Source organism: Leopardus geoffroyi, chromosome C3 (genome assembly GCF_018350155.1).
Source record: "Leopardus geoffroyi isolate Oge1 chromosome C3, O.geoffroyi_Oge1_pat1.0, whole genome shotgun sequence".
Taxonomy (NCBI): domain Eukaryota; kingdom Metazoa; phylum Chordata; class Mammalia; order Carnivora; family Felidae; genus Leopardus; species Leopardus geoffroyi.
This window is the reverse complement of record NC_059338.1, coordinates 73,586,685-74,724,193: the sequence shown is the minus strand read 5'-3', so window position 1 is coordinate 74,724,193 and position 1,137,509 is coordinate 73,586,685. Positions and strand designations below refer to the sequence as shown.

Here is a 1,137,509-nt window from a genome sequence, read left to right as displayed (position 1 = left end):
AGAGCAGCCAGCAAAACTTTTTCAGACAGATTTTCCCAGAAAGAGTAGAGACCCACACAGCATACAATGTCTAGCCAAACTGAGTAGATTCTTTGCTGTGATATCAGCTATACTCTGAAATTCATCAAGTTAGCTTCCATGGAACTTCATTTTGTCAGCAAAGCCTATTGTCTCCTTGGCTGTCATGCTGCAAAGTCCCTCAAAAGCAGGATCCCCTGATCCAGAGAGAACCCTTGCCCATTTTGCTATGCCCAGACCTGTGCCTTTCAAAGAGCCTGAAGTGTGACTGGGCTCTGCATTCCTGGCAGCAAAACTTCTGAAATGCTGCTGAAGGAATTCACAACCCGCTATGCTAAAATATGTCTCTGGCATATTGACCATTTTAAGTTCAAGGTACTTAAAATAAATAGCAATCCCTCCTTAAAAGCAGAAATGAAATTCCCATGTGAAAGAGATCCTATCTATAAGAGAAGGAGAATCCCATCCTGATTAAGGAGGAGAAATTGAGACCCAGAGAATTCTTTACAAGCAGACCTTGTCAAATAGTTCTTATCTCCTCTTATCATCCCCTAGAGTCAGTTTGAACAAAGAGGCAATCGTGGGAAAGTAGCCAAATAGAAATCATAAGTTTTGTCATTTCTTCAGACATTCATTCCTTAAGAAGTCTCTACATCCTATAAGCCTTATATTAAAGGTGCACACTTTTCTCCTGCTCATCTGTCTTCTGTCAATGTAATTCTGAGGGCAGCCATAAAATCCTAAGCAGGGGGGTAGAAATGCCATCCCTACCTTGCTGCTGGGAAGTGGACCTGGGGACAGACAGCAGCCAGCTCTCTGCTGAGGTGGTGCTGGGACACTTGCCCAATGCATGTGTGTCTCCCAGGAGAAGATAAAATCTTCAGTCTTGCTTAAAATACAAGCAACCGAAACTATTTCCAGGAAAACAGCTGCTTATAGTCTTCCAGAAGTGGGAAGGGGCCTTGGAGAGCACCTGACACAGGCTCCTCATTTGACAGATGGGGAAACTGAGATACGGAGATAGGATGGACCCCCTTATATCACAAGCCATGTTAATTGCAGAGCTAAGGGCTCTGTCCAGGTCTGGTGCCACCAGAGCTCCTGCTCTATATCCCCATGATGCATCCCTGTCGCCAGAGCTCCTGCTCTATATCCCCGTGATGTATCCCTGTCTCCCAAGGCACGGACCAGGAGCCCCCTAACCTGGAAATGCCCCTGTGCATTTGGGGAAAACCACAAATGGATGGTGTGGCTGTTCTGCACATACTTAAAGTTTTCCACTTCCAGAGAGTCTGTGACTCCCTTGGGCCACTGTGGACTCTGGGGCTAAATGTAGAAAGAGTGTCCTGGACTGGTCAAGTCCACTCAGGGCTTGGCAGAAGAATACAGGTAAAGGACTCAGATTAGATGTCTGCCGTGGCCCAACAGAGGATGGAGTGCTGGATTGGCCCCAAAGGGCAACTCCGGAGCTAGAAGATGGGAGGTGTGGAATGTACAAGCTTGACTTCTAACCCAACATGGCATTGAGCAGCAGAATGTCCTGGGCTTCATTTGTTCCACCAACAAATCACAGGATTTTAACTGGTTGTCCTTAACATCTCGATCAGTTCTACCTTGCTCAGATCTGTGACTTTCAGACATATTTTGGCTTTTCCAATCATGTATGTTCAGACTGGATTCCTGCTGAGCAACTAGAGGGGACATAAAGTCATGTTGACTGGTTTGTCCTTATGTACTACACACCAGGAGGTCCACCGGGCTCTTCCTTCAGCCAAGGACTTGTGGCTTCCGTTACTGGAAGTCCTGCCAGCAGCAGCCTTCTGTTGTTACCTCCTTTAGGGCTTTCCTGAGCTGCTGACACTTGCCTCCCACCTGATACCAACACCTCAGCTCCTTAGCCTTGGCACACAGCCTGATTCCACGACAGTTCACGTGTGTTGGCCACCTTTCTGTTACCTGCTAACTCATCTGCCACATCCTTACCAAGAATTTGCCATGGGACATGTGCTGTGCTAGGGTTCTAGGAGCTACAAATGCAGCCCCTGTAACCATCTGTGGCATTTCCTCTGAGGCTGGCTGTCCTGCCTGCTGAGCCATGGGCCCTTGATGGTGAGACCTGAATCTCCACAACATTGATCAGCTTCTTTCATGGCCAGTAATGGCCACTTGGGCCAGATGCTTAGCAGACCCATCCCAGATGGGGCTAATGTCTAGGCTCCTGCCATAGGCTCCAGGTTAGAAGGTAAGCCCACACCTTTGGACAGTGGCTGTTCTAACTCCTCATTCCCAGGCTTTCTCTTCCATTTGGGGTGAGAATGGCAACTGATCACACCACTCTCCCTGGACCTTGTGTCTCAGCTCTCCTCTCACCTCTCTGTAACCGTTCAGTTCCCCCAAAGCCCGCTCACCACAGAGCTTGCATCCCTGTCCCTCTATGTGGACCCTGTATCTGTGTGATCACCCTGGCTGCCCTGTGCCAGAGTCTCCAGTGATGCCAAATACCACTTAGAGATCTCACACGTAGAGGACACATGACTTAACAGCATCAGGACTATGAAGCAAATCCATATATAATGATGGCAAACCTCACCAAGGAACAAAGAAACTAAATCCAAACAATGAATTTTCAAAATATCTGTGGTTAAAGGAGAAAACACTACCACTGGTGGAGGTGGCTAAAACCCTCTCGCTGCCCCTCTGTAGTGTAATGACTATTCGGGAAAGCAATTTGACAAAGTACTTTCAGAGCCACAGAAATCTTCAGAGCCTTTCACCCAATAATTCACTTCTGGGATCAGAGCCTAAGGATATAATTCTTTGAGAAAGAAAAGCAACACCTATATAAATAAATTTTCTGGAGGCACTTTAATGGGGGAAAAACTAGGAAGAGCCTTAAACAATCAGTAACTGGGAAATGGGTATATTAATTATAGCACATGCATGCAATGGACTGGTACTTCCAAATGAGTCTAAAGCAATGTGGAAAAATACTTCTGGAATAAGCAGTAGAAAAACAGGATATGGCACTAAATGTGTGCCATGATCTGACACAAAAACTGAAATGCATAAAAAGAATGTCCCAAAACAAGTACAAAGACTATAAGCCTTGTAATGTAGTTGGGGGAGGCTGTTAGACATTATTCTCTGGTTTCCAAGTATCTAAAGTGCAGTTATAATACATAAAAATGGTGAAACACATTTTTCTTAAACATTTTCAGAAGTATATATTGAAGAAAGGCTGATTGAGGAGGTAAGAGGAAATCTTTACTCTTTGGAAGAAACATCTGGAAAGCCAAATGACCCTCCTCAGAGAAGACCTAGGGTGGACTACACAGGAAGACCCCCGACCCAATTAAAATTTGGCTCTATGGAACAGTCCTGCTTAACCACCTTCTAATCAGACTCAGCCTGAAAATGATGCCTCAAAGAGACACTTCACTGCATTTCCACGAACTCAAGAGAGGTTATTGTTTATACCTAAGTGATCTTCCACACCTGTTCTTTTTGCCAAAAGAGCTACGGCTGCAACAGACCACTCTGGAAACAGAAAACTCTTCTCTCAACGCTGTCTGTCTCTAAGGTCTGTCAGCTTGGAGCTCACAGGGCATCTTTACCCACACTGATCCTCAAAAATCCCATCAGAGTGAACAATGTCAGTCTTGGCACTGTTGGGGGCAAGTAAGTGACCCAACCAAGATCACTGATCTATAGAATGAGAGCCATTCCCCATCTGTTTGAATGGGCTCAGTTCAGGGAGCAATTTGGGTCAGTAGCCTATATTTTTAAATCCTCCTTTACAATTTACTAGCTGTGTGTCCATAGTTGGTTGCTTAATCTCTCTTCCTCAGTTTGCTTATTAATTACCCAAAGATAATAGCAGTATCTACTTCATTTGTTTGCTAGAACAAAAATAAACGTGTTCTATAAATGTTACAACCTCTTTACGCTCATCAATACAAGCATGTCACTTTGAGGAAGTATTAGTGAACTAAACCATGACTTGAACAATTACCCACTTAAGGAAATCAATCAGAAAGTCCACCTTCACGTGTGGGTGCTTGGTCACCTTTATCTTTCATAAATACTCAGTTTTTCTTTTTTTAAATGTTTTTGAGAGAGTGCAAGCAGGGAAGGGCAGAGAGAGAGCATGAGGGAGACCCAGAATCCGAAGCAGGCTCTCGACTCTGAGCCATTAGCACAGAGCCCGATGTCAGGTTCGAACGTGTGAACAATGAGATCGTGACCTGAGCTGGAGTCAGACACTTAACTGACCAAGCCACCCAGGTGCCCCGATACTCAATGTTTTTCTAATTAACCTATTCTGTATGGGAAATGGGCTCTCTTCTATGAAATCATGAGGATCTATGATAGTTTAACTAAAATGCTCTAAATACATTTCCATATTGCATAAGCTGGGTAAAAGAATTGAACTCTAGCTGCCTTCCCTGAGGATTCAGGCTAGAGAATGTTTGGTCCCTAGTGACTAGTAGGTTGAATTGTGTCCCTCAACAAGATGTTCAAGTCCTACTCATTTGTACTTGTGACTATGATCTTATTTGGAAACCATCTTCACAAATGTAATCAAGTTAAAATTAAGTCCTATTGGATTCAGTGAGCTAGGATTCAAGGTCCTAGTTCAGTAACTGGTATCTGTATGAGAAGAGGGGAAACTGGACTCAGACACATAGGGAAGAAAGCCATGAAAGATAAAGACCAAGATTGGAGGGGATAATTTACAAGCCAAGAGACCTTAAGGATTGATGGCCACCACCAGAAGCTGGGAGAGTGTCATGGAACAAGTTCTTCAGAGCCTCCATAAGGAACGAAATCTGTCCCCTAGATTTCAAACTTCTAGCTTCCAGAATTGAGACAGATTGGTAACTTGTTACAGCAGATTTAAGAACTAACACTCTAACCCTGTGAACAGCAATGGGTAGAATTCTTGCTCTCTGCTGACCAAGAGGGTAAAGTAGTTCTATTTCTGGTTTCCAGTTAACCTTGAATGCAAGGACTGGTTGGGTCAGCTAACAGTGATGGAGAACTAGATACACCCAGTCTAAGAATGTCCAGAGCTGCTTGCCTGCTCTGAAGAGCCTAGTGATGGCTTCAGTGATGGTGTAGCAGTGACAGTGGCCACCTGGCTACTTTTATGAACTAGTAACCAGGGAAGCCCAAGGCTTCTGGGAGCTTCTGTTCTGTACCTTGTCTGCTGTACTTGTTGGCTTATTTTGAGAAATGAAAAGCAAAATAAGTTTTGTCTGCATCCAATGGAAGAGGCTTGGCAGAAGCATCCCTGTGTACCAATGCTGGGCACATGAGATGTAGCTCTGGGAATGTTGTCCTCTACATTCTTAAAGAAGCTCTCAGAGATCACTGGATACCCTCAACCCCAGAGCCCTCACAGTGCTCCTTCTCTCCTCCTTACCTGTCTCTACTCAGATAGCCCCTGATACTCTCCAAAACAGAGCCTTGAGCATCTCCACCAGGAGTTGCTGCTCTGGGCCTCAATACAAAAGATGACGATCACTGCTTTCCTTGCCTATGATGCAGAAGACACATGGGTGATGCCCTGGCAAGCAGCTAGTGCAGTGTTGGCTCATGGAATCACAGCTTGTCCCAGGCAGGTGCTGCAGGCAAGGTGCCAGCATGTGCGATGCTGCAGGAGACCCGTGAGCAGCACCTATGGCAGTGAGCTCCCTGGGGTCCTAGCCTTTCTGCTTCCTGTTTGGAGAGGAATCTTACCCCCTGCTTGATGGCTCCTGAAGAGGATACCTGTATCTCTTGAGATTTCTAGTTCTTTTACGTCTCTTGAGTGCAATTCTGCTTGGCCTAAACACCTTTTTGAACATTGAGGCAGTAGAGGATCAGGAGATCAAGGGGAATGAGCACTTAATGGGCAGCTACCCTGTGTTCTCTACACCTCATGGCATTTTTCTATGCACAGACCCTTCTGCTGGTATGATGCATTCCCAAGTTCTAACGCAGAGAATAAGTGAGTTATCCAAGTATGAAGTGATTTAGTCAATAGACACATATTAAACACGGTGCTAAGCCCTGGGTTATGCCTGGTCATTCGTGTCACTTTAAAACTTTGGAATTCGGAATCAGAGCATTCTTTACTCAAGTCCAGGCTCTGCCCACCTCTGGCTAGCTGTAATGCCTGTGAGGAAGTCCCTTTTGTTTCCTATGCTTAGCCATCACATCTGTTCATCTGGGACACCTAGGTCTCATTGGCGATCATCGTGGTTTTCAAAGGAGATTAAGGTGATGTCGTGCCAGGGACATACTAATGGCACAGAGCATCACTGTTATTAGGATGCAATCCTATTCTGCTAGAATTTGTTTCATCTGTCTGGAAGAGGACACAAAGGGTATCTGAGTGGTGACCTGGGCAGACGTGAAGGTTCTCCATGTCACGACTGCTGAGCAGAGAAACACTTTAATGCACCCGGGAAAGAAAGAACTGGGGTCCAATCCCAGCCCAGCCATTTGGAAAGTTAACACTACCTGCCTAAGGTCACAGAGTTACCAACTCCCAGTCTGCTCACCTACAGAATTCGGTATTTGCCTTGTGGAGTTACTACTAGGATTAAAATCACGGGAAAATAATCTAACAGGAAATGCTAAGACATAGTGTTAAGAAATGTGAAGTAAACAATCAGAGAGGATCACATCCGCAATGACCCAGGAATAGTGTGCCTCTGAAACACTGCCATCAGAGCAGGTCTCTGAGCCACACTCCCTGAGCCCAGGCTTCTCGGGCTTTAACACGCATACAAATCACCCGTGGAGCTGGTTAAATGACAGATTCTGCTCCGACAGGTCAAAGTGGGTCCTGAGATTCTACATTTCTAACAAGCTCCCAGGTGATGCCAGTGCTCCTGGTCCCTGGACCAGATTTTGAATAGTGACAGTGTTTTAACAAGATAACCCACATGATTTGCATGCACATCAAAGTCCAAGAAGCAGTATGGTACATCCTAACCTGTGAGCATGAAAGAAAATTAATAGAATGACTTGGGGAGCTACGGCATGGTAAGCTGTGGGCCACCTTCTGGGAATAAGAAGCATTTTCTCAGGGTGTAGATGATGCCCTTAGATGCATACAAACATCAGTAGTTCTCTGGGGTAGTAGACGGGACTATATCGGTGGGAATACTCAAGATCAGCTATAGTTGCTCTTTCATTTTTGCTTTAACTCTGAGGCAGGGACCATTGCAATTGCCAACTTACAGATGAGGCTTATGGGGTTATGATCCTACAGATTCTACATCTAGGTTTAAACAAACCTATCACGTTCAGAGTTCACAGGCTGAGGCTGTCCTGCCCCCCACCCCCTTTTGTGGCACTCTGACAACCAGAAGAGAAGCAGAGGGGCCTGCAGGGTGGGGTGGGATGGCCAATGACCTTGTGCTAGCATCAGTGCTGGGCATCTCTGGGTCATCTGTTCCCTGCTCTTGAAGCTGAAAAGCTAAACCCTATTGCTCCTGTGGCATGGGCCCAGTCCCCTTTCCCTTCCCTCCCTGTTCTGTTAGGCTTGAGGCTGAAGGGAAAAGATAGACGACCCTATTTTATCCCAGCCTGGGGATGTGAGCTCCCGTGAATTGAAAACTCTGATTTGCCCCTTCAGCACCACGGACAGGGTCTGTGGAAACATTTTTCTGTCTTTTGCCCCCAACCAACAAGGCTACTTCAGGGCACATAAGCAGCTAAACTTATTTTCCCCTAAACCCTTTAATTATTATAAAAATAGAAGGCTTTCAACCACAGTTATCCAACTTGATAACCATGAATAATGCACATTAATGCAGAGGCTAACAATAGGAGATGGGGCTGCTGATTAAGCCAGCCATGAGCAACCAGGATCAGAGGTTAAACTGTATGTTTGTTGGATGTCTGTGTGTGTGTGTGTGTGGGGGGGGGTACTTCTAAGAGATATTTATCCGAACACATCACCCACCTCTTCAGACATGAATACTATCTAATACATCATTAGGTTGCTTAAAAATCCCTGGACCAGTGGCATCAGCACCGCCAGGAGTGAAATTCTAAAGGGTGGAGTCAAGCAATCTGTTTGAACAAACCCTCCAGATGATCTTGATGTTTTATCTAAGAATCATGGTTGTATTTCAGAAATGGGTTTAAATATCTGTAATTTCAGGTCTTGAAAAAATGTCTCTGGAGAATGGAAGGAAAGAACCAGCACTGGCCAGCACAGGGGTGGAGTGGTGGTGGGTGGGTGGGGGAGGTCTAGGGTCAGACGGTCCCACCCAAGTCCCCTGCTAGTTGTATGGCCTTGGGCAACTTACATCCTCTCTAGAGAGTTGAGAGCTCTGGAGATGGTCTTCTATTGCTCAAATTAGAATGTCACATAGTAATAGCTCCACGAGTTATTCAAATTCTCCCCATCTGATGCCTTTTAAGCAAGAAATCACTATCCTATACCACACAAAATCAAGGCATTAACTAGTCCATTCCTCGTGGCCCACAAATCTTGGTCTTGCTGTTGTTAATGCCCCCATTGTATGCACCCCGAATGAGCTAAATGGAATGTATGCTAGTTGTCCATTCCACACAACTTATTTTAACCTGTATTGTTACTCCAGGGAAACGGAAATCCTCTTCCAGTGTGTGGAACCCACACATATGTACTTCTGGGGGACAGGGCCTTTGGGGAAAATGTTCATTTACCTGAGCCCCTCTTTTCTTTTCACAGCCCACTCACATATGATGGGTCAGATGACCCCCATGGTCTACTTCCGCTCCAAAACTTCTTTGAATCTCAGAACTTAAATGGAGCCTCACTTCAGTCAGAACCTGGATCTGCCTCTGATGTTTTTCAAAGTCCCTTTGCTCATGTGATGCTCACACTAAGAGGGAACCCCCTGTCCCTTTGAGATCAGACACGCTAACATCATGGAGTACACCTAGCTAAGCAGGGCATGCAGGAAGGCGCAAGACCTCCCTGTGTCTGCTTTGTAGGTATGCTGTCTGGAGCGGGATCAGACCAGTGGTTGGCCCATGATCTCTTGTCTAATTAGAAGTTGAGTTGAGTGGGGACATCACTAGCTGCTGTCTCAGTCCTACAAGCCACAGAGCTGCAGGGTGACCTTTGTAAAATCCAATTCTTCTGTGTAAAAACCTCCCAAGAACTCCCTGCTACCTACAGATAAAGCTGAAATTCTTATGTTCTCCAGACTTTTCCACCCGCCTTCATGCACTCAATCAGTGGTTCTCAATGGGAGAGGTTCTTGCCCCCTTTTCTCGGGGAACTTTGGTTTCCACAATTAAGTAGAGGCTAGAGATATCCTACAATGAACAAGATAGCCCCCCCCCACAACAAAGATTTATCCAGCTAAAAATGTCAGTGCTAAAATCAAGAAATCCTGAGCTAAATAGAGTGTAAATGTCATCTCTTCCAAGAAGCATTCTAGAACTACATCTTCTTCCCTAAGGGGATTTGGGTGACCTTGCTCTGGCTCCCATGGAGTAACCCAGAGGGCTGTCAGAGCACCTACAATGTTAAATTCATTCAGTTACAGTTCCTGGTCACTGTTTCCTCTTCTAGACCAAGAAGCCCTTCCAGGAAAGAACTAGAATCGGGTCCTGTTTGCTTTTTGTTTTGTTTTTTTAAGCTCAGATGCGATGTTCATTATACCAGCTAATTAATAGAACTTACCTTCTTTGGTCTACACAGCATCTCACAGAGGTTTGACACAGTAGTTACTCAATGAATATTTGTCCAATCGATGATCCATCTAGAGATTATAACTCACTTTAGTCTTCCTGCTGTAACCTCTTATGGTGAAAAATAAAATTTTAGAAGGCATCTGGTGCCATGGACCAGGCAGATTCTGACCCCCTGTGAGGAGTGGACTTCTGTCAAGTAGGTGCTGGTACCTTTCAGTCACTCTCCATGCAGGTGGTCAAACTGGGGCCACTTGACCTTTGCTATGGACTTTGAAGTGGGTGATATCTCTTTGCCTCTGACTTAGAGACATTGAAGCAACACCTGTGAATTGCACAACAAAGTTTTAGGGACTCCAGGGAACCTGGATTTAGGATAAATGAGCCTAGACCCAGGCTTGTCTGAGGCCCTGGTGGTGGCACAACACATCGTCACTTGACTATATGAACCTATATCTTGCACAACCTTCCTGATTGGAGCCTTGGATTTTCTTTCCTCATCACTGAAGTAGCCACCCCTTACCTGCATGGGGCGCCACTGTGTGGAGCACCTGCTGCAGAACGCTCAAGCCCTGTTCCTGCCACCATGGGCCTCTGGCATTCCGTGTTGGAGCATTTAGAAAAGTAGCACCATCTGGGACACACGACAGCCTTGGCTGTTGTTTTACCCTTCTTATCCCCTGTCAGGTTTATGGGCCCAGTAAATATTGAAAAAAAAACCATGAACTTATGGGTGTGCAATCTAAAGTTCTGTCTGCTGCTGAGTCAGCTAACTCAATAAAATCCAGCTGAATTTCTTTTATTTGCTTGCTGAACTTTCTCCAGTGTCACAAGCGTGAAATTTGAGCATAAAAATCCATATGAGGTTTTATTTATTGCCATATGCATTTCAGTGATGATGCTGCAGAAGTGGCTCCTTGGTAATGCCATTCCCAACCAAATCTGTGTTCTTGGTCATTGACACAAAGCATGTCTTTATGGGACATCTTGCCTGCTTGTCTCCATCTTTCCTGTGAGTTAAGGTCCCATGGGATGTGTCGAGAGTCTACTCAGGCACTTACACCCCTCCACAGACTTGCCCCATGGCATCATCTGTTACCTTGTACTCCAAAAAAGAATTGGGATTGCTCAGAAACTAACATCGTCCTATCCCCATGCCAGTCTATAAAAATCTCTCCTCCTGGCCCTCACTCAACTCGATGATGATGATGATGATGATGATGATGATGATAGGAATAGAACATCAAAAAAATGCTAACTCTGGGGCCCCTGGGTGGCTCAGTCAGTTAAGTGTCCAACTCTTGATTTCAGCTCAGGTCATGATCTCACAGTTTCTTGAGTTCCAGCCCCGCATTGGGCTCCACACTGACAGTGCAGACCCTTCTTGGGATTCTCTGTCTCCCTTTCTCTCTGCCCCTCCCCCACTCACATCATCTCTCTCAAAATAAATGTAAAAAAAAATTTAGATATTAACTCTACCTTCTATGCTACTCTCTTGTATATAAACAAATATTAAACGGTTCTTGTGAGAGCTACATTAAAGACAGGTCCTATCATTATCTAACTTTACCAATGAGAACACAGAGTCACAAAGGTCAAATAGGACAGGTGCAAATTTAAACCTAGGCATTTGGGTCCCACAGCCCCCTGGGTTGTCTCTCTAGTGACTACAAACACTTTCCTACTTTGATTATTCAGCTAATGTGTCACTAACTCAAGATGTCAGTACAAAACACCCCACTTAGAAGAGAGTTCACCATTCTGACATCACATCCCATTTTGTCCTCACTCTTGCACAGCTGAGAATAAACTGTATTTTTAAATTATTCAACATGTATTAGGATTAAGATCTTCACATAATCACATTTTATATAAAGATGTATATATTTTCAATTTTTTGTCAGAATAAAACATTAACATCCCAATCATTGTCCCGATACATTAGTATGTTTCAGTGTTTACATCCTTTTTAGGTATAAACAGGTGCAGCTTTATATTCTGCTCTTACATTTGTACTTAATTACATATATTCCCCCACCTTTAGTGTTCTCCTAATTCTACTTTTATGTGGCTGCATTATAGTCTGTCCAAAGGTTATAATTCTACTTAAATTTGGATTACTTTCAGCTTTTTGTGTTCTTTACAAAGTCCTGTTACCCAAACTAAACAAAATCCTATCCAGAAAACGTTATCTAATTACTTGCCTAGAATAAATTCTAGGAGTGTGATGCTGGGTCAGGGGTTATGGCATACCTATGTCTTTCCTAATCCTTCTCGAGGTGCAATAGACCTACAAGGATTCCATTTAACCCCTAAGCTACTTTGCTCCTATGAATATTGCTGCCACCTTCCTCCCTGATGTGCCCTATAGGCTGGGTCTGATTATTAGAACCATCACTCCTTTCCTATCTGTGAAGCGAGTATGGGATATTAGCTTTCAATGCCACGGTCTCGAAAAAAGTGACTTTCTTGCATTGCTCCCTCTCTCGGTTGGGTTTATGAGCTCCTGGAGGGTAGGACGTAAGCTTTAGAGACCTGCTGTTCAGCACTTGGCTAACATCTGTCAAAAGAAGAGACACCTCACTTCTTTTTCAGGACCTTAGCAATTTCATCTGGTAGAGAAAGGAAAATATTGAAGTCGAGGTAACTAATTTTTTAAATGTGAATCTGGGTGCCAGAATCTGCTGGGTTTCCTCGGGGTGCTCCCACTGTGCATTATCTTCCCTCTTGAATCGCAGGATATAATTCTGAAGAGACAGACTCTAATTGCTCAGGCAAATAAACAGCAGACTATCCAAGTTACTGGTACAGCTCAGACCCATGACATGAGCCCACGTTTAAACATAACAGGAGGCTCCCCTTGTCCTGCTTTGTACCTAGAGCTCCAGGTTTCAAGGGAAGAAGGGCAGCCCAGAGGATGGCAGAAATCTCCAGAGCGTCTCTTCATCAGAACACCTGTGTGAAGGACCCTGGAGTGGACGCTTGGCCCCCACACCACTAGAGGGCGCTGCATGCCCAGGAAGAGGCAGCAGTGCGTTACCCAGGTTCTTCCACCAAGTCTGGCTGTGGTCCCCAGAGCGGAGGGTCACTCAGGATTCACTGAAATAGAACTCCGTGGAAATAGCACAATTTAGAAAAGGCAACAAAACCAGCCCACATCTTTTTCTACTCATAGATTGCCTATCCCGGTGGAATCCAGCCTCCACATCTAAACCAGAATGACTCAGCTGCCCCCACAAGGCACGCTCGCACCAACATGCACCTGTGCTTGCTTGCTTATGTTTCTGAGCAGCAAAGACTAAACATCTGGAAAGGGTCTACTGAAGGCCACTGTAGCCCATGGCCCCTATCCCTCCGATGGACTAGTCAATCCAAGCAAGGACTGTTGACCAGATTTTAGCCTCTCATTGTAGGTCCTAACAGAATAAGAACATCAACAACAGCTAACATTTATCCTCCCAACAACCATACAAGTAAGAACTATTATTACCCTCTTTTAGAGAAGAGGAAACAGACTCAAAATAGTTAAGCCACTAATTTGAGTCAAAGCCAACATTTGAAGTCAACTGCTTGGTGCCAGAGTCTGGCCTCCCTACTGAATAGTTGAGCTGCTCTTTGGTCCTCTGACCACCCTCACTTCATAGCCTGGATGCAAGGAAGTCAGGATTTTCATTCATTTGCTCCCTTAGTTAGCAAATTATTTGCTTGATTGAGGTAAGCCGGATCTACAGAAACTGCATGCATTTAATATGTACATCTTGATGCGTTTGGACATATGCAAACACATCACCATAACAAAGGTACTTAACTGATCCATCACCTCCAAAACTTTCCTTGTGTCCTTTTGTAGGTTTTTGTGTTTGTTTTGGTAAGAACACCTCACATGAGATCTTTAAAATGTATTAAGTGCGCAATTACTGTATTGCTAACTACAGGTACCATTTTGTACAACAGAGCTCTACATTTAGTCATTTTGCATAACATTTTACCCATAGAATAGTGATTCCTTCCCCTTTGCTCACTATTCCATTCTGAGGGTCAACATAGGATCCTTTGTATCTCTGTGGTATCGGCTGTAATGTCTCCTCTTTTACTTCTGGTTATGTTTATTTGAATCTTTTTTTTTTTTCTTGGTTGAGCTTCAAGTTTGTCAATTTAATATATCTTAACAAGTCTTAATTCCACTGATCTTTTCTATTGCTTTTCTAGTCTCCATTTCATTGATTTCTGCTCTAGTCTTTACTATTCCTTCTAACTTTGGGCTTGGTTTGTTCTTTTTCTAGCTCCTTGAGGTACAAAGTTGGGCTGTTTGAGATCTTTGTTTTTTCTTAATATAGGCCTTTATTGCTCTAACTTCCTCTTAGTACTGCTTTTGTTAATACCTACTGTATACAATTCTGAATAGATACACAATATAATCTGACATGGAGGCTGACTAACCTATGGCAAATCTCACAGTAGGGCTGTCCCAAGTGCTCTATTCAGGACCCCAGAGGACAGAGAGAGTAATCCCAAACACAGTCATGAGGCCTACATCTATGGACACTACTGACCTCAGGGGCAGGGGCTAGTTTCCAAAATGAGGGGCAGAGTTCCCGTGAAACAGGCATCAGGCAGTAGCTTTGGAACAAATGCTAGATGGTGCCAAGGAGAGCCAACACGCTAGATCTGGGGGAGTCCTAGACCTGAGATTCAGCTGTGCAAACCTCAGGCCTGTGACTCACCATTTCCAAACTCACTTGTAAAGGGGAGAAAAAAAAGGGATTTCAGAAGCTTTCCAGATTCTTACTTCAATAATCCTGATCCATTGCATTTTATAGCCCACTTAGTAGCTGTGTGGCAGCTGGCCATCCCTGTACCTAATTCTTGATGTCTACACTTCACAAACATTGTTGTCCTCCTCTCAAGGATGAGGATATTATTTAGAGATTTAAAGTAGTAGCATACCTTGCACTTAGCACAGAGTAGGGATCCAATACGTACTAGTCCTAGATGAAGTCGGCAAGAGAAATGTTGATAACAGAAAACTAAAATTGGAAATACAATTCCTTGGGGCATCAGATTCCATGCTGTTGAATTTGCTCAGCACAGAAGAACTCTGATGGAAACTGTTCTGTGAAGGAGCCCTCTCCATGCACATGAGTCACCAGCTACCTCTGCCAGCCTGTGATGCCCCCGCCTCTGCTTCTCCAGAGGAGGGGTGAGGGCAGGCCGCCACTGATCCTGAGGACCATGGGGTGATTGGGCTGGGGGCGGAATGATTGTTCATCTGATGAAATGAGGACTGTGGACAAGATGATGCATAAGGGCCCTCCCAGGTGGGGAGATCTGAGATTTGGCAGAGGCCCAGCCAGAGGAAGTGACTCACCCCAAATCATACAGCTAAGACTAGCCAGAGCTTGAATTTAAACATTGCTTAAAATAATGTCCAACTGCAAGGGAGTGTCCGTGGGACCCGGGCTGGGAGTCAGAGACTGTTGGATGGATGGCTGTGTCTCCTCAGTACTTGGAGCAGAATATGAGCTCACTTGCAGGGGGTTCAGGGTGACACTGTGTTTGAGTGCCTCTGTTGTTGTTTACGATGCAAGATTTTTTTTTAATTACAAATTTATGTTTATCTTTGAGCGAGTACAAGCAGGGAAGGGGCAGAGAAAGAGGGAGACAGAATACGAAGCAGGCTCCAGGCTCTGAATTGTCAGCAGCATGGGGCTCGAACTCATGAACCGTGAGATCATGACCTGAGCTGAAGTTGGACACTTAACTGACTGACCACCCAGGCACCCTGAGAGACTTTTATTTTTAATTTTTTTAATGTGTATTTGCTGTTTAGAGAGACAGTGCAAGCAGGGGAGGGGCAGAGAGAGAAACACAGAATCCGAAGCAGGCTCCAGGCTCTGAGCTGTCAGCACAGAGCCTGACACGGGGCTGGAACTCATGAACCACAAGATTATGACCTGAGCCCAAGTCAGACACTCAACAGACTAAGCTACCCAGGCGCCCCCCATACCCCTCTGTTTCGAAGGTTGTGATAAAGCCATGTCTGAGGTCCTCAGGGAGTTGTCCACAAGAATTGAAGTGCAAAGAACGGGTGGGAACAGGGACCCCTCTCTTCACCTGAAGGAGACAGGATGGCTGTCTGGACCCCGGCTCGTCACTGACGTGCACAGGAGGGATCCCGCAGCTCAGGAGCAGCTGGTCCTCGTAGGATGTGAAGAGGAGAGTCACAGACACGTGTGCCAGCAGGTGCTGCCCTATGCCTAGGTGCCCTGCCTCGTGCCCTGAGGATGGCTGTCCAGTCAGCGTCCTTTGCTATGGGCCACACAGCCACACCTGCATGAGTCCCTATTTGGAAGGAAACAGGAACATGGTTATTATGAGTCCTTAACAATAATAAAAAATAGCTCCCTGCTTCTGAGCACTGGTGATGTGCTAGGAGCTTTCCCCTTTGAGTTCTGTTTATTGGAAGTGGGGATTGAGAACTACCTTACCCAATTTTTGTGAAATAAAATGTAAACCTTTTTTTTAAGAGCGTGAGCAGGAGGAGGGGCAGAGATGGGTAGAGAGAATCTTAAGCAGTATTCATGCTCAGCATGGAGCCCAAAGCAGGGCTGGATCTCAGGACTCCGGGATCATGACCTAGCTGAAATCAAGAGTTGGATGCTCAACTTGACTGAGCCACCCAGGCACCCTAAACTTCTTTTTAAAATCTAAAATCTGAGCACTAGAAACTGGTGGAGTCTTGAATTAAAGGTCTGCCTGACTTTAGAAGTGTTTTTCTAGGATGCCCAGCTGTCTCAAACTTCATATATTTAAGACCTATGTTAATATGTAATGTGCAAACATACACATTATAGAGCATAGACATATAAACATGTATTTTCTATAAGTACAAACATATGTTCATTGTGAAGGAAATAGAAACTTGAAACAGATATCGGCACCATCACCCTGGGATAAATAATGGTAAGAATTTGTTTCTAGTTTGTCCATCTCTCTCTCTCTCTACACACACACACACACACACACACACACACACACACACACACAATGATAATGCATACTTTTTCCATCTGCCTTATAAAATGAATATATTATTTTCACTTCATCTATCACCACTTATTTTACCAAATATTCATCTGAATCCTGGCCTGCTGGCCCATTATTCACATCACAGCTTATTTTTACCAATTCCCCTAGCTCAGGGCCGTTTAAGTGTTTCCAGTTCCACTCACAAAATTGTAAGAAACACTCGGGCATGTGACTATGTGTGTGTTGATCTCTGATGATCTTCCTGACTTGTCATTCCGCTTCTGTGGATGTATTCAAAGGTTTTAGGTATTTTACAGCCGTTGGTAGGTCTGCCTACAGGAAGGGATGGGCTTGGCCCCCCGACCAGCACCTGCTGCTGTGACAGGCTGCTTCCCACTACGATTTAACCAAGTGCCGTGGTTCCCTCACCCACTCCTATGTGATTAGCTGATGTGAGCGCCCCTCTGGGCAAAAACACAGGCCCCCGCGAGCTGCTGAAATCCTCCTATGAACTTGCAGGTGTCTGGAGGCTGGAGAATTATTCAAGGTGAAGGCTCCCTGGTGAGCTGGCTCTCCGGGTAGGATGCTCCTTCGCAGAGCAGTTGCTGTCAGGAGAGCCATTGTCCCAAAGGAAAGCAAACCCTGGCTGCTCATTGTAATGGTGGGAATGAGAAATGAGCTCTCGGGGTGCCTCCACCCTTTATAAACCCTCACGGATGATCAGGGCAGTTCTTTCCCTCCAGAAGGGGTTTCAGGGGCCTGTCTGCTGAAAACCCATTTTAGAAATTCCAGTTACAGTCAGACTCCTTCAGTAGCTTCCCATTGGGGGGTTGGTGCAGGAAGCCCGAACTCTGCTTTGTTCCTCAAGATCCTTCCATCGTGATGACCAAGCTCTCCTCCAGCTTTATTTCCCCCTCCTGACCGGTATCCCCATGGAATGCTGCTTCCCTAGACATCCTGGATATCCTGCTGCTGACGCCATTCTCTCCATTTTCCTCTGCTTATGTTTTCACTCCGTCTACAACTGGCCGGCTGTAGCTCTCTTTCTGGACCTGCCTGTATTGGCCCCATGTCTAGAGTTTGTCAGAAATGCTATCTACTGTATCGATCTTCCATGAGGACTTTTGCCTCCAGCCCTGAAGCAGAACAATGCAAGCACCTGGAGCAAACAGAAGGCGAATGAGATGCTAAGATCTGTTTGATGGTGTCGGGCAGCCAATGGTGTACCCAGGATTGGGAGAGCAAGGCTCTTGAGTGCAGGGAATGGAGAATTCCCACATTCTGTGCCCGCTTTTCCCTCTGTCTTTGCTGATTCCTACCTCAGGGTAAGCACAGGAGAATCACACATACAGCAACTGGCAGAGGGAAACTGCTAGCAGGCAGAGAAGCCAGCAGAATGAGAAATCTCACTCATGCGGCAGAAGAGAAAAACCGAGTTTTGGGCTCTGGAGGCAGCCAGGAGCTGAGCCCACTTCTGCGCCCAGCTTCTCCTGGGATCTCGGATACCAGCACTCAGCTTTCTCTAAGAGCATAGACGTTCTTAAAGGGAGCAGGGCAAGGGTCCAACAGGTTCATCAAAAAGCCATTGAAAACTGGGATAACATCGAGCATAATCTCAAGGTGTTAAGAAGATAGCACGTGGGGTTCATCATCCACGAAGGAGGATGGCCCCTGGTGAAACCCCCAGGTTATGGGCTGAACCCCATGAGTCGGGATGAATCTCAGGCTCAAGGACCCTCCCAAGTCTACAGAGAAGTCTCAGCCCCTGGCTGGGTTGGGTGACTGGACCCCACTCTACCTACTTAGTAGAGGGTGACATACTAAGTCTCTACAACATTCCACATGCAATGTCAGCTCTTTTGAAACCTCACTAAGTACATCAAGAAACAGCATTAAAAGGGGGCAGGAAGACCACGGGAGGAAGCTCAGGTGACTTAGTCATTGGAATCCTCAGACAAGGTCTTTAAAAGAGCTGTAATGATGATATTTCAGAAAATACACTAAAAGGTGGAGAATTTCACCAGATAGCAGGACAGAATCAAAACAGTAAACCTAAAATTCGGCAGCTACAAGAATTCTTTCTTGATAAAAGGGGGACATCCTGCCATTTGTGGAAAGGTGGATGGATGAACTGGGAGCACATCCTACTCTGTGAGATAAGCCAGTCGTGGAGGGACCCCACTTAGGGGCTGGAGGGAGGACACTGGGGTCATTGCTCAGCGGAGAGAAGGTTTCAGTTTTGCCAGGGTGAGTAAGCTCCAGAAGCCTGCTCTACAGCATGCCACCTGCCCTTCAGGATACAATTTTGTGCACTTCAAGATTAAGAGGGTAGAGGCCTCTGGGTGGCTCAGTCATTAAGCATCCAACTCTTGATTTTGGCTCAGGTCATGATCTCACGGTTCGTGGGGTCTACCTAGAATCAGGCTCTGTGCTGACAGCACGGAGCCTGCTTGGGATTCTCTCTCCCTCTCCCCTGCTTGCTGGCACTCTCTCCAAATAAATAAACTTAATGGAAATCTACCCCTTTAATTTTTTAAAAATGTACTTACCACCAACCGAACCAAACTATCCAACACCCCCCAAATTTCCCATATGTCCCTTTGTTTTTATGCCTTAATCACCTTGATTGTCATGATAGTATCCCTGGGTGTTTGTATCCAAACTCATCAAACTGTACACATTAAATGTGCAGTTCTGTGTGCATCAATTATACCTCAGTGCTATGAAAAAATAAAAGATGCATTCAAAGGCACATTCCGTGGGAGAGATAAATGCCCTGTAACTCTGATTTCTCTCCAGGAAGCCATGAGGGAGAAATGCAGAAGCCGAAATGCCCAACAAATGTTGAGCAGCAGCAGAAGTTGCGGGTCGGGGTCAAGACCATGCTCCTGGGGCACAGGGTCTCGTGTTACAGTTGGCACATGAGAGTTGGCCATACAACCAAAAAGACCATCGACGATCTTCTTTCTTACCATTGCTTTTCTTTGCTTTTTATGTATACGTTTTTTAATTCACTTGAATTTTTCTTGTTGTTTGGCAGAGCTTAAGTGTCATTATTTTATATTAACCAGGGGGACGGGAGAAAGAACTGTACTCACAGTTCTGCATAAAATGAAAGGTAATTTACAAAAATGTTCGTGGAGGACGTACTGTGCACTGGGAGCCTGGAGTGATTGAACGAACCATCTCGGGCTGTAGAGAGGCTGGCCAGGAGCCGGAGTGCTGTCTGCTGCTCACTGGGCGGTGCGGCCTGGTTACCTAACCCCTCAGAGCTCGCCGGCCATCCTGATGTGGGGCTGAGACTGCCTGCTCCCCGGGGCTGCCTGAGAATGAACAGATTTGAGATCCCTAAAGCGTGTAATGTGAAGTCAAAAGTGTGCAACAGTGCCACCATGGTCATTGCTATTATTGTGACTTCTGGTCATCATCCTTGCTCCCTCTCAAACAGGAACGTGCTACAGAAGCCACCAGGCCCAGCCTCCCCAGGCCAGGTGACGGGCAATGGGTCTTGAAGGAGCTGAAGTTCCTTTGTCTTCTGAGTGCTTCTTCCCACAAAACTCCCTTCTTCTGTTGTGTTTGTCATTGTCTTCTAGCAAGATGGCCCTTTAAAAAAAAGGGCGGGAGGGGCTGGTGGTGTCTGGGAGGCTCAGTCGGTTAAGCAACCAACTCTTGATTTCAGCTCGGGTCATGATCTCAGGGTTCATGAGTGCAAGCCCCATGTCGGGCTCTGTGCTGACAGTGTGGAGCCAGCCTGGGATTCTCTCTCCCTCCCTCTTCCCCTCCCCCGCTTGTGCATGCATGCTCTGTCTCCCAAAAATAAACTCGAAAAAACAAGAGGGTCCTTGACAGGCCTTTGAGACACAGTATTTCATAGTGAGGTGCCCCTGTGTAGTGGACAGTTCTGAGATGTGCGATCTTGGGGATTGTTGGGGCAGCTCTGGGCACAGAGCTTGGGGGCACTCTGCGTGAGAACGGTGGACCAGCAGCAGCGGGGGGAAGGTCATGGCCCCAGAGTCAGGTGTGGGGTTCGCCCCACATCCCTCTCCCCCTGTGTGTGGTAACTGGATGAGTTTCCAGACTTTTAAGTCAATGACACAAATCTCTGAATATGGTGCCTGAGCTTTAGTTAACAGCCAATAAACCAGTTTTTTTTTTTTTAATTTTAATTTTTATTTTTATTTTTTTTAATTTTTTTTTCAACGTTTATTTATTTTTGGGACAGAGAGAGACAGAGCATGAACGGGGGAGGGGCAGAGAGAGAGGGAGACACAGAATCGGAAACAGGCTCCAGGCTCTGAGCCATCAGCCCAGAGCCCGACGCGGGGCTCGAACTCACGGACGGCGAGATCGTGACCTGGCTGAAGTCGGACGCTTAACCGACTGCGCCACCCAAGCGCCCTAAACCAGTTTTTTTTTTTTTTCCTAAACCAGTTTTTTAAAATGATTCTACGTTTATCAATGTCACTGGCATCTCCACAGAAGGATGTATCTTCTAAACTCTGTGTACGACGCTGTTCCTCGCCAGATCTTTCTGAGGGCCCTACCGCGGAGTAGGCGTGCGCAAAAGCACAAATTCCCTGCTTTCGTGGAATTTGTAGAATTTATTGTGAGAGGAAAGCAGAAGGAAGCACAGTAACCACACATAGATAATATGCGGGGATAAGAAGCAAACATCGTTCAGCAGGAGCGGGATTTAGAGATCAATCAGGTGCCGATGGTCACGGCGGACTTGCCTGGGGGCACCTGTGGGCAGGGGCCCGGACCCTTAGGTGCGGATCAGGCGATGGCGATCCGTAAGAGAGGGTTCCAGGCAGCGGGAGGTCCGCAGCTGCTGGTAGATGGAGGCCTGGAGGCTGCATGGCCCTCCCCTTCTGACTCTCTGAAAGTGACTATAAGCGTCCTTTTAAAGAGTCTTTTTCTAGATTGTTCCATTTTCCAATGGAACTCATTACATTATGGGAAACAACTCTGGGACCATCAGAGGCCCAAACCAAGGGGAGGGGGCTGAGTTCTTCTCCATCCGGCTCTGGGTGTGGATGCCCCACCCAGGTCCAGGCCTGTGGATTCAGGAGGGGCTCCCAGAAGTGAGCTGTGCAGGAGAGCCCTGCCTCTTGCTAATCCTCTGGGTCTTTCCACTGAGGGGAGTGGGGGTGGGGGGCGGGGAGGAGAGGTAAGAAAAGAGAAGCTGCATGGAAAGATGTTCAACGTCACTCATCATCAGGGAAATACAAATCCAAACCACACTGAGATACCACCTCACACTGGTCAGAGTGGCTAAAGTTAACAACTCAGGAAAAAACAATGTTGGCAAGGATGCGGAGAAAGGAAAACCCTCTTGCAAGGTTGGTGGGAATGCAAACAGGTGCAGCCACTTTGGAAAACAGTGTGGAGGTTCCTCAAAAAATTCAAAATAGAACTACCCTACGATCCAGCAATAGCACTGCTAGGAATTTATCCAAAGGATACAGGAGTGCTGATTCACAGGAGCATATGTAGCCAATGTTTGTAGCAGCACTTTCAACAATAGCCAAATTATGGAAAGAGCCTAGATGTCCATCAACTGATGAATGGATACAGAAGATGTGGCTTATATATACAATGGAATACTACTTGGCCATGAGAAAGAATGAAATCCTGCCATTTGCAGCAGCGTGGAGGGAACTGGAGGGTGTTATGCTAAGTGAAGTAAGTCAGAGAAAGACAGAGATCATGTCTTCACTCATAGGTGGATCTTGAAAAACTTAACAGAAGACCGTGGGGAGGGGAAGGCAGAAAAAAAAGTTGGAGGGAGGCAAACCATAAGAGACTCTTAAATACAGAGAACAAACTGAGGGTTGATGGGGGTGTGTGGGTGGGGAGAGGGGAAAGTGGGTGATGGGCGCTGAGGAGGGCACTTGTTGGGTTGAGCACTGGGTGTTGTATGTAAGTGATGAATCATGGGAATCTACACCTGTACACACGGTATGTTAGCTAACTTGACAATAAATTAATGGACTAGAAATGCAGCTTCTCTTTTTTATCTGACCACAGTGAAAGCTCGCTGGGGGGGGGGGCGGATCTGCATCCCCTGCACACTGAGTGAGAAAGTAAGTGTAGACGTGAAAACCTTTGAACAACAAGCCATTAACTGGGTGGCACCCAGGGGCACCAAGAGAAAAGATGAATGGCCCAAAATACATGAGGGCTGGGAAGGCTATGAAAAATGTTCCCAAGGCACATGGACCCAATGGACGTCCCCGCAAGATAAAGTAGCGGTCGTGTAATGTGAAAAAAATGAGGAGGCAGCTCTCCCAGGCCACGTCTCGTGGCTCTCATCACATGGCTCTGGGGGGACAACTAGTGACTCTTACCGCTTTTTGACGGGTTGTATCTGCACCACGCCCAGCACCTACTGTGTGCTCCTCCGTCCCTCCCCAGTCGGCCTCTGCTGGCGACGTGCCTGGCACCCACGCTGAGCTCCTGCCTAGACAATCCATGCTGGATGCCTCTCTGACTCCCTGGCAGGCCCGGCTGCTCCAGATGTGCAGTGGCTCGGGATAGGTTGCCCAGGGGAGTAAGTACTTCTCTCTCCCTCTCACTGGATGGCAAGCTCTAGCAGGCCCAGGATATTCACTCATTTTGAACAGCGTACGTTTTTGTCCTTGTTTGCTTCTGTATTCTCGTTAAGAGGAAATTGAAGCAGGTGGAGACAGAACGGCAGAATTCCACCGTCATCTGCTAAGACCTATTAGATGAGGTTCCAGTAATTTCGCGAGAAAAAAGTCTCTTTTCTCCATGAGTTCAACACCTAGAGAGAGAACAGATACGTAAATCTGTCATTTCAGTATAATGGGTTAAATGCTTAGCTGGGGGATGTCCAAGAGGCGATTAGGAGCACATAGGTTATTTTCCTCACCCAGCTGGAAGTCAGGGGGACTTCCTGGAGGAGGCAAGGTCAGATTTGAATTTGGAAGAATAGCTAACAGTCGATCAGGCGAAAGGGGGACACCATGTAGCTACAAGCACGTGTGCGAAGACCCAAGGGCCTGAGGCCAGGTCGTTCTGGGAACAGCAGCAATTTGGGGAAGGCAGGGGCTGCTGGTGAATGAGGTGTGGAAGCAGCTGGCAGAAATGGAGGAAGGGGTGGCTGGGGCCAGCTCTGTTCAGGTGGTTGGCCATGATTGAGTCCCACCCCCAAGAGGGCACCGGGGAGCCATGGAAGGATTTTAAGCATGGGGAGGAGCAGGAGGCATGATCAGAGCGGCGTTTTGAGATGTGGTCCTCTAAGCCAGGTATGGAGTGAGCAGGGCAAGGGGGGGGCCGAGACACCATCAGGAGGAGGTTGAAATACTTCCCGGTGGAAACATGGCGGCTTCATCCTGGGCAGGAGGGGGGCCTGGGTGCAAGTTCTTGAACTGCAGAGACCTTAGAACTAGAGCAGTGAGAAGTGGGGGTCGACGGCGTGGGGGGCGGGGTCAGTGGTAGAGGAATCTGGGCGTGTCTGGTTCTCACCATGTCTACACTTGTACGTAAACTGGACATGAGCGTCCGTGCAAGTTGTAAGAGATGTTTGATATCTAATGTGGAATCTTTTGACCTGACCCATGTAATTTTTAGGGCCCGGTACAAGAAGAAAATGAGCCCCTTGTTAAAAAAATATACTGGAAAAAGTGCCAGTAAATACTCTGGGAGGTCCAACATGCTCTCCATGTCCCAGCTCCGAGTCCCTGTGAGGGCTCACCCACAGAAGGTCCCCGGGATTCCATGCCCCTGGACACTGAGAGCGCCGCATCCCAGGGTGCTGCACATGGTCACAACCCTCCTGGTAAAGCTCTCTTGTTTTCCAGAAACTCCTTCTGTTGAATCTGTGTTTTTGTAACTAAGTTAAACCAGGGATGGGCCCTCCTGGGCACATGAAAGCTTGCGTGCCCTTGAAGTGGGCAGTAGGGAAACTGAGGCGCATTGGCCTCATGTGAGCGAATGAAGCTGGTGAGTAACAGGGGCCAGTCCAAGGTCAGCTTCTCCAAGCTCCGGGGTCCACTCTCAGCTCCCGCAGCAGGCTCCCACCTTCCCGTTTCAGGGTGTATAAATTCTAACAGCCTCAGGTATCTACTGCAAAGGACTAAATGTGAATGCCTCCGGGGACTGCCTTCCATTCAACAGGTAAAGCTGTAGTTATTACTCAACTGTATTCAAATTGACAGGATCTCTGCCTTTGCTTCAGCCCCAACCTAGTTTCTCCAGTGGATTGTTATTAGAGTAGGTGGCAGATCAGAGGGGCCCCTTGTGTGCCGGGAGCCACACAGACGGGACTGCTCTCTGCTTGGTGACCACCCACGGGCATTGCGATTTATCTCCCTGGAGTCTCAGGGCTCACAGATGGGGTGGGGGCTTTAGGGCTCATCTGGATAGAAATGAGAGTATCTTATGCAGAATCCACTGGGTCTACTCACCAGCCGGCCACCAAACAGACTCCTCCTTGTGGCCTCTTTACACGCCTAGCACAGTGTTCAAAATCGAAGGAAAAGCAGCAAGTAATCCGTGGTCAGTTGGAAACTTAGGATGCTGTAGGCAAGAATGCACGGATCTGTCGGCTACATTTTTCTATCCTTCATCTGTGTTTTCACATGTTTGGGCACATTCACACGTGCATGCACTCAGCAAACGTCGCAGAAGGTGTCAGACGCTCCGCTCGGCCCTCTGTCTATAGAGATGGTTGCAGGTGCCTGAGAGGTTCCTGCTCTTGACCGTCTTACAGGCTGGATGCAGACCCAGGAGAGCAAGTAGGTCATGACGTGATGTGATCAGGGTCATCGAGTGGGTGGCATTTGAGCTTGGCTTGGAGGGATGAGAGCTCACTAGGCAGACAGAGGGAGAGCACGCAGAGCAGAGAACACAATAAGCAAAATCACCTGTTACTCAGGAAGCCTTGCCACGCTGCCAGACCCCACATTTGCCTGCAGAGGCATGGGAAACATGAAACATCATGTCCTGGTGAGTTAAGAGAGCTTTATGATGAGTCAGAGTGTAGGAAAACCATTATTGTGGGCTGTCTACGGGCAGGAAGTTTGGGGTGAAGATTACACAGGAAGCGGAGATGCTGGCCGGCTAACAGCACCACAGGGGACAGATGGTGGCAGCAGCAGAGATGGGGAGATGACAGCCCTGAAATCCCTCCTTCACCTCCCAGACACAGCTCTGCAAGAGTAGGGGGGCACTGTGATGGGCTTCGCTTTCTAAACCAGAAGTCCAGGCTCCTCCTTGTGATCAGTATGTCACCTGCTTTTATTTCCTTGCTCCTGGTCTGTATTCTGCTCACATGTCTGTCCCTAAAGCACTTTTTCTCAAATGCCTACTTGAGCCAATGCTTCTAGAGGGTCCACCCTAAGATGGTTGGGCCAGGAGAAGTTCCGGGAGGGGTGCCTGGGTGGCTCAGTCGGTTGAGCATCCGACTTTGGCTCAGGTCACGATCTCGCGGTTCATGGGTTCGAGCCCTGTGTCGGGCTCTGTGCTGACAGCTCAGGAGATGGAAGAGGTTTCACCCTAGATGTGGGTCAGGTGGCCAGGACCAGCGGGGCCAAGTCTTGAGGGGAGACCTCATCCTATAGGGCAACCCCCTTTCTTTGTGCCTAAAGAACTGGCCCAGGCATGCAAGAGACTGTGTGTGCGGGGGACTCCCGTTTCTCAAGTACATCTGCCTAGGTTTTGCACTGCAATCTCAGATTGGAGCCTGCTTCGGATTCTGTGTCTCCCTCTCTCTCTGCCCCTTCCCCACTCGTGCTCTGTCTCAGTCTCTCAAAAATAAATGTTAAAAAATTAAAAAAAAAAACTCCTGGAGTTGGGTCAAACAACACAGAGGTGAAAATGAGGACCCCTCACTCGGGTAAGGAGGACTATGTTCTGATTCTCCCTCTGGTGAGCTAGAATGGAATGCCCGGGGCAAGGTATGTGCCGGCCAGGGGGAATAGTGGTGAAAATGATGGAAAGAGAAAGTAAGAGGTGTGGGTCATGGAAGCACCAGCATAAAATGGGAAAGCCCATTAGTCCAAGGGCAGGGCTGGCAGTGCTTAATGACACACCATCCCTTGCAGCTGGAGGGCAGGCCAAGCTAACAATCAGGCATAAGACTTAATTACAGCTTCTCTCCATCATACTTATAATTACCAGCCTAGACGAGTCTCCTGTGACAATGCTGGGGCCCTGATAGGGAAGGAGAGGTGTGGGTCTGAGATTGCAGTGCAAAACCTAGGCAGATGCACTTGAGAAACGGGAGTCCCCCACACACCCAGTCTCTTGGATTCCTGGGCCAGTTCTTTAGGCACAAAGAAGGGGGGTTGCCCTATAGGACGAGGTCTCCCCTCAAGACTTGGCCATGCTGATCCTGGCCACTTGACCCACATCTAGGGTGAAACCTCTTCCATCAGCCCTGCTGTAGAAGGATGATATTAGCAAGGGCCTCAGGGTGTGGCCGCCATGTACCAGCAGGAACCATAAGGACGTGCCTGGGGGTGTTGGAGAGAGAGAGGCACAGATAATAAGAACAGCTAGAGAGGTCGCTGATGCAGGATTTAACACCCTTGTGGGGGGGGGGGCGATGTGGGGCATCAGAATGACACTTGGAAGCTTGGGAAAATGCCACCCATGGTAAAATACGTGAAGACACCAAAGCTGCTGAGGCGGCCGAAGAGGAAAGGAACAAAAAGGCCCAGAACGGGTGGGCGGGAGTAATTCTGTAAGAATCAGAAATCTGAAAGCTGCCCATTTTCCTGAGGAAGGGTCAGGGCCCCATCATCCCCGAGGCAAGGAGCATATGCTTGTGAGGCGACACCAGCATGGCTCAAAGCCTTTGTGATGCCGTCCCCCGCAGGCTGGGGTGGCCGCAGGATGGGCCACAGAACTAGGCTTCCGTGGCACAAGACAGGAGAGACTCTGGTGCAGCAGGCAGGGAGGGAGCAGGCTTCAAGGTTTTTTGTTTGTTTTTTTTTTTTTAAGTTTATTTTTAAGAGGCAGCATGAGCAGGGGAGGGGCAGAGAGAGAGGGAGACACAGAATCCGAAGCAGACTCCAGGCTCCGAGCTGTCAGCACAGAGATTGATGCGGGGCTTGAACCCATGAACCATGAGATCATGACCTGAGCCGAAGTGGGATGCTTAGCTGACTGAGCCACCTAGGCGCCCCTGGGAGGGACCAGGCTTCAGAAGTCAGGTGGATGTCACTGCACACAGTGCGGGGGGCGTGGCACCAGGTGGCCCAATCGGCAGGAATCTAAGGCTGAGGCTGTGAGGATACTTGATCTTCGGGGCAAGAGAGATGGGCCGCTAGCAGAACTCTTGCTGAATATATTTCCTCACAAAAGACCAAGAATGGATGTGCACGAGGCTAGAGTTAGCCACCCGGATGGAAAGTCACACACGAACCATGTATAGGATCCCAAACTCATCCCCTGGAGAGCCCAAGTCTTCATGATGAAAAGTCGTACTGTTCAAGGCCCTGTCAGGTGATTACAGGAACAATTTCTTCACCCTTTCCAAAATAACCGAGGGCTATGTGCTTGGTAACCGTGTACTAGGGAAGGGAACTACGAACCTTTCAAACACTCCTGGATACAGACTCCAAGTGGACCCCAATCCCAGCAACCTAGGGAATCCAAACCTAGACAGGCAATTTATAAAATCCTCAATAAAAATAAGAAATTGCTGTAAGGTGGTAGGAGTTAAACCCCCGCACACACAAAAAGTAATGAAATCTTTTTATGATTCTGACAAAGACAAGGATGAGAAAAGAATCATTGATGTGAGATCCAAGTAAAATCAACGTCAGGAGAAAGCTCTACCTTGCACAAAGGTCAATGGTACACGGCTTGTTAAATTTCTCTTCTCTGTTCTTTCCTTGGTTTCTCCACCAGGATGCTTAAAGGGGTCTCTACCCCCCCACCCACAGTTGCCACAGCAGATGTTTAACAAATGCATGGAGGATTTGGGCCAAGTATGAGCTCCTGGTGGGTAGTCAATGCCTTGTCTGTAGACTGGTTGTTCTTCAGGATCCCCAGGTCCACCCCCAGCACAATTTATGACCAGAAGGACTCAGACTGTGGCAAAGCCATTCTCGCAGCTAGAGCCCAGGGAACCTACAGATAATATCAGGAACAGCAAAGGTGCACAGGGCAGAGTCCAGGAGGCACCTCGTGCAAGCTTCCCCTTGTCCCCTCTGGGTGGAGCTGTGTGGATCCCCCTCAATCCTCTTAGCAGTCATGGGGGACGACACACATGGAGCATTGCTGACCAGGGATGCTCACCCAAGCCTTGGTGCCCACTCATGTGGCTGACCTTAGTCTCCAGCCCCTCTGGAGGTCACGCTGATACCATGTGGCCTGAGGCTTCCACCATAAGTCACATCGCTTACCCACGGGCCTGTAGCCATGCCAGACAGTCTATGCTAACAAAGACATTCTCCCCAGAAAGGAGGTTTGGGGGGTTTGGCCATTACCTCCCTGGAGCCAGGTAAAGGCCAAACCTCTCTTTAACTTGGCGGGATGTCTACATCCTGCACATTCCAAACCTTTACTGCACCTGGTCTGTTATGGCAGCACCAGGAAAGTCAGGTGCTTCTAATGGAGTATCACCAACTAGGGGGCTTAGAACAATAGAAAGTCACTGCCTCACAGCTCTGGGAGCTAGAAGTCTGAAGCCAAAGTGTTGGCAGGGCCAGGTGCCTTCTGAGGATGCTAGGGAAGGATGGGTTCTCCCTACCAGCTTCTGGTGGCCTCCTGCATTCCTGGGGTTGTAGATGGCATCTTCTCCCTGTGCCTCTACACCCAGTCATCCCTCTGTGCATGTCTGTCTCTGTGTCAGATTTTCCTTTTCTAGGACACCAGTCCCAATGAATTGGAGCCTGCCCTAGTGATCACGTTTTAACTGGATCATCTCTGTGGATGCCCTACTTCTGAATAGGTTGAAATCCTAACCCCCAGCACTTTAGAATGTGACCACTGGCGGGGGAAGTCATAATTCAACCCGTAATCGTAGGGATCCAACAAAGCAAATCAAGAGGCATGCCCCATGATCCAGGCGCTCTGACTAAACTTCAAGAAGGATGTGCGTGGGGACATAGAAGAAGCTCTGATTCAGCCTGGGGAATGCAGGGAGGTCTCCCTGGAGGAGGTAGCACTTGTAGCTTGTTTTAAAGGAAGAATAAGATACAGAGGGGGAAGATGATTTTTCAGGAAGAGGTGGAAACAGAAATTCCACTCTCCTGGAAGCTGTTCGTGAGATCTGCGGTTGTCTTATATGCCATGGGAGGAGCTCTGTGCACAGTTCCCAATGAGCGGATGAATGAAACAATCATTGAAGTTGTGAGTGTAATTAGAATCACCATCACAGTCTTGGAGAAAGAGCTGAGGCAACTTTATACCTTGCGTGTTTTTGGCACCCGCCATTATTCTCAACATAGATAAGACTCTTGTTTGCGGCAACTGTCTTCCCCAGAAAAAGTGCTGGGAGCTAAATCGGTCCACATTGATGGAAACTTTTCATCAGATGTTTTCATAGTGAACCGCGCTGCTGTTTGAGAACGAACAAGCAGTGTTGTAGGCCCAGGACCTCCAACGACATTTTAATCCACCCAAACTCATTTTCTCATGTCCTATGCAGCATCCATTTCCAGATGACAGAGACCAACGGAGCAGTGATAGCCAAGCACACGGAATTTACCAGGACAGCAGCCTACCTCCTGAGATACGTCGCCCCCACCCCCCGTAAAAGAAAGTAACTGAGAGTCCTAGAGTGTCTTTCACGTGGCCTATGATGTCCAGAGAGGACTCGGTGCAGGGTCCCGGGTTCAAGTGCTGGTCCTCCTCATTGGTAAACTGCCAGGATGTGTCTCTTAATCCCTTGGCTTAATATCCATGAATTGACTCTTTTGGGAAATTGAAAAGATAAAACAAATACTCATTTCACAGGATTATTTTGAGAATTGGGCAACATAACGTACCTGAAGTAATTTGGGCTCCTTCAATCATGGCAGTCGTTTTGCGGTCATGGATTCCCACAAGGGGTGGCCTTGTTTTCTAATCTCTTTGGGTTTTATTAGTTCACTGGAGACTTGTTTGGGACCTCATATTATGAATACACAATAGGGGACCAAAATCATGCAATTCCTGTTTTGGGAAATGGTGTCTTGAGCTTTACCCTAGAAGGTACTACCAAGCATCATAAACCCAAGAACTTGGGGTGAATTTGTATTACGGGCTGAACTATGCGTCCTACCAAAATTCCCGCATTGAACTCCTGGTCCCCAGTACCTCCAAATGTGACTTTATTTGGAAATAGGGTCACCGCAGATGTAATTAGTCAAGCTCAGTGTGGTCCTACTGGAGAAGGGTGGGCCTGATGGAAAGGGGGGATTCGGGCACAGACACACAAATGTGGAGAATGCCAGCGACCCGGTTCTTCAAGCCTGGGGTCGGTGGCACCTGGCAAGGCAGCCCTAACAAAACTAATACATCTGGGAAATGGCAGGGAGCCGCTCATCCAAACCCAAAGAATCAGGCAGATGGAGACATATTTGAAGCTGGGTCTAGCAAACCGACAGCTTTGGTTTTATGTTGATTCTGACAATCCATCGCTCTAACTCCGACCACCTGACAGAGAAAATGACTCAGGGTCAGGCATCATTTCAAAGCTGCTTTATCGAAAGGTCCTTTAACGTGACCACAAGGGAGCCCTCAGAGCGGAAGACCCCATTCCGAGGTGACCCCCTGAGCCACGGGCTGCTCTCCTGGTGTGTGCGCAGACATTCCCCCTTCCCCAGGTCTGGAGGTGAGCCCTCTCCTCAGGTTGTGTGCAGAGAAGTTGGGGGATCTTTCCAATGCTTCCAGACTGTGTGCCCAAAGTGCAGTGTCTCAATCCGGGGGTAGCCTACACGTTCCTTTCTGGGGCTTGGGGTAAACTTCTAGTTCTGGAAAGAGTTCAGAATAAATGCCTCTTGAGGTGTACTCTCCAGCGGGTTTTCCAGGTGTCCTGTTGGGGTCGAGTTGAGGGAGTATGTTGCTATTTGGCAGACAGATAGGGATAGCATCTGTGATGGCTAATTTTGTGCGTCAACTTGACTGGGCCATGGGATGCCCAGACTGTCGGTTGAGCAGGATTTCTGGATGAGTCTGTGAGGGTGTTTCCGGAAGAGACGAGCATTTGCATTGGCAGATGGAGTGAAGCAGATTGCCCTCCCCAGCGTGGGTGGGCATCATTTAATCCACTGGGGGCCTGAATGGAACAGAAGTGCAGAGGAAGGGGGGATTTTATCTCTCTGGCTGATGGCTGGAGTAGCACACCTGCCTCCTGTGTCCCTCAGACTGGGACTTCTACCATCAGGGCTCCTGGTGCTCAGGCCTCTGGACTCAATACCAGCACTACAACAACAGAACTTTCCTGGGGCTCAGCCTACATATGGCAGACGGTGGGACTTCTCAGCCTCGATAGTCACATGGGTGAATACCTTATAATAACAAATCTCTCTATATATATGTGTATATTCTACATACACCGATTTTTTTTGTGCTTAAATTGCGGTTGACAGGTCTGTTACTGGACCTCTTGTGACCCTTTACTTCCAAGGCAATTGATTGGATCTGGGTCCTGGGTTTCCTCTCATAACTGAATCCAGTTAGTGAGTCTGGTAAAGAGAAATGCCTTGTTTTCTAGCAAATGAGCAAATTGACCAATTATCCTGGGTCCCCCTGGCACCTGATGCGTGCAGAGAAATAATCCTTTTTACCAAGAGAAGGGTGAGTACTCAGGATTCGGGACTGTGTCTCATGGTTCTTGTTGGGTTGGATTTCTCCTCTGAATGTGAGACAGAAAAGGGAAGGATCTTCTCACAATGAGGCTGGCCCCTGAGAAGCGTCTTTTTCTAGGTTCGCATTTTTCCCTACCCATTTAATTTCCCCCTGGCTTGTGTGACCGAAGCTCTTCCCCCTGGAATCCTGGAGGTGAAAAAGGTGTCTCCACACAGGAGTGAGCTCCCTGTTGGCAGAGGCAAGCAAGCAGATGCTGGGCGTTTTTGTTGTTCATAGCTGCTGCTCCAAGGAAAATTCTGGAGCAATGATGCACAGTGAGGCTGCCGCATCCAGCGGCAACTGTGTGACCCGTGGCTAGCTGCTTTAACCAGGGCTCATTGCCTTCAGTGGCAAAACTGGAGGCTGTGTGGGTGGGGGGGGGGGGAGGCACAAAACTGCACAGAGAGTCTCTGAAGATCTCCTACATCCAATCACCCTAAGCCAGTCTTTCTGCAGAGCTGACAACCATATCCAGCCTCTGCTCTGCTCCTCCTCTGTCCCCATTTTTGAGTTTCCTGAATATTCCTCCAAGTCAGACGGCTGTGAGAGAGGGTGCCAGTGCCCTCTGGGCCTTACATGGTTGCTTTCCAGACAATGGGGGTGAGTTCCTTTCTCATGGTACAAACGGGGGAGGAAAAAACGTTTGGAGGTGAAATAGTAAAGGAACTGTGTTTTGAGTAAGTCCTGCCGGGTGGAGAGTTCCTTAGATTTTAAAACTCAGCTGCCTTCAAAACCCAGGTTGGAGACTAGGCAGGGGATCAGCAGGCCCAGCAGAAGCAAGGGAAAGACACACAGATGGCCCCACTGGGTACCAGATGGGAAGCGGTCACTGCTCACCCAGCACCTCGCAAGGCTGTTTCTGAGTGATGCCAGCCACGGTCGAGAGGAAGGCTTCCCCAGGGAGCAGAGGAGGCGGGGAGGAGAGGAATTGGGGCCCAGTGAACACAGGGTGCTGTTCGTCCGCAGCTCTGAGGCCAGCCGGCCCACACTGGGATGGGCAGTGGCCACAGGATGAACCGCCCCCCCCCCAGGACTGAGGCTCAGGGATGCTCCCCACAGCCCCATGGTCCAGGCAGAGGAAAGCGCAGGCTCCCAGGTGCTCCTGTGCCGCCTACTGCCCTCCACCTGCCGCTCTGCCCTTGGGGACATCTGCTGGGGCCCTGGCCACGTGCAAACTTGGGCCAGCCCTCCGATGCTGCAGAGCCTCAACCTCCTGTCTCTCTCAGAATGACCTGTTCATGCTTCAGTCACTCCTTTTCTGCACTCCTGCCAAGCACCCGGTAGCAGGTGGGCGCGGGACCCCTGCCAGAGCAGCACCCGCCCCCCACCCCCCGCCCCCCGCCCCCGCCAGAGGGAAACGGGAAGGTCCCTCCATCCCGACTGGGGCAACGGTCTCCTCTTCTTCAGGCTGAGCTTCCCTCAGCCACGGTCCCTCCCAGACACCTGCAGAAAGACAACACAAGAGGGGTGGAACCCAAACGTGATACCTGGTTTCCACACACCCCACCCTGTGCCCAGCACGAAGTCTGGCACATTCCGGTTGCTCAGACGATCTCCCGAATGAATGCCCTTCCCCACACCTGTGCTGCCCTCACTGACTCTCCAAGCACCGGCTTGACAAGCATCACCTACCTGCCGTTCTCCCGACAGCTTCCCCGTGTCGCAGGCACACTCACGCTAAGAAAATCCAGGCTGAGGGACATGTGGCGGCTTGCTCGGGGTCAACAGCCAGCAGGTGGTTGGAACAGGATCCAAACTCCTCCGTGTAATTCCGGGAGTCTCATTCATGCCACCCTGCATTCAGAGAACCCCTGAATGGGTCTGGAAGAATGTACTGGAAGATGTTGACAATGATGGCACCTGGGGGTGATTTTATTGTCTCTTTGCCTGTCGGCACCCTCAAGGTTGCTCAAACAGCCTTGCTCGTGGGCTTACATTACCTGTGTGATTTCTTAGACAAGTATAATACTTGTATGGAGTCTAACCAGGAGCAGGTAAGTGCCCGAGAAATGGCACAATAGGAACAATTTGCTGAACCGGAGGGAAGTTTAGAAAGTACGTTGTGATCTGGCAGAGCGCTGGTTTGTGGTAGACGCTTTCTGATTCCTTTTTGTTCTGTTCCTGAGGAGGGAGGAGCCCCATGTCCTCGCTCAGGAAGCAGCGAATACCAGAGCATCCTTGCTTTGGGGCAGACCCTGCCCCCCATCACCTTGGAACAGAAAGGAGGAGGGCCTGTGGGCCGGATCCCTTCCCCGCCCGCACGGGTGTGGCACACTCATCAGCGGGGTCCTGGGGATGGAAGGAGGCGAGGGCCATGCTGGGGACCCCTGAGCCTGGGCCCTTCGGGGACTGACTTCTGAGCAGAAAAAGTGCCGCCCCACCAGCCCTACTGGTGTGCACAGCGTGGGCCAGCTGCAGGTGCACGGAGAGGTATGCAGGTGGCCTCTGTGGCCAGTGAGTGAAGGTGGGGGCGTCCCCACCTGGCTGAGACGGAGCGTGAGAGGACCCTGAACCTTCAGGCCTGCCTTCTGCTTCTCAAAAGTGCATTTTGTGAGTCACAACTGTGCCTCGTCTTCCCCTTTGCCTTCTCTCAGGCTCCTACCCCAGCTCACCGAGGGCTGCCCACTGGAGATGGTTGCAGGGAGCTCTTTTCATACGGGGAAGTGTTCGGCAATGCTCTCTCTTTTCCTTCCATTTCTATGTTACAAAGAGTAATGCAGCAGCCATGGGCTTGAGTATTCTAGGCCCCTCATCTCAGTTGATATCCCCAGCAACTCTGAGTTCAGCATTCTTACACATGGGCAATTTGAGGCCCAGAGAAGCTTAGTAACTTATGCCACGTCACAGAGCCGAGGGGGCAGAGGTAGGATTGGAACCAGGCTCCTGGCTTTAGAGCTGGCTCTTGCTAAGCCCAGCTTAACAGCAGGCTTCTTCCTTATGAACATCCAGTAAATGGTTCCCTAGGAATGTTGACCCTGAATTTAATGGTCACACACCAGAGAGGGAGGTGCAATCGTGAAGATTTTGGATGGGGAAAAGGATTTCCAGGAAGTGGAGTGACTTACCCAGAGTCACAGCCCCCGTGTGGGGCAGAGCTGGGATCAGAGCCAGGACCCGTGATGCATGGTGTGAGGCTCCTTCTAGACACGCGATGGTGCCCGGTTTGAACGTTCTTTTCTTTTTTGGTGGCGGTGGTGGTGGGCGAGGTATTGCAGGGGAAAGAGAGACTTTCCTCAAAGCAAACCTTTCTCCAAAGTCCAAAATCTAGAACAGGAAAGGGGCAGGGGCATAGCCTTTCTCCGGTCTCTAAGGGGCCTCTGGGAGCACATTTAAAAGCCACCATTCTGGTTTCTTCACATACAGTCTCAGACAGAAAGCTGGCAAACAGCACCTGACCATCAGCTTCCAGCTGTCACTCAGCAACACTGTGCCAGCTGCCCTGAGCTCACACACTCCGCATAGTATGGTATTTAAACCTCACAACAATCCCGCAAGGCACATATTTCAGCCCATCTTTTACAAGCTTAGTTTTCCCTTTGGTGTAAAGGGCTGTCACCGCCCGCCTCACCGAGCCGGGTGGGACGTGGACAAAGGCGAGTGTCACCAGGGCTATGGCAAAAGGGGGTGCTGCCTTTGCTGTCGTGTGAACCTCTCTCGAGGGCAAGGACCCACCTCTCTACGTAGTGGGTGTTCAATGTGCTGGGGGTGCTGGTGGGTTCTGCCACTCTGTGGCCACCTCGGGGATTTATGCAAGCACTTGGAATGTCGTTCTTGACCGTGAAGGCGGGACATCTGGACTCCTGGGCCTCTGCCCAGTGGCCTCAGACCCTCTTGTTATTTGAGCCACATCAATTCATGTCTTCGAGGCTGAAAGGTGCATGTGTGCCCATAGTCCTAGTATAATTTGAAGGTGACCAGGGACTGTATAAATGTTTCAGAGGCAGCCTGATGGAAGAGAGGGAGTATTGTCAGTAACAAAGTCACCCTGCCATTGAATCTGTTCCCTGCCGTCCACACCAGACCCACAGGGAAGGGCCATCATCCTTCCATCTCTACAACATCTTTACACGAGGACGCAGACATCTAGCGAGACACATGGTGGTGGCAAGTCCGAGGGGAGACGCTAAGCCCTGGGTCTGCCTGGTGTCAGCGAGGGGACATCAGTGGTGTATCCCTTCCCACAGGGCTTGGCAGCGTCTGAGTGAACAGAGCTTCGGGGCGGAGTCAGCCTCTGCCCTGAGCAGGTATGCACGCCTTGAGGGCAGCTGCGACGAGGTGATCCCGTGGCCAGAAGGGAGCCTTAGGGTCGGGTGGTCACCTCTTACCTCTTATTTGTCGAGCGGCTTAGCTACAGGGCTGGACAAAGTCTCTACCTGCGCAGCATCCGTGTGGAAATTAGCATCCTCAAGCCCCTGGCTTGGCGCCCTGCATAGACCACAGGCTTCATTCGTTAATTCAGCCCCAGTTTTCACCGAGCATGAGCTAAGTTGCTGGTGCTGGATGTAGGTTCAAACGGGACAATAAGATTCTAAGTCATGGGCCCGGGCCAGCGGTGACCTCCTGGGAGGATGAGGTCAGAGCATCGTCCGTTCCGGTCCAGTCGTCTGGGGCCAGCAGCTCCGGCAGGTGTGGCCGGGTATGTGCTCTCTGCGGTGACCTGGGGGGCTGCCCAAAACCATTCCAGCCACACCTGGAGTTGGGGAGAAATCGAGGCAGGAGCTTCTCCCTGCCGGGTGCCCCCCACCCCAGCTTTCTTCCCGGGAACACCCATACGGGTGAGGGGCCAAACCGCAGCTGTGGGCCTTATGCTGGGTGGGCACTGCCTTTCTGCTGTAAGCTCCCCGCCCCCGAGGCCAAGTCTGCTGTGCCCGAGTTTGCAACTCCACGTGCCCTGTGCACCAGTGCAGAAGCAGAAGAGGTGGCCACCTGCTATCCTGGGGCTCACAGTCCAGCGGGAGAGACAGACCGAGCCAGGAGCCACCCCTGGCTTATGTCTCTGTTTCTTGAACGGATTGCTATTGTCGGGGCCCGAGCAGACAGCGCGGCATGTGGGCGTGGGTGGGGCAAGGGCCACACATTGGACTCATTTCCGTCAGGGAAGCCTGGAGGCAGGCAGCACGTGAGCTGAGAGCCACGGATGGGAATGATCCTGCAGGAGAACATCCGAGCCAGAAGGACCCTCAAAGGCCTCAGCAGGTCTTGGAACAGAAAGAGTACACGGGAGCGGGGACACTGCAGGGCGAGGGCGCTGGGTTTGGATTCACCCTGAGTAGAAAGAGAAGCGGAGGGCGGCCTCTAAATGGGCACATCCTATTTATGTGTTCAGTTCAACAGCTGGAGGGATCCTTGTGGAATGGCTCGTTGGGTGTACATGTGGGTGGACAGAAGGCTGGCAGGAGGCGATCCCAGCCGTGGGTGAGCCATGTGGTTGAGGTGGTGCAGTCCTGTTCCCCAGCTGTCATACAGGGGGTATTATAAGCTCCATTTCCCGACACCCTGTGATTCCAAATGTCTCAGGGCTTCCTCCTCCTCCCCACGGACCAGGCACCAGTAGGTGTCACCAGAGACTGAGCAAAGTTTCACCACCGGGGGGCAGAAGGTGGGGAGGGTCTTGCAGAATTCCTAGTCTATCCCAAGGGTTTCTAGACCTTGTTCCTGCCGACAAATGTGCGGGGAAAGTGAAGCAGCTTGCTCTCCCAGTAAGGACTGAGGCTCGGTGTGGTTTGTGAGTCACCGACCGGTCACCAGTCAGGACTCAACGCTGGCCTTGGCTGATGGCAAAAGCACCCACCTTTCTGCACACGGAGCCGTTGTGACAAGCAGGGCCAAATGAGATGCTCCCCACCAGTGTGGGAGGAAGGGGCCACCCCTTCTGAGAGGTCACAGCCAGAGGGAGTCCTGGTGGCAGCACAGTGTCTCTTTGCGAGTCCAATGTGTGGGACTCGGGGAACTGCGTGCAATCCCAGGCCGGTGACCAGACGATTCGGAGGGAACGTCCCGCTGGCACTGTTAGACATTCACTTGGTTCATGTCAGGGTGTGATAATCGTTAAGCTGACGGTGAACGTCATCTGTCGCTTTCTGCCTGTTCTTTAGCGAGGCAGAGAACCCACCCCACACTGCTCAGCCCTCATCGTGTCCCTTTGTTCACAGACAGGCATTGAACACCCACCACAAGCGGCCGTCCCCCTTGCTGCTGGGAAGAGAGGCCATCCCCGCCCTCCCAAAGTTCACCTTCCACCGGCCGGAGTCGGTTTCACTGTTTAACGCCTTCTGGGATGGGTATAATTACGTTAGTTTTACAGACGGGCAAACTGAGTCTCAGAGGTGAAGCAGCCCACCCAAAGAACACAGCGAGGGGTGGCAGAGGTGGGATTCAGACACAGGTCCGGGGCTGGTGTTACCCTGTCAGAACACCCCATGGAGGGAAGGGCCGGGGGCCGAGATGAGCCTCTGGGAAGCCTGTGCTGGTTCACAGCAGTCCCACATGCACACACACGGGCTGGTCCAGCTGTGGCCCCCGGAGGCGCCCGGTCCTGCCGTCCCTACCTTCTCTGCAACAGCAGGGTGGGGGTGAGGACTCCGCCCCAGTCCTGTTTTGACCCACTCGCTGCTCCGCCGAGCGCCTGTCCAGCTCCCCTCGGGACACTCCCGGCTACAGGGGGCTCACCACTCACCACACCCGAGGGAGGCTGGCCGTCTTTCTTTGTGGTGGCTTTTCTCCCATTAGACGTTTCCTGAGCAGCCCCCAGCTCTGTCCAGTGGGCCTCCATGCAGCTAGATCATTTCGTGTCCCTGAGCAGGTCCTTCAGAGAGGTAGCATCCTGCCTCCACCCACCTCGCAAACAAAGCATCCTTGGTGCCCTCGAAGCCACGTTTCCTGACCCACTCCCGCCAAGCGCTGCTGACCCCTGACCCTGGGTGTCCTTGTCTGTTGCAGCCGTGGAAACCCTGGGGTCTGGGGTGGCGTTCCATGCTGGGACCAGCAGGGTCCAGGCCTGAGGTGGAGACAAGGAGGTGAGATGGTCCATGAGGAAGGACCACGGCCTGGACATTGACTGGCAAACTGTCCTGAACACCTGCTGGTCCCTGGCACGTTCACAGTGAACTTTCTGTGGGGCAGGACAGCATGTGATACTGGCTGTGGCCACTCCCATCGGGACAGTGCCCTTTACTCCCCAGGGCCTGCGCTGGCATTTGCCAGGTCCCTGAACCATTCACAACTCCCTCGACATGGCTGACCCTGAATCCAAAGTGTCACTTAAGCATGCCAAGTACTTGGTACCAAAGTATGATCACACGAAGTCCCCAACGTCATGGACAGAACATCCAGACTCTCCAGGTTTCTTCCAAAAATTTGTCACCAGGAGCAGCAACACAGGCCTTGGCTTTCACACCTCACTCAGAACCCAGCTTGTCGCCTGCTCCCTTCAGAAGCCTGGGGGAACTCAGCTACTTAGGTCCAGATACTTCTCGTTCCCGCGCTCTGAGGGTCTTGTCCCCAGGGGCCAGTGTGGGTTCCAGCTCCCAAGCCCCATCCTTCAAGGCTGCTTCCTAGCATCCCTCTGGTACCAATGGCCTCAAGTTGAGTCTCCATGCAGCAGAGCCTGAGGCAGGGATTGTGGTGCGGGAAATGTTTCTGGGGAGTGCTCTTGAATGCTGATGGGGATACTCAGGTTAAGGAATTTGCTATGGGAGTGGGATTAGGATTTTAAGGCAAAGCTCTGCCTCCCAGGGAAGGAAAGGCCAAAGGAGGGGGGATACCATTCTTGATGGTGGGCACAGTGCCAAGTATTCCTTCATGGGACCCTGGGAGATGTGGGTTCCAACCCACAGGGACTGCTTATTGGCATGTCTTTGGAGCAGTCCTTAACCTCTGTGTGAAAGAGGTACCATGAAAATAGCCGCCCAATTTCCTCCTTGGGTTAGTTGGTTGGTGAATGACTGTCACACACAGAGAGGCTTGCTCTCCAAGCTTCCACTGGAATTTGTCATGGGGATGTACAGAGAGTTTTGTCAGCCCCAAATCCCTCTCACCGGTAGCTCTGACATGGGGATGCTCTCTGGAACCTCAGCCCCATGGCTTCTCCCAAAGGCTGAAGCAGCTGAGCTCACAGGTGCAATGTTCTGTCCATGCAGGCTGGTGAGGTCCACCAGCAGGAGCTTCTCCAAGTCCTCCTCACCCTCCCTGGAAGAGACTCAGACCAGGCTGCAGTGGATCTTCCTACCAAAGGGCAAAGGGAAAAGAGCCCTCCGGACAAGCAGAGCCAGAAGGCATGTGCTCGGGGGCAGAGAGGGAGTTACAATGCTGCACTGCCCCATCAGCTGGGTAACCTGGGTCCACCCTTCCCGTGGCACAGGGAGAAAATAATGGCTTGCACCCCAAGATGCTGAAAATGTCCAAGAACAGCAAACATTTCCTATGTGCCTCTTATGTGCTTTAAATAATTTTGGTGTTGGTTGTTCCTATAAAACTGCCCTTTTCCTGTTATAAGCAGCACATTGTCCATCACAGGAGAATCTGGAGAAACACATGAGAAAAAAAAAAAAAATTCACCAACCCATCTGGAAATAATCAGTGTGAATGTAAACATGTATACACCTAGAAAGTTAACTGAAACTGTACAACTACTTATAAAAAATGAAATACTATATACTTATTTATGTCCTGCCTCCTTCCCCAGTTAACAATCTATCATGATCATTTTTTCCAGCTGAATAAGCTCATTTTTGCAATGCCATTATGTGACTGCCGCGTGCTTCCTTACAGAGGTGGTAGAAGTTATTGAGCTAACTCCTAACTGTTGAACAGTTCAGTGGTTTCCAACTTTTCTGTTAGAAAGAGTGTGGCATTATAAAGCATCACGGACTTCATTGCCAGCACTCACCACAACCCCCTGAGGTGGGCCTTCTCATGTTCGTTTCACACGTTCTATTCTATCGGAAAACGTATGATAAGGTGTCGCACAGCCAAGGCATCGGAGGGTTATGAAGAAGCCCCAGTCTTACCTTTTCTTGGGTCTTGAGTTCGATGAGCCCCATAACGGCAGCTGAAAAGCCTCTGGAAGTGTGAGCGGTTCCTCACAAGAGCGCTTACGCGTGCACGTGCGTGGCATGTCCGTGCACAGCACACCCTGAAGCACCGTGGGTAACCTGATACTGGCAAAGAGCGAAAGTCTCATGGCATTTGTGCAAGAGGGTGTGAGGACACACGTGGAATCCAAATGCTCCCCCAGGAAGGAGTGAGCTCCGCCCCTTGGGGGTGGAGTTAGATGTCTGTATGAAAGGAGTAGATGGAATGTTTCAATCAAAGGGAATCTAAGTCCTGTAGGTTATCCTAAGGGGACAATAAAGCAACTGGAAAAAATGCAAGCCTAAGTATGTTCACTGCAACACTGCCAAGGACAAAAATTCAACCACGCAACAGCCTCACTGGCCATCCTACGGGAATGAAAATGAGTAAACAAACACATCACAGAGCAGAATTCCAGGCAGCTCTTAGCTTGGTGGCTATGAAATGTATTTCTATTTATCAACATCAGATGCTTCCAAAATATTGTTGATTGGAAACCTTGTGTGTCCTATAATATTAAGAAAAATTTACTTGTTATTTATGTTTCATAAACGTATTTATGCTTGGAAGAATATGCAGGAGAAAGGATAGTGTTAATATCTAGATAGATTGTAAAAAATATTTTTCTTCCTACTCTTTGGTATTTTCTAAACACATTGTGCAAATTATTTTTTTTTTAATTTTTTAGTGTTTATTTTTGCGAGAGTGTGTGAGCAGGGGAGGGGCAGAGACAGAGAGACACAGAATCAGAAGCAGGCTCCAGGCTCTGAGCTGTCAGCACAGAGCCCGACGCGGGGCTCGCACCCATGAACCATGAGATCATGACCTGAGCTGAAGTCAGACACTTACCTGACTGAGCCACCCAGGTGCCCCTATAACTTACTCATTTTAAAAAAGAAAAAGCAGCAAAGCCCTTTATAAACAGCACATGCGTGTGTGTGTATGTGTGTGTGGATGTGCTCTCCAACATGACAGTGGGTGCCTTCCACACTGCATTCGTCCCCATGTATTCTCCTGTTCTGCTTTTATTTCTTAACAGCTTTGTTGTGGTATAATTTGCATCAAAGTTCACTAATTCGTAATTGTACGGTTTGATGGGATTTGACAAGTATATACAGTCATGTAACCACCGCCACACTCCTAATCTAGAACATATCCTTGGTCGTGAAAGGTGGCCTCTGATCTGCCCGCCCTGCATCCACAGTACTGATGTTACAATGTAGTAACATTACAATATGGCAATATAGTACCTTATACTATGGCCTGATTAACATCTACCATCCTACCGTTTATTATCTACTTGTGCCATCTGTTTCTAGGGATCGATTTCTGTATTTATTATTATTTTTTATTTAGTTTTTAAGTAGGCTTCATGCCCAGCGTGGAGCCTGATGCAGGGCTTGAACTCACGACCCTGAGATCAAGACCTGAGCTGAGATCAAGAGTCGGACTTTTCACCGACGGAGCCACCCGGGTGCCCCAATTTATATATTTATTTTATTTCAACTAATACCTTTTAGCTCTCTTAGTTTTATTTATTTTTTTTAAGTGGGCACTCTGCGGTTTCAAATATATCCTGCATCAGATATAATTTGAAAACCTTATGACCGCATATTCCATTTTCCTTTCCTGGCCTTTATGCTGGAGTTCTTTTTTTATAGTTTTAATTGAAGTATGGTTGACATACAAGATCGTATCAGTTTCGGTGAGCAACTTTGTGATTCAGCAATTCTGTACGTTACAAAATGCTCATGACCGTAAGCGTAGTCACCGTCTGTTGCCACACAAGGCTATTATAATATTATACTTTTAGCATCTACATTTGGTTTCAATCCCACCCCTGAAATTGTTACTGCTTTAAAATTCAATTATCTTCCAAAGGTATTAAAAATGAGAAAATCTGTCTCCACCCACATATTTACCATTTATGGTTCTTTCATAAAAAAAACATAAAAATCTGGATAAAATCTGGATCTCTGCGTAGATCCAGATTTCACTTGGTGGTGTTTTCTTTCAGCATCCATGTTAGTGCAATTTTGCCAGAAAGCATCTGAAAAAGTCTTTGTTTCACGTTCGTTTTTGAAAGATATTTTGCCAATTATAGAATTCCAGGTTAACAAATTTTTCTGTTTTCTTTCTTCCCCTGCACTTTAATTTTTTTCTTTTGATTTTTTATTTTTTGAGAGAGAGCATGAGCAGAGGGAGGGGCAGAGACAGAGGGAGACACAGAATCCGAAGCAGGCTCCAGGCTCCAAGCTGTCAGCACAGAGCCCCATGTGGGACTCGAACTTATGAACCATGAGATCATGACCTGAGCTGAAGTCGGATGCTTAACCGACTGAGCCACCCAGGTGCCCCAGCTCCTTTTTTTTTTTTTTTTTGAGAGAGAGAGAGAGCGAGCATGAGCAGGGGGAGGGGCAGAGAGAGAGGGAAACACAGCATCCGAAGCAGGCTCCAGGCTCTGGGCTGTCAGCACACAGCCCGACGCAGGGCTCAAACTCACAAACTGCGAGATCATGACCTGAGCTGAAGTTGGACGCTTAACTGACTGAGCCACCCAGGTGCCCCCTATTCTCTGTATTTAAAAGTCTCTTATGGTTTGCCTCCCTCACTGTTTTTATCTTATTTTTTCCTTCCCTTCCCCTATGTTCATCTGTTGAGTTTCTCAAATTCCACGTATGAGTGAAATCATATATTTTTCTCTAATTTCTCTTAGCATGATACCCTCCAGTTCCATCCACATTGTTGGAAATGGCAAGATTTCATTCTTTTTCGTTGCTCTTCTATACTACATGCAAAGGGGTAAGGACGCCTTTTTTCTCTGGGTGCTCTAAGGTTCTCACTTGATCATTGGTTTTCAACAGGTTGAATGTGATACACTTGATGCTATTTTCTTTCTTGACTGGGGTGTATGAATTCTCTTCTATTTACCACTTTCATCAATTTGGAAAATTTCCAGCCATCGTTTCTTGAAATACTTTTTTCTGGCTCTGCACTCTAAGGACTCCAATTGCATATATAAAATAAACTGATCCTATGAGAAAGGCCGCCTGATTCTACAGTCATTCTTTCTTTCTTCTTCTCTGTGTTTCCTTTTGAATAGTTGCTGTAACTGTGTCAAAGTGAACTGCCTGTTTTTGTCTCTGGTTCTATTCTGTTGTTAATCCAACGCATACATTCAAATTCAATGACATTTTACCTCTGGAAGTACTTTCTTTCTGTTTTTTGGTTTTTTTTAATGTTTATTTTTGAGAGCGCTCGACAGAGCACGAGTGGGTGAGGGGCAGAGAGAGAGGGAGACACAGACTCCGAAGCAGGCTCCAGGCTCTGAGCTGTCAGTACAGAGCCTGACGTGGGGCTCGAACACTCCAACTGTGAGATCACAACCTGAGCCGAAGTCAGATGCTTAACCGACTGAGCCACCCAGGTGCCCCAGGAAGTACTTACTTAAAGATATTTTTATACCTTCCATTTTTCTCATCGAGTTGACGGTATTCTCTCCAATATGTGGCACACAGTTATAATAGTACTTTCACGCCTTATGCCATCATTCCGTCATCTCTGCCATTCCTGTGTCTGTTAGGCATTGATTTTTCTCTGGGTTCTCGGTGGTGTTCTCCAACTTCGTTGCTTACTTGAGACAATTGGCTGAAGTCCAGATGCTGCGCTGGTCCTGGGCTTAGCTGTGCTCCTCTAAGTGGTGCTGGCTTCTGTCGGTCAGGTTGCCGAGATGGGTTTGGTCCTCTGAGGCTTGCTTTTCAGCTTTGTAAGGACGGGTCCGAAGCAGCCTTTACCCAGAGCTAACTTAGCCGCTCTGCTAAAGCAATACCCTTCAGCGAACACTACCCAATGCTGCAGGTGCTGCAAAATCAGACCAAGTATCGGGTCAAGGACCAGTGGGGACCCCTGCAGATCTCAAGGATTCTCTCTTACAAGCCCTCTTTTCTTTGGTATTTTGCTCCACAGATTCTATCTCCGTGACCTCCCAAACTCCTCTGTCCGTCCAGCTCAGTGTGACCGCTGGGCTCTTCCTGGATTCCCCGTCCCCTCACCCTGTGTCTGCGGCCGGGAAACTGCCGTTGGAAACTGCCAAATGCAGGGTGCGTTTTGTTTCCTGTTCTCCAGTTCTTGGGAAACTCAGCTGTGTGCTGCAGGAAAATTGCTCTATGTATCTATAACAGGCACATGTTCCTTAGCAATATGTTACCTTGTCTATATCCAAATGAAATACAAGTTTGCTTTTCTAGTGGCTTGTGGCAGGATGTAAATTTGGTCTCTCGCACTCCATCCTGGTCATAGTAGAAGCCTCCTTTATTTTCACATCCATGTTAAAATCTGCATGCTGCAGAGCTGGGCCAAATCCCTGTTTTGGCAGAGTGGATCACTAGTAAAATGAAAGCATTTTGAATGTATTTTCCCAGTTTTGGACTGAGCGATCATTCCTGGGCACTTTTCTTCTTGACATGAAAGCCTGTCCTTTTGTCTTGAGGGCGGTTGGGGGGGGGGGGTGGGACAGCATGTCCAATGCTTTCAGGATAACTGTGGCTGCAGGCCAGGCAGGGCTCAGTCCTGGGGGCGTTAATCCTATAGCAAATTTGCTTTAAGGCTGCAAAGCGTTTGTGAGGTCAGGAGGCCTTGCCGGAGAGCCCTTTAGAGCTTTTGAAAATTGTCTCCTTAAGTCCCAGGAATGGACTAAATTGTGAGCAAGTGAGAATAAAGTGTGATACAGCAGAAACGTTTCTAAAAGAAGCCATCAGGTGTCCCAGCCTCTGGCCCCTGTGCTGAGTTTCGGGGATAAGTGACTTTAGACAACTCACTAGGTCCCTCTGGGACTCCATTTTCTCCTCTATGTGATAAAACGTGCAGAAGACAATCTCTACAGTCCTTAAAACTACAGAATACTCCCATGCTTCAAACTATGAGGGTAGCGCTCTCTCAATTTGCTTGTAAAACTGGTTATGGACCCTCACTTTGCACACGTGTTAAAAGGGGTGGTATAGACTGTGTCCACCCCCCAGTTCATCTATTGAAGGCCCTACTACCAATACTTTGGAATATGACCTTATACTGGAAATGGGGTCATTGCAGATATAATTAGTAAAGGTAAGATGAGGTCATACTGGAATGCGATGGGCCCTTGGTTCGGTATGACTTGTGTCTTGATAAAAAGGGACAGTTGGATTGGGGCGCCTGGGTGGCGCAGTCGGTTAAGCGTCCAACTTCAGCCAGGTCACGATCTCGCGGTCCATGAGTTCGAGCCCCGCGTCGGGCTCTGGGCTGATGGCTCAGAGCCTGGAGCCTGTTTCCGATTCTGTGTCTCCTTCTCTCTCTGCCCCTCCCCCGTTCATGCTCTGTCTCTCTCTGTCCCAAAAATAAATAAACGTTGAAAAAAAAATTAAAAAAAAAAAGGGACAGTTGGGGCACGTAGGGAGAATGCCATGTGAAGGCAAAAGCAGAGATGGGGATGATGTTTCTATAAGCCAAGAAATGCCAAAGATCACCAGCCAACCAGGAGAAGCTGAGGGAGAGGCCTGGAACCAATTCTCCCTCACCACCTCCGAAGAAACCTTGATCTTGGACACCCAGCTTCCACAACTGTGAGACGTTGCACTTCTGTGTTTAAGGCCACCCGGTTTCTGGCACTTTGTTATGGCAGCCCGAGCCAGTTCATGCCGGGAGAGATCGTGATGGAACTTAGACTTAACTAACCAGGCTCCTGCACGGCTCAGGCAAGGTTCATCATTATCATAATATCATCCTCCTCACCATCAGAAAATGGTATAAATTGCAGAAGGCACATTAATGTGGGGACTTTGTGTTTTATTTTGAGGTTCATGTGAGCTAGCTTGGACATGAACTTGGTTGGAGAAGCATCACCCTGGGCTCTGTTATCTAGTCTGCGGGGTAGCTCTGTGTAAAGTACTAAATGACTTTACATTTCAAGAAAATGGGGGTGGGGGGATTTCAGCTGTGACATAGTGAGATTGTCTTAGAAAATGGCCCCAGCGATTATGCCTCCCCGAGTCCCCACACCTGTGCAGAATCGGGGCTGCCTTCCTGGAGCAGTGGAACTCTGTGCACCTTTGGGTGTCGGGTCGGGAGAGGCGTTGCAGCTCCTTGGTTTTGCGGTCATGGAACTTGACCCTGACGCACCTCATAGTGAAGCCAGTCCAGCTTCCTGGAGGAGTGAGCGGCCAGCCCCCACTGCCAGACAGGAGAGGGAAACACCCTGGACCTTCCAGCCCCACCGACCCTCCTCTGGCCGAGGCGGCCACGTGAACGGTTTTCCAGATGAGACCGCCGAACCAGCTCCTACCTGGAGTTTTGAGGGGTTTTGCTTCGTATCAGCACGTGGCCTGCTTTGTCATCCAACCACACTCGTGGGCTCCTGAGGCCAGACTCCCAGCCTGTTGTCTCTGTACCTGCAGTTCCAATCAGGGCACCTTAAACAGGGATCAGACTGACTGAGTGCGTGATTATTCAGGCATCCCAAACTCGTCATTGTTCCAAGGGTGCGGCTATAACTCAGGGGAAAGAAAGTAAAAAATAACCTCTGAGGAGTGCCTGGTGGCTCAGTCGGTTAAGCGTCTGACTTCAGCTCAGCTCAGGTCATGATCTCACGGTTCGTGGGTTCAAGCCCCACATCAGGCTCTGTGCTGACAGCTCAGAGCCTGGAGCCTGCTTCACATTCTGTGTCTCCCTCTCTGTCTCTCTCTCTCTCTCTCTGCCCTTCCCCTGCTCATGCTCTGTCTCCGTCTCTCTCAAAAAATAAACATAAAAACTTAATAAAAAAAATTTAAAAAGTAATAAAAATAATCTGAATATTATTTTACTTTAAAATGTATATCATATACATACAATCATTTTGGAGGATTTTTGTAAAGAAAGCAAGTATTAAGTAGGTGGCTGGGGGTAAGAACAAACTTCACGTATCTGGTGTGTTTATATGAAGTACAGAATATTATGCCAGCATGAAAAATAAACGGGACTGAGGAGGATGCATGAAAACTGTGGACTGAGAATCAGGGGGCTCATTGTAGCCAGGACTGTGTGCGGGCCGTGTTACCCTGGCTTGGCCCGCAGGGACCATGTGATGTTGGGGAACCGTGGGCTGCAGCAGGGAGCTTATGGGGGGTGTGTTCACCTGTTTTACATGCCCGATTAAACTATGTTTATTGAATTTAAAGAATTCGTGCAACCATCTCCATCATCCAGGGTTTTTTGTGTTTATTTTTTTAAGAGCTTATTATTTTATATGTATATAATTTATTGTCAAATTAGTTTCCATACAGCACCCAATGCTCATCCCAACAGGTGCCCTCCTCAATGTCCATCACCTACTTTCCCCTCTCCCCCACCCCCCATCCTCAGTATTTAAGAGTCTCTTATGGTTTGCCTCCCTCCTTCTTTGTAACTTTTCTTTTTCTTCCCCTTCCCCTCCCCCATGGCCTTCTGTTAAGTTTCTCAAGATCCACGAATGAGTGAAAACCTATGGTATCTTTCTCTGCCTGACTTATTTCACTTAACATAATACCTTCCAGTTCCATCCACGTTGCTGCAAATGGCCAGATTTCATTCTTTCTCATTGCCAAGTAGTATTCATTGTATATATAAGCCACATCTTCTTTATCCATTCGTCAGTTGATGGACATTTCGGCTCTTTCCATAATTTGGCTATTGTTGAGAGTGCTGCTATAAACATTGGGGTACAAGTGCCCCTATGAATCAGCACAATTTATCCCTTGGGTAAATTCCTAAAATAGATCTACCCTATGTTTTATTTTTGAGAGAGAGACAGAGACAGAGTGAAAGAGAGGGAGGGGCAGAGAGACAGACAGACAGACAGACAGAATCCAAAGCAGGCCCCAGGCTCTGAGCTGTCAGCACAGAGCCCAATGCAGGGCTTGAATGCACAAACTGCAAGATCATGACCTGAGCTGAAGTCAGATGCTTAACCAACTGAGCCACCCAGGAGTCCCTCCATCATCCACTCGTAATCATTTTTACCGCCCCATCAAGGCCCTTCGTGACCATTTGTAGTCACTCCCCGTCCCCACCCCCAGGCCCAGGCAGACGTTAATCTGTTTTCTGCAGAATTTGCCTGCCCTGGGCCTTCATACAGCCAGCCATATGATCTAGCGTCTCTCACTCGGCACATGGCCTCAAGGTCTGTCCATGCTACAGGAAGTATCAGTGCTCTGCTCCTTCCTGTTGCCAAACAGCATTCCATTGCACGGATGCACCACACTTTCCATACTCAGTCAGCACTCGTTGGACATTTGGATTCTCTTCTTGGTTTCCATGAGTAATGTTACAAACATACATGTTTGTATGTATGTGTGGTCTTAGGTCTCAATTTCTTACGGGTAGATCCCTAGGGGTGGAATCTGAGTCGTATGGTAACATATAGTCAGTCTCTGCTTCCTTTTCAAGGAACTGTTTTCCAAAGTGGCTGCACTGTTTTTCATTCCACCTGAGGACTAAGGGAATTCTAGTGTCTCCGCACCTTTACCAAAACTTATTGTTGTGTGCCTTTTTTTTTAAAGTTTATTTATTTATTTTGAGAGAAAGCGTGCGAAGGGAGAAACAGAAAGAGAGAGGAAGAGAGAATGCCAAGCAGGTTCCACACCATCAGCAGAGCCTAACACAGGGCTCGATCCCATGAACCGTGAGATCATGACCTGAGCCAAAATCAAGAGTCAGACGCTCAACTGACTGAGCCGCCCAGGCACCCGGGGGGGCCTTTTTGATTACAGCCGCACCGGTGGGTGTCAAGTGGTGTCTCACTGGGGTTACAATTTGCATTCCCTTAATAAATAATGATGTTGATTACCTTTTCACAAGTCAGTAGGCTTTTGCTACACAGCAAACTATCTCAGAACTTAGTGGATTTAGACAACCACCATTTAGACAATCGATCATTCATCCCCGAATTTGGGCTAGTTCTACTGGGTGGTTCCTATGCGTCTGTGCTGGGCCCTGTTTCTACAGCCGGCTGCAGCTTGCCTAGCCTAGGATGGCCTTGGCAGGAAGAGCTGGTGTGCACTCTGGGGCATCTCATTCTCCAGCAGACTAGCCTGGGTTTTCTCACACTGCAGCTGGGCTCTAAGAGAAGAAGAAGAGGAAATGTGCAAGGTCTGTCCACGCTGAGCTCAGGACTAGCACAGCATCACCTCTACCCTGCAAAGTTACACAGAGGAGGAAGGAGAATTATGACCACTTTTTCAATCCATCATAAATACCTTCCATCTATACAGTTTAAAATGGCTTAAAGTGTTCCTGAGTTAGAGATAAGACTCTCCTGGAACCTGGATGAGCTCTGTTCAAGCTCTCAACAGAGCCAGGCTCATGAGGGATCCACGTGACCTGGAACCACCCCATTGTCCTTCTCACCCAGTTGTGCTGGAAGCGAAAACAAGTGCACAGAGAATAGTACGCCACTTTGACTTCTTAACCTTTTCTGCCTGCCCTCCAGCCCCTCCTCATGTTGAATTCAGCCCCCAGCCACAATGAACCAGGTGGCCTTCCCAAAACCAGTACACTCCCATCGCCATCCCTTTCATCATCCCTTGTTCTTAGGATGACCGGCCCACATACCAAGGGCACATCAACTCCTCTAACTGCAGTGACTTCAGTGCAGTAGCCCTATGAAGTCAATATCTTGCCCCAGTTTCCCAGAGGAAGAAACTAAAGCTCAACCAGATGAAGTAATGTGCCAAAAGACATGCTTCAAAGAAAGACGATGCAAAGATCTGGGGTGTGACTCACCCATGAAGTCTCCTACCAAGGCCCACAGATGCCCTGTACCACCAGGTACTTTATTCCAAGTCCGCCTCCAGCACCGCATCTAGTCTCAGACGTATCTGCTTCCCGCCCTTTGCACCCGGGCTGCCATGCGTGGGGAGATGCCCTTTCCTCCCAGCAGGACAGCCCAAGAGTTGCCTCCTGCCCTAGAGCTCTGCCTGCCACAGCCAGGTGAGCGCCTCACTGCCTGAACTCACCCTCTGTGTTTGCCAACTTCCAATGTGTAACAACAGTTCTTAACAAAGCACATTTGGTTTGAGTTTTGTTTTGTTTAAAGCACTTTCCCAAATCCACACTCACACAATTGTCTGGGTGGCGCATCAAATATCTGATGGATCCAAGCTCATGGCCTCTGTTATCCCACACCCCATCTGGCTGGCAGCACCGTAAGTCAGATGGCTGAATTCAGCCTATGAAAAAGCCCTCTTTTCCTGCATCTGCAGTAGCTTTTGTGGGGCTGGTGCCATATGCTTCTGGGGCTTGACTGTAAACATTGCAGCTACATTAGGGAGGGTTTATTCTTAATGTCCTCCTACAAATGGATGACTAAATCCAATGCAAATAGTCATTTGAGACTTGAAATCCCCGTGGCATTTATTTGTATCTGGAAGAACCGATGTTGTACCTGGTGGAGGCGTCTGTTGGAGTTGTCCGCACATCAGATTGCAATGACCCACTCATGTTTCTGTCACCCCTGTTAACCTCTGAAGTCCACTGGGGTGTAGGTGGTGCTCTACTTGTTGTTATGTCTCCAGAGACAACACAGCAGGGGCTCAGCTAACTTGTGGCAATGGAAAGGGCAGGGGGAAAAGAAGGCAAGGAAGGAAGGAGGGAATGTGGGTATGGGAGAGAAAAAGAGAGGACCAATGGATGGGAAATTGGATGATTCAGAGAAATGGAGAACAGGAGAAATCTTGGGATTTAGGGATTCTACCCTCCAGGTTCCCTATACTACACTACTAACATTTTTCTTTTATTAAAAATAGTTAATATTTATTAATTGCCTTGCCAGAAGCTAGAGTATGTATTTTGTCTTTTGTTTGACTGACATGAATCATCTAGGTTTGTTGTGCAATTGCACACCATGAGGAATATGCTACCAAGACCGCCAGTTGATAGCAGAGGAAAATAAAGCATAGCAAGGTTAAATAATTAGGCCAGAGAAATCCACCGGGTAGGAGAGGTGTCACACAATACAAACCCAGGAAGTTGAAAACCAAAGCCCATGCTCTTTGTCAAATGGATACACTGCAGGTCTCTTTGCCTAGCGGATAGGCTTGACAAAAAAAGTTGTACACAGTAATGTTTTTCTCCAGACCATTGTGTCTTGATCAGTCTGCATGTCCAGATTGTGTGATAGACTTCCACTTCTGGGAAGATGGAATGGATATGCCTTTCCGTTTTCCTCCCTCTGGTGTAGCTGAAAACCTTGAATGTTCTATATAAAACCATGAAGGAAGTCTGGCTGGGGATACTAGGACCCAAGTAGTGATGTGGTGGTGTGTTTCCTGAGTTTTCTTTTTGCGCCAAAAATTCTAGACTAGAGACTGACAACCCAGAAATGATAATGATGACAGATAGAAGCCACCAAAAACCCAATGTAGCCTGCTGTCTCTAGCCAAAGGACCAGGCAAGGGCAGCCTAGCAGAGCAGAAAACTCTTAGACAATAAATACTCTGTTCTGGCCAACACACACACACACACACACACACACACACAAATCCGTGGCCCTTACTCACACCCCACCAGCAAAGGCCAAATGGAGAGCCTAGACTTCCATTCCTACCAGGCTTTAAGGAAGCAACCCAATCCTCTCTCTTCTTTTTCCACTCCCCACCAGGCTGGGTCAAGGTCAAAACTGGAAGCCAAGACTTTGGCAACAGGGAGCCCACCTCACAGTGTCTGTGGGGAGAAGTCTACTACCTGGACTTCTACCACACTCGAAAATGGTGAATTGCCTTTCCTCTTTGGGGAAGGACCTAGTGAAGGGTGTTTAGACAGGACAGCCAAGGCAGAGTCTGAAAAAGAAAAAGTTGGTACGTTGGACTTTAACAAAATTCAAAACTTTTGCTCTGCAAAGGACCCCACTGAAAGAATAAAAAGACAAACTACAGACTGGGAGAACATATTTGCCAGGCACATATCTAACAACAGAGTCATAGTAGAGTAAAGAACTCTCAAAATTCAACAGGAAAAACAAACAAAGACATGCAATTCGACTAGAAAACGGGCAAAAGACACGAAGAAACATTTCACCAAATAGGACATACAGATGGCAAATAAGCACATGAAAAGATGTTCAACATCTCTAGCAATCAGGGAGAATATGGTCAGATTATGTACATCTGAGTTTCCAGAGGGGAGGTTCACTAGGAAGGCGGTTTTGGGTAACTGGAGTGAGAGATCAAAGGACTTGTATAGGAAAAGATTTGCAGAGATAATATCCAAATAAGAAGGAAGACATTAAAGACACAAATACATGGAAATAAATCCCATATTCATGGATTAGAGAACTAAGTATTGTTAAATTAGACATACTACCCAAAGCAATCTACTGATTCAATGGAATCCCTATCAAAACCCCAATGGCATTCTACTCTTTACAGAAATAGAAAAAACAATAGTAAATTTCACTAGGAACAAAAAGGACTCAAAATAACCAAAACAATCTCAAGAAAGGAGAACAAAGCTGAAATCATCACACTTACTGATTCCAAAATATATCACAAAGCCACAGTGATTAGAGCAGCATGATAGTGGCATAAGGACTGACATGTAGAACAACAGAACAGAATAGAAAGCCCAGAAAGAAAACCACACATATATGGTCAACTGATCTTGGACAAGAATGCCAAGAATACACAATGGGGAAAGGGCAATCTCTTCAAATGGTGTTGGGGGAACTGAAGATCCACATGCACAAAATCTTATCTTACAACATGCACAAATACCAACTCAAAATGGATTAAAAATATAAGACCTGAAACTATAAAATGCATAGAAAAAAAATGCAGGGGAAATCTTCATGTCATTTGTATTGGCAATGATTTCTTGTATATGACACCAAAGCCCAAGCAACGGAAGCAAAGGTAGACAAGGGGGACTACATCAAACTAAGAAGCCACTGCTTTGCAAAGGAAATAATCAGAAAAATGAAAAGTCGACCTACAGAATGGGAGAGAATATCTGCAAACCATATCTGATAAGGGTTAATATCCAAAATATATGAGGAACTCCTGCAACTCAATAGTAACAATAATAATAATGATGATAATAACCCAATTAAAATGGGCAACTGTCTTGAATAGATATTTCTCCAAAGAAGAAATTCACTCACCAACAGGTATGTGAAACGATGTCCAGCACTACTAACCATGAGGGAAATACAAATCAAAATCGCTATAATCTCATACCTGTAAGGATGGCTATTATCAAAAAAACAAAAGATACCAAGTGTTGGCAAGGATATGGAGAAATTGGAACTTTGGCACACCACTGGTGGGAACATAAAATGGAGTAGCTGCTATGGAAAATATTATGGAGTTTCCTCAACAAATTAAAAAAAAATAGAATTACCATATGATCCAGGAATCTCACTTCTGGGTATTTATCCCAAAGAATTAAAATAAAAATAAAAAGTTCAAAGAGATACCTGCACCCTCATGTTCATTGTAGCACTATTCCTGATAACCAGGAAGTGGAAATAACCTGTCTGTCAACAGATGAATGGATGAGGAAAATGTAGTATATACACAAAATGGAAAATGATTCAGCCACAAAAAGAAGGAGATCTTGCCATTTGCAACAACATGGATGGACCTACAGAATGTTATGCAAAATTAAACAGCCAGTCATAGAAGGACAAACTCTACAGGATTCCACGTACATGAGAAATCTAAAACAAACTTACAGAAGCAGAAAGTACAATGGTGGGAGGAGGGGGAAATGGAGAGCTGACTCTTGGCTTTCAGGAGTAAATAGTGTATTCTTATCAACCACAGAGTCGGAAGAGCCTGGGAGTGAAAACCAGCTTTACTATTTAGCCACAGAATGATGTGGTTTTGCACCTCAGCTCCTTCTAGAAATGGGGATGAGGAGACGACTCCATGTGAGGGACAGCTGACTGGTAAAGAACATAATGGATGTGATACGTGCAACGGAAATCCTGGCACAGACTAGGTGTTCAGTAAAAGTGAGTTTACCGTCAGCCTCTCTCCCCTACTCTATTCTTCCCATCCTTGGGCTGCACCACATTTCATTCCCTTCCAGCCAGACCCAAGCGGTTCCCCAGGGGCAACAGAGCAGAGGGAAGCATGGGGCAGGCCACACCTTAGACTCTGGGAGGCAGAGCTCTGGTCCTCTTGAGGCACAGAAATAGTTTCCAGAGTTCCTTCAGATGTCAGCCCATGACCCTAGTAGCCAGCATTCACTGTCGAGAAGGCAGGGCAGGAGGGGTAAGGAGCAGAAAGCAATTCATAGAGAGAGACAATGAGATGTGGCGCATCACTAGAGCTGGCTGGGCAGTGCACATGTGCTGTCTGCTCAGAGGGTCTAGCTGATCCCACTGTAGGGGAGCTGGGTGGAGCAACGCACCGCTGATGTGCTGGGTGATGGGTCTTGCTCAGGGGAAGCATTTGCTTTGACATAAAAGCGTATGTGTCTGTGTCCAGACCACCGAGCTATCTTTCTCTCCCAGATCCTGGCTCTGATCTCGGCCCCAGCCTAGCAGAGCCATGCGATGTGGTTGCCTTTGCTGTGTTTGAGAGGGGACAAGGGGGTGGGCTGCTGGGCTGCGCTCCCAGGCAGGCTCACCTGTGCTCTGGAGGGGCTAAAGAACGGGGCAAGAAGGCCAGATTCAACAGGTGGTTCAGCATGACTTTGAGCTAGTCACTGTAGCTGAACAAATGTTTGTTAAGCACCCACAGGCCATATCCTAGCCATATTGACTTCTTTCTAAGCTGCTCGACCTGCTGATTTGGAAGTCAGAAAAGTGTGTATGAAAGCAAATCCTGGCTCTACCTGGCAAGTCACGGAGCCCCTCTGTGCCCCAGCTCTTTCTCTCGTGGAAGGGGGAGAATAACAGATACCTCATAGGGTTGTTGGAAGAAGCGGATGAGTCATCACGTTACAAGAGGCCAGACGGTGCCCAGCACACCTAAGTGTTCAATCCCTCCACTTTTATTCTTCTTCAGCTCTCACTTCCCTCACCTGTAAAGTGCAGTCTATAACCCCTGCCTCCCGGGTTTGTGAGGGTTACATGAGATAAATGAAGGTGAGGATATCTTATAAAGTAAAATTCATTATGCGAGGGTTTGCTGTCATTCTACTTAGAGCAGCAGAGGAATATCAGTCTGTGCTCCTCTGTAGATATGGGTGGTGGTACAGGGGATTTCAGTTTTTCTTTTTTTCCCCACTCATTCATTCATGTGCTAAATGGGTACTTGCTGTCTAAAGCACTGCCTGCATTGACCTTAAAGTCTAGGGGCGGAGGCAGATGAGCAAAGAGATCATTAAATATGGCAGAGTCAGTGTGGGACCCAAGAGGAGGGTTATCTAATGCGGGCCAGGGAGATGACAAAAGGCTTCCTGGAAGAGGGAATACCTGAGCTGAGCTTAGAAGGATGGCTGGGGAGCAGGCAGGTGGGCAAGTGCTGTTCACCAGGAGTACCCACCTGCCTAGACCCCTCGCAGGGCAAACAAGAGCGCATGGTGTATTGTAGAGGGCAGCAAAATACTTCAGAGCCAGAGAGTGCTTAGAATGGCAGGAGGCCAGGATGGAAGAGGAAGCTGGGGTGCGGGGAGGGATAAGGCATTCACATGTAAGGAGAGGGCATCTGCAAAGGCAGCCTGAGCCTTCTTTGGTGACACAGAGAAGGAGCTTACACTTTACCAGGCAGGCCCCTGGGGAGCAGAGGAAGTCTGCATCCATGGAAGCAGCACAAAGAGGTTTGCTCTGATTTGTTTCCAGGAAGAGGATGGACTAGAGCAGAGGTGAGAGCAAGCAGGAGCTGATACAGTGGCTTCAGACAAGGCACAGAAAGTCTGTTCCAAGACAGTGGCTTGAGAGGTGGGGTGAGGCACCTGTTTGAGCAGGAGACTCCAGATGTGGCCACTGATGGGGTGGTGGAGGTAGGCTGAGGAAGATGTCTAGAAGACGTCTGGCTCCAACGACCATGTGTGAGATACTGAGGCACGCAACATGGTCTTTAAGCAGGTTGAGGGCAGCAATAAGCTCAGGTTTGGATCCTTGACTTTTAGGTATCTGAGGGACATTCGTGTGAGGGTAGCCAAGGTCAGGTGAATACCTACACGTGATGTTCAGGGAAAGCCACCTAGGCTGGAGACCGAGTGGGCAGTTATTCACATAAGGATAGGGATGGAGGAGGGGGAAAGGAGGAACAGAAGCCAGAAAGGAATCTCTGGTTTATCTCCCCAGCACTTTCATACCAAGCCAGGGAAAGCTTACGTTCCTTCTCCATCATTTATTTTCTTTCCCTGATTTTCTACCGCCTGCTCTGGTGGAGAGCACAATGTAGGGACCTATGTAAAATACTGAGGAGAACAGAGTGGGTGCAGGTAGAGAGTCATGGCCATAGTTCTTGGTCTTTGTCCTCATCACTGCAGGTGGTTTACATAGATAGCCTCATTTAATACCTTTGGGAGGCTTCTAGAAAGATAGCCAGCATCATCCTCTTCTTTACAGCTTAGAAAACAAACACTCAAGGTCACAGAGCTATCTAGCAACAGAGCTAGGGTTGGAATGCGCCAAGGAGGGACAGAGGAAGAGAAAGGAGAGACAAAACAGGTGCCCTCCATGAGCCAGACACTCCTGCATGTCACCTCACTTAAGGACTGGAGTCCTTCCAGCAGGAAAGAGCACTGAGAAAGTCCCCTGGGGACAAGCTTTGTGCTCACCTAGCCCCCGCTGTATTGGATACCTTGACTTTAGGTGTCTGTAGGACAGTATACCCACTTCTTAGCACCCACTGCCTACAGCTGTGTTGGATGGGTGAATGAATGGGCTTGAGTGAACAACAGAAAAACAGGCATTTTGAGCCATAAAATCTGTCACCATTCTGAAAAATACAACAAAATTAGCAACAGGAACTAAACTGGCTAGACATCTTTGTGGCCTGGCCATCACTCACTGAGTGTAATAAACAACATCAGAGCAGGGTAAAGATAGCATCGTCTATTTCCCAGGGTTCCCTGGTAGGTCTCTGTCTTACCCAGAAATAGAAACAACCAGAAATGAATTTATACTGGGAAACATTCAAGAGGGGAAGCCAGTGATCATGAGTTTTTCATTCCATTGCACTTAAGAAAAATTATGCTTCGGGACTGAGTGTAACCAGATCATCTTGTGCTGATTGTTCATCAGCCTCCTTTCAAAGATGCCCTTTGGGATGGGTGTTTTTAAGGAATTGTAGGGTCCCCAGTTCACTTAGGATACAGAGGCTCATGGAGAGGAAGGGAAAGAGAGTTTGCAAGTCTGGCTGCTTGGAAGAAAGGAATGGAGTCCTTCCCCTTTCTCTGCCAGGGGATTCCTGCACCCTTCCCTCACAAAGCACCTGTTCAGATCACCTCCTTCATTAGGGCTTCCCTGACCTCATGCCTTTCTTCCCTGCATATAATCCACCACTCCCTAGTTTCTACATCAGGAGAGCATGAGCTTTGGGGTCGGAACAATACAGTGTTATGGGTTTAATTGTGTCTCTCCCTAAATGATATGTTGAATACCTAACCCCAGTAGCTCAGAATGTGACCTTATTTGAAGATAGGATTTTTACAGCATGAAGCCATTCTGTAAAATGAGGTCATTAGGGTGGGCCCTCATCCAATATGGCTGACATCATTATAAAAGAGGGGAGATTTAGACACAGACACACACATAGAGGGAAGACAATGTGAAGACACAGAAACATTGCTGCATAAAGACAGAGGTTGAAGTGATGGGCCTACAAGCACAGAAACACCAAAGGCTGCCAGCCTGCTGCCAGAAGGTAGGAGAATGGCCTCACAGCACCAAAGGAACCAACACTGTAGACACCATAGCTGGAACTTCCAGCCCCCAGAACAGTGGGAGAATAGTTTTCTGTTGGTTTAGCCCCCAGTTGATGGTACTTTGTTATGGCAGTCCCATGGATCTCATACAATGGGGTTCAGTCAACCCTCTAATCTAACAACACGCCCCTTCTTCTCCTTGTCCACGTGGACTCAGGGTGGCAGAGACCCAGAAAGGGATACCAGGGTGGAGATAGGGCTGCTCTGGGGGCTGTTTATACCCCATGGCCCAGTGCACCAGTGGAAACCATGGAGGGAAAATCAGCCCAAGTGTTTGGCTGATACCCACTTAAGATGGCTGTTTGCAGAGCAAGGACACCTGTGCAATAAGAGTATAAGGCATCCTACCAGAGATAGGAGCTGAGAGGGGCTTAGGAGACCCAGACACAATGGAAGCCATGGCCAGGGGAATAGTCAGTGAGGGGGTTCCTAAAAGAGCTGAAGAAATCCTCTCAAATACCCGGTTAAAGAGGCAGCATCTGAATGCCTGATCAAAATGAGACAGCCAGGAATGGCCCCACCTCAGTCTCTGAAGCCTCCCCGACTCCTCCTTTCTCCTCCCTCTGAGGAGCTGGACCCAGCAAAAGGGGGCAAGGAATAGGGGAGTCCTGTGCTCATCTCACCCTGAATCCCAGGGTAGGGGGTCAGGTCTATACTGCAGGAAGGGAAAGGAGAATTGAACGGGCTAGAAGTTTATGCTTTAAGCTGGATTAGACTGGGCTTTTTAGTGACCAAAAGTGGCCGGAGAGCCACAGAATATGCCCAAGGTTTGTACGAAGAATGGCAGGTTCAACTTGACTGGCATGGCGGAAGGCAGAGGGTTGGGGAAGCAGGACTCATCCATGCTGTGTGCTGAGCTGAGGCAGTTTGGGGCAGGAGTTACAGGCTATGAAAGTGACACAGCTGAGAGGGAGGGAAGCTTTCCCCACTCCCAACCTATTCCCCGATGGGATCTCATCATCATAATTGATTCAGTTGACATTTGTCGAGAATCTACCTCATCACAAACTCTTGCATAGGCTGTTGACAAACACAGTTGCCTTAAATCCTCACAACAACGTGAATCCATACAATCATTACCCTTTTTACTTTCCATACAGCATCTGAGGTCAAGAACTTTCTCGACAGTAGGTGGAGAGACTCTTCTGCAGCCTTGAGAATAAAAGCTAAGGATCTCAATTATGAGAGAAGCAGAGTAGGAGAGAGAGGATCATTCACTATCAACCTCAGAAAGTCACCAATGCCTTACATCAATGCCTGGCCAAGGCTGAGAAGAAGAGAAAGCCTGTGCTGTTAGATGGGGTGTGGAACTCTTGGTTGGATGCACCTGAAAATCTTTAATCTCAAAACTGTTCAAAATTTCTGGTTTGTCCTCTCCTGTCATCAGTAAGGTGGGGAGGATTATCCCAATAAGCAACAGAGGGGAGCAGAGAACTATGGAGATGGTTACTAGAACATGGGTAAGGATGGATGGACAGCCAACAAACTTACTGCTCAATTTATTAAGTCAAGAGATATCCAGAACTGACAGCCAGATGCAATCCCCCCACATTGGACCCTGGGGAGGAAAATTACTATAAAGGACATTATTGGGTCAACTTACAGAATTGGAATGAAGTGGACATAATAGATTGAAATATTTCATCCCAGTTAACTTGTTTGAATTTGATGATGCACAGCACAGACTTGGCACAGGCTGATCTGTCTTCCCTGAGATCCCCAGAGAGCTGGTCTTGCCTGGGCACTTTGTACCTTGGCTTCTGGCTCATAATGGATGTTGTGTTCTAAAACTCCCAACTGCATTATGATATCTATGCCCCTGAGCCAATAATCCCCACCCCTCATACAGAATCTACCTGAGGGAGAGAATCCCTGCTTGGGGAAAAGCTGTCCCCACAAAGGTGTTCATTACAATAAAAAGAGAGGATTCATTAAGTATAGATTATCCAGTTGTTTGGACATTACAAAGCAATTGCAAATGGCGTTTTTTCACCCTAAAAGCATGATTAATATTGGTAAATAATCAGGTAGTATTGAAATGTACAACAAGGTAAAGACAATTCTATTAAAGACATGTATACCAGTGGCCAGAGATTTGGAAAGAATATTTGAGCACCTACTGTGTACATGGCCCTTTAAAAAGCTGATTGGTTTGAACCACATGGCTGCCTTCAGAGGTGGGAGTTACTGGGTTCAAAACTGGGAACTCTGGGACTAGAGAAGCAAGATCCTTTTTCCAAGGCTTCTCTGGTTGCCATAGGATTTAAACCTAGGAACGTCTGACCCCAAAGCCCTATTTTATCTCCCTCAGTGCTATCTAAGATATACCAAGAGATATCAGGATGGTGGGAATGCAGGTGATTTTTTAGCCATTGCTAAATGTCTTCTGCAATTGTTGACTGAAAGACAACAAGAGTCAGATATAGACAGACATAAATATTCACAAAGAAGCTATTTTCCCACCTCTAATTCAAACTCCATCCTCTAGTCTGACTCTCCAGCTAATCCAGAGATTCTCAACCACAGCACTACTGACATTTGAGGCTGGATCATTCTGCGTGGGGGGCGGGGGGAGGTCGTCCTATGCATGCAGGATATTGAACAGCATCCCTGGCCTCTAACCACCAGATACCAGTAGTACCAATTGTGACAACAAAAAATGTCTCCAGGCATCTCCACGTGTCCCTGGAAGGGCACAATTGCCTCAGCCAGAACCACTGTGCAAATCCATAGGCATCTGAGTTTCCTTCTCCATCAGCAGTACTGGGTGGTCAGACATCAGTCCTCATGGCCATCACTGAAAGGGTCTTCCCATCTTCTGCCCTCCGTCTAGGAATGCACAAAAGTCCATGAACACACACATTCTAAGCAACAAAGGCCATTAAACAAATGCCCTTGAGGTTGAGAAAATGCACTATCAGATCAAATATTTCTTCTAAGTTAGCATCATTGCAGTGGTCAGGAGGGACTGTGTTCAAAAGACTGATTTCTAAGAGAGGAAACATTTTGAAATCTCAACATCAAGGCATTAAAACTGCTCCACTTAAGCCATTGGAAAAACCTGCTGCCCAGGCTGAGGACCAGCCACTGGAACTGACCATGTCATTCATTCATCCACTCATCCATTTATTCACTCGTCCATTCCCTCGTCCATCCAACAAACTTCTGAGCCTTGGACAAAGGATGGGAAGGGTGTCAAACTGACCTCTGAGTCCAGGGACCCACAATCTGGAATACCTGGGGCTCCCGAGACCTGTCCTTAGATGCTGGTTCTATTTGTGACATGATTCAGGAACACCACCCCCTCTAGGCTTCGGTTTCCTCCTCTAAGATGGCAGGACCTGACTTTCCAATTGCATCAAACAGTTGCATTCCTGGTTATTGCAGTCAGCGATACCAGCACACGTGATTGTACCATCCATTCTTAGACTCGCAGTGGGCTGTGAAACAGGAAAATTATCTCCCTCAGCTGCACTTGCCTAAGAGACATCAAAATGAACATTGTTTTCAGACAACCCATTCCTGACCCATTGACAGGAGGCTTGCTTCGAGACATCCTTCTCAGACCTATGGACTCACTCTGCTCTGTCCAAGGTTCCAACTCAACACATAATTAGCATAAACACCATGACCACCCCCACTCCCATTGGGAGCCCTGACAGATGCCCTCATGGGTCCACTCTGTGATGTCCTCCCCAGCAAGATGCTTATCTCAGCTTCTCATTGGTTTTGGTTTTTTGGGTTTGTTTTAGTCTGGCCATCTTCATTTGGTTCTTTGACCTTTGATATTCCCTATGGCCCTTTCTATCACGTTATGCATTATTCGTTTTGATGAACTTCTTACTTTTTTTTGGTTTGTTTGCTGTTTGTTTGGTTGGGATTTTTTTTTTAATTTAAATTCAAGTTAGTTAACATACAGTGTAGTCTTGGCTTCAGGAGGAGAACCCAGTGATTCATCTCTTACATATGATGCCCAGTGGTTTTTTAAGCACAGCTTTTTCTGGGCCAAGAACCAAGCATCACTCGAAACTCCTTCTGCCTCTGGCCCCTCTAGGTGCTCACAGTGTGCTCCTGGGCAAGACACTCAAACTTTCTGAACCTCAGTCATAGCATCTGAAAAGTGTGGGTCCCGACTTCTTCCTCACTGGAACGTCGCAAGGCTTAAATGGGAGGGAGATGTGGGCTGCACATGGTAACTGTGCAGCCAGCTTTGGCTGTTTTCATCATCCTCATTTGGATTAAAGGAAGAGGAAGAGACTGGGGTGGATAGGGAGCTCTTTGCAGAATCAAAGCACCTCTGCTTTCAAAGGAACTTTGGAAGGACGCCTGGCACAGCCCTGAGACTGGAGCTGTCTGTCAGAGAGCTGAGCTGCCATGCAGCCTCTGTTTGAACACTCAGTTCCGGGTGCTCACCGCCCATGAAGCTGGTCCTTCCATCACTCACACCTCTCCCTTTCAATTTCTTATCTACTGAGCTGCAGTGAGTTGTCAATAAACTCCAACCACCGGCCCGGGTTCCATCTGGGGATTGAAATGGAGGCAGATGCTTTTTACCCAAACCCTTTTTATGGAGCCAGTGTGCTCATTCCCCCACCTACCGAGAGTACCGTACCCTTCTTAGGGGGACACCTTTGGTTGGTAGGAGCTACCAATCATAGAAGTTGCTGGGAGTTCATGCCCTGACCCAAGGGGAGTGGATGGCCCGCAGTGAGTGATTCACTGATAGAGCAGCTCAAACACCCTCCTTGCCACAATGACTAATAGTCCCGAGATGCCCTTCGTGGTCCATGCCCTCCCCCGGAGTCAGGCTGAGGATAGACTTCAGCTGAAACGGTTTAGCTTTGCCTCTTCCCCCCTTCACTTCCCCATAGATCCCTCCTCTGGTTCCCCACTGATCATCAGTTCCAGAGTCTCCATCCCAGACCCAGCTTCCGGGAAACCTGCCTCTGACAGGTGACACAGGTGATAAACCATCCACATGACAGCCCTTCATTCCATGAGGGCCGAGTCCAAGGAGCCCTGACCTTCTCTTTTCTGCTTCTCATCCTCCCCCTTCAAAAGCCATAGCTTCATACCCCCCTCCTTGTGATGTCCTGGCTCCTCTCCTCTGGACTGTTCTTCCCAGATGGAATGACTTCATCAGAAAGAAAAGATAGCCCAGGGTATCTAGTCCAGAGGTGACAAATTCAATTACCTAAAGGGAAAACTGGTAATGTAAACAAAGCAGCTCAGAGCAGTGCAATAGGGATGAGTGGGGGCTGTGGATTATTGAAGAGCACTCTTGGTCTCGACCAAAATGGGCTGCTCTCCACAGCTCTGAAACAAGGCTGCAGCTTGGTGAAACTACAACCCAGCAATGCAAAGCTGATGTTTCTTGAGAAGTCAGAAATTGAGAAACTTCCAGTATGTTTCCAACATTTAAAATTCAGGACATTTCTCATGTTAAAAAAAGAAGAAGAACAACAACAACAAACACCATGTAAAGCCATCAGCCACTTATGATTTTAGTCTAGCGTTTATTTTGGTGCAGAGGAGGGAACCACAAAATCCTTGACCAATCACCAGAGGAAAACTTACTGGCAAAATTATGCCAGACTTTGAATACTCTTGAGGAGGCGATAGGAAACTCAGAATAAGAGCAAAGCTCTAATAGATTGTAACTGTTGAATGACCAGATTGGGGAGATCACTAATTATATTTCTCATTATCAGGGTTTTCAAAACTATTTTAAAATCCACCTTCTTGAGATATGTTTTAGTGTATACTTTGAAGAGTCTTGACAAATGGATGCACTCATGTAACCATCACCTCAATCAACCCACCGTTACAAGATCCTCACCCCCACATCTTTCAGCCCAGGCCATGGCAGCTGGCAGATCCCTTTCTGTCGCTGTAGGTTAGGTCTACTTTTCCTAGGGCGCCCTATGAGGGTGGAGTCATATAGTCTGCATTCTTTTGTGTCTCTCTTTTGTTCAACATAATGGTTTTGAAATTCATGCTGTGGCTTCGTATGCCAGTGGATTCCATCCCTTGTCATTGGCAGGTTGTATTCTGTCCTATGAATTGCCACAATTTGTCCCTTTGCTGGGTGATGATTTTTTAGCCATGAATTCTGGTCATAACCATCCTTTCATAAATAGGTTGCCGTATATGTGGCCACAGCTTCTATAAAAAGCTATAGTGGTCAGGAGGGACACGTTCAATAGGACACTGATGGTTTGAGGGTTGATTCTGAGCTTATGATACCAATATTAAACACTGACATTTGAATCTCAGATTCAGTTCCAAGACTTAGGAAACATTCATTATCCCATAAAAAGCCACTTAGCGATATGAATGAATTTTTCATTTGATATTTGAGCATAATCTAGTTTTAAAGTTCAGGTTGCCCGTCTGGTAGTCCAAACTCTAAATACTTCAGAGCTTCTTCTTGACTTTAGGCCTTGTAGAACTTGCCTCCTTCTTGGTACACTTGATGGTAGACTTATAATTTAAGAAGTTTTAATTTATTAAGTTGATACATTTGAAATTTTTGCTTTTCCCCCCTTTTCTTTCCTTCTTTTTTTTTAATTTAGCTTTCCAGGGTTGAATATATATCAGGTGGCTTGAACAAGCAGGTGTAGGGGTTTTTTCTTAATAGACTCTTTTGAAGCAGTTTCTGGTTCCAGTAAAATTGAGATGAAAGTATAAAGAGTTCTCACATACCTCTCCCTCCACAAACACTGCCATTGACATGTCAGGATTGATGGACCTACGTGGACGCATTGTTATCACCTGCATCCAGATTTCAATAGGGTTCATCTCGGTGTTGTGCATTCTTTGTTTTTCTTTTTCCATGGTCTTATTTAAATTCAAGTTAGTTAACATATAGTGTAGTATTGGTTTCAGTATTGGTGCATTTAGTGATTCATCCCTTATGTATGACACCCAGTGTATTCTCTTGGTTGGGTCAGATGTATAATGACCTGTCTCTACTATCATAGTATCATGCAGAGCAGTTTCACTGCCCTAAAAATGGTCCACCTCTTCATCCCTCTCACTCCCCAAGCCCCTGACAACCACTTTTCTTTTTACTGCCTCCGTAGTTTCAATTTTCCAAAATGTCATATACTTGGAATCAGAACGTGTAGCCTTTTCAGACTGGCTTCTTTCACTTAGTAATAAGCCGTTAAGTTTCCTCCATGTCTTTTCATGGCTTGATAGCTCATTTCTTTTTAGCACTGAATAATATTCCACCTCATGGATGGACCACAGTACATGTATCCAGTCACTTATCTCAGGACATCTTTATTGCTCCTAAGTGTTAACAATTAGGAATAAAGCTGCTATAAAGATCCATGTTTTTGTGTGGATATAAGTTTTCAACTCCTCTGGGTAAATGCCAGGGGGCGCGACTGCTAGATCACGTGATAAGAGTATGTTTAGTTTTGTAAGAAACCACCAAATTGTCTTCCAAAATGTCTGCACCGTTCTGTATTCCCACGAGCCATGGATGAGAGTTCCTGTTCCTCCACAGCCTCGCCAGCATTTGATGTTGTCAGTGCTCTGGGTTTTAACCATTCTAATAAAGTGTGTAGTGGGATATTGTTGTTTTCATTTGTGATTCCCAGATGATCTGTGATGTGGAACATCTTGTCACATGGTTATTTGCCATCTTTATTTTTTTCTTCAAACAGTAGCTTTTTTAAATTATTTTTTTAATATGAAATTTATTTTCAAATTGGTTTCCATACAACACCCAGTGCTCATCCCAACAGGTGCCCTCCTCAATGCCCATCCCCCACCCTCCCCTCCCTCCCACCCTCCTATCTTTATATATTTGGTTAGGGAACTCCCAGGTTTTTAAATCATAAAGGAAATAACCTTTGCTGCACATCTACCTGTGTGCCCTCTAATATAACTTTCAGTTTCCCTACTATTGGATCATTACCTTCATTTCATAGGTGAAGAAAGTGAGGTTCACTGAAGCAAAGGCAAATCCCCAAGCTAGCAAATGGCAGTGTTCCAGCTGGAAGCCAAGCCCATGCCCCTTTGACTGCCCTTCCTGCACTGGGGCTGCACACACCATCTAGAAGCCCTAAAGTGATAACTCCCCTGGAATAACTCTTCCATCTAAAGTAGAATAGATCCGCAGGACAAGAAGCCAGGTGATTCTAGCAGGTGGAGGACTGGCTTTCTGTAATTCTGCCGGGATAGAAATTTTCAATGAAAGAGAAACTGTGGTCAGATTATGCCAATCTGACACCTGGGGCTGATAGGGTTAATGTGGAAACAGGTGCTTTTACAGTGGCTAAATTAAGATCTGCCCTGGAGAGGCAGGCAAGGCAGCACCATCCCCGGGGACCTGCTGTACCCAAAGCCTTTGGGTCACCCAAGTGTCAGCAGCAGTGGGAAGAAGACAGGCTGGGCAAGCATTCGGTGCCTTTGACATAGGATCGTTCTGACTCTGATCACAGTGGAACCAAAACAGAAATAGTTCAAGAAAGCTCTCTGGCTTAGATGAAGTTGGGAGGGTCTCTTAGGTAAGAGCTCCCAATTTAGACAAAGTTTGCAAAGTACATTGAAAATAAACCTGAAACCCAGAAAGGCCATCCCTCTTTTGCATGCCTCTCCCAATTGGACTATAAATTACTCACTGGAAGTTGGAAGAGGCTGGTGTATCTGACTGCCACCTCTATGTGTATTTTTATAAGATGCTTATGTAAGGAATCACCGATCTCGCTATCAGTTTTTAAAGTAGCAACTCCCCAAATATGCTTCAACATTTCAAAGGATCCACTCAACCCAAAGTTCTTGCCAGGGTCGTCTTAGAGTTCTCAACAGAAGCGACAGGTGCATTTCTACTGACTGGGTTCCAGATGAACTTTATGTGGGGTGAACTCCGGTCAGCTCAGGGGTAGGATGAGCCATGACAGGGACAAACAGGTGCCACAGAGTAACTTCTGAAGGCCTGGCCCATCTCCTCAGAGAAGGGAACCAGAGGTCTTACCCAGCAGGAAGGGTTCTATAGAAGCTGTCAGCCCTAGACAGGCTTCTTCCTCCCGGGGGTCACCTGTCGGCATATCCCCCGCCCCCAAAGTTGCAAGCTCCACCTCTCAAGAGGATTTCCATTAAGTACTCTCCAGACTGGGATCCGGAAAGAAAGAGCTTAGAGATGTAATAATAACTAAGCAAATCAGGTTTATTTAAAAGACAGAAAAAGTAAGAGGCACAGTGGAAGCAGTAGGTAGAGAGGAAATAAATGAACAAACAAGCATCTTTCATCACATCAACAGAAGTAAGTGACTATCTTGGTTTACAGTATACTCTTCTAGACCAGTTCCATACATAAAATACTTAAATGACAAAGAGGACCTTTGTCATTAGTAATTTTATAAACTATATAGGAGAGGGAATATTCACGTCTCTGGGGACACTTAACACAATTGTCTCATGTACAACAGGTGCCTCACGAAAGCTTGGGGCTTATTGTCTTTTGCCAACTTCTAGAATACTAGAATGCATACATTTCTTAAATATCAGATAAAAGCCTCCTTCCCCCCGTTTTACAGAGAGGAAAACCAAGAAACCACAGGAATGTTCTCCCCTAACATGATGAGAAATGAAATGGAAACCACAACTTGCAAATAAACTGTACCCTAACTGGCAAGACGGAGGAACTGTATCAAATTAGCAATGACAACAAAAAATATCTAAGCATAAACTGCCATAAAACCAGTTCCTCCTTTATTTCTGTGTGTTCTACGGCGAGACCACAGCTGTTCTGCTTGGGCTCACAGCTCTGAAGAGAAGACCACAGATCAGCTACTGATTAAATTTGTCTAATTTACAAATTCTAGCCCATCTGCACCCAGACCACTGTAAGACTCAGTCTTGCCTCAAAACGTCTACGTCAACCATCCCTGCTCCTGAGACAGTCCAGAGACTGTGCCAAGGGGGTGTTCATAATAAGCCTGACTTTGGCCACAAGCTTTCCTGGTGATCTTTGTGTGGGGGTTTCCACAAGGGTAATTATGTTTTTAACCAACGGACATTATACGGAAGGTGTTTTAATCTTCAAAGACCCGTTATTACTGTAGAATACCAGCTTCCTCATTGCTACATTTTCTTCCCATTTTAAGAGCAGAGAGAATTGCACAGAAAGATGAGATTTTTTTTTTTTTTGGTCAGAATCCATTGATCTCTTTCCATAAAATTGCACACTTCTCTTTTAAGAAACTACATCTGTGCCCAGCAAAACATAAGGTAGGCTTTGCAACGCCTCTTTGCTCCTGGAGCCCGATTCCTCTGGTTTGGAGCAAGTGATCGGTTGTCCGGAGGTCTCGGTCTCGTGGGATGCCAGCCCTCGCCTGTCCAGGCCCTTGCTCGTATCTAGGCCCTGGGTAGCACGCCTCAAGGGCTGGACGTGGTGAAATTGTCCCTGACTGGCTCTGGGGGAACCTAACCAGTGTTTCCAGGAGGTTCCCACAGGAGGGTGGACTCAGCCGAGTGTCCAGATGATGTCAGGCCAAAAGCAGCTATGACTGCAAATTGAGTAAGTTCTTCTCCCCAGGGAGACAACTGATCTTTTCTGCTTTCACCTTAATGGGATAAAAGGCCCCCAGTGTCTCATTCTCCTCTGCAGGGGGTGGGTGGGGACTCTTTGGAAAGGAAGGCCAGGAGCTCCCGCCTCCGCCCCTCCCCCACGCCAGGCCAGACTCCCCCTCTGGAAGGATCACTTTAAAGAGTGAATCAAATGGCATCACTCTTACCAGAAATCCTTCAAACCTCTCCTTCACACAGAACATCAAATCTCAAGTTCTTCCCGTGTCCCTGGAGTTCCTGGTGATTTGTCCCCACTCCCGTCCCAGCTGCATGGCACTCCCTGTGCTCCAGCCACTGGGTCCTTCCCAAGCGCGAATCCCTCTCCTGCTGTGGGGTGTCACAGGCCACTCTTCTGCAGATATCCGTTGTCCTCCGGTCATTCGGCCCGGTCCACACTCCCCTCCTCGCCCCGTCCTTCCCGGACCACCCTTTGCACACCAACACCCGCATCACACCCTGCCTCCTTGCCCTGGTGGTCCCTCCCCGGGGCCATCTTCATGCCTGACAGCGTGCTTGTGGCATCTGAGATCTCGCACTGGAATGTGAACTCCACGAGAGCAGGGGCTACGCTCCGGTGCCTAGAACCATACCCGGCATGTTGCGGGCACTCAGCAGGTACTTGCTGAATGAACGAAGTTCATATGGCATTTGTCTGTCTCCTACTGAGGGTCTCTAGGTTCACTGGGGGAAGAAAGTGATGAGAATAAGCCCAGCCACATCCCATGTGCTAGGGGTCTCTGGGGCCCCTCGATTGCACCGTGTCTGGTGCTCACAACATGGCAGGTGGATCGCCTCACTCCATGTTACAAGAGGAGACATGGAAGCTGAGTTCTGCGGCGATTTGACCAGAGTTGTGTGACTAGAAAGGTGCAGAAGCAGATTTGAGCCCCTCATCTGTGACGGAGGCTTCCCTGGAGCACCAACCAGAAAAACGGCTTAAAGACCCTCTTCCTGCTCAAAGATGCTTTGATTCTGAGAAGCTGGCTGAGACAGAATGGTGGTAAATAGTTTCCTAGCAGTTCAGAATCTCCTTCTGAAGAAAGACAGCGTCTTTTCCTGTTTCCCACTCCATTCAGTGGGGCCAAAAGAGATAGACGGTAGCTCCGGGCCTTGTCTATGACTTCTGGACAGACTCAGGGTGGGTTTCTTCACCCAGACTCCTCGAGCTTCGGAGGAGAGAAACAGTCCCATCCAGATCAGGGATTGAATCTCAAATCGTCGGTGCCCCTGGTCTGTTCCTGCCCTTGGATCCCTCTAGGATTTCTGGGTGGCCAGTGGGGGAGCCCAGCACATCCATGCATGGTCCTGTGCCTCTAGCCGTGACGGCTGGCAGCCCAGGCCACTGAAGCCCCCCGACCAGACACCCACGGACATGCCAATGCGATCTCTGTGACTCCACATAGGGACCAGCCTGGCTGTGTCGTGTCTTCCGCTGGCCAAGCTGCCCCTGTTTTGCTGCTCACAGAGTGGGAGACTTGTCCTCACTGCCCATGATGTGAGCCCGTCTCCTTAGAATCCAGAAAGTGGTGTGTCCAGAAAACAGGAGGAACACCTGGGCCACCTACACGATCCCCTTCCCCAGCCCCACGCTCTGCCTGCTTCGTGCTGCCTTTGACCTTTCCCTGCCTTCTCCAAGCTGTTGGCTCACTCTCATCGCCCTGTTCTTCTTATCCCTGGTGACTTCAAGTAATAACCACAGCTGTCACCTACTGGTCATACAGTGTGCACTTACGGCGAGCCTTCTGGGAGCTGAACGCTTTGCATGCATTAATCGTATCTTACTCTGGAAACAACCCCTCAGGATGGATACTTGTATTTCACAAAGAGGAAACTGGGATTCGGAGGTTTTCTGGTCCACCCTCTGGCAGCTGGTGACCAGCCATTGCGTGGTTTCAGAAGTCATCGAGAAACAGAGTGTCCCACGTAAACAAAAAATGTCTCCTTCTCCCAGCACCTGGGAACGTAGTCTGTGTGGGCAAAGACATATGCACAAGAATGTTCATCTCGCATTATTTATAGGGACGTGGCAACCTGAAAACAAATGATGGGACCCATCACCCATGCAGTGAAGCCTTAGGCAGCGCAGGGAAGGCTGCCGGAGAGGGTGCTTATTTTCATGTAAATGTGTCTAATGCACATCCTTAATGAAAACAGCAGCCTTTCAGTCTCCTCTGAAAGTTAGGGCCAAAGTGCTTTCTTCTCCAGCTTTACAGGGTATTTGCTGGACGTCTGAAGGTGTTTAAAGAGGGGGGCGGGGAATCTTTTACGGAAAATAGAAACGAACTATACCCACTGTTCTGCCAGTCTTGTCACTGAACAGTTTCCGTGGACCTAGATCCTTATTCTTTGAAATGGCCACACTGCCTTGCATTTCTCTGATATTTACCGAGAGCCTGTTACGAGCCAGGTGCCTCGCTAAGCACGTGGCGGGGGGGGGAGGTTCTCAGACCTTTGCTATTCCCTTCTTCCTTTCGCTCTTCCTCCGCTGATGGGTACTTTCGTTTTATTTTTCCTCCTACTGTCAGTACCACAACGGACATCACCCATGTGCATAGCTCTGCTGTGTGTCTGTAAGATAAATTCTTAGAAATGACATTACTTGGCCAAGAGAGGAAGCACAGCCTCAATGTTGATACAAAAAAAGTTTTTTTTTTTTCCTGAGCACCTTAACTGCTAAGAGTCTAATCAATAAAGGCATGTGGGCTTTCTCCTGTACAGAGGAAGAAGGTAATGGGAACAGAGAAGTGAGGCTTAGCCAGGAAGGAAATGCAGGAAACCACTGCATCCCGGAGCACATCTGTGTATTTGGAGCGTTCTGTGAGTTGCAAGGTGTTTTCCTCTCGACAGCTGGGATTCCCAAGAAGCAACAAGATAGGGATCAAAAATATTTCTAAGTGAGTGAATGTGAGGTGGGTTTCGTGAGCCCCATCCTGCAGGTGGGAAGCCAGAAGCCAAGGAGATTAAGACTTTGCTTAGCGCGCCCAGCCCGCCAGGGGTAGGCTTGCTGCCTGGAGGTCGACGCATCCACCTGCCAGACAGGATGCACGTCAGATAAGGATAGTTGTGGTGCTGCCCTCCTGTGATGACAGGCTGTGGAGAGAAAGCTAGAAAGGCAAGGACTGAAAAAAAATGTCTGAGGTTCTGAGAGAGCGCCCTGGCTACAGAGTGGCATTACCTATCCCTCTCGTTTAAGAAAAAAATAAATCCACTTCCCGAAATTGCATGTTCCTTTCTGCATTATGGGTATCACTCTTCCTTCCCAGTCTGCTGTGCAAGCATCCTTTGCCCTGGCCCTCTGGCTGGGGACTATCAATCATTTTGACAAATTGCATAAGCTCCCATCCCTCGCCTGGCTTCCCACTCGCCCGCCCCTGCCGGGGGAGGGAGAGGATCTTGACAAACAGTTAGGGCATGCAGAGTGACGGGGACAGGGCTGCGGAAGCCAGGGCTGACCTAGAGCCTCTGCACGGGCTCAGAATGAGCCAAGTGTGAGCGTCTCTTCTCAGCCCCCCATCCAGTGACAACGACCCATCAGGAGCTCGGATTTGGCCGCATTGGGAGTACTTACTGCACGATAATGGGCCAATGCTGCAAATGGGGGCTTTTTTTTCCCTGAACAGTCATTAAACATTTACTACGGGCGTAGACCCTCGAGGGGCCTTAGCTTGCAACTGCTTGGCAGCCTGAGACCAGAAGACAGACTGGCAAGGAGCCAGGCACCATTTGCGCGAGTGTGGGTGGCTCCCAGCCAGGGCTCACTCAGTGAGTATCTACCACATGCCCGGCCAAGCCAGAGGTGTGCTGTATGCAGACTAGATCCCCACTGGTAGATGAGAACTAGGTGTCCAGGCTGCAAGGCTCTGTCTGCCTGTCTGGGTTCCCGCCTCTCCACACCCTCCCTGCACCCACCTCGGGCTTTGCCACATCTCTCCTCTGTTCCTCACTGCGGATTACCTCCCACCCTCCCTGCCTCCGTGAGGGGTCTACTGGCCCCTGGAAGAGAACACGTCCAGGGGCAGGCAGGGCTCTGGCTCGGGGTCTCTGTGATTCCCCCCAACTCTGCCCTCCCCCAGGTGACCCTTTACCCTCGGGGGTAGAAGGTGGCTGTAGCAGTCCTGGGCCCTCGGGGTACCTATCACTCTTAAGAGCCAGGACCCTTCTTTCTCGAAAGTGAGACAAATCTTGTAAACAGAGGAAGCACATCCACCAGGCTGAGTCCTTTCGTCTTAAGTGGATCCTGAATAACCCGGGTCTGCCCTGGAGCTGGGACTGGGGTCAGCATCTCTTTAGGCACCTGGGAGTTTAGGGGAGAGGTGACAGGTATTAATTCCCCCCAGGGCGCATACAAGGAGGAAGTAGGATAAATGTTTGCCAGGCAGCTTTTTAACCTACCCCTTGTATCCATTTCTGGCAGTAGTAAACATTGCAACAATGTCTGTTTGTTAGGATTCTCCTGTGCTCCACAGGACATTACTTTCTTGTTGGAGCCCTGGTGATGGGCTTTCAGGCCACTTCCCGGATCTGTAATTTACCTGCCCCTTAGCAGTAATCAGGGCTCAGAAGCCCTCCGGGGATCCTGGGGGAGGCAGAGGTTCTTGTCAAAATATCTCATAAAATTTAAGAGATTCACAGTCATAGCTTTGACTTTGTTCTTAAATTTTTTAAAAAAGTTTAATGTTTATTAATTTTTGAGAGAGAGAGAGAGAGCATGAGCACAAGCACAAATGGGGGAGGGGCAGAGAGAGAGGGAGACACAGAATCCAGAGCAGGGTCCGGGCTCTGAGCTGTCAGCGCAGAGCCGATGCGGGGCTCGAACCCACAAACTGTAAGATCATGACCTGAGCCGAAGTTGGATGCTTAACCGACTGAGCCACTCAGGCACCCCTAGCTTTGAATTTGTAATGAAAAGAGGATTTGCCCTTCTCCAGCCTCACAGGAGGGTATAAACCCCTTTTCAATTTACATAACAATGAAGGATGCTGGTCCCAATCCCTCATCTTTAATTATAGGGCCTGGATCCTGGCTGGGGAGGAGGAGAGAGCATGAGTGTCAAAGTAGAAATGAATGAATGAGTGAATGAATGAATGAATGAATGAATGAGGGGTGAAATCACATCTCCTGCTCTTGAGGAGTCTATGGCCCAATAAAGCATTTCAGAGCCATTCACTGAATTGTGACTCAGTACAACGAGTGCTGGGACTGAATTCTGCAGTGGGTAGAAGGATCCCCCTGTGCAAAAAGTTATTGCCACTTGGAACCAGAATCAGGAGGTGTTCGTGAGGCAGGCGATGGTCAGACGGGATTTCAAAGAATGATTAGGAATTTTCAGGCTGGCAACCCAGTGCTGGACACTCTCATTAGAGAAGGTCGCATATTTTAATGAGTCACTGAGTTAGGATTTGACTCCAGTCTTTCCTTCCGTGAAATATACCCCACCCATCAAACCATATGCTGGAGGTTCCCGGAATCACTATCCATTTCTTAACAGCGCCTACCATTTGCAGCCGCCATCCAGCCCCTGGTACAGCAAACTCTTTTGCGACAAGCCCAAGAGGACTACCAAGGCACTGGTTTATGTACCTTCCAGACTTTTCTCCAGACTCATAAAATCATACGGCTGTCTACAGTCAATATATTGTGAAGCATATTTTTTTCCTTTTACAAAGTCATAGCTGCTTTCTATCCAGAGTAGTGAGTAAGTTGTGGCATAGTCAGCATACCATAATTGCATTTTTCCAGGTTTTTCTCCCCCTGCCACAAAGAATACTACAAAGATAACCCTGCACATCTATTCTTACATGCTGGTAATTTTATTTCTGTAGTATATATTCCCCAAAGTGGATTATTGGGTCAAAAGTTAGATGCATTTTTAATTTTAATGGAACAGATTACTTTCGGAAATGACCGTAGTAATTTATAATTCCATCAGCAATATATAAAAAGTCCCTTCCCTTTAATCCCTTGCCAGCCATGAATTTTACAAATCCTATTAATTTCTGTCAGTTGGATGGTCAGAAGTCATATCTCCGAGTTAATTACATTCTCGTCTCCCTGACTCTGAGTGAGGCTGAGAAGGTAGCAGCCTTTTGTGGTTCAGTCGGCAGCCAGTGGGGCCCCTCACCGCGGTAGAGGCGGCCGTGCCTGCAAGTCAACTTCACCCCTACGAGTGCCGCTGTCCCTCTGCTGTGTCTGGGGCAGATGACTCCCGTCCACTGTGGCTTCCTCTTCTTTCAGAATATCATGCAGGAGAAAGTGGGCCCCTGAACGCCTCTGGTGGGAATGTAAAATGGTGCAGCCGCTACGGAAACTCGTATGGGGGCTCAAATGGAACCATCATATAATCTAGCAATCCCACGTCTGGATATTTATCCAAAAGAATCGAAAGCAGAGTCTCCACGAGATAGTTGCACATCCACTTTCACAGCAACACTGTGCAGAATAGTCAAGAGTTAGTTGGAAACAACCCAAGTGTCCACTGACATCATGGGACGATAAACAAAATGTGGCCTGTACATACAGTGGGATACTATCCATCCTCAAAAAGGAAGGATATGCGGACACCTGCTACAACACAGATGAACCTTGAGGATGTTGTGCTCAGTAAATTAAGCCAGTCACAAGAAGACAATGACTGCGACCCCCCTGATAATGAGGCATCTGCCTAGAAGGGCCAAGTCCTAGGAACAGGAGGAGAGTGGTGGCTGACGGGGGCTGGGAGAGGGTAGGGGGTGGGGCTCAGGGTTTCTTGGGGACAGGGTGTCAGTGGGGGAAGACGAAGAGAGTTCTGGAGGTGGACCGGTGACAGTTGCACAACAGAGTGAATGTGGTTAATGCCTCACAGCTGTGTGCTTGATATGATTAAAATGGTAAATTTTATGTTAAATTTGGCCACAATTTAAAAATATTTTGCTATGTGAAACACAGGAAGATTATACACACATGCATTCAACTCAGAGAATATAATAGTAAAGGAAGACTGAGGACCCCCCACCCCCACCCCCACCCCGACACACACACACACACACACACACACACACACACGAGCTGGAACATTGCAATACTGTTGTAGGTGCCTGTGAATACAACCCCTCATGGATTCTGGGGTGCTAACCTTGCCACTCGGAAGCAGAGAGAAGCACGAGGACGTTGACTTTTGGGTGACCTCTGCAGCTTCCCTCAAGGGTAGGCTGAGGTGGGGGGCGGGGTGCTCTGGAAACAGCTACTAAATCTTCCGAGTTTTTTTCCTTCTGGAACTTCCTGTGGTCATTTGTTTCACTTTCCACTTTGGAACCTGTTTACACTTTTCCTGTTTATTTCTAATCTTTTAGGGGTGGTTCTTGACGTTTTACTATTAAAGTTACTTTACGCAATTGTAAAAGTAATCAAAAATGTATCTTTATTTCTCAAATAATACAAAGAAATTGTATCAGCTTGATCCTTACAAACACCTGCTACCTTATATGCACTTGTGTTGGCGTCTTACGCCTTTTAAACCACATATGTGTTCATTGTGATAGAATACCAAGAATGCTTGTTGAGTTATCTTCATGCTTACCCATCTGTTTACTCGCTATTCTTGCTTCCTTGGGTCAAGTCCACGGTTTCCCAGGTTCCGCGGCATCTTCTCTTCTCAGTTTTCTCTCCAGTTTTACTGGATGGCATCCTTCCACAGCTTCCCACGATGAGGGGACATAGCTGTTCTGGGTATCCACTTTCAGTGAATATATTCACCTTCAGCTCTGCTTCTGTCCTTGACCTTCACCGTGTCTGTCGCTTAAATACCTGACCCTCCCTGGTTTTCTTTTTTGCTTTAATTTTTTTCTTTATTATTTTTGAGACAGTGGGTGGGGAAGGGGCAGAGAGAGGGGGGTAGACAGAGAGGATCTGAAGCAGGCTCCAGGCTCTGTGCTGACAGCAGAGGCTCTGATGCAGGGTTCAAACTCACAAACTGTGAGATCATGACCTAGGCCAAAGCTGGGTGCTTAACCAACTGAGCTGCCCAGGCGCCCCCTGATTCTCCCCGGTTTTCTGAAAGAGGGTTGTGTCCCCCATTAACCACGAGCCCCTCAGTGAGTGCTTCCCTACCTGCTACACCAGTTTCTGCTCAACTGTCTGCTCTCCCCCTTCCAGAAATCCCTCAGTCCTAATGCCTGCCCAGTTCATTTGTCTTTATGGGCTTACAGAGCTTTACGTCGTTACTCCCCTCTACAGCCTTCTCCTTTTGGGGAAGAACCGAGTGTGTTCACTCTCAACCACACTCAGCTGTAAATCCAGAAGCACCCACTGGGTAGTCCAGTCTTTCTCAGTGCAAAGTCACTTAACGTCCAGCCTCCTCCCTGCTATCCACCGCCCCCCCCCCCACCCTGCCCTGCACCGACAACAATCTATGCTAACAACCACGAGGACTTATTTATATTCTGAGAAACAGAGCTGCTTCCTCGTGTCTGGGCACTTACCATAGTGTTCTCTAAGCTCCTCTTCCCACCTGTATTTGACCGGCAAACTGTCATTCTTCACGCCTCAGCTTAGATGCCAGCTTCTGTGGGGACTTTTGTATAACCTCTCAGGGGAGTTAAGGTGTCATTTCTGCTCCCAAAGCACTGGAACTTATTGTCACAGCAATGACCACATGTCCTGCGATTTTCTTATTATCTCTTTATGCAGCCGCTGGACTATGAAACTCACAACAGGCGGTGGCAGTGTGAGTTTCCCTCTTAGACTGTCAGTTCCAAGCCTAATGCATGGCTCATATCAGGAGCTAAGATAATATCCACTGAACTAAAGAAAAGCTGAATATGTGTATATAATAGAGATACTCCTTGGGACTTCTTAATATTCTTTTCTCCCTTCCGACTATGACCTTCACTCTTAGACTAGCATTTGCTTTTACGTGGGGAGAAAGATTATGCGGCATAACAGTAACCCTACAGTCAGACTGTTTTCCTGAGAAAGGGACATACAGATGTTTACGTGCCGTTCTTACCATTTCAGTAACTGGAGATGGAGTACTTAGCTCTTGAAAGTTCTTCTAGGGACGCCTGGGAGGCTCAGTCAGTCGAGCATGTGGCTCTTGATCTCAGGGTCATGAGTTCAAGCCCCACAATGGGTGTAGAAATGACTTAAATAAATAAATTAAAAAAAAAAGTTATTCCCAACTTTCTTAAAATGTCATTGCCTTCCCACCATTCAGGCTTCTCTAGAAGGAGAAAGAACATGAGATAAGGTTTGTGTGAAATAAACCATCCTCCTCTCCATCCTGGGGCAGGGTATGAAGAGAAAGCAAGAGGTTTATTTATCCCCGTTTGACAAACTTGAAACCATACTGCAGTCACAGATACACCTTGACTTTTGTCACTTGCCATGATCTCATGAGCATTTTCGTGCCACTAAGAATCTTGCAAACTGATTTCTTTATGGCTCTTTGGCCCCTCGTTACAAAGACACACTATCATTTATATATCGGGGATTCTGGTTTTTCATCTCTAAATGGGGAAAGGGATGGTGGAGATAACATGTAAAAAGGGTCTTGCTCAAGGCTGGCCACGGAAGAGGTGTAATAAATGTGAGTGGCTTTCTCCCTCTTCTCCTTTCTCTGACACTCGTGGGTGCCCTTCAAAGGTCGGGCATTCTTCCAGAATGCATCCTAGAGTCTGAGGATCCCTGCCTTTAATATTCCAGAGATTATTTCAGCTCCTGAGTCTAAAAAAGACCCCCAAAGGCCTGTCTGCTGCGTGAGCTGGAACAGTGGAGGTGCCTTATGCAGATGGTGCTGGGGACCCAACCATTTCCCTGTCCTCCCTCCATTCCCCCCACTTAATGATGTCCCTCACAGTTTTAATTCGGCCACAGTTTCAATTACATTTAATTGCTTTCATCAGGGGCAGCTAGGACAGAAGGTCAGATCCAGTTAACGTCAGTCCTAGACCAAGAACAATGCCTGCTTTTGCAGTATGTGAGTATATCAAATCAACACATTGTACAGCTTAAATTTACGTAGTGTTATATGTCAATCGTATCTCAATAAAGTTCAAAGAAGAAAAAGTAAAATGTTGGGTTTTTTTAAAGAATAGCTCTTGACCTGAAACGTAGGGATACTTACTACCAAGGTCTTCAAGGAGTGAAAACAAGGCAGGCAGGTGGGTATGGCTATCTGCATTTGTTTCCACTTAGATCAATAGGTATAGAGATAAATAGCCAAACAGGACTTTGTGGCCCTTAAAGCTAAAATTTCCTGAAATAAAAGTATCTCTCTCTCTGTCTCTCTCTCTGTCTCTCTCTCTGTCTCTCTCTCTCTCTCTCTCTCTCTCTCTCTCTCTCTCTATATATATATATATATATATATATATACATAAAATATGTAATGTAGTTAACAAAAACCAATGTTGAAAGGTATAAGGAAACATTTCCTTCATCGGTATCTAAATGTAAAATGGGACAGCTCTTTTTTGGTGGAAAATATCAAATATTAAATGTACACTCTTTGAAAAAAACAAAGTCAATGTAGAGGATGTGAGCTTATGTACTTAGAGATGTATGCATGCATTTATCTAAAGAAACGTTTGAAGATATGAACAAATATACATATTCATTCTGCAAACATTTTTCTATGTCTCTCTAACATAAACCTACACCTCTCTGTTCCAAATATACATTTATTTTTATCCTTCTCTCCTGACACCACTATGATGCTATTAAAAGGTAATTTTCATAAAAGTAGTAATCACAACTGTATACAGGTGTAAAAAGAGCACATGTCAAAAGATTTTATTAAGTTCATTAGTTAATGAGGAAACCAATCAGATATTAAAATTTCTCAAGAGAAAAACCTCAAGAAGAAACACATATGGGACACCTGGGTAGCTCAGTTGGTTAAGTGCCCGACTTTGGGTCAGGCCATGATCTTGTGGTTCATGGGTTCGAAGCCCATGTCAGGCTCTGTGCTGACAGCTCAGAGCCTGGTGCCTGCTTCAGATTCTGTGTCTCCCACTCTCTCTGTCCCTCCCTAGCTCACGCTCTGTCTGTCAAAAATAAATAAACGTTAAAAAAAAATAAAAATAAAATAAAATAAATAAAAATAAAATAAAATAAAAATAAAATAATCAAAAATCAGGAATGCTGGAATAAATTTGCTAACGGGTGCAAAACTGGTCACTATCCAACCAAAGGTGCTGTTTGAAATAAGCTCTTCCATTGTGTGCAGTGGGAAAATCCACTCTGTCACGGCCAGACAAAATCCAAACTGTATTTACATATGGAAATTTGTATTTACATATGGAAATTTACATTTACATATGGAAATTTACATTTACAGATGGAAAAAATCACTGTCTTCACCCTCAGGTTTGTCTGTTATAACTTACAGAGTTGTAAAGTAAGCCAAGTAAAAACTCTGATGGGCTCAGACCCTATGCCATCAGATAACCCCAATAGGTTTGCTAGGTAACGCCCAGGTGTTCCACTGAAAGTATACCCCAGGGCCATTTTGTGTATTTCCATCTTTTATGATTTTTCCTAGCAGTGTAATTAAAAGAGCACCAGTTATGAAGGGAGAAGATAGGGTTTCTAGACCTGGATGCCCCATTTCATCTGTGTGAACTTGGAACAAATGACATGGTTCTTTCCAGGATGTCGTGGAAGGAAAGTGTCATGGAAAGTCTCTTAGTCTTAGAGAATGGGTAAGAATTTGTGGGAGATGATGCCTGGGGGGCGTGTGGACTGGCCCTACCAGGAAGGCACATTGAAAGACACATGAGTTGAGGTCAAGGAACCAAGGATCTAATCCTGGTCTTCCTGACCTCAGAAAAAAATAGCATTATATTTGTCCCTCTCTTTTCTCACCTATGGAAACTTCTGACCTACATATGCCAAAGAGAAGCTCTGAGAATCACATGAGCTCATATTTGGGAAACGTATTTTTAGGTCTTCAAAGGACTGTGAATTTTTAAGCTCTACTGGGCTGGGTGCTTTACGTATATCATGTCAACGAGTCCTCCCCACAATTCCAGGAGGTAGATGCCACTGACCTCCTGTTCTCTGGGTCTTAGAACAATGGAAGTCTCCTGCCCAAATGATGGAATTTGAAGTGGGGTTTGGGAGCAAATGGCAAAGAAAGAATTCTTGAGCCGTATTTGGTGCTAAAAGGTGATTTTATCAAAGCATGGGGACAGGACGTGGGGGCAGAAAGAGCTGCATTGGGGTTGTGAGGAGTGACTGATTATGTACTTTTAGGTTTGGGAAGGTGGTGTAGAGATAAAGTTCATTTTTAAGGAATTTCTGGATGCTGAAAGCAGGATCTCACAGGACCCTGAAGATTTAGCTATTGTCAAGATAGGTTGCTTTTAGTTTTTAAGGAAGTGTAAACATTAAGGCATTAAGGCAGCCATAAAGGTTTTGGGGAGAGTTATAGACTGTAGGCCTTTGACATGTATCATTGAGCTGCAGGCTGTAAGGGAATTTAATTTAAACTACACTTTGCTTGATTTGGTTTCCCTCATCATTTTCCCCCTTAGCAACTTTGAGCCTTAAATCTTTTAAGGTTGCCGAAGGCAGAAGGTCTCATCTTCTGCAGATTCTTCCTGATGAAAAGGGGCATACAGATGGCCCTACCTGCGGGTCAAGGTTGGTCAGTTGAGAATTTAATAAGAGTTAGGAAAGGCTAAGGCAGCTGTATCTGGAGTTGATAACATGTGGGAGTTTTCCTGAGCAGAAAATATCATCTGTTGGCTTCAAGTTATGGCAGCAAAGGAGACTTGGCACCAGGTGGAGAGACATGAGAGAAAACAGCAAAACACGATTAAAATAACAAGAAGAAAAAGAAGCCCTTTGATACTTGACAAAAATCATCCTTTCGTCCAGAAGTTTAACCAATTATTAAAGGAAAGAGAGGGATCATTTAAAGCATCAATTTGAGGATTTATCAGGTGGAAACCCAGAAATATTTCTGTGGTAATCTGGAATGTATACACAGCACTTTGCTTTTATGAGAGCACAAGTTCCACCTCATGCAGCAGTGGAAGCATCTGATGCCATTTAATTTGGTAGAACCATTTCATGCATTTGAGCTCTCTTAGTGTTTATTAATATAACGTTATTTTGAGAGTCATTTAGGGCCTTGATTGTGTAGTGGTGTTTAGCCATCATATAGACTCTGTTTTGCTTAGTAATCAGTCAGGTAATTAATAAGAGGCACTTTTATAGAAGCGAGAAAGAGAAAATATAGGTTAATAGTTAGAGTTCAATTATAAACTGAGTGTCTGCCAGTGAGATTTCTAGATGTCAGGCTTGAAGCACCCTCAGATGGAAGGGGAACGAGCAGCAGGAATCAGATGGGTTTCTCTGGTTTGTAATTTGAATGTCTGTGGTGATCCTTTTGAATGGCTCATAGAACAACAGGCACAAAGGTTATCTATGCTTGAGCTTTGTGACAATTTCTCTGAAGTTTACCTCAGGTTGTCTAGTTTAGGCAAACAACAAACATTTAAAGACAATCAGAACTAGAATTTAACATCCATAAAGATGTGTTATTGAAACATAATTTTTCTCTCTAATAACCCTCATTTCCAGAGATGGCCAAATCAAGACTCATTCATTTGTAGATTGAGTCCATTTTTAACAAACTTGGCCTAATTATTTACATGAGCTCAGCAAGAACAGTGATTGGTCATAGAGATCTTTTAAGATTTGCTTCGCTGGAACTTTATTATAATGAATCTCTAGATTGAGCTTTTAGTAGCCTCTCTCCAGGCCAGAAGCCAAGCCAAGTACTGGCCATCAGACAGGCCTGCAATACCTGTAGATTTGGGTGAATTCTTCTTCTCGAGGTCCCCAAGACATCCTGAGGTTCCTGCACCTGCCCAGAAGTGACATTCTGTACTTACCTGGTAAGGCTGCTGGGAACCCTGTAAGTGAAGTATCAGGCCAACATTTCCAAGGGGCTTTATTGGCTCCATGTTTCAGAAAGTCAACCTTAGTTCCTTAGAGCTGTAGGGTCATATCTGAGTCTATACACGTCTCTTTCAAATATGACACTTTAGTCAAAGCCTCGGTAGAATAACTAGTATTTCCAATGGTGTCATTACAAGAACAGATTCTTATTGAACTCATGCAAATAACTGTAATTGCCATGAAAGAAAGAATATTTACTGAGACCTTTTGAATTTCAGAGCGTTCTGGTAGAAAAGTTAAACACATCAGTTTGTTCGCAAAGGAATATTTTATCACATTTCTATAAGTCATAGGTATCTTAAGAGAAAGTTTTCTTAATCTGAAAGAGCAAACATTAGAAAACCAGCAGTATTTCTAACAAGAAATCTTCCCCTGTTTATTTAGTCCCATGTTACTAATTCTTGTTCAGTCTGAATGCAGGTTTTTAGTTCTGGAAATTTTTACCCATTTATTTTATGATCTTAAGCATGTCAATGCCTCTATTGATCTTAAATCTCCTTGAAGATGAAACTTATTTGATAAATGAGAAGAGATTATAATGCAGCTGACAAGGAAATTCAGTTATTTCTGCAACACCGAATAATACTTCAATAATCAGAATATCAAGTGATGGTCTTATACCAAAACGTACTAAAACTTTAGGGGTTTTATATGTATATTTGAGCAGTTATAGCATTTACCCAAGCAATATAACCTAAGGTTTACCATGATTTGTTCGACAAGCAATATACCAAATAAAAAGGTCCAATTGGTCAAAAAGACTTCATTTACAATTTAAATCCTGAGAAGTTTGTTAAAAACCTTAGAAAGTTATGAGGCACATGCCTAGGTAGGATTGCAGATCATTATAAGACTTAAAACTTAGAAGTGCCTAGGTGGCTCAGTTGGTTGAGCGTCCAACTTTGGGTCAGAATATGATCTCATGGTTTGTGGGTTCAAGCCCTACGTCGGGCTCTGTGCTGACAGCTTGGAGTCTGGAGCCTGCTTTGGATTCTGTGTCTCCCTTTCTCTCTGCCCCTCCCCTGCTCACACTCTGTCTCTCAAAAATGAATAAACTTTAAAACAAAATCTTTTATAAAACTTAAAACTTAATTATTTATTGAACCAAGGTGGCAATAAGAGGTTTTAAAGGCAAATATGTGGTATTATATAGTTGTTAACAAAACTTAGCTCCTTTATCATTGGGAAGTTTTACATAGTAACCAAAGACCTGATTAAAAAAAAACAAAACATAAAGCTTTGGTTTTCCTGGCAGACAAAAGAAAAAAAAAAAAAAAGCAACAACTTTGTTTAAATTTTCTTATCAAGAGCAGATCAAGATCCAAGAAAACCTTGTCTTTGAACAGATAGAAAAGTAGAATTTTAATCTTACCCCAGTGTACTTTAAAAATCTATTCATTTCAACCTTAGTGTTGACTGCATATAAAGTTCCTTCCCAAAGATTTCCCTTTACAAACCTTCTACAACTTTTTTGCATTCAGATTTTAACCTAAGCCATTTTTCTCCAAACAACCAGTCTCATTTAGGACAAAATTGTTTTCTTTTGCTTTCAACAAAATGCATTCCCATTTCATAGATCTTTCTTACATATCTCCTGCTTTTGCAGTTACTTTCCTGTTTCCATCAGTCTTAATTACATTTAGCAGAATTTTAACTCTTAGAAACCTTAGTCTCCAGTGAAAGGTAATTGTGAATTGTTACATCAGAATTCTTTAGAATTGAAATTTATAAATACATGTAATTTAAAAAAAACATGTTTTTTTCATAGTATAATCTTTCAATAAAGCACAAGACATATTTACCAACAAAACCATTTATCCTCAGTGTCTCTGCGATTAGAAGCCAAAAACACAAAGCCTATGTTCAATAATCAATGTTTCAGCATCCTGTCCTATTGGGAAAAGACCTAGATGTCCAACGAATTGAATCCAATTTATTATCCAAGTGAAACTTTAAAATTTCAGGTTACCAAAGATTTTGAAAGCTATCTTAACAATTACTCATGAAAACTTTGAGACAGACAAAATTAACCGTCATTTTCAGTCATCTTTTTGTTGACAGATTGCAACAGAGATAATACGAGCTTATTTGACCTTCAGCACACCTAATAGGAAAAGTTTCCTATTTAATGCTGATAATTCTAAAGACATGTCTATCTTAAACCAACAAACTTAAATTACTTTAAATACCAAATACATTCCACCAGTGTCTGCTTAAAAGTCAAGTAATTTGTTCACCATTGGCAATTTTTACCTGGGGCCCCAATGGGGAGATCTTAAGTGGGCGGTCCAAGGGAGTGCTCTTTGCTCCCTTACAACGAGGGGAGGAGGAGGGGATGATGGTACCAGGGGCATTGAAGATGTAGGCTGCACCCAAAGTGGTACAGAAACAGGAGAAGGGGGAGGGGAAGGCGGAAGAGGTGAGGTGCAGCCAGGAAGGCTGGAGGTGGGTAAAAGCCCAGAGGACAGAGAAAGAGGTCTCCAAGTCTTAAAGCCTGTCAGCTCGGACAGATGAGAAAAATGCAGATTTGTTTTTTTTCCCACCAAGTGAAAGTGGGCAGTCCATGTCGGGCCAGAGAAGACAGGGAAGTTTCCCCAAACAGAAGGAATTTTGGCAGCTGCTTGGGAATATTCCTCAAAGTCTCCATCAGGAGGTAGACTAACCAGAGACAATTGGCTCCAATTATCATAGTAATTAAGCCAGGAAATGAATGAGGGAGAAGCCCCCCATACAGCTAGAGTAACCTGAGTCTATTAGGAAGGAGGAACAGTGAGAGAAAGTGTCAGAGTCCTCTTCATTAGCGATGACCTGTGTTTCCTCCAGCAGCCTGGGTTTTTTTGAGGACACCCGTTTAAACACTCATCCAATATATCAGGAAGGGGTTTATTAGTGGCCAAACACATTCTTCAAGAGGCCTTCATGTCTGGATCCTGATTTAGGGCCATGAAAGCCTGGACATAGGATACCTCAGTCCATTTGCCCTGTTTCTTGCAGAAGAGATCTGATAGATTGTATTAAAATTTAATGTTCCATTGTTCCTCATCTCCTAAGGAATATTGAGGCCAGGCAGTATTACAAAAGAAGAGGAATTATTTTTTCCCTTAGATCTTGCTCTCTGAATTGATTCCAGTGGGTTAAAAAGCATCCCAAGGGAGAGTCCTTGGAGGCTGAAGAAGGTCCCATATTGACAGAAAAGTAGAGAAGGTCCATTACCAAAAAATCCACCCCCCGACTCCCAGATGGCATCCCACACAGGATATGTCAGAGGTTCCTGGTATCAAAAGCCACTGGAGGCGTCCCTCAAACAAAATCGCTCTGATCACCACCAACTAGCTGCTAAGGGCCCTGGAGAAGGGATGCTGTCATTCCTTCACGTCCCCATTGCATCCTGGGCTACAAATGGGTGCCTGGCATATGGACCGAAATACTGGGTCGGGCCCTGCCTTGAAAGCTGTGCCGTATAAGGCTGTGCTGTAAAAGGCCATGCCTCAGTTTACCTTGTCTTGAGGAGCATGTCATGAAGGTCATGCCTTAGTTGAAGGCTGTGCTGTTTTTAACCCATGTAAAGCACTAGAAAAGTTTTACAAGGAGGAATTACCTAATTTTGTAATTTAAGTAGTTAGTAGAAAACGTAGAGGTAGAAATCCATCATGATCTAAGCAACATTACAACACATTTAGTCTTTACGGCCAACTTCCTAGGAAATGGTCCTTGGTTGGGTTTTAATTCAATTGGATACTGGTTTCTGCTGGCTCCCAGTGGAGTTCTCACGGCCAGAAGTGACTAGACCAGGGGTGTGGAGGGGATCATATTGGACCAACGAGGAAGAAACTTCACACAGGAGTTTTTAAGATTGGCAGCCTTACTAGTCACTTAGGTGGCTGTCCTTAGCCCAAGACAGACAACTTATGTATAAGGACAGGAATAAAGAGAGGGCATCAAGTTTCTGGGTCTTATGACCATTCTGGCAAGGGTACTAACTTCCAACCAAACAGCAGGCTTTCTCCTCCCTGTGGAGTAGCCATGGGCGAGAGGATTGCAGCCTGAGCAATCACATGAAAGTGTTGCAGTAAGACTGCAGTCCTCAAAAAGCCCCTGAAATGACAGTAAAGGAAGAAAAGAGAAAGGACTCACCAAGTTGGCACCGAGGCTCAGAGTCCAGATGAAAAGACTCAAAGCTCTGCGTTCAGGCACCAGATAATGGAATTTGAAGTGGGGTTTGGGAGCAAATGGCAAAGAAAGAATTCTTGAGCCGTATTTGGTGCTAAAAGGTGATTTTATCGAAGCATGGGGACAGGATGTGGGGGCAGAAAGAGCTGCACTGGGGTTGTGAGGAGTGACTGATTATGTACTTTTAGGTTTGGGAAGGTAGTGTAGAGATAAAGTTCATTTTTAAGGAGTTTCTGGATGCTGGAAGCAGGATCTCACAGGACCCTGAAGATTTAGCTATTGTCAAGATAAGGTTGCCTTTCATTTTTAGGGAAGTGTAAACATTAAGGCATTAAGGCAGCCATAAATGTTTTGGGGAGCGTTACAGGCTGCAGGCCTTTGACATCTATCATTGGGCTGCATGCAGGGCGTAAGGGAATTTAACTTAAACTACATTTTTCTTGCTCTTGCCTTGGTTTCCCTCATCACAAGGTCACACAGTCCCCAAGAATTAGAGTGTAGCAGTAAATCCTGGCAGACTCTTACTATTGCAGCTAAAATTAAACTAGAATGTTGAATAACGTACCACCAGCGACCTGGAGGGAGGTGTCCAGAGGTGGCGATCAGGCTCTATCCTCGGCTCTCTACCTTTCAAGATTTTTCATTCACTGGTTCATTTACTCACTCGTTCACTTATTAACTCATTCAATCGTCCTCTACTATCGCTGTGCAATTCTAAGGATCTCCTGTGTAACCTACATGAGAGAAATTAAACCTCAAAACCTCTATGTAGATCCTATTAGCTTCATTTATCAGTGAGGACATTGAGGCATGAAAGTCCAAGCAGCTCTGTGACAGTCTGAGAGCCAGTATGTCACAAGCTGTGACTACAGTCCAGGACTCCTTCCAGACCATGACCTGCGGAGTCTGGATTCACACAGCCAGGCTCTCCCACTGCAGCACCTTTGTCCCCCTGCCCTGTGGTCTTCCTCGCCCCTGGCTCCACCCCAGGGTCGTCGCATCCCATGTCTTACCCACTGGCTTATGGCCCATTCCCGTTGCACGTTGGGTCCACAAAATTACCAACCGAACTCAGCCTCTCACACAAGTACCTCCCAGTCTCCCTAGATTTTCATCTTCTTTTCCAGCCTCAGGAAGTACTTCCCCAAATATGTCCCCTGCTCTCAACTGGAGTCAGAGACTCAGCGGCAGATTCTGTACTGAAATAACATGAGTTGGTCTCTTTGGGCTGTTTTTAACGTCCCTGACCGCCGTTTCCACCTCTATGAAGAGGAGGTAAGGAGGGTACCAGTCTCCTAGGGGGCTTTTGAGAATTAAACTAGTGAAAGGAAGGAACCCAGTGTGTTGTGGGGCTCCACATAAGCATCTGTTTCACACTCGGCTTGACGGCTGTTGTCTTTATTGGGGCCACAGGCTGCCTCCTCGGCCTGGTGCACCTGCCCAGCCACCTCCACACTATCCTACATCGCTGCCAACCCCTGTTCATCTAAAACACTCAGGTGCTGGGGCGCCTGGGTGGCGCAGTCGGTTAGGCGTCCGACTTCAGCCAGGTCATGATCTCACGGTCCGTGAGTTCTAGCCCCATGTCGGGCTCTGGGCTGATGGCTCAGAGCCTGGAGCCTGTTTCTGATTCTGTGTCTCCCTCTCTCTCTGCCCCTCCCCCGTTCATGCTCTGTCTCTCTCTGTCCCAAAAATAAATAAACGTTGAAAAAAAATTTTTTTAAAAATAAAAAAATTAAAAAAAAATAAAACACTCAGGTGCTTATAGCACCTAAAGCTTCCTTTAGCTAAGCACTGATCACCCTGCACTGTATGTCACTTAGTGTCGCTCTCGGTCTCTGACCTGACAGCTCCACCGAGTTAAGTCTCTCCACCTACATGCACCCTTGCAGGGGCTAACTATGTGTTTGTTAAGTGAACCCGCACGATAGCCACATCTCTCACACTTCCAAGAGATGGCCAAGCTGTGTAGTAATTTATGTGGACCTAACTGGGTCATTCTTCCACAAGTACATTAAAAACTTGATTATCTTGGGGATTGGAAGGAGATTACATCTCCATTTTGAGTGAACAGGAAGGCAAGTAGATCATTAGCATGATGCCTATGAAAATACAATCTATGACATTTAAAGGGCACTGGCAGGGTCCAGTCCTGACGTCAATGATTCCTGCAGGTGACATTATCAAGTTTGGAGGGTCACAGTGTCACGGAACTAAATGAAGCCTTGGAGGTAATTTCATTGAACCTACTTGTTCTATCCTGGATCACTTGAGGCCAAGGGGAGAGGAGATTTGGCCAAAAGAGCTTCAAAAGACTGTGCCTGGAGACTGGTTTCCTATAGCTGCCACCTAAAGGACAGGATTCAGCACTGTCCACAGCAACCTGAGCTCCAACTCAAAGCTCCTGCCCGTACGTAGCCCACAGCTGACGTCTTCTGTGCTGCGAGGCTTCTAGGCTGAGTTATGCTCCTGCCAGCGGTGGGCTTTCACCCATAACCAAGACATGTGTTGCCATGCATGGTCGTGAAAGAACCAGTCGCTGTCCAGGCAGCTTCACTGGGTGTGGACACCTGGGAGTGTGTGCCTGGTTTCGCCTGGACTCCTCTCCCTGTGCCTTTTTCATTTACTGATTTTAGTCTGTCTCCTTTTCCTGTGATAAACTGTACCCATGACTCTAACAGCTTTTCTGAGTGCTGTGAGCCCTTCTAGTGAACCATTGAACATGACAGTGGTCTTGGGGACCCAGACAAAGCCCTCACTCCATTTGCCAACATGTCACATGCCTGTTGAGGGGGCCCTATCAGTACAGAAGATGCGTGGTCTGGACCAGGTGTATTGACTGTGTCAGTTAGCCCTAAGCATATAATAACCCCAAAATTTGTGGCCTAAAACCACTATTTATATAGTCATGACTCCATAGGTTTCATTGTGGGTGGGGCTCAGCCAGGCCATTCTTCTGCTCTCGACGGGGCTCACTCATGTGGTCAACGACCAATCAGCTAACAGCTCTACTGCAAGATTTAGCTGAGTGCCAGACAGGGCAATGAGGGAGCCTGGACCATGTGTCTCCCTTCATCCAGGAGGCTAATGCTGGCTGGTCACACGATGGTGGGATCTCCAGAGCCACAAGAGAGCACTCCCCAGCATGCAAGCACTTTTCAAACATTCGCTTAGCTTACATCGTGGTCCCTAGTATTGACTGACCAAAACAAGTCACACAATCAACCAACCCAGATCCAAGGGGCAGAGAGACAGAGTCTGGAACGTCACATTTCCGGGGCATACGTACAGGGAGGGGAAGACTTGGCAGCCATTTTCATAATCTGCCACACTAGGACACCAGTGAACTTCCAGAAGCCTGGCATCACAAGACAGTACAGTGACAGAGGGCAGGCTTTGGGCTGGTAACCTGCAGATTTCATCACTCCAGTCCCTGCCTGGTGCAAACTGGCTCCAGCATCTGGGTCAATAAAAAAGATAAATACCCCAATACTCACCACAGATCAGCAAACCACAGCTTATTGTTTAGTCTAAAAAAAAAAATCAATAGGGATGTTAAAATAAAAAACAAATGAAGACCAGCCTTGAAAATTCCTTGAGCAGACAAAACCACTTTAGTCATATAAGCAAAGCTTAATTTAGCTTATTTTGCAAGGCTAAGTTGACCTGGGTCATTTCTTAGTTACGTCTCCAGAAATCATAACCAAACCTACACTGTTTCCCAAGGTCGGGATGAGGTAACCACTGGCCAATTCCCTCTCATTCAGGAAAGTTCCAAAATCATAACCAATCACCATGAAGAATAGAGTGCGTGCTTTCTCACTAAGCTGCTTTATAAATTACACCCCTGAGCCTCGTTCTGTGTTTTGGTTTGCGTATTCCTGGTTTGCAAACTCTTTTGGTGGGTGCACAATAACCTTTTACTAGTGACTTCTTAGTTTTCCTTCCGTTACTTCTGAACTTTTGACAGGGACGATTATTCTAATGCCATTAAACCCTATCAGAAGTGCCTAACAGTTAATGCTTTACAGAATCCTTTCCAGGGGTGCCTGGGTGGCCCAGCTGGTTAAGCCTCCAACTTCACCTCAGGTCATGATCTCCCAGTTCATGAGTTCAGTTTGAGCCCCACGTCGGGCTCTGTGCTGACAGCTCCGAACCTGCAGCCTGCTTCGGATTCCGCGTCTCCCTCACTTTCTGCCCCTCCCCTTCTCGCGCTCTGTCTGTCTCTCTCTCAAAGAATAAATAAACATTAAAAAAAATTAAAAAGAATACCTTTCAAACCGTCATGCCCTTGTGTCCTCAGGATAACTTTATGAATTAGGCCCTCTTATGCCCATTTTTCAGATGAGGAGGTCAAGGCATAGAGAAGTGGTCTAAGTGCCCCCCACCCACCCAGGATCATACTCTGTGTCTGATTCCAACACCACTTCTTCAGTGCTCTGCTGGCCGCCTTCCTTTTGGTAAAACAGACGCTGCTCCCTTGTTACTGATGGGGAGGTAGAGGCTCACAGCACCTGGTAAATCCATGACGCCTCTGAGAGTCGCCGCCTCTGTACATGCGCATTCATCAAGCCTTCATTACTTGAGCTGGTCAGAAGCGCAGGGTTTCTTTCAAGGGGTGCCGAGACATTACAAGTAAACCTTTGCATGTTTTTGCTCTTTTGTTTGGGTTTAAGTAGCATCCAAGGATGCGTGGATCTGGGCATAGAAAATCTCATTTCCAGTAGGTGATTCAGAATACGTGCAAACAAGAGGAACAATCTCACAGTTTGGAGGAAAGAAAGAAAGAGACAAATACAACCAGCTGGTCTGAGGGTGTGATTGCCATACTCACAACACTGGCCTCTCCCGTGGCGGTGCTGGGCTCTGGGACCAGGGGGATGAACATTTCCACCCCAGTTTCTGCCTCGAAGGGCTGCCAGGTGGCCAGCAGGCCAGACATTTGTTCTGGGGTGAGAAGTGTGGTACAGGGGAGCCAACAGCGGGCTTGAGGTCTTTCAGAAGCGGTTGCATGGTGTTTGCATGTTAGCACATCAGGAACTTGGCCATCGCTCCTGGTTTTCCACTCCTTCCCTGTATCAGACTGACCACCCACTCTGCCATGCCACATGCCACCATGGCCCACGAGCCTGGGAAGAGCCTTGCCCAGATGTGGACTTTGACCAGGGGACTGTGGGGCTGTGAAGATCCATCCATTTCAACACGAAGTGTTAGGAGGTGTCCCGTCTCCTTGTCTGCTTTGTTCCTTTCATGCCCTCATCTCATGAAGCAGATGCAGCCTTGGGATGCTTCCGGCCTGGGGGCAGAGACGTTGGAGCAAAGCCGAACCCACCCTCAGCCCTGCGATTAAGAAACAGAAATCTTGGCTGCTGGAAACCATGGAGGTTTCGAGGTCGTTTATTAGGTAGACAGAAACGAACAAACAAAAGCTAATACCCCAATGTTTACAGCAGCACCATCAACAATAACCAAATTACGCAAAGAGCCCAAATGTCTATCAACTGATGAATGGATAAAGAAGGTGTGGTTTATATATACAACGGAATGTTACTGGGTGATGAGAAAGAATGAAATCGTGCCATTTGCAACAACATGGATAGAACTAGAGTGTATTCTGCTAAGAGAAATAAGTCAGAGAAAGATAAATATCAAATGATTTCATTCATATGTAGAGTTTAAGGAATGTGACAGATGAGCATAGGGGAAAGGAAGGAAAAATCAGATCATTTTTATCTGGAGAGGGAGGCAAACCATAAGAGACTCTCAAGTACAGAGAACAAACTGAGGGTTGCTGCAGAAGAGGTGGGTGGAGAGGTGGGTTAAATGGGTGACGGGCATTCAGGAGGGCACTTGTTGGGATGAGCACTGGGGGTTACAGGTCAATGATGAATCACTGGTTTCTACTCCTGAAGCCAAGACTACTCTGTATGGTAACTAACTTGAATTTAAATAAATTTTTAAAAAGCTAATAAAGGCATGTGGTCTGCTAGCCAGAAGACCCCTGTTCTGTGCTCCATGTCAAGATTTGTGTCTCCCTCAACCTGCTCCATCCAGAGGACTGGTCTGTTTCTAGGGCTGGGCTCCAGTTTGCCTGGCACTGGTGTCGATAGGGGATCCATTCCAGGCATTGGAGAGGCTGGGAGAGGCTCACGCGGCCCCACTCGTATGTTATAGTCGGTGCTGGGGTGAGGGTGCTCTGAGGGTGCCTGATGGCACCCGCTGTGAAGTGGACGTCACACTCGGAGTCCTCAGCTCTCCTGGCCTCCAGAACACGGGGTTCCCACCCCCTGCTCTGAACCAAATGCCAAATGAAATGATGGGGACTGAAGGCAGGAGCCAGGAGCTGGAACAGGCTGCCAGCGTCCATGACGGACGTCCCCCTGGTGCCTGTCCCTCAGCTCACAGGAGCAGCTACAGGCGGTTCCTTCTGACCAGCTAGTGGAGAAGGAAAGTGCCCAAGCTTGGTTTGTGGCTCAGATGGCTTAATATGTGGCTCCAAACCAATAACGGATCACTCTGTAAATGTAAAATGATTAGACCATTTAGTTCTTGGGGTGGTTACAAAGATTTCTTATGGTAACATGTCAAGTTCTGCGATACAGAGGCGTCCAGCAAATGCAAGATGTTGATCTTCTTCCCTCTGGGGTCAGTAGCATCATGGGCACAGCAAGGGAAAGCTGAAGGCAAGGAGCTCAGGCCACCTGCAGTCGCCTTCTGTCATCTACCCCTGGTCCCTGCTCTGTTACTAGCCCACTCCCTTCCCACGCCAGTCTTCTAATTGTGCAGCCCAGGGAACCCCAAGGATGCCACGTGATCGGATACGTCCACTCTCGGTGCACATCACCCTCTCAAAGCCCCTCCCAGTGGTCCCTCCGCCAGGCACTCTCTGGGGCTGACCAAAAGGATAATTCAGCAGCCATTTGGGCACCAATAGTGAAGCTTTGGCAAATGTGGGGAAGAGCTAAAATCTCTTTGACTTGAGTCTGTGTCCCGACCTCCCAGGAGGCCACACACACGTGCACACACCTGCTCACAGCATTCTGGAAGGGCAAAAGCAGAAAACAGATGAGCTGCTGCCCACAGGCAGAGTGGACAAATGGGAGTCATGGAGAGATCTGCTGGTCCCAAAGCTGACTCTTCTGCCTTAGGAGGGGCTGTTATAAAAGAATACCCTTCGGTGGCTTCAGCAACAAACACTTCTTTCCTTTTTTTTTTAAATGTTTATTTACTTGAGAGAGAGAGAGAGAGAGAGAGAGCGAGAGAGCATGAGCGGGGAAAGGGCAGAGAGAGAGGGAGACACAGAATCCGAAGCAGGCTCCAGGCTCTGAGCTGTCAGCATGGAGCCCGATGTGGGGCTCAAACTCGTGAACCGTGAGACTGTGACCTGAGGTGAAGTCGGATGCTTAACCCACTGAGCCACCCAGATGCCCCAACAAACACTTACTTCTCATGGGTCTGGAGGTTTTGCAGATCAGGGTACCAGTAAGGTTGGGTTCTTGGTGAGGACCCCTTCCCAGTTGATAGATGGCCGCTGTCTTGCTATGTCCTCACATGGCAGAGGAGAGAGAGAGCTAGTTTCCTTCCTCTTTATGCCCTAGTCCCTCCCAAGGGCCCTCCACTCCAAATACCATTGCATTGAGGGTTAAGGTTTCAATATATGAATGTGGGGGTAGGGGGACAGAGCATGCCATCCATAACACCATCTTAACAGAACTCATTCTTATCCTCTAGCACAGAAGTCGAAACCCGGCAGCCTGAAGGTCAAACTGGCTTCCCAGATCGTGTCCCATTTGTTCTGGGTGTCTAAGGATAAATTGATTTAGTGGCCAATACTTAATAGTGAAAATATCTCTCATACAAATCCAGATTTCAAGTTCATCTTTAGAAGCAAGACTGTCTGGGAACACTTTGTACTTTCCCACTTGGCCACCATGGGCTGGGGCTGCTGTCTGCTGCAGAAGGGGCATATGAGCCCCAATGGCCACAGCCCTTTGCCCTCCCAGTCCCGAGTGTTTGTCATTTGATACCTATAGCACCAGTAGTTAGGGCGGCTTCTCTCATATTTGGAACACAACCAACCTCTTTATCATTTGAATTTGTAACCTGCACTTGAAGACAACCCTCTCTTTTAATAGATGAGAAAACCAAGACCCGGAAATCAGAAGGGAGCTGGGACTCGTGCATGGCACACAGCATGGAAAACACCATTTCTACAAGTTCTTCTTTTCCTTTAAGCCCAGCTCCATGTCCGTGTGATGTCTCCAGCAACATTCCAGCATGCAAAATTCTCCCCATCCTCTGAACTTTGAACCACTGTGGTGATGAGGAAAGGCACAAAGATACAGAATGCCTTTGTCCCTTCTGTTCCTGTGCCCTTCTCTGTGTGGAATGGGTTTTGAAATGCTGTCCTGGTGAGGGGTCCAGGATGAACGTGCCCCCCTGAGACAGTTCTGAGGCTGCTGATCTGATTCGGGCATTAGTGATTTGACAGCCATTCCCTGCCTAAGCTGGTGCCCCTGTCCCTCCTCTTTCCAGGACACTGAGTTCCTCTAGACTGAACCTGGCTCCCCAGAGGAATCCTGGACAACAAATGTGGCAGTTAGACAGGAGTGTTTGCTAAGCCAACATTCATAGGAGGCCTGGGACTCCTTTTCATTGCAGGGTTAGAAAAATGGTTCTTTTTTACTCCTTTGCCAGGCCACTGGGGGAGAATTGGGAGAATTTATGCACAGACAATAAGCTCCCTATCAAAGGCGACTGATGCTCCCAGCTGTGAAGGCCTATTGTTGAATTCACCACTCTGGGCTCTGTTTATCCTTTCATTGTGATGTATAATCACTGTTCCTTAAGGAAGTCTGTGTATCTTAATCAGATTTGACTTTGCAAATCTTGCATTTTCCCCAAGGGAACATGCAAATGGTTGCCTTTGCTCAGTAGCAGATTAACCCCGATCTTGCTTCTTGCAAAAAGCCCAGGAAGTTGGCATGAAGACACTGAAACATTACCACAGAACTGCAGACAGAGTTAAGAAGCACAGAGACTCTGTCTCCACCCTATGCAGCCGGTTCCCAGCACCCTAGCCTCAGTTGACCTACCTTCGGCATGCGTGTCTCCCCCAGGGATGGGGTGCCCACTCCTCTCCCTGGAAGACCATCCTCTTGCTGAACAAGTACAGCTGCAGAGATGGTTGTTGCTTGTCAAGGACTAGGTGCTTGTGCCGGTTCTACCCTCGTCCTTCTCCTCTCCTCTGAAGGGCATGTCTGCCACGCACTCTTCAGGATGGCCCTTCCTCTGTGCATAGAGACCTGCCCACTCCCAGGCCCCTCTCTGAGCAGCAACATAGCTTGTGACCTTGGGCAAGGCAATAAACCTCTCTGAGCTTCAATTTCTCCATCAGGAAAATTGGGATAATAATAATGCTCATCTGTGGAGTTTTGTGATGATTCACTTGTATGACACCTGTACAGGACCACCTGACTGGCTCAGTTAAGCCTTCAACTCTTGACTTCAGCCTAGGTCATGATCTCAGGGTTTGTGAGTTCAAGCCCCGCGTTGGGCTCTATGCTGACAGTGCAGAGCCTGCTTGGGATTCTCTCTCTCTCTCTCTCTCTCTCTCTCCCTCTCCCTCTCTCCTCCCCCCCCCCCCCCTGCTTTCTCTCTCTCTCAAAAATAAATAAACATTTTTAAAAAAGATAACACATGTACAGTAGAGTATGTATAAGAGCTCCTGGCATATAATGACTTCTCTGTAAGTGGTAGCTAATGATGTCAACATCGTCCTCATCATTACCATTATCACCACCATGACTATCATCACCATCATTACCACCACCATCACCATGGTAACTGTCATCACCATCATCATCACCATTTTCTTATAAATGGTAATAAACAACCCTGGATCCCTCTACATTTTCTCATATGATTTGGCACATGAAACTTTTATTGTCCTGGTTGCCTCATAGTGACAATGTTCCTAAGATCAGTCATCAACTGACCCTTAGTTCCCCTGTCTTTAAGTGGGAAACTAATGTGTCATACCCCCTTGCACAGGGGCTGACCCACAGTAGAGGCCATGATAGCATCAGTCTCCCCGTGGATACGTGTTCTTGTGTAGGATGTTGCTTGTTTGGTTTTCTCTTCCTTTGGGGAGCTCAGGGCACTGCCATGAACACTGAGAAGGACCAACAGTTGCTCTTGGAACTTGCTGTATTTTCATTCTCTCTCTGTATAGTAACAGTGATGACATCAGGGCAGGTATGATTGCTCCCACTGAGGGTGCCAGGAATTGGGAGGCCAAGGCATGCACTGGTTATCTCAAGGTTTACTTTTGCAAAGCTCCACCTCCCATTCTCAGCCACTAGACAGCAGGTTCTAGGGTGGCATCCTTTGCCACCCCTGTGGTTCCAGTCAGTTGCTTAGACTCAGGAGACTTGGTTTCAGACACTACATGAATTACAGACATTTCCTGTCTGTCGGCCTCAGTTTTCTCGTCTTGTTAAAAGGGGGTCATAGCAGCACCTACATCATTGAGCTGTGAGTACTGAGTGAGACAATCCGTTGCAAGTGCAAGCACAGTGAGTCTCAGTAGCAAACAATAAACTGGACATTTTTCATCTTAAAATGGTTATTTTCCATCTTAACAACTCTCACATCACAGCTGTCATGAAGAGAGCTTTACAATTATGGTCCAGAGCCTGGCATGGACCAAGTGCTCAGGGACTGTTCCTGCTTATATCATCTTTACTAGGATTTTGCTCCAAGGCTCCAGCCCTTCTGCCACTGCATCTGAGCTCCCCACAGGTCATTGTACGTGTCCAGTCTAATGGGCAGAGTTGGCAGCTATATGGGCCATCCCTCACTCTGACATATATCCAAAAAAGTTTTCAAGCTGAGTTCCAGACACCAGCTCTGGACTGGCCACTCAGGGATCCATCCAGAGCCGCATGCAGGCTGTCAGGCCTGGAAGCCTTCTCACCTCCACCTGGCACTTCCAGCTCCAAGGCCTGGGGGCTGAAGAGTGCTCAGGTGGTAGATAATTATCCCCTGTGCTGTTGCCCGCATTTAGATGAGACATTATTCAAATACATCACCTCTTCAAAGAGCTTTGTCATCTTCCTGGGCCCCGGGACATGCAGCCACAGAGCCACCTACCTCCCTGGACAGCCTGGGAGTGGGCTGTCAGGAACACATACAGTCAGTGTGGTTTGTTTTCTGCAATGTTTCCACCACATAGCAATCTCTGCTCCTACCTAGCCTTCTTCCTGGGATCTCTAACCTTTGTGTTGGTTCCTTTCAAGGAAGGGACAATGGGAGGGAGGGAGGAAAGAGCAAGAGTGGAAGGAAGGAGAAGGTAGACAGGAAGGGGGCAAAAGGGAGGAAGAGAGGAAGAAAGAAGGAAGGAATTACCTGCATGTGTCCAGATTTTCTGCTTGCACCCTTTCCCTATGTACGTCCACAGTGCATGGACAAGCGTGTAGTAGGGCCATGAATCCAGAGCAGTTGTGATAGGTCTTCCCTTCCTTTCCACAAAACATGTATCCTAGTCTCCAGGGACTGGGATGATCTGTGTCCTGTGGTTGCACGGGGCTGTACCAGCTGAGCCTTCAGGGAGAAACTGCTGCCCAGCACCCAGCGCCAGGCAAGGCTCCAGCTCTCAGCCCCTCTGTTTGGTTTTCTGATGCATAAACACACCACCATTGATTTTTCCATTCTATTATGGATGGACGTCTCCCTTGCTTTCAATTTTGTGCTGCTATGAATAAAGCTGCATGAACATTCTTACACATTTCTTCTTACATGAACATACTCATTTATTTTTCTTATGTGTACACCTAGGAGTAATATTTTTAAATCATAGGGCTGGTACATAGTTAAATTTAATAGGTAATGCCATGGCGTTGTCCAAAATGATTTTACGAACTCACACTGCATCAGCAATGTATGAATGTTCCAGGTGTTTCAAATCCTCACCGACAACTGGCACTATCAGAATTTTTTCGAGTACATTTTAGATGATCTAGTTGGCATTGTAGTTTTAACTTACATTTACCTGAGAAATAATGGTGTTGGACATTTTGTGATCTTATCGATCATTTGGAGACCCTGTTCTGTGAAATACTAATTCAAGTCTCTGTCTATTTTTCATTGCTGTCTTTCTTATTAATTTGTACCCATTATTTATTTGAAATACAAGCTTCCTGTCAGATACATGTACTATGAAAGTCTTCTCTTGATCTATGGCTTATCTTTTTCTCTCATTTAGAGATGTCTTTTGGTGAACAGAAGTTCTTAATTTTAATTACACTATATATGTGTATACACTATATACATATTGTAATGCCCCCGATTTCGAATCCAAGAGACCACCAAGGAGCCGATACTGATGCAAACGCATGAGGGTTTATTTGCAAGCTCGAGCTTGGGCCCAAGTATACCGACACAGCGGAGCAGGGACTTGGACCCCTAGGTTAAGAGGCATAGCAGTTTTTTTTTTTTTAAAGATTTCTTTTTTTTTTAATTTTTTTTTTAACGTTTATTTATTTTTGAGATAGAGAGAGACAGAGCATGAATGGGAGAGGGTCAGAGAGAGGGAGACATAGAATCCGAAACAGGCTCCAGGCTCTGAGCTGTCAGCACAGAGCCCGACGCGGCGCTCGAACTCACGGACCGCGAGATCATGACCTGAGCCGAAGTTGGCTGCCCAACCGACTGAGTCACCCAGGCGCCCCAGAGGCATAGCAGTTTTATAGGGGCCAGTGGCCAATGAGATTGTAACACACACAGCAAGTTGCATAGTAATGTCAGTCCACACGCAGGTGGCCAATTGAATTACAATTTACCCTATAGTAACTGTTTGAACTAGCCTATCACTCTGGTCAGAATTGGTGCCCAAGTTTGGCGGGCAAAAGGCAGGGTTTACATTCTTTGGTGGTTAGGGGTTCCGCATTCCTATATGAGCTGGTTTCCAGTAAGGGTGTGCTCAGTGGCTTGACTAGGGTGGGGGAGTGTCTTAGGCAATAAGTAGGTCATGTGGGGGTTCTACATGAGATGGTGGGTATAGCACAAAATGGAGTTAGTCTTGCTCTGCTTGTCCAGGGGTAGGGCATTTTTGTTAAATTCCTTGGGTCCCACAATATATATGCTTTATAGATACATATTTATAATTTTATTTTTGGTTAATGCCTTATTGCATCCTGCTCAAGAAACCCAAAAGTTATGAAGATATTGTCTCCTATTTTATTCTGAAAGCTTTAATGTTTTACATCTTACATGTAGGTTTATGATATATTTCAAATTATCTTCATGTATGGTGGGGGGTAAGAGTCCAGAGTTTCTATTTTCCATATGGATACCCAGTTGCTCCAGTATTATTTGCTGAAAGAAATAATTGTGTCCACCAAAATACTGGAGTGACTTTCTAGTAAGTCCTGGTTCTATTTCTAGACACTCCTTTCTTTTCCATTTGTATGTTTAATTATCCTTGTGCCAAGATCGCACTGTCTTTACTACTATGGACTTAAAAGAAGCCTTTCAATAATGTAGAATAAGTCCCTCCACTGTATTGTCCTTCAAGCTTGTCTTGGTTTATAGTAAGTCCTTTGCATTTTCACATAACTTGTGATTTTGCCTGGTATTGCATTGAATCTCTAGGTCAACCTGGACATTGACAACACTGAGTTTTCCAATTGTGAGTATGGTATATCTCTCATCTATTTAGATCTTCTTTTAGTCTCTCTCTTGGATTTTGTTGTTAAAAATTGCACGGGTCCACTTGTCCCCTGCCCCAGCTTCTGGAATGGGAGGAGTCCCAGAAGGCACTACAGTAAAGAGAAACGTGAGGCCAGACAGCAGGAGCTCTCCAGCCAACATGGCCCAAGGGAGAAATGGCTCCACCTGCAGAAGAGCCTGCCTGCACCGAATCCCTGCAACACTCATTCAGTAGTTGGCTGCGAGAGGCTCAAGGGAAATGTGGCCTCAGCACAAAGAAGTGGATTCAGAACACAGCCACCGGCAATGTCAGGAAGTGCCAGACCCAGGATTTGACCCCAGGAGCCAGGCTCCAAAGTCCATTCAATTCTCTTCACACTATGCTCCGTAATCTCATAGAGATATAACAAGGGTTAAAAAGTAGTAAGCTAGGAAGCACTGTGTCCATGCACATTGTATGTCCTCATCAACCATAGGTTGTTGTTGTTTTATGCCTCAGGGGCAGGTCTAGATGGGATTCCAAATAAAAGTACTTCAGCAGAGTTCATTTCCACTCTACCACTGATACCCAAACCAGGATTTGTCATCTAGCCGTCCTGTTTCAAGTTGCATTTAAGAAAAACGAAACAAGACAATTCTAAATCAGCAATACAATTAGAGTTCTTCATCTAGCATCCAAGTTTCTCCAAAACCTACACCTCCCCCTGCTGCCCCTTCACATTCCCCATTCACTCCTGGTAAATACTAGCCTCCAGCAAACTCATTTCTGTTCCAACAACACACCCCTGCGAGTATGTGGATCACACTCTTCAACTGCTCCAGGTGGGAATGGTTCCCCCATATGTGGCTTTCCAAATCCTCCCCAGCCATGCATCTTAGTGCTCCAGTCCCTTCCAGAACCTTCCCCGCAAGGCCCAGCCCATAAAGATCTCTCCAACTCCAACTCCAACTCCAACATTGTCTGCATTGGCCACTTGGTAATTAATCACGCTTCGCAAATGCTCTTCACCTGACACTGAAACATACCTCTGTTATTTTATTTTGAGTGTTTCTGTGTTGTCCCCAAAATGGAACTGAAAGCTCATCCAGGAGGCACATCACTTCCAAAAAGCCATTCAATTCATCAAAATTCTTCCTAAGCCTTTTAAGCCACAAGAAAATTTACAAAACAAGTTAGACTTGTCTTTTCCTTCCAAGAAACTGATGTGAGCCCTGGACTAGAATACCCAGGTTGAGGGTTCAAGGTTGAATTCTGCCACCGACAAACCATGTGATCTTACACAAATCACTTAACCTCTATGAACTCTTTGTCAAATGGAAATATTCTTTCTCAAGGTTTGCATTTTGAGATGAGGGTGGGAGAATTCCAAGTAGAGGGAACACAGTACGAAATGTCCCAAGTACTACCTCAGGCATTGTGTTCCAGGCCTGACCCCTCTCATCATCGCGCCTTCTGCAGAAACAGGCTGGACCAAGTCCTAAAAGCTGATGAGGATTGGCCAGTGGGTTCAGGTATTCCTCTGGGGTGCAAGACAAAGTCACTGAAAGTTTCGAGCAGGGGAGTACATGATAATATTATGAAGAGGTTCACTTGTTCACAGTAGATTTTATCAGAGTACAACATACATATAAAAAAGCGAACATTATCAAGCTCAACAAAGTTTTTTTTCAAACCAGACACTTACGTTACTAATAACCAAATAAAGAAATAGATCATTAGCAGAATCTAAATAAGCTTCATGCCCCCTTCCAATCACTGCTTACTCCCCCAAGAGTGATCACATGGCTAATTTCAAACACCATATGTGAGTTTTGCATATTTTTAAAAATTTCATTCAAATAGAATTATAGAGTATGTCCTCTTTTGTATGTTTCCCCCCTCAAAATAGTTTGTGAAATTCACCCACAGTACTGTCTATAGTTGCAATTCATGCCTTCTCATTGTTAGTGTATTTACTAACTGAACATACCACCTTATTTATTTACCCTACTGTAGACAGACATCTGGGTGGTTTCCAGTTTTGGGTGATTATGAAATTGCTGCTCTGAACGTGCATGTTAGTATGAATTGATGAATATATGTGTGCAACTCTTTCAGGGAGATACAGGAGGATGGAATTGTGGAGTCTTAGAGCATGCTGGTGTAAAAAACCATTGAACTGATGAGTCCCCACAACAAAAATGTGTAAGTTCCATTGCTCAGCATCTTTACCAACACCTGGTATCGCCAGTGTTTATCAGTGTAGCCCTTAGTGGTTTCATAGTCCTTCATGTTTGGCATTATCTCGTAGTGTCTCTGATTTTTATTTCCTTCATAACTATAAAGTTGACCATCTTCTCTTGTATTTATGGTACATTTGTGATGCCTCTGCTCAAGCCTTTGTTTGGGGTTTCTGTGAGATTCCATATCTACTTTTATTGATTTTTAGGTATTTTTTTAATATGCCAGATATGAGTCCTTTGTTAGATGATTGCTTTACAAATATCTTCTCCTATTCTATGGTTCACCTTTTCAGTCCCTAATGGCGCTCCAGGCTCATGGGGCAGCCATTGATTTTGTGCCACTCTGTCCCCAGTCCCAGCAGGAAGGACACCTCAAATCACTTCTTTCTCATTTCAGGACGCCTGTGTACGATTGCAATCTTGCCCAGGGCTCTATTAACCTTCTCCTCCCCAAAATATCAGAGTCTGAAGGGACCCAGATTGTTTGGACATTCCACATGATACCACATTGCTTTAACACATCAGTGGCATCTTGCTAATTGGGAGAGATGCACAAGATACAGCAAGAATGTTGAATAAGATCTCTGTAAGAAACCTGTGCTCCAGGGGCGCCTGGGTGGCTCAGTCAGTTAAGTGTCCAACTTCGGCTCGGGTCATGATCTCACGGTTCGTGGGTTCAAGCCCTGCGTCGGGCTCTGTGCTGACACCTCAGAGCCTGCTTTGGATTCTGTGTCTCCCCCTTTCTCGTCCCCTCCCATGCTCATGCTCTGTCTCTCTCTGTCTCTCAATAATAAATAAACGTTAAAAAAATTAAAAAAAAAAAAAAAAAAGAAACCTGTGCTCCAAAGGGTGGGAATAAACCATATTAAGATTTTAAGGATCCAGTGGTCTGGGGTATTCTGGGACTTTCCCACCAAAGAAAAATGCCCAATTATTGCATTCACACCTCCCTCCTCCCAGTAAGAAGGAGGCGCTATATCTGACAGCTTTCACCAGGTTCTAGAGGAAGTACATATTCTGCACATTGGAATACTGTTCCAATTTATTTACTATGTGACACAGAGGCTGCCAGCTTTGAGTGGGATCGGAACAAGGTTCAGGCTACACTGCCAATACACTGCCACTTGAGCCCTGGGAAGTGACAGGCCCTAGGGTAGTAGAAGTGTCTGTGGTAGGAAAAGATGCCACAGGAGGGTTTTGGCAAGCCCTAATAAGGAGAATCCCAAAGTGGACCCGAGTATCTGGAACAAGGCCATGCCAATAAATACCTGCCAGGGTGAAAGTTGGTCCTGGTTGAGAAGGAACACCTGATCACAGAGCATCAACTGACCATGTGGCCAGAATTTCCCATAAATGGAACCACGGTAACCATGGTAACCATGGTGGCAGGGATGGAAGGTAAAGCCTGGGTTCCTCTCATCAAGGGTGCCCTGGATTCTGCAGCCACACATGTGCATCCTGTCAACAACCAAGATCAGCACTGAGCCTCTAATACGGAACCATTTTTCAGAGATCGACTACCTGCTCAGTGCCAAGTGAAGCTGTGCTGGACCCCTTCCTCCCTGGGGGGGGGGGGGGCGGGTGGGGAGGAACAGATCATCACCATGGAAACTGACACACGTGGGGACTGGGGTGCCCTCAGCCGGAACCAGTCTCATGGGGCTCATGGAACATTTGCTCCTCCTCACCCAGAGAGAGCTGCCTCCCCCAAGACATCCACCCTCCCCGGTGACTGGTCGGTGCTGGGGTCCAAAGACCTGGCCCCAAACCTCTAACTGGAAGGACCATCCTGGCTGCCGCTCTGGGTTCTGCCAACCCACCTTCCCTCACCCCTGAAAGCAGGCTCCAGCCCCCCCTCCTGAGTGAGCACCCCCTCTCAATGTCTTCCTCAGGGAACAGGAAATGCCGCAGGTATTCTCTGCACTCAGACTTAAAGGAAGAGAGAAAACCAGCTCTGTGGACTCGGGAGAAGGGGTGCTTTGGGTGGAGGACACAGCAGGAGAGGGGACGGAGACACCCCCAGGGAGGCAGTGAGTCCAGCTTTATTCTGGGAACGAGAAGGAGGCTGGTGTAGCTGGAGCTAAACGAGCAAGGCGAGACAGCAGGAGACAGCAGGAGAGGAGGGGGTGTGGGTCAGCCTGAGGGAAAGAAAACCAGCTTCCACCGTGAGAGAGGCAAGACTCTCCAGGGGAGATCAGGAGAAGTTACAGGATTCCAGATCTACATGTTATGAAAATTGCTCCGGCTGCCGGACAAGGTGTGGCAGGGGCCAGGAGGCGCTCTTGCAGGGATGCAGGAGACATGGTGGTCAAACGATGAGGATGTCCTGCCACCAACAGGGTCTCTCTTAACATCTTCCCTAATGTTGTAGACAAGGGACACCGGGAGTCAGGAGGCTTTAAGAACTGCTAGGGAAGAGCCTCTGTAAGAGGGAATCTGCTGGGCTGGCCTTCCTCCCGTGGACCCCTTGTCCATCATGTGACTCAGCATAAACTGCTGGCCCCTCTCTTGGTCACCCCTGCACCTGCCGTAGGCTGCAGTGGATGGTTTTTTCCCAAGCCTGCTTTGCCCCGGGTGGGGTGGGGGTCCTGGGAGCTGGAACTCCATAGTAGTTTTCCTTCCATCCTCTTCCCCCTGGGGCTCGGGGACCAAGGCAATGCTTGTGGAATGAACAAACTCATAAACTATCTGGTTTCCTCTCTGAGCTCTCTAAGGCAAGTCCGTTTCCCACCTTACGGAGGAGGAGGCTGAAGCTCAGGGAGGCTAAATATCTTGCAAAACTGCAAAGACATGATGTGGATCCAGACCCAAGTCCAAATCCCAACCTTGGTTTTGAATCGTGATGAAATGGGTAACAAACATCATACTTGAGGAAATACTATTGAAAGCAGTATTCTAACTCAGGTTATATATATGTCAGATCATATATATATATATAGTTATTATTACACACATACACACAGGATAACTCAATCTTTACTTTTTATATGCAAGGAGGAAATATATGTCCTTTATAGCATGTGTGCATATGCAGTAGCACCAGCTTCCATGCTAATGTTTCACGTATAACATCTCATGAAATCCTACCAAATCTAGGATTGGCATCACCATTTTAAATTTTTTTTTTCAACGTTTATTTATTTTTGGGACAGAGAGAGACAGAGCATGAACGGGGGAGGGGCAGAGACAGAGGGAGACACAGAATCGGAAACAGGCTCCAGGCTCTGAGCCATCAGCCCAGAGCCCGACGCGGGGCTCGAACTCACGGACTGCGAGATCGTGACCTGGCTGAAGTCGGACGCTCAACCGACCGCGCCACCCAGGCGCCCCGGCATCACCATTTTAAAAACGAGGACGGTGGGTTTGGCGAAGGTAACCATCCTAACCTGGCTTCTAGGGTCGCAAAGTTGACCTGACTTTTGACCATGACGTTTATTGCCACGTGTCTGTAGAACGCGTCTAGGTGCCGTGTGCCCTAAGGATAGGATGTACCCACATGCGTTTTGTGCTCTTCATGGGTACGTTGGGTATGAACCCATCACATAGGTGTGTCGAGATGCTGTGCTACCAACTGCGTGGAGGGCTTATGTTTTCATACCTGTTTACTGTGAAGGGATTGTCTGGGCTGAATGTCTGCGTCCCTCCAAAACTCCTATGTTGAAGCCCAAGCCCCCAGTGTGGTGGATGGTATTTGGAGGTGGAGCCTTTGGGTGATCATTACTTTTAGATGAGGCCATGGGAGCCCCATGATGGGATTAGTGCCTTTATAAGAAAAAGAAGAAAGAGCTCTTTCCATGAGCACACACTGAGGAAAGGCCACGTGAATACACAGCCAGAAGGCTGCTGTCTGTAAGCCAGGAAGGCAGCCCTCTCTACACCCCAAATCTGCCACCACCTTGACCTCAGAGTCCCTACACTCTCGAGCTGTGAGAAACAAATATTTGTCGTGTGAGCTGCCCAGCCTGTGGTGTCCCAGCTACGGCAGCCCGAGCTAAGACAGGGGTCTCTGTGATACATACATATGCAGACAGGAAGATCGCTTTTGCTGCTTTAAGAGTAGAATTATTTTTCTGGTCTTTTGATATCCCTTTTCATGGCTTACCTGGCAAGACATTAATCATGGCAAGCTTAAAATAACTTTAAATTCAATTTTCTTTCCTCTTGAACGCCAGCCACACAGCCTGTTTACAGGGAGCACCAAACAAAAGTGGAGGACAAGGGGGAAAAAAGTTCAATCAATGTTCCCTCTTGTTAATTGGGGATTTATTACTGGTTCACTTGCTCACAATGGGAGGGAACAGAGCCACCCTCCAGGTCCTGGGCCCTGGGCTGCTAATTGGAATCTGGGCTGATTCTCTGTGGACGCCTCACAAAGGAACACAGAGCTGAAGACAAAATGGAATTTTTATCTGTTTATGATTCTCTGCAGCCTGAGAGGCGTTTCCTAGAATGTGTGGGCTCGTCCCTCAGCACACCACACTTTGGCAGGGGGCGAGGGGGCTTCTCTCCACATGCATTTTTGGGAGCAATGTCCCCGTAGACTTGTGTTCTTTTATTCATTGACTCACACATTCATATCCGGATGGGCTTTTGCTGATGCCCCACTAAGCGCAAGCCCCGTGCTGGGCCCTGGACAAGACGCCTCCAGCCCTCAGGCAGCTGACCCGACCAGGGAGAAGCCGGCCCCACAGCCACCTGCCTGTTCCACTGAACGTGGGGACAGGAGCTCTGGGAGAGCAGAGAGGGGCAGGTCGGTTGTCCTGGGGGTTCAGAGAAGGTCAGTCCACTGAGTTCTGAAGAGCAAATAGAAGTTTGGAGGGTAAAGGAGAAGGCAAGGACATCCAGAGGAGAGCCTGGGAGCCTGGATGGGACATCCCCGTGGCTGCAGCACCCGCTGCCCCTCCTAGGTGGCCTCCAGTCGCCACAGACAGAGTTGTTAAGTGTTGGGTATCTGGGGCAGACAGAGCCTACAAGGTCCTGAGGAGAGAGGTCAGAGAGACCCCAAAGGGAGTTTTTAAAGCCATTTCCGGGGATGGGTTGAGGAGGAAAGGGAGATACAGGGGGCTTGGAAAAGCCCGAGCCATGAAGTCAAAAGGTGGATGCATGTGGGGAGGGGAGGGAGGGGGGAAACGCACTTCTGGACGGATTGTGGGAGGTCTGGCCCCGCAGGGCTGAGGGAACTTGGGTGGGCATCAGCGGGACCTCACCTGCTGCCACTCAGGAGACTAATGGCTCCAGTGCTGGCTCCCTGACAGCATGACCTCTGCCCCCGAGCTTACAGAACATGCTCCCACGCAGAACCCCACTGAGCCTCACACAGCCTGGGACACACGCGGTGTCGTCATCACACACAGACTGTGTCTCCTGCTCAGCAACCCCCAGCTTCAGGGAGCATTCGCTGGACGCACCAGGTCAGCCCCCCCGCATGCATGTGTTCCGGCCCCAGCCAGCCCGATGCACCTGCCTCCCTCTGCTTTTCCTCCTCACCGATCTGCTCGGCCCCAGTGGAGTCCAAATGCTCCAGCCTGGTTTCCAATCCCTTCATCTTTCTGGCACGGGGTCTTTCTGGCTCTGGCTCCCACTGCCTGGACCAGCAACCCACCAGCCCCTAACCTGACTCACCCCTACACATAGCTCGCCTAGCTCAGGTCTTCCATGGGGGAAATGTCCCCCTGTCTAAAATCACCACCCCATTCTCCACCTCCATACTTTATTTTATTTTTTTAACTAAATCTCCTTTATTTATTTATTTTTGAGAGAGCGAGAAGGGAAGGGACGGGAATGGGGGGAGGACAGAGAGGGGTGAGGAGAGAGGAGCTGAAGCGGGCTCGGCACTAACAGCAGACAGCCCGATGTGGGGCTTAAACTCAGCAGCCGTGACATCGTGACCTGGGCTGAAGTCGGACACTTAACCGACTGAGCCACCCGAAAGCCCCTCCACCTCCATAACTGAGATCAAATTCAGTAATGGACCCCGTGTGATTAGGGCGCCCCACCTGCCCTCATAGGCTTAGGGCTGTGGGGTTATTCTTATTCCCCCTCAGAACGTACCACAGAATTCAGCCTAGAATAGCTGATCCAATAATGTTTTAGATGAAAATATGAATTTATGAGAGATAATGGGGGCAGAGGGAAGAACTGAAAACAAGCTCCTGGCTCCAATGGTGCCTTTGTGATGACATCACGCCAGCTTCACCGGTAGAGGGAAGGGTTTGCATTCAGTGGACCACCTGGTTGGTTTGTTTGGTTTTTTTTTTTTTTTTTTTTTTTTTTTTCACCTGCCGGTCAGCAGCCTGTGAAAGGCCGCCCCCTAGCGGTCCGCCACTGACACCAGCACCTCAGAGTCCATAAACTACAAGGTCAAGGTGAACCGGCCACACAGAACAGGTCTTTCCCACAGCACCACGGGTTTCCGTGACCATAAGCCGCCAGCCTGTTGGCCAGCATCTTCTGTAGGCTGCTCTGGTCAGCAAGCTCATCCCTTTGTCCATAAATGGGTCTAGAAGTCTGAGCTGGAAGGGAGTTCAGGGACTGAGCCTGTAGTTCAGGGACCGCCAACGGGTAGCACTGATGTCACCCTCCCCTGCTGCACACTGACAGGCATCACTAATAGATCACAGCACTCTCCCTGCTGGGGAAACACCCAAATCCTTCAAAACACCCCACTGCAGGCAGCCACTGGCAATCAATCTGAATCCACCTGTCAGAGGAAAGCTGAGGCAGTCAGGTGCCCGGCAGAAAAGAGATGTCCCCCTCAGCCAGGAACGTCGCAGAGACTAGGAACAAAGGGACTCTTGCCGGAAGGGACCCTAACAAAGGATCAGTAGCAGTCGGGACCAGCTGGGACCAGTAGCAGTCGGTGGGGGAGACATGGCCACCCCTAGAGAAGAGGAGAGGGGAAGACTTGGTGTTAGGAGCTGGGTTCAAAGCCGGAGCCCTGCAGAGATGGGTACAGGTTGTGACTGGGCAGCAAGGCAGGGCAGGAGCAGACGAGCAGATACCCCAACCTCTCTCTCCTCTACCCCTCACCTCAAGCCAGCCATTGGCCAAACAGCCTGGAAGACAGGAGGCAGTGACACTTTACGACATATTTCACTGTTACCAGCCAGCATCCCAGGACACACGTCAGGACAGAGAAAGGCTGGTGGTAATCCTGAACATGGCATGGACGGGGGTCTGGGTTTTGGAGTATATCTTAGGTCAGGCCCTGAGAGCAGAGCCTGAGACAGGGGTGGGATTCACCTGACTCATTGAGGGGGTGACCCACAGGAAGTAAGGGAGGCAGAGCAGGGGAGGGGCCTCTGTTGAGCCAGATCACAGGTGGGGAGGGTCTCCACAGAGCTGCTTCCCCGCTCCGGCAGGCAGGGGGCTGGCCATCTGTGCTCCTTTATCGGCCAGTCATTGGCTGCAGGCTGTCCCCAGGGAGGGAGCACGCTCTCCGAGGCAAGGACAAATGTTAGAAGGGGACACTGAGGAGCCGTTGTGGAGGCTGGGGGCACCTGCCACATGAAGGAGACCTGAGTCAAGCACCAGCCCCGCCCCTCACAGAGGAGATGAGACAACAGACTGCCACTTCTTAGCCGAGTGACAACAGACAAAACTTTGACTTCTCTGAGCCTCCATGTGGGTGTCTGTGAATGGCCTTCAGTCCCAGTAAAGTCGAGCCCCACAACAGTCCAGACTGGCAGTTTCTCTCCTCCTTAGCCATGTCCTGTGATCTGCAGCCTGAAATGTAGGGTCACGGGGGCCTGACCCTTGGGGAGGCCGTGGCGGGGGGAAGGGGAGGGAGGGTGGTGGGCAGCCATAGGTGGCTCTTTCAGCAGGCAGAAGCCCAGCGGTTGGCACCAGGCCACTCCAGGCCCCCTTGAGTTACACAGTATATGCATTATTTTTTGTGTGTCCATGTTTCCCTACCCAACTAGACTATTTGGCCTTGAGATTAGAAGTGAGTTTGGGCTCCTACATACAACCAGGGCCCAGGAACTAGCAGGTGATCACCAAATGTTTGCTGAATTGGGATAAAGCAGTCAAGGCCAGCCATAGCCCAAAGGCACTCACGGCAGAATGGATCCAGCCTCATAGAAAGGGAGGGTGGACGGTGAAGGAAACTTCACAAATGCCCCAGCAAGTCAACAGCAGACCCTACATAAGAACCCAGAAGTGGAGTCCCAGCCTGGGGATGTGGGCCAGGCTTAAAGGCCAGCAGTACTCACTGGGTACAAGAATGTGCTTGGAAATAATGGAAAACCATTCACCACTTAGGTGACAATGGGACTGAAAGTGTCTAAGGAATAAGAACGTACCCCCAAGAAGTCTTCGAGAAAGGCCAGTGGTGTGAACCTGCCTCCTCTTCTCGGTCTGCATTTCCCTACCTCATCTTGTGGAAAGAGGGGCAATTGAAAATGCTAAGTGGTGTTGGCATCCACTGTTCCCTTGTCACTGGTCCTTGAAGACTTGGTGTGTCTGGGGTGTGAGTAAGCACGTGTGCATTTGGAGGACCGTCACTGCTTTTCTCATGTCACTCAAATCCCTGTATGGTTAATTAAAAGCCATGGCATCATCTCTACTGTGACATGGGATGATCCCTGCTCTACGATCCGTCATCCTAATTAGCAAGGAGAGAAGGGATTTGTCTGCTTTCAATGTGTATGTTTTAAAGCTGGCGAAACTCACAGGAGATGGGCCTGAGCGAATCCAGCATGAAATTCTATTCAGAAAATCGTTTGTGAATTTTGAAACATGATCTTGGGCTTGTTCAGATCCAGGTCCCTTGTATGATTTCAACTGATAAATAAGTAATAAAGCAACAGTAACAATTATGAAAAGTATACTGACAGCTGATACCCATTTTATTGCTTTCCACAGGCTTTGTCAGTGTTTCCCAAAGTGGGTTCCAAGAACCCTAGACCTTCAAGATGCTCCTTGACAAAATGACCCGGTACATTTGGCATTTGGGGCTCACATAGACTTCTCTTGGAGACTTACGATATCCAGTGGACTATGAGAAACTCTGACAAGTTCTGCAGTTTAAGAAAGAGTAATTGAAGTCCAGACTTCTTTGAAATTTTTTTAATTACTTCTTTGCATAACAGTTTGAGTTAACATGGTCTGTAACCGTAAAAATACTGAGCTAGGTAACCCCTGCATCGCAGATGAAAATATTAGGCTCAGGAATGAGTCCCTAGAAACTGAACCCACATCCATTTGGCTCTAAAGTCTATGCTCCTCAGTCTCCATGACCCCAGGCTAGCAGTGTGGACTAGGGTCTATGCTTGCATAGCCAGTTCAAGTATATGCCTCACTCTCACTGTGTGGAGGCTGTTCACCAGGCCAGAGCAGCCAGTGACACCAGGAGGGGACGGGAAAAGGGCATGTCCTGAGCATCCCTGAGTGCCCACCACTGTGCTGGGCCCAGAGAATATAGAGATGCTAAGATGGCAGCCCCTAGTCTGAGGGTGCTCCCCCTCTAGAAGCAGAAAGAAATGAATGACCAGCTTGTTAGGAAAGCAAAGTCTTCAGAGCCAGAAAGCTCTGAATTCCATTAAACGTCTGCTCTGTGCCCTGCAGTGTTCCGAGAACACCATTCCGAGTTTCCAAGGAGTTCTGACGAGCTTGGAAAATTCCAAGCCTGGTGCTTCTAGAAATAGTATTTGTGAGGGCTCTGAATGCGAGCTGTAGTCTGCAGTGCGGAAGCCCTGATGCCAGGTGTCCCAGGTATTCTTGGAGCTCCCCCAGAGCTGCTCGGCCAACCTCTCTTCTGTCCAAGGAGAAGGAATTGTTCTCTGTTGACTTGCCACCAGCACCAGGCCAGGCCACCTGCCCGCTTCAGGAGAGAGCAGAGGGAAGTTTTGGGGAGGGCCTCAGGTGACAGCCGGGCCCAGGGAGGGAGTCTGTGCCGTGCCGTGGGCACCTGGGGCTCCTTGGTCAAGCTCCAGCGGGCTCTGTGAGCAGGGGGAAGGCCAGGTGCCACCATATTAATCAAGGATGTCACTTTAATGGAAGCAATGAAGTTATTACTTTATTAATTGATTAACTCATTCACGCTTTCTTTCTTGTTGCCTTGTGCCCATTTAGATTTGTTCTTTTTCCATTCAAAATAGGGGCGATAAGACATATCTTGATGGGTCATTGTCATGATAATTGGCAAGGATAGTGAGGGCTTGCATCAAGTTCCGGCACCAGGAAGGGCTCAACAGACTCCATGTTCTGGACAGTTTATGATCCGTTAGCTCTCTAATCATCTCTGCATCTCTGTCTTCTGCTGTCACTAAGCAAACTGAGTTTTCTGCCACACTCCATTCTCTTTGCCGGAGGGAGTGATCAGGAAAATAAAGAACACCAGGTTGCCAGCATTCAGGATGACAGATGGTCCTGATTTGCCCAGGATGGAGGGGATTACCCAGGAAGTGAGACTTGTAGTTCTTTTTTTTTTTTTTCTATGTTTATTCATTATTTTTGAGAGAGAAAGAGAGAGTGAAAGCAGGGGAGGGGCAGAGAGAGAGGGAGACAGAGAATCTGAAGCAGGCTTCTCGCTGACAGCACAGAGCCTGATGTGGGGCCCGAACTCACAAACCGTGAGATCGTGACCTGAGCTGAAGTCGGACACTCAACCGACTGAGCCACTCAGGTGCTCCAAGACTTGTAGTTCTAAATAGGAGAAGTCTCACCGAAATGAGTTGGTCACCCTACCTCAGTCAGCAAAAGGGCTGTTGGAGAACCAATAATGGAAGAGCAACGAAGGTACTCAAAGTCCCATCTACATATGGAGAATACATTGATTTTTCTTGATTTGCCAAGGTCTAGATCTCTCAACACTATCCTATTAAACACTGTCAAGCAGGACCCTCTCTCTGGAGTCCAGTCCTGGTTCAGCCACCTCCAATCCACTTGGACAGAGTACTTAGCTTTTCTCTGCACAACTTCCTTGTCTAGATTCAGTTTGCTAATATCTTGGTTAGGATTTTTGGATCTATATTTCTTGTAAATCACCCTTACTTGGTTTGGGTATTGATGTTACATTCCGATGCCTCACAAATGAGCCGGGGATCAGTTGTGTTCTCTGGAAGCATTTGTATCAAAATGGAATTATATATATTTGTATGTGTTTGTATATAAATTATATATATTTTTCATTTTGTCTATATTTATCGACATACTGCATTTGACACAGACAGTTATCTTTAATGTTTGACATTTGTAGTTATGTTCAATTTTCATTCCTATCGTGAATGTTTGCTGGTTATTATTTTTTCTTGGTCAGCATTATTAGATGTTGTCCAAATTACTGACACCTCAAAGAAGCAAATATTGCCCTGTTCTATTTTTGCTTTCTAAGTCACTACATTCTCGTCTTATATGTAGATTTTTGCTATATATTAAGAGGAAGCAGGGGAGAGTTGTCTTGGCCTTTTCCCAAACTGCCTGAAGCTTAACTCCCCAGCTGTAAGGCTGTCTTTTTCCCCAACATAAAACACCATGGTTTGGTACGCAATAATTTCATTATTATCAATGTACAGAATATTGACGATTGTTCACTCCAATTTCCCCTTCGAATGAGTTGTTTAGAACTTCACATCATTTCAAATTCTTTTGAGGACATGAAAGATGTGAGCTTTTCCCCTCCAGGCCGGTTCTCCATCCCTCTTCCATTCTGCGCTCTGTCCAACAAACCCACGGATGTGAACTGAGCCACTGGCTCCATGGCCCCTGGCTTCACGGGAAGGAGCCAAGAGGGGCAAGGAGAGCCAGGTGAGGTATGCATTCCTGGGCTCTTGTCCGTTCACTTCACTCGGAGCACATGTCACACCCTGGAGCTGTGCTGTTCACACCTGCTTACCTACCCCTGCATACTCTGTCTCCCCGTTGATACAGTAAGTTCCAGGGTGGAGGTTTCCCGGCATCGAGCCCAGGGCCTGGCATGGATTAAGACCCCCTCTGCTACCAGGGCACCTGGGTGACTCAGTCAGTTGAGCATCCGACTTCAGCTCAGATCATGATCTCATGGTTCATGAGTTCGAGCCCCACATCAGGCTCACTGCTGTCCATGCAGAGCCCGCTTCAGACCCTCTGTCCTCCTCTCTCTCTGCCTCTCTCTCTCTCTCTGTCTCAAAAATAAATAAACATTAAAAACAAAACAAAACAGAACAAAAAAGATCCTCTCTGGCACCTGGTCCTGAAAGGAAGAGTTGGAGGGAGGTTTATAGATCGCAGAGCTCCGCTCCGTCCTGCTACATCTATGAAGCTGAGGCCAAAGAGGCACGAAGATGCATGGATTGTCAGGAATCTCATAAGAGGCACAGCCAGGCCGACACTCAGCTCCCGGGGCTCCCGCAGGTACAGCGTGAGTGCTCTGGGAAGGACAAGGGAAGGGACGCGAGGCATCACACCTGCACATGGTGTGGAGATGTTACCGATCCATCAACAAAGGAGGTGGAAACACCCGCCAACTTGAGTCACTCCTTCCATTTCTTCTCCTAAGCTGCCCAGCCCCTGATGTCTGTGCCTCGTGTATCAAGCCTGCACAGACGGTCAGTTAATTAAATGAGGCCACAAAGAGCCAAATGGCCTGGAAGGTGTCTGTTTCCACTGCCAAAACTGTAACTTCTTTATGGCTGGGATTTTGAAAATAGAATAAACAAAAGTTTCCCAAGAAGCAGAGAGAAAACTACTCTCTTGAGATCAGACCAAGTAAGCAGTGACTGCCAAGGGACGGATGCCCAGGTCGCCATCTCAGAGCAGCCGGTCCCCACACGCGGTTTCAGTGCCTAGGCTGCCCACATCTCATTTACCTTCCTCCCCCACTGATCTGGGGCCAGTAACCAAAGCACAAAAGGGAAACACAGACATTTTGAAAGAAACCACTGTGGGCCTATAAGAGGGAAGGAGGGCCAGCAAACATTGTTGAAAATTTTGATTCCGTGTGCTTTTAAAAATATTTAAGGCTTTCCAAAGAGGACCTTGCTCATAAGTAGATGTTTAAAAACTCATAATTAGTTTTATAATGGTTACCTTTAAAGGAATGGGAGCACTTGCCCTTGGGTCGGAAGTGGGACCAAAATACCACCTCCCTGCATTCCCGTGAGCATGACTCCAATGGTGCGTTCATCCCCTGGGGGGAGGGGCACCTGCTTGGGCCCAGACACTCACAGCCTGCTCCCAGAATGAACCCTTCTGGTAAGTTCCACCTTTCGGTTTTTATAAAACCCTTTCATGGGCTGATTTCTCATCATCATTCCGTGAGTGTGGCAATTACCAGTCTTATTTAAAGAGGGAAAAAAATTGAGGCTCATGTAGGTTGAATTAATCTGCTCAGTCCATCCAGCACTAAGTGACAGCCTCCGAATTTGAACCTTACCTGTCCTGTGTATCTCCCTGGGACATATCATCACGTGTGTTGTTAGTTAAGTGTGTGTGTGTTTCTTGGGATAACGTCTCTAAGTTTCCTGGGATAATGTCTCACCTACTTTGCTATTGGCCAATTCAGTCACTGGATTACACTGAACAGGGGCCTCGTGGTCACATGTTTAAAATGTTCACCTGGATAAGTAACCTGAACAATAGCAACCCCATCCTTGGCTCTGCTGTGTGACTTTGGACAACTCACTTTTGCTTTCTGGTCCTTGGATTTTCCACCTGTGACAAGAGTTCTTTAAATCCAATAATCTCCCACTTCCCTTTTTGTGCCACAGGTCTTGGCATGAATCAGCACAGCCAAATAGAAAGTGAGATCTCTTCCCATACTTTTTAAAAAATTTTTAACGTTTTATTTATTTTCGAGAGATAGAGACAGAGAGCAAGTGGGGGAGTGGTAGGAAGAGAGGGGGACACAGAATCCGAAGAAGGCTCCAGGCTCTGAGCTGTCATCACAGAGCCCAACGCGGGGCTCAAACCCACAAATTGCGAGATTACGACCTGAACTGAAGTCAGATGCTTAACTGACTGAGCCACCCAGGCACCCCTCTTCCCATACTCTTAAAACCAAATCAAAGACACCAGTAGAGAAAAGACAAACTTTTTGGCATGAGGCTCTCAAAGTGACCAGGCAGCAGGAATGACTACATAATTTGGGGGACCCGGTCAAAATGAAAATGCAGGTCCCTTACTGAAAATGCTTAAAATTTTTTTGTGTGTTTATTGATTTTTGAGAGACAGAGAGTCAGAACGTGAGCTGGGGAGGAGCAGAGAGAGAGGGAGACACAGAATTGGAAGCAGGCTCCAGGCTCCGAGCTGTCGGCACAGAGCCTGATGCGGGGCTCGAACTCACGAACCGTGAGATCATGGCCTGAGCTAAAGTTGGATGCTCAACCGACTGAGCCCCCCAGGTGCCCCAAAAATGTTTAAACAGATGACAGAAGAACTTTAAGCCCTCGAGAGCCCTTTTGAGCATGGTGCCCTGTGTGAATGTGTCACCTGCACACATGTGAAGCTGGCCCTGCAAACAGCAACCCATGAAAACACGTGCTTCTGGCCGATGCCACCTGATGGAAGCACTTCCCCTCCAGGAACCAGGGCACACAGCTCAGAGCTGGGCTCTGGGTGATGGTCCCCAGGGCTACTCCCCCCACCCTGTTGGGCTTGAATCTGCCTTTTGGGTCACAAAACCGCCTGAAGGTAGTTGATTTGGGAAATGGTGTTTGACAAGGGGGCACCGTTACCCCCCGGGGGACGTTGGACAACATCTGCAGACGTATTTGGTTGTCACGGCTTGAGGAGGAGGTACCACTGGCACATGGTGGGTTGAAGCCAGGGGAGCTGGTAAACACCCTGCAAAGTACAGGATGGTCCTCTGTGACAAAGTCTTATCTGGACCCAGGGGCACCTGCAGGGCTCAGTCGGGTGAGCATCTGACTCTCGATTTCTGCTCGGGTCATGATCTCAGAGTTGTGGGGTCAAGCCTGAGCCCTGCATCAGCCCTGGGTCCGTGCTGAACATGGATCCTGCTTGGGATTCTCTCTTTCCCTCTCTCTCTCTCTCTCTCTCTCTCTCTGCCCCTCCCTGGCTTGTTCGTTCTCTCTCTCTCTCCCCCTCTCTCTCTCAAATAGAAAAATTAAAAAATGAAAAGGCTTGCTGGCCCTAAATGTGATGGTCTCACAGTGAAAACCCTTGGTTTAGGGCATACACTGCACCCCAAATTCAACTAACGGAGCAGGGCCCTCGACAGTCATTGACTGAACACCGACAGAGTGCACGCACCAAGGTCTCCAACATACTTCTCACTCACCTGTCCAGTTGGTCTGATGTCATCGATACCTGATTGGGGGGATTTCCAAACGGTCCAGATCCCTTCAGACTCCACCGCAGCAAGGGACGTAGAAGTAACACGGCTTTGGGGCAAGCATGTAAATGGACGCCACTACCCGTGCCGTGTGAATGCCAACTGTATACATGATCCTACTTTCTGATTCAAGTGTAAGAAAAGGTGGACTCTGCCATATTAATGGCCTCCTCGAGGATACGCATGAAACACATTGATGCGGCTTCTTCCAGTGGCGGGGAAGGGAATGGACTGTGAATTATGAATGAATGAGTCAGCAGTCCGTACGTAAAAGACAAGAGAGAGTTCTTGTACGCACCAGTGATGGTAGTGATTTAGCTAGTGTTTCGTGAACTTGAGGGAAAGACCAACCCAGCCCCGTGTCAGTCTGCTCGGGCTGACATAACAGAACATCACAGAATGGAAATCAAGGCCAGACTGCTACTTCCCTTCACGAGACGCGAACATCGCTTGATGGGGGTTGGCAGTGCTAATGAGCGGAAATTCTCCAAACTCTGGCCTCCAGGTCAGCCTGCAGGGATCCCAGCCTCTACCCTCAGGCCCTCTCCCCACCAGCCACGAGGGCTCCCCAGACACCTGCCAGTGCAGGCACCGCAGGGGATGCCTCTTACCTGCTGAGTGGCTGTCTCCTCTGAATCACCCCTGCAGGATTCTGGAGCTTAGGGAGGAGCTTTTTCTAGTCCTGGGGACCCCTGGGGTCTGGGCTAGATATTGTCACACCAGGGGTAGTGCCTAATGAGTGGTTATACCTCACAAGGGTAAATGACCAAACTGGAAATTGATGCGGGGCCAAAACCCCCTAGGAGCTAACTCTCGTTCCCTAAAGCGCAGAATGAATGCCTGGCCTCTTCTCCGCAAGTCCCGAGAGGGGCTCACACGGGCTTCGGTTGCCCGTTTGCAAAGAAACACGGCTCCTCATTCCGCACAACCGGAGGATCCTGCTGTCACAACGTTCCGTGAAGAGATGTCCTCGTGAGTGGGCAGACAGCCCTCCCCGAGGAGCCCCCGCCCTACCATGTGAACACTTGTGTTCACATCACAAGCCGATGGTCCTTTAGCTAAGGTGACCCTAACTCCAAGAGGAGGTCTTGCCACGTGGCTTAGTTTTTAACAGGTGCCCTTAGCTCGTGCAGGAGACCCCACAGTATGTCTGTTTGCTACCCATTCGCCCGCCCCTCTACCTCTTTGTGGAGGCCCTACATGACCTGGGGAGGGAATGGGCACAGCTGAAATGGGCACAGCTCCAGGTCCTCACGGCGGGGGGTGGCTGTGTGACTCAGTTCTGGCCAGCTCCACTTGGGGAAACCTCACATGAGGGGAGAAGGCCACATGGGAAGAAATCCTCCTTTGCCTTTGCCTTTTCTGACTACCTAAAAAGCAGAAGCCATCTGCAAACGTAAAAATAAAAGCTAAAAGGAAAGAAATATTCTGGGTCCCTGACGAGTAGGCTGCACTGGCCCCGGACAACCTGCCTCCAGTAAGAACACGCCCGCGTTTGTTCACACCAGCCTTTTGCCGGGGTTACCATAGATGTGCTGCAGGCTGGGGCTTACACAACAGGAACGTGTGTTCCCAGAGTTCCAGAGGCTGCAAGGCTGAGGTCAAGGTGTGCCCAGGGCTGGTCCTCTTGAGGCCTCTCTCCTGGCATGTAGACAGCGTCTCTTGCCCGTGTCCTCAAATGGTCCCTCGTGTGTGTTTGGGTACTTGTCTCTCTCTCTCTCTCTCTCTCTCTCTCTCTTTTTTTAGTGTGTATATATTTGAGAAAAAAGTGAGAGAGAGCCCAAGTGGGAAAGGGGCAGAGAGAGATGGGGACAGAGGATCTGAAGCAGGCTCTGTGCTGACAGCAGACTGCCCGATGCAGGGCTCAAACTCACAAGCCGTGAGATCAAGACCTGAGCCAAAGTCGGACGCTCCACCAACTGAGCCACCCAGGAGCCCCTGTTCTGCTCTCTTCTAAGGACATCCGTTGTACTGGGTCAGGGCTCACCCCAGTGAACTCGTCTTACCTTAATCACCTCTTTTAAGACCCCATCTCTAAACACAGTCACATTGTGAGGTAGTAACGGTTAGGACTTCACATATGAACTTGGGGGTGGGGGGTGGGGAGCCCAGGTCATCCTCCAACACCACCTCCCATTGTTGGGTTTTCTGTAATTTGCTGCGATCCACGCGGCTGTTTGCCATGTTGGGTAAACAGAGGCACCAAAGTTTGAGGGGTTGTTTGGTCCAGGACAGGGCCTCAAGGCCAGGTGGCCACCCTGGGAGGCACAGGTGTGTGCGCAGGGGGCAAACGCAGCCTATGGGAGAAGGGGCCCGGGGTGAGAAGGTGAGCAGCAGACAGCAGGTGGCAGGGCCACAGGGGTGACTGCGTTCCAGGGCCAGCACCCACTGGCCCCGTCTGTCTCGTATGAAGTTTGCACGTGCCCAGCACATACCTTGGCACTGCGCAGGCCTGCTATCTGGCACAAATGGAAAGCAGCTGGGACAGTGACACACACTAACCCTTTACCAGGTCCTGGGACTCTCTCCCAGGGCTCTGGCGGAAGCCGAGTGATGCGGGGAAGGAATAGAGAGGGGCCAGCGACAGGCCCTTGAGCCAAACCCGGGCTCCGCAACCCACTCACTCCGTGACCTTCAGCAATCGAACGCCCTCTCTGTGCCTGTCTCCTCATCCCTAAACAGGAACGCTCACCAAACTCTCCTCAGTGGCTTACCTTGAGGAATAAGCAATTAACACCTTTGAACCTTAGGAGAGCGCATAGCACACTGTTCTCCTTAAGTGTTCAGGATTGTGGGTGTTTGAAAATTTTTATTCTAGTCCCAATATTTAATCCAATACCATGGGCCCAGCGGCCAACCACTACCCTATTCTCAGTTCCGGATTCCTCCTGGCAAATATTCAGTCGGTGAGGGCATTCCTAATATTCATTAAGTGCCGACCGTGTACAGAGCACCAAGGTCAGCACCGTGGGCTGAAGGCTGTGGGCGGATGGAATATAATTGCGGTTGATAAACCGCATGCTGCTGTGTAGGGTTTAAGACTCACTAACACTACCGTCCAGTGTGCACCGGATGCTTGGGTGGGCGGCAGGGGGGAGGACGGCCCAGAACAGCGCGGGGCTGAGAGGGACCAGACATCAGAAGAGATCTCACGGGAGCTGCCACGGACAGGTACCCACTGTGGGCGGGCACTGGGCGCTAGGCCCTTTGCAGGCACGTTTTGTTGTGGGCCGGGGGAACGCAGGGCTCAGGCGGGCCCAGGTGTCTGATCCTTCCTGGGCCCTGGGGGAGAGGCGCAGTGACTATGTCTGTCTGGCAGGCTGTGGGGGGAAATGAGGCCGCTTGCAGGTGGAGACGCGGGCGAGCGGATGCGGCTCCTGCCGCGGCTATTTCCCTGCTGCTGGGAACTTCAAGCTGCGTGTTCAGGACGGTAGGTCTAAAACACGAAGGAGGACGGCCTCACCCACATCAGGTGTCACGTGGGCCATAAGCACACCTACACTCCTTGATTAAGCACCGAAGTGTCTGGGTTGTTAATTTATAGCCTCCCAACTGCCCCCACCCCCACCTCGTGCCCACTGATCCCCGCAGACTGTTCTCGACACCACGGGAAGAGCAATCCTGTTGCCATGTGGAGCCATAGCTCACAGCTTCCAGTGCTTTCCCTAACTTGCGCTTGGAGTGAAGTCCTCACCCCAGATGCCTCCAGTCCTCCGCCCACCCCAGGCCCTCTGCCTCCCCCCTCCTCCCGGGGCCCTCTGCCTCCTGGGCCTTCTGCCCATCTTGCACCACTCGGCTCCCGACTCCCGCAGACCCCAGCTCCTGGCTGTTCCTTCCGCCAACAGGCTGCTCCTCGGAGCCTCCCTGGCCACTACTTCCTTGACCCTGAGGCTCTTCCCCAGATATAGTGCATCTAGCTCTCGCCACTCCTTTGGGTCTTTGCTCCACGGGACTTTCTTAGCAAGGTCTCTCTTCAGCAGCCACTGAAAATGCGTCCCACCTGGGAGTCCTGTCCAGTCCTTGGAAGCCGGGAGCTCCATGCCTGTCCCTCAGCCACTGCTCCTCCCTGTAAGGCCAGGCCAGGATCAGTGGGAACCTGCAGACAGGCTTTCTCTCCCCTAAAGACAACGACAAGGGCTCTTGGAGGCCAGCTTGCAAAACCCTCTTCATTATCCCCTTGACTTGCAAGCAGGCACCGTTTGAAATTCCCCCAGTGGCTGAGGCAAGATGGTGTCAGGTTGAGAAACGGAACAACGGCTCAAAAGGAGGCTTGCAAGCTCCTTCTTCTGCCCCGAATCCTCCAGAAAGCACTGGCCTGGCTCCAAACCGGAATTGGAACGGAGAGGCGGGTGGGTTTGCGCAGAGTTGGGGGTCTCCTCTGTCCCTTCGTGTGAGCCTGGCCGCGTTTGCTCCCCTCTCTGACCATGTTTCCTCATCCGAGACGCAGGCGTGCAGGGACCCAGTGTTGCTCCTGTTATCCCCGGGGAGGCCCGAGGGCTGTGGCTGGCATCTCTCCCTGTTGTTCTGTGCAGCGTCAGGTGGTGCCGCGGTTTGATGAGCATCCCTGGGAGCTGTGACAAGGACAGAACAAGGCAACCTATAGCGAGCCCCTTTCACAGAACCTGACATAGACCCGCTGGGTCAAAGACGAACGACTAATTATGGGTGGCTAACGACATCATCCCCAACAAGGATCTGTGCACCTGTCAGATGGCAATCAGAGCGGCCTTTAGGTATCAAGGGTGTTCCCTTTAATAATGAAACTGGAGGCAGGTGGGTGGGAAGGGAACTCCCTTAAAGACAGCCTCACCTGAATAAAGGACTTTCTGCTAATGAAACTCTACACCCAGATTCCAATACAGGCTTTTCTAAAAACTTGCTGTGTGATCTGGGCTAATTGCTCAACTCTCTGTTTTTCATCTCAGAGATGATACGGTTAGAGTAGATAGCATCTAAGAGCTAGAAGGAGTGTTTGAAAACATCTAGTCCAATTTCTGACCATACAAATGAGGAAGGTAAGTTTCAGAGAGGAGACAGGACTTCTGATTCCAGAAATCTTTGGACTCTAAGTTCTAGGCAACTCACACAATACTGCGGAGAACCAATATTAGACACACAGAGACAGCCCCACCCAGCAGGTTCAGATTCTTCCTCAGATGCGCCCACCAGTGATGATGATGGAGCCTTCAGAAGCCTGTTCATTTCCATTGAATGCATGTCTGTCAGGCCGTGCAGGGTGAAGAGGAAAGATAATGGAGTCGCATCCAATTCTCTACCCAGCTGATAAAGAAGACGCTGGTGGCAGAGATCAGCAGCCGGCAGGGCAGGGGGAAGGGTAGAAAGAGTTTTCCATCTTCTTAAGCCAGACAGCTCTGTGACTACTGAGTGATGAGCCGCATTCATTCTGGATTATTCACTAAAGGCAACTTTGATTCTACCTCTTAAAATGGCTGTGGGGAGGTGTGGGGGAGGGAAGACAGGAAGAGCAAATAAGGGTCAAGAGAGAGCACCCCCTTAGCAGGAACCTAGGGTTCATCAGACAAAGAGAATTGTGGATCTGGGAGGAACAGGAATGTCCGTGTAGCCTCCAACTCCTATGTACAGAAAAATACCTTAATAAATACTTTGGGGGGGCATCAAACTAATGTTTTCAGTCTCATTCATAAGTTATCCTTGCTTTACCTGACCCTTCAGTCTTGAGGTCCCGCAGGCCTCCAAACTTTTCATTCTTATCTCCCATTCGTGGGTCATGAATCCCCGTTGGAGGACCTCATGAAAATTCCTGACTCCTTCACCAAGAAAGGTCCCATAAACAAGTATGTGGAAATACAGATCGCAATTTCAGGGAGTTCAGAACCCTTGGTCTATATATACTGGTGAGTTTCATTTACTCATCTAGCCTCTATACCCTATGTGCCTACAAATTCATACCTTTAACCCAGAATTTTTCTCAAACATCATCTATATGAACCCAAATGCTCTGTGCCATCAATACAGTGGGGAGGATTCCTACACCACCTGTACACCCCATGGGCTTTTGGTATGAAATGAGACGCCCCAGGAAAACGGCTATGCGTGCTGCACAGTGAGATGATACACAACATCTTGGAGAAGCCTGATCATGCTTTTCACTTATGGAGAAGACCAGGCACATAGAAGAGTTGTCTTTGTCATTTTCATCCAAAAGGGCAGAGGAAGGAAGGAATTTTGTATGTCACCGTATCTCGGGTGGATGGGAAGGAGAATTTCCTCATAATTCGAGCCGTCCCAAAGCAGAAGTTCACAACATGGGAAGACCCAAGCTGCTTCTTGGCTCCTTGGGTGTGTTTTAGAGGAGCACGCTCGGTTTTTGATAGCATATTTCCAAACTGAGTCTTACAGGTGTGCATTTGGAAATAGGCTTCCCTCGCTTCCTGCAGTCTTTACTGAAGCATGTCCCCAGCGTGTGTGCTATTTCAGAACACCATTGAGCCGAGCCTAGAATACCCCACTCAGCCGATGGGACGGGGAATCCACCCTACAAAAGGGCTCTTGAGATGATTTGCTCGTGGTGCCAGCACTTGGTTCTTCCAGAAACTTTACTCGTCTCCCACTCTGGACAGAACAGAGGTCTGGGTAGGAGCCGAAGGTTTGGGGTTGAAGAGATCTGAATCTTTACATATCGGTTTAATTTGAAATCACTTTCAAGAACTCTGTTTTTCCTGCCACTGTTTGTTCTGTAAACCCTTCATTAACTTCCATGGAAGCATCACCAAAACATGCTCCCTGATCGAGGACTAAGATGAATTTTCAATGTGGCCTTGAGGTCTATGAAGATGACAGTGATGGAGGAACAGAGACTTACTGAGTGTGTCATGACAGAGAAAGGAGATATTTTATCTTGACAGTGACGTTCACAGACCATCATTGACTTTCTACAGAATGGGCGTGCTAATTACCACTGGTGATACCTGTTTGTTTATTATAATTTTTAAAGATCTTTGGAGGAGTTCGATTTGATTAACCTTTTAATCTGCCCATGATGGCTGTGATGCCCCATTTACTGTAAATTAATGAAAATAGTAAGCAATGGAAAAGTTTGAAGGATTTGGAGGCATCCTTTAATATAGGTTAGGACCCTTGGCGTCGGGGAAAGAGAAAACTGGGTTTAAAACTTCAAAGTCATTTAAACTTCTTAACTTTCAATTTGTGCATCTATAAAATTATATCCACAAGAGTACATTTTAAAATTATTTATTTGGTGGGGGAGCACCTGGGTGGCTTAGCTGATTAAGTGTCCAACTCTTGATTTTGTCTCAGGTCATGATCTCGCAGTCATGAGATCGAGTCCTGTGTCAGGCTCTGCACTGAGTGCTGAACATGGAGCCTGCTTGGGGTTCTCTCTCTCTCTCTCTCTCTCTCTCTCTCTCTCTCTGCCCCTCCCCTGTTCATGTGCTCGCTCGCTCTCACAGAATAACTAAATAAATTGAGGTATAATTAACATGCAACGTGAGATTAGTTTCAGATGTGCAACATACCAATTCAACAATTCCATACATACTTCTTATCACAATAAATGTGGCCACCATTTGTCACCATAGGACATTATTACAACATTATTGACTCTATTCCCTGTGCTGCACTTTTCACCTCTGCGACTTGTTTATTGTATAGCTGGATGTTTGTACTTCTCAACCCCTTTATTCTTACAGATTGTGTTGAAGACTGAATGTGTTCACATATTTCAAGTGCTTGACATATTGCTCAACACATGGTAATACGTCCAATGGATGCTGGCCATCCATATTTGGTGCTACTGGGTTTCTTGTTAATATGAGACACGTTGTATCTAAAATAAATAGGAATGCAAAGGATTTCCAATAGGCAGAATGACCCTGAAGAAGGAAACTCTGAAGCACTCATACAATTTGGTATTGAGACTTAATAGAAACCTACAGAATCCAAAGAGTGTGGTATTGGTAATATCGTCACAAAGAGATGAATGGATCGAAGGCATAGACCAAGTCATATACGTAATTTGTTGTGTAGCATTTCGCTGCAGAGAAGAATACATTTTTAACAAAGGGGGAAGGACGAACTGGATAAATGTAGGAAAAATATCACACAGCTGGAATATGGTGCAGCTAAGATCTAATGACGAGTTTTTACCTTCAAAGTCTGTGTTTACATATTTCCCTCTACTGTCATCCAGCACAAAGATCTGCAAAGCATCCTAATTAAACATCCAGTCATCTTCGTCAAGCTGTTTCTCAAGTCATTCTCTACAAGGAAAGGCAGGATAAGTTGAGATGATTTACAATGTGGCTTTAGACTTGGAGAATCTGTCCCTAAATGACAGAGCAAGGATTGGACCCCAGACCTTCCTGGGCACAGCTCACGCTACCCCAACCTGCTTCTCAGCAGCCGCCTCTGCCCTGCAGGAAGCGAATGAGGGCTGCCTCGGGGACCTCAGGAGCCCTTGTCATTGCAGAATAGAGACAGATCCAGAAATATCTCAAGGGCTTGGCAATGCATTTAATTTAATCTTTCGCCTTGCCCCTGAAATCAATTAGACTTGTTTTTTTAAACTCCAGGAGTGTGTGCAGGCTACCGCCTTTCTCCAAAGTCACCAGAACATATAAGAAATGATTCCGTGATCTGCCGACTCCCAGGCATCCCCAGCTTGGTTGATCTGCCTCCCTAAGGAGAACTGCCCTTGTTTATCTTTCTACAGCAAGTACCATAGGCAAACCCCCGATGCCAACATCTGCAATCCCTTGGCTTTTGGATGACGTCCCATGTTATGCAGGTCTATAAAGTGCTCACCAAAGGGATTGGCCTGGCAAGGTCTGCCCCCTGACCCTGCATATAACCCACAAAAGGTGGGAGCTCAATCTGATGGGAGGAAACAATTAATTATGGTGGTGATAGGCAAGTGACTGCACTAGAAACCAGGCATCCCGGCCCAGGAGAGGTGAAAGTAGTGGGCATTCTACAAGGGGATGACATCAGGATAGGTGTCAAGACATGTGTCAACATGAGGTCCAGGGCTGAGGCTGATGATGGGGAAGGGGAGGGATGGAAGGTTCCAGCAGAGTCCAGAAATCAAAGGGCACGTCTTTAGGAAGATGGGTACCAGAGCATGACCTGGGGAAGCTGAGCTGAGATTTGAAGGACTGGCGTGAGCTAAAGATGGAAGAAGAGGAAAAGGAGGGTCACTAAGGGACAGGAATGGCATATGCGGGAGCCCGATGCTGGGATGGACCATGGTGTTTCTAAGGGAATGAGAAGATGCCAGGGAGGCTGCAGAAAGGGGGAGGGAACAGGGGGGCAGAGCGAGATGAGGCTGGGGGGCTGAGGTCTGGGGCTTCCTTCGTCCCAAATCATGGGAAGACACTGGAGGCATTAAGTGAGGGTAGCAGTGATGTGCTCTGTGTTGGGAAATGAGAAAGAAATCTGACTCTCAAGACAGAAAATCAACGATGCTTGTTGGATGTATAAACACACACACATGGTATAAGCACCCAAACTTGTAAGAAACAGATAGCAAACTGATTAGAACAGTCATCTCAATGAGATGGAATTTCAAGAGGATTTTGCTTTTCCTAGGGTACCTTTCTGTATGTCACAAATATCTTGCATTGGTACATTTTGCCTTTTCTGAAAAGAAAATAAAGTTTGTTTTGTTTTCCTTCTTTAAAAAGCAAAATCTCTGCAGACAATGGTTTCTTTAGACAAGAGGAATAGATTGCAAAGGAAATTGCCCTAATGTGACCCAGTCTGGGACCAGGCATGCTTTAAACATAAATAGAAAGGTCTTTTGATGATGTCATTTTGAAAGTGTCCTTGACATTCTTAAAGGTTTTAGCAAGCCCAAAGAAAAGGAAAAAAGTAGCATCATGTTGCTGAAAAGGACCTTACAGTTCAAACAACCCAACGTGCATATCTTACCACTGCAGGAAATGATGCTCTGAAAGACGTTTACTTCGAAGAGAAATCAACTCAATAATCAAGAGCATTTCTAAACAACAATAATAACCAAGTAGACATCTACGTGTTTAAGTGGTTTCAATCATCAATAGCAACAAAACAGGTCGACCAAGAGAAAATCTGACCACCTGTGTGCAAGTTCATCACAAAGACTGTAAGGAAAAAAGATTTAAAATATATATATAAAAAAAAAAGGCCTGCAGAAATGAAGACCTATACACCTTGGTCAAGAGCGGGAAGATTTACCATCGGGACCTGCAGAATGGGCCACCATATAGCAGATGCCCCATATATCCAGGCTGGAGTGAATTCTTTGGAAAGAAGTCAGTCCTCCCCACAGGATAAGCACACGGTCATTAGCGCCCCAGAAAAAATCCTGACAAGGTAGGTTGATTGGCTGGCTTTTTTTTTTAAATCGGTGTTTTGTGCTGTAATTTCCATGAAACAAAATGCATTTATTTCCAAGCGTACGATGAATTTGTACAGACATCTACATCGGCGCGATCACGACACCACTAGAGGCTCAGATACTCCCGAAATCCTTGTTGCACAATATGCTAACTAACTTGGGTGTAAATTTTTAAAAATAAAGAAAATAAATAAAAATAAAAGAGCATCTCCATGACCCTGAAACGTCTCACGGGGGCTTTTCAGGAACTTGGCAGACTGATCTGTAAATACACACTGTATGGCAAAAGGTCAAGGAGAGTTTAGACAGTGATAGGGAACAACAGCAAGTGTGGGGAGGGGGTTGATCTAACAGATACAAGATTAGTTTTAAAACCACAGTAATGAAGACACGAACAGTCCAAACGCATAGTTATGGATTCCAGAAATAGACACACTCAGATAAGAGGTCTCTCCACATTTCCCAAACTATATATGCCCCAAATAGCATCTCAGGTCAGTGTCACTGGAAGACGGCCACTCCAGCTCACCGGCGGGTTGTCCACGACTATTCAATTCTACATATAGATTACATTTTGGCTCTTCATTCCTTCTCTCATTTCTTTATTTTTATATGGGATCATTTTCTCTGCCTTTGGTGTTTAGTGCAGCTATGTTGATATTCAAGTTAATCTCTTATTTCCTTCTAAAGTGTTTTTACTTCGCCTTCATTTTTGGAGCTGCTTTTGCTCGATATGGAGCTGGAGGATGGTGTTAGTTTCCTTTCAGCACCCTGGTGTCCCCCTATGCATCCCTGACTTATTACAAATGAAACACGGATTATTACTTTTATCAATTCTCTCACAATGCGAGGACCCTGCAATAGTCAAATTCTAATGATTACCTTCATTTTTTTTTTCTGTTATTTTAGACTACAAGAGATTAAGGACCCACATTCTAATCACTGGGTAACCACTAAAAGAATAAAAAAGTAACAGATGTAACGCAAAATTAATTTAATGGACGGACACAGGGAACAACAATATATTGAAAAGAAGGCCAAAAAAAAAAAAAAAAAAGAGAACAGAAATAGAAACATACAATAAATGGATGTGTCAAGAAGAGAACAAATAGTAAAAAGGTAGACAGAACCCTACATCTATTAGTCTTATTTTAATTGTAAATGGATACTCTTTCGATGAAAACATTGAGATCATCGAAGCAGATACAAAAGCAAATGCAGCAATATTTTTGCATGTAGGAGTTGTATCTTTATTACAAAAACATAGAAATATACAAAGCAAAGGGTGAAATGTGTGTATCATGCAAATACTAACCAAAGGGAGAAAGAATTGGCTTAGCTATATTAATGTCAGCTATATTAATGTCATGTGAATTCAGGCAAAATAGACTTTAAGGCAAAAAACATTACTAAAGAAAAACCACCTTTCCTTCATGAAAAAGGGGCCAAACCATCACGAGGAAATAACAGTTCTGAACCAGTGTAACTTCAAAACCTATAGAGCAACACCCAACCAAAACAAAAGGGGAACTGAAGAAATTCACAATGATCCTGGAAGTTCTATGACACTTGCCACAGTAGGCGATAGGTCATCCGAGGAAAAACTCCATACAGAGAAAGAAAATCAAAAGAAAACACCAAATTTAAATTATTTGACACATATGGAACACTGTGCCCACACCACGTATACATTCTCCGCAAGGATACATGACCGCTTCCCAAAGTTGATCATATAACAGATTGCAAAGCAAGCCTTAGCATTCAAAGGACTGCAATTATGCAGGTTAAATGCTCTGATCGCAGTGAAATTAGGCTGGAAATATACATCAAAAGATAATTCAAAAATCACCAAATTATTTGTAAGTTAAGCAATACACTTTAAAATAATGTATCATTCAAAAAACAAAAAATTCACAACACAAAGTAGAAACGTGTTGAACTGAACATTAAGGATGTAACTCAGCAAAACATTTGTGATAAAGCCAAAGCAGTTCCTAGAGAGAAATGCATACCCTCAAGTCCGTATGTTAGAAAGGGAGAGAAGATAAAAAGTATGGACCCAATTCTATCTCACAAAACTAGGGAGGAAAGGGGATTAAATGGAAGCAAAGAAAAGGAAATAAAATTATAAAAAAAAAACAAACCAGAATTTGATGGATTAGGAAAAAAATGTAACATAGAGAAAATCATCAAAGCCACAAATTTATTCTTTGAAAATATTCATAATGTTGGTAACCCCCTAGCAATGCTATTCAAAAAAGAGTATGGGAATAAACATGTATTACCAACACTGGGCAAAAAAAAAAAAAAAAAAAAAGGTTGGGGGGCGAATCACTATACAACCTCATACATCACTGATACGGGAGTAAATCGAGAAAACCACTGTGTAGCCCAAGTCAGTGGTGTGCACAAAGTTTGATGATCCTGTAATTCTGCATGGAGGGATGTGGCTTCAGGTGGTGGTTCTAGAGTCTGTATGTACATTAGAATGCCTGGCAAGCTAAAAATCAAAGCAAAACCCAACTGACAGATTAACGAAATTGGAATATCCGGGCCTGGAGAGCACAAGTATTCTGCCATTTTAAAAATGCTCTCGTTTTTAAATTCTCCTTAATGTATCACCAGAGTTGAGAACCACTTCCCAAGGGAAACATGTAAATATTCATAAGGAGATAAGGATATTCTTTGTAGCGTCTGCAAGAAATTAAGAAGGAAACTATAAACGTTCATCAACAGAAACATAAATAATGAATCTGGAAATTTTCAGTATTGGAATACTATTCAATTCGTTTTCAAACAAATGAATGAATGCCCCAATAGGTTGACACGGAGGCAACTCACAAAGTAGGAAGAACAAGTCCAGTATGATACCAGTTTTATAAAGTTTGGAAAGATCCCCAAAATCTACTGCATGTTTTATTTATTTTATATATTATTTATTTTTTATAATTAAAAAATTTAATGTTTATTTATTTTTGAGACAGAGAGAGTGTGAGTGGGGGAGGGGCAGAGAGAGAGGGAGACCCAGAATCCGAAGCAGGCTCCAGGTTCTGAGTTGTCAGCACCGACGCCGACGCAGGGCTCGAACTCACAAACCATGAGATCATGACGTGAGCCAGTCAGAGACTTAACCAACTGAGCCACGCAGGCGCCCCTCTACTCCATGTTTTTTTTTTTTTAATTTTTTTTAACGTTTATTTATTTTTATTTATTTATTATTTTCTTAACGTTTATTTATTTTTGAGACAGAGAGAGACAGAGCATGAACGGGGGAGGAGCAGAGAGAGTGAGGGAGACACAGAATCGGAAACAGGCTCCAGGCTCTGAGCCATCAGCCCAGAGCCCGACGCGGGGCTCCAACTCATGGACCGCGAGATTGTGACCTGAGCCGAAGTCGGCCGCTTAACCGACTGAGCCACCTACGTGCCCATCTACTCCATGTTTTAAAGTCAGCAGAGCGCAGTAGGTGAGAACTCAGATACCGGCTTCCCTCCCAACAAGTAATCATGTGATTTCTGTGCACCTCACTGCTCCCCCATATAAAATGAGGGCCACTTCAGAAGACTGCGGTGAGGACAGGATGAGCTGACAGATGTGAAGTGATCTGGGACCATCCAATGTTACCACTGTTATAGCTCAGGCCTCCACCGTATCTATGCTTCTTAGTATCAAGCATGGAGGGTTGGTAGAACTGGGTGGTGAGTGTTGTTTTGGTTTTTTTTCCCTACATATTTAAAATATTTTGCAAGGAAAACAATTTAAGGGTTAGAGACCATGTTCACAGCTCAAGTCTTCTACCTGGACCCACTGCCTGTGTCACTCAACTGTTCACTGTAGACAGCAGTCAACCCAAGGTTCTGAATCCACATCGAGGGGAGTCTGAAAATCCCAAAGCCTTCTTGCCCCAGAGATCTTGCAACTAATTTAGCAATTGTGATATAAGAAATTAAATTCATTATGTGCATAGGAGTCATTTCTATTCCAACTGCTACAAAACTGGTCTGCAGAAGCCACAGTTTCAAAAGTCCTTTGTGAGATGCTCCTGGGTGGCTCAGTTGGTTAACCATCCGACTTTGGCTCAGGTCATGATCTCACGGTTCGTGAGTTCAAGCCCCACATTGGGCTCTGTGCTGACAGCTCAGAGCCTGGACTTGCTTCCGATTCTGTGTCTCCCTCTCTCTGCCCCTTCCTTGCCCACACTCTGTCTTTCAAAAAATAAATAAACATTAAAAAAATTTTTTTAAGTCCTTTGTGACCCTTTAATTGGCTTCTTGTTGTGTTGGGTTGTTTTTCCTTTGCTCACCTCTCCTTCACTGACTTACGACCAGAAAACTCAACGAGAAAACACTTCCTGGAATTCCCACCTCACTCATTATTACCACCAGACTTCATGCTGGCCACTGAACACGTTTCTCTCCTGATCTCCTGCCCCCTTCCCTGTGCCCCATTGTCCTGGCCACACTCTAGTTTGGGTTCTGGTTTTTCCTTTTCAAACCTGCCAAGCATCCTCTCATCTCAGAGTCCTGGTACTCGCTCTGCCTGGGTCTCTCCCTACAGATCACCCTGTGGCTCACTCCTCCCTTCCCCTGGGTCTCCACTCAGACAGCAACATCCTTCCTGGCCAGCGCGTCTGAAATAGCTACTCCCCTCTATTACTCTCTGCCAAGCCTGGTTTCTTTCTCCTCCTGGCTCGCATGCAGGCCAGCCTCCAACATGCACAAGACCCAGAGCGAGGATGCAAACAGAGGCCCACGTATCTGATTATTTACGAGTTACGAGTCAAGCTGGCAAGCTGCGAATAATATGTTTTCTATTCTCCTACATTGACAAATAAGCAGTCGTAACCACCTACCAGGCTAAGTTTAAATTTAGGATTTTCAGATTCCTCTGAATTTTGTACCAGAAAGCAGGGAGAGTGGGGCAGGCTCTGGTTCCCAGACTGGCTCTTACTCCCTTCTACCCCAGCCCGGCTTACAGACCAAGGGAACAGGCCCACTGTGGGGCGTCAACCACCCCGTGTCTTAGATCATGCACATTCCCATGAAAGGGGCTCTGATTTTGTCTGGGCAGAGCCTTTCAAATGATCGGACACTGCCGCCCAGTAGATGGCTCAGGGATGGTCACGGGCAGGAATGACTACACAAAAAGAAGATGTCACACAGGCAGAGACACATTCCTGGTACAGGTCTGTGGCTCAGGATGTGAAAGAACCAGTCAAAGTCAGACAGGCAGGATGGATTATGGGCTCTTAGTGGCACTGGGTGGCTCAGTCGGTTGAGCATCTGACTTCAGTTCAGGTCATGATCTCATGGTTCGTGAGTTCGAGCCCCACATCATGCTCTGTGCTGACATCTCAGAGCCTGGAGCCTGCTTCACGTTCTGTGTCTCCCTCTCTCTCTCTGCCCCTCCCCCTCTCATGCTCTGTCTCTCTGTCTCTCAAAAAAATAATAATAAATAAACATAAAAAAATATATATGGGCTCTTAGATCACCCGGCTAGTGTTCAAATCCTGGCTCTGTCACTTACCAGCTTTGTGACTTTGAACAAGTTATGTAACTGGCCTTTGGCTGCTCCAGAGGGTGTTTGAGGTGATTTCTCGAGTTAATCCAAGTGACTAGAACAGGGTCAGGCAGTTATTAAACTCTGGTAGGTGTTAGGCAGTAGAGTAATGTAGCCTTGAAAGTCCTCTCTCTTCCCTTCACCAAATCCTGTGATTTGTAATAGAATCAAGGGCTGATATACAAATTAAATGTCCCCTTGAAAATAAATTCTGAATTGTAGACTTTTCATTTCATAAGATTTTACAAGAAGGAGAGGAGAGTAGGCCCTGGAGTCACCCAGAAAATCTTCTAAGAGGAGCCCAGAGGAGGGGCATCGGGCTGGAAAAGGCCCCTTCATTGGAATAAGGGTCGAGTGTCCAAAGGGCAGTGTTTTGAAGGACACAGCGAATTTGGGTATTTATGCAGTAGTTTAAAGAACAATCACATTATGCTATAGTTGTAACTTTTAACGAGCCACTTCCCTGACGAGGGAGGAGACAGATCTTCTCAATCATTCTACTTCCTGCCCCTTGACAAGGCTTTCTTTCCACCATAAGGCAGCCTCCTCTTCCAAGTGGTCGTTTGTGGGTGCTTCCGTGAGCAGCCTTATTAGGAACCCTGCCCGGAAAGCCAAGTCAAGCTTGTCCACAGAGCCACTCAGCTGCCTTGTCTAATTGGAGTTTGCTAACAACAGGCTGACGGACAATGGTCTCTGCACAGATGCCATATTGTTTTCAGTCCATCCCCAAAGCCTTGCCCACCTCATGCCCAGTTATGTTCTCTGCTAATTAAACCCTGGTGTCCTTGGGATTGGACCAAGCTAGATGCAGGGGGATCTCTCTGCTTCTCCCCTCGTTTCCTGAAGACCGACCTAGAGGGCAATCCAGGACTTGTGTTTGGAAAAGGCTGCTTAAGAACATGGTGAACACACTGGATTTATGATCTCAGAACTGATCTCAGGAATAAGAGCTAATGTTCAGTTATGGTGTGTGTGTGTGTGTGTGTGTGTGTGTGTGTGTGTGTGCACTACATGCTGCCTCTGGCCGCGGCATGGAGCTCTCTCTGCAGCAGTGCTCAGCACATCAGCTTTTTCCTAGCTGTCTTCTCATGGCTGTTGCCATTGGAAAGGGCCTCAGACCTCTAAGAAAATACGGTCCTCCCCCTCAATCCCCATCCCTCCCCGCCCCCGCTCCATGTTCTGGCTTTTCTGTGCTTGGTCTGCCAGGTCAGTGCTGGTCATTCCCACGCTTTTGTCTTTTGTTGGCTGCCTTTTTCACCCTCATGCTCCCCAGGGCATGGTCATGATGCCCATAGTTTTACATGCTGCCTCTAAGCCCGTGTTCCTGAACTCCAGCCCGAATGACACTTTTTGGGGACTGTCTTGAGCATTGTATGAAACTTGGCCGCATTCTTGGCCTCTACCCACTGGATGCCAGTGGTGCACCAGCTCCCACAGTTGTGACAACCCCAAATGTTTCTAGACACCAGCAAGAGTCCTCTGAGGGCACGACTGTCACTGGTTGGGCACCCCTGGTGGAAGCTGGTGCCTCTCCACTCTGTGTGTGCAGAAACTAAGAACCTGAGTTTGGGAGACGATAGCTGAGCACAGCCTAGAAATCTCCATGTGGAGCCCCTGTGGGTACCCGCCCCCTGCACACAAACATACACAATTCATCTGGGTCCCCGCATCCTCTCCTTGAGCCTCTTTCTGACTCACTGACCTCACTGATCCTCCACTCTTCTGTTTTCCTCAGTGGCCCCTCAACCTGCTTAAGTTTTTCTCGTACCCACCCTGTGCTCTCCATTTCGATCACCACTGTTCTGGGGCAGGACCTTGTCTTCTCTTGTCTCGGTAACAGCCTCCCTCTTCTTCCTCTATCTTCCACAGGCAGCTAGCTTAGTCTATTTGAAATCCAAATCCATGAAAAAACAATTTAAAAAAATCCAGTTGGTCACTTCTCAGCCTACAATTTCAAAAGGGGCCAAGAGCTCCCCATGCTCAGCCCCATAAAGTCCACGTTCCTAAGTCCGGACTGCTAAGCCATCCCTGCCTATCTTTCCAGAGACTCCCCAGTTCTTCAGTTCTATTAATGCCCAAATGTCTGCAGTTCTACCCATAAGTCATGCACTTCTGTCTCTGGGCCTCTGTTCTCATTCTTTGTACTGCTGGGAATGTTTTTTCCTCTCCTCAACCCTCAGCTACATTCTAGACCTTTTCCAAATTTGCCCAGATATCTTTTCTCCCAGCAGGGTGAGAGAAGACCTGGAACCCCAGGCCAGGTTCCCCTTCTAGGCTCCCAAAGCACCTTGTAATCACCCCCACCAGACACTTGCCACATGCCACCTTCTCCCCACATCATGACCTGTTCTCAGCACACCCAGCTCTCCAGCAGTGCCTCGCCCAGGGTGGTCTTCAGTACCTGTTTACTACCTAACCCAGCTTCAGCCCCTGGCTAATTACGTCTCATCCTGCAGCACTCAACTTGGGTGTCATCTCCTTCAGACCTCAATGCCTCACTCCCCGCCATGGGGTTGAGTGCCCTTCCTCTCTGCTTTCCAAAGTCTCCTCTCTGTAGGCCTCCCATGATGTCTGTCACAGACTCTGCACGGCTGCCTTTCTCCTTCTGTCTCACCAACCATACTTAAGGTCCAGGACAGCAGAGTCTGTTGTGGGTTGAATTGTGTCTTCCCCAAAGTTATATTGAATTCCTTGCCCCTAGTAGCTAGGAATGTGATCTTACTTGGAAATCAGGGTCTTTGCAGATAAAGTCAGGTTACGGTGAGGTCATTAGGATGGGTCTGAACACAATGACTCATGTCCTTCTAAGAAGAGGAAAAGAGACACAGACACAGAGACACACAGGGAGAACACGGGACACATGACTGACAGAGGCAGAGACTGGAGTTGTGCATCAAGGACTGCCCATCACTGTTGCAGCCACCAGAAGCTACGAGGGAGGCATGGAACAGAACTTAGAACACTTTAAAAGAAGCAAACTTGGCTTGAACTTTGGACTTTTGCCTCCAGAAGAATGAGGATAGATCCCTGTTGTTGTAAGCCACCCAGTTGTAGTTCTTTGTTACCCAGCCCTAGGAGTCTCGCGCAGGACACACAAGCTATTCATCTTCAACACCTGCGGGGGCGTCAGGGATCCAAGGGCATTCACTGCCAACTTTGCATCCACCAGCCCTGTGTAGAGGGGCCTCTTTGAGGGCACCTGGGTGGCTTAGTTGGTTAAGCATCTGACTCCAGCTCAGGCCATCATCTCACAGTTCATGAGTTCGAGCCCCGCGTCGGGCTCTGTGCTGACAGCTCAGAGCCTGGAGCCTGTTTCAGATTCTGTGTCTCCCTCTTTCTCTGCCCCTCCCCTGCTCATGCTCTCTCTCTGTGTCTCAAAAGTAAATAAACATTAAAAATTTTTTAAATCTTAAAAAAAAAATAGAGGGGCCTCTTTGCATGTCTGCCTTCCTTTTATTTTTTTTATGACTATTCCAACTAAATGTTAAGTTGTTCCTCCTGGATGAAAACTTCTACCAAGCGGGACCATTAATGTAAACTTCTCACCTACCCTGAGCTTACCAGTAATACCCCAAAGCCTCTGAAGGGAAAGAGCATCTCACTCAAGTGAGGACAAAAGCTTCCAGAATTTCCCCCAAAGTCCTTGCCTCATCAATCCCAACTGTCTACGTGGTCATTGTTCTTTTTGAGAATAGATTCTCTTTGACATAATTAATTCCCCAGGCCTGTCTCTTGCCTCAGCATTTATTCATTCATCCATTCAACAAATATTTATCAAGAGATACTGTATTCCAGACATTTTTCTAAATGCTAAAACCACTAGGGATAGAGCAGTAGACAAAAATAATCAACAATCTCAGCCCTCCTAGGATGTACATTCTGGAAAGTAAAGCCAAACAGCAAACAAGCCAAAAGTTAGGAAAATATATAGTATATTTTGTATAATATTATATAATAATATATACTGTATTATGTATATGATATCATATAGGTTCGTGGAGAATACTAAATCAGAAATGGCGAATAGGAGGTGCACATGGGTGGCTCCATTGGTTAAGTGTCCGACTTCAACTTAGGTCATGATCTTGCAGATTGTGAGTTCGAGCCCCACGTTGGGCTCTGTGCTGACAGCTCAGAGCCTAGAGCTGCTTCAGATTCTGTGTCTCCCTCTCTCTCTCTGCCCCTCCCCTGCTCATGCTCTATCTCTCTCTCAAAAATAAATAAACATTAGAAAGAAAGAGAGAAAGAAAGAAAGAAAGAAAGAAAAGGAAAAAGAAAAAGAAGGAAGGAAGGAAGGAAGGAAGGAAAGAAGGAAGGAAGGAAAGGCAGTTAGGAAGTTTTGAATGGAGAGGCTGTGTCCACCTGACTGCCTTAGCCACTTTTCCATAGAGTGATAACCAACTGCCGGGTCTCATTGGCTTGTGAGAGCGGCCACTGCTTTCTCTTTGATGGGCCTCTAGGCCAGCCAGTTGCTATTCTGGGCCTACTTGGACTTAGCTGGATTCCGTTGGTCTCCTCAGGTCAGGACTCAGAGTGGGGGGCAGACTCTAGGATGGCCCCCAATGACCTCAGCATCTCGTCTCGATATTTACACCCTGGGGTAACCTGGCCTGGACTTAGCGACTCGCTTCTGATGGATGAACAGGGCAAAAGCAATGGGACGGCACTTCTGAGAGTAGGTTACAAAAGACTGCCTCTTCTGTCTTGCTTGTCCTTTCTTATTCTTTCTCTGCATCCTCCCTCTGGAGGAAGCAGCTGCCATGCTATGAGCTGTCCCACAGAGAGGCCCACATGGCAAGGAACTGGTGTCCCTGGCCAACAACCAGTGAGATTCTGAATGTCTGACTCAGGATGAGTCAGTAAATGAGTGCTCTGTGCTCAACAGGCCAGTGGATGACGTGAGAGGGGCCGACAGTGCCTCTCGATGGGAACGAAAGCACAGACACCTTCCAGAAGGTGGCATCGTACTAGGGTGGAGGGACACAGAAACGTGTATTTTTCACAAATTTATTCTAGGCAAATCAGGTGCTGTTTTATTTCTTTTTTGGAAAGAGTGAAGTACGATCAAGACAGGAGATTCTTTTTAAAAAGATTCCCCACTAAGGAGCTGTTTTTATTTTGAGTTCCTTCGCTAATGTATACTGATCAGATACCTTGGGTGTCTTTTTCACCACGGTTTTATTATTGTTTTTCTTTCATGTGGAACTTCAAATATAACACTTGCTACTTTGCAAAAAAAAAAAAAAGTCTAGTTTTTATGATACTCAGGCACAAGGCTTAAGATAAATCTCTCAGGATGGTTTCAGGGCCAGTGTGGGTGGGGGCAGGGCAGCCCCTGAAAGGCACTGGGACCAAGCTTGGCACGGGCAGGTGGACTGAGGTGCAGGACCCCTGCTGGGGGACCGGCTGCAGTTGCTCCCGCAAACTGAAACTTGGGATTTCTAGTACGAGAACCCGTGTTCAAGTCCCAGCTCTGCTGCCTCGCCTCTGTGTGGGCTTTGGCAAACCCCTTCATCTCTCTGGTTAATTCTGCTGACCCCAAAATGGGTAAGCATGACTGTACTGTTTGCATCTCCAGGTTCTGATAGATTTTAAATCATGTGGTGTATAAAAAGAACCTCAGATGTGGCCCTCGAACCCAACACGACAATGCAATGGTTATTAAGTAGGAAAAGGTAGGCAGAGGTTGCTGGGACAACGAAGACGTTGCACAGACATTGGGCCCTGCTGGTATTAGAACCCCAGGAGAGGGTTGGTTGCCCCTTCCCAGGGGGCACAATGCTGTTGAGTGGGCACTGCGAGTTCTGACCCCTGAAGGGAAGAATCAGAGTCGACCCTTTTGAAACATGACAGAGAGTGTCTTCCAGCCTTGCTGGGTTCCTGGACCATTCCTAACCCTGTTCGCCATTTTATCTTTCTCCTTCCTCCGCTTCCTTATTTCTTTCTCATTTATCATCCCTCTTCCCTGTGGCCGTCGAGGAGGTGACGGCTTGGGGGGACTTGCCCATCCACTGCGAGGGCCACTGTCTCCTGGCAGCCGCCAGCTGTAGCTCCTTTGGATGGCAGCGACGGAGCAGGGCAGTGAGTGGGGTCTGCCATGTTTACCCAATGTGGCTCATCTTTGCTCCGGACCTCTGCGTGGACTGGTGGAGCCTCCGGTTCAGACTCGCCTTGCAGACGGAGATGCTCTCTGCTCGGGTCTGCATCCTCTGCTTTCCTGTCTCAGGTGTCAGACCTGTACTGGGGTCTGAGTGCTTTCCTCCCCAATCCCATTTGGCCCCATTGACCTTGCACGCGTTCCCCCCCCACCCCCACCCCGGATAAGCGTCTCCTGTGCCTAACCCCATGTCAGTGTGTGCATACCGAACTGACCCATTTTCCTTCTGCACCTGCTTCCCTTCCTTCTTTCGTTGGACATCAGCTATGGTGCTCCACACAGGTGTAGGTCGTGCACCCCCAGCAGGCAGATCAGTGACACCATCTGGTGACGGGAGGGCTGGCCAGCTGGGACCTCAGGAGCCGCAGAGAGGTCATCTCAGGATTGAAAACACCAAGCGGGTGGTCATGTTCTGAGCAGTTAGAGGTTGCTACCGGCACCCCTTTGCCAACGCCATTCGCCTTTCAAGGTGGTGATGGCACCCCAGGCCCAAGAGTCATTCCCCCAGAATCTATTCTGGACCATAGGGGTCTCTGGGACTGACTTGATCAGGGAGTCAGGAGGGCGGTGTGGAACTTTGGCTACAGTATAGTCACATCTCCTCTTCCTGAGTTTTCCCCGAGGGCCCACTGGTGCCTTAAGCGTTCACAGAGTGAGTTCGCTCCCCAGTACTTAGTGCCTTTTTGTCCCACCTCCCCTCAAACCAGCCCCAGAGAGAGTCTGATTAGCACAGTGGTGGCTAAGATGGAAAACCTTCCAAAGGTTTCAGGAATTTTTGAGTGACAACTGATCTCACCCAGAGGGTATGCGCATGTTAACAAGAGTGAAAGACAAGGTCTGAAACCAAAGGAAGGAATTTCAAACAGCCTGAGCCCAGATCCTGCGGGACCACTGGGATTGGTGTGTTCTGCCTGGTGCTTCTCAGGTCACGATTTCTCTTCACCGTTTTCTCCCTGCCTCTCAGGAGGGCAAGAGACCCGCGCTTGTGGACGACCGGCTCTGTGTGCAGCACGCCTCTGAGCTGCTAAGCATGATCTTACTCAAACTTAGCAAGGATCCTCTGAGGCAAGTATTAAGAAATCTTGGGGAGGGAGGTTGTTTTGGTTTTTTGGTTTTGTTTCAGGTGAGAAGAGAGCATTGTGGTCAAGTGACTTGCCGGGGGTGACAAGGCAGTGGCAAAACTGGACCGGGGACCCAGGTCTGGCTGACATCCACCTCAGGGTCTCTCCCCAGGGGGCTTTCACAGACCTTCCTGAATACAAGGACCACCTGAGGTGCATACCCAAAACGGAACTTCTGAGGGCCCCTCCAGGCATTCGGAAGCAAGTCTGGGAATCATGAACCCCAGGGTGGTGGCCCCCAGGCCCAGGTCCCCAGCAGCAGATTCAGAGGCAGAAATACGGGGCAGGACACTCACTGGGAAGGGCTCTCGGGATCCTCACCTGTAGGAAAGGATTCAGGTCAGGCTGTAAGTCTTCAGTGGGGGAACCTGCTGGAAACTCTGAGGCTGGGATAACCCATCAGAACTGGCCTGAGCTGGTCAGAGGGGCCAGACTTTCCACCCCTGCCTGAGCAATCAATCACCAGTGAGTTGGCCTGGGTGTGCCCGGGGACGGGCAGCGCTGTTCAGCCGAAGCAGCCCCCAAAATGTCAAGAGTGGAGAACTGGTAACCAACACCTCCCCAGCAGCTGGCAAAATAGATCCTTTAGTGCTGAAGGGGAATTTGAGCAGGGCCAGAGCGTCCACCACAGGAACGACTGTATAAAATCCACAGAAATCGTGATACGAAGTCCCAATTGTTAACGTACAGCAAGTGTATAGATTTTCTTGTCCTCACGGGTAGTTTGAGGCCAGTAGGGGGCAGCAAAGAGCTGGCCAGGGGCTGCTACGCAAGTGTTGCCTGGATGGCTTTAGGAAACTTCCTCTGCCTGCCTGGAGGATGCAGGCAGTGGGGCTGTAGAAGACAGGATGCCTTATTAAGGGGCTCGCCTCCTTGCAGCCATGCAACGAGTTACTTAGCCTCATTATCCACATCTGAAAAACTGTGGGATGTGATGGTACCCACCATACAGTGTTCTCACGTCAAAGAGTTGGAAGATGTACAATGCTTAGCACGATGCCTGATAAATAATGCCTTGTCACTGAACCTCATTAAACTTGTTGTTTTCACCACACTTCAGAGATATTTGTCATTCAATTGGGAGGCTATGGTGACAGGTTGTACACATGGCCAAGAAGATGGTGGGGCCATTTGTAGAGACCAGGTGGGGAAGGCCATTTGTAGAGACCAGGTGGAGCAGGTGTGCAGGGAGAGGAGGAGGTCAGCCCAGAAGGTAGACATTCTGGAGTCAGTGTTCAGGTAAGGATGGAGATATTAGGGATCTGAGAGTCGATGGCATATTGGAAATAATTATGCCAAAAGGATGTATGAGGTCATCCAGAGGCATGACCGATCAAATAATTAAGCATGCAATCAGAATAGAGTTTCAAAAGAGAAAAAGGCTGAAGAAGGAACCAGGGGGATGCTGACATTTTAAGAGTGTTGAGAGAGGGGAAGGGCAGCCCATGGTTGAGAATGAAGAGGAAGCCAGGCAGGTGTGAGGACAGGTGAGGGTCAGGCAGGTGTGAGGAAGGCAGGTGAGGGTAGTGGTCCGGGAGCCAGGAGAGGAAGGTTTTCACTAAGGAGAGGTAGCCTGAAAAGTAAAGCGGCACAGATGTCAGGCCGGATGGGGCTGGAGAGAAGTGATGGGCAACTTTCCCAAGAAGAAACTTAGTGAGGGCAGAGGCCCAACTGTACAGGTCCAGGAGCCAGTGAAGGAGAACTGGTGGATGCATTCAAGGGAGGCATGCAGGTGAGAAGCCTAAAGATTGTATTAAGTAGGCAGTGGGGAGGGAGAGACGGATGAATGGGTGGGTGGGGGTGGACGATTAGATAGATGGACAGACAGGCTGCCTATGGTTTAAATCTCATTTGTCAAGTTGTTCTTCTAAGCACTGACCTGTGTTATGAAACTTAACTGTATGAGATGTATACTATTAGTCTATTTTCCTATTCTTATGCTAATAGAACTCTGTTCTGATTGTCTCATCTTTGTAATAAGATTTCATATCTGACTTCTTTGGCCCTTTTCTCTCCATATAGGTTTTAGAATAAACTTAAGTTCCAAGCGGAAAAAAAAAAAGGCGATTTGGCATTAAATTTTTAGATTAAACATAATCAGAATCTTAGAGTGAATCTACTCATCCATGAACATAGTATACATCACCATCTTTGCATTTCTGGGAGAAGATGTTCTCATTCAAAATTGATTAAAAAAAAATTAAAACAAATTACCCTAACCTATTTTAACATAGGGCTATGTCAAGAGCCTTTCTTTATAAGTGTTTTCTAAAAGATATCACTTGTCTTCAGGAAAAAACCACATAGCCAATCATCTCCTTCCCCTATTTAAAATCCTTCAGTGGCTCTCTGTTGCCTACTAAAGACAAGATCCTTTGATGTACATGCATGGTTCTTCAGGACATGATCCTTAAATTGCAAATTCTCTGCTCATCTCTGGCCCTTTTTCTTTGTTCATTGTGTCTAACCTGTCATCAATGCCTTAAAATATATTTATTATATTATATTATATTATATTATAATACTACTTGATATTTATTTTATTTATTATATATAGACTACATATAACTATATATGTGTGTGTGTGTAGAGTTGACCCCAAGAATCTTTCATCCAGATGATCACAATGGGCTCCTGAACAGTTACCAAAATGATACTGTAAAATACAATTCAGTTTATGTCCCTCCCAAATCCTTCAATTGGCCCAGTGGTATGCTGCAGTCTGTTCATACTGGCTTCTGAGTGAATTGTTAATACTCAGAAGTCTCACAAGCCAATTGTTAAGCTGTTGTTTGCTTGAAAATGATCCTGGTGGGACTACTTACTCTAGAAAATAAAAGGGCAAATTCTACAAATCAGTGAATTTTGTGTTTGAAGCCAGGTTTCCAGCACATCGCTGAATATACCCTTTACCCATGAGATAGAGACCACAGCCTGTAATCAAGTTTCTACCTATGTCCTAGCCAAACCATAGCTCCGAAAGCTTTTATACTTTTTTGATTTTGCACGATCTTCCTTCTGACTGTAATGTATTTCCTTTCCCCAGCTTATATGCACCGCTGCCTAGACTCAGTTCAGTGTTTATCCCCTAAGGAAGCACAGGATCCCTCTTGCCTGTACCTATACAAAAAGCACTTCTAACATGACGCCTATCGTTGGTCTCTGTGTCTGTGTTCTCCTTAATCTGCAAGCTTCTGGAAGGCAGGCCCTCTTTGTTGTTCATCTATTTATTCCTGTGGTTAGTCCAAGCATCCTTCAGAGCTGTTACAAGTTTGGTTTCAGACTCCTGCAATAAAGTGAATATTGCAATAAAGTGAGTCAAATGAAAATTTTCCCCAGTGCATCTAAAAGTTACATTTATCCTCTACTCTAGTCTATTAAGTATGCAATAACATTGTGCCTAAAAAATGTACAAAGTTTAATTAAAAAATACCTTATAGCTAAAAAATGTTAACCATCATCTGAGCTTTCAGCAAGTTGCAATCACTGGTCACAGGTCGCCATGACAAAAATAATAATGAAAAAGCCTAAACTAGTGGAAGAATTACCAAAATGTGACACAAAGACCCCATGTGAGCGGACACAGTTAGAGAAATGGCATTAATAGACTTGTTCAACACAGAGTTACCACAAACCTTCAATTGTAAAACACGCAGTATCTGGGAAGCACCATAGAGTGAAACGTAATAAAGTGAGGTATGTCTGCACATTGTCTAGCACGTGACAGGTGGTACGTAAACGTTGGCCAGCTAGGAAAGGAGTTAATAAAAGATCTTCCCCGCCTTTTTTTAAGTGCCCATGTTTCCTTCACGCTTGCCTCCTTTCCCAGACTTTGTTCCTTCCGTGTCCCCCAGATCTGCCCTGTAGAGAGGAGTACGGCATAGCACTGCCCCCAATCCCACACTTAGCCATAAAGCAGGACCGGTGAATCAACCCTAAGTCCAGACAGAAAGCAAACTGAATGGGAATTCTGTCTTCCCATCTTACCGGAAAGTACTGGAAATAATTGCTGGGGCAAAATTGTTGAAAGAGGCTGTTCTGGTTATCTATTGCTGAATCATGAGCTACCCCCAAATTTGGTGGTTTAAAAGAGCCATTTTGGGGGCGCCTGGGCGGCTCAGTCGGTTAAGCATCTGACTCTTGATTTTGGCCCAGGTCATGATCTCACAGTCATAAGATTGAACGCCGAGTCAGGCTCTGCACTGGCAGCGTGAAGCCTGCTTGGGATTCTCTCTCTCTCCCTCTTTCTCTCTCTGCTCTTCCTCCCCATGCTCTCTTTCTCTCTCTCAAAATAAATACCTAAACTTAAAAAAAAAAAGAGAGAGGTTTTGTTTTTCTCACAACTATGTGGATCAGGAATTCAGGAAGGCCTGGACTCTGCAGGTTGACTCTTACCTATGTGGCCTCCAGTGGCGTGGCGGTGGAGTGGAGGGTGGGGGAGGCCTCATTTGCTTCCAGGTTGGCATCTTCACTCACATATTCAGCATCTCTGTGTTCTCTGGCCTCTCTGTCTCCACATGACATTTCATCTTCCAGGGCTTCTCCATGTGGCTTGGGCTTCTCACAGCATGGGGATCTCAGGATAGTTGTCCTTATATGGTGGCTGCCTTCCAGAAGAACAAGGCAGAAGCTGCCAGTCTTCTTAAAAAGTGGCCCCAGTGACCATTGGGCCACCTCTCATGCACTCTATTGGCAAAAGCAGCACTGGGCCAGACGGGCTCAGGAAGATGGAAATAGACCCCATTTTCTTTTCTTTTAATCATTTTTCAATGTTCATTTATTTTTGAGAGAGAGAGAGAGAGCGAGAGCATGAGCAGGGGAGGGGCAGAGACAGAGAGAGGGGGAGACACAGAATCTGAAGCAGGCTCCAGGCTCCGAGCTGTCAGTACAGAGGCTGACGCGGGGCTCAAACCCACGAACCGTGAGATCATGACCTGAACCGAAGTCGGACGCTCAACTGACTGAGCCACACAGGCGCCCCAACGCCATTTTCAATGAGAAAGGTATAAAACACTTCATGTCTCTCTTTAATCTTCCACAGAGGTGACTCACTTTTGTCTCTCTCTGATGGAAATTGGATAGCAAGGCTACACTGAAAGGAAAACATGAAGCCCGGAGCACCCTCTGTGGAATCAGTTACTATTTCCAACCAGGTGGAGTGAAACCTGGCACCAGACATTTAATCAAATCCCAAAAGAAAGTGCTGAACTCAGTTTTTTCTAACATTGACCTGCAATCCATCTCAGATGACTTAACCTCCGGTAATTCTGTAAGTCACAAAATTAGGCAGAATCTGTTCTCTGAGTGTCAGAGAAAAAGTGTTGCCTCTCCTGAGGTGACCAGGGAGTCCAGGAGCCATCCTCGCTGTGTCAGAGAAAATAGAAAGAATTGAGCCACCTAGAGGAGATCGGGATGAGAAGACGTGGCATGTAAACCATTCACACAAACTGCTGAAAAGGGAAGGCAGCAGAAAGAAGCACACAGAACAGACAAAAGCCATTTTTTCCAGACATTGGATGTCAAGGCTTTAATGTGTTTCCTTGAGGAATATAAACTTTAATCACTAAAGGATTTTTATGCTTAGAGATCGCTGTATTAGTCAAGGTTAAACAGGAAACACGGAGACTCAGTTCAAAGGGATGAATGATAATTGTGGAGAAAGTAGCCTGTTAACAAAGATGAAGGAAGCATTGTGCAAAATCACAGGAGATGGTGAGACAGGAAGGTACAAACAATGGAAAGAAGTCATTGTGACCCTGTCGATGGGGGTAGGAAAGGAAGGCACTAATGCTGGAAGACAACAAGACCAGAAGCTGTAGGGAAGGGCCGCCTGATGGAGCTGCTGCGTAGGAACAGGGCTTCAACCAAGACCCAACTGTGGTCCAGCAGGGATTCTCCCGCCCCAGGTGAGCTGTCAGTGACTGCAGCCACCTGAGCAAACTCAGGCCGAACCAGCAGAAGACTGGCCAGTTGAGCCCATTGCAAATTGCTGACCTACAGAATCTTATATTCCCAGAAAATTTGGTGAAATTTCTAGGGGCCAGTAGTGTGAGGCACATTGATATATTCCTTCCAAGGTGAGCTACGCATTTCTCTCTCTGGCCCCCCTACCCATGAGAAGGCACAATACCTAGTGGGTCTCCTTGGGTCTTAGAGGCAACATATACTGTATTTGGTCAAGCTGCTCTGACCCGTTTTCCAAGTAACATAAAGGGTGCCCACTTTGATTAACGAGCAGAGGAAGAAAGGCACTGGATCTGGTCAGGGCTGTCATTCAAGCTGCTGTAGCCCTTAGGCCATATAACCAGCAAATCTGATGGTGTTTAAAGTGCCTGTGGTAGATACTGATGCTTTGTGGAACTCTGAGCAGGTCTCATAGAAGAATCCCAGCATAAACCTTGAAGAACTCAGAGTGAAGCTCATCCTCTCCAGATACTATTCTGTTGACAGTTCCTGGCTTGGACAGGCCCTAGTGGACAACAAATGACCATCCATAATTCTCCAAATGACTAGGCAACCCCAGGTGTCCACCACGAGCTGGATGTTATCTGATCCAACACGTTACAATATTTGGCGTGCCCTGTAGCACTCCATCATCAAGTGGGAATGGTAGATACAAGATTGGCTTCCCAGGGTCTGAACTCAAGTGAATCTCATGGACAAGTGGCTCCAATTCCCATAACTCCTACGCTTGCTGTATTCCCTCCTCTCCCTCAGGTGAGCACCCATTGCTTCATGGGCAATTCCCTACGACCAATCAGCTGAGGAAGAAGAAATTCCAGCCTTGTTTACAGAGAGTTCTGCACAAGGTTCTGGCACTATCCAAGAATGGGCGGCAACAACATCTCTGCCACATTGAGGAGCTGACCCAGAGGACAGTAAAGGCATTAAAGAAGCCCTCACAATGGTCAGAACTGCCGGCGATGCACCTGTGGCCCTTCAATTTGCCTGAAAGAAGAGATTGTCGGAGATCTCGTGAACACTGGCTCATGAACACTGACTAAGTCTGGCTGGACCTGAAAGTAAGATGGTTGGAAAATTTCTGACAAGAAGGTCTGTGGGAGAGGAATGTACATAGACCTCTCCAAATGCTTACAACTGTGAGGATGTTTGTCTCATGTGTGAATGCTCACTAAAGAGCAATCAATGGTAGATCTGAACGATCAGGTGGATGAAATGACTAATTCTAGGATGTCAGTTCATCTCATTCCAAAGTCACCTGTTTGAGCAATGGGCTCCTGAACAGAGGGCATGGTGGCGGGGATGGAGATTCTGCTCGGGCTCAGCAACATGGACTTACATTCATCAAAGCCAATCTGGCTGCTGTCACTGCTGAATGCCCAACCTGCCGACAGGAAGACCAACCATAGGCCCCTAATTTGGCTCCTTTCTCCTAAGGGGACCAGATTGCCACTTGGTGGCAGGTTGATTAATAGAACCACTTCCATCATGAAAGAAGCAGCACTTTGTTCTCTCTGAAAGAAAGACTTCCCTGGATGTGGATTTGCCCTTTCTGTCCACAGTGCTTCTGCCCAAACCAGCATCTTTGGACTCATTAGCTACCTTATTGACCATCATGGTAATCCATACTTCATTATTTCTGACCAAGCAAGATCTCGTAGCAAATGGAGGTTAGCAATGGGCTCAAGTGCATGTAAGTTACCAGTGTTACCATGGTCCCATGGATCAGCTCGCTGTACGGAATGGTGATATGGTCTTTGAAAGTCTCTGTTTGGTATCGGGGCAGTGGGCAACACTCGGAAGGGATGAGGTATATGCTCAGAATCAGCAAATGATATCCAGTAGTTTCTTCCTTGCCAGGACTGCCAGGTCTGGATACAAGGTGGAAATAGGAGTAGTTCTTCATATTTTCCCTTTATGATCCACTAGCCATGTTTTTGTAACCCATCCCTGCAACTTTCCACTTTCCTGCTTAAAGAGTCTTTAGTTCCCAAGGGGCGTCTGGGTGGCTCCATCAGTTGAGCATCCAACTTTGCCTCAGGTCATGATCTCACCGTTCGTGGGTTTGAGCCCCACGTTGGGCTCTGTGCTCACAGCTCAGAGCCTGGAGCCAGCTTTGGATTCTGTGTCTCCCCCTCTCTCTCTGCCCCTCCCCTGCTCATGCTGTCTCTCAAAAATGAATAAACATTAATTTTTTTTAAAAAAAGAGTTTAGTTCCCAAGGGAGGGATGCTTCTATCAAGGGACATAGTAACCATTCCATTGACCTGGAAATTTGGTTGGACACTGAATCAGAAGGCAAATATAGGGCTGTTGTGTGGGCTGGGCTGCTTGACCCTAACTATCAAGGGGACTGGGGGCTGCTACCAAACAACAGGGGCAAGGAGAAATATGTCTGGAATGCAAGAGATCGAGGTACCTCTTAACATTCCTTTATCCCTTAAGGAAAGTTGATAAAATACTGCAAAACACAATACTGACAAAACTGAAAACAGTATAGCCATTTCAAGAATTAGGGTTTGGATCATCCCACCAATTAAGGAACCATAAGCATCTGAGGTCCTTGCTGAGGGGAAAGGGAAAATTCACAGGCTGTAGATGATGGAAGTTTGTAAGTGCTAGCAACAACCCATGGCCAGTGTCAGAAATGAGGATTGCTAAAGTTCTGGGTCTTTCTTTCTTGCTCTTATATAAGCAAATTTGTGTAATATTAACCAGATCTCTCTCTCTGTCTCTCCCTCTCTCTGTCTCTCTTCCATTTTCCACCTATTTAGCATAAGATATATTCTTAGCAGTTAACCTTGTCTTGCAGGAAGTGAGATACAGGCTATCAAAGGGGAGTATGACTCAGCTAAAATGCAATGGATACCATCAGATGGATAACTTGAACACATAGAACTTTGAATTCTCCTTTGGAGAGAGAGTTAGCATGTTTTCACTTGCACAAGGTGCTTCATTTTAGAAAGAAGCAGGATTTTGCTTGTCTTTTCACTTGAAGAGTAAATGTGTTAAAGAGGCTGTCAAGGAATGGACAGTGTTGAAGTAGACCGTGCTGATTTTGCTGAGCCGGGGATTGGATTCCCCATAATTTTCTCCTCTGAATGATTCCAGGTTAGAGTTGTCCTAAAGAAGAACATACTCAAGGTCTGGAAGGAGAAGTGCCTGAGCCGCCATAACTCTCTGGAGGGGTTGTGGATGTGACAGAAAGATGCAAAGATGCCCTCTGGGCTCCAGGCCATTCACACTCTCCTCCACCCTGTCCAGCTCTTCCTCCCTCTCTACTGACCCACAACAATTCTGGGGCCCCCAGGAGAAGCACAGTTGTGGTCACGCACAGACTGCTCTATGGGCTCTGCCCTTCAGCACCACTTTGGAAGCAGGACAAACAAGTCTCAGATTGACTGGTTAGTGCCTCCTTTTCTGACTTCTGGACTCACATTCTGCACCTGCTCCAACAAATGACGAGGTCTAATTCTGATAATGAAGTCTTTATTCCCTTGTCTCAGAGTGACTCTGCTCCCTTGAATGAATTCTGGCTTCTGGATGGGGTCAGCCAATGGAGAGCAGCAGACAAGACCAGAAGAAGGAAGGAAAAGTGGGTCAGGGAATACATTTCCTGGTCCCCCCACCCCATGCTGCTGAGTCACTCTGGATCAACCAACCTAAGGTACAGCTCCCATGGGTCAGTCTGTCCTCAGAACGCCTCTGTGTTCCACTCCCTGCAATTGTTCTGCAGGTCTTGGGATGGGCCAGACTTCGTCTATAGCCCTGATCCCCGAGGCTCTGCACCGCCCCTGCTGGTTTTGCTTCACCCGGCCCACACCTTTGTAAACATTTGCTGCAGCAAATTCTCCTGAATTTTAGGTATGCTTCATTGACCTAAATGAAAAGTGTGCAACTACACAAGTCTTAAAGAGACTCCTAAGAGCCAACCTTTGTGGCCTCGGGTCAGGCGATGGATGGTTCCTTGGGGGTGATAACAAAAGTACAGTTGGACTTCAAAATGTAAGACTTTTGTGCTTCAAAATGTAAGACTTTTGACTCGACTTTCCTCTCATGCAGTTACATAGATTGTCAATAAACACAGGAAAAGATGCTCAGTGCCATTAGTCATCAGGGAAATGAAAAACAAAAACACTCTGGAATACTACGTCATGTTCCCTAGGGTAGATGAAGTAAAACACAAGGATAATAACAAGTATTGATGACGAGGTGGAGAAATCGGAGCTCTTCTACACCTGCCGTGGGGGGAGTGATACAAAGCCCTTCTTCCTCCAAAGGTCAACCCTGAGTTGCCATATGACCCCGCAGCTCTACTCCTTGGCTTATACCAGGGAAAATGGGAACGCACGGCTGCACCAAAGCCTGTACGTTGGTGTTCATAGCAACATTATTCGTAAAAATCAAAAAGTGCAGACGATTCAAACGTGCATCACCTGATGGGTAGATGAGCAGAATGGGACGTGTTCATACCGCAGGATATTGGCGATAAGAGGCAGGGGATGCCTGGGTGGCTCAGTTGGTTAAGTGTCTGACTCTTGATCACCCCTCAGGTCATGATCTCACAGTTTTAAGGTGGAGACCTGCATCGGGCTCTGGGCCGGGCATGGAGCCTGCTTGAGATTCTCTCTCTCTGCCCCTCCCCTGCCTTGCTCCTGCTCTCTCTCTCTCTCTCTCTCTCTCTCACTCACTCAAAAAAGAAAAGAAGACAAAAGAAAAGAAAAGAAAAGAAAAGAAAAGAGAAGAAAGAAAAGAAGAAACAGTAAAGTACAGATACACACTACAACATAGACCAACTTGTAAACCAGTGGACTATGTAAAGAATCCAGTCAGAAAAGACCACAGATGATAGGATTTCATTTATATGAAATCTCCAGACAGATCACTGCATAAAGTGCTTGCCAGGGACTGGAGGGAGGGGAAATGCAAAATGATTGCTCATGGGTGCGGGATCTCTTTTTGGAGTGATACAAATGTTCCAAAATTAAATAGTAGTGATGGTTGGACAACTGTGCGAATGTACTAAAACCTGCCGAATTAAACACTTCAGAAGGGTGAATTTTATGGGATGTAAGTTACATCGAGATAAACCAGCTATTTAAAGAAATTAAGTGTACCACCTTTTTCCTGTTGGGACCCTGACCACCAATGGTTGAAATAACGGACGTGTCAGCCTATTTTATTATAAAAGCTGGTTTCACCCATGTGACTGAACCTGACATCATACCTACATCGTGAATGTCAGGAAAACAAAAAAGATGTTTTAGAGAGTAAACTCGAACTTCTCAACTGTGCTGTACAAGGCACACTTTCATAGTTTAACAATGACCAAAAATAAGGTTTCATAATATTACCTGGCCATGCAGAAATATCACATCTAGAATTCCTGAATATCAGCCCTGGAAAGAAACAGCACTCTCGATAGTCAACCAGGATACATTGCCCCGTCGTGGTTTCGTGGGGAAAATAGACCCTGAATGAGAAGCTGCTATTTCCAGGACACAGGAATTGGGTCCAAACGCTATTGATGAGAAACTATGTGATTTTATGGAGACGATCATGAGCGAGGAGTTTGGGGTTCTTCTTCTTGCCACAAACAAAACTTGAGCCACTACATGCATAACAGGGGAGGGGCAGGAGGAGGTTGAAGGAGTCAGGAGCCTGGACCTTGGGGGGCAGTGCCTAACACTGGCTGGGCTCCTTCACAGGGACCAGCTGGGACCTCCTCACATGGTGAGGGGCTACACTGCCATCTCGCAGGTGGGGGCTCTGTAGACCGTGGCGGGAAGCCCATACAACAATGCCCTGTGGGGTCCTGGAAGGCAGCCGGGCCATGTGTTCATCACTCATTAGCTGTGCAAACTTGGGCAAGTCTCTGGTCCTCCCAGAACCTCAGTACCCTTGTCTGTCAACTACAGTAAATAAAGTCACCATTGCAGGGCCATCCCGGAAGAGTAAATAAGATAGAACATATGTGAAGTGCATGGCACAGTGTGGGTGGTGCTGTGCTTGGGATGTGATTCCAGGCAGATGTCCCCGCCCCGCTTCCCCGTCTCTCAAATGAGGATGTTGAACGAGGTCAGTGACAACTAAACTGGACATCCACCCATTTAATCAAGGAACTTGTTTACAATGGAGACTCCTGGGGCCAAGCCCAGGTCTCCTGGCCTGGAATGTGCAGGGGCAGGAACTGGGAGCCTGTATTTGCAAACGAGCACCCCAGGGAAGTCTAATCCTCAGATGGCTCCAGGATGAGGTTGGGAGCTACAGGGCAAGATGCCCTCTAAGCCTGGAGCCTGCGAGCCCGGGCTCTGGGCCGTGTGATGGTCCGGAGGTCACCTCTGCAGACTAGCTATTTTCAGATCCACCTCCCGGGCCTCTGGCAGTGTCTGTGCAGATTACACTGGGCGCCTGCTCTCTGCTTCTCTCTGCTTCCTAATCTAATTATCACAACAACCAGATGTGACAGGCTCCCTCTCAGACCCATTTAATAGCCTCCAAAGGCACCTCTCAGTGTTCAAGCTTTCTCTAATTTTCCCCTCCCTCCTCGAGCTGGACACCTTGGCTCCTGGCACCTTCCCTATGCCAATTAGCAGTGAAGTATCCTTCTGCCAAAATAATCCGATTATTGGGCGCTGAATAGCAACCACAGACTGTCACAATCAAATCCTCGTCCCAGATCTCCAGGGAAAAGAAAATCAGCATTCTCTAGGGTCAGCCTCCTGGAAAAGGACAGCATCTATTTTGGAGAGCCGTACTTCTGAGCACTGTTGTGAGACCGTGCCTCTCCGTACCTTTGAAAATGCGGTGGATGTAAAAATCTCTTTCCCAGAAAAAACGCACATGTGCGCCTTGATTCAATTCCAGTTTCCAGAGCTCATGGCCCCTTGGAGACCATCCTGGACCCTGGCCGTCTGTGGTCTCCTCTGTGGCTGACGTGAACAGTCCAGGCCCAATCTGTGGCCCAGAAACTCACCACGCATGGTTTCTATATTCCCTTCCCTACCTTTCCCTATTCCCGAATTTCCCTTCCTTTCCAGAACAGTTAAGTGGGAAATTCCCGTTCCTGGCCTTGCCTCAACGCGTTCTTTACACTTTGCGATACGCCTGCCGGTCTTCCTATGTCCGGAAGGTGCCTCTGTTATTTATAATGCCGTGCCCATGCCATGGCGTGGGTTTTTCTTCACCACGGATGGACGTTTAAATTCCTCCCTTCCTCTTTAAGGCAAATCGTGCACCCCTAGAGCACAGAGAATTAAGAAATCAGCATAAACAATATTGATCAAGGGAGAGAAAGCACGATTTTAAAACACTGCAGACCACAAATCGAATCGTGGTGTAACCGACAGGTCTGCCCAAGGCCTCACTGGCCGGCAGACGGAGCGCACACTCCCCAGAAGGGCCTGGTTAAGGGCACCCCCGCCCACCCAGATGCGCGCCCTGAATCCCAGGGCCAGTGCTCCTGCCTGTGCACCCTCCCGGGTTATTTCTGATTTCTTGAGCAAGCCGTGACTTTCCCGCACCCATTACTGAGCTCAGACTCCCTCGGGGAGCTCAACTGCTAACATTTACATATTAAAGGCTTGAAGCCGAGCTAAGGGAAAGGGAGAGCGACTTCCATTCACATTCTGCACCTCCTCCTGTCACATCCTTCCACACCAGCCTCGCTGGTGCCAGTGTCAGGTGCAGGACAGGAACAGGCAGGCCTGGCTCCCCACTTCCTGGGACCAGCAAGCCGCCCTTCAGCCGGACCGGCCTCTTGTGCAAAGTACGTGAACAAGGGACTGTCGTTTTGTGGCTGCTGCAGGGCTCGTCCTGGGCCGTGGATTCCCTCAGGTCTGTGGTGTCCTGGGCTTCAACAGTGACCCGTTTTGACGTGTCCAGCAAGCCCGACGATCCTTTTCTGCGCACACACCTGGCCTCCCTCCCGCTACCAGCAGCCGGACAGGTGGGGCTTATCAGGGCTTATTACCTTACAGCCTGAAAAGGGGTGTGACGGAGGACAGGTCACATGACCCAAGTGGCCCATCATTCATCCCTGGGTCCACACCCCTGCGTGCTGGAGGGAGGGGCTGACTGGTAGAGGGGCGGGGTGCGGCCACAAGCCACTTGCACAGAGAAGCAGAAGGTCTGGAAGTGGACGGAGAGAAGGGTCAGGTGAGTGTGAGGTCCTCAGCTCAAGTCCTCGGGGCTGCTTCCTGAAGTCCTGCCTTGGCTCCCTGAGCTGCCCCAGACAGTTTTCCAGAAAGTAGAACAGTAAATTCCTCTTCAAAAAAATTTAAGTCTCTTTGATGTGGGGCCCTGACCCATGAAAATAAATGCATGACACACATATAAGGAGTTTAGCAGCTAGATTTGTCTTTTGTGTTGAGTTAAAGGCTCTGTGCCCTGGGCCCCTCCACCTCTCTGAGCTCACCCCTGTTCACGCAAATCCAAGGCAACCATTTCTTTCCTGCTGCTGCAAATGCACTTAAGGAGTATTGTGGGCATTTCCCGTTCAGCTAAGATCTCTGTGCCCAGCTCTTCCCTCCGCCAGCTTCGCAGCTGTGCCTCCAACATCTAGAAGAGTGCCAGGCATAAATGGCGTGCGGTCACATGACTGAATGAGCCACCTAACAAACGAAGGAAGTCCTAGAGAGCAAAGGGCTCAGAGGCTGAACCAATGACCTAAAATTGCATATAAGCTCTACCACTTAAAAGCTTAGCTTCCTTGAAAAAAAAAAAAGTAGGTAATTTTCTGAGACTCTGTATTGCTACTCACAATGCAGAAAATATCCATGCACAATATAGGTTTTTTATTTGACTTTTTTGGTCAGGGTTTTTCCAAAAACCTATGGTCTTAATCAGTGTTCTATAAATGGGTATAACCTTGAGCCCTTTCCTTCCTAAGACTCAGATAACTTATCTTGAACATGAGGATAATAAGCCTATTGATTTATTTTTTACCTCCTACAAGACCAGAGTGCATGAGCGTTCCATGTTAACTGGGAAATGTTGGCCAAATGATGAGGATAATGATGCTAACTGCGGTTAACAATTATGCAGTACATATTGTATTCTAGACATTGTGCTAATAGCTTTATTCTGTGAACTCACCAGGACCCTTAGTCAGGTATTAATCTGCCTGCATTAACGAGAAGGTGCAGCTGAGGCTGGGGGGGGTGGGGTGGCCGGAGGTATGCATCACATCCTGCGGTCAGCTGGCAGGACTGCCCTGCTATTTGGATCACTCACAGGCTACAGAAACATGCTGAGCAGGGAGGGCCACGCAGCCAGTGGGATGGTGGGACTAAGGAACCGAGAGGGACTTTTGGGGCTCCCAGATTCCGTGAATGTCATTGCCAACCAGCTTCCACTTATGATCTGTTCCCCAGTGCTGCTGTGCTTCCTCTGGGCTGCCACTTGGTCAACTCCTCACTCAGTGTGGACCCAAGACACCCCCAATCATGGACCTTTGGGTGAGTTCAAAACAAAGGACACACCATTGTTAGAAGAGGGGTGTGGGCCCCACCTACTGGCTCTGGACCCAGAAAGCCTGAATGTGAACAAGGTGTGCCTATAACGAGCTGCGTGACCCTAGGTGGGTTATTAATTGCTCTTTGCCTCAGTTTCCCCAGGACAAAAGGGGGCATAGTGAGAGTCTGTCCTCACAGAGTGTCTGGGAGCATTACATGAGTCAATATAACTAAAGCACTTGGACCCGTGTCTGGCCCATAGTGAGCATTCCATCAGCACTGGCTATAAAAAATAGGGTTCTGTAGAAATGGGAAGAAAGCAAGTCAGAATTAGCAATTCTGAATTCCACGATGAGAAAAGAACATTAAAGTAATCTCAGGGCCAACTCCCAGCGTACAATACCCTTTGGAATCCTTGAATCTCTTTTATAGCATTCATCTAGTCGCACATTCATTCAAAAACCAAACAAAAAGCCTTACTGAGCTTGGTTAACGCTCCTGCCTCCCCCCACCCCTCCACTCTTCCCACCTGAGACTCATGCAGTTATTAGCCTGCTGAACCAAGATGGAAGTGTAGTCAGCAGAATTCACTCAGTAAGAGCATGCAGCCCTGCGTGGAGTCAGGAGAAATCCAAGGTGAGCCGCCTGGGGATGGGGCGGGGAGGGGGCACGAGTCTCTGAAGGCCCCTGGAAACTGCCTTCTAGGAAGGGGGTGCGCTGCTGAGATGTGGCCCCTTTGTTTGCAGAGCGCTGGTGGAAGCCGGGGACACACGCTCATCTCTGACTAATGGAAGAGGGCGCCTTTGGCAATGGAATCGGAGGTGGGATCTACAGAGAAGGGAGTGGAAGCTTGCTGCTCCTGAGGCCGCAGGAGGAGAGGAAACAGGAAAACCACATGCAACTAAACAATCCCAGAAGAGGAGCGGGTGTTGGAAGAAAATATTCCTTCCAGGCTCCCCCAACAGCATGCTGCAAGAAACTGGGCGAAATTTCTAAGAGGACATTTCACGGAGTTAACTTCACAGAGGCATTCAAGTAGAGAAGGGTCTCTCGCTGAGGGAAACACTGGCTTCTGAGTCCCCTGTGTCACAAAGAGAAAAGCACACTCATGACTATAGGTCACGTGCTGTGGAGGGGTGTGTGCCTGAAGCCCCTCCTCCATCCTGGGAAATCTTCATTCAAAGCTTTTTCTGCAGGTGGATTATTCTAGCCAAACATAAAGATGCACTTTGTTCTCTGTCCAGGTTAGTAATGGGATGAACACCAGGACAGTGCATGTGGACAAAAAGTGACCCAAGGATAGGAAACGTAATGGGCCCCCCCCCCCCGCCACACTGTTGAAGCTCTAACCCCCAGGACCTCCAGATGTGACTGTATTTGGAAAGAGGGCCTTTACAGAGGTCATGCAGTTAAAGTGAGGTCAGCAGAGTGGGCCCTGATCCAATGTGGTGTCCTTATAAGAAGAAGAGATTAGGACACGGGCACACACTGGGGAAAGACCATGCAGAGGACACAGTGAGAAGGCGGCATCTAGAATTCAAGGAGAGAGATTTCAGAGGAAGCCAACCTTGCTGATTCCTTGAGTGGCCTTTATCTTCTGGCTTCCAGAATTATGAGAAAATAAATTTCCGTTGTTTACACCACCCGGTCTTTGGTATTTTGTTACTGCTGCGCTGGCAGATGAATATGCAGAAGTGACATCTGGCTGACCTCTATTTTACAGAAGGGGAGCTAAGCCTTGGTGAGAATTAAGTGATTTGCCCCAGTGTAAATGATGGAAGATTGTAGCCAGGTGGGTCTGATTCCACAGTTCCTGCGTTACTTCTGCTCTTCTGTACTGCCTCTTAGGTGCAAAATACCACGCTCCACGCTAGGAAATGATAGCAGGGGATCCCAAGCAAAGCCTTTCTTCCCTGCTTAAATACCTCCACTGCTAGTGAGCTCACTACCGCTCAGATAAGCCGTTTCCATCTCTGAACATCTGAATTTGTCAAAATAAATCTTCTTTATATGGAAAACAAATGTTATTTTAGAATATTCATTCAGTGCTTTATAGCCCTGTCTTTGGAGCAGCATGGACAAAGTATTTTTTTGTATCCCCAGAATGTCCTTCAAGTTCTGTTAGAGGACAGTCATGTCCATATTGCAGTGTCTCAAGATAAAGCAACTACCATACCATGAGAGCATCTTTATACAACAATAATTCCAACGTCCCTCCTTATTACACTAAAATTAGGTTAACCGACAGTTGCCTGGTCCAGTTAGTAAGACCATCCTTTAAAAATGGACAAGCATGATTTGAAATGAGTATAACTTGGCATCTTTACCAATTCATAGGCACAGGAAATTATTCACCAACAGTTTGCCTTTTCCCTGAGCCAAAGACATACCGGGAGTGGCCTGTACGTGGACTTGGGCTGCCGATGTACGAAGCAGCCAAGTGGAAACCACCATCTGTTAAATGGAAATGAGAGCACCTGAGAGGAACCTAGAGTCGGCATCTTCTCTCGAAGCAAAGCCGCAAGGAAGGAAGAGTCCAGTGGGAAGCTCCATCCCCACCACACGCTCCAGCACACGGTGTGGACAGGGGAGCCCGCCATGCAGTGCTAGCGCTCCCGGGGAGGCTGGCTCTGGCTGGCCTGTTAGAACAGTGGGGAGGGACACGTGGCCCCCTCCCCGACTCTCCCGTTCCCTGGCTGTCATCCCGTCCACCCCAAGGTTCCAGTCAGTCCAAATCATCGTCAAGGCCACGGCAAGGTCCCTGCCAAGGAGAGGAAGGAAAGGTGCTACTTCCCCGGCCAAGTTGGATCCCAAACGGGGATGTGGGACCACAGGGTTCCCGTAAAAGTCACTGAAGAATTTTGAGTGGCTTCAGCAAAAGGACCAGAAGGCACAGTTCTACACTGCAGGCAACACTGAGAAAGGCTCAAAGTGCCCAGCAGAAAGGAGAAGTCTGAATGACTTATGTGCAGGCACTTTTGGAGAGTGGTATTAGTTGTGGCTCTGTGATGCCAACGCCAGTGCGAGATGGGTGTTTTAAATACTTTTAAGAGGTATATAATTTTCTACTTTCAAATGCATGCAGATATACAAAGACAGCTAATACAGGGATGCGTAGAAGGGCCTCCGAGAACTGGTTTTAATTAAATTACCCCATTAAGTGCTTCTTGATGGCTTCTAATGTGCCTGAACATTCACCACTAAGTACATTAAAACATTTTTCTCTCATAAGAGCAATAAAAAGGATGAACTACCTCAACAGCCTTAAAATAAATGAACACATTGTATCTGAAAACAAACAAAATAACGAAAACTAAACATACTCACACACACAGACACACACACACACACACACACACACACACACACACACGAAAATCTGGCCAAGTTTTCTTGAGGGGTATCCAGCAGATTTGAAGAGAGAACTGTGCTGTCTTCCCAGGTGGGCACACTCAGTGTTACACATTATCCGTTCTTTTCAAGTCTATTTACGATTCCATGACTCCAACCTAAATCTTAGTGCGATGTGGTGAAATGCCACAAAGGGTTTCTAACGTTCGTCTGGAAATAAGCGCACAGAGGATGCTGGCCAAGATGTGTTGGAAAAGAATACTGGGTAGGACTTATCCTTCCAGGTAGAAACTGGAATAAATCAAAAATAGTTTAAACAGTACGATGTGCAATCTTACCAGCCACTTGGTGCCAGATGGGTCATGAACAAAAGTGCACGCAGGGCCCTGATATTGCACGATGGTTTTGAACAGGGGTCACCTTTCATATCTGCAAAGGGCCAGATAATAAATATTTAGACTTGGTGAGCGATCCCTTCTCAGTTGTAACAACCCACGTCTGCTGTTCTAGCACGAAAGCCACCACGGATGATGTAAGACGAGTGCCTGTGTTCCAATATAACTTTATTTACAAAATCAGGCAGCAGGCTCAGTTTAACTCATGGGCTCTGTTTGCCAACCCGGATCTTTAAAGGCTTTTGTCCAGAATCTAGAATTCGAAACGTTCATGTACATATTATCCTGGAACTCAGAACTGTTTAGACTTCTTAGGCAGACCTCTGTGGTAGACTGGGGAGAGGAAAAGGTCATCCTCCTTTTCAGCCCTCCCATCAAGAGTGAAACTAGGCTCCCACTCTCTGACTTGCTTTGGCCAGTAAAATGGTGTGATGTCATCATCAGGAGCCTGGGCCCCTGGAGGAGATGCGAGCCTCCTCTTATGCTGAGAGCCAGTTTCCATGGCAACAGACCTGGTTTCCTTTGCTGGAGGATGGGATTCTACGTGGAGGAGAACCCTGGAGCCTTAGCTGAGTTTCTGGATGCCAAGCAGACTCACTTACAAGCCCCAGTTGAGGTCAGCTGAGCCCAGGGAGATAAACAGAACTGCCTAGCTGAGCCCAGGGGAAGTCACTGACCAACAGACTCATGAAGTCAACAGAAGATATCCTGTTAAGCCACTACATCTTGGGATGGTTTGTATGTAGCAAAAGCTAATTAACACCAATCTGCCCCTAAACATGGAAAACAAACTTATTTCATAAGGTAGTTCTTCCAAAGGGAAGAACAATTAGCAAATCAACTATGCTTTTATTTACAGACTTGTTCTTAAGACCTCTTGGCTCCACTAGGTCCTTCTGTTTTCATTTCTGTTTCGATTGTAGGAATGTACTTAAGATTAGATGCTTCATACTAAATGCAATGGGAGTGCAGGCACACTTCTGAAACATCTGATCTGTTAGAACCCATGATCAAGGCAGAATCATTTTTGCTCGTGACCATATTAGCACCAGGAAGCTAAGTACCATTGCCCGAATTGTCTCAGACTAATGAGGGAAGAATAAGGCAGATTAACATGCAAATGGCGTGTGTGTGTGTGTGTGTATGTGTGTGTCCGTCTGTCTTTCTGGACAAGTAAAAGGACATGATTTTATAGTGAGCTATATCCTATAAAGTTTTTCAGTAGTTTGGAGTAAGATGTGAGAGGAAATTAAGTGTCCGTATGGCGATAAGAAGTAAAGACACACAAATCACCAGAAATTGTCCAGCAGCGCCCATGGTCCTCCACATCACAATCAGACATTTCATTCCAGCAAAATAACTTTCTCCATCACGTCAGTGTCATCATTTAGAACTTTTGTGTTTTCTTATGGCTTTAATGGGGTGTGTCCTTTATAATTTTTCTTTGGTTCTGATTCTGTGTTTGCTCATTCTCTCAAGGTAAGAACAGAGGCTTCAACCATGCTCGGTCCACTTTTGGTGCAATTCACCAGGCTAAACCCGGACTAGATGTCAACACGGGAGGTCTCTGCTCTCATCAGCACTCCTGTCAGCATCTGAAATAAGGTAATCTCACTTGAATTATGGCTCTCAAACTTCAGGAACATGTGAAAATGCATAGTTATGAGCTTTACCTCCAGAAAATGTCATGAAGAGTAGAGAGTAAGACAGAAACCAAAGCAAAAAAAAAAAAAAAAAAAAAAAAGGCAGAAAAAATGGACAGAATTTAAGGTCGATATTAACAATTCAACAAAAGCAGTTGGGTATTTTTTTTTATTTTAGAGAGAGAGAGAGAGTTGGGGAGAGGGGCAGAGAGAGATAGAGAATCTGAAGCAGGCTGCACGTCTAGCATGAAGCCCAATCCATGACCCTAAGATCATGACCTGAACCAAAATCAAGAGTCAGACGCTCAGTGACTGAGTCACGCAGGTGCCTCGGCTGTTGAATATTTTAATACCACACGTGTACAGAACAACTAGACAGAAGATCGATGAGGAAACAGACAGCTTGAACATGATCAGCCAACGCCAGGCTAATGACCCTCATAGAGCAGCTCTGTCCTCTCAAGTGTTCGTTCTCCAGGGCAGGCTGTTTGTTAGACCATAAAACAAATCTGAATAAATTTAAAAGAAGTGAAGTCATGCAAAGTGTGTTCTCTGGCCACAATGCTAAGAAATTAGGAGTCAATTACACAAGGAAATCTGGGAAATTTCACAAATATGTGGAAATCAAACAATGCAAGCCCAAACAACCAACGGGTCAAAGGAAAGAAAATCTCGAGGGAAATTAGGAAATACATTGGGATGAATGAAAACAAAAACACAACATACCAAAGCTTATGGGATTCAGTCGAAGCAGTGCTTAGGAGGAAATATGTTCCTGTAACTGCTGTCTTTAAAAGGAGAGATCTGAAGCATAACCCCACTTCCTACGTTAAGCAAATAGAGAAAGAGCAAACTAAACCCAAACCAAGAAAAAGGAAGGACATTAGAGCAGAAATAAACGAAATAGAGGGTACAAAAACAATAGAAAAACCAAGGCCTGGCTCTTTGCAAAGATCAACAACATTGACAAACCTTTATGCAGACTGACCAGGAAAAAAAACGCCAGAAGACTCACATAACGAAAATCAGGAGTCAAAGAGGGAATGTCACCGTGGGCTTTACAGAAATAAGGATTGTATGGAAATACTATGAAAAAGTTTAGGCGAACAAATTAAACATCCTATATGAAATGGACACATTTCTAAAAAGACAGATTCTAAATTCTAAATGGGCACATTTCTACAACTGACTCAGGCAGATAGAAAGCTGAATAAACCCATAGCAAGAGCAGACTGAATCAGTCACCAAAGACTTCCAAAAGAGAGACACCAGTACGAGACAGCTTTCTTGGTGAATGCTACCAACATTTAAAGAATTAAAACCAATTATTCCTAAACTCTTACAAAAAACAGAAGAGAGAACGCTTCCCAAGCCATTCTATGAAGCCAGGTTTATCCTAATACAAAAATCAAATGACATCACAAGAAAAGAAAACACTAGACCAATATCCTTTGTGAGTATAAATGCAAAACCCTAACAAACTACTACCAAATCAAATCCAGAAACCTATAAAAAGGATCATACAACATGACCAAATGGGATTTATTCCAAGAATACAAGATTCAACACACAATATGGCATATTAATAGAAGAAAGGGCAAAAAACACAAGTACCTCAACAGATGGAAGAAAAGTATCTGACAAAACCCATCAGCCTTTTATGATAAAAACACTCAACAAACCAGAAGTAGAAGAGTACTTTTTCAACCTGAGAATTAATATGTGTTTATCAAGGCTATAGGATACAGGGTCAATTTAAAAATTGTGTTCTATCTACTAAAACTGTCAAAAAATTATCATTTAAAACCATCACTTTCAGGAAGATGGAAAACATGTGCTTTGCCCTATTTCTCCCAATAGGGCACCTGGACACCTTGGACCTTATGTGTAAAACAAACATGGCGGGATTCTGAGAAGTAGAGGGAAGAAGGCAGACTGTCTAGGAATCTCAGGACCCAAGGAATGACATGGTGGTGAGTTCTCTGTGTTTTCTTTTTGCCTCATTTATCCCAGACTTGGAGCCAAAGAAAATGGCAACTCAGAAACACCAACAGCTACAGCCCCAAAAAGCTCCAACGAAAGCCTGTCCCATCTAGTCAAGGGCCAGAAAGTAGGCAGCCTAGCAAGACAGAAACCTTTTAAATAATAACCAGTTGGCTCCATGAAAACATGAGAAAAATCTTCTACCCTACCCCCATACACACCAACTCATATGGCTGGACTTCTTCTGCCCTTTGGAGGCCCTAATGAGCCTCCCTCTTCTCAGGGTAGGGGCTAGCTCAGAGAAGGCCAGGTAGAGAGGCATGGCCTTCCCACCTGGAACAAGGCATGAGATCCCCTTCTCCGGTCAGTGGAGACCATGTAGGGAGCCAGAACTCCCAACTCCACCCTTGGGATGAGACCAAGGGAGATCCTGTATTTTTACCTCCATCAGGCAGTGAGGCAGCTGGTGGGAACTTAATTGGTGTGATCACCATAGAAGACAGTCCGGCTGTTTCTTTAAACATTTACGTGCCATATGATCCAGTCATTTTTGTCACAGATCACTGTCCCAAATGTGGAAGTGTATGTCCACACAAAGACTAATACACAAATGCCCTATCCATCTTGTTGTTGTTGTTTTTAAATTTTTTTTTTTGGTTTATTTATTTTGGGAGAGAGAGCCTGAGCAGGGGAGGGGGGCAGAGAGGGAGGGAGAGAAAGAATCTAAAGTAGGCTCTGTGCTCTCAGCACAAAGCCAGATGTGGGGCTCGAACCCACAAACCATGAGATGATGACCTGAGCCGAAATCAAGGGTTGGACGCTGAACAGACTGAACCACCTAGCCCCCAGCCACGCCACCTTATCTGTAGTAGGCGAACGCTGAGAAATAGTCCAAGTGTCCATCAGCAGATGAATGGATAGACTCATTTTGGTGTGTCTGTACAATGAAATCCCACTTAGGAGGGAGAGAGACAAGCCGTGTGACCAACAATATGCAAGAATCTCAAAATAGTTATACTGAATGAAGAAAGCCAAACAAAAGAAGTACATGCTGTGTGAGTCCATTTAAAAAACTCGCTATTCTCTAATGACAGAGAGCAGATGCGTGGTTGCCTGGGAACCTGAGAAAACAAGAAGAATGTAAGGAGAGCTCACTAAGGGATGCACGAGGAAGCTTGGGGGGTGATGGATCTGTTCAGTATCTTAAGGCCCCATGTTTATCCCTATTGACTAGAACAGAAGGGTCTGGAACACTGATAAGTTGGATGCCTTCATTAGTAAAAAAAAAAAAAAAAAGGGCAAAAAACCCCCAAAACCCAGAAGATAAATTTCTCTTCTATGTGAAGTTGGGGGGGAAAATGATAAGGGGACAAATTTGGGGCAAAATATGAAATTGCAAGATTTTCTCGCTCAATACTTGAAAAACTTTGCACTATGAAAGTAGCCTGCTTTAGCAAAGAGCATAGTTCTCCTTGCCCAGGTCCACGGGCTGAATCCTCAATGTAGATGTTTCAGTTCAGAAACATGGGCTGAACACTGCAGCCAACAGAGGTGAAATTCCCTGAATCTAGAAAAACTGATTAACACCTTTACGTGCAATAAACTGGGATGCATCATGCATCATGCCTTTACAGTTATTTTAATAAATGGTCCAATAATTTGAAGTTAAATAATCTGTCCTCCTTGCTCCCTCAGCTCTACAGCTCGGAAGATATATAATAAGCTGAAATCACGGTACAGTCTTCTCTTCAGTGAGTCCTTTTACCAAATTCCAGTCTTAAAGGCATGACTGGAATGGTTCCTAGTAAATAGTAGTCCCTTGAATGGTCATGTTTGCCAAATAAATGGGTAAGAGTAGATTTGTGGAATCGCAGTGGCCCAGAGGTAAGAGGTGAAGCTCTTCGTTCCTGCCACCAATTCCCTCCGCTCTACCTCATGAGGACCTACTTGGATCACTCACTTTGGAAACCTTGCCATGTTGCTAGATACATCATTCATACCTCTCTAACTAGGACATCTCCCTTTCCAGGAACTTAGCCCAAATGCATCCAAAAGTGGGACAAAAACATCACAAGCTGTGTTCTCTCGATCCCAGGAAGCAAAATCAAAGAGCGTCTCCACCCTGGGTACCGAAGCGTCTACCTTCAGGAGCATCCCTCTTGAAAACTACTTGTGTATTGCATCTTCCTGAAACTAAATCCACGGAAGAAAAACATGCTCCAAACACCAGAGTCTTTTTAAACAAGACTTCTTAACTATCCTAAATATGGAGAAGGGGCAAACAGATTCTATTTCATTAACAAAATTCATGGCCAGCTCCTAACACACTCATTCTACAAGTATTTGTTGACCACCTAGTATGTGCTGGTCACTTTTCCAGCTCTGGTGATATAGCCATGAAAGAAGAGGCAAAAATGGCTGTCCTTGTAGAGGACATTCTAGAGGGCAGAGCCAGCCTGCAATACTTACAATAAGTAAGTCTTAAAGCATGTGAGAAAATCCTCAGTTTTGAGGAGGTGAGGGAAGTATGGGATGGAGATAGGGAGTGCCAGGGAAGGGGCATCTGCAATCAGCTAGAGAAGAAAAGCCCACGTGGAGGCTTGTGAAGGGGGTGAGGAGATGAGCCACACAGATACTGCCGGGAAAGGAGGTTCTTGTCGGAGGAAACAGAAGGGCAGTGCTCAGAAGCGCCAGTAGGGCAGCCATGTTTGGGGGCCTTCATGGAGGCCTGGGAGGCTGAGAAGGACACCAGAGAAATGTGTAAATGTATACAGACCCTGGCTGTAAGGACTTTGACCATGCTGTGAGTGAAAGGGGGAATCCCTAAGAAGTTTTGAGCAGGGATGGCATAATCCAACTTAAGTAGTTTTTGTTTTGTTCAATGTTTTTCAATTGTGATCAAATACATACAACATTTACCATCCTAACCATTTGTAAGTGTACAGTTAGTGATCTTAAGTACATGCACATATCCAGAAGTCTTTTCGTCTCGCAAAACTGAAACTCTATGGATACTAAACAATGCCCCGCTCCCCCCTCCCCCCAGTCCCTGGCAACCCCCATTCTACTTTCTGTCTCTACTAACTTGACCACACTGGTGCAATCATACAATGTGCTTTTGTGATTGGCTTATTTTGCAAGCATAACGTCCTCAAGGTTCATCCTCATTTAGCATGCGTCAGAACATTATTCCTGTTTAAGGCTGAATTGTTGTCCATTGTATGAACAAACTGCCTTTTGCTTCTTCATCTGTAAATGACCACTTGGGTTGGCTCTACCGTTCCGCTGTTGTGAATGATGCTGCTGTGAGCATGGAGGTACAAATATCTCTTCAAGACCCTGCTTTCAATCTTTTTGGGCATGTATCCAGAAGTGGAGTTGTTGGATATGGCAGTTCTATGTTTAGTTGGTGGGGGTGGGGGGGACCGCCAGACTCCTTAAGCTCTACTTAAGCTCTAGAAGGGCACTCTTGCTATAGTGTTTAGGGATACACTACAGGCAGGCAAGAATAATAGCTCACTCTTGCTCACTGAGGAGGCTGTCTTAGATATGTTTCCCTGCCGGACTCCCAGATGGAAATCTGCATGTAGACAGTGCACCAGCAATTATATCTGAGGGGAGGGATGTACCCAGGGAGGGAAGAAAATGGGATTTGGTGGAAGGAGGATTTAAACAGAGATGCCGATGCCAAAAAAAAAAAAAGTGTATCTGATCCATGGGACTCTGAAGCTGGGATGGCCCTTTAGTGCTGTCCAACCTCAAGACAAGATGGCTGGGCCTTCCAACCCAACAGCGGCCAGTCTCTGGATGTACGCTGACCCCACAGTGAAGATGTGACTTGGACTGAGCAACTCTCGTCCATGGAGGACACTCCCCAGAGAGGGACTCACTGACAACCTTCAGCCACCAACCCTACCAGCAGCTAGGAATGTAAGCTCAGTTTTTAGGGGGAAGGGGTCTTGGTAGCATACCACAGCTCCTCACAGAGGCTACTGCAATAATCTATGCTTGGTCAAGGGTCTTAGCAGACAAGGTGAAGGGAAGTACAGAATTTTTGAACCATCTTGAAGGTGGAGTAGAAATTATTTGCTGACAAGTAGGATATTTGGTGAGGTTAAAACCCAAAGCCAGAATGTTGTCGAAAGTGTTGACCTAGCCACTAGAAAGATCAAGTTGCCATTTACTAAGATGAGGAAGACTATTATTGGAACAGGTTTTGGGGTGCTGCTCAGGAGTTTAATTTTGGACATGTTAAACAGCAGGTGACTAGTAGACACTCAAGGGCAAATGTCAAGCAGGTGGTTGGATATACCAGGGTGGGTTTCTGGGGAAAGGTCCATTTGGGCTATAAGCATAGGGACATTAGCATGTAGACATTATTGGAGACTGTGAGGTTGGAAAAGATCATGAAGGAAATGTGAAGAGGGAAGAGAAGAGGTCTGAGCACTGAATCATGGGCAAGTCCAGCTCTTAGGTGAGGGAGACCCAGCAGAGAAGATGGAGACAGAGCAGTCAGTGACAGGAGAAAATGCGAGAGCATTTAGTGTGTTTCCTATGGTGCTACCACCACCCTCTGCTCTTTGTCCTCTCCAGCTGTTATGTGTCCTGGAAGGCTGTCACCTATGTGATGCATCTCATGGGCTTCCTTACCCTCGGGATTCCTTTCGGGTTTAGCCAGTGGGTGTCCCTGTCAGGACATCAGAAAGGTGCCGGGAGAGAGGTGGGGATATTTATTCCTCCCATGTCATCCTTCCTCAAAGCAGTTTGGGGCTACTGTATCCTTCTATGATCAAGCTTTGTGCCCAGCTGCCCCTTCCTTGGCCCCAACTCTCCACTAGATCCTGGTACCAACATTTCCATCCTCTACCCCATGGGGTGTAGGAGTGCTGACAGCTTCTTGAGGGGTGGTTATTCTCCAGGTGAATCTACATCCCTTTACCCTGTCATGCTCTTTCAAATAGTCCATTCATTAAAATGTCCCTTTGAAAATTCCTGATGAGCATTTCATCTGGATCTGCCAAGACCCTGACTTATGTAATGTGTCATCTTGGAAGGAAAGGAAGATTAAGAAGTTTGAAGGAAAAGGGTGAAATCCACCATGTCGTGTGCTGCCCGTAGTTTCACTAGGATGTGGACTGAAAACATGGCCACAGGGACCCACAGCCCGGAACAAGTGCAGATATTTTCAAGAGTGATGCCTTTAGCAGGTGGTGGCAAAGGGACGGTAACCGCCTAAGAGAGACAAAGAGAGGAACCTGGAAAAGCAAGGGCATACAACTATTTTAGGGAGTTTTGCTGTAAACAGGAGCAGAAATGGAGCAGAGCACGGAAGGAAAAGTGAAACCAACACCAGGTTTTTAAGATTGGAGAAGTGCATCCATGTGCATGAAAATGACCCAGCACAAGGAGGAATTGACGCTGTAGAAAGGAGTAGAAAGTTACTGCGGCCATGTCCTTGAGTAGGAGAAAGCAGATGCCTCCCTGTGCGGGGGATGGGCTGGCCCCCAAATATTTCTTAGGGTGTTTATCTACTGGGAGAGAAGGCAGAAGGTGCGCTTACAGATGCTGACAGGTGGGGACGTGTGGGAGCAGAAGTGTGTGGGGTTTCTTTTCTTATCACTTCTATTTTTTGAACAAAAAGAAAGACCATCACCTGAGAGTGAGGATGGGGTGGAGGAGAAGTGTTGGGAGATCCGAAGAGAGAAGCATGGCATGCCATTGTCCCGAGTTGGGGAGACTGGGCCAGGGAAGGTAGGACCATTGTGGGAGTGCGCGAGGGCCACACCATAGAGATTCAGTCCTAAATTTAAATAAGTCCATGGTGTTCTGGGCTCCTTCTGCCATATTTAGCTACCTGGGTGCAGGAACAGAGTAGGGAAGAATTCTTTTACATGTCTGGGGCTTTTCCAAGAGAGTACTGCCTAGCAAGAAAGGGCAAGAGAGCTGGGGGTTATGCAGAAAATGCTTGTAATCCTTTTTCAGGAATCAGCATGTTAAGGTGGAGTGTGACTAACAGTGCAATGACGTGAATCCAGGTACTAGAAGGAATGATCTGGAAATGTGGGTGGTGTATTTGATGTATCAATCCCTACCCAAGATGCACTGGAGGATACAAAGGATCTTCGTATATATTCCTCGTTCTCAGCTTAACGTCTAATGGCAAGGAGTACGTTTTACACTGTGGGAGAAGAGAGTTTAGCGCTAGACAGCACACTTTCTACATGCAGGGAAATTTGCAATCTCTGGCTTAAGAGCCTTCATTGAAAGGTAGACATGGTTGCTCCATTGAACGGATGGGGAAACTCAAGCTCGGTAACTTGTCTTCTGTTGGAAGAGCTGGGATAACTCAGACTGAGTGTCTTAGTCACTAGTCACCTCGGCTGCCTCAAGACAGCAGCCTACACAACAGATGTTATTTTCTCAGATTTCTGGAAGCTACAAGTCCAAGATCAAGGTGTTGGCAAGGTTGGTTCTTTCTGAGGCCCCTCTCCTTACCTTGTGGATGGATGTCTTCTCCCCATGTTTTCAAATGGTCTTCCCTCTGTGCCTACTTACCTGTGTCTAAATTTCCTCTTCTTGTAAGGACAGGAGTCACCTGGGATCAGGGCCCATTCTAATGGTCCCCATGATAACCTAATCACCTCTTTAAAGACTCCATCTCCAAATGCAGTCATGTTCTGACATATTGGGGTGAGGACCTCAACATTGAATTTGGGGGTTCACAATTCAGCCCATAACAGACACCTATGTTGCATATGTGGGGAGTGTCCATGTGTGTGTGCATGGGTGTGTGTAAGATGTGGAGGTGTGTTTGTAAGTGCAGAAGGTGATGTTTTAAAAGTACACAAAAAGTTAATAGCATTTGCCTTTCGGTTGGAGAATTCATTTTGGAGATAATGTATAAAGGAGGACTTGTGCTTCTGATTCTTACACAGGTCTTCATTCTTGATGTCTTACAATTAAAATATATTAGTTTGTATTGAAAATAATGGAAAAGTTTCAAACAATAAAGAGAGGAGGAGTATGTAACAAGGGCCACGTTGCACTTGAGTATGTAAACAAGGTTATATAGACTCAAAGCTTGTGGAGTTTCAGACCAAAACCAATGGTGGTAGTTGATCACAGCTAAGTGATGGGAGTTTCCCTCCCTGTGTGAGGATCCCTTTCTTGGAACCTTGGTGCCCTCATCTACAGGATGAGGGTCTGGCTGAGATGATGCTCAAGGCCTTTTCCATTTATAAATGTCTACATTCCACAGTGCCTGAAGGTTGGGGTGAGAATAGCAGGCAGGAGAGAATCTTGAGCCACAAGAGGTGGGGGTTCTAATCCTCATGCTGGTATCTACATCACTGTATGGACCTGGGAAACTCACTTTCTCTCTAGGGTCTTGGTTTCATCATGAGCAGAGTAAGAGACTTGAACTAGATCAATAGTTCTTTACTCAGTTCTGGTCTATCCTGACCAGGAGGAACTTCCCAGCGGCTTTTTAAAGGGCCAGTGAGCTGAGGTTTCTCTCTCCTGCCACAAATGAGCAACTTCATATCTGTCCATAAAAAAACAATCGACTTCTGGGGCACCTGGGTTGGTTCAGTCGGTTAAGAGTCCGACTTCGGCTCAGGTCATGATCTTGCAGTTTGTGAGTTCGAGCCCTGCATCGGGCTCTGTGCTGACAGCTCGGAGCCTGGAGCCTGCTTAGGATTCTGTGACTCCTTCTCTCTCTGCCCCTCCCCCACTTGTGCTCTGTCTCTCTCTATCAAAAATAAATAAATGTAAAAAAAAATTAAAAAAAATCAATCGACTTCTAAGGAAGTTTTTACTTAGAGAAGCAGGTTCTTTGGCTAAAGGAAGTTTCTCACAGGGGAAGTGATTTGAGACCTGGCAGTTTAAAGGCTTAGAACTCTAAGGGACAGGCAGAAACAACTGCCTGATATGTTCAAGCATTTATACAGGTGGAGTATGTAGCATGCATGAAGACGTAAACTGGACAGCTTCTATCTGGCCAGAGCACACAGGATATTGGCCATATTAAAGCCTTGGCTTTTACTGTGCTGTATGTATTTAGGGGCTGTGTTAATATGTGCATACAAATTTATTATTATATCTTGACAAGTTATTCCTTTTATCATTATGTAGCACCCCTTTTCACATAACTTGAAAATAGCATTGATACAATGTTTTTTGATACTATTTCCCATCAATTTAATTTCAACTACTTGGATTTATTTTTATATGATGCTATTGTTGTAGATGGAACTTTTGTAAGTAGCATAGATGCATTTTTTATTTTGCATTATCAAATCTAATATACTCTGTCTTTTAATACATACACATAATCTGTTTATTTTGTTGTAATTACTGATAACATTAGATTATTTTTACCACTATGCTTTCTCTTTCTCTGCTTTCTCTGGGGCTAATGGAGATTTACTGTTTTTCCTTTATCCTTACATTAATGATTCTATCTCTTTTCCATTGTGGTTACTCTTAAATTTTCAAAATATATACCTTTTTCTAACTACTTATGAAGTTGTTCGATGTCACTATTTTCAGCAACTTTCTCCCCTCGCCAAAAGTGTTGGAACTCAGGCATGCTTTAATTACCCTACAGATTCTGTCTGCATTCATGCACCTCTTATTACCACTTGACTAGCATTTTCCTCTGTTGTACAAACACAAATAAGTGATATTCTTATTTGTTGTTAATGTTTTTTGTTTTTTTTTTTAATTTTATTTTTAAAATTTACATCCAAATTAGTTAGAATCTAGTGCAACAATGATTTCAGGAGTAGATTCCTTAATGCCTCTTCCCCATTTAGCCCACCCTCCCTTCCCACAACCCCTCCAGCAACCCTCAGTTTGTTCTCCATATTTATGAGTCTCTTCTGTTTTGTCCCCCTCCCTGTTGTTATATTATTTTTCTTTCCCTTCCCTTATGTTCATCTGTTTTGTCTCTTAAAGGCCTCATATGAGTGAAGTCATATGATTTTTGTCTTTCTCTGACTGACTGACTAATTTCACTTAGTGTAATACCCTCCAGTTCCATCCACGTAGTTGCAAATGGCAAGATTTCATTCTTTTTGATTGCTGAGTAATACTCTATTGTATATATAAACCACATCATCTTTATCCATTCATCCATCAATGGACTTTTGGGCTCTTTCCATGCTTTGGTTATTGTTGATAGAGCTGCTATAAACATGGGGGTGCATGTGTCCCTTTGAAAGGTAAGATTTAATTACATTTACCAACATAGTATACTGGTTTCTCTCTTTCTTCTTCTTTTAACTTGTATCCTAGCCAAATTTCTAGATTCATCTCTTTTCATGCTCAAATATATCCTTATGGATCTGGGTGTTTCAGCGAGAGTCAGACTGAGGTCAACTCTCTTTGTATATGTGAAAACAACTTCATTTCACTTCACTTTTAAAAAATGATATAGATTGGGTTTAATATTCCAGGTTGATATTTATTTCCCTGCTACATTTTGAAGTTGTTAATCTAGCATCTAGTATAGTTGGTTAAAAGTTCTATATAAGGGGCGCCTGGATGGCTCAGTTGATTGAGCATATGACTTTGGCTCAGGTCATGACCTCTCAGTTCACAAGTTTGAGCCCCATGTCGGGCTCTGTGCTGACAGCTTGGAGCCTGGATCCTGCTTCCGATTCTGTGTCTCCCTCTCTCTCTGTCCCTCCCTCGCTCGTCCTCTGCACTCTCTACAATAAATAAACATAAAAAAAATGTTTTAAGCCCCATATAAGTCTAGTTGTTGTTCATTTGTACATAATATTTGCTTCTCTTTCTGGTAACTTGGAAGAGTTTCCCTTTATTCTTGAACTTCCTGAAATTTTACCACAGTGTTACTAGGCGTGGACTTGTTTTATTCTACTCAGCAAGATTCACGTCTGTCTTCACTCTGGAAATGATTTCTCTTAGAATATACTACACTTGCCACTCTGCCTATTTTCTAGTTCTGGAAATAGTGTGATAATGTGTATATTATCCCACAATCTGTCCCTAATGTCCTATAACATCTGCTTCACAGCTCAACATTTTACACTCCTGCACCAGGGTCTGGGTGAGTTTGTCACAATTACCTTCCAATTCTTCATTCTCTCTTTGACTGTGTTCAGTTTACAGCTGTTCTACCTGTTGACTGAAATTTTATTAATTTAAATTTCTAAAGGCTTTGGTTCCTTATCTATCAATGCCTCGTTTTCCTCTCTTGCTTTTGTCATACAATGCTCCATGACTGTACAGAATTTTTCCTTTTTGATTTCTTCTTATTTTACTTCCAAGCAAGCCCACTTTCATTTTTGTTTTCTTTTAGCGTTTTTAAAATGTTTAGGGTCTCCCGGCTGGCTCAGTCAGTAGAATATGCGAGCGACTCTTGATCTCAGGGTTGTGAGTTTGAGCCCACAGTGGGCATGGAGCCTGCTCAAATGAATGAATGAATGAATGAATGAATAAAACTATTTTAAAATATAGGGTTTTTAATTTTTTATAGTATATAAAATTATCTCACCTATAACAGCTGTTTCTTAGTATTGGTCTCTCCACATAGTCCCCTAGGGTTCCCATTTCAAAACCACATACGATATTGTCATCTCACCGGGATGTTTTGGTGTTCTTCCCAGTTCTTGATTTGGGCTGCCTCTGCTCATTTCTGCTCCTCTGGGAAAGCAGCATCTTTCTGGCCACAGGCTTGGACCTCGATCACAAATTTCATCTGCCTCTTTTCAATGGCAAACCTCCCTCGACTATGAGCCCCTTGTTTTGTGCGATGATCCCGGATGAGCGGTTATCACACTCTAAGCCTGGGTTCCCCGTGTTAGTGGCCACAGCAGAATTTGAACACATGATCATCCGTGTGTGCAGGAGGTGTGCAGAGTGATTCCTTATTTACAGCTGGGCATCTTTGGTGTCTGACCCATGGAGGTGTTTGCTTTTATTTTCAGTGGGACTAAGTCCACTGATATAAGTGCGCACACACACATATTATTGTTCCAAATGTAGAGTTGAAATTGCACAAAATAAGCCTTAGGCCTTAGGCCAAAGGGTCCCCATCGAGGAGGGGAATGATGAGGTCAGTTTCACACAGTAGCAGGAGGCAACTGCAAATAAGGAGGAGGAGGTGGGTCTTGTTAGCAAACCACCTCAAAAGGCAGTGGAGGAAGCCGAATGGGAAAAGCGGGGGCTTCAAATCTCGGCCCCGCCACCTGCTTATGGCATGACACTGGATCTCTCAACCTCCCCGCGGCTTCCTTTTCTTCTCCTGTAAGATGCGAATGGCGGTATACTATTTACCAGTAACATTTGAGTGATGAGCTCAAATTGGGTCCTCGTCAGCTCCAACTCTTGTTTATTGAGCTGTTCCTATGCTAAGTGCTTTGTAGATATCATTTCAGTTACTGCTCACAAGAACCCTGTGAGGTCGGCTTCATGACGCTAGCGTGCAGAGGTAAACTCTGAGGCCTAAGGGAGTAGCAGTAGTTGATTTGTCTGCGGTTGGAGGGCACGCAGGTAGGGGAATGCTTACTTGCCTCTACTCGCTGCTTCCATCTGGCCGGCAACCAGCAGACAGAAGACAGCTTTTGTTTTACTCTCCTTATTGATAAGGCCACGTCCCCAGGGAGAGGGAAAGAAGGTGACGGTGGCACAGAGAGTGGGGATATGGCAGGTGAGGACAGGAAGGAAGCGAGGACAATTCGGGTGTGAGCTAGAGGGGCGAGGGGGCGATATTCCCGAGAGCGGGGCACACCCATCTGTCTCTTGCAGGCACCATCTGGAAGCTTGCCTTCAGGCACACAGACGCGGGCTTCTGCCTGGGCTCTTGGGACCTTGGGGAAGTCATTTCACCTTCTGGGCTTCCAGGTCCGCGTGCGTGACGCGGGAGTAACGGTGCGTAGGCTGCAGGCTTGTGGGGAGGATGAAATCGTGTAGCACGTGTGGAGACGCCTAGAACGGTGCTTATCAGAGTAGAGGGGCAAAGCCAGGAGTCAGACTCCAGTCCCCGTAATTCACAAGTGCTTGCGCGTTCTGCATCCTGCCGAGGACCGGGCGCTTGACCCTGGCCTCCAGAGACAGGCAGGGCTGAAAATGCAGAAGGAAGAAGCCTGCAGACCACTTCAAGGATTGTTTCTTCACTTTTTCAGCTGCTTTTAGCCCTGAAGACACTTTCCATGCGTTGCTAATAAAGCCAAATGGGAAACCGGCCTAAAGAACGTAAAGGTGAAGGCTACTTCCTCCCTTGGTTCTTTCCACCGCCCCCCCGCCCTTTTTTTTCTAATTCTTGTAATTAAACACAAGTCTTGAATAATGCAAACCTATAATTCATGCAAATTGATCCCTAATGAGATGGAAACAAGCCAAGTTTTAATTTGTTGAACTTGTGGGAGATAGTATAATGAGTTGGAAGGAGCAGACGCAAAAATATGTCCCCTTTCCTCTAAAATGAGCCCAAACATTTCATTTCTGTGCCTAGTCTCAGGCGCTTTTAACGCCTTCAATGTGATTTTAAATATTTTTGTCAAGGAGATGACCACTCATCACAGGCCCTCTGAGCTACCTTCACGCAGGCTTTGCGGTTTCCCGGGATCCCCACATTTGTCCAGGCTCTGCCATGACCTCTACTTCCTACGACTTCTCGGTGGGTGAGAGAACTTGATCCCTTAACGGTCCGTAACCCACAAACACTCTGCCTGAACCGAAGCCTCAAGAATCTTCCTCATTCGTTCTAATGTGGGGAAGAGGGCGAGGTGCTCCTGAGCTCTGTTCGGGCGAAGCGCTCAGAATGGAAGCCAACAGAGAAAAGCATTTCAGGCAAAAGAACTGAATAAGCCAAAGTGTGGGCGCATGAATATGCATGAGGTGCTTAGCATGTAGCGATGAGACAGATCGTTCTCTTTGTGTGGACTCTGCTAGGTACACACGGAAGGAGGTCGCGCATGTTGAATTCGTCGGGGTGCCCCTCCTGCGACTGCTGTCCTCCTGGAGCCCTAGCCCTTCCCCTCAGCAGTAACCAACACATCCCCCTTTGTACAGAACAGGGGGGAGACCGGTGTGCATGTGCATGTCCCATGCTGGGTGATGAGCAGGGACACCCCAGATGTGGTCCCCACTTGTGAGTGTGCTACTTAAGGAGGCACCCAAGACAATTCCCCAGGAGGACTCGTAGGACTCACCCTATGGATCCGCCCGGGGCGAAGCTTTACGACAGCAAAACGATCCAAAGCAAAGTCAGCAAGGGGAAGTGTACAAAATCCAGAGGGGACCAGGCAGAAGCTTCCAAGGGTCTTCTGTCAGCGGGCGCAGAGAGGAGGCACCCCGTTCCCACAGCAGGGAGGTGTGAACACATGTGAAGTATCTAGCAGGGGAGCTCACTGGAGGCTCCGTGTCCAGGCTTTTCCCTGGACGCCGGCGGTGTAGACCCAGCCATGACTCAGGCCAAACCGCAGACGCCCACTGGGAAAGTGGCTGTTGAGAATAAACCCCTTTGTACGGCGGCCACTCTTATCCATTCCGCGGATGGTGGGAACCCTCCCGAAATCCACGTTTCCACCTCCAGCCAAGCACCAACCTGGCGAGGAGCCCCGCAAAGGACAGCAGTCCCCGGTGCGCCGTGCTGAATATCCTCTTAGCGGGAGGGCAGGAGAAGCGTTTACTAGCCAGTGCGGAACACAACAAGTGACGCTTGAGAGTATGGGAAAAATAATTTGTAATGTGTACTTATGTTTGAGAAAGAGAGAGGGACAGAATGCAAGTGGGGGAGGGGCAGGGAGCGAGGGAGACACACAATCTGAAGCAGGTTCCAGGCTCTGAGCTGTCAGCACAGAGCCCGACGCGGGGCTCGAACTCACAGACCGCAAGATCATGACCCGAGCGGAAGTTGGATGCTTAGCAGTGTTCCCCGAGGGAGAAGAAGGTGGATGGAGACAATGCTGGAGGGTCACGTCGATGGCACAGATGAGCGACTTAGGGACGAAACAGACTGGTCAGCACAGGCTCATTCATCTGCCTGTGTCCCCTTCCTTCCGCCACTGGAACCAATCGGTGCAGATGCAGTGACTGAGTGCCACACAAGTTTATTCTCTCACGGTCCTGGTGGCCAGTCTGAAATGAGTCTTCCAGGGTTAAAAGCAAGCTACTGGGGACTCTGAGGGGGGGGATTCCAATTGTTCAAGATGTTCTGATGCCAAATTATGGATTACATTTATTTGGCCAATGGCCGAGTCTATTTTTTTTTTTTTTACAAGAACTTTAACAATTAGTTGTTAATAACAATCTAAGCTGAGAATAATTAAAATACTGTCATAGATACAAAATCAACTTGGCGGTCAGAAATCCCTTATATGGTGGCATCAAATTGGTGAAGTCTGGCGTTTAAAAGAACGAGTGTGCAAGTTTCTGCAAGTTTTAAATATCCCGCCAATGTACATTTAGTGAGCACTAACGGTGTTCAAGGTATTCTATTAAGGCAAGAGTCACAGGGGCGTCTGGGGGGCTCAGTTAAGCGTCTGACTCTTGATTTCAGCTCACATCATGATCTCGTGGTTCATGAGATTAAGCCCCGTCTCGGACTTTGTGCTGGCAGCACAGAGCCTGCTTGGGGTTCTCTCTTCTCTCTCTGCTCCTGCCCCACTAGTGCTCTCTCTCTCTCTCTCTCTCTCTCTTAAAATAAGTAAATAAATTAAAAAAAAAAAGAGTCACAGAACTTGATCTCTAGGAGCCTGCTGGAGGAGACACATGCACAAACATCATGTGCAATTCTGGCCTTGAGAGACGAGGCCGTGTCTGTGCAAAGTGCCTGATGACCCCACCGTTTCATTCTGACCCAGAGAGTCCCACGAAATCCAGAGTAGGCATATGTTCAGTTAAACCTTGAAGGTCACCATGACAATAGTCATGTTTGTAATTAACGATATCCACTTTTTCTGTTTGTATCAATTTTTTTTGAAAGGAAAAAGACAAACCCATGAGAGAGACACAAATCAGCACGGCTGTACGCATGACCGAGTTCTTGCCAATGTAGAGAAAAGAGCAGGGGTTCTAGACCCACACAGACCAAGATTCAAAGGCTGGCTCTCACACTAAAGACCTTTGTTTATTTGAGTGATTTATTTAGCTTCTGTAAGTCTTGATATCCTCATTTATAGAGCGGAATTGTTAATAACACAGAACCTGGCAAAGTTACTTCTTTCCAACACCTCAGCCTTTTTGCTAACTTGGTAAACTTGGGGGCAATTTCTTCACTGTTAATTTCTTCAACTGCAAAGTACAATTTACACTATGTACTTAAAAGAGATGCTGTGTTAAGATAATGATGTATGCAACATCTTCTCTGTAAATTATAGAATGCCAAACAAAAGTTAATATGTGCAATTTAAATACTGCCTCTGAGGAGATAAAACTATACATAGAGGTTCAAGGGATGAGCAATTAGAATTGGGTAATCTTGGAAGGCTTCCTGTAGGAAGTAGGATATGAATTGGTATATTTATGTCACTTTTGAAGCACTAGGTATAAATAACACGATTCAGGTCTCCATGATAAGAGAAGTAACTGCTAAGACGTCCCCACTGGGGGTTTAATCAGCATAATGGTCTTCTACACAGGAATATTGATTGAGTTTTCTTTTTATAATACAGTCAGCTTTACTGAGATAGCAATTCTTTTATCCAGGAAATTGATCGGGGACACAGCTCATCCAGGGTCAGTTTTTAGTATAAAGGATGGTCAAAACGGACAGTACATGGGTCTAGACAGGCCCTTGAAATTTTGATTTTTCAGAACCATACTGGCAGATGAGGGAAGGTTCAACAGGAGTTACAGGTAATTAGAGTGGCAGGTGTCTCACTTAGAGAGAAAAGAGTCATGTGTACAGACAGGGTTCTGGCCAAGGGAAGCAGGGAGGTCAGGCATGGGAACCTCGCTGCCCCAGACAGCACCTGAGAGCCTGCTTGCTAGAAACAGGTCACTCCAACACCAGCTGCAGATCGGGGAAGTTTCTGACCATCACTCCAGTACGTCAAGAGAAGCACGATGTGAACACCCTTTTGGAAAAAAGGAAATTTGAAAAAATATCAACCTTATTCCTTCATGAGTATGGAGAAAAAAGGATACGTTGGTGCTATGAAGGATGGCGTGGGCAGGGAGGGTCAAGGTTAGCCACAGAGTCTTCTGCCGAGAATGATCTAGTTCGGTGCAGTAGAAAATTCCAGAAGGCTGTCTGGGAATTTTCAAAAGGTACAACGAAGTTTATCCCCTTGCAAAGAGTAGCAGAAAACCGTAAAGATAAGACAAGTTGAGTCAACTAGGCATCACAGAGAGACGTGGATGAGAGGGACTAGGGAGACTGGGAACAACTATCTTAAGAGTCAGACCAGAGTCTATAAAATAATTTTTAAGTGGATATAAAAAGGGGCAGGTGAAAATAAGTGATATGGATAAAAAATTTGCAAAACCATCCCAAATTGCAGAGAAAATGCAGAAAGATGAAAACACAAAAATTCAAAGTAGTGTCATTAATATCTGAAAACAAAGATATAGCAATAGGTTCAGAGGACACCACAATATAAAAATGTTGCCTTACTAGAAAATCCGAATAGAAGTTATTTTTATATACAAAAATGTAACCAATTAAATAAAGTTATTAGAAAACCTAAATAGGGCAGCAACCATGGGCCAAAATGGAAGAAAAAAAAAGGAGTTAAGGAATTACTTCTGTAAATGTGCTCAGACAAGGCATAAGTGAATTTTTTTTCAAAATTCCTATCCCTTATAAGCAGGGCTAAAACACAGAAATATGGAAACGCTTTACACCCAGTATATAACCTTGTTTCCAAACCCAGATGAAGATAGCATACGAAAAAAATCAAAGGCTTACTTTGAAATATTGCTATACAAGCCCATAATAAATTACATGCATATAAAACTCACAGTAAAATACAGTTAAAGTAATAAGGTATTATTTCAGAATGAAAGGATGGATTCTTAATTATCGTTAATATTTTTATCATTTCTGGAAGAGACAGATAATTTTTACATCCTCTTGGTGGTAAAGCCCAACCTTATTGTCTATTATTATCATTTCTCCACGTCTCCACCTCTGATTCTCTTCTCAGACCCTTGCCCTCAGCACCCTGAGAGATGGAACCCCTCTGCCATCTTGCAAAGGCCAGTGGCCAACTCTCTGGACTCACTGTATTCCAACTCTGGTCAGCATTTGACACGGTTGAACGTGGCGTCCTTGAACTTATTTTCTGGAAGACCACACTCTCTTGACATTTCCTTCTGCCTTTCTGGTGGTCTTTTGCTTATTCCCTCTACTCATGTAAATGGCGGTGCCCCAGGGCTCATCATTTATATTTATATACAGGGCTAACTTATGAGCTCCACTTCCTCGGTGCTCACTGTCATCACCTACTGAGACGTTAACAGACTTCTCAAGGCCAAAATCTAACTCCCCATCCCTTCCTCCCAAAGGTTCACCTACTGAGTCACTGGCACCACCAGAACCTTAGGTGGCATCCTTCTCTGCTCCCTTCTCCTCTTACCCATGTGCAATCTGTCAGCAGGTCTTGCCAGCTCTGTTTTCAAAATTAATCCCAAAACTTCCCTCTTGTCACTGGCTCAACCATGTTGACCCTCCAAGAGAGATGCTCTCATCTTTGAGCTGAAAGCCCATGAACACACTCAGGATGTAGGTAAGAATATGGGCATTATTCCACATCCATTTCTACTCTTCCCTCATTGTACTCCCCCACCAGAATTAAGCTCTCTCAAAATAATGGAACAGGGTTCCGAAAAACCATCTATCCCATCCCAATGTGTTTCCATTTATCTAACAACCCCTCTTGAACTTGGGTGATTGTCTCTCCTCTGCACACACCACCATCACAGAACTCACTTCCTCCAGTTTTCTGAGTCCCCTCTGCCCTCCGTGAGAGAATGCCGCTATAGGATCTGTCCCTCCTTCTATACCTGCGCTTTTCCGTACCCAAACTGATCATAAGCATCTGTGAGAGGAGGGACTTCCAGCTGGCACCCCACGATAAAGGGTCTCTGTTCCAGAAGAAACCTTGAAAATCTGCTTGAAGTCAACACTCAGACACTGAAGTCTTGGGGAGCAGAGTCCAAAAACATATGGGGAGCTACAATGCTTAGTCCTGGGAAAGGCAGAAGATGTGGAACACAGAGAAGGAGTGGTGGGGGAGGGGAGACCAGGAAGTAAGGCTCGCTGGCCAGCGTGTCTCCTACGCTCAGGGAATCTTGGTCATGATCACACTGTGTCAGTGTAGCCGGCTCCCTCCCGTTCCCCAACTCTCAGGCAAGTTGCCACCAGGTATAAATACCGTGCAATGCTGTGTGCGCGAGTGCTCATGTGGCAACGGAGGGAGGAAGAACACAGAGGCAGTGTGTCAACTCAGCCTGGCAGACGCAGGAGTCTTGAGCCAGAGGCAACAGATGAGCATGTGAGATAACCACTCCCCACCCCGCCACACACACCTCTCATCACTGGAAGTGTATAGAATCTTAAGTAGGGGTTTTCCTGAGTGTGCAACATGGAGCTACCATCCATGGACCGTCCACGAATGGTCCGTCTTCTACGGACCCGAGGCGTGGGGAGACGGCCACTGCTGCGTGGACCACACACGCTTAGCCTCCAGTGTGCACTGAAACACCCTACATGTCAACGCAATACCTAAACAGCTGCCAGTGTTGATCATAAGGGCGGAGGAGGAGGAGTACTAGACCCTCTTACCCGATGAGACACTTGTATGCTCTAATGGTTCAGTAAAGGATCTTTTGCTAACTCCAAGACGTGGCCTTAATGAATGCTGGCAAATGTTCAAAGTGAGGGAGGAGGTATGCAAATAGGATTAATCTGCGCCTTATCGAAGGTACAAACAGAAGCTGAGTAAATGTGTTCAAAGGGAGATTTGCTTGCTTAGTGCTTTGTAATGCAGTCCCACACACACTCCATCAAGAGCTCAGCCTACAAACACATGCAGAGGCACATCTCCTACCAGCTGCTTGCCTGACTCTTCTCCGGAGTCCAAGAATGTCAGGCCTGGAAGTCACGGCACTGATTTCCAAACAGCTGTCCTTGGCCCAGTGTAACCCATAAGGAAGGTGCTCCCGGTTTGTTATAAAAATAGTGACAATGAGAAGGTTCAATTACAAAGAGCCAGTCTCGCCTCACGCACGTCTCTTCCCACGTGATGTGGCTCGGGCAGTGTGTCTGCACCGGCTGTTCCTCTTGCGTGGCTACACCTCCTACCGGATGGGTCCACGCTGGTTCTGGCTCTTGTCAAGCAACGTTAGCCACTGGGATCCAGTAATGGTGCCTCTTTGCTCCAAAACATGAAAAGAAGTGGATTTCTGGTGTTGCTAAATCTGGGCTGGCTCAACATTGCCTACTGGTTTATCCACTGTCCTATGACCTGTTGAACCAACTCCCTGCATTAAATTCCCTCTCAAACACTTGGCATTGTTGGTTCTGAACAGAGATGGAAGGAAAAGGGGGGCCAGTCCTGATCAGTAGGTGGCAGGTTTAACAAGCAAGGGAACTTATTTACCAGGCTTGCCTTGAGTGCCACCTGACGAGAAGGTCTCTGCACCCACCTGCCAGAATCTTCAGTTTATAGAGAGGCCTTAACAGGATTGACTCAACCACATCTGCCGTCGAGATGTTCTCAACAACACCATGTTCTCTCAAGGTGGAGTCCTTGGAAATGGCTCCACTGTGGGACAAGGATGGGGGTGGGTGTGTGTGGGGGGGTGGAGGGCAGAGAGCACGTCCCAAGGGAGGAGCCTCTGCTGGCCCAGGGCCAGATTGTAGGCCAGCTGGTGGTCACCGCCTGTCCATGACCTTCTCCCAGCAGAATGGTGTCTTCTTTCCTGGTTTTATCCTAACCGGTCCATTATCTTTCTGGGGTTTTGTATAGTTACAAAGTTAATATATGAAAGTAACTACCACAATGCCAGCATCCGGTTGGCACGTAGTGATTGTGGATATGCTACTCAGTACTCAAGATCAGACTCACAGATTTGAAATCTGGTTCCATCCCTTACTGGCTGTGTGACCCTAAGCAAGAATGGAAACATTCTTTGCCTCTGGGTGGCTCAGTCGGTTAAGTGTCTGACTCTTGATCTCAACTCAGGTCTCGGTTTCATGTTCGTATGTTTGAGCCCTGCATTGGTCTCTGTGCTGGGCAGGAAGTCTACTTAAAGAAAAAAAAAAAAAAAGAATTCTTTGCCTCATTTTCCAAATGTGCAAAATCAGGACAGAGATTTTGCAACAACCCAAAGCATTGTTGTAAAGATTAGTTTGGTTCATGTAAAGCACTGGTACCAGTCCCAGTTATAATGGGTCCGGTAAATATGGTTCTATTCGTGAGACTATCGCCCACACACAACAAGTCAACCGATAAAATTCCAACAGAAAGGGGAATACGAAATAAGTTTTTGAGACCTAGAGTGAGCTGGTTGGAACCTTAGGATTTCAAAAGCAAAATGCGTATCTTTTAAATGAGATACTTCAAGAGGTTAAAGAGAGGTATTACCCTGAGTAAACTGGTAAGACTCTGGATGCTCTCATCCCCTGTAGAAGTGAATGGTGTGTATATCTACACGTATATGTCTATATGCGTACCTGTGTGTGTCTGTCTTTGTAGCTGGCAAGTAGGAGAGGGAAATGCACCTGTCAAGTTGTTCCTGGCTTGGCCGATTATATTCTCTGGAGAAAAGAAACCCAGTTCTGGAGGCAGGAGGCTGAAACTGGGATTTCCAGTTGTGGTTGCCACATGTAACGCTTACGTGATTGCGAACATGTTACGAACTCTCTGAATTTCATTCCACTTACCCCGCCGTGGAATGTGTCCGCCTTCAGAGTCTGTCGAGCAGAAGGAATGGAATTGTGCTTGTAAGATAACAGCGGATTATGAAAGGGATTTCAGCTGTTCTCCAATAAAAAGCAGAGGTGCAGGCTCAGGCCGAAGAAACCGGGAAGCAGGCTTCGATCTCTGTTGCAGATTTTGGTTCCATTTTCAGAGGAGAAAATGTCCCATTTTCAGATGGAGGAAACAGATGCTCAGGGAACTTGACTGTCTTGCCCAAGATTGTTGGTAAAGCTGAAGGGCCTGGATTTGAACTCGAAGAGCATGGAAGGAGAGCTCAGGTTAGCAGCCTTGACTGTCTCGAACGCCTCTAACCGGGTGAGGCAGTGGGGCTGGACTGCATCTCCCAGGGGGCTGCGGGAGGTGTGAATGTCATCTGAATGTCATCTATGACATAAGAGCCATTGCCAAGGCAGCCCAGTGCGGGGCTCGAGAGCCAGGGGGATGGAACCAATGGGCTGCTTTATAAGCAGTCCCCAGTGACTTCTCAGACCCTTAGGAAAGTTTACAACAAGACCATCCTCGAGTGAAATTAATTCATTGAGAAAAATGGTAAGGGGCCAGGGTCTGTTGCACACAGACATGTGCAGGTGCACACAGAGGGGGCCATGAGAAAGTTAACGGTAAGACATGATAGATGTTGGGGGGGGCGCGCCACCAAAATCAGCCTCTGGTGTTGGAGATTCAGGCCTTTGGGAGGCCCCGTGTCATTTCTGGGCTCCGTGGTCACGTGCTAAGAGAACCCGCAACAATGTAGGAGTTACACTTCCATCAGATGCCAGGTGACAAGGGGCCTCGAGGTCCCCGTGTACAGGTATTTGGTGTGTGCAGTAGAAACATTACCTGTCATATCTGTGCCAGCTCCACATAAGGAGAAAACAGGACAAATCATAATAACTGATTCATTATATACTTGTGTTTGCAAAATGTTTCCAAATACATCTTCCCAGCTGACTCTTATACCAACCCAACTATATTAATAAAAGCTGATATTTATTGAAAACTTACAATAGACCAGGCATAATAGTAGTAAGCACTTAACCTGTATCTCCTAATTTAATCCTAAACAACAACAACAACAACAACAACAACAACAAACACCCACCATCTTATTGGTGAGAAAACAGGTCAGGAGAGATTGAGGACTTTGTTCAAGGCCTCCCGGTAGGGAATTGGTGAGAGGCAGATGCCAGCCCAGAAAGTCTGCTTCCAGAGGCCAGAAGGTGTGGGCCAGGCAGCCAACCACACTCACCTCCTATAAAAAGTGGCTCTGAGGCTCAGAAGATTGAGCAATGACTTTGAAAAGTATTGAGTGCTAGCAAAGGGATCACTTTCATGCAGACACAGATCTCATTGCCAGCGGCGAACGGCAGGTGCCAAAGTCGCCTCTGCGGTGTCGGGCCAGATTGCAGTCCTTCTGGTGGGTCCGCGGTCGGCTGATTTGCCTGACGAGTGCCACGCTGGAGTCAGGAAGCTGCTTCCCAAGAGCGGGAGAGCCCTCCCCAGCTCCCCCCACACTGACCAAATGGCAGGTCTTCAGGCCTTCACTTGTTCATTTACATTTCAGGCAGAGCCAGCCCTGCTCGTCTCTAAATATTTTATAGTAGAGGCAAGAAAGACACCTATTGTTTAATTTATACCTTAACTTTCTTCCTTTAACCCCTGTCATTGCCTGAAGCCGGAGCTGGAATCTGGGGAGAGTCTGGGCCTGGATTTAGAAAGCAAGTGGTACCCAGAAGCACCTGCTTTATGGGATCCTTATGAGATTAAATCGAGGCAAGGGTACAGGCAGCCAGACCCCGCCCACAGCTCGGGACATTTGAGTGAGGCCAGCTCCAGGAGGCCCCCAGGGCAGGCTTTCCGTACATCCAGCACCTCCTTCTTGTCCCGGGGTTCAGTTGCTCTAACAGAATTAGCCCTGCTACTAAGTAAGGTGGAAGGAGTGGAGAGACCCAGCCACCCCACACTGTAACCCCCTTGGAGCGCCACTGCGGGGTCACTGCATCTCGCCCGTGTGGAGCCCTCTTTCTTAACCACTGCGTCCTTGACGTTCCCGCCGTCGGGTTCCAGGGCAGGCGTGCTTGGCCCTTCTAGAAAGGATGATCCTAAGCCCTCTGATGCTCGCCTGGGCCACAGTCCTGCCCCCCTGAGCCAGTTTGTTTATATCCACAAGCTCAGTGTCTTTGAGCGAGCCCTTGGGGCTGGGGGGCTGGCTAGGGGTTCAGGCTTTTCCGCCATAGCCTTGCCCGGCATCAGAACCCCACCTGCTACAGAAGAATGTCTGAGACCGCGGTTCTCCCGGTCTGTTTTGTTTGCCGCTCGTAATGTAATGTGTTGCTCGCCCGTAATGTTTTGTTGCCGCTCGTAATAAGACTCGTACTCCATTAAAAAGGCTAAACAGCGATAAATGTTAAAATGAACAGGATGCGAATATAGTTGGGTCTAAACTGGTCTGTGCAGGGCAAACGGGCCCTCCGCCACCAGAGCTAAGAACCATATAAGGCGGAAGGAGTTATGGTTCTTGTTTCCAGATAGCTCTGGCAAGTGGCTGACACTCTGTGAGCATCATTGTTTTATGGCCTGTCTGGTTTCCTCCTGGAATCATAAAGGCAGAGAACAGCATGTAAATCCCGTGGTCGAGGCGGGAACGAGGCGAGACCTCACGAATGCGATTGCATTTAAGCCAAGTCTTAAAGGCCGTTGGGATTGAGATATTCCCCAGAGACAGGGTGGGGGTCCGGAGGTGGAAGCACACGGAAAAGGGGCAGAACTGACACGCACAGGATGTTCAGAGAGGGTGGAATCATCCAGGCGGAAGAAGCAGAGGATAAAAGAAAAGAGGAAGGGGGAGGTGAGTTGAGGAAAAGTAGTTTGCGGGGCCAGAACGCTCCCCGGGAAGTTTAGATTTGACTCCCAAGGGAGTGCAGGCTCCCTCGGGGGATTGCAATGGAGCAGTGGCCCAATCAGAAGGGGAGCCAGAGAAAGTGCTGGCGGCCCCTCTGTGTGTCTCAGTGAGGGGTGGAGGGGGTGTCAAGGGAGAAGAGCCACCGTCCAGCCAGACTGCATGCAGCAGGAGGGCCCAGGAGGGGAGAGGCGACTGGGGACATCAGCAGAACTCGGTGGTCCCCAAGGGGTCAAGGGAGAACCCTTGCTACCTGCTTCTTCCAGATCAGGAGACAAGACAGCCTGAGTGTAGGAAAACGAGAGTGTTGTGTTCACGGTGTCGATGGGAACGCAGGTTAACAATGGGCTTAAATGAAACTTTCGGGCTGCAGACCCAGTTAGGGGGTCTCGTTAGAGGCTTACACAAGGGGCTTCATCTTTGCTTTCCGGGTGACTCTTAGTGGCAGTGCCGTGGAGGTGAACGGGAGAGACACAGAACATTTCGGTGATGGATGTCATGGGTGCAGCGTGATTTCTGAATGGGTCCTAGAGGGCAGGGCTCTGGAGAAGGGCAGCTCCTGCCACAGACCCGTGATTCAGCCTGTTTCTGGCAAAAATAATCAGAATTAATTTTAGGGTCTTTGCTGGATACCCTCCCCAAACTCATAGATTCACACTGTTATCCCCATTTCATAGGATGCAAAAGCATACTCACCTCAAAAGAGAAGAATCCCATAGTTGGCGAAGGCCCCAGTTTGGGCTCTGAGGCACCTTCTGTGTGTGCTAGTCTTTTTTTTTTTTTTTTTTTTTTAATGTTTATTTAGTTTTGAGACAGAGAGCATGAATGGGGGGAGGGTCAGAGAGAGAAGGAGACACAGAATCCGAAACAGGCTCAAGGCTCTGAGCTGTCAGCACAGAGCCCGACACGGGGCTCGAACTCATGAACCATGAGACCATGACCTGAGCCGAAGTCGGACGCTCAACCGACTGAGCCACCCGGGCGCCCCAAGCCTCAATGCACTCAGAAGAAAACCCCAACCTGAAGCTGACTTGAACTTAAACTCGAGTCCTCGGTAAAAACTAAAGCTTTGGGAATCAATACCGTAAACTTAAAAGTAAGCTGTCTTCGATGTTACTTTCAGTAATAACAATCACGGCTCATAGTTACTGAGCACTTAACCAGCGCCAGGCTCCGCGCTAAGCGGCCTACCCATATCACCTCTCGAACTCTTGACATGGCCATGGAGGTGATCTGGTACCCTCGAGGAACACAAGAGGAAAAAACCGAGGCTCCTGTTAACAAGTGGTAAGTCAGGGAACCGACCTCCATTCCCTCTGACTCTTGAGACTTGGCAAATACACACGGTGTTCTAGACCTAACACGACCTTTTGCAGGCAGCAATTTGCTTTTTTTTTTTTATTTTCAAGACAACACAAAGACGTTACTATTAATAGCCTCCGTGCAGCTGGAGCAGGCGGAGGCTCAGAGAGCTTAAGTGACTCACTGAACAGTCATACGGCTCCAGAGTGGCTTGCTGGGGATTTTCAGCAAGTTCCCCTGACTCCAAAATATATGGGTGAGTCAGGTACACAGCCCATCCTGTTCTTTCTCTAACCTGTTCCTCTTCCTTTACTTGTTCCCTATTTTGGTCCATGGCCTTGCCAAGTCACCCCCGCTCAGAACCAGAACCATCTCGATTCTTGTCTCCTTTCTCCCCGCCCACGTGCACAGTCACCGCGGCCTGCTTCTTTATTTCCGAAACGTCTCTTTCCTCCTCTCTGGTTTCATCTCCCCTGATTTAAATAGAGCCGCCACCTCCAACAGTCCGCTGGCCTTTCTGGACACTCTCCCCATTTCTCCCAGGGACACGCACTTGCGGGTCTGCACAAGAGATACCTGAGGGCTTTTGGACACACAGATCTAGAGATTCGGATTCTGGGTTCTGGGGTGGGGCTCACACCTTGGCGTCTCTAATGAGCTCCCAGAGGAGGCTGCTTCTCTGGCTGCTGCTTCTGGTCTGGCTCACTTAGAGAACCACTGTCCCACACCGTAACCCCGGAATCATCACTTCACTCTGTGCATCTAAACTCTCCCGCGTCTCCAGAGGAAGGTGGATTCCTGGCATTTTAAAACCTTTATGTGAGCCCAGGTGAGGCAAAACAGACCTGATGTCACTGCAGAAGCCAGAGCTGAGAAACACCACTCATGCTGATGGTGCACACGTACAGAAACCCTCCTCAGCTCAAAGAAACCAACCAAACTCTGTGGATGCAGAGGTCTGAATGAGCGGGTCAGGGGCAACCGATCTATGTTCACATTCCCCCCACCCCCTCCCCCAATTTCAGTGTTTCATTTATTTGGTCATTCCTTCATGACTCTAGGTGACTAGAATCCATCTTTGAAAAAATAAACAAAAATCCTTGTTCTCTTTGGGTAAGTATGACCCATGAGCCCTGCTCTTAGATATCAGGGATACCGAGATAAAAGAGGCTGAGAGAATATTCCCAAGTCCCCTCGGAAGGCAGGAAGCCATTCACTGCTCAGACCTGCAGTTGGGTTTGGGAGGCTCAGGCCATGAACAGAGGCTTAAAAGTCCTGCTGATGAAACTATCATCTGGACTATGATTTGTCAATCACTGTAATGCACTATATTAATAGAATAAAGAACAAAACCCACACAGTCATCTCAACTGATGCAGAAAAAGCATTTGACAAAAATCCAATGTCCTTTCATGATAAAAACACTCCATAAAGTAGGAATACAGGGAGACCTCTCAGCATGGCAGAAGGTCCATCTAGGAGACACCCAGCATTCTTACGGCTGAAAGACTGAATGTTTGCCTCTAAGGTCAGGAATGAGACCAGCATGTCTGCTCTTACCACTTCTGCCCAACATTTCCCTGGAGGTACCAGTCCAGATAATTAAGCAAGAAAAAGAGAAAAAAGAAAGACTTAAAACTTTCTTTGTTTATAGGTGACATTATCTTTAAATAGATCCCCTGAAGGAATCCACTAAAAATCCACTGGACTAATAAATGGGGTCAGCAACTTTGCAGGATACAAGATCAATACACAAATTGTAATGGTTTCCGTACCTACCAATGAACAACCCTAAAATGAAATTAAGAAAGCAACTCCATTTCTAACATCATTAAAAACCGAAGTGTTTAAAAACAAACTTTAAAAAAGTACAAGACTTACACACCAAAAAGTATAAAATGTTGATGATACTTACAGATCAGTATAAAGGTAAGGAAAGCCCATGTTCATGGATCAGAAGACATAATATTGGTAAAACATAATCCCTAGAGAGAGATCTACAGATTTTATTTAATGTTTTTCAAAATCACAGCTGGCTTTATTCTGCAGAAATGGGTAAGAAGATTCTAAATTTCATTTGGAGGTCCAGGGACCCAGAATAGCCAAAACAGCGTTGAAAAAGAACAAAGTTAGATGATTCACAATTTTAAATCTTTCTACGAAGGTCCAGTCATGAAGGTGATGTTGTACTGGCATAAGGGTAGACATGGAGATCAATAAAGGGAACAGAGACCCCAGGAATAAGTTCTTACATTTACAGCTGATTGGTTTGCAAGAGGAGTACCAGAAAAACTCAACGGGAGAAGCTTGTGTTTTCAACAAATGGTGCCATCACAACTAGAAAGGCATATGGCCCCTCCCTCATATCATTAAAAATAAAAAGATTCCAAATAGATCAGAGATCTACATGTAAGAATTAACACTTTGAAAATCTTAGAAGAAAAGAAGGAGCAAATCTTCATGACCTGGGGGTTGACAGTGGTTTCTTAGATACAGAACCAAGAGAAAAAAAAAATAAACTGGATTTCAATACAATGAAAAACTTTGGTGGTGAAAATGACACTCTTGAGAAAGTAAACCGGCAACCCAGAGTGGGAAAAAAATATTTGCAAATCATGTATCAATAAGGGATTTTTATCCAGAATATTTTTTTAAAACTCTTACAATAATAAAAGGGGGGCACTTCAAACAGACCCAAAAATGAGTAGATATTTCTCCAAAGAAGATATACCAGTGGCCAACAACTGCACGAAATGGTGCTCAACATCATTAGTCACTACAGAAATGCAAATGAAAACCACAACGAGACTGTGTTACACTCGGTGATGCACAGGCTGCTGGTGGGAATGTAAAACAGTGTAGCCACTTTGGCACAGTCTGGCAGGTCCCCAAAAAGTCACACATAGAGCTATCACGGGACCCAGCAATCCCGCAGCTAGGTATCTGCCCAAGAGACTTGAAAACAGTCCACAAAACTGTGTGCATGAAGTTCATGGCAGCACGATGCATAATAACCAGAAAGTGGAAACAGCCCAAATGTGTTTCAATTGATGAATGGATAAACACTATATGGTACATTTACACAATGAAAATTATTCTGCCACGATAAAGATGAAGTACTAACTCATCCTACAATATAGGTGAGCCTTAAAACATTACGTTAAGTAAAAGGATCCAGACACAGAGGGCCATATAGTCTATGTTTCCATTTATATGAAATGTCCAGAACAAGCAAATGTATAGAAACAGAGAGATTAGTTCCTCTCAAGGGAACTCGAGGGCTGAAGGGAACAGAGGAATCCCATACTAACAGGTATGGGATTTCCTTTTGGAGTGCCAAGAAAGTTCCCAAGCCAGGGCAAGTGGGTGGCTTAGTCGGTTAAGCGTCAGACTTCAGCTCAGGTCACGATCTCACTATTTGTAAGTTCGAGCCCCACGTTGGGCTCTGTGCTGACAGCTCAGAGCCTGGAACTCACTTCAAATTCTGTGTCTGTCTATGTCTCTTTCTCTCTCTCTCCCCCTCCTCCACTCATGCTCTGTCTCTCAAAAATGAATAAACGTTAAAAATATTTTTTTAATTTAAAAAATTAAATAAACATTACAATTTTTTTTAATAAAAAAAGGAAAGTTTCCAAGCTAAACCGTGATGGTTATGTAAACACATTGAAATGTACAGTTTAAATGGGTTGAATTTATACTATGTGAATTATATAATAATAAAGTGAGTTTTATTTTTTATTTATTTATTTTTTTCAACGTTTATTTATTTTTGGGACAGAGAGAAACAGAGCATGAACGGGGGAGGGGCAGAGAGAGAGGGAGACACAGAATCGGAAACAGGCTCCAGGCTCTGAGCCATCAGTCCAGAGCCCGATGCGGGGCTCGAACTCACGGACCGCGAGATCGTGACCTGGCTGAAGTCGGACGCTTAACCGACTGCGCCACCCAGGCACCCCTAAAGTGAGTTTTAGTAAGCCCATAGGATTAACTCCTGACCAGAGCCAGAGAATAAGCCGGTGGTGCATGGGAAGATGATACTGAGGAAGTCGCCCAGAATGCAATGGAGGGTTACAAAGAAATGACGGGCCTGGCAAGAAGCAGGGAGGCTAGATCAGGAGCCTCTGATGTCCCTGCAACAATAGTGCCAGAAGGAAGAAATTAACGGATGTTGACAATGGAGATAATAACCAAAAATATTCCAGGAGTGAAGATTTTTTCTTTTGTAAGACATAGTCTCTCCTGTTCAAAGATGATACACTGAGTTCCAAGCAAAAGGCATAGATGTCTCGAGAGACTTTAAACATAAAGAAAACAGAAAATCCTAGAAGCTTTTCAAAAAGAATAGTTCACCTACAAAGAAATCCTCTTGAGGACAGATTTTTCATCAGCAAAAAAAAAAAAAAAGACACAGAAATGGAATACTATCTTCAAGGTGCCGAAGGAAAGTAACTTTCAATCCCAAAGCCTCACTAAGCCATAATTTATATGCAATGAAAAGTTGAAAAATTGCGGATAAACGCATGACTCTGGAGCTAGAATGCACAGATTTGCAACCCAGCTCTGCTACATATTATCTATGGGGCCTTGGGCACAGTCGGCCTGAGTTTCCTGACCTGTTGCATGGCTATAAACACCACAGAGGGAGCTGTGAGTATTAAGTGAGTTGGCGGGTGTATGTACAGGTGCTCAGAACACGCGTGGCACATAGAACCGCTATTTAAGGGTTAGTTACAAATTCAAGAGACCTAATTTGACAATGAATATGGGAAACAGCTTTCCAGTCCTATAACCCAGAAAGTTATTTTTGTAACAATTAGTATCAGATTCAAAAAAGAGAACCAAAAGAAAAGTATTTAAAGAATAAAAGGACCAGGGCACCTGGACAGCACAGTTGGTTGAGCTTTTGACTCTTGATCTCAGCTCAGGTCATGATCCCAGGGTCATGGGTTCCAACCCACTTGGGGCTCTGTGCTGACATCATGGAACCCGCTTTAAGATTCTCTCTCTCTTCCTCTGCCCTCCCCCACTCTCATGTGCACTCTCTGTCTCTGTCTCTCTCTCTCTCTCTCTAAAATAAAATCAAGATTAAAAAAAAAATTACTGAAAAAAATGTTTAGAAAGAATAAAAGGGTCAACTCAACAAAAGGATAAAACAAACTACCCATCAACCTATATCACATGCAGGATATTGCTTAATCTTTGTGCACAAAACATAACCTCAAGGTATGTGCAATAAAAATTAAAGAAAAAAATGGACAAATCCGTGGTATATTTTAATGTAACAAGATTACAATAGAAGTGTTGTGAATGAACACACACGCGCGCGCGCGCACGCACACACACACTCTCTCCCTCACAAATCTCATAAAAATGTTTCAACAGTTTGAATTTAGATAGTTTTTAACTATCAATCTCTTGATGTATAGTAAATTAGAAACCAACAGTGAAAGTGTAGAACAAACAGAAGCCACCCCCTCAAAAAAAAATGTATACTTTGAAATCAGAGGGAAAAGATAAGAAGGAGTAAATATATGCAAATTAAGTGTTCAACAACCTAGAAAAATTAGATTAAAGGAGGATATAACAGAGAAGCCTGTTGAAAATGTAGAATTTAAAATTATTGTTTTTTTGAGAGACAGAGAGACAGAGAGAACAAGCAGGGAGAGGGAGAGAGAGTCCCAAGTAGGCTCCATGCTGTCAGCACAGAGTCTGACATGGGGCTCGATCTCACGAAATAACAGATCATGACCCAAGCCAAGATCAAGAGTGGGACGTATAACTGACCATGTCTCCCAGGCACCCTGAAGAGGTTGAATTTATAGTCCACTAATATTTTGCTCTAAAATCTCCTTCCTAGTTGGTACCATTTGTAAAATACTGTTACTTTTCTTTTTACACATACATTCAAAATGTTATTAAATTCTTAAAATTGTGAGACTCGTACCATAAATAGCGTGCCTCTGTGTATGTGTTTGTAATGCTTAACAAAGATTATAAATTCCAGGAGGAGAAGGATGATGATTTATTCACTACCATATCCCCATTCCATATAATAGCGCTTGGCATCTAGGAGCATGATAAATATTTATTGAATATTGTAGTTGAATATGAAGTAAAATGAGTCAGAAGCTCACCCTCAGAGACTTGCAGAGTCAAACAGAAGTGGATTATAATCCTGGTTCTAGAACATTCTGGCTGAACTCGAGCAGAGTGTAACGTCTCTAACTACAATTTCCTATGGCATGAAATGGAAATGACAAGAGCTCCTTTGCAGGGACCTTGCAGGACTTAGGGATGGGGACCAAGCATCAACGGTTAAGTCAGGGCTCTGCTTTGTGATGCTGGGGCTGGGACCGCAAACCACATTTCTGCCGGTTCCTTGTTATGCGCTGGTGACAGTGGTGGGGGCAGGGGGGAGGACACTAGAAAGGAATGTAAGGCTGGGGGAGACAGAGGCTACCTGCTCCTTCCTGTTTGCTCCCACGCACTTCCTGTCTACTCCTGTTCATGTCTAAATTTTAATGTAACTCATTCTAGCCTTTTCCCTTGGATCCTGGAGCCCTGAAATCGCCACTTCTGTACACCTTCGAGTTCCCTTTCTATCCTTTTGCTTACCTAACAGTCGTCTCTGTTAAAATCTCTGTTGAAGTATCTTGTGTGGGTTTTGTCTTCTGACTGGCTGCAGGTGCCAGTTGATGAAGAACTCAAAGCCCCAGTCTGCTGACTCCCCTGGTCCTTTGCTGTCTTTCACGGAGCCCTTTTGCTGGTATTTTGCTTTCTCACAACAGTGCCCACAAAAATCTCTCTAGGCAGTTCCCCTTCCTCAGATAAAAATGGCCAGATTTGGGGTGAACGTGTGGCTCAGTCAGTTAAGCGCTGGACTTCAGCTCAGGTCATGATCTCGCGGTTCCTGAGTTTGAGCCCCGCGTCGGGCTCTGGGCCGACAGCTCAGAGCCTGGAGCCTGCTTCGGATTCTGTGTCTCCCTGTCTCTCTGCCCCTCCCCAGCTTGCACTCTGTCTTTGTCTCTCTCAAAAATAAATAAACTTTAAAAAAAAATTTTTTTTAATGGCCAGATTTACAGAACCAAATCCTAGCTATCTCCAGGATTTAACTTTGCCCCTCATTAGATACACTGTTTCAAAATTTATTTGCCACTATTTTGTTTTAGGATAACAACCTGAGCTAGATATCGAATTAGTCTTCATTGATTTTTCTCAGCACAATGCTGAACTTGATCGAAATCTCTCGGTTCTTTTGAAATGTTTTCCCGTAAAGTCATACTCAAAAAGATACACACATTTGACAAATTGCAACGGTCTGATGAGAAAGTGAGGAGCGCCGACCTTATTTAATTCAGCTAATTAGCAGGCAGCCCTGGGAATCGGAGACCTGGCCTTGACTCTGGGTGGGCCCCACGAGTTATTAGCCGTGTGAACTTGCACACAACAGGGGACTGCTCAACCTAAATCTTCCCACACGTAGAACAGCTAATGCCTTGTTGGGCTATTAGGAAGATTAAGTGGTTTCTGTACAGTTCCTGGTACACAGACCATTTTGAGTCAAACTTGGGTAGCGTAGGCTACAGACACTGGTCTCATCCTCAGAACGAAACGAAACATATTACCTTCAAAATTTCTATAAAATACGGTTGGATAATTGGCACAGTTCTCTGGACCCGGAGGACACGGGCTCTTTTCCACCTTGCTGCATCCCTAAATGGAGAGGTGTATTCAGTCCATGACTTCCAGCGGTATTTCTTGGAGCCTGGATGATCCTTAAAGTTCCTTCAGAGGCTGACGTGAAGATCAGCGACGCCAGCCAGGAGACAGGAGACCAGTGGGGAGCCTTCAACCCATCAGGAAGGTTCTGGCAGCCCATAAAGGAATCTCTAGTCAATCTGGCATAAACACTAGAGACATTTGTCAACTCAATACCAAGTCCAGCAGTAACATGGGCTTCGGTGCCTGAAAATAGCCACGAGGACCAAGTCTTTCCATTCTGTCCATTCTGCCATCCCCGGTGTTGATTTCCCCCTCAAGCCAGGAGGACGAGATGCTTAGAATCTTACAAGCTTCACACGTGATCCACTGACACCTTGTGGAAGAAAAGCGTCACCTCTTGCTTCACTATCAGGACCAAAGACTACTTTCCCAGAAGGCTTCTCAGCCTTTACTTGGTAACTCATCAGGCAGGGCGAGGCCATATGTTCATTTGCAAGAAATAAATGCAATCCCGGAGTCCTGCGGCTGCTTAGGGGACGACGGCACTCACAAAACACCAGGTTTCCGTTACGGAGAAGCGGGGCTGGGAAAAGGGATCCTATTACAAGCACGTGTCAGGAGACCACTGACCCCAGTGACGCCCAGGCTTCTTCTTGGTTGTCGAGATCTCTGTGCGTCAGTTTCCCAGGGCTGCTGTCAGGAGGTACCACGGCGTGCGGCTCAGAACAACGGAATTTATTTTATCACAGTTCTGAGGCCTGTGTAAAACATCCAAGTGTGGGCAGAGCTACGCTTCCTCCAAAGCTTCTAGGGGACAACCTGCTGCTCGCCTCCACTGGCTTCTGGGGGCTCCTGGAGTTCCCGGGCTGGGGGGCTGCACCACTCCGCTCTGCCTCGTTGGCCACATGCCTCTGTCTGGACCAACCCTCTCTCTGTGCCCCCTCCCCCCATGAGGGCACGCTCACTGGATTTAGGCCCACTGGATAACCCAGGATGAGCTCATCCCGAGACCCTTAGCCTGATTATGTCCGCAACAAACCCTTTTTCAGCTAAGATAAGCTTTACGGGTTGTGAGGACTAGGATGTGGATAGAACTTTTCGACAGGGAGGGGTGTCACCATTCAGCCCACTGCCCCCACCACAGGGCTGCTGTGACACAGCGGATTAATAGCTCTGGCGAAGCGCAGCCCCCAGTGAGTGTGTGATAAATAGTGGTTGAGTCTACATCCATTTATACATCTCTGCGGACTCAGCTGGCATTTTACTCGCTCCCTATGCCATTACTTCTGGGGTTCTTGGCAGAAGGCAGCCTTCCCTTGGCCCGAACAAGAAGAGAGTAAGCCAACAGGACAAAGGGGAGAGGCGGGTGGAGGCTCAAATACAGGGGTGAGGAGGTTGACCCAGATGGCAAGGAGAAAGAACAAGATGGCCGTGACCATGGGAGTCCAGTGTGTGTGTGTGTGTGTGTGTGTGTGTGTGTGTGTGTGTGTGTTGTGTGTGCTTGTGTTAAGAGGTGCACCCAGGACTGCGGGCCGCCTGCCTCACTGCTTTCTCAGTCCTGCCATGGGCCAGGAACACATCCCAAGGCTCGAGTCACCAACAAGCCCCAGAGCATGTCATGTCTTCTATCTTGAAAGACTCGCAGCGCCACAAAGGGCACACCTTACCCTACGGCCAAGCTTGTTTTCCTTTGGGGCAAACACATCAACCTTCCCAATCCTTCATTTTCAAATAATAGCCAAAGCAGTTTTCTCATCACTCTGTTTTCCACTTTTCAAAGACAGGTGGTGCTGAAATTTCATATTGAGATTTCGTGCTCAGCCATTGTCCCAGCTCCAGTGAGGGGCCACAGGGGTCACCACCCCAGCCCCGTGTCATATGGGGGAGGGATCTGAGGCTGTGAGACGTTAGCTCACCTGCCCACAGCCATAGTCAGGGGGTTGGAAGGAAAGGCCAGAGGAACAGACTGAGCAAAGCCCCAGATGGAAAAAGTTCCTGGAAATCTAGGAAGATGTGCAGGGCGGGAGCGTGGAGCCGTGAGCTTGTCCCTTTCCTGGGTCGCCAAACTCGAGTCAAAAATTCCTGTTTTGTCGCTCAAATCATCCCTAAGATTCTTGATGCAATCCCATTTACCAAATAAAGGTTAGACACTTAAACTGTAAAGGGGTCATTACTCATGTTCTGGAAACTCTGAGCAAGTGAAGTGAATCCAAAGTATAAAATAATAAGATCTATAACTTTGTCATCGATTGCATCAAATGTGCTATTTATCACCAGCCATTGACATGCAGTTACCATCCTCAAACTGATCCCTATTATATTCACCTTTTAAAAAAAAAACTTTTTTTTTTGGCTTGGGCAAAAAGCCAAAAGTTGAAAATGACAAGATGAATGGAAGAGGTCATCGAAGAAAAGAGCAACCTTGAAACCTTGAACTAGCCAAGTGAAATTGCAAAATTGCATCTTTTTGCCCTCTGTCCTCTGGCAGGCTCTGGCCGTGGGGGCTGGGCGGGAGAGAACAGCTCAGCCAGCACCTTCTTGGTGCTCCCCACGAAAGACAGACACAAGAATTTAAGTGACTTGTCCGTGATCACATGTTCAGTTAGTGAAACTGGTGGGCTGGGAACTTCTGTCTCCTGACGGCTTTCCACAATGCCACCTTGTTAACCCAGCGACTCAGGGTATGACCTTGTCTAAAATAAAAGTATCTCTGCTCAAAGGCTTTGAGAAAATTGCAAGGAGAGTAATTGACTTGGCAACAGCAACAGAGTAATTCTATCAGTCAAGGTTCAATCTGAGAGTTGGAGCCAGTATGATGGGGAGAAGGAGAGGGTGGGAGAAGGGGAGGGAGGGGCAGATAGGGAGACAGGAGGAGGGAAAGGGGGAGGGAGGGGGAGGAGAGGAGGGAGGGAGGAGCAAATGGAGGGGGAGGGGAGGGAGGAGGGGCAGGGAGGTAGAGGAAGAGAGGGGGGAGAGGAGAGAGGGGGGCGGGAGAGAGAGATGGGGAAGGAGAGAGAGAGCAAGGTAGAGAGGGGAAGGGGGAGGGATAGAGGGAGGGAGGGAGAATATGGGGGGAGGGGAGGGAGGGGGTAAGGAGAGAGGGAGGAAGAGGGGGGACAGAGGGAGGGGGAGAGGCCAGATGGAGGGGGAGGGGAGGGAGGGGGTAAGGAGAGAGGGAGGAAGAGGGGGGACAGAGGGAGGGGGAGAGGCCAGATGGAGGGGGAGGGGAGGGAGGGGGTAAGGAAAGAGGGAGGAAGAGGGGGGACAGAGGGAGGGGGAGGGGCCAGATGGAGGGGGAGGGGAGGGAGGAGGGGCAGGGAGGGACAGAGGGGGACAGGGGGTGGGGGAGAAGGATGGGAGAGAGGGTGGAGAAAGGGAGGGAAGAGGAGGGAGAGAGGGATAGAGAAGGAGAGAGAGCAAGGTAGAGAGGGGAGGGAGGAGGGGCAGGGAGGAAGAGAGAGGGAGGGAGAAGATGGGAGGGGAGGGAGGGGGAAGGAGAGAGGGAGGGAGGAAGAGGGGGGGACAGAGGGGGAGAGGGAGGGAGGAAGAGGGGAGACAGGGGGAGAGGGAGGGAGGAAGAGAGGGGACACGGGAGAAGGAGGGAGGAAGAGGGGGGGGCAGAAGGGGAGAGGGAGGGAGGGCCAGATGGAGGGAGAGAGGGAGGGAAGGGGAGGGAGAGAAGGATGGAGGAGGAGAGAGAGAGCAAGGTAGGGGAGGGGAGGAGAGGGAGGAGGGGGAGGGATGGGAGGGTGGGAGAGAGGGGAGGGGAAGCAAGGGGCAGACGGACGGTAGGCAGAGGGGGCGAGGACAATGGTGACACAACTCCAAGGACCAGCCAACCAGTGTGAAGGCAGTGGGACAGGCAGGCCACAGGAAGAGAAGATCAAGGGTGGGCTGGGGCCCCGCAGGCACGTGTGCACAGGCACCCCCCACCCCGCCCTTCTCCCCAGGGAAAGCAGAAGCCCTCTTTTAAGGTCTCCCCTGATTAGGTCAGGCCCACTCAAGATGATCCCCCCAATTTAAAGGCAGCTGAGTGTGGTCTTTAACCGCGTCATAGCGTTTGCACAGCCGCATCTAGATTATTAGCGTTTCACTGAGTGATGGGTGAGTTGTTCCGCCCAGCCAAGGTGACAAGCCAAGAGGCTGTCATAACCATCACGGATCCCCGGTGAGGGAGCGTTCAAAGTCCACGGTGAAGTTTCCAAATTGTATTTATAATGAAACAATAGTTTCGAGAGATGCCAAGCCTCCAGATGTATTATTGGCTATAAAAGCCTATATGGCTGGATTCAATCTTCTAATATATGTCAAGGATTTTGCATCTATCTTCAGGAGAGGCGGTGGCCTCTGGTTGTTTTCTTTTCTTTCTGGTAAGATCTTTCTCAGGCTTCAGTATCAAGATTATGCTAATAAAGTCAGGGTGGTGGTCACCTCTGGGTGGGGGTAGAAACTGCCAGGAGATGCCAGGGGACTTGCCTGGCACTGGGAATGTGTTTCTCCTGATCTGTGTAGCTTACAGGGGTGCATTCCCCTTGTAAAGACTCACTGATTTGCACCCCGATGAAACAGGCACTTTTCCACGTGTAGGCGTGACTGTCCAGGCCTTCAGGGAGCAGACGCTAAGAAGGGCTTTTCCAGGGGGAGTGTGATGGGGTGACAGAGGGAAGGAAAGGAGGGCCTTGGGTGAAAACTGCAGCAGGTCTCGAAGGTGCGGAGGCTGGAAGCTGACACACTCCTTGTGGCCAAGTCCCTCTTAAAGGGAGGGCAGGCTGACCGCTGACCCGCACGCGTCCATGCTGCTCCGGAGCAGGTGCAGAGAGGCGTTTGGAGCCTCCGCGCCCCAAACTAGTGAGTCTTGAGGATACAGAATTCCAGCCCGGCTCCTCTTGGGTCCCATCTTTATGTCCTTCCCGTGTGCGGGACCGCCAGGGCACGGGTCCTCACGGGTTCCACATCGGGCCCTTTATCACTGCAGACCCGTACCGGACTGGCGAGCGAACGGGCCTGCCCCTCAAAACATCCCTCTGCGGCTCGTGGAGCCCACTGGAAACTTGAGGAGACAAGGTGTTAAATGCAGGCAAAGTCCTCTTGGGTTATTTTGCAGACAACCGTCCTCAGAAATTGGTGGTAATTAGTATTCTGGCTATTTTTCCAAGGCTGAATTCCTCCGAGGTGAAGCAGTTCAGCTTTGTAATACCTGGAGCAGAAATGATGCATGTTATGAGCGCAGGGAATCATCAAACAGCCACTGAAGGGCACCCACTGAGAAACCAGAGATCAGCCTCGTGAGACAGCAAAGCAAACCAGGCTCGGGCCCCCTGCAGAGGGACACCAAAGGCCACGGAACGAGAAAGTCCAGGCCAGCTCCCGGGAGGGCAGGCAGACTGCGAACCAGCCTGTGCGAGGAAGGACCAGCCTCTCCAATTAATTAGCCAGAAGAGCAGCCTTACTTACCTCTGATGCAGCGCCAGGGTCTGTGTTTCCCATGGTGGCCCTCAGATGGAGAACACTTACTCCTCCTGGATCAGTTTCCTCTTGCGATTGTAACAAATAGCTCCAAATTTAGAGCCCTCAAATGAAACAAAGTTACTCTCTCACAGTTCTGGGGGTGGGAAGTCCTACCGGCACCTCCTGGGGCTCCACCGTGGTGCTGGCAGAGGGGCCCCCTCCCACCCCCTGGAGGCTCTGGGGAGAGTCTGTTCCCTGCCTTTCCCAGCTTTTAGAGGCACCTGCCTTCCTTGGCTCCGGCCCCAGCGTGCTAATCTCCACTGCTGACAACAAATCTCTTCTTCTCCAACTCTGACCCACCTGCTGTCCTCCCTCGGGAGGCTTTAGGTCAAATCCCTGTCCTTGTCTCTTTCGGGTCTTGGAGGCCATCTGCAATTCTGGGCTTGTGGCTCCTTCCTCTGTCTTCAAGCCAGTGGCCCAGCACCTTCAAATCTCTCTGTCCCCTGCCTCTGTCCCCCCTCCCTTTTCTCCTCTGTGCCCCGTCATCCTATTACTGCCCCTTCTCTGCCTCTGCCGCCCGAGGAGGTGCTCTTGGGTGTGGTGCGGTCATCAGCATGGAGAGTGTGAGAGAGGTGTGTGTGTGTGCAAGTGTGGTGTGTGAGGGTATGAATGTCCAAGTGTGGTGTGTGAGAGCCTGAGTGAGTGTGTAGTGTGGGGTGAGTGTGTAATGTGTGGGATTGTGTGCGTGAGCACGTGTGTGAGTGTACTGTGTGAGAGCAGGAGAAGGCATTTGAAACCTGCCAGGTCAGAAACCGAAGTCTGGATCTTGCCCCCAGACACCTGCTCCTCTCCCGGTCTTACCCGCCGGGGGGAAGTGCCAACCCCCTGCGGCCCCCTTGGCGTCCTTCCTGCACACCCCCTCCAGCCCACCGGCAAGCCCAGTCGCCTGCAGACTTACCTTAAGCCTGACACCACCACGTCTGTGTCCAGACCAGTGGGTCCGCGCACAAAGACGCTAACCCCTCACTGCTTCTCTTGCTTCAAGAGGCTGTCCTCGAAACAGCAGACAAAGTGACCCTGCAGCTCACGCCCGGCCCCTGGAAGCAGGGCCTGCAAGGCGGGTGTGGGTGCACGGGACAGACTGAAGGAGTTCTCTCAGGGGAAAACGTCGGTGAGGGAGTGGGGGACACAGAATGCACGAGGGGACAGATCAGAGCCAGGACGGGGTCTCGGTGAAGGGTGGCCTCAGCCCATCCGCAGCGGGGGAGCACTCGGAAGAATAAACCGCATAGCAGAGTCCTCACTCCTGGGCACAAGAACACTCTGAACCCTTTGCTTGTCCCGAAGGCGATTGTGGTCAGCTGTGGGCAATACGCCACGGAGGGCAGCAGCTGAGCACCATCAGCCATCAGCACTCGTGGGGCCAGGGATGGTCGCCCCGGCATCCAGGGGAAGGGCACCAGGGTGGCTCATCAACAGTTCTAGAATGGTGATTCTCAGACTTCGGCACACATCAGAATCATCTGCGGGAGGGTTTCCAGGTTTAGTAGATATAGGACACACAGGTAAATTTGAATTGCAGGTAAACGAGTCCTTTTTTTTTTTTTTCGTAGAAGTATGCGATATTGCATGGGACACGGTTACATAAACATTATTCACTGTTTATCAGACATACTCAAATTTACCTGGGCGTGCGGTGTTTTATGTCCTCCCCAGAGGGCTTGGTGACAAACGCACTGTGTGGTCCCTGAATCAGGGGGCCGGGGGTGACGTCTGTGAATGGGTCCTTCTAATAAATTCTCAGGTTCCACTGATTCTGCTGATCCAGGGAGCACACGCATGTTGAAAACTCCTTTTGTAGTGTGTATTTGGAGAACATAAGTCGGATTGTTGCTCAAACCCTTCTGGGGCTTTCCAGTCCCATAAAGGAAAAGCCAAAGCCTTTTAAGGGCCCAGATACCCTGGCAGTAACCTCTCTGGCCACGCCCCCTAATTCCTTCCCCTCACCACTGTACAGACACTGGCCACAGGACGGTTTCTAGAACAAATCAGAGTCCAATCCGAGGACCTTCGCACAGAATTCTCCTGATTAAGTGGTTCTCCTCTAAATAGATGCACCGCCTAGCCCTCCCCCTCTTTCCACCTTTGCTTAATTTGACTTTTGACCCCATTGTAAATTGCACCATGAGCCCCCCCCCCCCCGCCCCGCCCCACCGATCTGCTCTGCAATGTTCATCACGGCAGTACGTTTCCATCTGACAAGCAGGAAAATCAATCACTGTTTATGATCTACCTCCTCCTGCTAAACTCGAGTTTCCATGGGCATGCACATTGGTGTTGAGTGTACCCACTTCTATTCCCAGGAGGCATGTCATTTCCCAGCGCAGAAGAGGTGTTCAGCAAACACGTGGGATCGGGGTGCAAAGACAGGAAGAAGATATACCCAGACGCCACCGGGCCCACTGTTCCCTCATTCTGTGAGCACTGGAATGAAGTCACCCTGAGTGCCAGGCACAGAGGATCGTCTGCAAAAAAGAGCTCTTTTGCAAATGGGTAAAGTGAGCCACCCAGGGTACGGGGAGGTGGAATACAGCTTTAAAAATGCGGTTGCAAGAGGACTTCGCGCAGTTGGACCATTGCACGACTGCCAGCTATTCGTCGTCGTTTCTAAATGAATCATCAGGCGACAGTGGCCGCTGACACAAGCCGCCAGCAGATAATGTCACAAGGATGAGGCTCAGAGCCCGTTGTGACAAACCCGCCAGTGTGCGTCAGCAATCAGCACCGAGCAGCCCTATGCTCTAAGTTCAGAGGGCTCCCTACACTTTGTCCCCGAGCATTCCAAAAACAGCACGAACATTTCACTCTCAGAAAATACAGTATCTGTAAGGCAGAACCGGCCAAGCCTTCTGTCTCTTCAGGGGGTTAGAGGCCTCCGTGAGAGCAGAGAGGCTGAGGAGGAAGAACCCGGCCCCACAAGTTGCTCTGCATGTAGGGTCCCAGGAGGTGCTGGGCAGATGGGCTGCTCGGTCCTTAGACTGTTCACCCAAGGGTGGTGGCATCCACAAGCCAGTCACATGCAGCTTGGCCGTAGCTCGTTGTGCCAAAGCAAAGTTGCTGCGCGCGTCCCTTAGGGACAGATGAAGGCGCTTAAACACTTTGTGGTCCTCTCTAGAGATTAAAATCTTGTTAAATTACTGCAAAGTTAACTAAAGCCTCCGAGCGTGGAGATGAAAAGTATACAAACACCTTCCGCTATTTCTACCGAAATATTTTTTATTGGAACTACACCTAGATGGCTTAACAAATGTCTATATATTAACTCTGAAATGTGTTAACTAAAGTCATCAACACATGTATCAATTAAAACTAAAGTAAGCTTTACGAATGGAACAGATTCAAGATGCCTCGATTGAACATCAAAGCTGGCAACTGAACCAAAAACTGTGTCATTCGTTGACCTCACTGGATTGACCAGTCCTGAGGACAGATACAATGAAATAAATGTACAACCTCCCATAGAGGCAGATTCCAAATTCTTCCTTCCGACCATGCGTGCTCTGTTTGAAGGTTCCTCACCTTTGGAACTACCTACCCTCTTTCATGGAGGCCTAAGAGTAAACACCTGACACCGAACTCCTCAAGCAGGGGGTAATCAAACTTCCAAAAAAGTCTCAACAGGCACAATTGGTGAGTTTGTTCGTAACTAAGGCACAGAGGTACACATCTAACGAATCTCACAAAACCCTTCACCTTGCTACTCCAACTTGAAACAACTTGAATTGAGAGGAATAGGACATGCTTCCGGTCTTTCAATAGGCAGAGTTGGAATAGGTCTAGGGTGATTTGTAAATCTAAGTGGTTTAGAGACACTCAAGGGCTTTTAAATACAGCAAAGTGTTTCCTTATAGCTCCCAGCCCAACCCTTGCCAACTGCGGGAGGCCAGACCCCGTATCTTCCTCTATGGGGGTGACCAGCCTCCGGTTTGCTTGGGACCTGGGGGTGGGGGGGGAGGGTGTCTCCCAGGGCACACAGACTTTCAGTGCTAAAACTCGGACAGCTGCAGGCCGACAGGGATGAGTTGGTCACCCCAGGTGAACCCTCAGGTCTCTCGGAAAATTCTTTCCCCACCATGACTGCCCCCCAGGCCAGGGAGGACCTCCCAAGAGTTATTTTCTCACTCATAGGATGCTGCTGAGGTTCCCTCCCCCACCCCGCCGCCCCCAAGAACTGTTGCAAGCCCCTCCCCTCAGCTCTGCATAGCAGTGTTCGTGGCTCTGCCCCCTGAAGGCACCAGCTGTCCCTGGTCAGCCCCCAGAAGCCAACAGGAGGCCGGGGAGGGCCGGGCAGGTGAGTGGCTGCTGGTACAGGTGGCTGTCGTTCTAGTTAACTGAGAGGCGGGGAGAAAGCAGCTTATAAAAAGGCAGGTTGCCGCCGGTCTCTGGTGGAAGGTGGTTGTGAGCTGCTGGAGGCTCTGATATGGGGGGGGGGGGGGGGGGGTTGCTGTGTGTTTTCAAGCTGGCAAGTTCAGCTCTCTCTCTCTCTCTCTCTCGATTCCTTCCTCTTGAGGAAACTCCTGCTTTCTGCTTCTCTCTCTTCCTTTCGTCCCGCTAGAGCCTAAAGAGGCCGTAGCCAACAAAAGTCTGCTTTAGCGCATCTCCACCTGCATATCTGAGGCCTCCTCTTTACGTAAAAGGCCCTCCTTTGCTTTGAGCCCTTTCCCCCTATGAAGAGGAAGCCGGGAGCATATCTTTGGTTCAGAGTGCTAAGGTGAGGCTCTGCTGCTTTTCTCCAACAGAACAGGGCAAGAAGGAACTGGCTGGCCCCTCGTGGCCCAACCTCGGGGGGAACAATAGAGTAGGCTTTCAAAGGCAGCACCCCCACCTCCTCACAATGAAAATCCACGTTGATAGGCGAACCATAGGGCCCCACAAAGCCTCTGAATCAGGCGTGGAGAATCCTGGGAGCCTGGGGTCTGTGTGACAGCTGTGTCGGGCTATCCATGCCCATCTTCCTTGAGCTTGGTTGTTAGCTGGGTCAGAACAGAGAGCCAGCAATGTGAGACGTCAAGTAGATGAACCTGAGCTCCTAACCAGTGAACTGCAGGCTTTCCTACGTTCCGACCGCTCTCTCCAGGGCAACAGGACTGGCCACTCTGAGCAGCGGGCACTGCCTTCTAGACGTGGCTTTATTAGCTCCTGCTGGGGTCTTGGGGGGTCTAAATGGCTGCTCAGATCTGAATTCATGACAGTCGAGAACTCCTGACCCTATCAGGTCTTGAATCCACACGGCATCAGAGTAAGGTGCTCAGCAGAACCGAAATGTGTGAGGATCTTGCCACAAGCTTTGCCTGAGACTCAGGATGTCAGTCCCTTTTCTGGGCAGTGACTAAAGCAGACTGTTTTCCTTAGACCTCTTATAATCCACTCAGAATGCGTTGTCCTGGAATGAGCAGCAAAAGGGGCCATTACTTTGCCCTCCCTAGAAAACCTTAGGGCCACCTCTCCCTAACCTGTGAAGTATGAGGACTTCTACCTCCAGTCACTGAAGTGTCGTCTGGGTGCTACATTGTCAGCAAAGAGATGCAGACTGTAGACTTTCTTGTAAAACTTAAAAGACCGTTACTGCATTAAGATCTTGGAGCTAAAACGCACCAAAACCTCTTCCTTTACCTGGCAGGGGTCCGATATTCCTTGCCAATCCTTCTCTCGTCAGGATTCACCTTCCCAGGAGAAAGTGGCCCTGATCCTAGTTCCTGCCTTTCCTGGTGACCGACTTCCACACCTCCTCTCCCCTGAAGGACCCTTTATCCCTACCTCGGAAGGGAGGAAAAGTCTTGTTTGGGCTTTCTCAAAGCACCCCAACTAGTCCCTGTTGGGGAAAAGAATTTAGGCCCAGTTCTTTCCAATTCACTGGCTCTGATTTTATGATGGGAGCCACGTGAACCTAGTTGTAGCCGGACTCCTTCCTACTCCTATAAACCTGAGCTTTCTTGATCTGATGCTACTGCCCAAACTTGTGAAACCGGGAATAGAAAATAGCTTCTGAGGCTTTCACAGACCCCATCTCAATGTGGATTGTGCCCAGGGTCCGGGGACCCCAGCTGTGCCACTTCTGTGGGTCCAGGGGTAGCATCTGGTTGGAAATGGGGTGCTAACTAGATCGTGAGGCAGCCCCTGACATGGCCACAAATGGCCAGCAGGTACGGTTTATGCCAAGTACAGGTGATGCCAGTGCTCCTCGTGGGGAACTTGGAAACACAGAGCACTTGAAAACTAAGCCCACAGCTCAGAGGAAGAACCTGGAGTGTTGCCTAGCTTTTGCTGCCCTGCTATAAATACGGTGCAGAAATCCTGCCCTTTCCTAAGAGCTTAGAGGAAGGTTCTACGGAGCCTCATGCCCTGGTCACAGCCTGGCCTCCTGTCTCTAAGCAGTCATTCTTTCATGAGCTGTCACTCTCGAGAAATGTTGCCTTTAGCACCTTGGTGGTCAAAACCATCCCTCCCAAACAGTACAAGGGCCTGGGTGGGTGGGTGACCACTTTGAATCCTCTACAAAGGAACAGTGTAAAGACTGCTGCAAAGCTGAGCCTGAGTGCCTCTGAAGTATGGTGCCGATGTGACCTTCGGAAACATGCGGTAGATAGTAGCTGATCTGGTCTTCCCACATCTTCTACATTCTCCGTGTCACACCCTCTACTCTGGCCGCGATCAAATGTACGTGAAGTTGAACATGTTGAGGCTGAACGTCAAAATAGGTGGCGTGCAGCTGGGAGGTTAACTTTGCTGATTTGTGCAATGTCCCGTGATACTTGTACTAGGGCCATTTAGATGCCATCCCGTGAGGGACCGGTGGCCCTTGTGCTGAACCTTTAAGCTCTAGGTGCCTGGCGAACAGACTCCACCTCCAGGGGTGGTAAAGCTTGTAATCCTAGATTAAACGTCCGTGTATACAGGCATTCCCCAGAGATCTTGTGGGATCTTCTAGGCTACCGAAATAAAGCCGCGAAATGAACTTCTTGGCTTCCAAGTACATATGAAAGTTCTACTCTATACTGTGGTCTATGAAGTGTGATAACCTGGTCCTAAAACACTTGAACTAAATATTGCTAGGAAAACGGTAACCATTTGAGCTCTCAGCGAGTCTGGCTTTCTGTTGGTGGAGGGTCTGCCCTGATGCTGATGGCTGCTGACAGATCCGGGTGGTGGCTGCTGAAGGCTGGGGTGACTGGCAATTTCTTAAGACCACGATGAAGTTTGCCACCTCGACTGACCCTTCCTTTCACAAGTGACTTCTCTGTAGCATGTGATGCTGTTTGACAGCATTTTGCCCACAGTAGAACTTCTTTGAAAACTGGGGTCCTTTCAAGCCCTGCTACCTTACCAACGAGGGCTCCAGAATATTCTAAATCCTGTCCTTCCAACAATCTCCACCGCATCCTCACCAGGAGAAGCTTCCATCTCCAGGAAGCATGTTCTCTGCTCCTCCCCGAGCAGCACCTCCTCCTTCACTAGTCTTCTCCTGAGAGGACAGGAGTTCAGTCCCATCTTCAGGCTCCACTTCTGATTCTGGTTTTCCTGCTGTTTCCACCACATTCACAGGGCATCCTCTGCTGCTGCCCTGAGCCCCTCAAAGTCCTCTGCGAGGGCTGAATCCACTTCTTCCAAACTGCTGTTTAGTGTTAACACTTCAACCTCTTCCCATGATATCCTAGATGCTGTTCATGGCCTAGAACAGTGAATCCTTCCCAGAAGGTTTTCAACTTTGCCCAGATCCACCCAAGGACTCCTGTCTACGGAAGCTATATCCTTACAGAATGTACTTCCTAAGTAACAAGACTCGCAACTCAAAAGTTACCCCCGATCTGTGGGCTATGGAATGAATGTTGTGTTAGCAAACATGAACACCTTAATCGTGCTGTGAGGCCCCTTCAGACCTGTTGGGTGAGCAGGTACTAGGCTGAGAGCAGTAAAACGAATCTCTAGCAATTCTCAACAGTAAGCCTGAAATATTCTGTTGAACCATGTCATAAGCACTCACTCAGGCTTTGTTGTGTTGATAGAGCACAGGCAGAGTAGACCTAGCATCCTTCCTAGGGGCCTTAGGATTTCAGCATGGCCAATGAGCATTGGCCTTCTCTTAAAGTCAGGAGCAGCGTTAGCCCCTAACAAGAGAGTCAGTCTGTCCTCCGAATTCCTGGCTTCAAACTTCAATCTATAGATGTCCTAGATGACTGCCTCTTACAAACATAAGGTGGTTCTTGTTATAGTGAAAATCTTACGGATTAGCTAAATCTTACAGGTAACTTGCTGTATCACTTTGTACTTCTGTTATGGAGCTCGCTTCTTGAACCTGAAGAACCAACCTGTCAGCCTCAAACTTCAGCTCTCCACCTCCCTCGGCCCTTACAGAATTGGGAAGTTAGGGCCTTGCTCTGGACTAAACTTTGGCTTGAGGAAACGTTAGGGCTGCCTTGACCTTCCATCTCGAGTACTAAAGCTTTCTTCATATCTGCAATTGGGTTGCCTGGCATTCTTATTCCTGTATTCACTGGAGAAGCCCTTTTAATTTCCTTTGGGAACTTTTTCCTTCGTGTTCACAACTTGGGTCACTGGCCAAAGACTAGCTTTTGGCCTGTCAGCTTTCAATGTGCCTTCCTCACCAAGTTTTTTGACTTTGTGTTCGAGTGGAAAGAGTCCCATCTCCCTTGGAGACCACTGTAGGCTACTAATTGGTCTAATCTCCATATGGTCTCACCAAGGCTTGAAGAGAAGGGGAGAGACCAGAGTGGCATGTCAGTGGAATAGTCTGAACACTGCCATTAGCTAAGTTTGTGGTCTTATGGTCACGGTCCTGGATCGTGGTGCCCTGAAACAATTAAAATCACCACATCAAAGATCACGGATCCCCGAACAACATCACCAATAGAAAAGTCTTGAAATACTGTGAATTCCCAAAATGTACTGCAGAGAGCAAGTAGATAGGTGAAAAATCACACCGATAGACTTGCTCCGTGAAAGGTTGCCACAAACTTTAATTGGCGTTTAAAAGTGCAAGCACTTGACGTAGGTCTGTAGAAGATTGAATGCAGAGCAGTTTCTGTAGCTGTCCTTCCCAACAGGGAAGAGAACTTTTCAAAATACTTGCACATTAGACCTTCGGTCAGGTCAGTAAGAATACTCCGAGCATCCCAACTGAGGGCTGTCCAGAGTCTTGAGTGCTAGACCAGAGCTCACAGGTACATGGCTTTGCTGAGAAAAGGGAGCCACCAGCCTCTGCCCTGAACTGTGCTTGTTTTGGGGAATCCTCATTGCTTTCAAGATAAGAATCCATTCTGTCAGGCTCCAGGGTGACAACTGTAGCTAGACTATGCTCCTGGTTGAAGCTCTGAAGGCCCCGAGGTGGAATCTAAATAGGCACGAAGTAGACTGTACTGAGCAAGTTGGCACTTAAGGCAGCCCGCTTAGATGTGGTTCTTCTCTCCCCACCTCCTCCCCCCCCCCCCCCCATAGGTTTGGGTCTGCCTGAAACATTCAGGTTCCATGATTCCCGCTCTCCTCTTACCCATGGCTTGTCTCCTCCTGAGGTGGTTTTAAGACCTTCATGGACCCCTAGGAACTGTGTTCCTTTGCCTCTACGGTTCTGGGCTTGACTACAGCCTAGTAGCTAATAAGAACTTCATAAAGGGAAAGTTCTTACTGATTCAAGTGGCAAAAACTAGGAAAGGTTGGTTCAAATATCACCAAAGGGTATCTGGACCTGGGCTGGGATCAAGGGGTGGCAAGAAATACAAAGAGAACAGTTGGCTGCAGAAAGGTTAGTATCTGCTGGCCTGGACTAGTCCTGTAAGAAAGGAGCCCCATTGGAGGGCAAGGGCCTATGGAAAAGCCTCCAGATAGGAGCAGCTTTGTTGTTCTGATGCATGTGATGTTGGAAGTTGGCAACAGTTTTAGGCAAAGGACACTGAACTTGGAGCTCTACAGGGTTTGCCCTGGTCTATCCTAAACTCTTCGAGCTATGGAAGTTGGGAGGCTGTACATCACATGCAACCAGATCCTACCATGGCTCTTGATCCTTGTCTAATGAGGTTGCTACAGTTAGGGATACAGGCTAAGTCAGGCTGTCTTCCACATCGAAATCCCCTCGGGAGAAGGTGGGGGCGGGGGAACACTCCTATATTCCTGGTCTGAGAATTCATGTTCTCCTAATGTAGCTTCTTACCACAGTTGTTTATCGTGCACAAGTGCTAACAAAACTGAACTTGAGGCTAACTGCACCTTGGTGACCAGCAGGAGTGGCAGGTAAACAACTGCTTGCTTGAAGTAAACAAAACTACCAGGAGCTCTGGGTCCCAAGTGTCCACAATCTGAAAGCAACCACAGCCAGAGCATTTTCTCTTCTACCAGGGCCCCTGGATCTGACTTTGTAGCTGGCCTTCCTACTACAGCACAAAGGCTTGATGTATCTGGGGACAATTGGACAAACCTGGCCCCATGCAATATCCGTACCAGCTGGGCTTCAGAAGATACTCTGAAACCTACACCTACTTAGGTAGAAGGTTCCTATGGGCATTCACTTTGGGTCCCAGGTGACCTGGCATCTTTCAAAGTATTTTCGTGTCCCTCTACTGCAAATGGAACATATCTCCCTCCTCCCCTACCTCTTAAGAATTGAGAACCAGGTCTTAATATGAAACAGAGACCAGAACTTTGGAGGGATTAGCCTCCCCATAGGCAACCTGTCTGAAGTGATGGTTTGGGGTAAAACTGGGGCAGAACAAGGCTCTTGCCTCGTGCCCTAAACTGCGTGCTCTTCCCCGTGAAGAGGGCTCTACACCCCTATACACTTGGGCTTCACTATCTTCCAGAGGTGAAATCTGGCGAAGTCTGCTATGTACTTCTGGTCCTCCAGACTCTGAGGTCTCAGGGCATGGGGTTCTGAATGGTTAGGGGTGGTGGGAGGGGTGTATGATTTCTGCTCTAGGGACCCAAACAAATCATGGCTTTTTTTTTTCCCTTTTGAGTAGGTTTCTGAATTCTTCCTCAGCCTCAAGAGAACTTGGGGGCAGGACACCAGAGGTTTACTGGGGTGGCCTTTCTGTACTAGTGTGCCTAGGGAAATCTGTCCAGTGTTACTACTATGACTACTGACAATACAGGTCACCATGAGTCTGAAGGGCTAGGTGCAGGAAGGTTCCCAAAGGGTGGCCTTCTGGGTTGGATGAACACTTCCCCCTTGGTTTTCTACCTGGGAGTTCCAGGAATCCTGCCAGGGCACACTATCTGTTTCACCAATATCTCCATGGTTCTTCTGGTTCCTTGAAGGGACTTCTCAGTCATAGAAGGCACAGCGGGGGTCTGTCCTTCATTGGGGGTCTCAGTCCTGGAGAAGTGGATCTTCCATTCTCCAGGATTCTGCCCACTCCACCATCTTCTAGACACTCTACAACTCCTCCTATACCTGGATGTCCTCCTCAAACCAGGGTCTCTGTCCCGAAAACCATCTCCCCACTAATACTTTTGAGTTGGCATGTTGGTAAGATCTTTCCAATTTCTAGGATCTGAATGTGCCCAACAGATTGCAACTTCTCTACCATGAAGGCTTGGGCTGAGGGGGCTCTGGCTCATGAGTCTCTATTTTGTTCATGTCTCCTTTAGAAGCTGTTCTTTGGCTGGTCCCCACTGCTCCTGCTCTGGGTTCTGTCTTGAGACTTCATGGCTTTGCCTAGCAGCTCTGTGCCTGTTCCACCCCCTATCCCTGCTCTGCTCGCCTCTAATGGAGCTTTTCCAAGTTGCCTCCTAGCATATTCAAACACCTATGGGCTGTCCCTACGGGGGTCTCCTAGGCGCCCCGAACACAAGTTGGTCTTGGTGGACTTGACCATCTCCCCTAAACTAGCTACACCTCCAAATTCCTCATCCTCCTCTGATACCATTTGGAGGGGAGCATAAAATAACACTTTCTCAGCTTCCAGATAACCTTGCACAGATGGTTCTGTTGCAGTCTCTGGGATTTAAGCAGCTACCCTGAAGTTTATAGTGAGAAGGGGCTGAGGGTAAGCTTGGTGTTCGTGTTGGGTTACAAATCTGGCAATACTACCACTAACATGACTTCTAAGTGCAGTGGCAGCTCCTAATGGGTCCTCCACCCTTCCATCAACATGTCTGATATCTGTCTCCCTGGCTGAGGCCCTTGGGGATGGAATCAGCAGTAAGTTGAGGAAAAGGAGGCCCATATATGAACATAAGCCCATGGTGACTTGTATCAGATGAACAATCTTGGCAAATGATACTCTCGTGATCCTGATCTGCAAGGCTGGCAATCCTTGACCGGCTAGCTTTTTGGCTAGAACACGTACTATTAAAAGCTCGGTGCCCACAAAAGCACCTAAAAACTGAAAACTTAGACTGGATTAGAACTCGGGGTTTCTGGTGCTGGGAAAGAACGACCTTGGCATCTATAGCTATGAAGCTTCCCATGTACAGAATGGCTGCCAGCAGTGCCCCTTCTCCAGTGGTACCCAGAAGTTCTGTGATGGATCTCCCTTGAATGCTGACGTCACTACTGAGACTTCGAATTGTCCTCATTCCTACAAAAAGTTCCCGATGTTTCTAACTTCAAGTGACTATCAGGTGACCAATGGCTAATGCTGCTAGTAAAAATAGGTAGTTTCTGTAGAACTGTTGCTACATTGCTTTAGAAAAAGATGTGCTCTCTTCCAGCCATGAGTGTTAGCTCAATCTTCAATGTCTGGATGACTTAGTCTGCCATGCTTTATGTACCCAGTACATACAAAGGCTGGGGATAACTTGGTGGCCACCTGCCACGAGACTGGGAACTCCTCAAGGAGGAAGTTGACTTGGAGCACATAAGGGCAGAGCCTTTCAGTTCTGGGTCTCACCCAGTTGAATGGATTGTGTGGAGCTGATCTGGCACTACTCTTGATCAAAACTACAGATGTTGGCAGTAGTCTGTATGACCAGACGTCAAGGCAATTCTGGCTCAGGACCCTTGTCTAACACTCGCTCTAGAAAGCCCTCTACTGAAGTGACCAATAAAAGTTGAATAAGACTTGTTTAGAAAATGCTGTGAGGCCAGTCCTGTTAAAGTCTCATAAGTCCTTCCAGATGCCCAGTTCTGTGAATATAGTCTGGGGTCAGACTGGGTCTCTTTCCCCCCCCTCCCTTTCTTTTTTAAACCTTAAGAGCAGTTTTAAGCTCACAAAAGATGAGCAGGAACGAGAGGGACTTCTACCTGCTTCCTGCCTCACATATGCATAGCCTCCCTCACTGAATATCTGCCACCAGATGGTACACTTGTCAGTGAACCTACACTGACCCATCATCTCACACAAAGCTCTTAGTTGATATTGGGCTTATTCTTTGTGTACACTTCAATAGACATTGTACAAATGTGTGGCCCATATCTACCATCACAGCATCCTATGGAAAATTTTCCTGCCCTAAGAAAACTCTGGATGAAATGGTTTGTGCAAAGCAAACCTAATACGCTATGGACTTGATTGAAGATCCTCCTCTGAGTTCATTAGTGTGTGACCAGACTTTGGTCCATATAGACCTGCCACAGGCCTCCTCCATACTGTTATCCATGGGACGAGAAGAAGCTCAAAGGCTTCAAGTGCATAAGACAGGTGGTAAGGAAGTGTGTGCCAAAGACCAAACTGATCTTTGGGGTCTGTGCTAGAGGAAGGAGGTGAAATGTAAGCACAGAGCTGAACAGAATGGTGGACAGGACCTAGGTCTTGCATGGACTGGGAGCAGGGGTGAGTGCAATCTGCTGACTGCAACAGGGACACGCAGTGTGGGTAGCATTTTTCCATCTTCAGAGCTCCAGCAGACCTTGAGGATGGAACAAGTTGAAGTCCCCTCTTGCAGGGCCTACTAACTACCAGACCCCCGTGAGAAAGCCGGCTCACCAGGTCTGATGAGATGGGTAGAACACATTACTGTCCTTCCTCAGGGCAGTGTGGGTGCCGAAGCAAACAAAAATAAAAGGTCCTATCAACGTGACTGGCCAGCTATGTGGTCACATAAGATGTCTTTTCTTTCAAGTAGAAATAATTTAGGCTTACAACAGTTCCAAAGAACACTACTAAGTTTCAGTAAACAAGTAGCCAGAGAATAAACCACTGTTCCCAGGAGACTGGTCAAGGCTTCCTTCAAGCTGATGAAACAAATGTGTGGTGCTAAGGAGTCCAATGTGAAATATAGCAGCTCTGGAAGACTTAGGAATTTGACTGCATTTGCCTGAGGCCAGCCCAGCCAAGGGTGTTTCCATAGTGACTAGCAGGTGCACAGGGAAATCTGGGTCTCCAACCATGTTCTCTAGGACCCTGTCACAAGGACTCCAAATGCTGGAATTGAGCAGAAACAGTGAGGCAGACTTGTAAAGTTTGGACTGTCTGAATTTGCCAGTATGACCTTCTGTCCTTTTCAATGTTCCCCCCAGTTCTAATCTATTCCATTCGTGAAATGTTACAGTGAAAGTATGTGTGAAAACCAGGGCCCAGAAGGATGGAGTACATTACCAACAAACGAGATGTCTTCCTTGTGCCTCCTCTGATCATTCTCCAGAGCAAAGCTCATCAACGGTGATAGAAGTGGAAAAACAAGTAGTCTTGAACTTCACATACTAGGATTCCATTTCTATACGCTCGTTTTCCACACTTGTCTGAGACTTATGCATGCTGTATGTAGCAGTAGCTCCTTTCTACTGTACACTATTTCCTTATAGGAATATACTCTGCCTTATCCACTGTCATACACAGGGGGCACCATTAATTTTTAGCCATCCCCAAGCTGTCAAGTTGGATCTAGAGCTGGTACACATACATACCAGTCCTAGGCTGGGTCCTAGGCTTTATGTGCTTGGCTTTGGGATGGGGATTGGGGCAGGGTGGGGGCACACCAGAACAGTCTTCCAGAAGGTAACTGATTTTACACCGTTGCTAAAGCAACTGGAATGCTCCTTATATGTACTTGCTAGGGCTTATAGAATTCCTGCCTTGCTGGTGACTCGGCAATGGTATTTGTAGTATCTTTAACTACTGAGGTTGTGTCCTAGTTACTTACATCTCCTGCTTGGGTATCTAGAATATGCAAGGTGTTTTCAACGTGACCCACAACACTTCGTGACGATGATGGGAAGAACTTCCAAGTCCCGTGGGCCCTTCACTAGCATGTGCATGTATAGTCTCTGAAAGCTCCAGTGACCAACTAGGGCCCTTGGACTTCTGGAGTAGTTGAGCGTACTTAGGACACTAGTGTTTAACTGAACTAGCTATAGTGAATCGACTGGGGGGGGGGGGTGGTCTCTGGTTCCTTTCAAGATACAAATATACCTGGAGTGCTTCTTACGTAAATCTCCTGCTAAGAAATAAGTAGGGGGTTCCAAGATACTCAAAGGAAAACCAGGCCACCCCTCCTTCCCAGGTCTTCTGAAGATGGAGGTGAATGTCAAGGGCATAAGTCATTGTAACCCTGTTACTCCTGGCTAATGACTGTCATTGCTTCAATATAGAACAAGGCAAGGGCAAGCATTCTTCCATCTCTTCCATAGTCTGAAATAAGGGTGTTCAGAGACTGAAAGAAAACTCCCTGGTGATGTCTTAACCTAGACTGGAAAATGAGATTGCTATGTGATCTCTTACTGCTGAAGGAATCTGAACAGAAGGAATCATGCCTTCTATCTCCTGAGCAGGACTCTGCTCCCCAGAGTGTAACACGTGGGCAGGGAAAATACGTTGGTGGCTCTCTGGATACCTGTAGCTACATGTAGTTTAAGAAAACCATGGTAGAGCACTGCAGAAGTCCACTTCTTCCACAGCCTCCTACGGAGCTTAAGGCAGCTCAGGCCTTGGATGGCCCTGGGAAATGGGCTGAAAATGTGCAAGGAAAGCTATAGCTAATAGACTTCACACTGGGTTTATTTTCCTCTAGGACTCTGGCTCCTAGGCCTATGGCTGGTTCAGAGAGTCTCTTAAGACTGGTGCCTACTCAGGAGTTGCCCAATAGACCATCCCTAGAAGATCCTTACTTCTCAAGGCTGAACAATTAGCTTCTCTGAATAGCAACTCCACACCTATTTGGTTGATGGTGTTGGAGCTCTAGGAAGCCTGGCGAGATAGGCTCTTCCCAATTCCTCTAGGAAACTGGCTTCCACCTACACAAGCAGGTTTCCGTGTGGTTCTTGGGTCTCAACCCAGCTCCGTGCACTAACGGCCACATCTAGGTGGGTGACTTGTTGCCGTACCAGCAAAATGTGTGCGTTAAACCAGCAAAGCTAAGTCCACCAGTGTCTCCCATTGACTTTTCTGGCTTGTATTTTCTCCACTTGAATAGCAAGTGCATGATCGGTGGAAACCTAACCCATTAGTATCCTACAGAACAGAACATTAAGTGAAAACAACGTGGCCTATAGCCTTTGGATGCTAACTTCTTCAAATACAGAGTACTTCCAATGCACTGTGGTGATTTTAAAGAACAAGTGTGCCTCTGCCAGCGAGGAGACCATGTAGTCAAAGGGGTATAGAGTGTAAAGTTTCAAGGCAGAGATCATGCGAGGCCTTAGGGACTCCAAAGACTTCGTCCCCTACTTAAAACTCAACAGTATATTTCCATTTTACTCAAAGCAAAAATGAGGGCTTACTTTTAAGACTTTCACCGGCTCTTTGTAGAGAACAGGTGGTAGGGAGGACAAAACCAGTTAAGAGTATCCTGTAGAAATCAAAACACGGAGTCATGATTCAGTCCAGAGGGGTGCATGGGAATAGAGAATGGACTGAAACTAGAATGTTTTGAAGGAAAAATAGACAACTGCTTTGATACTTCAGTTAGGGAGACCACTATGAGGAGAAAGTCAGAAGTTGGGCAAAAGTTTGAGATCCATAAGAGCAAACAGCTGTTAAAAGCAAACTGTATGAGGTTTAAACTCCCCATATTCTCTATGTAGAGCGTAGTGAAGGAGTTATGTTTTTGTTTTTGTTTTCCTTCCATGTCAGGTAAGTGGAGGAAGGACGAGCCAACAGTGTTTGCAAGCAAGTCATTATGGGGGATGGGTCTCCCAAACTCCGTTCAGAAAGGTTTACTGGCAATTGACACTGGCTGTCAAACGGTAGGACCTGCATTGATATCAGAGTAAAATCGTGTCAAAACTTGGAGGTAGTCCCTTTTAAAATTCAAGATGGCATCTACAGGCAGCTGTGGGTACGTACTGACAGACTCTAGGTGGAGTAGAAAAGCATCTTCTTAGATGGGATCTCAAAACCAGGAGACCAAATGCTCTGGATCCTCTAAATGCATGTTGAAGGGTGACCTGCGGTGCTGAGGACAGAGGGGAGAGCAAGAGGCAAGTACGGTCAGTGAAGGGAGTGGGGGTGTCCCTGTGGGATCAGAAGATACTTGGAACAACTTGGAAAAACAAGGTGGAAAATGATGCTTGGGCTCTAGAGATGAGTTTGAGGGAGAAGTGAGGAATGTTCTGGAGTTGCTAGGAAAACTTGCACTCATCTCTAAGCCCAGTAACTTCAGGGATGTAAGAAGTCCTAAGCAGAGGTGGTACACTCAAAGGGGCAGCCATGTTTGTTTCCCCAAAATAACATCCAGAGGAGTTTGGGGATCTAAACTCTGCCAGAAGAATACCAGAAATCCCCAAACCCCCAGTCAAATGTTCTGGGGCATCGGGGGGCCTGGGTGGGCTCAGTTGGTTATGCATCTCTTGATTTCAGCTTAGACCATGCTTTCCTGGTTCATAAGATTGAACCTCTCCTCGGGCCCTGCAAAGCCTGCTTGGAATTCTGTCTTCCTCTCTGCTCTTCCCTCACTCCTTCAAAATAAACCTTAAAAAAAAAATGGCCCAGGCATCATATTAGGAATGATGAGTCCAGACAGATAATAAAGACGGGATATATGAACCTCTTGAGAACTCTATCTTCTTGACCACCGCAACTTTACAACAGTCTCCTCTTGTGCCTCTTCTGCCCTCTGACTCTCTTGAGCCTGATCTAGAGCCTGCAGTTCTAAATCCCTTCTCCCTACAAACACATTCTCATTCATTGTAAAGAATCTGACTCCAATTACCTGACTCTTAAAAATACACAATTGACGTGAAAACTGACTTCCCCAATGGTCATCCCTAAATTCTCCTCCCTGGAAATCACCGCACATCTCCTCTAGAAATGAGTCTGTTCTTCATCCCTAATGGAGTTGGTCTGTACCATGCTAATAGGGTTTCTCCTTTCCCTCTCTTCTGCTAAGTGATCTTGTCCTATAACACCAGCACTGACCTCCCTAACTCTGAAAAGGGGGACTCCCAGGGAACCAAGGAAATGGATGTGTCATCAGGGAGAAAATCTCTGGCCACAAATGCCCAGTGTTTCCTGTTAGAATCAAATATAACCAGACACCAAAGTTTAAGGAGCTGGAGCTAGGAATCCTTTCACTTGGGATTGGCTGATTCCCCCACCTTCTGGACCTATGGCGTGGGCTTTGACCCTCATGTATATTCTGTCTTCACTAGGAGAGGACTCTGATAGAATCCTGTAGATGAAGTAGTAGCATCCTACCTAGGGAAGTCCTGTGTTCCTGCAAGAATCCTTGGTTTTCTTGGCAAGGTAAAAAGGATTGTGCCTTTTTAGCACTATGTTGTCTTTAATTGGCTAACCTGAAAAGCACCTTTGAATTTCTGAGATAGCAGGGTCTTAGGGAAATAAGGTGTGTAGTTTTCTTAGCTTTATCCAGGTACATCTTACATAAAATACACAAAGTATGCTTTGAGTTTGGACACCTGCATAGACCCATAATACCATCACCCTGATCAAGGCAAGAGTATTTCTATAAGTGTACACACACCAGGCACTATTGACTGGATTCTACAGGGAACCAAGGGAAAGTTATGCAGAGAACATGGTCTATGGTGATCAGTGATGCTGGCAAGAAGGCATTAGGGAGGCTGAGCCAACGAGAAGGGGAAAACTCTTGAAAGGGGTATGTCCAAGGAGGAAGCCTGTGGCCCTGGTATGCGGTAGTGGAAGCTGGTGGATAGGGCACAATCCCCATATCTCCTCACGAGAGGCCCAAAGGAACTTGGAATTGTTGAGGCTAAGATAGTTCATGTCCACACTCTAAGTGTGGTAAAGATGGCCTTCTGGTGATGACAACAGGCCACTTCCTCTAGGGTTACAGCTGGCTGGACTCCACTCCTAGGGCACTGGTACCACCACTGGTGTCAGGTGAAACAGGATTCTTGGTGGTCCTCTGGATGAACACCCAACGCTGCTGGGATTCCTGGCCACACAAGGCCAAGTTTGTCTTCTGAAGACTGCATCTGGCCTAGATCAAAAGACCCAATCCCCAAAACATTGGGTCTACCAGCTCCTCCCTTAAGTTTAAGGGACCTTAACAGGTCTCAGCAGGTGGTGGACCCCCAGCACAATATGGAGGATGAAGTCTGGCATTAAGCTCTCCAAACCCTTTCCAACCAGGCTGAGGTGTTGAGAGTCTTGATGGTCCTGTGTGAACTAAAGAAAGCTATTGTTACCCCTGTGATCAAAGTTCAAACTGGGACCAGAGATGGACCAGTCAGGAATAATCCTCAGACTCCAGCCAATAACCTGGTAAAGCTGGTCTTCCAGACCTGAAATGGCTTGGTCTTAAATCTTTGTGTTGTACTGGTATTCTGCTGTGAAGAATCTTGTGATTGCTTATGTGTCAGATGACCTCCAGCTTATGACCATTTGGCCACTGGAAAGTTCGAGGCACTTAGTGACCCCTCTCTAGGCATTTATTGCTACCAGGACCCAGGCACAAGAGAAGAGTTGACTTTCAAACTAGTGGGAGTGGACGTGTTGCTTCTCCAGGAATCTGTTGTGATCATCCAGCTGGGGTTTTTCAGCGGCTCCACACCATAATTCTCCGCCATTGATCCTTCCTGTGTTAAGTCCCTTGAGATGTAAAGACTACGTGGCCTGGCAGCTCCTATCCTGGCCTGGGTGAAGCACAGCCTCATTGCTGTGTGTGTCCAGCTCTGAAATATCTATAAGGGTAAACTGTTCCATGGATCCAAGCAGCATCCTCAAATGTGCAGCCTTCCAATTCTAAAGGTGCCCATGAGGCAATGCCTCTTCATGTTAGCACAAAGACCATAACTTGCCCTCCTCTTGAAGTCATCCTGACAAGTTCCAGATCCCTGAACACCGCAATGACCCTGAGTCATGCTTTTCCCTAGAGAATCCAGTGTGCTTGAAGCAACCCTAGATTTTATCCCCCCTAACCCCAAGAAGCAGGGTCCCCCAGCTTCACATGGACAAAGTGGAGCTCTGATCTGCTTAGTCAGGTGACCTCTTACTAGCCAGAGGCACCAGCTCCATGAACTCGATTTGCTTGGGAAAGCCATTGCCTAGAGTTGGGTTAATGGTCAGGGTCCGTTCTGGGCCTCCCTTGCTTTGACAGGGCCTCCAAGGACATGGCTATTCTGCCTGGCACTGTTCTGGGCCCTCTCCTTTGGAGTAGATGAGGGGAACAGTGTTATACTAAGTGCTATACTTGTCGTTGGAGCTGTAACCAAGACCGTGACTGGATGCCAGTGCTCAGGGTAGATGTTCTGTCCAATGAGATCTCTCCTTGACTAGATGATCAGCCTTAACTCTCCTGAAGGGACTTTCCTAGAAGTTTTTCCTGGGATACTTCCATGTGGAAATCACATAGAACCTAGAAGCTGGAGGCTGACCCAGGTTCCTGCATGTTGCTGGAGTAGGGGCACCTCAGTGATGTCAAAGTGGGTCCTGTTTCCAGACTCCTTGGTTCTGTTGACCCAATCTGAACAGAGAAAATAGATTATTTCTACTGACCTACAAGTTCATGAATTCCTTCCTCTGTCCTCCATTCTACTAGAGTCTGTCCAGTGAATTTTAACTTTTCTTGTTGTTGTTCTAGAACTGAAATATAGGTCTATCTTCTAACAATCTTCTAATTCTAATCTGTGTTCTCAGTGTTCCTCTTGTCAGCCTTTCCCTTCAAGCTGAAGTTTTCCTGGTCCTCAGGAGTAATTTTGGGCTGTACTCTGAGAAATCAGGCTTACAAAATGCAAGCCTATTCTCCCATTTGAGCAGGTAGTCAACCTGTCTGTTCAGAACACACATCCCTTTCATGAGCTGTGGATCAAATGTCAATTCGGCTAATGAAGCTCCTGCAGAGCTATTCTAGTCGATCCCACCTGTGTTGCCCAGATGACAAGACTCTCCCAGGCATCCCCTCCGCACCAGCTGGGAAGGGGGAGGTGGGCTGCTGCCCACAGGCTCTGGGAGAGGGGCACCTCTTTCTCACTGCAGGGAGTAGAAAAGCAACTTCCTCCCATGAACTCTGCTATAATACTCGTTACAGTTGGGAAAAGGCTTGTTTTTTTTTTCTCACCCCAAGAACTGGCAGGTGTGATTAAAGCATTCTTGTCATGTTGGGTGCCCTTTTTCCAGGCTTCTGGCTGGAGAGAATAGCTGATGATCCTTGGTTATTTCTTGTCTGTGCCTGTTGGCATTTCCTGGCTGCAGCACTCCCCAGTGTCCAGGCAAGGGCATCTAGGAGCTCAGACAACAACCCAGGAAACTCTCGGCTGGGTTGTTGTTGGCATCCCAAGGTCTCCAGCCAGTATGCCTTCTCTGCTACTTCCAGCATCTTCTGGTCAGTGGCTTACTTGGGGAGCCAGCCATTTTTAGGCAAAACTGTGAACTCCAGCTGCTGACTGCAGGGAATGGACTCCTCAAGACCACGAAAGAACACCAGTTTGTACTTCCCCAACTACTATACTTCAGTATTGCTTAGCAGCCAAATAAATGCTTGTTTGCTTATCTTCATCCTTTGACTTCTGGAGCTTAGGCCTATCTTCTGATGCTTAAGCAGAAACAAAAAGCGATCCTGGGTGTGTTTTCTCAGACTCTGACTACTGCTGGGAATATAACGACATGTTTTAATCCCCTCTTATTCACCCATGAATGAACAAGTGAACTTCCCATTCTGTAGGGAAACAATTGGGCAGACAAGGTCAAAGTTTGTCCTACATACAGCCTAGGTGAGGAGGACACCTGCCACATGGGAACAGAGAATCGGGGGCTGCATGAGGCAGGCTCTGTAATGAACAAAAGATGGGTGTCCCCTGGTTTCCATGGAGGATGTTGTTGGCTTGTCTGAATAATACCATGGTCTGGCAGGGAACTGAAACCTGCCACTTGGGGATAAGCAGGGGTTGTGCCTGGTCCTCCCTTAAGGGTTGTTTGGCTGGACCCCTTCTCCACGGAGGCAGAGTCCAGTAGGGAAACTTGTGGTAAGGCCCTCCTGGCTTCCCCAGAAAACAAGGCAGCACCTAATCCTGAGCCTCCATCTCAGGCCTTAAACAACACTGGAGGAACCATCATTTTATCCTTCTGCAGCCAATGTGCTAGCTCCTCCTTCAAACACCTCAGAAGGCAAACTTCCTTCTATGGATTCCTTCTTCTAGTCCTTCAGTTACCCTCACATTAACACCATCTCCAATTCTACAACCTCTTACCAACATTCGGGACTGCTGCTGAGTTTATTCCAACTCCTATCAGCTAAGCCCAGCTCATCAGGAATATATGCTAGTAGTGGGTAAGGTTTGAAGGAGCCAGACGATTGCAGATGGAGTTCTTGCTTTGCAAGAGTGGCATAATCTAAAGACCCTGCCTACCTGGTGGGTCAAGATCTAGGCTAAGTCCGTGATAAATGATACTTGCACTCCCAATACATGGGTGTCCAACTTGGGTACTGCTATGCGGACACCAGGCTTCTATCTGCCTGCCTCCCACCCCAAGTACTAACCCTTTGTATTGGAGCTGAGACAATACACTTAAAACCACCTCCCCTCCAGTAGACATCCTTCCCTAATAGACCTCCAGAAACCTCCAAAATGAGGCAAGCAGGGGCTACTCAGGAGAACTTCCAAGAGCAAGGTTTCCCTCCTGTTGCATCCTGTGCAAGCTTGAATTCCCATGGTAAGACTAATCCAGATGGAAAGTGGCCAGTAATTTCTGTCACCCCGGTGGTAGAGGCTCTTTTTAGAGGCCCAAAAAAACCTAAATTCACTAGCCATAGTTGTGGTGCATAATTTCATTGTACTTGATTCTTAGCTGGGCAAGAAGGAACTGGAGGCTAGCACAAACACCCTTCTTGCTGGAACTACATAGACATGGTCAAGAACAAGTCTGTCAGTTAAAAGAAAAACCATCTGGTTCTCCATAACCGACCCAGTTGGATTTTTGGATGTGTTTTCTACATGAGCAGCACTTAGTAACCTAGTCTCTAGCTACCAGGCCTGATAAGAACTAATAAGCCTTCTGTTTCCAGTAATTTGCTATTACAGTTGGATTATGAATCCTACCCAGAGTCCTTAAAGCAACTGTACATCTGTTAAGTCAGATGTTTCTATATCTTAGACTAAAGTCACTCCTACTCCTTTAATTGCCTGACTACAGACTGCATTCCCAGGAAAACTTTCTAATTGGAATTGCTGCAATGGTTAGGATCTGGATGGTCTTACTTCTCCTGCCCTTGGCCAAAGGAGGTCAACAAGAGGGAGAGGGAGGGAAAGAATCCTGATCGTTCTAGTTGTGCTACCTGTTGAAAGCTAGTAGTTTTACAGAATAACAAGATTAAACCTGTCACTTCACAACAATGATAAAATGAGGCATTAATAAGATCCATCTGTAGTTGGCCACACACCCACAAAAAACAGGCGCAAAATGCCAATGACTAGCGATCCTTAACAAGCATGGTTTTTCTCTGAATCTTGTATTTCTGTCCTAGTTCACTGTTGTGTTCTCCATAAGATGTTGAGAAATGGTCTGAGGAGGATGGATTTTTATTAGGCCTAGAACCTGGGTAAAGAAAAGAAGGAAGGACTAGGTAGAGAAAACAGAACTTGGGCTCAAGTCCAACAAAGCCTTGGATCAAACTGGCCAGGTCTTCTGTACTCTCACCTGTTGGTCACTGGGTGTTAACACTAAGAAGGGGATGACTTGTGGGGAAAGTGGCTCAAATATGGCAGACCCTGAAGGAGCTGGCAGCTGGAAGTAGCTGGGTAGCCTCCCTCACCACAGGTGGGCAGCAAGACCCTATTTAGGAAGGGACCTCTATATTCATGATGATACTTGAGCTCATGGAGCTGACCAGTCTGTGCACTGGCTAGAGAACAGCTTCTTAGACTGGTAAATCCTAAGATCAACTCCATCTTTCTCAATCAGTCTAAATACCTGACTTTAGGAAGAGGTTTCCATTTGGTGTGGTCTTAGTTTATGGCTTCAAGATGAAATTCCTACAAGAGGTCTTGAGCAAACTAGTAAAATCCATTGGGCATGCTGAAGTAGGGCGATGTGCCAAGACCAGAGAAGCTACAGGATGCAGGTCTTTGGCTAGACTGCGGTTCCCCAAGGGATGGCCGAGACTTGGAGTAATAGCTCCTGTTAGATTATAAGGTTAAGGGACTTAGAGGTATTGGTGAAGACGATGAATCCACTGGTAGAAGGATCTTGACAAAAAGGCAAGTGAAAGTCAGAAGCTGTGTGAAATGATAAATGATCCAGGAAAAAAACAAATTCTACTCTTGCTCTCCAGTACCCTGATCTGTATGGGAGACAGAAGGTGGAGGAGAGCAGACTTGACATTTCTGGGGCCAGTGATGACTTTGAGCAGGGTATGGGCTACTGGTGCAGGCATTTACCAAAATGGATTAAACAGCACACTTAAGATCTGTGCATCTCTGCATATGTGGCTTTTATTTCAAAGGGAAAAAGCTGGAAACCACTATTGAACTGGAATAAGCATATTAATCTGATGTACTTAAGGCAAAGGCAGCTGATACCTGTAACTCTGAAATACATCAAAAGTTAGATACACAACAAATATCAAAATGTTGCCCCTCTACTTAGTTGTTACGGTTAATATAGAATCTCAACTCTTCTGTACATCCAAGTTCTTAATACTAAAAGGGGTAAAAACAAAAAATCCTGAAAGTCCAAAGCTGGTGGCCTAATCCCTTCTGCATTAGCATGTCTTCACATGCAGAAAAACAAGATCTTGCAGGACCTCCCATGGTTCCTCTTTTCCAATGGATTATATTAACCCACACGTACTACACTGCTGCTGGAAATAGAAGAAAAATCCTCCATCACCATAGGACCTTCTAGATAAAATGAAAATAGGCAATTAATTGGCAAGTACTTTATAGACCTTGTGTCTTAATTGTCACCACAGACCTAGAGGGAGTACTCTGAAACAGCACCTTCCTCACGTGGACACTTAAGCCTTAAATTACTCTAAAGACTTCAACTAAAAATCCATCTGTAGGATTCAATTACTGGATAAATCTGGAGTTAGGTGCAATTTTGTCTTGGTAACAGATTTATAAAGAATTTGCTCAGAACCTCTCAATTGATCACCATACTCCTTTAAATTCAAATAAGATTCCAAATTAGCATAACATGAAGTAGAAAAACATCCTAGGTTCATTAGGGTCAGGATATGGAAAGTTCCTGTACTTCTATGTTGGTCTAGCTTACCACTTTTCTGTATACCTCTCAGACGTGATCATGCTAATAACCTGTAGCAAAAAGGAAAACTTGATCAGTGCTAAACAGAAAAACTGATGTGCATACCTTGCAGTAGAAATCAGTATTGCACATGACCATGAACTGAAACTGTAAATCGCCAAAACAAAAAAAAAAAAAAATGCAGAACACTGATAAGTACAAACTTGGAAGTGAAAGACCAGTGGGGTGTAGCGAGGCCTGGCCTTGGGCACAAGGACCCAAGGCAAGGGTTCCGCTAACCTGGCTGAAGTGTCCTCTCTGCCACCATGATGTTTCTACCAAACTTTCTAAACTTAAATGGGACACCTGGGTCTGTGGGCTTTTATCCATTCTGATTAGTGTTGAAAGAAACCAGCTCACCTATGAAAGTAGAGCCTTCTGTGTGTAGTTTTAGTTAAACTTCTAGGGACTGGTTTCTTCATAATGAGAAACTTCTGAGAGGCCTCAAGTATGAGAAAACCATAGAGTTGGTGAAGGAGGCACATGTTGGGTGCTGATTTCCAAGTTCATGTTCAGTCCTAATTGAATGATTCTGCTAGGGCTTCTGAAATAACCGCACATTCTGAATGCTGCACATTCTCCATATTCCTGCTAAGGTTTGGGGCTGTAAAACCTAAGATAAGGGCATTCTGTGGCTCTAGGATAAATAGTGGGGGCTAAATACTCGACCTGCCCAAAAGCTTGGTTTCCTGGTCTCGGGCTAGGGTTGAAGAGGCCCCAACACAGCCAGGATTAGCCTTAGCCTGGATGCTACTTGCAGAAAGATAGGAGAGAGAGGGAATATGTCAATGGCTAGTCTGGCTGCAGGAATCCAATTCCTGATCCTCCTAGACCCTCTATGTCCACATGACACACTAACTGGGCACCTCTGCCTATAGTTACCAAAAGCCAAATTCCTCAGCTTGATAAGAAAACCAGCCATCGGTCATGGAGCACCAAGCTTTGTTAAAAACTAGGCTCTTCTGGGAGGTTGCTTCTCCCCTGGTGGAGTAGGCTCCATTATCCTTAATTCTTGCTCCTGGGAATCTTCTGGCCTGACGTGAAGCTGGGTTCAGAAGCCAGCATCTCCTGGGTGTTGCAGCAGGCTCTTCTGGAGCATGGTGCTGATTTCTACCCCCTGCCTGGGCTCTGCAGGTGGGACAGTCTTTGCCTCCTTAGTTCCTTGGCTGTGAAGGCCTTACCATGCATACCACTCTTCTGATGAGAGTGATCAGATTTCTATGGTGCCGTCCAGGGGAACCAGACTAAAAAAATCAGCTAACGTGTGCCTACACGAGCCAGGAAAGTACACGTAGGACCAGATCCTGAAGATGCTTGATCAAAGGACTTAAATTCACATGGGATGAGGGAGTTCGTCAACTTGGAGCCACTTTCTTTGAATATACTCTAAGACCTCATGGGACAGTAGAAACTCATTGGACAGAATTTGCTCAACACAGATCTCCTTGAGCTTCTAAGTGAAATGCTTGTTATCCTGGCAACAGGAAAAGGGACCAAGGGGGTCCAGTGAAGTAGGAATGTTGGGGGAGCATATATTATGACCCTGGAAATTGAATGGAAGATCATACCCATGTGAAGGCCTAGAGGTAAACGCCATCAAGAACCCATTGGTGAGAGGGACACAGCAACCCCAAGTACAAGGATGGCTTCTTGCAAGATTGGGCTGTGGGCAGGAGGAGGGGTTCATGGAATCTGGCTCGCTCACTAACAATAGATTATTCCACACCCCTATACTGACCCAAACAATAGAAGTCCAAGAACACTTAACTGTTGTAGCCAAGAAACCATGACTTTCAAAGAACAGTGGAGATAATTGAGAGAAAATGTCAGATACTAAGCAGTACATCTGGCTGAATATCTAGTTTTCCCTGTGCATAGGATCAAAAGCAAGAATGAGGAGCAAGGGACACAATAGTTGGAGTCAAGATCTCCTGGCCCAGTTCCTGGACCTGACCATATGCATTCAGTTTTCTCCCAGGACTGTGCAAAATTACTTGTTCTTCTTAAACTACAGACTGTCAATGTGAATTTCTTGACTTTCTGCAGGATGTTCTGCCAGTTCAGTGTCCTGCTAATCATGCATGATGGGTAAGAAGTAGTTAATATGCAGGAGGCCTAGGTATATTATTCCAACCCATATACTGGATGACCTGAAAGAAACTTCCAGCTTTGTGTGAGATTGTGAACAGGAAAGGATACTACAAGGGGCTTAGGCTGTAGAGCAAATGGCCTTGATATTACACTTGGGCTACATAATCAGGCAGACTCCAGGGTGATGAAGATGTCAGTGGTAGGGAAAGGGGGTATGGGTGAGTTCACAGAAAACTGCCATGAGAAAATCACATGGTCGGTCCCCAAGGTTCTAAAGGTACACCATGTGCATCTAGCCCTGCAGAGAACTATCTTAAAGCAAAATATAATGGCCGATCGTATGTGAAGCTGAAGCACCAGTTTCGCAATGACGTGAGGATGGGTGCCACCTTTCAGGATTAATAGAACTCTTTATTGTGTTCTACCCCAATAGAAACAACAATTCAGAAACCAAGGGGGGTGGAAATAAGTCACGCCTATTTCCATCATTCCTAGTGACCCATGGGGGACTTTGTGTTTACCATCTCAAATTCAGCCCTGCATGGATGGAGGCTCCAGCCTCAAGAGAGGGGCTTGGGGAAAAGGGTGAGAGAATGGTTCATTCCTGCCAGGGAACACAGCAAGTTTCCCCTTGAGCCATGAGATACCACTGCAGCCCAGGCACTTTGAATTCCTTGCATCCTGGAGCCACAGGCAAGAAAGGCCACCATTCCAACAGGGATGGCTGATCCTGGCTGATCATGTGGAGGTATGGAGCTGCTAGTATATAAGGAGGGGAGAGTGTACTCAAGTGATCCAATCGGATGCTTCCTGGTATTCCCTTTCCCAGTTGTGACTATGAAGTATAGCAACCCAGCCTGAGAAGGGTAGGTCTACTGGGGACTCAGACACTCTGGGGTGAGGGTTAATTCTCCCCTCCTAAGCCAATGAGGGCAGCAAAAGTGAATGGCTGAGGGTCATGGAGTTCCTCCAATGGAGATGGGAGAAGGAGACTGAGTCCTGGGACCAAATGCAGGAACGGTAGCTGTGCATCACCTTGCTCTAGCCCTTTGCTGAGTTCAGGAAGGAGGAGGGTCCTACCAAGGCCCAGGAAGAGCTGATCCCCAAAACTCAGACCATAGAGGTATCCCTCTGCCCTATCCTCGATCTGCTTCAGACCATGGCCAATGTGATTCAGATTTCTGGAAGAACTTCTGCCTGCCAGTCCACAAGTTCTCCAGGAGTGATGCTCATACCTTCCTTGGAAGGGTATTGATCCACTCTTGAGAAACCTGGAGGCTTCTGACTCCCCATCAACAAGATGTCTATCCCTTAGCTGATCCACAGAAATGATGCCAATCTGTCCCACAGAGTCTTAACACAGTGTTTAACAAAACGTATGTTGGTGCTTTAGTATCAGAAGAGGTGCTTCCATCGAAAGATAATTCAGTGGCTCTGAAAATGAAGTAGATTGATGGAATACTGAAGAATTGGATACTTGGAGCAAAGGGCAAATAGATGGACTTCTTTAGAGTTGCTTTTCTCAGGCATCCCAGAATTTGAAAAGCTGCTTTCCTGTGGCATCTGAGCATCTGATCCTAGCTATAAGAATTAGATATGGAAGTCACCAGTGAGTAGATTTAAACTTCTCATTCTCAGGAGGACAGTAATATAAAGAAACAAGTCTTCTAAATTACATTTTCCCCCTGTACTTACTAGCACTAAAAGTAACGGATCCCACAGAGGACAGCACATGCCTCCGAATGTGGGTAGCCCTTACAATGGAGGGGGAAGGTCCCCTGGGATCATTAGAACAGGAGACCCTTTGTGGGATCGGGTGCTCAATGACTCCCCTGCCACTAGTGGAGGGTGGAGCTTCCTGATGCTTGCATTGTCAGATCTCCTTGTCCTGGAACAACCCCTATACCAGGCTCCACGGGCACAGACAAAGCCCAGAAGGTACTACAAATAAAGGATTACTGGGGTCCAAAGAAAGCCCTCCAGGCAGAAAAAGGCCAGTGGAAATTGGTACTAAGACTTTAGCAGGAAACTGCTCAGAGGAACTTAAAATGGAGACATTGTACATCCTATGTGTCTGACAGATGTACAGTGACATTATTTTATCATAGGACTTTTTCACTACCCTAAAAATCTCTGTGATCCACCAACCATGGACCCCCTGAAATAAACTATGAACTTGATGAACTTAAAACCTCACTGGGTATTACAAGCATACAACCCTGATGGGGGAAGTTGATAATGGAGGAGCCTATGCGCAGGTGAGGTGGGAGTTATATGGAAAACCTCTGCCTTCCTCTGTTTCGCTATGTACTTAAAATTGCTTGAAATCCCACGTTCCCCTCTGGAGCATGGCTCTGTCCATCTTCTATGTCTGACTGGGGGATCTCTCTTGGAGTTAAGTCTACATATGGAACCTCTTAAGATCACCCCCTGAGCTCTCCAGAATCCCATGCCGGTGGGGGGGGGGGGTGTCTGCTGTTCCAGGGCTAGACTCATGGCTGCAGGTGTACCATGAATACATTAGTTGATCACTGTGGGGTTAACTCCCTTCTGAAGGGAAAGCTGCTTCATGGTTACTCAATGTGAACACATTGTACTTGAGACTCCATAGAATGACTTATTCTAGGGATATAGAGTGTGTTGGTGATAATCTTGTATGAACTCCAGGATTTTTCAACCCTCCCCTTACTACTTTGACAAGTTGGCCTGTGGAAGGTTGACCTACTTTCACACCTGGTTGAAACACCATGACAAATGGGGTATGGTATCTGGATTCCTAAAGAAGATACTGAAGTATGGTGTCGAGCTTCACATGGGACAAACCTTCACCTACAAGGAGATGGCGGACAACAGACTGACCAATTCTTCCATGGGCTACTCAAAGTGCAATCTTTGTGACTTTTCTGGACCTGGTGAACAAATCTAACTTAACACCTATGTCAACATGTAGATCTGTGACCGGGTAGCTAGAGGGGGCATGCACAGTTACCCATCACTTCACATCCTCTTCTCTGGGCAGAGGAGTCTATCCAGACTGGGTCTAACTGTAGACCTAACCATTTTGAGCAAATGGGGGAACTCCAGGGCACAGATAGCCACTAGAAGCCCAGCATAGGGTAGAGATGCAGAATCCTTGGCAGAGTCTGCCTAGGAAAGCTACCCACTCTGATCAAATACTGGGGTGACTCCTAAAATTACCACTGGAGGCTGTCCAAGGATTCTCCTTGCAGGTGAACACCTTCCTCCTTAAAGACTCAAGGCATATACTCTGGCTGCCCTAGTCCTCACCTGTGCCATACAGGTGCTCTTCACATGTGTAGAGCAGCTTCCCAGCTCTAGAAGGCAAACTTAGAAATGAGAGGTTGGAGTGAACTTGTGCGCCTTGCTGTGGGTGGTCTCGGGCCACAACTGTACACATGCTTTTGCTCCTCCACTATCCATTCTAAATCCTCTCCTCCTCATACCTCACCTGGTCTCAGTGACTGATTTGATGTGACTCAAACCCTCCTTAAAGTTCTGAGCCCCTGATAGATCTCAGGCTGGTGTTGCTGTACTAGTCACCCTTGGTTGAGAGAGAGCCATGAATGGAGTATGATGTGTCCAAGAGGACTAATCAATGTCATGGATCCTCCATTCTGCTGCCTGGTGTCACAGAAACCCTACTGTGTCTTGATCAGAGCCAATGCCTCTACCAGGATAGTGACCCTTCTTGCCTGCTGGTTCTGGACACAGGGAGCCCAAAATACCCGGTAATCATTATGACTGAAAGGTCAACAAGACCCTTTGGCTGAGGAACATAACCTAGTCCTTGAGGAACGTAACCTAGTCTAACCCTGTAGAGGCAAGAGTTGCAGGGACAGGAAGCACAGTCTCCCAGCAGGTCATTGGGAGTTATGGCAAGTGGTGGCTTCTGCTGTCTTAACCCCTTGGTTCCTGTACCTGTGTCCCTTCCACTGGAGACCGAGCACCCTAGGGACCTCTGTTTCTGTGCATCCTGGAGAATGGTGCCTCTCCTTACAGAGGATTGCCTCTGAGCTGGTGCTTCAGCTATGCCTCCAGGAGGCTATTCCAACACTGTCAGGCCAGCACCCTCTTAAAGGCACATCTAGGATGCAGCCACTATATCCGAGAGTCTCTCCATCATTGTCCCTCATAGGAGAAACCTTAGACACAGCCAAGTCCCCAAGGTAGCTCACGATACTTTTTTTTTTAATGTTTATGTTTGAGACAGAGCATGAATGGGAGAGGGTCAGAGAGAGGGAGACACAGAATCTGAAACAGGCTCCAGGCTCTGAGTTGTCATCACAGAGCCCAACGCGGGGCTCGAACTCACGGACCGTGAGATGACCTGAGCTGAAGTTGGATGCTTAACCGACTGAGCCACCCAGGGACCCCATTACTTCAATATTCTCTACAAGATAGCAAATCTTCATCTGCAGAAAAAATCATTCTTTGCAAAGCCATGGTCCCCTCTGATTCACATAACTGTGTGCCTAGTGTCTGAGTCCTAGCTTGTGAATGGATCCCAGGAAGGCCATGGCTGAGCTGCTGGACTGGAGAATCTGAAAGCTGCTGGAAAATGGCAGAGCTCTGTTCTCTCACTGGTGGTCCTGCCTTCTGCAGTTTCGCCTCCTGGTTTTATTGGGGGACCCTTGACCCATATCACCATGTTGTTGCTGGAACTCCTTGTTTTTACTGATGTTAGCATGAAATTGAGGTCTTGCTATGTATACCCCCACCTCTGGCCCACCACATGCTCAACATCTGTGTTTGGTGGCAGCTTTTCGGAATTTTCTCCCATGTCCCATAACGGAAGCACAAAAGGCTCACAGAGCTGGCTCATTTCTCAGCTGGAACCTTCTCCCCAGGTACATCCAGTAGAGTCTGTGATCCTGGCTGACTTTAGGTATCCTTCAAGAACAAAATGTCACTCAAAACAGTGACCCACCTTTCTGTTGCCAGTTGATGTCCAGAGATGGAAAGCATGAGTTTTTGGAGCTTCCGATTAAAGGCCGTTGTACCACAGGCCAAAGGAACCAGTGTTAGATCACAAATGGCACTAAGTGTTCCCGGGAAGGTCCCACGTTTGTTGTTACATGGTGTTCCCGGTGGATTCTGACTCAGAGGGGCTCCAATTGTTATGTTGATGGGCATCTGATTTGAGAAAGGTAGAGTGGCCTGATGGTGTCACCAGCTCTGAAAGCCCTCCTTCAACCACAAGATGGTTCTAGAAGGCTAGCAGCAGCTCTTCTAGTTCGAATTAAGCCTGGCCTGAAGGTTCCTTCTTAGGGCATAGAGGTATTGACCTGATTGGAGGTGAAGGTGACCATGAGGAAAAGGCTACTAGGTCACTCTGGGTGACTAAGGCTACAGTGGATGGGGGCAAATTCATGTGCACTAAGAATAAAACCCCAAGAGTACTGGTTCTAGGACTAGGACTCTATCCCTGGGAATGGTTCTGCTGGCTTCCCAAACCAATGATTTCTCTACCAATATGCCGCATAATCTCATCCAAATTGGTGTGACAAGGGGCCCTGTCTCCAGATGCAGTAAACCATCTGAAGGAGCAGCGGCTCTGAGAAGGAGAATTGGGCTGTTGGAGTAAAGGGAAAATGCTGCCATGGGTTAAACCTGATGGGGCTCACCTGAGAACTTCTGCAGAGGGGGCAATGCCCTTAACTGCTGTTCCTCTGCAATCCTCACCAGAGCTTTGGGATGGCTTGCCTGAAATAGCTAGAATCTGACCACTGACACGAGGGTGAAGTGGAGGGCAGCCTGTTAGGAGGGAAGGGATACCCTTTAGAATTGAAGGCTTAGGAGGTGATACACTCCTGGGGTGCAGGCTAACCCAGTTCTGTGAGGCCCCTTCTCCTTTCTCTGCCTCATGTAACCAGTAGGGAGGGGACCCTAGGATGCTTCTGACTTTTGTGATACTGGCCATCTCTTCCCAGATGGCCCTGAATTTGGTGACAGTAACCCTGCTCTTTGATAGAAGTTAAATGATTGTCAGTCTCTTTGTAACTAATGGTCTTTCTTCATCCCACCTGCTTTCAGTTTCTGATGGGTTCCTTTGTGCTGATGTAGGCGTAGAAGATGAACGTATCCTTTGTGATTAAAAGGATAAAAGATTAAGTGATAGCTCACTTATTCAAAATTAACGTTTTCTTGAAATGTGCTTGAAGTTATAATTCCCTGATGCAACTGTATGTTACAGGCTATAATAACTCCCATTTCAAATACATAATAACGCTATTAATAAAAACAACCTAAGCCTACTAAAACATTCCCAGTGTTCACTGATCCATGAGCTACCATTAGAACATGGGCCAGTCTGGAAGCACCGAGTCCCAAGCCACAATGGGTAGATCCTGCTTGCCCCTTCACTTGCCCTCTCGAGGGCCAGTGAGGCCAGGCTTGAGGGTGTCTCCTACCTCAAAACGCTGTTTATTTACCTCCTGGGAGGGGTGTGATCTTCCAAGGTAACATGAGGAAAGTGTTTGTCACACTTCGTTGGACCCTAGAGAGACAAAACCATATGTTTGAGGTCCTTGTAGAAAGTTAGGCTGGGGCATCCCCATATCTGGAATGCCACAGATTCCTTCCCAATAGCAAAGAAAAAGGACTCTAAGGTTGGGTTGTGGAGAGGGGCAGGGGTCTATATTCCAGTTTAACTTTACAGAGCTAGTGACAGTCCAGTTGGCCACTGGGTCCAGCTGTGGTGCTTATCTAGTTGGGGCCCAGTCTAGTGGTGCTTCAGAAAGCTGGAGGGCCTAGAAGGATTCCACACCTCTTTTCTTGGGGCTCTGATGGGAGTGCTGCAGGGAATGATTGGTTTCTTGATTGCTTACTGAGGAACCTAGTTCAAAACAAGGGACCAGGGAGGACTCTTGGGTTGTGACTCTGTTATAACAAAGGCGTAATTGTCTTGGCTCCATACTGGGCACTGCAAACTAAGCCCACATGGAGTTCCTTTGCTGATGCTGGTCAGGTGCATGGCTGAATTCTCGTGCAGCCCTGGCCAGGTCTCTTGACAGATGGCACCTGTAGGAGGATGGAGCCCAGGCAAGCTTGCTTATTTAATAACCAGAAGGCACATTGAATTCTGTGCTTAGTGCAGCATTCCAGAAAAGCCTTCCAAGAGGCTATACCTTGCTGGTACCTCTGAATACTTTTTTAGAATACGGAGCACTGCTTGGTCTTTCACTTTATTTTTGATGCTTTTCCTTGTCCTTTTTCTTGACAAACCCTGGATTAGAGCTTCTCAAGTCTCCTTGACTCTAGGTGAGTCTTCTGATTTTTCCCAACCAGGGGGCCAGAGCACTGCAAGACTTCAAGGAGAACCTTCTGAGGGTTGCAGAGTGTCCCAATTCACAACATATCATCATGGGCTCTTCTACCAAAGGCTGACATATCACTTCTGCCTATTGTCTTCTGTACTTCAAGTTTGAGCCTGAGCCTCCTGCTGCTTCCTCCCCCTGGCTCTGCCCACTCTTCCTTAGATACTTTCCTCTGAGGGTTTGGTTTTTCCCTTTTGGATGCTGCTGCTTTTATCCTTCGCTGGCTCCTTCTTTCTACCATGTTTTTCTTTAATGGTTGTGTTCCATGGGATTCGAGGCTGTGCATCCTGAGCATTCTCTCCCTGGGTGACAGTAATGGAAGCACCAATGTGATCTCTATGGATCTCCTTTCTACCTTTCAGACCTGCAGCCTGAATGTGAGTGGATCTTCAGACCCACCTATTCACCTGCATGTCTGATGGTCTTCCCAACTCCATTCACCCAAATGGAGCTCTGGTTCATTCTCTCCAAACCTGCTGCTTCCTCCCTCCCTGATAGCGCTCTGCACCAGGTGGCCAGGTCGGAATCACTCTACTTGACTCTTCTCTACCTTGCCATGTATGCAAATCTAACTCAAGTCCAGATTCTAATCTTCTCTTGAGTTTGGATTTAAGCAAAAGATGGAAGAATGGAGACCAATTCAAAACCTCCTTCTCGGGGCGCCTGGGTGGCGCAGTCGGTTGAGCGTCCGACTTCAGCCAGGTCACGATCTCGCGGTCCGTGAGTTCGAGCCCCGCGTCGGGCTCTGGGCTGATGGCTCAGAGCCTGGAGCCTGTTTTCGATTCTGTGTCTCCCTCTCTCTCTGCCCCTCCCCCGTTCATGCTCTGTCTCTCTCTGTCCCAAAAATAAATAAACATTGGAAAAAAAAAAAAACCTCCTTCTCTTTTTCTCCCTGTTCACCATAGCAGCCTAACTTAATCCTCCCTTCTAGGCTTGCTTCCCTCCAACACTTGATTCTACATAGTGAGAGCTATGTTCGACTTTATTTCATTGTCCGATATTTGTCATGTTTCTAACACTTAGTGGCAATAGGGGGTACAAAAGCCAGCGTTCTATTTGCTTTTCCTTGAGAAACCTGTCTCCGAAGCTCTCTGCCTCCCTCCCTCCCTATCTAGCTCCTCTGCCCTCACCCTTGCTCAACCCAAGCGTATGGCAGCCAGGCTGCAGGAATATAGGCCCCTAATGGGACCCAGAAGAGACCAGAAGAGGGTCCTGCCAGAACCACACCCCTTCTAAGAGTCTTCTTTCCTTGGAAATCTTCCTATGCCTTTCATAAAGGGATCTTGGGAACCGTGTTCCCAGTTTAGGAAGCCAGGGGGAGATTTGGGTGACTAATTCAAAAGGAAGAGGGCAAGGAAGAACAATAGTGGAGGGATTTGACCTCACCATGGAAACCAAGTGCCTGGTAGGGAGCTTGGGGAGGAAGAAATGGGGGGCTGCCCAATACTAGAGGGGTGGAGCCTTCTGCACACGTGGGAGAGCCAAGCAGTGAAGCTTTTCTTCGTGTTCTTTGTTGAACTCCTTAATTTCCACTTTAACCTGGCAACTGTTAGACAGCTAAGCCTTGCGTGGTTCTCTATTGATGATAAGCAGTTATATTGATCCCTAAATGGAGAGTACAGAACAGTCCTTAGAGATCCTATTTCCTCTTCATAGTGAGGAAATAGCTGCTCTTCTAGTGCCCATGGAGAGCCAGGCCCTGTCCTAGGATGTTAACTCAATAGTTCTTGTAGTCTGAGGGTTAAATGGTGACAAGTATGGGCTCCTATTAACCAATAGAGCTCTACGTAAAGATTCAGTGTATCCCTTGCTTGATTCAAATAAACCTATATTGTGACATATGCTCTATAGGATTGAGAAAGACAGGACGATTCCAGTAAAACATGGCCTGAAATTCTTGATGCTGGTTCTTCCTAGCAGTAAGTAAACAAATGTGAAGATTTGGTCTCTAGTCCCTTCTGTAGTAACACCACTGCGCTAGCTATGCCTGGGATGGAAGTGGTGGAGAGGGCAAAGTGTGGGATGCTGTTAGTTTCTGCTGATCCCAGGAAGCCTGTAAATATGTAAATATGTTCATAAAGTACTGACTGGGTACCAGACGTCAGTGCTATCACAAGATGAAATCATAACTGTAGACTTGGGGTATTTGCTCCTGTAACTTAAGTAAATGTTACTGGTCCATTAGACTCAATTTGACAAACTGAACTTTGGTTAGTCGATCGTTTTTCTTAGCCAGGTAGGATGTTCCACTGCAATTCGTGGTGACATGAGTACTGAGGTTCTAGACCATGTGGGGGTGGGGATGGGTGAGGGTAATGTAGAATATGTCTCCACTCGGAGTATACTTGAGAGTATACAGAAGCCATCATTCTGCAACATCACTAGGAGGGGGGAAGTGTGCTTGGAACTCGACTTGCTCAAAGCAACACAGCTAGCTACTGATGGAGAAAGAATGGAGTCTGAGGTCTTCCAGTTAGGCTGAAGGCCTTTGTTACTTGATGCTGGGAATTAGGGGAGCTAAACTATAGCCATAGACTGACCACAGACCTGGTACCTTGGGCTAATCTCCAAAATACATGTGCACCAGGTTTTCTGTACCTGTACACAAGAATGACCACCTGGGGGTTTTATCTAGTCTCATTGGATGGAGTGGATGTTGTGGGCACTAAGTAATGGAGAGCTGACGATGTGATCAGCATCCTGTTGGAATGCTAACCGTACTTAATGGGAAATGCCACTAACCAGACCTGCTGTGTTAGTCTGGTTTCTCTGGGGAAATGGGATAGAGCAGATGATAAATTGGCTCTTATAATTATAGAGGTGTACAAGTCCCAAGATCTGCAGGCTGAGTCAGCAAGCTGCAGACCCAAGAGAGCCAATTGTGTGGTTCCCATCCATAGGTCATCAGGCTTGAGACCCAAGAAGAGCCAATGTTCCAATGTCTTAGTTTGAGTCCCAAATCAGGAAAACTGACTTCTCTGTGTGAAGGCGATGAGGCGGGAAGAATTCTTCCTTGGGAGGGGGTCTGTCTTGTTCTACTCAGGTCTTGAACTGCCCTCTGTAGGGTGAGTGACTGACTTGGCATCCACTCTGCTCTATTCAGTCTACCAACTCAAGTGTTCATCTCATCCCAAAATGCCCTCACAGGCACACCCAGAATAACACTTGACTAGATACCTGGGCCCCCAGTGACCCAACTAAGTGGACATCTAAAATTAGCCATCACACATGCGAATGCTTCAAGAATTCTAGATGAGGTTCTGTGTTCTTAGTTGAAAACCTGAAATAACACTAGAAAATGACCCATACATACAAAATCTTAGAAATTATGTGTTTTTTACAGAATATAGGATACTGTTCTATAAAGAGCTCTCATGGAGTAGAAAATACTATACTCTAACACCTTGCCTGTAGCTTCATTGGAGGACCTTACTAAAACTCCTCTTATGGTCACGGCCTGGCTCCTGTCCTGGTTTTATTGTCTGTGCAGCTAGCCAAGTCCATTCCCTCAAGGGTGACATCAGAAGATGTTTGTCAAAATGGTGATTCTCAGTAGTATACAACCCTCTGCTAGGATGCCACAGCCTCCCTGCTACTCAGAAAAATGAAAAGTGGGGCTAATGTGACTCTTAATCCCCTCAAAAACTTTTGCTTCCCTTTGCCTCCTTTATACAAATTGGATAAACTCCATAACTCTTAGCTAAGGCAGGCCTCTCCCTCACTCCCCCAAGTTTGTTTCCTCCACAGCTAATGACCAATACCCCTCTAATTCACTTGGAATCAAGACTGGGCTTTGATAATACTCAAGCAGAAGCAATTTCCCCTTTGGCTTTTCCTGCCTACTTTTCACACCACATGGGACATCTGAAGAAAGAACTAACCTCTAATCTTAAGACAAAACCCATCCATAGCCAGGATCAAATATTTTGCTGTGTTTCAGCAGAATTGTTTATCCCATTTATCCCACTGTGTTTGGATTCCTCCCAAATTAGGCTCTAAGATAGAATACCCTGAGAAAAAGGTTTGTGAAGTCCTGGCAAAGGAGTTGAGGAGGTGATCTAGGGAAAGGAAAGCTGTGACCATAAGAGTCCTAATAAGCCAGCTTCTACGGGGATAGACTAGAGATTATACCGATTGCTAGAGCTTTTCTTAAGGGTTAAACACCTACTTCAGAATTATTCTGGACTGAGAAATCTGGGTTATATATGCTCATGACGTGTTAGTCATTTATTAAACAGTGCCTCTGAGATATTCTAAGCTTACTGGGCCATAGATACAAAGTGGGTTCTGCAGCCCATGAGTTGCCTCCAAAGAAGATGGAGCTATTCTGATGCAGAGTCCAGGATGTCAGCCCCGGGGTGCACAAAACTTACAGCATGGGGATTCAAGGGGCATGGTAGAGGATGGGCCGTATGTTCCACTAAGTGTTAGAGATATTAAGATGAAGGCTTCTTTAAGTGTCCATAATGCAGAGTAGGAGCTGAGAATAGTGGATGGTAGAGAGGTAGATTTTCCTTTTTTTTTTTTTTCCTCCTTGAAATGGTATCTTAGAAAACCGTTAACACTTGAATTTTTTCCTATAAGATGTAACAGGGCCAGTTCCACCACTCGCCCCTTTCCATCTTGGATTAAGCAAACCTTTCATGGAAATCCCTTGAAATCCTATGTTCAGTCTTGGATATATAGAAACCAGCGGAAACATCTGGTCTGCCTGCAAGCCTGCTCAGTGTCTTTGCTCAATCATCCCAAGATACATATAGGGGGGAGAGAGAGAGCGAGCAAGGAGAACAATCTCTTAAGAACTAAGAGCCAAAATATCCCCAAATGTGATAAGTGACCTGAATCTATTCATCCAAAAATTGTAATGAACTCCAAGGAGGATAAACCTAAAGAAATCTACCAGACGCAGTATCAGATTGTCAAAGGACAAAAATGGAGTCAACTCATTATGTACAAGGGTATCCTCCACTAAGATTAACAACTGAATTCTCATCAGATCATGGAAGCCAGAATGCTGTGGGGTGATTGACAGGTTTTTTTTTTCCCTTCTTCCTTTTTCCTTTTAGTACTTAAAGAATTTTATGTCTGGCAAAACTGTTCTCCCAAAACAGAAATCAAGAAATTCCTAGACAAACAAAAACTGAGACCTTGCTATACAAAAGATGCTAAATGGAGTCCTTCAGATTTAAAGGACACTGGAAAGTAACTCCAATCCATGTGAAGAAATCATTGGAATGTGTTTCCTATTGGGGTGATGCAAACATTGTGGAACTAGATAGCAATGATGGTTCCATAACTTTGGGGATATACTGAATGCCACTGAATTGTATATTTTAAAATGGTTCAAATGGTGAATTTTAGGTTCTATAAGTCTTATACCAATTTTAAAATGTCTTCTGGAAGACCATCAACTGGAGAACTACTTAGGGCCCATCTGATTGAATTGTCGTGCTCCCAAATGATCTCATGTCCACAAAACCAAGGTATTAGAACTGCATAATCTTAGTTCTGGAACAGCTGAGAATATGTGGAAGAACATAGTGGAAGATGTCTGACAAGACCACGCACATGTACTTGGTTACCTGGGTGGAACTGGCTTCAACCCTCAACCTTAATGAGCCAAAAGTAAAGTTTTGGTTCAATAACCATATCTGATGGTTGTAGTCATGACCCATGCTGAGACTGCCTCTGAAATTCCTGGATTTTGAAAAACCTGTGTCAGATGTTGTTCATCTTTTCAGATCTGATTAACTTTGGGATGTATGAATGAAAGGTAGACTTTGGGTAACCTAGTTGCTCCCTCTTTGGGTTGTATTGGTCTTAGAAGGGGGCTGAACTTTGACAGAAGAGCCATCTATTCCTTGGCAGTAATGGTTTTCTCCTCCACACCCGAACCTCTGAAGATGAGGTACTTTTTCCTTGCCTTCCAGGTCCTCCAGGAGGAAGTCTCTTTGACCATCACTGTAGCTTCTGTCCTGGATCATTCCTGAAAAGCAAACATCTACCACTCATGCAGAATTTCTGGGATTGCAGATTCTCCGTCCAGGTGAAATTATTATAGCCTGAGTTTAAGAGGCTGATTAAGCCTGGCCATAGACCTTAAGGGCAAAAGGTGTTGTAGACTGAGCTTTTCTTGTACATTCATCTCCATCTCAGAAAGCTGCTTCCTGAATTGTGTCCCATGGAGTACTGTTGAGAGCAGCACTTGTAGGAGGATTGATCCAGCAGGACTTGGGTAGAGAAGTTGATCTGTCACTTAGGCTGAGAGGGCCAGGACTTTATGCTCCTATTTTGGGATAACTCTGAATCCTCCTCCCAGCTTCACAATTCTCTGTAGCACTAGTGGTGTTCTCCCACTGGAATGTGTCCCTGAGAATGGTGCATGACCTTTGGCAAAGATGATATCTTCAGATGAGGCAGCCCCACAGAGTGGTAGCATTATTCCAGGTATCACTACATGTAGCTGAGGGGGGAGAAGCTCTCTGTTCCTTGAGTCCTCAGGCGGCAACAATAGCTCATTTTTAAGTTCGTCTTTGCTATGCCCCCTGACATACGCATGCCCCTTTTGGGAACTAGTGCCTCTAAATCTACAAGTCCCAGAGTTGTAGGGTCAGGAAGAAGGACAAATCCACAAGTGGGTCACTGGGAGTGATGGTAAATGGGAGGTGTGCCTACTTTGAAGCCTTTGACCTCGTCCTGATGCAGAATACGTTAAATCAGATACGTTTCTGTAGTGGTAGATCATTCAAAGAAGGGCATTTAAGTGTAAAAAGGATGGATTGTGGTTGATCCTGTCACGGACCTGGGAGCCAAAGTATTGTCTGCAAACTGGTACTTCAGCTTTGAAGGAAGATTTGTATGTATGTACTAAAGAATTAACCCAGGACTCATGAGTTGTCTATACCCTGCATATTCTAAAGAAGGGTCTGATCCTTGCCTGGCTCTTGAGAGAGCACCTCTAATACTTTGGAACATCCTGCCTGATGAGCGTGTTTTTGTTTACTTGGGTACCATGGGCAACTCCAAACCGTCTATGCTAAACCATGTGATTTATAGTGGCAGACTTAGCCCACATGGTATCAGCTTGACCTCTGGAGGAGCTGGGTACTAAGTTCTCCCACACAGGTGGCCATCCCATACCTACTTCCAATAAAAACTCTGGATACCAAGGTTCACCTGAGCTTCCCTGTTTCCATGTGTGTGGTCACACATCATTGCTGGGAGACATAAGTATCTATATGACCCCACTGGGAGAGAACAACTAGAAACTTGTGCCTGATGTCTCCTGGACCCTGCCCTTTGTGCATAGGGGCATGAGTAGCAGCCACTACAATGGGGCTTTACATGAAATCTTGTCCTTACTTGGCCACCCCTTCCTTCTCTTGCTTATCTTTACTACCTTGTTACTTCGTCTTGGGAGCACTTCCCTTCATAAACCATTTGCATGTAACTTCCATATTTCTGGGATAATCAATGCAAGATAGTTGTTACCAGAAGTCTCCCTTGGAAGCAGAGTTTCAGAATGAGATTTTTGAAGATGAATCACTCGCCAGCCTAATGACCAGGATCCCATCACTGGAGATAAGTAGACGACTGGTCATAATGGTAAAACTAGAGTGGTGGTTCTCAATGTGGTCCCCAGGCCAGCAGCATTGGCATCTCCTGGGAACCTTCTAGAAATGCAAGTGCCTGGACTCCATTCCAGACCTACTGAATCCAACTCGGGGAGTGGGTCTTAATCAGTTGGAACAAGCTCTGTAGGTGTTTCAAGTACATACTGAAAGGCTGACTTCCACCTCTGGATTTGGATGGTGGAAGGGGATGCATGGTTTTGTGTAATCTCTAGCATGTGAGAAAAGTGGGGGGAGGATGGCTTGAATGAATTAAGGATTGGAACTTGTGGAGTAGGACTGGGCCAATCCTCTACGCTAAGTAAGACCCAGAGCAAAAATTGAAAGGGCCCTATGGTGATAGTTTTAAGACTTTCATCACCTACAGCCCTGGTTTCATGCAGTGAGACCAGCTTCTAGAATTCTGTGGAGTTTAAGACCCGTTACCTGCATACTGCAGACTCCTGGCCACCTCTTGCTATTTCCAATCTTAACACCTGGCAGGACACAGTCTCCTCCCCAGCTTTTCGATGCTGCTATGTCACTTCTAAAGCATGTACTTGCCATACCCTGTTGACTGTTCAAAATGTGTTAAAATAAAAAATAAATCAGAAGCTTAGGTATCTGGCCTGACCATGATTCCAACCCCCAACTTAAAACCCAGAAAGAGCTGGGGTGGAAAAGCCCTTTCCAAGCTGAACTTTCTGAAGGACTACATATGTAATTGATCAGCAATTCATATGCTACAATAGCTGCATTAACGTTTTCTACCTTCTGTTCACTTCAATTTCAGAGATTCTATTGTGGACCAGACCAAACTGCAATATACTTAGTTGGTGCTAAATAGAAGTGTCCAATTTAGCATAGCCCTTTGGACTCTGAGGATTATGTGGGTTTTTATATGTTTTACTCCAAGCACAGTTATTCTCAAATAAACCTTCCCTTTAAAGAGGTTTGCCAGGTAAAACATAAGTGTCCAGTTAAACTTAAATTTCAGAAAAATGAATATTTTAATATAAATCCCAAATATTACATGAGACCTAATTATGCTAAAAAACACTTAAACTTGGCATCCATTATTCTTATAAGGCAATAAAAATAGGATTTTTACAGGCTTCACACAGTGCTTTCCTCAAACCAATATTCTAACTTTTTGGTATTTCCTACCAATAGCAAAGCTTTATGCCTCTAGGTATGAATAAGATCCTGGGATCTGAGATTATACTGACAAATGGTGACTCCATGGATGGCCTCTATGCTTCAGCATGGGGGGAGGGACCCAGATTAGTCTAACTCCCTGGAAATGGTCATTCTGTCACATTCCAGTTGGTACTGGTCCCATGGATGGTCAAGACCACCCTGGACTATGAAGTGTAGGCTCCTGACTTCAGCCTTAAACATCAGCAACAACATAGAATGCCAGGCACTGGGATGTATCCTGGGACTAGAAAAACTAACTGGAGGCCTCTTAATTGGCAATAAATTGGGGATCTTAAACTTTCCTAAGCCTTCATTCAGTATTTACACTTGGCTCTTTCCATTTGCCTCCTGGACAACTAAAACTTTTCCCATATGTGATGGTTCCCACATATTTTAGTAACATGTTTAGTTCCCACATTCATTATTTAGTAATTTTTTTTTTTACTTTAGGATTACATGTTTATTTTCCCCCAACAACCCTCTCAGCTTTCCTCCATTCTTATTTCATCGCATTCCAATATGCCAGTCATGACCAAATACATAGGGAAGTGTAGAGTCCGTGACTCCCATCTGTCCTCACCACTCCTTGATCTTCTATATCTTAGTGGCCAGTAATCTAATGAGAAATCTGTCTCCTGCCACTCCCCATCCATTTAACTGTTCACTTTTAGCACATATGTAGCAGATTTAGAATCAGGACACCTACCCTTGTGGGAAACGAATTTATTGACTAGAGTGTGCTCCCATGCCGTTCCTTTTACCTTGATCCTTAAAGCATCCATTCATGTTGACCTCTCCCCTTGCCCTCTCCAGAGAGGGTTTCATACACCTGTGCTATAGTGAGATTCTTGTCAGTCTGCCGCCTTCTGGGATTCCCTAACCTTCTAAGTGACTTCCTAGTTTGTATACATTAAGATTTACTTTGTTTTAAAAACCTACAGGTTTTGGCAAATACATAATGTGTCCACCAGTAGCTTATAGAATAGTTTCACTTCCCCCCAAATCCTGTGCTCTACCTATTCTCTCTCCCTCCTCCCCCACCAAATAACTAGGAACAAGTAATACTCTTACTATACAGTATTGGAATCCTACAGTACAGTCCTTTAAAGACTGGTTTAACTTAGCAATACACATTTAAGACTGCTACATGCCTTTCTGTGGCTTGTTAACTCCTTTATGTTTATTCCTGGGTAATATTCTATTAAATGAATAGAACACTGTTTACTCATCTATTGAATAATACCATGGCTGCTTCCAGTTTTTGGCAGTTGTGAAAAAAACTTGCTATAAACACTTATGTACAGCACTTACTTTGAAGTATAGTCAACAGTGGTATTTTCAGGTGCAAAATGATTCAACAACTCTATAGGTCTTGCAGTGCTCCTCGTGATAAATGTACTGTTAATCCCCCTTCATTTTATCCATTGCCCCTTACCATCCCTCTGGCAACCACCAATTTGTTCTCTGTTTTTTAAGTCTGGTCTTCCTGTGGAATTTAACAAGATGAAATGAGACAGCGAAATCCTATAGTATTTCTTTCCCTTATTTCATTCAGCATTCTACCCTCTAGTTCAGTCCATGTTGTTGTAAATGATAAGACTTCATTCTTATGGCTGAGTGCTATTCCACTGTGTGTATATACCACATCTTTATCCATTCATCTCTGGATGGGCACCTGGGTTGCTTCCTTGTCTCAGCTATTGTAAATAATGCTGCAGTGAACATGGGGGTGCATGTGTCTTTTTGAACGAATGTTTTCATTTTCTTTGAGTAAATGCCCAGGAGAATTACTGGATCATATGGTAATTCTGTCTTTAACTTTTTGAAGACCCTCCACCTGTGCAGGATTTTGTGTGCACAGAAATTAATGGGGGTAGAAATATCTAGGAGCGTAATTGCTGGATTATGTTAAGACTATGCTTACCTTTGTAAATTAGTGTCAAACTGTCCTTCCAAAGTGATTATACCATCTTTGATCCTCCCCCCCCCCCCCCACCAGTGATGATCCTAGAGATTCTGCACCCTGGTGGGCATTTATTTTGTCAGTTTTTGTTTTTAACCTAATAGGAATGTAGTGGCAACTGGCTTTAATTTGCAATTCCCTAATGACAAATGATGCTTAACTGACCATTTGTGTATCTTCCTTGCTGAAATACCTGTTCAGTTCTTACCATTTATAAAAATTGGATCACTTTTATTCACAAAATCTAAGAACCTCTTAAAATAGAACAGTATTTTCCAAGTCTGTGAAAGAGGTTAAGAAAGCGAAAGACAGCCACATAGTAGTACTCATTTTAACAAAGTCCAACTTACTGAGTTCTTAGATCGAACATCAAAGGCACAATCCATGAAAAATGTATCCCCAAACCCAAGATGATCATGATTGTTCTCATGTGTTCTCTTCTAGAAGTTTTATAGTCTTGCATTTTACATTTAGGCCCATGACACATTTTGAATTCGTGGAGGGTGTAAGGTCTGTGTCAAGATTTTTTTTTTTTTTAACACGTGGACTTCTACTTGCTCCAACACCGTTTGTTGAAAAGACCATTCACAGTAGAACAAACACAGAGAAAAGGATAAGCTATATTTGTGTGGATCTTTCTGGGCTTTGTTCCATGCCCTCAACCTATGTCTACTTCACAAATACCACACTGTCTTGATCACAGTAGTGATCTAGTGTTGAAAGTGGGTGATGTCAGACTTCTCTTGTTCGTTTTTCAGTACTATTGACTGTTCTGAATTTTTGTCTTTCCATGTTTACCTTTAGAATGTTTGTCAGTATCCACAAAGGGTGTACTGGGAATTGAGCAGCTCACAATAGCTTATGGGAGTTAGTGTGGGCAAAAGAAATCCTGTCCTCCAAATATCAGGGATCTGTGCTCTTGGGATCTGTGACCAGAAGCAACAGATCCCTGGTATTTGTGTAGAGGTACGGACAGAGGCAAATAGTCCTTGTTGGACCTCCCCCTACTATTTTAACCTTCTCCTTCTCCAGCTGAAATGAAAATACGAAAAAAATGGAAATCTCAGTAATGAGATAAACCTAAGAAACCAAAATTTTCTAGAGCTGACAAGTAAAATAACTGAAATGAAAAACTCACTAGAAAGATTCAAATACAGATTTGAGCAGGCAGAAGAATTTGAACTTAAAATAGGACTACAAAAAGTGTTCCCTTTTAGGGACACCTGGGTGGCTCCATCTGTTGAGCAGCCAACTCTTGACTTAGGCTCAGGTCATGATCCAGGGTAGTGGGAAGGAGCCCTGTGTCGAACTCTGTGCTGAGCATGGAGCCTGCTTAAGATTCTCTCCCCCCTGTCCCTCTCTCCTGCTTGCATTCTCACTCTCTCTCAAAAACAAAAATGTTCACTTTTATTCAGTCTTTTGTCAGACTCCAAGCCTAAGGGATCCAAGTGGACCAATATGGGCATCACTTGGAATCCCAGAAGGAGAAGAGAAATGGGCAGAGAGAATAGTTGGGGGAAAAATAATGCCTGAGTTCTTCCTAAATTTGAACTTCTTAGAGTTTATGAAGCCTCTTGGATGTCTATATCACGTAAGGTGAACTCAGAGGACCACACTGTGACACATTATAAGCAAAGTTTCCTAAGATAGATGAAAGGAATCTTAAATGGCAAGAGAAATGACTTGCCAAATACAAGAGGGCCTCAATAAGATTAACAGCATATTTTTCATCAGAAACTTTGGAAGCTAAAGGCAGTGGGCTGATTTTTGTTTCTCTTTTAGCCCCTTTGACTAGGTCAACCAAGAATTCTATACCCGGTGAAACCACCCTTCAAAAGTAAGGCATAATTTAAGACCTTTACAGAAAACCAAAAGCCGATCAGAAGGACATTCATGACCAATAGACTTGTCCTGCAAGAATTGTTAAGGTAGTTATGTAAGATGAAAGGACACTAGACCATACTCGAGGCCATGTGAAGAGATAAAGATCTTAATAAAAGTAAATGAGTAATTATGAAAGCTACTATTAAAACAGTGACTTAGGACTCCACTTTTTCTACATAATTCTTCTAAATGCATTCTCTTAAACTAGTCTGTATGGGGGCACAAATTGTATAAAGATGTAATTCTGTGAGCACTACAACAGCTCTAAAGGGAGTAGGGACAGCCCTAAAGGGAACAGAGTTTTTGTATATTATTGAGTTAAACTGGTATAAATTCAAATTAGAGTGTAATAACATTAGATATGTAATCCCCTGGTAATCACACAAGAAAATTATGGTATATATACAAAAGGAAATGATAGATTCAAATACTTCAAAATCAATTAAAACAAAATACACTAATACAGGAAATAAGCACAAGAACTAAATGAAAGGATAGAAGTCTCTATCAGTAATTATTTTAAATGTAAATGGGTTAAAATCTCCAATTAAGACAGACTGGCAGAATGGATTTTCTTCAGTACACCTAAATGGTGTCTACAAAAGACCCACTTAAGTCCAAACGCTTATAAAAAGATTACATGAAATATGTTTCTGTCCTTTCAAATAGTAATGAAAATATAGTAGGGGTGGCTATACTCTCTGGAAAATTAGCCTTAAAGGTTATTAGAGACCAGGACACTACATATTACTTAAAAGTTCAGTACAAAAATATAAATACTTAGGTATCTAATGATGACATATTAAAAGGACAGAATTAAGGAAAGAACTAGACATCTCGGCAGTAACAGACTTAGAATCCCACTGAGGGAATTAAACTGGATAATTTCAACTGCTGTGTCTTAAAGTTTGCTGATGCTTCTTCCACTTCACAAGAGCTCAGCAGAAGGTGGCCTTTTTAGTTGTCTTTCAACTCGTAATTGTGTTGGTTCTCCTATAACTTGTATTTCTTCATTAACCATCTTTATTTGGGGAGACGACATTCTTGTAGTTCTTAGACATCTTTTGGCCTTTGTTTAGTTCTTTGAACATTTACAACAGCTGGTTTAAAGCCTAGATCTACGTCTGACTTCTTCCTTGGAGACAGTTGCTGGCTGCTTTTTCTTTCTAGATGGTTCATACTTCCTTTTTCCTGGGAGACTTGTAATTTCTTGCTGGACATGTTAACTGGAAGTCCGATCTTCCCCTCCTTCTGTTTTGTTGTGGCTTTTTGTTGCTGATCCTGCTGTTCTTTCTTGGATTCAAACAGTACTTTACAAACTTAAGAGCCTTCACTAAGCTAACTGCCATGTGTAGCCACCAGTCAGCTAATAATTGGACAGATTTCTCTTTGTAAAATGTTTGAGAGTGCAAGCAGAGGAGAGGCAGAGAAGAGGGGGAGAAAGAATTCTAAGCAGACTCTATGCTGTCAGCGCAGGGCTTGATCTCCCGAATCACAGGATTTTGACCTGAGCGAAAATCAGGAGTTGAACACTCAACTGACTGAGCCACAAAGGCACCCCAGGCAGATCTCTTTAACTGCCTCAGCTCTTAAGTCTCCAAGCTCTTGCTAAGTGAATATGTGTGTGTTGTAGATCAAGCTGTCAATGTTCTTGTAGGCAGTTTACGACTTTTCAGCCTTTACTTTCTGTTAGCACAGGGCCAAGATCAGCTAGAGGTAAGAAATCAGGACCTTCTCAGGTCTTCCCTGGGTATGCAACAGCTCTCACCTATGTGTGGCCATGTAGATTTCCAGGAATAAGCTGGAACTTTTCAAATCATGCTGTAGAATTCTCATTCCCAATTTTTTTTTCCTTTTAAGCTTTTGGGTCAACCTTTATTATCCTCAATTGGTAATATGCCTCAGACCTCCATGATGTTCACAATTGCCACTGAGTGTCTTCAACAAACACCCTGGTATAGGACTTGTCATAATCCTTCCTGAGAATGGAGATTTCCAATGGTGTTTCAGGCCAAATCGTGAAAATTCTATTAATGTGGTTGTGGAGAAGCTTCAAGCTCCAAGTTGTTCTGTTCTTTCCAGTGGCTGCTGGTTCTCCCACCCACCATGGGAGTAATGTTTGTTGGCTGTAAGTAAAGTTGTAAGGCTGTTGTAATGTTTGGGCTACCCTGAGGCTGGGGAGAAGGAGAAAACACACTGAAGATCACTGCTATGACTGAGACAGAGTCCTTTCTCTTGAAGAAATGCTACTGATGGTTAGCCTTTGACTAGCCTGAAAAGTTCTAAAGTCGACTTGACTTATTTTGCCAGTGTTCTCCCTACTTTTCATAGAAGAGTAAATTTTCAGAGGTTGTTCCTCAAACTAAGGAGTTCTTACAACAGCCATTTTGGTCTCAAACATTTCCTTCATCTTTAAAAATGACATTGGTGTTTTTGAAGTGTCTGGACCAGTTATCTACAGATCATCCCATATTGTGGACAGAATCCATCCACTATTTCAAATGTCTTTTTTTCCCCACAGAAAATTCTGGTGTTAAACCATAATTTCTCCGTGTCCTCTGGAAGAGGTAATATGGGGGAGATGGAGAAATTAAAACTATCAAAAAACTAATAGCAAAAGTATTTAAGGAGAAAAATGATAAATGTTGCTTATTTACTGTTGATAGGATCTTTTGTGGATTTAATTATAATCAACAGCACTTCTTTTTTTTAACGTTTATTTATTTTTGAGACAGAGACAGAACATGAACAGGGGAGGGGCAGAGAGAGAGGGAGACCCAGAATCTGAAGCAGGCTCCAGGCTCTGAGCCATCAGCCCAGAGCCTGATGCTGGGCTCGAACTCTGACCGCGAGATCATGACCTGAGTTGAAGTTGGACGCTTAACTGACTGAGCCACCCAGGTGCCCCTCGACAGAACTTTTGGTATGACTGGGTAGAGAAGGTATACTAACATTGCAATAACCTACTCCTAATAAACCACGTAATAATGTGTACAAACAGGAGTTCCCATAGAAATTCACTAATTCTGATACATCATAAGAAGTTATTTCAACCTTTAGTGCTAATACCTAAATTTTACTTCTAGTGCAGATATTTATATTTTTGCATGGTATATGGTAGAGTATACCTGCAACTTCTGCATTAGCAATTTTGTAGATATTAGAGGGGAAACAGGAATCACCATTCAATTACTAAAGGCTACTAGCACTTCCTACAAAAAGTTTTCCCTGATGCAATTAGCAATATCTGTCAAACCTGACAATTGTCAAAGTGAAATCTTAAAATTCCCACTTGCGTTATGCTATCCATTTTCAGTCACTTTCTCATTAAAATACTAAATACCACCAGTCTATTACAAGACTTGTGCGAGGTAGAGAGAACTTGGTTGTCCAATTCCCCCACCCCCACTACAAGTGGACTTCTTCCCACTACAAGATAATGGTTGCAAATACGAGTTTAAGGCTTACAAACAAGTAAAAATGTTTGTTTTTCCTTCTGAGCCCAGAAGCTTTTCTAAGCCCATGGTCTAAGTCCAAGTCTGGCTGTCCTAGAAAAGAATTCCTTTTCCTAAAAGAGACCTCGAAATTTAATGAAGTGAAATCCTATACCTTTATATTTAATACTGGACTATCAGAGTTTATTCACTCTAGAATACTTGGAAGCCATGAATCACTGAGCTAAGTAAATAGTGAAGAAATTCTAAGATTTCTCCCACATCCAACTTGGCCAAGACACAAACCTATGATAAATAAAGGGATTCTAAAACAAGCGTCTGACAAATTTAGCGATGGAAATTTCAAGTCTCCAATTAAGTATCGTAATTGATTGTTGAGAAGGCATCTTTCCAAACAATTACTTTCAAAACTTTGCAAGTGCTGAGCACTAATTTTAACCCAATTATCTCTACATATCTTCTGAACAAATCAAAGTCCAAGATCAGAGTTCTTCGGTAAAAACTGTTCTTTTCCTATCCAATTCCCTTGCTAAAATTGGGACATCCCCCTCCTTCCCCGCCACCACAATCCCTACTTCAGAACTTCCACATTTTAAAGCCAACAAACTCAGGAACATATTCATTGGTTTGTCTTTCCCCAAAACAAAGAAACTTAAACTATTTTTGTGCTGGTGGTTGTTTATTTTGCCCTCCCTTGTGCCTTGGGGGCTGGATATCTAATAGCTAGTTCTCATTAGTAGAATATAAATCTAGGACCCTGGAGGCAAGGGACTCTGGCAAACTTATGCTGCAGGCTTGATAAAGTAAAATGGAAACAGAATCCATTTCCTTACCTCTAAATGCATGTGCTTGCCAAATAGGAACTTGAGAGGTGTCCTGCGTGATCCCCCGTTACCCTGTGGACTCTGGGGACCTGAATGCTGGGGAGAAGTGGCTATTGAGCCTCTGTAGCAGAGATCCTGAAAGTGAGATTTGGTCCCTCTAACTCTTTTTCCTTAAAAATGTCACTGTAGGTATTTCAAGCAAAGAATCTCTAATTCAGAGACTCACACACTTACAAAATCACCAGAATGATGTCTCCCTGTACCTTGAATTATATGGCACTTGATGCCAAAACACGAGATTGGCTACTTCCTAGTGTCCTGGAGAGATTATAGAACAAAAAGGCCACATTCATACTTTTCCCTTTTCAGTGCAAGGCATGGTCAGAGGAGCAGAGCTTTTTAAGCCTTCCCTAAAAGAATGTAGCCTGTCTTCTAGCTATGGGGTCAGTATATAAGAAAAACTCAAGTATTAGTCCTTTAAGTGGCAAATTAACTACTAAAACTTAGCTTCATATCTGTATCAGGGCTCTTAGGTGAAAGTCTGTTTCATTCATATAATCCCCTTTCCGATCCCCAGAATTCTCCATCATGAAACTCCAAATCCTGCAGAGTTCCACTTCTGCCAAAGTAGCCCCTCCTCCCCTGGCTGAGGCCCCAGATCCCCCATGTACCCTTGCCTGGAGCTGTGGTATAGACCTGATCTGGGGAAGTTACCTCGAAGGGGATTCTGCATCTGTACCAATCCTCACTTCCTCCAGGCCCATTACAATCGAATCATCCCAGCGGACAGAAGTTGAACATAGGAAGCAATAGCTTACATGCTGTCAGAATTGCAACTTTTGGTTGTCACATCAGCTAAAGCATAGGTGTGTGTGTGTGTGGGAACCAATTACAAGGGTGCTGGACCAAGGAAGATGACCTGGAATCACCTTGGTCCAAAATCCTCAGGAAAAGAGCCCTTCCTATAAAGGTTCAGATGTAATGCGTGGTCCCTAGCAACAAACAGCTTGGTGTCGGTCTGTATTAAGTGAAGTCAAGGTGCCGGAACCTCTCTCATGTAGAGGAAGGAACCTAAAGACTCTGGAAGATGTGCATGTCAGCATGTGGGTTGAGTAGTCTCTGGCTGCCTTGCTCCAGGGTTCCTGCAGCCATTTGACAACCACTCCCCTCTACTGCACCACCTCTGCCTTGCTTTTGGCCCCAGGATGGCTCTGCTGCTGTCGTGTGAAGACCTGTGGGAGCCCATGTCTCCATCTTGGTTCAGGCACCCATCTAGAATTGCAAGGTAGTTGCCATCTGGCTAAAGCAGAATGGAATATTTATAGAATTCTTCTACCCTATTTTGTGCCTTGTATGGCACCTTCTATATGGTTCCTCAGAGGGTTCCAGAAGTGTTTTCTTAGTCCAAGTTTCCAGAAGTGATAAGGACCTCAGATTTCACCACCGCAGATGCTAGCAGTGGCCCGAGGGGGCTTTCCTATTGAAGTGCATGTGGTGGCTGCCACCAGCCTCCCGTCTTTATCTGACGGTTTCCCTGGCCACTCGTGGCTACTCCGCTTGCACACCTGTTTGAAGTGCCTGAGAATTTGTGCCCTGAAGCCACCTGACAGTATTGAGCTCTGGTTACCCATATGGTGAACATAGTTGATAATGTGCCATGGTGTGGAAGATGATCCCTAGAAGTGCTGGCAAGCTAATGGGAAAGTGAGGGAGGAGAAGGCAGCAAGGAGTCCCTCTCTCCAGAGTTGCTTCTAGGGGGACTTTAAGACCCTTAAACTGAAAGGTTTAAGGTTGACTGCAAGTGGCCTTAGGAAGTAGATGATCGAAATGGAAGCCTGTCAAAAGATCAATGAAGCACATTAAAAGGAATACTTTATATAAGCAAAAATCCTTTCAAATTGGGCAGCACCATCCCAGAGGGTGTTAAGAGCATTCCACAGACAGGAGCCAGGGGAAACACTTCTATGTGGCAGGCATGGAAGCTAAGAAGGAGTTGCTCCCCTGGCTGTGGCTTAAAGCCTACGTGGCTATTTGTGACTGGCTGTAGGTGGGCAGTTAAAATCCCTGGCACGCTGGAGATCCAATTACTAGGACCTTCCCTGTAGTTGATAAGGATGCAAAGTAGATGGAAGAGGGATCTCTGACAAGGGACATGTGACAGTGTCTGGAGATGGTCTTGTTTGTCACATACAGGGTTGGTGGGGGAGACTACTCCTGCCATCTAGTATGTAGAGGCCAGGGATGCTGCTGAACAACCTGTCCTGCTAGCAAAGCCCCAGTACAAAGATTACTTGGCCCAAGTCCACTCCATGGGGATCAGAAGAACCCCAGGAACCTATTTGAGTCTTCAGTTATGCTGACCTCTGGGGTTTATGATCAACACTGCCCAGATACAGCTGTAACCCCCAAGAACCCCAAGCAAAGGGTACCCACCCAGCTGAGCTCAATCAACCCACAGAACCGGGAGAGAGTGTAAGGCCTTACTGTTTTAAGCCACTGAGAATTGGGGTGGTTGTTTACACAGCAATAGAGGAACAGTAAGCTAACATGGTTGTTTTGGTTCTCTCTCCTGCTCCCAACCGAAAGAACCTTCACAGAGTGTCTTTTACTTAAGTTTTTCCTGTGAGGTCTTAGAACACCTGCTTTGTTTATTCAGACTAATTCTCTATTTTGATTCTCGAAGTCCTTCATAAGTCTCAGTCCTTCTCATGTGGAGGACCTCAATCCACAAAGGTGAGAGGGAGAGTCCCTTTCAACACGGACTGTGCCAGGATTCCTGCTACAACCGTTGGACTCTTCCCAAGAGCCCACCAGCTGCTAGAGGGTTCTCGCTACCTTACCAGACTGGTTATCTTCAGCAGGATTTCGGAAAGGCATTCACTCATTCAGAGCTCTGAGAATGCCTGACTGCCTCTGCACATGTTTGTGGAGCTAGGTCTACTGAACACGTTAAGTAGCAGGAGCTATTTTCTCCCCACTGTGAGTTGGATCACTTATCGATATAAAATAGCCTTTTGCTTGATTTCATACCATGTCTGGAATCAATGGATCCATGCCACCTTTCTGTTCATTGGCATTGCCCTGCAATAAAAACAGAAGTTTCAAGACAGGAGGGTAAACAAGCTTGAGTTTCTTACAAGGAACATGTGGCTGAAGTGGTTTTTAGCCCATTTTGAGAGTTGGGCATTTGTTTTTGTTTCTTACATTTTTTCTTAATGTTTATTCATTTTTTTTTTTGAGAGAGACAGAGTGAGCGGGGGAGGGGGAGAGAGAGGAGACACAGAATCGGAAGCAGCCTCCAGGCTCCGAGCTGTCAGCACAGAGCCCGACGCGGGGCTTGAACTCAGACTGTGAGATCGTGACTTGAGCCAAGGTCGGATGCTTAACTGACTGAGCCACCCAGGCACCCTGTATTTGTTTTTTTAATAAATGGGTTTAAATCCTTTGTTTCATCTTTGCTATTTGTTTGTTACAATAGTGTGTGGTGCTTTCGATCTTGGCTGCTCATAGGTGGAGGTGAGACCAGTATAGTCAGGTGATTTCCCAGAGAAGCTTTTTCCCAAACGGGAAGCAGTGGTGTGGGCGCCAAAAACAACCCAAAACAAAAACAAAACCAGCCATATTTAAGCCAGTTATGTTGCTATAAATGGGTTAATGATAGCAGGTAAATGCTAGTATCGTTGCAAGGAGTAAATCTGGTCATGTGTGTATGTAAACCTGAACTCCACATATATCCAAGCTAAATGTAGATAAATATTAAAATTAAGTTTCTTTAAGCTTTAAGTTTTATTTTGAGAGAGCGAGCACATGAGCAGGGGAGGGGGAAGAGAGAGGGGGAGAGAGACTCCCAAGCTGGTTTCAAGCTGTCAGCACAGAGCCCAATGCGGGGCTCAAACCCACAAAGCGTGAGATGGTGACCTGAGCTTGAAATCAGGAGTCGGGTGCTTCACCCGACTGAGCCACGCAGGTGCCCCTTGAATTAAGTTTTTAAACGATATCTGCCGTTCAGAGAACAATGTCAGATCTACGAGATCCCAGATTACCATTACTAAACTAAGAAGTCTGGAGTCTATTACCGCAAAAGCTTGAAGTGTGTGTTTCATTGTAAACAGGGGGGAAACCAAACTAAATCTGCAGAGGGCTTTCTGACCCAGCCCCTAATAACCATGCCCCACTCTGGTTCCCCATGGGTTCCAGAACACTGGGAGGCAGTGGTGGCTGCTTCCGCAAACCCTTTGGGCTACAACATCTTGACTTTGCCTTCACCGGTGCTAATGCTACTACCCAATGACTCCAAGTTAAGCAAACACTCACTGCAGCCTGAAAGTGCAGAGGGGAATGGCGTTGTCTCTGGAGGCATGGTGTCCAGGAGAGCAAAGGAGGGGGTCGCGTCCACATGCCTGGTTTACTCTTCCCCAGTGTCCCATTCAGTCCAACTTCCTCTCTCCCGGATGCAAAATGAAGACCTGGGACAAAGACAGAGGCTAACATTCATTGAACCCTGGCCGCCTAAAAAGGAAACGTCCAAAGTAGAGAAGGAAATCCCCCTATAATACTCACACAGGAGAATCAAATGACAGCCCCAGTGGCACATCTGGAACCCCACACCCGTATCCTGGCTCTCTCCTCTCTCCCCTGCCTCTTCATTACATCCTTTCCCTTTGCCCGGCCTTCACGTGTTCTCCCAAGGTCTGCTCCTTGGTCTGCTTTCTCTGTTAGCACTCTGCTTCCGGGGTGAGCTCATTTAGGACCTTAAATACCAAAAACAGATTTGGATAGTAAGATTACACTAGATATGGAAAACTGAAATTTCTAACTAAAATACAACCAAAATCTAGATTGTACTAGGACTATAAATGTCAATCCAGGAACCTGGTAGCATATCAAAATGTTACTCCTAGGGCGTGGCTGAATGTCCCCTGCAGATCTCCTCTGGCCCCCTTCATTGATGGGCATCTGAGCTAACGGGTGGTTGGTGTATGATCAGGCTCAGCTGTGTCCTTCTCTGGGCACTGGCATTGGCTGAAAAGACCTGCATCCCCAAGGTTCAAGGTTACACCCTCCCTGTGGATGTAGGTGTGCAAGCCTCCTTGCCTCGATCCAAGACCACTCTGATGGGGCAAAGGCAGAGGACTGGAAAGGAGAGTTTGGGCTGCCAGCCCTCCAGGGCTCTCTGGACGTGGGTGATCATCAGAATTGTTTTTTCACATAAATCTCCACCTTTGAGCTTGTTTCCATGGAACCAACCTGCAGCGTTATAGACAATGACCAAATCTGTTTTAGCCCAAGAATGTAAAAATTCGACATCAAGAATTCTACCCTGTTAATGGTACAAATTACGTGACAAAGGAGGTAAAAAAAAAAAAAATTACATTAATGGCTATCCAAATGTCATTTCTCATAAACCAGCAGTAATTCCTGGTAAAAATTATGTGTAAAAGAGGATTAATCAAAACTACTTCTGGGTTTTAATAAAACTGGCCTTAATATCTGAAAATATGAAAAGTTCTTGTAGCACTTGCTGTTATACATTATAAAGACTGGGAAACATTAACAAGCATAATACACAAAAGTAAATCCTCAGGACAAATATTTGAAAAAGCGACCATTCTTTATAGATGCTATAATTACATAACTGTAAACCAAGAAAGCCCTGGACACTTTGCTCTGAAAATCTTGGTTTGTTTTTTAACTTGTTATGGTGAAAAATCCATCACATTTGTACCCAAAAATAAATAGCATTTCCCTATACTAACAAAAAGCTAGAAATTAAAATGACATAAAATCCCATTCACAGTAGCAATAAACCTATAAGATATCTAGAAACTTGCCAAAAATGGTCCAGAATCAATATGGAAAATGTTACAAAATCTTAAGGATATAAAACCAGACCCAAACAAACGACAAGACCTATTATGTCCCTGGACGGGAATATGTTTAATTATGACTAACAAGTTATAATTTATAACATCTGAAATCTGACCTCTTGATCTAAACACATAAAGGCAACAGAGTCTAAAGATAGGAACGTAATGTTTTCAACCAGAATCCTAAAGATCACTTTTAAATGTAATCAAGTGATTTAAATTTTACGAAGAAATGTTCAAATGAACAAATTCAAAGTGTGTGTTCAAAAACTGACTCCTGGGGCTTTTTCCCTGTCAGGTATTAGGACTTCTCACAAAGCTACTCTAAGATAACAGCATGTGGGGCGCCTGGGGGCTCAGTCCATTAAGCATCCAACTTTGGCTCAGGTCATGATGTCACGGTTCGTGGCTTTGAGCCCTGTGTTGGGGTCTGTGCTGACAGCTCAGAGCTTGGAGCCTGCTTTGGATTCTGTGTCTCCCTCTCTCTCTGCCCTCTCCTGCACACTGTCTCTCTCCCTCTCAAAAATTAAAAAACAAAACCAAACAGAAAACAGCATGTTATTGTCCGAGGAACACACATACAGTCTGGCACACACTTCATCTGATGAAGATTCTGAGGGCGTTATTTTACCCCACTGTGGGTCCTGGATCGTTAATGGCTCTGCAAAGTGATTCCACTCCCCTTTGCCCCTGACCCCCAGGCTTGGGAAAAACCTTTGCAAATATGTCTGGTTTTTGTTTTTTTTTTTTTTATTATTCCTTTTGAACAGGTTGTAACACCTCACGGGTTTCCTCGTTAATTAGGTGAAAATTTTAACATCATGTTCATCTTTATGAGAATCCTCACTTAGATGAAAAAGTTAAACATGGGTCGCCCGGATGGCTCAGTTAAGTGTCCAACTCTTGATTTAGGCTCCAGTCATGATCTCCCCTCCAAGTCAGCCTCTGCGCTGGGCACAGAGCCTGCTTAAGATCCTCTTTCCCTCTACTGCTTGAGCGTTCTCTTCTAAAAATTAAATAGAAAAATAAACACATTTTGGAGGTCTTCCCTTGGGATGCCCAATGGATGCACCTATCAGAGTCAGCTAAACTTCACCAAGGAAATGCTGCTTGTGGGCTGTGTTAGCCCATCTATATCTGTCTTGGGTCACAGCAGCCATAAAACATTGCTGACTTTTTCTAATCTTAATTTTCTTCTCTATTAATCTTGTGTCTTGTTTTTTTGGTTTGTGGCCCCTTAAGTAATTTCTTCTAGGGGCCACAGTGATTGGAAATTTGGTTTTATGACCTCCCCACTAAGTGATCTCTGTAAATTGACCAACACTTTCTAGAGATCTATTTTCTATTGGGTGAGAGAAGACTGAGAATCTGACTTGTTAGTCTTCGTCTATCTTGACCTCAATTAGTAATCCTGTCCTCACCAAGAAGGAGAACATCTCTTTAATCTCTAGACTGGAGAAGTTTGTGGGTCTGTGTTTACCCTTGATCCATGACTAAGATTGCAGAATTGAAGCTATAAGCTGTCTGTATGTCTGCATCTATAATTCAGAAAGCCTTCTACCTCTAAGCAGTAATGTTTCCCTACATCCAAATGGCATTAATAAATTAGATTATAACCTCTCTTAAAGTAAGTGAGCTCTCTTCTGATTATCTTCTGAAGATAAGCACTCATGATTAGAATATCCCTAATTCTGGGAAAATAAGGAAATTATAATGTAAGACTTCTAATATGCTAAATGAAGAAGCAAATCCTTAAAATGTCATTCCTGGGGCTCCTTCATGGTTCAGTCAGTTAAGTGTCCAACTCTTGATTTCAGCTAAAGTCCTAATCTCAGGCTTTGTGACCGAGTCCCTGCTTTGGCCTCTGCACTAACAGCACAAGGCCTGATCAGGATTCTCTCTCTCCTCTTTCTCTGCCCCTCCCCCCCACCCCCACTCACATGCATGCGTGCTCTCTCTCTCCCCTCACCACTCCTGCAAAATAAACTTAAAAAAAAAAAAAAACACTCCTTACAAAACCAAGTTGGTGAAAAGATAATCCATAGACTAAGAAAAAGATCTTTGCAAACCATATGTCTGATGAGGGACTTCTACCCAGAACATATAAAGAACTCTTACAACTCAATAGCAAAAAGATAACCCAGTTAAAACTGGACAATCGACTTAGCATTCCTCCAAGGAATGTGTACACATGGCCGATAAACACACGAAACTATGCTCAAAATCATTAATCATTAGGGAAATGCCAAACAAAGCCACAGATGCCACTTCATGCTCACCAGAATTGCCATAATTCAAAAAGACGATAATGTGGAGATACTGGAACTCTCCTATGTTACTGGTGGGAAAGTAAAAGGGTGCAGCCGCTTTGGCAGATTCTCCATTTTAAACACCAAACTCTTTTCCAGAGTTACCTGTGACTCAGCAATTCTCCTAGGTGTCTACCTAGAAGACAGGAAATCAGCTGTCCATGCAAAAACTTTTACGTGAATGTTCATAATAGATTCATGATCACCCCAAAGCTGAAACAACCCAGCTGTCCATCAACTGACGAGCACATAATACAACGTGTGGTTATCCATACAATGGAATGCCAGAAGCAGTAAAGAGGAATGAGGTACTGATCCATGCTACAGCTTTATGGGCTTAAGAAGTCGTTATGCTAAATGAAAACCCATACAAGACACTGTATTGTATGATTCCGTTAATACGAACTGTCATCATAGGCAAAGCAATGGAGGAAAAATACGTTAGTGGTTGCCTAGGGCTGATGGAAGTGATGGCTTTCAGGAGTGACAGAAATGTTCCAAAATCTGTGGTGATTTTTGTATAACTATAAATCTACCAAAAACGTTGCATTAATACACTTAATACTGAATTTTATTATATGTATATTAGACCTCAAAGCTACTTTTAAAAAGTCCATGCAGGGGCGCCTGGGTGGCGCAGTCGGTTAAGCGTCCGACTTCAGCCAGGTCACGATCTCGCGGTCCGTGAGTTCGAGCCCCGCGTCGGGCTCTGGGCTGATGGCTCAGAGCCTGGAGCCTGTTTCCGATTCTGTGTCTCCCCCTCTCTCTGCCCCTCCCCCGTTCATGCTTTGTCTCTCTCTGTCCCAAAAATAAATAAACGTTGAAAAAAAAAAATTTAAAAAAATAAAAATAAAAATAAAAAAATAAAAAGTCCATGCAAATATTTTAATAATTCAAGTTCACCTAATTTAAATTTTTAGCAAGTGGAGACTAATATTTTTAATAAAAAGCTAGGTCTTTGATTTTTATCAGTGTTTAGAATATTCACATTTTTCATAATCTTAAATATGTAGGAATGATGTTGGCTCTTCTGAGCAGTAAACCTGTATCCATTTAGGACGAACATCCCCAAGTAGAATAAAAATACGTGCTTTTAACTAACCAGGCTCATTATGATGATGAACTTGGGTTTATTTCGGCCTTATATTTTGTGATTTGTCAACTTCAAGGTTTTACGTTAAAAATCTTAGAAGTCTTTAAACTACTAGGTTAATAATACTCCCTGGATTCCTAGATGCTTTCTAAGTAAAACAGAAGCATGACACATGGATTACTAAGCTTATTATTTTTATACACTATGAAGAGGCTATATCTTTGGGTCTGTTAATATTTTCATTTTCGCCACTGAGAAGTTTATAAGGAATGTGGCAAAAGCTGTGTTATGTGTATTCATGACCTTTGATAAAATGCTGGTGTATGGCCGACATTTCTCCATTCCTTCTGCCTGTTTGTCTCTGTGAAAGCGCTAGCTACTTGGTTCTAGAGTTACCAGTCCGTTGAGCCTGCCCTTGGCAGCAATGGTCTCCAACAAATACAACCACGTATGTGCTTCTGGTTCGCAAATAAGAGTAGTTTGGTCTTACAGCACAGCGTTCAGGATATTTCTTCTTCTCTCCCCAAACCCCTGTATACTCCTCAAAGTTCCTAAGCTCTCAAGAACTCGGGTATTAATATCCAGTCTGAGACTTTTTACGTGAACTTGGTAGCAAAGCAAACTTCCGGCCTGTAAGGTAAATTAACACCCTCAATGCACCTATGTGCTTAATCAGGCCAGAACTAAGGAGACCGGCCTTCCTCTGTAATCAGGAAAACTTCAAGATTGACTTTGATTATTGTGTCTCAGTGGAAAATGATGGAAGAGTGTGTTTATAGCCCTCCCTTCTGAGTGGGATTCTGACTCTATGGGAGCTATTTGATAACTCTAAGTTGTCACTGATTGATAAAAGTACAAAATAATTCTCACTATGAAATATGAAACCTCCACACCCCCTCCCCCCACCCCAAAAAAAACCCCAACATTTCTGCTCCATGGGCACCTCCAACATTTTTTTAAATGATTTATTTACTTAGAAAGCATAAGCAGGGGAGGGGCAGAAAGAGGCGTGGAGAGAATCTTGAGCAGGCTCCATGCTCAGTGGGAGCCTGATGCAGAATTCGATACCACAACCCTGGGGTCATGACCTGAGCTGAAATCAAGAGTCAGACACTTAACCTACTGAGCCCCGCCCAGGTGTCCCACGTTTGTGGTGGTGGTGGTGTGTGTGTGTAACTCATTTCAACATTGATCTATAAACGTGTTCTTTGAATTCTTCTCAAACTGGTTATGGCATCTCCTCAGTTTCCTCATTATTTACTTAAAATATTTAATGCATCATCTTTATACCTGTATGAAGGTCATGACTTCCCTTTTCCCAAAATTCTCTTAACATGGTTTTGTTGTCCTGATTTGCATACCCTGGGAAGCTCCCTCTCTGGTGAAGGCTGCGTTTCAGTTCAGTGGGAAAAGGACTGGGGTGTGACCGCCACTGGTGTACCTGGCCCCCTCTCTGGGAGAGAACATTCTAGACCTCCTAGAACATACCACATAGGAAAGTGAGCTCCAAGTGGATTAAAGGTATACATGTACAAATGTAAGAACATAAAGATTTTAAAAATAAAAATGTGAATGATGAATCTACTAGAAGAACACTTAAGAGAAATGCTAATCAAACTGGTGTGCTGGAGACCTTTCCTGAGCCAGGACAGGAAAGTATGCCATTTGAATATTAAGGATGCTAACTTCTATCTTTCCTATGGGTTACATAAGATTCTTGCTCGTAAAATTGGTATTAAAAGGATGAACATTCTCTCAGGCTATTTGTGTTTTGACTGTATAATCTTGTTACTCAAAATTTTACACGCTTCAGCCCAATTTTTCTTACCATAGGGTTCCCTGTCTTGCTAAGGAAGATCTCCATCATACCAAACTATTTTTCTATCCATATGTAGCTCTTCATAGCTCTATGAATAGAAAACAGATCTGGACAGTTATGCACTACGGCACACGTGGAGACTTTTTCTGGAGCTGGGATTATGGGTGACTTTATTCTCCTCTCTCGGATTCTGTTTGCTTATCTCCTTAAGCAATATATGTTCGTTGTAGAAAAACTACAAAAGCAATCTAAGAATTTTAAATGCCTTCTCTCTAGAAGGACACGTAAAAGGCATCAAAGGTATGGGCTTTGGCGTCCACACTACCTCCCTTCAAATCCGTGCCCCAGGCTCTTAGCGAAGGGGGCACCACAAGCAGCTTGCTTTCCCTCTGCCTGATCTCCTCTTCTCCAGTGTACAGGGAGTTAATTGCACACCAAGAGGCTTGTTGAGGTTGAGATGCTGTATGTAAAGTGCCTCCTATATAGTAGAGGCTCAATAAATAATAGCTGTAATGAGATCTGTCGATCAGGTATCCTCCTGAGTAGGGCATCACAGTTTGGCATTATTGGCTTTTTAGATCACTATTTGGGGGGGGGGGAGGGGGTAGAATAACCTGTCCTGTGTATTATAGGATGCTTAGCAGCATCCCTGACCTCTACGCAGTAGAACCTCCCTGCTCCCCACTACTGGGCATCCAAGTACCTCTGAAGGCCTCCCACCACGACTGAAGAGATGACTGGGGTCCGTGACTAGCCGAGCGCTGTCTGTGATCAGTGGGAATAGGACCATGCTGCCATGTCCAAACTCAAGAAGGGGATGTAGGTAACCCCCCGGCCCCCCCAACCCCTGTGTAGAATGTGTATTTGTGCACAAGCTGTCAGAGCAGAAGGTTCCAGGTCATTCCAGGGGCTGCCTTCTGGTTGTGGAATCCTCGGACAGCACTGGGGCTTACTCAGGCGAAGGGCCTGGTGCAAAGGGAGCCTGGAGGGTATTCTCAGTGCCCGTGTGGGCTGAAAATTCATCTGGACTCTGCCTTCCTGATGCTCGGTTATTCCGGGATTCTCCCAAGCCATGCGGGAGAGCAGGTGGCAGTGTGAGAAAGGTGGGATGGTGTGTATGTGATGCACAGGTGGCCGAGCACAGATAAAGGGCCTGGCACACAGTACTTTGGCCATCGGAGATTAGTACAAAGACCACTGATCGCTTGAGACCCTGCCCGTCCCAGGTCCTGCTTCATTTCCTCAGCAGGCCTGTAAAAATACCTTTCCTTGGCTATTATTTCCAGGACCCCCGTGGGGTTCAATGCTCTTGAACTTGAGCATTGGTCTGTCTGAGGGGAAAGACTGGCAGTGTAAAGTAGGATCATCAATCAGGCAGTGTCCTTGTTGAAAGGTCCTTATGCCTTTGCTTTGTGCTGCCCCGGTCCTGAAGATGGGAACATGTGTGGCTCTGGGAAGCCTTGCCCTCCTTCCCACCTCAGGTGGGTAATCAGGGAATGAGGGTTGTGGCTGCCTTCCTCCCACCCCCCCCCCAACACCCCCACCGACCCCAGGAGCCTTGGAGATGTATCCCTAGCTCTCCCTTTAAGCAAAAACATTGACCGGCAGCTGCAAATAGTAATTTCCTCCATCTCGCTTGTTCTGAGGCTGCGTTCTTCCCGGGCCGTCCACCACCACTGACTAAGCACTGGGAGGTACTATGGCTTTGCCACATCTGTCTGACGTGGCCTTCTCCAACCAGCCGCCTTTGCTCTGGAGCTCCTGGCTGAGTTGACTGAAGTTTGGTCAGACCTCTCTTGCTCTTAGGGTTTTCTCTGTCCACCCCTGCTTCCTTGTTCTAACGGTCGCCGATGTTGTCACAATATGCCTCAGGCAATCCTAGTTCTGTCTCCCGGTCGGTTTCCTGTGGCTCTGCACCCATACCGTCCTTCTGCCAAAGGCCCCTCCAGTGCATCTGAGCAAGATGCTGCCCCTGCGGGCCCGGTGGGCCCACCTGGGCACAGAGGGGTTGGTCTTGCTGAGCTCTGGGCTTTTCAGCTTGGCCATCCTTGGGCCTGGCCCCATTGGGAGGCCTTATCCAGAAAGCTTACTCGACACCTGCTGACCTCCCACCCCTGGCTCACGCACTCCAAGATGACTTCGGCCCTCAGCACAGGCCATCCCTGCTGTTCTCTCTTTCTGCCACGTTTTTAAAGTTCCTCACACAGCCCTTCCCTTCCCCCCCTACACCTCTGTGGTCTTGGCTCCCAGAAGGAGCCACAGCGTTTATCAACAGGGATCTGCGAGAGGCTCACAGAGCGCCCCAGTGTTCCTCTCCCCACGTGCACAAAGAGCGAGTAAAAAGATCCTCCGAGGCCCGGAGCAGAGAAGGGACCAGGACAAGTCACACGGCTGGCCGTGGGCAGAGGGCCAGGGCAGTAAAAGGGTGTTCTGAGGATATTTCACCTGAGATGTTCTGTCTCCTAAAGATAGGGGGTGTTGCACAGATCTCTGACCTTTGTCCCGTGAATCTCCACTAAAACCACAGGAAAGGAATTTTTTTAGGCTCTGAATCCAGACGAACAGGAAGAGGAGGGGACAGACCCAAATCGCTGTAACCAGGAAGCAGCGGGATGGTAGGACTTCCTTCTGCGAGGCATGGGATACTAACTGGGAAGTGGGCAAAGCCAGGAACCAACCGGACATATGCCACAGGATCTGCAGAAAACTCCAGGGTTGATGGCCCCGGGCACTTCTAGAGGTGGGGTGGAAACAGGCTGAAGGGAGGAGGATTCCATGATTGTCGTCCAAAAGCCTCTGTGGAAACCGTCTCTCGCGCCCCTGGACCCCCTCCCCTCTCCCTGGCAGAAGAGGAGCTTTGTTCACTGCAATGAGTCACTGAATCTCTAGCCCAGAAGACCCCTGAACACTTAGGGACAGAGATGCTGTTAGAAAACCAGAGGGGGTGCCTGGGTGGCTCAGTCGGTTAAGCATCCAACTTTCAGGTCATGATCTCATGGTTCGTGGGTTCGAGCCCCACGTCGGACCCTGTGCTGACAGCTTGGAGCCTGCTTCCGATTCTGTGTCTCCCTCTGTCTCTCTGCCCCTCCCCTGCTCACACTCTGTCTGTCTTCCTGCCTCTTTTTTAATATTTTTGAGAGAAGAAAAAGGAAACCCAGGTGCTAAGTGGCCGTGGTGCATACGAACGTGAGCGGCTTTGGCTCTTTTCCCTTCTCTGCTCCCAAACGCTGGCAGCCCAACCTTCGTCCTCAGACGTGAGTTGGAAAAAGTAAACTCCACGAGCTCTGACCAGCTTCAGGGATCCCTCAAAAAAGGGCCCTGCGAGGGCAGCCCACACTGAAGCTGAGTCAGAAAACTATCCTGTGCTCAGACACCCCATCAGCTCCTTATCCCCCACTCTTACACATGAGCAGACAACCAGAGGTTACCAAAAATCTGAGGGAAACCTCCAACAAAAAGCAGAGGCCAAAACAAGCGGGGAGAACAAGATGAAATCACTGGGACAAAGCAGGAAAAAATTAGGAAAAATTATTAATGTCCTCAGATACTGTATTCATGATGTGGAAACAGGATGCTATTTTTTTTTAGGGGAAAAGGTGAGAAAACAGAAAGGAGCTCTTGAAATTGGAAAAAGAAAGGCAGACACGAAAAACTCCATGGGAGGACAATGTAAGATGAGTTTTCTTTTTTAACTTTTTAAAATGTGTGTTTATTTTTGAGAGTACGAGTGGAAGGGCGGTGGGCAGAGAGAAAGAGAGGGACACACGGAATCCGAAGCAGGCTCCAGTCTCTGAGCTGTCAGCACAGAGCCAGATGCAGGGCTCAAACCCACAAAGCATGAGATCATGACCTGAGCTGAAGTCAGAAGTTTCACCAACTGAGCCACCCAGGTGCCCTGGTGTTTGAGGAAATGTCCAGGAGATCAGCAAAGAACAAAGACGGAAATAGAAAATGAGCCATGCCAATAATAAAAGACCATCTCAGGCAATAGAAGCTGTGAATAGGGGTTCCAGAAAGCAAAGCCAGAGAAGAAATGTTTAAAAATGTCTTCCCAGAAATTAAGGACCTGCTTTCTAGACTTAAAGGGTTTATTTACCAAGTCCCCTTGCACACACTCATCCCTACACCTCATCATGAGGATCCAGAATGACAGAAAAAGATTGTACCTGTCGAGAGGAAAACAAACCCCATACACAGGTACACAGGACCAAATATCAGAATGTCTTTAGACTTAACACCACATTAAAAGAGAAATCTGCAGCAATACCTTGAAGAATATGAGGGAAAACGTCTCCAAACCAAAACTCTATTCCCATTCAGAACAGTAGCCACAATAACGGTAAAATCAAGACCTTTTTGTAGAAAGGTCTCCAAAAACGTACCTCCCATGGGACAATTTTGCAGAAAGCTCCCATAGGATATGCTCCAGCAAAATAACGGAGCACGTAGTGAAAGTGGGATTGAGGACACTGGAGATCTCGCGCACGCGTGCTCTCTCTCTCTCTCTCTCTTGCGCTCTCTCTCTCTCTCTCTCACACACACACACACACACACACACACACACACACACACTCGTGTTGAAGACCCAGAATGACTGCTGTGTACCAAGCAGTTAGTCTGCATTGCACAAGGATGAATCAGGCCAAATCTTGAGCACTGTGATTACCAAGAGACCTACTACGACCATTGCTAGATCCTGGGCTCGTTTTGTCTGAAAGTGTTTTCTTTTTCTTCAAGAGAACGTGAGTTGGGGACAGGGGCAGAGGGAGACAGCATCTTAAGCAGGTTCAACGCTCAGCATGGAGCCTGACATGGGGCTCGGTCTCACGAACAGTGATGGGGACTCTGACGCTAAGCAACGAGACGGTCCACGGCAGTAAGTCCTAGAGGCTGCTCTCCCGGGGGTGGAGCGTGTTGTCTTACTTGGTTAATATCTTCTTACAAATGTTCACCACAGCTATGAAGAGTTCAGTGCGGAAGGAGAATATAAGCGGGAAAACAGAATTTACATTGAGGGGGTGGGGAGGTGGGGTCAGGGAAACCATCTGAGACCTGAAGAATGGGTAAGGGTTGACCAGGCCCCAGGAGGGTGCGCTCCACATGGACCAAAGGAGCAGGGCCCGGGCCCCAGATCAGGAGAACACTGGATGCCCTGAAGGTGCCAAGAGAAGAGTGTGGCTAGGGAACGGCCAGGAGGAGCACGTTGGACGCCGGGCCAGCCGGGCAGGGTTCATGGCAGGAATTCGAGCCATGGACTTCCTCTGCCCAGAACCTACTCATGGCTTCTCATCAGCTGAGAACAACACAATCCTGGTGGTGGGGCGCTGTCACTGGCCAGAGAAGGCATGCTCTAGCATGTCACTCGGTCTGATTGGAGAGGCTTTGATTTAATTCAGAGCAGACCGTGACCCCTGACATCTCAAACCTCGGGAGAGCCAGGGCTGGGTGGCACCAGAGTTGGACCATCACCTCAAAGTCCCCTACAGGCCTCAGGGCCCAAGCCCCTGGGAGAGGTTTATCCGCATGATCTTGTTCTGGTTGCTCTGGCTCACCTAGGGCAACGGAGGGTGACAGGCATGGGGTGGCCCCTGGCCCCACTACTCTGTGCTGCTGGTTTGATTGAGTGCCGTCTGCCCAGCTCCTGGAAGATGCCTGGTACAGAGGGATACTCGACAGGTCATTTGTTGAGCCCGTGAGAGCAGGCACCAGATTTATCAGTGAGGCGAGGGACGTCCAGGGAAGGGGAACGATGTGTACAGAGGAAGGACTCTGTGGCCCCAGTCCCCTGCCTGGCATTGCTGATTAAATATAGACTTCTACTCTTTCCTGCCAGGACTTTAAGAGGAGGTGGCTTGTGAGCTGACAGTGACATTAGAACAATTAAGAGTGCCTGGGGAAATCTAGACCCCACCGCGAGAGAGGTTCGGAGGAGGAGCGCTTATCTCCTGTTTTAATTATTATTAAATACTCGGTAATTGTGCTGGGCTCCGGGGACGCAATCTGCCAAGCAATTAGACCCAGCCAGGCCTTCGGAGGGAATTACTGGGGGAAGCGGTATTTCCAGGCGGTGAGCTCCCCGAAGCGAGGCAGGGTCAAGGGGAGGGGGCCTGCCGAGCTACCTGCGGGGTCAAGAGGCTCCAAGAGACAGGGGCAAAGTTGCTTTCCCCTCCCCCACAAAGCCCGGGCCTGGGGACACGTTTGGCCATCTCCCAGAGTGGCAAAGCCGCTGAGCGCCCTGTGTGGCAACCCTAGGGGACTCCGCTCTGGGCTACCACCTGTGCCCATCTGTCTGGGACTGGGGAGTCCCAGCACAAGGGACATGGAGTGTAAAGACCAGGAAAGTCGCAGGCAAACCAGGACGACTTGGGCACTCCGCGGTCGCTGGCAACACCAAGTGGGGGGCAGACCAGTCTGTCCTCTGAATGGCTCACAAAGCGGGTTATCCCCCTGCAGAAGCTGGAGCGGCTCTGCTCCCCCACTGCCTCAGTTCCTGTCACACACCTTCTGTCTCTCTAGGTGGGCTCCCGCCCACCAGGCCCCAGACCCACCTGTCTGTGGGGGCTCCAGCCAAATGGTTGCCTTGAAGTCCAATACAAAGACCATAAGTATAGGGCGCCTGGGTGGCTCAGTCCGTTAAGCATCCGGCCTCGGCTCAGGTGATGATCTCAGTTTGTGAGTTCGAGCCCCGTGCCAGGCTCTGTGCTGACAGCCTGGAGCCTGATTCTAATTTTGTGTCTCCCTCTCTCTCTCTGCCCCTCCCCTGCTCATGCGCTCGCTCGCGCTCTCTCTCTCTCTCTCTCTTTCAGAAACAAATAAATGTAAAAAATTTTTTTTCTTAAACTTTAAAAGACCGTAAATAGAGGTGGGAGACCAGGAAGGGAGGGCAAGGCATCCTGAGCCTAACTGTGGGGAGTCTTCTCTGCTCTGGGGCCAGAAGGCTCTGGGGCAGGCAGAAAGGGGGAGCTGCCAGAGACCAGACACAGATAGACCACTACCATTCCATGGCCAGGCACGGAGTGGTCAAGGGGTAGCATGTATGCTGTTCTCCCTTCCTGCTCTGTCTCCCCCCATGTCTGCCGCTGACCACCCCACACGGAAGCCAGAGGAGCCTGGGGGATGCAGTCCGCAGGGTCGGCCTCCCGGTGCAGAGCAGGGCAGGGTGGGCAGGGAGCAGATCTGGAGAGCGGTCGGCACACGCATCCACAGGAAGATTATCTCAGAACTGAGCCTTGGAGCCCTTGAGTGCAAGAGCTCCAAAGCCAAGCAGGTACCTCTTCCAAAAACGTGAAGTACCCGGGAGGTCATGAGCCTTCCAGCCACACAGACCCTGGCCTTACCCACAGTCCGGGCTCCGTGTCCTCCACCATCACACGAGGCTAAAGACCCCTCAGTATGGAGGGCACGGAGGGTGGGGGTGAGGGGACGGGGGGCCTGCAACCTGTGTGCAGGATGGGGGCGCGAGCGAATGCACAAAAGTGCTTGTCTGCTCTCCTCAGCTTGAACTCCGTCCTGGCCCACCTCGCATCGATGCACAGCATCCGGCAGCGCTCCTGGCAGAAAATACCCTTTTCTTTGCCTTCTGGCCCCTGCTGGCTCCTGGAAGGGCTTAGACTAAGTTAGGCAACCTACTCTCTTCTTTGGCAGGTACCTTTTGATCCCCAGGTGCCAGACAGGGTCTTTGTGAGGATTAGAGGTGCTGAGAAGGTGCCTGGCACCTGGTGAGGATTCCCCAAAGTCCTCTGTGGCTACCATTGTTGTCAGTTCTTGTTGGAATTAGGCCGAAACGAAACCCCCTGGGTAAATCCTGCAGCAAGCTCCTGAAGAGCCTGCCAGCCCCGTTCTATCGAGAAGCCACCGGTGACCGTGGCCTTTGTGTCAACCTGGTCCCTGGTTCCTTGGCCAAACTCTAATCCGGGCACTGCTGGGAAGGGTTCGTTTTGTTTTTATTTTTTTAATGTTTGTTTTGTTTATTGAGAGAGATTGAGAGCGAGTGAGTGGGGGAGGGGCAGAGAGAGAGGGAGACACAGAATCCAAAGCAGGCTCCAGGCTCTGAGCCATCAGCGCAGAGTCTGACGTGGGGCTCGAACTCCTGAACTGTGAGATCATGACCTGAGCCGAAGCCAGGCGCTTAACTGAGTCACCAGGCACCCCTACAGCATTTTGTAGATGTGCTTAAAGGCCAGAATCAGGTGACTTCCCTGAGGAAGGAGAGACCCCACCTGTGGACATGGCTTCAGCCTGTATTCGAGAGTTCCAGTCTGCCCTTCCTGGTGGTTTGCCCTGAGGATTCCAGACTCACTGAGCCACAGCTGGGACTCCACAACTGTGTAAACCAACTCCCTGGAATCTCTTACTGCCTAAGTCCCCCTGGTTCTCCTCTGGTTGGGCACCTGAGCCTTGGAAAGGTTGAGGGACTTGGCTGGGTTTACTTGGTGAGAGGTGTGGACCCTGAGCCCTGCACTCCCCCCTCTAACTGGGAAAGGTCAGGGGCCCAGGGATGAATGGGCACTGGTTATGCCCCCCATGTGCCTGGGGATTCGGTGCCCTGCTCCCCCATCATGCCCAGCACTGCAAACTACAGCATACAGGTGGTACATGTTTGTCTCCAGAATGAACGGAAGGGCCACCGTCTCCAGAATGAATGTAAGGGCAAGACAGCTGGAAAGGAGAATCCTGTGCCCACTCAGAATCCCTCAGGGAAATTCCCCTCCCCCAGCCTCCTCATACCTTTTACAAGACTCCACCCACTCACCCTTCAAAAGCCATCTATTTCTGGTGCTGCACTGGGGCATTACCATGGCAACAGGATGACGCGGGAGGCCGGTCAGCCGGCTGGCTTCTCTGATGGCTCTATGGGGACCTCATGGTATGCAGAGCGGCCATGCGAGCCAGCAACATCTGCTCCGAGCTAGGATCCCCTCCCCTCCCCTCCCCTCCCCTCCCCTCCCCGGGCTCTACTTCCAGACAGCCCATGGTGAGGGCCATAAAAGGAACCCTGGCTGAGTTCTGATCCCAGCTGAAGCCAGGAGCAAATGGGCCCCACCAATACCCAAGGGAAAATCTGGCCCTAGAACCCCCCAAAGGGACCTGCTGGGTGCATGGTGCTCCTGAGGCAAGTGGTCAGAGACCAGTGTCCTAGCTGTGTCACTTCAGCCTGGAGCTGGAAGGGCCAGCCTTCTCTAAGCTGGGCGGTCAACAGACAGATAGCTGGACTTGAGGGGGCTGGGCCCACATGCCTCCCAGGGTAACGTGTTCCTGGTCATTCCCTCCCCACCTCTCCTCAGGACGGTCCTCCACACCAGGTGAGTGAGGGCAGGTCTTCCCTGTCTGCAGGGGGGTGGAGGGGACTGTGGGCTGCACATTGGCTACGCCCATCACTCCTCACTGCCTCATAGACTCCAACTCGAACCTGTTCTAGAATTCTCAGCCATGACCCTACAAGGGGGAGGTCCAATCACTTCTCCTTAACCGCGTGTGTCCTGTCGCAACTCCAGGTCTGTGGAGGAGAGGGGAGAGGCGGCATTGGCTGGCGTGGCTGGCTCCTCTCCTTCCTCAAGCCTTTGCTCAAGTTCACCTTTCAGCCCTGAGTGCCACTTGCACAGGCTACCACCTCCTGCTGGCCTCCAAGTCCCCACTCTGGCCGCCACCGCCGCCTCCTCCTCTTCCTCCTCCTCCTCCTCCTCCTCTGACCGCACCCTCAAATGTGGGACAGCATCACTTCTCTATTCACCACATTTATTATCTCTCATCCCGTACTATATACAAGCTCTTCAAAGGTATCTTTGTGCCTGCCTGGCATATCCTAGGCTTACAATTATTTCTTGAATGAACTAAATGAGAAAAGATGGCTCAAAACAGAGCTCGCCTTACTAAATAATAGATGTGTGGTTTTGTGTATGAGGGACTAGGCTTGTGCTAAACATGCCCACAGAGCACAGTCTACCTTTAATTAATACTTTGGCCTATTTGGGAATCAGCATTTGGTCAGCACCAGGGTGTCTGATTTCGCTCTTCCCTGCATGACCTTGGCATGATGTATTTTAACTTCTCTGGTATAAAAAAAAAAAAAAAAAACCACGAAGGCTGCTGCATACAGGTGTACCTGTTGTGCACTGCACAGGCACCTGGACCAAGGTGGCATGTGGGAATGGAAATAGGGCTGACCCTCACCGAGCTGTGCTTCTGGGGTCAGAGGCTATATCCATGCAAAGGAAAGAGTGATTTTTGTCTTTGTGAAGGTGCCATCTGCTCATCAGATCCTGTGGCCACTGGGTCGTATCTCCGTTTAACAGACACACCACACTGTCCAGGGACACATTAGTCCCATTTTACAGCTGAACATTGATGGGACTGTGGGGAACCCCCAAGTCCTCCCCACAGTCTTAACCTCACCTGCTCTGCCGTCCGCCCCTGATCTCCACTTCTTTACCTCTCTCTTAGTAGGTAATAGATGCTGCCTTTGCAGGGCACATGGCCACAGGACCCTGGACAGATGGCCGACCACATTATGAACAAGTCTTGGTGGAGGGAGGGAGGGGACTGGAAGGACGTGCCAAGAAGAAAAGAAGACACCGTGAACACAATTATTAATGGGGATAAGGGAGACCCTCATAATGGGGTGGGGGGCTGGCAATGTAAACAGTTTACAAACGAGCCCGGGTGAGCATCAAAACCTCTGAGAACCTGTAATGTGTTTTTGCTTGAGCAGAAATGTTGTCTGCCCTAAGCCACCCTGGCCACCCATAGATGGGCATCATCATGCCAACCACAGATGTATGACCCAAACCAAGTTTGGCCCATCAGATTCTCTCTGGGAAGTGGAATCGAAATACTGTGAATTAAGAGTAGGAAGACAAGGCAAGAGATCAGGTCAAGTGGGAGCGTGGGTGTAGCCCTAACTTGACGTGAGAGACCCGAGAGCTGTGAATTTGACTTGGGTCGTCGGTCAGGTGCTGAGCAACAGGATTATTGATGACCCTACGTCTAGGCCGATCAAATGATCAGTACCTGATCATGGTATCATGGTTCATCAGCTTGAGCCCTACATTGGGCTCTGCTCTGCCTGTGCATTGGATCTGTTGCTTGGGATTTTCTCTCTCTCTCTCTCTCTCTCTCTCTCTCTCTCTCTCTCTAAATAAGTCAATAAAATAAGAAACTACCCAATTCCCATCCCTGGTTCTGTTCACCTGGAACTACTTGCAGTCCCCACAGCTGCATCCCTCAGGCATCGGGGTTGGGATGATGTGGAAGCCAGACGTTCACAGCAGGAACTGGACCCCGCACAGGTGCGGGTGGGCCATGGGGCTCTGGAAAATTTTATAGCGATATGTATATTGTTCCTCAGTAGATTTTTCCAGTGGCTCAGCCTCCCCCTGCTTTTATAACATTCCAGAATGTTCATATCTGTAAAACAAATAATCGCCAACAGCTAGAAAGAATGTCTATCTACCATGGACTGGCACGCTTGTAGAGTGGAACTCAGCAGTGAGAACAAACGCCATAACAGGCAATGTGGGTGAAGTTCACACGTACACAAAAGAAGCAGATATTAGCAAGTACACACACATGGGTCCATTTATTTAAGATCTTAATATAATCAGAGGTCAGGAGGGTAGTGGCCTTGCTGGGGTGTCCGTGCCTGGAGAGGGTGAGGGCAGCTTCTGGGGTGCCCGTCATCTGCTTCTGGACTTGGGACTTGGGTGATGTGGATGGGTCAGTCTGTGGAGGTTCATCAAGCCGCACACTTAAGATGGGTATACTTTTCTGTAACACCTGCCATGCCTCAATAACACTTAAATTGAAAAAAAGGAAGAGAATCTCAGCTCCAGATTTGCTTTCAGCAGAAGTTGAGTTGCTATTGGATGGCCGGATGTCCATTCGGGTGGTTATTCCAGAATACCACAGACTGGGGGGCTTCTCAACTACAGAAGTTTATTCCTCCTGGTTCTGGAGGCTGGAAACTCAAGATCAAGAGCCCAATTCCTGGTTCACGGACAACCGACTTCTCGCTATGTCCTCGCATGGCAGAAGAGGGGGAGGGAGCTCTGTGGGGTCTCCTTTGTAAGGTCACCAATTTCATTCATGAGGGCTCCACCCTTCTGTCCTCCTCACCTCCCAAATGGCCTGTCTCCCGATACCATAGCACTGGGGCTAGGTTTGAACATACAAATCTGGGGAAGACCTAAACATTTGGTCCAGAACAGACCATTAGGAAATGTAGTGAACACAAGAGTTCTGCTCTAAAAGCAGGGCCATCCTCACTTGTGAAGGGTGCCAGTTCTTGGGGTGAACTGTTCCAGTGGGAAACCCGGCATCAGAAGTACCCAAGACCATGCATGGCAACAGAACGAATGCCGGCTTGTTTCCTAAGCAATTGCTCTCCTTTGCTAGATGACTCGTTAGCTTTCCCAAGACCATTGTTTGGGCAGAGATGTATGTCCAGCTCTCAGAATGATCTCGTGATATTTTGTCAACGTCGGTTTAGTTGTGTGAATGTAGCAATCACGTGTGTGCAGCAGGCGGGGTCCACCAGGAGAGAGACCGCATACTCACAGTGGATGAGTTGAGAATAGTTGATTGCAAGAGCCATTTTCAAAAACTCAGCAGAGTACAAGGAAACCACAAAGGGTGGTACAGTACCTGGGGTGAATGGCAGGGCACTGTGGCCCTCTTGGGGGCAGGGGAAGGGGTTAGTTCAGAACCTTGAAAAACAGAGACTATGAAAAGAAGGCCACCTGGCAGAAGCTGGGACCCTTGCTTTAGAAACCATCCAGAACCCAGAGTCTCCCCAGGGCAAACCAGGAATAAATGTTCCCACCTTCCTTCCCCCCCAACCCCAAACTCCAGACTTCACTCTGGATGCTGCTTATTGGCCAAATCTAAATGGAAGCCACAGGTTTGTTTCCACGGACACAGCAGCGTGAAAAAAGGTGGAGAGAGATCTGGAGAGGAAACTCCCAGCTCAGCCTCTGACTTGGGATGGTAGATCACCGAATCCCACCTCACACTGGCTTCTTAAAAACTGATGACCTCATCAGCCAGTCGAAAGGGCAGGGGTGGATCTGGCCTTGATCAAGGATGCCTTGATTCAGGACTTAAATACTCTAGGCTTTGTAGGATGAGTCTGAATTCTGGCCTCTTCCTCTCCACCTGCCTGCTTCAAGGGACCCCATGCCACGGCTGGTGGCACGTGGACCCTTCTCCACCAGCTCCTGTGGGGGAGAGAAAGGAGGGCTCTGATCGGCTGCTCTGGGCCACAGGTTCATTCCTGGAACAATCACCTGGTGGCACAGGGGACACGGTGCTCTAATCAGAGCCTGGGTGACCAGCCATGCATGTGGCCGGGGGCAGGGTCTGTTTCCAGTGAGGGGATCCTGCCAGTTGTTGAGCATGGCTACCCCACTGTGCATTCCAGAACTTGAGAAGCAACACAGGGTGACTTGGGAGGCCCCCTGTGAGCCTGGTTGGAGCTAAACTGCACTGATCACCTGAACTCCACGAGCCTCTGCTCCGATGGTGGACCACATGCCAGTGTGGGTCTTCTGGAATTTGTGTCCGTTCAGAGCCAATGTCCAATAATCCCCCCAATTCTGGTTATTCTCCCTCCCACAATGCACGGTCACCCTGGTAAATGGCCATAGGTCCCTTCAGGGAAGGCTAGGAGGAAGATTAATAGTATCAATTTTTGGCAGTGTGGCTGGATCTTTCCTCAAGGGGACCTGGCCTCCCTTTCATCCAGCTGTTCTGCGTCACTAAACTGGCTCAAGCCTGGAGTGTTCCCAGGATAAGGGGCCAGAGGGGGCACGGGGCAAATAAACACTCTAGAAGCCACTTTTCACGGGAGACCTACGGCCACAGGAACGTGCTTGGAATGCACACAGCTGAGCTGAAAGGAACAGCACAGAAACCGCATTCTCGGTGCCTGGCACACAGCTAGCATTTATTATGTGCATTACATATATTATCTCAGTGGGTTGCTTGGCTCATGGGGAGATGTTAATAATAATAATTCCTCAAAAGAACCTGGTTTTACACATGCAAAACCTGCAGTGTAATGAGGTTAAGTAGCATTTCCGCCTGAGACTGTGGGCTCTGAGCCGGGCAGCTGACCCCATCCCACGGGGGACTCCCTGCGGCCCCTCCTGGCCCTGCAGGGGGCGGCCAGGTGAGGGAGTCCTGCATGCCAGGCTCTTGGGTTTGTTTATCCACGGTGTTCTTGGTATGGCTGGGGCTTGAGTGGACAGGAGCTGCCGGGAGGTGGAGAGTTTCTTGGACAGCACAACTACCAAGCTGATAGACCTTTAACTCTGTAATGAGGACTTGAAAAGGCCGCCCAGGCTTCACCCGACACCTGGCCCCTGGAGTTCCATCCAGACACGTTGTGTTCTCTGTTCAGATGAATGACTCAGGGTTCTGATGAGAGTTTGGCAGGACAGGAATCCCAGCCATGGTTCTGCTTGTTTCTGTTCCCTGCTCCAATCACCACCACCACTGGCTCTAGACGCATTATGAAAACCAAGGCCTGGATTGCCATCCACGGCCAGTGCGTCCCCGTCCCCTTCGGCCACTGCTGGTTGACGGACGCTAAGGATTCTGGAGAAGTGGCTCCTTGGCTTTGTCCTTTGTAGAAGGTGTCACCAGCCCCTGCAGGGGCCTCCCCCAATTGTGGGGGGGTGTGCTGGACGTACCAAAGAGATGGTGTAAAAACAATCCCCGGCACGGAGATGGGACTGGAATGGGGGAATGCTTGACCCAGATAAGGAGGAGCCAAAGTGGGGTTTCGGTGTAGGCAACTGCCCCCAGCAAGATGCTGCTGGCCAGTGGCTAATTCAATGAATTCTTATGAGCCAACCATGTGCCAGACAGAAAAGGGCTGAGGACCCAGTGGTCCAGACCGGTTGGGAAAGTGAGAACTCCGGTAGGACCCAAAGGTATTTTTCTCTTTCACTTTATATGTCTACAGTTGGCCAGCTGGGGACTCTATGCTTCATGTCTTCACTTCAAGAACCAGACTCGGTGGCCACTATCTTGAAACCTGTCAGCATGACAGAAGCAAAGAGAGTTCCAGAAGGCCTCACACCATGACAGTTAATGCTCTGCCAGGAAGTGACCTATGTCGCTTCCCTCATGATGCATTGGCCAGAACTAGTCCTAGGAATCCACTCACCCAGGGGGCCAGGAAGAGCCACCCTATCGTGTGCCTGGAGGGTGGCGGACTGGAAGGAGTGGGTGCACAGCATGGCTGACCACCAGGGGACACGCACCTGGGGCTCCATGCATGTGAGCACGTGTGCTGGTGGGGGGCAGGCGCCGTGCTTCTCAGACCCATTTGCTCAGGAGTCACCAGGGTAACAAAGCTCAAAAGTTTCTTCAGGATAGTAAAGGCTGTGAGAAGTTGTGGTGTGGTGGGCTATGAATCACCAGGAGAAGGACATAGAACACAGCAAGGCACATCACCTTTCGGGGGATGAGGGGAGGAGCAACTTGGAGAATGAGCGTTCTGGGAGCACACTGTGAGAAATGCTGCATCATTCTGTGAAAAGCACTTGGGGGATGAGTAGGAAGACAGGATTTCAGGGCGGTGAAACTACTCTGTATGATACTCTAATGGTGGATACGTGTCACCACACGTTTGTGCAAGCCCATGGGGGGTACAGCACCAAGAGTGGGCCCTACCATAAGCTCGAGGCTCTGGGTGATATGTCCATGTGGGTTCATCTTATGGCAGGGGATGCTGACAACGGGGGAGGCTTGGGAAGGGGGGAGGAAGAGCTCAGGGAACCTCTCTGAACTGTCCTCTCCATCTTGCTGTGAACCTTAAGCTTCTCTAAAAAAAATAAATAAATTTGTTTAGGGCACCTGAGTGGCTCAGTTGAACGTCCAACTCTTGATTTCAGCTTGGGTCATGATCTCAGTTTGTGAGATCAAGCCCCGTGTCAGGTGATGTACTGTCCTATGAGGAGCCTGCTTGGGATTCTCTCTGCCCCTCCTCCCTCTCTCTGCCCCTCCCCCACTCAAAATAAATAAAATATTTTAGAAGGGGACGAATACTAAATAAGAGGTGAAGATGTTATCTGAACATCTTCTCCATTAAAAAGCACTTGGCACACAGTGATAGTATCTCACCATTACTAAGTGGTGACTACTTGGCCCTTAGTTAATAGTGTCTCTCTGCCCACGTGTAGATGAGGAATGTCCAAGGACATGGCGCCATTAAATGGTAGAAGTGACTTAGGCTGCTTCAAAGAATTATTAATCGTCATAAAATAAAGTTCCTTTTACTACTCCTTCTGGAGGACGCAGAGGTGCCCACAGAAGCAGCTGGATTGAAAACCAGCCCCTGCGATTGGTGATGTCCACCCTGTGGCTTTTGATGATGGGATTTTCCATTTGTGGCAAGGGAGAATAAAATCTTCAAAATCTCACGTTCTTTGCACTGTGACCTGTCCCCCGCCCCCCAGTAGGAGTCACAGGACCTCTTTGTCACCTTGGTTTCAGCCACCCTGGTGTCCTGTTTAGGGACCCCCAAAGTGAATGTTTTTTATACTATACTTAATATCGGGCTAACATCAACATACCCTACGATGTGGTGAAAATCCAACAATGTGATACAGTAACAAACAGAAAAATTACACAGAACTTAATTTATTTAGATGGTCATTTTTATTAATAGGTGCACAGTGATAACTTTAAGGGTGAATGTTGATGAACAGATTCCCTGAGTAGGCTCCAAAGCCACCACCCTGCGAAGGCAGGACGTGGAGACTGGACGTGAGCAGGTTCTCTGCGCGGTGCAGGATGTGGGACAGCGGCTCCTGTCCCCTGCCCCCACCTCAGGCGTGAGGATTGCTGCGTCTGGCCCTTACCTGTGACTGCGGGGTCATGGCCATGTCTTGGCCCGTGCTGGGGTGGAAGGAGGCATGGCACAGAGAGAAAGGAAGACAATGCATGGGGTGAGGGTCAGGGAAGACTAGTCTGGGTCTGCCCAGGGTAATAATCTCTCTGAACCCTCCCAAGAAGTGGCAGCCCAAGAACAATGGGTAAAATAAAGGCTCCTCCAACTCGTGACCTGATTTTAGCCCTTCTACTATCGTAAGAAGCAGGAAGCTGACAACCTTCAAATTCTGGCTCCCTGCCCACCCCCCCCCCAACCTTTTATAGATGACCTCACAGAGGGGTTCACAACAAGGGTCTCTGTATGGCCTCCCAGCTCAGAATGACTTTTACATTATTAAATGGGGGGGGGGGCAAGAGGAGAATAATATTTCGTTGCCATGAAAATGAGAGGAAACTCAAACTTCAGTCTCCATAAATAAATTTTTTATTGGGCACCATCCCATACGTTCCTTTATGAATCCTCTCTGGCTGCTTTCCTGCCACATCAGCCCAGTTAGGCTGTCGCACCGAGTCTAAGCTACCTAGCCGGCATTCTGTAGAAAGCTTGCCGATGCCTGGCTCAGAAGACCCAGCTCCTGAAGCCAGGCATGTGTTCGGGGAACAGGTGCAGTCACCAAGAGCTCAGGTACTCACCAGGGTCCATCCTGTTTCCTGTATGAGCCTCTGGCAAGTGCCGGAGGAAGCCACACCAAGCTGGGAAGGCAGCTAGGTGTTCCATGAGTACAAAAGTTTCCTACAAGACAGGCAGCAAGGAACCTGGCCTTGTGGGGCTCCCCTGTGGCCATGATGTGCTTTTGGCCAGGGTCTCCCCCTAATCTCAGTTGGGACAGTATGGAGACCGCTGTCTTCAAGGTGGGGCCCCCACCCCAGCAGCGTCAACATCACCTGAGACCTTGTTAGAGGCACGTACTCTCGTCCCCATCCTGGACCTACATTCAGGGTGGGGTCTGGCAGTCTGTTTGTGGGAGCCCTCGGGCAAAGGTGATGCCCAGATTGGGGAGCCACGGACCCCAGGAAGCTCTGACCCTGGCATCCCCAGGTGGGGCTCCATGAGGGCTGTGATTCCTGAGCATGAGTGAAGTCAGGAAGCCCCCAACGTCGGGGGGGGGGGGGGTTACCACAGATTTTGCCCTTGATTTAGAGAATACCGGGCACCTGCTGTTTTCCCCATCTTTCTTCAACACTCAGTAGTTGAAAAGGGGCAAAGGGGACGTCTCCTGTTTTGAACTAAGGCTCCTCACTCAGAAAAGAAAAACAAATGCTGTGGGGCGCCTGGATGGCTCAGTCGGTTGAGCGTCCGACTTCAGCTCAGGTCATGATCTCACGGTCTGTGAGTCTGAGCCCTGCGTCGGGCTCTGTGCTGAGAGCTTGGAGCCTGCTTCCGATTCTGTGTCTCCCTCTCTCTCTGCCCTCCCCCTGCTCATGCTCTGGCTCTGTCTCTCTCTCTGTCAAAAATAAATATTTAAAAAAATTTTTTTAAGAAAAACAAACACTGGCAAATCAGCTCTCGGTTCAGCTGAGGTCTTTGCTGGGCTTTTTAGGACCAAGGCTCCTTAGTGGGCCTGCCATGGGCTGCCCAGTTTTGACCCTGTCTACATTGCTACAGGAAGCCGTCAGAAGGTGGCTGAGGGGTGGGGGGCCCCACATCAGGGGGACTCTTGCCCTGTCTTAGTGAAGGAAGACAAAGACACATTTGCAAACGTGCCATAGAGATTTTAATGAAAAAATTAGAAAAGTGCATTATTTTACAACACTACAGTAAATGATTCTTTCTTTTTCTGTAAAGACATTGTAAAATATATACAGGTTGCTTAGTGCATTCGTTACAAAAGAAAGATGCAATCCCTTGCATAAATTACATATTTTACACGGGCTGGATGTCTACTCGGACTTGTAAACATTGGTGATACAGTTTTGTTTGTTTTCGTTCTTCAGGTAAGCTGTGACAATAAATACCTCTGATTTCAGTTGATGGTTATCTCATTCTGTTCAACTTCAGAACGGCATGCTAAGGCCATTTGTGAAGGCGCCCTCTCCACAGGCGGAGAAGGCCAGAGAAGATCAACAAAGGGGAAACACAGGAAAAGGACAAGAGTAGGCTTCTTGGAATTTGGTTCACCTGGTCCAGTTGGAATCACTGGTTTTGCCAAACCCGGAATGGCTTCCCACCGCCTGGTCCGATGCCCAGACCACAGTTCGACTCGTGGTCCGGTGCCCAAACCACCCACCAGGGTGGGAAGGGAGGTCCCAGCTAGGGGCTTGGGACAAACCATCCCATCCACCCGCAGTGTGGCCGAGCCGGCCCAGCTTCTGGTAGAAACATCCTGACTTCCAAAACCGTCCCCTGGGAACATCCTTGAGGGCCTCCAGCCACATCCACACGCCCATCAGAACCAGACCCCTGTCCTCTTCACACGCAGACATGAAAATGTCCAGCAATGAAGAAAAAAACAAAAACAAAACTCCGATACCCAGTCAGTGCACACACACACACACACACACACACACACACACACGCTCTAAATGAATATGTGAGAATCCACATCTCTGTGCCCACCCCATTCCCGTGCATATATACCCATCATTTCACTGCGTGTGAGTTTGTAACTAATTCAAGCTTAACGACTCTATGCGTGGGGTCACAAATGATGCTTTTTTCTTGTTAAAGTTTTGAGGTACAAGGACACACGGTTGGCTGACATTAAAAATTGTGCGTCTTCGAGGGAGCATCTGTAATTTCTTGGCCTGCTGGGAATAGACTAGAAATTCTTCCTCCTTGTTAACCAGATCAGTGGTTTAAAACCTACTTGTCTTCTCTGAAGTCTCTGCCTGGGTCTGATGTCGGTTTAGTTGCAAGCCCCATAGTTAACATTTAAGGGCATACGAGACTGCTTCAAACCTTCCAGTGGGGGTAAGCTGGATAATGCAGAGGGTGGCCTAAGAGAACCTCTGGAAGTCCCTGCCATCCCCAGATGGCTGTCAAAATGCTATTTGTAGGCTGAATAAACCAATATATAATTGGCCTTTTTTCAGGAGTGTATTCTCTGAGGAGCCATCAAATTATAGAGAAATATTATTAATTGTGGGTTCTGCTCCAATGGGTTCTCGATATCATGTTTTTTCTGTTTGTTGGATTTTTACGTTTCTACCCAACTCCTAAAATTCAGCTCAAACGACAGTAATTACTGAAACATGTTCTCATCCCAATATCTGTTCAGCTGGCCCTCTTTCTAGACCTCAGGCATCTTGGAAGCATGTGCTAGAGTTTGGTGTTCAGAGGTCAGGGACCTTGATGGTCCCATTCACCACCATGCCTCTCACTGAGGCTGGCCCATGGCCGATGCCCAGCATGCTCAGTGAATAATCAGCAGGCCATACCACACAGAGGGGCCCGTGGAGCCACCAGGGCCGCCATGGCTGCAGCTCACACCTGGTGGCTGTAGGGTCCCCTTAGATTAAGGAAAGGCAAGACTTTCCCCCAAGGTTTGTCAGGGGCTTGGGACAGACTGTGGGCTTCGGGTCCTTGGAGGACCTCCCACCCACCCCATCACCAAACATCTGGTCCACTGGGAACTGAAAGGTGGGGCCAGAGAGGAGAACCCATCAACAGAGAGGGGTCGGAGGAAGTAGATGGAGACTTGATGCATCGGTGTGAGAAGGCCTACAGAAAACCTGTACCTGAAAAATGTGCTGTTCCTGGGAGAGAAGAGCTGGTCCAGCTCAGGAACCCTTCACTGGGAGCACCTGGTCCTGCCCCCCCACTGAAAGGTCAAGCAAGAGCCCTACACATAATGACACGTATTTCCTTCATCTCCACCTATACCTATCTGGGGGACACCTGCTTCTCCCTGGCTATTACATCATCCTTCGTGGAAGAGACTAAGACACGGCTTGCCCAAGGCCATGTGGCCTGATCACAAAGGGGGAGGCAGGAAGCCAGGGCCAGGTGCTGGCAGAGGTCCCTGAGGCCGCCAGCTCCCAGTGCTGAGGAGCTGGAAGAAGCAATGCTAGGGCTTTGTTTTCACTGGCCGAGGCTGAGGGCCACACCTCACAAAACCAAGAGCTGCTCTCTGGATGCTGGAGGTCTTCAGGAACCTGAACTGGGACCCAGGAGTGACAGGAAGCCATGAAGAACACAAGCTTCCCCAAGTAGAGATGCCTCACCTTGCAAGTGCCCTCCTGCCCTGACTCCTCCCATGGTCACCAGGCAAGGAGGCACAGGTGCCAGGAAGGCCATGCCCCTGTGCCTCAGGCAGAACCCAGGCAGCATCTAAAGGACTGGGTTTTCCACTCTCAATCCTTCTGGAACAATCCCACCCTTCTAGACCCTTCACAGGGGCCCAGGGAGATGGGGCATGTCCACCCAGATGACCTATCTGAACGTCAGTCCTCCTCCAAGCCATTCTCATGTCTCCCTCCCAGGACGGTGACCTCCCCAGGCACAGAGTAGACTATGGAGAGGGTTCAGCTGAAGTTTTTCCATACCCCTTGGCCAGGCCCTTTGCTTCATGCAGGGGACCCTATGGCCTTTCTGGGAGACCCGCATCTCATAGTCACATTCTGACTCCCCTGCCTCCTGCCTGGGTCCACCAGCCCATCCTCCCAGTAGCAGGGAACTACCCTCTGGGCTGGGGTCTGCCCTCTGGGGCCACTGCTACTCAGCCAAGACACCTGAGGACGAAGCTTGGCATGATTAATGACAAAGGCTTGCTCTGAGCATGGCTCTCCTCTCGGGCTTTGGGCCCTGGTGATTTGCACAGAGCTGGGCATTTGAACCATGTGAAGGAACCAGCACATTCAGCAAATGCTCTTCCTGAAGGCCCAGAACTTTGTCCTGTCCAATACCCGCTCATCTGGAAGCCTCCCCATTCACCTAGAAGTGACCCCCTTCTGCCTCCCCCCTCAGGCAGTCCCCGTGTCCCTTTTGGTAAGCAAGAAGACCCACCTCTCCCTGTGAGCCTGAGCACAGAGCCTGAGGAGGAAGGGCAAGAAAGTGTGCATTCAGGGCTCCCTCCCAGTGATGCTACTTCTGAGCCCAGCCACCCCACCCAGCATAAGACTGGAGGAGCAGTAAAGGGGCTGTCTACATAGTGCCACACTGCATGCAGGCCCAAGAGCTGTCGTGGCTCAGCCCCAGCAGAGCAAAGACAGCTGACCTGAGTCAGATGGGGCCCTGCAGGAGGCCCCGTGCTGAGCCAGTGGCTTCTGTAGGGGGGCGACATGTCCTCCCAGGAAGCAAAGAGCCCTGAAGTCAGGACGAGCTGAGAACACAGCAGGGAAGAACAGAGGTAGATGGAAGGGAGAACTGGGGTTTCTGGACTAATGGAAAGGCAGATCCTGGGGAGGCAGACCCATCCTCCTACCAGCAAGGGGAAGGGCTGCAGACACAGCGTCCCAGGGTTCCCCCGGGCACAGGTGCTCTCTCTTTAGAACAGGCACCTTGCGCAGTCAGGGTGCCTTACGTAGACCCAGGAAACTAAGCAAAGATGCACCACAAGAAGCTATCGGTTAATTAAGGATCCGTATGCCATTAAACACATCTAACTGGGAGAGTTACCTTCAGCAGAAGGTGTCTGGGTTGATACTTCCAGATGCCGGTTGACATCAGCCCAGCTGGTCCTCCCCAGGCTGGAACTGGGGGCAGAGAGAACGAGGCAGACAAGGTTTGGGGGAGGGGTGGGGCAGGGTGGGAATTTGGGACCTTGGCCAAACCCCTCAGTCTAGAAAGGAAGAAACTCGGGCCCAGAGAAGTGAAATGACTTGCTCTGGGTCACACAGCAAATCACAAAGGCAAGGTTTGAACCCTGGGTCATGTTTCCTAGGCTAGACTACTTTCCACTCAGCCAATGCCTCCCCTCAGCCTCCACCACTCAGAGGCCTCGCCTCAAAATCAAAGTCCACAATGCATTGCCTATGGGGGTGGGTGGGGAGCTCCATACCAGGATGCCACTCCTTGACCTTGACCGTACATCATGGCATGTGCCCGCCAGCGCTCACCACGACGGCAGACGGCCCTGGCTCTTCAAAGGGCCCTGCCCTCAGCACAACAGCCATAAGAGACCCCAACTCTAGGGGAGAAACCTGGAATAAGGGCAGGGGCCCAGACCAGCATCTGCAACTCCCATGAGGCCTTAGCCCAGGGCCCGAGGCCCTAGTCACAGGCAATCACAGAATCTGTTGATCAGGGAGTGGCAAATTCTTCATGCCAAGTGAGCGTGACCTTTCCCTTTTCCTTTCATCAGCTCCATGCTAACCTTTGGTAGCTGTCAGACTTTGCCAGGACAAGTCCCACGGATGCCCAAGTGACAGACCAAGCAGCCCTTATCCAAAAATGTTCCCCTATGCAAATTAGAGCCAATGTCCAGAAGACTTAAACACTCCCCCCACCCCCACACACACAACCATTAACTCCACCTCAACAATAAGACTCCAAAGGCTTCAAGTTTGGGGAGACTCCAGGATCTGCCTGTGGAGTTCTGTCACGAGAGGAGACCCCAGTAGGGACATTCGGATGGACAGGTCCTCCACAGAAGCCTGAGACTCGGGCTAGGGTGTGAGGGGGAAGGGCCTTGAAATAAACTTACTGTGTGGGCACTGGGGAGCCAGGGAATGTTCTTGAGCACAAGACTGGCCCGAGCGACTGAGGATGTGAGCAGCTTGTGAAGGGCCTGGACAGTCACGCCGCCTCCTGTCTGTCGGGTGTGGCTCTGGGGCAGGATTCCACTGCTTGCTGGCTGAAATCTGGGCTCCCGTGCCATGCCTCTGCCGAAAACAGCACCCACCTGCTCCTTCAAGGCTTGCCCAGAGAGTTCCAAAAGCTACTTCCTCCACAAAGCCCTACCTGAGTTCCTCGACCAGACTCCATCACTTCCTCTCCACGGTATGATTTCAAGTCCAATGCCTGGGAGTTAATCCACGGGAGCCTTGAGGCTGGCCGCTCTGAGAGCAGCAGATGGTGAGGGCACCAGTGGGGCACCTGGCATGGACCGGGTACCCAGTGTCATCCCCTGTGGTTCCCATAGCCACTCTGCACAGCAGGGTTTATTTCTAACCTCCAACTTAAAGCTAGGGAAACAGAGGCCCAGAGAGGCAAAACCACCCCCCACCTGTGAATGTCAGAGGCCAGTCTCGGGTGTGCAAGGTGCTGCCAGACTAAGCGGCTTCCTCCCCACACGCTGCCCCACAGAGGCAGGAAGGGTGTGCCTGTGTCCCAGGGCCCCAGAGCCATGCTGGGCAGGTGCAGAGCTGAGGCCCCAGAGGTTCCGGTCACTCACTGTGCATGGTCCCACACTACTCAGCCTCCACTGGCGGGACTTCCATGAGAACACAGCGCTGACCTGGCTCCTGGTGACAGACGGGGTCACCACAGGGCCCCCTCCCCCCACTGCAGGGTGAAATGTCACAAGCGTGCTTCTGGAGACTGAGGACGTACCAATCACCCACTTTATGGGAAGTGCCCAGCCGTGGGCAGCTTGTGGCACACTCAACATTGGCAGGCAAATGACACAGAGTAACCAATGGCAGATGACAGATTTTTAGCACACGGGTGTGCACCAATTTTCAGGGAAGGAGCAACTACCTGCCTTGAAGGTCAGACATGTCTTGATAGCGGGGATGAATGGCCACGTAGGCAAGAAGCTAGAAATGGGACTGTCACGGTTCACCTCTCTGGGTCCTCCCAGCACTTACAGCGCTTAAGGCCAGGGCCATTGCCGTTTGCCCCCCACAATGTTCTTCTGTGACAGAAAGAACTAGGGAGCCCAGAGGAAGGCATCCCTGAGTCCATCAAGGGACAAAGGGTCAAGAGCAGCTTTTGAAGGATGAGGGAGAAGCCCCCTTCTCCACCTGCATGCTGGAAAGCAGCAGGGAGACCTCCCAGGTAGCAGGAACAGCAGGGGCAAAGGCTTAGAGGTGGGAATCTGCATGGGCATGTTTTCTTGATTTTCTTGATCAAAATGAAAGGTTACTTAGCCACGGCAGGTAGGCTGCTTTATGGTATCAGAACCGAAAAATCATGCTATAGAACCTGCCGGTGTAAAGATCTCAAAGACAGAGGTCAGAATCAGTCTTTAATAGCCAAGAGCACTGCCATAAAACCAATTACAGTTCTATGATTATTAATGATAGGAAAGGCTCAGCGATCATTAATACTCATTGAGCAGCTATCAGGTGCCAGAGCACCCTAACTAGCTTACAGGATCCTTACAACAATCCTACTGGGTTCTACCTGCCAGCCAGCTTTGAAATCGATAAAAGCAGATCTCTGTGCTTCATGTGTATTTATAGATGGATCACCCCTACAGATGTTTAGGGAAAAGATGGCTGGTGTTTCCACAGCACAGCAAAGAGCTCCGTGTCAGAAGTCAGAAATAGCAGGGCGGTGTTGGGCTTCGGTATCCAGGGACTCATGGACACCTCCAGAAGCTTCCACTAGTCTCACCAACACAAGAGAACCACGTTTAATGTGACTTATCTTTCTACAATGAGAGGGGTAATCACAGAGGTCTCAAGAGAGCCAAACACCTCAAATGCATTAATCATGGCTACACATCTCCAGTGTTTTCTTGCCTGAAATTCCCTAACCTGAGCAAACCAGCAGACGGAAGCAGATCATGGGTCCGTTCCCCAAGACAACTGGCCTGGACTCTTCAAAATGGCAATCTCCCAAAAGAAAAAAATGGTGAGAGAGAATGTCCTAGATTGGGCAAATCTGGGCCAACCAGACAGGCAACATGGAACGTGACCTTGGGCTGTCTGTCCGATTCACAAGAAAGCTCCGGAGGACATTTCTGGGACAATCGGGGAAATGTGGATGCTGTATTTGAGATATTATTATTGTACGAATGCTAACTTTCCTAAGGTGTTAAGGGCACTGTTCTCTAGGACAATGCTCTCGTTCCCGGGAGATCAGCAATTTTTTCTTTGGCTGATCCACCTAAATGTTCCAGACCCCACTTCATTCTCCACATACCTCGGCATGGGCATGAGGGCATGGGAAGGGTGGGAGAGGTAAGCAAATGTCACAAAGTACCAAACATTGGGGAGTCTGGGTGATAGGTATACGGAAATTCATCATGCTGTTCTCTCAACTTTAATCTGGAACTTTCAAAACAGTCGGTGGGGAGAATCATACAAACAAGATCTCCCCCCACTACACCCCCCAACAGCAGCGCCTACCAAGGTGTGCGGTCAAGATGGATTTCTGCCCAGGGCTCTGGGGAACCCAGAATGTACGGGTCCTGGTTCACGTGATGACCTCTGTTCTCAGTGTCACCACATGTCCCTCTCTGTCTCCCCAGCACCCTGCCAAACCAAATCGTTGCTGGTATTCTTTCTGGTGTCCTAACCTTCAAATATGCCCATTGATGGGGGCACCCAGGGCACACGTCTTCATGGGTCAAATTCATTTTGTGCTAAGTGCTCATCAATCCCACCCAAGCTGTCCCATCATGTTATGGGACAGTAAGAGGTCTGGGAAGGTCCTATGACTTCTGGGGGCCCAGCGAAGTAGCAGGTATGCACCAGGTCCCTGCCCTGCCAACCCTTCCTCTACTGGGAGCCGTCCAGAGTCCCACACAAGCCATTACCGGAGGAAACCCACATCAGAGCCCCAGCAGCAGGCCTGCACGTGACACGCGCCCAGTCTGACACCCCTCTTGGAGCACTTCAGAAGGTGGTACCCGTCACACTAGTAGAATGGATGCATTCCAACACAGGCCTCAGACCTCACGCCTCTGTGGATGCCCATAACTGGTATGTTAATTAGGGCCAATTATTTAAAAAGACTGCGTAAAGGAATAGGGCCATAGACCTCAGTGGTAGGTGGCTTTCCTCCTCTGATCATCTGTGCTCTTACCTCCCTCTCCAAGTCAATGTGTACACACAGTGAACGCGTCTAACCCGTTCCTTCCAGCTGCTAGTGATCGTTGCTAGGAATCAGGATCCACAAGGCTTTCAGATCTAGGTGAGGCAGAGAAAAACGACCTCCTAGACTTATTGGTGGGTTTCTGAGTTACTGTCCAGACGGTTCCCCACTCAAGGCCCCTTGTGCAGAGAAAAAACAGCCAAGGTTCTGCAGTCACCCTCCCCTTTTTACGGATGGGGTTTCAGCACCTGCAAAGGCGGGCCTCCTGGCCAACAGCCTGGGTCCATCCACTTCCTCTCCCAGTGGGGATCTTTGGGCTGCAAATGACCTGCTGTGATCATGCCCAGTGCAGGCAGCTCTTCCCCATCAGTGATGCACGGCAGGAGCACAACAGATGCTGCAGGGAGCACCGGGCAGCTGACTGCGCTGAAGGGTCTGCTGCCTGGGTTTCAAGACAAAGGGGTGTGGGTGGGAAGAGACCCGATCCCAGCTCCGGGGCTAAGCAGGCATCTCAAAAACCCAGACAGTGGGTTCACTCTGAGCTAAATGAGAGTCTAACAGTCTCGTGGTGTGATAGCACCTTCCACCCAGCAAGGGTGTGGTGGAGAGGGAAACAGGGAAGGTCTCTAGAAAGCACCCAGACCCGTTTGGGACCATCAGGGCCACTGCCCACCCTCCTGTCTTTGGTGGAGTGGATGGACTGAGGTCTCCTAGGTGGAAAACGTTCGAGCAAGAGTCCAAAAGCCCTTGAAGGATCTGCAAGGCATGTTGACTTCGAGACCCTGTAGCTAGAACTGGGCGGCCAGCCAGTCCCCTGTGATTCAGGTGGAATGCAGCTCTTCTCAGCTTGTCCTAACTGAAGCTGAAGCCTGCCTCCAAACTCCTGTGACTTCGCCCCTTCGCCGAGTGGGCACTGCTACCTGGAAGGGTGTGAGAAGCCTGACTCTGGAAGGAAGTCGCCGGGCATGAGAGGGAGGAACAGAGACTCCTTGAGGTGCTGAGGGACCTTGGGGGTGTAGGCAACAGCAGTGACCGAAGAGCCAGGAGGAAAGCAGGAGAAACCCACAAGACGACCAAGGGCCTGGCTGGCTGACCTGAGATGCCAGCTCACTCTTTCTGCACCTCAACTCCTCCCCCACCCCCCGAAAAATGAGGGATCTCGGTGAGGGGACTCAGACTAAGCTTCCTCTTGGCTTTTTGAGGATTCTTGTGCTGACTGAGTGGGTATCAGGTGTCCAAGCCCTAGATGGAGATTCCTCAGACCCATTTTATTGGAAGAGAAGGACCCTGGAGGCCCTTGAATCACTGTCCCCAAGAGAGCACCTCATTGGTGCGCATGGAGCACTCCTTGGCCAGAGACCACGGTAGCGAACCGCTGAGCCATCACCTAAGAAAGAGATGGCCGTCACAAAAGAAGCAAAGCTAGGTTCCCCTCTGTCCCCTCAATATACCAAGCATGAAAAAGGATGTTTAACTTTGGAAGAGAAGACTCACTGATTGTCCTTCAGAGGGCTGAACAGTCGCCAAGGACAGAGAAATAAGAGGGATATGGCAGGACAGGTTCCATGCTGCTTCCAATATTTAAGTTGGTGGTCATCACTGAACAGCAAAAACTCCCATTCTATGATCCTTAATCCTATACAGAACAGTCAACTCTGTGGAAATATAGAATACGGAATGTTTTCCCAATCTCCCCAAGAAAGGAGGAGCTCTCTGTCACTGGAGGCATTTAAGTAGAAGGCCACTTTAAATGGATATTTGAGTCAGGAAACCAGCTCTGAATGAAGAGTTGAGCCCATGCTCCTCTGACTCCAGCGTCCTGGGGCACCTACCTGTGGACAGAGAGGCAGGTGCCCTCAGTAGAGGGCCTAACAAGGACACCGTGGTGTGGCGGGGTCCGCTTCCTGGACCAGGACCAGCTCTGGGACATTGAGCAAACCCCTCACCCTCTCAGTACCTCAGTCTCCTCTGTAGATCAAAGACATCTGAGGACACACCTTACAAAGGTTTTGATGAGAAACCTCACACTTCTTCTAAGCGGACTCCTCCAATACATGAAGCACTCTGCAAGGATGGGCTAGTATTTTCATACCCGTGACCGCCTATCACCAAAAATTTCTTCTGATGGAAAAAAAAATCAACTGCTTCTATTTTCTGGACAGATTTTTATCCCTAAAATATGCATCTATTCAAAATGAGTGCATTGAGACAACCTTGAAGGTTGAGAACGGTCTATTATGGCCTCGAGAAGCAGTGGTTCCCAGACCCCTTCCTCAGGCTCTGTGTCCTGATGCAGGCGCCATTTTCAACATGTGATGTAAACACTGCAGTATCTGCCTCTTTGGAGGAGCCTGGACTGCTGCATTTCAGTCCAGTGGCCCAAATGCTTGGGACTGGTGGCATTTAGTGCCCTCTCCTTTCAGGAAGCTTGAAGGTCCACTCTTTCTAGGGAGATCCTCCCTTCTGGGAGAGCCCACGGGGGCTCCCACTGCTGCTTCTGGGCAAAGCAGTTAAATCCCTTTTCTATCCAAGAGCCGTGACCTTTGAGTTTATGTAGAAGCCATGGGAGGATAGGTGAGTTTTACAAATGACAGGGGTGGTGACCAGGCAAATGAAAGGCACCAGACTTTCCTTTACTCCTGTCATTGAAAAGGCCTGCAACATGCCATATTCAATGACCTAGCTGCCCCCAGGAGACTAACAGGCCTTCCCATTGAGCCATCTAAAGGGAGGGTGGGGAGGAATTTCTCCACTCCTCAGGAAAACCATCCCTGGAGATCGACAAGTTCCCAACAGGCCAAGACACCACCCTTACCTCCAAACGCTTCCTGAGACCAACACAGACTTGCCCTTATTTACAAATCAAATGCAATTAGAGACTGTCTTTCTTGAACTACATACATACATATATATATATTTTTAAACAAGGAATGCCCTGTCATTTTTTATTAGGAAAAGAAACCACATCCACGAATACCCATTCTCATCCAAGCATCCCACACTGTGATTCTTACTTATGCAGATCGATGCTGCATAAACCACCATCACTACCACGTAAGCGAGAGGGAAATAACAAAATAGATACTCTGAGGTTCCAACAATTTTCCAGTTTCCCCTGACGCTTCCAGTTGTGCGGTAAATTGTTGGAACTGGAGATGATAAAATTAAAAATGTCTTTAATTCGTATTATTCTTGGCTTTTGATTAATTCCGCTGCTAGTTCTGTTTTCTTGCGTTGATAATGCATACCAGTTTTAACAAAGTGCATGCTTTTAAAAAATTTTTGAACTGGCAGGCTAAGATGATCCGTATCTTCTTTCCCACCCACCCCGAAAAAGAAGTTAATATAATTTAGAACGTAGCGTCTAAAGAATATGGTCATGACACATCTGGGATAGAGCCTGCTTATGGAGCACGCTTGATTTGGCAGAATGGTAAATCAAAAGCCTCGTGGGTTTTGTTTTCCCGTTTTTGTTTGGAAGCAGCTGAAAGCAGGTTCTTAACAGAACTGTGTCGTGGAAAAGAAAAATTAATACCTGCCACTTTCCGCTTTGTCATACGATACACACACACACAGGTACACGGGCGTGTGCACTCACTCACGCACCATCCGCGCACGCACACCCACCCGGTGCTCGGGAGGACGAGAGGGAGGAAGTTAGGGCGGACACCACGTAGTGGTCCCTGGCCGGCTGGCAGCCTGGGGGGCAACTTTGGGTCGGGTATATTCTCTCAGCTCTGCCTGGTGGTCTTGGTCTCACACCTGTCCTGGGAGAGCCACCCCAGAGGTGGGGCAGGCTGGGGAGGGGTGTAAGGCATTCTTCGCTGGGGAAGGAAGGAAGGGAGGAAGGGAGGAAGGAATCCATGCTTCATGCTCAGACGCGAGTCTCAGAGGGAGTCGGGCCTTTCTCTCCCCTTGGGCCTGCTCTGTCTCGCCGGGGGCGGTGGGGGAGGACGTGAAACCTGGGGGGGGGAGGGAAAAGGAAAGAGGGAAGGTAATCGTGACAATGACCATCACAACCAAGGATGCTCGGAACGAATAAATGAGAACGAAAAGACGAGGTGGGCCGGTGGCACTTGACGTCAAGGAGGACAAGCGACTTTTCCCGCCTGCCCGGCACGCCCCGCACCCTAAACGGACTTCCGCCGTCGCATCAGCCTGTGGTTGTCGGTAAAGCTGTGTAACCCGGGGGAGGTGGAGCTGATGGGGGAGGGGAAGAGGCTGTTTTTCAACGTGCTTGGTGAGATCTCCTCGATCTTGTACGAGATGGAGTGGAAGTACTGGGGGGCGAGCTTGGCGCTGAAGGAGTTCTGCTGGGCGGCCGGGCGGCCCCCGTACTCCTGCGGGCGGTAGCAGGTGCAGGAGCACACGTACTGCAGGTCCGGCGCATCCGCCTTGTAGCGGGGCCGGCCCTGCCGCGCCTCCTCGGGGATGTGGATGACCATGCTGTTGCGGTTCCCGGCCAGGGACGCCCTCTCCTCGGCGTCCCGTCGCTCGTCCTCGCTGTTCATGGTCAAGAACCTGAGGACCACCAGGTTGAGGAAGGCGCCGATGACCGTCAGCCCCACCAGGATGTACATGAAGCTGAAGGCCACGTAGAGCGGCTTCTTCTGCAGGGCGCCCTTGGTCTGCAGGGCCACGTAGTCCCCGAACCCGATGGTAGTCAACGTGATGAAACAGTAGTAATAGGCGTGGAAAAAACTCCACTCCTCGCACTGGGAGAACGCGGCCGCGCCGATGCACAGCGTCCCCATGCAGGAGAAGAAGCCCACGGTCACCATGTTCTCCATGGACACCTCCGTGTTGCGCATCCCGCAACACCTCTTGATGCGCTTCAGCAGGTAGCGCACAAAGGTGTTCATCCGCTCGCCCAGGCTCTGGAACATGACCAGTGTCAGCGGGATGCCCAGCACCGCGTAGAACATGCAGAAGGCCTTGCCCGCGTCGGTGCCCGGGGCCGCGTGCCCATAACCTGAGGGGAGGGGTGAGAAAACAGGGAGAAGGCGTGAGGAGAGGCCCCGTGAGCTCTGGGGTGGGGTCGCACTTGGGCATCTCCGTTGGGGTGGGGCTGGGACAGACAGGGAGGGAGAGAGGAGGACAAGGGCGAGCCGGGGAAGAGAGGTCGCTGGAGGCTGGGGCTGGGAAGACGGTGGAGGCCGGGAGAGGGGGGGGAGAGGAACAAGGAAGAATCGGTCAAGGGTCCTTTGCAATTCAGGGGTGGGGGGGGGACTTGGGGGTGGTTCATCTGGGGCCGTTCAGAGGGGTGCAGAGGGCCTTTCCCTGCTCCTCTTAGAGCAAAGCAAAGCTTGAAAAGGAAAAGCCGCACACCCACTAACGAGAAGACTGCAGAAGGAGTGAGCCCAAGGGAGAATATTACATATGCCCACCATGCAACACCAGTGCCGCTGCCTCTCTGCTGAGTCCTGGTCCTACGGTGCCTCGTTCTGACCTCCTAACAACCTTCCAAACCCAGCACGACGAGTCCAACACCAAGGGCGGGAAAACTGAGTCAGTTACTTAATAGCAGGATAACTTGATTTCTTCAGAGCTGGGATTTGAGCCCAGAGTTTTCAGGCACCAAGAATAAGGCAGATGTTGACAAGAGGAGTCATTGCAGAGTGGAATATACACACCATGACAGCAAAGACTCGTATCCGCTTTGTTCACGGTTGGATCCCCTCACCACCCCCCCCCCACCACCCAAGGTGATAGGTAGCAGGTAGAATATTGAACAAATGAAGGAATAACATTGTGCCACTGTGTGAATGGGGGCTTCTCAGGCACAAGGGGACCAAATAATCCTTCCAGACCTCCCATGTGTAAGTGCTTCTCAAACTCTTCATGCAACTTCATCCATCCCGTGTCAACTTTACAGAGTTGAGCTGTATTTTCCTCACATTCTGAATGACGATGGCAGTGCTTGAAGGGTGAAGGCACCTGCCAGGGTCATTCAGCTAGTTAGTGATCATGTGAGAGCCAGGATAGGGTCCGCACAATATGGCAGAAAGAACATGAGACTCGGTAGGCTCTAGTTCAAATTCTGGAACTAATACTGTCCAGGAAAAAAACAAACCAACCAAACCCTGAATCCTGGGGCGGTATTTAGACTGAGACGTTCCAACATGTCAAATCCTGCCCCATCAAGAAAGGCTTCCCTGATGTTACCCCGAGCCATTATGGGCCCATAGCTCTTTAATCATGTGCACTATCTTGGGCACCAACCCTTCCCAACCCTGGTTTCTTCGTGTTACTATCATCCCATGTAAGTCCCAGTCCCCACTGGGACTGGGTTGTGCAGATCTGCTGAGTCAGCACCTAGTCAGGGCCTGGTACCTCCGTAAGGACCAACCAGGCCCCCAGACCTCCACCTGCCCCTTCTCCCCCCTAGGAAACAGTCTGACTACTCAAGCCCCCAGCTCTCTACCAGGGCCACATCACTTAGGGTCAGCTTGTCTGTTTCTCCCCTGGAGTGAATCTGTGCATGCCCTACCTGCCCCAAGGGCCCTAATCTTGCTAGAGCAGTGACCTCCTATGCTTGCCTCCAGGGTGCCTTCTCTTCATCCTCTCTGGCCCTCAATCCCACTGGGCCAGCACGGAGCTCCAACCCCTCAGAAACCCCATCGTCCTTGCACAAGAGGGAAAACGACAGGACAAAGTTGGAGTCAGGCCAGAAAGGCTAAAATGGGAAAGAGAAAGCCAAGGGGGGGAGCAACCAAGATAGTAACAGAAGTCCAACCTGAAGAACAGAGCAAAAGCAGATTAAAAATAAATTTTGAAAGCCTCAGAGACCTTTAGGAAAATATCAAAAGGCATCCCAGCAAGACCAAAAAAAAAAAAAAAAAAACAGTGAATAGCCAAAATGGACCAAATTTGGTGAAAGACACAGATTTACAGATTCAAGAAGCCCAGTGAACTCCAAGTGGGAGAACTACAAAGAAAACCAGCCATCAGAGCCAAACTGCTAAAAACCAGAGAGAGAAGTCTTCAAGGCAGCCAGAAAGAAACAAGACATCACACGGAAAACCATCTCAATACTCCTTTTAATCATAAGCAATAGGAGCCAGGGAACCGTGAAAGAACATCTTTAAGGAGCTTGAAACAAACAAAAAAAGACTGGTAACTTGGAATTGTGCATCCACAGAAAACAGCATTTAAGAGTGACGTCAAGGGACACCAGGGTGATTCCATCAGTTAAGCATCCGACTTCGGCTCAGTTGATGATCTCACGGTTCATGAGTTCGAGCCCCACACCGGGCTTTGCACAGTCAGCACAGAGCCCGTTTCACATCCTCTGTCCCCCTCTCCCTCTGCCCCTCCCCTGCTTACTCTCTCTCAAAAATCAAATAACAAAAATAATTCTAAAGAATGAAGTCAAAGCACGTTTTAACATGAAAGAAAACTTGTTCCCAGTAGATCTGCACGGCACAATTACTAAAGGAAGCTCTTCTTCCTAGAGGGAAAGGGTACCAGATGGAAGCTTAGGTCTTCAGGAAAGAATGAGGCACATCTCGGTAAACAAGTGGGTTTATATTTATACAAAATGCAGGGGTGGGAGTCCCACTATGTCTCCATATAGCTCACCTGCGTGGCAGATACCAAAGCCAGATGGATGGTGGGGAAACAGTAGATTGTTGGACACGTAGAAAGGTGGTGATGTTAGCTAATGGCTCCGGATGCAATCTATTTACTAGAGGAGACCAACGATGCATCTGCTGGGTCAAAAGCTGCTCATGGGGTTCCCGGGCCCCACCCACACCTGTCAGCAGTGATGGTCAGAAGCCGTTTCCTTCACGTGGCTCCGGGGAACAGCAGCCCCAAGTCCGTGGCAGGGTGGTCCGGTTCTCCGGCCATCCGTCCTGCTGCATAATGAAAGCACTTCCTCATTCTGGTGCCCCCACGGCGTATCCCGCTGCTCCATTACAGTGGTGACACACGGCAGTCAGGTGCAGGTGTCGCCGAGTGTGGGAGATGGATGCCCCCAGAGGTCAGAACCTTCCGAGGAGGAGACAGCCAGGCAGGACCTCTTCAACACCCTGCTGTCTGGCTTCCAGTTAGGTCGCCAGGAGGCCAGAAGAAGACCAGGACCTTGGTCATGAGCCTCATCTGCCAGCAGCCTCACAGCCTCGAGCCACTCTCCACAGTCCCGGTAATGCGGACCGCACCCTGCCAGGGAGCCATGCCCTCCCTGGTGGCTTTCCCTCCGCCAGACTCACCCTTTCCAGAAGAATCTATAAACAGCCCATTAATTGACTGCTCGAACTGAGAGTGCTGCTTCCTGCACAGGCCCCAACCGACACACCACATGTATTCTCCACCGGACCCGCTTCCTGTCTCTGCTGTGACACAACACTACAACCAGGGGTACAAATAACCACGTGTGCATGTAAAGTACACACAAGCTATCTGTGGAACACACAAGGGCAGCGTCTACGGGTACATCACACAGGACGTCCACAGCACAGACGGGAACTTTGTGGCTAGCGTGAACGTGTACACAGAACGGGACCCATAACCACCTGCGTTACACCAATACCCAAAAGGCACATACGATGTACTCCTAGCACACCCGCGTTCAAGGACACGTTCTATGTGCAATGTGCGTGTGTGTAGAGTCACTCAATGCGCAGGACGGGTACACCCTGTTCCTGTATATGCTGCAGGGATTACATGCAAGGATTTGAAATTCAACAGCATCCATGCGATCTATGAGTTACACGTATGAGAGGAAAGGAGAGCACGTGCGCCAGACGTTGGGAAGGCCATCGCTCCTTCCCCAGAGAACGAGGCATAAATCTCTGGGGTCTCACGGAACCTGTGTGACAGTTCAGGCCCTGAAAGACGGGGTTTTCCGTCCATGCGTGAACGAGTGCACCCCGGCCTCCCGGGGTTGGGCGCCATATTCATTCAACGATTCACGTGTTTTCTGTCCAGACTGGTGACTGCGCACCAGGACCTGTGCGTGTCACGGGGGATCCACAGGGACTTCTCCCAAAACCTCCCAAGGGGCTCTAGCCAGCCAGCCTGGGCCCAGGGCCCTGCCCAATGTCTGGCACGATGGGTCCTGGGAAGTTGAGGGCACATGGGTGTCCAGGCCACCAAGGACCTCCAGGCTGAGCCGCCCCTGTCCTCCTTGATCACTTCCCGTCCCCCAACCCCTGGTCAGGACCAGTCCTGGCAGCTCAGGAGCCACATCCCCGTCCAGGCTTTCCCACTAAGTCCCCAGGCTCCCCACGCACCCGGGCCAGTTCCCCCTCCACCTCTGGGCCCTGCAGAGGCAACCTAACGTCAGAAATCCCACCGAGGACTACACTGCCCATCCCCCCCCCTCCCCACCGTATGAATAACCCATCCTTCTGGCAAAGCAGTGTCAAAAAATGATTGACACGGCATTCAGGAGGCGTGCACAGGGCCCAGAAGAGATACCAACACCAGGTATCCGGTGCCCGCCTCTGGGCTGCGGGCCCGTGACCTCTGCAGGGTCACTCAGTTCACTAGATGCAGCTGGAAGAGGAGGCTGAAAAGGGGACAGTAGACCAGCTTGCAGCCGCCCTGGAGAGGCGGGGTCATCATTCCCCAGCCCTGCAGGTGACCAGCGCTGACCAACACCCAGAGCTCACGAGCCGGAGCACGCACTACTGGGTGCAAACCTCCCTGTGCACAGGGGCACAGCCGCTCATGCTGTCCGTCCGCACCCAGGCGTGCCTCCCGCAGACTTTTCCATGTGTGCAGAGTCAGGGACGGACTTGCTTGTGGCCCCAGCGCTGGCCCTGACAGGCTGCTTGGGTGGCTGCTGGGAGTGGGGTCAGCCCTGGGGCTCACAAGGACAGCGCACAGTCTGAAAAGCTGCCCCCGGTGCTGCACCCCAAACACCATGCTCCCCGAGTTCCCGGGCGCTGAAGCTCCGACGAGTCACCCGTGAGTCCATCTGAGGAGGTGACCCATCCTAACCTCCCCAGCCCTTGCCGCATCCTCACCCCCAGCACCTGCTGTAACCTTAGCTTCCTGACCACTGCCAAGGCTCTACCCCCCCCCCCATCTACGGTGTTTGTGCGGTGCCATGGGGTGCCTGGGGCTGGCCAGCAAAGAGCTGAGTGGCCCTGGGTCGAGTCCAGTCCCCACGCTGTAGAGGCTCAAGGGTTCCTGGCCCAGCACAGGAGCTGACAAGGACACAGATTGGAATTGAATTCAAGGGACCTCGGTGCCATGAGGCAGCAGAGTCCTCGCCAGAGGGACCCCGGCACCTGAGACCCAGCTTAGCGCACTGGCTAAGGCAGGGCCGTTGCTTAGGGCCCAGGAAGTGGCGGGCGGGGAGGGCATGGGTTGAACTACAGCTACTGCCCTCCCCGGGCCAGGCCCGGCCCTGTGTGGGCTGCTGGAGAATCAGAGAGGAAGACAAACCTGACTGCCAACTCCAGGGAGGTGAGCAGGGTCAGAATCATCTGCTCTGCCGGGTGCAAAGTTCTAGCATGAGGCCCATGCCGGAAGCAGGGGAAGCACAGAGGAAGGACCCAAGTCAGACGGGGACATCAGCCTGCGGTCACTGCCTCTACGCAGCCTCCAGGGTTTTGATGGGTAAGTAGGAGTTTGAGTTTGCCGGGAGGAGAGGTGGCTGCAGACTGCTCAGGCTGCCCACCTCCGTGGCGTTTGGACCTCGCTCTCACCAGTCAGTGTCCCTCCCCGGGCCTGGGAGCTCTCTGTCAGCAGGTGGCAGGGCCTGAGCCCATCAGGAGCGCTAAGAACAGGGCAGGGGGTGAGGGAGGGCAGGGTCAACATGGGTGTGTGCGGTGAAGCAGGTTTGGGAGAACGGGAAGGAAGACCCGTGCCCCGTGTCCTGCCCCAGATTCTAGCACGTGAACCCCCACCCCCAGGAGAGCACCTACTTGCTAAGCCTGGAGGGGGCTGGAGGGTCGTAAGAGCCGCAAGGCTATTCGTTACGAGGCATGCGTGGAGTGACCCTGGAAAAGGCCCACATCACCCTCCCCACGATCAGAGCGGCAAAGCGAGGCCCAGGGGCAGGCAGGTCGCCCCCCACTCCACACACCAGGCCATCACCACCCCGACGGTACTCCCCTCTCACCCACAGAGAGTCACAGCTGGGCTGCCGTGGGCCAGGCCACGGGCAGGGGGTCCTGGCCTCCCTCCCCTCCACCGCCCTCCGGCCAGACTGTGAGCTCTGGGGACAGTACTGCCCACTCCTGACTCACCTCTGTGATCCCAGAGTGTGGCACGGGGGAGGCACTTGGAGTTTAGAAGGATGCATCACTGGGTAAATGATTTCTGCCCCCAGGGCCCTGCCTGGAGTCCTGGCCAATCCCGAGCCCAGCACGGCTGGGGGCAGCTTTGCCCAAGACACTGCATCATCCAGCCTGATTTCATGGCCTCTTTAATATACTTCCTGGGTCTCCTTGATCTGTCCCAGGAGAGGCTTTGCAGAGAAGACGCCTGCGTCTCCCGGCTGCAGCTGGCTAACAAATAGAATGAATAGGCACCAGCTTTCCGGAGGGGAAAGATGCAGGGAAGAGGGTAATAACACTCATCATTTCTGTTGGGTCTGGGGCTCCCTGAAGAACCAGCTGTGGCTAGAAGGCAGCCCTCCCTTCCAAGACGCCTTGTGCTCCTCACTGGCTCCTACTAGACTTTCCAGAAGTTGACAGTCACGAGACACAAGAAGTTTCCCAGACCTGGCCCCTGTTCCGGGCAGTGATTCATTAAAGGTGCCGTGAGGGTCCGGCAGGCTCTCCCCACTGTGAAAAGTAAGTAAGGCAGCCAGACAGTGTGGGTCACAGAGCTGCCTTGCTCCTGGCACGCTGGTGCTCAAGAACTCTTTGTGGCTCCCCTTAGCTCCCTGGAAATCTAGGCCCATCAACAGCTGGCCTAAATGACTTCCTCAGGCTTGCATGGCACCGAACAGTTTGCAAAACTTCCTGCTGGGGACTGCCCCTCCCTGAAGCCTGCCCTTATCCCTTGGCCAGAATTCCACTCCAGGACACGGCAATGGACGAGACTGGCCCCCGGCATGGGGCCAATTCAGGTTGGAGCCCCGACTCTGGATGGTCACCCTCCCTCCCCAGGCACCCTCACTCTCTTCTGTCAAGTTCAGGGGGGCTGGGCTGCTCCCTGAGCCATCACAGGCAGGTGCCGGGTGAGGGTGGTGGGGGCGCTCAGCTCCAGCCCACAGCTGCCCGGGTTGGGGACAGACTGCCCCACACAGGGAGGGAGATGGCTACACGGGCCTTGGGTAGTGGGAAACTTGCTACCGGAAGAGAATGAAATGTTTATAAAGGACATACAAGGTTTTTGTGCCGACAGGAATTAAAATAGGCACACACTGCATTAAAGAATGACTCAGGGAGGTGCCAGGGAGGGGGGCCGCCCTCAGCCCCCTGTGCTTCCTGGGTGGCTCCCCTACCTCTGTGTGCAACACGCATCTCACCCCTGCACCCTCCCACGAAGCTGGCCTTGCTCAAGCCCCCAGTGAGTGCCGCATGATTATTAAGACCCAGGTGTCTGCTGACACCAAAAAGGAAAATGACTCATGGGCGACCAGGGGGTGGAGAGTGGGCAGGACGGGTTCTCAGGAGGTTCCTGGGTAGGATCAGCAGGTCCCAAGGTCTGCCACTCACTGACCATGACCTTGGGAAAGCCACCTAGACCCTCGAAGCCTGAGCTTTCTCTCTGTAACGGGGGAATGTGGAGGGAAGCAGTCCCTTGCGGTTACACGGCACCTTACAGTTCACAAAGGTGAGCTCTGAGGACAGTTCTGCCCACTCCTGACTCACCTCTGCGATCCCAGAGTGTGGCACAAGGGAGGCACTTGGAGTTTAGAAGGATGCATCACTGTGTAAGTGAGTTCTGTCTCCGGGACCCTGCCTGTCCACAAAGCTTGTCCACATCCATTCTTCCATCCGAGAGGGACGTCCTTCCTGCAGCTTCCCCAAGTCGGCTCTGCCTTCCTGCGACGTAACAGAGCTGGGTACCAGCGCCTGGGCTGGGCTCATGCACAGGTCTCCGTTCAACCCCTGAGAGGGTCCGGTGCTTCTTGTGGGCTCTGATTGGGTGGCTAGCCGAGCCCCCCGAACCAATGAGCCTTTGGCTCTTTCCCGCCAGACTAGTAGGGTGCCAGAGCGTGATGTCCGGAGCCGCTGAAGTAATTCTGGCACCATGAGGATGGGTGCAACCACAGAGGAGAAATCCCTGACCGGAGAGACCGGGCGGATCATTGCACCCCTGTGTCTGAGCCCAGCTCACAGACGGTCCAGCCTGTTCCCCAATAAGTCTTTTGGCTTCAGCCGGTGTTTTGATTGCAATTGGTTAACACTCCACATGCTCTACTGCTTAGCATGACTAAAAATAACGAGCAACAGTTTTGTATGGACAACGCAGTCCTCTGTAGGTCACTCTCCCCGCACCTGACACGGCTTCTCCCACAAGCGCCTCAGATCCGTCCGAGGGCAGACGGGTGGGGGAGGCAAGGCAAGCCGGCAGGCGGCCAGCGGCACAGCCCAGGGCCCGGCCACAGGGCGCAGGCCAGGGCGGCCCAACTTCCTGATTTTTAAAGAGAAGCTGGAAATACGGATTTTGTAAATGTAGAATCCAACTGGTGTCTAATTAAACATTTTAATGGCACAGGCCAAACAAAACGAGACAAAACAGACCATCTGTTTGTCTAAAACAAGAGGTCGTGATGCTCCAGAAATGGGGGGAAAGGAGGTGAGAAGGGCAGGACGGAAGGCTGGAAAGCGGAGGTGGGGGAACAGGGGGAACGAGAGGTCAGTGAGCCCACCACTCGTCACTCCCTGCCACCAACCCTCCACGGTCACAAGCCCAGGGGACAGCAATCACCAGCCAGTCCGTCTCACAGATGCACAAACCCAAGGCAGCAACAGGTGCCATCGCCCATGGAAGCTCCTCCCCAAGTGGGCTGAGGCCAGCCCTGCCTCCCGCCACGCAGATGGGAAAGCCACACCCAGGCGGGCACAGTCCTCCTGGGTAGACTGAAGCCCCTCCCACAATCCCCATGGGGAGCTCCACCCCCACAGAATGCACGAACCCGTCTCACAGATGAGAACACTGAGGCCCTTTGCCCAGAGCCCTCGGATTCCAAGTCCCCAGCCCTTCGCCCTTCTTGGAGCCATGAGGAGGCCCCAGTGATTTGCTGATTCACAGGTTTGGCACTCTGTGTTCTCTGGAGGAAAATCTGGCAGATTTGGTCTTATTTAATGACAGAACATCTCCCTCAGATACTTTTAAGATTATTATTAATTTCCCAAATAGTTCCCTTTTGGTTTCCCTTCATTTTATGTCTTAGGGGGAAAAGGGGACCTGAAAATTTATTTTTGGAAACTATACAAGCTTAGGGGCGCCTGAGTGGCTCAGTCGGTAAAGCGTCCGACTTCCACTCAGGTCATGATCTTGCGGTTCGTGAATTTGAGCCCCGCGTGGGGCTCTGTGCTGACAGCTCAGAGCCTGGAGCCTGCTTCGGATTCTGTGTCTCCTTCTCTCTTTGCCCCTCTCCCCCTCTCCCCCTCTCCCCCTCATGCTCTGTCTGTCAAAAACAAATCAAAATCATTAAAAAAAAAAACTTTTAAAATGTAAAAACAAAACATTGTCTAAGCTTATAAGAGGCATGAATCTCTGACCAGAGCGCCTGACCGGCCTTTCTGCTCTTCTGTCCTGTGCGAGGGCGGGGCAGGCTGGATGCGGGGTGCTGGGTGAGGGCACAGCCCGTGCTGGCCACAGGGAGCCTCCACACTTGGCACATCGGCCTGGCGCCCACTCCCGCAGCTCCGCCAAACGGACATCCTATCTTCTCGTCGGTCTGCGGGCATCCCTCAGGAGGGAGCGCCTCTCAGCGCGCAGACTCACAGGAAGCCTGGCCCAGACCCCAGCTGCACCTCCACCCGTTTCCTTCACCTTGGGAGGGTCCAGTGGGGGTCAAGTAACAGGTTATTACCCCAAGTGATGAACAAAAAGCAGCCCGCGCGGCCACACACACGTCTCCATTAGTCCCCAAAACAACCGTGCAAGGTGGGCATCAGGGAGCCCTTGGGGGTGCAGATGCATCCAGGGGGGCCCTGCTGGAGGCGGTGTGCCCACCCAGGAGTCCGCGGGAAGGCAAGAGGCAGGCCTTACAGCTTTCTCCGCTCTCGGCGCCGACCCAGATAACAAAGAAATGCATTCTTTAAACGTTATTTTTAGCACTTCTACTGTAGGTGTCTACACCCAAAGACTCGAAAATAAGTCTTTAGACACTCGTACGCCCATGTTCACAGCAGCCAAAAGGGAGAGACCACCCCAATGTTCCCCCGTGGATGAATGGACAAGCAAACTGTGGTCTACCCCCACGAGGGAATATTACTCGGTCTTAAAGAGGAAGGATATTCTGACACATGGTAGAATGTGGATGAGCCTTGAAATATCACGCCAGGTGAAAGATGTGAGGCACCGAGCCCATACTGTAGGACTCCACTTCCACGAGGGGCCCAGAACAGGCAAATCCACGAGGCAGGAAGCAGGTGAGCGGTCGACCGAGGCTGGGGGAGGGAAGAATACGGGGTGGTTGCCTGCTGGGCCCGGGGTTTTCTTCTGGGGCGATAAAAATGTCCTGGAACTAGACAGGGGTGGTGATCACACGGGATTACGAATGGACCAGATGCCACTGAATTGTACACGTTAAAATGTGAATTTCATGTTGCGTGAATTTTACTTCAACGGAAAGAGTAAAGAAGCTATTTATTTTTAAAGCAAAACTCTCCCCTTTTCTCCCTGAGGCTGAGGGAGGGAGGAGTGGCGGAGGCCTGGGGGTCGGTGGGGTTCTGGGAGGAGAGGCTGAGCTGGCCTGGGCACAGGGCCCCAGCAGACTGAGTGCACCCAGGAGAAGCCCGGACTCTGGGCAGCACAGCCCTCCCTGCCAGCCTCCTGGGGGTGCAGGGGCGACGCAGCCTTCACACCTGCCCTCCACCCCCAAGCCTGCATCACAGTCCTGTGGGCTCCCTTAACCAACCCCCACTCGGGCCTCTGGACGCAGGTGACAGGCATCCGTCCTGAACCAGCCACGGGCCACCTCCTCCAACACAAGGCCCCCCTGGCAGGCAACTCTGACAGCACAGCCTGGCGGGCAGAGTCGGAGCAAAGGACCTGGACCAGGGTCGGAGGCCCAGGCCGTGGGGCGGGCAGTGGCCCAGCCCGCTCCCTCCTGCCATGAGATACATGGCGATGCACCCGCCTTGCTGGGCTGCCGGGCTCTGATGAGGCACCCACGGGGGGGAGGGGTGACAGTGGGGGGGCAGCTCTGACACCTGGGGCAGGACGAGGTCAAGGTCAGCCCCGCCCACTCCAATACCCTAAGCCGGAAGCACAGAAGCGGGGCCTACAGGGCTGGGAGAGGCTAGTGCCGACCACCCACCAGGCAAGCTTGTTCCTGCAGGGGCGCCCCCTCCAGGGGACAGGGAAGCGCGCGTGGGGCGGGGACTGGCGGAAGCCGTGTCCCCATCCTCCTGGTCGGTCGGGCCCTCCCCTGGGCCGGGGCTGCTCCACTCAGCGACCAAAGAAGCTCGGGCGCCCTCTGGCGGGCACTCGGCGGCTGCAGAGCCGCCAGCCGGCCCGCAGCCCACGTTTCCCTGGGCGGCATCCAGAGCCCGTTCTCCTCCTCCTCAGTGATCCTTGTCATGCGCGGAGTCTCTTCCCAGAAGTTCCCATCAGTCAGCGGCAGCGCTGACGACACAGAGGAACGATCGTAATAACGCGGCGCTAATGACCGCAACCACCTATACCGAGGGCGCGGGCTGGGCCAGGAACTGAGCTAAATGGTTTAAAGACTCCCTCACTCTGGGGGGAGGGATCACCCTCTGCAGGTGCGTGCTGTCACCTCCACAGCGTGGAAACGTGCCTTGCCCCCACCTGGGCTCCCACGCAGGCCCCTGACACCAGGCACGACCGCGACCCCACTGTGGGCGTGGTGGCGCCCACCCCTTCCAGAAAGTGCCAGAAGCCCGTGGTTCCCTTCCCGCCCTCCTGCGTCCCTTCCTAGTAACAAAAAAAAGAAAAAGCTCCTCACTCCTCTTCTCTCCTTTCCTCCTCCCCCACAGTACAAAATCCCCCCAAAAAGAAACCAGAAGAAAATGTGGTAAAAACAAACCCATATTTAAAAACTTAAGTTCGAGGGCTGCTTGGGTGGCTCATTCAGTTAAGGGACCGACTTCAGCTCAGGTCATGATCTCACGGTTCATGGGTTCGAGCCCTACGTCGGGCTCTGTGCTGACAGCTCAGAGCCTGGAGCCTGCTTTGGATTCTGTGTCTCCCTCTCTCTCTCTGCTCCTCCCCACCCCTGCCCCCATGCTAGCTCTCTCTCTCTCTCTCTCTCTCTAATAGACATGTAAAAAAATTTTTTTACGAAGATCATAGGAATAAGTATATAAAATTTGGCTGACTTTTGGAAGTCAATGGTAGAATAAGAAAATGTAAAGTCAAGCAAGGCCTAACGCCCTTTAATAACTGGTACATTTTTTAAAAAGAGAAACCAAGTCAAAAATATTAAAACTTATGCTGTCTGATGTGGAGACTGTCTTTCGGGGCTAATTCACCCTGGAGTGCACGGGAGGAAGGAAGTGAAAATTCATACCAGAAAGACCAATAGGGCAGAACATGCAGAGCCTTGAATGCCAAATTACTCTTGGCTCTAAGAACCAGCCAAACTAGGCAGGTGGCCATGGCCCCAGGGGCCGGCAGATTCCACCACTCTGTTCAGATGCTCCCTGCCGTCTCAAAGGACCCTGTGCAAATGCCACCTTCTCCAGGAAGGCTCTCTCCTCCTTCCTCTGAATCCCCAAAAGAGCCCGGGCACACGTGGATCTAAGTGGCACGGAGTTACGGGGCCTGATGGCAAGGTCCTCATCCCTCATCTGTGACATGGGCATGACCCGTGGGGCCAACAAGGCCTGGGGAGCAAAGACAAGGGCGCACATTCCGAGTTGCAAATGGTAAACTACAAACACCCGTGCCTCTCAGATACCCAACGCGCCGAAATGAAGGTAAAAAGCATTGCGTTTGTGGCTTCTGAGGCGTTGCTTCCTAAACTTTGGTGCTCACGGAGACTGGACAGCCTGGGATCTTATTATAGTGCAGGTCCTGAGTCAGGAGGGCTGGGAGCCCAGGACTCTGCATTTCTACCTAGGCCCCTGGGGACCCGCTGCTCCGTGGAGCTCCCGCTGTGCCGGTAGGACCTAAAGAGAAGCCAGGTCACATCAGAGCCGTAGGGGGGCCAGTGCCCCTAGAGATGGTACCAGGCCTTGTTCTAAGCACATCTGAGCTGGCGGAATTGAACTCGTTTCCTGCTCACACGCAGCAGCTACAGGAGACGGATGGCAGCACACTCCCTTCCAGGGCCTCAAGCGTTGGGAGATGCTCATTTTGTCTAGAAGCAACAGGAAAGGGCGGTTTCGAGCCCGCTGGTGCCCACCCACATGCGTGACCTCCTCTTGCTCGTGCGCACACAGCTGGCCCACGCCGTCCCTTGCGAGTAGACACGGCGTATGACTCAGTGACAGCAGCAGGGTTCCGGCTTGGCCCATAAACACCGGCCTCACAGTTCTCTCGCTCTCTCTTCTCCTTCTCTGAGTGTGTCTGTCCCCTTCCCTCTCTGTCCCCCTCTCCCTCCCTCTCCCTGAAGATTGCAGAAGACTCAGGATCTCGGGAGGACAGAGCCTCTGGCTGTCAGGAGCCGGGGTTCCTGAACAACCACACAGAACACAGCCCTGCTGACCCAAGAGGACAAGTCGCTTGTACTGCGCCACGCCCCTGAGACTCGGGCCACACCTGCAGTGACGCGTCATAGAGATGGCGGTTTTCGAGCTGAGAGGCCAGACCCCAACGGCAAACACGTACAGACGGCCCAGCAGGCCTGAGGAGAACCCACACTTGCATGTGGACACAGACCCCACAAAGCCCTTCTGCAGCCCGTCCTCACATCTGCCATGCGGTCAGCACTGGGACAGTCCCGTCCATTTCACACGGGAGGAAACTGGATCTCAGGTCCTGTGCATGTGCACACACAGACACACGCAGGCCCGTGCACACGCAGGGTTGTGTGCAGGCACAGGAACGTGCACACCCAGGCACACACAGGTGCACACACACAGGCCCACGCAGACTCACACACGCACGACCCTTGTGGCCCTGGATGCTCTTGGAGAGTCATGAAAAAGGAGCAGGAAAAACTGAAGAATCTTAGCCCCACTCCCCCCACTCTCCCCACTCCCTAACTTTCAGTGGTAAACACGCATTAAACGTGAGCGCTGATAAAAAGCACAGAACGATGCTCGGCTCATAGCCTATCTGTCCTCGGTTTCCTTGTTGGCAAATCGAGAATACCACTACCACCAGCCTCTTGAAGTTGTAAGGATTAATTCAGCCGAGTCACTTGCCCGAGGACATACGATCCTACGTAGACAACCCTCAGTTGCCACAAAACCACCCTGTGTCAAGATCGTGTGAAAAGGCCGCCTCCGGCACCTGTGGGAGAACATACGCGCACACGCACAGACACACATGGCCCAGACCCACCCTAACAGAACAGTAACCCCAGGTCTCCCAGTCTCAAGGCAGAGCGGAAAAACCCAGACGGAGAGGCAGACCAGCTCGGCCTGACTCCTGTTCACCTGCACGACTTCAGGAACAGGCTTCGGCACCTTGCGCCTGGTCTGTTCTGGAGATCAAGTACACACAGCACCTTCCCCCGAGGCTTGCTGTGAGTTCAAGATAACAGATACAAGTACCAGGCCTGTGCCTCCCTAATGTCGGGGGCCTCTCCCTGGACCCTCTGGTCTTGGCTTCTGCCTTTCAGTTTCCAAGATAGCGGGTAAACGTTGTCCAGGAGTTTGTCACAGGTGCACGCGATTCCTATTTCTTCTGCCTGCCTTATGCCTCAGGACCTTTGCACATGCCAAGCTGCCGGCCTTGAACACCCCCTCCTCTGCTCGACACCCTGCCTGCAGGCTCACTCCCTTTTCCCTCAGCCTTGGGCTGGGACGGCTCAGCGGCGGGAAGCCAGGGTGCTGAGTCAAAGCACTCCTGCTTCTGGCTCCCTCAGGCTGGTGGTCCCAAGTTCAAATGGCTTTGGGACCATGTAAGCACCATCTGCAGGGGAACAGGACTTGTCTGACAGGTCACAGGGAAGTGGAGACCCCGATGAAGGAGACAACCACCAGGGAGCTCCAGGCGGCTACTGCTTTAAGGGAGGGAGGCCCAGGAAGGGGGGGCCCGATGCTCCCCTTCTCTGAAAGGCAGGCCTCCAGGTGCTTCTGTGGACGGAGTGCAGACCACGCATTCGCAAAGCCCCTCCCTTATTGCTATGTCCTCCTCATCCGCCCAGCAGGATGCATTTGTGTCTGTGTGCCAGTGACCCGCCACTGCCCCCCTGTGGCCCTCACTCCCTGCGGGGTCCACGGGACACGGGCAGCAAGCCCACCAAATCACTGGCCATCTCTTGAGATTTCCCACACCCTCCTGCCCCCTGGAAAGGGCCCTTCACAGAAGCCACTTGGGTTATCTGCCCTGGGCGGGGGGGGGGGGGGGGGGCATCTGTCCTCCCCAGACCAGCAGGAGCACCTCAAGGGCGAGCCCTGACCCCAACTCTTTCTGAAGTCCTGGGGCCGTGCCGGGCACACAGGAAGCGGGTGCTTGCCAAACAGCTGGGTAAGGAAGGTCTGCTGTGGTGTCTCTCCACCTGGTCTCCTTACACACGGGATGGAAACTTCGAGTAAACCGCACCCTTGAATGAAGGGGGTGGTAAGTAGTTTACAAAGAAATCAATTCACCGGGCCTGCCCTGGACTCCTCAGTGGGGGGACCCCCTCCTGGTGTGTGGGGCACTTGCGTTTTGCCAGAAACTTTCAGGGGCTTTGTTGAAGAGGTGTCACCCTGGGGATGGGGAGAAGCCACCTAGACAGACACCTCGAGGTGCCTGGGTGGCTCAGTCGGTTAAGCGTCCGACTTAGGGTCATGATCGTGTGGTTTGTGGGTTTGAGCCCCAAGTCAGGCTGTGTACTGACAGCTCGGAGCCTGGAGCCTGCTTCAGATTCTGTGTCTCCCTCTCTCTCTGCCCCTCCCCCACTCATGCTCTGTCTCCCTCTCTCTCTCAAAAATAAATTTAAAAAAAATGTAGAAAACAAAACCATTAAGAGCATAAGGATGTCAGCCATGTGCCGGGCACTGTCCTAAACACCAAAGTGCTGTACCCATATTTCAAACGCGGACTCTGAGGCTCAGGGGTTAGTAAGCACAAGGTCACTGTCAACCTGGCAAAGCAGGGATTCAAATCCAGACCCCTGCCTGCCCCACATCCCTGTCCCCTGGGCCACCTTGCTGCCAGGGTGGCCTCAGCTTGTCCACAGAGCAATGCTCACTGTCCCAGAGGAGGGTGGGAGGGGCGTGGGTGCAGGGCGGGGAAGGAGGCTGGGGCAGGAACAAGGGAAGGCCACAGAGAGGCAAGCGGAAAGTGTCGACATGGACAAGAGGCAGGCTGAGGGCCCCGACGTCGGGGGGGGGGGTGCGCCTGCTGTCACATGAACAGACTGTCACCGTCCGGGCTGGGGGCACCTCCTTCCTTCCTATCTCGGGGGATGAAATGGCCGTGTTGTTCGTTTTGGCATTCCCAGTGCCTGGCACGTGTGGGCACCTCATCTAGTGCACTCACTCGCCAGGTGACTACTGGGCACCTAGCATGCGTCGGGCACCGTGCCAGGCACTGGGGAGCAGCGACAGCGGTGGCCACGGTGCTGCTGACCGCAGCACAGTGATGGGCAGGAGGGCGCTCTGTGCGGGGCCCTCTTCTCCAAGCTCTAGCCGCCGGGGACAGTTGGCACAACGCTCACAAGGATGCCACACAGCGTGTGAGGGAAGAACTCTCGGGTGGGCCGCTAATAAGCCCATTTCACAGGCAAAGAAGTGAGGCACAGGGAAGCTGTGCCCACTCAGGGTCTCACCTGCCCAGCCCCCTGCCCAGGCCCTGCCTGTAAATGGGAGCCTGGCCCCGCGCTCGGATTCTGGAGCGGCCCGCCCACCTGCCCTGCGAGGAAGGACCAGCCGCACACCTCCATCCCTGTTTGCAGGAGGCGTCTATAAACACAAGCTGGCCTCGATTCATCTCTCCGGAGCCACGGAGCCCTTTTAATCAAAGCAGCTGCCCAGCTGTCTGTGGGTGAGGGACAGCCCTGGACCGTGAGAACGGCCCTGCACCTGTCTTGTTAGCGGCCTGGCGTCTGGGAGGCGCGGGGCGGGGAGGGACACAGCCTCAGCCAAGGAGCCCGGACTGCGGGGGCCACCCCAGCCCAGGGTGCCATGAGCTCTCTCTGCCAGGACCAGGCCTGGCCCCTGCTCAGCTCCCCCCCCCCCGGGGGAAAACGAGGACAAGTTCAGCTTCTGTGGCTGCCATGGATGGGACCCCTCCGAGAGCCCAGATGCTGGCCGCGGGGGGCCGTGCTGGGGAAGGCGGCCTTCACGGGACGGGTGTGGGAAGAGCGCTGGGCTCAGGTCACAGTCTCCCTCTCTGGGGCTCCGTTTCCCGTGTCCCTTGGGGGTGAGCTTGGCCCTGCTGCCTGGGGTGGCTGTGAGGGCTCAAAGGAGCGACCCTGCGGAGCGCTCGAGCTCTGACGGGGTGCCAGGCACACAGCAGGTGCCGTGTCGACGCTAGAGAGAGCACAAGGCAGCCCTCTGTTCCGAGCTTCCTCCTCAGGGCACCGTGGCTGTGATGTCACAGACGTGAAGCACACAGTGGGCCCTCCACAAATGTCAGTGGGAACTGAATCCCGTCTGCCATCCCCCTCGTTCCCACAGTCAAAAGCTGTCCCCAGAACACAGTCTTCGACCAGGACGACCTGCTGGAAGGGCCGGGTCAGCCTTGCGGCAGGAAAGCCGTCCCCGCCGTGAGGACAGGGCCGACGTCCAGGCAGTGGACGGTCCTCGTGCCGGCCGCTGGCTGAGCCTGGTGTCCTCATCTGTCACAGGCCCGCAGCCCCTCCCCAGCCCAGTGCGGTGGGCGTTGTGTGGGACCCGTGCAGCCCAGGCCCAAGCACAGGGACGTCCCCACAGTGGTCGCCTTCCCTCCCAAGCCAGCCCTGGGCCACCCCCACATCTTTCTGCCAAATCCCACATCACGTCCTGCCGAGGGGCCAACCACCCTCAAAGTGTGGCCACAAAACGTCCCTGGGAAGCCACAGGGTGCTGGTCAACACGCAGGTTCCCGGCCCTGACCCTGACCCATAGAACCAGGACCCTGGGCACAGGCCCGGCATCAGCATGGCAGAACCACCCAAACGAGTCGAGGAGCCACAGCCCCCACATGCGGGGCTCTGGGCGTGGCGCCCACTCCGGGGCCTGCCGTGAGGCAGGAGACGGGATGGGTCTCCGGGCCTGTGCAGTTTGTGCGGACGTCCACAGGGTTCCCAGGGGCAAAAGCCCATGGGGTCCCCAGAGGCAAATACCCACCGGTAAAGCTTCCTTCCACCAGCCCCGCAGGGAGAAAATCATGCCTGACCACAGCACCGCCCCTGATACCCTTCCTGAAAAAAGCCAAGGGTGACAGTCGTTTGGGTGGACTCGCTCGGGAATCTGTCACCGCCAGTTTCCACCACTGCCCAGCGCTGGGCACCACCAGCAAGGCAGCAGGCCGGCAGCTCCAGGGGGCTGCTTTGTGATCCGATCACCCTTCCTCACTGTTCGAGGAGACCCGGGTCCTGGCACCAGCCCCTCCCTGCCTCAGCTCTGTGACCTTGCGCAAGTCACGTAACCTTGCAGAGATCAAACACTGAAACGCAAAACAAGAAATGGAAAAATCCCCACAGACCTAATCCTTCTTAATTTATCTCCTAGACTCCCAGCTACTTTATTTCCTACTTCTTAGATTTTTTTCCGTTTTGTAATTTGCTAATTGTAGGAATAATACTCGCTCGCTGCAAAGTGTCATGAAAAGTCTTTTTAAAAGGCTACGGAAGCAGGAGAGCATTACCCACAGACCGACCAGTTCAAGAGGCAGCCTCGTGAGCGTTTTCTCATATCTTCCAAATCCTCCTGCCGAACACACCTTCCAGGGCTGAGAGCAAACTCTAGAGAAGCAGTTATGTGGCCTTCTTGTAAGAAAATGTTTGTGTCGTTATATTACCGGTAAAAATTCTTCACAAACATCATTTTTAATTCTTTGTAAGCTTCAAGCGGACGCACCATAATTTCTTCACCTAAATAAGCTAAACAGGGAATCCAAGGGGCTCTAATTTGTCTCCATTGCTAATAACCATTTGTGTTTTGGCCAAAAGCACACCATTTCCGGCCCTTGGGATCTTATTCTTACCACGTAAAAAGACCAGACACCAATGAAATGCCAGAACGCGGGCTGAGCGCTGCACGAAACTAAAAAATAGAGATGCTTCATCGTCTCCTTTCCTGAGGGAAGGGTCTAAAGAGAACCTTCTTCTCATAGCACCCCCCAACTGCTAGGGATGATTGCTCCCGTTTTCCTAGAAGAAACATGTTCACAGAGGTCGAGTCCCGGCTTCTGCTGATGAACCCAATCCTTAACGTGCTTTCTGAGGTCACAGAACCTCACTGATGGCCACACAACTTCCAGAGTGGCAGAGTCAGGACTGTGAAAGATCCGCTCCTCTAAAACCATGAGAACACTTCCAAAAGTATCTAAATCAACATTTTTGAGGGGCGCCTGGGGGGCTCAGTCAGTTAAGCGTCCGACTTCAGCTCAGGCCATCATCTCACAGTTCATGAGTTTGAGCCCGCGTCGGGCTCTGTGCTGACAGCTCAGAGCCTGGAGCCTGCTTCGGATTCTGTGTCTCCTGGTCTCTCTCTGCCCCTCCCCTGCTCACACTCTGTCTCCCTCTCTCTCAAAAATAAATAAACATTAAAAAAATATTTTTAAATCCACTCTTTTGAAACCTGGAAGTTAACTGCAGGCTTGCAATAATCCAAGAAGTGTTTATCCAAGAAAAATAACTACATTTCAGAAAAAAAGGAAAGCTTTACGGGGTTCCAACTTACCCTCTTCCCACCTCCCTGTTCCCAGCTCCGAGATGGCCTTGAAAACCAACAGCCCAGCAATCACGATCTCTATGAAAAACAGCATCCACCAGCCACAGGAAGGGGGCAGAGCAAGTCTGGAGCACCCCCTCCCCAAAACCTCACCCCGACAGAAATGCCATTATTTGGCCCGTCTGGCGGCTCCCTGTAAAGTTCCATTCCCATGGTTTGTCTTTATGTGATCTGACTCAGAGCCTGCTCAGTGATCAACCATATCGCCAGGACATTTGTTGAAAACAATCACGGGCCATTTTTTTAACATTACAGTTGCCTGAATGGGGATTACTAGTTGGAGCTCACAAGAGGGTGACCTTAAAACTAGAAAAGAAAAACTGGAGAATGGGAGACTTTGAGACACTCCAATACACCCATGGGAACCGAAAAGGCCACACATGCACACAGGGCTGTGCGCGTTACCGGGAAACCCTTGAGGTGGTCCCCATCCCTCACTTCCGGCTGACCTTGAGGCCCCGCACAAGCAGGAAGCAAAGGCTAAGATAGCTGTAAATGTCCTGCCAGAGCACTGCGTACCCCCCCCCCCACACACACACACATAGCTTCTCTTGGAGAAGACTGGGGGACCTGCTGGCTTAAGGCCTTTAAGGAAACCTCTATCCAATGATTAGCTGACCACGAAGCAAACCAAGGAGAGATTTTGCGGCCACATGTGACAAAGATTACAGATGTTACAGAATTCATCCAGCAAAACACAAACAGCAACAACACTGAACCCTGCGGAGGAGGGAGAATTGATTCCCAGAGTTGCCATATTGTATCATTTTAAATACTTACTTTTGAACAGAAAATTCTAAGGCACACAAAGACCTAGGAAAGGACGGCCCATCCACAGGAATAACACACAGTTGGTAGCAAATGTCCCTGAGGAATCCAGAGATTAGTAGAGATACATCATCTGTTACAAATATGTTCAAAGAATAAAAGAAACCACATCTAAAGACTTATAGGAAAGTAGGAGAATGGGGTCTCACTAAACAGTAACAATTGAATAAAGCAATAATAATAAAGCAGTGTTGAAGGGCTCAGAACATATACAGATGTAATTTGTATGATAATAACAGAGCAGAGAAGAGAGAGGGACGGAGTTTTGTGGCATTCTGCATACTATTGAAATTAAGTTGGTATTAATCCAAACTACACTTTAAAAAGTTAAGATGTTAATTATAACCCCCAGGGCAAGTACTAAGAAAATAATTCAGGAAACATAGTAAAACAAACAACAAAGGAATCCAAATTGTATACTAGAAAATATCTACTTAAAAACAAAATGCAATAACAGAGGAATCAAGGCACATACACACAAAGATATACAGAAAACAAACAGCGAAACAGCAGACTTAAATCCTACCTTATCAGTAACTGAATATAAATTGACCGCATTCTACTATCAACAGGAAAAAACTGGCAGTATGGACAAAACCTGATCCAGCAACATGCTGTCTATAAAAGACACACTTCAGATTCAACGACACAACCAGGTTTGACTTAAAAGGACAGAAAAATCACGCAAACCACCCAAAAGAGCCACAGCGTCTATACTGCCATCAGACAGAACAGACTCTAAGACAAAAATTTTTACTCGAGCCAAAAAGGGAGATTTTACGATAGTCAAAGCTCAATCTGTCAGCAAGGCACCACCATTATTCACACACCTAACGGCAGAGCCCCAAATACGTGAAACAGAATGTCACTGCTGTAACCGCTGGTTAGATTTTTCTCCGTCACCGCCTTCAACCACGCCCTGTCAACCGTCCCATCGCCCATTCAGGACACCGGGGGAAGAGTCCATAACTTCCCCGCCCCTTTCAGTTATTCAAACCCCAAGCTAGTCTAAGCGTCCTCTCAGACTCCATCTGAATCTCGTCTCCTCCTCTACGCCCAGTGCAGACCATAGCTGGGATGCAGACGGGGACAGGAAGGAATGCAAGGGGACCCTGGTCTGGCCGGGACGCCTCCTACCCCTTCCCTCACAGGTCCGCCTGTGTGACCCCAGGGACAGACCGCAGGAAAGAGCGGAGTCCTCTCCCCGTCTGCCTCCTTCTCCCTCTGCCCTGCGGTGGCCGAGGACTGGCACTGCTGTGGGCACAAGCCTGGGTTCCCAGGTGCTTTCATGCCCCCGTGCCAGCGTGAGAAGGAAGAGCCCCCCCACCCCCCTCTTGCCACTGGGGTCCCCTCACCTCAGGTGGTGGCCGCTGTCCTCCCCAGGGTTAGGCTGGACCCAAGAGGGCCTCTCTCTCCCCGGGGCAGGGACCCCCAGCAGGAATTCCTGTGCTGGAAGTGGTGACCACCCCTCTGCACCCGGGCAGGCCACAATCAGAGCCCCCCCCCCCTCCCCGCCTGGGTCTCCAACATCAGCTTCCAGCTGGTCCCTAAGTCTCATGCCTTCCACCATCCATCCGCGTCCCACAGCCCACCCCCCATAGCCGCTGCCAGGCCTCAGCGCCCTTACCCCCTGCCGGAACCTGCTGAGGGGCTCCTGCCCCGAGCCCCCTGCCACGGCCCTGCTGCCTCTGACATCTTCTGGGCATTCGCTGCCAGGTGGATTTTACCAGATGTATTCTGCAGGCCACAGAGCCATTCGGTGTGTGATCCGAATTAAATAAACGGAAGGGGCACGGAGACGATGCAACCTGAGCTTTGGAGCCTGGGAGCTGTGCCACCTTAGGAAAGTTGCTTCCCCTCTCTGAGCTCCACTTTTCCCATATAGAAAATATCAGCTGCTGGGCGCCTGGGGGGCTCAGTCGGTTGAGCGTCTGACTCTTGGTTTCGGCTCAGGTCGTGATCTCGTGGTCTGTGAGATCGAGCCCCGCATTGGGCTCTGTGCTGACGGTGTGGAGCCTGCTTGGGATTCTCTCTCTCTCTCTCTCTCTCTCTCTCTCTCTGCCCCTCCCCTGCTCTCTCTCAAAATAAATAAAGTTCAAAAAAAATATTAGCTTCTAACATTCACTCTATGCCAAGTGATTCCACGCGGATAAGCCCACTAATTCTCCTGACCACACCAGTCACTGCAGGAGTGGATCTGGAGGCTCAGAGAAGGTGAACAGCCTTATCGAAGGCCAGGCCTCCAGCAAGTGGTGACGCCAGGGCCTGACTGCACACTGGCGTATCACGGGTGACCGGCAAATGCCAGTGCTCTCCCCTTCTCTGCCCACAAGCACCAGCGGACCCTGAGACGCACACAGTGAGTCAGTGCCCCGAGCTGAGCAAGTGGGTGAAGGATGAGAACCAAATCACAAAGCCCTTTGCCCTGCACTGGCCGGTGGGTCCGTCTCCACAGCTCTGGGGGTCTGGAATCCGGGCCCGGTCACGGGGCTTGTTTTAGCCAAAGGGACAGTAGCAAAGGTGAGGAAGAAAGGGTGCCAACACACTTCTGATTCCGGGCTTACGCACTCCGATTGCTTTCAGGGCTCAGCCTCCGTGTGACAAGACCCCAGCCCGCACGGAGCAGAGAGTGGCCGGCCCGGCTGAGGCTCCAAACAAACCAACCAGCCCGCAGCCCAGCCCCCGCCGGCTGCCCCCACCCCCACCCAGACCAGCAAGACTGCCCAGCCAGGCCCTGGACGTAACCTCCCTGAGGACAGCATCCGCATCTGTGACGTGAGGTAAGGACCCCGGCCCTGCCCCCTCAGCACACAGGTGCCAGGGGGAGAGGGCAGGCCTGTGCCAGGCCCGAGCCGCTGTCCGTGTCCCCTCACCTCCACTGAGCCCGCTAACACACACCTCCAACTGCCCGCCCCCCACCTCTCCCCTGCTCCTCCAGGCAGGGCTCAGGTCACAGTGACTCCCAGGCCTGGGGCTCCTTCTAGCCCCAGAAGAGCAGCGGACATCAGCAAACGTCAGCTAGCACGAGCGTCCACAGGCACCGCGGAGCTGAAATAAAATAACGGTGTGGCCCTCTTACCTGCAGACCATCGCTGCCTTGGGGGTGTCAGCGGTCAAGCTGGTCGCTGGAACCCTCGTCTGTCACCTGACCCACCTCTTTAAGTCTGTCCTCGCTCCACTGAAAAAACCGCGCCCAGCTCCTGCCACGCCGCGCTCATCTGTTCGCGGGACAGGCCAAGTGGCCGGGACAATGATGGGCTAGTCCCTCGGCCTGTGACGCCAGCTCGAAGGCGTGCTAGTCCCTCGGCCTGTGACGCCTCGCCCCCCCTTCCCCAGGAGTGCAGTCGGCTTGTCTCCCGGGTCCCTCTGGACCGGGCTGGGGGTCCCCTGCCCCGGGCTCCCGAAGCTCCTGGACTGGCCAGTGTCAGAGCCCTTTGCTCACAGATCTGTGGGCAGGATTCAGGGGCCCCAGGAACTCGGATGGGAAATCAAACCACCACCCTTATCTCCACCACCCTCTGGCTGACATTCAGCGACTCCTACCACGCACGTGAACAAACCGAGGAGGGGTCTGCGGTGGCCGTCACCGCTGTCACCGCAGCAGCGAAGGAAACGCTGTATTTCCGTGCCACGTTCGCGGCTGGGGACCCTGACACATCGCGGGTGCAGACTGTCACCTGGAGCTCAGCACAGTTACCCGCGGCCGTCCTTGCTGAATGCATCGGTCAGGAGGCACACTTCTCACCGGATCCCTCCGCAGAAATTATCTTCCTTACCGCGTTTCGGTTTTACAGGTTTCTTGGGGAGGGTTGAACGAGATCAGGGAGTCACCTGCCCAGTCTGGTGCCCCTAGAGGCTCCGTCCCTCCTGGTGCAACAGGGCCGCCTGTGACCCGCAGGTTTGGGGGTGGACGTCTGGGCCGACATGCAGGGCCGGGCCATCTGTGCCCTGCAGCTGCACGCTGGATCCACCCCGGGTGCCTTGAGGGCACGGGACACTCCTTGAACTCCCCTCTCCAGCGCTGCCCTCCTGAAAACCAGCCATCAGCATGCAGGGCTCAGCACAGGTGCAGACCACAGAGCCTGTCCCTCATTACTGGAGGGACACGGGCCTGGCTCTGGCATCTTAGTGCTTGCCCGCCCCCCTGAGATGGGCCACACGCCCTGTCGCGCGTTCACCGGGGTCTCCCCGCACCTGGCCCGGCCTGGGAGTCAAAACCATCCCCGCGAAACCACAGCCTGCCCAGAGCACGGATGATCATTAACAGGACTGGCCCCCAGAAGGGACCGCCAGCAACAAGTTCAGGGGGAATCAGGGTCTTGGGACAGACACTCCTTTCTCTCAGCAGCAGAACCCTCCCTCCAGAACGTGTTAGAGCTGGGGGAGGGGGTGGTGAGCTCAGCTATGCTGTTCCCGGGGAGACAGGGAGGTGATTTGCCTCCAAATGAGGGAGCCTCTGGCCGGGGTGCCCTGCCACCAAGTGGGTGGGGTCCGGCAGCCCCACGCTGGACTGAGGGACACCACAAGGAAGGGGGGTGGGGGGGAGAGCAAAGAAGATTCTAGAACCTGGACCCAGAAGCCCAGTGCGGTTTGGTCCCTGAATCTGTTGTGTGATGCTGAGGTCAACCCCGCTCTCCAATCACTCTCTCCACTGTGACATCATCGAGCAGGACAGCAATCTGGCCCCCTTCCCCAGAAGAACAAATAACGCCCCTCTGAACGCCACCCTATTCAGGCAGAGGGCTGCGTGAGGCTGGCTCCGGCAGGCCCGTCCGTCCGGGACACCAGGAAGCATCCCTCTTGGGCAGGGGAGAAGGCTGGGGGGTTGACAGCCCAAGCACACAACCTGGGGACTGTGGTCAAAAGGGGACACCTGCGGTCCATCGCTCTGCCCCAATACACCCAAGGGCCACCCCCTCCGCAGTCCTGCCAAGGAGGCCCAGCCCCCGGGCCTCTCCCCACCTGCCCTAAACCCGGCTGGGCCTCATGCTCTCTGTGCCATGCTCCTGCCTCCCGGGTGTGCAGTGAACCAGCTAGCCATGGCCACGGGTTGCCTCTGTAATGTGGGCTCTGATGCCCGCTCATTCTATCCTGTCCACAGAGGAGGGGCTTCAGGTGACATGGGTTCAATGGTATAAAAATCCACAATGCCAGCCAAACCAGACGGGCCCCCAGGAACCCTCACTCAGCAGTTCCCACCATCCGCCGTGCTGTGCCCACCGCTGTGTCTCCAAGCCAATCCCTTTCCACCAGGCTGCCTCTTACAGGAAGCCTCCCTGCCATTCCAACAGGAAGCATTTTGGAGAAGATGGGGAAGAACATCCCTTCTCTTGCTCAGTCACACACTGTGCAGGCATCATGGGAGCCCAGAGCGCTTGGAGCAAACAGGTCAGGGCTGGTCAGTGTGGAGCCAGCACCCCCAACCAGAGGCCACGTTCAAGGCCACCCTGATCAGTCCCTAGGCTGTGGGAGGGGACCTGGAGGAGACGCTGGGAGCCCGCACAGGTGTCCCTCGCCCAGACCCCCGGACTGTCCAGAGGGGGCTCCCTGGAGGGGGCAGCAAACCTCATCTCCCATCGGGACTCAGTTGCAGCTGCACAAAATCCCGGGGAGCAGGGTCCCACGTACGACTGCCAGAGCCAAAGCCCAAGGGCTTCTAATGCAGACCCTGGGAAAGCCAGCGGGGGAGCAGGGGCCCTCACGGGGGCTCCCCCACACCTGCCCTGGACCCCTCTGGTAGCTATTGTGAAACAAAGATCATCCAGGCTTTAATACTCTTATTCTGCAGAGCTGGGTCCACACAAAGCATATCTACAGACCCCTGAGAAGAGGGACAGGGGAGGAAGGACCCCTGTCCCCAGCTCATAGGTGGCACAGCCGGCCGTCGAGCCCAGGCAGCCCGCGGGTGGACCCGAGCCCAGGACTGCGTCCCAGCAGCCGGTGCATGCAGCCTGACTCCGGACAGTTTCTCTTGCCATTCTGTTATTTGATTCCATTCTATTATTCTATTTCATTTTTTAATATTCTAGCTGTGACCCACTAACTCGATTTCGTGACCCACTAATGGATCATAGCCCACGGTTTAGACAATATTCCCAGGCAGGGTTTTTCAGCCAGAGGCGGATCGGGGCAGGCCGGAAAGTGAGCGGGCTTGGAACATCCACACGGGTCCTGAGGCTCAGACCCGACATTCCTAAAGTGGGCGCCACTGCCCCCCCCCCATGCCGAGCTGAGGAAACTGAGCCTCAGGAGGTCTGCTCAGCAGCCCCAGGTGGCACAGGGGGGTTTGGAGCCAGGCCCAGCTGGGGCCACACCAGGCAAAGGGAGCTGCGGAGGTGGAAGGCTGGCCTCAGACCCGAACACGAGGATGCTTCCCTCCACGCGCACCCCTGCCCCCTCCGCGGAGACCCTCTCCCCAACCAGAGGAGCCCTGGAGAGTGCACATGGGGCCCTGGGCACGGAGGTCGGACAGAACACTCATGCTGTGTGCCTTCTGGGTGCCTCACTCACCCTCTCTGGGCCCCGGGGGTACCACCTCTAAGAAGAGGTCAGGACTCCTTCACCTTCCGAAGGCTGGGACTCACCCAGCTCAAGGATTCAGCTCCAGAGGGCAGAGTGCCTGCCCCCAGCACCAGAACGGGCAGGGGCCTTCGAGGTCTAGGCTGGGAGGGTGGGAGGTGGCAAAGCTAAGCAAGGGGGCGCTGGGACCCTCCCCAGCCCGGGGCTTCCCTGCCAGTAACCAAGGCTTGAACCCCCTCCTGCTCAGGCTGCGGGAAGCGCCACCAGAGAGGATGTTTGGAAACATGGCGCTCCATGGGAGGCCGGGAGCAGGGGTCTGGTAGGAGCCAGGTTCCTGCCCCCTGCCCCTCCCCCACATTCCCAGCACCCGTGTGTCTCAGGGTCAGCTTCAGCCAGAAGGTCCCTCACGTCACCCGGAGCCAATCAGCCAGCCTTCTGCGCACCTGCCCGCTGCCATCCCCAGAGGCGGATGGGAGGGCTCCATCGTCACCGCCTGGGGCCTCACCTCCCTCAACCTGCTCCCCAGCCTGCACCCCCCAGGCAGCCCAAGGGGTTTCCTGGACCTCAGACCTGCCCTTGCCGGAGACCCTGAATGCTCTGTGACTGCACCCCGCTGCCTCAGCTGGCTCCTAGCACGCCCGGGGCTCTGGAGAACACCTGTGCTCCCCCACCGCCATCCTCTCAGATGACTGCACCCCACGGCCCTGCTGCTCACCTTTCCAGAAAGATCCCCCCTCCCCTCCTCAGGTGGGAACTGTACCCAGTGTTCAAGGCCTGGGTCTGAGGCCACCCTCCCCAGGAGGCCCTGTCTGCGTCAAGGGGACAGGGGAGCCCCGGGGGCAGCACCTATCAGGAAAGCCTCGATCAGGGTGTCTCTGCCTCTGACACTCTGCATGGCACATCCACATCCCGCTGGGACACAGCCCCACAGCCTGCAGGCCCCGTCACACTCCCCGGCCGGCCCCCTGCCAGCCCCTGCAGACACACCGTGCTGGTTCAGTGTGCAAAACCCAAGACCAACAACAACTGACGTTTTGCCAAAGCCATCAGTTTCCGAATCTCTTCCAGTATCCCGTGGAGGAGACAAGGGAACGCGAGCCAATGACAGGTCAGGGGCTTCCAAACTTCTGTTAGTAAGAACGACGGAGACCCGACTGCCGGGTCAACGCGGAAGGAGGTCTCTCGTGGCCGGCCACAGGGCTCCATCTTGACCCGAGCGATATTTGTCACTGATGATTCAGATATGACCCAGAAGAAGCCTCACACGGAACAGAGAGGGACACCCCACCAGTAAACGCTCGCCGTCCTCAAGGAGGGTCCTACACACGGGAGCGTCAGGTATTCCAGGGGCATCTGCTAACTGATGGGCCGAAAGACTGAACGAACGAGCCGTATCGTGGAAGAGAGTTCTGGCCATCTTTCCAACCTTTCACAGTCTAGAACTTAACAAGGGAAGATAGATCAGATTCCTAGAAACGGGGGTACGTTTGTGGCTTAACACTAACTGGCTCTTCTTGGTTTAATACAATGAGGTGATGTGGTCGCCCCAGAAGGGGGGACCCTGGTTCGTGGTCTGACACAGGCCATCTGCTACCACACCCACCTGTGGGCTGGGCACGGCCGCCCCCGCCCCCACCCCCCCCTCCCACGGCAGTGAGGAGCTCCACAAGCCTGAGGTTCAAGGGCACAAGCAGAGAGGTGCTCGGGCCATGCTCTGCTGAGCGTTAGCATTAGTGGACTGTCCCAGGGACGATGCCCGGGAAGGAAACGGTAGAGGCTGAGAGGTGGTTCCAGGCCTCCCACCATCACTAGCCCCTGAGGAATTGGGGGGGGGGGGGGGTGCTTACGGCAGAAGCTGATCTGTGTCCTTCGCTCCATTTACCCATTTAAGAAGCATGTACTGAGCACTCACAACCTGTCAGGCCCAGTTGTAGACATTTAGACTCTTTGGGGAAGGAGAGGGAGGGAGACAATGAACACCAAACACAATAAATAAGTGACCTGTGCAGTAGGATAGGAACTAAGGGCAGGCCGCCTGGCCGGCTCAGTCCCGGAGCGTGCAACTCTTCAACTCTGCGGCTGTTAAGTTTGAGCCCCACGTTGAGTGTAGAGATTAAAAATAAAATCTTAAAAAAAAGAAAGAAAGAAAGAAAGAAAATGCCAAGGGCCCGTGTCATGCTCTCCTGCAGTGACCCCCATGGCTAAGGGGCAGCTGTGCAAAGGCCCTGAGACACAAGCATGCTGGCCTATAGGAGGAAGCAGAGGGACAGGGTGGCCGGGGGGGCCACTGGTGAGGGGAAGGAGGCAATGACATCACACGGACCCCATTAGCAGGGTCGGCGGGCCATTGTAAGGACACTGGCTTTTGCTCTGAGAGAGGCAGGAAGCTTCTAGAGGAGCCTTCTAGAGCTTCCCAAAGTGCCCTGCCCTGACTTTCACTTTACAGGACCCCCCCCTCCCGGAGTCTCCAATTTCTACCTCTGCCCCCTCTGAAGAAGCCGCCTCAGAATACACAGCGTGCAGCCGCTGTAGAAGCGGTCAGGCAGCTCCACAGAGAGTTCAACCCAGAGTTTCCACACGAGCCAGCGATTCTCCCGGGGAATATACCCACAGGGCTGCCAAGAGGACCCCAACCAATACTTGCACACATCTGTTCCCAGCAGCACCGCTCACAGCAGCCGCGAGGAGGAAGCAGCCCACACGTCCGCACGTCTGTAGAGGGACAGACCGGCCGAGTGCGGCGGGACAGCATCCACGGTGGGGTTATCCAGCCCTAGACAGCCACGAAGGGCTGAGCCAGGCGGCCAGCGTGGATGAGCCTCGAACACGTGAAACTGAGTGAAAGCAGCCAGAGACAAAAAGCCGCATGTGGTCTGGTTCCGTCTGTGTGCAGTGTCCACAACAGGCCAATCCGCAGAGACAGGAAGCAGGTTCCTCGTGCCGCCAGGTCTGGAGGGAGGGGCGCGGGGAGTCGGTGTTTATGGGTACAGGGTCTCTCCTTCTGGGGGTGGGGGGGGGGAACTGGAACGAGACCCGAGTGGCAGCTGTGCAACACCGCGAATGCACTGGAAGCCACCGTACTGCATACTTTAAAGTTGCTAATTTTATGGTACGTATTTTACCTCAATTTGGGGCGGGCAGAGGCTGGTCCAGCCATCTGCGCTCAAGAGAGCAGTGGCCACCACGTCACCCCTCACAGGGGGCTCCTGCCCCCCGCCCCCTGACCCAGGGGGCGGCCACTAGCTCAGCACACAAATTCAGAGGCCGGCTGTCGCCGAGTGCTGACCACAAATGGCAGCTGGCACCAGCCCGTCCCCAGCAGCTGCGTCTCAGCCCTCAGCCCAGAGGTACAAGCAGAGTTAAGATCTTCCCAGCCTGCAGACTGGTAAGGACCTGAGCCTGCCCGCAAGGAGCTCGCCGCCAGCCTCCAGTGTCCTGGAGGGGCTCTGACCGCCGGGCTATGATGGGTACCCTCGGGCACGTGGGTGTCCCCACCACTCCAGGCTGGGATCTGGCCTGGGGGGCGCTGTCTCTCCGGATTTCAATCTCCACCTCCCACGTCCCCTGTGGCGGCAGGTCACTCCTTACAAGGGGAAAGAAGCCACTGGAAGCCTAAGGAATTATGTTCACTGGTTTTCATAAGCCCCTTCTGTGAATGTCCTCCCAAAAATAACCGAAGAAGGCTGAGCTAACGTTCACCCTCCAAGAAGTGTTCTCTGCCCTCCCCAGCGCCGCGGGCCCCCCCCTTCCATGCCGCCAGCCTCGGATGGGACTGTGGTGCTCATGTCCACTGAAGATGGACAGGCTCCCCTGAAATTCTCCTTTCTCACTCCAACTCGGCTGGTTGGCAGGATTTTTGAGTAGAGGCGATCTGGAAAATCGGTCCTAGCAGCGTGTCACAAGCGTGTGTTTAATTATGCAGACGCGGAAGCCTGGGGCACGGGAGGCTGCTCGGTGAGCTCGGGCCCTTTGGTTCGGGGGTTGGCAAGCCCGTGGCTATCACGGCTGCACAGTGAGGGTGCATTTTGCGAAAACAGAGAGTCGCCGGGCGGGCCACAGTCGCTCCCACGCTTCATGGGGCTCCTGCTCTGAATCCCACCCCTGGGCGGCCCCAGCCTGGCCTTTCTGTGGCTGGTCCCATTCCTGATCCTCCTGCACTATGCCAGCAGGGCACTCCCCTGTGCAAGTGCCTTGCATGGCTCCCTAGCACCTGTAAGACAACGGGGTGTGGCTTTCGGGCTTCTAATCCCAGTCCTACCACTTAGCTGTGTAACTCTGGGAAAATGACTTAACCTCTCTGCCTCAATCAGTCATTAAGAGGATACTTACTGGGCACCTAACATGCCCTAAAGTCTGGGGACAGAGCAAAGAACAAAGTACCACCACCAGATAGGCAGTAAACATTTCCCCACCAGAATGGAGACTCCGTGGGAGCTGAGCGGGAATTCTATGCTCACCAAGGAAAGAGGGAGGGGTAGGAGTGGCAGTCAGGAAAGGACCCTCTTTTGTCATCTCCCAAAAGGTACTGAGAGAGCAAGCCAAGGAGATACCTCGGGAAGAGCATTCCAGGCAATGGAATAGCATATACAAATGTCCTGTGGTAGGAGCAGCCTACTCAGGTAAGTTAAGATCAAATGGGGCCTTGCGGCCGTATGAAGAACCTAGTTCAGAACTCCTGAGTGGCTTCTCGCTTCACCCAGCATAAGACCCAAAGGAGTGAATCTGTCTGATCTCCGATATCTCATTCTGCTTACTGTCTGAATACACCAGGAGCACAAGTGGGGCATCTTAACACCAGTAGAGGCTGAGCTCACTCACATCACTGCACAACTCTGTGGGATCCTAGTAGTCTCACCTTGAACACTGTAACAGCCTGGCACACACAATGGTTTAATGAGCACTAACGACTATCGACAGAGTACTCAGAAGCCCGAGGGGGGGCCAGCAGGGGCAGGTGCTGACTTAGTACAGAGGAAGGGGCTGAGCAGAGCGAGGTGCCCTGCGGCTGCCTGGCTGCTTGTGTCTCTTCTTCCTTGTCCCCTCTCTGTCTTCCTCCCTGTCCTCCCCACTGAGGGAGGCTGACCCTGCGGAGGGACTATGTCCTGTCCCCACGTTAGGGTCCTTGTCATCTGACTCTGAGCAGGAAGGGACTCTGAGCAGGGTTGAGCCAGTTTGCATCTAGACCAGAGTGAATTTCAACAAGCACAAATCCCTGGGAATGTGGGTGAGGGTCTCGACCTCGTGGTTGGCGGGAGGACCAAAACAGCTGCCCATCGTCCCTCAATGAGCTCAACCCGGAGATTCACCAAGACCCCACCAAGCCCCTTGTCCCCACGTCCCTCCCAAGTGATTCTGGTGAGCCTGGTGGCTGGCCGTTAGAGCCCCACCCAATCCTAAGAATACTTGTTCCCATTAATATGGAAAGCTTGAGAATATCTGGATAAATGCAGGATAAATTCATCTAGGAGAGTATCCGGATAAATATCTGGATGAACGCTGGGCCACAGGTCACTGCAAACACGGCTTCATTGCCACTTTGCTTCTTCCTAGCTGCAAGACCTAGGGACCATGGTCCCCCACGTGCCCCCAGTCCGTGGTCCCGGTGGGGCCTGCCAAGCACAGCCCTGTCTGGCCCCTTGCCCGAGTCTTCCCCTGGCATTGTGCACGAGGACACTGGATCTTTGCTCTAGACTCATTTTCTGGGACTGATGCTCTGGCCTGAGCCGGGGAAGGAGCCCACTTGTCCACCACGTCGCCCGGCTCTAGCCCTCCCTGACCTCGGATCACATCGGTTGAGGCCCAGACCCCAAGAACCTGATGTCCAGTCTATTCCAACACTCCCCCATCTTATGAGCCCCCTGCATCACCAGTTGTCTCAAATGTCCTCACTCTCAACCCCCACGAACGAGTAACATCACCCCCAGCTGGCAAAGATTTGGTAAGACAGTAAGTGACAGGCACAGGCTCGTGGGGTGCAAGTGGAAAACACCCACCACAGAGGGCCCCCAAGGCACTAAGCCCTCCCAGCAGGCTGGAGCCAAACAGCCCAAACAGAATTGGCCACATGGGGATGCTTACAACCTGAGCAAGCGGGGCGTGAGGAGCTGACCACATGCACACGGGACCCCAGGGGCTGGGGGACCCGCCCTCCCTCCCTGACCTGTTGGCTGTCCCAAGGGCTCAGCACTCAATCCACTGTCCTGCTGCCTTCCTGTGCCAGCCCCAGCACCCCTCCCTGTGCCACTTTGGTGGGGGGGGGGGGCTTCCTCTGATGCTCAGAAGACAGGGTGCTGCCCACTGAGGCATCCACCAAGGGCGGGATTCTCCTGCCGGGAGCTGGAGGTTGATTAGATGGTTATTTGTTTTGCCTTCCGGGGGCGGGGTGGCGGGGGGGCACATGTGGACCCTAAAGAGCGTTCAGGAGAAAAGTTGGTATTTTATGGGCCCATAAATACACAGAGTGCCGCATAGCCAAAGGCTGTCCCCCACTGGCTGCCAGGAGCCCAGTTGGCAGGTGGCACAGTCAGGGCACTCCTGACACCCAGTTCCTCGCTGGCAGCCGCGGTGGGTCCCTCTGTGCCACGGGGGCTCCTGGCGTGGGCTCCTCTCCTCTCCTGCGGCCTGAATGCAGCGTCCCCGGGGGCTAGGGACCATGATGCCGCCCACGTGGGGCGTTGCTGTGCCACTTAGGTCCCTCCTTCTGCCCCACCCGCACTCCGTCTCTGTTCAAATGTTTCTAGGATGTTGATGGAGCACAGAGCCCGGCGCATCCCAGCCACCCAGTGTTCGCTGTATGAAGGGCGGACAATAGTCACAAAAGCCACCAGCCCTGTGGGCCTCGGATTCCATACTGGGCTTTCGAGTGACAGAGAGCACTCTTTTTGAAAGTATTTTATTACAAGAAATCACAAATATATGGCCAGGAACAGAAGACGGTATAGACATACTTTACACGCATTTGGCTCTATCTTAATAAAAAGAGCACCTGAAACGTTTTCTTTCTTTGTGCCATATTTGCTTTGAATCGAATCCAGGTCCCCCACCCGGAGCCTCCACCTACTCTAGCCACCTCCCCCTCCCCCCCACAGGTGACCCTCTCCCAGTGTCAGGGCTCATCACTCCAGTGGTCCACACTCACAACCGCCACGAGAGACCCTTTCTCTCCTCTCCAGACACTTACGAGGTATCACTATATTTAAACACTTAACAGACACTCAAAACTCAAATCAGACGACGTAAGGGGAAGTGCTTTCAAAACCCATAAATCGCTCGACAAACACGAGGCGGTATTATCAGCTCAAGAAGAATCTGTCTTCCACGCCCTCTGGAGGCCCATGAGCTCACTCCCCCCCCCCGCCCCAGGCCAGCTCACAACTCAACTCTCAGGCGGCACCCTCCCCAGAACTTCAGCTTCCACGCTGCCAGGGACCTCGATTCTCACGTCCTCAAACTCCAGAGCCTCAGGGCCGAAGGGGTCAGATCTAATCCCCATGCTCATTTCACCCTGGGGGTGGCGGTGGGGCGGGGGGGGGGGGGTGGGAGTGGAGGTCCAGAGTGGGCAAGCTAGTATACAGAGGCCACACAGCAAGTCAGTGCCCAGGCCAGGACTCTGGGCCTAAAGCCTTAGCCACTCAATTCCCTCAAGAACAGAGCTTTCTAGTTTAACACCCTTGGGAAGGAAAAGGAGGAGTCTTTTTTTAAGAGAAAGAAAAGTCTAAATAAGACCAAGCATAACCTAGGAATAGCTGAAGTTTATCTCAATTTTCTGCTTACACAGCCAGAGAAGGCTCTGGGGAGTGTTTCTAACATTTACTTGTAAAACACGAGCCACCAGGCCCCTGGGTGCCCATGTCCCACTGCCCCGGCTCCCTTCCTTGGGGACAGCTCTGCCTGGTGGAGGAGAGTGAGCCTGAGGACAGGAAGCTGGCCTCAGAGTGCGTGCCCACACACCCAGACCCTGCCAGGCTGCCCACGGACTGTACCCAGCGGGCAGGCAGACGGACAGACGCTCTCCAGCACGCAGGGCCGAGCACTGCCCCTCCACTCCACACCCACCCCCTCCCTCTCTGACCCCTAGACCCTCTGGCTTTCTGACAACAAGCCCATCCCTACTCAAGGGCCTCCCCCAGGCTCTTCCCTCAGCTAAGGCGACAGCAGCGGAGGCACACGCTGGGCGGATGCCTGGACTCTCCTCGGTCACAGATGAGATATCGCATCCTCTAAGAGTCTTTCATTTTGGTCCCTGTGTGGTCGCTTCACACTGCGCTTTGTTCAAAAGCTTTCCCGGCACCTGAGGATACTGTAAGATCCAGAAGATAAGCATTCAATGCTGAATTCATGGCCTCCGTTGGGGAAGGCAGGTAGCAGTGACATGTCTTGTTTTCCATTCTATCCTGGGGCCTCACACAGCACCAAGCATGGATTTATGGAGCACCTATGGTGCCTGCTGCAAAAGGCTGGATGCATGGGGGGTTGAGTAGGTGGGTGGGTGGATGGATGAGTACATGGGTGGGTGGTGGATGGCTGGGTGGATGGGGAGACGGATGGTGGAGGAGTGGGTGGCTGGGTGGATGGATGGTGGATCAATGGATGGATGGGTGGGTGGCTGGCTGGGTAGATAGGGAGATGGATGGATGAGTTCATGGGTGGGTGGTGGATGGCTGGGTGGATGGCTGGGTGGATGGGGAGACGGATGGTGGAGGGGTGGGTGGCTGGGTGGATGGATGGTGGATCAATGGATGGATGGGTGGCTGGCTGGCTGGGTGGGTGGCTGGGTAGACAGGGAGATGGACGGATGAGTACATGGATGGGTGGCTGGGTGGATGGATGATGGTTATCTGGATGGGTGGCTGGGTAGATGGATAAACAGATGGGTCGGTGGATGGATGGGTGGCTGGGTAGAAAAATGGGTAAACATTATGAACAGGTGAGAGGATGGCTGGGTGGGCAAACGGGTGGGTGCGTGGGGAGACAGAGATATGGATGAGGGATGGTTGGGAAGATGGATGGTGGACGGGTGGGTGGCTGGGTGGATGAGTGGGTAGCTGGGTGGATGGATGGTGGATCAATGGATGGATGGGTGGGTGGATGGATGGATGGGTGGCTGGGTAGACAGGGAGACGGACGGACGAGTACATGGATGGGTGGCTGGGTGGATGGATGGTGGTTATCTGGATGGGTGGCTGGGTAGATGGATAAACAGTTGGGTCGGTGGATGGATGGGTGGTTGGGTAGAAAAATGGGTAAACATTATGAACAGGTGAGAGGATGGCTGGGTGGGCAAACGGGTGGGTGCGTGGGGAGACAGAGATATGGATGAGGGATGGGTGGGAAGATGGATGCGTGCGTGGGTGGGTGGATGGATGGATGGACGGATGGGCTGATGGATAGAGAGATGAATAGATGGTCCAAATGGACAAATGGATCGGTGGGTGGATGGATGGATGGACGGATGGTTGGTTGGAAATGGACAGGTCAGTGGGTGGATGGGTGGACACACGGGCAGATGGCAGGGCTGGAAATAAAATTCTCGTGTGTCAGGATCCGAGTTCCCTGCTTTCTCAACCCTCCCCCCGACTCCCCTGCTCTCAGACACGGCTTAGGAACAAGCTGACAGCGACAAGTGATGGGGGCTAGGCTGCAGACCCATGCGGCCTCCAGTTGTCAGGAAGTCTGACAGTCCGTCTCACAGAGAACCACGTCCCTCCTTCTCTCCCCCGAACCTTGCTCAGCTCACTCGGTGTCCAGGAGAGGAGAGGGGAGGCAGGACTCACCACCTCCTGTGATCACGAGGAACAAACAAAACAAAACACTCCTTCCCCAGCTCGTTCCCAAAATAGCCTCTCTCGCCACCCAGACACGCTGGCTGGCTGGCTCTCCCTCATTCAGACCTGACTAGGCAGATTTTCTAGAGCCCTGCGCTAGGGGGAGGGAGTGGGGGGGTGGGAGAGGCTGAGACTCCCACCGGGTCCGGGGCCAGAATGACAAGGGCAGTGCCACCCAGCAGAGCAGCCGGGAGCGGAAGTGAGTGGAGCCAAGCCCTGTGCAATCACCGGCCATCCCAATTCCACCCTGCAAGGAAGCTGCTGTCATCCCCATTTCACATATGAGTAAACCAAGGCCCAGAGAGAGGGAGTGATTGCTGAAGGCCACACAAGCTGCTCTCCCCATGTCCCCGGGCCTCCGTATCCTGGGCAAGGCCAACCAGAATCAGGGGGAGAACGCAGATCCCAAGCAGTCAGGGAGGCTTCCTGGAGGAGAAGGCAGGGTACCAGAGAGCCTCCAAGCCTACAGCAAGGGCAGCTCCTGGAGCGCCTTGAGTCTCTGTTTCCTGGCCTGCACAAAGGGAACAAGAGCCCTGGGAGGAAGGGCAAGAGGTGAGGTTCTTCTAATGGGAACTGAGCCACAAAACCCGGGGGGCACGCAGGAGACACGGCCGCCCTTCTCCTGGACACAGCCACGGAGGTCGGGATGGGCCAGGGTGGGGGCAGGCAGACTCCCCGGTGCCAGTGAATGGGCCCAGACCTGAGGCGAGAGGCAGCTGTCGGCCCTCCGGAGCACAGGAAGAAAGCAAAAACAAGCAGCTTGAGCAGGGAGCCTGTGCTGGCTCAGCCCAGGACACGGCGGTTCTGCCTCCCCCTGCCCACGCCTCCCGCCACCTCCCGCAATGTCACCCTTGCTCCCCTCTGGGCTTCCACCCGTGCTCTTCCCTTGGCCCCAAGGGCCCTTCCCATTCTCGTGGGTGCCCTCAGCCCTCCCCCAGCACCTCAGGCATGACCCCTCGGCCCTGCTCCCAGAGGGGCTCCCAGCCCCAGGACCAAACGGATGAGCCGCCTCAGATGGCCCCTCCTCCAGGAAGCCATCCACAACCCCCCACCACCTCCCTGCACACAACTGACCACTTTCTCTTTTAGGTCAAATTTTGGAGGGGCCCAAGCTGATACGGTGCTCTGTCTTCTGCCACCAGTACTTCCTAAATGACCGTGGGCATGTCCTAGACCTGTCGCCTGTCTTGGCCTCCACACACAGGCTGGTACAGGCCACCATCACCTCTCACCTGATATACACCACACCCTCCTCACGGCCTCCCTTCCCCGGTCCCGAGGGCCAGACCACAGGGTGACCAGAGCGAGCCTCAACACAGATCACGCTGCCCCCGGCTCAGGCCCCGACACAACCTGTGCTCCCCTCTTCCAGACTCGTCCTCCCACAGACCCTGGCCCCCGGGGCCCTTCCCCGCCCACCACCAGCGCCCCCACACCACAGCACGCTCCGTCCTCCAACAGGAACAGCCCATCTACAACCTGCACGGTCCTCCTGGCTCAGTCCTGTCTGTCCCCTGGGGCTCACCTCCCACCTCGCCACCCCCAGGACGACTGCCTTGTCTCTCCAGGCCACACAGAGCAGCGGGAAGTCAGCCACCGGCTTGAACCAGGACTGGACCCAGGCACCCCGGTGCCCCTAACTGGCTGTGTGACCTTGGTGGGTTGCTGAACCTCTCGGGGGTCTGGCAGGGAATGAGAGCCGACCTCAAGGCTTCGGAGCAAAGAGAATTCCACCCAGAGCACTGGTCACAGAGGTGACAGGGAAGCCGAGGCAGTCCAGAGCCGGAGGCACAGGACCACCCACCAGGGGCCGGAGCCACAGGGAGGGAGGATGTGACGTGCATTCTCCGATGTCCTGCCCACTGAATGGGACAGGAGCGAGGGGTTTCAACGAACACCTCCGTGATCTGTCTTAATATCTGGGCTACGTGAAAGTATCACCTGTTCAAACAGCTGGTCAGGGCTATTCTGTTTGTTTATTTTTGTGTTTACTCACCCTGGGCGAGTAGCACCTTTCCAAAGGTACCATTGCTAGTGGTGAAACAGAGTCCCCACCTGCCTGGAATGTTAGGATGTTGGTTAAACGGGAGAATGTCTGCAAAGCTCTTAGACCACCCAACCACTGGCAGCAAACACTCAGGAAGACGGGAGCTATGTGCCCCAACTTCACCGTAGAAGGCACAAAAATGTCGGTAAAACCCACATATTGGATATATTTTTCATTCAGCCAACAAACATTTATTGACCATGAAAAGTACACGCTGCCTTGTCATCAAGGGGCTTCATTAGCACACGAAACAGCCACTTCTACACAGGCTGTTCTGAGAACTTGGACATGTCTGTGACCGTCTTCATACTCCAGATGGGAAACTGAGGCTCCCAGGAGTCATCTGCCTAAGGAGGTCTCAGAGCCTGTCGGTAGAGGAGCCCGGCTTCAGGGCCCTCCTTGCTGCCCCCATCCCACTCCCGAGGACCCCCTCACCACCCTCCCCCAGCTCCTGACCAGCACCCACGCCTTCCATGCATCTTTGGTAAAAATGCAATGACTCTGGCTCCCAATAATAAATAAACGTTAAAAAAAATTTTTTTAAGGGGGGGGGCACCTGGGTGGCTCAGTCGGTTAAGCGTCCGACTTCAGCTCAGGTCATGATCTCACAGTCCATGGGTTCGAGCCCCACGTCGGGCTCTGTGCTGACAGCTCGGAGCATGGAGCCTGCTTCGGATTCTGTGTCTCCCCCTCTCTCTACCCCTCCCCTGCTCACACTCTGTGTCTGTTTCTCAATAATAAATAAACGTTAAAAAAAAAATGCAATGAAAATGCACAACTCCAGATACTTTCCCAGAGCGGAGCCAGGACTCAAACCAGGTGTGGTGGACTCCACAGCACCAGCTCCCCAACCTTCCCCAGGCCTCAGGCTGCACAGTGGGGCCAATTCATGCAGGCCACACACACATAATGAGTGCCTACTGTGTGCAGGCCATGTTCTAGCCACTGAGGAGGACAGTGATTTGGGGGAGCGGCTGTAAACTCCCTGCTGTGGAGACATGACCACCTGGTGAGACAGAATAAGGCAGGGCCCGGGCATAGGTACATAACACGGGAGGGGAGTAAGGGTGATGACAGAGGGCTTGAAGCTCACTGAGGCAGGAAGTGGAGAGTTATCTCCCAAAAGAGCATCTCTGCCAGGAAGATGCGGTCCTGGGCAGGTGTCGAGGCAGCAGGCAGGCGGGAACAGAAGGACCGCATCTCCTGACCTTTTCCTGCTTCCCGGGCTGGGGTGCAGGGGAGGCAGGTAGCCCATGGCTTCAGGGGTGCCCTGAGGGCTTTAGCACTACCTCTTTGTGGGAAAACTGAGGCTCAGCGTGGAAATCTGGTCCAGCTTCCCAGGTCTTCCTGGAGAATGAGGCCCGGACCCCACGACCCCCAGGGGGCGGCCAAGAGCCACCACCCAAGAAAACCAAGCGAGCTCACTCCTGCCCTCCAGAGCCCACGCCACCTGCTGCCCCACAGCCACGGCAGCTGCCTTAAAGGGCCCTGCTACCCACTCTGAGGTGGTGGGGTGGACACGAAGTCGGGAGAGCCTCAGCTGAAGCTAGAAGGGGCTCAGGACCCGACCCCAGCGGTGCTGGGCAGACAGCTGTGCCCTCCTCCTCCGGAGACTGCCAAGGGCCCGGACCATGCTCAAAGCCCCACCTGGAGAGCCACTGCCTGGGTTCAGGACCCGGGAGCTGTCCGCGCCCTGGGGGACAGTCTCCTGGCCTCTTCCTCAGGCCTTACTCTCTGAGTCCCTTTGCTCCTGAGGTCCCATAAACCCTGCCAGCCTCCAGGCCCGGCCTCCTGCCCACAAGCCCACTTTACTGCGGGCAGGGAGGGACAGGTGGGCAGCATGGAGGTGAGCAGAGAGGCCAGTGGCCCCACCCTCCCGGCCCGGGGGCTCAGGGAAGCCAAGTGAGGGCTGGTGGGGGAGGAAGTGTGGCAGGAGGCACAGGGGTGGCCAGAGGAGGACAGGCACATGGTCAGCAATGGCAGAAGGGGAAGGAAGGATGAGGTCTTTGTACTGAGCCACATGCCAGATGACTCTGCTCTCCGCCAGCTGCTCTGGTTAATGAGACAGGTAAGCGCAAAAAAGGAGATCATAGTTCTGACCATCATCCTCTGCTAACATTCCCCCAAAGGACAAGCCTCCAACCAGCCTCTGGCCCTCCTGGTGTGGGGGGAGGGGAGGGCTGGGGGACTAACCTCAGGCCAGGAGTAGCACCGGCATGGGTGTAGGGATGCTTCAGGTGCAGGAATCCAAAAAGGGAGCTCCCCTGCTCCTCACCAGGGCAGCACCCCACTCCCACGAAGGACACCCCACGCAGAAGTGTTTGGTAGTTCTACCTGATGGATTTGGGGGGATGCTTACTTCCCAGAAGAAGGATGCACAGACCCCACTATTGTTTTATGCAGAGTAATCAAGCTGACATCTGGTGACGGCATTGTTTCTCGTAGCTGCCGGAACAAACTGCCACAAACCTAGTGGCTTCACGCAGCACAAATTTCTTTTCTTACGGTGCAAGAGCTCAGAAGCCAAAGTGTGTCTCACTTGGCTAAAAATGGGGTTCGGGTTTGGGGGGGTCTCATTCTTTCTGGGAGCTCCTGCTGCTTCCCTGGTCCCTCCCTCTGCCTCCAAAGGACCCAGATTACATCTGGCCCCCAGGATCATCCAGGACACTCTCCCTGTCTTCAGGTCAGCTGCTGAGCAACCTTAGTTCCATCTGCAACCTTAATTTCTCCTGGCCACGTAAGGTAACGGACTCACGGGTGTGCGGGCTTTGGGGTGGGGGCATTACTCCGCTTACCACAGTGAACAGCTGCTGGGCGCCCCCCACCCACCCACAGCACTGCGCAGGGGCGGGGGGGGGGGGGCCTCATGGAGCTTACAACTTCCCCTTCTGTGAAATGGAGCAAGGAGACATGTGGGGGGGGTGTCATTACCCCCAAGATCTGCCTCAAAACAGCCAGGGCAACATGACCTACAGCCCACTGTCCAGACCAGCGCCTCCCAAACTTGTAACAGTCCCCCGGGGCGTTGTCAGAATACAGGACGCAGGTCTAGATGACCCCAGCACTCCCCCTGTCTAGCCAGCTGTCAGGTGAGGCCCCAGACTGCCCCTTGCATGGCCACCTGTGAGAATCTCCGCCCTAAACCACTTCACAAGAGCCAAGTTCATCAACGCCCCCCTTCTGCTCCCTCAGCACCATACCTGGTATGCGGAAAGCACTCACACATTAGCCAAGTACTCCCAAAGCTCAGGCTTTTTTTTTTTAAGGTTTCTTTTAATTTATTTATTTTTGAGAGACACAGAGAGAGAATGCGGGGAAGGGGCAGAGACGGGGAGAGAGACAGAATCCCAAGCAGGTTCCGCACCAGTAGCATGGAGCCCGATGCAGGGTTTGAACCCACAAACCGTGAGGTCATGACTTGAGCCAAAGCTGGATGCTCAACTGACTGAGCCACCCAGCTGCCCCCAAAGCTCAGTCTTTCAAGGGAGAGGTCAGGACCCACCTGGGATCTGAGCCCAGCTTACCAGGCATTCAAGCAACGGCAATCAGGCCTCCCTGTTATAAGGTGGAGGAAACTATGAGGGAACAGCAGGAACCACCTAATAGGGACAGAGGTGCAAATCCACTTTTATATATATAGATAGATAGATAGATAGATATTTTATATATGTGTGTATATATATATATATATGTATATATACATATATATATATATATATATATATATATATATATTTTAATACTTATTTTTGAGAGGGGGTGGGAGGCAGGGACGGGGGAGACAGGATCCTAAGCACCTCTGAGGTGTCGGCACACAGCCCAATGCGGGGCTCAAACTCATGAACCGTGAGATCATGACCTGAGCCGAAGTCGGACGCTGAACTGACTAAGCCACCCAGGCGCCCCACAAATCCACTTTTACTATGTACCATGGGCCGGGTGACCAGAGGCAAGTTCCAAAGATTCCTGGGCCTCGGTTTCCCCACCTGCGCTGTCGCATAGGGCGGGCAAAACAGTATGCCATGCTGCTGCCAGGGGCTGACCCCCACTGTATGCAGTGCTTACCAGACCCTTCTGTCCATTAAGTGCCAAGTAAATGGGTCCCCGTGAGCACCTACCTCTTGGCTCTCTCTGTGACCTCTGTGGAAACCATGATCATCCCATTTCATAGATAAGGAACCTGATGGGAGAGAGGGTCCATTCATCAGCCACCCAGCTCTTGAGGCCAGTGAGCGGCACTGCTGAGACTCGAACCCGGCCGCCAGCCCGAGTCCGTACTCTCAACCACCACAGCGCCACACACAGTGGCCCTCAGATACCTGCTGACTGAAAAGGAGGAACCTGACAACCCAGAAAGACCCAGACCCACATCAGACTGCATCTTTCACCTGGCACCTCACCGCCTCCCCAGCAGCACCTCCAGCAGCGTCTGGTCTGATTTTCTTTCTTTCCCCCGACTTTCGCTCCACCTGATTCTCAACCGCGGCCGTGTGCCTCCTCCAAGATAAGACCAAGCGGGGCACCCATGGCCCGTGGCCTCGCCCTGGCCTGGAGAGCTGGGTCTCGCCCTAGAGTAAAGGGGCTCCCCCATCCACTGCAGCAGCGCTGCGGCTACACTCGAGGCCGGACCGGGTCAGGTGCACGGCTGACCCGCCCAGCACCTGAGGGCTCAGTGGTGCAGGGGCCCGGAGGGAGGCACAGCCCGGCTCCCGCCTGCATGCCTGGGACATGATGTGGCCTCGGAGCAGTCCCGGTGGGACGGGGGTCAGGCTGCCGTCCCCACATTTGCGAAACGAGGCACCACGTGCAATTGTCTACAAGCATCCCTGGGATAGAGGTGAGGACACAGCACAGGGCTCAGCACATGGACGGTTCCAGCACTGCTAACGCCATGAGGCCAAGGACTTGTAGCAAGGATGAACGTACAGGCGAGAGAGAAAAGCACCCATTTCCAGAACCTGTCACACCCTACACACCCCAAAGCATCTCTGCACGACTCATCTGCACACAGCAACATGTCACTGCTGATTAAAGCTTGCAGCGGGCTGGGCAGTTCCCACCTCCACTCCACAGAGAACTCACCGCACCTGTCACCCCCGTTACAGGTGAGGAGACTCAGCTGCGGTGGGTGGGGGGGGGGGGGTTGCACCCTGGCTGGCTCCTCAACCTGGGACCCTGGCCCTCCGTCCCTCAGATGCGACGTTTGAGACCAGATGGTGGGGAAGGAGCCAAGGTCAGGATGACAGAGCTCCTGGGGCGTGCCAGTACCCCATGTGAGACATCTGCTCTCTCTGAACCCTTCCCAGGACCCTGTGAGCCCAGGGCCACAGTCCACACCCCACAGATGGAGAAAACCTGTGGCCTCATGAGGCCAAGGGGATCATCCAAGGTCCTCTGGTAAGTGTGAGCTCGTCTGGGGTTCAAAGCTGTCCGACTCCCAACTCAAGGCAGGACCTCCATGAGAGCCCGCTCCCATGGGCCCACCCTTAGGGGTGTCCATTGGCTTATAAAGTACGTGACCCAAGGTCCACCTTTAGGAGTGTCTGCCCAGTTCTGCTGGTGTTTCCCTGGCACAGGGAAAGTGGGAGAGGCGGCCGGGGCCACCTGGTGCAGCAGGACCCCCACTGCCCTCATGTGCACTCTGCCCACCCAGGCCTGCCCAAGCCTCTGCCTGAGCCCCCGCACACCTGGATCAGAGACCATGGGCCACAGTAGTGGGCAGAGAATCAACTTCACAAAAATGGGATCCTTACCTTTTTCTGAGGATGGAAGGAAAGGAGGGAAGGAGGGAGGGAGGGAGGGGAGGGAGGGAAGGAGGGAGGGAGGGAAGGAAGGAAGGAGGGAAGGAAGGGAGGAGAAAGGGAGGAAGGAAGGAAAGAAGGACAGAGGGACGAAGGAAGGAAAGAAGGAAGGGAAAAAAAGAAGGAAAGAAAGAAAGAGGAAAAGGGAGAAAGAGAAAGGAAGGAAGGGAGGAAAAGAAAGAAAGAAAGAAAGAAAGAAAGAAAGAAAGAAAGAAAGAAAGAAAGAAAGAAAGAAAAAAGAAAAGGAAAGGAAAGAAAAAAAAAGAGAAGAGAAAAGAAAAGGAGAAAGAAAGAGAAAGGGAGGGAGGGGAAAACAGCATCAGGGGAGCCCAACACAGTTACCACTTCATGAACTGTCTCATTTGTAAGAGTGAAGGAGGGGGGCAGACACGTGCTGGGCCACGGAGTATACGGTGGGCCTCACGTTGGTCAGCCTGGAGTCTCCCGAGGCTGCCATCCAGCTCGGCCTTCCCGGGGTCGGCACCGAGGCCGCCCGGCCAGCACCCAGCCCCTGGCCTCTGCCTGCGTCCTCTCCACGCTGCCCCGCTCCTCCCGGGACCATGAGGGGCCCACGGGGGCAGGCGGCCTCCTGCCCTTCACATGCTATCACTCACGGCCAGGGCCACGCAGAGCCGGCGTCGGGCTGCCGGAAGCCTCCTAAGTGGCCTGGGAGAACGGCGCCGTCCCAGGACCCCAAGGTGCCCCGAGCGGGACCCTCACCAACCTCTGTGGCCCGGGGGGCCACGGCCGTGAAGCTCTGAGAGCATCACTCCACGGGACAGCAGCTCACTGCCCCCACCTCCCTTCTCTCTGGGAATCGCTGCACTTAACTGCCCCCTTCCTTTGCCAGGACAGCCCCCGCCCCCCACCCTCCCCTCCTCAGGGACGGCTGCCCACAGACCCGGAAGCCACTGAGCCCCTTAGACTCCGGGGGCCTCTGACCCACCACACCACCATTTTTTCCGCACCACCACCAGTCACTCTCCGGGGCGCCAATTTTCTCTCCTCCGCGAATGGTCTGCAGGAGCCCCAGGCAGCACCGAGGGGACTGAGGAGGGCCAGGGTCCACCATGGGACACTGGCCCCGGCCCAGCAGCGGAAGGAACTAAGGCCCAGCTTCCACCCTTGAGGCACACGTGGGATGCCACACACCCAGGGTACCAGCCATGCACTTCCTTAGAAAGGCCAGCGCCCGACACCAGGAGGGGCCAGGCGCCATGACATTTCCCCTGCCAGGCGGACAGTCGTCCCCCTTACGGAGGCGAGGACACTGAGGCTCGGGGACGTCGATCGGCGGCTCTTGGTGTCACGCACAACTGCCTGGAAGCAAAGAAGCCTTAGCAACTGCCAGGGGGAGGGAAGCTCACATCAGCTGCCCCCCACGCCCACCACACAAGGGTCCGGTGGACACGGGCCCCGCCTCACAGCCCAGGCAGCACCATCCCTGGGGGCCTCGCTGAGGAAGACGGAACGGAACGGGGTCGGGCGTGTGTGACCCTGTGGCCGCACATCCGGGGACGCACGCGGAGGGGAAAGGGGACGGGCGCATGGAGGGGAGTGCACGGGCCTCATCCCAGCAGCCCACGCAACGATGAAAACTCGAGTTACTCTAAGCCTCCAACACAGAATGGTGAGTCCCGGCTTAGGAAGACTCCACCGCACGGACGGACGGTTAAAACCGCGCTCCAGGGCTGTGGTGCTGTCTTTACGTCCATGAAAGCAGGTTCTGGATACGTCAAACGGAAAAACACCAAAGTTACAGGGAAGTTAAGGGGAGTAGAAACCCGTTTTTATCAAGTAAACGGGAACAGGAACCAGGTGCCAGCTGTATGTGTGTTTGGAAAGTATGGGCAAGCGACATCTGGGGCCTCTGAGCCGTAGATCTGGGGGCAGGAGCGCAGGAGGTCTTTGTTCCTTATGTGCGTTTTCTGTCTGCTCCCACAAGGACTGTGTGGTATTGGCGCAATTAAGAGGTTTTGTGTTTCAAGGTGAAAACCATCACGGTGAGACAGGCAGGCCGAGCTTCCCACCTCCGGCCTCCTTGGGGACGTCCCACCACAGGGCAGGGGCAGGGTCCTGAGCCCGCGACAACCACCTGCGGCTGCGTCATCCCCACCCCTGCGGCCGCTGAGCCATGCAGAGCGGGAACAGTGTCCCCTGCTCAGCTCAGCTTTAGACCTCGCTCATCCCAGGGGCCCCCTTCCTGCATCCACGTCTGTTCTAACAACACAGGTCACAAGAAGGAAGCACACGCAACACAGCAAGAGCCAGCCCGCGTGGGCACAGGCATGTCACCTGCCACTCTGCTCCTGCAGCCCGAGGCGACAAGGCTGGCCCATTTGCAGAGGTGCCCAGGCTCCGGGTGGCCTGGCCCCAAAGACGGGCACTCCGTGGTCAGCACTCCCCTCCCTGCCTCCCTTTCCTGGCTCATCCCTCCTGGGTGACACTATTCTGGACCCCCTTGGGCCTACACGCTCACGTCCTTGCTCTGTGGCCCCAGCAGCAGGGCCCCCAAGCCTGCGGGGGAGGTGCCTCCAGAAGCTGCCACGGGCAGGAGGCTTCGTAGCTCCGTCCCCGCACGGCGGCAACCCCAAGGCCACTTGCGTAAGGTCTTTCTTTATCCTCAAGTGTCCACTCGCGGCTCCCTGCACGTCTGCAGTCCGGTGGGACACAGGCGTCCAGTGTATGAACACACTCAGCTCACGCTCTGGTGAATGCCAGGAAGGGGAGGCTGGGGGCCACAGGAGCCAACAGCAGCCGCTCACCGTGGTCCCGCAAAGGCTCGGTGGCCAGGCCTACTCCCAAGCGCTCACACAATTCCCGGAGCCCAGGAAGTGCTCCCTGGGTCCCTCTGTCGCAGAGGGCATGTGCCCCGCCCACGGGTGTCACCAAGCTGATCAGAGGCAGAATCTGGGGACAGGACACTGTGTCAGCCCCTCTGCACCCGCTCCACAGCAGCAGGCTGGGGAGCCCAGGCTTTGAAGGGGGTCACGGCAAGGCCCCTGTCACCTCTTACTAAACGCCCAACGTTCTGGGCAATGCCATACCCAGGAACAAAAACGGCCAAACCTCACTGGCTAGCCGAAACCCACTCCCTTGGGCAAACGTAGAAAACCAACAGCCAACACCAGGCAGTATTAAGAATCACACTACAAAACGGTCTCAAAATAGATCCCAATACATAATTCCCATGGCAACGGCCCCACGCCTGAGGACTGCCTCCGGGGAGTGGGGAGCGGAGGGGACACGGGGCAAGGTGGGTCCAGCTTCTCCAGGACATGGCCCGCCAGAGGGACACAGAGGGCCCAGCCCCTCCCTTCCAGTCCCATGCCTTCTCCAGGGATTGTGTGGGGAAGGACGTGGGGGTCCAGAAGCATCCTAGGTTCTGTGGGGCTGAAGGGCCGTGGGGAGAAGCACCCAAGCCTGCGGACCCCCCCACCACCCCAGGGTCCTCACCGGGCCGATCTTCCCAGTGTCGCCGGGCTCAAGGCTACATGCCAGGACAGACAGACTCAGAGATCTGGGGAGTACAAGTCCAGGGAGCGGGGACAACTGACGAGACAAGAGAAGTAAACAGCCACAGTTCAACCCGCCCACCACTGACAGAGCCCCTGCCCCATTCCAGGATGGGATGTGAGCACACAGAATGACAGCAAGGAAGCCCTGGGTTCTTGGAGTCAGGGACCTGATGCCCCCCTGCTGCTGAGCGGCCGGATGAACACCCAGCAAAGCCTGACACACAGAGAGGAGACCAGTGGTTGCTTCAAGCTGGGGGAAATGGGGGAACAGGGGGCAGGAGAGGGCTAAGGGCTTGGGGCTTCTCTCTGAGGCAACGGACAGGTCCTGAGGCTGAGCGGGCGCTTGCACAATCTGAGAATGTACTAAAAACCATGGGATTGCACACTCTGAGAGCGAGAATCGGACGGTATATGAACTACATCTCAATGAAGCTATAACAAAGACGACCTGGCTGTACCTGGGCCAGCAGTTGGGACAGGACACCCTAGAAGTACCTGGCAGGTGCCAGGTGAGCAGTGGGGACTCCGTGCATTCCACCTGTCACCTCTGCAGGTCCGTATCTCGGTTAACGGCCCTGATGGTCTGACCTGGTAAGCACCGTGAGCCCATTTTACAGATGGAGACAATCGGGTTAGGAAAGCTTTGGAGTTTACCAAGGCTGCACAGCTGGCAAACAGCAGGCTGGAAAGAGAATGCGTGTCTATAAGCAAGACGTCAGCTACGTATATTTGGGAGAACGGGCGAAGCGCCTTTTGGCAGGTTGCAGAAATGCCGTCCAGGAGATGGCCAGGCCTCCCTGAGCTTCTGTGGCGGCCAGCAGAGGGGAGGGGCCTCATGGTCCAACAGGACAGAATTCACCCCAGCAGCACCCGTCACCCACGGCCACAGCAACCCCTCCAAGGCCAGATTCGGGGCCCCCCTCCCCCGCCCCTGGAGCCAGCCCCAGCTGCTGAGACCCATGCTCGCCCCTCTGAGTTCCTCGGGCCCTAGGCACACCCAGGACATGGCAGCCCCAGCTCTGTTCCCACAGCCCATCCAGGGTGTGATCTGAATGTCTGTGTCTCCCCCAAACTACACGTTGAAATCCCAACCCCCAAGGTAACTGGGTATCGAGTCCATCATAACAGTGGAGCCCCCCGTGACCGTAAGCGTCCTTCTGAGAGGTGAGAAAGCAGAGTGCTCTCTGAGAGCGACACGGAGGCTGCCCCCGAGCCAGGAAGAGGCCCTCACCCGGCCACGGGGCAGCGAGGGCACACTTCCCAGCCTCCGGAGCCGTGAGGGATGAATTCGGGGCGCCTAGGCCACCAGCCTGTTACGGCGGCCGGCAGGCCAGGCAGACAGACTGCAGTGTCCCTGGTGCCATCTGCGTGCGAGGCAGGGGACCCCACGCTCCGGTTTCACAGAGGAGGCTCTTTCTCACACTCGGGCACACAGCTCCAGAGGGAGGAGCCGGGGTTTAGAACCCCAGACCCCGCGACCCCAGCGCCCCGCGCTGCCCGGAGCAGCTGGCCAGACAGCCTCCCTCCCCTTGTTCTAGAGCCCCGAGGCCCTCCTCCTCTGCTGACGTGTTTGTGGGGACTAACAGCACCCATGACGTCAGGGTCACCCAAGCTCCAACTCCCACTGGCCCCGAGGCCAGGGGCAGAGCAGGGGATCAGCACCAGGAAGGGCCCGCACATGCCCGCATCCCACGGGCCATGCTCCCCGCAGGGCAGCGCAGGAACGTGGCAGTGCCTCCCCCCAGAGCCTCCCCCACGTGGGGTCCCCACCCCGCGTCCTCTCAGTCTCGCTGAAGCAAAGCGGTGTGGGGTTCCAGAAATAGCTCTGGCCGTAGAGTCACGCACACCAGGATTCAAATCCGGGCTCCGCGCTACTTGGCTGTGTGAGCTACGGGAAAGCGACTTCATCTCCCAGAGCCCCGCTGCCCCCCAGCCCCACAAGAGCAGAGGTGGATGGACTGAATGAGGTAATAACGTCCCTGGCCAGGCCCTGCTTGGGGACACAGGCGGCGCCTGAACTGGAAAGGACGCAGGGATGGGGGCAAAGAGGACGGTGGGGAGACAGGCTATGACCTCCTGCACTCCCTTCCACCCACCCCGACCCCCTGGGCTTCTTGTGCCCCCAAAATGAGCTGGATGCTCTTGTCCCTAGCCCGGGTTGACCCCTCCCCACCTCCTGCCACCTTCCACAGGCTGAGCCACACTTGGCTTCTCCCAGAAGCCTCCGCGGCAGACCCTGCTGGGCTCGCCAAACCTCGCAAACCTCGGCTCCCTCCTGGGCTCACAGCTAGCCCACATGTGCCAGACTCCTTTGCGGTGAGGCAGGACCACGTGACTGCGTGCCGACCCGTGGATGGGGTGGGATGGGGGTGTGGGGGCAAGACATAGCGATTCCAGACCCGGCCCGTGAAAACGCTCCATGCACGCCTCCAAGCTCTTGCCCCACCAGCTAGTTGAATGGAGAGGACACCGAGGACCTGAGGAGAGCAGGGCCACAAGCTGGAAGGGGCCTGGGGCCCTGAATGACCCAGCAGGGCAGAGCCTGTCACCCGTATCCACGTGAGAGCGAGATGAGCTTGCACCGTGCTGAGCCGCTGGCACCCAGGGTTGTTTGTTACGGCAGTTAGCCCACGCTGACAAATACACAGCCCGACTCCTCCCCCGACTCCCTCCTCGTGTCCCTCCTGGCCCTTGGTCCTCTGCACCATCATCAGCCAGTCGTCTCTCTCCCGTCCTGTTCGGTGAGCTGTTGGAGAACCAAAACCTAGGACTACTCATTTCTGTTCCTAGCTGGGGCAGGTGCAGAGAGGGCACTCCTAAACTGTGCCCGGCAGATAGGCTAGGATTCCCGAGAACGGGAAGTCTGTCCCCAGAGGGCCCTCCGGCCGTAGCGTGCCCCTGATCCTCTGAGAGTAAGTATTACTAGCCACACGCCAGGCACCGTTCTAAGCGCTTCCCAAGGACGCACTCACTTTGCCCTTCACAACACAGAGGCGCACTTGTCTACGGCCCATGGTGGGCAGGCCGCAAAGGCAGGACAGAAGCCCAGGCTGTGGGGCTCTGAGACACATGGGCTTCCCCGGGAACCATCCAGCACACGTTTGGTCCCCCTCCTGTCCCACGCCCCACTGAGAACACACCTTCGGGCCATCACAGCCCAGCCCTAGGGTCCACTGTCCCCCAAGCCGCCTTCACGGGCTGCTCACCCCCACCGCAGCTGAGTGCAAAAGCTGGGGACTCTGGGCAAGACTGGGGTGGGAGCAGGCACTTCTCTCCGGCCGGCCAGATGTGAGTGTCACAGGGGAACGGAGTGCCCTGGCAGCTGCCCCCCCCAACCCTGTCCAGGAGCTCCACATGGTTTGGGAATAAGGACCCCATGCTGGGGGGTCAGAGACCTCATGGGACCTCCAGGGCCTGCCCTCTGCACACAAGATGCCCCACAGACACCGATGCCCCTTGCAAGATGGGCACATGTGTCGTGAGTGGTTCTCACCAATGTATGACCACCGTCATGCTAAAATGCCATAACTCCCAGCATCCACTGGTCAGCAGCCACCCCCTTGCCTGTCACCACCCTGCCACCCCATCCCTTATGTCTCCCAGCTCGGCTGATCACAGGCAAAGTGGGTCCCGCAGCACCGATGTCAGATGTTTCCGTGGTCACCTCTGGGTATGCAAACCCTCATGCGGCCCATGGGGAAACTGAGGCTAAGGCACTGACTCACACCAAGGGGAAGGGATGGCATCAGGCTTCCCAGCAGTCCCGCCTCACCCACGGCCTGTGGCCCTACCCACACTGCTTATACCACAGGCCAGTCTGACCCCAAATGCCGAGAAGCGTTCATCATCCGGCCGGCCCGGGCTGCCGCTTTGTTCAAACCCCAAGAGGCAGCTCAGGGCCCAGTGAGAGAGTAATTTCTCTGAACTCCAAGCACTCTGTGAGAGGTGAGAAGTGGGCTGGACCCCTTTACAAAGGAGAAGAGAAAAACCTGATGCTCCCAAGTGTCTGTGACCGCAGAGGGGAACGTGGCACCTCGTCCCGACGGGACCAGCCCGCAGCCGCCCTGCTGAGGCACGCAGTCCGTCACCTGCTCTCCCCGCTGCCCACACCTGCTTGGCCTGGTGACCACCGGCCCCCAGGCCTCCACCTTCTTCCCCAGAGGTCTCAGGGCCACAGCAACCCTTTGCAGGTTCTGGAATCCAGATTTCACCCACGGGTAAAAGGGCTCTCAGAGAGGGCTTTCCCCAGGAGGGGGCCTCCCCGAGCGCTCCTCTCGGATTCAGGAGTTGAACCCACCTCCCCTGTGGGCTGAGAGAGCCGGAGCCACTGCCCCTCTGGGACCACTGTCCCCTGTTCACCCCGGCTCGCAGGGTACCCGTCCCCAGTCACTTCAAAGTGCATCTGGATCTTAGCTCACGGCCAGCGTCTCTGCCCTCACTCCCGGCTCTGCTAGGATGAGCCTCCAAGAAGCCGGATGTCCTCTGTCGGGAAGGTCCCAGGTTCAGCGGCGTGGCCAGTTCTGACCTCCACAGACACCATTCCCTTTGACGGCCTGAGGACACTGGGCTGGCCTGTGGCCCCACGTGGCCAGGCTGGGGCCACCAACGGGTCCTTGCTGACATACAGGCTCCCGTCCTGGGACCAAGGTCCTTGCTCTAAGACACGGCAATGAATGGTCTCTCTCTCCAGACTTCAAGCGGGCCAAACAGCTGCCCCCTCACTCCCCAGGCCAGCCACGCCCAGCTTTTCCATCCACACGGTGGTGGAGCCCCAGCCGCTGCTGCAGGGGCCTGGAGAAACACCCCGATGATTTACAAGTTTGTTTTTGTTTTAAAGCACATTTCAGAGTAATAAGCATCTGATTCCGGGACTGCACACAGGTTGTCCCCTAGATACCTCACCCCTCGTCCTCACGAAGAGAACCTCAGTCTTATCTGAACAGCCACGGGCCCACCTAGAAATACCAGGGGTGGCCACGTGACCCTGATGAGGCCAGGGAGGGCGGACGCTCACTCCAGGCGGGGCTGTGGGAGAGTCTATGTCCCTCATACTCATGTGCAGCCCCAGGGGACACCCCCCCTTAGCTCCTCCCCTTCCTCACCCCACCCCCAGAAGATGAGGAATGACAAATAAAAGCCACTCGCTAAAGGGGACACAGGAGGCCAGAGGGGCTGAGTCCTTGACGATCTCCTGAGGAGCTAACCTGGCCTGTTGACACCCAAGCTTCCTCTTCCGGGGAAAATCCCCAACCAAGCCGCTGTGGTCAGATTCTCCTTCCAAAAGGTCAGCACCATGCTGACTGACGGACACAGGTAGTGACCATTCGGCCCAGGACGTCTGGGTGCGAGCATCCCCGGGTAACACTGGGGGTACCACAGGGACCGGCACCAGTCACCAGGCACCTAGAGCTCACTCTCCAGCATCTTCTCAGTCAGTCCTCGCGCTGGGAGTCCCACATCACAGGTCACGTACTGCTCAGAGAGGTTGATGAGCTCACTCAAGGCCACACAGCCTGCGAGGGCAGAGCCCGGGATTTGGGCCAGGTCTCTCCCAGGTGCCCGTTCACAGCTCAGGAGACTAAAGCCGGGGAGGGGAAGTGGCCGCACAGCTGGGGGCAGAGCAGGACTCCACGCGGATTCACTCATTAACAGACAAGCATTCATCAAGTGCCTTACGTGTCACAAGCACCGAGTCACTGAGGACACAGGGACAAGGAAGGAGCCAGGACGAAGGATGCATCACCATGGCCCTCCCACCTGTGTGCTGGGGCTCCTCCCACCTGTGTGTTGGGGCTCCTTCCCAACAAAAACAGTCCCCGTCACAGCTGCCATGATGTGTTGAGTCGGGGAGCGTCCCTGCTGCGTGTGCCAGGCTCAGTGCCGTCCCGGGGTGCGTGGCTGGGGAGCCCACAGTTCCCGGGTCCCTTCCCCTGAGACACCTGGTCCCATCCCATGCCGGTGGGGACTTGGGAAGCTGCACCCACAGCCAGCGGGCGCTGGCCACTTCGCTTCCTGCTGGCACAGCCTCGGCCCGGAGCGAGCCAAGTGTGGGCTCCTGGCTTGATTTTTGGCCAGCAGCAGAAGTGCAGGGACCGGAAGTTCCAGGGCCCGGTCCTCCGGGGATGCCACAGGGGCAGGGAAGGCCCAGCTTCAGGACGGAGCCTTCGCCAGGGCCACGGGAGCGTGCGGTCTCTTAGTCCGGTCTCCCATTTCACACCCCGCGACGCGTCCGAGCCAGGGCCGCCATCCAGAAGCTGCAGATGGCCGCTCGTGAGGCCGGCCAGGTCCTGCGTGTCCAGAGGGGCTGTGATCGGACAGCCCTGGGCAGGGGAGGGTCGTGGGGGAGGCGGGGGGTGAGCCCGAGGAAGCTGGTCTGTCCCCCTGAGACTTCGGTGCCCCAGGTCTGCCTCTCTCCTTCAGTGCGGCCGGGACCTGTGCTCAACGGCTGGGGGGTGGGGGCGGGAGGCTGCAGCCGCTGCCACTCTCCGGCCTCCCCACAGCCCCGCCACCCCACTTCCCCTGCAGCCGGGGGCTCTTTCTCAGGTGCACCTTGCCCTGTGTCATGGCTGCTATCATTGAGTGGGGGACGGCGTGTCCTAAGTGAGGTGCACGCCCAGCGTGCACCAGGCCTGTCACCTGTAGTCCCTCTCTGGAGCCACACCCAGCCCTCTAGCACTGGCATTCTTGTGGTCCCCAGTCCGTAGTGCAGAAAACGAGGGCGGACAGAGCGACACCTGGGGCCACCCTCTAGTAAATGGCTGAGCCAGGACTTGAGCCCAGTCGGTCTCATTCTCCGGCTCCAGAGCGGAGTGCCCTCCCCCTCCATGTCCTCCAAGGCGCCGCCCATCCAGCCTCACCCCTGCCTTCAGTGGGGGGCCAGCCTGAAGAGCTCTCCTCGGGGGCACAGACGCCGTCCCTGACCATCAGTCAGAACTCAGCCCCGCCCTGGCTCCTGCCTTCTCGGCACATCTCGTAACTGCACCTCCAGACGCATGTTTGCTCTTTCCACAACTGAGTCCCCAGACGTGCGCCTCCCACCCCCTGCGCAGGGGCACCTGGCACAGAGTCTGCTTCCTCACAGCCTCCCCCACCCGACGGCGCACCTTTCGGTCACTGTGCACCGCGTGCCCACGTCATCTCACCACACCCTCACGGTCTCTCTTCTACCCACGTTACCGATGGGAACCGAGCTACATGGCCTGTTCACGGTCGCCCGGCTAGAGAGAGGCCAGGCCAGGCCGTGCTTCCAGCAGAGTGGCGCCCCCGGCGGCTCTGACCGCTGGGCACGCTCCCCCTCGAACGGGCTGCTCCACACGCTCCCACCGAGCAGAAGAAACAGCACAGTGGCCTACAGAGGTGCCAGGCAGAGGGACCAGCCCGAGCAAAGGCGGGAGGCAGGGGCACAGGCCACCTGAAGAGAGTCAGCTGGCAGAGAAGGGTGGCTTTGCGTGGGCGCCCGCACACCTCAGAAGTCTGGACGTGATCCTGCAGATTCCCCGGAGCCCCCTCGGGAGCTGGGACGAGGGCCTCCGGCCTCAGGAGGCTCACCCCTGCTGCAGAGCCGTAGACGGCACAGCGGTGGGAAGGCTGGGTTGAGTGATGCCTCTGCCAGAAAGAGTGAGAGTCCGGAACATTCCCCAGCAAGGCTGGCCGTGAGTCAGGCCCACCTCACGGGGACGATCTGAGTGGAGAGGCTACCGGCCTAGAGAGGCCAACGTGAGGGCCAGTGCCCGGAGCACCACTGCGGAGCACGGCTACTAGGCTGGCCCGCTGGCCAGACCAGAGTTAGGGGGAGCGAGCCACCCGGAAGAGTGGCCCAGCCCCAGGTGGGGAGAGGGCTCCCTTCCCAAGCTCCTGGTGGCCCCACAGAAACCAGGCCAGGCTGTGCAGGTGCCCGGGGAATCTGGAGCGAGACCAGAAAAGTCAGCGGGTATCTCAGAGTGAGTGGAGAGGCTGAGGGGTGCAGGGAGGACCCAATCCCATGGCAGGCGGGACCGCCCTCCCAACAACGACCCACCGCATTGTGCCGACACCTGCCCTTCAGCTGTTGTTTTTCAAGAATTTGCTCTTCTGAAAGGCCTGGAGAACATTCTAGAACAATTAAATACAGCTTTTGTGGAAGCTGTTCCATTTACACGCCTATGTTCATTCAACAAACGTTCTCAGAAGGGCCTCCTCGGTGCCAGACGCCGGAGGACAAACGCCTCAGCCACAGGGAGGTGAAGGCAGTCCTGCTGAGGCAGGGGAGGAAGCCAGGCCTGGGACGCGCTGAGCTGCACGCAGGGCGACAGGTGCTAAGCCCGCAGGGGCCCTGGCGCTGCAGGGACACGTGGGAGGGGCACCTAAGCAGCCAGAGAGGACTCCAAAGAGGGTGGGTCTTGAGTGGTCGGGAAACTCGGTCTGCAGGCCCCGGGTGCTGCCGGGACGGGGCTGAGCGGCCGGCGAGAGCTCCGACTTCAAGGACCGCGAGAAGCAATGCCCGCACGCTCTAGGCCGCCGGGAGCCACCGATGGCTTTTCAGCAAGGGAGTGACTCGACGCGATCCGATGGCCCGCGGCCAGCGCAATGCACATCAGCACAGGCCTTGAGCCACCCCAGAAATGCACGCGCCTGGAGAGGGCCGGCGGGAACCGCGGTCTTAGTGCTGTGTTGCATAATGCCTGGCGGCCCCCGCCAGCCCTCTGAAAACAAATGCTTAGGTCATCCCCAGAGGAAGCCAAAAATTAGAGGGCTCCTCTCTGTGCCCAGAAAGGACCTAGGCTGGGCTGGAAAACAAAACCCGAAGGAAAAAACCCAGAACACCTCTGCTGGCCAGGTCTCCCGGGTCTGCGGTGGGGGGCGGGGGGTAGGATGGGCTTCAGCCAGGGGCGTCAGGGGCTGGGGACAGGGGCCCCCACAGGACTCTGGTAAAGCACACGAGAGCAAGGTGCTGGCTGATGGCCAAGGCCCCCCCCCCCCCCGCCCGGGTAGCGACACACTTAACACCCCCTCTTGGGAGGCCGCTGCTGGGCCCAGGAGGAAACGCTTAAGAAGCAGAGAACGATGTCCTGCCAGCGCCAGAGTCCCCCGCCTAGAGGAGGAGAGCAGATGTCTGGAAACGAGGCAGCCCCCTCCTATACGCCCCTACGGCCATGCTCGCCGCCCTCTGGGGTGCCCCTCCGTGCAAGTGTTTCCCATTTCAGTGCCATTTTCTGGGCTGATTCCTCCACGAGGTATTCTGGAGACACCCTGGCCCTTGCCTTCAGCAGCAGGAGGCCTCAGAGCCAACCCCGTCTGCAGGATCAGGATCGCTCCCTAGACGGGGAGAGAAAGCCCAGACAGGGAAGACAGATCCGTCCACGGGGCTGCCTGCAAGGCACCCGGTCGCCCGTCGGCACGTGTAGTGGCTGACCGCGGCTGAGGGCTCAGAGGGCTGTCCCTGCCACGGGGAGAGCGTGAGCAGAGTCTGCGGGGCGAATGAACGGGTGGCCAGGGTGTCCAGGAGTCGGGGCTCTGTGTCCCCGGGGCCTGGAGGCAGGGGTGAGACGGGGCACGCAGCCACGCCCCCCGCGCTAAGTGGGGCCGTGAGACCCGCCCCCGGCCAACGAGGTAGGAGCAGAAGCTGCCCCGGGCTCCCAGGGCAGTGTGTCCAGAGGGTGGTGTTGGCTGGCATAACCCTGCTGACCTCTGCCCCGTCCTCTCCCTCTTGGAACAGAAATGCAGCCAGCACAGGTCCAAATGGCAGCACTCAGGAAGACGCAGTGGGAGAATCCGAGGAGCCTGGGCACCGATGGCCCTGGGGAGCACAGCCCGGAGACCTGCACCTTCACCCCCTGGATGGTCCACTCACACTTCCCCGGGGAATCCGCGTCCTCTGGCTGCCTCCAGGCCAGCCACACCTCAGCCTGGTCCCCATCGCTGTTCCTGACACAGGCACCTTACTCAGCCAGCCCTCTCCGACCACAGGAAAACACACTGTGCAACTCTGAGCCCAATGTGTGATGTTCTCTTTTTGTCCTGCCTCCTAGGAAGCTCCAAATACACATCAACTTGTCTCAAAGCCATCGTGAAGGTTAATATGTATGAATCTCTCTCTCTTTCTCTCTCTCTCTCTCTCTCTCACTCACACACACACACACACACGATTTTTGACCTGGTTTTATACCTTACTTTTACACCTTTTGTTATAAGCCATGTCACAACCTTCCTGATGAAAAAGGGTAAAACAGAAGCTAAAAACACGAACGTCTATGTAACAGGTGCTCATAAAAGAAATCGGACACAGACATAATCTCAGGACAAGAAAGAATTTACAGCTAAAAGTATCAAAAACAGGGGCACCTGGGAGGCTCAGCGGTTTAAGCATCTGACCCTTGATTTGGGCTCGGGTCATGATCTCAGCGTTCATGAGTTCGAGCCCCACATCGGCCTCTACGCTGACAGCACAGAACCTGCTTGAAATTCTCCCTCTCTCTCTGCCCCTCCCCCGCTCACACTGTGTCTCTCTCAAAAACAAATAAACTTTAAATAAATAAATAAAGGTATCAAAAACCATAAAGAAGCTTGCTTTGTAAAGCTTCTCCACCAGGGAGAGAGAACACACCTTTATACATCTAACCGCATGGCTTCAAAACACACGAAACTAAAATCGCCAGAAATACAGAAATACAATTTGCCAGAAATACACTGGCAAATCCCAGTGGCAAAGTGCTGAAGGAGGCACTAACAGACGTCCCTCGGAAATTCATCGGGCCTCAGTAAGAATGACAATCCTCACACAATCACAGACCGGGCATGGGACGGGATGCCTCCGGGGCCCGGCAGCGGAAGCGAGCGGCGTGGGCACCTGACGTGACCGCCATGGGGGCCGTGGGCGGCGGGAACGAGCGCAGGTTCCGCTACGGGCACGAAAGGCAACCAAACAGTGATCACTTAAAACACTCTGTGTGCCGAACCCCACGTGCGCGCAGGCTGAGTTAGCCAGCATTCGCTGGTTTTCCACCCTTGAAAAGGAGTCGAATAACGTAATAAACCAGTCTGATTTTACAGGTGTACATAGAACTGTAGGGACAGCGGAGAGATAGCTGTTCTTTTCCAGCATCCTTGGAACTTTATAAAAAGTGATCCTTGGGGCGTCTGGGTGGCTCCGTCGGTTAAGCGTCCGACTTCGGCTCAGGTCATGATCTCGCGGTCCGTGAGTTCGAGCCCCGTGTCGGGCTCTGTGCTGACAGCTCGGAGCCTGGAGCCTGCTTCGGATTCTGTGTCTCCCTCCCTCTCTGTCTCTCCCCCATTCATGCTCTGTCTCTGTCTCTCAAAAATAAATTTAAAAAGGTGAAAAAAAAAAGTGATCCTTGAACTACAAGGAAAAAGCCCAATAAATCTTGAAATGTAGAAGCCATATGTAATTCAGACATGAACTTCCAGACAGAGAGCACTCAACAGCCGTTAGCGCCTTCAAAAGTTTGGAATGCAACAGCTAACTCAGTCTTCTTGACAACCTTGAGGGCTCTTGTTATTTTCATTGCTATTATTACCCCCATTTTGTAGATGGCAAAAGCCAAAGCACAGACAGGTTGCGTTCTACACTGAAGGTCACACAGCTAGTAAGTGGCCAAGACAGGACAACAGCCAGGCAGTCTGGCCGCAAAGCTCACGTTCGTAACCACGATGCTGACAAGAGTGTGTGCGTGCACGTGTGCGTGTAAATTTAAAACAGAACACTTCAAATAAGTCTTGGATTAGAGAAAAAATATGCCCAGCAGTGAATTATTTACAAATAAGTGATGATAACAGACCTGCGGGATACAGGCATGGTGGTACGCAGAGGAACACGTGTAGCCGTTAATGCCTGCATTTAAAAAAGAAAAGCCTGGTATCTCTCGGTGCTTGAAGGTGAAGAAGGAAGAACAAACCTAAGGCATGTAAGAGGCATTTGATAAATACCACTGCAAAAGTCAGCAAGAGAGACAACATGACTAATAAAACCAAGAAGTTCTTTTGAAAGATCAATACGTGTCCTCAACTAATTCCAAATATTTTCAAGCAACATAAGGGCCAAAGGAAGCTTGCGAGCAGGCCAGAGCCTGGGGGGGGGGGGGGGGGGGGCAGCCGAGGAAGTGCTCCGTCCCCCTGCGCACGGCCCGCTGCCGGCCGCTGCCCCGTCCCGGGGACCCGACCGCACAGAGGCGGCCGCTTCTGCTCTGCGTTCTGTTCAAATGGTTTCAGTTTCACGATGCAAATTTTCAAATATATACTAAGGTAAGAGAACCGTGTAACAGACTCCCGCATACAGATAATGAACAGCTCATGGTCACTCCACCCAATTCAGATTATTTTGAGGCTGGTAATTCCCGGCAACTCAGATTATTTTGAAATAAGTGCCAGAGGCTGCATTTTATCTCTAAGTGTTTTGGTATCTATCTCCAAAAGAGAAGGACTCGTGTATTCTATAGAACCATAATAAGATAACCACACCAAAAACCTAACATTAGAGAGTATGTGTGTGTGTGTGTGTGTGTGTGTGTAACTTACAGAAATACTACATGTCACCTGTTTAAAAATCCAGTTACAGACCTGTTTAGAAGCAGCACATCACGGGGCGCCTGGGTGGCGCAGTCGGTTAAGCGTCCGACTTCGGCTCAGGTCATGATCTCGCGGTCCGTGAGTTCAAGCCCCGTGTTGGGCTCTGTGCTGACAGCTCAGAGCCTGGAGCCTGTTTCGAATTCTGTGTCTCCTTCTCTCTCTGACCCTCCCCCATTCATGCTGTCTCTCCCTGTCTCAAATAAATAAACGTTAAAAAAAATTTTTTAAATAAAATAAAATAAAATAAAATAAAAAGCAGCACATCAGACTTCGTGTATCCAAACCTGCAGACATGCTGAAGGAGGCAGGATCACTCCCAGTCTGCAAGTGGGGACACTGAGGCTGAGACCAGCATGGGGAGGGGGCAGGGATGGGAGCTCGGTCTCCCGAGGACACATCGGACGCTGGGTCCACTCCGCCACCGTGGCCCTTCCACCTAACACAGAACTAGATTTTGAGAATAACAAAAAAATAATGGGACACATCGGGGCAATAAAATATAAACTCCCCTTGACCATAATGAGACAGGCTTGTCTTCCTACGGGTGACACAGAGGAGAACCAGCATGCGTGGAACAGCCTCTCCACGCGCATCCTGCGCCAAGCACCTTTGGGTCCGCTTTCACACTTAATGCTCAGCCCCAGGAGGATGTCACGGGCCGAGCTGCGTTCCCCAAAATCCATATGCTGAAGTCCTGACGCACAAGACCTCAGAATGGGACTGTATTTGGAGACGGGTCTTCACAGGTGTGATCAATGTAAACCGAGGTCAGGCACGGGGCCCTGCTCCAAGGTGACAGGTGTTCTTATAAGAAGACCCACCGGGGGACGACCAGACACCTTGACCTCAGACTTCTGTTCTGTAGAGCTGGGAGAAATCAAGCTTCTGGTGCTCCAGCCCTGGGTCTGTGGCACTTCATCGTGGGGCAGGGCTGCCGAATGCAGAGAGATGGCTCCCTGTCTGCCTTACAGAGGGGTGGGGAGCATTCGAACCCAGATCATAGTCCAAAGCCGTGCTGGCTCCACTGTGCCCGGCAGCTGAGTACAGGAAGCAGCGAGGGGCGTGGCGAGGGGCGTGGCGAGGGGCGTGGACGGGCTCTGGGTCAGCCAGCAGAAGGAGCAGACAGCACCGGCAACCTGGCCTCATCATGGGGAGGCGGATGTCCTGCCCATGGACGCTGGCTTTGATCATGTGACTGGCTTCAGCCAATGGTACGTGGACGGAATGACAGCATAAGTGTAGGGTCATGGCATAAGGGACCTCACTCGCCTTCCCTGCCTGCCGATCCCTTGCCACCACCGAAGGAAAACACACAATGGCTTAGCACAGAGCCGTCTGTCAGCCTGAAGACCGGCAGTGAGAAAAGGTGCCCGGCTGAACCATCTGGGGCAGCCAAGCCCAGCTGGGCCACAGACTGCAAGCAGTAATAAATGGTTGTTGTTTTAAGCCTCCACATTTGCGGGTGATTTGTTACACGTCGCTAGCTAGCTGATACAGAAGGTCGAAAGAAGCAGTATGTAACGGGATCGCTACAAGCACAGACTCTGAGGTCAGACTGCCCGGGGATAACTCCTGGCGTGGCCGCTCTTCAGCTGCGTGACCTTGGGCAAACTGTTTAACCTCTCTGGTCTACCACGTCAGCTTAAAATGGGAATACACAAAAGTATCCGTCCCATAGGGTTGCTGAGAGGATGCAACTCGTTGAGATGAAGTCTGTCAAGAACCAGAACCCCATGGAGAAATCACGAATGGTCACTCCATTGTTGTGGCGAGAGAAGGGAGGTTAACCTTGCCCCGGGAAGCTCTGGTCGGCATGACTAAAACAAGCCGCCGAGAGATCTTCTGTCTCTTTTGTTTGTTTCAACACTGATGCCACATCTGCCTTTGTCACAGTGTGACCTCAGGCAAGTCACTGGATCTCTCTGAGCCTCAATATAACAGGGCTAATCTTTGACCCCGCCTAGTTCACAGGGTTACAAAGGTGGTAAATCAGACACCCCCCCCCACCCCCCGCCCAGGGACAAGCAACCTATGGAGTGCCGGCACTCAAGGCAGAGCGACGGAAAAGCCTTCCATCTCCACAGCTCTCCCTTTCACTGGTGCAGGGTGGACAAGGATGCACGCCACCGTTGTCCACTCTATCCCCAAGGCAGACACGACTAATCCATCGCAGAGGGCACTCTTCCCACTGGGGCTGCTTCTCAGCTCGGTGTTCCAGTGACCAAGCCAACCGGCAGGACCAGAGGGACCCGGCGAAACTTCCCATCCCCGGAGCTAGAGCAGGGCCCAGGGGCTCCCCTTCCCAGGCCTGGCTCCACAGTGTTCAGAAGGTCAAGGGCCCCAGGTCCACAACTGCACCCACGGAGTCCCTTGGACCAGCTGTGTCCGAGATGACGGTGGATTTTTTGCACCTGGGGACACCAGCCTTCCGACGCGGCACGACCAGGTCCCGGCCACACAAAGATTGCTAAGAAAACGTTCTGAGATGGCGAGGACCTCAAAAACGTCTTCCCCACTGCCGAGAGCTGCCGAAGCCGCGGCGGCACCAGGAGACCCACACCCGCCCGTGTGGTTGGTGGGAACACTACCCGCCATCACCAGTGCCCTCGCGCCCTCTGGCCTGGGAATCCCACCGTCACCCAAAACCCTTAGGGAAGAACCCAACCCAAGCTACACACGCACACAGGTGTTCACGAAAGCGCTGCCTAGAGTTGGCAAAAAATGAAAATAAAAAAAGGTACGTTAAATTGCCATGAATAGAGGAGTCAAGAGATGACAACACATTCTGTTACTGGAGTTAGAGCCGTGAAAACAAATCTCCCTTAAGACGGCAGAAACACAAGGCAGTGCTGGACACAAACTTAGAAACAAAAGGGCTCTGAACTGCTAGGCGTCCCCTACAGACACTATGGGTGCCTACCAACACCTAGCTCCGCTCCTTCCTCACCATCAGAACCCCAGTTAGGTCTGAGAAACAGCACGCCTCATTTTCCAAGCTCCCTCGCAGCTAGGGTTGGTCATGAGACACAGTCCTGGCCGTGGGTGGGCCATCCGGAAAAGCTCTTCAGATAGGAGCAAGCCCAGCTGGCACACGCCTTTCTCTTTTGTTCTTCTGCTTCTCGCTGCCAGGAGGATGCCGGAGGTGATGCCGGTGCTGATGCAGCCATCTTGGAGCCATGAGGCACCGGCTTTAGGACAAAAGCCACACTGAGATGGCAGAAGAGAATGACAGCAGGAGCCAGAGTCTCTGAAGGCATCCTGGAGCGCCTGCCAGCCCACCCGCTCATCCCAGACTCCAAAACAGAGAGACAGGAAACTGCTTTTGGTCAGGGCACCACCGAAAGGGTTTTCAGCTACAGGCAGCTGAACATAATCTCTAACATGCTCATTCTGACGAAGTGATAAAAACAGTACACAAACGTGGGCAAAATGATGAGCATGTGAACAAGAAAAGCTAAAGTCATTTTCAGATACGACCACAGAACCACAGGGGAGTTGTGGGGGCTTCTCTCCCCTCTTCATAAAATGTTCTCTGCCACTGCGTTCTCTGCTCAGTGATGTGAGCACACACCAGCATTCACTTTGCCGGTGCCTGGGTCCCTCTGGCCTGAGCACTGTCCCTAACAGATGACAGACCCATTCTGCCAACCGCCAGCGTTCCCCAGCGCTCTGGGTTTATCTCCCAGAAATGGCGTTCACGCTGGGAGGCCCCTCATGACAACCAGACCCGGCAGGGACATCTTCCCAGTCGCCCCCAGCATCCCGGGGCCTGGCCCTTTCCCGGGGCCCAGACAAGATACGTGGCTCGAAGCCCAGGCCAGCCCTGTACCACCAGCACCTGTTTTCACACCTACTCCAAGAGACACAAAGGCCCCAACACCACCTGGCAGACCATGGAGCCCAGAGCTGTCTCCATTCCCAGGGCCTCAGGGCAGGGCTGGAGCCGAGGCCACGTTGCCCCAACACAGCGTGCCCGGGGTGTCTGCTTAAGGGGTGGAAGCCGAGGGTCCACCTGGGGTCCTCCCAACACCAGTGAGCTTACCCTGCCCACCTGCGTGGCACCCCCCAAGACCCCTAAAATGGCTCCCCCTGAGACCCCCTAAAGTGGCTCCCCCCGAGACCCTCTAAAGTGGCTACCCCCGAGGCCCCCTAAAGTGGCCCCCCCGGTACCCCCGAAGTGGCCCCCCCGAGGCCCCCTAAATTGGCTCCCCGAGACCCCCTAAAGTGGTCCCCCCAAGACCCCCTAAAGTGGTCCCCCCAAGACTCCCTAAAGTGGCCCCCCCAAGACCCCCCAAAGTGGCTCACCTGAACCCTCTATAAGCAGGCTCACCTCAGCCCCACCTGAGCTCCCCTGCCCATCCACATCCTGACACGGATGTCACCTCCCCTGAGAAGTCCCACCTGCCGTGGCCCCCACCTGCCGTGGCCCCCACCTGCCGTGGCCCAGAAGGTGGCTTATTCTCCAGTTCTGCGGAAGAGCTTCAGGGAAGAGAAGTCACCAGGCCAGGGGCCATTCTGCACTTCAGGGGACACGTGGCGATGTCTGGGGATGTTTTTGTGTGTCACAACTCAGGGGGGTGCCCCTGGCAACGAGTCAGTGGAGGGCAGGGATGCTGCCCAACGTCCTGCCGCACACAGGATGACCCCCACTGCGCAGACGCATCCAGCCCCGAAGTCAAGGGTGGGCCCCAGGGAGACCGCTGCCCCAGCCCGAGGTCACCCAGGGAGGATTAGAACCCAGCGCACCCCAGGCCCGGGCCGGGGCCCTCCGCGTGGTCCCTCCACACGGTCCCGTGCTCTCTGCTGCGCTCACACCAGCATCCTCGCCGTGGCTCGGAAGAAATCACGGTCTCTTGCCCGCAGAGGTGTGAACCCTGCCGGCAGGCACCACACAAGCCCCCAACCAAGGCCCCGAGTTGCCGGGCAGAGTCACCTCACCAAGCTCCTCCTGGGCTCCAAGTGGCGGGCGGGGGCAGCAGCGGTGGAGGTGCGCAGGCGCAAACGGTGGCGGGGGCCCAGGGCGTGAGCGCACAGCCCAGACCGCCTCCGGGGGTGGACGGCCCCCCAGCCTCTGCCCCTCATCCCCGGAAGACCGCAGCCACCCCTGAAACCCACAGCGTCCCAGCTACGTGCCCGCTCCGCACCCCCAGGGAACGGTCGACAGGACCCGGAGACACACATCACACGCTCACGCTCCCGGCCCCTGACCCTCTGGCCGACAGTCAGTCAACAAACGCCTTCTCTGCATCTTGCGCCCAGGCTGGGTGGAGGGAACAGCGCGCGCGAGGTCTCCGGTGGGAACTGTCAGGTAAGTGGTAGGTAGTCCGGGCCGTGTGTGAGGGAGGTAGAGGGAGGAAGGGAAGCAGGGAGAGGAGGGGCCCCAGGATAGGAAGCGGGGGGGGGGGGAGCAGGCAGCGCCAGGGGTGCAGCGGCCACGTGTATGAACCCCCGTGGCCCTCGGCCCGGGCAAAGGCCTCATGACGCTTGCTGGGAGGCCTCTCACCTTCCCCAGCGGGGTGCCCCCCACACACCCAGCACAGTCGGTGAAGCCAAAGGCCGTATCGCAGATGGGTGTCCCTTCCCGCCGGGCGCCCAACTAACTCACGTGGGTCTGTCACCAGTGGTGGGTTGGGGACCAACGTCACACATCTAAGCCGCAGGAGCGGGAAGGTCCCCATTTGGCACGACGGGCCCCTAACCTGCCATCTCCCATTAAAACCAACAGCTCGAGTTCCAAAGGGGCCTCCTCCATCGGGCACGCGCCCAGGGGCCCCAAGGCACAACCACGCGGGAAGATGGCCCCCTGAAGCAGCCAGCCCGAAGTCCTCCTGCTCCTGGGGGCCAGAGGTGGCACTTGGGTCTCTAGCGGGCCTGCCCTGAGCACCGTCCGGGGAGCCCGAGCCCAGCCCTGCCCTGGGGCCTCTGGTGTGGGACGGGGATGCTATGGCACAGACACAAAACTAGGGCACCGCGTGAGAGGCGCCCTAGGACGGCGAGGTACAGCAGGCCGGGGGCACAGCCACGCATCCCCTGCCCAGGCGGGGAAAGGACAGTGGGGGAGGGGCAGGGCACAGCTGGACCAGGGAAGCCGGCGCAAACTGTGACCCGGGCAGGCACTGGACTGGCTGGGGCTCTGGCCCGAGGCTCTGGCTCTGGCCCTACGGGGAACGGGGTGCTGGGGGGCCTGGCAGGGTGTCATCTTCACAAAGGGGGTCATGGCGGCAGGCATCCCCGAAGCCGCATCCTCTTGGCTGGAACCGTCTGGGGAAATCGAGCACCTGGGCTTGTACGCGGTGGCCCCAAAAGGCCCCGGGCCCGGCGTCCCGCCCTGAGAGCCTCCTTCTGCAGCTGGCGGGAGCCCCTCACGAGGGTCCGGGCCACGGGCCCCACAAGTCGCAGCGCAGACGACCCTCGAGAAGGCGGGCAGCGTAGCAGCACGTGACCAGTCCCCCACGTCGCACACAGGAGCCCAGCGTCCGCCTGACCGTCATCATCACAACCAAAAGCCCCAGGTGCCTCCGAGGACGCCTTTCACAGACGTGCGCTCGATGTTCACGGCCACACACGCAAAGCTCTAGGTCCCCATCTCACAGACAAGGAAGCGAGGCTGGTGGGTCACAGCTGGGATTGGGTGTCCGGGACAGACAGACACGGGGCAGTCCTGCCTGGGGCTACAGGCCCCCGGGCTCCGCCTGCTCCCCGAGCCTCTCTGTGCCCAGTCCGAGGAGGCACGTGGCTTCCCCTGGACGGGAAGGCCGAGGCCACAGGCAGGGCTCAGATCTACCTCCCCCACTCCCTGGACACCTGGCCCAGCATCCCCCACCGCACCAAAGCTGTCCCCGTCACGACCACCGCACCATGGCCACAGGGCCGCCTCCTCTAGTCTGATCCCACGCTTCACCCGGGGCCACCCACTGGCTCCTTCTAAGGTTGGGCACGTGATGAGGGTGAGGACCGGGCAGGGCTCGCCCACCCCACTCAGCTAGCACCCCTGCGAGTGGCTGTTCCCCAGGCAGGTTTTGTCATGGCTCAAGGCCTGGCTGACCCCAAAAGCCCAGGCGGGAGCAGGTGGGGTGGGGATGTGGCCATGGCCAGGATGCACCCGCCAGGGAACCCCCAGCACAGACAGCTGCTCACAGTGCCCTGACCTGCAGGCCCAACACACTCCTGGTCTCTCCTGAATTTCCTCCCCTTCCCCTGCCACTGCGAATTCTTCTGTCAACCATCCCCTCTTCTCTGGGTCCACAGCACACGATCCCACTCTTTTCCTCAGAGATCCACGTCAGGGACTGTACTTGGGTTCACACCGACGCAAGACAGAGAAACCGCTGCTCAGGAGCAGACAAAAGAAGTCTGCGTGAACTAGAAGCTCGAGACACGTCAACGCAGGGAGGGGCTGCCCAGAAGAGCTGGCATACCAAGCGGGGGGGCATGAACAGAAGCACAGCACCTAGACGAGGGGAGGGGATATTCTGCACTCGGAGAGCACACACGCAGACCGAAATGGCTCGGAGAAGAACCAGGCTTAGGGAGGTACGACTGGAAGAAACTCGGGGGCCTAGGACTATCTCTAATTTCCTAAAGTCGGTTACAGCACAGGGGGCAAGCCGAGCTCCGCTCACTCCTTCCTTTGGAGAACCGTAAGCTACAGCTTGGGCGCCCTTAGCTATTCTGCAGGCAGAGATCCCAGAGTCGGGATGGGCGGGAAACAGAGCCCTCAAACAAAATCCCCTGATGAAATGAACCCCAGAACCCCCTTCCCCAAGGCTGGCAGGGAGGCGGATGCTCCACTGGGGGAGGAGACCCTCACTGGAATGCTCATATCCCAGAATTCCTCTGCCTGCGGGACTCCCTTAACGGCGCAGACTGCCTGCCCCTCCTTTGTCAGCCCAGCCCGCCTGGGTCCTTGCCGCCAAATTCCTGGGGCTCTGCTGAGACCCCGACACTTGTTTCCCATGGTGTTTTCCTGGTGCTCCGGCAAGGCTGGTGTAAAACCAAGAGTAGCGTTGCTCCGTGCCCTAACTCACAGGGGCAGGCCCCCTGGGCTGGCGGCCTGCCCGTCCTGGCTCCAGGGCCAGCCGCACCCTGGACTGCCCAAGCACACCCCCCTACGGCAGTGGCACCACACATCCATGTGCTGAGTCCCTCTTCTCTTCTGCACCTGAGTCCCCACCCCCGTCTCCAACTTCTAAATGCAGACCTTCTTTAGGTCCCCTCTTTAGGACCCCTCTTTAGGTCCCCTCTTTAGGACCACCACAGAGACTGGCCACCCCTCTGAAAGAATGACCCCCCAACACACACACCGCTTTTCCACATGGTGGCCCCACCAGATCAGAACCTCACACAATACCCTCATCGTGCATATAAACACACCCTACTACCTTGCACGCAAGGGAATGAGCTCCCTGTCACTAGGGGCATTCAAGAAGCTGACCGGCGGAGGGAGGTTCTGGGGTGCCGGTAATAATGTTTCTTGATTTGAGTGGGGCTTACAAGGGTGTGGTTTGGTCACAGGAACCACTGAACGATATACTTTTGCTTAAGCACGCTTCTCCGTGTGAACGTCGTACTTCGGTCAACATTTCTAAAAGGCAAAAGTGCCTGGGATTGGCCGACCGCTTTTCAGGAAGGTGACGTGGCTGGAACACCTCGGGTCCCCCCACCCCGGGGCATCAGCACTTACTGAGAGGCTACCCGGGGCCCTGGGCACTCCCACCCAGCACAGGGACGGAGACGGGCAAAACCCCAGTGCTGGAGGGGTGAACACAGTACATGGAGGGCTGAGTGACCGTTCAGAGGAGCCAACGAGCGAACGAGTGAGAGGGGGAGTGAGTGGCTATAGAGAAGGCTGGTTGCGATCATGCACGGACACACAGAACACGAACAAACAGGTGCCTGGAGCACCCTGGGAGGGAGTGCAAGGGGATGGGGGGCGGTGCGAACGCAAGACGCCTGGGGGACCCGGGGGTGGACCGGCGACTGGAGACGTGGACACAGGTGCGCGTGGAGGCCAGATGCACAGAGGGCCGCTTCACCTCCTGCTGCTGCTCTGACCCTCCTGGACCTGGCTAGTGAGGTGACCCAGGAAAGAGGAGGCAGCGGCGACGGGTGTCGGGACGGTGGATGCCGTCTGATACCTGCCCCCGCCTCAGAGCACCTGGCCAGGTGTCCCCATGCCCTTCAGGAAAGCTCTCTCTCTCACGTCACCTGGAGTCAGAAGGAACCTCACTTCTCGGCTTCCTCCACGACACCCACAGGCAGTGTTTACCGGAGGGCCGATGCTACCTCGAGCGCCGCGGGGTCCAGGCGGGGCCTGGGGAGGAGGAGCCAGCCACGCGCTCCGGCCCGCCTCCTGCACACCGCCAGCGGCCACACTGGAAAGTAGCAGGGAGACGCCTCCTGTCCAGGCCCCGCGCTCTGGGTGAGCCGGCCCTTCACCTGACCCTCGCTAAGCAGGTCTCCTGAACAGCGGAGTGAGAGGGAGAAGCAGAAGACGTGGATGGAATGTTCCACAGGCCCATCCTCGGCTCCTGGGACAAAGCCACAGTTGGAGCTCGCAGCCCTCGGCCTCCGCGTGGGCTGCCTCATCATGCCTCGGTTTCCCCATCCATCAGGTGGGGTGATACTCCCACTGGTCTTGTGGGAGAAGCGAGCGCAGGTGTGTGAAAGCACCACGCTCCCTCCGGCACCAGCCTGCTGGGTCCCCCCCCCCCACCCCGGGCCTGTTTCCACCCTGCGATCCTTCACAAGATGCCCGCGGGGGCGGGGGCGGGATGGACAGACAGTCTGCCTGGGGCAGGACAGATGATATCAACCTCGCTGGCACCAAGGGAGGCACAGGGGGCAGGGGCACAGCTCAGGGAGGCCATGAGTGGCCGAGGGGAAGGCCAAGCCTCCCTGGAGGGTGAGAACCTGCCAGAAGGATGCAAAGGGCCAACCGAGGAACGCACCCCCGGGGCCGTCTGCACCCGCGGCACTGAATGGGTGAAGGGAGCTTCGCTGCCCCTGTGCCTCACACTGAAGCTCAACCAACTGTTTGGGTTTCCAGCTCCTCCTCGCCCCCCCTCAAGGCCAGGCCTTATCTTGTCATCTAGACTGTCCCCAGAGTCTCAGAGGCAACGCAGACCAGGCAGGGGCAGGCACACAGCAAGAGTGTAAAACTATGTATTGAAAACTACACCCAAGAGTGCCAGAAAAACACAGAAAACGCTTTCCACTTTGTGAAAACTCCACTCGGGCTCTGTGCGTGAATGAGGAAGGGGAGATGCCCCTCGGCGCTCCGACTTCAAGCCGGCAGGGGGCCTGGAGCAAGGAACGCACAGGGGCCCCGAAACTCTCAGGGTGTGCCCCACCCCCAGCCAGCAGACCGTGGCTCCCAGGCCTGTCACCTCAGCTCCCAGGGCAGCCACCCCGGCTTCAGAGGAGCCCAAAGGGCCCAGAGAGACACCGCCCCTCCAAACTGCAGCCAAAACAGAAAACCTGTGTCTCCTTCCCTCCGTCTTTCCCCTACACAGACCAGTTTTTAAATGGGCCTCCTGGACCCCGCAGAGGAGATCTGAATTCTAAGCACTGTTTCTTCCTCTCTGATGATCCTAGAGGTGGTGACAACTTAGATCACAGACGTTAGATCCAAAACAGAAGTGTCCAGGAGATGCCCCCTCTGCTGTCAGCCGGGCACTGACTGTGGGGCGCAGCGCCTCCTATAGGAAGCCTACAGACTTGCTGGGAGAGTGGGGGTCCCTTAGGCCTCTGCCCCAAGCAGGAAATTCAAGTGAGGCCCTGGCCCTGCCAGGCAGAGGCTCCCGACCATCCTGCTAAGCAGCCGAGCACAACGGGACACGGATACAGGGCTCCCACCTTCCACACGGGCCTCTCGGAAGTCAACACCACCCCGTCCCGCAGGCAGCTTCAGATGGCAGGTGGCGCAAACATCAAAAAAGAGACAGAGGAAGGAACCGCACCCAGAAGCAGTGGAGGGCAACATTGGGCGTGCCCTTCCGGGCCCGCTGGACCTGTGCTGCCCTCCTCTGTCCGCGGTGCCCGTGCCCGAGTCCCCCGCCCCGAGGGCTGGGCGAGGTTCACGTGCCAGCCCCTCACAACCTGTCATGGGGCCACGGAGCCAATGCAAAATGGTAACCACATCGCTTTTAAAATCCACCTCACGGAGGGAGCTAGTAACTGAACCCGAGAAGCACCGTTCGCCTACAGACCACGAGCGCCACGAGGTTCCCGCCCGCCTCGTGGGCTGGACCTCAAAGTTGAAGTCCGCTCGAGAAATCGCTCAAGGTTAGATTAAAAATAAGAACGCCCGTGAAGATTCACCTGACCCGTTAATATCACCGTCCAATAGGAGACGGTGCCTCAGAGGGCCCGGCTTGGGGCTGCTTTTTGTTCTAGGCCTAGGAGGACCTTAATTTGCATTTATATTAAAAAAAGAAGAAGAAGAAGAAGAAAACAAACAGAATTAACTAGAAAGGTGTTTGTTTCCTGTAAATTTGAGCTCTTGGGCTAAACAGCTTCCCAGGGCAGACAGCATGGACTCAGCCCGTGTCAAAGAGCGTAAATTCACACCTACAGAGTGAGTGCTTTGCGCTATGCTGAGGTAGCCGCAGGCAGCTGGGCGCCTGCCCGCCCTCAGGTCCAACCGGGCAGATCAGTCCTGTGTCAGGCTCCTCCTGCAGGTGGGGAAACTGAGGTCGGGAGAAGCGACATGACCCCGCTGTGGTCTGCCAGGATGGCCAGACTCGAGATGCAAGCCAGATCGCTGGGCTCCAAGTTCAGCGTCACGGCGGCTGAGTTGGGGCAACGTTTTCTTCCTTGTCCTTGCGTCTGTGCCCCAACCTTCCTTCCCAGAAACTGGGGTTGAAAACTCGACGAAAGAAGTGAGGAAAACCAACAGCCAGCAGATGCCCCCCTGGTCCTGGACAGACTGGAGGCCCACCCGTGCGCCGGGCCAAAGAACACCCTCGGTCTGGCCACACGTTCCTTGACGTGTTTCTCCTTAGAATGTGCTCGGAGCTACCCGCCAGGGTCAATAAACACGCCTTGATGAGAACTTTACCAGCCTCTTTCTATTTTCAGGTAAATGGGAGCATCTCAGGGTTTGATTTTAACTCCAACCCGCTCCGCGAGGCTGGAGCTCAGCTCTCGAGACCAGATGGGTTTCAGGTGCGCGTTTCGCTCCTGGGTGCAGTGTGCTAGGGATTTCACCTGCCAGGGGCTAGATCATCGGAGGCATGCTGAGGGGATGACGGGCTCCCCTCCCCGCCCAGAGCAGTCAGTTCTTAGAGGCTCATTTCTTGTTCTCGGGCTCTCCAGCAAGCAGGCCCCTGTACCCCAGGATCGGTGCCATGTCCATCTATGACCGCCACAGCTCATGCTGGAAGTTTAACGACAAAAATGATGGTAATGACCGCCTGGCCCTTCCAGGCACTGGAGGCACAGTGGGGTGTGGGGAAGGAAGGACTTTCTGTGTTTTGGCCGCCGGGCCAAGCGGGAGCAAAGCTAGTTACGTAGACAACAGAAGAGCATTTCCTCCCAAAGACATAAAAACCTGCACCAACGAATTAAACATTTCAAACAAGATGACGCTCTACAAAGTCTTCTCAACCAAGAAGCAGAGACAGGCCGTCCTGTGCTGGTACATCCTGTTGCATATGGCACTGAGAAATCCAGCTTTTTCAGCACACAGAGCTTTCCAGACAAAGAAAAATACCAAGGGGGAAATTAGAGGAGGAGGTCCAGAGGAGTCAGGGCGGACGGAGGAGACAAGGGTGGGCAGGAGGGGACCTCTTCTCACGGCGAGGGGGCACAGGGGGCTGGGCGGGCACAGAAAAGAGGCCACCCGAGCCAACACAGCGGCCCTGACAGGGCCAAGGAGATGGCTGGGCAGAGGCAGGGTGCCGCGCGGGGACAAGTTGCAAACCACAGAGACACCACCCTACCTACTGCCGTGTCCGCTGGGTTGAAGCGACCCGCTCCGGTTCCCAAGGGTCTCCAAGTGCCACGTGATCTCAGCCAGGGCCCTGCCCTGGGCACCCACTAGGGACTTTGCTCTCTGGCTAGCACCATTGGGAGAGGGACCCACGGGAGTCCCCAGGGTGTACCCATTGGACTCTCTTCCCCAGACCAGGGCTGAACCTCCCCAGTTTCTGGGGACTCCGCAGACCTGCCTCATCCACTATCACAGCCGGTGGGGGCGGGGGGCCGGAGGACAGGTCCTGCCCTGCCCCCCACCCTCCACTGCCCTCTTAGAGCACTTCACCCGGTTGCCACCCCCACCCCAATCACCAGAGAGCAAACTCTCTCTCTCCTCTGGGGGCCTGGCACGACCGGGCTCCAGAATTCGAAGAGGAACCCCGAGGGAGGAAAGCTGGACTCCGGGCTCAGAGAAGGCTGGAGGCTGGCGAGGGTCCCCCGCCGCCCGAGTCCCTCTCCGCGCGGCGGAGCCAGGCCAGCCGTCTCCAAGTCCCGGAGAGGTAGTAAGTGTAAGGCTTGGAACCCCGCGCAGCCCAGCCCGCGCCGGGGCGGTGGGTGGGTGGGTGTCTGCTACGGGATTATTCTTAGCGCTCCACTCTCTTCGCAAAAGTGGCGCCTCCGCCCTCCCGGCTCCGGCACGCTCGCTCGGGGCTCGCACGCCCGGCCCAGACAGCGGCGCGGAGCGGAGCACCGGGTGGGGTCCACGAGGGGCGAGGCGCGGAGGCGCAGGAGAGGCGGGGGCTCCCGAGAGAGGAGGGGGCGCGGCGGGAGGGGCCCCAGCGACGAGGCTGCGTTTAACCCTCGGCGCCCCGCACCCAGCCCTGCGCTGCGCGCTCAGCCGCCTCCCCGGACTCCTCCCGGGGCGCGGGGAGCCCGGCGGCGGCGCGCCCGGCCCTTACCTATGGTGGTGATGACCGTGATGGCAAAGTAGAAGGAGCCGGCGAATTTCCACTGGACGCCGGCGCGGTGCGGCTCCGACTGCAGGATCACCAGCTCCAGCTGCCGGTAGTCCTCGGCGCTGATGTTGTACTTCCCCTTGATCCGGATCTCCTCGGCTTTGAGTTTCTCCTCCTCGCGCATCTCGTGGTCCGACTCGAGGGCGTCGAAGACGGCGGCGCCCACCAGCAGGTAGGTGAAGGTGCAGACGATGAGGGACAGAGTCCGCACGTTCTGCCTCTTCATGGCCGCCAGCAAGGAGCCGGCGCGGGGGGCATGTCCCGCAGGCTCGCAGCCGCGCGCGTCCCACTGCAGCGCCCGGCGGCCGCCGCCGCCTCCTCCGCCGCCGCCGCCGCCTCCAAGTTGTAAGCGGCGGCGGCAGCAGCAGCAGCAGCAGCAGCAGCAGCGGCGGGGAGGCGGGGGGCGGGGAGGCTGGGGGGGCCCCCCTCCGCCGGGGCCGCCACAGCCGCCGCCACCGCGAGGCGGCTGGCGGGGCAGGGGCGGCGCGGGCCCGGGCTCGGGCGAGAAGGCGGACAGGCACAGGAGGCTGCTCGAGCGCCGGGGCCAGGCGTCCGGGAGCCCCGACACCCTGCGCCAGACCCGGCCGAAGCAGCCCGCCCCACTGCGCAGGGCCATGCACGGCGGCCCCGCTGGGCACCGCGCGGGCCGCGCTGCCCTCCGCGCCCCGCCCCCCGCTCCCGCCGGAAAAGCAGGGGCGGGAGCCGGAGCGCGGCTGGAGGGCGGCCGCCGGAGCCCGCGCCCCTCCGGGTCCGGCTCCCGGGCGGCGGCGCCCGGCTAGGAGCCCGCAGGTCTGCGCGCGCGCCTCGCGGGACCTCCTTCCCCTTCAGCCCTCTTCGCCCCCCCCTCGGGGGGGGGGGGTGGAAAAGTTTGCGAAGTGGCGGCGTCTCCGGAGTCCCCAGCAGGCGGGGAGGGGGCCGAGCAGGTGCAGCGGGCGGGGCGGCCGGATGCCCGAAGGTCCGAGCGCCCCGCGCCCACCCGGGCGCGCAGGGACGCGGCGGGGTCCCCGCCGGGCGTCGGCCGGTTGGCGAAGTTTGCTCGGCTCAGCCCCCGAGGCGCGGGAGCGGGGCGCGGCCCCAGGGCGGCAGGGCCCGCGGCGGAGCGGCCTCGGGGGCGGCCCGGGGACGGCGCGGCGGCGGTCGGCCAGCCCGCTCCTCCGGGGGCGGCGGACGCGGCGGCGGCGGCGGCGGCGGCGGGAGGGGTCCCGCGGGCCTCGCGGAGCTGCGGGATGGGCGCGGGCGCATGAGCCGCGCCGGGGTCGGGGCCCTCCGGCGTCCGGGCGTCCGGGGAGGCGGCCGCGGCGCTGGTCTGCCAGGGGCGCTGCGTGCGTGCGCGCCGGAGGGAGCCGAGTGTGTGTGCGTGTGTCTGTGCGTATGTGTGCCCGTGTGTGTGCCCGTGTGTATGTGTGTGTGTGTGTGCGCGCGCGCGCGTGGCACCTCGCTCCGGCGGGAGGGCCGTGGGGGGCGGGGGCCGGGCTACGCTGAGGCCAGGCCTCCCTCCCTTCCTCTCTCCCTCCCTCCCGCAGCCTCCCGGGCGCGCCACCTCCCGCCTGGTCCCTAGCCAGCTGGCGAGGCGGCCTCGGCGGCTCCCGCTGCAGACCGAGCGCGGCGCACGGCGCACGCGGAGGGAGCCAGGGAGGGGCGGCCGGTGCCGCTGGGGAGGGGGCGGAGGCGGGCCGAGGACTGGGTGTCGCCAGAGTGGGGGTGGGAGGCGGAGCCACCAGCAGGTTTCGCAAGGGGGAAGGGAGGATAAATGAGACTGCTCGGGTCCTTGTAGCCCAGCTCCCCGGGAGCGCCTGCCGCTTCGCGGGGCTGAGAGTTTGAGAGAACCGGGCCTGGGGGAGGAAATGGGATTCAGCCCGAGAAGGCCGACCGGCGGCTTAAGGGAGAGGAGAGACCCGCAGGAGGGTGGGAGCTCGAGGGGAGGGCGTTCCCCGGGGCGGCCACCGGCCGGGCGCACCTCCTCCTCGCGCGCTGCGGTCCCGAGGGCCGCCTTGGTCCCTGCGAGCGTCTCCGGCCAGGTGGCCCCGCACCTGCTGATCCTGAGCTCTTACCCGGAGAGCGCGGAGGATGTCACGGGAGGCTGCTACTCTCGCGGTCGGGGCCTCGGGGGGAGGATGCCGCATTCCTCCTTCCCTGTCCCCTCCTCCCTGTTGCTTTTCCCAGAAACACTCCTTGGTTCCCCGAGGCTGGGCGCGGGGTGCACCCAGAACAGAAGCCTGCCCCTCCTCCTGCACCCCAGCGCCTCGCGACGGCCCCACTGCCGGCCAGCCTGGGCAGGCGAACAGGAAGCCCAGGCTGGGGAGAGCTATTCCTTGAGTCGGAGAGGAGGCTTCGCCCTGCTTTGTCCCTTTCCCATACCCTTCAGGTCGTCGAGGGGTTTCCCTCGACCACCGACCCCCTTAATCTCCACTTGACCAGTGGAGCTCGAAGTGGGGAGGCCGAAGGTGCGGAGACCCTGGGCTCCCCCTTGCCTGGGTCTGGCGACCTCCCTTGGACCCCAGCCGGGGAAGAGATGGAGACTTGGGGAAAGGGACGCCCCCAGGCGGCGGGCTAGGAGACTGGGCAGAGGCGGCCAAGGGCGTCGCGGAGTAGGCCAGGGAAGCCCACCCAACCTTGCGCAGTAGCTCGCGGGCGCGGGCTCCTTGAGCCCTCAGCGTCGCCCCCCTCGGGCAGTGCTCAGACTCCCCATCCGCGGAGACTCGGGGCCCCGCGAGTCTGGGAACCCTGCTAGGGCGCTCTCCACCCCACTTCTGGGATTCGCAGGTGTTTGCGCCCACGGCGCTGTGGGTGAGGGGACCCGAGCTGTGGGAGACGTCTGGGTCGGCGGGCACCTCTGGGCACAGGGAAGGGGAGCCCCACCCGGAGCAGTCGCTTCCCCAGATTCATTTTGGAACCGAGGCCCCTGCGCTTGGCGAATGAGCCTGGCCTCCCAGTGAGTCACCGCGAGCGGGCGACAAGGATTCCCGCAGCTGGTAATTAATCGCGCCGCTCGGCCCACGACGGAACCCCAGTCGGGCCTCCCGCCGCCCTGCAGAGGCGCCACCCCTGAGTCACAGCCGTCGGGCCTCGGCAGTCCGGAAGCCGCCTGCCCGCCGGGGCGCCACCAGGGGGCACTGGACTCCGACCCACAGGTGTCCCCGCTCTGAGCCAGCCCTGTAGGGGAGTCCAGGCTGTCCCCGCCGGCAGGTGCAGGAGCGGGGGCTGAGATGCGCTCCATCGACAGATCCCAAGCTTTGTAGAGAGCCGCTTTTATTCGGTTTACATACAGCCTTTCGGGAAAACGGAACCGCTTTGCGTGCCTACCGGAAGGGGCCTCAGAGATAAAACTAGTCCAAACTGCTTGTTTGACAGATGGGAACAGTTCCAACGAGAGAGATTCACGTGCCCGGGGACACAGGACAATTACCATCTACAACCAGCTCTTGAACCTCTGCCGGGGTTCTGTCCAGCATTCCTTCTGACCCCAAAGTCCCAGCGCCTTGAATGGCCCCAGACCGCCCCTCAAACGCTCGTTCTTCCTTTTCTGTATTCCTCCAAAATACAGCCTTTGGGCTCAAAAGAAACAAGCTCAGGGAGCCAAGCCTCCCGGAGGGACCTTGGGGGGCTGGAAGAGGGGACACACACGCACACAGCCCTCTCTGTACCCCACACTCCTTCCATGGCCTTGGCCTGCAGGTGGAAGTGAAGTCCTTGTGTCTCCAGCCCTCTTGGCTTCAGTTGCTCAGCACCGTGGGTTGGTACCACTGTCCAGAAAGAGGTTAGACTGGCGACAGTGCCTCTGGGGAGCCCAACGCCCCGTCTACCTCCAAGGTTGCAGCCCAGCCCCAGGCAGCTTGGGAGCTCAGGTGTGGCGAATCAGAGCCCAGGCTTTCCACCCCCCACCTCCCCGCCAGAGAGTGGCTGGGCGTGGCTCATCTCTCAACCAATGAGAGCCCGGGAAAGCATTCCTAAAAGGAGCTGATGGCAGAGAGAGGGAGGCAGGAAGGCCCCTCACCCAAGAGCCCCCTGCTTTGCTTTAGGGGAACAAGGGCATTCTCTGTGCCGCTTAGGCCACCGGTGAGTTAATCCCGAGCCTGAGCACTGCTGCTGGTGGCCTGGCTGTGCTCCTCCAGTGGACCGTCACTGGGCCTCCCTGGACCTCGGTGTCTTCTTCAGTAAAAACAGATGTATTTGATTAGATAATAAAGAACATCATGGTTTCATAACTAGCTACTGCCTACTTGTTTCCCTAGGTTCTTTACACACGCCTGGCATGTTATTAGACCCTAGGGGCTAAGGAATATGACCCCGTCTTACCCAGAGAAGCCGAGCGGTTGATTCTGGTCCCACGGTGACTACGAGTGGCCCCGACTCCCAGCCCGGGGCTTCTTCCACATCAGCGCTCCGTGTCTCGGAAACCGATTCTGCTGCTAGCGGAAGGCCGGGAGGGCCAGTGCTCTAGGCCAGGGCCCCAGCTGGCTGCCCGGGTGCCTCCACAGGCAGAACCATCTTGCTGGCCCACAACCATTTGCTGGCAAGGAGCCACAACAGCCCGCTGCTTCCAGAACATCACAACTCCCTGGGCAACTTTAATGTTTTGTCGTGGTAATGCCCACATCATTGAAAGTGGGCAGGACATGCAGAATCGTCGTCCCCATTTGACAGATGGGAAAAGTGAGGCACTAAGCCTAGCAGCCCCCGAATCACAAAGAGAAGCTGTAATGCCAGCCCTATCGGTTCCTCCCTGTGCCCCCAGCTCTGCCAGCCCTATCGGTTCCTCTGGCCCATGATGTTCGCAGCTGATGAACCCAGCAGTGGCCGATTCCGGAGAGAAATACTCTGTATCCAGGCAGCTAGGCCCATCAGGAGCTTCCCAGACTGTTCTCGGGAACATGAGAGAGTTACTCTGGGAACACTGGTTAAATGGGGAAATGAAGGATTTTTCAGAGCCCTCGGTCTCCTAACGGGCGTCATGACCCCCTGACAAGAGTAGGATGAGCGGTATTTCTCAAATTCATTTGACCACGGAATCTGCTTTTGGGCACAGAGTTGGCCCCAGTGCCAGGTTCCGGGCTGCTTTTTGGGAACCGCTGTGCCAGCCCATGGAGCTGGGCACAGAGGGGCAGGAAGCCTGGATTCCACTTCTGGTCCCACATGGACGAGCCCTCCTCCAGCTCCAGTCCTTTCTGTCTCCAGCTGAGCATCGCCCCCCTCCTCTGCCTGCAGAGGTCTTGTGAACATGCTGACTCTTGAACTTCCCTGATGGAACCCTCTTGGAGCTCCTAGTCAAGCCTCTGCCCACCCCTGGCATTGCCTCCCTCAGCTCCTGCCTCCCTGCTGCCCTCCTCCAGTGCCAGCCATTCAGTGCACATCGAGCCTCCGTGCCCTTGCTCATGCTGTTCCCTCTGCCTGTATGCCTTTCCCTGTCTTCTTTGGGCTCTCTGCTTTCAAGATTCAGCTCTGGCAGTGTCTCTTCCAGAAGCTTCCCTGTCCTCAGGCTGGACTAAGCTCCTGTGTCCCTGCACACACTTTTCTTGCATTGACCCCTTTGGTGCCTGTCACATCTCCCCTGCCAGACTGAGCTCCTCGAGGGCAGGGCTGTGCCTGCCTCAACTCGGTCGTGCAGAGCCTGTCACTCAGCAGGTGCACAGTAAATGCTTGATGACAACTAAAAAGCAGAGTGGGGTTCACTCACCAGCAGGTCTGAGGTCACTCTTAGGAAGTGATGTCTCTTAGGAAAGCAGGAAAAAGTCGATGCACAGAGCAGAAAGGAAATACTGCTGTGCAGATGGCAGAGAAGGCTGCCTACTGGGGTCCTGTAGGTCCCCACACTTTAGGCCTTGACTCTGATGTCGCCTGGGGTCCAATGCAGTAAAGGAGGAGGAGAGAGAACAAGAAAGAGGTGGGAGAGAGAGGGGACATCAGGAAAGAAGCTCAGACAGGAAAGGGGACTGGGCCTGGCGCCAGTGGGGCCAAGGGCGAGTTCACCAAGGACTGGCACTTAGGGTGCCTGTCCTTGGCCTGTGCCTGTGGCAGACACTGTTCATCGATCCCAGCCCTGTCTTCGGCTGGGAGACTCTTGAAACCGGGGTGCACACAGGGCTCATCCTGGGCTAGGCACAGACATGTTTCCTTCCAAGGCCGTCACCAATCTGGCTTCAGCTGAGATGGCCAAGAAGAACGTGGACAATGTGAGAGGACGTAGGGACCCATTGCAAGTTCTTGAGCAGGAGAGTGGTACAGAGATAGTGGGGAACTGCACCCTGGTGTGCTGATCCTGAGTGTTTCTTGAACACCTGCTGGATGCCGGGCCTCAGTTGGGCATTGCATCCTCGTAACTCTTAGCCTAGGACAGTAGCCAAGACTCCACTGCCCTTGGGGGGTGGAGGTGGGGTGGGAGCTAGGACGCTGTGCCCTTTCTTTCCAGGCATAGGTAACAAGGGGCTGGACCAGCAAGGTGACAGGAAGGACAAGAAGAAAGAGGGAGGGTCAGCCCTGCCCCTGGTACACAGCAGGTGCTAAAAGGTGTTTCATTAATCCCATGATTGAATCCAGATGATGCCAAGATAAGTCCCAGGGTTTGGTGACATGCGGTGAGGGTCAGAGGGGAGGGAGGTGGGAAAATGGCCCAGCGCTTCTGAGATACAAGAGGCAGAGCCACTGATGGGAAACTAAGGGAAACTAAGGCTGGGTCTGCCTTCATCTGCCCACAGGGTTCCAAAACGTTATGTCAGGGAGCAGGGAGCATGGGTCCAAGCTTAGACAGCCACAGCCTGTGGCCTTTGGGTTGTCAGATCCCCACCTCCCCCGAATGCCCATTGCCAGGTGACCTGGGGACATGAGCTGCAAACTGGCTGGGGCTCCTCCCTGAGTTGTCGGGCCCAAGTGGGTCCTACTGGACATTTCCGAGCTCCAAAGTTCTTGGGTCTCAAGACTTCAGTGAGGTCTCCAACTGTAGCCATGTGGGTACAGTCACCCTGGGCTTCATACTCTAAACTGCTGTAGGGACAGATGGTGTGGGGAGCCGTGGCTCGGGGCAGCTCTGATCCGCTCCCGGAGTTAGGGCACTTTTCAAAGTGGGAACTTCGTGTAATGGGTAGTGAATGTGGCCAATGAAGCCAGGCTAAGCGCCCCCACCTTCAAGCCAAGGACATCCTCCCAAACCCCATGCACACATACTTTATTAGAGGACAGGTGATCAGTGGACTTCAGGCTTCTTAATGGGGCCTGAGCCACTGCCCATCTCCACACCTGATCCATAAATAGCTCCATCGCATTCCCCATGGAGCCCAAGTGCTGCCAGGATCAATCCAAGGATCGCAGAGGCTTCCTGCCCTGACAGCTCCCGGGAGGGGCCGCCGGAGGGGCATGAACCTGTGCCCACCGGGAGGGTCTCATTAATTGAAGCCCCAGCAGCAGGCCGACCCCCACGGGAGTCAGTTCTAAACCAGGCTCAGCCGGGTTCCTGCGCAGCAGTAAGGGCACCCGGCCCCCCCCCCCCCACTTCTGCGTATGTGGGACTTGGCAGGACAGAGGCTCCCGGCGTTGGCCGACTGGGTTAATGAAATGGATTTGGGAACAACAAACCGATGGCCCCGAAATGGCACTGGTGACCCTTCTCTCAGTCCCTTCCCCACCCCCCCAGTGGCTGGAATAATTAGATATTCATAGAGGGGACATTTGTTGAACCCAACTCTCTGCCTTCTTAAAATAAATAAATACATAAATAATAATACAACAAGAATAAAAACCTTCCACTCTTAAACAAAAAGAGGGTCTCCTGGGTGACTCAGTCAAGCACTTGGCTTTGGCTCAGTTCATGATCTCACACAGTTTGTGGGTTCGAGCCCCGTGTCGGGCTGTGTGCCGACATCTCAGAGCCTGGAGCCTGCTTCAGATTCTGTGTCTTCCTCTCTCTCTGCTCCTCCCCCATTCACGCTCTGTCTCTCTGTCTCTCTCTCAAAAATAAATCATATTAAAAAATTTTAAATAAAAAATAAAAAGAATCCTTTGGAATAAGGCACTACCTGCAGATGTGGGGAAGCAGCCCATCAGAACTTCCTCATCTCGAACCTGAGCACGATGGGATGATCTCCTGCACTTGTGGACCAGGCGAGATAGGAGTGCTTGGAAAGTGCCAGCTCAGACGAAGGGGCAAGGCTAGGACCGAAGGCAGGTCTGGGACTCCAGTCACGGGAGCAGCCTGCCTCTGTAGCACACGCCCCAGTGGGGCCAGGCTGTCCATCGTCCGCACTCGGGCTGTGGAGGAAGTCCGTGCTGCAAAGGCAGGCCACCAACGTCCAGATCCCAAGGTTGTTACTTTCTCCGGCTGTGACCTGGGGTGTGACCTGGGGTGAGGGCGGCGCCCTCTCGGTGCCTCTCCTGGGTTGGTCAAGCCGGACAAGAGCCCTCGGAGAAGTGACCGGGCGTGGTGGCTCCATCATCGTGGCCACTCCCCCCACGCCTCCCCGCCCACCCGGGCTGGCTGTCAGTGCTCCCGGTGGGAGCCGACTCACCTGGGGGCTCCCGTGGGGGTCCTGGGCACAGCGCCTGCGCGGGGAGTTTACGGATACCTGTGGAAGGTGTTGCAATATTTTCCCTTTTCAGAAGCCTGGTTCTCGCCTCTGCCATTTTCACCTTTGTGCGGCAGAAGGTATTTTTGCAAACACAGCCAGGGTGGCAGCAACAGCGGTCCCTGCGCACACGGCTGCTATTTTGGGGACTCGCAGGTGTACGTATGGATCGTTACAGGCCTGTCGACTCACGGGGAGAAGGAAGAGAGCCCCCCCTTCTGCCAACCCCCTCGCCCCAGGAGGGTTCTTGCGCCAAGGCTGGGTCTGGACAAGGCCCTGTGCTCCCGTTGCAAACACCCAGCATCGTTTCTCCATTCCCCGCCCCCGCCCCCAGGCCTAGAGCATCCTGAGGACGGGGTCTGTTCAACCCACCGTGTCCCCAGCACAGAGTAGGGCTGGGTAAACTTTTACTGGGTTGAATTAACAGCCAGTGCTCTGCGTGCAAGTGCCTGGGCTCTTCTGAGAAGCTTTCTCTACCTCTGACCTGCTCTCTGCCCCCACCCCCCCCAACATCACCTGCCAGGCTAGGCGCTCCATGCTGGATGGTCTGGGCTCTGCAGCGTGGATGGGAGACCATGGGGTCTGGAGTTGGAGACCCAGGGCTCACGAGGCCTGTGGGACCCCAGAGGGCTTCCCCGCACAAGGGACTTTGCCTTCTGGTCCCCAGGCCACGGAACAGGCTAATCCCCAGCTCTCGCGGTTGTGAACGCTGGGTAGACTTGGCCGCACCCTGATGTGCACACAGTAGGGCAGAATCCAGGGTTTAAGTCCTTCCCCCCACCTAGGGCTGGAAGGAATGCTGGCAATTAGATCTCCTTCCTCCTTTGATAGATGAGGAGTCCATGACCCAGAGAAGTCCAGGGAGTTATCGTCAGCAGAGCTGGGACACGATGTACCTCCTGGGTTCCCTGCGCCCAGGGAGGTCTGTGCAGCTCAGCAGTACAACCCTTGCCTCCAGGGCCCACTGGGGGGATTGGAGGGCCAACAGCAAGGTCCCTGCCATTGTGGAGCATACATCCTGCTGGGAGAGTGGACAGTAGACCAGGGAAGCGGCAGGGTAAAGCTGGAGCCAGATGATGGTAGGAAGACGAGAAAATGTGGGGCAGTGCAAGGGTGGGGTGCGTAGAGGGAGATTTGGACGTGCTGGTCAGGGATGGCCTCCCCGAGGAGACGGCATTTGAGCTGGGACGGGAAATGACATGTTCCAATTCAGGGGAGGCATCCAGGCAGAGGGAACAGCCAATGCAAAGGCCCTGGGGTCAGTGGAAGGAGTTTGACTTGTTCAGGCAAGAGCAAGAAGGTGAATGTGGCTAGGAGGTGGCACAGAGGCGATCAGAGGGTATGGCTCCCAGGCCCCCAGCAGGATGGGAGGCAGGGCCAGATTATGACGGTTCTCACAGGCCATGGGAGGGACTCAGAAGTCTCACGTGCACTGTGGGGACAGACTTGAGGCATGTCACTCCCCACTGGGTGGGTGTGGGGCATCCACGTCCTGCCTGCATCATCAGCGCAGGGTCTGGGGCCTGGGGATCTCTGTGACCCAGAGGAAGAAGGGCCCCCAGGAAGTGGATGGCTAATTAAAATAATAATGGCTCCAACTCTGATGACTCCGAAAGCGGGCGGTATTATTTTATTATTTGCTCACAGGGTGCTGGGGGCTTCTGGGGGTGAGCTGGGCGAAGTCACTGCAGGGTCTGATGCTGTCTGATCCCCAACCCCCCAGGGCAGGCCCCACGGACGCAGCAACAGGAAGCATCCCAGTCCCCAAATCACTGCCCCGGCGCACCATCTCTATGGCTCTAATCTTTTAAATGGTGGCAGTTTGAATCGCTGACTTTTTTTTTTTTAATCATTTTATCCTTTTTACGTATTTATTCTTGATCACAAATAATACTTTTTGCATAAAATCTAAAAAGGAGCGGAAAGCAGAATGAGACACAAGAAAAGTACCCTCCAGGTCCTAAGGATTTTGCCCCCCACCCAGGGAAGTTCGCAGCATTTCAGCAACAGGCACCAGCCCTGACTTTTACACCCTGAAGCGGATGGATGGCTGCTGGCGTAAGTTTAAAGGAGCAGGAGAGGGGGGCAAAGGCAGGGGATGTTCGAGAGGGTTTGCAGGGGAGGTTGGAGGGAGACAGGAGGCCCCGATGCCACCGGGCTGGGCCCAGACTCACATCACAGGCCTGTGCCCATCTCTGTCCCACTCAGGTCCCCAGTGCAGCCTGGGGAAGCCAGACAGAGGTTCCATCCATCCCGGATAGATGACAGCCAGGCAGTCCTAACACCACACAGGTAATTATCACTGCACGAAGACTGACTCAAGCATGGGCACATCAGGTGTGAAGCTTGGGGGCAGTCGTGGCTGGACAGGGCACCTTGTGCTCAGAGGTGTCCTGTCACAGTCGAGGGCTCAGTCTGTGCTCGGGGCCGGCCTGGCTCAGAGCCGAGCACCGACATTTCGTGGGTGAGGGCCCTGGACTCTGGGCCCCCGGCCCTTCCATCGCAGAATGGGTGCCGTGAAGGCTCCTGGCTGATCAGGTGCAGGAGGGCAACAATCCCTAAGGTGAGCCATGTACTGGTTTCTGAACTTAGGATGGGGGTGATGCAAACAGGTAGGCTTGGAGCCTGATGGTCCTGGCTCCACCGAAGACTGGCTGGCTGACCCTGGGCTGGTCACTTCACCTGTGTCTCAGTCTCCCCATCTGTGAAATGGGGGTGTGGTGCACGTTGTGCCCTTCGCAGAGTGCCCTGCACAGGTGAGCACCGAATGCAGCTGCACCTGTTGTGTTCGTCTCTGTCTCCGCCTTGAACCTTGCTCTCTTGTAAGATACCATTGTTTCTCCAGATGTAGGGACACTGGTGACCCCCACGCAACTGTCCCGGGGGGTTCTGGACCCAGCAGAGAGGCAGCACCAGAACTGGACACCAGAGAGAAGGCAGAAGAGATGGGCGGTGCGGTGAGGAAGGGAGTGTTGGGGAAGATCAGAGGGAAGGTGGCAGAGGGGGTGACCAGGTGGGTCGAGGGGGACCTCTCCTTGGTGTTTCCACCCCAGAGTCTCATCTCTCCCAGACTCGATCTTCGAATGCGAGATGACCAGGAACAGAATAGCTACATTTGTTCATTCTTTCTTGACACAAAGGTCTGCTAGGTACCTACTGAGCCAGTTCCTGGCCCGGGCCCTGGAGGCTGCCAAGATGAGGTCAGGGTGCTCACGTGTCACAGACCAAGGCGTTGTGTTCCTGTTGGCATCTCTGGTCCATTGTCAGCACTCCTGCCCCTAGTTTAGCCCCAAATGCACAGACCCATTTCCGTTCTCATGTAGCCCACGCCTGGCCATACTGACCCTACAAGTGCATCCAGAGCATGCACCTCTCAGCTGTCATGGGGAGCATGCGGAAGAAGGATCAGGTCCAGGCTCTGGAGGTCAGGCCTCTCTTTACCTCCAGTTGATTTGCCTTTTCTGAGCAAGAGGCTGAATCCAACTGAGCGTTTGCCCTCTACCCTCCTGTCCTTCCTTCCCTCCCTCTTTCCTCTTTCCCTCGGGGTCAGCTCTGTATCACTGGCGATGGCTCTCCCGGCTTTCTCTCCATTTCCTCTCCTAGGCATCCTGCCCAGTTAAGTTCTTGTGTGTTCAACTGCATCCCAGCAACTGCTTCTTGGTGGTGGCGGGGGTGGTTTCAGACTAACACAGGGCCACTCTGCAGTCGGACCTGAGCCCCCAAAGAGCTGACAAAGAAACTGCTCTCTGCCACGTGAGGCTACGACTGCTGCCGGAAAGGGAGCCCTCCCTGGGAACTGATCTGCTGGCATCCCGCTCAGGCACCTCCAGCCTCCAGAGCCGTAAGAGGTATATGTCTGTGGCTTAAGTCCCCCCAGTCTGTGGAATTTTGTCATAGCAGCCAGAGTTGACTAAGACAGCAGTACCAAAACAATTTTTTTTTAGTTAAAAAAATCAGTGGCTTAAAATTACAAAAGCTTATTTCTGGCTCATGTGAGTTGACAGGGAGCTTTGCTCAGTGAGGTCCCTCTGAGACCCAGGCTGACAGACGCTCTCCTCCCAGGGGCTTCCGTGGTCCCTGATGGGGAAGGGAATCTGACAGATCTGGCCGTGGTCCTGAAAGCTTCTGCTCAGAAATGTCCTTCATCACTTCGGAGTGTGTTTTGTTGACTGAAGTGTGCCACATGGCCAAGCCTGGGGCGGGGGGCAGGGGCGGTCAGGCCAACCTCATGCCCAGCGAAGACCTTTGCCCAAGAATCCTGTCCCCTGCCCTGTGGAGGTAAAAGGAAGGTGTCTGAAAGTAATTCCTGAGTCCTCGTTCATCCCCGGCATCCCTCACTCAAGGAAAAGACTCAAGAGAAGACTCAAGCCTGAACGTGAATGAGAGCAGGGCTCACAAAATGAAGATCCATGAAAAGGGAAAGACACAGTGGTGAGTGGCAGACCTTGATATGTGGATACAGTAAATCAAAATGAATAAGGATAGACCTGTCTTGGACTGTGTCATCCAAGTGCTAAGTAAGGGTTCCTGAAATAGAAGGTCCATACTAGAAGCAAAAATTCTAATGATAATCTATTTATAAAAGTCACAGCTCAGCAACCTCTACAAGTTATGGGCATGGGGAAATGATAGACTTCCCAAGGATCTCATCTTTGACGGGGACAGGAGAGGAAGAAAGTAAAAGAATTCTAGAAGTGTCATCTTATCAGACTGAGGAGAAATAATTAGGAGGAAAATAGAACATCTTATTGTGTGAGATAGCCGGTATCTCATTCTCAGCTACTAGTGGAGAAATCTGTGTCTGGTTGTACACACAGGGAAGAGAAGTTGGCCGTCACTGCAGTGGAAGGTGTCTCTATGTCTGCTCTGGCTGCCATGACGAAATTCCACAGATTAGGGGGCGTAAACAAATCTTGCTTTCTCCCAGTTCTGGACACTGGTAGTTCATGATCAAGGTGCTGGCAAGGTAGATTTCATCCTCAGATTTTGTCTCTTGGCTTACCGATGGCTGCCATCTTGCTTGTGCTCACATGACCTCTTCTTTGTGCAGGTGCTGAGGGGAGGAGGGGAAGAGAGAGCACTGTGTGTCTCTTCCTGTAAGGACACCAATCCTGTCGGATCTGGGCCCCACCCTTAAGACTTCATTTAACCTTGCTTACATTCTTAGAGGCCCCATTTCCAAATATGGCCACGTTAAGTAGTAGGGCTTCAACATAGGAATTTTGAGGAGACACAAACATTCAGCCCATAACTGAAGGGCCAAGATAGGGACCTGCAAATTAATAAAAGAAAAAATGGAAGGACCAGGAACTTGATGAAACCATCAAAAATGAGGAACAGTGATGCAAAATAACCAACAACAGACCATTGTAAAAATCACATTAAACATAGGAGATAATATCTCAAATGGATAGGACTGAATTCTCCCAGTACAGGAAAGGCACTGTCTTACTGGGCTCGACAAGAAAAAGGAATAAAGGAACAAAGTTAATTATATGCTGTTTTTTAGAAATACACTTGAAACAAAATAATATTTTAAATATTTTAAAAAATTGTTGGGAAGATATTTACAAGGATAAAGCAAATTAAAATAAAGTAGAACTAACAGATATTAATCTCAAACAGGTTAAAAATACTTACATGTGATAAACTAGAATATCATACAATAAAGTGATATATGGCCATAAACCTGTATCAAAAAAAAAAAAAAGATACAAAGCTGTATATAGCAAAGCCTATTAGGAAAGAACAGAGAACTTGATAAAAATGAAATTAGAGTATGATGCAACTGCACGTTTCTAACAGAAATGGACGAAAGTATCAGAAATTAAGGAGAAATCTGATGTATCACATGGCCACTGATTAGATCATAGTTTGAACAAATCAGATTTTAAAAAGTCATTTTAGAAACAATTAGGGAAATTTGGGGCGCCTGGGTGGCTCAGTCGGTTGAGCTTCCGACTTCAGCTCAGGTCATGATTTCACGGTTCGTGAGTTCAGGCCCCGCATCAGGCTCTGTGCTGAGAGCTCAGAGCCTGGAGCCTGCTTCGGGTTCTGTGTTCCCCTCTCTCTCTGCCCCTCCCCCACTCATGCTCCGTCTCTCTCTGCCTCTCAAAAATAAAGAAAATAAAAAAATTTAAAAAAAGAAACAATTAGGGAAATTTGAATATGGAGTTTTAGAAGATCATGGAACATCAATTTTCTCATGTGCAATGATGGTACCTCAACTATGTGGAGAAGGCTTTTTTTTTTTTTTTTTTTTTTTAAGACAAAGTCTATCCTGGAGCAGTTCTTTTTCTTTCTTTTTTTTTTAATGTTTATTCATTTTTGAGAGACAGAGAGCAAGTGGGGGAGGGGCAGAGAGAGAGGGAGGCACAGAATCTGAAACAGACTCCAGGCTCTGAGCTGTCAGCACAGAGCCCAACGCGGGGCTTGAACCCATGAACCGTGAGATCATGACCTAAGCTGAAGTTGGGTGCTTAACTGACTGAGCCAGCCAGGTGCCCCAAAGCCTCCTTCTTTATTAAGGAGGCAAACTGAACTATCTAGGGATGAAATGCCATGAAACCTATACTTTAACTTTAAATACCTCAGTAAAAAAATATATGGTAAAATGCACCATTATTGAATCTTCCTGATGAATATATAGTATACCTTACATTTGACTGTTTTTTGTACATTTGAAATTTTAAAACAATAAAGTAATAACACCAGAATTGAATAATTCAACCAATAAATGTGAATATGTATAATATACAATTACATATAAAATTTTATACACACATATCACATAATTGCATAATTATAATATTTATTATATATTTTTAATTCATATTAACTATATTATATGTGAATATCATATATAAAAATTATATATGTAAACACACATGTTCTCAGTGAATACTTTTTCAGGCATTTCCAAAGGCCACTGATAAAAATCAGCATATAACTGTATTTTTATTTTTTTTACTTATTCTTTTTAATTTTTATTTTTGAGACAGAGAAGGAGACAGAGTACAAGCAGGGGAGGGGCAGAGAGAGAGGGAGACACAGAATCCGAGGCAGGTTCCAAGCTCTGAGCTGTCAACACAGAGCTCGATGTGAGGCTCAAACCCACGAGACATGAGATCATGACCTGAGCTGAAGTCGGACACTTAACCAACTGAGCTACCCAGGTGCCCCATGTATTAAAAAAAATCAGTATATAATAGGCCACCAAGAAAATGTTACCCAATTCAAGAACACAAGAACAGTTTTTCACCTTGTGCCATATCCAATGCAAGTAGAAATAAATGATTTTAAAAAGGGACCCAAAATCTTCACTTGAAGATTTAAAACATTCCTATAGAACTCTTGGGTCAAAGAGAAAGTCAAAGGAGAAATCACACACTATCTGGAAAGCAAAGACAAAGATGTTTCACACTAGAACAGTGGAATGGAGTGAATGCAGCTGAGACTCACAGGGCCGGGGATGCTTTCACTAGGACCAGGGAAGACTGAACACAACATGGTTAGAAATCAGGAAAAGAAACAACAAAAGAAATACAACAGAAGGAATTCATGAATATAAGAACTGAAATTGATGACATAGAAAACATTTTAAAATAGTGGAAAGAATATGTAAATGCAAAAGCTTGTTCTTTGAAAAGGCTAATAAAACTTTTTTCAAAGCCCTGTGAGTCCAATTATGGAGAATAAAGAGGGAAAGTGAAGTTAGGGCAGATTACGAGTGAGGAGGCAGACAGACCAGTATAACTACAGATACAGGAGAGATAAAAATAATTATGAGGGAATATTCTATGCCACTCTGTGATAACAAATTGAAAACCTCAGGGAAATGGGTGATTTCCTGGTAAAAGTAAATTACTAAAGTCAGCCCAAGAAAAAATGGAAAATTCTAATAGACCAATTACCATATAAGAGATGAGAAGGTGATTGGCGGTCCATCAGTGAAAAGGCACCATAATCAGATGGGCTCACAGCTGAGTTCTATCTGGTTTCTAAGGAACTAATCATTCCAGTGCTGTTTAGACTATTTTAGGCCGTTTAAAACGATAGAAGAGAAAGTCCCTTATCCATTCTGTGCATCTAGAATAACTTTAATACAAACTATACAAAATAAGGGGAACTACAGACCAGGGCACTTAAGAATATAGGTGAAAACTTCTAAATAGAACACTAGCAAATAGAATCTAGCAATTAGTAGAAAGAAGAGTATGTCACCCTTCAGGTTTCTTTTGGAAATGTGATGTGATTGAGGACCCTTGGCACTGGGGACATTTTGTAGGCACTGGTCACCCTCTTCTCAAAGCATTTCTTGTGACAGAGTAAAGATTGGGCAGAACTAAGACGTTGTTGCCAGATGCCAAGACTTTATATGGGAATATTATGGGGCTTATTTCCAAAACAAGCTCTAAAAGGTAGTATTGGTTCATCATCTTTTAAATGTTCCACAAAACTGATTACTTTCTGATTTGAAATCCGCTAAGGAATTTTTTTTTTTTTTTTTTTTGCGTTTAATTGAGCACCAGTACACAAGACACTGTACTTTTGTTTGTGATACGTCTAATATCATTGAATCCTTGCAGCAGCACTGTGGGGAGTGGGTGCGATGGACACGGAGGCTTAGAGGTGCAGTGACTTCTGAGAGCACTCAGAGTCTGGACCTAACCCCTGCTGGACTGACTGCTAAGCCCATGGGTTCAGTGGCATACAGAGAAGCCACATGTGGAAGTCCCCCAGTGACTTTCTAGTTCCTGAAGGAGTTCCAGTCCTCTCCTCCAAAGCCAGGGGCAACGGAATGAACACTGGATTAGGCTCCAGGAGACCTGGGTTCTAGTTAGTGCTCAGCCACCAGCTTGCTGATGGGTTGGGTTTTGACTCTGAAGACCTTTGCCCTTCTGCAACGTTCTGCAGCGCCAGCTCTTGGTCGCTGTCCACGGTGCTGAAGGCACTCCTGCCCCAGGGCTCCAGCTTCACCCATTTTCAGGGAGCTGGCCTGGGTGGTTGCCAGGAACATACTGCGATTAATCAGCAGGTTTGAAATGGCAAACTAAATTCTAAAGGTGGAAGAAGGGAAGAATTCTTTATTGGTTTGCTGAATCAGTGCCAAAGGATCTTTCCTTTTTTACCGAAAGCCATGTCTTTGACAATTCTTGTCACGCAGGCCTGAATTGAACATCTCAATTTTTGGAGAGAGGCATATAATTAAGTTTCCACTGCCCAGGTGAATAAATGGAACATTACCTAATTCCCAAAACCCCCTGTTTGCTCCTCTCAAATCCAATCCTTCTCTTCTTTACCCACGAATCTATGCCAAATTTTATGTCAATTACTCACTTTTGTCCGTATGCTTTTTTTTTTTTTTAAACAATCTGTGTATGTATCTTTAATAAACACAGTGATTTACTTTTGGGATTTCAGGTAACTAGAATCGTAGCACATGTATTCTTTGATTGCTTTCTTCATTCCGTCAACCTGTTTTTGAAGTACATCTGTATTGCATATTCACCATTGTATATAGCGTTCTGTTACACACATATGCCACAACATAGATGTACATTCCATTCTTAATATGGCAGATAGACTTAAGTCCCTTTTTCATATTATGAACAATTCTACTATAAACATTCTGGCACATGGCTCACATTGCACAAGCCACGAAATATTAAGATATGTACATGTTAGTGGGATCATTGGGTCATACGGTATGAGCAGTTCACCTTTACTAGCATTGGTAGAGACTTCTGGTGCTTCCCATTCTCCCCTCCCTCCTATAGTTGACATGCCCCTTTTGCAGTCAGGTGGGGCCATATAACTTGCTCTTCTCTGTGGATTGTGAGCATGAGTTACATTATTTCCAGATTGAATAATCTCACTACAGTGTCAGACCCTCCTATTTCTCCCAGTTTGTGAACTGTCTTTCCACTTTCCTCATGAACAAAAGTTCTTAATCTTAATATAGTAAAATTTATCATTTTTTATGGCTTTTGATTTTTGTGTCTTATTTAGGATAGCCATCTCTACCCTAAGATTGTAAAGATATATCATGTCTTCTAAACATTTTATGCTTTGGCTTTCACATTCAGATCTTAACCTAGAACAGATTTTTGTATATGGGGTTTAGTAGGGTCTCATGTCTCTCCCTATGGCTACTCAGACTCCCAGCACTATTCAAGGAAGAGTCTATCTCTTTCCATTGGCATGTGGTAGCAATATGTGTAGGGGTCTGTTTCTGGGCTCTCCATTCATCCATTTTTCTATTCCACAGTGTCTATTTATTTTGTATCATGATATATTTTGACTTATTCTTCAAGAATATGTTGGATATTACTGAGCCTTTGAATTTCTAAATAAATTTTAGAATCAAGTTGCTAAGTTTCACCAAAGAAAAAGTTGTGAAGATTTTTATTGAGGTTGTATTGAATCTATAGATCAATTTAGTGAGAATTTATATCTTTATGCTATAAATACAGTGTTCCACCATTTATTTAGATCTTCTTTAATACCCTCCAATAAGTTTTTTTCTTCACAGTGATCTTGCACATAAGAAAGATTTACCCCTGGGTTCTGTATTATTTTCTTATTGCTGTTACAGCAGCAATACAACAATATAACAATAGCAGTAGGTGACTGCAAACTTAGTGGCTTAAACAATGCAACTTGTTATAGTTTGGATGTCAGAATTCAAAATTGAGTCTCACTGGGCAAAATAAAGGTGTTGGAGGGCTGTGTTCTTTGTGGAGGCTCTAGGACAGAATCTGTTTCCTTGCTTCTAGAAGTTCAGGCATCTCTTGGCTTATGGACTCCTTCCTCCATTCCAAAGTCAGGAATATCAGGCTAAATTCTTCTCAAGTTGCCATCTCTCTTGTTCTCTTTTGTCTCCCTCTTCCTTCTTCTTTTATGGATACTTGTGAATACATTGGGCCCTCCTGGATGCTTCAGGATAATGTCCCTATTTTCTTTTTTTTTTTTTCAACGTTTATTTATTTTTGGGACAGAGAGAGACAGAGCGTGAACGGGGGAGGGGCAGAGAGAGAGGGAGACACAGAATCGGAAACAGGCTCCAGGCTCTGAGCTATCAGCCCAGAGCCTGACGCGGGGCTTGAACTCACGGACCGCGAGATCGTGACCTGGCTGAAGTCGGACGCTTAACCGACTGCGCCACCCAGGCGCCCCAAATGTCCCTATTTTCAAGTCAGGTGATTAGCGACTTTAATTTTATCTGTACCCATAACTACTCTTTGCCATGTAACCCCATATATTCACAGGTTCTGAGAATTCGGACATGGACATCTTTGGAATGCCATTATTCTGCCTGCCACAGATTCTTTTTTTTTTTTTTTTTGTAGTTTTATGAATGGTAAATTTTATCATTTTATTTTCTAGCTGTTGGTTGCTGTCGTACAAAAATGCTGTGGATTTTTCTATATTGACTTTGTATCCAACAGTTTTGCTAAGCACTTATTAATTCTAATAAATATGAATATTCTTTAGTTTGTTGTTTGGTTGATGATATAATGTGCAAATAATGATAGTTTTGCTTCTTCCTTTCTAACCCTTATGCCTTTCAATTTGTTCTTTTCTTGAATTTCTCTGCTGGCATGGACCACTTATATAATGCTAAACAGAAGTTCAGCTCAGAAATAATGAGCTTGTTTTGTTCCTGATCATAAAGAGTGCTTATAATATTTCAACATTAAGAATAAGATTTTCTGTATGTATAGTTTTTATAGATATCCTTTTTATCAGGTTAGGGAAACTCTCTTCTAGACCTAAATTGCTAAAAGGTTTTTTGGGGACTTAGGGGGTTTTTGAAAGTCATGAAAGGACATTGACTTTTATCAAAGATTTTTCCCACATCTATAAGAATGATCATATAATTTTTCTTCTTTCATTTGTTAATGTGGTGGATTCATAATATCTTTACCAATGTAAAACCAACCTTGCATTCTCTGAATAGATGTAATTTGGCCATGATATGCTATCTTCTTCACATAACACTAATCTGCTTGCTAACATTTAGATTTGAATTTTGCATCTACACTGATACATGATTTAGCCTGGAATTTTCTTTTCTCATGCTGTTTGTCAGATTTTGGTTTCAAGGTTATAACGGCCTTCTAAAAAATATGAGTGTTTTTCCTCTTTCCCCATATTCAGCAATATTTTGTATATCATTGGCATTTTTGCAGTTGTTGTTCCTTGAACTAGAATTTACTAGTAAAAACCATCTGGTCCTGGATTTTCATTTTGAAACAGTTTTTAACTACTGATTTGATTCTTAATGGCTCTAGGATTATTCAGTCTAATTACTATTATCATAAATTTCAATTTTTATCACATTTTTCTAGAAAATTTATATTTCATTTGTTTTCAAGTTTATTGGTATGAAGTTCTTCATAATTTCCTCTTATAATATCCTCCTATTATTGTCTGCAGTATCTGATGTCCCCTCTTATTTGTAATGTGATTATTTGTGCCTTTTTTCTTTATTAATCTAGTCAGAGGTTCTCAATTTTATTAGCTTTTTCAAGAAATAACCTTTGGCTTGTTGTTATTGTGTGTTTCTTCTTCTATTAATTTATGATCTTATCTTTATTATATTCTTCTATTTTCTTTAATCTCTTCTGCCATCATTTTCAGCTCCTGGAGATGGTGCTTAGTTCATTAACTTTTACACTTTTCTCTTTTGAATATAAGCATTTAAGTATATATAAGCATCCCTCTGAAATCTAATTTATCTGTATCACACAAGTTTGGGTACATACTTTTATTATTGTTCAACTTCAATATTTCTTACTTTCCAATGTGATTTCTTCGTTCAATTATCTATAAATGTTTCCTAATTTCCAAATACATGAGACTTTTATAATCATATTTTTGTGATTGATTTCTAACTTAACCATATTGGGTTCAGAGAATGTGTTGGTATGATAACAGTCCTTCAACTAAATATTGGGTCACAAAGCAAATCTCAACATATGTGCTTGATAAAAATGTCTCTCTATAGCTGTTGAGTGAAGTGTTCTATATAAATCTATTAAATCAAATCTATTGAGTTTTTCCAATATTCTACATGTTTAATACTTTTTGTCTTCTTGATTTTTCAGTTATAGAGATATTTGTTTACTTCTTGTGGTTCTATCAATTTTGCTTTATGTATTTGTAGCTATATTATTGGTTGCATATATATTTAGAGATACTATAGCTTCCTGGTGAGTTATCACTCCTATCATTATGATGTTATTGTCTTTATCTCTAGAAGTAACTTATTTTTTGCTTTAGACTTTCTATTATTGGGATTTTTCAGGTACAGCTTTTCCTTTTGTAGTCTTTTATTTGGGGTATATCAGTACTTTATTTCTATAACTTATTATTTTTTAATGTTTATTTAATTTTGAGAGAGGGCATGAGTGGGGGGGAGGGATAGAGAGAATCTCAAACAGGGCCTGCATTGTTAGCGCAGACAGAGCCTGACTCCAGGCTCCATCGCACAAGCCATGAGATCATGACCTGAGCTGAAATCAAGAGTTGGATGCCTAATCAACTGAGCCACCCAGGTGCCCCTCTATAACTTATTTTATAACCAATTCTGTTACTTACCTGCTGTATGCCTCATTTTTCTCAACTATAATATGAGGATAATATAATTATTGTTGTGGTTTTATTTGTTCTGCCATTTTCATTTTATTTCTGTGGTCTTTTTTCTTTTTTTGCCTTCTTTTTGGACTGAATAATTCTGATTTTTTTAAAGTTCTTTTTTTTAGAGCATCTAGTTTAAAGTTGCTCATGCTATTTCTCATTTTCCTAATGGTTACCCCAGAATTGAAATTTACATGATTAAAGCAACAAAGCTTAAATCTAACTTAATATCTTTACCCTCATTCTAATCTTTTGAAATTGAAATTAAAGCACTGTAGGGGTGCCTGGGTGGCTCAGTTGGGTAAGCATCTGACTCTTGATCTCAGCTCAGGTCTTGACCTCAGGGTCATGAGTTTGTGCCCCATGTTGGGCTACATGCTGAGCATGGAGCCTACTTTAAAAAAAAATTAAAACACCTTAGAACACTTTGATTCCAGTCATACCAATATTTATGTTATTTTGCTATATATGTTAATTCTGCTTAACTCCATAATCCATAATTATTTACATAGTAAATGCTTATTTAGATACTCACATATGTGCCACTTTATTGTTCCTTTCTTCACGCATCTCTATCTGGTATCAATTTCTTTCTGCCTGGAGTTCATCCTTCAGAATTCCATTTAATGGGGGTTTGGTGGTGGAAAACACTGCTTTTTTAAATATGAAAATGTTATTTCACCTGTTGAAGAGTGTGTTACTTAGCATATTCTCAGGTATTATTCCACTGACTTCTGAACTTTGTTTTTGCTGATGACAAGTCAGCTATCAAGCAAATTGCTATTTAAAAAAATATTTTGAGAGGGAGACTGAGAGTGTGGGACAAGAACAGAGAGAATCCCAAGTAGTCTCCACAGTGTCAGTGCAGAGCCCGATGCAGGGCTTGATCTCACTTTTTTTGAAGGTAATTTGTCTTGTCTTTCCAGCCCCTGTTAAATTATCCCTTTGCATCTGGTCTTTGAAATTGTATTATGATGTGTGTACTGTGTATTTTAAATGTTAAGCTACTTGAGTTTGTTGAGCTTCTTAAATACACGGATTTTTGTCTTATCATTCTGAGAAGTTCTCAGTCATTATCTCTTTGAATACTGCCTTTTCTCCATTCTCTTTACTGTCCTCCAGGACCTCTGATGAGATATATGTGAGAGCTTCTCACTCTGTTCTCCGTGTTCTCTTAAGTCTCTTTCATGCTTTCTGATCTTTGTGGGCTGCATTTTTTATAACTTGTTCAGCTCTCTCTTTCACTCACTAGTTCTCCCCTGAGCTGTGTTTAATCTACTCTTCAACCTATTCATTAAGTATTTAATTTTAATTCTATTTTTCAGTTATAGGAGCGCCATTTGATTATTTCTTTATGTTCTAGATCTTTACTCGTTTTAATCTTCTTTTTCATTTCTCCTAACAGATTAAGCATGCTTATTTTATAGTCTACGTGTGATAAAACCAATACCTGATTTTTTTTTTTTATCAAGCCTAAATTGATTTTTTTCTGGCTCTCACGAATGATGCATTGTGTCCTTTTATATTTGATAATTTTCTTTTAACACTCCAAATTATTAATTTTCCTTGTAGAAACCCTTGGAATTCTGAGAAAAAGTGGATTCTTTCAGAAAGGATGTGCTTACTTCTGTAAGGTGCCGGATATGTGATGGCAGGGTGTGTGAGGTGTGTAGGACCACTTTCAAGCTTATAAATGACTCAAGGTTTGGGGAAAGCACTTAGGGAGTGTGGCTTGGGAATGCAGGTGCATGGGAGGGCCATTCTGGGTGAGAATCAAAGCGTGGAGGCAGAAAAGTTTTATTTCCGCTCTCTGAGTAGGGTAGGGGATATTTTCAGTTCATCCTTTACTAAGGATTTAATTCTTTGGACTCCTAAATTCATGAGGAGCGGTCTCCTATGATTCCCCACCTGATGTGCCCAAGGGATTGTCTTTCTCCTCTCAATTTTTTAAGACTACAAAAACTGATACTCCTATGTTGACAAAAACCCTCAAAGTGAAAGTTGGCATCAGTGCCCCACTTGCCTCTCTGGAGGTTCTGGGGCTGAGTATCTCTCACTTTCCTGCCAGCTAATAGATGCATTCACAAATGTTTTTTGTATAATTACCGTCCTTTTTCATTGTTTTCTGTAAGAGTCTTAGGGCCCCTAACCCATCACATTGACACCCTCTTTTGATCCTTATTGATAATTTGTCTTAATCCCTTAAGACAATGTTCAGAGGCCCCAGGAGCCAGGTGACCCCATGCATCCCACTCTCTTCTCTGCTTACTGGGACCAGGCTGGCTCAGAAGGTGTCATAATGACAGTGCTTTCTGGGCTGGCAGGGATGATCTTTTGAAACCATCCACAAATCCAGCCTTTGCTTGAATACAAAGAGCTCACTGTGACAAGTCACAGAGCTCACTCCTTTGCCAGGCAATCCATTTCTCACTTGGGCATGTGCATTAGAAAGACCTGCCTTCTATTATTTCATGTTACCTAATAAATGAACCCAGGGAGCAGACTAATGGGGAACAGAGACATCAGGTGTCAGGCTTCCTAGAAGACTAGTGGAATGCCAGGCTCAGAGCTGGACAGGTACCTGGTAGGACAAAGAAAGGCAGTGAGAAAGGAGGAGAAGGAAGCCGGGATCTATGAAGGCATTGCTATCGTGTGTAGCAATGTTGAGGAGAAGGTGCCCATGAAATGAGAATTTTTATCTCCATTTATCCAGAAGAAAAAAGAGGCTTAATTTAAGTGACTTGCCTGAGGTCAGAGTTGACAAGAGGCTGAGCCGGGCGGGGTCCAGCTCATCCGGCGTCTTCCTATGGATCTTTGCTTGGTGAATTTTGGATGACAGAGTGTGACAGCTGGGTGATTATGGGGCCATTGCAGGCCTGTCCTGCCTAAAGGGAACAAACGTCAGGAGGACGAGACCATCCTGGCTCAGCTGGTGAAGTGAAAAGCACACAGCCTATTCCTGGCATAGCTTCTTCTGGCCCTTGGGAGAGGGGAGGTTTCTAGATACCCCAGCTGTAGGATGGCAGTGCCCAGGAGCACACAGCACCTGGAGGAACCAGGATGTGGAGCCCTCACCAAGACACCTGCTCCTGGGTTCCTGCCTCAGCCAATGCTAACGCGTAACAGTTCCGTGATTGCGAGGACTCAGCCACACAAATGCCGACAAGCAGCCACCCCAGGTTTTCACGGGTCTTGGCTCCCACTGAGCCCACGACAAAGCTACAACTTCCTACAGTCCACGTGGCCTGACTCCGTTCACGTCTCGGCCTGAGGGTGGTGGGGGCATTCTGGCAGCGGAAGGGGCCGGGGGCATCGGAGCACAGGCTCTGGCTGGGTCATTTTCGGGGTGCCTGTATTCTTTCGAACATCCCCTCCTCCAAAAAGACAACAACCTCTGCCCTTCAAGACTTCCCTCTCGTTGCAGTCAGTATCTTCTCCGGTAAGTGTTGTGAAGTTTCTGTTTGTTTGTGGAAACGAAAAATACAGAAAAAGTCAAAGAAGGACAATTGCCACTATGCCTCCCGGTGGGAGTCACACGCTGTCAGGGTTTTGCACAAGCTTTCCTGTGCTTCCGTCTCCGTCCTCCTGTCTCCACCATCTCTCTCCGTCTCCACCCGTCATCTCGCCCCCTTTCTCTCCATCATCTCTATTTCTACCGCACCTCTCTCCCCCCTCCCCCCACGTACTTGTAAAAAGCAAGTTGCCATGACTGAGGTGCCCCCAGCCTGCACCCCATTCTGAAACCCCCTTTTGGCCCCGAAGGAGACCACTGTTCTCAGAGAGGTATGTATCCTTTCCATCTCTTAAACATGTTTTTCTAGATAGCTTTTGATGCATAGAAATGTAGAGTCTGTTTGTTGGGGGGGGGGGTGGTGTTTGCCTGAGCGGGGTCAGCTGCACACATCAGTTCCATCTACAGCGGCCCCTGGGACGTGTGCACACTGGGTGCTCAGGTACCGTCTGTCCCATTTGGCCTCGTCTCCATAAGTGCAGTAGACTCGTCCAGTCCCCATTAGTGGCCATTTAGGTTGTCTCGAGTTTTTTGCAAAGCCTGCGGTGATGAGACGCGTCTTGGCTTCTGCCGGGCTGGCTAAGCTCTTTGTCCTATTTCCTGTCTCCTGATTCCTGGGCCACCCCCTCTCCATCTGGGTGGGTGGAGGCCCTTGGGAGCCTGCCTGTTGGCCCTGCTCAGGAGTTTACAGAGAGCTGATACATGGCCTGGGGCCTTTTTGTCTCGAGGGCCCTGATAACCTGGGCCCAGTGTTGTGCCCAAGCTTCCCCTTCTCCATCCCGTGGCCTCTTCCCTGACTGTGTGTTGGGGGTGGCAGAGGGGCAGGGTTGGATGAATACGGACCACAGAGCATCCTGTCCTGGCTTTGCTCAACACTTTTCACAGGGTGGAGAGTTGGGGTCCTACCTGCCTCAGAGAACCCCGTCTGGACAGCTCAGAGCATCTTGGGGGTCAGGAGAGCCTTGAAAGAGCCTCATGTCTTCTCCTCCTGTGGGTGGTGGATTTGGGGGCTGAAACGGGGTAGATCTCATTTTACGGAGCAGGACACTGAGGCCAAGGTCATGTGTCTCACAGGGCCAAGACTGCTTCACAGCCGGGGAATGGCTATGTTCATTCTTTCATTCAACTGATGTTTGCTGGGCACCCAGGCATGCTCATACATTCCAGGCTTTTAGATAGAACCTTCAAGCTCCCGCTGAGCTGCACATCATTATCTCCATTCTACACATGATAAGTCCAGGCTCAGAGAAGTGGAGTGGCCAGCCCATGGTCACACAGCAAGGCAGAGCAGGAGCTGTGTTTGAGCTCCAGACCTCGTGCTCGACCCACGCAGGGCCCTTCCTCCAGACTGGGGACGGCTCGCAGCCACCTCCCACCCAGTGCCCTCCACCCACCGGCCACCTTCCCAGGGGCTCACATTTCAGCAGAGGACAGAGCACACAATGCACGAGCAAGCAAAGAGATCATTCCAGATTGGGCCACCTCCTCCACGGACAGCAGGGTGGTCAGGAGGGGCCCCTCGTGGGAGGTGATGTGGGGCTGAGAGTGGAATGCAGGCGGCCCCGTGAGGCCGGTGGGCAGGGCACCCATCCAGGCAGAGAGAACAGTCGAGCCCCCAGGGCACAACAGGCTTGCTGATGGAGAAGAAAAGGCCACTGTGGCTGGGGCACACTGTGTGCCCTGTGGGAGGGGTACAGGACGTGAGGTGGAGAAGCGGGCAGTGGCCAATACCCCCGTCCCCCAGGTCCAACAGGACCCAGCCACAAACCCCACACCCCCCACTGGCCCAAACCCCTCTTCTTTCCCTCCTGTCTCCCGGCCTGGCCTCTCTCCTGGGCTCCTGCCTGTTAGGCTCCCGCCCGTTTGCCTCCTGGGTGTCTCCGCCCTCCTCAGACCCCATCTGGCCCCAAACAGAACCGGACCCCCTCCCCCACGTCCCCACAAGGTCACCACCTCTTTGTGGGGCCTGCCCCAGCCGAGCACAGACCCTGTCAGTCCTCAGTGGCCGAGAGGAGTGGCGGGGCCCCTCCGTGTTCCAGGGGCTCATGAGCCTGCTGTCCTGCCTCCAGGTCTTCGCTCTGCCCTCCTGCACTCCTAGAAATCCCTTCTTCCTCCCCCACCCCATGCCACCTCCTCCAGGAAGCCTTCCCAGACCCTCCTGCCCACAGGCCCAGCCAGCCGGCCCTTTGGTCTCCCAGGTGCCGCTGCTGCAAGCGGGTTCCATATCCTCAGTCCTGCTGCTGGGCCCTGTACACCTGCCCACCGGCCCACCTGTGGGCGGCGCTGAGTTCCTGGCTGCCTGGGACAGGTGCCCATCTACCTGCTAAGAGCACGGCATTCAGTTTAATCCAGTTAAGCCCCACAGTGTCCTGGGCTCCTTCCTCAGGCTGGGGCAGAGTAAAACCAGGTCTTCCCATGTCCCTCTTCACTGTTTGCCCGGCCCTGGGCAAGTGGCCCCCCGAGCTCAGCAATCCTCGCCAGGGAACTGCTTTGGTTTCCTTCTGAAGGCATCTCTGGACTTGAGCCAAGGATGAACAGCCAGCCTCACATGGTCCCCACCCGTCGGGGTGATGCACCTGTAACAGGTGCACAGGATGGACACCACGAGTGGACCCCCTGCCAGAAGTCCCAGGCTGCCCGGGGACACAAGGCACATTCCCAGACTCTGGCCCAAGGGCCAACTGGCCATTCAGAGAGCACCTACTGTGTGCAGGGCAGCGGAATAAGCCCTTGTCTTGGATCCCCTCATCTGAGCCTCACGGACAAGACGCCTCAGGCAAGGAGCCCAGGAAGCATCTCAGCCGGGACTTGACCCGGGACGAGGCCTCCTGCAGTGGGCTTGTCCATCTGACCTCCGTGGACGGAGCATCTCGGATGGGGAGCCACGGACGGATGGTCACACGGCCCGGGAAGGCGTTTTCTGGTGCCCGAGCAAAGGGCTTTGGCCGTCTGCTGCCAGCAATCCTGCTCCGAGGCCCCAGCCCCTGCCCTGGTGGCCACCTGGGCCTGTGTTCTGTACGGAGCCGTGAGCCTCGGGCAGCCGATGACGTGTAGCACTAACTCCCGCCACCCACGGCATGCCCGCCCCGACTGCCCCGCAGGAGGCCACGGACGGCAGCCCGGACACGGGGTCCCTGGGGCCAGATGCTGCAGGGGGACCCTGTGCCTGGGGAGGAGGCTTGGGCCTGGAGTTTCGGGTCCCTGGGAAGCTCCCCGGCCCCCAGGCCAGCTGATGTAACCCCCCCGCCCCGGCCAGGAGACGAGGCAGCCGGTTCCCTCCCTGGCTTAGCCAGCGAAACAGCCTTCTCACAGCGCCTTCTGATGCCAAGTGCGTGGTTCCCACCCCAGCCAGTTCCCCGCTCCGGCCCTGGCTGGGTGTCCTGCAGGTCAACTTAGCTCTGACGTGAACTACCGGGAGCTAGGTCAAGGGCTCAGTCCCATAAAACGACCGCCACTGCACACACTCTTTGCAAGTCCTGGCCGCCTGTACTTCTGACCAGCCAGCTACAAACTGGGGTTCCCATGACCCCCTCCTCAGGTCCCAGGGCAGCTCACAGAACCCAGGGAGATGCTGCTTATGTTTACCGGCTTATTATAGGAGATATTACAAAGAGTACAGATGAATGGCCAAATCAAGAGGTGCACAGGGGAGGTCTGGAAGGGTCCGGGGCTGTCCCCTGAAGCTGGGGTGACCCCCCTCCAGCACGTGGATGTGTTCACCAAACAGGAAGCTCTCTGGAGCCTAGAGTTCAGGGAGTTTTGCAGAGGCTTCGTCTCACGGGAACAACGGGTCCTTAACTCAAGCTCCAGCCCCTCTCTGCCACCACCCACCTGATGGAGGGGGTGGGCCCGAAAGTTCCAAGCTTTTAGTCATTCTGGGTCTTTCTGGTGACCACCTCTCATTAGAACAAAAACACGCCTATCACCCAGGGAATCCAAGGGACGTAGGAGGCCTGAGTCAGGAAGTGGGGGCAGCGGCGGGATATCATTGCTATGCCACACCCAGCCCGTCTCAGAAAATGGCCTTGGGCAAGCCCCCACTCCCTATCCCTGCCTCCAAGATTCCGGGGAACGTCCAGCGCCCCGGGGACAACAGGGAAGCATTGGCTGCCGATCTGGTAGTGCCTGGCAGGCGGGCAGCAGGAACCAACTCCGGGGGATGGAGTATACGCGCAGGCTGGGGGGCCCCGAGGCAGGCGCTCTCTTGCTACTATGTTCCATCACTTGCCCTTTCCCTTCCCTTTGACCCTCACTCTCCACGGGGCTGGGGGTGGGGGTGGGGGCTCCTCCTAGACATGCTGCTTGGGCTGATTCCTGTCTCAGGGCTTGCTGCGGGGACTCAGACACGGACCCTTCCTGGGTCGGCCTCTGCCGAAAAGCTGAGGCTTCCTCCTGCCTGGGAGATTGGAGGCGGGGGGTAGGGGTGGGGCTGCTCAGAGCAGAGCTCAGTGAGAGACGTGTCCTGTGAGGGTGGACACTGAGGAGCCGGGCACGGGCCACCACGGTCCCCACGGAAGCTTCGTGCGATCTCAGTCAGGTGCCCCTCCCCTGGGCGGCACGGGCCTGCAGGGCAAGGCTGGGCTCTGGCCCCACTCACCCTCATGGGAGCCGCTAAGCAGCCTGACCTCAGGGCCTGGGCCTGGACGCACATCCTCAGGGTGAAGTGTGGGGGTAGGCGGCCCCTCCTGGCGGTCTCCTGGGTGCCGAGGGCTGCAGCAGGAGGGAGGACCCCTGTGGGGTTCTCATCCCACTCGGCCACCTCCTGCCATGTGCTCCAGGCACGTGGAGACTCAGTTCCCCACCCCACCCCCCCATGAGGGGGATGGTGCCCCTGGGCCCAGGGTAGTTGGGGAACGCACAGCAGGGCCACGTGTCCCAGCCATGCTTGGCACAGGGGGGCACTGACCAGATGGCCTCTTATGAGGTGGGGCCTGTAAAGTTCTCCCCACCCCGAACCCGCAGCTTTGATCGGGACCAGGGGGCTCTAGACCCCCTCAAAGAGCACCCACCTCTCAAGTCACAGGGTCCCCCTGGGTCAACGCACCAGGCCTTCCTCCTGGACGGGTGACGGGTGACCGTCCTTTCTCCTCTGTCCCTGAGGGTGAATCAGTGCCATATCCGCTGTCTGGGTGGCCTCGTGGAAATGGGGTGGCCCCAGAGTCCCGCCCAGAGAGCGATGTGTGGCAGACAAAAAGCAATGCTGGTGGGGCAGAAGTGGGGCGCTGGGGCCTGCCAGGCAGGGAGGGCTGCAGGTGGCAGGGGGTGGGTGGCCCCGAGGGAGCGAGGAAGAGGGGAGTCCTAGGGGAGAGCCGCCCTCACCAGCCAAGGGCTGCCGTGGCCTCAGCAGGGCTTGTCCCCTGGGGCCAGGGACGCCCAGACCAACCTATGCCCGCTGTCACTCCCGAACGTCCTCTGAGGGAGTGGAAGGGGAGAAAGGAGAGGATGTGGTGTGGATCCCATGAGAGAAAGTGGGAGGCCGAGACGGCCAGAGCTGTGGAGAGGGGCCCAAGTCAGTGCTGTGACAGGGGCCGGGGACCCAGGCCCAAGGAGCGCATGCACAGGGCAGGGCTGGGGTCGAAGAGACAGACAGACACAGACCCGACCGCGTGGGCCACCAGCCATGTGTGACATGGGGATTTCTGTTCCTTGTCCCTACCGGAGTTGGGGGCTGACGGGCTGGGTGGGTGGCCCCCTGACCACACTGGACGAGCAGATGCGTGGATACAGGCGGAGCAGCAGAGAAGCAAGGCGGGCCTTTTATTGGAGAACTTGTCACAGACACACAGACACGCAGGCCTGGCCGGGGAATGGCTCTGGGCCCCCCGACGTCGGCCTGCTGGGGGCAGACTCCCTCCAAGCCGTCTCTCCTGCCGGGGCTGCCTCAGGGGGCTCCCTGCCTCACGGGTGCCATCTTTTTCTCCTGGCTGGGTTGTGATCCCCAGGTCCCGGCAGCAGGTGCAGGGACCCCGGGGCCCGGGCCAGGTGGGTGCTGCGCTCTGGGGTTTGGTTAATGCCAGGCTCCAGCGGAGGGTCCTGCTGGCCAGTCCAGGAAGGGGTGAGGCTGCCGTGTCTGGGGTGCAGGAGAGAGGGGAGGAAGAGTAGGGGCCGAGACTAGGGCCGGGTGGAGGGAAGGCGGGGGGCAGGCAGGGCCAGCTGCGCCCACAGGAACAGGGACCCCGAGGGGGCGGGAGGGGCTCAGGCCTGTGCGTCCAGGGCCCGCACGTGCACGCTGGGCAGGCAGAACCAGGATGGCGGCAGCTCCTTGCTCGCACTGTCCTGGTGGAAGTGGATGTGGAGGAAGAAGTCACCCGTGTACAGGAAGAGCAGGGCTCCGAGGCAGGCCGACTGGCCTGAGGGCTGCACCTGTGGGGAAGAGGGAGCAATGTCAGCCCAGAGCAGCACAACACCCAATGCCACCAGGAGACCCCTGAACCTGCCTGGAAGTGGGGGCAATGGGGTGGGGGGGAGGGCCCCCCCAAGGGCTTCCCTGCTGTGCTCCCCCAAGCAGGTGGCTGTCCCTCTCTGAGCCTTAGCTTCTGGCTTTGGAAGGAGCATAGCACTTCCCTCCCTGGACCATCCGGGGGTGCCGGCAGGGTGGGGAGTGGCTGGGGTGAGGTGTCATTTCAGGGGCGTGAGGGCTGCTCTCAGTGGACTTCCCCAGTTTTCCTGGGCCGCAGGCTGCCGTGAAGCAGGGGGCGCTGACCGAGAGGGGCAGGGGCCGGAGATGGCGGCAGTAAGGCCCCAGGTCTCGCCATCCTAGTTCACGGCCAGGACTCAGTACACAGAGAAGTGAGCTACGTGAGGCCCACAGTGAGTCAGGGAAGTCCCCATCCCCACCAGGGGAAGGCAGGGGGCACCGGGACAGTGGCCGTGGGGGCCGCTCTGGGGCTCACAGACCGCCACGCACCGCGTCAAGGTAGAAAGTGCTGGAGCCCACGAAGGAGACGGCGTCATGCAGGTCGTAGTTGTGCACGCCATTCTGGTGGTCCTGGAAGGGGGCCACGGTGAGGGCGAAGGGCCCCACGCTGCGCGGGCTCTGGTTGGTCAGCCGCACCTCCAGACGCACAGGGTCGCCCACCCGGCAGGCTGCAGCCTCACAGTCACATGGCTGTCCGTCCACCAGCACATCTGCAAGGGTCACAGGACATGAGAATGTCAAGGGCACCGCCCAGCTGGCCTTGCCAGCCAGCCAGCCAGCCAGCCAACCACCCATCCATCCATCTGTCCATGCGTCCATCCATCCATCCGTCCATCCATCCATCCATCCGTCCATCCATCCATCCACCCCCTCACTTGTTCCCCCACGAACGCAGCCAGCCCCTCCGTGTAGGCTGAGTGCTGGGACACAGACATGTGGCCCGGTCCTTGCCATCCTGATGTGCAGGCTGGAGGAGACAGGTGTGGGCACCAGATCTGTAACCCAGAGGGTGTGTGCCACGCTGGAGGGGCCCCGGGTCATTTAGGGGTCTCCCAGATGCTCCTGCCTGAAAGGGCTGAACCATGATGGCAGCCCATGGGGGCTCCTGCAGGTGAGAGAGACTCAGAACCGCAGGGCAAGACTGTGGCAGGGGTGGCGCACGGTGTTTGTAAGATGAACAGCCAGTAGGCACCTGGCCGGGCCTCTGCCACACACATTGTTGATTCACACGCAGAAGGGCCTGCCCAGCTTCCCCCAGACACCCCAGAGGTGACAGGATGCCAGCTGGGGAAAGGTCTGGAACCCAAGGAGCAGAGCAGGGATTGGGGGGCAGCAGTGCGGGGGAGAGGGGGGTGGGGGCCGGTGGACTGGAAGGTGCCGTGCTGGGACCCCTAGCCTCCTGGAGCGCCCAGCACATCCCAGTGGGATGATGGGAGGGGCGATCTGGGGGACCTGCCTGGAGGCAGGGGTCAGGGGCACAGTATGGGATCTGAGCAGGAGACGTTCTCAGGACAGGCAGATAAGGGGAGAGCAGACCCCAAGGAGAACCCCCGTGAAGACGAGGCAGAGACTGGGGGCCGCAGCACGAGAAGCTGCAAGACGCAGGAAGGAGCCTTCCCCAGGGCCTCCGGCGCGGAGCACAGCCCCGCGGCACCGTGACTTCGGCCTTCCGGCCTCCAGACCCTGCTGCGTGGAGCCCACAGGTGGTAACTTCTCACGGTGGCCCTAGACGCCGACACGGCGGGTCAGGAGATCGTGGGGGTCAGGGAGGGGGTCCTAAGGCTGCATCGGGACCTTGTATCACCCGGTACCAGTGCGGCTGCCAGCCCGCCTCACCGACCTCTCCCTGTCACGTCCACGGGCACACGGAGGAGTGACGTGACCGCGACCCGCGGGTGTGCACGTCCTCACGCGTGAGGACTGCTTGGAGCCACAGAAGCGCTCCCGCCCACCCTGCAGTGTAACGATTCCTCACGTGCTCATGAGCGTGACCCCGTCATCGCCACTTCCCACGGCGGGGGCCGGCTGGGGTCGCCAGGTGGCCGTGGCGAAGACCCTCCTGCCCGGCAGCCGGGGGGCCTGGGCATCCACACGAGGCTGATTCCTCACTCGGGGTCCTGGAGGCGCAGGCTTGGGGGAAGGTCAGGGTGGCCTGCCCTCGAATGGAGCGGGGGGGGGGAGATCCTCCCTCCAGGGCGAGTGCGGTCCTCAGGGAGCGTGTGCATCTGTGCAGCTGACCATGCGTGGCCAAGCCAGGGCTCGGAGTGCGTGAGCGTGTGCGTGTGTGTGTGTAAGAGCGTGCAAGTTATGGGTGGGAGTGTGTAAGTATTGCGTGGGGGGAGCATGCATGTGTGTGTGTATGAGTGTGCATGGGAGTGCAAGTGTGCATGCGAGTGACAGTGTGGGTGTGCGTATGAGTGTGCATGAGTGGGAGTATGCGTGTGAGAGTGTGGGTGTGGGTGGGGTGAGTGTGCGTGAGGGGCAGCGTGTGTGTGAGTGTGGACAGAGAGGGGGCGCGCCTGGACGGGCTCCACGGGCAGCTGGGTGGGGGGAGGGAGCTGCGGGTCCAGAACCCCCCACGTTTCCCACCAAGTCCGTTCTTCCAGCAAAGCCTTCTGAGATGAAGTGCCCCCCACATGCTTTGTTTCTTGAGAATCACAAGCTTTTACGACACGTTATGGAAAACTTGGGAAGTTCATAGAAACAGAACTCATTTTCTGATAAGCCCCCATAATCCCAGCCCTTCCCCCAGCCACACTCAGCGTCACGGTGCCGACTTCCACGTGTCTTCAGTACCGTGGCCCGGTAGCTGCTCTCTGGGACCACGGAACATAAGCGTGTTCCACATGTTGATGTTTCCGTGAGCACATTTTCAAAGCCTGCAGGGGATTCCATTAAAGCAATAAACTAATCTACCCACCCAGCCCCACGCAGGCCGTGTCCACTTTTTCGGTATATAAATATCCCCGATGTACACATTTTTATACTGAGCTCTGTCTGGATTCCTGCCTCACGTTCCTGGGATACAGTGTCGGGCATGGACACGAGTGAAAATGTCTCTGAGAGTGTGGGTGTGGGGCGCCAGTGGAGACTGACCTCCAGGAAGCCCCAGGGCCCGCCCCTTGCCCACCCCACGTCCCCAGGAGGAGAACCCACTCCCTGCCGCCCACCCCAGATCACTGGATAACATTCACTCGCTCAAATGTTCGCCACCCGCCCCACAAGTCCCGCTAGCACCTGCAGCGAAGGTGACAGGAGCAGAGAAATGCGCAAGTCCCAGCCTTCAGAAAGTTCTCAGTCCAGACAGGCAGGCCACGAGCTGGGCCACGCGGAGCCACACAGCCAGGTGTGCAACGGTGGGCGGGGGGGGGGACGGGGGGCGGCTGCTACACGGCCTGGAGGACAGGCTGTCACCAAGTGCAGGCACAGGCCAGCCCGGTAACCCTAACTAACGTCTGCTCAACACTGAACTGGACGTGACCCGGCACCACCTAAACGTCTCGAATCAAATGGGGAAAATGGAGGGAGCAGGTGTCAGGGCGTCGCGGTTGGCGGTTCCATTAAGGGAAAGACGCGATCATGTACGAATCAGCGAAGGGTGGCTGGCTCATTACATCTCTGCTCTTTTTTTCCTTGCAGAGAATTGTGTGGGTCGCGGGCGTGCTAGGGCAGCTGAGGACTGGCCTCTGGCTCATCTGCAGAGCAGCCCCCAGCCCGCCTATGGGTGCTGTTAACCCTTCCCTGGCCTCCAGCTCTGTCTGCCTTCCGCCCCCCACCCTGGCAGGGGACAGGGGAGACAGGGCTCCACACGCAGCTACTGGTGGTGACCTTCCCTTCCCTCAGCACTCTCCAGAAGGAGCAGGGACTTGTGGCCAGGCCAGGGCAGCAGGGGTGGGGGACGGGCCCCTGGCTAAGCAGCGGGCTGGGCTGGGGTGTCAACTTTGCCTTGACCCTTCATCCTGGGAGCGGCCTCTGCCCACCTGAGTGTCCTTCACCTCATCTGCAAAGCTGGGATACTGATCCCGGCCTCAGAGGCCTGGGGTAGGGCTGAGGACCAGAGAGAGAACAGAAGACCTAGCCAGGCCTTCCCTGCCCTGGTCTGATGTGAGCAGTCCCCGCTGGGCCCCCAGATCTTTGGCTCTTACTCGTAGATGTGACTGCTGGGCCCCTGGGAAACAGGCTGTGGCCCTCCAGAGGGGCAGGACCCACCTGTCTTGCCACCTGCTGGGTCTTCCCTTACAGGGTGACAACTGTCCCTGTCATCCTGGCCTGAGGGCTGTGTCCTCCCTCACAGGGTGACAACTGTCCCCACCATCCTGGCCTGAGTGCTGGGAGTCCTGCACCCAGAAAACCCCTGGTACCAGGCAAACTGGGAGCGCAGGGTGTGCTCCCCCCCCCAGACCTGGCACCCATAATGACTGCCAGGGTCAAATTAGGGAACTTCTGTGCTCAGAAAGCAGCTGTTTCCTTCCTTTCTGCAGTCCAGCATCTCAGATCCGGGCACCAAACCTTCCCAGGTCACTGGGAGGACACAGAGGGGCAGAGCAGAGGGCTGTAGTTCTCTGAGAGAAGGACAGGCTTCCTGAATCGAGAAGGGTGGTGAGGCCGGTCTCCCCTGGGACCCGGGGGTCGGGGGCTGTTTCAGAAACCTGCTGAAGATAAGCCCAAAGATGCTGGGGATGTGGAGGATGCTGGCTGTGCTCAGGTGGGGTCTGTAACCCCACTGGCACTGCTTCCCCAGCACACGCCGGGCTCTGGCTCTGAACTGGGCCAGCTGTGTCCCGTCCTGGGAGGAGGGCCCTTCTGGGCACAGCGGGCAGAGGCAGCTGGGACCAGAGGAGAAGACTGAGCTTTCCGCCAGTGGTTCATGGGACTCACCGGGAAGGGGATGGGGTTGGATAACTAAATACTTCTCAAAGGCGAGCTGTTCTGGAGTCATTCCTAACGTGCCAGGGAGGGGACGAAGACCACCCAGTCACCGCGGGCCTGTGGCACATGCTGGGCTCAGCTCCAGCTTCTCGGTTCGAGTCCTGTCTGCAGAGGCCCCTGTGAAGGCCTCCCCGCCAGGTCAGCCCGCTGCCCTCACACGGGGAAGGCGGGTGCAATGTCTACCCGTTCACGGCAAGACTGGGACCTTGAGAGCCTGGGACTGCGGCAAGACTGCGACAAGGAGCTCCCGCTCTGTGTGCACAGTGGACCGGCCAGCCGGCCCCCTGCAGGTGGGCGGGGACACCAGCGTGTGTGATGTGTCCCACGCAGGCGGCACGTCCCCACTCGAGTGTCCCCCACGACCACCATGGTGCCTTTCTATGGCATGTGGGGTGGGCTCATCTGGTGTCGGCGTGAGTGGGGCCTAATTTCCCCCCTTGACCTCCAGGGCCACCTGCCCCACTTCCCCCCACACTGGTGGGGACACCCCCCACGTCCCTCTGCAGGCGGGGTGGGGTGATCCTGCCGTCTACCTCTGCACCCGCCACTGCCTGCCTTCTCTGAGCCTCGGCTTCTGCTCTTTTAGGTGGGACAGCAGAACACGTTTCGGGGGCTTTTGTGAGAATCGGGTGCGTGTGAGCGGAGCTGGGGGTGCACAGTGGCCTCAGGGCTGGTCTGACTGGTGCTGTTACCACCGTGACTGGCACCCACGCTGGGGTACAGGTCGGGCCCGTGGGGCTGTCACACCACTGCAGACTCCCCAGCACCCTCCTTCACCCAGAGGACTGGGTGCCGCTGGGGAGCAGGGCCTTGGCAGCGAGGGGCTAGAAGCCAGCGACAGAAGGGACAGACGCGCAGCCTGTGAGGCCGCATGGCCGGGACCCAGAACGTCCCAGCCTCAGGGAAGCGGAGCCCTGGGAGGGGCCAGCCCACAGGGCGCCCACCTGCCCCCCCACCCTGTGCCAGCGACAGGTGCCTGGCAGCTGTGCACGGGGCACCCCCACCTGGGAGCAGAGAGTAGGACAGACAGGTCTCCGGCTTTGGAGGGTCCCACCTTCCAGAACCCTGAGTCTGCTTTGCTGCCACAGGGATGGTGTGGAGACAGAATAACACCCCTCTAAAGATGTCCACATCATAATCCCTGGGACCTGTGGAATATGTTCCCTCGCGTGACAAAGGCACTTTGTGGCTGTGATGAGGTTAGGGATCCTGAGACGGGGAGATGATCCTGGAGTATCGGGTGGGCCTGATGTCATCACAGGGGCCCCGCCTTGCACCTGATGGTCACACGGAGGCCACTCCACCTCGGCACCCACACCCAGCCCATTGGCACGACCGCTGGTCAGTGGCCACCACTCCCTTCTCCACCCTAGCCCTGGCCAGCTTCCTGGCAGGCCTCCCTATGTCCACACTTCCTGTTCTACCCTTTTCCACACAACAGTCAAAGGGATGGTGTAAAAATGCCATTTGATCTTGTCACCCCCTTGGTTGACCCTTGGCTGGCCTGTGGCTTCTCTTTATACTCAGAATGAAAGGGAGGTTCGATCAGACCATGGCTACTGACCCTGGCTTCCCAGGCCCTGCGTGGCTCCAGCCAGGGTCCCCCACTTCCTGCTCTAACCACACGACCTCCTTCCTGCCCCTCCAGCATGCCCGGCATGCACCTGCCCTGGGCTTCTGCACCTGCTACCCTTGCCACCTTGGCCCTGTCCTCAGGCCATTTCGGACCACTCAGTGAAAAGTCTTCCTATCCTTTTTCCTCTTCACGACCCCTCCATCACCCTCGACATCTTATCTCTTGTTTACCCATTTGTTTAATATTAACTGTGTTCCTTCTTCCCTGGGCACTCCGGGAGAACTGGCACCTGCCGTGTCCCCAGCCCACCAGGCCAGGCGGGCACTCGCTGTTTGCTATCTGTGGGGTGACTGAGAGGCTGGATGAAGGAGTGCATGTGTGCGCTTTGGGGCTGGCCACGCCCTGCCCCCTTGAGGCCCCCAGTCACTTGTCCGTAACTTGTGACTCAGGGAGACTGGGCCACGTCCCTGAAGTGCCCTGTGGGGAGGACATTCAGATCAACCTGCCACTTCCTGGCTCCGGGTCCCTGACTCGTCCACCAAGCTTTCGTGGAGGACATTATTCATGCAGGAGAATCTCATGTTGTAAGAAATCTCCTGGGAGCAGATTAGTCTCTTCCCTCAAAGCATTAAATCGGGTCCACCTTCTCCCTCCGCCCCCGGCCCTGCTTCTCCTTCACTTTTAATACCAGCCAGAGTCACGGACTTAATTTTGTCTGGCCCAGAATTCTTCCCGAAACCGCTGCCACGTTTATACTACAGCACGTCCCCGGGCTCTGGCAGAAGCACAGGCTATAAATAGAAGCAGGGATGAGGGAAGGGCCCCGGGGGGCCCACTCTGGAGAGGCGCGAGGAGGAAGAAGCTGCTGGTGCCAGCCTGCTCTTTGGCCGAGGGCAGCCACCGTTGGGTGGGGGTTGAGGTGCGGAGCGAGCCACGAGATGGGGGAGAGGTGAGCACCCCGGGTGGGGGTAGGAATCTGGTGTTGCCCCACCTGCTGGTGTCTTACTTGGGGCCAAGCCCTCGACTGGCAACCTCCTGTCCCTACTGGAGGGCACACAGAGTGGTGTGACTATTGCTAAGGGACCCTGAGGTGCAGGAAGCTGATGCAGCTGCCAGGGCCTGGGCCCAACGGCCTGGCCCCTGGAGAGCCTGCTGTGGGCCAGTGAGGTAAGCAGGGGCTGCCCCCAAGTCCCCAGGGGAGACCGCCCGGACGGGGAGCCCGTCATCCAGGTCTCAGAATCGGCATGAGAGTCCGGGGTCCCGCTTCTGGGACAGGTCTCTGCCCTCCAGCGTCAGTTTCCTATCTCTCCCCAGGAGGGGCCGGAGCATCTCTGCTTGGCCACGAAGGCTCCCGGGAGGCAGACACGGGGCTAGTTTAGGTCCCTGCCTGGGTTCCTGTCAAACGCTGACTCTGCTGAGCTCTGCTCCAGTTTGCAAGTGGTGCCAGGAAGGAGCAACCTGTTCCTGGTGCCTTGGAGATGTGGAGGTACGGTCCTGGGGATGCACCAATCTACTGCGTGCATTTCACCCCAGAAGTTTCCATGATCCGAAGAAGCCTAGAGAAGGTGGAAAGCGCAGTGGAAGGGGCTTGTCCCGACTTGGCCCCTGCAGCCAGGCCTCCAGTACGCCTGGCACTGGCTTCCCTATTTTTGTTGGTTCCTCGAGCACCCGCTGTATCCTAGCTGGGGCTCGACGGCTCCACGGTGTTGTCTCATTCAGTGCCCGGAACAACCCGCCGGGCCGGCACCCTCGCTGGTGCGGACAGTCTCGGGAGCTGGCCCTGCTGCGTGGTGGGCTGGGCCGAGCTCCCCCTGCACCCCTGCACTCCAGAGCTTTACTGAAATAGACTTCACAGACCCCACGGCTCTTCCATTTACAGGGGACAATTCAATGTTGTTAGTACATTTCCAGAGCTGTGCAGCCATCACCACGGATGATTTGAGGATGTTCTCATAGCTCCAAGAAGAACCTCCATTCCCTTAGCCTCACCCCCCCCCCAACGCTCCCCCAGCCCTGAATGACCACCGACCAACTTCCTGGCTCTTCTGGACTTCACCAGGAGGAGAATCACGCATATGTGGTCTCTGTGTCTGCCTGGTTTCACTCAGCATCCTGCTGTCAAGGGTCATCCTTCCTACCACAGGACAGGGCTCCCGTGTGGACACACCACACCTTGTTCATCTGTCCATCCGTCTGTCACCAACATTTCGGTTGTGTCCACTGACGTCTGTCAGGAGCAGCGGTACCGTGGACTCCTGTGGGCACGGTCTGCGTGGATGCAGGTCTTTGTCACCCCAGGGCACATACCTCGGAGTCGAGTCGCCGGGTCACATGGGGACTATATTTAACCCGAGGAGCCAGCAGGCTGCTTTCCGCAGCAGTGGGACTGTTTCACACTCCCACCCGCAGTGCACGGGGTTCTGGTTTCTGCATAGCCTCCCAACACCTGCTGTTGTGGCCTTTCTGGTTCCAGCCACCCTAGTGGGGATGAAGGAACATTTCCCGATGGTTTCCTGGGTATTTCTGGTTTGGCCACGTGTGGTCATGCCGCACCGGCCCTTGCTGCCCCAAGGGGTGGGTGGGTGTTCCGAAGGGCTCTTTTGTGAAGTCGTTACTCAGCCTGCATAGCTGTGAGAACCTTCTGGAATCCCAAGCCCTTAGCTCCCACTCCTCCCGGAGCCCAGGACCAGACCCTGGGACAAGCAGGGACCGAGAGTGTGGCTGCAGGCGAGGGGCAGGTTGGAAGCGGGGGTCACAGAATTGCAGGGGGACCTCCGCGAGGAGAATGATCCCGAGGATGCACAGGTCAGAGGTAGGCAGGCAGGCAGGCAGTCAGGCTCGGCTGCGAGGCCCACGGTTGTCTGTCCGGTCTGCTCTGTGCAGAGAGGCTGTGTGAGGGGTCACGGGCAGGGGTGTGCTCCTGGCCAATCAGGAGACATCTGCTAACCAGCTGTGAACAGCCCTGGGGGTTCCGACCCACAGTAGACTTTTCAAAAGAGCACTTCCTGGCCGTGCTGTGTCCCGAGTGTCTGGCTTTCTGGGTCTGGGATGGCGCTGAGCATATAATGGCGATGTGCCCGCGTCCACAGTCTCACCCAGAGCAGGCAGCACAGAGGAGCAGGGAGGGCAGGAGAGGAAGCTGGGGCGGGACCTCCTGAAATACCAGTCTGCCCCAAGATCATGTGCAAATCACAAGGGTCGATCTCTTGCTCAACTGGCTTATGTGACAACCGGCTCATTTCTCCTTTAGGACCAGGCTCCCATGGCCAGCTGAGCTCAAACTCCCAGCAAGGACGCCCTCCCCGCCCTCCCCCCACAACTCGCCTCTCCCTGCCTTTGCTGACGGTAAGAGATGGGATGGCCAGGTAGACTTTAGGCACAAGTGTCTAATTTGGGATAAAGAAAAATTCAAGGACGTAAGAACAAAGCCATAGACACCAATTAGGTGAAGACCCAAGAACAGCTGAGGTGTCTCAGGTTTTGGAAGTTAAAGTAGACGCGAAACTTCAACTTCACAGGACACACGTTTTTCTCGTCCACATAAATTTGGGGTGGGCCTACATTTTACAGTCACATTTGATTCAGGTGAGGCGTGGCTCGGGCATTAATTGAGAAGCTTTGTCACTCTTTAAATGAAGCGGAAGAACTTCAAGTGGACAGACAAGTGAACCCTGGGATGGGAGGAGAGGTAAGGTGAGGCCCCGGGTTGCACCCTCCTCCCTGGCAGCAGCTGGGCGGCTGTCCTGGGGCACATCTAGCAGGCAACTCTGCAGTTTCCAAGAATCCAGTAAAAAGTGGAGAATTTTCTCTAATGCCAATGTACTAGTCAACTGCCATATCTTTCCTCTTTACCAACAAGAGCCAAGTAACTGACCTTTTCTCTTTGGCTGTTAGGAAGCCCAGAGCCAATGGTGTACCAATCTAGACCACCACGTCGGCCCTCAGTGAGCCGTGTTGTAGTCTATACACGTACACACACCCTCTCCTACAGGTCTTGACCAATTATGCCAAATACGGTCCCTTTAGTCGAAGTATTTTCGGTTCAATTTTGCTGCTTTCTTGTATATTGAGAGAGGATTTAGAAAAGAGGTTAGAAGCATGGACACGCCCAGAAGGGGGGGTGATGGTGTTTGGGACAAGGGTATTGTGCCCAGAAAGGCCGTGCACAGCCTGGGGAGGGGGTGACAGACCACACAGCCCCCTCGCTGTTGCTGCGGCTCTGTGAGCCTCCAGCACTGGGGGAAGCGAGTCTTTCCGTCGGGTGTGCTGCTCGGACGGAGCTGGCCGGAGATGGACAGTGGCCGGCAGGAGGAGGGCCAGCTTGTCTGCCCAGAACCACAGTGCTGTTTTCAGAGAGCTCAGCTCCCGGGGTTCCTGTGGGTCACGGGGCTGGAACACAGGCTCTCTCTGCCCCCATCAGCGACTGTCAGGGTGTGCACCAGATGAGGCCGGAGCTTTGCTCTCAATCCACCAAACGGCATGCATTTTTACCAGTTATTGAGGTAGCTAATTAGTTCATAAACCAGAATGCCTCCTCCTCGGCATCCAGGGAGGGAGCCTGTTCAAGGCCCACACGTGTAATTACCCTCAAGTGGAGAACAGCTCCTGAGGAGCCGTTTGGCTCTCTTGGGTAAATAATTTACTTTTACAACTTTTCATTAAAGATTAAAGGGAATTAAATTAAAATTAAGGCGGGTTGGACTGGCAGAGGAGGTCCGTGCCACTCAGAATTCTCTCACCGAGAGGCTCTCTGGCCTCCTGAGCCCGGCCAGGGCGTCCAGTGCTGTGGGGGGCTCAGGGGGCGGAGTCCAGGGTAGGGGTGGGGGCGAACTCTGGCAGGAAGGGAGCGCTGCCCCCAGCAGACAGGTCTCGGGCTGCATCCTGGCGCGGCCCGCGGCTGCCTGTGGACCGCGGCGAACCACCGCCTCGAACACAGGGAGAAACACGCGTCCCCAACACCGCACACCGGTCTGGGGTCCCAGCCGCAAACACCCTCCACAGCCTCCAGGCCGGTGCCCTCAGGCCACACAGGTAGATGGCAGAGCTCAGATGCCAAGCAGAGGGCCAGGTGAGCCCCTTCAGAAGCTGCTTCCTCAGCTGAATGCGGGCACCACGCCCGCACCACCTGGCACATGGAGTGGAGGAGACACACGTGGGCGAGGGCGGAGCCTGACCAACGGGCATAGGGGCCTGGGGCAGAGGACCGCAAGGCAGTGGCTCGGAGCATACGGACACGGCTACCTCGGTGGCAGAGGCTGTAAGTAAGGGCAGAGCCCCAACCCGGGTCTCCCAGGCACCAGAGCCGGTGCATACCCCTCGCCCGAGGGCTCCATGCTCACGGCGGTGCCTGCAGCTGTCTGCGCCCACCCTGCCGTCTGTGCTGGGCTCCTGTTTCCTTTCACTGGCACGCAACCTCCCAGCTCTGCATCTCAAAGCCCTGCTCATACGCCCCCTCCACCAGGGAGCCCTCCCTGCTCTTCCCTCAAGGAACACTTGCTTGAACTTGAGGAGGTTCTGGTGGCAGAGGCCGTCCGGGTATTCACCAAGCCATGCCCTTTCCTCCTGGGCACACAGCAGCGAGTGTGAACACAGGACTGAGTCCTGCTCAGGGCACAGCTGGGGAAATGACACCCCCCAAACCTGGCCCACAAACACATCCGTCCCACAATCCGCATCTCCACGGAGAGGACTAGAAGTGGAGAGAGGGGCCACAGAAGGGGCAGAACTGGGGTCCCCCATGGAGCTCCAGTAAGGCCCCCCTAGAACAGCATGAACCCTAAACACAATAAGGTTGGTGTGAGGTCCCTGAAAGCTGCAGCTGTCACAACACCGAGCCGTGACAGCCACAGGCCTCCAGCGCTCACGTGCCCAAGCTCCCGGCACTCGGGAGCATGGCTCGGAGGCCTCGCTGGGTGCACTGCAGCTGGGTCCCCGCTCCTTCCCAGGGGAGAGGGAACACACCGGCCGAGGGAGAGGAGCCTCCAGTGAGCCCGCCCCCTTCAACCGCCTGGATTTGGACACGCTGAGACAACCGGAGATCAAAGGGGAGAAAACCACGGAGGACGTGCCTCCTGGCTGGTAGCATTACGCAAAGACGGCTGAGAAGAGCAGAGAGTGTGAAATGACTCCCCGGTCCCCGAGCAATGTCTGTGCCTTGTCACTCTCTCAGGTTTCATCTTTTCTCCGGCCTTTCTACACAGAGCCAGCCCCGCCACCCGGGGAGCCCTGGCACAGCTCCGCACTCCTGCACCCAGCCCTGCTCTCACCGCACGACGCCATCCCAGCCTCGGACCCCCTCGCCTGCAGGGCCAGCTCACACGGGGCCTCCACCAGGATCTGCAGGCCTGCCACCGGCCAGGCCCCAAAGCCAGGACTCCGGCCTCCTCGGCTGCCCAGCAGAAGACAGAGGGTTTTCCGGAGAGAAGACATCAAGTGACGTGGGACGTAGGAATGAATGGTGCCGACTGCTCCTGCAGAGTAGTCCAGACCAAGGTGAAGGCGGTCTGCTTCTCCCTCCCTGTGGTCGCTCTCCCCCAGCACCCTGAGACCACCTCCACATGTCAACCCCCCACAGCCATATGCGGTGCCCCTAGAGCCTCCCCTCGCTGACTCCTACTGGCTTCTTCAACACTCAGCTCAAGCAGCACCTCCTCCTGGAAGACTTCCTACATACTGCCCCCAGCCTCACGCCAGCTCCTTGCCATACCAGGAACTGCCCCTACTCGAGAGTTTTCTGTTGACAGACTGCCTTCGGGCGGAGACTAGCTGCTCAAGGGTAGGGGCGCAGGATTCGTTCACTGAACTAACTGAAGAATGAACTCAGCCAATCCACCGCTTGTTGTGTGACTTTAGGTAAATCACTTAACCTCTCTGAGCTTCCCTGTCTGCTTCCTTATCTGCTACATGAGAGGAACGGGCTGGATGATTTCAAAACGGGCTATTACTTTATGGTTCTCATGCCTGGGCTCAGCCCCTCCAAGTGCACGTCCAGACCCCTCTTTCTACTGGGCCAGGGTGGGACGTCTGCTCCCACAGTATACCGGACACTGCCAGGGGCCTCCCCCCACTCCCACACACAGCCCAGGGCCTGACATCTGGCGGGTCAACGTTCATCATGTCGGACAGACTCTTCGAGTGGCAACAGCCCAAGCTGCCCGCAGAACCACAGCGTCCCGGAGCACACCCAGTCAGTCGGGAACGACTTGGGCCACCAAAGAACCTTCCAAGTGGCCGGAGAGGCCAAACCACAGGGGCAGCTGGACAAACAGGGTGCTGGTGAGACTGCTGCCCTGTGCTTAACTGGGAACAGGGTCAGGGCTGCTCCCGGCCATGTGAATGGGTGCCCCAGGGAGTCCATCACTGCCTTTGGTTCACAAGGACACGGTCAGGGGGCAGGGTCCCTCGCCTTCTGCCTTCCCCGGGGCGAGGGCTGGCAGTGCAGGAATGCGTAGGGGGTGGCAGGCCCGGGGAGCTCACGGAGTAGGGGGAGACTGAGCCCTGCATAGACCCAGGGCAGGGCAAGGAGCCCACCAGCCCACAGCCCACCCCAGGACGGTACAGGGGGACGTCAGGGCAGAGACGCCTGAGGGTTAGGCGCCCCAGGTGTCCCAGGGTGGCACGTGGGATGCATGCTGGACCTGAAGACCCTCGTCGGAAGCGATCCCCCTGACTGAGGCCGCAGGAGCAATGCTCCCAGCCTGGGCTTCTCTGACTAGGGCTGAACATCCCAGAGGCCCCAAAGGGCAGGATGTGCATGAGATCCCAGCTCCCCCCGGTGGAGGCATACACTCTGCAAACGCGTGTGTATTTACCGCATCCCCGAGGCAGGTCTCCCTGGGGCCCTGGCCAGCTCCCATCTGCTGGTCCTCCGTGGCCCCTCGGCCCCTGCCACCCCGGCACAGAGACACATGTCCTCAGGCCGCTGCCCCTCTGTGTTGGCTGGGTCCTCTTGGGTGTGCAGAGGAGGAGTCTGGGGCCAGGCAGCAACCCTGCATGCACAACCCCTGGGGCTGTGCTGGGCATAGGCTGAGGGGGCGTCCAGGCAGACAGAGTCGGAGAAGGGCCTTGGCAGGCCCCACAGCTGGCCTCTGGGCCTCTGCTCTCAGGACAGACCTCTTGCCTGTCTCCACCGACGGGTGGCTTCTCTGAATGCACGTTCTAGGCCTGGGAGGGCGGGATCTGGGAGTCCTGGGATCTCCCCATGGCCTGAGGGATGTGTCCTGAGGGGCCACTCTGATGGCAGCTGTCCACCAGGTCAGGCAGTGCGCTCTTGGGGGGCGCCGTCCTGATGGCGTGAGTGGCTGCTGCGGGTCACAGCTGTCACTGTACTGCCTCGAGGGGGCACTGATCCCATAGCAAGTGTGGATGATCCCGCCAGGGCAACCTGGCTTCCCACCCGGAGGCTTCCGCACAGCTATCCCTGGAGGAAGGGCTCCCTGGTCCTGTGACCACACAGATGACACACAGCAGCCACAGGTTTGCAGAGAATGCTCAGCAGGAAGGACATGCCCAGAGGGCCCTGCCTGGAGCTGCTGTGGACGAGGACTGACAAGCCTCAGTCTCCTCATCTGTAGGATACGACAAGACCGCCCACCCGGCAGGGATGCGGGACGACAAAGGGCTGCAGAAAGCAGGGTGCTCTTTGCGTGCAGGCCTACGCAAGCATGCTGTTCCGCTCACAGCGTGGGGGTGCTGGAGCTCTGAACGTGCTCCGAACTGCAGCCTGGGCGACCCTGGCTGTCCCCGCCTATCCCTGCTGTGTCCCCATACACTGGGAGCCCCAGAGGCAGGGCTGAGGTTCACCCATCTCCTGACCAGCGAGTGCCTGTGAATGAAGGGATGTGTGAGGGGAGGGACGGCGCCTTCCTGTGGCTGCCGTTGGCCTCCCCACTCCCAAAGTCTCCCTGCAGTGGCCACCACTACAGCACGTTAACTCCCACTCTCTCAAGGCTCCCTGTGCACCTGGCACTGTTCTCAGTCCACTGGACGGATGATCCCATCAAGCCTCACAAGGGCGATAGGACAAAGGAATCTTACTGTCCCCATTTTACAGATGAGGCGCACAGAGGTCAGGTCACCTGCCAGAGCTGAGATTCAATCTGCAGAGCTCACACGCTTCCTTCTGCGTGCCTTCATCCGTTCCCTGCGGCAGCGGCAGCCAGTGACACAGGCAGGAAAGACTGCCCCGTGGACCCACAGGCACCGAGTGTGACTCCAGCACAGGAGCCAAGAGCCCTCGCCCCTCCACCAGGCAGCTCAGGCAGGGCTCTGCTCGGAGGCTTGCAGAGGCCAAGCAAGAGGGGAGGAGGCCTTTTCAAGGGCAGTGCCGGGGCCGGTCAGCGGGGCTGCAAAGGCCGTCCTGAGGAATAACTGGCCTGCTTCCTGCTAAGCCAACCACTATGCCATTGAGTCCAGCCTGCGGCGCCTGGGTGGCTCAGTCGGTTGTTGAGCATCCGACTTTGGCTCAGGTCATGATCTCGCGGTTTGTGAGTTCGAGCCCCGCGTCGGGCTCTGTGCTGACAGCTCGGAGCCTGGAGCCTGCTTCGGATTCTGTGTCTCCCTTTTTCTCTCTCTGCCCCTCCCCGCTCATGTTCTGTCTCTCTCTCTCTCTCAAAAATAAACACTTAAAAAAAAAAAGATTTTGAAATGAGTCCAGCCCATCCCAGCAAAAGGTTATGGGTAGCCCACTGGGTCGGCCCACCTGGCCATGCGTCTGAAACTTCTGGCCCAATTCTGTCAGCTATCAGTCTGAAAATCACAAAGGATTTCTCAGCTCTGAAATGACCAGCAGCCAGAACTGAACAGAACACATCTTTGTGGGGATCAAGAGGCCAGGGATGCTCAGGGGTCAAGATTATAGCTCCTGGAACTGGCCACAACTTGGCTCTCAGACAAAACCGGCCCTTCCAGAAACCAGGTCACCCATAAGCATCCTTGCTCTAGGTATCAGGGCCATCCTCTGGCCCTTACTCATTTCTCTGTCTCTGTGTGCTGCCCACCTGCTCCCAACACCAGCATGTACCCATTGGCAACAGGGTCAGGCTGCTCTGTTTCACCTACTGAAGTTGTCGACCATGGCTTTGTTGTGCCCCCAGCTAAGGTGACCCCCACAGCTCCTTTTAATCTGCCTAGCTATTGGGGTTCCTGTGCCCACAGGATCTGGATACTTCATCTCTGTCTTCATAAACTCAACCAACACTAGACTACAAGTCCCATCTATCCACCCACTCACTCGCCCATCCCATCCATACACTCACCCACTCATCCATCCACCACTCACCCATCTACCACCATCTGCCCACCTATCTATCCGTCTACCTACCATGCATCTGTCCGTCTAACACCATCCATCTATCCATCCATTTACCCACAATACATCCATCCTCCCTCCCTCTGTCATTCACTTTCCATCATATTTCTTGATTGCATTTCCCCCCTTTACTAATTTGCTCTGTTCATCCTTCAGGGTGGGATAACCCCAGTGCCTGCTAAACTCTCATTCCCCCTTTAGGGCCTAAATTCACTACTGTCTCCAACACAAGCCTTTCTTATTCCTTCCAGATTTTCCTATGTTTTCCTGGGGCCTTGACTGTGCTGTTACTCAACTTCCTGAGTCAAATAGGCCACACTGAGTCTCCCCTCTGCCATTTATTAGTTGCTTGCCCTTTGGAGAGCTACTCATTTTAGGAGCTCCAGAATCCTCCTTGGAATACAGACTGAAGGCAGATGGGGACTGAGGGAAAGTGCCTGCCCCCTCTGCACACCACCAATCCCCTTCCCTCTCACAGCATCACAGCTGGCTTATACGATGGCTCACTTATCTGTTGGTCTGTTTCCTCAGCTGCAATACAACCGTATTGTCTGTACCTCCCAAGCCCATTTCTTGGCACTTAGCAGGCATTCAATAAACATTTGCTGCATTGAACTGACTGCATTATGCCAAGTATGGACCTGTGAGCTGAGAACCACAGGGACAGAGAGACACTCTGGAGCAGTCCTGGTTCATCTGGCTTGGGGGACCCGAGCAGGTGGCAATCGCTCAGTGGCACAGCAAAGGTTGCCCTCGGTCTCTGGGCCTTGGTTTCCCTCTGTAAGATGTGGCAGTCACCTGCGGCCTGCAGAGCTCTTCCCCTGCCTGGTCTCAGCCACCTAATCAGCAGCAAATGTCACCACAGATGCACTGACGGCATAAACCCTAGACGACTACATCTACCCCCTCAGAGACAGGAGTGCTGCCCCCAGAAGCATGGTCCATGGGGGCCACTGGCGGTCCCCATCCCAGGCACCGCTCCAGAGTGAGGCCTTAGTCCCCCAGAGGCTGGCAGTGCTACCTGTAAACAGCCTGGGCTTAGGAGCACTGCCCCACCCAAGGTCACATCTCCTTCTCCGGGCTGCCTAAATCCAGGGACTGCTGGAGCGGGGTGATGAGGCCTGAGCCCTAGTCCCTGGGGGCCATCCCCGCTCTAGAGCTCTCGTGGGCCAGCACCTCAGCCCGGCTCCTCCCTGCCTCGCACAGGGCACAGTGAGCCAGTCTCCACCCCAGTACGGGCCAGGGATCTCGACCCAGGATGCGAGCCAAAGGTACAGCTCCCTTCCCTCCTGTTGTTACACAGCCAGCCTTCCAGTTTGGGTTGGAGACTTAAGCCCTGGCGGAATGTCTTGCTGTAAAATGGACCAAAGCACCACATGCACACAGCACCCTTTGGTGATTACGGGAGGTGAACCACGGAAGCTTCGGGGTACATGGCGCTGTCACGGCCTGGGGGCCCAGGAAGGACCAGCAGGGCCACCTGTTCTGGTGGTCAGGGGCCAGTGGACCAGTGGGTGAGGAGACGGGCAGCCAGGAGGGCACCGTGGCTTGGCAGAGCAGAGGGGGAGAGGTAGGCAGGGACGGCGAGCTCTGTGCCTGTGGGCCTGTGTGCACCCTGCTTCCCTCTGCTGGCCCAGCGCTGGTGGGCCTGCTCCTTAGCCGTTCTGTGCTGGGCGAATCCGGAACCCGGGATCACACGGAGCACATGCTTCGAGGCGAATCCACAACCCGGAATCACACATGCCCCGTTCTGCTTACGAGGCAGTCCTGCGACACACCCAGCCGAGCACCCAGGCCTGGGAGTTTCCTGTACCTGCCCGCAGGAGCTGGGGCTCACGCCACAGGGTCTGCTGTGGGCAGGTGGCCTGTGGTGCTGGGCTCTGTCTGCTCATCTGAGGGAGTACGTGTCGTCCTGCCTGTCCCGCCACAGAGGCGAAACGCCAATGCCCGGGCTTGGTTCAAGTACAGACCCTCCCACCATGCTGGCGCTCACATTGGCTGTGCGGCCACAGAGACGAGGTCCCGGCAGGGAGGCGGACGCAGACCCGGGACGCAGGAGGGACAGCCCTCCCGCCTGTGATGTGCAGGGCAGCAGGGTGGGGGAGCCAGGGGCCGGGGGGTGCGTGGGGAGTGTATCCTGGGGACGGGGCGTGGGTTTTGGGCAGTTCTGGAGCTGGACGGGGGGACAGCTAGTCAGCAACAGTGCACGTGATGTCACTCAGCCGCACAGATGCTTACGTGGTTTTACGTCGTGTGTGTTTTACCATGTCAGAAGATGTACGGAATCTGATACGTTAAGGTTATAAATAAACTGCCTTAAACATTTTAAACTGCATGTAAGCAAGTCTGCAAATGGGCCAAATGGAATCAAAGGCTCCCCTAAAAGAGACTGTTAAAATACCAGATTCGTAAACGACATCGCAAGACACAGAAGTTCACGTGAAGGGCTTACAGAAGAGCTGAGATTTAGAATTTAATGTCATAAATTAAATACCTTTTTAAAACTAAAGCTAAGTCTTTGGACAGTTTTTTCTATGAAAGAGAAAACACCCCCAGGAGCTTGAAAGCCTCCCATTTGACACCTGGAGCCCCCATGACCCCTGGCCCCGCCTCCAGCCAGCAGCTATGGGTCCCCACCCCTGCCGGGGTACCAGCCCAGGGCCTCGACTCTCTGGTCCAGCAACAATCACCTGGCACTTCTCAGAGCCCCAGTTGTGCTCCCCCGTAATCCTGTCCTTCCCAAAATGGGCCCACAACTACCTGCCTCCACTGTTTTGGGATGGGGGACGGTTAACTGACCATTCCTGGCCCCCCAGCCCCAGAGAAGGGTCCCGGGGTTGTGCCATCAACCACTCTCTGGGATGCTGAGCGACAGCAGGTGGGGGCTGGGTCTCCCTGATGTTGCTACAAGACACAGCCCTATTGCTTCCTCTGCTCCCACCCCCACCCCGTGCTCCCACCCCCAAGGCCCCAGCAAGCACTCAGGGGACAGTGAGGTCTCCAGACAGATTGCTGTTTTCCATTTCTCAGAACACAGTGGTAGGTTCGTGTATCAGCACTGAGCAGGGCCTGTGCTTTTCAGGAAGATTCTTGGGTAATGGGCCCCTCGCTGGGCCTCCAGAAGCTGACTCGGCGGTGGGCAGGACAGTGGGCAGGACAGAGCAGATGTGCCCAGCAGTCCTGTGGGCAGCGGTGTGGCCGGGGAGCCCTGCACTATGGTCGAGGCCATCCAGGAGGTGACATAAACCACCTTCCCTCGGTGGCTGGCCTCTCCTGCTCCCGCTAGTCGTGCACCCCCAGCCCCCCAACCCTCACCGCCACCACTGGCTCTAGACGGAGCGCCTGGCCCCGAGCTGACCCCCAGACCTCAGAGAAGGGAGGCCCTGGGGACTGCTGTGGTGACAAGTGTGGACCTCTGTGGGCCAGGAGCATCGTGGGGCCGTGCGGCGGGCCTTCAGCTGGGCAGCGGGGGGACGTGAGGAAAAGCAGAGGGCGGGGCCCGCAGGGGTGGCGGTGGGGGGACGGAAGTGAGGGCAAACGTGAGGTGATGGGAGCGGTGAGGCTGCATGGGCCCTGAGGAGACCAGGAGTGTGGGCTGGGGACCCCGAGGGAACTTAAGGGGTGTGCCTGACAGCAGCTGACCATCCCCCCAGGCCCGGGCAAATGTCAGCCCGGCTGCTCTGCGCCCTCCTGGCCGCGGCCTGCCAGCTGGCACCGTCCACCCTCTCGAGACGGGTTAGGGAGACCCCTGCCCACAGCGTCTGAGCACATGGCCTGCCCCACGTCTCCTCTTGGTGCCTCTTCCACCCGCTGACCCTCCTCCAGTCCCGGCTGTTGCACGCGGACAGACGTGGGCCTCATCTCTCCCCACTCTCCATCGTCCTGACCCCCGCAGCAATGGTCTGGAACAGTCTCCCTTCTGTTTCAACAAGCGTCACCTTCTCTCTCATGGTACATGGCTTCCGCACCCCCCCCCCCCAAGCCCGACTGAAGGGTTAACACGCGCTCCACCCCAGGCCTAGGCAGGACGGGGAGACCCTGGACGATACCGGGCAGGGTGTGGACTGCCAGATAACGGGCCTGGGTTCCAACCCCAGCCCTGTATCTGTGAGCCCAGGTCACGGGGACGACCGCATGCCGGGGACTGACCTCCGGGCTTCATCCAGACGTGAGGTGCACGTGTGCAGGTGTGTGGCTCACATAACCTGCTCTCTGGGGGCTCCAGGGAGGCACGGCTGGGCGGGGGGCAGGGGGCAGGGGGCAGGGCTTGGGGTACACGGTGGGTGAGCACGGCTCCTTCACTCTCGGTCCTTGCAACACCAGATGGAGAGAGCAGAGGGTGGAGAAGAGATGGTGGGAGGGCCCAGGCTGAAGGGCTGCAGGGGGCTGGGTGCCCCTGCCTGTCCCCTCCCTCTCCAGGACAGGCGGAGAGTGTCCCCACAACCCAGCGCCCCAAAGGACACCGGGTCCCTGGCAAAGCTTCCGGCGTGTCCTCAGAGGCCCTGCCCCTGCTTCCTCCTCTGTGAAGCCCTCCTGTACCTGCCCAACTAGAGCAAGGCCCCCGTCAGTCCCCCACGCCAGGATGCGCCTTGCTCTGAGCCCTGACCACTGGTCCTCAGCATGGGAACGCACCAGGCTCCACTAAGCCCGGCAGCGAAGTTTCTGACCCTCAGTCCCCACTCGGGCCGGGCCTCCAGGGGGACTTGATCGGCGCCTGCTGAGAGGATGGAGCAGCACACTTAAACCCCTTCTGGGTCACAGCACTTTCCGTCTTGCCGGTGGTGACTTCTGCACGTCTGTCCCTACTACACAAAATACTGCCCTTTTTTCCCCTAGCCTCAGGCCCTGCACTAAGTTTGGGGTGAGGGTCTGCTAAGCTTCTTATTCTTAGGCTGGGGAATTCTAAGAGAAGCAATCTTGGCACAGTCGGAAAATCCAACCCCCACCCCAATAAACGATGTCGACCCTTATGTACAACTAGACACATCTCATCAGCTGTTTGCAGACCGGTTTTTCATTAACAGAAAATGAAAAAATTAGAGACAGAGAAGTCCCCAGAGATGCAGGAGGGGGGTGGTGGGGGTAGGGATAGGCCCTGGTGGCTGCCCTGCCCGCCACCCCCCCCCCCCCGCCCAGGGCTGGGCACAGCCACTCGTGGGACATGGGACGGGGGACGTGGGACGTGGGACGGTCACTTTCTAACACCAGAGCTGGGGCGAAGCACCGTGCTAAGGCCACGCCAAGGTCTCGAGGCTGGGGCGTGGCAAGGCCAGAATAAGGCCTGTCTGTGGGACTCCATCAGGTCCCGCCCCCGTCCCCTCCCACGGGGCCGTCTCTCAACCTTCCTTGTCCAGCAGCAAAGGTCCAGGGATGGCTGGGAGGAGGTCCGCTCGCTCCAGGGCCTGGACCGGGAGGCGCTCAGAAAATGGCTGATGAGGAGCAGAGACCCCAGCCCTCCCGGTCCTGGTGCAGCTGCTGCACCTCTGCCCACCTGAGCCAGGCTCCCCGGGGCTGCCATCTGCCGAGGGCCACCGAGCCGTCCCTCCCTCCCGGGCTTGGGAGACAGGCAGTGTGTGGGAACAGCCCGTTCCCTGGGGAGCTGGTGGCGGGTTGGGGGGGCTCCTAACCCTTCAACCAGGACACTGAATTAGGGCCCCAAGCTCGTGCTGGTGTCCTCAAGCAGTCCCATGTCACCCCACCCTCTGTCCGCGCCCCTGCACACGCCCTGGCCCCGGGTCCCCCCAGCCAGCCTGAGGGCCGTCTCCCTGTCGAATGCAGACTGTGTATCTCAGGGCAGCCCAGCACATGGCGGCTGGGCCACTGCGAAGGCAGACGGAAGAACGGAGCCTGAGTGAGCCCGGCTGCAGGACCGCCCGCCCGTCATCCCACGGAACCTGCTGGCCTAAGTGAGCAAGGCCAAATGGGCTGCCCCTGAAGAAGTTCCCTCATGACGTTCCAGGTGCCCAACCGAGGGCCCCCGGGAGCTCTGAGGCGCCCACTGGAAACGTGGCAACACGGGCCGAGCGACCCGGAGCGGGGCTCCGAGGCCGACGCGAGCCGAGCCCCTTGGTCCTGAGCAGCTTGAGGGGCCCCTGCAGCCAGCTGCTCCCACGCCCTCCACCCACGGCCCACGACGACATGTGAGGAACATCTGAGGAACCCCGGCTGCACGCTGGGTGTTGGGGACCCTGGGGCCCCGGCCCAGGCTATTCACGCAGGGTGGGCTCTCAGCAGCGCAGAGCTCGGCGGGGACTGGAGGTCCCAGGGGCGACCTTGCTGGCTGTCCTACTGGCCTGGGGGCGGGTCCTGGTGTCCCGCTGCTCTGAACAGTCGCGCGGAGCGGTCGTGCGGAGCCGGGCTCCGGGGCAGGCGCAACCCGGGCATGCACGTACAGTCCTGTGGCCGGCCGCGGGGGAGAGAGCTCCGGCCCCGGGAGGCTCGGCGAAGGCTCGCCCTCACCCGACACACAGCCCACGCCCGCGCCTGCACCACACCTGCCGTGTCTGGTGGCCCTGCTTCGCCGTCCACCCCAAACACGGCACAGGCCCCTTCTCTGGGTGGTGTGAACTGGCCTGTGGCTGGGCCCTCGCCCCGGCCCTGCAATCCGCGCCCCCCAGGCCTCGGGCGACAGCGTGGCTGCCATGACCACGCGGGACCACCTCCACTAGGTCGTGAGCCGCCTCGGCCCCTCACCTCTGAGGTCGGGTCTGGTCCACACCGCCAGCCATCTACCCCGCAGCCCCGCGTGGGTGCCTGACGGACCCTGCGCTTTGCTCCCGCCTCCACCCCATCTTGAGAAAGGCCCAACAGTACCTCTACGCCTCCCCCTTCCTCATCCTCTCCACCCACTCTATCCGCCTACACTGCACTCCAGAAATCAGACCGCTACAGACACCGCCTGCCTGATCTCCTGGCTGTCGTTCTCATTCTCCACAGAGCTGCAGAAGTCACATCATGTAACTTCCCTGAATAAAATGCACCAGTGGCTCTTCAGTTCACTTAGAATAAAAGTCCACATTCCATAGTGGCCTCCCCCAAACCCTACATACTCTGGCTCCTACCTATCTCTGTCCTTTCCCCATGGCCCGCAGGGCTTCCTTCCATGCCCCAAACGCACCGATCTTGCTGCCACCTCAGGGCCTTTGCACATGCTGCTGTGCCTGGAACACTGTCCCTAGCTGTTCACATGACTGGACCCCTCCCAACTCAAGGCCCTCCCACTTCAAGAGGGGTCCTCCCCGGGCCCCCAGTGGCCCTCGGTTCCTCTCCTTGATTTTGTATCTTAGCAGCACAGCACTGAGTGAACAGTCTTTGTGTGTGGGTCTCTGTGCACCATCTGTCTCTCCGGCAGAAGTCGGGAGAGGACAGAACAGATTCTCCCTCACGGCCTCAGAGACGACCAGCCGCACTGACACCCTGGTCTTGGGACTTCTGGCCGCCAGACCTACAAGACCACAGATTTCTGTTGCTTTAGCCACTCCAATTTTCACCTTGTAGGGCAGCCTCCGGACACGAAAGAGAAGGCCGGCCGGCACCCATGCTCTGTAGTGAAGGCTTACGACGGGAACATAAGGCAGCAGGCCCAGGAAACTCCCCCAAAACAGCCATCTTGCTTTGCTCCCGATTCTGAGCTGAGCTCAGGGGCTCAGGGAGGGCTCGGCCGGGCCCAGGGACGTCCTTCCTGCCCCGTCCTGGGGGCTGCCTCACTCTCAGCGTCCGTCGTATGGTCTCTCACAGTGCCGTGGTCTCAGTGTGGTCACCCTGCGTATGTGGTGCTGACACTCGAGGGCGGAGAGGGAGCTGTCAGGCCAGCCGAAGACTCTGTCACCCCTCTGGCATATTCTGTGGGTCAAAGCAGTCCCAGGGCCGTCCCAGCCCCAAGCGGGTGCAGAAGGAGGTCCGTCCTCTTGACAGGGAGCACGAGGTTACAGCACAAAGGTGCATGTGGGAGGGGAAAGGGTCTGAGGAAAACATAGGCCGCCACAGGGAGAGGGTTCGGGTGCTGCTGGAGGTTCCCGGCACCCACCCTGCACCCACCCGTAGCAGGGACCCAATCGGAAACAATACACTCTGGTCCCTGACTGCAAGTCCCGTGACCGGGGCTCTCACAGGCTAGGGGAGCAGTGCCTGGGGCAAAAGCAGGGAGGCACAGATGTGCACAGAGGAGGTGACTTCTGGCTCAGGGAAGCTCGCCCAGGAGCAAATGCCAGGGTCCCGGCGGTGGGTGATGGCAGCTAAGAATCCGTCTTTCTGCTCCTTCCTCGTTCGGCTGGTCAGTCTCTGACTGTCCACTGAGAAGCAGCACTCACCTCTCTGGGCCAACAACACTGCTTCCACGAGAAAAATGGGATTTTTATTGTTATAATCTTTTTAATGTTTATTTTTGAGAGAGAGAGAGAGAGAGAGAGACAGACAGACAGACAGACAGACAGCATGTGAGTCGGGGAGGAGCAGAGAGGGAGACACAGAATCCGAAGCAGGCTCCAGGCTCTGTGCTGTCAGCACAGAGCTCGATGCGGGGCTCGAACCCACAAACTGCAACATCATAAACTGAGCTGAAGTCAGACGCTCAACCGACTGAGCCACCCAGAGGCCCCAGAAAAATGGGAGTTTTAAAGCAAGTTGTGAATGACTGCTTCCTAGGTCTGCTTCATCAAGCAGTTTCTGACCCAGGGGGTGGGCGGCCGTGGCCTCTGCTGCTGAAGGCGGCGGGGAGAGATCCGGACCAGCCAGGCCCCCCCACGCCATCTGCGGGGCTCGGGGCAGGAGCTCTGGCAGATACCCACCACCCGGTGTCCACACGTTCAGAAGCTACAAATCTAGCTAACAAACCAGAACCTAAAATTTGTCTTCTCCTCCTCCTCCTCCTCACTTGACAACGATACCTTCGTAAGGACAGGGAGGGCCAAGTTCCTATCTAGGATGTTTGGACTCCTCAGGGTTTGGGACGGGAGGCTGGCCCTCCCCTCCCCCACCTGTCAAACTTCTGCCTGCTGGGCCTTCAACGGCCTCAAGGCTGGTGACATGAGTTCTGACTCCAGACAAGTGACAGGTCCCCCACTTCCCAGCACCTCCACCAGATGACGGAGAGCTGGCGAGCACTCTCAGTGCACTGGGCTGGGTGGGCGGGTGGGCCCCCCCAGAGATGGCCCCTGACACTCAGCCAGACCCTGGACCCAGAGTCACCCAGCCCCGCGCTCCTGGAGGTCCAAGGTCATCCTGCTCCCCAATCCTTGGGCTGCCCACAGCACATATCTGCGTCCTGTGCTCTGCTCCCCTTCGTGCCCCCCTCCTCCAGATTCTCTGCACTGGGACACAGACATCCCTCTGCAGGACAGGGGGGCTCCCTCCTGGGCCACCCCGAGGGAGGGTTCCCGCTGCACCTGGTCAGAGGAGGGGGAGACCTAACTCCACACAGGCGGAGTCACGGCCAAGGAGCACCTGTGTGGTGCTCCCACTGCACACAGAGCAGCCGACCGGAGGGCTTGCTAAGGGCTGTGGCTTCAGAGGGCCAGGAAGAATGGTTTGTAGTGAGCACATGAGGAGTCAGCATGCAAATCAGCCTGCTTGCAAACACTTTGTTCTCTTAAATAATTCAGTCGTCTCCACCGCCATCTTCTGAGCGCCATGTGTTTGCTTCAGAAGTGGGTGGCAGAGGCGGCCTGGGTACCTGGGTACCAGAAATCCCCAGGGCCGCCCCTGTTAGCTGTGGACCCTGGCCTCCATCGCAGCCGGAGAGTGGGGATCAGAACCCCAGCCCTGAGGCTCCTGGGGTTGCAGAGGTGGGGCGAGGCAGCAGCCAGGGCACTGCAGCCACAGCAGGCCCCAGGGGAGGTAGGTTACTGTGGGCCTTCCCGGCCCACACCCCCCTCCAAGCCCCGAGTCCATGCGGGCCAACCCGGCCCCTGGCTTCCCAAAGTGGGGATGGGGTCTCTGTAACAGCACGCGCTGAAACTTTGGCCTATTCTTTGATCAAATAGGGAAGAAAGCAATATTTACTGGGGGCCTTAACACTACCCCGGCTATGTGGAGTAACAGGCATGTTTCAAGCAACTCCTTTTTTTCTTCTCAATAATCCTATAAGCCAAGCTTTAGAGAGAAAGAAACAAGGCTGAGACAGGTAATTTGATTGCAGCCGTGCAGTGGACCAGCATGAAGACAAGCCTCCATCTGAAGACAGAGCTCATGACCTCTCACCACAGCCACACAAAGGCCTAGTCTCTGGAGAGAGTGAAAACAGAATCGTGGATTTACCTAGGAAAACAATTCTTTATGGAAACGCCCTTCATGAGTCCTGGGGAAGTCTGAAAATCAGACGGAAGTCCCAGCCGGTCTTACCCACCAGAGCCCTTGTAGTCTGTCCATCCGTCCATCCCTCCAGCCAGTTCGTTCACCGGGCACCTGCCATGTAGCATGCACTGTGCTCCGTGCTAGGAGCACATGCTGAAGGCCCTGACTTCCAGCCTACTCCTGGCCGGAGAGGAAACTGGCAAGCCGTGAACACACACACACACACACGCTTCTGTGCATTTATCGGTCAGCCAGCGAGGGATAAACGGGAGGCTGTTTTACGTCGGGGGTCAGGGAGGGTCTCTGTGAGGAGGGGACATTCAAGCTGAGTCTGGAAGGAGCTGGACAGACACCTGCAGGAACTTGCGGAGGCCTTGGTGCACAGGGACGCTGGGCAGAGAAGAGGCCGGAGAGCAGAGGGCTGAGTCCAGGAGGAGCCCTCTGGAGCAGGGCAAGCTTTCCACCAGGCAACATGGAAGCTTCCAGAGGGCTTCGGGCAGAGGGGATGTGGGCAGGGAGGAAGTCAGGCAGGGATGCTCAGACCGGGTGAAGCAGTGGTAAGGTAAGAAGTGGTCAGGCCCAGAGGGATCGGGGGCTGGGTGAGGGGGCGGGTGAGGGGGCATCCAAGTCCCAAGCAGCCTAGATGGCTGAGCAGGGCCCCAGGTGGGATCCGGGATTTGGGATAATGGGGATTCGGGAGTTCGGGGGATTACGGATTCATTCATGGCCTTGCTTAACTGAAGTGCCCTTTGGATATCTAAGCAGGCTCACTGACAGGGGCTGCGGGGAGAAGCCACATGCTGGCACACGCCGTGGGACCCCCACTAATGCGAGCCATCCAGACAGGCAATCGTGGAGACAGAAAGTGGATGGGGGTGGCCAGGGCTGCGGAGGAGGAACAGGGGTGACTGCCAATGGTCTGAGCTGATGAAAATGTTCTAAGATGAGACCATGGTGATGGCGGGCTGCGTAGCTTTGTGAAGACACTACCAGCCACCAAACGGTGGACCTTAAAGGGTAAACCTTATGGCACACGAAATGTGTATCGATGGTAGAGACGAAGTCAAGGGTGGGCACGGAAGGGACGCTGTGCACTCGCAAGGGCCCCTGGGGCTCAGGTGACACTGGGAGATGTCGGTATGCGAGAACTGAGCCCAGGGCACTGTGCCCCAGAGGTGGGGGGAGGGCAGCGAAGGCACACACGGTGTCCCCTGGGAGCCAATGCAGGAGGGTCTTAGAAGGAAGGGTGATCAGGCTGACGACGTGATGGCAGGACAGGGGGTGTAGAGGACAGTTGTCTGGGTAGGACGGAGTGACGGGGACAGCAGCCTGGTGCACGTGGGGAAGGGGCTTCAGTGAGCCCAGGAAGAGGGAGGAGCTGGTCCCAAGTCAGTGTGGTTATAAAGGGGGCAGGAAATTCGGGGTGTCTGGAAGCCAGGCTCACAGGAGGCCACCACACGGCACGACAGCACCTTTGCAGAGGGGCCCAAGTGGAGCTGCCCCCGGGGGCAGAGCCAGGCCACAGCCCAGGATGGCATGAAGAGGCGTGTCTCAGAGAGCGGCCAGAGCACTGTCCTGCATCGTCCCCTCCCCCTCCCTGCGCTCTGGTCTGCTCTCCTCTCCCCAGCCCCGTGGCTCCTTGCTTACTGCCCTTGCCTGGAAGCAGGCCGAACGCAAGGGCCTGGGCGGGTGCCCAGGTGTGGGAGTGGGAGCGAGGGGAAACCCTGTGCAGGGAGCCTCCAAGGGAGGGTGGCCACCGGGAGCCCGGCCCACCCCTGCGGGGTCCTGCCCAGAAGACACACGGTCGTGTGTTCGCTCACGGGTCTGCACTTTTTCCTGAATGGAAGGCCACCTCCGTCTGAATTTTCAAATGCTCTGAGGACCCAGCAGGTGAAGAGCTAGGGTTTCAAAGGACGTGCTGGGCCTGGGCAGGGGGAGAGGTGAGGGGGGCAGGAGGAGAGGTGAGGGGGGCAGCAGAGGAGTCAGTTCAAAAAAGAAAAATGAGGGAGGGCTTGTGGTCCGCTCACGGCCCGGCCCGGCCCCGCGTCCAGTGTGGCGCAAGGCCCCGCCGAGGCAGAGCGGCCGGGCCCCCAGGCAGGCCCCGTGCGGGGAGTCGGGGAGTCTGCAGGCCCAAAGCAAGAATGCCAGAGTGGGTGCGAGAGACACATGGCCTCGGAGGGCAAAGCCCACACCAGTCTGCTTCCGGATCATGCCCGAGCCGGCGCTTTCCCCATAGCCGAACTTCACACACAAGCACGAACGCCCGCCCGGCCGATCACACTCTGTCCCCGTGCGCTCCCCCGGGGGGACCTATCCTTGGGGCCAGGAGTGGGGGAGCCGCTCAGCCGGGCTCCTCACACCGGACCAGCAGCTCAGAAACCGCCAGCGGCCCCTTTTAAGGACACAGATCCAGTCTGGAGAGCTTTATCCCCAGAAGGGTTACAGGCACAAAAATAATCACCGAGCAATTTTCATAGACAAAACATCTAACATACAAAGCAATTCAATGGCAGAGTGTTTCGCTTTTTTTCTTTTTCACTAGTCCTCAGGGAACCGTCAAATCCCTTTGGCCCCACACATGGAGGAACAGAGATGGAAAGTATGTCTCAAAGACCACACTCTGCCCTCCAGCTCTGAGCCCTAACGGCATGCATGTCCTCGGGCAGGTCCCTGCTCGGGCTCCATCCCGACCTGTGACCGCAGAGGGGCTCAGGGATCAGGGAGTCCCAGGGTCCCCCGCTCGGGCTTACGGGTTTGTGGCCATCTGCAGCCCGCAGCCCCCGTGGCCCCAGGCCGGGCCTCCCCCGCGGTCCCCACCCTCTGCATCCAGAGCATCACGCGCATCCTCCGGAGGCAGGTTGTAATCCACCTAAACCTTCCTCCAACAAACGCGTATTGACCTCCACACCAGGGTCTTTGAAATCAGCTCATGTTTCAAATCGGGGCTCTGATGCTGACCACCACTGGGACCTTGGAGAGGACAGGCCACCTTGGGGCACTTCCGTTCCCTCATCCCTGACGTGCGTACCTGGCATCGCATGGGGACCCAACAAGCTGGTCCCTGGACGGGCAGTCCAGCCATGGCTCCCGAGGCTCCCACAGGAGGGAGGACACGGGTGGGTCACAGGGCTGACGCTCTGTGTTCATCAGCCTCCCTGCCTGGCTCCTCCTGGGAGCACCTTCTTCAGGGGCAAAGCTAAGCTGATGTCACATCCTCTGGGGAGCGTCCTGTTCTCCAGAGGGAGCTGCCTGACAACTGCTTTAATGGTGCCCATCGTAGGTTCCGTGTGTCTGGGGGCCCTGGGCCCAGCCCGGCACAAGTCCCGGTCGACAGCTGCTACATCACACCCGATGCCACCCCTCCGCGTGGTGATCACCACGGCCACAGCTGCCAGCCTCTGCTGGCCCCAGGACCTTTACACACATCACCTCACTTAATTCACATGACAGCCAGAGAGACAGGAACGGCCACTCCTCGTACCGCAGATGTGAAGACGCACCCCCCCCCCCAACCCCGCCGCTAAGGGGTCATACCACATGGCCGGGCCAGCTCTGTCTGATTCCAAAGCCCTGCTCCCCCAGCTCTGGCCAGGCATTCTGTGGCATGCTGAGTCAAGGAGTTCAACACAAGGAGAAAACGCCAAGTGCGGGAAGGGGAGTCCACTTTCTCTCCCGACACAACAGGATGGCTGGCTGGGAAGGGCCCTGGACGGCTGGATTAGACAGGCCCCCATGGAGAACTCAGGCAGGTGCAGGTGGGGAAGGGAGAAGAGGTTCCAAATGGAGGACATGTGGGGGCCCAGGGCCCCCAGAGCTGGGAAGGTGAGTGTGACCTACAGCATGTCGCTTTCCCCGCCGGGCCCACATCCAACCGAAGCCAGAGGGACAGCAGATGTGACGGGCACATGGTTCCAGAAGAAACACAGGCAGTGGGCTCTCACCCCTACGTCCCGAAGACTGGCCGGCCGGGAATCAACACGTGCAAAGTGGAGGGGAGTGAAGCCTGTCTTTCCGACCCAGTGACTGGCTCGGGCTTGGGGAAAATAAAAGCTGCTTCCGGCAAGAGTTGAGGGAAGTGACGTTCGCATACGTGGGTGGGCAGCATCCAGAACCTCTAACGTTCATGGAGGACAAGCTCATAATGTAGCAAACAGCCTTAACGAATACACACACTTGGGGCAATTTCACCTCTAGAACGTTATCAGAATGGGTGGAGTTAGCTTATAACACCAAGAACCTAGAAACCACCTACAGTCCCAAAACCCAGGGCAGGGGCTGCATAACTTAGGGAACACCAGCGTGGAGGAATACTACGCAGGCATTAAAAGACACACTTTAAATGTCCATGGCAAGTCTGTGAATATATTCATAAGAAAAAGCAGATACACGCCCATATTCTGTCGTGTCTCGTTTTTATAAAATACGTACATACAAAATAATCTAGATGACTGCATACCCGTTTGTTATAACTACCATCTCTGGATGACAGGGTTAGTGATAATATCTAATTTCTCCTTTGCATCTACCTATAATTGTTATTTTGCTACAATGAATATGAGTTGTTAAAAAATCGTCCACCGGGGTTCTCTGGATGAACCTCATAGCCCACTTTTATTTTCATCGTTGCATAATTTGTATGAAATGAATGCCAGCGTATATTTCACATTATGGGCTAAACAGTGTCCCCCAAAATTCACATGTTGAAGCTCTAAGCCCCAGTACCTCAAAATGGGGTCCTTATTGGGTTCCGATCCAGGGCGACTGATGGGCACAGGATGTATGCCCATGGAAGCCACGGTGGCACTCGCGGCGGGGCCCACACGAGCCCCGGGAGCCACTTGCCGTCCTTCTCAGGAGTCCCAGGAGCCTGTGGGCCCCGCCCAGGGCAGCCGCCCAGTAATGCAATTTTGACCGAGGCAGGTGAGTTCTCCTTACGTACATGCCCACTCTTCTGAAATAGGGGCTAAGTGCACGCGTTCAGATAAAAAATGTTCGAGGAGAGAACCTGACGCCTGCCTATGTCACTGAGGAAGGGGGCAGTGGGGCTGGGAGGGACCTCGCTGGTCATCTATAAACAACTCCACGGAGGGGAAGAATGGACACATGGTGGGGAAAGAGGACACGTGTCTCCTGACTCAAGCGTGGGGACCACAAGGCGCTCATGATGCGAACAGAGATGGGGCGAGTACATCGGTGACTCCGGCCTGTGCGTATGCAGACGGCAGACCCCACCCTGCCCCTGCAGCCTCCATCTGGGTTGGGGGTGTCCAGGAACAGAGTTCCCAAAGCCTCCTTGCCTGCTGAGAGCTGAGGCTGGGAGGAGTCCCTCCCGTGGCACGAACCCGGATGGCTGCCCAGGTTGGCTGGGCCGGGAGATGACTCAGTTAACTGTGACAGCCCCTTCAGTGGAAACGTAATTTTGCTGCAACCTGGCTAGGAGGGTCGCAGGGGTGCTGCCTGAACATTTGCCAATGGCTATTGATCAGTCCCACCAATCGCCAAGGCCTACTTATAGCCTGCTTACACCCAAATGGAAAGCGATCATTAAGCCAGTAAGTGTGCACAGGTGAGCCCACTCACACACAGGTCCGTGCATGCGGGTGGTGAGGAGAGACCCCAATGGGGCGCCTTCATCTCCCCCCACAGGGACCCCGCAAGGCAGAGGGGATCATCTCATCCTGGAGTTGAGGACACGGAGGTGATCTGTCCACGGGTGCCCACCCGGTGACAAGTGGCCGAGCAGAAGAATGGACAGCCCCTTGCTGGTGAGGCCCACCCAGTCCCTGCTCTAGAAAAGGACCAGGGGCCCACCCACAGTGGCCGTGGTGTCCTCGCTGGTGGGGTGAAGGAGAGGGGCCGGGCCCCCGTGCGGAGACCTTTGCTCCCAGCTGCTGCAGAGTCTACTTGGAGAGGAAGTGGACATCCAGAAAGATGACGAGGCAGCCCAGGCCGGGGCCTTGTGAGGGGCCCCATCTCCAGGCCCAAACCCCTTCCCTCCAGCTGTCTCCATAGCTACCCTGTCTCACCCCACACCTCCAAGGCCCCAGGGCCATGGCAGGAACCTGTGGCCGCCAAGAAATCCCACACTCCGTCCATCTGCTCCCTGCTCCGGCTGCACCCTAGCTGTCCCCCCACCACCCCGCCTGCAGTCCTGCTCATCTCCCGAGGACACCAGGAGTCCCCAGAGCCACAGCAGAGCCCAAGGGTGTTCACAGGGGAGGTGAGGCCTGGCTGGGGTGACCGTGTCTCCTTCCAGCCTGAAGCCTGCTCTCCCCGCTCTGGCACCTGTCAGCAGCCCCACAGGCCAGGGTTCATGCTGTGCTACTTCTCAGCGGCTGGCAGCCAGGGCCTGGCTTCTAGGGAGTGGAGCCCTCGCTTCCTTAGTGGCACCACGTGGCTGTGCCCACCCGGCAGGCAGGGTCGCATGAGGCTGGCTGTGCCAGGCACACCTACGTCTCTGCCTCTTCGTCCATGCTTGTGGCTGTCATAGGTCTTAACTAAGATCCAAAGGAAAAGTGAGACTGTACTTAGTGCTAATTGGGACCATTAAAACAGAAGTAAATGAAGATAAAGCTCCCAGTGGCTGCCAGAGGCTCTGCCTGCACTGGAGTTTTCCCTGAGGCTATAAATCACCCCTTGGTATCCTTTGAAGCAGCGGAGGAGATGAAAGCTCATGGGAATCAGCCCCGAAGGCAGACTTCCCCTCCCTCAGGCAAAGTGGTGGTGACCAGACGACCCTCCCCTGAGGATGGGCCCCAGAGGCCAGCAGCTCCCTACTTGCCCGGCCCCGTGGCCCCCATGGCTTTGTGGCCTGCGCTCAGTTACCGCCAGCGCCTCCCGGGCACCCGCTGCCCGGCGCTGGGGCCCGTCGCCACTGAGGCCAGCCGCGCCAACTCCATGCGCCTCTGTGCAGCGCAGCTCCTGTGCCTGAAACCAACCGATCAATTAATCAATGCATTCTTTCAACCAACGACTCTTAATTCAACTCCTCCTATGTGCCAGGCACTCTTCGAGAAGAAACCCCACAAACTCGTAGAAAGAGAATGGAAAGGCAAACAACGTGCCTGCACTCAGGAGCTCACGTTCTAGTGGGAAGGGAGAAAACACGCACACAGTGTGTGCTTTGTCGGGGAAGGACGGGCTCGTAGAAGGGGCCCTGCTGGAAACCGTCCTGGGGGGCGGCAGCCACAGGACTGGCGGACAGCAAAGGGGGTGCTCGGGGCAGGGAGGGGAGCGGAGCTCCCTGGGCTGGGCGGCTGGGCAAGGGAAGACCCTCCAGGCCAGCCAGGCCCCCTCCTGGCGGACCGTCAGCAAGGGCAGGTGTGCCTGTGCTCCGGGCCCCGGACTCAGCCGGCCCAGGGCAGGCACTGTGTTCCTCAGGCCCAGCAGCCAGCAGGGAGGGGGTGTTCGCTGGCAGTTACCGAAGGAATGTAGGTATCTCCCTGCCAACCGGAGCGCGACTCCTCGCCTCTCGTTATTGAGATGATTATTTCCTGATAAGGACAGGAAAGCTCGGGAAGGGGAGGGCGTGTGTCTCACTGACAAGGGAGGGCAGTGCTAGGGACTGGCCTCGGCTGCCCTGGCCAAGCCCGATCCCAGCACACACTTCTGGGAGTCCCAGGGGTGACAGGGCACAGGCGGTGGGCTAGTCATAGAGGGACATGACCCAGTGGGGTCGACCTTGGGGTAATGCCTGATAAAGAAGCATGTGGAAGGCTGTGATTCAAGCGGTCCCCCAAACACCCAGAGCGGGCCCAGGAGGCTCCCTGGCAGCTGCTGAGCCTGGGGTGGGACTCCTGGGAGAGTGCGGGCATCCACACCTGTCCCTCAGGCACTGGTGGCCAGCGAGCACACATTCCTGTGCATCCTGGGTATGGCCTCCTGTCCACAGGGAGGGACCCCGGCAGGAGGCCCTCAGGGCCCCTTCTCCCAAGCCAACCCAGGAGGCCTTGGGCGCCCCCAGTGCTCTGGATGAGCGGTCTTCGGCTCCCTTTTCTAACAAATGCAAGAGACTAGAATGTTGGTCTCTGGGGACCAAGAGCCACGCTGTGATTAGTCATGTTCTGTGCCTTCCTTTCCTGTAAACACTTCCCCCTTTCACGAGCTGACAGATTTGCTGTTCCCAGAAACTGAGAAGAGGGCCTTTGGCCCAGGCCAGGCGTGGAGTGTGTCGTTCGGGGCTAGGAATCACCACCTGCTCTCCCGGGGCACCGCCAAGCAGAGGGGCTGAGGCCACATCCCGGGGCGGGCGGTGCAGGCCGGCTCAAGGCAGGGTGGCGTCCCGCACTGTTCCGGCCCAGCCGCAGCACAGAGTGCCGGGCTGTGTGAGCACAGGGTCTGGGCTGGGAGCCCGGCAGGCTGGGCGACCCCTGCCCCCTGCCCTGTGCCCTGGGGCATTAGGACAGCCACTTGCATCTCTACCCATGGTCCCAGGGTGAAGCCCAGACTCTGGAGCCTTTGAAAGCCTGCAAGACCCCAGCCGGACCACATGCTTTGACCTGTCCTCCATGACCGTCTGTCCTTCCAAGCCTTGGTGCCTGCCTCGACGTGGCTGTACCCACGTGGAACCCCACTTCCACCGCTGAAATTCAACTCTGCCTCTGGGGCCGACCTAAAGGCAGGTCCCTTCCTGGCCCCTCCCTGCTATGATGTCTTGGGGACACGCGCCTGGCCCGGTGGCTACCCGAGTCCCGGCCCGGTGGCTCATGCTGCCCCTGCACCTGAGCGGTCTCTCTCCTCTCACTGGCTACTCCCATAGGTCGTGGGTATGAGCCTCCGGGCCGGCCCCTACGCTACCAAAGACAAGGGGACGATGCTGGCTGGTTCAGTGGGGACTCGGAATCCAGACCCAGTACCCTCTAAAGATGCTGGCCTGCACACCAACTCCGGGTGACTGGGTGTCCAGGGTCCCTCAGCTGTCCCAGGGAAGCCTGCCCCGGGGGGCCAGCGCGCCAACCGGGGAAAATGTACTGCCGCGTGACGTCCTCCGACTGCTCTCGGTCCAGCGTGGAGCGGTCTGTCCTCTGTGGTCAGAGAGAGGCAGGCCTGCCTGGAAGGCTGGATGGCACGGAGGTGGGGCTGGTGAAGGCACAGCCCATGGGTGAGCACGGAAAGGGGACGCGTCACTCCTTCAGGAAACAGGAGCCTAATTACAAAATCAATCACCGAATTAGGGAAGCGTGCTGATCACCGCAGCAGCCAGGCCCTGCACCCGGCCCCAGAGTGGTTTCCGTCAGCCGCCTCTCAGCATCCCAGGTTCTGGGCCCACCCGTCTGCCCGTGAGCACAGCTGTGTGTGTGTGCACACGCATGTGCATGTGGAAGGGAACACATCTGTGTCACAGAAAGACACGTGTGTGAGTTGGCTTCAAGAGCTCCCAAGCCAACAAACAGATTTGACTTTTTTTTTAAAGGATTAAAAAAACTTTTCTTTAACGTTTATTTAAATTATGAAAGAGAGCGCGAACAGGGGAGGGGCAGAGAGAGAGGGAGACACAGAATCCGAAGCAGGCTCCAGGCTCCGAGCTATAAGCACAGGGCCCGACGCGGGGCTCGAACTCACAAACCGTTGAGATCATGACCTGAGCTGAAGTCTGTGGCTTAACTGACTGAGCCACCCAGGTGCCCCCAAATAGATTTTACTTGAGAAACTACAATAATGTTCCTTCAGGGAAACCAAAAATGATTTTGAGACAATAAAAGCAAAAGTCCATCATGCTTCTGAATTCATATAAAACGACCATATAATCACTTTTTCCTAAACCACAGGTCCGACGTGCCTTTGAGCCTCTGCACTTGATCCCTCACCTGCCACGGCACCCCCTCCCCCCCACCTCGATCATCTTTCAAGATTCAGCTCCACGGGCATCTTCTCTGGTACTTTCTAGCTCATGGTCAAAACTGAACACATTCACCCTGTCTCTGGATCTCTTCCGGCATTCAGCAGGCAGCCTTCTGGATTCTCTGTTTGTGCACGTACCTCCCCCAGGCTGGTCTGCTCCTCGGGCAGCGCCGGGCAGAGTCTGGCAGGACGCTGGGTGCTTAGTACACGTCCGCTGAATGAATGATGCAGGGTTTTGTTTTACTCAAGTTTTCCCAGGGGGGGTTGCTAAAATTCCTTAGATCTGGTTCCAAATTAGCTCCAATGGAAACCGAGTGCTTTATTCTCCCCCTGTCCGGGTAGGGGCTAGGTGAATATTTCCTGAATGGGCAAATAAATGAATAAATGACTTTCTTCTGGACAATCATGAATAAGTTATGCATCCTGGCCATGAGACTTCTTACATATGAACACGCACTTTGGTGAGACAAAATCATGTCAAAACATCTAGAGTGAAAGAGACTTTCGCTTCTAGTCAAGAAGGAGTAGTAAGGACAGATTCACCCTCCCTCTGGCACAAAACAAACAAGACAAAATGCACGAAACGATGGTTTTCAAGACACCGGCCATTAGGCAACACAGTACGGTGACCCCTGAGAAAGAAAGAAGTGAAGCGAGCCCCGTGAGACCTCGAGGAGTTCTGGGCCGTGACACAGGGAGAGGGGGCCCCCACGCCTCTGTGGGTTGAGGAGAGAGAGCGGAGAGTCTGGGGAGACGGACGTAGCTAGAGCTCACAGGATCGAAAACTGGGAGGACGAGAGCAAGAGGAGGATTTGTACCTTCCTCTGTAGAGGATCCCCTCAGGCACTCCGCGGAGTAGCAGAAGGACCCGAGGCCAGGGAGGGCCCGCCCAAAAGGACTGCAGGGAGAAGGGTCCAGGGCTCACACAGGCCCCGGAATAGCACCTACTCCCCGAAGCCAGACAACAAAACATCAGAATTCTTAAGGTGCTGGCCTACTTACGAAGCTCTTGCCTTTGTAGCGGGGCATAATTAGCCCTAGACTAACCATTGCTCTGGTCCTGCCCCAAAAATCTTGAAAGCAAAACCCCAAATGATGTAACTTTTTCTAAGTAATAAAACAGCGTCCTAGAATCTCAAGGATATTTATATCCAGCACCCAAAAAGATAAAATTGATAATGTCTGGCATCCAGGGAAAGATTACCAGGCATGCAAAGAAACAGAAAAACATGACTCACAAGGAAGAGGGAAGAAACCACCAATCAAAATGGGCCCAGAACTGACACAAACGTCAGAATTAGCAAATGAGAACACTAGAACAACTGAAACCACCCCAGATGTTCAAGAAGTCTAGCAATGGCAGAGAAGGTACAAAGAAGACCCAATTCCAACTTCAAACAGTGAAACGTACAGTATCTGAGATGAAAGCAAACTGGATGGGTTAACAGCAGATTATGCACTGCGGAAGAAAAGATAAGCGTACCTGAAGACGCAGCAATAAAATCTGTCCAAAATGAAACACACGGATAAAATATTTTATAAAAAGAACAATTGGTAAGCTCTCAGAAAATTTCAGGTGGCCAAACTTATCTGCAGCTGGAGTCCCCCGAAGGAGAAGAGCACGGAGGAAGACAAAAAATAATTGAGAACTAATGGCTGAAAATTTTCCAAAACAGACAAAAATTATAAATTCCTGGATCTCAAAAGCCCACAAAATATGAAGTAAACTAAATCAAACTGCCCTCTAATCACATGGCTCAAACCTAGTGATAAAGAAAAAAAAAATCTTTTTTTTGAAGTGTAGTTTTATTATTTTTTTATGCTTTTTTTAATGTTTATTTTTGAGAGAGAGAGAGAGAGACGGAGCATGAGCAAGGGACGGGCAGAGAGAGAGGGAGACACAGAATCCGAAGCAGGTTCCAGGCTCCGAGCTGTCAGCACAGAGTCCGACGTGGGACCCGAACCCACGAACCGCAAGATCATGACCTGAGCCAAAGTTGGATGCTTAGCTAACTGAGCCACCCAGGCGCCCTAAGAAAAAAAATCTCAAAAGCAGTCAGGGTGGGGGGCTGGGAGGGGACATATTACATCTAGAGAAATAAAGAATGACAGCAGTTTCTCCTTAGAAACAGTGTAAGAGAGGAGACAGTGAAGTAACATCTTACAGTACTAGGCAGGGTGGGGTGGAGAACTACTGACCTAGAACCTGAAACCAGGCAAAAAAGGAGTCTTTTGAAAACCAAAGTAAAATGAAGACTTTTTCAGAAATACCAAAGCAGAAAGAAGTTAGCAGCAGGAGACCTGAACTTCCAGAAACATTAAAATCTTTAGGCACAAAGAACACACCACCACGTGGAAACACAGATCAATAAAAAGAAATGAAGGCACAGGAAATGGTAACTACATGGGTAAATACGTAAGATTTTTTTTCATACTTAAATCTCTTTAAAATAAAAACGTTTTGTGGGGTTTATAACATATACACAAATAAAATATGTGATAACAGTAGTATTCAGGTTCAGAAAGAACTGAAGCTCCAATATTACAAAGTCCTTGAAGTATAAAGTTGTATATTGTCACTTCTAGATGGACTGTGGTAAGTTAAAGATGTATGCCAATAAACCCTAAAAAAGGCCCTACAACAACGAAATGAAAGGGTTCTAGTTATAAGCCAACAAAGGAGATAAACTGTCTTTGTTTGCAGATGACATGATGGTCTATGTAGAAAATCTGAAAGAAGTAACAGCAACAACAACAACGACAAAAAGCTCTTGGAATTAAGTGATTCTGGCTACATTGCAGGACATAAGGTAAATATACGAAAGTCAGTTAGCCCCCTGCCCCCAGATGAAATACTTAGGTATAAATATAACAAAATGTGTGTTGGATCTACATGAGGAAACCGATAAAACTCTCACTAATGCAATCAAAGTACTAAATCTATACAGAGATACTACATGTTCATGAATAGAAGGATTGAATATTGTCAAGATGTCAGTCCTTCCCAACTTCATCCAGAGTCAATGCCATCAAAATAAAAATCCCAGCAGGATTTTACTTTTTTTGGGCACTGACAAACTAGGTCTAAAGTTTATATGGAGTGGCAAAATAAAAATGAGCAAACAAACACCCCCCACCCCCCGCCGCCACCCTGACCCAGAAGAGCTAACACAATATCGAAGGAAAAGAACAAAGTCAGAAGACTGGCATTATCTGACTTCAAGACTTACTATAAAGCTACATTAATCAAGACATGGGGGAGGGGAAGCGGAAAAACAAAGTTACAGAGAGGCAAACCAGAAGAGACTCTTAAGGACTGAGAACAAACTAAGGGTGGATGGGGGTGGGGGAGAGGGGGAAGTGGGTGATGGGCAGGGAGGAGGACACTTGTTGGGATGAGCACTGGGTGTTGTATGGAAACCAATTTGACAATAAATTTAAAAAAAAAGTGTTATTGGTGAAAGAACAAACAGATCGATGGGACGGAATAGAAACCCGAGAAATAGATCCAGATCAATCTAGCCAACCAACCTTTGACAAGGAATAAAGGCAATACAATGGAGAAAAGATAGTCTTTTCCATGAGTGATCCTAAACATGTGCATCTAGACACAGATCCTATGCCCCTTCACAAAAATTAGCTCCAAATGTATCATAGACCTAAACATAGAACGCAAAACTACAAAATTCCTGGAAGCTCACATAAGAAAAAAAATCTAGACAACCTTGGTATGGTAATGACTTAAAAAAAATTTTTTTTTTAATGTTTATTTATTTTTGAGACAGAGCATGAACGGGGTAGGGTCAGAGAGAGAGGGAGACACAGAATCTGAAGCAGGCTCCAGGCTCTGAGCTGTCAGCACAGAGCCTGACGCGGGGCTCAAACTCACGGACCACGAGATCATGACCTGAGCCGAAGTCGGACACTTAACCGACTGAGCCACCCAGGCACCCCGGTAATGACTTTTTAAATAGGACATTGAAGGCACTCCCCTGAAAGATTTGGTAAGCTGGAATTCATTAAAATTGAAAACCTCTGCTCTACAAGGACATTGCCAAGGGAATAAGATAAGCCTGGGAGAAAATATTTGCAAAACACATATTTGGTAAAAAAAAAAAAAAAAAAAAAAAAAAAAAAAGAAAACAACTCAACAGAAAAATGGGCAAAAGGTCTGAACAGACAGCTCACCAAAGAAGATAAATGGATGGCAAATAAGCTTTAAAAAGATGCCCCACATCATAGGTCATCAGAGAATTGCAATTTAAAACACAGGATACCGCTCTGGATCTGTTAAAGTAGCCAAATTCCCAAACACTGACTCCAAGTGCTGGCAAGGATATGAAGGAAAAGAAGCGCTCGTTCATTGCTGGCGCGAGTGCACGTTGGGACGACCATTTTGGAAGACAGTTTGGCGGTTTCTTACAAAACCAAGCAGACTCTTACCATACAATCCGGCAGCCATGCTCTTTGCTATTTACCTAAATGATTCTGAAACTTATGACCACACAACACACGCACATGGATGTGGATAGCAGCTTTTCACAACTGTCAAAACTTAGAAGCAACCAAAATGCTCTTCAGTAGATGAATGGATAAATAAACAGGGGTCCATCCAGACCATGGAATTTTAGACTAAAAAGAAATGAGCTATTGAGCCATGAAAAGACACAGAGGACCCTTAAATACACATTGGGAAGTGAAAGAAGCCAGTCCAAAAAGGGTACACACTGTAGAATTCCAACTACATGACATTCTGGATAAGGCAAAACTATGGAGACAGTAAAAAGATCAGTGGTTGTCAAGGGATTAGGCAGAAGGATGAATGGGCAGAGGACAGAGGATTTTCAGGGCAGTCAAACTACTCTGGGTGATACTATAATACAGCTATAGGTATACATGTCATTAGACATTTGTTCAAACACGTAGAATTCACAACACCAAAAATGAACCCTAATGTAAACTATGGCTGGTGGGTGACACTGATGTGCCCACATAGGTTCGCTGATTGTGACCAATGCCCCACTCTGGGATAGTGACGGTGGGGGAGGCTGTGAGGGTGGGGGTAAAGGGTATGTAGGAACTCGCTGTACTTTCCACGCAGTTTTGCTGTGAACCTAAAACTGTTGTAAAACAACAATGTCTATTTTATAAAATGGAATCAGAAAAATACTTAACAAGCCCAAAAGGAGGCAATAAATGAATAAAACAGAAAAAGAACAGTTGGGACAGACAGGAAACCAAAGATCACAGATTTCAACCTAAGCATATTAATGATTATGTTACATGTTAGTAGACTAAACGTGAAGGGGCCCAAATAAAAGGCAGAAATTGTCAGGATAAAAACAAAACATAATTTAGAAAGACCCATGAACAAAATGTTGCTTATAAGAAATGCAGTTAAAAAGATTTTTTTTAATGTTTGTTTTTGAGAGAGACACAGAGAGAGTACGAGCAGGGCAGAGGCAGAGAAAGAGAGGGAGACACAGAATCTGAAGCAGGTTCCAAGCTCTGAGCTGTCAGCACAGAGCCCGATGTTGGGCTTGAACTCATAAACCGTGAGATCATGATGTGAGCCGAAGTCAAATGCTTAACCAAATGAGCTACCCAGGCACCCCAAGAAATAAATGCACTTTAAATATAAAGAAACGAATAGGTTACAATTGAAAGCATGGGGAAATGCATATCATGCTAACACTCATGCAAAGAAGGATGGAATGAATATATTAATATCAGAGCAACTGATACTAGGAGGTTAGGAATGTTATTTCATGATTATAAGGGGGCCAATTCATCAAAGGACATAATCCTAAACGTTTATGTACCTAATAACAGAGCTTTAAAATATGTGAAGTAAAACCTGTTAAAGCTGCCAATGAAAACAGAGAAATCCACAACTGTGGGTGCATACTTCAAGACCCTTCTCTCTGCCATTGATACAAGTAAACAGAAAATCAACCAGAACATAAAAGATGACCATCATCAAGTAAGTTGGTCTAATTAACACTCACAGAACATACTACTCAAAGAGCAGATATACATTATTTTCGAGTACAGACGAAATAGCGACACAGACCATATTTTCTCAACTACAGGTTTAAGAGAATTTACATCATAGAAAGTACATTCTCTGACAACAATGCCATTATATTAGCAATCAATCTCTAGAAAGAGATCTGGAAAATCTCCAAGTATTTAGAAATTGAACAACATGCTTCCAAATAACCCTCAGGTCAAAGATGAAATTAAATGGGAAAATTAGAAATCATTTTGAATGGAGTGAAAATGAAAACATATCAAAATTTGTGAGATGCCAATACAGGGGTGCTTACTGGGAAATTTATGGCACTGAACACCTACTAGAAAAAAAGAAAAATCTCCAATTTATGATTTCAGCTTCTATATTAAGAAATTAGGGACACAGGAATACATTAAACCCAAAGTAAGAAAATAGAGGAAATCATAAATGGCCCAGTAGAAATCACTGAACTAGAAAGCAGGGAATCAATAAAGAAGAACAATGAAAGCAGAGCTGGTTCTTCAAGCAGCTCGTAGAGTTGGTGACTCTCTAGTCACACTGGTGAGGAGAGAAGAGGAAAGACCCAGACCATTCCAGTCAGGAGGGAGGGGGACGTGCAGAACACGTGCATGCTCCCGCCCTGCGACCCAACGATTCCGCTCCTAGGCGGGGACTCCAAACGGATGAAAGCACACGTCCACACGAAGCCTTTTACACGAATGGCCGTAGCTGATTGTATTTTTAATGGCCACAACCTGGAAGCAAGCCAAATGTCTTCGTACAGGCGGAGGGGTAAGGAACGCGTGTTGTGAGCATACGATGCACCGCGACCCAGCCACAGAAAGAACACACTGTTGGTTCACGTCGCGATATGAATCTCTCTCGACGCAGCTGTTCTGAATCCATGAGGCGGGCCATGATAGCACACAGCGTAAGTGTCTGCAGACAGGAACCTCTAGGCAGTGAGAAGTGACCTACAGGAATGGAAGGGAGACTGGTGACCGGGAGGAGTGCCAGGAGGGCGCAAGAAGGCCCTGGCAAGGATGAGGCGAGGACAGCGGCTTCGGCGAGTACACAGATTCCCGCTGCTCCGCTTGGCTCTTACAAGCACACCTGCCACCAATACCTGCCTCGCTAACCAAAAGAAATCCAAGGCGGATTTTGTTATTGTAAAAAAAATAGAAAATAGAAAATAAAATCAAGGCAAGAAGCAAGAAGAGCGCTCAGTGTTCACTCTGCAGCCAGCCATCACAGGGGCCGCACAAGCCCCGAGCAAGGAGAGTGGTGTCACCGACTCCTTCCCGGGAATGGCACGTGGGGTCACGCTGCCGTGGCCTGAGGAGCCGTGGCTGTGAGTATCTGTGCTTCACCTCCATGTATTTTGTGCATCTGTTGGCAAGACGCGTCCTCTGGGCTCCAAAACGCCCAAGAGAGGTTCTTTTTTGGGTCTGGTGACGGCTACGTAACTGCCACGAAAGGTTTCACAGGAACACCCGGCTTCTGGATAGCAGAGGAAACCTACATACGTTTCTCCAAACTTACCCAACTGCACGTTTCAGATGTACTTTACTGCGTGCTAATCAGACCTCAACAAAGCTGCTTACCAAAATCCGAAGGCTGGCCAGGGTGCAGCGATGTTTCCTTTCATTACTGGCCCCCAGGCAGGCCATGCCCCTTCCCCGAAGAAGCACTGAAGGGTGGTATGACATCCAGTCACTGCTTAATCTGAATGCAAGGAGGGGGTACTTGCTCAGAAGTGACTGAGTCGCTTCGTTCCGTGTCACAGCCCAGCCGAGAGGAGGGGGATGGGCGTGGGCGGGCCCCACGGGACTCTGGGGTCACCAGCACCCTCCGACCTCATCGCGGCCGGAAGCACAGCTGCTGCGCCCGCCTGGGATGGACGAGGACCTCGGCTCAGAGAGGGGACTTCTTCCCCGGGGTCTCCTTGCCAACACGAGAAAAGGGTCTCACCAAAAGCTTTGGTGTAAATGGAGCAATCCTCTGACGTACGTTTACGTTTGTTCACAATCTGTATCAGGTTAAGAGTTAAAAATTGGTGACCACTTAACTGTGACTTTAATGTTTCGAATCAGCCTCACCGTTTTTTAACCTGTGAATCTAACACGTCCCGGCCCTTGGTCGGGTACTACCTACCTGTCCGCACGCGGCCGTTTCTGCCCAGGGCGCCACTGTGTGCACACCAGGGGCTGTGGGACAGCTGCTCCACGGCCTGACCTGGGGCAACGTGTGATTTCGTGGCGGGGGAAACCTGTGAGGTGGCCTCACTCCCAGGGCCATGGTCAGCATGAAACAAGCCGGGGCCCAGGAGAGCCGCGGGAGGCGCGGGGCACTGCCTGGAGACCAGAGGACCGCCCGTCCACTGCAGGACGTACCCTCGCCTCCCGGGGGCCTCCCCTGCAACCACCCCACTTCCGGGGACGACAGAGGGCATCTGGATCAGGCCCTGACCAGCCACTTCTCCCAGGACTCGTTCCCGTTGCATACAGCGGTGCTGACGGTCACCCGGATCGCGGCCGCCAGCGCCCCTCGCAGAGCCTGGCGTGCGGCAGCCCCTCCCCTCCTGCAAGACTTCACACCCGGTGTGGCCGCCGTGTGTGCGGGTGCGTGCTGGAGGAGGAGGGGCGGTGGGTTCATTTAAAATTTAACTTGCTTTCTTCTTCCCACAGGGAAAAGGAGTGGGAACAGGTTTCTAAAAATAACCTGGCCTGTCAAAGCTGGTAACCATCAGGCAGGGCAAAGACAGGGCTGCTTGGGGAGGGAGCGCAGCGAGGAACGGGGAGGACTCCCAGCTCCAGACCCTCTGCTGCTGATGCCTGCCAGGCTCGGGGGCCAGTGAGCAGTCCACACCCTGGGCCCAGGACCGCCTCTCAGGCCAGGCCGTCGGAACCCGGCTTGGGTACTTCCTGACAACCGCCACCACGGAAGTCCCGGCGCCTGGGTCAAGGGCTTCCCCCATGCTCCTCGACCCTACCCCTCACACACCTGCAATGCCCCGTCTTCCTTCCTCAACACCTGCAACGCCCCGTCTTCCTTCGTCAACACAGACGGAGGCTCAGAGAGGGTGGGAGCCTCCCCCAGGCCACCCAGCTGGCCTGAGGCCTGAAAGTTCAGCGCGTCTGGGATGCTTGCCAGGCACCAGGGCCCCCTGCGTGTGGAGGTGTGATTCTGGTGCCCTCCCACAGGCTCTGGGGTGGCCGTTCACGTGCAGCGGGAGGGACTGCGGGCACTCCAGCCACGGCCTGTGCTGGGCTTGGGCTCTATCCACCTTCTACCTTCCTCTCCAGGGACGGAACGCACCCAGCAGAGGTGTGCACGGCTAGAGGGAAGGAACCCCCGAGACGGTTTCAAACCGCCAATCCTGGGGGTTGCAGCCCAAGCCCCAAAGTCAGCCCCCCACGAGTCTCAGCAGATTCACCCACAAACCCGAACAGGGGGCCAGACCGGAGGGCCTCTGCCAGTGCTCTCCAGGTCAGCCCAGAGGGACCTGGAAGCAAAGTCCACAGGAAAAGCACTTCACACGGAACGCTGGATTCTGACAGGGAAACGTCTATACACTAAGATGCAAACCGTGGGAGTGAACAGAGTGCAGCTAAGACCGGCGTGAGTGTCAAAGTAAGCACGACACAGTTCTAAGAGCCTGGAGCTCCCGTCTGGGGAAGTGCACCGCCCACCTACGCGTGGGGCCCACACGCGCAGTGCTCCCCTCTCTGGGCAGCCGCGAGACAGCCGCCCCGGCCTCGGCCCCAGGCGACAGCACAGAGCCCGGTTGGGGGGGCCGTACCGCCACGGGACAAGCCACACCCTCCTCTGACTGCCACCCAGCTCACTGGGAGCCCCACCGAGGGGGTCCCGGCACCTTGCCCACACCACCACGCTCATCACAGCGGCCTCACCAGACCTGCCTTCGCACACCTGTTTAGACTTGGCCTCACCATCCCCCGGCCTACTCAAATTTTAGCCCAGCTGAGCCACACTTTAAGATGAGGAAGGGCTGCCTGCCTGGATTACGCCCTCTAGGGGTCCCGCACTCCGTGGCTGTCATCTCGTGGAACCCAGGAACGCACCTGCGTGGCCGGGATCCTCGTGGCATCGGCGGTGTGGGGAGGTGGGGGTGGGAGGGAGAGTCGTGAGCACACCTGGAGCCTCGGCCACGCGACATCCACGTGGCCTCCTGCCCTGGCCAGACACAGCACGTGCTGTTTGCTCACGTCTCCGGGGCTGGGAGAAAAGGTAAGCACACCTTTGACCCCGCCCCGGAAGGAGGCAGGTGATGGAGGGCGGAGGAGGGCAGCCAGACTGAGGCAAGCGTCTTACTGAGGAAGGACAAAAAGGCAGCCTTATTGAGCGAGATCTCAACACCAGGCTGAGCACATCCATTTTATTAACAGCCTCGATTGGAACATGTGAGATCAGTAATCTGATTAAGGAGGGTTTCGCTGGCTGCCTCCTCCCGCTTTCTCCCCTCCGCCGCCCCTCCCGACTGCGGGCAGGACATTTGGTATGGATCATCTTTCTCAGTAATGGGGTTATTTGGGGCCTGGCTGGGCTGGGGAACATGACGACGTGTCGCTGCTGAGCTGGGACAGCAGGTGTTTGTCGATGCATCTGTGGAAAATGCTCACAGCACAATCTCTGCATCAGGACACACACGCGGGCAAGGACACCGGGAAATTGAATCTTATTACTAATTAATGGCTTTAATGCCTATGATTAGGCCTGAAACACAGTCTATTTTCCCAAAGATAAGTTTAGCTCTGTTTGAACTAGGAACCCAAGTGCTCTGTTAACGCTGACGCCAAAGAGCTCAGCTCTGCTAATCAAATTCAGAAGTTCTGAATCGACCGCCTAGATTTTCGAAAACCGTCATCTGAGAATAAATGACACCAGGAGGGCGGCTTTGTTCTCTAGCAAGTGCCACGGTGGGGGTGGGGAGTGAAGGAGCACAGGTGTGGGGTGCAAAGGCCCAGGGGTCCACGCTGACTGGGCAAGGCTTGCATGCCAGGCCCTGTGGCCGGAGACTCAGCCCTGGGACTCAGGGTGTGGGGAACGTTCCAAAGGGTGGGGGTGCAGAGCAGGGGTTCGGGATGGGGGCGATTCTGCCTCCCCCCACCACAGGGCAGTTGATAATGTCTGCAAACAGTTGTGGCTGTCACATTTGGGGGAGGGGCACCACTGGCATCTAGCGGGTAGAGGCATGGGGTGCTGTTGGACCTCCCATGGGGCACAGGACGGCCCCCGACAAAGCAGCATGCAGCCCCAAACGTCCACACTGCTGAGGGGAGGGCATTCAGCATAGGACACGGGGCCCGTCGGGAGCACACGACACCTCCTGCCGAGACAGGGTCAGTGCCTCCGGCCGGCCCGCCACAGACGTCACCTGCAGCCCGCGTGCACATGCACGCTCACGCACTCACCCCCAGGCGTGCACAGGGTGTGTGGCGGCGTGAGTGTGCCCCCACCGGGCAGAGCAGCAGCCTGCTGGAGGAAGCCCTGAGCGTGGGGCTGGAGAGGCAGGCCAGGGCCAGGCCGCAGGGGCCCTGCTTCTCTGGTCTGTGAAGACAAGGACCCTCCGGCCCCCAAAGACAGCGAGTCCTCTGCCCACGGGCACCCAGTGAGCAGCAGCTCGGTGGACGCCGAGGCCTGAGCACAGCAGAGCTGGCGTCCATGGGCCAGCGAGAGCAGGTCTCAGCCTGCACCACCCCAGGGCAAAGTGCCACTGTGTGGCTGGACTTGAAATCCTCTTGTCCAGAGACGTTAATCAACAGCAGCTGAATATCACCATCATTCACGGGAAAGCAGAGTGACAAAAGGCCTCCTTGGGAGGCCATCAGTCAGCAGGACAGGAGCTGGCTGCTGGCAGGGTCGCAGCCAACAGGACTTGCTTGCTGCCTAAGACGACTGACTCACTGGCCTTGCACGCCCAGCTGGGAGGTCCAAGCAGCCCAGCCATCGGGGGCAGAGGGGCCTGTGTCACTTACGGGCTGTGTGCCCTGGGTGAGACGCTTAACTTCTCTGAGCCTTGTTTCCACCCCTCTTATAATGGGACATAATTCTTGCCTCCCAGGGTTGCTATAAGGACTAGCCTGTGAGGGGGGGATGCTGGGGGGCTAGCACAGAGGGACCATATTATGGATGAAGGCATTTCCGGGACTGGCCTGAGGGTCCAGAGCTGGTTGCAGGGCAGAACGAGCTTTCTAAAGGCCAACGGAACCATGTCTGACTCTGCCCAGGACACTCGAAGTTTCGCCTTCCAGCCCAGGTTCTGGCCCCCTACCTCCACCCTGCGGCACTCCCCTCCGTGGGGGCACCTCTGTGCCCTGTGTAGCAGCCTCAGCCTGACTCCCAGCAGATGCCCCTTCGCTCGTCATTCTGTGGCTGCTCCCATCGGACTGGGTCCCACGCCCCCACCTCAGTTAACAGGACAGGCTCCCGGGGCCGGGCAGGGCCCTGAGGACGCAGGTGGCAAGGGTCTGCCTGTTTACAGGCAGCACGTGAGGGGCGGGCCACGAGACCCGGAGCCCGTCCTGCTCAAGCAGCTCTGAACTGGAAAAGAGGCGTTTTCCCTTCCCAGCTGAGTTGGCGAGGGGGGGTGGGAGTAATCAGAAGAGGCCCTGAAAACCACGTTTGGGATTGCAGGGGCCTCTGCACCCCCATGCCCGGGGCCCTGGAGGCCCTCCTTTCCCACCACCCTTTGGCCGCGGCACCAGTTCCATCACATGACCCCACGAGCACCGTCCCAACTCAGAGCCTTCTTACACCCAGGAGCTTCTCCCTCGAATGTTCCTTCCTTCCTGCAGGTCTCCTCGGAGAGACCTTCCCCGACAACTCTCCTCACCTCCGTCACCTCCTCGCCCTTCTTGACTCTGCTTTTCCTCATTGCGCTTGGTGCCCGTGGACAGACTTCCGTCGTGTCCTCCTGCCCCCTGGCCCTCTGTCCTGGCTCCGTCCAGGAGCTCAGAGACTCGGTTTGGGACCCCACCCGGCACTGTCCACGACAACACCCTCCCTGGCTGCCCCCAGCATTCGCCAAACCACTGTACAACACAAATAGGGTTGCCCAAAGTTGCCGTCAACAAACAGGTGTATCAGGAAAAATGGGTTCCAAGGCCAAACAGGGACGTTCTCATCACAAGGGGGACTTCCTGGAGCCTCAACTGTGCCGAGGGCAGTGGTCCCCACAAGGGGCTCGGGGATGCACTTTGGGAACCCAGGTGTGAACACGCACTCCCCGCGAGCGGGACAACGACCTGGCCATCCTTTCTGGCCCTGTTCCTGGCACACAGCGACCCACTGTGTCCCCCTGTTCCCAGCAGACTGAGCTTTCCCTCTACTCTGTCAGGTCTGGGCCACCATGAGAGGGGTCCTGGGGCACACTGTGCCTGCCCGGGAGCTCTCGGTGCCTGAACCTCAGAGGGTCTGGTGGGGACAGGTGCTGAGTCAAGACGTGCAAACCGTGCAGCCCTGCATCCCAAACAAGCAGCACAGAACTACTGAGGTCACTGTACTTTTAAGGCCGTTCATGTGACGGAGGCTGTGTGTGTCCTGAAAGTGATCTGACGTCAGGCCCGTGGCCTGAGAAGGCGCATCTGCTCCTTTCCTAAGCCTGGGTGAAGAAAGCAAGGGAACAGAAGGGCAGGGACCAGGATTTATGAAGTACCTACTATGAGCTGGGTACCCCTTGTACCCTAACTCACCCAGTCCTCTTAGCTCCCTGAGAGACAGAGCTTGGTGGGTTCTTATGGACAGAGTGAGGACGTGCACAAAGGCTGATTCTTTGTACCGAGCTGGGCTCTTTATACACAAGGCTCAGGGGTGAAACGTCCTGGTCCAGGTCCCTATAGGCCATAGTGGGTCAAGGATGGGGACCCAGGTGTCTTGGCCGGCACAGATCCCGTTCCTCACTACCAGGTCTGTATCCTGCCCGTGACCCCATCCACCCACAACTGCAGCAGGAGAAAGGCCACCCAGGCTGCCACCGTGCACCCCCAGTGACCTCTCTGTGGGCCCTCCGGCAAGACCCCATGCTTCTCCTGGACACGGGGGTCTCAAACACTGCTCAGAAGTCGGGTATTTGGTCAGATAATCCCCAAGGACCTTCCAGCTCAGGAAGTCTGTGCTTCCATGATTCAGAAACGGCTTTCCCCCAGATCTTGCACGGCTTAATTGCCAGGCAATGCAGCTGATAGGATCTGTAATCAAAGCTGGGTGGTGGGGGCGGGGGGAAGAGGTGAGGTCATCAGTAAGGGGACACTTTGATGAGCACTTACGACCATCATTTAGCCTCTGAAAGCATCCTTTTCAATTATCAGAAAAATAATCCACGAACTAGCCTGAAACCCAGAGCACGCGGTTTGAGTGTGGTAAGTGACCAGAGATCATGGCACCCGCCCAGTCCCCGTGAGGCTCAAGAGGTGGGAGGCAGACCTTTGCAACGGAAAACCAGCCAAGCCTGAGCCAATTACCCGCCTGAGATCAATTCTCAAAATGGCACGGGAGGGAACAGGGACCCCGGTGCATGAATGCTTAGGGTCCTCAGCCCATGGTGGACAGTCACCGAGCAAATCCAACAGAGGAGACGGCCAGGCTCAGGCTCAAACTGCTTTAAGAACCAGACATCCTTAGCACAGCAAGGCGGCGGTGGGGGTGGGAGCTCACTGGAGATGCTTCCTTTCCTTTCTGTGCTGCTCACAGCGATAGCCACAAAAGTTAGCCCCCGAGCAGTGTCCTGGGCTGCTCAGGGTGCTCAGAGCCCAGCTCTGCACTGTGGGGCGCCCTGAAAGTCCCTTAGGGATGCTGGGGCTCAGAGGAGTCCACCTCGGTCTCCTGACAGGCCTGTTCCAGCCCCCCATCCGAGGCATGTGCTCAAAACCAGGGTGATGGCAGTCACACCCACCCTAGCCCCAAACCCTCCCAGCCTGGCCACCACTAATCTCATTTCCATCTCGGTACATGTGCCCACTGTGGACATTTCACACAAACGGAATCATACAATAGGTGGGCTTTTGCGTTCACCTTCTTTCAGTTGGCATGAGGTTTTCAAGATTCATCCGTGTAGCATGGGTCAGTACTCCGTACCTTTTTACAGGAGGATAACACCCGCCATGGGGATAATTCACATTGTGTTTATCTGTTCGTCAGGTGGCAGACGCTTGTGTGGCCTCCACTCTTCAGCTGTTATGAATCATGCTGCTATGGACATTCATGTATGTAAGTTCTTGTGCGAACATTAAGTTTTCAATTCTTTTGGGGATATATACGTAGGTGTGGAATTGCTGGGCCATACGGTAACTACATGTTTAACGTTTTGAGGAACTGTCAGACTGTCTTCCAAACCAGCTGTACCATTTTATATTTCTACCAGCAATCTAAGAGGTTCTCCACATCATCACCAGCACTAGCCATCCTAGCGGTGAGAAAACATTTACTGTGCTTTTGATCTGCACTTCCCAAATGATTAATAGTGTTGAACATCTTTTCATATGTTTGTTGGCCATTTGATTTTTCCTTGAAGAAATGTTCATCCTACTCCTTTACCCATTTTTAAATTGGGTCATTTATCTTCATTGTTGAGTTGTAATTCTCAGAATTCTTAACTACTCTGGATACTGGTCCCTTATCAGATACGTGATTTACAAATATTTTCTTCCATTCTGTGAGTTGTCTTTCCACTTTCTTGATGGTGCCCTTAGGAGCACAAAAGTTTCTAGTCTTGTTGGAGACCAATTTGCCTTTTGTTGTTGTTGTCGTACTTTGGTATCCGATCTGGGGAAAATAGGGCCAAATCCAGGGTCGTGAAGATTCACTGCTATATTTTCCTCTAAATGTTTTATAGTTTTGGCTTTTACAAAGTAAGTATTTGATTCATTTAGAAATAATTTTTACATGTGGTATGAGGTAGGGGTCCAATTTTGTTCTTTTGCTCAGGGATATCCATTCAGTTGTCCCCGCACCATTCACTGAAAAGACTACTCTTTCTCTATTGAACTGTCTTACCATCTTGTTAAAAATCAATTCGTTAATGTGAAGGTTTATTTCTGGACACTCAATTTTATTCCATTGACCTATACGTCCATTCTTGTGCAAGAACCACACTATCTTGGTTACTAATAACATTATAGTAAGTTTGAAATTTGGAAATGTAAGTTGTTCAACTTTGTTCTTTTTTTCAATATATTTTGGCTGTTCTGGGTCCCATGGATTTTCATACAAATTCTAGGAGCAGGTTGTCAATTTCTGCCAAGAAGCCAGCTGGGATTTTGATCAGGATTGTGTTGAATCTATAGATCAGTTTGGAGACGATGGAAATTTTACAAAATTAAATATTCCAATCCATGAACAAAGGATGTCTATTTACTTAGAGTTTTTAACATTAAAAAAAGTTTTTTAATGTTTATTTATTTTTGAGAGAGAGAGAGAGCACAAGTGGGGAGGGGCAGAGAGAGAGGGAGACACAGAATGTGAAGCAGGCTCTGAGCTGTCAGCACAGAGCCCAATGCGGGGGCTCGAACTCCCGGACTGTGAGATCATGACCTGAGCTGAAGCCGGATGCCTAACCGACTGAGCCACCCGGGTGACCCAGGTTTTTTAACATTTTCAAAAGTTTCTTTCAAGATCGTTTTATAACTTTCAGTGTATACTTCTTATGTTAGATCTATTCCCAAGTATTTTATTATCTTTGCTGCTACTGTAGACAGAATTGTGTTCTTAATTTCATTTTTGGATTGTTCATTGCTGGTATACAGAAATACTGGGTATACCAACTTGTATGGGAACAGAGACTTAATCAGAGCTGGGATTGAAAAATGTTACCTTAGTATCCTAAAAAAAAGCTTCTGGAGATACTGGAAACATTGAACTTGGTGGCTTAAAACAACGTAAATTTATTCTCTTATAGTTCTGGAGTCAGAAGTCTGAAATTAGTATCACGAGGCTAGAAGGAAGGTGTTGGCAGGACAGCATCCCTCTGGAGGCCCTAGGGGAGGTTCTGTTCCTTGTTTCTTCCAGCTTTTCATGATTGCTGGCATTCTGGCTTGTAGCCACATCACCCAACCTCTACGTCCAGGGTCGCAGGGCTTTCTACGTGTCACAACCACCCTCAGAACGATACATGTGATTGCATTTGGGGCCCATGCAGATAGAAAATCCAGGAAGACCCTATCTCAAGTTGCTTAACCTAATCATATGTGCAAAGATTACTTTTTTGGCCATATATGCTCAGATTCCCAAGGTCCCAGGGATGAGGACTTGTACATCTTTCGGAGGGTCGTTTCTTGCCCACCACACTGCCCTTTGTGCAGCTGGGGATAACTCTGCAGACGAGAGGAATCCTATAACCCCATCATCAAATACGGACCCTCAATCTGCCTGAACCTCCACTCCTCACTGGCTCCAAAAGGGCCTCACAGTTACATTTTCCATTCAGTTGCAGAAGGTTCTGGTAGAACCTATACTCCTGAACCGAATGACCACCATGAAAACTCTACGCCCTGTCTCCACCCGTCCGCGCCGAGCCCTGGGCCAGGCAATGTAGTGAGTGAGGCCAGACAGCCTTCTGGAAGGCCCTGCAGTTCCATGGGCTGGGTCTCCACGGGTCATTCATTAAACGTTTACCGAACCTGGGTCTGTGCTGGGCACAGGGACCCTGAGGCCAGTACAACATCACTGCTGCCCTCAAGACACAACCCCACTTGTTCAGCACCTGCTGCCACCTGTACAGTATGAGCTATGGGCCTCAAGCAGGCCACCTGTTGCCTCCGGGCCCCCGGCCTCTCATGACCCCCCGCTCTGCGGCCCGGAGACTGGGTGCTCAGTACCCAGTGGACATGGCCTCAGGCCTGTTCTTACCTCCATCCAGGCAGAGGCTCTGGGCTGGGGTCCTCAGCTGTGACACTTTAGGTCGCTTCCCCTTTCTGGGCCTCAGTCTCCTCCTCTGTCTGCAGACGGTTAAGCTAGAGGGTCTGGAGGAGGCTAGGAGGCTGTGTGGTCCCACCTGCCCATCCCTCCAAGAGGAGGGAGCTCACAGCCAGGGGGGCTGCCCTGGAACGAGGACGGGGCCGCTTTCCCTGGCCTCCTCGTCTCCTAGAGCAGGGTGGGGACCACAGGTTCGTCCCCACACCCCACGGAGCTCCTGCCGGAGGGAGATTTCCACAGCAGGCCAGTGGATGACACTGCAGGGACCCTAGGCTCCGCAGGAACAGAGGAGGAAGCGGCTGGGATGTGTGCTGCACAGGGCAGGCTGCTGGGCCCCGGGGAGAAGCGTCTCCTGGTGCACAGTGGGGTTTTGGCAGTTCTATGGAAAAACGGTTTTTCAGAAGGAAGCTATACATCAAATGGAATGTTTTTAATATGCATTCATCTATTTATCAAGCACTTGCTGAGGGCCTTGGAGATGCCCAGGCCAGACGCTGGCTCAGATGCAGGTCCAGGGAAATGAGAAGCTATGTCTGTTCCGTGAGCGGGGAGCCAGAAGTTCTAGCACACGGCACTGATCATCACTGCGCTCCTGTACCTGGACCTTCACACGCGTGCCGTCCTCAAGTCCCACAATGCCCGTGCCCTGAAGCAAGAGACGGAGACCCTGCTGAGCGAGCGGGGACAGATGCTGGGGGGCCCCCTGGGAAAGATGCCGGGGAGCCCCCAGCTGCACCCTTGCTGGCCGTGCACGTGGCAGAGGGGCCCAACAGGTGGGGCAGGAGCACGTGACAGACACATGAGGGGACCTCGTGCTCCCTCTTTCCCACATTGTCACACGGATGAAGCTGGCGGTGCCGGCCCCTGAGACGGCGAGGGACAGCCAGCACCCGCTTCGTCACGTGTCACGTGGGGCTCTCCCAGCGCGGCTGCCCAGGGATCAGGGCCAGTGTGCAGGCGAGGGAGCACCCACCGGCTAGGTCTCTGCGCTCCCCTATCCGCACACAAGCCGGCCGAGGTCAGGCTGGAGCTAGTGATAAGGAGCCGCGTGCCCGAGCAGCTAAGGTTCGCGGAGCCCTCGTCGAGCCCCGTTCCGGACATCTGAGACACGTGAGCTCACTCAGCCCGCACACAGCCTTCTGAGGCAGGTGCTGGTGTCACCTTCACTTTACGGAGGAGGACAGTGAAGGCCAGAGAGGCTGTGTGGTCACACACGCAGTCGCCCCCGCCCTCCTAACCCGCACCATAAAATCAAGAAGGAGGGGAGGCACATGAGCAGACAGAGGAGCGGTAAGCTTTTGATGCCCGCCCTGGAACCAGCCACTTCGGCAGGCGCCCCAGCATGCCTTCACCTCGGGCGATGCCCCCAGGAGTCGACAAGGCAGGGACTGGCACTGTTGAGATGGGAAAATCCGGGCTCACAGAGCTTAGGTAAGTTTTGCAAAGTCCACACAGAAGGCCAGATTTAAATTTGCCTGCCCTGAACACATACACTGCGTGGCCTCGGCCTCATTCCCACACAGGTCCTGGAGCTGACGAGCACCCCGAGGTTGGGGACGGGGCAGTCTGACTGCTCACATGCGGGGCGCTGGGGCAGGACGGCTCAGAGCAGGGATGGGTGGTTCCGGCCAAGTCACGGTCACTCCCGGCACTCACGAAAGTGGTGTGGGTCACGCCAGACGGCCTCGCCACCTGACAGGGCAAGCCCCAGCCCTCACAACCCGTGACTCCTCAAAGCCTGGCTTTTCAGGAAGGCATCTCATCCTAGAAAATCCTGGTACTTCTCCATCACTCAGAGCATCAGAGGTTTAGCCAGAGACGCTGTGGCTGTCTCAGAAATACATAGGCGTGGCAAGAACCGGGCTGGCACAATCACCCAGACTCCTCTCCGGGGGACAGGGACAGCTGGCTTCCACCCACGCCTCGGGCTGGCCGGCCCCAGGACACACTTGAGGGTCAACGGGCCCAGCGCGCAGGGAACTGGCTCTTGTGGGGGGACGAGGAGGGGTGCCGTGTGCGGGGGAAGAGGCTCCCTCAGACACTTCGTATCCCGACCACCCGAAGGGCTGCCGGGCGCAGCAGCGCATCAGGTGTGGTCAGAGCAACAGGCGAGGCCTCCCCTGCCCTCGGCCCTCAGATGCGCCCTCTTCACCTTGAAGATGAGGATGCTATGGCCGCCAAGATGAGATGCGACAGGGCCGCGCACGCGGTCAGATCCAGCGAGACGCTTGCACTAGCCCCGAGGCAGAGGCTCAGTAACGGTCTCTTCTGCGGGCAAGGTACCGACTGCTGTTTATTTCTGACGATGGTGGAATGTGCTCCATGCAGCATATTCTGTTTGGAAAAATGATGGTCTTTGCCTCTAATGCTAAGAGCTGGTCTCTGGTTTGGGAAACAAAGCTTTGTGCTGGAAGCAGCAGTGGGGTTTGCAGCGTGGACAGGGGGGCAGAGAAAGCGGGGGTGCGTGTGTGTGTCTACGTGGCACGAGGGAGGCTGTGTGTTACTTCGTGTGTACTGTTCTGTGTCTGTGTGATGCTGCGTGTGTCTGTGTGTTCTATCTGCGTGTCTATATGTTGTGTATCTGTGTTGCGTGTATTGCTATACTCTGTGCATGCGTCTGTGTGCCGTACGTGTGCATCTGTCTCTATGCTGTGGTGTGTGATGTCTGGGCGTGTGGTCGGGAGGAAGCCTAGAGCAGCCGGCCACAGCCTTCCCTCCGGGGGGGAGGTGGGGACGGCACCCCGCTCCCTGCTGGACCCCGCACAGGGTCACGGCACGGCGGCCAGGCCCAGAGCCCAACCCCTTGGGCCAGAATCATCTCTGGGCAGGCAGCTGGACCAGAAGACACGGCCTCTGCCCTGGGGCAGCCAGACGCACACGAGTCCCTCGAACGTGGCTGGGCACCCACTCCTGTGACAGGCCGTCCCGGCAAGCAGTACATTAGGCCATCAACAAACGGTTCCCGTCTGGATTCACGGGTGGCGACGCCCAAAGAACGTCAAACCCTTTCTCCTCACGGGACACAGATCTCTCTCAAGAAGGACGTGGTGCGTCCTCCAGCCTCTTGGAGCCTGGTTCCCGCTCATCACCTTCCCGGGACGACCATGCCGCAGAGGGATTTCTCTTTCGGTCACTTTGCCAACAATCATAAGTGAACGCTACCCGAACACGGCATCTGAACTTTCGGTGAATTCACCAAGTCAGAAGCCAAGGTTTTCCCCACGTGCCTTTGAAGCTGCCAGTCAGCAGACAAAACACCAAGACCACCACTGTCGACCCTTCTGAGGACAGGGCACCACAGGCAAAGCACAGACAAGCCGCTCAACTCGTCCTGCTCGCCATTTACCACAAAAGGGAAAACATGTGACCGTGAACCATACCAAAGCTGTTTCTAAAGCTGCGTCCTAGTGCAGTCTCATCCGAGGCAGAGTCGGCAGGGTGTGCCCTGTGCCAGCGACACAGCAACTCCGCAGCCCCACGACCGGGAGTGAGTGTCCCCTTTTCAGAGCACCCGAAGGCTGGCAGACCGGGGGCTGGGGAAAGTGGGAGACCACCGGGGGCCACCGGGCGGCTGCCTGCTCCAGAAGGGGCAGCTGTGCAAGTGCTCGGTGCGGACGGCGTGGGGGGTGGGGAGGGGATCTCCTTCTGACCCAGTCACCTCCGCTGCCCGGGACGCTCAGCTGCCCCCTGAGGTCCCGCCCTTCCAGCCCCATTCCTCCTCCCCTCCCACTGCAGCCTCCATTCTCTCTTGGGGGTCCCCACAGACCAGCCCCGTCATGCCCAGACCCGCACCAGCCGCCGGCACACGCCCTACAGCCGTGGCTATGCCCACCGCAGCCACGTTGCCACGAGATAAATGACCGGCAATGGTGGGCCAGCGCCCAGGTCACCAGCACTTTCCCAAGGGCACGAACATCCACCAATTCCCTTGCCTTCCCCGTGCCCCCAGTCCCCACTCCCACCTTGCTCCCTGATGGCTCCCTAAGCAGGTGTTGCTGTGGGCGCACCTGCCTTGGGTGTAGACCACCGGGGACCTGGAAGGACATGGTGGTCGGGATTCGGGGGACGGGTGGACGGCACACACAAATTCGTCTCCGTGGCCTCCTGACACCCGCCAACAGAGCAGCAACAGAGTAAGTGAGGCGTGAAGCCAGGAGGAGGGAGAGGTAACAGCCGCTGAGGAAAGAGAGCAGCTAACTCTGGGGAGAAGGGAGGAGGAAGGCCACTGCGGCAGGTGCCAAGGAGGAGGGAGCAGGGTGGGAGGTGAGGGGTGGGATGCTGGTGCAGGAGACACATGAGGCTAATGTGACCCGAGGCCGGCGGCATGGACACTGGGTCCAGGGAGCTGAGCGACACAGCTCAGGACCTCATGAGTAGATGACATCGTGTCGGCAGCCTGAAATTGGTTATCGTAGGAATATGTGCGTCTCTGAACCCAGCGAATGCCACCAGCCAGAGCTTCCCCCCGGCCCCTCCCCCAGACAGCTGGCTGTTAAACATTTACCAGCACATCACTGTTTAAATGCCTGGACCTCGGTCCAAGAGGACAGAAGGCGTATTCTCGACAGAAGTTGAGCAGAGGACCCTGTGGACTCCACCCCACAGCATCAGACACGGAATGCTGGGAAGAACAGCACCTTCTCTGACCTGCTGGCCCTCATCAGCAGATCTGGGGGTCAGTCCAGAGTGAAGATCGGAGCATCTGGGCAGTGTAAGGGGTCCCCGAGGAACTGGAAAGGCCCCCCTCCCCGACAGGAATGAAAGCTCAGGGGCACAGTCCTCTGGAGAAACCTTTCCAAGGAAAGAGCCCAGGTAACGGAGAAGAGGAGAGCAGGGAAAAACAGAAGCCGTGTGGGAGCCGAGAAGACATCACAGCCGACTCTACCTGATAGTCTCAGAGGCCCCAGAGAAGGCAGTCCGTCCGCGAGGAAAGAACTGGATGCTGTGAAAAGGGGCAGTGGGACAAGGAAGAGCTCTTGGAAATTAAAAGCGTAACTGGAGGGGCGCCTGGGTGGCGCCGTCGGTTAAGCGTCCGACTTCAGCCAGGTCACGATCTCGCGGTCCGTGAGTTCAAGCCCCGTGTCGGGCTCTGGGCTGATGGCTCAGAGCCTGGAGCCTGTTTCTGATTCTGTGTCTCCCTCTCTCTCTGCCCCTCCCCCATTCGTGCTCTGTCTCTCTCTGTCCCAAAAATAAATAAACGTTGAAAAAAAAAAAGTGTAACTGGAAAAACACAAGAAATGCAGGACACGACTGGAGACACTTGTGGACATTTCCTGGGAAGCAGAGTAAAAATTCTAAGAGATGGAAAATGGGGAGAAAAGAAAATCAAAGGGCCAGCTAAGGAGACCCCACCTCTGCTTCACATGCACCCTGGGAGAGAACACAGAGGGAGCAGAAGCAGTGATTATTAAAGAAATCGTAGGAGAGACTGTCCTGCTTTTTCCTTCCTTAGTGAAACGGCCCACTAAGGGCCCCAATGACTTTCACGAGAGCAGCTCCAGGAGACATCATGAGAAATTAGACAAGGCCAGAGGAGGAAGACAAGATACCAAAGGCTCCCAGGAGAAGCAGGAGGGTTACTCACAAAGGTCAGCAATTCAGAATTCCCGGAGCAGCAGACTTCTCACTAGGAGCTTAGAAACTCATGTTTTAAATACGTAAGTTTTTGGAAGCTGGAAGACGGAAGAAATGCCCTCCAAATTCCAAGGGAAAGAGAATTCCAAGTTCTAAATCCAGGCAAATAATCAGTTAGGTTCGGGGGAGAATAAAGATACCTTTCAGACATGTAATACTTCAAAACTATTTTTTCCTGTGTGTTCTTTCCTGGCTCAGCACTCGAGGATGCGCTCCAGCCAGCTGAAGGAGGAGACCTAGTGTGAGAAAGCAGGGGCAGGAGAAGCAGGGCTTGGCCCAGAGGAGACACAAAAGGGCGGCCGGGCCGGTGGGGGCGGTCAGGACATCTCACTGCTGGGCAGCCTGCGGGCGCAGAGACCAGATGGGCAGAGAGACAGGAGGGCACCGGGAGGGCGCCCTCCAGGAACGAAGCAAATCCTGCAAGTTAGCCGATGGGGCTGGCGGTGGGCAAGGGGTTTATAGCTCCGGTGGAGAGCTTCAGAAAATTAACTTCGGTTCACGGACAAATTTAAAAAAAGGGGGAGGGGGCAACTATTAACTGCAGAAAAAGCAAACAACGTACAAAGAATGAAGTATAATCGTAACACATAGATGGCTCTGCTGGAAAATATTCACCTTGTCATAATAAAAATTAACAGAAGAAACGATGGTGGTTGAAGCAAAACCCGCGATCCACCCGCAGTCAGAGGGCAGAGGCCGGAAGTCAGTGCGTGTCTGTCCCGGAGGCTCTGGAAAGACCAGTGGCCACTACTTGCATTAACTTGGCCGCGGTCTTCGAGGTGGGTTCCTGAAGGAACAGCTGAGCCGTCCTGGGGGTCGGAGTGCTCGGGGGTCAGGACTCAGTGATGCAGGGAGACAGGGCTGCTGGTCCCCTCGTGTGTCTCCTGCAACTAACTGGCTGTTTCAGTCCTGTGTGTGTGTTAATTTGAATAAAAAGTATTCTTACAGAAAACTAATCATCAAAGGGCAACGTTAAGGAATGAAAATAATAGACACTTTAGACTCCTGAGCGCGCCGGTATGCAGGAACACACAGACTGGAGTCTAGAGTCTGGGTCCCTCAAAGGGCTGGTCTGTTCTTTGGTCCCCTCGGCGAGGAAATGGGCCAAATGCCCACCCTGCCTGGCTGCGGGGGGTGAAAGAAACTTAGCATGTCAGGTGCGGGGGACGTCATGGGCGCTGTAGAAATACGTGATGGAGGGTCCTGTGGAAAGCGAGCTCCGTGCCTGACCCCTGGCAGGTCCTCAGGAAGGCAGTTCTTTACCACTTCCGACCCTTCTTCCAGGCTGTCCTCCGGGCTGTCCTGAGTCCCTTGGGTAAGCAGGTGAGAGCAGAGAGGCCCGGCTAGCTCGGTGGGGGGAAGAAAGCAAGAGGACGACTTGGGACCCACACCAAGGGGACGTCGAGTTTGCCTGACTTTGAGGAAGTCACTTGAGCTTTGAGCCCCAGTGTCCTCTACAAGGTCTGTCCACAATGTACCCTCTGCAGGGCTGGTGGGGCGACAGGGTGAGCAGAGTATGAGGGCCAAGCCAGGCCTCTGGCTGCCCCGAGGCCTCTCGCTCCCCTTGGAAGGATGGCTGATGGGACTGACGCCGAGGCCCTGAGCAGGACATGAGGAAGGGAAGGGGACCTGCGACCTGTGGCTCGTTAGGGGAGACGAGCTTCATGTCCAGGGAGAGGTGAAACTGACGCTCGGAATACTAACTTTCCGGGGCTTTCCGGCTAACAGGCAAACAGACTGAGACTCTGAATCCGGATCTGACTTCAGAGCATCCCCCCAAACTCTGCGAGCCCGGCCCAGAAACCAACGGAGGCTAGGAGTGGAGAGACCTCCAAGTCTTCAAATGCTGGAAGATTCCGGGAAGAATGCCGAGGACACACAGAAGGCAGTGCTGCATCAGGACCCTGTGCCCATGGAGCTCGTGTGGGTAGACACAAGAGGGCCACTGAGGCTCCAGACAACCCATGTGCTTCCCGCTGCCACTGGTGCCATGCACGGTGGTGTGGCAGGTGCCCAGCTGGGACCCAGAGACTCCCCCACCTCTCGGCCTGGGCCAGCTGCACCCCAGGGCAGGCTGGGGAAAGGGACGCTGCGGGCAATCACTTGGTCTGCCCGCCAGTGACAGCTGGGGAGGAGAAGGGACAGAGCTGTCAGGGCCCAGCAGAAGGCAAACTCTATCACCCCGTGTCAGAGTCGACACTGGGGTCCAGGTGTAGTAGGTCACCTGCTCGAGGTCACACAGCTGCCCCGAGACCCGAATTCTGTTTCTAAGTCACCAGGATGGCTCCATGTTCCACTGACACCCAGCGTCCATCCACTCGCTTGCCTCAACCCGCCGGGGTCCACCGAGGGCCAGGCTCCATGCCGCCTGCGGGGGATCATGGTGGAGAAGGCCGGCCTGGGCTAACGAGGGAACGTCAGTGAGGATGAGAGCGGCCCTGTTCTAACCACTGCTCCTGGTCACACCCTGGACCACCACAGCCACCCTGCAAGGTAAGGCCGAGGCCCACGGAGGCTGAGGAACAGTACAAGGCAACATGGGCAGAGGTGTCAGAGCCAGGAGGTGAGCCTGGCAGCCTGACCCCAAGCCTGTGCTCCTTACCATGGGGCCAGACCCTTAAGAACCATGACGGTTGGTGAACGTCCACCAGACAACATGCAGGGCACTCTGGGCAGACTTGCTGACCAGGGAGGCTTCTGGAAGGCCAGACAAGAGAAGAGAGGAGTTGCTCAGGCAAAGCAGGGCGCAGAGGAGAGCTGGGTTATTCCCAGAGCGGGGCTGACAGCCAGGGGCCCCTTCCAGACCCAAAGCAGCTGGGCCCAGCCAGGGTTTGGGGAGGCCAGGGGAGGCGGGGAAGGTGTGAGTTCATTCAGGAAATGCCCTGTCAGTCCACCAAGTGCACATTTAGGACCGCATAGGCCCAGGCAGGCACACAGACGGTTCTGAGAGCCCAGCTGCACGGGGCCAGCCAGGACCTGGGGCCACTGGCCCACCCCACTGTGGAGATGGGTGGCAGGGGCTGGCAGAGGGGCAGGGGCTGTATGGTTCCTTCTGATCCTGATGATGCCTCCAAGAATGTCTCACGGTTACCAAGGGTTCCTTCTAACTGCCTTTCTAGGACTTTCCATTCAACAGCGCCTACAAGTGGGAAGGGACATCTCCTGAGAGGACGGTTTCCTCCGTAGGTAACATTCACATTTCAGAGACGGAAGCACGAGTCAGGACAACCTGGCTGTGCTTCTGGAGAGAATGCCGCGGTGGGCCTCTGCCCTGCTGGGAATGGGGGCTGTGTCCCCAAGCGTCCTCCCCACCCGATGCTCAGAGGCCTTGTGCAGCCGGAGGCCACCATGACACATGCCATGGCTTTGCTTTTGCCTCCCTTTAATGACCACACTTCTTCCTTTCTCCTTCTGCCTCAGTTTAAATGTCTGTTCTTTTTTTTTTTCTTTTTTTTTAATGGACCTTTATAAGCCATTTAAGTCCTGCCCTCCACGCGGCTGCAGGGAAACAAGCACACGTGCCAACCACTGTTGGGGGCCAGACCTGTGCCTAGGGCTTCCCGTCCATCCCGCCTCTGAGCAGACACAAGGTGCCCGGCCTGGAGCTGCACCGGGGAGGCTCGGAGACGCGACCTCCTGCTCAGCAAGTGCAGCCGGTACAGGCAGGACACGAGGAAGGGAAGGGACGGCTCTGGCTTGTCTGAAGACAGACCCTTAGAGCGTTACTTATGGCAATGGTGTCTCAGAAGCTCCTTCTTCCTTGACAACTGAGCAGCTCATGAGCCACTCAGAGAATGGGGAATGACACGGCGGAAGAACCGTGGCTCACAGCCGCTTCAGGCACCCAGGCCGTGACGTATCCCTGCGTCACTCAAAATAGCTGCTATAGAGCCTAAGAAAGCCCTCTCTGCCTCCCTGGACTCCCTGCTCCACGGACTTGGTTAAACCTCACTTCTCATTCCTTACGTTACCCGTGGCTGCTTCCTGCTTGCTGCCGTCATGAGGCTGGTGGGCAGAGTGATGGGTAGCCTTCGCTTTGGAAGGCTTTTCCTTATTTTAGTCTCTGCCACTGCTGGAGGGCCCCAGCCATGAGCCCCTGCTGTTCTGTAGTGTGGTGGGACAGCCATGGCTCAGGTGAGAGACTTTCAGGGGTGACCTCAAACGGCACAGGCCAGGAGACATTATGACCTGCACCCTGGGTCGGAGGTGACCTTATCGATGTCCTACAGAACCACTCCCAAATCCCAAAGATAAACAGGAAGATCCCAACAACGTGCCGAATTAATGTAGAGTTTCACCATTTTATTTTTAGGCCAACACGTACCAATAAACACTAAGTGATTGACACGTATTGATTACGCACTTGTGTAGGGATTATTGCCCTCATTTCACGGGTGAGGAGACAGGCTGGGGGTTGTCCGGTCACCCGCCCTCAGCCCAGGCTTCTGACTTCCAAGTTCTGCCACATTTCCCTTTTCCAAGTACCAGGCCCTCGAAGTGACTCTGATTAGGAGCTCAGGATAAGGTAAGAAGACAGCGACCAAACATTTAACAACCCACTGTTTGGGGAAAAAAAAACCCAAAAAACAAAAAAACCCAAACTGACTTGTCATATTTGCCAATTTCCATGATGTAAATTCTTCCCACCCTGCTGATTTCCAGCTACCAGTGTCATGTTAACTGAAGTCATAAAATTCCTGAAAATGTGAGCCAGTCCACGTTTACTCTAGCACATGTCTGGACAGTTTTCCTCCTCTGCCATCTCACTCAGTCCAGAAGGATCTGTTCAAGTGCCAGCACCTTGCAAAAGCCTTCCGTGACCTCCCAGGTACAACCCACACCATTTTCTGGCCCCTCCGCCCCTTGTACACTTATCAATCACAATGGCTATTCCCCAGCACGATCACTGTTGTGGGGAACCCCCAAAGATAGGGACCTCATCAGTGCCCAGAGGGGACCCAGGGGAGACAGCGTTTCAGAGACAACTAGAAAGAAATTCCACTTAGGAGCACACAGGCAACAAAATCTAAATCCAGTATTAGCAAACAGAATCCAACAGCCCTTCAATAAAACAATTCACTGTGACCAAGAATGGTTTCTTCTAAGGATGGGTCGCACCAAGAAATCTATCAGCCTGGCCTGAATCACCACTACACTTAAAATGGGAAAGAAATTACGATTGTATTAATTTAGATTAATAAATGCCAAAAGTCATTTGGTGAAAAAAAAATGCAGAAGGCTTCTGAAAACAATAAAATAGGACTAGGCGAAAACAAAATTATATGAAATATTTTTATGAGAAAGCAAATATTTTACCTACACAGTTGACCCTTGAATGACGTGGGGGTTAGGGGTTAAGGGGCGCTGGCCTCCCCACCCCGTGCGGTCAAAACTCTGTGTATCATTTTTTACTTGCTCAAACTTAATTACTAATAGCCTACTGTTACCAATAGAGTAAAGGGCTAATGCCTACTTTGCATGTTACACATGTTAGACACCATTTTTACAATAAAGAGAAAAGAAACTGTTAAAATCATCAGAAGAAATACTTTTACAGTGCTAAAAAATCTGTCAGTGGGCCTCTGCAGGGCAATCCCGGGTCGTTCAAGGCTCAACTGCCCATAAACCTGTAAATTTGTTTCTAATGTCTAATTAGAATGTTAATTTTTAAGTGAACAAAAATGCCCTTAAACTTCATATGGACATAGAACTTCATATGGCTCATGGTTCATGACCACAATGGCCTCCTCAGTGCGGTCCTCCCAGCTGTAAAAGGAAGGGGCTGAACCGACATAGTGCCCGAGGACTCCGGTGCCAGACCCTGGGGACAGACAAGCTTTAAGGAAAAGCTTAAAAGGAAGCACAGCAAGAAGGACTTGCTTTTGGGGCGCCTGGGTGGCTCAGTCGGTTGAGTGTCCGACTTCGGCTCAGGTCATGATCTCACAGCTCGTGAGTTCGAGCCCCGCGTCGGGCTCTGTGCCGACAGCTCAGAGCCTGGAGCCTGCTTCCGATTCTGTGTCTCCCTCTCTCTCTGCCCCTAACCCACTTGCATTCTGCTCTCCCTCAAAAATAAATAAACATTAAAAAAATTTTTTAAAGAAGAGACTTGCTTTGCAGATATTAAAACAGCCTAAAGCTGCCATGATATCTGTGCAGAAACAGGCAAATCTCCTCAATACAACAGATAAGAGACTCCAGAGATAGACCCATGTTTATAAAGAAACTAAATATGTCACACAGGTGGCATGTTAATTAAGAGGAGAAAGAATATTTGCCAAAATAAACTGGTCCTGGCATAACAGACTAAACATCTCAGAACACAAAATTCAGGACCCACCTCATTCTACATCCACGAGTAAGATCCAGATAGATTAATGCTTTAAATCAGAGGGTAAAAAAAAAAAAATCAAGAGAACATGTATACAGGAGAAAGTGGGGGAGGCATTCCTAAGAAGAGAGACATACTTGAAGACTGCACAAAGTAGACTTCGTATGGCAAAAGCCATGTAAACAAAATCAGAAGAAACGCCGGAGTGGGAATATGTACCTGCAGCACACGTAACAGACGATCGGCTCTTAAGCCCAGGCTAGTTTCCTACAGACGGGAAAGACAAAGAAAGGGTCTTCTAGGAGGGGTGGAAGACGTGCACAGGGAATTCAAGGAGCGGACTGAAGAGCCCCAACCTCACCGGTACCTGGGGAAAGGCAAAGCAGCACGACACCATGTTTGACGCGGCAGAGCACAAAGTATGGAGACATTAGATGGAAACATGAGGACACGGGCAGGCAGGTGCGAGAACCACTGTGGCAGCTCTTGCTTTGGGAGGTAGGCTGGGTGTGCACTGAAATGTCAAGTACATGGACCTCAGAAGAATCCAAAAATGGCAGGGTCCCACGTGTGTCAAAGAAATATGGGTCATATGGGTGTAAATTACACCTACATGCAGTTTGTGAGCCTGGAGAAACGTACGGAGAGACACAAATATGTATATTCATGCAAGGGTGTTGCTACTGGGTTTCTTCTTGGAAGGATGGAAATGGTAGGGGGACCAGTACGTTTCATACCCGCCTCTATTATTTCACTGGTTAAAATAAACAAGGATTACTTCTATAATTTAAAAAAGTGTAACACACGTTTTTAAAGCGCTTTCTAGATTGAAAACCAATACCAATGGCAAGGCTTATAACTGGTGTAACCATTGTCATTGCTTACAGGGTCCCTGGGCTTGTTAGGGCTTCAGCGTAGAGCGATCAAGGATTCTCAGCATCGTAATAACCTGGTAAATAGGAATCAGAAAGGTAGCAGCTGGAGCTCTCCCTGCGGAGCTCGATGGAGAGAAAATGAATCACAGCACCACGTGCACCTATTGGCTGGGCCTAAATTGTTCCGCACTCTGAGAATTAGTTAAGTGGCTGAGCAATAAAGCAGAGAGATTGGAGAGTTCTTTCTCAGCACAACGGCCTTGACTTCTGCCCTTTCAGTCGGCATGGCTTCCTCGGGGACTGTGGCGTGCTACAGAGTCCCAGGGGGGCCTCGGGAGGGCGTGCTCCGGCCCCCTCCTCCCCTGCCCCTGGCTGCCCCAGCAGCCCTGCGGCCTCGAGGCTCCGGACAAACCAGTTCATCCAACTTGACTGAAAACCCATCACTGGAGCCGAGCTGGGCCAGATCCGTGCCAGGCCTTGGGTTGTGTCGGTGACTCATTTCCGGCCAAGTGCTAGGGTGCCAAGGAATCAGGCATGGGGAGGCCACACAGACCCTGGCCCAAGGCGGCTCATGGTTCACGACCACAATGGCCTCCTCAGTGTGGTCCTCCCAGCTGTGAAAGGAAGGGGCTGAACCCACATACTGCCCGAGGACTCCTGTGTCAGACCCTGGGGACAGACAGACCCAGGCTCAGAGCCCCAGTTCACAGACCTTCGGTGCCAGAAGAGAGCCCTGCAGGGCTGGAGAGAGCAGCCGGGGCCACGTCTCAGGCGGGCGTTAGGCCCCCGTAGAGGAGAGAACTGAGCCAAGAGCAGTGGGAAGGGGAGACGTAGGCTCTGCCTGGACGTCACAGGGAGGAGGCAGTGGGGCTGGTGCCCACCGGGCGACAACTGCAGGGTACACGTGCACTTGTGTCCTTTGTCAGCAGCACACAGGGCCGTCAGAAACCGGGACCGTGTGCTGCACGAGGCTCTGAAAATGCAAAGATGGACACAGCCTTGTTCCCACGGTCTGGGTCGGCTCAGGCTGCTACAACAACAGCCCACGGGCCAGGGGCTCAGGCAACAGGCATTTGCTTCCTGCAGCTCTGGAGGATGGAGTCCAGGAACAAGGTGCTGGGAAGCTGGGAGTCTGGGGAGGGCCTCCCCTCGGGGTGAGCGTATGGGGAACTCGTGAGCTCTCATTCCTCTTCTTACAAGGACACCAGTGCCTGTCAGACTGGGGCCGCACCCTTGTTGACTTCCGCAGAGGCCCTGTCTCCAAACACAGCCACACAGCGGGTCAGGACGTCAACATATGAACTTGCAGGGGACACACTCACTCCATACGCGACCCCTCCGGGTGCCTGGTTGCTCCGAAGGCATAAAGAGGGGAGGAGCCCCAGTTGTCATAGACAAGGTGGGAGCTGGGACTTAGGATGAACAGTGGTGTGGCACAGAGTAAAGGGTATTAAGTGAAGGGGTGGGAGGGTTAGAGTGAGTTGGGGGGCAGAGTGGGCATTCAAGCTAAGGGGCCCGAGTGAGGACAGGCCGTGGTGCCTATGACGGCAGGGAGGCTTGGAGAAAAGACCAAGGTGCAGGGGGCACCGTGGGGGTGGGGCAGTGGGTGAGGAATCTGAAAAGGCTTCGAGGAAGACACGGACGCCAGGCCAAGGATGTCATCCTCTAGCCCCAAACCCCCAGAGACTCAAGCAGGGGCCTCAGGCAATCCAGCGAGATCAGGGACGTGACCATTTCTCCACTGCTGGACATCTGGGCCTCTCTCCTGTGCCAGGAGCTTCCACCCCCGGGGAATAAGTGAGACCAGGTCCCTGCCTTCCTGGATCTCCCCAGTTGGTGGGGGAGACACGAATCCACAGCACAGCCTGGGTGGGAAGTGGGTGTGGGAGGGTACAGGAGTCATCCAAGGAGGAAGACCAACTGGAAGGATGGGAGGAGGCCAGAGGTTCCTGGAAGGAGCCCTGCCATGGTCAGTGGGGGAACAATGAAAAGCTGTTCTGGGGTTTCGAAAGCACTGCCTTCAGGGGTCAGAATAAGCTGGGCAGTGTAGACAGATTATGCAGCGCCTCCCTTGCAGACTGAGAGAGGTGACCATGTCAGTGGGGGCCCAGTTCCTGTAAGATGCTGTGAAGGTCTGACCACTGACGCCATGACTACTGAGGCTGGAGGGAGGGTGGGCGGAGCAGGGAGGGGCCCTTGCTGCCGGGGGGGCGCTGCCTGAACAAGCACACTCACGGACATGGGCCTCGACGGAGCTCAGGGTGCTCCTTGGTCAAGGGTCCTAGGACCCTTAGGGCCAGCTGGGCTTGCTGTGATTCAGACGTCTGTACTCCAGGGCGCCTCCGAGCCTCTCCTGTGCTCACAGGAGTCTCCAACAGGGAGGTGGGTGTGCCTAGGGCAGACTCCCTTCCCTTACATGGAGCACGGTGAGGAACGAGGGCTCCCGGAGACCACACAGGTGGGTGCCAGAGGGAGCGCGGCCACTGAGGTGCCCTGGACAGTGTGGGCAGACTCGTCAGGGGTGGGGGTACAGGGAGAAACCACTGTGGCCGGAGAGGGGAGTCCTGGGCAGGTGGGGGCAGGGCGTGAGTCTGCTGGTCCTTCCCGTACCGCAGTCTCTGGGGGTGGGACAAGGCCGGCCCTGGAGGCTAGAAGATGTGAGGTGAGGTGAGTCCCCTCTCCTCTCAACCCGAAAACAAAGGCTTATAGTGAAGATCAAAGGAGATGCGACACACCAGGAGCCCCTGTGGACTGTGACACACTCTCCAGACACGGGGCAGTAGTTTCTGCATTACGTTGTGGATGACGAAGTCACGCGTCCGTCTACAGCACAGCCTCCCCGCCCGCCTCAGATGGCTACTGTGAACGCGGGGGTTGTTGGTTGTTTTCCTTTGTTTCTCAGCCAAACTTGCTGTTAAGCTCCAAGTAAGGCCAAGTGGGTGAAGCAGTGGCTACCAGTGTTGGCCCTGGATCACCGGGCCAGGCGGAGTGGCCACCGGGATGGGTCGGCCGAGCGCTGGGGACTGGAAAGATCTCACTGCGGGCAGCAGCCTGGGTGCAGAGGCTGGTGTTGGGTCCTCGGAAGGACCTAGAAGGACCCACAGAGCAGCCCTGCAGGGCCAGGCAGAGGGGCAGCTCCAGTCTTCCTGCGGGTGGCCTTCCCTCGGGGGCCTGTGGCTGCACTGGCTCCAGAAATGGGCCGGTATGGGACTCCCTCCACACCATCGCTCAGCACAGCACTTACAGCTGTGCCCAGGCGGTGCCGGCTGGCGGGACGAGGGCCACGGACGGCACAACGGAGGCCAGAGGATGCAGTGGGGGTGCCGCATGGGCAGCAAGTGTGGCCTCAGGATCCCCTGATCTGACACTCTGACCCAAGAATCTCTGCCCTCCATCCCTGTGGGATCAATTAATGTTCCTAATAAAAATGGAAATTTAATTTCCATAAGTTCTAAGGAAAAGGTCACCTCCACCCCCGGGAAATTGCGTTCCTTGGTTGGTTTGTTTTCAGCCAGGCACTCTGCGGGACAGAGCGGTGACGCATGCCCCACGGAGGACCCGGGGGCAGCTCACCCGAACAGAAGGCCAGGTGTCCTCAAGAGTGGCCACACCCCAGACAACAGCAGAATGGCGTTTCGGTGCTGATTTTCCAGCCACTCCCTCCCTCACACGTCCATAATCTGAATATTTATCATGTGAGGGCAGTGCCAGGCTCTGGGGCTAAAAGTAGGGATGAGGCTGCAGTGATGAAGAGCTGGCCGGGGGCAGGGGAGGGGCAGGGAGAGGTTCTCCCAGGTGCTGCTCCCGCTGTGGTAGGCAAGCTGGGAGGGGTGTGGGGCCAGAGGCAGCCAGAGAAGCCAAGCTTTGGTGCTGGGAATAAACTGGGGGGCCACCGGAGAACCCTGAGACATCTGTGATCTGTTCCGGCAATGCGGACACAGGGTTGAAGGGACAAGATGACAGGTGGACCAGAGGACACGGGGCCTGGGCAGCTGAGGCCAGGGGAGAACAGTCAGCCATGCACAAGGCACACCTGATCCCAGGTGGGCAGTGACTTGGGGAGGAGGAGACTCGGCAGGGACCCTGCCAGAGTCCTGGGTGGGGACCGAGGGGACGCAACAGAGGAGGACAAGGCCTTAAACACAGCAAGTGAGGACTAGGTGTGCCAGAAGACAAGGCTGGAGGACACAGAACCGCATCCTCATGGGGGACACGATGAACGGCAGGCAGGCCGTCCAGCAGGAGAGCATCCGAGGACAAGAGGCCAAGGTGGGCCATCCTGGGGGTCATCCAGGGACCAGGCACCGGGGGCAGGAGACAGCCCTCAGGGAAGGAGAAGCAATTCTGAAACCCTCGGAGACCACAGAAAAGGTAAGTACTTAGAACAGAACAAAGTAAGGCCTCCTGCACGCCGGGCACTTTATATTTGCCACCTCCTTCGATCCCACGGGGCCAGAGTTGCCACCTCGTCCATGTGGCTGCAGAAGCGGGGCCCTGAGGAGCACAGTCACCGGCCCTGGTCCGGCTGTCATAGGCGCAGCCGGCTACCGGCCTGTGTCCCAACTCCAAGCAAAGGCTCGTTGGCTGAGTGACTCATGCTAGTGTCGAAGCTCCTGTCGTCCTGTCCCACAGTCACCACGTGGAGCACTGGAGCCGAGGGCCATCAGGGGACCGCCAGGGGCTGGGGCCTCTTTCTGCCCCACTTCTTGGTTTCCCACAACCCCCAGGCCCTTCACAACCGGAGGCGGCACAGAGATGCAGCGTTTCAGCCTCTGGGTTATCAAATGAGCTTCAGCTGTGACTTATGGTGCAGCGAAGGTGTAGATGCCACGTCAGCCTTCAGGCACACAGAGGAGGGAAGAATAAGGACAAAGACACAGAGCAGAGGCCTGGTATTCCTGCCTGAGCACCAGCAAGCCCCGTACGTCATCTTACTGTCACCAGACCCTCACGGCAAGCCCGCGGAGACGTGTCCCTGTGCCCACCGCGCTGCAGGTGATAAAACGCAGGGCCCCATCTTTCCTTCCATTTACAAGTAAGGCGCTAAGGGTCACTCTTCACAGAGCCATGGATCTGGGATCACCGGCACACCAAGTTAAGGAGTCCAGGATGAGGAGGCCACTGAGGACGTCAAGCAGAGGCTGACCTGCCATGTTTACAAAGATCGTTCTGGACTGGGTATAGAGGAGGGTCTGGCAGTGTGCATCCGTTCGTGTAGTACGCGTGTTGCTCAGTACCAGGCACGTGCTAGGAGCTGGCTTCACAGGAAGCCTGGTGGCTGCAGAGGAGCAAGGGCTCTGTGGCAGAGAACACAACGTGGGAAGACTGGGCACTGGGACCTCAGAGCAGGGTCCCCCGTGCACGTGGGAGGGGAGGCCAGTGATGGCAGTGACCCAGGCACGGCACGGTGAGGGTCTGCACCAAGCCACAGCACGGGGAAGTGAAAACATGGCAGGTTCGAGAAAGATTGCAGGAATAAAATTTACAGGTAGTTGTTGTCAAAGAGGAATGGGGACACGGGTCAGAGGAACCCCTGAGGGACTCCCAGTGGTAAACAAGTTTCCCTGATAGTTTGTCCTAATAGGCAGAGACCATAGAAAGAACAACCCCCAACCCGATGCTTGCATGCATGCTCACATTAATATAAACACATATCTGGATTTGTGCACACATGTATACACAAATCACTCAGACACACATGCACGTACGAATATACATATATACACACACGTGTGCACACACATACACATAAACCACTCAGGTACACATGCATACACCCACTAATATACACGTATGTACCCACATGGGCACACATGTACTCACAGATCACTCACAGGTGCACATATACATACACATACCGATATATACATGTCCACAGACCACTCATAGATGCACACACATGCATGTACATGCTAATGCACACAATATACACACGTGTGCACACACAGATCACTTGAAGATGCATGCATACTTACTCAGGCAAACACACACAATACATGTGTCCACACATATAAATTACTCACACATGCATTCATATACATGCTAATATATGCATATATTCACGTATGCACACATGTATATACAACTCGCTCAGATGCACACATACACACTTATGTATATATGCATATGCGTGTGCATATGCTAATAAACGCATATATATGCATGCATACACTCATGTACACAAATACACTCAGATGCACGTGTATACGCACACTAATATACACACATATACATGCATGTGTATATATGCACATACACATGCTTTCACCAATATACACGTGTGTACAGATATGTATGCATATGTATACTAATATGCTCATGCATGCACACACTGATAGACGTATACACACTCACATGTGCACATGCATGCACCAAGACACATATACAGAGACATGTACACTAGTACACTCATACACACACACTAATACATACACATGCATGTGCACATACACTGATACACATGTACACATGCATGCATACACATACCAATACACATGCACACATATGTGCATACTAATACACACATACGCATAGGTAAGCACACGCGTATACTGGTGCATACATACCATGCACATGCTAATATATACATATACACACACACATATGTGCACACATACACTAATACCTACACAACTCATGGGCAAATCATGTCAATCATGACACCTGCTCTCTACATAGAACTGGGATAGCTTTGGATTTCCCCAAACTCAGGTATCCCCCAGGAGGCCCACCGCCTGTGGGCCCACCTCACGGCATCCTCACGAAGATAACCCACCCATCACCATCCCTTCACAGCAGGAAGTCTCACACGAATACACACAAGACCTCTGTTCACCACCCCTGGACTGGGGGCCAGGCACTACACAGGAGCTACTTGAAACATGGCCTTATTTGTATGCAAAGAAAGCTTGCGGCAGTGAGGTCATCACTGTCGTCATTCTAGTGAGGGAGATGGAGCTTCTGAAAGGCCGAGTCACGCATGGAGGGGTCTCAGCCAGCCGGTAAGAGAGCCAGCATGTGGCGGGTCAGCCCAGGGCCTGTGCTCTTCCCCCGGGCACCTGCAAGTCACGTTTCCCAACGGCCCTCGTCCTGGCTGACCGTCAGAAGTTACTCAGAAGCTGTCCCTTTTCCTCCGTGCGAAGGGCCCAGTAACCCGGTCTCTCCAGGTCCTGCTTCCTCCCCCAAGGTGTCCGTGCTGGCATCCTTCCAGGCTGTCACGGGTGTCTCCTGCCAGGGACATTATGAAGGGGGTGAGGGCAGGGGTGGCCTCAGAGGGGACCCCTTCTGGGGCTCTTGGGCTTTGTCAGGAAGGCTTTCTCTGCCCTTCCAGACTCACTGGTCTCCTCAGATGAGGCCTCGTGAGGACATTTTCTAACCAAAGTGCAAAACAGTCCCTCTCTGCCTTGGCCTTCCTGCACGGTAACACCTGAATCTGTGAAACCTGACGAGGCAGGTGCACCAAGGAGACGAGGTGCCCAGGACACCCTGCATGACAGCTTATACACCTGCAGTCTTCTGCCAAAGTCATGCTTCTAGTCGTCAGGGGGAGTGGCCAGGGGAGAGGCGTCGGACCTCACCATTTCCCTGGAGCCCCATCAGAGTGAACAAAGGGTTCTGCCCTCTGCTCGGAGCACCTTGCTTTGGCTGACCTCTATTCTACTCAGCGTTCACCATTGTGCCCAGAACAGCCTCCTCCAGGAAGAAGTCTTTGCCTCCAAGCTGGACTGGCTGTCCCTCCCTCCAGGTGGCAGGCAGAATTCTAAGATGACCCCCCAGTGACTCTCACCCTTGTATAATCTAACGTGTGGATAGAAGCTGTGGATGTGAGGATGTCACTGCCGTGATAACGTTTCATCATCTGGCAAAAGGGAGATTATCTGGGTGGGCCTGACCTAATCAGGGGAGCCCTTTAAAAATAGAGGATTTTCTCCACTGATGTCAGAAGACGAAGTCAGAGATGCAGATTTGATATGCTGTTGCAAGTCTGCGAGGGAGGGGCGACATGTCTAGAAGCTGACGGTGGCCTCCAACTGACCGACAGCAAGGAGATGGGATCTCAGTCCTAAATTCTGCCAATAACAAGTCTGAGAGCCAATTCTTCCCCAGAGCCTGCAGGTGAGAACTCCACCCAACCAACACCTTGATGTCAGCCCTGTAGCACCCTGAGCAGAGAACCTCCCTGAAGCCTGAAGCCCTCGCACCCTCACTGACATCTCCGTAACGTTCAAGATTCTGCCAACAGCAGGGGCTTTCTGCCTTGGTTTCCCCAGAGAAGCCTCCTACTGCCTGCTGGGTAGGGAGTGCTCCTGGGCAGGCTGCTGGCCCCTCCCCTTCCCCTCAGATGACCATCCAGCCTCCTCTACGCCGGCCTGGAAGGAGCTGGTCACAAAGAATCCGGCCACTGGCACTGGCCGACTACAGAGGGTCCTGTGTAGCAGACCAAAGCCTCCTCCTTACACAAAGTGGAGACTCCCCCCGGTATGGCCCTGGCCCAAGGCTCACTGCCAGGGCACTGCACTGCCCCCTCCCCCGGTCCGGCCCTCCGCCCAGGATACGTGAAGAAGTGGAGTATTACCAGAAGAAACTGGTACCAAACTGGAGAGACCCGTTTAAAGTAAATTATTGACTCATTAGGTGTTCCCTGTCACTGGAATGCCTGATTTTAGCTTCCTTCTGTTGTCACAGGCGGGAGGGAGGGAATGTACCTGAATGTGGGGTGTTATTTGTGGGCACAGCCGGCAGCTCGGAACCACTTCCGGAGCTGCCATGATCCAGATCAGAGATGGGACAGCTACGAGGAGTCCCGGCAGTAGAGACAATTCAGGGTTTCGTCTGGAACGACTGGCTTCATATCCCTGCCCCAACCCCCACCAGGCCCAGGACCTCGGGCAGGCCACGGGACCTTGTGGGCCTGTGATGTAAAATGGGGATAAAATGCCCACTTCAGAGCTGTGAGGTGTGGCCAAGTGCCTGACAAGCCCGGCACAGAGTAGGCGCTCGGTAACTACCAAGCGCTCTGCCCTCCTAGTGGCTGCTGGTGCTGCGGTCCCCAGAGACCCTGGGGGCCGATAACCTCAGGCCAGGTCAGGCGTCGCTCCGGTCACGGCACACCTGCCTTCCGAGGAGCAGAAACTCTGGGCAACTCAGTGGCTACAAATTCGTATCTGGGCGGCACTCCACGGACAGCAGAAGGCTATGCTGGGAATAACTGGGCTAAGATTCCTATAATCTGGGCCACTCATGCATTCATTAGATGATCTACACATCGAGAGTGAGGTAGCTTTTTCACGGAGATGGAGAACAGGAGCCTCTAGAGCACACGTGAGGGACCCACTGCCAACAAGACAGTGCGACCGTGTGGCGAGTGCCAGGGGGGCTGTTCTCTGTGACTTAGCCTTTGGGGCCACGTGGGGCGGCGGGTACTTTTACCACCTGAGCCTCCAGCTGAGGGAGCTGAAGTCCGGACAGATCCACTCGTCAGTAGAACAGCCTGAACTTGGCCTCGATTCCTGCAGGCTGCAGGGTGAGTTTCTCCACCTGTCCTTGGTGATAAGCCGTCCTACATGCTGACCTCTCTTCCCTCAGTCTGTGCAGGAGCTCGAGGGGGTCACATCCGAGAGACACAGGCTCCGTCACCAGCACCCCTATCTCAGGACGCCACGCCCACGTGGCAGCAGGGCCGTGAAGTGCAGGCCTGGGGGTGTGAGCATGCACGACCACGGGCACGCCCTCACTGCCTCTGCCCACCCATCCCTCTGTGCCTCTATCCGCCCTACATCCACAAAACCGTCTGACTAATAACCCTGGGAGATCTCGGAAGGCGGCAAGGAAGGAAGGCCGGTCACTGCCGCTGCTGTGAACTGACCGAGGCCCGGCCGACAGCAGATAAGAGCTCCCGTTGCCAAATCTGCTTTCTTTAATTAAGGGGGGAGATTGATAAGAGCTGTCAGGGTGAAATGAAGCGTCACTGGTTTGCTTCGACAGGAGGAGAGAGACCACGGAAGATTATAAGTTTCCCTGGCCAAGCCCACAGCAGCAGGGACAGCGAGGCCTGGGCGGAGGACAGCAGGAGTCTAGTGACATTGTGGAACCGAGCCACCCTGGAGCCTCCAGCACAGGATATGGATGCGGCTGGATCTTGCCAGGTGCCTGGACAAACTGTATTTTTTGTGTGTATATATATATATGTGTGTGTGTATATATATATATATATATATATATATATATATATATATAAATAGTATCCTCACCGAAGAAAGCTGGAACAGCACAAAGGCAAGTGCTCCCAGAGAAAGAGCGCATCCTGGCTTCTCAGGCATCTAAGGGCTGCCGCTCTGGTTCTGGCTGGGAACTGGGCCTACACACGCCTCCCGAGATCCTCCCCAAGCCCAAGGCTGCGGAGCCCTCTTACAGGTGGATTGGCAGGGACAGAGCTCGCCAGGATCAGGCCCCAGGACTCAACCCCAGGCCGTCTAACCCCCGAAGCCGCACCCTCGGGGCGGAGGCCTCTTCATCCGGATGCAGGAAGAGAACGCAAGAGAAGCAGGCTTGGCTTCCCAAAAGGCCCTCGGAACGTTCTCTTGAACTCCCATGAGCAGAGACCAAGGCTCTGAGAAACTTCAACATACATGCAATTTGTTCTGAGAAGAGAACTGTTCTTCCAGGAGGATGCTTCTACTTGGAGACATTTTATTTTCTAAGCTAAAGAATATGGTCGTTTAAAAGCCCCAACATTTTCTATTCTTGCTGCCGACAGTTAAGATGTGACTCCCTTCAGGGAGTCGGCGAGGCCTGACGGGAAGCCTTCTGCTGCTTCTATTTTTTTTTTTCCCCCCCAAAAAGAAAACCAAGGCTGAGGACTGAAGCCTAGGGACCTGGGTTCAAGTCCAGCCTCAGCTGTGAGACCTTGGGCAAGAAGCACAGACCTGAGTTCACGGCAGGGTCTGGACAGTCTGCCCAGCAGTGGGGTCAGGAACCAGAACCAACACGAAAACGGACAGAAAAGTACTTTGTAAACTTCAAGGCTCAAGAGAACACATCCGTATAAAAGGGCTATTCAAAGTCACCAGCTAGATCACAGTCCCTATCGTCACCACAACTAAGTGTAAGAACCCCATTGGCAGCAACGACCGTGGGACAGGCTGTGTCTACAGACACAGAGGGCAAGTGTACCTGATGGGGGCCCCTCCTGGGCACACAGCCGCCTGGCCGGTGTCTTCTGGCTCCTGGCCAGGCACGGCCCCAGCACCGGGCAGCTCTCCCCAGGGCCTAGGGACTCGCTTCTGCTGTGGTCTGCTCTCCCGTGGAGCTCCCGTGGAGCCCTCGTGATCCCTCATTGACAACGTACGTACTGAGCTGCCTTTCAAGCTCTGTGAGCACAGGGACGGGAGCGGTCATGCCTCACTGCAGCCTGAGCGCTAGAGAACGAACATAAGTGCATGAACCAGTGAAGCCATGGAACTTCAGGGCACGTGAGTGGTGCTGGGGGCTGCAGAAGGGATCCTTTTGGGTCTGTGCCTTCTCCATCAGGGCTGGAAGCCACCCAAGCAGATGCCCCTCTTTTCCTGGGCTCAGGTGGCCTCGGCCAGTGGCAAATTCCACTTACATCACCTCTGATGGGAAACAGCAACCCTGTGTGGCAGTCACTACAGAAGCGAAGTAATTGTGAATACCTGCTCGTTCTCATCCTTTGGCACAGCCTCTTAGAAAATGAAGTCCGCTGGAGACGACATGAACACTGCCCTGAAAGCTTTGGGTCCCCGAAGGGAGAGGCCATGGACTTCCACCGCATGTCCCAGCTCCTGGCACAGGCTGGCACTTCCCAGCTCCGGGACATCCGGTGCTCCCTCTCCTGATGCACTGGCCATCTGCTGCCCTCGGAGCATTCCTTCCCTCCCTCATCTTGTTAACTAAACAGAGGAGCTACCCAGCAGAGTCCAAGTCTTCCAGAGAAAGTGGCATCTCAATGGTGACCTGAGGGACGGGTGGCTGGTCATAGGGAGTGGGCAGGACGAGGGAGATGCACAGAGCCCTGTTGAGGGTGCAGCTGCTGGCAGGTGTGTGGAGCAGAAGGACCACTACGACGGGTTAGACTCTCCCTGAACGAGTCCCTTTTAAAGGGGCAAAGACTGAGTCCCTTTGGCATCAGGCATTTATTGACCTGTGCTACCCCCATGTCCACTTGTGTAGGCCCCTGGTGGCCTGCCTGGTTCCCTCAGCACTCAGGGGTGCACAAGTCACGCTTCACCCTGACCCTGCTCTTACTGAGCTCCCCGCCTAGCCGCGTGTCCATGAGAGCAAGGCCATGATACTCACGTCCCCTCGCCACGTCCCCAGCACCAAACACGGGGTCAGACACCTAACAGGCACTCCGTTTGCTGGATGTACAAGGGAGCAAGTCCCCCAGGGCTCACCTGCATCACGTTTCCCAACAAATGGTGTCAGGCAGCCAGGCAGGCAAAGGGGCCCAGGTGAAACTTGACCAAAGGCCAGAGGCAGGCGGCTGGTGCTTACTATGTTGGGATGCATTTGGTCTTACTGGGTAGATGTTTCTACCAAACAGGCCTCCCTCTATGGAAAGGGAGAAACGTGGCCCTGGCTGCAAGGCTGGCTGACCAGGCCCACAGCTGCCCATCCACCAGCTAGGTAAAGGCCTGGATCTCCCCACAGAAGGGGCTGGACTGGTGGGGGCACAACGGGAAGAAAACTGATGATCAGGTTTCCAGGCGACTTCTGGACATCAAGCATCATTCAGAAGGACCATCTGTCGGGGGCAACCATAAAAATGCCTTTGACAGGGTCAAGAATCCCCAGTAGGCTCCCGCCAGGCAGCAGCCAGCAGGTGGGGATGGCCATCGCCACCCAGGTAACGGCCAGCCGTCGGGCCCCGGAAGCCTGGCCACCCAGAGGAGGGGCACCTGACGTAGGCCAGCCCCAGAGCCGGCACCCCAGAGGTTTCCGAACGCCCAGGTCCAGCAGCAGCCAGCTGCTCCCAGCTTCCAGCCCTCACCTGGGGGACGTCCGGCCACGGCCACGGAAGGGTCACGGGACCTGTGCATGACCACTTGCCCAGATTTATCAGATGTTTCACCACCATGTGAATGGAAGTCACTGTGCCAGGGCAAACCTGAATAGACTCTCAGTAATGGATGGGACAACCCTGCATGGCTCCCCAGGAATCCCTGAGAGGCCCCGTCACTGCCCAGGTGCTGCGGGCTGACGAGGGAGGCCCCGAGGGCCCCTTGTCACAGGCTTCCAGCCTCTAAAGCAAACAGCAGAGCCAGGTAAGAACCCATCACGACTCTCACTTGCTTTCAGTCTCAGGCCCAGAGTTCTCCCAGGGCAGGAGTTCATAGCATCTGCCTGTTTCTGGATGACCTTGGCCCAGCAACGTGGGGCCGCCTCAAGAGCCTCCTGGACACCGCGGTCCCCGCTGAGGGATGCCTATGCCATCTCCCGCGTGTGGTCAGAGGCTGCTTTTCACTCTTGTCCATCCGGAGCTCAGATGGACTGCTGTCCACCCAGATTTGCTTAGAGAAGTGCTGCTCTTTGTTAAGACCCTCTGCTGCACTGGCCCATCCACAGGAGCGCTTGGGATGTGTGCGTCCCGGCCCGCACAGAATGCACGTCCTCAGGCGGCTGTGGGCAGAGTCTGCTGGGGGCTGAGGTGTGCTTGATGGAGCCGGTGACTGCGTTTCATCGGCTGCTACTGGTCTCTGGAAACCCATCTGGAGAATTCTGAGCCTGGGAACCAGACAGTCCTCCGCTGGCTCGCGGCTCTGCCACAGAGAAGGCGGGTGACCTTGGGTGAGTCCCTTGACTTCTCTAAGCCTGATGGGGTGGGGTGGGGGTGGGCCCTAAGTGACGGTGTGAGACCACAGCGCCCGTGGGGTTCCCGCCTCTGCACACGGTGCTCTCCTCTGCCCTCCCCACGGCCTCTACCCCAGGGGCGTGGCTGATGCGCCAGGACCCTCCTGCAGGGCGGGCTCCACGGCCTCGGGAGCAGGGGGTGGGGAAACCCACAAGCGAAAGCAGACTCGGTGACCACCTACTGGGCGTCTGCTACGTGCCAGCCTCCGCCGGTTGCACTTACTCACCCCTACCCTACCTCACGCAGTCCCCACGCCACGCCCGCGAGGTGAAATGTAAGTGGCTCCCTGTTTCAGATGCAGCAGGTGGCAGAGGGTCCCCGACTACACGGCTCACCAGGAGCCGAGCCCGGACTGGGTTCAGAGCTACCTACAGCCGCTGGGGCCTCTTTAACGACCGCACGCCGGTGGAGGCACGGGGGGGGGGGGGGGGGGGGGAAGCACAGGCTCTGTGGGCGAGAGCGGGGGGAGGCTCTGCAGGGGAGAGTGGGGGGAGGCTCTGCGGAGGAGAGCGGGGGGAGGACCGGGCCGTGAGCGGAAGAGTGTGCCTCCCAGGTCTCTGTCTAGCCGGGACCTCCGATTGTGACTTATTTGGGCACAAGGTCCTGCAGACACAATTAAGGAACTCGGACGGGATCTTCCTGGGCTAAGGGCGGACCCTAATTCCAACCAGGAGAGGGAGGGAGACACACACAGAAGGTGGCCATGAGGACACGCAGGCGGAGACCGCACTGAGGCAGCAGGAGCTGGGAGCAGCAAGGGAAGGTCTGCTCCTGTGACTTTGAGGGGCGTGGCCTGCTCGCACCTCCACCGTGGACGTCTAGGCTCCAGAACCGTGAGAATAAATTTGTGGTCTTAAGCCCCTCAGACCAGTCTGTGGCATCTTGTTCCGGCAGCCACAGCCAAGGCCCCGACCGACCCAGAGCCGCCTGAAGGGCAGAGTCCACGCCATGCCCGGCCCAAAGCAGAACCCAGCGGACCCGGGCCACGGACGTGGACCTTGCTGCTACCACGTCCTCACCAGACTGGCAGGTGCCTCGGTCGCATGCACACAGCTCGCCCACGAGGAGGCGGGCCGCCGCGGAGGCGGGCAGGACCACGGGAGCACACGGATGCCACTGGGGCATCCTCGTTCATTCTTTCCTTGCGTAGCCCGTGGCATTTGCTCCACATCTGCGCTGTGACAGGCCTGGTCCTGGACGCTGGCAGCACAAAGCCGCTTCACGTGAGTCGTAAACACAGTGCATATCATCGGTTTAGACACAAGTCTGAGCCTTCGAGGGAACATTCGCGCAGGGCCTGGTGGCACGTGACGGGGCTGGCTCTGCCGCGGCAGACACAGCCGAAGAGACAGCATGTCCAGAGGCGAGGAGGAAATACAGCTGGACGCTAAATCCCAGGGGGTCTGCACCCACCGACGTCCCGAACGTCCTGCTGGGGGACTGCTGACGGTTTCCGCAGGGGGCTTCTGAGCAAGACAGTGACACGGCCCGACAGGGCTCTGGGGACCTCTCACACCAGGACCGTTCAGCCCTGTTCAGGGGCACCAGGGGCACAGAGGAGCCTGCCCTGCTCTGCTGTCCCCGGGGCTGCTACTAGAGTCCCTGTTTCTCTCTGGCCTTCTGTCCCTCGCACCAACTCAGAGTTTTCTGCCACCTTCTGCTGTTGTCATCTGATGCTGAGGCTCCTGCTTGACCCTGGGAAGCCAAGAGAGGTGGCATAGCCCCCCAGCCGCCTACTGGGGTGCTTGGGGCCGGGGAGGGACAACTGGGGTGTATCACTTCCCTGCTGCTGGGGCTTAACCTAAAGCCACACAAATCCGTTTTCTTGTAGACCTGGAGCTCAGAATTGGAAGGGAGTCTCACTAGGCCAAAGGCAAGGTATTGGCAGGACTGTGCTCCTTCTGGAGCCCAAGGGGAGCATCTGCCCCTGGCCCTTTCCAGCTTCAGGCAGCCTTCCGTGTTACTCAGCTTCCAGCCCCTTCCTCCACCTCCAAAGCCGGCAACACAGTCAAGCCCTTCTTACTGATGTCTCTCTGACCACCTCTTGGGCCTCCCTCACCCACTTTTAAGGGGCCCTTGTGATTACACTGTGTCCACCTGGAGAATCCTAGCTATTTCCTACATTTAAAGTTAGAATAAGTTTCCTACATTTAAAGTTAGAATAACAGTTCAGTTAGAATAAAGTTAAAATAACAACTTTATTCCATGTGCAACCTTAATTCCCCCTGCCACTTACAGTGACATATTCCCACATTCTGGGGGTCAGGAACTTTGGGAGGCCTTCTGCCAACCACATGGGCTGGCACACCCTCACTGGCCTCCTGCCCTGTACCTATTTCTGCCCCCATTTCTCCCAAGATTTCTGCTTGCCTGGCCGGGAAGGCTCACCCATGAAGTCGGCCAGCACAGAAGTGGCTGCACTAATGGTCACTGCCTGACCACCCACCGTTGAGGGCGGGCTGTAACAGATCTGTCCCAGAGTGCTCAGGCCTCACCCTCCCAGAGAGGCCATGGGCACCTCATGGATGCAGACAGAATCCCCAGAATTCACCTTGCTCACAGCTGGGAGTGGAGGGAAGGGATCCCTGTGCAGGCCCCGGGGAGATGCACACAGCAGGCCCGTGCCACCAGAGACCCCGGCCCTGATGCACCCCAAGGCAATAGGATGAGATCTAGGAAGGAGTCAGGCCCAGAGGGGGAAGCCAGGACCCCCCCACCCCCCACTGAGGTAGCCAGGGAAGGCTTCCCAGCAGAGGGGGTATTAGAGCCAGGACAGCAGGAGCCAGGAGGAGCTGGGAAGGTGGTGGCGAGCAGGTGTTGACACAGAGGAGGGGGGGCCCGGCTCACTGCAGAGAAGCAGAGCCAGAGGCTTTGTGAGGCCACTCCATGAGGCCATTGGATTGGAAACTAAGATGTCTGGATTGGATCCTTTTGGCCACTGGATCTATGCTTTTAAAAGACTGCTGTGGGGGCGCCTGGGTGGCGCAGTCGGTTAAGCGTCCGACTTCAGCCAGGTCACGATCTCGCGGTCCGGGAGTTCGAGCCCCGCGTCGGGCTCTGGGCTGATGGCTCAGAGCCTGGAGCCTGTTTCCGATTCTGTGTCTCCCTCTCTCTCTGCCCCTCCCCTGTTCATGCTCTGTCTCTCTCCGTCCCAAAAATAAATAAACGTTGAAAAAAAAAAATTTAAAAGACTGCTGTGGCCCTGACCTGGCCAGGTTGCAGCCTCTCTGGACAGCTGTAGGGAGCTTTAATTTTATGGCCGCTGCTTGGCCTTGGGAGCTTTTCCTCCTCTGCCCACTGAAGGAACAGCCCGGGCTTGTGCCATCCTGCCTGCAGCAACGTGCTTTAGAACCTCTGCTACCATCCGGCTCTGTCCGGAGAGAAGCCCTCCAGCCAGGCCACGCACAGAGTGAGCAGCACGGGTCTGTGGGAGAAAACAAAGCCCTTCGAACTTCTGCCAGAGCAGACACCGGCTTCGATCGCACAGACACCCCCCACGGACACCGGCTTCGCGGCAGCCTTGACAAATAAACACAGTCGGCAGGTGAGCCGTCACATTTGTAAACTGAATCGACATCTTCTCCTGCCTTCTTCCTGGGCCACCATCACAGCCCCCCTGGCACCAGGAGCGGGGAGGCAGGCTTGGGATGCAGGGCGGACCCCGGCAAGGGGGCAGCGGGAGCCAGCACTGCCCACCGAAGCACAGGCAAGGGCACGGCAGCTGCCACCCTGCAGCTCACGGCCCTGCCCTTCGGTTTTCAAAGTCGCTGCAGGGGGAACAAGCATGACTTGGCCGGGTGGCCTCCACACTTGCACACTCAGCCTCCCCATGAAGTGAGTGCCTGTGCCAGGCCCCAGGACAGGTGTCAACCGATCTGATGTCCTACAGTCCAGCAGGCAGGGGTAAGGATTTTCATTCTATGGCCAAGGACACCCAGGCGGGAGGGTGACGAGGAAGCTGTCCCTGCCCTGGCCTGGTGGTCAGCCCGCAGGCAGCTGAAGGCGGACGGCCTGTCTCGCTCACTGGTCTGTGCCCGGCACTGTGTCTGACACATGACAGCACTCACCAGCCCTGAATCAGAGAAAGAGTAAGCAGACACCGTAGGTATTCACATATCTGTGGAATAAACAGTCGTGGGGGGTGAAGAGGGCAGAGATGGGTCTTCATTTCAGAAGTGAAAGACTGTTGGGGCGTCTGGCTGACTCAGTCGGTAGAGCATGAGACTCTTGATCTCGGGGTTGTGAGATCTAGCCCCGTGTCAGACACAGACATTACACGAAATAAGAAATGAAAGACCGAGGCTCAGAGAAGCGAACCAGTGGAGCCACGTGGTGGCAGGGCTGGGGCCGGAACCACCCTCTGATCTCCCAGTGAAATGCTTTCTGCATTCCAGGCTCCTGAGCCTCAGGCGGACAAGTCCTGCAATGTCCACTCTGTGCACTGGGCTGAGTTAAACTCCGGGGAATTTCCATAATTCTTAGCAGGTGTGGTAGGCAGAGTAAGCCCTGCCCCCAGATGCCCGGAGCATCTGTCAGGTCACCTGACACTTGTCAGGTTACGGGGCAGAGGGGACTTTAGATTGTGCGTGGAATTAAGGTTGCTACTCAGCTGCCTTCTAAATAGCGAGATTAGCCTGTATCGCCCAGGCGAGTCCAACATAATCACCAGGGTCCTTAAACGTGGAAGACGAACCCGAGAGATGGCATCAGGACAGAGGCTCAAGTGGCCATCGCTGGCTCTGGAGGTGAACTGGCCAGCAGCCAAGGAACACGAGCGGCCCATGGAAACACGAGCAGATACGGAACGGAGCTTTCTTCAGAGCCTCCAGAAGAACACAGCCCTGCCGACACCCTGACCTTAGCCCAGCGAGACCCATTCCTGACTTCTGACCTCTGGAACTGTAAGATAACAAATGTGTGCTGCCTTAAGCCACCAAGTTCATGATTATTGTGGCAGCACCAGGACTCGGACACAGAGCGTAAGGCAGAGCTCGGCACCAGCTACTTACTCTCCTCACAGCTCGCCTCAGTTTCCCCTTGATAACCTGCGGACGGCCACACGCCACACTGCCCTTCACGTCTATGCCCAACCTCTAGAAGGCACAGCCTGGGGGTGGGGTTCTCCAGACTTCCACAGCATCTCCCCACCTTCCAACACGGGCTCCTTCACGAAGAGACCCTCCCCACCCCACCCCACCCCAAAGTCAAGGAGCAGCCTGCACCCAAGACCTCATCGCTGGAAGGATCAGGTCAGGGACACCTGTAGAACTGCCCCCTGGCTGGGGACATGGTGTCTCTGCCCGCCTCCTTTTCCCCATCTGTCAATCAGGGCAACTAACAGCACACCAGGCTGTCTGGGAGCCTGCGTGCAACAGCCAAGTGCCTGGTGTAGGGAAGGGAGCCAACCCGCTGGCCCTCCTCCCCCCACACACTGTAATGAGGCTTGAAACCCTCCGCGGGCTGAGACAAAAGGACGAGGCATTTCTGTCTCACTGAGACTTCCATCCTCGTCTTCTCCGTGAACAACTTTTCCAGAAAGGCAGGTAGATTGGGAAGAAAACGCCTCTCTCCACGCCACGGAGACAGATAAAGGCACACACACACCCAGAAGAGCTGGTGGGAGGGCTGCTCCACAGCTAGACTACCTCCTGTTTGTCCACAACCCACAGACCCCAACTTACGTGCTGTAAGTTAGAAAGGAAGAGGGAGAATAAGAAAGGAAGGTGGGGGAGGGGCTCTACTCTCACAGGCTATTAGTTTGAGTGTGAATGGGCACAGGCTTTCTGGATAGTCTGGAAAAGAAAAACCCTTTTTTTATTTTGTAAAAGCAAGTACTCCTCGTTCACCACTTACGTGAGGTCTTGATCTGCTTTTTTTAAAGTTTTTTTTTACAAATGTATTTCTTTTGAGAGAGAGAGAAAGAGAGCGTGGGCGTACGGAGAAGTGGGGGGAGGGGGGAGAGGGAATCCCAAGCAGGTTCCACACTGTCAGTGCAGAGCCCGCTGCGGGGCTCGAACCCACAAACTGTGAGATCATGACCTGAGCTGAAATCAAGAGTCAGACAAGTAACCAACTGAACCACTCAGGCGCCCCTTCATCTGCTTTTTCAGAACCGGGTTTGGGTCGCTCTGGCCATGCGGGTGCCTCGCCTGGGACCCTTAAGTGGCCAATCTGACTGGCCGGCCAGGCTCGGCCTGACGGCCTCAGCCCTCATGGGCTCCCGGCCCTCACATGGTCACCAGGGCCACGGAAGCCCCATCGCGGCATTTCTTCTGGCACCTTCCCAGCCCAGCTTCATCACGGTGTCCTCTGGCCCCAGCACTTGACCCTGCTTTTGTCCTGTGTTAGAGTTCAGTTTCTCCCATCAGAGGTAACTAAGGACTGTGTAGTCTTTGGAGTAAGAAAATTCTAGCTTTTAATCCCAGTTTACCATTGCCTGGCTATACAACTTGGCTGAATCTCTTCACTTTTTCGGGCCTCAGAAACAAGGGCCCTGTGCCCCTGCCTTGTGGGGCAGTGAGGGAGGTTGGAGGAGGTGCAGACACAGAGCGCTGGCCTCTATTTACACACTGGTCCTTGTCCCTCCCGCCTCGGGGCCTATAAATACGCAAAGTGCTCCATCAACGTCTCCAAAATGCAAATACACCAACGTAGCAGAGACTGCTAATTGCCTCCTAATACTTTCCTCCACAGCGAGGGGATCCCAACTCTACCTGGGTATTTGACCACTGTGAACAAAGCCAAACTTCCCCACTTCCCTGGCCGCCAGGTGTGGCGCTGGAAGGTAAGTGGAGGTCTGTGCAAATTCCACCAAGTCTCCTTGAGGAGCGGGAACGCCTTCCTCCCCCTTCCTTTGTTCTGCTGGCTGCACACCTGCAGGTGCCCGGCTTGGGGGCAGCCGGCCTAGACTCCCAGGCCACTCAGGGCGGGAGGAGTCCTGGTACGCGGCAGGGGGCGTGTCATGTCAGCTTTGGCCCTCCTGCCACCAAGTTTTTGTGTGACTAAGACATTGTAACGTAAGTTACGATTATTACTTTGAGGTCTCCGCTCTAGTAGCCAAACCTCACCTTAAGGGACACCACCTAGGCAGCCTTCTGAGCGTTCCGGGCACAGTCCTTCTTCTTCAAGTGCTCACAGCCTGATGGGGAGCCAGCTGAGTCAGCCCCCGAATCACAGTCAGGGAAGCGCTTGGACCAGAAAGCGTCAAGGGCCAGGGGACGGATCGTCACAGAGCAGGTGACATGCAGTCTGCCGGGCAAGCAGGGGACACAGGGAAGGGTTTGGGCGGAGACAGGCATGGCTAGGAGGGTTCAGGAACTCTGTGAAGGGCCCGGAGGTAGAGGACACACAGCCACACCTGCATGACAGGCTGACGTCCTGGCTGGGAGAGAGAACAGTCCTGGCGACAGGGGACGAGGGCACGCTCCCCACCGGAGTCAACCATCAGTCCCAAAGCGAATCGGGCTCTTTCCTAGGCAGCCAGGACTGTGAGAGGCTGGGGACTGGGATCAATGGCCCAGTTCCAGGCCCACCAGATTCTCCCAGTCTACCAGCCTCGGGCTCTGAGCGCCCCAAGCTGAATGAGCCTGGTGAGATCCTGAATCAGCACAGTGGATGCCATGAATCCATCATTTCCGGAAGAAAATGAAAAATGAGGATAGATATTTACAAACTACTGCAAAGACATTAATTCTCACACCCACGTCATTGTAATGGCCTCTGAAAGAAAATGTAACTACTGCACCGAGTTCTGGTTAATCTGGGATAGGAACTCGAATATAAACACCGGACGCTGGCTGATGGTTTCCGAAGTCTGACACGTGTGAGGCTACAAGCCCCCACGGCCTCATGGGCAGGAGGGCACAGACCCACATGGACGAAGCATTTCTCACCCCCTCCCACTGGGTTCTTCTGCTGTCCGGATGGGCCCCGACACTCCCTCCAGGGGAGGCCCCAGCAAGCCCAACAGACTGGGGTTCCCGTGACTCCATGAGTCTGTGAGTTTAAGACCACAGCAAATCAACACCCTTTTAATTACACTGATGATCCAAACTCATTGAGAAGCTATTGAAACTACCCGGTCAAGCGAATCAAAACATTCCTTCCTTCAGTCACCCACTCAGACACTGCTTATTAAGAGAGAACTGTGTGCCTGCATCTGGGCTTCCAGCTGTCCCTGCCGGGCCAGGTCCCCAAATGCGGGCTGCCATGGGCACACAGCAGCATGAAGCCCTGCCCGCCAGGGAGGGAAGAGCCCGTGAGACCATTCAGAACCAGAGGGCCCCCGGGGAACAAACACACCCGTTTTCCAAAATCAAGGGCTTCTGCCAAGAAAGCTGAATGCCGGCTTATGGCAAACAGGAAAAAAAGAAAAAAAAGTTGAGGTTTGTGAGAAGGGGAAACACACACTCCCAGAAGAGCTGAGGCGAGGAAAGACTGGAACCCACGTTTATCCTGGATGAGGGAGGGAATCAATTCAGTTCATTCTGTCAGAGTCGTGTGCGGGCACGTGTGCACGCGGGCGGACACACACACACACACACACACACACACACACACACGGGTTTCTGGAGCCAGTGAGCACGCTGACTCACCCCCATATTATGCTTCAAGAGAAACACGGAGCATGTGAGACGGAAACCTGGAAGGTTTGGGAGCACTCGCACCCCACGGAGGGAGCACAGCTAAAGACCCCTTCCAGACACAAGAATCCCCACCAACCAAGCGCTGCCCCTCCTGGCCCAGCGTGCGCCACCCCCCACCAGGGGCCAGGACTTCAGTCTCCAGGAGCTGGAGGATTTCAGTCACTCGGCAGGGCTGTGCTGGGACGCCCCACGGCCGCCTCCCTCGGGCACATCAGTCAATTTCAATGGCTTTCTCAATGGGCCTTTGAGGGAAAAGGGCAGATGACAGAAACGGGTAGCGGAAGAATGCAGGGGATGACAGCCTGGCTCTAGACAGCTGGGCCCGTGGGGCGCCAGCCAAACATCCATCATACAGCCAGCCACCAGTCCCGAGCAGCGGGCCTCACCCACGGGGCGGGCTCGGAGGAAGCGCCATCATCTGGACCCCCGACCCCGAGGCCCACGTGGCCGCTCTAATGACCACGAGAGATGAGCGGCACACAGCCACGCATGTGTGCACACGCACGCACATCCAATGCACTTTACACAATGGCTGCTGACCCACACAGGCTGGAAAAGAGAGCAACAGGATATGCTGTAGGGCTTACGCGTGTGTGAGGACATGTACACGCAGACTCCACGTGTGGGACTCTTTCTACAGATGGACGTAAGCGCGGACAGGTGTGGCCCTCTCCACAGAAATACGCATGTGCGCGCATACATCTCCCAGCCCTTGAGACAGAGATCAACGGACCGAGATGAATTTGAGTGTTTCGGAAGGAAGATGCCTGAGCCGAGCACCGTGCCCCAGACTAGGCGGGCCTCAGCTGCCTCCTCCTCCTGAAGCAGCCTCGCCTTGGCGCCACCTGTGTGTCTGATTCAGGGCGGGGTGACTTTGGCCCCACGGCCGGTGGGCGGTCCAGTGACCAGCGTGTTGGCCAGAGGCAGGTCTGCTCAGGATGGAGGGCTCTGTAGACACCCCAACATCAAAGGGCGTCACCTTAAAGGGCTTGTGCCTGTTTGAGTCACTCTCCATGCAGGTGGCTTCAGGACACCCCTGTCCGGGACTCAAGTTTCTGAGCATCAGCTCCACTTGTCCACCCCCCCGCCGCACGATGCCCATCCTCAGCACTGCGCCTCCAGCAGCCATCAGGAGAGGCCATCCCTGGACCCCGCTCTCCCCTCCTGCCTTTGCCTGGACACCTGCAGACAAGATGGACCTTCTGGGGTCTCCAGGAACCCACTCTAAGGCCACGACACAGAGCACAGAACAAACCGGACAGGGACGGTGTGGGGCGTGCCATCTGGACGCGCTCCCATCGCCAGGAAGCCCTCACGATGGTCACCCCTGCCTGCCCACCTGCTTAGGTGTCCGAGGCAGCCAGGGTGCCAGGAACCAGGAAGAGAGGGAAACACAGCTGTTGCCTGTCCTTACCCCCCCTCCCGGTTCTGCGTCTTCGTTATGCTCCTCAGTAGGGATTTCTTCATAATTACAAGGGAACTACACAGCAATTATTATGATTTTACAACAAATACAACAAATGCATTTACTTACCATATTAAATAGACAACATATCCTTGATTATATATACTACAGTATACAACGTAATCCTCGATAATACGACGTAGGATGGTGAATACGGTCATGGTAACACCATCACATTCTGTGCAGGAACCATGCTGAGTGCTCGCAGCCCCTCACCCTGTCCTGCAAGGTGGTCTCACCGGCCGGCTTTGCCATGGGTGAAGGAGCTTCCTCTAGGGCACCCTACCAGGACTCCTCTCTGAGTGTGTGTGAGTCAAGGGAGCACCGTCAGGGCGCCTCCGTGAGCATGAACCCCAGCTCGGCACCAGGGACTCCTGACTTCTGGGGGAGAGGGCCTGGAGGGGCTGCCACCTGTGGCCTGGGGCCTGTACATTTCCCCACTCGGCCCACAGTGCCCGGGCTTCCAAAAGTTTTTGGCTCTGCTTCCTGGTTCCTGTATCAGCATCCCAGCTGCACCTGAGCCCATTCCTGAACCTCCACCTAGTTGTTTGGGGGCTGGACCATTGTCCAAGTGCCCTGGCATCCGCTGTCTCCCTGGTTCACGTTACATGGGAAAGACTGGAGAAAAATTAGAATTGTTGAGTGTTCACTATGTGCCAATCACGGTGGTAAGTATGTTACACGCATGACTCTAATTCATGCTGACCTCTGCGAAGTGGGCAGTCTCGTGAGGAGTAGCTGACAGAGCTATGACTGGCCCCTGGGGCTCTGGCTCCCAGTTCAGGGCTCTCCCCACGTGCCCAGAGCAGCAGAGCTCCCAAGAGCGGTCTTGCCACTGCGACCCCCACAGTGCTTTTGTCCTAGCAACAGACAAGGGGTCTTATGACAATACTCTCATCATGAGTCACCAAGCTGTCCCAAGAAAAATAAGAGACTCTAATACACATCTCAGGACATCTACAAAAGCTGGGCCATAGAATTTGTCTTGCGAAGGAATTCAAACCCCCGAAAGGAACGCTTTTTTGTATGCCAATGAGTTGGGCAAGCAAACTGTCCATCCATCCAGAACAGCCAACCATCTGCCCATTCATTTGTCATGCACTCAGCCTTTTTCACCCACCTGACCGTCCACTTAACTCTGCACCCACCCATTCACCCAACTTCTCGACCTGTCTGACCATTTACCCAGCTAGCGACATACTCATCCTCCCATCCTCCCGCCCTCCAGTCCACCTTACCAACGACTACGGAAGACCAGTCGCATGCCGGGTGCTGGGGCACCAACATGAAGACAACAAGCCCCCGCTGGAAGGGAACTCGGCGTGAAGGAGGTACCATCGCGTGAGGTCAACTACAGAAGCTCCAGCATCCACAGACTCTCACTTGAGTGACTGGCGGGAATAAGGACAGCCAAGAACGGACAGACACGCCCACAAGCTCAGCCCCCAAAGGGCACACGACGTTACCGGACACTTCCATGGTGTTGCTCCTGGACATACCGGTGGAAAGTCTAGTGACCAGACTTTCAGAGTTTACTCCGCCGGTTACTAGAGGAACTTTGGTCCAACAACACACTAAGTTCTACAGGGAGGTCCAGAAGACGTACCACAGGAGTGGGAAGAACATTGCGCCAGGGTCAGAGAAGACGGTACGTCACGTGCCCCAGACTTGATTCAAACCTAAGTCTGGGTGATTCGAAAGCTCACGCCCGTGCCTGCTTTCAGTAAGAACTCAGCATCTCAGGCCCCGAACAGCTCAGCCAGTAGAAACGCTGACCCCCAATACTATCAGCTGCTCCCCCATCTTGACTGCAGGAGCAGTGGGGGTGGCCGGCAGGTGGTGGACTTCCTGACAACGCGGTGTCCTGGGAGGAAGGGGACCTCGGATGCTGTCCAGAAGGCCCCGGGCCTTGGTGTGGCCCCGCACCACCCCCGGTCCTCCAGAGGAAGCACAGCACGAAGAGCATCACGGACACTGGGGACGTAGCCTGGGAAGCACGGAGGGTGCCAGAAACCAAGTCTAAGCTTTCAACAGAGAAACCGACTGGTAAGGGAAAGGGATCCCGTGGACTAACTGGAAATACGTATATTTAAGGATCTTAGAGCACACAGCAGGGGGCCGCATAAAGTAATCTTCTGCTTAACATTCTGGAGAAAGTCAGAGGGCATCAGGAAGGATTTCCCGAGTCATGAGGCTACAAATGGTCCAGCCACCCCAAGGAACCTGAGCAGGCTCCGTCGGTATGAAGCAGGGCGGCGGAGAACGGATACGGGTTTAGTAACAAGCGTGCATTCCGCAGATGCTCCCGGAGGGCCTCCCACCAAGAGAACACCTCATGTCTGAGATCTGACCCCTGCCCAGCCGGCACCCCGTAGCCCTGGACGTGCCCGCCTCATCGTTCAACACTGGGTCAGAAACGCATCTGCTCGCGCCTGGCCCCCTCTGGACCGTAAGCCCCTCACACGGTGCAGGGGGTGCAGCAAACACTCATCCGGCATCAGTCCTGGCCCTGCCCCGATGCTCACGAAACTGCTTCTTGCGGGCAGTTTGCAGATGCGTAAGATGACACAGAGGAATCACACCGACGGCTCCTACCTGGGGCCTCCTAGAAGCACCGATGGCATTCGGGCTCGTGATTCTCAGTATTTCCGACAATCCACGGGAAACCACAGGTTTACCCTCCGTCGGGCAAGTGCACACTAAGGAAAACATCACCTGTCCTCCCCTCGGGCTAGAACGCTCTCAGCTCCGTGAGCATGCACCAGTTATGTGCTGGCAGGTATGTGGTTCTGCCTAATGAGACGAGAAAATGGGATCATCATCCTTCACTGAACAGGCTGGGACACAACCTTTTGAAATACGGGTGGACCCTGGGGAGAGAGAGCGGAGAATGATGGGTTCCTCGGCAGTGGAGAGAGAAAACCCCTCAGGTGCCTGCCCACTCCTACCTTCTGAGCAACCGTGTAAACCACGGAGCAGGCCACATGTCATTCCTCCATTCAACACTGCTCTCTGCCTCTTCCTCCCTGGTAAGGGATCGCTTGTGAAACTTTTTTTTTTTTAATGTTTATTTATATTTGAGAGGGGGACTGAAAGAGAGAGAGAGACGGGGCGGGGGGGGCGGGCAGAGAGAGAGGGACACAGAATCGGAAGCAGGCTCCAGGCTCTGAGCTATCAGTACAGAGCCCAACGCTGGGCTCGAACCCACGAGCTGTGAGATCATGACCTGAGCCAAAGTCGGAAGCTCAACCAACTGAGCCACCCAGGTGCCCATCTTGTGAAACGTTCTTAAGCGACACCAAGGCCTGATATTAAACTGCTCCTGTCCTATCAGCACACAGAAGGCCCTTGGCCCACAGACCTGCCTCGTCAGAGCCTGTGCTAGCTGGCGTGCCCCAAACCCAGCACCTGTCAGTAATGCCACAGCAGGCAAGAACATGGATGTGCAGGTCACTTTCTTCTTTGTGACCAAAATAACCAGTTTCCCGTTTGCAGGGGTCCTCAAGGGGTGAACCACAGGTGGAGGTCCAGAGATCAGCACAGAGTCACTCGGAAGCCCCTTTCAAATCTCTCCTCTATTTTGGAAAGAGCTAGAGATTGTACCCCGCCTTATGCAACACAGGGCAATGGATCAGTGACTTGGAGTCTGTCCGCCCCCAGCTAGGAGAGGCTGGGAAGAAAGGGACAGAACCCAGTGCACCCTGAGCTACCAGCATGAGGGGCACAAGGCAGGTATTCACAGGGTGAACAAACAGATGCATGAGGGAATGAGTGGATGAGTGAATGAACGAACGAACGAACAGGTCTCTAACCCCTGGCCTCCCCAAGGTCATGATTTACATCCAAGCTCCAGGAAATGGGAGGCAGGTTGCCCCACAGGCTGTGACTGTCCCCTTCCGGGTTGGTGGTGGTTAGGAGCCAGGAGGAGGGGGGCCAAGGGCACACCTGGTGAAAAGCCGAGAACGGAGGGTGGGACACAGCATGGTGCGCTCTCTCCAAGGACCTAGAATGGAGCGTCGGGCACAGGTGCCCCTCAGTAGATGGCGAGCACGATGGCACAGTTGGGGACCAACACGGGGCAACGGTGAAGAGAAGGCAAAGGGTTCTTGTTTTGATTTGGGTATTTCTATTTGTATGTGAATATGTGAATATTTAATACTTTTGTATTAGACACCACATGCGGCTATTGTAATTATGAGGAATTATTATATGTACATACATACATGTGCATATCACATATCGTTACATAACAAACGTGCAAACGTGTAATTATTCTCGTTTTGCTTCAATTCAAAGGGCAGGTGGTCTCACCCTGAGGCTCACCTGAAGGAAGCAGTAAAGCCGGGAAAAGGAACACATGTGTTCATGCTTCATCTTTGAGCATTCTTGGGTGGAAAACTCATTGTTTTCCACCAACTCATCAGAGCCTGGGAGGGTGTCTGGGGGTTCCCTGTGCCGGGAAACCTCAGCAGACCGACTTCTTCCAGCACTCGGGAAATTTCTGCGTTCCTTGCATGACTCTGGAACGTCAGAAACTGCGATCGCCACCTTCTCTGAGTCCAGATCGACAGGGCCAGCTTGGTTCCCTGGAGCTGCAGACCACAGACACCGCCATTGACCAGGCTTTCAGCTTGGCTGGGAGTCAGGCCTGGGTTGGGGCCCCACCCTCCCCAGGCAGCGATCCAACCCTCAGCAGCCTCGTCTGCGCCCGGCGTGGAGGTGAGGGACGAGGCACGGGGGCACCCGCCACGGTGTCCTCACCGAAGCCTAGCCTATCCAGGCCCCCAGACTCAGATCTGGCTCCTCGTCTTCCCGGCCGTGTGGCTGTGGGGAAGGAATTTAGAACCTCTGGGCCTCGGCGGGGGCGGTAAGAGTCACAGCGATCACGGCAGCTACCTCGTAAGGAGCCCTCAGCATAATGCCAGGCGTGCAGTAAAATCGTAATAAACGCTAAAGAATGCCTCTCCTTTCTCCTTTCTGGTCGAATCTCTCAGGAGCCTTGCCGGGGGGGGGGGGGGAGTTCTCGCATGAGCTAAGCAAAGCGGTGCCAGTGGGCACCGGGGCCGGCACAGGGAGCACGCTGGCCTCCCCTCCCATCCGCAAATCGTACCAGCCTGGCTACCTGCCTTGTCTGCTTGAAGCCAGGCTGACAGGGCCCGGCCTCTGTGCGGGCTCGCTGGCTCCTGCCGTGGCGTGATTCATCGTCTTCCTATGCAGGTGGCACGGTGCTCCCGAGGTAGACGCGTCAATCATTAAACCACTATTTGTTCACGTCCCGGAGAGGTGGGCGACTTTGCCTCCTCCACAAACATGCCTGGAAGACCAGCGGGCCTACGTGGTTACCCTGTCACCAGGAGCAGGCCCACAGATCAAAAGATAGATAGATAGATAGATAGATAGATAGATAGATAGATAGATAGATGAAAATAAGCCCAGAGACTCTGTGATTCTGGGACCTGAAGCCTCAGACGACAATGGCACCACCAGGCCGCAGGTCGACCTGGAGATGCCCAACAACGAAAAGCAGGAATCGCCAACTTGGCCTCTCGTAACGGTTGTGTCGGGCGCTCAGCACACACGGGGATTCTGAGCCCCATACCTGACCTCCGACATCAGAACCCCAGTGAGGCAGGGGTCGGGACCTTGTGCTTACCCTTCAGGAGATTCCAATGCGGCAGCCTCGCACCCGCGTCCTCCATGGGACTAGCTAGCTGGTGAGAAGCCCTCTCAGGTGCCGGGCACCCGAGAGCCGCCGGGCAACGGGCACGCTCTTCTTCCGGAGGGCCCGGCTTGGCCCTGGTGTCGTGGGGCCACCGTGAGATGGAACCGACAGGTCCTGAGGAGACCACCGAGCCACCCTGTCCGTCAGCAGGCACCGCCAGCACGGGCCTCCCACAGAATCGTAAACTGGGCGATGTTCTCCTCCTTCCGGGGCCAAGGAGATGAGAGGTGGTGGTGCCCACAAGCAGGAAGGACGCAGGACACAGCAAGCACCTCAGCGGCTTCCCCGGGCTACCTCATCCGTCCTGGCTCCCGGGTGGAAACCCCTCCTACCACCATATCCTCGGCACGTCAGGCGTTTGGGAACTTGGGGGCAGACGCTGGGCAGAGCTGTGGGTCGAGGACTGAGCTGGGAGGCCCCAGGCTGGGGGCAGAAACATGCCCAACTTCAGTGTGCCTTTCCTCACGGTTTCTCCTTCCACCTGGAACCTTGTGAGGACCTGTTGCCACCCCGCCCGGGACTGCATCCCGAAACCATCTCTGCTTCCCCGGGGGATGGACCTCACGGCCCTTGGTGCTCCCCCAGCCTCCCTGACGAGGGGACAGGGCGGTGAGCCCACCCACTCCCGATGCAGCCTGGGATCCGTGTGGCCCCTGCTCTCCCCAAGCCCGCTTGGGCCTTCCCAGAGCTCACCTGTAAGGCAGGCCGACAGCAAAGTGGTCAGACTGGGGACGGAGGGGGCGGGCAAAGGGGCTTAGGAATGTCTTTTCTGAAGAGAAGCCACATAATCATGTCTGAACGCCATCACCAATTGTGCATGTGACAGGCTTGCTTCCAGAATTCACTTTTGCCCATATTAAAACCTGGTGCTTGACAGCAAAAGACCAGGGACAGCAAAAGACCAGGACGCAGGAAGTTCAGGCAGAGCCAGCTAAGGCGCAAGACCGTATGTATCCATTCATTCATTCATTCATTCATTCATTCATTCACAGAGTCGTTTTCTCAACACTTGTGTGTCCGTCTGCCCATTTGTCCTCATTCCTTTGTTCATTCACGCAGTCATTTCTCACTCAGATATTCTCCGAGCACCTGGTGGGTGTCTGGTGTGCTCGGCATGAGGACACAAAGTGACTCTGCCACACCTCTGCCCTCAAGGAGGCTCACGGTCAGAGAAGAAACAGGGCAACAAGTGTAAGAGGAGCCAGGTGGGAGGCCCGGGAGCCCAGGGCAGGGCTCAGAAGGATGGGGTCCCCGTGCTGCATCCTGAGAGGAGAGTAGGAAGGTGCATGGGGCCCTCCCGGCAGAGGTGTCCGGAAGCTGTGTGTCAGCCAGCATGGCAGGAGGAGAAGAGGGCGACCAGGCCTGGCCCCGGAGGTCCCACTAGTGTCTGCCCTCTGAGGACAATGGCAGCCAGGGGGCATGTGAAGTAGGCAGGTGTTTAGAAATACAGGCAGGGGGACAAAGCACTACGGCTTCCTGTGTTCACAAGGAACATGACACGGGTCTCAGGGTGCGGCCTGACAGCAGCTCTGCGACATGAACTCAGGAGAGTGGGGGCCCCCACCGCGAGCAAGGGCAGCAGCGGGAACCCCAACCTGCCTGCGAAGGTCAGTCCAGTGCCAGTCGATGGCCACGTGCAGGGACACGCCAGCCGGGGAGGCTTCGGGGGTGCTGCGCGTGCCCCCAAGACTCAGGAGCTGGGCGCACGGTCCCTTCGGTCTTCTGCCACCCCCCGGTCAAGGGCGAAGCCCCTTTCCGATCGGGAAGAACTCATCAGCCGCTGCCACGGAGCCCGCAGCGGGGGAAGGGAGCAGCCAGCCCGAGTGAAGGCGCGAAGGAGCCAAGTGGCCTGCCTCGTGGCCCCCTGCCTTTCAACCAGTCACTGAACAGACCGCTGTCCCAAGGATAGGAGGCCTTGCCACCTCGGAAGTGCTCGAAAAAGAATACTTTTAAGTGAGTCCGTGTACAAATGGGACCAAGTGGTCACAGTACATAGAGGGAAGAAGGTGTGACTGGGGCTTTACTTTGAAAGTGAAATTAAAAAAAAAATGATGAAAACAAGTTTACTTGAGGTGAGTTGATAAAATTCAGGTCCTATTCACCATAGGTGCTCATCCTTTACAAGGGCAAAGAGTCCGTTGTGATTGCTTTTTCCGGCACCTTTTGCACCAGCATGTGTGAGAGCACAATACAGCACACTTACCCTGCACTCGACCCCACGGTATGACTGCAAAGGGGGCCACTTCTGCACGGCCCTAGGAATGCCCCTGAGGCCCAGCTCCCTGGGACCTCAGCGGCCTCCCCAGCCGGCGTCAGGCCCCTGCAGGCCTCCTCCTCACCATCAGCTCTGCCCCACGGGCCCTCCTTTGCCCAGGGCTGGGGGCAGGGCGTCCAACAGCAGCTCTCCCCTATCGTTTTCACCCACTTCGAGAAACTCTGCATCTTTGCCAAGGTTTGCAATGTGCCTTGCAACCGGTTGACATTTTCTCTGCATTCTACTGTCAAATGTTCAGAAGCTGGGGGCAGGGGACGGCACTGGAAGGGTGGTGGCTGCACGGGAGGAGGCGCGGGAGAATGTGCACGGGAACCCACGCTACAGTGATCCTCACCTGTGACACGGCCTTTACCCGCAGGGCCCTGAACACTGAACGACGACACGCTGCACATTCCAGAAGCACCAGCAGCTTTGCCCAGGCCGGGGCCTGCGAGCAGAGTGGAGGTCCAGGTCTGCTAATGCCGGGCACACCACCCATACCCCTCCGGCCACCCCATCCTCACACCGCCTACAGGCCACCCCGTGGCCCTGGCTCATCCTGCTGTCCCCACCTAGGATCTTCCCCTGTTTCTGCACACTGAAATCCTACTAATTCTAGCCCTCTCTCACAGGTGACTTTCTCCACCATGACTCTGCTCAGCCCCGGACGAGGCACTGAGAGGATTCCGTATTTGCGATGCCACACGAGTGACGCCTAGGCCAAGCCCAGGAACCTGGCGCTTCTCCAAGGCTGGAGCTTCCCCCCCATCCCCCGCCCCATCCTCCAACACCTGGCCCCAAGTCAAAGTTCAAGAAGTGACTCTGACTTGAACTGAGCTGCAGGGTCTGAAGCCCAGATGCCCCCCAGGCGGCCACAGAACCGGATGGCTTCCTTGAGTGCTGGGGCACACAGGAGAGCCCCTCACACCATGCCCTTCCCGATCATCAAGCCCATCCTGTTTCCACGTATTTAGAAGCAACAATCAATACCGCTCACTGTCCTGATGACCTACAGAGACATTAAGTTAAAGCAGGGCCCTCCAGTGCTTACTAAGCAAAGCTGGGTTTCCGCATAAGGAAGTTCATGTTTCCAAAAATAGAAAAGGTGTGTGGGTGATAACATGCCACAGCTTCAGAAAGCAGGGGCATGAATGTTTCCTCGTGACGACAGCATGGCAGGCTTGGTGTCTGAGAAAGGGAACGGCCACCCAGAGACCATTCGGCCTGCAGCTCTCACCTTTGCACACACGGAGCAGGCACTGACACCACTTCTGTCCCCATGCAGCCAGCAAGGTGCACATGAGCTGCTGAGGACGGGTATTTTATCTTTGTACTTCCAGGACTCCGCCCAGGGCCTGGGGCATCCAGAGGCACTGAACACAGGCTCCCTGCATGACTGAATCAATGACCGTCTCAAGCTCTTCATTAACCAAGTTTATCTGGTTTTCTAGAGATAAACCCACATCTTCCTCAAATTAAGAACAAGCTCATGAAAACCACCTGTGGAACGACAATACAGGCCCCAGTCCTAAAGAGACCGTCACAAGGTTCCTGGAGGCAGAGGAGGGCAATGTGCCCCTGGGAGCGGACTGTCACGGAGCAAGGCATGTCGGTGGCTCTGATTTTCCAACACAAGCCCCCGAGGCTCGTCCGCACAGGAGACCAGCACCGGGGGATGCAACTCATGATGAAACGCAAGCTGTATATTCTCACTGTGGTTTCTCAAGAGCTCAGATGGGCTTTTAACAAAAGTTGGCCAAATTTAAACCAATCTGTTGCACACCAAATACCGGGACTAGAACAGACGGTCCAATCAGAGCAATTCTTCCTGCCCGCCCTCCCCGCCTGCCGCTGTTCCGAGTGCCGATTGTGTGTAACTGTCCCAAAGGTGCAGAAAACCCCAGTATTTCCAAGTCTGCAGTGAAGCCTCCCACCGCTCAGGCTGCCTGTTACACCCGGAAGCACTCGATCCTACGTGAGACCCTGGGCCCTGACTTCGCTTCAGAAATTAGAGACCACGCCGGTCTGTGTCCGAGGCCTCACGCGAAGTGCCCCGAGGGGTTGGGAACCCAAAGAACGGATGGATTCGGGCCTCAGGAAGATCACACACAGATAAATAGCTGCCGCCCAGAAGGGGAAGCGGGTGGTCTCCTGGGAGGGCGGCGGTGAGGACCGGTGAGCGGAGCTGCAGAATCTCGGCTGGAATGGGCCCGGGCACGAGGACACCGGCTGAACGGGCAGGGAAAGCAGAGCGCTGGATATCACCATGCACCGTGCAGGCTTCAGGCAGGCGACCACAGAGAGGTCCTCCTGCTTTTTGTGACCTCCGACCCGTGGCAGCGTGGCCTCTCTCCACGGGGACCTCGCCCACTCCTATGGCCCGTGCCCGTCTTGCTCCCCTACCTCCGGAATGACCTCTGTCCTGAACCTTGGAACCAGAGTCCGGCCCCAGCCGTGTGCAGGTCTGCCCCTCCACTCCGGGACGAGGCCTGCACGGATTCGTCTGTGTTCCCACCATCCACCATCTCCTCAGGCTTGAAGGAGAGGAAGATTAGCAAAGAGAGACGAACATGTTCACAGCCCACCGAGAAACACTCCAGCGTGAAACTCCCCGATGGCTGGGTGGTGAGCCTTCCTTCCGCTCTGGGCAACCAGCCTCCGTTCCACACCCGGCCTGGGCCTGCCCATGCAGAGCCCTTAGGTAATTCCCTCAGGGTTATGAACGAAGAACCTTCCATCTGTCAGGCCCAGCACTCCATCATCTCTGCTCACGTTGGGCCCTCCCCATCTTCCTGCAAAGTTCTCCTCGGAACAGAATCTGCCCCTATCATGACCACATCCCTTCCTCCTCCCACAACTTCAGTGTAGGTCTAGTGAATTGTGACCAGGGCTAAGCTCCTTCTGTGTCCCATACTGTACATAAACTCTCCCACACCCTCATGTTTCTCAGATCCACGCACAACCCCCATCCCTTGCCATAATCTCACTTCCTGTTTCACAAAGAAAACACAGGCCACCAGTGGGACCCCTGCATCTTCCTGCTACAAAACACATGCCCCAACTGTAACCGGACCTCCCTAGATTCCCTGTCACCTGCCAACGTGGGGGCTTAGCCTCCTTACACACCAGGGCCAGCTGGAATGGTCATGCCTCTGTGAGACGGTCAGCTCCCTGGCGACAAGCTGGGAACCTCTCCTGCACGCTGCTAGGTCCTGAGCCCTGAGAGCAGAGAGGTTTTGACAATCCTGACAACATGCTCCTGGTCATCCAATAAGCCAGTATTGGCACTAAGGGCTGAGCCCAAACCCAGCACTTTCCATCAAGCAGGCTACACTGCCTTCAGCATCTCCTACCAGCCCACCGCCCTTGTACCCCATTTCTGGCCCAGAGCTGGGCTCACGGTATGTGCGCAGGAAGTGAGTGTTGAGTGAACGAGCCCCCTGCACAGAAGGGGCTGGACCCACCTCGGCCATCTGAACATAGCTTACCGCTAGATGAGGCTGGAAGGAACATGCCAGCCTACAGGGTCCAGGAAGCCCGTGGCCATGGCAGAGAGGCTATCTTGCACCAATCCGTGGCTGCACCTCTGTACTTTCTGTCAAGCCACCCACACGGAAAGGACACCTGGTTTCCACGGGCGCCCATCCTAGACCAGAGGAGCGTGGATGTGCCTGGGGCCCCATGGCACTTACGAACCGAGGGATTCAGAGCAAAAGCTTTAGGTCTCCGAGCCCCGGTCTTGGTACGTGACAAAGCGGAGGCAGTTTCGTCTACGCAGCTGTCCAGCCCGTGGCTACCACGTTGTGACGGTACTTCGCTCCCGCCCCCTTGTGAAAGCAGGCTCTTCACTGAGAACCAGCCAACTTCTGGGTGGGCCTGGGGGGGAACATGTGGAAGAACTGGTCGAGTCTCTGGAAGGGAACACGGAACCTTGTTTCCATGTGGGTTTATCATCAGATTCTCAGGAGTCCTCAGCACAAGATACCTAGTCACCACTGTGGTGTCTGGACGCTTCTCCATTTGTGGACAACACGACGTCACCGGCCACTCCTGCTCTGCAGAGGCCACGTGTACATTCTGCCATCACCTTCCCCACTCTCGTTCGTGTTGGGACTGTGGTCCATCTGCGGACTCAGAGACCAGGTTCTGCCGGCCAAACAATGAACCTACCCTCATGGAGGGAAAAGGTCCCGTCAGGAGAAGCCAGGCTCTTGACTCTGAAGGCTGTGCTCCCCCTGATCTGCTGTGATTTCGGAAGAGGGGCTGGCGCCTGCATTTTGCGGCCCCACCAGGAGTTACACATCCACCATCAGGGGAGACGTGGCGAACTCGTTTCAAGCTAAGGAGCTCGTCCTCCGACAGGACGGACATCTCTGAGAGCGAAGGTTATGTGGCTATTTTTTTCCAGCTGTTGGACTGGATCAACGGTCCAGGGACGAATCGCCAGCCAAGGGCCTGGGGGAGGAGGCTGTTGTCAGGAGCTGCCTGAGGAAGGTCAGGAGGCTCGGTCTTTGAAGTAGGCCTGACTGCTCAAGGTCTGGCTTCAAAGTGGCCTTCTCAGGTCCTCAAATGGGAAGGAGCTATTTTTCCCCCAAACCTCTCAGTACTGCAGACTAAGCTGACCCACATTTGCTTCCAGACCTTTTTTTCCTTCCTAAGAAATTAAACAGCTTAATTTCAAACACATTCCCTTAAGCATCTGCTCTGTGCTTGTTTAGCACATTCTGAATAATGCAGGGCAGACAAAAAACGAGGGTAAGGCACAGCAAGGCCAGCAGCCTGTCCCTGTCCTCCGATGGCAGCCCAGGAAGAGGGACAGACCAGAAGGGGACAGGCTGGGGTCCAAGGTGCCGGGTGTGACACGAGGGAGGTGAGGTGACCTCCAGGCCCCGCTCACACTGGCCCCACACAAGCTCTCGGCCCTGAGCGTCTCCCCGCACCGCTCACTTCCGGCAAGACTGTCCCTGGAGGGAGAGGGGAAGGAGCCTCAGAGCGGGAGCACTCAGAACTGGAAACCAGAGTTTCTACACCCAGACCTGTGTTCCTCCTGCTGCTGGTGGCTCCTGGTGGGGGGTGGGGACGGCTCAGACAGGGTCTGTGAGTGACACCAACTGGAAGGAGGTCATCAGGCCGCCTGGCCTCCATCTGCTCAGCCGTACACAGGGGCCGGAGCATAGCTCGGAGGTGGTGGCCGTCCCACCACGAGGGAGCACGGCCCCTCTCCCTTCCCCAGCTGACGGGCAGCGCAGCTCGGTGCAGTTCCAGGAAAATGACCCAGATCCATCCTACTTCATGGTGTTTGATTTGAAGCAAGTTGCCAAAACGTGAGCTTCTCCATCTGCCACAGGGGAAATGTCTGTGGCTCTGGATGGTCCCCAGATGCTAGCCCCAGAGTATGGGGAGGGCTAGTGCCTGCCCCCCATCTCCAGACCACCCACCATCTTCCAGGGCCCTACTGAGACGTAGGCGTGTGAGAAGGGCCCTTTCCACTTGGCCCGCCTTCCTTCCCTGCCTTCCTTCTACAGCCTGGTGTGCTGGGGGTGACGGTCACCCCTGTAGCATGGACAGACGGCCCGAGATGCCTCCCCCACCTCCTGGCAAGAGCCAGAAGCCAGGAAGCCCCCTCCTCTGACCCGGAAGCTCCTCATGCCCTGCCTGGGTCCAGGGACCCAGAGGCCAAGCCCTGCGCCCTTGTCTCAGTCGACGCTTCCGAAACTACTGTCAAGACATCCTGCAGCTCATCTCCTCCGTGAGAAGAAGCCGCGGGACTCGAATTTAACACAGAGCGCTGGAGCCAACAAGTGGCATGGCTCCTGCATGCCATTCAGCTCCGAATCCCGGGCCTGGCTCAGCTCCTGGCACCGACCCGACACGCTCACAATCCGCCTCCCCGAGAAACCGTGAACGAATCCCTGTGCACACGAGCAGAGGACGTGCTGCCCCAGGCCTGGCCTCCAAGGGCTCCCGGAAGCACCACCAGGCTCAGGAAAACAGAGACAGGGGTACCGGACCTGATGCGCTCCAAGCGCCCCCGGAAGCACCTCCCATGCTGAGTGAGCGCAGTCTTTTGGCAGGAGGTTCCCCTTCCTCCGCGGGTGGGCCCCCTGCGGCTTTGACGCCTGGAGCTCGGCCTGCCGGGTTGCGAGGCGCCAGGCCCCGCGAGGGACTCAGCTTCTGTGTGGTGCATGGAGCCAAAGGCGGGAGCCAGGAAGGACGGCAGGCACCCCGTTCTGAACGCGCCCTCGGCCTTCCACGCCGAAGACTCTCGTACCTTTGCAAAGGGCTGAAGAGGCAAGCTTGTCAGCACGGGGACGGTGGAGGCGCCCCGGCCACCACCGCGCATACCCAGGGCTCCCTGTCTCAGCCGCAGCCTTGGTTTGAGCGCTGCAGCTAAAAGCACACACGGGACGGAGGAGCCTGGGAGGGGCGTGCATGGCAGTTGGCCCGTTCTCCCCACGGCAGGCTGCAAACAGGATCGGAACAAGGGCAACAGTTAATCCTGCCCAGAAATGCCAATAAACCCTGTGCTTGCAGCAAGGACCGAAGCATCGGGGACCCAGGAACGGCACTGCCCACCAGCGGGAGCCCCAACGCCATCCCCACCCTGAGTGAGCCACCCCCCCCTCGCCCCCACCCCGGGCACAGCCCCTCGGACAGGGGTGCGTGGGGCCTGGCATATGAGCTACTTAAGGACAGGCCTAATTTCCCTAAAAGATGCCTTGCGGGGCCACAGGAGAAAAGCAGGTGGTAAATACATACATTTATCACCGGTTGGCTGTGGATCCTCACAGCCACGTCTGGGTCTTAGATCAAGACAGTTGCTAAAGCCACAAAGCTGGGACGGGGGCCCTGAGCAGCTGCCTCCCAAGTTTGCCCGGAGGCGGAGGCACAGGTGAGGGAGTGGGGCCGCCGTCCAGGAGGAGCTGGCTGCTGCAGGCCTTGTTGCCGGTGGCTTAGCAAGGACACGGCCCCAGCGTCCTACCGCTCACCTGCACTTCTCAATGCATGTGGGCACCCACCGTGTCCCCATCTCACCAGGCGTCCTTGCTCCCTTCCGGTGGAAGCCGCACAGTACCCACCCGCAGCCCTCACTGGGCCTCGGGCCCAGGCACCAGGTCTTGGGAAGCAGGCAGCCTGGGGGCACAGCGGAGGGACTCGGAGGCCTGCAGTTGATTTCCTGGCCAGGAGACCTCGGGCGGGTCACCTCGCCCGGCTGGAGGCCCCAGGGCTCTCGTCTGTAACTCTGTGACTGAGTCCAAGACTCTGATGCGAACGGATGTGGGAGCGCTTTATCCTCAGGGACCGAGGACATGGGCACCAGTATCAGGCATCTCCTCCAGTGAAGCAGGAAACGAGAGGCAGAGCCTGCGTCTACACTTGAAGAGTGTCCACACTAGAGGGGGAGGCCTGGGTGAAGTGACTTAAGACGTGAAGGACACCACCAGCCCAAGGGCACAGAGCTGGCATGGCCTACACACAAGCATCGTGTATTCACACATGGGCCCACACTTGCCGCATCCCTGCGGAGGACACCCAGGGCAGGGGTGACGTGATGGGGGCTGGGCCGCACCGGGAAGCTCCCCAAGGGGACCTGAGCCTTGGAGGATCTGAGGACTAGGGACAAGGAGAGGCCGGCCGGGCTGCTGATGGGCCACCGGGCAAACGTGCAAGTGACCCTCTGGCAGAGGCTCCTCCCTCCTCAGGGCTCCCACGGCACCCCTGGATGGCGGCAGCCTGCGAGACACCCCGCGTGACCAGACGACGCCCAGAGGTGAGGGGCAGGAGAGGGGAGGGGGTGCATCTCAAATGCAGGGGCTGACAGGACCTGGACGGGGAAGAACCACCATCATCAGGACATCCTCCGGCAGCAGCAGGGACACGGTGACTGGAGGAGGAGGGAAAGGGGCAGGAGGCAGCGGGGGAGGCGGGCTGCCGGTGGAGAGGCCTTTGTGATGGACAGCCGATGGGTGAGACAGGTCTGGGCTGCGGGGAGTGGCCGGCCTCGCGCAGAAGCCCCGGCGAAGCAGCAATGGGGACAGTCTTCACCAGGTGAGCCCCCAGGCTGCCGCAGCCCCAGCCCGCATTCAGCAGAATAACCAAGGCCCGGTTCCCAGCAAGGCCGTATTTAACAGCCAGGGCTCCCGGCAGCCCAGAGGATGGGGGAAACGTGGACAGAGGACTCCTTCCTCTCCTGCATGACCTCCTCTACCAGAAGCCCTTAGTGCCCCGGCCTGTCCACAGAACCATCCACCCGGCCGGTGCCCGAGGACCTTTCCCGTGTTGTCCTCAGACGAGGCATCCAAGAAAGCAGGACCTCACCGACGGGTACGGTAAGTCCTGGCTGGTCCGCGTCCAGACACCCCGTTCAATTACACTGAACTCCAGCAAGAACATATATTCTCCCCCAAGCACCGCATTCAGGGACTGGGAAAGGCCTGCAGAATTCAGAGAGAAAGGTTCCTGCAGTGCGGAAGCACCAGGGGCTAAAATTCACTATCATGTGAAGAAACAAGGGAAGATGAGAGAAAGAGTGAAATGTCCACCTCCTGGGTCAGCAGGTCTCAAAATTTCTTGAAATACAGTCTTCCTGAAGGTACAGTGAACACCCAGGCAGTGTGACAGAGCATAAGCCCCATGGTTGGCCCCAGACAGACACCGATCCCAATGCCAGCTCTGTGACTTCCTGGCTGGTGACCACACAGATGCTGGTCCCCACCTGCAGGAGGAGAGGTACTCTGCTTGAGGGGTAGCAGGCGCATCGTGCAGGGCGGGAGGGAAAGCCGAGAGCACCCACACCCGCGGGGAACTGCATGGCCACAGCCCCGGACAGACCCCTGCTGCCAGGGCGCTGGTCCTGGAGGAAAAGTCTCAGTAGATGGCAAGTCCAGTATAACCATCGCTCATGGCCTCTGACCTGGGTGGGGACAGGTCATTTACCCCACCCCCGAGAGGCCTGCCCCAGCCACTGGTGACAAAGGTGACTTATGCCTCAGCCAAGTGCTGTGTCCATGTGCCAGGGGAGGGCAGGCGGCCACCAGCATCCCAGGACACGGAAAGTATCATCAGGCCCAGGAGGGCGGTGTGAGGCCGCAGGGAACACGTGTCGTATGTGACCTCTGCCTGGCAGGTCCTGTGACCCTGGAACCACGGGCCTGACTTACATCTACACTAATTAGCACCAGTTCAAAGCAGCCGGCTCAGGTCTCTGGATTCCGTGTGGTCAGGTGGCAGGAGCAGAGGAGCGGTCGTCACCACGGACGCTGTGGGGTCTGGCGGAAGGCTGCTCTCAGGGCCCAGAGCCGCAGGCACCCTCACAGATGCCTAGAGAGGCTCTCCTCCATGAAGTCAGGTCGTTCTGTCTGCTGGGAACACAGCCTTCCTCCCCAACGGGTCCATGAACTCCTCGAGGAAAGGGACTATTTCTCTCCCGCACTCACTCACCGAGTATTCGCTCAAGGCTCACTGCTTACCAGTCACTCAAGCAGCAGCTCTGTGCCCACTCCGTGCCAGGTAAGGAGCAGGCCGGGGTGTGGGGATGCAGACGTAACTTGGAGCTCCCAGAGAGCCTGTGACAGGCACGGATACCCCCAGGAGAACCGGGAGAGCTCCGGGGCTGGGGGAAGAGTGGAGCCCAGGGAAAGGGGTGTTGGAGAAGAGTATATGCCTCACACGGGCCCGGAAGAATGAATGAGCACGACTGACCAGCCAGGAAAGGCAATGGCGGGGGGGGGGGGGGGGGGGGGGGGCGGGCCTCACCTCACATCACAGGCAGCCTGGCAGAGCCCGGCCCCCTTCCTGCATAACCCGAGTCCCGAGGCCCCAGGGAGGGTGGTTGTTGGGGGCATCTGCGTGACAGAGCGGCCCCATGCAGGACACCAGGGCCCAAGCGGGGGGAAGAGGGCGCCCACCTAAAGGGCAGCCTGGCCGGGGTCCGGAGCATAAGCTGGGGTGTCCGCAGGGCAGGGCCCCTTCGCTGAGAGGCCGAGATCCTGTGGGGGAGGGGCTACAGCAGGTACTTGCAGCCAGTTTCTCAGTGCCAAGGGAGAGGGGCACTTTTTATTTTCTTAAGTATTTATTTATTTTTGAGACAGAGAGACAGCGTGTGAGCATTTTGAGAGACAGAGTATGAGCAGGGGAGGGGCGGAGAGAGGGGGAGACACAGAATGCAAAGCAGGCTCCAGGCTCTGAGCATGTCACGGGGCTCGAAATCACAAACCGCGAGATCATGACCTGAGTCGAAGTTGGATGCTCAATGGACTGAGCCACCCAGGCGCCCCTGGAAAACACTTTAAAGTTGGATTGCAAACCAAAATTCAACTCCTTGCTTCATCTAAGAGAACCACACGCGGGAAGAGAAAAGGACATCTTAAATGTTTAAAATAAAACGACAGGCAAAGGCATCCCAGCCCAACTAAAAGTAGGCAGGGACAAGAGTAATTGTATCAGACCAAACAACAAGCACTGAAACGGACAAAGAAGGGCACTTCAAGGGATACAGGGCACAGCACAATGAGTACAAGGAGGATATCTATGCACCACAGACCACCCACGCTCGTCCTGCGGACCCAGGGCCACCGCACCCGTGGACAGAAGTCCCCTCAGGGTGAAGAGGGCCCACAGTAGCAGCGGCTGTAAGACACCTCTCAAAGTCTGTGGCGGTTCAAAGAAGTGAGCGTCCTAAAGACCTAAGCAACGCAATTAATGAGGGAATTGAACGGATACGTGTTGCAACACAATATATTTAAAACCAGGAACATGCCTTCCTTTTCATCATCTGTGGTGTGTTCACAAAGAATGAAGCACAAAGAAACCTCAGTAAACTCTCAGAGGTGAAAACAGCACTAGGATGGTCACAATTCCCTCACATTACAAAGTCACCACAAGTTCAGGAAACAGAACACCTATGTTTTCAAGGACCCTGGGGACAAAGAGGAAACAAACTAAAATTGCACAATGCCTGAACCATATCAAATGTGGACATGTCAACTATCAGGACACAGGTAATGGGGTAATTGTAGGAAAATTCATAGCCTTAAAATCATTGCACTAATAATAGGACATTTTTTTTTAATTTTTTTTTAACGTTTATTCATTTTTGAGACAGAGAGAGACAGAGCATGAACAGGGGAGGGGCAGAGAGAGAGGGAGACACAGAATCCGAAACAGGCTCCAGGCTCTGAGCTGTCAGCACAGAGCCCAACGTGGGGCTTGAACTCACGGACCATGAGATCATGACCTGAGCCGAAGTCAGACACTTAACCGACCAAGCCACCCAGGCGCCCCAATAATAGGACATTTTAAATAAATGGACTCAACAGCTGGCTCCGTAAGTGAGGAAAAACTAACAGAGTGAGCCCACACGAAGCAGCAGTGTGAGGACGGGAACGGCAGGTACTGACTTAGAGAAGGGAGAACGGATGGGGAGGAGATCATCGGTTAGCCGGCTGAATCAAGAAAAAGAGGAGGAAGAAAAATTATATAAAAGAAACAAAACTGAGAAAATGACCTCAGGTGAAAAGGCAGTTAAATACCAACAGAAGTTCAATGTTTAAAAAGTGAGCTCCTTCTGAAGTTCCATAAAAACACGAAAGGTGTTCCATAGGCACAGGGTTCCAACTTTGCAAGTAAATGGTCTGGTGCACGATAGTATGAATGCAGTTAAGCCTCGAATTGTACACTTTAAAATGGCCCAGATGGCATATTTATGTGTTTTTATCACAGTTTTAAATAAAGATGAGAAAGAGAGGCAAGAAAATGACATGGAAGCAAATACCCAAGCAAATATTAGAATATACTATCAACCCATAATAGTTACGAGGGTGGTTCTGCCTCATGGGTGGAAAAAGAGCCATGGAAGAGAGTCCAAAAATGTTCCTACACATGAGAAAAATGACACTGCGTATTAGTGGAGAAAGTTTACCATTAAGTGACTTGGAGACAATTAAATCGTTTTCTGGGAAGAGAGGCTCCATGCCTCATTCCTCACACCTTAATAAATTCCAGATCAAGAGGAGATCTCAGTGTTGCAGTGGATGAGCCCATGAAGCATGAGAATTTAAAATATGCATATAATCTAGAGGAGGGAAGTCTTTCTAAGCATGACACAGAAACAGAAGATATTTTTAAAGAGCTTGCTAAATTTAAAATAAGCGACTTCCAACTTGTCTCGCTCATGTGAGGACTGGCACGCTTACTTGTTCCGACAATGTTCAGGAGAGCGAACGACCAGGAACCACCTAAGGGCTGGTCAGAAGGCGGAGTACGGACAGAAGAATGTGGCCGCTCCGTGTGGGCGGCCAGGGGAGGGTACCCAGGACCTGTCGGTAAGTGAGGAAGACAAGTGGCAGGACTCCCCCACGGGCTCCCCGGGGGAGGAAAATGCAGCAGGCTCTGGCACAGCTCGGCCTGTGGGATGGGACGGCTTGGGGGGGGGGGGGGGCGGGGAGGGGGTCGGGGGCAGGACAGAGACTCCACACACAGCTTGCCACACCTCCCCAATTCTGAAGCTCGTTTGTGCCTGTTTATCTTTGCAAAAGCAACAGACCAAACGCGGAGTGTGTGGCCTCGAAGGGGTTACACTTAGACGGGAGCTTAGCAGGAAGCTTCCGATCAGAGTCTCTCCCTTTGGGGCAGGGGCACAGGCCTGGAATCACTCCTCACTCTGCCACCTGCATGCACGCCAGGGATGGGGACGTGAGCTTTCTATAAAACGAGGGTGGTCTTTCCAATCTCTCAGGGTTGTCGTGGGGACTGTGTGGCTTGGGGCACGTTCAGTGCCAGCAGACGTCCACCCCAGGGCATTCTCCACACAGGTAGTGGTGTTGATATCGCTGGTACAAGTTTGAGAGCTGGGACATTTCTTGGCTTGGTGGCTCGGGTCTGTCATAACCAGGGTGCCTGGCCCACTTGTGCTGGGCAGGGAGCTCTCCCAACTCTTTGCCCATCAGGGACTGGAAACCTGCCACCTGGCACCCTGGAGATCTCAGACCTGTCTCCTTTCTTCTCAGAGCTTGACAGCCGCACGCACACCTGTCCTTTCTCAGCACCTGTGGAGCAGGGACGCGGTGTAGCACGTGCACTGGACCTCTCATCTCCTCCTGGATGGCCTGTCCTGGCCCAAGGGGCCACAGGGCACCAGGGAGACCCCATACACCACACTGCAGAGACACGAACCTTGATTTCCCAGATTCGGAATCAAAAGTTGAAAGGCATGGCCCCGTGGCCCATCCTCCCATGGGCAGAGACTTACTGCAGAAATCTTCCAGAAGGAAGGTGGCTCTTAAAGAAAGTGGCAGGCAGCTGACGGCTGGGGGGCCCAAGGCAGCCCCCCTGAGCATGGCCCAGACGGGCACCTGGAAGGGGTTCAGTAGCCATTTGCTGGGTGGACAGCGGGGTGACTGGGGGCAGCACAGGGCATGTAAGAAAGAACCACAGGTCTGTAGAGAACCCTGGATGACAAGGAGCAGATCAGATGCGGAAGTAGCAACTTTGGGGACAAATTATATGATCTTTTCACTCACCAGCTTCTCCGGTAAGATATGTAATAACGCCAATCTCAGTGGGTGATTATGGAGAGTGAGTGAGGGGACAGAGAAAGCGACCACGAACTGTTCCTGACGTGCTCCGGTAAGCTCTCCACAAAGTTACTCCTTGGGGGGAAATCATCACAAGAAAGCAGTGCTCCCAAACATTATTTTACAACTAGGATGCCTGGGACCAAGAAGAAGATTGGGGTGGAGGGGGGCGGGGGAACAGGTGGGAAGACGGGTCTCACAGAGGTGCCTGGCCCCACAAAGCCTGCCTCACCGGTGGGCCTGTGTACTAACACTCTCTCCCGGGCACAGATGCTTGGAGAAATCCACAGCCCTGTGCCATTGCCAAGTTCCCTGGGAAAGAGGCAGGGGTCAGCGGGCAGGCTGGGCCTCCAGGGAGGCCTGGGCCACTCGCGGCCACGTGTGGCTGTCACCTGTCCTGCCGGACGGCTGGCTGGAACCTGCCTCTCCACGTGCCCTCTCGAGGCGTCTGAGACACATCACTTGCTGACTCACCACAGCCATTGCGCACGACTCTCAGGTCGGAGACAAACTGAGCTCCACAAGGCCTCCACGTGACACATGTGACAAAAAGACACTCTGCCAAAGTGTCCCCATGATGCAGCCCCGCCTCGAGGCAAGGACAGCCTGGCTTCCTGGACCCCAGATCCAGACTCCTGAACAGGGTTGCCGAATGCAGCAGGTGCCACGGAGGTAGGAGGATCAATGTTCAGACGCGACAGGCCTGCAGGTGGTTCTGTGCCTTGTCCCCAAGTGCAGGGCTGGCCCCTCTGGAACAAGGTGGCTGCAGGAGTCTGGTTCCTGAGCTGCCTCTGGCCTCTGCATCCAGGACGCCAGGCTGTGTGTGGATGGTCTGTTAAGCAACCTGGGTCCACCACCCACATCAGACCAGGAGTGTCCTGGAGGCAGGGATGAAGTGGAACTTCTATCTGGGTCCCCGGCACCCAGGACAGTGCCTGCTACAGACTGGATGGTCAAGTAGACAGCTATCCACTGAGTGAACGTACAAATCTCTCGATCCAACGATCTAGGTTCTCCCTGTAACCTTAGGTGACAGAAATCCCTGAGCACCTCCTACCCTGTAAAAGGAGAACAGTGAGTATGGCCTTGCAGGCTTGCACAGGTTGGACAAACCACACGGAAAGTGTGGACCCTGTGTCGCGCTCTCCAAACGTGAGGGCGTTGTTCCCTGAGGCAGGACACCAGTGTCACATGTCTGCTGGTCCCCAGACCCGTGACTCTCACACCCGTGCGCGCGGCCGGCACATCACAGCTCGGGTCGGGGCCGGAGCGCATGGTGGGGCTGGCTTGATGATGACTCAGAAGGTGTGCGCTCAAAATATCCACTGCCTAACGCAGCCAGCACCTAACCTGTACTCCCGGCTGTCAGTGAAAGCACAGACCATCCCTGATATACCTAGGAAGCTACGGAAAGTGTCATCATCTGAGGCAGGTGGCAGGGGGCACAGTAATGGGACACTGAAATCAGTGTGGCAGACCGCTTGGCCTCATTTGTCACCACAACCGGCACCTACGGACCAGAAGGGAAACGGCCCTCAGGTAGTCAGGGGACGCTGGGCTCTGCCACCCGCCCTGTCCTCCCGCCTGGCGGGCAGGGCAGTTTCCAGCCGGAGACGGGAGCACCTGGGAAGCTGCAGCCCAATGATGCTGACCTGGGGTCCCGCCCTAGCCCCGCCCTGCCTCTGGATGCACCCCAGAACCCCAGCTTCCTCCTCCCCACGACCAACACGCACCCAGCAATTCCGTGGTCCCCCACCCGCCTCAGAGGCAGAGAAGCGCGACCTCGCTGGGATCACGGACATCTCTGCAAACCCTCACTGAGGACCTGCTGCCGTCGCGGCCTCCGTAAGAGACCGAGGCTCAGAGGACTCGTCCGCTTGCACGAGGACGTCGCCACGAGGAAGCAGCAGAGCCGAGGCCAAGATGCATGGCAGCCTGGTGCCAACAGCGTGCCCGTCCGCGCCAGGTGACGCCACCATCACACACAGATGCCGACACGTTTGCGCTCTCCAACCGCCCCGTGAAACAGTAACGACTTCAGAGATTCCTTGCAGAGGGACTGACCCCCAAACACGGAAAAGCTCTACGTGCAAGCCGCTGCATGCAACCTGCAGAAACATGAACATCTCAAAACAACCCAAACATCCAACAACAGACCAAGCACTACGTGACCTCGCATCCGTCTGATGAGGTTACCACGAGGCCTTTAACAGCAAGCATTTGACAGGCCTGTGATACAGGAGATACGTTTCGTCAAGTAAAAAAAAAAAAGAAAAAAAAAGACGCAATATACAAACACGGTCTGGGCATCTCTATAAACAGAATTTAAATTTGGGGATAGCAAAAAGGCTTAGAAATACACCAAAGTTCAATGAAATAGAGGTTGTTTTGGAAGCTGGGAAGAGGGTCATTTTTTTCTGACCACGTTTCTGATTTTGCCTGGCTTTCCGCGGTGAGAATATATTCTTTTTATCGAGTCATCTGGTGGAAAGGTCCAGATTCCAGTTGAGGGTGTCTGCCTTTGAACGTGGATCAGTCACCCCTCAGCGGGGCGGTGCTGGACAAGACGGCTGACGTGGCCGAGCCGCAGCGTCCTCGTTTAGGGAAGGACACGTGCAGCACGCGAGGGTACCAGAAGTGACCATGTGGGTCCTCGTACCTCGCCTGGTATGTTATACACACGTGCAGAGTGGTGAAAGTAACAGGCTGGATGTTGGGTGGCCCACCTGAGCCTGCTCTAAGTCAGAGAGAGGACCCTGCCGGCACAGGCCAAGCCGGCCAGCGTTCGGTCAGGTGAGCGAGGGCCCGGCCGGGCTAGGCCCCCTGTGCAGCACAATCTGGACCCCCTCAGGTCGGAGGGGGGCCCAGTCATGGGGCGGGGACGGGGCAGACTCCAGGCCAGCCTGCCGTGAGGAGGGGGGTATAACCTGCGGGGTTATGGAAGGGTGGGCACTGGCACGGGCAGCGGCCAGGGAGGAAGACCCTGTCCACTGTGGACAAAACCCACCGCTGTCCCTCGTGGGCCACCGCACCAGAATTGTGCTCACAACACCACAGAGGAAGTGGCCTCAGAAACCCCAGTGCCCACAATGTCCACGTCGCCATCAACAGTCACGTATTCACTTAGCAGAACAGCTCAAGGGACTTAACGTTCACGTCTTTTGACTCAGGAACTCCGAAACTACATAACTGGTCCAGGCAGAAAACCAGACAAAAATCTGAGCATGAAGATGTTCACCGGCAACAGCCAGATACGGTAACAGTCAAATTAATTACAACACTCGGACCAGGAAGACATTATGCGCGGTTTCTGGGGGTGTTGACGCCGTGGGTACAAGAACTCGGCTGGTGGGATGCTCCAGGACACGACAGGTGTGGCACCCGGCCGCCCCCATGCAGGAAGCGGCACACGTCCTCCCAGCGACACTGCTTGGCACAGTGCCTTCCAGGTCCTAGGATTTTTTTTTTCAAGCCATACATCTTCTCCAGGATAACATAACTAACACCTGTGTCATCTACCAACCTACTGCTGCGCAAATGACGCGTGTAGGACAGCTGACCCAAGTTGTGTTAACAGAAAAGAAAAACACCCATAAGGAATCCAAAGCAAAGGCACGGACCTCCAGGAGGGCTCTGGAAGGAGTCCGGAACCTCTGGGACCCACTGCAGGGTGTGGCTACGGTGGGACCCTGTGGGCCCTGGCCAAGTTCTTTCTTTTGGTGGACAGGATATGTTAACACAAGTTTTGATTTCATTTTGTTTCACAGGGCTGGTTTCCTGGGCCTGTCCCAGCCCTGGAGGCAGGGCGGTCTGGGTGTCTGAGCCTGCTCAGCTATCCACACCTGGTGGAAACAGCTGGCTGTGTCCAGGTAAGCAAGAGATCGGACATTCCAACATGGAAAAGTGGGCTGAGGGAAGCCCCCCATGGTGCAAACACTGATTCTCTGCAGAAACACCCCCTTCCTTCCACTCAGGCTGGATGCACGAAGGAGCCCCTTGGGTGTAAAAGGCCATCCATTCACTGCTGTCACGTTGGCAGCTCACGGACTCCCGCCGGCCTTCATCTGTGGGAGCGGGGAGCAGGGCAGCGAGGACAGACCCCCCTCCCCCGCAGTATGTGGGGTCTCGCAAACTGATAGGGGAGGAAGGGAAGGCCAGGAGAAAGGTTTTTCTCTTCAAGCCCCTGGGACAATTCCCATGTGTTTCTAGTAGGCAAAAGGAGGAGATCATACTTTAATTAACCAGAGAAAAGACTTGACACTAATTACAACGATATCTGGGGTATAAAAAAAAACAAAAAAACACACAAACTGCTTGCTCGCATCTGACCTAAAATAGATTATATAATGAAACCGTTTCCAGAAATTAATGAAGCCTCTCACTTCAAAAAAAATACACTTAGCTTGTTTCTCAACAAAGCAGTTTTGACTCCTATTTGGGAAGACACAGGCCAGGGTAACGGCTTCTGGTGCAACAGGAAGCAGACATTTGGATAGATCGTTCCAGGTGAACTCACAGGCCGAGGACCCAGTCAGGGTGTTGACCACACAGGCACCCTTCCGGGATGACCCCGTGCGAAGCCGTCAGAGCTCATCCAGAGAAGGGTAGGAGCAAGGAGGCTGCACACCTGCTCGCGTCCGCCACGCCAATCACTCAAGACCCAAACGCAGAGGGGGGACGCGGCCACACACACGAGGCCAAGTGCCACCACGGAGGAGGTCGGACTCCGCAGCGGCTAGAACCATACAGGGTCTCGACGTCCACCGCCACACGCATATCTGGAGGGCGCTGACCCTTTCACGGGTCCGTGCTGACGGGACACGTCTGAAGACGCACCCTCGCCGTGGCCAGCTGGCCCACGCAGCCACGCGCAGGAGCAGATGCGGGCACGGGGAGGGCCGCGCTCACCCGGCGGGGACCGGCAGGTACTCACCCCACTGCAGCGGGGCCAGCTGCAGATGCTCCAGGACAAGCTGGCTCAGGAGCCCTTCCACGCTCGCCTCGCCGGTGCGCTTCAGAGATGGGTGAGAGCCAGTCAAGGAAAAACCTGTTCCCGCCGAGCCCCAGGGACAGGAGGAGGAGTTCTGGAAATTTCTACAGACTCCCACACGGGAACCCTCCCACAGCAGATCCAGGTCCCCCTTCTTCGCCAGTGATGGCCCAACCAACCACTGAGACGGGACCTGCGGGTGGAAAACAGGCATATAAACACGGCGAGTGCCTCTGTCCCCTCAACCTACATCAAGTAAAGCCTCTGCCGTGTAAAGAAGGGGAATCCATCGGGATCATTCTGATCCAGCAGCTATTCTCGCTGGCGGAAATAAGGAAAATGGAAGTCGTTTTTCCTTAATGAGGCAAACTATGGCTCATTGTTCAATGTAACCCGATGTGTTTCTGGACACGTGTTGGCTTCATGCTGGTTTCCTGTCTGTCGTGCTACACATCTTGATGTAATCACACATATTATTACAAATGGCTCACTTAGGCCAGTTTGTAATTGAGGAAGTCAAGGTTTCTCAGCAAGTACCAGTGGATGAAGAAATTAGGTTTAGGAAGGCAGAAAATAGATGTCTCCTGGGCACTAATATTAAACAGCCAACGCGGCGCTCAGACACAGACCCGCAAACCTCTTTCCCTTTTCCTACGTGAATTTAAGCCACAGAATGCAAGTTGCAACCAAAAGGGAAGAATTCAGTTCCTGACACTCTTCCCTGATTAGGGAAGTGAAAAGAAAACCCTCTTCTTTCTGCTTTTAGCAAGTTAACTGCACCCAGGAAACACATCGTGGCTCTAATCCAAACCATGGGTGGACGTGCATGGAGGATGCCGAAATAACTCAGGAGCTCGAACCTGGGAGGCTTACATCTGGGTGGAGATGACAGCACAGGGACAGGGGGCCGTGCCCAGAAAGACGGAGGGCAGCTGTGTGGGGATGAAGCCACGCAGGCAGGGCAGATCAGGGCCCAGGGGCAGGCACAGAGGCACCAGGGCCCCGAGGAACAGAGACTAGAGCTCCCAGTCCTTCCTGCCGAAGGGCCTGGCACACGGGGGCCACGTGATCATCTGGATGGGAGCGTCTGGGCGCAGGGACACTGAGAGCAGTGAGGACACACCAGCCGGGCACCCAGGAAAGCTCGAGAGGGCAGGGCTGAGCGCGCACGGCAACAGGACTCCGCGGCGAGAGTAGGCCGAACAGTGCAGTGACGCCGGGATCCCTGCCTCCCACTCCACCCCTAAGTCCTTCTTCGGCTATTTAGGACTTCTTCCAATTCTTCCAAAACACCGTGTGCTCTCTCTGGACTCCATGCTTCCCGCAGCTGTGCTGTGTTCCTAGAAGTGCTTCTCCCTGCCCTCCTCCTTCAACTCTCAAGCCCTCCCTGAGCCCCGTCCCTGCTCTGAAGGCACTCGCGCCTCCCCATGGCAGCCCGCCCCAGATGTGCCCACTCTCCAGTGCTCAGCCTAGACACCAGCCCGGCAGCTGCATGAGGGCCCAGCCCTCGTCCTGGGACCTACACAAGGCCCTAGAGTTGCTCGGTGGATTCTGTCTGATGAATAAACAAACTCAGGATGGTTACACGTCCTCGACAGGTGGTACAGGAGCCCACAGCCCTCAACACGCAGCCCAGAGGCCGCAAGACCCGGAAACTTCCCTACCCTGAGCCCAGTGCCTGCCTCTAGCCAGTGCCCTCTGCAGACGCTCGGCCCCAAACTCCAGGGAACCCGTGCTGCTTACCCCCACCAAACCAACCCGGACATCAGCTGGGCAGGCGTGAAAGCAGGCTCCTTTCGGCCAAGCTGAGCTCCCCAACAGATGTGGGAAAACGCGGGGGCACTGCGGCCCGAGCCAACGGCACCTGCCCCCTCTGTCCCTAGAACAGTGGGTTCTGGATACCCTCAACCTGGCTGTGAGTCCTGGCACCACCACTGACACGCACTGGTCAGTCTACCTACGTTCCTGGGTCTATTTCCTCACCTGTGAATGGACGTAACAGCCCACGAACTTCACAGGACTGTCCTGAGGAATAAATGGAACTGCAGTCCGGGCCACGGTGAGTACGCCATAAATGTCCCGTCCACGCAGACCCCTCCCCGGGCCCTGACGACGTCGTGCCTGGTGCGCGGCCAACCACACAGCGCCAAGCACTGTGAGCTCCCATGTCTCGGAGGTCCCGGAGTCAGCAAGCTCGTGGGGACAGCTCTCTCTCTCCGCCCCCCCCCCCCAACCGCCCTCTAGGAAGGCAAGCACAGTGGTGCTGGGGACTTATCTCCAACAGATGAGGAAACTGAGTCCTTGGAGGGAGCGAGCGTTGGTGCACACACCCGACCCCAAGGCCCCCTGGCCCTCCTGCTCCCTCAAAGTGGCAATGGGGTGGCATTCCCGAGCAATCCCGCGGATGCCCTGGCCCCTGGGTGTGTCACAACCGCTCAGTGTCCTTCCGTCCTCAGGCCACATCCCAGTGAGGGGAGCCCACTTCTTGGCACAGAGTGTGGGGGCATGGAAGCCACCTGGGGAGGGTCCTGCCAGTTTCCATCCCCCCAGCGGCAGCCAGGGCCCCTCAGCTCCATTACCTGCACAGCAGAAAGCCCGGCATCCAGGATGCATTGCACCTCAGGGGTGACCGGCGCAGCCCCCTGCCCAAGCCAGGACAGACACACAGCGTCCCAGATGGGACCCCGCACTCAGCATTCCCACCCCCACTGCTCGGGAGCCCGGGGGGCTTACCCAGCTGGTGACAGGCTGACACGGGGAGGAGGGGGTGCGTGCCAAGACAGGCCGGAGCCTCATACCGAGACTCATTCCGGGCAAGTCAAGCTCCAGAACGGAGGACCCTCTCTGCCCACATCTTCCTGCAGGCGTCGCCCCTCTCAGTTACTCCTCTGAGCCTCACTCAGGCTCTGGGCACCTGATCACACTCACAGGCCGAGTGGGGGACCCTGGCTGAATGGGGAGAGGGCCCAAGGCCACCCAGGGTCTGTTCTCTCTACTTTAAGACTGGGAGGAGAACTTGTCTCCAACATGGGACTCTGAGATCCCAGAAACTTGTTCTCCCCAGAACTGGGCATTTAGGTCCAGAGTGGGGTTCAGAAAATATCTGTGGTTGTCTGTGATTGGCCACCCGGCTCCCCCAGAGGAAGAGGGTTCAGCCTGCTGCTTAGACCACCTGCTTTCACAGCAGCTGAAGATAACGGGCCTTCTCCACCCCAGAGCCAAGGAGCATTACCTGTGCAAACAACCACTGAGTAAATGGCAATGCACTCTGCCTTCCCAGAAATTGAATGTTCTCAAGAGAAGTGCTCAATATTAAAAATTTATTCACCGGGAAGGTCTCTGTCTTAAGGAACGGGACATTGTACAGTGTTTAATTTCCATGGATAATGACTGACCGATCGTGTTTCTTCCTCTCACCCCGCGGATCCGAATATTCTAATTTTAACATGGGAGACGCCGTATTAACTTACTTCTCCAGGTGAGGAACGTGACAGAAGCGATTCCGGTCAGGGAAGAATGGAGGGCTTCCCTGGAGAGGGGAACGCAGGGCCTGGCCCACACAGGGGGGCAAAGACCCGCCCTAGGAGGGGGCAGGCACCTCACTACTTCAGTGTCGCCTCAGGGCGGGGCGGGGGGACGTGCTCATGTGCTTGCTCACGGACGGGCGTGCGGGCGTATGCCCACGGCCAGACCAGAGCACAGCTCACCAGGCCCCTTCTTCTCGCTTGGCGCTCACGGTCTAGTGGCAACGGGCCAGGCAGGGCTGGCTGCCCTGTGCTGCCTCCTCAGACTCCCCAAATCCCTCAGGCATGTGGGCTTTTGGGGTGCAGACAAAACGTTCAGACCCCAACCTAACCCTATGGATCCGCACGGGTGTGAGTGTGCAGACTGTAATAGCCAAGATCACTTTCTGGCTGAGGCCTGGTCTAAGCACCTTACACAAACTGACTCAAAGTCTGTCACCCACTAAGTACTATGCCAACTTTGCACACGAGGAAATGGAGGCACAGGGAGGTTGGGACACTTGCCCAAAGCCACACAGCCACGATTAGTGCCCAGACAGTCTCACTCCAGAGTCTAGGTTCTTACTCACTGCTCAAAGCTGTTACATTACACACAGCAGACAACAACGTAAGACCCAGGATGTCAAAAGTTTGGTTCGTGGGCCAGTGTATACACACCAGAGTAGAGTCACAAACGCCCATGTGGTATTCCGCTCCCCACCAGCACTCACTCCCTCCCAGGCCTCACCCCACAGAAACCCTGACGTTGGGCCCTCTCGGCAGTGCCTAAAGGAACACAGAGAAATTACCCCCCCGGGCCAGGGGCTCTCGTGGGAAGAAACCAGGGCCCCCAAGACAGTCCTGACAGTCCGGCTGCCTCTCTCCAACACAGAGCTGAAGGAGAAACCGTTGTACCTCCCAGGACAGTCTCCCTTTGAGAATCCGTGAGGCAGAGGCCCGAGGGCCTCACCAGGAAGAAAGCAATACAAAAAGTGACCACACAGGAGAGGGAGGCGCGGAGGAGGGGCCACCCTGACGGCATGAGGGTAGGGGTGCCTCCTCCACGTATTAACTCACACTGCACGGCCAGGGTGCAGACACCCGCATCCCGTTTGCTATCGTAAACACAGCGGCGCGCTCCAAAGCCGCTCCGTTCGTGGCTGTCCTCCGATGATCACAGGCACTGATGCCTCAACATCTATCTCCCCGGGGGCACCGTGAGCACGTCTTTCATCGTTCAAGTGCCAGCGTCTTGCACGATGCCTGGGCCCCAGTGATAGCTCGATAAATGTTGACGTCACCTAATGAATGAAAGTGTGACTGCACATTTGCGTGACTGTCAGCATGTAGAAGTGGGTGGCTTTCATCAGAAGCTAACTTTCACTGGTGTGCGGTGCCCCCAGCTCTCACTGCCGGAGCAAGGAAAGTAGGACCCTCTGATAGGATTACTCCAGCGTCACCGTGGGATACCCGGTAGAGTCCTCAGCACAGCCAGGCACATGTGGCTATTACAACAGCTTGGAATGTGAGGACACAGAGCCTCGGAGAGGTTGGCAACTTGCCTGCTGTGAGTGACAGAATGGCCGTGAGGCCTGGCCCATTACTCAGCAGCACAGGGCACTAGCAGGGAGTGTGGCTGGGTTTCTCAGCTAATATGAGCCCACCTCCCTCTCCAGGAGGCACGAGGTAGACACAAATGCACTCCCAGGCAACGCTGGCCCAGTTCTGTGGACTCCTCTGTGACCAGCGTTCAGCACTGCAAGCCTGACCATGGCCAGCACATGGCTGGTCTGCTCCGTCCCTGTCGGTCAATCAGCCAGAGCAGCACACGCTGCCATGACACCACCAGGGAGAAACACAAGGAAACAGCTTTTCTTAGAGAACTTGGAGATTTTAGGCAATAGACTCTCACCTGGGATGGGTCTCTAAGAGGGGATGGCACCTGTCAGTCCCATGCTGGGACTCCTCTTTTCCAATCCATGAATGAATAAGATCCATGGGAAACAGGATGAGGGGTCACCTCCCTCCCAAGAGAATGATCCAGGAATGGGCCAATGCCAGCCCCCAGTGAAACCACAGACCACTGTGCAGGTACTGGGTGGTCACGAAGAGTGGGGTCCTTCTTGGGATAAATCACTTCTGCTGAGTTGGTCCCCTAGGCCCTGATCCTGCCACCCACTCAGGTCAGCATCTCCCTGCTGTCATGGCCCCAGTGCTACCCAGAGACAACCTCTCTGTTGGGAAAACACATCCCCTGCAGAGTCTGATGAAGGACTAGAGCCCAGGGACTTGCCAGGCAGTGGCAAAAAGCAGTTACATTTCCCTTCGCTCCCTTTGCGGCCACCATGTGAAGAGCTACTTTCTCTTTATAAAGACAACACCAAGTCCCCCTTCCTTAGCTCATGACCATGTCCCTGCACAGCACTCTGTGATTCACTGTAATCAAAGAGATGAAGGGAAAGCGGTCTTTCACGTGTGGCGCCGGCCAGGCAAGCCAGCCTCGCTTTTTTCAGTTTGGGTTTCAGCTGCGACCTGGTGGGCCACGTGCCTCACAGGCACACAGAAATTCACTCTCAAGGGTGACCAATTCCCAACATACAACACGCTCCCAGCGGAATTCTAAGTCTCAGACTCAAAGACATACATCCCAAAAGACGGGGGCTGGGGAAGGGAACAAATGTTGGGGGCATTCCTGTCGGGGCAGGTTCTGTGGCAAGCGTTCCACATGTTCCCTTCAACCAGGGGGGGGCTGTTCCCGTTGGCACAGGGCAGATGAGGAACTGGAAGCCGGGAGCACAGAGCAGGGAATCCCCCAGAGATCCGTGCACCTCAGGCATCCCAGGGCTTTCCCACAGAATGGCAGCTCCACAAAGGGAAGAGATCTTGTTCGACATTACAGCTTCCAGATGGGCCAACCTCCAAAAGTTCGAAAACCCCCGTCATGGCAAAGCTATGGGAGTACAGGCTTAAGAGTCACACTCTGCTACTGGGCAAAGGAGAAAGTTTACTATGAAGATGCAAAGTTTTCCAAGGCGTGCACAGTTAAGTGGAAAAACCAAGATGCAAAACATTCTTTACACAGAATACTTTTGTGTAAAAAAAAAAAAAAAAAAGGTCTATGTGTTTGCAATTATAGTTTCAGTGAGAAATTCTGACATACGTGGAAGGAATGGAGAAAAACGGGCATGTGGGGATGACGGGCAAGATGGCAACACCTTTTTTTAAGATGTGTTGAGCCACGTGCATCTTTTACACATTTAAAATCAACATTTTAGAAAAAGTCAACAATACAGTTCTGCTGATAACATTATGAAACAACACCGGGAGCAGCTGAAGTCAACACGCCTCATCCCAGTCAGAAGGGAGAGGGGCTCAGCATGCAGGTTGTCAGCGGATTTGGGTTTAACATGCACATTTTCATGTTTCTTTCTTTCCTGATTCCCTCCAGGGGTATCAGATTAAGACTTCAGAACATGGTATATTACTTCCTCTTAGGGAAAAAAAAAATATGCCAGACTTTCGAGGCAGATCTCACCACAGTGCTTGAAACGTAGAAATCGTGCCTACTGGACAGGGCCAGGATGAGGAGTTTTGAAATGATTATCAGAGGAGCAAGTTAGCATGTGAGTAGTTACAAAGTTGCCAAATGGCACTGGGGCTCTGGAAACCATTCCAATAGCATATTTCTGTATTAATTTGCTTTCGGACATGAGCCATAAAATTATACAGCTGAGCTAATAAAGCTAATTACCTGCATGCACGCCCCTCCCTTTCAGCCCCATAAGCCACCAAAAAACAGTCTGCTGTCTGAGCCTGGACCCAAATGCAAAGCTGGCTGACCAGTCAGTCATGCAGCTGCCCTCATCACCTGCTAGTACACGCAAGACCGCAACATGGCCGTAGCGAGGGTGGAGATGGAAGCAGTCACTAAATGATGATGGTGATTCTAATCCCTGTCATCATTTCTGTTAGAAAGAATGCTTCCAAAGTGCTTCCCATGAGAAAGGCCCTTTGGTAAGGAAGTGATACGTATCATTGCAATTTAATGCTATCTTTAAGACTTCAGAACCCGATGGGTGTAAGGTAGGAGCTGCTATTTCTATTTCAAAAAATTCTTTTCAACTTGGGCACAAGGTGAGAGCAAGAAAGGTGACACAGCCGTGAGGCGGCAGGATCCAGGTAGTCTGACCCTGCAGCCCCCAATCGGGACCCCACTTTCTGACAGCTTCCGGTAAACACTGGATCAATTCTTCACGGTACCCTCGGTGTGGACCCACAACCTCCACACCGTACAGACAAGGATCTTTCTGTGCACAGGGCTGGGTCAAGCCAGAGCCCGGAGGTTGCTGGGGTGGTGGAGCTGGCCATGCGGGGAACTCTCCACGGTGCTGAAAATGCTCCCTGCCTTTAAAACCCTTTCTGGACACCCAGGACACAGCAATCACATCTCCAAGTAGTCTGCATGTCTTTGTCCTGAGATCCTGCTCCTGTCCCTTAGGAGGTCAAGGATGCGATGCCGCAGCAGGACTGTGGAGCCCCTGTTGGCATGGACCCAGGCTTTGTGGGTCTCCTAAACCACACCCACATATAATGATCAACAATCTGTGTGCCTGAACCAGAACACGCAAGCTCCCAGCTCAGGTTAGCACAACCCACATTCTGCCTCTGGGGTCCCCAAAGGCAGTATCTAACTCCCAGCAAGAAATGCCAAATACCCTTTATGGTGCCCTCCATGCTTGCCATTTCTGCCTCAAAAACACTGCTGAGTTACCTACAGTCACTGCTGTTGGCTCACTCCTACTGGTCACAAACCCTTGAAAGGTGGTGATCCACGAGCCCAGGGTCTGGTGCTGGACCTTGCTCAGCATGAACTTCTGCCCTCCCCTCCCCAAACTAGCAAGGTCAATAAGCAGGCAGCCATACCTTCCCAACTGCTTAGCTGAATTCAGAGGACTGCTTGTGTTCGTAAGCCCCAGGAGAGTAGGTGTCGTCTCTGGTCACCAGCACTGTGCCTGGCACACCGTAGGTGCTCAATAAATGCCTGCTTCTTTCCCTGAGCACGTATTATGTGTTAGTTACCTACAAATCATGTCATACAGTCCTTACAACAATGTCAGATTGATGAAACCTCTTCGAGGATACTAAGAAACTTCTCCAAAGCCACATAGCCAAGAAGAGTGTGAGGTTCACATGCAGTTGATTCCAAGTGCACTGCTCATTCCCTGCTAGACTTTCTCCACACATGCCACATGTTTCCAGGGAGATGTGCCTTAAGTCCACTGTGTAGCAGATGGAATGGGTCAGGATCTCACCTTCACGACATCTTCAAAGCAACAGACTCAAGATGCCATGGGGCCCCAGAAGGCACCTTGCTGAGTTCAAGAGTCTCTTGGACCCTAAATGGTTCACTCTTCCTCCTGTGAGGTGATCCATGAAGTCCTGGGGTAGGACCTAAAGGTAGTGGGCACCCAGATGTGTCCAGCAATATTGGCTCAAGCCCACAGGGCTTGGGTACATCCCACAGATGAGACAGTGTGGTACCTAGTTCTAGCACTGTAAGGCATGTGTTAAGTGAGGTCCCCTTCTGGAAGGTTTAGGGCCAGGGGAGGAGGAGGAGAGATGATGCTTCCTGCATGGCAAGAACAGCCCCAAACTGGCCAATGATGAGTACCAACACGAACCTAGCAGGCCATCCCTAAGCTCTGGGCTCCCACCTAATTCCCACTGTAGCACTGGTTACCCAGGCTCCAGACATCTGTTGCCATAACTGATTCCCCAACTAAGCCAGGGTGAGCACCCTGGGGGCAAAGACCAGGTTTCCTGCCTCTAAGTCCCTAATTCAGACCTATGGAGTTGAGAGGCAGTAAAAGTCAACTAAGTAAGTTTTTCCAGGAATAACGTAGAAGGAATTGTACTGGTAGCTTTAAGTTATCATCTCAGCTGGGCCACAGTTTATCATCATGTCGCTACCTGCACAAGCTTGGGTCAGTGACCATTTACTGAGCACCTACTGTGTACCTAGACCCTTGAGTGTGCAGTCCATGATGACACAGCACCCTGAAGGACACCATGGTGAGGACATGTCTGAGCTTCATGCCCACCCCATGCGAGAGCTGTGCAGCAGAGAGGAGACATATGCTTACAGAAGATACACAAACATAATGAGTGACCCCCATGCTCAGAGAGACCTCATTCTATATTCCTTTTCCACATTCAAGGCTCAGAGTGCCGCCATTATTCTGGTTTTCCTCTGTAGCATCTTAGCTAGCTAGGTAGCTAGCTAGCTAGCTAGCGTGTGTGTGTGTGTGAAAGTATGTGCAAGTGTGTGAGCGGGGGAGGGGGAGAGGTAGACAGAGAATCCCAAGCAGGCTCCACACTGTCAGCACACAGCCAGGTGTGGGGCTCAATCCCATGAACCATGAGATCATGACCTGGACTGAAATCAGGAGTCAGACACTTAACCGTCTGAGCCACCCAGGCGCCCCTCCGCCTAACATTTTAGAGCAGAAATGGATGTCAGGTGTCTGTAGCCCAACAGGAACCCCAGTCCTAGCAGTGATCCTCCATATGTCAACTCGACACCCTGTGAAAGCTTCACCAAGAACACGAGACAGCAGAGACAGACCTGCACTGCCCTGTACATCTTTGCAGGTTCTTGCACCAAATTCCCAAAAGAAGGCAGCGCAATCGCACGATACAAAAACAAACACGTCCTGGAGACACCATGCCCAGAGAGCAGTGGGGTGAGGAGCACCAGAGCCATCTTCCTAAAGGGAGTCTCATGACAATGCTCCCTGGCCCAAAATCCTGCTGTGGCTACTTGCTGCTCGTGGGATAAAATCCGACTCCCTAGAAGTTTATGCAAGTTCCCCATGGGTTTTTCTGTGACCTCCCCTCCCCCCCCATTTTGCACATCTCACTCCCGAGAACATGTACCAGCCACGTCAAACTACGAGTACTTCTTACAACAGATGGTGCTGCCTCCTGCCTTGGTGCCTTGACTCGCGTCCTCTCCCTGCCTGGAACCCTCTTCAGTCTTTCTACTGAGCACACCCCAGTCTCTGGAGCTTAAACTCCACTTCACCTGTGACGTCCTCTCTGACCCATGCCCAGCCTGGAAGCCAGCCCTTCCTCCCCCGCTGGCTGTGGTGGCTGAACCCTAGAGTATCTTTCCTGGACTGGTCACATGCATTTGTCCCCATGTGCCTCCACCACTGCAGCGTGTGCACTATGATTCATACCAAGTACCTGTTAATACCTACTCCGTGTACTGTGCTAGCTGTTGTGGACAGAAGGCTAACCAAGACGAGAGTCTTCCTACTTTTAAGGAGTTCAGTCTGTTGTGTAAGGATTATATATTATTATTGCTCACCATTATTAATTAAACTTAAGATGTGGGCACAGTCTTTTTATTTACAACATTCTCCATGCATACTCAGTTAATATTCTAGATGTCTTGAGAACCATGAATGTTTGCTTCCAAATCTTTGAAAAGCAGCTAGATGCAAGGAAAATGCAGGAAGTTAATAAAATACCTTCCCTCTCATCCTCTGCTAGACCATTAGCAGTGAAATACTTGGGAACGTACTGCAATTTGAAAACACTGAGCAGTTTTTTGAGGTCTTTCTTTATTCGTGTGACTCAAGTTTACCATGAATTGGTGTTCTCTTACAGAAAAAAGTGATTGCTCAACCAACTACTCCCTGGGGGAACCTGGAGCCCAGTGGGTCACCAGGCTCTCCTCTGAGCCCACAGGCCTGAGTTCTAATGGCCTTGCCTCTCACAGGAGAAAGCAGTGCCAGGATCAGAACTCTCAGTTCTTACCCGCAGCCTTCTGAGCAAAAGCTGGAAACCCATCACACGAGAGCAACTGACAGTCACTTCCAAGTTGGCTTCTAGGTGAGTGTCCCAGAGAGGGTGCTCTCAGAAGGGGTGGGGCTGTACCTCAGGTGACCCCCAGGAAGATGGGCGTCTGCACCCCACGTGCCAGATCTGGAAGAGCTACAGGTGCAAGGACTTAGACCAGGCCCACTTCAGCTCAAATAAATTAGCAGATTGTCATAAATAGAAATTACACTAATGGAAAGGCTGCTTTAAGTGATTACTGAACCTCTTTCCCGTGACCGTGTTTTCTAATCTGCCTCGTGAACTTTGAGAATGCTGATGTGGGCTGTTCTCCTCTCAGTAGGGGCGCCCGCATCTTGGCTCAGCTCCCTGGTGTCAGAGGCCCAACTGGACGCAAAATGCCATGCAGCACGGTGAGCTGCCAAGGGGTAGTCTGCAGTGGCTCATCTCTGCACGTCTTGTGGGGCTGTGGGTGGAGCAGTTGAAATGGAGGAGGACTCTGTGCGGGGTGGGTACAGTACCAAGCAGCAGGGTGCCCAAGGAGCACTGCAGCCTCACTCGGCCTCATCTGGAAAATGGGGGTAACGCGGAGACCTTGGCAGTGACCAGATGCTCTTCTGCTGTCCCCAACCTGGAGCCAAGAGCACAGACTCTAATGCCAGACGACTGGGGACGAATCCCAGCTCTGCCACTCAGTACCTGGCGACCTGGAACAAGTCAGTGTCCTCACCTGTGGGACATGCATAAAACTACTTCCTAGGGTTTTAGTGAAAAGCAAGTGAGTCAATCCAAATAAACCACTCAGAACAGTGCCCGGCACCTGGCAGGTGTTACATGGGCGTTAGCGCTCACAGTGACTGTCACACCCGAAGGACAGAGGGAGGAGCAGGCTTACACGCGCCCGTACACACTGTGCATATCGATTCGGGTGATGTTTACACACACACATCATCTGCGACAGGCACACGCCATACGCCCCACCCCCACCCCACCCCCCACCCCACACACACGCCGTGGTGCACACGCATCACACACAGATCTGAAGCAGTGCTTTGCATCTGGGGAAGCCCTTCTTCACTCTCACGAGCCAAATTTGAAATCTATGCTGGGTGCCAAACCTTGATTCTTTTCAAAGTAACTGGCTACCATGTCTGGATTGGGGGAGGCAGCAATCAAGCCCGCGTCGTCCTCACCTTCCTCCCTCTGTGCACCGCAGGCCAAAGAGCCTGGGCCACGGCACCGCACTGGTGGTCGGCGGAACCTTCTCCCAGGCTGGCGAGGCTCCTCTGTGAGATCAAAGACCTCTGAGCCCAGTGATTACCAGCAGCTGGAGAAGCTAACCTCCCTGATGGCAGACACAGAAGGCAACCCTGTACTGCACTTAAGATGATCAAGAAGCCAGCTGTACTGACGACAGGAGCTATTTGTACTAAATTCATCTAGATTAAACCGCTTCTCCGCACAGGACTACTAGGAGAGCACAGTGTACTGGGTTTTAAAGGAATCTTGTTTTAAGACATTTGATTTTTCTCAGGGGGTGTGAAGACACAGCCCCACGAAGCAGCATCTTGGAGAATAAGTCACAAGCCAGGTGGCGAGAGTGAAGAGTAAAGGGCAACCCCCCCCCCCCCCCCCCCCAACACACACGGCTCCATCTAGGCCTTGCCTTGAAGGGAGGAGGAGTCAGCTGAAGGCAGATTCCCCTTCACGAGAAGAGTACAGTCTGGAAAACTGAGAAGCCAGGCATAGCTGTGTTCCAGGCCGGCTGTCCTGGTCAAGACCAACTGAACTGAGGACACTGTGCCTATAGTCTTGTAGGCTTCTGCTTGTCAAACCTAGCAAAAACCAGTCACAAATGTCACAGCCTGTGGAGCTTCCTGGGTTTGCAGAGGGCGACTGGTGTTGGCAAGGCCAGATGCAGACAGTGCCTAGCAACGCACAGGCTGGGGCTCCTGGGCCCACGCATGACCCCATGCTCAGAACAGCTGCACTGCTCTGTGTCCTGCCACGTTCTGGTTACTTAGGTTCACGTGACCTCGGCAGGCTGCAAGGATTCTCCATCTCCTGTGCTGGGATGTGAAGCCCCAGGCATCTGAAACCCGGGCTGCAGTTGGGCTCCTTGAGCCTCTACCTGGCCCACAAAGCAGCCAGATGGTGACAAACGGTCTCCAGACAGCACGGAGGAGACGCGTGTTTGTCAGGCCACCTGGTGGAGACGCTGCCCAGATGGCCCAGGTCACCGGAGCCGGTGCACCTGGCTCTTGTCGTGAAACCTACACGGGGTCGGATTCCGATGCGTCAGCAAGTATCCCACCGACCCCTGAAATGCTCCTTGGAGGGACATTTGCAACGAAATCAGGAAAAGGAGAAGGTGAGAGGACTCCAGGCTCATCCTTTGTCTGTTTCCACCACAGATCATCCGTGCACGGCTGCCCTCTGGAAAAGGAGCCAGGCTTCAGAGATGACTCACCCCGTGCGTGGAAACTCCCTTCACACATGCCACAGCAGCGGGCACAGCACAGCAAGGCTGGTAACCATGCAGTCTGCAGCATCAATGAGATGGAAGCTGTTCATTCGCCACGGGTTTTAACACCTACGTGCTGGGGAGGACACGTGGCTCTTTCGGGTCAGGGTCCACACCTGGTCTCGCTCATCACGGAGGTCCCTGGTGCTGAGCGCAAGCCCAGCACACAGTGGGCCGCCAGTCAACAGCTGCTAAAGGAAAGGCCGCGATGTGGCTTCAAGGACAGCACGGCTGGGCACAGGAGACGTGAACTTTGGGAAAAATAAACCTCCCTGCACTTTGCAAGGCCTGTAGCAAACAAGACCTAGGCACAGAGTGCTGCTGGAGTCCAGCAGAAGGGGCGGCTCCAGCTGCGCGAGATAGGAGAGGTCAATGATGGACCAGGCTCCTCGGGAGAGTGGAAGTGCAAGGTCAACCACAAAGGATGAGGAAGACTCATCATCAAAGGATGAGACACTGATGGACACTCTCCTCTCCTGAATTACAAATGCAAAGTGAAAACAGACACAGCCGATCTCCAAACGCCCCAGAACCGGCTACTCTGGGGGACTCTCAGAACGACAATCCCAGACCCTTGTGACAGGTCCCATCACAGGCGGAAGTGAGGACGTGGGCAAGGCCTGGCCCACGGACTTGTGTGCAGGATGGTCCTCCTGTGAGGCCAGGTCACAGGAGCAGGGCGGTTCTGGCAGCAGGAGAGGGGGCCCACAGTGTGGACACCTCCCAGCGTTAGAAACTAGGCTTACACCTGGACAGTGAGCCTCACTTCAAGTAGCCAGTAAGAAAATCACACAGGTTTTAGGATCCTGGCTGTCTGGCCAGCTGTGTTGCTCTCAGGTCAGTTACTTAACTTCCAAGATGCATTTATTTTGAAAACCAGAGTACTATCTGTTTTGCAGGTTCGGGGTTAGAAGAAAATGCTAGTATCTTGGTTGATACCTGGGAGATGATCAAAAGGGCAATAGGATTATTAGAACTAAGCCTAACAGCTAATTGAGCAAGTGTTCTCACCTGAACAGACAAGGACAAGGGCCCCTTGGGCCACAGCCTCTCCATGGGGACACTGGAAACGGCAGAGCTGGGCCTCTGACCCTGGGCTCCAGCCCCAACAGTGCGGCATCTTTGGTCCCATCCCAAAGCCAAACAGGTACTTTCTGGATTATGTGTGGAAGGCTATTATCTGCTACCAACAAACTTGGCTATATCAAGGTTTCCAAAGTTCAGTAAAGATTGCCCAGGAGTGGTAGCCAGCAGGTAAGAAGGTGGAAAGGAGATTGCGCAAAGGAGTTGAAAGTAAGGGTGTATTGCATCGATGAAGTATCAATGTCTGCCACACGAGCCCAGCTCTCCAGGCCAGATGTTGCCTGTGCAGGCTGCTCTCCCACCCCCTGGGAAACCGCACAGACATTACATGGACGTGAGTTCCTCTTGAGAAAGAGGAAAAGTCCCTTTAAAAATTACCAGGCTGGGGCGCCTGGGTGGCTCAGTCGGTTGAGTGTCCGACTCTTGGTTCTGGCTCTGGTCATGATCCCAGGGTCCCGGGATTGAGCCCCACATTGGGCTCTGTGCTGAGCATGGAGCCTGCTTGGGATTCTTTCTCTCCACCTCTGCTCCCCCCCCCCCCCCCCAGTTCACTTGCACTCTAAAATTAAAAAAAAAAAAAATGAATGAAAACAATTACCAGCAAAGGTTGGTGATGAGGAATGGGTCATGCAGGAGAAAGAACTTCCTAACAGATTTTTGAGTATGGCAGGGAGGGGGAGGGGGGGAGGGAGGGAGGGAGGAAGGCCCAACTCCAGGCACAGCGCAGGAGGCCCCTAGACCCTGCCACCTCTCTGGTCTGCCTGCTGTATTACTGGTCACAGGGAATGACACAGGTCCCTGCTGCTTTCGGACTCTGGAATCTGCCAGCCCTCACACAGGAAGGCTCCCGTCTCAGCCCTTCCAGGCTGCACCGTAAGAGCCCATCTCTGGGTCTGCTCAGCCCCTTAGACTGGGGCATCTCTAGGGCCCCAGCACGCGAGCACAGCAAAACGTACAGCTCGTTAAGCACGTAAACGCTGGAGCTGGAATCCCTGGTGTGCTCAACTGCTTATTTGGTTATTACAGATGCGATGCTGACGGGTCCAGAGGTCCACCATCTCCACGGAAACAGGTCGAGCTAGCCCTACAAGCTACATGTGGGCCACTGTTATTACTCCTTAGAGGAGTGTCAAATTAGGCTCAAATCTTGGCATAAAGTCTAAATATTGAGAAAATATCACTAAAATGCATAATAAGAGTATTAGCCAATTCAATCTTTGGTCTTTCCATCTGCTTGAATCCAGGTTGACAACAGCAGAATTGTGCTATTCATCCCATGCCAGATGTCATTACCAGATATGAGAGAGAGAGAGAGAGAGAGAGAGAGAGAGAGAGAGAGAGAGAGGTGTCCTACTGTTCATTCTCTTTAATGGAATCCGCCTGTAGGGACGGTCTCTCAAAAACTCCCAGTCAGTACATCTAGGAGACAGATGTACCTGGCACATGCTAGACATTCAATAAATATTTGTTGCATGAATTATTAAGCAAATACAGAAAATGGGGATATCAACGGATATCTCTTAACGGAGGCAAAACTAAAAGGAGAGAAACCAAAGACATTTTCAGCATGTTTCTGGTCGGTGTTATCAAAATATAAGCATTTTGATGGTCAGCATTATCCCACTAGAAGGCACCGCATCCTGGCCAAGGGCCGCTGGCTTGCAGGGCGACTGATGGGCTTCTGGTAAGTGCCCGCTCCCCTTCTTCCTGTGTGTGAGCTGGAGAGGTTGTCATCTCTAAGACAGGGCGGCGGAGCCCCCCTGGGACTTGAAACCATGGAGAACGACCTGGGCCAGCCCAGGGGTGCACCCGGGAAGTGGCAGGTGTGTCATCAGCAGGTGCTACCATAGCCCTAACTGCAGGGGTGCAAACCACCCCCCGCCCTCCATTCCGAGGCTTTGTGCTTCTATCTTCACCCAGAATGAGACACTCGGGAGACAGATGCCTTCCTGCCAGGCCCCCCACGCACACTGCCCTTCCCTCCACGGGCCAGAGGCGGACTCGTTCGCAGCCAGGACTCCTGGTCTGAGAGAAGCTCCCCGCATGAAGCCCAGAGGCCTGGGAGCAGGGCATGTCCTGCCTCACATGGGGACGTGCACATCTAGAGGTTACAGAGCCTCTCCACCCCAAATCCCCCACCCCAGCATCAGCATCACAACCACAGATACCAGGACAGGAGAGCTCTGTGCCTTCTGCTGTCCCCCAACAGGACGGGGTGGGGGGGGGGGGCGGCGGGGTTGTTTCCTCGATCTTCCCTGAGGAGAAGCAATGCCACCGGGCAGCCGGCCTCACCACGTCCTCGCTGGACTCACAGGCGACCCAGCCAACCTCTCCCCAGGGGTGCGAGAGCACGCGTCAGAGATGGGAGGGGTAAAGGAGACGGCCTGGTGCGCAGGGTGAATGCCGCTGCCTTCTGGGCTCTGTCACCAGCAGGCACTGGCTGGGCCCCGACCCCATGCTGAGCTCTGGGTGGGCCCGAGACAGGGAGGACTCCAATCATCCCTCCTTTTCACCTCCTTCTGTACAAAGGCAAACACCTTAACTCTGTGATGTGCCACTGAGATTCTGAGTCCCCAGGGACTTGGGTTTAATGTCTTATTCCCGAAGCCTCTGGTTTACATGTGAAGGGCTTATTTTGTCCCAGCTCCTTGGGGACAGGGTCTACCAGCTCCAGACCCTCTGTAGTGGGCACAAAGCAATGTGCCTCAACTCTTGGAGACGGCCACCTGCAGACTGAGGATCTTTCCAGAATCCAGGGAGATGGTCTAGAATGATCTGAGACCACACAGCACATATGTGAGTCAGATAACTAAGACAACCACCTCGGAATTGCCTCTTCCTGGGCAACACTCTGAGTGAGCCATCCTCCTACACACTGGGACCGCTGGGCCATCCCCTACCCTCATCCCTCGAAGAAACTTCTACTCACCCTACAAAAGCCACTCTAACGTCTCCCCTTATGTCAAGCCTTCTCCAAGGGCCCCATGCCCACAGCTTCCACCCCTGAACCTCACAGACGTGGTGTGATGCCCTGCCCTGTGCCTCAAGTGCATGTCGTCCCCCGTTGGCGAGCCACACCCCGCAGGGCATGAAGAAACACTGAGGCCTCTCTTGCCGTCTCAGCCTAAGCGTCTCGCTGAATACCCAGCCCAAAGCAGGTGCTCTGGAAGACGGTCGAACACTCACACAAGTGCGCCTGGGATCCTCTCACGTGCTCGCTCGTGGAACGGGGCACCTGCTGTGAGCCAGGCACGTCCCAAGTTCGCAGCAGGGCTGAGGACTGCCCTAGGCGCTCTCGTGCAGCACTGCCCCTGTGAAACCCCTCAGGGTTCTCATGCCTCGTAAGCCGTGCAATGCGATTTCAGTCTCCCGGACAACTGACCGGGAGGAGTGGACAGTCTGTGAAGCCTGGAGCCCAGCATTGACAGGTAGGCATGAGAACGTGTCACTAACACAAACATCAACACTGGCAAGAAACGTGATTTGAGACGTTCCAGGGAAGTGGCCTTTCCTCACCCTGAACTGACACCTCGTTGGTGGGGCCCTGGGAGTGGGAAGAGGCTAAGAAAGTACAACCTTGGTCCGTGTCTCCTTGACACACCCTTTGTCTACAGCTCCACGGTGAAGCCCCTCGGAGGTCCTTCCCAGCGGGCAGAGCCCCCAAGCAGGGTGTGCCCGGTGTCAGGGTGGCCACCGTGAAAAGGATATGATTCTCCAGTGGACGTCCAGCTTGCTGTCGATCTCCAAGCCGCGGGCCTCCTGCCTCTCCTCCTCCAGCTGCTTTGGATTTGCAAGCTGTCCCTTCTCCCCAGGGGATTCTGGGAAACTCTCGAAGCTGAACTTGTCCACTTGAATGGCCATTCTAAGAGAAGGGGGGAAAAAGCAGAGGATTAATCAGCAGGGCAGTATCTTCTGCTGGCTGTTGGAGAATCAGCACATGCCAGCGTGAGACGGTATAATGAATCATTATCGTTAGTAATTCATAATGGATTCATTCCAAGAAAATGAAATAATAGACTCCCAGGGTAGCAGTGGCTTCAGAGCTGGTTCAACACACAGTTTAGAGCTGAAGACACAGTCAGAGAGCCCAACCTCAGAGAAGACTCACATACCCCGAAGGAAATGTAATTTCTGGAACAGGACAAAGCAGACGGGACCCCATGTGGAAAATCAGAGAGGACTAGCAATTATTTAGCCCTGGGGGCCCCAAAAGCCTCCTCCTCAGAGCCCTGCCCATCAACTCCCATTTCACCTTCAGCCACAGGACTTGCTCACACACACCAGGCCTGACCAGCTACACCCCGCCCATCCCCTTCTGGCCCCTGCACCCAGGACCTTGTCTTGTGACACCCACCCCTTCGGGTTTCTGCTCAACGGTCACATCCTCCACAAAGCCTCCCTGCCTGCTGTGTCCAGCCCTCTCCACCTTCTGGAAGTTTCTAGAACACACCAGTCTCTTTCTGCCTTAGCCTTAGTGCTTCTTCTCCTGCCCCACGTGTGGCTGGAGCCCCACACTCACGAGGTCTGAGCTTAAGGAAGGTGTTCTGGGCACCTCCCCCACAGCATCCTCCTCCTTTCTCCCCCCCTGGCCTCCCCTCCATGGCAGCATCCATTCTGCCATAGCCTTTCCCACGAGCTGTAGACACGAATGTGTGGGCTTTGCTGTCCAACAGTTCTACTGGAATTTAGCTCCCTGAGGACGGAGGTCTGTGTGGTCTTGCTCCCACCCACAGTCTCCCAGGCCTGGATAGTGCCTGGCACGCCACAGCAACTCGGCCAACAATTCCCCGCATAAACGAACACGTGAACTAAGCACGTTCCCAGACAGCCTGGGCCGGCGTTCACCTCCTCCCCGTCGCTGCTGCCTGACCTCTGCACCTGTGCCCTTCTGCTACACCCCCAGACCCTACAGCACCTGACATGTAGACGCCACATAGCACACAGGTGTGGGCGCTCTAATCGGCTGCTTGCAGCCTGCCTCAGCTCCCGACTGTGACCTTCATGCCGGCAGAGGCTGTGTCTCACTGATGCTTGCAACCCTGCCTCTTAGCACAGAATCAGGCATACAGGAGGTGCTCAGTAAAGGCGTGTTACGTGGATAGACGGAAGGAGAAGGGGAGGAAGGGGTTTTCTTTATGTGAGGCCCCCGACGTTCTGGCTCAGCCGAAAGTTGACAGAGTCACTCAAAGGATAAAAGTGAGTGTGTTATCCCAGACTCTGCTGTGGCCCAAACATTCAGCCAAACCCAGTATGATCTAAGCGACCCTCGGGGCTATTCCGTGGGACAACCAGGAGACAAGAGTTGCTACTCTGTTCGGGGTGTACACACCTAAGATTCAACCCCAAGAACCTTAACAGCTTAGCGAAAACTACTGGGGTGTCAGCAAATGGATGGCCTTTGGCCAGGAGATGTCTGAGGCTTGGAGACCCCCAAAGAATGAGAGACTCCTGTGCACACAGAGAACACGGCATCCCATAGCAATAACTTTGTTCCAGAGTCATGCTGACTCTCTTTTCAGCCCGTAAAACTCTTTTCAAGTCCAGAAAAAGCGGGAAAACAGCAAAAAGCACAATAAAGAAACAAGGACTCATCCTTAAACCCTAATTGTAATACTTTAATTCTAGAGTCTTTTTTCTAAGTATTTGTATTTTAATGCAGTTCAAACTACTAAAGGTGTATGTTATCACACGTCTCATTTTATACGAACACACACATATATACATGCATTTTATATCTTGTTTTACTCTTTCAAGGTACTGTGAACACGTTCACGTCATTAAAAATTAGTCTGCAGAACGTCTTGTCACCCAACCCTATCATCGCTTACTTAACAATTCCGCTATTTTCAGACTCATACCTTCCATTTTTCAAAAAGTTACTATTGAAAAAAATCCTAAACATCTTTGTGCTTCAATTTCCTGTCTGCATTTATGCTACGGGTTGAGGTCCACATCTAGAAGCAGAGACCGAATCAAGAGGGTGGAAAAGGTCAAGGCTGGCAGGTGGACGCCCAGTTCCTTCTCAGAAAGGCGTTCACTGGGGCACGCGCCCCAGGCCGCGAGGCTGGCGCCCCTCTCCCTGTGCCCCTGCCAATACTGGCCATGATCGATTTTCCACCTTTGCTAGGAAGGGGCGAAATGCTACCTCACTGATGTTTTAATTTGCAGGTCTGAATCGCTCCTGAAAGTGAACGCTTTTTGAGAAGATTAGCCATTTTTTGTACATACATTTCTTCCCTTGCAAGGTGTCTACATGTCCAGCATGAGTGCCTCTAATGTCTCACTCGGTATAGGCTCTTTCCAGCCCCCACCTCGAAGGGAGAATGAACCAAACAAGGGCTCTCCTTAAGCTAAAGGTCAGAATATTCCTAAGTTTCACTAAAAACGCCAATTTCAGTTCATCACCTGATAACCCAAAAGGAACTAATAACTTTCACCTTTGAAAGGGGTTTGGAAACATTCTGGATACCAGGCTCTTCCTGTTGAACACAGAAGGAGACAGCGTACCTAGAATGCCAGATCCCCGGGGCCAGAGACACCCCAGATGCTGTGGCCACCGGGATTGTATTTATGTGATCACTTGAAGGGCTTTTCTGAACAATCTCGATGAAGTAAGCATCACACTACATTCCGCCCCCCCCCCGCCCCCGCCCCCAGCCTTGATGAAATCATAGCCACGGGGCCCACAACACGGAAGGGGGAAGAAAATGAAATGTAACAGACACTACGTGCCAAGCCCTGTGCTAAATATCCTGCACGTACCTTCATCTTATTTATTACAGCAAGTGTAAGGATGGGCGCGGTTTGCTTTCTCACAGCTCTGATGAGGCGCTGAGCACGGGCTGCAGCCCCACACCACAGAGCCTGTCGCTCAGACTCAGCACCACGGTTTTGTTTTTCGCTCCATTTGGCTCCCTCTTTCTCAGGCAGAGCACTTCAAAGGAAATGATGGTTTGCTCACGCCGTGTGCAGAACCGGAATGGGACACAGACCTAGTGACCGTGAAGCCTGCTGCCACGTGAACCGCCACTGCCCCGCCACCTGTGACAGAACTGTGAGCATCCCGAAGGCGGCACCCCTCCTTTCCCACAGGTGCTAATGCTGAGGTACCAAGAAACTGAGTACCGCACCAGGGTCACCCAGCTCCAAGCCCTGGAGCCAGAATGCCAAGGCTGGAGGCCAAGGATTATTTCCCCAAACCACGGGCAGCATGGCTGGCCTGGACATCGCTACGTGGTCTCAGAGCACAGTGTCCAGACATCACCACCTCCCCCCCTCTATCTTCGCCTCCAGGAAGGAGGGGGCAGCGTGCGACGACCTGTTTTCCTAGAGCCCAGTCTCGATGAGTGACCTCTCCCGCTGTGGGAAGCTGCTGTATTACGTGCAGCACCAGGGACAGAACCAGGCGGCAGTGGCGGGGTGGGGGGGGCTGCCTGAGAGCCCCAGGAGGGGTCCTGGCTCTGAGTCCAGCCGTCTCACTGGCTTCAGCCATCATGGTTTGAGGCTGTTGCTTCTGTCAGAAAGCCATGCAGACTGGGGACGACAGTGCTCCCGGCGATGACAACGACAAGGGAGGTGGGAGCAGGCAGAGGACAGAGCCCTGGGTTCAGAGCTGGATGCCCACTCCAACCCAACCAGAGATGCGGTCGGCAGTACCTGACCCGGAGGGAGGGCTGAGAGGGTTCACACCTTCTCACCCAGGCCTGGTGGCAGCCTCCATCAGCCCAGGGAAGGATCAGCCTCACGCCCTGGACGATGCACATCCCTCTTCTCAGTTAGCAAGCGCTCCTCATAACCAGGAAGCAACAAAACCCTCAGCAGACACGGAAGCCATGGCATCCCCACCGCCCTGCCAAGGACAACTTCCTGGGCACAGCCCTCCTCAGTTGGGTATAAGCTCATGGCCCTGTGAAACCTCTTCTTGGGGGTGAAGCAACACGGATGGGAGAGTATTGGTGCAATCCCCCACAAACAAGCATCCAAAAAATAATCCCAAACACAGCTGACCCTCTGGCAAATCACAGCAAAACCGGAAAACACTATCTTCAGTAATGACAAAGAGAAGGAAAGGAGAACAGGTGGGCCCAGGACCCACAGGGTGTGGGGGCGCACCTGCCGTTGGGGCAGCTGCAGGGGCTCAGCACATAGCCGCACGGTCTTCACGGGGGACTCACGCCAGCACGGAAATCATCCTTCACACACCTTTTCACCAGGATGCCTCTCCTGTCCGTTGTTGGTTTCTACTTATTTTAATTTTTTTTTTCATTTCAAAGTATAATTGGCACGTATTAGTTCCGGGTGTACAACACAGTGATTCAATGCTTATGCGCCACCTGAATGTTGCCGACAGTAAGCGCACCATGGTATTACTAACTACACCCCCCATGCTGTACGTTTCATCCCCGTGACTTATTTTTTTGCCTGTCACCCGCCCACCTCCCCTCGGAAACCACCAGTTTGTTCTCTGTATCTACGAGTCTGTGTCTGTTTTCTTGTTTGCTCGTGTCTGTGTGTGTTTAGTTTCCACATGGAAGTGAAATCATACGGTGTTTTTCCCACTCTGGCTTATTTCATTTAGCATCACGCCCTCTAGGTCCATCTACACTGTCACAAATGGCAGGGTCTCTATTTTTAATCAAGTAGCAGCATGACGCTGAGCGCAAGGGGCATGATCTACAGTCAGTGGCTGACTTGGGGCAAGAATCTGTTCTCTGGGCTCTCTGTCCAGTGTGGTCTCAGAAGCGGGAGGGCATCTGCGAGGGACGCCAGGGCGAGACTGGTCCCTGGTGAACAGCAGAGAGTGGAAGAGCCCGGCCACTTGCTGGCCGAGGAGGCAACCTCCAGGGCTCAGCTGCCAGCTCCACGTGAGGGCTTTCTCAGTTGTCTATCTTCCACGTACCCTGTAACTTCTCGAAACCCAACCTCATTTTCTGAAGTGGGGAATATGCCCACTGGCTTGCTGGTCATGCTGTCGAGAAGTCTGATCCTGTGTGTAAACATGTGTGGCACTTTGTCAGGGTCCCTCTGGATTAGATGAAAGGACCAGACTTGAATCCCAGATGGGGGAGAGGCCCAGGCCCCACACACACCTGTCAGGACAGGACTCCTTCAGATCTTCTAAATCCGTGCTCAAGGGCCAGCTCTCCACAAGGTTTGCCCAACTGCACAAACCCTCGCTGCACATTTCCTCCTGGGAGACTGCCATCACCCCCACAGTCCCTCGGGGTGTGCAGAACACCGCAGCTAAGACTGGGGCTGAACCCCACCTTGTACGGTTTTGTGTGGCTTAAGTGAGACGGTAGACACAGCATGGTCAGCCCAGTGCCCAGCACGCAAGCAGCGAGCTATAAATAGCACCTGCTGTCATGGTGGTTAATCCCTCGTCAGGGACCAGGAGCCCACGGCACTGCGGAGCCTCGGAGATAACCTCGGCTGCCCGTGGAACCGCGGACACTCTCATTTCAGACGCGGTTGTGAGTCTACATGCAATATCCTGCGAGCGCTCCCCGGCCTCCCCGTCAGAGAGTCCCTACCGCTATTCCATCCTGTTCATCTTCGATGAGTCGGAGTTAAATAAAATTAATACGACTACTGAATGCCAATTTTCATGCTTAATTTTATGGCCAAATGTGACAATAATAGTCAAGAGTTGGCACTGGAAAAAGGTGCTGTGATTTTTGAAGAGTCTATATAAAAGCGGTGGTTTTTAAAATATCATATGATTCAGTCTTTGAACAGCTGATAACCTCACCAGGGAAGTCATAATGATGACATTTAAATACAAATCAGGGAGTTGGATTTAGAAGGACTATCCACATGTAATTAAATTGAACTTTCATTGGGAGATAATTGATAGTTATAAGACTGGTATTCTAAATTTATGTGCCGCGTCACATGGGCGTCTGCTCGGCTCTCCCAGCCTATTCTGTTTTATAATGAAGCACAACCCAAGTGAAAGGAAGCAGTCAACCTTGAGGAGCCATCCATCCTGAGGAGGGGCTCCAAGCAGGCAAATGGCATGAACATCGACATCTGGATCACACCCAAAGAAGATAATTTTCTTCTTAGGCCTCATAGATCAATTATAATAGAGAAAAGCCATTATTTTTAATTGAAGAGAAAAGATACACTGGATTCCAAACATCAAAGCCCAGCACAATCCAATCAGAGCATCACCAGGGACTGCGCCAACCACAGGCCACCTGGGTGCCATCAGTGTGCCTCACCGCCATCATCTCCATGTTCACAGCAGCCCAGAGACGGATTCAATCTGTATGCGGCAAAAATAACTTGCCTGAGGACACAGAGATGGCAAATGGAGGTGAGGAATTCCTCACCAGGCCTGAAGATCCTGGAGCCTGAAGCGGGCAGTGACTGGACGAGTCCAGACGGGCATCCCCGCTCTCCTGAACTCTGGGCGCACAACTGGCGGGTGCTCAGCAATGAACACCGTCCACTGTCAACAGCTGTGCACCTGCGGCCGCTGTGGTTAGTGCAGCTACAGGGCCCGAGGGGCTGGACTATGGGTCGGTGCGGCTTATGAACAAGCCTGGGGCTGGGGGGCAGGGGTCTGAGGTCCAGTGCTCTGCCCCCCACCCCGTCTGCTCCATGCACAGGCTGGAAGATCACGAGGCCAGGGCAAGCTGAGCAGAAGCCTGCATCAGACAGACAGATGCCCAGTCTCTTTCACTGGTAAAGTCTGGGTCTCTGAGGTATTCAGTCTGTCTGAATCTCAAGTTCCTCGTTGTAAACTGAAGGGGTTTCAAACACACCTACCTCTTTAGTGTGGATTTTATGAGCTCGGGGAAGGCCCAGGGTGGGAATTAGAGTGGCTGTCAGGTGACAGTGGCCTCTCACCGCCGAGACAACTTCTCAGGAGAGTGACTGTCTGGTCTGAACACCCCGGTACCTTAATCAGAGTCCAGCTGGTTCCACGAGAGACAGGGGCCAGTGAAGACACCCCCCCCCCCTTGACACCGAGGAAGCTCCTGCAGTCATAGTGTCTCATTCTATACTTTTACAGAGGGGTGAACTGAACTCACAAGAGGGTAACAGCCCCACACAGTGATCAGGTGTTAGTAAAAACAGCCAGATCCTACTGGGGTCCGCAGCCTTGGGAAGCTAGCTGCTGGTGCTCACCCCGCCCCACCTCCAGGGAACTGACTCCACCCACCCTTGCAGCCCTGGCCGGAAACGGCCTCCCTGAGAGGCGTCCCTGCCTGCCCCCTCTGCTTTCCGAGCCTCCGAGGTGCCCGGGGATCGCCAGCGTCCATGCCTACCCCACCCAGGGCAGGACCGCGTGTCCACGTGCCAAACTTGCTCTGGGACTCCGGTGAGGGGACAGGTGCAGCTCCAGGAACACCCTGCACTTGCAGACACGGCTTTTATAAACTTTACACACTTTACTCTGTATCGGAGGGAGAAGGACGAAACGAACGCTGCTTCCAGTGTCCGGAGACTGTGGCCCCGCTGCAGAGAAGCCAGGTCTGAAGCGTGGGACGCAAGGAGCGCCTGCTTCTACCTCGGCCAACGTGTGTGTGGAGGCACAACCCCTTAGCTTGCACGTCTGTAGGTGAACATTGATTTCAGGACCCGTAAGTACCTTCCTTGGCACAGAAAACAGCGCCCAGTAAAAGGAGGCGTGCGGGTGTGCACGGGGCCAGCAAGGGCGACCACACAGCGAGGCACCAGAGCCTCCCTCCGGTCCAGGCAACACCTGGGCACCTGTTTCCCAGAAGCCAGAGCCCGGTGGGGTGGGGGTTGGGGGGCAAGTCTCCAAAGCGAGAAGGCGACCTTGCTAAGTGCATCACGAAGGACCACGCAACAGAGCGGTCCCAACACCACCCCCCCCCACCCCCCCCAGTGAGTAGGGGCAAACACTCACCGCCAGGACCCCAGGCCCAGAGAAATGAAGAGAAAGAGAGAGGGAAGGAAACATCTCTGGCAGGTTTTTCCCCCTAGTACGCTGCCATAGAGAGAATGCACGAGCAATACACAGAAGTATTTTTGACATCTGGATTTAAGACGGACCGTGGCGGTTTCCCTCGTCAAGACGCAAAAGGACCAACGGAGTTAAATAACCCTAAAGTAGCTTTCAAAGAGCAGCTACAGATCGATCAGACAGGGAAACCGATCAGAACGCGGCACAAGGATCCCGTACACTGCCAATTCCAAAGGTAAATGAAAATATACTGGACGTGTTCAAGGACACCAGTATTTCAATTATCCTCCACAGAAATAAAAATTCCCTTGTAGAAACACGTTCCTGTTAAAGGGAGCTGAACCTGTAGAAATTCCCACGTTGTTATCAGCCCTTGTGGGCAGAAATCTTTCCATGTTAGCATGCGGATTCCCCTACCTTCCACAGGCCACGTGCCTGCAGTCACCTACCCTGGGGATGGGGGTTCCCTGTGAGCCACGGGGACGGTCTCAGCAGGGGTCAGGGGCACCTGACTACATCTGCACCTGTGGAGTGGTCCCCTCCCCAAGGACTTCCTCACAGGCCGGGTGTACCGCTAGGCTCCCCGCAATGTCTCCACCGCCCGGGTGATAAGTGTCGTCACAGGATAGTCTGGATCCTACAGGAGAGGAAGCTGGGACTCGGACCACTGAGCAGCATGTGGCGGGATCGGCACACCAAGGCTCAGGGGTCAGAGGAGCAGAAGCACCCGGGGTCCAGGGGAGCCGAGTCTCCCCATATCACAGTGCTGCCCAGAAAGGGTCACAGGTGGCCTGGCAGACGCCGACCGGTCCCCAGGGCCAAGCCCTGACACGTGTGAGTCGCCTCTGCGGACTCGGTTCTCTTGCCAGAAGGCGGCGCTCCTCTTGCAACAGTCACGTCGTGCCCCAGGAGTATCCCGGACATCGAGCCTCAAGCATGTCTCCTGTACAACGAGCACACTACCTGTCTACAAGCAGGTGATCTGTGGACTAACTAGGACAGTGTGTGCTTAATAATAAGAAAGCCTAGGGGCGCCTGGGTGGCTCAGTCGGTTAAGCGTCCGGCTTCGGCTCAGGTCATGATCTCACGGTCTGTGAGTTCGAGCCCTGCGTCAGGCTCTGTGCTGACAGCTCAGAGCCCGGAGCCTGCTTCGGATTCTGTGTCTCCCTCTCTCTCTGCCCCCCCTCCCCCACCGGCTCACGCTGTCTCTGTCTCTCAAAAATAAATTAATGTAAAAAAAAATTAAAAAAAAAGAAAGAAAGCTTTTTAGAAGTTCTAGTTCTTTTATCGCTATCGTTACTGCACCTCTACCTTCCCACAGATCGATCCGCCCCAAACCAGACACACGACGTGCCCAAGCCTACACTCCTCCTGGGCCTTCTGCATGTCACCTCCCTCGGGGCTGCACTCCCCACTCCCCTCCGCCCTCCAGACCTGGGATTCCAGGCAAGGCAGCCCCTGCCTCCTTCCCCACACCCTAGTCCAGGCCTCCTGCCCTGGGGTGTCATTCTAACTGCTGGCCCCGCCCTCCTCTCCCAAGCCCCCAGTACGCTGTGCCCAGGACATGGATCATGGTGTATACCAGCCGCCCTGGTTCTGAAGGGCTCACACTTCCCTGGGGGTGCGGACAAGTGGAGGCCGGCCTCGGAGGACCGTGGTCCTGCCCAGTGGTTTCCTAGAGTTTCCAGAGCTTTCTTCAGACAGACAGGGTCAAGGAGGTTTAGCAGAAGGCAGGGATCAGTCATCCCTGCGCTGACAGAAGAAGCCAGATGGAAGGCTGGATTGGCGGGGTAACTGGTGACAAGGCCAGTGTGAAGGCTGGTGTGGTGGCCCCGATCCAAGAGAGCATTGCCCTAAGAAAAACGAAGTTCCCAAGGTATGGAATTCTCAAAGGGACTGACAAATTGCCTAATTATCATCTGTGTACAAAATAGCATTTGTGTGGCCAGCAAACAGCATAAATACAGACTATTTATAGAACACAGACACAGAATTAAAGGAGATTCCTGGAAGAAATAAAAATTAGAATACATTTCCCGAAGACCAAAACTCTTTCAAAGAGGCAAGAGTGCCAGGGAGGAAACAACTTTCTAAGAGGAACCCCTAACACGTATGTGGCCCTCCTCTGGGCCAGGCCCCGCTCCGTCTGTGAGCAGACGTCAGCGGGATGCTAGGCGCAGGACGGGTGGCCGAGCCCAGCCTGAGCTAGCAGCGCGAGCTCAGGGAGCTGCAGGGGCCAGGCAGTAGCCGGACACGGCAGGGCCCGGATGCCTCAAAACCGCGTTAGGAGCGTGCCACGGTCCCGGGTGCAGCACGCGGCCCCAGAAGGTCTAACAGCAGATGGCACCACCAGAGCCCCGGTGAGGCCCGGTGTGAGGGGTCCAGCTGGCCACAGCGCTACATTAACAGAGGGTGGGCTGGAGAGGCCAGACCGAGGCCCGCACTGGCGGGGCAGGTGGGGCGGTGATTCTGCGATAGATCCTGGGTCCTGAACTCAAGGGGGAAGGAAAACAAGAAGCGGGGGCCTGAACTGATCCTGCTTCCGGGAACAGCCTTTCTGACCTAGTCCTCCATAGTACTGCACCAGAGCTGGCTCCAGGACAGCAGTGAACAAACCCATCCCAAGTTCAAAGTACCTTCAGGTCAAAGTGCATGTAACACACCCAACCTACCGCCCACCACAGCTGAGTCACGCCCTCCTGAAACCTGCTCACAACACACACACACACACACACACACACACACACACACACACACACACGAGGCTACGGGTGGGCAAAACCATCTAACACAAAGCCTGTTTCATAATTGAGTGTTGACTGTCCCTTGTGATGTAATGAACACTGTACACAAAGTGACAGGATGGCTGTGTGGGCACAGAATGGTTTTCGGTGTTGGCTGTGGGCCCTCGTGATCTCTGGCTGATGGGGAGCTATGGCCACTGTCACCACCCCGTACCACACACGCATTGCTCCTGCACCATTGCAAAGTGGAAGGAGCTGGGTCAAATAATTATGAGGTTGGGGACGGTCCGTGCCAGCCTCCCCCTGCAAAACGGCTCAGAGTGACTTCCCCCCCAGCACTTCCAAGTCGAGATGCCACAGAGCTGCACAGGCTTCCTTCCAGCTGCCTCCTGCTGTCACCACTGCTAAGGTGCCACTGTCCCCACACCTCCACGTCCCGCCATGCTCACGCTCACACAGCAGTCGGCTTACCCGGCCCACCCTCACCTGGCTGAGTCACCTTCCATTGAACACCTCCTTTCTCACCCTCTGTGCTTCTAGTAGTTTCTCTGCAAAGTGTCTACTGATGAAAGTAGCACTGAACATGTGCTTCTCCCCATAGGACAAGTAGAGACCTAACCTGTCCTCACCTTCCTAGTGCAAGGCACCGTGCCTGGCACGTGAGTGCTCAAGAAAATGTTGGCTCAACCAAGAGGCACCCCGAAAGCTTTTTGTGTGGCTGAAGCATTGTCCACCCCCCCGCCCCAGACAGAACCACTCAGTACAGAGCAGATTGATTTAAGGCCATGAAATGCCCCCGTTTTGTTAACAAAATGCCTCAATCATACTAAATCAGTTGCCATTAGTTAAAAAAAAAAAAAGCGCTATTACATCTAATTACACATTTCATTGATTCTGAGTTAAAGCTCTTATTTCCTAAATTAAACGAGGAAAACAAACAGGAACAGGAAACAGATTTCCCTGGCACGCGCTTGGAAGGTGTGCGCCAAGCTCGGGGAGAGGGACCCGCCAGGGTCCTCCCATCCGAAGCCTGAGCTCAGTGCAGGGAGAGCGGGGCTCTCGGGGCTGCGGAGACAGGAAATCCGGGTCTGCATTTCAGCTCTGTCTCAACAATGTCTGTGTCATCCTGAGCACATCATTTGGCCTTTTAAAGCATTTTCTTGCTGTAAAAATAAGGACAATGATGCCAACCCCAGAGTGTAGTAGTGACAGTTTAAAAAGCCACGAGCCACGCGCTGAGCACTGAGCATACACCCAAGCGGCGGTGGTAGCTGGCATCACTTCCCGGCATCCACAACATCCACGCTGGCACTTAATCCCACCACAGGGAGAAGAGAACCCCGAGGGCACAGGAAATAAAAGCTCTGCAGGAAGGCGTCCAAAGGCTGCCGCCGCCTGGGCCCATGCGCCTTCAGGCCTCAACTGTCGTGACTCACCTGCACACACGCGCCTGCCCCACGGGACCGCCTCCTGCCCGCGGACCTTCAGCACGCTCATGGGGCTGGGCCTTGGCTCATTGCTCAGGGACACACTTTGTCCAGCCTGCTCCACCCTGTTCCCCACCCCCACCCCATGAGAACCGCGTCCTTGCTACACTGGACACTAACGGGGGGTTTGTGCCCACTGTGTCGACACGGTGGTTTCCTGACATGCCTACTTCGCCCATCTCCATCCCCTGGGCCGCGAATTCTACGGAGTGAGGAAACTAGGTCTTACTCATCTTTCACAGACCTGGAACTTGAATGTTCAACAAGTGTTTGCTGAATGAATCACTGCAACGTGCCTCTGATAACCTGGAAGATCTTAATGAAAACAAGGGGTCGGCTTGGTCCTGTGTGACCCCATAGGGAAGAGCAGAGGGACTAAAGCCACGCCGAGTCCTCCTCAGCCTAGAGACACCTGGCACAGCCCCCTCCTGCCCCCACTGACCGCAAAGCAAAGTCCAGGCAGATACAAAAACAGCCCCTGAGCTCTGGGGGGGTGGGGAGCAAAGTCACACAGGACTAGCCCCTGACACCGTCCTCTCACTTTGCCCATGGCGTGGCCCGGGGTGTCCGGATGGCTGTAATTCTGATAGAAACACTGTTTTTCTGGCCAGAAACACCAGGTAAAGGGGTACCTAGGTGTGACAGGACATGTGTATGTGTGGAGGGAATCCAAGAGGGGACAGAGCCAGGGAAGGGGATCCCCCAACCCAACACAGCAAAGGCTCAGAGATCGGGTCTGGGATTTGAGCCCTCAACACACACACATACATTTGAGATTCACCTCCGAGTTGCGTGCACACAGGATGGACCCCATTCGGCACGGCCAGGACGTGGAGGGCAGACACGGGACCGGAGCCGCACGCGCGTGCCGTGGCCTGACCCCGAGTGGCACGGGCCGGCACGGACCGCGGGCGTGCTGAGGCCACCTCACGCCAGGCCTTGGGAGCCAACCGTAGGCATCTCTTCTCAACACTGCATTCCGTGGTGTCACGCTGGCAGCCTGAAATTGGCCACAGGGAAGTTTGAGCGCCACAGAGACTAGCAGATGCCGTACGATCCACACTTGGTTATTAAAGATTTCCAGGTCACAAGTGGACAGACCCAAACGAAGGAAGCAGAGGCTTGGGGAACTGAGCTGGGGAGCTAAGATCCTGACCTCCACCCAAGGATGGGGAGCAGGATTTGTCACTGGAGCCTCACCAGACAGGCTGCCTGCCAAAACAGGCCATCCGTGTTCTCCAGAGCCTTATAAAAAGTAACATGCAGAGTTATAGTCCACAAAAAATGACATTCACAATGTCCCAATACAATTTAAAATAAATGCTATGCAAAAAACCTAGGAAAACGTGACCAATTCTCAAGCACCCATGAGGCCAACCTCAAGCTGACCCAAGTGCTGTGACTGTCAAGGCTTTAAGGTAGCTATTATACATGCTCCCTAGGATAAAAGAAAACACACGTGGAAGGAACAAAAAAAATAAGGATTTACAGTAAAGAAATAGAAAATATTTTTTAAGGAGGCAAAAGAAATTTTGTACCTTAAAAATATAATAAAAATTTCAAAACACCTGACAGAATGAGTTCCATGGAACAGAAATGACAGAAAATTAAGTGAACTTGTAGACCAAGCACAAAAGAAAGTATTGTAAACTGGACTTCATAAGAATTTAAAACTTGAAAACCTTCAAACAGCACCTGAAGCAAACAGGAGACTCATACCCAGACAATAAAGAACGCTCGGGGCGCCTGGGTGGCGCAGTCGGTTAAGCGTCCGACTTCAGCCAGGTCACGATCTCGCAGTCCGTGAGTTCGAGCCCCGCGTCGGGCTCTGGGCTGATGGCTCAGAGCCTGGAGCCTGTTTCCGATTCTGTGTCTCCCTCTCTCTCTGCCCCTCCCCCGTTCATGCTGTGTCTCTCTCTGTCCCAAAAATAAATAAACGTTGAAAAAAAAAAAAATTAAAAAAAAAAAAAAGAACGCTCACAACTCAATACCGAGAGCATCAACAAACAACCTAACCAAAAATGGGCGAAAGACTGAAACAGACACTTCGCAGAAGGGGTGCAAAGGGTCAGCCAAGCACAAGAAGCCACTGAGAAGCCACCAAGAAGCCACCTGGAACGAGCTTTCCACGTGAGCACGTGTCCAGACTGGGGACGTGCACCTGCTTGCCTGGCAAGTGCAAGAAAGCCCGGCCGCACCCAGGACTGGCCCCGATGAGCGGGGCTCCCGGATTCCTGGACGGTTATACACAGACCTGTCCTAAGAGCTAGTGAAATGAAAACAGGAGTCTCTCAAAGACTTGCACGCAAATGGCCAGAGCAGCAGATCTATAAAAGTCAAAAGGAGAAACAGCCCAAATGCCCAACAGGCGAACAAATAACAGTGGCATGTCCTTGTGGTGAAATACTGGCGGGCAGTAAAGGAGAGAGGGGCGCTGGGACACAGTACAAGGACGCAGCCCAGAACTGCAAGCATGCGGGACACTGGGGTCTCCTGGCGCTTAAGGCCTTAAAGGGACCAAACCGCATGCTTTAAAGATGTGCATTCTCCCTCTACAATGTGGTGCCAGAAGACAGTGCGAATGTCTCAGCCCAAAACCACTGGCCTCCATGACGTGGGCTCTTAGCCACCTGAAAAATGACACCTGGGCTTGAACCCTGCCCTGGCAGGTGACTGCCTTCCCTCAAGTCGATTCCCTTGTAAGGTAGAAACAGCCAGGGAACCCACCTCCCCACAGGGTGCTGTGCTTAGTGAGCCATTGGCCAGGAAGTGCATCCGGGCCATGGCGTGGTGGTCACTCAGCCTCTTGTGCACCCGGACTGCCACCCTCACACCTTCACATCCCTGTGGCACTCTTCCCTCCACCCAGCAGCCACCATTACCACTAGTTACCGTTAGCGAGCAAGGACCCGATCCCTCCTCGGACCCCCAAATCTTGTATTCGGCCTGTTCAGGGGGCTTATGTGGTTTTCACCCACACTTTTGCTGGGATCCTGCACAGCTCTCGCAAACAGCGGGCTCCCGGAGGAGGAACACACCGTCTCCTGTGCCACACGTCCTGCGATTCCTAAGGTAAGGACTGCGTGCTTCCACACCTCGAAGGACAGAGGGTGAGCGGGGCGGGGCTGTGACAGACTCTGTAATACCCTGAGGACAACTGTATTTTGCAGCAAATCTGTGAGAAGCAAGGGCTTAATGAAATCAACGATTATCTTTAGTTCTATTTGTCCAAAACTTAAAGTGATTCTCTTACAAAATACAATAATTCATGAACAATCCCCTAATCTTGAGCTGTTAGAGGCCTTTTTGCTGCTCTCCCTAACAAAAGTCACACAGGTGGGACTGTGTCTGTCGCATCCCAGACAGTGAAGTCTCTGAGGCTGTTCACAGCACAACACAGGGTACGTCAACAACAAATGAATGTTCTTAAAACTCAGAGCCACCAACATAAAGTCTGACAAATTTTAGTTAAGACAGGTGCCTTTAAATAACTTCATGAGGGGCGCCTGGGTGGCTCGGTCGGTTAAGCGTTCGACTTTGGCTCAGGTCATGATCTCACGGTCCGTGAGTTTGAGCCCCGCGTCGGGCTCTGTGCTGACCTCTCAGAGCCTGGAGCCTGTTTCCAATTCTGTGTCTCCCTCTCTCTCTGCCCCTCCCCTGTTCATGTTCTCTCTCTCTCTGTCTCAAAAATAAATAAACATTTGGGGCGCCTGGGTGGCGCAGTCGGTTAAGCGTCCGACTTCAGCCAGGTCACGATCTCGCGGTCCGTGAGTTCGAGCCCCGCGTCGGGCTCTGGGCTGATGGCTCAGAGCCTGGAGCCTGTTTCCGATTCTGTGTCTCCCTCTCTCTCTGCCCCTCCCCCGTTCATGCTCTGTCTCTCTCTGTCCCAAAAATAAATAAACGTTGAAAAAAAAAATTAAAAAAAAAATAAACATTAAATAATAAATAAATAAATAACTTCATGAGGGGCACCTGGGTGGCTCAGTCGGTTGAGCATCTGACTTCAGCTCAGGTCATGATCTTGTGGTCCGTGAGTTCAAGCCCCGCATCCGGCTCTGTGCTGACAGCTCAGAGCCTGGAGCCTGTTTCGGATTCTGTGTCTCCCTCTCTCTCTGACTCTCCCTCATTCATGCTCTGTCTCTATCTCAAAACTAAGTAAACGTTAAAAAATTTTTTTTAAATAACTTCATGACACGGTGATTTTCAAACACACCGCTGGCCTCAGATTTGGAAACAAGAGGAAGCCGCTGGGCGCTGTCCACCCTCAGGCAGCTGCCCCTCCGGGCTGTGCCTGCTCCCCTCTCCCCCTGCGCAGTTTCCAGCGGCTCCGTAGCATGATAGCCCTACCTCCTCTGAGACCGTGCTCCTGCGTGTGTCCTGCAATCCTGGGCCACGGAGCCGTGGCCTGACGTGCGGCCCCCAGCAGGGCCAGGTGGAGTTCGCTTCGGGGTCTGAGAACAGGCTGACCCCAGGAGGGACCTCTGGGATCCCCTCGTGCTGCCTTTCCAGCCTCACTTCCAGCCCAGCCTCACATACCACAATCTCCCTGGACACACTGCCAAATGGGGGCGACAGCGACCCCACAGGTGAGGGGGTCTCGGCCCTGGGAGCAGCACTCGGCGTGCACAGAAGGCCGTGGAAGTCACTGACGGAGGCTGTCCCTGGATGTTTCTCTAAGCCTCCCCCACGTACAGGGGACGTGAAGAAAACATTCGGCATCACGGCTGGCACAGAACAGGTGTTGGCCAAGCACAGCCGGCCCTCAGTTGACACAGAACGTGAGGAACAGCTGGACTGCACCCTGAACTATTCTCTCGGGCAAACCTCAGCCACGTGCTTAGGTGGACAGATGGCTCAGACCACACGGGAAAACAAGGGACTTGATGACTGACCGAAGCTCTGAATTGAGCTTCTGTTGTGCATTCAAGAGAGCGATCACTACTCAGGTCTTTAAGGAAACAGACTCCGGCTATTTGTAGCCTCCTTCTTTCCAGCTAAGACGTTAAAAGGACAAAAAGGTAACAGTGACAAGATTAACATTCAAAGACAATTTCAATCTCTCCAGGCCTGTCAAATACAGTAAGAGGCATTCCAAATCTGGCCCCACGGAAGAGGAAATTGACACAAAGAGATTTCATTTTCCAGCCATCGGAGTGACCGGCGGCCCCCTGGGAGCCCAGAGTTTCCCGGGAGAGGCTCAGAAGAGGAAGGTGGAGGGAAGGAGGCCATGTGGTGGCGTCATCACGAAGGTGACATCCCAACAGGGACCTTGTGAGCGTTCACCACACACAGACACATGCATTAGGTCAGCGACTCTTCACGACCCTGCAGCGCCCCCCTTTCACAGATGCAGAAACTGAGGCGCAGGCAGGCCAAGCACAGGGCTAGAATCGGCCCTCGGGCACCGGCACTGCCTCCCTTCCCGGCACTGCTGCCCTGCACAGGAAGCAAGCCCGAGGCCCCTCCTCTCCAGCTGCCACCTCCCGGGCTGCCCCGCCAGGGTGAGGGCAGGAGCCCGTCGGCCACCCCAACCCCATCTCCACCATTACGAGCGTGAGGTCACGGCCATCTGAGCCGAGCACGAGCAACCTGACAGCACGAGACCACCAGGTACTCCACGCCTCCAACCCTCACAACCACCTCGGGAGCCAGGGGCCAACATCCCAGCTCACGAAGGAGGAAATGGGCGATCGGGCAGCTTAGCGCTGAGGCAAATACAGAGGGCGGCAGCTTCCCAACGCGAGGCCTAACCGGGGGAATCCCAGAGAGGAGGAGGAAGGCTCTTCCAGGGCCTCCAACACGCGGCTCCGACAGCCGCCCCCCCTGGAACCTAGTCGGTGGCGTTGGGAATCTTAGAGCTGAAGGGGGCACAGGTGCAACAATCCCGAGCCCCGGCCTCCACTCAAGGCCCGAGCCTCCGCCCTGTGCCTGGGGAGTTCCCGCTTGCCCGTGCGCTGCTGGTCTGCGTGGGCCGGGCCCTCCTGGCACAGACCTCCGTCACAGTCACGTGTCGGCCCGTGGGGGTAAGACAGAGGCTCTGACTGTCATGTCCCATCACAGGATCATTTAGGATCACAAGCCCCACGTGGCAGGGGAGGGAGGGAAACCTCAACGCGTGAGGAGACCAAGCCTGTTTCAGCCTGGCAACGTGACTGTGATTTATCACTCGACGGCAGACGACGGTGGCCTGTCACAGGAGCGCTGCTGAAAATACAGAATGAAAACCACCCAGAGGTGTTGTGCCACACAGCCAAATTAGAAAACGCTACTCCCTGGGTGATTTATGCTTCAAATTTTCCCTTGTTCACAGAGAATTTGTCAAGCATTACGGGAGCACCTAGGAGTGGCAGCAGGGTTCAGGATGACAGGCGAGGCGAGTCCAGAGGTACGGCTGAGGTCGGCGGTGGCTCCGGAGTGAGAGGTCCCCAGCTTGGTGGCACTGACCTCCCGCGTCCGGACACAGAAACCGGGTGGGCAGCGCCTGAGCCTTCAGGAGGGGCGGCCTCCTGGGAAGGGGGTGTGTGTCCTCACCTCATGGGGTCAGGGTCGGGCTTGGGCTCGGCCACGTGACGTGGGCCCGGGGACACACCAGCTCGGGATCAGCAGCCTGGAGGAACACGGTGTGGTTTGGCCGTCCCCCTCCCTGTGCGAGTACACATTACGGGCTGGCTGGCCTGACTTCTAGAATGGGAAGGGCATGCGGTGCAGGGTCCTGGAGCCTCGGCCAACCTCGCTGATGGCGATGAGCCACGTGAGCACAGCATAACCCGCTCTCCTCCCTGCCATAGCACGTGTGCACTTCAAGGCCTAGCTCAGTGGCCACCTCTTCCAGAAGCCTCCGTGACTCCTCAGCCAAGACCCATGTTTCCCCCGACCAGACCCCCAGCCCTTTACCTGTCTACCTGGGGACTTTGTTACTTGGTTCCTTGCATTGTGGTTCTCATACCTCACCTTTCCTTCCCCGGCCACAGGATAATTTCCCCGAATGCATGCCACAGGTAATACCACTCTGACTCTTATCCTAAAACAGCTATATCTCCATGAGCAAGATCTCTTCCACATTTAAGAAATATTGAGCGATACTCTATGTGGTAGCTATACGCTGAGTGAGCTAACATCTCCTGCGGGGAGGAATTCCTAACTTCTGTTAATCCATTTAGAATAAAGGAGAGCAACTACTTACAAACCCTCGGATGCCAGGCCAGAGCAGGACCCTGGGGCCAACAGAGGCCACGTCGGAACAATAGGGCCAGAGTCCCAAGCCCCCCACACGGCCTCCCGCCGGCTCCCTGGCCAGGCCGAGGCTCAGGCCTCTGCGCCTGCATCTGGGCCTTTCCTCTGAGGACCGCCGGCGGTCAGATCTGACTCGTCCACACCCGCTTGCTCATTTTCCTGATACCTGCCCTCAGCTGGGCCCTGTCTCGGTGTCTGATCCACGAGTACTGAGCTGCGGCGTCGAGTCAGACATACGTGACGTGTGATCTAAGCCCACAATCGGTTTTCCACGGGCACCTGTTTCAACATCAATTTCCCCCAAGAAAGCAGCTCAGAGGGACCAAGGATAGGACTCCCACGTCTGCCTCGCCTGCTGTGTGAGCCCAGTGAATCACACAACCTGTCTGAACCCTAACTTCTTCACCTGCAAACGGCAGTAATAACGCCTCGAAGGTTAAGGTAAAGACGAGGAATCATCTGCTCTAATTTGCAGCTGCTGGTAGTTACCAGCTGCTATTTTAGAACTCTGTCTGATGCGACAGCTTCCTGCCCGCAATTTCTCCATCCTCAGCTGAGACCAAATTACAGAAGCGAACATGAGAAGTTACTCAGCAGAATTCACGTTCGAGGACAAATTCGACCAGAAGGACGAAGCCACGCCGCAGCTCTCATTCATCCCACACAACGTTCTGTGCGCTAACACGGCGCCATCGCTGTTTTAGGGGAATTGGCTGAATCCCTGACTTTGAGGCCCCCCGAGTGCCCCCAGAGACAGGCTCACGAACAGGGTGCTTGGTGGTGGTGCCCAGCGGTGCCAATTTTCAGACGAGCAAGCTCTGGGCTCTGTGGACGTCGCTCTCCCAACCTCTTGGACTGTGCACCACGGCTGGCATCACGCTACTGTCTCCGTGGTACCCGCGGCACAGTCAGCGACCAAAGTCACCACTGCCGAAATGCTAAGTGCTTCTTCCCCTTTCCTTCTCCTCCACCTCCAGGAACCCAACTCTCGTCCCGCAGCGGAGCCTCTGGGCTGAGCACGTGCTCAAAGACCCACCCCTGCCACGGCGAGCGGACACCCCGGGCACAGTGCCAGGGGCCCTCCGGTGGGCGTCCCTGCAGACGGGGCGCCGCTCCGGACAGGACGTGGGGTCACTCACACTGGGGTTTGGAACCCCGGCTCTGCCAAGTGCTGCTGCAACCCTGGTCAGGCCGTGGACGGCTCTGAGGTTGCGCTCTCCCCCACTGGGTAACGGGGATGACGACTGGTGCACTTGCCGTGGCGAGAATCGAGTGCCCCCTCCTTCGTGGAGTCTTTGGCACAACAGAAACAGGAGGGACAGGGACCCGCGGGCACCACCAGGAAACCTGTGACTCCAGACAGTCCCTTCCCAGCAGGATGTCAGCCCCCTGCCCACAAATCACCTCCCGCGAGTCCTGTAAAGACCCAGCAGGACAACACCGTGAGAGAGCGTGCTGCCAGCGAACACGCCATCGTTCGAGACGACAGAGGTCTTCACGCAAGACCATCCGTCCTATAACGACGCAAATGGGGGACCCAGTGGTGCCACAAGCACAGCTGCTGAAAGGGAAGGAGGGACAGGCTTCGTTAGTCACACCTGCTTTTCACGTTAGACTCGACGACGAAAGACACTCGTCCTGCCCACCGCACGTGGCTGCAGGGCAACTGGCGAGCCCTGAAACCTCTGACAGTGTCTTCCTCTCTGGTCCCTGTGTCTCTGTCCTCAAAATAAAACAAAACGCGTATGCCAAGGCGTCCTTACAAGAACGAAAGGCAGAAAATGTCCTGAGTGCTGAGCACAGTGAGGACCACCAAGCCCAAGATGCGGACGTGGAAATTCCTTCTGTTTCCACTCCCGGCACCTGCAAACACGGCGAGCAGGTGCAGCCCGGCTGGCTCGGTCGGTGAGCACACGACTCTACATTTCGGCTCAGGTCGTGATCTCACAGTCGCGAGATACAGCCCCGCGCTGGGCTCCATGCTGAACATGGGGCCTACCTGGGATTCTCTCTCTCTTTTTCTTCTGTCTCTCTCTCTCCCTTTGCCCCTCCCCTGCTGTGTGCACACAATCCCCGCCAAAATACAAAATAAAATAAAGAAAACTCTAAAAGCCAAAGCACACAGGTAGCAAAGATGATGTCGGGGTCCCTCCAGAGCCCCAGACCAGGACACAGACATGTGATGTGGCCTTTTTGCACAAAGCATCTCCCAGATCCGAACCCCACATTAAAACAGGTTTCTTCAAGACTCTGTGTTTAAAAAAAAAAAAAAAAGTTGACATTTGTTTTGAGTTCAACTACCTGGCTGCATGAGCTCTGGGTCCCCACGGGAAGAGAGTGAATAAAGCGCTATTTCTGCCACGACTTACTGAATTATCATTTCACGTACTTTCAGATCAGTTCCCTCATTTCACCTCCACACGGGCCCTGCCTCGCTCGTGGATGAGGAAACCAGGGCACAGGGCACAGGGCAGGCACTCGCGGTCTCACCTGACAGAGCCCATGTCAGTGCAGGACGCACACATGACCTTTCCGAGCCACGCCCCACGGCAGGGCGGCTGGCGTGGGGCTGTGAGGACCACACTGCCCAGGGACTGCGGGGCCGGTGGGACCACTAGGCGAGGCGGGGCCACTCGGCAGAAGAGGTTCGCTTTGGCCTCACCCACCGGCCACATGCTGCCCATCCTGGATCCCCAACCGCTGCCCCAGAGAGGACGCGGCGGGCTAGGAGAGCCACAGGCTCAAACAACATTTGGCATATATGCCGCCGGGCTCGCCAGTCCCGCTAGAGATGGAAAACCCAAAGCACCTCCCCAAGTGATTTTCAAGGAAGCAGTCGTTTATTCAGTCACAAACTGCACCCCGAGGGCAGCCCTGTAAGGAGCCCCTGGGCACGTGGAAGAAACACACGAGGAGGGGGTGCAGCCCCACAATCAGGAGCCAGGGTCGGCGGGGGCCGGCCCACCTCACACAGAAGTGACAGGAATGGCGACAGAGCTGAGCGCGAGCCCCCGCGGGGTGCAGGGGGCACTGCAGGCGGCACCCGGAGGTGGAGGGACACCCAGCATTCATGCGCATGTCAGCGGGTGACAGGGTGGAGGGGCTGCAGGCAGAAGATGGGCGGGGGTCAGGTGGCCCTGAGCCGTATCCCCGGCGGGGCACCGCGCAGAGAAACTGTGTTTACGGGATACCGTGAAACCAAGACGAACAAGAAAAGCTCTCGTTACGTTGTGGGGAAAAGGCAGCGTACAAGAGCTGACACAACGCGATCCTGGCCCCGTATGAATCAAGTTGACACGCGGTGGATGTGGGTCTGGCGGGTAAGGGCATCTAGGGGGCGGGATTACGCACAATTTGAAAAGCCATTTTCCTCACGGTCTGAGACCAGCATATGTCATTTCTGCAGGGCCAACAGGTGCCACCTCGAAGAAGAAAGGAAACTGTCACTGGGAAACTGGACGGAAGGGCGAGGGCAGCTGCAGCCAGTGGCAGGGTGAAGGCGGAGGGCCAGGGGCTGGCATAGGGGACGTGACACTGCGGGCAAGCAGGTGGAGACGGGCAGGGGTGATCAAGCCAGCCCTACACAGTTGCCACCCTGGCCCTTCCATCTGCTGCAAGGCCGACACTGCCCAGCAAAGCAAGCCACGTGAAAATACGTTAACAAGACCTACAAAGAGAGGCACGCTTCCTAAACTGCTCTGCACCTTTGGGGATTTGAAAACAGAGGACATTGATGTGAGACATCGATTCAACTAGAAAAATCTTTCAGGAGTCTGGCTGATACCAAAACCCCAGAGCCATGGAAAGGGGACTAGGACAAAGGCCCTAATGGTAGGGAATTGATGACGGGAACAACAAAGAATTTTGGAAAGAATCTGTCCTCTGCAATAGCCCCTTTGGGCAAATGCTCACTTGCTGTGACTGACCAGGACCAGCCTGACCACAGCTGGGGGCAGTTCAACTGATATCACCACAACATCTTCTACCCTAAATCCCAGAACCAGAAAGAAAGCTCTAAGCTCAGGGGGGGCAACAACAGTGCCCCAGGCCTGGCAGTCTCCCTCTCCCCTCTCCGACTGTGCTGACGCAGCCTATGCATGCAGGGAGGCGGGGGGCAGGGCAGGGGAGGTCTGGCTTGGGCAGGCGAGTGGTCTGCAGGATGTGGGCCCCTGCTACCCAGTCTCCAGAGTCTACAGGAGCACCAGAAACTGGACTGAATCTGAAATCTCTACATATTTTAGATGGTGGTTCCATGTTTTTTCCAACACGAGGCAGGCCAAGTGTGTCTGTGAGTAGCCCCGGGCCCACTGGCCCTCCATCTAAGCCTCCCTGGCACGCGTCCCCCTCAGCGCACAGCCCCCAGAAACACCTCCTTAGAGGCTGTGCTCCAGCTTGGGGGCTCGTCACGGCCTGGAATTACTCTCGTTTGGGGACAGCTCTGGGAGTCAGAGCTGTTCACACACCGCCTCTGCCATTGCCAGCCCAGCAGGGAGCAGCTCTGGAGGGCTTCGGGAGAGAGGATCCAAATGGCACCTGCCCCCAACCACTTGGCCTGGAGGTGCTGGAGTGGGAAGCCCCGGGCAAGGGCAGAGGCGGTGTCCTGGCAGGCAGACAGGCTCAACGTGGGGCTTGAACTCATGAACCATGAGATCATGACCTGAGCTGAAGCCGGATGCTCAACCGACTGAGCCACCCAGGTGCCCCGGGAATCCCAAAAAGCTTTTAAGAGAGGTAATGCATTAAAGCTTAGAAAAATTGTTTCCAGAACTGCTGCTGGTGTTTACAGGTATAACACAAGCACGATTGTCGGATACATTGGGAAACATGAAATTTTAAAGAACAGACAAGTTCTGGTATGCCCAAGGAAGCCCCAACTGCTCGTGCAGGTAACAACTGTAAACTCTGACCAAGACATTTAAAATCCAGCCACGTGAAGGCATGGTAGGGTGAAGGAAAGCAGGCAGATCCCCGAGGAGAACAGACATTTGGAAGGACAAAGCCTCATTTCCATTGTGAATCCCAAGAGGGGGTTGGCTGGGCACTATTTCCCCAAAGTATCTGGCTCAAGACCTGCACGGCCATCCATAAAGGAAGATCTCAAGGAAACGGGGGCCCTAAGACCGTTCCGGGGTTAGCAGGACAGGCCTCACCAGAACATGTGTCAGGTAGACCGGGTCTGTATTCTGATCTCACTAACCCCTGACCGTGGAGCTTTTGTATCTTCCTGAGTCTCAGGTCCACCACCCATAGAATGCGGCCAATAACTGACCTACTTTCAGGATTCGGTGGGAGCTAAAAGGGCCCGGGGATGTTCCAAGCCTACCTCGCTGTCTGGAACACAGCAGGCACGTGGTAATTCTTAGGGACCCTCCCCTACCCCTTGGGCAGCACCATGAAGGCACTTGTTTAAGGAACGAAGGTCAGTTCTGCTGAGGAGGAGCTGAGGCTCGAGACGACTGAGGGGATGGCCAGGACGCAGGGCGACCCAGCCCTGCTCTTCTCCCGGTAGCAGCGGCTCCACCGTCTGACAGGGTGACAGAGGGGCACAGGACCATCACCTACAGCCCACCAGGCAGCCACTTAAGCTCAGGGCACCCTCCAGGCAGGGAGGGCCAAGCGCCAAGACGAGGTACGTGATCATCACTGCGTCTGCCAAGTGTACTCAGGGTGGGAGACGTTCCGGCCACCTCCGCTGCCACATCTCAAAGACTTGTTCGTCAGGCTCACCAAAAGACGCGTTTTAATAAAGGACAATTTCTCTGTTCTAATCTCCTTCCTTCTGAGGAATAAGGAGGAGGAAATGAACCATCTCTGCAGCCTGAAAATCCGAGAGTCTATCCTGCTTTCTCTCTACTCCACGACTTAATCTCTTACTAAATTCGGTCTCAGAATGGCTGATGTTTTTCTTCTTTCTGCGCTCCTGAGGCAAAGGTGCTGGTCCGTGTTATGCATGGTGAGCGTGTGCACTGTGCAAGGGGCTTTGTCCTCAGTGTCCCAGCCAGTCTTCTTTACAGGCCGGACAAGTCACTCCTCCTCTCCTTTCCAAGGAAGAATCGGCTCAGGGGACTCAAGTGATGCCCCTGGTCAAACAGTGAAACAGACAGACTCACGGAAGCCTAGGGCAAAACCCAGTGAACTGGACCCCACGCACCGAAATGTCACAGGCGTCCGGCAGCTGGAACATCTAAGGCTGCTCCCCAGGAACAGGGAACAAAGAGAGAGCCAAGAACATGCAACAAGAGAGAACACTGTGCCAAGAACATGGAACAACGAAATAAAAAAGACAGCTGACAATGTTCAGGGGTGCCTACATTTGAGAACGAGCTATTACAAGACATGCCAGGACACCCGAGGATGGGCTGAGGGGCCGGTAGGCAGGCACGTTCACCGCGCAGGGTGACGGCGGCAGTGAGGACATCAGCGCTGTGAGCCGGACCCCTCCCTTGCACCAGACCCCGTGCTAAGAGCATGAGATACAGCATCTAAGTTATCATAAACTACATTATCAAGAATAGCATCTATTAAGCTTTCTCATCAACTCTAACAAGTATACTCTGCTGATAACCACACTTTGCAGACGAGGGGACTGAAGGTTCTGGGCCCAGTTAATTCCCCAAGGTCCTGCTGCTTGTAGGAGGGATCTGACTCCAAGGGGCTCAGGCCTGAGCCACCATGCACGCCACCTGCCATGAGCAGCAAGGGGACCGCAATTAGTGCTGAGACAGGTGCTGACCTCTGTAGGTGACCATCATGTGCAACAATGACCTCAAAATATGAAACCTAAAATGATGAAACTTCTAAAGTCAACCTAAGAGAAAATCTTTGTGGCCTGGGAATAAACAAAGATTTCCTCATACAGAAAGAAACGGGCGCCTGGGTGACTCAGTCGGTTAAGCGTCCGATTTCGACTCGGGTCATGATCTCGCGGTTTGTGAGTTCGAGCCCCACGTCGGGCTCTGTGCTGACAGCTCAGAGCCTAGAGCCTGCCTTGTATTCTGTGTCTCCTCCTCTCTCTGCCCCTCCCATGCTCATGCTCGGTCTCTCCCTCTCAAGAATAAATAAACATCAAAAAAAATTTAAGAAAAAAAAAAGAAACAAACTGGTCAGTTAGGCCTCATTAAAGTTAAAAACTTCTGCTCTTTGACATTTGAGCAGATAAAGTAGGTTGGAATTAAATACTCACAGATCATTTATCTAATTACGTATTTTTATGTAGCTACGTTAAAGATCTCAAAACTCAATACTAATGAAATAAACCAGGTCAAAAATAAAGAAATGGAACGCACACTCCATCCAGGAAAGTTACAGATGGCAAAAAAGTCCACAAAAAGGTGGTCATTGATCATTAGGGAAATTCAAATTAAAACCATAATGACATGCCTCTCTACACACCTGTTAGGAGGGCTAAGCTGAAAGAGACCGCATCAAGTATTAGGAATATGGAGAAACTACAGGTGCCCAACAACATGGACAAATCTCAGAATAATTACACTGAGTCCAAGGAGCCACGTCAACGGAGCAGGGCAAGGAAAGAGCGCGTACAATACGATTCATTCATATAAAACTCGAGAAAATGCCAACGCTGTGTAGTAACAGAAAAACAGGTCGGAATTTATTTCCCTGGGTACCGGGCCAGGGGTGGGGAGAGATAAAGGGGACTCAGGGAAACTTTTGGGGGTGAGGACATGTTCATTATCTTGATTACGGTGACTGTTTGCTTGAGTGTAAACTATGCCAAGATTATCAAACTGAACCATTCACTCCTGTGTACTTTATCGTACGTCAGTTGTATCTTAGTGACACTGGTGTCACAGACTGAATGCTTGTCCCCAGGACGCCTATGCAGAAGCGCTGAAGCCTGATGCGATGACGCTTGCAGATGGGGCCTTAGGAGGTACTTGGGGTCAGATGAAGTCCTGAGGGTGGGGCCCCAGGATGGGACTAGCACCCCCATGAGGAGAGACACCAGAGACCTCGTGTCTCTTGCCCTCACCCCCCATGCGCACACAGGGAGAAGGCAGCCGCTGGCCAACCGGGAAGTGTCCTCACCAGGGAAGGGAGCGGACAGCTCCCTGACCACCGACGTTCAACCTCCGAAGCCCCGAGACATAAACGCCTGTTGCTCAGGCTGCCCCGTTCGTGGTGTTCCGTTATGGTGGCCCGAGCTGAGACAGCGGTTACAAACCAATGTACAGACATCCTAAGTCACCTCGATGACCGCTTAGGAGAGGAACCTGCCGTGCAGTCTCAGGGCCTCACCCACACCATCCCAGTGATGGTGTTCACGGTCACTGGCTACCGATCGAGGAACAAAGGCAGACGTGATCGCACTGCTCGACACTCAAATAACATCACGTGCGTCGATGAAGGTTTTCCCTCGGTCTGAATGAAGACAAACGTTGAGAATACACACCGTCCATCCCACCCACAGGCAGGCTACCAGCTCTGCAGTGGCATGTGCCCACATTTCTATCAGCTACTTGCTTTGACCAAAACATCTCCAGTTAATCTTCACACTGTAGCCCAGTGAGAAAAGGTCACTCAGAACTCGAGCAGAGGGTGCAGTGCTGCCCGGGGGCGCAGCTCTGAGGCCCCTCTGGTCAGTGGCCACGGGAGGGTCAGAGCACAAAACACAGAGAGGCCTCTGAATCACCAGCCATCAGACTGGACTGAGTTTTGCAAATCATTCAAGGCCTGTGCTTCTGCATCCAGCTAACCCATGACAATGAGTCACAGCACCAGGACAGACTTCTGGGGCGTTGTGGTGGCCCGCCATTCATACGCCGCAACCTGTGGGCAGCTGTGTCTGCACACGGCCCTCCTTCAGAGGCAAAGCATTGTGGTGGCGGTGGTACTGCGTCTGCACGGACCGGACCTGGTCCTTGTGGAACACTGCAGAAGGAAGGGGGAGGAGCACTGCAGAAGGAAGGGGGAGGAGCACTGCAGAAGGAAGGGGGAGGAGCACTGCAGAAGGAAGGGGGAGGAGCACTGCAGAAGGAAGGGGGAGCCCTGGGGACCCACCACCCTGGAAGGAAAGCACCCACCTGCCTCAGGCCAGTTCTGCCACGGGAGGTCACGTGCAATCATTTCCAGCTGGAAAACAACCATCCCCTCTTCTAATAAGCCCAGAAAAGCTTTATGGGGGTTCAGGAGCCCAAAGTCCAAGAGCAAGTACATCGGGGAGCACTTGCATAGCTCACTTTGAGTCTGAGAGAAAACGGCAACAAAAGGCCATTTTCTCAGAGATGGAGAGGTCACGTTCCACACCGAGTGTGCTCGTGTGCTCTAGAAACATATTTTATCCGGTAACGTTTCTAAGTCAAAAGATGTTCCTCACCGGAGCTAAAAATAGCTAACACAATCCAAATCAGCCCCAACAGCAACCACCACCTTCGTCCGCCGACACTTGGGCTGGCCCAGGCTGAGCGAGTTGCCACAGCAACAGTGCACAGGGGAAGGCGCCAGGAGAGAAGGGCCCGGCACCTGCAAGGTGTCGCGGGACTGGGCGACCCCGGAGCATGGCGCCAGAGGGGGTTGCTGGGGCCATCTGGCAGAGACGCTTCTTCCAAACACCCGTCTCGGGCGAAAAGCACACAAACTTCCGCGCCGTAACGTAAGCCAGCCCTGTCTTTGTACAGTAAGCAAGGAGATGGCAGGAGGTACTGGACGGCAAGCACCGTGGAGCCGGACAGGGCTGGGGTCACAGGGGACCTACTGCACACTCACTGCTTGGACCAGGTGGACCGTCCTGGGTCCCTGTTTGCTCGGTAACAGATGGGACGGCGCCACCCCCCACGGGGTGTCGTGTGACAATAGGATGTGCCTTTCCGGCCCCAGGCACACCTGTGTGCAAATGGGCTGCTGGCTGCAGCTGGCTGCACGTGCTGAGAAAGAATATGAAGACGCGAGGGTCAGGTGCCCCGGCATCAGGCACATCTCAGAGCAGAAGCTGGGTCATGGCCAAGAAACACGCTCGCTTATTCGTCAAGTCGAGCGGAGAAGCCAAGGGCTGGGTCGGACGCTCACCGCGAGTGGTCCCGTTCCTCTGCCTGCAGGATCAAGTCGGCCTGACGTGTGGGGGGCTGCGAGCTGTCAGCCACGTGTCCAGGTGCCCCCGTGCCCCCCAGAGACCCTGTGTTCTAATCAAATTCACCTCTTTGCTGTTCCCAAATGTACCTGACCTTTTGGCCTGTTTTCCAGCTCCACCCACAGCCCTACAGGAGCCGCGCTGTGAATGGAAAGATCCTGAATGTCAGGGCGGGGGGGGGGGGGGGGCTGGCACCAAAAGCACGTGCTGGGCCGGGGCCAGGGTCAGGCACGGTGTGGGGACCAAAGACGAGGCACTTGGCAGCGAGGACAGAGGAGCCATGAAGGCGGGGACTGACGCAAGACACCAGAGACGGAGGGACGGACAGAGTGGCAGCCCCAGGCCCTCCCAGCCATCCAGGCCCCAGAACCGATCCCAGGACACCTCCTCCTGACAAAACACCTCCTGCTTCTTCAGCCGGCATGAGAGTCTTTATGCCCCCAGCTAAATTCTCCCATTTACTTTAAACCTCCAAGTCTCGCCTTCAGTTTTCCCAACACCTCAGCCTGTTGAAACTCGCCGCTTCACGAGAACAACGTCCGGGGACTCCCACGGCTCCTGCTGGATCCTCACGTCCACGGGGTGCATGGCCCTCCCGTGGGGACACCGGAATCTCGGCCCTCACCTGTTCCGAGGTGGCAGCCCCACGTACCGTCTGTACATGCATCTCGCGTCGCCTCCTCCGCTGGACGGTATGCTCCGCGGGATAGGACCCGCTCGTTACTCCCACGCCCCACTGGCACCCAGCTCCGAGAAACCCTCCGGGCTGGAGAACACAGACCCCTACTCTTCTGCCGAAGCGCTGCCCCTATGGACACGGAGACCACGGGTTCTGAAGACCGTGCACCTGTGGGGAGCGGCACTCAATGCTCCGTCCCTGAGGAGCAGGGCTGTGGGGCTGGGAGGACAAAAGCTGTCGGGCACTAAGTGCACGTGTGAGGTGCCCCAGAGGACGCTTCATCCACAGCGGCTCACGTGCTCATCGCGAGGAGCCGCTCGCAGACGCAGAAGGCAGCATAGGGGGGTTGAGAAATCATGCCCAGAATCGGCGGCCGGAATTCAAGCGTAACTGCTTGGCTGTATGGCCTGTGAGGAACATACTCTGGACCCAGCCCTGCACCGAGCCGCCCAAGCAGAGCACTGTGGCCAAGCCCTGCCCCATCCCAGAAGGAGGGCCCTCCAACCACACCCACCTGCCGAGGGCCTGCACACCCACGTGGGGCAAAGCGAGGGGAGACCCGGGCCCCAGTGAAGCCCTCCAAGGGAGGGCCTTGGAGCCCAGGCCCACTTCTACCCCGAATTCAGAGCCCTCCACCTGTGTGCCTGTTCCAAACCCGCCTCCCGTCCTGGTTCCCCTGTCACTGTCACTCACACCTGCAGGCCGCATGACCATTGACCAGGCCAGCTCCACCCACCCCCCGCATCGACAGCCCCCACAAAGGCCGGACCGCTTCACGGTCACCACCCACGGCACCAGAAAACCCAGGCGTCGGGTCCTGCCTGCCTCTCCCTGGCACATCCGGCCCTGCTCACTGTCCCTGATCCTCCAACACCTCAGCTGGGAAGCAAGCACACGGGCCACCAGGCGGGCCTCTGCGGAGGGCGGCAGCGCAGGGCGGCCCCCAGCACCAGGGAGGGGCCCAGCCTGACGGGCACAGGGCAGTACCTTGTGTGGGGCCTGCGACAAGGACATCCGTTCCCAGGGATGCCCTGAGGAAGACGGGACCGTAAGTGTAGGCGGCCTAGAGGCGGAAACCCTAACTTGTTAGGATTTGCCTTCGGGGCCCAATTGTTCCCAACACCAAGTTCCGTAAACCAGGCAACAACGAAACACGTCCTTATGACTCAGAGACAAGCGGGAAAACTAAAACCCAGCAAGCAGCCTATGGGACATTATGTTCTAGTCAGGAACGCGCACTTCTGAGGTGACGTTTAAATGGCGGCAGCAGCAGGAACACGTTAAAACCCAGAACACGCACATGTGTGCACGGGTGTGACCCCCAGACCCTCACTACACGCCCACCACGTGGAGCTGGGGCGCGTGGGGAGCAGACCAGGACTTCCCAGATGGGTCTGCCTCAGGGCCTGTGCTAGTTCTGGGGCCGCAGAAATGGTCAAGTTACCGACGTGCCCAGGCAGGAGAGCACGAGCAAGGGCACAGAGGTTCTAACACGTAAGCTGCACGTTCTCTCCCATCCGTTCGGTCAGCAAACATTTACGGAGGACCCAAGATGTGCTGTGCCGGCTTCAGGTACATACGGAGATTTTACAAACGCTTTGAATCTGCTACTGCCACCAAGTTTAGGGCCTGTGCAAGGGGCACGTGGGGAGTCAAGTGAACTGAACAGAAAGGGATGAAAACGGGCACAAGTTATGGAAGGGCGACGTGGTGCGTGTGCCAGGTCAGGGATGGGTGGACGGGGCCCCTCAGGAGGGAATTTCAGCGAACGCAGGAAGGAAGAACAGGAGAGAGCGAGTTCCAGGCGGAAGGAACACCAGGTGCAGGGGAACACCACGGTGGGCCCCGGGCCACCTGCTAGAGCGCGTGGTGTGGGGGAGGAGCCACGCCTACAGGTACCAGCGAACAGACACGAATGAATCCAGGAAGAAGATGTACGAGACGAGGCCAGGGGCCCTCACGTCCTGCGTTCTCACCAGCCGGCACCTGCCTGCCTCCCTACGACAGAACCTTTCAGGAGTGATGACAAGATCTTCTGCTACGGAATCCAGAGCAGCGCCTAGCACCATCGTCTCACACACCTGAAGAAGGGGCAGGAGGAAGCTGGAGAACTCATCAGTCCTGCGCAGGGGAGAAGGCCTTCCTGCACAGGTGAAGGGGGAAGCTCCTGGAATATTGACATGACATTCCCGAAATCGGAGGGACACCCTGGATGGAAGGGAACACCCTTAGGCCAAAAGATAGACAAAGGGAGCCCAAAAACCAGAGTGAGGTCTAGCGGCAGAGCTGGAGAACAGAGGACGCCCGGAAGGCAGGTGTGCAGGGGCGAGATGAACAGACTCAGATGTAGGGTGGCCGCACACCCCACGGGGCCGTCTGGGGTCACCCGCTGGCGAGGCAGTCCCCTGCCCTGCAGAGGACACAGGGGAAGCCAGCTAACGTCCCATGGCTTGCTCTGGCTCATCGGAGGCACCTCCAGTGGCTGAGCAAACCCGAAGGAGAAGAGAGTCCACTGGCGCCGAGAGAGAAGAGAAAAAACAAGAAGGCCAGCTGGACGGCCGTGTGATTTCGGAACTGCAGTCTCCCCTCAAGGGAGCAAACACCCAAAAGCTGCTTTTCTAAACAGGGCAGGCGAGCCCTGGAAGGAAGGTGCCTGGTTGGCAATGCGATGGGCAAGTGTCAAGTTCAAACCTGTCCCAAATAAACATGAAGCTTCTACAGCCCCAGACACAGTGGGGGCTGCTCGTAGACAACACGTGGGCAACCCCAACGCACACCCGATGAAAATGGCATAAATGAGCAGTAGGGCTCTTTGAAAACCAAAAAGCACTTGGTAATGTACTGTGGTGAGGGTTTAAAAAAAAAGGATGTATTTCAAATAATAGTACATGCACATCATAAAAACTGAAAGACGTACAAGGAAATGATTCACCGTGATTCTCGAACATTTTGCTGCATTTCCTTGCAGGCGCCTGAACACGTGCATGTATTATTTATGCTACTTGATTTTTATGTATTGTGTATCCCATTATAAACACCGCTTTGCATCCCGCCTTCCCACATATTAAGTAGTGGATCCTTACCCATGATGCAGGAATCCACCTCAGGCCCCTCTGAAGTCTGGGCCTACAGGAAGGTGCTGGGTCTCGGCCGTGACCCTGAGAACTGGGCTTTGTGCTCGTCCAGCCTCGTGGGAGCACCCGTGAACGTTCAGCATGCGGTGGATGGGGGGACGGCAGAGTTTCTGTGAGAATCTGACCAGAGCCCCCTCCCCACAAGGGGGTCCAGCAGCAGCTTTGGGGAGTCCTGACCTTGCACACCAAGGCACTGGGGGCTCTGAGGGGACGGCTGTTGGGCCTCCTGTCAGGGTAGGACCGTGCCTCACATGCCCGGGGTGGGGGGTGGGGAGCGGATCTCCTCACAGCCTCGTAGGGCGTGTGTCTCTCCTGCCTGTGCCTGTCATCCTCACTGTGACAACTGAGCACTGCATTACAAATTCTACAAAAACACAATTTCTGATAGCTGCCTAAGTCAATTGTATCCATGTAGCATAATTTACTCATCACATCCTAGTGTCAGACATTTTGGTTTCTATAAATAACAGAAATAAAAGCCTTGTGTTCAGCACTTGGTCTATAGATTTCTTTCACGAAGAAAGCTTTCCAGGAGGGAATCACTCACCTGTTCAAAAGCTTCCAAGCCTCTTTGTTATGTCATCAGACGGCCCTGCAGTGAGGCGAAGGTGTGTTCACGGTCACGAAAACCTCAACATTTCATGGCGGAACATGCAAAAGTGGAAGGCAGAGGGACCCACAGGCCCAGAGGTCCATTCCTCTGCAGGTGCTGCAGAGCTGTGCACACAGGGTGCCATGCCCACTTGGGGACACGGGGAAAATGGGGAACAGGTGACCCTGGCTGATGCCCTCAAAGCCCACCTCATGAGCCCCGTCTTAGCAGTTCAAGGACGTCAGAAGCATGTGGGCAGCCCAGATGGAAGGACAGAGCCCAGGCCTCAGAGCCACAAAGACGGCGGTGTGAACCCCGTTTCTGGACCCACCGGCTGATCCCCTAATAACATCAGTCAGATGACGTCTGTCCTTCTGCTCATAACACTCCAGTGCCTTCCTGGTTCCGAGTAAACCCAGGGTATTTCCCAAGCCCTTGAACCTGCGAGGCTCCGTCCTGCTCTCCTTCCTCACCGCCCCTCCTGCCACGGATTCCTTCCAAGCACTTCGCATCACCAGACACTGCCCGGGGTGAGTGCCCCACTGGAACATAAGCCCCACGGAAGCAGAGACTCATCTCGTGCTTACAGTTACATCCACAGAACTGAAAATGGAATCTTGTAGGCACGTGGCAGGCCCTCAGTAAATCCTTTTACAGGAACGAGTAAAATCACGAAAAGGGGAAAATGGCTAATTCTCTAAACCTCAGCGGCCATCTGTGAAACCTGGAACAAAATCTACCTTATTAGGAGGAGCAAATACAGTATTTTGAGATTTCGAGATACCTAACAATGTGATCGCTAGCCATAGTTTGGCACAGTGGTCTCCAAGGCCAACCAAGAGATCCTCCCAAGTGCAGAAGAAATAACATTATAATCTATTCTATGTATTTTGCCCAGAAGTAGACAAAAACCTACCTCTTCCGAGTACATAACATGCAGGCTGAGAATAGTCCCCGTACGTGATTACAGTGGGTATCTAGGAAAGTGGGGACTAGAAAGGACTCTGCCTTTGACACTGGCAGACCTGGGTCAGAGTGGACGGCAGCCGCTTGATCGGGGGCAGAGAGCCTCACTTCAGCAGGCAGATTTTATCCCCCTGTCCGTAAGCCGAGGTGATCACAGTGGCCACCATCCTGAGGGCTACTGTGAAGGTCAAAGACAGCCTTCCAGGCAAAGAGCGCGGCTCGGGGCCCAGCTGAACGAGAAGCAGAAGCCAGACTGCCCGCCATCACATCACTGAGCTCTGGACTCGCCATAAGATGAGCCTGGAGTGCACACTCCATGTATGTGCAAACACTCACCCCAGATTTGATCAAGTTAACCATTTAACAAATCTGTCAGAGGGACATTCTGGACCAAACACAGAACCGGGGAGCAGCGGAACACGGTTAGCACCTCAAGTCTCAACATTAAGGCTTCTGGCCTAAAAATCACGAGTCCGAAGGCCCCCAAGGCTCAGAACCCAGGACTGCGTGCTACAGTGGGGGGAGCTCCTGTTCTCTGTACCCCTGCAAGGTTGGCCAAGTGCTGTGCACCCTGTCCCCTCTTCTCCAGGCCGCCCCAGAACCGCTGCAAGGGGGGGAAGGGGGCACGTCGAAATGAGGCCGACCTAACAATGTGACTGACGGCATGCTGACCTCACAGGATGCATCTCTGGGTGCTTCCCCCACACCGCACACACACACCCCACTGTTCCTCTAGGTCCCTGTGCTGTTGTGACAAGTTACCACACAAACTTAACGCAAACTGTCACGTTACAATTATGCAGGTCAGAGGTCTTAAAATGGGTCAGCAGGGCTGTGTTTCGTCGGGAGGCTGAGAGGAGAAGCGAGGTTCTGGCCTCTTCTAGCATCTTCTGGAGACTGCCTCGAACCTCTCTGCTTCCATTGTCGCATCTTCCCGGACTCACACCCGATCACCCCCGTTTCCCTGGGAAGGATCCTTGGGACAGCAGCAGGGCCCATCTGGATACCCCAGGGGCAACACACCGCATGTCTGTGTCCCTCCAAACCGCCGAAGCAGGGACCCCGATCCAACCTCTGCGAGGTGAGGCGGTCACAAGGGAGAGGTCCTCATGAATGGGATCAGTGCCCTCCTAAGAGGAGGCCAGAGAGCGGCTCCCCTCTTCCCACCACGCGAGGATGCGCTGAAAAGGCAGCCGTTTGCAAGCTGGAAGAGGGCCTCACTCGAACTGGACCATGGCACCCGATCCTGGACTCCCAGCCTCCCCAAACTGTGAAAAATAAGTTCCTATTGTTTAAAGGCCACCCGTCCTGTTACAACAGCCCACGAAGACTAAAGCACCAGGATCATCTCCCTAGCTCAGGGGAGCTTCACTTAATCACATCTGCCTTGTAAGGAAACACACAGGTTCTGGGGATTAAGATGTAGATACCCTGAGAGGGGAGGGCATTATTCTACAACCATACCTTTTTTTTTCTTTTTTTTTTAATATGAAGTTTATGGCCGAATTGGTTTCCATACAACACCCAGGGCTCATCCCAACAGGTGCCCTCCTCAATGCCCATCACCCACCCTTCCGTCCTTCCCACCCCCCATCAACCCTCAGTTTGTTCTCAGTTTTTAAGAGTCTCTCATGGTTTGCCTCTTTCCCTCTCTGTAACTTTTTTTTTCCCCCTTCCCCTCCCCCATGGTCTTCTGCCAAGTTTCTCAGGATCCACATAAGAGTGAAAACATATGGTATCTATCTTTCTCTGTATGACTTATTTCACTTAGCATCACACTCTCCAGTTCCATCCATGTTGCTACAAAGGGCCATATTTCATTCTTTCTCATTGCCAAGTAGTATTCCATTGTGTATGTAAACCACAATTTCTTTACCCATTCATCAGTTGATGGACATTTAGGCTCTTTCCAGAATTTGGCTATTGTACAACCACACTTTTTAACCACTTACGACTGCAATGGGCCCTGGGGATAGAGAAAAAAATAAGGCAGAGACCCTGCTCCTGATGCCCCCATTTGGGGAAAGGCACCTGCGGACACATGGTAATGTCAGAGTGCAGCCTTAACCACAGGGGCAGGTACCAGGGGCCGTAAGACACAGAGAGGAAAGTAGTGTCTCAGGAGGTCAGGGAAGGCCTCTGGCAGACAGGATGCCTGGCCTGGGGCTGGGAGAACGAGCAGAGAGTCCAGGCTGAGAGAAGGGAGAAACCAGCCCTTATGCGACTCGGACAGTACACCCCGTCTCAGAGATCCCTGGTCCAAACCGAGAATCCACCGCCTTTGGGAGGATAAAACTATTGCCGTGTTTACGAATCAGAAACCCAAACCAAGTCTAGTCTGGGCTCTTTTGCTAATCGGCCACAAAATCTTGGGAAAGACACTCTACCTTCTCTGGGTCTGAGGATCCACATCAGTACTGTGTGGTCCGAGCTTTGGGGATCTCAAAGACCCTTGCAACTTGCAGATTCCAAAGTCTCATGGGGTTAGGTATTTTTCAGAGCAATCGTTACAGATGTTCGGAACTGCACCTCCAAAATGATACTAAGAACAGTTAAGAAAACATTGAGATTAAAGCGGAAAATCAAACATGGCAAGACTGAATTTCCCCACATTTGCTCAGTGCCTTAAGTTACATAATGTTTGATAGAAGCTAGATTTTTAATTTCCCTGAAATATTAAACATTTCTACTAAGGAACTATGATGACACTCCCTACCACCATGCTATTACTATGCTCACTGGAGAAGGTCATTCAGTGAGAGCAGCAGGGGGAGGCCGCGCAGAACACCATCCACACAAGTGCCTCCCTCCGTGGGACTGAGCACAGGTAGAACCTTCACCCTATGCTGGCCAGTGATGGCAGGGCAGGCCAAGGGCCCTCCTCACTGTGTGTCCTCAGCCTGCCCAGCTGGTGGCAACTGTCGGCTTTTCCGTGTTCATCCCCTAGAGCAGATGCGCCCCGGGGGAGGTGCTGCCCACCTCCCTCTACACCACCTGTAGCTACGGTGTGGAGCTTGCTCCTCTCAGACCCTGGACTCCTCACACGTGCAGACACTTAGAAAGGGCTGGGAATGGAGAACAAGGATTTACATACTCTTGTGTATCCTGAAATGTGCCCTTTGTGCTCGGAGGTCACAGCTGCTCCCCACAGGACAACCCTTTTCTCCAGAATAGACACCACGTCCCCCGAACAGAGTGGGGTCTGCACAAGCCCTACTGGGTCGGGGAGCACAAGCCTCGTGCACGGAGCTGCAGAACGTGGGGTGCCAAGGGGGCCCTGCCTGAAGTCCTGTTGAAGCAGAAAATGCTGCCTCTGTGAATTTTTAATAGAAACACTTGCCAAGGACAAAGACCCCCAACGCACAGAAGCTTTGCCTCCCGGCCTCTGGGAGCCCCCGGCTGGCATGGGCTAACTAAGATTTTCCCATCAAGGTGTCCATTATCATTCATCAACCATAACCTCGGCCTCCTTGTTCTAGAAACATCCCCAAACACAAGGAGCAAATACAAATAATGCAATTACTTTTTAAAAATAGAGAAGAATCCCAGAGGGGAGAGAGGAAGCTCCATGTTAAGCAGGGAGTCTGCTGTGTGTTGAATACAGAGCAGGTTCACGAGGGATGATTAATTGGAAATAACAGGATTTCCTTTAACCTAATCGCCAGTAAGCAGCGCAGAAGGAAGCAAGGCAGACGGGCATCTGGGAGGGCGGTGCGGCCCCCGGGACGGCCTCTCCCAGCACAACACCCTGTGTTCTCACCGAGGGGGGCTCAGGGGGAGAGGTCCTCGGGATGCATCAATTATTGAGAAGAAGAAACATCTTCTAGAAAAATGGGCATACACAAGCAGGAAAGGTAAGGGTGCGGCCCTCTCCGCCCCTCCCCCAGGGGGCAAGGAGCCCATCCGGTTCTCCCTCTACCAGGCGGGCACAGGCCTTCCTCGGATCGCTGAGATGTCAAGGAAGTCTACCGAACCAGCCGCACAACACCGGGCACGTGCCGGGTGTCCGTGCATCGTGGTGCCTTTCTGGTTCTGCTACAGCCAAGCCCGAGAACAGACAGCAGGCCTGTTTCTTCAAGCAGGAGGGTCGGAGGAGTCTGACGGGTGCTCAGTAAACCCCAGTTAATGCAACAAGGGGCCCATTTCCACACCAAGCACACGCACATCACGCCAGGCCAAACGGGCAGTTCTGTGTGCCCTCCTCAGCACCATGGCCCCAGGAGAGCCCTCTGGGTGTACACAGGAAGGAGGGAAAGAACGTAGAGCCAATTGTAACCAACGTGTTCACCCAAGGAAAAAGCAAGCATCATCCGAAGAGGGCGAAGGTGAACCCAAGACATGCCAGGCTATGTAAGTGTGTGAGGCAGACAGAGATCATGGCTGTGTCCACACATCCAGTGTCCCTCCCTACGGGGCCATCCACCCCCACCTCCTGGTGTCCCTCCCTACGGGGCCGTCCACCCCCACGTCCCGGTGCCCTTCCCTACAGGGCCATCTGCCCCCGCCTCCCAGTGTCCCTCCCTACGGGGCCATCCACCCCCGCCTCCTGACTTCAGGCTGGCTGTGACCTGCTGGACACAGAACACGTGGAAATGACAGGCCACATGTAAGCAGCATGCTCCCGAGCTGTCATGTGGCCTGTCCCCTCCCCTTCTCCCTCTGCCACAAAACCAGCGCGTCTTAGACAGAACGTGGGTCCTGAATGACAGCCCCACGAGCTGAGCTGCAGCCTGCCTGTCGTGCACACAGGAGGCCTGAGCAGGAAGCCATCATTCGTCGTGCTAAGTCACGACAATTCCGGGCCTTCTGCAACTGCACAGGACCTGAGCCTCCACTGCCAGGAGGCACATGGGGATGTCATTCTGTTCCCAAAGGGCTGGGCGCCAACACAGAGATGTGACAAACACGTGAGCCCTGCCCAAGGTGGCTCCCAGGGCAGGGACACGGAAGAGACATTGGCATCACGTGAGAGGCAGAGGGCGCATGGACACAGTCTTAAAGGACAAAGAGGTGGTTAGACAGATTGGGCGGTACACGGCGTCCCCAAGAAAGGACCACTGGCGCCATCCAGGCCCCAGCCCCCGTGACGCTCTATGTTGTGATGCTCCAACGCGACGTCCTTCTTTTCCGTTTCCTTAACTGGAACAGTATGAGGAGAAGAGAAGGGCAGGAACGCACACGTTGTTTCCGGCTTTTAAAAATGTACAGCGATTCTTATAAAACTGAACATACTTTGACCATGTGATCTAGACACCACACACTTTGCTATTTACATAAAGAAGCTGGAAACCTCTGTCCACACGAAAACCCGCACGTGCATGTTTACAGCAGCTTTATTCACAATTGCCTGAATCTGGACACAACCAAGATGTCTTTCAGGCGGTGCACGGGTAAGCTGTGGTCCATCCAGACAATGGGTTATCACCCAGCGCCTCACGGAAATGAACTACCGCGCCACGAAGGAACCCTAAACACGCATCGCTAACTCAAAGGGGCCGATCCGAACAATTCCAACTACAGGATGTTCTGGAAAAGGCAAAACTAAGGAGGCAGCGAAAGGATTAGTGTTTATGAGGGTTGGGAGCACGGAAGGAGGAACAGGCAGAGTGCAGAGGATTTCATCATGGCGGATGCAGGTCATCTGCCCAAACCCACGGAATAAGCAACAGTAAGAGGTGAGACTCTTTTCCAGTACAAAGCCGGTCTCCCTGCAGGTGAGGGCGGTACAGGGACGTGGGCAGGTGCTCTGTTTCTCCTAAGAAACCTGCAGCCTTCGCCCTGGGGCCTTACGACCTCCCCACCTCTCAGGGCCGGCTTGTTATCTAGGTGTCCCCTGGCTCCCTCTCAGGAGTCTTAGGCTCTCTCCCGGCATGGGAAGCCCACTGTGTCCCCAGTGTGGAGTCTCAGGGGTGTCCACGACGACCCTGAGGTCAGACGGGAGGACGCGGCCACAGGCGAAGCAGGCCTCGGGCATGCCATCTGCCAACTGAGTCACACGTTCAGGAAAGTAGCCATTGCCCACTCCCTCGGTCTCGTCCTACGGGGCCTTTGCCTCTTCTCCTCTGTGCTGCTGAGACAGAATGGTACTCTGAGGGTCTCAAGAGAAAAGAAGTAGACTCCCATTTATGGAGAGGTCCCCAAATCCTGCCCAGGCTCTATGCTGGGACCGGATTGCTGGTCGTGCACTGCTCAGACCCACCTTGCCCGGCAGGCATGGTCACCATCCCTGCTTTGTAGATGGCAGCACGGAGGCAAGCGCGAGCTCTCCAGCCAGGATCATGCAATGTGCAAAAGGCAGGACGACTGTGACCCAGGTCTCCAGGCCCCAGAGCTCCCGCCTTCCCACCGTTTCTGAAGTGGGGAGGTTATCAGCCACAAGCACGCTTCAGACAAAGGCCATGAGCTGTGACAGTAACTCACAGGCATTAAGAATAACGTTCATGGTTTCATGCGTGTGCAGGGACGTATAAACTCAGGTCCCTCACAGATCATACGTCGTGCGTGTATAACACGTACGTCCTATAGGCATCCCTGGGAGATTCCGGAAGGCAGCTGGCAAGACGGCCACGAATGGGGAGAGGCCTGTTCCCACATGGAAACTCCACACCCAGGCTCCAGGAATGACACCCAACACGGTGTCCCTCCTGCCTGTCTTGTAGCCGCTCCCGTGACGCACTGACTGCCCGGTTGCCGGCCTTCCCCCAACCCAGCAGGAGGCTCTGTGCTGCCTGAGTCCCTGTGCCGGGCACACAGCGTGGCTCCCGACTCGGTCAAAACGAATCGGCGGAGGGAGTTCCCGGCATCGTGTACACAAGCCCAGCTCAGACCCTGGCTTGGACGCACACCTGCCGCGTCACGTGGGGTGAGTCACGTGATCTCACCGAGCCTCAGTTTCCTCAGCTGGCAAGTGGGGATCATCTGACAAAAGGGTGACAGAGGCGACCTGAGAGGACTGGAAGTCTGCTAACAGGCGTGGCTCTCCAACGTGACCACGTAGGGGAGAGCGTGTCAGCAAATGGTCAGGGCGGAAAGCCCTGGAAGGTTCCCTCTGCCAAGGGCGGCAGGCATTACGGTTGGCGCCCTGGAGACCATGCTGGCTTCCCCTCCATCGTGGGCAGGGGCCAGCGGCTAACAGGTCTTCGGACTTGACGTAAGTTCGCAGAGACTTTCTGAACTGACGCAAATTAAAGGCTCCATTTCGTCCACCCCATCTCACCCGGGTTTTGCCGCCAAGCACTCCCGCAGGCGAGCACTGGGCCTTGTCATCCAAGCTCCCAGCCGGTTTTCAACTGCAGTACCTCCCTCACGATGTGAAAAACGTTGTGTAAGCCACAGTCCGCGGAAGGACACGGCCATTCTCCTGGGCTGGAAATCACGTGCTAAGTCACATGCACACACGCACAGCACGCCTTTGACAAGATCCCCCCACCCAAGAGCAAAGTCGCTGGACTGGTTTCGGGGCTGCCGATCCAGGACGTGCCCACCTGGGGGACCAGCCTGCCGGGTGCACCCCATGCCCAGCAGGCAGGCCAGGGTAAACCTCCTACAGCCCCTTCCACTTCTCCTCCAGCCCGGAGTGGGGTTTGCGTTGCATTCCTGGGCTGCAAAGCTGTGTGAGGTCCAACCTGAGGAAACACAGCGCCAGCCAGGCCCCAACAGAAACAGCAGATGCCCAGAGCCCCGCTCTCTGAGCTTTCGCGGTGAGCAAGCCCCAGCAGGGCCGGGACAGCCAGGTCCCAGCAGCCTGAGGTCCCCTGTGCGGCTCCAGAATGCCCTTCCCGGGAAACAAGGGATCGCTCAGCCCTCCCACTCTCTCCCAGGAAGACCTGTTCCCTTTCTCCCAGCAGGGAACAGAGTAACAATGGCCAGATTTTCCAAGGGCCCCGCAGGGTACCTCAGCCCGGGCTTCTGTTCTCTCACGGGACCTGAAGAGGTCCCGGTCTGCGGGGCTGGAGGCTTCACAAGGCCCGAGCGGCAAGCCCCAGGTCAGAGACCAAGGACTTAGCAGTGGGAGAGACGGACCTTTGGCCCCCCGTCCGGTTCTCCTTGCCCAAGGTCAGAGTGGCATTTCTGCTTGGCAGGAAGCCAGCCTGTGGCCGCAGCCCATGCAGCCCACCGAGCCCTCCCCCAGCCCACTCCGACCCTGCACTCCCTGGGTGAGTGAACAGCAACACCATCCACCCAACTGTCTGAACGAGATACTTCCTTCCTTCTCACACCCACCCCCAAGCCCTGCCAACTCTCCCTCCCTCCCGAGGGGTCTAGGGCCCAGCCTCTCCTCGCAGCACAGAAGGCACCCCAGTCGCACCCACTACCTAGACCAGGACCCGGGCTCTCTCCAGCTGTCACCCCTTTCCAGACACTCCCTAGAGGCCAGTCTGACACTGTCCCACCTAAAACGCTCTTGTGACCATCCCTTCCCCTCCAGAACAAGACCCGGCTGTGGCTCACAGGCCCTGCTGCCTCTCTGGCCTCCCCCTGGCCTCTCCTCTCTGCCCGTGCAGCCCCAACCCGGAACAGTCCCCTGCTGCCTGCTGGACCCAGTGTGTTCTCCTGGCCTAGAAGCCCCGTCTCCCATCTGCCCTGGTCTGGCCGGCTCCTTCTTGGCCCCAGGCTCCCGGGAAGATCTTCATGGAGACACTGTCCACAGCCACCCCACCCCACCCCGCCCCCAGCTGGCCAGGGGATGGGCCCCGGCACTCACATCCCCTGCCCCGAGCCCGACGCCAGGGTGGGTGGTCAGTCTGCACAGTGCTCTGAGCAACACAGCCAAGTCTCGCCCTCAGCTCTTCTGACAACAGCGAGTCTGGAACAAATGGAAACAGGAATGAAGGCCAAAGGTGTCCATTATAGATTTATGGACTGGTGCCTACACATCCCACCGCCACCCAACCCCCACGCCCACAACCCTCCACCAAATCCTCGACAGAGACCTTACTGAAGTACGTTAAAGGGACGCGGTCTCTAACCACTTGTAGATTATCCGCGGCACAGCTCTGATGCGAGGGTGAGCCCCAAACTTAGAGGACCACTTTATCCTATAGGGGATAAAATGTGGTATCTTCTTGCCAGTTTCCCCCACAGGAATAGGTACACAAGACGGAGGTAAGGAGAAGAATCACGCCTTAGGAGGACACACCCAGGATGCCCTTCGGTACATTAGAAAAGCATGTCCCCCTCCGGGCGGGCACGCTGCAAACGCCACTCCCCCTGTGCAGGCCAATTAGAGGAAGGCACTCTCTCCCCTATGCTAACACCGGCCCTGACAGCATTCCAGACTACAGTGTGGGTGGAATTTCAGACCCCCCCGGGCCAGGGACAACTTACACAAGGTACCGACTATGCCGTCACATGCCACGGCCCAGTTATGACTCAACCAACTCAAAGCAACGCTGGTCCCTGAAGCCCTGACCTCAGCATCTGAGGCCGGATCCCTGGAGCAACAGAGAGAATGAAGACCTCAGACCCCCGAGAGGAGAGGACACTGTGAATGACACTGCAGCCAGCCCACTGTTACCCCACTCACCACCAAACAGCACCCAAGCACCTACTACGTGCTGGACGCTGGCCCAAGGAGGGGAGACATCCGACAACAACCACGACACAAACACGGCTCTCAAACAATTCCCCACGTGGCCCCGGCGGTTCCGGCACTTGCCACAGGGGAGAGTCACAAACCCTGGTGTCCTAGCAGCACCCAACCAATCAGGTCAGGACACAGGATTAGGAGGGGGGGAAGACAGGCATCACTTTATTAGAAAGGTCCCTGTCATTATAGTGCACAGCAAAGCTCGGGGCCTTCTAGTCTGGCAGGAGTGAGAATAAGAGAGACCACCGAGACCCCGTGGGCATCGCAGAAGAGCAGGACGTTTCTAGCAGGGAGACGGGGGCGCAAAGCAGGGCGTGACGCTACATCCTGCAGGTGCCCCCTCTGCAAGCCCCATCTCTGCTCTCCCAGCCGCCCAGGGTGTGGAAGGAGGAAGCAGGACACAGGGGAAGGAGGCACGTGCTCCCTCTAGGGCTTCCTGTGGCCTCCTGAGGGTTGTCCTTCTGCCCTTGGTTCTAACAGGTACAGTCCCACAACGTGGCACCTCCCTCTGAGACCCCAGACTCCAGGCATCCTCAGAGTGCTTTTGTCGGCCCCATGCCCGCAGTGGCCGGCTTCTAACTAATAATCCCAGTCCCCTGCCTTGGCCACCAGTACCAGGGACGGTGAAGCTCCCTGCAGTGGCGACACCGGACGCCTTGCTGGTCCGTTCGACGCTCACAGTTACCGAGGTACCAACCTCACGCCTCGGTAACAATTACTTACATCAAATCCTCTCTGTGGCTTCTGACTCCTGATGATGAGAACTTTCTCTGCCTCAACATCAGACACCGTCGAGAAGCCAGGGAAACGAGGTTCCAAATAACAACTAATCACCTAAGCAACACTCTGGTACAGTCATCTCCCCAAAAAGGAAACACAAGACCTCAAATGCATGCCCTTCACCCACCAGCCACGGCGGCTGGACTGGTGGGAACCGTTTTCAAGGTGTGACACGGGAGTACTAAAAATTACCACGTGCCACCTGTGGAACTCCCACTGTAGGTCACGGGTGACACCATGTACTCAACACGGCTTAACACTGGCATTTGTAACCATCTCTGACAGGCATTACTGTTCCCATTTTAAAGAAAAGCGCTGGGACCTCAGACCATAAAAATCCTCGAAGGGAACACAGGCAGTAATTTCTTTGACATCGGCCGAAGCAACGGTTTTCTATATATGTCTCCAGAGGTGAGGGAAAAGGAAAGCAAAAATAAACTACCGGGACCTCATCAAAATACAAAGCTTCTGCACAGCAAAGGAAACAACCCATGAAACTAAAAGGCAGCCTGCAGAATGGGAGGAGACATTTGCGAATGGCATATCCGATAAAGGGTTAGTGTCCAAAATATATAAAGAACTTCTAAAACTCAACACCCAAGAAACAAATAATCCAATTAAAAAATGAGAAGACGTGAATAGACGCATTTCCAAAGACAACATACAAATGGTCAATGGACACATGAAAAGATGCTTGATATCACTCATCATTAGGGAAACACAAATCAGAAGTACAATGAGATACCACCTGACACACGTCAGAACGGCTAGAATTAACAACACGGGAAACAACAGATGTTCGCTATGATGCAGAGAAAGGGGAGCCCTGTGCACAGCAGATGGGAATGCGAACCGGCACAGCCACTCTGGAGAACAGTCCGGAGGTTCCTCAAAAAGTTTCAAGAGAAAACAAACTACCACCTTACAACCCAGCAATTGCACTATTAGGTATTTACCCAAAGGATACAAAAATACTGATTCAGAGAGGTACACGCACCCTGATGTGCATAGTGGCGCTCTCGGCAATAGTCAAATTATGCAAGGAGCCCAAATGCCCGTCGACTGGTGAATGGATGAAGATGTGGTGCGTGTACACACACACACACACACACACACACACACACACACACACACACGCTAGAATGTTTCCCAGCCATCAAGAATGAAATCCAGCCATTTGCGATGATGTGGATGGAGCCAGAGAATATTATGCTAAGTAAAACAAGCCAAGGACAAATCCCCTATGATTTCACTCATATGGGGAACAGAACAAAGGAGCAAGGGGAAAAAAAGAGACTCTGGGAGGCAAACCGAGAAATAGATTCTTACCTCTAGAGGACAAATGGATGGTGACCAGGGGGAGGTTGCGGGGGGGGGGGGGGGCAGGTAAGGATGGCAGTGGGCATGGGCAGGGTACTTGCTGGGATGAGCCCCGGGTGTTACACAGAATCACTACATGGATCGCTACGTGGTGCACCTGGAACTAGTCTTATCCTGCACGGTAACTACCTGGAATCTAAATAAAAGGAAAATAAAGGAACAAAGAAAGGAAAGCACTCAGAATTCACCAAGGGCCACACCACTTGCCCAAGACAGCGGAGGGAGCCAGCGGCTAAGCCTGGACGCGGGCTCGGGGCGGCCCCAGGCCACTGGCCGCTCAGCCTTGGCGCACGAGACCCCCCGCAGCCACGGGCGGGCCGTGCGTGAGGAGGGGCCGCGTCCCGCACCGGAGGGAAGACCCCCGTCAGGAACAACGCGGCACAAAGCCAGCGGAGGCCCCGCATCTGAGACTTTTCAGGAAGAGAAAGCCGCGTGGTGCACGGAACCGACCAGGCATCTTTTTCTTCTCTCACCAGAAGCACCTCGCCCATCACCTGAGTCAGCAGAAGGCTGTGTCTTCCAAGGTGCCAACTCTGTAGCCCACCCGCTCCAGGCTGGACTCCGGCATTTCTCCTCGCTGCCCATTAATCGTCAGGGGCTCCTCCTGAGCAACCTGAGGCAGAGCCGGGTGGTGGAAGCCTCCCTGGACGGGGAATTTAACACCCTGGGTTCTAACATCACCCTACCCAGGGCCTGCTGGATAGACTTGAGCCTCAGTTTCCCCATAAGTCAGCTGAAAGACGAGAACACATCAAGATGCTTTCTGAAGCTGTTTCTAATGGACTCTCCCAGATTCTCTCCAGTTTTCAAGCAAATCCCCAAAGCCCTCCACTCAGAATGTGTCAGGAGAGACCGCCCAGGTCAAGGGCACAGGCTCGTCCACCGCAAGAGGCAGGGTATGCTGCTCTGGCCAGGAGGCAAGCAGCAGTTACAAACATGAGTGAGGAGCCCCCAGCACGAGCTCGGGCCCACACAACGAGGTGTGCCCTGCGGGACTCACAAAGAAAGGTCCTCAGAGCATCTGAAGAAAGTGACGAGGAAAAATAAGGTTACAGGCAGTTGAGCGGTGCACCCAGTGTTTGGGCTTGGGCTGTTCTAGGCTGGGGTACACAGGAACCTGCTACACGATAGCAGGTAGGACCACGCAGAGCTCACGGTCACCCGCTTCCAGGGGCAGGCACTCAGTGGCTACAGGTGCCCAGGGTGGGGGATGTGGGTGCCTGGGGATGGGGGGAATGCAAATGCCCCGGGGGGATGGGTGGTATGGGTGTCTGGGGGTGGGGGGGACACATGTGCACGGTGGGAGAGTATGGGTATTGGGGGTGGGGGGCACAGGTGCCCAGGGTGGGGTGTAGGTGCCTGGGGAAGGGGGGGGGAACCATGTGCCCCTGGGGGGTGCTGTGGCTCTCTGGGGATGAGGGGACACACGTGCCCCAGAGGGTGGCGTGGGTGTCTGGGGATGGGGGGACGCATGTGCCCCAGAGGGTGGCGTGGGTGTCTGGGGATGGGGGGACGCATGTGCCCCAGAGGGTGGCGTGGGTGTCTGGGGATGGGGGGACGCATGTGCCCCAGAGGGTGGCGTGGGTGTCTGGGGATGGGGGGACGCATGTGCCCCAGAGGGTGGCGTGGGTGTCTGGGGATGGGGGGACGCATGTGCTGGGGGGCCTCACTCTGCCAGCACCTTCCCTGCCTCTAAGCGCCTGTGAAGACTTTCATGAGATCACAACCGAAAGAACTGGGGAGGAAGGGCCCCTTGCTGGTCACCTCTCTGAGCTGGACTTCTCGTCTGCTAAGAGGGGACGGTGACAGTGAGGAGGACGGCAAGGCGGGAGGAGACCCCGGAAGGCGAGCAGCGGTGTGACTGACTCACGTAGGCGCTGGCACAGCAGCACTTGCTGTCACCCCTACGTCCACTCATTCATTCCCGTGGCCAACGTCTTCTCTCCTGTGACCAAGGAAGAATGAAAACCCAGGGGAGGGAAGAGGCTTGTCTGAGACCCCTCAAGAGGCAGGAGAAGAGCTGAACCAGAGACGGCCCGCAGGGCGGACGCAGCCCTGGGCCACAGCTGGAGCCTGCTCACAGATTAGCAGGAGATGTGGGGTTGGGGGGGGGGGCCACCTGGTCGTCTCTGCCACCGGAACAGTGTCCAGGCGAGGCTTCGGAGCACCGGGGCGCAGCGTGCTCTGGGAGCCCCTCCTGCCCTGTGGCAGGAAGGCCACTCTAGCGTGCCCGTGACAGGGCAGACCGCTCACCGCCAGCCAGCAACGGGTCCTCCCAGGGAGGCCCCATCTGGACATGCTGCTACACAGGCGGGGCCTCCGCGTGGGGCAGGGGACGGCGTGGGACAGCCTAAGGCACGGAACATCCTATTACCAGAGTTTTAAAAAGATGCGTACGTAAGTGAGGGTGGTCATGAAATTTAATTTTAATGGTTTGACAATTAAGCAAAAAAACACATTAATTACTATCTCAATTCTCCAGTAAATTTGCTGCTGGCAGCATCGTATTTTCTTAAGAAAGTTTATGCTGTTTCACCGTGAAAGCTTTCTACTGTTTCTAGTTGTCATCTGCAATCAGACAGGAGGGACGCCCAACTCCGGGGGACATGGCCCCGGGAACTGCAAACGGCCCCCGCAGAGAGGCACCATGGCCAACAGGCGGGCTTGGCTCCGGGGGCACCTGACTTCCGCCCGCCTTGGCCAGGCGTGGCCTCTCTTGTGCAGAAGCAAACGTGCGTAGCGCTCTCACTGGAGCTGCTGTGAGGTATGGAGACGCCACGGCCTGACAAAAGGGGTGTCTGGGGTACACAGCCCTCGGCTAAATATGGTGTTGCTGCAGGCACCCAGCTAAGGCAGGGGGACAAGGTTGTGAAGGTGACCACTGATGGCGGGGAGCCCCAGGAAATGCAATCCCTACAGGCCAAGCGTCACGATTCACATTTGGCAAAAGTGAACTTAACTCACGGTCCCTGATTACAGGACTGATGCACCGGCCATGCCCCAGACACTCATAAGGTGAGCGAGGAGTCACTGATTTCCAGAGGACCCTCCAAAGGAGAGTCCAGGAAAGGGAGGTGGTACTTTCTACATCCATTTGCTGAAATGCTCTATTTGAACCTGAAAGATTGGGAAGATATCTCTAAGACACATGGTCACAAAAGTGGTGTTTCTAAGCTAAGCACACGAGCGTTTCATCCATCAAGAGCTCTCTCACAGTATTCCCGAGAGCACGCCGTGCCTGCACTTGTACGGCAGCCCAAGCTTACTCCTACTCTGCTGTTCTGCTCCACATCAGCACCCCTTCCTCCAGGAAGCCTTCCCAGCCGCCCCTCATCCTGTCTGGGCCAGATTTCTGACTGCATGCTTTCACCTCCCCTCACTGTGCATGCCGACTGCCTGATGGTATGCCTCGATTCCACACCAAAACAGAGGGCAGGGCGATGCCACCTTCTCTCACTGTCTCACCTGCTGGCCAGGCCCGCCACCAGCCAACACTCTGGGAGTATCTGTGAAATGAATTCATGAACACCTTGGAAGCCGAAATCCGAGCAGCTTCTCCATCTTCCCGGCCTTCTGCCGGCCTTTACACTTGATAGGGGACCTCACAGGGCTGGTCACACACAGAGCACAAGGGGAGAGGAACAGAACCTCTCTCAACCTTCGGTCACCATTGCAAGGACAGCCGTGAGCCAGACAAACGAGAAGCCCACCGAGTGATTGTGAACACTGGACTCTTCACTTATCTATCAAATGCAGACAACGCCTTCGTCGAGTGACCTTGAGGACACGAGTGCCTGACTCCCAACACACAGGCCCAGTAACTGTGCCTTCCACTGTTTCTTCCACCTGGAAGCACGTTGCTCCTTCGTGCTCCTGAGGACATACGCTTCCGGCACTGGGTAGAATGGGGTCACCTCTTCTACCGGCGGGGAGCAGAGGCAAGCACCTCAATCTAGTGGAGGGGTCCCCCTCCTGGAGGACAGGCCACCCTTAAGAGAAAGTCAAACGCCTGTTGACCCGGGGATGGATGCCTGGGCTCTGGGCAGGGCAGTAAGAACGCCACACTAACCCAGCACCCTGGCCATTTAAGACTAGGCTGTGCCATCTCTAGCACAATGCGCTGTCCGTCCGCCCACCTCCGGGGTGGCCGTGGGAACATCACCTACAGGCAGAGGGATTAACGTGGAGTCCAAGAACCACTGCGCCCTCACCTGCGGGCAGAGCCCAACCCCACGTGGGAGCTTGACCGCAGAGAAGCCTCCTTCTTCAGCCCTGGGCAAAGCATGAGGTACGGTGGGGATGGTTCCTCATGGGGGAAGGGAAGAGGCAGGACACTGGCTGAGCTCAGGACTCCGGGAAGAGACGGGACCCTGAGGACACAGCCTGGATACACAGGGACAGCGTCCCAGCCAAGGTCTGCCAGGTGCTGCGAGGCTCCACCGTGCCTGCTCCTTCCACCAGAACTGCTCTGTGAGAACCCAAGAGCTGCGATGCCCGCCGCAGGGGTAGAGGGTGTGTCTGATGTGGTCCGGGGAAGGCCAGGGAGGCTCGGAAAGCAGAAAGGAAGCACCTCCCTGCGCCCCATAAACACCGAGCTCCCTGGCACTCAACACTGGTTAGTGGGGACAGTGGGACCAGAGCCAAACAGGACCTCCCAGACCAGTGGCTCACCACTCGCACCCGGGCCAGCAAGATGTCCCGTTGGGCAGGGAAGGCAGAGGTGCCTGGCTGGCTGCAGGGGACGCTCATCGCCTGCACCTCGCACCTGCTCCCGCTGGGAGGGGCCCCTGTTTATCCCCACACTCCCGGAGCCCGAGGCAGGTACCACAGAGCAGGTTCTCGAAGCACCAATGCTTATTGGGTGAATATTTTATGAATGAATAGAGAACGTGTGAGCTAGGAGCATTGAGAAATGAGAATTTAAGCACAAGGCTCGATAACGAGCAAGCCTGAAGCACAAGACTAATTTGTGATTATCTGCGAATGGGACTGCTAACATCATTCAGCCTTCCATCCATGAGAACGATCCAGGAGAGAACGGGCTTAACAGTTTCTAATTTTTAACAACAGGTTTCACGTCAGTGTCAGAAGATGGCCAGATTTACATCCCCTGGGGCCTCAGACCGCATCCAAACATCCAGACAAAGACAAGGCAGAGAGCAGAGAGCAGACAGCGTCCTCCACAATCTGGAGAACAACACTGGGCCCAGGCAGCTGCCGGGGGTGTAGACCCCAGGATGCGTCGGCGCCCTACAAAGCAGCCGGTCCTGTACCAGGCGCCAGGCGCATTCAGCCGCGACCTGTGTGCAGGTGCAGCACGTGAGCCCCCGCACACCCATCCCCACACGGCAAGTCCTCTGCAGGGGACCGGACAGACACCTCCAGGGGCAGTGTTCCGGAATCCTCTCAAAGGCAGGCCATGAAGGCCCCAAGTCACTGGACCTCAGGCCTCCAACTATCAGCCTAAACTGTCCTGCAATGGGGACCCCAGAGCCTGACCCTGCATCTGTGTGCATCATCGGCAATAATCACATGAAACAGCAATACTTTGGAGCAGCCTCAGAGTGGATTAGCGTGGACACAGACAAAGTGGCGTATTCGTGCAATGAAATATAAATACCAGTTGAAAGGAGAGAAGCAGATTTATACTTAGCTCCGAAGCGGAATGCTGATTTAAAGTTATAAAAAGATGCATTTTTAAAAAGACATATGTGATATAGAACCACTTGTCATAAAAAACTCTGGAAGTAATGTTTGGTTGTAGATATAAATACAATAAAAGTAGCAAAACATGGTATGAATGATTCCATCGCCTCCAAGACAGCAATTCCCCACCGAGGAGGGAGGGAGGAACAAAGATGGCAGTCCAGGGAGGAGGGCTGAGCTACTCCTGCACTCAATTTTTTCCAGCATTTGCTTATGAAAAATGTCAACTGTAACGCTGAAAGAAATCTCCCGTGAACATCCCATAAGGCCCTTGGAAGAGTCCACCGTCAACAGTTCACTCCATGTGCTTTCTGGCTCCTCTCTCCACGACCAGCCCCGTTACCCATCATTAGTCCTTCTCAGACCTTCCAGAGATGCTACTGACGGCGGGCGGCCCTCCAAAGCTTTCCACAACCGATCTTCAGCGAGAGCTCAACATGTGTACAGTTTTTCTTTCGAGGTGAAGTTGACTTACAACGGAACGCGCCAGTCTTAAGTGCACGTGCTGAATTTTAACAAATGCGAACCCGTGTGTGGCCCACACCCAAAAATCAAGTTGTACAATAAGATCCCCGAGAAAACACCTGTGTCCCTTCCTGCTCGACCCCCAGCCCAGCCCCTGCAGAGGCAACCGACGTGCTGCTTTTTCCACAGTACACCAGTTTGCTCGCTCTGGGATTTCAGGCGAATGGAGTCCCACGGTGCCTGCCTTCCTCGGGGAGACCCCCCTCACTCAGTGCTGTGTTCCTGGGATTCACCCTACTGGCTGCGTATTGGGAATGTGTCAGGTCTGGTTGCTGAGCATTCCCCCACTTGCAGGAGAAATGCCACCCTTTGCTTATCCACTTTCCTGTAATGGACATCTGGGCTCTATCTTTTGGCTATGAACATTCTTGTGTAAGTCTCTTTGTGAATAAACATTTACATTTTTCTTGAATAAATTACTGGATTTGGAACTGCTGGGCACAGGGTAGGTGTACGTTTAGTTTTCTAAGAAACCGCAAACCCTCCTGAAAGTGGTCGCACCAGCTCATCCCCCCACCGAGGCGGGCGAGTTCCAGCTGCTTCACATCCTCACCAGCATCCAGCACCGTCCATGTCTTTAAACGCTCTGATGAATGTGGAGTGGTGTGGCCTGAAATTATAATTCCCCCACCAACTGTGTTCATGTCAGTTTTTTTTAAACATTTTATTTCCCTAAATAAAGAGGAAGACACAGACAAGACTGACAGAGGAAGAATGACAAAGTGAAGGAGTGAGGAAGAAAGATAGGAAAAGACAGAGATCTGGGGCCAATACAACCGAGCACTTAAATCTGGGACATGCGTGTGCCGGTTTCCAAATTATTTTCTTTCTGTGGAAAGTATTTTGCAATTAAACATAAAAATTGCATTCCATTTCCATCTCATCCCAGCTATAATTCCGTCTATACCATACGAGTTGGGCTTGGAGACATAGGTGCCGACATGAGCAGAGGCCCCGCGGGCAGGGGGCTGGCCCGGGGAAGGGGCTCCCCAGGCAGAAGAGCTTCCTCCTAAAGTCCACCTGCCTCGGGACATGCCCTGGGGGCCCTGGCTTTGCTCGGGTCAGCGCTCACTTCCATCTCCGCTCCTGCTGGACCAGGGCACGTCCACAGCTCGGTGGAGCCCCGTCTTTGCCATCTGGGGACTGGGAGTGGGTGGCACCACACCCCTCCCGCAGGTCTGAGCCTGGCCTTTTTCCGGAATTCTTCCAAGGGACTTCCCGGTACTACCGATGCAGGCCCCACAATCAACATCAACTATTCCCAGATACAGCTTCGAGAATTTGCCAGCCAAGGCAAGCCCAGGCGCCACAGCGTCTCCCGAGATGCGGTTCCCGGAAGCACGTGCCACTGCTTCCTTCGACAGACACCCCGTGGCTTTACCTGGACTTGACACCTGCCTCCAATTCGAAGCCACTTCAGGTTCTTTCGCTGAACCTTGCACGGAGAGACAGACAGACAAGCCCGTCTATCCTCTGGGGGCTCAGAGGGAGGGTTATCTCAAGGTGCTTCCGAGTGAGGAGACGGAAGCAGGGAGAGGCACGACGCGGGGACACTCACCGCTGACACTCGCCGGCGTGCAGGATGAGCTCCTCGTTGCCGCGGGCGCTGACCGTGAGCTCATGCTCCGTGGAGTTGAAGATGTCTAGGAGCAGGTGGCACTGGCGGGTACTGTGTGGAAGACAAGGGAAAGTTGAGGATCTTCTGGGAGCCAGAGGGGAGAACCACTTGGCCTTTTCTCTTCCCCAAAGACCTCCCGTTTCTTGAGGATATCAGAGGAGCAACGGATCAAACTGTCACGTGCCCCGGCATGAAGGGTTACAGAGGCTCACTCTGCAAAACAGGTTTGGGCATCAGATCCTCCCTGGCCCTGGGGACACACGCCTATAACGCAGTGCGCCCTTTACAAACGAAATGGCCCTGGGACGGTAACCGGAGTTCTCCAAGCCTCGTGCGTGTGAGGCCTCGAACACCGGACGCAGAAGTAAGACAGCGGCTGGCAAAGCACTTGGTGCACACACAGTGCCTGTCAATGAACGGCGCGTCCACGTCGTGACCCCGTTGCCGGGCCTGCGGGGCTCCCCCCGGGGCCCAGCGAGGTGCGGGACGCTGGCACATGGAGAACCACATCGCAGGGGTGGGGTGTGCGCGCCTACTGGGAGCCTCACACAGACTGCACCTTCCTTACTCTCCCCCACACTCCTGACACCAGCAGTCTTGTTCTCTCTAGTCCAGAAGGTAACAACGCTCAAATCCCAGTGCCCCCGCCACAGCAGAAGTCCAGGAGCCACGGTGTTAGCCAGTGAGGACAGGAGACCTTCTCTCCCAGCTAAGACGGCCCGGCCCCCCCAACAAGAGAAGGTGGTCCCCTCTTCAGCCTCCCCATTCCCACACCCCACCTGCCTCGACAGGAACAGGATGCTGAGCAGTCCAGCACCCACCGGGAGGCATGGAAGCTGTGGATGCGAGTGGGGCCGGGAGGATTCTGGGAGGCCAGGGCATGTGCAGCAGCAAAAGCAGCCCCTCGGCGCCTCCTGCCCGCCAGACTCCTCAGCTGCACACGCAAACAGCAACCGCACGCGTGCCGTCTGGGTCAGTCACCATTTGGAAGGTTTCCATTACACTCGAAAGCTCGTCTGAAGCTTGCCCAGTGTCTTAAATACCAAGTGTCACAGCAGGCACACGACAAAGAGCCAGTAAGTGTTTGCTCATGTGACCGGGACAGCCGTACCCACGACCGGAGCAGACACAGATGTCAGCAACAGAGGCAGAAACGGTTCTGGAGTGAACTTTTTCATAGGAGGAAAAAGGGCCTCAGAAGAAGATCTGTGCTTGGGGTCTTCTTCAGCTTGGTAGGTCTTCAAAACATGACCCTCCAGCACCTGGGGGCTCAGTCGGTCAAGGGTCCGACTTCGGCTCAGGTCATGATCTCCTAGTTCATGAGTTCGAGCCCCGCGTCGGGCTCCATGCTGACAGCTCAGAGCCTGAAGCCTGCTTCGGATTCTGTGTGTGTGTGTGTGTGTGTGTGTGTGTGTGTGTGTGTGTGTCTGCCCCTTCCTTGCCTGCGCACACTCTCTCTCTCTCTCTAAAGTAAATAAACATTAAAAAAAAAAACATGATCCTCCAAGGGCATCAAAGTTCTCAAGTTTATGTCTCAAGGCTTTGTTGGTAGCACAGGAAGGTGGGAGGGCAAACATCCCGTGTGTGAGGGCTGCCTGCACTTCATTTCACCTCCACACCCTTGGGAAGCTGTCCTCCCCAGACCCGTTTATAGCTAAGGAAAGTGAGGCTCAGGGCACGGCCACCAACACCAGTGAGGCGGCCAACACCCAAGTCTTACAACTCAAAATCCTTTGCTTTTCAGGGTAGAGGGAGTCAAGTATTCTAAACTTCATTGTCTGCTCTTTCCAGAGAAGGGATCTGAGGGGGGGAAGTGTGCAGTCACCTGGCCAGGGACGCACACACCCACATGCGCACCACCATCATCATCACCAGGCTACGGGGCATCTGTGAAATACCAGCTCTTCAAGATGTGCACTTGTAAACCCACCCTCAGGGAAGGAAGGTAAACCTTTCTCGTTCCTGCTGTTTCTGTGAGACATTGCCCCACACGTCTTCAGAGAAGCAGGTTCACGTTGGTTGATTCTAGGTTCCTTGGGTGGGAGTGTTTTCCCCAGAGGTACGGCACTTGGAAAATATTCATTAGCTCTGACAGCTGCATACAAGAGGCGTCTTCACTCCGCTCACAGAAAAATGAGCTTTCAAGAATGAAGATCTATTCTGCCTTTGTCATAACTTCATGAAATCTTTAATCACAGCAAAATCTTTCATCAGGAATGGGAATTCGTAAAACATTTATCAGAGGAAGAAAATTGAAGTGATTTTTTAGAGCAGGAAGAAAAGACTCAGATATATGTGGTTTTCACTCACAGAATGTTAGAGAACCGCACGGGAATGAACACCAGTCTGTCATGCTCGTGTGTCCTCTGTTTCCTCTGACTCACTGAGTGTGGGGGCCTCTTGACATGGTGTTTCTATTCCCCAGGAGTGTTGGAGTCATGATGTACTGGAAGACCTTTACTTTCCATCATTCATAAATTAATTTCCTCAACTGCAGCAGCATTTTGTACCCACCATAATGTCCTTTACTCTGTGTATCTTTCCATATCACTTTGGATGATTTTCTTAGGTTTTACGATCCATTTGAGCACATAGCTACTTTTAATCCCAGCTTGCTTTGCTTTGTTTTGTCTTCTTTTTTTGTTTGTGTTTTTCTGGATCCATCTTTATGAAGTATAGGGAAACCCAGGAATACTTCCGGGAAGAACTGGCCCATCTGCCTGGGAAGGGGATGATGCTGTCATGTAGACAGGAGACACACATTCCAGGCAAAGACAACCGTGTGTGTGTGTGAAACCACCTCAATTGAGTTAGTATGTACTGTTTCCTCTGCTGAGGGTTAGGAACTGTGTTACTTCATCTAACACATACAAACATCCACTGAGTACCTGCCATGTGTCAGGCACTGTTTCAGGCACTGGGAGTCTGTATGAAAGTAACGAGAAAAATTCACCTCCACCTTCATGGAAATCACAGTCTTGTGATGGGAGAGGGCTGGGAAAGAGGAGGTGAGCTTACAAAATGAAACGTTTAGTCATTTTGTAAAATGAGGAAAACCACACTCAAAAGGCTGTTGAATAGTAGGTGAGGACACAGACCCACACAAATCAGTAACTTTCGTATATGCCAACGAGAAACGATTACCAAATCATTGTGTTAAGAAAGCGTATTTACAATAGCAATGCACTTAGGAATAAATCTTTTTAAAAATGTTTTCAGGACATTCATGAAGAATGGTTTTAAAGTTTTATGGATTGGTATTGAAGACAATGAATAAATGCAGAAACGGATTTTGTTCAAGGAGGGGAAGACTTAACTTTTTTTAAAATACGTCCCCACTTTATAAATTTCTAGAAATTCAATGACACACAATACAAAATCCCAACAGAGTTTCAGTTTTGGTCAAAACTATTCAAAATACTGCTTCTAAAATTTATATGTAAGACCAAAGGGCGAGTAACATACAGAACAATGGTCAGGATGATGTTTGGAAGGGAGCTGGCCAAACAGATATCAAGAACGGTTATAAAGCTGGAGTAATGAGGACAGTGATGCTGGGGGCAGTGATATATAAATACATCAGTGGAAAAAAACAGGCCCCAAACAGATCCATGAATATAAGACAAGTAGATATATGACTGAAGAGGCAGTGTTGATTAATGGGAAGATTCACTAACTGGTGCTGGTACACATGGTGATGCAGACACACCAAGAAATGATATCCCTACCTCACACCATCAACAAAAATAAATTTCAAATAGACTGAGTAACTAAATGTTAAAAAAATAAGTCCTTTAGAAGAAAATATAGATAAACCTAAATACGAATACATCAAGAACTACATTAAATATAAATGACCTAAACATTATAATTAACAGAGACTGTAAGAACAGACTCAAAAAGATTGAACTATATGTTATTTAGAATAGACTCACTTTAAATAGAACAATATAGCTAGGCTAAAAGTACATGAATAGAAAAGAATACACCAAATAAACATTAATTAAAAAAAAAAAAAAAACAACAACCCTGGAGTATTACATTAGGATTAGACACTTCGAGGTACACGTAAGAACAGAAAATAAGCAGAGATAAGAAAGAATGTTATATCCTAGAGGAGAACACAGGCAAAAACCTCTTTGACTTCAGTGGGAACAATTTCTTACTAGACCCATTGCCGGAAGCAAGGGAAACAAAGCAAACATGACCTACTGGAACCTCATCAAGATAAAAAGCTTCTGCATAGCAACAGAAACCACCAACATAACTAAAAGGCAGCCTATAGAATGGGAAAAGATATTCACAAAGGACATATCTGATAAAAGGTTAGTATCCAAAAATCTATAAAGAATCTATCAAACTCAACACCCAAAAAACAAACAATCCAGTGAAGAAATGGGCAAAAGACATGAATAGTCATTTTCCCAAAGAAGACATTCAGTGCTAACATGCACATGAAAAAATGCTCAACATCACTCATCATCAGGGAAATACAAGTCAAAACCATGATAAGATATCATCATCTCACGCCTGTCAGAATGCCCAAAATTAACAACACAAGAAACAATAGGTGTTGGCAAGCATGTGGAGAAAGGGGAATCCTTTTAGACCCTTGGTGGGATTGCAAATTGGTACAGCCACTCTGTAAAACAGTGTGGAGGTTCCTTAAAAAGTTAAAAGCAGAACTACCATATGATCCAGCAATGTACTACTAGGTATTTAACCAAATGATACAAAAATATTGATTCGAAGGGTTACATGCACCCTGATGTTTTAGCAGCATTATCAACAATAGCTAAACTATGGAAAGAGCCCAACTGTCCACCAACGGTTGAATGGATAAAGAAGATGTGTCGTGTGTGTGTGTGTACACACACACACACACACAATGGAATATTAGCCATCAAAAAGAATTAAATCTTGCCATTTGCAATGACATAGATGGATCTAGACTGTATTATGCTAAGTAAAGTAAGTCAGAGAAAGACAAATACCATATGATTTTACTCATGTACAGTTTAACAGAAGAACATACAGGAAGGGGAAAAGAGAGAGAGAGAGAGAGAGAGAGAGAGAGGGTACCAAATCATGAGAGACTCTTAACAACAGAAAACAAACTGAGGGTTGATGGAGGGAGGTGGGTGAGCAATGGGTGATGGGTATTAAGGAGGGCACTTGTAATAAGCACTGGGTGTTGTATGTAAGTGATGAATCACTGAGCTCTACTCCTGAAACCAATATTGTACTGTATGGTAATAACTAGAATTTAAATAAAAATTTGAGAAGAAAATCAATAAGAACATGAAGGATCATTATATAATGACAAAGCATTAATTTACCAAGAACACATAATAATTCTTAACCTAAATACACCTAGCTACAGAAGCTTCAAAATACATACAGAAAGAAAGAGAAGTGAAAGAAGAAATGGACAAAATCGCCAAGTTGAAGATGTCACCCCACTCTCAGCAAGGCATGGCAAATCAGACATGAAATCAGCAAGGACACAGAACAAACAACCCCACAGACCACCTGGATCTGATGGACACTAAGAGAACTTACACTCCACCCAACAGCAGCACAACACATGTACTTCTCAAGCGTTCAGCAACATTTACCAGAATACTGACCATATTTTAAGCCATGAAAAAAAAATCCCCACGAATACTACATTCATGAAAACACTATACACAGGTATTTATAGCAGCTCTATTCACAATCAGAAAAAGCTGGGGACAATACCCAGAAATGGGCCCACAAATATATGGCCAACTAATCTTTGAAAAAGCAGGAAAGAGAATCCAATGAAAAAAGTCTCTCTAGCAAATGGTGCTGGGAGAACTGGACAACAACATGCAGAAGAAGGAAACTGGACCACTTTCTTACACCAGACACAAAAATAAATTCCAAATGGATGAAAGACCTAAACGCAAGACAGGAAACCATCAAAATCCTACAGGAGAAAACAGGCAGCAACCTCTTTGACCTCGGTTGCAGCAACTTCTTACTCGACCTGTCTCCAGAGGCAAGGGAAACAAAAGCAAAAATGAACTATTGGGACCTCATCAAGATAAAAAGCTTCTGCACAGCAAAAGAAACAATCAGCAAAACTAAAGGCAACCCTTCAGGATGGGAGAAGGTATGTGTAAATGACATATCGATAAAGGGAAATCTATAAAGAATTTATCCAACTCAACACCAAAGAAAACCCAATAATCCCGTGAAGAAGTGGGCAAAAGTCACGAATAGATACTTTTCCAAAGAAGACATCCAGAGGGCTAACAGGCACATGAAAAGATGCTCAACATCACTCATCATCAGGGAAACACAAATCAAAACCACAGAGATACCACCTTGCACCGGTCAGGATGTCTAAAATTAACAACTCAGGAAACAACAGATGCTAGTGAGGATGCAGAGAAAGGGGAGCCCTGCTGCATTCTTGGTGGGAATGCAAACTGGTGCAGCCACTCTGGAAAAGAGTGTGGAGTTTCCCCAAGAAATTAAAAATAGAACTTCCTTATGACCCAGCAATTGCTCCTAGGAATCTATCCAAAGGATACAAAAATGCTGATTTGAAGGGGCACATGCACCCAATGTTTAGAGCAGTGCTGTCAATAATAGCCGAAGTATGGATAGAGCCCGAATGTCCATCAGCTGATGAATGGATTAAGAAGATGTGGTTTACATATACAATGGAATACTATTCAGTGATGAAATAGAATGAAATCTTGCCATTTACAACAATGTGGATGGAACTGGAGGTTATTATGCAAAGCTAAATAAGTCAGTCAGAGAAAGACAGATATCACATGATTTTACTCATATGTGGAATTTGAGACACTTAATGGGTGATCCTAGGGGAGAGGAAGGAAAAAAATAAAAACAGAGAGGGAGGCAAACGTTAAGAGGCTCTTGAAAACAGAGAACAAACTGAGGGTGGCTGGAAGGGTGTTGGGTGGGGGGATGGGTTAGATGGGTGATGGGCATTAAGGAGGGCACTTGTTGGGATGAACTGGGGGTTATAGGTCAATGATGAATCACTGGTTTCTACTCCTGAAGCCAAGACTACAGTGTATGTTAACTAACTTGAAAAAAAAAAAAAAGCTGGGAACAATCCACATGTCTTTTAACTGGTACAAGAACTCACAAACTACAGTACATCTATACAGCGGAAACCTCCTTGGCAATAATAAAAAAAAAAAAAATCCAACTACTGATATATTCAACAACTTGGGACGGATCTCAAAATCAATAGTCAGTGAAAAAACTCACTTCCAAAAGCTTAAATACAGCATGATTCCATTTATATAACATTCTGGGAGAGTCAAACCCAGCGACGGAGAACAGATCTGTGGTCACCTGTTGAGGGGTGGGACAGGGTAAGATTATAACAGGTAACGCAATGAATGAACTTTTGGGGGGTGATAGAACTGTTTTTTACCCTGACTGTGGCGAATATACAAATGTCCATGTGAGTTAGAACTCATAAAACTGTACATCAGAGAAGTCAAGTTTACTGTGTGTCAATTTAAAATGTTTTTAATTGATGCAATTAAAAAATAAACATCATGACGAGTCTGATGAGCTCTAGTGCATAAAACTTGTCGTGAATGAATACCAATTCTGTAGCCCAATGTCTGTAATGTCTTAAGCAAACCGTTTCATTTCTCTGAGCCTCAGTTTTCCCAACGGGGACAAGAGTGCCTGTATCATAAAATTATTAAAAGGTTCCAATGGAAAAAGAAGGTGAAAGTAGGAGTAGGAAGAAAACTCCGGCAGAGGATTACATCAACACACGAGCTGGTGATTATTATTAGCTGGGTAGCTGTCAGTGGAGCCGCCAAAGGGAAAGCATACAGGCCTGCCAACCAACCACTCCCAGCTAATTATTCAATATTGACTCAGCTGAAAGTGAGCCTGAGAAATTCCCACGCCAAGGTCTCAGTCTATCTAAACACCGCAGTGCCTCAACCAGAAAGTAAGTGGGGCGCTCTCTCCCCTCAGCCCCCCAGAGTCTGGTCAGTATCTCTGAGGCCTCCCAGGGTCTAAATGTTAGCGTTCAATCATCCTGAGGAGTGCAGTCAAGTGAGCAAACAAAACCAAAACACACGGGGATAGCCACGCACACCAAATTGGCCAAATCCGTGTGGTCTTTTATCAAAGTTCTGTAAGCCTTCTTGTTTTCTCTCATCTGCTTTCTTTCCAGAAAAAAAATGAGTGCCCAGCTTGAGAATGGCAGGAAGGATCTCTGTTTCTAACTTTTCAGTTAATAAGCTCTTAAATAATGTTTTAAAAACTTCCCTTTAAGAGAAGCCACTTGGAATGGCTATAATTACAAAGACACACTAACAAATGTCGGCAAGACGTGCAGAAATTGGAACCCTCAGATACTACTGTGGGAATGCAAAATGGTGCACCCACTTTGCAAAACAGTCTGGCAGGTCCCTAAAATGACTAAATATAGAGTTACCATATGATCCGATATTTCCACTCCTAGGTATCCCCGAGAGAAATAAAAACATATGTCCACACAAAAACTTGCCCATAAATATTCACAACAGTATTATTCGTAACAGCCAGAAAATGGAATCAACCCAAATACCCATCAACTAAAGAATGGATCAACAGAACGTGGTATATCCACACGATGGAATATTATTCAGCCATAAAAACAAAGGACAGGATACTTCACTATGGGTGAACCTTGAAAACCCTGTGCTAAGTGGAAGAAGACAGTCACCTACTGCATAATTCCACTGATAGAAAATATCAAGAACAGACAATCTAGAGAGATTTGTGGCTGCCAGGAATGAAGGATGGGCGTAACTACTAAAGGGTACAGGGCCTCTTTGGGGAGGATGGAAAGTTCCAAATTTAGACTGTGCTAAGGGTTGAACAACTCTCTGAACATACTAAACATACTCAATTACGGTCTAAGCAGGTGGACTGTATAGTATGTGAATGACGTTTCGATAAAGCTGTTTAAATAGAAAGCAACCATGTCACAGGCTGAGGGTGCAGGACGCAGCGTGCCCAGGAGCCACTGGCGCTCAGAGAAACATGCTCACGGCTCGGTCACAACGCGGTCTCGTCTTCCAACAGACCAGCATAGCACCACAGCAGCTCCGAAGAACCCACTGCTTACTCTCCGTTACATCGCCGAACTTGTACTCAGAACGGACCATGAGTGAGAGACAGGAGCCAGGAGCACACGTGTGACATTGTGCCTCTGGTGACTGACACCAGGTGTGTGTGCTGGGCACCGCCAGATGCTTTGTGGCTCACAACGATAGCACGTAAGCATGACCGGGTCCAATATGGCTTTTCGTTTTCTGGGAATGGTGAGAAGCCAGATTCAAATAGAATTGCTCACAGAAGAATATTTGCAAACAACCGCCTGGAATCACTCCACGTATCAGCATTTGAGACTCACTCTACAAGGATTAAACAAACAAACTAGTAAAACTTTAAAAATGCAAAGTGCAAGAATTCTAATCATTAGGTTACAAAGAAACTCTGGCCAACCTTTGCTTTTATAGAATCTACCTTTACCCTTACGTTCAATCCCTAAATCAAACGTGACCTAGGCATTTTAAATTGACATTTATAAATCACACTTTCCAAATATATTAGTGTCTATTACTTGTTAAATAGAAAACTTTACATCTGTCTTTAGTAAATACATGGTCTTAAAACGAACATCAACATGTGATATTTAAGGATATAACAACCTAAGATAAAATACAGATCACTTAAAATTATAGATTTTTTTTGTTGTTTATTTTTTTTGAGTGAGAGCGCAAACAAGCAGGCAAGGGGAAGAGAGAGAGGGAGAGAATCCCAGCAGGTTCCAAGCAGTCAGCACAGAGCCCAATGTGGGGCTCAAACTCATGAACTGTGAGATCATGACCCAAGCCAAAATTGAGAGTCAGACGCTCAACCAAGCCACCCGGCCCCCCCAAAATTATCAGTTTTAATAGTTTATTACTAAGTATCAGTAAGACACAAAAGGAGTCTCCTCAAGATACACCTGTGAGCAGACACAGAAACCGGGAGGTGGTACACCCGGGGCTCATGGCCAGCAGACCAGGAGCCAGAGAGGGCTAACCGTGTGGGTATCAGTCTAGACGGAATGTCCAGCCGCTCCTGCCTCTGACAGGCTGCGTCCCGCCCTCCGGGCCTCTGCAGGCCTACAATACACTAACAGCTGGAAAGACAATGAAAGGGGGGGTCAACATCTCAGGGAACGCGAGCCAGCAGGTGGGGGAGGGGAGGAAGCTCCCTCCAACCTGACGCGCCCACCGACCGAACCGCCGTGGCAGCTGGGGGCAGCGGTGCTGCGTGTGGTTCTCCAAGAGGCAAGGCAGCCCTCCTCCCGTCCCCGCAGACAGCCGAGAAGGTGGTGATGGTGGGGCAGAGGCGGGCTCACCACCCTCTCACGTGGGCTCGCTGGCTGGACCACCCTGGCCCCTGCCACAAGGCAAGAGCACGAGTTCCCCACCCTGCACCGGACCATCCTTCCCAGAAATTAGATATGTGAGGCAGCAGCTGAGAGCGGCATCCCAACGATACCACCTCCAGTCCAAGCGGGAGCGGGGCCGCAGCAGGCCTCCCCCAGACACGGACCCAGGGCTAAGCACAGGGCACCGTCTCCAGGACTTCTGGGCCTTTCATGGCCTACTCTATCTCATGGACATCAACAACCTTGCTAAAGCCTCTGTGTTGAAAAAAATCTGGAAAGTTCGGGGTGCCTGGGTGGCTCGATCAGTTACGCATCCGACTTCGGCTCAGGTCATGATCTCCCGGTTCATGGGTTCAAGCCCCGCACAGGGCTGTGCTGACAGCTCAGAGCCTGGAGCCTGCTTCGGATTCTGTGTCTCCCTCTCTCTCTGCCTCTCCCTTGCTGGTGCGCTCTCTCTCTCTCTCTCTCTCTTAAAAGTAAATAAACATTTAAAAAAATTTTAATAAAAAAATTTGGAAAGCTCATTAAATATTATAAAGGGGTCTTCACTGGGCACCTCAAGTAATTCTTCTCAGTATTTATTCTCTCCATTTCCCAACTGCAGACCTGAATATTTTATATCCTACTGGGGAGGGCGGGATGTGGGCTGCACAGGATATGTACATTTTTTGGCAACTTCCTGTGAAAATCTACTTCAAAATAAATTGGAAAAAAAATGGCATGGGTCTGAATCAGACCAACAGAATTTAAAACCTCATTTCATTTTCTGTCATCTCAGAGGAGAGGAGGATTGAGTCTTTTTCTTCCTAGGTTTAATTGGTAATAAATACTCCGGTGCAAAAGATAAGGCAGCTCTCAGGTGCCTGCCAGCCACCTGGGGCCAAACCAGGTTAATACCCGCCCCCCAGCAGCCACCAGGGCCACTCCAGTGCCCAGCCGCACCCTGCACTGGGCGCCCCTTCTGCCCGTCGCTCCCCATCACAGGGACCATGAAGTGCCCTACCCCCACCTCCCCAAAGAGTTCCTGTCATACCCCCTGTAACCGTCCAATGCAAATTCAGCTGTTTTCTTCAAGATTCTCACCCCACACTGCTCACATCCCCATTCTAATATTTAGCAATTCCATTGATTACTGACTGGTTATTTTTTTAAGTAGGCTCCACGCCCAGGGTGAAGCCCAGTACGGGACTTCAACTCACGACCCCAGGATCAAAACAGGAGCTGAGATCAAGAGCCGGATGCCCAAGGCACCGAGCCACACAGGGGCTCCAGTGACCGCTTGCGTCATTGGCTAGGCGGTACCGATACAGCAGTGCGTCCAGCAGTGGGGCAAAGGCGAAGGGACCGTTCAGATACGTTCCGTGAGTGACATCATAAGGACGTCCACAGAGCCCGCTGCACCAAAGCTGTTATGTTTCTGCACGACCCACCCAGCCCTTTGTCCCTAGAATGTGGCACACGACTGGAACGTGCACGGCAGACACACGAGAAAAGTGACAACCACCTCCTTTCAGTGATCTACCTGGTGTCAGGCACTGTATTAGGTACTTTACACACATTTTTACATCAGCACAACTGGACACTATCAATGTTATCTGTTTCAGGCTAAAGGAATATAAATGATTTGCTCAAGATCACAGTGCAGGTAAGCAGTGGAATCAAAATTTGAAAGCAGATACAGGTTCGTCTTCTGAATCCCGGTGCTTGTTAAAACGCTACATTCTTGTTAAGCTTGAAACCAACTTAATAAATAAATGTAACAACTTGAAAAAGATCTACCACGATAAAACCCAACAACCCAACGTTAAGATTGCCTTTATTATGGGTCTGTGAGCGCATGTTCCCTACAGAGTTGAGCGGTCTTACCCCATGGGGGGAAATGGAATTTTTCTAAACGGCCAGGGATAAGTGCTGTGATGTGTCAAGTGGTAGGATTTTTCTTAATAACGTAGTAACGATTACACCCTGGCCCTGCGCAGGGGAGAGTGTTTTTCACATAGCTCAGAGTAGCAATGCATGAGATTGGATCATTTATTCTAACAGACTAGAAAGAAATTGCTCCTCAGGAGAGACGAGGGCTGGGCATTCAGACAGGGGTGGCATGGCCCAATCCGTTTCAGTCTGCTCCCTAACAACATACCAGCCAGCTTTGTGTGAAACGAGTGGATCGCAAAGCAACCGATCTCCTCAATACAAGTCATCTGAGACCCATGCACACTCCTGAGGGAGAAGTGGGGGGAAAGAGCAAAGAGAGCTCTGCCTTCCATCTACACCGCGCGCTGGGGTCAAGAACACACCTGCGTCCTCCGTGGCGTCCTCTGCTTCTCGCATCAGCCGGGTGAGGTGAGCAGGGCCACGCCGAGCACTCCCGTGAGGGGCAGGAAGGCGGACCTGGGGGAGGGAGAGCCAGCCGCCTCCAAAGATATGGCAGGGGTGGGGGGCAGAATGCAGACCAGAACCCAGGCCTCTGCGCTCCCAGCTCAGAGGACCACTGGCAGAAACGGTGCCCAGAAGGCCGGAAAGCACACCACACCTCTTCCACTCGTTAACGTACGGCTCAGGCAACATCTCCAGACAGCAAGGCCGACTTCGAAGGGTTTACGGAGTTTAATAGGACGCTGAGCCCGACAGACCTAGGTCACTCCCTAGAATACAGCAGGCCCTGAATAAATAGGATTTCCCATCCCCCTTCACTCCTAAAACACTCTTATTAAACAACTCCCAGTGAGAAAAACTGCATCAGTTATCAATATTCGCGAGAGGAGTAGGTATATAGAACCATCCCAAGGAGCACAATGCCTTCGTATCCATTTATATTTTGGGTTCCAAGTAGATTGTTTCTGCCAGCAATAGTTATCTTTTGATGTGTATGTGGCTTTTTTGCACCAAAGTCAGACCAAATCTCCACACAAGCTCCAACTAACACGTACTGTGGGTCATCCAGCCGTCTGTGCTGCAGAGGCCTTGAAGCCGTGACCCGTGGATGCCAGTCTGTCACCAGCAAGCTGTGAGAACCTGGGCAAATCACACACCCTTCTCTGGACCTCATTTATGAAGCAAATGCGTCAAAATGGGCCCGCTATGGGGATGGATGCTTGACTCTAAAATGGCATGATGCTAACAGAAAAATCACCTGTGAGCAAGACAAAAAATAATGAATTCCAGAGACACTGTCACATCAACCTCAATGAAATGCAAAATTCGAGTACCCAAATCAAATGCATGGTAATTCTACTATATTCCAGGCCATGTAGTTTACATAGGTCTCTAAGGAAAATAGAGTTTAAGAAAAATTTTTGGAAGCAATGCCTTTTACACAAAAGACACCTGAAAAAATGTAGTATTGCTGTCATCTACAGATCTTCCTCCAGTTACAGTGGAGTTACATCCAGATAAACCCATCCTAAGTTGAAATGCATTTCATACACTAACCTACCAAATACCACGGTTTAGCCTCGCCCACCTTAAATGTGCCTAAGAACACTTACATTAGTCTACAGTTGGGCAGAAATATCAAAAATGCCTATTTAATAATATCTCATATAACTGACTACTGTACTGACCAACAGAATGGCCGTTGAGGATGTAGAATGGGCATCAGTGTGCCAGTCGTGGACCCTCATACTCACTGGCTGACTGGGGCCGCAGCTCCCCACCGCTGCCCAGCCTAACAAGCAAGTATCCACATACTGCTAGCCCAGGAAAAGATCCAAGTTCAAAATCACAAATACAGTAGAAACTGAATTCAGATCACTTTCACCCTACTATAAGGTTGAAAGATTCTAAGTCAGGCCATCATAAGTCAAGAACTGTCTATACCCGTCCAATCACTCCTTAAGTTTCGCACGGCCCTACCATGGGCCAAAGGTGCCAAGCCTTGAGGTACCAAGGTTAACCTCCTGCCTCCGGACTGCACAGAGCTCAAAATCTGGCCAAGGAAACAGAAGTCCAGTGTTAGTCCCCCACTCCTCCCAGCAAATGAGTGGTGAAACCTTGCTCATTCTTCAAGAATTTGGACAATGTTCCATTTTCTTTGCCACCTTTCCTTCTCTAGTATAAAATCAAGTGTTCTTGTGGCTCCTGGGAGCCTCAGTCAGTTAAGCGTCTGACTTTAGCTCAGGTCAATATCTCACGGTCACTGAGACTGAGCCCTGTGTCAGGCTCTGTGCTGACAGCTCAGCCTGGGGCCTGCTTCAATTCTGTGTCTCCCTCTCTCTCTGCCCCTCCTCTGCTCATGCTCTGTCTCTCAAAAATGAATAAACATTGAAAAAAATTGAAAAAAAAAATCAAGTGTTCTCTCCAGTTGTACATATACTTTTGCATGTGAACAACAAAATTTTGGAGGTATAGTTCATATATGATGAAATACACAGACCAGAAAGACACACACAGTTTGACGAGCTTTACATTTGTCTACAATCCTGTAACCCACACCTCCATCAAGACATACATTTCACCATCTCAGAAAGATGCTATTCTTTCTGGGGTGACCCCCTGTTTGGATTTGCCCAGCACTGAACGCTCTCCCAGGGCAAAGGGGTTTCAGACCTAAAAGCTGCTAAGTCCCAGGCAAACTGGGACAATTAGTAGCCTCATCCTTCAAGTCAATTCCTGCCCTGCCCCACCTCAACCTATAGACAACCGCTGTGTAGACTTGTTTTCTCAGAACGAGTTTTCCTGTTCTAGAAATTGTTATAAATGAAGTCATACAGTGATTAGCATCACAGTTTCGAGTTTATTCCATGTTGTTGCATATACCTGTAGTTCATTTGAGTATGTTCGTCTGCATGGATATATCACAGATTCTTCATTCATTCCCCTGCATTTGGGGTTGTTTCCAGTTTGGGGTCATTACAAAGATAGCTGTTATGAAACTTCTTACAGGCATCTTTTTGTGAATATAAATGTTTCTCTTTCTTTTTTTTTTTTTTTTAATTTTTTTTTTCAACGTTTATTTATTTTTGGGACAGAGAGAGACAGAGCATGAACGGGGGAGGGGCAGAGAGAGAGGGAGACACAGAATCGGAAACAGGCTCCAGGCTCTGAGCCATCAGCCCAGAGCCCGATGCGGGGCTCGAACTCACGGACCGCGAGATCGTGACCTGGCTGAAGTCGGACGCTTAACTGACTGCGCCACCCAGGCGCCCCTAAATGTTTCTTTTTCTTGAGTCAAAATCCGTGAGGTCCTTGGGTAGGCAGATGTCTCACTCTACACAAAGTGCCTGACCGATGTGCAAAGTGGCGGTGCCACGTTACATCCCGTAAGTGATTTATAGGGCTCCAGCTGTTTCACGTTCTTACCGGCATTTAGTATCGTTGGTCTTAAGTTTGGCCACACTAAAGGGTATCCAGTGGTATCTAATTGTGGTTTTAATCTGCACTTCTGTAATGATGAATGATGCTCAGCACTTTCGGGTGAGTATCTGTTTGTGGAGCCCGACGTGGGGCTTGATCCTACAACCCTGGGATCGTGACCTAAGCCGAAATCAAGACCTGGACACCCAACTGACTGAGCCACCCAGGTGCCCTGTTCAAATCCTCCACCCATTTTTTAATTGTCACTAAGTGTTTATTTTTAAAGACTTCCCTATGTTTTGGATACAAGACCTCATTGCATAAATGTGTAATGCATTTTTGCTCACAGCATGCACCCTGCCTTTTCACGAGGTGAAGTTTTAAATTTTATCAACTTTTTAATTTTATAGTTAGTAGTCTTTGACCCCACCTGACGAATCTTTGCACCAAAGTTACAAAGATACTTTATAAACCTTTTCAAAGAAAAAGTAGCAAAGTTTTTTCTTTTAGGTCTAGAACCCATCTCAAATGAATTTTTGTGTATGATGGAATCTATGGGTGAAAGTTCTTCTTTTCCCCACATTCGTATCCAGTTCTTCCAGCACCATTTGTTGAAAAACCTTTTCACTCCACGTGAAGTTGTTTTCATACCTTAAAAATCATTTGATCATATATAAAAAAAGCCTATCTCTAGACTATTATGGTCCATTGATCCCTTTGTCTATAACAATAGCACTGTCTTAGCTAGTCTAACAGCACACTGCCTTAAAATCATCACCTACACCAACTTTGTGTGTGTGTGTGTGTGTGTAGATGTGTGTCTAGTCCATTGGCAATAGGCATTTTGAAATAATTTCTGTAATAACATGTCAACTGCACTCCAAAAAAAAATCCGCTTGGATTTTATTTTTTTTCCAAGTAGGCTTCACATCTGGGGTGGAGCCCAACGTGGAGTTTGAATTCATGACCTTGAGACCAAGAACTGAGTTGCTATCAAGAGTCGGACGCTTAGCCGACCAAGCCACCCGGGCACCCAACCTGCTGGGATTTTGACTGGAATTGCACTGAATTTATAATCCAATTTGGGGGAACTGGTATCTTAGCAATAATTGATTCTTTAAATCAACAGGCATGGTATAGCTCTCCAATTATTTAAGTGTTCTCTAATCTCCCTTAGCTGTACTTTGACATTTTCAAGGTAGAGATCATCTTTAAAAAGATTTATCCCTAAGTGTTGAATGTTTTTTACTATAATACAAATATTTTCAAAATTTCATTTGCAAATTAATTGCTACTATACGCCAGTGTATAAAACCATAGTTGATTTCTGAATATAATATGGTATCATCCTGCAATCTTGTTAACTTATTAGTTCTAATAATTTCTTTAGGGTGGTAGATCTCTTAGGATATTTACATACATGATCATATGTATCATGCAAACGCATGTGATTGCTAACTGTTCTTCATTTCCAATTTTTACAGCTTTAATTCGTTTCTCATCTCATTGCCCGCCCTGATTAGGTAGAAATGGCAGAAAAGTAATGAATACACTGGCAAGAGCAAACATACTTGTCTTGACTGGTACTGATCTCAGAACAAGTGCTCAGTCTTTCCCAATTAAATATTATGTTAAGCTACATAATTTTAGGGTTTTGTAGATCATCCAGATCAGACTGCACAAGTTCTCCTCCGAGCCTTGTTTATGGACAGTTTCTATCATAAGTGTTCAATTTTGTCAGAGGATTTTTTTCATCAACTGACATCTTATTTTTCTCCTTTATTTTGTTAGTAAATGCACTGATTTTTCAATGGTAAAACAACCTTGTGTTGTTGGATGAAACCTGAATTGTTCATATTGCATATCTCTTTTATATTGCTAGGGTGGATTTATTAGTATTCGGTTCTGAATTTTTAGAATTATGCATATGAGGAGATAGATCACAACATTTGCTTTCTCATAATGTTTCTCCCAATTGGCATCAGGGTGAAGATAGCGTCATAAAATGAGAATTGGAAGTATTCCCTCCCTTGTCTACTTGTGGAAGAATTTTTGTAAAAGTGGTATTATTTCTCCTTAAAAGTTTGATATATTTCACAGTGAAGCCATCTGAGTGTAAAGTTTGCTTCATGGGGAGTTTTTAATTAAGAATTTAAACTAACTGATATGGGACTATCTCAAGGACTCTATTTCTTCTTGTGTCAACTTTAGTAATTTCTGTCTTTCAAAACATTTTTCATTTGTAAAATTTATCAGAATATGATTTATAATAATATACTTTTATTATTTTAATGTGTACAGAATTTACAGTGATTCATTCACAGTAATTTGTGCTTTCTCTTTTTAATTCTGATCATCCTGGCTATAGTTTATTAATTTTATAAATCTTTTCCAAGAATCAACTTTTAGTTCCATTTACTTTATACATTATTTTTTCATTTTCCATTTCATTGGTAACTATTCTTCACCCTTTTTTTGAACCATTCATCTTTTCTAATATATGCATTTAGTGTCCTATAAATATCAGTTAGCTGGAATTATTTACTACAAGTATACATGTTTCCTATATTCTTACTAATTTTCTGTCTGCTTGTCTATCAAATACTGAGATACAGGTGTTGAAATACCCAACTATAACTGGTATTTTCCGTTTCTCCCCAAGATCCTGGTTTTATTTTGAAGTTATGCTTTAAGTACATTTGCATTTATACTTTTTATGTACTCTTGATGACTCGACCTTTCTATCAATAAAATTATCCTACCCTTTTCTCCTCAAAGTCTACTTGTTTGATATTAATATACCCACACCAACTTTCTCATGATTAAGTGTTTGCATGGCATATCTTCCCCCCCATATTTTGTACTTATACACTCTACATAATTATGAGTTTCTGGTAGAAAACATGTAGTTGTCTCTAGTTTGTTTGTTTGTTTTTATGTTTTACTATAGTCTGACAACTTGCACTTTTAAATACAGTCTTTAGTCCATTTACATTTAATATAATTCTTGGTACATTAGATTTAAGTCTACCACATTGCTATTCGACTATAAGAGTCTAGTTCTTTACTTGCCACCTCTTCCCCCCTTTCAGATTAAGCATTTTCTAGTAACTCATTTTCTCTCTTCTGGCTTATTATCCACACTTTAAGTGGTTGCTAAAGGGTTTCCAATATGCATCTTTAACTTATACATTTTAACTTCAAACAGTATCGTAACAGTAGCATGTAAGAACCGCCATCCTCCTCTCCTCCGTCTCCCTTCCATTTCTTTGTGCTATTTTTGGTTACATATTTTACTTCTCTATATGATATGCACAACAAAATTATATGCTCTTATTTTTTCTTTAAATAGTCAATAGTCTTTTAGAGAAATTAAGAAGCAAGGGGAAGAATCTTTTCTGTTTATTCACTTGCTATTTCTATTTCTAGGATTCAACATTCCTTAATATAGACCCATGTTTCCATTTGATATTATTTCTGCCTGATTAGCTTTTATCAGGCTGATGAAACACAAGGACGGGCTCTACCCATTTACTACCCCACTGAGTGCTTTATCTAAAATATGAAATACTGGTGTTTATTTAAAGAATAAATGAAACATTCAAGGTACTTGTTGAAAGGCTTATAGTCTGGTAAGTACTTTACTAGAAACACAAGGCCCACAGAAGGACCAACCAACTCTATCTAGTCACATTCAGGAAAATTTTACAAAACTGGTGACATAGTAGATCATCAATGGCCAACAAACTTTTCCCAAAAGAGTAGGTGAAAGACAGTTTAAGAAGAGTTTTAGAAATGTATGCAAAGACATGTTGCAGGAAATGGTCTTGATACACCTAGTGCTGCTGACAGAGGCAAAGTGTCTTCTCCTGGATGTGTGGAGGAAGTGGGAACAAACAGAGCTAAAGGCAAAGGTCTGGCTCAAATTTCTAAGTCCCCTGAATATCACGATAGGGACTTTGAACTTTATCTCCCAAGTACTGGGAAAGCCTTTAATCCGTCTGCATTTACAGGATGATGCAGGAGCAAAACTGGAGGCAGGGGGACCACACAGGCAACTACTCCTAAAGTGTCAAGGAAAGGTAACCAAGACGTGCAGTGGAATGCAGAGGGGGTCAGGAGATGTCTCAGAGGTTCAATCCACAGGATCTGGGGAGAATCAGACTTAGCGGGAACGGAAAGGGAGGGTTAGGAGATCAATCCCGAGAGCAAGAAAAAGACCACGTCAGCCAACAAGAAAGAGTAGAATCAGTGGGTGGGGTAATCGGGAGCCAAAGAGCACTTGAGCTAACCACTGACTTTTCCAAGTGTGTTTGCTCCTTTCCACATGGCAGCATTTTTGTCATTTTAAATTGTCATTTAGAGCTGCAGGGGCCATGACATGGAAGCCAGGTATCAAGAGGGGGGAGAAAACCCAACTCAGTGACAACCTGTGCTGCTTCCAAGAACTATTTATATGAGCAGTGGCAGCAGGCGATGCGAGGATGAGAAAGGAACACAGCAGGTACATCACGGAGCAGCCCTAATGCACAGGAAGGGCCTGAAATACTCTCACAGCATCTGGCAGCAGCCCTGGTCACAGCCTCCCCGGGGGTAAGTGCTTTGATGCTTTATACAACAAATGCAAAACAGAGGCAAGTCTTGGCAAGAAAGACTATTACTCCACGGACTGAAAAAAGTGACAGATGATGAAATGTGATGCTAAGAAGCCCAAGCTAAGCCATTAATTTTTGCGGAGCCATTCTCCAATGGCTGGGAAGAAAAATGGTCTTTCCTATAAACCAAAACCACACTTATTATTTGGGACTGTATCACTTTAAAAGGAGTTTTTTATCAACATTAACGCGGGCAGCAACATCCCTCTCTTTCACTCTGTGGAACACGGAACCCACGGGTGGAGGGAAGGGGCTGCTGCCTGTGATGTTCTTTCCCAGTTCAAGGCTACAGAGGTGCTTGTGATCACTGCCACCGTAACTCTATCAAGAATAAACAATACTAGGGGCACTGGGGGCTCAGCTGGTTAAGCATCTGACTCGATTTCAGCTCAGGTCATCATCTCATGGTTCATGGGTTCAAGCCCTGCATTGGGCTCCACGCTGACGGCACGAAGCCAGCTTGGGATTCTCTCTCTCCTCCCCGCTCTCTGCCCTCCCCCACTTGCATTCTCTTTCAAAATAAATAAACTTTACAAAAAAGAAGAAGAAGTAATACTGTCCCACTGCATCCTACCCAACATGTAAGGTACCACTGGACATGAAAATAAATAGGAAGTACTCGGTGGTAATCTGCACCTGCTTCCCACAGGTTGCTGGCCGCTGGAGGAGGAATCTGAGAAGAGCAGCCCCGTTGGATGGAATACCACCCACCACTTTCAGAACCAACCACTCCCGGCTCTCTCTCAAAGTTTTCGATGTGATATTGTCATTCTCCTGCTTCAGAGCAGAGTACCTCTAGGACCTCTGGCCACTTCTGGGTTTGACATAGACACGCTGTCTGATTTCTTTCCCCCTGGAGGAAGGCTAGGCCTGGAGGAGGAAACTGGAGAGAAAATGTCTGTGCAAGATGGGCGCCCTGGGCAGAAACAGCCCAGGGCTCTAGATGGCCGGGAACTCCATGAACAGGGAGGTGCCGAGATCCTGGACAGCCTGGCTCTGCACGCTGTTTTCCAGGGATGCCGGAAGTGACACAGGAAGAGATGTTAGACTCCAGGAGTCCCCAGGACATGTGGCTACCTGCCGAACCCCTACTAGCAGAAGAGGGAATCAGACTGAAGCCAGGACCAGCCTCAGGGCCATGAGTGGGAAATGTGTCCTGTACAATGACGGCCACAAGCAAGCATGTTGCAATGTTGATGTTATTATTCTGCCACGTTACAAGGTGTAAAGCCCGTCCACTACAACTAAAGGAAAAGGCACTTCTTATAAGGCCTGTTTTTCTGATACAGAAACCTGAGTCCCAGGGAGGCTACGCAACTTGGCATGGTGGTGTGGATTTGACTAGAGGTGGGACCAAGATGAATCCTGAGGTCAGAATTCCAAATGCAGTGCTGTCAGATTCCAGAAGAAGGCAATCATAGGGCAGAGATCCTCTTACCTGGTCGCCGGCAGAGTAGTGACTCGGGTGAAGAACACAGACGGCTCAGCCTCCACGTGCAGCCCCAGGGACAGGTTCCTGTAATACCCTTCAGCGTGGCCCGGGCCTCCAGAGTATTTGAAATTCAGGATAGCTTCCAAGGTCTAAAATGATGTAAACACGATATGTTAGTAATCGCGAAGTTGATGGGCTTTCCTCCAGAAGGCAGGCTTCACTCAGGTAAGAGGGAAGATAACCCCAACTGGGCAACTCGGAAACTGGGCCCCTGCACCGTCTTTCCTAGGATGCCCTGTGTCTGCACCAACATCCCTCAGCCCAGATGCACAAATGGAAAAAGGCTCCAAAATTATTCTGTGGTTCCTAGAGCATTTCTGAGAGAAAAACACATTTCAATCAGCATCACTTCAACATACAGACGAGGGGGTTGGGGGAAGGTGGCACTTCTGTCCGGGAGGTAGAGCATAGCTCCCAGGTCAACAGTCAGTAAGGCTGACCAGCTACAAACTCCTGACACTTCCTTGAACCCATCAAGAGATGAGGTCACAGGGCAACCACAGAGCCAGAAGGCCAAGGAGGTACAAGGCCCTTCTGGAAGGTAAAGGGTAGGGATATCTTCTCAACAAGTACAGAGCCAGCCAGCACGCACCTGGCAGGAAGCAATTAGCCCAAAGGTTAATAAATTGCTAAAGGCTGAGTAGGGGCTCTAATAATAGCAAAGAGCCCCTTGGGAACCCAGACCAGAAAGTAGTTCCCACCCACTGTAGGCTCCTCACCATGAACCCTCTCGGGGTATACACACACAGGACTAGGGCAGGGGGCTGCGGTGGGGGAAGCAGAGGTAGCCTCCCTCCAGAGCGCGGGCATGGAGGAAGGGAGTCAGCAGCCACCAAATAAAGGTAAGAAGCCAAGACACCAGCCCCAACCCCACACTCCCCTCCCATCCCCAAGCAGACCCTTCTCTACTCTGAAGCAAAATCCTAAGCTTCTGGAGGAGGGGCGACCAATGCCAAGAGTACAGTGGCAGGGATAAATACCCATTCTAGTGGGGGGAAGGGCAGGAGGTGGTCCCCAGCCAGAATCCTGTACCAATGCTGTCAGAGCTGGAAACCCACTCGTCCACAATGCCCACCATGTACTGGGCAGAGAGGTCGCCGTGTGGGCAAGGAGCAGGGATGCCAAGGGAGCCCATAACATCAGACCCAGATGCACAGTGCAGGACAAGGACAGCAGGGAGACCCCAACTGCTCCTGCCACCAGCACCAGTGGGGAAGGAACACGGTATGGAAAGCCCCCAGCCCTGGTGGTGCAGGAAGGGCTGGGGATGGAGGAAGACCACTCTGGGCAAACGCCCTGGCGCCTCAGCAGCCCCTACCCTCTGCCCTGCCCCCCAGCATATGACAACAGCAGAGGAATTTGGGAGCCTGTGGCGCGCCCAAGTAACTATAGCAACAAGAAATCTCAAACCCAGCTCAACTCCTCACTCCGGTGACTCAACCTTCTGCAGTCAAGTCCCAGCATGGGCCCCAGCCAACTACGGCCCAGCCAAAAGCAGCCTGAAGCCTGGTTCTGTACACCCCCGAGAGCAGTTTTTACGGAGTCAAAAGGCTCTAAAACAACAACAAAGAAGAACAAAGAACATATGAAAGTAACCATTCGTGGCCGACAAAACCAAAGTATGTACCGTATGGTTCTTGACACGGAAAGCTTGCTGATCAAACCGTAAGAAGGAAACAGAAGTAGATCTTCGTGACCGTGGACGAGGCTGTGGTTTCACAGGTAGGACCCCAAAAGCACAAGCAACGAGAGACAAAAGTCACGGGAATCCCAGGGAGGCAGACCCTCAGGATGAAGGACCAGAACGCCCACCGCTGCAGCTAGGCCACGTAAAGAGGGGTCTGAGAAAGTACCCACAGCCGGCCCTCAGTGGACCACTGAAGACACATGTGCAAGTCCGAGCTCTCCGCTGGGCCAGAGAAACCAGAGCGGCGCCAGCCATGGCCAACCGGGACCTCAGCGCCATGTGCCCAAGTGGGGGACGCACGTGTCCTCTCCCCTGGTAAGAGCGCCACCAAGCCACGCTTCCGACAGGAAGAAGGAGCTGCCTGCCTTCCTCTCTCTGTTCAGGAGTCCTGTTTCGACAAACCCTCCTGGCCAGACACCGTGTTCAGCCTTTAGTTATCGCTTTTGTTGACCTATTTCTTGTCTCCAGCGGAGAGGCGACCGCAGCGCAGACTTGTAAAATAAACAACCTGCATGGACAAGTAGTCACAGAAAGGGCATCGGGAGGGGGACAAGAACTTGGCCGTGAGAAGGCCAGGTGAAAAAAAAACTCCAGAAGTGGCCAAGCCGCACGGTACGGGGGAGGGGCGCAGGCCGGTTAAGCTCAGTCTGACGCACCGGCTCCACCAGGTCTCGGGCTCTTGCCCACCATTCCCAGCCCATTTCTCCACTGTGACGCAGGGACAACAACGAATGCCTATCTCAGACTCCAGCGAAGATTCAAGGAGAAAACGAGGCAGCAGAACCAACAGATGCTCATTAAACAAACGCCTTTCTCCCTCTGCAACCCCACCATTGCACACCCTGAGGCAACACGGCTTAAAGTGGGAAGAAATGGGGAATGTTTCTTTTTCTTTTTTCCGCCCCCATTTTGTATCATGGTAAGATATACGTAATAAAATTTACCATTTTAATCACTTTTAAATGTAAGTTCTGTGGCATTAGGTACATTCACATGGCTGTACAACCATCACCACCGTCCATCCACATCCAGAACGTCTTCATTTTCCCAAACTAAAACTCTATCGTTAAACGCTAAGTCCCTGCTCCCCTCCCCCAGCCCTGGACAACCACCATTCTCTTTCTGTCTCTGTGAATTTGATGACTCTTGAAACCTCACTTAAAAAGATCACAGTTTCTGTCCTGTTGTGACTCTTTATTTTACTCAGGTGAATGTCTTCAAGGGTCATACATGTTGTAGCATGTGTCACAACTTTTCTTTTAGAGAGAGGGCACATGTGAGCAGAAAGAGGAAGGAGGAAAGAATTAGAGGGAGGGGGAAGGGCTGGGGGGGGAGGGAGGGAGGGAGGGAGGAGAGAGAGAATGAATGAATCCCAAGCAGGCTCCTCGTTCAGAGTGGAGCCCAACATGGGACTCAATCCCATGACCTTGGGATCATGACCTGAGATGAAATCAAGAGTAGGACATTGAACCTACTGAGCCATCCAGGCGCCCCAGAACTTTCTTTTGAAAGCTGGATAACATTCCATTGCGTATACAGGCCACATTTTCTTTTATCCATTTGTCTGTTGATGGACACCTGGGTTTCTTCCACCTTTCGGCTATTGTGAGTAGTAACACTGCCATGAACATGGGTGTACAAACACCCGTTCTGAGACAGAGCTTTCAACTCTTTGGGGAATTCATTTATTTCTATATATTGAATTGTTTTAGGACTCAACATACCATTTTCCACAGCTGCCACCAACAGCGCACAAGGGTCCTAAATCCTCCATAGCCTTGTCAACATCTGCTATTTCCTATTTGGTGGATTTGTTGGGTTTTATAACAGCCCTCCTAACGGGGGTGAAGTGGTATCTCTTTTTGGTTTTGATTTGCATTTTCCTAACGGCTAGTGATACTGAGCATCTTTCCATGTGATCACCGGCCATTGATGATTATCTTTGGAGACAGATCTGTCCAAGTCTGTCACGACATTTTAAAAACTCACTTCCTACCCCTCTTTAAGGTGTCCTTCACACGTATGGGCTTATAGGTTCCTTTCAACTTCTGCACTACCAGGAATACTTTCACTGATGTTCTCCACCTGCATAAATGTTCCTCATCCTTCATGGCCCAGATAAAGCCACGCCTTATCCAAGATGACTTCTACACTTCCTCACTTCAAAAAAGGCTCAACAAAAGACAAAATCTTTTTTAATACCCAAAGATCCTATTTTGGATTCACCAAAATCACAAATCTTTTTCCCACAGTATAAAGCACTGCCCTATCATCTCACAAAAGGATTGCTGGTTTCTTGTGAATGTCTCTCACACTTTTTGAAAAATCCCTAGTCACCAGCAAGTAGCAAGACCCCCCACATACACACATCCCAATAAGCCTTTCTCTAACAACCTTCTGAATACAACAGATTCCATTTGCTCAGTCTATTCTTTCATTCATCTTTTTTTCCCTCCTGGGTACTTTTGGTGTCAGGCTCTATGCTCCCAGCAGAATAAGGGTTGACCCCTGATCTCAGAGAACGCAGTACACGGTGAGTGAACAAGTATCTCAATAAATAACTAATAAACGAAGCCAACCCATCAACCAACATCTACATGGCAGTCTTCCCACACTGCAGGCCTGGTGGTCAGGGAAACAAACATTCTGAAAAACAGCCTTGAAATGCCCAAACCTGTGAGGTAACACAAGTGTCACATGGTCTTTGTTTTTTTAAGGCAAACTTAAGACTCACTTTCAGGATGTGATGTAGTAGAAATCGCCTAGGAATGGAGCAAATAATACACAGGATAGGTAACAGCATAACAAAGAAGAAAGAGTCTGTGGTTTTGTTTTTCTGGAAGTGGCTGAGTCTTTCCTCTGTTAAGAAGCAAGGAAAAGATGTAATTACAGGGGAAAATAATTTATAAAAGTCAAGCAAATTAATTATTTCATGAAATTATTGTTCCTGTCTTTCTTCCTTCATTTCAAAAAAAAAAAAAAAAAAAAAGCCTCCTCAGCCCTATAAAATTACAATATTTTAGTCAACAGAAAGTGAGTTGGTAAGGCAAAAGACACAAGATGCTCAAACTTTTTTTTCAATCAAAATGTAATGAGAAGCAATGTGCTATTCTGTCCTGAGACTTCCCCTTCTCAGAACATGGTGCACTCCTTACATGGAAAAGGACTATTAGAGAAATCAGTAGTGGGCAAGGAACTAAAGGAAAGAAACTTCTAGGCATACAACTTATTATTTGAGCTAAAATAAAAGGTCTTCCAAAGGCTACCTTTTATTGAGCACCTACTAGGTACCAAATACTATGATAAGTGATCTATATAGATTGACTCTAACATTCTTAAGAGTCCTACAAAGAAAGTCCTATTTTCAAAAACAAGGTTCACAGCAGTCAGAAGACTGCACCAAGCCACACACCCAGGAAGACAGCACATCCAGGATTTAAATGCAGAGCTACATGGCTGCATAGCCCTCTCTCTTGCCATTTTTGCAAACTATTCAGAAGAGCATTCATCCATCCATGTACTCATTTGCTGACCATGAACACATGTCTACTGTGTAAGGGACACTGGGAGAAGACACGAGGCTACCTACAGGGATTCAAGTCTAGTTAAATACACAAGCCCAGAGATATCTTAAGATAAACCATGGCATGTTCTAGACAAATATCCCAGGATATATGGAGATACAGAATACTATTACAGCTGGAAGGCCAGGAGTTGGATAAGAAGGAACAACATCACAGCGAGAGGGGCATAATCAGCCAATTATTACATTGAAATGGATAAATAGAGAAAACTAAATTAAACTAAAATCTAGTTCTTGAAAACATCATTAAATGTGATATTCCCCTAAGTCAGGCCTATGAAAAAAGAGAAGAAACTACTTACCAATATCAAAAAGGAAATGAATATCAGCATAGACCCTACACACATTAAAAGAATAATAAAATAGTGCAAACAACTTAGTGCCAATAGATTCAACTTAAATAAAATAAACACATTACCAAACGGAACCAAGAAAAACTAGAAAACCTAAGGGCCCCATGTTAACTGATGACACTGGATTCACAACTGAAAACAGCTCTCCTAAGAGGAGCCAAGCTCAGAGGATTGCCCCACTGAATTCTATCAACACTTCAGGTTAGAGACAATACCAGTTTTATACAAACACCTTCAGAAAATAGAGGAGATGGCCCCATTCTTTTTAAGAGGCCAGTCTTACCCAAATACTACAATAAGGGTTTACTTGGAAAGAAAAACTACAGACCTATATTCCCTCATAAACTTAGATGTAAAAACCCTAACAAGGATACCATAGTTTTGAATGACACATTGGACCGAATGGACTTAACAGATATATTCAGAAAATTTCATCCTAACACAACAGAATACACATTCTTCTCAAGTGCACATGGAACATTCTCCAGAACAGATCACATCCTGGGTCACAAATCAGCCTCAACAAGTACAGTAAGATCAAGATTATACCATGCTTATTTTCGGACCACAACACCATGTAACTTGAAATCAACCGCAAGGAAAAATTTGGAAAGACCATAAATGCTTGGAGATTAAAGAACATCCTACTAAAGAATGAATACGTTAACCAAGAAATTAAAGAAGAAATTACAAAGTACATGGAAGCCAATAAAAATGAAAACACGACACCCCAAAACCTCTGGGATGTAGCAAAGGTGGTCATAAGAGGGGAGTATATAGCAATCTACGCCTTCCTAAAGAAGGAAGAAAGGTCTCAAAAACACAACCTAACCTTACACCTCAAGGAGCCGGAAAAAGAATAGCAAAGCTCAAAACCAGCAGAAGAAGGGAAATAATAAAGATTAGAGCAGAAATCAATGATATCAAAATGAAAAAAAAAAAAAAAAAAAGAACAGATCAATGAAACTAGGAGCTGGTTCTTTGAATGAGTTAACCGAATTGATAAAGCCCCAGCCAGACTTATCAAAAAGAAAAAGGAAAGGACCCAAATAAACAAACTCACAAATGAAAGAGGAGAGATCACAACCAATACCACAGAAATACAAACAATAATAAGAAAACATTATGAGCAATTAGATGCCAACAAATTGGGCAATCTGGAAGAAATGGACAAATTTCCAGAAACATATAAACTTCCAAAGCTGAAACACGAAGAAATAGCAAATGTGAACAGACTTATAACTAGTAAAGAAATTGAATGAGTTATCAAAAATCTCCCAACAAACAAGGGCCGGGTGGCTTTCCAGGGGGAATTCTACCAAACATTTAAAGAAGAGTTAACACCTATTCTTTTGAAGCTGTTCCAAAAAAAAAACCAACAACAACAACAAAAAAAAAACACATGGAAGGAAAACTTCCAAACTCATTCTACAAGGCCAGCATTACCTTGATTCCAAAACCAGACAAAGACCCCACTAAAAAGGAGAACTATAAACTAATTTCCCTGATGAACATGGATGCAAAAAACCTCAACGAGATACTAGCAAACCAGATCCTACAATACATTAAAAGAATTACTCACCACAATCAAGTGGGAATTATTCTTGAGATGCAGGACTGGCTCAATACCCAAAAATCAATGGGATAAAATAAAGGATATTAAAAAATAAAGGACAAGAACCACATGATTCTCTCAATAGACCCAGGGAAAGCATTTGGCAAAATACAGCATCCTTTCTTGATAAAAACCCTCAAGAATACAGGGATAGAAGGAATACACTCAAGATCATAAAATCCATATACAAAAGACCCACTGCTAATCCTCAATGGGGAAAATCTGAGCACTTTCCTGCTAAGGTCAGGAACATGACAGGGATGTCCACTCTCACCAATGTCATCCAACATAGTGTGGGAAGCTCTAGCCTCAGCAATCAGACAATAAAGTGAAATAAAAGGGACCTACACTGGCAAGGAGGCAGTAAAACTTTCACTCTTTGCAGATGACATGATACTCTACATGGAAAACCCAAAAGACTCCACCAAAAAACTACTACAACTGATCCATGAATTCAGCAAAGTCACAGGATATAAAATCCATGTACAGAAATTGGCTACATTTCTATATACCAATAATGAAGCAGCAGAAACAGAAATCAAGGAATTGATCTCATTTACAATTGCATCAAAAGCCATAAAATACCTTGAAATACACCTAACCAAAGAGGTGAAAGATCTATACACTGAAAACTATAGAAAGCTTATGAAAGAAACTGAAGAAGACACAAAGAAATGGAAAAAACACTCCATGCTCATGAATCAGAAGAACAAATATTGTTCAAATGTCGACACTACCCAGAGCAATCTACACATTAACTGCAATTCCTATCAAAATAATACCAACATTCTTCACAGAACTAGAACAAACAATTTTAAAATTTGCATGGAACCACAAAAGAGCCCAAATAGCTAATGTAATGTTGAAAAAGAAAACCAAAGCTGGAGACATCACAATCCTGGACTTCAAGCTGTATTACAAAGCTGTAACCATCAAGGCAGTATGGTACTAGCACAAAAACAGACACTCAGATCAATGGAACAGAATAGAGAACCCAGAAATGGACCCACAAACGTATGGCCAACTGATCTTTGACAAAGCAGGGAAGAATATCCAATGGAATAAAGACAGTCTCCTCAGCAAGTGGTGCTGGGAAAACTGGACAGCAACATGCAGAAGAATGAGCCTGGACCACTTTCTTACACCAGACACAAAAATACCCTCAAAATGGATGAAAGACTAAACATAAGACAGAAGCCATCAAAATCCTAGAAGAGAAAATAGGCAACACCGTCCTGGGCCTCGGCTGCAGCAACTTCTTACTTGACGTGTTCCCAGAGGCAAGGGAAACAAAAGCAAAAATGAACTACTGGGACCTCATCAAGATAAAAAGCTTCCCCACAGCAAAGGAAACAATCAGAAAAACTAAAAAGCAACTGATGGAATGGGAGAAGATATTTGCAAATGACATATCAGATAAAGGGTTAGTATCCAAAATCTACAAAGAACTTATCAAACTCAACACCCAAAAAACAAATAATCCAGTGAAGAAATGGGCAAAAGACATGAATAGACACTTTTCCAAAGAAGACATCTAGATGGCTAACAGACACATGAAAAAAATGCCCAACATCACTCATCATCAGGGACATACAAATCAAACCACAATGAGGTATCACCTCACAGTGGCCAGAATGGCTAAAATTAACAAGTCAGGGAACAATAGATGTTGGCGAGGATGAGGAGACACGGGAACCCTTTCACACGGCTGGAGGGAATGGAAACTGGTGCAGCCACTCTGAAAAACAGTATGGAGGTTCCTCAAAAAATTGAAAACAGAACTACCCTACAACCCAGAAATTGCACTATTAGGAATTTATCCAAAGAATACAAAAATGCTGATTCAAAGGGGTACACACACCCCAGTGTTTATAGCATAGCCAAAGTATGGAAAGAGCCCAAATGGAGTGATGAATGCATAAAGATGTGGTGTGTGTGTGTGTGTGTGTGTGTGTGTGTGTGTGTGTGGTGGAATACTACTTGGCCATCACAAAGAATGAAATCTTGCCATCAGCAACAACATGGATGGAACTAGAATGCATTATGCTAAGCGAAATAAGTCAGAGAAAGACAAATACAACATGATTTCAGTCATATGTGGAATTTACAAAACAAAACAGATGAACATAGGGGAAGGGAAGCAAAACTAAGATAAAAACAGAGGAAGACAAATCATAAGAGACTCTTAAATACAGAGAACAAACTGAGGGTTGCTGGCAGGGTGTTGGGTGGTGGGGGGGGTGGGTAGGCTCAATGAGTGATGGGCATTAAAAAGAACACTTGTGGGAATGAGCACTGGGGGTTATGTGTAAGTGATGAATCACTAAATTCTATTCCTGAAATCATTACACTCCGTATTAACTAACGTGGATTTAAATTTTTAAAAAAGATGTGAAAATCCTACATTCAGGAGCACATAAGATGGAAAATACATCATGACCAAATAAGTTTATCTCAGCAATGCAAGGTTGGTAGTATCAGAAAATTGGTTAATGTCATCACAACATTAAGAGACTATTTTACCAGACAAAAAGGAAAAGCCACATGATCATTTCAATAACATCAGAAAACACAGCTGACAAAATTCAAAACCCACTTATGATTTTGTTTTAAAAATCTCCACAAACTAGGCACAGAAAGGAATGCCCTCAATCTATAACACACACTCATGAAAAAAAATTTTTGCAGTTTTAAAACCACAGCTCATGGTCAACTAAGTGTTCTGTCACAAATTTGAACCTGGACTCAGGCAAGGACATAGCTGTCATTACTCCAATCAACATTGTTATTGAGACCCTAGTAAGTCCAATAAGGTAAGAAAAAGAAATTAAAGACATACACGTTGGAAAGGACAAAGTAAAACTGTCTGCTCACAGACAGCACAATCATATAAAAACAAAATCCTAAGGAATCTACCAGAACTCTCAGAAATTGCTCGTAGTAATATACAATAGTACCATCACTTCAGAAAACAACTAGTCAAAATTCCTTCCAAACATAAAGAATTAACATACTGTTCAACAACAAAACTCCTACCAAGAAAAATAAAAACACATATCCACACAAAGACATATATGTAAATATCTATGGAAATTCTATTCATAATATTCCCAAACTGGAAACAACCTCGATGTCCAGGAAGAAGCGGGTGACTAGATTAATCATAGTATGTCCATAAAATGAAATACTACTCAGCAACTGAATGGAACAAATTACTAATACACACAAATGGAAGACTCTCAAAAACATTATTCTGAGTGAAAAAGGGAGTAGGCTATACTATATGCTTGCCTGTATATGAGATGCTGGAAAAAAGTTGGTCTTTAGTGACAAAAAAAAAAACCGTCAGTAGTTGCCTGGGGCTAGGGACAAGAGAGAACTGATTGTAACGGGATCAGGAAAACTTTGGGGGGTAATGAGAATATTGTACATCATGGCGGCAGTGGCGGTGACAAGGGATACACTTTTGTCAGAACTCATCAAACTGTACAGTTAACGTGGCTGAATTTTATAGAAAGCAATTCACACTCAAAGTTGACTTCACAGATTGATCCTGACCATTAATAGGCACACAATCATTTGCCAACATTACACCAGAAGATTCCAAGTAACAGTGTGGGCCACACCGATGTGGGACTGCTCATGTCTAAGGACAAAGGATTCCAGGATTTCCAGGATCCAGGATCCAGGAGTCAGGATTTCCAGGTTCTACAGCAAAAATCATCAAGTGAAGTTATGATTTACTACAATTAAAACTTCACATAATCTCGGTAAAGTCATGTCCCTTCTCCAGGTCCCCATATCCTCATCTGTAAAATCAGGCTTGTGCCAGACATTACCTAAGGTTCTTACCAGTTTCTCGGTGAACTGTTATTATTCATTCTGTGTTACTAATCTCATGTTTCATGATTCTAATCTAACTAAGGCTCTTGCCTGATAGACACCCTCACCTTTATACAGTATCCTAACTAATTTATAAGATATAGATCTCTAATTTTTAAAGACCCTAATTGGACCTGTCACCACAGATTTCCTTCTGCTCTCTTTCTGTGATAGGACATAAGATTAATAGCTGTGATATGATCCACTTAAGAAGTCAAACATTCAGGACCAGAGGTCCCAGCTGGGGTTCATTCCCAAGAGACCAGCCCTATGGTTTACGTAAGGTCAGAGAAACATACAAATGAAAGCCATACCATTACTTTCCAGTTAATTGGCACTTTCAGCCAGTCTTTCTTCGGTGTTAATTATGCCTTAAAGATGCCAAGTGACTACAAATTAAATGGTACATCCACAATAATGTAGAAATGGGTTTAAGCAATGCCAGCCATCCAAATGGCTCCTACTCCAGAAGCACAACAGTCCCTCAGTGGCTGAGAGGGCTTGGGACACTAGGGCAACATGGAGGCAGGTGTGCCTGGGACTGTTGTTAAAAGACCAAGTCAATCGGATTTTGGTACCAAGAAAAGGAGCCATTTTCACATCTTTATTTGAGAAGTATGTGTTCTCATCATTTGAGGTTTTTAAAAACAAATTATTATTTTTTTTGAATTGACCTATTAGTCTTCCAGATTTAAAGGTTTTATATATTAAGGGAATTACTCCTTGCCTGTGATAGAAATTGCAAACATTTTTCACAGCTGGACGCTGTCTTTGGTGCTGTATTATTTGCCTTGCAGAAATGGTTACTATTCTTCTAGTTAATGCATCAATTTTTTATGTCCCTTGCACCTTTATTTTTTATGGTTCCTGAATCATGGCTGGAAACACCCTCCACGCTCCCAGGTCATAAAAATTTTTTCCCTACTGCTTTAAAGTTAATCTTTTAAACTTTTAACTTCAACATTATCTCAAAATGACAAGAAAGTTCAAAGTACGAAAAACCTCCCCATGACCTAATTCAAAAATTGTTCACATTTTATCCCATTGTTGTATAATTCTCTGTCACTCTTTCATACTTATATATAGATAAATACGCTAAGGAGAATGTCTGCAAGGTTTCTCCTCTGTTTAGTTCCTCGTTTTTCCCCAGTAATCAATAAGTAATTTGTGTGCAGATGCTTTGAGGATTGGTCAATACTGTATTCCTCATTAAATTTTCACCCACTACTGTACCATCCACTCACAGTCTTCTAACATCATCATTTCTCATTTATTAGATGCCAATCTACTTACACGACCTTTTCCTTCCCTGTTTATTTGGTTAATATGCACACAGATTAATGGCTCCTTGTTTTATTCAATGGGTTATAATCTGTTACCACCATTACTCATGCTGATGCGCAGATGGTCCCAGATTTGGCATCTGTTCAGGCTGGCTGCTGTGTCCTTTGACACGCCCTCATCAATCTTTAAGCAATTCCTTACTTTAGGGAACAACAGGATGTTCCAGGGTCATCTTCTGTGTTTCCTGCCCTAGAAATCAACCATTTCTTTGAAGAAGGCTGAGGGTCTTTTTTGTGGGGAATGTTAACAAGAAATAGGTGCTCACTGTGCTCATTGCTACTAAGATGCTCCGGCTGGAGGGCTTTTTCCACGAACAAACCTCAAGTGTGAGCTTATGCCTGTGCTTATATGCGTGTGTTTATGTATACCGATACCTATTTCCGTATCTAGTTTTATATAGTCACTTGCATATATATGGACAACAATATAGAAATACACCACAAACTGGGAGTTCGTAAGTGAAAACTCAGCTTCCAGACTCCCACCCTAAGATTCACTCAAATTTCCCCTTTCCACATCTGTAACAACCTTCTTTCATTGGGAGAAATGAGGTCCCATCATCCTCAATATGCTTACTCAATTGCTCACACATAAAATACATAGAAAGTAGTATCATAATTGCTAATACACACTATTACAAAAAACAAATCTACTAACTGGAGTTTGATATTTGTTAGGCTTTCCTTTTTGGTGTAAGGTAAGCTTACATACAGTAAAGGCATTCAACCAAGTATACAATTCATTAAGCTTTGATACACGCACGCCCCATGTAACTATTACCTAATAAAGATACACAACACGTCCACCAACCAAGGATGCTCCCTTGTGCCCCCTTCTAATCCAAGACAGATACACTCTCCTGGGCAACCACTTTTCTGAACATTTTTATCACAGATTTGCCCTCGCCTGAATTTCACATATAGAGCATCATACAGTATGTTCTCTTTCATAACTGGCTTCCTTTGTGCAACATTTTTTCAAGATTCATCCATTATGGTGTGTACACAGATATATATCATGGCAGCTACAGATGCATAGTTACTTTTTCACTGCTCGGTAGTATTCCATTGTATAAATCTACCACAATCTGTTTATCCATTCTCCAACTCACAGGCATTGGAGTTGCTCCCAATTTGAAGAAAATAAAAATCGAGCTACTAAAAAATTCTCAAGCAAGTTTTTTCTTTGTGTGTGTGTGTGTGTGTGTGTGTGTGTGTGTGTGAGTGAACGTATGTTTTTATCTCTCAGGGATATATACTTAGGAGTGAACTTGTTGGGTCATTACAGCAGGTGTGTATTTCATTTTAAGAAGACGGCAGTTTTCCAAATTAGGTTTGCAATTTTATACTCCCACTAACATAAGAGAGTTCCAGTGGCTCCACATCCTTGCCAACATTAGGTGTTGTCAGTTTTTCTGAATAAGCATTATTCTGGCACATGTGTTATCTCCCTGTGGTATGAATTCATGTTTCCAACTGGCTAGGTCTTCTTCATGTCTGGGTTGACAACAGTGCAAATGAAGAACATCTCCAGTGAGTAACCAACAAACAAATACAGGATGTGAGTGCATGGACACCACGTGACCCTGGCTCATGCACACTGCTAGGTGAGCAGACTACAAAATAAATAATAATAATAATAAAGAATAAAACAGAAGACACAGCAACTGATTCAAGAGAGGCAGTCATCCTCATTTACAAGCACCCAGCATCAGGCATGACAATGGCCTTGGGTAGGGTCAAGCAGAAACACTAAGAAAGGCAAGAGGGAGTTGCACAAAGCCGTCTTGGTAGGAAACAATCTACTCTGTCAGATCCACGTCCCCAGTCCACCTTCAGAGCCAGGGGACAGGCACCCTCCTCCTTGGAGGCATGCAGTATCCTGCACCTCATCCACAGGACACAACTCAGTGCTTCAGAATGGGCCAGCTCCCACCCCGACCGTGGGGCCACAGAGACAGGACTCAGAGCATGTCAACATTAGACTCTGGCACCTGGTACTCATGGAAAGCTGAGTATATCACATGGAAGGGGAAAAAGAGCCTAAATCCACACCTTAGAATCGTGGCCCTAAATCAAATGCACTGTGCCATCTCCTCCAACGTTACATCTGTGACAAGTCGGTCTTTGATCTCATTAGCCCAGGCATCATCCCTCACACTGCAGCGCGTTCATTACGTCCCTAATAGTATTCCAGCCTTAGAGAGAGGGATCACGGTCCCCCACACTTCCAGTGCATGCTGCCACTCTAATAGGCACGGGGCCATGTGGTCTGTTAACCAAGGCTGGAAACGTGGAGTTCATTTACTCAAATGGTTGGGATGCAATTTTGGCTTTACTCAAGAGAGGTACAAGAATCAGAAAGGCTTAATTCACAGAGAAGGAAGGATACTTTTTTGTTAATGAGGCTTAAGTAGCCAGATTCTTATCTGGGGGAACTGTAAGTAAGCCAGATAAACAGTGGGAGGATTTCCCAGCACATTAAGTGCTTCCCTGAGTGCGGTTTAAAAAAAAAAAAAAAATACACAATTATTACACACTTTTTTAAACAGAATGATTTAATGTTCCCTATAGCTAAATAGTTACAAATGCCAGCTATATATAAATCCAAAACTTATGTTCCGGTCATTAAACCATAGAGTGCACCTGACTTCTCCTTCCCTAATTTTTACTTCCATGTTTTGACAGAAGACTTGACATAAAGATGTCTGTCTGTGCACATGGAAGGTCCCCAGTAGAAGCTCTCTGATCCACTCTGCCCAGCAGAAAGTGGCACCTTTTGCTATCATAGCAGCCAAATCCCTAGGACCTGATGATGCTCAGAGCACATGGAATGGGATGGGTTAGACATCTGCTCTACCCAGGGATTCTCTCAACTCTGGAAAAGTGGACACAGTGTCCAATGATCTCGGCATTGACCTTTCCATTGATCTCTTCGTTTAACAATTGCATGGTCTGCCCATTCCAATAAGATTCCACCCATCCGAAGTCTGAAAGGTCTGTCCAGGCTGCAAATAGAATTTGTGACCCAAGGATAACCCTGTATCCATCTTCCAGGATCAGGAACCCACCCACACAAACACCAATAGGAGTGATGTTAATACTAACATGTTGTGGCGCCTACAGCTGTCTTGGAAACTGCCAGACTCATCCGAAAAGTAGAACCAGAGGAGCTAGCATCTCTTCTCTCCCGTCCTGAGAACGAGTCACAAGAAGCATGAAAACTCCCTCAAGATTATCAGCAGTGCCTAATCTGCCACCAACTGCCTCCCACCCAAGCCCCCCTAGCCAAGATGATCCATGACAATTATGACACGGTCGAGACATTCATGACCTCAATGTGTACCAATATTGCTTCCCAGAAGACCAAGTGACCCCTTTGACAAAAGCCCACTTGGTGGCCTTGCTCAGAACGTCATGCCTGATGCATCCCTGACACTACTACCAAGGCCAGTGATCAAGTGGCAAGGTCAGCCCTGAGCTGAACGGGTGCACACTGTGCACACTGGCAAGGCCTTCTTTGCCCCCATGCCAAACGTGTGTCAGGTGTATGACCTACTGTCCAGAGGCAGCCAAGTCTGATGGCGTCAAGAAGGTGGGGGTGTAGGCACTGAAGGGCCCCTTGGAAGGTATCCCAGCTACCAGGGGGCCCATGACTGCTGAACCCGTGATGAAGGTACCCACTCAAAGTTAGGAACCTTGGATGCTACAAGCTGTATTACCCTCAACAGAGAGCTTGTCAAGCCAATTTCCAGGTAGGAATTTAGCTACAACTGCATGGTGGACCCCAAAGTCCGTATGATCTCCACGGATGACCACTGAAGCAGAAGAAAATGAGGCCTCAGCCACAGGGATTCCCTGAGCCATCTCCATTCCCAACATACTTGCCATCCCCCAGGCAGCTTCCATCCCCAGGTGCCTGAGAAAGGGACCCTAGGATCAATCCAACGGATGCACGGTGCCCACCCAGCAGGAAAACAAAATAAACATGTATATACAGTGAAGTACACCAAACCACTGGAGTCCTGTGAAACGATGCGCTCTCAGCACAGGTGTTCAAATAGCGAGCAGCCGTAGAGGCCACACTGCAGGGCAAAGATGACCCCAGTGACCTCTCAAGTTCTCCCTCCTGACAGCATGAATTCAGTGATTTTAGCTACCAAGAGTTAGAATTAAAAGGGGGCCTTAGAAATAATAAAGTCAAGGGGCACCTGGGTGGCTCAGTCGGTTAAGCATCCGACTTCAGCTCAGGTCACGATCTCGTGTTTCGTGGGTTCGAGCCCCACATCGGGCTCTGCGCTGACAGGTCAAAGACTGGAGCCTGCTTCGGATTCTGTGTGTCCCTCTCTCTCTGCCCCTCCCCTGCGTGCGATCTCTCCCCCTCTCAAAAATAAAAAAATAAAACATGGAATGAAAGAAAGAATCAAGTCAGCAACCTTGTTTTTCACCTGGGGAACCCAAGATCCAGAAAGGAACAACTGACCTGGCCAAGGCCAAGGCTTCCTATCACACCAACCCCCTATGGAGAGGATCCTAAACCTTTTCTAAAGGTGGTCACATGCCGAGAGGACCCCAAGACAGCATTGAGATCTATTCCAGCTTGTCAGTGAAGCAAAACAGAGAAAACACCTGAGAACAAGCTATACTGGAAGGAGGGGCTATAAACTGAAGTAGGCATTCTTTATCCATCAGGAAGGAAGGTTATCAACAAACCATTACTGGGTAAACACAGAACACGTACTGGATGAGGTCACCACGCCCACACTAGATGCCACGGGCATGGCAACAGCACCACGGAGATTCAGGAAATGGCCACTGCTCTTGGGAGCCAAGTGGGGGGTGGGGGGGAAACACAGCATCAAGCCTTCCATTTGCTTCTGAACGTACTTCCACTTTCCCCAAAGGACGAAGGCGGAGAGCACGGCTGCTCGCTGCACTGTCCTTTCAACTTCGTGCTTAAAATGTTTCAAAGCACAACACTGAAGAAAGTACGGATACATCAAGGACTCTAGAGCCTGGACTTTAGGAAAAACTAAAAACTTGTCAACAATGCAGCTACTCTGCAGAGCACACACATGCTCTAGGGATGGTACCAGGTGCCCCCTGGAACAGATTCCCAGTCCCCCCAGGGCCTCAGCATGGCTTCAAGGGCTCGCCACAAGGTCCTGGGGGGGGGGGCGGGCTCAGCTGGACTCTGACCCCCAGGCCTGTGCTCTCTCTCTTCTGCGATGTCACCTCCTCCAGCGCTCGGACCCGGCTGACAGCAGGTGGTCAGTGGGGAAAGGGTCTTCCACCGAAGCCAGATGAGGCTGCTCAGGCCTCACGGCTAGGACTGCGGCAAAGCCTCCCACCAGACCGGACTTGCTCTCCCTGGGGCTGGGCTGCTCCTGGTCTCCCTCGTCTCTGCTGCTCTGCTCGGGGTTCGGCAGCCCTTCCGGCCGGTGGCCTTTGCTTCTTTCCCACTCCAGAAAACTTTTCCTTCAACAGAAAACACTACCTTTCTGCCTGCTTGGCCAGCAATGGCACTTCTGGACCCTTCGAGTCAGTGGCCCTGGTGAGCACCTACCTCTCTTGGCACCTCAGTCCTCTGTCCCCACAGTGAATCAATTTACCAACTGCTTTAGGGAATATCTCGTGGCTCAGCTGGCACAAAAGGCCACCACCTAGAGCCCGTATTCTGTCTCTTGAGCGGATGTCCGTCATCCCCACGACGGGGTGAAAGCTGGGCACAGAGACAAAACGAGGCGCTCCCGCAAGTGGTAGTGGCAGCTAACTCCAGGAGTGGGGGTTCCTTCTTCTAGTCTACAAGCTAGAGATCCTCCAGAATATCTCATCCTATTGGCCAACAGGAAACCGCCTTTGAATGACCATCTACCACAAAACACTGATTCAGTTTTGTTTGTTCATCATGTGGTTTAAGCCTCACCATCTTTCAGAGAAGAGCTCGGCCGCCTTTCACAGTGACGAAGAGGAGGCCAAAGGGGGGCCAGGACGCACATCCTCGGCCACATCTCTGCAGAGAACCCTCATTTTCTACTCTCGCGTTCCCGCATGAAGGACTTGGCCACGAGAACCGTTCACCCTGTCGATGCCCAAGCTCACACAGAAATCAGCATGGTACAACCCATGGGGGTGGGGGGGGGGGCGGGTAAACAGACCAGGGGCACCACAACCAGACACAACAAGCCTGCAGCCCCGCGCCCCGAGGCCTAAGGCATCGGCCCGGCGGCCCACCAGCACCCCCCTACCGACACGTGTGCCGAGACGAGAGCTCTGCCCGAGAGCCTGCATCAGGACCACCTACAGAGCCGGCTCCAACAGGCTGCTGAGCCCCACGCCAGTTTTCTGATTTGCGGGTCAGGTAGGGTCTGAAGCTGCAGGTCTGGAGACCACGCACTGAGAACCACCACCTGGAGACGGGGAGCTAAAGCCAACTCCCCTGACTGGTGAGATGCGGGGAAAGAGGAGGTATGGGGGGCCCCACCCCATCCCTCTCTCCTCCAGAGGCCCTGCCAGCTTGCCCCGCAGGTGACAACAGGGGTCTCCAGCCCGGCCCGTGATGGCGCGGACACAGGATCGTGTGGGAGGCCCCGGCGAGCCCACCTGGCGGCAGTGAGGCCGGACCTCCAACCTAGCTTCTCCAGATGGGTAAGGAGACCCTGCCCCTCCCATCCATGCCTCTCTGCCATTCCACACTCAGCTGGTGCAGGCAGGGGGCTACCAGGCACCCTCTGGGACCCTGCCACACACTGTTTGTAAACAGAGGCACAAGGACTCGTTGAAACATCAGGTCCCTCCCCCAAGAGACCCTCAGGCGAGGTGGTGCCCCCAATGCCAGCTCGGAGACGGGCACGCTGCCCACTGAAGGAGCTCCATCAAAGCTCACTGAGCAAGTGCATGAATGAAATACCTTCGGCACCGGTATTAAGGGCTTTCCGAGGATTATGTCTTCCCAGCCTCCGGGAGAATAAATCTCTATTATAAATGGAAACCTTATAGTCCTGCAGATGCTATTTTTTTAATGCACAGCCGCGTAAGAAAATTATCCCTTGTGCGCTCAATATGCATTTCTAATTACACTCACCTAAGACGTCGTCACTCTAAAGACTAAGAATAGTTAAGTAATAAAAATTACAGAGGAGTAACATTCCATGTCAGCTGAAAATAGTAAGCCAAAGGAAAGCCAGGATTAGTGGGTAGTCAGGAAGTTATCATGAAAAATCATGAATATTAAAAACAAAACGGTCAGAATGTGGGCAGAGAACTTCACCCACAAAAGCAAGAGCCAAGTCGCCACCAAGGCACCTGACTGTCTACTTCATTCGAGTCTCTGCCTCTGGCCACCCCACCACCAGCACAGGTGCAAAGAAAAAGAAACGGGGAGACAAGGCACCTGAAGACTGAGTGCGGGAAGGCCTGCCGTTCGCGGGTCCGGGGACCCAGGCTGATGGCATCACGGCCTGTGCCCTGGGCTCTAGCATGTGCGATGACAGGCTGGCAGTCTACCCGCGTGAGGGGCAGGTGTGAGCATGCAAGGAGAAAACGAGGCTGCCGGTGGAGCAGTCATTGGCTCCACTGCTTCCACGTGGAGACCACGGCGGCGTGCTCTGGGACTTCCGGGGAGACCAAACCCACGGGGTCGCAGGAGGAAGGCCACTGCCCCGCTCAGCCCCCAAGCCGGGGAGGAGCCCCAGGTCCGTTACGTCCCTCACCTCACTCCTTCCGCCAGACGGTCGCTCTGAGTCAATACTGGCCTATTTAACCAAGAAAAATGAAAAGCAGTTATCACCAAGAGTACAGTTTGAACCTAGTTAATATTCTAACAGTGCTGACCATCCACAGATCAGAGCCCTTCTCCAAAGTACAGCGGAATTTTAACCAGAAGGAAAAGGAATTTGCGACTGGTTCTAGACGGGGTCCATGGAGCTGACACCAAAGGACAAACCCCCGTCCCTGCTAAGGAACACCCGGGCAAGACACCCCCGGCTGCTGGAAGACGAGGCTAGAAAGACAGGTGTGGGCGGGCTGGAAGGGCTCAGCCTGGACTCCTCAATGCCGCTGAGCCCCTTCTGTCAGGACCCTGGGCCTGGCGGCCTGCCCCGGCCTCCCAGCCAAGCCTGCGGGGGCTTCTGTCACGACAGCTGGCAGCCAGGGCCTCCCAGCAGAGCTCATGGGGTCCACAGCCTTGCAGGGCCTTCCCACGTTTCTCGAGAAAACAACCAGGGGAGGGTTTTCAGACACGGTGAGGCCAACACCTGCTGAAAGGCACAGAGTCTGGGAGATGCTCAGAGAAGGAAACTTGACCATTTTCTCCTCTCTAAAGAATCTAGGAATGAGGAAAAGAACACAGAGGTTTACTGTTCAATGCCCCCCTGCCCACTTCTAAGTTGTAACTGCCTTTACAATAGCCCTAAGTTGCAAACGGTTTTCCTTCAGTCCTCATTCTGAGCTGTACGTGAAAAGCTGGGTTCAGGTCTGAGCTCCACCGGCCACAAGCCCGATCAGAGTATTTCACGCTGTTCCCTGGACTTCAACTTCCTCATCCATAAACCAGGAGAAACGTCCCCTGTTCCGGAGAACAGAAGTGTGTACCAAGAGCCTGGTGAGGCGGCCGCCACATCCCAGCACCCCGCCTGCTCTCCTGCAGAAGTGGCCATGACGAAGGACCGGTCTCTTTTGTGACTGGCTCAGCCCTGTGGCCTGGGAAGCAGGCCCGCAGCCCCCACATGGGCTTCCAGGCCGCCCCATGCACAGCCTCCAGGGCAAGACAAGTGCAAGCAGCTAAAGATAGCTCCTCGTACTCAAGGGAGTGGAGTCACACAGCCTGCATGCGTGCGCGCGCGCACACACACGTGCGCGCGCGCGCACACACACACACACACACACACACACACAGTCCTCAGCGGAGGCACCTTTCAGAAGCACACGGGTGCTCGATGAACCCAGGTCCAACACACAGGGCAGGTCTTCAGCGTGAATGTGCAGAGAGAAGACCAGGGGAGGAGTCCAGGGTAGAGGAGGAGCCAAGAGGAAGTGGGCACGTAAGTGTTCGCCTAGGCCAAGCTGGGGGGTGGCAGTGGCAGGGGGCAGGCAGGACCCATCACGTCCAGGGGAGAGGTTCCAGAATGCAGTGGAAAACCAGTGACGGCCTCGACACTCAAACTAAGAGAAAACACCCCACTCATGAAAGAGACAAGGGTGGCAGGAGGGGCTCCAACACCACTGCCTAGGTCCTCCTGAGTCTCCACCTGTTTGAGAGAAGACGGCTCCTCAGTCCCCTACAGAGAGAGCAACAGTGACAACACATTACGGGTGTCTCCCCTGACAGGAGACGGGCTCACGCACCCTCGTGCAGACCTGTGACCCGGGCTCCACCGGTGCCTTCAGCAGGAAGCTGCATCAGACTCCAATCAGGCTCCGATGGAAGCAGCGGCACATGCTGGCCGGCCGTGCCCCTCTCCGTGGGACAGGGTGGGCAAGAAGAGGTCAGGAAGTCAGGTTCCTTGTGTGCTCACTGCCCAGAAGGTCAACAGAGGAAAAGACCAGGGGAAGGGGTCCTAAGCTGAGCTCTCAGGGACGGCAGGAGGTCATCCTAGGAATCAAAGGGCCATCAAGGTCCAGAGGCACATGGCCAGCTACGGGAGACCCACCGGAAGCCACAGGCCCCCAACCAGAACCCAGAACAAGGCCATGTACAGAGTGCTGGCCACAGAAGCCCAGCGCATCTTCAAACATGACCCAATAAGAGCGGAGCTTGAAGCTCCTTCCAACAAGAAGTCCCCGTAATGACCCTTCTGGAGACACACATACTGGTTTTCCACTAGCTCTGCATTAACACTGTGGGTCCCCAGGCAAGGTGCCCACTCCCTGTCTACAAGAGGGGGCCGCGCACCCTGACCTCACAAGGTGGCTGTGAGGGCTGGAGCCTGGTGCATACCATGTGCCCAATCAGCTGTCAGGGAGCGGGAGGGGGCGATGACAACAACAATGCCACTGTCCACACGGGAGCGCTCACACCTGTGCAGACAGTCTCATGGGAAGCTCTGGAAGAGACGCGCTTTGACCCTGTGGTCCATCTCTGTGCAGCCGTCGGGATGAGAGGTGGGAAGACAAGGAAACCAGCACCACTGACCGCGGCCACTGGCCCAGAGCCTGGTCACTCGTGCCCCTGATACAATAGGTGTCAGCGCATCCAATTTTACAGCTTTCCACGAACTGGGGACAAAGGCTCCAAGTGAGAGAAGAGCCAACCAAGGTTCAGAAAGGTTGCTATCTACAGCTTGGGTGCAGTGGGGCAGTTTCTGCATATCCGTGGCCCAGGAGGAACATTCTGTCTGCCTGCCAAGCTGTGCTCTCTCCACTGAACCACACTGCCCTAGCACCCAGCACCGTGCCCGGCAAGCACAGGCCGGAGAGGCCGTGCCCCACCCCTTGCAAAGCAACCCTAGGTGTCCCGCACTTACCCCTGCCTCTGGGGCAGGAAGATGCTGGTTTACAGAGTGAGCTAAGCGATGCGGGCGAAGCATAAAGCTATCAGAAGAGCAGAATCGAGCACGAGGGAGCCGGGGCCCACGATGCTGTGTGGATGGCCATGCCGGTGGGCACCTGTGCTCGGTTCTCAGTGTCTCAGAAATCTGTGCTGCTCTTAATCCCCATCTCTAGCCAATTAGTCTGCACCACCCCCAGGAATTGGGTGCTGCTGATCTCGTATAACCTCTGGGCCTGGAACACCATAGGAATTCCAGAATCATTCACCCAAAGGGAGAAATGGAAGGGTGAGGTGGAGGGAAGGCAGACCGACTATGGGCTTGCACACAAAGTCCAAGCCGTGCAACAGACAGGGTCCCGCGTCCACACCCGTATTCCGCCATTACAGATCTGTCTCGTCACCTCCATTTCATGCGACAAGGGCTCTTACCAACATCCATCTCAACTCTCTCGTTTTACAGACATGGAACTGAGACCCAAATAGGTCAAGTAAGTTCCTCGAAGTCATACAACCTATGAAGGTCGGGGCCACAACTGAAACACATGACTTGGGGCTGCTGGCCCAGACTCTGTCCCACTGCCTGACACGCCGGTAACTTCTGGCAAGAGGAGGCAGATCATCTGACTTGAAAAAGTCAACGCTCCTTCCCTGAGCTAAATGGAAAAAATCAATGCGCCCAAATCAGCCTTGCCATTTGCCTGAGGAGGTGGAGTTTTCAAAGGTTACTTGTACTGCAACTGGGCTCCTGTCGTATTCACAGGGGCCCTAAGGAAGGCACGCGGGACAGATGGTCCGCACGTGGGAAGCGACAGCCTACACTGAAAGCAGACACTCGCAGTCAAGCCTGTCACCAGGCGTGATGAAGGATGTGACGGGGCCTGCGTCGGAGACCAGCAGCTGATTTCTCCAGCGCAAGGAAAGAGGCAGAGGCCTCCTCATTAGGCTTTCTTCCCTTCTGCTCATCCATCTCTGATAAAGTCAGCTGTAAGAGAAGGACACGGGCTACTTCCTTGCCTGCCTCCAAACCTGGGGGTTCGCCGGAGGCTGGAGGTAACGGCGGGTTACCAAGCGTGTATCTACGCGGGCCGGCACCGGCACCGTGTGAGGCCTCCCCGGGGTCTCTCGCGGAACCCTCAGGGTAACTCTGGGATGGTGGCTTTCGTCCTCATTGCACAGTTAGGGGAACTAGCACAAGGTCGAGGGCCAACGGCTCCTCCCTCGATTCCACTACAAGTCGGCCCAGCCCTGACAGCCACCGAGCCAACTGTGGAAGTTACATGCTTAGCCCGTCATGTGAAACACGCAGTGTTAGCAGATGGGGGAGGGTGCGGAAACGAGGGGCCCGAGTACAGACCAGGGTGAACCGGCCTAATGGCTGAGTGTGCAGGGGACATATGCCATCAGCCAGGGACCGGGCCGTCATGTGCTGGGTCAGCTCAGGCGTGACCCCCCGTGGCACTTCCGGGAGTCCTAAAACTCAATGAAGAACTCGTCCTTGGAGTAGTAACTTCAAGTTCCCTCTAACACCGTGGTGAGTCTGGCACGAACCACGTGTCTCAGGTGCTCTTGGCTGCAGGGCACACGAGTCCAGGACCTCCCATCGGGGAAACAGGGAAGAAGGGACGAACATCTGTGAAAAGCCTACTATGTGCGAAGCAATGACAAAACTGGTCTCCTGATTCTCACAGCAAATCTCCATTTCACAGATGAAGAAACTCTGCCCGCTGGCGTTTGCTAGAACTCAGATGTGTCTGAACACAAGCCCAGGCTCCTTGCATCCTGCGCCTGGAATTGCCGGCCAGTCCCAACCCCTGCCCGGGTACCCACATTTCCTCGGGCGGGTCTTCCCCACCACCGGCCACGACAGCCAATGCCCACCCCCCCTCCCCTGGGCCCCATGTAAAGGGGACTGACCTGTGTCATGGCACAAACACCTCCTCCTGGGACTACCTGAGGCTTGTGGCCCCTCACTGGTCCTCACGGGGACTCAAGCCACCCTCCTGGGTCCCTAGCACGTCCAGCTGGGGTACCCTGAGTGCTCTGTAAACATCTGTGGAGGGGGAGGCAAAGTGAAGAAGGCAAGGGACAGTAGGTTAGGGGACAAAGCAAGGGACCAGTCCTGAGCCTGGGGTCTCGCCAGGCAGCACTGGACAAGAGCAAACTACCAGTGGCCCCAGGAGGGAAGAGACCCTGTCCACTCGGTAGAGTACCAATGCCCGGCGGCCACAGAGCCCCTGCGTGCTGTGGGGGAGGGTGCCTGTGAGCACCCCATTTCTCGCTGTGGACTAGAAATCCTTAAAGCAGGCCTGGATGGCTCTCTTCGGATCTTCAACTGTTGTGTCGACACAACCTCATCCCCAGGGCTTGTGGCCACTCTGCTCACGATGTTAACCAGAAAGACGACCTCTGGTTCTAGACACTTGTCTTAACTGTGCAAAATATTAGGGACCTGGAGGCCAGCCACAGAGATTTGGGTCAATTATTACACGCCCTTCCCTCTCCCCGAAAGAGGTGAAGGGGCAGGTGGGCCTTTAAAAGTGGGGCCACGGGAGCAACTGGGTGGCTCAGTCAGTTAAGCATTGACTCTTGATTTCAGCTGAGGTCATGATCTCATGGTTCTTGAGACCTAGCCCTGTGTCGGGCTCTGTGAAGACAGCAGGAAGCCTGCTTGGGATTCTCTCTCAGAATAAATGTAGGAACACACTTTAAAAATGGTGGAACCACGGAACCACGGAGAGGCCCGTGATCACTGTGTGACCTGCTGAGATGGGCAGAGTGGACACCCAGGGCTCCTGCAGGCACTGTGGGGCCGGGGGTTCTCACATGGGGAGGTTGGCCCCACTGCCTTTAAGGCCCCAAGTTTATCTCTTTCTTCCAGCTAGCACCTTGGCGGTCCTTCTCGCTTCCTAGACCAGGGTCAGCTCCCTGGCACAGGGGAGGAGACAGCACAGATGCCACACCCGCCAAGGCCTTCCAAAGGTGGGGGCTTCCGGCCCCCACCCCTCTGAACCCAAACAGTAAAGTGTGCCTTTTTTGTTTTGCCTTTAAGGACACGCAACAGCGTATTCTCAGGAAAAGGGAAGCTTCATTCACGAGAGATCTGCTTGTAATGGCAGATAAAGGACATTTATAATTATTTAAAGATAATTAATTAGGATGGCTGCTCCCCCATGTAAGGTAGAAATGTCTTTGTGGTCCTGAGATCCTTCCGGGGAAGCACATGCAGAGAAGGAACTAATGAGAAGAGCACACATTTAAACTCATCATTAGCAACTGAGTATTTCTAGTTCTCACAGAAGATCCTGCACAGCGTGAGTGTAGCTGTTTCCATCCAGATGCATCAGCCATTGCTGCTCCCACTGTAATCAGAGCATGAGAAGCAGAAGGGAGGGGGAAACGGAGGGGTGGGGACAGAGACCCTTCTCCCCTTGCAGCTCTTCTCCAGCACCGGAAGCCTCGGCACAAGCAATGGAGGAAGGCAGGCGGCCAGCAGGGAAGCAGGCGGTGGCCAGAGGGATGGGCCAGGGCATGCAGAGCTCTGGGACTTGAGGCGAGCACGGCAGAGATGTCGGCATCCCAGCCCAGGGGTTTTAGAAAGCTAATTCAAAATCACCACAGCAAATACAGAGTATGTCGAGTTTTATCTCAGCACGCAGCACGGGGGAGGGCGTGGGGAGACTCCACGGGAAGAAGAAAAACACATACAAAAACCTCCTCAAATGTGCAGAAAGTCTAACGGTCAAGTCTGAGCTAATTTTCCCATTAAGTAAGAGCAGTGACGGATTACAGTCCACAGAATAAAACCACTATCCGTGACCTTCTACTGACAGTCAGTAGATGGAGGAGAGGGGACATCTCATTCCTACAAAAGAATTCCCACTGATACAGGCAGGAGGGATGGAAGAAATACAAAAACCACCCTTTCGTAAATCCTGTCATCACCACCGAAGGTGCAGGACTCATCACTGGGCGCAGAAGTCAGAGAAGAGAAGGGAAGGAGGGTGTCTACACGGTCTCAAAGTCCCTCCCGTCTTATTTGTTAATCACCAAAGGACAGCTGGTAACTTTTGAGCAATCTGACAGACATGTCCTTGGGCACATGATCAAAGTTGCCATCAGCAGGAATAAGACGTAACGACACCATGTGCCTCGAGGGGTGACACTTTGAGAAGGGCACACATCACTGGAGCTATTCCTGCCGAAAACCACTAACCTCCACTGACAGTCCCAAACGGAAGGGCATGCTAGTGTCTGGACCATGACAGACAAAGACAGAGGACCTGGACCAGACCAAAGGTTGCAGGAGACCCATCAACCTGCTGCACTGTGTGGTCCTGGCCTGGATCCTGACCCAGACAGCGGCTACCTAGGAAAGGAAAAACACGGCGACCCTGGAATAGGATCCGTACTACTCCGCGTCAGTGTTAATTAACTTCCTGGCTTTAATCATTTTACTGTAGTTACGGAAGACATTAACATTTGGGGGGGGGGGTGTGCAGAAATGCTCCGAACTATTTCCACCTCCTTTTGGAAATCTGCAACTATTTCAAAATACAACGTTAAACAATTTTTCCTGGCAGGCAAGCAGCAGCTGTGGCAGCAGGTAATGTTCACCGGGCTTGCGGGGCTGGACGTACACTAACCACAGCTCCCAGACTCCCTCGTTGACCCACAGTCGTGTGCAGTATTCCCACCTTACAGATTAGGAAACTGAGGCACGGGGTGGTAAGCCCCACAGTTAGTAAGCAGCGGGTGCCAGGGAAGAAGACGTGGAGAGAGGGGTGATTCCGTTCACCAGAACCCCACCAAGGAACTGCGCTCCAGCCTCTATAACGGCACAGGCTGGCTTCCTCCAAAGCATGTGAGTGATGGCCACATGTGTAGTCATCCCGAGGCCAGGACTGTGACCACACGGCCCTCAGAAGGGAAGCTCTTGGGGCCCTGAGGCCAGGCCGGGACTTGAGGGAGGCAGAAGAGAATGGAGAGGCTGCTGGAAACACAGACGTGGGCCTCGGAGCAGAAGGCCTGAGCACCTGCTGTCGTGCCTGGTGCCTGCACGTGACATCTGGGCCGTCCATGGACCCCTCGCCTCTAGGCCATCAGCCTAAGCGGGAACGACCCTGGGAGGCCTCTTCCTCCCCGCACAGGAGCACTGACACCAGCTCACATGTGGGGAGGAAGGGGACTAGAGAGAGGTGCATTCACTCTACAGTGACCCAGACTCCAGAAGCTGGCGGCCCCAGGACCACAGCAGACATGGAGGCTGGGCCCGGGGCAAAGTGGAGCTGACAAGGCCACCACCGCTTGAGTGTCTGCTGACATGACGTCCACCATCCTGCTAGAAGTTTCCATACACGAAGCCTCCTTAGATGGTCATCATATTTGCACTTTACCGAGGAGAACAGAGACTTGAAAAGGTCAAGGCACCATAGCACCTGCTCCTGGAACTGGAAACCACCTCTGCCTGACCCCAGCCAGTTCTGTCTCCGTTTTACCACATTGCTTCTCAAGCTGGACATGACCAACCGCTCAGTGTTCACATGTGGAACCCACCATTCAGCTTGAGAGAGCACTCTTAGGAGAAGAGGCTACCTTCCAAGCAGATCCTTGAACCGCTCCTAGGTAACATTGCCATTTCAGGCAGGAGACCGGATCAGAAAAAGCCAAGAAAAGCAGCACAAGGGCTTAGATATAAGGAGACGACCTACCCTAGAGACGGCAGGCCACGCCCAGAGGCCCCTGCATCCGGCCATGGTGTGGACACGGCTTCTCTACTTTCTGGCCTCGGCTTCCCCTTGTAGATATGGGGGATGATGCCAGCCTGGCAGTGTTGCATCAGAGAGGATGGCAAATGCACAGGTGCAGCCATGCTGGCCTGGCCCCCGGGGCTGACGGGTGTGCGGCAGTATGAGAGTCTCCTCCCAGATCCACTGTGTTCCGGGCGGCACGCCTCCCAGAGCGGCCACGTCCACGACATGGTGGACGGCACTGCCTGTGAGCTCTTGTCTTTCTAAGCACATCACATACAGGAAGCTCTCGGCAAACAGGACAGGGCAGGTCTCCTCCCAACTTCTGGGACGCTGTCCCCGGCTTGGTTGTAGAAGAATCTTGGGTCAGCCCTTAAATGAGCTGAGATCACAATCAGTCAGTGAGGACGGAAAATTAATTTCCTCTCCCCAGTCGCTTCTGAGAATCTTTAATATATGAGGTGCAGGGGTGCAGCGTCACGTTGGCAGCTAGTTCCAGAACGCCCTCCCCACCAACATTCACAGGGCTTGGTGTCGGCCTTTGAATGAGAATCTAAACCCATTGAGGACAGTACATGGGCCTTGAGGACGGTGCATGTCCCTCCTCTTCCGCCACGTCAGACCCCACCCCCATCTCCTCCAGCCCAACCACCGGGCTTCTCCACCACTCACCCACCAGGCGGCCTCTAGGGCTGTGCAGACACCCTGGGCAGGCATGGAGACACAGGGTCTGGCAGCACCCAGTCTCAGGAGGCAGGAGAGACCAGGGACAAGGACACACTAGGCAGGAGGGCCTGGGTGGGAACGCGCAGGACGGCAGCAGGTCACCGAGAAGGGCTGGGGCAGGAAGCAGTTTCAGAAACTGCAGGACCCGCCAGGGGAGCTTCTGGATGGAGCGAGAAGTGTGGCGGATGGAAGAGGAGAGTCTGGACTGCTGATGGAAAGGGCAGGCAGAGGCCAGGTTTGGTACTTAGAGGCAGCAGTCCTCGAACTCTGCTGCAGACCAAACCTCCTGGACAGGTGCCTGTTGTCAAGGTCCCTTTTTCAAGCCCCTAGCAGTGAAACCCAAGTAGATATGATATGTTGTATAGAAATTGTCAAATTCAAGGAGTTGTGGCAAACATACGGTTATGTAATCGACACAATAAACATAGAGCTTCCCCATCACCCGCTGAGAGTTCCTTCCTGCCCCTGTGCTGACAACTCACAGCCCCACACCCCCAGCAGAACGGAGAACCGCTGTCTATAGACAGGTTTGCTTATTCTACAATATATACACACGTCACCATACAGCATGCGCTCTCTGGGTCCGGCTTCGTGCATGCATTCAGCCTAACGTCTCTGAAACCCCCCATTACCGAGCGTATGCTTGTTTGGTCCTTGTCACTGGCCCGAGCGCTCCACGATCCCGCCCCTGTTGACTTCCTCCTATGTGACACAGGGCCATTTGCAGTGTTTGGCTCCTCTGAGTCAAGTTGCAAAGAACATCCATCTGTAAATCTTGTGTAGACCTAAGTTTTCACTTCTCTGGCTACGGGCCACGGAATGGGACTGCTTCGTGGTGCAGGCCACTGCTGACTGCTCTTCAGCGTGGCTGTGCCCCGCTCCGTGTGGTCCCCAGCTGTACACTGTCCCAGCTACTCGGTTCATCACCGGCTTCCCAGGGCACTGTGTGTGTAGCAGCGTCTACCCATGGTCTTGAGTTTTCTTCCCTGAACACTTATGACCTTGGCCATGGCTCCACGCGTGTGCTGGTCTTTCATACGCCTGCTTCTGTTTGGTCAAATTTTCATACGTTTCAGTTTAGGTTGTCTTATGGTTTTAAAATTCCTTTGTATGTTCTACAACCAATTCCAGGTGGACTTTCAGCAAAAGTTCTATTTTGTTCTTCCCCCTCCATTTCTTTCATTAGGTTTACATTTTTCTTTAAATCCTTGAGCACAAATCTAGTAACTGTTTCCAAGTCTGTGCATGCTAACGCCATCACCTCTGTATCACCTGAGTCTGTTCTGGTAGCCGACTCTCCTCCACCTTATGGCTCCCACGTTTCTGGATTTTGCAGGACAGCACACGCCCCGTGTTGCTGAGGGCCCGCTGAAGAATGAAGTCGGCTTTGCCTGCCTGTTAAGGTATTGTGGATCGGCATGCTCCTTGCACGGCTTGATTTTCAGCCCTCTTAGGGGGAGTCCAGAGCAGCCTGTCCCGTAGCATGGGGCCGGCCCTCCTACTGAGGTGTGACCTACCCCCCGCTGCCGTGGTTTCTACCACAGAAGGCTGTAGGTGCCCATACGGAGGTCTCTGCACTCAGGCTGGTAAGAACGTGAATGCTTCCCAGCCACGCGTGAGCTCCTGGATCGTCCAGCTCACCTGGAAGCTCTTTTCCTGGTTTACAGGGGTCTCTCCCTCCACGCACAGGGCTTAGGATTCAGCAACGAGCTCGAGGTGACCCCCACGCAGGTTCTGGAGCTCTCTCTGCTAGATCCTCCTCTGGGACTCCGCACGCAGTTTCAGCCACCTCGGCCTCCCTGAGCTCTGACTTCCGTGCCCTCCTCTCGGGAGAACGGCCCTGCTCTGCTCCAGCTCCTTCTCCCCACACATCCTGGCCCAACGCCAAGGCAATCCTAGGGCTCACCTCATTTGTCTCTCTCCTCTCAGGGAGCATGACGCCGTGCTGAATTTCTGGTTTTGGTTTTGTTTTATTACCTGCCAACCGTTATTTAAATCATTTTTTCTAGTGTTTCATAGCATGAGGGCAGGCCTGTCACCAACTGCTCCATCGGGATGCTCACATGGTGAGCTCCTAGGGCCCTCCACACACAGACCACATTCCAGACCAACGGAATCAGTACTTCTGGGAGGGGTCCCCAGTGTCAGCAGTTTTTCAGCTCACCAAGGGACGCCAACCCTCAGGTCAAGAATCTGGGCTTTCTGAGCGAGAGGTTGGAGTGCCCCAGGCCCATGCTTCCGGGCACACCGCAACTGCCCGGAGAGACCGTGCCAACCCCCTACCTCACTCAGATCTGGATTCAGTCAAGCATGGGATCCTACTTTTAAAAAGAGGCGGGGGGGCGGGGGGCAAGCTGCCCACGGGAATACTGCCATTTCCCACGACCGGCCAGCAGGCCGTGTCAGCCTCCTCTGTAGCTCTCCTGACCCCTCTTCGGCTCTGACACCTACCATGTGCAGGTACTGGTGCGGGGCTGGGGGGCTGGGGACGCGAGCAGGGCTGGTCCCTGCCATCAGGGAGCCCACAGTTATGCAGGAAACAGGCAAACAGAAGGCAGGACAGTGAGCTCGGTGCTGTGTACAAGGACAAAGGGGAGGCCCGCCCCAGCGGTCTGTGGGTTCTCCAGGATAAGGGTGATAAGACAGGCAAAAGAAGCAGAAGCCGGTGGGCACAGGCTCTATGCAAAGGCAAAAGAAATATGAAACTCAGTAAAACAGGGACCTGGAGGAGAGGGCGGGCAGAGCCAGGGAGGAGAGAATAGGGAGGCAGTCAGGGCCAGGCGATGGAGAGCTTTGGGTACCTGTCTTAGCACAGCAGCCAAATTGATAAGCCCTGAGGGGTCCAGGCCAGTCTTAGCATCACCTTCTAGAGATCAGACCCATTTCTATCACGTGCAAGGAGAGGACAAGAATCCAAGCAGGACGCATGTCCCCTATGTCCAAGTCCACGTTTGTGTCCCCCCCCTCCCCCGCCCTGAGTTCCCCTCCTGCCCAGAGGACAAGGCCAATGCTCCCAGGCCAGCCTGACCCCAGGGAGTTTGAGTGGAACACGGATCTGCCACGCAGACCAGGAAGACACCGGGCCAGGCCAACGACTCCTGAGTGCTGATCGGACCTGCACGAAGCCAGCGGAAGAACCCCATCTTCCCTGAACACGGCACAGGCACAACCGGGGACCTGTGTGTGCCCTCACTCCAAGGTGTCCTGATGCTCCATACTGCTTGGCAAAAGCATTCCATAGCATCATCTCAAACTTGGAATGAACCCACAACACTGACCATGGCTTCCTGGAAAGAGGGGCACCATCTGGCACCTGCTACCTTTCCCACAGTGCCTCCTCTCCCTCTCCCCGTTCTGAGACCCAACAGCGCACTCTCCAGCCTGAGCCCTTTGCCTGCCCCTCTGCCCCAGCTATTTCCTCTGACCTTTTGGCTTTTTTTTTATCCCTCAGGGCTCAGCTTTGCCAGCACTGCCTGAGAGGTGCCCCTGGTCTCCCATAACCCTGCTCATTGCATGGCACCCTGTGTGTTCCTTTAAAGCACTTTTCCCCTGTCACACTCTGGCTTTCCTGTTCATTTGCTTATTGCCTGCTCTCTCGCTAGAAGATTCACCTCTTGGGGACATGGACCTCACCCATTCACTGCCTTGCCCCCAACATACGTACAACGGAGCCCAGCACACAGTGGTGCTCAGTAGGCATACGCCCAATGGGGCCCGGGGCACACGGCGACGCTCGGTGGGCATACACCCGACGGGGCCTGGCACACGGTGGTGCTCAATGAACACCTGAGGAGTGACGGAGGGTCTTCAGGCTCTTTCCAGTCGGGTCCCAGATTCGACTCTGCACCTGCACACGAGACCCCTCCCCCTCCTGCGCCCACCTAGTAAGCGCTCACAGACTCCCACGAGGCAGCTCTCGCCTGGGACGTCACCCCGCGGCAGCTCCGCTCAGCGCTTCTCCGTCCATCTGCTGTACTTCCCTTCAGCACTGGACCATTCGATCCTGTCGAGGATTGGCACCTGTCGGCCACAGAGGCCCACGAGAAACGTGTGCTGGGTGGCTGGCTGGCCAGAACCAGAAAGGGGGACAGTAAAGAAAGCTTGGATTTTGATACTGAAGGACAACGATGCCGGAGTCGCGCTCAGACTCCTCAGCGCGTACTTTTCGTTATGGGACAGTTAACACAGCAGGTGTTAAGCCAACGGTTCCTGAAAACGATTCCGCCTTGGAAGAAGAATTTTACATCGTAAGAGTAAGACACTCCCCAACTGGAGGGCGGGGTGTACGCAGGGCTCTTCTTCCCCTCTCCCAAGGGGCCCACGTGCCTGGCACCCCTCTGGGCTCGCGCTGTCACTGTCACGCAAAGCCTAAGCACCAGGCACGGCCTGCAACCTGAACACGTCCACACTCCCGCATCCCTGGGGATACTGTGTCCCTCTTCTCCACCAGCCCAACTCCCACTACCTGGAAGAGGAATGGCAGTGGAACGGCAGTCATTCAGTGAAGACTTTCCTGGGAAAATTAATCCATTTTTCTCCGTGCAGTCATTATATTCCAGTTAGCCATTTATCTAGTGTGGTTTTTGCGGCTCTGCATCAAAACAGCGTACCTCTCCACAATGACATATTCAAATAATTAATTTTCCCAACTCAACGGATGTATTTGGCAGGAGTAACAAATTCTGTGCCAATTATACACTAACCCACATGACCCTTTCCTAAAAAATACAAAGAGCATCCTTGTGTTCACACAATAATGGATTATGTGAAACGGTTGGCTCTTCTTTTTACCTTTTCTTGTTTTACAAAGTGACATTTTCTGATATATACCCGGAATTGCGTGTAACACGCGTCGGAGATTTCAATTCTAATGGTAAAAAGGAAGGACACAACAACACAGGAGGGGCAAGAAAGCATTTTTAAATCGACGGACCGTGAAGGCTCCTGGAGAATGAGGCGGAAATGATGGAGCTCTGACCACAGCCCACCAGGCAGCAGCGTCCCTGGAGCACGCAGAAACACGTGGCGCTTGTGGACGCGCCCTGTGCTCAGCACAGGGTCCTAGCAGAATGGGCGAGCGGACAGACGAGTGAGAGGCCGGCGTGCATGCTCCAGGGGTCTAAGTGACAGAGGGCAGGGAGCAGGGGCAGGAGGCCGTGTGAGTCGGGAAGCCTCTTGCAAACCTCGGTCGGTGTATTTTGGCAACAAGCTGACCTCCTCACAGTAGGGTCCATGTTCTGGGGTTTCTCTGGGACCGGTTTGGACGTCAGACTCCGGAAAAGGGACAGAGCAGTAGGATCTGGTACATAGGGACGCCCCCTTCACTGCACCCCTGCAGGGCTGTCCAGGCCCCCATCCACGAGCGCCCTCTAGCAGGACGTTTGCCTGGGAACTGAGAGTGACAGCGCGTCCTGTCCACAACGGAAGGCAGGACCCTGTGATTTTACACAAGTGCCACTCTCCCTCTAACGAGCACAGGCTTGGTGCGACAGAAACGGTTGGTGACTTTGGCAGTAGCCACCTCCCCGTAATGAAAAGGAAGAAGCTACGTGTGAATGTCCCTACACCTGGTGTTAACATTCCTCGTCACCTGCTTACTTGCCGTGATTGTTATTTGAACTGGGGGCTCCGTTTCACATTGGAACAGGCTGTGTAAAGCATCCATCAGGGGACCTGCTGACACAGGGAGCCACTCACAACAGGTACACCGGGTATAGTGGGAGGGCAGAACCCTTTTGGAGTTCTGCCTTTTGGGGTTGGGGAGGGTGAGGCACACCGTGTCCTTACCTTAGTTTCCTGTTCTCTAACGTGACGGCAGAGGGGGACTACAGAAACCTCCCGCTCACACGTCCAACCCCTGAAAGGTCAGCTTTCCCTGGCCGCCGCTACGGCTGCACCCAGAGCATGGTGTGCGACCAGAGGTGTCGTGCCCGCCACCAGCCAAAGCCATCACGGACTTGGGTCTCGTCCCCTGGGCACCCAGGACTCTTCCTATTCCAAACACCCGCTCCAGGTCAACAGTCCAATATTTGGACAAGTGGGGGGGATGGGAGCAGTGACTGGGAGGACGGTTCACAGAATCCCTTCTTCAGCCATGAGAGGTCGGGGCCTAGGTAAAGACGGACTGAAGACGGGGGAATGGTCCTCAGGTAGCTGTGAGCTCCTTGGAAATGACTAGGCGGTGTTCGGCGGGCTCCCCATGCTTGGCACAGGTGTGTCTGCTGAAGGGCAGTGGGTGAAACTGAGCCACGTGCTGGGGCGAGACGCGGGAGTTGCAGGCAGCAGGTACACGGGGATGTCTCCTGGAGAAAATTACCACCAGGATGTTACTGGGTTTGCCCCAGACTGCAGTCCCCTGCTATGTGCACGGCCCACAGCAAACCACCATCTAAGGAACAACTGTTGTGTTATGTTTTTTAAGTCTTGAAAAAAAAGACAGGCATCAAAACTACCTGGCACCAACGTGAGCCAACGCGGAACGTAAGGGACGGTGACGGGGGTCACGGCTGATGTCCGACAGCACCAGGCACAGGCTCGCTGGGTGGCAGGAGTCCAGCGTTTCTGTGCAGCGCTTGTAGGTACGTTCTCAGGAAAAGAAAGGCGTCTGTACTTGAAGTGCAAGCCACCTGGTGACAGGCACCCGTCACAGCGCCAGGGGTGACAGGAGAGGGGAGTCCTGAGTACATGTAAGAAATACCTGTCCTTCAAACACCTCAGTCACACCCCACACAGGGCAGGAACCTTTCACAGCAACAGCAGCGGCTTATGCAAGACCCTCTCCTCCTAATTCAACCTTCTATGCGTTTAAATGGTCAGGTTTGGGCCTTGGCAATAAGCCACTCTGATTTCACTCAAATTCCATGAGAAAACTACTGTCCACAGTTAAGTGATGTGGGGACAGGGTTAGGCCTTTGGTTGGACTTAAGCGAAGGGATGAACTGAAAGAAAACATGGAGGGCATCTTTCCCAATGTCTTCATCTTGAACATGCAAATCCGTAGAAGTAAAAGTCTTGACCAAGTCACAGGACAAGTAAGCGGACAACGTGAGTACATTAAAGGAGGAGAGTATAAAATGCCAAAGTTCTGTTTTTGTTTTTTTTTAAGGTGCCGTTCACACAGACCAGTCAGAGCCCATGCAGAGAAAGGACAAGATTAGAGAGAGGCCTGAGCCCACGCGATAACAGAAAATGCTGAGCAAAGAAAGGAAGGAATTCCGGAAAGCCTGGATGCCAGCACCAAAGCTTTCAAGGACCACAGGAGGAGGAGTGGGCCGTGCGTCGTATCCACCAGGAGGAAGAGCCGGGTCCCACAGCGTGCAAGGCGGCGTGCATGTGTAAGAGCGCCTCACTGGGCAGATGCAATGTGCTTTTACACAGGCCTTCCTTTATTTTGGGGGCTGCCCGTGGTGGGCCCTTACCTACGCCATGTGTGCATGCGCATGGACGCGCGCATCACCTCGAATGGGGATTGTCAGCCTCCTCCTGTGTCAGAGCTCCGTGCAGCAAGGATTAGGACACGTTCATCTTTAAATCTCCAATGCTGTGCTTGGCACTCAGTAATAGAATGGGGCCGCCTGGCGATAGGCAAGCCTTCAAGGACACATGACACGTGAGACATTTATGAAACCAATAGGGGCTGCACGGGAGCTGGAGAGAGGACGGGCACCTTTCCCAGCAGACGATTCAAACAACACGCGAAGGTGCGTGTCCTGCGTTCGGTTTTCAGCAGGCTGTTGGCAACCCTCCAGTCACAGATGCCAAGGGCGACCAGAGGACCAAACACCCAGTGGGGCTTAAGGGACTCGCTGGCCACCTCACATCGTGGCCGAGACGCTTAAGCAGGCACCCAAGTGATGCAAGTTTTATATTCGCAGGAGACATTCAAGGAGTTATCTCAAATTATGAATGACACAATTTCCACCTCCAAAGACCTTTCCATCATCAAGGCTTGTCACCCAAAAAAGCAATTCCAACTCAGCCAACCTCGTGATGAAACCAGGCCAGTGGATAAAACAAGAACGGGTGATCACCTGTGTTAGGAAATTCTTAGATCAGAGACGCTTCATTTGTCCATGTGTGTTTTGCAGGCAGCAATCAAAGCCTAATTAGTTTACCAGAAACACCAGCACTCTGGCCCTTGTTCAGTCCTCGTTGGTAACAACGCTTCACTTGGCACAGCAATAGCGCTTTGCCTAATAAATCAAATCAGTATTAACTACCTGAATAATGCATGAGCCTTTCCACTGTCAATGCAAATAGGATTATTTAATCTGTGTTACTATATTAAGGAATTCACCCCTGAATCTCCCTCGTATCCACAATATATAAAGGATAAAACACACCTAGAAGGAAAACAGGATTTTAAAATAATGTTGGGGGGCGCCTGGGTGGCTCAGTGGGTTAAGTGCCTGACTCTGGACTTCAGCTCAGGTCATGATTTCACAGTTTGTGGGATCAGGTCCCAGTTGGGCTCTGCGCTGACAGCATGGAGCCTACTTGGGATTTTCTCTCTCCCTCTTTCTCTCTGCTCCTCCCCCACTCGTGCTCATTCTCTCTCTCAAAATAAATAAACTTAAAAAAATAATGTTGAGATAGAAAACTAAGTGAAAGTTGATGGAGGGAGAAGGGCAGGAGTTGGGGCTAGATGGGGGCTGGGCATTAAGGAGGACACTTGTTGCGAGGGTGCCTGGGTGGCTCAGTCGGTTAAGCACCCAACTCTTAATTTCGGCTCAGATCATGATCTCATGGTTTTGTAAGTTGCAGCCCTGTATCCAGCTCTGTGCTGATAGCGCAGAGCCTGCTTGGGATTCTCTCTCCCTTTCTTTCTTTCTCTCGCACGCCCGCGTGCACTCTCTCTCTTCTCCCCCCTTCACACACGCTCTCTCACTCTCTCAAAATAAATAAACATAAAAAAAGGGGAGCACTTGTGATGAGTGTTAGGTGTTGTATGTGATGCCTCACTGAATTCTATTCCTGAAATCAATGTTACGTTGCTGGTTAACTAACTAGAATTTAAATTAAAAATTAAAAAAAAAAATAAAGTGTTGAAAAAATTACTTTCTGAAATGCACAAGCCAACTGGCCACGGCAGATTCGTGTCCTAGCACAAACACACGTGCCCACCAGCCCAGGGCTTTGAACACAGTTATGCCTATAGAGAACAAGCACTCCCATCCCCCGCTCCTGAAGTCACCGTGCTCATGAAACTTGTCAACAACATAAGTGTGCAAACAGAATTTAATTGTAAAGACAAAGAAGCAGCCCAGTGTTGCTATCTTACCACCACCACCCAGCATAGCACTGATGCCAAAAGTTCGTGATTCTAAATCCGACCCCCAGGGTCAAGGTTCAGTGCCCACATAACCTGGGCCAATTAACAACTTAAGCCTCAGTGTCTTCCTTTACAAAGTTAATGTTACTCACCGCAAGGGTTTTGGTGGAAATAGGTAAAGCACCTGACTGGGCAGAGAGGCCTGAAATAACTTCACTATCGCTCTCCTGTGGGGATTCCCCTCTGGGCTGTGTCCACGTGCACGCAATTTAGAAATAACCAATACAGAGAACAGACCTTCTTCCAGTGACTGCATCACGTATCATTACATATGTGAGCTGACAGCCACCAAAACGTCCCCTGCTGACAGGCATGGGACTGTTTCTCTTACTTGCTCATACGAACAAAGCTTGGAAGGACACCTGCATGTCGGCTCTTTACTAAATTTGACTCCAAGACAGAAGCAAAAGATAGAAATGTCATCGTAGCACAGATTACATGTATTGACCGTCGCCCTTGCCCTCGCCCTCTTAAGAGAGTGCAGCCACTCACACTGGCCACGGAAGCAGTGGTACTCTGGTCTCCACACACGTTTGCCAGCAATGGACTTAACGTTAAAAAGAAAAGCATACCTAAACACACACATACACACACGTACTGGTGACTCACAGACACGTGCATTTGAGTGTTGTTGAATAATCAACAGTAACTGCAACGAGAACAAAAATGATTAGATACCAGGTGGCCCTTGCTCCGTGAAGGGAGGAACAACGGCGTCTTCTTTTGACACCTGTTGCGGTGGTGGGAGCCATTCAGCCACCAACCTCTCTTTCACAGCAGCAGGGCTGTCCCCTGAAGCCAGACAGACGCACGGGCTCCCAGCTGAGCCACAGTGACGAAGTCCATCGTGGGGCTAGCACACACTTCCAGACGGGCCTTGGGACGTGCCAGCCAGTCTGCGTCCATCGCTCACCCTCCAGGCTGTGTCATGAGGCAGAAGGAGCAGGAGGGCACAGGTCTGCCTTGGTGGCAGACGCACTGGGTCTCTGACCCACAGGAGGTCCTCAGCAAGCGTCCGCACCTCGTCACCCAAGCACACGCGGCTCCCACACCAGCCACTTCACCCACATTGTCTCACACATACCCTCACAAGCACCCTAAATGGCGAGTAACACTTTTTCTCCAGGTGATGGGTGAAGAAACTGCGGGCTGGGTGGGTGGTTCCACTTTTCTGACCCGATACAGCTGTCAGGTGATGGAGCCACATGCTAACTCGAGAGTTTTGAACAAGGCGGCAAAGCAATTTAATGGCAAAAGGAAAACCCTTTATGCCAATGGGGTGGAAAAACTGGATATTCCATATGAGCAAAGTGATTCAAGACGGGTCCTAGATCTCAATGTAATGGGAGAACTATAGAGCTTTCGGGAGAAAGCACAGGCAAACAGAAACAAGAAAGGACCATGCATGAACAGAACCGTTGATAAAGTAGATACATCAAAGTTGAAACTTCCCATCAAAAAGACCACTAAAAACTGAATTCCATCTTCTACCCAGAGTATAAAAAGCTGGCAAGATCCTCTCTCCCTTCTAACAGCCAGAAAAAAACACATAATCTACAAAACGTAACCTTTCTCATCAGATAGCTGAGGCTTCAGGGTAACAAACCATCCGCTTTATGAGGCCAGGATTTTTATGAGGCTGGGATTACCTTAGGCCACAACGAAGAAAGGCACTATAGGAAAAGAAAATCACAGGCCCATGTTACTCATGTCCTCAGATGCAAAACAAAATAAGATGACTGACAAAAATCCTTAAAACAAACAAACAAACAAAACACCTCTCAGCAATCCAGAAGCACAAGGGAACTTTCTCAACCTGAAAAAGGACATCTGTGAAAAGCCAACACTTAGCACCCTACTTAGTGGTGAAGAACTAAATGTCTCCCCTAAGATCAAGAGTAAGGCAAGGACACACCCTTCAACTATTCTCACTGAACATCACACTGAAGATCTGCCAAGTTCAGTAAGGCAAGAAAATAAAGTAAAAGACATATATTAGAGAGAAACTAAATTATCTCCATTCACAGATGACAACAGCACCAAAACCATGAAATACACACACACACACACAGAGGTACACACAGATACACATACACACACACATACACACTTAGATACACACCCAGATACACACACACCCAGATACACACACACACACACACAGACACACAGACACACACACACACACACACACACACACACACACACACACACACACACCAGGTGTGGGTGCTCAAATCTGCAGAGCACTAATAGATACAAGAAAGACCTGAATAAATAGAGAGATGTGCTCTGTGTTCATTGAAAGACTCCATATACTTAAGACGTCAATTTTCTCCAAATTCATCTACAGACTCATGTAATCCCAATCAATTCCAGCAGGATATTTGGTAGGGATCAATGAGCTGATTCCAAAATTAATAAAGAAAGGCAAAAGAATGGGAATGGCAAAACATTTTGAAAAAAAAGAAGAAAGCTGGAGAACAATGCTTCCAAACTTCCTATGAAGCTCCTACAATCAAGACAGTGGGGTACTGGTGAAAAGAGACATCAATCAATAGAACAGAACAGAGAATCCAGAAATAGAATCAGGGACATATGGCCAGGTGCTTTCCAACAGAGGTGGAAAGGCAACTCCATGGTGAAATCCCAATCATTTTAACAACTATTTCTGGCACAACTGGACATCTACACAACAAAAATAAGTAAGTTCTCAACTCAGAGCTCGCAACATGAAAAATAAAGTAAAATCAAAATGAACTGTATTCCTAATGCAAAACGTAGAAGTGTAAAAGTTTCAGAAGAAATCCAAGGAGAAAATTCTTTACTTCCTTGGGTCAGGCAAAGATGTGTTAGATGTAACCTCAAAGTCGTAACGCATAAAAGAAAAATACTGATTGATTGTACTTCATCCAAATTTAAAACTTCTTTTTTATAATTTTTTCAATGTTTATTTATTTTTGAGAGCGACAGGGACAGAATGCGAGTGGGTTAGGGGCAGAGAAAGAGGGAGGCACGGAATCCGAAGCAGGCTCCAGGCTCTGAGCTGTCAGCACAGAGCCCAAAGCAGGGCTCGAACCCACGAACCGCGAGATCATGACCTGAGCCGAAGTTGGATGCTCAACCCAGGCGCTCCTAAATTTAAAACTTCTATTCTTTAAAAGGCACTGTTAAAATAAGAAACAAGTAACAGAGGGGAAGATAGCTTTTTAAAGCACCTATCTGGTGAAAGTTTCATGTCCAAAGTATATCAACAACTCTCAAAACTCAGTAATAAAACCAACAATCTACCATTTACCAAAGATGAGCAGATGAAAAGATGTTTAACCTTCTCAGTCATCAGGGAAATACAGATTAAAAGCACACACCTACTATAGTCACTGAAAAACCAAGCTAGTCAGACTGAGCGTGGGCAAGGATGCAGAACAGCTGGAACTCTCACGCCCTGCTGGTGGGAATGCAAAATGGCGCAGCAACCATGCAAAACAGGTTGGCGGTTCCTCATAAAGTATAAACATGCACTCACCCTGTGACCCAGCAATCACGTCCCTAGGGGTTTCCCCAATAGTCAACTACAGGCAAAAGTTGATAGCCGCTTCATGCATAAACCCCCAAAAGTGGAAATAAACCCAATATTCTTCAACTGGTGGACGGTTAAGCAAATCATAGTACCTCAACACAATGGAAGCTTATTCATCAACCAAAAGGGGTAAGCTACGACAGACAATACATGTTAAATGCATTATGCTACGTGAAAGACGCCTGCCACAAAGGGCTACACACTTTGATTCCGTATGTTCGGAAAAGATTCAGGAAAAACAAAACCATAAACCAGAAAGTGTATCAGTGGTTGCCAAGAGCTTTGCAGAGGAAGCCGGGTTGCCTGCAAAGGAGCATGAAGAAATTTGTGATGGTGAAAGAACTACTCTATCTTGATTTTGGTGGTAGTGGTTATATGAATGACTTTGTCAAAATTCACAAATCTCTACACAAAAAAGGTGAATTTTATTGCATGTAAATTATACTTCAATAAATCTAAATTTTTAAAAAGTGAAGAGGCAAGCCACGAGAAATCATTTACAATATATGTATCTGACAAATGACGTAGATCCAATATATATAAAGGACTCCTACAACTCAATAATAAAAAGATAGACAATCCACAAAATGAATAAAAGGTCTGAAGAGACACTTCAGAGAGGAAGACCTACAAGAGGCCATTAAGCAGGCGAAAAGGTGCTCAATGTCATTAGAATTAGGGAAATACAACTTCTAATACATGGTAAGTTAACGACTACGAGGGCTAAAATTTTCAGGTTTGGGAACACTATTTCGGTAAACCAACTAGAGCTCTTACACGTTTTCGATGGGAATGTAAAGTGGTGCCATCATGTTATAAAATAACTTTTATAGTCTCTTATAAAGGTAAACGTCCACTTAATATATGATCTAACAATTCCACTCCTACATAATACCAGTGTTTCCATACTACCAATATTTCCAAGAGAAATAAAGTCCTACGACCATAAAATCAATTCTGCAGGAACATTCATAACACCTTTATTCCTAACAGCAAAAAACGGAACACTCCAGCACTTATCAACAGGAACGTGGATAAACACATACAATGGAGATGAAGTTCAGGAATAAACAGGACTTCTGATCGACAACACGGGTGAGTCTCTTGAACATTAACCTAAGCAAAAGAAACTGGGCCGAAGACTATTTGCAATGTGATTCCTCTCCTAGGCCGTTCTAAAATAGACAAGGGGGGGGTGGGGGATGGAGAACAGAAGTGGCCTCTAATTCGGGTGCACAGACTGATTGAGAAGGAGTAGGAGGGAGCATTCTGGAGAGGCTGAAACATCCTCAGTCATGAGAAGGATCCAGAGCAACAGGGTGTAGCCATCTGAGTTAAGATCTGTGCATTTAAATGTGCATCAATTCACGGTTGAGGACAAGTAAATGACAACCGCCACCGCCATCCTCCTCATCACTGCCCAGGGACAGAGGAAGTGGTGTAGCCGAGATGACCAAGGCTTGCGGGAGGAGTGCCTGAAATTACTGAAGCCAGTGAGTGGACGGGTGGGGATTCAGTATGCTCCCATTCACTTTCTATGTGTTTGAAATTTCCCACAATCAACATTCGTAACTTAATCACCTACCATGCCCCGGATATATGCCTCCCATCTGCTGGCTCATAAATCCTAGCAGCAATCCTGGGGGGCCAGCTGATGGCACAGATGAACAGACCGGGGAGCCAAAGACAGTCGACGGCTGAGCTCTGCAGAGGCACCTCCAGCGCAACCGTGTGAGAAGTCGGCGTCCTCACCACCATCGTCCCCACCTACTGCACCATGAGTTTGCACGTACAGTGAGTACCTCAAGCCGGTGAGATGACCCGGCACGTCTCCATTCGCCTCTATTTCTGCAACCCAGTTTTTTGAAGCAGAGAAGAGGAGGCCGCCAAGTAGGGGAAGCCCCCACCCAGGGTCGCCGGGCACCTAGGACCTTCCCACGGTAGCACAGTTTCACCTGTGTAACAGCCAGGGAACGAGCCTTCTGCAGCGAGACAGGGGCATTATGAGTCACTTCTCCTTAGCAGCCTTTTGCCATTGCAGATTCTGAACAGAGGAGTCAAACAGGGAAGTAAAAGCTCTTATGCTCACCCACCAGTAACAATGGTGAGGACTAGAGCCCTTACCACTACCAAGAGCTAATGTGACTTGCTTCTCCTCTACAGGCTGGAAGCCCTTCCTACTGGAAGCCCCTTGCAGTCCTAAAAGGAGGTATGGTCATGATCCCCATTTTGTAAGTAAGTAGGGAGGCAGCGAGCTGTCTGACCACTTTTAAGCACTATATGCATACACCACGTCTCCCTGAACATTCGAAATCCTGAAGACACTAACTTGCAACGCTAACACAGAATCCACGGTCCGCAATGGCTCCCTTGATAACATCATGAGGAGGATGCTTCCCAAGAGCCTCTCAAAAGATCTAGCACTTTCCCCCCTGCTGCTCGGTGAGTGGATCCAGCTAATCAGTGGGCTCAGATAATGGGCTCTCTCCAATCACACTAATTCACGGGTCCTGTCCTTATCCTTGTAAGTTTACAAAGTAAAAACTCCCTCAAAAATCACGGTCTCTGAGAAAGCCAGGATTTAACCAAGATGGCTCATCAAAATGTGAGGACACAGGAAGAGCACAGGAGAGATATCAGGCTGCCCGGGTCCAGGAGCACTTCCCCCTCACTCCATACCGGGCCTCCTTCTGGGAGCCCCAGTGCCCATCGGGGACAGCACCACCCAGTTCCTGGTGCATCACCAACTTACCAGGACACCAATCTCAATTCCAACTGTCACATTGTGTGTGTGTGTGTGTGTGTGTGCGCGCGCGCGCACGCATGCGCGACCCTATATTAAAATACAAGTAACAAAATATAGCCATAGAAGGAATTCTAATCTAATACACACTTGTTTGTGTTTTGAACAAATACCTCCCCATTAGACTGACGCTCTATGAAGACTGACTTACTTGTTCGACAATAGGTATTCCATAAATAGCTGAGTGACTGAATGGATTAATGAATCAACAAATGGGTAAGTGAATGGACATAATCCCTGCTTTAGGGAATATGTGGCTTCATGAGAGAGGCTAAAAAGTAAGATAATCCAATGACTTTCTTTTCCTTCACCTCACACAAAATTGTACAAGGGTAGGTGCGACAGGACCCCTACTGGGCAGGTACGGACCCCAAAGTCAGAGGTTGACAGCCCCCTGGGCCAAAACCGGCCCCGGGAGGTGGTTTTAAGGGTCTTCCTTTTAACTGCCTCTGAGTAGGGCCTGTGCTGCTCCCTCTGGGACAGGGAGTCTGGGACATGGGAGGCGCATCCTGAAGGAGGGAGCAGCTGGGCCAGACCGTAGGGTGGAAAGACCAGAGGGGTTGAGACACGGGGCAAAAGTAAATAAAGCCGAGGAATCAGGGGGGGAAAGGAGAGGCAGAAAAGCCATAGGAAGAAGCAAGAGTCCAGAAAGTCTCAGGTGGAGAACGAAATCTGCCTAACGTGTCTAAGGTTGCTAGGCCTTACAGCAAAACACAGTTTTCTTCCCCCAAAAGTAAGCCCTTCAGCCTGCATTTGTCTTGGAGCTCATGAAATTAGAAAGAAAGCACGTGAAAACCACCAACAGTAGCAGAACCACCGCGAGACAAGATGCCTTCAACGCATGCAGTTCATCTCCGTTTAATTAGAAACTGTTCTCAAAGAAAGAAACAAAACGCCCCGCCATCAGCTTACAGACAAGGAATCTGTTCCGAAGGATTTCTCACTGCTTTCTTGCTTTTAAATAGCTCTACATGCAAGAGTACCAAGTGAGTACCAATACTCACTTGCAAGAGTACCAAGGTTTATGAAATTTTAAAACGTTTTAATTTTTAACACAAGGCCAGAACTGCCCGCGTGGATCCTGTGGCAGCGCCCCCCACCCCCGCCCGTGGCGCTGGGGCCTGAGCCACTGACCGCCGACCTGGCAGAGGGTCCAGATTCAGCCCCCAGGCCTCAGCCTCCAGAGGGAGGGACGGTCAGGCGACAGCAGCACTAGACACAGGGGAGGTCCAGGGCCTCAGTGGTGGACGTGGGACAGCTGGCTAGGCTGGGGGTAAGTGAGTAGGTAGGAACTTTGCAGGTGGGGAAAAGAAAGCCTACCAGGAATGGAAGGCCATCTGGAAAAAACACTACCCTGCAAGGACAAAGGCGTCTGATGCAGGACTCGAACCCACTTTAGAAAGGAACAGCTCATAGTCCAGCATGTGTCATCTTCAAGGACTCCATCCAGCAGAGAGGATGTCCTATCCAGGCACGTGGCCTGTGCCCTAAACCTGGATCAGCCCCTCCCTGTCTGCCCTCACCACCACCTGTCAAGGGGAGACCTGGCCAACCACGGCTTGGCCCTTTGGCTCTGACACCCTCAAGACCCCACTTAGGCCACTGGTCCTCTGTGCTAACGTCCAGCTTCTCAGCCTGGGACAGAAAAAAAGCCAGAACGAGCAAACACCAAACTGACAAGAGTTTATGCTCTGAATAGGCCAATCCTGGCTCAAATCCTGGTTCTGGCCGTCACAGGACATGGGAATGTGGCAAGTTCCTAAACCTCAAGAAGCCCCAGAGAAGTGATGTGACGCCCACCTGTGAAGGGCTGTGAGGCCCGGGGCGGTGCAGGTACAGAATCAAGAAGGAGCCCAAAGTTTGGCAGTCCTGCTTGCTGGCCTCAATCACAAGTATTCTCCCGAAGTCAAGCACCTGGGACTGCTCTCTTTCTCCCCTTTATTATATTTAAGTGTTTGTTTTTGAGGGAGGGGAGGGGCGGAGAGAACTTCAAGCAGGTTCTACCTGACTCAGGGCTTGATCTCATCACCACAAGATCAGGAGCTGAACCCAACTCAAGAGTCGGACACTCAACCGACTGGGCCACCCAGGTGCCCCTCTATTTCTCCCTTTTATAATGACAAGGACACACACTTGATAATGAGTCAACCCAAAAGCCCAAGCAAGCATACCCAAAAGGTATCCCTTTCACCTGGTCGGACGGTGCCCCCTCTAACTTCTACTTTAAGAAATCTCACCTTATACGAATCAATTCTATTTCACGAAAAGGCCAAGGTTCCCAGAAGAGACGCTGGAAGACTCATGAGAATGAAGCACGTTAAAGGTCAGAAACAAGGCCTTTGACCATGAACATCTGGTGAGGTCGTGCAAAGGTCTCTCAACAGCTTTCCTTGTAACTTGGCACTCGGCATTGTGGACATTTAAGCCTTGCACCTACGATTCGGGGTGGCTGGGCACACAAATCCACCCACAGCCTGCCCATGTGACTCCCAGTGCTGGGGCCAGAGCCACACAAGCCATGTGTGTGTGTGGACACTGACCCAAGTGCCAAAGAAACAGGCACCAGAGTTTCTATCCAACGCTTTAGAGTTCAAGGTGCTGTACAACCACTATCTCCTGAGGTCCTCCTACTGGCACTGTGGGAAGGTGCTGGGATGGGCCCATTGTGTCCACGATCACAAGCCCTAGACTCCTCATGGGCCAGTAGTCAGGAAAGCCACTTCTTCCAGGAAAGCACCACATTGCCTCTGCTGGTGTGACTGGACTTTCTCAGAGAAGGCACCAACCTACCCACCTGCAAGGGCATAATCGAGACTGAACTGCCACCTGTTCCCAAATACCTCTCCAGGTGACAAACCCAAGGGCCCTCCCCCAGGACACACTTCACCTGGCCCTCTCCCCCCACCGCACACCCACATCTCCAGCTATGAACCTTCTCATCCCTCAGATCCCAGTTCAATGCCCTCCTCTGACCCGACTGCCCCCCAACCTGTTCCCCTTCACTCTCAGTGTTTACTCCATCAAAGTCAAGGTGAAGAGTAAAACTGATGCGTATCTGATTCCTCTAGAAGAAAGCTCACAGAAAGACACTACCAATCAAGGAAATCCTCGGTGGAGTCCTGGCAGGGGAGGGGTGCCGGGCAAGATGGTCATACTCGTGTGTCGAGTTCACAGTTCTATTACAATGCAAGTCTACAAATGTACAACTGTCCCCTAAAGCAACCCTAAATGGATAGGGTACTCAAAGTGGGCTGGACACACCTGCCTCCCCACCAGCCTGCACACGTCTGGGCACCGCTCTGTCCTGCACATCGAATCAGAGGCCTCGCCCAGAGGAGAACTCATTCGGTACTTTCCTGCCTCGCATGTAGCAAGTCTCTGAAAACAGCTCTCCCTCTCCCGGGGACCCCGGGCACCTTGGGCACTTGTGACCACCCGGCACCCAGCCCTCTCAAAATAAGACTGGTGAACCAAATGAAACTGAAGAATGTTTAACAAGCGAAGGATGTTGTCAGTGAAAAAGAAAAGCTTTAGAATCCTCTGACCCCACCTCCTCCTTATCTGAAATTTGAGTTATCAGCCCCAGATGAAAGCCCCATGTTTTGTTATCGGACCCGGCAGCCACAAGAAAGCCAGTGCTTTTCTGACCGGGGCCAGCAGCAACCTTCTTCAAAGAATTTAAAGGAAAAACAGAATCTGAAACCACATCAGACAGCAGCGTGTCTTCTAGGGATGAAAATGTCAACGCACAGTGCACCACCAATTCCCTGCCCAGAGAGAACCCAGGCGACAGCCGCTCTGGGGCTGGAGAGCAGCAAGGGAACCCCCAAAGCACTGGCAGAGAACACATTCTGATTTGCCAAATAAAGATAGGTGAAAGAGGACAAGCCCCTGCATCTTGATATTCTAATGCATTTTAACAGCCTAATTAACATTAACGTGGTGACAGGTCCACAGAACAAAGGGGGTGAGAAGGTAAGTCTTCTCAACTACGAAACTTGAAAATACTGCTTTGAAGAGCCCAGCGCTTGACAAACTGTTACAAACTTCCTATTTTTCCAGCCTGATGTTTAAGTTAATTTTTCTGCTAGAAACTAAGTTTCTGCAAGACTGTTAGACTCATTCTTTTCTCCTTTTGTTAAACACAAAAAAACCGAATGGTCTTAGTTTGAGATCAAGTGCCCGCAGGCCAAAATTATTTACGTCTCAGTTAAGCTCACATTTGTTCGAGGTTATAACAAGAGCGTCCATTGCTGGAGAGTCTGGGGCAAGATCAACATCCTCACACACAGCTGGTGATGTTGAAGCAGGAGAGCTTCTCTGGAAAGCAATTTTACAGCAACCAACAAGTGACTTTAAAACATTCACACCTTTTAACTAAGTAATGACACTTCTGCGAATCTAACCTAAGAATACGATCTGGAATTCAGACAGCATCTTTCCACAGAGAAAAACAATGTTTATCACAGCAGTGTTTATGAAGTTAGTAATAAAAGGGTCAGTACCAGAATGCCCAACGTTTAAGAAAAATACTTAGAATATTCTGGTCACATCGTATGGTCGTACATCATACAGCATTCGGATTACACTGACAGTGACGTTGACTGAAATGGGGAAAGGCTCCATACTAACACTGAGTGAAGAAGGCAGGACACAAAGATGTGTGTGCAACTTGTTACAACACAAAGAGTCGGAAAGGCGGAAGCTGTGTAGGCATCTAGCAGCTGTGTGGTCCTGGTCGAGGCATCTGACTTGCCTCATCTTCAGGTTCTACAGGCGTCAAGGTAAAAAGGAAAAAAAACCCACAGAGGGCATTATTCTAATAAAAGGCTTAAGATAACATCTGTTATATAGGAGTCACTCAATAAATGGTGGCTGTGATCACAGTTGTGCAAAGAGAAGAGAATTAAAGACAGAGATTGAGTCCGGGCCATAGAACACAGTTGATTTTTTTTTCCTCCCACATTTTTGTATTTGTAACATCTTCTGTAGTGAACACGCTATGCTATTATAATGAAAATACATCTCTATAAATGTAAAATCGTCCACTAGAAAAATCCTAAACAGACAGAGCACTAAAATTATCCTAAGTATCGTTGCTTTTGATTCATCTTTAATTTAGCTGGGATCCCAGCCGTTTTTAATCTAGATATAATGGTTAACTCCGTGGTGAACATGAGCATATTCCTGTTCTGTTTAAAAGCCTTCATCAGTGGCCTACAGGACAACATCGAAGCTCACTGCATGACACCCAAGGTCCTTCACATCTGGCCCAACCCACCTTTCCAAAAGTCAACATGAAAATCAAAATGCATCACGTCACCGGAGCTAATGTGCATTCTTAGTTCTGCTGGGAGCTGCCCGGGGATGGGGCTGCCGTGACTGGTGGGCGGGGCTGGGACCACACATGGCTCACGGTGGTGACCAGCGTCCAGGGAAGCCCTACCTGGTTCTTAGCCAGAGGGTGGGTCCACATGACAGCCCTGAGCCTGGAGCTGACACTTTGCCACCTTAACAGACACCTGACACTGACCAAATGTGACTCGGTGCCAGGCACAGAGCATAGCACGGGCTCCTACCTTCTTTTTCACTTCTCACAATAAATCCCTGCAGCAGGCACACCGTTGTTCCTGCTTCACAGACAGGAAACCCATACCTGGGGACATTCAGTAACTCGCCCAAGGTGGACAGGCAGGGAGCAGGACTCGGCGGGACTCGAAATGCTGAGCTCTCAAACTCCTCATCAGATAGCTCTGGTGTACGTGACGTGATTGTTTGCCCACTCACCGCCAGAACGCAGGTAATGGAGACAGACACACAGAGCCAGCGTGGTCCCCCCCATGCCCGTGTCCTTGAAGAGGAGGGCTCCCCCTGTGCTCCAAGGTTTGTAGACGCCCTCTGGGACCGATAGGGACCTCGTGATTAAGGCTCCTGAAGGAACCCACGTGCCTGCTCCGGAGAGGGGGCCACCTCAGTCAGGTTTATACCTTAGGTTCCCTCTGCTTCGTTGCAGAAAGGATGCTGTTAAAAGTGGGGGGTCAGGGCGTTAACACTGTAGCCCATACTGGAAATCCACGTTTCCACTTCTCTCTGTAGCATCCTGATAAAATGTCTCTAAGTATAAAACCATCCTTTCTCTTCTGTGTAGGTCTTCACGTTGTGCCATGAGAAGCCCTGGGAACCGTCTCAACTGAAAGCACGAGGAAGGCGCGGCCAGCTCAGCAGCCGAGCACCTGCCTCCTGAAGGAGACGCGCCGAATGGAAGCAGAGCTTCTGGTGTCACCAGGTGCCCACTCTGCTGTTTCAAAGCAACTGGCTCTCCTCTGCCCTGCCCGTCCACTCAGAGGGCACAGGGACACGTAGTCTCCTGCGAGGCCTGCCGGAGAACAGCCCCACGCACACCCCTGTGGAAGTGGACAAGAGCCGGCGCTTTGGTCGATAATGCCCTGATTTGGCGCTCTCTGTGCGGGGAGCCGTGGCCTGCCTCTGTCAACAAACCTTCCGTTTCTGATTCATTGTTCGAAACTAAACATCTCTTCTCCAAAGTGCTGCCGAAACTGTCTCCCAGGCCTGCACTCTGGACGGGCTGGGCTCTCTACAAGGGCAGGAGGACACAGAAGTGAGGAGTGCAGGCTTGCACACGTATCTCCCCAAGTGTCCATACCACAGCTGCGACCCTGCCAGGCACAGGCAGGGTAGCCAGTTGCCTGACCTTGCCCCCTCTTTGAGACTTGAATGGGGCCCAACTACCAACGACCCCTACGCGCTGCTGTCCCCACCCCCGCCAGGTGTTGGAGAGGGGGCGTGGCACCAGAGTGCTGTCATCAAGACAAGCCACGGGGCGGGGGGGGGGGGGGGGGGGGGGGGGGCCTCAGGGTTTGGAGGATGAAGGAGGGAGGAGCCTCCTCTCCCCGGCCTTCCCCTCCCCGAAGGGCTCTCTCCAGTCCCAAAGCCAATGCGGCTTTCTGGCCTGGTCTCCCCTGATGCCCTCAGCAGCTCTGACTCGGTTTCCCACTCACTCATGTTCTGAAGAGCCTCTTCCCCAGGCTCCGAGGGACCCGCCCTTGCTGCCTCACACTGGCCCCCCCTCTCCCTTGTGCACTCCCAGCTCCATCACAGATGTTCAAGTGCCCCTGGGGCACTGTGGGCCCTGCCACCACCTCCACAATTTCATCCAGCGCCAGGGCAGCAGACGCGTCCCGGCTCTCTGCACCTCTGCTGGACCCTAAGTGGCGCTCAGAGGGAACCTGCCCAACAAGAACCCTGAGTTCTCCACACAACCCAATCCCGCCCAGCTTTCCTGACCTCAGTAAGGACATCACACCCCACAACTCTGGTGCTCGGGCCGCCAGCTGATGGGACACCCTTACTCTCTCCTGAACAGGTCCTGAGTCCAAGTGCCTGTCACCGGGAGCCCCTCCCCACCCCACCCCTCCCCCACAGCCCGTGTCCAACCAACACAGTGACCCGTCTGCAGCACAGGGAGCGAGCCTACCCTTCCCTGGGCCACTACCAAGGCCCCCGTGCCCCCGCCCCACAAAATCTTGGGGTCGCCAACAAAAGCTCCGAGAACGCGCACTCACGAGGCCTCGGGACTCCTCCAAAGCGCCACGCTGGACTCACCCTGCTCCTTTGCACGGGCTGTCTTTTCTGCTTGGACAACTACCGCGCATCCCTGGGTGTGCACATGGCCATCTTGCTCTCACTGTTGAGACTTCAGAACAAACGCCCCCTCCTCAGAGATGCTCCCCCGTCGCGTGTCACATTCCTTCCCAGAACCATCACCCTAAGAAACTGTTTTATTCATTCTGCCTTCTCCCCACCAGGACAGAAGCCCTCTGAAGGCAAGATTCTGTTTGTGGTGCTCACGGCCACACCCCCAGGGCCTCCGCACCTGCCTGACAGTAGGGATTCGGCACCTGTGAGCAGCGGGAGAATGAGAAAATCACCTAAGGGGCAGCCCTCCTCAAAAACATTTCTGGTAAGGTCCACCAGCTGAGAGAGAAAGGAGGACACGCTCGGGAACGGGCAGCTGTGGTGAAGGGCGGCGGGGAGCGTGGCCTCCAGTGAGACGCACAGGGAGCGCCGAGCGCCGTCTGAGAGGACAGACAAGAGACCGTAAGTGCTGCACGTCCTGAAGAAGAAACGGCTGTGTGTGGGGAGGACGACGAGAGGCAGGAAGTACACAAGTTTAAATCTCCTCATTTTTCACAACGAGAAATCAACCACCAATTTGGAGAACGGAAACGCACAGTTTAGCAACACAAGGTTAAGCACGCGATTCCAGGATTCTCACGTTTCTCTCCATCTTAAAGCTCCTAGGCCACCGTTTCTCTTGTCATGCCTGAAGATACCCCAAGTGCAGCAATTCCTTCAGTGCTCGTTCCATTTCATCCCCCTGTTCCAGTGAAGTCAACTAACAACAGTTAATAAGTCTATTGCAAACAGTGACACTACTTCGGGAGACAACCATCTCTCCTTCTGGCCAGTCTTCCCCCCGCGCAGAAACGCAGAGGCCGCATCTGTCTGGGGGCTCACTTCACAGCAGCAGCTCTCCTGGGAGCAGGAAGGGGGACGTTCTCTTCTCCATACCTTTCTGTTGTGCTTCCGTTTTTAAAACTGAAATTCTTTGCAGGAAAGCAAGTTGCAGGAAAAGCCAACGCAGAGGCTCTTCCCGCAGCAGGCTCGTGCGGTGCCTCCGCAGTGTCTCCTCAGGGTCCTTGCTTCGCTGCTGTCCCGGCAGAGCCTTCTCCTCTCCCCTCTGTGCCCAGACAACCCTCCTCCACAGGGCGCCCTCCCAGGGCCCCCGCCCCCAGCGCCTTCCTCTACATCCCCCTGGAGAGCTGCCACTCCACACCCTCCCAACTTCCTCGCTGCACAAGTCAGAAGGGCACTGGTCCGGAGCCTTCCGTAGCGGGGACGTCTTCAGATTTGAGAAAGGCGATGAGGTAGGCGCGCCATCACACGCACCATCACACGCCACACCTGTCACATTAGGCGTCTGCTGTAACAGAGAAGGAGTCATACTAAGTGAAACAAAGACTTTAGACAGCATCACACAAAATCAGGTCTGGTTTCAACGCCCAATAGGTTGGACCCATCTTCACAAAAAGGAAAGCGTTCTTCGGGGAGCTTTTTGGATTTGGGACTAGGAGGCGAAGGGCCACACATCTGCACAAATCTTCCCCGCGCCAATACTCCGAGCTGCGCAGAGTGCCCAACGAGCAGATGTTCCGTTCCTGATGGATGAGTGGGTGAGAGGCCTTTGGAGCCTATGACTACAAACCCAAGAGCAGGCAGATGTTTAATTACACACAGCCACACACACCAGGGATTCTATTGTTTCTGCTAGCTATTAGAGCTTACATCGGTTGACCTAGGGCTGAAGCCTAGCAAGTATTTCCATACGAATCCAGGTTCCACCTGAAACACAGATCACACCGATCCCCTCGCTCCGAGCACACACCCCCTTCATCCATCAGACCTCCGGCCGCCGCTGCGGCTGCTCAGAGCCAAGGCTGAGAAACTCAGCTCCTCCTGTGCCCTGTTGCTCATAGCAAGCCCTAATCTGAGGGCAAGTTTTGTGTTTTCACCTGACATTAAACAGCTGATACTTTAAAAAAAAAACAAAATAAAACACTCTCATCGTGTTGATCTCCGGCTGTGTTACCAGGAACCAGGTGATTCATTCCCAGTTGCCTGGGAGGCCTGGGGGATTGGAGCTAATCCAAGTAATTTTGTATTTATCGGACACTCAGGCCAGCTCAGGCCAAGTTCTGCACTGCACCCTTTACATGCTTTGTCGCTAATCCTGGAAACTGTCGCCCCTGCAGAGAGGCGGCCAAGGGGAGGGGTGGTGAGCACCCACAGAGAGAGAGAGAGAGAGCAGCAGAGGACTTGGTGGCAAGGACACGGTTGCTGCTTCGCCGGAGAAAGGGACCCGGTTGCCACACCCCTCCCCCCCCTCACAGGGCCATGCTCGGCTGGTACCAGCACAGGTAGAGCTCAGTATGCTCACGTGGGATAAACCACCTCCTCGTGCACAGAGGGAGGGACCTCCCCAAGCTGGCGAGACCACACCCCAGACACATGGACAGTCACCTTCGCACACAGATTTAGCCCTCACTTCCTGCAATGTCCCTCTGCAGGATCGCTGAGGCCAAGACCAGACTGATTTCGCCTCATTTCCTAAAGCCTCCGTGGTGGACTAGGTGAGGACAAAACTGACAACATCTCAGACAAGTGGGAATTAAGACCAACTCCAGAGACAAGCAGTCTGGTCAACATGAGATGAACCAGGAGTGAGGCACGTGACGGCGGCTCTGAGGGAGGGCTCCCAAGCCCCCAGGAGTGCTCTGAGCCCAGGTCAACATATGTGTTTCTTTAGATTCACACAGCGATCACGGTGGGATTGGCCATCCGCTGAAGCGAGGACCGGCCACCCAGCGTCCCACCCAGCGCTGCCCCAGGTGAGGCGCCTGGCCTGCCCGCCCAGCCCGGAATTCTAACAGCCACAACTCCCGGCCCATCCTGGCTCCCTGCACTGACACCCAAGGCCGAGAGGGGCCCAGCGGGCCGATGGGAGGAGCAGGGACACGCGGAGCCCTACTCTGGAGCACATGTCTCCTCCGGAGAAGCTGGACTGGCATGACTCTCCAGAACGTACAGAAGCTCAGTGCTGACGGGATCGAGTCTGAAAAGCTGCAGGTCAGCCTTTGAGGATGGACAGGAGACACAGCCCAGAGACAGGGAATAAACCATGAATACACAGAAACAAGTCCTCAGCAATGATAAGAGCAGCCAAGAGAGGTCGTCCCGTCTCAAGGAAGGCAGAGGCGCAGTGAGGAGAAACCCTCGGCCGGGCTCAGGCCGCCGAGCACGCAGCGCTCACTACAGGCGCTCTGTCCGACCACCTGCCGTAGCTGCCTGGGAGGTCCAGCCGCCAGTGTCCCTCGCGTGCGGTGACGGCGTCGATGGCTGTGGACTCTCAGCGACACCAAAGCCCAGTGCTGTGGAAGAAGCATGGGCAGAGAGAGGGGCAGGCAAGGCCGAGTCCACAGAGGGGCTCTCCAAGCTCATGCTCTGCACAGAGGTGGAGACTTTCAGAGCCCCAGATGGGCCCCCCACATTGACAGGAGCTCGCCCAAAGGAAGGATCCCTTAGTATCAATTTGCATATGGGTAGCCACCCTGCTGCCTCTATTTTGGGCACCAAAGTATCACTACCAACGGTGTTTCCTGCAGAAAGCAGCAGGTAGTCTTTGGAAGATGATGGAAAATCTCATTATAAAGTCACGGACAGAGTTAATATTTGGAGAGATAATTAACTCCCATGATCTAGATAAGAGCAGAGATGAAAAACGCTAGAAAGTCAGCAGTGAAGCAGGGGCACCAGGGGCCTCTCAAGTCGGCTTCAAAGGGTTCTGATCTGCTGTCCCGCCCGCTGCGGCTAAGTTGCAAAAAATAACAGAATTAAAAACTGTTCTCAGCCCAGGACTGCTCTCCCCAGCAGTCTCTCCTTAACTGTCAGCGGCCCCCCACAGCCTTGGGACAGAAGCCGACCCCCCAGCACGGCCTTCAAGGTCTTCCACAGCCTGGCCCATCCTGCCCCTGCACGCAGCCCTCCACGCAGCTCCCTGCCCTCCGCTCTCCAGCCGCCGGCTCCCTCGGCCAGTCTCCAGGCCTCATCAAATGCATTCTTTACCAGAATCATCGAAGCCAAAGCCACCCTTCAAGGAGTGCCTCGTCCGTATCAGGCCCCCCTGCTACTGTCACCACATTACTTCATCCACTCTTTGATACTTAATACACCACACACATCCTTATCCTTCTTTCACAGGTGTGGAAAGTGCTATCAGAGGGACTGAGTAACCTCTCCAATACCACACAGCCACTGACTCCAGGAATTGGCCAAGACGGTCTGACCCCCAAGCATGTCCCTTTGCCCAAATCCTGTCCTCCCTCTGACCAAGGGGGTGAAGAAGAATGTGCTCCAACGTCAGTCACCTCTGGGTGCTGGAAATGATGGTGTACACTTTCCAAAGTTTTGCTCTCCTTTTTGTAATGAGCATACAGGTTAAGAAAATGGGACTTAGAGTCAGAAAAATCGACACTGCTGGCCCTGCCTCTTAGTTACAAGAACTTGGGCAAAGTTCACCCTACATCTCATGGTCCTGCTCTGTCAATGGGAGGAACCATCCACCTCCACATTACTCTGAAATCAAATTAAGAAGTAAGCATGTCGCACAGCACGCTGTCTGGTGTCAACATGGTTGGAGAGTTATTACCACTTCTACAACAGGCAAAATAGCTTTTTAAAATGTCCTCTGTTCATCTTTCTCTTTCATCAGCCCAAATGTAAACCATCCCAGAGCCCTTCGAGTCTTAGCTACCTGAGAACCTCCAGGGTCTGGGAGGAGGACATTCTGCCCCGTTTCCAAGGCAGCACCCATCAAGCCCTCCTGGCAGGCACTCTGTGTCTCTCAGAGTCCCAAGGCAGATTATGGCAGGAGGTGACCCTGGGTCCCGGTCAGGTGGAAACATAGCCCATTGTCCGCACCCAACCTTGGGAGGGTGAAGAACCCCCAGTGCATGATTGTTACCTGAAGAACCAGCCCTTACAGACCAACAACCCCTTAGTGGGCACAGGTGGACGCTGAGCCCGTAGAGCCAAGGTGCCTGCCTGACATTGCCTGGACGTGACCCCAGGGCTGGAATGAGAATCCCCCTGTGACCACGGATCTAATTTCCCTCCCCTTGGTCCTCTTCATTCTTGCTTCCCTTCCACCACTGGCCCTGGACTCCACGTCACACAGTTAAGTCAAGGGCAGCTGCCCCCCACAGACTCCACACCGACCCTCTCAGCAGCATGGCCTCCATGGGGACAGCAGCACCAGGTACGTCCCCACTCTGACTGCTGGGCACACCTTCCCAGACACCTTGGGGCCAGCTCATCTGCAGGTGACCTGTGCCCTGGCCCGCTTGCTGCCCCACCACTCTGAACTTGGAACCTGACTGCTCGAGGCAGCAATAGGCAGTGTCTGCTGAGGGGCACCTGCGTGCAGGGAGCTGGGACCCCGTCCTGTCATGCCTCGGCCCAGGGGAAGGGGGTGGTTATCTTCCTCTTTGCCCAGGAGACTCCAGGCTCAGTTTCCATCAGCATCAGTGGTGGTGCAGCCCCAGGCAGGCCAGGCTGGCTCCAGAGGCTGCCTGCTTCCACTCCAGCCCCAGAACCCAAGTCCCCTTCAACGCTCCCACCATCCCACCCTACCCGGAGCACAGGCAGCCAAGAAAGGGCTGGATGCCCTATGTGCAGCCCCCCAGCTAGCAGGACACAGGGACACCTGGAGACGGGCTGCTCGCCCTCAGATCCGCATCCACACACCTGCTGACCTGACACCAGCAATGCTGGAAGGAGAAGGACCTCAAATGCATCCGTCTGTTTTAGCGCTGAGCATGGCACCAGCAGACCTAACAGCAACACAGCAAAATGGACAGAGCTGCTCCCTGAGTTTGAATCCCAGTTCCAACACACTGCAGCCTGTGATTTCGGGCAACTTACTTCATTTTCAGAGCTGTTTCCTCACCTACATAGCAGGGTTAATGGCATGTACCTAGTCAGATCTTTATCGAGATGGTATTTTATGAAGAGACTGATGCAGTGCCTGGTACTCTTCTAAGCTGGTAGTAGGTACTCAGAGCTTTCGTGGTTGACGACCACCATACGTGTTTTGTCCCAACAGTGAATACGTAAACCACGTCCGTTGGAACTGGAGTTCCAAAGCTCGATCCATGGGTCATGCCACAAAAGGGGTCCCTTCCCTCAAATGCCAAACCACAGTGGACTGAGAGGTCATAGCCACCAGTGCCATGCTACACAAGTACGAAGCCACCCCAAGATGTGAACAGGGACACAATTTACCCAGAGGCTATCTGGCTGGACCCCTGAGCACGTCTTCAGCACCATGGCCAGCAGCTTCTGCCAGCCAAGGCAGGGGAGTGAAGGTGTAGCTCACCATGACACTTTCCCAGCAGGCACCTGCCAGATGGTCAGTCAACAGCCAGGCCCTTCCCTGGGCTGGGAGAGAGCAGCAAGTCAGGCATTGGGAGGGCAAGGCCCTTCCAATAGCTCCACGGGACACAGGCTGGAGATCTGAGGACTGATTCTAATCCTGAAAGACTTGCGTTCGTGAAAAGCTGCATTCTTCTCAAGAAACAGTTCCCAAAGAGAGAGAAGAGAGACGAGAGGGAAGCAGAGAGGCAGAAGGAAGGGAGCCCAGCACTCCCTTAATGCCTCCAACAGACCTAAAGAAACCTTACCGACCCCTGTGTGCCATGGAAAAATCAACACAAACACATCCTGACACTCATCAAGAGGAATCCTTACTGAAAGGTCCGATATGCACACAAAGACCGCCAACCACAAGACAGTGCCTTTCAAGCAAGGGCAGCAAACGTAAGTAGGCATCTCCCGCAGCACACGTCTGAGCCTGGAAGCTGAGAGCTGGAGAAGAAGGCTGCAGGAGGAGAGGGGGCTGCCACCTGACACTTGGCAGGTGCCTTGCTTGCTGGGAAGCTTACATTCAGCCAAGACTTGGAGGTGGTGAGAGGAGCCATGGAGATCCCAGGGGAAGAGCATCTCAGGAAGAGTGAAGGGCCTCCGGTAAAGCAGGGAGGCAAAAGGGTAGGCATCATGGTCCTGTATGGGCTACAGCGGGCCAGGGGCAGGGCAGGGCTGTGGAGAGCAAAGACAAAGGGAGTCAGATGGGAGTGGAAGAGGTTCACGCACACAACCTTTGGACCACTGTTAGGACTCTGGATTTTTCTGTGATGCAGGGAAGCCACCACAGAGAAGCGATGGATCTCACTTAGGTGGCAAGGGGATTGCTCCGGCTGCTGCACTGCACGAAGCACAGAGATCACAGGGAGGAAAGCGGCGAACACAGACGCCGGTCTGGAAACCACTGCCATCACCCCAGGGAGAGCCAACGGTGATGCGGGCCAGTGGGATGGGTGACGAGCAATGCAATTCTGGACACATCTTAGGGTACAGACAACAAAATTTGCTCACGAATGAGGTGTTTGAGAAAAAGTAAGGAATGATTCCAAAAACAAGAGCAGAAGGAGAGTGCTGCCATCCGCTAGGAGTGCACGGAGCAGGCTTGGAGGGAAAAGTCTGCTGGGTAAAGCACAGGGCGTCCAGGCTGCACAGCAGATATCCAGCCGAGGGCCCCGGAAGGCCAGCCAACACAAGCATGTGGAGCGTGGGGAGGTCACCACACGAGTGAGTGTGGAGCCAAGCACAGGGCTGGGCCTGGAACATTCCCACATGAAGAAGTCAAGGAGGAGGGGACGCAGCTCCTCATGGCACAGCTCCCGCACGGTCTTCCAGCTGCACAGGCTCTTGGTCTGGCTTGGGCTTTCCTCCACCTCCTTCACTGTTCGCTCCTGTTTCCCTCTTCCAATTGGAGTGGGCGGAGACAGTGAGCAGACACCTCTGGCTGCCGGGGGCGCGGGGCGACGGGCGCCTCCGATACCACCCTCGACCCCCCCCCCCACACTCCCCAGTGCTACATCCTGCCTGCCTGCAGAGTCATGGTGCTGGTGCTGGACACCGTTCAGTCCCCACATCCCGACAGCTCCCGAGCTCATGTTTCTGAAGAGCCAGGACTGTATCTGACTCACCAGGATGATGCAACCATCTGACACAACGCAGACAGCCAATAAAGAAATGAGATACAGTAGCCCCCTTATCCACAGGGGAGCCGTTCTGAGACCCCACAGTGGATGCCTCAAGTCATCCATGGTACCAAAGCCTATTTAGACCGTGGGGTTTTTTTTCCTACATACACATATCTATGGTAAAGTTCACTTTATAAACTGGGCACAGTAAAAGATTAACAAAAAGTAAAATAGAACTATAGTAATTAAAACTATGCAAATATGGTCAAAATACCGGGCCATACTCCCCCTTCTTCCCGTGATGATGTGGATGCTTACAGGCCTACAGGATGAGACCATATGAGGCCACCACTGGAATTCCGGCCACATGTCACAAGGAGAACCATAGGCTTCCGGGCTGCAGATGACAGAGCCCTTGGATGAAGGGGACAACTGTAAACCTGGATGTCGAGAGGGCATCACGGGGCACCTGCGGGGAGCTCGGTTAAGTGCCCCACCCTTGATTTCAGCTTGGGTCACGATCCCAGGGTCATGGGATTGAGTCCCACGTGGGGCTCTGTGCCGAGCATGGAGCCTGCTTGAGACTCTCTCCACCCCCGCCTCTAAAAAAAAAAAAAATAAAGCCCGGAAGAGTGCATGGGGAGCAGGAATCAGAAAGGACACCAGCTCCACCTCTCCCGCCCATGCAGAGGCTGGCAGAGCAGCAGCAGAGAGGGGGAAGTACGAGGTCCCCTCACCCTCGGCCCCACGACTCCCTCCGCTCTCCCGGAACCTTGAGAAAAACTGTCAGGAACCTCCCTTTCTGTAGAAGCATCGTGAACACGGCATATTGGGGCAATCACGTCACCTCCCTGTGCCTCAGTTTCCTCACTTGTGGACCAGGCCCAGTAGCGGTCTCAGCCAAGAGAGCTGTGAGGAGGAAGGACAGAACACGTGGGAGGTGCTGCCCTCCCCCAGAGACATCTGGCAGGATTTGTAGACATTCGGGCTGGTCACAACTGAGTGGGGGAGTTTACTGTTGGCAACTTGTGCGTGCAAGTCAAGGGTGCTGGTACCAGTGCCCCCGACAGGGGACTATCTAGAAGGAGCGTCAGCAGTGCTGCTGTTAAGGACCAGTACCTTGAATCTAACAAGCAGCAACAAATCGTTGGTGGACTGTAGTCAGCGATGCCACCGTGACCACAAAGCACTCATAGCTGTTGGCTCAGCTGCCAATCCCAACAGCCCTTTGAGAGACACTGCTGCTCATTTACAGGTGAAGGTGCGGAGGTTCCACAAGACAACACAACACACCAAAGGTCACCCAGCGAGTACGTGACACGACCAGGTCTCCACCTGGGCAGCCTGACTGCAGAGTCAGGGCTCCATACACCTACCCACCACTGCGAGTTTCTGAGCTCACAGGAGGATTGGCAGCAGCATGGATCCTTCTTAAACATCGCTCTTATGTTAGAACATTTCCCAGAGCCGCTCTGAAGAAATGAAGCCACTCTCCCTCTTCCAACCCTCCTAGGGATGGTGTTAAACTTTCCAAGTTAACAAGATGCCACCCCAACCCGCCCCCCGACCAGGAACCTGCACTGCACCCCAGGGAGCCAACAATGGCCTCCAGCCCCATGGGCCATGCTGTGCGTGCGCACTTCTCAGCCTGCTATCAGCCTGGCAGGGGCTCCACGGCCACCCTCGGGAGGACAGTCCTTATGGAATCCAGACAGGGTCTCCCTCTTCCTCTCCCTCCCCCAGGTCTACCACGGTCCCCAGCACCTCCCCTTTCCCAGGGCAAGACCACAAAGACTTTGGTTCCTGTTCCCCTTACTGGGCTTTAGCACAGCCCATTACCGACAGGAGGGTCATCCAGAGGTTTCATCTCAGGGGAGCGTAGACATGCTAAATCAGGGCCTGATGTAGCAAGTCCTCTATAAATATGTGGCAAATTGACAAACGAACCGCTCGTTTATCCTCAACAGTCATCCCTTCTCCCGAGACATCGCCTAACACTCACCGAATCCGTCTCCTGCCTGGCCACTGGGTAGGACTCCCCCGCTGACCAGACCAACCCTTCCTGTTCTCGATTTCGTTTCTTCCTTCCTTGGAACCTCTAGCCTCTCCATCTTTCGGACAGACAGACACAGCTAGACTCCATAGAGCTCTGTGCTCTGCAGAGCGAACGGAGCTCGTGTAGGAACACTCCTACCGTGTCCTCGCTCCCCACAAACTCCTTGTTTCCCCCCTCACACACACTCCCTCCACCTCTCCCCTGTCCCCCTGGTGAGTATGTCATCTTCCTTCCAGACTCAGCGGGGACAGTACCCCCTCGGTGAAGCCCTTCCTCTTCTCAAGCTCCTCTGTCCCTCAATCCATCTTCCCGAGTGGGAGAGGCTCCACAGAGGGGCCGGACCACGCACGACCCGAGTCAGAGAGCCCCTTGAGGGTCTCCTCCTGACAGGAGCCAGCAGGCAGCATCTCGTCATACCAGACCTGCTGCAGCGCAGGGGATGGCCCTCACCTCTCCTTGGAGGCAGGGACCAAGGGAAAGAGCAACGAAAGGTCTAAGCCCAGTTAAATCACCGGTGGAATGCAGATTTTATAATGATGGATTTTTTTTTTTTTTTTTTTTTTAATGTCTGCTGCTCAGATCAAAAAGAAACCCAATGACAAAGTGCCAGATGATGAATCACACAGGGCTCGGCTCAACCTTCAGAACTGAGGCAAGGTCAGCACCACCTCAGAAAAGCCTCTCGGCTCCCGCACTCGGCTCCCACGCCACGGCCCGCATGCCAACGCACCAAGACCCCGGGCCCTGCAGGATGGACGCCGGGTTTAGCGTCCAAGGCCAGGCAGCAGGGCACAAAGCTGGCTAAGTTGCTGACAGAGACAGGTGCCCGGGAAGCTGATCTTGACACAAGATCAGACACACGTGCCAACTGTCGGAGTCTCCCCTGGAGTAGACAAGGAGCTGGAGCGGGGCTCCGGGTTGGCAGCCACACTCAAACGCGTCCGACCCTGCAAAGAGGAGGTCAGGGCCATCCGCGCCGGGAGGCCCGCAGGGTGAAACGGTGAGGAAGCTGGAGTGGCCAGGTGGGCTGAGACGTCCACTCCAAGAGACTGGCAGTGCCGAGAACCAGAGAGAAAACACAGACTGTGCCCCCGAAGATAGCGGTGGAACAGAAGAGCCCAGGCTTCGGGGCAAGAGAAGCCTTGCCTTCAAAGTTTCTACTTACTAGCTGTGTGACCCAGGAAAAGTCACCGCACCTGGACCTCCACTTAGGAAAAGGGCACGAGGCCTCCTCCCTCAGAGCTCCAAGAATTGAATGAGACAACGCACATCAAGGGTCCGGACGGCACCCACTCCTAGGGGATGCTCGGGAGACCCGTTTCATCTTTCTCTCCACAAGTATCATCTTTATACCCCCAGCAGCTCATCTGCCTGGCAGGCAGCACACTCTTCATCAACCCTGGTGCGTCCGGGCCGTGGTGATCTGCGTCGGCGTGCGCCTGTGTCCGGAGCGGGAGCTCTCGTCCTGAGCCCCTCCCCCCCCCCCCCCCGGGGTCTGAGGTGCTCCTGACACCGTGAGGGAGATTTGGCACATGTGTGCTTTCCCGTGAGGAAAATTCACCCTGCTCCGCTCTGGGCTTCAGGTCCCAGTTCAAGCCCATCACCTCCCGCGCATCTCGGAGGAGTTTCCATCGGTGCACGTCCTGGGTAACTACGGAGTCGTGGAACCACCGAGAGGTGCACTCGCTCACTCCTCACACCCTCGACACGGCACATGTGGCCCTCCCTGCGGAGACCAGAGAAGGAAAGCAAACCAGCCCCGGACGCCCCAGGAGGTGCGGTGTGGACAGAAATGGAGGGTGGTAACACACCTTTAGAAGGGAACCTCACCTTCTACGGGGCACGGAAACAAGGGGAGCAGGATTCTGAGCAGATGTTTCGGCGGGAGGAGCGCTCAGTTCAGGGCGGGCTTCTCGGGAGAAGGGACAACACAGCTGACACTGAAGAACCCAGAAGGAGGAGCCAAGAGCAGGGGGGCCGGGGGGGTGGGGGTGGGGGCAGCATCCCCAGCAGCGAGCACGCACATGCCACAGCTCCCGGGCAAGGGAGGTGAAAGGATTCCATCCCCACCAGGCCACACGAGGACACGGAGAAGGGCCAGGGCTGGCCGGGTGAGAAACGCGACTGGACGAAGAGTGTGGACTCCACGTGCGACGAGGAGGCAGGAGGTCGGAAACGGGCCATGTGTAAGTGACCAGCTGGGGCTCACGAGGCAGCACACACCAGCTCGTGGGGCGCAAAGAGGAGCAAGACATGGAAAAGCCCGAGGTCTTCACCTCGCCCACAGCCCCCGCCAGCCAGGGCCCGTGTGCAGCTCCCGGTCTCCACGGCAAAGAAGAGTGTGTACGTGTGTGTGTGTGGCACCCGGTGAAAATCGCGGACTCATAATCTGCGAGGATAAAGCGGCAGAGGGCGGGGCCAGGAGTTTCCCCAGTCCAATCCTCTATTTCCAAATAAGGAACTTGAACCCTAGAGAAAATAATACCCACGTAATCATCAAATAAATTACAGGATCATTTGCAAAACGAGGATTAGGACCCAAAATGCCCACCTCTGGCTGTGAGCCCTGAGTTTCTCATCTTGGCGGCTCCCAGCTTCTCTCATAGCAGATGCTCAGTGCTCCCTCCATTTAATGGGCAGTTCTGTCTTCTGTCCCTTTTGCAAGCCACTGTCACCACCACCTCCCAGAGCCGGGCACAGAGACGGTGCTCAAGCATGTGAGTCATCTTCCTGACAGAAGAGGGCAAGGCCCGTGAGCGCCGGCCCTCCTGCCCTCCGCCTGGATCACACCCCCTCCCCGTCCTCTCCCCTGTCACACTTTCTGAGCACGTGTGACCAGGACTGCTGAGCTGAAGGCACGAAGTCTGTTTGGACAGGGCTTTTCCCCACCCTCCCCACCTTAGAACACCATCCTCCTGGCGGTGTTACCTGTTTGGTTCTTGGTCGTGCTCCCGGTGCATGGAACGGTGTCAGGGAATAGCAGAGGCTCAACAAACACGCACGCAATTAATCGCATCGGTGTTCCCAAAGCCCCAAACATCTACTATGTGCTTCAGACACAGTAGCCCCACGTCGATCTTCTCTGTGTTTGGGGGTTCTGTGAAGATTTCAACTGGACACAACATACCACAGCTAAGAAAAAATTCAAAACCACTATCCAGAGGGTGTTCTCTTCTCTTTTTTTAAAAAAATTTTTTTTTAGTGTTTATTCTATTTTTGACAGAGAGAGACAGAGCACGAGCAGGGGAGGGGCAGAGAGAGAGGGGGACATAGAATCCGAAGCAGGCTCCAGGCTCTGAGCCGTAAGCACAGAGCCCGACACGGGGCTCGAACTCACGGACTGCAAGATCATGACCTGAGCCGAAGTCGGACGCTCAACCGACTGAGCCACCCAGGCGCCCCTCTTTTCCTCATTTCAAGAAAACTTTTACTTACTGAAAAAGAATATAAATGCAGTTTCCTAAAACCAAAGCAGAGGTGACTTATAATTTACCCCAAATACTTTCTTTTCCAATTCTGAAGCAAATGTGATTCCAAAATGCCTCCAGGTACATGTTCAAACTTCATAAAAATTCTACACCCAAAGTCGCACGGCACAAGCAGAGGGCAAGTTGTGTCAGCACGAGTCTCTCCCGGGGCCGAGGGCCTGCACACACACACCGGCAAGGCGGAGGCCCCTCCTTGCTGAGCCCAGGGGGGAAGGGGACACCCTGATGGGCTCTGGGGCAGTTTGGAGAAAGGCACGAGGCACTCCCAGACAACAGGTGCCAGCAGACACAGCAGGGCCCACGGCCACTCTAAGAACAGCCGGAGTGAGCCCAGTAAGTGTAAGACCACCGCTCATCCACATGCAGAAAGGTGACGGTCTGGTCAGGGACAGAGTCAGGTGCTCAGGAAATGTGGCGGCCATGGAAGAAAGGCCAAAGAGAAGAAAGGGACCCAACACAGTGGGTCTGAATCTCAGATCTGCCGTTTACCATCTTGTGACACAGAGCAGGTACCATTTACCGCACGGGGCTGAGGAGGGAGCAAGAAAAGGGGGCGGGATTCAACCCACACTCTCATCTGTGCACATACAGGGTAGTGGGTACGGGCAGAAACCTCTGCGAGTCCTGGGTGGGCATCAGCTACACCCTCCATAAACGACGCCACGCGGGCAGGGCACGTTACCAAACTCTTTCAAAACCACTGTCTTCATCTGGCAGCCGGTAACCTCTTCCACGTGACAACAACCAAACAGATGACGGCCACAGCCCACTGTCCTACCCTGGACCCCACCCCTGGTCTCACGAATACCGAGGGTCACCAGAGGCTGGCGGGGCTGGGTGTGGAAGCCTTAGGTCCAGTATCACGCTTGGGGTCCTTGGAGCCAAACGCGCTCCCTGCAGTCCTGTAGACCCACTTCCCACCCTGCTGGGCGCTCCCCGGGGCCGACCCACAAGACAACAGCAACGATGGCCCCTGCCCCGGGCGGGCTTCCCACCGAGCTCCCCACAGGAGGCACTGGCAGAGGACGGCTGGGCAGAGCGTGAGGCCAGGCTCCCGGCCACACTGCCTCACAGGTCAGCTCTGTGCTTCAGCTCGCTCTAGGCTCCTGAACCGCCCTGGGCCGGCTCCCACCTGGAGGGCACAGGGCTCTCAAGTCGTGCCAGCGCCCGCCACTTGCCCCCACACCTGCTCAAGACTCCCTTCCCTCAGCTCCCCCGCCTACGGCTAAGCCCCCTTCTTTCCCAATCACTGGCACGTGCTCAGGCACCAGGGAGGCAAGCTAACCCACAGGACCGCCCCGGCTCCCCTGCACGGGCGAGGCGCTGAGTGAGCCTCAGAGGTCAGCTCCTCCTCCAGGCAAGCTCAGAGGTCACCTCTTCCAAAGGTCCCTCTCAACTCCTTTCCACCTGCCGTGGCCGGGCGGGGCCGGGCCCCACGCACCCCACTCCCCGCGGCTGCCTCTGGGACTTGGGGGTGGGGTACCAAATGCCGCCCACGGGAATCAAGACAGAAACCTAACTGTGCAGTCACGTTCCCTCAGGCCGACGGTAACCCCTTCAGGAGTCCCAAATGCACGGGGAGGACACCGTGGATGGAGACCCACCTCGAAACAGGAAAGGGAAGAAGGAAACTAACAACGGTGCATGTGGCTCCCTGACAGGAACACAGACAAGGCCCTTCGTCCTGAAAGTGATCCATCTGATAGATGAACATACGGAAACAGCCAGCCGACAAAACTCCTTAAAATATGCATGACAGCGAAGCGGCCTGGAAGAGCAGCGAGCTTCCCGGCGCAGGCCGGCACGCTCCGTCCAAGGGGACACCTTAACAAGGGGACTCCTGCAGGAGGCGTTGAGGTGGGGCTCTGTGGTGTGCCTCGTCAAACATTCACAGCTTTCTCTGGCAGAGGACATTTTTGGGTAGCTCTCGCCTTTGTCCAGACGGCCACTTTTATCAACGGAACAGTGACAGTCAAACCGATGCGCCCACAGCCCGCTTTGGCTGGTCCCACCGCCGGGGCAGGAGGGCAGGTGGCGGCAGCAGCCAGCACAGGAAGCTTCCACCCGGCGTCAGGCACCAGGCTGGACCCGACGACCGCATCACTTCCAATCCATCTCTGTACGCGCAAGGCGGGTCAGAGCTGCGGGGACACCACCGTCATCATCCCCAGACCCCACAACACCCCGCCCCCTGGAAGCTGTGTCCACAGGCCACACGATCCCCTCCCGGGCCCTGCTGTTGGGAGGCAGCCGGTGCGGTTCAAGCCGGGGCGTGTGCGACCCCACGTCTCCCCTGCTCTGCCACACTGTCTCCTGGACACGCTCCGTTTTCACGTTCCCCTTTTGTTTTCCTTTAATAAATAAAAACGATTCTCCCACACCATTTTTCATTCACTTATTTATTATTTACGAGTCATTTATTCGGTATTTACTGAGCATCCAGTACGCATTATTCAGGAGACTGTTTTAGGGCGTGGAGGTCAGTCCCACTCAACTTTGGGGAGCAGAGAAGGGGAAGGGAAGACACCACTACAGGCCCAGAAGGGAGTCATCGACAGTGGAGATCCGAGCATGGAGGACACGGTCCCCTGCCCAGGAGGACCTCTGCTTTAGAGAGGACACACAAGCACCATCCCAGGTGGCGTTTGCCACATCAGGTGCAGGCTGACGCCCGCTCTCGGACCACACAGCGAGAACATCAGGAAAACAGCAAGAGACAGGCGAGGACGGGGGCATTCGGGAACCAGCAGGGCTGCAGCAGTCCCGTTTGGGGGGGTTGGGGAGGCCCACGTGGGAAAGGCACAACATCGCGAAGGCGGAGACCTGCGTTGGGGAATTCTCCGTGGTCCCAACTGGCTGCGGGACGCAGGTGTGCGGCCCCACTCAGCTGCGCGGGGCTCAAACCCACACACGTGCTCATTACTGTTAACAGGGTAGGGCGACCAGTCTTAAAACTGCAGAATGTTGGGAAGTTATTTTTATGTTGAGGAGAAGAAAGCACGTCACCTGTTCCCCAGCTTCAGACTTTCACAGGGGGCACCACGCAAGGGACACCCTGGTCACAGGCAGGGCCCACGTTTGCCCAGGAGCATTCTGGGAGCAGCAGGGAGGAGGGAGGAAAAGCCCAGCCTGCTGAACACAGACCCTCCCCGCTCATCCTGGGAGGCACCTGCCTGCAGGAGGCAAACATTTTTCATTCTCTATGCCTAATGCCCCAAAGGGGAGGGTCCTTGGAGGAAGCCTGGCCTCACAGGGAGAAGTCCAACTTGGGGGTGTTTTCACGAGGCCACGTGGCTGCCAGAACTGGGACACTACTGGTAACACGGAGGTTATGTTCACCTTCCGATCCCCAAGCCAGAGCCTGCCACAAGCCAAGTCTCAGAGGCCACGGCTGGTATTTCCCACCATACCTGCAGGTCAGGCCCTCCCCCGTGCACAACAGCTGGTTCATTGGTCAATGAGCTGACTGTGGCATGTGGACCACCCTCTGCAAGCGTCACTCAGCATCTCTAATCAGCCATTGTCACCTCTAAAACCCGCGCGCAAGTCCCCTCTCTGAGGCCGATAGGCCTCTCCAGTTCTCCCACAGCACTGTGTGGTCATCCGGTGTCCATTACCTTGTCCGTGTCCCCATAAGACGCCTTCTCCTTTGCACCAAGGGCTGCATTTCAGTCCTGCTCATAACCCCTCATCTGGCCCCTCACCTAGGACACACTGCCCTAACTGTGGCTGGAGTAAACCGAGCACCCTCCCAGGCCACACATCTCGCAAGCCAGTCGACATGCTGTGCCCACGATGCACCTAGCATCGGGTTAATATGGGTTAAGTTTATTTTTAGAATTTCCAATAAAACTCTCCCCAAAAAAGAAGATCTTCCTAACAGTAGCAACTGACGTTGCAAAAGACACGCAGCACTTTGGGGTCACGTAGCCTCAAGTCAAAATCTGTTATCATAATGTCATTAATTTGACTATGTTCAGTGACAAAAATCTGGGTTAAGTCTGATCAAGAAGATGGCACTAATGTGGTCTCCTTGGCACTGCATGGTAAGGTCTTCAATCCCAGCACATGATGTAATCATAATGGGACCATCCATCACTGAGGCAATCATTTCGTAACTGCTTTTAGGTGCTGGGTCATTACGTTCAAGACTTAAAGACAAAGGAGGAGAGGGGTGAAGTGCCATGATTAGGAGGGCAAATGAGCGGCACATGACAGGGAAGCACGTAGGAGGAGGCTGGAGAGCCGCGGTCCCCCACCAGTTCCCACGATGACAGCAGATACCAAAAAACCTTCTAGAACAGAAGGGAAGTCCAAGTCAAGATTGGTGATCCAGAAATAAGGTTGCTTCCCAGGCTATGTGACTAGTAACACAGGACTCAAGGAAGCCCATGCAATACCTGGCATAACGCCCCCCATCCCATTCAGCCGGGTCTTTCTGACCGCCCCACAGAGCCAGATCCACGGGAGGCCATGGAAAGGATGAAGGATGGAAGGCTTGTCCCGGTCTGCAGGAAGCTCCCACTGCAGCGGAAAGCATGGACCTGAAAGGAGGAATTATGACTGGTGCACTCACTGTAGTGGGAACCAGCACAACGGCTAAGAGAAGGGACAGGGCGCTCATGGTCGGGAAGCCACCTGGATCGGGCAGTGATTGCACACCTACAAACCCGCCTCTATCCGAGTGGGTGCTGGCGAAACTTGGGAGACAATCAACATTACCGGAGGGAAAGAAGGACGGACTGCCAAGAAGGCAGCGTGGAGGGGGAGTCTGAAGGAGCTCGCGGGGTACCCGAGGAGAGGAAGGTCATGCCAAGCAGAGTGGGCAGCAGGCACCACGTGAAGAGGTGTGACAAGACGCAGGGGTCTGGGGGCCACACGCCGTTCTGGATGTTGGTGTAGGGTGGGGTGAAGAGGCAGAGCGCATGCCCACCAGGCAAAGGGGGCGGACTCGGAGTCAGAGGCCGGGAGGAAAACTCAAAGTGTTTAAAGCAGGGGTGCGGTGTGATCCCATCTGAATTTTGGAGAGATCATGCTGGCAGCTCTGTGAAAGATGGAGAGGGTTTATTCTGCACCTGTTGGAAGAAACCCTGGCCAACTTTCGGAGGCAGGAAATTCACACCCAAAAGTGAGGATCGTCACTCCCCTGGAGGCAGGCTATTTCTACATATGACATGTTCTCTCCCTGTGACACTTTCAGAACAATCCACTTAGGCAGTCCACAAAACACTCATTTCTCTCCCCTGAGAGAAGGTAAGAATTGTACGAAACGTGAGGGAGACACTGAGTTGCTTGTTCGGCACGGTCATTGTTTTATTGATGCTGATGCCTGTAATTTACAAATTTTCAGGGGCCATTACGCTGAGCTGCACTAAACTTGCTTCATACTGCTATTGCTTCTTCAAGACCATAAACGCCTGTTGTGACCCTACATGGAAGCTCCCCAGGCTGTGCTCAGATGAGGGGTCCACCCCCTGGCAGCACCCGACAACTGTGACAGCCCTCAGGGGAGAAACCAGCTGCCGTGGACCCCGTCCGCCAGCGCATGCAGTGTGCGCGTTGATGTGTGGGGAGGAGAAGAGCTCCATGGCACCCGAGCGTGCTTACGGGTGCCCTCGGACTCCTTGGGGGTGGGACAAAGGCCAAGAGGGGCTGAGCGGGCAGAGTTCAGGCCCTCCCAGCCATTCAGATGCTGCCAGAGCAACGATCACACGTAGAACATATAAAAGCCAAAGGGGGAGAGCTCTTCCTGCCTGAACCTCTAATAGGTCCTTGTGCTCCATTGTAAGGCAGGGTGGAATCTCAGGGAGAAGGCAGTCTTTGGAGTCTGAGAGTCTTACGAACTTCACTGAGGTCATTTTTACTTGCTGAGACTCAGTTTCTCCATCTGTAAGGTGGATACGGTACCGTGTTCTCTGTAGACTGGTGCAAGGATAAAAATGAAATGATGCACATAACGTGCTTGGCACACAGCAGGTATATGATGGCAGTTTTTATTCAATGCCAAGCCGCAAGAAAAGTATGCCGACAGGAAGCGAAGCAGCCTCCAATGAGGTGCATCACACAACTCCATGAGCAGCAAAGGGAAGCTCGATACTTTCCTCTTAAAAGGAATCTGGAAAATAAAGTCTGATTCAGCACCGTACTCGTGTGAAGAGACACGACATCAAATGCACACTGTCTAGAAAGAAAAGAATAGATCCCTTCCCACATTTAAGACCTGCCAAGACCAACAGGACCCTTCCTGCGATGGCTGGTCATTTGAAACCACATCTGCATCATCATCTGAGGGACAGCTTACGAAGTCCATAAAAGGTGATTTCTCACAGAAATTCCATGAGGTGGTTACTCATCATCTCATTTTACAAATTAGGAACCAAGATGCGCTTGGGGTGAAGCCCTGCTCAACACACTGGCCGCCCACCCCCGCCCCCGGCAGCAGGACCCTGGTGGCTACGGTGCCCACAGGACAGCCAGGAAGGAGCACTGGAGAGGAAGCTCATCAAGTCCAGCCAGAACAAAGCTTCGGGACAGGTAAAGTCAGATTCCTACCCGATTTCTGGAAAGTAACCGAAGAAACACACACACATTGCCCTCAGAGTCCAGCCAGCACCTGTCAGGAAAGACGACTCATGAACAATGAATGAATGGCCTTTGCTACACCTGTTGTGGCCTCCCAAGGGGTCCCAGGCAAAGGATTCCTCACCTCTCTGATGTTCAGGGAGAGCACCCTACATACAGTCTCTGCCCAGCCCACAAACAGCCCCTCTTGGGCACCTGTCTTCTTATGCACAGGCAAGGATGCCAGCAGCCAAGTGTGTGTCACCAAGGGGCTCAGGCCTCATGGCCACAGGGCCAGGGCCAGGGGAGGACACAGAAGCTGAGCCAAGAAGACGCTTTCTCCAGGAAGTCTGGAGCTGGTGGCGCAGGTTTCACCGGCAACGGTGTGAACCCAAGGGTGAGACGCTATTGTCGGGGGCGTGGGTTTGAAGAAGCAGAGGAGCCAGGGAACAGCACGAGACAAAAGAGGGAAAAGAAACCACTGACAGTGAGAGAGGGACGAGGCACGCTGACGTGTGAGCGCTTTCCAGCCTGGGGCCTGTCCCTGGATCCCACGACAGAGCCAAGCTGCTCCCCGGTGTACTCCCTCTTCTGCTTAAGAGAGCTTCAAAGCCATTTTGCTAACTCCATCAAGTCTTAATTCAGACCCGTCCCTCCCCAGTACAGCCTAACATCACACCCCAGCCATAAGAAGGGTGAGGGTCTCTCGGAGACCCAGGCGGCACAGCCAGTTTTTAAGTGTTGGGCAAGGACACAGAGGAGCAGAGATCCAGAACACAAGGCGGGGAGCTAGGGCACGAAGGCGGCCAGCCCAACGACGCCAGGCAGGGTCAGCCTGCAGCCAGCAAGCACATGGCAGGAGGGCTGACATTTGGACTGCATTCAGGAAACTGGGCTAATTTTATCCACAGCCTAAGAAAACCTATCAGGATGATGAACTGGTTGAACAGAAACGCAATACATGATAAAACAGAAAGGAATAGCTCCTCTCGGGCACCCGTCCACCCTGGGCCCCCACCATGAGGCCAACACTGCAGCTGGGCTCTCTCAGACCCAGGCCCTGCCCCTGGCTCCCGCGGGCCCCACCTCCACTCGGCCCCCCAGCCCAAATACCCTTCCTTCTTCACGCACAGCTCCTACCCACCCTCTCAGGTCCAGCTCCAATAAAATTATTTCCATGAATTTCATTCCTTAAGGCTCTCTTACATCGTTACAACTTCCAACGGTCACAAGAACACCTCCCAGGAGACGTTAATGCTGCCGTCTTAGGGATGACTCATGAACAAGGCAGGGGACTTAGCCAGTTTTGACTCCAAATCCTTTCACCTCATGGCATGAGGTCTCCCAAATATCACTTCCTCCATTAAAACCTTCCAAGTTCATCTAAGCCAGAAAGCAAACCCCAACTGCACTCCTACAGACCTGTTTGGGGGCTTCCTGAAGTATTCTCCTCGGCCGGCTCTATGTGAGCCTGTTCCGACACCCATCCCAGGACCCCACAGACCCAATTCCCTGGCTCCACATCTCCTTCAGACTCCCGGAGGTCCAACTTCACCCATGACGTGCTGGGCAAATGTTCAGGACGTGGGGATCAATCTGCCCATGAGACTTGTGCAGGATTGGTTTTTGGACATCACCTGCAGGCTTTCGTGTGCACATGCCTGGTCCTGCTCTAGGCACTACAGCAGACTCCCCAGGACAGGGTGCCATGGCCTGAGCTTGGACTGGGGGAGACCTGTGTGTGCCCACGAAGCAGAAATTAAGGCAAACGTGGACTCTGGAACAAACTCCCTTCATCTTGAAATAGGGTGTGATTTCTTCTCCTTATTTACCAGAAACGGAAGCACAGCCGGCCCTAGGTTGAAAATGATGAATGGAGAGGACACTCTGCCAGCTTCTCTCCTCGGTAACTGGAAAAAGAGATTGCGAGCATTTCCCTGATTTGCAAGCTTCTGAGTTAATTAATACAATATAGCGTGCTTCCTCCAGAAAGGCATTTTAAATAGGCTTTGCTTTTAGGATTTTCAGTTCCACCCAGCTTCACTGAGATGCTTTTATTCAGTCATTCCCACTGATCTGCCCTTCCCACTGATTCCATCAGAACTCATGGAGCATATGCTATCGACACACGTGCGAGGTTCTGGGAGCACAGGTGCGTTTTCAGAAGTACAAGAGCAAAACCAAATGACTACGTAACACGTGTAGCTCCACGAGGGCACGTCCCTGGCACCGCAGTGCAAAGTGGAGAGGACACGTGGTTCCCGAGGACGTCACAGGCCTCCGGCGAGGAGGAAGCCTCAAAGCACATCGTGAAGAAAGGGAATCGGCCCAGCCACGTACAGATGGGAAGCTGGATAAGGAGCGGAGTGCAAGGGCCTCTCAGGGAGGGAACGCAGGTGCGGAGACACAGGCGGGAGTCGGGACTGAGGGACGAGGGGACCCCTGGGTTCAGGTGCCATGGGGCATCCAGACACAAGAGACAGAGCTCTGCAAATATGAACGGCAAGGGCCATGGAGGAGTGGGGTCTCCCAGCAGCCTGGGTTTCATTCCAGGCACCCTGGGAAAGCCACCGGCCCCACTGAAGAAGGATCCCCTGGCAGGTAAGGGGGATTATAGGCTGGCGGGGCCTCACCCAAGGGGGCGAGGCCAGGGTGCCAGGTGTCACGGTGGCCCAGGAAGAAGGGGCAGGACCGGGCCAGTAGCACCAACAGCAGCACCAGAGGTGACACAACATGTTCACAAGAGGACCTAATTTTCTCACCAGCGTTAGAACCACAGGCACACCATGAGGTGACCACCAAAGGGGAAACGGTGTGCCTATCCTCCTGGAGACACAGCTATAAGTTCTTTGATAGGAAATCAATGGCCAAAATTTCACCAACGTTCACGGAAGGCCTCCTCGGCAGAGCTCTGTGCTCCTTCCAAGAGGGGCTCAAGTGGCCAGTAAGACATGGTCTCCTGCCCCCGTGACACACAGGGTCTCACAACGGCGCCCAGGATCCCTGCCTTCTGCTGTTCACACTCCCGTGGGATCCACTCCACCTGAGTGGGTTCGCGACCACGACTTGCCTGCAGTAGAGGGAACACGCCAAGGTGCTGGGATGCAGGCGACGCAACAGACGTGATCACGTGACCGGAGACCACAGGCTCTCCTCTTGCGTGCTGTCCTCGACAAAGCCAAGACATCCTGGGAAAGCCCACGTGGTGAAGACCCTCCCGCCCCCCCCCCCCCCCCCCCAGGCAGCCTCCAGAAGCTGCAGGCAGTCTCCGCCTGGGAGCCAGCGGCAAGTTGAAGGAACTGAAGTTTGTCAACAACCGGAGGGAGTTGAGAAACAGATCCCTCCCCAGTGGAGCCCCAGACGACACGGCCGCTCTGGTCCTCACTGTGACGGCCACTTGGGAGGACCCAGCTGAGTGGCGCCCCAGGCCCTGAGCCCCAAAAACCATGGGATGAACATGAGCTCGTGTGAGGTGGTAAGTTCGTGGTACATCGTTACAAAGCAACCGGTTCCTACTACAGATGGTTTGAGTCAAAATCCTCACCTTAGAGAGACCTGATTCAGTCCCAGAGCTGCTACTTGTGAGGCTCATGACCTGGGACAGGACACACGGGCTCTCTGGGCCGGAGTTTTCTCTCTCTGGGAGAAATAACGCCAACACGCAGGGGTTCCTAGGAGAATTTTTCACGGAGCGTTGTGGGGAGATCTGCCACATACAGGAGCTCCGACTGTTCAGGCCTCTTCTCGAAGGCCCATAACAGGTGGGGGAGACGGACAAGACCCAGGCTCGAGTGTCAGAGGAGGGACATATACCCCCCGGGAAAGCACACAGCACCACACATGCACACGCTCACATACACACCACACCAGCGCAGCAGTGAAGGAGGGAAGGACGGAAGTGATTTCGTGAGGCTGAGGAGTGCGGCCGAGCTGAGTGCGGTCTGATACACAGTTTGTACGCAACACGCACGTGCCGAACATGCGTCCACACAAGTTGTACTGAGCCCTACATGTTCTTACTCCTGCTCTATGTGCTGGGCAGGACCCATCTACACAATCACCACCTAACCTCCCCTGACATGTCCTCAATGTATCTACAAGTGAATGCCCCGCAACTGAACGGTTTATTTCCCTTTCACCCCTGACCCTCTCAGGCTTCTGCGTCTCAGGGGCAGCCCCGGCATCCCCCCTGGTGCCTCTCACCGCCCCGACTCCCTCACACTCCATGCAGAAACAAGTCTAGTTATTGGTCCCGGAACACGTACCAAGTCTCCCTCCCTCCCACACCACTGTCCCTGTCGGGACACCCCAGCTCTCGCCCAGACTCATTACTGACCTGCCCACGGCCACACCTTGCTTCTATTTATTCTCCATAATGCAGCCAAAGTGGCTACTTGCTTTACAAGTGAAACTGCAAATTTTACCTCCCTGCCCAAAGTCCTTCCCTGGCATGCACCGCCCTTTCGTCAGGTCCAGACCCCTGACCCCCTGGTCCACTCCAAAAGCCCAGCCGCACCCACCTCCGGTTACGCAGGCACAGCCCTGGCCCTCACCTGTGCATGGCTGGTCTGCCCCCCTTCCACTGGGTCAGCCTCGGGGTCAGCTCCCACGGGGCCCTCCCGGCACCCCCACACCCTACTTTCCTTGCACCTCAGGTATCTCTGCCCCATTGCTCATCAAAAATCAAAATTAATACTCACTTGTTCCTTACATCCTGCCTTCTCAAGAGGCTGGAAGCTCCGAGGGGTGAGAACAATGTCTGGCGGCTGGTATATCAGGGGCTGAGACAGTGCCCGGACATCAAGGGACACTGACAAGTATCCAGTGACTTAATGGAAGGCTTTCCCTCTGAGGCGCGCATGGCTGTAACCTACCCTGGGACAGGGGTCAGTCAGAGGAGGCCGGGTCCTGCAGTGACCCCCCTGGTGTCGGGTCTCTGCCCCCCAGGGGTCTCAGGGGCCTGTCCCGGATGGGCTCTGGGCCTCGACAGGGCAGTGGTCCTGTCTAGAGCACGGCCAGCCCCGCGCCGGAGCACAAGGTGAAGGCGCCCCGCGGTGACTCCCGAACCACGTGCTCAGAAGCAGCAGGCACCCCGGCCACGATGGCCACCTAGGACATGCTCTCCAAGTTGATCGGAAGGTCGGAAGTCCTCGCTCTGATCCAGGTGTTCACAGGGCTGCGCTCCACGTGGAGCTCCAGGCAAGAAGCCACTTCCTGGCTTCTGTCCGCCTGCGCTCCCCGGCCCGCTGCCCCTTCCTGGCACCACTCCGCCCTGGCTGCATCGTCACATGTCCCGCCGCTCTTTCCGAACCTCCTGCCTCCCTGTCACGAGGGCCCTGGCCGTTAGGCCGAGCCCACCCAGGTAACCCAGGAAAACCTCCCCATCTCATCCTCAACAGAGTCACACGTGCACAGTCCCGTCTGCTGCAGAAGGCGACATCATCACAGGGTCTAGGGTTAGGACATGGACGTCCTCGGGGGGCCCTATTCCATTTCCCACGTGCCCCTTCCATTCACATGGGCCAAAGCACGTCACAAGAGCAAGCCTGACATGCACGGGGCAGGGGCCGCCATCATCAGGACGCCTCCTGTCAGTGGGCTGAGGGCATCGCCTCCGCAGGGAGGGGCGGCGACTATTTGCTAATGGTCGTATCCTCTAGCAGAGTGGGGGGTGACCTCTTGGGCACAGCAGTGTCGTTTGGCGGAGGGAACACACGGTTGGCAGAGCTGGAAGAGACGACATTCCGAACCCTCAGGCTCCAGCCCTTCCATTTTTAGAGCAAAAGCCCCCGTTCTCTGAGGTGGGCTCTTGATAAGAGGAGTAAAGGCTCACTGCTCCCCAGGGAGGTGGCCTTGGATAAACCCTAGATGCTGTTTCCTCACCTTTAAAGCAGAGAGGACAAGAGTCCCTTTGGCGCTCCCTCAAAGGGGCCGTGTGGGAGGCTGGGAGGCCGCAGGAGCCCGGCCGGGGCTGAAGCTGCAGGTGACACAGCAGCCAGGGCCCAGGGCAGGACGTGGCTCTCCCCGGGGGCTGCAGAGGCCCTCCAAGGGACCACAGGGCTGGCTGGTTTCTGCAGGAGGTCCCTTCCCTCCATGCTGTGGGGGACGCACAGCAGAGTGAGGGGACTGCGCGTGGGAAAGCCACTCCACAGACAACAACGACCAGAACCTCCACCCCACCTAGGGGGCAGAGACCGGACGCCATGACTCCCAGACAGATGTGAATGAGGTCATTCATTTCTATGGAGCTCCGGAAAAGAAATCCATCCTACGACTGCAGGAAGTGCCCAGAAACAAGGGTGAGGATGCAGCAAAGGAGCAGGGAACCCGTGGGGCAACGCAGGTGCTCTGGCCCTGGGCTGTGGTGGCAGTTTCACGGGCACATACCTTCGTCCCAAGTACTGCTCTGTACTCAGCCAGTACAGCAGTGGTGTTTCACTGGGCCTAAGTGACACTCGCTCAAGTGGGTTCCAAAGATGGGGTGGAGGGGACACGGCCAAGTGGCAGGAAGGGGGAGCCATCCACTGGGAGGGGCGTGGGGCAGGGGACCAGCTTAGAGACAGAGGCAAAGCAGGTCTGTTTGGAGCACTGTGAACACGGGACACCGTCTGTGGCCACCAGACAAATGGACACGTATGTGCAGGTCTGTGTCAGAACCTCACTCACAAGGCCCCAGGTTCCGAACAGGTAAATTTAGTAATCAACAGCCCCCTACCCACGTTAAGGGGTCCTGTCAGAGACTATCAGCAGAAGGGAATTCAAATACCACATCAAGCCGAGCTGATCAGACACTCGTAAAAATGTGGTATTTTATAATGTACAAAAGTTCCAAGAGAGGGTCCAATTTAGTCCACAGTTGAATACAAGACACACAATGATCCTGAAATTAAATGGCATCAGCTGTCAAAACAGCAGCCTTCTCATCTGAATTGCAGCACTGTAGAATTTTAAAGGAAAAAGCAACATTTAATTAGGACAATGTATTTAGCCCAAGTGTAAGTAGTGACAAGAGGTGGCCCTAACTTTACCAGAGTTCATCTCGAAGTCTGACAGCTGCAGCAACGTGGGGAAACCCAGCAATCCTGCAGAGCCTGGGGGCCTGGACTCTGTGCCACAGCTCGGACAGACAGACATCCGAACCCCCAGACAACCCCTGCACAGATGGGCCAGGAACCCAGTACCGGCTCCAGAGCCGGCTCTGGAACTGAAGCGTGTGTTTCCTTAACAGCCGTGCTCGTGCCTAACAGAGGTAGGTATCTGTAAGCAGACAGAGAGGAACGCTCCTTCCCGTAGGCTGAGAGAACGAGTCGGTACAGTGCAAAACAAAACTGACTGGGGCACTTTTCCCCAAGCGGATGTCTGCTAGTTGTTTACGAGAACGAGGTTTAGAACCAACAAGGGTCCAGACAGAGGTTCCTGGAGGGCATGTACCACACCAGTTCGGCTCACGGTGGAAATGGATAGGGGCTCAATACATACGTATGAACCAAGAACAAATGAATGAAAAGAATCCTGGACATCCACATACACAACCAAATAGAATATGAAGAAACAGAATTAAAATAACTTCCAAGGAGTTAGATACGGAGAGGAACAACTAAAATCTGTGGTTCTATGTATCGCCCATAAAATGCACTGTCACACAGCTCCCTTGTGTCATCCTGAGCCTCTGGAGGGCAGCGGCCTTATTATATGCATGACCATAACCCCAGCAGTCAGGTTAGTTTCTGGTATACAGCAGGCACTCAAACATCCAATGAGTTAAACAAACAAGTACCACTTGGCTTAATTTAAAGAGCTATTTTAAGGATGTGTTCTTTAAGACTGATTTCATTAATGATAAAAAATACACTCCAGAAATCATTTCCAGTGAACATTTAAAGGAGATATGTTGTTGGCCACCAAGTCTAGCCCATCATGGGAATTGTCGACCAAACCCCCAAATGCTACTCCTGTCCATCAACCAGTAAGAGCCAAACTAAGACAGGAATGAAGTCTAAGTTAACAACTATTTGCATCTGTTGCAATTTCTTGCCAAAATCAGATCCCCACAATATAAAAGATAAGGTGGCTTCACTAGATTAGTGTCAAGTCATAAAGTGTCAAGTCCAAATTCACCTTTATTATTGAAGCGTAGGGAATACTGAATTTTCTGCAGAGTGAATACAAAGCCAACCAGATAGCATCTGTCTGACTTACGAAGACGGTTCACATCAAAGACCTAAATTGGCTTTAGCCAAAAACAAAATTGGGACAATGACAGACACAAAAAGAGTTTTTAATTTGTTTAACTTGTTTTTAATCAACATCAAAGGCAGGAAGTATTCCTCTGACTTTCCCTATGGCTCTTTAGTCACTGCCTAATTCAGACTGTCATACATCAGGCTTGATCTGGCTTGGTACCCTAGATCCAGATCAGAGATCTGGTACCCAAGATCAGGCTTGGTACCCTAAGTATGGCTTCATTTACTTTGGAGCATAAGGGAAGAAACCAATCCCAGTTCCGGCACGATATGCTACCTCACGAGGACATGGCTAGTGCTCAGAGTGATGGAGGTGGGCCCGCCAACCCATGCCCTCCCAGAATGAGCAGCTAGCCCCCAAGCAACAATGAGTGAGGGTCTCAAGCTGCTGTGTGGGCTGAAGACCAAAGAGGGGGACACAGGGTGTGGGGGAGGGGGTCTCGGGGCCAGAGAACGCTAAGGAAGCATCTCAAGGGAATGTGTGCCTCTACCCGTCACCCGGTAACACCCATCACCAAGCCTGGAGCCTCCGCATCCAGAATGAGGATTTACTTCCAGGTCCGGGTGAAGCAATTCAATTTCTTTGAAAGCTGTGAAAGGAAGGAACTAGCACTAATCGAAACCTGCTACACTCCATGTACTGTTGGCCCCTCCAAATGCCCTGTGAGATGGGGGTCCTCAGTGCTCCACTTTACACAAGAGAACACCGAGGCTCGAGGGGCTCAACTGCCCTAGGGGCCAGCAGGACTTAGCCAACAAAGGGCAGAGCTTAGACTCGGAAACAGGTCTGTCCAGATAGAAACACCTTGCGCTTACGCCCATGCACACTGCCTCCATGCAGCCCTTTGGATCAGGAGTCAACCTCCTCCCCGGAGAGGCCTGCACACATGAGCCAGGCTCGTTCCCAGAGCAGGCAAGTCCGCAGCCCTTGAAGCCCCCCAGTAAGAGGACTCCTCTTCTGTGCCTTTGTCAGCCCATGCAGAAGAGCCTCCTGGGCATCTGCAGTTAGCAGGTCAAGTCCCTCTCTCTAATCAAGTCACCTCCACATCTTATTCTAATTCCCTATTTAAATCTGCTTAGCAAAAATTAGTAGTAATAATAATAATAGTGCCCCATCTCCTTTCTGAACAGTTCAGTGTCCACATCACCAGGTGAGGTGGAGCAGGGCAGCCCTCCACAAGAAGAGGCTGGGTGTGGGGCGTCAGAGCCCAAGCAAGCCAAGGTGAGTGGGGCCAAGTGAGGGAGTGCCTTAAGGAGTCAAAGCTCAGGGGATGAGGGGGACACCTGTGGGTGGGGCTGGCCTGATGGGGTGCAGGGCATCTGGGTAGAGGGGTGGTCCATCATGGGTGGCAGAGCCTCAACAGCCGAATGTGAAGGGCCAAATTGGGAAAGAAGGAAATCCTAGTGGTAGGACCATCTGGCAGGGGTCACTTGAATCAGAGAGGGGACACAGGGTATCCATACTGGGTGTGGCCCAGTATAGGGGATGAAGCCTCAGCGGGGCGAGAAGGATGTCCACACAAGGGCCAGAGGACAGCCTGGCACAGGGCATGAGAACCCAAGTGGAATGAGGAGGTCACGTGTGGGGCAGGAGCGGTGGGGTCCAGGGGCCACAGCCCACACAAGGGGACTGAACAGTGAGTACATGTGTTCAAGATGAGGAGAGCCAGGCTTCTCCCTAAGAGAAAGGGAAGTTAGGAATATGGAGAGAGAACATTAGGATAAAGCCAGGGACATTGGATTGGAATTAGAAGTATTGCTGAATAAACTCACGCTTCTCAATATATGTAAACAGACACAGAAATAGGGAGGTACGTGTGTGTGCATGCACACGTACACACGTGCAGAGCCCGTCTGCTGAGAGGGACATCTCACCAGCCATGGGCACAACCTGTTCCCGGATCTGGGCTTCTCAGGAACCAGGGCTCCTGGAGAAAAGGTCAGCTGCCCAGATGGAGCAGGGCAAGTACAAGGTCAGCTCGGAACATCTTATACCACAAACTGAAAGCACTGGGAAAAAAGGATATACGTACATCAGAAAGACAACGCAGCTCAAAGGGACTTCCTTTGGTCAAATATGAGACAGTATAGTGTCAAAGTGAACAGTGACAATAATGGATTATAACCCAAAAGGCAAAAAGATTAGGAATCCGTAGGGGTGTGACTGAATGAGTAGACTGCTGCAAGGTAAGAAACAGGACCCTGACACAGTTTCGCGGTTCCCTCCTATAAAATAGCTCTCTGTTTCAGACAAGCTTCACAGCAGAGTCCGGGGCAGACCTTAACCACGTGCTCATCGTCAACATCAGAAGTGGAACAGAAATCTTGCACCACTGATGTAATGAGAACAGGCATCATTTCTGTCATGTTCCTGCCAAAGACAGGTAACCTGAATCTAATCGTGAAGAAACATCAACCTCAAATTGAGGAACATACCACAAGATCACTGAATTATAATCTTTAAAAATGTCAAGGTCATCCATTCATCTACGGATGGACACCTGGGTTGCTTCCGTATCTTGGCTACTGTAAATTCACACTGTAATAAACATGGGGGGTGCACCCACCTTTTTGAATCAGCATCTTCATTGTCTTTGTAAGTATCCAGTAGGGGAATTACTAGTAACTCTATTGTTTTTTGAAAAATGTCCATGCTGCTTTCCACAGTGGCTGCACCAGTTTGCATTCCCACCAACAGTGCATGAGGGTCCCTTTTTCTCCACATCTTCACCAACATTTGTCGTTTCTTGTGTTTGTGATTTTAGCCGTTCTGACAGCGTGACGTGCTACCTCATTGTGGCTTTCATTTGCATTTCCCTGATGATGGGTGATGGTGAGCATCCTTTCGTGTGTCTGCTGGCCATTTGTATGTCTTCTTGAGAAAGATGTCTATTCGGGTCCTCTGCTCATTTTTTATCAGATTATGTGGGGGTTTTGGTGTTGGGCTGTGGAAGTTCTTTATGTATCTTGGATATTAACCTCTTACTGAACATGCCATTTGCCATTATCTTCCCACATCCAGTAGGCTGCCTTGTCATTTTGTTGTGGTTTCCTTTACTGTGCAAAAGCTTTTTATTTTGGCGTAGTCCCAAAAGTTTAATTTTGCTTTTGTATCCTTTGCTTGAGGAGACAGATCTTAAAATAGGTTTCTTTTTCGTTTTCATTTTTTTCATTGTTTTGATGCAAACATACATGACAAGTCCAAAGTCAACTACATAGGTTCCCTCTTTATTTTTTGAGAGAGAGAGAGAGAGAGAGAGAGAGAGAGCTTGTGCATGTGAGCACACAAGCATGGGAGGGGCAAAGAGAGAGAGAGAATGTTAAGCAGCCTCCATGCTTAGCATGAAGCCTGATGCAGGGCTCAAACCCACAACCACGAGATCATGACCTGAGCTGAAATCAAGAGTCAGACACTCAACCTACTGAGCCACCCAGATGTCCCCCTAGAAAAACGTTTCTATGGCTGATGTCAAAGAAATCTCTGCCTATGATTTGAGTTTTAGGATTTCAGGTCTCATATTTAGGTCTTTTATCCATTTTGAATTTATTTTTGTGTAACACACACACACACACACACACACACACAGGAATATTACTCAGCCATAAAAGGAATGAAATCTTGCCATTTGCAACAACATGAATGGATGTAGAGAGTCCAGTGCTGAGATTAAGCCCAAGACATACTATATGATTTCACTCATATGCGGAATTTAAGAAACAAAAACAAAAGAAAAAAAGACAAAAAAAACCACAACAGACTCTTAAATATGGAGAACTGGTGGTCACCAGAGGGGAGGTGGGTGGGGGGTGGGTGAAATAGATAAAGGGATTAAGAGTAACACTTGTAAAGTGATCAGTGCTGAGAAATGTCATTAATTGAATTCTGATACCACACAGCTGAAGCTAACGAAACACTGTTAATGATACTTTAGTACAACATATAAACCTATGTTTAGCAAGATCATGAAACTCAAAGACAGCCTAAGGAACTGACGTGGACCACAGAAGTCTAGGGGGTAGGACTCTGAAACAAATGATTTGGAGCACGACCCTTTTGTCATAAAGGCCACTATGGGGACATCTGGCGGATGTGGATGGAGTGTGAGGGTGGAAAGGCGGTTTCCTTATTTTGGTGATTAGGTAAGTGGCTGCAAAGGAGAATCCTTCTATTTGCAGGAAACACGTGGTGTTGGGGGTGACGGAACATCAGGCTGACAGCTCACTCTCAACAGAGGAAACACACAGTTCGTCGTGTTGGACTTGACTTGGGGAAGTCGCCAATTCAATGTTTTTTAATTACACAAAAAAGTTGTCAAGCATAGTAAACAATAATAAAAAGAAATTATAGGGGCGCCTGGGTGGCTCAGTCGGTTGAGCGTCCAACTTCGGCTCGGGTCACGATCTCGCGGTCTGTGAGTTCGAGCCCCGTGTCCAGCTCTGTGCTGACAGCTCAGAGCCTGGAGCCTGCTTCAGATTCTGTGTGTTTCCCACCCGCCCCCCTCCCCGGCCCTCTCCGCCCCACCCCTGTTTGTGCTCCATCTCTCTCTTTCAAAAATGAATAAACATTAAAAAAAAATTTTTTTAAGGAAATTATATAGGATGGAAATTTCAAACAACCCATTTATTCCATCACTAAGGTAAGAGCCATTAAGGTGGAGCCTTCCACCTTCTTCCCATACAGATTCTGCTGTAAAAATCCACTGTAAATTACACTGAAAAATCCACTGAAATTACACTGTAAAAAGACTTTGTAATGTACTTCCTAAACCCTCTCAGTGGTTGCATATAAAAACGGCTGCATTATAGATGTGATCAGTAATTCAATTAACCAATCCCCTTATTTCACACAGATTGTTTCCAATTTTTTCTTTGTTATAAATAACATTGCAATAACCCTCTTTGCATGCAAATCCTTTTGCGCATCAGATTTTTCTTCCTTGGGGTATATTAGTGTAAGTGGTGATAGGTTTTAGACTTTTAAAAGGTTCTTGATACATAGAGGACTGCCAAATTGCCCCACAGAAACATTATCCTAAACTATGATACAAGCTGCTAAAAATTGCTTTGGATTTTAACACAATGGCCTCTGCCCAGCACTTAGCTACTTAGAAGGTTTTTGCTTAGACAGACATAGCTCATCTGGCCTCTCCAACAAGGCCCTGAGGAAAAAAAAGGCATTAACATGACACTCCCAATACACACTGAGAAAGTCAAGCTCAAGGGGTTGAGTGACCGGTTCTGGGCCTGGAAGGTCATAGGGCTGGACCTCAGCCAGAACCGGGTCCCCATGCGGGAGATCGCATGCCCTCTGTCCTAGCCGACCTTGCCTCTCGTAAATGGAGCACTTACCTATCCTTCTCCCAGGGACTTGAGGAACAAAATCTTGACATTGGGTCCCCTATGTGGTCCTCTCCACGCAGACATTCTTGGGGTCCCAGACAACTGCTTACTCACACCCATGTTCAGTAACATGTCACCAACTTCAGGCTTCAGCAAAAGGTCCGCCAAAGCTCTTCATAATGTGGACCAAAGCTTCTCTCCAGACTTCTGTCTACAAGAGGGGACACCGTGTGCTGTGTCCTGTGTGACACCACTGAGTCCTTCCAGAGGCAGCCTCTCCATGGCAGCGTCTCTGACTCCCTTCCCACGCACGGAGCTCCCACTTGCCCCACAAGGCCACGCGCTCTCTGCTTTCCAATACGGCCATGCATGACACCGTGACAAAAAAGCACTCTTCCTGCTGCCTAGGAACTACAGACAGTTGGTGACCGACAGTGACATTGCCACCTGTGTGCCCAGCGTCCAGCACAGCACTGTCCACACACAGGGCACCTTCCCAGAGTACTATGCCCAAGGCCACGGACACCACAGCTGTCGGTACAGTCTCACTCCTCAGACTCTCTTTTAAAGAGGCACTACCTCTCAGGAAAAGGGCCACTCAAAAAGGGACCGAGCCCACGTAACACTTTGTTTCTGATTTTGAAACCCAAGGATGTTTTCATTTGCTGGAGGAGTTTTTCAGACAGTGAAACTTTCTCCCTGTATTGTTCAGCCTCACTCGTTTCCCATCCCCTTCCCTGTGTTATCCTGTGAGCCACTGAGAAATGACACCGGGGCTTGACTTTTCCTACTGACCTTCTTTCGTCAAGCTCACGGCCACGGAGCAGGACACAGAGACGGCCCAGATGGCAGCCCTCCGCCACGCGGGGAGTCCTCCTGGCCTCGGCAACAGGCGCCGGTGAGCGCTTGGACCTGTAGCTGCAGGCCTGAAGGTGAACAGGCGAGACCTTACCCTGGAGACCGGTCTGGTGGGCAAGAGACACAGGTCACAAGACAATGACAGGATGCCGATAGTGACGGAGGAAATGTGAAAAGTCTTAGAGACACAAGTGGGGACGATTGGTTAGAACGAACTTCCAGGAGGGGGAGGAGGAGGGGACCTCGGTTGAGAATTCAAGCGTGTGCTGGGCCCACAGGCAGGCAAGGGAGAGCATGAGCGTTCCCAGCTCTCATCAGAAACAGTCCTGGGGTGCCTGGGTGGCTCAGTCGCTTAAGCGTCTGACTTTGGCTCAGCTCATGATCTCATGGTTCGTGGGTTCGAAACCCACATCGGGCTCTGTGCTGACAGCTCAGAGCCTGGAGCCTGCTTCGGATTCTGTGTCTCCCTCTCTCTCTGCCCCTCCTCTCCACATTCTCTGTCTCCCAAAAATAAACAAACATTAAAAATACTAAAAATAAATTTAAAAAAAGAAACAGTCCTAAAACCCCAGCCATGACAAGTCTGGCACCAGATGGCTTTGCATGGGAATTCTACCAAATATTTAAAGCATTAGGACCAATCCTTCTCAAACTCTTCCACAAATGTAAGAGGAGTGACACTTCTTAAATCATTCTAGGAGGGGAACACTACTCTGATACCAAAGCTAAAGACATAACAACAACAACAACAGCCACGGGCCCATATTCCCCATGAACATAAATGCAAAATACTAGAAAACCAAACTGAACAACAGCACACTAAAAGGACTGTAAGGGTGGTTCAATATAGGGGGAAAAAAATCTATCCATGTTTTATACCACGGTATTACAAGGAGGCAAGAACACGGACCATCTCAACACATACAGATAAAGCACTTGACAAAATTCAATACCCTTTCATGGTAGAGACACTCTGCAAAATAGAAATGGATGTGATTTTCCTTAATATGACAGAGGGTATTTATGAAAAATCCATAGCTAACATCACATTCAACGAAGACTGAAAACTTTCCCCCGAAGATCAGCAACAAGACAGGCTGCCCATTTTCACCACTTCTACTCATTTCACAGAAAGTTGTCACCAGAGCAATTAGACAAGAAATGAAAAACATCCAACCTGGAAAGGAAGTAGAACCATCTCTATTCACAGACAAAATAATGTTGTATCCAGGAAATCCTAATCAAGGGATGCATAGGGAAGCCAGCGAAGCTAATACATGAATTCAGCAAAGTTGCAGGGTGCAAGATCAACACACACAAATCAGATGTGTTTCACACACCAGCGACAAACAACCTCAAAATAAAATTAAGAAAGCAATTCCATTTCCGATGGCATTTAAAAGGATAAAATACCTTGGAGTAAGTTAAACCAAAGAAGTGAAAGACCTACGCCAAAAACAAGACATTGTTAAAATAAATACCTAAATAAATGGAGAGTCCCCCGTGTTCCTGGATTCAAAAGTTAATTATTAAAATGGTAGTACTACCGAAAGCAAAAGACAGAACGAATGCAGACCCTAGCACAATTCCAACACCCCATTTCTTCAAAATGAAAAAGCTGGTCCTCAATTCCTTATAAAATTATGAGGGGCTCCAAATAGTGAAAACAGCAATCAAAACAGGGAGGTACTGGCATGGGACACAAAGAACAATGGAACAGAACAGAGAGTCCAGGAAAAAACCCATACACCTGCAGCCAAGTGATATTCGATAAGGGCGCCTGGTCCCTTCTAGCACAGTCTCACCAATAAATGGTATTGGGACAACTGGATTTTACATGAAGAATGAAGTTGACCCGTACCTTCATATACTACACATCAATTCACTCAAATTAGATCAATTCTCTGTAAGAACTAAAAATACAAAACCTCTCAGAAAAAAACATGGGGGGGGGGGGGTCAATCTTCTTAACACTGGATGTGGCAATTAATTCTTAGATGTGACACCAAAAGTGTGAGCAAAAAAAGGAAAAAAACATGACTTGGACTCCCTCCAAATGTGCCGAGGCATTACCAAGAAAGTAAAAAGACAATCTCCAAAATCAAAGAACCTATTAGAAATTCATATCTGATCAGGGTTTAATACTGAGAATATATAAAGAACTCTTACAACTTGAGAACAAAAAGACTAACAATCCAGTTAAATTGTGGACAAAGGACTTAAGGAGACATTTCTCCAAAGAAAAGATGCAAATGACCAATAAGCACATGAAAAGATGACATCGTTAGACATTAAAGAAATACAAATCAAAATCACAATGAGATACAACTTCATACCTATTAGGATGGTGGGGAGGGGAATGGAGGGAAAGGAAGGGAAAGGAAAGGAAAAACAACCAAAGTTGGTGAGGATGTAGAGAAACTGGAACCCTCGTACACTGCTGGTGCTAGCTCAAATAGCTAACCACAGAATTGCCACGTGTCATGGCAATTCCACTCCCAGGTGTGTTTACCCAACAACAACAACAAAAATTGAAAAGTGGGCCTTGATGCTTGTGTGCCAATGTTCACTGCAGCGTGTATCACAACAGCCAAGAGGTGCAAACAGCCCAGGTGTCCATCACCAGCCAAATGGTCAAAGAAATGTGCTGTATGTACACGCTGGCATATTATTCCACCATCAAAAGGAATAAAGTTCTGATACATGTTGCAATATGGATAAACCTTAAAGACATTAAGACTAAGTGGAATAAGCCAAACACAAAAAGACAAATATTGTATAATTCCATATATTCGAAATATCGAGAAAAGGCAAGTTCATGAAGACGAAGTTAATTACAGGTTACCAGGGGCTGGAACATGGGGAAACAGGAAGTTACTCCTTAATAGGGTGATGGAAACTTTTGGCAATAATGGGGAAAGCTGCATAACACTGTAAATTTAATTAATGCCACCTAAACTGCACATGTAAAAATGGTCAAAGTGACATGTGTATACGTCCTAACAAAATTTTTAAAGAGAGAATTCTAGATAGTTGCTGCACTCAGAGTGGAGGAGAAGACAGGATGGGTCAACAGTGGGATGGGGGTGGGGTTCTGAAACGGCAGGGGAGGAGTCTGGCTTGCATTCTACAAGCAAGGATTTTAAGGGGAAAAGTGACAGAACCCATGGTCTTAGAAAGACACGTCATGGTAACAGAAACGACAAATTACTAAACTGCAATCAGGCAAGTTATTCATTACCGTAGCAGAGGAATGGGAAGAAGAAAAGGAAATAGATTTCCTTCTCCCCTTCCCTACCTGTGATGTTTCTGGCCATCTGGAGAGGAAGGTAGGTACTTTCACCAAGGCATGCAACCGCCTAGGGGGAGGGGCAGGAGAGAAAGGAAGAAAATGGTCAGGACCTGCCCTGGATAAAACAGGTTCCAGCCAGAACAAGCAAAGCTGCACAAAACCAGATGACCAGCAGGGGCCAGGAGGAGGCGAGGGGCTGCCCAGTGGGGGTGGCAGAATTCTGTCATCTTGGCTCCTTACTGAGCACACACATACATTTATTGTTCTTTATGTGCAAGGAACTGTGAGACACCTTGGGAAGAAGTAAAATGAATCACCAACTCTGATGGGTCCTCCAGGACCTTCAAGCCTGGGGTCAGGGCCATTAACAGCAGCCGGAAAGGAAGAAGGCACTCCCGGGGAGAGCGCGGGGGCAGAGCAGCCAAGGCTCAGGGAGAAACAGTGTGCAAGTTGGGTCTAGAAGGGTGGGTAGTTCCCCGAGAGTGGAGATGGAGAGAGGAGCCCATGGAGCTGCAGGGAACACACATTCACAGTCAGGGAGCACAGTCAGAGAGTGAGCAGAGCTCTGGGTCCTACAGCCAGGTCCGAGTTCCGGAGGTGCGGATGCAGGGTCAACAGGGCCACCAGGAGCTCAAGGGGGCAGTGCACGCAGTCCACACTCGGACCCTGAGTGCAGCAGGGCAGAGCGCAGGGTCCACACTGGGACGGGACGTAGTAGTAAGCAGTGTGGGGGCCACACTCGGAGCCAGGGCACAGTGTGCAGCGTTCACACTCGGACCCGAGCTGTGACCATGCACGAGCAGGATCCACACTTGGACCCAGGGCACAGCTCGGGGCAAGGTACACTCTGACCTGGGACGCAGGAGTGGGGAGTGTGGGGGTCCCATTTGGACCCACGGTGTAGAGCGCCGGGTGCCCCAGGCTGGAGCGCAGGACTCACACTGGGACCAAGCCTTGCAGCATGCAGGGTCCACACCAGGACCCCAGGTACAACTTTGCAGAGCAAAGCAGCCTAGAGCATAGGGTCTACACTGACAGAGGGTGCAGCAGTGAAGAGTGGGGGTCCACGCCCAACCTGAAGGGCGGCACATCATCCCCAGGTGCCCACACACACTTCCTGGCCATGCTCCTCATCTCATGCTACTCAAGGCGCCCTCTGCAGCCCAGGAGCAGCAGCGACGTGCCGGAGAGCGGATTCTAAGTGCAGGTCCATTAGCCCGGCCCCAGCCCAGACCTGCTGATCAGTCAACGTTGACCACCACCCTCAGATGATTCGGAGCAAACACCTGCTTCACACTTCAGTATTTCATTTATGATCCTATGAAGTAAATATTAGCATCCCCACTTTCTATATGAAAAACTGAGGCTTGGTGACATTATACATTTTGTCTAAGATCGTAACTAAGTCGACATCCAAATCCAGGTACGTCTGATTCCGAAATCTGTGCTCTTAAGCCTATCGGGGGATATCACCAAAACTCCATGAAGTCCTGGAACATACATGGCAATAATACTATTATTAACGGAATAATTAAAATAGCTAATCACCGGGGAACACTCAAGTCTGCATCAGGCACCGTGTCCTGACACATTCTGTCTGCTCGGAGTTTTGGTAAGAAGGACTTGCGGGAGGCCAAAAGGAAGCCCTAAAGCCCCTTTCTGAATCTCTGTGGTCTGTGTGATGTTCTCCCAGGACAGCTCCAGGCTCCTCTACGTGCTTGCTGGAATTAATAGTAATTTCCAGTTCGGCTCTGACGGATCCTGCAGGTCTACAGAGACTGTTCCTCTCCTCCAGCCAACACTGTGGGAACAGCAGCTCAGAACCATGAGCACACTGTGCCTTGTCCCCTCAGAGTCTAAGCAAGCAGAGATACATAAAGACAGGAGTGGATCTCGTGGGCTCTCCCTCAACGAGACAGAGACAAGTGGTTCGGAGACAAAATAAAAATCCTAAGGAAGGAAAGGGGAATTATTGGCTTTCAATACACAGTGGCAGAGTCCACCGGATCCACGGTCAGTTGTCTCCACCTGGGACCCTGAGCCAGGTGCACTGTCGGAGGCAGCCAAGCACACAGCACCACACGGGCCTTGCTGGGCTGGCACAGCACACGGTCTGTGCTCACTCCAAGTTAAGACACCTGACGGATGAACCCACAGACTCCAAGCGGCCAGGCAGGCTATCTGGGAACTCTTGAGTCAGAAGTCCACGACATGCCCATTCTAGAAAGGGCAGCCAAATAAAAAGTTTCGGAAACAAAGAAGGGCACAGCTAAAGCATCCTAAACTCAGGAGTCCAAGGGTGGATGACAAGTTAAGGCACAGTGGGCACCTGTAACTCCTAGTCCCTCTGCTGGGACACTGCTCCCACTCCCACTGGATGGCCCTTTCAGATTCTTGAAACAGCCCTTTAAACTGTCCTTCCTGGGAGGGCCAGGTCCTCTCCCCTCTCTGCACCCATTTCACCTTTTCTGCACTGTGCTCATAAGAATTTTTCTTAGAAATGGCTACAGGGCTTATGATCCAGCATATCCACTCTTAGGGTTACATCCAACAGTACCACGTAATCACGTGGATCAAAAAGACACATACAGGGCGCCTGCGTGGTTGAGACGGTTGAGCGTCAGACTTCGGCTCAGGTCATGATCTCACGGCTTGGCTCGTGGGTTCAAACCCTGCATCAGGCTACTGTCAGCACAGAGCCTGCTTTAGACCTTCTGTCCCCCCCTCTCTCTCTGCCCCTTCCCCACTTACGCTCTCTTAAAAATAAATAAATAAATCATAAAAAAAAAAAAGACACAGATAGCAATATCATCCAGTATTCTTACAGAATAGCCCCAAACAGAAAAGAACCCAATGGTCTATCAACAGAGTAAGTTGGGGTGTATTCATACAATAGAATACTGTACCCCAGTGGAAAACTGACTCCTACCCCACATGACCACGTGGAGGTCATTGAAAAGCCAGACACAAGAAAGTACAGATGGTACAAAGTCATTTATGTCAAGTCCAAAAACAGGCAATATAATCAATGGTATTAGACTCTGGGGAAGGACGAGGGACAGTGAATGAGCAGGGACACCACTAGTGTTCTATTTCCAACCTGAGAAGTGGTTACACAAGAGGATTCAAAATTTCACAGGTACACAGGGTAGTCAATATTTCATTAAGCTGTATTACGATTTATGCATTTTTCTGACTTTAATTCAATAAAAACTTCATTAAAACCAGCCACCATTTACTGAGCAAATATTATGGGACAGTGCCAGGTTGTGTAGAGGGCATGCATGCATGATCTCACTGAAACCTGCCCACCGACCCTGCTGGCTGGGAACCATCTTCATTTTCCAGATGTGCACCTGAGACTCAAGCCATTGTGACGTGCGGCCTCGCTCGCTCAGTAACCAGGAGGGAGACCAAGGGCTTTTCCACAATACAGCCTATATGATATTTTCACTCTACTGTGGACATCAGTAATCCTCTGTCGATTCACGACGTAACCAGACCATGAGCTCCTTGGAAGCAGACCATAACCTGCCTTTGTTTTGCTCTGCACCCCCTGTACCTAGCGCAGGCCAGACGGAGCCATGAATAAACTACAGGAGCCCTAAGATAGGGGCAGACACCACGCTGAGCGCTTTTCTCAGAGTTTCTCTTGCAGTCCTTGTCAGGACTCTCATTGCCTCTGCTTTACGGATGCTGAAATGGAATGAAGACACGCATCCTCAGATGTGGGAGTGAAAGAATGGGCGAAACATGACGGGCTGCCCCACCCCCAAGGACCCTGGGCCGTAAGACAGTGGCCAAGGGCATCTCCCCAGGGGTGTACCTGCCTCATCCCATGGGTCTCTGCTTGTTCCAGTGAGGTTTTCCCGGTTAGGCTGTTCTTTCCACTAATTTAAACATTGATTCCATGTCTCTCCTGTCCACGTCTGAAATGTCAGGAGGCCCCCCAACCATGACAGAGCTGGAGTAAGACACACCGAGTGAAGCAAAAGCTTCTCTAAGCCGCCAGCAGACTGTGCCAGGCACCTCCCGCTCGTTCTCCGCTTCAACACCAGATGAACCAGTTGCCCCAAAACGAAGGTGCACCCAACCTTGTCCTGGTTTTAAAGCCACCTTGAAATGGGTAACCAAACTGGTACAAAAAAGTACAGAGCCCCAACTATGGATGGACAGCGTAGTCCCCTTACCGACTACACGGCACTTTTTTAAAACGACATCTTTATTCAGAGATACACTTCTGATGTCTATACACCATCGTAAGGTGCTAGAATGTTCCTGAATGTTCCTCCTGGTTTCATCTGCTTGCCAATTTGGTTACTTTCTTCCTGGGCAACTGACAGCAAACCAGCTTGGCAATCCTCTCAACAAGAGAGTGGAAATCCGTCTCATGGCACGTCTGGGGTTTTTTTTCCCCCATTAAATAAAGCATTTTTGAGAAAACATTGTATTTTTCTGCTTTCTCGAGATTCTCCAGAGGTTTGTAATCCATAGCTGGTATCTGATTGGCAGCAATCCACTGGCATACCCAATGATAAGACTTACTGGGCCATATGCTCATTTTTCTTGTGATTAAAAAAAGATGGCAAAGTCTTACCTAATTGTTTTTTGGGTTTTTTTTTTTTTTTTTTTTTTTTTTTAACAAATAAACACAAGTAAGTGGAGCTCACACCGTTATGTTTCAACGTTGGTGCCCAGGCCCAGAATTTATTTCTTCAGTATCTCAGGAAATCATGGTTTTCTAAAATGTTCAAGTGTAGTTGATGAAATTCCTCCATTATTATATTCCCAGGTATTCTTCCTCACTTAGAGAGTTAGGACAGTGTCTGCCATGATGTTTTCTCAAATACACATAAAAGGAAAACGTGAACGTCATGGTGCCTTGTACCACAGGGTCCACCAACAAGGAAAGGAGCCTTCATTATTTCAATCGCCGGGACACGTGTGATCTCTCCTGGTTCTGGATGTCCACATTGGGCTGTGTTCCCTTTGCTGGCCCGTCCCCTTCGACGTGCCTTAAGTTCCAAGACTCAAGGCGCCTCTCCACATATGTGTCTGACACTGCCCTGCAAGCTGGTCCCTACATTCTACTCCAATACACACGCAATTGATAAAAAGGTGAAAATATGCAAATTAATACTAGTTACTGCTGAGTGGTAGCTTCTTGGTGGGAGTATAGAGAAACACATGGCAATGATAAACATCCAACTGGGCACCGTGGTTCCCTCTGTGGAGGGGGCAAGGCTCTGAGGGGGACCTCCTACACAGAAGCATCAAAGGAACCCAGCCCTTTAGCTGGGCAGTACATTCATGACTGATCATTAAATTATTCTTTATACCTTTCTGTTATAGCTCAAATAATTCCTAATAAAATTTTAAAAACCCACTCTACCCAAAAGCCATTAATCTCTCAGTTTTCTTTCATTCATTCAACACTCACCAGTACCTACTGTGAGCCAAGCTCTGTTCACTGTGAGGACAGGGAATAAACCAAGAACTAAGATCAGTTCCTGCCCTTCAGGAGCTTACAGGCTGATGCTGGGGGTGGAGGGGAGTGGGAGAGGGAGAGGAGATGTAGAGGAAGAGAGTGTGTGACACAGGCAGGGAAGGAAAGTAGGAATCAGACCACACCCCGCGTGGGCGCCACAAGGGGGTGCCCGTGGCGGGGAGGGGGGCAGGTGGCCAGCACTGAGCTGGGCAGGGAGGGGTGGGCACAGAGGGAGGAGGGCTGAACCTAGCACTGTTCCCTCCTCCCTCTTCATTTGACACATGAGGAAATCAAAGCCAAGGAGCTGGACCAGGAATTCATGCCTTCTGACTCCCAGCAATGACCCTTTCACTGTATCCTTAAGCCACGCATCACGTTTATACCATGTATTTTATCTTGTTCAAATAGACCATTCACTTCAGTCTTCCAACTAAGTTCTGTGTTCTAAATAGCCAGGATCATCTCTCTTTTCCTATGGGGAGGGGGGGGGGGGACCCCATACACTTAATGCCTTGCTTCCCCCAGTACGCCTGGCATTTTATCTGGCATTTAACAGGAGCATAAAAATGTCTCTTGCATAAATCTCAATCAGTGAATGAAAGATAATTCAATTCAACAAGCAATGCTCTTATATACCAATTAAGAAAAAGAATCTGTGCATTTCAAAATTCCACCCAGAAATAGCTCACACTCCGCTATCCTGCTCCCTCCGATACCTTGCCACATCATCCACATAGCTGCCTTCATAAAACTCAAGTCAGACCAAGTCCACATCTCTCACAACCTTCAGGGGCTCCTCAGACAACACCAGTCCCTCAGCCTTCCTCAGGGAGACCCCACGACGTCCTGCCAAGGTGTCTCACGCCACAGCCCCTGCCCACAGGCCACCCATGGCCAGGCCCTCCTCAGCCAGCAATCTTTCTCCATTATGCGAACCAAAATCAATACCGACCATCAGCCCAAGTGGCAGCGTTTCGAGGTTTCCAGAAAATATTTATGCTTTTTTTTTTTTTTTGTAACGCTGATTTTGTTCTACATTGTAGAATGCTTCATTCCTCCTGCAACTATAAGCTACTTGTGGGTGGAAGAACCAACCACGGCTCCTTAAAAACGGGGGGTATGTCTACTTACTGGACTGTGTCTACTTATTTTGAACCCATGACCCGGAAGTCCACGTAGGTAAATCAGGACTGAATCTACACCCTAAGGGACACCAGATTCAGAGCTCGCTGGGGGAGTGCTCCATTCAGGAGAGAACAATCAAGAGATTAGATTTCTTAAACCAGTAAACTGCCAAGCTGGAGAAATCCTAGGCAGAGTACGGCAGGAACAATGTATCTTATGGGACTGAGCCCTCTCTCCTCGCCGGTGAGTCTATATTCACATTGAAAGCATGATTTTAGCACAGCAGTGCTGAGCAGTGGCTACAAAGCTAACTTTATTTTTCTATTTTTTAAGGGCAAGGAGGAACCTCTACTTCTATTACCCGTGCTGCCCATTCATTTATGGAGTTTATTCACTGTTTAAGCATTAAACACACTCCATTTTTTCGCTTCCATTTCAGAGTACATGTATGCATCTGAATGCTACTGGGCGCCCTAGGGGAACAAAGCATCCCGACAGATAGACTCTTCTGAGGCAAAGGGTTAATGGTAACCATGGCAACCGCCTCCAAGAATAGCATCCTCGGCAGCAGCATTCATGCTGGGGCCCTTGACAGAATGGTTATAAATATACCTATTAGCAGCCTGAGCTGAATCTTTAAACAGCACTGTTGGGAGAAAGGATGCCTAAAAATAGACCCACACGCTTGCATTTGAAGACGTGTCCTCAGAAACACTGCGTCTCGTGCACACTTTCACACACGCACGGGATGATTTCTCATTTTCTTTTTTCCAAGTGCCAAGGAATGAATGTTGGAAGCACACAATAGACTATGTGACATTTTATGACCTTTCTCTTTCACTGTAATATTCCAAAAATGGAGCCCCCAAACACAAAGGGCAGCCTTTTGGGGGGTCCTGCTGCCACAGTTGGCTCAAGTCACTGCCCATGCACCCCGCACGGCAGAGCAAACCCCCGTCGGGCACCGTGTGTCAGCCTCACTGGGAAGGGTGCCCCTGCAGTGACCACACACGGGGGACAGGCCAGGTGGACAGCGGCTCCAAGAAAGCGAGTGTCCCATCCCTGCTCCTGTTCCCCACCTGGGTTAGAGGCCACTTCTTCAGTGTAGTGTCCTATCCTCCTCTACTGCCCCCACCTGCGGGCACATCTGTATCCCTGTACAGGTGGATAAATGTATGGTTATTTTCTGCAGAGAAGCAGGAGACTCAGAGCCAGAGAGCTGCAGTCTTGAATTCCAGCTTAGCCATGTTCTTAGTTTACTGGCATAAATAGATCAGCCTCTCCAAACCTCCCTCTCTTCATTTATAAAGAGGGATGATAAATGCCTGCATCGGAGGGCTGCTGGAGGAGGAAAACGGGAGAGTGCCTGGCAGCACTCAGCTTGTGTGCTCTCCTCCTGCTCCTACCTGTTCTCATGGAGTAGAACCCTCTGGAAGGCAGGGCCCACAAGACCCAAGCTATGCGTCCAAAGAGCACGTGCCCAGTATAAAAAGCAGCCACAGCTCCATCCAGGGCCCCAGGACACAAATACAGAATAGAACGGCTACCCAGGCCCAGATGTGGGACCTCCTGCTCTGGTCTCATCCACCACAATCCCGCCATCATTCCATCAGTCAGAGGTGAAGCAATGCTGTAGCTAGAGCCCTAAAGGACATGTGCGACAAAGTGATAGGACAAGGAAAAACTCTATTCACACCAACTGAGGGGCACCTATATATGCCACAGACCTCCAAGAAAACCATATCCCAGCACAGAGCCTGGACCAGAGGGCCCGCTGCAGTCCCAGTGCCCCGAGTCAGTCACAAGCCAGAGACCAAGCTCAGGTTTCAGTACAGAGTGTTTTCATCTACCTCATACCTAAGCCTCTGTTTCTGCTCTTAAAACGGAGATGACAGGATCTACCTCATGGAGGCGATGTGAAGAATGTACAAAACACACAAAGTGCTGGAACCTCTGACACACCTATCTGGCCCACCCTGTGGCCTGTGTGACAGGTGACCCTTGGGCTGTATTACTCCCTGGTTCTCTCTGGTTGGGGTCAGCCAATGGAGGAATGGCAGGATGGAAGGGTGTTAGGAGGGGAGCCCAGGGTATGTGTCCCCCGCTTCCCCTCTGCCACAGCACAGTGGGGCCGGGTCTCCCCATGCCCATGGCCCTGTCCAGCCACGCTTCCATGGCTCCAGCACTCAGAAGCTCCGGTAACACCAGCCAGGCCCCTCACTGCCTCAGGCCTAGAGGGGCTGGCAGATTCCCATGGCTGTCCCTTGCTCAGTGCTGTGCCTGCACACCTGTCCCTTCCGGCTGTGCCTGCTAAGACACTGACCAGTACAGGCAGCAGCCTTCTCTTCCCTACCACCTGCCTCTTGGAGAAAATGTCCTGGACTTGGGCAGGGGGCTTTCTACCAATGGATGTGAAAGGCACCATATTTGTGTCAGCTTTTCCCATCTATGGAAGGACCTTACAATCCCTTCAACCTGCCCCTCCACTGGGCAGAAAATACAGTGAGCTTGCGTCCCTCTCCTTGTTACAAGGAGATTCTAAGGGAGGAGGTAAACCGTGAAGGACCAAGTCTTCTGAAACCTCAGCACCAAAGTAAGTTACTGCAGGAATTCAGATGGGAGTGAAGGATTTACGTAGCTCTCCCCGACTCCATGGATGAACTTGACAGGAACACGTGTGTGTCATTGGGAACATGGTAGTTCCCGATCCTGTGCACTGTGCGTGTAAGTGCTTCACACACACACACACACACACACACACACACACACACACGCACACACACACACACACACACACACTCTTCCAGGCATGCCCCTCCCACCTGCCCTATCTCCAGAACAAACCAACCAATAACCAACCAGACAGGCTGAGAGGAATGACAAACACCACACTCCAGTGACTAGTTAGTTCTGGAGAGGGAAGGGAGGACGAGGAATGAAATCTGGAGTTCTCTTCTATGCTATGCTGAGTCAACTGTACCTTTAATGTTACATGTCCTTGGAGGAAAGACAGGCAACTTGGTAAAATGTTAAGAATCCAGGAGCTGAGGGGCGTGGACCCAAACCCACATGGCCATAATAAGTCTTCACTTTTTTCTTGTTTACATAGCTAGACAGAGCCCCTAAGTGCCCCTGCCTTCTTCCTCAGACATAACCAGCATCCTGAAATTGGTGTATGTTTCGCACATATGTTTTTGTAGGCTTGTTACGTGTACGGAAGCATTCTGCAGGTTTTGAAATGATGGAAACGTAGTCCTACTAATCACTTTATTCTGAAACTTCCTGTTTCACTCGGTAAGCGATCATTTCAAGATTTCACCGCATTGATAAGTCTGGCATCCGAACTACCGCGGCACGGGGCAGTGCATAGATTTACCGCATTTTCCTTGCGAGTCCCTATCAACAGTCAGGTTCTTTCAGTGGCCACCGTCCCAGCAGCGTGGGAGGGAGCAGCCTGTGCTGGCCCCTGCCCAAGAGCTCCTCTGATGCCTTGTTGAAGGGGTGGAGGGTGGGGGGAAGAGGCCAAACGGCACGCCCAGCCTCGATTTGACTCCAAGTGCCAAATGGTTGCACAGATCTGTACTTTGGCCAGAACTCCGTAAGAGTTCCTGTTTTGCTGCGTCCTTGCCATTTCTGCTACCACAGACTTTGTTAATTCCCATTCCAGTAAGTACAGACTTTATACATGTGAAACTGTACCTGTCCCCTCCGCCCGTCCACCCATCCACTAAAACACTGAAACTATTATGTGCATGGGGCACCGGGTGGCTCAGTCGGTTAAGCATGGACTCTTGATTTCAGCTCACATCACGTCCCCACGGTTTGGGAGTTCAAGCCCCGCACTGGGCTCCATGCTGTCGGTGCAGAGCCTGCTTGGAATTCTCTCCCCACCCCTCCCTCCCCTGCTCGAGCTGTCTCTCTCAAAATAAATAAAATAAACTCAAAAAAAAAAAAAAAAGATTACGTGCCAATCACTGTGCTAAACACAATGGAGACACAGCAGGGAGCGAGCCTACAAAACCACCACTGCCCTTTTGGAGAGCAGGCAACACGCAAAACCAAGGCAGATGATGAAGCTAGCGGCAGGAGGGCGCGGAGCCCTGGGGGGACAACAAAGCAGGAGAGCGGGTTGGACAGGGAGCTGCTACTCCGCATCAGCATGCACTTCCTCGACTGCTATTTACAAGAGCTTTCCTAACAGTGTTCAATCACTGGGCGGGGCCACACAGGAACACAGACGTGGCCGTGCCAGCTGAGATGTCCTCTTCTGGAAGAGGCCTGCTGGGCTCCACAGCCCATTTCCCTAACTTCTGCTTCTAGATTCGAGTAGGAGTGAGAATCCCGCGTACAGTCTAGTCCTTTGTTGGGTAAGCGTGCTGATCACATCTCCCTTCCCGTGGGTTCTCTCTGCCTCTGTCCTAACTTTCGCATTATTTGGGATATGTCACATATGCCTAACGATGCACAAATGTCATGATATACGTGTGACTTAGATTTCAATTTTGCTCCCAGTCTCCTTTGCAGAATTGTGTAAAAGTGTGACGTGATCAAATCAAGCCTGTCAGCCTCTTTCTTTCCGGTTTGCTCTCCGTATGCCCAGCCTGGGCAGCCCGGCCCGCCCTGGGTCGCTGAGAGGGCCCCTTGTACCATCTTGTAAGGTTGCAAACATGTTGCTGTTTCATACCGGGGTACTTCTGCTGTCTAATACTGATCTTGCTTGTGGCATTCCTGGGTTTCTCCCCTGTACATAACCAACCATGCCAGCACCATGTATGAAAGGTTCTTACTTTTTCCCACCAACGTATAACATCTCCCCACCCTTCCACATCCTATCAGTTCTAAAATTCTCATCCTAAGGTTTTTATAAAACCATGTTAGGTCTGCCATCTGGCTGACAACAATTATAAGACATCATAAATAAGATGAAACTGTATTTTGGAGACACAACAACGTTATTTCATAGAATTGATGAAATAGGGCACATCAAACTTCCCTGTATGTACGGATCTGACTTAGGGCTTTCTATTCCTTTCCATCTGTCTAGCTGTCCCTGTACATTTATGAGACTGTTTTAATTACTCTTGCTTTATAAGTCTTCCTATCTCATAGGGCAGGACTCCTCAACTTGGTCACTTTCTTCTTGGCTCCCCTTGGCTCCTTCTTCTATATGAACTTTAACATTAGTACATCAAGCTGATTTTACAACTCCTGTTGGAATTTTTCCAGGAATTACAGGTACTTTGCAGATCCGGGAATAAGCAGACATCCGCACAAGACTGAGTCTTCTTACACACAAGTATGGTGCATCATTTGCTACTTTTTCACATCTCCTTGCACGTTTTAGGATTTTCTTCATAAAGGTCTGACATACATTGCTGGACTTTTTTTCAGGGTAATAGAGTAGTAGTCACTACTGTGAATGGGAGTGTTTTTTTTATAAGATTTTTTTAAGTTTATTTATTTATTTTGAGAGAGAGAGAGACAGAGAGAAGAGCAGAGGAGGGGCAGAGAGAAGGAGAGAGAATCCCAAGCAGGATCCTTGCCATCAGCACAGAGCCCGGGGTGGGACTTGAACCCATGGACTGTGAGATCATCACTTCAGCCAAAAACAAGAATCAGGCGCCCCTCTGAATGGAATTATTTTAAACTGTATTTTCTAATTAGCATTTGGTACAGAGATATGCTATTTTTTTCCATCTTAAATCAAGAAAACTTGAACTCTCTCATTCTAACAGTCTGTCCATAGCCTCTGGAATTTTCCACGTAGCCGAGCCCACCATATGCAGTTTGGTTTCTTCCATTATAATTCGCATACCTCTTAAGTGTTTCATCTTTTCTTATCACGTTGGCCAGAACTGAGAGAATTTTGAGTAGAAGCAGTGACAGCAGACATCCTGGTCTTCCTCCTAACTTAAGAAGATAATCTGTCTAGGGTGTCACCTTTAAACAGGCTATTTCTTCTAGATTTTTCACAAACAATTAAGCTAATACTGCCTCACAGTCTTAGTTTATGAAGAGCTATTATGAATGTATGTTGAGTTTTATTTTTTCTTTACAAATTTTTGTACTTTTCCTTAAATTGTTAGTATGATATGCCACACAGAGAGAATTTCTTAGAACCGTCCATGCATGCATTTTTAAGATAACATCTACGTGGTTGTGACATATTATTCCTTTCAGAGCCATCAGAATTAGATTTGCTGATGTTTTATTTGAGTTTTTTGCTTTGTGCTAAAATCATAGTCACCAACAAACCTTTTGGACCCAGAACCCAGAAAGCTGCTTCTTTTTTTTTTTTTTTTTTTTTTTTTTTCCAGTTCATGGAATGTTTATCTAATTTTTTTTTTTTTTTAAACTCACAGCGGTATTTCTGGTTTTCTCCTTTTCAATCTTTTCTGTTATTGCCTAAGCCCTTTTGCCGGCAAGGACAAGACAAAGCAGGACCTCACAGGGCCGTCTTGGCTGCAACTCCTTTCCAACTCCCTCAGTTTAACTCCGTCCTCACTGTCTCCTTTGCTGAGAACTTCACTTAAAGCCACTACCTACTACGGAAAATGGGAGAGTGTGCACTAAAATTCACAGAATAGTTGAATTTTCAAAACCAGCTTTTCTTTTTTTAGAAAGTATCGGGAAATGTGACATATTTAAGGAATTTATGAGGATGTATTTAGTAAATTCACCAGCGACTCAATTCTTCTATGTGCTGGACGTCCTGAGCACTCTGTCTGCCTACTGGGGCACAGAGCACACGATGCTGCCACGCAGGAAGCAGCTGGGTGGCCACAGGTGCATGTGACAGAGGCCATAGCAGGCACCCGTCAACCCGCTCCCATCAGAGGGCGTTCCAAGTAGGGCTCAGCGAGGAGCCAATACCCACACTCAACGTCCAGGAGCGTGTGTCCTCGGGACACGCGTGAGGCCACAGGAGGGGAGGTCTCTGCACATGACGCTGTGCGTATATACACCCGTCTTTCGACTGGACCACTCTTCATGGCAGTGGATCTCCAGCAAAAGAGATGCTCCTAGCAACAATTACTTAAAACTATTTTTAAATAACACTATGACACTATATAATTATTTTGAGCTTTTAAATTTCCTATGAAAATGTTACAGCCACCTTCACGATATGGCTCTCACCTATTACTATGGCTCTTCTACTTTATAATGAGTAGTAACCAATACGCTTCTTAAGAGTTACCCACACCACACTCTGAAACCACCCCCCTCATTCATACGCTATAATCTCGGGCAAGCTACATATTACCTACGAGCCCCAGTTCTGAAAACAGTGAGTACAAGCGCAGTCACCCTGCAGCATGACTGTGGTCAGCAATCCAGTCAAGTACCGACATCACCCATCACGTAACACAGGTGCGTGGTAAGGGCAAGTTTCGTTCTCTTTCTATCCAAGCGTGCACTTATTCTTTTCTTCCTGTATGGCTGCCTCTTTTCCTCAAGTCCGTGTTTTACTCTACCCTGCCACGTTCAACAGCTCAATACCCACTTTAGTACGAACTTAAGCAGAAAATCCAACAATGCCTAAGTGCTTCCTGGGGCAACAACGTGGGAGTCCCTCCCCCACGCCAACCATCATGCCACACACCTCTTATTCCCTGTATGCTTACGTGAATGATTTTCTTTAGTGGGGGCAGCACATGTGCTCTTAGCGCACACACACACACACGTTCCCATCTCACCAACAACTCAGTGTCTCAGCTGACACCTTACTGTGGGCACGAGACAGCAAGCATCATGGATAACTGCAGGAGATGCCGAGTTGCACCGGGTAACATCGTAAGGACAAGTTGGGTGCGTCAGAGAAGCAATGTTTCAACCCCTAGTGTCCTAAAAGTCCTAATATTTACCTACAGCTTGATAACTTCATAGCAAGAAGATGGCAAATCAGAGAATAAATCTGAGCTGATGAACATCATCCGAATTATTTTCTTCTTGAGCCTGAACATCGCTCTGGCCTAAACGAGCATAATTACACCAACTGCAGGTAGACAGACACACACACACACACAGCTCAATCACCAATAACATCTCGTGATTTTTAAAGCACTTCTTACGTATTATTTCGTTTGATTCTCAAAATAAGCCATGGAGAGTGAATGTGCAGAAGAGGCAACACGTAGGCAAAGGGACTCACCATCGCCGAGGCAAAGCACATGGTGTTGGCACCCGGGCCTCCAGGCCCAGACACTCACCCCTGGTGCCAAACGCCACGAGGCTCTGGGGCTGTAGGAGGCTGCTAAGCACACACAACCTCCCCTGTGGGACTTTCCATCCACAGGGAAGGCAGGCACGCATTCACTCACTTATTCAGGAATATTCACAGGGATCCTACTGTGGGCCAGATGCTGGCTCAGATGCACAGCAATGAACCAGACAGCGAGGCCCCGCCCTCGGGAGCTCATCCTCAAGTGGGCCAGGCCAACAACAACAACACAACAAGGAGAGCATGTGCAGGGAGGCAGCAAAATACCCAGACCGCTTGAGGGGGTCACAGGCCCCTCAGCATTTAGTATTTATAGCTCTAGACCATTTAATAAAATGGACTCCCTCACTCATGATTCTGTACTTTCCGAATTCATTTCCGCTCACCCATCACGGCAATTAACCACATTTTCACCTGACTTACACACCTGGCTTCTGGAGTCAGCTGTATTGCACCGAAGTGTTTTCTATGCCAAGTTTCTTGAGGTCAGAGAAAAAAAACTACCAGTTTACTTATCTCACCACATGAGAAGAAACTGGAGAACTGTCCACTTCTCATCTCATTCTTAGTGCCTGGAGACGTTTAATGTACCACCAGGCCAGAAAGTGCCCCCACCGGGGCTCCAGGTCGTGAGAATACCCCAGGCAGCATGCCCGAAGGCCCACGGTCACGGTGTCTCACAGAGAGCCTCACGTCCACACAGACCCTGACCCTAATCCCAGGAGCTCCTCCAAAAAACACTTTCCAGTTCTCTTACTGGAATTCAGAGAAAACTTCAAGCAATTCATTTAGAGATTCCCCTCCACCACCATTTATATTCACCTTACAACCGAAGGCACACAAGATTCTTGAGTTCTGAGCCCAAGATGAACAATGTAATAAATAACACGAGTAGAGTGACTCTCATTTTGTGCTCAGTTTTTCTATTTATTATTGCAATCTGTTCATACTTTATCAGGATTGCAAATTGCTAATTTACAAATACTACTTAAAGCCATGTCCTATTGATTAGGTTTCCCAGAGGAACTCAACCACTTGGGAGCGGCTCTCTTGGTAAGTTCCCTGCATCCACAGCAGAAACAGTGAACGGGAAGATCTCCTACGTTCTCAGTCTGTCCTTCGCTGCGCTAAACCCGTCTGCCTGGTGGAGCTAAGTAACAAACCATGTGACGACCCCGTCCAGGGGGCAGATCCCATCCCCCTCACACTCCTCAGAGCCACAGGGTGGTCAGGCTGACCGCCTCCCAGCGCTCTGGGTCTCCGCCAACGGCCAGAAGTCGGCAGGGCCTGGGGGACGAGCCAGTTCTGAGCAGACCAGGGACAGCTGGTAACCGTAGGCTCCTCAGCACCCGCGGAGGGGGAGGAATAGCATTCTCCGGGATTAATGACTGGGCTTCAGTCACATTGTTCCCTTGTGAAATGGGGACCAAAGGTCTACCACAGAGGGCCGTGCGATGGTTCAAATGGGTACACACCATCTTCTTCCAGGGTGGCCGGCAAAGACCGGCGAATCCCGTGCTCACCTCATCCAAGTGTTGGCTCCGCGTGACCGAGGGCACAAAGGGCCAGCATGAGCCCCGAGGAACCAACATGAGAGCACGCTACAGTACAGTGGGCACACGCGTGCACACGTATGTAGGTAAGATTTCAGGTCCCACATTTTGTAAACTCCTAAAGGCTCCCGGCCACATGACACATAACGGGAGAGCTGCCCCGCTAGGGCCCACCACCAGCAGCCCCACCCTGCCCTAGCGAGGGCCAGGGAGACACGAGGGCAGGACGTCTCTGCTGACAGCCCCGTGCCTGTGCTGGTGGGGGCACAGAGGTCACGGTAACAAGAACACGTCCTGAGGACTGTGTGTGCTCCCGGCACTACTGCCGAATTCTCTACTTGTACCAGCTCCTTTCATCGTCTCAACACCCTCGTGTGTGTTACTACTACCACCTCCGCTTTATACCAGAGGAAAGCCAAGCCCAAGAGTCACCTGCAGGGGATGCTAGAGCTGGACCACTGACAGCCGCAGGCAGGAACTAGTCCCTGGAGCCGACAACATCAAGACAGAGGCTGGGATCCACGAAGACCACCTGGTGAAGGACCACACCCAGCCACGCCCACGTTTCAGGGGCGGGGGGACAGGAGGTGCCTACAAAGCCGGGGGTGGGGGGCTTGCTGAGACTGTCCTGGGACCCAGGAGCCAAGAGAACAAAGACTTTCCACGAGGACCCCGGGGGCACGGCAGGGACTCGGCCCTATGCTGCTGCCCTGTGGGCCCTACCTCCTACAGGCGTTTTCTTGCTTCCATCAGTCACTGAAACCCACACAAAATGAGCAAATTCCTTTCCATTCTGGGGCCACCACGGGTCTCCAGAGAAAGCACACCTGCAAGACAGAAGAGCTGACACCGTAAGCGGCTTGTCCCGGCTGATGCAGGGCATCGAAGCCAGTAGGACAACATTTAACAAGGACTCGTGTAACTCCCACGTCTGGTTTGCAAAACCTCAACTGTACGGGGACAGCTTAGGAGGGGCCGAGAGGGACAGCCAATGATGGAGTCACAGGGAGGGAGGGATCCCTGCCGCTCTCACCCTGGAGGGGTCGGAGCAGCACTCGGACGGGGCTGTGGCCTCAGGCCACACTAGCGACCAAGCAGCCCTGCAAGGCGGACGCCGTGATCCCAGGCACCCGGTGGGCAGGTCTGGCTTCTGTCCTCTGTGCGCCTGAGACTGGTGACAATCCCTCCTGTCGCCCATCCTTCTTCCTTCCTGCATTGGCCCGCTAGGGCTGCCAGAACAAAGTACCAGAACCAGGTGGCTGAGACAACAGGACTCATCACCTCCTGATCCTGGGGGCTCCAAGTCTGAGACGGAAGTGTCGACAGGCTGGGCTCCTTCTGAGGCCTCTCCTGGGCTTGCGGATGGCCTCCTGCATGTTCACACGCGTCCTCCCTGTGAGTGGCTCCGTCTCCAAGTTTCCTTTCAGATGAGGACAGCAGTCGTACTGAACTGGGGCCCATCCTCATGACCTCATTTTCACTGGACTGTCTCTGTAAAAACCATCTCCAAATAAGGTCCCATTCTGAGGGCCTGCGGGTAGGGCCTCCACATGCGAATTTTGAGAGAGCACAACTCAACCCGTGACCTTTGGTCTCTCGGTTCCCGTGACACACAAGTCTGTCATCAGCTACACGCTCTTCTCGCTGTCTCCTCCCAACCACGGTGACGACTGCCTTCGTGGCGATGGTGCTCAGACTCTCATCAGAAGCCGAGCCCCCTCCCCAACTTCCAGATGTGAAGCCAACCGCCCACTGAGTACCTCCACCCTCCATGTCCAGAGGCTTCCGGCTCAGGATGCCCAGCTTGGCTCCTGTATGCTCGGTCTCACTGAGGGAAGCAGCAGTAATCAGTGGGGGCTCAAGACCGTGGGTTGTGGGGCCAGACTGATGGGACTGGAAACCTGGTTCTCCTGCTTCCAGCCGTGTGGCCTAGGGCTGGTTCCCTCCCGTCTCCTCACCCACCAAACGGGGACTTGCAGGCTCCTTATGAAGATTACCTCGTGAACATAGGTCAGAGGCTTAAAACGAGGCCCGAGACCTCGTCATGCCGCATACCCGTCAACCCCTCACTAAGTCAGCCGTGTCTGAGCGAAGCCACTCTCCCAGGAACTCGTGCCAGAAAAACATGCATTTTAGGATCAGCTTGATTTCTGCGAAGAATCCAGCTGGGATTTTGATGGAGACTGCAAGGAATCTGTCAATCCATTTGGGCGGCAAGGCCACCTCAACCACATGAAGCCTTCCAATCCGCGGACACGGGATGCCTTCCCGTTTTTCACGTCCTCCTCAACTTGTGATGCTCTGCAGTGTCCATCATGCAAGGCTTGCGTCTTTTTGCGCGTTTTATTCCTATTATTTTTGACATCAGAAAAAGAACTGTATTCTTCATTTCCGGGTTGTTCATGTTAATTATAAATAGTAGTTATAAAAAGTAGTTATAAATAACTACAACTGATTTTCGCTACATCCTGCAACCTTACTGAACTTACTGGTTCCAACAGCGTTTTAGTGAACTACTTCTACTACTGCAGGCTATTGCAAATTGCGGTAAGTTTTACGTCCCCCTTCCTAATCCAGATGCTTTTGATTTCATTTTCTAGCCCAATTATCCCGCTAAAACCACTTGCACAAGATTTAGTAAGAACGGCAAGCGTGGACATCCTCCTCTCACTCTTGATGGGAAAGCCCTCCGTCTTTCATGACCGGGTAGGACATTAGCAGCGGGTGTTTCACAAATGGTCTTTAGGCATGTAAAGAAGTTCCAGTCCCTCTCCCATGAGGTTTCAGGGCTGGAGGGTGTGGGGTTATTTACCATCATGAGGGGGGCTTCATTGGCTCTTGCCTACAAACCCACTCTCCCCACAGCTGCCAGAACGATCATTCTAAAAGACAAAGTCGATCCTATCCCGGCTCTTTGCTTCGTCTCCAGACACTGGAAGTCCTGGCCCATCCTCACTCTCCACCATTTTCCCTCTGCTCTTTGCCTTCTGGCAACAAACCAACGGTGGTTTCCTAACACACTGTGTTACTTGTGCCCTCCATGATTTTGTTCTTTCCATCCCTTTGTCTGGGATGCAATTTCTGTGACCACCCATTTCCTCGACGGTGTCTTTCAACTTTTCTAGTTTCATCCTAGGAGCTTCCTCTCTACACAGTCTAGGTGAGCTCCCCTTACCTCATCCCAATACCCTCTGTACCTGTGTCTCCTTACAATTACCACGTTTTATTGTCAGTTTATGTTTATGGGTCTCTCTTCCCCCCACAGACAAGCAACGCCAAGCGTGGTCTCGGCCGTGAGCTTCACCTCCCCAGCATCTAACACAGTGTTGAGCACAGAGTGCAGGACCTACGGCATGGCAGGGACACAAGCGTGAACGAATGACTCACCGAATCCATCCTTCCCTTTCCTGGCAGTGATCTTTCTCAAGTATCAACTTGACTGTAACCCTCAATTGCTAAGAAGCCCTCCAGTCGCTGCTGATACATTTCAGGATCAAGTCCCAATTTCTTAACATGGCACAGAAGATTCCCCAAGACCTGCCAACCCCACATCTCCCCTTTCCCCTCCTTGCCACACACCCAGCTCTCAACCCCACAACAGTTCACAGCCCCCTAACACCAGGGCTCTTTCCAGACCCCACCCCCACTTTCCCCTCCACACCAGACTGCCTTCATGTCCTTCCCTGCTGCTGTTCACCTGGAAACCATGAGATCTTTTTTTTTCCAAGAGTCAGTTCAAACATCACCTTTGAGCTTTGTGTAAATCTGTTTATACAGCTGTCTGCTCAGCGTGGATATCTCAAAGGCACCCTATGCTCCCCAAATCTAAGACTGAACTCACAACCATCTCTATCCTGCCACCTCAAGAAAGAGAACACCTCTCTTCCCCGCATCATCCTGCTCAACGACTCCACTGTCCATGGTCACTGCAAATATCCAAGTCAAAAACTCCTCTCTCTACACCCTCCATCACAAGTGCCATCCTTTTTTGGTGTCTCTGAAGCCCATCCATGTCTGTCTCTGTGCTGCCTCCTCACTCCAAGCCATCACTGCTGTCCCTGCTCTCGTGGAATGGCCTACTGTGATCCCTGGGTCAACACTAGCCTCCCTGCGAACACCACGCCCCACAATGCAGCCAGGGAGCGGGTCTTCTCTCTCTCCCCCACTTGCAACCCTCCGAGGGCTCCCAGTTACCTTGATGATCAACACCAAACCTCCAGGGGCACACAGGGCTGCACGTGCACAGTTCCCACCAGCAAGCAGGCCTCCTGGCCCTTCTCACCATTGCTCCCAACCTCATCCTCAGTTCACTTCTCCCAGCTCTCACTCATCCACCTGGATCTGAGCACCCCCTCAAGATATCCTCGTCTGGCACCCGGCCTGCAGCCTCACACCGTCAGTCTTTTCCTGCCTCGTTTTTATCCCAGTTTGAAATAACACCCTCATGTGAATGGGAGACCACCAACCCCCAGAAGAGGTGCAGTGTCATTAGGCCCCTGCAATCCAGCACAGGCCGACACAGAAAAGGCTAGAAGTATCTGTCAGGTGAATCAACATACGTGAAATCTTGACTCACTGCAACTGGCAAGTCGAAATGACCACTCCCTTCTTCGAGCTCCACATGGCTTGTCCGAGTTCCAGCTGAGCACTTGGCCAATACTGTTAAAATACGGACAGATCTCCCCCTACTGGACCGTGGGTCCCATGTGATTGGGGAGCCTCCTCTTTTCAGTCAGGGGCACTTAGCAAATGTTCAACAATTACATGTCTACTGAAGGTCTCCCTCCTTGGGGAGGTGGGTTCTAGGGGCTACAGCTTAAAAGGGCCAGAACTCTCACTGATCAACACAGGGGCAAGGATATCTTCCCAACCAGGACTGCTTAGGGCCACCTGGGTGGCTCAGTCGGTTGAGCATCCAACTTCGGCTCAGGTCATGATCTCACAGCTCATGAGTTCCAGCCCTGCATCGGGCTCTGTGCTGACAGCTTAGAGCCTGGAGCCTGCTTCGGATTCCGTGTCTCCTCTCTCTCTGCCCCTACCCTGCTTGTGCTGTCTCTCATAAATGAATAAATGTTTAAAAAAAAAAAAAAAAGTAAGCCAGGACTGCTTAGCTTAAGGACAGAAATGTGGAGATGGGGTGGGGGCAGGGGGGAAACCCCTCCTCTGTGTTAAAAATCTCTAATGCAGACCTGGCCAGGCCCTGGAAGGGGGGACGAGGACCACAGGACCAGGGAGAAGCTGTGGACGTCAATGTAAGGAGGAACCGGAGTTCCCATCACCAGCCAGGACCAGGGTCTGCCCCCCACCCCTCCCAAGAGCCATTGCTCGGATGCTCTATAGACAATCCCTGCATGCAGTTAATTTCTTTAATTCAATAAATATTTCTTGAGCACCTAGTTCATGAATGCTAGGAACAGCAACAACAACAAAAAACAAAACAAAACAGAAGATCTACAGAGCGCCCTGGGGGACCTTGCAGAGGACAGTGCTGATCACTTCCAAGCCTTACATAAGCAACCTTTTGGCCAAAAAGATAAATTTCTTTGGGTGTATTGACATGTGGCCCCCTGACTGTCCATCAATGCACAAAAGAGCAGGCCAAGAAAACCAACCGAGTGTGTAGTTTGGTTCCCGCAGCACTTGCCAGATTGACTGGCAACGCCTGACGGGAAAAGGGGCCGCGTCCTAATAACAAAAAAGACATCTCGCTTTTTTTGCAGACGCTCAAAAACCCTCAGAATGACCTATCTGAGGGCTACACCTTTGCCAGGGACGTTCCTGGGGACCTTGCGAAACCCAGTGGTCCGTGCTGGGTTTTGGAATCCACAAGGGAGGCGGGGAGAGGTGGACCACGCTGGGTTTTGGAATCAGGGAGCCGGGCCTCTGTCCCACTAGCACCTCTTGCCAAATGCAAAGAGCAAAACTCAACAGAAACGGGACGGTTGTCAGGATCTAAAGCGCACCCTAGCAGCAGGGCCTGGGGACACAAGGCACTTGACAGCCCCCCTCACCTGTCCCACAGAGCCAACAGCCCGCAGCGCGGACCCAGGAGCGACGAGTCCCGGGCATCCGATCCAACGTGGACACTCGCTAGCTATGCAATTCCGGTGCCATCAGCTAACACCTTAAAGCCTCACTTCCTGCCCCCGGGAAATGAAAATGCTGCTGCTTACCTCACAGGGCTGCTGTAAGGCTCCAACAAAAGATGGGTACCGAAGTGATGTGCTCAGCCTCTGTCAGCATCACTGCAAGAATACTATCGAATTCTTCTTTTAATATTTTTACTTCTTTATTTGGAGAGGGGGGAGGGAGGGAAGGATAAAGACAGAGACAGAGAGAATCCCAAACAGGCTCCATGCTGCCAATGCAGAGCCTCCTGTGGGGCCAGAACCCACAAATCTGTGAGATCATGACTTGAGCCAAGATCAAGAGTCAAACGCTTAATCAATAGAGCCACCCAGACGCTCCTCGAATTATGTTTTAATTATAAATTTATTTTCTTTCTTCTAGCATACAAGAAAAACACCCCACGTTTCCTGAAGATATCTGAAAATCATCGGTATCTGCAGCAAGCACCTAGTGGCACCTTGTGACGGAAGAACGGGGCCCGGCTCCCTCACGCCCCCTGCAAGCCCTCGGAGGGGCAGCCTCATGCTCTCAAGGACGGACCAAGGCACTCTTTACATCATACCTCCGAGAAAAGAGGAGGGCCCCTGGTACAATGCGGAGACTGTCACCATACCTCTAGTACAGAGATGTGGCTGAGAAAACACGTGAAGAAAAAAAATGTGGAAAGCAGAAAGAATGACAAAAATTTTAATGTAGAAGGAGAGCATCTCAGACAAAAGGGCCATAAAACCATTACGCTGCAGCCCAACTGGAAAGACTCCTTTCCTATTCAAGTCATTCCTCCTCTTCTCCCGGCAGACAGGGGAGGGTGACCCGCCACCATCAGGGGATGACGAAGGGAGCGCGCCGCTCTGCGAGGAGTCAAGAGCAGAACAAGGCTCCACGTGACACGCTGAAGCGCCGAGCAACAGGGCTGTCGTCTCATTTGGGCCCCAAGATTCAATTCAAAGAAACAGCCAGTGCAGAGTGGAACTTTCAGATGCCAATCCTGCATTAGATCATGAATTCTTTTCCACTCAATTCAGTAATTTTTCTTTAAAAAAAACAAAATGGGTTCTTTTTATAACATTTCACTGTCAAAACATTAGTCAACACTAAGAAGCAAAAATAAATCACCTAGTATCTCAAAACACAGAAATAAGCCTTGTGAACGTCTTGCTGTATATCCTTCTAGACTTTTTCCTAGGCATGCATACAAAGGCACGTATTTTATACGAATGGGGGATCATTCATAACTTTTCTGTAACACCTATTTAATCGTGGATGTCTTTCCATGTTAACATATGTCCTTCCAGACTTTTAATGTCCTCATACAGATATCATAATTCCTTTAATTCCCTATTACTGAATGTTTATGTTCCTTCTGGTAATTCTGCCATTTTGAATAATGCCATGACAAAGGAGCTGGTATATACATCTTGGTGCACTAGTCTATTTCTTTTTCTTCAACTGTATGTGGAATTTGGGGGTCAAAAGATTTTCACATTGTGGTCAGCCAGATAATGTCCCCCAAATCACATCCACTCCTGATCCCTAGAACCTACCGATATGGTCCTTTACACTCAAAAGGGACTTTGCAGATGTGATTCAGTCAAGGATCCCAAGATAAGGAGACTGCCCCAGAGTAATCGCAAGGGCCCTTCTAAGGGAAAGAGGGAGGCAGGAGGGCCAGAGATTGCTGAAGAGGCAACACCACAGGCTTTCAGGACAGAGGGGCGGCCAGGAGCCACGGAAAGCTGCCACGTGTAGAAGCCCCAACAGGCAAGGAGAAGGGACCCCCACCCCCACCCGCCACTGAAGCCTCCAGGAAGAAGGCAGGCCTTTATCTTCATTCAGAGAGTCTTCTGACCTCAAGAAATGCAATATAGGAAGTCTGTGTTGTTATAAGCCTCTTCGTTTATGGGCTTTGATGCAGAAGCAGGAAACGTACACGTTTTTACTCCATGTAGTATTTCTTTAATCACCATGTTACACCTAAGGGAAGCGATATTGGATAATTCAGTACGACTCCCCCACTCCAATCCTGCAGCTGATCCACTCTGCGGCCACCATAGGCAACTTGTCACCAAGAAAACGGAATTAGTACTTTCTCAAGCATCTACCAGGAGCCAAGTACCACGCTGGGCTGGTCTCATACATCTCTTCCCTTGGAGTGGTGAGCAAGGACAGACTTACTGTGACTTTACAACTCAACAACTTACCCCTTGAGAAAGTGAAGTGACTGCCCCCAAATTCATTATTTATTCAGTAAATATCAAAAGAGCACCTACTGTCGCCCAGGCGCTCAAGAGGCAGCAATAGACACGACACAGTCCCTGACTCCGGGGGAGCCTGACTCCCCGGACCACACAGTGGGGGAAGCAGGCTGGGAGTGAGTCCCCCCAGCCTCCCTTCCCTGCTCTCCTTCTTGCCTGCACTACTCGTGACCTAAAATCCCACTGAGGTCCCTTTAGATTTAAAATGTCTCGGGGCGCCTGGGTGGCGCAGTCGGTTAAGCGTCCGACTTCAGCCAGGTCACGATCTCGCGGTCCGTGAGTTCGAGCCCCGCGTCGGGCTCTGGGCTGATGGCTCAGAGCCTGGAGCCTGTTTCCGATTCTGTGTCTCCCTCTCTCTCTGCCCCTCCCCCGTTCATGCTCTGTCTCTCTCTGTCCCAAAAATAAATAAACGTTGAAAAAAATAAAAAATAAAAAATAAAAAAAAAATAAAATGTCTCTATCGGCTCATAACGCGTGCCCTACCCGGCCTGCTGGGAGGACCTCCCCCTCCTCGGTGCACCTGCCACGGTGCCTCGCATGCAGCCGGTCCCCTACCAATGCTTGCTGCACCACTGTGCCAAACCCCGCCTTTCCCGCTCAGCGCCGTCTTCCAGCTGCACAGAAACCAGACGGGGTCCTGCCTCCCACCTGCCCCACTGCAAGTCGAGTCCAGAGTCCAGTGCATAGGGCCCGCACTCTACATAAAGTGGTACTTCCCCGGGAAGACCAGCACTTCCTCTCAATCTCACCCAAGGCATTCAGCTCAAGGAAGGAAGAGGACAGGTGTCTCATTCCGCAAATCCAAGGGAAAGCAAGCACTGCTTGTAAAAGCGAAGGGGATCAAACCTAACCATCGCCCCTCCTTCAGAAGGAGTCTGCTGACAGCGGGCGCCCCCGTGCGGTGAGACGAGCAGCTGCAGCGCCGGGCGCAGCCGGCAAGACCTGATTTTGTTCCTTCCTCAAGCGGAGGGGACAGGGGCACAAGTGGCCTCCCCACTGAGTGGTCAGCGAACGGGGGCAGACACCGGTGAAACAGACTCTCCTGGGTCTGGAAACGACAGCAGGAAACGCAAAGTGCTATTACTACAAACTATGAGCACCCACTATGTGCCATGTAACGCATCCAGCGCCTCGGTGACGGTCTGATTTCGTCTCATGTGGCTACTCTATCCGTTTTACGGAGGGCTGAAAGGGTCACAGCCAACACCTGAGGAGCCCCGGAGCCCGCTGGAGCCCAGCTGTACTTCATCTGAAACCAGCAGGCTCAATCCTCCTGGACTCTTGCTTCTAGCAAGACACAGTCAACGGTCACCTGCAGGGCACTCCTTGCTCTGACTTTCATAGGAAACTTCATGACCGAGCACCCCCCCACCGCTTCTCACGCACCCCAGTGGCTCCAAACACATCACGACCGGCTTCCGCCTTTTACCCTGCTGAAACCTTGCTCGACAAACTTTACGAGGTTGCCAACAACTTGCACGATGCCCAATTCGGAGGTATTCTCCCCATTTCTCCTCCCGGCCCTCCCTGCCATCAGCAGTTCCACCTGTTCTGAGGACCCCTGGGTTTCCAGAACCCACCTTTCCTCCTCTGTCCCTCCCCCGAGCTTCTGTCCACTTGCACACCCTGCACACACCGCCGACGGTCTCCCTGAGTGCTGGCACCATGCCCTGCGCATCCCCCACCTGCCGCTCACGGCCAGGCCTCCAACTCTGACTCCCACTCGTCCCCTGGGCCAGGGACTTGTCTGGACAACCAGCTACTGCCCTCCAGACATGGGGGCACGACTCGGGGTCCCCTGGAACTCAGGACGCACCCGCTAAGTCCCTCTCCACCCCCCGCCACACCCTGCCAATCCTGAGGCGTGCCCACTTTCTCCTCGGGACGCGCCTCGTTATGTGTCTCTTCCCATCCACACTGGACACCGTGGTTCAAGGCTGCATCACCTCCCAGCACAACCAGTGGCAGCCCTGTCTCCTCTCCCCGGTCTCCTGTGAGCTACCAGAACAGCGAGTCCTCACCACACCCCTGACATGCAACACCTTAGCATACATCAAGTCCCGGGTGAGCTGGCCCCTGCTGGCAGTAAGGCATAAGCAGGTGCCTACTGGGCACCAGGACCCAGGCCAGGATGAGCAGACCCAATGGTGGCATCTCTGTGTGGAATGGGTCCTGTGCTATCCCTGTTTCACAGGTAAGAGAACGGAACCCACGGAGCTCACACCAAGTCAGCAGCACAGCCCTAATCGAACCACAGCAGTCGGCCCCAGGCCCGCACTCTCGGCCACCCTGTCACCTCTACCTGCTTCTCCACATCCCCTGTCACCGCTCACCCCTCTGGGGGGGGGGGGGCACTCCAGGGATCCACCACCCCCCCCCCGCTCCCACATCTTCCTCTGTTCACACTGCTCCCTTATGCCCCAAGCAACCCAACTCGTCCCTTAGAACACGGAGCCTAACTGTCCCCCCCACTGTCACCCCTTTTAGGGCCCTTTCCACATGCTGCCACCTCAGGGCCAGGTGGCATGGCGTCTGACTGGAATGAATGAAGCATCAGAAGAGGACACACAGCACCAGGCTCAGGCAGCATGACAGAAAGGCCACCAAAACAGAATGCTGGCTTATGTACGCTATCGGGTAGGATGGCTCTCGGTCCAGGTGGGGCTCGGCTGGGCATCTACACGGAACAGCATCACAGCAGCGTCCAGATGTGAGCCTCGAATAATGTAATTTTCTGTTAAAATACCTGTCCCTCCCGCCCAAGCCTTCTAGTGCACGGTTCTGACACGCCATGAGTAGTCCTCCCTTCTCTGTGTCCCCCTTGAGCCTGTGAGCTACTCGCAGACCACACTCCCAGGGGCAGTGCGGGGTCTGGGACATATTCCCTATTTCTAGGGAACCATTCGCTGCTGAGGGACATATGTGCCAAGCCACTCCAGTGAGGGGCATTGGGCCAGGGCCCCGAAGGCTGTGTGCAGTGAGGAAGAAAGCAGGCTGACTCAGCAGGGTGGCAGCGTGGGCTGCAGATGCCTACACCTGGGCACCCCCTGCCCCCGCCAGCCTTCCTTCCCCCAAATGTGTCTACAGCCTCCTGTCCAGGGAAGGAACAGTGGCTTTCAGTGACAGGGCCCAGGACCAGGCCTGTGCGTGCTATGCTACCCCAGACCCCTCCCCACTCAGCCACGAGCTGGGATCCCCTCCTGAAGAGCTGGAGGGGAACATCCTGTCCCCAGCCTCCCAGCTGGGATAGCTGCTATTGGCTCACGTGGACCCAAAGCCACTGTCTCTCCGTCATACCACGAGGACAAGAATACAGGCAGGGGAATCAATGAAACCTAAGCACACTCTGGCCGCCTTCACCTTCACAATGATGCAGTCACCTGGGTGATGGATCTGAGACTTAAAACTTACACCAGGTTCGGCGGGAGCATGTCGGGCCAATGTCAACAGCAACAAAACACAGGTCCAAGTAGAAAGTAAGCAGTTAGGTCTCTGGGGACCTTAACAGTGACACTTGTAATGAGGCGAAGGATAAATGGTTTTGTCAAAGACTTTCTTAAAGACGTCACAAACCACGGTGAAGGGGTTCCATGGGATGGGCAAGAAAACAGTGTGCTACTTTGCACCTGTGCCCCCCCCCCCGCATCCTCCCCACACCAAAACACAGCGTGCACTTTGCCCACATCATCTGCCCAGCCCTCAGAGCCACCCTGGAACAGGCCTCCATGCAGCCACTCTGTAAGGTTGGGAACCACGGTGCTGAGCCATGATCTGTGTCGCACATCAGCATCCCAGACAGGCCTCAAACCGAAGCCTGCCTGGTGCAAAGGCAGCTTCAATTGTCAGCTTGCTGAATTTATAGAACCACAAAGGCATCTGAATGGGACTACCTCAAAGAAAACTGGAAACTGCAGGAGTAAAACTGTCAGGTAGGAAAATGGAGCTCCAGATGCGTTTTGCGTTAATATTCCACGAGCCCCGAGTATGGATTTCTTTCTCTTCCCAAAGTAAAAGGCCACACACAAGCTAACCCCGTACCTCTGTAAGGAAGCTGTAACAACGCTCAAGGCCGTCTCCCTTCCCTGGGTGACTGGCCCAGAGGGAAGAGCGCTCTGTTCTGGGTGAACCTGCTGCGGCCAGGAAGCCCACGATGCCCAAATGGGAGAAGGGGAGGGTCTGCAGAAACCCGTGCAGCAGGTGCATGAACAGAGGCCGCTGGTGCAAAGTGGAGAGACGGAGACGGAGAGCACAGGCCTCGTCGCCACTCCTGAAGCCACGGTTCTCGGCTCCCATCAGCAGGTCAGGGAGCCAGGCTGACGGACAAAGGCAGCGGCGACACGGTGGTGAAGGAGGGATCCCACTGGCTCATTACCATACTGTCCTTGGCGTTTGTAGTGTGGCCCTTCCAAGTGACCATGGTGACTTAACTTTTCAGTAATTTTTTTCATGGAAGTGAATTTGACTTGACACACAACTCGCCAGTTTAAAGTGAGTAATTCATGGCATGTAGTGTACTCACAACGTAGAACAACCACTGCTCCATCCGAATCCAGGACATTTTCATCACCCCAAAAGGAAACCTCATGCCCATTAAGCAGCTGTTCCTCTGACCACTGGTCCCGCCCTTCAAACGACCCCTCTGCATTCTGTCTCCATGGATTTACCTGTTCCCGATATTTCACGTAAACAGAACCATGTTCTCGTAACATGTTTTCAAGGGTCATCCATGTGGTAGCATGTGTCCGTATTTTATTCCTTTTTATGGCTCAAAAAGAATCCATTCTGCAGAAAGCCAACCATTTTTCACCCATTCACTCATTGAAGAGGCTTCCACTCTTTGGCTACTGTCAACAGGGCTGTGGCAAACACGGGTGTCCACGCATCTGTCTGAACCCCTCTTCTCAATTCTCAGGTATAAAGCCAGGAGTTGAATGGCTGGCTTATGTGGTAACCTCTAGCTTTCTGAGCAACTGCTAGGCTATTTCTACAGCAGTTGCACCAATGACATCGCCACTAGTAAGGTAAGAAGGTCCCAATGTCTCCACCTCCTCACCAACACTGGTTATTTTCCATTTTTCTGATAATAGCCATCCTAGTGGGTGTGAGGCTATACCTCATTTTGATTTGTATTCAACAAATTCGGCTTTGATTTGTATTCAACAATTACTTTTGATTACAAGTGTAATCAATATCCACCGTTAAAACAAAAAAACGGTTACTTTTCCTAACTTATATGAATTTTCCCAGACTCCTCTGGGCTCATGTTCCACCTTGTACTGACTTCATTGTTGGTCCACCTGCCTGTCTCTCTTGGCGGGGTGGGGAGCGGGGAGGGGGTTGACCCCTAACAACAATTCACAGCAGTATCTCCAGTGTCTACATATTCTTTCAACAAGTATTTATTAAAAGTCTCCTACATCCCAGACACTGTTCAAGACATTGAGGGAGGAATGGACAAAGAGGAAATCAAAAAACAGTTGGAAAAATTTAAATGAAACCACAACAATCCAAAACCTTTAGGTTGCAGCAAAAGCTGCTCTAGGGCGGAAGATTACAGCAATACAGGCTGACCTCAAGAACAATCTCCAAAAACCAAACCTGACGTGTAAAGGAGCTAGAAAAAGAACAAAGTACCAAGCCAGTAGAAGGACATAATAAATATCTGAACAGAAATAAAGACAAAAATCTACAAATAGAAATGATCAGTGAAACCAGGAGCTGGTTCTTTAGAAAGTTAAAGAAAATTGATAAACCTCTAGCAAGACTCCTCAAAAAAAAAAAAAAAAAAAAGACAGGATTCAAAATCATAAATGGAGAAATGACAACCAATGCCACAGAAATATACAGGATTGTAAGAGAACATGATGAAAAATTTCAGGCCAACAAATTGGACAACCTAAAAGAAATGGATAAATTCCTAGAAACATAACTTTTTAAAACTGTATCAGGAAGAAATAGAAAATATCAACAGGTTGATTACTAGCAACAAAATTGAGTCAATAATAAACTCCCAACAAACAAAAGTCCAGGGCCAGATGGCTTCACAGGTGAATTCCACCAAACATTTAAAGAAGAGCTGATACTCATTTTTCTCAAACTATTCCAAACAATAGAAGAGAAAGAAAAGCTTCCAAATTCCTTCTATGAGCATTCCATCAGCATTACCCTGAAACCAAAACCAGATGAAGATACTACCAAAAATTAAAACTACAGGCATGTATCTCTGATGAACATAGAAGCAAAAATCCTCAATATTAGCAAACAGAATCCAACAGTACATTTTAAAAACTCATTCGCCACAATCCAGTGGGATTTATTCCCAAATTACAAAGGCGGTTCAATATTCACAAATCAATGGGACACAGCTCATCAACAAAAGGATAAAAACCATATGATCATTTCCATAGATGCAGAAAAAGCATTTGACAAAGTATAACATCCAATCATGATAAAAACCCTCAACAAAGTAGGTTTAGAAGGAACATACTTCAATATAATAAAGACTACATATGAAAAACCCACAACCAACGTCATCCTCAATGGTGAAAAATGGAGAATTTTTCCCCTAAGATCAGGAACAAGGCAAGATGTCCACCCTGATCACCTGCATTCGTCACAGTACTGGCGGTCCCAGCCACAGCAATCAGACAAGAAACAAAAGTAACAGGCATCCAAACAGGTAAGGAAGAAATGAAATTTTCACTATTTGTAGATGACATGATAGTATATACACAAAACCCTAAAGACTCCACCGAAAAAACTAGAAAGGATAAATTCAGTAAGATCGCAGGATACAAAATTAATACATAGAAATCTGTTGCATTTCAATACACTTATAATGAAGTAGCAGAAAGAGAAATTAAGAAAACAATCCCATTTACAACTACACCAAAAATCAAATCCCTAGGAAGAAACTTAACCAACGAGGTGAAAGGCCTATTCTAAAACTTCATTAATGAACGAAATTGAACAGGACAAACAAAGGGAAGATACTCCATGCTCATGAACAGAAAAAAACCAATATTGTGAAAATGCCTATACCATCCAGAGAAACCTACAGACTTAATATAATCTCTATTAAAATACCAACAACATATTTCACAGAAATACAATAATCTTAAAATTTGTACAGAGCCACAAAAGAGGTTTTTTCCTGCTTTCTTCTCTAGGGTTTTCATGGTTTCCTGTCTCACATTCAGGTCCTTCATCCATTTTGAGTTTATTTTTGTGAATGGTGTAAGAAAGTGGTCTAGTTTCATTCTTCTGCATGTTGCTGTCCAGTTTTCCCAGCACCGTTTGTTAAAGAGGCTGTCTTTTTTCCATTGGATACTCTTTCCTGTTGTTTCAAAGATTACTTGGCCATACATTTGTGGGTCCAATTCTGGGGTCTCTATTCTATTCCATTGGTCTATGTGTCAGTTTTTGTGCCAATACCATACTGTCTTGATGATTAAAGCTTTGTAGTAGAGGCTAACGTCTGGGATAATGATGCCTCCCATTTTGGTTTCCTTCTTCAGTATTACTTTGGCTATTCGGGGTCTTTTGTGGTTCCATACAAATTTTAGGATTGCTTGTTCCAGCTTCGAGAAGAATGCTGGTACAATTTTGATTGCGATTGCATTGAACGTGTAGATTGCTTTGGGTAGTATTGACATTTTAACCATATTTATTCTTCCAGTCCATGAGCAAGCAATGTTTTTCCATTTCTTTGCATCTTCTTCCATTTCCTTCATAAGCTTTCTATAGTTTTCAGCATACAGATCTTTCACATCTTTGGTTGGGTTTATTCCTAGGTATTTGATGATTCTTGGTGCAATTGCGAATGGGATCAGTTTCTTTCTTTTTCTGTTGCTGCATTATTGGTGTATAACAATGCAACCGATTTCTCTACATTAACTTTGTTCCCTGCGACTTTGCTGAATTCATGTATCAGTTCTAGCAGACTTTTGGTGGAGTCTGTCGGGTTTTCCATGTAGAGTATCATGTCCTCTGCGAAAAGTGAAAGTTTGACTTCATCTTTGCCATTTTTGATGTGGAATGCAAACTGGTGTAGCCGCTCTGGAAAACAGTGTGGATACTCCTCAAAAAATTAAAAATAGATCTGCCCTGTGACCCAGCAATAGCACTGCTAGAAATTTACCCAAGGGATACAGGAGTGCTAATGCATAGGGGCACTTATACCCCAATGTTTATAGCAGCACTTCCAACAATAGCCAAATTGTGGAAAGAACCTAAATGTCCATCAACTGACGAATGGATAAAGAAGATGTGGTTTATATATACAACGGAATACTACTTGGTAATGAGAAAGAATGAAATCTGGCCATTTGCAGCAGCGTGGAGGGAACTGGATGGTATTATTGCTAAGTGAAATAGGCAGAGAAAGACAGATACCATAGGTTTTCACTCACAGGTGGATCTTGAAAAACTTAAAAGACCATGGGAAAGGGAAAGGGGGAAAAAAAGAAAAGTTACAGAGAGGGAGGGAGGCAAACCATAAGAGACTCTTAAATACTGAGAACAAACTAAGGGTTGATGGGGGGTGGGAGGGAGGGGAGGCTGGGTGATGGGTACTGAGGAGGGCGCCTGTCGGGATGAGCACTGGGTGTTGTGTGGAAACCACTTTGACAATAAATTAGATTTAATATAAAAAAATAAATATTAAAAAAAACTTTTAAATACAATAAAGAACTTCTACAACTCAACACCAAAAAGACAAAATAATCTGATGAAAATCAAAAGACATGAGTGGACACTTTCCCAAAGAAGACAGGCAAATGGCCAACACATGGACAGATGCTCACCATCACTCATCATCAGGGAAATGCAAGTCACAACCACGATGGGTTATCACCTCACACCTGTCAGAATGGCTAAAATCAAAAAGACATGAAATGAGCGTTGGCAAGGATGCGGAGAAAAAGGGACACTCGCACACTGTTGGTGGGAATGCCAACCGGCACAGCCACTGTGGAAAATAGTGTAGAGTACTGAGGCTCCTAAAAAATTAAAAACAGAACCACCACATGATCCAATAATTCCACTACTAGGTATTTACCCAAAGGAAAAAAAAAAAAAAAACACTAATTCAAAACACCTGTTCATTGCAGCCTTCTTCACAGCAGCCAAGATATGGAAGCAGCCCAAACGTCCATCAATCAATGGGTAAAGAAGTGGTATGTATACACACTGGAATATGACTCAGCCACAAAAAAGAATAAAATCTTGCCATTTGCAACAACATGGATGGATCTAGAAAGTACAATTCTAAGTGAAATAAGTCAGAGGAAGACAAATACCATGATTTCATTCGTATGTGGAATTTAAGACCTAAAAAGTGACAAAAACAAAAACAAAAACAAAAACAAAAAAAACCCCACCAGACTGAAATTCTGAGAACACAGTGGTTGTTACCAGAGGGGAGGTGGGTGGGGGGATGGCTGAAATAGGGGATGGGGATTAAAAGTACACTTACGATGAGCACAGAGAAACGGAATTGTTGAGTCACTGTATTGTGCATCTGAAGCTACCATAAAACTTTTCTTGATTATACTTGAATGAAAAGACTCAGGGCACGGCAGAGAGCAAAACCCCATGCTCACCATGACAGAATTCACAGGTCACTTCTAGGGAAGCAGACACCCCGTGAACTGGTCAATGTTGACAGGTGGTTGAGGGCTATGCAGAATGAACGCATCTGGAGCTGTATGGCCTGGCCACAGGCCTGTTCCTCTGGATTCCCATGCTTGCGTCCACCTGTCCCAGCTTTACAGGGAGGACCAGACAGGGCAAGAAGTGCCCCCAGAAAGGAACATGCACTCAACTCGGCGAAGGTGCAGATCACCCGAGAGCCCCCTCACTCCCATCAGCAGTTCTCACTGCCGGATTCCCCAGGGCCCGGGGCCCAGACTGACACCGCCTGTGCACACGCACGCCCATGTTAGCAGAAGAAACTAAGACCGGCACTTGGGAATCTCTTCACTGGAGGAACAGAAGCAGCAGCCCAGAGAGAGATTCTGGAAATATGCTGGCCTCAAGCAACAAAGGAACCGAACAGATTCAAAGACAAAAGTGGCCCAAATAGATCTACTTTACATCATTTTTCAAGCAGTTTATTGGAAGCAGATCTTGTATGAATTCTCTCCGGTTGCTGTCTTCATGAGTTGAGGCCCTCGCAGGATACTCAGTCTGTGATGTCTGTCAACGGCGAGGCAGGGGTGGGAGGGACACCCATCTGAGAGATCTGCCTGTCCCCTACTTCACGCATGTCAAAGCTATCAGCTTTAATTTTTCTCAGATGCCATCCCAGGCATCCTGCAGAATCCTCACATCATGCTACAGAAGGACAGAGTGGGGCGCCTTGGGTGGGGGGGGTCAGTCGGTTAAGCGTCCAACTCGTGGTTTTGGCTCAGGTCCTCATCTCACGGTTCGTGGGTTCGACACCCTCCTTGGGCTGTGTGCTGACAGCTCGGAGCTTGCTCAGGACCCTGTCTCTCTGTGTGTCTGTCTGTCTCTCTCTCTCTCTCCCCCCCCCCACCCCCTGCCCTATACACCGTCCTTCTCAAAATAAATCAACTTAAAAAAAAAAAAAAAAGGGACACACAGTTGTACCTGTTCTCAGAATAAAGAAGCAGTGTTCACGGAAGCAAACTGCACCCACAGCACCGGCTGCCCAGGGAATCGGCAGAGCAGCCCCAGCTGGAAGCCAGTGTGTCTGACGCGGAATCCTCGAGCTCTGCCTGCTGCCCTCTGAACCATCTGTTGAGCATCTGTCACGTGCCAGTGTGGTGGGGAAAGTCCTCGCCCTCCAGGAACTCCACTTCCAGTTGTGAGATAAGTCACAGCGTGTAAAGTACAGCACAGGGCACACGGTCGGTGCTATCATCCCGACACTGTCCTGACTGGGATGAGGAATGCTAACTAGACCCATCTTGGGGATCACCTCGTAATGTACAAAAAATACATCCAGTCCCTTTGATGTACGCCTGAAACTAATAATGTATTGTGTCAATTATAATACAATTTAAAAAGTCCAGTTAGGGCAAGAAACCACAGTGGACGGTCTTGTAGGCTCCAGGGACACACAGTGGGGCCAGAGAAGGGGCAGTGGGCGGAGCTGACAACACCAGGAGTCCTTACAAGTAGACAGTGAAGAGGTCTCTAAAGGAGAGCAGAGGACGTGGGTCACACCCATTTCTGCTAACCGTGGCCCCACTGTCCTCAGCGGAAGCCCCCACCCCAGCACCTAGTACACGTGCTCTGGGTGGGAACCATCCATGCCCAGACTCAAGGTGCGTCTGGGGCTCAGGCCTCGCCAATGCCACCTGCATCAATCTCAGGCAGCTGGCTAGGAATGGGGAGACAGGCCCAAGGTTTTCCATCAAGAGAACTGACTGCTCTTTTCCCTCATCCTAAACCTAGAGGAACACAGGCCTGTCCTTTCTGGTGGCCACATTTCTGCCCCAGGCACGCTAAGACATCAATACACTATCAGTTTGAAGGAAACAGAGATGAGAGTTCAGAGAGGAAGTCTGAATGTGAAAATAAATCTAGACCTATACTTTCCCATGAAATGAGCCAGTCATTCCTCTCCTGAGTGAGCCGCTTGGAGCTGCGGTTTCTGCCACGGGCAGACTAACGACAAGTACGTGGCTGTAGAGAAGGTGAGTGCTGACGGAGTGGGCCCAGCGGGAGCCAGTGCTTAGGCACACTGCCCCCCGTGCACCCCCAAAGCGGAGGCTGCACCCAGACTGGTGGGCGTGGGCTGGCACGTGCTGGCGGGTGGAACCGTGCTGGCTCCTCCCACTGTGTTCTCCTGCCCGCCCCCAGGATCGCAGCTGGAGGGTGAAACGACCCAGCATCGTCCCCGCAGACCTAGCTATTTCTACAGAGCTGTGGCCAGAGAGACGGTGGCAAGACCCAGAGTGGGCAGAAGGCACACTATCGAAAAGGGAGGACCCACCAGAGCCCCCCAGACTCGGCCTTCTGCTCTGAGCCTGTCTTTACCAGAGCTTGGTCCTCGCACAGACGCTGGGGATGGGACCCTGAGCCTCACCTCCTTTCTTATACAGTTTCTTCAAGGGCTCAGGCCGCGAGAGAGAGGTGATTAGCAGGTCACCGTTTGGGCACTTCTGGGTCTGTGGCTACATCACCGAAACATCCTCAATCTTACCATTCTTACGCATAAATAATGGAGACAAAATTGTATCGCTAAAAATAGGTGTAGTACACGTGAGGGGAAATAGTCCTTTATGAGAATATAGACAAAAGTAGTAAATACATGCTCAAACATTACTCATTTATTCACCCATTGCGAGCATGATTGAAGGTCTACTATACATAGATAGGAAGTGAACTAACCAACTGCTGAAGACTAATTCCCCCCGAGGAATTGATCTAAAACACGTACAAGTCATTGAGGGTCTCTGCGATCACCCGTGCTTAGAGCTGTGTCCTGTTAGTAACAGCAGGAATTCTAAACAGCGACGTACAAAGTAACCTCCACCATCAGAGCACACCGAAGAGCGGAGGCCCTCGCCGCGAAGGCTCTTCCGACACCCCTCTCACAAGCTCCCGACACCACAGCTGCAGGGGATGGAGGGGCCCCAAGACACTGCAAGAGCCAGGAGAACTCAGTGCCGCCCTGGCATCGCCTGTGCCGAGTCCTGGCGCAGGAAGGAACACTTCCGCCTCTCGCTGCACGTGGTGTAGGGAGGGTGACACCAAACCAAGGCACGCTACGCAGGCATCGCCAGTCTCGGATGCCGAGGAACGAAGATGCAGAATACCAGGTCTCTCTCTGCCTTCCAGGAGGGCCTGGTCTAGCGGAGGGAACAGAAGAGCAGCAGGAGTGACTGTTGGTCCAGGTGCCACGTGGGAAGGGCAGAACCCGGAGAGAGAGAAAGGTGAAGCAGGAACGCGAGTTCAGGGCAGTCACTGCACCTCTCGAGGACGCACGACAGCAGACATCAGAGAAGAACCATGGCTGCCTTGCTCAGGAACGGAAGGGCAAGGTGAGGAAGTGACCTTGGCTGGACCTCAAGGCAGGGGCACACCTGAAACAGAGCAGACGTGGCCGGGCGTTCTGAGCTGGTGAGCGGTGTTCCTTGAACGAGAAGGGAGCTCTACAGGAGCTGAAGGGTAAGGCCGGAGCCGTGTCAGACTGAAAATGACCTTTCGTGCCAGTTTGAACGATCTCTGGTAGACAATGGGAAGGGATTTAAGAAAGGAATGCCCTAATTAAATTTGAGTTTTGTAAGAGGTATGGTAACAATAAGAGCAGTTGACATTTCCCGGGCATTGGGCTAAAAGCTCAGCACTGTGCTAAATGCGTTCCGTGAGTTTACGAAGTCTCCAACACAGTAAATATGCAACAATGTCAGCTATTGCTAGTACTAAATCTAATCCCGCTAAAAATATAGAAAGGAAAGTACTATCATTCCGAGGTTTACCGACAGCTAAACAGAGGTTTGGGAGATTAACATTAATTTGACCAAGGTCAACAGCTACTAAGTGGCTGGGTCCAACAGTCTGCCGAAACTATCTGAGCAACTACGCATTGGCAGGCAAGCAGAGAATGGGCTGGCGGTTGGGGGGGTAGGGGGGGGGACCAGAGCCAAATGGCCAGTTAAAAGGTTCACAATGGTCAGAGCCAAAATTCATAGGGCCCTAAGGCAGTGCCTCTAGAGACAAACCTGCTCAAGTCACGTCCCACCCTTAATAAGATAAAGCTACTGTTCCATGGAGTCTGCGGCTGTACTGGGTTTATACTGACCTACGCACAGCCTATGAACCGAGGAGACTTCTAGTACTTTACATATTGCAAGAAAGGAGTGAGGAAGAGACAAGAGCACTGGGGAAATCACAGACCAGAGTCCCTGGGCCAGAGACATCTTCTGCCCGGCCCTCCCAAAGGCTTCTAGAAGTCGGTGACTGACTCATCTTCAGGGTCCAGGCCTTCTGGTCTTCCACACACCTCCAGCAGGCAGCCTGCTTGCCCTGCGGTCACTTGCTAGCTCTCGTCTAGGACGTGTCTATAGACCGGGGCTTGAACTTCCCTATCCACTCCTGGGGAATATTTACCAGGAAAATAGGTTGGCATGAGATGGAAAACAATGAGGAAAGGAATGCTCTAGAGGTCAGGTCACCCTTCAACTTCTGGCTCAGTCGCGTGCTGTATGTGAAATGGCAAGGGACTGGTGTCTGGGCCTCCGATGACACCAGCATCTCTGAGAGGGAGTAATAGCGAGCATCTGGCCTGGCACAGCAAAGGACACATGGCAGAAGCCCAATGAATGACGACAGCACATTATTATAATTATTAATCAGAACACGTGCGTGGGGTAGGGGTACGGCAAAGGGCAAGAGGAGAATTGGAAAAGGGACAAAAAGTTTACCTTTTTTGTGGGGGGGGGGGGAATTGAGGTGTCATTCACATACCACACAATTCACTCTTTTAAAGAGTGTACAATTCAGCAGCTTTTGGCACCTTCACAGAATTGTGCAACCATCACCACTATCTAATTTCAGAATATTTCATCATCCCAAGAGGGGAAAAAAAATTCCTGTACCCATTTTCAGTCACTGTGCACTCCCCCTGCCTTTCCCCCAAACTCCTGGCTATCACCCATCTGCTTTCTGTGTCTCCAGACTGGACTACTCTGAGTATTTCCTGCAAACGAAATCATGCAACGTGTGACCTTTCCAACCTGGCTTCTTTCACTCAGCACGGCATCTTCCAGGTTGTTCTTACCGTAGCAGGCATCAGTACTTTGTTTCTCTTATGGCTGAAAAATATTCCATTGCATGGATACACGGCAGTTTATCCGCGTCCGCTGATGGACATCTGGGCGGTTTCCACTGTTCTGGTGTCATGAACGAAGCTGCTACCAACACCGTGTGCAAGTCTGTGTGCACATTCATGTTTCCAACTCTCAGGGGTATCCATCTGGGGATGGACTTGCTGAGTCATAAGACCGCTTAGTTTGGGGGTTTTTTGAGGAACTGTCAAACTGTTTTCTAACAGTAGCATTAGTTTTGAGACTGTGATCTAAAGTCAGAGACATCTGAAAACCTCTTTAGAGTTTCAAAGAAAAGAAAAATGTGGTAGTAGGGGTTCTGCTGTTCCCTGGTTTCCATCACCCCGTCTCAGAATCCGTCCAATACCATGTGATTTCCAATAAATGTCCCCTCAACCACATGTCTATGGAATAACAGCACACACGGCTAACAGGGGATCAGCCGACAAAAGGATGCCCCAAAAAATTCATACCATCGTTTCCAAAATAACTGGAATTTGAATCATGGATGTCTATCCTACTGACGGTGGTAAAAGACATTTTCTTTTCCTTGAGAGAAAGGAAACAAGCAGGAACTGGCAACGTTGTCATGCGAGCTTTTTAGGCTCAGGTCACGTATTGTGTGCATTTATTAAGCACCTAAGCCAACAGCAGTGCTGCTCAACTTGAACTCCCGGCCAGGTTCTGGTAGGTAGGGTGGTTCACAAACAAGAGAAACAGAGGTCAAAGCAATTAGAAAATTTAAGGCTCACGTCTCCAAAGAAAGTTCTGCTTGCTGGTAAGACCAATCGAAAAAACAGAGAAGTGACCCAAGTCGTAAACACATGCACACAGTAGCTGAAGATTTGTATGTGAAAAAAGAGAATCTGAATCATTTCCCCGGGTTTTAATCCTGACACTGGCATGAAACAGTTGAATCATCTCAAGGCAACATTTCAGCCATTTTGCAGATACACTTTGTAACAGGTGCAACCGAGCCACCGCCATTTCTGAAATGTAGGGAGGGCTCCTTACTTGTGCAACCAACATTTACTAAGATCAGAAGATGGCACATAGGACACAATTATTAAACCGAAACTGTTATAATCAATACACATTTAAATTAAGAATGAATATCCCTGCCAAACATTGGGCTATGATCAAGGGATATACACAAAGACATTCCTCGCTCTTAAGAAGCCTGAAGTCTGATGGAGGAAGCAAGGAATGAATTACAACTCCATGTGTGAGGAGTATAATGACAGAGAAAAACACAGGATGTAATGAACACATCAGTACGTTAAGAGGTGAGGAAAGATGGTCAAAGATTTCTCTGAACACAGGAAATTTTTGGTCAGTTTTATGGAAAATAAGCAACATGCAATAAAATGCCACCATATTAAGCATACAGAACCACCGCCTTTATCAAGTGGATTTACTGCCGTAACCCCCAGCACAAGTAACATAAGGATCATGTATTTCTTTGATCCCTTTAAGTTCCTTCTTGCCTCTTCCCAGTCAGTGCTAGTCTCTGCCCCACCCACAGCCCCCATCAACCAATGACCTGCTTCCAGTCCTTACAGTTTGGTTTTATACATTCCAGAATTCCTTGTAAATAGAACCATGTGGGATATACTCTTTGGGTCTGGCTTCTCCCACAGAGCACGTTTTTGAGATTTATCCATGTTGTTGGGCATAATGGCTCCTGTTCTCACTGCCAAGCAAAAGCCCATTATGTGGGTTCATTCCTTTACCTGTTCGTTGGCACTTGTGGATTTCCAGTTTCGGCTTCTATGAATAAAGCTATGAACGCAGTCGAGTCTCTCTGTGGACCAGGGTTTTTCCTTTTCTAGGGTAAATAGCAAACATAGAACTGCTGGGTCCTAGGGAAACTTCACAAGAAAGGGCTCAGCAGTTCTCCGAACCATTGTACTATTTTACATTCTCATCAGCAATGGAGGGGACTTCCAGCTCCCCAGCAACACTTGGAATCCTCACTTTTGAAATTTTCGTTATTCTCATCAGTGCATGATGGGATCTCCTTGGGGCTCCAGTTTGCACCTCCCTACTGACACGTGATGGAGTTTCTCCCATGCAGATTGGTCACCCATGCATCTTCCCCGGTGAATTAGATGGTCAAGTCCCTTGCCTATTATCAACACAGGTTATCTTCCTGAGTTGTAAGAGTTGTGTATATATACTCTAGATACAAGTCCTTCAACAGACAGGTTTTGTAAACACTTACTCCAAGGCTGAGGCTTGTGCTCTCATTTCCTTAAAAGTGGCTTTTGACAAGTAGGTTTTAATTTTGGTCAAGTTTAATTTCTCATTTTATCCTTTATGCTTCATAATTTTTGTGTCCTAAAAAATCTTTACCTGTCCCAGGACCACATGTTTTCTTGCAAACACTTTACCACTTTATATTTCAGTCTATGGTCCATTTTAATTTAATTTTTCTGTGTGAGGTGAGGGCAGAAGTTGACTTTTCACATACTGATAACTGTTCCAGGGTCATTTGTTGAAAATGTTAATCCTTGGGGCGCCTGGGTGGCGCAGTCGGTTAAGCGTCCGACTTCAGCCAGGTCACGATCTCGCGGTCCGTGAGTTCGAGCCCCGCGTCAGACTCTGGGCTGATGGCTCAGAGCCTGGAGCCTGTTTCCGATTCTGTGTCTCCCTCTCTCTCTGCCCCTCCCCCATTCATGCTCTGTCTCTCTCTGTCCCAAAAATAAATAAACGTTGGAAAAAAAAATTAAAAAAAAAAAAAAAAAGAAAATGTTAATCCTTTCCCCTCTTTGAATTACCTTGGCACATTTGGCCAAAATCAACTGATTGCACATGGATCAGTCTCCTGCTAGATTCCCCATTTTGTTCCTATTATGTGTTTATCGTTACGCCAGGACCACACTGTTTCGATTACCACAGCTTTGTTTTCTGGGATAGGTCAGATCCTGTGCACTTCCATGTAAATTTTCGAGTCAAGCAATGATCTCTTTAGACAATAAGCCTGCTAGAATTTAATTCAAACTATACTGAATATAAGAATCAATCTGGCAACAACTGCCATCTTAATATTAGGTATTACTATCAGTGAACATGTGGAACTTTCAGTCTATTTATTTTGGGTCTTTATTTTCTCAAGGAAAATAAATATTTTGTAATGTTTGACTCAGAGTTCTTACATATCTTTTCTTAAACACAATCCTAGTCATAAGATTTTTTTGTAACTGGTATGGTATTTTTAACTTAATTTCTTAAATGTCCATTAATACATAGAAATTGTATTGATTTTTGTATATTGACCTTGTACCCTGATACCTTGCTATATTAACGTAATTACTCTAATGTACTGTAAATTCCTTAGAATCTTCTGTGTACATGATAATATTTTCTGTGAATAAAGTTTCACTTTTCCTTTTCTAATCTGTGGGCTTTTAATTCTTGTTCATTCCTGATGGGCACTAGCTAGACTTTTTGGTACAATGTTAAATACAAGTATTAAGAGTGAGCACCCTTGCTTCTCACCAACCCTAGGACGAAAACATCTACCACTAAGTACCACATTAAGTACAGACTTTCCTGTAAATGCTCATCAGCCAACTGAGAAAGTTTCCTTCTCTAATTTACTGCGAACTTCCCTATCACTAGTGTGCAAAGTGTTTTGTCCACGGCTTTACATATGTATATATGTATATGTGTATACATACATATGGGCTTCATATATATGTATATATGTAATATACATATATAAGGGCTTTATATATATTACATATTATATAATGATTATGATTGTGGTTTTTACTCTTCATTCTGTTAATATGGTCAATTCCATGAATTGAATTTTGAATGGTTAACCAACCTTGCATTCTTAGAATAATTCCCACTGGATTATGATGAATTACCCATTTTACATATTAAAAGGAAGAAAAAGAACCCAGCAATAAGTATATCACTAGAGTCTACTTGCTAATAATTTTTTAAGGGTTTTGCATTTGTGTTCATGAAGGGTATTGGTCTCTAGTTTTCTTATAACATCTCTGATTTTGCTATCAAGATAATGCTGTCCTCAAAATAAACTGGGAGATGTACTCTCCTCTATTTTCTGAGAGAAGTTTTTATAAAATTGGTGTTTCTTCATTACAATGTGGTAAAATTCACCAGTGAAGCTCTTTGGCCAACATTTTCATTGGGGCAATGTTTTAAAATAAGAAGTTGACTTTATTAAATAGGAGTATTTAGGCTTTCTATTTCATCCTGAATCAATTTTGGTAATATGTCTTTCCAGAAATGCTTCCATTTCACCTAAATTATCAAATTTACTCACCTGAAGATATCTATTAAAATCCATTATTATCCTTTTCTTATCTGTAGGAAAGATTGGTATCATTTATTCTGATAGTGATTTTTTAGGTCTTTTTTCTTTCTTGATCAGTTTAGGCAAGAGGTTTACGCATTTTATTGATCTTTTCAAAGAACAATCTCTTGGTTTTGTTGATTTTTCTCTATTATTTGTCTCTGATTTCACCAATTTCTAGTCTTTACTTTCTCCTTTCTGGTTACTTTGGCTTTAATTCATTCTTTTCTTCTTTAGTTAAGGTATAGTTCATTAATCAAACTATTTTTCTATGGGAAAATTACAGTTCAAACTATTTTTCTATGGGAGCAATTACAGTTACAAATTTCCCTCAAGGCAATGCTTTAGCTGCATCCAGAAATTAGGATATGCCATGTTTTTATCTTTACTCAATTCACAAAGTTTTCTAATAGCCCTTGTGATTTCTTCTTTTAATCTGTGGATTTTTTTTTTTTTTTACAAATGTGTTAATTTCCAAATATTTGGGCCAGTTAAGGCATTGTTGTTTATTACTAATTTAATTCTGTTGTAGTCAGTACATGATTTAAATATTTTTAAATCTATTGAGACTGGATTTACGGCCCTACATATGGTGTATCTTGCTATAGGTTCAACATATACTTGATAAGAATGTTTGTGATTTTGTTCTTGGGTGTTCTACAAATATCAAATAGATCCAATTGGTTGTGTTATTGAAGTCTTCTTTATCTTTAGCAACATTCTATTTCATCTATCAGTTACCAAGAAAGGAGTGGAGGAATTTCCAACTATAATTACGGATTTGTCCATATCTCACTTCAATGTTCTCAGTTCTTTGCTTCATATATTTAGAAGCTCTATTATTAGATGCATACACATTTCAGAATGTTGCAGTTTCTTGAATTTATCCTTTCATCGTTAGGAAATGTCCCTCTTTATACCAAGTACTATTTTTGGTCTACTTGGTTTTATGCTGATAGAGCTGCTCCTGCTCTCTTCTAAGTGTCTGCACAGTAGGTCTTTCCAATCCCTTTACGTTTATTCTGCTTTTATATTTAAAATGCATTTCCATAAACAGCATTTATTTAGGTCTTGATGTTTTTTGTCAAATAGGATAGTCTCCACCATTACGTTGAAATGCTTAGACCATTAACACATTTAATATCATCACAGATGTGGTTTGGTGTAGTTCTACCATCTTGCTAACTTGTCCCATTTCTTTGTTCCTTTTTCTTTTCCTGCTTTTAGGATTCTGATTTTACCTTCCTTATTGAATTAGCTGTATCTCCTGTATAGCTTAGTTTTGTGGCTTTACTATGGTTACAACGTGCATGCTGAACTTGTCACAATCTTCAAATATTACATAATTATACATACAGCCTAAGAATACTGTCCTGTATATTTCCCTTTCTTCCTCCCACTCTATTTTTGTCGTATTTTTTACCTTACGTGTGTTTTTACAAACTGGGTGTTTTTCCTTAAAATGTGGTTTTGGGGTGCCTGGGTGGCTCAGTCGGTTAAGCGTCCGACTTCAGCTCAGGTCATGATCTCATGGTTCGTGGGTTTGAGCCCCGCGTCGGGCTCTGTGCTGACAGCTCGGAGCCCGGAGCCTGTTTCGGATTCTGTGTCTCCCTCTCTCTCTGACCCTCCCCCGTTCATGCTCTGTCTCTCTCTGTCTCAAAAATAAATAAACGTTAAAAAAAAAATTCAAAATGTGGTTTTAAGAAATTTTTTAAATTCCAAGGCATAATAATTTGTATGTATCCATATTTCTACCATTTTCAACAAATTTCAAGATCTCAGGTATTGCTTCCTCCTGCCTCATGAAAGTCCTTTAGGGACTCTCACAGAGCAAGCCCAATAGAGATTAATTCTCTCAACACGTGCTGGTCTCTAAGTCTGTATTCCATCCTCATTTTTTTTTCTTTTTTTTAGGATATGTTTGCTGGATGTAAAATCCTGGCTTAGCAATTATTTCCTGTTGCCAAGTAAAAGATAAAGTTCCATTGTCTCCTGGCAGCAACTTTTATATCACAAAATGTCCACAATCCTGACCTTTGCTCCCATATAATGTATGCTTTTTCTCTGGCTGCTTTAAAAGTTTTTCTCAATACAATCAGCTTTTAGCTATTTGACTGTATGATTTTCTTCGTTTATCCTTACTGGGGTTTAAGCTTATTGGATCTAAGGATTTATCATTCCCACTCCGTGTGAAAACTCAAAACCTGATGTACTTGTTCAATTTAAGAGCCCATGTATTTTCTTTGAAAATACGTATATATATTTTGAGAACGAGCATGAGAGAGGAGAGAACATGAGCAGGGAAGAGGGAGAGACAGAGAGAGAATCCCAAGCAGGCTCTGCACCATCAGGGCTGAGTCTGACACAGGGGTTCGATCCCATGAACCATGAGCTCATGACCTAAGCTGAAATCAAGAGTCAGACACCTAACTACTGAGCCACCCAGGCACCCCAGGCCCACGTATTTTATTAAGCTGTCACTCATGATCTCTGAGTATCTTACCCTCTGGGATTTTCCCCTGTTCTCTATTCCTGAAATTCCTCCTGGACATATATTGGATCCCCTTACTCTACCCTCCTAACTGCTCTTTGACATTTTCCCCTCGCCCTAACTGTGGATGTGCTGGGACACTCCTTAGGGCCCTTCAATTCCCTCATTCTCCCCTCAGTCCTCAAGTGCATTTAGCGTCCTCTTCACCTTGTGTTATTTTTTACTTCACATATACAAATATACATACGTATACATGCATAATACATATATAATATACATGTTTATGTTATATGTGTATACGATACATCTACTATCTTTTTTTTTTTTTAAATTTAGAGTTGTCACAGTTCCCACTTGGCTCCTTTTCCAGTTCACCTGGTTCTGTCTCATCACGTCACCTCTTCCAGTACTGCCCTGACCACTGCCAACAGGACTACCTAGAAGTCTGTTCCATTTATCCTATTTCTAGAGGTTCAGTTTCTTCTCGTGTTGCACCTGTGGTCATCCTTCCACAGTAACCCCACCTCCCACATGGTTTGTGGCCTCTGACTGTACACCCATCCACTGAGAAAACCATTTCATATGCCACCTTTTGGGTCTGTGGCCAGGGGAGTGACCACAGGGCAGTTCTGTACCTGACTTGGTTGCTCCCTGCTGACTCATGGAAGGAAAGGATGTCCTCTGGCTAACTGTATGTGTGCCCATAGTCCTCTTTGTCCCAGTCACTCTTCTAACCAGCCCCCGGTTCTGGAGGGGAGGCTTTCCTGGTCCTGTGTCTGCAAAGCCCTCCCAGCTAGGCACCAGAGGCCTGCAGCTGCGACTGCCTTCTCCATGGCGGTGGCACAAGCCCAGCACTGGCTTGTAAATGTTACCACAGGAAGGCACTTTGGCTTTACTTTCCATTAATCACACAGACTTTGAGTTTCCTCTTTGGTTTGGGTACCTGGAAATCATACTCTCTAGGTTTCCAGTGCATACATCTATCAGAAAATTCATTCATTTATAGTCTCTAGGTTGAAGCAGGAGACTGCTTCAGAAAACTGTCTTTCCCTAAGAACTTGGTCTATTAATCTATTGTCTACATATTTCAACTAAATCAAAAGAAATATGACTTAGGAAGATTGGCTTCCAAAAATAACTGCCCACTGCTTTCAACTCAATTTCACAGATCTCTGAGAATGGCTGCTTCCCCAAACTGTTACTCAATGAGCAGAAAACAGCTCCACTGATACACTGGGATCTGCTAGTTCAACTGCACACTTCTACCCTCATCCTCATTTTCAAGGCCTTCAGTGCACACTGATCCACTGAAAAGTGCTATTTCCTGTTTTCGACTTTCTTCTCAGAGCCCTTCCATCTTATTCTCCAACAATGAACACCAAGAGCCGGCACAACAAACCCATGTCCCACGTGACCATTAAATCCCGTGTTCACTTCAAGACATCTCGAGTTCTAAACACATACTGACCATCGAGACCTTCTCGACCCGGCTCTGCTCTCTATTCTTGGCCCAACACTCCGTCCTACACACACCTGACTCCCAGGCTCGTGGGTCAGGTATCCCACAGTCACCCTCTGCTCTGCCTGATGAGCCTCTCTGCACCCTTCACACCATGGTGTGCACCCTTCAGCTCCCAGTGGAGGCTTGCCTGTGAATGGGACCAGCAACTGCTCCCCCTTAAGACAGCTTTGTCTTTGTCACTGCGATTGCCTTAGCATTACCTTCCAGCATCAGCCAGAAGCTTCCATACCTAACACCTCACTCATTCCTCAGAGGAGACTGTGACAGAGGAAAGAAGAGGCTATTGAACTGGCCATAGTTTTCCCCAATTCCAGCTTACTCTACCACAAAGCTATTATCTCTTTCAGGGACACGATCAGGCCTTCCCTCATTCTTTAGTCCCAAGAGCCCTTGCTGAGCCTACAAAGTGCGAGGCACTGCACTGGGCACCAGGAGAGAATAAAAGGGAAAGAAATGATCCCTATCTAGGGGTGCTCATAGCAAACCTGGGGAGCAGGGAAGGTTGGTGGCAGACACGCATACAGACAAAGCATACAAAACTCGTCTTTCTTGTCTCTACAGCCCCGGGAGCTGACAGTGTCCTCAACAAGGGGGCCTACTGACTCCAGTGACATAGGCAAAGGAACCAGCTGGGAGAGGGACGAACAACACTGACAACTACCAGCCACAGAACTCCACGGCGATTGCTTAGCATCATATGCAGCAGCTCTGCATGTTCAAGTCCAAACTGGGAGGATCCCAACAACACTGGCTGGTTGGTGACCAGCCATAAGCTCCTGACAATAAGCAAGTGAGGTTGAAGCTATCTGAGCACTAGCCTTCTCTGCCCAACAATAAGGTCTGACCCTCTGGTTCCCAGCCATGTCTGCGGAACTGGCCACAACACAGTCACCCAGCAGTGATGGGCTGGGGGTGGCGGGGTGGTGGCATGGCTGCAGCCAGGAAGAAAGCAGCAGGGAAGGGAAACAGCCCCCACGTGGACAGGCATATTCGATGAGCCTTCAAGTGCCATCTAAGACAATCCCTTCTCTGCAGGCATGTCACAGTTTAATTTAGACAAGGCATGGTTTGTGGCTCTTTTTCCACTTTAAAAGTGCTATACTATTCTTTAAAAGGCAATATACATAAGCAGAGAAAGACTGGAAGAAAATTCCCCAAAAGTAGACACTGGTTGTTCACTAACTGGTAGAGGCAGTGCTTACTTTTTATATTTAGAGTAACTAAATTTTTTTCTTAGTTTTTATATTTTATATTTTTTTATATTTAGAGTAAAATTAGCTACTCTTAAATACTCTTTATTAGGAAGTAAAAGCCATATACAAGACCACCCTAAAACTTTCATGGAACCACAGAAGATCCCACATAGCCAAAGCAACCCTGAAAAAGAACCACCAAACTGGAAACATCACACTTTCTGGTTTCACGCTATATTACAAAGCTATACTCATTACCACAGTACGGAATGGTGTCTTGTTTAGTTTTGTTTTTTTTTTAATGACATCAACGGAACAAAATAGTCCAGAGATAAACCCGCACATATATGGCCAATTTACAACAAAGAAACCAAGACCACTCAATGGGGAAGGACAGTCTCTTTGATAAATGCTGTTGGGAAAACGGACAGCCACATGCTGAAGAATGAAACCGATGTCAATTTTACACCAACCATAAATTATCGACTCAAAGGGGATTAAAGACTTGCTCTTAAATGCTGAAACAGTAAAACTTCTAGAAGAAAGCATAGGGGGTAAGCTTCTTGAACAAAGGCAATGAACTCGAGAATAAATGGGACAAGAGCAAACTAAACAGCTTCCCCACAGCAGAGGAACCCAAAGCAAAAGGGCAACCCGCAGGTGAGAGGATATATTTACAAATCATCTAATATAGAGTTACTATCCAGACAATCAAGAACTCCCACAACTCATGAGTGCAGAAAAAAATCAAGTTAAAAAGCAGGCAAAGGAACCGAATGAGACATTTTCCCAAAAACATCCAAATGGTCAACAGGCACATGACAAGGTGCTCAGCATCACTATCAGGAAACTGCCAATCAACACCACAAGGAGACATCACCTCACACTTGTTACGATGGGGGTCATCAAAAAAAGAGGTAAGGGTTGGCGAGGATGTGGAGAAAAGGAAACCGTGGTGCACTGTTGGTGGGAATGTAAACTGGGGCAGCCACAGGGGAAGACAGCATAAAGGTTCCTCAAAAAATTGAAGATACAACTACCCTACAATCCAACAATTCCACTTCCGCATACGTACCCAGAGATAATAATTACAGCGTGTCCAAGAGCTCTCTGTACCCCCAACTTCACTGCATTATGTCCAACAGCGAAGATAAGGAAACAACCTTAGTGTTCATCAACAGATGAACGGATGACGGAAAGATGGCACAGGGATACGATGGAATGTTATTTTGCCACGAAAAAGGAAATCCCGCCGCTGCAGCAACACGGATGGGCCTAGAGGAAATTATGCTATGTTAAGTAAGTCAGAGAAAGAAATACTAGAAGGTGTCACTTCTGTGTGGCATGTTAAAAAACTGACCTCCGAAAAACAGAATAAGGGCCAGTAGATGTCAGGGTGGGGAGGGTGTGAGGAGTGAGTTCCGGAGACGGTCGAGTCCAGCATGGTGGCCAGAGAGAACAACACTCTATTGCCTAGTTGAAAGCTGCTGAGAGAGTGGATCTTAAAAGTTCTCATCACAAGAAAAACATTTTACTACGTGAGGTGAGGGGTGCTAGCTTAGCCTATTACAACCATTTCACAACACATACACACACCGAGTCATTAATTGTACACTTCAAACTGATGTGTCAATTATTTCCATAAAACTGGGGGGAAAAAAACATACAGAAAAGTACACCAAACTTCAAGATAAGCTTGAATTATCACCAAGCAAGCATCTATAAAACCCAGGGCTCAGTTCGAGAAAGAACACAGACCACCCTCAGGCACCTTGCCCTTCCTTCTCCCCCGAGCAAGGTCTGTCCTGACTTCTAACACCAAACTTTAGATTACCATAGAATAAAAATGAAAACATTTATTCCTAAAGTCACTACACCATTTTCAACAGGAAAGCCTTCTTTCCCTACGATATTTGGTAGTTCACAGCAAGGTAACAACTGTAATCACATTAGATTCTCAAATTTAGCGATCAGCTCAGCTACAGAAGTGCCTTTCCACAGAGACCAAAGCCTAGCAGGTGGCCCCCGTCCCCCAGAAGCCATGGTCACCCAGCAGGTGCGCTGGAGCCCGTGGCTTGCTAATGACACAAGCAGGGGTGAGCTGGCCTCCCGCCCTCCGGGGCTCCGAGCTGTGTGTGCCTGCACACGTGGGTACAGAACCATGCAGGAACATGTCACAGGGGCACAGAGGAGAAGCACCACGGGGTGAGGCCCCCAAGCCACAGCAGCCGCCAAGTGTGGAGCATGAACCACAAGACACAGGCACTGGGCACGTGGCCTGGTGAGACTACAGGCTTGGGGGCTACGCCACCACAATGCCAGTGACCTTAGGACAAAAGAACCACCTCTCCGTCTCCCTCAGCAGCCCAGCCGAGCAGGACAGGGCTAACGCAGCAGCTCCTCGAAGTTAAGGACAGCTTCCTGCCTCACCACTCTGCTGCCCCCAGGGTGTGGCCCAACCATCACAGAGTAAGAGGGATCACAGCCTGGTGCTGTTCCAGCCAGGGGGAGGGGACAGAGCTCCCCCTGCACCGCCTGCATTCCAGACATTTCCTTGTCCAGAACCTAGCCCATGCCCACACCCAGGAGCAAGGGAGGCTTGGAACGGGGTCCCCGGCAGCCCATGCCCAGCCGGAAGCAGGTAATAAGTAGAGGCAGCAGGGCAGTGGGCAGTGAGGGCCAGGCACAGCCTCCGCCAGGGGGAAACAGGGGCTGGGTGGTGGAGTGCCACCGTCCTGGAGTGCCACGGGCACCACACTCAAGAACCCCAGAGGACCTGGCCACTGATGGGCAGACTGGGAACGGTTTACAGTGGGGAGTGCCACCAACAAATTTGTATTTTTAGAGGCTGCTCAAATAGCTTTACGGCAAAGGGAAACTACGGGCAAGGGGTCTAGCTGGGATGCCACCATGGGGTCCAAGAGGCCTGACCCAGGCACCTGGCGTCAGAACAAAGGAAAGCAAGATGCAGAGCCTGGAAAAGGCGAGGGGCCCCGCGCGCCCCAGGCTCTCCACCCATCACAGCATCGGGCTGCTGTGAAGGTCAAATCCTACCCAGGATACAACACCTGTGAACAGTAAAGTAGAACATGGTGTCAAATTCAATTTCAATGATTCACACAACAAACATAAACCCTATTAAGGAATGTCTATAACCACAAGATAATAGCTGCCCTACAATTTGTATCAACTATTGTTCCTATTGTAGGACGCATCGATCTCTTCAAGAACTCATCAAACCGCTACAGAACTTCCATTTAACATTACTGCGAAAAACATAAGCAATCATCTTTCTCTTGACTGTATACTTCATTTTAAGCCTTTCTGCATCCCATCTACAGGGAATTCTCAGGCGATGGGGTGTGAGACATTTGCTCAAAGCCACACAATTATCGGGTCGTAACAATTACGTGCAACACTAACCATTAAACCAGCATTTCAAGTTTTCCCCTTGTTTTCTGAAATCAACCAAATCCATAGGATTTGAAAATCAGTGAACAGGACTGTTGAGACTCAGTGGAAAAAGAACACACCAAAGAAAAACCTTGGTTGTTCTAGTGGAAGTAATTCTCATATTTGCCAAAGATACTCATCGGTACTTCTCTGCACGTTATTCTCAGAAGCTGCAGCTTAAACAGATCAGTAGGGTCTCCCGCGTGGCTCTGACTCGGCTCAGATCAGTCAACCGCTGCGCGTCACCGAGAAGAATCTCAGCCCCTGCCTCACCTAAATCCCTCTGCCCACATTTTCCTCCACCCCCTCCCCCCGCCTCGAGTCCCAGCAAGACCCCAGTGCCAGCTCTTGACCTGTCCCCTCCCTCTCCCACCCCTCCCCAGGCTGCACACTCCCTAAGCTGTTCTTGTTCTTCTGGTTACTCCGATTTGCCCCCATGAGGACCCAGGAGCAGCCAAGAGAAACAGGGCCCTCTTCAGAGACCATAGGGGGAGGAGAAGCAGAACAGAGGAGCAAGCTGGAATATTCTTCAGCAGGTTAGGTGAGGGGTGGGTAGCACTGGGAATTCTCCCAGCATAACTGAGTGATAGCGTCATTGCCTTCAAATTTTAAAAAGTCACTAGTATCAGCAAGGATACAGAACATGCAGAGAATCAAGTCAGCGCACACACAGGATGTAACCAATCTGTAAAACCAGGAGCAGAAACCCACGAAGGAATGCATCTTGCCCGACCCTGCAAGTGCTGCCCTGGGACAGGGGTAACCTCTCCCTCCTCTGAGCTCTAGAACAGCTTACCTCTCAGCGCTGGTCTTAGAAACAGCGCTCCACACTCCATGACATCTTCTATCTGTGCCTCCTACAAGAATCCCAGCCCAGCCCCATCAGGCCCGACGGCAGCACTGGGACCAGTGACGGGCAGCTGCTCCGGAACATGGCACTCCCCTTTACCCCACCCCCTTGCCCTGCACACGTGGTCTCCCCGCCAGAAATGCCCTTTGCCTCTTGTCAATGTGTTGTTTATCCCTCGAGTCTCCGTCTTCCTGACCACCCCTTAAATGGGGACACTCCCCAGGGAGCCACCTTTGCTCCTCTTCCCTTCTATTCATTCCCAGGAATCACACGCGATTCAGCCACTATCCACAGTGATGACCCCCAAGTGAGATCAGCAGCCTCAACCTCCTTCTAGAATTCCAGCTGAAAATTCCTCAAGAGAACCCATCCTCCTGGGTGTCCAACAGGCAGCCCTGTCCCTCATGTCCCAAAGGCCCTTTGCCCCTGCCCTGTCCCCAGTAACACTCCAAGTGCTTCTGGAACTCCTCCCCACTCCACCCCAGGATACAACACTGCTTTTAAACCAAACACTTCTAACATCAATCTCCTTTCTCACCACCCTCACTAAAACAGCCTTCTGCAAACTGGAATCATCTGTGCCTGGCCTTCCCAACAGCCTCCTGAATGGCCTGACGCACACCTGGTGCATTTGCTACAAGGAAGCTGGACTCCATCAAGTCTGCCCACTGCCCCAATGCCTGCTCCTGCTAGAGTTGCTTCCACGCAGCCACAAGAGTGACAGACGAGACTGGATACCCAACTGCTGGCTTACAAAGTCCTTTCATGTAAGGTCAACCCACCTGATCAAAGTGTTGCCATTGTGAAAACTTAGCAATCCAAGCACCAAACAAGTAGAATCCTGATATACCTCTTTAGGGCAGTGACTTTACGTATTTTTTAATGTTTATTTATTTTTGAGAGAGAGAAAAAGAACACGTGAGTGGGGGGGAGGCAGAGAGAGAGGGAGCCAGAGGGTCCAAGCAGGCTCTGTGCTAACACAGGGCTCGATCTCACGAACCGCAAGATCATGACCTGAGCATAACCAACTGAGCCACGCAGGTGCCCCTGGGCAGTGGCTTTCCCTATGCTTGCAAAGGGCCATTCATACAGCAGGGAGGGGGTTACGGTTGAACTCTAGTGAAATGGGCAGAAGACTAAGCCACCCACAAGGTATGATCTCATCTCTGCAAAAATATGCAGAGAAAAACTGGGAGGAGATAAACCAAAACGATCAAAGCATTCAGTTCTGGGTAGCAAGATTATAGGGACTATTTTGTTATCCTCCTTTGAATCTTCTTAACTTCCCAGATTCTTCTCACAAGGAGCATTCGTTACTTTTGAAAAATAACGTTACAAGAAAAAAAAAGCACGAACTCCAAAATCTTTTGCTCTGCATTTGCAGGCCTCTGGTCCTCGGCTCCCGCGGGCTGCTCTTTCCCCTCTCGGCACACAAACTCCCCCCTCCTGACACCCGCCGTGTGCTGGGCTGGAAGAGTGGCCAGGCTCTGCAGGGCAGACGCACGGCCTCCCCACCTCCCTCATCGGTCATGGGACAGCCGCACTGACCGTCCGTTCTGAAGCACAGACGCTTCCAGGAAGACTTGAAGTGAGAAGCCAGAGAACTCAGAGTGAGTCACCTTGGCTCGTGCTACCAGCAGCTCTGGGGAGAAACCGGAGGAGAGTACGTCCCGGAACATCTCTCGAGAATAGCAGAGCACTGGGGCGATGGCCCAACGGGAGTCCCAGGCAGGTACTGACCGCCTCAGGGGCTGGCCCGGCCGCCCACGTGTACAGAGGTGGGGCCATCGAGGCACGTCGGGGAGAGAAAGCAGCAAAAAGTTCCACACAAGAAAGGACTAGTGGCCCCTGTCGGTTCTAAGCCCCTTTCTCACTCCAGAAATCTGCTATTTTCTTGAGAAGATTTACCTAAACAAACAGAAAATCCTTCTGTTGCCCAGACTTCATCAAAGGAGGAAGGTCAAATGCGTAAGACCACAGATGAACAGAAGGGAAGAGACCACCTTCAGACCACCGCAGCCGGGCAGGCCACTCCAGTGCCATCCAGCTAACGGCTTCCCAACAGTGAGCTTCTCCGGTACCAAGTCCCCGCATAGAGCCCGAATCAGCGGACAGAGAAGTGCAGGGGGAAGTGGGGGGCAAGCTAGCCTCTCAAGTTCTCAGCAGCTGCTCCAGCTGAGGCGCTAGTCATCGATGGCTCTGACCACTAGGAGACCAAGGACAGCAGCTTATGGAGGGCCTGTGTGCCAGATGCTCTCCTGGGCATTTTCTCTGCTCTCCTATCAACTCTGAGATGCTATTTATTCCCATTCTACAAATGGAGAAACTGAGGCTCACACAAGCTCAGTAACTCGTCCACGGTGACAGACACTGGCAGACCCCTAAACGTAAACCCTGGGCTACCATTAGAGCAAAACTTCTCTCCTGGTCCCACATTCCCTCCAGTAACACTATGCTGCCCAGGAAGAGGCAGGTGTGAAAAGGCCACAGGCTGAGATCAAGGAACCCAGAGTCTGAACCTCCTCTCTTGCACTCCCACCTGCCTGACAGAAGACATCGCTCCCTTCCTGGGCCTGACCTCCCTGCAGGGAGCCACATGTGTGTAACACTCAGGACTGCCACAAGGATTGATGAGATTACGGATACTGCCTGGCACACAGCGGGCATTTGAGAAATACAGTATCCCTTCTCCTTCCGAAAAACACGGGCATCTTGGAGAAGCTAAACCAACTGTGTTTATGTGCAATGCCAGCCTTCACGCCGCCCCTTGAAGGGACTGTAATTTGCAAACCCAGATCCAGGCAATGAAGACCAAGCAGGCAGGGTTGACTGCCAAGCCCCAGAAAGGAGTTCCGGGAAGTCAGAGCAACTTGCAGGAAGCTCAGCTTCAGAAACTAAAAGATCTACTCCAAGGAGGTTCCCTTGAAGTAGAAATAACATGCAGTGTGCTAAATGGAGTGCCTGTCACATAGGCAGCCATTATTAACCATTTTCACTACTAAAAACTAGTGGCCAATATTAGGTATTTTTCCCCAAACTTCACAGAATGGGTGTTTAAATCCAGCAGAGGTAAAACGAGTGTCCTGCTGGGGAAAGACAAGTCTCCAACCTTTCTCTGCCACATATGCCTCCTCTCTTGAGTTGCTTAGAGCAAAGTTTCCAAGCAAAAAAACATTTCAAATCCCTGGCTCAACAATCTGAAATGTGAAAATGTGTTCCAAAGTGACTTTCTAATGGAGACCTTGGTTATTCCCCCAGAGGAATAAATTTAAATCACACACTTAGAGTGAAGGCACTGATTCTTGCAGATCTCAGCTTAAAAACCATTAACACAAATTTAACCTAAAAGGAGTGACCTACCTTCAGGATGGGGCACCGCCTCAGGTTGTAGACATTGCCAGGTCTACCTGAGCCAGTTAAATATAAATCTGCAAAGTTGAGCTTAAAACATCTAGGACAGAACTATTTTTCAGATTCCTGCCAAGTTTGAGAAGTTCAGATTTGAGCCAGAAAAAAAAAAAAAAAAAAACAATGACACTTTTCCACAAAGCTCCACAAGAGCAGAAAGAATCTTTGCACTTTCAGAGAAAAAAAGTTTGAGGATTTTTACTTCCCCTGGAACCTCCAACCGAAAGGTGTGAGGCTGGACCAGGACAGGCAGAGCATGTGCCTGGAGCTCAGGCAGGCAGCCAAGCCACTTCCAAGTCGCCCTAAGTGAAGACAGCCACACTTCCCTCTCAGGGCCGTTCTGAGAACTACCGATAACCTACGCGAGCCATTAGCACAGACCCAAGAGGGCTGCTGATACACGGAAGCTAGTTGGTTTCATCATTTTGCGAAAAGAAAACATACAGTCTAGTCCTGCCTTCAATGCTTACCTAGAGCCACGAATTCTGCTCTGAGGGGTGGTGTAGCATTCTAACCCTGGGGCTACCAGAGCACGCACTCTCCAAAGGCCTGTGAAGGAAGCAGAGCAGGCAGGACCCTCCCACTCTGTGGGTGAGAAACCCAGGACGGCACAGGGAGGGACTATCCCAAGCACGAAGGAATCAGAGAACACAACTTGGCTGGGGCCCGGGTGGGTCCTCCTCCTCCTTCGCATGTGGACTTGCCAGCGGGACCCAGCCACCCTGGGATCAAGGACTCTCCCCATCAGAGATGTGGGTTTTCATTTCCGCTCTCCTCACCAAACAGATCAGGACCTTCGGGCCACAGTCCGACCCTTAGGGGGATTTCATTTTACAAGTTTCATGTTGCTTTTTAGATAGCTGGATCTCCTCAAGAGCACAGAACATAAAAGAGCATAGAAGCAACTCAGTATTTGTCATGGGGAGACGCAGCACAGGCTCCAGACAAAGCAGAGTCGGTGGCCTGGGGACTCAGTGAGAGTCCCTTCCCTAAAGCTTACCAAACACCCGGGATGAACGGGCCTGGACCGGCTAGTGCATCCCACATCAATGCTCAAGACACAAGAAAACAGCAATTTTCCTCGGCAGGCCTACGCAGTCAAGTGTGAAGGTCGAGTCTGTTGGCTGGCTGGTCTTCAAAAACCCCCCAGAAGCCAACACCCTCCAGGGGAGGCAGCTCACCACCCTCCTCAGGGCATTCACAGCATCGAGCATCTGACCCTGGCCCCGCGGTCCACCGGGGGTCAGCTCCTGAATGGCAGGGACCATTTCTTTCCTGTAGTGTTCTCAGAACTCGGCACAGAACCAAGAACATTCTCATACTCGGCAAATGTTTACTGAGCACATTCAACGTGCCAGACGCCGCTAGAAAAGGAGGATGTGACAGCGAGGACAGAAGGCACAGCAGGCTACATGCTTCAACTGAAAGCACGGGGCAAGGGGGTGAGCACAGGCCTCCTGAAGGCGAGGCCAGAAGCGCCAAGAAGGAAGGAGCAGGGGAGCTGGGGGCTTGTGTAGATCACAGCTTCTCAGAGCTCAGCAGAGAGAAGGTTCCCCAAACTTCAACGTGCATTCAAGGCCCCTGGAGATACTGTGAAAATGCAGATTCCAAACTCAGGAGACCTGGGGGGTCGGGGGCCAGATGGGCTTCATTTCCAACTGGATCCCAGGGGACACTGATGCTGTCGGCTGGCAGACCAGACTTCAAGTAGCAAGAATGCAGCGTATTCCAGATACACATTCCGATCCACACAACAATCCTGGGAGATGCCTATTAACACTGGAGTCGTTTTTTCTTCCTGTAACTTTGGTTAGGTAACTTGCCTGATGTCACACAGGAGGTGTCCAAGCTGGAACATGAAGCCAGGCTCTAAGCCCCCAAACACTTACCATTTCCAGTGCGTCCTGCTGCCTCCAATAAGTATCTGTTCCAAGCAATGCATTAAGGCAAAGCCACACAAATATGTATAATTCACCCCAACATCAAAGGCGATGATGTTTGCGTCATCTGAACCACCGTCTACGTCTGTCAATCTTCGTTTTATTACATGCCTGAGTTAAACAACTTTTCAGACTGCAGCACCAATATGCTTTGAAAACACACATGTGCACGTTGAAACATACATATAAATATTCAAAAAAATGAGACCATAACCTCGGAAGACGGCGTCAGACTGGAAACTGCGGGGCTACAGACCAGAGGAACTGCACGGCACCTCTGTGCTCTAGTTGGTCATGCTCCTCGTGGGGGCCCATTAACCACAGCTTGGAAAGTGCTTCACCCATAGACAGGGTGGAACGAGCAGGAAAAGGGTGGCGGGGCAGGGGTCTCTCTGCTGGAGAGACGTCACAGGTAAAGGAGTGAGAAGACCAGAGCAATCCCACTGGGCCCGGGGTCAAGTCAGACACCAGTGTGAACTCATGCTTAAGCTAAGGAGGTGTTGCCTTAAGCACATGGATAAATCCCTTCATAATTGTGTGTAGACACGTGGGTTAGTGCGCACACATGTAGTTCCCGGCTCTGTCCTCTGAGGGAGCGGGGAGCAATGTCATGCCAGGGCAATTCCTAACAGAATCCCAAGTAATTCCCACAGCTACCTGCCAACCGAAGTGGAGCCCGACACCCACTCTCCCGTCCCCATCCCCTGGAGCGTGGGCTGCATACGTAGCGACCTGCTCCCAGAGAATCGAGTACGAAAACTCAATTCAGGCCGACACCACTCAGGCCACATGCCTGAGGTCAACACCATCCATGGTACATGTGATGAGAAGGGCACATCACTCTTTCCCATCACAGGAAAAATAGCAGAGGAACCCAAATCCAGGAACAGTCGACAGAGGGTCTGATCACTACTCCTCAAAACCACCAAGGCCATGAACAAGAGAGACTGAGAAACCGTCACCAACCAGCAGACGCCAGAGGACTACACATCACGCACCTATGGGACCCTGGGACAGAAAGGCCAGTGGGGGATAAACTAGTGAAACCAAACCAATGAGCAGAGTTTGTCTCCAGCGGTGCGCCGATGCCGCGGCAAATGCTCTGTGGCAACACGAGATGTTTTCAGCAGCAGAAAATGCTAAGACGTACAAACACAGGAACGCGCTCCTGCTTTTGCAGCTTTTCTGCAACTTTCAACCCTAGATTCTAAAATAGAAAAACGCTTTTTAAAAAACAGATGAAAATCTCCAATCTTGCACCCAGTGGCCCCTCTGGGGCCCACTGTCGGGATGCCACAATCTCCTAGCTGCCAAGGCCAGGGTGAATGCGTGAAGCCGGCAGGAGGGAAGCACCAGGTTGCTGAGCTACGGCCTAGAAGGCACACACCAGGTTATCCAAGCACTAAATATCCTTAAAGTGCAGTCGGGGCCCAACATAAACCCTCAGGCTACATTTCCCGGCCCGCTAAGTGCTGGTCTGCTCCCTCTACACTGATGTATGGACGCTGGAGACCGAAATCTAAAGTCTACGACAGAAATCCTTCATATTTATGTAGTTTCAGCATATATTTTGTGAATCTTTTTTTAATATTATAGCCCTGTGTTGTATAGATTCAGTTTCTTGAGGGCAGGGCTTTCTGCCTGCAACTTCCTGGCTAAACACTGCGGATCAATGATCCGGCTTGCTATAACCCACAATCCGGCTTGCTGTAAAACCAAAATGTTCCTGGACTCTTCTAAGACTGTCACAGCTCTGTCTTCTGAACTCTCACTTGACATTTGACTGATTTTGTTTTATTCTTCCAGAAAACGTCATCAGAGTATGTTTCACTCAACTTGTTCAACGCCTTCCATGTGTACCGCTACAGAATAGCTCTGACTGCTCGGGACAGTTCTCATTTCACACATCAGATCTCATTGTCATGTATAGCTTCTGTCAGATGACAGGCTCTGATATTTAATGTTAAAGTACAGTCATACTTTAATGGAGTCATTGTGATGCTGGAGATGTTTACACATCACGTCTGACTCCCACTCAAGATCTTATCAAAGGGGAAGAAGGGAGAAAAGGATGGCAGCAGGGACGGGCGGAGGCGCGGGGAGGAGACGATGACCCGGCCCGGGGAAGGCATGCGTTACCCTGAAGACTCGGCAACACAGGTACAGACACAACAGTGTCTACAGCAGCACTGGGAGCCACTGGGAGGGACAGCCTATAGCCAACTAACGTAATACGACACCAGCAGGGCTATGGTTGACTGCAGAGGGCCCAGAGGAAAGAACATGGAAACTTCCAGAACTATGGGAAAGACTGTGTTTGGACCCCAGCAATGCCATTTGTAGCCGTATTAGCTGTCATGAAGTGCTCTAAGCCTCAGTTTCCCCTTTGGAAATGGAGATACCCATTGGACATTGTTGGCCAATAGTCAAGAGCACATTTTGCGTAGAGCATCGAGCAGGCTCCCGTGTGACAAATTACCACAACCTTCACAGCTAATAGTTCCCCCAGGGGGAAAGGCAACCAGAACAAGCTTCAAAGAAGGCACCTCCCTCCACCGCTCCTCTAGAGTCTGGAAATGTCGGCGAGCTGGTTTGTGACCGCTCCCACAACACTAACAGGCGACCCCTCTTATGTCCTGCACCGTTTCCGTAACAAACTCAAATTTCAGTTACATTTTCACTTGTGCGCTAGTAAGTGGTAGTAGGTAGCTGGTCCAAATGAGCATGAATTCTGAGTGGGAACAGTGACAACAAATTTGTCCCATCAAGGCTAAAGAGAGGAGTCTGGCAGAGAGCACTGGATGGAGAGTCAAGGATGGGAGAGTGTCCACTTTGCCACCACCTGGGAATACAAGCACTCAACCCCCACAGGCCCCATTTCCCCGAGGAATAAAACAGGCTCGGCACCCCTGCTCTGGGACCACTCTTGTCACAAAAAGCAATGAATCCTTCCAGGAGAAAAGAGTCATGTCAACAGCACACAAGAAAACTAACATTACCTAAAGCGGGGACCACAGAGCAATCAGAATGATGACTGTCACGTGGAAAACTACTTGGCCATGAGAAAGAATGAAATCCCGCCATTTGCAGCAACGTGGATGGGACTGGGAGGTATGATGCTGAATGAAATAAGTCAGAGAGATACAGATATTGTACGTTTTCACTCGTGTGAACTTGAGAAACTGAACAGAAGACCATGGGGGGGGGGGGGGAAGGGGAAAAAACAGTCACAGAGAGGGAGGGAGGCAAACCATAAGAGACTCTTAAATACAGAGAACAAACTGAGGGTGGATGGGGGGTGAGGGAGAGGGGTAATGGGTGATGGGCATGGAGGAGGGCACTTGTTGGGATAAGCACTGGGTGTTGTATACAAGCCAATTGGACAATAAATTACGTTTAGGAAAAAAAAAACACCAAGTCAATGAAAACCCACAAGTCTTTAATGGTCTTCAAAAGAGGAGAAAGGCATAAAAAAAAATCTAATTTCTCAACATTTGAAGACATTTGTAAACAGTTCCGTAATGTGAAATTACAAATTAAAAGGAAAAAGGAAGCATTTTGTTAACTGGTAGGCATTGTATTTCTGAGTAATTGAATGACCCTGGTAGTTGAGCTAAAAAGTGAGAGAAGGCCACTGATCACATTAGAGACAAAATCTAGAAACCTGTTTCATAAAACCTCAATGACATTAAATCACGAAGGATAATCTCCTGATTTTAAAACCCTCAGATGCATGACTGATGCATTTGTATTACTACTCAAGTACTAACAAGCAGAATATTCTCTAGGGGCTAGAGGAAGAACAAGGTTGGCTCAGACCCCCCATCACCCTCTCCAGGGGTCAACCTTAACCTCGTTAATTTAGGTGGAAAGCTAGACATAATCTAACTTCTACATTTCTAATGTCACCCAACTTCAAGTACCAACTTCACCTGTGAAGCATTCCAGCCAAAAATGTTCCATCCATACCCATCAAGCTTTTACATACTATTTGCAGTTTAAAGGAAATCAAAGGATACAGGAACAAATTGAGTAGTACTATGGGGCAGCAAGCAGACAAATGGTAGGACAAATGGCCTGGTCTCTTCACAAGGGTTACAAAAAAACAAACAAAAAAAAGTGCAAGATTAAGAGAAACCATCTGGCTGACCCAGATGCAATGAGCAGTCCCCGACTCTGCACCGGTTTGGACCAATCAGGTGAAACAGAACTCGGGGATCAAACGAGGCAAATGTTTCTATCTTCTGCATATTTGAGGCAACTAAAAACATTTCCTAAAATATAGAATGGGATAGCACTAACTGAAGGAAGTGATAAAATATTTATGATGATCTCATTTTGGTCTAGGGAAAAAAACACACACCGGTATCCCTGTTCATAAAAACATGCCTGAGCATCCACGTATGGGATGTTCATGCAACATATGAACAGGCATCCACACGTGAACATTCAAACAATCCCGAGTGGTGCGCACTCTGGTTTCCCACGGCGGAGGGCGGGGGAGAGAGGGGGGTCTCGGGCCGTGGGAAAGTGCAAACCCACTCCTTGCACTTTTCTGCTCGTCTCAACTGCACTATGCAATTCTTTTTTGCTGCCACCATTTCTGTAATGATTAAAAAGTTCCTTCTGGGGGGCGCCTGGGTGGCGCAGTCGGTTAAGCGTCCGACTTCAGCCAGGTCACGATCTCGCGGTCCGGGAGTTCGAGCCCCGCGTCGGGCTCTGGGCTGATGGCTCAGAGCCTGGAGCCTGTTTCCGATTCTGTGTCTCCCTCTCTCTGCCCCTCCCCTGTTCATGCTCTGTCTCTCTCTGTCCCAAAAATAAATAAACGTTGAAAAAAAAAAAAAAAAAAAAAAAAAAGTTCCTTCTGTGTGAAAGGTGCCTGTGCTCCAACAACCTCCCAGGGCGGCTCAAGGAGGTCAGGATGGCAGCAGTGCTAAATGCTTCCACCTGTGTGGGGCCCCCACTGTTGATAATGACCACCTGGGGTGTCATGGGAGAAAGTAAGTTCTCTAGCACAAAGAGGCTGAAGAAAAATCGGTACTTGGGGGAAGGCTGAGTGACAGGTGGATTCGATGGCAGAGCGACCAGGCCGTTTGGAAAAGACCAAAGGAATGTAGCTGGAGTCAAGAAGGCTCCACTAAGGCAGTGGGGTGTGAGCGACCATGGAAGAACACGCTGGCCTGAGAGACGCCGGGGAGGGAGCATCTATAGGACTTGCTGGCTGACGGGTTCTGGCAGCGACCGGACCATCACGTGCGAGGCCAGGGTATCAAACTTCAAAGACTCCGAACATAAGGAAACACGAGAAGACCTCCATCGACGTAGAAGGGGCAGGAGGCACCTAGGGCAAGTTATGGTGCCAGGAGAGTCCCATCTGGTGAAAAGTGCAAGGAGGAGGAGGGTGGGGGAGATCGGATCTCATCAACAGGAGATCGACAGACAGTCCCAGGGGAAGTCTTCATCACCATGCTGAGAATTTAAGCCAGATGCTGGAACTTTAGAGGACAGTAAACAAACCTAATGGAAAGGGCTTGTTAAAGAAATTCAAAAACCATCTCTGGAGCAAAGGTAAAACGTGTACCAACAGCCACACGAGATGCAGAAGTGATCACATTAAGCAGCAGTCATGAAGCCTGTCATTATGACCAATGCCAAAATTACGTGGCCTAGAAAATTCTTAGTGTCACCGGGGCCTAACAAGGTATCACTGGTTCTCAGAAGACACAAAGATTATCAAAAATGTGATAACTCGATAACCAGAAGTTATCAAAGGAAGTCGTTTGTATCACACAAAACACGAAGTCGTCCTGAAGACTACAGTGTGTGTTCATTTGTTTAGCCCTGCAAGAAAAGGAACTCCCAACGTCACTAAAAGCATCTAGAATAAGAGTGTTATGTAAATCTCATTAATACGGATTCTTGTTTAAGTGCTGTGATCCAGAGGCAATCATAAGATTAAGAACTTAAATTCCAAGATTGCCACTTCGTGGCTGTTTGGAAATGAGACTTTAAGCCATGAACGTACTACATGACCCATCTTAAAAATCCAAGAGGATACACAAAGAGATGGACAGAATATGGAGGCAGAGAAGGAGTCCGCCCAGGAGCCCTGACGGATTCTGACGAGGGCCATGCCAACGGGCAGCTCTAGAAGGTCCTCATCAGAATGTGACCCTGCCGCCGTTCCCCTTACATTCTGCTCCTCGGGCCAACCCTCGAGGCCAGTCTTAGGACTTTGCCTCGCCCTCTCCACACTAATCCCCATCACAAAGTAGCACTGCTGGGACTAGGAGAAGCCCCTGAAATCAGGCCCCTTTTTCCATGCTCCCTACTTCCTATCCCCCTCATCTTCCTCACCTTTTCAGTACACAGACTTCACGTCTGGTGTCAGATTTATTCCTCAGTGTTTCATGGGTTTTGACACTGAGAAGGCTGTGTGATGAAAAATGCAACTCCTCCAGGGTACTGTGTAGGCACTTCCAGCACGACAACCTGCTCGCACCCAGTGTGGACACTCAGACAAGGACCTGAGTTTAGGATTCCAAGCCCCAAGTTCCCGCCTGGCTTTCCCTCCAGGCACCTTTGAAAATCACCAGTTAGAGTTGAGCCCCTGAAAAGTCAGTGACCTCCCTCCCAACCACCTTGTAAGTAACAGGTGCTCATGCCCCACTATTTCCTGCTCTCTGGTGACCTGGGACAGAGGCCTGCCCTTCCACTGGCTCGGAGAATCCCCAACTGGACCGCAATTAATCCCAACCCATGGAAATGCCCACGCTGGGATCAGGCAGGTTTCTGGGCCTCCTAGATGGGGGGCGGGGGGGGGGGGGGCTAAAATAAAGCATTTTAATACCTGAATTTCATTTTAATTGTATGCTTCTGCTCAGACTTTATAATCTTTATCAAAACACCTCCCCAGGAATCCAGGTACTACAGATCAGTGACCGGGGTCCCTCAGACCAGGCTACTTAGAGCTCATCACGTGCTAATCTAGGACATACTTGAGGAAGGTCACAACTGTTGTTAGGGACACACACAGTCAGTCCCAGGGACTGTAAAAGAAAAAAACAGGGGGACAGGGAGAGGGAGAGGGAGAGGGAGAGGGAGAGGGAGAGGGAGAGGGAGAGGGAGAGGGAGAGGGAGAAATTCAACATTCCATACCTTCAGACAGCAGTCCTCAAAGCACGGTGCCCAAAGCAGCAGCACCACCTGTGACCTCGTGCAGAAGGCACACTCCCAGCCCCGCTCCCAGAACTACCGAACTGCAAACTCTGCAGCTGGGGGACAGCACTGGTTTGAACCAGCCCCTGCAGGATTTAGACACATGCTCATGTTTACAAACCGATGCAACATATGATCAATAGCAAAAAGAAATGAGGGAACACAGAAACTTTAGAAGCCTTTTCGTTTCCTTTGTTCTTTCAGTCAACATTTACTGACAGCCTATCATGTGTTGGGCCCCGTACCAGGTGCTGAGGATGCCGAGATTAAGAAGGGATCATCCTTGGCTTTGACTAACAATGGGGGGGGGGGACGGCTTATAATAAACACTTTGGCAGTTGTGGTTGATATTCCAAATAACATCCTGACTTCAGCACAACCGACCGCCACCGGCACGGCACGCACTATTTGGATCTCACTGACAGACGTCCACGGCATCTCTGCAGAAAGGCCTCCGCTGACAGTTCTACCCAAACCGGCAAGCGAGCCTCATCCCAGCTCACCCTTTACTTTTCTGGACAGCACTTTTCACAACCTGACACGTCTGTTTACGGCTTGTCCCTTCCACCAGAAGGCGGGCTCTGGGACTCCAGCTCGCGTGCACGGACACACGCCCTCCGCCACTCGGAGCCGGGCATGCTGCGGCTGTCCTACCAAAAGGGTGGACGAAAGGTCACGGGGCTCAGGCGAACACGACCACGGCAGGCCCAAGTCCACAGGTGTTACACAGAGCCTCGAGGGGCATCCTTCCGACCTCTCCTGGACGTGGCTTCAGAATTCCACATGCAGCAGACTCTCACATTTCTTCCTGCTGAAGTTCTTATTAAGTTTTAGAAGTGTTGAGCAGATTAAAGGATTCCTTGAAGCTTTTATGCTTAACTTTGTAGAAAGAAACGCCATCTCTCTGACTATTACTGGGACAGATTACGAATAATTTGGAAGTGAATTGGATTGGCCATTTTGTAAGCTTTTCTTATCTGGCAGGGCTAATAGCAGACACTTTACTCCTTACAACAGCCCAGGAGGAAGTCTTATTAACCGCATTTTACAGATTGAAACGCAGGGTCAGATAGGCAGAAAGCTTATACTCACTGCGCTATGAATATGGCTTCAATCAATAGAGAATGTTTTGTGCCCCATAATCAGTTCAGACTTAGAAATTATAGAGAGGCAGCACAGTATCGTAGAAATAGCACAAGCTTTAGATTCAGGCATATGCGGCTTTGAATTTTAACTTCTCCTGTGGAACCGCTTGCCCTTGGGCACGTTGCTTAATCTTCCCCAACTGTTGGGTGATTTCCACTGCACTCTGTGAAGGTAGGAGCCTGAGAGAACTACTCTGTACATGCTGCTTCAAGTGCTCAATCTCCCAGGCGGCACATGCCAAGACACTCCAGCCAGCACGACCAATGCCATCCTTGAGCAAGTTGAGGACCGTGAACCAATGGCCTAACATACTTTCTCCTCCCAGATAAAGGGAACCTTAATTCTGCCGCCTCTAGGCCCCAAAAGGCTCATGGAGCCTTCTTCTATCTGGAACACTGCTTTAGAAAGCACGTTCTCTACATAACATAGCCAATGTATTCAAGTTAAAAAAAAAAAAAAAAAAAAAAGACTAAGTTTCTTAAGCAGATCATTCCAATCTGTCCATTTATAAACACAATTACTCAAATGTAAGAGCACATGAGAACTTTATGAACATCCCACAGCCCTTTATACCATTTACAGTTCTTTATTATAAAAGCTAAAAGATTCCAGAACACTTAATATGTGATGTAAGCTATCATCTGAATGTGCTGGGATTCGAACTGATTGAGAAGAAATTAACTTCACAGTCCTGCTTTGCCACACCGAGGACCGTCTCTTCAGAGAAAACAGAATTCCCGTGGACAGGCAATGTTCAACCTAGTACTCTGGACTACCTGGATGAAGAGAAGTTTGCTGAAGCCCGAGCACTGGGCCACGTGGCAGGGACCACCCCGCGGCCATGAGGATCTTAGTTCGAGGAATTCGGAGACATCAGCACAGAACGACTATAGAGGTGGGAGCAGGCAACAGGTGGGAACGGGGAGGGGGAATGCCCAGCTCTGCCTGTGTGCAGGCTGACCAGACAGGCAACGGAAGAGCACAGCCCTCAGCCAGGATGGGGAAAATGCCCAGGACGCAAGGCACGTGGACAGCCAGCGCCGGCGATGAACAGTGTGAGCTGAGCCCGGCCAAGCGCGTGGCCGCCCTTCGGGGAACGCGTGGCCAGCGTTCACCTGTAAGCACCGTGGGAGGTGGAGGCATGCGGTGGGTGCACTTAGCAGGCTGAGGAAGTTCCCTTCTATTTCTAGCTCGCCGACAGTTTTGTCAGAAACGGGTATTGTACCTCGTCAGATGTTTCTTCTCTATTAAGACGTTTTTATAGTTTCCCTTTTTTGGTTTGCTAAAATGAAGAATTACATTTGTTGGCTTTCACGTTACGCAGACAAACGCTACCCAGCAGGTGTCAGGGACGATGTCTGCGGCCGTGTCCAGGAGTCTTTGTTGCCGTTTTCGTCAACTTTGTCTGCTTCTGTCACCAACGTCATGCTGACCTCACAGAACGGGTCAGGATTATCCCCACCTTCAAGGCCCTGGAGAGAAGAGTTGATGTACGACTCTGATTAATCCTCCCTTCGTGTTTGAGGAGGTGCAGGAGTGAAGCCACCTGGGCCTGGATTTGTTCTATGGCCAAGGTTTTAACAAAAAATTCTACCTCCTTAGCGAACTCAGATACTCCCAACAGCCCGGTCTGTACGCTCTGGTGTTTTGTGTCTTTCAAGGCATCTGTCCAGTCCATCTCGCTTTTCAGACTCGGGGGCACAGAGTTGCTCAGAACACCCGCCTCCCTTCCCTATGTAGAGTCTGTAGGAGGCCACGTCTTCTGCTCCGGGTGCATTCAGTCGTGCCTTCCTCTCCCGTCAAGCTGGCTGCAGATTGGTAAATTGCATTTTTCTCCAAGAATAGGCTTTTGGTCTCCTCATCTAGATTAGGGTTTTCATTCCCGTTTTGTGTTCTGATCTTCATTTCCTTGTCTGCACTACGTTTACTTTGCATTTCTCCTACTTTCTTCAAGCTGAAGCTGGGGTCTGACTTGAGGCCCTCCTCCTCCTACACGGGCCTCCGGTGTGACACGTCCCAGAAGCACCGTTCTGGCTCACTCATGGCCAAATCCTGCTATTTTGATTTTTTAACTCTTCTCCAGCCCATGGGTTAATCAGGAGTATGTCGTTTCGTCTCCAAATGTTTGAAAAATACTCAAAGACTTAGTTATCAGATTCTAATTTCATTACTGTCAGAGTATACTTTGCAAAATGAGAATCCTTTTAAATTGATTGAGATTTGTTTTGTGGTCTTTATCAGTCCCAGCTCCCTGGAGAAACAAAACCGCAGAGCCAAGAGACAAAAAAAAAAAAAAAAACAAAACCCTCAGAGAGGGGAGCAGCAGCGGATGACCACCGACCACATGCAGCCAGGACATCGAGGCCCCGGCCCTGGGGGCTCGGGGTCCAGACGCGTGCAGCGATACTGCCTAAGCTCCGGGAGGACGGCCTCCCAGCTCCCCGTGCTCACTTACACTACGAGGGCGGCCTCCCGTGGAAGTCAGGGGAACAGAGTTCATCTGGCCTCCTCCAAACAAACACTCCTCCTGTCCGGCGAGTAACTTGCCCAAAATTGGCAAAACACGTGCTCGACCACTACTTCTCCAACACTTGCCGTGCGTCCCACCCTCTTGGAGGCCTGGACACAGGAGAACAGGAGGAGGAACCCTCTGCTCTGGCACCGTTTACGTCGTGGTGAAACAGTGAACACATTCAACAGAGAAATGCTGGGATCGCACAGAGCACGGAGGCGGCAGGAGAGCGAGGACTCTGTGGGCCCAGCCGGGCTCGTCCACACGACAGAACACGGGCCCGTGTCGGAGAGGCGGGAAGGTTCCAGCGGGGGGGGGGGGGGGGGGGGGGGGGGGGGGGCGGGCTCCCAACCAGGAAGCCCCTGGTCCTCCCTTCAGCACCCCCTCCCGCTCCCCACTCAGGCGCCCCCGGTGTGGTTCCTCCTCCACATGCTGCCCAACTAGTCCTTCAATGGCTCTGCGCCGACAGCCGTGCAGGAGAACAGACTCTTCTCCCCAACTGGTAGGTCAGGAAACCAAGGCTCGAGAGTCTTGAGTGTGTGGCTGGGACACCGGCCCAAAGGTGGACAAAGGTGCCACCATTACGGCTGTGGCCAACACTCCTATTCTGATTTTTTTTAAGTATTTACTTATTTTGAGAGGAGAGCGAGAGCGAGCAAGAGCACGCACACACACCTGAGCAGGGGAGGGGTAGAGAGAGGAGGAGAAGGAATCCTAAGCAAGGTCCACACTCAGCATGGAGCCCAACAAAGGGCTCAATCTCACAACCACAAGATCATGACCTGGCCAGAAATCAAGAATCGAGTGCTTAACTGACTGAGCCACCCAGGTGACCCCCACTCCGACATTTTTAAAGACAAGATGTTGTTGACATGGTGGGCATGTACCATCAAGCCCCCAGCAGCCAGATGTGCACATGTGGGCCAGAAGCAGGCCCGCTCACCCACCTCCTGGAGAACCTTGGTTGTGGTAGGACTTCCGGATTGCTTTCGGCAGGCGTGAGGCGTTCACAGAGCAAGGCTGTAGATGGAGGCGTGGGCCTTCATTCGGCAGCTCTGGCACAGACCGCGAGCGACGGCTGCAGCGTCCGCGTGGATGTGGCCGACCGGCTCCCGGATTTTGTGTGTCATCCAGCCCCAGAGGCTGAAGGTGGAGGTTTCCAACAGGCAGGGCCACGGGGACCCCCGAGTGACACACGCCACACAGGCCACCTCAGGTGAGAAACCTCCCCGCAGCCCAGGCCAGGGCGCCCCAGGCTTTGGTTCCTCCTGGGAGGGCTTCAGGGAAGTCCTGGCCACCTCACTGTGCACACAGGGTCAGACTCGGAGGCACGTACTGGCCTTGCCAACCCTGGGGAAGCCAGGCCTGAGCAGGAGCAACAGCCAACGACTTAAGCCAGGTCAGTGACCCCATAACCCGGCCCCACCCAGGGCTGCTCGCTGTTAACCAGGACTCACTTACCCAATCTTACTTTTCTCTTAATATACAAGAATCAGGTCTCAGTTTGGTATTTCTTGATTTGCTCCAGCTTTTCTCCCCCTACCAAGCTCTTCTATTAGTGAAGCCTCCCAAAAACCCTACAAAGCAAGATTATTCCATTTCACAGATGGGGAAATTGAGGGTCAAGAGAGGCCGTACTGCAGAGCATGGCTTCCAGGAATATTATTTCTAAAATGCAGCCACTTCACACACCTCTTTTTTCAATCAAAAGAATGAATCAAAGAAGATTCTTCACAAAGTATGCAGAAAACCAGTCCCCAACATGGACAGACACAATCAGTGCTGGCAGAGAAGGGGACACAACCTTTCTGGGGGATCTCTTGAAGCACATGCTAGCTTTCCCCACTTGCACAGGGCCGGGGGGGGGGGGTCCCTAGAAGCTGCTTTCACCGGGTTACTGGTTTCCATGACTACACCATTCCTCGGTGGTAATTTTACAGCTTTAGCACATTTCCAATTAGGTCACATTATTTGTGCTTCAGGGAGGACTGGGGAGCATGCTGAGCAGAGCCAGGAAGCCCCGTGACAGGGCCCCCCCAAGCACAGCTCCCACACGGCTCCCTAGGAAAGCAGCCGGACCACAGAAGGCTTACTTGCACAACCTCACAGGTTTGCAGTTAGTTACCAGCACGACCGGGTCTCCTATGTGCCCGTGAATGCTCACGCACACCCCTTCTTGCCTGCCTGTCACCAGAGTGCCCTCCTTGGACTGCACACACAGGAGCCTGTCCTACTCAGGGTCCAACCCCAGGGTAAGAAGAAGTAACGTGGATTCAGCCCTTAATCCACCACCCGCACGCCTGAGCCAGCCACTCCCTAAAGCTCCGTGTCCTTCCTTATCTAGTAGGCAGTTTGCCCAAATGGTGCACGTGTCTGAGCAAACATGGCACCTGGCACGGTTCCTGGCCTGCAGGGCATACTTCACAAAGGTTAGTTCCTTTCCTTCTAGTTTTCTTGCTAAGAAACTGGTTGAGGAGGGTCCCCAGGCTGTCTGAAGTTTCAGTGTGGGTGGTGGGTACACAGGAAATGCTGAACGCCCATGCCCAGCAGGGGCAGACCCTAAGGGTCTGGACGCAGGATGGAGGGGAATAGGGTATCCAAGATCTACCAAGAGCTTGTACAAGTCAACACCCCAGAACCCAATAATCCAATGAAAAATGGGCAGCAGATGTGAACATTTCTCCCAGGACGACATCCAGAGGGCCAGATACGTGAAAAGATGCTCTTTCATATTTTAACATAACTTACATCTTTTTATTTTGTGTATCCCTTAACTGCTTATTGAAGTTCTGGTCGATTTTACTATTTTCTCTTTCAATTTTCAAGCTACTTCTCAAGCGGCTGATCCACAGTCTGTACCATTTGCCTTTACCAGTGAGATGGTTTCTTTCCTGAATTTTTTTTTTTTTTTTTTGCTTCTATTTATGGCATTTTGTTTTCTGAAGACCCTTGGATTCCTTGTGAGGCTGGGTTGGTGGTGCCGAGCTCCCTTAGACTTTGCTTGTGTTGGACACTCCTTGATCTCCTTCAATTACCAACAATAACCTTGCTGAGTGGACTACTCTCGGCTGTATGTTTTCCCCACTAGCACCCTTAACACACCCTACCAATGCTGTGGCCGGCCAAGCTTCGGCTCAACAGCCAGCTGAGAGGTCTATGGGATTTCCCTTGTAGCGAAGCATTTTTTCTCCTGCTTCCTTTAAGAGTCTCTCTACAACTTTTGGTAGGTTGATTAGATGGTGATAGATCTTCATGTGGATCTCTCTGGGTTCTTATCTGGGTCTCTCTGTGCTTACTGGACCTTGAGGTCTGTTTCCTTCAGGTTAGGGAACTTTTCAGCCATTATTTCTTCACATACGTGTTCTTGTGCGCAGGCTCTCTCCCTCCCTCCCTCCCCTCCTTCTAGGAATCATACAGTGGCAATGTTAGCACGTTTGGCATCATTCCAGAGATCCCTTCAACTACCCTCATTTTTTTTTAATTGTTTTCTTTTGGCAGTTCAGCCTGCTTGCTTTCCCATCCTGTCTTCCAGATCGCAGATCATATGGCCCCTCTCATCTACAGTGAATCCCTCCATGGGTCTTTCATTTGAGTTACTTATTCAAGCTTTGACTGGTTGTCGTTTCTATTCTCTCTTTGTTCAAGCTCTTACTGAGTTCATTGACTTGTCTCAATTCAGGGAGGGTCTTAAACAATACTTTGAACTCTTCAGGAGGCATGTTGCTTATAACTGTTTTGTTTAGTTATTTGAGATTTTGTCTTGTTCTTTCATCTGGAACATATTCCCATCTCCTCATTTTGTCTGTGCTTGTTTCTATGTATTAGGTCAATCAGTTGCATCGTCTCCCAGTCTTCAAAGTAGAGGCCTTGTGGAGAAGTCATCCCCAGGGTCCCACAAGTGCGCTCCGGCCCGGTCACCAGACCCGAGTTCCGCAGGCGTGTCCCTTGTGTTGACTGCATGCATCATCCTGCTATGGCTGGGCTGTGACTGCTGCAAGCACACCTGTGGGCAGGGCTGGCTAGAGGCCTAGCCGTAGCTGCTGGGAGTATGCTGGTGGGTGCAGCTGGCTCCCCTCCTCCCGGGGGCAGGACCTCTCTGGAAGGAGTTGGTCCTGCCTCAGGCTGCCTGCCAGGTACAGCAGGATGGGAGCCACCTGGAAGGGGCCTCTACAGGGGTAGGTGGGTAGGGGGGAGGGAGTCCACAGGGAACACCAGGAAGCAGCAAGCGTTGCCAGCAAGGTAGATAGAGGGTGTGCGAGTCTGCATCTGCCCATGTCGGGCCAACTAGGCTGGAAGGCTACACATGTTCAGCACCTCCTTTCCTAGAGAAACTTCCTACAGACCCCAGTCCCTCTAGCACATACCCTACAAGTAGTGAACACCCTCCTTCATCTATGGCACATGTGTTTCTGAAAAATGCAGCTCCGGAGCTGTCCCTGTGACCCAGTGATATAGCCCACAAGCCCTTTCAGAGCGAAGACTGAATTTTCTATAGCCCTCTGGTTTTGCTGGAGTGATGTCCCATTGATTTTCAAAGCCATAGGTTACGGGGGCTTGTCATCCCCAGGAGAGAGTACCGAATGTGGGGCTTGATCCCTCGGTCCCTGGGGAGGACATCCACACCTAGGATAGCCCTCCCAATCGTGGGTACCCCTGTAGGAGTTTGATTCCCCATCACATTCCAAAGTGGGGGCTTCTTTACGTTTAAGCTGCAGAGAATCCGTTGTACCTGTCTTGAGGTCATTCTCAGACAGAGCTGCTCCATTGTAGTTGTAGACTTGGTATGTCTGTCAGAGAAGGGGAGCTCAGGATCCGGCTACTCAGTCATCTTTAAAACTTACATTGTAGGAGCACCTGGGTGGCTCAGTCAGTTAAGTGTCTGACTTCGGCTCAGGTCATGATCTCACAGTTCATGAGTTCAAGCCCCACGCCGGGCTCTGTGCTGACAGCTCCGAGCCCGGAGCCTGCATTGGATTCTGTGTCTCCCTCTCTCTCTGCTCCTCCCCCGCTCACACTCTATCTCTCTCTCTCTCAAAAGTAAATTAAAAAAAAAAAAAAAAATTAAAAATAAATAAATAAAACTTACATTGTAAAGAGGAATTTAGGATAGGCATTTTAGCAATCACTATTGTGCCTTATATTCAATTCTTCCTGTACTCCAAAGCTCAAGGTCTTATTTCAATCTGATTTTCTCCACTCACTTAGAAACTTCATGTTTTCATATTAGTCCTCTAATTGATCAACTGTAATCTCCACCCATATAAATTCCTGGTGAAATCTCTGTAGCACCAAAAGCAAAGGTATATAGTTGATTCAAGTCCCTCTGTTTCTGGTTCCTATAGAAAACATTACTTTATGGTCATAGATGTCATTAAAATGTCATAGGCATCTCAACAAAAAAAGATGCTCATTATCACAGAAATACAAATCAAAATTGCCATAAGGTATCATCACACACCGATCAGAATGGCTAAAATCAACAACACAAGAAACAATAGGTGTTGGTGAGGATGTGGAGAAAGGCGAACTCTCACGCATTATTGGTGGGAATGCAAACTGGTGCAGCCACTCTGGAAAACCATATGGAGGGTCCTCAGAAAGTTAAAAATACAACTACCCTATAATCCAGGAATCACACTACCGGGTATTTAACCAAAAAATACAAAAACACAAAATCAAAACGATACATGTGCCCCAATGTTTATAGCAGCATTATCAACAGTAGCCAAATTATGGAAGCAGCCCAAGTGTCCCCTGACTGATGAATGGATAAAGATGCATAAATATACAATGGAATATTAGCCGTACAAAAGAATGACATCTTGCCATTTGCAACAACATGCACAGGACTACAGAGTATAATGCTAAGCGAAATAAGTCAGAGAAAGACAAACACAAAATGAGCAAAGGAAAAAAGAGAAGCAAACCAAGAAACAGACTCTTAGAACAAACTGATGGTCGCCAGAGGGGATGGGGAAATAGGTGATGGGGATTAAGGAGGCACCTGTCAACACCAGGTGTTGTTTGGAATTGTCGAATCACTATATTAAACACCTGAAACTACTATTACATTGTATGTTAACTACACCAGAATTAGATTTCTTAATTTTTTAAAATTTTTTCTAATGTCTGTTTTTTGAGAGACAGAGACAGAGCATGAGTGGGGGAGAGGCAGAAAGAGAGGGAGACACAGAATCTGAAGGAGGCTCCAGGCTCCGAGCTGTCAGCACAGGGCCCAACGCGGGGCTCGAACTCACGGACTGCGAGATCATGACCTGAGCCTAAGTCGGATGCTCAACTGACTGAGCCACCCAGGTGCCCCTGGAATTAAAATTTTTAAGAGGAGGCATTGGGACTCTGTTTCTCAGTAATTTGGGGAAAAGGCACAGAGAAAGAAGGTGTCACAGTGCAACCGACAGGGATTGGAGGGGGGACTGATGGTGTCATCACCTCAGAGCCACGGTTCTCTCTTTGGAGGAGACGACCTACTCAGAAAGTTGTGTAGAACCTGTCCATTTGCATTCTCGTGACACGGGCCTGACACACAGGCCGCACCCAGCAAACGGAAACTCCAGTTGGGCACTTCCATTTAAGCACATTTACACTCATCTTACATCTATACACACTTATCGCCCAAGAACTACAGCACACCCAGCCTTGCAACACTCAATTCAAGAAAACGCAATTGATGGCACAGCCACCATGACCCAACCGACTCTGAACGAGGACCTCCGGGATCCTGAGGTTCTTCCCTCAATTCCAAGAGTCTGTCCCGTGGGGAAGGCCACACGACAGTGGAGCGGAACGGCAGAGGAAAGTGCCCGTCCTCGGGGGGGCCTGGGCAGGGAGGAGAACCAACGACGGGACAGGGCTGGCTGTCAGGAGGCCTCAGGGGACGTCACACCCAAGGACCCACGAGGACATCACTGCTGCAGCTTCCCCATCCCTCCGTGCCCCGAACTCCCCCGACAGCATCCCGTGCCCTGCGGTTCCACCACACCTCCCTGCCTTCCTTCCCGCGCCGGGAAGCATCTTCCCACATCCAGTGCCCCGGCTCCCAGAGGAGCCCAAACCCGCAGTCGGGCTAGTGTGCGGGAGCCAGATGCTGGACAGCTCCCAGCTACACCAGCACCTCTCTCTACTGCGGTGCCCTCAGTGGCGAGGAGGACTCCCTGAAACCCGACTCCCTGTGACTTCCATCCACGGACAGGACCGCCGTCGACCAAAAGCAGCTGGCGTCCCTCTTGCCCTGACCTCTCCTCAGAGAGCATCCGTGCTCAACATTCTCCATGCCACAACCAGCTTGGTCAAGCTCGGTGGGTGGATCCCCTCAATCAACACCCCCCAAATGCTGGCTGTTAAGACTGTACACAGCACCCACAGGGCTGGGCCTCAACACATGCTCATTCGACAAGCCATTCTGGTTACCCTGCTGCCCGCACCCCCGCCGTAGCTGTGAAGGCCTTCGGTGCTCTGAAGGCCTTCGGTGCTCTCGCTACACCCCGTCCCTGGACAGGCGCAGACCGACAGAGCTTTCCCAAATGCTGTGGACGCCAAACTCCAAGCTCGGGCTCAGGCCCCTCCCAGGGCTCCTGGCAAACAGCGTCCTCTGCTCTGCCAGAAGTCCCTGGCACCTTTACACTAGCAGTGTGTATTCATTTTTACTTCCTCACCACTCAGAAACCAATTCATGGTTGGTGGCCAAAAGATTAAGTTTCAGGATGAATACAGAGAATGGTCATTCAATAAATACAGTTTTCAAACAAACAGGTAAAAGGTAGGAAACATTCCACTTTCATCACTGCACTCCTTGACTCAACCCCCAAATTCCCAGTATTTCATGGAAATGAGACTTAACCACACAATCATACAAGCTTCGTTGCAACGGCTTTCCAAAACATGCCACAGGGAGAAATACTGAGGAACCAGCTTTCCACCAACACGATTCTCTTTCTTTCTTTTCTGAAGAGCACTCAACACTCTGCCTCCAAAAAGGCAGAGTGGCTGAAACCGAGAACACCAAGCCACCGAGCAGACCGTACCTGTGCAGGGTGGACTCACCTTCATGTGGCTCGGGTCTCCTGGTTTGCCGCCTTCAGGGGCGTTCACAGGCTTGCTCTCCACTCGAGGCCGAACGACCTGTCGAAAGGGACTGCACAGCGGAAAGCCACTCACGCTGATTCCATCTAAAAGTAAAATTTTAAGATGCTTTAGCACTTATAGAATATGGAGTATTTTAAAACCGGTTGGTTTCCCTGAACTTGAATTCAGGTATCAGTTTCGAACAAAAAGAAGGTAGACAATTTTACATGCATATCTGTAATCAGCTCTGTCCCCAGTAAAGACCTAGAAACGATCACCAACACAGTACAGTAAGCATCCCTGATGTCCAGACCATGGTCTCGAGTTCTCACTTGTTCACTTTTAGGGAAAAGCAACCAGGGCAGGCTTCTCAAAGAAACGGATGACGCCAAGTCAGTGGCAGGAAACGTATGGGTGAGCTTGGACACCTCGTTCTACGCCAGAGCAAGGAAACCAACCAAGACAAGGGCTGGGTCAAAGGCCTCTGCACCCAACTGCAGAAGCTCCCACTGGCCAAGAGGAGACAATGCAAACTCAAAGTGATAGTAAATCCAACTGATGGATGCTCTTCAGGTAGGTGTAAATCTGTATCTAATGGATATAATTTAAATCCACATCTAGGGGCACCTGGGTGGCTCATTCAGTTGAACATCCGACTTGAGCTCAGGTCATGATCTCGCGGTTCGTGAGTTCAAGCTCCACATCGAGCTTGCCACTGTCAGCACGGATTCCACTTTGGATCTTCCGTCCACCCCCCTCTCTCTCTTCCTCTCTCTGCCCCGCCCATGCTCATGCTCGCTCACTCCCAAAAATAAATAAAACGTGAAAAAAAAATTAAATCCACATTTAATCCATGTGTTCATTGTAATTTCCTTTTAAAGTCAATGGCCATCTGTGGAGGATAAGAATCTTGATTTTCCTGAAAATTGGTAAATTAAAAAAATCAAGCATTTATGAACTGTACAACTTGATAATCTCATGATGAGCAGGATGTATCTTTATAAAAGCATTCTAGCAAAATGATAAAGAAGGGATAAAATCGGAATACTATTTTACAACCCCTAGTCCAGGATTTTTCAACCTCAACACTGAGACATGGGGCTGGACAATTCTCCCTGTTGGGGACTGTGCTGTGCAAGCAGGATGTATAGCAGCATCTCGGACCTCTACGCACAAGATGCCAGGAGCAACCTCCCCCCAAGTTGTAACAACCAACAATTGCCACACGTCCCCTGGAAAGGGGAGCGGGAGCAAAACCATCCCTGGTTGAGAAGCACTGATCTGGACAAAGCATGGGCAATTAGTAACATCACAACGAGAGAAACAAGTGGGCATTCCCTGCCTCCTGACCTAAGAACACAAGACCATGCTGGACTTGCCAAAGGGATCAGAGGTGAACCTGATCAAGCTTCTGGATCCAGCTTTGCCCATTTTCAGGAAATGCAGGGGACAGAAGAACACCACAAGTGTTCAGAAGGACACCACAAGTGCTCAATCAACAAGCCCACGCTGTGGAAGTCTCCTTGGGCTGGATGTCCCAGCTTCCTCAACAGATAAATTATCAGGAAAAGGAAAGAGCAGGGGTACCTGCCCATTAAGAGAAACTTAAACAATCAACTCGTCTATGTAGGGACATACTCATATGCTAAGACTGTAAGTAAGTAAAGCTAAGTACGGACTAGAAATCAGGACGGTGCTCCCTTTGGGGGTAAAGATGGGGCACGTGAGAGGCTATCCAGCTGGCAAAGCTCTAGATTTTGATCCAGGTCCTAGTTAGAAGAGTGTTACCTTCTAACAACTCATCAAACTATTTATTTGTTTTGTATCATTTTCATCATTTTTTTTTAATTCCCATATAATCAACACAGCGTTAGGAGTTCCAGGTGAACAATATATTGATCCAACAATTCCATACACTACTCAGGGCTCAAGATACCCTAAGCCCTTCACCTATGTCACCGTCCCCCACTCACCTCCAGAATCTGTTGCTAACGTCACCCTAAAAAGCTTTAAAAACACAGTTCTGTCTTTATTTTCAAAAAATTTTTAACTGACTTTTCAAGTGAGTGTTAGGATTCACATGTATGTGTGCCAGACCCTCTACTTTCTGGGACACTGTTCCATTTGCAAACAAGTCTATTTATATGGACAGGTCTGAAGTGACAGATACCTAAGTATCTGTTGCTGGAAACAAGTTCCCAACGAGCTAAGAAGACTCCAGCTGAGTCAGTGAGTTTATTGAACAATAGTTTTATTATTCAAGAACATAAAGAGATGCCGTCCTGTTAAGTAAAGCTCATGTAGTTGGAGCTGTGTAACAAACCAGCTGGCATGCACAAGTGTACCCCTAGTGTGTCAAGTACGAGAGACCTCTAGCATAGACCAGGCTAGTGGAACAAGTTGCCAGAGGCCACGTGTGGGAGAACTGAAAACTACTAATTTTGGCTTAAGATACATGGGAACAGACACAAGAGAAAAACAAACAGCAAAAACTGAGATTGGTAAGATACCAACTCCTTTCTGTAAGGTATTTTGTGGCTTGTAAACTTGCCCCCATCTTACAGAAGAGCCATGAATAACCTCCCCGAGGTCAGAGTGGCAGTAACTGATCCTGGGACATGCTACCCCACACCAAGGGACTATCCATCTAGTAACTTGGATGGCTGGGTCCCCCAAGTAGGTCAAACTGCACAGGGACAAAGTGAGTATCGGGGCATTACTTCTGCAGACAGCAGGCTAGACAATTCAGACCAACTCAGCCACAGAGAACAATACAGAACACAAAATAGCCTTCAAATCTCTTCAAGGTGCTGGAGAAGCAGCAAGGCAGTGAGTAACCACAGGGCCATGATCTGGCAGAAGAAGAAATACTTAGACGGGAGGTGGCATTAAATTTCCTTAGACACCTCAGGGTGCCTGCAGATACCAGAAGAGTTGACCGAGAAGCTGAGAATCGGGGCAGAGCCTCTGACAAACTCTCAGCACAAAGTAGGAAGTGTCCCCCAGGCAGAGCAGAAGGAAGTCCCAGAAGCTTTTAGGGGAGGCACCAAAAGATGACCCCATAAGTGAAGGGTAGACTGGAAATAAAGCAGGCTCACAGGGGCCACAGCCCAGCTTTGAATTGGGTTGGTCCTTCTAACCAGATTCTGTCAATTCTGCCAGAATCCATTCCTTGTCACCTCTATTCTACCCCGTGTCTTCTCATCTTTGTGCTTTTCCAATTCTCTTCCCTCTGACAACCATCTATGTGTTTCCTCGTGTCCCACTGTTAGTTAACATGCTGCCTGTTCCATCACGTGTCCCCTCGTCACTGTGGCAGAAAGCAAGGACTCTTCCTCGGAGTCCAACCACCTGTCTACCCCGAGGCCCGTGCCTACTGCATGCAGAACGTGTCCAGGAAGACAGTAAGGCATACAGGCCAGGAGCTGCTGGCTGAGGTATCTTTGCCAAGTTACTTAAACTCTGAGCTTTCAATTCCTCATCCTCAAAATGGGACCAACCAGAACCTGTCAACTGCATGCTTCTCTGCAATAACGAGTTACTACATACCAAATATTTGTCACAATGCTGGGTACCTGGCAAGCATTCAACAAAAACAGGTATTATTATTAGAGCAACTTACACACATTAGAGATTTCTTAGCGGACTATAGACTCCTTGAAGACACAATTCTTGCTTCATTATTCTATCCCTTACAGTAGCTCACACAGGCTCTAGCAAATCAAACTCTCAGTAAATATTAAAGCAATGACTAACCTATAGGGTCAGATAGGATACTCCGTTTGCACACCACGTTCACCAAAAGTCCCATCACCCCAAAGTCACAGTCAACCATCAACTGCGGGTTAGGCAAAATTCCATCATGCAAAGTCCCAGCCCACAGCTGTTACAGTTGAAGGAGCTTTCCCTCCCCATTCTCCCAGGACCATGGGCACCATCTAGAAAAACTCTCCACCACACCATGGGGCCTGTGAGGGGGCTAGCACTATGAACACAGACACTGCAAAACATAAACCCCACACTTCTCAGCACCGTGCCCTAGACACGAGGTCAAATGGAGCCTGTGAACCAGCACAGCGCTCAGGACGACCAACAGTCACTCAGCCCCTAGGTCACCCTCTGCTGAGTTAAAGTCAGGTGCCCAAAATATTTTAAATGTGAGCACTGTCACTCTGACTCCCGCACTCACACACAGCCTGGGACACAGCGTCTTCTGCTCTCCCCCAGGCGAAGCTCCCATCATCAGCAAATTACACAAACTCCACCAGCCCCCAAAGGACACAGATTCTTTTTCACCATGGAAATACGAGTCCTTTCTCACACTAACACACTGCTAAGGTCTCCTTTCCTGCAAGTGGTCCAGAGCCCTGGATGGCAAGGGGAGGGTGCCGTAAAGCCAGCCTCCCCTCTGTTCCTTGTGCCTTCTCCAGCAGCTGGTTTTGGTGGGACTAGGGGTAGCCCAAATCCAGCCGTGGCCAGAAACGGAAGTGTCGTGTCAACAGCGGCTGATCCAGACAGGAGGCACCAGAAGGGCCACACGTGGACTTTGTAGATTTCATGTACAATTCTAAAGGGCAGAAGTTGGGGACGGAGGCATCTTCCTTTGAATCGAATGCTATGAAGACATAGGCATTCTTCCCAACACATCGAGAGAATCTGAGCAAGTCACAAAACCCTATGAACCTCCGTTTTCTTAGCTTGAAAATGGCAACCAACTCAAGGTGATCTATGAAAATATAAATCTGCAATGTCTCTGAGCTAGAAGGATCTAGGCTATGCACTTAGCAAAAAAAAAAAAAAAAAAAAAAAAAAAAAAAAAAAAAGGCTGAAAATTAGATCTGAAATTTGCCTCCTTTTTGGACAGAGACCTCAAAACTTCAAAGAAACCTCAAAAACCTATCATCTTGAAGCGCAGAAAAATACAACCAAAGCCCCTCCACAGCTTCTTCACAGACTATTCTGCCCTCTGATCCAACCGCGGGTGAAGAAGGAATGCGTAAGTAGGAGCGGAGGCAGAAGGGAGCTATCTGAAGGTTGGAAGATGAGCCCTCGGCCCACAAAAGGATGGGGCTGGAGAGAAGAGGCGGCTGCAGAGGGGGGGAGGGGAGAGACGGAGCAAACCACCCGCTGCGCCCGTGGAGGGGCAGCTCGCCAGCTGGGCCGGGCCGCAGGGGAGAAAATTCTGCTCACTCACTCGGGCAACTCTTCTGCCAGCACGGGCCATCACAAATAGAACAGAGAACAGATTGCAGTGGCAATTACTGGGAAGACAAGACCAAAAAAGTGACAAACAGGAAGGCAGCCTAGTGGGAAGACCAGAGAGGAGTGGATTCTCGGGGTATTTAAGAATGGATGAAACCGCGAGATCACCATGAATCAAATGGAGCTTGACAGAACTTCATAGTTACTGTTTACAGCGCTCAACTTTTCCATTAAGAGCGTTTCTGTGGGCAATTCAGAGGTACAATTCTGTATGCGAAAAGAGCCCGCTCCCAAATTCAGCTCCAGCACAACCACGGTGACCACTCGGGAGGAGGGCAGCTCAAAGTGGGACCCGCGTGGCAGAGACCAATGGCAGTCACAAACAACAGCTGCAGTGACGAGGGGTGGTGACGGCGTCTCCACGTGCCAGGCCCTGGCAGGGGCCATCGAAGGTCCCTCACTCCCCGCGGGGCAGCGCTGTCTTCTCGGCTCCACGGAGGAGGAGGCTGAAGAGTCTGAGAACATCGGTAACACCGCACAGTTCGTCAGACGCGGAGCCAGAACTCGGGACTGTCGGATTTGTGACCACCCGGAAAAACCGCGACAACACACGTCAGTGCCCCCATGAGCTTCCAGGACAGCTCGCCAGCCAGAGGGTGGTGCAGTATGCCACGCAGCCCTCAACCTGCCTTAAGGAGCCTCACAACGGCTTAGCGTCCACCTCCACTGGTGGGTCTCCTCAAGCAATGGGTCCATTTTTGCACCTTCCAAAGAAAGTAAGGCTTAAGGCAGAGTATCAATTTCTCTTGCAACAAGTTACAGGCACTGGAATAAAACAAAACTAGGACAAAATACATTTACAAAGGCAAAAGGAGACAACAATCTCCCAGGGGGAGTTGGTCAGAATACGCAGTTCCAGGTAGGATATATTTTGAAGATGCATTTTCATTTATTCTTAAAAAATCAATGGGTGCCGGGGGGGGGGAGCCCATCTGGTTATCATAAAATACAAGAAAACCGAAGGAATACAAGCATTTGACTCAGAAATTAACCAAAACGCATCCTCAACTTGCATCGAGAAAGCGGGGAGTTCATTCATTCAGAAACTTTAGGACAGGCTTAGGAGAGAAAGTTCATGTAGAAACAGCAACCTTCATAAACCATTCACACAAAACCGTCCTCACACCCACGGCAGGCCAGCTTTGACACTGGCCTCCCTCTGTTGGATGCTCAGTCTTGATCCTGTGAGGACTCCCCACTCCAGGCCCTGTGCCCTCACCGACCTTTGGAACCTTCATGTACGTGATGCTTAATAACTACCCGCTGAGCCCATGAAGGGTTCCCAACTAGCTACCCTAGGCCCACACACATGAGCTGAGCCCATGAAGGGTTCTGGATGGTTCCCAACTAGCTACCCTAGGCCCACACACATGAGCTCCTTGGGATTTCACTTATTGGTAGAACTCTCATTTATTCCCATACTCCCACCCCCAAACCTGCTCTGACCTCTGAACACTCCCATGTACCCCCTGCACTTCCTCATTATCCATAAGCCCCCTTACGTCCCTGTCTGCCCTCTCCAGCCTCCGCTTCCACAGTCGAATCACAGGTCACAAAGCATCGTCAGTAAAGGATCTGACAGTAAACACTTGAGGCTTTGTGGGCCGCAGGTCTCTGCCACAGCTACTCAGCTGAGCTGCTGTTGGGCACAAGCAGCCACCAACATCCAGAAACGCATAGAGGTGGCTGCGTTCCAGTAACACCAAGACAGGTAGCAGGCCCAGGGCTGGCGGCTGGGCCACAGTCGGAGACACTCACCTGCACTTACAACACCCCATCCCCCAGGAAAGCACCCATCACTCCCCTGCCTGCTCCTCCCTCGACCCACCTGACAAGGCCCCACTCCAGGCTAAACCCCAGTCTACCTTCTCTGTAGGGGCACCTGAAGCCCAAGGTCAATGGGGAAAACCATGCACTGGGCCCAGCAGGCTGCCTTCAGACCCACCACCACACACCTGGGGCCCATTGTCACCATGTGCATAAGGTGGCCCCCAGATGAGTCTTCCCTCTCCTCACATGTCACTACCACCCACTCCCCTGCCTCCTCCCCACTGAGCAGCCAAACCCAAGGGGAGCAGAGAGACAACCAGAGGAGAGGGGAGGACCACCCATCTTCCATCACTGGGCCTAGGACTGCACTTGGGGTCCTGTTAAGGGACAGCCTGGCTCGTTTCCGGGTGCTCCCTGTGAACACCCTCCCTGTGCAGTCAGCAGCTCTGCCCCCTCCCCTACCACAGCTCTTTCTTTTAACACCCCTACTGAGATGTAACCAGCACAGAGTAACCACCGAAGTTTAAAGCATCCAACCGGAGGCGCTGACATTCGTAACACCATCAGCGCAATGGAGATCGTGAATATATCCATCAACTAAGCTTGCCTGTGTGTCCACGCATCCACCCCCCAAGTGCCGTCCTCCCCAAGCCCAAGCCTCCTCCCAGCCCCATGTAAGCACTGCCGTCACCGTAAAGGAGTTCACATTTTCCAGAAGTTAACCCAGATGGCATCATACACATTAGATACTGTTTTCTGTCAGGCTTCTGTCACACGGCATCCTCCTCTTAGACTAATTCCAACACACTGCATGCATCCAGGCTGGACTCCTTTTAATTGCTGAACAGGATTCCAATGAACGCCTGTAACAATCTGCGTACCCATTCACCTAATTTATGAGCCCGCAGGCTGCTTTGAGTTTTCATTACGAATATAGCCGCTCTGAACACGTGTGTCCTAGTCACTGTAGGGACACATGCTTTCACTGCTCTTGATTAAATTTCTAGGAGTAAAATGGCTGGGTCACATGGTAAGTATAGGTTTGATTTTCCCAGACCGTTATTGATGAGCTACTAACGTTTGCAAATAAGTCAAAAGGACTCCAAAGAACAAGGAAGAAGAGACCATCACAAATGAGCAGGCGACCTGAGAAAGAACGCAGCATGACCTCTAAAAAGGAGAAACAGGGCAACGCAAACGCTCATCGAAGAGCGCACCCGAAAATCGGCCATCCCCGACGGAAGACCCCAGGCGCGGCTCTACCCAACCGCACACGACACACACGTCCGCGCAGGAGAGCGCCCATGGGTCCCCTCCAGGGGCACATGTGGAAGTCCGGGCCACAGCAAGGCCTCCTCCCAGCGCCCAAGGTGTACGGCTGCAAGAGCCAAGTTCCAGGAAGCTCCTACCTTGCAGCCTACTGGTAGCGGTCCCCTTTGTGGGGAAGGAATGCCATCTGAGTCCCCGGCTGCACAGGAGCCCAGCCACAGCAGACGTTAAGACCATTTCCTACTTCTGTTGACAGGACAGTGTTCAATCTTCTCCTCCCAAGACGCTCAAGGGGACACAACTGAAGCGGGGGACACTGAACCCCAGATAAGGACATTTGTGGCCACTAGAGACAGGGCCTAGAAACGCATGACCAAGAACGCAGACTTCTCTTCTCACAACATCTTCAAGAGAAGCCAACACTTCCCAGCCGCTGGCCACCCTGGCGCTCCACTGACCGAGACAGACCGCGCCACCAGAGTCGGGACAAGGACCCTGGCATGGACCACAGAGCCCTGCGCTAACCTGACTCTGGCCGGAAGCCCCTCAGGGCAGGAACAGTGACCTTCCACCTGTACTTGAGCCATCTGTCACGGCACATAGCACATGGGGGAACTATCTGCTGGGTTAACAAACGCATCTACATCCTTCCGTCAATTACTAAGCGACGGGAAACACCTCTCACCGTCAGGCCGCTGCACAGCACACAGGTGGCACAGGGCAGACCTCCAGGGCCATCACTCAGACGGGCGGGGACACGCAGCCCCCTGAAGCTGCCTGATGGGACGGCCCGAGCTGCGAGCCTGCATCTGGAAGCTCCTAATCAAAAGGAGGGAACCAATGATTTTGTGAATGAGTGACTTCATGGAGGAATAATCATCCAAGGACTATATTCCAAAACACCAATAAGTCACTTCTCTGTAGAATAAGAAGGCCAGAATGGGTTGCTTTGAAAAGAGGTGCGTTCCTCATCACCATGCTGGGCCAAGCTGGAAATAGCAAACTTCTTAGCCAAGACCTTGGGGACATCTGGCACGAAGACAAAGTGTGGTGACCTGGCCCTTGTCTCTCCTTCTTGAAGCAGCTGTCGGGTCATCCAGGGCCCCCGTGTCCCACCAGCCCAGGCCTTCTCCCTGTGCACATAGAGGAGGGGAGTCCCATGGGACCAGGAGACAGGAGGCCCTGGGTTCCAACCGCAGGGTATCCCCATGTCTGGCCACAAGTGGACGGCTGACCAGAGTCTGGACATGGAACCAGAGCTCTGCCAACCTGCCCCCCACCTTGGGGAGGACATCCCGGCTCCCTGTTCGACAGCACGAGTGAGGAAGAGCTCCTCGCAGGTTCCCGCTCTGGGTCTTACAGCTTTTACATCTTGTTTACATGCATTACTCCATTTCTACTTCAAGAAACACAAATAAATGAACATCATTTCTCCAAAGAAAGCTGCAGAAAAAGCTCAATTAGCATATGTTATTTTGGGATAAAAATCAGGCAAACAAAACCAGAGTACTGCCAGTTTGAAATTGGAAGTAAACGCCTTTTCACAAGATAATCAAGGGAGAGTGGTGGTGTCCCAAGGCAAATAATGACATGTGCCTGTTCTCCTCTTAGAAACAAGAGATGCAAAGTACAGTCCGAATGTTTTGTGTACCCTTCACAGCACTCCGTGAGCACGGAGCACCCCCCAAAACACAGGGAACGTCATTACTTCGGTAGTCACCCAGCCAAGCCACAGTTTCCTATTGGAACACCAATTTAAAAAGCTATCAAAAGTACACCCCAGTCTCCCACAAAACCCTTCTTCCCCAACAAATCAATGTTCATACCTACCGGCACATGCTCGTAAGGACTAACATGCACACCGTTCCAAAAACTTGCTTTCCTCTTTCTGCCACGAGGTTTTGTGTTTTTTTTTTTTTAAGTTTATTTATTTTGAGAGAAAACACATGCACATGAGTGGGGGAGGAGCAGAGAGACAGGAGGAGACAGAATCCCCAGCAGGCTCCACACTCAGCATGGAGTCCAGTGCAAGGCTTGATCGCACAAACCATAAGATTGTGACCTGAGCAGAAATCAAGAGTCAGACACTTAACCAACTGAGCCAACCAGGCGTCCCTGCCACAGGGTTTTCAGCCACGCATAAAGAACATTTTCCCCAGCTCACCCATTACCTGGACACCAAAGCCAGACAGAAACACTACAGAAAACTACAGACCAATATGCCTGCTGCAACCAGATGCAAAATTCCTTGATATAACATTAGCAGGGGCTCTTGGGTGGCTCAGTTCGCTAAGCATCCAACTTTGGGCCATGGTCTCACAGTCATGAGTTCAATCCCTGCATCAGTCTCCATGCTGGCAGTGCAGAGCCTGCTTAGGATTCTCTCCCCGCACCCCCCCCCCAACTCTCTCTCTCTCTGCCCCTCTCCCCTGCTCATGCTTTCTCTCTCAAAATAAATAAACTTAAAAAAAAAAAAAAAACAGTAGCAAACAAATTCAACGGCACATTTAAAGGAGTATATACCATGATCAAGTAGGATTTATCCCTGGGATGCAAAGACAGCTTAACATACATAAGTCTATAAATGTGATACACCATGCTAACAGAAGGAAAGAGAACAATCCTATCATCTCAGTCGATACAGGAAAAGCATTTGCCCACTTCAAAATCTTTTCATGATAAAAGCCCTCAGAACTGGGTGTTGAAGGACATACCTCAACATAATGAAGGGCATATAGGACAAGCCCAGTTACCCAATGGCAACAGCTTGCAGCTTTTCCTGAGATCAGGCACAAGACAAGGTGGCCCACGCTCACACGTGTTCAACTTAGTGTCCAAAGTCCTCGCCAGAGCCATCAGGCAAGATTAACAAAAGGCATCCGAATCAGAAAGGAACAAGAAAAAATGGCTCTACTTGCAAATGCTCTGATCTTAAATATAGGAAATCCTTAAAACTCAACCAAAGGGGGAAAAGAAACACATTAGGTCTAATCAAATTTAGTCAACTTGCGAGATAATAACATTAGTACACCAAAGTCAGTCGCTTTTCTATGTGCTAACAAAGAAATGCCTGAAAAATAAAGACAACAATCTCATTCACAATAGCATCAAAATCAAGAAAACACCTATGAATAAATTTACCTAAGAAAGTGAAAGATCTGAACGCTGAAAACTGTACAACTTCAATGAAAGAAACTGACACAAATAAATGGAGATATCCCCTGTTTATGGACAGGAAAAATATTGTTTAAAATGTCCCTACTACCCTAAGCCATCTATAGATTCAATACAATCCCTATCAAAACTCCAATGCATTTTTCACAGAAAAAGAACAAGCAATCCTAAAATCTGCACATAGCCACAAAAGACCCCGAGGAGCCAAAGCAGTCCTGAGGAAAAAAGACAAAATCGGAGGGATCACACTCCCTGATTTCAAACTCTACTAGGTAGCTGTAGTAATCAAAACAGCATGGCACGGGCATAAAAACAGACACGCATACTACGGAGACAGAACAAGAGCCCAGAAATAAACTCTCACAGAGACTGTCAACTAATATTTCACAGAAGAGCCAATAATACTCAGCAGGGAAAGGATAGTTTCTGAGATAAGTGCCGTTGGGGGAAGCGGATAACCACACGCAGAAAAAGGACACCGGAGCCTTATCTCACACGAGGCACAAAAGTTAACTCAAAAGAGATTAAGACTTCAACAGATGGACTCCAGCAAAGAAGCTCCTGGAAGGAAACAGGAGAAAACCGCCATAGCATTGGTCTTGGTAGCCGTGTCTTCATGGGACACCAAGGAGCAAGGAACCAAAGCAAAGTCAACACGTGAGACTACCAAGTAAGCACAGCCAGAGAAACTATCGACACAATGAAAAGGCAGCCTACAGAATGGGAGAAAATCTCTACCAATCATGTATTTGGCAAGGGGTTAACATCAAAATATATGAAGACCTCACACAGCTCAGGAACAAATCAGCAATCTGATTAAAAAAGGAGAAGAACCGGACTGCCTGGGCGGCTCAGCCTGTTGAACATCTAACTCTTGATTTCGGCTCAGGTCACGATCTCACAGTGTTTGGTTTTGAGTCCCATGTCGGTTCGGTGCTGGCTGTGCTGAACCTGCTTGGGATTCTCCCTCGCTCCCTCCCACTCCCGCTCCCTCCCTCTCCCCTGCTCACGCACTATTTCATGTGCATTCAAAATAAACTCATAAAAAAAAAAAAAATGAGAAGGGGCACCTGGGTGGCTCAGTCAGTTGAGCATCCAACTTGGGCTCAGGTCATGATCTTGCAGTTCATGGGTTCAAGTCCTGCATCAGGCTCACTGCTGTCAGTGCAGAGCCCACTTTGGATTCTCTGTACCCCTCTCTCTCTGCCCCTCCCCTGCTCATGCTCTCTCTCAAAAGCAAAACATTTTTGGGGCACCTGGGTAGCTCAGTCAGTTAAGCCTCCGACTTCGGCTCGGGTCATGATCTCGCGGTTCGTGAGTTCGAGCCCCGCGTCAGGGCTCTGTGCTGACAGCTCAGAGCCTGGAGCCTGCTTTGGATTCTGTGTCTCCCTCTCTCTCTGCCCCTCCCCTGCTTATGCTCTGTCTCTCTCTCTGTCTCAAAAATAAGTAAAACATTAAAAAAATTTTTTTAAATAATAAAAATAAAACTTTTTTTTTTAATGAAAAGAACCAAGTATTTCTCCAAGGATGAACTACTAACGGCAAGAGGTACATGAAAAGGAGTTCAACATCACTAAACATCAGGGAAATGCAAATCAAACCACAATGAGCTATCATCTCACACTGATTATAATAGCAGTCATCAAGAGACAAGAGACAGGAGTTGGCAAGGATGTGGAGAATAGGCAATCCTTGCACTGTGTTGGTGGGAATGTAAATTTGTGCACCCATTGAGGAAAACAGTATGGAGATTCCTCAGAAATTTACAACCACCATATGATCCAGCCAGTTCTGAGTATATATCCAAAGGAAATGAAAACAGCATCTCGAGACATCGGACTCCCATGCTTATTGTAACATTATAGCCAAGATACGAAATCCACCTAAATATCCATCTACAGATGAGTGGGTATATACAGATGAGTGGTCTGTATACGATTCGATATTATTCCTTGATAAAGAAGGAAACCTTACTATTTACAACAGTATGGATGCACTTTAAGGACATACTAAGTAAAATAAGTCAGAGAAAGACAAATACTGTAGGATATCACTTCTATGTGGAATCCAAAAGAACCAAATACATAGCAACAGAAAGAATGACAGTTACCAAGGGCTGAGATATGGGGAAAATGGGGAAAGGCTGGTCAAAGGGTACAAGCTTTCAATCAGAAGATGAACATATTCTGGGGCTCTAGTGCACAGCACTGTGATTATGTTTAATAATAATATATTACATACTTAAAGTTGATTTAAAAAATAGATCTTAAATGTTCTCATCACATGGGAATGCAAACTGGTATAGCCACTCTGGAGAACAGTATGGAGGTTCCTCAAAAAGTTAAAAATAGGGGCGCCTGGGTGGCTCGGTCAGTTAAGCATCAGACTCTTCACTGTGGCTCAGGTCATGATCTCACAATTCGTGAGATCGAGCCCCCGGTCAGGCTCTACAATGGGCACAGAGACTGCTTGGGATTCTCTCTCTCTCTCCCCTCCCCACCCTCCCCTGCTTGCATGCGTGCTCATGTACATGCATGCTCTCTCAAAAAAACAGTTAAAAAATAGAACCACCCTGTGATCCGGCAATCGCACTACTAGGTTTTTACACAAAAGAGACACAAATACTAATTCAAAGGGACACATGCACCCTAATGTTTACAGCAACACTATCTACAGTAGCCAAATTAGGGAAAAAGCACAAGTGTCCATCACCTGACGAATGGATAATGAATGTGGTATGTGTATACACAAACACACACAACATACATACACACACACACACACACACACACACTCACAATGGAACGGTACCCATAAAAAAGAATGAAATCTTGTCATCTGCGACAACACGGTTGGAGCTACAGAGAATTAGGCTAAGTGAAGTCGGAAAGACAAATACCATAGGATTTCAGTCATGTGGAATTTAAGAAACAAAACAAATGAGCAAATGGGAGAAAAAAAAAACAGACACAAACCAACACACAGACTCTTAAGGATAGAGAACAAACTGAGGATTGCTGGAGGAAAAGTGGCCGGGGCGATGGGTTAAAGGGTGATGGGCATTAAGGAGGGCACTACTGATGAGCACTGGGTGATGTCTGGAAGTTGTGAATCACTCCGTTGTACATCTGAAACTAACATTATACCGTATGTTAACTGAAATTTAAACAAAAACTTAACAAAATGTGATCACCACAAAAAACCCACTAATTATGTGATATGATAGAGATATTAGGGATATTAGCTCTAACTATGTATGGTAATCATTTTGGAATGAGTCAAATCAGCACACTGTAACTTATGGTGTTATGTGCCAATCGTATCTCAAAGCTGCAAAAAAATAAAACCAGTAACTGTACACCCTTCATGTGTTTACTTATCATTTGGACACATACTTGTGCGAAATGCCTGTTAAAATATAGTCTTCATTTTTTACTGGGCAACAGTTTTAGTTAGGTGAGAAAGGCAAATTCAAACCACAATGAAACACCACTACACGTGGGCCAGAACAGCTAAAATTTAAAAGACTGACAATATCCAGGGGTGAGAAGGTTCTGGAACAGCAAAGAACCTTCAGGTAGATGGTGTGGGTGTAAATGAAAATAAGCACATTGAAAACATGTGTGGTAGGGATGTCTGGGAGGCTGTCTGTTAAGCATCCGACTCTTGATTTTGGCTCGAGTCATGATCCCAGGGTCGTGGGCTGTGTGCTGAGAGTGAAGCCTGCTTAAGATTCTCTCTAGCTCCCCCACCTCCTGTTCCCTTTCTTAAAAGAAAGGAAGAAAACCTACATGGCTATAAATCTACTAGAGCTAAACACACATAAGATCTATGATCCAGAAAACCACTCATAGGCTTATGTGGGCTTATGTCTACCCAGTACCTGTGCCAGAAAAATTATACCTATTCATGATAGCCAAAGGCTGGAAACAACCCAAATGCCAATCACGAGTGGATAAATTGTGGTATCTTCACACAGTGGAATAGCATCCAGCAACATAAAGGAACAAAAAACCCAACATGCATGGAACTCAGACATAATGTTGAGGGGGTGGGGGGGACCACATACACTGATTTTGGATTTCTGCCCTCTAGAACTTAAATTAATGTTGTTTAAACCCCCCAAAAAAGACACCAAAGAATATGTACTATATTTCTTCCTTAACAAAGCCAAGAAGTCAAGAACAGGCAAAACTAACCTATGATGACACAAGTCACAATTACAGTGATCTTTGTGCAGGCCAATCACCAGTGACAAGACTCAATTACACCGGACAGGTAGAAGTTATCCAGTCGAGTTCTGGGCGGTGGGTGCAAGAATTGAGGAGAATAAAACATTCATTCAGCTGTATACTTGCTACCTGTGTTCCCAACTGCGTGTAAGCTATATCTCCATAAAAGGGCTCAATATCTTTATAACAAAAATAAGGTATCTGGAAATAAATCTAGTGAAATTCTTTAAAACCTTCATAGAGAAAATTAGAAAGTTACTGAGACACATTCGAGAAGACAAATAAATGACAGGACATCGTTCATCGATAGAAGATGCTCATAAAAATGCCAATTTCCCCCACCTGGTGTTCAGGTCAGTTCTAACAGACTACTTGGAGGAACCTGATACATGGATTCTAAGATTTATATAAAGGAGCAAAGGACAGAAAGTATCCCAGTACCTCAACAATAATCCAGAAAGGAGACTGGCTACCCAACATCAAAACTTCTCACAGGAAATGGAAAATACACAGCAGCGGGGTCTGCCTGAAGCAGCCCAGACTTTCGAACAACTGACCTCAGACCAGGATGATGATGTTTTCCCACAAGGGGAAAACAGTCCCTATCAATGGTTTCCAAACTTGGCTGCACAGAAGATTCATCTGGAACAGTTTAAAAACCCAGATGGCCAGGTCACACCCCATGCCCCACCAAGTCACAATGTCAAAGGGTGGGAGCCAGGAAGAGGTTTTAAATATTCCCCCCACAATCCCCAAGTGCAGCAAAGTCTGAGAACCACTGGTCTGTTCTCAAACAGTAAGCCTCAGAGAGCACGGCACATCAGAGAAACACAAGTCAGTCCCTGTTTCGGAAATCCAAGCTCAGTGAGAGGCAAGGGTGGGCAAGAACGCTACACAGACAGCCACAGTGAGACCACACAAGCCATACTGGGGACTTTATCCAGAGGTCAATGCCAAGACCCTGGAAATCACACAGAAAGATGACAGTCAGATTCTGCTTTAGGAAGGACCATTGGGGGCACCTGGGTGGCTCAGTCGGTTAAGTGTCCAACTTGGGCTCAGGTCATGACCTCACGGTTTGTGAGTTCAAGGCCCACATTGGACTCTGTGCTGACAGCTCAGAGCCTGGAGCCTGCTTCAGATTCTGTGTCTCCCTCTCTCTCTGCCCCTCCCCTGCTCATGCTCTGGCTCACTTCTGCTCGCTCTCTGAAATAAACATTTAAAAAAAAAAAATTAGAGCCAAAAAAAAAAAAAAATTAGAAAGGACCATGGGGACAATGTGGAAGACAGAGAAAGGAGAGCACAGTGAGCAGCTGGGAGGCCAATCATAATGTTAGACAAGAGGGGACAGAGAGACTTTAAAAACAAACTTAACAAGACTGGATGCAATCAACAGCAGGAGCTAACAGTAAACCGATCTGCAGTGATCCATAAAAATCATTCCTTTCTCTTTGCAAAAAACAAAACCTCTTGAATCCCTTCTACTGAACACCCACCTAATTTGTTTCCCAGCGAACCACCACCAGCTGGCTGGCAAAGCAATAATGAGGGCAGTGAGATCAATGGTCCGGAAGGCTTCAGCTCTAGGGGCTTGCAAAGGATCACCTGTTGCTCATGAATGACAACCACCTGGGTTTTCATTCCATCCTGGTGGTTTAGAAAGTTCTCGTCCAACCTGAATTTAAATCCAGGAACGCAGTCAACCTTCCCCGCTGCGTAGGGGGTGGGGAACAGTGGCCCGGGGAGAAGTGCACCTCCACAGGTTGCTAGACAGATGTCTAGGGCAAGACCTCAGCTTCGGGGTGTTGGGAAGCTTTTCCTCACCCAGAGAGGCGCTCCTCAGAGCTCCCGGGAAAGCAGATCTTCCCCTTGGCTGAGCCACTGAGCTGTGAAGTTATTGTTTGGGAGTCAGAAGGCTGGAGGCCAGTGCAGGCTGTCGGTGCATTGGCAACCTCTCCCTGCAGAAAGGGAGCAGGTAAGCCACTGAACACAAAACAAAAGCAGTAGGTCATGTGACAAATGTCCACACAACCTGAAACTTACTGCAGGTCTGCATCACCCCACAGCAGGCACATTTCTGAGTTCAGCTGAAAGATGTTGAGAACTGGAAAAAGCATCACTCCCACCCTTAAGAAAAAAGCTGGATAAACTGAAAAACAGCTTTTCCCAAACTGATCAGAGAACTGAAGTCACAGGGGAAAACTAACCTGTGATCTGTTGACAGGCAGCCGCAGGGGAGGAGCAGGACCCCCAGCATCGGCCTGCACGGGCCTCTGACAGACACTAGCAAGGTTCAGCTAGAAACGGCTAGTGAATTGTTCAAGGCCTTGCAGGGGCTTCAAGAGTGTAAAGCTCCTGGGGGCTGCTGTACGATCCTGACCCTAGGTCTCCTCAGGGCCGGCCAGGAGGGGGACGCCGGCCACCACGCCAGCCCCGGTCCCTCGGCTCTCCCGTGAGATCCAAGCCCTCACCTGCAAGGGGAGAAACAGCAAAGACTGTGCCCGAGGGCACCATGGACGCCCACCACAGCTGGGAATGGGGAGCAGCCGGCAGCCAAACCTCCCCCCAGATTTGCCTGCCCTCTCTCCCCTCCAGAATTAAGAGCCTCACGGGACACGTGGTCAGATACACAGACCAGGAGTGGGAGAAGTCTGGCCTGGGTGGGATGGTTACGGAAGCCATGCAAGCCAAGTGGAAGGTTTCAAGAGACAACGAACTCGACAAGTACAAGACGGCCTTGGATGGAGCCCTAAGGAAATCCGTGTGCAGCGGGGAAGGGGACCAGGGAGACGCCGCAAAAGAAGCTGACAAACAGCTCCAGGTGTGGAGACAGGAGCCAGAATCACAAGACACACAAGACGCTGGCCCTGCCCTTAAGATGGGGGTCGCGACGAAGACCGACCGTGAAGACACGGCTGCAGCAGCTGGGAATCGGTGCCGACACAGAGATGCCACGGAGCCGCGGGCACCAAGCCCAGGCGGGTGCCAGACAAAGCGCAGCCAGGGGGACAGGAGCACCGCCTCCCAGGGTTACGGCGACAAATTCGAGAGAACCAACAGGAGGTGCCTCAGTAACATGCCCAGAACACGGCACGCGTTCAGTGTTCCTTCTCCTCTCATCCCCGATACTCACTAGCCTCAGAAAAAAAACCACGATTCAATAAATTCCTTGGCCACCCTCATAAAATCAGGTCTGTGAAAGCCTAGGCACATAGAAATTGTAAACGTATTACGTAATTGTAAACATATTATGGCAGCAAGATTCCAACCACCTTTGATTGAAAAAATAAGACTGAGATTTGCAAAAATTCCTATTTCTTTTCAGACAGAACAGCAGACCGGGACAAGGATACTGACCAGCGCCCCAATTTCAGAGGGCAACGCTGGGGTAGTGGACCAGATGGGAGTGTCTGCACCACGCCTGCTCTCAACATCAATGCCTGGCCTCCAGAAGTTCAAGGATCCGTTATCATTGAATTGTGAAGAAGCAAAATATAATGAAACGTCAAATGTAAAAATGGGTTGTTGTTTTTTTTTACACAAGTCTCCAACTCAGGACAAAGAATGGAAAGTGCCCCATTTTCCCATAGGCAGAGCCTGTCTTAAGCATAATAAGCATGAGGCACTTCAGGCAGGAAGAAATGCATTCTTCCACAGGGAACAGAATAAACTCTAACAGGAACTCACCACACTGCTCGACCAGCTACTAAAGTCTGTGCTGCAAACACACGGGGTCTTTCGGGGAAAGAGGCCAGCGAGGGCCTTTTGAATCCCCTTCCTGCAAGAGGCCCTCCTCCCCAGCCAACCAGGCTCCGCCTGCTTCACACCGACGAGACTTACCCTTGAACCACTGTACCTGTCATCCACCACACCCAGGTGAATCCACTCACTCACCATCTCAAAACAGTCTCCATCACAGCAACCTTCTGAAAAGCTCTCCATGGTTCTCCAGGATCTCCCAATAAAGCCCCACAGGGCCCTCTCTCAAGGGCCCTACATCCACAAATCAACACCTGATCATCCCCCCACGCAGCTCTCCCTTCCCCGACTTCAGGGTCAGGAACACTCGAGGCAGCTTCACAATTTGCTCTTCCGATAACTATTTGCTGGGAATCTTCTCTGAGCCGGCCCCGGTGCTGGGTTCAGGAACAGTGTGGGAGAGACTGAGAGCATTCAAAGCTGCCAAGGTAACACCCAGGCCAGGAGAGGCCTTCAGAAAGGAGGTGAGCAAAGCTGGGGTTCGCAGGCAAAGGCTGACGGGCACTCCAGGTGGAGGAAAAGGCAGCCGCTCAATACAGCGTTTCAAACGACTGCAGTGTGAAATGCAAGAGAGCGACTGCAAAAATGAGGCCCAGGGGGGTGGGGCGGGGCTGGGCCCAGATCACACAGGGCCTTACACGCCAAAGCCAGAGCACATTGGTTTTTGAGAAAAATCGAAAACATAACAGAAGACGGATTCAAGAAGGCAAGGCCGGGGGCAGGGAGGAGAGTTCATGGGATGTTATAAGGTTCGCAGGCAAAGCGGGATGTGAACGGATGGAGCTTTAGCAGTGACAGAGCAGCTGCTTCTGGGTGCACAGTGACGACTCTCGTCCACAGAGGGAGCAAAGGACGAGGAGCAGGAGTGCAGGGAGCTGCAGTGTATCGGAGTTTATGGGGACGCACGTGAACCATGGGCACTGCCACGTGACCGTGTCAGGAAGCCAGCTACAACTATAGCCATGCAATTCAGGAGCAGAAATAAAGATTTTGGAGCCTCAGCACAGCGCTATTAAAATCATTTAGGACAGTATGACATAAAAAGGGGGCAAAGGGCCAACTTAGGAATGTCATTAGCTAGAATACAGCCAAACAGAGAGAAGCCAGTGTGGGTGAGTCTGGAGGACAAAGGGGCACCCAGACCTCAGGGGGCTGATGAGTGGGATCCTGGCCTGGGGAGGACAGGGACGAGGAAGGGAAGAGAAAAGTAGCAGCTAGAGAGACACCCATGCTTGAAAGGGTTTGTTCTGTGTTATATCAATTTTAAGATAAAGATTGAGCATAATTATTGAGGGACTGGTACATCACTGCTCCAGCCTTGGTATACAGAGGAGTCCCCAGGGGACCCTGTCGGAAACACAGAGCCCAGCCCAGTGCCCTCAGAGATGGATTGAGAAGGGCTGGCAGGCCGAGGAATCTGCATGTTATCAAGCAGGCTCTGGTGCATGCTGTCCATAGACTGCGACCTAAAAACCCATTGGTCAGGGGGCACTAGGTGGCTCAGTCGGTTAAGCATCTGACTCTTGGTTTGGGCTCAGGTCATGATCCCACGGTCCGTGGGTTTGAGCCTGCGTCAGGCTCCACACTGTTTGGGATTCTCTGTCCCCCCCTCTCTCTCGTTGTCCCTCCCTGCCTCTCGTGCTCTCTCTCTCAAATTAAATAAATAAAAACTTAAAAAAAAAAAAGTGGTCAAATTTAAAGGCCCAAAGAGAGAGGATCCTTGAACACATGTCAAAGAATTTGCCTCTGATTAAAGGAGAGACCTCTTCCTCCAGGATCAAACAGATGGAAATATACACGTACTCCAGACGCGAGAAGGAAGCAGAGAGCCCTGCCCAGCGGCCTCTGTGAAAAGAAGCCATGTGCCGAGAGAAGGCATGCAGGCGCAGGTCAGAAGACCAGGAATGCAGCACACGGGCAGCAGACGACAAGGCATAGGCCCATCCCAGGTCTCTGAATGACGGGGGAAGGACTCCCTGATGCAGACAAGCACCCTCTCCCCGCAGCGTCCAAGTGCAAGAGACTGAATGAAGGCTGTTCAGCAAAGGCAGCTGGTTCAAGCAGCATCTTCTCAAGATGCAAGAACAACGGATAATCTGAAGGACAGGGTCTGGCATCGCCCTCTCCCTCCCGCCACCCCGCCAAGAGTGCTAAGACATCTAAATGTACTGGTGTCAGAGGCACCTGGGAGGCTCATTCGGTTGAGAGTCTGACTTCGGCTAAACGTACTAGTGTCACATGCCCGCTACGAAAGTTTCCTAGGCTCCAATTGTCCACAGCACCACAACAGCCATGCCCATGTCTCTACTGCCACCAAACGCACACGCCTGGAAATATCCCGTTTGTTACCTAAGGAGGGAAGGAGCACACAACAACACAACAAAGCCTGAAGTGAGCGGGGACCCTGGTGCTATTACGTCGAGCCTTGAACACATTGGTCCACCTCCTGGGACTCGGGTTCCCCAGGGGCGAAACAAACTACTAGACCGGATACCATCTTGTCTCCCCTGGTCTGGGATGCTGAGCATCTCCAGGGCCCACAGTCAAATGGAGATGCCACAGTCAGTTATCACGTCCAACAGAAAGTGTCAGCAAAGATCACATTTCTCCTAAAAAAAACTGAGAGCCAAAAAAGTGTACAGAGAGAGACACCCAAATTAATTGATCAGAAAGGAAACCAAAAGCAGGGGATGCTTCCATTCACTGTCAAAAAGCAGCAGCCCCGGAAGACGGTTTTCATCCAGAGCATCAGCCCCAGTGAAATCAAAGCACTAACCGGTCAATGTCGCTCAAAGTTCGTTGTGCTCAAATGTCCCCCCGGAGAAAGGCACGTGCAGCTGGCCTTACTTGCTCTTCAAGACAACACCTTGATGAAAAAACTCCTTGGCAAAAAATAGTTTTTCGACCTGGTCTGATAACTTATGAATCTGTTTCTAATGTTTTTGTTGGTTTAAAAACATTTTATCATAAAAGCTGCGTGAAGTAAATGTATACTGCTGTAACCAAGGTCTACTGGAGTCACTGCACGGCTCAAGAAATGGGGTGTGGCCAGGCCCCCGGCAGGCCTGGATTTGCCTCATCCCATCAGAGTGTCCTCCCTCCCCTGAGCCAGCCCTGCCCCGACTTCACTGGAGTCATCTCCGTGCTTTTCTTAACTGTCCTACTACCCAAGCATGCAGCCGTGGGCGCTTGGGCTTAGTTGTGGTGTGTATTTTCTAATATGTTGTTTAAATTTACTCTGATTTAAGTTTAAGCTAGCCAAGTTTAACTACAGGAAGACCTTTGATCCCTTTGGGGGGTGGGGAATGAAATACACATAAGTCAAAGTTACCATTTTAATCATCTTTCAGTGTGACGCTGAGTGGCACTGACACCTTCACCCCGCTGTGCAAGCTGTCCCCGACTTCATCCCTGTTTCCCCTTATGCTCTACCTGTTAAGTAAGAACCAGGTCGTTGGGCTGTAGAGTTGACCCTACAGCCTGGACTGGTGTCGCTGAACAGGTTTTTCTGTCGTCCGAGTTCCTGTAAACTGATAGCTGGATCTAGAGGGCTGACCTGTCCCAGGTGTGATTTTCGGGAGGTGTGTATTCTGCCCCCAGGGGGACCATAACGTCCTGCTGTCTCTTATTCTGTGACGTGGCTGCTCGCTGTCTTGGTCCGCTCACCTACTAGGGACTGCAAAATGAAGGTACTTCAATTCCATCATCCCTTCTCAACCGTTAGCTGGAACATGTGGGTAAAGGGAGACCCCTCATCAACTGCTGGCTTGTCCGACGGTGCACGTGTACAGAAAAGCAGAATAAAGACTCATTACTGACCGTGTACAAAATAACGAACTGGTCCCCTGTCATCTGCAAAGGTGGAAGATGCTTTCTGGCAGCACAAAGAACACGGGATCAGAACAGCTGTCATCCCCAGTGACCCTCAGACTGTCAGCGGCAGTGCCTTCGGGCAGGCCCTCCTGACACGACTCCAGCCCACTCCGACAGCGTCCCTGCTACAGCCTTCACGCAACGTTCCAAGATCATCTTCCTACACTGCCAGCTCCAGACCGGGAATGGTCACTTCTCCGAGGAACCCTGGCTTCCGAGTCAGGAGGAGGGTTTCCAGACCATGATGGGGGGATTAGGAAGGCTCCCTGCTCTAGGGCTGGTCAGTGTCTAGGCCGTGGCAGACAGACAGGCTGGTTTTTAAATACCTCACAATTTCGTATTGGCATTTTTATTCCAGTCCTAGACGACAAGGCTCTTACTTAATCTCTACTAGCTTACATCCGTTACCTCCTCTCTTCTGTACAAGAGTCCTGGTTCAAGACCAGATGCTAGAATCAGATGGTCACAAAATTAATCACTCACTTTATTCCACACAGTTTCAGAACACCAATACCAACATCATCTCCATCAAAATAATTACTAACGCAGTTTAAAACTACTTTGCAGGGAGTGGCCTCATCATCACGGAGGAGTCAGTTTTCCACGGTCCTCCCCACAAAGCACACTGATTTAGACCATCAGCCACGTGCGAGAGAGCCCCTGTGGGAGTCTGGGAGTCCAGCGGCGAGCGTCGGCTCCAAGAAACCCAAGAGTGGACACACCGAGGAGGGCCGCGTCCCCCTCCCACAGCAGCCCAGCCAGCCCAACCCCAAGAGAGGCCAGAACCCGGCCCAAGACTTCTCCCTTGGGGACAGGGAGAGCGTGAGTGAGCCCCTTGCCTGCTCGGCTGTGTCCGTGGCTCCCGTGCCCCGTCTGGAACACAGAGGTCCCAAAAATGTCCTCGGAGCATTTTTATTCAACCCAGGATACGATTAGGATCGCATCCAGCATTTCACTGTTGGATTTCTCCTCAATCTCCTTTAATCTAGAACAGTCCCCCCACCTGTTTTTACAAAATGGGAATTGTTTTGTAAGATCATCTACTTTACAGAGCTGTTGGGAAGGTTAAATAGAAATTGTACAAACAAAGTGGCTGATCCAGGCTTCTGTGCAGCCTCTAACATTGCTCAATAAATATTAATTCTCTTCCATCTGTCCACAACGCACATTGAATCCAGTCTCCTGGTTTGCATGATAGCTATATTTATTGCTCTAAATTCTTCAAATGGCATCTAATTTCGGTACCCACAGTTAATCTGAGTCCATGCTGGAAAAGCAAATTGGGTCCACAAGTGGTTCCCAGATGAAGGCTTCTGAAAGTGCCAGACTGAGAGCCACATGCGGGTCACTTCCCAGTTCCAAGAGGCCACCGTCACCGAGTTTATGGGTGTCTCCAAGCAGGACTACACGTGGCCTCTCTGGAGCTGTCAACTCCAGGTACACAGTACCGCGATTCAACACATCCACCCGTCACCCAGTGCTCATCCAGGTCGGTGACTCCCAAACCCATTCGCCTGGCTCACCAGTCCCCCCACCCGCCGACGCTCTGGCAACCACTGGTGTGTCCGTCCTCTGTGTGTGAGAGCTTGGGGTGGGGCGGGGGGGGGGGGGGTGTTGTCTCTTGTTTCTTTTTTGTTCGTTTGTCTTGTCTCTTAAGTTCTTGACCCCTTAGCCTGAACTACACGTGAGGGTATACTCTGGAAGGGTCTTCTGTGGGCCGTGGTGCCCAGCTTTTGTTCCTCTATAAAACTTGCCCTGGTTGTGGCCATTAAGATTCTGTGCCTCAGATTCTACAATCTGCCGTGAAAACGACCAGCCAGAGCGTCTGTTCACCGTTATCAGCAGAGAGGGCATCTAGTTCGTAACAACCACGTTGCGTGTCACCCACGTGCCATCGCTAACTGATGGGAAATTAGGCCAGCCTCCCATTTACAAACAACTCGGCGGTCATTATCCTAGCTCTCTTTGATCCGGTTTTATTTTAAAGGACAGGAGGACGTATTCCCAGACGACAAATCTCAGATTACAACTTTACTTTCAGCTCGGAGCTGCAGAGACCGCGCTCCAGAGCTCCGTAACAAGAGGTGGAAACGCACTAACATAACAAGCTATGTGCGCCTGAGCACATAAGCTCACACGGCCACCAAAACGAAGACAGGCGGGGCCCCCCGGAGGCCCCCCGTTGTGTCGCTCAGGGAGAGCGCGTCCCCTTCGGCAGGCAGCCAAGTCGGTGTCCTGTCCTTCCCTGCCCACAGCCAGGTAGCTCGGCTGGAAGTCTATCTGCCCAGACAGGCCCCGGGGACAGCATCTAATCAAGCACTCCCTGGACAGGTGTCAGGCACCATTTACTCGGCCAAACTCCCTTCTTGGGAAAAAGACAAGTCAGAACCTCTGTCTGCAGCCCTCTGTCTACCTGCAGAGGAGGGCACTCTGGTGCTATCAAGCAGTTTACAAGCAGAAAAAAATCCATCTTATCTGATATTCAGGCCTGGTATAATGTTAGGTCCACTTGACATTTTCACAGTTTGTAAAGTGTCCAACAGCAAACTGGCTTTTCTACCTGCATTAATAACATACAAACAATTTTAATCCAATATTAGTATTATACGAGGAGCCTCGCTATGGTCAAATACCGCAGAGTACAGGAGAGCAAATTTCATGCAGTGCATTACGGACTAAATGCTTATGTCCTCCCCAAATCCCTATGTTGAAACCCTAGCCCCTGGTGTGACAGTGCTCCAAGGTGTGGCCCCTGAGAGGTAATGACATTGAGAGGAGGTCATAAGGGTAGAGCCCCCACAGTAAGGAAGGAGGAGGAATCACTCTTCCTGACTACATCCTGTGCAACAGCTCTCTCTCCGTTGCAGCCCAGACAGGGTGAATACGGGACGGATGGGGTCCTTGCTCCCTGAAACCTCTCCTCTAAAGGCAATTTCTTGTCTGCAACAAGAATGACGAGGGAAGAGGTGCTGGTCCCACTGACGGGGTCAGGGCGGCCTCTCTGCAGGGGAGGCTTCTGGATGGAGATCTGAACAACTCGGGGCGGTTCTTGCAGACTGTGGGGGAAAGCAATTCGGGTAAGAGCAGAGCCCCTACAAAGGCCCTGAGGCAGGACAGCTGGGAATGCTCCTGGGACGGGTGGCCAGTATGGCTGGAGACTCCTCGGAGGGACAAGAGGGAAGAAGAGAATTCCCCATGATGGGAACGTGAAGCGTTAACTAACCTCTACCTCTCGGGTTCAACAGGACAGCATCGTTCCTAAGCACCCAGGTCCAGCTGGAAGAGACCGGCTGGGTAAGAGAGCCCCGTTCTCAGAGACAGAGAGAGGCAGACAGACAGACAGACATCTAGCCCCTGGAGGCAAAACCCACTTCCTAACTGACAGGCCTCTGGGCCTCTGTACCCACCAATTCCTCGCAAGGCCTGGGGGCCATGCTTTTTCTTTATCGAAGAAACTTCCTGGTCAAGGCCCAAGTCACACCATCAACTCTGGGGGCCCCTACTGGTCCCGACCAGATACAGATACAGATCCCGACTCACGATGTCCCTGAGTCACAGGGCGCTCCGGTTCCGTATTTATTTTTCTGGCTGACCCTCTGGGCAACAACGGGCCGCAGAAGGGTTACAAGGACACACTCTGGAGCCAGCTGACGGGGTTCACAACCTAGCCCTGTCACTTCCTAGCTGTGTGACCTTTGAAGACTTAGTCAACTTCTCTGGGCCTTAAGGTCCTCACTTGTAAAATGGAGGCATTAAGAGCGCCTATTTCAGACGGCTGCTGTGAGAATTAAGTGGTCCATTTGTGTAAACCTCTTAGCTCTTAGTTGCTATCATCCTCATTGTTCTCCGGGCGACCAACCATCACCCATTCTGTGGTCCGAGAGCCTACTCCAGTGCCTGTTTCATAATCAGAGACAGTTAGGTGCCGCGTCACGCTCTAAATGAGTGATGGGGGACAGAGTACAACGACGGCCGCTGAGCCCTGACCACGCTCCCAGTGAAGTGCAAATGCTCCCACCGACCCTAGAGACGGTCACTTATACTAGAAGACTCAGGCACAGACAAGCCAGAGTCACTCGCCCAAAGCAACATGGGAAGTTCTAGTGACAGAACCCGCCGTCTCAAACAATCCCCTTCAACTGAATGTCTATGGCCCCCAAAATTCAAGTGCTGAAGCCCTGACCCCACATGTGACTGTGTTTGGGGATACGGACTGTGAGGAGGCGATAAAGGTTAAGTGAGGCCACGAGGGTGAAACCATAACCCAATAGGGCTGGTGTCCTTGTAAGAAGAGGAGGGGACACCGTGCCGGCACCCTGACGCCCAGCCTGCAGAACTGCGGGAAATCGATTTCTGTTCTACGGAGACACTGTCTGTGGTATCTCGTTACAGCAGCCTGAGCTAACGAACACGCACCACGATGCCTCCAAACGAACGTATGAACGCATACGTTCATTCACAACTGGACACAATGAATCTAGGAAATCCGACTCCTCACCAGCTAGTCCTAACGCCACAACAAGTATTAATGCCCATTTTCTCCAGACACCACCTCCTTACAGAAATCACCAGACTCTGACAGAGAACTTTATCGTCACAGATAATTAGATCACGGCAGTTATAGTTGAAAAAAATGCAGTAGCTCCGCCAATTTGAGATGACCTCCTGGCAAATGAGCACAAAACAGTAAAGACTGGGAAATTAAGAAATGATTTAACTAAAAAGTACCCTTATGACTTTCAAATCTATACAGTAACTCAGTGGGCCAACTAAATGCCAGGAAAAGTCGCGAGCAGCTCGAGCTAATGAATGGCAAGCAGGTTACAGTGGGTAAGCAGCAAGCCCGAGGGGCCACGACGTTCTGGTTAAAACTGGGGGGGCTGGGGGAGGGGGGGCTCACCGTCACTGAGGTCTTGGAGGAGATTCTCCTGGCATGAGAAATCCAGTTTCACCTTGATGTTGACGACGAAAGTGGCCACCTTCCCAGGTTGCAGAGGAAACTGGGCAAGGGTTTCTTCCAGGTTCCAGCTCAAGAAGTCACCATACAGTTTTTCTACAATGACAATGGCAGTGGTGGTGATGACGGTGTCGCTGAGGCAACATGAGACTTCCCAATCCCCCCAGAAAATTCTGATCCATTCCCAAAGGCAAAGGAGAAGGCAAACCATTTAAAATGTGACAGATCAAAGTACTAAGAAAACTCCAGACCCGTGGGTGTTGCAAGGCAATCACCTGTGTCCGCGAGCGAGGCACAAAGAGGCACAGAGCGCTGAGCTCAGGGCCAGCTCACCTGCGCCCCTGCTGCGCAGCCTCCTCTCTCTGACCACATCAGCGCACCCCTGCTCTCGTACATGGAATGAGAGCTGACCTGAGCTTCCCCACAACAAGGACCATCCAGGTTGTATCACCTTATGGAGAAACATCCATGTTGAGTGGGAGAAGCACAGTCAGTAGGAGAGCCTCGCAGGAAACAAGAGGTCAGAGCCGGACGCACGGGCCTGGGTGCCAAGCCCGGCACAGGCCTGCAGAGGGTCCTCTCACTCTCCTGCGGACCCTGCACGTCAGGTCACGTGGCCTCGGGTCCGATGCCTCCATCTCTGACTAACTGGAACAGATAGAGGGCAATGACTCCATCAAGCCAAGGTGTCCTCGCGTGGACAAGGGGGTGACAACTCCCACATCACAGGGCTGCTCTGGAGATTAAGCAAAGCAGTGTGTGTGAAGCACTATAAACACTGGGGCTACAATGCACGGAGGGGGAGGAAGGGAGACAGGAAGGAGGCGGGGGGGGGGGGTGGGCAGGGGACGTTAGTGCCATTTGGAAGCAGCCGTGTCACTTTGTGGCTCCCACGCCTGCCAGACGACCCCTGCTTCAGGCCTAAAATCAAGGCCCAAAGTCACACGCTACCTCGGCATCTGGTAGAAATGGGAGGGGAGGGGCTTGGACCGGCCTCACCAGCAGCCGCCCCCACACCCCGCGTCCCACCGCCCTGCTATGTGGCGGGTTTCAGCTCCCTCCAGCACATGGCCTTACTCAAACAGGTCAACGATATCCCCCACAGGCTCCAACGGAGCCCGCCCCCTTGTGACCACAGACCCCACCTCCCACAGCCCCACGTGGCCCCATGTGCACACGCTATCCCCTCATCCAGGCTGTATGTGTAACTAGAAAATGCCATTACGTCTGCCCCGTCCCAGGTGTCATGTGCTCGGCCGTCCCCATAACACTAGGGCAGGAACCTCTCCTCACCGACCAGGTGATGGGAGATCATTAAAACAGGCCCCTCCTCTGTCCACCAGGAAGGCCCTGCTGGGGTTGTCACCTCAGGACCCAGCCCCCTGGCTCTGCTCCTGTCCCTCCTCCCACAGACCCTGCAGTCCCAGAGGCAGAAGCGACTTGCTGCCCTTCCCACTTCTGGGCCACCTTCCCGTCTCCCCTTCTAGAAACCACTTATTGGTGCGAAATGTCCTGTCAGAATAAGGCAGCCAGGACTTACAGAGATTAGGTAACTTGTCCCTGGTTGAAACCCAGAGCATCCAAATGGTTCCAGAGCCATCATATCCATTCACTTCCTGCATGGAGGCACCTCAAGGCACAAACATAAGGTTCTGCTCTTGGGACCCAGAAGTCACCCAAACAGGAAGTGAGTAGAAGACGGGGAGCCTGAGACCCACACTGAAGAAAACAGACATGCAGGGCTCGCTGACTGCAGAGCCCAAGGCCAACCCAGGCTGCGAACACAGGTCACCTGGTGCCCTCAGTCAAGGCCCGCCCCCCCCCCCCCGCCCCCCAGCGAGTCGGCCACACTCTGGCCACATCGCACCTCCCAGACCACATTTATTCTCAGCGGACCCTTGGAAGCGGATGCTAACAAAGAGGAGCAGGTCGGGTGGTGTCCACACAAGGCACTCAGAGGCCGCATCTGCTTGTCGACGCAGCACTCACTGCACGCCTCGGGGGTGTCAGACGCTCCACACACAGGTTACGTCTCCATGCCCACCACAGCCATCCTCCCCGCTGCAAACCAAGGCGGGCGTGCTTGGTCAAGGTCATTCGGCTAGTGAGAGCAAGACCTGGCACGCGACAGGTGCTCAGTGCACCAGCTGCACGGCAGCCACTTCCGCGGGCTCACAGGGCGTTCCAAGGCCCCGTCCAAACGACCGCGTTCGTTCAGAAGGACCGAGGAAGGGTAGGAGGTACGAGGGCTCCCGAGTCGTAAGACCAACCATAACATGGGGCAGAGTCCCCACAGGCGGGGCAGTGGGGGACGTGCCCGCACGCCACAGATACGACCCCCGGAGAGACTGCTCTGCAGACACGGCTTGGGAGGCAGGGAGAGGTCAGGCAGGTTAAAAAGAGGGTGGGATGGGGCGTCTGGGCGGCTCAGTCGCTGGAGCACCCAACTCTTGATTTCAGCTCAGGTCACGATCCCAGGGTCACGCTGAGCATGGAGCCTGCTTAACATTTTCTCTCTCTGCCCCTCCCCTAATGGCGTGTACTCAGGCACTCGCTTACTCCCTCTCTATCTCTTCCCCCCACCCCGAAAATAAAAATTAAAAAAAAGAAAAAAGAGGGAGCGGGAACCCGTGTGGCTGGCCCGGGCTCGTCACGTATGTGCCGGCACAGCCCTGCGTGTGTAGGACATCCAGCGGCCCTGCCGTGTCTCCCTGCATGGCCACCCGCACAACAGACCCTTCGCGTTTGCTGGTCACTCCTCTGCCTGTGGCCACGGGGCGGCAGCCGCCTCTGGGAAACACCAATGGAGTTTCCCCAGCTGACCTGGCCCCTGGTCTGAACGGCAGCCCCAGAACTCACGCCGGGTGTGCTCCCTGAGCACGCCAGCACCCAACTGCAGAGAAGTTGCTGCCTCTGCTCCCAAACCAGTAAAAGGGCCCAAATGCTCTCAACGACCTAGTAACTCACATTCTATAAATACGAGTTTGCCTGATTACTATACTCTACGTCTCTACCTTCCAACCCAGTAAACTATTTCGGAACAGAAGGGGCATCATAATGCCGGGCTACGTGCAACCAGGACAGAAGCTCACGTCGGCTGTATGTGCTGGAAGGCCAGGTCCCAAAGCCCCAGGGGCACGCTGACTTCTCTAAACGGCCAAGCAGGACTGACCAACCTTAGTGTGAAACGCCAGTACGAGCCAACATACTGAGGCCCTGCAAAGGCCGCGCCGCCCGAAGGTCCCATCGGGCCCGAGGTTTCCCAGGCACGGGCAGGAACTGGGCGAGGGCTCTGCGGCACACTCCAGCTGACCCAGAGTATGAGGCCCCGAAGGCACGGACATGCCCTGGCAGGAGCGGCCTGGCCTCACCCCCTAAGCCCTAGTTACACATCCACACATACACTGCTCCTCCCCCGAGATCTCCTGAAACCTCACTCATCCCTCACAACCGGACTCGAAGACTCCTTTCCTGCAATACTTTCCCGTCCCACTCGGCTCCTCTGGGTTCCAAGTGCCCACCTCCGTTAGATCACCCCCCGCGTCAAGCAGCTCACTCTTCCACCAACCAGTCAACAACTGGAAGACGGGCCAGACCTTGCCTTGAGGCTCTCCGCTCCCTTGAGAAGCAGGGCACCATGCTGGTTAAGAATGCCAGGGTCAACCCCTGCTTCAACTCCTGGCTCTAGCTGCGTATCCTTGGGTAAGCCACCAAACTTCCACGTGCCTCAGTGTGCTCGTCTATAAAATGGGTTGTCATGGAGAAGAAATGAGCTAATGAAATAAAGCAATGAGAACAAGGTCTGCCTTAAACACAGCCCTCCATGTCAGCCAGTGCTGCTGGACCACCCCAGCGCCCCTCCACGGAGCTGTGCATGGAGTTTCCAGCCCTGTGCTTGGCACTCAGCAAGAGCACAGCGGTGTCAGGTGCCATCAACATCCTTCCCACTCAGGAGGAACAGCGCCGGGCATGCGGGGGGGCACTCAGGAAGCGTTCGATGTGGAACGGACAAATGTATTCCAAGACGTTTCAGATTTAGACTTAAAACAGATGGGAAGAAAGCGACACGAGAAAAGCAGATTACAGGAGCGAATGTATGCTTTGATTTCCCTGCATAAAAATGTTCGCATGGAAAAAAAGAAGAAAGCAAACCTGTAAGCTAACGTTGGTGCTCTCTGAGGACTGGGACGACAGGTAACTTCAAGCTTTTCATTTCCTGGACTTTCTACAATGAAGTAATATATTACACTTTCACAAACAGACACACACGCGGACGCACATGTTAACGACGGACTCTTGCGTCTAAACCCGCCCCAGCCCGCGCCGCTCCGGTGTCACGTGGGGAGAAGCCCTGTGAATCTGGCCTGTGAGTCCACGCTGAGGACCGAGGCCCAGCCGAGAGAGCGAGGTGGGGCTCTGAGCCAACCAGGCGGCTTTCTGCAGTGCCCTCTATCAGGGCCAGACAGTAATGTGAATTGATGACAAGGACAGCAATCACCTGGAGCACGTGTGTCACGGAGTCCCCAGACTCAACTCCGCCAGCTGGATAAACTTCTCTGGAGCAGGGGTTTAAGTCTGCTGCAGCTGTGCAGGCTGGCAGGTGGCCAAGTGCCCAAAAAGAACTTGAGGGGCTCAGGAGAAGCTGGTCCAAACTAATTCGGTAAGCTCGGCCTGTCCTTTCCACTCCCCATGCCAACTTGCTCTGCAGGGCAGACGGGAAAGCCCGGGAACAAGACAAATTTCTATCCTAGAATTCCTTTTTAATAATAGTAATTGACATAACCATCTATTAAGTACTATCTTCTAACTTCGGACCATAGCTATGTTGTTCCCATGTTATCAGACAGGCAACTGCAACTCAGAGAGCTTAAGCGACTTACCCACTGTCACACAGCTCTTTTAGAAGTCAAAGAACCGGGGCGCCTGGGTGGCTCAGTCGGTTAAGCGTCCAACTTCAGCTCAGGTCGCTATCTCGCGGTCCGTGAGTTCGAGCCCCGCATCGGGCTCTGGGCTGATGGCTCAGAGCCTGGAGCCTGTTTCCGATTCTGTGTCTCCCTCTCTCTCTCTGCCCCTCCCCCGTTCATGCTCTGTCTCTCTGTCCCAAAAATAAATAAACGTTGAAAAAAAAAAAAAAAAAAAAAAAAAAAGTCAAAGAACCAAGAGTCGGGGCCAGGACCAGCAAACACCAGGCTCTTCCCACTATACGTTCTGCCTCTCACTGCTTTTCTGGAACATTAACCCACCCAGCTTCACAACCAGAGTGCAGAGTATGTACAACGAAAGCATCACTACAGTGATGGGATAGAGGACCTTGAAAAGAGATGGCAGAAAATAGAATGTAACAGGTCGTGTGCGTCGGGACCAGCACTGCCCCCTGACAGCTGTCCTGTCATCCCAAGATGCCTCTTCAGCGGGGGAGAGAACACCAGAGTCGGCATGAAGATACCATGAGGCCCCTTGGCCTCGGCACACAGGTGGCCTGGATGATTTATGTGAAAGTCTGGGAACCGCAGAGCACCCTGTTAATGTTTGTTTCTCACATCCTACCGCTGCCCACTTCATTCCTCCAGGGAACACTCACCACACGGCCACTGACTGTGCCCAGGGCAGCCACCATGCTGGGTTCAGGGGGAAGGAGGTGAGAAGTGGTCCCTGCCTGTAAAGGGACACATGCCAATCTCTGACTATAGGAAGGAACAAGTGTGGGGGGCAGAGAAGAAGCCCCCAGGAGCTCAGAGCAGATGACAGAAGAGATTCTTCTCAATCTGAAAATTTCTTAAAAATTTATAATACCATCACCCACAGACCAGATTCAAAACTGCTCCATCAATGCACTGCCCAAATTGGGGCCACAAAAAACTGAACAGCATCCACTGTCCCGGTAGCATGAACTGGAAAGGGGGCCTGCTGAGGTCCCAGATTTGTGCAAAAGAATGGATTCTCTCAGCCAGCAGTCCAGTCTAGCGGGAATTTATAACCAGGGTAGGAGGGCGGAAACTAAACTAAAACCGGTATCTACAGCACTCTTCTTGGCTGTTCAGATGACTTTTCATTTCCCAACGTGTTTCAACTGAGAGATCAACTCTGCCCAAATGAGCTGTGAGATATCCTCGGGGCTCCCCATGGTCTTGGCTGCAGTACACGGAAGGCTAGATGTGTCACAGACCTGGAGGCAGTGGTTTGTCACAGAGACGTGAAATTAGAGGAGCAGCATCGACTGTGACCCCACCTGGGCTGGGGGGCGCCCACAGACACAACCCAGGAAGACACCAGACACCTACTGCATGCTAGGTGCTGTCCCCTGAACAGCCCCGCCAGGTGGCTGATGTTTAAGGACAGCTTCCGCAAGGCAGGTGCCAGGCCAAGCTGTCACTGAACCCACACCACGACCCTCAGAACATGTCCTGCTACCGTCCCCTTGCAGACAAGCTGCTCAAGGCCATACAGGTGGGCGTGGCCAGGAGTCCACCACCTGTCATATGCAGACCTATTCAGTCCTGATGGCAGACTCATGAAAGAGTGCTGACTTCCGTGTTCAAAACATACTTTTGGGGCACCTAGTCTCAGTCAGTTAAGTGTCTGACTTCGGCTCAGGTCGGGATCTCACGGATTTGTGAGTTCAAGCCCCGTGTTGGGTTCTGTGCTGACAGCTCAGAGCCTGGAGCCTCCTTTGGATTCTGTGTCTCTGTCTCCCTCTGCCCCTCCCCAGCTCATGCTCTTTCTCTCTCAAAATGAAACCAAATTTTTAAAAAAATTTTTGAGGGGTGCCTGGGTGGCTCAGTCAGTTAAGCATCAGACTTTCAGCTCAGGTCATGATCTCATGGTTTATGAGTTCGAGCCCCACGTCGGGCTCTGTGCTGACAGCTCAGAGCCTGGAGCCTGTTTCAGATTCTGTATCTCTGTCTCTCTCTGCCCCTCCCCTACTCGCTCACGCATGCTCGTTCGCTCTCTCTCTCTCTCAAAAATAAATAATCGTTAAAAAAATGTATATGTACTCTCTTCCTGGTTTCAACTGTGTGCACCAGCACTGCTTGGTGTCTGCACTTCCTGGGGGAGCCTGAGCCCCGCTGAAGCGGGCAGCAGAGTGCCTGGTCGCTATGGGCTGTCAGCGTGAAATACCACTGGCCCCCAACAACCAGTCGGGAACGTGATGTTCTGAAGTTCCCGAAGTGCAGGGCCAGACACTCACTTCCTCTTCCTTCCCTGTCCTGCTTGTGTACTTCCTGCCTGTGCTCCCAGGGGCCAAACGCACCAGGCCCCGCAGGAGTGATCAGAGGCATTCCACTAGATCTCCCGATGAATTCTGTACACTTCTCCATCAGGACCCTACAACTGTGCAGAAGGCCGACCCGTACGGGAAGGCCACCGCAATCGTGCACACGAGGGGACACGGAGCTGAACGAGCGCTAGACATTCGTGAACCTCAGTGTCTTCCTGGGAGGAACACCGGTCAGCCCACTCACTGTGGCTACTCAAAGGTAGCAGAAATAATACAAGATGCGCTGTTGGAATCCAATTCCGTTCAGTGAACATGCCTGACTCCCCACACTGAATCGTGAGCTCCTTCAGGACGGGGTTCATGTTTTATTCATGGCCCCAGAGTGGTGAGTGTATATAGATGTGATATAAACGTCTGATTGTTGAGTAACACAAAGCCAAGTGAAGTGAGTGTTATTGTAACTGCGTGTAAGCAAGACAACGTAAAGGAAGAGCAGCATAATTCCATCGGAGGGATCGGGAAAGCTTTCGGGAGGTGGCATGGGGGCTGGTGTGTGGATGATGGATGGGATGTGAGATGCACACAGGACCCCCGAGAGTCAGCAAAGCTCTGGAAACATCCAAGTGGAAGCACACTCTGCAATGCAGAGGACGGGGACTCGGGACTGACTCCTGGGTGTTCTAGCGCCCGACACAACAGCCACCAGTAGCAGGTGCCCGGTAAGGCTTGTTGAAGACTTGAACAAAAGGATAGACAACTGGACGACACGAGGACAAATGAGCGAGCAGAGGATCAATGGTGGGAAAGAAAACGGAAAGGGGACCTTCCCGCCGCCTCGTGGCCCACAGCGCACATGCCACAGTCCAGGTCCCCCCCCCCTCAGCCCCAGGAGGGTGGGGGTGGGGGGGTCACTGCTGTCCTGATCCCCAAGCACAGGGCCGGAAACAAGCTGGGCACGACACAAGCGTGTGTGCAAAAAGGAAAGGCGGCGGGCAGCAAGCCAGATGGTGAGTTTCTCTGAATGCCAGGCTAAGAAACAGAGCCTACAAAAGCTCCGTAAAAAAGATGTTCAGTAAAAGTGAGACAAGAACAGACACCTTTACAGGTAACACCACAGGTGGCATGAAGACAATGACGACAGCCGTCGGGAAGAGCTACTGAGTGCCGGCCCCTCATGATGTGAGGCGCACGTGTTCCAACACCCGAAGGGACAGCATAGTCCTCTACCCAGTAGGCAGGTCAGACCGTCACGGAACTGTGCACCACAGTCCAGGCCATCGCGCCGGGAAGGGGCAGAGCCAGAATGGAACCCGAGTGCATCCGGTGCAACAACTGTAACGGCAATCATACCAGCTAAGTCTACACTGATGACAGCCGGATCCGGGGGGCTCCTCACCGGCCTCCCAACCCACTGCTGGCCACAGCAGCCTGCTCCCGGCTCCCTTCCACCTGCGTCCACACCCAGGTATGCAAGTGGGACTCGGCACGACCACGGAAGGAGGCATCGAGAAACCTAGTCCTTTCTCCCATTCCCAAGACACACCAGGCTTTCACAATGCAGGAAGTGAGAAACCACTTCTCCAAGATTTCTTTTTAAAATTTTGCCCTGTGTTTCCATGTTTAAAAATAAACATAGTGGGGCGCCTGGGTGGCGCAGTCGGTTGAGCGTCCGACTTCAGCCAGGTCACGATCTCGCGGTCCGTGAGTTCGAGCCCCGCGTCGGGCTCTGGGCTGATGGCTCAGAGCCTGGAGCCTGTTTCCTGATTCTGTGTCTCCCTCTCTCTCTGCCCCTCCCCCGTTCATGCTCTGTCTCTCTCCCAAAAATAAATAAAACGTTGAAAAAAATTTAAAAAATATATATATTAAAAAATAAACATAGTATAACATAAGCAACTCGGAAACAGGCCAGGCCAAAAAGTTATAGACCCTGGCGGGGAGGGTAACTCTTACCGTAACTTTGCATAGCACGCCACCTCATCACGGAACCCCTCGGGTCCTGAGAGGTGCACGGCAACAGGTTCCCCTCTGTGATTGAGAAGAGAGGAGCCAGTGACCCCTCACTCCAGAGCTGCCCCTGCTTCTCTCCCGTCTGGCTTCGTTCCCCGCGTGACAGCAGCACTTACGCGGACCCCACTAGGCGGTTTCCAGTCCTGAGTTACTACAGTTTTAAGGCAAGAACACGCTTGTCCATCTTTTGTTACATCTCACCGTTTCAGGAAAAATCTGAGAACAAAGAGAAAGCTAAGATGGCTTCTGAAAGCCACAAGGTCAGCCCAGGCAACTGAAACAAAGGCGTCCGTCTTCCCCGAGTGGGGCCTGAGTTTGCTTATTTACAGTCGGACTTAACAACTCTGACGCCCTGGTTTCCCAGGCCCTGGCGGACAGACGTGGAAAATGGGAAGCAGGAATGCCGATTCATTCCCCACTTCCCCACTACTGGGAAGGGAACCCAGTAGTTTCTCAGCACCTGCCACCTGCCAGGCGCCGTGCTCAGTGCGCCAGAGTGAAAGGAACAATCCAAATGACAGCCCTACCTTAGTTTAAAGCTAGGTTCTCTTTTCTGCTTATTATGGATTTTTGATAAAAAAATACAATTGCTGAGAAGTCTGTTTTGCTTGCTGTTTGCTATGAGCATTGTGAGACCTTTCCTGGATGTAACCCGCTGTGTAGTAGAATGGGTTGTAAACCTTCCTAAATGAATGTAGTCTGATATGTAATGAAATGAGTAATTGTAGTAATTGTACATAAACTAACTGGCGTCCTTCGCTTCTGTAATCTTGCTTGCTTAACACATTCCTCCCCTTCCCCCTTCTTCTCCTCCCACCACAAGTAACGGACAAAGCCTTCTCGCCGAAGGACAGACCAAGGACGCCCAATCTGAAAATAACAAATGTCCTTACTTTAGAATTTACCAATCCGGACCCTCACTCACCTATGCTGTTTGTCCCTGTCTATAAAAACCCTATACCAACTCTGATCGAGGCCTCTTAGCGTCACCGGTAACGAGTGCGCAGAGGTCCAGGTTCGAACCTGCAATAAACGCCCCTTGCCGCTTGGCTTTGACTCACGACTCTGGTGGTCTTTTGTGGGAGGTTTAGGAACTTCGGGCATTACAAGAGGATTCATCGCGTGTTCCTGAATCGCCACCCAGGAGGGAGCCAGGCACCCGGGGACAGCACAGGCTGGAACACTCACCGCTTGCTCAGGATTCATCCTGCAGCTCATAACTAACAGATCAGGGGCAGGAAGCCCAATCCGTCAGACGCCAAGACCCACCTTTCCCTCCCCCAGGCCGAGGAGAGGCCGTGCTACAGAGCCTACTGTGACAGAGCCCAGGGGCCACAGCAAGAAGGAAGGGGAAGGAAAGTTCGCAGGAACCGGAGACTAAATACACGGGCCAACAGCAGCACGGCTCCAGACAGATCGGACACCTGCCGCCCGGGTCTGTGCCCCACCCACAAAGGCGGCAGGTAAGGAAAGAACGTTGCAAGTCGTACTCAGAATTGAGTTCCGAAGCGCGAGGAATACAGAACAACAGCTCTGAGCGCCCTGCTGGTTTCTCTTTAGTCCCAAGGCTTAGGAGTGACATATTCAAACAGCAGGCAAACCCGCTCACCCAGCACAGCCAATTCGCCCTCCGCTGACAAACAACCACCGCGTTTGTATCTGAATAGCGACTCCGAGGAAGTTCAACTACATCAACTACAACATCAACGACATCAACTACAACAGCCGTGGTATCAAAGCAGCCCCGTGTGTGTGGAAAGCGGAATGAAGAGAGGAGATGCAGTGCCCTACAATGGGGTCCCACTCCCCCGAAGAAAGACGAAATCCTGTCATTCACGACAATGCGCACGGCCTAGAGGGCGTTATGCCCAGTGAGGTAAGTCAGAAAAAGACAAATATCCTATGATTTCACTCGTATGTGGACTCTATAAAACAGGACAAATGAATAAAGAAAACAAAACAGAAAAACGCTCACAAACACACAGAACCAACTGGCAGTGGCCAGAGGAGGGGGTGGGGCGATGGGCAAAATAGGTGAGGGGGTGAGGAGGTACCAACTTCCAGTTGTGGAATAAATGAGTCACAGGGATGTGACGTACAGCCGAGGGAGTACAGTACGGCCACAGCTCTGCATGGGGACAGATGGTAACCAGACCTACGACGATCATTTCATGATGTATGAAAATATCAAAGCCCTATGTTAGTAGACGCCTGAAACTAACATAATACAGTATGTCATTTACAACTCAATAAAAAATATTCTCAAGTTTGACCTAAAAAAAACTCCCATGTGACGATACGCTGCAAGGAATAACCAGATACACTTAAATCAGGAGCATAGCTTCTGTCCCTAATTTTTCCCCCTGTGGAATTTAGCTTCAGAAATAACAGTCATTATTCTAATGCTAGATCTAGTCGAGTTTCACGCAGTCCAGTGAAACTGGCTATTTCACATTGACAGTAATACAGAAATTGCTACTGCTGCTGACCCTCAACACTGAGGCCCATTCACGTTTGCTTCTAGTTGCAGACGAGACCACACTCTTCAGGAGAACAGTAAGCAGCAGAGGCTCACTTCCACCAAAACACTTACGAGTTTTTAGTTACAGCAACATGGAGTCCTCGCTTTCTGTCAAAGAAATGACGCTAGAAGAATAAAGACATCAAGGGGTGTGTGTGTGTGTATTTATGTATGTGTATGCGTATGTTTGGGTTTGTACACACAAATGTATCTAGGAAGATTGTTAAAAGGCAAATACAACCAGGGCGCCTGGGTGGCTCAGTTGGTTAACTGTCTGACCTCAGCTCAGGTCATGATCTCACAGTTTGTGGGTTCGAGCCCCACATCGGGCTCTGTGCTGACAACTCAGAGCCTGCTTTGGATTCTGTGTCTCCCCCTCTCTCTGCCTTTCTTCCATTCAAAAGTATCTCTGTCTCTCAAAAACAGGCATTAAGAAAAAAAAAAGAGGCAAATACAATCAATTCTTTTTAATTTGGGCTTAATTATAACAAAATCCATGGTTATTTAAGTACAGGCAGAAGTGTTCACCTTTAACAACCTACACATAAAGACTTGCTTGCAAACGTGTTATAATTAAAATTTACATGACACTGGCAGGTAACCCTTGTCTGCTGGCGCTGGATTATAACTGCTCATCTCCACGTCAGGCACTTCTGATCGTGGGACACACTCACCCCGTGAGGGCCTAAACTACAGTTTAGACTCCTGAGGGGACCCAACAAGGTCTGTGTGACTCCTAATATCATGGACCCTAAATGCAAAAGGATTTTAAAAACAGGTTTGTAGATTAGGGATTAAAACAAGACAGGAAAGCAAGGAAGATGGAGGAGGAAAAAAACAATTTTTCTTTATCTGAAGCAAAGGGGGTTTGTCCGGAGGGGAGAGAGGACGTGTCCAAGTTGTCAGGGCCCCTGACACGACTCTGGGTGCTTTAAGGGCGTCAGGAACAGGAGGAAAGAGAACGTGGGGCCTGCACGGCCTCCACACACAGGACACACTGAGAACGATCAGTATTCTTGGAGCAAGCACGAGGCAGACGCTTTTGCGCTCAGAACCGTCCTAGGACCTCTCCGTGTCCTGCATGAACATTTCAGCCTCGTGACAGCCCAGCACAGCGGTGCTGACCCCGCTCTTATTGAGTGCCTGCCGTGTGACGAGCATTGCTCTTAGTTCTTGGGCACTGGGACGCGGCAGTGAGAGAACAGGCCAGCCAGACCTCTTACGTGTGTCGTGATCGTTGAGGAGGGAAACACTGCCCGAGGACCACGCACCTGGCAGGTGGCTACGGGGTAAGAGTCCCGGTTACCATTGAGGTACACGGCAGCCAGCGGCAGCACAAAGAAAGTGGTATGGAGCCCAGAGAAGGAAGCATCAATTCCATGTGGAAGATTCCCATGGAGGAGACGCTTACGTTTTACGAGGCCCTTAAAGAGGCTGAGCCCAGTGGGCTGAAATGTCACCCGGACTGTCGCCTGGACTCTGCTGCCTGCCCCACTCAACGCCTCAGGTCCCCAGTTTAAGACACTTTCCCTCTTCTCCGGTATATGAGATCATCTATTAACACAGAAAGCTTTTTGGAACTGCGGAAAGGAAGTGGCCAAAATTATTCCCTCTTATATTTTAGAAGCAGATTGTTTGTTTTTATGAGTTTAATTCCAGAGGTGAATGTACTGTAACTGGGGATGAGAATTTTAAGAGACCAAAGCTTTTCTTCTTCACGTGTAAATGTGCTGTTGGGAAATAGGCCTGCCACGCTCTATACTGTGGCTCCGAGGCTCCCAGTCTCGTGATTAAGGGTAAAGGTCCCAGAGCTGAGAGGGAGGGACCTGCAGTCCTCGTGACCTGTCCTGTGGCCTCAGACAGATCATTTAACCTCTGGTGCTTTCGCTATCCCCATCCATGCAGTAGAGGTAATGACACTGTCCTACTACCCTAGAGCTGAGAGTCGGGGAGGGGCTGCATGGGGAAGTGACACGGCAAGAAAGACAGGGAGGCGTGGGCACAGTGGCCACGGGAACTCAGTTTGGGAACTGGGGTGAGGGGTGATTGGTGGAACATGGGATGTGCCCACCTCCACGGGCTTCACCTTGGAATTCTGTCCAATCCCCATGACTGTTTCCAACTGTCTGCATCACTATCAGTAAATACTGAGAGCCCACCCGATAAATATGCCCACTCTGGGGTGAGCCGAGATTGGTTGGAAAGGGAGCGACGGGATCTTCTGCACAATAAAAATGTTCTACGATAGATCTTGGTAAGAGCTTGGGCTGGACATGTGTGTTTGTCAAAACTCATCAATCATAATTTAAGATGTGTACATTGCACTGGGGCACCTCACTGGCTGGCTCAGTCAGTTAAGCATCTGACTTCAGCTCAGGTCATGATCTCACAGTTCATGAGTTCGAGCCCCGCATCAGGCTCTGGGCTGACAGCTCAGAGCCTGGAGCCTGCTTCGGATTCTGTGTCTCCCTCTCTGGCCCTCCCCCGCTCAACGCTCGCTCTTGTGCTCTCACTCTCTCTCTCTCTCTCTCTCTCTCTCTCTCTCAAAAATAAAAAAAAAAATATTTACACATTTCACTGCATATACATTTTACCAAAAAAAAGTAAACTTTGAACTCTAATTAGTGATGTGCATCCTGAAGTATTAATGGGTAAAATGCACCGCAATCTGTGACTTACTCTGAACCATCCGAAAGAATAAGATGGGTTAATGGATATGGATAGGAGGCTGGGTAGATACGTGATCAATCAAATGTAGGAAAACGTTAATTACAGAACCTGGATGGTGGTACAGTGTCTGCTCTAAAATTCTCTCAGCTCCTCTGTGTGTCTGCACCTTCTCATAACAAAACACTGGGGGGTGGGGGCATAGCTGACACAAAGAGTAAGTTCCACAGGAGCTCAAAAGCAGAAGAACACCAAAGGGCAGGGTAGCCCAGACAGGGGGCCAAAAGCTGGACTGCAAAAAGGCAGTGCTCGGCTAAGAAGCAGCTGAAGGTCTCCACAGGAGGAGAGGGATCCAAGCAAAGGAGGAGAGGCCGGAACTCACATGAAGCTGTGTATCTAAGGGGACCCACACAACTCATTAGAAACATCAAAGTGATCCACGCACATCTATCCCCCCCCCCCCCCCCCACCCAGCAAGCGAGACAGGCACACTCCTATCAGTCTTGTTCTGTAAATGAGAAAGCCCTTTCCGTCCACAACCCCTCAGCACTAAGCACCTACCAGGCACGAGGCATGGAAATCAAAGGGCAATCATCCCTGCCTCTGGGAGACTTGAGACAGAGCCATGAACCAGCAACTGCCTGGGTAGGGCAAGGGTGCTTGCATTAGCATCCTGGGGCACTCTGAGACAACAAAGGCAGGGACCCAACGGCCCAGGCTAGGAGGGTACTCCCAGAGTGACCACTAAGCAGAAACCCAGATGAGATGTGTTGGTAATGGAGGTAATGGAGGCAGGAGCAGAAGTTAGCAAGTTGAGCTCTAGGGAGAGAAGACAGTTTACCCTAAAGGGCAAGAGACCGCACGGATGTCCAGGAAACTGAAGTTAGTTCCCAAAAACCCATGTGATTAGAGTTTAAGGGGAGAGGCGGCCAAAGATGAAGCTGAAGCGTGGGGCAGAGGCCCGATGCACAGGCCTCTGTGACTGGGGACCAGGACAACAGGAAGTTGTTGGAGGATTTCCAAAGGGGACAAACAGGAGGATTCCTGCTTCAGAAAGAGGCAGCAAGTTCGTAACGATTTCCACGTAGGTTTCTCTGAGAACAGGAAGAGATGCTTTCCAGTTGCTAAGCTATGACACAAGGTAAATTACAGGATGTGCTTCACCACGTTATCAGCTCTGTAATCATCTGCCATTCACTATTAGTTCCCTTGTTCCAACATCGACCACACCCTCTCACCAATTAGTTACATTCGCAACACCAGATAAAGGTATTTTGTGTCAGAGAGGCACTTTCTACGTAATAACCCATATGCACTTGCTACCAAAAATCGGGGAGAGAAAGGATGAGCCCAAGGGAGGATCACCACAGCTCCCCATAGGCTAAAAGTGTACAAAAATGTTTTAAATGAAACACAAAGAGCCATGAGCACAGAAGAAAAAATAATTAGTGAACCTGTAGTAGAATAAGTAACGTGTATGCACCAAACAACACTAAGAGAACATACAGGCAACCACACAGAAGAAGACATTCACACTTATTCCCAGCAAGAAACTCATACTGAGAGTATACACGAGTCTGACAAGTCAGGAGAGAGGGGTAGACAGAGGGAGACAGAGACAGAGAGAGAGAAGGAAGAACACTCCATGGGAAAAACGGACAAAGCACTTGTACAAAAAAGGATCTGAATAGCCAAAAGCATAGGAAAGGCATTCAACATCACTGGTCGTCAGACAAATGCAAACTAAAACCCCAGTGTTATATGGTCGCACCCCACCCTCAGCACCAGCACGGATGAAATGACTACAAACACCGAGTAGCAGTGGGGACTTGAGCACCGGGACTCACACAGCAATGGTGTGAACGAGTATCTGGAAAAGTATCTGGCTCGAATGCTGAATACACGTACACCCCACACCCGGCATTCTACTCCTGGAGGTACACTCAACAGAAACATCTGCAGAGGTCCACCGACACATGTGCCGAAATACTCAGAGCAGCACCATTCTCAAATGCCCCCAGAGGAAACCACCCAAACGGGCTCAGTCGTAACCTGTGACGCGTTCACAGTAGAGTGTTCTACGCCAAGGAAAACAAATGGCGATGGTGGTAGGGGTAGTGATGGTGGCAGCAACAAGGGTGGCAGGAGGGGTGGCAGCAATGTTGCCGATGGGGGCGGCAACTGTGGTGATGACGGTGGTGGAGGTGGCGGAGATGGTGGTTAGTGGAGACGTCAATGGTGGAGATTATGGTGGCGACGGTGGTGGTATGGAGATGGTGGGGATGGTGGCGGAGATGATGGAAGCGGTGGCAGAGATGGCGGTGGCGATGGTGGTGGTGGAGACGGCGGTAGTGGTGATGATGATGGTTGTGGTGGAGACGGTGGTGATGACGGTGGTGTCGGTAGAGATAACAGTGATGATGGTGACGGTGGCGGAGACGGCAGTAATAATAACCGCTAACGAGCCTGAGGCTAATAACATGCCAAGCACGTTTCCAAGCACTTTGGGTATCTGATCTCATTTCATTCTCATTATGACCCTGTGATGTAGGTGCTGTTATTAGTGTCCTTTCACAGAAGGGGAAAACTCCAAGAGAGGTTAAATGACTTGCCCAAAGGTAATACAGAGCTAGTAAGGAAACAGGCAAAATTTGAGCACGGGCAGCATTTCCCAGTGAGGAGAGGTATAGACGGGGACAACAGGCAAGATAAGACAGGCAGACACAGGCTTCATTTCCCTCGTGCATCAGAAGCAGTGGGAGAAACAAGGGAACGCGAGACGCACTGGCACTCACCCCCACATTACCCCCCAGTGGGACGAGCTCACGTTAACCCCCCCACCGTGGGACAAGCTCACATTAACCCTTTTTACACAGTCCAAATTCCCTCTGTCGTGGCATAACTGCTTCCAGGACAAATTCTCCCCAACTCTTCCTGGACCTTCCCTCCAACTGGAACTACAAGATGGCGTGAGGCCCTACCTCTAATAAACACTTACTTCACTTGAGTTTTCCCATTATAGTGTCATGAGGGAGCCCTCTTTGGGGGAGTAGTATGTGGATGGCACATCCGGAAACTCAAGCTCCCGCCGTGCACCTGGCTCGCCTCACCCCTACATCAACCTCATGTGCACACCCCACAATTTCCCTCTGTTGTCTTCGCTCTCACTGGCCCATATAATTTCTCTGACTTTAGTAAATGACCGGCTTTTCTTTGCCCTTGCCTCCCTCCTATACAACACCCTCCGCCTTGATCAATGCCACTCATAACCTGTAATATACTCAGTACGCCACCACACGCTACTTGCTTACCTCTCAGAACCTCACGTGGCAGGGGCCACCTCCCCTACCTACCCGGGAAGGAAGCGAGGCGTGTAAGGGACAAATAGCTAGTAAACGGAGAAGCCAAACTCTCAACACAGGTCTTGTGACCCACCCCGCCCAGCTCGTGTGTCCTGGGACAGGAAACGGAGCGCCTGCCTTCAAGAGGGAGCGCACGGGCTCTACGCCTGAACCCACAGAAAACCTGGGGCTGGGCGGATGAATCCCAATGGCACCACGTCTGAGCCGCTAACGTTTCTCTCCATCCATTCAAGAGCGTCCTTCCTGAGGATCTGGTACATGTGAAGAGCACCAGGGATCTGGTACATGTGAAGGAGCAGTCTTCATTCCTTTGTGTGCCCTTCACACACCCATTTCAAGACGGCAGCAAATTAAAAGAGTAAGAAGCTTTTACGGTTTCTGAGCACCGGTTATTCAAAGTGTCTCTTTGGCAAAAAGACAAGACAAACATTTCTGGGGTCGAACCCACCTTTGGTGGTGAGAAGTCTGGAGGTGACTTCCAGTGTCTCCAGTGGCTCCGTCCCAATATTTTCCAATTGGATGACGAGTTGCTGAGCCTCCCCGTTGTAAAGCTGGACGGACACATTAGTAGAGATTTCATCACCAGAGGAGGGTTGCAAGGAATGGGCAGATCTGAAATAGCAGTAAGAATTACAGGGATTTTTTAAAAGAAAGAATCAAAGTAAAGAAAAACAACGGCATCTCAGAATATTCACATCCCCAGACTTAACACGTTCCAGAAGCAGGAAGTGGCGAAGCTCGGCTTTCAACATGGAACTCAATCTGAGCTATCAGGAGGGGAGGGTGAGCGCCACATGCGGAGGGCCATCCACACGCAGACACATCCGGGGTTTCCACTTGGCCTCAGCGTCGTGTGTGTGTGTGTGTGTGTGTGCATGCGTGTGCACGTGTAGCATAAAAATACTTAACTACTGGATTATGGTGAGGCCTATGAGACACAGTGAATTAATTCAAATGATCTGTGAACCGTCACTCTCTAAAAAGAAATTTTTAAATCTCATGCTCACAATTGTCTTGGGAAAACCCACAGACTGAAGAAGAAAACAGGACTGTTCCGACGGATACCATGGGGACTGGAGTGGCGAGTACGTACAAGAGACTCCACGTCACAGGTACAAACGACAACCAATCCCTGCAAGTGCCTAAGGGGACACAGGGCAGCTGGGGGGCGTCCTTGGGCCACATGGCATCCTCTGCGTGGCCAGGTGAGGCCCAGGCCTCGTGGGAGCGCAGGCCAGCACGCAGCCCGAAGACTGCGCCACAACCTCAGGTTCAAAAGCACATACAATGCTCTGGAGAAGACTGGCCACAAAAGAAAGGGGTGGTCACTGGAGGAAAGGGTGAACATTCTTTCCTGGGGTCCCAAGAGCCCACGTGGCCCCCCACTCTCTTCCTCCTTACACCTGAAGGATTTCCACAGAAAGCCCATGAGTCTACACCATATACTGAACTGACCCAGAAATGGACAAAGACTCCGGGCCACACCACCCCCACCCAGCAAGTGCCCAACAGCCTCCCCGCCGGCCAGGTCATTCTAACTCTGCTCCCGGCCACAGAACAAAGGACCAGGGTCAGACCCAGTCCCATTCTACATGCCACAAGACAGCTTCATATCCCCACACTGCTCCAAAAAAAGATGGCAAGGAATGTGCCGGACAGTGCTGGTCTCACCCCTCTGGCATCCAAGGGAGGAGACGGGTTTCAACAAGTTGGGCATACCGAGCCAGCCCTGCCCTTCCTGGGGGCCTCCTGCCCCAGGCTCTGAGAGAGGAGCTTCTGTATCCAAACCACATTTGCAGAAAATAATAGCATAATGAATCAAGGTGAATTACTTCACATTTTACACCTTTAAAGTTACTCATGAGTCAAGAAATAAACTTTCTCCGTCAAGGAAGGGAGATGAGTCCTATCCTCACTATAAACAACTTCTTTCCAGATTTTAAGCTGCAGTCCTTCTTAAGTGCAAAAGCTGTTTGTAGTCAACTTGAAATTGCAGAGGACATATACAGAAAAACTAAAACACAGCGAGACTACTTACTTCACCTCTCAAACAGAGAGGATGCCAGCCCCTCTGGGACCACAGAAAAAGAAGGTGGGAGAAAGCAGAACCTTAGCCAGGCCACAGGGCCTGGCCGACACAGGTGCCGACTGTCCCTGAGTACAGGGTTCCATGTGACAGAGCCGGGGCCAGGAAGGGGCTGAGTCCTGGGTGAGCCGTGGCAGGAAGAGCACGGCAGTCAGACATGTCCCCTTTTCCGGGCATATTTCTTCCTTGCTTGATCATCTGGCCAACTTGTGTGAATCTTGTAAGGCCCAAGTTAAACATCACATCTGTGATATGATGCCTTCCTGAACCGTGAATGGGAGTCTTCAGGTTAAGGAGCACTTAGCAAACCTGACTACGGTGAGTCTGGCTCCCCTCCGGACATGAGCTCCTACAACAGGCAAGGCCGAGGTCGAGGGCATTTCTGATTACTTGCTAGTCCTATAGACTAGGCCCAGATCACATGGCAGGCATCAAAAAAACGTGCGGGAGTGAATGTGTTAACTCAGTCACAAGGATACTGATGTTAGATTAATTAGAAGCAACACTCATTTAAAGAATAGTCATCTGAAATCATGTGCTCCACACTAAAACCAACAAAATTCATTTTTTTTAACTGCGGTGTTACATACAATGAAATTCACTTGTTTTGAGTATATAATCCAATCATTTTAGCAAATTTACTGAGTAATAGAACTGTCACTGACAACCAACCTGTTTTAAAACATTTCCATTATCCAAACTGAGTATCTTTATGATGTTCATTTTGAAGCAATTAAAATAGAAATTTTTTAGCGTATGTTATATGGCTATGCAAAAAATAATAAATGATACTCACATAATGTGACATCATCTCAGTATTCAAACATACATTTGCAAAAAGAAGGTAGATAAGCGATGGAAAGAAAAACCAGAAAGCATTCACAGTAACTGTCTCTGGGACTTCGGAGATATATTTCCCTTTTTTCTTCATGCCTTCCCACAAGGCTACTTTTCTACTTTTTATAAGGTAAAAGTTAACTTTCACACACAAAAAAAAAGATTACAAAGGCTAATTTCACATTTTGTTCCATTCGTGGTAAGAAACATTTCAACCGTGTTGTGCTTCACTTTAAGCAAAGCATATTGCCTACTGGTTACCTTGAAGAAACCCTTCACCCATATTTTTTTTTAGCGTTTATTTATTTTTTTGAGACAGAGAGAGACAGCATGAAAGGGGGAGGGTCAAAGAGAGAGGGAGACACAGAATCTGAAACAGGCTCTAGGCTCTGAGCTGTCAGCACAGAGCCCGACATGGGGCTCAAACTCACAAACTGCAAGATCATGACCTGAGCCGAAGTCGGATGCTCAACCAACAGAGCCATCCACGCTCCCCAACCCATATTTTGATCCTAAGAATCATATCTTAACTCAGATTCTTGGTACCATTAAAAATGTCTACTACAGAGGCACCTGGGTGGCTCCGTGGGTTGAGCATCTGACTTCTGCTCAGGTCATGATATCACGGTTTGCGGGTTCGAGCCCCGCGTCAGGCTCTGTGCTGACAGCTCAGAGCCTAGGGCCTGCTTCGGATTCTGTGTCTCCCTCTCTCTCTCTGCCCCTCCCTCGTTCATGTGCTGGCTCTCTCTCTCACTCTCTCTCTCAAAAATAAATAAACACTAAAGAAATTTAAGAAAAAAAAAGAAAAGAAATGTCTCCTCCCAACTACTCTGTGCACCCTTTCTTGTCAGAAGGCAGATGCCTGCGCCCTACCTGGGCAGTGACGTGCTGATCTGCAGCCTGGGCAGGGCGGGAATGACCTCCACCGTGGAGCCACTGGTCTTCACTCCCGGGAGGTTGTCCAGCAGACAGTCACTGAAGACGCCGAAGACCGTGGTATGGTAACCTGGGAAGCGAAATGAAGAGCTTCACAGCCCCTGGACAGGCCTCCAGCCTCGGGCCCACACCTAAAGGCGGACTCCAGCAGGGAGGAGCACGGCCCCCCGCCCCAGACCTGTGTCCGGTCAGCCCTCACCCCGCCGGCCCCACCCGCAGCTCAGCCTGAAACCCTGGGTGACGCACGCAGAGGGGTGACAGTCCCCGCATTCCTACCCACGGGGCCGACTGGGTCGCAGCGAAAGCACATGTGGGTCTTTGTCAACTGAGTCAACTTAAGACCAGGTCTCACCGCTCTCACGATCTGCTTTTCAAATCTGCCTGTCTCTAAGACAGTGATAGCTAGCGTTCCTTTGCAGGACATAACGTGACTGAATAAGTATCTGGAAAATGATCCGACATCTTCCGGGGACAGATTGAAGTTCAAGAGCCAACTATGGTGACTATGACTGCTACACGATATGACAAGCCTGCTGGATGTGTGCAAACACCGTAATCTAAGATTAGCGAGTTTCTCATGCCAAAAACAACAAAAAAACCTCCATTGCTTAGACAAGCACTTGAAATTACTTAAGAAAGCTTTAAAATGGCTTTTGAAATTTCGAGAGAGAATTATTATAAACAATATTCACCATATAACAAAATTAAACCATGCCCACGGGCTAAATGCTCTGTGCCTTCACATTAACGGAATGGATACTGATCAGAGAAGACAGCTGTTGGCCCGATAGCCGTGTCCTTCACCTTCTGCCAGCGTTAAACTGCTCTGGTGACTCAAAGTTACCCATCACGGCACCCACACTTCCTTCCTTTGGAAATAGGTCACTTAAAAGCCTTCTTTCATTTAGCCTGCGAACATTTTCCTCCCCAGAAACTCACATCTGGTGTAACACTCCTGCATATTCTTTCTATAAAACCCGATATAGGGGCGCCTGGGTGGCTCCGTCAGTTAAGTGGCTGACTTCGGCTCAGGTCATGATCTCACAGTTTGTGAGTTCAAGCCCTGCGTCAGGCTCTGTGCTGACAGCTCAGAGCCTGGAGCCTGCTTCGGATTCTGTGTCTCCCTCTCTCTCTCTGCCCCTCCCCTGCTCACACTCTGTCTCTCTCTCTCAAAAAATAAACATTAAAACATTTTAAAAATAAATAAATAAAACCCAATACAATGTGGTTTTGCCTAAGCAAACTTTGTTTTCCACTTCTTAATTAAAATCAGTCATTTTCCCTTTCTTACCTGTTGCTGAAAATGACTACAAAGAAATTCAAAACCTGATGACCAATCCTGCCACGTCTAATCATATTTCTGAGAATACACAGTCAGCCCTTCCCACTTTGCACAGCAGGTGCGCCAAAAATGAACACCAACCAGTCTGTACCAATAAGAGCTGTGCTACCAGGGCTCTGAGTCCTCATCCACTGGTTATCGGTTATTGGTTAGCCCGTCAGTCCTAATTATTTCCTCTGCCATCCGTCTCCCTCGCTCCACTCCCCGGTCACGGTTGTGGCCCTACCTTTGTCATTTCATCCCTGGATTATGCCAACAACTTCACAGTCGGTCTCCCTGCCTCCTGCCCATATCTAGCCCACATTGCACGCAGCAGCCTGGGGTCCCTCTGGACTGCCCGCCTGGCTGTATCTCTCCTCGAATCGAATGCGGCCCACGGGAGAAAACCAGCATCCCGTGGCATGATTTACAAGGCCCTTCCAGGTCTGTCCTCTGTCTCCCTCCCTTCACGGCCTCGTCACCCTTTTGCTTTGGGCCAGGTCCTCGAAGCCGTCCCTGGTTCCCCAACACACACAGGTCTCTGGACCACTTGTTCTTTCTGCCTGGAAGCCCCCTACTCCCCACCCCATCCACTCGCATAATTCCCCTTTCGCCTTCAAAGCTCAGGGTCCCTCAGTAGGAGAAAGAAAGTCCTTCTCGGCCCACACTCCCCTTCTGGGCCTTCTCCCCCACGTTCGGCCAGTCACGTGCTTGGCCCCTCCCGGCACTTGCTGCCACATATCCTAACCCAACTCACCCCCCGCAGACATCGCCCTTCCCCAGAACTGTCCCCATTTCAGTTACTAAGTATCTACTGAAGACCCACCGCATGCCAGGGACCAGCAAGACGGACGAGCCCAGTGAGCAGTTGCAACCACTGGCCTGGAGGGACACACGCGGGTGCGGTAGGCACCTGACCCAGCACGGAGAAGCTGAGCACAATCCCCAAGGGGAGAGGAAATGTGAGCCAAGAACTGAGAGAGGCACAGGGCCAGGCAAGTCCGGAAGCAGCAGCAGAAGGAAAAGCACAGGCAGAGGCTCAGAAAGCCTATGGGAGGGACGCGTAACTCAGGGGGAGGGGAGGGGCACGAGGCGCCATGGGCCCGGATCACATGGGGGAGCTCCGAAGCCACGTTACGGAGTCCAGCCCGGATGGGGCAGGTATGGGGAAGGTGCTAAGGCTCGTGGTTAAGAGATGACACGGGCAGATGGGCACTGCGGAAAGGCCACTTGACAGCAGTGTGGGAAGCGGGCTCACCAGCCACCAAGACTTGACAGAGAAAGATGAGCCCGTTGCTTTTGTGACAAACCCTGTAAGAAGGTCTCCTTCTGTCTCTGAGGGCCTGCAGACAGGAGCACTGAGGTTCCCGTCAGTAGGGCAGGGGCAGGGGTGGGGCTGGTGAGAGGCGGCAGGGGGCAAGGCAGCATCCGAGGACCCACTTCGGGCACCCAGCAGGATGGTGACGCCCTCACCGAGATGGGGCAACCAAGGTGCCAGCCGGTCAGTGGTTGGCTATGCAGGTTCAGGAAAGGGGTCTGGATGGAGCCACGGCCTGGGAATCAGCAGCATATGGATGAGCCCTGAAGCCAGAGAAGTCACTGAGAGGACAGAGACTGCCTAGAGGTAGCCCGATGGGGGCGGGGGGGGGGAAGAGGGCAGATGGGGGAGGGGAGGAGGGAAGGACAGAGCCTGGCCCTGAGGAATACCACAGAGGGTCGTGTAGAAGCAGCATCTGCAGGGCACTGAGTGTGAAGGGGAGCAGAAGGGGTGTCTGACAGAAGCTGGAGGAGGATGCCCACGAGGGCGGGTGGGCCCAGCAGCAACGGCAGACCAAACTGGGTCAGCCAGGGACAACCCCCGCACACGGCAGGTCACAACACCAACAGAGAGGGGGACAGTGGACTCTGCGTGTCTACACGGACCCTTGACGAGGTGTGGCAGGAGGGCCCAATGGCAGAGGGGAGCCCACAGGCACGTCTGCAGACCCACCGGAGGAGATGGGCCGCACAGAACGGTGACAGGAGGGCGAGGAGGCCAGACACGGAGTCGGACCCCTCCCGCTGTAACAGCGCTGAGGGCCAACTGCATCCCAGGCACTCAAAACCGTTCCTCTCCATGTCGCAGCCCCAGGCATCGTGATCTGGCCATCGCCCCTGGACTGGGAATGACACCAGGGACCAGTGACGGGCCTCCGTGGGGCAGGACAGGGGGTTTGGCAGCCCTGCTCGAGCTGAACTCAGAAAGCAAGTCTCCTTACCGTTCACAGTAATCATTCCAGTCGTCTGTGGGACCCCAACGAGAGTCACTGGGTAAAGACCAGACTCCGCCGGAAGGGAGAGCGCTGCGGGGAGAGACTCGAAGTCCACACCGCTGGTGAGGAGCCCCTAAAACAAGCAATAGCAACGTGGGACACAGCACAAAGCACCGCTGCCTCACGGGTCCCCCCCAGACGCAGGGCGCCCGCCCGCCCACAGGCCCGGGCCACCAGGAGGAGGATGGCAATGCCTGGCCTGCGTGAAGGTCCACAGAGAGCCGCAGGCTCGGTCTCGACGCGCACGTGACACAAACAACCTGGAAACGGGCAGCACTGTGGGTGCCTGAACAATTCCATCTCGATGTTAGCCCTGCTCTCTGTTGTTTTACCAAGTTGGAATGTAAACGTAATGGAAAAAAATAAAATATGTGAACATAGAGAAAAAAACAAAGGATGGAAATACGATCATCCATCAACATCCCTCACTGAATGATCAAGTCATGTCACCATGTGCCAGGCTGTGCTCCACAGGGAACAAGACAGATTCCTCGGCTTCAGGGAGCCGCCCACAACCGTCAACAGCACAGGGATGTCAGTGCTCAGCACTTCTCCTCGGCGCTGTAACAGAGGTCCTACCCAGTGCAAGAGGCAAGAAAAAGAAACTAAAGGCATGCAAACAGTTTACTCGCAAAAACCAAAACTATAAACATAAAAAGCCCTGTGGAAACCACAAGGAACCTTGAACTAACAAGTGCGTTTAGCAAAGGCACAAAGTCAGCATGAAAAAAAGCAAAGGTATTTCTATAATCCAGCAACAAACAAAAAATATTAGAAAATAAAATACAAAAACACCATTAACTAAGAGAACAGAAACATCGACCGCATGGCAGTCGAGCTGATGAACGACGGGTAAAGAGTGCTCCCCAGGCGAGGACACGCACGAAGGAGAGGCCCAGGACCTTTCTGGGGCTTGTCTTCCGCGGTGCCGCGGTCTAAGTGGCCCTGAACCTACCAGACCCAGACATGCTACAGCACTGAGCCACTGAGCCAGCACAACGGTGCCGGGGCCCCAGTTCTCACGCTGACGGAAAGGACAAGGCGTGGGAAGGAGGAAGGCAGGACAGGGCCCCGTGGAGACTGGCGAGAACCGGCAGCACCACCTGAAGTCAGCGCTGACGCAGTCTGTACGTGTATCGTGCACACGTGCGTATGGGCACAGGTGTGCGCATGTATGCAGATGGGTGCATGCAGGTGTATCTGTAAGCACATGTCTGCGTGCACGCGTGCATGCTTTTCCTCACTCTGTCTCTAGAGAGCCCCCAGAAGCAGACACTCCAGCAACACGGAGCGCACCTAGGCCCAGATCTGGAGCAAAAGCGCGCAATGATCTCCATGCAGAACAGAGGCAGTGGGCCAGAGAGCAGGCACAGAAACCAGAGATGGCTACTGGCTCCAGGCGAAACGTATCGGCATTTTATTTCTTCTCAAAATAGCGATAAGCAAACGTGGCGAAACGTGGACGGTGGACATTCTAGGAAGGCCTAACACTCCCTGTAACATTTCATACGCTTGAAATATTTCGTTATTTTTCCATTCCGGCCACGATCTCTGGGCTACCTTCTAGTGGCAATTTTTATTTTATTCTTTGTGCTTCCTAACTTTTTATTAAAAAGCACATATTACTTTTAAACCAGATAAAAATAAAAGCCACTTTTTAAGACAAAAAAAAATCAGTGTGCCAGAAAGGACAGCAAGCATCTGATACTTGAAGCACTTTGGGGAAAATTCTCTAAACAATTATTTCCCAATTCAGGCCAAGAGACAGAAAGTCACCATTAAAAGGCCTGATGCGAGAGCAAACCCTAAAGCAGGCAGCTTCTTGCACAAGAGGAGGATGACAGTACTCACTCCTGCCGGCCTCCTCTCTGAGTGACCTCAGGGCTGTAGGCTTGACGGTGGGCTGAGTGTCTCAGAGCTCAAATGAATTCTGGAGACCTATGCCTCACGCGGAGAGCCGGCACAGTACCTTCAATAACCACCAGTGGGCCGGGTGCACTCCCACTCTTCCTTCTATTCTCAGCTAAGCCTTTTTCTCTCCGGAAAGCCTTCCTGGACTCTCCACGGGGACCCTGCAGCATCTCGTGCACCCACAGCACTGACCACGGCAGGGACCAGGTCTCCCAAGGGCCCTGCCCGTGACCCGATATGTGGCATGAGCACTCAGTAAGATATCTGCATGAAAAGCCCACCTCTTACCCTGAGCGTAAGTCATTCAACTCTGAAGGAAAACATGAACGATCTCAAAACCATCCTTCGCAAGTCTCTGAAAAATTACCAAGCAGTACTATACGCTAACATGCAGCGTTAGATAACAATATACAGCACAAAGCCTACGTGACAACGCACGGCAGCCGGTGGTGACCCGGGGTACCGAGCAGTGCTACATAATAATAAGCAGAGAAGACTTGAGAAAGGGAACCCGTGTGACGGGTGGGAGGCTCTGCTCCAGAAACAGGATGAATCTGGAGAGACAATACACATCTCCTTCCCACAGACTGTGGAATTGGGTGAGTGGCCCCAGGAGAGACCGCTACGGAGTGAACCTTCAATGCCCTCCACAAAACACGGGAACAGAAAAGCAGAATTCAAGGCGGAGAGAAACCTCACACTGGCGGTGCGGTAACTTCCACTCTTACTCCACACAGCCTGCTCTTCCCTCAGGCCTTGATCGTCTAGCAATAAAGTAAGGCTGATACTGAGCAGTGGACACAATATACACTTCGAAACCTGTGCCAATCTCATGTAAATTTCAACATGATTATTTCAAATCTCACATCCAATCGACTACGCTTGGTATGTGTTCAAATCAGAGGTTATCTGTTCACAGATTCAACCACAGAGCACCAAGCACTAAGGACACAGAAATGACAAGACGTGGTCAGTCTTCCTTCACAAAAACCTTATAATCTCTGGCAAAACAAATATAAAAATAGACGCATACCATAGGGCGTGTGTCTCAAACATTAATTTAAAAACTTAGTTTCATGGTAAGCTGGTGTTGAGCCCAAAAGGTCAGTGGTTAGTGATACGTACCATGTTTTCAACTCGGAGTTCAAACGGCATCGGGTTGTAGACCATCAGCTGAACTTCACACACGTCTCCTTGAACCCACTGGAAATCTAGAAACACACACACACACAGCGATGCGTCAGCTGGTATCCTGCATATTTTACATGGTTTCAGATTACTCTCTGGCAATTCATCTTTCCAGTGAGACAGTGGGCATTAAGATCGTCTCTCGATGAAAATTCAAAGCCAGCATCACTGCAGCTTTTTCTCGAAAACAAAGTCACCACTGCCACTTGGATGCTTCGTATCCGCCTTTGGTCACCATCTTTAGCAGGTTGAATTCATGCCAGGGTGTCAAATGCAACTTTACAAAACTGAAATCAATCCAGACAGCACCACTCCCGGCGCAGACCTGTGAGTCACACAGACCTCCACTGACCCAGAGGCTGGTACTTAGGAAGACGGTGATAGTCAACTCCAGGGAGCATACACCATGACCCCCCCCCACCATCCCCTCTCTAAGAATGTGAGAGAAGATGGTGGCCTCTCCTCCAGGCCACGCCCAGGTCAGCTGTACTCCAACAGCTGTCGAAGGCAGAATTCTGAGATGACCCCCAAGATCCCCAACCCTGGTGGGTACGCCCTGTGTAATCTTCCCCCCACCCCAAGTGTGAATACGGTGATTAGGTTATGCTCTATAACAAAAGTGAAGGGATTTTGCATAAAGGTCCCAAATCACTTGGCTTCGAGCTCATCGATGGGAAATTGTCCTCGGGAGGGGCTGATCTAATTAGGTAGGCCATTACAAGGGACCGCACCCCTCCTGGGAGAAAAGATTCAAAGCATGAGTGGGTGTATGGAGAAGGCCATGGTGGCAAGAATCCAGAGGGCCTCGAAGAAATGGCAACGGTCCTGGTTAACAGCCAGCAAGAGAGCTGGGACCCCAGTCGTGCAACCACAAGGAAGGGAATGAGAACAACTTGAAGGACCCTGACCCAGATCCTTCCCTAGTCAAGCCTCCAGATGAGGACAAAGCCCCAGCTGACACCTGGATTTCAGCCTGGGAGACCCTGAGCAGTGGACCCAGCTAACGCACGCTAAACTCCTGACCCACAGAAACAGCAAGAATATAAATCTCAGTTGTTCTAAGCCACTAAGGTGGTAGTGATTTGTTACAAAGCGACAGAAAACTAAAGCAGTCCCCACCTCCACTCCCCTGGCTCTCTGCTTCCTTTAAGATAACCCGTTCGCAAACCAGAAGGAACTTTGAAATCAATTAACATATGTTGGGCACGAGTCATGTCGTGTGGGTGTGAGGCACTGGTGAGGAGTTTATCTCATTACTCTTCATCATCACCTCGTGAGACAGGCCTCATAATCCCCATTGTGACAGGGCAGACACTCGAGGTCCAGACGAGTTCGTAAATGCGCCCAGGAATCACACAGCTAGGAAGTGGTGCAGCAGGGCCTCGAACCCAGCACTGGGAACTCAAAGAGTATCTAGAACAGACACTGGTGTTAAAAGGGTTTTTCACAGTAGGTACTGAGATTTACTAGTTAGAATTCTTCGGCTTTCACCGAGCTTTCATAAAGATACCACTGCAAACACTGCACCCGGCAGCCTGCACGCAGACTAGACCGGCCACGCCAAACCTGTGACACACGGCCCACAGTTGGCATCCTCAAACTGACGAAATAAAGAAATAGCCTGCCAGGTGAGTTCGTTTTAAAAGTGCTGGCACAACCGTGGGGCGCCTGGGTGGCTCAGTCGGCTAAGCGTCCGACTCTTGGTTTTGGCTCAGGTCACGATCTCACGGTTTCATGGGTTCAAGCTCCTTACTGGGCTCCACACTGAGAGGACAGAGCCTGGCTGGGATTCTCTCTCTCCCTCTCTGTGCCCCTCCCTTGCTCATGCACTCTCTCTCTCTCTCAGAACAAATAAACTTCAAAAACAAATAAAAACTCTAAGTGCTTGCACAACCATGTGTTCATCTGAGCCTGCTGTCAATGCAGGGAAGTGGTCAGCAGAGCAAGGACATCCTCATTCACACACAAGGAGCAGGCCCCGCCAGGCTGAAGGGCCGCCCTCCTGGCCACTTTGCGAAGGAGGCGGCTGAGAGCGGGACTTGCGGCTGCCGGGCTCCAGGCCCGTGCTCTCCTCGCTGTGCTGCCCCACCACGCTGGCCCCAGAAACCCAGGCCTCCTCCGACCTGCGTCCAGCCCCCTCCTTCCCCGGCCCCCCCGGCCGTCAGGCGGAACCCGCCAGGACAGGCTCACAGAAGCCATCCTCCGGGGTGCGCCGTGCCTCCACGGGGCCCTGCAGCAGCAGCTCTGAGCCCACGCCGGGCGCCTTCCCACAGCCAGTGAAAACGTCAACTGTTTTAACAGGCTGCTCTGCCCGGCCGCTGAGGGGCCGTTTTCTCTGTCATTGTCAAAAAATCATCATTTAAAACCTCATTTTCTGGGGCACCTGGGTGGCTCAGTCGGTTGAGCGTCCGACTTCGGCTCAGGTCATGATCTCACAGTTCGTAGGTTCGAGCCCCGCGTCGGGCTCTGTGCTGGCAGCTCGGAGCCTGGAGCCTGCTTCGGAGCTTGGAGCCTGTTTCGAATTCTGTGTCTCCTTCTCTCTCTGCCCCTCCCCTGCTCACGCTCTGTCTCTCTCTGTCCCTCAAAAATAAGTAAACAAACATCTTTAAAAAACACTTTTAAAAGTCATTTTCCTGGGGTTCTGAAAGGAATCATTTAAACTTGCGTGGCCCCACTCTATAAAGGTAAATCTAAGATAAATCACTGGTGACATCACTGGTCACGTGACTATTTTTTTCTGAAAGAAGGAGATCATCTCTCCCAGCCTCAGTGTGTCAGACCACACGGTGGAGGCCCTTCCTCGAGATTCCCCCCCCAGAAACGGCGGAAGGGACAGCCACGGATCCAGGCCCTGCCCGCCCTGAGCCGCATCACACTCTGTCCACTACACTGGATGACGCACGCGGCAGGACGCGCTCCTGAGCCCCCACTGCATCACCAGCACCTAGCGCAGCGCTCACCACAGCTGCCAGGGACCTTCGGAACATCCCCTCGCTCGACCCTCAGGAGAGCCCTCTGCGCAAGCCGCTCTGGTCTTCCGCACGGCAGCAGCCCGGGGAAGCGCGGTCTCGTCTGAGGCTGCACCATGGGAAACCTCGAGGCCAGGCTGTGGCCCGAGGCCACGTGACAGCCACGGGCTGCCCGGGCCACCACACTGCCTCTGGGGCGGCGGTCGACCTCAGCACTGAGCCCGGCCCTGCCACCATGTCCGAGCACCCATCACACAAACCCCCCAGCCCTGCCCGCCGTGCCCAAGCCCGGGGCATGTGCCACAATCGGCTCGGCCCAGAGCTGAACTGGGGCAGCAGCAGCAACGCTGGCAACAAGCAGACAGAAAGATGGGTAAGGTCTTCCAAGCTGGAGCACAGCCGGTCCCAGAAACTGCCCCCCAGGGTTTTTTGTTCCCGAACACTCTACGTCCCCTGCTGTGATGATGGCTCCCCCAATTATATGCAAAGATTCATTTATAGAGATGGGAGTTTTAGGTTAAAGATATGTGATTCTTCAAACCTCTAGGCAGGTCTTCGTTGATGAGTGTATTGCCAAAAAGATATTGGAAGCCACAGAATATAAATTACATATTCCTACCCGTGGGTATTCAACAAATAACATGCATTTTGGCCGAGGCTTCTGTTATATTTCAGAAAAACCCTTGCATCATCCACGGAATTCATCCTCAGCCCAGATGAGCGGGCGCTTGTCACTGCAATGAGGACCCACATGATAAGGATAATTCCTGGGCTTTACTCGTAAACCTTGGCGGGAGACTGGGTCCCGCACTCGCTGGCTGTCCGGCCCAGGGTAGGTCATTCTTACTGACTCAGTCTTAATCTTCTCCCTTGTCAATTGGGGATATAATGCCTGCAGCATCATGCAATTATGCGAATCACTGGAAAATGCTTGTTTAAGCTCTCTGCAACAATGCAGGGCATTATTTTCATAAAGAGAAGCCTCAACAATTTAAGACTGGAGAGGAAAAACTAAAGACGCAGGACTGGCTCTAGAGGGGACTGGGGGAGGGGTTGGAGCCACAATCACACAGGCCCAGGCTGAGGTGATGGGGTGGGGGAGGGGGTTGGCTAATGCTCTGCTGTCACCAGGTCAAACCTTCATAATTTCTGAACAAGGGGCCCCACAAATCATGCAGCTGGTCCTGAGAAGGAGTCTCATGCTTCCAGGCCTCCCAAATAACCTCTAGAAATTCCTCTAAACAAAATGGGTGACAGTTTCCTAAAAACATTCTTTCATGGAGAAAGCTCATGGCCAACTCCAACGAGACCGAAAAGAATAGCCAGAGACTCCAATGGCCCAAGGGAGTACAGCTTCCACTGCGACTGCCTGAAGACGAAGCCCGCCCACCATCAAGAGCCAGGAAGACACAGCCTGGAACTGGAACCCAGTCTTCCACCTCCAAAGAGGTCAAAGGAGGCGTTTCCGTGGGGAAGACAGGCCCCGCCCACAGGAGCCCCGGGCCCTCCCCGGTCTCCCCCCATGCACCCTGAGCCCCCCTGCTTCCTCCAGTCCTCCCAAGCCTGTCCTCCAGAGCAGGGGTGCCTGGGGGGGGGGGGGGGAGGAGGGGCAGAAGAAACTGTCTCCAAATCAACAGACTCCAACTAGAATGTCAAAGACAAGCTTTCACCACAAACACCTGTTTGGGGGGGGTCTCTCCCCAGTAACATCCCACTAGCAGCTGGTCACTCATTCACGTTAAGGAACATTTACTGGTCTTTGCTGACTCCGTATCAGGTGCCAGCCCCCGCTGGACAACGGGAGGGAGCTGGCAGCACAGACCCCACCACAGCCCCAGGCTGCCACAGATTCAATCACCAACGCGAGGGGAGCCACATCACCCGGCACCGCCGCCGCCACCAGGGAGGCCACCAGGGGCATAACGGCTTCTGTCACCCCCACGCAAGGGCCACCGTGGCAGACCCGACGGCATCCGGCCGGCAGGGAGTGGGGGGAATGTGGTTTTCAGGCTTTCGGCGCAAGCAGCCCGGCGAGGAGGGCGGGCAGCAGCATGCGGCTCCTGGGGAACATGCCCGTGGCCTGGTTCTCATTCCCCTGATGGTGGCACAAACGGAAAACACTCCAACACTGTCAGAGAAGGCTCAAGACCTCATCGTCTTAAATATATTAAAGCTACGTAGTCAAGAAAGGCCAGGGTTCCAAAGCCACAGAGGAGGCTGGTTTTTTCCACTTCAGCCAATCTCTGTTTAGTTTATGGCGCTAATTAAAACCAGCCATTATGTTATTTATTGGTCCACCTACTGGTACTTTCTACTGCTTGAAATTGCTACTTAACACTTCCCTCCAGCTTGTACCTACACCTCACGACTACAGGGGCCATGACTACCTCGGCACCGTTAGAACCGCAGGGCCCCAGCTGCCACATGCCTGGCAAGTAGGAAACCTGAAGGGAGTTTATCGATGGGTGAACGATTGAACCAATGGGGACACACACGCGCACACGCGCACACACGCACATACACAGAGAGACTGTAGTGTGCTATGCACTTGGGATCCTGTTTTCAGAAACGTTCAGAGGGGCACCTGGCAGCTCAGTCCACTGAGTGTCCAACTTGAGCTCAGGTCCTGATCTCACGGTTCGTGGGTTCAAGCTCCGCATTGAGCTCTCTGCTGACAGCGTGGAGAGATAAACTTAAAAAAAAAAGAAAAGAAACTGGGGCACCTGCGTGGCTCGGTCAGCTGAGCATCCAACTCCTGATTTCGGCTCAGGTCATGATCTTACAGTTCAGGAGTCTGAGCCCCATGTCACGCTCTGTGCTGACAGTGTAGAGCCTGCTTGGGATTTTCTTTCTCTCTCTCTCTCACTCTCTGTTTTTCAAGGACATGATCCCATATTTCTTCCTTTATTTGCTTCTTGTTTTAAATAACGAACCACCAGAGCCCCCCAAACCATACCTTGCTCCCCAAGAGACAACATCACCACCAAGGGAGCCTCTAGGACGCCTTCCGAAGTGTGAGGTTTCCCTGCCCCCAGCTGGTCCAATGCCTACTGCTTGTCCACGCTCAGTAGGAGAGTCAGCAGGTACCGCTGGTGACAGGCCTACCGTTTCAGACAACCCGACCTACACCTCATCTTGTCATTCAACCTCTCGTGTGCTTACGCCCTGCCTGCCCACACTGAGCGGGACACCAGGCGGAGGGCAGGGGCTGGTGTCATCACTCACTCGAGCCCCTGCCACATGTGCTCTGTGCTCGGCAGAAAACCGGGGGGCACCGGCCTGCTCTAAAAAGATGTGGACTCAGGTTCTCGCTCTGCCACCTGGGAGGTCATCACTCTTTGTTTCTGCAACTATAGAAGAAAACTAACACTTACTTCTTCCAGAAACACTAGGAAAACTGCATGCGCTGAAGTGTGACACCCTCAGATGAAGGTGGAACAAAGAAATGCCGGCCGTTACAAGAAAGCACGGGGTCTGTCGAGTACCCCCGGCCCAGGTACGCCCTCTGACTTAGGAACAACTTCCTCTCAGATGAAACACTTCGGTTTTAAGGTATTCAGATAACTAACTGGGAATAAGGTTTATTATGAGATCCATACAGATGCTAAGAAATTCTAGTGCCGGTATTCACGTAAGAACTCTTCACTGAGACCGTGTGGCATGCATAATGCTGGCACTCTGGCCTTGAGCCGCATGGTGCAAGCCAACAGGCACGAAATGCGCCAGGAGCCAAGGCCTGAGCTGAGTTCTTCAACAGGTCATTCAAACTTTCTGGCTCTCAGTTTCCACATCTGTAAAATGGGGTTCGTAATATCTACCCCATTCCTTCCAGTATCCGTGCAGCACTCTTCCAGCGGCTGGTGGGAGGACAGCGGGTAAACAGACGGCAGGGAAACAGAAACAGATGAGCACGTACCTGAGGACTATGAAGAGAACCCAGCCTCACGGAGGGCTGGGAGGGCGGCCCCAGCGAGGCAGGGATCAGAGAAGACCGCTCTCTCTGAGGATGGCACGGGGATGAGCCCCGGGCAGAGGGCGTAGCCGGCACAAAGCCCCGAGACCGCAGCTAGACTGTAACATTCCAAGGACAGCAAGGAGCCGTGCGGCTGGGTGTGAGGACAGGGGCAGTAAGAGGGGCAGCAGCAGAACACAGAGGCAGGCCACGGACGGTCCGTGCTGCAGGGCGGGGGTGGGGGTAAGTGCAGCAGGGCCCCTGTACCCTGGGAGGAAGCTCCTCATGGAGTCAGGCTGCCTTTTTGCTACCTTTAGGGTACAGATTAAGAGGAGGAGTAAAACAGGAGAAGAAAGCAGAGAGCAAAAGCTTCTCAGGTCTCGTGTTGAAACTCCTCAGAGGGAATCAGCAATGACCCACCAGGGCCGCGCCCGTCAACCCTTCAGCTACGACACTGTGACACACAGGCTCCCGCGTGGCAGCGCTGGGCACCATTATGTCAAGATGTAAGGGGCCCAAGGAAGGGGGAGCTGGCGGAGAACGAGACCCGCTGCGGGGCCAGGCTTTGGAAGGACAGAGAGGGGGCACCCGAGCCTGGGTTTGCTGCGAGGAAGGAGATGAGCAGACAGGGCTGAGACCCAGGGGGGAGTTTGGCACACAGAAAAGCACGTTGGAGAGTCTCAAGAATGACCGCTGACCCTTATCTATCCCTGAAACAGCTCACCGGTCCTTGCTGGGCCACCAGACGTCTTGGCATGGGCATCCGCAGCTCCAGCACAAACAAGGGCTCAACAGAGAAAAGAGAGTGCTGCCCCTACCCCAGTCCAGCCCAAACCTAGGTCAGCCTCTGATGGCTGATGATTCCCAAGTCACTCTGGGCTCCAAAGATCACTCTCTGGTCGTCTGCCTCAGTCTAGATAACGCAAGTCTGCCCATTTCTAAAACTTCCCCAAAACTCACCTTTGATGGAATCAATTTTAAAAACTCAGATCTAGGGACGCCTGGGTGGCTCAGTTCAGCATCCAGCTCTAGATTTCAGCTCAGGTCATGATCTCACAGTGCGTGGGATCAAGCCCCACATCAGGCTCCACGCTGGCAGGCAGAGCGTGCTTGGGATTCTCTCTCCCTCTCTCTCTGCTCCTCCCCCATGTGCTCTCTTCCTCTCTCAAAATAAATAAATAAGCGTTTTTTAAAAATAAAAATAAAAGACAAAACATCAGAGCTAGGGGCAAAGGTCTAACACTGGCAGCAAATGGGACGAACTGACATGGAGCATACACACACATGCACGAAGGAAGCGGAACGTAGAAAAGCCGATGGAAGCCGGGCGGCAGGGCACAGCCAGGAAACCAGGATAAATGGGCCTACCTATTTTCTTGTTCCGCTCTTCTCCACGGTTGTGTGCGATAATTGGTGAGTAGATGAAGGGGCTCTTGGTCGACACGTTCTGACCCAGCAAGCTTTTCATCTTCTGTGGCCGGAGGCTGGCGGGAAGGTTCAACAGCTTCACACGCCTGTTGTTTCAAATGGAACAAAAACACTTCAGCCGCCTTGTTAGTGTGGCCTCAGCATAAATACTGCCAAACCTCATGTGACAGAGAAACAACAAACCAAACAGCAGAAGGAGAAACACGCTGCACCTGACCTCAGGGGACCGTGCTCCCCAGGGCGGACAGCAGTCACGCCCTCGCCCAGCCCCCGGGGCCAGGAGGACCTGGCCGAAATCTGAACTGCACCGCTTGCCAGCTCCACGCCTGGGGACAAGTGCCTTGCCCTTTCTGCACCGGGCCCCTCGTCTACAGGATGCGCACGGGGCCCTCCCCCACAGACTACTGGGAGGCTTCGAGTCAAGGCTCCGGTACCTGCCGGGCGGCACAGGCTGGCTCCCTGCCACCTGCCTCCCCGCCGGTGGGCGCACCCTCCACACGGAGGAGCCCCTGACCGTGAGAGCCAACGGCGCCAGGTACAAAGGCTGATAGTGCCGTCTGCTCTCCTGAGGAGGAGGGCTGACTCCCCAGCAGCGCAGCCTGTGTCTTAAGCTGCTGTCCCCGCTGTAGGTGTTCGCTCACAGCCACTCACGCTCAGGTCGGTCAGCTACCGTTTATCTGGAATTGGCCGAACTCCGCAGCCTGAGCACATCCAGACCCCTGCTCCCCACTTCTTACACATCACCTCAGTTAAGCATCCCAACCACCCTCCCAGCTTGGGTTCTATCACTATGCCCTCCGCGTCATCAATCAGGTAACTGACACGAGAGAGACTGCAAATTACCCCAATCACACGGCCTAAAGCTGTGACACCACAGGAGGTGCTATGCTTTTTTAATATGAAATTTATTGTCAAATTGGTTTCCATACAACACCCAGTGCTCATCCCAACAGGTGCCCTCCTCAATGCCCCTCCCCCACCCTCTCCTCCCTCCCACCCCCCATCACCCTCAGTTTGTTCCCAGTTTTTAAGAGTCTCTCATGGTTTGCCTCCTTCCCTCTCTGTAACTTTTTTTCCCCTTCCCCTCCCCCATGGTCTTCTGTTAAGTTTCTCAGGATCCACATAAAAGTGAAAACATATGGTATCTGTCTTTCTCTGTATGGCTTATTTCATTTAGCATAACACTCTCCAGTTCCATCCACGTTGCTACAAAAGGACATATTTCATTCTTTCTCATTGCCAAGTAGTATTCCATTGTGTACATAAACCACAATTTCTTTTTTTTTTTTAATTTTTTTTTAATGTTTTTATTTATTTTTGCGACAGAGAGAGACAGAGCATGACAGGGGAGGGGCAGAGAGAGAGGGAGACACAGAATCGGAAGCAGGCTCCAGGCTCTGAGCTGTCAGCCCAGAGCCCGACGCGGGGCTCGAACCCACAGACTGTGAGATCATGACCTGAGCTGAAGTCGGACGCTTAACCGACTGAGCCACCCAGGCGCCCCTAAACCACAATTTCTTTATCCATTCATCAGTTGATGGACATTTAGGCTCTTTCCATAATTTGGCTATTGTTGAAAGTGCTGCCGTAAACATTGGGGTACAAGTGCCCCTATGCATCAGCACTCCTGTATCCCTTGGGTAGATTCCTAGCAATGCTATTGCTGGGTCATAGGGTAGATCTATTGTTAATTTTTTGAGGAACCTCCACACTGTTTTCCAGAGCGGCTGCACCAATTTGCATTCCCACCAACAGTGCAAGAGGGTTCCCATTTCTCCACATCCTCTCCAGCATCTAGAGTCTCCTGATTTGTTCATTTTAGCCACTCTGACCGGCGTGAGGTGGTATCTCAGTGTGGTTTTGATTTGTATTTCCCTGATGAGGAGCGACATTGAGCATCTTTTCATGTGCCTGCTGGCCATCTGGATGTCTTCTTTAGAGAAGTGTCTATTCATGTTTTCTGCCCATTTCTTCACTGGATGATTTGTTTTTCGGGTGTGGAGTTTGGTGAGTTCTTTATAGATTTTTGGATACCAGCCCTCTGTCCGATATGTCGTTTGCAAATATGTTTTTCCATTCTGTTGGTTGCCTTTGAGTTTTGTTGATTGTTTCCTTTGCAGCGCAGAAGGTTTTTATCTTCATGAGGTGCCAATAGTTCATTTTTGCTTTTAATTCCCTTGCCTTTGGAGATGTGTCAAGTAAGAAATTGCTGCAGCTGAGGTCAGAGAAGTTTTTCCTGCTTTCTCCTCTAGGGTTTTGGTGGTTTCCTGCCTCACATTCAAGTCCTTCATCCATTTTGAGTTTATTTTTGTGAAGAGTGTAAGAAAGTGGTCTAGTTTTATTCTTCTGAATGTTGCTGTCCAGTTCTCCCAGCACCATTTGTGAAGAGACAGTCTTTTTTCCATTGGATGTTCTTTCCTGCTTTGTCAAAGATTAGTTGGCCATACTTTTGTGGGTCCAATTCTGGAGTCTCTATTCCATTGGTCTATGTGTCTGTGTTTGTGCCAATACCATGCTGTCTTGATGATTACAGCTTTGTAGTAGAGGCTAAAGTCTGGGATTGTGATGCCTCCTGCTTTGGTGTTCTTCTTCAAAATTATTTTGGCTATTTGGGGTCTTTTGTGGTTCAATACAAATTTTAGGATTGCTTGTTCTAGCTTCGAGAAGAATGCTGGTGTAATTTTGATTGGGATTGCATTGAATGTGTAGATTGCTTTGGGTAGTATTGACATTTTAACAATATTTATTCTTCCAACCCATGAGCACGGAATGTTTTTCCATTTCTTTATATCTTCTTCAATTTCCTTCATAAGCTTTCTATAGTTTTCAGCATACAGATCTTTTACATCTTTGGTTAGGTTTATTCCTAGGTATTTTATGATTCTTGGTACAATTGTATATGGGATCAGTTTCTTTATTTGTCTTTCTGTTGCTTATTAGTGTATAAGAATGCAACTGATTTCTGAGCTAAGCCTGCCCCTCCCGCCCCTGTGCACCTTGCGGATCCACCCCAGCTAATACGCCCTTGGCCAGATCCCATCAAAGCAGCACCACAAGCCTGGCAGTGTGCATGTAGCCCAGACAGGGGCCACACCACTCCACAGTGAGTCCTGCCCCTGGGAGAGGGGAAGATAAGGTACACACCAGTCTGACTGTGGCCCCAGCAGTGGGCTGGGGGCAGACATCAGGTTTGACTGCAGCCCCACCCACCAACACAAGTTACTCCGGAGAGCACAAGGGAAGTGCCCTGCAGTTTGGAGCCACCGCAGGGACTACCCAAAAAGGCACTATGCTCTTAAACCACAGCACCTGTGACCCTCCATGACCAGCTAGGCAAGTGCGGTTAGAATCTGGAATGTTCCAAGGCCAGGCACTGACAGGACAGGGTGGAGGTGGGACGCTGGGTGGCCTGGCAGCGACCCTCCCAGCACACCTGCCCTCTGCACGTGCAGCGCCTCCTGGCAGGAAGGGAAGGCCAGCAGGTTGTGCGGGAGCCATGGGTGTCCCCCTGGGACTCCGCCCAGGTCGTGAGGGAGCCATGGGCATCCCCCTGGAACTCAGCCCTTTGTTTGTTTCTCATTTCCTTTCAGCACCTTTAGGACGTTGTTTTTCACATATTTTTTATCCCATCTGTTGATGGGCGTTTGGGTTGTCTCCGTGCCTGGGCCATTGTGAGTAATGCTGCAACGAACACGGGGGTGCACACGTCTCCTCGAGATGCTGTTTTCACCCCCTTTGGATCCATACGCAGAAGCAAGATTGCTGCATCATATGGCGGATCTATTTTTAACGTTCTGAGGAACCTCCACGGTGGGTGGACTGATTTACATTCCCACCAACGGCACACAAGGTTCCCTCTTGTCCACATCCTCTTGTCTTCTTGACGACAGCCACAGTAACAGGTGCACGGTGATAGCTCGTTGTGGTTTCGATTCGCATCTCCCTGATGACGAGTGACGCCGAGCACCTCTGTGGTGCAGACACACAACAGGATGTCACTCAGCCACGAGACAACGCACGCTGAAGCAGTGCACCAGCCTCCAGCTCTCTCCCCTCCACCACACAGCGATCCGGGAGGCCAGATACTGGCACAGTGGGGCACAGGCATGGACGCAGGCTCCGGGTCACCGAGTAGCCTCAGAGGTCACCTGCCCTGGAAAACTGCCCGACTTGCATCAAACTTCGTGTGAGACATAAACCCTTGTTGTAAGGGCTCATCTCTCCGAGATTCAGGGTTAGTATTTCTGCCACAGCGCAGGCTAACCTACATTGACCAATAAAGACCCCCATGTAGAATCGGCACAATCAGTGCCTTTCTCAGCTGGAAGGGATCTCAGATACCTAGTGCAATCCTGTCCTATGCACAAGTATCCCTATGGCACGTAGCGGTTGCTCACAACTCCCCCCGGCCCCACCGTGGACTGTCACAGCCACACGCATGACTGTCATCCATTTTCCACAACGATCCAAGGGAGGAGACAGAGCTTACACACCAAAGTGCTCCAAGCCAAGGATTCTATCTCGCACACTTGCTCTGACTCCCCTGTCTCTGCATGCACCCAGTATGCTTTATTCATACTGGATCAGAACCACTCACAATTTCTTACCTGTTTCAGTTCGGCTGTGAGCTCTCCAAGGACAGGGCACCTGGGCATCCAGTGCCCGGTAGCTCAAGAAACACTGAATGAATCACCTCCCAAAGCTGAATTTCTAACTCAGCTTCCAAATCTTTCAAAACTATAAACTCAAGCCAAAGCACCTGATTACCAATAGTGGCAAACCCTAGCTGTCTGCAAGCATTCAAAACGTTACGTGCCACACTACACTGGGACTAAGGTGACCAAACATCAAGACTGGCCAGGATGCTATGCCTGGTATGGATCTCATGTCCAGCCAAAAGCGTTCACCTGCAGGTAGTTCTCAGGCTGCCCCCTGAGAAGCACACCGAGGTGCGCACAGACCCTGACCAGAGTCTGAAGGAACCGCCAGCTATTCAACTATCATGGATTACGTCATCCCCCTGCACCTCAGCCTTTCCACCTGCAGAACACCTGATAATGCTATGGGGCAAGAGGACACCTCCTTTCCTAGTTCCACGCCTCCGTGGGAAGGGCTGACCTCAGAGTAATGGTCCTGTCCTCGCTCTGCCCCTCCCTCTCTCCTCCTAAGGCAGGCGGCCAATTCGGAAGGAGAACCGGCTTGTGCAATGCTCAGCACCTTCTCTTGGGGCCTGCCTGCAGAGGGCACACACTGCAAAGAGGCGTAGTCACCGGGCTTTGTTGGACACTGGGGTGGCATCATCTGGCCAGACCTGGGCCATGCCGCTCACTGGATCTTCCGTCTGCCTGAGACAAGTCTTTGTTTCTACTGATCCGAACTCAGGCAAAGACGGAGAAGTATCTGAAGTGATATATTCAAGCTGTAGCAGGCCACTTTGAGGACTAAGCAAGCTCCTACATCTAGAGCACCTGTAATAGTGCCCAACACAGAGTGGGTTGCGAAAGCCTTTCTCTTCCCCCGCTTAAAACAACACTTGTTTACCAACAGACACCAAAGCCCCTGGTGCAAAGACTCCAACACTGGACTGGAATAAAGAAATTAAGTTCTGGTTCCAAGCCTGCTGGGACCAGACTGGTTCCAAGACTGCTGAGCCTTGGACCAAGCATAGTGTCGTGTTTATTTACGTGTAAAACGATTCTGTTTTCTTACAACACAAAGAGCTCTCCACCCCATGCCACAGTCACCACCTAAAAACGAGATGTCATCTGTGATTCTACAGGATTCCTCTATACAAGCACAGAAATTCCAGATCTCATAAAAGGTTTCTATAATAGGCAGAAGAGGGGCGCCTGGGTGGCTCAGCTGAGCATCTGACTCTTGATTTCAGCTCAGGTCATGATCCCAGGGTCATGGGATTGAGCCCTGCCTCGGGTTTTGCGCTGAGGGTGGAGCCTGCTTGGGATTCTCCTTCTTTCTCTCTCTCTTTCTCTCTCTTTCTCTCTCTCTCTCTCTCTCTCTCTCCCTCTGACCCTCCCACATGCTCACTCTCTTGGAAAAAAAACACAGAAGTAAAAAATTAACTAAAATTAAATATGCAAAGGAATTCAAAGAGAAGGAATTCTATGGTCAGCCAGAAAAGTAGCCCAACAAGCAGTCACAGCATTCATTCATAACTCAAAACTTGGCATCAAACGTCTTTTTATAAAATGTATCCTATGGAAGAACAATTATTGAGCCCTTGACCTAAAGGAAACATAGTTCATTTAGCAGGAATCACTGCAAAACTAATAACATTATACATAGTCTGTGAAGCCGCCAACAGGAAAGCAGATTTCCAGGGATAAAGTGTCCAAAACAGGGCTCATATTTAGAGATTCCACTTGGAAAATGCCGACCTGTCAAAGCCTGACTGTGGCTGATGGGGACCATGCAGGGCAGTGCAGAGCACCCCCTGGGATCGCGACATGAGCCACACCAACGACAGGAAGCGGGGAAAGCTGCCGACCTTCTCTTGCTTGGTTTTGACTCCATCTACCTTCTTCACAGCAGAAACCTATCTACGAACCTGCCGGGGACCTCTGCATGGAGGGGCAGGGACTAGAGCAGCCACACGTGCCCCACACTTGGTCAAACACGACCAAAATGGCTGGAAAGGGCTCACGTGCCGCCACGGCAGCGACACGTGAGCACCACAGTTCTCACGATCCCCACAAAGCGCTTGTGAGATGCGTCAGGGAGGTTATGCGTGTGGCGATCACACAGAGAAAAGATGCTGGGCAGAGGCTGAACGTGATGAGGTCCCCGGAGCCGAGCCCGGACTGGGATCTGGGAGGCTGGCTGCCCAGCTTCATCAACCAGGAAAACAGCCCCAACTATCATGGCCTCTAGGCCACTTTGTGAATAAATACCTGTAACCCTTCCTCAAATAATACAATTAACTTTAAGTTTTAGGGGCACCTGGCTGGCTCAGTCGGTAGAACATGCAACTCCTGATTTCGGGATTGAGAGTTTGAACCCCATGTTGGGTGTAGAGATGACTGAAAAATAAAATTTTTAACAACAACAACAAAAAAAAGTTTAAGTTTTAAAAGTACCGAAGCCACTCAAAGCCACTCAAAGCCCATTCTGACTGGAGGGTTTGATCCTTATCAATTAGAATACCCACACGAACTCTAGAGCTCTTTCCCAGACTAAAGAAGTCCAATATTAGTTTCTCAGAAAACAACCAGCAAATCCTCCCCCAATACCGCCCCCAGATGAACCCTCACTATTTACTGTAAATGGCGGCTAAGCTTTACTACCATTTCTTCCTTAATAATTCACAACTTCAGTACGTGAACACTCTACAGGACTGTTACTGGCCTTTGTGTAATTATCATTTTATGGAGATTTCTAGAAGGAACAAAACAAGAGGGCTTCTAGTTTTCATGGGACTTCCTCTGCTCTCACTCTGGGCAGTGGGAACCAGATGTGGGTTTGGCAGCCTCCTGCTTGACCATTTGGTGTGGGTGTGGCTCTTGCCTGACCACGACTGAAGCCCCAGCATTCACCACTGGGCTGAGCAGCTCAGGCACTCAACAAATATTCGATCAACTGAAATTTAGAATAGAATTACAGCAGAGGGGCGCCTGGGTGGCTCAGTTGGTTAAGCGGCTGACTTCGGCTCAGGTCATGATCTCACGGCTCGGGGGTTCGAGCCCCGCCATCGGGCTCTGTGCTGACAGCTTGGAGCCTGGAGCCTGCTTCAGATTCTGTCTCCCTCTCTCTCTGCCCCTCCCCCACTCACGCTCTGTCTCTCTCTGTCTCAAAAATAAGTAAACATTAAAAATTTTTTAATTGGGGCGCCTGGGTGGCTCAGTCAGTTAAGCGGCCGACTTCAGCTCAGGTCATGATTTCGCAGTCCGTGAGTTCGAGCCCTGCATCGGACCCTGTGCTGACAGCTCAGAGCCTGGAGCCTGCTTCCAATTCTGTGTCTTCCTCTCTCTGACCCTCCCCTGTTCATGCTCTGTCTCTCTCTGTCTCAAAAATAAATAAATGTTAAAAAAAAAAAAAATTAAAAAAATAAAACTAAAAAAATATTTTTAATTGAAAAAAGAATAAAATTACAGCAGGGATATCTTTTGGCCCCTTTTGTTGGGCTAATTTGCATCACATGACTACTTTAACCGCTTCTGGGTGAGCCCAGGTCACGTGCCCATGCCACACACAGCAGGTAAGTATTTCCTGTAAGCTGATGAGATGGTTTTACTGTCAAGGACGAGGCAAGTTCTCAACACACGTAAGGGCTCCAGTCTTCTCTTCTACAGCTGAAGCCAAGCCCACGAGGCATCTCCAGCAAGATAGCAGCCTGTGCCTCACAATCCTACCCAGAGGGTCTGGTCACTCACGGCTGTGGGCCTTTTTCAACCAGCTCCTCTGGAACACTTCCCGGAAGCTTAGTCTTCAACTGCACCTAATGCTGAGCTCCTCCTGGGGCTACAGGGCTGACTCTTGATGCCTGGCTTGAATCTGGCTCTAATTATGCGGACAAAGTCCTTGTTTCCAGGCACGAATGCCCGAAATGTCGTCCCAGTCCTCATGAGCTGCATCGGCCCTCTCCAAGAGAAATGAGGAACGCGGGTTTTGTAGGAGGGTGGCAATCCCACACGCAGTGTGGACCCCCAACCATCCCACCCAGGCTGTCTGAGCTCCCACCGTGCTACGCAGTCTGACTGAACACCAATCACGTGGTCTGCCACCTATAATCAGCATCTGCGCTTGCTTTCTCACACGATGGTACAGGTCTGTCTCCACCGCTTAACTCTCGTCAAAATCTTGCTCCTGAGAAATCACACTCATGCCTGATGTATATGCAGCCCCCACAATGCAAGACACTCCCCACTGTATGGCGGGGACATTCCAGACCATTAGAGTGCCGGTCGTGGTCCGTCAGGCCTGCTGTGACACAAATACCAAACACAGGGGGGCCTAAACAGCAAACGTCTCCCCCTCACAGCTCTGGAGGCTGAAGTCCCAGACCAGGATGCCAGCACGCTTGGGCCCTCGAGGGCCCTTGTCGTGGTTCCCAGGGTGTCCTCACACAGAGGAGAGAAAGAGCCCTTTCCCCTTCATCCAGAGTCAAGTTGCGGCCGAAAGAAATTACAATGTACACGGAGGGTGTACGTATTTGCGCCTGGGGGGCTTCAGGAAAGGCTTTGGAGAAGAGATATTCCTTGAACTAAATCTTGAAAGATGACTAAGTAAAAGGCAGTCGGGGCAGCAGAGACATTTCAAGCAGAAGACGAAGCCCAAACAAAGGAATAAAACCCCGTCACACACTTCTGCGACCCCAAGTGCTTGTGCAAGGTGCACGGCCCTGGTGGGACCAGAGGAACAGGAGCTCACAGCAAAATCTGGAGACGGAGCGGCCACAGGCAGCCCTGTAAAGTCAGGCAAAGCAAACAAGTCGGGTTCTGTCCCATGAGCAACGGGGAGCAAGGCAGGCTGGGAGATGTGCTGACCTGCCAAATCTTCCAAAGGGGTTTCCTTCCACTTCACTGATCTGCTGTGGGGTGAAGCACCCGCCCACGGGGCATCCCACACCTGATTACATGCAGTTTCTCTTTCTAGTTTTAACAACATCAGGCATGAGCGGGGTGACAAATGAGTCACCGGGACAAACGGCTCATTTTTGAGGCTGACGGTCTCTGAGAACCATTCAGAACGTGTTTACACCTGGTGGGTAGTACGTAAAACCAGTTTTTTGTAGATCATCCCTGACCACACCAGGCAAGAGAACTGGCACCGGGCCTCCGGCAAGGCTCACCTCGCTGCTCAGAGGCAGCTCCCCAGCACAGGTTCGTTGCCGAAACACTGGTCGCTGAAGATTTAACAGTATTTGCCTAAACGTCAGACCACCTGCTTCTACCCAATCTGTTTCATCTAAGGATTTTAGACAGCTAGGGGATTAAAGAGCTAACATCACAGTATTTTTTCAATCAATTCTCTATTTGCAAATGTAGGTGTAAGATGTCTCCAAGAAGAAAACGGAGATTTACTGAGTGCTTGGATGTGCCAGCCACCGGGCTCCAGGCTTTTGTAAGCATCAGCTCAGCTAAAACAACACCAACGGCCCCAGGAAGAGCAATTTTTACACCCATTTTCAAGATCTGAAACTGAGGCTCACAGAACCAAGGTCACACACTAGTAAAGAATAAACCCTACATTCTAACTTCCATACGGGGCTGCCTCTGTGACATAACCTTCCCCTCCCGGTGTCTCCGTGTGGAGAAAAGCACTTTTCCTCCTCAGCCCCAATAACCTGCCAGGACCAGCCCACCCTGCTCCACTGACAAAACTCCCGACCACGTGGGGATCTAGATGCAGCACCAAAATCCTAGAATGTTCTGTTAGGTTCAGGATGTTCTATTATGCAAATTTAGACGCTGACAGTTCATGATGAAGATGAAAAATCATTTAAAAAGACCATAGACAGTGGCGCATACTGTGAGGCAGGCCAGCAGTGGGTGCAATGGAGACCCAAGACTCTCCCACCCATGGCAGGTGTGTGCACCAGGAGGGAGTGCCGGCAAAGGCCTCCTAAAAACCAGGCCTGTAATGAGTCTGAAAAAACGAGCATGCACTCGACAGGTTACCGCCGGGGAGAAGAAAGACGGACCCCAGGGCACGCACGGCGTCAGGGAAGTCACCAAAGTGTGTGGGAGGGGCTACACCCTTGTCCATGTGGCAGGGGCCTGTGGTCTGAGGAAAGGGGAAACCCTGGAAGCCTGTAGGAGGAAGAGGCAAGGTCAGGTATGTCTCATCCCCGCAGAGGTCACGCCGCGGGCTCTGGAAGCAGGCAGACCAGGGTCTGCATCTGGTTGTGTTGTCCACGAGGCACACGGCAGTTACACGATGCCACTGGCCCGATTCTCTCATCGACACGATACTCCCACTTCCTAGCGCCACTGCTGAGATTTAATGAGATAATGAACCAGATACACAGCAATCAAACATTGAAACTCTGAGGGGTGGAGGGGAGGGAGCAGGGCGGCTCAGTCAGTTAAGCGTCCAATTCCTGATTTCGGCTCAGGTCAGGATCTCATGCTTTCACGAGTTCGAGCCCCTCATCGGGCTCTGCAACAGGCAGCATGGAACCTGCTTGGGATTCTCTCTCTCTCCCTCTCTCTCTGCCCCTCCCCCACTCCCACTGTCTCTGACTCTCTCAAAATAAATAAATAAAACTTAAAAATTTTTTAAAAAGAGAATGGAAACTCTTGTCAAGGTCTACATTTATGACGCAAGTGGTAGAAAAATCTGGCAGTGAGGCGCCCGTTGGGCACGCTGGCAGGGCCCGCCTTACCTGACGATGGGAAGCTTGGTGAAGGGCACTGGAGGCAGGGTGGGCCCACCTGGGAGGGTGAGGAGTTCCATGGTCCCAGGACATTTGCACGTGTAGTTCTCCAGGCTTTGAGTCACGTCTTTCTTTTCTGAAAAGAAAAAAACAAAATGAAGGTCAATTAAATAAGAGTAAAAGTAGGGGTCTTTGGGTTTTGCGGGGGGGTGGTTTGAGCAAAATAAAATTCTTAACCCAATACATGCCAGTCCAGCGAGTCCATATGGTGACAGAAATAAAGGGGCGCTGATACAAGAGACCAAAAGAAAGCAGATGCTTTATTCACTTCATTTAAATAATCACCAGCAATGGCTCCATTCAGGGGCATATGGATAAAAAGGAAGTTAAATTACTGTCTTCTAGAAGACTTCATTTCCCAAGAGAATAAATCCTTACCAAATTCCAAGAAAGTCAGTAGGCAGGCAGGACTGGAGAATCAGTATATTTTATTACCTGACAAATATATTTCCAGAAATTACTAGGTACCAAGGTAAATGCCAGGCCCTTTCCCCAAGGAGTCTACAATCCATCTGTGTAATAGATATTTAAGAGAATAATTAAAACCCAGACTATTTTGCTCCACCCCACCCCCACCCCTTGGCTGGGACAGAGGAAAACAGGATACAGGGAATGCCGGCTAACGGTCCACAACATGCTCACAGGCTTTGTAACACCCCGGAGCCCAAGAGCACGTTACACACCCCAAACTGCATAATTACTCAGGAAGGCAGGCGTCACAATGCTCTTTTTACAAATGGAAAAGCTGAGACCAAACCAGGCCCAAGGCTTGTCAAAGATGTGTCAGACCTAAGCCAGTGGTCTTCTCACTGATCCCTTTGGAAGGATTAAGGGAGGCGGAAAGGGAGTTCACTCCTCCTGGCTTCCATTTCCTTTGCCACTGCCTGCAGGGAAAGGCGGAGGGCACGGGGACAGTGGTGACAGAGGGACACAACACCTAGGAGTCGCCCCAGCTTCAGATGAATGGCTTGGTCCCACTGGTCCAAGGTGGGATCGCCTTAGGGGAAGGCATTCAACCAGAGCCAACCTTCTGCTCTGAAGAAACTACTCAGGATGGAAAGAGGTAACGCATTAAAAAGCAGTGACTGGCAGGGGCACCTGGGTGGCCCAGTCGGTTAAGCGTCCGACTTCGGCTCAGGTCATGACCTCGCGGTTTGTGAGTTCGAGCCCCGCGTCGGGCTCTGGGCTGACAGCTCAGAGCCTGGAGCCTGTTTCGGATTCCGTGTCTCCCTCTCCCTCTGCCCCTGCCCTGCTCACGCTCTGCCTCTGTCTCTCTCTCTCTCAAAAAGAAAAAAGAAAGCAATGAGTGGCAGATGTGAGCACTGAGTGCAGTGAGACAGTGAGAGCTGACAGTCATCACACAGCCACATGGCTGCACTGAGAGAAAGGGGACAAGGTTGCCAGAGACCAGATATAGTGCTCCTCCGGGACTGGGGACCATAAGTAGCAAATATTGAGGCAAGGACACGTATTTTAACTGGTAAAAGCTGCTGCCACAGGCATTTCTGTGTCTAAGCAGCATTCTCCGGGATACAGGGGGGCAAGAAAGCAACCAGAATTAACTTTGGATGTGACACTGTAATGTTTATCTGCAAGGTGAACAAAATTCTTTAAGGAAATCATCTTCGATGTATACATGATAAATCTCCTGAAGGGCTCCAGGCGATGGCGTGCAAATGACCTCATTTGCCTAATGCTGGGTACGGCGCTCGTGGCTTAGGTGTCTTATTAAGTTGGATTACGGCCTCTGAGTAAACCCTGCTGAAATGAAGAGGGAAATGAATCTACCCGTGAAGCCTAACGCCCCCTGCAGAGTCATCCAGGAAGAGCCCCGCAGCACATGCCTCGGCTTAGCTATGGATCGGCCTTTCCGCGCAGACACTGTGCACAGCGCGAGTGCCAGCAGGGAGGCATCGCGGCTGCCGGCTTCTCGTGCAGGGCCGGCTCACCGGGGACCCCACGGCCTGTGCGTCCCGGCCCCTCCTTTCCGTCTGCTCGCTGTCCAGGCGGGGGATGAGCCTGGATGCGAGCGTCCTCGGGGCTCTGCGGAAGCCAGGTGAACCGGCCAACATCTCAGGAGCCGCTTACGCTGCTCCATGTGCGCGGGGCCCTCCCCGCCAGCTGTGCGTGGTGGCTCCAGGCAGATCAACTCTCTCCTCACCTCCCATCAGGTGACATGCTAATAAGCTGCTGAGGGGGCGGCCCCCTCCCCCCGGAGCCAGGGAGGGGACGTGGGGGTGTCACCGGTTCCTGACATGACTATTGGCCAATTCTCCTCCCTTATCCCTCTGTCACCGCGCTCACGTCGGGGGCGCCCATGCCTTCTGCAGCTTCCACAGGGCACAGGAACTAGGACCACGTCCCACCACCCAGAGACTTCATGTCACTGCAGTGGAGTTTCCAGAGTAAATGCTTGTGTGCGATTGCTGCTGAGGTCCATCCGATGGGAAGGTCCCACTGACCTCTCTCCTCGTGGATTTGAGCACCTGCCCTACGTTGTTTCCCAGATTCGTTATTTTATCAAGGATTACAAAATGGTGATTTTGTAATTCTTAAGTTCTCTGTATTTAAAACCTAGAATCTGTCTGTGAGGAAGGATTTTGTTCCTTATCAACCATCCCAGAACACCAATGATACAGAAGAGAGGGGTGATGAATGCCTGAGCCTTTCCCTGTACTTACTGGAGTAGACAACTGCCTCCAGGGACGTCCAGGAAGTTAGATGTGATTTAGTACCGTTATGAACTGGTGGATTTTTATACATTTGGTACGTCACTTGATTGCCATCACACTTTTTTTTGATGTTCAGGTTGTCCCATCTTTGTCCACTGGGAGCTCTGTCACAGTGATTCCTGTGTCCTTTACTTAAGGCCTCATTATTCATCAACAGCTTGCTCTTTCTAGCTCATTTTCAGTCCCAGACCTAGAACCAAACCAGTTTTCCAAGAAGCCCTGGATCCTAGTGGGAAACAGTGTATAGAAATCAGAGTCCGGGAGCCAAGGGCACTCATCACTGCTAGATTCTTACTGTCTCTCTAGGCCTTAACAAAAGGGACCGCTTACAAAATTTTTTAAGTGTTGAGATTTTGTTAAGTGACTTTACTTTAAATTTTAAGATTTGGCAACTAAGGGGTGCCTGGGTGGCTCAGTGTGTTGAGCGATCGACTTCAGCTCAGGTCTTGATCTCACAGTCTGTGAGTCTGAGTCCTGTGTTGAGCTCTGTACTGACAGCTCAGAGCCTGGAGCTGCTTCGGATTCTGTGTCTCCCTCTCTCTCTCTCTGCCCCTCGCCCACTTGCACTCTGTCTCTCTCTCTCTCTCTCTCTCTCTCTCTCTCTCAAAAATGAATAAATATTAAAGAAAGAAAGAAAGAAAGAAAGAAAGAAAGAAAGAAAGAGAGAGAGAGAGAAAGAAAGAAAGAAAGAAAGAGAAAAAAAGAGAGAAAGAAAAAGAAAGAAAGAAAGAAAGAAAGAAAGAAAGAAAGAAAGAAAGAGAGAGAGAGAGAGAAAGAAAGAAAGAAAGAAAGAAAGAAAGAAAGAAAGAAAGAAAGAAAGAAAGAAAGAGAAAGAAAGAAAGAAAGGAAGGAAGAAAGAGAATGATGTCAAAATAAAACAGTACAATTCCTCACAAGTGATTTCACAGAGGCAGGACCAGAGTCTGGGAGAAGACCATGCACGAAACCTGATTCTACTTATAAGGCTTCATAAAGAAGAGGCAACATTCGGTCTTTGTCTAGGGGCACAGGTCTCTGGAAGCAAACACCATGAGTACAATACTTGGAGGTTTTGCTACGTTGCAGGGAAAGAATGACAAGAATAAGGACATATGGCCATTAAAGAAACCATGTCTGAGGGGGAAAAAAGACTAATGACACAGAGTGAATCCCAATATATCATTATAAGTTGTATGTGCACAACAAAACCTGACAGAGAAGCTGCCCGAGGCACGTGTGACAGGGAGCAGGCTAAGACTGAAAACGCCCAAAGGGCTGAGGGTGCAGGGGGCACAGGGGCTCCAGATGGAAACAGCAACGTAGAATATGACACTGGCTGCCGTGGGAGGGGGCTGCTGGCTTTCCCACGCGGTGACTGGCAAACATTTCACACGTGCCTCACACGTGCGTCCCTCTCTGAGACAGGACACCTCGGAGACTTGTGACGTTTGCTGCAGGGATCTCACTGCTGGCAACAGAGGACGCACCCAAGTTTGCCAGGCAGACAAGGAAGGCCTCTGTGTAGGGAAGGAAAGGAGAGGTACTCAGAGGCAAGAAACGGTGGGGCCGCTCAGGGTCCACTTAGTTTGTACGTGGTCCTGTCGTCAATGGAGACCAGCACTGTTTCAGCACTAAGCGGCCCCGACCTGGACAGCTGCAATCACTACTCCCAGTTACACGTACTGGGCACTTTACTGCATGCCAAGCTTTGTACTAGGCACTCGGACTGCAGAGTCTGTAAGGGAAGAGATCCTGGTACAGAGCAGAACGTCAATAATCTTTATCCAAAATATGTTTGCAATCCCCTCCCACAAAATCCTGCCAAAAAGGGGTGGGAGGCATCATTATCCCCCTTTTAAAGTGATAAACATTAGCTTGGTGACAATCTGAGAGATCTGATTGTGGATTAATATAAAATGCTACCAAAATGATTTATTAATGCTTAAGTGTGATATTAAATACCACGGTTATATAAGGAAATGTCCTTTTTTTAAGCAGTGCATCCTAAGGACTGAAGGTGTGAACTGAAATGATGTCTTAGGGTTTTTAAAAAGTAATTCAGGGGCACCTGGGTGGCGCAGTCGGTTAAGCGTCCGACTTCAGCCAGGTCACGATCTCGCGGTCTGGGAGTTCGAGCCCCGCGACGGGCTCTGGGCTGATGGCTCAGAGCCTGGAGCCTGTTTCCGATTCTGTGTCTCCCTCTCTCTCTGCCCCTCCCCCGTTCATGCTCTGTCTCTCTCTGTCCCAAAAATAAATAAACGTTAAAAAAAAAAAAAAGTAAAAAAAAAAAAAAAAAGTAAAAAGTAATTCAGGGGCGCCTGGGTGGCGCAGTCGGTTAAGCGTCCGACTTCAGCCAGGTCACGATCTCGCGGTCCGTGAGTTCGAGCCCCGCGACGGGCTCTGGGCTGATGGCTCAGAGCCTGGAGCCTGTTTCCGATTCTGTGTCTCCCTCTCTCTCTGCCCCTCCCCCGTTCATGCTCTGTCTCTCTCTGTCCCAAAAATAAATAAACGTTGAAAAAAAAAAAAAAGTAAAAAAAAAAAAAAAAAGTAAAAAGTAATTCAGGGGCGCCTGGGTGGCGCAGTCGGTTAAGCGTCCGACTTCAGCCAGGTCACGATCTCGCGGTCCGTGAGTTCGAGCCCCACGACGGGCTCTGGGCTGATGGCTCAGAGCCTGGAGCCTGTTTCCGATTCTGTGTCTCCCTCTCTCTCTGCCCCTCCCCCGTTCATGCTCTGTCTCTCTCTGTCCCAAAAATAAATAAACGTTGAAAAAAAAAAAAATTAAAAAAAAAAAAAGTAAAAAGTAATTCAGGGGCGCCTGGGTGGCGCAGTCGGTTAAGCGTCCGACTTCAGCCAGGTCGCGATCTCGCGGTCCGTGAGTTCGAGCCCCGCGTCGGGCTCTGGGCTGATGGCTCAGAGCATGGAGCCTGTTTCCGATTCTGTGTCTCCCTCTCTCTCTGCCCCTCCCCCGTTCATGCTCTGTCTCTCTCTGTCCCAAAAATAAATAAACGTTGAAAAAAAATTTTTTTTTTAAATAAATAAATAAAAAGTAATTCAGCACACAAAGCAAGTGAGAAATGAAGTAAATGTATAAAAATCTTACTAAGCATCGAATCTGGTGTATGGGACCGCTTCATTATTCCTGGTACCTTTCTGTTTGAGAATGTGTCGCAGCAAAAATATTTAACGAGCCTGGGGAGGTGAAATGATCTGCTCAAGAGAGGCACCGAGCTGGAATTTTGGAATTTGGATCCGAGGTGACGAAGTCTTCCTGTCCCCCAGATTAGGCCTAATCACAGACACCCCAGTGTTGCGGTAACACAAACAGCAGGGCTCCCGGCCACAGCGGTTCGAACCCGTGTTCCGCACGCCCAGCTGGAACGAAGCTCGTGACCAATCCGAGCGTTGTCCTAAGCGTAGGATTTGGTCAGAGGGAAGTGAGAACTCCTTAATTTATTCCACTAAAACTCAGCTGCCTTAGTCTGCTCTGGCCGACATAACGAAATAGCATAAAGTGGGTGACTCACCACAAACACATACTGCTCACAGCTCTGGAGGCTGGGAAGCCCCAGATCGGGATGCTACAGACTCAGTCCCTGGTGAGAGCCCACTCGACGGCCTGCAGCTCCCACCATCCCGCTGTGTCCTCGCAAGGCCTTCCCTCCGGGCACGTGTCTCCTCCTCCGAGGGCATCAATCCCACCAGAAGGGTCCTACCCTTAAGACCTAATGCACACCTGATTACCTCCCAAAGACCCTGCCTTCAGTTCAATCATAGTGGGGGCTTGGGTTTCAACCTATGACTTTGGAGGGAGACACACGCAGCCCATAACATCACTATAAACTTGTCCAACTTTGCCCAGAAGACCCGACGGTTCATTTCACTCAAGCTTGAGCACCTAATACCCTTGAGAGTTATTTTTCCATCCCAGAAATTAAAGAAATCATGCGAAGACAACATTTTTAAGAAAGCCCAGTTGCCACCTGCCTGTACTGTTTCTTATAGAAGCAGAAAATATGAGCACCCCGACTTCTGAGCACAAAAAAAGTCACAGGCCATTTGCCATTTCAAAAGATGACACTGGCACAAAACCAACACATCCTGATTTCACACTTCAGCGCTTTGCGCTCCTTCTAAATAATCATCTCAGACACCCGTGTCTGCATAAATCAGGTATGATGTTCTGAACAGGAGAGAAGAGAAAGAAACACATCTTTTCTTCCAAATATGAAAGAAAAATACTAAGGAAGAAGAAAATAGAAGATACACAGGAAAAAAGCAGAGGTGCAGCCCAAGACAAGACGATTTGAAAGTACACTTTCGGAATCGGTTCTGACACCTTCACTTACAGAAAATACAAACCGCAGCTCACCTTGGAACTGCTTTCCTAAGACTAGTATTATTGATCTTTCAGCATTATGATGCTGAGATCTTTGAGGGGGTTCCCAATAAGTAGACCTCCTTGGCCCCTCCTTGCGTCTAGATAAGTTGAAAACCAAACAAAAAGAAAAGACAGGGACAAAACGTCATCTGTGTTACCGACACAGCCCATGTTAGTGCAACTGCTCACTGGCACCAGGACCTGGGCAGACAGAGGCCGTGCCGAACTGGGTGGGCCCCACCACCCAGCCCGCTCTGTGGCCATACACGTCACTAACAACAACTTGGAAACGTGCCTTACTTATTTTCTCTTTTCGTCATAAAAGGAAATGTCACCGGGTGACCCAAAAGACAACTGCACGACCCTCGTGTACGGCTGGTGGGAGAGGGCAAAGCGGGGCGGCCTCTGAGGAATGCAGTATGGCAGTCCCACGGGGTCACCACACGAGCCACCGATGCCCCGATGCCCCTCCCGGGTGGATACTCAGAAGCAGTGAGGGCAGAGGTTCAAACAGATAACCTGCACGCCGGGTGCACAGCAGCGCTGCTCACAGCGGCCAACAGGTGGAAGGAGCCCAGGGGTCCATCCGTGAACAAACACAATGTGGTCATAGAGAAAATGGAGTGTCATTCAGCCTTAAGAAAGGACGGAGACTCTGACACCTGCTATGACACAGATGAGCCTTGAGGACATTGTGCTGAGTGAGGGCAACTAGCACATGAGCCCCCTGCTGTGAGGGCCCTAGAGCCGTCACATTCATGCACGGGAGAGGCGAGCAGGAGGTACCAGGGGCTGGGAAAGGGAGCTACTGTTCAGGGGGACAGAGCTTCGGTTTGAGATGATGGGGAGACCCTAGAAATGGGCAGCGGTGATGGATAAACAACAGCGTGCACGCACTCGATGCCACAGAGTTACACATCTAAAAATGGTGAACACAGTAAACGTTATGCCGTGTATATCTTACCATGATTAAAGAAAAAAATCAGCGAAACTAAGGCGTGTGCCAGGTGTGGTGTGGGCCCTGGAACACAGAGATGTGTGGGCACGAGCAAAGACGCCACACTCCAACTAGTCTCCCTATTAAGGGTGTGAGGGAGGAGGCTCGGCCGTGCGAGCGGACACGGCGCTGATGGGTGTCGAGGCTGGCGCCGAAGGCCACGGGGCTGGGGGGACGGCAGAGGCACCGAGCGGGACGTCACAGGACAACAGAGGCCAGCAACCACAATGTCCCAACACGGGGCTCAGACGCACCGCGTCTGAAGTACGGAGGAGCTGCCCAGAAGGGCCAAGAGACCCAAGGGACGGCCGGCTGGTGACGAGGCCGGTGGACCGGAAGAAGGTAGGGTCCTGAGCACCAGGAAAATCAGCAGAGAGAGAACACCTCCTGGGGAGAGTGTAAGGCGGCCACGGAAGACCGGAGGCCCCATGACAACACTCAGGGAAACACAGGCAAAGGGAAGGGAGAAAAGGAAAAAGTAGGAAATCAGCCTGAAAAGAAACCATCCTGGAAGTTCGGACTGAGACGCAAGAAGCCAAAAGACGAGCGTTTCCACAAGAAGAGAAACAGGGGTGAATGCGACACAGAGGCCGATGAGGATGCAGACAGAAAACCAATGTCACTCCTGAAGGTTCAGGGTCACGTGTCCCCATTGAAGGGGACCGTGGCAGGCGCAGGAACCCAACAACAACCACTTGGGACCTGGTGGGAACCGAGAAAGTGGCGCCAGCCCCCAAGCCAGGAGTAGCGTGCCAAGTACGTCCCGGCGGCCAGCGGGAGAGCCCAGCCTGCCGTCAGGGGCTGTCGCCTGCACCGTCTCACCGCTAGATATTAACACTGACCCAGTGATGAAACGCCATCACCCACCCCACTGCAGCATCCAAGACGAGATACGGCTGTTCTAAGGTCACACTGCTCACGAGCAAGGCTGGGACTTTAAGCCCAGGCTTCTCAAATCCAGTGCTTTTTCCACCATATGGAGCGACTTCCCTTGGGCATTACTGTGCCCATTTCACAGAGAGGAAATCTGAGGCTTCAGAAGGAATTTCCTAAGGCATTCAGATACGAAGTGGCTAAATGACATGCAAACTCAGAGCTCTGAGTTCAAACTGTTTTTTCCATTGTGTTGCATGGCCCACCCGAGCCGCCCCAGTATGTGAAAATACGGAGGAGAACACGGGTGTCTTGGAGCAGCCAATCCAACACGTCCGGCAAGTCAAGCATCTTACGTAGCAGGAAAAACCAACTCAACTCTTCTTCATTCCACGTGTACATCCAGGCGGGACAATGGTCCAACCCCAAAAGGCAAAACAGTCCCCGGTGTCACCACTAGAAAGATGACTAACGATGTGCCAAAACAGCAGACACTGAAGACACCCTTGTGTACCAAGAAAACAAGCCCTTCCCTCACTGACGGGACGGACTTAGACAAACCCGCAGTGAGCCACACAGGCCGCCTCCCGCCCGCATCACTTCCTTCTTGTTTCTCGCTTAATTTACATGGTGGCAGGTCAGAGTCTCTGACAAGCGACCATTCAAGTAGACCAGGAGATGAAACATTTTTCCTTGTTCTTTTCAAGTATGTAAACATGTTCTACCACAATGAAAGGCAATTATGTGAAGCCACCAGCTCGTTACATCCTCATCTATTTAAAGCACTACCTAGAAAACATTTAAATATCTCTAGAGACCTCAATAAAACACCCACAAGGGGAAATTCTCCTAAGCATAAAGACTTAATAAATAATTAGAAAGAATGTGCACATTCAACTATGAACTAACAGTCAGATAAGGTAAGGTACAGTAACAGTGCAAAGTTACATAATCATTAACGATGACATTTATAAAGAGTCTGAGATAATACGGAAGATCTCTGTTACGTGGAAAATCAGGATGCAAAACCATATTTATAGAATAAATTCAATTTAAAGATAAATCCAGGGGCGCCTGGGTGGCTCAGTTGGTTGGGCGTCCAAGTTCAGCTCAGGTCATGATCTCACCGTCTGTGATTTCGAGCCCCACGTCAGGCTATGTGCTGACAACTTGGAACTTGGAGCCTGCTTCGGATTCTGTGTCTCCCTCTCTCTCTGCACCTCCCCTGCTCACGCTCTGTCTCTCTCTCTCAAAAATAAATAAACATTAGGGCACCTTGCTGGCTCAGTCGGATGAGCATCCGACTTCAGCTCAGGTCATGATCTCACAGCTCATGAGTTTGAGCCCTGCGTCGGGCTCTGTGCTGACAGCTCAGAGCCTGGAGCCTGCTTCCGATTCTGTGTCTCCCTCTCTCTCTGCCCCTAACCCACTCGCATTCTGTCTCTGTCTCTCTCAAAAATAAATAAACATTACTAAATAAATAAATAAATAAACAAATAAACATTAAAAAAAAGTTTTAAAGATAAATCCAATGTAAAAAGAATAGAAAACAATACAAAAAAATTCACTGAAATGTTAACAGTGTTTGCCCATGCAGGATTATGCATAACTTTTTCTTTTCTGTTTTTTTTCCAAGATTTCTAAAATAAGTATAATAAGTACACACTACTTGTACAATAAAAAACATTTCAGAAATACTTGGAAGTGAATTTCCAACACCGTTTGGTAAAGAAAAGCCAGGGGTCGTGCACAGGGGTGCTCCTCATGCATGAAGAACGCAGCACCCTGAAATGTCCGTGGACAGCGCCAAGGCACCCTCGTTGTGACGGAGCTCCTAGTTCACTATGAGGGCGTGCGCAGCCTATCCCCCCACACGCGCTGTTCTCGACGGCAGCCTGACGTTTAAGGAGGACTTACTATACGCCAGGCACTGGGCCAAGCACTCCAAATGTTGTCTCACTAAATTGTCCCCAAGAGATTACGTGAGGGGTGCCACCGCCACCCCGATTTACAGAGGAGCAGAGTGAAGCTCAGAAAGCCCTGCTCCGGCCGACTGTTCTCTCCACGTCTCCCCCAGGCTCTCCCTCATGACAAACTGCTGTGCTCAGCCATGTCCCTTCTTCTGAAACTATTTCATACTTCACTCAGCATTCCTTTAACCAACAAATACCGGGGGTGCCTGGGTGGCTCAGTCGGTTAGGCGGCTGACTTTGGCTCAGGTCATGATCTCACAGTCTGTGGTCTTCGAGCCCCATGTCGGGCTCTGTGCTGGCAGCTCGGAGCCCGGAGCCTGCTTCCGATTCTGTGTCTCCCTGTCTCTCTGCCCCTCCCCTGCTTGCTGTCTCTTTCTCAAATAATAAACATTAAAAAAAAAATTTAACCAACAAATACCGGCTATCTGCCCTGCGTGAGGAAGATCTGTACCTCAGACCCTCAACCGATGGCCTCCTCTTTGAGGACAACAAGATCCCCTAACTCCTCAGTCTCCATCAATACATACTAACCAATAACGTGGAAAAGACAACAGAAATCAATTCGGTTTCGCATGTATTGACTACTTTCCAGGTAAAGCACTGTCCAGAATGGGGAAAGATCAAAGGTGAATAAGACCCAAGGAGGGCGTGACCTCGTGAGAGAGCCAGAGTAAAATTACTCTCAGGACACAAGGAAATGATCCTGAATTCTGAAGTAGGTAAGGCCAGGAGGAGGTAAAGAGGGGGCGAGTTTGACTTTCCCGTTTGTAGGAGGCGGAGCTCACTGCAACAGGAACAGCGCGGAAAGCCACGACACACGCTTAAAGAACGACAGAGAAGTCCAGCAGATAGGAGATACAGGTTAAGCAGATGGAAGTGAAATGAAATTAGGTTAAAAAGATGGTTTGGATCAAGTTGCCAACGTCCTTGAGAAGGAGCTGAGACTTTATTAAGACAGAGAGGGGCCGTCACCGCCGCTCACAGGGAACAGAAGGATGCGATTTCGCTTGCATTTCAAGGAGATACTTCTGGCTTCAGTGTGAAGAATGGATCAGGAGCAAAGCCAGGAAGCAGGACAGGAGTCCAAGAACTGGCTCTTGAAAGTCTGAACCGTGGCTGGGACAGTGGAAGGGGGAAGAGGGATCCCACGGGAGAAAAACTCAAGCAATAGAACGGATAGAGGACCTATCCAAACAATTAAGAGGATACAGGATGCAGAATTTAACAAGCAAAACGGATGAACATATGGAAGGAAAAAGAGAAGGAGGGGAGCAAATCATAAAAGACTCTTAATGATAGAGAACCAACTGAGCGTCGCTGGAGGGGAGGCAGGTGGGCGATGGGCTAGCCGGGGGATGGGGACTAAGCAGGCCATTTGTCCTGATGAGCCCTGGGCCTTGTATGTGAGGGACGAATGCTTAATTCTACTCCTGAAACCAATACTGCACTACACATTAATTAACTAGAATTTAAATAAAAATTTGGGCCTGGGGAGGGAAAGAGGATATAGGCCGGGCAGGATAATTTGGGAACGACTCCAAAAGTTTTAGGCCTCCAAGAAGAAAACCGTGACACCCTCGAGGAAAAGGTAATTCAGCTGGGGCAACGGTGAACTTAGGACCCTTTGAAATTCAGGGGACACGTCCGGTTTCCACGCGTAAATTAGAGTTCAGAGGTCGGGACTACAAGTACAGCTGTAGGAGCACCAGCTGCAGAGCCAGGCAGACGAGGCAGGAAGCTGAGAGCGAGCCGGGGCCGGGGGGGCACCGTGGAGGCGGCGAAGCGCAACACCCAGGTTCTGCGGCCGCTGGCACAGAGGAGGGGGCCGAGCACCTGCAGGAGGGAGGGGAAAGGAGGGCCTCGGTGCAGGCCGAGCTGAGGCGGCCTCCCCGAACCCCGGGACCCAGCTGGCTGAAGGGGAGCTGGAGGGTGCCCAGGAGGGCCTGGCCACTGCCCTGCAAAAGCTGGAGGAAGCCAAGAAAGCCTCTCGTGAGAGCAAGAGGGACGTATGAAGGGCACTGAAAATCGAGCCTCACAAGGCGAAGGAAGGGAAACCCGGGTGGCTCAGTCAGTTAAGCGTCAGGCTCTGGATTTCAGCTCCGTTCATGATCTCACAGTTCATGAGTTCGAGCCCTGTGTTGGGCTCCGGGCTGACAGTGCAGAACCTGCTTAGGGCTCTCTCTCCCTCTCTTTCTGCTCCTCCCTTACTCATGCTCATGCTCTGTCTCTCTCTATCTCTCTGTCTCTCTCCCTCTCAAAAATAAATAAACTTATTTAAACAAGAGTGTCCGACTGGCTCAGGTCATGACCTCACTGTTCTGGGTTCCAGCCCCACGTCGGACTCTGTGCTGACAGCTCAGAGCCTGGAGCCTGCTTCAGATTCTGTGTCTCCCTCTCTCTCCACCCCTCTCCCACTCGTGCTTGCATGCACACTCTCTCTCTCTCTCTCTCAAAAATAAACAAACATTAAAACTATATATTAAAAAGAACAATGAAGATGAACTCTAGGAAATCCAACTCACAGAAGCTAGGCTGCAGAGGGGGCAGAGGGGGCAGCCCGGAGACACGGAGTGGCGGCGGGGACGCTGCTGATGACGGAGGGGGGCCCGGAACGCACAGAGGCGTGAGCTGAGCCGCCGGGAGATGGGGGAGTGGACCACACTGGCGGACCAGAAGCTGGAGGGCCTCAGTGGCTGCTGAAGGAAAGTACTCTCAGAAGGAGGGCCAAGCGGAGGAAGAGACAAGGATTCTTGAGGATAAACCCCAGGAGGCAGAGGCCTGTGCTGAGTGTGCTAAGAGACTGGGGACAGAGCGGGAGCAGACCACCCACGACTGAAGCCAAGACCCCCCCCCCCCCCCACCACGAGGCAGCACCTCTGCGCACAAGGTGCCGGGCCAGCCTCTGCCTGACCCGAGCGAGATGCATAGCACCCCAGCCCCCAACTCTGAGCCTGCTCCAAGGTGCCCCAAGCTGGCCTTGAAACCCAGGGCTGGCCTTTAACCGGAAGGCTGCTGTCTCCTTTTGCCGCACCTCCCACCCCAGCCCTGCGTCTTCTTGTCTCTTTGCCGACCCGCCCCTGTCTCTCCCATGAGGCCCCGGGTGGGCTTGAGGCTGAGCACCGGTAGGGACAACGTTCAAGGGAGTGCGAGTGCGGTGCCAAGTGTCTCTAGAAACATGCTGTGAGGGGGGCGCCTGGGTGGCTCAGTCGGTTGAGCGTCCGACTTCGGCTCAGGTCATGATCTCCCACAGTCTGTGAGTTCGAGCCCTGCGTCGGGCTCTGTGCTGACGGCTCAGAGCCTGGAGCCTGCTTCCGATTCTGTGTCTCCCTCTCTCTCTCTGACTCTCCCCCACTCATGCTCTGTCTCTCTCTGCCTCAGAAATAAACATTAAAAAAATTTTTTTTAATTAAAAAAATTTTAAAAATTAAAAAAAAAAAAGAAACATGCCGTGAGGAACACACTTGGCAATTGCCTTATTTGTTGCTGACGCAGCGACCACCTGCAAAACATTCCTAATGACGCCGCGGTCCTGAAGCAGCAGTCTTGCCCCGCCCTCAGTCCTCACGTGCAGAAAGTCACTTTTCAGCTGACGCACACCCACGTCTCCCCACGGTGGTGGGGAGAGTGGCAAGGGCCCGCCTCACTGAGGGCCAGGGCCCGGAAAGGAGATTCCCAGAGGAGTCAGCCAAGGGAGTGTGGCTCAGGGTTTGGCTCCCAGCCGTCTGTAAGCGACTTTATTTTTGATTTTTTTTTTTTCATCCGAAGTGACCAAGTTAAGATGTGAGACCTCCGCCTGAGACCAGATCCTTGCCCTTTCCTTACCCCTTTCCCAACAGCCCACGGAATGGGTCATGTTCCCCTTATGTGGAGGTGACCACTTATTTGCTCTCCTGCCTCCGTAAAAGAAAGAAGAAAATTAAGAGAATTATGTGTTTGCCACTAGATTTAGCTGTGTGAAACAAACACCTGTCACCGCCCCCCCCCCCCACCTTTTCTGGGTCTGAAGCTGCTGTCCCTGAAAGTGCCGTCTCACTGTGCTTTGTATCAGCTAGTACTGGAGAAATCCTGAATAGCTTATGTACAAAGCTGGTTTTACATTTTATACTACTTTGAAACTTTGCTCCTTTAGGGTTGGGGCACCCTGGCCACCCCGTCGGGTTGAGAGCTCTCTACAGTCTGGGCTGACATGTACTGGTCTTTTAAAGTTTCTTTCCCTGCCCAATTCCCCTTCTGGTGAGATTTGTGTGAGGTCTGTTAGGTGCACATCCAGCAGCTTCTGGGCTTATGACACACTCTCCTTTGGTGGGCTCTCTCCGGGCGCCGACTGGGAGAAAGAAACTAACAGTGTAACTGTATTGATGCTGAAAATTGACAAGTGTCTTTTTGGAATAAAGGACCAGTTCCTCCGTTTAAAAAAACAAAACACAGGAAATATAAGCGTAAAATATGAGCAAATTTTTATTTTAAAAAGTATATTTTAGGGGCGCCTGGGTGGCTCAGTCGGTGAAGCATCCAACTTTGGCTCAGCTCATGATCTCATGGCTCGTGGGTTCGAGCCCTGCATCAGGCTCTGTGCTGACAGCTCAGAGCCTGGAGCCTGTTTTGGATTCTGTGTCTCCCTCTCTCTATGCCCCTCCCTGCTCATGTTCTATCTGTCTCTCTCTCTCCCTCAAAAATAAACATTTAAAAAAAGATCTAAATATATATTAAAAAAACCCATATATTCATATATCTCATGGTCAGTGGGTTCAAGCGCCACGTTGGGCTCTGTGACGACAGCTCAGAGCCTGGAGGCTGCTTCAGATTCTGTGTCTCCCTCTCTCTCTGCCCCTTTCCCTTTTGTGATGTTTCTTTCTCTCTCTCAAATATAAATACACATTAAAAATAATAATAATAAAAGTATATTTTAAATATACCAAGAGCTTAACTCCTTTGCTTTTAATTTTTTTAAATATTTATTCATTTTCGAGAGAGAGAGACAGCACAAGCCGGGGAGGGGCAAGGAGAGAGGGAGACACAGAATCGGAAGCAGGCTCCAGGCTCTGAGCTGTCAGCACAGAGCCCAATGCAGGGCTCGAACTCATGAGCTGTGAGATCATGACCTGAGCCGAAGTTGGACGCTTCACCAACTGAGCCACCGAGGTACCTCAGCCAAGAGCTCAACTCTTAAATCCACACCATAAGTCTCCAGAGACTATTTTAAATTTACACCCTCGCTGACCTACTTTGTGATTTCTGGTTGCTAATAACCTTGCTTTTCAATACTCAAAGAATTACTTCTACATAATACTAATCTTGTAATTTTTTAAAACCAGAACTTTCCTTCCAGCTGCTCTGGTTTCTACCCCAAGGAGAAGGATGTGAGTGGCATAAACATACTTCCGTGGCACGTCCCCGAGGTAAAAAACCTTCCTGACTTTACAACACATGATCACAAGTTGCAGTGTAACAAGAGATTTCCCTCTACAGAGATCTGTCAACATTTCCAGATGCAGCTGTGGTCCCGGGGAGCCCGCGTCTGCAACGCCCATGTGTGAGCAACACAGAGGCCATGCCAAAGTGAGGACCACGGAAACATCGGGAAAATACTTCTCTTCCTTCCCACCCTCCCTCACCCCGTGACACAACTGGGAGGGAGGCCCAGGAGAGTGCTTTCCCCAGGCCAGGGTCCAGCCCACTGTGATGAGGATGACGAGGAAGTTCTAACGCGTATTCTCTGGGTCGAGGAGCAAAGCAATAGCTGGGGATAAAACGAAGCCGCTGAATAAATGCAATCTGACATCGTCTCTCTCCTCCAATCCTTGCCTTTCCAACAAATGACGGCTGTACCCAAGCTGACAGAGAACTCTGCACGGGGACAAGCTAAGGTGTGGCACGTGGCCGGGCTCCTCATCAGGGCAGGGCGGGGACACTCTCATTGAGGAGGGGGCCCTCGGGGCCATCGGCCCGAGCACAGACTCCAGAGCCTGGGGCCACAGCCCCCTCCCTCCTGACCCTACAGTGGAGGCTTCAGGCTAGCTGACCTCCGACCTCTGACCTCACCTCCTCACCGCAAAGCAAGCGTAAGGACCGCGAGGCTCAAGCGGCCCACGCGTGTCAGGGCACGTGCAGGGACATTCCCGGGGCCCAGCGTACGAAACCCACCGCTGTCGGGACCCTCTCGGGACCCAGAAACCGCCATGAAGGCAGAGCAGGTCCCGGTTCTGTGCGCCCTGAGGGCGCCACACTTGGGAAAAGTCGCAGCAGGAAGAGCGGGAAGAAGGAGGGGGCGCCCGGGAAGGGGAGGCCAGTCAGGCCCCACGGTCAGGCCTCAGATGGGCAGGGCCGGGGCGGGTGAGCCGGGCACTCACACAGAGAATGAGGCCACCAGAAAGGCACAAACAAACCCGAGGGGAGGCCACGGGTCCAAGCCCCACGCGTGCACCGCAGGGCCCCCCGGCTCGGCCACACGGTCCTGCCAGCACCCGCCTCGCCAGCGCCCGCGGGTGGGCTGCTTGGGCGCCCCATGCGAGGCCGTGAGCACCGGGCCCCGGGCAGCCCGGGGTACCGCTGGTGACGCTGTGAACTCGACTCCCTAAAGCCAAAGGGGGCCTGAGGCACGGAGCCAACAGGATCGTGGCCCGCGTCCCCGCGGTGAGCCAGGCGCTGGGCTGGGTACGGGGCGCGGGGCATCCGTCCGCTGCCGAGGAGGCAGCGGGCTCTGTGAGGGGCCGAGAAACCACCCCGCTCGGGACACTCCCTCCCGTACCACGCGTGGCCCGGCCACAGGTCCCTGCCCCTGCAGGCTCACCGAGACATTGCAGCCTCCGGGAGCCCGAAAGCCGCCCGCAGGCAGTGCCCTCCTGCCCACCTGTTGCGGCACCTTTCCCGCTCCAGCACCGCTGGCTCTTCTGTCACTTTACCTAAATCCACGGGCAGCTGCACCAACACTGCCCTGAGCACCGCTCTGGGATGCTCTCTTACCCCACTGCCGTGAGCTGCACAGAGAGCAGAGCCTTGACGTCCGACATAAATAAGCCCCTGGACCTTTGCATCTTCCCAGGTTCACTGACATCATCCCCGGAAGTACATAAAACACGGCTGGAAGGTCGGGAGCACCTGCGGACACAGCGGGAACTCGCCTTCGCGATGACGGAATGACGTGCCTTGACAGGCGGGTGCGGGCAGTCGGTCAGGCTCAGTCAGCAGCCTGGTGACACTCTCTTCTTCCAGCACCGTCCAAACCCCCTGCCTCTGCAGACTGTTCGACCTACCACATGACACAGACCCCCGGTGCTGTTCATGCAGAGAAAACAGGCTGGCACTTTGGGCTGCAGTTTGGGTGTTGTCTGGACTGCATACAGGCTCTCCTCCCCTGCAAAGGGGGGGGGGGGGGGTCACCTGTCCAGATAATCACCCAGAGAAGAGATAAAACCTGAACAGCCTGAAGAAGACCTCTGCCTTTTACTAAGGGACATGCCATTTCTGGCCCCAAAATAGATCCCTGCCACTTAGAAGATGCCTTGTCAATATCAATTTGAATTCAACTCAATCTCTTAAAAAAAAAAAACAAAAAAAACAAAAAAAAAAGATGCACAGAGAAGCGTGCACAAATGCCTCCGTCCTCTCTCTTAAGTCAACGTCCCAGGACACCAGGGAGATGCAACGGCTGCGTGAGCCAATCAACTTTATTCTGTGCACGTGCTACACAGGGAGGAGACGCGGACACGTACGGACCACTGGTCGTAAGAGACACTAGAAGTGTGCAGGAGACCCATTTCAAACGAGTCCCCTCCATTTCAATTCCACCGCCAGCTCTAAAAGGAAAGTGCTGTAACTTAAGGCAAGTTTTGACTTCTCTGTGGGTCATAAAAATCAGCTTAGTGGGCAGTGACTAGCATCCCAGGGGAGGGGACAGGACAGACCAGAGTTCACATTCCAGGCTGAAGTGTGTCCCCTGCAAAATCATACGCTGAAGTGCTCATGCCCAGTAGGACACCGCGAATATGACTGAATTTGGAGACAGGGCCTTTACAGAGGTCATTATGGCAAAGCGAGGTCACAGGGGGACCCCAGTCCAATCTGACTACAGTCCTAATGGGAGGAGATTAGAACAGACTCGTACAGAGGGTGACCCCGTGAGGGCAAAGGGAGAGGATGCGGTCCGCAAGCTGACGAGAAAGGCCTCAGAATAAACCTGCCAGCACCTCCATCTTGGACTTCCAGCCTCCAAAACTGAGAAAATTGGCCTCTGTTGTTTAAACCACCCTGTCTGGTATCTCGTTCCAGCAGCTGAGCTGGCTGAGATGGGACATCACACATAATCGATGTTGCTTCATGAAACATACGGGTTTGAGTATACAATGTACTTCCTAAGCTGGGTCACGGCCAAGAAAGTCTGAAGGCCACTGTTGCAATGACGGCAGGTGAGCCGTCCTCCCTGATGCCGACGACGTCCTGCCTCGATCCCTCACTCCAGGAACTGCGTGTGCAATGTGTGTGGAAACACCTCGGCAAGTCAGAAGCAAACCGTCAGTGACAATGACAGTTTATCGAGCAGATACTACGTTTTAGGCTCTTCACAGACACTGTCTCTAACCCTCCCAGCAGCACAGAAGGAAAGCATGATGCTCCCGCGACCTACCCGTGAGCGGTGTCAGGGAAAACGGGGCAATTCTTAACAAGCACCTATGGAGCCCCCCTGAGCCAGATTTCGTGCTGGGCTGGGGTTTGGGGAAAAAGAGGCCTCAACCCCACCTGCCGGCCTCAGTGCACACAGTCCACAGACAGGAAATCCCGCCGTTAGCGTGCAAGTGACAAGCACGGTTGCAGAAGTGTGGGGGACATGGAGGAGAAAGACTTTTCCTGCTGCCTGAAGGGTCAAGGAGAGCTGTCAGAGGTGGGGGAGGTCGGTGCTGCGTTCCGGGCAGTAGAAACCCCGAAGAGAAAGCTCACACGTGAGCAAGGAGGCTCTGTTCCGGGGACAGCAGCTAGGCCTCGTCCACGCAGCAGCCACGGGCTGGGCCACACTGAAAAGCACACCGCCAAACACACTAGGGACTTGAACTCTATTTCTGTAGCAACGGGAAGCCTTGCGCGTGTGCTGAGCAGAGGACTGCTTTGCGTAAAAACGTGCCATGGGAAGACCACCTGAGAGTCTGGGGGGCCGGTAGGCGAGAAAGGGGTTCCAGGAGACAAGGACATCCCCTGGGAGGTACCGCCGTATTCTAGACCAGAAACGGCCACATCTGGCCTGGGCAATGGCACGCAGACACTTCGTAAGACGGTGGGCAAGTCACAGGACAGCAAGACCGCACCCCACGGCCAACAGCGCGCCCCATGTGACCCACGGAGTCTTGTCGAGGCTACACGCAAAGGGCCCCTCGTGATACCACCCCAGGGTGTTCTATTCTGGTTCATGTAAAACTTGGCAAATTAGTATTTTCCCATAACTACTAAGTCCGCTAATATATTTGGGATTTTGACACACTGAGAGTTTTTCTGCTCATTATGTTACATGTGTGGTTTCTCCACCGAGAATGCGTTTAGCTAGCAGGTACTTATTATGTTGTGCTACACAGTATTTATCTCTTCAAACACAACTACAAGAAGTCAAAAGCTTCCCTTCACTTCTGCCCCGTTTGGGTTCAGCCCCTTCTGTCTGTTTCCGAACAAACAAAAGGGACTGTATAAACCGCGGGGGAAACAAATCATACCCTTTGTGGAGGAGCTCCCACATAAGGGTTCATACGTTTATCCTCCCTTCTCCCCACCCAGGTGAAAAATGAAAGCCACCTCAATGAAAACCTCCGAAGAAACCACAGGTGCCATCTGGAAAAAAAACCTACGAGGGGTAAAAAGCATGACAGGAATGGAAAACGTGAAGCCAAATAATACACATTACCTTGACAATTTAAAAATTACGCCTTCATTTCTGGGCAGAGTTCGTATCGCAGTTCCTGATGCCTTGCTACACAAAGCTGGGAGGTAAAACTTATATCTGAAGACCGTATGTCTCCTAATGGGAATAAGTTACAACATGTGGAGTTTAAAACCCAAGCCCTGGGTTTTCATCCATTAGTCCCCATTATAGGAGACTCTCAATGTTATTTTTTCCATAATCTCTGATACCAAAATCCAGTAAAATGATGTATTCTTATTTTCTTTTTTTTTTTTTTAATGTTTATTTTTGAGAGAGAAAGAGAGAGAGGCAGAAAGTGAGTGGGGGAGGGGCAGAGAGAGAGGGAGACACAGAATTGGAAGCAGGCTCCAGGCTCCGAGCTGTCAGCACAGAGCCCGATGCGGGGCTCAAACTCACGGACCGTGAGATTATGACCTGAGTCAAAGTAGGATGCTCAACTGACTGAGCCACCCAGGCGCCCCTGTTTTCGATACCATCTCACAATTTACTTAAATTCAAAAAATGTCAGCGAGACATATTAACATACCCTCAAGTACAAAAGGTCACCAAAAAACTGTAATTCACAAAAAGTCTACAACTGCGGCAGGCGAGAAAGCATGGGGGTGGGGACACAGAGGTGGGCTTGTCCGTAAGCGCCTCGTCCCGCCTGACACCGTGCAGTCCTGAGCCTGCTCTCCCAACTCCCTCACAGAGGAAGGTTTTGCCGACACACACTTGGCCTCGACAACTCCGACTTCACGTCAACCTCAGGCTCTCCTCTCAATGAAAGCATTTTGCCAAATCTATAAATGTAACGCCATCGTGTAGTTTTGCATGACTTTTCCTACAAGAAATCTCACTGGAAAAATTTAAAAAAAAAAAAAAAGGGGCGCCTGGGTGGCGCAGTCGGTTAAGCGTCCGACTTCAGCCAGGTCACGATCTCGCGGTCCGTGAGTTCGAGCCCCGCATTGGGCTCTGGGCTGATGGCTCAGAGCCTGGAGCCTGTTTCCGATTCTGTGTCTCCCTCTCTCTCTGCCCCTCCCCCGTTCATGCTCTGTCTCTCTCTGTCCCAAAAATAAAATAAACGTTGAAAAAAAAAAAAATTAAAAAAAAAAGAAATCTCACTGGGTGTCAAGCCACAAGTGTGATCTGGGAAAACTGGCTCCCACAGAGCAGGGACACCAGAGGCCCCCTCTGAGGACAGCAAGCCTGTGTATTTCACCTCCTAACCAAAGAAATAATGACTAAGGAAGGCAAGAGAAAGATGCTGGTTTTCAGGAATTAGTGACGAGGACTCCGTGAAAAATACCCCACTGCTTCTCAAAGGCCATTTCCCAGCCCCTGGAGCACACCGGCTCTTCTGGCCTCGCAGGGGTCCCGGTGAAACACAGACTCCTGAGTCCTGGGTCCTGGCTCCAGAGTGGGGCCCTGGAACTGGTCCGGCACATTCTGAGCTAACGGTTGGCTCAGCAACATTTTCTTTTGACATGTGAGTATTTCCCCCAAGGGCTAAGTGTTATCTGCACCAAATACCCGAATCCACACACAGCTGAGTGATGCACAGGAGAGGAGGGACTCGGCCTCGGGAGCCTCCGGCCGGCCGCAAGGCAGACGGAGGAGGGATGATGGGTCTTAATCCTCATGGTTCCACAAGAAGCGGGCTTGGGTGCCCACTTCATAAAAGGGAAAGAGGAGGTGGAGGGAAACTGGACAACTTCCCTCGTTGGACGGTGAGTGAACAAACAGTGAGCGGCACCTGCCCCACACGGTCCTAGGTGGCAGCGTGCCCAGGACACGGAGCCTGCCCCCAGCACACTCGTGTTCCGGCCAGGAGGGCGAGTCACCACAAAAGGGCAAAGAGATAAGGGTGCCATGAGGCAGACGGCGAACAGGGCACGTGAACTCGGACCCGAGAGACACAGAGAAGGCAGTCGCACGAACATCTTAGGGAGACGATTCAAGCAGAAAGAACCAAGTACACGGTCCAGAGACAGGGTGGAAACAAGCTTCCTGGGAGGACAGAGACAAAAACAACAAGGCCTGAAGCTGAGCAGTGGATGGAAGGAGGCTGGTCTGGGGGGTTAAGGAGGGAATGATGTGGGGCCAGTCGACTCCTCAACATGACGGGAGCCCATGGACGGTCTGAAGCAGAAAAGCAACGAATGTGAGAGCAGGTGCAGGGCTCCAGGCCAGGGAGACCCCGGGCGGCTGAAGGGGCAGCTGAGACCTCGCAGTGGTTTCCCCTGTGTCTGTAAGGACGCAGGTGGGGACAAGCGGCCACATCGGGGGTCTACTGAGGAGGTGAGACCCTGAGGACCTGCTGATAGGACTCAGAGGAGGGTCTGACAGGGAAGAGAAAGAGTCAGGACTGCCTTCCCGGTTTCTGGCCTCAGCATCTGGCCGAGCGGGGTAAGGAGGGGCACGCCGTCCGGGGTGCAGAGCTCGACACCAGGGACAGGAGAGAGCTGCACACATGGACAGAATCCTGCTGACATCCGCCAGGAGAAAGCACCCATGGACAAGAGCAAGAGAGTGCTGAACGGACCCTGCCCAGGGACACTCAGGTCATGGAGAACAGAGACAGCGGAGCTGCTGCGGGGGAGGGCAGGCCAGCAGGTGAAGGTATCAAAGAGTGAGGAGGACGATCGGGCTGTTTGAAGATGACCCCAACTGGGGCGCCCAGGGGGCTCAGTCGGTTGACCCTCCGACTTCCGCTCAGGTCATGATCTCATGGTTCGTGGGTTCGAGCCCCGCGTCAGGCTCTGTGCCGACAGCTCAGAGCCTGGAGCCTGCTTCGGATTCTGTGTCTCCCTCTCTCTCTGCCCCTCCCATGCTCATTCTCTGTCTCTCCCTGTCTCAAGAATAAAAAAAAAAAAAGAAAGAAAAAAAAAAGAAAATGACCCCAATGAAAGGCAAGGCAGGGGTGATGGGTCCCGACAACGTGCCCATGTGAAGAGTGGGGGTTTCTGAAGGAGGACTCCAGAAGCAACAACAGGAAAGGGTTGCACCCCAGCTCCAGGCCGCGAGGACTCGAGCTATAGGAGAAGCAGGGCCCTCAGGGGAGAGCAGTTTCCCAGGGTGCTGCTGGCTCCCTGAATGCACGGCTGTCTTCATCCCTGCCCGGGGCTGCTTGTTCCCTGCGACTGAGTGCAGATGACACATGTGACCACAGTCACATCCAGGACACGCCCACATGTTTCCAAACCCCCACGCTCAAGAGCCACCAGCTTAACAGGAGAAGGCTAACGGACCATTCAGGAAGGAAAGAAGGCTGAGCCGAAACAGGGCATCTGCCACAGCAGAGCCTAAGTCCTGGCGGCCCCAGTGGAAGGGGCCAGGAGAGCAAGGAAGGGAGGGGAGAGGGGGCCTGCTCAGGGACACAGGTGGCATCTCTGTGTCCAATGTCAAGGTCTGCTGGGGAGACCACCATAAAAATGTTTACAACACTTTCCTGACACTTTCTGCTTTAGTCCAGTGAAACGCTTGTGGGAGGCGTCCCAACCCCTTTATGCTGCCGGGCACCATCCAGGTCTATTATGGCACGGGACAGATTTTATAGTTAGCTGTGCATATGTCCTCTGACGAGGGCTGAAAGCCGGCTTCTAGAGTCTGCCTACCCTGAATAACTGGGAGTCTCTGGGTGAACTACTAGGCATCTCAAAATGTCAGCAACCTCGACAGGCTGGGGGCTGGGACCCTACCTGCCTCCCAACCCCACCAATGAGACTCGAATGAGGCAAGACACAGGAAGGTGATGAGAACACTGGAAGGATTTCATGTGAAAGTCACATAATTAGCATACAGACACAGGAAAAATACTCAGCCTTGCAAGTTACCAAGAAAATACAAATTAAAACACCAAGGTAGCACCCTGTACGTACTGAATCGGCAGCACACTGCCAGCAGTGTAATCAGAACCAAGCTTCCAGAGGCAATTTGGCAATATGCTTCCACAGCAATACAAACGTCCAAAATGACTGATCCAATGAGCCCTCTCCAGATAAAATCTCCCTCCTGCTAAAAAAGCCAAAGACCTGAAGATGTTCACCACGGCATTGACAGGAACAGCAAGAGCGGGCCAGGAAAAGAAAGCAAGCAAACCAAAGTACTTACGATGAATGCATTCAACACGACGTGAGTGCCAACACGTGTCCCTAGCCGGCTGCAGGGGACAGGGTTCTCTCTGAGGTGATAAAAATGTTTACAAATGACTGTGATGGGGGTGCACATATCTGTGAGCATACGAAAGTGTGAAGTGTACATTTTAAGTGGTGACTTGTATGGTCCGTGATTTCAATCTCAATAAAGTTGTTTTTGAAAAGAGGAAAACGTGTGTTATTTGTGCACTCAAGAACACGTGCACGCCAATGCACGCCACGAGGTGCCAGGGGCGAGAAATGGCCGGTTAGAGACCCTGCAGCCCCAGCGGGCAGTCTGTCCATTAGACAAGCAATAGACACAGAGCGGATCCAAAGTGCTCCTGTAGGCAAGTTACATCCGCCAGTAGGGACACCGCAGAGGAACCCAAGGTGGCCTTGGGGGCCCAGGAATGGCTTCATAGGAAAGTATAAACATGGTGTCTACGCTGAAACGTGAAGGATGAGCACAAGTTAGCCAAAGGAAGGAAGGACGGCAGGGAAAAGGAAAGCAGGAAGGGATGAGGAAGAGAGAGTCATCCAGGTAGGACGCCCCACGTCTTCTTCATCCATTCATCTGTCCACGGCCACTTGTGCTGGTCCCATCTCAGGGCCATTACGCCCAATGCAGCTGTGACCACCGGTGGCCAAGTGTCTGTGTGCACACGTGCTTTCTCGGGTCTTGAGTGGACACCCAGGACCGCCACAGCTGGGTCGTACGGTACAACCACTGGTCATCCACTCTGCTTCCCCAAATCCCAGACAACAGACTGCCACCAAGCTACCGTTGCCAGCTTGCCCTAAACACAGCAAATACTCTTAATTCCACCAGCATTAGACAAAGATCTTCTAAGTGACACTATTTCTTCTGCTCAGTCTGGTCTGGCAAACACCAATTGTTCTTCAAGGTCAAGGTCACCTTCTTCATGGAACATCACCCCTAACACTCTTCCACCTCTGAAAAGAACTGTCAACTGCCCCATGATGCTCCTGTACCCACCTGTTTACACGGATTCCTCTCTCCCCTTAGCCAGCGCTCTTCCTCAAGCCGGTTCTCTAGAGATAATCACCTAAAACGTTCTTACCACTGAACGCACACGACGAGGTCAGGCACCACCCTAGGCACTTCGCCAAACGTGTAAGACTCACAGCCTGTGAGACACTCTCGTCCCCAGTGTACGGGCAAGGAGACTAGGGCTGAAGGAAGTTAAATTATTTGTCCAAGGTCACGGAAGTCATAAAGACAATGGCATTCAATCCAAGTCTGTGGCAACTCAGAATGCGATACATGGGACTGATGGATGACACAAGGAAATGTGGGGGGACAGGGAGGGAAAAGAGGGGACAAAGAAGGAGTGGTTACCACGGTAATGAGCAGTAGCTCTCAACACCTGCAAAGCCCCCACATCTCCCATCCCACCTGTGCTTCACAATGGCTCTCACAGTTGAGTAGGGCACGGATTTTCATTCCCATAAAATAAAAAAGACCAGGAAACCAGGCTTCGGTAACCTCTTCAAAGGTACCCAGCTTGAGGCACCTGGGTGGCTCAGTCAGTTAAGCATCCGACTTTGGCTCAGGTCATGATCTCACAGCTCGTGGGTTTGAGCCCCACTGCTTCGGATTCTGTGTCCCTCTCTCTCTGCCCGTCCCCTGCTTGTGCGTGCGCTCTCTCTCTCTCTCTCTCTCTCTCTCTCTCAAAAATAAACATTAAACTATTTCTGGGGCACCTTGGCATGCCTCCCGAGGGCTCAGGCGGGGGCTGAGAGGGGACAGAGACTGACAGGTGTAAGGCCACCTTCAGGGAGGACGACAGTGTCTGACGGCCAGATGACCCTGGGGATGTACCAGGGCACCTTCAGTGGGTGAACCGTATGGTGGCGAGTGCCTTCCCAACACATTTTCTTTTAAAACATACAGTCTAGTAAGATACTCGAGTTCCCACAGGAAAAGCATGACAACTGTTGTGGGTGGGGACGGGCAACACAGTGGCCACTCCAGAGGCCCGCACTGGCCCGCATTACCTCACTCACTCTCACACTACCCTCACAAGATGCACCTTGTAATCCCGTTCTAGGACAGGGAAACTGAGGCTAGCTCTGAGCTCCGGGCCCTGAGGCGCCCCACACACCACCTCAGGGGTAGAGGCCAGCGACCTCGGGCGCTAACAGCCAATCGAGTTCACGTTCTAGACCACAGCGACTGGGATTCTTGCGCTCCTCCAGCGGGACCACGACCTGACTGCCTGATCTCACTCCACACCTTCAGTGGCAGGGCAGCAACGGGCACATTCCCAACAACTTCAGTGTGGGGTGCGGGACGTCAGCCAGGAAGGAGACGGCACGCGCTCGAGTGCCAGACCCACTGGCCGCCTTTCCTCGGCAGCCCGGCCCTCCCCTGGCCCTCCCCCCGCTTTCCCACCTGCCCCCCACCCCCTCCCCGCTGCCATCAGATGGGAGGGATGATGCCACTGTGCATCACCCATGACACAACTCAGAGCATCTGCAGGCCGACCAGCCCTCTGCACGCACTCTGCCGTTCTCCTGATGAGAGATTCCATTTCTTTTTTTTTTTTAATTTTTTTTAATGTTTATTTTTTTTGGAGACAGAGGGAGACAGAGCATGAGTGGGGGAGGGGCAGAGAGAGAGGGAGACACAGGATCTGAAACAGGCTCCAGGCTCTGAGCTGTCAGCACGGAGCCTGACACGAGGCTCGAACTCACTCACCATGAGATCACGACCTGAGCCGAAGTCGGACGCTCAACCCACTGAGCCGCCCAGGCACCTGAGATTCCATTTCTCTCGGGTCCTCTTAAGGCACCTCGGGCAAAAGAACCACTGACCTCTGACCAAGGAGCTGGAGTCCTGGTCCCCTGGGCGGGAAACAGAAATGTCCTAGGACACTTTTTAGGTACTTCTTTGCATCAGACACACTGCACTCAATCCAGGTACCTGTTCTCTAATCTACAGGAATCCTGCCAAGTAGATAAGAAATTGCAGCTTTGACAGGTTTTCGACCCAGTCGCCTCCAGCAAAATACTGAACCCAGTAACACCCAAAAACCCATTAGTCCCCAGCAGGGACAAGCCCAAGCAACCATGCGAAGTTTAAATTTCACTAACGAAGCATCTGAACCTACAGCAAGAACATCACCCTGTCTGCTGCCATAACACGCTGCACCAAGTCTGATGGAGGAAGCTCCCTAACACAGGTTCACTCACTGGCTGTCCCACAGTCCCAGCAGCACCGCCACCCCCACCCTCCGTCTGTTCACGAGGCACCAACAGGAATTACTTAAAGCGGGGCATCTCTCTGCACCGCACTCATGGAGCACACGTACTGTGTGGCTAATCTTTATCCTCTCATCTGGGACTTTTCATTTGAATCTGTCAGATTCAATCTCTACCTAATTTTTCCCCTTGCCTTTAAGTAACTTGATGTGAAAGCAGCAAGCCTTTTACTTTCCATGGGAATGGGTGTCAGCAACTATAAAGCCATCCTAGAAACACCAACACAAGAATCAAAATCAGGTGGCGGGCTGGGGCTGGCCCCCCGGGCAGTGGCTTCCCGAACCCTGCTGCAGAAGGTCAAAGGCTAGAGGGATTCTTAAAGTGGCCAGCTAGAAGACAAAGGAGCTGGGCAGCATGGCAGGGGCACACTGAACGGGACAGAAGCCCCCACTCACCCCGCAGCATCACAGGGCCTACCAGGAGCCAGGTTCTGGGCCAGGTATAGGGGATACTCCCTGTCCTTGAGGAGCTCACAGGCTGTGGGGGCGGGAGGGGTGGAGGGGACAGACCAGCAGCGCTGGGAGCCAGGACCACGTGAGCAGGGTAGGCTCCATGAAGGGGGTGTCACAGTCAGAAGGCGGCAGAAACAGGCGTGGCCCAGAACGCAGGCAGAGATGCAGACGGCCAGGGCACAGGCAAGTAAGAGCAGGAAGGGGCACCCGCCACGCTGAGCCTTCGTGAAGTCAGGGATCCCGCTCCTTTTCAAAGGGCCCCTGGGCAGCACACAGGACCAGGTTTGCACCTACAGCCCACGGGGCTCAGCAATGCACTGCCACGATGCCACGGGAGCTGGCACGCCCAGTCAGGAGAAGCGACCCCACATCAGTGATCGTAAAAGGCTAACGTGGTCACGCTTCCCAAGAAATGTCCATACATCCTCAAGTTAGTAGTTTCATCTTGCAAAAACTGGCAAGAGTGCTGGGAACTGAAGCCTTTTGTGTTAACAACCGTCCTCGTATCTTACGAGTTCACTCAGATCTGCACACAGTTGAGGTACATGTGGGAGAGGGAAGGGCAAGAAAGCCCCAGATCGTGGCACCTTCACCTTGCAAACGCCCAAGCAGTCTGACGTAGGACAAGAAGACTAGAAAGCACCCTCCCTCAAGCCCAGGGTCATTTCTTTCTTTCTTGGCTGTTTCCTAGTCCACACTTCATTTCAATGCAGCAATATGTAGAAATGTTAACTATCAACTGTATAAATGATACCATGAGCTCTCCAGAGGAAAGGTCATCCAATAAACTAAAATATTGATCATTAAAATAATAACAAACTATCTCACAACTGTGCCACCCTAGCTGTACAAATGAGAAAATGGAGGCCCAGGGAGAACGTCACTATCGATCCGAGGTTACAGCCATCAGAGGAAAGAACTCTTGAGACCTCCTGACTTTTGTCCTTTTCTCCGAAGACTCCAATTACCCAAATACCATTACACACAGGCCTTTAAGGAGACGACTCTTTGCTCAACAGTCAGACGCCCCAAGTTCCTCTGCTTTCAAACTCAAGGTCTTTAGATCACCAACGGACATGACCTCCAATCACCAGCAAGCTCCTTCTCCCCGGAGCTCCAGGAAGGACGACAGACGGTGACCAGCTAGCGATGTGCGGATCTTTCACCGCAGCCGTGAGCAGCGCACAGAGGAAGAGAACAGAGTGGGAGGGTCTGGTCATGCCGGCACCTGCCAACAGCTGCCAAGAGGGAGTCCATACCTGGAGGAGTCACTTGGTGACAGGGAACGGAGAGGGGGGCGGGAGCACAAAGGCCCTGCTGCAGGACAGGGGGTGCACATTTAAGAGAAAAAACTGCAAGAAGAAGCAGACGAAGGTGTGAGCAGCTCCGGACAAGGACGTGGGGCCCCGTCCTCACGACTCACGGTCGTGCAACATGGCACACAATTAAAGGTGAGGCATGTGGGAAAGCGGTACCGAGAGAGAGCAGGGCCGTGACGAGAGTGGGGAGGGACACGTGCCACGGATCAGAACTCTCAGGCCCAGCGGGCAGGTTCCACTCAGACTGGACACTATGTTGTCACGGTTGCTGGGGCAGGGGGCGGTTCAAGCACCCTCGGGGAGAGGGGGGCGGTGAGGAGAGCCAGTCGCCCATCGCAAAGCAAACGTTCAGTGCAGCAGACCCATGCCTGCATCACCACTGGACACTAGAGACGGCCTGTTCTGGGAACTCTGCCTTCGTCTGCAACCCTGGCTTCAGAGAAACCAAGGTGCGGACCATTCACGAAGCCAGCTGCCATGCGAGTCCTCAATGGCCGAGTTCTGCAGGCGGCAGGAAGACAAACACAATTCAAATGCCGCACCAAAGGCAGCGGAAACCAAGTGGGCACAGAGGACGAGCTGTCCCGCCATCCGTGGGGGACTCTGTCTGTGCAGCGAAGCCCAAAGAGATACAAATAACCACGGGACGTGGCAAGCGCGTCAAGGGCATTAGCAGCGAGATGTTACGGGAGCTCCTCGCTCCGAGACCGCTGTGGAAGTCACCTGAGGAACATGACAGTCCCAAGTTCCAGCAGGTGCCACCGGACACAGAAAACGGCACACGATGGGCACATGTGGTAGGTACAACGTGAAGTCCGCGCGGCCAGCCTGAAGCTCGAGGACACACGGGACGTGGAGGAGGAGGTCCCACAAGAGGAATCTCACCCAAGCCTGTGACGCACCCTTGAGCTTCACCTTGAGCCAAGGTCCTCAACTGTTTCTGCTTAAAACACAGCGCCGCACTTGTGCTGTAACAGCTACGAAAGAACCCCTTTCCTCTCCCGTTTTAGAAAAGCGCGTGAGTCAGACCGACTGTTTTCTTGGTTTTGTAAAGGCAATCGCATGCCAACTTGAGTACTTGTTCTGAAGCTAACCATTACCAGTTGTAGTATAAGCTCCAGGATAAATGCTTTATTGGAACTAACGCATTTAAGCCTCACACCCCCCTTCCATCCTGGAGCAGAGGAGACTGTTATGACCGCAGGAAAGGAGAGCAGTCGGGGGAAATCAGCAGGCAGAGGGGGAGGAATACCCACTAACGCTAAAGCCGTGAAGACAGAGGATGCGCGGTGAAGGAGTGTGGTGGCCGAACCGTGGCAGATCCCCGCAGGAACACCTGGAAGGAGGGGCGGCTCTGCGGCAGACAGCGGCGCACCACCAGGGATGGGAGTGCTGCCCTCTCCGGACTGTTCTCTGCTAGAAAGAGCCACCCCGCCCACGAGCATGCCCCCTCCTGGGGCGAGCATGCCCCCTCCTGGGAACAGGGTGCATCTAGGACCCGGCAGTGGGAGCAGTGGGGCCTGGCCCCTCACCACCCAGCAAGCTGTCTCTCTGAAGGGCCATCCTAGCTTCAGAGTCCCACGGGGTCAGCCGAGGCCTTACGCAGCTGTGGGAGTCGTCTCCAGAAACTGCCTCGGCAGGCACAGCAGGACCGGGCACCGGGCCTGGCTTTCTCGACAGTGCAGGCCAGCACTGCCGGGCCGTCGCAGCACAGAGCCCTCCGTGGGCCGGCGGAGCCTCTGCTGACACTGCACAGAGGCTCAGCTCCCTGTGCCCCACCTCGCCTCCTTCGGTTATTGATCCCAGGAGCACTTCTGAATAAATTCCCCACTCGTTCATCTCCAGGGCAGAGAGGGCACAGGGCCCAACCAGCAACACACACGGGCTGGCTGAGCGGCCCCGGCAGAAGGGGCAGTGGGGCGGGGACGCCACGGAGCTCCAGTGCTGGCGTGCTCCCTTCCAAGTGGCTGTGGCACAGGCAAAGGGCCGTGCCCTGCAAGTGGACAAGTGTCTGGACCCAGGGTGGAATCTGGGCTGGAAATAAACAGATTATGACCGAAACCCAAAACACAGATGCCACCCGGTAACCATAGGAGCAGACGACCGACGGAAGGGCCCAAAAGAAAGTCGCCTGACACCTGGGCAGAGATACCACATGATGCCATGGGTACAAACACAGGCAAACGGCACCCTTGGTTGTAAGAGCAAGACAGAAGCCGCCCTTGACGGGCACACAGGGGTCCTTATGGTTCTGGTCACGTTTCCCCTCCAGCTGCCAGTTACAGAAACGGTAACAGTCACGGGGGCAAATGCACTGAGCTACGTTCTGATGAACCAGGCACTTCTCTATATACACGCTCTACTTGGACATTTCTGTCTGATACAATGTAGGCAAAGGGAAGTGGGGCCTGTGCGGGGCGGGGGGGGGGGGGGGGGCATCCCGCATCCCGCATCCCGGCACCAGCCAGAGACAGAAGCAGCAGAGTGGGGTGAGAGAGGGTCCGGGAGGGGAGGGAATGCTGGGCAGCAGCATCAGGCACCCGTGGAGGACAGTGAGGGCAGCACGGGGAGCAGAGGACGCGGAGGATGGGAAAGCGTCACCCACCTAGACCTAAGCCCAGTGTTTACGGGGGCCAGAGCCAAGAGTGCTGAAAAGGGCGGTAGTTTGAACTCACTCACCCTGATCGGACAAAAAATCCAGCATGGTCTGCAGCAGGAAGGACAAGTGCCTGACGGAAAGAGCAGGATTCCCCATCCTTCGGGAGGCGTAGACCAATTCGTGAAGCAAACGCATCTGGACAGCAGCCCAGCCTCGGTGTGTACCTGTGGGATGGAAGTCACAGAAGGTTCTCAAAGGGCTCCAGGAGGGCACCGGCCACGGAGCCAAAGACGCGAGCCTCCGTGGAAACACGTGCGATGGCATGTGTCAAACCTGGTGATTTAAAGACAAGTGCCTCGGGGCGCCTGGGTGGCGCAGTCGGTTAAGCGTCCGACTTCACCCAGGTCACGATCTCGCGGTCCGTGAGTTCGAGCCCCGCGTCGGGCTCTGGGCTGATGGCTCAGAGCCTGGAGCCTGTTTCCGATTCTGTGTCTCCCTCTCTCTCTGCCCTTCCCCCGTTCATGCTCTGTCTCTCTCTGTCCCAAAAATAAATAAACGTTGAAAAATAAATAAATAAATAAAATAAAGACAAGTGCCTCGACTATCAAACCAAAGGACAACAAGAGAAATGTGCCGTGTTCACGTACCCCAGAAAGAACTCATAAGGGATAGGTGTTTTCATACAGTTAAAAAAAATGGTTTATGGTACACTTTTTCTCTTCTATGAAGACACAATGTAAACATAAGCACTTTGAAGGGCTCCCAGGTGGCTCGGTCGGTTGAATGTCTGACTCTTGATTTCGGCTCAGGTCAGGATCTCACGGTTCGTGGGACCAAGCCTCGCATCAGACTGCACACTGACAGTGCGGAACCTGCTTGAGATTCTCTCTCTCCCTCTCTCTCTCTGCCCCTCCCCTGCATATTCTCTCTCTCTCCCCCTAAACAAACAAATAAATAAAAATAACCACTTAGAAATCATTACAATAAGGTTATAATAAAAGATTATGTTTCCAATGGCATGTATTTGAGTTAGATACACAACTTTTTTCAAAGAAACACTGGTACTTGATGGGCCTTCGTTAGCAACCACCAAGGCCATTAGAAAATGTATTTGTTTGTTTTTTACTTTAGCCTATAAGAAAAGCTCATAAAGGCAGACAGCTAAAAAAAGGTTACCAACAGACTTCTGCAGCTGTTCCTCTTAAATAAATTTAAGGTGAGGGAGTCAGTTGCACAGCCATCGAAAATTACCTCTTTAAGACCGCAGAATCTTAGAGTTATTTATTCCATCTCCCTCTGGCAACAATTACTACTTCTAAATATTTTCTACCTGGAGATCCCTCATGAAGGAGACCTTGTAATGGGATGCCAACACACGTCACTGCACAGTGTTGCATGTCTGGGGCCCTACGGCTTGGGAGAGAAGGCTGAGGGCTCCAGTCACAGCCCCCACTGACCTCCTCGCCCACTGCCCTGCCGCACGCGGCTGGCCAGCCCTCCCTCTCATGTCCTGCTGCCGTATCGTGCACAGACTCGGCCCCACAGGCGTTATCTGGCAGGTACAGTGAAGCACCTGTAACCTCGTGATTTATGCCTTCCACCGACCATTTCCTTGGGAGCCAGGACTGTGTCTTACTCACCCAAGTATCTTTAACGCCTGGTGGGATGCCTGATACACGGTGGGGTTTCACAGCATGTGGGTCAAGTTGAAAGCCTCATGAAAGGCAATGCCCTCTTTTTCAGGCATGCAACTTAAGCACGTAGGGTAAAATGACATGATTTCTGGGATTTGCCCTAAACACTTCCACCGACGACAAAGTGACACACTCTTGATAATCACTTGCTCTGGGTGATGGGCTCATTGTACTATTCTCCTTAATTTGTATATATTTAAGTTACTTCATAATAATTTTCTAAACTGAAAGTCTTGGAGGTGCATGAACACACACAGACACACACACACCACAAAATCTACCTCATACCCTAGAGTCTGTCTTACAAAAACCACTGGGAATGGAAAACAGCAGCACTTTTCGTACCACGGGGACACAGAGAAAGACAAGTCCCTGCAATACTTCCTCACTGTCAAAAGAAGCAAAGGCCGAACGCCAAAACGAAATAAGAGATTTTAAAAAGGATTACGAAGCTGAAGTCAATTTCATGAGTAACCAAGCCATGAATTCTAAATGACCCAATTTAACGAATCTCAACACTAGGACATCAAGAAGGTTTTCTCACTTAAACATCGGGCAAATATCCCTATGCTGATTTTTTTTTTTTAATACATAATGATACAGTTCCTGCCACAGGCAATTATGAGTAAGGCTGAGCACAAATTTTCTTAACACTAAATAGTGTACAAGACACAATTTCTATGTGATTCAAACTGCTCCCGCAATAAAAGGTGACTCTCTTTATTCTTAAAACAGATTTGCAACATATGACCAAGTGATAACATTTTCAACAGTCTTGCATTCAGAAAGTTCTCCCAATTTGAGAGTTTGTTACGTCAACAATTGCCTTTAAGCAAACCCATCTGCCCTGCCAGTCTCTTTCGTAAAAGCTCCTGGGGAAGACTGAATCCCTCACTCAGGAAAAGGCTGATCTTCATACACAGCACATATACACAGCATATTCACAAATCCTCATACACAGTAACACAAGATTAAAATGATAATACGCAGCCCTGTGAGCTGGCCAATACAACACCGTATGCTTCTGTGTGCCTACCCTCACTTTCTGTAACCAGCTAGGGAAAATGCTCATTTCAAGAAATAGAAATACATTTCAGGTCCTGAGAATACAATTTACTTTCATCCGCAGGTTCAGGGTTTGAGAACATTTCCATCTAATTCTCTGAGAAATGTTTGAAGTGGTCCAGAGCAACAGCGGAGATGAAGTTCAAAGTGATTTTTATTTCTTATTAAAAATATAGCCAGCCAACATTTATCATTTTTACTTTATTTGATGGCACTTCTTTACCTTCGGTCTCAACCTCTTTCACAAAACGATGGCAAGTGTCCCCTCCCAAACAAAAGGCTAAAAAAGTACCGAATCACTTGAAGATGTGCTCGTTTGTTGTACTTTTTAAAAGAAACCTATCTTGTCCATCTCATTCAAAAATTAAGATCAAGAAATTCTATTCGACAACTGGCAACCAACACACGAAGCTGTAGCCGCTCACTAGGCTTTGGGACGCCTGCCGTGTGCTGGCCAGGGGACACAGTGGGAGTCGGGGGCTCTGCTCCCACAGGGCACACAGGCTAGTGTGGGAAGCATATGTGAAACCATCGCCCCAACTGATTTTTAAATGCACGTGCAAATTATGGAAGGTGCCAGAAGGAGGAACAACAGGATTCGATGAAAGAGGAAAGATAAACAGGTTCCACTTAGGCTGAGGAACCCTGGGGGACCTCTCTGCGTAGGTGACATTCAGCTGAGACCCAAGGGCGGCTGGCAGTTAAACAGTGAGGAACAGGGAAGAGCGTCCGGAAGGAAGCCTCCGACCCTGGACTCTCAGATGTTATGTTTCACAGGACACATCAGACAACTGCTGGTGACTCACAGAAGGCCTGGGTAGCCGGCTCTCCCTCTGGAGCCAGCTTGCAGTTACATTCAAAGGGCACCAAAAAAAGGTAACTGGAAAGCAACGGCGACCTTGCCTACTGTCTCTCTGAAGCATGGTAAACGGGGATTCTATTCAGTGTGCAAGTGGAAACTTTTAAAATACCCTTTATCCTCTCTGTACAGAACAACTGTGTGATTGCTCTAAAAACTCTGCCCTTTTCCCGAGCGCTAACCTCCTCCCACGAAACCTCTCTGGAAGGTGGCTGAACTGAGCCTGTACCCACCTTCACAGCCTTATCTCCTCTTCCACCAACAACACTGAGCTTTTTGAATGTAAATCCCACAGGCGTCCACGACTTGCCGGTTATTTCTGCCCTGAACTCCAATCTCTACCACCAGGGCCAGGACAGGGACCAGCCAAAAGAACGCCAGCCCCCAAGCAAAGCACTACTCTTTGTTTATTAGATCATCATAAGTATGCTCGTAAGTACCCAAGGGCAGGCGGGGGCTTGGTCGTTTTGAACCCCACCCATCGCCAACCACGCTGTCTGACCGGGAGGGCAAGTGCTCAAACGATGCATGGGGAACTGGGCCAAACAGTTGCAGCAGTGAGACCTCCAATACCTCTGCTGAAGTCCTTGGGGTCCAGCGACAGGCTGTAGCCGGGAAGCGTCTCCAGGAGCAGCTTGTAGCAGGCCCTCCACCCGGGCTCCGAGATGCTCGGGGCCACGCACTGCATAGCGGCCACGCGCTTGAAGAACGCGGACTTCCGATGGAAGCCAATCAGTTCGTAGAGCTCAGAGAGGATGCTGTATCGCTGGATCTTTTCTTCTTCGGAGAGCTGAAGAAGGAAGAAAAAGCTTTTGAGAAATGAAACGCATAAAAAGAGCTGTTTCATAAAACAGAGACACGATGAAACGCTGAGGCAGGGCCAGGCCGAGTTCCCACACCCTGGAGACACTACCCGGAAAAGCACAGAAACGGTGATACACACAAGTCCCAAGGCCTTTAGGAGACCCATCTCTTCAAGTTCATCCCGTCCTTTTGCGAGTAAGGCCCGTAACTCTGGAATAAAGGCATTTGTTATGCAGCACATGGCACCCGCTTTTAGCTCCCTTAGAAAAGAAAAGGAATGACAGTTCACCGAGACACTAGGGTTTCGGAAGGGACCTCCATCAAACACGCAACTTTTCAAAGCAGAAAACATATGGAGCCACATAACCAGACAATGAGCGGTTAACAACCACAACACCTGACTTGGGCTTCAGCCTTCACACTTCCAGAAAGTTTTCTTCCATCCATGACCTGCCTGGACTCTCCCCACACCCCCGTGGTGCAGTAACAACTTCTGTTTCTCAAACGGCAGCAAATCTATTGCACCTCAATCATTACAACAATCCCATCAACTATTTGTACCCCAGCTCACAGATAAAGGAATCTGAAGCTCAGAGAGGTATTAACAGCCATGTAAATCACACAGTCCAGAAGTGTCAGAGACCAGACCAGAATTCGGGTCAGGGCTCTGCTGACCTCACTGTGCCACAGCTACCTGTAAAGAGGGAGGCTGGTCCCCGCCCACCCTGCTGCTCAGGGCTATGCCGCTTAAGGAGGTGGTTCGGTCCCTCTGCTGGCCCTGCTGATCAGCCTGTTGCCCAGATACCTCTGTGAGCACAGAACCACAGCCTGGCGGCCCCACCAACTTGTGCTCCTCAGTGCCCTCTCCATGCCCACCTCCATGGTCCTCACCTGGGCCCTCACCTGGAAGACGAATCTAAATGGTCTCCCAACCAGTGTTCGAGACCTTCCTTTATCCACTCACAGACACGCGCCAGACCAGTGTTCCTGGGGCACAGCTCAGAGCCCGTCACCCCTTCTCAGAAACACTGGGAAGCCCCTGGGTACTACAACCACAAACCCAGAGCCCTCTCTGGCACACCAGTGTACCCTCGTAACCCCAGGCCTGCTGCCTACCTGTGACCCAGCCAAATGGGACAATTCTGATGTGTGTTTTCTCATTCTGTCGACACCTGTTCACTGAATGCCTTCTGGAGTCCACTGCCCCTGGGGCTGGGCTCACGACAGGGAACAGAACAGGGAAAGACGCCTGCCCTCAGGGAAGACAACAGCGAAGAAATGTAGGAAGAACTGCTCAGAGTTCGATGAAACACAGATGAGGGCTGACTCTCCAGGAGGTGGGGATGAAGTAGGGGTCAGCCAGGCACGGATATTCCAGGCAGAACAAGAGAGTAACAGGCAGGCCCGTGTCCCCCCACGGCAGCAGCCCACCCAGCACCCCTCCCAGACACTGGGCCTCCTGCTCTCCAGTGTGAGCAGCCTCTTTCTTCCCTAAATCCTCACCGCCTTTCTGGATTCCACTGCGTCATCTCCCTCTTCTCCTGCATTAGTCACATTCACACTCAATCTCCGTCCCCCACCACTCCCCCCGTACGACCACTGGACATTTTCTAAAGTGAAAGCATCATTTTTTTTATATTTCATACAGGATTTATACATAGAAAAAAGAATTCTTACAATTCAATAATAGGTAGACAAGCAACCCAACTTAAAATGGGCAACGAGCGGGCGCCTGGATGGCTCAGCCGGTTAAGCGTCCGACTTCAGCTCAAGTCATGATTTCTTGGTTCGTGGGTTCGAGCCCTGCGTCGGGCTCTGTGCTGACAGCTCAGAGCCTGGAGCCTGCTTCGGATTCTGTGTCTCCCTCTCTCTCTGCCCCTCACAGTGCTCGTACTCTGTCTCTCTCTCTCAAAAATAAACATTTTTAAAAAAAATTTTTTAAAAAAGGAGATACACAAATGGCCAATAAACACATAAAAAATATTCAACATTATTAGCCATCAGGGAAATGAAAATCAAAGCCACAAACATACACCATTCATACCCACTAATAAGGCTAACATAATAAACACGTAATAATAAGTGTGGAAAAACTGGAACCCTCATACGCTGCTGGTGGGAATGTAAAATTGTGCAGCAATTTTGGAAAACAGTTTTGGTGGTTCCTCAAAAGATTATACAGAGAGTCATCATATGACTCAGCAATTCCACCCCAGGTATATAGCAAATAGAAATTAAAATATATATATTCACACAAAAACTTGCACATGAATGTTCACAGCTGCATTATTCATAATAGCCAAAAAGTAAAACAAGGTGAATGTCCATCAACTGAAGAATGGACAGACAACAAGTGGTATATCCAAATAATCAAAATCGTTTGGCACTAAAAAGAAAATGAAATACTGATACACGCCCCAACTTTGATAGACCCTGAAAACACTATGCTATGTGAAAGACAGAGATTATATTGTATGATTGATTCCTTCTTTGTGAAATGTCCCAAATAGGCAAATACAGAAAATAGAACGGTGATTTCCCAGGTTTGGGGTGAAGCAGGGGAGAAACACAGAAGGACTGCCAATGCGTGCAGGATTTCTTTTCAGAGAGGCATCATTTTTCATATGAAATTTTTTTTAATTTTTAATTGAACTATAGTTGACCGAAAATATTAAATTAGTTTCAGGTGTACAAATAAAGGTTTGACAATTACAGACCTTATCAAATGCTCATTCTAATCAGTGTAGCTACCATCTATCACCACAGAGGGTTTACAGTATCACCTGACCATGTTCCCTCCGCGGTACTATCCATCCCTGTGCCTCACTTATTTCACAGCTGGAATTTGGTGCTTCTTCATCCCCTTCACCCATTTCCCCCATCCAGCCACCCCTCTGGCAACCACGAGTTTATTCTCTGTATATATGAGTCTGTTTGTCTTTTCACTGTTATCGTCTGTTCATTTTGCGGGGGGGGGGGGTTAGATTCCACATGTAAGGGAGATCATATGTTACTTGTCTTTGTCTGACTTATTTCACTTAGCATAATGTCCTCTAGGTCCATCCACATTATTGTGAATGGCAAGATTTCATTCCTTTTCACAGCTGAGTAACACTGCAGTGTGTGCATGTGGGTCTACAGACAGACACTTGGACTGCGTCCACACCTTGGCCACTATAAATAATGCTGCAATAAACACAGGGGTGCGTGTATCTTTCCAAATCAGTATTTTCATTTTCCTCAGGTAAACGGCCAAAAGTAGAATTACCGGATCATATGGTCCTTCTATTTTTACACTTTTGAGGACCCTCCATTCTGTTCTCCAAAGTGGCTGCACCAGTTTGCATTCCCACCAACGGTGCACGAGGGCTCCCTCTTCTCCACGTGTTCACCAACACTTTTTTTTTTTTTTTTTTGTCTTTTTGATAACAGCCGTTCTGACAGGTGTGAGGTGGCATTTCATCGTGGTTTTCATTTGGACTTCCCTGATGATGAGTGATGCTGAGCACCTTTTCATGTGTCTGTTAGCCATCTGGATGTCTTCTTTGGGGAAAATGTCCATTTAGGTCTTTAATCAGATTGTTTGTTTGGTTTTGAGTTATATGAATTCTGTTTTGGATATTAACCCTTTATCAGATATATCATTTGCAAATATCTCCTCCCATTCACTGGGTTGCCTTTTTGTTTTATGGTTTCCTTTGCAAGTGCAAAACCCTTTGAGTTTGGTGTAGTCCCAACAGCTTATTTCTGTTTGGCTTCCCTTGCCTGGGGAGACAGATCTAGAAAAGTGTTGCTAAGGCTGATGTCCAAGAGATTACTGCCTATGTTTTCCTTTAGGCATTTCATAGTTTCAAGCCTTATATTTAGGACTATAATCCATTTTGAATTTACTTTTATATACGGTGTATAAGAATGTGGTTCAGTTTCACTCTTTCGCATGTAGCTAGCTGTCCACTTTCCACAACACGATTTATTGAAGAGACTGTCTTTTCCCTATTGTATGCATTGGACTCCTTTGTCATAGATTAATTGACCAAATAAACCTGAGTTTATTTCTGGGCTCTCTGTTCACTGATCTATGTGTCTGTTTCTGTACAAGTACCATACTGTTTTGATCACTATAGCTTTCTAGGATAGTTTGAATTCAGGAAGTGTGATGCGTCCAGCTTTGTTCTTCTTTCTCAAGACTGCTTTGGCTATTTGGGGTCTTTTGTGGTTCCACACAAATTTCAGGATTCTTTGTTCTAGTTCTCTGAAAAATACTATTGATATTTTCATGGGAATTGCTTTGAATCTGTACATTTTTCTGGGTAGTATGGAGTTTTAACAATGTTAATTCTTCTAATCCATGAGCATGGTATATCTTTCCATTTATTTATGTCATCTCAATTTCATTCACCAATTTCTTATAGGTTTCAGAGTACAGGTCTTTCAACTCCTTGGTTAAGTTTATTCCTAGGAATTTTGTTCTTTTGATGTAATTGTAAATGAGGTTGTTTTCTTAATCTTCCTTTCTGTTATTTCATTATTAGTGTATAGATATGCAACAAATTTCTCTATATTGACTTTACGTCCCACAACTTTCCTGAATTCAGTTATTAATTCTAGTAGATATTTGGTGGCATCTTTAGGATTTTCTATAGATAGTATCAGCTCATCTGAAAGTAGTAACAGTTTTCTTTTTTTTTCTTACCAATTTGGATGCCTTTTATTTCTTTTTCTTGTCTGACTGCTGTGGCTAGGACTATTAGTACTATGTGGAAAAAAAGTGACAATAGTGGACATCCTGGTCTTATTATTAATCTTAGAGGATATTGGCTGTGGACTTGACACATATGGCCTTTGTTACGTTGAGCTACATACTCTAAAGTGGAAGCATCATTTCACATTCACACTGGTAACCTAAGTGAATTACAGTTGCCCCACATGTTCACCAACACTTGATGTTATCAGTCTTTTCCATTTCAGTCATTCTGGGGGCTTCAGTTTGCATTTACCTGATAACTAATGGTGTTAGACATGCTTCCATACAACTACTGGCCGCCTCTATATCTTCTATCATAAAGCATTTGTTCAAATTTTCTGGTCATTTTTTTTTTTTAATTTTTTTTTTCAACGTTTATTTATTTTTGGGAGAGAGACAGAGCATGAACGGGGGAGGGGCAGAGAGAGAGGGAGACACAGAATCCGAAACAGGCTCCAGGCTCTGAGCCATCAGCCCAGAGCCTGACGCGGGGCTCGAACTCACGGACCGCGAGATCGTGACCTGGCTGAAGTCGGACGCTTAACCGACTGCGCCACCCAGGCGCCCCATCTGGTCATTTTTTAAAGTTATATCATTTGTCTTATTACTGAGTCATAGGAATTCTTTATATATTCTCAATGTTCTATTTTCCCAGTCTGATGCACATTTATTTTCCAAAAGGAGTCTTTTGATAAGCAGAAATTGTGAAAGAGCTCAATTTATTAATTTATCAATTGTAAAGTAGCTCAGTTTATTTTTCTTTTATGGTTAAAGCTTTCTGTGCCCTTGCCTAAGAGACTTTTGGTTACTCCAAAGTCCCAGATATATTCCCCTATGTTCTCTTGTAGAAGCTTTATGCTTAGGTACAGGATCCATGGGGATGTGGATTTAAAGGACAAGGTCTTTGCCCTCTTAGCATACAGTACCAGCTGCAGAGAGATGCCAGCGCAGTGAGGTGCAATCATGGGCAGGAGACTAAGGAGGTCTACACAGGAGAGGCAGGAGTACTTAATGCTTTCAGCACATACCTGTAAACTCCCAGACCATCAACTGTATCCTTTGGTTTTAAATACGGTAAAAGATGTTGGGGGATGTAAAATATTAGTAGTCACAGCCAGTATGCTCAACGAGGCCACCATCTAAAATAAGGATGACAGCCAAGGCAAGATGAGAAGCCGTGGCCTCTAATCCCTCAAGAGTTCCCACTGATTCTTTCATGGACACTATTAAGGATGAAAGACCAGGAGCACCTGGGTGGCTCAGTTGGTTGAGCCACTGGCTCTAGATTTCAGCTCAGATCATGACTTCATGGTTTGTGGCATAGAGCCCCACATGGGGCTCTACGCAACAGCATGGAGCCTGCCTGGGTTTCTCTCTCCCTCTCTCTGTGCCCTTCCCCTGCACACTCATACTCTCTCTCCCTCAAAATAAATAAACATTAAAAAAACATTTAAAGATGAAACACTGGAATACTCTCATCGGTAATATACTCTTTGATTCTTTATATCATTTGAACATAATAAGAAACCAAACGATAAACACTATAAATGGAACTACAATCACTTCAAGCCCCAGAAAATCTTGGGCACAACTGCTTCAGAGCCCCCGGAAAACACTTGACTGAAAAGCCCCTCATTGCCCATGGGACCTGTGAAAAGCCATGTTAGGTCAGCAGAGACATCCACAGCACAAGAATCTGGGGAATATAAAAGAGTCCCAGGCAAAATTTTAGGCCACAAGCTTCACCAAATTTTGATATGAAATCAAATTCCCAAATTCATTTCAGATCTGCTGCTCTTTTAGGGAGTATTAATCAACACATCTTGTTCTAGTTTTTCAATAGGCTGCACGGCCATGACAGCTGAGCCCACAGGGCCCAGACATTTGCATGAAGTTCCAATGGAAAGTAACTGAAAGATTACTCAAGACAAGTAGCTTTACTCATAGGACGGGCTCTGAGGAATTCCAATGCTAACTTAACCATTCCCTCCCCAACTTGAAAGCACGTTCACACCCGTTTTATCCACTGGAAACAAAGCTGTGCTATTAACAAACAGAAAGCTGGCTGTCTGGAAGGATGGGATAGGCACAGGAATCAGAAAGACCCAAGTGCCAGTTCCAGATGTGCACATCACTAACTCTGGCGCTTTCCTTATTAATGCAGGTAATAAAATCCATTCGTGACCATCGGGAAGACTAAATGAAATACTGTGTGTGGTCAGCACAGGCTTAAAACTCCTAGTGAGAGTGCAGGAAATGGGAAATACCATTGTTAACTAATTAACGCCTTTGATGTCACTGGTGTTAACTCAAAATTAGCCAGCCAGAGATGTTCCAGAAAATGCCTCAACGGCCATCAGCCTTCTCAAACATGGGAACCTGCGGGGACCTGACGAATAAGGCAGCGGCAGTCGCTGTGAGACAGCCCGGTGATGGCTCTACCAGCGATGACTGTGACATAGCAGGGCAGAAAACCGCAGGGACCGTACATTCTCAAGTGTGGAAAACACATTCTGTTTCTATCCACATTTATTTCTAGCCATAATTATACAGAGAGAAAATATATCTTCAAAATTACACAAAATTTCCATACATACGTGTCAAAACAGTTTGGAAAGGAAAGAACGTAACTTTCTTCCCTGCATCCCAAAGCAGGGTTACGAGGTTTGTACCAAGGACCTTTCTTTAAAAAGCATCTGCTAAAGTAACTGGATCCATTTTTGGTTTTAATCATTCAAAGGGAAAGGATTAAAAACAAAACAAAACAAAGTTACGTAAGCCCTGGTCCCTTGATGGTTGACAAGGTCATGGAGGAAACAGACAAGCCAACAAGAAATCAGTCTCCTGAGTTCCCAGTGCCCGAGAAGAAGAGGGATGGAGGGAGGGGTGGTACTGGGGCAACTGTGCCCAGCACTGTTAGGCAGGTACCTAAAAGGCTCCTGGAGCAGGTGCATACACCATGTGCCTAACACCTTGACAAACATTAAAGAGAGATGAAACTTTATAGACTATCAACCCTTGGTAAGGATGCTACCCAAAAGTGCTAGAGCACTTGACTTTGCTCATCTCAGTTCCCTTGATTTCATTCTTAGGTAATCTTAAAAACCAAATCACCTGGCCTCAAGAAGCACTGCCTGCCTTTACCAACTTTGGGTTTAGTGACTGAGCAAGCTTATGCGTAACTGGACAAACTCTGACTATGTCTTTCTCAGCATCCATTCTTTAATTCTGAAGAGTCCTGAGTTGAAGTATATCCACCATAAAATCTATTCCTTCCAATGACAAGTCATGGAGCCCGGAATTAAAAGCCAACTACATAAGTCCATATACAACCAAACTGTCACCCACCCATCATCACTTTCTTATCTCCTGCCTGACTGTAATAAACACCTCCCTCCACCAAGCTCATAAAACACAGATTTGTTGGGGCGCCTGGGTGGCGCAGTCGGTTGGGCGTCCGACTTCAGCCAGGTCACGATCTCGCGGTCTGGGAGTTCGAGCCCCGCGTCGGGCTCTGGGCTGATGGCTCGGAGCCTGGAGCCTGTTTCCGATTCTGTGTCTCCCTCTCTCTCTGCCCCTCCCCTGTTCATGCTCTGTCTCTCTGTGTCCCAAAAATAAATAAGTGTTTAAAAAAAAAAAAAAAAAAAAAAACACAGATTTGTCTCCTCAAATAAAATGTAAGCTCCATAAAAGAGAAGACTGTTTCATATTCACCTCTGAATTCCTAGCATACTACAATATCAATGAATATAATTATGAAGATAGCTTTTTCCTCTAAAAAATCTTTTTGGATATTTAAATGAAACCTTGGGAGAAAGGCAACATTGATATATTTGGGCTCCGACATCCTGATTCAGAACCATATGAGGACCTTTTTGTATTAACTGTTCATTGATTCATTCAAAACACAATTTCTCATCCCAGGAGGATTTATATATTTCTGCCAAGAGTTTATGGTCACTCCCATGCCAGGACAACTTGAAACTAAATCCTCAGGTTGGGTTGTTTTTTCCCTTCGAACAAGATTCAGAGTTTCCTTATTTTCTTGCTTTGAGGAGTGGGATTTTTTCTTCTAGGTCTCCCTTTCATTAAACATAGCTCAGGGAAGGTCTTGGCTTTACAGATGGGTCTGCCACCTGATTCCCAATGGGGGCCGCCTGAGGCTCACCTCCTGTCCCTCCTACGTGGGCTGTTGAAACCATGTTCCCAGAGGTAGGTGGCATTTGCTGCCTTCTGAGACTCACTTGCCTTCCAAAATTCATGCTTTGTAGTTGTTTTGGCCCCAAAGGATTTCCCCCTTACTTTTTTTTTTTTTTTAATTTTTTTTTTTTAATGTTTATTTAACAGAGAGAGACAGAGCATGAGCAGGGGAGGGGCAGAGAGAGAGGGAGACACAGAATCCGAAGCAGCTCCAGGCTCTGAGTTGTCAGCACAGAGCCCGACGCGGGGCTCGAACTCACAGACCACGAGATCGTCACCTGAGCCCAAGTCGGATGCTCAACCGACTGAGCCACCCAGGCGCCCCTCCCCCTTACTTTTTTGCTATGCATCTTGAAAAGTTGGGGGAAAACTTTACCTTTTTTTTTTCTAATATTTATTTAATTGGGGCAGAGCGCAAGTGGGGGAGGGACAGAGAGAAGGGGACAGAGGATCTGAAGCGGGCTCTGCGCTGAGAGGCTGACAGCAGTGAGCCCGATATGGGGCTCAAACTCACGAACCGCAAGATCCTGACCTGAGCCGAAGTTGGACGCTCAACTGACTGAGCCACCCAGGTGCCCTGAAAAGTTTTATCTCTTAATCAGCATATTTAAAAAACACATGCAAAGAGGGCTTTTGAGAGTTTCTATACCACGATATTGCCCAAACAGAAAATACACTAGTTTTCCTCTAAACGTACATATCTAAATTTTTCTTTAACTATTAACGGACATTTTTTAATTAAAAAATAATTAAGGGATGGGGCGCCTGGGTGGCTCAGTCAGTTAAGCGTCCAACATCGGCTCAGGTCACGATCTCACGGTCCATGAGTTCGAGCCCCGTGTCGGGCTCTGTACTGACAGCTCAGAGCCTGGAGCCTGCTTCAGATTCTGTGTCTCCCTCTCTCTCTGACCCTCCCCCGTTCATGCTCTGTCTCTCTCTGTCTCAAAAATAAATAAACATTAAAAAAAAATTTTTTTTTTAAATAATTAAGGGGGCGCCCACGTGGCTCAGTCGGTTAAGCATCCGACTCTTGATTTTGGCTCAGGTCATGATCTCACAGTTCATGAGACTGAGCCCCACACCCGGCTCTGTGCTGACAGTGTGGAGCCTGCTGGGGATTCTCTCTCTCTCCCTCTCTCTCTGCCACTCACTCACGTACTCGCTCTCTCAAAAATAAATGAACTTTAAAGCAACTAAAATAAAATAAAAATAGATAGTTAAGGCCTGCCATAGACACATGAAAAAATGCTCAACATCACTCAGTATCAGGGAAATGCAAACCAGACCCACAACGAAATATCACCTCACACCTGTCAGAACGGCTAAAATCAAAAAGACAAAACATGACAACCGTTGGCAAGACTGTCAACAAAAAGAAACCCTTGTGCACTCTTGGTGGGATTGGAAACGGGTGCAGCCACTGTGGAAAACAGCATGGAGACTCCTCAAAGACTTAAAAACAGGGGCGCCTGGGTGGCTCAGTCGGTTAAGCGTCCAACTTCGGCTCAGGTCATGATCTCGCGGTTGGTGAGTTTGAGCCCCTCATCGGGCTCCGTGCTGACAGCATGGAGCCTGGCTTCAGATCCTCCTTCCCCCCTCTCTGCCCTTCCCCTGCTCATGTACGCGTGCGCTCTCTCTCTCAAAAATAAACATTTTTTTAAAAATTAAAAATAGAAATACCATATGATCAAATAGTTCCACCCCTGGCTTTTATCCAAAGAAAACAAAAACATTAATTTAAAGATAGATGCAACAGGGGCGCCTGGGTGGCTCAGTCGGTTAAGCGTCCGACTTCAGCTCAGGTCACGATCTCACAGACCGTGAGTTCAAGCCCCGCATCGGGCTCTGGGCTGATGGCTCAGAGTCTGGAGCCTGCTTCCGGTTCTGTGTCTCCCTCTCTGTCTGCCCTTCCCCCGTTCATGCTCTGTCTCTCTCTGTCTCAAAAATAAACGTAAAAAAAAAAAAAATTTAAAGATAGATGCAACAAAAAAATAAAAAATAAATAAAAAGTAAAAAAATAAAGATAGATGCACCCCTATACTTATTGTAGCACTATTTATAGTAGCCAAGAGATGGACACAACCTAAGGGTCCAATGATAGACACTCATGGATAAGCATAGTGTGTGGATGGTGGGTAAGGAAGATACAGACATATATACGCACATACACAACGGAATATTACTCGGCCATAAAAAAGAGATGGGATTGTGCCACTGCAACAATATGGATGGACCTGGAAGGTATTATGCTGAGTGAAATAAGTCAGGCAGAGAAAGACAGATACCATAGGTTTTCGCTCATTTGTGGAACTTGAGAAACTGAACAGAAGACCATGGGGGAGGGGAAGGGAAAAAAGAAAGTTACAGAGAGGGAGGGAGGCAAACCACAAGAGCCTCACGGATACTGAGAACAAACTGAGGGTGGATGGGGAGGAGGGAGAGGGGAAAGCGGAGGATGGGCATTGAGGAGGGCACTTGTTGGGATGAGCACTGGGTGTTGTATGGAAACCAATTTGACAACAAATTATATTAAAAAAAAAGACTGGAGTTTCAACGACAGAAATGATAATACTAATTCACTCATATTATAAAATACGTCTTCACGTTCAGCGAGCAACATGGCGGGGTCCTCAGGGACGAAGAATTTTATGAAAATGCTCAGCTCAGGGACAGGCATCCTTGGTGAGCGCCACAGCCACGCAATCCGGCTCACTCGTGCCACCTGACTGGGATGCTCCAAAGGCGCTTCAACCTCCACCTGCGCAGAGCCATCCCCACGGTCCTCCTCCCACAGCTGTCCTCCTTGGGGCCCCTGGCCGCCTGCCCCCACTGGCACACACACCTCCCCACCCCCCCGCCCAGAGCTCAGCATCGTCCTCGCACCCCCAGCTCCCTCACAGCCTGTGATCAGGGACCACTTCCTATCAAGCGTACCTCCCCTGACAGCCGTTCACCAGCACGCGGCCCGAAACGGGCACCATGCCACGCACTGCACACGCGTTAGCTAGCTGACACTTCATGACAGGCCCAGGGCGTCAAGGCGTTAGCAGTCCAACTGATTAGAGAAATTCTGTTTCCTCAAGTGAGCTGTCCAGGTCACACAGCTACTAGGTGGCAGAGCTAGGATGAAGCCCCACTTGACAGCCAAACCTCAAAGCCACCTCCTCTAAGTCACCCCGTCACCCCCTTCCCAGCCTTCCACAGGTTTCCAAGCATTCTACACGCAATGAATGATCCTTCACAGCACAGTAGGCCCTGGCTTTAAGTCCTCAGGCTGTACACGGGAGGCTGCACACAGCCCACAAAGCCTGCGGCGGTCGGCTTCCTGTCACCTCCCCCGTGCACCTCCCGCACACCTGTCCGGCCGGCTCTGTGTGCCTCAGACTCTAAGCGCCCACCCTCCCTCCCACCTTGGGGCTCCCCACTTGCTAATCCTCTGGCCCAGAATTCAAATTCTGTAGAACCCTGGACTCCCGCGCAGGAGTACCGTACCATGTAAATCTCAATCACACAGTGGACTCCACGGTCACCCTCTTTGACACGGACCCAGGGTCAGCTCTCAGAAAATGGCTTTCGTGGGAGGAACCCAGATCTCGTTCTTTATGTGACTTCTACCCATTGAGCCATAGTCAGTGCTCGTGGCTCTGTTTCAACAGATGACTGGCAAAATATTTAGTAAGCTCACCTCAGCAGGCCATGACGAGCATATTAGAAAATATCAAATTGGCTGTGCCTACAACTGCAGCCAACCAACACGGCCATGGGGGAGAGAGCCCTCGTTCTCACAAGTGCCATTCAATCATTTACACCTGGAGGTGTTTAATAAACACAAGTGCTAATCAGTCAAGCTCCCGAACATGACCCTCTTCAAAGACATACGAATCGGGTTTCAAGTACAGCACTCTTACCAGAAATTTATTTTGGAACAGATAGCCCTAAGCTACTCTATGCATCTGACTCAAAGCATCTGACTAAATTCACCCAAAGGATTAAGGTGAATCCATCCCGAATACGCTCCCAGTAGGACCCATACAGCGCCCCACCCAAGGGTCTGATTTCTCGCCATCACATTATGTGCTCGGGTAGCTTAACCTGAGTCTGGGTTTCTCGTTTATAAAATGGGGGGAAAGAGGCAATTGCGAATAGATTCATTTAACAAATATAGATCTGGCACTTACTGTGAATAAAATCCTAGGAATACACAGATAAATGCCCTCAGGAAGCTCAGCCTTTCCATTTACAGTAGCATTGAAAAGAATAAAATAATGAAATAAATTTAACGAAAATGCATAAGACCTGTAGACTGAAAACAACAAAATACCACTGAAAGAAATTTTTAAAGACCTAAACATATGGAAGACACCTCATGTTCATGGGATGGAAGGCAATATAAAGACGTCAAAACTCCCCGAAGTGATCTACAGATTCATCCCGATCCCTATCAAAATGCCAGCTGGCTTCCTTGGAGAAACTGGCACGCTGACCCCAAAATTCACACAGAAGTTCGAGGGACCCAGAATAGCTGAAACAATCTTGAAAAGGAAGAGCAAAGATAGAGGACTCACACTTTGCAACTTCAAAACTCACTACACAGCTACTGTGATCAAGTCAGTACGGCACTGGTACAGATGGACATATAAATCAGTAGAATAGAATCTAAAATCCTGAAAAAAACCTTACACTGACAGTCATTTTTCCACAAGGGGGCCAAGACCAATCAGTGGGAGAAGGATGTGTAGTCCACAGAGGGCGCTGGGACAACTGGGTGTCTACCTGCCACAGAAGGAGTCTGCGCCCAACTGTGTACCATCAAAATTAACTCAAAATGGACTCACCGACCTAAATGTAAAAACTAAACCCATCAACTTCCCAGAAGGAAACAGTAAATCTCTGTGACATTGGATCAGGCTACGTTTTCCTAGACGCAACACCAAGAGCATGAGTGACAAAACAAGCAACAGGTAAACTGACTTCATTAAAATTAACATCCATGCCGCAAAGGACATCATCAGCAAAGTGAAATGACAATCCACAGCAAGGGAGACTTGTGCAAAGTGTCTATCTGATAAGAGACTAGTATCCAGGATACAGAACGAGCTCTTACAAGTGAATAATAAAAAGAAAACAAAACCCAATTTCCCAAAAACTGGCAAAGAATTTACGCACACATACAAACTGCCCATCAGTACACGAAAAGATGCTCAACGTCATTAGCCATCAGGGAAATGCAAACCAATGACACAACACTACACACCCAGCAGGACAGTTATAACCAAAAAATGGACAATAACAAGCATCAGCACGGATGTGAAGACAATGCCGGTGGACATGTACAATGGGGCAGCTGCCTTGGAAAACTGTCTGGTAATTCCTCAGAAGGTTAAACACAGAGTCGCTGGATGACCCAGCAACTCCTCCTTGGCATATACACCCAACGGAACTGAAGACACATGTCCTCATGAAAACTTGCACATCAGTGTTCATAGCGGCATTCTTCATAACAGCCAAAGATGGAAACAACCCAATTTCCATCGACTGATGAATGAATAAGCAAAATGGGGCCTATCCACACTGTGGGAGACTATCCAGCCCTGAAACAAGAAGGAAGCATGGGTTCCTGCTACAACGTGGATGAACCTTGAACACGTTATGCTCAGGGACCCAGCCAGACACACAAAGACCAATACTATCCTTTTAGGTGAGAAGTACGTAAGAGTTCATTGTACGACTCTCATAACTTTTCCAAAGGTTTAAAATCTTTCAGAATAAAGTGGATTACACATTAAAAACACAAAGTAAGGGCATCTGGGGTGGCTAGTCAGTTAAGCATCGGACTCTCGATTTTGGCTCGGGTCACGACCTCACAGTTCGCAAGATGGAAGCCTGTGTGGGGCTCTGTGCTGACAGCACGGAGTCTGCTTGAGATTCTCTCTTCCCCTCTCTCTGCGTCTTCCCCATTTGCACGTGCTCTCTCTCTCTCTCTCTCTCTGTCTCTCTCAAAATAAATAAATAAACCTTAACAATACAAAGTAATTTCTCACAGGTGGGTTTTAAGGATTAAAGGCAGAAGCACGCATAAAGCTCTCAGCATGATGCCATGCACGTCCACACGTGGTCACTGCTGTCACTGCCACTGGAGGAGGGGTGCCAACGCCCACGAGCACTGCATTCGTCACCGCTGTCTCGCGTCTGCCGCCCAACAGACGTTAGCAGGGCCTGCCCTCTGACAAGCGTGCATGGCCCAGCGACCACGGAGACGACTAAGACAGTCCCTGCGCTGGACTCCGCAGGCATTACCAGACTTTCTTAGTAGAGATTTAGCACTTTAATGGCGGCTCCGTTTTTAAGCAACTACCAGGGCAAGTAGCTTCGAATTTTGAAGAGCCATTCTGTTTATGCATTTACTTACATTATGCCCCATTCTAAAAAAAAAAAAAAAAAAAAAACTAAATCAACTTTTTAAACACAACTTAGCAACAATGACAACAAAAAGACAGAAGTGGGGCGAAGAGAAAGTTAGGGGTGCACAGTTAAATGAAACCAGGGGAGGTAAATCATAACGCGGGCCACGAAGTGTGTACCGTGATTCAAAGCGGACAACAGATTCTGACAGCTGACGCGGAAGAGACGAGCTACAAGAGCCCGGCGCCCATGACACAAAGATCTGTGTCAGCTGCCGGTCCCTCCCCACGCGGGAAGCTCTGCCACAGCCTTCTCACCTCGGAGCGCCATTCTCAGTGCCCCCGAGTTAAATGCAACCGCGTGCGAGGCACCGTCTCTGTCTCTGACTCTCCCCCGGTGTCAGCCCTCGCCCTGTGTCCTCACTTCACTGGGCTCCCACGCCAACAAGTGAAGCCGACCCCGTGGCCTGGAGGGCGGCTCCTCCCCTGGAGCCCAGTTGGCGGCAGGGTCCCCCCCACCCCCCGTCTGCTCTGCTCCCTTCTCTGCAGCCTTGACTTCTCACCAAGACATTTCCTTCTATGACTGCTGCCCACAAAACCCCTCTGCCGTATCCAAGAACGCCGTGCCGTATCGTGTTCAATCAGAAATTTCTCCGTTCCCTCTCGCCTTTCCCTTCTCTGGGAAGGAACTCGACTTTCCTCCCTCCCCACGCAACCATTTCTTTTCCTTGCGAGAGCTGTGAATCCCCCACGCGCCATCCGGAAAGCCGGGTGCCCTGCTGGCCAGGACTGACACGTCTCGGCCTCACCTAGGCTGTAACTTTACACTTTCCCCTTCTATCTTAAAAAGCCTCTCCTGAATCTCCCCATCCCTCTGATTTGGGGCTTAATTTGACATAAAGTTCTGAGGTTACAATTATCATGTGCATATCTGCCCGCTTTTACTGGGTTTCCTTAGCAACAGCTTCATTAAGGAACTGCAGCCAGACGTTTAAAGAGGCTGTTCTATCTGAACGGAGTAGCCTGCACAAAATTCAAATGGCTCTGAGGGAAAAACTAACCAGAGACAAAGCGGTCGCGGATCATGAGCCAAAATGTTCTTCAAGCGGCCCAGAATCATTCCTGAGCATCAGGTCTATGGCAGGCATCAGTGCTGGGATGACTGCACACTGGCCCCACAGTACGCTCGCCAATCTGGTAAGCTGCTGGGCTTTCTCCAAGTTTCTCAAACAATTTCTTACTACCACTTTCTCTTCTTGTCACCATTTTCTACTAATTAAGAAATTAATTTCAGCCACCTGGGTTGTCCGGGGAAAGCTCTGCGATGCAGTTCACAGACCTCAGACTTCAGAGTCACAACCAGCTACATTTAAATACCGGTGGTGGTGTTTACGAGGCAATCCCGGCACGGGCACGCAGCCAACTGGTGTCCTCAACTTGCTCTTGCCTACAACTGGCTACAGTAAACTACTTCGCAAAGTTGCTATGATGACACGGTCAACATCTCTTCACGCCTAGTTCAGGGCCCGTAATAAGCTGGCTGCGTAATTAGTTTCAGGTATACTCAGGGAGTTTCAGTTTACCTGATGACGGGGATGCTCTCCCTCTCCCTTGTCCCCGCCTGGTAACAGAACTTCTGTCGCTGGGATCAACGCCACCAGAGCAGCCTGGCAAGAACATTCCCCAGCTCTGCATGATGAAGCACGTCCTTTTCCGCTATAGAACCGCTCACGGTCGGTAGCCATTTATTTTGTGTATGTCTCCTGCCTGCTTCCCCCTAGACTCTACACTCAAGCGGTACAGTAAGCCCAACCATGTCTGTCCTGTCACCCACTAAATATTCTAGGGCTTGCAGACAGCAACACGGCACCTGGCCTCTGCCAGGGAAGGTCGTGTGAAGGAAAGTGTCAGCAAGCATGCTTTCCAGAGGCCCCTTCACCGCTGAGCTTGTGATCTGACTTTGGACACGTTACATAACCCTTCTCTAGCCTGAGGCTCCTCTTGAATAAATAGGAATAACTGCACTTAAGTACCCAGGGTTATGAGAACTAGTAACAAATTCACAACCTAGGAAAGAGCCTCAACAAACATGAGCTGCCTTTATTGCTCCGATCCACGACCGATGGGGCAGACACATATACAGAGCGCTTTCTATGCGCCGAGCGGTATGTTGAAAGCACCCGCCGTGTATTACAGTAACGTAATGCACACTTACAACAAACCCGGGAAGAAGCGAACAGTACCCTTCCCGTCTACAGACTCGCAAACAGGCTATGGGAGGTCACACGTTAGTCCAGGGTCCCGCGGCAAGGAAAACAACAGCAGGAACCCAGGTCTGGGGTGCCAGGACTGGCAGCCCTTCCCTGACTGCTACCATTTGCCTATGACGCCCACGCATCCAAGACACAAGTTTACAGTCATTACATGAAGTGTGTGCTACCATTCGCTATGAGAGACAATTATCGCAAACCCCTTGCACAAACAACGTAAGAAATGACACGTCCCTGGACCCAAACACGAGGAATTCTGCAGAAACCCTCCCCAGCACCGCTAGATTCAAGCATGTTTCTTATCTGTTTCTATGTCTGCACAGGGCTTCTTAAAGCAGAAAGTACCTACGAGACTCGTTACCTCCGTTCCTTTCAAACCTTCCACAGTGGCCAAAACCACCGCCAGGAATAAATACAACTCATCAGTTCTACAATGGCACCCATGTGATCAAGAACCGAAAGCCTGTTCCATTTCAGAAAAACCCGGGACCCTTTCTTTTCTTGTTATTCTAAAGTCCCAGCAGAGCTCATTATTTTGCTGCCCCGGCAAGCACACATGGGAGAGACGTCAACTGTGGCAAAGTGCCGTGTCGGGGGAAACTGAAAGGGCCGCGCCCCAGAGCAGCACCTCACGGCACTCACCCCTTCCCGCGTGTCTCTGCTGACCTCTGGTGCTGTCCCTGAGGACCGAGCCAAGGGGCAGAGGGCCGTTCCACCAGCAGCAACTTCCCACGCATCGTCAGCAACAACGCTTTATTTTACGAAAGATGTGTACTCCTATGGCCACCTGCAAAGACGGCGTCCCGGCAAGCCAGAATCGCCGGCATTCATCCGCGAGGCGGCTCCAGCCACACGGCCCAGCGAGCGAGCATTAAGGCCTCCGGGGGCCTCCCCCGACCCTGCCCCCGGCACCCAGCCCGCGGTCCCGTGGCTTCAGGTCTTCTGGTGACCGCTGGAAAGCGCGGCCCACCCTCCACTCTGCCCACCCCACCCCCAACCCCCCCCCCCCAGGTGACAGCAGCAGGGCGGCTGCAGGGCAGACACCACGACGCTCCCGGGACACGGCGCAGCAACTCTACACCGAGCCCCCCAACCACCGCGAGGGCCTGCTCCCCCGTCGCGTCACAAAGGAAGATACTGAAACACAGCGATTCTGCAGAAGGTTGCACAGCGAACCAGGGGCAAAGCCAGGACTGAGCCCAAGCCTGTCTGACTGCCCTCCACTCCTGCACGACTCCTCAGCGTGAATTCCCACGAGGGCCCCCACCCCCCTGATGAGCCCCTGTCTCCACACTCACTCCGGACCCACGATAGGGTCTGGCCCCGGCCTGCCTCCTGAGCGTCTCCCCTCTGCGGTCCCTCAGGAACAAAATCCCTCGGGCCAGGAGCGACCGCCACTCAACAGCTCGGAGTCTCTGGGGTGCCGTTTCCCTGACGCCAAATGGCCCCAAACAAAGTGGTGGGATTTTTCTTCTTTTGGTTTGTCTGTACTGGGTTTACTGGCTCTCCTCAGTTTCTGTCTCTCCCTTCCGTGTCAGGCCTACAGCTGCTGCTTCTTACTCGCTCCAGCAGCCTCTGTCTACACCTGAGCTAAGAAATCACTGCGCGGGGTGCCTGTGGGACTCAGTCGGTAGAGCATGAGACTCTTGATCTCAAGGTCGTTAAGTTCAAGCCCGACACGTGTGTGGAGCCTACTTAAAAAAAAAAAAAAAAAAAAAAAAAAAAAAAAAAAAAAAAAGAGCCCTGATGCCTATTCTCGTTCCAAACATAAACTGATTCTAGTCTCTCTCCCCCTCCCACCCCCGAGCCTCCCCCACCCCCGAGCCTCCCCCTCCCCCTCGCCAGAGCCTCAGCCCACATATCTAACAGGCTTCCCATCACACCCACGGCCGGGTCTGTCACCTCTGCTCCAAAGCACCCTCCACAGCCCCCTTCTCAGAGCACAGTGCGACCTCGCAGCCACAGCCTGGGTGGCGTCCAGCCGACCCTCACGCAGTCCTCACCACTCCCTTTTCACCACCCACGCATGTTGGCTGTCCCGCCTCTCAGCTGGGAGCATCAGGACTGCTCACCAAGCACTCTTCCCACCTGAGACAAGAGGATCCTGTCATTCCCATGCCTCCAAGCCCTTTCCTTTAAAACCCACTGTCAGGGGCGGGTGGGAAGCTCAGTCGGACGAGCGTCCGACTGCAGCTCAGGTCATGATCTCACGTTCATGGGATCGAGCCCCGCGTCAAGCTCTGTGCCGACAGCTCAGTGCCTGGAGCCTGCTTCGGATTCTGTGTCTCCCTCTCTCTCTTCCCCTCCTCCACTCATGCTTTCACTGTCTCTCTCTCTCTCAAAAATAAATAAATACTAAATAAATAATAAACATTAAAAAAAATTTTTAGGGGTGCCTGAGTGGCTCGGTCGGTTGAGCGTCCGACTTCAGCTCAGGTCATGATCTCACACTTTGTGGGTTCGAACCCCACGTCGAGCTCTGTGCTGACAGCTCGGAGCCTGGAACCTGCTTCCAGTTCTGTGTCTCCCTCTTTCTGCCCCTCCCCTGCTCACTCGCTCTCTCTGGCTCTCTCAAAAACTAAATAAACATTAAAAAAAAAAATTTTTTTTTAAATAAATAAAACCCCCTGTTGGGAGAATACACTGCAAACCCTTCACCCGGCCAGAAAGACCTCCAGTTCTGACTTGGGCCCCCTCCCTCAAGCTCCCTCTCCAGCCTGTCTCCCTCTGGCCTGGTTCCTTCCAGGGAACATGCCGGCTCAGATTTCAGACTCACTCCTGCTGAGCCATCCTCCTGGAATGCTCGGTCCCCCCTCCTCCTCTCCTGGCTATCTCCTATCCAGCCTTCCCGCCCCAGCTTGAACCTCCCTGCCTCAGACGGCCCCTGACCCCACACCCTCCACCACCACCAAACTAGCTCAAATCAGTTTGCCACACTCCCTTGTCCCCTGTTTTTCAGTCACCCCACCGCCGGAGGTCCACCTTTGCCATGAGGCTGTCAGCTGGAGGAGGGCAGAACCTGCCTTCTCCCCACCCCTCCCCCGCCCAGCACAGCCTGTGCTCAGCAAAGAGCTTTGCCACTAGTTACCTGTGTCCCACTCCCAGCCACAGGTCCTTATAGAAGCTGCTGAACTTTGAGACCGGGTGGCCCCGTCCATACAAATCCAAGTTAAATTAGCTAAATGTCTCCAATCTTTCTAGACTACCAACTTTGTGATTTTGCATTAGCAACCTACAACTAAATGTTCTAATGACTTCGTTTTATTAAAATCATATCCAGATGCAGACTGAGTGGTATTTCTTGAGTGCCTACTGTGTACCATGAGCTGTCCACAGAACTTTCCCAGACTTTGTGTTTTAGAAACCTAACGACCCAGCCCGGGTTACAAATGGCAGTCGTGCCGCAAGTGACCAGAGTGAAGCAACAGGCAGAGCTGGACCAAGGTCACGAAGCTGGCAAGAGACAGAGTGGTTTCTCTACTCAAGAAAAATTTTGAAGGGCAGAAAACTCTGAATGTGGGGGGCACCTGGGTGGCTCAGTCGACTGAGTGTCCGACTCTTGATTTTGGCTAATGTCATGGGACTGACCCCCACATTGAGCTCCACACTGAGCGTGGGTCCCTCTTGGTATTCTCTCTCTCCCTCCCTCCCTCCCTCTCTCTCCCTCTCTCCCTCTCCCTCTCTCTCCCTTCCTCCCTCCCTCTCTCTCCCTCCCTCCCTCTCTCCCTCCCTCTCTCCCTCCCTCTCTCCCTCTCCCTCCCTCCCTCTCTCTCCCTCTCCCTCTCTCCCTCCCTCCCTCTCTCTCCCCCTCTCCCTCCCTCCCTCTCTCTCCCCATCTCCCTCCCTCCCTCTCCACCTCTCCCTCCCTCCCTCTCTCTCCCCATCTCCCTCCCTCCCTCTCCGTCTCTCCCTCCCTCCCTCTCCCTCTCTCCCTCCCTCTCTCTCCCTCTCTCCCTCCCTCCCTCTCCCCCTCCCTCCCTCTCCCTCTCTCCCTCCCTCCCTCTCCCTCTCTCCCTCCCTCTCTCTCCCTCTCTCCCTCCCTCCCTCTCCCCCTCCCTCCCTCTCCCTCTCCCCCTACCTCCCTCTCCCTCTCTCCCTCCCTCTCCCTCCCTCCCTCCCTCCCTCCCTCTCCCCCTCTCCCTCCCTCCCTCTCTCTCCCCATCTCCCTCCCTCCCTCTCTCTCCCCCTCTCCCTCCCTCTACCCCTCTCCCCTGCTCACATGTGCTCTCTCTCTAAAATTTAAGAAAAAGAAAAGAAAAATCAGAATCCTGAAAGTAAAGTATCATAACGTAAAGCAGTATTTAGGACACCGAGTTCTGGCTGCAGACTTCACACCGAGCCACACTGAGTCCTAGCAGCAGGGTCACAACAGGCTCCAGGAGAGCTGTGCTAACCCTTCCACGCACCACACCCGCCTGTCAGGAGGACGTGCACCCACCTGTCGAAGATTAATGTAAACCGCGTTCTGGAGAAATTCTGAAGCATCCATGCTCCGCTTCTGAATGGCAAGGACTCGCACAGCCTTGACACACGCTTCTAACTCAATCACTCCGGCATTCTTGTACTGTAGGGTACAAAGGGGGATCCTCATCAAAAAAGATGATTTTCTACCGTATCGTAAAGCCTATATACCACGGGGAACGCGGGGACCCTTCAGGGCACCTCCCCAAGTTCCAGGACCTAACAGTCCCTCCCAAGGGGGGGGGGGTGGAGAGCAGAGAGGGAGGACTGTATTGGGGGAAGTCTTATCACACCACACTGTGTGGCTCGGAGCCTGGAGCAGGCTGCTGAGTGGCCCCTGGACCCCGACCCAGTGCCCTCCCTCCAGCACCCTTTGCCCCGCCAAGGCTGCACCACAGAAACTCTGCACACTAGCTGTCGGCCTGTTTTCTTTTCCACTCCAACCGGTTTTGTTTTCTTTCTAAGTATCCCGAGCTGGAGTGATTTCCAATGGCGGTATCTGCAGAAACTTGCAGTTGAAGAAAAGTTTAACAGAGATAAATCCATGTACACCAGGGCCTAAAGACCGCCCGGGGGGAGGAGGTCCCTCACAGATACTCCTACGGAGGCATCAAACACTGGAGTCCCCCCTTTCCATCAACAAGTATTTACCGAGACCCCCATGGGCCCAGCAGGCAGAAATGTTCAGGAGAATGCAGTGTGTCCACCTACCAATTGTTACAAAGGTCACGTTTCTTACTAAAAGTATTTTTATAAGGTAGAAAAAGAAAGTGCTGTGCTGTTAGGGCAGCCTCCTTCTTCCCTCTTTTCAAGTATGTAACACGTACATAATTCATGGCACGGGACAAAAACCACCATGCACAATCATGAGGAGAAACTCTGCTTCCCTAACTGGCAACACTGAAGTCAGAAATCACCAATTTTTACATACCATTTAACAGCACAACAATAAACTCACAGAAGGACTTTATTCCACTGAAATTAAATTACTTCTTTTCCTTCAAAACCCTTGAAACAACTTCCATGTAAGTGGCAATAAAAGCCAACTCCATTTTTTTCACAAATGTTTATGTTACACTTACATATTTTTAATTATATTATAAAGATTTAAACTGCAATCATAAAAAATTGCACTTACATCAGTAGAAAGGTATCCACAATCAGCAGGGATTAGGTAAAGAATGGACCATTACTAAAAACCTCCATACCTGCTCTCTATAAGCATTCTCCCGAAACAAAAATTCTGGGATGCAGGGACCAAGCCCCGTTCTCACCACTGAGTCCTTACTAAGGACTGTCCTACCAGCACAGATCCCAGCATAGCATTGTATAATCAATACTTCAGGAATAAATGAGGGAACTCTCTCATTCAATTCTAAAACAAAAACCCTAAAATAAATATTATCCTTATGTTAGGTTCTAAAATGAGACTTAAAAAAGTAAAGTTTCTTGGGGCGCCTGCGTGGCTCAGTCAGTTGAGCATCTGGCTTCAGCTCGGGTCATGATCTCACGGTTTGTGAGTCCGAGCCCCGCGTCAGGCTCTGTGCTGACAGCTTGGAGCCTGGAGCCTGTTTTGGATTCTGTGTGTCTCCCTCTCTCTCTGCTCCTCCCCCGCTCATGCTCTGTCTCTCTCTCTCTCTCAAAAATAAACATTAAAAAAAATTAAAAAAAAAAAAAAAAAGGAAAGCTTCTTGCCCAAGGTTACAAAGCGAGTATCTGGTGGAGACAGGGTTTGAATTGCGTCCATCTGACCCCACAACAACCGGTGGAGACAAGGTTTGAATTGTGTCCATCTGACTCCAGAACTAATATGGAGCAAACATGCCATTAGGAACCAAGTGACCTACCAGGGTCAGGCCTGGTTAGTACTTGGATAGGAACCAAGTGACCTTCACTTGAGAGGCCACAGGAACATAGCTAAAGGTAGGTGAACACCGAGAACTCTGCCCGACACCATAGCTCAAGCGTGGAGGGTCCTCTGCCTCCCAATCCAGCCGTCACTGTGTGACTTCAATTGAGTCACGTACCCTCTCTGGGCTTTAGTCTCTCACCTATGAAAAAGTATGAGGCTATATGCTCTCTAAAGTTCCTTCCAACTATAAATACGATGACACCAATGTCTCAGGAGAATGTCTATGTCTCCATTTCATTTCTTCTAATAAAAGAGAATTTCCTTGGCCACAAATCAGAAATCTAATAAAAAATCATTTGTGAAGCCACCAAGAATCTGCTTACAAGATTTCACTATCACTCACAGTGAATGAAAACCAAAAGATGGTGCCTCTCCCTTGGTGAGTGAGAGGCAGCCTGACGTGTGTGTGCATGTGTGTGCGTGTGCACATGTGTGTGTGCATGTGTGCACGTGTGTACAAATCAAATACGATCAAATCAAATCTGAGAAGTATACAGAGATTCTTATACCACTGTCACCTCATGGTGGGGGAGGACGTAAAGGAGGAAAGACAAGGAGCTAAGAGGAAAACGAGGCAAATGAACAGAACTACAATCGGAGAAAGGAAGCTATCCACTTGCTCTGTCTGCTTGCATCACATACACAATATTAGGAACGGGCTTCTCCCCAGACGTCTCGTTGAGCACGTACTCAACCGAGGAAGGACGGACGATGACCGTTTTTTTGTTGAGCAATACAAACGGGTCTGCCCCGGTAGTAGGCATTTTACATGTATAAATTGTTTACTCTGATTAAAAACTCGATGCAGGGGTGCCTGGGGGACTCAGCCAGCTAAGCGTCTGACTCTTGATATCTATCGGCTCAGGTCACGATCTCACGGTTCATGGGATCGAGCCCCGCATTGAGCTCCGTGCTGACAGCATGGAGCCCGCTCAGGATTCTCTCGCTCCTTCTCTCTCTGCCCTTCTCCCTATCTCACATGCTCTCTCTCTCTCTCTTGCTCTCACTCTCTCAAAATAAGTAAACATTTAAAAAAAATTTTTTTTTAATCTTGATGCAGTAGGCCTTAACCTCACCATTTGAGAGAAAAGAAACCCGGGGCTGAGAGAGCATACCAAGGAAATGAGGTCAGACGGCACAGACACAGTGGAGGAGAGACTCACATCCAGTTCAGTATTACTCCAGAGGCTGCTCCTTCCACTCTGGGGACTGGAAAACTCAAGACCCACGGCCACCTGGCTCCCCTGCGGTGCCCACGGCAGACAAGTCTCTCCCACCGAGAAGTCTCGAATTCTTACTAACACAGTGCTGTGGGCAGCCACTAACTTTCCATCAGATATGGCTGGTGAAGAGCCATCCACCTGCCATGCCCGCAGGGCTCTGCCACAAAGGCAGGAGAGCCTGGTTCCTGTGCACGTTCAGAGCCTTCCCTGGTCTAACCCTGGCTCCTTCTGCTTCTCTAGTCCAAAGGCAGTCACCAAACTGCTAGAATTAGTTACACGAGCCACGTGACTTCTCTCCATCTGTCTGCCCACCTACAGAACTTAGCTATGATCATTTTGATAATCTTGGAAACAAAGTTTAAAAGACAGAAAAGAAAGGAGTTTGAAAAAAGTACTTAATATTTAAGATTTTTCAACAGCCAGTTACAAAATGAATATTAAAACCTCAATCTGCCTTTCCACATTTCAGCTATAAGCAGTTCAAAAATATAATGGCAAAAAATCTCATCCACCAAATTAACAAAAACACATGCAATAACTAGAAATAAACTTAAAAACAATGCTCACGTTCTCTACGAAGAAACCTGCAACTCTGTATTGCGGGACTTAAAATAAGATGTGTACGTGCAGAGACATTAACATATTCGACAGAGACAGTAATTTTGCAAAGATAGGAGTTCTAAAAATAATTCAAAACTTACTTTAAGCCCCATGAAAATTCCAAACTGTTTTGTGTGTATGTGTGTGTGTGTGTGTGTGTGTGTGTGAGATGAACGAAATATTTCAGGATTCTTGAGGAATTATTATTCATGATACTAGCCAAGAAAATCTAGGATGGGAGGAAGGGATTTTAAAGAAAAGAAGACACACTAGTACATATTAAAGAAACCACAGGAGATGAAATATCATGATGCTGGAGTAAGAAAAGAAATTCATAGAAAGGAATAAAAAGCTCAGAATTAGACTCCAATATATGTATGTATTCAGTGTAAGTGGGATTTCAAATCAGAGACAAAAAGTATGAATTCCATAAATTGTGGTGGAACAAGGAGATAGTAACCTGGAAAAAATAAATGCTACTTCTGTGTCATAATGTACACAAAATAAACTACAGGTAAGGAGATAAATATTTTAAAATGCTAACCTCATCAAATACAATACTTTCCATATACTTAACTCTGCTTATCCTCACCACAACACTTCCAGATAGGTACTATCATCATCCCCATTTTAAAGATTAAAAAAAAAAAAATGAGGATGGGGCTCCTGGGTGGCTCAATCAGTTAAGCATCGGACTCTTGATTTCGACTCAGGCCATGATCTCATGGTTCATGAGCTCAAGTCCCACATCAGGCTCTGCACTGACAGTGGGGAGCCTGCGTGGGATTCTCTCTCTCCCTCGCTCTCTGTCCCTCTGTCACTCGTATGTACTCTCTTTCTCAAATAAATAAACTTTATTATAAAAAAAAAACTGAAGAAAAGAGTTCCATGTTATTGTTAAGGTATTTCTAAGCATAATACCAAAGGTAAAAACCCAAAAGGAAAAAATTTACTATATTAGAAACATGTTTTGACCACAAAAAGAAAAAGAAAAGAAAAGCTCCTGAACAAAATCAAAGGCAAGCAACCTTAGGAAACAGATTAGTAATAGGCGTCAATGAAAGAAAAGAAGCTGGTATTCACCATATATAAAGAGCTATAACAGAGCAACAAGAAAAACACCCTAACTTAAATGTGTACAAAGGACACAAATGGGTAATTCATACAAGAAACATAAATGCTATGAAGCAAAAACTGTCCAATATCTCACTGGTAATCAAATCCGAACTAAAACAATGGGAAGTTACTTTCACCCATCACAGTGACAAATACTCTGAAAGGATACAATAGCTGGTGTTTGTGACAGAGCAGACTGTTACCCTTTTGGCACGACACTATGGCAATGTGTGAGTAAACTCTAAAAACACCATTATGCTCTTCGACTCAAGTCCACTTCTAGGTACTATCTCCTTAAAAAAAATGATAAAAAAAAATCAGTCCAAAAAGATTTCTCTACCAGGGCGTTTATCTCAGCACCGTTTACAACTGTGGCAAGGAAAACTGAAATGAACTAATATTCGTAGAAGAGAATCAGTTAAATAAATCTATACCTTTTCATACCCTATTGGAGAAGGAATTTGGGGAGTAACTTGAAAGTAACTTATCACAAGTGTAAATGTCATATCCAGTGATTAAATTCCCAGAAATCTTTTTTTCTTAATTTTCAATATTTAATTTTTGTATTTTTGAGAGAGCGTGAGTGGGGGAGGGTCAGAGAGAGAGGGAGACACAGAATCCAAAGCAGGCTCCACACTATCAGTGCAAAGTCAGGCACGGGGCTCGAACCCACGAACCCTGAGATCATGACCTGGGCCAACCTTGGACGCTCAACAGGAGCGCCACACAGGCCGAACAGGAGCGCCACACAGGAGCCCCAAATTTCCAGAAATCATAACGAAAGGGATAATCACACAAGAATATATGTACAAGAATGTTCACTGATGCATTTTTTCCTAACAGGGGAAAGTGAGAAAACCTAAGCATCCATCAAAAGGTAAGAATTTAGGAAATCAGAGCAAGCAGTGAGCTCTGTGGGAGCAGACATTTCGCTTTGCTCTAGGTGCTGTCTACTCCCCGTGTTGGGTTCCTGATGGCCTCTTACAAAAGTGTTGACAAATGACTACATCCACACTTTAGAAGACTTTCCACCCGAGGGGCACCTGGGTGGCTCAGTCAGCGAAGCGTCCAACCTCAGCTCAGGTCATGATCTCACGGTTTGTGAGTTTGAGCCTCACATCAGGCTCTGTGCTGACAGCTCAGAGCCTGGAGCCTACTTAGGATTCTGTGTCTCCCTCTCTCTCGGCCCCTCCCATCCTCGTACTCTGTCTCTCTCTCTCTCAAAAAATAAACAAACATTTAAAAAAAATTTTTTAAATTGGAGTGCCTGGGTGGCTCAGTCGGTTGAGCATCCGACTTCGGCTCAGGTCATGATCTCACAGTCTGTGAGTTTGAGCCCCGCATTGGGCTCTGTGCTGACAGCTCAGAGCCTGGAGCCTGTTTCAGATTCTGTGTCTCCCTCTCTCTCTGCCCCTCCCCCTCTCACACGCTATCTCTCTCTCTCTCTCTCTCTCTCTCTCTCTCTCAAAAATAAATAAACATAAAAAAAAAAAAACATAGAAGACTTTCCACCCTATCTGAAAGAATCAAGCAGGTTTGCAGTGGGAGGACATCTGGGATGAATCTGTGAGTGAATAAAGCAAGTTGCAGAATAACACATGCGGTATAATCTCATCTTCCTAAATAAGAGATATACATACACACATATATGCATTTCACAGGCATAAAGGTCACAAGAGAGATGTACCAAATTGTTAACAGCTGTTACTCTAAGAAACAAGGGTAGGAGAGGTGGGCGGGTTTCATCTTCTGCTTTTGCTACCGCTCTTCTACACAGCTTGACTTCTTGTTTTCAGTATTTCAGAAAGTAGATATGAAATTTAAATTTTTTTTTTTAAATCCAAGGGTCACCTGGGTAGCTCAGTCGCTTAAGCATCTGCCTTCAGCTCAGGTCAGTCTCCCGGTTCATGGGGTCGAGCCCCGCGTCGGGATCTGTGCTGACAGCCTAGCCTGGAGCCTGCTTCGGATTCTGTGTCTCCCTCTCTCCCCGCCCCTCCCCCGCTGATGCTATGTCTCTCTGTGTCTCAAAAATAAATAATAAACATTTAAATAAATAAATAAATAAACCTAGAGTATTAAGAAGGGTGCATCCAAAAGATGGAATGCCGCCCACATCACTAAAAATCAGGCCGTGGAAGGTTTAACTACAGAGATACGCCACATGAAAAATGCAGGTCTCCACACAGTAAGTATAGGATGCTCACCGTTTTTTATAATATAGGCAATATATGTTGACAGAAAGACCAGAAAATAGATATTAAAATGTTAAAATGGTTATCTCCGAGTAGTGGGGCTATGATCGTCCTTTTTCCCCTTTTTCCAAATATTAAATTCACACTATTATGAATCAGAAATAAAGAAGTGTTTTAGTATATAGTATCATGCATTAGAGAATGATACATGAATACTTACAGAACCAAAGAATTGGGATGTACTGCAGTATTTCACAGTGTAAACCAGGAACCCCGGATTAAAACAACACAATTATGTAAGGGATTTATGAAGCAGTAAAATCACCTTGCTGTAATAGGAAATGGCCTCCTTATATTTGTCAATTATGTCCTCAGGACTCAGACAGTTCTTAGCACGTCCAATTTCAGCACTGGTGTCGGGATTTATGCCATTGGTTGTGAGGGCACCTGCAAACCAAAAGAAAGAAAAGAAATAATCTTTTGCTTTTTCTGTCTTGCTTCTTTGTTTGAAAGAGGGGCACAAACCAGATAAAACTTAAATATTCCCTACTGCAATTCAAATAATAATGCTGTTTTTTAAACCTTCCTAACTCATATACCCACTTCCTGGCTCACATACCCCCTTCCCGGCTCACATACCTCCTTCCCGGCCCACATACCCCCTTCCCGGTCACATACCCCCTTCCTGGCCCACATTACCCCCTTCCTGGCTCATATACCCCCTTCCTGGCTCATATACCCCCTTCCTGGCTCGTATATTCCCTTCCTAGCTTATATATCCCTTTCCTAGCTCATATACCCCCTTCCTAGCTTATGTATCCCCTTCCTAGCCTGTATATCCCCTAGAAGTCTTACCATCGAAGCACCATATGAAATGTTAAGTGACTCAAAGTAAGTTTTCCTCCTTGTTGAAATTTTCTGTTAAAGAACATGGAGTGCATTATAGAAAAGTACCGTGTTCATAATAACCAGCTTAGGCATCTGGAAGACCACGCCAGTGGCGAGCACTATCTCACAGCTCTACACTCTGAGTGCCAGCAGGAGGCCACACTGTCTCCTCAAATGACCACCAACTACATGAAAGCATTTTCGGAACCGTCCAGCCCTGAAGAAACAGAACTCATAAATGCTAGGATCCTTTCTGTGGTCATCATTGTCTACTTCTGGCTGCCTATCAATTAGCAGAACCACCTAATTCCCCGGCCATCAGACCAATGTGGGGGAGAGTTCTGGAGAAATCTCCATTTACAGAACATAACCAACTACACATGGAACTCGGACAGGGAAAAAAAAAAAAAGGATGAAGCAGTTTTTGATTTCACAGAACACAAAAGCGACTCTCCCAAGCCTCAGTAACAGGAACAGCTGGGCTCCTGCTAAGCCGCTAGTTTATCGCTGGGACAAACTCTTCAGGCCTTCACACCTGCTGGGGTCTCAGGCACGGGGCTGCTGCCCATCCCGACAATCCATAGGACACAGGCGTGCCTCTCAATGCCTGCCCCATGCGTGCCAGCTTGTCTCCTACCCTTGCTTCTGACCTTGGCCCCATCTTCTCACCTGCTTGTTTGACATTCTGTTCTTCTCTAAGCTGTCTCAAATGCTTTTGGGAACAAGACAGAAGAGTAAGTGGATAGAAAGACAGATGGACAGGTGACAAATGGACAGAAAGACTCCAAGAAAAGGGAAACAAAGAAAATTTCCTACACAAAACCCTCTTCTCGTTGGGGAAGAAAGAACCACCACAGGGGACCAGGAAGAGGCAGGTGGCTTAGGATCTTGTTTCCTCTGGATTTTGTGAAAATCACAGCAAGGGATGAGAGGGTAGAACTATAAATAATAAAAGAAAAGGGCATGCTCGAAAAAACCTAAAATATACATTTTTTAAAGAACAGATTCCAATCACTGAGGCCCAATGACACAATTCTTGAGTGCTACAGAACTGAGAATTCCACCTCCGAGCCACAAGACACCCCTCTGGAGCAATGAGCACTTACACAGAGTGGTTGTACCATCATCACAGCCAAAGATACGTTCTTTTGCACTGAGAAGGACTCAGAACCTGTGCTAACAAGGACTTTGCAGGTCCTCACTCACAACCCCCAGCCACTCTAGGAAGAAGGCACTCCTAGTGTATCTCATTTCCGCGGGTGATGAAACAAGTCCTGGAGAGGCCGAGTATCCTTACTAGTGTTCAAAATTACAGAGCCAGTGACTCCAGGGTAGGACCTGAACTTGGGCCTACATTTTCCACCACTGTACGACTATGCTTTGCATGTTTTCCTATATATAATACACTTATTTCTGGCTAAAATATTTAATAAGTAATAGGCAGTCTTGATTTATTTAATAGGCTCTAACAATTTATCTTTACATCCTTAAATTCTACTCTTCTCCCTTGAAGAAAGGGAGGGAAAGATAAGAGGGGCCAGAATGAAGCGGGTCCTTTGCTCTTCATATGGTACCTCCTCTCTTCCGAACAGTATACGATCAAGACATCTCCAACCACGAAGAAGGAGGAAATGCCCCTCCATCTTTTACAGAAATGGCACCACTGAAAATGAGGGTTCATTCAATGATGACCTTCAACGCCAATACGCGGGGGGGGGGGGGTACATGCCCACACCACAGCCCAGAACAGCACAATATGTCAGAAACTAACAAGGGCAGAGCTCACTACACAGCTTAGTGGGTCACAGCGAGTTAATTTTGTTCAATAAAAGAATAAGAAGCTCTAAAAATACTAGTATGCGATAGATGCAATCTTTCTTGACATCTACAAAGTATCAACAGCCCGCACACAACGTTAATGTGGACCAGTGGAACCAGGAGTCATCAAGGCTATAGCCTGGAGTCTACAAACGGGAAAAATCAACAAAACAGCCAGGCTGACAGCCAGGCTGGAGGGGAGGAAAAAGAGAGAACACAGGAAAACGTGGGCAGAGAAGTTGGGAAAACAACATAATCACACGGGTTCTCAGGTATCCATCCAACCATCATCCATTCATCCAAGAGACAGGGAAAGAGTTACCGAGTCTGCTTGCGTGCAAGACTGCGTACAAGGCACAAAACCGGAAAGGCAACAGACACAAAGGAAAGCAAAGCAGAAATAAGAGGGCATAAAGCAGAGACAAAGGAGGCAGGGGACAAAAAGACAAAACCGTGAGAGAGAAGAGAAACACCGGTGTTCAGAAAAGGCAGGGGCCGGGGCGCCTGGGTGGCGCAGTCGGTTGAGCGTCCGACTTCAGCCAGGTCACGATCTCGCGGTCCGTGAGTTCGAGCCCCGCGTCGGGCTCTGGGCTGATGGCTCAGAGCCTGGAGCCTATTTCCGATTCTGTGTCTCCCTCTCTCTCTGACCCTCCCCTGTTCATGCTCTGTCTCTCTCTGTCCCAAAAATAAATAAACGTTGAAAAAAAAAAATTAAAAAAAAAAAAAAAAGAAAAAGAAAAGGCAGGGGCCAACTGGCGCGGTGGAGATGCCGGCAGCGATGCTGGGTCACACTTACAGCCGCTGTCCTGCTATAAAGCGAAAGCCCCGCAACGTGGATACTCCGCCCCGTCGGCGGAGGGACAGCAAGGAAGACAGTGCCGCCAGTAGGTCTGGATGTTACACTGGGCGAGCGCATAGTGAGCTCCCCCAGCACGTCAAAGACCGGGGCAGACATGGACCCTTTTCATCAGTAGTACTGGGACGGACCCCTGGATGGCCATTTGGAAAAAGATGAAAACAGACCTCACACCAAATACAAGAGTAAATGCCAAATGATCTAGGATCCAGATATAAAACAGAAAACCATAAAAGAAGTTCAACAACATAGGTGAATTCCTCTAAAACCTGGACAGAGGGAAAGCTCTCTAAATATGATGCAAATCCAAGCGCAATTTTAAAACACTGATAAATTCGGTCATGTGACAATGCAGCAAAAATACCACAAATGAAGCCAAAACATAAATGACGGTCTGAGAGAAAATAGCTGCAATATATACCACAAAGGGCTAAGAGCTCTAATGTATAAAGAGGTCATAAAATTGAGAGACAAAAAGCTAAAAGTCCAAAAGAAAAAAATGAGCCAAAGATACGAGCAGACAATTCATAAAAGAAAAACACAAAGACGGCCCTCACCATTTAAAAAGATGCTGGGTATCACCTGTGGTAGGAGGCATCGCTTCTCACTCTTAGCGAGCTGGCAAAAGCGTAAAAAGTCAACAAGGAGCTCGGCTGACAAACTCGTGGAGAAAAGGCACCCTCCTGCACGGCTCCTGTGAGTGCAAAGTGGTGCGACCCCAGTGGAGAGAAATTTGGTAAAATCTAGTAAGTGTGTCTATATTTTTTAACCTTTTGACCCAGGAATTCCATTTCTAGGAATTTATGGTGAAGACACAAGCCCAGTAACACAGCAGTACATATGGATGAGGCTACTCACTGCAGCAGCACCTGCAATTACAAAATGCTGGAAACCAAATGTCCATGCAGAGGAGACGTGAACAGAATATGGCGCAGGTGCGCGCATGCGCACGCGCGCGCGCGCGCGCGCGCGCACACACACACACACACACACACACACACAGTGTGCCACACAGCTGCGGAAATGGATGAGGAAGATCTCCACACCCTGATAGGAATCGATTTCCAAGATATGTTGATAAACAGAACAAAAAAAGCCAAATATAAAAGAATATATGTGATACGCACAAGAAATAGAAGTAAGAACATCTATCTGGGTTGTTTGTTTGTTTAACAACAACAACACACACACACAAAACACAAATAACCCCTACAAGAATGAAAAACTAGGAACAGATGAGATTAGTTACCTATGGGGTAGATGGGATCAGGTGGGAAGGATAAGAAAGGCAGTGACCCTTCTCTGGATACAACTTTTTGTAAGGTTTTGACTTTTAGAACCATGTTCAAGTTTTATATAGTGGTAAAAAAAAAAAAAAAATCAATCAGTAAAGATAGGGGAACCTATATGGCATACAAGCAGAAACAAATGAGCCTAACGGTATTTCAAAGTAATAACACAATTACATTGACAGGGAGATTAAAGAACAAACCCAATCAGCTTCTGATCACAGTACCTTCTACATTTATCCTCAGTATGAAGACAAAGAGAGCACAAACAATTCTTAAATTTTACTTAAAGGTTTGTTTTTGTAGTGATATTGGTTAGTAATTCTGACGTTCTATATACTGTAGGACTGAGAAAATGAGTGCACACTGAAAATAGTGGGAGCCAGATTTCCCACTGTTGGAGAAGGAAGATATGAATATAAAACAGGGAAAAACTAGAAAGATTCCTTGGGGTTTGTTTGGGTGGGAATTAGAGATCACAGAGTATGAACTCTAGATGACACTATGAATTTCTCAAAGGGTGTAGAAGAAATAAGCCTATTTAGTGTCCAGGTGTTGGTTTCTAAATACCATTCACCAACAAAAGGAACGAGAACACTGGAGAGGAGTGTCTGATTTCAAAGCTGGGTCTGGGAAAGTATAAAATGTACATAAATATCTCCATCCAGAAAGTAAAGAAGTGCTCAAAAAATGATGGGGAACTTATAAAGGATACCAGGGCCAGCTTGAAGAGCTTCCATTGATCAAATCTAGCCAATGGACCATATAATAAAGAATGAAAGCAATGGATTAGAACTCACTGAATAAAATAAAGATCCACAAGTCCACAGTAATGACAGATGGACAGACGGATGGAAAGATGGGAGGGAGGGGTGGTGGGAGGGGTGGATGAATTGACAAATGGGAGGAAGGAAGGAAGGAAGGAAGGAAGGAAGGAAGGAAGGAAGGAAGGAAGGAAGGAACAGAGAGAAGGACAGAGGAGCTCTTACTTGCATTAGAATGCTAATAAGTGGATAAGTAATGATGAAGTTAGACCATCAACACTTGGCAACCATCAACAACTCAGGTAAAAATCTTTAGTAAATGCCAACTGCTATATAGAAGTTTGATGAGAAATAGGGTATTTACATAGTCTCAAAGTGTTTTTCCACAAATCACTCATCAATCACAAAAAGGAAAATAGTTAACTTTACCCTGGAGAAACCTAGCCAACTCCACAAAGTTATCGCCAATAATGGGACAAACCCACCTCACGGGCTCCCTGATACAATGCAATGAAGACAAAATACCCCTTATTCTGCATCCTTCACCCTAGCAAAATGCATAACATCATAATCATGAGGCAACTTCAGGAACCCAAACTAAGGAACATTCTATAAAATACATGGTCTATGCTCTTCAGAATATCAGTGTCACAAAGGACACAGAAAAGCTGAGAAACTGTACCAGGTTAAATGATACTAAATGACGGGAAAACAAAATGCGATGTGTGAGCCTGAGCTGGATCCTGACTCGAGAGACAGAACTGCTGAACTGCACCAGTTAGTACAACAGGTTAGTACAGAAAACTGCATACAGTATTCTCTCAGTTTTCAATTTTCCGATTTTAATCACCACACTATGGTTTTGTATATAAATGATCTTGTCCTTAGGCAACGCTCTACCTTACTCAGGGTAGGGGCAACAGGTCTGCAACTTACTCTTGAATGGCCCTAAAAGCTGTATATAGGCACGCAGAGTTCAAATAATAAAACAAGTGGTAACAATGGTAAATCTGGATGAAGACAGTGTCAGATTTCTTCGCACTGTTCTTGAAACTTGAAATTTTTGGAAGTTTTAAGTTATTTCAAAATCAGAAGTTAAAATAATTATAATTCTGGTAAATTCAATCACAAAACAAGTCTATTAAAAACAGGATGTGGGGGGGGGGGGCGCCTGGGTGGCTCAGTTGGATGAGCGTCCGACTTCAGCTCAGGTCACGATCTCATGGTTTGTGAGTTCGAGCCCCGCGTCAAGCTCTGGGCTGATGGCTCAGAGCCTGGAGCCTGCTTCCGATTCTGTGTCTCCCTCTCTCTCTGCCCCTCCCCCATTCATGCTCTGTCTCTGTCTCAAAAATAAATAAACATTAAAAAAAATTTTTTTTTAATTTTTTTTAATTTAAAAAATTAAAAAAAAACAGGATGTGGGGGGCACCTGGTTGGCTCAGTCAGTAGAGCAGGGAGGGGACTCTTACTCTCAGGGTCATGAGTTCAAGCCCCTTGCTGGGCATAGAGGCCTGGCCACCCAGGCACCCCAAGATTACTTTCAAACAAATAAATACATACATACGGGGGCGCCTGGGTGGCTCAGTCAGTTAAGTATCCGACTTTGGCTCAGGTCATGATCTCAGGGCTCGTGGGCTCAAGCCCCGCACTGGGCTCTGTGCTGATGCCGGGAGCCTGGAGCCTGCTTCAGAATCTGTGTCTCCCTCTCTCTTCCCTTCCCCCACTCGCGCTCTGTCTCACTCTCTCTCTCTCTCAAAAATAAATAATAAACATTAAAAAGAAATTTTAGGGGTGCCTGGGTCGCTCAGTCGGTTGAGTGTCCGACTTCGGCTCAGGTCATGATCTCGCAGTCTGTGAGTTCGAGCCCCGCGTCAGGCTCTGTGCTGACAGCATAGAGCCTGGAGCCTGCTTCGGATTCTGTGTCTCCCTCTCTCTCTGTCCCTCCCCTGCTCATGCTCTGTCTCTCTCTCTCTCTGTCAAAAATAAATAAACATTTAAAAAAAAATTTTTTTTAGGGGCGCCTGGGTGGCTCAGTTAAGCATCCGACTTCAGCTCAGGTCACGATCTCGCGGTCCGTGAGTTCGAGCCCCGCGTCGGGCTCCGTGCCGACGGCTCAGAGCCTGGAGCCTGCTTCCAAATCTCTGCCCCTCCCCCGTTCATGTTCTGTCTCTCTCTGTCTCAAAAATAAATTAAAAAAAATTTTTTTTTAATTTTAAATAAATACATACCCACACATACATACGTGCACACACACATATACATAGCTACGTAAATAAAACCTAAAAACATCTTAATTTAAAATACAGAAAAACAGGGTGTGTTTTTGTAAACACAAGAGCACTACAACATACACACTTAGGAATATAAATGAAGTTGGAGAAGACACATCACAGACCAAGACCATAGGCCACAAGCAGAACAGTGACTCTTCCACTCATAACATCCACTGCGTTCCTCCAACAAGCCAGCCGCCTGGCTGGGCGCTGGGAAGGGATGCACTGCAATGAAAACATCACCGCAGGGGCCCTATGATAAAAGTGACACTGTGACGACTGCCAGACCCTTCATAATGAACCAAGTCTAGCATGAGGATCTAATTTCTTTTCCCTGAAAAAGTAGAAATCCCAGAATAAGAACGGTGATATATCAAGAGAGTTAGAAACTGACTCAGGAAGAAATACTGAAGGAGTTGTGATTCTTAAGCAAGTGGAAGAAAGTTGGAGGAAGCATGGTAAAAATCCCAGAGCAGAGATAAGATAAGACCGGAAAAAGTCACTAGCAAGTAGAACCAGCAGACCTATGGAGCGCCCCACCCGACGGGAGCACGGGAGGGGAATACACATTCTTCTCAAGCGTACACAGAACATTCTCCAGGAGAGGCAACATGCTAGACCATAAAACATATCTCAACAAGTTGAAATGAACTGAAATCACACAAAGTACGATCTCTGACTACAACAGACTTATATCAGAGATCAAAAATGGAAGGAAATTTAGGGAATTCACAAATATTTGCAAATTAAATGGCACACACCTAAATAACAAATGTGTCAAAGAAGAAATCACAAGAGAGATTAGAAAATACTTTGAACTGAATGAAAAGAAGAGCACAATATACCAAAAGCGAGCGGGATGCAGCAAAAGCAGTGCTTAGAGGGAAATTTATAGCTATAAATACCTACTCAAAAAAAAAAACGAAAGAAAGAAAGAAGACCTCAAGTCAACAACCTAAGAAACTAGAATAACAACAAACTAAAATCAAGGCAAAAGAAGGAAATAATAAAGATTTTTGTCTTTATAAAATAGAAGTAATTGAAATAGATCATTTTAAAAATAGAGAAAAATCTACAAAACTAAAAGTTGGTTCCTTAAAAAAGATCAATAAAATTGACAAAATGCCCCCCAAAAAAGGACAGAAGAGTCAAATTACTAAAATCAGGGATGAAAGGGGATGTCTGGCTGGCACAGTCAGGAGAGCATGGGATTCTTTATCTCAGGGTTGTGAGTTCAAGCCCCACGTTGGATGTAACGATTACTTACATAAAGTAGGTAAACAAATAAATAAATAACAAAATTTTAAAAGATTACAAATTAAAATGAAATCAGGGCTAAAAGAATGGACAGTACTACCAACATTAAAAAATAAAAAGGAGGGGCGCCTGGGTGGCTCAGTCGGTTGAGCGCCAACCTCAGCTCAGGTCATGATCTCACAGTTTGTGAGTTTGAGCCCTGCGTCGGGCTCTGTGCTGAAGACTCAGAGCCTGGAGCCTGCTTCGCATTCTGTGTCTCTCTCTCTGCCCCTCCCCCGCTCATGCTCTGTCTCTCTCCCTCCCTCCCTCCCTCTCTCTCTCTGAGAAATAAACATTAAAAAATAAATTAAAAAAGAAAAATAAATAAAAGAAAGTTTAAAAATTAATTAAATATTATTTAATTAATTAAAATCAATTAATTTTAAAAAAGGATTATTATGGGGCACCTGGGTGGTTCAGTCAGTTAAGCATCAGACTCTTGGTTTCCGTTCAGGTCATAATCTCATGGTTCAAGAGTTCGAATCCCATATCAGGCTTCATGCTAATGGTGTAGAGTCTGCTTCAGATTTTCTCTCTCTCTCTCTCTCTCTCTCTGTCTGTCTGCCCCCTCCTGCTCACTCTCTCTCTCTCAAAATAAATAAACAAACCTAAAATTTTTTAAATAAATAAAAAATAAAAAGGATTATAAGGGGATATTATGAATCACTGGAATCACTGCATGCCAATAAATTGTATACCCTAGATGAAATGAGAAAACTCCTAGAAAGGTACAAGATACCAAAACAAACTGAAGAACAAACAGAAAAACTAAATAGACCCATAACAAATTAAGAGATTAAACCAGCAAAGTTTCTCAAAGAAAAAAAAAAAAAAAAAAGCCCAGACACCAATGGCTTCACTAGTGAATTCCACCAAATGTTTAAAGAACTAACACTAATTCTTCACAAAAAAATATAACAGGAAAGAACATGAGCCATTCTATGGGCCTGACACCAAAATCAGAAAGACGTCAAAACTACAGGCCAATATCTCATGAATACAGATGCAAAACTTATCAAGAAAATAATAGCAAACTGAATCCAGCAACATTTAAGATGATTCTACAATAAGACCATGTGGTATTTATCTCAAGACTTGTTTAACACACGAAAATCAATTAATATAATACACCCTATCAGCAGAATAAAGGACAAAACCATGATCACCTCAGAAGATGCAGAAAAAGCATTTGACAAAATTCAACATTCTTTCGTGATAAAAACACTCAACAAACTGGGAATAGAAGGGAATAAATAAAGAACATCTGTGAAAAATCTATAGCTAATATTATACTTAATGTAGAAAACTAAATGCTTCCACTCTAAGATCAGGAATAAGCTAAGGATGTCCTCTCTCACCACTTTTAGTCAACAAGGTACTAGAAGTTACAGCCATGACAATTAGACTAGAAAATTAAATAAAAGGCATCCAAATTGAAAAGGAAAAAATCCTATTTTCAGGTGACATGATCTTGCATATAGAACATCCTTAAAAATCCACTAAAAAAAACTATCACATCTAATAAATGAGTTCAGCAAGGCTGCAGAATTTAAGAGCAATACATAAAAGTTAATTGTCATTTCTACACATTCTACACACTTGCAATAAACAATCTGAAAATGCAATTTAGAAAACCTTTCTACTCACAATCATTTCAGAGAGAATAAAATATTTAGGAATAAATTTAACCCCCAAAAAAGCATAAAATGATACTCTGGAAACTCAAAATACTGTTGACAAGAATTAAAGAAGACCTAAATAAATGGAAAGACAACCCTTGTTCACGGATCACAAGACAATATTCTTTCTCTTAACTATTTTTTTATTGTTTATTCATTTTTGAGAGAGAGAGCATGCCTGGGCGAGGGGCAGAGAGAAAGGGGGACAGGGGATCTAAAGCAAGCCCCATACAGGGCTCAAACTCACAAACCGCAAGATCATGACCTGAGCCAAAGTCAGACACTCAACGAACTGAGCCACCCAGGCACCCCAAGACTTAATATTCTTAAGACGGCAATACTCCCCAAATTGATCCAGAAATTCAATGTAATTTCTACCAATATGCCAGCTGGATTCTTTGCAGAAATTAACTATCTGAATCCTAAAATTCATAGGGAAATTCAAGAGACCCATAACAGCCAAGACAAATTTGGAAAATACAGGGGGCGCTTGGCGTGGCTTAGTTGGTTGAGCATCCAACTGTTGATTTCGGCTCAGGTCATGATCCCAGGGTCATGGGATGAAGCCCCATGTCAGGCTCCGCACTGAGTGTGGAGCCTGCTTGGGGTTGTCTCTCTCCCTCTGCTCCTCCCCTGCATTCTCTCTCCCTCTTTCTAAAATAAAAATTAAAAAAATTTTTTTTTTTTAATCCCAGCTGGATTCTTTGTAGAAATTCACTAGCTGAATCCTAAAATTCATGGGGAAATTCAAGGGACTCATAACAGCCAAGACAAATTTGAAAAATATGAACACAGTTGGAGGACTTACATTCCCCAGTTTCAAAACCAATTACAACTTATCCCTAGGAGGGAAAGTTACCACTAATTTTTAAATTTATTTTGTTTACCTTTATTTTCTAAATTCTCTACAATGAACATGACTTTTACAACAAGGAAATATAAGGTACTTTTAAAAGCATGCACACCTAAAATTGCATTAATTAATTATAAAGAAGTAGGGGCACCTGAGTGGTTAGGGATCCCACTTCCTCTCAGGCCATGATCTCGTGGTTCATGAGTTCAAGCCGGGCATCAGGCTTTCTGCTGTCAGCACAGAGCCCACTTTGGATCCTCTGTCACCCTCTCTCTCTGCCCCTCTACCACGCAGGTACGCGTGCGCTCTCTCTCTCTCTCTCTCTCTCAAAATAAACTTGAAAAAAATTATAAAGAAGTAAACAAATAGCTAGTGAAAAAACAACAAATGAGTACATTTGTTTATAAATGGAAAATTTAAAAGCGCAAACACATGCAGTTTCTACGGAAATCTATAAAACATTGAAATAAACCCATTTTCAAAAATTATAATTGAATAATAAAAATTCAAGAAATGAAGGAAAATCATATTTGACACACCAACTTCAGATACATGGAGAGGAAAGGCCTAGAAATCACAATTCCTGCAACTCTGACACTAACTCAGTATAATGAGAGGAAAATCTTTATCCAGGAGACGGTAGAATTCTGAGCATAAGACAGGTTAAACCCAGTACAAACTGCACTAGACAAAGTGATGATTTTTTAAAATAGAATTCTAAAGTTAGAACATTGTTGAAAAGCTACAAAAATGCTCTGAAAAGCAGATTGAAATAGAGGGGAAGTCTATCCTCACACCACATACAAATGCAAGCTTATATTTGTTTACTCACAGCACTAATTAGTTTAACCAAGGCAGAATATTTTAATTAAAACAAATAATCAATATTACACTTCCCTTGTCAAGTCTAGTTCATGAAATTTACTCTGCTATGTAACCATAAAATGTCTTAGATCTAAAATTAGTGAAAACAGCTTTGTATGGTTCGTGGAATTCTTCTCAAAGTTCCAGGCTTTTCAAATAGATCTGAGAAGTATTTCTACGTTATCTTTTCCCTTGTGAAACAAACAACAGATACTGTTGTCAAAATTCTGGTACTACGGGGGTGCCTGGGTGGCTCAGTCGGTTGAGCGTCCAGCTTCGGCTCAGGTCATGATCTCGCGGTTTGTGGGTTCGAGCCCCGCGTCAGGCTCTGTGCTGACAGCTGGGAGCCTGGAGCCTGCTTCGCATTCTGTGTCTCCCCCTCTCTCGGCCCCTCCCAGGCTCATGCTCTGCCTCTCTCTCTCAATAATAAATAAACGTTAAAAAAAATTTTTTTTTTAATTCTGTTACTATGGACGGTGATCATGGTCACAGTGTTCTAACTAATCTGCTGGACAAAAGGCACTGTCTAAACACTGTAAGCAAACAAAATGAATATAAGGAAGAGAGTGACCCTATTTTGGGAGACTTCTAATCTATTTCGACACCGGGGGTTTGTTTCATTGGTTAGCAAAATGAAATCAACCCAATGTTTTCTCTGAATGCTCTGTAGTCATGACTCTACTTTTAGTGTCATGACTAGAAAAGCCTGAAGCACAAATTTCTTAGGTCAATTAGCAACAATCATCACTGGTAATGCATCACTGAGTAATGCAGAAATTCATTCATAGCAATGCTTCCACCTGCATTAAACCTAAATAAACCTACACTGAACTCTGCAAGGTGAATGAAGAGATGAGGTCCCAATGAGAAAAAAAAAAAAAAAACAGTAAGAAATCAAATAGGCAAAGAGTTTTTAATAAATGATTTAATAAATGAAAGGAACAGAGTATGGTGGTTAAGAGGCCAGATACTGGAGACAAACTCATGGGTTTGAACTGCCACATCACCACTTACTAGCTGTGACCTTGAGCAGGTCAATGCACTTTTCTGCATCTCGATTTCCTCATCTATAAGTGAGGCATCACAACAGTAACTATCTCCTCAAATCTTTGTAAGGATTAGGTTGCTTTATATGTAACGTTTATATACGGCACCTTATATCTTAGATATGACCGAAAAGCACAAACAACAGAGAAAACACAGACACACTGGACTTCATCAAAATTTGTAATGTCTCTGCTTCAAAGGGCACCATCAAGAAAGTGAAAACAACAACACACAGGAGAAAAAATTTTTAAATCATGTATCTGATAAGGAAGCTGTATTCAGAATATAAAAAGATCTGTTACAACTCAATAAGAGAAAGACAAATAACTCAAGTAAAAAATGTTTGATAAAGGATCTGGACAGATATTTTTCCAAAGAAAATATACAAATGGCCAAGAAGCACAATGAAAAGATGCTGAGCATAGTTAGCTATACGGGAAATGCAAATCTCCAGGACAATGAGATACCACTTCTCGCTCACTGGAATGACAATAATCAGGATAGTAACAAGCACTGGTGAGGACGTAGTGAAATCGGAACTCTCCTATGCTGCCGATGAGAATACAAAATGGTACAACCACTTTGGAAAACGATCTCGCAGTTCTTCAAAACGTTAAATACTGAGTTACCACATGGTCCAGCAATTCCATTTCCTAGGCTTACAGATAAGAGAACTGAAAACATTCACCCACAACAACTTGTACGTGAACGTCCACAGCACCATTACTGACAACAGGCAAAAAGGAGAAACAACCCAAATGTCCATCAACCGATGAATGGGTAAACAAAAAGTGGTATATTCACACAGAATAATATTATTAGCGATGAAAAAAAGTACTGATTCGTGCTACAACATGGATGAACCTTGAAGACATTACGTTAAGTGAAAGCAGTCAGTCACAAAAGACCACATGTGGTCTGATTCCATTTTCCTAAAATGTCCAGAAGAGACAAATACATAGAGGCAGGTGAGTGAGCGTCTGGGATTGGGGGTGTGGAGGACGAGGCAGTGAAGAGTGACTTCTAAGGAGCACAGGACTTCTAGCTAGGGCAGTAAATGTCCTAAGATTGATGTGGTGATGTGTGCACAGCTCTGGGAATACAGTAAAAACCACGGAATTGTATATTTTAAAAGGGTAAATTGTATTAAAGCTGTTTAAGAAAAAAAAAAACAGCACCTTAGAACAGTGCCTTCACTGTAAGCACAAATTTCTTATTTATTTTTAAGTTTATTTATTTTGAGAGAGAGAGACAGAGACAGTGCCAGTGGGGAAGGGGCAGAGAAAGAGGAGAGGGAGAGAGGGAGAGAGGGAGGGAGAGAGAGAGGGAGGGAGGGAGGGAGAGAGGGAGAGAGAGAGAGAGAGAGAGAGAGAGAGAGAGAGAGAGAATCCCAAGCAGGCTCCAACCTGTCAGCGCAGAGCCCAGCGTGGGGCTCGAACTCACGAGCCATGAGATTATGACCAACTGAGCCACTCGGGCGCCTCTTGCTTATTTTTATTATAGGCAGGAGAAAATCCCTTCAATGTGAAAACAGGAAAGCAAATTTGAATTAGCTGAAATTGGCCAACAGTTGAAACAGTTGCTGAATGGACATGACATGTTCAGAAGTGACCAAAAAAAAAAAAAAAAAAAAAAAAAAAAAAAACAGTTTGACACCAGGAAGCATTCTGTTTCAAATGCAGATCAAGGGCTCAAAAGCCTAGCTGCTAGAAATGACTAAAGGAGAAACTTGGTTCTTTTTCTTTTTTTTTTTTTTTTTTTTTTTTTTTAGTCCAAGTTAGTTAACATACAGTGTAATAATGATTTCAAGAACAGAATTTAGTGATTCATCACTTACATTTGACGCCCAGTGCTCATCCCAACAAGTGCCCTCCTTAATGCCCATCATGCACTCAGCCCATCTCCACACCTCCCATCCAGCAAGCCTCAGTTTGTTCCCTGCATTTAAAAGTCTCTTATAGTTTGTCCCCCTCTCTGTTATCTTATTTTTGCTTCCCTCCCCCATGTTGATGTTTTGTTTCATAAATTCCACATTTCAGTGAAATCATGTATTTGTCTTTCTCTGACTTATTTTGCTTAGCATAATACACTCTAGTTCCATCCACACTGTTGCAAATGGCAAGATTTCATTCTTTTTGATGGCCGAGCAGTACTCTGTGGTATATATACCACATCTGCTTTATCCAGTCGTCAGTCGATGGACATTTGGGCTCTTTCCATACTTTGGCTCTTGTCGATAGTGCTGCTATAAACACTGGCGTGCATGTGTCCCTTTGAAACAGCACACCTGCATCCCGTGGGTAAATGCCTAGTAGTGCAATTGCTGGGTCGTGGGGTAGTTCTATTCTTAGTTTTTTGAGGAACCTCCATACTGTTTTCCAGAGTGGCTGCACCAGCTTGCATTCCCACCAACAATGCAAAAGAGATCCCTTGCTCCGCATCCTCGCCACCATCTGTTGTTGCCTCAGTTGTTAATGTTAGCCATTCTGACAGGTAGAAGGTGGTATCTCATTGTGCTTTTGATTTGTATTTCCCTGATGATGAGTGATGTTAAGCATTTTTTCACATGTCGGTTGGCCATCTGGATGTCTTCTTTGGAGAAGTGTCTATTCATGTCTTTTGCCCATTTCTTCACTGGATTATTTGTTTTTTGGGTGTTGAGTTCGATAAGTTCTTTATAGATTTTGGATACTAACCCTTTATCTGATATGTCATTTGCAAATATCTTCTCCCATTCTGTCGGTTGCCTTTTAGTTTTGCTGATTGTTTCCTTTGCTGTGCAGAAGCTTTTTATTTTGGTGAGGTCCCAATAGTTCATTTTTGCTTTTGTTTCCCTTCACTCAGGAGACATGTTGACTAAGAAGTTGCTGCGGCTAAGGTCAAAGAGGTTGCTGCCTGTTTTCTCTTCTAGAATTTTGATGGCTTCCTGTCTCACATTTAGGTCTTTCATCCATTTTGAGTTTATTTTTGTGTCTTGTGTAAGAAAGTGGTCCAGGTTCATTCTTCTGCATGTCACTGTCCAGTTCTCCCAGCACCACTTGAGGAGAAGCTTGGTTCTTAAAACAAATACCAGACCAAGCACCCAAACGCTGTCAAACTCTTCCTTCTGGCCCTCAAGATAGTTGTAGGAAAAGCAGGTATAAAAAAAAAATCTGAAAGTTTGCTTTGAATGGTATATCCAATTCAATTTCAAAAATAAAATGGAAGTGATCCAATTTTGTCATGACTTCATGTGGAAGGCTTTTCTAGGGAGCTGAACAATTCTGTGACCCCAGAGAGAACATCCGCTGTTCAGATTTAGAGACAAAGAAGAATCATACTACATTGCTCCAAGGAGTGATGAAGTGATTCCCTACCAACACATTTGCCAGGGTTTAAGTAGCAGGAAAGAAATTGTTGCAGAGGAAAAATTTTCCTCTACCCTTCAAAGGTTCCTCTGGATGGTCTAAGAATTAAATTGACACGAGACAAAAATTTTTTAAAGGTTTATTTATTTTTGAGCGAGACAGCATGAGCAAGGGAGGGACAGAGAGAGGGCGGGGGGACAGAGAATCCAAAGCAGGCTCCATACTGACAGCAGCAAGCCTGATGTGGGGCTCAAATTCACAAACCATGAGATTATGACCCGAGCTGAAGTTGGACACTCAACTGACTGAGCCACCCAGATTCCCCTGATATGACACAAATTAACAGAAAACAAAATTTAATTTCGTGCATTCAGGAACCCCATGTTCATGAGCTACAGAGACAGAAAGGTAAAATGATGAACCTACGCCATCCTGAGCTAAGGAATGGGAAAGGCCTGGGCTTTAAAGGGAAGGAGAACAATTCACAGGGCAATAAGAAGAAAAGCACATGTTTGGTAATTAGATATATGCCCTGCCATACAGATGGGTCATTTTTCTTTCCTTTTTTTTTCTAATTTTTAGTTAGTTAACATACAGTGCAATATTGGCCTCTGGAGTAGAATTCAGTGATTCATCACTTACATGCAATACCCAGTGCCCATCACCACAAGGGCCCTCCTTGATCCCCATCACCCATCTAGCCCATCACCCACCCTCCTGCCTCCATCAACCTTTGGTTTGTTCTCTATCATTGAGAGTCTCTTGTGGTTTGTTTCCCTCTCTTCTCCTCTCCCCGTTTCCCATATGTTCATCTGTTTTGTTTCTTCAGTTCCACATATGGTGGATCTTGAGGAACTTAACAGAAGACCATAAGGGAGGGGAAGGGGGAAAAAAGAAAGTTACAGAGAGGGAGGGAAGCAAACCATAAGAGACTCTTAAGGTGAGAACTGAGGGTTGATTGGGGGGGGGGGGGGAGGCGGAGAGAGGAAAGTGGTGATGGGCATGGAGGAGGGCATTTGTTGGGATAAGCACTGGGTGTTGTATGGAAACCAATTTGACAATAAATTATATTTTTAAAAAAATAAAAAATAAATTCCACATATGACTGAAATAATATGGTGTTTGTCTTTCTCTGATGGACTTATTTTGCCTAGCGTAATACACTCTAGCTCCATCCATGTCATTGCAGATGGCAAGATTTCATACGTTTTGATGGCTGAGTAATATTCCACTGTAAACATACATCTCTTCTTTACCCATTCATCAGTCAATAGACATTTGGGCTCTCTCTATAGTCTGGCTATGGTTGATAGTGCTGCTACAAACACTGGGGTGCAGGTACCCCTTCGAATCTGTATTTTTGTATCCTTTGGGTAAATACCTAATAATGCAAGTGCTGGGTCATAGGGTAATTCTATTTTTAGTTTTTTGAGGAACCTCCACACTGTTCTCCAGTGTGGCTACACCAGTTTGCATTCCATACGGGTTATGTACATAAAATTTATCATTGATAATAACTCTTATTCCGGAAAAGATACCAAACTGAGATTCTTCTAGGTAGCTAAGAGAGGAACTAAAGTTTCTCTTGATCCCACAGAGTTCCAATTGCCTTCAACTCCAAATAGTCCACATGCCAAGCAGGCACAGTTTGGGGAGACTTGCTCTGAACGCCCTCAAGACTAAGGCCTGAAAGATCAGACCTTAGTGAGGAAGTTGGCCCTGGCACCAAAGGCCCCGTGAGCAGAGGCCAGAAGCAGAGTGGCAGGAGCTGGGAGGTAGGGGGAGAGCAGCACCTCAATGTTCTACTTGCCCTCCCCTAGGAACAAAGATCAAGTTGGGACTGCTACAGAAGATGCCCTGGGACACCCCATGCTGGTTTCTGTGTCCTTCCCTGCCAGCTTCAACCTCAACCACAGGATTCCCACATGTCCCCATATGACAAAACCCGTAGACGCCCCCCCTTCTACCTCCATTACTCTAAACTCGATTTCATTTCCATTCAACCTCATTTTGAAAAGTTTCAGGAATAAAAAAGATGTATTCTTTTCTCTCAAAGGACTGGTTTCTGACAGCTCAAAGCTACTTCTACTTGGTGTAAGTATCTACCTCTCCTGCAAGTCGTGGTTGACACACTAAAATTCAGTACTTCCGTCAGGCAGAACTAGCCAGATTGGGCTCAGCAACTTCTACTGATCAAACATCAGTACACCCGACATCAATGTAATTGTTCAGCTTCTCAGTGGGGGGCTGGGGGGGGGGTCATTCAGTCCCTCAGCCACCCCCAAATTATTTCCTCATCGCAACCCAGGTCTCCAGAAAACAAACCAAAGTCCTTTGTTTTCCTTTCTCTACACCTTCCACAAACCCTGTCAGGAAATTAGCACAATCGTATGTCAATTATATCTCAATAACCTAAGGGGAAGAAGGAAGAAAGGAAGGAAGGATGGAAGGAAAGAAGGACGGACAGAAGGACGGGAGGACAGAAGGGAAAGAAAGAAAGAAAGAAAGAAAGAAAGAAAGAAAGAAAGAAAGAAAGAAAGAAAGAAAGAAAGAAAGAAAGAAAGAAAGAAAGAAAGAAAGAAAGAAAGAAAGAAAAGAGAAAGAAAGGAAGAAACTATCATGGAACATCTTCTAGAGGAAGGATTCAACACAGACGTGAAAACAGAAATCTGCAAATCTGAAGCAATTTCATTTCAGAACGGAGACACATTGTGAGATTGAAATAAATGCACTGGTCACAAAACATTTATTAGCATGACTGTCCGATTTCTACTCCTCAAAGGAAGAAATTTTTTGATTTTTTATTTATCTTTTGTCATTGATTCTAATTAACCCAGAAAATAATAGAGCTCATTGTGAAATAATTGGGCACTACAATAAAAGAGATTTAGCTGCATTAATTACAGAAGTTAAGAAAGAAAAACCCACCTCTGTAAAACACAAAATTTCTTTCTCTGTTAAGAACACATATACAGAATGCAGTAAAGAATTTAAATTCATGTTGAGAGAGCATAAACCACAAAATCAAAGTAAAGTCATTACTATGAATAAATTCACAATTAACTGGATAAGCATGCTCGATGCATTCAAAGAATTTTAAATCATTGCAAATCATTCACGTAACCATGCGAGACAAAGAATATACCTCTTCAACAGACAACATAAATCAGCAGGGTGCCCCATCAAACAAAGACCACACAATAATCAAGTATTTAACAGTTCTGATTTAAAGTTACTTAAATCAGAATGTTCCAAAGATCATAATCCAGAAATTTTAACCATTCACTCACACCACCATGAAACAAGCACTTAAAGAACCAAAAGAAACTAAGCACATAGATCATGTACCTGGATCAATGAGAACTTCTTGTGCCCCTGGAAGAAAGAACAGAGTATGGTCTTTTATTTGGAAAACAAAACTATTTTTAAAGACAACTACTAATCACATTTCATGCTTCACATTGCCTTGAAAACTCTGAGGCACGTCTCTCTGATCAGAAGAGCAATTCTGAATAACAGTATGTCACAAGTTTGGTGCCTTTTTGCTTTGGAAGGAAAAAAAAAAAGCTGCCATCACCCACACCCTGCACAAACTGTAAAGTGCCTCTTGCCTGCTGCCCTCCCACCTTCCAAGTGCATACTCCCCTACTCGCCTTAACCAAGGAGAATTTCTTATTCCCACAAATAAGCCAAACGACAAAGGAACAGTAATTTTTTTGTGTGCAAATATACGCCCACAGCTTGGAATAGAGGGGAAAGTTATTGGAAGGTTATATGGAACTTAGCTCTACCCTCCTGAAATCTCACACTCGTTCACTGAATCGCTGCACGCTTCACCAGCTACAGATTTCCAACTTCTAGAAGGTGCAATACAAAACAGTTAACTTCACTATTATCAAGAAGCTTTTGAAAGCCTTGATCATCTGCTAAACTACCCAGATACTAATGAGATCCAAATAGCCTTCTCTGGAGGACAGAATTCCCTGTCACCTGAAGAAACACTGATCTAAGAGTTGTGCTTATCATTAGCTACGATCATTTGCAAATATGTTGACAAGTTCAAAAAGGTGTGTCCCAGTAAAAGCTAGTCTTACTGAAACAGCATATTCACTCAATTGATAATACAGAGACTATGTCCCACAATCATATTTAAGAGCTATTTTGTGTACTGCAATCTCTACTGTTAAATGAAGACAAAAAAAATCACTGCGATTTGAAAGCCATGACTATAATAAAATTTTAAAAATAAAAACAAACATAAAAAAAAACAGGTGCTTCTACTGAATACCAGCTATACACCAAGCACGTGCTTGACAACATTGTGTGTGGCCGTGTGATTCTCACAGCATCCCCACAGAGTGGACAGGGACGATTAACCCCACACCGCTGATGACGAAACCGTAGCTCCGAGGAGCCAGGGACGCCCCACCGTCCCACCCCCCAAGACACCTGCCCTGTGAAGAACACGCAGACCTCCCCTACAGGGACACTTTGGGGAACTGGGGGCTTCCAGATGACCCTACGAACTTCTCCTTCATTGGAAAACCTGCTCGAGTATATCACATTGTGCCATGTCTGTTAAATAGGGAATGAGACTGAAACTTTTTCCTGCCTCAGCACAGTCATTATCACAACCATCAATTACTTGACCTCTCGGCACATGTAGTGATGAACCGGGCCCCATACTAAGTGCACTGCGACTGCAGGGCTTTTAAAGTTACCTTCGTCCGTGTGTAAGAGTCTTTGTCTCACGTCTCACACAGGCCGAGGACTATCACTTCTCACTGGCCTGGAGGGACCGCCTAAAACAACCCTCGTCTGCCTTTTAAATTCCCTTCATCTCATCCCGTGTGAGTCTGTAAGCCACATGGCCCAGATAGTTTCTTCAAACAGCAAAGAAAAAGCTCAGCCACAAAAAAAGTAGACAGTTCTTTCCCAAATGGACTTCAACATCTAATTGGACTTCCTGGGAGCCTTTCCTTTTATTAGCTCACCTCCAGCCACTTACTAGTGTTCTCACTGGGAGGAGCAGCCCAAGTACTTTGCTGTCTGTTATCTGGCCTGTTCGCAAGGGTGGGGGACACGGGAATAGTGGGTGCTGTCTGAGGATATCGCACAGTGAGCGAAAGGGTGTCCTGCAGCCCGGTCTCCACGGCTACAAGTACCCTGACGGGCTCTGAGATTTGATTATCAGCATCGTGAGGCTCCAATGAACTGATTTCACATTAACCGAACTCCTAAGAGACTAACGTAAGAGTGGAGGTTGAACTTGTTAGTGTAACAGAAGACAAAACGTTACCGATCAGACCAAATATCACAGTGCAAATATCACAGGGGAAGAGCACACTGCCCCTCAACGGCCCGATCACGGGCAGAAGCAGAGCAGGACGGGCTTCCGTAGATTCACTGGGACCAAATATCTGTTAGGGGGACGGACTTGCCACCTGGACGAACAATCGAGGCTGGCCACAGTGACTCCCACGGGCACCCCGGTCAACACTTGCGTAACTCTCCCTCTGCCAGTCTTTCTAGGCTGGCAGAGCCCTGACTGACGGACAGACACACATGCAGACCTGCAGACGGGCTGACGTCCCAGAAACACCTGAAACCAGTCTCCGGGAGTCCAGCCACACCGCCAGGTCCCTGCTCTGACGCCAGCTCCGTGAGCTTGGTCGGGTTGCCTACCCTCTCTGTGCCTCAGTGTCCACATCCGTAAAATGGGGGCAATCATCAAGCCTACCCTGCCGGGCTGCTGTGAGGATTCAGGGATTGCATCAGGCACGCTCTGAGAAACACGGATAGCACATGTGAAGCACTCAACGAACGGTAACTATTAAGGTGACTTCACAAATCTCCCTTCTAATCATCTTCCATAGTTCCTCGTTGTCCCATTTACAAGCTCTTGGGGAGTACCCTCCTGCTCTACCCCGTGACCTGGGGAAAGTGGGAGGAAGGGGCCATTCCTCCCACTGCTCCGGTCCCCACGAGGAGGGCTCTCCCCGTAATGCTCCTGACCGTGTCGCCCGGCTCGTCCTCCTCACACGCGTGGCGTGGCTTCGGGAAAGTTTGGGGGGCGAGCTGGGCATGTGAACCCCTCTTCTTCCCTGGGGTGCCCGGCTTCCCCCGTGTCCTGAAGACTTGGGCAGGTCCTCTCAGGCCCAGAGCCCCCTGGGCCGGTCTGACCAGTTCCAGATACAGGAGGAACACGCCCATTTTCCTGCACCCCTAAATTTCGTGGAGAATGCGGCTTTATCAGTAATAAAGGTGACATCTGTCTCCTCCTGCCCACTCCCATCTCATCTCCCAGTTGGCTGGTGGAGAACACAGGAGTGCAATTTTTGGACCCCTTAAGCCCCAACATACGCTTAATTAACGAACAGTTCTGTGACTTCAGGTGGGTTGACTACAGAACGCCCCATCTCTGACGCTGCTGCTAAATTACGGCCACAGGAGCTACCGACCCTCCTCAAACCGTTCACTCACTTCTTAACTGCATCTTTCTTCGTGGAACTGTCACTTCCAATGTTAGTAATCGCCAAAGAGTATAAAATAACGGCTTTGTGCAACATAACAGCTAAAGTTCACGAGCTCTTTTACGAGATAACCACTGTGCTAAACGCTTGACATAATTTCTCCCTAATCCTCATAATTCTCCAAAGAAGACATTAGCATCCTCATCCAGATGAGGAAAAATCTCAGAGAACTGACGCCAGTTCGCACGACTAAGTGGCGGCCTGCACACTCACGCCCGAGACGAAACACGAGGCTCGCTTCCCGAAACCAAATCACCTTCCGCTGATTAACCCTCGGAGAGTTCGCGGTTCTTCAGCTTGAAGGCGCTCCAGACGCTGCATCTACCCCTGTTATGAAATCACGGCTGCCTGGCTTCTAACACTGGAAGAAAGTCCAATTTCACCACTGTTCACACAGCACGTCTGAAATTTTCACGCCGAGATGACAGAATAAAAATAAGATATAAGTGGAACGCCTAGACAGAATGGACGCTGTACCATTCTGAAACACGAAACAAAAAAAAAAAAATCAAATTAAAGGACTGTTGGTTAAATAAATCTTCTTTTACAAACAGGAAAAGTGAGAATGAGACTTTTCAAAGGTGCAACAGCGCCACCTACGGCCACAGAAAGGCTTTCTACGCTGCTGGAAAAGGTGCAAGAGAAATTGCCTACGCGGTAAGAAAAAAGGTCAGCAAGGGTTTTAAAAACAGGGTGCTCAGACACCTTAACCGAAGCTTATCGAACACACAGCGAGCACACGGCAGCTTCAGGGAAGGGAGCGTATTCAGCACTTGATCTGGGATCTTTAACACTCCCGAATATAAACAAGACACAGGCTCACGGAAACTAATCTGAACGGGAAGGAGTCTTGGGCTTCGGGTCCAGCCTCTTCGTTCTGCAGACAGGGAGACTGAGACCCAGGGAATCTGTCCTTCCAGCCATCAGTAGGAGAGCTTACTCCTAGTCCTTGCATGTTGCACTTACCAATACCCAGCAGATCTATACTAACCCTGTGTTCATAAAGGTCACCTCGGTTTTTTTCTAACAGTAGGTAGGTATTCTAAGTGTCTTGCAAAATAATGCCCAAAGAGCTGGTAACTATACATCATACAACTTTGTTGAAATACAAAAATGTTTATTTACATAGTAAAACAGCATGAGTTCCCCCCTTCTATTATTCCCTCTATTTAAAAAAAAAAAAAAAAAAGTGATGCCAAATGAACATTTTGACTTGTTTTAACCTATTAAGAGTACAGAAAAAAATCAAAATTTTCTTCACTCACAAAAGAGATAAGCTTATTCCCTGAAAACAGCTCAATATCAAGTTTTCTAAACATACTGGCTATGTAATGTAAAGGTTTTAATGGTTACATGGCAATATGAATTCTAAGTTGTAAAAACACACGTTCTATACAAATAATCTTTAAGTTCTCCATCTTAAGGCAATTTAGCTATTCCCTATGTCACTAGAACGACACTGATCCCATCAAAGCTTCATACCCCACTAAAACAATGTAACTGGGTCCCTATCACTTTCAATCATACTCGTATTATCATACGCATATATGTATGGAGCATGCATCAGAAACAAACCGCCCTCTTCAGTATTCAGTGTTGATACTTGTAAATAATCTATGCTATTGTGACAGCAAATGCTTACTGAGCACCTCTTAGGTGCTTTGTATACAAGGCAGCTAACTCTCACAATCACACAAATTAAATAACATCACTCAAATTTCACAGGTGAGGAAATATACTTAGGCCATAAAAAGCAAGTCCCAAGTCCCATAGAATCTGCGTGCTCACCAGCAGAAAGAGAAGAGTCTAGGTTTTTACCTTCTCTCAACATTCACTAACTTAATCTTTTCTTCTGTACTAATGGCTACAGAAAACCATTTCTGTCTTTGGAGGTTTTCTCCCAACAAGCATCACCAGAGAAAAGCAAGGGCTAAGCCATTAGCAACGATGGCTGGATTTTCAAAGCCCACTTCTCTTTTGCACTGTAACATTTTAAATGTTTTATTTTTTAGTGCTTACAGAGTTGAAACTAAAATGCTAACTTTTTACATTGTTGGCTGAGACTAAATCAATTGCAAAAATACGTCATTTCAGGGACGCCTGGGCGGCTCAGTCGGTTAAGCCTCCAGCTTCGGCTCAGGGCATGATCTCACGGTCCGTGGGTTCGAGCCCCACATCGGGCTCTGTGCTGACAGCTCAGAGCCTGGAGCTGCTTCGGATTCTGTGCGTGTCTCTCTGCCCCTCCCCTGCTTGTGCCTTGTCTCTGTCTGTCTCTCAGAAACAAATAAATGTTAAAAAAAATTTTTTTTTAATATATATCATTTCAATCTATGTCCCTCTGTCTCATGGTCTCACTGATCTCTTCTTTTAAAGCCTCATCAGGCTGAGATCACTAAAATCTGGCAGTGATGAACTCACCAGTGCTCTGGAAACCAGTCAACGGGCAGCTGGTCAGAGCAGCAACCCAGAACACAAGCTGCACAGTCAGAGCAACCTGGCCCCAGCCCTGAGTCTGCCTTCACTGGCTGCATGACCAGGGGCTGGGGCCCAGCTCTTTCTGCCTCAGTGCCTCACCTGCAGAAAGGAGATACTGATATGTGCCCTCCGACACCTGCTGGGAGGCAGGACATAAGGACAGCACTGAGCACAGCCACTGGCCTAGGCAGGTGCTGAGTAATCCATAGCTGTTTTGATCATGACAATGATGGTGATGATTAACACATGAAGACAGACCAAAGAGTAGAGGTAACCACAAAAAAGAAACATGTACGAGTCAATAAGCATTTCTCTTCACATTGACTGCAGAATGTCCTATTGATTTTCTTAATAAACCAAGGTTTGTCCATTAATTATAGCATTACAAGTTCACATGCAAGCTTCCAGAATAAAAGAATTTGTGGCTTCTAACTTTTGAATACTAAGAAAGTTGAAGGAAAAAAAAAAAGGAGAACGAAAGCAAAAGAGGCAGGGACTACAGAATTCTTCTGCAACTACAATAACTCGATGTTAGGAGAGAAACAATTTCCTTTCATCCAAGGACGTCTGCCGGATCCGAGATGTCTGGGGTATTCTAACCGTACTCATTAACTCACATCACCAAGTCTTCAAACTACCTACTGCTCACCCTAACACTCTCGATGACATTGTCGCTGACAGTTACCCAGGGCCGGGTAGGACAGGTCCATCTCGGGCACCTTCACAGGAACCCTAGGAGGGGAATACTGTCACTACCTTCCCCGTTCTGGAGACAGAGAAACTGAGGCACCAGGAGCCTAAATGCTCCAGGTCCCACTGATAGTAAATGCTGACAGTAAAGGACAATGTGCATTTCTGCTGTTGAGGAAGGAATGGATGCAAATGCAGGGAGAATGTTAACAACCAGCTCGTCTGGTCTTGACGCCATCCGCGTCAAGGAGGGTGAGGCGGACAGTCCCGGGGTCACTATTCAGGACGAAACAACACGCCTGTCCGTGCCACCGAGCACAGCAGCAGACCCGAACCCTCTTCTGCAAGAAGGGCAGTAAAGTCAGCCCAGCTCTGTCTGCCCTCACCTGAGCTTCACTGCACGGCCTTCCCATCGGTGCCTCCAACGGTCAGAGCGCCCGGGCAGTCTACACGACACGAGGCTAAATAAAGACACTTCTCTACTGCAGACAGAGCAGTTTCTCAGAAAAGTTTAAACCTTTTTTTTTTTTTTTTTTTTTTTGCCTACACTCAGCAAAGTGGAAAAATGAAACATTTCTCTAAAAAGTCTTGAGTCTCACTAATCACATCAGTACAACAGTCTCAACACATCAGAACTCTTCAAATCACGGGGGAAACAACCATCCCCACCAGAAGGCACTCCCAGAATGTGCAGGAGACTGACCAGGGAAGCAGGAGACCCCCACCGCAGGGCCACAGGGCCGCAGCCAGGACCACAGCCACACGCTCGGCCTCTCAGCCGGCTTTCCCTTCCCATCAAGTAACTGGGGGACGACTGAAGTCATCCAGGATGCTGTGCCGAAGAAGGATAAAATATCTTCTCTTCTAGAACCATTACAGACCCACCCATGCAGCCCTACACACAACTGTGCAGCTGCAGGAAACCAGCTCCCGAAGGTCGCGTCTCACTCTCTGTTGGTCACAGGTGAAGTCAGGACAAAATACATTCAAGCCACTCCCCTACCCAATACACATTTACTACCAAGGGCTTTCTCTCTGGGGAAAAAGTGTCAAAGAATCTCATGGATCAAAAACCACCTCAAGGTTGGGCATGAGGCCTTGATCTCCACACTCTTTGCTCTTATCTTCATGACCTAAACAGACAAGTTCATCCCTTAAGGGTCAAAAGGCTCAAGTTTATTCGAAAAACACTTGTAAGTCTGCTCCTCCAAGAAGACGTTTTACCCGTCACTGGTGCTGACAAACCTAAGCAGATCAAACTGAACTTATTAAAAGAACTTCATCGGGGCACCTGGGTGGCTCAGTCTGTTAAGCGTCCGACTCTTGATTTCAGCTCAGGTCATGATCTCATGGTTCGTAAGATCAAGCCCCGCATCGGGCTCTGTGCTGACAGCGTGGAGCCTGCTTGGGATCTCCCTCTCCCTCTTCCTCTCTCTCTCTGCCCCTCCCCGCCTCGCGGGAGTCTCAAAATAAATAACTAACCTTTAAAAAAGAAAAGAGAGAAAGAATGTCATCAAACTGAAAACTAAGGAAGAGACCAAGCCCTGAATTAGCTGTTAAAGTTGACACCTGGAGCTAGCTTTCCTAAATACACAAAAATTAGGAAAAAGACCCAGGCACAGAACTTTGAGGCCAGTCTACCAAGAAACTTTATTCAAGTGTTCCAGAAATGAAACAATCATTGCAATCCATCAACAGTAAGATTCCATAAGATCAGTACTCAATAAAATCAGAAGAAAACGTCTCGTCCAAGATCTCTGACTCAACGGCTTTTCTATTTTATGTAAACATTAGTCAGGTTTCATTCACTCAGAGAGAAACGTAATCAGTTACTCCTGCATGCTTAACAGACAGGGAAGGAGTCCGGGCGGGAGGAAGGCACAGAGCTTACCTGGTCGGTGTCTGTTGGCTGCTTCAGCAGGGAGAGAGCTCCCCTGGAACCTGCGAGCTCCAGTCTTACCCCCAGTTCCACCAGGATAGTGACAGATGACAGACGCGGAACATAACCCTTCAAGGGCAGCTGGGTGTTTAAAAAACAAACAAAAAAAAAAAAATACAATTAGTAAAGTTAGTGGCCCATCATGAGCTCAACCTGCAGGGCCTAAGAATGATCTGAACACGGAACAATTCGATTATGTAGAAATGCCAGTTTCTCCCCAAAACAAAGATGGTTCCTCCAGATCACGGGTTTTGTTCCCAACAGGAGCGTACCACCCACTACCTTTCCCACGCCCATGCCGAAGCTGGCAACACAGAACACTGTCGGGAGACTCGAGGTCTCACTGGGAGACTGAGCATACACGTGAAACAGGCCAGCCTCTTCATCCTTGTCACCAACACTTGAGTGCCCACCACGTGGCAGGCCCAGTGCCAGACCCTGACACTACAGAGCCAGGGAGCGACAGATGCTCCGGATCGAAAATGTTCAAAAATAAGACAGCAAAGCAGGCCCACAACACCTTGCCCCGCCATACGCCCTAAATGCATCGGTTTCCTTTGGAGCAAACACCTGTAAGCCTGTCTGGTCCTCAAAGGCAGCCACGGTTACTTAGAGTACGGCCGGCAGGCAGGCAGAGCCTAAGAATCAAGCTTGGCCCCAGGCCTTCTAAGTTACTCTACAGTGTTCATGTCTATGACTGCAACGCTCCCCAAACCTTTTGGTCTTAACACCCCTTCGCGCTGTGAAAATCACTGAGGATCACAAAGAATTTTTTCTGTGCAGGTTACATCGACAGATATTTACCATATTTGAAACTATAACTAAAAACAGATTTTACTAGGTATGTGTTCATTCCTTTTTAAAATAATAATAATCCCACTATATATTATATATTGATGAACAATAACTATTTTCCAAAACAAAAATATAGGCTGGAAGGCTGGTACTGTTTTATATTTTTACAAATGTCTTTAATGTACGGCTTGATACAGTGAGCTGGAGTCTCCCATCTACCTCTGCGTTCAATCTGTGGTGATGTCACAGGTCACGTAGCCTCTGGGAAACGGCACTACACGTTCGTGAGAGACTGGACCAGGCAAACAGCATACAGCACAGGCCGTGCCCCCCCGCCCCCGGCCCTTCTTCAGGGACACTACCGACCCAGCTGGTCCCTATGTGGGTCATGAGCAGGGACCCTTCCTTCTGGATAAGTGTCCACCACAGGGGCCCTAATGTTACAGCTCCCTGAAGTAAGGATATATTCCACCGACCAATCTCTAGCCCCCTTAAATCGAATTACGGAGTTTAAGTCCATTTTAAGAATTTCTTATATTTAATGGTTCCAGAGCACATTGCTAAACTTCCATTAAAGAACTTACTCCATTACTGTATTCTGACTTGTATTTATCGTAGTAGCTCACAGGCCTCCCGACTAATCTTTCCGGGAAAGAACCTGATTTCACTCCTTACCCACACAACATTTATTTAACAAGCGTTTATGGAACATGTACAATAAGCTGAGTTATGGACACACACAGACCACGCGTCCCACCCCACGCCGAGGAGATGGTCCCTGAAGGAAAAACGCATGTAAACACACAATTCCAGCACAAAGGGCAAGCTCCACGACAGACGGGGCTCTGGACAAGACTCTGCAGGCCCCCACTGCCTGGAGGGATGAGAAAAGGCTATCCTTTGAAGTAGGTTTTTTCCTCCTTTCTTTAGTTTTTCAAATTGAAATGTAACTCACAAAACTCACCCACTGAAAAGTCAGCAGTCGTTAGTACACAGACAGTTGGGCGACCATCACCACCGTCTAACTCCAGAACATTTCCATCAGCCCCAAAAGAAACTCCACGGCCACCTCTACCTCTGGCAGCCAGGGATCGGTTCTCTGCCTATTCTGGCCATTCCAGCTGATAGGTGGCCCTTTGTGCCTGGCTCCTCTGACTCTACGTGGTGCTATCAAGGTCCGTGGCATTTTATGTCTTTCATGTTATTGAAGTACAGGGGACGTACCATGTGGTTCTGGTTTCGGGTGTATGCCACACGGACTGGATGACTCCATACGTCACTCGGTGCTCCTCGCAACAAGTGCGGTCACCCTCTGTCACCACTCCACGGTATTATGGTATTACTGACTATCCTCCCTGTGCTGTAACTTTTCACATTTTCACGCCTTCACGACATTCCACTGCGTGGACATACCACGTCTGGCTGACCCGTCCACCAGCTCGTGTACACATGGGGTTTTGAAGAATGAGGGCAGGAGGTGACTTCGGTGGGGAATGGCATTAGCAGAGGGCAAGATGTGCTTAAAAACAAACAAGCCCGGAGGAACACGGAAAGGCAGCCCATGATACAGGACAGTGTGTGGGGGTGCCTGCAGGATGCCAGGGCAGGCCCGGGTGGGGACACAGCAGCAGACACGGCAGGAGGGCTGTCCCCACCGATCCCCGACACCGACCAGACAGCCGACTGCCTCTCCTCCCTCATCCTTCATTTTTAGAATTCCTTTCCATTTTTCTCTTTTCTCTTATTGCAAATAACAGTTGCTGCAATCACATATCTGACATCTTCATGAGATGACCTTACCTCCGAGCCACAGGAAGTCATTGACTGAGCGGAGAAGTTCCACAGACATGTGGTAATGCACCAGAGAGTCCTGCAGCATCCCGGCCTGGAGGCACAGGTCTCCCACGTGCTTCCGCATGCGCCCCTGGCACCGCTTCTTGTAATGTCTAAAAAACACAACGCGTGGAAATGTGTCACTGCTGGCACGCACGACTTCTGCCCCCAAAGCACACTGGCTAAGCACTATTCAACCCTCTCACTACAAAAAAAAAAAAAAAAAAAAAAAAAAAAAAGCTAAGAAGGCAACGTTAGGCTCTGTAATTGAGAGGCAGCAACCATCATTGCCAGTATGTGAGCTGGAACAGTCCCGACTTCAAAAACACCTGCCAGGTATTTCCTAGAGGGACGAGGTACACGTGACTTCCACCATGCATTTCCCTCAGACAATATTTGAGTGGGATTTTCCTTCACAAATTTTCCTACTGTAACGTCAGCATGAGAAAGTTTATGTTTCAGCTTTTTAGAAAATCAATCACCTTCCACTTCCTTAAATTCAAACCTACTATTATTTTATAAAGAGAGTGATGTTTGTATCACAAGCCAGCCGTTGGCTTTTGCAAATAAGACCTTTATCTTCACTACTTTAGAGCCAGCTTCAATAATGCCTTGAGAGGGCGGGGCCTGGGGCGTCACCAACAGCTCCTTAAATATTGGCAAGGATGTGCTATAAATAATGCAAAGGCTTCTCCCTCCATATCAACTCAAAACCAAAAAAAAAAATGTATCAAAATATTCGTTTATCATTTTTTAAATATTCCTATTCTTTTGAATATTAAATTTCTTCAAAGAGAAGTGTGTTTTTTTTTTTCAAGAAAAATCGCAGCTATATTAAATTTTTTTCTCACCGAGAAAGCCATCATATCAAGAATAAAAACTCCTACAGGAATCCAAAAGACGTGAAGTTTCTAGCTAACTGAGTGTTATTGACAGATCTCAGTACAAAGTTAAATCTTCACAGATCTAACTCTAACAAACACTATAAACTCTTTGGCCACCCCAGAATTTAGTCTTTCTGTTCCCAGTATGGGTTGTACTAAGATCATCACATAAGGCAGGGGAGAGAGAAGAGGAAAGCCCAGTCTCCTTCACAGCCACAACGCAGTGTTAGCATGCCCCCCTCCCCCACTAACAAGCCAGCCCTCCCCATAAGAAAACTCCACACCTAGGCCACCCTGGCATCCCCAACCAGACGCCCTCATCTCTCTCCTCCTGGATACCTCCACAGCCTTCCAACGAGCCCCTCGCCAGTCTCCACTCGGTCCCCGCTACACTCACGCCCACCCGGAGCGGCCTTCCCGAAGCATAAATCTGATTCGGTCCCCTACTTCAAACCCTTCAAGGTTCCCCAGTACAGTTCTGGCTCCCCCACTGCCCCCCACCGCGCTCTGCAGCCTTACCCGACCCCAGTGACCGCGGGCCCCACCTTCTGCCTCACTACTTCACGCTCTCCTTAGGCCTCACCTCATTTGATGGTCAGCTTCTCAAGACAGCCTTCCCTGCCTCCTACCTCTGCACTTTGGGCAGGCGTCCCTGCTGTGCTCCTAGAACATTCTAGCTGAATCAACCTCTGACATCTGTAAGCCCCAAAATGACATGTATGTTTTGCTTCCTACTGTGTATCCATTCCTCTCCCCTGGATGCTCAGCAGCAAGTTTGCTATCAATAAACAGATGAATGGATGGGTCTCAAAGGGACTGAGCTGCTCCTGCCCGGCCCAACCCCCTCCTTCCACTGAACCCAAAACCAAGAACCCTCTCCTAAAGGCCACTCCCCACTGACCCCTTCACTGCCTCCCTCTGTTGTCAGTTCTGATAAAACCCAAGCTCCTCCGAAGCCCTGTATGACAGGTCCTCTCGAGTGTCCTCTCCACCAGGAGCAGCCCCCACCCTGAAGCCTGGGACACGGACCCCCGGCCCCCCAGCACAGGACACCTTCCTCAAGCCCCAACCCCACGAGCCTCCAGGCCTCCGCCCGGGCCGCTCCCGCCACCTGAGCCACCCTCATGGTCCCTTCACCTGGCTGGCTCTTATCCCGTCTTCAGAATACACACAGAGCCCTCTGTCTCCTGGAAATCTCCCCTCGTTATGTCCCTCAGGTCTTGGCCGGGCTGCCCCCCACAACGCAACCGCACTGTTACCATTCACCCCATTAAAAGCAGGGCCTCTCTGAGAGCATCTGGGGAGACGAGGAGGATGAGAGCAGAGAAGGGAGGAACAAAAAGTAAACACAGCCAGGGGCGCCTGGGTGGCTCAGTCGGTTGGGTGGCCGACTTCGGCTCAGGTCATGATCTCACGGTCCGTGAGTTCGAGCCCCACGTCGGGCTCTGTGCTGACAGCTCAGAGCCTGGAGCCTGTTTCAGATTCTGTGTCTCCCTCTCTCTCTGACCCTCCCCCGTTCATGTTCTGTCTCTCTCTGTCTCAAAAATAAATAAACGTTAAAAAAAAATTTTAAACAAAAAGCAAACACAGCCCAAGCCCCAAAGTCAAGGCTTCTCACGTGTGTGTCACAAGCCACTGGACGTGATGGGGAACAAAACTTCCACTTAATACCCGTGAAAACATCTCACCGTGATACCAACATGCAGGGACTTTTCACCCTACTGAGTAAAATTAGACAACAATGTCAACGGAACAGAAGTTCAGGATGCACCGCTGTGTTCTCCTTTCCAACCGGAAAAAGACTCCGCATCCAAACGCACATTTCCCGCCTCCAGTAACATTACTGACAACTCCTGACACGTGGCTCAGCGTGCAAAGACTGCCACGGTGCTGAGTGACATACGTAGGGACTAATCGGCACCTTCCCCCTCCCCTGCCCCCTTCCCGTCTTAAACTGGCATTATTCCCCCTCGCGACAGAAGCCCCGTGACAGGCCCTCACTCTTCTCTGAACCCGCAAATATCGTGCCTTACCCTTAGAAGGGTCAAAACAGAACTGCTTCCTCCAAAGTAACTATCAACGTACTCAGGAGATTCTTTTAAAGTCTTTGCAGGGGAAAGACTATTCCAGAACTATCCACCAATCCTACAGGTCAGCTCCTGCTCCCAGTCCCCCCGGAGCCCTACCCAACGTGCCTTCTGCTCCATGGGACAGACCAGGAGTCTGGGACGCCCCCACTCCTCAGGCCTCTGCGCCCTCCCTCAAGGACCGGCGCGGCTCTATCCCACCGCCCCATGCGACTCTGGGTCCCAGGGGGCTCTCCTCCACCCTCCTGCTGCAGGAGCAGTCCTCCCGGGATGTAGGTCCAGCACACCATCCCCCCCCCCGGGCTTCCTTAGCAGCTGCCCTGCCCTCCAGCGCTTTTAAGATAAATGGCACCAGCTCCCAAAATCCCAGTTTGTATGTTGAATAACATACCAGGCTTCCCTCCAGCCCACTGGTCACAGCCCCGGTCCCTCCTCCCGCCCCAGTCTACACCTCGCTAGGTGAGCTCACCCACACCCTTGGTTCTAAACACAAGCCACATACTGACACCTCCCAGGGTGTCTCTCCAGTCCACTCTGTCACCTGCACTCCAGGCTCATAAATCCAACTGCCTCTTTGAAACAGTCACTTGAATATCGAACGAATACAGGCATGTAAAAACACGTCCAACATTCGCTCTGGAATTTGACCCCCAGCAGGTACCTCCAGTCCTTCCCAGCAGACAGCCCCACCACACGCCCAGCTGTTCAGGTCAAAACCCTGACTTTCTCACTTGATTTCCTCTTTTCCTCACCCCGCCCCCCCACCCCCGGCCCAGTGACGAGCCGTGACATTTCTGTCCCTAAGTATACCTCAGTGCAGGACACGGCAGGCGTGCACTGAGTGTCACAGCCCTCTGAGGAGAGGGAGGGCTCTCCTGGCACCGACACTCAGGGAAGGCACGTGGTCTCGCACAGGAGGCCGAGAAGACGGCCCAGAAAAAGAGGCTCATGGCTGTCCCGCAGTCTGAACTTTGAAGGGTCCGAGGTCTGGGAGAGCTCCCGCTGAATGCACCTACCTGCCAGAGGTGAGCAGGTGAGAAGGGAGGAGGCCGGGCAAGGCCACTCTTACACCAGTCCCCTGGGGCCTAGGGAGCAACGGGAAGGGTCCCGTGTTCCGGGGCACAGCCCGGCCATCACAGCATCCCTGCCCTGCCTTTCTGAAGGCGGACGGCTTCTCATACTTGCTACACCGCACTCCTGCCTTAGTCCCCCACCCCGGAACATGAGGGACTCTTTCTGAAAGTCCAGCCAGTCTCAACTGAGGCAAAGTAAACGAAGGACAAAAGTATTCCCCTTCGGGCCAGAGCATTAAAGAAGAAATCAGGGCCTCCTGGCCAGCACGGTGGCCGCGGCAAAACCTCCCCCCCCCCGGGGGAGCTGGGCCAGGGCGGGGGAACACAAGGACCTGGATCAGCCCCAGGTTCTCCCTCCAGGACCGAGCTTGGTTAACTGCTGGAGTTCCCCCGCCACAAACTAATGACACGCCCTTCAGTGACAGACGTGAGCCTCAACAAACACAGAAACGGCTAATTCTCACCAACACGGGGTTTCGTGAAGAGTAAAGGCTGGTGCAAGTAAGGGCCCGTTCAACCACTCAGGTGAACCCCCTGACCCGGCTCTGCATGCCTACTGGCTAATACAGAAAGTCAGCTGTGGTCAACCACAGAGGTCCCTGTGTCCACAAGATCCAAATGAACCAGCTATTGAGAAGGCCACGTTTTCCTAATGCTTAGAAACAGTCCCTGTCATAAAAGGGCATGAGACCGGTGCAGACTGTTGGACAGTCTCTGCCCTTTTATGAGCGAGAGCTGCTAAGGTGAAGTGAAGTTAGTAGCATGCTGTGGGAGTGGGCAAGGGGCAACCGTGCCCTCCTCGGCGTCCCATCGCGTCCCTGCACCGGCGACCGCCGCGGGAGCTAAAGCACCGTCATGCACATCACACAGCAACAGCCAGGAAACACGTGCCCGAGGTGCTCATTCAAAAGCCAGAATGGGGCGAGGGGCCGCTGTCTTAGACTTTACAGGTTAAGATGCCCTGCGGAAAAGCCCGCGAAGCCACCCACATCAATTAGCATCTCACTTCTTCAAAACGAACAGAAAAGATGAATCAGGGCTCGTTTGTCACCAAATGCAAAGGAAAACCAAACAAGTTCCCCAAAGCAAATATTTTAAACAGATATCAAACACCCATGGGTTACGTGCTAAAAAAGCAAAAAAAAAAAAAAATCTTTTGATAAGATGATTCAAAAATAAAAAGATGATCAGAGTAATACGGATCCAGGCAGCGGTAAGTTTTGGTTTTTTTAAAGCAGTAAAGGCAATGAGGAGGCAGCACACAGGGAAATCTAGCTATTTTCAAGGCAATATGTTCACAGCCTACCTTTTCAGACCCAACAACATACTCACAGGGCGGTATGACAGAAAAAAAAAAAAAAGGAAAAGAAAAGAAAGAGGAACAAGCAAAAATTAGAAACACACGAGAACAAAAATAACTTTCACGCCTACGACACTGCACGTCCAGGAACCTACCAATGGGCTCTCATGGGGCCAGGGGCACGCGGGATGCTCAAGTAAAATACACGCGCACCCCACGTTACTGCGAAGTGTGGGGCCTGCACTCAGCCGAGTCGGCCACGGGGCCTATCCATATGGCCGGTGCACCAACCGAAACTTGGCCTTCACCGAGACATTTCCTCGTGAACTGCAGAATACGATCTCATTTCAGTTGGACGCTCCTACAAGAGCTGCAGGAACGGAACCCGCTACGCAGCAGTGAGAGCAACAGTGTTAGCAGAGATTACAGAAGAATGTGTTTGATTTGAGGTCAAAAGAGAGCGGAGTGTTTACCGCACTCAGAGCAGAATGGACCCACCGGGAGGCCGGTTCAATCCACTGCCGCTTTTCCGGGGCCTAGAGCCACGCCTGGCACGCGGAGGCCCTCACTCGATGCTTGCTGATATTATTACCCAGCACGTGCCAGGCAGTGTCCCAAGACAGTCCCGTCTCTCCCTTCAAACCGTGAGCATAGATTTCAAAGGGCAAGAACAAGCTGGCATTCCCTGGTGGGTCTGCAACCTCAAAGCCAAGAAGCCGATGACTAAAATATGTCACTGGTGTCTCGTGTAGCAAAGGAGGATGTCCCAGGCATGGGGTCAGAGCGGGGTTCCTGGCTGCCTTTGAGGCTTCAGCCTCTCCCCCACTGGTCTGGGCGGCAGGGACAAGCCAGTCCGTGCCCGCACCACAGGCCGCTGCGGCTGGGGAGTGCAGGGGCTGTGTGCACGGTGCAGCCCCGTGTGGTAAGGGACAGTGGCCAGGGCGCCCACCCCACTGAGCACCGCTGTGGAGAGGGCTCAGTGGGCACCACAGCTCTGTCCCTCGTGGCTGACCAGCCCCTACACCTTGCCACCCCGGCCCCGAGGCGTAAAAGGGGAGGACCAGCATGTAGACCACAGGGCCACCGGGAGGACTGAGCACAGGTCACAGGTGCAACATGGCTGCCCCTTCCTTAGGCCACTAAAAGTGTGTGGCGAGGAAATGAATACCAACCCAGACCCTGCAAAGCACCACAGGCAGGTGGAACTTGGGCTACTCTGTGCTCCCCACTCACAGGGCTGGCCTAGGGCCTGGTTTTCCTCGGTTCTGTGACAATTTCTCCTCCAACTTACCAACAAGCAGAAGGGCAGTGTTTGACCTTAGGTAAATTCAAGAAACTTACTGACCACCTACTTTGCAGTGGGCACTCTGCCAGCATGCACACTGGGTTACTTAAGCCTCACCCGGGAGACCCTGATCCACAATCTACAGAAAGGGACACAGAGGGGGACCTGGGTGGCTCAAGTCAGTTAAGCATCTGATTTTTGATCTCAGCTCAGTTCATGTCAGTTCATGGGATCGAGCCCCACGTTGGGCTCTGTGCTGACAGTGCTTAGCCTACTTGGGATTCTCTCTCTCTTCTCTCTATCCCTCCCAGCTCGTGTGCACATGCTCTCTCTGTCTCTCTTTCAAAATAAATAAACTTTAAAAAAAAAAAAGAAGAAGAAGAAGAAGAAGGGGCACCTGGGTGGCTCAATCAGGTAAGTGTCTGACCTTGGCTCAAGTCATGATCTCACGGTTGAGTTTGAGCCCCACATCAGACTCGCTGCTCTGAGGGCAGAGCCCGCTTGGATTGCTCTGGATCTCTTTGGATCGCTCTGATCTCTATGGATCACTCTGGTCTCTATGGATCGCTCTGGTCTCTTTGGATCGCTCTGGTCTCTATGGATCGCTCTGGTCTCTATGGATCGCTCTGAATCTCTATGGATCACTCTACATCTCTATGGACTGCTCTGGTCTCTATGGATTGCTCTGGATCTCTATGGATCACTCTGGTCTCTATGGATCGCTCTAGATCTCTGTGGATTGCTCTGGTCTCTATGGATCACTCTGGTCTCTTTGGATCACTCTGGTCTCTACGGATCGCTTTGGTCTCTATGGATCGCTCTGGTCTCTTTGGATCACTCTGGTCTCTATGGATCACTCTAGATCTCTATGGATCGCTCTGGTCTCTATGGATCGCTCTGGTCTCTTTGGATCGCTCTGGTCTCTGTGGATCGCTCTGGTCTCTGTGGATCACTTTCATCTCTATGGATCGCTCTGGCGCTCCTCCCCTGCTCGCTTGCTCTCTCTCTCTCTCTCTCAAAAATAAATATTAAGAAGAAGAAGAAGGAGGAGGAGGAGGAGGAGGAGGAGGAGGGGACTAAGAGACTAGGTGCCCAAGGCGACGAAGCCGACACTCTCCCTCACTCAAGGGGACCTCCTCTAGGCAAACCATCACACGTCGTTCTCTTCCGTGCATGGACACAATGGCCACAGCACAGGGAAGCAGAGCAGGGGACAGACCGGGGGAACAAACAGCACAGAGAGCTAACCTGCAATTCTGGGGCAAAGTTCAGTTGTTGACTGAATCTCAGGGGAAATGTGAGGCCTGATCTTTTCCTGCTCTGTCCAACATCCCCTCTAATACAGAGAATGTGAACACACTTTCATCTGTATAAGGAGCTCTTTGGGAAGTCCCTGGTGGTGTTTCTGACACCCTGATGATGCTTGTCTAGGCTGACTGTCAGCAAGGAGTCAGACGCTGTGGCTATCGTAGGAAGAAGGGGCCTGACCCGTGCGCAGCACCCAGCCTGGGCGGCCAGACCTCCTTTCCTGCTCAGCTCAGCTAGCTCCTAGCTCTGGCGCCTTTCCTGCTTTGGCACCTCATGTACAAATCGAAGGGATGAGGATGAATCAAAGTTTCAAACTGGGCGCTGAGGCAGTGCTATCCAATAGGAATAAAATGTGAGCCACGGAAATAAGACTTTCTTTCCAGTTGCCACAGTTCAAAAAGTAAAAAACTACTGAAATTGATTTTAATATTTTGTTTAACTAATACATGTAAAATACTACCATCTGACATGTAAAAATATTAATGAGGCGCCTGGGTGGCTCAGTCGGTTAAGCATCTGACTTCAGCCCAGGTCATTATCTCACAGTTCATGAGTTCGAGCCCCGCGTCAGGCTCTCTGCTGTCAGCACGGAGCCCACTTCGGATCCTCTCTTCCCCTCGCTCTCTGTCCCTCCCCCAATCGTGCTCTACATCTCTCTGTGTCTCGACAATAAATAACCATTAAAAAAATAAAAAATACATTAATGAGATATTTTCTTTTTTCCATGCTAAGTCTCAATATGTGCGTTTTACGTACAGCACATCTCAGCTCAGACTGGTCACCTCTCTGGTACTCACAAGCCACAAGGGGCTACCATGTTGGACAGCAGCTCAGGGGGTCCCACAAGGAGTCTGAAACAGGGGAGGAGGGGTACACACTAACCCTGCAAGGACTTCCCTTAACGGAAGGCTGGCCCATCCTTACAAGTCTGAAAACTGCGGACTGCACCCGTCCACCCCCCACTGCAGTGAAACTCTGCTATCTGCTTATCCCATCTTGCCGTCCAGAAGCAGCCTGATCACGAAGCCTCTGGGCCCCTAGGTAAACTTACCTGCTATCTGTGTCCAGTCCCACAAAGTCCTTTTTCTCAAACGGGACACAGAGGAGGGGGATCTTATCCCCGGACTTGTCTGTGGCCCTGTCCAGACGCTTGGACTCGAGCACAATGAAGAGGGATTCGATGAAGTCCTCGATTCTCTTCTCCACCGCCTCACAGTCCTCGTAGTTGGGGTAGAAGGCCACATCGGTGCGTGGCTGCTCCGTGATCTCCCCCTGCAGCCCAAAGACAAAGAGGCGGGAGTCGTAGAGCGTGGAGCCGTAGATCTCCTTCTGCACGTGGAACTTCTCGAAGGTCTGAGGCCAGTCCTTGGCCGAGAAGCAGTCTGTGATGGTGATGAGGCCCACGACCTTGCGATGGGTCTGGAAGTCGCCCCACTCGTTGTTCTCCGGTGGGTAGTGGTGCCTGTAGCGGATGTAGAGCACCCGCTGGGAGTCCCGCACGCTGATCTGGCTCACGGAGGAGATCCTCTTGTAGATCCTGAAGAAGTTCTCTTCCGAGACAATGCCCACAGGCTGCACCACCACGAGGAGAGTCTGGTGGTCCTCGGCACATTGCATGTAGTCGGGGACACTCATTTTGAAGACCCTGCCCAAAGAGAGAAAGGGGACTTTGAGGTGCACGGGTGTTGAAGGCTGTCGGCCCACCTTGGGATACGGTGGTTCTGACGCTCACCACCAGGGAGGCCGGGTAAGCCCCACGCAAAGCTGCGGGCTACGATCTGTCCTTGGACTCCTGCACACGGCCACCACAGCTCTTATCACAATACCACAGCTCTCGGTCTAGGCCTCGAGGTCCTGCAGAAAAAGCGTGTCTCTCATTGTCTATTTCCAACACCTAGCCAGGTGCCGATGGAACCACTGAACTGCTCCCTCTTCCCCTCGGCAGGACATAATGAGAAGAACCACAGTGGAATCAGAAGATCTGGATTTGAACTCCGGTCTACAGGACATAAATGGTTTATATGTGTAGTATCTCACTTAAACCTCTCCGTAACACCACCTCAACTCTACTGGTGAAGGATCTGAAGCAAAGAGAGCCCCCCTGAGAGGCAGTGTTTGAGCCCGAGCCCCACAGCAGGTGCCACACGGCCCCCTACCCCTCCTAGCAGGCATTCTCCAAACATTCTCTTCCACGCCGCCTCAGAAAGAACCACACCCACCGCAGCGTTCAACAGAGAGGTATGGCAGTCCCTGGGAGACTTCTCAAGCCCTGGAGGGCCGGGGCTGAAGGCGGAGATTTAAGGTTTTCTGTGTCTCAAAAGGAGGCATGGCTTTAAAAAGCAACAGCAAAACACACATCTGGTCCAGGCCTTCACTGCGCAGAGACGAAGGGAGGCCCAGAATGGCAGTGGACAGGCCCTACAGACAAGGACCATGGACAGGCCCTACGGACAAGGACAAGGACAGCCCCTACGGACAAGGACAAGCCTTACGGACAAGGACCACACACAGGCCCTACGGACAAGCACCGCGGACAGGCCCTACGACAAGGACAAGGACAGCCCCTATGGACAAGGACAAGGACAAACCTTACGGACAAGGACCGCAGACAGGACCTACAGACAAGCACCATGGACAGGCCCTATGGACAAGGACAAGGACAAGCCTTACAGACAAGGATCACAGACAGGCCCTATGGACAAGCCTTACGGACAACCACGCACAGACAGGCCCTACGGACAAGTGCCGTGGACAGGCCCTACGACAAGGACAAGGACAGGCCGTATGGACAAAGACAAGGACAAGCACACAGGCCTTCTCTCCACAGTGCTGTAAGGTGAAGTGTCACCAAGTTATTCAGTATGTTTGCACCCAAAATTGAGGTGTCACAGGTTACAGAAGTTGGGAATTTTGAGTCACGATGGAAATCCCAGCCTTTGCTATGGCGTTCGCACTTCCTGCAGGGGCTCAGCGAGCACTCTGAGCCAGGCTCTACACAAGCCATGAGCTCTCCCAAATACAGATCCTTATTAACATGCGCACACATCACACCTAGACCCACCTAAGAAAAGCCACCTACAGATAAGATCGAATTAATGAAATTTAAAGCAGCCAAGTAACCCACGTTATCAGCAAAAAGGATGCTGCCAGCCCATTAGGTGGCAGAGGACATGAAGGCAGGCACAAGTTCTTCAAGTATGTCCCTGACTGTCAAGCTATGTGACCATGAGTCGCACAGTTTCACCAAGGTTTAGTTTTCTTTTTTGTGAGGGGCTCTGGTTGACATTAATGATGCGTAAAAGCTCATCATTCACATGCCCAACATTTAGTGACAACTTCCCACATGCCAGGCTCCGTACAGAGGAAAAGACAGGGTCCCACACATATTCATGAGTACAAAGAGAAGAAAGATGTTAATCCTCCCCAACCTGGTATATAGATTCAATGCTACTCTGATTAGACTTCCTACCGGGAAGTCCATATATATATATATATATATATATATATATATACATATATATATATACATACAGACTGTCAAGAACAGCCAAGAATCACCACTGAGGAGGGGCATGTGTCCTCCTCCCCAACAGCAAGACCAGATACAACTACAACTGCTAACAGAATACAGGGTTTCTTTTGGGGCTGATGAAATGTTGTAAAACCGGTGGTGGTTACGTAGCTCTGTGAATACACTAAAAACCACTAAATTGTAGATTTAAATGGGTCAAATGTATGGTATATAAATTATATTTCAATAAATCTGTGGAGGGGAAAAAAGACCACATAAAAAGCTACAGTCAGCACAGGGCTGGCACAGGGATAAAAAGAAAGATGGACCGTGATCATGCCCAGACCCAGACCCACACATACATGGTCATTTGAAATATGGTAGAGGTGCCATTGTAGAGCAGTAGGACAGGACAGACTCCCCAATAAATGACACCGAGACAATGGGTAATCCATGGGTAAGAGACACTTGACCCAATCAGAATATGGGGAAAATGCTCAAATAGGTATCTTTGAAGAGGAAACTCAAACGGCCAAGACATGGACAGAAGGATGCCCCGCTTCAATGACAATCAGGAAAAAGCAAATTAAAGCCATAGTGATAGACCATTTCACACCCAAAATAAATGGACAAAATAAAAGTTTTATTGTGGGGGCGCCTGGGTGGCTCAGTCGGTTAAGCGTCCGACTTCAGCTCAGGTCACGATCTCACGGTCCGTGAGTTCGAGCCCCGCATCAGGCTCTGGGCTGACGGCTCAAAGCCTGGAGCCTGCTTCCGATTCTGTGTCTCCCTTTCTCTCTGCCCCTCCCCTGTTCATGCTCTGTCTCTCTCTGTCTCAAAAATAAATAAACGTTAAAAAAAAAAAATTTTTTTAAAGCTTTATTGTGGTAAAATATACATATCATAAGATTTACCACTATGGCACTGAGTATATTCACATCATTGTGTAGCTGCTTCCAGAACTTTTCCATCTCTCCCACCTCACACTCTGCACTCAGTGGACAACAACCCCCCAACCCCACCCTTCCCGTCCCTGGTAGCCACCATTCTGACTTTCTGTCTCTGTGAATTTTTTTTTAATTTCTTCAATATTTGTAAATTTTTGAGAGAGAGAGAGAGAGAGACAGAGCATGAGCAGGGGAGGGGCAGAGAGAGAAGGAGACACACAGAATCGGAAGCAGGCTCCAGGTTCTAAGCTGTCAGAGCAGAGACTGACATAGGACTCTCAAACTCACAGACCATGAGATCACAACCTGAGCCAAAGTTGGACGCTTAACCGACTGAGCCACCCAGGCGCCCCACTGTCTCTGTGAATTTAGCTGCTCTGGATCCCTCATGTAAGTGGAATCATACAGTATGTGTCCTTTTGTGACTACCTTATTTCACTTAGCAGAATGTATTCAGGGCTCATCCGTATTGTAGCATGGGTCAAAATTTCCTTCTTTTTGAATGCTGAGTAATATTCCATTGTATAGATATACTATTTATTGGGGCACCTGGGTGGCTCAGTCAGTTAAGTGTCCGACTTCAGCACAGGTCATGATCTCACAGTTTGTGGGTTCGAGCCCCATGTCGGGCTCTGTGCTGACAGCTCAGAGCCTGGAGCCTGCTTCGGATTATGTGTCTCCCTCTCTCTCTGCCCGCCCTGCTTGCGCTCTGTCTCTCACTCTCAATAAAAATTTAAAAAAATAAAAAAATTTAAAAAAGTAACTTTCCTGTATGACAGTGGCCATACAGACTGGTACATCCTAGGCAACTCTGGCCTGCAGACGGCAGGAGACATAAACAAAGGTTCTTAGAAGCCAGAACTAAAGACAACCCAAATGTCCACTGTCAGGAGAATGGATAAATGAACTGTGGCCTTCCAACATAACGGAATACTACAGAACAGTGAACGTGAATGACCCAGGAACATGGTTGAATCTCAACAACACGATGGGCAAATAAAGATGTGGATTAACGCAAAGAGTGTAATTCTCCCCCCTTACGTAAAATTAAAAACCAGGCAACACTAAACAACATACTGTTTAGGGATATTTACACGCATGGTAAAACCATAAAGAAAAATAAATTTTATGTCCATCAACTGACAAATGGATAAAGAAGATGTGGTTTATATATACAATGGAATACTTGACAATGAGAAAGAAGGAAATCTGGCCACGTGCAGCAACGTGGATGGAACTAGAGGGTATTACGCTAAGTAAAATAAGTCAGAGAAAGACAGAATACCATAGGTTTTCACTCACGTGTGGATCTTGAGAAACTTAACAGAAGACCACGGGGGAGGGGAAGGGAGAAAAAAAGTTACAGAGAGAGAGGGAGGCAAACCATAAAAGCCTCTTGGATACTGAGAACAAACTGAGGGTTGATGGGGGGTGGGGGAGAGGGGAACGTGGGTGATGGGCATTGAGGAGGGCACCTGTTGGGATGAGCACTGGGTGTCGTATGGAAACCAATTTGCAATAAATCATATTATAAAAAAAGAAAGAAAAATAAATGTGGGTAGTGGTTCCTTGCATGGCAGAGAGGAGTGTAGTTCGAGAGAGACACAGCAGGCTTCAGAAGTAGTAGTTCTGTCCCATTCCTTAAGCTGAATGGCAGACACGGGGGCATGAGTTTTGCCATTCTTTAAACTATACATAAACATTACATATACTTTTGCTATCGTCTGTATTTTAAAATTTTTAAACGGGTGAAAAAGGGAGAAGGTCCAACTTCAAGGAGCTTACAGCCTACTTGTCAGCAGATCAACTAGTTTTGGAGGACTTGGGGAGGGGGGTTGTTTTTTTTCTTATTTTAGAGATGGGGGAGGGACAGAGAGAGAGAGAGGGAGAGAGAGAGAATCTCAAGCGGGCCCTTCAATCTCCCAACCGTGAGACCAAGACCCAAGCGAAAATCGAGTCAGATGCTCAACCAAGTGAGCTACCCAGGCGTCCCCAGGTCAACTAGTTTTAGAGCCTCGCCTCTGCACCTGTCCTCTGTCAGCAAGGTATGCTGCTTAGTCCTGCAATGCCTTCTTCTCTGAGCAAGAAAACTGAGACACAAAACAGGCAGGTGCAGGGGCGCCTGGGTGGCTCAGTCGGTTGAGCGTCCGACTTCGGCTCAGGTCATGATCTTGCGGTCCGTGAGTTCGAGCCCCGCGTCAGGCTCTGTGCTGACAGCTCAGAGCCTGGAACCTGCTTCGGATTGTGTCTCCCTCTCTCTGCCCCTCCCCTACTCATGCGTGCGCTCTCTCTCCCTCTCTCTTAAAAAATAAACAAACTTAAAAAAAAAAAAAAGAGGCAGGTGTGTTACAGGCACAGATCCACCTGAAGATGGGTGGATGGGGGGTCCTGGACACGGGTCTCAGGACAGGTGTTCCGTTTCCCTAGCCTCAAGTAAAATGAGAAAAACCAGAATAAAACTAACCTTACGTAAATTTAGTAGGTGCTTTACAAATATTCACTACTATTGTAATTGATGGTAATGAGCTTCCACATTTTTTGGCCTTAAAACACCCTGGTTTTTACAAAATGTTGGTGAAAATAGATCGCGGTTATTTTCCCATTGTCCTATCTAGGCCAACACTAACACTGGCATGCCTGTCTCTGACCCCCAGTTTTTCGGAATTTACGAATCTATGAAATCTAAACAAATAAGTCACCCTGAACCAAATGATCCCTCTGGGTCCCTTCCAGTTCTAACAAGGCACTAAAAGGCACCAGCAATCAAATCCACGCCACAGGTCAACAAACCTTACAGCAGCCTCACGCAAGGATTATCCCTGAGGCGGCTCAGTTTCAGCAAACTTCTTCACTTTTGCCCCAAATTCAAAATACGCATCTAACACAGGAGGAAACTGGTCTCACGCAAGCTGGAGAAAGGAAGATGAGGTAAGGCTCAGTCATTCTGCTCACCACCTCCTAACAGTAAGTGACAAGCTGGCACCAGGTGCCAGGTTCATGCTTTTCCACTGGCTTCTTCAAGGGAGGTGATGAATAAGACCCAGCATTGAGCCAGTCGTAGTGCCTGAGACTCATCTAACACAATATTAAAACATCAAAACTACATTTCTTCAACATGGTAGTTCCCCCAAAAGCTAAACATACCCTATAAACAGCAATTCTACCCGGAGGTACCTACCAAAGAGATTCGAAAACATACGCCCACGCAAAAACTTGTCCACAAATGTTTGCAGCGGCCTTATCCTTAATAGTCAAAAAATGGAAACACCACCAGTGTCCATCAACTGACGAACGGATAACCAGAATGTGGTCTATCCAACAATAGGCTATTACTCAGCCATAAAGGGAACAAAGTACTGATGATACAGCTACCACACGGGTGAACCTTGAAGACATGCTACGTGAAAGACAGCCAATCACAAAAGGCCACGCACTGTATGACTCCACTTATATGAAATGCCCGCAACATGCACATCCGTGGAGACAGAAGGTAAACTAGGGGCTGCAGGACCAGAGAATAAGTCGCTAGCAAGGAGAAAGGAGTTCTTTTTGAACTGATAAAAAATGTTCTGATACGACGATGGTTGCACGACTGTGAATATAGCAGAACCATGTGGCTGTACATTTTAAATGGGTGGATTTTGTGGTATGTGAGTGATAGCTCAATAAACCAGTTATTTAAAAAATTGCGTTTCTTGGGGCGCCTGGGTGGCTCAGTCGGTTGAGCGTCCAACTTCGGCTCAGGTCATGACCCCACAGTTCGTGAGTTCCAGCCTCACGTGGGGCTCAGTGCTGACAGCACAGAGCCTGGAGCCTGCTTGGGGTCCTAGGTCTCCCTCTCTCTCTCTCTCTGCCCCTCCCCCACTTAGGATCCTGCCCCCCCATCTGCCCCTCCCCCCACTCATGTTCTGTCTCTCTCTCTCAAAAACAAACATTTTAAAAAATTAAAATAGTAAAATAAAATAATAATAAATAAATAAATAAATAAATAAATAAATAGTTATATTTCTTGACAACTAGTTTTCCCTCTATACTACTAGTCTGCCACACAATTTAAGAAAAACAAACAGAACCCTGCCAGGAGATCTTTAGTGTGGCATTATTCCTGGGTCTCCAACATCATGCCTCCGATGCTGTTGTGTCATGTTCACAAGCACTCGCTGGGCTGGATTAGGAACTGGCTGCAATTATTTTTCAGATATTGCCAGTCACTAGTTTAAACTGGTGGGGGGGGTGGGGCGGTGATGGATGGAGGATGTCACAGCCCCACGCCTTCAGTTCATTTTGAACTAAACCGAGCCCTGTTCAACATTTTAATCCCTCTCTCTAGAAAAAAACATAGGAACTCAACAAGCACCCTGTCTGAACACCAGAAAACCGTGGGTTAAAAGACATCTGCGCTGGCGGTTCCCGAGAGGGAGAGGAGCGTAGGCAAGCAGAGTGCGGGCACGCGTCTGTCCCCGCCACCCCAGTGGGGTCTGCCGGAGTTGACCACGCGAAGATCTCATCCCGGGGAAGAGCGCCTGCGGGCGCCGAGCTCTCTCGGGGGCACTTTGTACCCCGCGCAGAGCCAGGATGGCAGGCACAGGGGGGAAGCCCCGGGCAGGCCGGGCGCCCCGCCGGGAGAGAGACCGGCGCCCACCGGGGGTCCCCAGACCCGGCTCGGCGCAAGAGGGGAGGGGGCCGCCGCCGCGCGCCGCGGAGAGCAGGGCCCGGGACCCCAGGGTGGCAGGTGCGGACGCGGCCCTGGACACGTGTGCTGCGGGAGCCGGGCAGGGTCACGGGCTGGGGCGGGTGCGAACTGGACCCCGGCCCGGGCAGGTGCGGGCTGACTCGCGCCGTCGCTCGCCGCCACACACAGGCAGCCCTCCCGCAGCCGGCCGAACCCCGGCCCGGAGCCCCCCCACCTCGCACTTACACAGCCGGCGCCCCGGGCCCGGAGCAGGAGCCGACGGCCTGGCGGGCGGCGGAGCGGAGCAGCCTCTGCGGCCGCTCCCCCTACTCAGAGCTGGCGCTTCCTACCGGCGGCCGCGCCGGCACCCTCCTGCGCATGCGCGGGGCCAGTCCGGGCCCGGGCTCCGCTCCGGGTTTTACGAGAGACGAGGAGGGCCGCAGGGAGGGGGAAGAGAGAGGGGAAAGGAGAGGAGAAGGGAAGGGAGGGAAGGGACAGCAGATACCGAGAGAAAGCCTCCCCTCCTGGGTCGCCACACCCCGCAGGGTGCGTGTCTCTGCGCCACTTTCTAACCCCCTCGAGGCGCGCTGCTCAAACTTCAACGCCCCTGCCGAGGCCCGGCAAGACCCCTAAAGTGTCAGCCCACCGCCCCCTCCCCCTGCCAAGCTCCCCTCCGCCCCGGGGCCCAAGCACCCACAGAAGGGATCGCTGATGTTCAGAACTACCTGTTGGCTGTAGAAGTTCTCCTTTTGCAGGCTTGGAAAAGGAGACAGGCGCTGTCTAAGCGTCCTCCTGGGCGTGCTTCACCCGCGCAGCAGCCGGGCTGGGCAGGGGCGCGAGGTGAAAGGTCAGAGCCGGAGCAGGAGCGTGGTCCGATCCCTCGTGGGTGGAACCTCTACCCGCCTGGAGGGTCCCAGCAATCCATCCACACCCAGCCCCCACCGACCCCGAAATGGCCCGGGGGAGGGGGGGGGCGGGGCAGCTGTTCCAGAGGGCAGAAGCCACTTAAGGATTTAAACTTCTCTATTTTAAAAATAAATTTAAAAGGAATTTACATACATACCTTAGATCATCCACAGCATGTTTGGAAAGACACACAAGGAATTGTTAATGGTGCATCTCCAGAAAGGGCTTCGAGAACTAAGGGTGGTGGAGGAAGACATTCTTTCCCTTGTGCATCTTTGTGTTCTGTTTAAATATTTTACCATGAGCATGTATTTCTTTTTCAATTAAAAAAAAAAAAATGTTTCTAGGGGCACCTGGCTGGATCAGTCGGTTAAGCGTTGGACTCTTGATCTCAGCTCAGGTTTTTATGTCAGGGTCCTGAGTTCAATCCTTGCACTGGGCTCCCAGCTGGCGATGAAGTCTACTTAAATTTAATGAATTAATTCTTTTAATGTAACAGAAGACCAGAACGGTCCCCTCAGCAAATACAGCAGCCATGAAAACCCATGTTTGCTTTGAGTCAGGCAAGCATTTATTGCCTCTTTGCTACGTGCCCAGTGCTGTTTTATGACTTACTTTATTATTCATGTTTTCTATAAAATAATAAAATGCTATCCCTCATCCTTGTCCAGGGCCAGTGGAAAACCAATTGAGTTTTTATCGAATTGTTTTCCAAAGAGTAGGAATGAGTTATAAGCAGAACAGATCTTCAGGGGAAAACAAGTAGAGCAGATTTCCAGCATACCAGAGAACCAGGAGGTGTTTTCAACAGAGGCACACAGGGACTGAGCGAGAGCGCCTTCATGACAGCACAAAAAGAGGCCCATAGTGCCTGCTCCACAGCACTAGGAGCGAATGCTGACAGTTACAGAAAACAGCCATCTATTGGGCCACCCTTGATGGCGGTCTGTGTGCCAGGAGTAGAGCTCCATGACTTAGCTCACACTGTCTTCATAACCTCCATGCAGAGTAGCTATTCTTAGTGTTGATGTCCAGAAAGGACACACCGCTTGGCTGCGGTTACACAAATGGCTGGTGTCATTTAGGGATTCAGATCCAGGGCTGTCTGACTCCATGGCCTGTGCTCTTTCCATAGTCTTCCTCTATTCTTATTCTCTAAATGAATAAGACAAGCAATTAAAAAGCGAGACTGAAAGCTGGCAAAAGGAAACACTGCTATTTTAGTACAGTGTTTCTCTGTTTACAGTGCACTCACTTATACTCAATTTATTTTATTGTTCCAGCAAGTCTGTGAGAGAGAGAGAGAGAGAGAGAGAGGGAGAGAGAGAGAAGGAGACTAGCCTCCATTTTTACCAACGAGAAAGCTGAGGCCAGAGAATGTAGGGGCTGGCATTCAAATGGATCCATGGGGGTGTCCACACCAGTCCAGGGCTGTCTTGCTCCTGGAGTTGTGCCCCTTTCATAGCTTTAACATTTCCCGAGTGTCTCATCTGAATGTTCAGAATTCAAAGAAGATCACAAAATCTGCTCTCCAGGAGTCTGTAGATTGGACTCAAGTTGGAAGGAGCCTCTAAAGTAATCAGGGCCAACCTCACCCATACCAGATCCCTTCTACAAAAGTCTTAGTGGAGGTGGAAAGTTTGATGATACAGAGCTCTATTAGGAAGTTCTCCAATAAGATGAGGCAGAATTTGAGGCTTATCAAGAAACATCCCAAAGATGAGGACCAACGCCCAGGAGGCTTTGTGGAGTTGAGAACCGTCACTGAAACATGAGTCACGAGTGCAGGGAGAGCACCTACCCCATCACTCACTAACTACGCAACCTCAATGTCTTCATCCATAAAACGAGGATAATCGCTTCATGGGCGGTGGCCAGGATTCAATAAAATCACATAGGAAAAAGCGTGTTGAGACACAGTGGGGCAGACTGGGGTTCCATCTCAACACTGTCACACGCTGCTTCTTCAGCTTTGGGAGAGGGTGACCACATACCTTGATTTCTCTGAAACAATCCCAGTTTATGCCTGTTGTCCTGACTACAAGTGTTCTGGTCAAGCGATATGATCTCCCCACTTTGGGCCAAGTCCATCACCCCTCAGGATTTCTGATCCCCCAAGAGCATAAAAGGTTCCTTACCCCTCTCCCATGTTGTAGGGCTTTGTTCTACCCTGCAGCCTACTCAAACACGCCTGTAGTGCCCTGTCTCACTTGGGCTCTCTAGTTCCCAAGCGAAAAGGGAAGAGGTTCATTTTGTTAGCTACAACTACCTAATACCACTAAACACCAGCCACTGGAGCCGGTCTTTCCCATCTATTCCCTCACAGTAATAAAATCACAAAAGCCACCACTTACCTGGCAGGTAACGTGCAATATGCTGATCACAAAATTTCTTGTAACCCTCATGAGGACTTTACGAGGTAGGTTGTTCTGATTTAGGGGGACTAAGCAATAACATCCCTGTTTTCCCCTCCTGAGTGTGGAACAATTGGGAAACAAGACACAGAATCAGACAGCGGATATTTACAACTCAGTTTTATTACCACTGTGTTGGTTCGACAGGGTGCTTTGGACCTGGAGGCCAAACTTTGATTTTGGTTTACGAAATCCTTCACCTTCGCATTATTCAGACTCGAGTCTTAGCCAGCGCTGGACAACCAGAGGCCAGAGAGAGTTAGGGGCAAAGCCGGGATTCAAACCAAGAGAAGCGCCAAAGCTCAGGTTAAACTTCACGACACCCGCGCGAAGAGCTACGCTCTTTTCCGAGGTAAAGCCTTTCAGCGTTCCACTGCTGCTTTGGGGCGGAGGAGCTCTCCGCTGAGGTCCTTGCAGGAGGATGGGATGGGTGTCCCCTCCCTTTGCAAGGGCGGAGAAGAGAGGCGACACGGTTGCAAAGGAGGGAGCCAGCCAAATCGTGGACTCCTGGAGTCCGACTCGGGTCTAAATCCCCAGCGCCGAGCACAAGCTCCGACACAACGTACTCTCAGGGAAAGTTGAGTGAATCAATCCATTCTATGAATGAGCGAATGAATGAAACTCCAGAGCCCGCCAGAGGTCGACAGCGGGTCTGATAGCGGGGCTTCTAATTGACCAATCAAAGCCTTCGCTCGCGCGACACGCCCCACCACCGACACGCCCCCGGCCCGCCCGTCTGCAATCCCACGGGCTGCGCAGAAATCCCGGAGCAGCGGATCAGTAAACCTGCGTCGGTGGGAAGTGCGCATGCTCTAGATCTGGCAGCTAGGCGTCCTTTAACCGCGGCGCCCAGGGGGCGGATTTGAAAGCGACTGGCAGGACGACGGAAGCCAAGCTCCACCTGCGTCCCCAACAGCTCCTCCCGCAGAATCCGAGTTGGCTGTTGGCTAATCCCAACCCCGTCACGACAGCCCAGCTACATGGGGAGAGATGCTCCCAATTGGAACCTCTCCACAGGCCGCAGGGTACGCGACGAGAGGCCGGAAGTGACGAATGGGCGCGAGCGCCGGGACCGCGGTTCGTCGCTCGTTGCCGGGGAAACCTGGCCAGTCGCGGGCGTTCCGAGTGCGTCATCGGTTCCGAGGTCCCCGCGCGGGGCGGGCCAGCTGCAGGCCGGGAGGGACCTACGGCCTGACTCTTGGGCACGCCCTTTTCCGCCCAGAAATACGCGACAGGGGAACCCGACGCAGGGGGGTGGGAGGCGGTGGGTCCTGCGCCCGTCTCCCTCTGCAGCGGGGCGACCCGCCCACCCGGCTGCTGGGCGTTCAAAGCCCAGGCCTGGACTTCGGGGCAAACCCGCGGCCCTTTTCTCGCCCTGTCTAAGCCATCCCCTTCTGCGCCTCCTGGTGTTTTCGGTGTGGTCCTTCGGCGCAGAGGGCCCTCCCCCCAGCACAGGGCTGCCCCCCCCGACCTTCCGCTGCAGGGCACCTTCCCTGGCAGCGCCGGCCCCGGACTGATGGGTTTCCTCTTTGAACCGCCCTGTGCTCCCTCACACTTTCTTCTAGAAGTGCACAGTCCTTTCGTTTTACGGAGACCGGTTCTTTGTCCCCAACGAGCTTGTGTGGGGGAACACTGTTTTGGGTTAACGTTTTTACGTAATTTCAAAGTCACAGGAAACTGGCGCAGAATTGTAAAAAGAACTCCCATACACTCTGTCTCCTTATTCACCAATGATTTACATTTTTGCCAAATTTGTTTTTTATCATTCTCTGGATAGATAGATATAGGTATCCATGAACATATCCCAGCTGTGTACTTTGTAGCTATTTCCCCTGTTGCGATTAGTTGTCAGATCTTTTATCTGGAACGGTTTCTCAGTCTTTCTTTGCTTTCGTGACTTTAATATGTTGGAAGAATGCAGGCCAGCTATTTTCTAGATCGTTCCTCAATTTGAGTTTGTCTAATGCTTTCTCCTGATTAAATTCGGGTTATGTCTTTTTTTTTTTTTTTTTTTTTTAATGCCATAGAAATGGTGTAAGCCCTTCACAGTCCACTCATGATGTTGGTTTGTCCCATTGTGATAACTGGTCACTTGGCTAAGGTGGAGCTTGCTGTCTCTCCCCTGTAAATTTATTCCTCTTCCTGTTGTGATAAGTAATTTGCGAAAAGATACTTTGAAACTACATAAATAGCGCATTTTCCTTCAAACTTTCAGCAACGAACTTAACATCCACGGGAATCTCCAGAATGATTTCCAAACAGCCTAGTAATGCCTACAATATACTGTTTACTACATTTCAAACAATGCAAATGAGCTGTGGCATTTTCTCAGAAATGACATGTGTTCTACCAGATAGTAGGTGATCAGTAAATATCATTTACTATGTTAGGTTTCGTTCTTTTATAGATTAATAAAGAGGCTTCCTGTTTCATGAAGGATAATTAGAAGCATCATGTTAATTTGACATTCAGATCATTCTTATTCCTGCTAGCATCTACCTCTGTGCCTGTCATATATTAGCAATAAGTTCTTGGAATCAACAAAGGAAAACATCCCCAAACACACACACACAGAAACTACATATGCCGAAGACTGAAAAGTTATAAATTTGAGCAGCTAATACTTATGAGTTCTCACCAATACATGGTGGTAACTTACAGAACCAGAGAGATTTAAAGATAAATTATATTCAACTTAAGAAAATCGGATTTTACATTTTTAAATCTTTTTTAAACTGCACCCCTAGGATCCCACTGAGGACCCGCAATGGCCACCCTGTCCTCTCACACATTTTACATTTCAAAATAAAGTTTAAATAAGGCAAAAAATATTTTTAAGAGAAAAATCCTGAGAAGGGGGAAAATCATGGGTAGCTGCAATTCCATATGTGACCACCAGGTGGAGGAATAAGCTAAGTAGCTACTAAAAAACAATACAAAACAAAACAAAAAAAACAAGCATCTTGTCTGGCCTGAGTTAGGATCTAATTGCCTTAAATTGCCTCCAAAGCCTTGGATTTTGTCAGTTTGTCAGGGAAGCCTGGGTCAATCAGTTCTGGGCAAATTCATAGTCTACTGAAGCTGAAAAGCAATTCACAAGAGAAAGCTGAATTGGTTAGTGGCTTAATTCTTGAACTCAGTGGTTTGACAATTCAACTGTTATATTATATTATATTATATTATATTATATTATATTATATCATATCATATCATATTGTATCATTATTTTATATGTTACATATAAGACAATATGTAATAATCCAATTGGAAATGTATGTTGTATATTATATATATTACAGATGTTATTATAATTCAAGTCATAGTATTCTTTATACATTTTGTGTGTTTTAAATATCACAGCATTGGGGCTCCTGGGTGGCTCAGTTGGTTGAGCGGCCGACTTCGGCTCAGGTCACGATCTCGCAGTCCGTGAGTTCGAGCCCCGCATCGGGCTCTGTGCTGACAGCTCGGAGCCTGGAGCCTGTTTCGGATTCTGTGTCTCCCTCTCTCTGACCCTCCCCCATTCATGCTCTGTCTCTCTCTGTCTCAAAAAATAAATAAACGTTAAAAAAATTAATAAAAAATAAAAAAAATATTACAGCATCAAGGCTAATTTTTATTTTTATTATTATTGGGGTTTTTTAGTTTTAGAGAGTGTGTGTGAGCAGGGGAAGGGGCGGGGCAGAGGGAGAGCAACAGAATCTTAAACAGGCTCCATACTCAGCACAGAGCCCAATGCAGGGCTCAGTCCCACAACTCTGCAATCATGATGCTCAACCAACTGAACCACCGAGGTGCCCCTAAGGCCAATTTTTAAAGGAAAGACTGAGGCCGTGTCTCTACTGTCTGCCAACTTGATACGGGATATATCTGAATTATTCAAAGAACATCAATTAATTATTCAAAAAACATTGATCAAGTGGAAGGGTATTTTTAACTTCAATTATCCATACCTTTTCCATTTCTTCTTTCTCTGAAGCAGAGAAAGAGGATTCAGATTGCTTTTGAAACAGTAGAATGGTGGTTACCAGGGGCCGGGGGTTGTCGAAATTGCAGAGACATTGGTCAAAGGGTACAAGCTTGCAATTAGAAGATGAATAAGTTGTAGTATATTGTTGAGATAGAATAAGTTGTAGAATAATGCTGTAGTGTATTCTTCAAAGTTGCTAAGAAACTAGATCATACATGTTCCCACCACCACAAGGAAACGATAAGTATGAGATGGGATGTGTTAACTAACACGACAGCAGTAAACCTATTGCAACATACAAGTGTATCCAGTCAACATGCTGCATACCCTATTACACAATGTTATATATCAGCTGTATCTCAATTTAAAATAAAAAAAGAGAGAGAGGAGGGGCCCCTGGCTGGTCCAGTCAGCAAAGCATGGGACTCTTGATCTCAGGGTCGTGAGTTTGAGCCTCATGTTGGGAGTAGAGATTACTTTAAAAATAGATACATACTTTTCAATGGGGGTGCCTAGGTGGCTCAGTCAGTTAAGCATCCGACTTCGGCTCAGGTCATGATCTCACAGCTCATGGGTTCGAGCCCCACGTCAGGCTCTGTGCTGACAGCTCAGAGCCTGGAGCCTGCTTCGGATTCTGTGTCTCCAGTCTTTCTCTGCCCTCCCCCATTTGCGTGCTCTCTCTCTCTTAAAAAATGAATAAACATTTAAATTTTTTAATTTTTTAAATAAAAAAGAGGACTCATATAAACTGAATCAATGCTAATGGGACAACTTTAAATCATGCACCACCTGACAGGACGCAGTAAAGGGAACATAGCGTCACTTCTGTGATGTTTCTGCCAAAGATGCATAACCTGGATTTAATCATGAAGAAACAACAGATGAATCTTAAACAGGGACAGAATCTTAATGTCCCATAATTAGGGACATTCCACAGAAGAGCTGACCTTTGATCTTGAAAAGCAAGTGTTGAGGTCATACAAGTGAAGGACAGACTGAGGAAACATTCCAGATTAGAGAAGAAGAAACAGACAAGACAACTAAAAGTCACACATGACTCTGGACTGGATCATTCTGCTAGAAGAAGGAGGAGGAGGAGGGGAAGGAGGAGGAGAGGGAGGAGGAGGAGGGGGAGGAGGGGGAGGAGGAGGAGGGGGAGGAGGAGAAAGAAAGAAAAGGAGCGGTGGGTAAAACTTGAACAGAGTCAGTCTGAGAATCAGACCATACTCATGTATCAATGACACTAATGTATCAACGCTAATGTCCTGATTTTGATGGTTGTGGTTTATGAGGAGAATGTCTTTGTGGAAAGTACACACTCACCTCTCTAGGGGTGTTGAGGCAACAGGTCAGCCATGCACACTAAAATGGTTCAGGAATAAATTATGTGTACTATACTTGAAACAAGTTTGCACTTGTTGAAAAATCATTAAAAAGAGAATTCCAAAGAAAGTCGAAGCAGTAAAAATACACTACAATTTCCTGGCCTGACTCAGAGGTACTGAATGACAACACTGGAGGTGTGGCCTTAAAATGTGTATTTTTAAAAGCACAGTCAGGTTTGGAAAGTAACTAGTTCCAAGGCCACAGAAAAGGAAGAATAATCTGTACCTGCAGACCAATCTCCTTCCACCTTCCTTTCCCTGAGATCATCGCTAGGGCAGCTAAAGAAATCTGTTCCACACGAGTTGCCTGGTTCGATGAAACCTTCTGAGGCTCCCAGAAGGAAGGACTTCTGGGGGCCCCAGACTGGTCCAGGGCTGCACCCTTGCTATCCCCTGTGTTAAGACACAGCCTCAGGTTAAAGAAGCTGAGGTTGGTGATGGCAGGTCCTGGGGGCCCCCTTCCCCTCCCTCATCATCCCCAGGAAAATTGCTGTAGCTCTCCTCTTTCCTTTTCTGCCTGGACCCAAATGCCATCCCAGCTTCCCCTCGTGAGTCCTTATGTGCCCATACAACCCCTAAAAGATACTTCAAGGAGCCCCAGGACAGCCACCTTCAATAGGACCTTACAAGGGCTTCAAAAATCGCTCCCCATGGTTACACATAACTCTGAAGATACTAAAAGCCAATAGATTGTATTCTTCAAATGGGTAAATTGTGTGCCTTGTGACTTCTATCTCAATAAAGTTGTTTTCTTTTAAGTTTATTGATTTATTTTGAGAGAGAGAAAGAGAGAGAGAGAGAACAAGCAGGGGAGGGGCAGAGAGGGTGGAACAGAGGATTCAAAGCGGGCTCTGTGTTGACAGCAGAGAGCCCGATGCGGGACTCCAACTCACGAACCGTGAGATCATGACCTCAGCCAAAGTCAGACGCTTAACCAACAGAGCCCTCAATGAAGTTATTTAAAAAACTCACTCCCTGCCTGCCAGTCTCACCCCTGCCGTCCCACCCTGACGCCCTGGTTCAGTTTCCTGAGTGTCATTCTTCCCACACCTCTGAGTTCTCCAAGACTCTGTCCTCTCTGCTCCCTACAATGCCCATCAGGCAAATTTCTACTCACTCTTGGAATCTGAACTCAAGACCTTCACCCTCTGGGAAGCCCCCTTGACTTTCCAAGCAAAGGAAGTTACTCTGTCCTCAGGGCTCCCTCCACCACCCCGCCGTGTCTCTTTGTTGTAAGACTTCCCACTCCGTGCTGTGATTGACTGTTCCCTGACCTTCTCTAGCATGGGGACCAGAATGAGTAAGGGCTTCAGTGGAAAGTTGTTTCATGAGTAAAACGTAATGATGTTGGAAAATGGGCTGTAGCCCAGAGAAAGCAGGCTTGACTCAGAAACCCTGGGTGGACAAAGATAACATCTTTATGTTATCCCAGGGGCCTCAAGGAATAAAGTAGCATTTGACAAAGAAGGCAGTCATTAATAGTCAGAATCACCTATTTTATTATGTTGTGCTAAAATCAGCTACCATTTATTGATTGCCTAAAATATGCAGATACTATTCTAAGAACTCTATGCATTGTCTTGTTTTAGGGGACTCAACCCCTACTGAAAATCGCCATGTCCACACGCACTCTTAGACTACCTCTGAAGTGGGGGAATGGAGTCTCTACCCGCTCCTAAGGGAGAGTGTGTGAAGCCGCAGGTAACACCAGAAGTGGCAAAGCCCGTGCCTTAGCTCCGCCCCTATGTTACCAGTATGTGAAAGTATAATTTTCAAAAAGTGAAAAACAAATATAGGGAGAATAACGGCATTCAGGCCTATCCTCCCACTGTCGACCTACCAGAAAATGGGAAGGACGGGGGTCTGGGGGGCTCAGTGGGTTAAGTGACTCTTGATCTCGGCTCAGGACATGATCTCGTGGTTCGTGAGATTAAGCCCCGTGTCGGGCTGTGCACTGACAGACTGCTTGGGATTGTGTCTGTCTCTTTCTCTCTGCTCCCCCCCTCCCCATGCTCACTCCCTATCTCTCTCTCTTTCTCCAAATAAATAAACTGAAAAAAAGAAAGAAAGAAAGAAAGAAAGAAAGAAAGAAAGAAAGAAGAAAAAGAAAGAAAGAAAGAAAGAAAGAAGAAAGAAAGAAAAGAAAGAAGAAAGAAAGAAAGAAAAGAAGAAAGAAAGAAAGAAAGAAAGAAAGAAAAGAAAGAAGAAAGAAAGAAAGAAAGAAAGAAAAGAAAGAAGAAAGAAAGAAAGAAAAGAAAGAAGAAAGAAAGAAAAGGAAAGAAAGAAAAGAAAGAAGAAAGGAAGGAAGGAAGGAAGGAAGAAAGAAAGAAAGAAAGAAAGAAAGAAAGAAAGAAAGAAAGAAAGAAAGAAAAAAAAAACTGGGAGGAAAAAAGCCTGTGTTCAGACCCCAGGACGGGGCGGCTCCCAGACAGAAGAGAAACAAAAGAGGAACTGTGTGTGATCACCGCCTTCCTGCCTGGAGTGCACGCCTGACCCACAGCGCAGACAGGGGTAACTCAAAGCCCACCAGTTCCACCGTGTTGAGGACACAGAGACTGAAAGGAGAGGACTGGGGACAGCTACCCCCGAAGTTGCCCATGAGTTCCCAGACTGGGCACCCAGGAGCACCTGCACAGGAAAAGCACAAACCCTCCCTCTCCCCTTATCAGGTCCTGACCGGGGCGCTGTGCCTGAGGCTTGCTGGCAGGAATGTAACACGATGCAAAGGCTTTGCTGTTAAGATGTGGCCAGTTCCGTTAGACACACACACATTTGCTGTACGATCCATTCATTCCCCTCTTAGGAAGAGGGACAAAAACCTACGTCCACGAATGTTACAGCCGCTTCATTCCGGATGGTCACCAATGGGAAATAACCCAGTGTTCATCAGCAGGAAAATGGGGCAATCCAGAGCAAGAGAAAGGAGAAACTACCGTCACCTGCCGCCGTGCGGAGGTCTCTCCTCCTTGTGCTGGTGACAGACAGTCTGACACAGAAGAGTAAATGACTTCATTTACACGAGACTCTAGAAAAGACGCATCTCACCTACCCTGACATGAGACATCACGTGTTGCCTGGGGCCCAGATCGGAGTTGACTGGAAAGGGGCACAGGGGCTTTCTGGGTTGACGGAAATGTCTGTACTTTGATCGTGCCGGTGGTCTGCAGGTGGTGGGTGCACTGACCAAATCTCATTGACTTCTACACTTAAAATGGGTACATTTTATCATGTGTAATAACGTATGCGGTCAAGTTGATAACAAGTACACAAAATGAACCTAAAGCAAATCAAAACTCCCTGGAAGAAATAATACAGAAATAAGGCTGCAAAATGAATACAAAATAAAGCCCTAAGTTTCGGACTGCAACGTTGCATCTCTATGAGACGATATTCATTTGTCTTGCTCTAGCTCAAAAACCTGCGTGTCCTATCAGTTTTCTACAATTGAACACCTGACCTCACGCATTTAGTAAAGCCCCAATTTACTCCACCAGACTGACCCTACCCAGCACTCAGCAGGACTCTGAAAGAATGCATGGTAAACTCTGTCTCATTTCCAAGTGTTGGATAATTTTTCCTTACAATTAGAATTTTTGAGACGTGTCAAAAGCATGCTGGGGAGAAAACCAATTTTCTCCAAAGCCTTTTTGTTGGCTTTTATTGTTCTCAGCAATGAGAAAGGGTTTGTGAGATATTTTTAATCTCCCCCACCACACACACCAGCTCAGACTGTAACTCATTTGCATACCCTGCACGATTTCAGTGAAGAAGAGAAAAAGTTTCTTTTGGCAAAAAAAAAAAAAAAAAAAGAAAAGAAAAGAAAAGTCTCATTTTGCTTTTGACAGATCAATGTTATATGTAGACATGTTACTTTATAAAATTTTCGTAAGCATTATTCAGACTCAGCGGGCAATTATTTTCATGAACATTTCCCAAAATATTATTGGATGCTGTAAAGTAATATATATATTTTTTTACTTGGCAAAGGTGAACCAGGATTAACAATATTTCAATTTTCCCACCTTCTTCTGAGTATGCTGGGTTGAACAGGATGCTTCTTTGTCAAAAATAGAAGTATATTTAAGAGTCCTGTGCTAGAAGTCCAGACAATTGAAAGGCACCGCGATAGCACATTTCTTCTATTCCCATCTACTTATTACTATTTTAATGTCTTTTTTTAAGTTTGTTTATTTATTTTGAGAGAGAAAAAGAGAGAGAGCACAAAAGCAGGGGAGGGGCAGAGAGAGAGAGAGAGAGAGAGAGAGATGGAGAAAGAGAATCCCAAGCAGGCTCCGCGCTCTCAGTGCAGAGCCTATGCAGGACTTCAACTCATGAACCGTGAGGTCCTTGAGCAGAAATGAAGAGTCAGATGTTCAACCAACTGAGCCACCCAGGGACCCCTCCCATCTACTTATTTATGTGAATAAGTTTCTCAACATTTACACACTAAAGCTAAAATTAGGGATAGGATTGGTGCTGGATTTCTCTCTTCCAAGCAAAAAATAAAACTGTGGGGATGCTTGGCTGGCTCAGGGTTGTGAGATCAAGCCCCATGTTGGACACAAAGCTTAGCTTAAAAAAAACATTTGCAGATTCATAAAATAACTTTAACATGTTTGTTTTGCTATGAGATTTATTTCCAATGAAACCTTTATGTCAATTTAATATTTATCCATATTTATAATATATTTGTGATGCTTTGGTCAATTGTGTGCCCGTGGTGACTTTAATGATAAGTCCACAAAAAAGAAAAACATTCTAATTCATAGAATCTATGGGCTTCGGAAGTTTAAAGTTGTTTTTAAATGTCAATTTGTGTAGATATTTTCATCAAAAGGAAATATGTCAGGTGATCAGTAAAAGAATGAAACTCAGGGGGGCACCTGGGTAGGTTGAGCGTCCGACTCTTGGGTTTCAGCTCAGGTCATGATCTCATGATCATGACATTGAGCCCCAAGTCAGTCCATGGTCTGCACAGAGCCTGGTTGGGATTTTCTCTCTCCCCCTCTCTCTGCCCCTCCCCAACTCACAAACATACATGTGTGAACTCTCTCTCTCTCTCTCTCTCTCTCTCTCAAAAATAAATAAATAAACTGAAAAGAAAAGAAAAGAAGAAAAGAAAAGAAAAGAAAAGAAAAAAAGAATAAAGCCTGGTGCGGGAAATGGAACGGGAATAGGACTTCAAGGTTCAAGGACAGTTTGTTTCCAGGGGGTTATGACACCTGGTATTTACATTCTACTTGGATACAGTTAAAAGCAACATTTAAAAAATGTTTGTTTATTTATTTATTTAGAGAGAGTGTGAGAGAGGGGCAGAGAGAGAGAGGGAGAGAGAGAATCCCAAGCAGGCTCTGCACTGATAGGGGCTCAAACTCATGAACTGTGAGATCATGACCTGTGCCGAAGTCAAGAGTCAGACACTGAACCAGCTGAGCCACCCAGGAGCCCCTAGTGACATTTTTGTGTTAAAATTTCAGTATTTATAAATGCTGGAATTTACGTCCTTTGCAACTGCTTAAATTGAAAACATTTAGATATCTACATAAAACCCACTAAAAAACATATGTCATTTTTGAGAATTCTTCAAAAAATCTTACAGTCATTGGTGAAGTATAACAACTTCTCAGGAAATGTAATACCAGTCAAGACGGGGGTAAATTTAAGCTTCAACATGTCCCTTCTGTTCCAAATCACAGCAATATGGAGAACATACAAAAGAAGGAAATTTAAAAATACATAAAATAATAACCCAAAAATGCGGCACATAATCCCCTTGATGGGAAACAGAAGACACAGAACTGAAGGAGGAAGGAGTGTGGGAGACCTGGGCTTGGCAGAAGAAGGTGGGGTTGAATCCAGGAGGGGAATGAGCACTGCAGGCACACCATGTTAGACGTGAAAGGACACAAGACCAGAGGACAAGGTCCAGACCCACAGGGGGCTCCCCACTTGCGAATGGGGACTACGAAACATGCCCTAGCAAACTGATAGACCAGGAGTATCTTGAAGCCTCCCAACAGCCTTCCAAATTGGCATGATCAGGGGCGCCTGGGTGGCTCTGTTGGTTGGGCATCCGACTTCAGCTCAGGTCATGATCTCGTGGTTCAGAGGTTCCAGCCCCTTGTCGGGCTCTGTGATGACAGCTCGGAGCCTGGAGCCTGCTTCAGATTCTGTCTCTCTCTCTCTCTCTCTCTCTCTGCCCTTCCCATGCTCACTCTCTCTCTCCCTCTCAAAATAAATAAATAAACTTTAAAAAATACAATAAAAGCAGGGGCACCTGGGTGGCTCAATTGGTTGAGCGTCCAACTCCAGCTCAGGTCATGATCTCAACGGTTCGTGAGTTCGAGCCCTGCGTCGGGCTTTGTGCTGACAGCTCGGAGCCTAGAGCCTGCTTTGGATTCTGTGTCTCCCTCTCTCTCTGCCCCTTCCCTGTTCAGCCTCTGTCCCTCTCTCTCTCTCTCTCTCTCTCTCTTAGAAATAAACATTAAAAAAAATTTTTTTGATAGGCATGATGATCACAGGAATACAATGGCCCCACGATATCAACATGCTGATCCCCAGAACCTGGACATAGGGGACCTTTCCTGGAGAAGCAGCCTCTGCAGATGTGATTGAATTAAGGGTCTGGTGATGGGACATTGGCCAGTGGGCCCAGTGGGGTCTCAAAGGTCCTTACAAAAGGAGGCAGGAGGGTTGGAGTCGGAGATGGAGATGTGGCAACAAAGGCAGATGTCACAGAAAAGAGACCTGGAGGGGCTGCATTGCCGGCTGTGAAGGTGGAGGAAGGGGCCACAAGCCAAGGAACGCAGGTGCCCCTATGAGTGGGGAAAAGCAAAGAATGGATCCTCCTTTAGAACCTCCAGAGGGAACACAGCTTCAGGGACATCTGTCTTCCACAACTTTCTTTTCTTTTTTTTTTTTTTAAGAGAGAGAGAGAGAGAGAGAGCACGTGCTCACAAGCGGGGAAGGGGCAGAGGGAGAGAGAGAATCCCAAGAACGTTCCAAGCTCAACGCGGAGCCTGACGCAGGGCTGGATCCCATGACCCTGGGATCGTGACCCGACCCAAAATCACGAGTCAGACACTCAACCGACTGAGCCACCCAGGCACCCCTGTCTTCCAGAACTTTAAGAGAATACATTTGCGTTGGTTGAGCAGTTGAGTTTGCGGTGGTTTGTTACAGCAGCCATAGAGAACTAGTACAACTCCCATCTTACAGATGGGATGACTGCGGCTCGTCGTAAGGTCCCTCCAGCTGGTGAGAGGGGGCTGGCTGACTTCAAAGTCCACGCTCTCTCCCTGACTCGCTCCTCTCATCCCCGTATCTTGGTGCTGGTGGGGGCTCTTGATGGTATCAACGGGGCCACCCTGGACCAGGACCACCTTGGCCGTCCAAGCCCAGCCCTGCTTGGAGGCAGGCGGCCCCTTGGAAGACACAGCCTTCCGGAGGAGACGCTCTGTCCTCGTAGCGGTCCCTGTGCCCGCCTGCAGTGGTGATGGTGACCGTGGTCCGCCGTCAGCCTGTGCTGCCTTCCACAGCCTGTGCTGCCTTTGGGCCGCAGTGCTGGGGACCAAAGGCCATGCGGCATTTCTCCCAGCTAGAGAGTCTAACTCAGGCCAAACTCCCAGCCCCTCCGCTGCCAGGCGGATGCAGTTAAAAGAAAAACGCTAGCTTTTTGCAGAACTTTTGCTACGTTATCAGATGTTGGGGACCAGCCCTGGAGAGCCCTTGTAAGCACTTCTCTTTCCAATTGAGGTGGGTGATGTCAGTCCTGGGAACAGCATGTACTGGAAATAAATTTCCTTTTAGAGGGACATGTCTGAGCCAGAGCCGTCAGGGAAAAGTGGGTCAGCACTTGGCTTTTTTTTAAAAACAAGTACACTCCTAACCAGAGCTTTATTTGGGCACGAAAAGCCAAATAAGCCTGGCCTTTTCAAGACTCCACCATCCTGCCCACGTCCCAGCCAGAGAACGGTCTCCAGGCTGATTCAGGAGAGCAGGGCTGGGGGCCCAGCACTTGTGAGGCACCTTGCTGCTGAGCTGAGTGCCAAGCCCTGTTCCCGAGGGCGGGGGCTTGAGGAGTATGGTCACTTCTCCCTGCCCTAATAGGCTGCCACAAATTTCGAGGCAACTTTTTTTTATCTTACAGCTGGGTGATGGGGAGGTCCCGTAGGCTTCGGGGGAAGAATCTGGTTGCCTGGCCCATCCGAGGCGTTGGCAGAATCTACTTCCTTGCAGTGTTAGGACTGAGGCCCCACTTCCTCTCTGGCTGTCAGCTGGGGCCCGGGTCGAGGCTCCAGAGGCAGCCGGCCCCATCCCCAAAGCCATGAATTCGTGTGGAGTCCTCTCCCAGCTGCTGAACTCCCTCTGATGTTGAACCTTTCTGACCCTTTTGTTTGCTTCTTCCTCTTTTAAAGGCGCCTGTGTCTACACTGTGCCCACACAGATAATCCTGGATAATCTCTCCAACTCGAGGCGGGCAGCTTAGTCACATCTGCGAAGCCCCTTTGCCACGTGAGAGGGTATAGTCACAGGCTCTGGGATCGGGGCAGTGACATGGGGGGGGGGCACTCTTCAGCCCACCTCGAGGAAGCAGACGAACTCCAGCCCCCAGGACAAGAACGGGCTCGGTGACAAGACCGTGGTGGGCGTTTAGGGTGTGCATTGTGGGCTGCCCATATTTACTCCTGCCCCTGCCCCGCCATGCTCCACTTAACGCTCCGGGGACTACAGCTCAGGGAAGGGAAGCGACGTGTCTATAGTCAAAGTCCTAGTAAGAGGAGGAACCCAGGTGTGCCGGATGTCACCAGCCGGAGAGGCGGGTGTGGGCTGACAGGTAGCGAGCAGGGCTGTTGGGACAACATACGCTCACCCCAGAGCCTGCAGCGGGGCTGGTGCGTAGGATTGATGACATCGCATCACCCCTGTCTGATGGGCAGCTCCCAGCCAGGCTCCCAACGTGCCGCTTCCATGTTCTGTCCCGTCCCCTTTTCTGGAATATTCCCTCCCCTTGGCCCGAGCACTGTTCTCCTGTCACCCGGTGCACCTGTCATGGTGGGCATGCCTCGGTTGGGTGCAGCCCTGCCTCTTCCAAACTGGGGCCTGGGAGCCCTTCAGCCCCCCCAAGGGCAGGCAAGCGCCCCGCCCGCTCTCTAATCCCAGCATCCACCTGAAATGTGAGCGTCTCTTGGGCTAAAACCACTTTAGGAAATGACGGCTCTTCCCCCACCCAACATCCTCATCATACACACCTGGCCTTGCTGATGTGGGGGGGGGGGGTTGGGGGGGCAGTGCAGGCCTTGCACCAAGTCGAGAGCTAGAGGCAGGGTGTTTCCGGTGGGGGCGGGGGCGGGGCAGGGCTCTGCAATGACCACCGGCTTCCCACGCTGGGCCCCACCGCTTACCTATGGGATGTCTTCCCTCTCGGGCCCTCAGTTTCCTGATCTACACAGGGGCTAAAGCAGCCCCCCCGGAGCGCAGCGCCTGGCGCACAGTGAGGCCCACACAAGGGTCAGCTGTCGCTCTTTGCATCAGTATCCTTTTCAAGAGTTCAGAGTCAGCGACAAGTGTGTCTGAATCCCCAGCCTGTCTGCCTGGCAGCTGTGTGACCTCAGGCACGTGGCCTCAGCCGGCTGAGCCTCCCCCTTCGGCGGTGAAATGCAGACAGACCTGGTGCTTCCTTCGGGGCATTTGTGAAGGTTAAAGGCCTCAGGGGACCTGCAGGGACTGCCTGCACATAGAAGGTGCACTCTTGATTCTACTGCTGCCCGAAAGCCCCACATACCACAGAGGTGCACTCTGTCGCATCCTGTGCACGGTGATAAAGCCGCTCTCCCCTGCTTCGCCTACTCGATAAGCAATCCCTGGGGACCTGCTGAGCACTGGGCCAGCACGGGGCTCTGCAGCCAGGCCCAGGGCTTCCCCCAGGGAAGGGGGTAGAGGGACTCGGTCAACCCTGGGGCCCTGGGGCCCAGTGCATCAGGGGGGGTCTTTACACAGGCTCACGGAAGGGCCAGAAAGGACAGGCAAGGAGGAGGCTTTGGCCTCAGTAGGTCAGTGGGTGAAGAAGGAGGAGAGTGTGAGAGGAGACACAGCAGGAACGAAGCCCGAAGAAAGCATCTCTTCTTCTGGGCCAATCGGAATAAGACGCTCCCCTGGCAGGAGAGACCCTAGATAGCCCACGTGGATACCGTGTGCTCAGGGCTTGGTGGAGGGAGGCCACTGACTGGCATCGACGATCAGGGCATTAATTATGTCACATTACGAGAAGTCAGGGGGACGTGAGTTATTTCAGGGGCCCACACTGTCATCAAGGGCCCCAGGGCTCCCCCTCTCAGTGCTTGACTGCTCTCTGCATCACAGCCTCATGTATCGAACCCAGAGGCAGGAAAAAGGGTTGTGTAGTCTCATTTGTTTCAGTTGAGATATAATTCACGTACATAAAATGTACCATTTTAAAGTGTACAATTGAGTCGTTTTTACTCTACAACCATTTCTTTCTTTTTTTAAGTTTATTTATTCTGAGAGAGAGAGAGAGAGTCTGTGTGCCAGCAGAGGAGAGGCAGAGAGAGAATCCCAAGCAGGCGCCACACTGACGCGTGGAGCCCGACGCGGGGCTCGATCCCATGAACCTCAAGATCATGACCTGAGCCAGTGTCAAGAGTCAGACGCCCAACCGACTGAGCTGCCCAGATGCCCAGTGTAACACTTTCCAAGTGTGCAGCTCAGAGGCATGAAGTACATTCACAATGCTGGGCAGCCATCACCCCCATCCACCTGCAGAGCCCTTTTCATCTTGCAACACTGAACCTGCGTGCTCATTAAACACTCACTCCCCAAACCTCCTTCCCCTCTGCCCCTGGCAAACACCATTCTAATTTCTGTCTTTATGACTTTGATGACTCTGAGTCCTAGTTGCACTTTTATTTTATTTTATTTCATTTATGTTTATTTATTTTTGAGAGAGAGAAAGAGAGAGAGAGAGAGCATGAGCAGGGGAGGGGCAGAGAGAGAGGGGGACAGAGGATCCGAAGCAGGCTCTGTGCTGACAGCAGACAGCCCGACTCGGGGCTCAAACTCATGAGCCGTGAGATCAAGACCTGAGCTGAAGTCAGACACTCAACCAGTTGAACCACCCAGGTGCCCCCCCCCCCATTTGCACCTGTAAAAACTCTTGTGATAACACTAGGGACATCGGATAACAGGATAATCTCCCTATGTTAGTTAAAGTCAGTTGATGAGCAACCTAATTTATTCTGCAACCTTAATTCCCCTTTGCCACGCATCCTAACAAATTCACAGGTTCCTGGGATTAGGCCAGGAACGTCTTTGAGGCCACAATTCAGCCCACCGCACGGTGTGAGGCAGAACCTTCGGGCATATAGTGTGCGCACCCACTTCTATCTGGGGACACCTCCACACATCTAGATGATTGCACACACTCCTAGAGCAGCAGGGGCGGCTGGTCCCGGTGAATTCATGCTCTTACTTTCTCACTCCGGAATTAAATCTACTTCAGTCGATATCTTCAATATAGATTCAGGAGAGAACACTCAAAAAAGTGTGTTTCCACGGAAAACTCATAACGAAGCCAGAGCTCTGTGTTCTCCTGTCTGGATGATGAGGAATTTCTCATGAAAAGGCACGTTGTTTATTTCATAAGACGGGAGAAGATGGTTTCTGAGAGCAGCTCTGGTTGGATCAATTCAAGGCACTCAGAGAAGAATGCTGTGTGGTGCTGTGGCCATGGCATTTTCCCTTGTCGTTTGAAAGAAATTTTTTCATCAACTTTAAAGCCTTATTTTTCTGATCTCTACTTGGATTCCTGGAAATAAACCACGGATGAGCCTTGAATTCCTTCCCCAGGGCACTGTGAATTATAGCTCAGTGAACCACCCTCATTCCCCAAACATTTACTGAGCACCTCCTATGTGTCAGGCCCCGTATGAGGCTCACGAACAAGCAATGGTCCCTGCTTTGTAGAACTCAGGGGTGGACTTGCACTTGTGAAATGCACTAGGAAAGAAGCAGGGATAGCATTCCAACATAAGTTACTGGGCTTACAGAGCACTTTTCCCTTCCCGAGACATAGGCATGATTTAGACCATGCTTTCCACCCTTCAGATCGAGAACATCTGGTGTGCACCTCTGGAAGGGATTACAAGTGCTGTCTTTCTTTCTTTCTTTCTTTCTTTCTTTCTTTCTTTCTTTCTTTTTTAATTTTTAAATGTTTTATTTATTTTTGAGAGACAGAAAGAGTGTGAGTGGGGGAGGGGCCGAGAGAGATGGGGAGACACAGAATCCTAAGAAGCCTCCAGGCTCTGAGCTGTCAGCACAGAGCCTGACGTGGGGCTTGAACCCACAAACCGTGAGATAATGACCTAGGCCAAAGTCGGACACTTAACCGACTGAGCCACCCAGGCGCCCCACAAGTGCTGTCTTTCAAACATGACATGGGTCTGGACAGCTAAGGAACCTCTTGAGACAGGATGGCTAAGAAGTCAATACATTGACTGCTGAGGGTTGACATTTGAGACATATTTTTTTTCTTTTTTTTTTCATGTTTATTTATTTGAGAGAGAGAGAGAGAGAGAACAAGTGGGGGAGGGGCAGAGAGAGAAGGAGACAGAGGATGTAAAGTGGGCTCCGTGCTGATGGCAGAGAGCCTGACCCGGGGCTCGAACTCACAAACTGTGAGATCATGACCTGGGCCGAAGCCGAATGTTTAATCGACTGAGCCACCCAGACGCCCCACAAGTGCTTTCTTTCTTTTTTTCTTTTTTTAATTTTTTTTAATGTTTATTTATTTTTGAGAGAGAGAGAGAGAGAGAGAGAGAGCTGTGAGCGGGGGCAGGGCGGAGACAGAGGGAGACCCAGAATCCAAAGCAGGCTCCAGGCTCTGAGCCGTCAGCACAGAGCCCGACACGGGGCTCGAACTCACGGACCGCGAGATCATGACCTGAGCCGAAGTCAGATGCTTAGCCAACCCAGGTATCCCAGCCATATTTTTCTTTCATAAAGTGTATTGCAAGAAATCTAAAAACGAGGAAAAGAAGAAAAACATGCCATGATTGTACTACTATCACACAACCACTTGTAGCAATTAAATGTGTTCCCTTCTAGTCTAAAAACGATGAGCAATCATTCGAGAGAGCAAGAGAAATACTTTAACGTTAAGCAAAAATGCAGGATGCCAAACTGGACAAAGAGCAAGAACGCGACACGGAAACTGTCCTGCACATGGTAAACGCCAGGAGGGAACTCACAAACGTGGTGATTATGGGATTGGAGTCGTGGAGGAGCGTGGACAATTTCCACAGCTCCCTAGGGTGGCGGTGGGTTTGCGGCCGCAGCTCAGGCTCGAGGAGGGACTAAGCCACGCAGCGGGCTGGCGCACAAGCACAGCAGTTAAGCTTGTAAGTGTACCTGGGGCACCCGGGGGCCTCAGTTGGCTAAGCCTGGGATTCTTGGTTGTGACTCAGGTCACGATCTCAGTTCGTGAGTTGGAGCCCCACGTTGGGCTCTGTGCTGATGGTGCAGAGCCTGCTTGGGATTCTCTCTCCCTCTCTCTCTCTCAAAATAAATAAATATACTTATGCTTTTTTGGATACAGGTATCCAAAAAAGGTGCAGAAAAAGTCAAGAGGACTCAAGAACTGCGGTAGGAAGGAGTCAGCCTCTGGAGTCAGCCAGACCTGAATTTGAATCTTATCTCTGCCTCTACTTTCTTTTCTTTTCTTCTCTTTTCTTTTCCTTTTTCTTTTTTCTCTTCTTTTCCCCTTCCTTCTTCTTTCCTTTCTTCCTTTCTTTTGCTTTCTCCCTTTCTCTTCTCTTCTTTCTTTCTTTCTCTTTCTTTCTTTCTTTTCTCCTTTCTTTCTTTCTTTCTTTCTTTCTTTCTTTCTTTCTTTCTTTCTGGCTCCAGGCCCAACGTGTGGCTTGAACTCACGACCCTGAGATTAAGAGTCGCATGTTCTATGACTGAGCCAGCCAGGCACCCCCCTCCTTCCTCTTTACTATGTGACTCTGCGTGAGCCCCGAGCCCGCTCTGAGCCTCCGTCTTGCCATCTACAGAATGGGCACAGGAGGGTAGGAGGTTGGTGGCAGGATCGCAGTCAGGAGCAGCACAGTGGCAGGCGGAGCATCCGCTGAGTGCAAAGTCAGCGCGAGGCACCGGGGCAGGGGCTACACGGCCGTCTCTCCTTTGAGGGTACGTTACTCTCACCGTGTGCACGAGGCAATTGACATTCAACAGCGTTCAGGAATGTTCCCAAGGGAAGGGCAGCACAGGGACCACGTGGGACAGCTGAGCAGCTCTGACCGGAGGTCGGGAGGACCTAGACGTCACCATTGCCCAAAAGGGCGTGAGTCCCGGCTGACTCGAGGGCAACCTTCACACCACAAAAGCGCATGTTTCTTTTCTGCTTTGTAATATAGCTGATGGTCACTTCTAGTGGTTGTTATTAGAGTCACTGCAAACTGAATTAACACATACGGAGCCACTGCTCCTCGGGGACACGGGTGATGGGGTTTGTGGAGGCCCCGGATTACGACACCCTCACCAACAGGACAATAAACAGCTTTGTGCTTGGTGTGTTTCTGTTTAAAGACACTTTAATATATAGCGGCGATTCTGTAATATTCCTTAATACCAAACTCATGCGGAAACTTGAGATAGCTGTGAAAAGTTATTTCCCAAAAGCTTCCCCAGGCTTTGCCCAACCCGAGTTTCCAGCTGGCGTGGTTGCAACCACACTGTGCCCACAGCTCCACAGCCTGACTTCCACCTACCAGAAGCATTTTCTGTGCCATTACGGCTGGGGGCGGGGCACCCAGGGAGCCAAAGCAGTTTGACGGAGGCCACACAGACCAACACATCCCAGCTGAGTAATGATGAAACTGAGCATCCAAATGAACCACGGTGGCACAGAGTACTCCTGGACATCACTGGTGGGGTCAGCGAAGGGAGGGCTGGCCAAGGGCCCGGAGGAGCAGGGGTTGCCTGAGGGCATCCGGACCCCCCTCCCCCCAAGCAGGTTCCTGGGTCTGAGTGCTTTGCAAGTGTCTCCAGGCTGAGGTCTGCTCCCCGGAGGTCAGACTGTGTGTGTGAGGTGCGAGTGCTCTATAATCCTCACTGGAGGACGACCTCAGCACTGGGGGGTGGGGGGTTGGACAACAGCCCCCAACCCTCAGGGTCTCAGTGGGACAGCTCCCAGGCTCCCAACTCCTGGCCCCTAGAGCTCCCCCCACCAAGCCACTCCTGGTTTCCAGCCTGCCATTAACCCAGATCCTGGCAAGTGCCAGGTTCTGATTAGAAACACAAAAAGGGATTCACTGTAACGGGCACCAGCAGGGGAAGACAATGGGGGGTGTTGGTGACTAGGAGACATTTAGCAGACGCTGCCCGAGAGGAATCTGGCCATGTGGGCCACACATGAATGCCCCGGGGGATCTGGTTCCCACCAGTTATTTCTAAACCTCATCACCGATGGGTGGAATTAAGAGTTTTGTGGTTTGTGGATCAAGAGCTCAACTCTGTAAGCCGGAGGGCACGGACCCATGGGGACAATGGCAGGATTCCCACATCAAAGCTGGGTCCCGCACCCTGCCCATCTCCTCCCCCCCCCGCCGCCCCACAGCAGGAATTTGGGTCCCGGCCATTCCCTCTGTGTAGCTGCAGCCACAGCTGTGACTGCGGCCCCTCCTTCTCCAAAGTTGTCACTCAGACGGGATTAGGAGGCACCACCAGTAGTCTGATCACCTAACTAGCTTCCTTTGCCACCCCCTTCCGAGAGGCTGTTCCTTCTGCCCACAGTGCCTTTCCCTTTCTGTGTGGCTGAACTCCTGTGTGTCCTTCAGGCCAGCTCCATAAGAAAGGTCTCAGGGAACCTGGGGGGCTCAGTCTGTAATGGGCCTGACTCTTGATTTCAGCTCAGGTCATGATCTCACAGTTCATGGAATCGACAGCACACGATCTGCTTATGATTCTCTCTCTCTCCCTCTCTCTCTCTCGGTCTGTCTGTCTCTCTCTGTGCCCCTCCTTCACTCATGCTTTCTCTGTCTCTCAAAATAAATAAAGTTAAAAAAAGGCGGGGGGGGGGCGCGCCTGGGTGGCTCAGTCACTTAAGTGTCTGACTTTGGCTCAGGTCATGATCTTGAAGTTTGTGGGTTTGAGCCCCGTGTCGGGCTCTGTCCTGACAGCTCACAGCGTGGAGTCTGCTTCAGATTCGGTGTCTCTCTCTCAAAAAAGAAAAGAAAAGAAAAGGTCTGAAGGGGTGCACCTTAGGAGGGGGCAGCAGCAGAAATCCCTGTGAGGCAGGATGCTGGGTGTCTGCGTGAGGTTTTGTCATCTTCCTTTTACATACCTGCTTTCTCTAAATGTTTTCTACCCTTGATAAATGTTGCTTTGGTAACCCGTCTCCCCACATGTGAAGCTCCCCGCACGTCCCCCAAGTGGTGTTGATCTCCTGCTCCTCGGGGCTCCCTCTGCGAGGTCCCTCCCCCGCTCCTGCACCCTTCAGGGCCCTTCTGACAGTGCGGGGCCCCACATGCACTTGTGTCCTTACCTGAATTCCACCTCTCACCACGCTGGCTCCAGACGAGCAAGGACAGTGCCTTTTCTTTCTTTCTTTTGTTAAATCAACTTCACCATGACATAATTTCATACAATAAAAGGCATCCATCTGAGGCAGGCAGTTATTAATGCATTCAGACGAATATATACATATACACCCTGGGACCGACCATCACAATCACGACACAGAATGTGCCCCCAGCCCCCGGAGTCGGCCCCCTCCCCACCTTGGCGAGCAACCGAGGATCTGTTTCCTGTCACCATAAATTAGTTTTGCCCGATCTAGAATTTCACGTGATGCTTTTGAGGCTGCTCCGGGTTGCTGTATGGGTCGTTCTTTATCGCTAAGTCCATTGCTCGGACATGCTGTGACTTGGCTAACAGCCCATCTGTTGGTGGGCATTTGGGTGGTTTCCACTTGTAGCCACTATGGATAAAGCCCATATGAACACCCAGGGGCAATCTTCTGTGTGGACAGGAGCGTTGGCTTCTCTGGCTGAATACTGGGAGTGGAGCTGTTGGGTCACCTATAAGAATGCATTTAGGGGCGCCTAAGGGTGGCTGAATTGGTCGAGCGTCTGACGTCGGCCCCGGTCATGATCTCACGGTTCGTGGGTTCAAGCCCCGCGTCAGGCTCTGTGCTGACAGCTCGGAGCCTGGAGCCTGCTTCGGATTCTGGGTCTCCCTCTCTCTCTGCCCCTCCCCTGCTCACGCTCTGTCTCTCTCTCTCAAAAATAAACATTAAAAATAAAAAATTAAAAAAACTGCCTTTCACATTTTAACGGCCAATCTGTCTTCCCAAGTGTTGGCACCATGAGAGTTTATCAGCGGCGGTGTGTGGAAGCCACAGTTGCCACGGGGCGCCACCCCACCACACCCCGCCTTGCAGAGGCTGCACCCCCCGCTCCCAGCCCCGTGCTGCCCGAGCGCACTCATCCTCGTGAAGGAATTCACAGGCGCATGTCCCTAGCTTTTGTTATTTCCCTATCATTTCCAGACCAATGTCCACTCCACTTTCCACGTCCCTGGGTGTCCTTAAAATCTTTTGTTACTTTTGATACTTACACAGATAACACATGGTCAGGGTGCAGAATTAGGAACATTAATGAAAATGTGATTTTTAGATTACCCCTAATCTCTCCAGAGATCCGTGTTCCAGGCTTCACACTGGGAAAGCAAAGACGAGTAACACACATCCCCAGCTCCGGGCCGCCGGGGCTCCAGCTGCATAGACACGGACCGCACAACAGGGCAGGCACGGGTTCAGCTGGAGGAGACGAGGCGCACAGGGGAGGCCAGTAGGTATGCCTGCAGGGAGGAGGAGAGGAACCAACAGGGGACACCCAGGGGGCCTGGTGAGGGGTGGGTGGGCCACAGGTGGGCTGCATGGGGGGCTGGGAGTTCCCAACCCCCAAGGTTAATGAGAATGACGCCCAGATGGTCTGCTGCCTCCTCAAATGCCAGGCGCCTCCCTGCATCAGCCCCGGAGGTACAGTCACAGAGGACTCTGGGTTGCCTTCGATTCTGATTTTCATACTCGAGGACAATCTCCCCAGCAGCTTACAGCCACCTTCGCTGCCTCCTCCTCCCCCTGCCCGGCCCCAAGGGTGGCACGACCTGGCGGCCTGGCTCCTCGGGCCCCCCTTCCCCAGCTACTCCTCTTCCTCAGCCACCCTACCAGTCTGGAGGCTCTCTATGCCGCCCATCTGGTGCTGACCCTCATACGTCTCTCCCCAGCCCTGCAGTCATCCCAGTACCCCACGCTTGGGTGTCCATGGTGTAGCTGACCTTTCTTCTATCTGGTGGTCTCCCAGCCATCTTGGACGTCCTATGTCCTCTAGAAACTCTTGGCACCCCCGTCCTTCCTACCCCAGAAATGAGCACCACCAGTTCCTCCAACCTATAAGTGAGGAGTCATTCTTTTATTTTTTAAGTTTATTTATTTATTTTGAGAGAGAGAGAGAGAAAGAGAATCCCAAGCAGGCTCTGCCCTGCCAGCACAGAGCCTGATGCGGGGCTCGAACTCACGAGCTGCGAGATCATGACCTGACCCCAAATCAAGAGTCGGATGCCTGGGTTGAACGTCCGACTTCGGCTCAGGTCACGATCTCACAGCTTGTTGGTTCCAGCCCCGCGTCGGGCTCTGTGCTGACAGCTCGGAGCCTGGAGCCTGCTTCGGATTCTGTGTCTCCCTCTCTCTCTGCCCTCCCCCACACCTGCTCTGTCGGTCTCTCTCAAAAATAAACATTAAAAAAAATTTTTTTTTTTAAAGTCAAATGCTTAACCAGCCAGGTGCCCCACTGAGGATTCATTCTTAATTTCTCTTTTCTTCCTCACCCACCTCTAATCCGTTACTAAATGCTATTAATTTCACCACCCAAACTCTCCCGAAATCCCTTCAGGTTGCTCTACAGTCAATGCTACCTAGACATTCAGAAACACCATCACTTCTTGCCTGAACTGCCTCTAGCTTATCTCCTGTTTCCACGCTCGCCACACCCCAGGTTAAAATCATATCGGCCAACAACATTTTTTGCAGAAATAGAAAAATGCATCCCTAAAATTCATATGGAATCTCAAAGAACTCTGAATAGCTAAAAAAATCTTACAAAGAACACAGTTGGGGGGCGCCTGGGTGGCTCAGTCGGTTAAGCGACCGACTTTGGCTCAGGTCATGAGCTCACAGTTCGTGGGTTCAAGCCCCGAGTCCGGCTCTGTGCTGACAGCTCGAAGCCTGGAGCTTGTTTCAGATTCTGTGTCTCCCTCTCTCTGCCCCTCCCCCGCTCGTGCTCTCTTTCTCTCTCAAAAGTAAATAAACATTAAAAAAAAAAAAAAAAAAAAAAAAAGGCGCAGGGGCGCCTGGGTGGCTCAGTCGGTTAAGCGCCTGACTTCGGCTCAGGTCATGATCTCACGGTTCGTGAGTTTGAGCCCTGCATCGGGCTCTATGCTGACAGCTCAGAGCCTGGAGCCTGTTTCAGATTCGGTGTCTCCCTCTCTCTCTCTCACCCTCCCCCATTCATGCTCTGTCTCTCTCTGTCTCAAAAGTAAATAAACGTTAAAAAAAAAAAACTTAAAAAAAAAAAAAAAGAACAAAGTTGGGGACCACGTGGAGCCTGGTTGGGATTCTGTCTCCTTCTCTCTCTGCCTCTCTCCTGCTCGCACTCTTGAGCTCTGTCTCAAAAATAAATAAATAAAGTAAAAAGCAACAACAACAAAGTTGTAGACCTCGCCCTTCGCTTCAAAACTTAGTACAAAGCTGTAGCAATCGATACAATGTGGCACTGGCCTAGAGACGGGCACATAGATCTGTGGAATAGAACAGAGCCCAGAGAAACCCCACGTGTACGGGCAAATGATTTTTGACCAAGGGTGCCAAGACCAGTCAGTAGTGAAAGGAAAGTCTTGTAGAGACAGAAAGTAGGATGGTGGGTGCCAGGGCTGGGAGTGGGGAGTTAGTGTTTAAAAATAAAGAGTTGGGGGCGCCTGGGTGGCTCAGTCAGTTGATCTTAGCTCAGGTCATGATCTCACAGTTCGGGGGTTCGAGCCCCGCGTTGGGTTCTGTGCTGACAGCTCAGAGTCTGGAGCCTGCTTCCGAGTCTGTGTCTCTCTCTCTCTGTCTCTGCCCCTCCCCTGCTTGTGCTCTGTCTCTCTCTCTCTCTCAAACATAAGCATTAAATAAATAAATAAATAAATAAATAAATAAATAAATAAAATATTTTTTTTTTAAGTTAAAAAACATTTCAAGAATAAGAAAAGCTGCAGTTTCAAGGTGACTGGGTTGGCTCAGTTGGTTGAGTGTCTCTTTTTTTTTTTTTTTTTTTAATGTTTATCGATTTTTGAGAAAGAGAGTGCAAGTGGGGGAGGGGAAGTGGGAGAGGGGGGCAGAGGATGCAAAACGGGCTCTGCAGTAACAGCAGTGAGCCCACTGTAGGGCTTGAACCCACGAACCGTGAGATCATGACCCAAGCCGAAGTCAGACACTTAACTGAGCCCCCCAGGCACCCCGGCTGTCTGGCTCTTGATCTCCGCTTACGTCTTGATCTCAGGAAGTCCAGCTTTGGGCCACACACGGGGCACGAAGCCTACTTTAAATCCACACATACATAAGAAAATAGAAGGTACAGAGTTTCAGTTTGGGAGGACAAAAGAGTTCTGGAGACGGATGGATGGTGGTGACTCAGTGTGGATACGCTTCATGCCACTGAACCACACATTTAAAAACAGCTTCAACGGTAAATTTTAAATTATTTTTTTAAGTAAAATCCACCCCCAACGTGGGGCTCGAACTCACAACTTCGATGTCAAGAGTCACATGCTCTTCTACTGACTGAGCCAGCCTGGTGTCCCTTCGATGGTACATTTTATTACGCAACATCTTTTTTTTTTTTTTTTAATGTTTATTTATTTTTGAGAGAGCGAGAGCGAGCAGGGGAAGGGCAGAGAGAGGGGGAGAGAGAGAGAGAATCCCAAGCAGGTTCTGAGCTGTCAGCACAGAGCCCGCTGCAGGGCTCGAACTCACAAATGGTGAGATCATGACCTGTGCTGAAATCAAGAGTCAGACGCTTAGCCGACTGAGCCACCCGGGCGCCCCTCAGTTGTGATATCTTGCCATGACAAGTTTTCGCGCTGAAAACCCTCCAGTGACTCCCCACTACCGCATCATGGGCCGCCAGACTCCGAACGGTCTGGCTCCTACCAATCCCTGCCCTTGGCCCAGACTGTTCCCGCAGCCCCTGCCCCCCAGAGGAAGATCAGCGCAGCTTTGCAAGCCGTCGCCTGTTGGCAGCCATGACAATGGGGGGCTCCGGTTTGCCCCTCATTATCCCTGTATTCAAGCCATTATCTGTAATGACAGCCTGGCATAATTATGTTTTTACAATTTGTGTAATTACATTCTACCCAGTGAAATAATCATTATTATCATTAAACATTTATCAAGCACTTCTAGCCGTTCAAAGCTAGGAAGAGGTGGCCTCAGCTCTCACAGATCTTTCCTAATCCTGTCGCAAATTCTTTTCAGCTTAGGCTGTTCTTCCTTCTTGGGGAACAGGGAACTTCCGTGTTTTTTTTGCCTGGGGCTCTACAGGCATGAGCTCACATTGGTTTCTCAATGATGCTGGGGGACAGAGGCTATGATCCTTACTTTACAGACGAGGAAACAGAATCAGGAGAAGCCAGGAAGAGCAGAGGTGAGACTCAGATTTAAGCCTTTCTGATAGCAATGCCTTAACCACTCTTCTTATGCAATATAGTTTGGCTCCTTAGGATGGGCTACCTGCCCCCCCACCCCGGTCCCCCAACCCGTCTTATTTACGATTTACATGCAGATAGTGTGCTAGGCTTAGTGGGAGAAACATACCAGCAAACAGATCACTCTAAAACAGTGTCCTAAGCCTGGGCTCACACTCAAAGGCCGGGGCCAAGCTGACGGTGGAAGTAAACACGCAGGTGATGATAGAGGGTGATGGGCTCTGTGGCAAACCCCAGGGCACATGACTCCTAGAGAGGACAACTGATCTTGCCATGAGGCCGTGTGGGATCAGGGTTGCCCCACTTTCTCACTCTTTTAGATTTGTAAGTGAAATCTCCAGAAATTTAAATGTCGGTAACTTTGGCACACACTGGTTAGTGTCTAACCTACAACCAGTCCCTGTCTTAAGACTCCCCTCCCACCCACCTCAATTTTTCAGTAGGGATTACTTATCCTTTGATCACAGGGAGACAGCCTCAGGGACTAAATCCTAATTGGTTCAAAGCAGTCGGACTGGTCTCATTCCTTTTGGCCAGTGATTGCTCTCAGGGTGAGCTAATGACCCAATTCTGACCAGGAGAGTTAAGGGAATGAGTGCTGAGATCATCCCCTCCTGGTAAAAAGACAGTCCTGGGACCTAACGAGCAAAGAGCCTTTGGCCTCTCGCCCTTCTCCCTTGTTCCCGTCTAACGCGGTCATGACTTCTGGACCAGCAGCAGCCATTTTGGAACCAGGAGGCAAGAAACAACGAAGCCTGAAACCAACGTGCCAAGAGGGACACGGCAGAAGGACACAAAGATCCGGGGCTGGTAAAAGACAACAAGTGATGTGTCCAAGCATGGCATCTTGTCACTGGTTCATTCACGGCCTCCTGAGCGGAAGGAAGGGGAGCATCCCACAGGCCACATGCCCCTCACGGCTCTTCCAACTCTGAGTGCATCTACAAACCCCTTCCCCAGACTTTTTTGTCTTGAAGTCTCCAATCTTGTCCTGTCCGTGTTCCTGGGCCCCCAAACGGTGGTGAACTACTACCCCTAAATGGCTGTCGGTCCTGTGCCCCTGGCTTTCTCTCCATCCCGGCAGTGGGCCTCTGGGAGGACCCCCGCTCACCTCCACCTTTCTGGCACGCTCGCGTGAGGCGTCACGGCACTCCCGTCCCCGTGGTGTCCGCGTTATTTACAGAGCAATCTGTTCACGGGCTCTGTTTTTCTTCTGAGACCACAGCTGTGGGGAGTGGGCAGAGAGAGGAGGGAGGGGGTGTGCCCTGGGAGTCTGAGCCACCCGCTCAGGTGACTTCCTTGTGCTCCCGGGACGGGCTCGGGGCTGATACACCTTGACTTCCCCTGGACAGTGGGGTTCACATCACACCCACCTCAGGTCACACACTCACTTGGGGTCTCATAATCTGGCATTTCGCCTCTACCAGTGTCCAGGGGCAAAACTCTAAAGCTGTTCCTCAAAAGGAGAATAGTTATTTGTAGAAGATACAGTTTTGCTCCAAACCCCTTGGAGGCTGTGCTGTGCCTGTTATGGGGACCTGTCTGACACCCCACCCCTGTGGGGTTACCTGATGCACGGGTCAGAGAAGCACACGCAGAAGTGCTTCACGGTCTCTAAGAGTCACAGTGCCCCCCCCCCCACCCCGCCCCGTGCAGGACAGGCCAAGTCTCACCCCAACAATTTAGCAAAGCAAACCGATCGAGCCACTCCCAGCTGTCGGCAGGACAGAACCCCTGAACCCTAGTAAGTCAGCTACATTGGAGAGTTCAGCCCAACCCAACGTAACACTCTGCGCTCCTGGACTGACACCATTAGGGGCCGTGCCTCATGCACCCCCAAAACGTATGCTGATGAAAACGCTTATGTGCCCCAACTCTTTTATCGTGTGAACATCTCCTGCATCGGATTGGGCCATTGTGGCCCTGGAGCATGCTGGGATCGGACTCTGACTGTGGAGTGGAGGTAATGAGGGGCCAGTTGTGGGATGACTCCCCTGGCCAGGGAAGCACCTCGACTAAGCTCATTAACAGGACTCTGAAGCCGTCAAAGACTGGTCTCCTCAGGCAGGGGGCCATTTCCCAGAGGGACGAGGGTCGAAGGTAGCCTTGGCCCCCCCAACTGTCCCTAATGACCTCAGGACCCTGTTCTTCCCCATCAACAGCCTAACTTCACAGGAAAGATATGGCGAGGCTGTGAATTCAAATCAGGTAGTAATTCTGCCTCAGAAAGAATCAAAGGTGGGTCTGACCCTTAGCCCTACGAGCCCCGAGGCTAAGGAAGATAAGGAATCTTAGGGCCACCATGGGAGCTGCTTCTCTGGTCAGGCGTGGTCGGACAGTCAAAAGCCCCCAGCACGAGTTTTCCCGAACGCTCTCCAGGGCAGTCGGGAGCCAGCCTGTCCCACGAGACTCCATTTCCACCATGAGGGTCACCTGTGGCCCCTTGCCTTCAAGGAGCACTCCACCCAGGCAACAACAGGCGACAACTAAGTAACTGTTTTCCAGGGCGCGCTGCCAGTGAAGGCATCTCTGTACCAGCACGGTCAATGCAGGTAACCAGCCCTGGATTCCCACTGTACTCGGTCTCCTTGGACCGACGTTCAATCAGGAAAGCAGGAACTTCTCTGCGTGTTTCAAACAGACAGGGGTTTAATGCCGAGAACTGCCTCCAAGGGTGACATTAGGGCTGCAGGGGCGAGGGAAGGCGCTCTGACATCTCAGGGGAAGGAGGCGCAACCCAGAGATCAGGAAGCCGGTGCCGCCCCTGGCTTGGAACCCAGGCTCCCCAGTGAACTCCCAGGGGTGCCTGGCGAAGATGCTCAAACCACCACCTTCGCGGGAACATTCCCTGTAGCCGCCTGCAGTCCCGCCTGCTGCCAGCACTCTGGTACAAGCAGGGTGGGACTTCCTCCTTCCTCTCCACTGCACCTCTCACCTGGGCCTCCCACTGGCAGAGTCTGACCAGAGGCCAGCTGGCAGGGGAGGTAACTGCCTTCTAGTGTCCTGGGATGCAGACACAGGAGGCACCAGGAAAGAAGGAAGACTGTGCAGAGGCATCAGAAACGAGGAGCATTAGGGGCGCCTGGCTGGCTCAGTTTGTGGAGCGTGTGACTCTTGATCTCGGGGTTGTAAGTGCAAGCCCCACGTTGGGTGTGGAGATGACTTAAGAGTAAAATCTTAGCACAGAGCCCGAATGCGGGGCTCGAACCCACAAACCATGAGATCATGACCTGAGCCGAAATCGAGTCAGATGCTTAACCGACTGATCCACCCAGGTGCCCCCTGAAGCTTATTTCTTGTTTTAAAACCAGTGAGCACTTTCCCTCTTTTCTGAAGATCTCCTCCTTTTCACCTTTCCTTGTTCCTAACATGATCGATGACCGAATGTCACCTGCAAATTCCCTAACCTGAGCTCCTCATCCTCCACTTCCTGAATCCTTCTGGCTCTCCTGATCCCTTCCTCTTCTGTTTTATCTCCTAACACATCCTGCTTTCCAATGTGCCAAGAAAGACAAACCTTACAAAAAGCAATAACCAGGGACGCCTGGGTGGCTTAGTCGGTTGAGCATTCAACTTCAGCTCAGGTCATGATCTTGTGGTTTGTGGGTTCGAGCCCCACATTGGGCTCTGTGCTGACAGCTCGGAGCCTGGAGCCTGCTTTGGATTCTGTGTCTCCCTCTCTCTCTGCCCCTCTCCCACTCGTGCTCTGTCTCTGTCTCAAAAATAAAAACACACTAAAAAAAAAAAAAAGCAATAACCATCTAGAGAAACAAAATGTCTAGGAACTTCAAAATACATCAGCAGTACAGCGTGCCCCCTGCGTGGACCAAAGGACTCCACCGTGTAGTGGGTGTTTGTTGGGTAGTTTCTGGCTCACCTTGGCAATGTCAACCACTTCCGGAGGAACGGAGCTCCCTGGAGTAAGAGTCGAGTCCTGAGGCTGAAGTGGGGCCTCCTCTCGGCCCGGCACCGGGCACGCTGTCACTTCGCCATCACTTGGCAACCGGGCTGGCCTTTTATGTTGGGTCTGTTCTCACCCCCCAACTCTTAGGGCTTCCAGAATGAGAGCCACAGGTCTCACCTGCCTGCCTGAGTGGGTCCCACGTCTCCCACACCGTCTCGCTCACTAAGCTCCAACCACACTGGCCTTTCAGTTCCTCCATTTTGCCAAGGGATCTTCCTCCTCGGGTGTCCTTCCCGCAGGCTGTCCTGTTGGGGGGGCTCATTTTGCCCCAGCCCTTCTGCACTGCTGGCTGTTCCCTTCTCTTCACATGGAGCAGAGATCTCACTTCTGAAAGGCTACCTGCCACTCACGCGGGTTTCTCCAGAGCACTTACCATAGGAGAGGTTCCTATTTTTTTTTTTTTTTTTTTTCTGTCTCCCTTGTACTTGAAAGCAAGCTCTGGGAGAGCCGGGACCAGAGCTGTCTGCTCACTGGCTGCCCCTCCGTGCCTAGCAGTGCCTGGCATGTATTTGGACCAAGACCTGAGGTGACAGTGGTGAAGACAACATCCTTGTATCCTCGGCATTCACCTTCTAAGTCCGTAGCACATAGCAGGTGCTGAAATTACTGGGTCATTATGGCTGAAGGCAGATGCGAAAACTTTCCTAATACCACTAAGATCAGTAATTTGGAACATCTGTGAAACCTGGTCTTGGGTCCCCTCTACGGGAAGGACAAAGAGCAGTTTTCAAAATTTACTAAACTCGTAGAAACATGCTGTAAGTTTTATATTTCGTGGTCATTACCTAAGTGATGAACAGCCCTGAAGTCAGAAAGGTGAAACAACATGTGCTTTGAATTTCCTAGACTGTTTGTTTGTAGGTGAACTTTTTTAAAAGTAGGCTCCACGCCCAGCCTCACGTGAGGCCTCAACTCACAACCCCGAGACCAAGAGCCACATCCTCCACAACCGAGCCAGCCACGCGCTCCTTTTTATATGAACTTTGAAATCAAAGTTGATTTGGGGTGAAAAGGCCTTGCAGCAGGAACACTGAAACCTTACACGGTAATTTAGACTTTTGGAGGATGCTTTCTAGTTCACAACGGCCTTTCTCATTCCATCCCCTTTGCTGCTCAGGGCTGACCCGAGAGGGAGGTGGTGCCGGGTGGAATATCACTGTCAGGGCGCGGGACTTACGCCAGGCATTTCCACGCTTCCTAGGACCCCGTGGTTCAGCAGTGGGGTCACACTGTTAGTGAGCGGTAAGACAGTCATCTTATTCGACTTCCCAGCCGTTTTCTACCCAGTTGACCAGTTTCTCCTTTCAGAAACGCCTTTTCTTTTAGTTTATTTATTTTGAGAGAAAGAGCATGTATGCGAGCATGAGTGGGGAGGGGCAGAGAGTATCCCAAGCAGGCTCCGTGCTGTCAGCGCAGAGCCTGACGTAGGGCTTGAACTCATGAACTGTGCGATCGTGACCTGAGCTGAAGTCCAGAGTTGATGGTGAACCGACTGAGCCACCCAGGCACCCTCTGAACTGGCTTTCTGGATACCCAATCTCTTGGGTTTCCTCCTATTTAATGGCCACTTTTTTCCAGTCTGCTTTGCGGGATTTTCCTTCTTTCCTCCATGTTGAAATGTGGGGAGCACCCTAGGCTGGAGTCCTGAAATCCTTCCACTCTATCTACATCCTCCTCCTAAATATGTTCATTCAAGTTCACGGTTTTAACTACCACCCAGACAGTGCTGGTTTCTAAGTTAACTGCTCCGGCCTCAACTCCAGGCTTCAAGGTCGAATTATCCGCTCAACACTGCCACTAGTGTTTCACAGGCAACTGGAACTTTAACTTGCTCCAAAGCAAAGCTCTTGGCCAAAGTTGCTCCTCTGGCAGTGTTCCCCGTTCTGGAACATGGCATCACGATTCTTTGGGTCCACATCTCACTGGCAGGTCCTGCTGGCTGTCTTCATATTAGATCCCAAACCTACTCCTTGCCACCACCTCACTCTAGTCCAACCCACCATCGTCTTTGTCCCAGCAGCAGCCTTCCTACTTCTGTTCTGTCCTGTTCTTTGTAAAATTAAGGGGGACCTCCTTAACTCTTCCCAGGGCCTCCGGATTCATTCAGGTGGACAGAATTCCATGATCTACAAAGCCCTGCCCGATCTGGCCCCGGGCTGCCTCCTGCTATTCTCTTCTCAGCTCACTTCACCTTAGCCACACTGGCACCTTATTCATCACCTCCAATCACCTTCTACTTGGTCTCTTTGCTTCCGCCCTTACAACTAACTACTCCTGGGCTAGTCAACAGTCCGCAGCCAGAGGGATCCTGTTAACACTTGAGACGTATCCCATCACCCCTCTGACAGCTTTCACCCCCTTCCCATTTTTTGCTGGAATAAAAGCCCCTGGCTGCCCGCTCAGTCCAACTGCAGCACATCGGCCCCTTTGAGCTTCCCCGACCGGCTCCGGCCTCGGGGCCTCCACGTGTGTTGTTCCTCCTCCCAGGAAGGTGCGCTCTCTCCCCAGCTCTGAAGACGGTACCCCGTCCCCGTGTCTCCGAGGGCCACTGCGGCCACCAGCCGCGCCGAGCTCCCTGGCCGTCTCCGTCCGCCGCGCCCCCAGGTCCGCACCGCGCGGGCAACTGGCGGGAAGCCCCGCTCACGGCCCCGGACGGCACCGCCCCGCCGGCTGCCTTTCCGCCCGTTCCGCGCGGCATCTCGGGGTTTGTAGTTCTGCCCCGGAAGGGCGGCTGCCGGCCCCCGAGGCCGCGCCTCCCCGACACTACAACTCCCACGGGGCAGCGGGCCTCCGCTCCCGCACCCGCCAGGCCGGCAGGCCGCCTGCCTCGCTCGCGGCGGGTTCGGCGGCCGCCGCGGGGAGGGGCGCGAAGATGGCGGACGCGGTCGCGGGCAGGGACAGGTGCGGGGAGCAGCGGCTCGTGTCGCTGCCGCTGTCCCGCATCCGGGTCATCATGAAGAGCTCGCCCGAGGTGTCCAGCATCAACCAGGAGGCGCTGGTGCTCACGGCCAAAGCCACGGTGAGGCGGGCCGCGCGGGGAGGAGGGAGCGGCTGGAGGGGGGGGGGGGGTGGGCGACCGGAACCGTCGGGCCCCGCCCCGCGGCGCTGCCGGTGCCGCCCCCTCCCGCCCCTCGCGGGCTCGCGGCGCGCGCTCCCTGTCCCCTCCCTCGCAGCGTGCGCCCCAGCGCCCGGCGCCCTCGCGCCCACCGCCCCGCCCACCGCGCCGCTCCCGTCCTGCCTCGCGTGCCTTTCGCCTACGGCGCGACTCCCGCCGGTCCCCGCGCGCCGCTCCCGACTTCCCCTGCGCGAGGCCCCGGGTGGTGGCGCTGGCTGACGCGACCTGATGCGTGCCTCCTGTGGCGTCTTCTCCACGCGCATCACCGCACTCCGCGCCCCCAAATCTTCCGTTCTTCCGCTTCCGCCCTGTTCGTGGTTTTCGGGCCCCGGTTCCTCAGGGTTCAGTGAGAGGGTTCTGGAGGTACAGCCCGACGACGCACGCACCTTGTCCGCGCAGCGAGGCTGGACATCCCCCGTCCACAACCGGCCTCCGTTTCCCAGCCCGTGGTGCCAGCGCCGTTCTAGGTGCAGGTGGCTCAGGGTCTCTTTGGATTTGGTCTGGACAGTAGTGCTCCAGCACCCTTTATGTTACTGCACTGGGCCGTGCTTAAGCCTGCCTTGGACTGCGCAGCCCCTGGGGTCTCAGTGCGGTGTCCCTGCAGGGTGCTGGGGCAGAGCTGAGACCTTCTGCCCGCCTGATCCCGGAGCCCAGGGGGGTAGTCGTCCGATCAGCACGTGGTGCTGGGATACTTAGATACCCTGTGCACTTTCATTCCTTACCCACCAACCTAGAGGGAGGGAAAGAGAGAGGCTCCGTCCAGGTTGTTGATTTGGGGAAGGTGTTTGGGCAAAATGGGGAAAGGTGGTCAACGCTCAGCTTCAGGTTGTTTGACTATTATAGTCGTACGCCACCACCTTAGACGCTGTATTTTGAAAATGTGTTCCTGAGTCAAAGAGAATTTTTGAATGGTCCTTTGCTCCTTAAAACAACCTATAGTTTTCACATAATTATAATCCATCGTTGAATTAAAAAAAATTTCCCTGAGTTAGAAATCTAAAATAACTTTAGGGAAATGCCTGCTTCCCTGCCAACTTTGATACACCTTTGCTTTCTTTCTGACCCATTTCTCCTTTCCCCAGTAGTTTCTGTAATTTGAGAAACCCAGGTAATCCGCAGTCATCTAAACAATGTAATTTTAAAAATTAAGTTCTGCGGTAAATTTTCAGAGCATACTTTTCATTTCACTTTTTCATTTTGTTTTAGGAACTCTTTGTTCAGTATCTAGCCACCTATTCCTACAGACATGGCAATGGAAAAGAAAGGAAAGCACTCACTTACAGTGATTTATCAAATACTGCAGAGGAATCGGAAACTTTTCAGTTTCTTGCAGGTACTTAGCTTTTGAAACATTCTGGTTAAAACAGATGTAGTAATTTACAGCTTTTTTCCCCCCTGCTTTCACTGAAATAGACTTTTTTTTTTTTTTTTTTTTTTTTTTTTTGCTGCTTTCTCCAGGTGCCAAAGTTTACCATGACCTGGCACAGGAAGACATTATTAGTTTTGTCAGAGTATGTTTGTAATGTGGTTCACCTAGAATGATAGTGAAGTCAACAACCTGCACAAGGATGTTTGGCTGGCTGGGTGGCTGGGGGAGCCTGGCTGACTCCTTACCACTGAAGGGAGAACTCTGGGCTGGTCTTCTCGGCCCCAGAAACAGAGAAACTAGTAGTTGTTGTTGCGGAACAAGCTGTGTGGGCCACAGCTAAAAAAGAGCTTTAGTCTATCCCCCCGGGGCCCGCCGGCCTGTCTCAGGTGGGTAGGACAGCGTTGCTCCCAGTCGTTACCAGCACACAGGAGCCCATGGTTTGCGGTCCGTGGAAAGGAAACAGGTCTCTGGCGTTAGTCAGGAGGCAGCGCTGGTTTCCTGCACTGTCACCCAGAGGCAGGGTCGGAATTCTGTCGTGTTTTGGAACCTGTTCTAGAGTTCAAAGCAGGGACTTGCACATTTTGAAATTTGCGTTGCTGTGTTCATGGTCTGCCAAAACCAATTGCTGATGTCAGCTTTATATTTTTAAGATATATTACCAAAGAAGATTTTAGCTAGTAAATATCTGAAAATGCTTAAAGAGAAGAGGGAAGAGGACGAGGAGAATGACACGGATGACGGAAGTAATGGGGACGAAGCAGAGTCCTAAACCCAAAGTCAGCCTGCGGAGCGCCCTCCTGGATCAGCACCATTGCTCTGGATAAGCACAGCACCACGTGACTTTAGACTCTTCAGTTGTCAGAGACTTCAAGTACATTGTATGCCCTCCTGGCTGCCTCAGGGCACCTCATGTGCCCCCGCCGTAGATGGCCAACAGGAAAGGAACCCAGACGGCAGCCTTTCCCTGAGGGGCGCACGCTGCAGGCCTGGGGCAGGGCGTACCAAGAAAGCTGCCTGTGCGGTCGGGCACGCCTGGTTCATCTGCCGCGGGTAAGCTGTAGAGGCAGACAAGTTGGCTTAACTTTTTAATTTACAGAGAGATTTTCAAGAGCTTCTAAACATCCGTTGTGTAAATTCATAGATGGCTATTTGGAAATTAGTTGTTGTAAACAACTAGCTGTAGTTTGAGCTAAAAATATAGTTTATGGGTAGTATGTTACATTTGAAAATTTTACGATTTGTCTTAAATACTGCATTTTTATTAACTGAAAAATAAATTTCTTTATTAGAAGCTGTACATAGTTTAATAGTAAATGCTTTGTGGAACTAGATTTAGAGCCCTCTGTTGTTCTCATGCCTTGCTTGTTACCTGAGACGTATGCAAAATTTAAAAAGAAGCATTCCTGGGATGCCTGCGTGGCTCAGTTGGTTGGGTGTCCAACTTCAGCTCAGGTCATGATCTCACGGTTTGTGGGTTTCAGCCCCGCGTCTGGCACACACTGGCAGTGCAGAGCCTGCTTGGGATTCTCTCTCTCCCCCTCTCTCTCTGCTCCTCCCCCACTTGTGCACATGTTCTCTCTCCCAAAATAAATAAACTTTAAAAAAAAAATAAAAAGCATTTCTAACACTTTTATTCCCAGAGAAAAAAAATCTCGTTAATATTTTTTGTATTTGGCTTAATTATCTCTGCAAAGGCATTTAAAAATTTTTTAATATTTATTTATTTTTGAGAGGCCGGGAGTAGGGGACAGAGAGAGAGGGAGATGCAGAACCTGAAACAGACTCCAAGCCCTGAGCTGTCAGCACAGAGCCCGACGCGGGGCTCGAACTCAGACTGTGAGATCATGACCTGAGCTGATGTCGGACGCTTAACTGACTGAGCCACACAGGTGCCCCATTTCTTAAAAACATTTTAAAATACTGTGTATATTGAAAATCTTAAAAAAAAGAAAACTTGCCTTTTATTGTTCATTACACACAAAGTAATTGTTTTTATTGTTCATGAGAGAAAACCATAAGCTCTATTTGTTTTTTTTGACAGTAGGGTAAATTTTTGGCTGTCTCTTGTCTCTCTTTTTTAAAGAATTGAGTTACAGTTTACATCCAGTAAAGTCATCCTTTAACATCTGATGTGTTGGTTATGTAAGTAATCAATATGTAGGACAGTTTTATCCCCCCAAATATTCTTCTGTACCCTCAGAGCCCCGTTCACTTACCCTCCGGTAACTACTGATGTTTTCTGTTCCTCTTGTTTTTAAAATTGGCTTAAAATTAAAAAAAAAAAATTTTAATGTTTATTATTTTTGAGAGAGACAGATAGCACGAGGTGGGGAGGGGTAGAGAGAGGGAGACACAGAATCCGAAGCAGGCTCCAGGCTCTGAACTGTCAGCACAGAGCCTGATGCGGGGCTGAACCCATGAACCATGAGATCTTGACTTGAGCCGAAGTCAGACGCTTAACCGATAGGGGCAACTGGGTGGCTCAATATAAAAAAAAAAATTTTTTTTTAATGTTTATTTTTGACAGAGAGAGAGAGAGAGACAGCGCGAGTGGGGAAGGGGCAGAGACAGAGAGGGAGACACAGAATCTGAAGCAGGCTCCAGGCTCCAAGCTGTCAGCACAGAGCCCAACACGGGGCTCGAACTCAAAGACTGCGAGATCGTGACCTGAGCCAAAGTCAGACTCTCAACCGACTGAGCCACCCAGGCGCCCCTATTTAAACATTTTTAGAAACGCACATTTTGGTGTACCGTTCTGAGCTTTGACAAACTCAGGGTTGTGTAATCACAAGATACAATAGTTCTGTCATCCTGCAAATTCCCTCATGGTCAGATTCATTCCAGCCCTTTACCTTGGCAACCCCTTGAGCTATCCTTTTTACCCAGAGGAGTCAGCAAATTTACTCTGGAAAGGGCCATATAGAAAATATTTTAGGGGTGCCTGGGGGGCTCAGTTGGTTGTGCGTCCAACTCTTGATTTATACTCAGGTCATGATCCCAGGGTCGTGGGATTCAGCCCTGCGTCGGGTCTGCTTGGGATTCTCACCCTCCCTCTTTGCCTGCCCCCCAGCCCTGTACTCTCTCAAAAACAAAACCAAAACATTTTCAGCTTTGTGGGCTATATAATCTCGTTACCACTGTTGAACTAGGCTATTGTAATATAAGCAACCATATATAATACATAAAGTAATGAGTATGGCCATATTTCAGTGGGACTCCATTTCTGGACACTGAAATTTGAATCTTGTATAGTTTTCATGGGTCATGAAATATTATTTTGGTCTTCTTGAAACATTAAAGAATGTAAAAACCATTCTTAGCTTATGGGCCATACAGAAACACAGTGGGCTGGCTTTGACTCACAGACCATGGTTTGCTGACCAGTCTTTCCCATGTCACAGAAACGGAATTCTAGAGTACAGAGCCTGTGAACCCAGCTCTGCCCTGTTAAGCGTAATGCACAGGGTTCATGTTATTGCTGGTCCCACTCCTTATTGCCGTGTAGCCCCCCACCCCGCTAGGGATATACAGTAGTTTACCCATTCCCCAGGCCAACACATAATTCCCAATTTGGGTTGTTTCCAGCATGATTACAAATAAAGCCCTAGAAACATTTGTGTGCAGCTTTTATGTGAACAGAAGATGTCCCTTTGCTGGAGTATAGACTTGGGAGTGAAATTGTGTATTTAAGTTCATAGGAAACTGCCAAACTTGTGAAGTGCCTGTACCATTTTGGATTCCCATCAGTAGTAAAGGAGTTTCACTTGCTCTGTGTCCTCTGCAAAACTTGGTAGGTTGTTTTTGTTTTTGCTTTAAATTTCAGCCCCTTTAATGGGTATAGGTTTTAATTTGCATTTCACTAATAACTAATATTGAGCATCTTAGTATTTGCTTATTTACCGTATTTTCTTGGGTAAAGTGTCCAAATTGCCCATCTTTTTATTGGGTTTTCTTTTGGTTGTGTTTTGAGAATGTTATATATTCTGAAAACAAGCCCTTTGCTAGATTATGTGATTTGCAAATATTTTCTCCCAATGTGTAGCTTGTCTTTTCCTTGTCTTGACAGCATCTTTCAAAGAGCAGAAATAATGATATCTCTATGAGAAGTTCTTAATTTTGAGGAAGTCCAGTTTATGTTTTTTCTCTGGGGATCATGCTTTTCTGATCATATCTGAAAACTTGTCATCAAACCCAAAGTCACAAAGATCTCTGAGTATCTCTTTAAGTGCCGTGCACGGCCACTAGTATCTGTGCCTTCGGGACACGATGCTGTTTAAGAAATCCCCCAGAAAAATACTCACTGGTTTGTGTTCAACCAACTGAACATTCTTAACCCATCTAAGCATTTCCGACCCAGTTCAGGGAGCTCTCCTCCTTGGGTCGTGTGCCAGTCTGATCCAGGAGCCTCCTCCTCACTGGTTTCCTCATGTCTACAGCCTCCTTCCTCTTCCTCTTCTATACTGGTAACAGATTATCAAAACAGATTTGTGAAGATTTTTCTTTTCCTCGTCAGAAATGTTCGAGTAGCTGTCGGGACCCAAGCCTCTTCTAATACTGTGTACATTTCATCGAATCCTCCCATCAACTGTATAGTGTCCGCGTTTCACAAAGGGAATGGGTGGTCAGGTCAAGGCACTAGTGCAGGACATACCTAGGAGGGGGTGGGCATGGGATTCAAATCCCAGACTACTTTCTTTACTGGACCATGCAGCTTAGAAAGGATCGTCTCTCCCCGCCTATGTGGTGTACATTCTTGGCATTCAAGGCCCCGAACACTGATCTTACTCTGCTGTAGATGCTGTAGTTTTCCTAACTTAACCTTCCATTCCTCTTGATGTGGGCTCCCTGTCCTCTGTGGAGCAGAAACACCCTAATCAAGCAGCTTGCTTTTCTGAAATTATTTCCTAATTCATGTAACACTCACCATCATAGGTTTTTAAAATTTTACTTCTTTAGAGAGAAAGCATGTAAATGGGAGAGGGGAGAGGGGGAGAGACAGAGACAGAATCCCAAGTAGGGTCTGCACTGTTAGTGGGGAGCCTGACTCTGGGCTTGATCTCATAAGCAAGGGAGGTCACGACCTGAGCCAAAATCAAAGATTGGATGCTTAACCCACTGAGCCTCCCAGGTGCCCCATCATTACAGTTTTAATCCTTAGGTTTTTGTAGTCAGTTCGTGACTATAATGCTTCTGGCCACTCAATAAAGTGAGACTTAAACAGCAAGAATGTAATAAGGGAAGCCCATATCGATTAAGAGACTATAGAGCTCTCATCATTTTCTTATATTCTTCCAGTAGCAGCTAGATGTCCCGGGGCCAGTGGGCACAAAAGTGGTAGGTGGTTTTAGATAGTAAGTCAGTGAGAAGTACAGGGTCCTGGATACATTAGGCAGGAGGTAGTGGGAAGAACTTCATCTTGATTTTGTCAGGAAAGGGGAAGGAAAAAAAAAAAGACTGGAACAAAATACACCAGAAGTTTTAAGAATCCCTATCCGTGTTGTGATTATAAATAATTTAAAATTTTCATCTTTATGTTCATCTGAATTTTTACATCCTCTGTAATTAATACAGTCTTAAAAATCAGAAAATAACAAGAACAAAACCTTGGCCTGCTTTAGCACCAACGTACGTGTATCCTAGGGTTTTCAGCCATTGTTTGGCTTTAAGTCCAGCCCTCCTTTCCCAACAGCATATATTCTCGAGGGTACAGATAGTGGGAGTCACAAACAGCCCACAGCAAGGCCACCAGGGCCTTCAGAGCTGCAGCAGTATGTGCTACCCTAGCCTGGTGGAGGGGGTTGTGACGTACCAGGATGAGACACCTGGATGTGGTCAGTTCCGGTTCCCACACAGTGTGGATCTCAGGGCTTGCATTTGCCTGGGGCTTAGTTCTGCGGCTTTTGACTTCATCCTTTCTCATGGCATTTAGAGTAGAAACACCCCAGTCCCCCTAGATACCGCATTTGTTTTTCTAGTTCGTTCCTGTCGCTCTCATCCCCAAACCCGAATTCTCAGGGACTGATGCTTAGCCCTTTTGGGTTTCTGGATACGTGGTTCAAGGAATTGGTCCAATACTTGCAGACTAGGCCTCTGGACGTCCATCACTGGAGGCGTGCTCCCACCTTGGAAACCTGGAATCTTACACCGTACCGAAGATAGTGCCCAAATAAAATCTGTGAGTAATTGAAAATCTTTGGGAGAGGCAGCTGTAAATATGAGGAATTTTATTTTATTTTTTGCTGACATACTATGAGGCAAAACAAAATTGACACCATACAAAATAACTTTATAAAATATCATTCACATCATATTTTATCAGATTTACAGCATTCTGTGCATGTTAAGGGTTATGTAAGGAGGTGAAAAAACACTATGCCAAACTTTAGTATTAGTTTATATACACACAGTAAGAAACAAAACAAGTAACTGTTAGGTTTTCCATGAATTTATTGCAAAAATAGTGCAAACTACTTAACCTAGTAAGCTGTAAAACAAACTCGAAAGGACCCAGCTAAGCTTGAACGTGACAATAGATGCTCAGTGTCTCAGCCTTTGGCATTCTTCACCAGTTTGTCTTTCGTCCATCAAGACCACTCCCCACCTGCCGGGTGAGGGTGAGGGCTGGGGATGGAGAGACGCGGAGACTGGCTCTTCCGAGACCAGATCCATCCGGCTGCCTGATGCCAGCGCTTCCTTTAGGATCATGCTACTTACTCAATGGCAATTTTGTGAGGTCTGTGTTGAAGCCATTAAGATGCCAAGATGTTTAAGTCTGACCTTAGAAACAAGTCATCCAACCTCTTGATGACACGGAGAAAAGAATTAAGGAAGCAGCATGAACAGAAAGGACTGGGAACATTATTGTCTGCCTACACACACGGTATCCTTTTTCGCAGGTGCATTTGGGTGAAGTAGCACTAATGGTGGGCGACCTTTGAACCAGATACTGAAGTTGAAAAGACAAAAACAAAGGATCCTGTATCCCGACAAGAGTCACTTTAAAATCTCGTCCAACAGTCTATTGGGGTCCAAAAAGCGTCGATCTAAACAAAATGATAAGAGCAAAACAAAATGCTACATACAAAAGCTAAAGAAACAAAATGCAGCATATTCAGGTTCTTTTTCTTGAGGTACCTATATAAATTTAATCACCTGCCCCAAAGTACTCTTGTTAGGTGAAAGAACAGAATGCTTACTGGTGAGCCAATTGCGGGGCGTTTCTCACCACTGAGAAAGTGCAACGGCGCCGGTCTGTATATGCAGCATACCGAAGGATGAGCGACTCTACAAAATAGAGCTCAAGTACTGACCCGATGGACGCTCAACAACGAGAACACTTAACTAGAATCGTCCCATTTTTTGGAGATCCTGCAGCAAAAAGCCTCCCAAATCAGCTTTCAGAGTTTTGCCACTAAGGAATGTTGGTTCTCTTGTAAAATTCAGAGATCTCTTTAAAATAGTAAAACTATACACTACAGGAAAGATCCCTAATTTTTATTTCTTATTGGTATAAAATCAAATTCTTAAGACTCCAAAATATTGTGTTACCTCCAAACAAGTTAAAAAAGATCACCACAGTAGGAAAAGTCTAGAATTGTAAACTGCCAAATATAAAAGCATGGAAAGTCATCGATCTCTTACCTTAACTTTCTCACCTGCCAGAAAGCTTGCCTAACTCAGGGCAACCCCGGGGCTGTTGCTGAATGCAGGCCTCCCCCCACCCCACCACGGCCCACCCCACACTTCAGTGGCTCCCGCACCCCCCTCTTCCTCCTGCTCCCCCCTGGCCACCAACACCTCCACCAGGAGAGACGAAATCGACAACAGTCCATTTGCTGCTTATGAAATAAATGTATAAAATACGCCAGAGGTGGCGGGGGGGGGGGGGGGGGGGGGGAGGGGCACAGATGGCAAAACCCGCAACAGTTAAGTACATGGGAGTTGTTTTGGCTGCCCCTTCATTGGCACAGAAAATGAAGAGAGAGCTTTAAGTACATGCATAGAAGAGTTTGGAATTTGTTTGTAAAATGTTAATTTGCTCTTGGACGTAATTTTTTTTTTTTCTTTTCTTTTCACAAGAGGGCAGTTGGGATTTCAGTTCTACCTTACTTGTTGGCTGGGGCAACCTATCAAATTCCATGGCCAATTGGGCTTTTCTCCCCACCTGCAATGTAAGAATTTTAATTTCATACTGATTTTTTCAATGCATTAGGATTCAACACAAAAGGCACAAAATAAATAAAAAGATTATTAAATAAACGGAAATTATGATTTCAAGCTTTGTGTGGAGTTATATCTTGCTGTTTGGTTACTTTTTCCAATTTGATTTGACAGACTTAGTAAATAGCACCCAACTGTTTAACTGAGGTAGATCCACATTGTAAAGAAAGCTGGGTCCCCTCCATTTTATGTCTAAGTTTAAGATGCTTTTACAAAAACAAAAATCCAGATAATCCTATGCGGAAGCGATGGCAGGTGGCACTACCTGAAGAAAGCTTAGAACGTGAGCAGGTTCAGTAAGATTCATGCCCAAATCACACTCCATTTGCCATAAATAAACCTCAGACTGGAGGGAAAAAAAACAAACATTTAAAAGTAACCCTGAAAAAGTCTCTAGACTTTCAGAATAGGTCATTTTGACTGCCACAGAAATGCACAATGGTCCGTTTTCATCGAGCAGTGGCAACGGCCATGCCAGACCAGAGAGAGCGAGAGAGGGATCTGGATCACCGAAAGTTTCCCTTTGTAACTCCAGAGAAGAGACTGGTTGATTTAGGATATAGCATCTTGATCTGAACAGTTTAAACCCACCCTGCCTAATATTTTTGCATACTCTGAAACTTACAATTTTAACATCTGATTAAGGCTTGATTTAAAGTGGCATTACCACCTCGCGTCATGCAGGCATCGGACATCCTCAAAACACACGGAATGGTGGTGAACAAAAGACAAGGACGTAAGCCTCCGAATTGTATTTAGCAGGTACTATAATTTTATAATTAATTGTACAATTCATGTAGCAAATGAGAAATTATACAGAGAGGCCGATGTATATAAATACTAGTTTGTACAGGAACTTTCAGTTTTACAAAACAGCACTGCACGGTTTCTCTATTGCAAGCACAAGACGTCGTCACATAGACCCACCGCACAGGTATAAACAGTCCGTAGACAATACGCAGAGTACCGCCTGAAACGAGGCCCTTGTAGCTGCTCAGCTTCTTAGAAAATAGTAAACTTTCAATGGTCACAATACATTTGGATTCAAAATATCTTCTAAAATGTTTTATTGTGGGGGGAAAATTAAGAAGGGGCAAGATCTACCTATGGAACTTCTGAATTCATTTTTGGTTCTTTTTCAATTATTTTATAAAAATAAAATAAAACTAGAAAAGTTGATAAAACTCAGGGTTAAAACCCCTCAATACATATTAGGTAAGTAATCTGAAGTGTATCAGAGGTAAGAAAAATCTGGATTTAGACACTACATTCTTTTCTTGTATTTAATGAGTAATTAGCCACTTTGCTGCACAGAAACTTAACAATTATTCTCTTAAAACTTTTTAAAAAGTAAAAACTCACTTGCCTCTATAGATACAAAACATGAATTCATACCTTCAGCCACTACATTAAAATCCACTATCAAACTCAGGACTCAAATTTCCATTTAGTGCTACACTATATACTCTCAGGATTTTAGTCACGCGTGTATTTGCCTTGGAAGAAGATCCGAAATTCTGAATGCGTCCTCCCCTCTGCAGCCAGCACCTCTGCCGAGGGAAAGACCACTCACTGCCTTTCAAAAAGGAGAGATTGGGAGAAGGGAGGGCCAAGAGGAGCCACTAAGGGTGGATTTCTATGCATTTTAAAAATAAATAACATTGGGTTCTTTCCCCCACTTGAAAGCAATAAAATCATCCTGGACAGGGTAAGGTGTATTGTCATTAGACCATCAGCCAAGAAACTGCTCCAAACCTGGCTTGGACGAGTTAGAGATAAAAACTGCATTTTAGGTATGTCAGCATCGGGAGTCCTATATGCACGGCTCACCCCAGTCAGCAGCTTCCCCGCACACCACACAAAACAGAGCAACACTAACGAAAAGCATCCCGAGAGAAGGACAGTAGGACTGAATAGCACCTTACGTCTGAGGACTTCACACGCAATTTACCAGAGACACGATTCCAATTCCTTTTCTAAAAATCTAGTTTCATGACACTAAATAGTCTTGTCAAGCAACTAAGGGGACAAAACCACCAGGTCTTGCTGACGGTTATGGTCGATGCCTGACTAAAAGAGATGGATCTTGCGCGCATTTCCCGGAATCCCCGCTGCGGACGTGGACTTGGAAAGGAAATCCTGCGGCTACAAGAACCTAACGTTTTCCGACGTGAGACAGTATGCACGGGCATCACAGTTTACAAAGTCAGGAGCTGAGGAGCAAACGCAGCTTCAAAGGCAGAAGGTCAATGATTGACTTGTGGAATGATCCAGGCTTACTTCCCAATGAAAACGCAGCCCCAATGCGATTCCAAAAGGACACTGAGGACCGGACTTTTAAAGGCACAGAGGCTGAGACTGGGTCTTCCAGAACATGCTCAGTCTGGTACCGAGGGAGACCAGAGGAAGGCCTGGTGCCACCCGCTTCCTGGGTCAGAGGGACCTGCCCTCTCCCGCGCCCGCCCCCCCCCAGATTGTCCCCAAAGTCTCTAGAGTTCAAAGGAGCCTCGGCTCCCCAACACAAGCACCGAGGTCTGCCAAGTGGTGCCAAGGGGCCACGCAGTTGGCCTGCACCGCACCCCTGGCCTCATGGTGTAGGCTGGTCTTGGGATCAACTCACGGGTTGAAGGACCTTGATTCAGAAGGTGCTTAACGAGGGTGGCCTCAACATCTAGTTCCTGGAGACACTTGAGGAGGAAGAGTTAATATTTGGTGTTTTAGCTTTAACTCTTTCACATCAACCAGTAAGAGAAAAGTGTTAACAAAAGCACCAGTAGTCTTCAGCTCCCTCTTTTAAAATAATTTTTCATGAACGTGAAAATGGCGGGAGAGGCCCACCCCGGGATTCTGGAGACATTTATGCACAGAGCTCATGGGCAGATCTGAGTTCAACAGTTCACATTACTGAATCAGAGTGGGCTGCCATGCGGTGTCCCCTGAAAATGCCCTGAATGGGATTCTGGTCGAAGAGAAGGCCAACCCAGAGCGCCTGAGCAGTTCCAGAAGCAGCAGGTCAGCAGACACTGAGGGTGCCCGTGCTGAGCGCCCACGCATCTTGGGGAGGGCTGTGTCTACAAAACAGTGTAGTCGCGCCATTACAAAACATTCGTAGAAAGACCGCAAAGGACACTTAGCTCTTTCAGGATTAAAGCACGCCGCGCAGCGAGAAAAGCATCAAAACCCAAAACGACAGTGCTAAAGGCAAAAACTGCCAGGTCATGTTACGCGCGTAACCTCTCTGCACCAAAGTCAGCATCTGATGAGCGTCCGGTGAGCGAGCAGAGCAACCTCCACGCCCCCAGACGTCCGTTCCCGCAAAACCGCCCGCCTGTCCCTCAAGAATTTAAGAGCAAACCAACGGAGGGGTCTTGCAGCAAATGCGGACCTTCCAAAGATGAGAGAACCTAACGAGCCTAAAGACAAGAGGTGAAGAGGGCAGAGGGCGACCCCGACTGACCCACGGCAGCGTGTGGGCAAAGGACGTTCTGGCAGCAAAGTGGTTAATCACAGGGAGGGCTATTCAGAGCAGTAGGTGACAGACTCTCAGGACAGACTGCCTGCGAGTTATCGAGTTAGCGTCAGATGACCCAGGGGGCCCTGGGAACTCCGACTTCAAGATGCTGGCTGTGGGCCCTTATGTCCGGTCAAACAAAGGGCCTTGGACTCGGACAGAACATTTTGCTTTTAAACCGTAGATCATTTTTAAGTAGGGAGTGACAATAACTCAAGGTTCCAAGATCAAAGGCCGATCACGACCCGCACTGTCTCCTGCGACCACACAGCCACTTTAGATGGATTATTTTTGCACAAGAGTCGGTGTTTAAGCACCTTTGTGATTTTACAGAGCGTATAAAAAGGGAGGAGAGCGCAGAGGGAGCCATTTTCAACCCATTCACAAGTGAAGCAGAGAAGAGAGTGCTTTCTCACAACAAACAGGGAAGCGCACAAGGCCAGGACCACAGGCGGCTTCAGGGTCTCGCTGCACGCAGCCCCGCATGGAGGCGCTCCCGCCAGCCTGGGAGGACGGTGCGGGAGGCTCTTCCGTTTCATTCGTGCTGGCCGCTTAGAGTCCTAAAACGGAGCCGGGCAGCCCCGAGGAGTCCCGGCCCGCCTCTCTTACCTCCGAGGGGGAGGAGGGGACTGCCCACGGGTCACAGTATGGCACACGCATTTTCAAGCCAGAATTGGAGAGAGAGATGTTCACAATTCGGTTTTTTCAGGCAACGTTTTGGCTATTTTCAGTGTGGATAGCTACGCTTAAGAGCAAACACGAATCTACTGAGAATTCAGAGGTAGCCTTTATCTGCATTTATTTACTTTTTTTTAAACTAAAAGGTATTCAGAAACCACCTTCTGTAGTGATTTGGCTAGGCCAATACATTCACTTTAGACAATAAAATGGCAAAACATAACCAAAAAAGCATTACGGAGGGCACCATGATGGCATCGACGCTACGTTGACACACATTCGTGACTGGTTTGGGTCTAGAAGCTCCGTGTGTGTCTTACTGGGTAGCCTGACCGCAAACGATTACACACTGTGGGCTGTGGGCTGTAGCACATACTTCTCATCTAGCAACGTCACAAGGCATAAAGGAACAGCGCTGGATCTCTGGTCTCTCCAGCATTGATGGGCTAAGCCACAAATGACGGTTTTGACACAACAGTGATCTCATGGCTTTAAAATGATGGCTGACCAAAGAGCAGTGAGGGAGGCCCTCACCCTCTGGCAACATTGGCCACACAGATGCTTCTGATCCCAACTGTCAGATGCTGGATGGAACTGGAAGAAAATGCTTTAAGGAGCCATGAAAAACAACCAGGAATTAGACCAAAGAGAGCGTTCAAAGGATTTATAATTAACCCTCTTAAAGTTAAATCTTCAGACCTCAACGGGAGAGCATACTCTCCTTTCAATAAACTGCAAACTTCCTTTCTGGAAAACAAGAAAACGAGGCTAATTTGTCCTTCATGAATGGTCAGCAGACACAAGGCTAAAGAGGCAGAGTGAAGTCCACGCGATTCTAACACATAATACTGAAAACGTGCCAGTACCCTACAACAAAGCGACGCGTCGCGTTCCTATCACGTTTGCGGCCCTACGTCTATTTACAATCATTTCAAACAAGTACAGCAGATGCAAAGTTGGACATAATAAAAAGGAAGTTGTCAAAAAATCAGTGCAATTATTCTGAGTTGAAAATCTTCCTTACAAAAGAGTCAGCGTGTGTGTGTAACACAGACAGCCCCATTACAAAGTCACACGTGCACCGTGTCCACACTGAAGAGAACGTCACCGCAGCCGAAACCCGCAGGCAGGGCAGCTCGAGGGAGAAGATTCTTGGTTACTTTGGGGAAGGGCTTAAAATATAAATAAACTAGTTGCATTCTGAAAGTGAGGCGTACGAACACTGAGGAAGTTTCTATTTATTGTACATTCCTTTTCTCATGAGCGTGAGAGATGAGTCAAAGAGAGGTCACAGGGAAATTTCTATGGCTTGTCTGGGCCACTGGGATTGTCCACTGTCTGGATTATGTCAACTTCTAAAGCTCCTCCTAATGGAACTGCCTTAGGTGTAGGAAAATGCCCATGAAAAATCCTTTTAACTGTCCAACAGATCAAAGTCCCGTTGAAGGAGTACATCCAGATCCTGACGGCTCCACGAACCAAGCCAAGTGCTTCCATGATGCCAAACAACCAAGAGAAGCCGTCCCAGCCCCCCAGGCCCCCCAGAGACAGTCTGGTGTCCCAACTGCAGGACGCTTGGCTGGTCTACCCTTAACATATTGTATCAAATATATAATTTGACTGAAAAACTGCCTTGTAAAAATAAAATTTAAATCACCCTGCAGATCAATGTAAAATTACATTGCTGCATATATAAGAAAAACAATTCATCCAGAAAAATTACATTTGTGGCTTTCAAAAATAAAATCATCCGGCAAACTTGCAGGTAAACATTAGGCAATTTATAAAAGTTGGGGAAAGAAACTGCTAGCATATCCATCAGGTACCACATGCACTGGGATATCCACATCGGCCAAATCGAACCAGAGCAGAAAGAAAAAAAATAAATAGCAACATTTGCATTTACCAACAATAAAAATAACATATAATACGACATCAGTAAAACTACCCCGCACCCCGCTGCAGGAACTGAACTACACGGTCTTTTCCAATGAGCACCCCGCAGCCAGGGTGAATATCAGTCAGAGCAGGGACCCCGGCCAACCTCAAAAGAGCAGGGAAATCACTCCGTTGCCATCACGTCCCTCTCGGGCAAGCCCCCCCCCCCCTACCCCCACCCACCGAGGGCCAGGGGCCGCCTGTGGTTCTAGAGTGCAAACATTCATCCACGGGAGTGTGAGAACACCACCAGAAAGCGACATCACGTTAAAAAGTAAAAGCAGATCCTATAACGTATCAAAAGTGTGTGTGTGAAGATTTCTCAACTCCCAAACCAAACAGTCCCTTTCTAAAAGTACAGGTATGCCCAGTTTTACAATAACGTATCCGCACTAGGCAATTCTGAGCTTGTAGCACACAAACAGGCTGGAATCTCAGCATCCCCAAGGGGCACGGGCACAAAGCAGCGGCCGCCCTCGGCTCCCCCGGGGTTTCCTTCATTGCTTTGTCACTAGGGCGAGAGCGGGGCGAGCAGAACAGTGGGGAAGGGAGGGGGGGTACAGTCATTTCTCTTAAAGCGAACATTTTAAAATCCACTAGGAAGAGTACCAGTTTAAGAATCTCATTGGGAGACCTCTTTGAAAGAGACGAGATGAATCCTAGTTTTCCTCTTTAATGAATCCAGATTTCTACATCATAATTTTCACATTCAGTTTGCTTAAAGCAAGGCACACCTTACTTAACAGTGGGGCGGGGCAAAGCCAGCGAGCAGATGCCACTCGAGTCCACATGGGCCCCGAGCCTCCAGTGACCGCACGCGTGCGGAGGACGGGGCTCCCCCGGGAATCTGGGGCCACGAGGGCCGAGGTAGCCCAGGGGCGGGGGGGTACAAGCACAGAGACGGGCGAGGGCCCCTTTTGGCTCCACGTGAACAGGGCTCAGACTTAGTCTACTGCACTTTGAGGTTTCACGCTGTCTCAAAACTGATCCTAATAATGGGGGATTGGTAGAAATTTGGGAAAACAATTATTTACCTGAGAAACTGTAACTACAGCCATTTGAATTCTGAATCATCAGATGTGTACAAAGGTATGCAGCTAACCCAGCTGGAGACGTTTGGTCTGTTAATGCTTTTAGTATGAAAGGTTTTATAAAACTAGCATAGGGCTGTACAAAGTACCTTTCTCGAAGTACTATGGCCCACGAAAAGGAACACCTTGCCTTCAAATGATTAAAGAAAAAAAAGGTCTAATTTTCCGTCAGCCTGTGATCTTTCCTAGGCGTTAGCTTAGAAGGCACCTGCCTGCACTGCCAAAGGGCTCCCCTGGGCTGGGCCCTCGGTGCTCGAGGGAGATTACTCTTCAGAAAGTTCTCCATCACGGGTTCTCAGACTTCAGGCAGCCCCGGAATCCCGGCTGAAGGTACAAAATACAGACCCCCAGCCCAGCTCTGGAGAATCTGATTCAGGGGTCTGCATTTTTACCAAGCACCCGCCACTGCCCTGACCGCCAGGACCCTGTGGCAGGTCACAGAAATGAGCCTTTGAGACACACGGTTCCAGATGACCCTAAACATGGCTGAAAACTAACCTAATTTCAGATTTCGAAGGTGTATTAGTGAAGAGATTCCCTCCTTAGCTTGGATGCTCCTGGTAATTTAAGCCAAGAGTGTATTGGTATCCTTCTGAAAATAGGAGAAAGTGCCACTTGCCAATAAAAGGACAGGGAATTGCAACATTTCTTAGAGCAGAGGCTTCTGTTCGTTTAAAAAGACCAAAATAACAAAAAAAAAAAAGAAAACAAAAAACAAAATAACAAAAAAAACCAACCAACCCAAAAAACAAAAAAAAACCCAAAACAAAAAAGATACAGCAAGAAAAGGCTAACGCCATTACTAAGACACCCACATGCACACACAGACACGCACGCACACACCACTCTGAGTATATATCTTCACAAACAATAGTCGCCCCTTTGTCATCGCCGCCAAAATCTAGGCCGAGTGTCCGTCACAGCCCCGCCTGCGGTCGCCCCTCCCCGCTCCGAGCCAGCAGACAAGGATGGAGGTGGGGGTGCTGTCTCCAGCAAGAGGCAGCCCATCGGGACCCCCGCCCCACCACAGGGCCAGAGGTCAGTGTCGGGGAGGGGGTCCGGGGAGGGCCGTCGGCAGGGAGGGGTAAACCTACAGAGCACAAAGCAGCACTGGGGGGGGGGGGGGGGGGGGGAGAAGGGCTCGTCTCCTTCCCCGGATCTCTACACTGAACGTGGATTTGATTTGTTTTAAAAACTGTCTACGAGGACAAACAGCCCACTTAGCACAGAATCGTCTGCTGTTACCCTTCCGGAGTTGTCCGTGGTATCACGCTTAGTGTGACGGTTTCTAGATTGGCAAACCCGCGTCCGCCACCTCCGCGGGCAGGCTCCGTCGCGGGCCGCTGGCCTCGCGCCCAACGGGGAGCCACCGCCGACGGCTCTCTGCGCGTTTCAGTGCATAGATCCTACGAGACTCGTCTAACAGAGAACCAGACGCAGAGGGAAGTGCACTCCGACACGTGGACCTGTTCCAGGAATGGAAGAATAAGTACATTCCATCTGTGCTTAACCGGCTGAGCAACACACGGGGGCGGGAGGTGGGGTGGCGGCGAGCAGCTGCCGTGCGCGCTCGGTGCCCCCCAAGGTACAGGCTACGCAATCTACGCAGGGAAGGCGGGTCGCGGTCACATTGAGTCAATTGCATACTCCTGTACGTAAGCGCGAGAACCACACGAGGCGGTCCAGTCTCCAGGCTCCAAAACACTCCTGATATGCTAAACAGATCACAATAAGCACCCCATAGTCAATAAAATGAAAAAACAGCGTCTACCTATCACATTAATACTGCAAACCAGATATATATATTTTTTCTCTTACATTAAAGACATAACAGTGAAAAAGGATTGTACTGTATTTATCACCACAGACCCGTATTCTTTAGAAACTTTGGAAAATAAATGTCACAGTCCTATAGGACAAATCTTACGATTAGACTGTCGGCATATTGTCTTTTTCTTTTTTTTTTTTTTTTAAATAAATTTTTATTAAAATGGCACTTGTCTGCCAATCTCTCTGGACCTATAAATGTTGTAAACACACATGGCCCGTCTTCTGCCCCCGCTCCTTATTTCAAGCTGAGTGAGAGGCGGGTGGTGACAGAGCGAGACGCCCGTGGGCGCCTCGGCGGGCCACCTGCCCTCGGCCCCGAAGAGCTTGTGTGAGCCCTGTCAGGAGCGCATTGGGTCACTCTGGTGTAGACGTCAGCGACCACGTCACAACGCTCAAGGCTTTAAAACCACTGCCGTGCTCTGTGTTTTGCTTCCACTCTCTGAGAACGTTCACAGCTAGTTTGAGCCCATCAATTTCATAGAGAATCATGTATTAAAAACAAGTAAATTGAATGACCAAATAAATTAAAAATGTTTTAAAGCCCTGAGTTCATAGACTGGTTTTAGGAGATTTTTAGGAAACACGGGACTCTATTTTAAGAAGCAGCTTCTAGATTTTGGCAAACCATACTTCCTACGACAATGGGGTCTCATACAGGTCTGCAGTTCAAAATCCAAGTCTGAAATCCGGGACGGAAGGCATTCTGGAAGATGGAGAATCTACTAAAATCGATGACGTCTCATGTTCGATGCTGGCTGTCACGGAAGGGCTGGGCATCTGTTGGTCTGAGTGTAGCTGGTCTCATGTGAATCCAACTCCGTACACCATCGTAAACACTATGACACGTCAAGCAAAGTACATGGTGCGCAGCGTGTCCTGATGAACCTGGACCGCCTTTGCCAAGGCTTGGTGGTCTCGCCCATTACTCTGCCCGGAGGTATGGCTTCCTTCGGCACTGCGGGCACGGGGGGACAGACAGAGAGAGAGCGCGGCCTTCAGTGCACCGGGTACCCGGGGAGGCGCCCACGCAGCCGCCGGGCGGCGGGGAAGACGCCGGCAGGAGGGCGCCTGACGGCTCCGGCTGCCGGGGCCCGGCCGCTTCCCGTTCGGGAAACGCAGCTGCCGACGCGACCCCGGCCGGCAGAGGCACGCCGCTTACCTGTCATGTTCTTTGTCCACCAGGTGGTACCTGGCGCGGAAGGCCACCAGGTGAGCGTAGTATGCCGGCGCCGGGATGGACACGGAGCGCGTGCAGCGCACGTAGGTGTGACACAGCTGGTAGGTGAGGATCTGCAGCTCGTCGGAAGAGAAACGATTGTCGTCCCAAAGCACGTGGTAGTGGGAAGGCCTGCTTGTTCCCTAAAAGCGGACCAGAGGGTCAGGGCGTGAGCACGTGAGCGAGGCATCCAGAACTCACCCACACCGGGGTGCTGCCGAGACCCGTCCACGCGACGCCTCACCGAGGACGTGGCGCCGAACGTCTGATGACAAAAACCGCGGGTCCCTGCACTGACAGAGCGTCTCTGTGCGGCCTGCAGACACGCGTGGCGGGGGACAAGGGTGAAGCCCACCACGTGGGAATGAGTTGGCCCGGAGTCGGCCCCAGGCACGCAGGACGCCCCTCGGGCCTCGCCAGCGCCCCTGGCCTCGCACCCACCTCTCCGCCTGCCTGACCTCACCTCATCTAAAATGGGGACCCTGGCCGCAGCACGCCAGTGGGTCCTTCCTCCCCAGCACCCCGTGGTCCCGACTCACCTGTTCGCTGGCTAACTGCCCCACCTCCCCGGGGACGGGCTCGGGCCCCAGCCCCGCCTTCCACACCACGTCCCCGGAGCCCACGGGAGCGCTCGGCGTGAGGTCTGTGCTCCTCCGGTGTTTGCTGAACACGCAGACCGTGTCACAGAGACTGTGTCCTCACCTGGATGCCGGCGTGACTACACAGGTAGAAGTCAAACTCGGTCGGGTGGGTGATTTTCGTGTCCACAGTCGTGCCTGCCGGAATGTTTCCACTTTTCCCAACCTTTGGCAACACAGGAACCCGTCAGACACGTCCAGGGGCAACAGAGCAAAGCAAACCAGCCAGCCTCGCCCACGCTGCCGTCTGGTGCTGGGCCTTCCCGACCACGGGCTGCCCCATTTTGAAGTCTTTAAATTGGCTACGGTATTAAAGTAAAATTTAATAAATCCTAGCCACCAGAAGTAAGGAAGCTCCTGTTCTAGGCAGGCTGGGGCCTTTAGGAGGCCCGGGTGGGAGAGGCAGTGTCTTCCCTTTGCTGAAAAATCTGCGTGTAAATGCTCGAAGGCTCTTCGTTATTGTTGAATCTAAAACTGTGCACGATGGACACTGGACAGGTCCTCGTCCACGCACACGTGATATTCAAGGCAGGGGGCGACTGGGTGACTCAGGTTAGGGTCAGGTTAGGATCTTGTGGTTCCTGAGTTCGAGCCCTGCTTGGGATTCTCTCTCTCTCTCCCCCTCTCTGTGAACCCCGCCCCACCTTGTGCACGCGCTCTCTCTCTCTATGGCGCCCCCCTCGGCTTCCCTTCTATGTTGCAGTCTCACTCGGATTTAGACTTTATCACTGTTTTGCTACATATTTAAGTCTCCATCAGCACCACACCGTGTTACTTCACAGGTTTTTATATTGCATACCTACATCATACATATTCTGCAACTTACTGTTTCTGCCCAATTTTTACCATTTTGAGATGTATTCATGTGATACGCAGAGTTTATTCATATTCGTTACTGCACAGTATGACAGTATATGAACATCAGAAACAGTACTGCGATAAACACTCTTACACATGTCTCCTTATACACAGGCAGGTGGGTTTCTCCAGGGCAGACCTTTAGAATCACCCGACTGCACCCAAGTTGGCTATCAGTCTGCACTCCCATCAGAAGCGTTGGGGTCTAATGATGCGTTTACTTGTATCAAGGGCTATGCTAAGTGCTTAGTGTGTGAGCTCCGCTAACCCTCCCGACATCCTGAGGAAGGTGGTACAGGGAGGCTGACGCCTGTGGGCAGTCCAGATGCTGAGGGCAGACTAGAGCCAGGCTGCCTGGCTCCAGACCCCGTGCTCCTGACCCCGGCACAGCACTCATACCGTCGCCAACACTTGGTATCATCAGGGTAACTTTATGAGTCCCCCCGACTTTTCCCATTCTCTAAAATATTTTGTGTAAGATTATTCTTTGAAGGTTTGGTAAAATTTGCCTATAAAAAATCTGGATAAACTTCATAAAAGAAACTAAATAGTTTCCGCTTTTTTCCTATTCTCTGCCACACTTTAAAATCATCCAATCTTGAAGGTTTGGTAAAGCTTGCCTGTAAAACTCTCTGGGCCTGATGCCTTTTGGAAATGATGAGTGGATTATCCCCCTGAGCTGATTTCAGTGATTTATGTAACTGCACAAACAACTGTTTGTATCTGTTTCTAAGTTTTCTAAGGTATCTACCAGCATAACGCTATTACTATCCCATGATGATTTAAGGTAACACACACCCCTTCCTGAGATCATACATAATTCTCTATTTGCTACTTAAGATTGTTAGAGTTTCCTCTTTTTGCCTCATTGTGTCGTGCTAGGTTTACCTATCTTCAAAGAAGGTTTTGTTCGTGTTAATCTGCTCTGTCCTCACTTTCTCCTTCATTATCTTCCATTTGGAGGGGCGTGGTATAGCAACAAGCAGACTTTGAGCCCTCTTGACTCCTTGCAGGAGTCAAGTTTGCAGGCCAAGGAATGAGGGGACCCAAGCACACCGGCTCCTCAGCTTTTCCTTCCACGCCCAGACAGACATCTCACTTCTGTCCTTCCTGTACCTTCGGGCTTCTTTGATGGTTCTTATTTTCCAACAAATGTATCTAAGTCTGTACACTTCTATCCAAGCACTGCATGAAGTCTGATGTGAAATGCTCGTTTTTATTCAGTTTTGATTACTTTGTATTTTTATTCTCTTTATGTCTTTAATGCATGTACTACTTAGAAGAGAAGTTAAAATTTCAGGCCTTGTTAAAATGTCTTTTTAGTTCTCTTCCTTTAAAATTTAATGTCTGATAAAAAAAAAAAAAAAAATTGTGGTTTGCCCAATACTGAGGTTTGGAAATCTCCCGAGGTTGCCTCTGTGACCCGGTACGAGGCAACTTTCATGAGCCTTCCACGTGAACTCAACTGTCAATGGCTGGGTTCTAACTAACCGTAAGATCTGGCGTGGTCTCTTCATACTTCCCATTTCTAGCTTTGACTCATTTGTGCCTGTTTCAGTTTCTGATAGCAGGGCGTTAAAATGTACCTCTTTGCTGGTGGATCTGTCCGTTCCTCCTTGGAATTCTGTCGCTTTTTTGCTACACTGGTTTTTACCCCCCTTTCCATATTTTTTAGGTCACAGCATTACGTCCAAACTCAGTTGTTCTCTCTTCTGGGTAGTTCATCCCTGTGACTGTGACAAAGTGTCCCTTTCTGTCACTAACGATTTGTCCTCTGTCTTGCAGACAGTCAGCGTCTCTCGGCTGCTGTCCTGGCTTGGTGCTGTGGGTACCGACCAAGTGGACGGCTACAGGCTCTCAGTGTAGTGTCTCTCCCTTCTGGGGGGGTCCCTTTTCTCAGGCAGGTACCTGATAATGTGAAGTTTAGGACAGTATGCCTACGTGTAGATTTATTTTTATTTATCCTGTTGGAAACACGGAAAATACTTTTAACCTCAGGATTCCCGCCTTTCCTCAACTGTGGAGAATTCTGAGCAGTTACATCTACGAATCTTGCTTCTCGCTGACACCCCTTGCTCCGGGACACCCGGAGACATACCCCTGGACCGGCTCGGCTCCCCAGAGCCGCCTCCAACCTCCCGTGAGGGTCCCCAGTTTGCCGTGTTCCAACTACTCTGTCCACTGCCGTGGTTACTAACCGGACCTTTTTCAGAGCCAGATCCCTGCTAATTTCTTTACTGGACAAATGCCGTCTCCTGCCCGGACCTGTCCCAGGCCTGTGGGGTTTGCAGGTCCAAACGTCCCACCAGACTGAGGAGAGCCCTTCGCTGGCGCCTGAGGCTAGGTCCTCACGGAACTCGCCCAGGACGGGGAGTCCCGAGACACCTGGAACAGTGGGGGCAGCACCAGCACCCTGCAGTGCGGCTCAGGCTGAGGGCTGAGCACAGACCCGCGTCCCTCGCGGCCCCGCATCCCAGGCCCTCCCTGTGGCCAGAGCCTCACCCTCTCGTTCTTGTCGGTGCAGAAGAGCCGCGTGTGGTGCCTTTTCTGCACCACTATGAACGTGATCCCTGGCTGGTAGTCCTTTTCCAGCTTAATACACGCCTCGCGAATGGCCAGTAACTCGTGGTGGAGAACCTGGGGGGGAAGACAACGCACGCCTTACTCTGCTCTCACCACCTCTTTCTACCTCAAACTACGCCGTTCAGAACACGTGCTGGCCGACGAATGCTGCAGCTCAGAAACGATACTCCAGCGGCCTGTTAGCAGCTGCGAGTCTCTGCCTCCCCGCAGGTGCTGTTTCGTTTACGTAACTGAGCAAACGAGACCCAGGTCTCGTGGTTCGGTGGTTTAAATGAGAGGATGCATTACGTTGCTCACACTGTTTTCTGGAATGTTCTCAGTGACTAGCACCCACCATGCACGGGAGTAACGAGGCACCGTGGGAGACACACGCGTGAACGAATCCATCCAAACAACTGGTTTTCTGTGCTGGAGAGGAGGGAGAGAACCTCGCAGAACACAAGGACCTAGGGGCCAGGCCCGAGATCAAACCCGAGCCCTACCACCAGGCAGCTGTGTGGCTCGGGGAAAGCCACGTACCCTCTCTGATGCCCGTTTGTTTTCACTTTTAAGACGGGAACAGCCTACGTCCCGCAGGCTTGCTGCGAAGACTAAAGTGGCGCACGAGGCGCCTGGGAGCCAGGCCACGAAGAGGAAGACGCTGTTCCCACCGCCCGTCTCAGAGGTAAGCAGGCAGAAGTCCTCTCATGGTGGTGAAGGCCGTTCTAGGCACCACACACCTTACGTTTCTAACCCCTGTCCTAATTACAGGTCACGATGATGTTTCACAAACGCCAGCTGTGGTCATTCCGTAAGACCCCGAGCAAGTTCACAGCGATGAGAACAAAAGGTGCGGACCCCTCCCCGGCAGGGCCGGCTGCGGCAGAAGGTGAGGGGGCTGGGGGCACAGAAGGGAGGTGAACATCTCCAACCGAGGGAACCCAAGAGGTTCTGCACAGGAGGTGCTGGCGGGGACGGCACAGGAGCGGCCCCCCCGACCCCCCTGCACACGCTCCGAGGGGCTCTGGCCTCAAGAGTCGATTCTGTTCTTCCCGCCAACCGTGGGCCTCAGGGGGATGAGCTGCTTCTACTCTGGACCAGGAAGGTCCAGGCCGTCCTGCTCACACCTAGTCAGGTGCTATCCAGCCTGTTTGTCAAGGCAGCCTGGGGGCCTCTGGAACACTCCGGTGCAGCTCCCGGAATCCCCTCCCCTCTGGGGTCCCTTCTCCCACAGGACCGGACATGGGCCCCGTACCTTCTGCCTTCCCTGCCAACATCTCCCAGGAGGCACGTGTTGGGATGGGGTGGATGCCGAGCTGGAATTAGCTTGGACGGATGTGGAGACACATCCGGGCACCAAGCTCCCGAGCTCTGGGTTCAAGGCCGACCACTGGTCACCTTCACAGGGAGGTAAGGCAGGTGCCCAGGAGCAGAGCACAGTCTCCCCGTACCCACTCCCTCGCCTCTTCTCCACTACTCCCTGTGTCTGATGGCAGCCAGCCGGGCCCGGGATCCACAGGTCACCCGAGACCCCGCCGTTCCCTCCATGTCCAGATGGTGGCTGTGAACCCTATGTTTAACCCTCCTTCCAAAGGGGCCCCCTGCAGTCTGCCTTTCACACTGCACATGGTGACCCCCAGACAAAGCTGTTGTCTCCAGCCCACAGACTCTCCCCGGCCAAGCCTCTGCAAGGGCCGCGTGCTGACCTAGACCCAAGCTCCCGCACAGCCCTTGAGGCCTCGAGCCCAAGCCGAGCCCCTCGTCCCTCCCGTCCTGGCTCAGCACCGCTGGCCGGGCGTCCGCTTCCCTGGCCCGCCTTCCACGCTCTGGCCGGATAGAAACCCCATCACCGTTTTCACCAGAGAACCGGACAAGCTATCGTACGGGACAAACGGGGGACCCTAAGGTGTCCTGAGACCATAGAGAGGGAAATCACGAGGCGGCCTACCTGCTGAAACTGCCCCTCTGAGACGCCGTCGCGGTAGAAGATGATGCGGGTCGGCTTGAAGCGCGTGGACTTGTAGAACTGGATGAGGAGCTCGCGGACCATGGTGGCCAGGTCCTGGATGATCTCCTGCCGGTGCTGCTGAACCCGCACGGTGGCACAGTAGCGGTTGGGGTGGGCGTCCATGCTGCCCACGACCTGTCGGGACAGGTGCAGGGAGCGTTGGGGGGACTTCCTGGAAGGCCCCTACTCTGGGTGTGCGCTGGAGGAGGGACTGGGGATGGACAGACTTGCCTCTGCCCTCAACTTGACATCACGGTGAAGGGACAGCAGCTGGTCAGTTGTGAACCTGCTGCCTTTATGTTTCTTTTTAGCATGTGGGCAACAGTGTTCGTAAATAGACTGCAAAGAATAAAAACCTGCTTAAAGTGGGGGTGTCTGGGTGGCTCAGTCGGTTAAGCGTCTGACTTCGGCTCAGGTCATGATCTCGTGGTACGTGGGTTCCAGCCCCATGTCGGGCTCTGTGCTGACAGCTCGGAGCCTGGAGCCTGCTTCAGATTCTGTGTCTCCCTCTCTCTGCCTCTCCCCTGCTTGTACTCTGTCTCTCTCTCTCTCTGCCCCTCCCCTGCTCACGCAGTCTCTCTCAAAAATAAACATTAAAAGTTAAAAAAAAAGTTTGCTGAAAATATCTAATAAAAAATAAGCAATTATTCTGAACCTTTACTCTGCTTGTGATCACATGGGGCTGAATTACATCAGCCCCAAGAAAGCAACTTGTATCAGGTTCCCTAGTTTTTTCAAAGCACACTGCTCACCAGGGGAAGCCATCTGCGTATCAGTGCACATCCCAAGATTCTGAACCCCAGAAACGGCAGGCCATCCCAAAGGCACACTGGCACGTAAGCAGTTGCCTGAAGGTGCCGACCAGGAGGAGCCCGGAGAACAAGGCACACCTCCACCCTGGGGTCTGCTGTGCCCTTTGCTAATCAAACAAGGGCGGGCTGAAAATTGTCTAACAAGGTCAGAGCTGCAGTCCAGGTAGGAAGAGGAGATATCTGCAGGAGGAATCAGGTGACCTGATGCTAACCTGATAAAGGAACAGGGCCCCTGAGTAACTTAAGACACACCTGCTGGGGGCCCACAACAGTCCCCGGGGAAGCCTGCACCTCCCGGGGGTCCTGGCCTTCCTCCCGACTGGGGATCAGCCACCCCTCGGGATCAGACGTGCCTCGGAGAGAAGCACTGGGCTGCGGGAGGCAGGCCCCGTCCACACGTGTGCCACATGTTAGAGACCTCACATCTGCGGCTGCTGCTGCGAAAACTAGGACGGGTGACTCCAAGCCCCTCCACGAGGCACCTGAGGGCACTGCTCAGACCTCAACCTGAGCTTCAGGGGTCTTGAGCTGGGTTTTCTGCAGCTTCTCTCGAGCAACTGAGTTTGGCTTTTCCGGACTGCGTGTGTAAAACGAGAAAACTAATAATGACCCACAAGATTAAGACTCAGTGTAATTATGCACCCGGCCCAGAAGTCGCTGCAGCGGTCCCCGCTGGACATGCTGGGGACACAAGCCTTGAGCCCCAGGCTTCCTTCCCTCCACTTGGCTGCCCTGGCTGCAGGCCGCCGGGAGGTCCCGCCAGACAACTCAGGGGTACCGCCCTGGTCTCTGTGCTCCACAGGCCAAGTCCATGCTACCCTGAGCATGTGCTTGTCTGGTCCTCTTGAACCAAAGCCATTGTGCTGACCCTCCCGAGATCAGTCAGCTGTGGGCACAGAGCGGGCGCCTCGCGCGGCCCCTGGGGGCTGGACACGGCCAGCTAGTGCGTGGGAAGCTCGGGGGCTCAGGGCCTGTGGAGCGAAGCTCCCCTGACGCCCCGATGGAACTCACAGGCGGAATGAGGGAAGGGCTACAGTGAAGTCCAGAAGGTGTAATTACTTCACACTTGGTGTTTCGTAATAAAAACAGAAAATGTTCACAAAGAGGCACAAAGTAAAAAAAAACCCTCGTTGCAGCATCTGGCCCAGTGGGCAGAGAGCCACCGCGGGCCTGAGCCGTGGGCGGGACCCGGCAGGACGGGAGCCACCGTGCCCTTGGCCTTTCTGCTGCCAGATCCGTGCCCTCTGGCCCGGGCCTGGGTGGGCGGACTCACTGCTGTCACACGTGGGTAGCCACGTGCCGCGTGCCCTCCAAATGCCTGTTTCCCAGGACACTCTGTCTGCAACTGCCCAGGAAAGCACAGTGGTGTTCAGGAAGATGCTCTGGCCACACCCCGCAAGGGGACCGCGTGCCCCCCTCAGGCAGCTCGGCCAAGGCGTGGGTCCCACAGGTGGCAGGACGCCACCAACAGAGGGTCTGGCGGGACGCGCGGATACTCACGGCGGCAATGGAAGGCTTCTTCCCGTCCCCAGCGGGTGGGTGGGTGACATCGGCCCCCAGAAAGATGACGGGCTGCTGGAACACGGGTGGCCTGTGGGGGGAAGCGGGAGCATCTGAGGCTTGGACCGCTGAGGACACTGGTGCCAGCGTCACTCGCGGGGCACAGGCACCGCGGCTGTTTTTAAAAAAGGTCTTATCTTTTAACGGTCCATACCAAAGACCTCACTCATAAAGTGACACGGGGTCTGAGAGCTGTTTCCGAATAACCCAGGGTGGGACCCGGGGGGATGGGAGGGGGTGTGGGGGAGTGTGGACTAACAACGCTGGTCCGGGGCCGGGGTGGGGGAGGGGAGGGGAGCGGAGACGAACGACACTCGGGCAGACAGCTAGTGAGGCCGGGGTCGGGGGGGGGGGGGGGGGGGGGGGCGGGGCGGTCTACATCTGTAAACACCTGACCGTCTCCACAGTGATCGAATGTACTGAAATGATACTAAAGTCACGTCTAGAAGACAGTAATGCCACATGCCAGACTGTGCGTGTATAAAGGTCCCACGCTTTGCTACAGCCTGGACCCCAGCCCCGCTCTTCCCGGGTCTCCCCAGGCCCAGCCGCAGCACGGGGCCGGGTCACCCTCTGCTGGGTGTTCACCAGCTTCCCTGTCCCCTGCCCACGAGAGGCCAGGAGCACTCCCCCAGTCCCAACGTCCAGAAATGTCTCCAGACATCACGTGTTTCCTGGGGGTCAAAACCGCCCCAGGTGAGTAGCAAGCCAACAGCTTCCCCGCCTCTTTCCAACGCTGTGTTCCAGCACCTTCCTGAAAAGGCCGTGTGCATGGCACCTGGGAGCGTGGGGTCACTCACTAGCTTTGTGTTCTGAAGTTCACTCTCTCTAGGGCTTACTTTTCTCTTCTGGAAAATGGACACAACATGAATACTTCCCTCCCATGGTTGTTGATGTCAGTGTTTTCAGCGGGCCGGGCCTGGCCCGCCACGCTCACTAGGAGCTGCTGACATTAGTGTCCTTCCCGCCCAGTGACCAGAAGCACCGTGTCATGGGGAGATGACCCCTGCGGGGCTCCTGTGGGACAGAACTCTGCCGCCCAGAGCCGAGAGGTGGGGGAAAGGGCTTCGAGTGTGTTTGCCATGTGAGTTTCCACACAACGTGAACAAGGTTTCCCCCTTCAGTGCTTGCAAGCACACCAAGGGAGTTCTTCCCCCTGGGGTCCCCGGGACATCGAAGCAGGGCACAGGCAGGCACTGTGACGTCACATGGAAGGGCCGGGCTTGGGGAAGATACTGCCCGTGGCCTGGCTGACCGGCCTGCCTCCGGGCCCTGACCTGGACCGCGGCCCCCCAACCCCTCTCCGTGAGCCTCTGGGGCCCGGCCCCCGCCTCGCTCTCCCCAGCACAAAGACACCAGGCACAGACGAGGCGCTGCAGCCCTCCTCCCGGCTCCACAGCTGTTTGGACTCTCACCTTCAACAAGGAAGACCACACCTGCCCATGAACTCCACTCCTGCCAGGCTCCCTCCGCTCCCTAGCCTGCCTGCTTGCTGCGTGGCCAAGCTCCTAATTAGACGGACCCATTCACCACCTCCCAACCAGCCGCAGGCCCCGCCCACCAGGCTTCCTGCTGCCTTGGCAACAAGACAGTCTTCCTCAGGTCCCCGCCCCCACACGGCAGAGCCTGAGACCTCATCACAGGAGGCTCCTTGGTGGCACCACGTGACAAATGACACAGGAAGCGTTGCCCTAGCTTTCCGGGACGCCTGGCTCTCCTTTTGGTGGTGGTGGTGGGGGCGGGGGGGGGCTCTACTGCTGGCTCCCTGTCTCCACAACCTTTTAGCCCTCAACTCTCCAGGGTAGATGGCTTGGCATCCATCCTGTCTACACCCTGCCCTGGGGGATCTGGGATCTCACCAGCCTTGTGGCTTTAACACCGCCTCTCTGCTGGGTTCCCTAAACACACATCCCCGAGTCCAGATCCCTGTTTCCGCCCCCCCACCCCCACCACCCTGAGCCCCGCTCCAGCACACCTTTCCTGTCTCGCTCACAGCAGCACCATCTTCCAAACACACGGTCTCTGGGCACCCCCTCCCCCACACTGCCAGCACCCCTCCCGAGACGGTGCAGGTGCCACCTGGTCCCATTCCGCCCAGAGCTGGAGCAGCCGTCTAGAATGGGACCCTCCAGGGGCTGCGTCTTGCCAGGGGTGGGGGGAGGGGCGCCTTGGGCCCCCTGGTCCTTTGCTACCATCGGCTCAGTGCCACCTTCTCCAGCAGACTGGCCACAGAAACCCAGCTCCTCATCCTCCTGGCCCCGTCCCTCCCATGATGTCACTGGTGCTCCCGTCAAGTCCCTCGTGCTGGGTCCTCCCACTAGAGGGCTGGGACTCTCCCTCCTGTACTCGCTGCTGTGGCCGGAGCTCAATCGACAGAACCTGTTCACTGAGCGAACGGGGCGCTGGGCTCACCACCTGCTCTTGAGAGGCCCTCACTCCTTCCCACAACCTGAGTGGATCGACCTCACCTCGCTGAGCCAGTCTCCCGAGTTCAAGTCTGGGAGGCTCTAACTTCAGGTTCTTTCCGCTTTCCCACACGGCGGCAAGGCAACCTACTAAAAAGCCGCTTAACAACGTAGCTCAGTCTTCTTGGGGTGTGGTCCCCAACCACAGAGCATCACTTGTGGGCTTGCTAGGAGTGTCAGCACTTGGGTCCCGATCCAGAGGTGCTGGTCAGAACCTCCGTGGTTTAACAAGGCCCGAAGGTAGTTCAGAAACTTGCCCAGGTGGGCCATCACGGGCAGGCCGAGGCCAGGCTGGGGGGCTCCGCACACAGCTGGTGCCTCCTAGCGTCTCTCCCCCAGACACACGGAAGTGGCGATGGCCGCTGCTGTCCTCACGAGAGCACTTCTACCCGAGGGCAGTGCGATTCCCTGGAGGGTGTGTCCAGTAACCTGCTTTTACCCATGCTTCTCGTTCAGATGCTAACCCGACTGTCAAGATTCTTCGGGGACGAGACCCCCTGGGTAACGTCTGTCATCACGGAAACCCCTCTCTGCCGCAGCAGAGGCTGGCCAACCCTCAGGAGGGACAAAAGCTGACCCTGGCCCTCTCCTCGAGCGCCCAGGGCCCCGTGCCAGGCCAGGGGGTACCGGGGGGCCCCGCAGCCCCACCCCACCCCACCCCTCCCCTGCCAGGCCCCGACCCCGACCCTGACCCCGGCCTGGGATCTGCCAACAGTGTGCTCTTCTGTGGAGCTTTTCCATCCCAACGGCTGCGTTGCCAGCACTGACCGCATCAGGTGGCCTCCGTCCCCTGCCTGACTCCGGAGACGCAAGGGCGGCTCCCGCCTACACGGCAGCTACGGCTCCCTGCTCCAGAGGCGCGCTTCAGCTCTGGAGGCTGGCGTCCCAGCCGTTCAGGCTGAGCTCCGGCTCCGCCCTGCCAACTCCCTTCACGGCACAGCCGCCACACCCCTCGTTTGAGCACCCCCAGGCCCTTCTCTGCCCTCCCCTCACTCAGGGAACCTGGCCAAGGCAGCCAAAACTGCGCCTTGCTTCCTGGCATGTCGCGTCGCGTCCAGGACGGCGGCCGGCACACGCGCTCACACGTGGCCTGACCTGTGTGCGCTTCCCCACCCCACCAGGAATCAGGCCGACTCCGCCACAGGTGGTGGGTGCGGTGGGGCGGGGGCGTCCCTACCTCCCCTGGGGCAGCAGGATGTTGTTCACGCCTCCCAGCTTGACGTTGATCTTCAAGCAGAGGTTGGACAGGGTCTGGGGCGTGGTCCTCTGCACGTTCTTCATCTGCACACACTGCGTGGCCATCCCCAGCACCGTGTCTCCCACGCGCTTGACCTCGGCTGTGGAGCACCAAAGACACGTTCACTGGCAGCTCTGGCTGGCACCTCTTCCTTAGCGTGCCCCCCCCGCCCCCCCACGCCACAGGGGCCCAGATGCGCGACCCCAGCAGCCACGTCCGGCTACGTGGCCCAACCCCATCTGTGGCTGTGGCTGTGGCTGCGCCCACGGAAGCGGGTGACTGGCCGCCAGCACAGGGAAGTCAGGCCCCGGGGCTGGAGTTCTGGCTCCGGCACGGCCCAGGCCAGGGTCACCTCGGTCAGGGAGGCCGGGGAGTAGGACAAGTCTCACGGCAGGAAGGAAGTCCATTTCAGCGGCTTCCAGGGCTGCGGGGCGTTTTGGGCACAGCCAGGCTGGAGGGGAGGAGGGCACGGCACACCCACCCCTGTCATGGTGCTCAGGGTGGTTCAAATAAAGACACTGGCATCCCCGAAATCCGCAGCAAATGCAAGCCTGATGTCAAAGAGCTATCTAGGCCCACGGCCCTGGGTTCTGGATTCCTTCATGAAGCAACTGTCAACTACTCCCTGGGCAGCCCTGTGGAAACAGGTGACTTCTGGATGGAAACATTGATGGCGTTCTCTTTGCTCTTTGCGTACGTAGCTCAGAGGGGAGGGAGAAACGTGGCTTTTATGCATCTGATTCTGTCACCGTCTAACTAGGAATGCAGCTGGCGAGCCTCACTGCACCCCACACACCCCCAGGTTCTCGTTCCAACACCTCCTCCACTGGGCGCCTCTGGGCTCCCACAGGGCTTTTTCTTTTTTTCTTTCTTTTTTAGCAACCCCCCCATCGCCTGCCCTGGAGTCAGCAGTCTATACCCGCCACTGCCCTGGGGCTGCCTGATGGGGGGCTGGGTCTCGTCTCTCTGAACTCTCTAGGCCTGGGGCATCATCAGAGGTACTTGGGGAGTGTCAGCTGAATGGGCGTGCAACTGCCCTTGTGGCACGAAGGACTCTGATGAGCTTCCAGAGAGCTCTGAGGTAGGCCCACAAACGTCACATGGAGGACGACGGACGGTGGCCCCGGCCATCACCGTGTGCGCACTGAATGGACCTTCCTCCGTCCAGCCACCGTCACGTCGGATGGTGACACGATGACGCAGCGTGTGCTGGCCTCTGGGAACTGTGGCCTCAGACGAGACCAGCGCAGGCAGCAGCCGTCGGAGACCCCCTCGTCTTTCCTGGATTACAGACGAGCCAGAAACGAGCACTCCCCGGTGTGGCAAAAGCACAAAGGGCTCTGGCTGCACCCAACACCCACGGAGGTCACGAGCAAAGCCAGCCAAACCACCAAGGCCTACCGTAAACGGGGGTTTTGCCAGGCAGGATGACCACCACCAGCTGAAGGCCAGCGTACGTGTTCTTCAGGTGCCTGAACATGGGCTCCACGCTATCCGCCCCCTGGGCGTACTTGCAGAAGCACGGCTGGCCCTGGATCGGCATCCCAGCGTCCCTCGAGATCTTTCTGAGCTGCTCTGTGAAGGATCTGAAGGAGAAGGGTCGTTAGACTTGACCGCACAGGAGCGCCAAAGAATCCAGACCAGCCAGAGGCCCCAAGTAAAGGGCACGGCTTTAACAGACAACCCCAAACCATTTTCACCGACATCAGCATCTTGCTTCAAGACCCGGACACAGCCGACAACGTGCTAACTCTTGGAAAACGGATATGCTGAGTACACACGGGGGTATGGTGGGTACACACGGGGGGTGTGCTGAGTACTCGCAGAGGGTATGGTGGATACACACACGAGGTATGGTAAGTACACGTGTGGGGTGTGCTGAGCATACACGTGGGGTACGGAAAAGTCTCCTGTGGCTACTTTGCCTTGATAACACAAGATTTCCAACCGCAAGGGCCCATGCGCCTCACCCTGTGACACCCCCAGGGAGCAGTGACAGTGCTGTCCTTTTAGAGCAATGCACGGAGCAGGCTGCCGCCACTCGGCAGGCCTGGCCAGCTCCCAGGTTCTGGCACAGAACACAGGACTCCGTGGATGGCCAACAATGTCAGAGAGAGGAGAACTGCGAACGGCCCGTCCCCCGGGACTTCCCCCGCTATTCTTGTGTGTACAACTTCACTGGGGTGACACAGTTGTGGGAGGGAACAAAACAGACCACAGCTAGAGTGGCACCAGCAGCGACTGCCAACAGGCCGGGTGAAGCCTGGTGGGGGGATGGGGGGGGGGTACAGACAGATCAGCAGCTGCTATTTTAAACTTAGGAATAAAAATAACGTCGCCTTCTCCAGTAACGGTAAGGACACTGTGATCCAATGGGGCCAGGGCTCAACCTCCCGTACGTGCGTGCAGTTCTGTGTCCGCACTTACATCTACGGGTGGATTCCCTGCGGGGCCATCCGGCTCCAGGCAACGTGCAATGAAGGAGCCAAGGTCAGGGTGCGGGGAAGAGAGGCACCCGGTGTTCCGGTCCTAACCTACTCTGTTTCTTAGCTAAGCTGCTCTGTGCTTCCAGCGAATTCTGCTGGCGGCGTGGAAGACACCTCTGACACACAGCCTGTCTCCTTGACGTCAGCTCTCGAGAACTTTCTGAGCCGTGGTTTTTCAGAACCACCCTTGGCTACCTTCTCAGGCTTTGAGTTTCCTCCTGCTTCCACCCAAGACAGGCGGAAAGCAAAGGCTTTCTCTTCCCTGTTAGGTTTGTTTGGCGCAAAAGCACGAGTAACAAAGCTCTATGGGTTTTGTTTTTATTTTTTAATTATTAAGCAGGCTTCACGCCCGGTGCGGGGCTCGAATTCACGGCCCTGAGATTAAGACCTAAGGTGGGAACAAGAGACCCCGGAGCCCCAAAGCTGCGTGGTTATGGTGCTAACTCTCTAAGGGTCCACAGCCTGGGCCGGGCCGGGGCAGGGGGATACAGAAATATGAAGCTGAAGAGCTTTTTTAAGGGAACTTGAGTTCACTGAATATAATTTTCTCTTTTGCGTCTAATTTTCAAACTTCTTGTTCACTTTCGGTTTTATTTCTTATATAACCTGCACGGCTTCTCCACACTCTCTCCACTAGTGAGCCTGAGAAGTGAAAGCGGCCTTGAGGCGGCTCACGTTTCCTGGCCAGGCCCCCATCCCGGGCACATGTCCGCTGGCCTGGAAAGGTCACCAACTCCTGCCACGGCCACCGGCCACCGAGCTGTCCCGGCCCCCGCCCCAGCCCACCCGGCCCCCAGCCCCGCGTGTCTCCTCAGCAGCCTTACTTCAGGTGGACCTCCGTGCACTGGCGCTGGGGGGCGAAGCACGCGATGGCCCACACCTTGATCTCAATGCCCGTGTGAAACTGCTTGTTCCTCATGTCCCAGACGCCCTGGACAGGGGTGGCGATCGCTTTATTCTGCAAATGGCAAGACGTTCAGAGTGAGGGAAAATGGGAAACGAGACCTCCTGACCTTGGGTGGTGTTACTTTCCCTGCCTCTGCCGATCCCCCGACCAGGTGCTCCTGAGGCTGAGAACTGAGCCTCTGTGTGGTGTCCCACCCCTGACCTGCCCAGCGCTGCAAGTGGGCCAGAGGTATCTGCAGGATGGATGGACGGACGGACTGACGGACTGACGGATGAAGAGGTGGATGGGAGATGAGGGATGGGAGGAGGGAGGGATGGGAAGACGGAGAATGGACGGAGGGGTGGGTGCGGGGACAGAGGAGGAAGGACGGGTGGATGGCTGGATGGGTAAACAGAGAATGGAAGGATGCACGGAGGGATGAGTGGATGCAGGCCAAGGACTGCAGAGAGGCCCAGAGCTGCCGCCAACCTCAAGGGTAGCTTGGAAGAACGGAAGTGCCCTGTGATGCTACAGGAAGGCTTCCTGGTTCAGAACACGCTCTCCTTCGTTTTATCTCCTCTGTGGTCACGGAGGCAGCCAGGGAAGGGGAGGCCCCGGGCCGGGGAGCAGAGTGGCCAGCTAGGACCCCTCCACTCCACTCCACGTGCCACTGCCTGCGGTTGTTCCAGGAACGGAAGCCACCCCCACTTGTGAAGAAAGAGCAAGCGACGTGTCCACCTGGTTTTGTCATCTCTCAACCAGAAAGGACCAGGCCTCAGCGTCGCCACCCGAGCAATCTCTGAGTTCCCTGAAGTGACTCTGGAGGACAAGGACAGCAGGGAACAGCCACGGGGAGGAGGGCGGGGCTGTTCAGGCCCGCGGGCACCACCAACGGGCAGGGCCGCATCTGGGTCCCTGTCATTCAGTTGCAGGGGTGTTTTGAGCAGAAAACATTTTTAATTTACAAAAGTAACACCGGCCTATTGCACAAGTCAAACATTACGGAAAGAAACGCTTTTCTTTCCTGTATTTTGGTAATGACTGCCGTGGCCCCCACTGGCTCCGTCTGTAAGAGATGGGCTCCAACTACCAGTGTGGCGCTCCAGGCTTAGCAAACACACACCCACTCAGCAGACGTGGGCTCGGACGACACCCGCGTTTCTCAACCTCCGCACTGCCGACACCTGGACGACCCTACGCACCGTAGGATGTCAGAAGTCTTTGTCACCAGATGCCAGCCTCCAGACACTGCCAAATGTCCCTTGGGGGGCATTTAATGTTTCGCTCTGACAATGGACAACAAGTCGGATAGGCAATGGGGAGTCCAACTCTTAACCTCGGCTCGGGTCACGATCTCACAGTTCGTGAGATCGAGCCCTGCACTGGGCTCTGTGCTGGCAGCACAGAGCCTGCATGGGATTCTCTCCTCTCTCCCTCTCTCTGCCCCTCTCCTGCTTGCATGCACTTTCTCAAAACAAATAAACATTAAAAAGAAAAAAATTTTTTAAAGAAGCATTATAAACTTTCAATCCCTACAATCCTCGCGTTTTTGCGAGATAAGATTACAAGAACAAATTTATTTTCCAGACCATTCCTATATTTACTAAGAGACAGAATGTTGAAACAGACGCGGGCTCGAGCAGTGAAAAAAAACTCCAGATTTGTGATCTTGGTTTTACCATGTAATAAGGGCCTTTCTAGGCACCTACCTGTGAAACAGAACGAAACGCTCTTCCTCCTACGGTTGTGACAAGGGTTCACAAAGGTACTACGTTTGCACTGTGTCTGGACATAGGTTCACAAGTGAGCCTTGCTGAGAAAACCTCTTTCGGAGGATGGGGACCAGGATGGGGACCCCCACACAAAAGGAACACCATGCAGTAAGACTCAGAAAGAACATGCCATGCCTCGCGCATGCGTGGGAGCATCTCCAAGACCTCTACGGCCTCTAAGAGAAAGCTTTAAGTAAAAAGAAGTGTATTTAATGCATCACTATTTGCACTGGAAGGGGTGGAAAAAAAATTGTGACTAACCCCTGGGCAGTTTTCTAAAGGGCAGAGAGACACCAGTCACTTCCTGGGGAAGCAACCAGGACAGAGGGAAAGAGATTTCTTCCTGGAATTCTTTGTTTTGTTTTGTTTTTTAAGTAGGCTCCATGCTCAACGTGAGGTTCAAAGTCACGACCCTGGGATTAAGAGTCGTGTGCTCTTCTGACTGAGCCGGCCAGACACCCCCTTCCTGTGTAGTTCTGTGCACCTTTTTTTTTTTTTTTTTTTTAATTTTTTAAAATGTTTCTTTATTTTTAAGAGAGAGAGAGACAGACTGAGAGCGAGGAAGGGGCAGACAGAGAGGGAGACACAGAATCCGAAGCAGGTTCCAAACAGCTCTGAGCTGTCAGCACAGAGCCTGACATGGGGCTCAAACTCATGAACTGTGAGATCATGACCCCAGCCGAAGTCGGACGCTTAACCGACTGAGCCACTCAGGCACCCCTGTGTACCTTTTGAACTTCGGAACACTTCATTTTATTTTATCTTATTTATTTTATTTTTTTAATGTTTTTTATTTATATTTGAGAGACAGAGAGACCAAGCATGAGCTGGGGAGGGCCAGAGAGATGGAAACAGAATATGAAGCAGGCTCCAGGCTCTGAGCTGTCAGTACAGAGCCTGACACAGGGCTCGAACTCATCAACAGTGAGATCATGACCAGAGCTAAAGTCAGATGCTTAACTGACTGAGCCACCCACGTTCCCCATATTTTGTTTTACTTATTTTTTGAAAGAGGGAGAGAATCCCAAGCGCTGTCAGCACAGAGCCCAACTCAGGGCTCGATCCCACGACCCTGGGGTCAAGACCTGAGCAGAAGTCAAGAGTTGGACGCTCAGCTGGCTGAGCTGCCCAGGCGCCTCTGAACTTTGGAACACTTGAAAAAGCAGAGCCTACGTTTTACAAGAAAGGGAAAAACCCTACAAACAAAACTAGGCCTTGCCACTGGTCTGGAGGACTAGCGTAAAAGGTAGAGTCAGCTAGAATGCTTCCGTGAGGGCCCGTGGCCTGTGAGGCTAAGGCCCCAGGCCCCAAGGAGGTGATGACGACCCCTCTTGTGAACTCTGTCAGGGCTCCATGGACAGGACACCCTATTGTGCACTGATAAAAGCCAGGCATTTCATGGGCAACAACACACGAGCAAAAACATGAGTGACTGATGGCTCTGTTTGCCAACAAATACCTCTGAAACAGAAGTTAAAAACCCAGAAGAGCAGTGTAAGCTTCTGGAAAATAATTCGTTGCTGGCAGAGTACCCATCACGCAAAGAATAACACTTCTCAGATGCTGATGGGCTAATAAAAATTACCTGTTGGAAAGATAAAGGGTAATTCTGAAAAACTTCCAACACAACCAAGACAACTCCGTCCTCCCTGAGGCTCCCTAACGTGGGCCGGCTTCACCCAGTGTGGGAAGAATCCCTTACCTGGACCACGGTCTACGCCTCTGGTGATGGGTCCGGCCTCAGTGGGCTCAAAAGCTGCTGTTCACCACCGAGCGACAGGCACCCATCGGCGCCCCCCTGCCCCACCCTGGCCACGCACGTACCCTGCCCCCGTAGAGGATGGAGGGCGGCTGGAGGACCCGTCCGGTCACATCTGTCATCTCGTCTTTGACCATGATTCCAAATTCACGAACATACGGATCTGTATTAAAACTTGCGCTTCGCATCTTGAAAAGGAAAAAAGAAAGAAGCCGTGTCCGTCCGAAGAAGCATCGGGGGCTCCCCTGCCCTGGGCGCCACATACCGCGCTCCCCTGGGCGTCCCCACCCCAGGGCTGGCCCCGGGAGCCAGGCGCTCACCAGCTTGCTAATCTCTTCTTGCCGATCGGGCGCCGACCTGGCAGTCGCTCTGATCATGGTTGAGGTCTGATTGTCGGTCAGCTTTTTGATACATCTCTGTCCTGCTACTATGTTACAGACCTACAAAGGAGAGACCCGGGGCGTCGGCACCAGCGCAGGAGGGCCGGGCAGGGGTCTGAGGCTGAGCACGGGGCTGGTGGCCCGGCTCTGCCTGTCCTACACGTGTCTCTTCTCCACCACGGTGTCTGCTCCTGGAACCCACCAGGAACAGCACACTTGGCAGGGGCCGCTCAGGGGCCCTGTGGCAGGCACCAGAAATCCTCCTCGGTGAGCCCAGCCTGGCACCAACAGGAGGTGGGACCCTCCCCAGGTGGGAGCTTGAAGCTGCCTGCTGACGGGAACGAGGCTGGCCTTCTGGACCGGGGTGCGGGAAAACCAGCCGGATGCTTGAGTAACCGGACAAGGACAGAGGATTTAAGGCACTGACAGGAAAGAGTTAAAATCGGGGCCTCAGTTTTAGCATTTAATCTTTCCAGGATCTTCCCAGCAGGAAGTGAATCTTAGACGAGAAGTGAAGAAACTAGCTTTTCTGAACATCTTCTACCCTGCGGGACGGACCTGCTAGGCTTGCCCGCGATGGACGATGGACTGGGGAGAGTCCCCACACCCCATTTCATTCACGGGGAAACAGATGTGACGGGTGTGTCGCTGTCACCAGCCCGGGGCCGTAGGCAGGCAGGACCAGAGGCGGGGCCCTCCCGCTGGTGTCTGTCTAGGGTGCCGCAGAGACCAGACTTGCCTCGAGGGGAAGGTAGGTGTGTTTCTGCTCCTGTCCGACTTGTAAACATGGCAGGTGGGGGTAGCGCAGAACCAGCTTGTGCCTGTCCTTGAAGTACTGGGCCACCGTGCACTCCACCGTCTGCCCGCTCTCCTGCTGAAGCGGGAATCTAGGAGGACAAAGAAGGGGTCAGGCTGGAGCCCTGCACGTGGCCACGCCCACCCAGGGCTGCTTGCTGGGGGCTGAAGGAGGTGTAGGGTGAGACGTGTGGGGCACCTGATCAGGGACCTTCAAGGGCTCAAACCCAAGCCATGCCCTCTGGGTAAGTAGTTCCTAAACTTCCCTGCCCTCTCTGGAGTTGGGAATCACAGACCACAGATGTCTACACTACATGCAGGCAATTCGGGACAAACTCGGGACGGACAAATGAGGACAAATCCAGAAAGGTCTGTGCGCGTTCCGGCCAAGGCTGGGCCAGGGCACAGGGGCAGGAGCCGGCCGCCCCTGCCATCCGGGGCAGGGCCTCCGGACCCCCGACCCCTCCCGGCACCGGCTCAGCACTGACGACTGGCAAACAAACAAAAACGACCCTCTCTCGCCTGAACATTCCAGAAGAAAAGTCGACAGGGAGCCGCCAACCTGTCCCCACCCTGTGCAAGAGCTATTCCTTTATTTTATTTCATTTGGAGAAGTTTTTGGCCCCACTGAGCCAAAGACACAGGGCTAGAATTTTTAGCTAGAATGAGATAACCCTTTCCGGAAGGGTCACCGCAGTGACGGGGAGAGCCACAGCCGGGGTGGGCGGGACAGCGAGGCCACTTACGTTTGGTGGCTGGCGGGCCGCCGGGTCACGTTGCAGACACGGTACTTCCTCTTCATCTGCCCACAGTGCGTGATCTCCACCTTCAGACCTGACAATAGAGCAGCCGAGCTTCAGGGTCAAGACCCGCCCTGGGGGCCTGGGGCTCGGGCCCCCGCTTCCCGAGCGCCAGCTGGCGCAGAGGCTGCCCTCGCCCTGAGAGGGACGGGGACTGTCGGGCTGGGCCCGTCTCAGCCACGGGGATGCCTTCGGCCCCAGAAATGCCAAGGCCAGAGGCTGGACACTGTTCTTAAAGAAGAAAGAGACCATGTTGGCTCAGTTGAGACTCCGCACTTCCTCTAGGATTATTTTTAGCAACGGGTACGTGCGACAGCCTTTAGAAAGCCATCGGGAAAGGACAGGTGCCCGGGGGGCTGTGGGGGGGGATGGCCTGTGTGTGTGTGTTGGGGGGGGTGGGTGACAGGTGCCAGCCAGCTTTCCGAGGCTGGGCCCAAGCCAGGTCACCGCACTCGGGCTGTGTCTTCCGGAGTGGAACCCTGACTCAGTGGGTGCAGATGCCACCATTGTGAGGACCACCTGACCAGGCACGAGAGCACGCGCCCCACCCCAGAACAGCAAGAGGCACTGACTATAACCACACTGAGGCTCTCTGGTCCCAACAGCCAATGACCTGGATGCCACCGGTCACTGACCTGCTCCTCACCCTACACGGAAAGCCATTTATTTAGAACATCACCATTCCTGCTCTGTGAAAGGGGTTTAATTCATCTGATGGCTAACCTCTCTTGCCCCCCCCCCCCCGCCTCCCCCCACATCCCTGTCAGGACTTAAGGAAACGCACTGGGGAGCAGGACCCTGGCCCGAGGCGCGAGGCAGTTACCCACCTTTGATTTCTTTGGTAAACTTTACCCTTTGGGAATCTGTCAGAGGTTTTTGTTGTTCTTCAATACTTTTAAAATCCAAAACTTCACAAACAAACTCGATTACTGGCTGTGCCTTATAAAACGCAGTTGCTGAGACTACAGGTGGGAAAAAAACAGCAAAAAAAAAGCAAAAGCGTGACGTGGGATGTGCCCGGTGGTGCCCCTTCCATGCCGGCCACCTGGGCTCTGTCCGCCTGATCCCTGGAGGCCACCTTCGGGCCTTGTAGGTGGGACAGAGCCAGAGGGGGCCCGCTCTATATCCCTCCGGTCAGGGCTGACAGGAAGCGGTTGGTACAGCCCAAAGACAAAGTCATCCTCCGAGAATAAAATCAGGATTAAATGAAAACCCCAGCAGATCACGACAACCACAACTCTGGGTTTTCTGAGTGTCTCCGGGTGTAGATCTCTCTGAAGTTTACTGTTGCTTTGTGTGATCCAACCGTGAGAGGCTCCCTGCGGGGGGGGGGGGGGGGGGGCCAGGCCGCCCTGAACCTGGAGACCAGCTCAAAGGCAACACAGCAGGCTGGCCCTTAGTCAGCCCCCCTGTGCTCATATCAAGCAGGCTGAAAATGACAAGGTGAGATGAAGGGTGGCCCGAGCAGTGGGGGGTCCATTCACCTCCCCGCCCCTCCCAAGAAAAGCTGACCCTGCCGGTGGATGCCAGCAGCAGCCTGTCAGAGACGCAGACCCCTGGGCCCGCCTCAGCACCCTGATCCCCACTGTCTAGAGTGAGCCCTGCAGGTGGCTCTGGTGGGGTCTGAGAACCACTGCCCAAACCTCAGAGCAGAGGACAAAGGCCAGGGGCAAGAGTGGCTCTGGCTTTGACAGAGGCCACGTGTGGAACTGGCCACACAGGCGGCCCCCCCCACCCCCACCCCTCCCCCGCCACAAAGACCGGGGCTTTGCTTACCATCAATGTTTAACATCATTTTCCAAAGAGAAGGTCGGACGGACTGATGGAAGCCAAACCACACTTCCCGGCCCCCCCCGAGGGGGTTGGAGCAGCCCTCGGACGCCGTGAAGAAGGAGCGGCCCACGGGGGTGTACCTGCAACGAGAGACCCCCGTCCGATCAGGCGAGCTTCCACCAAGCTGACTCCAGGCTTGCGGGTCGCATGTCACTCGCGCAGGCGAACGCTCGTGGTCACCAACAATCCCGCTGTCTTCTCCGCACGGGGGTGCTGTCACTGAGCTACGCTGCTGAAGACGCACCCCTGGGGACGCGTGGCCTTGCCACAGGGCAGGGAGAGCAGCATCTTCAGGTGCTCCGGCTTGGCGCCCACGGCTGCTGGACCCCAGACACAGGCCATGGCTGCGCACGACAGCCCCGCCCCCCTTGACGCGGCTGTGCTCAGACCTTTCTAGAAACAGGCCGTGTCGGGTGTGCCGAGGTGGCGGGACGGGGCCAGCCCCGGGCCCTGGGGGGCCACAGGGACGCCCTCCCCCGCCCGTATGGGGAGGAGGCGGCGGGACAGAAAGGTCGGGCCCGAGGAGACTCACACGCCTTCCGGGGGCCGGCTGCTGACAGCGTGGAGGGCAGGGGCCCCCTGAGCGAAGCGGACATGTCCGCAGCACAGCAGCACCCACGGCGTCCGGTCACCCGGGGCCGTGTCGTCGCTAAGCATCCAAAGGGAAGACGTGCTGTGTGGAGGCCGCATTCCCCTCTATGGGGGGCCCCGTCCACGGGACTGTGCGGGCAGCCCCTGCCCTCCCCCTCGGACAGGCTCGCCCTGCCACTTTTTCTGTTATTTTTCCACAACAAAAGTAGGCTTTCCTCCTGATTATAAAAGTAACATCATAATTAATTCAAAAGAACACAGAAAGAAAAACTTCAGAATTCACAGTAATTCCTGCCAGCCATTAAAAAAAGGTATTCAACGTTTTGGCAACTGCCTGTCCAGATTTTTTTTTTTCAACTGCACCCACCTGCCTTCCTGCCAACAACAGTTCCAAGCACTCACAGACTACACCCTGGGGGCCGGGGCGGGGGGGGTGGGGGGGTGGGGGTCCCTGCCAGGAGGTACAGCCTGCCACATATCTGGTCACCCCACCCAATCTGGAGACTGAGAACACCAGGGTCCCTTTCGAAATCTCACAGGCACTTCAGTGCACCTGCTCTCGCACCTACAAAGGGACAGAAGAGGCCCCACCCTCCCCTCAAACCTCAGAGCTTCGGTCAATACTCGGGAGAGGTCAGCAAGGGGGCTCGTTTCTCCTTCTGTCCCTGGTTCATTCAAACAGTCCCCAAGGCCCTACCGTGTGCCACACACCTGGAAGCAGCAGGCTTCCCGGGTCAGAAACCCGGGGTCCAGGGGCAGCAAACTGGCCTCACACAGGAATTAGTGCAGCCCCGCCACCCGGTAAGTTGTGAGCCTTTCAAGGGTCCACCCACCCTCTGTCCCGTCAAGTTCAAGCGTGGCGATCTGAACACGCACTGTGTCTCCTGCCGTCTCAGAGCCGGCCGGGTGGTGGGTGCTCAGCCACGTACGGGGCTGGGGATGCCCTCCTGCTACCACTAGTCCCACGAGGGAAGGCCACAGAGCAACACAACACAGCTCACAAGGCTAGCCGAGCGAGAACGTGACGGCCAGTGGGCGCAAAGACAGGCAGGCCTTCTCTCTGCCCAACACGGGCCCCAAACTCACAACCCCGAGACCAAGGGTCACATGCTCTATTGACTGAGCCAGCCCGGCACCCCTGGTGATTTATTTTTACATTAAAAATTTTCCATGTTAGTATCGTCATAATTTTCATCATAAAACCCAGGACTGTCACCACCCCGATTCCAAAACTCCACTCCTCCTTGGACAGAGGTTTCATACTCGCCAGGTAGCCCTCAAGGGGAGCAGCCGACACTCCTGGTTCCCTGGTCCTCACCTCATGGATGGCAAATGCCGCATGACCACGTCCAGGGCCTGGATCGTCTCAAAGGGGACGCTGGGCAGCCGCCCCGAAAGTGCATCGTGTAACGCCTGTAAGCTCACACAGGACACCCACTTGATGGACACCTTGAAGATGCGGTCTTTCCCTTCTCCTGGCAGTGTGACCTCCAGCTCCACCTGTGAGGAGATCCAGAGCACATGGTCATTCACACTTGCCTCTTCTTGTTTTCTCCACCCACCCCCCCCTTTTTAAGTAGACTCCACCCTGGGCATGGAGGTCAACACAGGACTTGAACTCACGACCCTGAGATCAAGATGGGAGCTGAGATTGAAAGTCAGATCCTCAACTGCCTGAGACACCCACCTGCCCCTCACACTTGGCCTCTTAAGAAGCTACTGTGGTAGGTCAGCTCTCAGAACATTCCTAGCTAGGGAAATCGAGCCAGTCCCTTAGACAACTGTTCACACATGGGCACGTGCACACGCCCCCAGCATAACCCCCGGGATTTCTGCCTGGTCCTGCACACGGGGGCGCTCAGGAGAGGCAAGCACCCGGAGACTCTATCCTAAGGACGCATCACTAGAACGGGGCTGATGCTATACAGCAGCTTCTTGGCCTTGGGGTCCAGACGGGGGTGTGGGTGGGGGCAGGGAGTGCGACACAGGCTGAGGCTGCTTCTGGGACATAGGAAGGGGGCCTGGGAGCCAGCTGGGGGTCCTGGAGAGCTATGTCCCAATGCAACTGAAAAGCTGCAGTGGGTCTGGGGGTTCCCATTTTTTGGGTCCTCTGAACAGACACGTGGTAAAACAAATGCTAACTGTGGATTCTAGACTGTGTGTGCACCCCTACAATGCCTTCAGCTTTCCTCTCTGATGGAACAGGTTCACGATGGAATGTGGGAAGAGGAGTGTCTGAATCAAGGATGTGGTGGTGGGGACACGCACGGGGCTCTTCCCCCACCACTTCCAGAAGCTGTCCTACGGGACTGTCTGTGCCCCAATGGTACCAGCATCTCCGGGCACAAAATAAGCAGAGAAGAAAAGCCTCAACTACAAGACCCAGGAGGATCTCCTGGCAAGAAATTAAAATTCTCAGCAAACCCTCAGAATATTTGCCACAACAGTTGCTCAATGGTCCACAACGGCTCTGTCCAATAGAACTTTCTGTGATAATGGAAACGGTCTCTTCTTGTGCTGCCCAGGATGACAGCCACGGGCCGCGTGTGGCCACTGAGCACTTGACATGTGGAGGGTGTGGCCGAGGGACTTAATTTTCAGCTTTGTTAACTTTTAGCCAACCCACATTTACACAGCCCCGCACGGCCAGTGGCTGGCGTCCTGGACAGTGGTCAGAGGCTCAGTCCCCTAAGCAGACACCGAGTCGTCTCTCTCTCTCTCTCTCCCATCTCTGAAGCGCCCCTCGCCCCCTCACCCCGCTCCACGTGATGCTTGGATCTCCTTCACCCCCATCACTTCGCTTCACCACGTAAAATCCTGCAGTTAATTATTTGGTAATTGATGATGTCATCCTGAACACAGGGCACGCGCAACACTCGGTGCCTGAAGCAATTTCGCTTATTTGTCAACCATACTTCCCAATCGTCACGGAATGTCTACTTTGACAGATCATAGATTACGTACATTTTATCCTTAAATAACCAAAGATCCCAGTAACTGAGACTTTGTTCACTATTTTCTTTCTTAACGTTCATTTTCTCTATTTTGAGAGACAGCACGAGAGCAAGCAGAGACGGGGGGCTAGAGGATCCCAAGCAGGCTCTGAGCTGTCAGTGTCGAGCCCGACATGGGGCTCGAACGCTCAAACTGTGAGATCCTGACCTGAGCTAAAATCAAGAGTCAGACGCTTCACACTGGGCCCCCCAGGTGCCCCCAGTAATTTTTACACATGAAAACACAGATCAGATGGAAGGTCCAGCCCAAGGCCACACATCCATGAAAGGGCAGAGGCCGGGCTGGGGGCCAGGCGGGGCCCTTCCACTCCCCACGTGCCGACTGGAGGCCGTCACACTCAGGGCAAGACGACACACATGTGCAGCCACCGCCCGTGCGCCCAGCCTACCTCCCCCCATCCAGGCTCCCAGGCCTCCAAGTCCCAGAGGGAAGGGGTTCCATCCCGCTGCCTCTGCCCCACCTGCCTGGCATGGCCCCCGGCCAGCGGTCATGTGCCAGGTGGAGCATTTGGGCCGCACCGCCTCACTCGTCACTCACCCCTCGCTGGTCACTCGCCCGTTGCTCGCCCCTTGCTCGTCACTCACCCGTCGCCCGTCACTCGCCCCTCGCTCGTCACTCACCCCTCGCTCGTCACTCATTCGACAGGCCTGCTGTCGGCTCCCAGAGGGCACTCTCAACCCCTGGGGAACATCCCCCCTCGTGCACTCACCACGCCGCGTCCAGACGTCACCAGAGAACCAGAGAAGTCACCAGCAGCTGTCACGCCTGACAGCCACCGACCAGATGTGGCCGGAGGCCCAGCCGAGGAGACAGCCGTGACAGAGAGGACACTTCCAGGCGTGTGGACCTGACCAGAAAGTGGCCGCAGCCCAGCCACAGAAGGGCACGACGGTAGGGCCCCTTCCAGAAGGAAACACTGTATGTGACGGACACACACGCGGCTGCTAAAACCAGGGCCGACACCGCAGTGAGGTGTCACCTCTCGCCTGTCAGGACGGCTAGAATCAAAAACCACGAACAATTAACCACAGTTGGCAGGCATGTGAAGAAGAGGGACCCTCGTGCACTGTTGGTGGGGACGCAGACTGGCGCAGCCGCTCTGGAGAACAGCGTGGAGGGTTCTCAAAAAGTTAACAACAGAAGTGGGGCGCTGGGTGGTTCAGCAAGGCAAGCGTCTGACTCTGGAATCCGGCTCAGGTCATGATCTCACAGTTCCTTGGCTTGAGCCCCTTGTTGGGCTCTGTGCTGACGGTGCGGAGCCTGCTTGGGTTCTCCCTCCCTCCCTCCCTCCCTCCCTCTCTTTCTCTCTCTCTCTCCCCCTCTGCCCCTTGCACACTCTCACGTGTGTGCTCACTCTCTCTCAAAACAAACATTAAAAAAAAAAAAGAGTTAAAAACAGAAGCATCACGTGGTCCAGTAATTCCACTATTGGGTATTTAGCTGAAGAAGATGAAAATACTAATTTGAGGAAACACATGCACCCGCGTGACCACTGCCACGGAAGCGGCCCGGGCGTCCACGGACTGAAGACTGGACACACCGGAACGTCAGCCACACGAAAGCGTGGGATCTGGCCATTGGCAACCACGCGGATGGATGCAGAGGATGTCGCACCAAGTGAAACAGAGGAAGACAAATACCGTATGACTTCATTTATATCTGGAGCTTAAAAGACTAAAGGAACAGGGGCACCTGGGTGGCTCAGTCGGTTAAGCGTCCGACTTCGGCTCAGGTCACGATCTCGCGGTCTGTGAGTTCGAGCCCCGCGTTGGGCTCTGTGCTGACAGCTCAGAGCCTAGAGCCTGTTTCGGATTCTGTGTCTCCCTCTCTCTCTGACCCTCCCCTGTTCACGCTCTGTCTCTCTCTGTCTCAAAAATAAATAAACGTTAAAAAAAAAAAAAAGTTAAAAAAAAAAAGACTAAAGGAACAAATGGAAAGCCAGAAAGAGACTCCTCAATACTGAGGACTAGGGGTCACCAGAGGGGAGGCGGTCACCAGAGGGGAGGCGGGGACGGTGAATTACGTGAAGGGGCACAAACTTCCAGTTACAAGTCATGGGGATGACAAGGACAGCAGAGGGAAGAGAGTCCAGAACGCTGTCCTAACTTTGTGTGGTGACAGACGATGACCACACTCGTCACGGGGAGAATTTCATAACGTACAGGACTGGTGTCGCCACGTTGAATGCTGGGAACGCACGGGATGCAGTGCAGTATGTCACCTACACTCTGGTTAGAAAATAAAAGTTTGAACATGCCCCCCCGCCCCCCCAGCCACAGTCTCTGGAGCCCCGGGCGGCCGGGCGGAAGGGGTGCTGTGTCCCGCTGAACAGGTGTGCAGGGCTGCCTGGGGCCGAGGCGGGAGGTCATGATCTGGCCTCCAGCACAAACGCTGTTTTTATGAAGTAACGAGGCACTCAGATAAACGTACCAAACTTTTCTTTGCAGGAAAAGCATTGCGATGCCGTAATCTTGCCAGGTCGATCAAGACAAAGTGCAAACAACCGAAAGAGTGGTAATTACAAGAGGTGACGGATGTGTTCATTAACGATGGGGGTCATCTCACAATGTAGATGAACGTCAAATCGTCACATGCACTTTACAAATGTGCAATTTTATCTGTCAATTACACGTCACTACAGCTGGGGAAAATGCCTCCGAGCACTGGGGGGGAGGTGTCTCAGGGGGCTGTATTTTCCTCAGCACAAGATGCTTCTGGAAATCTGTAAGTGGACTGCAGCCTCCCCTTGGCCCACACGCAGGGAGCCGCACGTGCTCCAGGCCCGACGGCAGCCTCCACCCAGCGCGGCGCCTCGAGAGGCTCAGGGCCAGCGGAGACCTCGGCGGAAATGCCCCATGGTGGGCAGGGCAGCGCAAGGCTGCGGCTGTGACATGACCTGAGGACACCCTCCTGTCGGTCTGGGCCACACGCTGGGACCCACCGCCCTCAGTCCTGACGACGCAGCAGCCCGTGGCCACCAATGCGAGTTGTGCGGGATGCAGGGCTCTGTCGGGCTCCCCGGCTGCGCACACGGGCCACGAGCCCACCTGCCTCCCAGGGCACTTGCGACAGCGCCTATAAAAAGCTGCCTGTGACACAGCTACAACTGTTGGAACGCTACCACCGTCTTCTGAGCACCGACACCTGAAACAGCAGCAGAGGGACACAGCCCAGGCCTGGGGGTGGGGAGCCAGCTGTGAAACTCAGGGTCTCCAGACAGGGCAAAGGCACACGCTCAACTCCCTCCTCAGAGCTGCAACAGGGGGGCTCCGTTTTGGTGTCTGCACGGCCAGGAAACAGAGGAAGGGACAGCGGACCCGTGAGGGACACAGAGAGACTGTGGACAAAGGAAGCAGGTATGTTTCGACCGGGTTTTCTTTTCTAAGACTGGGCTGTTGTGCAGTCAAGGCCACGTGGGGCGGGTTGTGCACTGAGCCAGGTGCAGCCAGTGCCCAAGCTCCAGGCCTCGCTCCTCCCAGAAGGGGACAGGCGGGTCCCATCTCGTGTTAGATGCGTCCAGGGGCCTCCTGCGAATGTACAGCAACCCATCTTCTCAAAAGGCAAACTGTCGTCCCTCCAGATTACTTTGGACAAAACCCACAGTCCTTCCTAGCACATCCACGAGGGCGGTTGGGAATTCAGTCACCGTCCTCAGGTGGGACCAGCAGGTGTAAGTGGCCGCTCTGTCAGGTATCAGGTCTGAGCCAGGCCAGCTGGGTTCAAGGCCCTGTGACACATGCTGTGTCTCTACCGGAGGGCCCCTCGGTGCCGAGAGGCAGCGGAGTCGCCCCAAAGAGCAGATGAGGCCGAGGGAATCCCTCCCCCGTGTGCTGCCCTAGGAAGGGCCCTGAAGGATGGCTCCCCACCCCCCGGCCTCCCGCAAGCCTGCTGACTGGAAGCTTCGCTGCCCCGCCGGGAACCCCCAACACCTTTTCCTGTCAGGCCAGGTCAGCAGCTCACGGCCCGGGCTTGCCCGGGCACGGGGGTGATGAGGTAGGAGTGCCAGGCGTTTTGTGCAGGGTCTGCGTCCCTTTCAAGTTGTACCCCTGGCCTAACAGGACACTTGCTTCCAGGAAAAAGGCGCCAGTGCCGTCCCTGAACAGACAGACCCTGTCGCTACAAGAAGCTGAAGACCCAAAGAGAGGACCCAAGGCCGGGCCCAGCGCCAGGAACCCAACATGACGCACGTTCTGATCTCGCAGAGAGAGCCCAGGAGTTAAATGCAAGTCCTCTGAGCTCTGCCACCTGCTGTGAAACGTGAGGGCCTGGCCCAGGGCACAGGGCCTCTGGGCCCCAGTCAGGGCGCCTCCCCTTCCACACAGGGCCGGGGGTGAGGAGGGCGGGCTCTTTCGGCAGGACGGAGGAAGGGTACATGACGAGAACAGCCTTCCGTAGGAAGGGCCACGGGACACGTTGTGTGTGCGGAGGGGGACGAGAGCCACCCGCAGGCCCCGTCCAGCCGCTGGCAGACACGGGATCCTCTCTCTTACTACACAGGTGCCCACGACACAGGGAAGGCATTTCGCAGAAAAAAGCAAATGTAAGAGAAAACAAGAGACACTTTGCTACACGAGGTGAAAGGACAGAGGAGCAGAAAAGCAGCCATATCGTGTCGGCTCCGCAACAGGAGAGAGGAAAGTCTGCATATCGCGACCACTTGATAGAAACCTAACGGCTGGAAGGAGTGGCTGGGGGGCGGGGGTGGGGCTCTCTACGTTCGTCCACAGACACTGAGCGTCCGCCAGGTACGGGGGTCGGGGGGGGACGACAGCGTGCACGGGGTGGGGGCCACGCAGACCTCTGAGACCACCAACCACAGCCGTCCACATCTGCCAGGCGTGTGCCACGTCCCAGGTGCCGCAATTCCGTACGTTCAAACAGGACAGCTCAAAGTAGGATCTGGGACCCAGAAGTGCTCCTTAGAAATGCAGACGCCCTCCTGCCCCCCAAAACTGCGTCCGGGGCACAGGCAGCAGGCCACCAGGGGACGCACTCTTCAGGGTGGATCCCTTTGGCAGTCACCAGGACCCCGGGAGGTCGCTTCTACACCTCCCCCCTTTATGGAAGCACCTGGGGCCTGGCCAGGTGGGCGGGCTTACCCAAGGTCCCACACCGCAGCAGAGGGCACGGCAAGGACTCGGCTCAGATTGTTTTCACCCCAGAGAGCCTGTTAACTTCCACAACAGACAAGCTTCGCATGGGAACACTGGATCAACTCCCCTCACCCCTTCCCAGGGAAAACTATTCCTATGCCCCGCCTAGTGTCTACTTAGAAATATGCACAGATAAACTGCGAATAAACTCCTTATGCTTTTCTCCTATACAACTTTACACAAAACCAAACACGCACATTCAACATAACACTTCACAATCAATACATAGCGTATGCGCCAGCACGCTTATCTGTAAGGCGCGATCCCACTCGGGGCACTGGCATTCGGCCCCGGGACTCCCTCAAATTCAGAACGCCCGTGTCAATCGCCCTGCGCCCAGCCCTGCAATGTCCCGCCGGGCACCGCCGTTATCTCGGGGCCCCCTGGAGACCAGTGGGTACGGAGCTCTTATCAGCACCCAGCCTTCCCTTGGCCACAACGTCCTCTACCGTTATCAGAGCACCGCAACTCGGAGCCACGCTGCTGGGAGCTGAGACCACCCGGTCTCCTGGCAACCGAGACCAGCGCAAGGAGCTTAGTCATGTTGAGACGATCAAAAATCACAAAAGCTAGAACACTTGATGCCTTTGGAGAACGTGCAGCTCAGTGGCCAGCAGCGTGAGACTCTGTAGGCACCGAGCTGCCTTCCTCCCGGGGCCCCGGGGCTCACGAAGCTAACTGGTCAGGTCATTCTCGACGGGAATCGAGTTTACTGCACGCACTAGACCAGCTGTTAAGTTACTAGTTTTTTTGTTGTGCTTTTTTTTGTCTTTAAGGTTCATGTGAAGATTATTCCTGAGCTGAGTCTTTGCTCTTCTTGTAATAAACAGGACCCGTTACCATCCCGGATCAGCCCATCTGTTGGAAGAAATGCCAAGAAGTGACAACGTCTAGGCAGAAACTGTGGCCCTCTTGAAGTAAAGCCATGATAAGGACAAAAGCAATCATCAAAGGCAACAGTTTGAAACAACCAGGGTTGGTTAATTAGTCGACGATTATTATTTCAGCCAGAAATCAGCTGTGCCTCACGGCCACCGTCACACGCGCCTTCACCTCTGCAAACATACTTTTCCAAAGGGCTTTTACTACCTGGGCTCCTGTCTGACGGTCTGTGGCATGTGTGTTTTACATTTAAAAGGCTCGTTCCAAGAAGCTCTGAGCCCCTGTCTCTGACCCGAGCCAAATGAGCCCTCTAACACTGAAGGCACAACACACGGAAAGCGGCCTTTGTGGCCGCAGGACGAAGCGTAGAGCCGACCGCAGCTTTCTCTCCCGGGTGACTTAGCACGTGACGACAGGTTTGCCTTTGCCTTCACTGCACCCTGCTTGACCCCAACGCACCCCTGTGCGCTCACCTTATCCCTCCCGATTGGGAGGGGCATCGCTGTGTAGAGATTCTTTCTTCCATCAAACACTGGTTTCCGATCCCCAAAGATCTGTGTTTTAAAGTGCTGGACCATATGTTCCACTATTTCCCTGAAACAAGACAATTCAAGCAAAAGGTCAATAAAATCTGAGAAATGAATAGAAAGACAACATTCTTCTAACACTGGTTTATAAGCGATTTTGTACAACCTATGGCTCCTTCTAGTAATACGACTTTCAGCTTTCCTCTATAAACAATCAAACCAGAACCTTCACTGGGTTTCTGCTCATTCGTTTGGCCACTCAAACACGGGAGACTCTCTCCATGCCAGGCACTGTGCACGCAACACAGAGCAGACAACAGACACATCCAGAACCTCCTGGAGGCGCTGAAGACAGGACCAGCATGGATGGGATTCCTGTTCCCAAAGCTGTAGGATCGGACACCACGCGTGTCACTGCAGGACTCTGCAGGCCTCCCCGCAGAGCACGGCATGACCCCGGCCCGGCTGACACTGGGTGCTGGCCCGGCTGTGACCTTGCTTTGGTCACCGGAAAGGCAAAGGGTCTGCTCCAAGCACAGGCTTCCAGGGGGTCTGTGTGATTGCCTCGGCCTCTCGCGCTCCCGTGATCTGCTGTAAGTATGCACCCCTGCTGATGCCCCTTCAGTCCGGGGTCCACAACAAAGACCCTACGTTCGACTCAAAGCCAAAGTCTAACCTAACCCAGCAGGGACAAATGACCTGAAGGGCCACGAGCATCAAACAGGATGTGTGTTGTTTTAAGCCCCTCAGATGCTGCTGCTGCCGCGTGTTCCCCGGCATGACGACACAAGAATTCCAGCGGACACAGAGAGACCGTCCCGTGGCAGTGCTCCGTAAGCGCCGAGTGGTCCCGTGGCCCTCCCTCCTCACTGCGCTACTGGCCGAGAGGTGTGCAGAAACACTCTGGACGGCCAGAGACAGCCGAGCCATCCCGCTGGCTCAAGACTCAGGCAAAGCAGTGCCCGCCCACCCTCTCTGCGTGTTTGTTCAAGAGAACCCCACTCAGCACCTCTCGACTAGCATTGTTTTTTTAAACGTTTATTTATTTTTGAGAGAAAGAGACAGAGCGTGAGCAGGGGAGGGGCAGAGAGCGAGGGAGACACAGATTCCGAAGCGGCCTCCAGGCTCCGAGCTGTCAGCACAGAGCCCGACGCGGGGCTCGAACTCACTAGCCATGAGATCATGACCTGAGCTGAAGTCGGCCGCTCAACCGACTGAGCCATCGGTCAGCATTTCAACTCACCTCACCAAATACTGGACTTTTCTTACACACCATGCCTAATAAAGTACAGATAGGAAAGGCCCTGATGCCTGCCTGGCCCCCGAAGGTCCTCGTAAGGGAAGCATGCTCCAAATCTCAGTCATTGTCAGGAAATAGCAGCTCATGGGATGTGGCAGACAGGGAGAGATGCACTGTGGCAAGAGGGGAGGGAGAGGACATTTTAGAGACTGCCCCCCGCAAGGGAAAGCTGAGCTCTGCTTGGTTCTAAGGGTGCTTCTCTGGGGCAAAGCCTTGGTCATCCTTCAGGAAGCAAGAATCAAATTCATTCCATTCCTTTTCCAGAAAATGAGGACAGCTGGCCTAAGAAGACTTGCCTTATTCAAACTGGCTTTGCCCAGTTGACCTTCAACTGTGCTGATCATGGCAGGGAAGTCTCTAGGGATCCAGCCGATCCTGCCCAAATACCCACTGCCCGGGGGGGATCTTCGGTGCAAATAGAGCCTCTGGGCAACATCTTGTTTGATGGCTCCACAGAGAATCATCAGGCCTCTGACAGAGAGGGAAATCACAGCCTGGGCAGGTGCAAGGCCCCGGCAACAACCAGGGCACCTCTGACCTCCAAGTCGGCCGTTCCTGACCAGCAGCCAGGGCACAGTCTCTCCTGGGTCTCCACACTCTGCTCTGGGCCCCCGGAGACAGGCTGTCTCCAGACCACCGCTCTCCAAGCTTCAAAATCCTCATCTTCTTGGTCAAGATGTCACTGCCCACTCAAGGTCTAGATGGCTTCCCTGGACAGTTCCACCCACATTCAAAGAACAAATCACCCAACTGAATTCAAAATTATCGTGAACAGAATTAAGAGGACACAGGCTCCCAACTCATTCTATGAGGCTGGCAAAACTTTTACCTCAAAACCCAACAAGGTGATCAACAGCCCGTCTCACTTATAAACATGGATGAAGGAGCAAAGTACAGTTGACCATTGACCCACACAAGGGTTAGGGGTGCACACACCTCCAGTCAAACCCCCCCCCACACACACACACACAAAACTTTAGACACTCCCAAAATGTAACTCAGCAGGGTCCGGGCTCTGACCTGTCAGCACAGAACCCGACCTGGGGCTCAAACTCACGAACCGTGAGACCATGACCTGGGCTGAAGTCAGACGCTTAACCGACTGAGCCACTGAGGCACCCCACAAAATGTAACTCCTAATAGACTACTACTGACCAACGCTTACTGGTATAGAGTTGATAAACACAAATTTGTATGTTATATGTATTACATACTATATTCTTACAATAAAGTAAGCTAAGGAAAGGAAAATGTTATTAAAAAAATCATGAGAAAAAGAAAACATATTTACTTTCAGAACTGTCTTTATTGAAAAAAATTCACATATAAGTGGACACGTGCAGTTCAAACTGTGTTGCGCAAGGGCCAACTGTATTAACAAACTGAGTCCAGCAACACATTAAAAATAAGACAGCGTGGAAAACCAAAGCTGGAGGCATCATAATTCCGGACTTCAAGCTGTATTACAAAGCTGTAATCATCAAGAGAGCCCGATACTGGCACAAAAACAGATACATAGATCAATGGAACAGAATAGAGAACCCAGAAAGGAACCCACAAACATATGGCCAACCAATCTTCAACAAAGCAGGTTAAGAATATTCCACGGAAAAAAGACAGTCTCTTCAGCAAATGGTGCTGGGAAAACTGGACAGTGACATGAAGAAGAATGAGCCTGGATCACTTTCTTACACCAGACACAAAAAGAACCTCAAAAGCGATGAAAGACTAAACATAAGACAGAAGCCATCAAAATTGTAGAAAACAGGCAACAACCTCTTTGGCCTTGGTGCAGCAACTTTTTTTTTTTTTTTTTAAGGCTTATTTTTATTTTTGAGAGAGAGAGAGAGAGAGAAAACGAGCAAGTGGGGGAGGGGCAGAGAGAGAGGGGGACAGAATCCAAAGCAGGCTCCAAGCTATGAGCTGACAGCACAGACCCCAATGCGGCACTCGAACCTATGAGGTGCGAGATCATGACCTGAGCCGAAGTGGGACGCTTAACCGACTGAGCCGCCCAGGCGCCCCTCAGCTGCAGCAACTTCTTACTCGTCATGTCTCCAGAGGCAAGGGAAACAAAAGCAAAAATGAACTATTGGGACCTCATCAAGATAAAAAGCTTCTGCACAGCCAAGGAAGCAATCAGCAAAACTGAAAGGCAACCCATGGAATGGGAGAAGATATTTGCAAAAGGCATATCAGATAAAGGATTAGTATTTAAAATCTATTTAAAGAACTTATCAAACTCAACACCCAAAAAACAAATAATCCAGTGAAGAAATGGGCAAAAGACACGAACAGACACATCTCCAAAGAAGACCTCCAGATGGCTAACAGACACGTGAAAAAAATGCTCAACCATCACTCATCAACAGGGAAATACAAACCAAACCCACAATGAGATACCACCTCACACCTGTCAGAATGGTAACATTAACAACTCAGGAAACAACAGGTGTTGGCGAGGATGTGGAGACAGTGAAACCCTTTTGCACTGCTGGTGGGAATGCAAACTGGTGCAGCCACTCTGGAAAGCAGTATGGAGGTTCCTCACAAAATTAAAAATAGAACCACCCTACGACCCAGCAATGGCACTACTAGGTATTTATCCAGGGGATACAGGGGTGCTGTTTCGAAGGGGCACATGCACCCCCACGTTTGTAGCCGCACTATGGACAACAGCCAAATTATGGGAAGAGCCCCAATGTCCACCAGCTGATGAGCTGATAAAGAAGATATGGTACATATACACAATGGAATACTACTCCTCGATTAAAAAAGGATGAATTCTTTCCATCTGCAACAACATGGGTGGAACTAGAGTGCATTATGCTAAGCGAAATAAGTCAGAGAAAGACAAATACAATATGATTTCAGTCATATGTGGAATTTACAAAACAAAACAGATGAACATAGGGGAAAGGAAGCAAAACTAAGATAAAAACAGAGGAAGACAAACCATAAGAGACTCTTAAATACAGAGAACAAACTGAGGGTTGCTGGCAGGGTGTTGGGTGGGGGGATGGGCTAAATGAGTGATGGGCATTAAGGAGGGCACTTGTTGGGATGAGCACTGGGTGTCATATGTAAGTGATGAATCACTAAACTCTATTCCTGAAATCATTGTTACACTATGATTTCTAACTTGGATTTAAATTAAAAAAATAAATTTAAAAAGTATATATATATATATATATATATATATATATATATATATATATTAAAAAAAAAAAAAAAAGACACTGTGTCAACATTGGCCAGATACCAGGAATGAAAGATGAAAGGTTGGATTTAATCTGACAAAAATAACCAACACAAAACATATTACAGACATCAAGTAGAATTTACAGCTTCTGGAAGAAAACATAAGAGAAAAATCTTTAAGGAACCTTAGAAAAGAGAAGGATTTCTTAGAACATGAACAGTATGAACACCAAAAAAAAAAAAAAAAAAATTAATAAATTGAAAAACATCATCAAAATAAAAACCTTTGGGACGCCTGGGTGGATCAGTTGGTTGAGCGTTCGATTTTGGCTCAGGTCACAAACCCCATGTCCAGCTCTGTGATGACAGCTCAGGGCCTGGAGCCTCCTTCAGATCCTGTGTCTCCCTCTCTCTCTGCCCCTCCCCTACTCTCTCTCTCTCTCTCAAAAATAAATATTTTTAAAAAATTGAGGCGCCTGGGTGGCGCAGTCGGTTAAGCGTCCGACTTCAACCAGGTCACGATCTCGCGGTCTGTGAGTTCGAGCCCCACGTCAGGCTCTGGGCTGATGGCTCAGAGCCTGGAGCCTGTTTCTGATTCTGTGTCTCCCTCTCTCTCTGCCCCTCCCCCGTTCATGCTCTGTCTCTCTCTGTCCCAAAAATAAAGAAACGTTGAAAAAAAAAAAAAAATTAAAACTTTTACTCTTTAAAAGATACCATTATGAAAAGGAAAAGGCAAGACACGGGGATGGGAGTAAATATTTGAGAAATACAAACACGTATCTGACAAAGGACATGCATGCGTATTTTAAAAAGTCTCTTAACTCCGTAAGACAAAGAGGCCAACTTTAAACAATGGGTAAAAGACAAGAACAGACACACTGGCAAAGGAGCTACTCAAACGGCCAATAAGCACAGGAAAGGGTGCTCCTCATTAGTCAGGAGGAAAATGCTAACAAACCCACAAAGAGACACCACCACATACCCAACAGCTAGGGCTAAAATGACGACTGAGCAGGACCAGGCAGAGGAAGGGTGACAGTCTCACACACAGCTGCTGGGAAAGTACAGTTCCGGGGGTGGGGGTGGGGGGGGGGCGTGGGGGGAGGAGGTGGGGAGGTTCTTATAAATGTCAGTGTGTATTTACCACGCCATCTAATAATACCCAGTAATGACACATCAATGCTTGCACGCAAAGGTTTAGAACAGTCCTGAACTGGAAACAATCCCTATGTCTGTCAACTGGGTGACCAGACAGATGAGGGCACAAATTTCTAACGGGGCACTTATCCCACTGTGCGGATTACTGGTACCCGCGACATGACAGCCGCGTCTTAGAAACATGCCCAGGACAGAGGCCAGGCACAAAACAGTGTATGCTGTATGATTCCGTTCACATGAGACTCTCTAACAGGCAAAAAGGAATCCGCATTAGCAGAAGGCACTTCAGAGGCTGTCCGGGGGCAGGGGACAGGGGACTAGCTGTGAAGGAGCAGGAAAGAGCTCTGGGGCAGTCAGGATGTCCCACACCTCTACTGAGGTCCTTGTTATGTGGACGTATGTTTTTTTAAAGCTCATTAACTAAAAATGGATGCATTTTGTTGTACATAATTATATCTCAATAAACTTATATTTTAAAAATCAAATGTAAAAAAAATTTTAAATTAGGATTATCTCAAAGATGTAGGAGAAAGCATTTACTAAAATTCAACACCCATTCACAATTTTTTTTTTTTTTTTTAATTAGCAAACCAGGGAACAGATGGAAATGTCCTTCATTGGGGAGAGATCTCCCTCTGGGATTCACAATAAAACAAAGATGTTGCTTTGGCCGCTTCTGCTCAGTGCTGGGCTGTAGGCCATGGTCACCATGTAGGGTAAGAAAGGGAGAAGGAGGGGAGCCTGGGTGGCGCAGTTGGTTAAGCGTCCGACTTCAGCCAGGTCACGATCTCGCGGTCCGTGAGTTCGAGCCCCGCGTCAGGCTCTGGGCTGATGGCTCGGAGCCTGGAGCCTGTTTCCGATTCTGTGTCTCCCTCTCTCTCTGCCCCTCCCCCGTTCATGCTCTGTCTCTCTCTGTCCCAAAAATAAATAAACGTTGAAAAAAAAAAAATTAAAAAAAAAAAAAAAAAGGGAGAAGGATTGTAAAGATGAAAAAACCACCATTATTGGTGGACATTAGGGCTGTATTTGTTGAAAATCCACCAGACGAACCTGCAGAAAAACACTGTATGCTTCACAAAGAGTCCTTGCCCTTTTATCTGTGTCCAGGGCCCAGCACATAGCAGATCCTCCAGAAATGCACACAAATGCACACATTCCCCTAGTACGAAGGCTTCTTTTGTTTTTTTAATAATTTATTGTCAAGTTGGCTAACATACAGGGTATACAGTGTGCTCTTGGTTTTGGGGTAGATTCACATGGTTCATCGCTTACACACAACACCCAGCGCTCATCCCAACAAGCAGCCTCCTCAATGCCCATCACCCACACTTCCCTGCCCCCCCATCAACCCTCAGTTTGTTCTCAGCATCCAAGAGTCTCTTATGGTTTGCCTCCCTCTCTGTAACTTATTTTTCCTTCCCTTCCTCCATGGTCTGCTGTTAAGTTTCTCAAATTCCACATATGAACAAAAACATGCTGTCCTTCTCTGATTGACTTATTACTAGGTCTTTATTTGTTCACTCACTCACTCGTTCATTTGTCCATCCTCTCAGGGGGGAGTGGGGAGGGAGGGGAGGAGCTTGTGGGCAAAATCAATCGTCAAAGAGACCATGAAGCCCAGTCTCACGCATGAGTGTCATGAGGGGAAGGGGTACGAACCCCCACACACAGGTGTACCCGCTGCCCCACCCTCTCGACCTCTCTGTAAAACACAGATGTACCACCAAGCTTTGGTTTCTGGCAACTGCATTTATGGAGTTACACTTTTTCTTCTCCTATGAGTTTCTGTGACAGCAGAGGACCTCCTGAGTTACTCGGCTACACAGGATGGTCATGTTTGGAAACACAGATTTAAATGATCGTACCGTATAATGCCACATGATATCAAGACATCATTTGCTATGTACTCATGCATGTTTCCAGAATCAGTGGCCACCCTGCCTATCAGCCTCCCCCTTCCCCTTTTCCCCCCTTCCACAAGGAAAGTACCACCCCTGCTGTCCCTCTCTGCGCTGAGATGGGACAAGAGCATGTGGGGCGGTGGTATGGTCACTTATGTCCCAACGAGGGATGGATTTACCCACAGGGTGAGCAGAATGAGGTACAGGGGACAACTAGTTCCGAGTGGCACACACAAATCTTCTATTTGGGAACTGGAAATACCAGAAGTGTTTAAAACAAAACAAAACAAAACAAAATAAATCAACTAACATACCATGATCATGGACTGGAATATTCGATTCTCTCCAAACAAAACCACTCCTTCAATCCCAAGAAAAATCCAGAGGGATTTATTTTATGGAATTTAATGGCTAATTTCTTTTCTTTTTTTTTAATGTTTTATTTATTTCTTTGAGAGAGAGCATGCATAAGGGGGGGGGGCGTGCAGAGAGAGAGGGGAACAGAAGATTCAAAGCGGGCTCTGTGCCGACAGGGTGACAGCAGCAGGCGGGATGCGGGGCTCAAACGCACGAACCGCGAGATGGTGACCCGAGCCAAAGTCCCACACTCGACCGATTGAGCCACCCAGGTGCCCCTGACTAATGTGTCACATGGACTTGGGAGTATGGGCACAGAGGCCAGCTAGCACACTCTGAGCAGGAACGAGGTGGACGCGTGAGGGTTACAGCGACAGGGACGGTGCTATGGTGAAGGAAGGGGAAGCAGACCCCAGAACAGCGTGAGGAGCCTAGAAAAAAGACGCATGGGCACGCAGACGTTTCTCCTACGGCAGAAGCGGCAGAAAAGAGAACAGGGCACACTCCTCAGGCACCTGTGCTGAGGCGACCAGGTGTGTACTGTTTAGAGCAGGGAAGCCGTGCCCTTGGCCCTTGAAACGTTGGTCTCTACCAACACTTGCTGCCCGAGGCTGAACCCAACCCAACCGTCGCCACGACGATTCCACTCAGGTACCACACAGTGGGCTCTTCGGTGGCAGGAGTCACATCCCACGCTCCCAGCAGCATCCAGCCCCTGGCAGAACTCGGCACACCGCTGGGGCTCGGTCATCACAAGTCGGGATCACCCCAACGTGCTACAAAGCGACCCTGCTCGGGTGACCGGTCCTACGGAACCCTGGCCACCGCAGGGGCCGAGAGAAGGCACCCGATACCACCCACGTTCTGCTCCCAGGCCTCAGAGGCTGACTCTCTTGGGAAAGGAGGTGCCGTCACCTTGCATCATCTTGTGCCAAACCCAAGGAATCCCCCCCCACCCCCCGCCCTGAGTTTTATGACAGCCCGGCCACTGACCGTAAAACACGAGGTCCCTTCCCTTCGTGAACACTGACCGACTCCCGGGGACTGGCGGGTGACTGACCGACCTTCCTTCCTTCCTGTTTCTTGGTCTCTCTCTGTTTTAATGGTGGCAAAACACACTGACATAAAATTCGCCCTTTCCATCATTTTTACACGTACGTTTCAGTGGCTCCAGGTACATTCACACCGCTGTCCAACCGTCACCACCGTGCGTCTCCAGAACTTCTTATTCCTCAGGGGAAGGCCCGCACCCCTTCCCCACTCTCCCCGCCGCACCCCTCCACCGAGCCCTGGGGACTAGACCTGACTCGAGGCTCCTTAGCAACTGCTGAACTGCTGAGGAGCTGGCCGGGGGCGTGTGACCTGTCGGGTCCCCGTGTTTAGCTCCTCCTTTCCGCCAAGTCTCACTGAAAGCAAAGTTCCCGGACTACGGGCCTTTGGCTCCCTGGACAAACACCTTCGCTGAACATAAGCTCAAAAGGCCGCAGCCCCCGAAGGCTCTCTGTGCTCGTTCCACAGGCTCGAACCGCACGGAGGGTCCACACACTGGGCGTAAAGATGCCAGCGCTTAGCCTCCAGCAGGCCCTTCGCACGTACAACTCGCTGAGCCCCCACAGCAGCCTCGGAGGTCAGCACGTCCTCTCCTCTCACGCACGGGACACAGAGGCACAAAGCCACATGCTGCCAGCTGGCAACAGCAAGGTTTGAAGCTGTTTGCTGATCCAGACAGGCTGGCACACTCCTGTTTTCTTGGAGTGCCCTTTTGCCATAATTCTGGGCAAATTTTTTCTTTCTCTTTTTAAATTTATTTATTGTGTGTGTGTGTGAGAGAGAGAGAGAGAGAAAGAGAGACAGAGAGAGAGAGAGAGAGAGAACGAGCAGGGGAGGGGGCAGGGGATCTGAGGCAGGTTCTGGGCTGACTGACAGCAAAGAGCCCGACGTGCGGGGCTCAACCTCATGAACTGTGAGATTGTGGCCCGAGCAGAAGTTGGATGCTTAACCAACTGAGCCACCCAGGTGCCCCATGGGCAAGTTTTCTCTTTAAATTTTTTTTTTTTTCAACGTTTTATTTTTTAATTTTGGGACAGAGAGAGACAGAGCATGAACGGGGGAGGGGCAGAGAGAGAGGGAGACACAGAATCGGAAACAGGCTCCAGGCTCTGAGCCATCAGCCCAGAGCCCGACGCGGGGCTCGAACTCACGGACCGCGAGATCATGACCTGGCTGAAGTCGGACGCTTAACCGACTGGGCCACCCAGGCGCCCCGCAAGTTTTCTCTTTAAAAAAACAATGCATTCCTTTGTTCATCTCGAGCGACACAAGTCTTGCATGACCACGTCAGCACTGCCAATTTCGAATATGGATCATGCTGGAAGTCTGCCCAGACTACCTCCGCATCCCAATCCTCCTCTCCAAAGAGACTTTATCCTTTTTCAAACCCATGCATTTACATAAATATGTAGGTACATAAAAAGAAATACAGTGTATCATTATTTTTCAAACATATGGCATCAAACAGACCCTTCTGGAGTTTGCTGTCTTCCCACTAGGTGCCTTTGAGACCTTGCCTTGTCACTACATACAAAGTGGCCATCAAGTCTAGAAATAGAGACGTTACCGTGTCTCATAACATAAAGTCATATTAACAAGCCACTTATGACCTAGTTGTCTGTTTCCAGACTGCACGTTCACACGTGAAACTCCATTGCACTGTTGTCCACAGTTGCACTGCACCACACAGGATGTTTACTTAACCATCCCTACTGACCGACGTGTCCATGGTTCCATCCCTACCGACTGACGTGTCCATGGTGCCATCCCTACCGACTGACGTGTCCATGGTGCCATCCCTACCGACTGACGTGTCCATGGTGCCATCCCTACCGACTGACGTGTCCATGGTGCCATCCCTACCGACTGACGTGTCCATGGTGCCATCCCTACCGACTGACGTGTCCATGGTGCCATCCCTACCGACTGACGTGTCCATGGTGCCATCCCTACCGACGACGTGGCCATGGTTCCATCCCTACCGACTGACGTGTCCATGGTTCCATCCCTACTGACTGACGTGTCCATGGTTCCATCCCTACTGACATGTAGATGGTTTGTTTTTTTTCCCATCACAATATTAGACATCCTTGTACACCTCTCTTTGGGATAAATACTTAGAAGTGAAGGGTATACGGGGGGCCTGGGTGGCTCAGTTGGTTAAGCATCTGACTCTTGGTTTCAGTTCATGAGTTTGAGCCCCACATCAGGCTCTGCACTAACAGCGTGGAGCCTGCTTGGGATTCCCTCTCTCTCCCTTTCTCTCTACCCCTCTCCCACTTGTGCTCTCTCTCAAAATAAATAAACTTAAAAAAAAAAAAAAAGAAAAAGTAGTAGAGAATATACATACTATTTTAACATATACACCAAACCACATTCTAAAAAGTCTGGACCAACATTCAGCCCCTCTAGTGGACAGTGCCAGAAGCAAACAGCAGGCTGAAAATGACACAGTCATGCTGCACCGCCCCACCCTCCCACCACTTGCGCACGTGCACGCGTGCACACACACATACACACACACACACCCCACAGAGTGATCACTTCTGCAGTGTCCTCCCGGGGCCACATAACAGAGCCCAAGGGAAACAGAAGGAAAGGACAGTCAGAAGACAAGGAACACACCTTCTTTCTGTAGTCCGTCCTGGGCTACTGAGCAGAATGCTGCTGATTTTGACCCCCTGGGAAGGCTTCCAGGCGGCAAGGCCCACACAACCCAGACCAGCGCCGCGCTCTGACCATCCTGGGTGACCATCTCTGTACCCACAATGATACTGGAAGCCTCTGGGGAAGAGGTACCTTGCCTTATACTCAATCCCTCCTACAGCAGCCACTCAGTGAACAGTGAGGGATGGGATGGCCAGACACGGAGGGCACACGAGGCCAGGACTCACTGTGACTCATCGCAACACAGACGGACGGCATGTTTCACTCAGCCTCGCACAGAGCTTCAGGCTGAACCTCCTAAACATCTACCACATGCACGACACGGAGTTTTAAGAGCTCAGAGTTAAGACCTGGTCCCTGCTGCCCAGAGACAGCCGTGCGGAAGGAAGAACAGGCTGTGAAGACCGTCTTCACAGTCAGACCACAGGCTGAGCTCCGTGCTCGTCTGCTGCCTTCCTGCTCCACCCCGAGCTTCCCTCCGGCAGCGCACGCCTGGGGTCCTAGAGGCCGCTGGCTGGACTCTTCCCCAACGAGGGACACGGACGGGGTCTAGCCTGCCCACACCGCACCCCCAGTGCCACAGTACCTGCCTCACGACTGGAGGCTTCATAAATGCTGGCTGGTCATGCTGGAAGCAAGGTTGGAAGAAGGACGGATTAAGTTAGAAGGTGTTAGGATTAAGTGAAGGTGGGTTTTGGCAGCACCAGAACTTACACCCAACTTCTCCCTATGCTATTCTGGTTGATGACAATCTTGGGATTGGACCTTAGCCAAAGTCCACCAGAAGGAAGAGTGAAGTAGAGAATTCTGAAGGCTCACACATTTAAGTAGGCAGCAAGGCTCAGGCTGGCCCCCAACCCAGGGGGAAGCAAGGCATGCCGGTAAGTGGGCTGGCCTTGGCCACGAAAACGCAGTCTGTGCCCCACCTTTATTACCTACTTGTGTGACTTGAGGGAATTTCCAAATACTGGGTGACTTTAGAACCTTGTGGACGTAACTCCAAGAACGTAGCAGTGCAGTCAAAGACATCGCATTTCAATCACCAGCAGCCTTTTCCTGCTGCCAGATGACAACGTCTTAGTCATGCCTCCTTCATGAAAGGAAACGTCCTGTACAGTGTGGTTCATCACCTAAGAGCCCAAACGCCACCACATGAATAAAAAGCCCAGACATGTGCGTGGTTACTCACGCCTCCGTGTTGCACCTCCCAGAGTGCGTTCACATCACTGATCCACACACGTGTTTGTCTCCAGGAAAGTCAATGATGCACAAACCCACTCAGGGAGAGTCTCAGAGCACAGAAGACACTTCCAGTAAAAAAAAAAAAAAAGGTGTTTAAACCAGCCGTGCCCAATGTTTTTGTTCGGAAACACGTTTTTTAGTAAGCACATATTTTAAAGGATCTTATATGACCGTCGAGTACGGTCTCTTTGCAGCCATACCTTCTTGGAATAAATACTTAGAAGTAGAATTGGTGGGTCAGAAGGTATATACTATTTTTATTCTAATATTCACACCCAATAACCCTCTAAAGAGCCTGGGCCAATGTGTACCGGTCACAGTGAGCAAATCCGACTGTTTGGTTTTATAGATAAGGGAACTGAATCCCCAAATATTCTTTCTCTTACAAAGTTTGTAATCAGGGGGAAAAAAAAAATTACAGCAAAGAGCACTTTGGAGGGCACTATCACAAACTGGGAAAACAATTTAAGTTCTTAAACTGCAACTGAGAATCTGATCTCTGATCATGACAAAGTAATTGGTATTGAACTTATCCTTCTACCCTCAACAACTACAGAACTAGAGAAAAACAAAACGGCTATTTCCGGCATTGAAAAAGAGGCAGTTTGAGACTGTGATTATTGAGGGAAGGGAAACGTGTGAGGTAAGCCACACATCCACTCCGCCTGAGAGCGGTTTACAAACCACAACACGGGAGGAAGGTGCAGCAGAGAGGACAGTCTTGTTGCACTGAGGAGACAGGGAGGACAGTCTAGGACTGCAGAAGGAGTCGGGATTTGTGGGCAGGGTACCAGAGAAGAGAGCAAAATCCAGATTCCCTCAATGTAACACACGTAATGTTCAACAGCAACAAAAACGTACTATGTGTGTAAATAAGCAAAAAAGGTGATATGTAATCTAAGGTAAAACCCGTCAATAGAAACAGATCCCGAAATGACCCATGTGTTGTAATTAGCAGACAAGGACTGCTCATACATATGCTATTACTGTAAGGACATTCAAGAAGTCATGAAGAAAAAGGTGGGAACAATGAGTGAACAGATGGGGAAACTTAGCAAAGGATATAAACTATGAAAAAGAACCAAATGCAAAAGCTAAAACTGAAAAGCACACTATCTAATTGAAAAACTATCATTAGACGATTATACAGAAGACTGGATGCTACAAAAGGGGCGGGGGAGGTAAAGTGATCTTAAAGACATCAATAAAGTTACCTGAATTGAAGAAAGAAGAGGAAAAGATTTTTTTTTTTTTTTAAATCACAGGCTCAACGATCGGGAGACAACATAAAAATGGCCTAGAATACACATAACTGCAATCCTATAGAGAAGAAAATGGGGCAGAAAAAGTATTTGAAGAAATGATAGCATGTCACCCAAATTTCATGAAAGATATCAGCATTCAAATCCAGAAAACACCAAGAAGGAAAAAGAAAAATAAAATCGCAATTAGGCACCTCAAACTGCTGAAAAGCAAAATTAAAACAAAATATTCAGAGGAAAAATGACAAATTACGTACAGGAGAAGTACAAGAAGAAAAGTAAACTGAAAATTCATCTGAAATAATGAAGATTAAAATTTTAATGAAGATGACAACTTTAAGGTATTAAGGGAAAAAAATGTCAATTTGGAATTCAATATCCTCCAGCAAAATATCCTTCAAAGATAAGGAGGAAATAAACACATTTGTAGATCTCAAAAAGGTGCTGGAAGAATTCATCACGGGCCCACCTGCACAACAGGAAGGGCTAAAGGGCATTCTTCAGGCTGGAAGGGAACGATGCCAGGTGAGAACCCGGATCCGCAGAGAGCCAAGTAAGGCTCATTTGTGGGTGAACAGACCATTTTCCCAATTTCTTTAAAAGAGCAGCATTGCACCATGGAATTCATAATGAATAAAGAAGTAAAATGCATGACAACAATAGCAAAAGGACAGAGCAGTAAGTACAATTATATTACTATAAAATTCTCACAGGGGAGTCATCTGGGTGGCTCAGGCAGTTAAGCGTCCGACTCTTGATTTCAGCTCAGGTGAAGATCTCACGATCTGGGAGATTGAGCTCCACGTGGCACTTTGTGCTGACAACGTGGAGCCTGACTGGCATTCGCACTCGCTCTCTCTCTCTCTCTGCCCTCCTGCCCCAGTCTCACTCAAAATAAATAGACATTTAAAATAAAAGAATAAAAAACACAGATATAGAAATTTAAAAAAATAGCAACCACAAAAAATTAAATTTAAATTTATGTTACATTTAAGCAAACGTAACATACCCGATAAAATCAAGAAATAAAGGAAGTCCCCATTCTATGATATCTACAAGGGACACGCTTGGAGTACGTACACACACAGGCTGAGGGTGTAAAAGTTTGTACAAAGTTGTACATCAGCTAAACAGCAAGCTTAAGAATGGCCATGAGATTGTATTAATAATCAGAATTCCAAAATATAGAGAACACTTCCTAGTGATAAAGGCTTCAGTTTATCACAGAAGACAAAAAACATAAAAATGTGTACCCCTAATAACAGAGCTTTGAAACACAGCAAACAAAAACAGTACTGAAGGGAGAAACAGACACAACCCACACCATACTCGGACAGTACGACGAGGACGGAGATAAAGAACTGTCGTGACGCTACAGACCAACGCCAACTACTACTCAAATCCCCACACCCGCCAACCACAGGACACACATTCTCTTCAACCGGATGAATAACACTTACCAAGATAAATCGCATACTTAGCCATAAAATAAGTCCCAACAGATTTCAAAAGGCTGAAATCTTACAGAGTATGTTCTCTAAACTTTATGGTTATGGTTTGTGGAATTAAATTAGCAATCAATGTCAACAGGTACCAAAAACGAAACAAAACACCAAAGAGTTAAAATTTGAACACATCTCTGAAAACAACAAAACCCCACAGATTAGAGAATTCACAAGAAAATGGAAAATATTTTGAATTAAAATTAGAATGTATCAAAACGTGTGGGCTATAGCTAACATCAGGCTCAGAGGGACATTTACAGCTTTAAACAAATGGATTGGAAAAGAAGGAAGGTTTAAATTTGATGATCTAACCTCAAAATGAATAGAAGGATAATAAATATCAGAGAAAAGAAAACGGACAGAAGGGTGGATTCAACAAAAGAGAAAAATCAACAAAGTGAAAAAGCTGTTTCTGTGAAAACATGAATATCATTGACAAGCCCTAGCAAAGTTGATCAAGGTAAAAGAGAAAAAAGACAAATTTAAAGTATCAGGAATGAGGCGCGCCTGGGTGGCTCAGTCGCTTAAGCGTCTGACCAGCTCAGGTCATGATCTTGCACTTCATGGGTTTGAGCCCTGCGTCGGGCTCTGTGCTGACAGCTCAGAGCCTGGAGCCTGCGTCCTCTCTATCTGCCCCTCCCCTACTTGTGTGTGTGCGTGTGTGTGTGTGCGCACGCGTGCATGCTCTCTCTCAAAAATAAACGTTAAAAAAATAAAATATCAGGAATGAACAAGACTCTCACCACACGTCCTACAGACATTAAAGGAACACAGGCACCATGTTGCACCAGTAAATTCAACAACTTACAGAAAATGGACAGATGCCTTGAAAGACGCAAACGGCCAAAACAGACACACAGAGAAAATTCTGCACAGCCTGGTATCTAATAAAGAAATTAAACTGTACGAAGAAAACTCCACGTCCAAACGATTTCAGTGACAAAGTCAGTGGGACATTTAAGGAGGAAATTATCCCAATCTATCTTTCCTCTTGGGAGTTTTGGGAGGAGGAGGGAACGTGTCCCAGCTTTTCACAATGCCACATGCCCCTGCTACCAAACCTAACAAGAAGAGTAACACCCATGTCTCTCAGGAGCAGAGGCACAAAAATTCACAACAAAATGCTAACAAAGTACTGCAGTATATAAAAATAATAAGTCATGACTAGCGATGTATATAAAATAATACATCTTAACTCTGAGAAAATCCAGCCACTCTAACATAAAAAAAAAAAAATCAATGTAATTAATACACCTCATTAATAGGAGGTAGGAAAAAAGGAAGAAAAACTATATGATCATCCCAAGAGATGCAGACAAAGCGTTTGACAGAATTCAACACCCGATGATGAGAATACTTCTCAGCAAATCAGGGAGGGAACTCCCTCGGTCTGATAAAGGGTCTCTAAGAAAATCCTGCGACTAATAGAATACACTACAGGTGAGAGAATGAATGATTCCCCCTTAAGAGTGGAAACAAGGCAAGGATGTCTGTTTTCACCACATCCATTCACCATTATTTATGATGGATTTCTTAGCCACTGCAATAAAGTAAAAAAATGCTTTAGAAACTGGAAAAAAGTAAAACCATCTTTGTTCAAAAGTAACAAAAAAACTTTTTTAACATCTTGAAAGTGCACAATTAAATGGTTTTAGTATATTCACAGGGTTTTTGTCTCCCTTAGAGCACCACAATCTAGGTTTTGAACATTTGTCATGACTCCAAAAAGAAACCCCGCACTTGTCAGCAGTCACTCCCTCCTGAGAAACTTCCCTCGTGGACAATGCAATTTTAAAATACAATTTGTAGTAACATCAAAGAACACAGCACACTTAGAATAAACAAAACGGAAGACCTCTATGATGAAAAGTATGAGTAAGTTCTGCAAGAAATTAAATTAGACCTAATGAGTGGAAAACATAGCCATGTGTGTGGACCAGAAGATTCAACAGTATCCACTTTCCCCAAATTTATCTACAGTTTCAAAGCAATCACGATAAAAAAATTCCAGGGAACTTTCTGGTAGCAACTGACAATCAATTGATTTACCCCCGCCCCCAAGGGGGCCCAGGTAAATCGATGGTGAAAGAAAAGTCTTCTCAACAGACCCTTACCTCCCACCACAGACAAAAATTAATCCAAGATGGATCACAGGCCTAAATAAAAAAACAAGCCCAAATTGTCTGCTTAAAAAAAAAAAACAAAACAAAAACAAAAAACAAGAGTACCTGTACCCTTCAGATAGGCAAAGATTTTTTGGAGAGAACACATAATATGGTAACCATTTTCAAAATTTTATAGATTGGATGTCAACAAACTTACAAAATTCTGCTCATTGAAAGACACCATTTAGAAAGTGAATCAGCAGGGGCGCCCGGGGGGCTCGGGTCAGTTAAGTGCCCAACTTTGGCTCAGGTCATGATCTCATGGATTGTGGGTTTGAGCCCCACGCCGGGCCCTGTGCTGACATCTTGGAGCCTGGAGCCTGCTCCAGGATTCTGTGTGTGTGTGTGTGTGTGTGTGTGTGTGTGTGTGTCTCTCTCTGTCCCTCCCCTGCTTATTCCTTCGCTCTCTCTCTCTCTCCTATTCTCTCTCAAAAATAAATATTAAAAAAAAAAAAAAAAAAAGTGAAATGACAAGCTGCAAACCAGGGGAAAACACTCCCAATACTACAGACCTGGACCTTAAATATAGTAAAAACTCCTACAAATCAGGAACAAAGAGACAAGCCAGGGAAGAGGCTTCGACAGACACTTTATTAGAAACACTACGTGACACTACATAACGTGTAAACATAATGTAATTACGGTTATAAGCACATGAAAAGTTGCTCAACTCACTAGTTATCAGGAAATGGAAATTAAAACCCCCAAAGAGAAACCATGAGACTGAAACGCGAAACTCCAGGAGCCTGGCCGTCCCCCTGCCGAGCGGGACGGGGCGCGCAGGCCCCACGCCACCTGTGGGAGAATGAGGCGGTGCGACCACTCTGGCGGCCTCTCGTGCAGCTAAGCCTACACCCATGCTGGGATCCAGCAATTTCCCTCCCGGGTATTCATCTCAGAGAAACGAAAACGCACGTCCCCAAAAGACTGGAAGAACAACGTTCATCGTGGCAAAGCCCAGACAGCCCGAGCGTCCGACAGGAGAATAAAGAAATCACGAAATATTCCTCGGCGATAAAAATAAGAGGCTATTAATACACGGCAGTGCGGGTCAGTCCCACAAACACCAGGCCGAGTCTAGGGAGCAGGTGGGGCGAGACGATCTCACAGGGCAGAAAGGGACAGAACAAAGGGACGCGGAGCACTGGCCTTACTTAGCGCTGGGATCGGTGGAGAGGGCAGGAGGCAACGGGCACGTGCACACGTTCGTCAAAGCTCACTTGACAACTGTATCCAGACACAAGGAAACACACAAAACATTTTTCAAAAAGGAAACGCCAAGGGACACCTCCGGGGAAGGAGCTGCCAGAACGGAAGGGTCGATTACTTTAACGCCGGGACCCGCGTCAGCCGGTCGAGACCGATGAGGGATGAGAGGACGGAATACCTGTTGACTCTCCTCGGGCATTTCTCCGGCTTGATATCCAATTCATAATGGTAGATGTCAATTTTTGGAATGTCCATTTCAAAGAAGTTGGCCTGTAACTTGATTGTTCTCCCGGAGGTCCCGAAGTCGGGTCTGGGTGGAGGCTTGAAGGCATATCCTTGGATGGGTGGCGGTGGCGGCGCGGGAGGCGCGAGCACTGGAACGGCCAAGAGAACGCCCGTTACACAGAGAAACACCCGCTTTCCCAGAGCGCTCGCGAGCCCCTCCTGTGAGTGACCCGCCCCTCCCAGCCCTCGAGGACCCCCGCTGTCCCATGTGCCCCCCATACGCTCATCCTCGCCTCCCCCTGCCTTGCGTCCACCCGTTTCCTGGGAAACCCTGACTCTCGTGCCCCTGGCCCTGCCAGGTCTGCGCCTTCACCCAGACCCCCTAACTGCCAGGCTCCGGGGACCCTCTGCCCTTCGGTGACGCGTGACACTACACCATGCCCTCCCTTTCCAGGCTGTTCCTCCCTTGCTCTGCCCAGATCCTTGGAACGTTGGGTTTTCTCTCCCCAGCCCCCGTCATCTCTCATATAGGCTCACAGACGGTTGACGCTGCATCCACAATTAAACCACAGTTCGTGCCTCCATCAGTGAGGCCGTGGCCCACCCCCTACCGTGACCTCTCCCACACGATCTGCACGCACAGCCGAACACACAACTGTCCTCATTTTACCTGCTTCCTCTGGAATCCATCCGTTCCTATCCATCCCTCTCTGCCCCTGCTCGGGGCTCCGTTTCACCCTGACAGGCAGTTAGGGAAGCCTGCTAACGGGGTCTCGGCATCCAGGCAACCCCCCACCACTTTCCGCCCTCCAGGCCAGAGAGTCTGATCTCCACGGGTCCAAGCACCTCCACGGCTGCCCAGCTGCCACAAGGAGCCCTCACGTCTGCGAGGTCTGGCCTCAGCCTGGTCTCTGGCCGCTCAACCCAAGACCTCCTCGACCCTGAGGACCAGCCTCACTCTTCACAGCTCCCTACTTCTCCTGTCTCTAGCCTGCCTTGTTCACATCTCCAGGATAAATCTGCTACGCTGAGCTGGAATCCCAGCCGCCTCTCCAGCTGGACCTGAGCGACTTGAGGACGGTCTGCCTCCCCGAGGGCCTGAAAGCACCTGGTGCGCAAGAAGAGGCCAGAAACACCTGGTCAAGCTCCGGAAGCTGGGGTTCAGACAGGTAAGGGAGGGATGCCAAAGTCACTCAGAAAGCGTCCTTACAATGGACCACCGAAGTAGGAAGGAGGATGTTTAGGACCTCAAGAGACAAGAAAGCTGAGCCTTCCTGACATCAACACGCGTGCACGCACCTGGCCACGCCTGGCCCCAAGCACCACTCCCCACGTGGCAGCAGGTACTCCAGCGGCTTTGGACGGACGGCTGCGTTTGGGTCGACACGAGGACTCCACTTTCCGCGCAATCTCTCCCGCCCCTGGGAACCACAGCTCACCCCTTCTCTGCAACAGACCAATGCCACATTTCCACAAAGGAGGGGGTCTCAACACAAACCAATTCTTTACTTAAAATGCACTGGAGGGGCGTCCGGGTGGCTCAGTCGGTTGAGCGGCCAACTCTTGATGTCAGCTTAGCTCATAATCCCAGGATTGTGGGATGGAGCCCCAAATCGGACTCCCAGCTGAATGTGGACCTTGCTTCAGATTCTCTCTCTCCCTCTGCTCCTCTCCCCTGCTCATGCTCTCTCTCTCTCAAAAAAAAAAAAAAAAAAAAGAAAGAAAGAAAAAAGAAAAAAAGAAGAGCTGGGGCGCCTGGGTGGCTCCATCGGTTAAGCATCTGACTTCGGCTCAGGTCATGATCTCATGGTTCATGGGTTTGAGCCCCGCGTCGTGCTCTGTGCTGAGAGCTCAGAGCCTGGAGCCTGCTTCAGATTCTGTGTCTCCTCTCTCTGCCCCTCCTCCACTCACACTCTCACTGTCTCTCTCTCAAAAATAAACATAAAAAAAAAAATTTTTTAAAGCACTGTAGTAACTCACTGTGTACTTGCTGTGTATACTGATGTTCCTTCTTTGCATACGAGAGACGAGAAAGATGGGGCAACGTTAATTATCAGAAAAGGAGACAATGCCAACAGGGCACTACCCATATGTAACTAAAGGGATGAAAGTCATCAAGGTGGTGTCCCTCCTTCATTCCTATTTAAGCCATTGATTTAATCAAGGAATGTTCCCTCCTGCCCCCCAACCCTCCCACAGACAGTAGAAAGAAACTTCATCCCAATTCAAATGTTCAGCAATTCTGTTAGTAAAGTTCAAACTGCCGCTTAGAAAAAAAACCAATTAAAAATTTTTCCAATAACAGAATACTCTTAATTTTTGCTCACGTTTTCATTTTTTTTAAATCCTCTTTATTAAAAAAAAAAAAATCCATGTACTTCAATCTCTACTGACATTTACTAGAAACAAATGAAGGCTACTAAAAATAAGCTGTTTTTACTGCATTTATGACCTAGAAAAACCCAAAGTTCTCGAATTGTTTTCTGTCTTGTTTTTGATGAGAAAATGAACATGCTTAAAGGTTATTAATCTCCCTGAGTTATACCATCCGGAAAGCTGCAGGTCTGTCTCGCTGAGCACCTGCGACCCTAGAGAATGGTATCTACAGACCTGCACACAACACGCCGTCCCTGCCACAGCATGCTCGCATGTCCCTTAGGGGCTGGGTGATGCGCCTGGGACCGGGGAGACAGATATAACCCACGTGTCGCCTCCCAGGACAGTGTCTGAGTGTCATCTGACAGATCAGGCGTGTTTACTCCTCATAAGCGCAGCTCACACGCGATCCTTTGCGCTACAGACCCTGACCGCGTCCGGGGGTGGGCTCCACTCTCGCCCAGCTCTGTCCCCTGAGGAGAGCCCACTAGCACACGGTCCCCGCTCTCAGGGGACGCCTAGCCAGTGAGGGGAATCTTGTGAATACAGGAGCGCAGTTAAACCACAGAAGTGACACCTGTGCCCCAGGAAATGTCCAGCCACAGAGCCAGAGGCATCTGGTGCCCAGGGTCCATTCCAGGAAGCAGAGTCGTATCTGCACTGAAGGGCTCTCCAGTTTACGAGGAGCTTTCACATACTTAACTGTGTGTCACAGTCACGGAGCAAAGGTGCTCCCTTTGAAAAGTGAAGCCGTCCAAGGCTCAGACGGCAACAGAGAGTGGTGGTGCCCAACTCTGAGCCAAGACTTCCTCCTGCCACGAGCAGCCATCCGGCCTGGCAGACGCGGGTGATTTTACCTGCCTCCTATCTAACCGCTGGCACAGAGATGCCTGGAGCCCAGTTCTCTGCTTGGACCTACTTCCCCCACCTGCAAAGCACGAATTCCTCACACATGTGCCATGGAAAACATGGAAAACCGTCCACTGGTCTGCGTTACTGACTTGTATTAACGAAAGCAGCAGAAAAAAACACGATGGTAGCACATTCATGAAATATATAACTTCACAAGATATTTTTTCCTTGCTCCTAGCTTTTAAAATTTTTTTTAATGTTTGTTTGTTTTTTTTTTTTTTCAACGTTTATTTATTTTTGGGACAGAGAGAGACAGAGCATGAACGGGGGAGGGGCAGAGAGAGAGGGAGACACAGAATCGGAAACAGGCTTCAGGCTCCGAGCCATCAGCCCAGAGCCTGATGCGGGGCTCGAACTCATGGACCGCGAGATCGTGACCTGGCTGAAGTCGGACGCTTAACCGACTGCGCCACCCAGGCACCCCTAAAAGATCCATTTTTAGAGCCACATCTCAATCAGTGAAAGGGAAGCATAGTGAATGAGTAATCGACTTCCTGTATGAGTAACTGGGCCACAGCAACCAGGAAGTTTGGGTGTTTTTTCCAGAAGCCATGGAAGGCTGGCTTGTCCTTGCGTTTGAAGCGAGGCTTCTGCGGGACGGCGTGGTCCTAGAGAAACCCGCCCCACGGGGTCCAGACTGTCACCAACCTGTCAGAGGAGGGTCCCAGATCAGGCTGTGGGACCCTGGCCCCGGCAGCCCCCTCGGCAGGGTGGAGCTCTGGTCCCACCCTCTGCCTCCGTATGGGATGGAAACGAGGGACAAGGAACTGGGGTGACCAGAGGAGACAAGTGAAGGTCTGCTGGACGTCCTCAAACGGGTGGGTGCCCTGGGTCGGGGCGGGAGGCGCCCCAGCAGCTCAGGGCCTATCGGCGCAGGCCTCCATGAGGACAAACCACCAGCAGCGACACTGCTAAGAACTTTCTCTCAGGGCTCTGCTCATATCCAACTCACTACCTTCGGTGTGGCAGGGGTAACAGACTCTCAGCCCTGCAGTAAAGGCAGGCAAGTGGGGCACAGAGCACCTGGGGGGCGGGGGCCAGGTCACAGGTGGGTCCTCAAGGAGCAAGTGGGCAATGTTGGGAGGTTCCCCTGCCTGCGGCCACCTAAGCACCCCCAGCAGGCAGGTGGAGGAGGGCAGCGGCTCTGGGCTCACAGCTCACAGCGCAGGGGCTGGGGCAACACCTCCAGGCACCGGGCAGGCACAGGGGAGGGGCCAGGAGGGCACCAGTGCCCACCGTGCCCAGAAGGAGGTGTTGCAGATGGGCTCCGGGCAGGCTGGGGCAGGGCCTGCTGTGGAGATCTTTCAGGGCCCTGAGAGAGTGATGCTCTAACCCCACCGAGAGGCCCGTGGCTCAGGCTTCAACCCACACAATCACCTTTCCTCTCTCCTACCTGGAATTGGGAGGTCGCAGAACCGAGGATCCAAAGAGACACTCTGACCCCTTTGCTATATGATGAGCACTGTGGCAGGAGCAGGGTACAGGTTTCAGTCTCCTGGGGGAGAGGAGACACGGCCGGCCACACTAGCGGGGCGCCACAGCACAACTTCATGCACAGCTAGGAGCCCCTCCAAGAGGAAGAAGGTGGCTCCCTTCCAGAAAATCTCACACGCATCTTATCTCGTGAAGGATGGACCAGATAACTGAGAGCTTGTTGGGGGGGGGGCGGGCGGGCACCCAGGATACCCCACCCCTCACCTGTCTTCTTCACCTGGCTAGAGATCATGGAGAACCTTCTAAATTTTTTTTTTAATGTTTATTTATTTTTGAGAGAGAGAGAGAGAGAGAGAGAGAAAGAGAACGTGAGTGGGGGAGGAGCAGAGAGAGAGGGAGACACAGAGTCCAAAGCAGGCTCCAGGCCCCGAGCTGTCAGCACAGAGCCCGACACGGGGCTGGAACCCACGAACCATGAGATCATGACCCGAGCCGAAGTCAGATGCCCAACCGACTGAGCTACCCAGGCGCCCCTCACGGAGCACCTTCTAAAGCAGCACCTGCAGGGGACGGCCCCCTGAACCGATGTGTCTTTGCCTGCAATGGTAGACACAGACTGGATGACTGCTTTCATTTACTGTAGTTTTTATTACAGAAGATACAGAAAAACACGGAGAAAATAAAAGGCCACCGGAGACGGTCCTGTTGAAATGTCAGTCTTCTACATACCCATATGACACAACATGTGCACCCGTGCTAACACAGAATCATGCAGACTTGTACCGGCCTCTTTCATTTAACATCCTATTATGCAATTCTCCGAAATGAATCTTTAATGACCACATTACTCACTGAGCCATCTCCTGCGGATGCATTTCAGTGGTTTCCAAATTTTCACTTTAAAAATGAAATGCTGTGCTGACGACCCACGTAGAAACATCTCTCCCTACATCCTCGAGAGGAAGCAGGGGCCGGCGGGAGGGCTCAGTGCACAGGCGGGCCACCCTCCACAGCTTGAGCCATGTGGCTCCCACCGCGTCCGCCTTCTCCCTGAGCCCTCCTGGCCCACCCTTCTCCCTACACACTGAAAACACAGCCCACCTTCACCCCTCCAGGCTCCCAGCCTCGAGAACAATGGACTCACTGACCAATTCATCTCCTCAATCTGACCCTAGGCTGCAGGCAGCAACCGGGAGCACAGGGGGGAGAGGGAGAGGGAGAGAGAGAGAGAGAGAGAGAGAGAGACGGGGGGGGGGGGGGCAGGCAGAGACAGAACAGAACCAGTGCCTAAACCCAGATTCTGGGCCTCAAGAGCTATAGGACGCGAGCCTTCAGTGCTCCCCTCCCAGTGCTGCTGCGGAGCCCCACCCTGCCACCTGCCACCGTCCCTCATCTCCGCCCTCCCTGCTACCCTGCCCAGCAGGTCAGAGGCCCCCTGACCACTGGCACGCCATCACTTCAAGGCTCAGCTGGGGACGCGTGCCTCCTGAGTCCGCACACAGCAAACCAGGCCTTGGGGGCGTCCTGGGCTCCCCACCATGCCGAGGGCCCTTCCAGGACACATCGCCAGGAGCTCCCAGCCAGGGATCCACGCAGCCAGCTCAGAGGGTCTGTGAACGGGGACGGAGCAAGTGACACGTAGTGCTTCTTTCCATTATGAACATGGACACGTGGGGACACTGGGACCCTCACGTCATGTGGCGGCTGCTACAGACACCACAGAGCAAGTCTGAATTCACGGCTACTTCAAAATCATGAGATTTATGAGGCCCGCTGGTGGACCGGTTACAAAACGTGGTAACATTTGCTGTCATATTCTGATGACTGTATCTCGACATGACCGGCTTTCCTGGTCATCCTACACATTTTGTTCTGTGCCTTGAAAAACAGGATTCTGGTAAGGGATCCGCCCATCGCCTTCACCAGACTGACAAAGGGGTTCGTGACCCCGCATGCCTGAGAACCGCCCGCTGTCAGGGGACGGCACAGCCTCATCTGGAAGCAGAGGAACTGGTGTCTCAGTTCCTCCTGCTGTCTGTGGCCCTGCGGAGGGCGGGCGGGTCTGCGGACAGCACCACGCCCTGCGGGCCTCAGAACAGGGCTGTCTTGAGGCCGCCCCAGAGCGTCTGTCCCTGACGGGACATGGGCTCACGGCTCACTGGCTGCCATGCCGGCTCCCCAGGCCCGTCACGCAGGCCGCCTACCAGGCAGGGGCTAGGAGCCGGACCTCGGAAAGCACACGTCCCGCTGCGGCCTCGCAGCACAGCCTCGTGTTTACGGCGCGAGGCCAATCTGTGTCCCAGGGCCCGAGCTACACGCGGGCTCAGGAGTCAGCTTGGGGGAGGCCGCTGTCCCCGGCAAGTCCGTCTGGTGACCAGCACGGAAGGCAAGCAGCAGACAGGCATGGCTGTTCGGAGAAGCCCTTCGTTTCTGCTGTTTTCTAAATCCCTAAGCAGGTGGAACGGAATTTTCAAAATCCCTGCATGACCCATTAGGCCTGGGCACACGCGGGCACACGCGGGCACACGCGGCTGCGCCCCCACCCCCACTGCCCGCCTGTGGTGGGGCACCAGCTCACGCCATCAGGCCAAGAGCAACAGTCCCGACCACAGATGACACATAATAAATAGCAGAATTTGGGGCCGGGAGTCACTGTGGAAACCAAGGAGAGTCAGTCACCCTTCCTTCCCCAACCTGCTCTGAGTCACGGACCTCGAGCCAGGCTCCAGGCGGGTCTGGGGGCTCTGCCTGGGGGTGGGGGTGGGGAGAAAGAACACCGAGAGGGGGGCTGAGACTTCCTGCCCCCCCCACCCCCCGCAGGCGGCGTTCCTTCCACTACGTCTTATTAGGAGTCCAGGACGTTCAGAAACAAAAAGACCTACGTGACCCTTGGCTCCTGGGTGACTTAAACATTCCTCAAGAAAAATCTCCATCACAGAGTCGCTAAATAAATGCGGAGTCTGGCTCTTCAATTAAGCAGCTTTGGTTGCTGGCAAGCGAACCCCTGTACCTCCATCTGTACTTGCCACGGGGCTGGCACAGGGCACCGGAGGGAGCCCGGCCGCCCAGCACCCGGGTCTCGGTGGGACTGGGGTATTTGGAGATTTGCCACCAAATGCCATAAGGCTACCGTATAGCTCTTTCCAGAACCTCGAAGTGAGCATGAGTATCAACATCCCATGGCCTCTATTTTCCTTTTAGAATTCTGTGTGCGTGGTATTGGGCATCGGCCAGAAACCATGAAGGCAAAAGAAAGTGACAAAAATAGCTCAAGGCCATCCAGCCCGTCCGTGCCACAACGTGGGCCAAGCCGGGCACGGACATCAGCTCCCTCACGCTTTTGGACATCTCTTGAGGAGAGAAGAGGGACTTGTCAGGGTCCCAGCCAGGCGGTGGCCGAGAAGGGCCACACCACCACCCAGGGCCGGGGGGGGGGGGGGGTCTCCCGCACACCTTGCTTCCCCTACAGGCTAGAAAAGGACGGGTTCTGACACTGGCCGGGGCACAGACCGCAACGCGGATGCTGTCAGACCAGCCCTCTCCCGCTGCACCCAGCACGCACGGCTGCCACTTGGCGAATTCACCTGTTGCCTACACAGGCGGGTCTCGCTTACGGCCGCCCAAGCCGACGGAGCTGCATTACACACAGTCACGGCAGCCTTTCCGGTGAAACGAACGGAGGCATTCTCAGAACGGAGCACCAAGAATGCAGAAAGGAACATCTGCTCCCGTCAGCTGGAGAGCAAGTTAAGAGGACACACGCTCTGCAGAACTGCAGTGCGAGACCCCGGGCGGCCAAGGAGCCAGCTGCGATCAAAAACAAAAACAAAACCAGACCTCGCCCAAGTTCCCGGAGGGATGCGTTTTTATCTGGCCAGACGCCCAGACAAGGTGCTTGTGCCCTGACATCCGGTTCAGGCACCGCGGCCGAGAAGAGCCCAGCTGGGACGCGCAGACACCCTGTACGGGCCCTGGTGCCCGGCCCCCAGACATGCGAGGCTGGGGACGCCCCTGAGGTGGGCGGAGCCTAGCAGGGGTGCCGGGTCACTGTGTAGGGGGGCTGCACTCTCAGCACACTGGAGCCGGGCGTCCGTGCTCAGGGCTCCGCTGGCCCCACTGGGCGCTTTGGTGTGACAGTGACCGTCAGCCCAGAGGGCAGCAGGCTCAGAGGACACCCCAAGGCCGGCGGAGACCCCGACCGCGAGTCCCTGCCTGGGAAGTGACGCCCTCCCTTTCTCCAGCAGGAAGATGTGTCCACACCCTAGGGAGGCGCTCCCGTCTGCTCCTCTCCCTTGGGCATGTGTGCCCAGCGCCTCCCCCCCTGAACGAGGATGAGGGGAGGAGAACCCAGACGAAACCCCGGGCAGGCTCGCAGACAAGGTGGCGGAAGGACGGCCCTGCGAGGAGAGCAGCCAACCGTGGAGTCACAGAGCCCTTCTCTAGAAATGTGTCACCTTCACGCGGGCTACAGTTCCTGTAACTCTTCGTTTCTTCCCCTAGTGGTAAAAACCCTCTGGGAAATTCCAATCTGTCGCCCCGTTCTTGGCCACGCCCAAAGAAGTGGCCCTGAGAGGCAACCCCGAGAGGGAGGGGCCAGTCGCTCTGGGGGCGAGGGGACACGGCCCTGGGCAAGGCAGGTGTTCCTGGGTGACGGTGGGGTCCTGGCCGGTGCCCAGGGCCACGCGCAAGGCGAGGGGAGTCGGCAGGAGGACTGCCACCAAAACGCCTCGCTCGACTTCTGTGGTTGAACGAGTACCAGTCTAAAAATACTTTAACCTCGTTTTAGCGAACAAAACAGCACGTACAGGATACATGTCACACACGTAGCTTCAGGACGAAGCACAAAACAAACATCCAACCACCCTCATGCCAGTGACTAACAAGGTTATTCTCTATCTTCACTGCAAACTCCCAGAACTTCACCCACAAAAGATTTTTAAATAGACTTTTGTGAAAATCCAACCATCATTTCAAACACTATGTCTTTGAGAAATGGTCCCCAAGCCACCCCCGTGATCTGTAAAAAGAAAACTTCCCCGTAAAAGTTGTTTTAATAAACTTTCCCCCATACATCAAAGATGTCCCCTCTGACCCGCCATCCGTCTTTAGCCAATAATATTACACATACTGTAAAAAGTACAAGGAGGAATTTAGGAAATCCTCGAGAAACGTAAATCGCCACCCCCCTTCCGCTGAGGCGTCCCCCGAATGGCTGGGATGGCCACTGTCCACTGCCGTCCTGCTCCGTGGACATGTTGTTCTTTCAAGAGCTTGGCAAGACATTCGGCCACGCGACCTGAGCGCTTTACAAAAGCCCTGAGGACACACGAAAACCACCCCCCAGGTGTCTCTCTCTCATGCTTCCCTGTAACGCTTACCAGCTGTGACTCTGTACTTATTTTGTGATTCTCTGACCAGCCACTGCCCCTCCCGCCAGCTCGTGAGCATCGCCAGGGCAGGGCTTGTGTCGGCTTCTGTGCAACCGTGGAAGGAAGGAACGAACAGATGAATACAACACTAGCTCAGTGTCAACACTCAGTCTTCGTAGAAACCCCTCCACCGATCTGTAACTCGACGCGAGGTGTTTTACGGCAAAAACACGGAGTATCCACGTGAAGACTATGACTCCGTCTTCCACAAGCCGTCTCCACCATCTCAACCAAGGAAGCTGTGTTTATCAAGCATCTACTATGCTCTGGGCGCGACTCCAGGTACCTCCTCGTCTGTCCTCACATCCCCCGTCTCGGACATGAGTTGTCCACTCTTCACAAACAGGAACCAGGGCACCCCGGAGGGCGACTCAGTGCCCGGCCAGTGAGGTTTTAGAACCTAAATCCTTCTATCACCCCAAATGTACAAGAATCTAACCTCCCGTCTTCTGTTCCCATCCTCTTAAGCAGAAAGTTCACGACTGTGTGCTCTGTGACAGTAATGAACCCACCCTGGTTACCAAGGACATCTCTCCACACCAACAGAAAACGATGAACTACCCCTTCTAGCGTGTGTATTTGTTTAAGCTCTCCCGCAATTCCTTGGGAAGAACCACGTGTGCCGTCCCGGTTAGTCCTCACCGTGGGCCAGGCACGTGTGACCCCCAGCTTGCTGCTGGGACACCGGGAAGGCAAGGACAGACCAAGCTGGGCTCAGCTCAGGTCCTGCTGCTATGAGAGCCCATGAGTTCTGCCACCAGGCCAAGGTGCCTCAAGTCCTTTTGAGACAGTGGATATGTTTAAGCCAAACACATTTTCCAAAAGAAATGGGTGGGCTAACAGTGCATAAAGTAGGCCCCCCAAGTTCATTCCGTTGGCACAGGAGAGCCCAGGAACAGCTGCTACTAAAGTGAGGTCTGACTGTGTGCCCAGCCTCAGGCTACGTGTCCCATACGCTCCCTGAGCACCTGCTGTGTCCCTGTCCCCGGGGGACTCACTTCAGCATCGGGCAGGCAGAGAATCACGTCAGGAGCAACCGTGAGGACAGTTCAGGGCAGGCTAAGGTGACATTTCAACCGTGGGACAGGAGAGAAGGGACAGGTGGAACACTGAACATTTGAGGGAAAAGTTAAGATGAGCTCCCTCACGTCTTATTACAAAACAAACTCCAAATGGACACAGATTGTAAATAGGCAACATTTCTAACTGAAACAAAGACATCCAAAGAACTACTTTAAAATTGAATAGTCTTAAAAAAACTAAAATGAAAATGAAAATTAAATTAAATTAGTCCTTTATAATTCGGGAGTCGGAATGTTCTCTTTCTTGGAACCAAAATGCAGCTCACAAGAGACCAGTCTGACTACACGGGATTTTTAAAGCTTCTCTGGTTGCCCAAGAAATTTGGAAAATGTTGTGACATAATAACTTCACCAACCTAAAAACATGAACCTGGGTAGACGGTCTACATAGATTCATAAGGATTTGAGACTCCAACGGGAAAACATGGAGAGGGTGCACGGGCAACACCAGTAGCCGACAAACAGAAAACGTATTCAGCCCTCGTTCAAAAAATGCAAATTGAAATCGTAAACAACTGTTTTTGCCTACCTGGCATTTAGAAGAGCCGGGGAAAATGATCAGTCTGATTACATCTAAGCTGGCTGGTCTCGAAGGTATGTTACAGAAATCGGTTAAAATTCTGTGCCCTCTGATGAAGTAACTCAGGATGCAGGCATTTATCCTCAAGCACGCAGACACCTACACACAACAGCAAGACATCCCCGCCCCGGAACGCATCAACGCCCACCCAACACATGACTGATGAGGACTTCGTCAGCACAAAGTCTGTTAAATAAGCTGTTGCGGTAACCTACTGACACCGCACGCGAACGACGACTCCACATACTGGGAAGCGGGAGAAGTTCCACAATGGCGTTGGAGGCAGTCCCATTTGTCACGTATTTACACACGCACACGTGTGGTGTAGGAAGGCTCATAAACAAAAGTGGTGGCTTCTGGGAGGTCATGTGATAAGCTGTCTTTCTGCGCTTTCTGCCTCGATTCTTTTAAGTGGACTATTTACTATTAGAAAAACAATAATAAAGCTATTTTTTTAAAAAACCTACAAAACCAACTTTGAACAAATTTTGGCAGGAGGATAAATGGGTGTTTACTCTATTTTTCTCTGACAATTTCCAAAGTTCAACAAAAACTAAGAGGTGGCAAGCATAGCCAGTACTCCGCCTAAGAGACATCTTTTTAAAAAGTTGCCCAGTCCAGGGGGCGCCTGGGTGGCTCAGTCGGTTGAGCCTCCGACTTCAGCTCAGGTCATGATCTCGCAGTTCGTGGGTTCAAGCCCCACGTGGGGCTCTGTGCTGACAGCTCAGAGCCCCGGAGCCTGCTTTGGATTCTGTGTCTCCCTCCCTCTGTCCCTTCCCCGCTCATGCTCTGTCTCTCTCTGTCTCTCAAAAATGAATCAAGGTTAAAAAAAAATTTTTTTTTTAAAGTTGCCCAATCCAGGATGTGAGGTGGGTGTGTTAGGATTCCCACGTATATCTGAGGCCCCTCATCCACAGCCACACAGATGCAGACAGGAGGGGCCCAGCTTGGAGGAGACGCCCCGTCATCTAGAAGATGGGCGGCCACCAGGCCACCCGCAGGGCCCCACACGCGCGGCCACGAGGTTGTCCCGGGGAGCCCCCTGGCACCTGCCAGTGCCCGGGGACCTGCCACACGGAGGTAAGCCCGCACGGCCCTTATTTCAAGTCCAAGATTAAAGCCACAATTCGGGTTCTATATCCCAGATAAAGCGAACTCATACTGAAAGTGCGCCCAAGGGAAAAAAAGTAGGGGACCGATTTCGGCCCATTTATAACCGTGCCCCACACGCCTCCTCCCTCCTCCCTTCAGGTTACACGGTTGAGTCAGTTTCTGAGGTGGCAAGAAACCATCTCGCTTACGTGCAACCTTTGCAGCAGGCACAAGCGGGGGTCCCAATGCCGAGCACACACGGCCCCTTCCGATGCCACAGCCCGGTTCGGGGAGCGTGGCATCTGCACTCGTGCAGGGGTGCTGCCCGCACAGACAGCCCCGCGGTCCAGCTAGAGCTGTGACCGCCAAATGCAGGTAGCCACCAACGTTTTGTTCACTTTTTAATGGGAAAGAAAACATACACGTTGGGAGCACATCTCGCCTGAGGGCAAGCACCTTCTGCAGACGTGCCGTTCACGTGGCAGTCGTGGACTGGGTGTGCTGCAACGTGACCTTCTCACTGGGAGCGGCCGGGAACAGGTCTGGCTGCCTCCTGTCTGTCCTTCTGGAAGGAAGGCACGGCCACCGACCAGCTGCGTGAGCCAAGGCTCTTTCCGTGGGACGCACTCCTGACTTCAAGCCCTAACCTGGGTAATGGACGAAGCACAACCGGCAGGCGGGTGCGTAGCTAACGCGAATCCACGGATCCTGATCCATCACCAGCAGCTCGTGAGGCCTGATGAATTTTAACAGACGAGGAATCAGGAAGAGAAAAATGGTATCAAAAATGAAAGAAACCACAATTTCAGTTCTGTCCCACGGGGCTACCGAGCGAAGTCTTCGCTTTCCGCCTGCCGTGGAAAGAATGAGTGTCTATTTTTACCGGCTAGGCGGCGAAACCCATCATCTCTCCTTCCTCGGCTAACACACAACCCGTGTCACTCAGAACCAAGGCTCCGCGTCATCGGCCCGACTGGGGAACTGACAGGTGACCCTGGGTGCCCAGGCTGCAAGGTGGCTGTCCACTGTCGTATCAGTTATTCTACGTGGTCCAACACAGACGGAAAAGGACGAGTGGGACTGAGGCCAGACGCCCTGGAGGGCTGATGGCCCCACAAAGCAGCTCGGCCGCTTGATGTGGCAACGCAGGCGGGAAGGGGACACACACAACAGTCCCCATGGCCCTTACGGAGGACAAAGTCAGGGGCTTTGTCAGACATTTTGAAGCCATCACACCCAAAAGTATCTTAGATGGGGACCCTGGGGGGCTCAGTCGGCAGAGCGCCCGGCCCTTCATTTCGGCTCAGGTCGTGATTTCAAGGTTCATGCGTTCGAGCTCCACATCGGGCTCCGTACTGACAGCAAGGGGTCTATTTGAGACTCTCTCTCTCCCTCTCCTTCTTGCTCTCTCTCTCAAAGAAAAAATGAAAGGAGGAGGAGGAGGAGTCTTAGGCCAGGCCAGCAGGACTCAGCGGGACCCGCTGGTTTGGGCTCAGTTACTGGAGAAGGGCTCTTTCTAAGCCGCTGCCAAACTAGAAGACCAAATGACTTCAATCCTGACCGAGCAGGCATGAGCTTACATACATTTCTTTCCGTTGAAGCCAATCGCTTTGCTAAATTCTATCCAGGACAGTCCCGGCTCCCTCCCCATTCCCTGCCAGGCCTGATAGCTGCCCCAGGAGAACACTCCATCTCCCCGCTCGGATGAGTGCCCACCGTGCAGCAGGACCCTCAGCGACCCTGTGCCCTCTGCGCACGGGCCACTCCGTGAGCCGCAGGGCATCCCTGACCTGGCTTCCACACACCCACTCCCTCCCCAGCCCGTCCCGCTCCTCGTCTCGGCCCCTGGAAACCAGCCACAGCAGACGTCTCTCTCCTGGAGACCCCGCGGTGCCCAGAGCCACCCAGAGCCCCTGCCACCCGACAGGACACTCTTTCAGATGCCGCAGGTTCACAGGACCCACTGACTGTCTTTGTCCGGCTGCTCCTGTTCAGTGCGTCCAACTAGAGCAACAGAGTAACCCACCACGTTCTCCAACTTACGCCCCGCTTTGTCACACCTCTGTCACGCGTGCAGCCTGCCGATGCCAGCGCCCGATCTACCTGGGACTTCAGGGGTTTGGGGGCCACGCGTGTCCTCCCACACACCCCAAGGCTCAGTCGTGTCGCCCCCCCTCGTGAAGCCATGCGGCCGGCCAGGGCGGTGCATCTGCTCTCAACACCTGGAGAGACGGCCCGGCCCTCACAGGGACCTGACTTCACACTACCTCTGAGGTCCCGGCGGCCCTCTAGCCGAGACAGTTAACGCACGCACACCTCGGAGCGCCCACGCGTCTAAACCCATTTTGGCACTAGTCGTGTGGCACGCATACACACGACACTTATGTCGCCTGGAAATCAGGACCCTCTCGTGATTCACAAAGCAAAAACAAACAAGACAGGCAAAAGCCCGTGGCCACTCAGAAGGGACTTCTTGGACCTAGTAAGTTACCCAATGAAAACCTCCTGAAAACATCACTCACTCCCGCAAAAGAAGCAGCAGAAGGGTTTCTCCTGAGGTCAGAACCAAACAGCGAGGCCTGAAATCACCACTTTGACAGGTTTTACCAAGTGCAGAAACAAAAGAAAAAGAAACAACCAACACGACTGGAAACAAAACCGCGAAAGTGCCACGTGGAGGCACAGTCACTTGCATCAAACTACGGCGGAACCACAGACAACTGTGAGAACTGAAAGAATTCATCAAGCTTGCTGAAAACAAGATTCTAAATATCCACTGCCTCCTTCTACCTGAGCAGCTCCTGATTAGGAAAATGACTTTTACAAAGATGCCATTTAGAAACAACAAAAACCACAGGTACAAAGGAGGGACGAGGCTAGAACCTGCTTGAAAGATACTTCAATTAATTAGTCTTGCACTCGGTGATAGGCTCAGCCATCTGGCCTCATGTTAACGCATGTTCTCTCTTCAAACCCCTGCAGCACGCTGATAAGTCAGCATCACGGGGGCTTAAAGATCCAAGAAATGTGCACTGTTCACGGAAAAAGGGAGCCAGATTCTGGGTGGTTATTCCCTATCAGGATCCTACGAGAAGGTGCGACGCATGACTCTTATTAATGATATCGCTGAACTACTAAGGCCATTCCCTGCAATGCCTTCCGGTTACTATAATCTGAGTGCCAGGTGCCCGGACAAATGGCATCTCACCTTTCCCGTGAGGTTCAAAACACTTCTGCTAAGGTAGGGAGTGTCGCCATCTTGCAGAAGAGACAGAGACGGACAAGGTGAACTGACTTGCCTGAGGTCGCACAGTCGCAGAGCTGGGACCCGGACTCCAGCGTCTCTGTTTCCAAAGTCTGGACTCTTCCCGCGAAGGCTCCATGCCTCCTCTGGCTCTCTGGCTGGATCAGGATGGTTTGGAAGGATCTGGAAGGGCCAGGAGCTCCCAGCTGCCATAATGTGTGACGGCAGTTAGCTGACAGCCCTCATGCAAGAGCACGGTCACGAACGACAACCGGGCACCTGATGGCCGTCCTGAACCACAGAGCCAGTCGTCAGACTCTGCTTCTCAACCCGAAATAGGTCCTAACTGTTTTGGAAGGACAACACGGTGGCAGTCTTAAAGCAACCCAATTCCTTTTGACATCGAGAGCTGGGGGCCACATCCCCTCCCCTTGAGTCTGGGCAGACTGGTGACAGCTTCGACCAGCAGAGCAGGGGAGAAAGGGAAATGATGCCAGGGATTTGTGAGGCTGGATAAGAAGAGGCCACGCAGCAACCGCTCTGCTCCCTGGGAATGTCTGATTTCCAGATACTTCCTCGAAGAACTCAGCCCGAGCCACACGGAAAGGCCATGTGGGCGCCCTGGCCAGCAGGCTCTGCTGAAACCAGCCTTGGTGTCAACCCAGCCCGGGTGCCAGACCTGCGAGTGGAGAGGTGTCCAGATGGTCCCAGCCCTGAGCCACTCCGCTGCCTCCTGGATGAGGCTGGATGGGGCAGAGAAAGCACACCGCCCCTGGGCCCGGTGCCAATTTCTGACCCAGAGAATCCATGAACACAACAGCTGTGGCTTTGCACCCCTCGGTCTGGGGGGCTCTTCCCACAGCAACCAGAGCAAACACCACATGTCTTACAGGCCCACCGACCAGATCTTCCTGGTCGCAGTGCTGTTCCCTACGAGGGCCCCCAATTCAGTACGGACTGTTCGGACGTCCAGCTGCCAGCCAGTCCTGTTACGATAAAGAAGGCCACAGGACGGGGGCGCCTGGGTGGCTCAGTCGGTTGAGCCTCCGACGACCTGGGTTCAGGTCACGATCTCACGGCTCAGTTCAGAAGTTCAAGTGCTGCACCCTGCTTGCTGCTGTCGGCGTGGAGCCTCCCTCTCTCTGCCCCTCCCCTGCCTGCTCCCTCATTCTCTCTCCCTCAAAAATAAATAAAGCAACGAAAAAAATAAAAAATAAAGAAAGAAGGCTGCACGAGGACACCTTAAATACGTATGTTGTGGAGGAAGGCTCACTGGGGAGTCTTCTGGCAATCATGTCCCCACTCAAGGACGTGGAGGAAACTAGCAGACAGCTCAGCACATGGAAGGGGCATGTGGCTGCGAAGCCCCCAGAAGAAACGGGCTTTCTGATGCCCTGCGGGGCTCACAGGAAGGGAACATGTCCAAGGGCAGAAAGAAAACAAAAGGAGATGTTGGTCGGTCAGCTGAGCACAAGCGGTTCCCCTGGGATCCAGGGTTGATGCAAGGCCGGTCTGAACCTGGGCCCCAAGTATGACAAAAACATCATGCTGCTGATTGGTCCCATGTTGCCTTAGAGGCTGCCGGCCTCCCGTGACCCTCTGGGTGTTCCGGCAGCCTGCACGGCCGTGGCCAAATGTCCGGCACGCCCCTCCCGCCCCCTCCCTCAGCTTCGGACTCGCTGGCTTCATGGAGGGAGGGTGTAACAGCCATCAGAAGAGTGTCCTGGGCACCTGGGGGACTCAGCAGGTTGGGCCTCCGACTCTTGACTTCAGCTCAGGTCATGATCTTGCTGTTCAGGGGATCCAGCCCCACATCAGGCTCTGTGCTGACGGTGCGGAGTCTGCTTGGAACTCTCTCTCCCTAGCTCTCTCTGCCCTTCCCTTGTGTTTTCTCTCTCTCTCTCTCAAAATAAATAAGCATTAAAGAAAAAAGAGAAGAGGAAAAAAAAAGGAAAGGGAAAAGAAAAGGAAAGGGAAGAGAAAAGAAGAGAAGAGAAGAGAAGAGAAGAGAAAAGAAAAGAAAAGAAAAGAAAAGAAAAGAAAAGAAAAGAAAAGAAAAAAGAATAGAGCTGTCCCAGGCCCACACCTCCGGGAGCATCTGGGGGGGGGCGGAGGGGGAGGGGGGGGAAGAACTATGGTGTCCTCGCCGGGCCCAGCCCTTGCCTGCAGACCAGGGCAGAATCAGGGACAAGGCTCCAGCCACCCCTCCCCCTCTCTGCTGTAACTCTCCCCTCTCAGTCGGGCTGTTTCCATCTTCAACAAAACGAGACAGAGACAGAGAAAAGACCTTCTAAGACCCTGGAGAGGAAATCACACATCAGCTATAAAGCAGCTCTGATTAGACAGAAGCGAACGTCAAGGGTGAGGCGTCCCCAAGAAAGAGAAGTAACATCCCGAGGCACCGAAACAAGCAACTCTGAACCCACGAGTGCAAGCGGGAGGACACTGTAAGGAACTAACACAAAGTCGTTCACGGGTGAAAAGCGGGCCCGGCCAGACTCCAGGACAGAGCGGTCTTTGGATCCCACGGTCCGCCCCCCAACCATCGAGCCACTGGTTGCGTTTACTCCTAACTGTCCCCCAGCTCTGCAGCCGGGCGGGGCCCCCACCATGCGCATGAAGTGCTCTCCCAGGGTCATCGCGTCACACGGTCAAACCTCGGCCCGGCAGTGCCCTCGGCCGCACCTGACAACGAGCGGGCCTGCTCCTCATGACTCCTCGCGTCTCAGCCCTGGACCCCTGCTCCCCAGCTCCGCCCCCTCATCCACCAGCACCCTCTACGCCCTGAGCACCGCTGGAGGCCTCTCGGGGCTCCAGCTGCACGTCCAGCACACCGCGCAGACTCGAACGTGTCCCGTCAACTCCCGCCCTCCCTCACGCCTGCTCGCCCGCTCACCGGCCCTCCCCTCTCCCCGCCCCTCTGAGTTGGCCACACTGGGCGCCTCCCAGTCCCATCCTCCCAGCACCACCACCCCTCCCCCAATCAGGAGGATCCCCCCCCCCTCCAAACCCACCTGACAGAGTCACCAAGACCCCGCATTACTCCCCCCCCCACCCCCGACGGGGTCTTCGTCTCAATCATGAGGCCACCACGATGCTGTCACCCCTGACTCTCCCTCACACCCGGCCTGTGACGAAACCCCCCTGCCTCCACCTTCACGATGCCCCCCATGGACCCGGAGTCTGCCAGCTCCCCGCTCCGCCTCCCGTGAGCACACGGGTGCAAACCCGCAGGACTACTCCGCAATTCCTAAGTGGTCCCCCCCCATGTCCACACAGCGGTCAGAAGCTGGCAGGCAAACTGTGTCACTCTGTGCCCCCCCATCCGCCCCCCCCCCCTCAGCACCCTGTCTCCGTCAGAGGCCCCGGCTCGGCCACCCTGCCAGCTCTTGCTCCCCTCTCCGCCCGCGGCTTCCGCCCTGCCTTCCCTCCACCCAAACACTCCTCCTCAGAGGCCTGCGTTCAGGAGCCACCTTCTCAGGGACACCTCCTTGTCACACGTGGCATCGCCCGGCCCCTCCCGCTCTACCATGTCTCGGGCTCCGGCCCTCTCGGCCTGCCACGGCCGGGCCACCCCACGCCGCCCCTGTGCCGGTGAGACCCGGGGAGACGCACACGCCGCTTCCTGCGGGCGAGGGGGTGCTCGGCCGTCACCCACAGTGGCTGCACCGGGCCGGGCACCCAGCCCACACGGCCCTGGAGAGACGCACGGGAAACAGAAACTTCTCGGTTCCTGCGAGAGCGGTTCTGAGTCTGCCTTAAGAGCTTCCTGCACCTGGACAAAGGCGTCTCTCTGTAGTCACTCTTTTCTACAAGGAACGCTTCAGAGTCCCGTTTTAAACAGAGCACGAGAGAGGCTGCAAATAAATATTATGAAGGGAAAGCTGCAGCTTCTGTTTATATCTTTCTTTCGTGATCAACACGGATTCTCGTTACACATGAAAATACTCCCAGCCTGGGCACCTGCAGGGTCCGGTTTGCAGCGCGGCCGCTGTGAAAGGAAAGAAACACACTTCCTCTCCTCAGCAATATATTCAGCAATCAAGCATTTCATCTCAGACGTTATTGTAAGGATGCTCCCGTGTTTATTTTAAATTACAATCCCTGTATGTTGTGAAAAGTAATGTTATTTCAAAGAAAACAAGGCACACGTTCATCAGCACATATCATGGTACAATTACCAAAAATAAACAAACAAATCCCAGAATGCCCCTTGCACCAAGAAAAGCATCTGAAAAGACTAAGTAACACGAGCTTCGGCTTTGAGTAATTTCCCTGCTCTCTTCAGCAAGGCTCCTGCCGCAGACACCTGAGGTTCACTCCAACTCGACTGGAGTCCCCTCACTTGGAATGAATACAGCTCCCTGAGGGGACACTGAAAAGCAAGTTTACCAAAAGACAGACACCAGAAAATTCCCTCAATCGGTGCAGCTGGACATCTGAGATGTCGCTTCTAAATACCGACATCCCGGGGTGCCTGGGTGGCTCGGTCAGTTAAGTGTCCGACTTCAGCTCAGGTCATGATCTCATGGTCCGTGAGTTCGAGCCCCACGTTGGGCTCTGTGCTGACAGCTCAGAGCCTGGAGCCTGCTTCCAATTCTGTGTCTCCCTCTCTCTCTGCCCCTCCCCTGTTCATGCTCTGTCTCTGTCTCAAAAATAAATAAACATTAAAAAAAATTAAAAAAAAAAAATAAGTACCGACATCCCGTAGAGGTACAAGTTTTTGTTTTTATTTTGTTTTGTGTCAGGATAATTAATTAGGATTTCTTGAAAATCCAGCAGGTAGAATCCCCAGGACTGTTAGCCCTCTTTACTCCATTTTTCCGTAAGAGAGACAAGCCCACAACTTAACGTAAATAGGAATGGGCTCGGTGTTCTTTAAAGGGCTGGAAAGAAATTCGGACACCTGCACACATCTCAGATTATGGACCCTGCCAGGTGCAGGATGCTTCCGTCTTTAAACGACACAATTGCGGCCTTTTCCCATTCACGTCAGGCTCCAGTCCCTGGCTGGATCACGTCCATCTTGACACCGAGTAAGGGGGGCGAGGGGGCACTTTCCCCAGCACCCTCTGCAGCTTGGTGAAGCCTGGAGACTAGGTCTGCTGGGTCCTAGTGGACCCCATTTAGCATAAGGTGGGACCCCAGGGCCACGTCTGCTAGCTCATGAACCAACCAAAAACGCACACCTCCAAACGGAAGTCTGCTGGCACCTTTGAGCCCAAAGCTGAGCCTGGAAATCTGGGTTCAGGAAGGGGCACGCACAGAATGATCCGGGGCCAGTTTTGGGGGGTTTTTTGTTTTGTTTTTGTTTTTCGTAACCATATTAGAACTCACGCGACATAAAAGGTACCCCCTTAACCGTTTTACAGTGTATGATGCAGTGGCTTTAGCAGATCCATCAGCACCATCTGGTTTCGGGACATCTTCACCGCCCCAGAAAGAAACCACACACCCCGCAAGGAGTCACTCCTACCCTCCCCCTCCCCTCCCCCCCCCCCCCCCCCCCCCCCCCCAGTGACCAGTCAGTCATCTGCTCTCCTGTCTCTGGATTTCCTTGCTCTGGGCACCTCATGGACACAGACTCACACACCTGGCTGCTTTCACCGAACACAATGCTTTCAAGGTTCACCTACGCTGCAGTTTCCACAGACTCTCCGTGAGGAGCGCGTTCCTGGCACCGGCTCCCGGGCACACAGACATGGCAGGTGGCTGGCCGCAGACAGGTACATGGCCCGCCCTGGCCAACGAACTGTGTGGAGTAGCCACGACCGTCCGAGGTTTTCGGAAGAACCTGGTGTTTGCACCCAGGTTCCTGGGGGTGGGGGGGGCGGGTAACGAGGCTGAGTGCAGCAGCACCAAGGGAGCCCAGCCGTCCAGGCCGCCAGAGCACCCGGCCTTAATGGCAGAACTGCCTCCCTCGCCAGCCCACGGCGGCCCAGGCGCACAACCCGTGAGCCCGGAGCAGACGTCGTTTGAAGACGGAGTTCCGGGGGCACTCGGTAAATGATGCAATGGACAGCACGTGTCCCTAAAACCAAGTGAGTGACCAACGCAAGCTCTGCACTGTGGGCAAAGTCAGGAAGTCACCGGGCAACGGCCTCCGGCCAGGAGTTAACTTCCACGAGCCTGAAAATTCGTGAGCAAACTGTTCAGGTGTGCCGGAATTCACGGCTGACTGTGCATACAAACACCGATGCCAACACACCAGCGATAAAAAGGCAACCGTGAGGCCACGGGGGAACCTGAGCCCTGACCGTCCCTCTGCCGTTAGGGACCAGCCATTGCTTGGGAGTCCTGGTACGTGACCCCACGCTTCAAGAGCCCTCGTCGTTAGAGACACACACTGAAGTCTGTGTGGATGAATGACGACGTGTAGGACTGCCTTCGAATTGTTCCAGAAAGGAACCCAAACCGGCCACGTGTTAGGACTCCTGGAGGCCGAGGGAGGAGTGCTCTGGGGACCATCAGACTCTCCGCTTACACACGCTCGGGAGTAAGAAATGCGTCTGGAAGTGTGCCGACTGACAGACGGAACGGCTCACGAGGGGCCCGGGTGGTCCCCCGTGGCTGGGGCTGCCCGCGGTGCGGGGGTTACCGCCACACTGCGCGGGGCCAAGGCCCAGCGATCCCCTCCTCTGGCCACTTCCCTCCGACCATGGACTGGACAGAAACACGAGTGATGAGACACGTGGCTGAGGAAGCTCAATGAGACGGACCCTTAGAGAAAGGGGAAGCTTCGAGCCTGCTCAGGGCCTCCATGGCAGCCGGGGAACCTCACGGCTCTCGTGTGGGGGGACCAGCAGGCTTACCGGGGTCCTCGGGGAAGGGACAGGCCGACGAACTCCCGTGAGGTGAAACAGAGTCAAACATAACTGTTTGCCCCACTCTGCTATTGACATCTCATGCCTTCGAGTTGTGAAATACATTAGACACGGCCAATACGACAATTGATGCAGAATGCTGTTTTTTATGATTATAAATTGATAGGCTCACGCTAAAAATTTACAACTCAGGAGGGCTTACTAAAAATACGTAAGATTCTCCCATGCTGACAGACACAGAGAAAAAAAAACACCAGGGCGCAATGTCTTTTCAAATGTCAACTACATCTCGATTTGCCTAACGTCAGCAGGCAGATTCCAAACTCTCAACAGGGGCTCAGGGAGACTCCTCAGCAGGGCTCCCAACACCCGTGCGCTCACACAGAGGCACCCGGGGCTCCCCCACGCTGTGCTCTCTTCCCACAAGGCAAACAGGGAACAACGGTGACATCGTCCAAAAGCCAATGCTCTCAGTGCAGCATGGAAAACGTAGCAAACCGTCCTGTGTATCCCCTGATGAAAATGTCACACGCGGGGCCCCTGGGTGGCTCAGTCTGTTAAGCATCCAACTTCAGCTCAGGCCATGATCTTGCAGTTTGTGAGTTCGAGCCCCACGTCGGGCTCTGTGCTGACAGCTCAGAGCCTGGAGCCTGCTTCAGATTTTGTGTCTCCCTCTCTCTCTGCCCCTCTCCTGCTCATGCTCTGTCTCTCTCTGTCTTTCAATAATAAATAAAGGTTAAAAAAAATTTTTTTTAATGTCACACCCATTTGTAATTTTGGCAAAGCTTTAAGGCACAGAAAAGTAAGAATTTTATAATTTAAAAATATCTTAACTGGAAACAACTCTGAAGGTCTACTGTCCAGGGAAGGGATAAAACAGAATGCGGTACGTCCCCGCGATGGAATATTCTCCAGCCATAGAAAGGAATGAAACACTAACACCCACTGCAGTGCCGTGAACCCTGAAGATACTCTCAGGTGATACAAGAGGTACCATTCTGGATGCTCCTACAAGCAGAATCCTGTGACATGCGGACTTTGGTACCTCCTATACTCTTGCGGAGAAGAGTGGTGGCCAGTGGGTACAGGGTTCCTGCTCGGCGTGGGTGGGGGGGTGGTGGTGACAGAATTCTGGAACTGGGAGAGAGGTGGTGGTCCCCAGACTGTGAGTGCACGTGAGGCCACTGAATAGTACGCTCTCAAATGGAGAACTTTACGTTATGCGTAACTTACACACCCACAGGGAACGTGTGACTATCCTGTGCTCTCAGCCCTGGGCCCCTTCACGCTCGTGAAGAGGAACGGGCCTTCCTCTGCCTGCTGTGGCACGGAGCTCGCCTGCCAGACCCGGTTATCGGCACTATAACTCATCCTTCAGATCTTTAACCACAACACATAAAAAATACAGTGGTAATTTGGGGCTTTGTGAGCTATATCTCGAAAAAATAAAGCTGTTGTTTTCTCGAGTGTTAGTGTTATACCAGAGAGGGCTAAGCATCCCAACGTGGATCTCAGCATGGTCCCCCCACCCCCCGTCCCCTCTAGCACACCTCCCTTGTGCCACTCAGTGCACACTCCGGGCCTCCAGCCACGCTCCAGGGGCAGAACGCCAGTCCTGAACAGCCCGTGTGGCCTGCACTCTGCTTCCCAGTCATCAGAGGAGGCCCAGCAGGTGCCCACAGAGGGGAACACAGCGGAGGGCCCGAGCAGACAGCACTCACCGAAACCCCAAGGAGCGGGCGTGGGCTGAGAGAAGGTCACGGCAAGCGTTCGGCGACCTCGCCCAGAGCTGCTCGCTCGTGGCCACGGGCTCCAGGAAAACCACTGAGTCCTACGCTCGGCCAGCAGAGCGTCTGTGGTTTGAGGCCACTGATCTACCCTCCCCGAAACACCCAGAAGCCCTACATGCTGAGGGAGCCAGACAAAAGCAGTAAAAGGGAGGGACGTCCCTGCAGACTTCTTACTTTCTAGTGGCTTCCAAGAGTGATACCAGGGTCACCTGCTGGGTCACAGAGCAGATTCAGGACGTCCAAATGGTCCCACGGGTGGTCAGGGTGGGATCCCACGCAGGGCTAGCACAGCTGAGCAGAGGAGCCGACCGTGAAGCCGTTGTCCGTCTGTCCATCTGTCCATCCACAGTATCCAGTGCCCCTCCTTCCCACTGGCGCCCCTCGCTGCACACCCACCGGGGTGGGACCTGCTAACATTGTCTCCCAGGGACCCGAGCCACTGCTGGCTTCGCTCCGCGGGCCACAGCAGCATAGGGATCGGGGAGGTGGGATCAGGCTGCTGGGGGGGAAACAAAACAAGCCTCTGACTGGACAAAAGACCAAGGCATTCTTACTTAGCTATTTGGCAAGGCTTCCCGAGACGCCCACTCTGAGCAGACCCTGGAGGCAAGGAACGTCCATCAGCAGGAAATGGGTGGGCAGGACCAGAACCACGACCAGGGACCAGACACCTCAAGGGCACGAGGGCAGAAGGGGGAGAGGCTGGCGTGGGCCCGGTGAGGTCACACTGGGTCGTGATGCCAGGCTCCAGGGCTCACAGTGTGTTCTATAAATAGCTGGCAACCTCTGCGACCGGCCAAGCAGGCAGTGTGATCACAGCAGGCCACGGCGGCCCCCTGCCCACTGCCCTCTGGCCTCGGTTCCGGCCACAGCGGGGTTTGAGCATGCGCCTGTCCCGCACCCCTCCCTCGGGCCCACGGATGTTGCCCCCCGTCCCCCAGCTCCGCTGTCCAACAACGCCCCCCTCCCCACCGTCTCAGTAGACTCCCTGCACCAGACGCACTGTGTCTGGCCACCAGTTGTCTGCTCCCCCAGGTCATAAGCTCCCCGAGAGCAGGAACCCCCTGGGTCTGCATCACCTCAGCAGCCTGCACATGGCTCAGCCCACGGCAGGTGCTCCCACACACTGAGGGAGGAAGGCACGGTGCCAGACTGCAGAGACACAGGTGAGGAGCACAGGGAACAGGGAGGGGAGGGCCCCGCACCAGTCCGGGCAAGACGGCAAGGTCTCTGCCCTGTCCCCGGGCCAGGGCTGGGACAAGGCAGCGCATCAGTTAGCACACTCTTCGAAAGTTTTCAAACGCTCGGAGGTGGATGCCTGCTGGTTAAGAATCAATTAGAACACTTTTCTCTATGTGGGTCACGCCATTCACTCATCTTTTTCTAGAGCAGGTCAGAAGCTACTAGCGAAAGCACACACACCATCCTGAACAGCAGCCACAGAGACCACACTTTACCTGAGCACACCCACCAACAAATCCCCAAGCGGGCTTCTGGCTGTTCCTGGGGGGTGGAGGGGGGTAAGACACTCTGTGTTTAAATCCAGTGGCAACAAGGAGCCAGCAGGACAGGCGGTAGGGAAGGGGGTCACTCCCCGTGCCCCAAGAAAAGTGTCTTAAACTCATTCCGGACACAAGCCAGGAATGGAGGTCGCTTGCAGACTGCCAGGCTCTCTCAGACGAACCCCCCAACTCAAGAAGTACCGAAACAAGGACGAAAACTCATCCGTATCGGCTGGCGAAGACAGAGGCTCTCTTAACAGAACGACCTTTACGAACACTTCCACAAAAAGCACAAACAGAATTCACCAAACTGAAGACGCCACTCGGTGAAGCTGCCTATTTCCAAAAAGAACACAAGACCCCTTGCCAACAACCCGAAACACGGAGCCAGCAGGCTGGGCCCCACTTCCTTCCACACCAAAGATGGGGAGTCCTCTTCCCACCCACCCACACCCGCGCCAAGGAGCCGGCCCGCCCGGAGGACGCAAACACAGCCCCCGAGCCCCTCACGCGGTCACGGCCAGGCCACACACACGAGAACCCAGACTCCAAATCTGACTCCCTCCTTGGCGGTTTCATTAAAACACGTTCGTAAGGCTCGCTGCACTTTCAGTAGCGTGGACTCTCTAACACCCTCTGCCATCAGATAGTCACACACCCATCATTCCAGAGAGAGAACAGAACTTAGGATTCTCCTAATGCAGCAATTCTCGAAGAGGGGTCCCAGGAATTCCTGGGGGGGGGGTGGAGGGGGGGAAGAGGGGTCCCCAGGAGCCTTTGAGGGCGTTTCCCAAGGTCACAAGTATTTTCGGCACGACACCGAGACATTATTTACCCTCTGTGTACACGGAAGGGTCAACGGCCGGTGGGACTGCAGGTGCCGGTACCCGGCTGGACGGCGGCTCAGCACTGGACCCGCGCGAGGCGGGGAGGCCGGGCTCCCCAGAAGTGCCCCACGTGAAGGATTCATCTCATGAAACACTGACTCTTCAGCCTTTTCTATCTGTGTGAGGAAACAGGAAGTGTGCGTCTCCCGAAACGTGGCGGCTGTCTCCTCGTCTAGAGGAAAAGTACTGGCGTGAGTGTCAGGCCGCGAGCTGAGCGTCCTCTTCCCGGGGGGGGGAAACGGCCTTGGGTGGGGGACAGACGCGTCCCCGGCCCTGAACCTAGTGGGCCTGCCACTCCAGAAGAGCCGTCGGGATCTGCTGCAAGGATACGAGGCAAGCTTTGCCGCCAAAATCCGAATTGTGGAAAACGTGTACTCACCCCCACGAGCTTAACAGAGACTTCTTTCTGATAAGACGTGTGGCGACATCCACGAATACGCTGTGTGACCATGTGCAGTGACATGTGCCGATGTTTGGAAAACCCGCGCAAGTCAGCGAGCCAATATTGTCCAACACCTGCCGTGTGACATCACACCCAGCTAAGTACCGATTCCGCTGCACCTATGTGGTTTCAGATCCCGCTGCAACCAGCTTCTAAGAAACTACTATTGGCTGAGTTTGGGGGTGGTAGCAAAGAGGAACAGCCACAACCATCTGAAAAGGCTACTGAAATACTCCTCCTGGGCGCCTGGTGGTTCAGACTCTTGATCTCAGCTCAGGATCATGATCTCAGGTCCTGAGGTCCTGAGGTCCTGAGGTCCTGAGATCGAGCTCCGCGGTGGCTCAGCACAGAGCACGGAGCCTGCTTGGGATTCTCTCTCTTCCCCCACCCCTCCCCTACTCATGCTCTCTAGTGTGCTCTCTCACTCTCAAAACAAACACTCCTCCCCCCTTTCAGCTGTTTATCTGTGTGAGGCCAGACTTCTTCCTTGCACTTCAACAAAAACAACACATCCCCGTAGACTCAATGTGGAAGGCAGCCGCTTGCATTAGGCCAAACCTTAAGGCGATTAACAAAAAGCGTAAAACAGTGTCACTCTTCTCACTACATTTTTTTTGTTTTTTAAAAAGTTACCTTTCATTAAAAAAAAAAAAAAAACGATCTATTAACACACATCTCCTAACGTGTGTGATCTATTAATTGACATCTATTAACATATGCTCTCTTTACTATGTATGCATTATTTTGTAGGCTCCTTGGGTTTAATTTCTAACACGGTAATTATTAATAGATAAAACCCACGGAAACAAGGGTCTTTGGGGTCCTTGATCATTTGAGACCTTACACAGGTCCTGATGCAGAAAGCTGTCAGAGCCACTGTCTGAACTGCTCATTTTGTGGGTGTGGACTGTCATCCAGACTATCTTCTGAAAACACTGCGGCTCTGCTACAGGCTTCTCCAGGAATAATGGCCCCACCTGCGGCCACCGGGGACACACAGGAAACTCCAACTGTTGGGGCCCCACAGAGGTTCGTGGTCTAGCAACCCCGCGGGCTAGCTGGGAGGGCCCGCCCCGCCCCAGGCAGCTGGGCTCTGGGCAGTGCAGCTCAGACGTGCTCATCAACGGTGCCGCGTCTCGCGGACACGGGACGTGAGAAGGACAGACAGCCCCAGATGGTCCTCTCTCTCTAGGAAACTGCCAACCAAAAAAAGGAAATGGACACACACAAAATGTCAACAGAACAAACACAGAGTTAATCATTAATAAACAGTCCCTGCTTGTTCCAAAGTTAGTGCAATGATCCACAGTAGACCTCGGTGGATTAAGTTAATTTACAAACGTCTTTGGATTAACCCACTTAGCATTCTCCTCCAACAGAAACAACCCAGAACGGAGAGGGAGGCAAGTACACAGTCTGTACCAGCAGCGAACTTTCGGAATCCAGGAACAGAGGCCAGTGCGCGTTTCCAATACTTTTGTTTTCTCTTTTGGAGGTGGGGGAGGTTTTGGCAAATCATCAAATCACTTCCGAGTTCATTCAGCCACTCCAGTTTAAACAACTATTTATCAAGCGCTCAACTCAAAGGCAGCAAACATCATTCGCTTCAAAATACATAAACTCTCACCAGGGAAAAGATTTGAGCAAACAGCTTTCTTGCCCAGCTACTATGCTGGAGAATTACGGGCCTGATGACGGCCCCCCTCACCAGCCCCGGGGCTCAGTCGGAGGTGATCCTACCAAGAGGGGAGAGGAGAGCATCTGCAGACTGGCTTGGAAATGCCAGTCTGCCCTCCTCCTCCTCTATTTTTTAGCTCAATCTTAAAACAACAACCTGCCACTGAATTTAGGCCCCCGTGTCCCCCTGCACTAACGTGCCAACTGCACACAGGGACAGCAAGGACACCGGCCCACCAGGGAAGTGATCTCAACATGGGCATGCGCCACGATCATACCGCCTAGGTGAAGGTCGGCGCTCAAACCACGGTGAGCGACACGAGGCAGAGAGCCAGCGGCACCCCAGCCACCAGGGCTCACCAGGCCCCGCCCTCAGTGCAGGCATTTCCTTCTGATGTAAAGTGACCTACGGGTCCAGCAGCTGGGCCTTCACCCTATCACCCCATCCTGGTCATCATCCTTCACAAAGTCTGAAGTGGTCTCAGACATCGGTAAGCGGCAGGGGCAGCTTCAGAAAATGCCTCAGATATTAACAAAGGTGTGGTTAGTGGAAATCCCCCCAAGTGCCAATTTCTGCAGGGTCAGCGTCACAAAGTATACCAGAGGGCATCACAGACCCACGGCTTAAAAAAAGAAAGCAGGGGCGCCGGGGTGGCTCAGTCAGCTAAGCATCCGACTTCGGCTCAGGTCATGATCTCGCGGTTCGTGGGTTCCAGCCCCGCGTCGGGCTCTGTGCTAACGGCTCGGAGCCTGGAGCCTGCTTCGGGTTCCGTGTCTCCCTCTCTCTCTGCCCCTCCCCTGCTCGTGCTCTGTCTCTCTCAAAAACAAGTAAGCGTCAAAAAAAATATTTTTTAATAAAAAAAAAAAAAAAAAAAAGAAAGTAAAAGCAGAACCCAAGTCAGTTTTCATTAATTCAGAAGAACATTCTAAAAAACTTTTCAACCGATTGCTCTTTAGTTTCTGCTGCTACAAAGATTTCTCTTAAAGGATCCTCTACATTTGCATAATGGTGGCAAAGCAAAGAGCTACTCTCCTGGCGTTCAACCACGGGAGCGGGCCCACTGGTGTGTGCCAGGTCCTCCCGATATCCAGATGCCGCCGATGGGGGTCAAGGTCCTGGACCCTGTAGGCAGCTCCATGTCTGGGCTCCAGCACGGCCTGCTGTGCCTCAGTTTCCTCACTGGCAGTACTGACTAGGGCCACGTCAGCACACCTGAAGCACCGCACAGGTACAGAACACCTGAGCTGAACTGCCCCACCCCCATCCCCGACCCCGGTCCTCACTCTGCAGAAGTCACTTCCGGAGCCTCGTGATTCTCCTTCCGTCTTCATCACACACACCTGCGGCCATCCACGCGGGTCCCTGCCACACACCTACTCACTACCTTCTGCACACTTCCCCTACTGTCTCCTAAGTCCCGCAGTCACGCTGTAAATAGCACCTGCGGTCTTAAGGCTAAAGATACTGATTTGCCAAACGCAAGCATTTACGAGGGTCCACTCTTAAACAAGAAGGAAACAAAGTGGAGGGTGACAGGGGCCCACGTGGGATTCAGGTCCCAATGCCCAGAGGCAGCCGACCAGGGGTCAGCGGCCACCCACCGTCTGCACCCGCCCTCAGTCCCCCGGCCCACAAGGGGGCTGCTCTCGCGTCACACTGGCTAGCACGGCTTTCACGACACTGAAACACCGCGTGAGCAGCGGCCGGCTCAAAGCCAACGTCCCAAAATGAAAAGGGAACCCCTCCACTACCAGACCAACAGCCGATACTTCAGGGAACAATAAAAAGATACCACATCAGGTGGGAAGTAGTTCCTGTGGACTGCAGCGTGTTGGGGGACACGGACGGAAACTGGTTAAATGAAGTCCTCGCAGGTTCACAGCGGGTTTGGGTTCTCTGGTTTGTTCTTAAAATCTAGACAAGCCTCCTGTAGGTGTTTGCCCGCAACTCTACTGTGTTCCGTGCAGAGATGTGCCCCTTCCGCCCACCACAGACCCCATCCACACCGAGGCCTGTTTCCAATTAAGACACACTATTGAGTTACAGCACCAATGTGCCTGCTTTGCTTCTTCTGGGGCTTTGTTTAGAAAACAACTCTGACAGCGTTCACGCAAACAACTCGGACCAAGTACGGGAAACAGTCACTTAGGAGAATCAGAAAATCTGTTCCCGTTCAAAGAAGGGTGTTTTACGAGAAACACGTGCCACACTCGTCTGTATGGGTTTGTAGTCTCTCATGGGGAGTCTCAGAATTGAAGGGCCTCAGCCAGCAGACGTGTCTTCCAGGAGCGTGACGGAAAATTCCGTGGAGAGACCTGCTGTCCTGCAGGACTCAGAGGGATACCTCTGGGCGACTATACAGCGTTTACACTGAGGCGCCCACACCCTCGCATGGGCACCCTGTAACCCAGATCCGCGCAGTTTCTCCACCCCATCATCCAGGCGGGAGAGAAGGCTCCCCGAGGCCCCCCACCACCGCCACAGCGGCCCTCACTGACCACAGACAACAGGCCACGCTAGCACAAACTTACCTCGAAGCATAATTTTCAAATTCCCAGCGAAGGGCATACTCCCCAAAGGAGCTGCGTGCGACATTTTTTCTACCCGCTAAGAGAATGGCTGATATGATAAGTAATTTGCATTGAGCACATCCTAGGCACCAGGAGGCGCTTTCCATGTAGGAACTCACTTTACTTTCACGGTAATGACTGTTAATTACAATTATTAGAATAATTAACATTACATAATTAACAATCATGACGATAATTAAGACAAATAAGTATATCAACAGTTCTCTGCTATAACTAAATATCCCTGCACGTTACATATAAAATATACGATGTTAATTACCCTGATAATTCTAGGAATAATTTTATATTCACCATTATTAGTTGTAATAACAAAATGGGTACGGTCATTATCTTCACCCTTGTTTCACAGATGAGGAAACGGGCACCGGGAGCTAACGTGATGAGGCCAGGAGGTGAACCCAGGCACGCAGCTGCAGAGCCCCGGAAACCGCCTTCCTCTCTCCTCTCGGCCTTGGGGTACAGGTGGCCACACTGTGGGTGCCCAGCAGGTGTCCTGGAGCCCCCCCCCCCCCCAATGAATGAAGTCAGCTTAGGGCAAGGGGGTGTCTGGGATTAATCCCTTAGGGAAGACATGTTTTGGCATTAATTGTTTGTATCTCAGTGCCTGTGTGGTTTTATGAAGCAGATTATTCCCCCCCACACACACCCTGCCTCCACCAGACAGATCGTGATGACCTATTCTCAGCTACGTTTGAGCTGTGCGGTCCTGCCCTCAGGCCCCAACCCCCCCAACACTCCATCAGGGACAGAAAATACCTCTGAGGGGAAGGAGGGTGTGTTAAGAGGGCACGGAACAAGGATAATGACACCAGCAGGTGATGGGGCGCTCACTGCGGGCCAGGCAGCCGGTTCATAAAGCCACTGACCGAATCCTCACGACGGTCAGGGCTGTCCACGCCAGCTCCACCGCATGAGGCCACGGAGGCACAGGAGCCGGGAGTCGGGCCACAGCTGCTGGCGGTAACGGCCCGGGTCCATGGGGGCCGCCTTCCCACGGTAAGCACGTTGTAGGCAGGGCCCTGCGCCCCCCTGATGCCCAGCGCTTATCAACGCCCACGATCGTGGGGGGGGCGGGGGGAACAGGTGTAACATCAGTTATGCGTTCAGGTGACCCGACTATCTCCACACAGGGGACTGAGGAGGAAGGAACAGCAACTCGGGTGACACCACAGGTAAAGGTTGTCCCTGGCCCCTGAGGTGACCTGCCTATTTTGCAGGTCACCTGCCCCCCCCCCCCCGTTATGCTGAAAGTGCACTGTCATGAAGGTAATAAACAAGGTTGAGAAGGTGAAAAAAGGGAAAAAATATCCAGAAATAAACTCATACATATTAACTATGTCTCCTGAGGATTATTAGGGGTGACTCTTTTCTCTTTTTATTTCACTATCTCCTAAATTCTTTGAAATGAGATGTATTCTTCTCACCGTGAAGGGAAGAGTAATTTTTTAAACACTAGGACCAGGAGACAATGCTGCCTACAGTGGGAGTCTACACAGCCACAGGGTTCTGCAGGAGACCCCCATCGGGGAGGGGTGCGAGGGAGAGGGGCTGCATGGGGGAGGGGGAGGGATGCAGGGGAGGGGGTACAGGAAGGGGGGAGGGATACGGGGGAGGGCTGCAGGGGAGATGAAGAGGGACTGCTTGGGGGGGATGAGGGGGGAGGGATGCGGGGAAGGGCTGCAGGGGAGAGGGGGAGGGACTGGGCTGGGGGGATAAGGAAGAGGCTTAGGGGGAGGGGGGAGGGCTGCAGGGTAGGGGGGAGAGGCTGCGGGGGAGGGGCTGCAGGGGAGAGGGGGAGGGATGCAGAGGGGGGGAGAGGCTGCGGGGGGGGGGGCTGCGTGGGGGGAGGGGAGAGGCTGCGGGGGAGGAGGGAGGAATGCAGGGGAGCAGGGAGTGGCTGAGGGGGAGGGGCTACGGAGAGAGAGGGAGGGCTGCAGGGGAGGGGGGAGAGGCTGAGGGGGAGGGGCTGCAGGGGAGAGGGGGAGGGATGCAGCGGGGGGGGGGGGGGGCGGGGAGAGGCTGCGGGGCTGAGCTGCCTGGGCCGCTAACCATGCGCGCACCCGACATGTACACGCAGCCAGCGGCGTCACGGGGCGTTCCGCTAGCAGCTGTTCCAAGTGCCATCCGGGCTCTGGTGCACACTCTGTAGCGAGGCCAGCGTGCACTTGAGCAACGCCTAGAGCAAGTCCGCGCAGGGGCTGGGGCTCTGGCCCTCCTGCGTTTGCTTCAGTTCCACCCGCGGCACTAAGAACAACGTCATTTTCCAGTCGGGACTACTTACTACCCTCCGCGGACACGTAACGGAATGCGTCAGGCACCAGAACTAGAAGCGAGGACCTGAGACCTCCCACAGTGATACCGGGGTGCACAGGCGGGGGGTGTCAGAGAGAAGGGAGCAGAGGACAGAGGCACCGGGGAGGCCCTCTGAAGCACAAGGTTCCGACCGCGTGTTGTCTGGCTACCCACAAGACGAGACCCACACACGCACACACACACCAGTTCTCTAGTTGGTACATCTGTCTCTCCCAAGGACGCCGGTTAGCAGTTTTGCCACCGCTTTCCGTGTAGTAGTCTGAACGAGACACAGACTTCTCACTATCTCACAAGACGTCATAAATGAGGAAAGAGGAAAGCCAGAATAAACCTGGTGGTATTGGACCAGAATCAGAAGTATCAGCAGGAACTCACGGTTTTTCATATATAAATACAGAAGGACGGATAAATATAGATGTGCACGCACGTGTGTGTGAGAACAAACACATAGCTTGCCTAGCCGTGTCTACCACAAGGACCCCCAACAAGCAAAGCACACACACCCCGTGCCCAGGTCTTCTCACACCACTCTCCACTAAAAGGAAATGGGCTGCAGCAGAAAAAAACCCAGCACTGGTGAGCCTGGACCAGCCTGTAGGTCTGGAAGGGAAACAGTAAAAAAATGATGGGGGTGCGTTGAAAGGACGGAGGCATCCACCTGGAAAGGGCTCCACATCAGGGTCACAAAAGACAGAGACTGAGGGACTGTCACAGATTACACAAAGTGTGAGAGACGTCTGGGGCGCCTGGGTGGCTCAGTCGGTTAAGCGTCCAACTTCGGCCCAGGTCATGATCTCACAGTTCATGAGTTCGAGCCCCACGTTAGGCTCTGTGCTGACAGCTCGGAGTCTGGAGCCCACTTCGGATTCTGTGTCTCCCTCTCTCTCTGCCCCTCCCCCACTCATGCTCTCGCGCGCTCTCTCTCTCTCTCTCTCAGAAATAAACATTAAAAAATAATAATAACTAAAAATAAATCCTGGCATGAATAAATGGATGTATCTTACAGGTATTAAGTAGATCTGGGCAAAACATGCTTAAACCTAGTATTTGTTTGCACTTTAGTAAATAATAAGGGGTGCCAAAATGGCTTATGACGTAGAGAACTTCATTCTCTAAAAGGCAGTGATAACAGGGTTGGTGGGAACGTAGGACGGTGCGGCCCCCGCGGAAACCAGTGTGACCGTCCCCTCAGTTAGGGAGTATAACCCAGTGACTACGGATTATGTCCACACACCGCCTGGTACGTGATGTTCCTGGCAGCAGTATTCACAGCAGTCGGAAGGTAGAAACAACCCCAATGTCCACCAAGAGATGGACACAAACAAACGGTGCGACATCCATACAACAGAGCCCTTGAGCCTAAGGAGGGAGGCGGTGCCAACATGGACCACACGAGCCTTGGAAACACCGTGCTCGGTCCAAACAGCCGGGAGTAAAAGGTTCTGTAGAGTCGGATTCCATTTACACGAAAGATACAGATTAGGCAACTCGCTGAGACCGAACGCAGAATGGTGTTGGCAGGGGTAGGGGCAACGGTGCAGGGCTGACGGGTAAGGGCCTCTTTTTGGGGTGATGAAAATGTTTTGGAACTTGTGAGATGTAATGGGCACACTGCCCCGTGAATGTGCTTAAATGCCACTCAAATGTATGCTTTACAATGTCTTGTGACGGGGCGCCTGGCGGGCTCAGTCGGTTAAGTGTCACCCCTCTTGATTGTGGCTCAGGTCGCGATCTCACGGTGGCAATAGGGAGCCCAGCATGGCTTCCAGCTGGGCGTGGAGCCGGCTTGGGATTCTCTCCCCCACAACTCCCGCTCCCTCTCTGCCCCTCCCCTACGCACACGCGCTCTCTCTCTCTCTCTCTCTCTATATATATAAACAAACATAAAATCTTCCAAGAAAAAAAATAAAAAACAAAATCCCTTGTTAAGTGAATTTCACCTCAATTTATAAAAAGGCTATGACATTTTGAAAGAATTTCCTATCTTTGAAAAATCGAGTATCTTCTTCTCCCTTTGTTAACGAGGCAGACATGCTTGGAAAAGCCCACACCAACAGGATCGACAGCAGGGGGAGGGCCGTGGGGCCCCCAGGGGTGCACGCTGACGCTGGGAAGTGCAGCCAGGGAGGCGGGAGTTGTCTAGGATGAGGGAAACAACACAGCGTCAGGCCGGGAATGATCCCCCCACCCCCCCGAAGACTTGGCAAGATTCTTTCACAGCCCTCACTCCACAACGCGCACTTAAAAGTACGTTATTTCAATAAAAACACGCAGAAGTAGATGACAAACCACGCTTCAAAGAGCCGCTTGTGGGAATGACACTGGCCACCGCCGGGAAGCTTAGCAGAGTATCTCCTGCAAACCGTGACTGGTGTTTCATCCTCGCTGGACCTGGGTGGATGGTGCCCCCGACCCTGGCCCACAGCGCCCCTTCCTCACCACCCCGACGGGGCGGCAGCGATAACCCACCTAACCCACCGGGACAGCCCCCTCCGACGGGCGGGAGGCACACCGCTCCAGGCAGCTGGTCGACGCTCTTCTGAGGGAGAGGATTCCCTGATGGAAGGAAAGTTAAGTCCCTCAAAAAGTCAACCGTGGACTTTGCTGAAGACCAAAAAATAAACTAAAACAACAAGGCCACACGGAACCCCCACAGCTTTACAATCGAATTTCTTACCATCTTTTCCATTTACGTCAGAGCCTTTTTTCTTTCAGAGAATTTTCACCCAAGACATTTTGTCCTTAATTCACCTCTAGAATATTCCGTGACTGAAAGGCCCGCGGGCTGAGCTCCCTGCTCAGCCCCGGGTCACATTCCGGCACTCCCAACGGGCCGGTGCTCGGAGCACGGACGTGGTTAACGCATGTGACTCCTGCAGGAAGGCAGGTGGGGGGGTCACCCCCTCATCACAGAGCCGCAAACCGGCTCACCGGCTCGGGAGCACTCGGGGCTCCACCGCCCAGAGGGGAGGGGGCCGATTCCCACACCCGGGAAGCTTCGAGCTGGGCGTGCGGCTGTGCCCGGCCACCTCCAGGCCTACCTCCCGAGGGCGCGGCTTTGGACAAGACTGATGGAAGCACAGAGGGAGGCAGTCGGCCCCCCTCGCTCCACCCCCACCGGCGAGATCAACAGTCGGGCTCAGCGGGGCCAGACCATGGGGCGCGCACTGCACCCACCAGCACCTAGAACGGACGTACCCGCAGGAGGGGAGCCGGGAGTTGGTGGGGACAGAAGACGTCCCGCTGTCCGCCCCGTGACGGGTTATGATTTCACTCTTCCCGTGTGCGTCCATTACCTACGTAAGTAAATCACTTCCTAAGTGGCCCCCACGGTCCTCTTCCCTCCAGCTGCTCAACATTCGTCATCCCTGATGGACGGTGCCACGCTCCACTCCAAGCAGGGGCGTGAGAGGCCACGGCCATGGAGAACCACAGAACCATGGGGGCACAGGAGCGCCACCACCCGAAAAAGTCTGGGGGGGGGGGCTGGGGGGTGTGGCTTTTCAAAAGTGGACACAAGCTTCAAGTCAGTAGATTAAAACAAGAAGCAATTAAATGCAACAAACACTTAGTAAAAAAAGAAAACAGCACTGTGGACGCTGGAAGCAGACCAAGATGATTCAGGGCAGTGAGCAAACAGTTTACCAGCGATGAAGGAGACAGACAGACCTCCAGGCAAAACGCGCTGGGTGCCATAAACGTGCAAAGGGAATGCTATGGATTTTTTTCTCCTGGATTTCCTAGAATTGCCTTAAATGGAGCCCGTCAATAACACAGAAAAGTTACCCCTGCTGCTCCTGCCTCACCACAGTCATCAATGCTTCCTGCCCCACAGGCAGGCGCCCGTCCACACCCTCTGCCCTGCCCTGCCCCCCACCGTAGGTGGATGGAGACTCCCACCCTATCTGTCACACAGCTGCCAAACACCCCCCCGGGGGGGGGGGTCCCTGCCACCTGGAGAGCAAAGCGGCCCCTCCTGTGCCCACGGCATCCACGGCCTCCAGGCCCAAGCGGCCTACAGCTCTGGACACTACCCAGACCTCTCTCTCTTCTCAACCGGTCGTCCGGCCTTCAGGCTGGTCCCTGACATTCCTCTGCCTTCAAGACATACCCGTAACCAAACAGGGGATGGGGGGAGTTTTTATTGCAGAAGCTGAACGTCAGCGTCTCACAAACCCTAAGGAATTCATGGAACCTAGTGATCGACACCCCATGGCGACAGTGGTAGGAAAAGCAGCAGACCAGCCTCCGAGTCTGAGCCTTGGAGGTGAAGTGTTGGGGCCCCAAAGTCCTCGAACCCAAGCAAGCAGAACACGCATCAGATCAAGCCTTTGGGTCTGACCACCTATTTGCAGGAAATCCACACGGGACGGAGGCACATGCTGGATGACGCCGAGAGGTCACCAGCCCGGTCCAGACCGTGGGAAACCCACATACACAAACCAGCTTCTTCCACCAAGAAGCAGCAAGGAGGAGGCGGGGAGAAGGCTACAGATGAGGACACGGGACGCGGCTGTTTGGGGCCGGGGAGGCGGGGGTCACAGCTACATGGGCACAGGGCTTCTCTGGAGGCACAAGTGTCCAGAGATGGTGGGAATGGCCATGCACAACTGTAAATGTACTGAGTCTTACTTTGAATGGCAAACTGCACGGTGCGCGAGCGACACGCCAATAAAGCTGTCATTTTTTTTTAAGCTTATTCATTTACTTTGAGCGGGGTGGGGAGAGCACGAGCCCATGCAAACGAGGGAGAGGCAGAGAGAGAGGGCATCCCGAGCAGGCTCCGCACCATCAGTAAGGAGCCCAGCTCGGGGCCAGAACTCACGAACCGCGAGATCATGACCTGAGCTGAAGTCGGACGCTTAACCCCCCCAGCGCCCCAATCAAGCTGTCATTTTTAAGAGGTACTGAGAGGACACATCAACCTATCACAATGTGGGCCTCACCTGGATCCTGACTCGGTCACCTGTTAGAATCTACATCATGTGTGTAACTGGACGGATGGGCAGAGAAGCTGTCTCTAAACCGGTAACTAGGGGCCCCCTGAGGAGTACTGGGTGGGGGGGGGGGTAGCAGGCAAAGACACCCTCACCTTGCAGAGCCCGCTCCTGAAGAATTGTCAGTAAAACAGCATGCCTGGGGTCCGCACCAGAACAAGGGGCAGGGATGGCAAAGAGGCCTCCAGGCGAACCAGGGATCTCTGGGGGCGTCACACATGCTTCCGCTCCTTCCCATCTTCCACCTGACCCGGGCTCGGCCCCCGTAGGTGACCTCCTGTGGGCGGAATCGCTGACCGGCCGCCAGGCCCCCAGTCTGTTTCCGACACAGCAGCCACAGGGCCAGCAGACCCCACCTCCCCTCCTGGGCACAAAGTCCTTCTCGGACTCCAACCCGGACTCCAACCCGACCCTGACTTCCCCACCCACCTGCACCTGCCTCCCTCCCTCCTCTTCCGGTTCTTGCCCCAAGCTCACCTTCTCAGGCACCTGCACCGTCCATGCAACAGGGCCGCCTGCTTCCCCCCCCCCCCCCGACCCTGCTCACCGGCCCCTGGTCTTTGGCAGGTACCCCAGACATGCTTCGGAACCTCCTGACTGGTGTGTGTCTTCTTTTGATTGTCTATCTCCCATCACACACGTTCCAGGCTGTTTGTCCCCGAGAGCCTTCACAGCCCACAGCTCAAGGTTAAGTTGTAATTACGAGTCTCAAGACGCGCAAGGCCCGTTCCAAGTGTGATCTGATGTCCTCATAGGGAGCCATGTGCTTTGACATTTAGCAAAGTGCATAATTGTCAAAGCGGCAGCACCCATTAGGAACAAAGCACCCCCCACAGTGGCCGCGCCCCCCCCCCCCAAGTCACCGGCAGGGCCACTCTAGGGTCACCAGGTAGAAACTATAAGCAGAAAATTGTGACTCGGTCCCACCCGGTTGGGACCGGGCTCATCGTGTGGGGACACACCCTGGTGCTCTGTCACAGCACTCCTGGACATGTGACCGTGCAAGGTGGGTCCCCAACTACTGTGAGTCCTATGTGGGTGGGTTCTATCGTGACAGTGTACTAGCCTCCGGTCCCTTCTGAGGGATGCTCACGGGAACAGTGGCTCTGAACGCCAAGGCCAAGCCTTCAGGTCCCTGGTGTCGAGCCTTACAAGGCGGCCATACATACAAGGCACCTGGCAGAGGTTGTTTACTGGGGACATGGGTCTCTAAGTGTTTTTTTTTTTTATCCCTCACTGCCTGCAAAGACCCAGAGGTCAACAAGGAGGAGGGGCAGGCCAGGAGCCCGAGTGCACACCCCAAAGGGCTCCCGTGCAAAATGAATAAGGATGCTCTCCACGGCAGAAGCAGTGGCAGGCAGCAGGTGCCTCCAGCCCACTGAGCGCCGCGGCGAAGGGCGTGCCTGCATTATCTCCTCTGATCCGCTCATTCTCCCTGTGAGGAGGAGACCGAAGTTCAGAGAGGCTCACACCCAGTCGTGAAGCCAGGATTCAAGTGAGGTCAGCCCGACCTGGAGCCTGTGCCCCGGGTTTGTGTCATGGCGGGGGGGGGACCACAATGCCATGGTGACACCCAACAGCTCTCATGGGCTGCAGGCGCCTTGGCACCCGGCCTCTGCACCTTCCTGTGCGTTCTCCCCACCGTTTACTGGTATTTCCCCACCATTTACTTTGTTTCCACGAACAAACAAATGTTGCCGCTGAAGCCCGGGGCGTCACCCCTCCTGGAGCCTGGGCTGTGTCGTGCCCACTGCGTTTGGACGGGACCCTCACCGCCCGTGGGATTCAGAGGCACCTGCCCAGTCCCGTCAAATGCCCTGCCGCCTTCGTGTCCTGCACAAGCTTGGTCACAGCAAGACCGACCGCGGGGCCTGGGAGTGTGGTGAGCAAGATCCCCCTGCAGGGGCTCCCACTACCCAGTGGGCGGAGCACCACCCACTCAGTCCCCAACACGGGCACAGGCCTGCTGGGCTCAAGCTCCCTACCAGCAACGGAGCGAGACCTTGTCCAGAAAAACACCCAATGGTCATATTGTGTCACTTGACTCAACAATGACAAGCCTCTCAAATGGCTCTGACCCGTGAACTTCAGTCAGTATTCTGCCCTCGTGTGCATGCGCTTTCTACAGTAGTAGAGCTCGGAGCCCAAGCACCCAGAAATAACTAGAAGAGATGGGCTTAAGTTACAGCGACAGAGATTCAGGGGAGGAACCACCCTGATTCCCGAGTCTGGCTGGTTTTAAGGCTATGGGTTCTTAACGACGACGTTGGCCGCTTTCCTGGGGAAGGCGCTGCAGCTCCCAGAGGTAGCCCTTCCGTCCTCTGCCCCAGTCCTCTGCCCCAGTTCTACCCGGAGGTGACAGGCTGCGTTCACAGCAACAGGGAACCCTGACCCTGGGGCAGGGAGGAGGGGCCGCCACCAACCAGACCTGGGAGCCGAGCAGAAAAGCTGGCTCTCACACCCGCAGCACAAGGCAATCACCGGGGACATTGGCAAAATTTAACTTCTAGCGTCTTCGGGAGATTCTTAGACCCACTGGTTTTAAGACTACAGGTTCTTAACGACGTTGGCTAGGCCAAGGAAGTGGGCTCGCTCCCCCGGGGCCCCAGCTCCCACTCGGCCCCCTGCCCCGTCCTCCGTCTCCCGGTGGCCTTCCAGCCCCTTCTCCAGAGCCCGCCTCAGACCCAACATGTCCAAATGCCACACGTGATCCTGCCCCCCAAGCCTGCCAGTCTCCCCCGTGTCTTATTTTTATTAACATTGTCACCACCTGCCACATTCAACAAATGCGGTCACGGAGACGAGGATACGGCCGGCTCCCCACCACCGTCTGTGGCTTGCTTCCTCCGGTGGGCCCCATGCCAGGTGCTCCTTCAAGCTTCACGAACTCGCCTGGGGGAGGGCAGGGTCAGGCCCCTCGAGGGTGAGGACCCAGGCCAGCGCCACCCAGCACATCTCACCTCAACAACCCTGAGGTCAGGGCTGTTACCGTCATTTTCCAGGTATGGAAACTGAGGCTCAGAAAAATTACATCCCTGGCCAGAGGCCCCAAGCCAGCGAGGGGTGCTATAGTTAAGTGCAGGATCCAAACCTGGGCCCCAGCTTCTGCGTGGATGGGGCCCGCGGGGGTCCTGTCACTCCTCCCACAGCCATCCCCTGGGGGGTGGGGGGAGGGTCCTGCTGCTCTCAGGCCCAGACCACCACCTACAGTCTCCCCACCCCACGCTGGCCCCTAGCGTGCCTGTAGCACTGCCAGAGTCACCTTTCTAGAACGAGTCGGCACTCGGCACTCCAGCAGAGCAGATGGGGCCTCTAGTGGGCTGCCCCACCTTCCCTACCGCCTGCACGCGGCCCTGGGCACTCACAGTCGGAGACGGGGTTCCCAGGGATCACCGGCTCCTTCCTCAGCCCCAGCGACCAACCATCGCAAGTCAGCAGAGGAGTAAAGGCACCTCAGGACGTAGACATGAGGGGACCTAAGCCAGCCAGGCCCAACTCCCTGCTTTCAGGTGAGGAAACCGAGGCCCAGGACAGGTACAGAGCCGGCGGTGATGCTGTGACTCCCTGTCTGTCCACTGCTTGAGCTGTGACCTCGAGGAAAGGACGAGGACTGAAAGGTGGTCTTCGAGTTCAAGGAGCCCCCGCCTCCAGCCGGCAACGGAGGGAGCGAGGTGCGGAGCCCTGTTGGTACAAACCGGCGGCAATCTCTCAAAGACCACGCTCGCATCCTCCAGACCTGATGAGGAATTTAATTTAGTAAGAGCAAAGCCACCGAAGGGCGCAACAAGTTTTAAACGTTTAAGCCCTGGGCGGGGGGGGGCGCAGGGGTGGGAGGCGCCTGGGTGGCTCAGTTGGTTGAGTTTGGGCTCAGGTCACGATCTCGCAGTTCGTGGGTTCGAGCCCCGCGTCGGGCTCTGTGCTGACAGCTCGGAGCCTGGAGCCCGCTTCGGATTCTGTGTCTCCCTCCCCCCCACCTCCACTCACACTCTGTCTCTCTCTCCTTCAAAAATAAACAAACGTTAAAAAAATTTTTTCAATGTTTAAGCCCCGGGGCGCCTGGCTGGCTCGGTTGGTGGCACGGGCAACTCGCGGGGTTGTGAGTTCGGGCCCCACACTGGGTGCAAGAGTTGACTTAAAAATAAAATCTTCAAAAATAAGTAAACAAAATGAAATGTTTGAGCCCTTTATTTTCGAACAGACCTACAAGCCTAGGATGTAAGAACCGCTTGGAGTCAGGGAGATATCCGTCCCGATTTGCCCAGGTAGTGCTGCTGCCTTATGTCTCAGGGACATAACGAGGAACCACCCCCAGCCCCCCCATCACTTGCCAAAGTTTCCAATGTAGACGATAAACTGTCTGGTCACCCAGGGTACAGCTCTATCGAAAGATAAAGTAGAAAGGCACAGTTGTTTGGTCATGAAAAGTAAAGACCCTGAGACCAATCAGTGGCTTTCAGTTTTTAAAGTTGGAGAGAAAAAAGCAGGGAAAAAATCATAGTGCGGCTTAGTGATAGTTCAACCGTCTAGAGTGCCCATGGGCAGGGCACCTCGCTTGGGGCTCGGGAGACGTGGGTGCCAGCGGGTCACAAAGTGCGGGGTGGAGCCATCAAGTCTAGAGACATGGCCAGGAACAGACACGGATGGAAGTGACTGAGGAGAGAGCCCCATCTCCCCACCTCACCCGCAGAGCCCCACCCACACCTGGGGAAGAGCGGTCTCCATCATCCCTGATGCCAGAGTCACAAGTACGTCCGCGTTTTCTATATGTCATAAATGTCCCTTCTGCTCAGAGCACCACAAACAAACAAGATTCTTCTGCAACGGAAAATTCCAGATGCAAAGGGGTCTGCGTACAAACACTAAAGATAAATGTGTCGTAATTAAAATCGTAGCAACTGGGTCTCCAACCGGCCTTACTCAACAAAACGGAGGTATCCTGAACAATGGGGTCCTTCTTAGAATATGGGGGGGGGGGTGCACATACATACTCTAAAGAAAAGCGATCTTAAAGACTAAGTGTCCCAGCAAGTCCACAGCAGGGGGGTGTGCAGAGGGAGGGGTGCTAGCTTTAGAGTCCAGACTAAAGAGCCCCAAAAGAAATAAAACCAAATTTATGTGTGAACTTTTATTAAAATCCACGATCCCAAACGACCCACTGTAAGCACACACGACAAACTGATTACGGACTGTTAAGTGTGAAAATGGCGCGGAGATTAAAACGTCCCTATTTCTTAGACATGGTACTTAAGTGTCAGGGGTGAAAGGACAAGTCTGGAAGGGGCGTTAGAGTATTTCCACCAGAAAAAGGGGGGAGGGGCACATCTGAGGCCAAGGCAGATAATCTTGATAATTGTTGAGGCTTGGTGATGGAAAAATGGGGGAGTACTGTGCGAGTCACTCTACTTTTGTGTACTTTAAACTATTTCACAACAGAAACTGTTAAAAAAAAATCAAGTGTTACATTTTGAACACCCACAGTAACAATTCAGGAAACAAAAACACACTTTACCAGGCTAGCACACTAGAGTAGTATCGTAACAGTCATTACAAAGAATAAACCATTCTGGTATCGTTTGAAGTTCTGACACTGAAACTAGAAGTTGACAAGAATATTCTGCTTCTCAAAACCAGGTAGGTCTTAGGACTCGAAGCTTTTATATTTTGCTTTCCTACATGCTTATTGAAACGTTTCTTCAAGGTTTGAAACAGAAGGGCCCCTGGGTCGTTCAGTATTAAGCGTCCGACTTCAGCTCAGGTCGTGATCTCATGGCCTGAAAGTTTGAGCCCCATGTCAGGCTTTGTGTGGATGGTGCAAGAGTCTGCTTGGGATTCCCTCCCTCTCTCTCTCTCTCTCTCTCTCTGCCCCTCCCCTGCCCATGTTCTCTCTCTCTTTCAAAATAAATAAACTTAAAAAAAAAAAAAAAAAAAAAAAAAAAAAAAAAAAGGCTTGTCATAGGTCCATGCCTCCCTGCCCGCAGCAGTTTCTAGAGGGGCAGAGAGGGACCATCTGCTCTATGGCCAACGTGCACCGTCGCCGGGAGACCAGGGCATACCTTCACTGGCAACTGGGCTGGGGAGCGCAGGAATGGGGTGCAGGAACAGTTCAATGGCACTAGAAACCACCCTGAAAGCCAGTTATTCCCAAAGTCAGGATCCCTTTAGACAACTCTCAAATAAGACTCATGTGTCACAATAGTTACTTTGTTGCAACGCTGAGAGGGGTTAAACACGCAGGGGCTGGGGCACCACAAAAGCAAAAGAAACAATCCCCTGGGCTCCCTCAGACACACTTTAAGATCTTTAAGTTGTTAAACACAAACACACAGACCAAAAAAAAAAAAAAAAACCCAAAACAAAACAAAAACAAAAACCAAGGAGCCAGATCATCTCCCAAAGTTCAGGGTCACTGGGGAACCCACCATCCTGAACCACTAACTCTTCTGAAGAGCTAAAAACCTGATAAGCAGTAACGTCTTCAGAGTCCAAACATTAATTCCCATATCATAATAGCATTTATAACGGGCATAACTTTTACCTACTGTGAACTCTACCTTTTGAATTCGTTCATTACTAAGTTGCTTCCCCAGTACAGTAAAACTGAGAGTAGCAAACCTATGTGTAATTGTTCTACAATCCAGGTTGACTGTCTTTTCAGTATCCTAAATTAGGAAATACAACATCCAAAGAAGTTTCATTGAAGAAACTCTTCCAGAAGCTCCTTCTAAGCCAACTTAAAAGCCCCTGTGTGTAGTATACGAGAGGTGCACCCCGCCTTGTAATTACAGTGCACTCACACAGCCTGAAATTTGGGCTCGTTCCCATCCTGCCATCAGCTAACAACCATCCGACAGACCTATTTGTTTTTCCAACCAAAGCCGTCCAGTTCCAGGTTTATCTGTGGACCACGGGGCCCTCTCCCCGGCACGCCACAGTGCAGAGGCCCACAGCAGAGCAAGATTCTTCCAGAAGCTGTCAGTGACCAGAAATGAGCCTGGAGACCCGGAGGACGACAGGTCTTTGGAAATGAGAGGTGAGAAAATACCGACCGTGCGGGGCCTACGGTTCAGGGTGAGCGGCGCTCCCTGAAGCTCTCGGTTCAATTATACCTGAGCGCATGCGCACAGCAGTCCAGCCTAGAGGTAACAGGTATTTCTGACTGTGGGTCAAGGTCAAAAGGACTGAAAGCCACTTCTTTGAGGAGAGTGTCCAGAGTCAGCTTGGAATCAGACAATATGACCTTGGCAGGGTTCTTAACCTATCCGAGCCTCTGCGGTCCACCTTCACAGTGAACACCACCAATTTAGCAAGCCATCCTATGGGTTAGTTAGCGCGAGACGCAGCACAAAAGCTTCACCTTCCTCAAGGTTCTTTACTTTTTCCGGGCCTTCAACTTGCAAACTGAAAATCTGAAAAATTCTATGGTGTAGTGACTACCCCTTGCTGGGTTCCTTTAGGGGCATTCCCGGGGGACCCTCACTCTGCCAGCTGAGAGGCTACCCTGCCCTTTCATTGGGGGGGGGGGGAGGGGAGGGGAGGGGAGCCTGCTGCCCAGGGTGTCAAGAAGTCAAATCTGCCCCCAGGAGTGTGCCAACAGGGTCCACCCTGGCAGACCTGAGGAACCTCCCAGGTGTAGGATTAAAACCATTCTTCAATCAAATTGCTGAGAGGCTGGAAGGGCTTAAAAGTTGGTAGGGCTCAGTCTCGGAAAAGCTTTCAAATTAAGTGACATCAGAAAGAAGACCGTCAGGATTCACGAGGCACAGGGCCGTCGGTGAACAGCCACAGCAGCCAGGGACAGCGTCGAGGGAACTGAGCGGGTCAAGAGGGGCTTCCAGACCCCTGACCCCGAGCAGGTGGGGCCAGGGCCCCGCCAGCACGCGGCGGTGGGGGGCCGGGACCGGAGCGCACCTAGCACCGGGGCTGGCCTGCAGCCTGCCGGACAAAGGGGACAGGCGATGCCCTGTGCAAGGGGCAGGGCCAGCCGGGAAATTTGGGAGCCACGTGCCTGGCGGGAGAAGGAAAAAGGCTTTACAACACTTGACCGCTCTCTTGGCCCAGCGACTCCGCGGCCCCTCCGCTGTGCACTTAAAACAAGGGGGGGCAACGGGTTACTCCTTGAAGTTTTTTAGAACTTTTCCAAAGAAAGAGCGCGGACCGGTAGACAGGGGTGCTAAGGGAGTCAACACCTCTCCTCGCCGTCTTCTAGTAAATTGTAAAAGGCAATTAGCACTTGAATAAGGAGCCGGCGTGTCTGGAATGAGAACCAGCCGCACGCAGCTTCAGGGTCTCGAGGGGCCGCCCTGCACCCTCCCGGCCCGCGGCCCTAAAACTACCACCGGGGATTGGCCCAAATTCAGCGTTTCCAGACTTTCCCCCGGAGCAGGGGCCGCACAAGTGCTGGCAAAGAGAAAAACGAAACCGAGTGCGCTCCAGGCCCGCCGGGCTCGGTCTGGCGCCGGGGGGCCCGCGCGGCCCCGGCCCCCCGCCGTCCGCACGCCCCGAGCTCGGCGCCGCCCCCGGGCCCGAACCCCCCGCCGGCGCTCAGGGCCCGGCCCCGCGGGGCGCAGCGGGGACCCGCGCCGGGGCGGCGGGCGAGGCGGGCGCGGGGCGCGGGCCTCGGGCCTACACGCGGGCCCCGGCCTCCGGCTCCACCCGCGGGGGGCGGCGGGGGCGCGGGAAGGGGCCCAGGCCGCGCGGGGCGCCCCGACGACCGGGGGCCCGAGGAGGCCGAGCCAACGGCCGGCGGCCCGGCCCGGCCCCGCCGCCGCCGCCGCCGCCACCCCCTCCCCCGGCCGCCGTCTCCCGGCCGCCCGCGCCCCCCCCCGCCTCGCCCTGGACCCCCGGCCCGCGCCCCCGCCCCCCGCCCGCCGCCCCGGCCCGCGCCCCCCGCGCCCCCCGCCAGCCCGCCAACCGCCGCCGGCGCCGCGGGCACGAGCACGAGCGGCCGGGCCGGCGCCCCCCGCGCCAGGACTCACCGGGGCCGGCTCCCGAGTACATGGTGGCGCCGCCGAGGGGCTCCGGGGCCGAGGGGCGGCCGCGCGCGCGCCACGGGCCCCGACGCCGCGAGCCGCGAGGGAGCCGCCGGCCGCACGATCCGCCCCGGCGCGGCCGCCTCGCCAAACAGGTTTACCCGACGCGGCCGGGGCGGCGGGCGGAGGCGGCGGGCGGGGGGGCGGGGGGGGGGACGGAGGGAGGGGCGAGAGAGAGAGGGAGGGGAGGAGGGAGGGGGGGAGAGGGAGAGGGAGGGGCGAGAGAGAGGGAGGGGAGGAGGGAGGGGGAGAGGGAGGGGCGAGGGAGGGGAGGGGGAGGGGGCGAGGGAGGGGAGGGACGGGGAGGGGCGATGGAGAGGGGGAGGGGCGAAAGAGGGGGAGGCGGGAAGGAGAGGGAGGGGCGAAAGGGAGGGGGAGGAACGGGGGGGGAGGGAGGGACGTAGGAGAGAGGGGAGGAGGGAAGGGAGGAGGTGGAGGAGGGAGGGGCGAGGAGGAGGGAGGAGGAGGAGGGTGCAGGCAGGAGGAGGGGCGGGGTCGGCGCGCTGGTGGCCGGGAGCCTGGGGGTGGGGGGGGCGGGAAGGGGACGCGCGGGCAAGTGGGGGCGGGGGCGGGGGCTGCGCGGGCCCGTGTGGCGCTGGGGCCCCCGCCGCGGGGGCGGACGTGGGGCGGGGGACCCCTCGCAGCCACTCAGAGCAGCGACGTGGTCGCCGACTGGGCGGGGCGGGCCAGCCTGGCATCGCCCCTGAGGCCGGGAGAAAGAAAACACCCCCTTGTCCCCGCCGCCCCCGCGCGTGTGGGGGAGCGCATTCTGGCTGCCCGCGGGGGGCGGGAGACGGGTGCCGGGTGGGGGGCGCACGGCCCTTCACCCCCCCCCCCCCCCCCGGGCCCCCTGCCTCGGCCGGGGGGAACGCGGGCACAGTGCGGCCGAGCTGTTGGAGTCCGGGCGCCGCGGCGCCCCAGCGCCCCAGCCTGGCTTTTTTTTTTTTTTAAGTTATTACGGAAACATGAATGTCGGGAAGCTAGCTCCCAGCCCGGAGCTTGAACTTGAACGCCTGCTGGCCCTCGCACACGACCACACCGCCACCTCCCGGCCAGGAACCCAGATAATGCACGTACCCAGCCGTGAA

At 51.0% G+C, this 1,137,509-nt stretch overlaps 4 protein-coding genes and 1 long non-coding RNA gene across 16 annotated transcripts; 2 read left to right on the top strand and 3 right to left on the bottom strand.

Annotated features, from left to right (window-relative positions):
- Positions 1 to 108,578: 108,578 nt before the first annotated feature.
- On the top strand, positions 108,579 to 112,873 carry LOC123586661. Of its 2 annotated transcripts, XR_006706883.1 has the most exons (4): positions 108,579 to 108,865; positions 109,414 to 109,526; positions 110,408 to 110,502; positions 112,378 to 112,873. It is a non-coding gene; the product is annotated as an uncharacterized LOC123586661 (long non-coding RNA). The 2 variants fall into 2 exon arrangements; XR_006706882.1 differs by having other exon boundaries at positions 108,579 to 109,526.
- Positions 112,874 to 294,532: 181,659 nt separating this feature from the next.
- Positions 294,533 to 374,003, bottom strand: KCNK9 (potassium two pore domain channel subfamily K member 9). The gene is made up of 2 exons (XM_045453569.1): positions 373,552 to 374,003; positions 294,533 to 298,460 (listed from the first exon to the last, which is right to left on the bottom strand). Exons 1-2 carry the CDS (start codon positions 373,832 to 373,834, stop codon positions 297,619 to 297,621), a joined length of 1,125 nt encoding a protein of 374 aa, XP_045309525.1. The 5' UTR covers positions 373,835 to 374,003; the 3' UTR covers positions 294,533 to 297,618.
- Positions 374,004 to 405,049: 31,046 nt separating this feature from the next.
- On the bottom strand, positions 405,050 to 978,904 carry TRAPPC9 (trafficking protein particle complex subunit 9). 6 transcript variants are annotated; one of them, XM_045453562.1, is made up of 23 exons: positions 978,779 to 978,904; positions 970,454 to 971,047; positions 961,433 to 961,578; positions 958,790 to 958,918; positions 950,549 to 950,575; positions 930,552 to 930,673; positions 923,161 to 923,286; positions 900,877 to 901,093; positions 896,766 to 896,909; positions 864,029 to 864,155; positions 852,628 to 852,773; positions 844,276 to 844,361; positions 841,186 to 841,312; positions 837,544 to 837,676; positions 834,196 to 834,359; positions 815,915 to 816,067; positions 787,655 to 787,779; positions 619,251 to 619,393; positions 597,338 to 597,448; positions 542,645 to 542,798; positions 523,925 to 524,015; positions 406,223 to 406,443; positions 405,050 to 405,678 (listed from the first exon to the last, which is right to left on the bottom strand). In XM_045453562.1, exons 2-23 carry the CDS (start codon positions 971,035 to 971,037, stop codon positions 405,511 to 405,513), a joined length of 3,444 nt encoding a protein of 1,147 aa, XP_045309518.1. In that variant the 5' UTR covers positions 971,038 to 971,047; positions 978,779 to 978,904; the 3' UTR covers positions 405,050 to 405,510. The 6 variants fall into 6 exon arrangements, with proteins under 6 accessions (XP_045309518.1, XP_045309520.1, XP_045309523.1 ...); XM_045453564.1 differs by lacking the exon at positions 597,338 to 597,448; XM_045453567.1 differs by lacking the exon at positions 815,915 to 816,067.
- Positions 978,905 to 1,015,742: 36,838 nt separating this feature from the next.
- CHRAC1 (chromatin accessibility complex subunit 1) lies at positions 1,015,743 to 1,018,771 on the top strand. Of its 2 annotated transcripts, none has more exons than XM_045453561.1 (3): positions 1,015,743 to 1,016,009; positions 1,017,312 to 1,017,438; positions 1,017,564 to 1,018,771. In XM_045453561.1, the coding sequence occupies exons 1-3, from the start codon at positions 1,015,863 to 1,015,865 to the stop codon at positions 1,017,626 to 1,017,628; spliced, it is 339 nt and encodes a 112-aa protein (XP_045309517.1). In that variant the 5' UTR covers positions 1,015,743 to 1,015,862; the 3' UTR covers positions 1,017,629 to 1,018,771. The 2 variants fall into 2 exon arrangements, with proteins under 2 accessions (XP_045309517.1, XP_045309516.1); XM_045453560.1 differs by having other exon boundaries at positions 1,015,755 to 1,016,009; positions 1,018,125 to 1,018,771.
- A 4,910-nt stretch (positions 1,018,772 to 1,023,681) lies between these two features.
- AGO2 (argonaute RISC catalytic component 2) lies at positions 1,023,682 to 1,136,563 on the bottom strand. Of its 5 annotated transcripts, none has more exons than XM_045453553.1 (19): positions 1,136,368 to 1,136,563; positions 1,088,173 to 1,088,368; positions 1,068,924 to 1,069,044; positions 1,060,719 to 1,060,900; positions 1,058,753 to 1,058,889; positions 1,057,804 to 1,057,938; positions 1,056,923 to 1,057,010; positions 1,056,121 to 1,056,268; positions 1,055,322 to 1,055,441; positions 1,055,067 to 1,055,189; positions 1,051,409 to 1,051,542; positions 1,049,500 to 1,049,684; positions 1,048,039 to 1,048,198; positions 1,044,337 to 1,044,427; positions 1,041,965 to 1,042,159; positions 1,039,957 to 1,040,091; positions 1,036,661 to 1,036,762; positions 1,035,902 to 1,036,101; positions 1,023,682 to 1,035,697 (listed from the first exon to the last, which is right to left on the bottom strand). In XM_045453553.1, the coding sequence occupies exons 1-19, from the start codon at positions 1,136,387 to 1,136,389 to the stop codon at positions 1,035,589 to 1,035,591; spliced, it is 2,583 nt and encodes an 860-aa protein (XP_045309509.1). In that variant the 5' UTR covers positions 1,136,390 to 1,136,563; the 3' UTR covers positions 1,023,682 to 1,035,588. The 5 variants fall into 5 exon arrangements, with proteins under 5 accessions (XP_045309509.1, XP_045309510.1, XP_045309515.1 ...); XM_045453554.1 differs by lacking the exon at positions 1,136,368 to 1,136,563 and adding an exon at positions 1,099,982 to 1,100,136; XM_045453559.1 differs by lacking the exon at positions 1,136,368 to 1,136,563 and adding an exon at positions 1,098,810 to 1,098,815.
- Positions 1,136,564 to 1,137,509: the final 946 nt, after the last annotated feature.

Coding starts and splice junctions, on each gene's coding strand:
- CHRAC1 (XM_045453560.1), top strand. CDS start 1,015,863: ATGGCGGACGCGGTCGCGGGCAGGGACAGGTGCGGGGAGCAGCGGCTC. Junction 1,016,010..1,017,311: donor TGCTCACGGCCAAAGCCACG/GTGAGGCGGGCC, acceptor ATTTTGTTTTAG/GAACTCTTTGTTCAGTATCT. Junction 1,017,439..1,018,124: donor AACTTTTCAGTTTCTTGCAG/GTACTTAGCTTT, acceptor TATATTTTTAAG/ATATATTACCAAAGAAGATT.
- AGO2 (XM_045453553.1), bottom strand. CDS start 1,136,389: ATGTACTCGGGAGCCGGCCCCG. Junction 1,058,890..1,060,718: donor CGGCATTTGCCATCCATGAG/GTGAGGACCAGG, acceptor CTCTCGTTGCAG/GTACACCCCCGTGGGCCGCT. Junction 1,036,102..1,036,660: donor GTAGTCACGCCGGCATCCAG/GTGAGGACACAG, acceptor GTCCGCTTTTAG/GGAACAAGCAGGCCTTCCCA.
- TRAPPC9 (XM_045453562.1), bottom strand. CDS start 971,037: ATGAGTGTCCCCGACTACATGCAATGTGCCGAGGACCACCAGACTCTC. Junction 864,156..896,765: donor GGATTTTTTGTCCGATCAGG/GTGAGTGAGTTC, acceptor TTTTCTTTTCAG/AAAAGAAAGACGTGACTCAA. Junction 619,394..787,654: donor GAGACCCGAGCCACATGAAG/GTGAGTCCACCC, acceptor ACATCATTTTAG/ACCTTGGAAGCTATCCTGAA.
- KCNK9 (XM_045453569.1), bottom strand. CDS start 373,834: ATGAAGAGGCAGAACGTGCGGACTCTGTCCCTCATCGTCTGCACCTTC. Junction 298,461..373,551: donor CACGGTCATCACCACCATAG/GTAAGGGCCGGG, acceptor CCCTCCCCTCAG/GTTATGGGCACGCGGCCCCG.